Source organism: Mytilus californianus, unplaced genomic scaffold, assembly GCF_021869535.1.
Source record: "Mytilus californianus isolate M0D057914Y unplaced genomic scaffold, xbMytCali1.0.p SCAF_2, whole genome shotgun sequence".
NCBI classification, from domain to species: domain Eukaryota; kingdom Metazoa; phylum Mollusca; class Bivalvia; order Mytilida; family Mytilidae; genus Mytilus; species Mytilus californianus.
In genome coordinates this window covers 120,153,392-121,305,738 of record NW_026262668.1, presented here as the reverse complement: position 1 = coordinate 121,305,738, position 1,152,347 = coordinate 120,153,392, and the positions used below count along the sequence as shown (strand labels likewise).

The 1,152,347-nt window shown below is 32.6% G+C and overlaps 19 protein-coding genes and 7 long non-coding RNA genes across 57 annotated transcripts; 11 read left to right on the top strand and 15 right to left on the bottom strand.

Moving 5' to 3' along the window:
• The first annotated feature begins 15,763 nt into the window (after positions 1-15,763).
• Positions 15,764-67,888, top strand: LOC127728692 (serine/arginine-rich splicing factor 4-like). Of its 4 annotated transcripts, XM_052236308.1 has the most exons (6): positions 15,764-16,153; positions 31,021-31,054; positions 51,220-51,380; positions 62,852-62,971; positions 63,442-63,477; positions 64,555-67,888. In XM_052236308.1, the coding sequence occupies exons 2-6, from the start codon at positions 31,045-31,047 to the stop codon at positions 66,118-66,120; spliced, it is 1,893 nt and encodes a 630-aa protein (XP_052092268.1). In that variant the 5' UTR covers positions 15,764-16,153; positions 31,021-31,044; the 3' UTR covers positions 66,121-67,888. The 4 variants fall into 4 exon arrangements, with proteins under 4 accessions (XP_052092268.1, XP_052092269.1, XP_052092270.1 ...); XM_052236309.1 differs by lacking the exons at positions 15,764-16,153; positions 31,021-31,054 and adding an exon at positions 41,967-42,101; XM_052236310.1 differs by lacking the exons at positions 15,764-16,153; positions 31,021-31,054; positions 51,220-51,380 and adding an exon at positions 58,947-58,997.
• A 23,436-nt stretch (positions 67,889-91,324) lies between these two features.
• On the bottom strand, positions 91,325-105,764 carry LOC127728745 (uncharacterized). The gene is made up of 2 exons (XR_007994351.1): positions 100,360-105,764; positions 91,325-91,739 (listed from the first exon to the last, which is right to left on the bottom strand). It is a non-coding gene; the product is annotated as an uncharacterized LOC127728745 (long non-coding RNA).
• A 28,787-nt stretch (positions 105,765-134,551) lies between these two features.
• On the bottom strand, positions 134,552-179,064 carry LOC127728703 (aspartyl aminopeptidase-like). The gene is made up of 15 exons (XM_052236337.1): positions 179,010-179,064; positions 171,451-171,526; positions 169,694-169,782; positions 167,716-167,829; positions 165,546-165,671; positions 165,031-165,155; positions 162,855-162,942; positions 154,414-154,521; positions 152,551-152,628; positions 151,874-151,948; positions 151,420-151,577; positions 150,437-150,476; positions 140,751-140,852; positions 136,634-136,801; positions 134,552-135,959 (listed from the first exon to the last, which is right to left on the bottom strand). Exons 1-15 carry the CDS (start codon positions 179,010-179,012, stop codon positions 135,912-135,914), a joined length of 1,398 nt encoding a protein of 465 aa, XP_052092297.1. The 5' UTR covers positions 179,013-179,064; the 3' UTR covers positions 134,552-135,911.
• LOC127728702 (nuclear envelope integral membrane protein 1-like) lies at positions 179,062-212,414 on the top strand. 2 transcript variants are annotated; one of them, XM_052236335.1, is made up of 8 exons: positions 179,062-179,220; positions 182,649-182,767; positions 186,611-186,842; positions 190,953-191,025; positions 200,265-200,358; positions 203,320-203,672; positions 204,892-205,053; positions 212,025-212,414. In XM_052236335.1, the coding sequence occupies exons 1-8, from the start codon at positions 179,130-179,132 to the stop codon at positions 212,170-212,172; spliced, it is 1,272 nt and encodes a 423-aa protein (XP_052092295.1). In that variant the 5' UTR covers positions 179,062-179,129; the 3' UTR covers positions 212,173-212,414. The 2 variants fall into 2 exon arrangements, with proteins under 2 accessions (XP_052092295.1, XP_052092294.1); XM_052236334.1 differs by having other exon boundaries at positions 186,611-186,986.
• Positions 212,415-234,027: 21,613 nt separating this feature from the next.
• LOC127727789 (uncharacterized) lies at positions 234,028-263,242 on the top strand. Its single transcript, XM_052234906.1, has 5 exons — positions 234,028-234,222; positions 239,007-239,213; positions 239,632-239,850; positions 250,352-250,594; positions 256,512-263,242. The coding sequence occupies exons 1-5, from the start codon at positions 234,123-234,125 to the stop codon at positions 256,823-256,825; spliced, it is 1,083 nt and encodes a 360-aa protein (XP_052090866.1). The 5' UTR covers positions 234,028-234,122; the 3' UTR covers positions 256,826-263,242.
• Positions 263,243-280,882: 17,640 nt separating this feature from the next.
• On the top strand, positions 280,883-334,724 carry LOC127728685 (transmembrane protein 245-like). Of its 2 annotated transcripts, XM_052236295.1 has the most exons (17): positions 280,883-281,414; positions 285,112-285,340; positions 285,980-286,135; positions 287,492-287,857; positions 289,485-289,633; positions 290,471-290,575; positions 290,961-291,037; positions 292,780-292,870; positions 295,385-295,489; positions 302,559-302,720; positions 307,271-307,393; positions 317,695-317,828; positions 320,834-320,934; positions 323,491-323,665; positions 326,916-327,067; positions 327,912-327,969; positions 331,222-334,724. In XM_052236295.1, the coding sequence occupies exons 1-17, from the start codon at positions 280,905-280,907 to the stop codon at positions 331,253-331,255; spliced, it is 2,727 nt and encodes a 908-aa protein (XP_052092255.1). In that variant the 5' UTR covers positions 280,883-280,904; the 3' UTR covers positions 331,256-334,724. The 2 variants fall into 2 exon arrangements, with proteins under 2 accessions (XP_052092255.1, XP_052092256.1); XM_052236296.1 differs by lacking the exon at positions 327,912-327,969.
• Positions 334,725-339,829: 5,105 nt separating this feature from the next.
• LOC127728727 (uncharacterized) lies at positions 339,830-351,055 on the bottom strand. Its single transcript, XM_052236379.1, has 3 exons — positions 350,939-351,055; positions 348,197-348,358; positions 339,830-341,351 (listed from the first exon to the last, which is right to left on the bottom strand). Exons 1-3 carry the CDS (start codon positions 350,961-350,963, stop codon positions 341,140-341,142), a joined length of 399 nt encoding a protein of 132 aa, XP_052092339.1. The 5' UTR covers positions 350,964-351,055; the 3' UTR covers positions 339,830-341,139.
• LOC127728734 (uncharacterized) lies at positions 346,869-347,990 on the top strand. Of its 2 annotated transcripts, XR_007994337.1 has the most exons (4): positions 346,869-347,277; positions 347,317-347,560; positions 347,639-347,677; positions 347,834-347,990. It is a non-coding gene; the product is annotated as an uncharacterized LOC127728734 (long non-coding RNA). The 2 variants fall into 2 exon arrangements; XR_007994338.1 differs by lacking the exons at positions 347,639-347,677; positions 347,834-347,990 and having other exon boundaries at positions 347,317-347,443; positions 347,522-347,629.
• Positions 351,056-353,096: 2,041 nt separating the features above from the next.
• LOC127728681 (serine/threonine-protein kinase 11-interacting protein-like) lies at positions 353,097-833,959 on the top strand. 6 transcript variants are annotated; one of them, XM_052236288.1, is made up of 23 exons: positions 353,099-353,512; positions 363,123-363,322; positions 366,439-366,606; positions 366,893-367,000; positions 368,960-369,031; positions 370,849-370,978; positions 371,550-371,653; positions 373,921-374,013; positions 377,343-377,384; positions 377,894-378,158; positions 378,485-378,781; positions 382,680-382,811; positions 383,323-383,606; positions 384,783-384,954; positions 387,883-388,039; positions 388,913-389,004; positions 392,491-392,727; positions 393,931-394,886; positions 395,766-395,866; positions 402,787-402,965; positions 403,827-403,994; positions 404,547-404,716; positions 405,833-408,658. In XM_052236288.1, the coding sequence occupies exons 1-23, from the start codon at positions 353,455-353,457 to the stop codon at positions 406,031-406,033; spliced, it is 4,386 nt and encodes a 1,461-aa protein (XP_052092248.1). In that variant the 5' UTR covers positions 353,099-353,454; the 3' UTR covers positions 406,034-408,658. The 6 variants fall into 6 exon arrangements, 2 of the variants coding, with proteins under 2 accessions (XP_052092248.1, XP_052092247.1); XM_052236287.1 differs by having other exon boundaries at positions 388,910-389,004; XR_007994314.1 differs by lacking the exons at positions 402,787-402,965; positions 403,827-403,994; positions 404,547-404,716; positions 405,833-408,658 and adding an exon at positions 833,763-833,959 and having other exon boundaries at positions 353,097-353,512; positions 388,910-389,004; positions 395,766-396,683.
• On the bottom strand, positions 371,791-373,516 carry LOC127728749 (uncharacterized). Of its 2 annotated transcripts, none has more exons than XR_007994355.1 (3): positions 373,461-373,516; positions 372,779-372,854; positions 371,791-371,888 (listed from the first exon to the last, which is right to left on the bottom strand). It is a non-coding gene; the product is annotated as an uncharacterized LOC127728749 (long non-coding RNA). The 2 variants fall into 2 exon arrangements; XR_007994356.1 differs by lacking the exon at positions 371,791-371,888 and adding an exon at positions 372,548-372,635.
• On the bottom strand, positions 413,003-546,079 carry LOC127728736 (uncharacterized). Its single transcript, XR_007994340.1, has 2 exons — positions 545,959-546,079; positions 413,003-414,206 (listed from the first exon to the last, which is right to left on the bottom strand). It is a non-coding gene; the product is annotated as an uncharacterized LOC127728736 (long non-coding RNA).
• LOC127728725 (NADH dehydrogenase [ubiquinone] 1 alpha subcomplex subunit 8-like) lies at positions 417,626-420,891 on the bottom strand. Its single transcript, XM_052236377.1, has 3 exons — positions 420,691-420,891; positions 418,717-418,892; positions 417,626-417,946 (listed from the first exon to the last, which is right to left on the bottom strand). Exons 1-3 carry the CDS (start codon positions 420,817-420,819, stop codon positions 417,724-417,726), a joined length of 528 nt encoding a protein of 175 aa, XP_052092337.1. The 5' UTR covers positions 420,820-420,891; the 3' UTR covers positions 417,626-417,723.
• LOC127728695 (uncharacterized) lies at positions 433,537-551,257 on the bottom strand. 12 transcript variants are annotated; one of them, XM_052236315.1, is made up of 6 exons: positions 551,178-551,257; positions 527,027-527,074; positions 485,975-486,092; positions 447,636-447,695; positions 443,372-444,366; positions 433,537-440,062 (listed from the first exon to the last, which is right to left on the bottom strand). In XM_052236315.1, the coding sequence occupies exons 5-6, from the start codon at positions 444,345-444,347 to the stop codon at positions 439,242-439,244; spliced, it is 1,797 nt and encodes a 598-aa protein (XP_052092275.1). In that variant the 5' UTR covers positions 444,348-444,366; positions 447,636-447,695; positions 485,975-486,092; positions 527,027-527,074; positions 551,178-551,257; the 3' UTR covers positions 433,537-439,241. The 12 variants fall into 12 exon arrangements, with proteins under 12 accessions (XP_052092275.1, XP_052092276.1, XP_052092274.1 ...); XM_052236316.1 differs by lacking the exon at positions 551,178-551,257 and adding an exon at positions 447,106-447,286 and having other exon boundaries at positions 447,621-447,695; positions 527,027-527,334; XM_052236314.1 differs by lacking the exon at positions 551,178-551,257 and adding an exon at positions 447,106-447,286 and having other exon boundaries at positions 527,027-527,334.
• LOC127728726 (collectin-12-like) lies at positions 590,448-595,502 on the top strand. The gene is made up of 5 exons (XM_052236378.1): positions 590,448-591,085; positions 592,574-592,668; positions 593,772-593,865; positions 594,237-594,441; positions 595,277-595,502. Exons 1-5 carry the CDS (start codon positions 591,046-591,048, stop codon positions 595,308-595,310), a joined length of 468 nt encoding a protein of 155 aa, XP_052092338.1. The 5' UTR covers positions 590,448-591,045; the 3' UTR covers positions 595,311-595,502.
• LOC127728689 (ATP-dependent zinc metalloprotease YME1L1-like) lies at positions 610,864-651,976 on the bottom strand. The gene is made up of 20 exons (XM_052236302.1): positions 651,873-651,976; positions 647,273-647,437; positions 646,739-646,880; positions 645,821-645,925; positions 644,761-644,846; positions 640,887-641,154; positions 640,185-640,276; positions 639,021-639,111; positions 637,924-637,983; positions 637,023-637,115; positions 634,564-634,696; positions 632,236-632,298; positions 631,855-631,967; positions 629,568-629,612; positions 629,092-629,202; positions 627,504-627,655; positions 625,419-625,545; positions 616,624-616,697; positions 613,460-613,579; positions 610,864-612,946 (listed from the first exon to the last, which is right to left on the bottom strand). The coding sequence occupies exons 1-20, from the start codon at positions 651,900-651,902 to the stop codon at positions 612,794-612,796; spliced, it is 2,223 nt and encodes a 740-aa protein (XP_052092262.1). The 5' UTR covers positions 651,903-651,976; the 3' UTR covers positions 610,864-612,793.
• On the bottom strand, positions 621,631-624,163 carry LOC127728730 (uncharacterized). Its single transcript, XR_007994331.1, has 2 exons — positions 623,372-624,163; positions 621,631-622,803 (listed from the first exon to the last, which is right to left on the bottom strand). It is a non-coding gene; the product is annotated as an uncharacterized LOC127728730 (long non-coding RNA).
• LOC127728724 (GTP-binding protein Rheb-like) lies at positions 666,053-689,335 on the bottom strand. The gene is made up of 7 exons (XM_052236375.1): positions 689,175-689,335; positions 685,234-685,305; positions 682,836-682,903; positions 677,789-677,871; positions 676,349-676,405; positions 673,505-673,634; positions 666,053-670,746 (listed from the first exon to the last, which is right to left on the bottom strand). Exons 1-7 carry the CDS (start codon positions 689,221-689,223, stop codon positions 670,651-670,653), a joined length of 555 nt encoding a protein of 184 aa, XP_052092335.1. The 5' UTR covers positions 689,224-689,335; the 3' UTR covers positions 666,053-670,650.
• Positions 704,456-740,083, bottom strand: LOC127728688 (nuclear factor erythroid 2-related factor 2-like). Of its 2 annotated transcripts, none has more exons than XM_052236301.1 (8): positions 739,772-740,083; positions 724,488-724,619; positions 724,075-724,174; positions 720,568-720,677; positions 713,023-713,214; positions 711,057-711,417; positions 710,396-710,691; positions 704,456-709,542 (listed from the first exon to the last, which is right to left on the bottom strand). In XM_052236301.1, the coding sequence occupies exons 1-8, from the start codon at positions 739,820-739,822 to the stop codon at positions 708,712-708,714; spliced, it is 2,073 nt and encodes a 690-aa protein (XP_052092261.1). In that variant the 5' UTR covers positions 739,823-740,083; the 3' UTR covers positions 704,456-708,711. The 2 variants fall into 2 exon arrangements, with proteins under 2 accessions (XP_052092261.1, XP_052092259.1); XM_052236299.1 differs by lacking the exon at positions 739,772-740,083 and adding an exon at positions 738,386-739,390.
• Positions 804,107-825,028, top strand: LOC127728696 (T-complex protein 1 subunit epsilon-like). Its single transcript, XM_052236327.1, has 11 exons — positions 804,107-804,312; positions 808,232-808,457; positions 809,160-809,358; positions 810,699-810,891; positions 811,265-811,414; positions 813,305-813,424; positions 816,103-816,288; positions 817,244-817,381; positions 819,879-820,059; positions 823,215-823,350; positions 824,216-825,028. Exons 1-10 carry the CDS (start codon positions 804,208-804,210, stop codon positions 823,340-823,342), a joined length of 1,626 nt encoding a protein of 541 aa, XP_052092287.1. The 5' UTR covers positions 804,107-804,207; the 3' UTR covers positions 823,343-823,350; positions 824,216-825,028.
• Positions 833,960-852,636: 18,677 nt separating the features above from the next.
• Positions 852,637-939,789, bottom strand: LOC127728683 (signal transducer and activator of transcription 5A-like). Of its 3 annotated transcripts, none has more exons than XM_052236293.1 (22): positions 939,688-939,789; positions 922,261-922,403; positions 919,306-919,465; positions 916,454-916,543; positions 912,884-912,976; positions 906,105-906,186; positions 905,530-905,753; positions 903,800-903,954; positions 903,226-903,390; positions 898,595-898,729; positions 897,513-897,648; positions 896,565-896,606; positions 895,118-895,201; positions 893,893-894,012; positions 890,418-890,553; positions 888,394-888,452; positions 887,108-887,202; positions 885,758-885,900; positions 884,252-884,407; positions 883,274-883,337; positions 858,700-858,834; positions 852,637-856,626 (listed from the first exon to the last, which is right to left on the bottom strand). In XM_052236293.1, exons 2-22 carry the CDS (start codon positions 922,386-922,388, stop codon positions 856,488-856,490), a joined length of 2,541 nt encoding a protein of 846 aa, XP_052092253.1. In that variant the 5' UTR covers positions 922,389-922,403; positions 939,688-939,789; the 3' UTR covers positions 852,637-856,487. The 3 variants fall into 3 exon arrangements, with proteins under 3 accessions (XP_052092253.1, XP_052092250.1, XP_052092251.1); XM_052236290.1 differs by lacking the exon at positions 939,688-939,789 and adding an exon at positions 939,008-939,463; XM_052236291.1 differs by lacking the exon at positions 939,688-939,789 and adding an exon at positions 939,008-939,461 and having other exon boundaries at positions 893,920-894,012.
• Positions 871,990-879,003, bottom strand: LOC127728717 (D(2) dopamine receptor-like). Its single transcript, XM_052236362.1, has one exon. It carries the CDS (start codon positions 877,194-877,196, stop codon positions 876,192-876,194), a length of 1,005 nt encoding a protein of 334 aa, XP_052092322.1. The 5' UTR covers positions 877,197-879,003; the 3' UTR covers positions 871,990-876,191.
• Positions 939,790-956,642: 16,853 nt separating the features above from the next.
• On the top strand, positions 956,643-980,896 carry LOC127728697 (natural resistance-associated macrophage protein 2-like). Of its 2 annotated transcripts, XM_052236328.1 has the most exons (16): positions 956,643-956,765; positions 962,014-962,199; positions 962,499-962,621; positions 967,412-967,490; positions 968,859-969,006; positions 969,651-969,789; positions 970,380-970,535; positions 970,773-970,842; positions 971,381-971,487; positions 971,795-971,884; positions 972,694-972,723; positions 972,915-973,135; positions 974,460-974,535; positions 975,471-975,548; positions 980,185-980,217; positions 980,596-980,896. In XM_052236328.1, the coding sequence occupies exons 2-16, from the start codon at positions 962,047-962,049 to the stop codon at positions 980,710-980,712; spliced, it is 1,620 nt and encodes a 539-aa protein (XP_052092288.1). In that variant the 5' UTR covers positions 956,643-956,765; positions 962,014-962,046; the 3' UTR covers positions 980,713-980,896. The 2 variants fall into 2 exon arrangements, with proteins under 2 accessions (XP_052092288.1, XP_052092289.1); XM_052236329.1 differs by lacking the exons at positions 980,185-980,217; positions 980,596-980,896 and adding an exon at positions 978,541-980,176.
• Positions 980,897-987,803: 6,907 nt separating this feature from the next.
• LOC127728698 (transcription factor CP2-like) lies at positions 987,804-1,037,100 on the bottom strand. Of its 2 annotated transcripts, none has more exons than XM_052236330.1 (17): positions 1,037,018-1,037,100; positions 1,028,311-1,028,505; positions 1,026,801-1,026,851; positions 1,020,517-1,020,593; positions 1,018,644-1,018,711; positions 1,011,990-1,012,095; positions 1,006,064-1,006,317; positions 1,004,979-1,005,047; positions 1,002,432-1,002,473; positions 1,000,827-1,000,978; positions 999,040-999,157; positions 996,817-996,913; positions 994,619-994,709; positions 993,357-993,406; positions 992,799-992,941; positions 990,424-990,475; positions 987,804-990,033 (listed from the first exon to the last, which is right to left on the bottom strand). In XM_052236330.1, exons 2-17 carry the CDS (start codon positions 1,028,484-1,028,486, stop codon positions 989,987-989,989), a joined length of 1,593 nt encoding a protein of 530 aa, XP_052092290.1. In that variant the 5' UTR covers positions 1,028,487-1,028,505; positions 1,037,018-1,037,100; the 3' UTR covers positions 987,804-989,986. The 2 variants fall into 2 exon arrangements, with proteins under 2 accessions (XP_052092290.1, XP_052092291.1); XM_052236331.1 differs by having other exon boundaries at positions 1,037,053-1,037,089.
• Positions 1,037,101-1,052,058: 14,958 nt separating this feature from the next.
• Positions 1,052,059-1,060,957, top strand: LOC127728741 (uncharacterized). The gene is made up of 3 exons (XR_007994348.1): positions 1,052,059-1,052,499; positions 1,053,841-1,054,167; positions 1,057,674-1,060,957. It is a non-coding gene; the product is annotated as an uncharacterized LOC127728741 (long non-coding RNA).
• Positions 1,060,958-1,101,407: 40,450 nt separating this feature from the next.
• Positions 1,101,408-1,149,581, top strand: LOC127728720 (uncharacterized). 4 transcript variants are annotated; one of them, XM_052236369.1, is made up of 3 exons: positions 1,101,408-1,101,518; positions 1,112,875-1,112,947; positions 1,148,330-1,149,581. In XM_052236369.1, the coding sequence occupies exon 3, from the start codon at positions 1,148,347-1,148,349 to the stop codon at positions 1,149,208-1,149,210; it is 864 nt and encodes a 287-aa protein (XP_052092329.1). In that variant the 5' UTR covers positions 1,101,408-1,101,518; positions 1,112,875-1,112,947; positions 1,148,330-1,148,346; the 3' UTR covers positions 1,149,211-1,149,581. The 4 variants fall into 4 exon arrangements, with proteins under 4 accessions (XP_052092329.1, XP_052092328.1, XP_052092330.1 ...); XM_052236368.1 differs by lacking the exon at positions 1,101,408-1,101,518 and adding an exon at positions 1,111,976-1,111,991; XM_052236370.1 differs by lacking the exons at positions 1,101,408-1,101,518; positions 1,112,875-1,112,947 and adding an exon at positions 1,114,095-1,114,173.
• LOC127728744 (uncharacterized) lies at positions 1,128,704-1,130,736 on the bottom strand. Its single transcript, XR_007994350.1, has 2 exons — positions 1,130,429-1,130,736; positions 1,128,704-1,129,073 (listed from the first exon to the last, which is right to left on the bottom strand). It is a non-coding gene; the product is annotated as an uncharacterized LOC127728744 (long non-coding RNA).
• Positions 1,149,582-1,152,347: the final 2,766 nt, after the last annotated feature.

The following is a 1,152,347-nucleotide window of genomic DNA, read 5'->3' as shown; positions in this document are numbered from 1 at the left end:
ATTACAGTATTATATTTTGTAATTAAAAAAAGTACGTAACTACGTACTACTTAATGAATGATATATCCTTATATTATAAATGGTTGTTATGATAGTCGGTGTGTGTTAGTGTTTGTGACATAACTTGGTCTCTTATTATCACGGAAAACCCAAAATACAAAAAGAGAACACAAATGATAGATATTTTAAATAAAGAATAATCCTTCTGACTATAAACAAACAATCATACTATGCAGCACAGATCTTCAAATTTAATTAATTACACGATTTTTATAAAGAAATTTACATATATGAATTATAAGTAGAAGAAAGGCTGAAGATTGCAATAAACAATTGATTTCCCCATAAGCGACGATGGTAGCCTTTTTCGAGATACAGACTTTAGAAAGTTGCTTTTTTTAACGAAACCTTGCTAGGATTAAAGAAAAATTATTCGGACAGTATTTTTGTTCCAAAAAATATAGGTTCCCGTTGCTTTTCTTACCGTTATTTGTACTTGCCTATCAATTTTGCACTTAAAAACACGTGTCTCATCCTAGCGTTGAAAACACATCTCAGTTCCGTTAAGGCTGAGGAAAATATATTATTATGCCTTTGGTATAATGCAGAGTGCACGAAGTCTCTAATAATAAAAAAATAACGAGTGCACATATCGACCAATCAGGATTAGCTATACTTTTAATTCTGAATACCGTGTTATCTTCATAAAATGGCTGTGCCCATAAAATCTAATTGTTTATTGTAACCTATACGGTATTTAATATTTTCCAGAATCATGCAATTCATAGTGCGTTAGATGCGTAGATATATATATGCCACACATACATAATCATCAAAACGTTCTTTCATTACTCTGTGAATTTTCACAATTTTTAATCAGAGGTGACCCTAGTCTAAAAATGTGGGAAAAAAATTCCTGATTTTTTTTAGTAAATGCGGTACTGCTAAAAAGGACCTGAAGATAATGTCCACCTACTCCAATGATTCTCTATATGTCATCAAATACTGAATATATTGATACCGAAACCGATCCAATATGTAACTGCTACGGTGAATTTGAACATCAGTTTTAAATGAAACCATTTTCGTATAAAAGTACATTTTTGAAACAGGCTATAGCATTTCAAAACATAAAAATGTTAAAACATTTGTATTTTAACATTGAAAACTATTCTTTAACTTCAAAATGACATGCCTATTCTAATTTTTATAGTTTGCAATTCAAGTGAACATTTTAATGTTTGAAGGCACAGGCACTTGTCTCAGAAATTTTTTTTCCTATATACCTTAATTTAACACAAGGTACTTAATTTGCATTTTTGAAAAATGTCTGCCGGTCGTGAAATTCCGTTATATGCCGATTTCTCGGTTGTCAACCCCACTTAAACTTGTTATGTCGTAATTTTAAATTGATTTTTTTACACAATTGTGTATAACACGCCTACTTTTGATGTCGGAATCACCCGTAGCAATCCTACCCAAGTATGTCAATCGTAATTATTTCGTCGACATAATTTTGAACCATTCATCTTCCCTTGCTGTATAGAAAACAACGTTTAATAAAAGTATTCTATTGTCGGAAGCTAATGGTCCAAGTGAATGCTTGCAATGTGAAGTAGTTTGTTTAAAAAATAGGGCTTGAACATTTCCCTATCGTTGTCTTTTTTTTAACATTGATATTTCAACAAGTAGGATTATCTCCCTTTGAACACAACGGTTCACTCCAGTAGATTGTTGCACAGCCGCCGCCTAAAATAATGTTAATATATTGTTTGATTGACCTGCTGATTGTCGCTTTGATTAGCGTCCTGTGGCAAAATACAACATATTCAGGAAGAGATCAAATAAAACAACGAATCAAATAAAAATGTTCTGTACAGGACTTTGTTCGAGGACAGGAAATTAGGCATGTTGCTGGTGCAAGAAAATTTGTCTTGCAACAGGTCAGCAACCGTCTTTAAAAACAGACTGTAATAATGGAATTTATGTATTATACATACATTCGGTTATTCTAGTTAAAAGTTTCAATCACGTCCGTTGCAGTGCTTTCTTTGTCATTTCATATATAGTTGTTAAGATTATAGTTGTTAGGTCAAAAGTTGACGGTAACGTTCTTTTTAACTTTGAGCAACAAGAGAGCAGACGTAAAATAATTAGAGAGAGAAGTATTTTGAAAATCACGTGGATTAGTGGATATTTAAAGTTTATATTTTAAAGATATAGGCAAAGAGACATATGGATAATGCATAAATTGTTTAAATCAATCAATTGCATAAAATAAGTGTAAAAAAAAAATATTTCGAAACGGCATGGTCGCCACATTATGCCGTTTATGATATAAAAGAAAAATTATTGAATCACAATACGACTAAAGTTAAAAGCAATATATAATATTTTTGTTGTGATTATATATTTGGTGAATAATTCATCCAGTGATTCTGCTGCGGAAGTAATATTACTTTGTTGAACAGGACAAACGCACTCAATTCAACAAGAACGATACATACATCGTTTGAACGGCTACAGCTTTAAGATATATTGATTGAAGACTTTTAGTTGCATACACAAAAAAAAACGAATAAATTTAAAATAAATAAATAAATAAATAAATAAAACTATTTAGAAAAATCAATTTGTGAGTTTCAGTATGTTGATACGAGGTACTAGAAAGCGGACAGCTTCAGCCAGAGCAGGTTTTAGAAGGACCCCGGTGACTTCGCAGGGAGTATCGTCGGTGCAATCAACTTTGAGGGATGTAAGACCTGGTCGTTTGTCAGAGTCTATATATACAACTTCTGGACATGCCAACAGTATCAACGACAAGAAGGTTGATGCCAACACTTTCTCACTATCCGGACAACGCTTTCCACATTCCGGATATGTCACCTGTGCCATTACCATGGCAACCAAGACTGGCAAGAGACCCCCAGCCAACTTGTGATAACACAGAGTTTGTGGCACAAACAGGTAATGTGACCAAAAATGATTATTTCCCAGTTCCTAATAAAAAGTGTTCACGAGAATTTAGGCATAAATGTGACACTATCAATTAAAGAAAAGGTAATGAAAGGGGAATAAATAGATTTGGCTTGTCTACTAAACAATTCAGTTAACACAGGTTCTGACAAACAAAAACTGACATGGGTCCAGGGGGAATTCATTTAATAACCCATGTCCCAACAATCAAAAATCACAAATATTGAGAAATGGACAGATGCTTTCATCATTTTCATATTTATTTATTGTTCAGCGCACATAAACCGATTTAGGGAATTGTTAAAGTACATGCACACAATACGCCTTGGGGCACACAGAAACCAAGTTCTTGGCTGGAAAAATTACGATGAGAAATACAGACTAAGAAAAGCTCAAGAACCATCTAGCTTATGGAGTAATATAGACAATGAGCTTTGGTTATTATATATGCGACCTGTGAATAATATCTCAAATGTGTCTTTAAATGTATCTAATAGCAATATTAATGCAGGTAGTGATTATGGGAATAAATGCTATAGTTATAACTATGATGGAAGCTGTGGAAAAACACCTTGCTATTGTGTTTAAGGTGTAATGGTTCACATCCAATTATAAACTGTCAAAGACAATATGGAAATGTGAGACCACATGTTGGTAATACACAATATAGCACAAGCTCTCAGTTTCAGTTTGTGGCACCCGGGGCTCAGTACAGAGCAGGGCCCAGTTTCAGTTTCGCCCAAGGAGCGCTGACACAAGAGTCAGATTTTCCCCAAGAAATGCCATACAGTACACACAAGCAAGATCTAGTCCAAATATCAGAACTATGGCGACTTGGTAGAAGCCCTATTAAGATTTGTGTTTTGTATGATATGCTGAGGGCATATCTGCATGCAGGTGTAGCAAAAGAATTATATGAAGGATTTTTATTTGTTTTTCATTTGAAATATTCAGGATCGAGAATTTCTTTTATTTCCAAAAATTTACAGTCGGCAAATTATCATAAAGTTGAAACGTTGGATAAGTTAGAAAAGGAGGTAAAAGCGGGTAGGATGGCTGGTCCCTTTTAAGAAGGACTATTTTTACACTTCGGACCTCTCCTATCGGTCTAGTACCAAAAGAAAAAGGTTGGAGATTAATATCTCATTTGTCAAATCCACAAGGTTCAGGTGTCAACGATTTTATTGATCGTGATAAATGTTCTGTTCAATATGCATCTTTTGATGAAGTTATACAAATGGTTAGTTCACTCGGAAAGTCAGCATTGATTGGGGTCCGGGACATAAAGTCTGCGTTTCGTTTGCTGCCAGCGCACCCATCAGATTTTGAATTATTAGGGATTTATTTTGTAAATAAAAATTTTTAGGGTTGGACATTGACACTGTGGAAATGGTTGTTGGAATACCAAAAGACAAATTGTTAAAGCTAAAGTTCTTACTTGAACCAATTTTGTTTGATAAAAATATTACACATAAGGACTTAGAATCAGTGGTGGGTTTGATGGCTTTCTGTTCAAGGGCGATTACTTCGTCTAGGGCTTTCCTTTGCAGGTTTTATGACGTCATAGGGTCTATAAAAAATAAAAAAGCCTTTTTATTCAATTTGAATAAATAAAGATCTCAAAGAAGATGCTGATTTTTCTGGAACATTTTTACGGAGATTGCTATCTATCAGAAAACGCATGGATAACAAATGAAACGTTACATTTGTACACTGACATCTGTGGTAACTCTGCTTTAGGTTGTGGTGCATATTTGTGATGGTAAATGGGCACAATATAAATGACCGGAAGCATGGTCAAATATGCCAATCATGAAGGACATTACATTTTTAGAGTTAGTTCCAATTGTTTTAGCTATGTTTATATGGGCATCAAATTTCAAAAATTGAAAGATTTTATTTCGAATTGACAACATGGCATTAGTTAGCATTATCAATAAAAGAATTGCCAAGTCAAAGCGTGTGATGACAAATATTCGCCCCCTTGTTCTTTTTACAATGCAGCACAATATTCAGTTTAAAGCACAACATATTGATGGTTTGAAAAATGAAATTGCAGACTCGATTTTTCGATTTCAGTTGCACAAATTCAGAGAACTAGCGCCCGGGGCCGAGTCGGTTCCAGAAAACAACCGAGACGAGTTCAGAGATTAATATGGAGTCTGAAACAAACAGATTAACTAATTTTCGCTTGCTCCAAATACAATTCAAGCTTATCAACGAACTTTGAATGCTTTGGCTGAATCTATGGATAGTTTTCAATTAGATCATAGTTTTCCAATACCATTGAACCACATTACTCAGTTCATTGCATACATGTCTTGCTTGGACATGGCACCATCTACGGTAAAGTGTTATATCTCAGCCATCAGTTTTTATAATAAGATTGATAATTACGAAGATCTGTCTCAATTATTTGTTGTAAGAAAAATGATTGATGGAATGGCGAGGTCAAAGTTCAAGAGACCTGACTGTAGATTACCTATTACTATTGATCTGTTAGAAAGAGTTGGAAAGATTTTGCCCCCATTCTGTATCTCTAGATATGAAGCTTTCTTATTTTCTAGTGCTTTTTCGATGGGATTTTTTGCATTTCTGCGAGTTAGTGAAATGACAACTGAATCTTGCAGGGAAGGGTCTAATGAAACTAATCATGCCATTAAAATTGGAAATGAGGAGGCTACTAATCATAACATCAAAATATACTTGGCTTCTTCAAAAACAGATCAGTTAGAGAGGAACATCAATTATTATTATTATTATTACAAGGCATTTTTTAAAGCGCATTATATAATACTACAATTACCCTAAGCGCTTTACATGTTAAAACAAATATACACAAGTTCGTACAAACACGAAACTACAAAGTTTAAAATAGACCAAAATATGTTTAAAAGCATACAACATCAAATCAACTATCAAAAGTTAAGACTCTAAAACTTCATCAACTTGGTTAAAAATTAAATAAAAGAATTATTAATGAAGAAGTAAAAATTTCAATACTTGTTATCTATTAAATATTTCTAAAATTGGTGAATGCTACTACTATTTTGTATTTAAAAATAAGTTACTTAAAGACATAGGCTTATAATAAAATGTTATATCAAAATATACAAAAACACATCAAATCAGACTAAAATGTACTAAATATTACTTTAGCAAATCAACATCAGTCAAATACAATCAATCACGGTTCCAGGTCTTAACTATAAGCGATCCACAAATGCAACTTTGAATAAATGCGTCTTTAGTCCTTTCTTGAATAGTTCTAGCGATTGTTCATTTCTAAGATTTGTTGGAAGGCTATTCCACAGAGTCCCAGCCGCCACATCAAACCTCCGTTCACCATACATTTTTGTCCGTGCATTTTTTGGCATCGGTACCAATACTGTGGTCCGACAATCAAGTAATGAAATTTGTCCGGTAAAATTTTTGCAAGAATATATAATAATTCGACCTCCAATTAGTGGTCAATTATATTGCCACTTTGATGGTTCCCAGCTGACTCGATATCAGTTTTCAGGGACTCTTAAAAAAGCCCTGGGATATTGGCTCTGACCAATTAAAGTATGGGACGCATTCATTTCGAATCGGTGGTGCGACTTTAGCAACTATGCTTGGTTTTTCTGACGAGCAAATTAAAGTAATGTGTCGTTGGAGTTATGAAGCTTCCAAAAGTTATATACGAATACAAAAATTTTGATTTATATTTCGTTGAGTTTTATGGTCAGTTAAGATTTTAATGTCGATACATACATGTATTAAATTGTAGGCCAAGACGTGTCAGTATGGATAGTAGGCTCAAGAAATGTATTTGTACACGCAAGAAGTAGAACAGGTGGTGTTAATTTAGGTCTCCATAGAATAGGAGTTAATATTTGGTGGCAATGGTATGGTGGCATGGGTTTGAAAGATTTGGAATCAACTATAAAGAAACTGCTGAAATATGAAAACCCCCAAAATATGTTGTCATACATATTGCAGGCAATGATTTGGGAAAGACGAAAGTAGGTTATTTATGAAATGAAATTAAGGCCACCTTGGAGAAGGTACACAGTTATTTACCCAATACTTCGATTGTTTGGTCTCAGATTTTACCGAGAACACATTGGCGTTAATCAGAGAGTCATGATTGCATGATGACATGCAGACTTAGGATTAATATTGCCATAGCATCATTTGTGTTAAAGAATGGGGACCTTATATAAAGTATCCAGATATATATCCTACTAGTACCTTTTTAAAGGAAGATGGTGTTCATTTAACAGATCTAGGAAATGACATATGTCTGAATACTTTGCAAGGTGCACTTGAAATGTTTATTACTTCTGGTTCTTCGACATATCCAGACAAATTTTGTAGTATGTATATATCTTAGTTATCTTTAAACCAGTATTGGTCCACAGCCTAATAGCAGCTTCATCCCCACTTAAGTGGCAGTTGATCCGGTACGGTTGAGTTTGATATATTCCGTACCTTATCAAGTTGGCAACTTCGCTGCGTGTGATAAACTACAGTTACAGTTGGTCTATATTTTTTGTGATAAAGTACATTTTGTGGATCACTGTATCCCAGTCTCCAACAGCTAAGTTAGTTGATCGCTGTATCCCAGTATCATACATCTATCTATACATATATATATATATATCTAGTTATCTGTAGGTTGCCAGAGGTAACCAAAAAATGATCTATACAAAAAATGAGTTATCAATGAATCTATCTAGTTGAACAATATATATCTATGAATCTATCTTATCTTGTTTAACAATATATATCTTTGAATCTATCTGTGTGTAAATATTTAAATTTGAGTTTAATAATAAAAAAACTTTGGCCAATACTGCCAACAAATCTTAGTTTTATAAGCCATGTCGAATAAAATACAATTTATTAAATGTATGACACTTACGCCAGTGCTGTATGACACTTGTTCTTGTTGCTGAATAAGGTTTATCACACACACACACACACACACACACCTTCAATATACCAAAAAACATGCAGAGCCAAATCATATATATCAAACCTGCACCTGTGATGAAAATCTTTTTGGTGTCTTAATTCGGTAAAAATTAAATTTGCAATATTTCCTAAAATTTATAGCGTGTGGAATAAAGTCGCAGCAGTATTAACCAAGCCACATACTTTATTTTCATTTAGTACAAATACAGATGAATGATGTTGCGAATTCAGTATTTTAAAAAAAATCTACATCGTGATGTTAACTAGTCAATACTTGTGTAAATATACCTGTTTTTAGTCATTTTGCCTCTATTGTCATATTTTAAATTGTCACCCTTTTGGAATTTGGTGATGTAGATAAGTCCATGTTAGATTTATTCTTCTAACTTATCTAAACTTTATATAGAATTTGATACACTGTATAGTCTTGGTATTTCAACCAGTATATTGAAATTCCTTACGCTTACCCTGTCGACTCACCTGGCCTCGCTCCTTTTACAATTCCCTCAGTTTTTGTTTGACAACTTGAGTTTTGTCTTCTTAATCGAAAGTTTATGATATTTGAACATCGGTATACTATTGTGGCCTTAATTGATCATCGCAAATAATGAATTCATACGGTGGCACCTCATATTCATTTTACTTTATGCTTTGGAAATAAGAAATATGAATAGAAATATGAATATTAGATGTACAATGGGCGGAACTCACACTATTGTTTTTATTTCCAAATTATATGTTACACCACATCACAACTATGACATAACGGATTGGCTATTTGAAACGTCGAAGTGTTTCATAGAAACCAATTTGTAAGAGTTCATTGTATCGGTCCATATTTTAACTTAATTGAAGTCTAGATGTGTTCCAATTTACTGGTTGAATTGTTGTCTCCTGAGGTTTACCCAATATCTCCTTTTATATATTAAAATAAAGGTGGGTGTTGAAAGTATGAAACTTTTTTGAGGCAATAATGATTGACTTAATAATAAACTGATTTTTATATCAAACATCTTGAACTATAAGCTACAATTCACAAATGATACCCCCATAATAAATATTCGGTAAACAGGAAGTTTAGGAGCAATAGATGTAAAAACACACCACACGATTATGCATGCTCACATAAAACTTAAATCCAAATTTCAGAAAGCACTGATTTGTTGTTTCTGAGAAATATAATGTGAGACAGAAAATATATTCATGTGATGCACAGAGGGAAACACATACAGCCCGACGGACGGAAGGAAGGACGGACGGACAACCGTACAAGCTCATCAAAGATACCAGGCTTGTAAACTTTACAAAGTCCTTCAACCTTTTATTCAGTTTGTGCTTTTAATCCTATACTGAGAAATAATTTTTTAACAGTCAGCCAAAACCAAATTAAAAATTTATGAAGCGGTATGATTACCATTTATAATACACCAAGTCATCAAGGAATTAACATGGATAATCATTTTTTGTGGCGCTCAACTTTCCTACTATCTTCGGACGTATGTATTAGAAAACGAGAATTCAGAAAATGGAATAAGACACCGCATGTCAAGCTCTAGAGCCTCCAGGTCTAGATATGCTGTCCAAAAAACAAAAGAGATTACCGAAGATTTGACAACAACACCAAATACGTAAGTTAATACAACCACTGAACAAAATCTTGATTTCGTACACGCACATTATGATGCGGCAATATTTAGTAATGTAGTTTGGACTCCCTTCCCCTTCCTACATTGATCATTTAACTAAAGAAAGGACATAGAAAGACGATAAAAAATAATCAGTTCTTAAAAACATTCAGTATACATGTTACCTAAATCAGTCGCATCCATCGACGCATTTCTAGACCCTGTATTGGTCTTGTTTTATAATTACCAATGAACCGTAAGACAAGTTTTTTGTTTCCAATAGTCAATTATTTTGTACGCATAAAGGTTCCTTTTTATTTTAGAGAAGTCTGGATTTGGTCACGATTATTCAAATTAGTTATATATCATTTTGTATCATCTAGTGATTATTCTCAATCAATTACTCTGATATGTTAATTTCAATCTTGGCACTTTATATTATCTTTTATTTGCATCTATAACGGATAGAACAGATTATGTTTTCGTCCAATCCAACATATAGATAACATGAGTATGAAATATGAAAGGTTTAGAAAAATTTTCAAAGATATAATCCATACTTGTTTCATCACCTTGTTATATTTCTTTTCAAATTACCCCGATCTTTTTATTACACTCGACAAAACTGATAGTTAATTATATAAGTTCAAATGATTAAAATAAAAAGAAAATACATATAATTTTCCAAAATTTCCCTTTACTTTTTATATTAAACCATGTGCATAACCCTTTACAGGGGCGGAACCAGAACATCTATGACTGGGGTGATGATAGAAGGTATGGTTGCACCATGAATGTGTGTGGTTCCGGTCTGTGTGACAGTAATTTAATCAAACAATGATGTCCATTTTACTCTTTTCTAGATTTTTCCATCCATTTTTATCTATTCTTCTCTCTATGTTTTGGTCATGTTTATTATAATCTTTTTTTTTATCCATAATTCACTAATCTGTTAAACCCATTCGTATTGTCTAAAATAGTATTTGAAACAAAACAAAAATACATGTATTACTGTATTATATTATAATGATGTTGTTTTAAAAAAACACATTTTCTTTAAGGTTTATTCTTATTTTTTTTGGAGTGGGGAGAAAAAAAAATGTTGGTTTGCATTGAAAATTCAGGTATGAAATTGATACACAAATAGGCAAATATTTAGAACTTTTAACGAACAGAGTGGGGTGTTGATTATGTTTGACACGAGGTGGCTGTTTCGAAGCGAAGAAAAACGATAAAGGTAAGTAAAAGAGTCAAATTTTCTTCTATTGAGAACTGTTAGCACCAAATAATGTATTCCAAGCAAGCAGAAGGAGACGTTCACGGTACTCTGTTTTCTCAGTTTCCCATGTTGCCGATTCTGAGACTTCAAATGTAAGTTTCAGGATAAAAAGTATTTTTTGTCGACCTATTTCATTGCTTTGTATATAAAAATGACTTAATATCCTAGAATCAGACCTAATGCTTGCTTCCCAATCAATGTTTCTTGGTTTTCAAATGTTTTTTTCATCAAAATGTAATGTGTCGCACGGGGTGGCAAATTTTGCATCTCACGGAGTAAGATAAGTATCTAGCATATTTACCTTTCTCATTAGAGAAAAGGGCTGTATATGAGTGGCAAAAATGAATTGGCAATCAGATTTATCAAACGAAAAGGACAACTTTTGTTTGATAAGGTTGTTTGGAAGTGTAGTATAAAGAGTGGAAAAGTCAAAACTGTCAACCAAATCAAAAGGACCACGAAAAGCAAGATATGTATTTAAAACATCAAAAAAATATTTAGAGGATGAAAGTTAGATCATTTTAAATTTTTACGAAATAATAAGTTCATTTTGGCAAAAAATTGTTATTTCTTTATTCTCTCGACTGCTATAGTTTTAAATCTAGATTTCTTTTTATTTTCAGAATGTTCGAATGCACATATTCATATGTATCCTTTAGTCTGTGAGAACACGATTTATTTATTAGTTGTAATTGGCTTCCAACTTCCTTTCAGTAACTGCGAATACTACTTCGGTACCTTGTGTCTGTAGTTTTTATGTTAGGTGTCTTTGTGCTCGTAAAGATCTTTTGAAGTTCTAGTAAGCAAATTGCATCTGATTTTTATAGATTGTTCATTATTAAGCTGTAACATCACTGTATCAACTTAGCGGAATGATTGAGCGTTTACAAACATGTTTATCCCTGCCACGTTATTAAATGTGCTTTTCCCAAGTCAGGAGCATGTAGTTCAGTGGTTGTGGTTGGTTCATATACTAGTATGTAATATTTGTTTATTATTCCGTTAGTTTTCTAGTTTCAATTATTTCACATTTGTCATGCCGTGCCTTTTATAGTCGACTATATGGTTCAGGATTTTCTCAATGTTTAAGGCCGTACAGTTGCCTGTAATTGCTTACAGCCACATCGTTTGTAATTCCGGTGGGTAATTGTCCCATTGGCAATCATACCACATCTCCTTATTTTTATATTAATATCTCTAAAATGATTTTGTCAACCATTTGTAGATCATATTTTAACCAGAATCAATCGTTAACATGATGTTCTACAAACACAAGATACTTGAAAGACAAACACAACTCACTCAAATTCACTAACCAAAGGTTTTTCAAGGATTATAGTGTAAAGTTTTTTCTTTATTTGATAAAGAATTTGAATTTGAAATCATTTTAAACTCATTTACATAGAATTCTGATCATGCATTGCAAAAACACATGATTTAATAGCGATTCATATTATCCTAGCTATTAGGGACAAGGTATTAGTTTGCTCACAGAAAAAATGAAAAACTTTCAAGCATCCACAGAAAGTGCACATGTAACACATCTGGGCAATTACAGTTAATAAGCACATAAACAGAGTTCCCATTCTTTATACAAATTCTTTAGGACCAATCAAAAAAATTAAATCATCAAAGGTACCAGGCTAGATGATTTGGTACGCAAAAATTTGTAAATCGGTTTAATTTTAAACCTTTTTACATTTTTCATAAATTCTGTTGTGTTGTACAAAATACTGTAGCTGAAAATTCATAGTTTTAAAAAAATCTGTGAAATAGTCTTATTAGAAATAGAGCATATGGTTATAAATTTACATAAGGTAGTTAAATATCATGATTTTCAAAAATTCTTTCGTATACTTATGCAAGGAACACTAGCCGTTATCTTGATGATATGTTTTTCGTTAAATAATCAAGAATTCTCTAAATATACTGTTGAAATTTACCCAAAGGAACTAACCTTAAATAAATAAAATATTTACAGCAATACGTGTCTTTCTTAGATTTACACATTTTATGTTTTACACAAGAAACTTAACACAAAAACTTAGGTTTATATATCCCAACTCGTTCGCTATGCTCGTGTCTGTAGTGACGTTTTGGATGTCAATGAGTGTAATATATGTATTACTAGTAAATTAGTAAGTTAGGGATTTCGTTACCACAAATTACTTAAAACCTTTACTAAATTCTTCCATAGATACAAAGATTGTGTTTGCAAGTTTGGTTGTACCTGTAAACATACTTATTTCAAACGGAATAGCACATCCTAAATTTTACGGTGATGTTTTTAACCGAGCCTTGAAATTTAGATACGATCCGGATAAACTTATCAATCCTTTAAATAATCTTATTCTAAAAGGTTACCAATTCAACACTGTAATTAAATTTTGAATATTGTTTTTATTGGTATGAATATTGATTTTGTTATCAGTAAATTAACACCATACTAAATATTATTGTTTTACACATATGTACTTTCAAAATACTACAATCTGTCGACACCTATATTTTGGCATTGCACAAGGTCGTGTTTTTCTTTGATTGTTAATGACGTTTTTACACTAAATCCATTGGATGTTGGATGTGTACTGAATTATATTTTGGTCTGAGTTGCATGATTTTTTTTATCAGTTGTTATTGGCTTTGAACTAGCTGTAAGTAACTGCGAGCTCTCTCAGATCTGAACTTAGTGTCTTTTTTGTTGTGAGGGACGAGGGATAGATAAATACCATGCCACGTCCAGTCTGTGTTTTTGTTTGATGTTTTTCTGCTTTGTTATGTACCTGATAAGTTAAACCTTTTTCAATTGGTTTTTATTGGTCGTTTTTATGTTGTGATGTTACACCACTATCCCAGGTTAGGGGAGGGTTTGAGCGCTCACAAACATGTTTAACCCGCCACATTCTTCATGTGCCTGTTCCAAGTCAGGAGCCTGTAGTTCAGTGGTTGTCGTTGGTTCATGTCTGTAATATTTGTTTTTCGTTAATTGTTTTGTTATAAATTAGGCCGTTAGTTTTCTCAATTAAATTGTTTCATATTTTTCATGTCGGGGCCTTTTATAGCCGACTATACGGTGTGGGTTTTTCTCATTGTTGAAGGTAGTATGATTGCCTATAATTGCTTACATCCACTTCATTTGAACTTTGGTGGATAGTTGTCTCATTGGCAATCATACCACATCTTCTCCTTTTTTTTTTTTTATAAAATCAACAATGAACATAACCTTTTGAGATAAGAATAAGGAGGTGTAGTATGATGTAGTATGATGTAAATGAAACAGCTATCAATCAGAGAGCAGAGAACGGCAACGGGTCTTAAAGTACCAAAAAAAACTGGGGGAGTCGTATGAACACCAAATTGAGCATGTTGGGTCGACAGGGTAAGCATATCCTACTATGGATGCATCGTTCTCCACGAGAACCAACACTCAGTCAAAATATCACAATCGAGAATCCGTAAAATCGATACAGATCGTACGACTAATCTGGTGTCTTAATATTTTATACAAGGAAAACATATCACTTTTGAGTTTAGACAGAAACACATCGTATCCATCAACCAATTTGTGATGGTGACCGTAAAACTTATTTAGTGTCTCTTTCAGCCGATCTTTCTAAAATTTTTGAGAGCAGTTTTTGTGTAAGGAGCACAACCATGTTAATGAAGTCCATACAGTGGAAACATGCTCGAAGGTAACATTTACAATCAGAGATAGGTAAATGCCACACAAGTGAGCTTTAAAAGGCCCATGCATGACAAAATGATAGACAATGTTTGATCTTTGCTTAAAAAAAATTAACAAAATTATTGTAGTATAACCATTGTGAACTGAAAGGCCTTCAACGCAAGTATATTTGATGCGATAAAAATAATATATGATTTGTTTGGACAACACTTGTTCTCGTCACGCATGCACGTGAAAAATAGTTTGAAAATAGAAAAATATAAAACGTTGTATTGCATTAAAATCCTCTGGATCTTTACCCATTATTACTTACATAATTGCAATCCTTTAGTCTATACGCTTTGTAACTGTATCTATTACTTCCTTTCGGTCTATAGACTTTGCAACTGAAATTGTACAACTCATTTGTCTGTAAATGTATTTATCACAACTGTTGGTCTATAAACACTATTACTTATTTAGAACTTTAGGTATATATTTTTTACTGTACCTGTAACAAGTTTTTGTTGTTACAATTAGTAATTGTTTCAATATTTCCCATTTAAATCTTCCAAGTCGTTAGCAGTAAAATGACAAAGGAGCCGAGGTTACTTTTATAAATTCAGTTGACCTTTACACAAACCCAAATCTTCGAAATTAGAAAAAGAAAGATGAAAAGGGGATGTTTTCCTATTTACTTTTGCTTTTATTAAATAAAATTCGTGCTTAACCGGGTTTAACTATCATTTCCCTCTAACTTACTGATGTTATCAATAGGTTCAACATTAAGGTAAAGTAAGACATGAATAAATTGCCATCCACCAATCATAGGGATTTATTAGTATTCGTGTCACTCTGGTGGAAATCAACTACATGCACTGTCGGAAAGAAAACAAAACGAAAAAACAATTATGAATATACAAGTTATATCGAATACACTACTAAAATTCAATCAATGTTTTTTTCAAAAATATCCAGTGTAGCATTACGTTTAACGGATTAGAAGTAAATACAACACTGTTACGCTTCAAGCCGTATAATTCATAAAAAATTTAAACTTCATCAACAAAATAATAAAAATGATTAATAAAAAATGATTTCGTGATGACTTCCATTATCTAAATGCTATAATTATACGGTTTTTACATTTTTAAAACTAAATATCAATTAGATTTAACATTTTGTTCCTGTTACAAGAAGATAATTCGGTGTTTTGTGTATCAGCGTTTGAATCAGTAAGAATACTTAGAATTTCAAGTGGACAAAAACAGTCACATAAAATCTCTCTGTTTCCGTGTGATTATTCCGATGAAACATTATTAAAACTACACCTATAATCTGAATCAGTCTGCATACAGTCAATTTCAATCATCGCCGTCTCCTTGTTTTATGTCGCAATTTGATTGGCTCCGAGTCTAGATAAAACAATCTGAAAAGAAGCATATAATAATGTACTATTGTTAACGGATTAGCTGTTATTAAAACTTAATGTTCTAAGGATTTATATGTTTTCCTTAAAAAATTGAAAAAAGTATTAAAGCTTATCAGCGAATCGGGTATGATATCAACGCTTCGGAAAATAATTGTTCAGAGAATAAAATCGTCAAAGGAAGTATAGGATTTTACAGCAGCTATTGGAAAATACTGGTAAGTACCTTCTATACTGTTTTTTTACTCTTCGGTTAAAATGAGTTTTTCCTTGCATATGATATATGTCTACTACAAATGTTGGATTTTCAGTATAATAAGGAAATAGAAAGAACTAATAAGTTTTAGACGAGTGCCGCAAACCTTGGCGACTGGGATTAAGAAACATCTTCACAAAGAACAATGATAAAGGATTCGAATATGCAGCAAAGCTGTGAACTTTTATTTGTTCTTTTTTCCGAAATATCAAAGCGTTTTGAACAAAAAATAATACGATATTCACGTTCAAAACCTGTGTTTCTTTCTGGAAATACCTTCATCAGATACGCAGTAAAATTTATTTTCAAATTTCTTGGTTTGACATATTGTAAAGACACTTCTGTTCAGCGTTTCGAAAGCCATTTGTTTAACTTTGATTTCTTTAGTTTTTGGTGTTTCATTGGCGTTTCACCACTTCTCTTACTTGAGATTTCTAAACAGTTTCCGACTTGAGCATGAACATATTATTATTTTCTGCGATAAAATCTAGCAAAAACTAACTAGGATTAATGTTCCGTAAGGGGTTAAGGCATACTATTATTAAAGATGACCCATCTTGTTTCACGATCAAAGATTAAGATTTTAAAGGTTTAATCTAAAAAACAGCTACTTCATAAAATACAATTCCTTCATCTTTTTCTTTAAATGTTTATTGTGCATTGTGTGGACACATAGTTTGAATGGACATATTTTATCTTCTATTAAAAAAAACACATAAAAATTTTGGTATGTATGTATATTTTTCCCGCAATGAATGAGTCTCAGAAGTTAAAAAAAATGCAGACGATACCTAAGTCGAAGAAAAACCGCCAAGACAAGGCAAACCTCAAAAACGACTGAGCAAAAGGAACCTCGCAAAAACAGAGGTTATCTCCGGTACATTGGATGGATAAGCTGATCTTGTTCTACATATGGCATCAGTCGATTATGGAAACTACAAATTCGGTGATATCAATATCAAAGATATTCCATAACGATCAATCAAATCATAATTGCGTCCGAACATTCTCGAAGGAGTGACTTCGGCTTTTGAACTAGAAACCCTTGTTTAAATAACTTTCTTGTAAGAAGCAACCCTCTAGAAAGAAAATTATGATAGAAAATAATGCCTCTTGATTATCTTATCATCTGTCGGCGCGTCTCGAATGTTGCTTCTAAGAAGTGGAACTTTCAAGAGGTGAAAGCTGGAATCATCTATTTTGTCGTAAATTTCAGTTCTCAACCGACTCTTACTCTTACTTTCAATTTCTAAAAGTAAAGATACGAGGCAGACTTAACTGTGTATGATGTCTCTTTCATAAAAAATTCAATTGGAAAGATGCGTTTAACATAGTCACCAAACTTTGAATAATTAGTGACATTGTTTATTCAGCGGAACGATAAATCGTTAAAATATAATTCTAGCTTATCTTCGTCCTTAGAAACTCTTGTATGAACTCCGCCTTACATGGATTAAGTCACAAGTCGGCAAGAAGAGGAGCATAGATTGTTCCCATGTGATTGCCGGTTGTTTGTTAAAAGTACGTCCACCAAACATAACAAACATGTTTTCAATCAAAAATCAAAATTTCAGTTTCAGAAAAATGCTTGTTTGTATTTTGATTGCTGATAAATAGATTTTGATATCTATTCAGTACAGTTGTATTCAGTACGTCAAAACGTCTTGAGGAAACATTTTTGTTGTCAAAGATTTCATTTTCGAATTAAATCGACATCAGCTAATCCCATTGGAACTTTGACGTGTGCAAAACTATGCATATTGAGGGGTTAGACAGGGATAAGGGAACCTGGAATTGGGGAGGGAATCCAGGGGAGAGAAGGGGCGAAATGAGAAAAGAGTGGGAGTAACAAATATTGATATGATAGAAAAGTTTTGTTTTCGCTTAATCGATTTATGACTATTGAACAGCGGTATACTACTGTTGCCATTATCTTTGACCTATTATCGTTTGATAGTAAGGAGGAGGGAAGTTGGAGTAGGTGAAGGAAAGTAGGAATCAGTTACACCCAGTTCACCTCCTTTACCAATGCGCTTACAATTTCTTGCATATAAAAAAGTTTTTGAAAAAAAAAAACTATACTTTTTATCTTTCAGTTATTAGTTAGCCTTATTGTCAAGTTTTTTTTTTTAAATTATGTTTGAATTAAAGAAATTGTTAAACAGTGTAAACTTTATTTTTCTCTTAATATAGACATATTAGTCAAAATCCCATTTATTAGTTCGTCAAATTAGTTGCAAAGAATTCTTGAAGGCCAAACGGTAAAATAGATTTATATCTTTTACCTTTATGTTTTGTTGAATTGTGTGTTTTGTGTCAATCTGATGAGTCGAGTCCTTTCCAACTGATTTGTACAGTTTGTTATCTATTGTGTTGTCACGTCACATTACTGAAATACTACTTCATACACAGAACACGGATTTGAATAAACAAAGAGCAGCAGATTTGAGTGTCATGACGTCATGGGACACAAGTCTGACGACAGGACATATATTTGAGACTTGAAAAAGGGCAACAGATTTGGGTATCATTACGTCACAGGACACAGATTTGAGGCCGGACATAGATTTGACTCTAACATATATACAAATTAACTATGTTCACCTGTGACCTATGATAACTACTATTAAAGAAATACGGCATAAATACAGACTTTTTTTGTTAATGATAAATAAGGTTACAGTGTGAAAGGAGGCAAATATCGAATTACAGGATCAATCGAATGTAACAATTTGCCTTACTTTTGAATTTGTAAATTTTGAATTGCTAACATACTAAAACCCATCAATACAACTTGTATTCAGGAAACTTATTAGAAGCTTTTGTCGTAAAAATTCATGTTGGGAATTGCAAAGTGAGTTTAACGACCCACTGCTTAAAATAAATTGTAGATTAATTGGAATTACAACCTATTCCTTAATGAAGCTGAAATCAATAATAAATATTTCATATTGGAATGGTTGTAATTTCAAGTTTATTACCAGTCTCTTTTCACATACGTGACACATTCGATTGCTTAGACGATGATATGCGTTGTTATTTAAGAAATCAATACTGCTAGGTGATAATATTTATTGTTATGTATATTGTAGTTATCAATCTTTCGTTTGTTTAGACTGATGGTATTTCTTTCTTTTTTTTCTTTTTATTTCGTTTCCTGTTGTAACTGATGAGATTATTATAGTATTAAGGTACCATTAATAATCTGTTGTTGAACTAACATGTTGACAACATGAATAAAAGATTTGTTCTTCATACTTGCATCAAAGTTTGTTGAGAAGTAAATACAACGGAAATATTTCGGGAGATCCTCAAAATTATATGAATAATTATTCAATTCATAAACCTCAAACTAAAATAATCAAGAATGCTAAAAAAAAAGCTACATTTGTACATCTGCAAAAAGAATGCAAAAAAACGGCAAATTATGTCTTTGATTGCTCGTATATCATGCTATTCTACACGGGACGTAGTCACCAATATTCGTGAATATCCTTTCCAATGTTTAGCAAAATATTTAGGAAGACAACTACACTTAAATGAGAGCCATGAGCTTTAAATTGAATGTATTATACAAATTTGAGATAAGCTTAAAAAAGATAAGTTATATAGATTTGACATGTACCATGCAGAAGATATTTTCATTTGTGTCTGAGGTGTTTGTTCCTTATTTTCGCCGATTGCCGAACTTGATGTTTGCTTCAATCTTTCCGAATACTAGCATTGTAACCTATGTTTAATTTTGTGATTTTCCATTCTTCTTATCTCGTTATTCAATAGCCCACATTTCCAAAAATATAAATTACACCGTTAACTCTTTCACGTCTTAAAAATTCGAAAGATCTGTTAGAGTACATACAATCAAAGTCTCTTTTTCCTCTTGCAACAGCATTAAAATTATCTATTCCAAACTAAAAGACAAACTGAAAGAATAGGTTTGTCTCATTATAAAGAATGGCCAACGTAGATACAAGTATCTTGTCTTAGGGAGGGATAAATCGTACTTTGTAAAAAAAGTAATTCTGATTCAAACAAAAAATTCTTTCAAACTGACTTTATCAAGATGCTTGATTTCTTGATTGACAACATTATTTGTTACGTTTGGAGAACTTCTTTTTCAAAACACAATCGAAATTCTAACGGAAACCAATTGCGCTCCTCTTCTTGCCGACTTGATCTTTTATATTTATTAGTCTGTTAGTCTGACTTCAAATAGGAGTTTCTTATGAAGAATGAAAAGAAGCTAGCATTATCCTTTAACTTTACGTTTCGCTTTAAAGATGATGCCCTCTCACTACATCATTCAAAGTTTTGTGACAATGTTGAACGCATCTATCCCCTCGAACTTGAAATAAAGGACACAATATATACATTTAAGCCTGCCTGATATTTTGAATTACATCAAGAAATTGCTAATGAGGGTCGGTTAAGAACAAAAAGAGATGATTACAGATTCCCGATTGTGAACTTTTTATTTCTATGCAGCAAAAGAAAGGCGAAAGATACCAAAGGGACATTCAAACTCATAAGTCGAAAATAAACTGACAACGCCATGGCTAAAAAAGAAAAAGACAAACAGACAAACAGACAAACAGACAAACAGACAAACAATAGTACACAAAACGCAACATAGAAAACTAAAGACTGAGCAACACGAACCCCACAAAAAACTGGTGCAATCTTAGCAACACTCCAGCAGCACTTGTATGTGGAGTATACATTTCCCAGTTGATACAATATTCAAGAGCTCGCATTTCCTATCAAAATTTCCTTGATAGAGGGTTGCTGCTAACAAGGAAGCTATTGACAACTAGTTACAACTGGTGAAGTTGAAATCATCCCACCGTAAATTTTACGGACACCATCACAAGTTGGTTGACCGTTTTGGAAAATAAGTTTCACAGATGATGACGGATATGTTCCAATTATTGTGATCACTTTCATGAGTGCCACATGTGGAGCAGGATCTGTTTACACTTCAGGAACACCTGAGATCACTCCCGGTTTTTGTGGGGTTCGTATTGCTCAGTCTTTTGTTTTTCTACTTTTGTTTTGTGTACTGATGTTTGTCTTTTCGTCGTTTTTCGTTTTTTGTCATGGAATTGTCGGGGTTTTTTTCGACTTTTTTTTCGACTTATGAGTTTAAATATCCCTTTGGTATCTTTCGCCTCTCTTTTATCGCCTGTTTCTTGGTATATTACACAAGGTGATTATGACTTCATGATCAGGATACAGCTGACATTTTAGACTAATTATGGCAATTTTACTTAAATTTAAAGTTTCAACCAATGACAGTCTTCAAGTATATAATGTTTAAATTATCATTGATCGACTAATGTGGGGTGTGTACAAATGATGCAGCTATTAAACAGATGTTTTTAATAAGTCGCTTTTAATGCCTAAACATGACTGCTTTGTTACATACACGCTGTTGTAATCTCAAGCTATTTTAAAGAATAACATAATAGAATAAAAAATTTCCGAGGCACATAAGTATAACGGGAATTGATTGTCTTCTTGCGCATGTGTAATACATGTAAGTGTAGGCTTAGGAATTTTTGTCGCCAAAAAATTAGGTTGTAAAGCGACGGTTTTATACAATGTATATTTAATTCTAGTCTGTACTTCGTACTGTGAACATCATATTTTTTAAGGGTTTTTTAAGGAAAAAAGATTTGCATAATTTTGTATTTTGATAAATATATTGATTTTTATGTAGGTGGAATGGCTATACAAACGTAATCGTATCTCGACTTTTGTACCAAATATTTTATAGCCGCCGAGTCCTAATGACTGGATTTCTTTTCTATTTTCAATATTTACAAACAAAATTATGTTTTTTCTTTTTCTCATTTGACAAGTGAGGTCCAACACTTAGAGTTTCGTTGGCATTGACAAAAGGACACAGGTTTCCCAAATGGGTTTTTCCTGATCGGCCACGGAACATTCAGTTATTCAGTTATTCAAATACAAAGGGTTAACATGAGTTTATTTTTCTTGAACAATTAAGATATTGTATTCACATTGTATGGTGTATAATATGTTTATATTGATCATTTGTCTTATTAAATCGGCAGCTCACAATTTGCAGTACACGAGCTAGTCAACAAACATAAGTTTGTGTTGTGTTTTTCTTTAAATAGTTGAGTTTAAATGTATTCAATGGAAAGAAGACAAACAAAGTCTTAAATTGCCGATGAAAATAAAGTTATATAGATTGACAAATTATACAATAAGCCCAAAAGATTGATACATCATTACTCCGGTACTGGCAGGAAAATACGGACATTGTTTGATTGAAATTTGCCGTTAAAAAAAATTGAAAAATATTTCAAATTAAGGAATATGTTTTTAACTTTTAAAATCGACATTTTTAATTCAGGTTATGTTGAGTATGTTATGGATAATTACATATAACATTTTGACAGATTTTACAGTAGTGCATGGATTGAATGACGAGTAGTTTTAATTAACTTAAATAATCAATAGCTTATTTCTTAGTGTGTTATTTATTAGATTTCGGTGGAAATGGCAAGTGATTAATTAGAAATAGTGCAAAACATATTTATCTAATCAAATAAAAACAAATAAATGGTATAACTAAGTCATCTAAATTGTAACACATATGTATATGACGGAAGGGATATGAATTGAATTTAGAGGAAAAAAGCTTCTAGCATTTTCCTGTATGGTCTGTCAAACAACAATATTATTTTATTACAACACGCGTCTACTTAGACTATGCAATAAAGTTGACTTTTTCACGTTAAAAGAAACTCATCATAGATACTAGGTTTCAAATTTTGTATGCCAAACGTGCGTTTCGTCTACAAAAGACTCATTAGAGGCGCTCGAATAAAAAAAAGTTTAGATAACGTAGTGAAAGAGCATTGAGGACCATTACATTTAATACCAATGCCATACAAGCTAATACCTTAAGGTCTACTCTACCACACATGATCTGCATTTTATTGTTACATTATATAAAGGAGAAAAACTTCATAAGTTGGTAAAACTTGTGTCCGATCATGTTTGTCTCTTTGAGCAAATAGATTATCTTTAACCAAAATAAATGAAATTTCAAAAATGATTCTGTACAATTTCGTTTATTACATCATCAGTAGACGATGTCCCCTTTCTCCTTAATTTCTGAAAAATTCGAAACGAGAATATAATCAAATGTTAGCATGAAAAGTAGAGATCGAAAGTTTTCATTTTGACTGGTGTCAATAGAAAAATGAAACCAATTTATATTTGAAACTTGTTTTGAAATGCACTAATTCTTATTATGTGAAGCGATGCAAAAATGACTGGTTAATGGCAAGGATTGTTCAATGAGCTTCTAAATGCAAATTATTGAAATGATAAACTTTTTTCGATCGATAATCGCTGTTTCAGGTTTTCAGAACGACAAAACCATTAACAAACTAATGACTACGATTACAAATTACGTCAAATGTGTTATGTTTGTGTTTAATCATGTAAAATACTTTATTGTGGGAAAATCCGCTGATTAACTTACCTATTCGTATATGCATTTGAATGCTTTTATTTTGAAGTCGTGCCTGATGTCAGTTTGCTTCCAATATTGAAACTATTGGACCTAAGACGATTTTTATACAAATAATTGAATTGTACTTGATGGCATTTGTGTTATTCAACTGTTACAAAATTAGTCAACACGAATTAAAAGAATGTATTTCCGTTCCTGATTTTCAAAACATAACAAAAGGCAGATTCGAACATAACTGTGAATGCTTGAGATTTCTTGTAATTTCATTGCTTCAACAATATAAGATCGCATAAATGTATCTTTAAATATCAAGCGCGATCTATTGTCGTGTAAAAATGAAGCTGGCTAATGGCATCCTTACAATTCATGATAAGTTAATCCTAAAGTTAACTTATCAAGTATTTGTTTTCTTTAAAAAAAAGTAAAAAGACCTAGAAACTGTTATGGTTCTTTAAAAAGAGTTCATAAATATACTTTGAGGAACAGAAAATCTATGAGAAAAAAATCATTTAAGTGTAACAGTGATTATAAGTAAGTCACCGCCAAATGTACTAGCAATTATTACTTGCTCAGATCATTGCAATATATTGTTATTCATCCTATAGAAAGTAAGGTTACTTCCAATCTCTCGTTGTTATGTATACAAATTATATATATATGTACATGCTTTTCTCTAAAGAAAATTAGTTCACCGACATTGGCTTTGATCTTTTATATGAACAAAAACCCGCTTATTTCCGTGCGTCGGAAGCGCTTTCCTGGATTTCAACTCTTCAAAAACGTTCAAATTTTTGAATGCCAATAATGTATGATTACGTAGAATCTTTGAGGGCTATATGACTGAAAAGGACCTAAATGAATTTCCAATTGCATCAAAGGTCAATTTTGCATGAAGGAGTTGTTACCTTATTTTTTTATAATTTCTCAATTTATCGACGGGGAATTTTATTATTAAGGTTTGTTATCAATCAAGTCAATACCTACAAACTACTATGCTATGATACCCTTGTGAGTAACAGTCAACCAGAAGTGTTATCATAGTGCTACTAAATAAAAATAACATGTCACGAACGAAGCGCTTATTCATTTTTCCACTTCGTAACTATATATTAGAAATATTAAGGGTAAATTATCTTGTGTCTTGCAAGGTTGGAACCCTGAAATAGGCAAAGACAAGACACAACATAGAAAAAAGTCAAATGAAAAAAAATCCTAAAGATTGAGTAATGCAAACTACACTAAAAAGTTTAAAGGAGTTTGAAGTAAGTTACTAACGAGGATATAAGCCATGGTACGTTTTAGTTACATCTCAGTTAATATGTTACTCTCGTGCATGCTCACGCTAAACGAACTTCATTAGGTACGACTGAAATTAACAGTACGTTTGTTCTGTCTCCATCATGAATTTGTTAACCAATACAATGTGTCGGTGTCGCAACCGACATATTTTTGCGGTCTTAAATCTTTAGATACCAGTAAAGTCGTAGTATTTTTACCGATTGTTACGTTTTTACAATCTTTTGTATTGAGTGTGAATTCATAAGACGTGTGACGCGTGCATAGCAGGAGATGCTTAACCTGTCGATGCACCATTCGCACTTCTTTTTGGAGTGCGTGTGATTCCATAAGTTTTGTTCGTAACCTTGTTTTGTCGCTTTCTGGTCGATTAACGAGATTAAAGAGATAAAGGAAGGAATGACAAACAGAATTCAATAAACCACCATCAAGTTAACTGGAAGATATATACTACATATGCAACCGCTGCTGGAATGTAATGGAAAGGCCATACTGAGAAGATTGAAATCATTTCTGTTGTCATTAAGATGAGCTTTTAACCTGCCCTCATTGTCTATTTAAAGATCCAATTCAACGTATGAAGCAACCTAAACTGTATCTAATATCTCTTTTATTTTTAGTCCAATGAGATAGACGCAATAAACAAAGTCACCTAATTGAATTATAAGGTGACGGACACTACCCATATAGCGAAACGTGAAGTTAAAGAGTAATGCTAGCTGTTTTATTCAATTTTTTTCTAAGTCCTTGCATGAAGTCTGTCTCTTGCAAAGAAGTATAAAAAACACCAAACTCCCAGGCAATTTAAAAAAGGGAAGTCTATAAAAACTGACAAAATCAAACGTTATCAATCAAAAAACGAGTGAAAAACAACTGTCATATTCCTGACTTGGTAATAAGATGATATCAGTTGGCTCCCGGTCATAGGAATGCTGATTGTATTGTCTGTTTGGATTCACGTTTTCCAAAGGTAACAGATAGGTTGTCAATAAAACAAAATGTAGCATATTATTGATTTTGGTTTCAGAAAACGTTTTGTTTGGATCACAGTGGTTTTTTTAAATTATAATTTGTCCCTTTTTCAAATTTGAATTTTGACTTATTCTTTCAATGAATATTAGCATCTGATATACACCCTTAAGTCGGATGTTTCACAGTAATTTTGAAGCCCAGCTTTGCTTGCTGATGATATTAATGTTAATAATTTTTAATAGATTTCGTAAAGCATTTGACAGACCCAGTAATATAACATTCTTTTTAAGTACATTTGTGTATTTTGGGTACCTAATAGAGAAAAGGAAGATCCAGTTCTTCATCTTTGGCTAAAATTCAAAAAACAATAACCCAGACTAAGGAATTTACTATTTAGTAACTGTCTGAGGTGTATATGATTGGTTGCCAAGTCAAATGTCTATAACCTATTCATAATACCTGACATTGGTTTGCCTTCTTGAATTTCGTAAAGACTTATTAATCATAAAAAGAAGGTATGAGCTATTCTGGTGATATATACATCATGATGTGGTTACCTTTTTCTTTCTTTATCTAATTAATGAATAGGTTCAAATGTCCCCCGGTGCTTGAGTTTCAAGTATAGAAGTGCGTACAGTGGACTTTTGCAAATAATTCATATGTGCAATGAACAAAACTTTTATAAAAACTTTCGATCAACACTGGTTTTCGAACAAATTCGAGATATCGTTAATTTTAACCTTTCATTTAAACTACTTCCTTTAATCACAATGTTGTTTTATTTCCTTTTTTCATTTAACAATATGCCAGATATTATCATTCCGAGTTACGTCCAGTCAGGTTAACATTGTAAACTTACTGTTTCAGGTAAGAGAGTTACGGAAGAATACTACACGAAAAGAAACATTCGTCTACTTTCAATGCCTTGTGCTACAGGTGTAATACCACCATTGATTTTCCCCTATTAGTCTTTGTTAAATTTGCACTTTTCAAAAATTGTGCAGAATTCATCTTTGTTTCAAATGAAGAAATACTTGGCATGAGTAAATTTTATCCTGTCCAGTACTCTAGACAAAATTTCACATAACATTTCATTGCATATAAGAAAATAACCATCACGGGAAGTTAACCTATCAAATTGTCACCTCTTTTTTACCTGTGTACATGTACAAGCTTTAGTAACCATGTAACCTCAAGTCTCCAAAATATTCTATAGAAACCCAAAATAAAAACATAATGGTGCTTTGAAATACCCAAGATATATGTTTATGACCCAGACATTTTTTACTGCAATGAAATGTAGGATTAATTACCTACAACTGTCAAATTCAAGGGAATATTTTTTTTCGACCCTTTTTCGTATGCAACTGGATGTGACGTACTATGATTTGGTGGTATTACACCTACACTGATACTTACGTTCTAGACAATCATATCATTACCACATCTTTAGGTCTCTTCTGAACATTTGAAAGCCTCTACTATGTATTGGCTACCTAAACTACATACAAAACATCCAATATCGTTTACTCTCGGCTTCTAATAAGTGTCCTTCAACTAATCTTTCTGGTTTTTTTAACTAGTTTCCTTATTAAAATTGAAGGAAGTGTCATTTTTTTTTTGTAATAGAGCATATAAAATTAAAAACCAATTGTTCAGAGAACAATTGAAGGTCTTTCCACCCATACAGATCAATTTTGAAATAGAACTATGAAAATTCAGTTTGAAATATCATATCCAGCGTCAAATGATAGCTTATTGTAAACTGATTCCAAAAATATATGGTTTCTATACATTTTTTTCTAAATAAAGGAGATAAATTGTTACTTCCGGTTTGAAATATGTCACTTCCGCTTTTTTTTTGATAGTTTACTTGATACTGATTCCAAAAATATATTGTTCAATACACTTTACATCAAATAAGTACAAAACAAAGCTATTTCCAGTGTACACAAGGTCACTTCCGGTTGGCTTTTCAAGGTCATGTAAATTGCAACTTATAAAAAAAAGTTCCATGGCTTTATCGTGTTTAAATATGAAGTTAAAGCAAAGGTCAAAATCTAGAACATCAAATTTAACTTTGACCTTGAGCTCAATTTCAAGGTCACACACCAAGGTCCTTTAATCATATTACCCTAGGTCTTTATTATACTTGGTAAATGAGTTATACCACCATACATGTAATTTTAAATATAAAAAGGGAGAACACTCTCTTTTACGGTCAACGTACCCTTTCAACCAAAATTCATGTGTTACGACATGTCGCAACTTACAATTTAGTAAAAATATTTTGTCGATATCTTGTACGGTTTTTGGAAGTAAGTGAAAATAAGCCAAAATCAAAATTTAGAATGTGACCTTGACCTTTGACCTTGACCTAATTTTCATTTTTTTGGACCAAGGACCTCAAATCAAAAGACCCTAGGTCTCTATCACTTATGGTTTACCAGTTAGAAATGCATATTACTTATATCACATGCATAAGGGGAAATAACTCTCATATGGAATGTTCATATCGCTTCGGTCAAATAGGACAAATCATGCGAAGGATATAACGAGCAATTTTATAAAATAAATTTGTCGCTTTCTTTTGCCGTTACGGAGTAGATGTAGTCACAAGAAAAACAGTGTTTGGGGAGATAACTCTTACAAAGAAAATTGTTCGGCTTAGAATGGGTGAAAATAAAAAGCGCATAAACTGTATGATACTATATAAGAAATATCTTAGCGACATATTGCGAAACAAAAATGTTACGCGAAAATAAAATTTGGCATAAGAAAATAATAATAATAATCAGAACAAAAACAATAGGTCTTTCCACAGAAAAGTGGAAAGACCTTATAATGGAGTTAATTATTTTAAGAGCATTTCAGCTTCACTCACCGTGAAGGATGTTGATGAATTGATGAACTTTGTATACTGAGTTGATGTGGAGAAAGAACTAATTGTATCGTGTTGATTTAGAATTAACATTTATAGAGTGGTGATTATACATTAACAATTCATGACTGGCATTTAAATGTCGTGTCGTAATTCTAGACTGACTACGCATCTTATATGAAAAAAGCAAAAAAGTCAGACATTTGGTTACCGCTAATTACTTAAATCCTTGTCTTTATTCTTTAATAGCTGTTCATGCTTTTCTCGGTCTGTTTTTATGACGTCTTTACACCAATCATGATGTGTATTGATTAAGCTTTTAGCCTGGGGAAACAAGGATTATTTATAGTTGGATTTGGCATTGGACTAGCTTTCAGTAACTGCAACTACTCTTACATCGGTATTTTGCGTTTTTTGTTTGTCTGGGATGTTTTTTGTGCTAAGTGCCAATTTGATGAGTCAAGCTTTTTCAAACAATATTTTGATAGTGTGTTCTCATGTTGTTTCATGAAGATAAAAGGGTAAGAAACATGCTTATTTCTAGTATTAAAAACAAAGTTCAAGTACTCGCAAAGCGTTTTGTATGAAGTTGCACCCACTAAGCAGCCAACAAAGTGGTAGTGGTGTGACGTAAATGCTACACAAGAATGAAACTATAAATTCTTCTACCTTCAAGCCCTGGAGCTCACACAAAGGGACAAAAAGTAACCAACCATGTCACTACCCCATTGTATCTTAAGGCCTCATCTGAATATTAGAAGCACACTACTATTTTTTAGTTACCTAAACTACACAATATAGAACGTCAAATATCTTTCCATCTTGGTTTCTATGAAGTTTTCTACAACTTATCCTTCTGTGCTTTTAACTAGCCTTACTATGATTAAAAAAGAGAGTGCATGTTTAATGATTTACTTAATAAGTTATCGATACATAATACGTCCCTGATCAACAACTCTTTTAATTGTATTGTATTTCAGTTATACTAAATCAATTTTTCATATTTCCATATTTTCTGAGTAATTTAAAAGGCTTTAGTTTAATTTGTGTTTTAAACGTTTACAGGGTATAAGGTAGTAATTATTTGCATAGGCGACAATTGTAGCTTTTAAGGTTTTGCGTTTTCACCATAAAAAAATCCGTTGAAAAATGTCAAACTCTTAACTTTCAACACCTTTGGTTGCTTTATAAAAATGAGGAGATGTGGTATGAGTGCCAATAACTGTAAAATATAAGGGCATACACCATAAGCACGGGGACACATTTTACCGCATCCACACAGCATTTTGCTTTGAATCTCATTGTTATGTACATTTGGGTATTTTTCTTGGTGGTGCTGGCGAAAATATCTCAGTGATGACTGAAGTCCGTCGATTTAATTTTACCTATTGTTTGTTTCATTACATTTGCATCATTGTTTAGTTGAAGGATAAGATCTCATTGTTTTTATCACGTATTCGTGGTCAGCATGAATGGTATATCAATCAAACAACACAGGCTTTTCTTTTGGCATGATTGAAGCAGCCGAATATCTAATATATCAAAGTTCAGTTATACAATACAAAACTTTATTGACCCCATGACGAGTTGGCTACAGATTACGACGGATATGTTTAAATTGTCGTAACCTCAATAACGTCTTCTTTTTCTCGAATGTGACCTTCCAAATTAAACTACCAACGGAATGGTATTAGCATGAGCACCAAGACAGATTTTATTGATCTATAAATTGTTTTGCAATTTTACCTTAATCGGCCTATTTTGTAGCTTTTCGTACCTTGTAAATATTACGATAATCTGTTGATGTAACATGCTTGGTCTTTAGTCAATAGCTGGGGATCTGCATTTGCAATGAAAATACATCTCCTTGTTCTTAAGTTGTGGCAATATAAACTTACAACTTTGTTGCAAAAAAGAAGCGAAAGATACCAAAGGCATGTGCAAACTCATTAGTCAAAAACAAACTGACAATGCCATGGCAAAAAAACGTAACGACAAAAAGATAAACAACAGTACACAAAACACAACATAGAAAACTAGATTGAGCAACAAGAACCCCACAAAAAAACGGGGGTAATTTCAGGTGCTCCCGAGGAGTAATCAAATAATCCAATTAATATAATGAAATTACAATGTCTCATTAACTTATTTTTTTTATATATTTTAGATTGCTTTAACACACGTTAACATCATGACGGAAGGTGAGTAACATTTTATCAATTTACTTTGGTTTTTAAGAACATGAACTAAATTGAACGGATTAGTAATTATAATTACATGTTGAAAATAATCTTCAGTATTACCAACGAATGCGCACTGGTTGAATTGAAAAGTCTGAAACTGAAAGATGTGTACGAAAGCATCTTTTCAACTACAAGATTTGAGTCAAGAAAAAAGGAAGAAGATACCAAATTGACAATCGAAAAAAGTCCTAGAAAAAAGATTTTCAAAAACGACATCAAGACAAACAAAAGTCTACAAAACACTACATATTAAACTAAAGAATGCGCAACACGAACTCAACCAAAATCTGTGTGGATCTCAGGGGCTCTGGAATAGTACGAAGATCCCGTTTCACTAGCGGCACCCGTCGTGTTGCTCATTACTGACGTTGGTGCTCAATCGGTGGTAAAACTGAAGATTATTATTTTCAACATGCAATCATAGTTGTTATTCTTCAAATGATTCATGCTGCTTTTATACCAGGATACATTTTAAATAAGATAGAATTACCAATTAAAATATCAGGTGCATGTTTAATGATTTACTTGATAAGTTCGCAATACACAATACGTCCCAGAGCAACAGCACATTTTATTGTGTTGCATTTCAGTTATATTAAATCAATATTTTATATTTCCATGTTTTATGAGTAATTAAAAAGGCTTTAATTTAGTATGTTTTTTAAACGTTAACATGGTTATAAGGAAGTAATTTTTTGCATAGGCGACAATGGTAGCTTTTAAGGTTTTGCGTTTTCACTATTAAAAATCCGTTGAAAAAAACTGTCAAATTCAAAATTTTTAACACCTTTGGTTGTGAATACAGTGGCAAAACACGTATGGTGATGCAGCTTTTTTTAATTGAAAATTATTTTTAAGGGTACTCTACGGTTCCAGAATTTTAGATATAGTACGAATGAAAAACATCCATTGCTAATTTTGAACATAATATTTTGTTCATCACCAACAGTTTCCTCCAAATTTCGCGCTTTTTCTACACCAATACCCAACATTCATTTCTCACTATTTCAATTTTCTTTTCTTATAAAAATTAACAGGATAGGACAGAAGAAAATAAATTTACTTTTAGCTATCATCTCTGTTGTAAAAACAAAGTGGCGACCGTCATCTTTATTTGCTTCTTTTTAAACATTATGTATGTGTAGTTAATCCGAAAGTAGAAAGTACTGAAAGATAGACAACTCTAAAGTCAATCAAACATATAAAATTTATTATTTTCTAACAATTTGACCACAACTTTTTAGTCCGATTAACCGATGATGCATAAATAGCAGGAGACACTTATCCTGTCGACGTACCAGGGATCACTCTTTTTAGAGTTCTTGCGTTTTTCGCAGTTTTTGCTTGTTACCTCGATTTATGAGATTGAACATCTGTAAACTTATGTAGACTAAATTTACTACTATATCAAATAAAAATCGATTGCTAATTAAACTTCTATAGTATTTCTTTACAGGCAAATGCAAAACCTTTGGCTTTAATCATAGATAAATCGAAATGTGTCTGATATGTTGAAGGGTGAAAACATCTACTGTACTACAAAATGTGGTGTTTTTTTTAGATTGATTAAGGAAGGGGTGATTTCATTTCTTTTGTATTTCGAATTGAATTTATTATCAAATTCTAAATATAAGTAGAGGGCATCATTTCAGCGCGCATAAGGTACACTAAATCGTACAGAGAAGTTTATTTGTATAATCAATAAAATAACTGTGCACATTTATCTTCCCACTATTAAGCAACATTATACTATTAAATTGACAGTTTAAGTCATGATCTAGAAAGTTTGATAGAAACAGGCTCAGAATTGGGATTTATTGGTTCTTTTGAACAGATCATTATGGAATTATTGTATAATAATAAACTCATAATAGATACCAGGATTACAGTTGTGTACGCCAGTCGTGCGTTTTGTCTATTAAAGATTCAGCAATGACGTTTGAATGAAAAAAAAATTAAAAGGGCCAAATAAAGTAAGAGATTGAAGAGTATTGAGGTCTCAAAACTTCCGAAAGGTTTTGTCAAATACTGTTAAGGAAATGTATTCCTAGGGTAGAAAATCCTTAGAATTTTGAAAAGTGTTTTGTAAAAAGTTAATCTATACTTATGACCATAACGATATTAACGATAATTCTGTGACGACATAGAACTGCTGACTACTGGGCTGGTGATACCCTCGGGGAAGAAACTTCCACCAGCATTGGCATCGACCTAGCGATTGTGATAATACTCATCATAGATACCAGGATTAAAATTTTGTACGCCAGACGCTAGTTTTGTCTATGAAAGACTCATCAGTGACGCTTAAAATGGCCAAATATAGTAAGAGCGTTGAGAATCCTAAATTCCGAAAGGTTTTGTAAAATACAGATATCATCTGATATCTGTATTTGACAAAAACCTATTATATGATATCATTTATGACTTGATTATACTTGTATTTGTGTAAAGTATCTGGTTTTTTCGTGGAACGTTTAACCTAGTTACATTGGACTACAGTGGGTTTGTTTTAAAAGATAGTAAACCGACGTTCAGTAAATATCCCATTAGTCAGGGGGGAAACCGGAAAAAACATGAAAATAAGAATAAAAAAAAACTATTATACTTTAAACGGAGCGAGACCAGCTGAATAAAAAAGGAAACATATTCCAATACAGTATCACTCATCAAGATTCTAAGTTACATGTAGTAGCAGTTATCGACATTATAAATATGACATCAACAATATCAATGTAAAAATGACATTAGAGATTGAAATCTATGATAGAGCCAAAATACTGAAAAAGGTGGGACGTTACGAATGGTTCGAAGTCAATAGAAAAAAAATGTATCCAAGAAAAACAGACAATAACACAATCAAAAGTAAAAAAAAAACGACGAATAGACAACCAAACGGAAAAACAACGAAAAGACAAACTTAATAGAAAAAACACCAAATCAAGAACGGGGGATGAACTCTAAGGTTGGGAAGCTGTGGCGCTGTAAAAATAAGCCTTCTCAAGATTGCTACCGTAGATCTCGTGTAACTACCTGTGATCTTGTTATGTATATCGTGGATCTTGCGATGGCTTGTGGTTGCTTCTATAGATCTTGTGATTGCTTCCATGACTCTTGTGTAGCTATCGGTGAGCTTGTGATGTATATCGTGGATATTGTGATGGCTTCCATAGATATTATGGTTGCTACTATAGATCTCGTGATGGCTACAGTAGATCTTGTAATGGCTACCGAAGATCTTGTGATGGCTATGTAGATCTTGTGATTATTATTGTGGATCTTGAAATGTTTATCGTAGATCTCCTGTTGGTTATCGCAGATCTTGTGATGGCTATGTAGATCTGGTGATTTTTACTATGAATCTCTTGATTGTTACCGTAAATCTTGCGATAGCTACAGCAGGTTTTGTGAAAGCTATCGTAGATCTCCTGAATCCTACCGTAGATCTTGCTACCGCAAAACACGTAATGACTACCGTAGATATTGTGATGGCTACCGTAGATCTGATAATGGCTACCGTAGAAGTTTTGATGGCTACTGTAGAAGTTCTAATGGCTACCGTATAGATATTGTTATGGCTAAACCGAACAAGTGTAATGTCTACATTAGATCTTATAGTGGAATAATTCCAGTCGTTTTTCATCTTAACCCTGCCTGAGTAGTTTTTTTAGTTGATCGTTTACCTCTGTTAGATAAGCTCAATAAACTATATTTTTACAAACGCCATGAACAGGGGTATATGGTATGTTGTTACTTAAAAATGGGATAAGAGAGGCGAGAGATAAGAAAGGGACATTCAAACTACAACATACAAAACTAAAGACTAAGGAACACGAACCCCACCAATAACTGGGGGTGATCTAAGGTGCTCCGGAAGGGTTATTAGATCCTTCTCCACATGTGGCACCCGTCGTGTTGCTCATGTAAATACAAACCCGGCGATAAGACTTATTCAGTAGGTTACATTCGGGGAAAAGAGGACGGGATTGCCGTTACGACAATTGGAACATATCCGTCGTCATCTGTAAACCAGATTTTCCATAACGGACAACTAACTCGTAATAGCGTCCGTAAAAGTTACGAAAGGATGATTTCAACTTCGCCACTTTGTTTAATAGCTTCGTTTTGAGCAGCAATCCTCTATCAAAAACATCATGATAGAAAAAACAAGCCCTGGAATATCGTATCAATTGATCAACTGGAAGATATATACTCCATATACAGGCACTGCTGGAATGTTGCTACTTAAAATTGAAAGTTCACTATTTGGAGCTGAAATCATCTCTTTTGTCGTAAAATTTTCAACCGACCCTCATTGTCAACTTCTAAATGTAAGTCATGATATGAGGCAGACTTAACTGTATCTGTTATATCCTTTGTTTAAAGGTCGATGGAATGTGTTCAACATAGTCACCAAACTTTGAATTATTTAGTGAGAGAACATCATCTATATAGCGGAAAGTGAAGTTAAATGATAATTCTAACTTCTTTTCTTTCTTCCTAAGAAGCTCCTATATGAAGTCAGCCTCATATGAATAAAGAAATAAGTCGACAAAAAGAAGAGCACAGTTGGTTCCCATGGGAATGCCGATTGTTTGTTGAAAAACACGTCCTCCAAACGTAACAAACATATTTTCAATCAAGAAATCAAGCATCTTGATAATGTAAGTTTCAGAGAATTTTATGTTAGAATCAGAGTGATTTTTTAGAAAGTACGATTTATCCCTCCCTTATCAAGATGCTTGTATCTACGCTAGTCATTCTATTTTATGAAACAAAGCAGGATAACTTTTTCAATTTGACTATTAGTTTGGAATGGGGAATACTTGTGTAAAGTGTAGAAAATTCAAATGTTTAATACTATTGCAAGATGAAAAAGTCTTAGATTATATGTAAATGTTTTAGTATCCACATCTGATTCATGCCACCTCTAGAATAGGTAGTTCACAATAACTTTGAAGCCCGGCTTTGATTGCTGATGAAATTGGTGTTAATAAATTAGAAAGAGGTTTCGTGAAGCACTTTGAATACCACGCAATATAATGTTGCTTGTAAGGACACTTATGTAACTTAGGTATCCAATACAGTGACGGAAGATCCAGTTCTTCATCTTTGGTTGAAATTCCAAAGGAACATAAAACAGACTTATGATTATCTAAGATCTCCTCCTTGGTAAGTGTCGTTGGGGGTATGTGTTGAGTTTCCAAGTAAATTGTTAATACCTAATTCATTTATCAAGCAGTTTATGTAATGTGATTTACACACAGGTGTTTTGCAGCATTTGAGTTTTTATAGATTGATGTGGTATGTGTATTCATAGACCCATTCAGTTTTTTTTAAATTCTGATTTTATCAACGACCTCACAGCCTTAATCTATTTGGAAAGATAATCTAAGTCTTATTTATCGCGTTTAACCCATTGCCTGGTATAATCCTCGATTGAATCTATCAGTATTTTGAAGTTGTGTTTCCAATTGATGGATTTAGGCTCATGATATTTCCGGCCTTTGGATAACACATTTCGCAGAGAAGTGTTATTTACAATGTTTAGGTCACCAGTAATAACGTAGCCAGCCGGGTTATATATGAACGGGGAACTAGCACATGTGCAGTCCGGAGGTTTGATTGAAGTCGTCAATATTGAGATCCTGCAACACGTGTTGAAAATTGAAAATTTTAGTTGCAATTAGTTTGGTATAGGTATAAGAAATGATAGGTACAGATTCATATTTGAAATCGGGAGGTATTTTCGAGTCAACTGATTTATGATGAAGGATATTGCCCAAGTTGATGGCATCGAGACCTTTGTTGGCAAAGAGCGTTTTAAAAAGGATCTTTTCTCCTTTTCATCTTTTCCAATGCGAACTGGTTTAAAAGTTTATGACTGGCAATATCCGACATGATAGCTGTAAGTTTGTATTGGTTTGAATGGGGGTGTGTAACAGTGGTTTCCAAACATAATTTGTACAGAAAATGAAGTTTTGAAAAGGAAATTGACAATAGACCATTGAAACCACAGCTATTGTGATAGATCCAATTTTCAAGTTGAATGGTAAAAACCTTATTAGATATTCTTATAATTCTGGGAAAACTATGTTTAATAAGTATTTGCGAAGCTTATGTGGTGATTTTGGTCTTGTTGTTCGCTTAAACTCAAAGAGTGATGCCTAGCTGGTAAAAAAATGTTTAACTACTGTAGGAAAGTGTAAACCAACTAATGTTTGCGAATATCGAATATTTTTTATCGTGTATTGTCGGGTTTTTTTCAATATTGATTAGTGTAATTATAAAAGGAAAGATTCAATGAAGTTCAACATTCGCGCCGATTTAAATCTGCAGTTTCTTACTAATAAAAGTCGCATAAATGCTTGCTAAAATGGTTGGTTTCAGTTAATAAAAAACATACTGAAATATCTTATTTTTGAAAAACTAAATTTCAATTATTAACAGAAGTAATATAACCAGGCAACTTTCAAAATGTAGACGAAGCAAATTTTTCCTTTGGGTCTGCCTTTGGATTGAAAATTTGAAAATTGAAGTTGTTTCTGCTAGTAAATTAATAACATACAGCCAAATATATAGAATTCATTGGAATTGAAGAAAGTTGTAACCACACAAAGAAAGTACGGTACGATATGATATAAATAAAATTAAGGATATTTATTCGGTTTCTAATATGAATGTCTGGCCATGACTTCGACTAATGGTATGGTGCCAGAATCATACAGACGAAAATTTGGCCTTAAGTCTTTTTAAATTTGACAATAATAACGAGATCCTTTTTTCATGCCAATGTTCGTTAATCATGGCGAAAATATGGGCAAAAGACATCAGTTAAAGTCAAAGTGTTAAAGCAGTGTGTTTACTTTGATTAAAAGCACTTGAACTGGAAAAGATTTTTATTCATTGCAAGAAATAGTTGTTGTTTGTGAGAAATATATCGTCTCACAGAAAATAACCTTTAAAGGACACAGACAAATACATACCGTCCTTCGCTCCTTTTAGGAAAAATATCATGAGATTAATAAAATCAAAGTTCGGGATTTCGGGATGAAATGGAGGATTACAAACCGACTAGTTCTGGTGTAATTTTATTTTAGAAGTACTCATTCTCAGTCCACAAATATTGGATTACAGTGATCCTTTAATTGTTAAAGGTGTATTGCTTTCTATCAGCAGATTTCTGTTTTCATTTTGTTTCACTGTGTTTTATATGAAACGCAGGAATTGTAGTGACAATGGGGCAACTATCCACAAAGGTCAAAGGACAAAGGTTATAATACTCAATCATATTCAATTAAAATCCGATTTTAATTCTTTGAAATTCTTTTTTTTTTCGATTGTGACAACACAGGATAAGATTTTGTACTTTCAATGAGCAATATTACAGGTGCCACTAGTGGAGCAGGATCTGCTAACCTTCAGTAGCACCTGAGATCACCCCAGATTTTGGTGGAGTGCTTGTTGTTCAGTCTTTAGTTTACTTTGTCGTGTCATGAAGATTGTTGTTTGTCTTTTCGTCGGTTTTCTTTCTTCTTTTTGTTTCGCCAATGTGTTATTATTTTTTTTACGACTTGTGATTTTTGATTGTCCCTTTGGAATATTCTGCCTTTTTTCTTGACTCAAATCCTCAAGCAGAAAACAAGATTTCGTATACATTTTTTAGTTTCAGATTAAACAATTCTGACTGCAACCAGTGTTATCCTACTGTTACTTGACTGTAAGGGTTGAAATCCACCTATTGCAATTTATTCAAAATTCTGACCAAATTGCAATTTGTTTTATAAAACCAAACTGTTCAACTGGTTAGAAATTTGAACAAACTGCTGTAGAAAACCACAGTAAAGTCGTGTAAGTGCAAGATGATAAAATAAAGCATACTTACAAGCCTATAAGACTTTAATTCCACTTCAATGATATTATGAAAAATCAGTCTAACTATCTGTATACAAATTTTATTGTAATCGTCATGCTAAAAGTGATAGGTAGTAATTTTAAATTGCTATAAAAATGTCCAAATTAACTTTCATACAATTTTCTTTCGAAAAGTCTTCTATATTTATAAGAATCAGATATCATTTGAATTAAAACATCTTATATTCAATAAAATATATTTGAAATTACAATACGTTGTTAATAAGTTTCCATTGGAGATAACCTAAAATCATTATTCTTTTGAATATAGAAGACTTTTCGAACGAAAAATTGTATGAAAGCTTAGTAATATATCATAATATCATTGAAAAGAAATTAAAGTCTTATAGGATTGTAATTATGCTTTATTTTATCACGACTTAACTTCTACAGCAGTTTGTTCAAATTTCTGATTTGTTGAACAGTTTGGTTTTATAAAACAAATTGCAATTTGGTCAGAATTTTGAATAAGTTGCAATAGGTGGAGAGCAACACTTACAGTCAAGTCACAGTAACAGGATAAAGATATGCAATATAACATCATTAAAGGGGCGTTAGCTACGAGATATACAAAAAATTAAAATATGATTTCTTTTTGTTCAATCATTAATGAAAGTGATATAGTGAAATAATAATTCGCTTTTAGCAGCTAATTTGGTTCAATTTAGTCAAAATAAGCTAAGAAACATCGCTGATGAATAATTCGACCTCATTGAATCCGTATTCATGTGACCTCTAATTTAACCCTTTAGCTGGAGATGGGTTACTAGATATAAGAAGATGTGGTATGAGTGCCAATGAGACAACTCTCCATCCAAGTCAAAATTTATAAAAGTAAACCATTATAGGTCAAAGTACGGTTTTCAACACGGAGCCTTGGCTCACACCGAACAGCAAGCTATAAATGGCCCCAACAAATTACTAGTGTAAAACCATTCAAACGGGAAAACCAACGGTCTAATCTATATAAAAAAACGCATGTTTTCAGCTATTAAAAGGAAAAGAATGTCAACAATGAAAGTGAAACAAGGATGAACCATTTCGTTGACTGATTATATCCACAAAAAATCATTCTTATATAGGTAAAAACGATGATAAACATACTTTTTAACCTGCAATATGAAATCAAACAGACCTAGAAAAAACCAATTGCACGTGATTGCTGTCTGTTTATATTTATAGTTATGTTAATATCGGGTTATATGACCATCGGCAGTCTTCGGATGTCATCTCGATGGTTAATTAGATGACGTCTAGACAAAAATACACACGAAATGTTGATACATATTATCGAGTCCATGCATTGTTAATTGTTTATTTAGACTTTTTGTAATTTGGATATACAATTTAGTACGTTATAAATCAAATATGAGAATTTGAGTCAAATCGGTGAACATGAATTTGACAGCTAATGCCCCTTTAGGTTAGTTTTCGTTATAGATAATCACTTTAATGCACGGCTGCTTTGCAAAATAATAAGCTTGATATATTTGATGATTTGTTATAAACACAAAACTTTATGATTATGATAAACTTTTGAAACATAATTGATTCTATATGTATACAGTTTGATTAATCTAATTCTAATAATTCAACATTCATCATCGATATCGAGCTATATGTTCTAAGTTATTTGACTATTTTAATTAATGATTTGTTAATTCAGTAATAATAAGCCAACTTTTCAGCACATTCGAAAATCCATTGCACTCTCAAATTATTGATTTTCAAACTCTTGGTTTTAAATTTTAACGCATTTAGAAAACAATGTTGAGTTTCAAGTGTATATTTAAATGAGAAGGGCCCGCACATTAAGAAGAAATAGAAAAAGGCAAAGTAAAATTCGCTAGAGCTAGCTCAGTGCTGTTCCATCGGTCTTGATATTTTTCCAAATATCGTTTTTCGTCTTTTGCCTTTGAATTTATTTGTTTGTTCTTTCTTAGATATATTTTTCACCTGCGACATGTGATATTTTTGGTCCTTAAATGTCAACAATAAAAACGTACCTTTGGACACATAAAAAAACAAATTTCTAAAAGAATGATTACATTGTAATTTAATTAATTCATCATTTTGAAAATACTAATCTCGTCTTGGTAAATATACACCCATTTTCCTTTGGTTGAAACATTTGTCTTCTCACCTTATACATATTTAACATGACATAGGATTTTTCAGTATTGATGTTATTGTATGGTCTTGGATGTACCTTTTGACATTCTCTTGTCGAGATTAAAATGTGGGACGGTTGACATATAAAACAAATTAATTTAACCCTCCCACATATTCATTGGTCTGTCTCAAGTCAGAACGCGTTAATCATTTTGGAAGATTGGATGTAGTGGTAGATCTTTGTTCCGTTTGAACTTTTTCAAATATATAGACTTGAGACGATTTAGAGCTTGACATATATTACAGACACTATGTTGTTGAATAATGTAAAACACTAGCGTACCAATTTCCAAATCTCATTAAACGATTAAGAAGATGCAAATCAAGGTAACCAAGAAAAGTGAAGGAATCACTTGAAGTCTTAAAGGAATTACATATAAGTTGTATTTTGGTTATTTGCGATGTTGAGCTGCTGTCTTGTTGGTGTTTAACCCATATCTCCATTTATTCACAACAAAAATTTCCAATATAAGTTTACGTTGATGAAATGTATTGTAAAAGTATCTAAGACTATTATTGAATAATTCTGGATGCCATAGAGATATGTGAACTGTTTCGAAATATACCTACGAAAAATCGTTTCTTTCGTTTGATTTCTAAACACCGTAAATGATGTTGGAATCAATGGCATTTATTTTAAATGGTTATTGAAGCAAACAACTAAATGGTTATATGAATACCAGAAACACTAAAATTACCTTATAGTTGTATTGATTTAACGTAGTTTTTCTGAAATCGATTTGAGGTGTTACTGAAACGTCCCAATGAGTTTAAATATGATGTTTGAGAAGAGACGTCCCGAAGGGACAAACAGGCGCGAAATCAATATAATCAATTAGTATATTATAAAACAAATATAATGAAGTTGCACAATTTATTAATAAGTTGGAGTGTGATAAATGTGTTCCCTTTGAAGATTCAGGTATGTTGATATTAATAAAGTTTTTAAATGTTAAATGTTCCTTTGGTTATATTACTTAAAGAGGCAGACCACAATGCCAATTCTTTTTGGTTTACAAAGATGAAATGCTTTAAAAGGATTCAATAATTTTCAACCGTTTACAGTTTTTTTATACAAGACAAGTGCAATGCTTCTTCTTATAATGTCACACACACACAAATATGCGCACATTTTTTCTCTTTGAACTATTCTATCTTTCTTTTTCTCTTCTCTCAACATATGTCTATGTATGTTTTCCAGTTTAGATATATCCATGTTTTGTATTAGCATGCTTAAATGTGTAAGTGATACTATAACAGTATTCAGGAGAAGTCTTCATACGTATGGTGTACATGTGTCTTATCCATTTTTTTGCCTGCAACAAATACATAAATTAAAACTAAACTAAACTTAACTAAACTTAACAAGACAAAATAAAGGACTGTATTGTTTATGAATAATAAATCTTAATAATATTTATAATAATTTCATATCCCCTAGTGTTATTAACCGAGTGAATATTCCACAAAAGTATCAGCCAAAATAAAGCGAGATAAAATATGGCATCTCCTACTTTGTTAGAATTATCATTCTTTATTCTACGATCAATAATAATGATATCAATACTAAAAATTGCTGTTTTAAATACAGATAAAATATTGAAGCCGATATTTCGTTTGGTTTTGTATTTGTGTATTCTGTTTTAAAGAGTGTATTCCTACATACCAATTTCCGATGCAATCTTAGCACTCAAAGCAGTTTCTCAAACTTTGTGAATTTTAACAATAACTATGTTTTTACGAACACCTTTCCCTTTCAAACCCTACCCCCAAATTTTTAATAAAACAATTTCTGACACCAGGAAATTTACGGTAACATATTATACCGAAATAACAGTTTCATTGAAATCAATAGCACAAAAAAAATCTTTTCTCAAATGTTATGGTTTTTATTTACAAGGGGGTTTCCAAGTGATTTTTGGAAATTTTCGCCAAAAAAAAATGTAGAAATATATATTTCATGCAATATACAACCGCACAATTTTGTTTACGTCCTATCCACACTTTCAGAGTTTTTCGTTCACAAAGACTTTTGTCCGAAATTGATTATTAATTTGAAGAAGTTCATGAAAAAAACAGTTATGGAAATATTATTTTATACCCTAGGTTTTGGAGACACAGTTAATGTATTCTTATTATTTTGATCAAAGATTTATTCAAAATGATTCCCATAATTCTAAAGATTAATCTCAAGTTTAACATTGTTATAAGAAAAAGACTGAGGAAATAATAGAAACTGAATCACGTTTTGGCGTTATTTTAAAATTCCACTAATAAACTAGAAATTCATAGAGATCGCAGTGACTTTAGAAAAATCCAAAGGTTAACACTGTATTAAAATGTGCTAAGTTGGTCAATGTATAATAGTTAAATTGATTGAAAGATATGTTGTACAAAAATCAAGATGGGTTATTTTCAGTGGTTTTCCGCCTTCCTAAAATCTAGTCTAAAACATCAAGTCTAAATTCAGGATACCATAATAAGATATATAATGGACGAGAGAATATTTGGATTATGAGTCGATGAATCGGCATTATTATAACATAAAAACCATATCAGATGTACTTAATATTTGAACTGGACAGGTGTTTTCCATTACCAAATGTATGTTATCATTCACATGTAATGGTTACATTATTCTTTAATATATTCATATATTTAAGAAATTACTTCACTATAACTACAATTATTTCACACCAATAAATTTATAGTAATAAAAGTATGGAAAGGAGCAACAGATAACAGAATTACATATATTCATTTGAATATGAAAATCGTAGAAAAGATAAATGAATTTATTCCACTGTTTAAACATATTGATGGTTTAATCAATATTTGATTGGTTGAGACTATCCCACGTGTCATTGAACAAATCTTCATATTCCATTCTGAGGATCATATTCCCCTCTGAAATGTCGGGATTACTTCGTGCGACGTTACGCGCGGTTAATGTACATAACGTTTTGAACTTCTTATTCTTCTTAAAATAGCGATAGCAAAAATCATTATCATGTTCAAATTTATTTCAGACGATAAAACAAAAAGACTTATAATTAAATTTTGATCCTTACTGTTTATCAATGAGTATCTCGTGTTTAGTTTGACTTACAAAAACAAGCGGATAAGAAAAAAAATGTATGCAAAATAATATTTAATGTATAGATAGTAAACAAAGCATAGGCAGTGGAATAAAACATTCATTTCCCTTTGCCTCGGGAGATATGAATATTCTTGGGTGAACAAATCTTCATATCTCCCTCCGGCACGGGAAATAAATGTATAATGTTTCATTAATTACAATCTCATATAAATTACATTATATGGAATATGGAGACGCTTGATCATTTGTGCCCTTGATTAGAAAATGAGACTGATTTTGCAATCTTTTTTTAGTTAAAATAAAATGACCTTAAATTTAGAACGGCTGCATTCGAGACGAAAAATATATAAATTATGGTATTAGCCCTGTATAACCACGGGTTCTCCGATGAAAAATGTCTGTCGTTAAGTTGTCACATGTTTAGACGTCTATAATAAAATAAAAATTTGATGTGACATCACGCCAACTGTTACATTATCAGCCTTTACCTTTTCGAAAGGTGCACCATCTACTTGCTCCTATACATCATGAACTGTGTTACAATCATAGATAAAGCTGACGAGGAAATGCATTACCCGACTAACGAAAGCTATATTTGCGTATCGTTTAGTTGTTCGAGTGGTCTAGGGCGCTGGACACAGTGTAGGCGGAGTTGTTACGATGTCACCGAATCCCGCTGAATGAACACAATTGCTTAGATTTAACGTTGTTGCGCTAAATTTATAACTATTATGGTGTTAGCCCTGTATAACCACGGATTGTTCGATGGAGACTGTCTGTCGTAAAGTTGTCATATGTGTACACGTATATAGTATATATGCCTAAAAAGTGTGCAAATCAACACCAATATTGAAAAATATATACAGTAAAGACAAGTATCAATAAATTTTTCGAATGACAGATATCTTTCATCAGTATGATATAAAATGAATCATATCAATCTTATTCTGGTTTTCTAAAAATACAAATTAAAAACCAAACCACGCTTGTATAATTCGAAAATTCAAAGTTTAAGATAGGAATTTGTAAAAGTGATAATTCACTTGTTTTCCCATCCTAAAAAACCTGTGATATTTGTAATTTTTATGTTATTATTTTTTCAATGAAATATTGTTTACACGACTTGAGCCATACTTTATATATGAGAATTCAACTGATGATGAACATTTTTTGGTGGGACCACCTTTGACAAATTTTGAAGAGTTCAATTAAAAAATAAGAAATATTCTTTTTTTTCAAATTCCTTCATAAGAACATGCAAATTTCTTTATTTTAAGAGCTGATCATAATATTGTTACGTCTATTAATAGTTTTAACTAATGGTGAATGGGAATAATAAATTCAATTTCACTTGTCCTAATTTTAAATCAATACAATCCACATACATAGCATTGGTCCGAGGTTTGCAGCGTGGCAGCCGTTTTTCGTTGTTTTTGAATTGTGATGTGTTTTTTTGTGCTTATTATTTTGATTGATTTGGTTTGGTCTCTGTTACTGGTTTTTTTTTTTTTTTTGTTTTTTTTTTAGTTTGGTTTGCAACTGGTTTTAATAAAATGCATCTTTTTGTTTTTTGCAATTTAACGTTTTGGCTTTGTTTTGGTTCTGTTTTGTTTGAGTTTGCTTTTCAGCTTGTTTTATACATGTGATTTGATTTGGTATTTTTTCGTGTGGTTGTTTGTATTGTATTGGTTTGCTTAACAACTTGTTTTATTACATGTATTTTTTTCTTTGTTTTTCACAAAAGGTCTTTTATTTGCTTCCTTTGTCCAGTTTTTTTTTTTTTTTTTTTTTTATTTGTTTTATTTATTTTTGTTTTTTAGGGGTTGCATTTGTGTCATAACTTAGGTGTGCTTGTTTCTATGCATTATGACATACATGAAATTGTATCCAGTCTATGACTATATTGAGTTAATGCATTTTGGTAATTAAACGAATGTGTTTACAATAACACCAGATTACAATTAAGTCATTGTATTGAAAAACAGTCTTCGCGTTTTACCATTTCCACCATCTTAGATTACTTTGAATACAACGAAACTCGTTTCGCACGAAATATTTGTTTTTCCAAATAAGTATTTCCATTATTATTACTGTAGCTTCATCTTAAAACTAAAAGGGTAGGGGAGGTTGAGCATTCAGAAAAATGTTTAACCCCCGCCAAATTTTCGGTCAGTCTCTCACAATACAGAAGTCCATTAGTCGTTGGTTGGTGTCTGCCATGTTGGTTTTTCTTTGTTTAACGTTGTAAGCTCTAAATCAGGCCATTACTTTCTTCTTTTATTTTAGTTGTTTATTATTTTATTGTAATAGGATCTTTTATAGCTAACTATACGGTATGTGTTTTGCTCATTGTTGAAGTCCTTACGGTGACCAGTGGTTGTTTACATTCTTGTCCGTTGGTCTGTGTTAAATAGTTGTCTCATTTGCATTTGCAGACTTGCCGCATTTCCTTTTTTCTGCATTCACTGCACTTTTCTTTATCATTGTTTGACATTAATATTTCTTAGTTTTCAAATTTTAACAAAATTTGTTTATTGGTGAAATATATCAAAGTTGTCGACCTATGTAAATAGCTTGGAAATGAGCGCATAATTCTAAAGATTAGAAAAAATAATGAAATTATGGATTCTGTATTTAATGAAAATTTGAGAAAGCTGACTGACGTACATTCATTGTCTCGCAATTTGAGATAATTGCCTACTCCAATTTAAAATTGAATTGCGTATTTAATGTTATTCGCTTAGCTCCTGGTGGTGTTTGATAATTTTGTTGGAAACGTAATTTTACAATTACAATATACATCAAAGAATTCAGCTACATCCACAATGTTTCTATTGTAATAATAATTGATCAACTCAAGTTGCATATTGCTACTGGTATTTGAACGATATGGTAAGGGATAGCTGATAAAACAAGCGTTTAGTTATGTTAAGGTTGGAAGTGTATGTAGAATATAAAAAAGAAACCCTCTTGAGAGTCGGAAAATCCGGTCATAAATGACATAAAAACAAGTGTGTCTATCTTTTATGTATGATGGTGGTTTTCCATTCTATTATACGTTTGGATAAAGTTATGGGTTTTCGAAATTTTGGCAAGTTTCACTATAAATCTGCTATAAATATGGATAAAAAAAAAACAACAGAATGGATACAATTCATTATGGCTTGATTTCTTTTCTACTGTTCACAGTTTTGGAAATATATCGAAACTCGATGAAAAGGATATAAATATACCGAAACCCAGAAACGAAAATGTACAGTCAGCTTTTATAAATATATAAAGTTAAAATGAAACGTTTATAGCACTGTTCATTTGATTTCTACACTGTGTTGCATTGTTTTCCTACAGACATATAGCCTGAACTTTTATTAATAAAGTTTTTAGATTATTAAGAAAAGTTTTTTGTAAAAATCGTTTGAAAAAAATAGCAATTTTAGAGTCACTATTGATTCGATAGAAATATCTGTCCAAACTCAGCCTAAGAAAGAAAATGTTATACTTATCTTATATTTTATGTAAGTGACAAATTCATTTATAAAATCTGCATCCAAGTATTGACAAAACAACTACAAACAGCACTATTATCCACCGCGTCAAAGACTTTTTTTTATTTCGTTTTGCTTTTTATTTTGCGACAATATTACGTATTCATAAAAGCAATACCTTTGAGAAATATCAATTTGTGATATTAATTTTTCAGTATATTTGCCATGTCTTACGACTCATTGCTCAAATGATTTGTTTTATAACGGCTTCATTGAAATGTATTTCAATTTAAAATAAGATAAGATATGTATATGGTGACCCTATTATTATTTTACATCATTAAATAAGAAATTTGTGTACCAATGACATATAGTTTTTTAAGAAAAAACTATGTGTTGAAAACTGGAAATTTGATGATTTTAAGACAAATTTAAGAACATTTTTCGATTTTATGTGCTTTCGATACAAATGTTCACCTATTTTGAAAGAATTCAATCAGTAATATTTCAGAAAATAAAAGAGATAAATGCACATTTTTAGTTGAATTTCAACAAGCCAAAGTTGTGTGCAACTTTAAAAAAAAATTGTGACATAGCCCATTTACGGTAACTTGACCTTAAAAGTCAAAAAATGTTGTGCCAACCATTAGCCTGTAACACAACACGTACCCGTCTCGGCATAGACTCGATCAATCGACAGAAACGATCTGGCGAAATTCTCCTTCGTTCGTGCTCAAGAGCCTGCTGTAGTTCTTGCAGAGTTTGCGGCGAGTTTGGTTGTATCTTTCATCGTATTGTAAAAATTGGTGTAAACGGAGAAAAATCTGACAAAAGATCGCTTGATTCTTATTTAAATAAGTGTATGAATGTTGTGGATATTCAAATATCACATTTTGAAAATAATTTAGAAATGAATAAAAGAGTACATAATACGCCTATTTTTAGAATAAGAGACAAACTTCAAGTACTTGCAAAGCGGTTTTTGCTTGTACCGGCCGACAAAGCAGCCAACAATGTGGTTGTGGTATGACGTAAATACTACACGGAAATTCTTAAGAATGAAATTATAAATTCTTCTACATTCAGGTCAGTGCGTTCTACAGAGAGTCATATAATAAACAGTCATATCATAACCGCATCAAAGCAAGGCCTCTTCTCAACAATCGATGGTCCGTACTATGTTTTGTTTACCTAAACTTCACAAAAAAACGTAAAATAACGTTTCATCTCGACCTCTATAGTAAGTGTTCTACAACTGAGTTGTTGTTGTTTGTTGCTGTTGATCATCTGTGTTGATTGTTTATTGTTTTGTACAGTTCTTGTGTTGATATTTTGCACCACTGTTCCAGGATTAGGGGTAGGGTTGTTAACTTCTATGTCATTTGGTCTCTGGTGGAGAGTTGCCTCATTGGCAATTATACCACATCTTCTTATTTGTATAGGCTAGAAAGTCAACAATAGCACGAGCTGAGTGCGGCCGAGCCTTGTCGTGTTAACATATTACCTAGTACGGAGGTTCATTACGGGCATCGGTGGTGTCAAAATCCTCATCTCTGTATCGAGCGGCGCTAAGGATGCTGGGGATGCGCACAAATTGAGTTTTTCGGTCGTAGGATATGGCTCCCCACATCATCATACTTCCTCCGCCAAAATGTTAACCTCAAGGACAAAATTGTCAACCTCAAGGACAAAATTCTAAAGGTTGTGATTGAAGATTTTGGATTAGATCTTTTGGTTTTTTAAGAATCCACAACTGTGACACCCTTGGTTGAATATACTTTATAATAGAAAATGAAAGGATATGAAGTAAATGTACATGGGACAAAATCGCACACAATACATAGAAAACATAGAAAATTATCAATGAACAGGGCTTTTATTCCTGTTCTTCATCTTGACAGTCGATGTAGGGTCTTCAACAATGAACGAATCATTCATACCCTACAACAAGGTCAAGACGGCCCCTAGCGTCGACTTAGCGGTACTATTGATAAAAATAAAACACAGTTCACCTTCTTGCTCCCCACCCGCCTCGGAGTGCCAACTTGTGCGATGCTTGTGTACGACGGTTCTCCAGTCGAAAGCACCAGGGATACAAGAAAAGTGCAGTAATTTTGAAAGACATCGATCGCCGCTAAAATATGCCTTGAAGCAACACATGTCGGGAGCGGTCAATGAATTACATAATTTATAATTACGGGCGAGGTATAAACATAATTCTGAAGGCAATCTTCAACTGTATAAAGAATGGTGGTAAGAACTTTAGAATCATGATCGTCTCCAGGCCGATTAATTACAGAATGCAGTCGCTTGACTTCATATTGTTCACCGGAACACGATTTCAATACTCAACAGCTGACCGTCAACGTTCTGGACGACTTATGATCACATCAGCAGCCCAAGATCGCTACGCTAAGGTATTTCGCCTGAGAAACCGTGACAGCAACAAAAACAGCAGTCCCATGTCTCTGACGAATATCGGCACAAACTGTCAAAAAACGTCCTTGCGAAACGCTCATTGCGGTGTCGGCTGACACGTGTACGGCCATCTTATCTCCATTTCATTAATCTTGATTCACCGCTGAATAAGAGTCGTCTCCAGTGTTGCAGGCCTTTTATTCTGTTGTATCATCAGACGCTTGCAAGTCGATGCAGGCGTCTCAGTACTACCCCAAAAGTAAGCACGTCTGGCACGTTCGCCGTTTTCACGGAGACGTTTTTTGGCAGTTTATACCGATATTCGTCGGAGACCTGGGACCTGTTTTTGTTGCTGTTACGGTTTCTCAGATGAAATACCTAAACGATAAACGATTTATGAGATTTCATAACCGGAAAAGCAATTTTTCCTACATTTACTAACAAACTAATATAATGACAACACGCAATATAAAGGTAAATTGGATATAATAAATCTGTTTATATTTTATTGCTATTGGAAAGATTGATTAACTTCCACCGCACTTGTTAAATCCCCGCAAACTAAGCTGTTAAAATGCCATATGCTTTCATGCCATAATAAAATTTTATTTGGAGACGAGATTTGTAAAATGACAGGTTGAATGGCGCTTAATATTAATCAAAGAACCATGTATCTGCAATGGTGGTATTTGTCTTTAATGTTTTACAAAAAATATCTAATACTGAATTCTACAAAAACAGAATTGCAATATCTTAACAAAATTATTGAACTATCCTTAGTTATGTAGACGGAATAAACCATTATATATGATTTGATTTTAATGTATTTTTTTATTTTAACATTTACTTACATCGTCACCCGTTTTTATTTATCGTCACTTTAAGTTTAACTAGCGTTTAGTCCTATTCTAGTTCCTACAAATCTGTCACATATAGACAGAAAAAGACCATGTTATTGAAACTCTACCGATCACTGTGATTGTTTTGTTTTGTTTTTTTATTTTCGTTTGATGTTATTATTTTTTTTATACTTGTAGCTAAAGAGGATATAACTAAATTGAAGAAGAATTTTATGCAAGTTTACGGTATGGACTATGTAAATGCAAGCCGTATACTTAAAACCAAATATCAGCGCAGCAAGAACAAAGATGGACTCACATTAGCAGAGAGAATAAAAATGGGTCGTTATGGCAGTGGAGTAAGTCATTTCATATACAAATTTATAAAGTATAATCAGAAACTAGGGAGTAGTGTGAGAGCAATACAAAATAACAAGATCACCAAACAAAATCGCTATATTTTATTAAGAAGACGTGGTATCATTACCAATAAGACAACTCTCAACAAGAAACCAAATGAAGCAGAAATTTACATTTATCAACTACAATTGAAAAGGGCTTAACTCATCAGATCGATACAAAGAAGAAAAACAAATAACAAAAACACAAAAGACACAAAAGACACAAAGAACAAATCTGAGAGTACTGGCAGTTACTGAAAGCTAGTTTAAAGCCAATAACAACTAATAAAAAAATATCAATCAGTACACATCCAACATCCAATTGATTTTGTGTTTTGAAAGACGTCATTAACAGTCATAGAAAAGCATGACCTTGTGCGTGCAATCCCTAAATATAGGTATCCACAGATTGTAGCACCATGAATTTACATATGTGTATAGCAATTATATTTAGTTGGGTTTTAATTAATTAATAACATAATCAATATTTATACCGATAAAACAATATTCAAAGATCTAATTACAGTGTTACATTTCCACACAATCTTATCAAACAGACAATTTCTTGAGTAATCAAAAAGTCCTTCGATTAATCTGATCGCAAATTCATTTGCAGCAAATCGTATAACGTTAAGCTTTCTGTGGAATATGTTAGTCAGGAGCCTGTCATTCAGTGGTTGTCGATGGTTCATATCTGTCATATTTGTTTTTCGTTAATTTTTGTGTTAAAAATAATCAGGTCGTGGGTTTTCTCGTTTGAATTGCTTCAGCTTTTCGTGTCAAGGTCTTTTATTGCTGACTATACGGTTTTTCTTTTTATCTATTTGTTAAAGGCCCTATGGTGATCTATCGTGGATTACATACATGTATATTTGACTCTTGTGGTTAAGTGTCTTATTATCAATCTTTCCACATCTCCTTATTTTAAATATAGATGTTCCTACTTGAATCGTGATGAAATTATTTGAGCTTTTTAATCTTCTCTTTGAAAACATTTATGTAAGTTTCGTCAATTAGATGAATCGAAAAGTTGCATATGGGCATCAATAACGCCCGTTTAAACGACTGTTCCCACAATGTTATGAATCATCGTTCATGGTCAAACTCAGTAAAGATCCGTCTAAATTCCAGTAACTGGTCAAAATTTATAGCAATTATATGATTTGTTTGCTTTAAATAATCAAGAATTTTCTAATTATATCGCGTAAATGTATTTAAGTATAACTGGTAAATTATTAACACATGGATTAAGCTAGCTCTAATAACCTAAAACCTTTACTTAATTCTTTCATAGATAGGAAGATTTGGTTTGGAAGTTTGGCTGTGCCTGATGCTGATTATATCGCTCGTAAATTCTGTTTCTGGTGGATAGTTGTCTCATTGGCAATCATACCACACATCATATTTTTTATATTTAGAAGTCATAAGGTATAACAAATCATAAACACTTACATCACATGACAAACCTTAAATCGTTCCAGAGAAGATGAAAGTGAAATCTGCATACTACCAAAGATTTGAAAAAGACACCAAAATCTAAATAAAAAGATAAAAAGACGTGAAAGATACATCTATCGTGGATATTCCTGATTTCGAAAATCACATAACGATATTGTGGGTTTGCTATATTTGGGGTATACAATTTAAATAGATGAAGAATTTACCGATGATATTCCTTGCATGGACATTCCTATATATATATATATTGTTACTATGGTAATTCTTAAGAGGTTTCATGCAGAAACGTAATAAAAAGATTAAGAAAAACACAATCTAGTACACTAACTAATATAAAATTTCACAAACAATCAACTACTGACCAAATATATCAATTCAATTATGTAACAATATTCTCATTAATCAAATTAAGATTTGTTCGACAAAATAAACGAAATAAAGATTAGGGGGAATTGGTCTTCCGAAATATTTACGTTTGTTAACGTTTAAAAAAAACAGGTTTTTACCAAAAAGTACAAAAAAAGAACTATGATTTTTTTTTATCTTTTAATCATTCCTTCTTCACCTCTGAATGTGTTTACATTTTAAGATTTGAGATTCGTCTGCCCGTCGAACATTCTGCCTAGTCTGCTCTTATGTAATATAATAACAAAATTAATCACGTAATCACGATCTATTTTAAAAGTAAAAAATATGACATGTCGGCATTAAAATTGTTGGTTTATACGTCTTTCTTTATTATTTTTCTATCTCTCCCCTACCTCCCCAATTGGTTGGATCCCGTGTAATTTATAACCTGAGTACTTGCTTCAACTGTTGGTGTAATTTATTTACCAGTGTTGAGGATCACAAAAATATGGCTGTATGTTTATTTTAGTTCGTAGTGTGCTGCTAGGTTGCTGTTAGTTATGTTTACAGTACAACTCCTTCATTTTAGGGTCAACAAATTAAACGATTAAAACGTTTTCTATACACTTTTTAAAGAAAATGTTTAGTATTTCTTTCTTTTTTCGTAAGTATTATGTATGAAATGTGTCTTTTTGAGAATCGAATAGATTGTTTAGTTGGTTGCAGTAAATATCAATATATATTTAACTTTTACTAATAAATGAATTCCATACTGTTACTAAGACAGTAAATTTCATTTTGTTTTATATGTTTACGTATATAAATACTATCAAATTAAAGTAGTGTTCTTAGCATAATTCTCATATTCCATGCTCATGAAATAATCTTCTTGAAAATCCTGAAGTGGTTATATAAATACTTGACTAGATTATAAAACTCAGTATGCGTCGTTCAATTAGAAGAATGCCTAATTTTTCTAATCAATTTTTCGATATTTCTCTTCCGTATAATTCTTGAACCTAGCAGCTTCTACGTTGGTGTAGAATAAACCAAAGGTTCTCATTTTTATTATTCATAAATCTTGGGTTTATACTAATATTTCCTCATACAAGCATTTATACAAGTTATTACTTAAATAGTTCCATAACCAAGGGAGTCATACTAATTTTTCTCGGAAAGTTCATAAATTTATGTAAAAAAATTATGCTAATTCTTCCTCGAATAGGCCCGTTACCATGAGGTTTATTCTGATTCTTTCTCTAGCGGTCCTGTTACCAGTGGATATACTGATTTTTAATCGAACAGTACGTTACCAAAGCGTTTACTCGTATACGGATTCTTCATCGAACAGGTCCGTTGCAAAGGGGTACACGAATGAAATAGTTTATTATAGTGCAACCTGTATATATACAACATATACATGTTAGTACAATATTCCATTACAGCCAACCAAACAGGCTAACGATTCACTGTCAAATTGAAACGCAACACATTAAAAGGAAAGTGGACAATTGGGGTTAATATAGTAGCCTATATATATATTTTAAATAAGATAGTATTTTATACGGATATATGTCGAAAGAGTATGCTCATATGTTGACAATATTAATAGAAGAGTTGTTGATAATAAAGACTACAACTAGTTTATCTTCATTTTGCTTCATTTATATCTCCCTGGATATATTGAAAGTATATATAGATCACCCTGGACAATATGCAGTATGTATGTATATCCATGGATATATTGACAGTATGCTTGTATCTTAAATGAAAGACAAACTAATCTGTTAAGTATTTTATATTTTCATTTACACTTTAGCTAAGTCTTTTACTCTAATTTTTCAACTTTTCAACTACGATTAACTGCTTATTCTTCTTATTAAATATTCATTTAGCTTTTGGCCTTTCTCACAATGACAAGGCTTGTATGTTTACGTCAGCATACTGGAGTCGTAGAATTAGTAAGCTGATGCATGTTTTCCCGTATTCAAGAAAAACGTGTGTGTGCACGAAAATCACATCATTGTTTATTCTGTCCTGGTATATGAAGTGACATCTATCTGGAATAGATATCTTGTGTTTTGATTTCTGTTCAGTATATTCTCCCACAAATCATCGTTTACACTTAATCATTATACCAGGTATGAAATTCCAAGTTTAATCCTGGCAGCAATGACAAGGTTTTATTCTTTTGATGTCACACGTCTGTATAACAAAGAAATATCAATAACAATTACCATCTACTATTTATCTGTATTGATTGTATAAACCTTGTGCTCGTTGCCATATGTACAAGTGGTATGGAAATCATTGACGAACGCGGTACATATAATTACAATTTCTTTGTTGAATATGGAATTGGAAATTCATGTTCTGTTCACCTTTAAAAATCCTGATATAAAAATAAGAAGATGTGGTATGATTGCCAATGAGACAACTATCCACCAAAGTTCAAATGAAGTGGATGTAAGGTTTACTCTTAGTTCAAACTTCATACCAAACTTTTATGTAATCAACCTTTACCGATTTTCTTTCTTTATGTAGTAGCGTGTATTCGATTGTTTACAATCGTTGGTATGGTGTTGTAGATGGTATATTATCGTTTTTAGCTTGTAACAGTAACAGATAGGTATAATTGCAAAAGCGAATCTTAAATTGTGTTCAATTGCCGGTATTGTGTATGGTGTACATCCGTCTGTAACTTGTATCAGATGGTTACTATCGTCGGTAGCTTGTAGGAGAATGATGATAGTGAAATCATACATTTTCTTACTAACTGAGAGGATTTTGTCCCTTATAATGTAATATTTTCTTCCATAGGTACGAAGCTTTTGTTTGCAAGTTTGGCTGTACCTGTAAAACAACTTATTTCAGACGGAATTGCACATCCTAATTTTTACGGTGATGTTGCTTACCGAGCCCAGAAATTTAGATACGAAACGCGTGAACTTATCACTCCATTATTTATAGAATAACTATAACAAAAAGGTTTATCTTATTTTATAATGGATATGTACTTCCTTTCTTTGATTATTGCTGTACAATATGGACAGAAACAAGTAATTCAAATATGGCAAAAATGTTAAAATTACAAAAAAGGGCAGCCAAAATCATTCTTAACAAAGCATATGATACACCATCAAAAACTTTATTCAAACAATTAGGATGGTTAACTTTTCAAAAAGAATCATATATCACAAAGGAGTATTAATGTATAAATGTGTAAATAGTATTGTACCTGATTATCTGTGTCAATTATTTAAAAATAACCAAAATGTCAATGCAAGATATTGTTTGCGTTCATCGGACAATAATTGTCTTTTCATACCACGTCCGAGAACAAATTTTATGAAAAAGACATTTCAATATTCCGGTACTGTTCTTTGGAACAGTAATCCTGTAGAAATAAAAAAGATAGCAAAGACAGAACAGTTCAAACAAAGGTATCATAATTTCTTGTTTCTAGAACAAAAAAACTAATTATCAGATTCATAAACAAACATGTAAAACCAGCCAAATAATGATTATCACAGAAATTTATCTATATTTTAAAAATCCATATATTTGTCTTGTACATCATTTAAAAAAATTTTCATGAAACGAATCTGTATGTTTTTTACCATTTGTTTTGCATAAAAAGCTGTATGTATGTATGTATATGTATATATTATATTTTGAGTTATTCAGAGGGCATCAGGGGAGATTAGTATTGTACTAACTGATTTTACCCTCTTTAAATAAAGTATTTATTATCATATTATATTATTATTATCGAAGAATTCAAATATAGAAAAATATTTAACGAGTGACTGAAAAACACATTAATTCACGAATGCGCGTAGCGCATGAGTTAGTTATCAGTCTTGTTCGGTCACAAGTTGAATATTTTTCGATATTTGAGTTCTTTGATTAGTTATTCTTTTTATTACATTGACAATGAGCTTTTTAATGGAAATAAGGTAGAAAATGTAAGGAACTATATCTTTTTCTACGCATTCACAATTTGTTTTGATGCAACGTCGTCCACAAAGTCTTGGCAACGCCTAATGATGTATGACGTCAGAGGAGTGAAATTATTGAGTTTATTTCACATGTGAAATTATCGGTTTTTATTTAACTGGGAAATACGGTAATTCACTGCAATCAATGTTATAAATTAACTTATTCTATAAAAAAAAGTTATCAATTCGACACTGTTATCACATCTTTGAATTTGGTTTTTATTAGTATAAATATTGATTTTGGTTTCAGTTAATTAAAACCATACTAAGTAATATTGTTATGTATACACATATGCACTTTTACGGTACTACGATCTGTCGATATCTATATTTTGGCATTCCACAATGTCATATTTTTCTCTGACTGTTAATGACGTCTTTACACTAAGTCCGTTAGATGTTGGATATGTACCGATTGATATTTTAGTCTTAGATACATGATTTCGTTTATTAGTTGTTATTGGCTTTGTCAGTAACTGTGAGTACTCTCGGATCTGTACTTTTTTGTTGTTAGGGACGTATAAATACCCTGCCACGTCCGGTCTGTGTTTGCTTTTCTGCTTTGTATCGATCTGATGAGTTAAGTCCTTTTCAATTGATGATTTTTATAGTTTGTTCTTATGTTGTGCTGTAACACCACTGTCCAGGGTTAGGTGGGGGATGAGCGCCCACAAACCTGTTTAACCCCGCCACATTTTTTATGTGTATGTCCCAAGTCAGGGGCCTGTAATTCAGTGGTTGTCGTTGGTTTATGTCTGTCATATTTGTTTTTCCTAAATTGTTTTGTTATAAATTAGGTCGTTAGTTTTCTCAATTGATTTGTTTCATATTTTTCTTGTCGGGGCCTTTTATAGCCGACTATACGGTATGGGTTTTTCTCATTGTTGTTACATTTGTATTGGCCTACTTTGATTGTAGGAAAGGAGTCTTGACAGTTTTCTGCTCAGTTATCATATGTCCTCGTAGACAATCTTTTGGTGTGGTTTACTATTTTATTGAATAGTGGGTTACTACAGATTACATATCAGTTAGAATTTTTGACCTTACTGTGGTTATTGATCTAAAAAAAAACATTCATTACATATTTTTTATTCAAATCTACATAAACCTTTAAGGGTCATTCGGTTACCGGATTCCTTGATTACTATTCTTCAGTCTTGCTGCATAATCATTGGAGTAGTGCCCCAAAGCTAATCCAGTTAGACAGTTTAAGAGATGGTTAATCATTTTAGCATGTATACCCAATTGCTAGCAATACAGGCTTCTAGAAGCCTTTGGTCATTTTTAACTTTACCTCATCTGTGATTTTTTCATCTAAAGTGTTACAAGTAGTATCAGGTAGTCGATATTAACTTTGAAAATACCACTTTTTGCTTTATATTGTAAATGCTATTTTGTCAAGCGAAGAGTGCAAATAATTGTTAACCTATGAAACCAGAGATTTGGTTTTTAAGACAGTACATGTTTATTTGCCAAAGATTAACTATAAAGATTAGGAATTTGATGATTTTCATTGCAAAAGATGTGATTTTCTAATAAAATACAAATAAATCAAATCCTCTCCTTTAACTAGAATGTTATCGAATCAATTGAAATATTCTTTATTTACATTTTATAGCATCCATTTAAAAAGCAAGAAATCAATTTGAGTTTCCGTTATCCCACTGTAACAATTTTAAATAAATTATTACCTTTCTCAAATGCATGTTTTGAGTAATGATTATTCTAAATCCTTCAAGATGGCCGCCCTAACGGAACGTGAAAACTGGTAAGGGTTACAGTTGAAGTTGGATTTGTCGTTTGAGTTTGGGTTTAAGTAAGAAGTAAGACAGAAAGGTTGGTCTTGTCAGTATGTTTTTATTAATTCTTTAAAATAAACAATTCAAAAGTTGTTTATATAAAAATACTTACAGTAAATCGAAAAATGAGTGTCCAGTAAATAACAAAACGTCTTCATCGACTGAGTTCTCGATACAAAGGAATATTGCCCAAAAAAAACAAAGAAAATGCAAAACCTTGAAACCTCTATAAGTAAAAGTAACACGGGTTAAGGTCTGTTAGTTGAATAAGTTGCACAATCTATCTTATCAAACTAATTGTTAAGGTACGATCAAACTATTTATAATTTTATAATTCTAATGACATTCAGGAATCCAAGATGGCACAACTGCTTAATAATGGGAACACAGTCACTAAATTTTAAACAAACAAACATTCAGAGGTCCAAACGAGTCTGCATTGCTCTCCCGGTCCTAGTTGTTAACTGAGTTTAACAATAGTTAAAATTTTCCGCAAGTTTAAATTACAGTAAAGACAATATTGCAAAGTTTTCATGTTTTAGTAAAAAATGTACCTTGAATCCAATACTTGGTTTTTCTCCCGATAGAATACTGTGCTTGTGGTTTTCTCCCGATTGAATACTGTGTTTGTGGTTTTTCTCCCGGTAGAATACTGTGCTTGTGGTTTTTCTCCCGATAGAATACTGTGCTTGTGGATTTTCTCCCGATAGAATAATGTGCTTGTGTTTTTTTTTAATATATATATTTTTCTAAATACTATTTTTTTTTCTTCTCCAAAGTTGTAGTTCTGCGCCGTCATTAGGCATTGAATTGGTCACTTATTCGGAAATACGATAAATTGTTGTAAAAAACTTTTAAAAAAACACACGCGAGGCAGTGCTACTAAAAATTTTAGCAAAGAGTTGAGTATTTCTCAAAGAATATATGATATGTGATAACACGCAATGAAAACAAAACTGGTAAACAGAATCTCCTAAATCATCATTTCCTTAAGTTCGGAAGGACTTGACAATGTTGCTTCAGAGAATCAAGAATTGACTCTCTCTACATCATTGGTGCTATGTGTGCTATCTCGTCATCACAAAATGTGAGATCTTATAAAATGTTCATCCAGTTATCATTTCTTTTAAGATTAAAAAGAGTTAGCCTAATAGTTTCGTGACAAAAGAAGTTTCAAATAGCAGATCAGAATTTACAATTACGTCTTGTAACAATGTTTGTTCAGATTATCTTCCGATGCTCGCCAAAATAATCTCTATGTTCTTCCTGTAATTAGTACTCTGAGCAGTGTTGTAAAATTTGACAGTTTAAGCAAAGGTTTCTACCAAGTCAAGAATTTGACAATTGTTTTCCATTCGTTTGATGTGTTTTATCTTTTGATTTTGATAAGCGACTTTCCGATTTGAATTTTCCCTGGAGTTTGGTATTTTTGTTATTTTACTTTTTACTTTTTTTTGTCTGTAACTGTAACTGTCTACTTCTACCGTGGTCAAAACCAAAAAATGAATTAGCTCAATTATGAAAACGAAGGCTATCGTGTTAATATGTAGTAAAAGTTATTTCCGTTCAGATTACGGTGTTTCACTTCATGATTGCTTGATAATTTAGTTTTCTGTGAGAGCAACTAAACGGCAAATATCTTTCTACTACCAAAATAATAAATTATAGACGCCTTTTGTGGTCCCTTACAAGTTATATTCTTACGATTTACTTGCAACATAATCGAAGCATACTACGCCTTACCTTCTTTGAAAAAAGAAATCTCTAGACTAAATATTCACATTTCTAGATTTGCATACGTGTACTGGGAAAATATTGTCGGCAAATATTTTATAAACGAGTGTGTGCGTTCCTTTTTTCTTTCTTTCTTTCTTTCTTTCTTTCTTTCTTTCTTTCTTTCTTTCTTTATTTCTTTCTTACTTACTTCTTTTGTTTACATTAAGAGACAAGGCAAATTCACATTAATGTTTTTTATAAGGAAATGAAAACATTAAGCCAGATTAAGATAAATGAAGTTGTAGTTTCGGTAGTCTTTGCCGCTTTTTTCCGATGACATCCAATTCTGAATAATGATATAATAACACAGAAATATTATTAAAAACTACTGTTATTCGAGACATGTAATTAAAATTCAGTAAGTTATTAATATGTAAATTTGGTATTCACCAATGAATGGTGTCTGCTTGCATTGATTCATTCTAAAGAGGTCTTTCCACTTTTTCGTGGAAAGACCTTGTGATTTTGTTCTGATTATTATTCTTTTTTCTTTATTTTCTTCTGCCTAATTTTTCTCTTGCGCGGTATTGTTGTTTCAAAGGATAGTGCTCAGAAATTTGTATATGATATCGAACAGTATATACGTTTTTTAAACTGACCCTGCTTAACCGAACACTTTATTTAGTAAGAGTTATCTCCCCGAACATTGTTTTTCTTGTGTAAACTACTTCGTCGCAAGCATAAAAGATTGCGACAAATTTTTTTTACTATTTTGATCGAAAAGATCTGAAGTTTCCATATGAGAATTATTTCCCTTTATGTAAAAGACATTGTAGTGAAATGTAATGGTAACTCATAACCCATAAGTGATAGAGATCTAAGGTCTTTTGATTTGAGGTCCTGTGTCAACCAAAAACAAAATGAAGTCAAGGTCATGTTTTAATTTTTTACTTTTGCTTGTGCATGCTACTCCTAACAAACTAGTATATATCGACAAAAGATTTACACTAAATTGCTAGTTGCGATATGTTGTAACAGAATATGTTTTCTACGAAGCGGTACGGTTACATTTTCTAGGAGCTTTCTCCCCTGGAATGTTAAAAAAAGATGTGTGGTAAAATAACTTATTTACAATACATATTAGAGGCCTAAGGTCTTTTGATATGAGGTCCTTGCTTGATGACCTTGAAATTGAGATAAAGGTCAAGAGTAAATTTGACATTCTAGATTTTGACCTTTGCTGTAACTTTATGTTGAAACATGATAAAGCCAAAGGGTCTTTTGCATTTGGTAGGAATACACATGGCCTTGAAAAAGTTAACCGGAAGTGGCCTTTAGTAAACCAGATGTAGCCATTGTTTGCATTGGTTTTATAATATAAAAGTATCTATGACCATATATTTTTGTAATCAGTGTCAAGTGACCTATCATATAATACCGAAAGTGACAGTAGCAAATTATTTTCTTTGTTTTTTAGCAAACGTGTATAGAAGGCATATAGTTTTGTAATCAGCTTTAAGTAAGCTATCGTGTGTCACCAGAAAGGACATTTTAAAACGGCTTTTAATATTTCCTATCATTTTTGTGCATCTTGGATGGAAAGACCTTCAATTGTTCTCTGAACAATTGGATTTTAATTTTCTTTTTTTTTTTCTTTTTTATCAAAATCATTTTTGTCGATAAATTTATATTTGAATCTTATCATTGAAGCATTCAATTACATCTATATCTAAATTCAAAGTAGTTTAGTTTACAAAAGAAGTAAAATTAACAATGGTATAAACTGTTTAAAAAAGACCCATGTTATGAATTTACCGATGAAAGTATAAAATAGAATAATTCGATGTGAAATTTTTGTCAAATTGTAGTATAATGATATTTATCGAAACAAGGTGATCGTCTTTAATTTTTACAATTTTTGTAACCATTCATAAATTTATATATCAAATGTCATAATTAAGTTATGCAAGAACAAATGTATCGGTGATAAGAACTGTCGTATCACGTGGTGTAATATTTAGCATTTGGTATGTCTACCAACCCAGAGCTTGAATATTCAATGAATAAAGTAGTGCATTTTCTTCAAACTTTACGGTTTTCATTTCAGCAAGGTCAGTATGAAATGGAAAGAAATGACAGTGCTTTTGAAAGTGTTGACATAGATTATGGTGAACTAGACGACGAAAAGAGAACGCCAACACCGGAACCAACACGATCTCCACCTAAGGTAAACAAACGCAGAAATTAATGTATGAGATATGTTTAATAAACCATGAGCCATCTTCATTCAAAAAAAAAAAGGGGCCTCGGTAGCCGAGTGGTCTCAGTAGTCGAACTACTGTATCACTAGTCTGTCAACACTGATGTTGTGAGTTCGAATCTCGCACGGGGCAGGTGCACTCGCCTCCGATCTTAATTGGCTAGGATTTTCTGTTTTCCTACCGGTTTTTATCGGGCACTCCGGCTTCCTCCACCAATAAAAACTGACCGCAACGAAATAGCACAATAGTGTTGAAAGTGGCGGTAAACACCAATCAATCAATCAATCAATAAATCACAAAAAAGTCATTGCTGTTTTTCAATATTTTACTTTTTTATAGAAAAAAAGGGTTCAAGAAGAAATTAATTCCGATCCGTTTCTTATTAGTATGTTTATTAATATGCTTTTCGTGAAACATATCGTCTTTCCTTTTGTAGGAACAGAACATGGACCAAACACCAAGGGGAAGCCGTGTAAGTATACCTTATAATCATTCTGTCGAAGAAAAAAAATAAAATGTGAACAATCGATTTCATTCAAGGATTTTATAATGTATTAGAAACCTACTATTAACATTTGACAAACGAAGGTAGATGTAATAATGGTTTACTTACAGAAAGAGAGGAAATATATTATAAGAAAACATGCATTGACTGTTTTCAAAACTTTGAACTGTTCAAAATATTAAGGATTTTCTACCCCATTAATAGATTACCTTAGCTGTATTTAGCAAAACCTTTCGGAATGTCGGTCCTCAATGCTCTCTAACTTCATTCTTAAAGTTTATTTAGCCTTTTAACTTTTTTGATTCAAGCGTCACTTCTGAGTCTTTTGTAAACGAACCGCGCGTCTTGCATACAAAATTATAAGCCTGGTATCTTTGGTGAGTTTTTTAGATGAATAACAACGTATCCCGAAAACGAAAGGCGCTGGCAACTTTCAGCAATACAAAAAGAGGAATCCCAGTACCAGATCATTGAATCTGTACCTATGTTAAATTATTGAATCTGTACCTATATCAAATTATCATTCTTTCTGTGGATTATAGATTCCGAATTAGATCAGTATATAAAAAAAAGATTACGGTTAAGTGATAACGGAAACTGGTACAAAAAAAAATATATATATATAAACAAAATATCAACAAAATCAATATGTTCACCAACCAAAAACGTAAATAAATTATAGGCAGTAAAAAATAAAAAGACAAAACATGTCAAAATATTAACATCTGTAAGATCTTTGTGAAGGGATTTATAAGTGAAAATAATATAAAACAAAAATGTCAACAAGAACGTACACACAATTGTAATGATGGCACTTACAAAACGTTATGAAACTCGAGATAGAAAAGGAATGGTAAGGATTCTGAATTACCTAATAACCTAAAAAGGATTTGATAAAGCAAATGATACGTTATATTTATGTTTTATTCTTTTATAAATGAATGCAATTCATGATTGAAATTTATATTGCAATTATTCAGCTTTATCAGTGGTTGAATTGCATCATAAAAATCTTTTTAAAAAGTAGATGATCTTTTGTTTCAGCAACGTCCTATTAGAGGTGATTCAAGACGGTCTCTGTCAGAAACTCCACCACTTCCTCCCATAAAGCAAAATCCAGACACTCCGAGATTAGAGAGGAAGAATAATCCAAATCAAGACTCACCTGGAAGATCCAGCAGTCAGGTAAAACAGCGGCAAGTACTTCCTCCAATAAAAGGAAATGGAGGTTCATCTGGTAGTTATGCTGTCGAAGATGATCCTTCTCGTGATAATGTCACACGGCCAAGAGATGATCGACAATTTGATCCGGATATTGGCGTTGGTGTCATGGTAATAGGAACACAAAACCCACGATCAAGGTCTCCTGAACGAAGTTCTATGAAACGTTCCAAGTCTAGATCGCCTAAAAATATCATTATACATAATCATACATCTAGACAAAGGTCTCATGAGAGATCTAGATCACGAGAACGAGATCGAAGAAGATCTCGATCAAGATCACCTGAAATCAATGTTAACGTTATCAACACGCGATCTAGATCAAGTTCGACAAATCGTCGCAGATCCAGAAGTTCGTCGTCAAGAAGACGGCGTAAATCACGGTCTCGCACTCAATCAAGAGATAAGCGTCATATTGTTATTGTCAATAGATCTAATAGTAGATCTAGATCTAAGGACAGACATAGCAGACGTTATTCGCGAAGTCGAAGTAAAAGTTGTTCAACTTCACGACGACATAGAACGCGTAGTAGAAGTAGTTCTGTTGATGTAAAGATAGTAAACACATCAAGACGTCGGAAATCACGATCAAGGTCATCTTCCAGGGGAAGAAGGAGATCAAGATCAACATCAACATCAAGAGGAAGAAGGAAAACAAGATCACATTCTCGCGAAAAGAAAATTATTGTTCATAAAGGGCGTTCACGTTCACCATCAAGAGGTAGAAAAAGAAGAAGTTCGAGTCCTAGAAAGCGATCATTGTCTCGGGGAAGATCTCATGAAAGGAGACATTCATCAAGATCAAGAAGCCGATCTCTTAGCTTCGATATCAATAGTAAAAGTAGAAGACACAGAAATAGTTCTAGTCCAGATCGAAAGCATTCGAAAGATAAAGGAAAGCAACCTCTTAAGAAGAAAGAACTAAACTGGAAGCGTTCAACTAGTAGATCACCATCTTCAGATCGTCGTCGCAGAAGTCCATCACCAATCAGAGCTGTTGCAGCCGCAGCAAGACCAAGGGAAGTTGCCCGCGCAGAGACTAGCGAAAAAGCTCGATCGGGCAATTCTCCATCGTCTTCACGTAAAGCGAATGACCAACGACTGCCATCGTCTTTAGCAATAGAATTAAATTCTCCGTCGAGACGATCAGCGCCTTCTGACACAAAATATCCATCGAACAATAAGCCTACTCGTGGTTCAAAAACAGGGAAAAATGACGACGAAATGAAAGGAATTATAGAGCAGTTAGATCAGTTAGCAGATTATAATCTTAACTCTATTATGGGTAAATCGAATGATTCTTCGAAGCCTAAAGTAGATGAAAAAGTTATCAAAGAATATTTAGGAGATAACTACCAGAAAAAGATGGACAAATTTTTACATAGTTAGTGTAAATGACTACTTAAAATGTTATATCCTTGACATGTAAGCAGTGTATATATGTTATGAATATGAATGACGGCAAACAATGTATCTGATGCTAAACGCGATATAAATTAGTGTAATTCTCAAAAGAAGTCGACAACAACAAAAAATCTCAATGGAGCCATTCGACCAAATATATAGTGAAAAGAAGGACTTGTACAATTTTAATGTGCAAAGTTAATATTGGGGACTTATTTTTATATAAATCATATGCATTGCAAAACTGTATAAATTAGCAGAGTTATATAATTAGATTTGTGAAATTTGTGACGGGCTACTTTAGTACATTAAATTGGTGTATATTATTCTATCTTTCTGATTGTTTGAATAAGGAAAGTCAGAGACCGACATTACCATTATATCCATAAAATTGGGTTGTAATATTATATATATCCGTTTCTTAACATGAAACGTGTTTCTTGTTTGTAGAAGGGGGGATATTATTAATAATGTATGCTCAAATTTTGTTTTTGTTGAAGCTGGGTTTTTCCAACGGATTAAAATATCAAAAAAGTATTAAAGAGTTTATATAAAAATCGTGTGAGAGCAATTTTATCCTAGAAAAATAAATAAAAAGAATTCCCCAAAAAATATACCATTTACATCAATAACATAATTTAATTATTCTTATATATGTATCTGCAAATAACATGACATCTTGTTGTTTTCATTTGCCTCGCTTACATGGACCAAGTTTTGCAGTTTAATTTTGAATTAGGTTTTTGTTATCGACAATAAGTTGATATTTTAAGAAATATGCTTCAAATCGACTCAACAGATGTATCAAACATATATAGCACAGCAGAGGATATGTGTTACTATTGTTTTGAAATTGGAAAATTATTATATTTATAAATTTCCGTTAATGAATTTGTGATAAGTTCTTGACCTTCGATCGTTTTTTGATTATTTACAATAAGCTGTTCATTGATTGTAAAGTAACATTAAACTGGTAGCTATTTGTCCAAGGTACTTGATCTATTCTTGCTGGTTGGTAAATGTTTGTTTTTTTTCGTATACTGAGTATAATTTTCAAAGGACAGAAAATAACATCAAATATTTAAAGATAGCACAATTCTAACACCGCGGGTGTTTTATAAGTTTTGCCTGATTGATTTTTTTTTCAATTATTTAATTTTATTTTTGGGTTGCACCTCCCAAGTGCTATACCATTTTCCAAACGAATGCTGTAGAAAGCTTAGCTTTATTTTCTTAATGTTGTATTGATATTTATACTTTTTATTCATGTGTGTGATATTTTGTGCTTTTCGAAAACTTGTAATATACCAATGAAAATTTGTCGATTGCTTCTACGGTAAACTTCAGTTTAGTTCCATTTCTTATGAATGGCGTTAAGATGTTTAAAATCCAAGGACTACATTATACTCACTTGTTCTAGACCGATTGTAAGATAAAAAATATAAGAATTTGTAACTCGCAGAGTTGAACAGTGGGAACAAATTGGCAAAATACGTATAAATACATTGTATTATCCAAGAAGTACAACAATGACATCTGTTACTTAAGCTTGTTATATATACATGTTCACTTTATATGTAGCTATTAAATGTAAGTACCTATATATTTTTTTCGACCAAAGATGTGATATTTTATAACAGTCTGTGATAAATATGTATTAAATTGTTGTTGTTGCTGATGTTATTATTGTTAAATGTTTACTATTTCTATTTCAAATTGATTGGCTTGTGCAATAAAGCATCAATTTTCCAAATCTTATATTTCTCACATGGCCATTGATCTTTAAGCCAACAAGGATTATAATAGAACAGACCACATTTTGTAATCTTAAAAATTCTAGTTATAGCTACTGATTTGCTTCAATATGATTTAATAACAACATATAAAACCGATTTAAGGACATACCTCACAAGTTTCTTGAATAACTTTCCTCGAGTACGCTGAGTCATGATATACTGTTTGAGAAGACAATTATATAAAATATTGTGCAAACATCAAAACCAAATGAACCTTAACAATACAGCCATACATGTATGAAGTCAACATTATCTAATTGAGTTTAGGACAATTGCATTATCTATTATGAAGTTTTAGTTGAAATGTAACATTAAATCAGTACCAAAGTACTGGTAACAGGGTGAATACTGCACAATGATATCAATAAAAACATGATATTATGATTTGGCTTGACCCTTATTTTAAATTACTCATCATTTTATATATATGTAATGATCTGATTTATAGATCAACAGATATTGTCTAAAAGGTTTCCAAAATGCTCAGTCTATTTATAAGAACTGTGTTCTTTTCATTTGACTTACTGATCAAAAATCAAAACGGTGTATTTTCAAAGACAATTCTTAAGCTAGGTTTGGTGAAGGTTGGAGCAATGGTTCAAAATGTCATCCTGAAATCAAACTTTTGCCCTAATATCAGTATATCAATTTCTGTTGTGAATATAAACATTTGACCTAGTGACCTCAACATCAAAATAAATGTTCTTATCATCTCATGGGAAATTATTATATCACGTTTAGTAAAAGACGGACATGTGTTTTAAAAGTTAATATCTGAAATCAAAATTTTCCTAACATTTTCGTCTATCGATAACTGTTGTAACCTTGCCAATTGACCAATCTACTTCAAAATCAACAAGGATCTTACACAAACCGTTGTGCATTCAAATCAAAATGGAACTGATGTTCAATACATCTTATCCGGAAACCAAAATTTTACAAAAATTCAAATATATCAATAGCGAATGTGACCTTGACTTTTGACCAATTAACTAATAGGTGTCTTGTGTGATCTATGGGGCATCATCAAACAAGGTTGGGCAACAGTTTGACATGGTTCAAACGAAAACATCCAGTGCCCACATTTCAGTCTATCAATGGCTGCTGTGACCTTGAATTTTGACCCACTGAGCTCAAAATCAATAGGGTTTTCTCATCCCATGGAACATCATTAATCCAAGCATGGTGAATATAGTTTTTATATCTCAAAAAAATTGGACTGGAAATTGTAATTTTTAAAGCCAGATGTATTTTTCAATGGACTACTCCAAAAGGGTCAGTTAACTATTTCCGTCATGTTGACTAATTTGTAGATCTCATTTTGCTAATCTATTTTTTCTTCTTTTTGCCTTTCTATCTGCTGAATTTCTTTAAATAATGCAAAAACGGGTACAATTCTTCCTTCATTGACAATAGTTCCGATAAGGAACCAGAACCAATTCAAGGAAGATTCTTACCATGTTAACATGTGTAGTTTTTATTGTGTTCATTATTTTTGTAGTGTATAGTTTCTCTCTATTGATCATAGGTTTTACAACAACAAAAAACCAAGATAGATTATTTAAAATCGTCTGTTATGGCCTTTAACTTCTATAAGAAGTCTACTGACAATTCCTCTTGTGTATGAAGATTGTATTTTGCTGATTATTTTTATTATACGAAGATTTATCTTTCTTTTATTGTGTCTTATGTTTTGATAGCTGTAAATCATTCAATTGACAGCAAGTTATCGAACTTCCTCTCCAGAAAGAATTTTGAATTTGCGGTTTTTCAAAGGAAAATCTAGCATTTTAGACATTTGAAGTTTCGTGGCACTATAATACGGGTGCAAACGGGTCATTTGATAAAAGCCAAATGACCAAGCGGGTAATAAAAAAAAAACGCCGTAGAGCTCTTAAAAGCCCGGGTGTGACCCGCAAAAAATTAGGTTAGTTGACAGGTATGTCATGTAGCTTAAACAATTATTGCCAGTGGTAGTGTGAAAGGGACATATTCAGGTTATCTAGCGACAGCCTGGCAGCCTTACAAACATAAACATTTCTTTATAAGATAAAAACGTATAACAAAAATACCGAACTCCAAGGCAAATTCAAAAAGGAGGAGTCCATAAAAACTGACAAAATCAAACGTTATCAACCAATGGGTCGAGTGGAAAACAAATGTCATATTTCTGACTTGGTACAGGAATTTTCCGAAGAAAATACTTGGTAAAACCTAACTTAATAGCTAGCTAAACCTCCCACTTGCATATAGTTCCAAAGTATTAACAAAATTGGGTAGGTAACCCAATCAGAAACAATAGGTTAATGTGACAATATTTGGGACCAAGCAGCCAAAACTGTGAACACATACATCATAGACATACAACACAACGGATTAAAAATTTCAAACAAACATACAAACAAACAAGGTGTGCATAGGTAAAATTTATGAAACATACCATAAAAAATGCGATCAGGTTTCATATACATCCTGTGTACTACCTTGTGTCCCAAGTCTGAAAGTTATACTAGTATACAAGAGTTTTGTTTGCTCCGTGTTGAAGGCTTCTACTGTGACTTTGAGATGAAGAACAGCAATAGAAGCGCTGTTCCTTTGCTTTTGCGTGTTTTTTGCTGTGCATGTACTAATTTTGTGTCATGAATGGATACCCCATATCCTTTGTTTTTCTATTAAGACATAAATCATAAAAATATCTAATTGAGTGTATAAACAGTATAACACTGTATTAATAAAATGTAGAAAGAAATGTGAATATTATAAATTTCTTTAGCTAAAGATAAAGATGAAAAATAAATAGATTTACATACTTTCTAAAGGGACAATTTGAATAAAGTTCAGTATAAACTAGACGTCAATAATTATGACATTTTAACTGGGTGTTAATTTGAAAGAGACGATTTCCTCGTCGACACACCCGTTCTCGCTCCCTTTTGGGACTCCCTCAGTTTTTGTTTGTTACCATGATTTGTACCTTCGATTTACGAGATTTGAACATTGGTAAATTACTGTTGCCTTTTATAATTGTGTTTGTTGAATAAAAGCACTTTTTATATTGTCTTTTAGTTATATTTTTGTTCATGCTTATACTTATGTTTTTGTTCTTTGTACGACACTGCTTCTATGGACGCCAAAATTGGTAATAAAGAATGTAAAATTGAGAATGGAAATGGGGAATGTGTCAAAGAGACAACAACCCGACCATAGAGCAGACAACAGCCGAAGGCCACCAATGGGTCTTCAATGCAGCGAGAAACTCCCGCACCCGGAGGCGTCCTTCGGCTGGCCCCTAAACAAATATGTATACTAGTTCAGTGATAATGGACGTCATACTAAACTCCAAATTATACACAAGAAACTAAAATTAAAAATGATACAAGACTAACAAAGGCCAGAGGCTCCTGACTTGGGACAGGCGCAAAAATGCGGCGGGGTTGAACATGTTTTTTGAGATCTCAACCCTCCCCCTATACCTCTAACCAATGTAGAAAAAACAAACGTACAACAGTACGCACAGTAAAACTCAGTTTAAGAGAAGTCCGAGTCCGATGTCAGAATAGGAAACAAAAGAAAATAAACAAAATGACAATAATACATAAATAACAACAGACTACTAGCAGTTACTGACATGCCAGCTCCAGACCTCAATTAAACTGATTGAAATATTATGTCTTCATCATATGAATATCAGGCACAATCCCTCCTGTTAGGGGTTTAGTATTATACCGTCATAAAATATATGAGAAGAACACAACCCGTGTCATGCCAACAACTTTTTTAGAATAAATATGTTTAATTCCGATGCAAAGACCCTATAAGTGAATCAATATTAAAGCCAAAATATGCAATCTTTAATGACCTTACAACAGTATCGTAGCTATATCCCTTCTTAATAAGTCTGTTTAAAGGGTTTTTTTTAGCTTTTTAGGTGAATACTGGCATTTTTGTGCTTTGTAAAGAATATTGCCATAAAAGATTGGATGTGAAATACCCGAACGTATAAGATGTCTGCATGTTGAGTTATATTTACGAATGATGTCCTTATACCGATGATAAAATTTAGTAAATGTTTTGACTAGTTTATGATATCGAAAACCCTGATGTAATAATTTTTCAGTAATATATAAATTTCTCTCGCTAAAATCTAATACGTTGTTACATACACGAGCGAATCGTACAAGTTGAGATATATAAACACCATAAGAAGGTAACAAGGGAACGTCACCATCTAAAAATGGATAATTAACGATAGGAAATGAAAAATCATCTCTTTTATCATAAATTTTTGTATTAAGCTTCCCGTTAATGATATAGATATCAAGATTGTGGAAAGGACAGTGGTCATTGTTAGTATTAGCTTTATTTAAAGTAAGTTCAACAGGATAAATTTCTTTAGTATACACACTGAAGTTGTCATTATTGAGAGCCAATATATCATCCAAATATCTAAAAGTATTTTTAAATTTTTGTATCAGATGTTGTTTCGATGGGTCTTTGCTGATTTTAGTCATAAATTGTAATTCATAACAATACAAAAACAGGTTCGCAATAAGTGGTGCACAGTTAGTCCCCATTGGAATTCCGATAACTTGACGATATACGGAATCTCCAAAGCGAACAAAAATGTTATCAAGTAAAAATTCAAGGGCAGATATAGTATCAAAGCATGTCCAATTGACATAGCTCTTTTGTTTGTTGCCACTAAAAAATGACCTAAAAGAGTTTGAACATATGTATTCGCATTCCGACTTTTTAAATGCCCATTTGATTAGGTGTGTGAATTTTTTCTTAATATGAATATGAGGTAAAGTGGTATATAGGGTAGAAAAATCAAAACTTTGAACAGATTCAAAATCACCAATATATGCATGCAATTTATCAAGTACTTCCAACGAGTTTCTGACACTCCAAAAGTAGTTAATTCCACTATTTTCAAATGCCTTATTTGAACAATTTATTATCAGGTTTTTGATTGTACCAAGTGTACTAGTAAGTAGAATAGACAATTTAGTAGTGGAACAATGACTTGAAGACGAAATAAATCTATATTTGTAAGGTGATTTGTGTAGCTTCGGAAGCCAGTACATAGTTGGGACTTTCATTGTATTTGGTTCTGCTTGTAAAGAAGTAGCTAATAGTTTATGTTTGTTACAGATATCGTTTTCTGAAAATGAAGTCAGTTGGAATGTTGGTGAATTCGTGATTTCCTTTTGCAGAACCTCAATGTAAAATTTACGTCAAACTATAATGATATTATTAGCAGCTTTATCAGCCGGGACAAAAACAAATTCCTTGGCTAGTTCTTTTAGTTTATGTTTGATACGAGAGATAGGATTTTTATGGTTGTTGTTAAGAGTAAAATGTTCTTTAAAATGTTGTATACGTATATCAACTATCTTCATTACTGAATTAAAAAAAGAGTCCAAAGATTTTTTGTCAGCTTTTACCCGTTTTATCCATTTCAAACAGTAAGCACGAAGTGAGTCGTGGATGATATTACGACACTCATTCCAATTAATAATTGACGGGGGTCGATATTTAGGTCCTTTACTGAGGAATGATTTTAACTCTCGGTCGCGAACGATGTTAAGGTCTCCTGTTATAACATGGGAAATGGGGCCATAAGTGTATTCGGAATTACTACAATTACATGACGGAGGTGTATTTTCACTGATATTTACATCTTTACAGACTTGGATATAATTAAACACAAATTTTCGGGTAGATTTCTTGTAAATATAACAAATAAGAGGGAGTTCAGTATTATCAAAATATCCAGGAATTTGTTCTTTAACAGAATGGTCGTTAAAAATACCGGCAATATTTACAAAATCAAAACCTTTATTGACATACTTTATTTTAATAAAATGCTTTTTAAGATCTTCAGGGCGATCAATTTTGGGAAACAGTTTAGAATAACAATATGCCATTATAATTTGAACGATTTCATAATTAGGACTGCAATATGAAATTGTGTTGCAATCCTCTAAAATTTTATTTAATTTATTTATAGGTAAAGAACAGAGCTTGGTTAATAGATAATGTCTGCCGTTGTTTTTTGAAATAGAAATTAGGTCGGAAATATTTGTATGGTTGGTCCGAAATTTTCTTTGATTGCGATTTTTTCTACGCCCATGAGAACGGTTTTTACGAACAGTTTTAGAAACTATATTCAAAATGTTAACAGAATCGGTTCTTGATATATTACCAATTCCCATGATATTATCATTAAGACTAAACTCCAAATTATACACAAGAAACTAAAATTAAAAATGATACAAGACTAACATAGGCCAGAGGCTCCTGACTTGGGACAGGCGCAAAAATGCTGCGGGGTTAAACATGTAATGTATTTATTTGTTTGTGTGTAATATTAAACAGACAGCTGATTTATGATATGGGCATATCTGTTTTTAATTTTAAGGAACACAACATGGTCCTGAGGGAGCACAGCATGACTCCTTATTATTATGTTGTGAGGTATAGCTGCCGAGCGTGTTGAACTGAAAGTGGTGATGAGACATTTGATTTTTTTTTAAATAAATAAAATCTGGTTTATAGGTCCAGACAATGAATTTCATTGATGTCCATAATGTAATATAAAACTAAGCCAAGGATGGTATGAGAGGGTAAAGCGTTCAAACTCTAAACGATGATACAACATGGTTAAAAGTCAAGAAGACTTAACTACTGAAACAATGGATATGTACATCAATATACAAATATAATTTTCTATACTTAGAACACAACGAGTACATACACAAATGTACAAATTATTCAAGATTCTTTCAGAAACATTGTTGAGCATAAAGGTGTATAACAAAACTTTAAAAATTCTCCAAGGCAAATTCAAAAAGGGAAAATCCATAAAAACTGACAAAATTAAACGGTATCAACAAAAGGAACGAAAGGAAAACAACTGTCATATTTCCGACTTGGTACAGGTATTTCCAAAGAAAATGGTGGGATAAAAATGGTTTAAATACATATTGAATAGAAATCTTGATATATTTTTTATAACTCTCTGGTTTCCATCCGATCCGTACTCTGATAATATGTTTTTCTATCACTAGTTTTTTCCTTAAGGTGGTACATATATTTTCATTGTCAACGAAGAAAAGCGGATAGAGCAAATATTTTCTGTGCATAATGCATGTGATCTGTAATCTTTTTCAAATCTTTTAATCGCATTTCGTCTTTTGTAAAGCTAAAGCATGTGATACCTATAAATATTTACCAATAGGAATTTGTTATAACGGCCATATATCACGTTCAAATTGCATGATTTGCATGTGCAGCAACTCATTGTGTACGGTTAAGAACAAAAAAAAATGATTGTAAGTTTAACTGTTATGTTCATGATTTACGAGTATTTTTTCTCGTTACATTTTTCGTGAAATGAGTCGCAGTCTGCAATTGTCCAAAAGGACCACGTGTGTAGACAGTTTGAAATTATAGAATCAAATCGTTTTCTTTGCAAAAAAACTATTTAACAAGAATAATTGTTTGATTAAAGCTTCCTTTTAACCAGTTATAAACAGCGGAACAGATGGGAACCTAATTTCAAATTCTTTAACGCAAAGAGAGGTAAAAATATCATTTAGTTTGAAAAGTTTGATATAAAAATAAGAAGATGTGGTATGATTGCCAATGAAACAACTCTCCACCAGAGACCAAATGACAAAGAAGTTAGCAACTTGAATTTTCCCTTTCCAAAATTAATCAGTTTTAGATTCATTCAGTCTAAGAATAGCATGAACAATCTTAAAAATTCAGATACGCTCAGGTTTCGCATAGGTTCCGCATATGTTTAAATTTATTGGCATGTATAACAGGAATTCCCCACATATCAAAAATGCAAAACAAAGTGACTATCATAGTTGTTTCTATTACACTTATAATTAACTTATGTACACGTTTATTCTCACAAATGTGTTGCAAAATCGGAAAAGTGATTGCAGACCAGTTCTTGTTTGGGAACCTTGTATGCGTTGAACAGATTTGAAAAAGTAAAAGTAATTCTTGGTAAAATTAACGTATCTTTGGGATTAGGATATCTTGACTTCAAATAAACAGATCCAATACCACATAAATAAAGCCCAGTAGTCAGCTCTTCTGTGTTGACACGAATTATCATTGATACGGTCATAATTATAAATTCACTTTTTACAAACCAGTGAATTTTTCGAAATACTTCTGATTATCTACCCGAAGGAATAGATTACCTTAGCTGTATTTGGCAACATCTTGGGTTTTTAGTGCTCTGCAACTTCGTACTTTATTTGGCCTATTTAGAATTTTTGATACGAGCGTCACTAGTCAGTCTTTTGAAGACAAAAACGCGTCTGTGCATAAAATTTTAATCCGTGTATCTATGATGAGTTTAAGTTCATACTGATATGTCAAGTTTCAAAACTTTAAAGCAGTGCGTTTCAAATTAAATCAGTACGTCCTGTTAAATAAGATGTATCTAGATCAGTATGATATGTGGATTATATGCAATATCATTTAGCAATAAATATATAATAAAATACATTATAGATAATAAGATCTTGTTCTATTAGCATGTGTTCATAATTTTATTTAACTGTTTTGTTTTAAACCACGTTACTCGGGGAGTTTTGGGAAACCTTTTCTGCAAGTGGGGCAAGTAATTTTCCATCTATAAACGAAATAAAACCTCACTGATTGATGCGAGTGTTCTTTCAAAACCAACGTATAGAGTGTCAACAGTTAGGAAGTTGTCCAGTAAACGTAGAATTCTTTTCCTTATTTAAATTCTCTTATAAAACTAATTGGTGGGAAATTATTGTCAATTATTCTTGGGGGTTAAATGCATTTTTAATGTCAAACTTACAAAATAAAAATAAGGAGATGTGGTATGATAGTTAATGATGCAACTTTCCACCAGAGTTTAAATTCCTTGAATACCGTTTCCTATTTGGCAATGATACGAATCGGTTCAGTCATCTATCTTGACATAGAACATAGAACATATATATGTGTCTATAATATCATTAATACTATCTTTTTTATCGTTATGCTGTGCTATCAAGTCCAGTATTATTCGCTTCTCATTTGTGAATGTTTACTGTCGGCAACTATCAACGGACCTACTCGATACGCTGAACCATAGAATGGGCCATCAATGAATCCGTTACATAGCTCCATTTTAAAAAGATCTCAACGTATACCTAGCACTTAAATTTTTACTACATTCTAAGTTGTTAATACTGTCATATTGATTCATATTTTCAAAGCCATATTTTCACCCATTTCATAAATAATAAACAAAGTTTTTATTGGGGTGACTAATACAATTAAGATCTAACTGTGACAGTGATCAAATTAGTAGCGTACATATCAAATTCGGTAAGTCACAAGGTACAAGAAGATGTTTTTGATTTGCCTTTGTCGACTGGAGAAACGTTAGATGTCTGATTGGATGGAATTGTAGCAGATAAGTGTTTTCCGTAGAGAAGCTGGAAATGTCTTGGTGAACGGCATATGGTGCAATATTTTAGAACGAACAGTTGCGTTTTGTACACCCTCTTTTTCTATTGTTATAATTCCATATCTCCATACCGTCTTGATAAGTTTTTGTTCGTTGTACTTATCCCTACGATCATCACTCTGTAAATTATTATCAACTTGGGGATTTGTTTTTTTTTCGACTGCAACGAACAAAATTCAGTAGAGTGGTCGTGCATATAGCATAACTTACAAATATTGATCTGAACCCCTGCTATTCCAAGAGAGAATAAAACACGAGCTCGCTTACTCTAGTCTACTTCCACTTGATATATTATAATTAGAGTTGCCGCTATAGCAATAATTGTTTTGTCGTAATCATATGATTTAGAGTCATAATAATTGCTTTTGTCAAAGACATCTTTTTCATTAGCATCCAGTTCACCGCGTCTGTCTGTGTATGCTTTGGGCATATTTTTTTCTTTATTTGAAAGCTTAAATGAATTCTTGAATAGTTAAAGTGCGATTCATCTAAATCGGTTTTTCCGGGAAGATTAACTTCAATGCTGTCTGCAATTATATAATGTGATTGTTGACATTCATAGTTAGGGATAAGTAAAGCGGGAAGATTTCCATCCTAAATGTCAGTAATCTGTCGCTACAGGGAAGTAGACACAACATCAACATGATCAATGTTGTTTAAATAATCTGATCTGGATCCTTTGTTTATCTCTACAGATTAGCAATTCCTTTGCATCCCAAAACGAGAGAAATTGCCTTTGGACAAGTATTTGACAGGGCGTACCCACTTTGACATGTTAATCCTTTTTGTTAATATCTTGATGCTTCCCGCCCTGATTCTTCAATGATATTGAGTAACGATATTTTGTAATCCCATGGAGATGTACGCGTTCCCATGTTCATCTGATTTCCCTTCGGTTCAGAGTTGTTAATTTGCCGTTGCTTTGTGAGTGAATGATGTATTTAAAGATCCAGGTCTGCTCCTTGCTGATTGTCAGTTACGGTTTCTTCCTTTCTTTTTGAATTAATGGTATTGTTTAATATTTGTAACAGATTAACCTCTTTACCAACCAACTTTAATGAATGTATGAATTTTCTCTTGCTCCACGTGAGTGTCATAATAATAGCCAACAGATTGACATTCATGAGGAAGTTTCTCTTATGTCTGGATCTTTGAATTTCGAGTAATCATAATGAAAGGAATAATTAGAAAGTTGAAAAAGACGTCCAAACACGACGTCCTGTTATTTGAAAACAAATGTTTAAGTTTTCGTAAATATAAGTAGGGAATACTGCGTTATAGCATACACTATTTAATATTTGTGTTGATTGTTACAGTCAAAATGACATTCTTTCATATACAAACTCCCATTACATAAATCTATAAGAAAAAATAAATTATTCTAAAACAGCAGTGGTCGAACAGAAATAACTACCAAAAAACAAAAACACTAGCTTCACAAAACAAAATTAAATCCTTCTTTTCCATCATATTATGCAAAAACTGAGTTCTCACCATGTGGAACTCTTCTAAATAAGGAACAGTCAAAAAGAGTCGTGCACGGAAACACGAATTTGTAACATGAATATCAAACGCCAAAAATATGGTAAGCTACAGTGATACATTGTTTGAAAACAAATATTCTGTCTTTCTGGCTGGTGATTTGTTGTAAATCATTAGAACAGACTTTCTCGTCAATGGCAACAACATAGATACATTATTTTTTATTGTGCATAGTCGATTTATGCTTGATGTAAATTTCTTCTAATTTGGGAAAAGTTTTATACGAATCGGAGCAAATAGACAGAATTTTAAACGAAGTGTCAATATATAACTTATATTGAACCTTGAAACCACAAACACCTGTGTCTTCAATTAGCTTCCTTCGATTTATTCTAATAGTCTGTAAACCTATTATAAAGATTAAAATACTCAGCTTAGCCGGGTGAGCGTTTAGTTGTAAAATTGTTTGTTTCATTCCGAATAGGTCAAGGCATAGTAAGTATATAAAGGAGTTCTTTTATCGTCGTTTTGTTTGGTTAATATGTTAATCAGAGTTTTTATATCCATCAAACTGGACAATATTGTACAGCTTGGATTAATAGTTAAAAGATGTCCAAGAGACGAGCCGTTTGGGCAATATTTTAATTGAAATACTCCGTATAAAAAAGATTATGTCTGTTAAGACCACGTATTGTCCTAATTCTTTTCTCTATATCAATATGTTTACAGTTGAAACTTGTTTGTGCACCTCTTAGGGGTAAGTTTTGAAGTAATAGCGGCTGGTGAAAAACAACAGAACTAGCAATAGGAGTTAACCCTAGAATATCTGTACATTCAAGCGTGGCGGTATTATAGGTCAAAATAATATTGGCTGCAAAGAAGTCTCCTGTTCTAACTGCAACATGTAGAGCGCTTTCACATCAATTGCCCAATAAGAGAACTGTGATGTTATAAAACTGTAATGTTCTCGGAGTTCTGATATTCTTGCTTTACTCAAGGAGACAGTTTTGTTGTATTTTTCAAAATGTATCTTAGTATCTTGTTTCCAAACGATATTGTATTTTGAACATTCAATTCGGTCTTTGATTCCATTTTTAACATACTGACAAAAATTGGTTCGTTTTCAATTTTCGCATAATTCGAATATTTCAGAGTTATGCTTTGTAATAGCTAACTGTAAAACACTTAATCCGCTTCTTGTTGTTATATTGTAATGCTGAAACATCATTCTCAATAATAGTTTTTACAACATTAATATTTTCATGTGATACTAAGTATTGCAAAATGGAGCACCGTAAATGCATCTTTTTCTATATATATCTGACAGCCTGATGGTCAAATTTAAGATCTGTCATACCAAACATTTCAACTTGACTTGAATAGTCAACCAATCCTTGCTCAATTAAAGCTCTAAAATTTGTGGTATAATTTGCAATCATTGCATTTAACGCTGCTGATATTATATTTTCACTTTTAGATATGGATAATGCCAACCTAATTAATGTGTATGAATTAATACATTTTGCATTAGTTTCAAGTGACGACAGGCAGTTTGTACGATTCGTGTGATCGAAGCATGTTTTTCGATCAGCAACATATGGAGGTATTAATTTTATCTAGTTGGTTAGTTCTTTAGCATTTGCCTCCTTGGTTTGAAATAGAAGGTCGGTTGTAAAATCTAAAGACACTTCAGGTTCATAGCTGTTTAAAATATCATCCAGTAAATTTCTAGCAATAGCTTTATGTCAATTCATTATGTTCACATAATATGAACGACCTTTTTGTTCTTTAGAAGTTAGCCATTCTTTAAATAAAAAAGTGTTAAATGTTATTTGTAAGCTGGCCGAAATATGTAAAACATGAGGCAACATTTTATGAATAAGTTCATCAAAAAGGTATTCATCATTCAAAGAAAAATCAGCTGCTTGGGCTATTTGAAATATCTTCTGTTGTTCTTTCAGCTATTATTTCAAAATTTTAAAACTGGTTTGGATAACTGTTATTATATAAGAAGTTCACTTACAACTCAAAGGCAGTTTGAAGAGAACCAGGTAAATTATTGATGTTAAGATTACTTTATTTTGGTTTGATCGTTAAAAGACTCTTTGCAAGCTGCAGCTGAACGAAGTCATACTTGATATCAGAAGCAAAACGTTCAACCTTGTGTTTCTGTACTGGAAAGAGTTTCTCAATATGGCGACAGAAATCTCTTTTGTGTTCTTTGGCATTTTTTGATAGATGCCATTGTTTTTAAATTTCCAAAGCTGCTCGCTATTTCAATGTCATTGCGTGTGGTGGAAATCAGGAAATTTAGAATAAATTTGCGTCAAGACTGGCAATACTGATTGTTTATTTTCTATCGGACATTTGTCTAGTGCATCAACTAAGACGATTAATTTTCTTTTTGGGTGTGGTGTTATATGAAACAAAGGACCTATAAGTAACAAGTGAAAACAGTATATTGGGGCAAATATACACATATTTGTTATATTTTTCACGTTACTATTTTGCAAATACTTGCGTCTTTTTCCTTTTTATATGCTGGATACATATGTTTAAGGTGATGTACTATGTTCAATATAAAGGTTCTTGCTTCCAGAAATGTAATTGTATCAGCTGTGCATAAATGGTGCAATATATCATATCCTCTGAAGTTTTGTCTTTTGAAATAATTTCCACCATTGTTGCTGTTTTCCCATACCCAGGTTCAGCTATAATCAAAAGTCCTTTAGTGTCTGAGTCATCGATCCTTTTTGTATTCCTTTAAACAACCACTGTCTTCAAGTAGAAATTTATGTGCTCTTGGATATAAGAATCAAATTGTAGACGAAGTCCAAAATCTGGAACAAAAATTGATTAAACTTGCGTTTTAAAAAGCTACACAACTTTTTGATAAACAAATCAAATGATCAAGATTTCTTAACATTAAGGATGTTCGCTCTTCTGTTTCAAAATAACAAACTTTTTATAAAAAGACTGGTATAAATTTATAGTAACAGTCACTGTATTGTTTACCTTTATTTCAACCGGGTTATACTAAACTTTTCGAAGATGAGCTTCACGTTCAATGGTTTTAAATATACTGATATTTAATCAGAAAAACTTACATTATCGCTAATGTTATCCACCAATTTTTTGTAAAAAATAATATCCTTAGCAGAAGACAGATTTTTTAAAATAGTGAAGCAAACTGTTACATTATTATATCGAAAACACACACACACACACCTATATATATATATATATATATATATATATATATATATATATATATGTATAAGTGCCTAAGAATGTAACTTTAACACACTAATGAGTGCTTTAAAATTAGTTGTTATATTTTATATTATTCACGCAATATTTCGCTAAGCAAATTAGCTTCATCAGGCGCGTGCAGCCAACCAGGTAAAAGTTAGAGGTTGTAAAGAAATTTTTGCAGCTCAATGTTAGATGTCTAGAAAAATATTTGCTGCTTATTGTACATAGCAATTCTTAAATCAAAACAAATAGTTGTTTTAGTTAAAAAGAATGAAGTTCAGGATTTATTCCTTTGGTTTTTCATCTCTCTCATTAAGTCCATCAGGTTCAAGAGTACGTAGCTGGTGCATCCAGAACCTTTTTCTCTGTTTTCTCTTTTGGGAGTCCCAATTTTGGTTTACCTCAATTATTTGAAAGGTGATATTTTCAAAAATATGCCCTGTTCTTAAGAGGTGTCTCGTAATTAGACAGTTTCTTCCTTTTGTATAAAAAGACCGGTGATTGTTAAGTCTGATGTTGAATTTCGTTTCTGTTTCACCAACATACTGCAGCTTGCAAGTTCCACAAGTAAGAATATAAATACTATTTTCCGTTTTGCAATTAGATGTGCCATAGATGTTGTATCGCTGCTTTGTTACTGTGCTGCTGAAAGAGTGGTCAGTGTTGGCGACTTTACAGCACTTACAATTGGTTCTTCAGCATTGTTTGTAACACCCAATTTTAGAAGTCTCTTGTTTCTTTACTTTAGATGTGACAAGTATGTCTTTGAGATTTTTGGGTCTGCGATAGGCAATAACAGGAGGTGAGGGAAAAATTTCTTTTAAGGAAGAGTCATTTTCGATAAGACGCCAGTGCTTGCGGATAGTAGATGAAATATTTGTCAAATCGGGATGGAAGGTGACAACAAACGGAATTCTGTCTGCGCGGGTCGTCTTATCTTTGTATTCCATGAGGATATCTCGATCTTTTTCTTGGGCTTTATCAAAAGCGTCTGTGATGTTTTTGGTTTTGTATCCTCTTGATTTTAGTTGTTTTTTTAGTTGTTCCAAACGATAGTTGAGTTTGGATTCCGAGGAGCATATTCGCTTTAGTCTGATGGCTTGACTGTAAGGTATGCTCCTGGATCAGTGTTTCGGGTGACAACTTTTTGGTGAAAGGAACTGGTGTTTATTAACTGATTATCTTGACCTGCTGATCCATATTAGCACCAGGATTTAACGGGAATATGCAAAACAGCAACTTTGACATTTGTAAAATCTACTCACTTGTCAAAGTTTGAACGAACATAGCCAAAGTAAGGTTATTAGTGGGGTTTCATGTAAAAAAAAACCGTTTTTCTTATAAATCATGGTTTGACTTTGTCAATAAATATGCCATCCGTTCTTTTTCATTTAATAACCAATGTTAACAAATATAGGGTTTAGCATTGGGTGTAGTTAGTTATACACCTCGGGATACGGCGTGTCTGGATAAGAAACCCTATCCCTCGGTGTATAACTATTACTTACACCCCAGTTCTATTGTTATACTTCACAGTTTCTATTTCTGAAACAAGTGTAAATTGAATAGATCTATTGTTACGAATAACAATGGATTTTGACCACAGGGTATGACGAGCGGGGTTTCTGGAAACCCCTGATTCTACATCCCGAAAACACAGTCCATTGTTATTCATTACAATATGAATTGGTTTTTTTAATAGCATGAACACAAGAAATTACGAATAGTGTTCACTACAAGTTGTTTCAAGACATGTTAAAAAAAAATATATTTCAGGAAATTCCAATAGCGAAAAAAATCTTAAGCATCTATTTTGAATAAAACAAATCATTTAAATACTCCTGGAACTTTTATGTAAATTATACATTAAAACATATAGTTTACATTTAGACGAAGTCTTAATCATAAAAAAAAATTTATTAATTTTTGGATTGTTGAAGATAATGATGGCACCCAGGGGCGGATTCAGCCATTTTTAAAAGGGGGTGCCAATTTAGGATAAAGGGGGGAGGGGTTCCAGCCATATGTCCCCATTCAAACGAATTGATCGTAAAAAAAGGAGATTCCAACGCTTGGAACCCCCCTCCCTCTTTTGGATTGCCCCCAAAGCGGGAGGTTCCTACATATGCAATCTGTATTTTTGTATGTTAAGCGTGTCCGGTCGTCCAGTTGTTTCTAATCTAGACACACCTATTCCTCAGTATGTTCGAAATGAATGTTTGTTTTTTTAATGTTGAGAAGAGGTGGGGGGGGGGGCTTTTTTTTATAAAACCGTAAGTTACATGTAAATTAAATTTATGATTACCTTTATGGGTTATAAATGTTGCGTTATCTTTAGACTCTTCTGCCAAATCCAACGCCTGACTCAAAATGTCGTCCGTCTCATACCTGTCCATATTGACAACTGCATACAAGGAGCATGATGTATTTTTTGTATTAAGAATGCACGATATGGCAAACCTTGACCTGCTGATCCATATTAGCACATGGATTTAACGGGAATATGCAAAACGGCAACTTTGACATTTGTAAAATCTACTCACTTGTCAAAGTAAGGTGACTAGTGGGGTTTCATTTAAAAAACAATTCTTATTAATAATGGTTTAATATTGTCAAAAAAATGCTATCCCTTCTTTTTCATTTAATATTCAATGTAAACAAATATAGGGTTTAGCATCGGGTGTAAGTTAGTTATACACTTCGGGATACCGTGTGTCTGGATAACATGGTATCAATAAGTTACTATGAACAAAGAGTCAATATGAAGCACCTGAACCCTATCTGGGTAATAATAAAATTAATAGAAGTTTAATAGAAGTTTAAAATTAACGAGTTCTGTTGGGGCTTTTTTGGGGGGATGGGGGTTATAATTTTTTGTTTTGTTTCTATTATTATATACTTTGTTGTTGTTGTTTGTGTGTTGTCAAGGATTTTGTTTTCCTAATTATTCCCCAGCATTATCAGAAAGATCAACTTTGTACATGCTACCCTTTAATGAAAATAAATCTTAAGACAGAAAAATAATGCAAAAAGTGTATATGTACTTTACAGTGATGTTTCTATTGACTAATTTTTCATTAATAAAAATTATTGAACATTTAGTTTAAAAAATATATCGTTCCATATACCCAAATGAAGACCTAAGCAAATTATCACACGATTTGACAGGACTATAGTTCCAAGCGCTATTTTTTGATAGAATGATCAAACATAACAAACTTTCCCTCATAATCTCTAACTTCTTGTACACACCACACAGCAAGACATATAGCCATCAATAAATGAAAATGGATACAATTTCATTACAATATCTTTTTAAATGTTCGATGGTTGGCATTTTTCCAAAAAGTTAAAGTTCAATAAAGATTTGTTCTTTAATAAATCTTTGTTCGATAATGTCTTTCAAATATGTTTGCTGCAGTGCAGTAATAGAAGCTGCAGCATCTTGTGACTCTGGATACTGAATAACATCAGGTGTTTGGATAACATTCTATAATGTTTGACAATATATCATTCTTTCTTACAGTTGAGTTATGAGAAACTTCATTTCTTATCTTCCGTACTTTGTCGATGTTTTTCCTGAACTCTGTACAGTTGATCATACATCCAACAAGAACAGATACATCAACAAGGTTAGGGATAGTTTTGGTCGTAAAACACTAATCAGGGATAAAACATTTCCTTCTGAACTTCACGCTTCATGGTAATTGAGTATTGCCGTCTTCCATTGTAAACATGTGTGACACTAGTTACTAAGCTCTGGTTCATATATACTTCAAGAGCGAACACAACTTTGAGTAATAAAATGAAGAGTTATTGAGAGTTCTATGGAGAACGTCGATTTTATCATTTACGTATCTTTCGATTCCATTTGCAAACAAAGTAAGAGAATATAGAACACATAATTATTCAGTTTTGTTTTTTCGCTGTTTTCTGAAACGGCGTCGGCCATTTCATTTGCTGCAATCAATTCCATCTTCATGACTTATATATCATGTACTGTGTTACAATTCTAGATTCTACTGAACGAGGTAAGGTAACAGTATGCCACCGAAAGCTGAATTTTTAGTTCAGTCTAGATGGCCGAGTGGTCTAGAGCGCTGGACACAGTGCAGGCGCTGTTGTCTCGATATCCCAATAGCATGATTTCGAATCCCGGCGAATTGTAATTTGAACAAAATTTGACTAAAATTCATGTATTACTTGTACAATAATTTATAGCATGGATTTTGTTTAAAAAAAGCATTGATACACACTATATAATTTCTATTCAATGACCACACAATAAACCTTACTTACAAAATACAAAAATAGTTCTGTATCATTTGTTTGAGCATGTGAGTGAATTATGGCATCGGATATTGCACAACATCTTTTGCTTTTTACATTTACATTTAGAAGTGCTGCATCCCCCTTTGCATTTACATGAAAAAACCCTGACCACCAGTTTTTGAAAGCTTTTTAACTGCTTCACGTAGCGAAAGTTGAAGCTTAGAAACACATAAAGATGTGTCTTTAATACGTAAACGCATAAAAGGAAGATCGTCATGTCACGCCTGGTAAACATCAATTAATATGTTAAGGTAATCCGCTTTCAAATGTTTGTTACTATGGGCGTTACTAATCACGGCTAACCCAGAAAAGCAGTTCGGACACACGAAATTCAAAAAAATACTTTTTTCGTTTTTTGAAAGAAAATGAATGGAGAATGTGTCCCATCGGACACAGATGATGCCCCCGTTTGCATACAAAATTATAAAGGGACATAACTCAAGAACAATAAAAGTGACGTTACCCAAATTTGTACCTGATCTGAGTTTTGTGGTAATAAGTATTGTGTAAAGGTTTCATAATGTTTGGTTGGTGCAAAAAAAAGAGAGGGACGAAAGATACCGGAGGGACAGTCAAACTCATAGATCGAAAACAAACTGACAACGCCATGGCCAAAAATAAAAAGACAAACAGACAAACAACAGTACAGATGACACAACATAGAAAACTAAAGACTAAGCAACACGAACCCCACCAAAAACTGGGGGTGATCTCAGGTGCTCCGGAAGGGTAAGCAGATACTGCTTCACATGTGGCACCCGTCGTGTTGCTTATGTTATTACAAATCCGGTAAATAGTCTAATTCGGTAAGTCACATTCGTGAAAAGGGAAGGGTATTGTAGTTACGACATAAGGAACATATCCGATATCATCTGTGAAACGGTTATTCCATAACGGTCAACCAACTCGTGATGGCGTCCGTAAAATTTTCGAAGGGATGATTTCAACTTCACCATTTGGAACTCTTGGCTTAATAGCTTCCTTGTGAGCAGCAATCCTCTATCAAGGAAATCATGATAGGAAACACAAGCCCGGGAATATCGTATCAATTAGGAGATAAATACTCCGTATGCAGGCGCTGCTGGAATGCAAACTTAGGTTACAGAACGGAAACTAAAGATTTTGCAATTTTTCGATTTATAAAGGGGCATAACTCGATAATGATTAAAGTGACGCCACCAAAATTCAACTTGATCTGTGTTTTGTGGTAAAAAGCATTGTGTATAAGTTTCATAACATTTGGTTGAGGCAACTTAAGTTAGAGAACGGAAACTAAAAATAAAATTTTGCAATTTTTCCATTTATAATGGGACATAACTCTAGAACGGTAAGAGTGACGCTACCAAAACTCAAACTTGATTTGTATTTTGTGGTAATAAGCATTGTGTATAAGTTTCATAATATTTGGTTGACACAAACTTAAGTTAAAGTACGGAAATTATTTTTTTTTTAATTTTTCCATTTATAAAGCGGCATAACTCTAAAGTGACGCCACTAAAATTCAAACTTGATCTGTGTTTTGTGGTAATAAGCGTTATGTTTAAGTTTCATAACATTTGGTTGAGGCAAACTCAACTTAGAGAACGGACACCAATTTTGGGACGTACGGACGTACGTACGTATGTACGTACAGACGGACAAGGGTAAAACTTAATGCCCCCTTCGCTACGGCGGGGGCATAAAAATACTTTACTTTGACTTTTTCTGGTAAAAAATATGCCATACATAAGGACGATATCGTAGTTGACCTATGGATTTCATGTATTTATTAATTTTCAGGAGAATATCATGGCGTACATAGTTTATAAAAGAGCTGCTTGGTTAATTACACGGGCCAAAATCATTAACCATAAGATAACGGAATGAATTTTCTCTTGTGTGTTAGTGCAGCTAGCATTTTCAGTTATTTAATCCATGACCGTGAAATCAGCAATAAAGATAACCTTATAAAGAAATGTGTTTTTGTATTCTACTTATCACCGTCAGCGAATAATAAAACTGTTTATTTGTTTACGAATATAAGCCTGTCCCCAGTCAAGAGCCTGTAAATCAGGTGTACAGTAGTCGTTGGTTGCCCACCCAATTTCGTCAATATAACGGAACTATAAACAATTTTCATGCAAGTTGGAGGTTTATGTAGCTATAAAACCAGGTTCTACCCACCATTTTCTTTGGGAGAAGTCTGTACTGTCAGGAATATGACAGTTGTTTTTCATTCGTTCCGTTTGCTGTTTGATTTTGTCAGTTTTTATGGACTTCCACTTCTTGATTTACCTTTGACTTCAGTATTTTTCTTAAACTTTTTTGCTGTGGTTATATATTATTTTTTACATAACTCAGGCCGTTGATATTCTCGTTTCAATTGTTTAAACTAGAAGATGCCTGCTAAATCGCGGTACAATTGGGCAAGTGTTGAAACTAAGAGTATCAAGGGTGCCTGTGTTTACACATAAAACGGGGGAGGGGTCCGGACGTCGGGTGTCTGTGTTTACACATAAAAAGGGGGAGGATCACTTCGACATGTTCAACGCCCATTTCATTTTTGGACAGTTCTGCACCTGAGTAGAAAAAGGTGGATGTCGTTTAATTTAGCAAAATGTTGCACTTACAATACAATACAGGATCCTTTTAGGCCGAACTGTCCTATTTTCTATCCTTTCTTCTTACTTTCACTTGGATTTCGCGGGCAGTATGTCGACTGAGCAAGCGCGCAAACGTATAAGACACGGATCGATAACCGCGTTTAAAAAATTGGCGTTTTCTGAGGAAAAAAGATTGTTTCAAAGACAAATTTAGGACGTACAAAACACTACATTATACGTCAAATATTTCCGACCTTGTATGGTTTCAGAGGAGTTGCGGCTCAATGCAATCGGTCTCTTCCTTTAGTAGTATAGATATATAGTCATGATGAGGCCTTTTATATCTTGCTATACGGTATTGGTTTTTGCTCATTGTTGAAGGCTGTGTGGTGACCTATATTTGCTTAAATCTACGTCATTTCGTCTCTGGTGGATACATTTTTTTGCATTCCATTTTCAATTTACATTATAAAGTTGGGTGAGATATCTTATGAATTCAATAAAAGAACAGAGTTCCATTTCCCCCGTGTTGCATCTGTTCCAGGACAATAACTAACGTTGGTTCTTTAAAACGTTTTATAAAAATCTTAGAGAAACACAGATTTTAAAGCTCTAACAATGCAATTATCCTTACAATTAATATTTCCAAGGAACATAATTCTTTTAATCAAAGCATCGTCGGTGCTATGATCCAGCCATTTTTAGTTACAGGTAGTGGGACATTTTTTTTTTTAACTCATTTTCAATATTTGTTTCTTTATACAAGCTACTGTAAGACATTTCGAGACAACCATCACATCTTTGGATAAGTGATTTTAGCCTAAAATGTTAACTTGTCTTTAAACACTTTCAAAAGAGAAGAAACCAAGGGACAATCTAAAATCACAAGTTAAAAAAAAACAACACAAGGATTGAAATGTACAACGTCATCATTTTCATTATTATTTCGCTAAAATGTTATCATTGTTATTTTTCCTTTTTAAAATCACCCCTTCTAATTCATGAAATTCTCAGAAAAAAAAAGTGTACTTCTACTAAGTTACTGCTGACAATCAAAGTAATAGAAATCACTGATGGAAAGAATGGAAGAGTTGTTTGCATAGTTTCAAATCATCTTCTCAGGTATCGTGGTGAACTAAAAAAAACTTAGTATATCATTCCTGCATTAAATTTAGAAAGATAATTTTGGTTTTTCTTCAGTGTAAAAAAAACAAACTTGTCTCCCTAGATTTACTTGTAAATGGTTGCGTTTGGAAGTAGTTCTATGTTTAAACATAGGTATGCAATTTTTTTAACTCATCTTAATGTCATTTATTGCTTTTTTATAAAATTTATATGACACTGAAGATGAACAGTTTTATTTCATTTCCATTATATAACTAAACAAATTGTATTCAATTGCACAAAGATGGAGAATTTCTCCATACTGATACAAATTCATTAGATTTTTCAATATTTAGGATAATATCTTCTTTTTTCAATTAAATAGTTTTGAAATGATTGGAAATAGATATCTTCAATGGAAGGTGTAGTATATTCTTTTAATGAGGTTTGAATTATTAATTTCCAGAAAGAGGCATTGAACATGCACTTTTTTAACAACAAAACTAAATAACTTGTATTACTTTAAATTGGTATTCATTCTTCATTGTGAAAAAAAAAATCCTGTATTCAAAAGTTATACAAATACCATATACTGTTGAATAGCAATATAAAGGGGAATAAACAAATAAATTCGTTTGCAGAAAATATCCAGGTTAGAGTTACGCATATTTCTTTATTGTTTCCAGCAATTTAATTATAATTGAATTTTAATTAACCTAAATTAATGACTACTATCAGATGATTATAACGCTGATTTTACAAATACAATACACCCTGCTTGCATTTTTTATACATTTTTTGTTTTTTTGTACTTTCTTTAAAATAAAATGCAATTTCTCAATTCTTAATCATTCATCTTTGAAACATAATAATGTGGATCAAAATGGTTATAGGTATACTATTGATGTCAATAATTGACAATAAATTGTGTATTAAAATATAAATTGAGATGTAAAATAAAGTGTGCATTCAATTATGAAATACAAGAGATATTGATTGGCATTGTGGAGGTGATTCCAATCAATACTCCCACCTTTTTCTATCATACTGTAGTGTATCAGTTCTCTTACTTGCCTAAGGAAAGAACAAGAATATTAGCATTTCAAATAAGTGTTGGAATCAACTTTGATATCAATACACATCTTGTATTTTATTCAATAACTTACACAAACATAACATACAGAGAGAAAATACTTTCATAATTCTTATCAACTGATTAAATTTGTAACAAATGAGAACAGTATATTGGGTCAAATGTACACATACTGATATGCTCAATACAAAGGGATTTGCTTCTCCAACTGTAACTATATCAGCTCTGCATAATGGTAAAATATGTCATATCCTCTGAAGTCTCGTCTATTTGAAATAATTTCCGCCATTGTTGCTGTTTTTCTATACCCTGTGTCAGCTATAGTCAAAGTATTTTTGAGTTTGTGTCATTGATGGTTTCTGTATGCCTTAAAACAATCAGTCTTCCAGTGAAACTAGTGTGTTCTTGGATATGAAATAATTCAAATTGTAGACGAAATCCTAAATCTGGAACAAAAATTCATTAAGCTTTGGGTCTTAAAAGGTACACAACTTGATAATAAACAATCTAATTAATCAAGTCTTCTTAACATTAAATCGTTTGTCTGCTTAACTTTAAAGAGGTGCAGAAAAAACCAAAGAGATACTAGTTGTCAAACGCACAAGTCGAAAACGAAATGACAATACCATGGCAAAAAACTAAAAGCAAACAAAAGACAAACAACAAGCAATATTGTACAAAACACAAGATAGAAAACTAAAGACTGAACAACACAAACCCTCATCAAAAACCGGAGGTGATCTCAAGAGCTCCAGAAGGTTAGCAACCGTTGTTTTGCTCATGTAAGGTCAAACCCGGTGATAAGTCTAAATTTGTAGGTCACATTTGAGAAAAAATGGGACGGGATTGGGGTTACGACAATTTGAATATATCCGTCGTTATCAGAAACAGATATTCCATAACGGTAAACCAACTTGTGATGGCGTTAGTAAAATTTGCAAAGGAATGTCTTTAACTTCACCACTTGGAACTCTAGGTTTAATAGCTTCGCTGTAAGCAGCAACCCTTTATCACGGAAAGCATGCTAGGAAATATAAGCTCTGGGATATCGTATCAACTTGGAGATATATAATCCATATGTAGGCGCTGCTGGATTGTTGCTAAAAAGAAATTGAAAGTTCACAATTGGAAAGCGGAAATTATCTCTTTTGTAGTAAAGTTATGTTCTAAAACGACACTCATTGTCAATTTCCAGATGCTAGTCAAGATATGAGGCAGACTAAACTGAATCTGTTGTGTCCTTTATTTAAAGTTCGATGCGATAGATGCGTTAAAAATAGTCACCAAACTTGAATTATGCAGTGAGAAGACATTATCTATATAGCGGAACGTGAAGTTAAAGGATAATGCTAGCTTTGTTTCGTCCTTCCTTAAAAGCTCTTGCATGAAGTATGCCTTGTATTATCAAAGAAACAAGCCATAAAGAAGAAAAACACAGTTGCTTTCGATGGAATTGTCAATTGTTTGTGTGAAAAAGACGTCCTCTAAACGTAACAAATATGTTGTCAATCAAGAAATCAAGCATCTTGAATATTTGAGTTAAGGAGAATTTTTTGTTTGAATCAGATTACAATGATAGATAAGATAAGATAATTTATTGTATCAAAGTGTCACCATCCATTACGGTAGCTATATAAATATATATACAAAGTCATAAGAACCTAACATGTAGTAAAAGGGTGCCAGCTGAAAACGACTTATGAGACACTATCATTATAACAGACATCTAACAAATACATAAAAGGACAACATTTTTTACATGTAAAAAGTATTTCGTAAATAAAAAATAAAAAACAATACATATATAACTTCTAGATTGCATCATGTTTTCTTCAGTAAAACAAACGATACCTGAAAGAGGAACCACATATGTAATTGATAGTTGTTTTCTGCAAAAAGTGACACATTTTACCATATACCTAAATTGGTCGAACTATAATAAGTAATTTTCCGGAATATCCAATCTTTCTATTTCCATTGTCTACTTCCTAGAAACTTTGATTAAGTTTCACTTTCACCAAATGTTATCTCATGAAATTTTCTGTGTACAGTTACTGTATTGTGTACCTTTGCTTAAAACGTATTAAATTCACGTTTTCGAAGACGAGCTTCAGGTTCAATGGTTTTAAACATACTGATATTTATACAGAAAAAAAAATCTGTGCAAAGGCCATTCTTATAAAAATAAGGAGATGTGGTTTGAATGCCAATGAGACAACTATTCACCCAAGTTCAAATGAAGTGAATGTAAGCAATTATACGCAACCGTACGGCCTTCAACAATGAAAAAACTCAATACCGTATAGTCGGCTATAAAAGGCCCCGAAATTAAAAATATGAAACAATTCAATTGAGAAAACTAACGGCCTAATTCAAAACAAAACAAATTACGAAAAACAAATATGACAGACATGAACCAACGACAACCTCCTAACTTGGGACAAGCACATAAAGAATGTGACGAGGTTAAACATGTGTGTGAGCGCTCAACCCTCCCCCTAACCTTGGACAGTGGTGTTACAGTACAACATAAGATCAAACTATAAAAATCAGTTGAAAAAGGCTTATGTTTACTTTTTACACATTGTGACTTGGATGGAGAGTTGTCTCATTGGCACTCATACCACATCTTCTTATTTATATCAACTCATCGGATCGATACAAAGCAGAAAAAACATCAAACAAAAACACAGATCGGAGGTGGCAAGGTATTTATCCATCCCTCATCCATAATAACAACAAAAAAACTAAGTACAGATCTGAGAGTACTTATTGCTTTTTTCAATTTTTAGTTTTATTTAGGCTCTGGTGTTATATATATATATATATATATATGTGTTTAAACATATCATTGTTACTTACATTACTGATAATTTTATCCAACAAAATTAAAAAAAAATAAACTGTTGACACAGAGACATGTCTCGCCTGTATGAAAAAAGAATAGCATTACTTTAAAATGTAACTTATGCAAATATTCAAAGTCAATGAACCATAACTGAAGATATAGGGCCAAATAATTTAAATAAAATATGCCAATTATTATACAACAGCATTCCCCTTTAGTCCTTGTAGCTGGACGGCCGTGCTTCGTCAGCTTCTGATTTTCCGCAAAATACTACATGCAACTGCTGATTGTATGGCTCAACGACTTACTCCTTCATGATTGCAGAAAACTTACTCAACGCTTAGCAGTAACCATAGAAGTTCTGCGTCTGCATACACTACAAAACTCATTGTGGATGGGGGTGTTTTGCCGTCTGACGTCCAAAGGCCCTGTATCCATATCATTTGGAAATGGACCGTCATTACACCGTCTAACGACAGTGGTCCAGACCAGGCTTCCTGTAACTATTTAATACTACGTCTGTGACTAATCGACCAGTACTACATCAAGATGGTTAGCGGGCTGCCAGACAGATCTACCTGGCCCTGAATATAGGCGTTGTGAAGAGCAGTAAACCAAAATAGTCAAGAAACAAAATTAATTCACGTTTAAAACCAAAATAGCCGCCTTCTTCCTGTCCGCCCTTTTGAAAACAAAAGATCACCAAATGCCATCAAGGCACCTAGTCGACCGCGCGAGGTTTCCATATAACTTCTCTGCGCTAAGTCTTGTATCTTTTACATTTTATTTACGTACAGAAGTGGTTAATGGCTCAAATCAATGGCCTCAAATGTCTATCATGTACTATTTAATATCGAATCACTTCTTACTGACAAGATTTTTTGCTGAGAAAACTTTATTTTTTAAATAATTTTAACCTTGACAATATTTACAGAGTATGCTATTGATTTTAGGGGCAATATGACTAGTTTTATTAATTGTGCCGTGTATTACAGAAGAATATTATTAAATTATAATTATAACTTGTACACAAGTTAAATGAGTGATTCATAGCAAGTGTACCAGTGCAATCAAACTCTTGAAATCCACTCAAAATTCGTGGTAATTTCTTACTGAATTTATTGAAAAAGAGAAAAAAAATCTAAAGAAAATCCCTAATTTTTTTAGCGAAGTTAAAATGATGTAACAAAACGTTGTTTCTTTAGTGCCTGCCTATGGTTAAAGTTGAAAACAATATTGTTTGAATGGAGGAACATGCATATATCATGGAAAAAATGACAGACTAAGGTATGATCTCCTCCTATATTTCCTTAATATCATGGAATTGACAACAGTTATATTTTATCTTATCACTGTTAGTCCCCGAGAGTATCATCAGTTCAGTAGAATGTACTTCGTTACTATCAGAAAAAATCGGATATTGTTAGATTGAAATTTGCTGTTATAATATTTTTGAAATCATTTTATGATAAGGAATATATCTGCATCATGCAACGCTCTGAATTCTTGTCCGGTATGGGCTATAGTTTAAGTTCTTTTTGTTTTGCTCAGCACTTCCAACGTTTAACCTGTAAGTTGGATTTTCAAATATTTCAGCCTCGAGCATCACTGAAGAGACATTATTTGGCATCTGGTTCATAAATATTGGTAACGTTTATTTTATTAACACTTAATTTCTCAAAGAAAACAAACTGGAAGTTCCTTTTATTTTTTCTCACTTCGTGAGAAGAAGACTTTACTACTTAAATTTCCATAATTTCTCCGAGGATCCCAGTGGTGCAGTGGAAAGCTAAACAAGCCCACATTAGGAAGCAGCTCATTACTGGAGATGGAAAACAATATTTCCTATATTAAATGTTACTTAACTTAACTTAACTTTCAATTTCAAAAATATAACTCAATATAAGTCACATTAAGAAAGATTTATGATTGTTTTTAAAACAAAGTGTATACTTAATTGGACGCATCGCCCTACTTTTGTTCCATTGCTACAGTCCAGGATGCTCCACAACACCGAGTTAAAATCATATATCAGTAGACTTTTACTCAAACAATGATAATTTACATTCCAGGAAATGTTAATATTTCTGAGGAGAGAGATAAAGTGGATTGGAATACTATGGATTGTGTAATACTTGTGATAATGAGTCATGAAAAACCACTGTGTTATTTAGCACAGACTGTCAAGAGAGGGAATTGAAGAAAATAAAATAAATGTTTGAATCATCACAATGCCCTGGACTTAATAGCTGAGGTAGCTATATATTCATCATGTTACAGATTTTGTCATTAAGTTTGCATAGCAAGAAGACACACTAACAATTTTAGTCGTAGAATTCTACTTTTGTACAATTATTGTTTGTAATGTTGTAGCCATTTGGACATAGTTTGAGAAAACATCTACCTGTGGTAACATGTTCCGCTATACAAACTTAGCTTAAGTGTGCTTTATTAGATTTAAGTCTTTAACAAATTGACTAGATAAGATAAATTTTTTTTTTCAAATTGGGTAAATCTTGGGAGATAACCATATTTCCATTTCTCAATTGTTAGATCTGACTAAACTTCTATGTGATAGATGTGTGCCTACAAGGGACTCCTGGTTTTTTTCAGCAAATTCTTTTTAAACAATCTTTTGCTTACTTCTGTCTAATGTCTCTGAAATTTTTCTTTTTAAATTAGCATATATTTTATGCTGCAGATGGCAATATATAATACTGGTTATTCATAGAATCTGCCCTTGAAAAGGCTATTTTTTGTTTGCTGCTTGAATGCACACGATTAAAAAAGAAACTTGTGTCAGATTTGATTTGGACGAAAAAAAACCTCTGAAATCCTTTTTTTTTTTATCTTACGGGCATCTATATTTCAAAGCATATACCACATATTTCCTCTTTTCATACTATTACGGCAACTATTCTCTTTCTAATACACTTGGGTCATTGTTTTGTTACCAGACATATACCCTATTATCGCAACAATATGTCTCTATAGACATTTTCCAAATTAATTTCGTTTTATTCGCATTTCTTCCGCAAGTCACGTGAGTTTTGAAGAGATGCCACGTGACCAAAAACGACAAATTTACATCAAATTTAATTGTCTTCAATATTCAATTAATGTCCCTTCATATGAGTCTAGTATGGCCTTTATTGGAGCTCTGGTGAGAATGCTCTATTCAGTTCAACATTAATAGCGTCTTTTCCGTAGGTATAAAATACCTGAACGTGAAAGTGAAAGGGTTAATTAACTAACATAATCACAAACTTTAACATGATAACTAAGCAAAAGTTGATGAATCATGACTGAGGGAGCATAGCCTTCTAATCAACATGTAAATGATATCTGTCAATGTTGTTTCTTCTTTTTCTGCTTAGGAGTATTGGGAGGCGGCTTTCCTGGTGTGGAACGTGCGCCCTATTTATAACGTATTGTTATAATTTTTTTTCTCAGCGTTGCGTGTTCGCGACTGTTCTGACATTGTGAGTCGATTTTAGTTCTTACTGCGTTGTGAAGATATGCTTTAGTAAAACTCTACTGATTATTGAGATGTGTATGATGTCAATCAATATTGAATAGAAGCTAACTTTATATACAATTGCTTCAACATTTTAGGTAACAGTAGCCAATAAAAAAAATGATAATAAAAATAAATAAATAAATTTATGGATCTGAATGCTTATTACATAGATGGTTATCAATTATTGTATCCTGATAGCCCGATGTCAATTATTTTTTGTTTTAATAGCCAAAGATTAATGTACAAGTCATATTAAAAAACATTGAAATAAATAAATAATGATATCACCAATTTCTTTCACTTACTTTGGGCTTAAGAACACTGAAATATTATATCTAAACCCCCAATATAATACCAAGAGACCAGTTTGAGTTGTAGCCCATTGTTCAGTGAAGTTGCAGTCGTGCTGAATATTGACAACGACTGCCCTCGTTGACCATGGGACCTACTCAATCTGGTAAGTAAATTTTTACTGTATCCCTTCATTGGCACCGTAACTTCAAGAACTACTTTTACCATATGGTTGGACCCAGAAATTTGTGCATCCTGTTGCCAGTGAGGCACATTGTGTTCCAATAGACTATTTTCATATTACCGACTTTTGACTCCGGGTTATATAATTTGTCGACTGGTTACCTTGGACATCATGGTACTCGGTCAAGGAAGAGCAACGAAAATAAGTAAAATCAAACATATAATCGGTGTAATTTGAGGGGAAAGTTTACTGTTTTCCGATGATTTTGTAGTGAAAAAAAAAATATTAACCAGGTAATTTTCCCCAAAATTGTACCGATTGAAAGCTTGGTTTTACTTCTTTAGCTTGCTCTTACCTGACTTGGTACCATGATGTCCAAGGTAACCAGTCGACAAATTATATAATCCAAAATTAAAATCGATAGATATTTTAAATTGTTTGCCAAAATGAAGTTTATATCAAGCTTTTTTTCCAAACTACAATAAAAAGTATGGGTCGTGGGTCTTTTTAATCAAGCTACAAGTTGTGCAAAATTGTCAAATTTTGTATAGATTATACATGGAAACCCCATTTTTTTATGATAAAGCGAAAACCAAACGATTGACTTTTAAGATAGAATGTGAGAAGATAGCTATTATAATGTCTTTTCGGAAAATGAACAGAAAAAATGGGGTCACGGTACTGGTTTTCTTAATACACAACAAAAACGATAAATTCATAACACATTCCTTCATAAAAGTTACATTATCTGGGTTATCTCCCCTTATATGGAAAAGTTGAAACAGATTGAATCAAACATAAATTATCTTGATTGTACAAAAGCAGTCGTAAAAATATTAATAAAACACATGTTTTTTCTTCATTCAGATGAAAAGCCTAACAGATGAATAATATTTCATTCTTCTCACAAAATTTGCATTTTCAATTAGTGATCTAGACCGATTTTGTTTTGTTATTTTACAATCCAAGATGGCGGAAGACAACCGATCTACTTAACAAATGGTATCTTGAGTGCTTGTAGAGCTGTTAAAGCGTCTACAAATATTCCAACGTTATACGGTAACAAACCTTCTAACCATGATAAAAACAAATGAATTGCTGTGAATTGCAAAATAGTTTTCTGAAATGCAGAAAGTTTCTTGAAAACATTAAATGTTTGTAGTGTTTAAGTGTCATATAAATTCCAGTATGTGCGCTATGATTCCTTGACAATTCCAATATGCCAAACTAAGTTTTTATTTTCTTAGGACAGTCTTGACTGGTGGCCAGGTGCTCATACTTACAATTGGTGCATTTTGCATTTTCTTTACATTCCTTCCCTGTGTCTTCATCCCTACACCTTACACATTGAACCATATTCCTACACTCCCTTTGCGTGTGCCCAAAACTTTTACATTTGAAACACTGCATGGGTTTTGTTTAAGCTTTATAACTTTTAAACTCTACGATTACTCTATTAGGTAACTCAGCTGTGGTGAAAAATAATTGAAGTGTTTTGGATGGTACCCTTGTATTACTGGATTTGTCAACTAAAATTAGTCTTTGAATTTGACTAACTTGTTGTTTCTCAACTACTTCCATTAAATTATGTTAGACTGTATATAGAGGAACATTATAAATACAACCTAAAGTAGTATTCAGCGATTTAGGCTGAAAAAAAACATTGATTGACCATTGTCCTAATTGTTTTGCTTATAAAACTGCATATCAAATATCATTGACTTATTATAGTGGTTCTCCTTAAACTGATTTAATCACGAATTTTAACATATTGAACAATGAAAGATTTTCAAAGTGGATCCCCTTAAATTAACCTTATCGCAAACTTTAACAATTGTTGACGCCGCGGGATATAGCATATGTATTAATTGTGCCGTGTATTTTGGAAGAATATTATTAAACTATGTTGATAACTTGTACACAAGTTAAATAAGTGGTTCATGGCAGGTGTACAAGTGCAATCATTGATTTGAAATGCACTCAAAATTCGTGGTCATTTCTCACTGAAATTATTAAAAAAGAGACAAAAATGTCCGATGTTAAAATAGATGTAACAAAACGATTTTTCTTAAGTGCTTGCTAATGGCAATGTTGAAAACACTTTAGATTAGATTAAGGAACATAGATATGTCAAGGAAAAAATGGCATACTAAGGTATGATTACCTCCTATATTTGCTTAAATCATGAAATTGGCAACAGTTATATATCATCTTAACACTTACTTTCTAAAAGAAAACTAGCTGGATGATTTTCTTCTTTTTCTATTTTCTCTCACTTCATTAGTTCAAAAATTTTCCATAAATTCGTTAAGGATCCCAGTGGTGCAGTGGAAAGCTGACCCACAGCAGGAAGCATCCCATGGCCGGAGGTGAAATCATTATTTCCTACATTAAATGTAACTTAACTTTACTTTACTTTCAATTTCAAAAATATAACTCAATATATGCATAAGTCACATTAAGAAAGATTTATTTTTATGACTTTAAGACAATGTGTGTACGTACCTATTTGAACCATCGCTCTCTTTTGATCTATTGCTACGTTCCAAGTTATTATTATATATCAATAGATTTTTACTCAAACAATGATAATTAACATTCCAGGAAATGTTAATATTTCTGAATGCAGAGTAGAGAGAGATAAAGTGGATTGGAATACTATGGGTTGTGTAATACTTGTGATAATGAGTCATGGAGAAACAACTGGGAAATTTGGCACAGATGGTCAAGAGTTGGAATTAAAGAAAAAACAGAAATGTTTGAATTATAACAATGCCCTGGACTTAATGAAAAACCAAGACTAGTGTTTGTACAAGCATGCCGTGGGGGTAGCTTTTTTTGTTAGTATAAGATCCAAAACTATACCCTATTACCTGCATTAATTTCATTCTTTGCATGAACCTGGGGTTCACGCCTATATATTGGTGAGCTTTGGAAGCTTCTATGGGCCATTCGATATCCCCGGAAACAAGATTCTCGGAACGTCTGGGACAGTTTCGATCTTTTATAACAGGTAGCTGTTTATGTCTTTGATACGGTCCCTCTATTGATAGGCTACCACGTGACTGTAGATCGGAATATAGAAAAAAAATAAAGACTAGATTGCAGTAAAAAATCATTTAAATATTGGCACCTATTTGCCTTTATACAGAACATATGCGTTTTTAATAATGCGAAATAATTAGAATGTTTATTAAATATCAAGTATAATGATAACGCAATTATGTAATTCATGCTTTGAGACGGTCCCTGTGCGCTGTGTGTGTAGTATTTAATACAACGTGCTATTGTGTATTGTGCATTGTGACAATAAACCTGGGAATAGTATATATACTAATATATTATGTCTCAGAATAAACTGAGTATTGCTAAGCCTTTACCACGTGACATTATGTACTTCAGAGCCTGGGGAAATGTCGGAAAGCAAGCCTGACGAAAATTAACAAAACGATATTTCTATTATAAATATTTATCTTAGGTCGGAAAGCATAATTATAATTAAACAAAACAATAATCCTGTCAAAATATTTAATTTGATTAAGATACACTAAGAGGCCAAAAAAATATTCATTAACATTATTGAGTTTAAACAGAGACTAAATTTGTCATTAATAGAATATAATGTATAATGTTATATTATGTCCGACATGTCTGAACAATTAATACATTTATGAAAATTATATGCAAAATATGAGCACCAATTATCAGGGATGCGTACACGTAAGTTAGTAAAATTAAAACTGTATTCAATGGAAAAAAAAACAACTTCACAACGGTTTTAAATCCTTGCATCTCACAAAAAACGTATTTGATATTTTACAATAATCTTTTGATAACTACGTTAATTCAGAGATATATATACACATGTGATTTAGTTTTAGTATGGATTTATAATTAAGTCTCTGCTTATATTTTTTACAGCAATATGTTCATATAATGGGAATAAAGACTTGAAGAAGTGATTGATTTAATAAATAAAATGTCCATCAGTAAATACATGATGTTTGTTTTTATTGATATTATATTTCTAAATTTTCGGAAATGATTCATTAACAGGATTGTATGTTGATTAAATTTCAATTACTTTTGTTTTCTGTTTAATAGTTTAACCTTATAGCATCTTAATCTTTTCAATATGGTGCTATTTTGAAAATTGTGTATTCATTGTGTTGACCAGCTATCATACACCCGTCTTGGTTTATTTTCATTATAATGCACCCTGTTGACACGACACATCGGTTTGTGTTTACACAAATTTCGGATTAAATGGCCAGATCCGGAGTCAAAACACTTCAGGTAGGTAGTTTGATATCCGAATTCAACTAGCATTAGATTTTAGCCTAGAATAAATGTACGTGATGACGCAAATGCGTATTATAATCCAGAGTATCAGTGCTTTCCATTTACTACTTCTTGCGCTGCGCAAGAAAACCACGTGCATGCATAAATATTAATTTCACTCGCGGACTGTAAATTTTTGCCTTTCTTATCTAAATTCAGGACACGGCAGTAAGAGCTGGACATGTGACGTTGAATCATGGTCATCATAAGACTTAAAGTTAAGGTATTCTGACCTCTAGCTGTTTCTCTTTTCTTTTCTTTTTTTTTTTCTTTTTTTTTTGAGTGACTGTCCTATTATAAACTTTGAAATTTTCGAAATACTAAGGATTTTCTTCCCAAGGAATAAATATATTATCTTAGATGTATTTGGCAAAACATTTATTTCGAAATTTTGGGTCTTCGATGCTCTTCAACTTCGTACTTTATTTGGTCTTTTTAACATTTATTATTCGAGCATCAGTGATGAGTCTTTTGTAGACGAAATGCGCGTCTGGCGTAAAACATTTTAATCATGATATCTATATATACATTTTTATATATCTACATATGGTACATATCTTTTTTTATATTAATTTGTTCTTTTGAGAGCATATTCAGGTATTCATAAAATTTCTTCAGAACTAAGTTTTTCCTATAGAATATTTGGATTGGTTGAAGTAACTTCAGGAAATCCTTAGAATTTGAGATGTTTTAAAAGACCAAAATAATTTTCAGTATATAAGAGGTACCAATGCAGCTGGTGTGTTACTCTCAAAAACAAAATACGAAACCGTCTTATAAGTTGCATGCCACAGAGTTACACTTCACATGGAAATTGGACTTTCAATTTCTCTATTTACAACATTTACCATTAGTACAGACGACAGCTTCAATAATAAGTATAAGAATAATTGAAGTCATCAAGGAAACAAAACATGAAGATAAGACAGATGAAATAAATGCATCCAGATTATTTTAGCAAACTGAGTGCTTGAATTTATATTGCGATTGGTCTGTGCAATTTGCTTTAGACATTTGGTTCGCAGAAACTAAGAACTGCAATAGGATTAGGACTTTGTATGTATATTAAACACGAAGAAAAACTGATGTAAGCTCCCAAGTAATAAATAAAATAGTCAAGCCTTAAATGGTAAATTCATATATTAGCTGTATACACTTTTCTGTTTACAACTAAAATCCAACAGTGCTTTTAATTGACTTGTGTAAGAATCTACACACAATTACATATTTTCAATAAAGGTGTTCTAACATCATCAGTACCTTATTCTATTCAGTCAACTATTTCAAATCTAAAGCCAAAAAATAATCAGCAACATTTTTTTTGGTGACCAGTCAAATGTCTCGGGTTCACGTATTGCTTTTCTTTTTTTAAAGAAAGTAACTTGTTTCACAGTTTTCCTGCAAGTCACGTGACTTTTGGAAAGACACCGCGTGACAAAAAAATACATATTTGCTTCAACTTTAATTTTCTGAAATATGCAATCAATTCTCTTAAATATGAGTCCAATATATTCATTTTTTTTAGCTCTGGTGATAATGCTCTATTCAATTGAACTTGGATAGTGTATTTTTCATAAGTTTAGATCTAAAATATCTGAACGTGAAAGAGTTAACTTACCTAATCACAAACTTTAACATATAACCAATCAAAAGTTTCAAAGTCATCAGATCATGACTGAGGGGGTAGGGCCAACTAATCTTAATGTAAATGAGATCTGCAAATGCTTATTCTTCTTCTTCTTCTTTAGGGTATTGGGAGGGGCTTTCCTGGTGTGAAATATGGCAGTACTTATAAATTATTGTCATATTTTTTCTCTTAAGTGTTGAGTGTTCTGATGTTGTGAGTCGTTCGTGGTCTTTATTGTGTTGTGAAGATATGCTTTAGTAAAACTCTACTGCTTATTGATATGTTTATGATGTCAATCATTATTGAATAGAAGCTAATTATACACAAATCTGTACAATTGCTTCAATTTGTAGTAATAGTAGCCAATAGCCAATAAAAAAAATAAGAAAAACAAAAAAATAAATGTATCTGAATGTCCATCGCGAAGATGGAGATTAGATATTACTTCCTGATAGCCCGATGTCAATTTTATATTTTTAAAGCTTAAAGCCAAAGATTAATGTATTAGTCAAATAAATAAAACATTGAAATAAATAAATAGAAATATTCCTTTCACCTACTTTGGGCTTAAGAAAAAATATGTTATATAAACTCCCAATAAAATACCAAGAGACCAGTTTGAAATGTGGCCCCTTGTTCAGTGAAGATCGCAGTGGTGCAGAATATTTCCCACGACTGCCCTCAGTGACCATGGGACAACTGAATCAATCTGGTAGTTAGATTTTAACTGTATCCCTTTATTGACACCGTTACTTCAGGAACTACTATTACCATATGTTTTGGACCCAGAAATTGCCATCCTGTTGTTAGTGAGGCACATTGTGATCAACTTCAGTCGTTTAATAAACGAATGTATGTTACCAGCAGCCAGCTTGCCGTTTACATTGTTCCTTAATTCTTTTAAAATCTAAAACAAGAATAACAAACATTCGAACAATTAACAACTTTGTAGGGTTTTTTTGTGAAACAGGTCTTAATGAGTTCTTCTTAAATATGTAGATCCCATTTATTTCATATAAAAAGTAAAAACAGGTATTATCTTACTTGCTTATTAAATGACAGTCTTAGTGTTTAAGTCTATTCGTATCTTTTGCGTATTCATAGGATAAAACAATTATATCCAGTAAGCTGTTTAAATTTTTGCTCTACTTTTGCCTCATTCTTGGAAATTCAAACACAATCATTTTAAAAATATTCCTTCTGAATGTTTCTATCAATCCTTACATACTCAGTGTCAACTAAACGTTTGTACAAGGCTAAAAAAATGCAAAAAGAACTAAGTCCAATCACTAGTTAAATACAAACAAGTGCATTTTTTTTTTTTTTTAATTTTGCTCTGGAAACTTTTTTTTGTTTAAACATGTTTTATTTACTCAAAGATTAAATAAACCATACTTATGAAGTCCGCTCCGAATATACAAATGTAACAATACAATATCAATATGAGCATGAAGTTTTCAAAACATGTAATACTTTACAAGTCTAGCTATAGAAAAAAGATGAAACAATAATAATGGAAAAATTGGTAATGATGATGATGTCTTAAGATTTTTACAAGGCTTCTGTACATGTATCGTCCATGAAGTTATTTATGTTTTAAAAAAATTAACCCTACACTTAATTTAGAAAGTCTATCCACATCTATTTTAAGCTTGAGTATCGATCTACTCAGACTTTTATTAAATCAGGAATAATTACAAATAAATATATATATTATTTATATATTTAATCATGTTAAATGAATTTGACTTTGAAAACATTTAATCAACAATGAGCAACAAGTTTTACCTGGTCTGTTACAGAGTTGATAAATGCTGCACCGATGTTTTATAAGCAAACAACAAAATAACCTTATTAGCAGATAAATTTTATTTTTAAAAACACAGAAACGGTATCTTGGGTTGCAAATCAATCATTGGATTGAGGAACACAGGGCAACCACTTAGTCGATGTTTCCGTTAATCGAAACAACGCAAGGCAATATATACAGTTCAAGAAAACTACGCATACGCTTAAATACATGAACAACCCGTTTGATTATGTTTTAATTGAGGCCAAAACGTCAGTTATCAATTTCGTTAGGGAAGTTGAATAAAGGTTACCTGATTGAAATAACATCACTTCAGTTAGTTCAGTCCTTATCTCATTACCTTTTTGAAATAGAACACAGCGGAATTCCCATATTGACGTCATGCTAAATACAGGCATTGCTTTGTACTGATTGTCCATATTGTAAAATAAACGCAAAGAAAAAGGGGAGATATCAAAACAGCGTCGCTGATGAGTCTTTTGTAAATGAAACGCGCGTCTGGCGTACAAAATGTTAATCCTGCTATCTATGATGAGTTTATAATGAGAAGAAAATTAACGGATATTTGTTTAAATCAATCTGTTTGTTTATTTTACTTTTTTAATCAAAATAATTTTACGAATCTGAGTTGTTTCTTAATGTAAATCACAAAACGGTTGACGTGAGAGTCTTGGAAAGTAGAAATAAACATCAATTCAATGGTAAATGTTTTAAGATAGCTTTACAACGATCTTATCCTAAAAGTGCTCTAATTTTTCTTCAACTTTACATGATTCACAGAGGTTAGTGTTATAGAAGAGCCTATTTTATGCAGATGTTTGTAAAGTGCTATATAACCAGTTCTTATTAAAATACAAGTCTTTCTTTCTTTCTTGAATTTTAAATATTTTTATGTCGAAATTAATTTTTGAACAAATTTAATAAAAACAAAACTCTGTCTTTGTTTTTATTCCATAAAAATGTGTATATAACGTTTAAAATCGTCTATGAACAATGGTACAAAAATATTTATATCTTTAAATTGAGTGCCTGTTTGGCATGATAATTAGCCAATTCATTGCCTTGGGTACTTACATGATCTCAATAATAAATGAATATCTAAAAATAGATCTTAAGAAATGGTATCTTTAGTGCTTCTAGCGCTGTTTAAGAGTTTTAAAAAATCACAACGTTATAGGGTAAAACCCTTCTAAACAATGATAAATACCGCTGTATTGGATGCGATACGATATTTATCCAATCGAGACAGCTAAATTTATACTATATAAATAAGAAGATGTGGTATGAGTGCCAATGAGACAACTCTCCATCCAAGTCACAATGTATAAAAAGTTAACAATTATAGGTCAAAGTACGGCCTTCAACACGGAGCCTTGGAGATTTCATTACGACCAGATCCCCCAAAGAAATTTAATGATGCACAATTTTACAGAAAAAAGCTATAACAAAAATACTGAACATCGCACGTGTGAGGAAAACCCGTGTACTGGAAGAAGGTAAATAGTATTTATTGATTCTGAAAGAATAATTTAATACACCAAATCATTTAACAACTTTTATGACAAAGTTTAATTAACTAGAGGCTCTAAAGAGCCTGTGTCGCTCACATTGGTCTATGTGCATATTGAACAAAGGACACTCTACAACATTGTAGATGAGTATAGAATTCACGTCAAAGGTCTCTGTTTTGTTGATCTTGTATTGCTGATCATTTATTCTGTTTAATTTCTATCTATCTTCTTTCGTTTTTGCTCAAAACACACAAGAGGGTAAAAAATATACTCATTTAAGGGCAGTCACTCCTATAAAGAGTGACAGTCTACTAGTGTTTATGTATCTAATATAGTTTTTATCATATAAGGCAAAACGCAAAAGTAAAATGGTGAAAATGTTATAAAAGGGCAATAACTCCAATAAGGAGTCGTTGGACGAGTTCCTTCATATGACTTAATTGTAGATCATGTCTTGCTAATCATTTTTGCTTATTTAAGTTTCTATCTATCGGTTATAATTTTTAAGATATAAGGCAAAAAAGCAAAAAAAAAATGGTAAACATCGTCATCAAAGGGCAATAACTTTAATAAGGAGTCGACTGACGAGTTTGACCATTGAACTTATTTGTAAAGCTTGTCTTGCTGATCATTTTTGCAATTTAAAGTTCCTCTTTATCTATTATAATTTTCAAGATAGTAGGCAAAAAATGAACAAAAATGGTAAAATTTGTCATTTAAGGGCAATAACTCCTGTAAGAAGTCGTCTAACAGTTTTGACGTATATGGACAATTGGAAGAGCTCAACATTCTGAAAATTTTTGCGCTGTCAGATTTTCTCTATGCTTACAGGACTTAGATAAGTAAATATGCATGCATTGTTTAAATAACTTCCTTGTAGATATATAATTTCAAGAAACTCGTTTCATATGACTTTAATTAAAAATCGTTGTTCTATAATGTCTTTTAAGCATGTCTGCTGACTTGTGACTTGAATACTGATTAAAATCAGGTTTTTGGAGAAAATTCAAAAATGTTTGATAATATTTCGTTCTTTCTTTGTCACTTACATTAGAGTTATTAGAAAGTTTTTTTCTTATCTTACGTATTTTGTCGATGTTTTTGATGAACTCTGTACAGTTGATCATACATCCAATAAGAACAGAACCATCAACAAGATTAGGGATGGTTCTTGCCGAAAAATAACAATCAGGAAAACATCATTGAACTTCACGTGGTTCCGATGGTCACTTTGCTCAATCCATACAAGTCCAGATAAAATTTTAGTTTTTATTAACTGTTCGATTCTTATGGTGATTGAGTATTGAAGTTTTCCATTGCAAACATGTGTTACACAAGTTACTCATCTCTCTTTCTTATTTTGAGTAATAAGATTAAGCTGGTCGTTAAGAGTCCCATAGAGGATATCGGTTTAATCATTTACATACTTTTCAATTCCACTTGTAAACAAAGTTAGAGAATATAGAACATATCCAGTTTTGTTTTTCACTGTTAACTAAACCTGCATTGGCCATTTCAATCTGTAAATGTTTTTCAATGCCACCAATAACTAAAATAATGTATTTGACATATATCATTACCTTTTTATATGTCTATTTATCAAACAATAGATCATCTCCGAAACCTGCAATTTGTTAGATAAAATTCAAACAATCATGATTTTTATAAAAATTTTCTATAGAGGTCTCTTTACTTCGACTGTATGTAATGGTTGGATTCACATAAAGAAAACACTGTATATACTGTGTGATGATTTAAACGAAATCAATAATATCTGTGAGGTGATATAAAGGCATTACGTACATCTTGAGAAGATTGCCGCCATATCACGGTTGATTAACCATCTAACAAGGATGTCATTTTGTACTGCAATCAGAGTTCATTTTTTAAACTTTAATGTACCGGAAGAACACACACCTATATTGCATATCAATGGAAAGAGGAAGATATGTACAATAACAAAAGTTTGGCCGTAAAAACCCAGAATGGTTACATTTTTTGCGAAATTGAGTTCAAAGGTCAAACCTCAAATATATCATAAATTCAAACATTAAGAAAAAAGAAGGAATTTTCTGAGATATATTTAGTAGATTGCTACAAAAACGATTTAATAATAGGCATATACTGCAAAGGATGTCAAAAAGGCAAGTTTATCTATTTTTATGAACAGCTGTCATTACAAAATGGCGTAAATGATGAATCTTCTGACTTTTTCCCATTTATGACAAAGAAAATGTAGATATGGCCTTGACATTTTCACATCCACTAACTTTTTCATTGCTTATAATTTTTCACCGCAGCATATAACAGAATCATTTTCTAAATTGTAAAACAGTAGTTTCTCGATATATTTCAGTTAGTTTTCTTCATTTAAAAAAAAACAGAATTCAAACACTGAAACTGTGTTTTTCCATCTTGCTTACACATGATGTGTATTTTGGAAAATTAGTATGTGGTAATAGATTCGCATATATCATGTACTTAAAGTCGAAAGATCAGTTATAACTAAAAGAAAAAATAATGTCAACCGAGGCGAAAGAAGTATGTGCTTTGTTTCAGTGTAAACGAAATTATGCCATTAACATTCTCTTTGTGGGATTATCCTGGTAAAAATGTGTAGTCTCATTATTTTTTTTAGCACAGTAATTGATTATAATGTTAATTAACTAATGATGTAATTTGACAATTGGCCAAGACCCTTATATAACTTGTCTTTGCAGGTCTACAAACATTAGCTCTGGTCTTCATCAAATAGGGGTAAACACTAAAAAAATGCTCCATACTGGGAAATTATATACAAGAATCTTAGCTACACGTCAATCTCTTCGTCATTGTTTGCGAATCCGGTAAGCGTATTAGCACGCTTCACTTCCTTAACACGGACAAAGTTCGGTGCAAGACAGATTTACAGGTTCAAAATAAATCTTGGAAGTAATCTGAAGACATGGGAGGAATCTACGACCATATTTATTGCTGGTTATTTATTGTCCCTGCTTGAATAAATTCATCATCGATACCCGGATTGAAATTTTGTACGTCAGACGCGGGTTTTGTTTAAAAAAGACTAATAAGTGACGCTCGAATAAAAAAAGTTAAAAAGGCCAAGTAAAGAGCGAAGTTGAAGAGCATTGAGGACCCAAAATTCTGGTAGGTTTTCCAAAAAAACAGCTAATGTAATCTATGAAACCACAGTTTCTGGCTGTTTTTCATTGACGGGAATTCGAAGAAATGCACACAAAGAATGGAACATCTGTATCTGGAGACTTTTTACCTATTCGACCCTTCTTGTGTTTCCTTCCTATCTCTCTGTCACCAAACATGACATGCATGATCATTTGGTACTTGCCTCTTCATGTGTCCTGACTTAATCCTGAAAGTCATTAACATATGCTGAAGAGAACTTTTTTCACCATAATCGGATTAACAAAATTACTCACTAGAAAGAGTTTATGCTAATGCGAAGTCAACCCAGGGGACTGACTGGGAATGATGACGCTCAAAAGAATTTTCCAGTCTGGCATGGATCGACCATCTATTCCCTGAATTATATTTTGGCTAGAACTTACACTTGTTCTATGGTCTTTTTGAACGTTTTAATGGAAAGTTTGATGTCGTGTCATATCCATTAAAGACAGCAACAACTGTAGCAGCATTAATAATGCATGATATCTGATTTTGAATGAAATGTAGAGCCAAGTACCCGAAAGTGTTAAATATACATTAAGCAATTGTACTAAGGCGATTTCGTTCCTTATAAGTACGGTAGCGGATCGGTCATACGGTGCCAACTGTTGCTGAGAGGCAGCTTCTGCTTCTATTTTATGACAAAGATCGGCTTTTTAGAATGGTGCCGTCCTCGTGGAAAAGAGAGGTAGGAATAGATCCAATGGAGAGTGATAGAACCTTCTCTATTGTAATGTCTTCACGACATCCAACAGTAACTAGGGCACGACGGATTACTTATTCTGGACTAAAAAGTACATTTAGTATCTCTCTTGACCTGCATTTGATTTTAGACTTTTTCGTTAAGTCTTCGAAGGTTTTGATTTTTTATCTAGGTATTGGGCCATATAAGTCACAGTTGTCACCTTCTTCCAACGCACAATTGACAAACGATTTGACAATTTGCATACCATCATCCAATTTTTTTGTCATTGAGGATCCAAATTCCTTAGGCGCGTGCTTTCCAGTTGAGATGTTGACCAGTGACTTGAGATGAGACTTTACATCAAAGGGATTTGTCTGTCGCTGGTGAGCATGGTATATAATATGTTTGACATGCTCTTCATCTCGTCATAAGGCAGTTGGTCTAGTTTCATCATAAGAGCTTTTTCGGGAGCAGTAAATTCAGTTTTAATCTCATTTCTGCATTAAACTTTGCAAGCATCCACGCTTCTGAATAATATTTTTCCCGATCGCTCGCATGCATATTAATTGCTCTTGTGACGAACTTTGACATACAATGCATTTTTCCAACTCAACCTCATTTATTCTCCTTTTTGGAATAGTAGGAGTAAACTTTTCAGGACTACCAAAACTAGCCATTATCCGGAAAAAAATCTTATCCAAAGGATTCGGTTAACTATTATAAACAGTCAAAATTAAAGCACTAACATATATAACTTATTTACAGAAAAAGAACAACAATGTGTGATTAAAGCAACCTTCAAAAACTCTAAAATATCTAATAATTCTCAGATTATGTACAAAATCACATAAAAACTGTTAAATTTAGTGTTGTACAAAACGTCCTAATAATTGAACTTGATAAATGTTATTATAAATAATGGATGTGAATGACGGATATGAAATTTCCGAAGTTAAAAAAAGGTATAAGTGGTGTTTTTATTTCTTGATTTTTAACAAAACTATTCGCAGTTTGTGCATCAAAATTTGCATTTAGTATCTCAATAGTATATTCTTTCCACTCAAATATGAAATAATGGTTTTGAATCATACGTTTTCATGCGTTAAATTTCCAGCTAAAAAACTGCCAACTTAAAGTTTTAAAATTTTATTCGGGAATGGTTTATTATTTATGAGGGTGGTAAAGGGTTATTTTCGTGCAACGTTTTCGGCTTTTTTATTTCACGTGTTTTCGTGTTTTGACGTTTTATTTCTCGTTTTCTCGTGTTTGGTTCGATGTGCGTGCTTCGTGTTTCCCCTTATTTATTTTCCGTGTTCCGTGTCGGTACTTTAAATTGCTCGTGCTTGTCCCGCTTTTGATTAAAAAGTAAACCGGGACTAATTCAAAGTCACCTCGGATATTTACAATTCTATATTTTATATGTATGGTATGTAATAAAGTCCATCAAATTACTATGAATAATATTTTTTTTTCAAATCAGATACAACTAGCGGACGCTAAAAGGTGACCGCAGGGTCTTCATGTCCATTAATAATGACTGCATGATCTCCAAGAACGGCTGAGTAATAACTTCTAGTACGTTTTTCCTTAATATTTACGATTTAATTTCTCGTGTTTCGTTTTTCCCGATTTTATTTCCCGTGCAACGTTTTTTAGATTTTTATTTCACGTGTTTCCGTGTTCAGGTCCCCCCTTTACCACCCTCATTTATGTCTTCATCATTCCGATGACCCTTGCTTATATGTGCATCGAAAATATTTACGAACAGGGCTTAAAATTGAATAAAACATTTATTTTCTTAAATTTCAAAGTGACTACAGAAAACCATAAATTGAGGGTGACTACAAGCGGATTTTACGATTTTCGATGGTGTCTTCGATCTTTGTGATCTTCTTAATTCTGTTAGCGGAATGCGTTTTGCATTTTCATTGCCCACGTTAATAAGATCTGATAGATATTTTTGGAACACAAGGAAATATTCTAATTCATCAAGTCTCATTTTTCGACGATGATTATCTGTAGCAATGGTGCATATTCTCCTTGCCATGTTGAAAGGAATATTTCTTTAAGTGTGAGACGTACCATTATTGCACCAATGTTTCAAAGTTTGACACATTCCTTATCAAGACGTTAGAAAATTTCACTCAATGTAAAAATCAGTTGAATATGAAACAACAATACCAATATTAAAAAAGAGAGGCGGAAAACACCAAAGGGATATTCATATCCATAAGTTGAAAACATTGCAAAACGTGAAACAATGAAAAAAAAAGTCAAGCAACAGTCCACAAAACACAACATAGAAACTAAAAACTGAGCAACTGGAAACCCCCCCCCAAAAAAAAAGAAAAACCCAGCGTAATCGCAGGTGCTCCGAACGGGTTACCAAATCCTACTCTACGTAGGCTTTAAACAATAACGGATTGATAATCGACCCTTATCTAACCTTAAGATAAAACCAAATTTGTAAATAATCGGTCATGACAATTTTCTAATCCTGAAAATAGACTGAACGTGGAATTTTGAAATGGAAACAAGTTTTTCAATTCAAAAGAAAGACCAGACTATTACCGGTGTAAACAACACTGGATTGAAAAATTCAAAAGCACAAAGAATAACATTCAAAACTAAAGCAAAAGCCACCCAAACCCCTTTTAATCAAAACTAGGGGTGATAGTAGATACTCTGGAAGGGTAATCAATGTCTGCTCCAAATTTGGCACCCGTCGAGTTGCTCATTTTAGTTCAAATTTGGTGAGAAGTAGAGGACGGGATGTTGGTTACGACAATTTGAACATATCCGTCGTCATTTGTGAAATAGATATTCTATAACTGTCAACCGATTCGTGAAGGCGGCCGTAACTTTTTTGAAGGGATGACTTCACCTTCACCACTTGGAAACATTGGTTTATTTGCTTCCTTGTGAGCAGCAATCCTTTATCAAGGAAATCATGATAGGTAACGCAAATCTGGAATATTGTATTAACTTGGAAATTTATACTCCATATGCAGGCGCTGCTGGAATGTTGCTACATAGAAATGGAACGTCCACAATTGGGAAACTGAAATCATCTCTTTCGTCGTAAAGCTTTGTTCTCAATCGACCGTTTTAGTCAATTTGTAGATGTTAGTCAAGATATAAAGCAGACTTAAATGTATTTGTTTTATCCTTTATTTCAAATTCGGTGAGGTATATGCTTTCAAAAAAATCATCGAACTTTGGAATATTTAGTGAGAGAACATCTTCTTTATAGCGGAACGTGCAATTTATCTATATATAGATATATATTACAGAATAATGCTAGCTTCTTTATATTCTTCTTAAAAAGCTCTTGTATGTAGTCTGACTGCTATGAATAAAGGAACAAGTCGGCAAGAAGGGGAAGCACAATTGTTTCCCATGGAAATGACGATTGTTTTCCGAAAAACACGTCCTCTAAACATAACAAATATGTTGTAAATCAGAAAAAATCAAGCATCTTGATGGTATCAGTTTCAGAGAATTTTTTGTTTAAATCCGAGTGTTTTTTTCTTTACAAAGTAAGATTTACCTCTCCCTGAAAAAAGATTTGTGTATCGACTTTGGCCATTCTTTTTTATGAAACAAAGTATGACCAATATCTGATTCACAAAGCCTAGAATATGTAGTTTCACATTTACTTTGGAGCCAGGCTTTGATTGCTAATAAAATTGATGTTTATAGTTAAGAAAGATATTTTGTGAAGCGCTTTGCAGACCCAGCAATATAACGTTGTATATTAAAACACTTATATAATTTAAGTATCCAATACAGTGAAGGAAGATCACATTTCTTTATCGTTGGTTTGAAATTCTAAGGAACATAGAACGGACCCATGTTTGTTCAGGATTTCCACTTTGGTATGTGTCGCGGGGATATATGTTGAGTTTCTAAGTGAATAGTTAATACCTAAAACCTTGATCAAGCAGTTTATGTAATGTAATGTGATTTACACATAAAACGATGTTGTATGGGGTTTTATCTTAGGGCAACAACATATTTTGCATGGATGGTAGGTCAAGTAACATTTGGTATTTAAAGATCGATGTACCATATGTTTTCAAAGTCGCATTCAGTTTTTTTTTTTAATTATAATTTGTATCAACGACCGCACAGCCTTAATCTATTAAGAAAGGGTATCTATGTCCTCTTTTACGCGTTCAGTCCATTGCTTGGCATCATTCCCGACTGAATCCATCAATATTTTGAAGTTATGTTTAAATTGAAGGATTTAGGCTTTTCGGGCCTTTGGATAACACATTACGTAGAGAAGTTTTATTGCCAATGTTCAGGTCTATAGTAAGTCGTCAATATTGAAATCTGGCAAAACGTGTTTGATATTGAAAATTTTAGTCGCAATTTGTATATTCCAAAAAGTTAATATTTATTTACACTGGTCCCTGTAGAATAGTCGTCACAAACGGTCCCACCATTCCATTTCAGAACTTCTCCATTGATAAATTGATAAATTATTAAGAAACTGGGGTTCCAACTCCCTCAAGAGGCTCAGGCAAAGTTGGCCTAAGTTTGATTTGACTATTTTATTTAAGTCCTTTTAGTGGTCATGTTCACCTCGTGTATTCAAGTAGTTATATGTAAAGGTTAGTCAATACTTGGTCATGTTTTATGAAGATTTAAAGCCCAAGGCGTAGCCGAGGGTTTTAAATGTTCATAAAACATGACCAAGTATTTTCTGACCAATTTAGAACTTAGCACATACTTACAACTTCTCATCTAATCAAATTGCTTGAATTTACCTTCTTATTTTCATAGTAAATACTTTTTCCGTGTACTAAGTAACTACGCATGAATGACCACAAGGGTAAGATTTCATTGTAACGTAATCAAGATATTAAAACAAAAATTGCCACTGGCTATTTTGAAATAAAATGTTGTGTTCCAAATTAAATTAAATAGTTTGTAATTAATTTTTACATCGATTTTAATATTTTCAATTTGGAGCATACACTTACAACAAATGCATCGTTTACTTTATGATATCATGTGATACAAATGTTTTAATTCCTTATAAAATGTCTCCCGAGAGATTCTCTTCCTTGGTGCTGCGACCGTCCAGCGGTTGAGATCTGTAAGTGTGTGAGGAGATCACATAGTCGACTGAGAGGAAGATCTTGTTTACAGTCAATCAACTACGATGGTCATTTTATACGTTTTCCAATGGCTGCTCTGATTACCCCATTTTCATTGAAGGAGATACACAGTATTTTCAGCCTTACAGGTTACATTGCAAATTATGGTGAAAGTTTTTTTTCGTTGCTTTTTAGTTCTTGGTATGCCCAATTTTCCTCCAACGGCTCGTGTGAGAGCATGATGAAGAAGATCATGGTTGATAACTAATCAGCCATGGCTTGTCTTCAAGGCATTTAGTTCTAACTAAATCCATTGCAGATAGCACGGGGAGGATCTTCATTAATACATAGTAGGTTTTTTTTTCAATTTCCATCCAGTCTTCATAAATAACGTGTGACAATTTATCAAAATGTAGGACTCTTTTGTTTAATTACTAATTCCTTTATATACTACTCAAAGAAAATGCTACAAATGATCTCAAATTAACAGCATTCCTGTTTAAAGGATGTCGAAATTATTAACGAAGAAAACTAAAAGATAATGATAAAAATTTGGGGGATTAACAAAGTATCCCTCCCATTTTTTTTTAAACAATTTTGCAAGGGAAATGTTAGTTGTAATATAAACAGTACCAATTTTGCTGCACCAGATGCGCATTTCGACAATTAACGTCTCTTCAGTGATGCCCGAGGCCAAAATATACGAAAATCAAAACCTAATACAAACGTTGAAGAGCAGATCAAATCAAAAAGGTCCTAAAGTATAGCCAAATCCGGGCCAGGAATCAGAGCTTTGCATGAGGGAGATACATTCCTTAAATTAAAAAGATTTATAAAATCTTATAACAGCAAATTTTAATCAAAACAATATCCGTATTTTCATGCCAGTACCGACGTACTGGCTACAGGGCTGGTGATACCCGCGGGAATTAACAGTCCTCCAGCAGAGGTATCGACTCCGTGGTAGAAATAACATAAACGGTACCAAATTTGAGGCACCAGATACGCATGTATACAAGTAATTTCTGTTCATATGTATTTGTAATCAATTCGCCACCAGATTCACCACTTTGTCATTTTGTGGGGTTGTACGTTTCTTTAACTTAACCATGTGCAAACCATTTGTTAAACTTGGGAATTCTAATTTTGACCGCTTCCTTCATATTGCGAACCGTGTAGCTGTCTGATATTTGACCAACATAGCTGCTACAGTAGTACTTTTGAATACACAAATAATTGAAGATTAACACAAACTTGAAAGGTAAATAGAGATTTTGTTTTCCTATATGTTCAGCTAGAAGCTGTGTTGCTAAACTTTTTTTTGTACAGTACATAACGCATAAATCAATTTTGGCTGATGCTGTTGCACAAGAGGATATAAAAATAAGGAGACGTGGTATGATTGCCAATGAGACAACTATCCACCAAAGTTCAAATTGGATGTAAGCAATTATAAGCAATTATAAGCAATCGTACGGCCTTCATTAATCGGAACAACTCATACCGTATAGTCGGCTATAAAAGGCCTCGACATGAAAATATGAAACAATAAAATTGAGAAAACTAACGGCCTAATTTATAACAAAACATATTTACGAAAAACCGAAAAAACAAGTATAAAAAATACATGAACTAACGACAACCACTGAACTACAGGCTCCTGACTTGGGACAGGCATATACAGAATGTGGTGGGATAAAACGTGTTTGAAGGCGCCAACCCTCCACCTAACGTGGGACAATAGTGTAACAGAACAACAGAAGAACAAACTATGCATAAAAGTACAAGAATAACAAATATAAGAAACAGCAAAAGACGACAACCACTAAATTACAGGCTCCTGACTTTGGACAGGCACATATAGAATGTTTTTATTAATTTTTATTTCTGAAACCCTAACTATAAGCAATGTTTAACAGTGTTATGGATGTAACGAAACATATTGGCGATTGGCATTGGCTTTGCAGTACAAACCTGTTGACATGATTCCATTCCGTAATTATGTAGCAGTGTAAAGGAATGTGACCTAAGGGATTTCATAAGTGAATTCTATTTTAGGATTGGTGTTATGATGTTAAAAGCAATATGTGGTTCCTGGCCAGATTTATCCCACTCCATGTCCACGTCGACAATAAAAATAAAAAAGAGAGAAAGAGGGCGGCAAAGAGTAGCATTGAGAATTGGCTTTTTTCTTCTTTTTCTTTTAATTGCCAATACAAAAGTTGTCATCCTATCCCTATTACTACTGCGTTAATCCTGAGACAATGTTTCTCATTTAATGTGAACTAATTGCATTCAATACCAAACTACATGTTAGAAATTTAACTTAAAATAAAGGTTTTGGGTTATAAGTGTTAAAAAGAATTTTCTGTAAATAAGTAAACATATATAATCAAAAACACACACAAATTAATCAGATGAAATAAAGATTTGTTCCAAAAAAGAAAAACATGATAGTTTTCTTTTCAAAAATTTATCCAAAAAGTCTCATATTTAATCGTTAACAGTCAGTAAAGTATACTTTGTAATCTTTACTCTCAACGGATCGAGTGTTTTGAAAGTTTATCATCAACAGGCCATTTTTCAGTTGGTAAGCAAATTCCCGAAAATTACCAATGTTAAAATGTAATCATTTCAATCCCAATGCCATTTTGGGAAATGTTTTGAATCAGGTATTATATGTTTCAATAAACATGTTATTTCAAAGAAAACATAAAAACATACAGGGCGATGCCTTCGTTTACATATCGTTCTTACAAAATCCACAATTGAGTAACTCGCCTTCATTGATTTCTCTTTTATGCTTAAACTTTACATGTTATATTTTGATAGTGTCATATAAAAACCTTTATAAAGGAGAGGCGAAAGATATCAAAGGGATATTTAAACTCATTGGTCGAAAACAAACTGACAATGGCATGGCAAAAAACAAACTGACAATGCCAGGGCAAAAAACAAACTGACAATGCCATGGCAAAAAACAAACTGACAATGCCATGGCAAAAAACAAAAACGACGAAAAGACAAACAGTACACAGAACACAACAAAGAAAAAAGACTTCAAGCAACACGAACCCCACCAAAAACCGGCAGCGATCTCAGGTGGCACCCATCGTGTTGCTCATGTTAGTACAAAACCAGTGATAAGTCTAATTCGGTAGGTCACATTCGAGGAAAAGTGGACGGGATTGTGTTTATGACAATGGAACATATCCGTCGTCATTTGTGAAACAGATATTCCATATCCCCAAGCATATTTCATAATAAAATACTTTGTACAAATTTGAATAATCATGAGAAGTGCAACTGGTCTTCAAAGTTTCTTCGAAAACTCGAGATCAATAGACTTTTCTACTATGGAACTCTATTCAAATGTGTATCAACGGACTGAGTCATCGATAAACCGAATGTTGACCTTGAACATGTTATGTTGGAAAAAACTTCTTATTGTACTTATCTGGTACACAATATAGTCCAGGCAATCTATGAAAAACGTTAAACTAATTGCAACAGAATATATTATTGCTTTTATGTTATCAGATGACTGCCATATACAACATATAAAAAGTCTTTGAAAATAAAAACTGTATAAAGGGGTCAATTTGGGGGGTGTAATTTGTGGATTTTGGCTTGCAGATATTGTCACAAAAAGATCGCCATACACACAAAGGGAGACAACTACAACAACAAGACTTTTGTCAGTACAAACTTTATCGTTGATTTATTCTGCAAAAATATTTATACAATGTGAACGAAGACTTCAATTGATGGTAAGTATCCATAATAAGTCTATATATCCTTTATCATACTAGTTACAACAACTGTTAAAGCACGAATCATCAAACGCAAATTCCAGAGTGACGTCACTACGCGGTTTTTTCACATACTATTTTCGGCATTATTTAAGGAAGTAATCCGAACTTTTTAATATAAAATACACATATTTACAGAAATAATTGTATGTATTATTATGTTAGACCCATTTATACGTTTTATTTCTAAAATAGTAACATTTCTACATACGTCCTTGTCAAAATTTAAAAACTATGGAACGCCGTTAGCGACAAAAATCTAACATTTATAAAATGTATACGGATTAGAAAAGTAGCATAAATCTTATGTACTGCTACATAAAATAAGAACTATTAGAAAAATATAAATACATTAGTGTAATCATGATGTTAAAAAAACAAACAAATTAATACGAAACGCAAAAATAACAATCGTTACATGTATGATGATGATTACTTCTTCCGTAATAGATTTAAAAATAAACAAGCAAATTGAAAATTACGAAATCTTTTATTTTTGCAGATTATATGGATGTCTTGGATGACATAAGCAAAATTAATGCAATATCATGTATGCCATAATGAGATCTAATCCAGCGGTGATTTATTAGTTTTTAAGGTAATTAATATAACGAATCATAGAGTTACGTGTACATTGCACAAGTGTTTGATGTAAGAGTATATATACTCATATTGGAATATCAAATACCAGTCTCGGTAAATAAAAGATAATCTGATAGCCTTGAGTGCCGGACACTTTGATTCACTGCCAGGTTAAACCAAAGACTCTTGGATTTTTAGTTCATGCTGTTCCGGTAAGCATGATATATTTGAAAAGCAATTGATAGGGGTTTTGGGATCAGAATTATTCGACTCATCAGAGATGTCTTTCTATGGGCTATTAATTTAACGAGCTAGCACATCGGAGCGTATAAAACAAAGACGGTAAAATTCATAAACATTCAAATTGGGATTAGAAATTCCAAACCTTGAGATTTACTTTACGTTACCAGCAACAATTAATGTTTCATAGAGTATTAAGATTGTTTTTCTGGTTTCATGAAGCACAAATCGTCATCAGGAGTATTTGAATTCTAAACTTCACACTCAATATGCACAGGAGATCGAGTGATAGACGGTACATACACATTGTTATTAAGAAATATAAGTATTTTCTACTGTTTAAAGGCTACATATTTTTTTTATACTTGCAGGTATCAGTGGCAGTTATGGAAAAATGCATTATATGCCTCAAAGATGACAATATATCATCGCTAGTCAAGTTACGGGAAAAAGGAAGCCAAGGAATAAATAAAGCGAGTAGAGAAAGAGAGGATCAGATACTAGCTTTTGCAGGACAGTTTGTCCACCAGGAATGTAGAAAATTATATACAAACCCAACAGAAATTACAAAAAGCAAGAGGCAGCAGAATATACTGAAGGAATCTGTTACTAATATTCCGAACCTACGTTCAAAATCACATTTCAGTTATAAAGATCATTGCTTATTTTGTGGGAAAGAGGCACAGAAATGCAAATTAAAAGGAAACGACGTTTTTCCTGTCCGAACTGATGATTTTCAGAGGGGGATAGAACAAGTTTGTAATGACAGAGACGATGAGTGGGCAGCGGAAGTACGTGGAAGACTGGAATGCATAAGTGATCCACATGCTGCATTTTCACCAGACACTAAAGCAAAGGTAAACAACTACCAGGGAAGACCAGCAGCTTATGGTGAACAATTTTTAAAAATTGTAGATTATCTCAAAGAGCACGAGGATGAACAGATAACTATTGCAGAGCTGGTAAATAAAATGAATGAGTTGTGTGGAGAACAAGCATACAGTTCAGTTTATATGAAGAAAAAACTGAGAAACCATTTTGGAGAAAATATTATTATAACAGATATTTGTGGGAAAATTAGCGTTGTTACGTTGAGAGATACAGCATCCTGTGTTTTGCAAGAGTTTTACCAAAGACAAACATATCAAAATCCAGACGATGAAAAAAAGGCCATAATAGAAGCTGCTGCAAAATTAATCAAAAGTGACATCCGATCTTTAAAAGAGACAAGGAAAATTATCCATTGGCATCAGATGTATCATCACTAAAATCCAATTTGGAATATGTACCTGAGAGCTTAAGCTATCTACTAGAAACAATGTTTGCTGAAAAGGACTCTAAAATGAAAATAGCTTCTATTGGACAGGCAATAATTCAGGCATCAAGACCCCGTGTGCTTATTGCTCCTTTGCAAATTGGTCTTGGCATTCAACTTCACCACAACTTTGCTTCCCGTTTTTTGGTTTCTACTTTAAATAGCCTAGGATATTGCTCATCTTATCAAGAAATTCAAAAATTTGAATCCAGTGCCGCTTTAACACAAGGAGTTGACATCCCTGGCGAAATATGTAATAGTTTTATTCAATTTGTAGCTGACAACGTAGACCATAATGTGAGAACACTCGATGGCAATAACACATTTCATGGTATGGGAATCATTGCCGGCATTACACCAAGCACTAAGCGAACAGCACCTATTCCTAGAATGTCTGTTTCATCTGATGATATCAATTCAATAGCAAAGGTCAATATTCAATATTACAAACCTCAAAATGACTTTATGACAAAGCTTACTTTTTCAGAGCTTAGGGAATTAAAGGCAATGGACAGGACTGCGTGTCTGGATTTACTGTCACTGGTGGTGTGGCCCTTAAAGAATCCAACGCCAGGTTGGTCAGGTATTATGCAGATGATACATAAGGGAGAATACCCAGGCAAGTCAACAGTTATATTTCTACCTATGATAGATATGAACGCTAGCGATATGTCATGCATATACTCGACTCTACTGTTTGTTTCAAATCAAGCACATCGTTACAACAGAACACCGGTATTGACATTCGATCAGCCATTGTATTGGAAAGCCTTGACAATAATTCAAAATGAACATCCAAATAGTCAGTTGAAATCTGTAGTATTGCGTTTAGGAGGGTTTCACACAGAAATGAGTTTCTTAGGTTGCATTGGTCACATTATGAGGAGTTCGGGGCTCCAGGAAATTCTGGAACTGATTTATGCGCAAAATGCAGTTACTCACATGCTTAGTGGTAAAGCTGTAGCTCGTGCGATTAGAGGACACATGCTTGTTGACACTGCCATCCACAGCCTACTTGTATCTAAAATTTTCAACTTTGATTTCCCAGAATCAGAAGAAAATGAAGAAGGAAATATAAATGATAATTTTGACAACATCTTGTCTGAGGCAGCCGATGTATATACAGAATTGTTGGAAGGAACACTGCCCATATCTTCTGCATGTGATAGTGCTGTACTTAAGAGCTTCGAAGAAACAATGCACATACCAATTGAAGAAATGAAGAAAAATCGAACCTCTAAATTATGGCTTCAGTATACAGAAATGATTCAAATCCTTAGACAGTTTATCAAAGCAGAACGGACTGGCGATTGGGAATTACATTTAAAAAGTGTTAATGATATGCTGCCATACTTAGCTACCTCTGGTCACAACTTATATTCTAAATCTGCGTATGTGTATCTAATGATGATGCAACAACTTGAAACAGAGCATCCGGAAGTTTTTGCTGCTTTCAAAGATGGCCATCATGTAATGAGACGTAGTGACAGATATTGGGCAGGGTTGTCCTCAGACCTTATGATTGAACAAGTGCTCATGAGGAGTGTAAAAACAGCAGGAGGACTGACAAGAGGCCGTGGAATGGGTGAAAGTCAAAGATCACAGTGGCTTTTGTCAATGCCCGCTTGTGCAGACATGAATCAAGCTATACAAGAGCTCACAGGAGTAGGCTACTATACAAGTGATCAGCACAAAGAAGAATCAACTGCACGTCAAAAACGAGACAGAGAAGACATTCTGTCCATTCTTACATTTATGAAAGAACGCAGTCCATTCACTGGAGACAGTTCACTGCGAAATATTGAAACTGGAGTAACAGCTGATAGCTCTGTTAATGTAGACAATTCAAAAGATGTGGGGACAGCGATAATAGAATCGCTTGTTGGACAAAACGTCAGTGACTACACTTTCAAGAAAAAAAATCAAGTAATAACTTTGAATAGCAAAACTAGTATCAAAGTAGATGATGAATTATTACAAGTCGACCCACAGCTACTCTTTCAAAGATGCACCACCGTAGCTAATGGACTCTTTGAAGACATATCAGAAATATTCAAATATGAACTCTGTAGTGTTCCATCTTCTTTATTTGACAATAATGGTTTACCAAGACAGGCAAATAAATCAACTCTAGCAGACGCAATTTGGGTCTTTGATGGATGCGGATGTTTGGAAACAGGCACCAATGTTCACCATGTATTAGATGGTGGGTCTCTCATACATCGCATACCTTGGACAAAGGGAAACTCATTTAATAGTATTTGTCAAGCGTATGTTGATTACGTTAAAAGCCACTACACTGACGCAACTATTGTATTTGATGGATATCCAGATGTACCAACTGTTAAAGATATTACTCACATACGACGATCAAAAGGATGTATTTCTCCGAAAATTAATTTTTCTGCTGAAATGCCCTGTAAAACTAAAAAGGATGCATTCTTGTCAAATCAAGACAACAAACAACGATTTATCAACCTGCTAAGTAGAAAATTTAAGGCAAGTAATTATACAGTAATTCATGCTCCTGACGATGCAGACTTGAACATCGTTCAGACAGCAGTCTCAATTTCGAAAGAACGACATGTTGTAGTTATAGTTGAAGACACAGATTTGCTCGTCTTACTTTGCTATCATGCCCTGCTGCATAACAAAAACGTTTATTTCAAGTCAGAACCGAAGCAAAGTGTTCAAAAGATCCGAATATGGGATATCAAAAAGACAAAGAAACATTTGGGTGAAGCTATCTGTCGGTTGTTGCCGTTTATACATGCATTTAGTGGGTTCGACACAACATCACGAGTGTTTGGGTTAGGAAAAGGAGCAATATTGAAAAAAGTTAAATCATCTGCTTACTTACAAGATCAAGCACGGCTTTTCCTAAAGAAATCAAGCAAAGCTCAGGTTGTCAAGGCTGGAGAAGAAGTTTTAGTCGATTTGTACGGCGGTGTTCAGTCAGTAGAAGGCTTAGATTTACTTCGATACAGGAAATTTGCGTCAAAGGTTGTTGTAGGGAACATTTTTGTTCAAGTACACTCTCTGCCGCCAACATCTGATGCAGCTAAACTACATAGCATGAGAACCTTCTATCAAACACAAATTTGGATTGGAGAGGGACATGATTTAGATCCTAACCAATGGGGTTGGTATACATCAGAGAATAAACTAATGCCTGTTAGATGTATATTACCACCGGCACCCGAAAAACTGCTTAAAGTAATACGATGTAACTGCAAACAGAACTGTGATTCAAGAAGATGTTCATGCCGAAAACATGGAATTGACTGTTCTGCTAGTTGCGGCGAGTGTCGTGGCATTAACTGTTCAAATTCAAGCTTAGTAACACAAAGCGATTTGGACGAAATTTAGAATTTATGTGTGATGTGTATAGTGAAAAATGGCCACAAGACTATGATTTTAAACAACAAAAATAGTGTTCTATATACAGGTTGACGGACTATTCATGTCACTTTTTGTATGAGCTATAGTATGGACATTGTCTCATGAATGTGTAGCTGATATTGTTTTTCCTCTACAACTTCTGTTCAATACATCTATATAATTAGAAAAACTGACTGTTAAAAAAAGTGTATAATTGCATGAGGTTGTTTTTGCAAATTATGTATAAGTACTCATTCACATTTTCATGATTTTTTTAATGAAAATCTTATTTTTGACACGTATTATAATTTTTGGTCATGGATTTACTATTTAAAAACATTTTAGAGGAAGGCAATTCAATTTACAGTACACATCAAAGTAATGATTTTATTGACTAATACATAATTAAAGCATTCCAGTTATTTGTAAGTTTTCAATGAAAATTTGCATTTCGACCCCAAATTATGGACCAAAGATTTAAAGTTTGTCATATAATGCCATTTATGTATATAACACAATTAAAAAGGAACAATACAAAGCCAAAAAGCAAACTTTTCCATTGATGTACTGCCAAATTAATTATTTAAAGCTTATTTCCCGTTTTGCTGGATTTTTCCATAAAAACTCCCATTTTTACCCCAAAACTACGTTTTTGACATACAAATGCACTTTCTTGCATATACTATTTCTTTTTAGATCAATGTCAATTGAATCACACACTGTTTTAATGATTTTACTACAAAATAAACTTGTTCTGGCTTATTTCCAGTTTTCATCGATTTTTCTATAAAAACCTGTATTTTACCCTAAAAATATAGTATTTCTGAACTTCAGATTTTGCAAGACTTTTGATATGTGATAGAGGCCATATTGACCTTTAAAATGAGACCAAATTTCTTTCTGTTGCAATTTGTTTAAGGTTGGGCCATTTTTATGGCAGATTGACTGGACATAAGAACGGTGTCATCTGGACAGTATACTTTTCCTTGATTTGTTTTTAGTAAACTGATAATTTTTGGAGAATGTCGAGCCGTAGAAAAATTGAATTAGAGCTGCTTTCAATCATTACACGGATCAGCTGATTAATAATGACATTGGAATGGCTTTTACCTCGTAGGTAAGTGCAAATAGCATATTATGAGAAGTTAAAAAACAAGTTTTGTTTGATTCTACTGATTCAAATTATAAATGGTTTTATGTAGTTTTTGCAGGCAGCTAGTTCTAATTTTTTGTTGACTCTTCTGCAGTTTACGGTCAATATTCGCAGACTTTCGTTAAGTGGAATGAAAAGGTAAGCACATTTCAGTCGGTTGATTCTGTTCTTGTTGTTTGCCTTGAGTTTTGTCTACTGTTTGTGTTTCTCTGGTTGGTATGAGTTTTCGGGGTGCTAGTATTAAGTTAACTAAATGCCGATGTATTCAAGTTACTGTCAATAGTTACATTTGATCTTCTTAGCTGTGAAACATGTTAAATGTGTACAGCTTGTAACTGTGGTATGTAAATGAATCAACATGTATGGTATCTCATTTGCAGCACGTCGATTGCACGTTGATTCTTTTGAGTAATTGATAACCGTATGTGCAGCGCTCAATCCCTGATCGGTGGTGCCAAAAACTGCATTTATTACAACAGACTCACTCACATGGCCAAGTCGCAAAGACCACATGGGTTGCAGTTTAGGAACCGGATTGAGTTAAATGTGATCTGTTATTTTCAAATAATCAAGGTAACAAGCAAACACTGAGGGAATCGCATGAATTCCTAACGTAGAAAAACCGGGTGCGTCGTCAGCGTAAGCCATTCCACGTCCATCACCCGTCATGCGAATTCTCACAATATATCACAATCGGGAAAAGAACACAATCGGTAAGAAAACAGATCAGATGATTATGCTGTTTCTAAAGACCACGAAAAATGTCACTTATAAGTTGAGACACCGACACGGCATCGTATCGGCCAACCAATTCGTGATGGCGACCGTAAAACTTATATAGTGTCGATTTCAGTTGTTCTTCCTGATAGGTCTGTTGAAGCAGTGTTTGTTAAAGGAGCAAAACCGTGTTAATGAAGTCCGTATAGTGTAAACTGGCACGAGCGTAACGTATTAACTAAGATATGTAAACGCTATAGTAGTTTATGCATACCATCAGAGCATTGGTTGGCAGTGTAGAACGTTAAACTCCTCCAACTAAGTTTATGCATACCGTCCGATTTAGAGGATATTTTTGTGTTTGACGTTAAACATTCCAATCACCATCATTAGTTTATGGATATCACCCAACTTAGAGAATTAAATTCCTGTGTAGGACGTTAAACACTATCAACATCAATATAGAAGAAGAAGAGAGGCAAAGGATACCAAAGGGACATTCAAACTCATAAGTCGAAGAAGGCAGTCGAATACAAACAGAGTCTAAAGGTTAGAATTAAGAATAATTCTTAACAAGAATTATAAGCGATCCTGAATAAGGAACCAAGTGTATAAACAATAAATTCAATTATATCTGTTGACGTCAAAACTGGCTTCAAGATGATGCATATGCATCAAGATGAATCATTGTCTACAACAGTTCAGCAGATGATCAAACAAAGAAGATAATAAGCAGTGGATCAGACCAAGAAGTAGTATATAAGTAGGGACCCCAAGGAGACTAGTGACTCATGTAAAAAGGCAGTTAATAAGCCCGGGCTTTCAGAAAAACACTGGCCAAGCAAAGGGATAATTTAGATAAATCCTTGATATTAAGTAAGGCATCAGACCAAACTGGAACGTCTTGGACGTAAACATATCATAGTTCCCGAGTAATAACTTATTGTTAGTTTTTGTATTTTGAGAGTTTAAGAAATGTTAGTATGAAGTTATTAACAGTTCCAGTTAGGGGACGACCATTTGATATTCTGGGGGGGGGGGGGGGGGGGGGGTAAAAAGGAGGATTTTGAAAATAAATAACTCAGCCTTGATAATAACAAAAATGAATGGTTTGTTCTGTGGTAGTTTGAAAATAAATAACCTGACTTACAATGTATTGAAAATAACTTGGCAGGTCTTTTAAGCCATTTTATAATGGCACCACATCCTTCCAAAATTCGTCTTTTTCATAGTTTTTTTCGGGAAAAACTTCCCAAATCTTTTAATAATATAAGTATTAATGTATTTGAAATGTTTGAAAATGTTTCATTTCACTTGAGGTATATTGTCTCGTGAACATTTACCTCACTTTTATTACAGGGCCGTAACTACATTGAGGCAAATGACTCATGTTGGAAATTTCAAAACAAAAGCTTGTCTTCATATCAAATTGTTTTCACGGCAAGTGTCTTGCAAAAAGCAAGTTCTGTTCACCCTGTTTCTTGAGATCCATGTTTCTCATTTATTTTTATTTTTCAGTGTTGATTGTCTATAATGTTTGTCGTTTTGTATCTTATCTGTTCCCGGGTTTGTCTTTTGTTCATTGGTTGCCCTTCTTTATGACTATTCTCTTAGTGTTGCATTCTATTTGTAATTTAGTAATTATGTTTTAAACTTGAGTTTTATTATATCTAAGGACCTTTTGTCTATTACAAACTACTTTAAATTGTATCCCAGTTAGGAACTACATCAAGTTGTAATTGAAATGTGTTATAAAAACTGACTTGACATAATTATATCAATGAAAATCAGCCCCCTCTTAACTTAATTTGAAAAAAACATAATTGACAGGCATAAAAGGTTTTTCTGCAAACTGAAACATTTTTTGCTTTGTCCTACATATTGGTCTTTTGATGTTGTCCCTAAAAACTTAAAGTCTTACACTGAATCTATATATTTTGCTTTGAGACCAGAATATTGTCAAAAAATTAAAACAGAACTTGCGTTTCAGATTAAAAAAGGGTCTGGGAAACGTGCATAATGCATGATTTTGCGCCATTTTTTCTATAGCTTCTTGGGGCCTTCAGCGAACCACAGACTCTGCTCTGATATTTTTTTTGGCCTCGCTCCGCTCGGCGAAAAACATATAACAACTTTTAAAAGAGGCTAGTTACAGCCCAGCTTTAATACCTTGTACGTATGCAATATATGCAGTTTGCAATTCAGAAGATTAGCTTCCTGAGGATGATGATTAATTCTGATTGACTTAATTGACTATGTTATTTACTTAAGAATTCAAAAGTTGTATGTTTTCAAATATTATAAATATAATTGTGAAAATAGATAATCAGTCCCTTGTTTTAATGAAAATGAAAAATCATGCTTCAACAGTGCAGAAAATAAATAATCTGTCCTTTTGTCCACAAAAATAAATAACCCATCCAAAACTGTATCATTTATACCAAATATTATATAAGTATGGATCCCAAACTGCACATTAATCATAGTTTAATATAAATCTGGGAACAGTATATAGTCAATATATATGTTCCTGTATAAATATATGTTTTTTCTTCATAAATTTACCTATTTTCTTACGAGGAAAGCATAAATTGAGTCGAAGACTCGTATGTTTTTTGTCAACGTTTGACATATTAGTTTTGTTTCTGCTTAGGTTTACTTCCGGTTTTATTAAGTATAAATACCTCAAAGGCCAATAACCGCAGTATTTGCTGTTATTACTTCTGCGAAAGCAAAGACCCGATATGGATCCCTGTTTAGAAGTAAGGACACGCAGACAGCTGTATGCCTCGCATTGTCTAATTTATTTACCATACAAGTACCATTTGGCATTCCCATATTATTAGCTTATTAGCTACAGCATGAATGTCAGTTTGTCTGCATTATATTTTGCTTTTATATGCTTTGATTTTCTTTTAATTTGCTATAATTTGCTATAATTTGCTGTGCTTTTATAACAGTATTTATGCTATGCTTGATGTGCTTTCTGTTTTAAATAATGTCGATTTTAATTTTGACTCCTGTCTATCTTAATACAATTATCAGATGCATTGAAAAGCATGGTTCATATTGGATTCTCTCCTGTTTACCAGGAAAAAATCTGAATCAAAAATTAAAAGCCATTTGTTTGAAGACTTTTCCACCTTTATCATATTCACTTGCAGATAAAAAAAAAATATAAGATAGAAATACCAACTATCAGTGTCAGGAGTAAGTGTCAAAATACACACAGATTATGGTACTTTTCCCTCAAACAATGGGTAAAATTAAAGATCATTTCTGGTGTAAAAAAAAGAGCTTATTGTTTTAAAGTGATTAAAAAAATATGGTTCTATATAGTTTTGATTGAAATAAGGTAGATTATATACTACTTCTGGTTTTCAATATGACACTTTCGGTTTCATATGATAGGTTACTGCACACTGATTCCAAAAATATATGTTCAGAAGTTCTTTTACATGAAACTTGTGCAAAAAAGGTGACTTTCTGATTACTCAAGATTAATTCATGTTGACATTTCTCAAGGTCATGTGACTTCTAAACTAAAGCAAAAGACTCAATGGCTTTATCATGTACCGGTTTAGATATAGCAAAGGTCAACTCTAGAATGTAAAATTGACCTTTGACCTTGACGGGATCACAATTTCAAGATCATAAGCATGGTTCTCACATCAATAGACCCTAGGTATCTACTATGTATGGTTAATGAGTTGTATCATTATAAAATTTATTTTAATCATTCCAAGAGAAATAACTCCCTTTAAATTGTCCTTTTACCATTCTGACCAAAATAATTTGCATCATCCTGAGGATGTAACTATCAATTTGGGAAAATATTTTTTTTCAGGTTGCAAAAGAGTAGTAATAACAAGAAAAACAGTGTTTTCAGGAAAATGACTGTTATAAAGAAAGGTATTTGATTAAATAAATTGAAAATGTGTCCCCATGGACACAGATGATGCCCCTGATTGCATACAACATTATAAAAGGACATAACTCAAAAACAATAAAAGTGACGCTACCCAAATTTGTACTACATCTGAGTTTTGTGGTAATAAGTATTGTGTATAGGTTTCATAATGTTTGGTTGGGGCAAACTTAAGTTACAGAATAGAAACTTAACATTTTGCAATTTTTCCATTTATAAAGGGGCATAACTCGATAATTGTTAGAGTGACGCCACTAAAATTGAACTTGATCTGTGTTTTGTGGTAATGAGCATTGTGTATAAGTTTCATAACATTTGGTAGAGGCAAACTTAAGTTAGAGAACGGAAACTAAAAATTTTGTAATTTTTTCATTTATAAAGGGGCATAATTCTAGAACGGTTAGAGTGATGCTACCAAAATTCAAACTTGATCTGTGTTTTATGGTAATAAGCATTGTGTATAAGTTTCATAACATTTGGTTGAGGCAAACTTGAGTTAGAGAACGGAAACTAAAAATTTTGTAATTTTTTCATTTATAAAGGGGCATAATTCTAGAACGGTAAGAGTGATGCTACCAAAATTCAAACTTGATCTGTGTTTTATGGTAATAAGCATTGTGTATAAGTTTCATAACATTTGGTTGAGGCAAACTTAAGTGAGAGAACGGAAACTAAAAATTTTGTAATTTTTCCATTGATAAAGGGACATAACTCTAGGATGGTTAGAGTGACGCTACCAAAATTCAAACTTGATCTGTATTTTGTGGTAATAAGCATTGTGTATAAGATTCATAACATTTGGTTTAGGCAAACTTAAGTTAGAGAACGGAAACTAAAAATTTTGTAATTTTTCCATTGATAAAGGGACATAACTCTAGGATGGTTAGAGTGACGCTACCAAAATTCAAACTTGATCTGTATTTTGTGGTAATAAGCATTGTGTATAAGATTCATAACATTTGGTTGAGGCAAACTTAAGTTAGAGAATGGAAACTAAAAATTTTGTAATTTTTCCATTGATAAAGGGACATAACTCTAGGATGGTTAGAGTGACGCCACTAAAAATCATAGTAGATCTGTGTTTTATGGTAATAAGCATTGTGTATAAGTTTCATAACATTTGATAGAGGCATTCTTAAGTTAGAGAAAGGAAACTAAAAATTTTGTAATTTTTTCCATTTATAAAGGGGCATAACTCTAGAACAGTTAGAGTGACGCTACCAAAATTCAAACTTGATCTGTATTTTGTGGTAATAAGCATTGTGTATAAGTTTCAGAACATTTGGTTGAGGCAAACTCAAGTTAGAGAACGGAAACCAATTTTGGGACGTACGGACGTACAGACGGATAGGGTAAAATTTAATGCCCCCTTTGCTACGGCAGGGGCATAAAAAAAGTGCAGAAAACTGATTATTTGAGTGAATTTTCTAAGTCCAAGGACCATAACTCTGCACAAAATCATCAGACCAGAACATAATCTGAACTTGATCTGTAACTTGTCATGATAAAACTATATACCAAATTTCTAATCAATATCTAAAAGCATGAAGAAAAAAAGTATGGAAAACTGATTTGCCGGACTGATGGATGGACAGACAGACAGACAGACGGAGTGCAAACCTAAAGTCCCCTTTGACTTCGTCGGTAGGGGCCTAATAAAGGACATTTGGTTTAATTGCCAATGAAAAAATCTTCTACTTGAGTCCAAATAACATAGAATTAGGCAATTATAGGTAATTCTAATATGACGTTCTTCAAATGCTTTGAGTACACACCCGTGGTAAAATTCTAATATATTCATTTGTCAGCTGATAGGCAACGTCATGATTTGTTTGGGCTGTTCCTATCCTACTCCTCCGTCATATGCTTTTTATGAATACTTTACCTCACGTCAGATGGTGTAAATGACGTCAATGAAGGATGACGGAAGAATGTTAGGATTTTACGGGAAAATGCACAAAATTAATGGGAAACTGAAAGTCGTCAAAACATGAAAACATAAACAAACGATGGTAAGAATTTGTATAATGTCCATATCTTCTTAAATGAAAGTAACATAGTCAATCAAATTCATCAAAATCTGTCTCAGTATGTTATTGTACCGGTATATAGTTTAAGAATGTCACTTATTCAATTTTCTTCATCCTTTATGTTAATATGAATAGTGTGTTCAATTAAAGGAACAGCAAACATGTCCCTTCACATAGAGCACTTTAATCTCAAAGAATTGCTGTGTTTGTCCTATAAGAATAGAAATAATTCATGTGGGCTTGATTTTATATTGATTTTACCACAGGTTGGCCCTTTATGCTGATATTTTACCCCTTGCTGTCCTTCATGGTAAAATATTTAGCATGGTAAAATCACCATAAATTCAAACCCCCATGAATTATTTTTTAACCGTACAGTCTTCAACAATGAGCAAATTGGTCTTGTGTTTGCTTATAAAAACATTTTACCCATTTACAAACTGTGGGGCCAAAAACTGTAATCAAAGCATCGTCGATGTTGTGATCCAGCCATATTCATAGCTAGTCTGATATTCTTTTTCAAAATTGTTTTTCTCTTTTCATTTCCAATCTTACTGTAAAATTTCTATGTTAATGTCCAAAGTTAGGGAATTTTGCAATATTGATGCAAATATTGCTATATATATTGATTTTTCAATTTTAGACTCTGTCAGATTTTTATTTTAATAAATATTTGCAATTTAATGGTATTGAAAAGAATGGAAAGGGAAATTGTCAAACAAGTAATATATTTGTTTATATGCCATTAATTATAACTGGCTTAATAATTTCCAGAAAGAGGCCTTGGAAATGCACTTTCTCAACAACAAAAATAAAAAAAAATAATAACTATTTTTTATCTGAATTGGTGTTCATTCTTCATTAAGAAAAAATACATTTCCTGTATTCAAATTTAAATGTACAATAATAAATATTGAATCTTGAATCTACAATTACCTAATGCTGAGATATTTCCATTTACTGTTAAATAGCAATATAATGGGATATAAATGTAGAACAAACAAATAAATTTTATTGCAGAAAATGCTCAGGTAAGAGTTATGCAATTTTGTTTATTGTTTCAACCAATTTTCTGATAATTGTAACTAATTAATTAGAACTTGATTATTGACTTATGTCAGATGACAATGACACTGATTTTACAAGTGAAATAACATTTTCTTGCATTTTTTATACATATTTTTTTCATTTTTTGTCTTTTCTTTGAGAAAAAAACCACATTTGATTAATCATTCAGCTAGCTAGCAAAATTAACAGAATATTTTAATGTAGTGTAGATCAAAATAAAGAATACATTTGTAGGTTTACTATTGAGGTCAAGAATGTGTGTATTCAGTTAGGTGTGTAATAAATTGTGTCTATTTAATTATGTAACAGGTCATGCGATATTAACTGTTGTGAATTAAGACTGGGGTTGTTTCCAATTAATACTTACACCTTTGAGTGTAATTATTTGAAAATCATGACAGTTGATAGTCATACTGACTCTTACTTGCCTGTGGAAAGAATTGGAGTAATACCATTTTAAAAAAGTGTGGGAATCAACTTAGATATATTAATACACTTATTGACCCAAATTTCATTGAACAATAACTTACATAACCATAAGATACTAATATAATACGTTCAAAATTCTTATCAACTGATTCAATTGATGTACAAATACTTTTTCAAATTAATTCATAAATAGTAAATCATTATAAATTTTGATTTACAAAGGAACTATATGCAAGTGTATATCTAAAATAAATGGGTTGTTCGACCAATCTTTTCTTAATTTAAGGGCAAATAACATGTCAAAAGTTGGCAGCTGATGATTAAAATGGTGTAGAAAGTTTCTGAAAGTCATAAAAATACATAATTAGTTTCATGATATGTCTTCAACTTAGTATTCTGCACCATCTCCAAAACCAGAGTGATCGCATAGATCCAGCATGGCTGAATCAAAAATCCAAAGCGTTTAAAAAAAAGATCATTCAACCTTTTTGAAAGGCCTTTTCAAAATCAAGTAGATTGAATAATCTAGTTATCCTCTAGATTTGCACTTTGTGAATCTACCATGAAATGGAGTTTTTGGTCCTCACACATTATTCCTACAATCTCCATGTCAATCAAATAATTTTACTTCTTCAGTTCCTTTTATTATAAACTGCAGAATCTTCTAAGTCATATGATATTAGCCCAAAGAATCTGCATTTTTTATTGTACACTGAACTTATTAAACATGATATAATATTTCTATTTCAAAATCAAAATAAATTATAATCAACACACTTTAACACATGACATCTGATCTGGTTACTTTACATTAGCAGGATTTCCATCCTTGATTATTTTCCACTTGATTGTCTTCTAAAACTTCAAGGAAGAAAAGACTTCTGGATATTTCTCAAAGAATCCCTATAAAATTGAAAATCATTTAATGACTTTTAACAATTCATTTTATAACCAATAAGTTTAACTATCCAATTATCTAAATAATAGTATCTTATTCAAAGCTTTTAAAAAACAAAATAGATAAAAATACCCCACATAAACACATCAATATATATCTGTTAAAGAGTTTATCAAAACCACAGTTTTCTATATCTGCAATGGTCACCCTTTTCACAGTATTATGAATGCAAAAGAAATAAGAAATAAGTATCTCTTCTTTAGCAGTTTAGGACAATGTCTACAGTATAGGCAGAGCAGCCACCTTACAGAAGCATTGGTTCAAATTCTGCTGATGGAAGAAAATTTGCTATTGCAAATCTGCAGATCTAACAAAAGGTATGTGTAATTTGTGGTGTTAGCCCTGTATAACCCTATGTTTTCTTATGGAAATGTCAGTCATAAAGTTTTCACTTATCCAAGACCTATATATATATATACAGAAGAATACTTTTTGATTAATTATGATGAAATGACCAATTTTGGTTGACATTATCTACCCGTCACCTGATAATTGACAGGAGGCATGAAAGTGCTAATGACATTCAACTGTGTAATACAAGATATGAGATGTGAAATGTAATCAATACATTTTTATTCATTTTTATATAATTAAATACAAAATCTGACTTGTAACTTACCTTATATAAACAAATAGCCTGAGATACACTAGAAGTACAACACATCTCTCTTATAGAGTGCATACTTAGTTGTGGGGCACCAATGTCTATTGTCGGTATTCCTAGTTTAGCTGACATGATCGGTCCTATTGTAGATCCACATGGTGAGTCATTCCTTACAACAAAATCCTGTATAGAAATAGAAATTTTACTCTATATATATATATATCATATATACTATACAAACAAGAAATTTGTATTCATAGGACACCATGTCCTGCTCACACTCACTATCCTATGTCATTGTTCATCTGTGAAATAGGGGTCAAAATCTTAATTTGCCATATAAAAGTTCACCTCACAAAAAACACATGTACAAAGCTTCAATTTGGTGTGAACAAAACTTCATGGTTACCTGAACCAAAAACTTGGTAATGAACTTATCTCCCTGTATCACATTTCTGTGATCATTGAATCATGCAATCAGGATAAAAACACTAACTTAGCATAATATTTTAAAAGTTCACATCATAATACACATGTATATTAAGTTTCAAGTTGATGTGACCATAAATTCATAGTAAACTACCTTAACCAAAACTTAGCCTAATATTGGCCAGACAAAGGGACAAACTAATGGACTAACAGACAAACTGACAAACATATAGACCAGAAAAATAATGCCATTTACTATCATAGAGGGGGGGGGATAAAAAAGTAATGTTGTGCATATACTTCACATATCAGAATTCACCAGTATAAAATTATAAAATTAAGTTAAGGATTCCAGTAAAACTTCTGTATATTCTTAGTCTGAACATTTGTTGTGCACACAGAATTCAGTATCTTATCTTTTTACCACTACATTGTATGGTATCACTGCTGAAGGCCAATTAGTCTCCAACAGTACTTAACAGGCTTAACAACACTGTGTTTAAACAACTAACAGGAACATATATGCTAAAGAGTACTTAACAGGCTTAACAACACTGTGTTTAAACAACTAATAGGAACATATATGCTAAAGAGTACTTAACAGGCTTAACACCACTGTGTTTAAACAACTAACAGGAACATATATGCTAAAGAGTACTTAACAGGCTTAACAACACTGTGTTTAAACAACTAACAGGAACATATATGCTAAAGAGTACTTAACAGGCTTAACAACACTGTGTTTAAACAACTAACAGGAACATATATGCTAAAGAGTACTTAACAGGCTTAACAACACTGTGTTTAAACAACTAATAGGAACATATATGCTAAAGAGTACTTAACAGGCTTAACACCACTGTGTTTAAACAACTAACAGGAACATATATGCTAAAGAGTACTTAACAGGCTTAACAACACTGTGTTTAAACAACTAACAGGAACATATATGCTAAAGAGTACTTAACAGGCTTAACAACACTGTGTTTAAACAACTAACAGGAACATATATGCTAAAAAGTACTTAACAGGCTTAACACCACTGTGTTTAAACAACTAACAGGAACATATATGCTAAAGAGTACTTAACAGGCTTAACAACACTGTGTTTAAACAACTAATAGGAACATATATGCTAAAGAGTACTTAACAGGCTTAACACCACTGTGTTTAAACAACTAACAGGAACATATATGCTAAAGAGTACTTAACAGGCTTAACAACACTGTGTTTAAACAACTAACAGGAACATATATGCTAAAGAGTACTTAACAGGCTTAACAACACTGTGTTTAAACAACTAATAGGAACATATATGCTAAAGAGTACTTAACAGGCTTAACACCACTGTGTTTAAACAACTAACAGGAACATATATGCTAAAGAGTACTTAACAGGCTTAACACCACTGTGTTTAAACAACTAACAGGAACATATATGCTAAAGAGTACTTAACAGGCTTAACAACACTGTGTTTAAACAACTAATAGGAACATATATGCTAAAGAGTACTTAACAGGCTTAACAACACTGTGTTTAAACAACTAACAGGAACATATATGCTAAAGAGTACTTAACAGGCTTAACAACACTGTGTTTAAACAACTAACAGGAACATATATGATGTGAGATATATGTCCAAATGACCAAAAGACATCTGAAGGTCCACATACAAGGCGCACATTAATTATTTGCCACAGGACATTAAAGAAATATGAACCGAATTTCTGGTACAAATAATATAAAAGAAATTATAAAACAAATGCATGCATATATACTAAACTTAGTCCCCTGTGCACATCTTTTTTAGCATTTATTACAAATCCATTCGTATAATTGACAAAAAAAATTTATTCAGCGATTGTTGATCAAAAAGTTTGGGTTCTAACTAACTTATGAGTTTTGTTACCGAAGTTTACCAATCTTGACCTTGATAAACAATCAACACAGATTAATAGAGCACGTGGAAAATAAGTGAGTTGATATAGCTATGTTTATTTTGTTTTATATATTTTCCATGCATTTCCAAGTGTTAATCAAACTTTGTCATAACAGTTGTTAAATCATAAAAAAAATTTGTTGTATTTTGTCTTTCAGAATTAATTAACACTATCTACCTTCTAGTGCATGTTTGTTTACCTTTTCTTTCATCACGGTTTTTCCCTTTCACTTACACTGTGTGGTTGTCAAAGTTCTAACGAGAGGTTAATGTCACTGCAAACGGAAAAGCTATCGGCAAATTTGTCTTTGTAAACACAATAATTCAATAGCAGGACATTTCTTAAGATTTTGATAAGATAAAGCATTTTCTTTTACAAGAAAGTCTATGTATATTTTTTTTATCCATTCAAGTATATAAAACAAATTCAACTTTTTTTTTTAATTTGAAATATCATAACTTTAAACAATCAATCAATCATTATCAACAGTTACAAATTATATTGTTTTGAATCATGCATATATTTTTAGGTATTGACCACTTATTCTGGCCTGAACATACAAGAAAGTAGTACATATTCATACAAAATTGTTCCTAAGCATTGCTGTTAGTTTGTAAATAAGTAAAAATTTTGGGTAATTTTGGTATCAAATGATTACTTTAGAACCCTTGTTAGTTTCTTTTGAATAACTTGAAAAAGGAGGGTATATTTTGCCTTTAGTATACTATAAAACACTATCCTTTATTGTACTACAAGAGTGCACATGCTGAAATGTATTGCCTGCTTTGCTGACCATTGATTTTATGTTGAAAGTCTTGAAAGATAAAGGTTTTATTAAAAGCATCACAAAAAACTCAAGTCAGATAAATCCTGTCAGACAAACATATACACCTTACAATTTTCTTACACACAAAATATAGTTGACCTATTGCTTATGATAATTGAAAAACAGACCAAAACAAAAAAAGCTTAACATTGACTAATGAACCATGAAAATGAGGTCAAAGTCAGATAATACCTGCCAGACAGATATGTACACCTTACAATCATTCCATACACCAAATATAGTTGACCTATTGTTTATAGTACTTAAAAAACAGACCAAAACACAAAACCTTAACATCGACCAATGAACCATGAAAATGAGGTCAAGGTCAAATGAAACCTGTCAGTCTGACATGTACCCATTACAGTCATTCCATACACTACATGTAGTTGACCTACTGCTTATAGCATTTGAGAAATGGACCTAATCATGTAACTTTAGCCTTGATCACTGATCCATGAAATGAGGTCGAGGTCAGGTTAACCCTGTCTGATGGACATGTAGACATTGCAAGAAACCCATTAACCAAATATAGTTATCCTATTACTCATAATAAGTGAGAAATTCACATGACAAAAAAACTCAAATTTTTTTCAAGCAGTCGCTGAACCATGAAAATGAGGTTTAGGACAATGGCCATATGACAGACGGAACCCTCATAACATAAGGTATCTGCATACAAGATATGAAGCATCCAGGTCTGAAATATAAAGCTTTATACAAATAGTTTACGCCACAGCTTCGGCCTGAAAGTAAAACCTACATCTCGCATACTGCGACTTTTGTCCTTTATTGTACTATAAAATACTATCCTTTATTGCATGTTTTCCAGATAGTGGGTTGTATGCAGTTTACAAGCCATGTGAAATATTGTTTCATATACACTACAGGATTTGTACAGAAGTTAATCTTTATAATTTTTTCTATTTGCACTTACCTGTAATGGACATCCAGATTTTAATGCTATCTCTCTCAGTATAGTAGTAGTTATAGCTGTGGTAGCATATCTTTGGTTGGAATTAAATTTTAATACTATTCCCTGTAATAAAATGATAACAATCATAGCCAATGATTCCGTACTAACATTCTATGAGGGTAAACTAGTAATCAACTACAAATGATCCTTCAATGAACATAAATTCAAATTCAAACTCAAATTAAAAGGTAGAGTAAGTATACGGAAATGAGATGACAAGGCATTGTCAACATAGCAAATCATTTCACTCATATTCTGGATCTAGTGACATTTTATAAATATACTGGACCAACTGGATATACTGTGCATCAACTATCATAAAAGCTGACAAAACAAACAGAAGATGCAGAAAAAAAAGAAAAAAAATAGTCCACACCCCAACAAAATGAATCAAAAAGCTTAACAGTATACTAAAAGGACTAGAAAACCCATAAAAAGAACAATAACTTCCTTAAAAAAGATTAAATCAAAATGGTGGTATAAGATGCTCAGCAACACATGATGGAAAACAATCCTACATAATATCAGAGCTTTCTGTTAAATGGTTTCAGAGGAGTTTCGTTCACAAGGTGTCATTGTTACAATATACAATAAAATGCTTCGCTGGGCGCAGCTTGATACGACCGCAGAGGTCGAACCCTGAACAGTTGGGGCAAGTATGGACACAACATTCAAGCTTGATACAGCTCTGAATTTGGATTGTGATTAAATATTTGACACAGCATAGGTTTCTGACACAGAAAGAATGTGGTCTAAGAACTTCAATTTTTTTAATTTACCTATTATGGTCCAATGCCCAAAATCAAAATACATGGTTAGATTTAGCATATCAAAGAACCCCATATATTCAATTTTTGTTGAAATCAAACAAAGTTTAATTTTGGACCCCAACTTGGACCAACTTGAAAACTGGTCCCATAATCAAAAATCTAAACACATGTTTAGATTCAGCATATCAAAGTACCCCAAGAATTCAATTTTTGTTAAAATCAAACTAAGTTTAATTTTGGACCCTTTGGACCTTAATGTAGACCAATTTAAAAAACGGGACCCAAAATTAAAAATCTAAAAACACGGTTAGATTTGGCATATCAAAGAACCCCAATAATTCAATTTTTGATGAAATCAAACAAAGTTTAATTTTGGACCCTTTTGACCTCAATATGAACCAATTTGATAGCGGGCCTACAAAATAAAAAATCTAAATACATGGTAAGATTCAGCATATCAAAGAATCCCATATATTCAATTTTTGTTGAAATCAAACAAAGTTTAATTTTGGACCCCAATTTGGACCAACTTGAAAACTGGGCCAAAAATCTAAAATCTAAATACATGTTTAGATTCAGCATATCAAAGAACCCCATATATTCAATTTTTTGTTGAAATCAAACAAAGTTTAATTTTGGACCCCAACTTGGACCAACTTGAAAACTGGTCCCATAATCAAAAATCTAAACACATGTTTAGATTCAGGATATCAAAGAACCCCAAAAATTCAATTTTTGTTAAAATCAAACTAAGTTTAATTTTGGACCCTTTGGACCTTAATGTAGACCAATTTAAAAAACGGGACCCAAAATTAAAAATCTAAATACACGGTTAGATTTGGCATATAGCCTAGTCAATTTAGCTCTAAAATTGCTCAACCTGCAACTAATTGCAACACAAGGTTTTTTTAGTGCAAATTATAATATAGACTTGTACTAACAACATACTAAAACTATACATTGATATAATTTGCGGAAAAGGTTAATTTGGGGTGAAATATGTGTTTTTTAGAGAAAAAATGCTGAAAACTGGAAAAGAAGAAAAATTGTTATTTATGGTTACATTTTTAGACCTAAAGCTTGTTGAAGACGGGAAACCTTACCTTAATAGAGTATTATGTAGTCCTCTAGTTATTATTATTATTCATAATGAAGTAATTTTGAGGTGAAATGAGTGATTTTTAGTGAAAAAACGCTGAAAACTGGAAACGTAGAAAATCTCCGTTGTTAATGGTTAATATTTTTGAAATTTGATCTATATAAAAAAAAGAACATACTATTTTATGTTTTATTTGTGAAGTCCTTTAGTTATCTATATCTATATTTTGGTAATTTTGGTTGAATATATGTTTTAAGACAGAAAACCCGGAAAACTGGAAATGAAAATATCTCGCTTATTGATGGTTAACACTTTCAAAATGGGATCTTAACAGAAAATAGAGAATACTATCTAATGTTTATCTTAAGGAGTCCTATAGTTATTAGTATTTAAAAAATGTCATTCTTGTGTAAAATGTGATTTGTAGAGAAAAATTGTGAAAATGGAAATAAAAAACTCGATTATTCATGGTTAAAACTTTTAACATAGGATCTTTATAGACAGAGGTTAAAACTTTTAACATAGGATCTTTATAGACAGACTATATTATCTTATGTTTATCGCATATGTATTCCTCTTGTTATCGATATCAATAATAATCAATTTGTTGTGTGAAATATTTTGTTTTACACACTAACTACAAAACAAGAATATATCCATAGTACACGGATGCCCCACCCGCACTATCATTTTCTATGTTCAGTGGACTCTGAAATTGGGTCAAAACTCTAATTTGGCATTAAAATTAGAAACATCTTATCATAGGGAACATTTGTACCAAGTTTCAATATGATTGGACTTCAACTTCATCAAAAAATACCTTGACCAAAAACTTTAAAAAAAAACTTTAATCTGAAGCATGACAGACGGACAAACGAACAGACGCACAGACAGAAAAACATAATGCCCCTAAGTGAGGGGCATATAAAATGAAAATTTTAAAATCTTGGTTATTTCTAGTTTGATTTTTAAAAACGAAAAATGGAGAATGGAAACAGGGAATGTGTCAAAGAGAAAACAAGGCCACTAATGGGTCTTTAACATAGCAAGTAAATCCGGCACACGGATGTGGGCTTCACCTGACCCCTTAATTATTTTGTACACTAGTTCAGCAAAGTGGACACCACCCTAAACTCCAGTACATACAAATGAACCAAAATTATCACCAAAAAAAAAACACACACAAGACAAACAAAGGCTAGAGGTTCCTGACTTGGGATAGGTGCAATAATGTGGCAGGGGTAAAACATGTTGTGTGAGAACTCAACCCTCCCCTAGTTTCTCTAGACAATATAGAATTAACAAACACACAGTCAAACTCAGTTTTAAATATGTGCATTTTGTGGAAGTTTGAAATTTTATCCTATGTTTCGGTTATGTATTTATAGTAATTATACGTGTAGGTATAATAAACAAAAAATGATTGTGTTAAAAAATAACTGCAAATCAGTTTGGTAACTGACTTTGATTTTGTCATGTAATTGTTGATTGCTGGAAAAGTCATTTTTCTAGTGTCCTTGCATCGTCATTGACTGTAGTCCTTTTTGTGTATTTTTTCATTAGCTACTTTTACAATATTTGAATTGCATAAAGTCACAGTTTAACACAGACGATGCGATTGCAGATTTCTCTTAATGTGTTGCTTATCTTATTTAGCAAGCTCTATCAATATCCACGTTTAATTTCAGATGTATAAGTTTTTTTAATTTAGGAACATATACTAGTTCACTGAATTAGCATTAAAAGAGGGGCAAAAGATACCAGAGGGACAGTCAAACTCATTGATCGAAAATTAAATGTAGATCTGAAATTGTTTAAGGCAATTTCAAGAGCAGCTTTATCAGTACGATTATAAGTTTACCTCAAGAGTTTGAATTTAGATAGTAATTGTACTAAAGTGGTCCAATTTTGGATGTTGAAAATGAGATAAGCACTGTTGAATGAATTAATGGGATCACTTCCTGGAGGAAGTGTTAATAGCAACAACGCCTTATGTCTGTACCCTATAAACATGCATGTATGTGGTGGTCTGAAACATCAACCAAATGGTAATGACAAAGAACTAACATGGGTTGTCTGCTATATGAAAATATTATGGTCAAAGATAATATATATACTTACTAGTATATAAAGAAAAGCATTACCAAGTTCTTTATTTAATATATCTCATTGAATTAATTTAATGAAAGGTAATCAGCTTTAGCCTAAGAACTGTAAAAAAAAATAACCATGCATCATCTGTGTATGAATTAAAATTTGTAGTGTCTGTGGGCGACTTTGATGGCCAGAGATAGCGTTTAGTTAGTCATGTCTAATCTGAAAGTATGTCTGTTGGTTTTTGTTAGTCGTTTGGGTTGCTTTCTCGTTGACTTTAAAAACCTCAAATCTCTCTTTATTCATAAATATACTCTATTACAGATATATCAATGTTAAAGACGCTGTTTTCTGCTTCCGGAATGCTGACCTGTATTCAACTCATTTGAACGAAACTATAAAAATATTTTAAAAAATAAAACCTCATGCCAAAAGAATATAAATGTTTAGCTTTTAAGGTCCACTAAACTCTATCAGTGATCTCTTGGTAGTAAGTTTGATCGCTTGCCAATGAAACCATCACTTATTATAAAGTCTCCCCACTTTAAAAACATAAGAAGATGTTGTATGATTGCCAATGAGAAAACTTTCCACAAGAGATACCAATGATGTGGGTGTGGATGTAAACAACTATAGTACATTGTCAAAATATAAAACAAGTCAAACGAGAAACTCAATTAAAGGCCTGATTAATGTTAAAACAATAAACGGAAAAACAAATATGACAGACACCAAACAATAACAACCAAGTAATAAATGGCCACTGAATTGTGATAATCATATTCATAGTGTGCAAGGTTAACCCTGTTTGCGAGCACTCAACCCTCCAATAATCAGGAACAGTTTTTATTTAGGGGCCGGCTGAGGACCACCTCCTGGTGCGGGATTTTCTCGTTGCGTTGAAGACCCATTGGTGGCCTTCGGCTGTTATCTGCTCTTGATCTGGTCGGGTTGTTGTCTCTTTGACATACAGTATTCCCCATTTCCATTCTCAATTTTATTTAAATAGCAAACAACGTAAAAACAAATTGTAAAACCCAGTTGGAAAGGGCTCAACTCAAAAAGACCAGCACGGAGTATATAACCAATTAACAAAAAGACACTGATTTATCATAGCTAGTTCAAAGCTTAGTAATTACAGTTAATAAATAAATACTATTGGCACCGAAAAAAATATACATCCTATTAGTAACCAAAGTGAAAAGTTGATTCAGTGTTACAGTCATAGCTTTATTTATATAGTGTGTGAGTACTGAGATCGTCGCAAATTACATGAGTAGCTATTTGCTTCGAGGAGCCTGAAATTTTCATTTGTGAAAAAATATTTAACATAAAATTATTTAACACTCATCATTCTTATTTTTTTATGAAACATTGTTGGATTCTAAATCTTAACATGTTTGTTCCAGAAGGTAAATGAAAAAAATATATTGTTTTCTTTCTAAAGTTGTGGAGAAAAAATACATTAAAGACATTGAATCTTGCAAATAACATTTTTTTTATAAAGAACAAAACATGTGTTTCTGGAACATAAAATAAACTGTCTGTGCCTTTAATACAGGGGCAGAATTGTTTCAAATACCCAGTAAGAATGTGACTAAGTAGGTTACTCTAATTCAGTATAGTTTTCCATTTATAGGTTACTTACCAACACTATTTTGGAGAATTAGATTCTTGAATTGTAAAATAGCAGAACACAATCTCGGTCTATATCTTTATTCAAATATACAAATTTTGAGACAGGAAAGTGATTCATTTGTAATATTATTCTTTTAAATTGAAATAATTATGTATTGTATTGTATTATTTCAACTGTTTTAAAAAATACAGAACATTTTTTTGTATAATTTTATTTTTTTCAACTTTGGCAAATAAGGGGAAGCAACTCATATAACCTTACTTTTACTACAAAACATTTTTATAAATTACACCACTTTCCGCAAAATAGATTTCTGTATAGTTTTAGTATGTTGTTCATAGATAGTAACAGACTTGTTTTTCAGAGAAAAACTTTGTGTTGCAATTAGTTGCAGGTTGTTCACTAAATTGACTAGACTAATATCAAAGAACCCCAATAATTAAATTTTTTATGAAATCAAACAAAGTTTAATTTTGGACCCTTTTGACCTCAATATGAACCAATTTGATAGCGGGCCCACAAATAAAAAATCTAAATACATGGTAAGATTCAGCATATCAAAGAACCCCATATATTCAATTTTTGTGGAAATCAAACAAAGTTTAATTTTGGACCCCAATTTGGACCAACTTGAAAACTGGGCCAAAAATCTAAAATCTAAATACATGTTTAGATTCAGCATTTCAAAGAACCCCATATATTCAATTTTTGTTGAATTCAAATAAAGTTTAATTTTGGACCCCAACTTGGACCAACTTGAAAACTGGGCCCATAATCAAAATTCTAAACACATGTTTAGATTCAGCATATCAAAGAACCCCAAGAATTCAATTTTTGTTAAAATCAAACTAAGTTTCATTTTGGACCCTTTGGACCTTAATGTAGACCAATTTAAAAACGGGACCCAAAATTAAAAATCTAAATACACGGTTAGATTTGGCATATCAAAGAACCCCAATAATTCAATTTTTGATGAAATCAAACAAAGTTTAAATTTGGACCCTTTTGACCTAAATATGAACCAATTTGATAGCGGGTCCACAAATAAAAAATCTAAATACATGGTTAGATTCAGAATATCAAAGAACCCCAAGAATTCAATTTTTGATGAAATCAAACAAAGTTTAATTTTGGACCCTTTTGACCTCAATGTGGACAAAGTTGATAACGGGGCCCAAAAATCAAAAATCTAAATACATGGTTAGATTCAGCATATCAAAGAACCCCATATATTCAATTTTTGTTGAAATCAAACAAAGTTTAATTTTGGACCCCGATTTGGACCAACTTGAAAACTGGGCCCATAATCAAAAATCTAAATACATGTTTAGATTCAGCATATCAAAGAACCCTAAAAATTCAATTTTTGTTAAAATCAAACTAAGTTTAATTTTGGACCCTTTTGACCTTAATGTAGACCAATTTGAAAATGGAACCAAAAATTAAGAATCTAAATACACGGTTAGATTCGGCATATCAAAGAACCCCAATAATTCAATTTTTGATGAAATCAAACAAAGTTAAATTTTGGACCCTTTTGACCTCAATGTGGACCAATTTAAAAACGGGGCCCAAAATCCAAAAACTTAATACACGGTTAGATTCAGCATATTAAAGAACCCCAAGAATTCAAGAATAAAACCCCCCTTGAAATTGATCAAGAAATAAGCAATTTATACGCAGTATCTTCTTTTGCACAATACTGTGCAATTGAATATTTCTTGCTATTGTGCAATACTGTACAATTGACAATTTCTTGCTATTGCGCAATATTGTGCTATTGGATATTTCTTGCTATTGCGCAATACTGTGCAATTGAAGATTTCTTGCTATTGCGCAATACTGTGCAATTGAAGATTTCTTGCAATTGTGCAATACTGTGCAATTGAAAATTTCTTGCTATTGCACAATACTTATTATATAATAATTTACACATCCTGTTTGGTGTGTATCTCCTACCATATCATTATTATTTGCTTTTAAATAATAATCAGAAATAACCAACTTAAAATGGAAAATTTTAAAAGAAAAAAAAAAGGAAAAAAAGAAAAAAAAAGAAAAAAAAAAAATCCCCCCCCCCAAATTTTTTGAACCCCCTTATGATTCATCACCCCCAAACTCAATCCCAGCCTTCCCTTTGTGGTATGGTACCTTGCAGTACAATTTCAGAGAGATCCATACACTTGAACACAAGTTATTGTCTGGAAACTAGAAAAATGCTTATTTTTGGCCCCTTTTTGGCCCCCAATTCCTAAACGTTTCAGGCAATTACCCCCAAACTCAATTCCAGCTTTCCCTTTGTGATGTGGAACCTTGTAGTACAATTTCAGAAATATCCAAACACTTACACACAAGTTATTGTCATGAAACTAGAAAAATGCTTGTTTTTTGCCCCTTTTTTTGCCCCTAATTCCTAAAATTTTGAGGCAATTACCCCCAAAATCAATTACAGCCTTCCCTTTGTGATATGGAACCTTGTGGTACAATGTCAGAGAGATCCATACACTTACACACAAGTTATTGTCTGGAAGTTACAAAAATGCTTATTTTTGGCCCCTTTTTGGCCCCTAATTCCTTAACTGTTGGTACCATAACTCCCAAAATCAATCCCAACCTCCTTTCGTGGTATTGAACCTTATGGTAAAATTTCATGGAGATCCATTCACTTAAACTAAAGTTAGAGTGCGAAAACCAATGTGTCTTCGGACGACGCCGGACGACACCAGACAACGACGACGACGACGACGACGACGACGCCAACGTCATACCAATATACGACCAAAAAATTTTCAATTTTTGCGGTCGTATAAAAAAGTGAACCCATAACTCCCTTAAAACTCATATCAAACTGACAATAGTGTATGGTCAAGGGAATATGACGACAATATGTTTTGGAAGGACAGACTACAGAAGAACAGATGGACAATGCTATTACCATATCCCTCGAGGAGGGAGTGCAGCAGGGGACAATAATCTCACCTTTACAAAACTTTGAAATGCACAAATGCACATGTTATTAAGAAATTGTAATTTGGTTCAATCAAATGTAAAACATAGGAGATTTTGAACTGACAAATGTAGAATAGGCAAACCTCAAATAGAAGAATGTGTCTGAGGACACGAATGCCCCCACTCAAGCTTTGCAATTTTCCAAGTTAAAAAGGGGCATAACTCCAGACTGGTAAATGACTTACTTCCCAAATTCGAACTTTGTGTGTTGTGGTTTTTAACATTGTGTATGAGTTTCATAAAATTTGGATGAGGCAAACTTAAGTTAAACAAAAATATTTCAAATTTTCCAAGTTATAAAGGAGTACAACTCTAGAACGGTAGGAAACTCGATCACTGCCCAAATTTAAACTCTGTCTGCGAGTTTTGATTCTTAGCATTGTGTATGAGTTTCATAAAATTTGCATGAGGCTAACTTATGTAAGAATGCGGAAATGAAAATGGGATGGAGGGAAGGATGGACGGATGGACAGTCAAGTGTAACACTTAAAAATTATTCTGCTCAAAACTAAAATGGTCAGAACTTCACATGGTATAAAGAACTTCTGTTGATTTTTATTCAGTAAATTGCAGAATATTTTGTTTTGGCAAACTTGCCCTTCTGCAGAAATGAAAAGTTCATGTTTTGCTAATCCCAATGTGAACAAATGACAAAGTACAATGTTTTGCTTTGAGCAAAAATGAAGTAAGAGGTGCACAACTACATGTGGTATGGGATAACTCTGCCAAGTTTCATTATATTCAAATATGTTAACTGCAGGAGATCAACAGAAAACCAGGCAGACCGATAAATGTTATGAGGAGCCAAAAAATATGTCATCATACATGAAAATACAGTATACTGTAAATTCAGAAATTGTTATGTGCATTTATTATTGAAATTTTAAGAAAAAGCTACATACAGATATATGTATCAGAAATCAGAATGAGAGTTCTTATTATTGCGATACTCACCCAGTCGCATTATTTGTATTTAATAAAAACCTTGCAATAATTTCTGACTTTACAGTACATAATGCTAAGCTTCTATACCAACCTTGTGAAGCCCTGCTTGATGATTAGTTTCATGCTTGTCTCTGTAAAAAAAGAAGAGAATTTCAACAAACCTTCACAATAAGCCAAAATAATAAATAGATTTCTCAATGACAGACTTAGGAAACAATAAAATTATAAATGGAAACTATTCTGTCAAGTAGCAGGTACATGTTGAAATTTTAAACTGATGGGCTATAACATTAAGCAGAGATTTGCCTGAGCTCGCATTTTTTTGCTGTTGAATTTTTTCTTTCTTACTGAGATTCAGTTGGTATCTGGCATAAAATAAAAGAAGAATGTGTCTAAGAACACGAATGCCCCTGCTCAAGCTTGCTTATAATATGTGAAAATACTTTTGGGATGGACAGAAGGACAGACAGAAAGACGGACAGAAGGAGGGATGGAAAGACAGATGGAGAAAAGGACAAACGGTCAAGGGTATCACTTAATTGATCTTTTTTCAATATTTGTTGCTGGTTCCTGTTTCATCTCCTCCAACAACAAAAATTAAAGAACAGGATTTATTGATTGATTGATGGATGCTTGCTTAATGTCAATTGGCAAATAGTTCATGTAATTTAAGGACAATGTATAAGGAGATATGATTAATATTACACTTGTGTGCTGAGCATTTCTACTTTAATCTCTGATGAATCACCCTTTATCAACACATTACAGGCCTAACAGCTCAGTCTTTCTTTTATCAAACTTGATCAACTTGCTGAGACAATAAACAATATTCAGGATTTGGTCAAAATTAAAATTAAAATTATGGATTTTGATAAAAGTTTTTATCAACAAAAGAAAACAGCTGATAACAGGCAAGGACGTATATTTTAGTTATACGTCCTTGTAACAGGCAAATCAGTACTAAAATTTCCGTGTGAATTCAATGTGTAGATCTGAGATTTGTTCCTATCCTTAAGTGTATAGAAAAATTTGATTCAAACAAACAGTATCTTGATATGTATTGAATAAACTAACGAGTAATTAGGATGAACAGCATGAGCCTGATCAGCACTAATCATATAAGATTTAGGTATGGCTTCTTCAAAAGCTGTCTGACTACCACCACTACTCAGACGACGTAATACAAGTTCCTGTAAAGTTGATGCTGCACCCTGGGCACTCTGTGATCCAACCTGTTAAAACAAATCGACTTACCCATAATAATTTATTGAGAAATTATGCATATTCAAAGATAATAACTGTTTGTTTCAGTTCTTTTATGTCTTTGATATAGCAGATTAAGTCTCTAGCAAATATTTTAACATAGAGCTATCAAATATGAAAACTTGTTCAAGGGTATGGAAAAATATCATATGTGCTAAAGTCACAATATAAATTGGAATTTAATTTTTTTTCTCACATCTAGTATAAATGGTAATACAAGGGAAGAATAGCAAAGACAATCCATAATTAAGCCAAATATACTAACCTCTTCATTATCAAACAAACATATCAGTCTGATGTTAGGATCTGACTTTAAACTACCATCAGTTTCTATCAATGCCTGGAATGAACAAAGACTAACTAAAGTTTCACTGTTAGGAATGAATGACAATGTTTGTAGAAGGACTTCACCGTTTATTTCATATATTAATCGATTAATTGATAGCTCCAACACATATGAAAGTGAATTACATATTTGATGACAACTTTTCCTTTTCATTTAACTTTAGGGTTTTTGCTTTTGACTCTCTGATGAAGACCTTCAAAAACTGAAAAGAGGAAGGACAACAATGAAAGAAACAGTTTCATCAATACTCATCTCCAGTTTAAAAAAAAAAATGAACTAATACTTGATGCAATTTTAACCATAGAAGTACAATGTAGGTTTCATTTATCTGAATTGCTGCAAAAAAGAAAGATGAGTTTGATCTGTGATAAACGAACTATTTTTAAAATGTGCTTTCAATTAAATTTTCAGTCCCATATGATCAATAAGAATTATAACAACCACCTACAGCAATTGTTTGCTTTATCACCGTAAACCTGAAACAAATATATATTGATGAAACCTTAAATTTATTGGGTTTTTAATCAAGAAGGATAATAAACACAAGTATTTAACCAATAATTAACATGCACTTTAATTCACAAAAAAGTACCAACCTCTACAGCTGTGTATGCATTCAGAAGATTGTCAAGTCGTGGAGCAAATATAAATTCATCCAATGCGCCACCTATAGCCTGCAGAGTGGAAAGTGGATTATAATGGAGAAAATAATGGCATAGAGAGACTAAAAATTCAATTAATAAATATCTTTAAATAAAAATGAAAATAATAAATAAATTTTATTAAATATAATTCAGAAAATAAATTTGAGGCTATTATTTTGAGATCTTCCACAACTGTAAAAAATATTTTTTCCACTTTTTGAGGAAAGTGCAACAGAATGAGAGCAAGTTAATCATACATTAAGAGTGATTCCCAATTCATCTACACATGCAGGTTGTTCTGTTTATCAAATGGCAGGAAATCATTGTATCTATTAGTTTTGTTAAAAGTGTTTGTCTATAACTGATAATAGTTTCACTCTTAAAATTTGACATGCCATAATTTACCATCTTACGATTAAGTTTCTTATCTGGTGAAGACAATATGCTTGATTCCAATCAATATCTTTCCGTCAAAGTATTTGGTTTTAAGTGATGTTATTTGACATCATTTGTGATTTTAATGGGCATAAAATCTGTATCAGTACTTTGAGCAAAGGGATGAATATCATTATGGGGATAATTTCCTTATGACTGCTTAGATAAATGTGTTAAATGATAAAATTAATATATTATTTTAACCAGGGTTGGATTCTGTACATAAGAATAAATATGGGTGTTTGAAAAATGTCAAGCAGTCACAATTACAAATCAGTTCAAAGGTGCAGGGATCCAGTTATCCCATAAAACATTTAAATGATGTTAGAAATCAGCATATAGTAAAAGAGTTTTTCTGGTAATGGAAATAATATGAATCAAACGTATTGCATTCCTGCATATTATGTAGTAAATAAAGCATGTTTGACTGGTGAAAAATTACTTTTTTCTACGTAATTTTATAAAAGTTTAAATTTTAAATCGAAATGGGTGATTGACTTTGCTGAATAGTTAGTAAATAATGAAATTTGTCATGGAATAGAATATTTTTATAACATAGGTTCTGAGCTTGATCATTCCTGTCAGGTATGAGATCACAGGTAAATAGTGATTAACAATCATTCGCCAACTGCTCCCAGGGGCATTAATATGGTAATTTGGAGGGCCTCCAGATTATCATACTATACTGGAGTGGCAGTTTTATTACCTGAAAAGCATTGCAAAACAAAATTAGTGCAAAATGGCTATTTAAAAGATCTGATCTCAATGAAACGACCAAAATTATTTCTGTAAAAAAAAAATTCAAACTTTTAAAGTCCTAATCTACCATTTGAGTCATGGACCTATCAGATTAGGTCAGGTCTGGCAAGTATGACCGTTTCCAGATCCTTGATGTGGTATGTTTGCCAATAAATAGCTATATCATCTGTAAAGTCTTATTCAATTCACCAAGGAGATGACTTACAAAATCTACTGAAAAACTTGTATCACATATGTTTAATCTGCTTACAAAAAACTTCTAATAGGAGTAAGAGGACTCATTTTCAACATTTTACTCCAAACAAAAATTATCAATGTGAAATGAAGACCACTTTCATTATTCAAAATAACTCTCTAAGATAAGCTAATGTCTTTCTTACCTGGCACTTTTAGTGTGATATTGTTTATAGGATAATGGTAATGTTTATTTCTAAATTCACCATGATCGCATTGGTTGGAAATGAAACGCAATATTCAACAATTTTGTAACAATAAAAAATTATTTGCAACCAAACAAGAGGGAGAAAGTTTTGAGTTCTAATGTTTCTGTTAATATAGATAGAAGATTTGGCCTTCCTGTTTGAACACACATCCCGTAAATTAACCCTTTCCTGTACTTACCGCTGGCTGAGTATCTGCTACACAAAGTTCAAAGTCCATCATCTGGTCAGGAGAAATGTTCAGTTCATCACATATTAGCTTTATTAAGGCAGGCTGGTGTTTATCACACTGAAATATTTCAAATTTATGTATGGTAAATAAAATTAAATTCTAACAAGAATGTGTCCAAAGTACACGGATGCCCCACTCGCACTATCATTTTCTATGTTCAGTGGACCGTGAAATTGGGATCAAAACTCTAATTTGGCATTAAAATTAGAAAGATCATATCATAGGGAACATGTGTACTAAGTTTCTAGTTGATTGGACTTCAACTTCATCAAAAACGACCTTGACCAAAAACTTTAACCTGAAGCGGGACGGACAAACAAACTAACGAACGAACGGACGCACAGACCAAAAAAACATAATGCCCCTAGGTGGGCATAAAAATGGGTTGAAGATTCAAATGACTTGGATGGAAATATATGGTTCGTAACTTGAAATGCAATCCTTAATTGGGTAAGGTAAATAAAATTTGCAATGTTTTTCCATCTGGAAAATCTGCAATTATTCTCGAAAATGTGAACACAAAGTGAAGTGAAATCAACATTCTACAAAAATTAAAGGTTGTATGTTAAAACTGTAAAGGGAGTCGATTGCACAAAATTGCTATGCTCTATCAATAATGTTGCTTAAAACTGACAAAGTTTGACTACCTAGAAAATCTGCAATAAACTCTATTAATGTGTTCACATAGTGAAGTGTACATCTTCAACACTCACATATATCGACACCTTACATTCACCATACTAAAGGCTGCATTTGCACCTTGTTCAATCCAATAAATGATGGAACAACTTAAAGATAATTCACTTTGTTAACAATACCAACATTTAGAAAAATCTCATTATTTCATGAAACCTGTGTTATATTGATAATTTTTTTATATATAAAGATTTAATTTATCACATCAGGCAGTAGTTATCTGCAAAAAATTATAGAGTCCATTTTAGAAAGCATGATCCACAGGTACTTTGTATGCATCCACAGTCAGGTACTTTGTATGTATCCACAGTCAGGTACTTTGTATGTATCCACAGTCAGGTACTTTGTATGTATCCACAGTTAGGTACTTTGTATGTTGCTTTTTTGGTAGTGAAACAAAAAGTTTATAATTAAAGGAAATTGTGATGTTTTCTATGACCCTTATAAATATGCATCTATATATTTTTTAAAGGTAAATTTGTAGAAACCATATCTATAATGTCTTTTAAATGTCTCGGTCAATGAGCTTTCAAACCCACCATTTTGCCTTTTCTTTAATAATGAATCAATTTACATTTTCAAACAGTAAAAATAAATCTGTACTTTACTCAATGGAGAGGTATGCAGGTATCACAATTTAAGAATGTATTCTATGACACCTTACAATACCATATATAAAATGCTCCTCAGGGTGCAGCTTGATACGACTGCAGATGTGGAACCCTGAAGTAGGGGCAAGTATGGACACAACATTCAAGCTTGATACAGCTCTGAATTTGGATTGTGTTAAAGGATGTTTGCTACTCTTGTTTTTTTAACTTTTTGTCAGATATTCGGAATCCTCTAGTTTGATCCATGGTAGTGACAATAAAAATTTTGGCTGCTAACCCCTACTTTCTTTTCATAATTTTATTACATATAGTTTAAAAAGCCATTTTTGAAAAATTTATTAAATCCTTGTTATTTTTTCATAGTATTTGAAAGAAAAAAGGTGCTAATGTTAAATGTATGAAAAATCCAGAGAGAATCATTTCCCGCCAAATTTTCAATGGCTTATATCTCAAAAACAAGCACATGGACCCTACATTTTTATCTGCTTTTTAAGTTCCTTTATTTATATACTATCAATTTATAACAGCCTTTTAAAAAGCTTGTTATTTTGAAACAGAGAAGCCAACATCCTTAAATATTTAAATAAAGATTTCTGACACAGAATGAATGTGGTCTAAGAACTTCAAAATTTGAAATTGGACATTTACCTATTATGGTCCAATATCCAAAATCACAATACATGGTTAGATTCAGCATACCGGTATCAAAGAACCTGAAGGATTCAATTTTTGATGAAATCAAACAAAAGTTTAATTTTGGACCCTTTGGACCTCAAATCAAAAATCTTAATACAGGGTTAGATTCAGCATATCAAAACAAGAATGCACATGCTGAAATGTCTTGCCTTCTTTACTGACCATTGATTTTATGTTGAAAGTCCTAAATATAAAGCTTTACTAAAGTATCACATAAACTTAACATGATCCAAGAAAATGAGGTCAAGGTCAGATAAACCAAACCGGATATACATGTACACCTTACAATGTTTCAATACACCAAATATAGTTGACCTATTGCTTATACCGGTAGTTTCTAAGAAACAGACTTAAACAGGAAAACTAAACATTGACCAATGAACCATGAAAATAAGGTCAAGGTCAGATGAACCATGCCAGACAGACATGTACACCTTACAATCAATCTATGCATTAAATATAGTTGACCTATTGCTTATAGTATCTAAGAAACAAACTTAACCATGAAAACTTTACATTGACCAATGAACCATGAAAATGAGGTCAAGGTCAGATGATACCTGCCAGACAGACATATACACCTTACAATCATTCCATACAACAAATATAGTTGACCTATTGGTTATAGTTTAAGAAAAACAGACCAAAACACAACAAGAGTGCACACGCTGAAATGTCTCGCCTTCTTTACTAATCATTGATATTATGTTGATAGTCCTAAATATAAAGCTTTATTACAACTGTCACATAAACTTAACATTAACCAAGTAATCTAAACATTGACCAATGAACCATGAAAATGAGGTCAAGGTCAGATGAACCATGCTAGGCAGGCATGTACAGCTAACAATTCTTCCATACAACAAATATAGTTGACCTATTGCTTATAGTTTAAAACAAGAGTGCACACGCTGAAATGTCTCGCCTTCTTTACTAATCATTGATATTATGTTGATAGTCCTAAATATAAAGCTTTATTACAACTGTCACATAAACTTAACATTAACCAAGTAAACTAAACATTGACCAATGAACCATGAAAATGAGGTCAAGGTCAGATGAACCATGCTAGGCAGGCATGTACAGCTAACAATTCTTCCATACAACAAATATAGTTGACCTATTGCTTATAGTTTAAGAAAAACAGACGAAAACACAAAAACTTAACACTGAGCAATGAACCTTGAAAATGAGGTCAAGGTCAAATAAAACCTGCGTGACTGACATATAGATCATAAAATATTTCCATACACCAAATATAGTTGAACTATTGCATATAGTATTAGAAAAAAAGACCAAAACTCAAAAACTTAACTTTGACCACTGAACCATGAAAATGAGGTCAAGGTAAGTTGACACCTGCCAGCTAGACATGTACACCTTACAATCATTCCATACACCAAATATAGTAGACCTATTGCATACAGTATAAGAAAAACAGACCAAAACACAAAAACTTAACTATAACCACTGAACCATGAAAATGAGGTCAAGGTCAGATGACACCTGCCAGTTGGACATGTACACCTTACAGTCCTTCCATACACCGAATATACTAGACCTATTGCTTATAGTATCTGAGATATGGACTTGACCACGAAAACTTAACCTTGTTCACTGATCCATGAAATGAGGTCGAGGTCAAGTGAAAACTGTCTGACGGGCATGAGGACCTTGCAAGGTACGCACACACCACATATAGTTATCCTATTACTTATAATAAGAGAGAATTTAACATTACAAAAAATCTGAACTTTTTTTTCAAGTAGTCACTGAACCATGAAAATGAGGTCAAGGACATTGGACATGTGACTGACGGAAACTTCGTAACATGAGGCATCCATATACAAAGTATGAAGCATCCAGGTCTTCCATCTTCTAAAATATAAAGCTTTTAAGAAGTTAGCTAACGCCGCCGCCGCCGCCGCCGTAGCCGCCGCCGCCGCCGGATCGCTATCCCTATGTCGAGCTTTCTGCGACAAAAGTCGCAGGCTCGACAAAAAACAGACGAAAACACAAAAACTTAACACTGAGCAATGAACCTTGAAAATGAGGTCACCTGCCAGCTAGACATGTACACCTTACAATCATTCCATACACCAAATATAGCTGACCTATTGCATGCAGTATTAGAAAAAAAGACCAAAACTCAAAAACTTAACTTTGACCACTGAACCATGAAAATGAGGTCAAGGTCAGATGACACCTGCCACCTAGACATGTACACCTTACAATCATTCCATACACCAAATATAATAGACCTATTGCATACAGAATAAGAAAAACAGACCAAAACACAAAAACTTAACTATAACCACTGAACCATGAAAATGAGGTCAAGGTCAGATGACACCTGCCAGCTAGACATGTACACCTTACAATCATTCCATACACCAAATATAGTAGACCTATTGCATACAGTATAAGAAAAACAGACCAAAACACAAAAACTTAACTATAACCACTGAACCATGAAAATGAGGTCAAGGTCAGATGACACCTGCCAGTTGGACATGTACACCTTACAGTCCTTCCATACACCGAATATACTAGACCTATTGCTTATAGCATCTGAGATATGGACTTGACCACGAAAACTTAACCTTGTTCACTGATCCATGAAGTGAGGTCAAGGTCAAGTGAAAACTGTCTGACGGGCATGAGGACCTTGCAAGGTACGCACATACCAAATATAGTTATCCTACTACTTATAATAAGAGAGAATTGAACATTACAAAAAATCTGAACTTTTTTTTCAAGTAGTCACTGAACCATGAAAATGAGGTCAAGGACATTGGACATGTGACTGACGGAAACTTCGTAACATGAAGCATCCATATACAAAGTATGAAGCATCCAGGTCTTCCATCTTCTAAAATATAAAGCTTTTAAGAAGTTAGCTAACACCGCCGCCGCCGCACCGCCGCCGCCGGATCACTATCCCTATGTCGAGCTTTCTGCGACAAAAGTCGCAGGCTCGACAAAAACTAAACACTGAGCAATGAACCGTGAACATGAGGTCAAGGTCAAATAAAACCTGCCAGACCGACATGTACATTGTAAAATATTTCCATTCACCAAATATAGTTGACCTATTCACATAGTATTAGAAAAAAGACCAAAACACAAAAACTTAACTTTAACCACTGAACCATGAAAATGAGGTCAAGGTCAGATGACACCTGCCAGTTGGACATGTACACCTTACAATCATTCCATACACCAAATATAGAAGACCTATTGCTTATAGTATCTGATATATGGACTTGACCACGAAAACTTAACCTTGTTCACTGATCCATGAAATGAGGTCGAGGTCAGATGAAAACTGTCTGACAGGCTTGAGGACCTTGCAAGGTATGCACATGTTAAATATAGTTATCCTATTACTCATAATAAGAGAGAAATTAACATTACAAAAAATCTTAACTTTTTTTTCCAAGTAGTCACTGAACCATAAAAATGAGGTCAAGGACAATGGACATACGACAGTCTGAAACTTCATAACATAAGGCATCTATATACAAAGTATGAAGCATCCAGGTCTTCCACCTTGGAAAATATAAAGCTTTTAAGAATTAAGCTAACATGGACGCCGCCGCCGGATCACTATCCCTATGTCGAGCTTTCTGCGATAAAAGTTGCAGGCTCGATAAAAAACCAATAAATTAAATTTTTGATGAAATCAAACAAAGTTTAATTTTGGAACCTTTGAACCTCAATGTAGACTAATTTGATAAAAGGGCCCAAAATCCAAAATCTAAATACATGATTAGATTCAGCATATCAAAGAACCCCAATATTTCAATTTTTGTTGAAATCAAACAAAATTTAAAGTCATATGAAACCAGATTTTAAAAAAAAGTTGAAGATGTTTTAAATACTTGAATGGCTAAGTTTTACTATATAACACGTGTTCTAGAACCTTCTTATAAAAATAAAATACCACATAACAACTGTGACATCTACCTTCAAAACACACATGACTTAAAAAAAATGGTTATAAAAAAAATTTTGACAGCTCCTGACTAAAATCAATTGAACAGATACAATCATTGATAGACTATCTATAAATAAACTTATTAATTACACCATTTCTGTTCAAAGGGAAATAACTCAATCATATAATAAATATCACTTTTGGCTACTGAAAGGTCTACAACTCAACAATGAGAAAAGCTTAAATCGTGAAAATTGAACTTGACCTTCATTTAGTCACAGGAAACAACATATGTAAATTAAAAAAATTTCATCAAAGCGTAAATTAGCTTGCGATCAACAATCAATGAATGAAATTATTATTTGTCGATAAAACGTTATAGATTCATAATAAATGTAAATGTAAATGTAAAAAAACGTGCAATCAAGACTTAGTTTAGCATATATGCATGCATTGGTTCAATATTATCGTTAACATTATAATTACAAGAAACTCCTTTCCTATGACTTTATTTTTGGATCCCAATTTGGACCAATTTGAAAACTGGGCCCAAAATAAAAATATTAATACATTTTTAGATTCAGCATATCAAAGAACCTGAAATTTTTGGACCCTTCGGACCTCAATGTGGACTAATTGTTAACCAGGTTCAAAATAAAAAATCTAAATACACGGTTAGATCAGGGCTTCCAAAATGGTCGTATTGACGGACTTGACTGTTAAATTATATATTTGACTTGTTGTGTGGAGCCTGAACCGGACATCTAACGTAGGATTGCCATTTTAAAATAATTCAGAAAAAAATTGAAGTTTATGCGATCTTTTTGACCTTTTTTTTTAAAAACAGCACACATTTCGAGTCATAAAAGTGACATGATGAATATATACTATCAAAACAAACCCTACTTTAATACCCTCTCATTACAATCAATGCTAATTAGTTGTCTGACAGCTGAAATGTACCTGTTCAATTTAGTCAAAATGATGTAGATTATCAGAAATACGTATATAAATATAATTTGATGAAAAATTTAAAAATTTGTAAGCTAAAATTTGTCAGTACCACTTTACTTAAACTACTAGTACATGTGTGCGCATGTGGGCAAGTGTGAGCTTTAATTATGCATCCACATTTTTCAAAAATGCTAAAATTATCATGGATACCTTTATCTAATGTTCATTTCGAGTATTTTCCTGAAGAAATAACTTGGAAAGAGATACTTAAACTCAATCGTGCTTGGTAAACGTACACAGATTTTACTTATCTGTCAACATCCGGTATTAGAAAAATGTGTTTTCTAAAATCGAAAGCAAAGTTGTTGACAGCGTAATTTTCACAAATAAAGAGTCTTAGGTAGATATAAGTATGCTGTTGTTGCACATTTCGAATGATGCATTGTCAATTGAACAGTTTTCGTCAGAACATCGAATTTATATCAAAAGTCAAGTTTAAAATCGTTCTTGTGTCAATCATTGTTTATATGATGCCCAACTGATTAAAATGCTTGCCTTTTGTTACTTAGTCTAAAGGGATTGAAATCGGGATAAGACAAAAAAATGTCCAGCTGGCTCAAATATTTTTTGGAAGCCCTGGGTTAGATTCAGCAAATCAAAGAACCCCAAAAATTCAATTTTTATTGAAATCAAACAAATTTTAATTTTGGACCCTTTAGACCTCAATGTGGACCAATTTGAAAAAGGAGCCTAAAATTAAAAATCTAAATACACTGTTAGATTTGGCATATCAAAGAATCCCAATATTTCAATTTTTGATGAAATAAAACAAAGTTTAATTTTGGACCCTTTGGACCACAATGTGGACCAATTTGAAAACGGGGCCCAAAATCCAAAATCTTCATACACGGTTAGATTCAGCATATTAAAGAACCCCAAGAATTCAAGACTTTCAATTAAACCCTACTGAAATTGGTCAAGAAATAAGCAATTTATACAAAATTAGAAAAGTATTGTTTTTGGCCCCTTTTTTCCTAAATGGATAGGGCCATAACCCCCAAAATCAATCCCAACTTTCCTTTTTTGGTATGGTATCTTGTGGTATTATTTCAAAGAGATCCATAGACTTACACTCAAGTTATTGTCTGGAAACCAGAAAATCCTTGTTTTATGGCCCCGTATCCCTAAACAGTTTGGGCCGTAACCCCAAAAATCAATCACAACATTCCTTTTGAGGTATGGAACCTTGTGGTACAATTTCATAGAGATCCTTAGGAGTATAACCCCCAAAATCATTCCCAACCTTCATTTTGTATTATGGAACCTTGTGGTACAATTTCATAGAGATCATACTCTAATATTCAAGTTATTGTCTAGAAACCAAAAGTCTTCGGTTGTCAACGACGATGACGACAACAAATACTTCGTACCATTATATGACTCCAAAAAATGTTTGTGGCCGAATAAAAAATATTGTCACACAACATATCTACCTGTTTTTCCTGACCTTCAGGTTTCTTGTCATCTTCCTGTTTGTTACCTTGTAACTCTAACTGTACAGACGTAGCTAGTACTGGACATCTACAAAGTATAAGAAATAACAAAATGTCACAACACATAAAAACTTAGGAAAAATAGATGTATTGACTCAGTTAAGGTAAAACAATCAATGTCTTTATATTTTGTTTCATTGGGTTACTGATTCATTGACATGTACCAAACATATCTTTATATTCAGTAAAGGCAAAACAATTGTACACAAAAAAGAAAGACTCATAGACTCAAATGGCTAAGTTGCAATAAATATGGTTTGTTTTTGAAAAACCACATAATATTGATACCATAAATATTTGATATGGTAGTAAGGATAAGTAATATATACTGATTCCTATAAATAAGAATACTTAAAGAACACTAGTATCCCAAGGCTAAAACAGATAAAAACAAACCTTCAAATGTATACACTGAGAAGCACACCTTCAATACACATATATGATGCAGTCTAGTGTATCCGTGCACCTAAGACTTTTAGCTTCACTTTGGTAATCTCATAAAACCAATAATCGGATAATATTGTGTGAACAAATTCATGACATACTTTAATTTCATGAAGTCTTCTTTATGTATGGTTTCACCCTTACAATTTTATGTTATGTTTGTCCAAAATTAGGGAAACCCCTGTTTTGACAATTCTTCAAATGTCTGGTGATTTCATGCATGCTTTCTAAAAATAGCTTATTTATTGCGAACCAAATGATACTTTTCCACAGATTCACCTGCAAGTTACCTGTCGATTTAAACTTTTGTAAATTCTTTTGTCCCATCTAATAAATACAATAGCTATTGTTCTCTGTGTAGTTTATTTGATGGGACCTTTAAATTTCTTCCAAGAGAAATCTATCTCTCACTGATTAATTTACCTGAACAAAAAAAATTGAACTGTGAAAAATGAAAATACATGTACAAATACTAAATAAGGTCTCAAAAAAACTGTATGTGGTGTTGTATTTATTCAATATCAATAATTCATTTTTAATAGTTTCAATATAAACACTGATTCACAAATTAAAAGTTGATTTCTGAACAATTTTTTTATATTTTCCCTATTAAAATTTGCTTTTCTTTGTGTGTTTGACAAATAAAAACTTGAAAATTATTGTATTTAAATTAAGGTCTTGATAAATGTATTCTATAACTGAACAACAACAAAAACATGCAAATTCATTGGAACAATACTAAAAATTTTGTTAGAAATAAACTTTTTATAATTAAATCAGTGTTTATATTGAACAGATTGAAAATATATTATTGATATTGATTAAATACAATATTGCATGCAGTTTATGCGAGTTTATACAACTATTTCCCCCAAAAAAGAAGATAATTTTTTGGTCAGGTAAATTAATCAATGAGTGATAGATTTCTCCTAGAAGAAATTTAAAGGTCCCAGTGAAAAAACTACACAGAGAACAATAGCTATTGTATTTATCCAATAGGACAAGAGAATAGACAAAAGTTTAAATACCATGGTCAAGAGCAGACGACTCTGTGGAAGACTTTCATTTGGTTCGCAATAAAATACAGGAATGATTTTATACTATGAAATATAGTTCAATTTGAACCAAACAGATTGCCAAGGATGAGGAGAAAAATTTATTTCATTTTGATAAAAATTTGACCTAAAATTACTAAACCAATTTTATCTGATGGTGAAATTTTTTTTAATGGAAAATGGCTAAATATGGTTTATCATGGGATTGCAATTATAAATTTATGCATTAACTCATCAATTTTAATCTTTTTTGTCCCTTCAAAAGACTAAAACACTTACAAGAATGATTCTATTTGTATTACATGGCGGATATGACGAAATCAGGTAATGCGTGATATCACCGGCCGCGCAAACACAGGGGATTCCACTGCACACATATTAAAGAAATTTGAAAGCTATGGTTTGAAAAATAGGAGGTGTGTAGAACACAAAACAAAATGCATTTTTAAAGCAGATTTAAAAGTTTTAGTTTCTTTTGAAACAAATATTTTTGGAAGACAGAGCATGAAAACATTTGCCCAATACATTAAAGAAATTTAAACTTTAGATTCTGTGCTGTTGACCACCATTCCTGTAAATTCTAAAATAAGACTTTAGCAATAACGGACTTAACATACACTTGTGACTCTTTGTTTGGACCAAACTTTTCATTATGATCTCTCATCAAATGGATAGCAATATGTGGTACTCTGAGTATAGGTTTCTGTATATGGACCAAACGATGTTCTATACTACCATTGTTCTGAAGAAAAAAAATATGTGCCGAGGAAAAACACAAGTGAACAAAGTTTACCCTTTTAAAGGAATGTTGACAGAGTAAACAGATTTTCAAATTCAATTATTTATCATATGAAAGAAATGAATTAAAAATATTTGGTACAAATTTGTATTTTTCAAAGCTTAAAAAACAGATCACTACACTTACTTATAAATTCAGAATGCAAATTACTGGATAAAAAGTTCCTTTAAACATATTATGTAAATTTTTGGAATAAAGAAATGAATCATACTCTTTTGTACATACCAAATTCTTTTAAACTTAATTAACAGATCATTACACTCACTTAGAACTCAAAATACATATCATAGGTTAAAATAAAGAAATTCTTCAGTCTCTTGACTCTCTTCATACCTTAACTAGTACTCTACCACCGACAGTCAGGTCTCTGTCAAACCATGTATGCCAGATACCACCTCCATAACACTCCACACCAACCATGGCATAACCAGATTTGTTGGTCTTAGATTTTGGTTTTACCTATTATTTATAAAAAACACTATATGTTAATGATTAAAAACTTTGTAATATCTAAAGATGTAATACATAATGACTGTAGTACTGCATACTTCATTGCAAGGTAATCATACTTATCTTAAGAACTGCACTGTTGTTAACATAAAGATAAGCAAAAAGAACTTTGGATATAATATATGATTCATGCAAATTATTTCAGTCTCTTATATACCACAAATCATTTCATCCCAAAATTAGTAAACACTTGTGCTGTTAATCTTTGATGTTAAAACATCTACGCAAGTGAACCAACACCTTCATAACATTACACCCCTTTCCAAGATTGCTGATCCATTCTAGAAAGAAAACGATTAACTACCACACACAAAGTCCAAAGAAGATTACTGCAAACCGGAATGAACCGCAGAACCACACGACATTATTTTCAAAATGAACTTCGGTGTGAGCCAAGGCTTCCGTGTTGAAGGCCGTACTTTGACCTATAATGGTTTACTTTTACAAATTGTGACTTGGATGGAGAGTTGTCTCAATGGCACTCATACCACATCTTCTTATATCTATTGAAACATGGATAGTGTATCATAACTGCAAATACCATACAGATTAACCGCAATTTCCACAATGCCCTACATGTGCGACTACCATACATCCCACACTATTCCCGATGCAATTGGAAGTAGTACCTCATTCAGAGTGAATCCAGTTGAAATGGTACTTAATGTCCAGTGAGGTATCGTCCATTTTGGGAAAGATACTGACAATTCATTATTAACTTTTACTTTCACTTTCATTTTAACGTTGTCAAACAAATAATTGTGATGTAACGTCTTGTCAACCTTTTTGTAACCCCAAATGAACCACATTCTATGTACTTCAGCATTTGTTTCCTATCATTAAATTGTCCTGAATACGCCACCGTAAGTGGCGAAACATGTAGACCAGAACAAAGCATTTCCTTGCAGTTATCCATGATGTTGTTGTCTTTTTATAGTTTTATTTTGATGTTAAAAGATTAATAAAAAAAAATCATAATGTTATGATTGAGACATACAACACAAGCATTATAATATTAAATATTAATATAATTATAATTAAATTCAGACAATTTTTAAAAAGAGATTAAACAGTAAACTCATTATCATACACAAAATTTTTGCAGTAAAGTTAAAAAGTTCTAAACATAAATAAATGGTAACCCAGTGGTAAAATTCATGAAAATGGTAGAGTTTATTACAAACACGGGATTACATATTAAAGCAATTTTTCTCTCTAATATGAGAAATATTAAAATGAGAAAACCTTATTTATGGCCAAATACTTTGAGCTTGCTTTCAGTAACTGCAAGAATTGTTTGATATGGTATTGCCTATTATTGTTTTATTTGCACTTGTGATTTTGTAAGGTATTATAAAGTTTTGTATTTCCTATTCTGATTTCCAGTATATGTTCTTTTATGTACATTTTGTTTGTAAATTGATTAAGATTTTTAAAAAAAGGGAGAATTGAGATCTCAAATAACTGTGTGAGTTCCAAGTCCGTAATCTTGTCTCACTCATTTGGTGTGGATGGCAGCTCTTGGGTGGTCTCTGTTAAATTCATTCTCAATGGTTTGTAGACTCAGGTGATTGAGAGCTCAACATATTGTATATAGACATCTGTCAATTGTTGAAGACTGTATGTTAACTCTAGATGACTTTGTATATAGACATCTGTCAATTGTTAAAGACTGTATGTTAACTCTAGATGACTTTGTATATAGACATCTGTCAATTGTTAAAGACTGTATGTTAACTCTAGATGACTTTTGATTATTTGTGTCATGACCATGATTACGTTGCAGTTTCATTGACCTATAACGGTCCTTTATTTTTATCCATAATACATGTACTCGCGGAACAGACATTACCTCAGATTTAAACTAAAATCATGTAAAAGTGTGTCATGTCACTCATGTGGCATGTCTTTGTAAAATATATATTTTTTAACTCATTTTACGTATATCTATATACAATTTCTTTTACTACATTAAAATCTAATCTATACAAACCTTCAGACATGGACTATCTGTATGAGCCCCAACTATACTAAACCCATTTCCTGGTTTGAAATTTCCTCCCACAGCAAAGGCAATAATGGTTGATTGGTTCCTTGTCAGGAAATACTGAAAATTATTTTCAATTTATTAAATCATGTTAAAAAATTTTGCTTTATGGAAATTTTGAATAAAATGATATATGTCATACCATAAAGTGATATACTTAATCTTTGAAGACTATATTGACCTCTAGATGTCTGTTGGTCATTGGATTTTAGACTCAGGCAGCTTAACATATTGCATTGACACCTGTTAATCTTTGAAGACTATATTTACCTCTAGATGTCTGTTGGTCATTGGATTTTAGACTCAGGCAGCTTAACATATTGCATAGACACCTGTCAATCTTTGAAGACTATATTGACCTCTAGATGTCTGTTGGTCATTGGATTTTCCTACATAGCTCTCATTAATGTAAATCCCACCTTTTATTCATATCAACAATTTTTAATGACTATTTTAAAATATTGTAAAAGCCATACATTTAAAATCACATTTAGATCCTGATTCAAACAACTCTCCTCCCAGTTAATCAAATGATTAAATAAAATAAAAACTTCAAAGCTTTGTTCAACAGTGGAATCTTATTAAAGGATATTAAGTTAGGCGATGTAGTGTATCATCATCATACAGATGTTTTAGATGCTGATATGACATTTATAATCTGCCGATAAATAAATAGGTGTAATCTTTGATAGGGACTACCATATAATCATTTCTTAAAGGAATGCAATTTTGGTCAATTTAAGTATTAAATAGATATAAGAAGATGTGGTATGAGTGCCAATGAGACAACTCTCCATCCAAGTCAAAATTTATAAAAGTAAACCATTATAGGTCACAGTACGGTCTTCAACACGGAGCCTTGGCTCACACCGAACAGTAAGGGCCCCAAAAATTACTAGTGTAAAACCATTCAAACGGGAAAACCAACAGTCTAATCTATATAAAAAACGAGAAACGAGAAACACTTATGAACCACATCAACAAACGACAACTACTGAACATCAGATTCCTGACTTAGGACAGGTGCAAACAAATGCAGCAGGTTTAAACGTTTTAATGGTACCAAACCTTCACCCTTTTTCTGAAACAATAGCGTAACATCACAACATAGAAAGACACACTATAAAATATCAACTGAAATAGCTTAACTCAATCAAAGGACATATTAACACCATTGAACATACACTGAACAAATAAATTTGACCTATGATACAATGTAAATACAAAATAGATAAACTAAAGGAAGAATAATAAAAGTAACATGTTATATCGGTATGAAATGTTAAACAATTAAAGAAAAACAATATGCTCGAACAAAAATATCAGCCATTTGCAATAACTTTAAACAAAGGTAAATGAAAATAATTTTATTGTTAGGTATACGTGTACAGTTCCAATAGAGAAAGGAAATATTTTTACAAAATAAATAATTTTGATGTTCATAGTACGAAGTGAAAATTTATAGTAATACCAAACACTTATCAAAGCTGGTATATCTAGACCAGATATAACCCTGAATAACATTAAATAACAAAAAAGCAATACAATTAGTATCAACAGGTCAAATAAACAAGAAAGTACGATTTGAGAGTACTCGCAGTTACTGACAGCTAGTTAAAAGCCAAAACAATTAATAATAAAAAATCATGCATCAGAGACTAAAATCAACTAAAACACATCCCAGGGATTTAGTATTTTAACGTCATGGACAGTCAAAGAAGACATGACTAGTGCAATGCCAAAAATAAATGTATCGACAGACAGTAGGATGCTTAGGATATGTTATATTTTTAGTAATATACAATTTTTGTTGCCTGCTTTTTTCCAATCATGGCTAATACAACTTCAATATAGTCAATATTTGTCAAGAAGTTTCAGAAAGTTGTTTTGTTACAATATAAAAGAATGTTGATTTAGTAGATACCTTATCTAGAGGTTGTATTGTCCATGGATCTGTTTCCCTAAGTTCCTTGTAACCAGCAGCTACCAAAAGTTTCTTCACCTCATCAACAGCTGTCAATAGATGTATTACATTATTTCTCAAATTCAGTACATCATTATGATTCATATGTCATATATATGTTCTTGTATTTAAATGATGAATTGATTCAGTCCATTTAAATGATATTTTTTTTTGTATTTTAATGATAAAATCAAAGAGTTGAATCATTCAGAATTAAAATTAAAATGTCTAAATTGTATCTTTATTAAATGAACTACTAATAATATGATTTGGTCAGCAGGTCTCCATCAGTTTCTTACCCAATTTACTTGGGAAATGTTGTCATATTAGTCTCTTTGTAGTGAAAAAATTGTTGTCGAACTCAATTTGAGTAAAAAAATCAGTTGTGATGAAAATTAAAATTAATCAGGGTTATTCCATTTAAATAAACTGTATACATGTACCTACAGAAGGCAAAAATTAAACTGATTCAACACAAACTCAAAAGGGTTTTAAAGTTAGAGCTGAAACAATTTTTGAACATATGCACACGGATAAATTTTTTACCATGACCTTCACTCTACAGTTTTCTTCCTTGTTAGTGACATATTTTCTTGAAATCATGAATAATCATGTCAAGTTTCAATATCTAGTTCTAAGGGATTTAAAGTAAGAGAGTGGAATTAATTATTGTATATATGCACAGGGTTGATTTAGGTGACCAAGTTTTTTACCATGTCTTTTACTTCCTTGTACATGTATGTGACACACCTTGTGGGCCTTCATGCTGAATATTTTACCACAAGTGGTATCGAGCATAAAGGGCCAAACAGTGGTAAAATCAGTAATAAATTCAAGCCCCATGAATCATTTCTATTCTATTAGGACAAATACTGCAATTCTTTTGGATTGAAGCACTCTAGGTGAAGGCAAATATTTGCTGTTCTCGCAATTAAACACACTATAAATATTGATGTAAAAGACGAAGAAAAATGAATTAGTGACATGCTTCAATGATTTACAATAACATACTTAGACAGGTTTGGACGAAGCTGAAGGATTATCTTACTTTTATTTAAGAAAACTGGCTTTCAACAAATTTTTATTATTGTTTGTTTATGTTTCCGTGTTTTCATGACTTTCAGTTTCACATTTGTGCATTTCCCCATAGAATGCTAATATTCTCAGGTCATCGTCAGGCATCGGTGGCAGAGTGGTCTAAGTAGTCAAACTAATGTATCACTAGCCTGTCAAGACTGAGGTTGTGAGTTTGAATCCCTCACGTGGCAGGTTAGCTCGACTCCAATCTTAATTGACTTGGATTGTCAGTTTTCATACCGAAGGTCTGTGGTTCTCTTTGGGCACTATGGCTTCCTCCACCAATAAAAACTGACCGCCATGAAATAGCACAATAGTGCTGAAAGTGGCGTTAAACACCAATCAATCAATCAATGACGTCATTTACACAGATTAACCTCGGGTAACTCATTGATCATGGAATGGTGATGGACACTTTATAACAAAGGAAATAAAACTGTTCAATGTTAACCTGACACCTTTATAGGCTGGAACAACTTACCATGGAATGATGGACACTTGTTAACAAAGGATACAAATTTTTGTGTTAACCTGACACCTTGATAGGCTGGAACAACTTACCATCGAATGGTGATGGACACTTGTTAACAAAGGAAACTGTTTATGTTAACCTGACACATTGATAGGCTGGAACAACTTACCATGGAATGGTGATGGACACTTGTTAACAAAGGAAATAAACTGTTTTGCTGCCCCTAATACTTTATCTGTGGCTGCCTGATATTAAAAAAAGTAAAAGAAATTATTGTATTTATTGACTAGCAAAGGTGTTATGAGTTTAACATGAATATTTATTTACAGATTTTCATTAACCTAAGCTCATTTTTTAATATAAGTGTTGCATTGGTGTAAAGATTAGGGCAGGATAAGTTTTTTTGTTCTGTTTTTGAATCTTAGTTGTACATGTTGTACTGGATGGAGTAGTTGTAAGAAAAATGTACATGCTTCATATTATTCTAACTTGAACAACAGTTTACATATCAGTCAGGGGTAATACTTATACAAGTCATTTTTGTTTACTTAAAGACGTAAGTAATATTTACTTTTATAAGTAAATTTGTAAGATTTTTATTTTATTTTCAAGGTTTGAATTATCTCCCCTTAATCTTCTCCAAAAATTTACTTATACAAGTAATTTTTTTTAACAACCCCTTAAATTTCTCAAGTTTTGGGAGGTCAAAACATACCTAAACAGAATTTTTCTGGTTTGCTAATTAATTTTCAATAAGAGTTCAACCTTTTATCTCAAGAACTAAGCAAAGAAATCCATTGCGCAAAGATGTTAAGTAACTGCGCAAGGCTTTCAAAAATTGCGCTCTGGAGGCTTGTAAATGAGCAGTATTTTGAAGATAACAGACAAATGAGATTTTCATTGTCCATAATATTATACTTAACTTTAATTAATAGTAAAGACAACTATTAATGACAGACAATTAAACACTCTATTAGAGTGATGTAGTTAAGAGAAATTCAAGAGTACTTGGAAGAAAATAAGACTTTTTTACTTGTATAAGTAAAAATAAAATGCTCCGCAGGGCGCAGCTTGATACGACCGCAGAGGTCGAACCCTGAACAGTTGGGGGAAGTATGGACACAACATTCAAGCTTGATACAGCTTTGGATTTGGATTGTGATTAAATATTTGACACAGCATAGGTTTCTAACACAGATTGAATGTGGTCTAAGAACTTAAAAATTTTAAATTGGACATTCACCTATTAGGGTCCAATATCCAAAATCTAAATACATGGTTAGATTCAGCATATCAAAGAACCCCAAGAATTCAATTTTTGATGAAATCAAACAAAGTTTACTTTTGGACCCTTTTGACCTCAATGTGGACAAAGTTGATAACGGGGCCCAAAAATCAAAATACATGGTTAGATTCAGCATATCAAAGAACCCCATATATTCAATTTTTGTTGAAATCAAACAAAGTTTAATTTTGGACCCGGATTTGGACCAACTTGAAAACTGGGCCCACGATCAAAAATCTAAATACATGTTTAGATTCAGCATATCAAAGAACCCTAAGAATTCAATTTTTGTTAAAATCAAACTAAGTTTAATTTTGGACCCTTTGGACCTTAATGTAGACCAATTTGAAAACGGAACCAAAAATTAAGAATCTAAATACACGGTTAGATTCGGCATATCAAAGAACCCCAATAATTCAATTTTTGATGAAATCAAACAAAGTTTAATTTTGGACCCTTTTGACCTCAATGTGGACAAAGTTGATAACGGGGCCCAAAAATCAAAAATCTAAATACATGGTTAGATTCAGCATATCAAAGAACCCCATATATTCAATTTTTGTTGAAATCAAACAAAGTTAAATTTTGGACCCCGATTTGGACCAACTTGAAAACTGGGCCCATAATCAAAAATCTAAATACATGTTTAGATTCAGCATATCAAAGAACCCTAAAAATTCAATTTTTGTTAAAATCAAACTAAGTTTAATTTTGGACCCTTTGGACCTTAATGTAGACCAATTTGAAAACGGAACCAAAATTTAAGAATCTAAATACACAGTTAGATTCGGCATATCAAAGAACCCCAATAATTCAATTTTTGATGAAATCAAACAAAGTTTAATTTTGGACCCTTTGGACCTCAATGTGGACCAATTTAAAAACGGGGCCCAAAATCCAAAAACTAAATACACGGTTAGATTCAGCATATTAAAGAACCCCATGAAATCAAGAATAAAACCCCATTGAAATTGGTCAAGAAATAAGCAATTTATAGGAAGTATCTTCTTTTGCACAATCCTGTGCTATTAAATATTTCTTGCTATTGCGCAATACTGTACAATTGACAATTTCTTGCTATTGCGCAATATTGTGCTATTGGATATTTCTTGCTATTGCGCAATACTGTGCAATTGAAGATTTCTTGCTATTGCGCAATACTGTGCAATTGAAGATTTCTTGCTATTGTGCAATACTGTGCAATTGAAAATTTCTTGCTATTGCACAATACTTATTATATAATAATTTACACATCCTGTTTGGTGTGTATCTCCTACCATATCATTATTATTTGATTTTAAATATAAATCAGAAATAACCAACTTAAAATGGAAAATTTTAAAAGAAACAAAAAAGGAAAAAAAGAAAAAAAAGGGAAAAAAAATAAATCCCCCCCCAAAATTTTTTGAACCCCCATTATGATTCATCACCCCCAAACTCAATCCCAGCCTTCCCTTTGTGGTATGGTACCTTGCAGTACAATTTCAGAGAGATCCATACACTTGAACACAAGTTATTTTCTGGAAACTAGAAAAAAAATGTGTTTTTTGGCCCCTTTTTGGCCCCAAATTCCTAAACGTTTAGGGCAATTACCCCCCAACTCAAACCCAGCTTTCCCTTTGTGATATGGAACCTTGTAGTACAATTTCAGACAGATCCATACACTTACACACAAGTTATTGTCATGAAACTAGAAAAATGCTTGTTTTTTGCCCCTTTTTTGGCCCCTAATTCCTAAAATTTGGAGGCAATTACCCCCAAAATCAATCCCAGCATTCCTTTAGTGATATGGAACCCTGTGGTACAATGTCAGAGAGATCCATACACTAACACACAAGTTATGTCTGGAAGTTACAAAAATGCTTATTTTTGGCCCCTTTTTGGCCCCTAATTCCTTTACTGTTATTACCATAACCCCCAAAATCAATCCCAACCTTCCTTTTGTGGTATTGAACCTTGTGGTAAAATTTCATAAAGATCCATTCACTTAAACTAAAGTTAGAGTGCGAAAACCAATGTGTCTTCGGACGACGCCGGACGACGACGACGACGACGACGATGACGACGACGACGCCGGACGACGACGACGCCAACGTCATACCAATATACGACCACAAAAATTTTTTTGCGGTCGTATAAAAATCTGAATGTCTAAGGAATATAACTCTACCTCCAAAATAATTTATCTGTACAAGTAAATAAAAAACCCTTGTATAAGCATTACACCTGACTGCATGTTGACACAGTTTCTAACAAAAAATGTGATTGAAAAAAAAATCATTCTCTTGTCATGCAAGTGCGCCACATTGTCGTTTCTGGAATGGCAGATTTTAGATAACAAGGATCTGGTGGCATTGAAAACACAATGCTATGAAAAAGCAAAATATGTCGTTTTTATAATTCACTGAGAAATTTAATTTGTTTTCAGCAGTTTATTCCTCTAGGAAACCAAGTGATTTGTCTCGTGTTGTTTAGTTTCAATAGCTGAATAGTGGGACAAGAGAAAACCTGTAAGGCAACCATATAACATTCATGGCCAAGTCTTAGAGGAAGTTGAATAGGCAAAATACTTGGGAGTATACATACACCATAAACTAAACTGGAATACGCACATAGACCAAGTGGTGAGGAAAACCAACAACACAAGGGCTTTCTTGCAGAGAAATATCTTTCAGTGCCCAAGCAAGATCAAGGAACTCTGCTATAAGACCCTTGTAAGACCACAGATGGAGTATATCAGCATTATGTGGGACCCACATACTGCCAAAAACATTCATAACATGATAATGATACAACAAAGGGCTGTGAGGTTTGTTACTGGTGACTACCATTGAACCACTAGTGTTACAATCTTTTTACAACAACTGCAATGGCCAACCCTACAAGAATGTTGAGTTATGAACAAGGTCATAATGTTGTATCGTATTGTCAACCACCTTGTTGCAATATCAACAACCTGCTGAATTCCAACAGCAGCAACCAAAGATTCTGTGTTCCATTTGCAAGAACCCAGCTATACCAATACTTGTTCTTCCTAGACACCATCTGATTATGAAACAGCCTGCCATCAACTATAGTAGTCCGAGACTCAAGTGACACCTTCAAGTGTGAGTTGCACAAGACAAAGACGTGTTATGAACTATTTGCAACAATTTAATTGTACATATACTGGTTTTTAACTGCACTGTAAATAATGGTTTGATTGCACAACACATCAGTTTGATAACAGGTCAGATAGTGGACTGAACTGTATTTGGAAAAAGAGAAAAAGAGTGGACATTACAACGGTCTGTGAGCTTGTCTCGTTTTTGCCTGTTTATGTGAAATTACTTTTTTGACAGTCACTGTCCAATGTAAACTTTAATTCAAGCTGAAACACTATATCATGTTTAAAAGAAATTGACACCATCTCAGTTGAAAAAGTACATACAAAATTCTGTTAATTAGCACTTGGTGTTAAAAATGAATCATCCAACTTGGCCAGTAGAGGTGAACTAGAAAGTTATCCAATCATTATGTATGTTTTTCTTAACATAGTTAAATATTGGTGTTATCTAAACAATATTTTAGATAAAAATAGTATATTATATCAAGCTTTTCAAGAGTCTTTTACAATGGATTCAGAAAATAAAGAATCCTGGATTAGTAATATAAGAAAACTTTTGTCTTATCTGAAACTTGATTATTTATTCCATATGCCTAGTTCATCTAATTATAATATAACAAAAGTAAAAAGTTCTCTAAAAACTATATTTAACCAAATTTGGTTAAAAAGGCTTGTTAATGATAATACAAAACATTCCAAAGTTGGGAACAAGTTGAGAACATAACATAAATTTAAAAACATTTTCAAATTAGAAAAATATTTAAGTTGTGGTAATGAAAATGAAACAAGGTTGTTAACTAAATTTAGAATAAGCTCACATAACCATGATAACCTAAACTAATGAATAATTGACTTAAGCATGTTAAGCGCTGTCCCCCTTTATTATTATTTTCTTCTTCTTTATATACAGAAAAACATCAACTGGTTGATGATTACTTTCTGGCGCATGCCTGGTTTAACAGTGTTGTTAATAATTACAATTTTATTTTTCTAATTTCATAATAATTTTTCAATTTTTGTTGAGCCTGTGACTTCTGTCGCAGAAAGCTTGACATAGGGATAGTGATCCGGCAGCGGTGTTAACAAACTTATTAAAAGCTTAATATTTCAGAAGGTAGAAGACATGGATGCTTCATACTTTGTATATAGATGCCTTATGTTATGAAGTTTTTGCTTTTTGGTCTGTTTTTCTAATACTATAAGCAACAGGTCAACTATATTTGGTGTGTGGAATGACTGTAAGGTGTATATGTCTGTCTGGAAATTATCATCTGACCATGACCTCATTTTCATGGTTCAATGGTCAATCTCAAGTTTTCCTGGTTAAGTTTGTTTCTTAGATACTATATGCCATCGGTCAACTATATTTAAAGCATGTAATGATTGTAAGGTGTACATGTCTGTCTGGCATGGTTCATCTGACCTTGACCTCATTTCCATGGTTCATTCATCAATGTTAATTTTTTTCTGGTTAAGTTTATTTCTTAAGATACTATGTGCAATAGGTCAACTATATTTAAAGCATATTTGGTGTATGGAATGATTGTAAGGTGTACATGTATTTCCAGTTTGGTGTATCTGACCTTGACCTAATTTTCTTAGATCATGTTAAGTTTATGTGATAGTTGTAGTAAAGCTTTATATTTAGGACCATCAACATAAAATCAATGGTTAGTAAAGAAGGCGAGACATTTCAGCGTTTGCACTCTTGTTATATTTATAAGTAACATTTCCAATTTTTATTTTTTATTTTTGGTATAAGATAAAAACAAGATACAGATTATGCATGTAGGTATTTGTAAGTGTCAAGAAGAATTTCTCTTGTGAGTTTCTCCTTGAAGCACTCAGTAAAGGTGCTGCAGGTTATTGGTTCAGGTAATTTATTCCAGTCTTTTATAGTTTGGCAGAAAAAAGAAAATTTGTAACTGTCTTTGCTGCATGGAATTTGTCGGTATGTTTGTTCGTGGTTAGACCTGGTGTTTGCTTTGTTTTTAATTAGAATCTCAGTATATTTTGTTGTTGGTGATTCTATGGAACATGTTTAATCGGCTTTTAAGTCTTCTTTCTTGTAATGATGGCCAGTGATGAAGTGTGTAAAATTAGCATGTTTGTAACACTTTCAGTATATTGGTATTTAGAACATACGTATCTTGCTGCACGTCTTTTGACTTTTTCTATGGAGTTAATGTTCTCTGTTGTGCAAGGGTCCCAGACGGTGCAGCAGTATTCTAGTTTTGGCCTGATAAGGGCTTGATATGCTCGGTCTTTAATGGTTACTGAGTTTATTTTCATATTTCTTCTGATGAATGCAAGGGTCTTGTTTGCTTTAGATGTCATGTTTTGAAAGTGTTTGTTCCACTTTAAATTTGATGATATTGTTACTCCGAGATATTTTGCATTTTCAACAGAATCAAGAATGTGACCATGCATATTGTAATAAAAATGAATAGGTGTTTTCTTTATGGTCACTCGGAGTATGTTGCATTTGTCAGGATGGAACTGCATTAGCCAGTCTTGTTCCCATTTGATTGCCCCTTCTACGTCTTCTTGGAGTTTTAGGCAATCTGATGTTAATTTTATCTGTCTGTAAATGATACTGTCGTCAGCAAAGAGCCTGATTTGACTGCAGGTAAGTCATCAATGTATATTAAAAATAGTATTGGACCTAATACAGTGCCCTGAGGAACACCTGATGTAACTGGTATATTGTCAGAGAAATGGTTTTCTAGTATAACTGTTTGTGTATGATTTGATAGGAAAGATTTTATCCAGTTTGTAGCTTGTTCTGATATGCCAAAAAATTTAAGTTTATATGATAGAAGTCGGTTGTGTGAAACTTTATCAAAGGCTTTTGCGAAATCCGAAATCCATGATGATTAGATATGTTCGTATAATTTTATCATTATTTGATGACAGCTGGTGAGTTAGTGAAATTATCTGGGATTCCCAAGATCTATTTTTAGTATTGTATGAAATTTTTGTGTTCCAAGTGGAATCCATATTGCTGGTTTTTATTCACCAGTCAGTTGCCAGTAGTGTATATTTTATGTAGTTCTTTTCTTTCATAAATGTATATATGTTCAATGTTTTAATCAACTCAATCATTCAAATCATGTAAAGTACATTGTAGTCATGTTTTGTCTTGTAGTCATAATCAAACTGTAATTATTCTGCCCTAATATGGGCACTGTGATTAGTCAATAAAATCATTTGTATTTGTATTTGTATTTGTCCCAGATTCAATTAACCTTCAATTTGTTGGTTTACTTTAAGAATAAATGTAAGGAATTGTGGTGTATTTTGGTTTACATTGTTGGTGTAATATTATCAAACTCACCATGGTCTACTTTCTGTTTGCGTTGACCGTCAATGGTTTTGTTGTATATAATTAAAAATCAAAGCGTTTAAAAGACAATGATTGACGCTTTCTTAGTGTGCACTATTTGAAATTCTGGAAATGGAACTTTCACTTGTTTCTCTGTTATTTTACGGATCATTAACACTATTTTCAGTTGTCATAGCATCCAAAGACTGCTACCCACCAGAATGTACGATAAACATACATTTAACACATTCAGTGTCATTTAATTGTTCTTCTAGTTTCAGTTTAGTTTTGTATTAAAATATTACAGAATGTAATATTTCCGTGACTATACAATATAACACAGTACAATACGCTTTACTTATAAAATTGTTTTATATTGTAACTTAAGAGCATGATTTTCATAACGAAATCGCGTCTCCTCCAGGACTCGAACCTGGGACCTCTGTGTTATAAGGCATCGCTAAGCGGCTTTAACTGACTGAGCTTAAGAAGTACTTCCCTAGCTCAGCCGCTTATGGCTGGCTAAGTATCTACTACATGTACTAAAGGAAGCAATCGGGTCACAATATTATAACTATGCAAGCCAAATAACCTCTGAGCATAGTTAAAACTTACAAATGTACAAATACAATCAAAATAAACACACAAGTCAAACCATTTAAAGATTACATTTGTAGTTACCCTTTTGTAGTTTCGATGCTAAACATATAAAAATTTTATAAAAAATTCTGCAACCTTTCTCCTTTGTACTCTAATATTTGACAATTGGGTACTGAATCATGTTAATAGGGGATTACTGCATGCAGTGCCAGGGGTTCAAATTAGCGGTGGTCCGAGGTCCGTGACCTTCTATTTACAGGTTCTGACCTTTCCACCGGTAGTTAGTTACACCCGACGGACTTTCGTATTTTTGCAGGTTAAAAAGGTTACAAAAGAATTTTGAACAAAAAATATAAAAATCTAATATAGAAATAATCTTGAAATATGCAATTTTATTGAAAGGAAACTTATGTGTTTGCTTAAATTCTTCACAATTGATTTGACTGGTCGCCATACAAGATACCGGGAAACTAGAGAATATAATATTAAAACATAACAAAATAATTACAAATAATTTTATGACTAATCACAGTGCCCATACTAGGGCAGAATAATTACAGTTTAATTATGACTACAAGAAAAAACATACAATACTTAACATGATTTGAATGATTGAGTTGATTAAAACATTGAACATATAAACATAAGAACTGCATAAAATATACAAAACTGGTGAATAAAACCCAGCAATTTGGATTCCACCTGGAACACAAAAATTTCATACAATAATAAAAATATAATAAAGGGGGACAGCTCAAGTCAATTGTTCAATAATCATGATAATAGTGCATCTCTTTGTTTTGACAGTTGTTTTAAAAGTTTATTAATTATATAAATGATGTCTATATCTTCGTTGCTTAACAGCCAAATTAATTTGTTTTTATCTGAAAGTTTACTAAAATTCTTATTAACTTTTTTTAATTGATCAAAATATGGTTTGCGTACTGTTGTTAAACATGGGCATTGAATTAAAAAATGGATTTCATCTTCAACAGAATTTTTACATTTTCTTTCACTAATATCCAAGTTACAATATCTTCCCTTTTCAATGTTTAGGTTATGTGAGCTTATTCTTAATTTAGTTAACAACCTTCTTTCAATTTCATTACCACAACTTAAATATTTTTTCTAATTTGAAAATGTTTTTAAATTTACAATATGTTCTTAACTTGTTCTCAACTTTTGAATGTTTTGTATTATCATTAAACTCTGACAAGTCCGAAGTCTAAAGTCTGTTTGGTTTTGGTGTGCCCTCTTCCAAAAGAAAACCTGATGAAACAGGGGATACAGTGAGGTGATTGATGAAAAGCCTAAACGCAGCCCGAAAGACAGGATTTGACTAAAGACCAAAAATATGACAGGAAAAAAAAACAAGAACGTAAATTTTTCCCACACACCATACACACAGTGAAAGGGAAAGTGGTCTAGTTCGTTGGGACAAAAAAAAACTTAAAACTTGACCCCATAAAAAATCATGATAAAAAAAGTACCACCCAGCATCTATATATCTTGCCAAAAAAGTGGTTAAAAGAAACTGACCCAAAGTTTGAAAACGAAGTTGAGCTGTTATCCGTCACAAAGTTAGGGCAATGTGTTTTTAAACAGCAATTGAAACCAAACCAATTAGAAAGGTACATAGTGTTATTTAACACAGCGTATAGTGTTGGGGAAAAGGGGAAGCCTTTTTCTGACTGAATTTATTAACGAAATTCAGAAAACAATGAGATTAATGTAGTAAGATATGATAGTGCTTTGGAGTGGTAAGCATTTTCTGTTTTTATAAATTGAATTTTCAATAAAAAATGGACCTTCTAAGAATAAAGGAGGCCCCTTAAGTATTTTTGGTCAAAGGTCCTGGACCTTCCATTGCCTAAAGTAAATTTGAACCCCTGAGTGCTATCAACGATTTCCCTAAAACAAGTTTTGAAATTAAGATATTAGTCAAAATAAGTACAAATATAGATCTATTGAAGCACACCTTCAAGGGTGTGCTCAACTTTAGAGACTCAGCACGAGGTTTTTTGAATTGTAAATGTTGCTTAGGACTTTTTGTAAATAATGTTAGCACAACATGGACAAACAAGTGAGTAATCTATTTTATAGACGTTATAACAAAAATCTCTGTAATAAAGTCTGTGGATTTTCTGTAAAAATCTTGGCTAAATATGCCACAAAATCCCCATTTTCTATTTAATGCAATGAAACAATAAATATTATTGCTGTGAATGACGTTTCCCTTTGGTATATGTGCAAAATGGCACCTTGAAAATTTTGTAATCCACAGGCCGACAGAAGGGGTAATAAACTTGAAACCCATTGTTTCTTGAATGAACTTAGAGTCCTATATGAGCTTTATCTTTATGTTGAAAATAAATACAGGAAACGTCAAATTTCTCCAGTTATCATAAAATGTGCCTGAATATTAGATTGTCATTTGTCACATTATTTTTTATCTACCACTAAACAGTAAAATATTTATCATTTTGTAACAAATTGGTTACCATTTATTGATTTACTTAACATGCTTAATAATGTTGGAAAGCTTTCCTTGTCTGTCTAAAGAAGAAGGAAACAAAGTGTGGCCTGCAGACAATTGACATATATGTCCTTATTTAGCGTGGTAAAAGGGTTAAACAATCTTTTGAATGGATAATAATAACTAAACAAGATATGTCTGTTATTACTGTTAAGTACGTTTAAGGTTAAGAATATATCACTTGCAACAGCAAACATACATGTAGCATATTCAGCAATGAAACCGAAGCAGTAAAATAAAATTGTAACTTTATGCTTCTGAGTAAGCCAATCCAGCTAACATTGGCACAAGTCACATTCTAAAGAATATATCAAACTGTTGAACTGAAAACTGAAAATGGTTTGGTAACTTATTCCATAATACAACATATATATATGATTTAAAGACATACCTCTGAGACTGCTAAATATATTGGTCTGAAACAGCCATTTACAGACAATTTGTAAATGATGATAATATAAATAATTTTAAGACTTTGTTACAGAGCTTTTCATTAAAATCAGTATTTTTTTCAGGCTTTAGCATAAGTAAAGAAGCACAATCAAAAACCATCACAGTGAAAAATTCATCCTGGACAATATTTTGTTATGAAGGAAAACCAGAAAATGCTTTTTTGCTGTGGTCTAATCCTGTGGTAATTATAACTGATGTTAGACTATCTGCCTGCCTGCTACATGTATGGCAGTCAGGGTAAAACTTATATACAAGGGTCTATTATTTACTAAGCTAGTACAGGTAAATTAATTTTTTTCACTTATATAAGTAAGAAAGACATATTTTTTTCCTTTGTTGAATTTCTCTTGACTACATAGCTCTTATACAACTGTTAATTGTCTGTCTATAATACCAGTACAACTCTTGGAATTTAGATTGCCTGAGAAATGCCTTATATGTTCAATATATCGGCATAGTAGCTTAGACCACCATGAAAAAAGTACTCAATGAAACCTGTATTAATTACAATACATTCCTAATGTTCAATTGTCAACAAGTTTCCATGGACATTAAAATTGTTCACAATAAATTACTGAATATTGACATATTTATTAATATATTTAGAAGAGAGTTAGCTTATCAGAAAAAAAATGTATATCATTCTTTTCAATTATTATTTCAACAGTTATTGAATATGATGTATCATGGGATCAACTATCAACTTTCTAATGCATGATCCATAAGTAAGCCATCAACAACATACCGGTACATATAAAGTGACTTTCTAATGCATGATCCATAAGTAAGCCATCAACAACATACTGGTACATATAAAGTGACTTTCTAATGCATGATCCATAAGTAAGCCATCAACAACATACCGGTACATATACAGTGACTTTCTAATGCATGATCAATAAGTAAGCCATCAACAACATACTGGTACATATAAAGTGACTTTCTAATGCATGATCCATAAGTAAGCCATCAACAACATACTGGTACATACAAAGTGACTTTCTAATGCATGATCCATAAGTAAGCCATCAACAACATACCGGTACATATACAGTGACTTTCTAATGCAAGATCCATAAGTAAGCCATCAACAACATACCGGTACATATACAGTGACTTTCTAATGCATGATCCATAAGTAAGCCATCAACAACATACTGGTACATATAAAGTGACTTTCTAATGCATGATCCATAAGTAAGCCATCAACAACATACCGGTTCATACAAAGTGACTTTCTAATGCATGATCCATAAGTAAGCCATCAACAACATACCGGTACATATACAGTGACTTTCTAATGCAAGATCCATAAGTAAGCCATCAACAACATACCCGTACATATACAGTGACTTTCTAATGCATGATCCATAAGTAAGCCATCAACAACATACTGGTACATATAAAGTGACTTTCTAATGCATGATCCATAAGTAAGCCATCAACAACATACCGGTACATACAAAGTGACTTTCTAATGCATGATCCATAAGTAAGCCATCAACAACATACTGGTACATATAAAGTGACTTTCTAATGCAAGATCCATAAGTAAGCCATCAACAACATATCGGTACATATACAGTGACTTTCTAATGCATGATCCATAAGTAAGCCATCAACAACATACTGGTACATATAAAGTGACTTTCTAATGCATGATCCATAAGTAAGCCATCAACAACATACTGGTACATATAAAGTGACTTTCTAATGCATGATCCATAAGTAAGCCATCAACAACATACCGGTACATATACAGTGACTTTCTAATGCATGATCCATAAGTAAGCCATCAACAACATACTGGTACATATAAAGTGACTTTCTAATGCATGATCCATAAGTAAGCCATCAACAACATACCGGTACATATACAGTGACTTTCTAATGCATGATCCATAAGTAAGCCATCAACAACATACTGGTACATATAAAGTGACTTTCTAATGCATGATCCATAAGTAAGCCATCAACAACATACCGGTACATATACAGTGACTTTCTAATGCATGATCCATAAGTAAGCCATCAACAACATACCGGTACATATACAGTGACTTTCTAATGCATGATCCATAAGTAAGCCATCAACAACATACTGGTACATATAAAGTGACTTTCTAATGCATGATCCATAAGTAAGCCATCAACAACATACCGGTACATATAAAGTGACTTTCTAATGCATGATCCATAAGTAAGCCATCAACAACATACCGGCACATATACAGTGACTTTCTAATGCAAGATCCATAAGTAAGCCATCAACAACATACCGGTACATATACAGTGACTTTCTAATGCATGATCCATAAGTAAGCCATCAACAACATACTGGTACATATACAGTGACTTTCTAATGCATGATCCATAAGTAAGCCATCAACAACATACTGGTACATACAAAGTGACTTTCTAATGCATGATCCATAAGTAAGCCATCAACAACATACCGGTACATATACAGTGACTTTCTAATGCAAGATCCATAAGTAAGCCATCAACAACATACCCGTACATATACAGTGACTTTCTAATGCATGATCCATAAGTAAGCCATCAACAACATACTGGTACATATAAAGTGACTTTCTAATGCATGATCCATAAGTAAGCCATCAACAACATACCGGTACATATACAGTGACTTTCTAATGCATGATCCATAAGTAAGCCATCAACAACATACTGGTACATATAAAGTGACTTTCTAATGCATGATCCATAAGTAAGCCATCAACAACATACCGGTACATATAAAGTGACTTTCTAATGCATGATCCATAAGTAAGCCATCAACAACATACCGGTACATATACAGTGACTTTCTAATGCAAGATCCATAAGTAAGCCATCAACAACATACCGGTACATATACAGTGACTTTCTAATGCATGATCCATAAGTAAGCCATCAACAACATACTGGTACATATACAGTGACTTTCTAATGCATGATCCATAAGTAAGCCATCAACAACATACTGGTACATACAAAGTGACTTTCTAATGCATGATCCATAAGTAAGCCATCAACAACATATCGGTACATATAAAGTGAGATCTGCTTGATGAAGTAAAATTTATGAAAACAAGAAAATCATATTTTGAGTTGCCAATATTGTTTGATGGTTTTATAATTAGCATTGGAAAATACTCAAACTACTAAAAATAAGTTAAAATGCCAAATGTGTTCAATGATATCTGATTTTACTTATTTCTGAGAGATTATTTTGAGAAAATTCTATGTTGACTTATCAGACAAATGAATTGAACTTTTTGGTTGTCCAGATATGACTTTAAAACTTGTCCTTGACAATATGACATCTGTCAATGTCAAACCCTGGCTGTATCATGATTTTATGCTGGTTTTTCTTGGCATTTACATTGAGATAATTGGTTCTATCCACATTGTCCTAGATTTAAAAAAGGTAACTCACACACCAAGATACAATTTGTAAAAATGCCTGTTCATTCATACATGTATATATATATATATATATATATATATGTGTGTGTGTGTGTGTGTGTGTGTGTGTGTGTAGATATGTATATCATGTATATAGGGAGAGAGAAAAGGATGAAAAAAATCCTATAAACTACTGTAGAATGGAAATAATCAAATTACTACACAACTTTTGGAAAAAAATTCTAAACATGCTAAATAAATATAAGCCTCAAGAATAATTATGATTTCATATACATAACATTCAAGTCAGACATTGGTATTTATAAATATAACCAGTAACTAACATAATAAAATTTAACTTCCTTGAAAATTGTTAGAAGATATCAAGTGTTAATTAATAACTATAAGTTGAAGAAAGAAACAATATCATGACTAAAGGAAAAAAAACTAAAAGTTCACTTAACATATCACAAAAAAACAAAGATTGAACAACAAAACCCGGGGATGAACTCTACGGGTGTTTCTGAAGGATTGTTTTTTGTAACAACTAGTGACACACTGACACCTTTCTTTGATAAATTTTATTTTATAATCTTGGTTTTGATTTTTGTAGTTAAAAATATCTACAAACAATGGTACATCAGAATCTTTCCAGTTTATATGTGGTGATACTCCTGACCAGGTGGAAGAAAAGAAAGAAAGCGCTATGCAGTTACCCCAAGTCTTACAGAACCTTAGGTTTATGTTCAATGTGGACCTGAAGGATATGTCCTTTTCACCATTCAACCAGAGCTGTATTGGTATCCATAGCAACCAACAATACACTGCTGAATTTAAGTATAAAAGTAGGTTTTTGGGAATTCCATTTGGATATAAGTTTATTGTGACTTACTTCGTTGATTTTGCGGAGATGACATACTCACCATTTAAATACAACTGTATTGGTATACATGGTAAACAACAATATGATGTGTCCTTTGTATATAAGAGTAAGTGAAATTTATGTTGTATTCTAATATGATGTGCTTTGTTCGCTTTGTAAACAACAGCGTGATTAAATTCTCGATATATCTATACTTAGCGCAGACTCAGAGATGTACATATTAATGGCTGTTACTTTTTACCTCCCACGTACATACCTGCCAACCTCTGAAACCTTCAAAGAGGGAGATCTCCCCCTCAGCTGTCTTGAGGGGGAGATTTTGCGCGAATGACATTTTCAAGTGAAAAATATGACCTGTTTATTTATTCATTTACAAAACACAAATAAGAGCAAATAGATATACTTTATTTCTTCAATCATGGTTATATCCTATACAAGGTGTGTTGGTTTGTTTTTATACTTTTTCAATATCTTTGACATTTATGTCCCTTCAGGCCAGCATACCTCGGCTATGCCTTTGGGTTTAAATCTTCATTAAAACATGACCAATATATATGGAAGTTTATAACGACCTTGACTGGCTATACAGACCTTGCACGGTCAATATTTTAACAAGTATTGACTAACCCATAATTAAAATTTCAATTTAAACATTGAATAGAAGTATAGATCAATTAAATGATTTTCAAAATATAATTATATTTTTTGTCCTAAGGTCTTCAAAATCATTAAATTACCATCCTTTTATGATTCTTTGTTCAATTTGTATTTAATTTATATTCTTTAACCAATTGACATTATTTTAAGTAGTGTAACTTAAAACAGGATTGAACAGGGGAAGTAACCCGAAATTTCTTTGAAGTGTTTTCAAATATACAAAGCTTGAGGTAAAAGTCGTTAATGGTCGTTAATTAGTATTATGTTTGACACCCAAGCTGTCATGTGAAGCCATTTAATTTTCACATGGACTGTGATTTACAGGTAAAAAATACCCTCATCAGTGACACGAAAACGTTATTAATTATGACTGGTCAATTCAAGGTAAAATATCCAATTAAAGGGGGAGATTCGATACTCCCGTGCGGGAAGGGACCGGCAAGCGGGAGATTTCCGGAATTTCGTCATTTGAGCGGGAGTCTCCGACTCAAAACGAGAGGGTTGGCAGGTATGCACGTAAATCCACATGTATTGTAACCAATGTGCAAACACTATGTGGATTTCGTTGTGTTCAAATTGAAATTGAAAAAGTAACCACAGAACCGTTATTCCTATTCTAATGCATAACAAAAAGAATTAATGCATAAGATCTTAAATAATGTATAAAGTGATCAAAATAAAATAAAATTCCACGAAATTTCATGAATGATCTTGGCGCATTAACGTCATGTCAAAACATGACGTCATACGAATGAAAAAACTCAAGCTTAAGAATAAGATTATTCCGTCACGTGTACGCTATAAATTTGGATAATATCGTATTGAAATGGAGTTTTGAGGTAGGTGTTGTTTAATTTTATATTCTATTGCATCATTCGCATATTCATGAATTTCAGCAAGTCAACATGATGGCTCACTCCTTAGTTATGACATGTCAACTGTGGATTTGACAGTAAATAGTAGCCAACGAAAAAAAATGTTTGGGTTACGAATTATAAGGATTGAACACATTTTTTCTAGTGGTTATTTAAGAAATAATTCACCTATAATGGTTTACTTTTATAAATTTTTACTTGGATGGAGAGTTGTCTCATTGGCACTCATACCACATCTTCTTATATCTATCCAAGCCTTAGATTTATTTGAAATTTGTAGCTTTTATCTTACAGGGGGTAAAATAGAACAGCCATACACACAGCAGTCTTACCTTCGCTTCAGTTTTTCAAATTACCCTATTTGTCCTATTGTAATCGAAATAATTCATGCAAGCCATAGATTTGTTGTCATTTTCACATGGCCTGGGCCATGTGAAAATTTCCAACAAATCTATATGCTTGCATGAATACACCTTATTGCTATTTATTCCAATCCGGAAAAGTTCTAAAATTACACAACTCTTTCAAACCAGTTGAGGCTATCTGGGGCCCTGTTTAAACAATGTACTGTGCATACAAATTTTCAAAGAGTTGCGGTATGTTTAAAGCATTGTAAACACTTCAAACAAAGCATTTTTCTAACTTTAATTTGTGATTAAAAAATTGGATCATAAACTATACAAATTTCAAAATGTTCACTTTCTACATGTTTTCCGCCCTCGGCTCATTACTGATGACCTTTGTTCTTGCGTCACTTGACCCAAATAGGAAATTGTCCAAGTGACTGTCTTTTCTGGATTGGCCTAAATAGCGATAAGGTGTTTTATTTCTTTAATGAATGAGTCGCTCGTATTTTCCTTAGAAGCTGGTAGCTGAGTAAATGACCTTGGTCTTCACAAATTTGTCTGTCTACTTTTTTGCGATTTATAAAAGTTATCAGTGAAAACTTTGCGTCCAAAACGCACCAATATTTTTTCTCTCATCGGTTATGTTTGCACAAAGATATCTAAACAAGGTGATTTTGACAAAACACCAGTATATTTCTACGAGTTACTTTGAGAATCATACGAAGCAATGTACAACCATGTCATATATTTTTCACGAACACACTTGAAATGTTATAATTATCTTGGATATTGGTTATTTAAACCTATGCTGTATTTCTTTCTGTCATCAACTATTTGAATTATTGAGATTACAAGCTTATAAATGTCAATTGATCATATCAATGATTATTTTTATATACATTCACCAGACATTTTGTTCTAGAAAGTTTCAATTGCATAGTATTACTTCATTAAAGGACTTGAAAATTGTTAAGTGAATTGGAAAAAAGATTTGCATTACTGGTAATATTTATTTTGAAAAAAAATATAGAAAGTTTACATTTGAATGTAATTGCATTTAAGGTTATTACCATAAATCCAGTGTCAGAAAAAAACAGTTCAATCAAATATCATCATGACCATGGCAAAAAGGGGTACTACTTGTACAAGTTATTTTTATTTACTTTAAGAAGTAAATATCAATATATTTATATAAGTAAATTTGTAAGATAATTATACAAGTTTATTTTACCTACTTGTATAGGTAAATTATTTTAATGACTTAGTTATGTCCCTTAGACATTCAGTTTTTTTTACTTATACAAGTAAAAAAGTCATATTATCTTCTTTTCTTGAATATCTCAGGACTTCTTTGCTTAAATATAATTTTTAATTTTCTGTCCATTGCAGATGTCTTTACTAATCATTTAAGTGTAATTTCATGGACAATGAAAATCTCATTTGTCTGTTATCTTCAAAACACTGCTCATTTACAAGCCTGCAGGGGGTAATTTTTGAAGGCCTTGCACAATTAAGACATTTGCACAATTAGTTTCTCTGTTGAATTAATGAGATGAAACATTGAACTCTACTTAAAAATTATGAGCTAACAAGAGAAAAATTGTTTAAGGCATGTTTTTACATCCCAAAACTTGAGAATTTTAGAGTTTGTAAAAAAAAAAATATTTATACAAGTAAATTTTTTAAGAAAATTAAGGGGAGATTATTCAAACATTATAAGAAAATATGAATATAACAAATTTACTTATATAAGTATACTATTATTTACTTCTTCAAGTAAATAATAAATACTTGTACAAGTTGTACCCCTAACTGCATGTTGCACTGAGGAAAAGATAGCAAAAAGGGGAAGTAAATATAATCAAATTTAATCAAATTCTATAATGTTGTAGTATAAAAACAAATAACCTAATGAAATTAAATGAACAGGCTTTTTTTAAATAAACAGACTGGACATAAACTATTGGACAAACCAACATGGCCACCATGGCTAAAACTTCACATACAGTTACACAATTTGGATAGTCATGGATAAATTATTTCCTGAATTTACATTAATTTCTATAAAAATATATGTAACTTGGGGGAAATGATGTTATAAAAATGATGTCTTAAATATATGATTTTAATATCAAATGTCGTTCTTTAGAAACAGATAAAGTAAAAGTAAAATTATTTTTATTTCTATATCAGGAATAGAGTTATGGTATGTGGCTTACCTGTTCATTGGATTGTTAATCTTTTTGTATGCCAAACACCTTAGTCAGTAAGTATTTACCTGTTCCTTGGATTGTGTATCTTTTTGTATGCCAAACACCTTAATCAGTAAGTATTTACCTGTTCCTTGGATTGTTAATCTTTTTGTATGCCAAACACCTTAATCAGTATGTATTTATATGTTCCTTGGACTGTGTATCTTTTTGTATGCCAAACACCTTAGTCAGTTAGTATTTACCTGTTCCTTGGATTGTTAATCTTTTTGTATGCCAAACACCTTAGTCAGTAAGTTTTTACCTGTACCTTGGATTGTTAATCTTTTTGTATGCCAAACACCTTAGTAAGTATTTACCTGTTCCTTGGATTGTTAATCTTTTTGTATGCCAAACACCTTAGTCAGTAAGTATTTACCTGTACCTTGGATTGTAAATCTTTTTGTATGCCATACACCTAAGTCAGTAAGTATTTACCTGTTCTTTGGATTGTTAATCTTATGATACCAAACACCTTAGTCAGTAAGTATTTACCTGTACCTTGGATTGTTAATCTTTTTTATGCCAAACACCTTAGTCAGTAAGTATTTACCTGTTCCTTGGATTGTCAATCTTTTTGTATACCAAACACCTTAGTCCGTAAGTATTTACCTGTTCCTTGGAATGTTTATCTTTTTGTATGCCATACACCTTAGTCAGTAAGCATTTACCTGTTTCTTGGATTGTTAATCTTTTTTATGCCAAACACCTTAGTCAGTTAGTATTTACTTGTTCCTTAGATTGTTAATTTTTTTGTATACCAAACACCTTAGTCAGAAAGTATTTATCTGTTCCTTAGATTGGAAATCTTTTTGTATGCCAAACACCTTAGTCAGTGAGTATTTACCTGTTCCTTGGATTGTTAATCTTTTTGTATGCAAAACATCTTAGTCAGTAAGTATTTAACTGTTCCTTGGATTGTTAATCTTTTTGTATACCAAACACCTTAGTCAGTAAGTATTTACCTGTTCCTTGGATTGTTCATCTTTTTTGTATGCAAAACACCTTAGTCATTAAGTATTTACATGTTCCTTAGATTGTAAATCTTTTTGTATGCCAAACACCTTAGTCAGTAAGTATCTACATGTTCCTTGGATTGTAAATCTTTTTGTATGCCAAACACCTTAGTCAGTAAGTATTTACTTGTTCCTATGATTGTTAATTTTTTTGTATACTAAACACCTTAGTCAGTATGTAGTTACCTGTTTCTTGTATTGTTAATATTTTTGTATGCAAAAAAATCTTATTCAGTAAGTATTTACCTGTTCCTTAGATCGTAAATCTTTTTGTATGCCAAACACCTTAGTCAGTAAGTATTTACCTGTTCCTTGGATTGTTAATATTTTTGTATGCAAAAAAACCTTATTCAGTAAGTATTTATCTGTACAATGGGTTGTAAATCTATTTGTATACCAAACACCTTAGTCAGTATGTAGTTACCTGTTTATTGGTCTTTAAATTTTTATGTATGCAAAACACCTTAGTCAGTAAGTATTTACCTGTTCCTTAGATTATAAATCTTTTTGTATGCCAAACACCTTAGTCAGTAAGTATTTACCTGTTCCTTGGATTATTTATCTTTTTGTATGCCAAACACCTTAGTTAGTAAGCATTTACCTGTTCCTTGGATTGTTAATCTTTTTGTATGCCAAACACCTTGGTCAGAAAGTATTTACCTGTTCCTTGGATTGTTAATCTTTTTGTATGCCAAACACCTTAGTCAGTAAGCATTTTCCTGTTCCTTGGATTGTTAATCTTTTTGTATGCCAAACACCTTAGTCAGAAAGTATTAACTTGTTCCTTGGATTGTTAATCTTTTTGTATACCAAACACCTTAGTCAGTATGTATTTACCTGTTTCTTTGATTGTTAATATTTTTGTATGCCATTCACCTTAGTCAGTAAGTATTTACCTGTTCCTTAGATTGTTAATCTTTTTGTATGCCAAACACCTTAGTCAGTATGTATTTACATGTCCTTGGGTTGTTAATCCCTTTATATGCAAAACACCTTAGTCATTAAGTATTTACCTGTTCCTTGGATTGTTAATCTTTTTGTATGCCAAACACCTTAGTCAGAAAGTATTTACCTGTTTCTTGGATTGTTAATCTTTTTATATACCAAACACCTTAGTCAGTATGTATTTACCTGTTTCTTTGATTGTTAATATTTTTGTATGCCATACACCTTAGTCAGTAAGTATTTACATGTTCCTTAGATTGTAAATCTTTTTGTATGCCAAACACCTTAGTCAGTAAGTATTTACCTGTACCTTGGATTGTAAATCTTTTTGTATACCATACACCTTAGTCAGTAAATATTTACCTGTTCCTTGGATTGTTAATCTTATGATACAAAACACCTTAGTCAGTAAGTATTTACCTGTACCTTGGATTGTTAATCTTTTTGTATGCAAAACACCTTAGTCAGTAAGTATTTACATGTTCCTTAGATTGTAAATCTTTTTGTATGCAAAACACCTTAGTCAGTAAGTATTTACATGTTCCTCAGATTGTAAATCTTTTTGTATGCCATACACCTAAGTCAGTAAGTATTTACCTGTACCTTGGATTGTTAATCTTTTTGTATGCCAAACACCTTAGTCAGTAAGTATTTACCTGTTCCTTAGATTGTAAATTTTTTTGTATGCCAAACACCTTAGTCAGTAAGTATTTACCTGTACCTTGGATTGTAAATCTTTTTGTATACCATGCACCTTAGTCAGTAAGTATTTACCTGTTCCTTGGATTGTTAATCTTATGATACCAAACACCTTAGTCAGCAAGTATTTACCTGTACCTTGGGTTGTTAATCTTTTTGTATGCCAAACACCTTAGTCAGTAAGTATTTACCTGTTCCTTGGGTTGTTAATCTTTTTGTTTGCCAAACACCTTAGTCAGTAAGTATTTACCTGTACCTTGGGTTGTTAATCTTTTTGTATGCCAAACACCTTAGTCAGTAAGTATTTACCTGTTCCTTGGATTGTTAATCTTTTTGTTTGCCAAACACCTTAGTCAGTAAGTATTTACCTGTTCCTTGGAATGTTAATCTTTTTGTATGCCATACACCTAAGTCAGTAAGTATTTACCTGTTCTTTGGATTGTTAATCTTATGATACCAAACACCTTAGTCAGTAAGTATTTACCTGTACCTTGGGTTGTTAATCTTTTTGTATGCCAAACACCTTAGTCAGTCAGTATTTACCTGTTCCTTGGATTGTTAATCTTTTTGTATGCCAAACACCTTAGTCAGTAAGTATTTACCTGTACCTTGGATTGTTAATCTTTTTGTATACCAAACACCTTAGTCAGTAAGTATTTACCTGTTCCTTGGAATGTAAATCTTTTTGTATGCCATACACCTTAGTCAGTAAGTATTTACCTGTTCCTTGGATTGTTAATCTTTTTGTATGCCAAACACCTTAGTCAGTAAGTATTTACCTGTTCCTTGGATTGTTAATCTTTTTGTATACCAAACAGCTTAGTCAGTAAGTATTTACCTGTTCCTTGAAATGTTTATCTTTTTGTATGCCATACACCTTAGTCAGTAAGTATTTACCTGTTCCTTGGCTGTTAATCTTTTTGTATGTCAAACACCTTAGTCAGTAAGTATTTACCTGTTCCTTGGATTGTTAATCTTTTTTATGCCAAACACCTTAGTCAGTAAGTATTTACTTGTTCCTTAGATTGTTAATTTTTTTGTATACCAAACACCTTAGTCAGAAAGTATTTATCTGTTCCTTGGATTATTAATCTATTTGTATGCCAAACACCTTAGTCAGTAAGTATTTACCTGTACCTTGGATTGTTAATCTTTTTGTATGCCAAACACCTTAGTCAGTAAGTATTTACCTGTTCCTTGGATTGTTAATCTTTTTGTATACCAAACACGTTAGTCAGTAAGTATTTACCTGTTCCTTGGAATGTTTATCTTTTTGTATGCTATACACCTTAGTCAGTAAGTATTTACCTGTTTCTTGGATTGTTAATCTTTTTTATGCCAAACACCTTAGTCAGTAAGTATTTACTTGTTCCTTAGATTGTTAATTTTTTTGTATACCAAACACCTTAGTCAGAAAGTATTTATCTGTTCCTTAGATTGGAAATCTTTTTGTATGCCAAACACGTTAGTCAGTGAGTATTTACCTGTTTCTTGGATTGTTAATCTTTTTGTATGCAAAACATCTTAGTCAGTAAGTATTTACCTGTTCCTTGGATTGTTAATCTTTTTGTATACCAAACACCTTAGTCAGTAAGTATTTACCTGTTCCTTGGATTGTTCATCTTTTTTGTATGCAAAACACCTTAGTCATTAAGTATTTACATGTTCCTTATATTGTAAATCTTTTTGTATGCCAAACACCTTAGTCAGTAAGTATCTACATGTTCCTTGGATTGTAAATCTTTTTGTATGCCAAACACCTTAGTCAGTAAGTATTTACTTGTTCCTATGATTGTTAATTTTTTTGTATACTAAACACCTTAGTCAGTATGTAGTTACCTGTTTCTTGGATTGTTAATATTTTTGTATGCAAAAAAATCTTATTCAGTAAGTATTTACCTGTTCCTTAGTTCGTAAATCTTTTTGTATGCCAAACACCTTAGTCAGTAAGTATTTACCTGTTCCTTGGATTGTTAATATTTTTGTATGCAAAAAAACCTTATTCAGTAAGTATTTACCTGTACAATGGGTTGTAAATCTATTTGTATACCAAACACCTTAGTCAGTATGTAGTTACCTGTTTATTGGTTTTTAAATTTTTATGTATGCAAAACACCTTAGTCAGTAAGTATTTACCTGTTCCTTAGATTGTAAATCTTTTTGTATGCCAAACACCTTAGTCAGTAAGTATTTACCTGTTCCTTGGATTATTTATCTTTTTGTATGCCAAACACCTTAGTTAGTAAGCATTTACCTGTTCCTTGGATTGTTAATCTTTTTGTATGCCAAACACCTTGGTCAGAAAGTATTTACCTGTTCCTTGGATTGCTAATCTTTTTGTATGCCAAACACCTTAGTCAGAAAGTATTTACCTGTTCCTTGGGTTGTTAATCTTTTTGTATACCAAACACCTTAGTCAGTATGTATTTACCTGTTTCTTTGATTGTTAATATTTTTGTATGCCATACACCTTAGTCAGTAAGTATTTACCTGTTCCTTAGATTGTTAATCTTTTTGTATGCCAAACACCTTAGTCAGTATGTATTTACATGTCCTTTGGTTGTTAATCTTTTTATATGCAAAACACCTTAGTCATTAAGTATTTACCTGTTCCTTGGATTGTTAATCTTTTTGTATGCCAAACACCTTAGTCAGAAAGTATTTACCTGTTTCTTGGATTGTTAATCTTTTTGTATACCAAACACCTTAGTCAATATGTATTTACCTGTTTCTTTGATTGTTAATATTTTTGTATGCCATACACCTTAGTCAGTAAGTATTTACCTGTTCCTTAGATTGTAAATCTTTTTGTATGCCAAACACCTTAGTCAGTATGTATTTACATGTCCTTGTGTTGTTAATCTTTTTATATGCAAAACACCTTAGTCATTTAGTATTTACCTGTTCCTTGGATTGTTAATCTTTTTGTATGCCAAACACCTTAGTCAGTAAGTATTTACCTGTTCCTTGGAATGTTAATCTTTTTGTATGCCATACACCTAAGTCAGTAAGTATTTACCTGTTCTTTGGATTGTTAATCTTATGATACCAAACACCTTAGTCAGTAAGTATTTACCTGTACCTTGGGTTGTTAATCTTTTTGTATGCCAAACACCTTAGTCAGTCAGTATTTACCTGTTCCTTGGATTGTTAATCTTTTTGTATGCCAAACACCTTAGTCAGTAAGTATTTACCTGTACCTTGGATTGTTAATCTTTTTGTATACCAAACACCTTAGTCAGTAAGTATTTACCTGTTCCTTGGAATGTAAATCTTTTTGTATGCCATACACCTAAGTCAGTAAGTATTTACCTGTTCCTTGGATTGTTAATCTTTTTGTATGCCAAACACCTTAGTCAGTAAGTATTTACCTGTTCCTATGATTGTTAATCTTTTTGTATACCAAACAGCTTAGTCAGTAAGTATTTACCTGTTCCTTGAAATGTTTATCTTTTTGTATGCCATACACCTTAGTCAGTAAGTATTTACCTGTTCCTTAGATTGTAAATCTTTTTGTATGCCAAACACCTTAGTCAGTATGTATTTACATGTCCTTGGGTTGTTAATCTTTTTATATGCAAAACACCTTAGTCATTAAGTATTTACCTGTTCCTTGGATTGTTAATCTTTTTGTATGCCAAACACCTTAGTCAGTAAGTATTTATCTGTACCTTGGATTGTTAATCTTTTTGTATGCAAAACACCTTAGTCAGTAAGTATTTACATGTTCCTTAGATTATAAATCTTTTTGTATGCAAAACACCTTAGTCAGTAAGTATTTACATGTTCCCTAGATTGTAAATCTTTTTGTATGCCAAACACCTTAGTCAGTAAGTATTTACTTGTTCCTTGGATTGTTAATCTTTTTGTATGCCAAACACCTTAGTCAGTAAGTATTTACCTGTTCCTTGGATTGTTAATCTTTTTGTATGCCAAACACCTTAGTCTGTATTTACCTGTTCCTTGGATTGTTAATCTTTTTGTATGCCAAACACCTTAGTAAGTATTTACCTGTTCCATGGATAGCTAATCTTTTTGTATGCAAAACACCTTAGTCATTAAGTATTTACCTGTTCCTTGGATTGTTACTTTTTGTGGTATGATTGCCAATGAGACAACACTCTGCCAGAGACCAAATGACATAGAAGTTAACACTGTCTGGCGTTCAACAATGAGCAAAACATACCCCATAGTCAGCTATAAAAGGCCACTTTGAAATGACAAATGTAAAACAATTCAAACAAAAAAACTAACGGCCTGATTTATGTACATAACAATGAACAAAAAACAAATATGATATACAGCAACTAAAGACAACCACTGAATTACAGACTCCAGACTTGGGACAGACACATACAGAATGTTGCGTGGTTATACAAGTTTGCGGGTGCCCATCCCTCCCCCTAAGCTGGGACAGTGGTGTAACAGCACAACATAGTTATGAACAAACTATTAAAATCAGTTGAAAAGGTCTTAACTCATCAGATCGATACAAAGCAGAAAAACAAGGATCAAAAACACAGACTGGATGTGGCAGGGTATTTATACATCCCTACAACAAATTGGATTGTTAATCTTTATGTATGCCATTAGTCTATTATATACTTTGTTTATATTGATAACATAAGCATTCAATGTTATTTATTCATCAATTGAACAAGAGTATATTTTGTTTGTCACACTTTTCTTTTTTTTTCTAGATTATATTTAAAAGTACTATCAAATTTTATTTATGCACAATATCATGGAAGAAGTCAGATCTTATTCCTTCTAAACTCACCTGGCCCTGATAGTCCAGTGTGTGTTTTTGCTATTTATAGCACAGGTGTCTTGAAAACCACAGCATACTGGATGTACCATCAAGGTTGATTTGAGTACTGAAATATTATCTTCATGTGTCCAGCCTAATGAAAGACCTGATTTTAGGTCTAGTGGTAATCTGTTTGACAGATTTTATAAACTGTACATAGCTACATTAAGTTTAATCTCCTATGCTCTATATTGGACCCTTAGTACCAATTTTCAAAACATATTTTAGGAACTGACTTTAACTTGCAGTTTTATTTTGAAGCTATAGATGCAAACATGAAAAATACAGATTTAAAAAAAAGTTTTTTTCTCAGTTATGAAATTTTCTGTTTGCTATAGAAGACATATTGAATTGTACTGACAACTATTGAAACTAATTGACCTTTGATTTTTGTCATGCCTGCGACTTCTGTCATAGAACGTGAGACAGGGGTAGTGAGCAGACGGCAGTGGCCACGGCGGCGTCAACAAACTTCTTAAAAGCTTAATATTTCAGAAGGTAGAAGACTTGGATCCTTCATACTTTGGATATAGATGCCTTATGTCATGAAGTTTCCGTCTGTCATATGTCCATTGTGCTTGCCCTCATTTTCATGGTTCAGTGACTACTTGAAAAAAAAGTTAAGATTTTTAGTATTCTTAATTTCTCTCTTATTATGATAAATAGGATAACTATATTTGGTATGTGCGTACCTTAAAAGGTCCTCATGCCTGTCAGACAGTTTTCGCTTGACCTCTACCTCATTTCATGGATCAGTGAACAAGGTTAAGTTTTCGTGGTCAAGTCCATATTTCAGATACTATAAGCAAAAGGTCTACTATATTTGGTGTATGGAATGATTGTAAGCTGCACATGTCTAAATGCCAGGTGTCATCTGACCTTGACCTCATTTTCATGGTTCAGTGGTTAAAATTATGTTTTTGTGTTTTGGTCTGTTTTTCTAATACTGTATGCAATAGGTCAACTATATTTGGTGTATGAAAATATTTTAGGATGTACATGTCAGTCTTGCAGGTTTTATTTGACCTTGACCTCATTTTTACGGTTCATTGCTCATTGTGAGGTTTTTGTGTTTTGGTCTGTTTTTTCTTAAACTATGAACAATAGCTCAATGATATTTGGTGTATGGAATAATTGTAAGGTGTATATGTCTGTCTGGCAGTTATCATCTGACCTTGACCTCATTTTCATGGTTCATTGGTCAATGTTAAATTTTCTGGTTAAGTTTGCTTCTTAGATACTATATGCAATAGGTTAACTATATTAAAAGAATGTAATGATTGTAAGGTGTGCATGTCTGTCTGGCATGGTTCATCTGACCTTGACCTCATTTTCATTGTTCATTGATCAATGATAAGTTTTCTTGGTTAAGTTTGTTTCTTAGATACTATGTGCAATAGGTAAACTATATTTGAAGCATAGAATGATTGTAAGGTGTACATGTCTGTCTGGCAGAGTTCATCTGACCTTGACTTCATTTTCATGGTTCTTTGCTCAATACAAAGTGTTCATGGTTTGGTATGTTTCTTGTATACTATAAGTAATAGGTCAACTATATATGGTGTATGGAATGATTTTAAGGTGTTCATGTGTTTATGGCTTGGTTTATCTGACCTTGACCTCATTTTCTATGATCATGTTAAGTTTATGTGATACTTGTAGTAAAACTTTATATTTAGGACTATCAGCATAAAATAAATGGTCAGTAAAGCAGGCAAGACATTTCAGCATGTGCACTCTTGTTATCTTTAAGACAAATGATTATGTTTTCATATTATGATTTCAGGAATGTTAATTTACAATATGGATCTGGTGTATCACTTGGTATTATAGCATCTTTACTCATTCTGATGATAATTCTTCACAGAGTTTTCCCACAGGTAATGATTTAGTTTACCAGATTTATTTCTCTATTGATATATTTTAACAGTCTTCTCAAATGATATTTTTTTAAACAATGTTAGTTTGATAGCCTGTCAAATTGATCATAAGTTAATCATTTTGTCATTTTAAAAGTATATACATGTTATATGGGTCATGAAAATACTTACTTGAATATGAATGCAATATTTGTTTCTTGATATTAAGCATCCTGGATCAATGTATAACAGCTAGAAAACTATAAGCAAAGCTTACAGAACCATAGGCCCTGCTTCTCCAACTTGAATAGACATTGCAATGTCCATGTTTGCAGTGGGATACCCAATAGTGATTCAGATCAAAAGTAAAACTGGCGATCTTAATATTCTAGAGTTCTGGTAAAATCTAGTCAGTGGTATGCCCCCACCCTCCTTGTCATCTCATGCTATTAGAAACACTCAAAATTATTTTTAGAAAGGAAATGTGTGTTCAATAACAGTATGTATTAAAGTTTATGTGAAAGTGTCACCAAAATCTAGACTTTGGTTTAGGAAGAGCTGCTGATACAAGTTACCTTTCACTTATATATGACTATATTTTTATTACCAGTGGGAAGACATAAAAAAGCAGTTTGAATAAAAAATTTCAGAATTTTTGGGACATGTGAGGTGAACCAGCTGTCAGTCAATTGATCCTTTTTGTTGCACCACTTTTAATGGAATAATGGCCCTTGTCCACATTTTCCCCAGTGGCAGGTAGGGATATATGCCATGTTTGTTTAATAACATAATACAAAGGCCGTACAGAGGCCTATAATTGCTTACTACCACTTCATTTTAGCTCAAGTGAATAATTGTCTCATTGGCAATCATACCACATCTAATTTTTGTCTCACCTGCGGCGCAATATGAGAGACAGGGATTACCATTCGGCGGTGGCGGTGGTGTAAATTTTTTGTATAAAGCTTTATATTTCAGAAGATAGAAGAGCTGGATGCTTTATACCTTGTATTCAGATACCTTATGTAACGAAGTTTCCGTCTGTCATATGTCAGCTGTCCTTGATCTCATTGGTTCAGCAACTGCTTGAAAAAAATTATAGTTTTTTGTCATTTGAATTTCTCATTATCATTTTGATCATTCAACCTGTTTTAATTGAAAGCTAACTAACTAATTTTTACTATCAAATACAAAAAACATGATACTTTTTCACCAATTGTGAAAATAAATAGGGATTTACCTCCATGGCTATTTTTAATTGGGGGGATAACCCAGAGTATTTTATACGAACAAGATTACTATATTTGATATATGGGTTCCTTGCAACTGTTTTTCAATTACCATAAGCAATAGGTCAACTATATATGGTGTATGGAATAATTGTAAGAGGAACATGTCTGTCTGACAGGATTTATCTGACCTTGACCTCATTGTCATGGATCTTTAAAATCAATGGTCAGTTAAACAGGCGAGACATTTCAGCGTGTGCACTCTTGTTATATACTGTATTACATTTTTATACGCTAAATTTGTATTACTTTTTAGCTCACCATTCCGAAGGAACTGTGAGCTTTAGCCATCACTTGGCGTCCGTCGTCGTCGATGTCGTCGTCCGTCTGGTGTAAACTATTTCAAACATCTTCTCCTCTGAAACTACTGAACCAATTCCAACCAAACTTAAGCTGAATGATCCTTAGGGTATTTAGAATAAAGTTAGTGTTTTATTTTCTGTTTCGTCAAAAAACATGGCCGCCATGGCTAAAAATAGAACATAGGGATAAAATGCCGTTTTTGGCTTATATCTCAAAAACCAAAGCAGTAAGAGCAAATCCGACAGGGTAAAAGTGTTCATAAGGTAAAGTTCTATCAGCCCTGAAATTTTCAGATGAATCTAATAACCCATTGTTGGGTTGCTGCCACTAAATTGGTAATTTTAAGGGAATTTTGCAGTTTTTGGTTATTATCTTGAATAGTATTAATGATAAAGATAAACTATAAACAGCAAATACGTTCAGCATAGTAAGATCTACAAATAAGTATATATGACCAAAATTGTCAATTGACCCCTTAAAGAGTTATTGCCCTTTAAGGACAATTTTACACAACTTGTTTATCATGTTTTCTAACTTTAAAAAATCTTCTCCTCTGAAACCACTGAACTAATTCCAACCAAACTTAGGCTGAATAATCTTAAGGGTATCTAAAATAAAATTTGTGTTTTATTTTCTGTTTCGTCAAAAAACATGGCCACCATGGCTAAAAATATAACATAGGGGTCAAATGCAGTTTTTGGCTTATATCTAAAAAAAAACAAAGGAGTTAGAACATATCTGACGGGGTAAAAGTGTTCATTAGGTGAAGCTCTATCAGCCCTGATTTTTTCAGATGAATCTAATAACCCATTGTTGGGTTGCTGCCACTAAATTGGTAATTTTAAGGAAATTTTGCAGTTTTTGGTTATTATCTTGAATAGTATAAATGATAAAGATAAACTGTAAACAGCAAATATGTTCAGCAAAGTAAGATCTACAAATATGTTTATATGACCAAAATTGTCAATTGACCCCTTAAGGAGTATTGCCCTTTGAGGACAATTTTACACAATTTGTTTATCATGTTTTCTAACTTTAAAAAATCTTCTCCTCTGAAACTACTGAACCAATTCCAACCAAACTTAAGCTGAATGATCCTTAGGGTATCTAGAATAAAGATTGTGTTTTATTTTCTGTTTCGTCAAAAAACATGGCCGCCATGGCTAAAATTAGAACATAGGGGTAAAATGTATTTCTTTACTTTTGAAGAAAATATGACAGATACAAAGAACATTTCAATGGAATTTTTAAGCCACTCATTAATATTTATTAAAAAGCAAAAATAATCATTGATGAAAGATTTAAGCAAAAAATTACAGGTGAGCGATTCAGTCTCTTGAGAGCCTCTTGTTTAAACATAATATAGATATTGTAATCTTTTATATTTTAGAGCCTGAAGAAACTTGGATATTTGATGGTTTTATCAAGCTGTTGTGCATCAATGTATTTTTGGCAACTTTTTGCCACCTCATTTTCATCAACAGTTATGTCATATTGGAAATGGATCTTGGGATACATTGCTGTGACAGGATTTCTAAGTTTTGGTGCATGTTATAAATATGGACCAATCACAGACCAGAAAAGCCTTAATATCTTAAAGTGGTTAATTCAGGCTTTAGGTGTCTTAATGATTTATCAAGGGACTCAAATACCCCAGATTTCTGTAGCTATAATAATGGTGATATTGACAATATATAATTTACCTAAAGGATTATATAGTAATAAACTAACGAGATATTTTAGGTAAGAATTAGATATAAGAATAGAGCATCTTTGTAAAAACCTGCCTCATTGAACACATTTATTAGAAAGTATCAGTAGTCTCATAATACTGAGGATTTATTTATTCTCATCTGAACTACCATGGTAAATGCTGTCAGGAGTATACTGATATTGACTTTGTAAGGGTTTGGCTTGTGTACTTCACGTTGTTCTAGTGTGAAGATGACTCTAAATAATATATGTCTATGCAGGTCAAGATTCTTTTAAAAACCGAGAGATAATGTATGATTCAACAGAACTATGTGACAACATAAAATTATTAGTGACAGCACAAAAATTGCTGATATGCTATTGTACATGTTCACAGGATGTTAAAGGCTTATGTGGAACTTAGAAGTTGTCAAGGAATTGATTTTATCAAAACAGATACTTGTAGAACAAACAGTCCCTTTTTGTTAATTGTATAAAATAAAGAGATGTGGTATAATTGACAATCAGACAACCCTCCACCAGAGACTAAATGATGTGGATGTAAGCAACTATAGGTCATTGTACTGCCTTCACCAATGAGCAAAACCCATATCTCATAGCCAGCTATAAAAGACACCACCATAACAAAACATAAAACAATTCAAATGAAGAATTATGTACAAAACAGCAACAAATGACAACCACTAAATGATAGGCTCTTGACTTTATCCATTTGATTTACAAGGATTGAATATTTTAACTTATGAAAATTGTTTTTCTTTTTGTTCTGCTCAAAGTTACTGGCAAATGTGATGTAGCACAAAGTACATGGACTCTTTTGTTATTCCCACCCCACTTAGTGGCAGGGGCATATAATGTTACCCATGTCTGTCATTTCGCCTTTCTGAAATTAAACAGTTGTCTGGACTTCTTTTTCATTATGCCTGCAGATATTGATCTAATTTTTGGTGCATTTGTACATTGGTGTATAAAAATGACTTACAGATAGGATATGCTTGTCCTTCCAGTTGACTGAATTTGGTGTCCTTGGGCCATTGGACTTGTTCAGACTTTTTTGTAATGCCTATCGATCTTGAACTCATTTTTGGTTCATCAGAGTACAAAATGTATAATAATGACTTACAGATTGACATTTAAACATTCTTTTATTGTCCTCTGTGTATTTGCATAGACAAATATTTTTTCATTCATATTTTAAATCTAATCAGAAATAAAAATTATCTGTTTTCTTTTCTTTGTTTTTTTTTAGATATAGATTATTCAAACCTAAAGTCAGATTATTAACAGAAGAAGAATACCAAAAACAAGGATATGAAGAAACAAAGAAAGCTTTGGAAGATCTACGCAAGTTTTGCCAGAGTCCTGATTGTAAACCATGGAAAGTTATCAGTAAACTCAAAAGTCCTGATAGGTAAAACATTTTATTGTTGATTCAGCTATTTTTGTGGGTATCATCAATTTTCAAGGATAGAGAAAAATGGTATTTTCCTCGATATTTGATTTTATGATTTTCAAAAATTCTGCAATGCAGTTCCACAATAATACAATGTGTAAATTTTGCCTTGTTCTAGCTGGACAAGGAATTAATTTTACCCCTTAAGGAACTTGTTAAAAAGAATTGACTCTGTGATTACTTTTTTAGCACCCACTCTGTAGAAATATGTATTTTGTTGAACACTTTGATAGATTTGTGGTTCACCTGTAGCGACCATATCCAAGAAAATTAGTACTCCACAAGTACTAGTAATGAATCCACAATATATTTAATACATGTACTCCACAAGTAGTAATGAATCCACAATATATATAAAAGTAGAGTATGATTTACGTTCAAAAGATTTCAGGTTATGAAGAAACAATCTATAAAAGTAATCAAGACACATTAAATGTAAATTTTGTAACTTAAGTTACCACCCTAGCTGGTCTTATACTAGCATACTCACCTTAATTACTGGAGGTCTTGGCTTCAATCCCATGCCATGTAAAACCAAAGACTTTAAAGTTGGTATTGGCTGCTTATCCACTAAGCATGCAGATTTAAGGAAAGGCAAAGACTGGTTAACTCAATTAGAATAATGTAACTGGGTAGGGTGCAATTTCTTCTGGCTGATTGAATCTGGACTAGCATGTTAAAGTCAATCAAACTTAATTTTGATCCAGCACAAGCAGGATATGTTATCACATTAAATGTGCAGATAATACTGTAAATTCAGAAATTATTGTGAGGTTTTTATTAATGCGAATAATGCTACTGGGTGAGTATCGCAATAATAAAAACTTGCATTTTGATATCTAATACATAATACTGTATGCAGATTTTCCTGAAATCGCAATAATTGATCTTGCATTATTGTCCATTTTTTAAAAATCGCAATAATAAATGCACACAAAAATTTCTGAATTTACAGTATTTGCTATCGGACATAATGGGTAGGCATACATTTCATCACATTTTAAATATCATCTTTGGTGATATTGTTCTTATGTGTGATTGACATGTAATCTGTTTTACTTTTTCATCGATCTTATTGCTATTTCAAAATCTGCAACGCTTGACCCAAGATTTGAACTATTGACGTCATATAACAATCACTTTTGCATTGTTGCATCATACATTTTCTCTTGTTATAAATTTCATTTTTTTTACGACCCCAAAAATTTCGGTTGTATATTGCTATGACGTCGTCGTCATCCGAAGACATTTGGTTTCCAGACAATTTTTTTCCCTTAAGATTTAATAAATTGTCAATTTTCCAAAGAAAAATTGGGTATCACAATTTATTTTGCTAATTCTTTGTATATAGTCTGAAAACAGATTTTAATCCATGGCTGAAGCTCCACTTATGACATCAAACTTTTAAGAGAAAGTCTGTGATTGCCATTATCGGCAGACAAATTGTGATAAAGTGATATTATTGTCGAGCCTTCGACTTTAGTCGAAAAAGCGAGACATAGCAATCCTACATTCCGTCGGCGTCATCGGCGGCGGCGGCGGCGTCCACAAATATTCACTCTGTGGTTAAAGTTTTTGAAATTTTAATAACTTTTCTTCAACTATCCTGGGTTTGTACCAAACTTGGACAGAAGCTTGTTTATGATCATAAGATAGTATCTAGAAGTAAATTTTGTAAAAAAATAAATCCATTTTTTCCTTATTTTACTTTTAAATGGACTTAGATTTTCTGCCAGGAAACAACACATTCACTCTGTGGTTAATGTTTTTAAAATTTTATTAACTTTCTTATACTATTTTGGATTTGTACCAAACTTGGACAGAAGCTTGTTAATGATCAAAAGCTAGTATCTAGAAGGAAATTTTGTAAAAAAATAAATCCATTTTTTCCGTTTTTTACTTTTAAATGGACTTAGATTTTCTGCCAGGAAACAACATATTCACTCTGTGGTTAAAGTTTTTAAAATTTTAATAAATTTCTTATACTATTTTGGATTTGTACCAAACTTGGACAGAAGCTTGTTTATGATCAAATGCTAGTATCTAGAAGGAAATTTTGTTTTCTTCCAGTTAACATTACATTCAGTCTCCAGTTAAAGTTTTTAAACATTTATTAGATTCATAAACTATCCTGGATTTTTACCAAACTTTGACAGAAGCTTCTTACAATCAAAAGATAGTATCAAGAGGAATATTTTTATTGATTTACTTACTCATTTTTGTTGGGCCTGCGATTAACAGAAAAAGTAGGCGAGACACTGAGTTCCGCAGAACCCTTACAAATTTAAATGTGTGGAAATACTTATATATTTTTTGGGTATCAAATTTCATGGATTTTGTAGTTACCTTAGGTACTAAAACTACAAATTTTAATACCAAATGAAATGCATTTTCTCTTTAATTTCTCACGTACATTATATGAAACAGGAATTCAAAAATCCATGGATTAATTATTTTCCAATAAACCACAGAAATTGAAATTTACAAATAAAAGTACTTGATCTTTTCATATAAACTTAAAACCAATAGGTATCTAGAGGTCAACATACAGTTTTTGTCTCGCCTTGACAGAGTCAAAAAGTGAGACATAGGTATGCTGTTTCCGGCGGCGGCTGCGTCAACAATGTATTAGTTTGTGATTAGGTCTAGTTTATGGTGAACCACTAGTGGTAGGTCAATGATATTTGGTATGCAGTTGTATTAGCATTGGCACATCTCATCACCATGGAGATTATTTGCCCCCCCCCCCCCCCCCCCCCCTCAGTCATGGTCTATTGACCTTGAAACTTTTGCTTAGTTTTCATGTATTAGTTTGTGATTAGGTCAGTTTATGGGGAACTACGGTACTAGTGGTAGGTCATTGATATTTGGTATGCAGTTGTATAAGCATTGGCATATCTCATTTCCATGGAGATTATCTGGCTCGGCCCACTCAGTCATTGTCTATTGACTTTGAAACTTTTGCTTAGTTTACATATATTAGTTTGTGATTTTTTTTTTTTTTTTTTTTTTTTTTTTATAATGAATTTTCTTTATTGTAACAAATAGACTAGCACAACATGTATGAACAAAAGGTATACAGAATGGCATATTTACACAAAGGAAGTATTAAATAATTAAACAACAATTGAATATATGATGGCGCAACAATAGGTTGAAAATAAATAATTTTCTTATAGCATTGGAATCTTATTTGTTCTTGCAATATTTGTTAGTGGTGTTTCAATCAAAATTCAACATTTATTATTTATTCTATAATAGGGGCCCAGGGACTCCAGTATTTGTTATATTCATCTACAGAGAGGTTTTTAATTGAAATGTATTTTTCTAAGTTCAAGTGTTCCTTTAAATAGTTTTTTAAAGCATTTAAATTTGGCAAAACTTCTTGTAATTTTGTTCAGTAAATATAGTATTTTGAAAGCAGAATAATCTTATTTTTAACAAAATTCAATTTAACATTTTCGTAGAGTTCAAATAGAATAATCATTATATTCAAAGGCAGTTCAATATTTGTCATTTCAAAAATCCAGATATTTAGTGCATGCCAGAGGGTGGCGACCATCGGACAACTCCAAAATAAATGTTCTATGGTCTCTTGTCCTTCTTTGCAAAATGTACATATGCTGCTACTATTTATTTTCATCTTGTAAAGTAGTGAATTAGTTCCTAAAATTCTATGTATAATTCTATATTGGAACCAGCAAAGCTTAGTGCTTCTAGTATATTTTGTACACGAAGTGTGTATATTTTTCCAGTTAATACCAGTCATATTAAGATGGTTCTCCCATTTTTCTTTTGCAGCAAAAGTAATATATTTCTCATTCAATACTTTGTACATGTCCTTTGAACCTTTTTTTGATTCAAAGAAGATACTTATGTTAAAAGGTAATATTGCTTGAATTTTTTTCTCCTTTACTTCAATATTGATCGTGTTTAACCACTCATTAAGCGAGTGTGCTATTCCATAATAATGTAAAATATTTGGCCTAAATTGATATAATTGTTGGAAATTTTGAAATGACATAACTTTGCCCTGATAATCTAACAAGTCATGCACTGTCCAAATTCCAGCGTTTGCCCAGTTTTTATAGTAGACTCTTGAACCACCAATTTTAAAGTTTTCTACCTTCCATAAAGAATAAGATAGAATTTCATCAATACATCTTGGTTTTCTAATTTGATTAAGGGTTTTCCATGCATCAAAAACCTCTTGCCAAAATTTATTTGATGACCTTTTAATAGGCCCAATATAACTTAGTTCACTAAAATTTATTTGCTCCACAATAGAGACTAATCTCACCCACTTTGAATTCGAATTATACAGCCGTCTTACCCATGTAAGTTTCAGTCCCTGTATAAATGCTTTTAAATTTAGCATTTTTAAACCACCCATATAATAATCTTGACATAAAAGATCTCGCTTGACCTTATCAGGTTTATTATCCCAGATAAAAGCATACATTTTATTTGTTAAATTACATAACATGTTCTCATCTGGACTAGGGATAGATAGAAACAGATGATTTAATTTAGATATGACCAAAGTTTTTAAAATGGTAATCTTTCCAAAGGGGGTGAGATACTGTTTTGACCATTTTTTCAAAGTGTTGTCTATATTATCTAAAACTGGCCTATAATTTAAATTAATCATTCTATCTAGGTCGACTGAAAAAGTAATTCCAAGGAGCTTAAATGTACTGGAGCCCCATTTCAATCCCCACTTTACACAAATTTGATCCTGGCTATGTTTTTTGCTACCTATCCAAATAACACTTGTTTTTTCTATATTAATCTTAAGTCCCGAGATTTCAGCATACAATTGGAGAACACGAAGAGATGCATCGAGCGATTCTGGTGAGCCATCTAATATCAATGATGTATCATCTGCATATTGAGAAGGTACAAATTCTGTATCATCTATAGTAATACCCTTTATCTCCTTACTATTTCTTACCAAAATGCCTAATATTTCTGCACATAGCAAGAAAATATAAGGAGATAAAGGATCTCCCTGTCTACAGCCTCTCTCTACAGTGAAGAATTCTGACAGAAAACAGTTTTGTGTCACTGCAGCTGTTATATTGTTATAGAAGGTTTTAACCCAGGATATAACTGATTCACCAAAATTAAAATATCTTAATGTATCATAAAGAAAGGACCAAGAAATGGAATCGAATGCCTTCTCAAAATCAATCAGCAAGAGAATTCCTGGGATATTATTTTCTTCAGTAAAATGTAAAATATCATATATTAATCGACAGTTTTCGCCTATATATCTACCTGGAACAAAACCAGTTTGATCAGAACTTATTAATTTTGACAAAACAGATTTTATTCTCTCTGCTATACAGCTTGATGCCAATTTATATGTAGAATTTAGAAGAGTAATAGGTCTCCAATTCTTAAGAAATTAGTTTGTGATTTGGTCAGTTCAAGGGGAACCATTAGTGGTAGGCCAATGTCAATTGGTATGCAGTTGTATAAGCATTAGTACATCTCATTTCTATGGAGAATATTTGGCCCAGCCCTCTCAGTCATGGTCTATTGACTTTGAAACTTTTGCTTAGTTTACATATATTAGTTTGTGATTAGATCAGTTTAAGATAAGCTGCTAATGTTAAGTCAATGATATTTGGTATGCAGATTTATTGGCATTTGCAAGTCTCGTTTCCATTGAGATTATATAGCCCCACCCTCTCATCATGGTTCATTGACTTTGAAACTTTTACATAGTTTACAAGTTAATGTTTATGTTTATGTTTGTTTAAAGGAACAACTTATGATAAGTCAATGGTATTTGGTATGCAGTTGTATTAGCATTGGCACATTTCATTTCCATGGAGATTGTTTAGCCATGTACCTTCAGTCATGGTTCATTGACTTTGAATATTTGCATAACTTACATGTTAAAGTATTGCTATTTTAATTTCAAGATTTGCATTATCAAAATTACAAAAAGGTGAGACATATCTCTATGTTAACAGTTTATTAAGAATAAACAAGTGTCTACACAATATGTCAAGCTCTAAATTTTACAAGTGTCTACACAATATGTCAAGCTCTAAATTTAATAAGTGTCTACACAATATGTCAAGCTCTAAATTTTACAAGTGTCTACACAATATGTCAAGGTCTAAATTTTACAAGTGTCTACACAATTTGTCAAGCTCTAAATTGAACAAGTGTCTACACAATAAGTCAAGCTCTAAATTTAACAAGTGTCTACGCAATATGTCAAGCTCTAAATTTAACAAGTGTCTACACAATATGTCAAGCTCTAAATTTTACAAGTGTCTACACAATATGTCAAGCTCTAAATTTTACAAGTGTCTACACAATTTGTCAAGCTCTAAATTGAACAAGTGTCTACACAATAAGTCAAGCTCTAAATTTAACAAGTGTCTACGCAATATGTCAAGCTCTAAATTTAACAAGTGTCTACATAATATGTCAAGCTCTAAATTTTACAAGTGTCTACACAATTTGTCAAGCTCTAAATTTAACAGACTTAAAAAACTTCCATCAATACCAATACAATCATGATGATACCTTTTCTAGTCTGAGCGTCTGAGCTGCAAAATTTAGTACCATACATTTAACATAAACAAATGTCTCTTTTATAATTACTGAGTCTATTTGAAATAACCATATCCAACAATAGAATAAATTATCCTTAGGCTATTCCTTGTTATATCTCCTTTGACCAACTTTACCAATCATTTAAAAAACATTAATTTTAATCATGTGCTTTTTATTTGCTGTTACATGGAAATCAAATGTTTTGTAACCTTCTTATCTATATAAATACCAGTAGATCCCCATGAAAAACACAAATTTTAGAAGGATGAAATTTCTAGCATAATAGGACTCACCTATCTACTGTTTTTTTTTTTCCAAAAAAATATTATTGGGTATTTTTTTTTAAACAGGTTTGCTAGTTTTATTGAAGGAGACTCTTGGCATGTGAATGATCAAGAACTATTAGAATATGACAGTTTTAATGATGAAGAACTACACACAGAAAATGAGGAAGAGGAGGAAGAAAATATCATCTCAGAAGATGAAAACCCAGAATGATGTATTTCTTCTAGAAAAAGGAAGATAGGTCAAATGGGTTTCATTCATATTCATGTGATAGATTTTACAATCTATAATAAAAACCCTCCCAAGTTATGTGGTTTTTAACAGAAGATGACAGTCCTAGCATCGAAGTACTTTGTAACACCCTCACTTTATAAACAATTGACTACTGTTACAACTACCATCATTTACTCTTTTATCTAAAATAACAGTCAGTATTAAAGATAGTCTGTCTGGCATTCCTTTGCTTGTTTCTGTATACGCCTGTCATAGATGGAACATATTATTGTATACGGTTTGTCTTCCTGACCACACATCGTACAACCTAAGAATGCTTTGATCAAACTTCATGAAACTTGTATGCAATGATTTGAATTGGTGAAAGAAAGCTCCTTTTCAATTTCAAAAATTATTCTGTTGGTCTTTCTAGAGTTATGAGACATTAACCTTCAAATTATCAGCAATTTTCATATGTGATACAATAGCTAGGGCAAGCTTGGATAAATTTACTTCAAGCTTTACACTGTTCTTGTCACCCACACAACTGCACAGTTCTTGCCATATATTTATGAAATTTATATCGAAGGTTAACATCAGCAATGTCTCGGATGAGTTTCAAAATCAGCAATGATCAATTATTTTTACAGGAGTTATGTCTCTTAGAAATGTAAATTCTATAGATAACTGAATTGCTAGTGCTCTCAGGTGTACAGTACTTGCCTGATATTTATCAAATTTATATCAAAGGTAAGCATCAGCGATGTGTCGAAAGAGTTCCAAAATCAGCGCAGATCAGTTATTTTTACAGGAGTTATATCTCTTAGAAATATACATTCTATATATAATTGCATTCTTGCCAGATATTAAGGAAATTTACATCAAGGTTTATTTCAGAAATGTCTCAAGTGAGTTCGAAAATCAGATTCTATACAAAATTGCATTATAAGGGCTCTCAATTGTTCATTGTTTGCAAAATATTTATGAAATCCTCAAAGTGCTTTATGAAAGGAATAATTGTCGGAAATTGGCGAAATTTTTGTTTTGTCAACTTCTTGTATAACAAATGTTGTATGAAGCCTTTTTTAGAAGAATGTAAAAATTTGTTTCTTCAGTTCATGCTCTAGTACAAATAATGGATATTTTAAGATTATTTGTTTTACTGGTTTTGACATTATTTTTATACTTGTAGGGGATGTGGTAACCCTAAAGTTTTTGTCCATCCAAACATTTGTCTGTCTGTCAACAATTTTTATGAATATAAAAGGAAAGGTAGGAGGTCTTGAAGTTTGGCACATTTGTTGTGCATCATAAGTAGATGTGCATTTTCTTTTTTGTTGAAAATTGGCAAATTAGTTTTGGAAAAAATCAAATTTATGTTTAAAAATCATTAATGAGTATGGTATGGGTATCTTCCACCATCTTGGATTGTAGAATAGCAAAACATGGTCTAGATTTTTAATAAGGTCAGCAAATTTCGATGCAGGAATGCAATTTACTAATAAGAATTTTCATTTAAATGAACAAATTTATGTGATCTTAAGTTATGATTACTCCAATCTTTACAAAAGTAGAATATTTTTGCTTGATTTTAATGTTTAAAACTTTGCGTATTAAGGGGGGCGGTAACTCAGAAAAAGTATAATTTATAAAGGAATCTTCAGGAAATTTCTGTTTTTGTTATAGCAGGGAAAAAAGTATGTTGACCAAATTTTTTCTTTTGATATTTTTGATATTCTGAAAGCATTTTATAAGAGGTATCTTCTCATATTTTATTTCAATTACTTAATTTACCTTCTATTCACATTATGATGATTTTTCTCTGTATAATCCATACAAAATGTGTCATTTTTAGCGCACCTTGCCCAAAGGGCCAAGTGAGCTTTTCTCATCACTTGGCGTCCGTCGTCCGTCGTCGTCGTCCGTCGTCGTCGTCCATCATCGTTAGCTTTTTACAAAAATCTTCTCCTCTGAAACCACTGGGCCAAATTTAACCAAACTTGGCCACAATCATCATTAGGGTATCTAGTTTAAAAAATGTGTCAGATGACCCCGCCAACCAGCCAAGATGGCCGCCATGGCTAAAAATAGAACATAGGGGTAAAATATAGATTTTGGCTTATATCTCTGAAACCAAAGCATTTAGAGTAAATCTGACATAGGGTAAAACTGATTATCAGGTCAAGATCTATCTGTCAACAAATCTGACAACCTGTTGTTGGGTTGCTGCCCCTGAATTGGTAATTTTAAGGAAATTTTGCAGTTTTTGGTTATTATCTTGAATATTATTATAGATAGAGATAAACTGTAAACAGCAATAATGTTCAGCAAAATAAGATCTACAAATAAGTTGTCATGACCAAAATTGTCAGTTGACCCCTTTAGGAGTTATTGCCCTTAATAGTCAATTTTTAACAATTTTTTGTAAATTTTTGTAATCTTTTACAAAAATCTTCTTCTCTGAAACTACTGAGACAAATTTAACCATACTTGGCCATAATCATTATTAGGGTATCTAGTTTAAAAAAATTTGTCCGATGACCCCGCCTTCCAGCCATCATGGAATTTTCAGACGAATCCGACAACCCGTTGTTGGGTTGCTGCCCCTGAGTTAGTAATTTTACAAAAATTTTGCAGTTTTTTGTTATTATCTTAGATATCATTATAATATCTAATATCTAATACTATTAATTATGATTATAACCTTATTTTACATGATTTCCAAAGCATCAGTAAATACAGGTGAGCGACACAGGCTCTTGAGAGCCTCTAGTTTCACAACCTGTAGCTTGAAAACAAGGTCTGTGCCTTATCATTTTTATTGTCTCGCCTGGGACGAAAGTCGCAGAAAGTGAGACATAGGTATTACTATCCGGCGGCGGCGACGGCGGCGTAAACTATTTGTATAAAGCTTTATATTTCAGAAGGTAGAAGACCTGGATGCTTCATACTTTGTATGCAGATACCTTATGTTACGAACTTTCCGTCTGTCATATGTCCAATGTCCTTGACCTTATTTTCATGGTTCAGCGACTGCTTGAAAAAAAAGTTTAGTTTTTTTGTTATGTAAATTTCTCACTTATTATGAGTAATAGGATAACTATATTTGGTATATGGGTTCCTTGCAACGTCTACATGTCCATCAGACAGGGTTCACCTGACCTCAGCCTCATTTCATGGATCAGTGATCAAGGTTAAAGTTACGTGATTAGGTCCGTTTCTCAGATACTACAAGCAGTAGGTCAGCTATATGTGGTGTATGGAATGATTATCAGGGATACATGTCAGTCTGGCAGGTTTCATCTGACCTTGACCTCATTTTCACGGTTCATTGGTCAATGTTAAGTTTTTGTGTTTTGGTCTGTTTTTCTAATACTATAAGCCATTGGTCAACTATATTTGGTGTATGGAATGATTGTAAGGTGTACATGTCTGTCTGGCAGGTGTCATTTGTCCTTGACCTATTTTCATGGTTCATTGGTCAATGTTAAGTTTTTGTGTTTTGGTCTGTTTTTCTAATACTATAAGCAATAGGTCAACTATATTTGGTGTATGGAATGATTGTAAGGTGTACATGTCTGACTGGCAGGTGTCATTTGTCCTTGACCTCATTTTCATGGTTCATTGGTCAATGTTAAGTTTTTGTGTTTTGGTCTGTTTATCTTATACTGTATGCAATAGGTCTACTATATTTGGTGTATGGAATGATTGTAAGGTGTACATGTCTAGCTGGCAGGTGTCATCTGACCTTGACCTCATTTTCATGGTTCAGTGGTCAAAGTTAAGTTTTTGAGTTTTGGTCTTTTTTTCTAATACTGCATGCAATAGGTCAGCTATATTTGGTGTATGGAATGATTGTAAGGTGTACATGTCTAGCTGGCAGGTGTCATCTTACCTTGACCTCATTTTCATGGTTCAGTGGTCAAAGTTAAGTTTTTGAGTTTTGGTCTTTTTTTCTAATACTATATGCAATAGTTCAACTATATTTGGTGTATGGAAATATTTTATGATCTATATGTCAGTCACGCAGGTTTTATTTGACCTTGACCTCATTTTCAAGGTTCATTGCTCAGTGTTAAGTTTTTGTGTTTTCGTCTGTTTTTCTTAAACTATAAGCAATAGGTCAACTATATTTGTTGTATGTAAGAATTGTTAGCTGTACATGCCTGCCTAGCATGGTTCATCTGACCTTGACCTCATTTTCATGGTTCATTGGTCAATGTTTAGTTTACTTGGTTAATGTTAAGTTTATGTGACAGTTGTAATAAAGCTTTATATTTAGGACTATCAACATAATATCAATGATTAGTAAAGAAGGCGAGACATTTCAGCGTGTGCACTCTTGTTAATCTAACATTTCAAGATTTCAAAGTAAAATGTAGGTAAATTATTTAGGTTTTCTAATGACTTATGCGAATTAAGATTCATTTTAAATATCAAATTATTATCCCCAAACTCCCTGAAATAATAGGTAGGTATAATTTTCCAGTTAGCACAAGTTTCATCAGTTAATCTTTTAACCCAGTTTATTTTGATAGCCTCAATGTATGCATCAATATCCGTCATTCTCATTCCCCCTTCAATATAATCTTTTCTTAACACTGAGCATTTAACTTTCTCACTACCACCCTCCCATAAAAAATTAAATAAGATTTTTTTAAATTGACTTATAATCTCACTGCTTAGATTTATCAATGAAGCAACATATGTTATATTGGGAATAACTAGTGTTTTGATTATAGTTATCTTTCCAATCATACTCAATTTTCTTTTCTTCCAATCATTTAGTATCTTTTCTGATTTTTCAAACTGTTTATCTATATTAAGTGTTTCACATTCTTATTTGTTAAGGCCGAAATAAATACCAAGACTTTTCACTTTATTTTTCCAATTGATACTTTCAAATTTATCTTTGCAATGTTTTAGTTTACCTAGCCATATACCCTCTGTTTTGTTTCTATTGAGTTTTAGTCCAGAAAAAGATCCAAAAGTTTCTATTAAATTTAGTGCATGTCTTATTTCATCTTTAGATCTTAAAAAGAGAGTTGTATCATCTGCTAGTTGTGAGATTTTTAGACTATGAGTTTTTTTATCAATTTTTATTTGTATTCCTTTCAGATCATTATTATCCCTTATTCTACAAGCCAGTATTTGGACTGATAAAACAAACAATAAAGCACTTAAAGGGCAACCTTGTCTAATTCCCCGTTGAATCCCAAAGGTTTCAGAGATCCACCTGTTATTTAATAAATGTATACGTCCTTTTTACATCCTGATATAGTGTTTTGAACCACTTTTAAAACGACTCATTAAATCCAAATTTTTTTAATGATTCCAGCATAAAGTCCCATTCTAGTGAGTCGAACGCTTTAGAAAAGTCAATGAATAGTATAGCTCCATCAATATTAAAGTTTTCAGCATAATCTATAATATCTTGAATTTGACGTACTTTGAATCCTATATATCAATTTTTAACATAACCATTTTGATCTCTGTGTATGATAAGGGGTAGAATTTTTTTGAGTCTTTGTGCTAAAGTATATGTAGTAAGTTTTACATCTGTATTCAACAAAGTAATTTGACGGTAGTTATCTAGGGACAAAGGGTCATTTTTTTTTTAAATCAATGATATTATCCCAATCTTTTGGGTGTCAAATAGAGTTTCTTTATCATAACATGTGTTAGAAACATTCAACACAATATGCTTTAATTTTGGCCAAAATTGTCGATAAAACTCGACTGTTAAACTGTCATTTCCTGGAGTCTTGTTTAGTTTCATATTATAAAAAGAAGATGTTAACTCTTCTATGGTTAATTTACCACCCACTTGTTTGCTTTCACAAAGAGTTAAAGAGTGGTCAATGGGGGTATTATCTATGTATGTCTTTAAAATTTCAGTTTCAGGACATGTGCTTTTGTACAAAGATTTATAATACTCTTTACTTACATCTAAAATCTCACTTTGATCTACACTAACCTCACCATTTTTCGTCAATAATTTATTAATAGATTTTTTAGCTTGTCTATTCTTTTCTAGGGATAAAAAGTACTTAGTATTTTTTTCACCTTCCTCTACCCATTTTATTCTTGATCTAACTTGGGCTCCTTTGGCTTTTAAAGAGTATATATCTTCTAATTCTTTTTCTAAATTTTTTATTTGATTAAAAAGATCATTATTTTTTCCATCAGATAATTTGTCTAGTCTTTCATTTAAAAGTATTAGTTTGTTTTCCATTACTAAAATATTATTAGGGTCCCGCCGAATGGCGGCCTCCCTATAGTGATCAGTCTGTCTGTCCGTCCGTCCATCCGTCCATCCGTCCGTAACAAATCGTAACCGTTCTATATATAGAGAACCATTATGATTTCAAAGTTTATACTTGACATGTATATTAACCAACACCAGAGGGTGTGTCATAATGTATGTTTAACTTCCTAGGTCAAAGGTCAAGGTCAAAAACTTTGGTTTTAGTTGACAACCCTATGTCCTGTGGTAAAGATCGTGTCCGCTCTATATCTTGAGAACCGTTATGATTTCAAAGTTTATACTTGATATGTTTATTAATTAACACCAGAGGGTGTGTCATAATGTATGTACAACTTCCTAGGTCAAAGGTCAAGGTCAAAAATTTTGGTTTTAGTTGACAACCCCATGTCCTATGGTAAAGATCGTGTCCGCTCTATATCTTGAGAACCGTTATGATTTCAAAGTTTATACTTGATATGTATATAAACCAACACCAGAGGTTGTGTCATAATTTATGTACAACTTCCTAGGTCAAAGGTCAAGGTCAAAAACTTTGGTTTCATTTGACAACCCCATGTCCAATGATAAAGATACAAATTTTTTACCACACATTATTCACAGCGGGGCCCACAGAGATGGCTCCCATCTCAATGATATCTAGTTTTTCCTATCTTCGGCTTTAGATTTACAGTATTGGATAGTAGACTCTCTAATGTCAGTTTTTAGCAGGTCCCACTGATTTAGGACATTCTCAAAATTAAAATTTTGCTCATACTTTTCGATTAACTTATTTATTAGTTTATGGTACTGAGTATCAGTTAATATACTATTATTCATTTTAAAATATTCCTTACCACGATTGTTTGCATAAATGCCTAACTTAAGCGAAATATTCTTTATATACCATATTCTTTACTATTCAACCATAATTTCAAAGGGCAAGTCTAAGTGTTACCCTTGTCCATCTGTACATATGTATGTATGAACGTCCTGAAATTGGTTTCGGTTCTCTAACTTTAGTTTGCCTCAACCAAATGTTATGAAACTTATACATAATGCTTATTACCACAAAACTCAGATCAAGTTGGAATTTGGGTGGCATCACTTTTACTGTTCTCGAGTTATGTCCCTTTAAAACATTATATGCAAGCGAGGGCATCATCTGTGTCCCATGGACACATTCTCCATTTATTTATATTATACTTTCAAACATAATACATTGAGCAATACATGCACATTATAATTACTCAAACAACTAAAGTTTAAAAAATTCACAATTACATGGCCATAATCATGGTAATTAGGGTTAATGGCTCTACTCCTTTCCTTACAATTAGTTGGCAATAAACATAAAATTTTTGTGTTGAAAAATACATGTTTTAAAATTCTGAAAGGTTTATATTACTTACCCAATAGAATTTTCCTATCATTTTATGTTGGGGTTCTTTTATATCACAATAAAGTGTTTTACTAACTTATTTTTTGTACATTTACTAACTGAATTAAATAAAAAAGGTTTTCAAAATATTTTTTCTGTTTATTTTCCATCCAAATAGGAATTTTGTGAATTATATATGTTGATAACAAAACAGTAACATTCAAAAGTTGATGCATTTTTTTTTTTTTTTTTTATTTAAAGGGACATTAGCTACGAGATATAAAAAAAATAAAAATATGATTTTTTTTTTTTTTTCAATCATTAATGAATGTGATAAAGTGAAATAATAATTCACTTTTAGCAGCCAATTTGGTTCAATTTTGTCAAAATAAGCTAAGAAACATCGCTGATGAATTATTCACTAGCAAGTGAATAATTGGACCTCATTGAATCCATATTTATGTGACCTTCAATTTTACCCCTTAGCTGGAGATGGGTTACACATGTATTCAGCTATTAAAAGGAAAAGAATGTCAACATTGAAAGTGAAACAAGGATGAACCATTTGGTTGACTCATTCGATCCACAAAAAATAATTCTGATACAAGTAAAAACAATGATAAACACAGTTTTTAACCTACAATATGAAATCAAACAGACCTAGAAAAATCCAATTGCACGTGGTCGCTATCTGTTTATATTTATAATTATGTTTATATCATGTTATATGACTGTCGGCAGTCTTTGGAGGTCATCTTGATGGTTAATTAGATGACGTCTAGACAAAAAAACACACGAAATGTTGATACATATTATTGAGTCCATGCATTGTTGTTTATTTTAGACTTTTTGTAATTTGGATATATGTTTTAGTATGTTATAAATCAAATATGAGAATTTGAGTCAAATCAGTGAACATGAATTTGACAGCTAATACCCCTTTAATGGATATGTGTAAGGATTTAATCAGAATAATTAAAATTCACATTTTTAACCAGGTTTCTTGGTTTCTCCAGCTGATTATTTGGGTTGATATGTTGTTTTTGATGACAAAATGGAGGTCAAGTTCAATATTTCATGTTTTTACTTTGTCGTTCAGGAGTTATGGTCCTTGATTGATTAGAAGTTGGCACTTTACGTTTCCATGCAATAACCTGTGAACAGTTTAACCAGTGCTTTTCGCATTTTAATATGTTATTTGTGAGGAAAAATGGGTGACAAGTTTAATATGGATGACTTTCACTTTTGCCATTCAGGAGTTATGGTCCTTGATTGATGGCACTTTATGTGGTTTCCATGCAATAACTTGAGAACTGTCCAACCAATGCTTTTCTACTACACTAAATTGTGCTTTGGTTTTCTATCCTGTAAAAGTGTTAATAGTTTGATCAACTGGAAAATTAATAAAATGGGTTCTTGACAAAGAAAAGTACTTTCATAGCAGGCCCTGTTAAATGATTAAATTTTTGTTAGATTGCATTTAAGACAATTATCACTATGTATGTTGGTGTCCTGCCTGGTGCCATCTTGATGATTGGTCAAGTAGTCTAGACACAGCATACAGTGATACACTAACAAATGGCCCTTTCAAAGATTGTATAGATGCAGCTATTTTCCAGCCTTATGTTATCACTTGATGAGCCGTGGTCTGATTGATTGTTGGTTGCTTAACGTCCAATGGCAAATATGTCATGCATGTCCAGGACAAGAATAAATTAACAATAAATACACAAGGTAGATCCTGTAATAGAGGCCGGCCGGGATGAAGGTCAGGGAAATTTGGACTGCCACTAGTAAATGATGGTATATTGGATGGGGACAGAAATTTTGCCTTGCAACAGTCAACCTACGGACCCCTCAGAGTCGTTGCAAGGGTTCTTAACGTGCAAAGTTAATGGCACTCCCGTTACACAAGATATCGGATTTAACGTCCCCATTCTGTCAGGACATGGCTGTGTACTTGTACATCCCTCAAAGTCAAAAGGACACCCCACTTTGTCGAGCGTTTTACTGCAGGTCGGAAGAAGACCAAAGTGACCATATGTCTATTCCCCAGACACCCTTGGGGTGCTGTGGTCTGAAAAGCTTATTAAAACGATAGATTGTGAACAGTCTACTATAACAAATGTATCACCAATTGCATGAAAGACAAAATGAAAAAAAAATCCATTCAAATTTTTTGAGCTGAAAACGGTATTTATATTCTAATTCGTAAACTCACACGAACATAAAATATTTATCAAATAACCACAAACTCTCACATGGGAAACGCCAGTTGCGGAGACAACTGCACATTTTATTATTCATATTCGTATGTCGAAAGTTCGTGTAAATACACCGAAATTTAGCTGCTGGTACTGGTTGCCGCATACTTGGTCAACAAATCTGAAAATAAATAATATAAATTAATATATTATTTAATTGGCAGAATTGCTACTGTACACTTTGACTGCAATGGCTCGAATGACTTTCACCTATACTCACTCGTGCATGAAACTCAAAACCCAATCGAGCCGACTATAAATAACCAAACACGTGTTTACCAGAAACAAGCAACACTTTTACATGTTCGATTTTTTGTACAACATTGATAAATATATTTATACTACAACTCGTAAACTCAAACGAACATATAATAAATATTTATCAAACATATACCACAAACTCTCACATGGGAGACGCCACTTGCAGATACAAGTGCACATTTTCGACACACAAAAGAACGGGAAACCGAATGGAATGTTTATTGAATTTCTAAATTTTGAGAAACAGATAATTGTGCTTTACGGTCTTCTTTAAAGTAACCATCCTTTTTATAAAATTCCGTCCACCTTCCAATATGTAACAAATCTGAAACATGTATGAACGAAAAGCAAATATTTTAACAGTTTTTGCAGAAATACCAGGTATTATTCTTTTTCCTGAACATTATTTATTCAAGTATACAATGTGTATTATGTATCTAGGGTAGTTCTTCCAGTGACTAATAAAAATGTTATCTTTTTCATACCAAATAATATACCAATATGTTTTTTCTGAATCTCAGCGGAGTGGCTTCAATAACAATCAGCGGAGTGGCTTCAATAACAACCAGCTATGTGGCTTCAATAACAACCAGCTCTGTGGCTTCAATAACAACAATCAGCCCAGTGTCTAAAAACAACCACCAATGGTTTGAATAACAATCAGCCCAGTGGCGTCAATGACAACATGCAAAGTGTCTTCATTAACAACCAGCCAAGTGGCTTCAATAATAACCAGCCCAGTGGCTTCAATAACAATCAACCCAGTGGCTTCAAAAAACAACCATCCTAGTGGCTTCAATAACAATCTGCCAAGTAGCTTCAATAACAACCAGCCCAGTGTGTTTGATAACGACCATACCATTAGCTTCAATTACAACCAGCCCAGTGACTAAAACGATCAGTAGATCAAAACGTACTCCGCGAAAAAAGGCAACATAATACAATTAAAAAGTTGACCTCCTTTCCCATCTTTGAACCGAAACCGTGAGTGGATCAACATGAGGTCAGGATTACACCTGTACAATGCAGTTATTATTTACAGCTCTGAAATAGCCTCTGAAACAAATTTAGCATTATTATATGGACCGACTTATCGTTCTTGTTAAACATATAACTGGTAGAGTCGTGATAAACGAGCTGGAATAACCATTATCAATAGTGTTCAGAACGAAGAATTTGTACCAATACAAATTCTTTCCAATAGTTGATATGTTCTTTTTGATCTCCCTTTGACATGCAGAAAGAGATGAATATAATATTGATATGAAATGGACTGACTTGTACCTAAATAGATATAAGAAGATGTGGTATGAGTGCCAATGAGACAACTCTCCATCCAAGTCACAATTTGTAAAAGTAAACCATTTTGGTCAAAGTACGGTCTTCAACACGGAGCCTTGGCTCGCACCGAACAGCAAGCTATAAAGGGCCCCAAAATTGACTAGTGTAAAACCATTCAAACGGGAAAACCAACGGTCTAATCTATATAAAAAACGAGAAACACTTATGAACCACATCAACAAACGACAACTACTGAACATTAGATTCCTGACTTAGGACAGGTGCAAACAAATGCAGCGGGTTTAAACGTTTTAATAGGTACCAACCTTCACCCTTATCTGAAACAATAGTGTAACATCACAACATAGAAAGTTACACTATAAAATATCAATTGAAATGGCTTAACTCAATCAAAAGACATATTAACACAAGTGAACCTAAATGTTCATTTTTATCAAGATTTTCACTATCAATATTACCAAAAGCAATACTTATCACCTTGTCCTCTAAATGGAGGGCGTTGTGTTAACTGTTTCTTTTTGGACAAATCCGTCTCCAATGTCCTTGGATGTTGCATCTTAAGCAGATATATGTAGGCTTAGGTCCGACGGGACTGTCATTCTGATAGGGGGGATTACGATTTGTAAAATAAGTAAAAGTAGATGGGTGATCCTGTCCTGGTAGAAGAATTACCCAAATTCCAACGTTTGACACGCTCTTGTTCCTTGTGCTTCTTGGTACGCAAGGCTCGAGTTTCGCAGACCTCATTTTCTTCTCATCCTCCGAGAGTCTGATGCAAGCTCGTCTGGCAGGTATTCTTTAACTGTATCCCATCCTGCTGGTGACTTGTCAGTGATCTTAATACATTTGTTTCGCTTATGAATCTTCTCCTTCAAGTCGTGGCAAATATCCCGTACTTTAGAATATTCATCACACTCGGCAGCACGCTTGATAATCAATTTCAGAATTAAATTCATTCTGAAACTGGTTACCATTAAACTTAAACTTACAGGAGTGTTCTGATTTCAGCTGGTTAACCACTTTGACTAATTTATTCGTCGCGTCTTCCTTACGTTCCCTCTTAAGGCTACCAATTTCGCTGTCGAAATACTGTTTGAAATGGTCCAAGGTTATGTCTGCAATTTGGTTACCGTATCTCTATCTGTGATATTGGTATCAGAATGTCTTAAAGGTGAACTTTCTTCGCGTTAATATTTAATCTTGATTGTTCACGGCAATATTAAACATATCAATTTTTAAACAAAATTCTGTGAACGGAATTTTTATAAATTGCAATTTAAAGCGGAAAAAATTGCATTTTATGTCACTTTTAACATACATTCTATACATTTGTTATTCTATTTCACATATTTTAATTGATTGTTTTTTTGGAAGTATAGATACTACAAAATATCTTATGTCCAATATACTGACCAATTATATATATATATACTTTGCCACTATCTGTCAATGAGGTGTTGGATTTCAACTAGTTTGAACTAGTCTAATTAGTTTCATTACAGAAACTTTTCCATCAGGAAAATAGATACATGTATATATCATAAATTGGTCAAAACCATTTACTATATTTGGTCACAAATATAGAGGTTTATTGCGGAAGTATGATTCCACCAACAGGAACTTTATAAAAAGTAGTGTGTAGCATCCAGCTTTTTACAGTAATATTATTTATTAAGCAAACTAGTTTAGGAATTGTCCTTACAATCTTTCTCTTTGGCCTTATATACTTATTGATGAAGGTTGTGACTATGCTATTATTGTTCAATCACTGCATCGTGTATTTTGGTGGATAATTATCCTTGTGCTATCTTATAGTTTGAATTTAAATTAGAAATGTTCTTTTTTTTTTTTTTTCTGCTTATGACGTCACTGTACGTAATCTTTAATTAAGAACAGCCACTAGTATTAGAGTGTTAAACAGCATTATTTCAAATTGGCAGATTAAGCTCTTTCAGCTTGCTTCCAGTAACTGCAAGAATTCTTTAAAATATGTAACTATGTTTCTATAACCCTGTCAATTATTTGGGCTCCCGAGTAATGAGTAGTTGTTAAAGATTTGGTGTGTTTGGATATTAAAAGAACCCCAGGATACTATAATTTATATGGAGACATATTTACATTTTAAATGTCTTGGTAACAATTGGTACAAAAATAATACTTGGGCATTGAAATAATCATATTCAGGAAAATGTATTTTAAAAAGTGAAGTTGGGCTAGAATACTAGCCTATTATGTTCTGCTGTCCCACTGTCCCAGAATAGGGGTTGAGGTGGTTTCGATCGTTCAAAACATTATGACACAACACTATTTTATTAGCTATAATGACAGCTTCATCTATACAACTGCTAACTTTTTCTTGATTAAAGAAATCAAAAATATTATATATAGATGGGGAGACAATTTAAGTGAAATAGAAATCTCACAGTACAGTCAATTTCTCTTGGTTAAAGGGGTGTCCTTTTAAATATAAATTGCAGAATAAAAATCCTAGAGAGGTGACCTTAGTGATCACAGATACCCTGCCTGCAGCAACTGAGAGATCATATTATCCGAGAAAAAAACATTTTTTTTTTAATTTTTCCAACAATCACTACGAGTCTGGAACAGTAAAAGTGAAAACGACCAAAATCGAAAAAAACTTGTCTTGAATAAATCAAAACATTCCTTTAAATTTCAAATCAATATCAATAAACTGCTTCGCCGAGCGCAGCTGGATACGACCGCAGAGATCCAACCCTGAACAGTTGGGGCAAAAATGGACACAATATTCAAGTTTGATACAGTCTGAATTTGGATTGTAATTAAATATTTGACACATTATAGGTTTCTGACACAGAATAAATGTAGTCAAAGAACTTGAAATTGGTTATATGATTTGAATTTATATTCAATTGAAGATTTCTTGCTGTTGTGCAATATACTGTGCTGTTGCGTAAATACTTAGTAAATCTGTTTTCAGACTATATACAAAGAATTAGCAAAATAAATTGTGACCCCCAATTTTTTTTTGGGGGGGAATTGATAATAACTTAAATCTTGAGGGAAAAATATTACCCCCCCCCCCCCCCTTTTGTAAAATGTGGTACAATTTAAGAGACATCCATACACTTAAACACAAGTTATTTACTTAAAACTAGAAAATTGCTTGTTTTGGCCCCTTTTTGGACCCTTATTCCTGAACGGTTTAGGCAATTACCCCCAACATGAATCCCAACCTTCTACTTGTGGTATTGAACCTTGTGGTACAATTACAGAGCAATCAAAATACTTATAGTTATACACAAGTTATTGTCCTGAAACTAGAAAAATGCTTGTTTTGGGCCCCTTTTAGGCCCCTAATTCCTAAACGGTTGGGACCATCACCCCCAAAAAAATCCCAACCTTCCATTTATTGCATTGAACCTTTTGTTTAATTTCATAGAGATAAACTAAAGTCATTGTCCGGAAACCAAATGTTTTCGGACGACGACGACGACGTGATAGCATTATACGAACGCAATTTTTTGGCGGTCGTATAAAAACAGGTTCTCCATTTGTTATCTGGAAACAAAATTTTGTGAAAAATTTGCGTAAAATCAAGTGCCATAACTCTGGAGCGGTAAAGGTGAAAATAACGAAAACTAAACTGAACTTGTCTTTAGTGGTCCAAAATATTTCATTTAAATCTCAATGAATTTCAAAAAGCAGTTCTCTAGTATCATCTGGAAACCAAGTGTGATGGACTTACGGACGGACATGAGGTTTCCTGTATACCCACAACCCTGTCGAGCAGGTGTTTTCCCAATTGTCCCACTTTTTGAAATTACAGGTAAAAAAGTAATGAAATTTTGTGGGACAATCGGGAATATGTTTGTGGGACAATTGGGAAGTTTAAATGTGAGACAGTTGGGAATTGTTTTGATAGTAATTAATTTATTTTATAGTGTGTTGCAGTTAATTAAAGGTTACTAATCAATGTAAATAAAATATGAAGGAAAAAAAAACCATGAACAAATAATAATATTGAACGATTTCTATTTGAAAAAGAGAAAATCTATTTTATTCTCTTTTTTTCTACTTCACTTGAATGAATTATGATAATATTAAAGAACAATGTTTGCATATTTGATAAGGACAAGCTTGTATAGTTCTGGAGCTCAAGCCCCAAAATTATATACAGAAGATATTCGTGTAAAGCAACATCTAATGAAGTAAAATGTGAAATCCGATGCAAGTATATTTCTATTCAAATGTTTCTATCTCCAACTTAATATTTTGGGGCATATGCCCCAAAATAATAACATGTTGTTTATTTAATAGGAGCTTCACTAACATGTCGTAATCTTTGTTCTGTTTTGGGGCACGTGCCCCAAAACTTGTCGCAGTTGTTAAAGGTGATAAAATGTCGTCAGGTGTTGAACGAAAATTTCTTCATATCTGCTCTGTATTTGGGTAGATGCTCATCCCTATTTAATACTTAAGGCTCAGAACTTTTAACAATGACATAACATCCTACACGCATACAGTATATAGTATACTATATACTCTTTTCTCGTTATAACTAAGAGATTGAATTTAAAGTTTTGCACATCAGCCTGGTTATCGTAACGGAAACTTCAATTTGAAAAAACTTCTATGTGTGAGTATAACGGACGAAAAATTATGTCTGTTAAGGTTAGAATTAAGGGAAAATACTTTTACAAAAACGATGATATACATGTATGTTGTTGAAATTTTTTACTATTTATTATCCATTTTTAGGATAGTTGTATCGAATTTTGTACTTAAATGTTCATTTTTTCCTCGGTCCATTTGAATTAATCTAATTCTCGGAACAAGGTCCGTTTGTATAGTGACTTCTAAAGGTTTTACGAAATTGTTTTAAATTTTTGCTCAATATTTATTGATTTTGATGATATTTTTTGCTAAACTTTTCTAGTCAAGCTGCATACAGATGCGCGGAAATATTGCATAATCCAAAGACCTAGTATATAGTATACAGCCAATAAAAACTACATTTGTCATTTGGGGCCTTTTGTAGCTATGCTTTATGGGATTTTCTCATTGTTGAAGGCCATATGATGACCTATAGTTGTTAATTGCTGTGTCATTTTGGTCTCTTTGAGAGAGTTGTCACATTGGCAATCATACCACATCTTCTTCTTTTTTTTATGGAAGTCTGGTTCTTCTTTAAAGTTGGTGAAAAGTCTTGTTGACTACAAAACAATGGGAATATTCGAAAAACAACCTTTAATAGTGATTTGTGGAAAGGCTGATCTGGCAAAATTCTAGACAGCAGCTTCGTTAGCAATAAAGAAAGTTGTTGGGTTCAGGTGAATCTGACGTTGGGTGTTAGCAGTCTCCATTAGTGAAAATTACAAAGACTAGTGGAAACATCTCTCCATCAACAAGTTCGTGTAAAGTGTAGAATGTAAATGAGTTTATACACTTTTTTTTTTAAATTGCATGCATTATTTCTATATCATTATTTAAAAATTTTAAAGAGAAAAAGTAATTTAAATTACGGTATTAGCATTTGTTTTATAAATAACATATCATTGTAGATATATTTTATAGATAACAAAACATTGTAGATATATTTTATAAATTAGAAATATCATATTTCTTTAATCAAAAGTGCATTAATCTAATGATCTAAAAAACATTTTTGTGTATACTTTCATAAAATTAATATTAAATGTACAATAATTAATTCTTGTTTATTTAGCAAAATGAACAATAATGACCTTGTTTATCTAAGAACATTTCAATTCATAAAATAATGTGGGACAACCAGAACTTTTCATGTGGGACAATCAGAACTCTAAAATTTTAAAAAGTGGGACAATCGGGAATAAACCGTCGAGCAGGAGTATAAAACAAACAAATAAATGATCTGTGGACTTGTCATTATTATTTTGACATATGTTATTTTTGACAAGTTATGTCTTGAGGGGAAAACGCACTTTTGTTCTTCCTTGTCTTGAAGATACTTGTAAACCACCCTACAAGTATTTACTAAGCGTTACATTTTACAAGGTTATGGTTTTCGACTTCCGAGTTTGGATATCCCTTTGGTATCTTTCGCCTAGCTTTGCCTTGAAAATCAAAACAACTGAGATCTTTCAAAAGTCGTTTTTTTTTTCATATGCCTCTCTTCTGTTTTGAAATTTTAACACTGATTTACTTTAAATGAAAACAATACAACTTTTAAATATAACAAAATACAAACAGAACTATTCGATCATACGTAAGATAAGACTGGCCAGAGATTGGCGTGTGGTCCGATTATTGGGGTCTATATCCCGTTTAATACAAATCATCAACCCTACTGATTAACTGCAGATTATAATAAATAAGTCATTCTAGCAAGAAAAAAAAAGAAAAAAAGTTTACATAAAAATAAGAAGATGTGGTATAATTGCCAATGAGACAACTCTCCACAAGAGACCAAATTACACAGAAGTCAACAACTATAGGTCACCGTACGGCCTTCAACAATGAGCAAAGCTCATACCGCATTTTCAGCTATAAAAGGCGCCGAAATGACAAACATAAAACAATTTAAACTAGAAAACTAACGGCCTAATTTATGTACAAAATAATGAACAAAAAAGAAATATGTTACACAGCAACAAACGACAACCACTGAATTACAGGCTCCTGACATCTGTATTAAAGAACTCTTGCTCAATTTAAAATTCCAGCAGAACTGATTCAATTGCACAACTGGGCATTCTGAAAAGGCTATGATTAATTGATTGATTATTGTTTGTTTTATGTTGTGTATGTATTATACATCAAGCACAGCAAAACGGATACTCCTCTATAGCATGGAGTAATAGTTGCTTTCAAATATGTCCTGCATATGGAACGTTAACAAATTAAACAACTATATTTAATTCAAAAGGTTCTGTCGAAATGGAATTACCGAAAAGGAGGGTATGATTAATAGTGGATGGTCAGAAATATTTTTCTTTTTTATTACTTTTTTCAACAGTCAGGCTTTTATATATCCCTATACACTACCACCTGACAAGGAAATTTTTCAAAATAAAGTATATTGTTATTGTTGTTGAACAACTATTCACTTTAGAAGGTTCTGTCGACATGAAGTACTAAAAAAAGATATGATTGGCAGGGTAGGGTAAAAATAGTGCCTTGTACTATAGGACATTGACAACTAAGGTCCCAAAAAATTGTTGCAAGGGTGCTTTTACACGCAAAGTGCTAAGCGCGGCGCTCTCCGAAGTTATTAAATTGAATGATACATAAATTTATGTTATAAAGATGTGAAATAATAATAAACGGCACCGACTTCGTTGTTTCGGTCTTCATCAGTCGAAAATCACTCAAAACGTCGAGATAAGCGTTTTTACGCCGTCGCTAAGTCGATGACCCTATGATTGTTTTATATCAATCAAAAGGAAATGTATTTATCAACAAGGAGGTTGTATGAGACAACCTCCTTGGTATCAACAACATATCAATTTTAAAAGAAAATCTATGCATTAGTTTTGGAGATTTGATGATTTTAAGACACATTTAAGAACGTTTTCTGTCAATTTGTCATGTGCTTTCTACTCAAATGTACATTTATTTTGAAAGAATTTATTAAAGAATATTTCAGAAAATACATTATTTTTTTTTCGATTTTCAGTTCAAATTTATCATTTCGCAGCTTTATACTATTCCAGAACCTATGAATAGTATACCAGCTATAACCTGACCTTGGATTATTAACGTGACTTTCCATGTCCATAGTTTGCGTCACATTGCCAGAGACATATGGTAAATATGCAAATATTGCTGTCAACGTTGATAGTTTTAAAAATAGATAGGAAATACGAAAAACGAATTAAAATTTCAATGATTGAACAAATATATATCCGTTAACCCCGAGTCCCTATTGTCCTGTCCCCGTCTACTCTTAGAATAACAGTAGAGGGCAGCAAGTATAGCCTTTACGTTTAGTGTAAGATTGTATAACACATAAAATAAGCAAAAAGAGAAATATAAAAAAAATCAATTTAGAACACAAAGAGAAATAGGGTGTCCACGCTAAAGCGGTTGTGATTGGAAGCGCTTTGTGTATATGTGCAATCTCTCGGCGACCGATGGACGTTACATATTTATAAACAGAGACAGATACATGTGAACTGGTTGAGAAGTTTGACCACAAATGTGATCCAGCATGCCTAGATGATAAACAAGTGTCTTGTCTTCTTTATGCAGACGATTTAGTAGTAATATCAGAATCTGCATCTGGCTTGCAAAATGCTTTAGATAAATTAAATACATTTTGTGATAAATGGAATCTATCTGTTAATCCTAATAAAACTAAGATTATAATATTCAATAAAACAGGTAAAATAATTAAAAAACACAAATTATATTACAATGGAAAACTACTAGAGCTGACTGACGAATACAAGTATCTAGGTATAATTTTTAAATCATCTGGATCTTTTACTACAGCAATTGATCAGTTATCTAAAAAGGCTAGCAAAGCTGTATTTTGTATTAGAAAATTATTATTTTCTGAAAAGATGAATTTACTACCACATTTAAATCACCCCCAGTTTTTGGTGGGGTTCGTGTTGCTTAGTCTTTAGTTTTCTATGTTGTGTCATCTGTACTATTATTTGTCTGTTTGTCTTTTTATTTTTGGCCATGGCGTTGTCAGTTGGTTTTCGATCTATGAGTTTGACTGTCCCTCTGGTATCTTTCGTCCCTCTTTTAAAGCTTTTTGATTCATGTGTTAAACCTATTTTATTATACAGCAGTGAGTTTTGGGCTACTGTTAGTTTAGTGACACAAAATACTACCATCGAGTTAAACTATGCAAACTTTAGTCCAAATAAGATTCAAATCAAATTTGCTAAATTGTTATTGGGTGTAAATAAAGGTGATGTTAATAATGCCGTACTTTCTGAATTAGGTTTATTTCCACTTTCATTGTCAGCCCTTAAACATACAATTAATATCTGGTTTAATATCATTAATATGAATAGTTAGAGTATGGTAAAGAAAGCATACAGTGAAAACTTTAACATGCCTAATGGTTTTTGTAGTAAAATAAAAGTGTTATTAGGTAAACTTGGTTTTCAGCATGTTTGGGAAAATCAAAATACTATGTCAAAGACAAAATTACTTTTTTCATTTCAAAAGAAATTAGAGGAGGAATTCATAAAATCCTGGAAACAAGCTCTTTTTTGTGACTCTAATAAAGATAGTCATGGTAATAAACTAAGAACGCATCGCAAAGTTAAAAATAATTTCGAATTAGAAAAATATCTCCTACTGGACCTTAACAAAAGTGTTATTTCTAAAATGGTAAAAATTAGAATTAGAAATAGCAAATTGGTAGATATACTAGAACGCCTTTAGAACAGAGAATTTGTCCAATTTGCAAGGATGGAATTAAAGATGAATTCCATTTCCTCATTAAATGTAAAGCGTTAGAATTTAATAGAAATATACTCTTTTGTAATTTAAGTGATATAGTTCCATCTTTTGTTAATATGTCTGAACAAGATAAATTTATGAACAGATTTCAATAGAATAAAAACTTTGTTCCCGAGTATACAAACAAAAAAGGTGATAATAACAAAAACACGTCAATGAGGGAATATAATCGAATATAATCTATATGTGCCGAGTCTAACATGTCTAAATAAAATTTACTTACTCAATACTGAAATTTTATTGAAAACGGCTGTTACCAGAGATGTATATAAAAATATATATATGTCTCTGCTCAGACTACAGCCCTTTTTGTTTGGCAACTAATGCTTTTGTATGGCCCGGGGACCCCCCTTTTTATATGCCTTTTAAAAATGGCTGGATCATCGCCTGGACTGCTATAACACATGTGTGTTATAGTAGTCTCAGGTCTCTGCTATAACTAACAAAAGAGTTAGACACATAAGTCTCAGATATAATAAGATATAATACATTGTCAATGTATTATAATATATGTATCTGCTAACACGGAAAATAGAATGATGGTCCGTGGCCCTGGGTAATATACGAGATCTCTAATGGTGTGCCATTACACATTACTACTATTTAGTTTATATTTATATTTTTATCATTTCGAGCACTTATTTTGTTTGAGCTTAATGCGATCAATACCTCACAAGCACGTGGCGTGAAATTTTATCAATAAACATTATCACGTGACTGGTCAGTTATCGGTTTGGCGTAACGGACGAATTGATTTTCAGTACGGGTTAAGACTCCAGTTTGTTTCGCCTTTGTAAGTGAATCAGGTGATCGCTTTTACGACATATTTTATTAAATTAACAAAATGACAAACTATACTTTATTAAAGCAAGGTTCACATGCACTATTCAGATAATTTTTGTCTCAAATATCATCCCCAAAAGGTAACAATAGGAATCGATAGCCCCAAGGAAAAATGTGGACTCGTCTGATTATGAAGGATGGACAAGGCCGAAGTTTGTAATGACGTAACCGTTCAATGTTTATAGAAAAAATATTGAAATTTTAAACCATGGCGGAGAGTGATTTTTGTGAATTTCCACCTGGAATGGATCCGCACATAATGGCACAACTGCAACATTTCTCACAGAGAACAGGAGCAGAAAATTTTGGTAAGCTAGGTCACGTTAACCAGATGGGTCAGTTTTTGATGACCTTGGTCAGTACACATAGTGGCCATCTTGTAGATATTTACACATCATTATGTAATGCCATATAAGACGTGTTAATACCCGCTAAAATGTTGTTACAGTTATACACAAATACTCATTAAAAATCCCCCAAAACTAAAACTTTGTAAACGATATAAATTAGTTTTTGTAGACGCAGTTGTCAAAATATTTTGTTTGCTTTCTAGAAAAGTATAGATTTATAAGTTTGTTTGAAAAGAGTTAATTTTTTCGTCCATGCATTAAAAATTTTTTCATTTCAATATTTTATTAATTTGTCCTAACAAGCCTCCACATGTTATAATCATATTAAAACACCACATCTTTTCCAAATATCCAAACTGAGACTACTATAACATCCAAATAACTGCATAATTGATCTGTTGATAATTTTGCTCATAGTATTTTAACATTAACATGATTAACAATATGTTTAATTTATCAAGGGTACTCCTACATCATGTCCTAGTCATAAATTTGAGTTTTTGTTGATTTTTTCAAAAGAAATTGGTTAACATTTAAAAGTTGATTTATTTTTGTGATGATTATTGCTAAACTTTATATCCACAGTTTCTTTGATGAGAGATTTTATTTTAAATTTTGAAAAAGATTTTTCTAATAAAATTCATTAAAAAAAAGCCCTCATCATTATATATCTTTTTGGTTGATGCAGTGAAAGCAATCACCAATCAATTGATCATAATGTATATGACATGTCAAAAGTTTGGTCCAAATGTAAATAATAATTATTTAACGGCAACACTTATCGCTTATTGCTTGAGTGGTTTATTTTTTAGTTAAAATGTGGAATTTGCAAATAATATTTCTCTGTGAAATAGGCATTTAAATTTGGGAATAATGCCTTGAAATAAGGTATATTGTAGCAACATTTTCAATTGTACATATGCATTTGTGTTGTACGGAGGCCCATTTAGGACGTCCCAAAAATATATATTTTAACTTGAAATTATGAATTTAAGTCATTATAACGAATTATAAAATTCGTTATAACAGATTAAATTTGTGATTATGAATTTCCGGAATTAGTTATACCAGCTTCTGTAATTAGTAATTACGAATTAAATTCGTTATCACAATTTTTTGTAATTCCTGATAACATCATTATAACGAATTTCATGAATCATTGTTTAAACCGTTATAATGTATTGAATTAGTTATCACAATTTTTTTTGGTTATTTGTGATAACGGATTAAAATCGTTATAATGATTTTTATAAACAGTTATAACAGATTAAATTTGTCATCACGAATTCGTAGAAATAGTTATCAGGAATAACTGATAACAAATTAAATCCGTTATTATGAATTACAAAAACTGTTATATAATGTAACTAATTCCATAATTCGTGATAATAAATTAAATCTGTGATAACAAATACAATTTGTGATAACAATTTTAATATACAATTTTTGACTTTTGATGAGGTTGATACAATGATTTATCAATCCCAGAGATATGATATTCACTGATTCCAACGGCCAAGGGTTGAATGCCATATATATATATCTGGGGTTGATAAATCATTGTATCAACTGAAATCAAAAGTCAACAATTGTTTTATTATATTACTTTTTTTCCTTCTCCAATTTTCTAATATGTGCTCAAGATACTTTTATAAACTGCTCCCTGTTTTTATAATAGATATATCATCTGCTTTTGCAGTTGCTAGTTTTCATAAGTTGAAATATCCAATAAACTTAACTAAAAAAAATACACAGAAAACAAGCAGAAAAAGAAAAAACGAGAATTTGCATTACGTCATTAACCTATCTCATTGACGTTGCCTTGGAATATCTATATTTAGGTACACAGACGCTGTTCCAAATATTATATTTACCTCTCATCATTTTTGCCGTGGTGAATATAATGTTATATCAAAGAGGATTTCCTATGCTTTTAGCCAATGAAAAAACAGAAAATTTATAGTCATATGATAATTAGTGATATTGAATTCAAATTATATTTTTGGGAGGTCTTAAATGGGCTTCTGTAGTGTTGCAACTAAGCACACAATTGTACATTGTTTTTTGTGTCTTTTTCAAATCTATCAATAATTAAAACTAAAATAAATAAACTGCATTAATTATATTCTTCATCATTATTTACTTATAATTGTTTCATTTTGATTGATGTTTATTTTTTGGGTAAATATATCAGACAAACAACATAGTGCAGTGATGGAAACATTTTTTCGGTCCTGTCCATGTTAAGCAATTTCTTAATGATGACAAATTTTTCAAGCTTCAAAGTGACGTGTCTATGCATGTGTATAACCATACTTTAAAAAAAAAAATTTTATTACTGAAAATAACTAAGTTGTGCATGAATCTTATTTCCATTGCTTAATAATACAAATGCAGATTACATTGCAAATGAGCAATCTGCTCACAAGTCACAAGAGCTCTGATTAAAGATTATTGGAAGGATGGCATGATATCAGGGTTCTCAATAAGGATTTTTGAAGGCAAGTCCAGGGACTCATCATTTTTAGATGTACATGATTAAATGGTTATTATATATAGAGTCCAACACTACAAACATAGAACTTTATTGCTATGACATTTATTATTTCAGTCTACACGATTAAATAAAGCAAGGAAATGACATAAGATTTAGATTATTTTTAAACTTTTGTTATAAAATGATTATATATATGCTCACTGCTCAGTTGATACCACATTTTGCAGTCTTAATGCATCTTTGGACTCATCACAAGTTTTGAAAATGATGAGTCCAGACAGAATTTAATGAGGACAGGACTTATGAACACGCCTTATTGAGAACCCTGGATTTATAATCATTTTGTTTTGTCTATCAAAATATTCATCTTTAAATGTTGAGGTGTGAACAGAAAATTTCCATACATGTACATTAAAGGGGCATTAAGTGTCAAATTCATAATCACCGATTTGACTCAAATTCTCATATTTGATTTATAACATACTAAAACGTATATCCAAATAAAATTTTTTTAAAATAATCAATTTTCAATGCATAGACTCGATAATATCTATCAGCATTTCGTGTGTATGTTAGTCTAGGCGTCATCTACATTTGTAATTTACCATCAAGGTGTCCTCCAAAGACTGCCAATGGTCATATAACCCGATCTAGGTCTGTTTGATTTCATATTAAATGTTAAAAAAATATGTTAATCATCGTTTTTACCTGTATAAGAATGAGTTTTTGTGGATCGAATCAGTCAACCAAATGGTTTACACTAGTTTCACTTTCAATGTTGACATTCTTTGCCTTTTAATAGCTGAACATGCCTAGTTTATGTGTATCCCATCTCAAGCTAAGGGGTTAAATTGAAGGTCTCATGAATACGGATTCAAATATGAGGTCCAATGATTTACTTGCAAGTGAATAATTCTTCAGCTTCTTAGCTTATTTTGACAAAATTGAACCAAACTGGCTGCTAAAGGGGAATTTCACTTTCATTAACATGATTAATGAATGAACAAAAAAAAAAAATTTTTCATAGCTAATCCCCTCATGCCCCTTTTAAACCTTTAAACATGTATTTAAAAATGAAGCCAATTAACAGAAATTGTAAAGAAAATGTTAATATGTTAGTCATGGTAAATGTACAGCACAAATGCTCCTTTTAGGGCTTACAGTGAGTAAGATGTAGCCAAGTTCACAATTCTGTCAAAAATTGGAACCAATAAAAGCAGATTTCAGGTATACAGTTATTGGGTGTGCTAACAACCAAGGATGTGGAAATTTCTTAAATCAATTTTGGTAATTTTAAGAGAACTTGGAAGCTAGGGTCATTCTCTGATTTGTTATTTGGATTTTAATGGACTTTACAGTAGTTGTCGTCTGTTTATGTAGTTCATACGTGTTTCTCGTTTTTCGTTTTTATATAGATTAGACCGTTGGTTTTTCCGTTTGAATGGTTTTACACTAGTAATTTTTTGGGGCCCTTTATAGCTTGCTGGTCAGTGTGAGCCAATGCTCCGTGTTGAAGGCCGTACCTTAACCTATAATGGTTTACTTTCATAAATTGTAACTTGGATGGAGAGTTGTCTCATTGGCACTCATACCACATCTTCCTATATCTATATATTTAACTGTCAGATTTAAGACAGATTTCCAAATTTTGAACTCTAACTTAAATTGCTTGGATCAATTTACTTAAAACTTTACACTCTTGTTTGGATTTGTATAAGTAAGCTTCCTTTCAAATTATAAATTTTGGGATTTGCAATTGCAGACTTAAACTGTCAAATTTAAGGCAATTTGTATAAGCCTAAGAATTTCTTCCTGCAAGTTTTCTGCAGGGCCATTTTACTGCCTGGTAAGTTTAATGCCATCTACAATATGTTTACATCAGGATTATCTTGTGCTCATGGTACAGGGTTTGAAATAAGCAGGGGCCCACTCGCCAATGGTCCCTAAAATTTGGTGTGGGCTAATAAAATTTCTGCTTTTCTTGTATAGAACTATATAATTTGGCTAACTAAATTTAAGCGGTGGGCTACCATGCCAAAATTTTAACTTCAATCCCTGTGGTATAGCTTTTTATTTAGGTTCTGAAGTTCTTAGTAGATGATTAGAATGAATTGGTAATCATTCAACATAATATATATACATGTATAACAGATATTAGAATAAGAGCCAGAGAAAGGATACAACAAACACCATTCATGCACTCTCAGATAACTATTTAATCATGTACACCTCTTGTTTGTTTCAGGAAATGATGGGAAAACTGCTGGATTCTACATGGACAGTTACAATACCACTGATATTGGTAATTTACCTCACAACATGGCCAGTCATTCACAAGACAACAGTGTTTCCATGGGAACTACAGCAAGCACAGCAACTGCTGGGCTGTATGAACCACATCCTGTTAATTACGCAATGAAACAAGAAAAAAATTTACCTCCAACTCCCCCAGGTATGGAGTTGACTACAAAAAATATTTAAAAAATCACTAACCACACAATGAACCACACATATAATTGCAAAATGGAACAATTATGAATATATATAAAAAGATTGATTTCAAATTTACCGTTGATGTTTTTTAAGTGTAAATTAGTTTGGTTTAAACATTTAAAATGTGTACTTAAGATTAATTGTTATTGTCATATTTATGATATTTAGGTAAAATTTTCCTAAGACCAATTTGGCTAATGATCATAATCTTTTAAGTCCATTTTGGTGTAATAGCTCCTATATAATGGTTATACATATTTGTACATCCCTGGCATTCAAATATTTGTGGTGGAAAGTTCCTGATGAAGGAAAATCTAGAAAAATGCTTCAGATGCACTAAAATTATATTTAAAATAAAAGTGTTATATTCACTTCAGGCAGTCCAGATCGGCCAAAACAGATGAGAAATCCTGCTGTTACAGTACACCATAGAAGTAACATGGATACCGGTGAATCTTCCTTACATCATGACATGTCATTACAGAACTACCTTGCCAAACCAGTTGCCATGAGACGATTGTCTGAAAAAAGTATTGCTCATGCTCGGGCAACATTAACTAGTCCAGATGCAGTATTAGAATCTATGTATAACCCAGGTCAGTATTTTATCTAACCTCATTGAATATAGCTGGACATATAAATGTATGTATGCCATCCAGCTGTGGCAGGGATGACCTAACTATAGTATTTGGAGCCACCTGAGTCAGGTGACCTGACTATCCCAATCCCCATCTCCATGCCCCATCACTGAAAAATCCCAAATGGCAGCAAATTAAATTTTGAAATGCAGTCAAACCTGTATTAAGCAGTTACTCTTGGGAAGTATCAAAAGTGACCGCTCAAGAGAGGTGACCTTTTAAACGAGTTTTCAAATTATTCTAATTCCGAAATTGCTCGAAGCTGAGATTGGGGCAAATTGTTTTAGTGTTTTCAATCACCCAAAAATATAATTTGAATTCAATCGGTAGAGTTATAAGTTATAAGAGTTGGGGCAGTGAAAAATAATGGTGGATTCCGGTGCTGTAAATTTTAAGAAAACATTGGGAATATGTTTATATTCGTGGAGAAATAAGTCGGTGATACCGTTCTTAATGGAAATGAAAAGATATGAAACACGAGGAATTCACTAATTCACCTCCTCCTTTTGCACGATCTCCGTTGCAAAGGGTTCGGATTTTTATTTTGGCTTTGATACTTTACACATATATTTTTCATCATGATTATTAAGTTAGTTAAAAACATTAAAATGACGATTTCGTGCGAAAATTAGGTGACCGCTGACAGTGTTAGACAGATAACCGCAGAAACGAGTTAAATTTTATAGAGAAAACATTTGGGAGGGTCTGAAAGTGACTGTTAGAGGCATGTGACTGCTGAAAAGAGGTGACCGTTAAGGCAGATTTGACTGTACATGCATATTTTAAATTGTGCCCTAATCTGAATCTTATCTCTTCTTAAACCATAACCAGTACAGAAACTAGCTGCACATATATTTTTCTCTGTTTGTAATATTTTAATTTAGGACTTGTGTTTTTTTATTATCAGTTCTGATGATATGAAAAGCAGAGCAAATATCAGATGAATAAATAAAACTTCTATGACTCTTTGTTGTTTATATATCATGTTCAATTGACCTTTACTTCTGAAACCTAGTCTCCCTGATCCAAAGCTAGGTCGACGGTAAAAAAAGATCCTGCAAAGATTTGTTACATAAAATACTTTCATGGAATTTGGACATAAGCTAATATTCAAGATCAAGAAATACCATCTAAAGAAAAAAAAATTTGATTTTTTTGGGGGTAAAGATTGCATGAAGTGCAATCAAAATCCTATGGTACTGACATGAATCATTGATATCTATATCTTCTAAGGTTTATCTCTACCTTTGATAGTTAAACAAAATAGTGCAGTGACGTGATCATTATTTAGATCCTATCCAGTCAATGTCATACAATTTATTGATGATATGTTATACTTTGATATTTAAGTTAAAATATGATGTGTATTTGAAATACCATACTTGTCAAGAAAACATTTTTTTTTATTAAAAATTACATGTATGAAACTGTTATAAAAAAGGTTCAACTACAAATGTACAATCATGAACAAACGAAGATAACTCCAACTCAAATATTTAATTTGCCTAGCAAAATACTTTTAAATGTTTTATTTAAAAAATCACAAAATGAAAGCAATCTCACCCTTCAGTGTTCACATTAATTCTGTATTTTACTGAATAAAGGACTCACTTTTTACAGTCGACATTACTATTTTACATTGACAGCAGCAATGGCAGAGGAGACACAGGGTTCAGCGGAACCCTTTACAAATTTTATTTGGTTGTTGATAATGTACTGTTTAGTTGTCTGTTTTCTGTGTGATCTGCTGATGAACTGCTTAATTAAACAAATTTACGGTCACAAAGTTATACCAAGAGAGGTCATCAGGGGCCTACAATGTAGTAGCTTCTCTTTAATTTTTGGCAGTTTCCGTTTTTAAATAGACAAAAATTGTTCCTAAAATCCCATTGGCATGATTGGTGTTTGATATCAAAACTCTAGCCTAATTTGCTCTCTGGTTCTCATAAATTTTGGACACAATAATTGGACTGATTAAACCAAACAAGTCAACTTAAATCTCATTATTTTTTCTATTTCCATTATACATATCACAAATATAATTTCATATTTCCTATAATCAAAGCTGTTCTTTCAATTGTTTAAACATGCTGAATAATCAAAATGAACATATACAACATGATGATAAAAGGATTTATATTGGTGGAGGAAAAAACATTCCTGAATCTGTTTTATTGCAGAACAAGTTTCCAATTCTGTTGAATGGGGGCCCCATTTGAAAATGGTTAAGATCAACCCTGGTGTGAGATCATTACCAATTAGTCCCAAGCTTTTTTAAATCAGAAGGGGAAGGCTGATTGATTGTTGTTTGCTTAACTTCTTGTGGCAAATATTTTGCACACATTGAATCAACTACAAAAATATGAATAAAGGCTTATATCTCCAATTCAAAATATTGCCTTCTAATAACATTAATTTTACCAATTTTACTGCAGCCGATGCTCATTTCCATAGTAAATGTCTCTTCTGTGATACTCAATGCTAAAAATATTTAAAAATCCAAAACTTATTAAAGAGCTAATAAATCCAAAAATGACAAAAAGAAATGCTTAATAGGATGTTATATAATTGTTAGTTCCCAAGGATGCAATTTTTACCCTTCAGTGCTTCTAAGAACTTAGATTGAATAACCCCATGGGATTTGAAATAGCTCTGTTTCCCTATATAGATTGCACTTTATAATACATTCTAAATTTTTCAGACAACACCATGGTAAAAACCATAGCACCATAGGCCGTACCTTGACCTATAATGGTTTACTTTTATAAATTGTTACTTGGATGGAGAGTTGTCTCATTGGCACTCATACCACATCTTCCTATATCTAATTATGAGTTCTCTCTGGACACCAGTTAGCAATTTTGTTTTTTGCCAACTACAATTTCAGGACTAGCTTGAATTGGTTGCCTTTGAAGTTTGACACCTTTCGTAGGTATAAAATTGAATGGTCTTTGTTATCAATGGCTCATTAATCAATGTTAAGTTTTCATGGTTATGCTTGTTTCTAAAATGCTATATAATACAAAAAGTCAAATATATTTAATTTGGTGTATAGAATGGTTGATTGTATGGTGTAAATGTCTGTCCAACAGGGTCCCTCTGACCTTGACTTCATTTTCATGGATCATTGATTAAGTTGTTGATGCGATACCTGTATGACTTTCAAAGAAACACAATCATGGTCAGTAAAGCTGGCAAGACATTTCAGCATGTGTATTTATGGTTTTCAACTGCGATTTGTAACTTCAAGAAAATGAAAAGTGATTAACAATTTAACATCCATATTTTAAAACCTAAATAATGTTTTTTTCTTTACAAATTTAAACATAAGAATATACATTTGTTCAAAGATTTTCTGAATTGTTATTTGAATTGTTCCTGTACTGCAAAATTGTCAGGAATTAAGTTTATAATGAGTATAATATTTGATGAAATTCTACAGTAAGAAAGAAGTCAGTTGCTGAACATTATTTATGACTTCGTAACCACAAATTGACATGTAATTAACACCTCCATTAACCCAGACAACCTTTAGCTAAGATTCACAAATTAAAGACATCATAGGAAACCTTGTTGTACAGTCAAGACTATTTGATACCTATATACAGTATGTTGTACCATATGAACATTTTAATGAAGACTGAAAAGTAAATCAAAATGCCAAACAGAGCACAATAAATGGGTCACTCAAGTCTAAAGTTTTGTATAGGGTGTAAACAAAGGAAATTCTGTAAGAGAAACCAGGTAGAAATTATAAATAAACTGATGTTGACTGAAAAAAATTTGACTTATAATTTACATGTGCTTTTGAGTTTTTCTTGAGAGAAAGAATAGAGTTATCTCCCATGATACCAATGGTCGAAAATTGATAATCCTGGTTATCTCCCTTTATTTATGTTTTTCTGATGTGTTTTTATCATAATATGTAAAAGAAGGTCATTATTTTTTTTTTACCTAAAAGATCATATAATTGCTAGTCCATCCTCTCTGAAAATATTTTCCCAATGGAACCATACTTTTTAGAAATAATGTAGAAAATTTAAAGGTCCTTTAACCAGTTAATCCTAATTTGAGTCAAATCAAATCAAATCAAATCAAATAATTTTATTGGTGTAAATTCCAATACAGGAATGATACCAGCTGACATTTACAAAATACAAATACAAAAATAAACAAAAACAAATATACAGAGACATATTTTCTCAATGATAAGAGACACATATTTTATATCTACATTGCGTGGAGGTGTTATTCATACTATATTATTAATTCAAGCTATTACAATAAGCTTTAAATACTACAACAGTTCTTAACAACATTATGTTTGCTTTAAATGAATGTTTGATTCATACATATCACTTTTTCCAGCTACACATACAGTAGTATGATTGAATGGTCAAACTTTATGATACAACAATTAAAGCACTGCTCCTTGGTTTTGATATTTGTCAAGTGTGTATGTAATAAATCATCATATTCCATGTTTTCCATTGATCAGGATAAGTGAACCATACATCCTCTCTAAATGATTTTATAATTTACTAAATGGCAAACATGGTAGTAAGTTGTAATCATGCTGTCAAATTGAAATCATTTTTAGTCTCTCTATAGTTAATAGTTTATCCTTTGGTCTGTCCATCTTTCCACAATTTTGTTATGAACAGCTGCACCAGCTCTCCTAAAATATGCTGTGGGATGCAGGGCTCTTTTCACAAAAAATCTTACAACAAAAATTGATCGTAAGTTATACTGAAATGTTCATGACAAGTTTTTTTTCTCGTAAGATTTTTTGTGAAATGAGTTGCTGTAGATTTCACACAGTTTATCATGAATAGATATGCATGTCTTTTTTCAACATTTTTGGATTAGTGATCATTAGTCCTTTCATATATATTTTTACCTTTATATAAAAACTTAGAAAACGTCAGCAACTGATAAAGTTTAAAAACTGTTTTCGTCAGGGGCTTACTTGTATGTCAGTTATCTAGTTTATTTGCCAAAGCTTCTTGTTTAAATTTCATGTTTATTTTGATACATATGTATTAAATTTGAATATGGCAACCTCTGTTTACTTCCATTAGACTTCTAATCAAGCTTAGCTCAGTTTATACAGCTGCAGAATATAATTTCATTTTGTAAATTGAAGAACTAAGCCTCTACTTATCACTACTGCTTTTCGTATCATTGAACAAGTACTGCTCCCAGGAAAGAAAAATAGCTGGTATCAAATCAAATTTGATGAATATATATTACAGGTTTTTATGGAAAAGGCTATGAATTGCAGTTTAGATTTATCTCCACTGACCATCTAAGTAACATGGTCAGTGCTTTGACCAAGAGTATGTGAAATCACATTTTGTCATCTTTTTTTTTTTACCATTTATTCTTGGGATGCTTTTAGTCTATTTTCTTAATAACTTAATTTGTCATTTTCAAGAAAATTGTTTTTAGTGAATTATCATGCTCTTTGTAATAAGTGCCAGTCTTTGTAAGAATCAGGCAATTTAGAAGAATTTCAAAACAAGGTAGAAAAAAACCCACTGACTCTAACCATCCTATTTTAAATTTACCCTCATCCTGAGTTAGAAATGGTAGGTCTTTCGTTTCTGCATGTGGAAATTTGAGAAATCCCTAGATAACTGTTGTTTAGAATGATAGAAAATTATGTGGTTAGCTCCCCTTAATTGTTAATTTTTAGTTCATTTCAACCAAATTATATCCTGAATTACCAGAACAGGTAAAGGAAACGAATGTTATAGTCTTCACCATCATACATTTTGAACTTAAACTAATGTAAACTTGAGCAGGTTTTTGTTTGTCATGTTTTCGCCACTGCCTGATTCTTAGACAGATTAGCACTTAAAAATTAAAAAGCTATTTTACTCATTTTAAATCTAATATTAAAAGTCTTGTACATGCTTTTGACCACATTCTGAAGCCAATTTATCATAATGCTATGAAATTTGGGGCCAATAAGCCGCCAATTATCTCCAAATAAGTTACAATCAAAAGGGGATAACTATTTTTTCGAAATGTGTAAAGATTTAGTTATTGAAAAATTACATGTTAAATTTTGTAAATATTCCTATACAGGTACCTATAGAAGATCAACTAACCTAGCAGTGATGGGAGAATTGGAGTGATACCTCCTTTCTCTTGAGGTTATTGTTTATATGTCTAAATTTTGGGTCAGACTATCAGAATAAAATAACTCCCTCATTAAAGAATCATTTGAAGAGCCTAAAATTATATCTAAAAGATATAACGACAATTTGTTGGGTAGCATTTATTCATTATTTAAATATTTTAATTTAACCCCAGAAATATTTGTTAAATCACAAATCTAATAAAAAGTCAATTATCATAAAAAGACTCAGAATTAGATATGATGAAACTTGGTTCAATCAATTAAATAATGAAAAACCTGGCATAGTGCAAGGAAATAAATTAAAAATAATATTGGCCTTGAAAAATATTTACTGATAAAAAAGTGTACAACAATAAATGAGTTGACCAAATTTAGATTCAGTGTGCATGAACTTGAAATAGAAAAGGGAAGATACAAAGGAATACCCCAGACAAAAGATTTTGTAAATTGAAAAAAATTATCATGTAACAATGCTTTTGTGGAGGATGATATTCATTTTCTTCTTCAATGTCCATCACTTAGAACTGAAAGGTCCAGTTTCATTTTAGATTTATCTTCTAAATTTACTAATTTAAAAATTTTAAATGACAAGTCAAAGTTTATATTTTGTTCATGTCAATGATAAAATTGACAGATAGTTAAATAAAGACTAGAAGAATAAAATTAAGTAAAAAGACATGAGTGGCCCGCCAGCCCTTCCTTCAATAATACAACCATACTGATTGTGTTCACTTACTCATTATCATTTGTAATACACTGTGTTTGTTGTCTCCCTTTTCATACATAGTTTTAGTTTATTGTAATTTTTCAATAAAAAAAATCATCACAATTATTTGTATACTTGAGTTTAAACTTTAATTGTTCTGCTCCTTGGGGCGTCTTGATAGACAAATAAAAATTGTTGTTGTTTTTGTAAGTTTTCTGATCAAGTGAGTATAAGAAGAGCCACCCATTTCCATTCAGTAAAATGGTATTCCATCATGCAGATGTTTTTGTTTGTGTTATAGTGCCTTTCAAGATTTTTTGAGGTAGACATAGCTGGTTTAGATGATCAGATGCTCCTATTTTGTTCAAGAATGGCAGATTGGTTATATTTTGACATGATTTACTATTTTTGATTGGGTGAAATTGAAATGATAACAACTTAATAGTTTGCATTGGTGCTATTTTCTGTGAAGACACAAAAAATAAATGTGTTTACCTTGTAAAAATGTAATTTGCTTCTTGTAAAAATAATACCCAACCAAAAGAAAGAAAACATTTTACCCCTAATGTTTCTATAATCAAAGGAAATTAATATTGCAAGTTTATTTATTTAGACAGAATTAAGACCATAGATGTAAAATCAACAACAAAAATCTAGCAAACTTTGAGTGAATGATGCATTTGTGGAATTTAGTTTATGATATGATTCCAAACACCTTAAAACGTATGGCTAACACCATTATTAGAAAGTAGATTGAAAAACTCTTCAATGTCATGTCTCATTTAACTCTGATGAGGCTGAACAGGGCTGTGCTGGGTGCAATTCATTTTTTGTTTTGTTTTATAAAAGACCTTTGAAAGTGCAAACTCTATGAAAACCTTCAACAATATAATTAACTAATAAATTAGAACTTTACAGAAAAATAAGATGTACATGTACATCATTAGCATGTGGACTATAATATTTACATGTACCATAAAATATTCAAGGTCATTCAACCTGTAGTGCATTAAATAGAATGTGTATTGAGATGACAGCCATAGTAATTAATATTGGGGTATTATGTGTATTAAGATGACATGTGGTGTAATTAATATACAGGTATTATGTGTATTAGAATGACATGTAATCTTTTTATGTCATCAATGTTCTGTTTATAGTAATATGGAGGTGTTTACTTGGGGTTCTTTGTATTGTACTGGGGAAATGGTTTTACCAAATGTTAATAACATTGATTTACATTAAAACTTTTGGACAAATTGACAACTAATAATTTGTAAGATGCAATCTAATTAAATAATTAAATCTAGGATCATTTATGGCACTAAATATCACAGATGCAGATCCAGCCATTTTGAAAAGGGGGTTCCAACCCCCCCTGAACACCATGAAATGTTCACATATTATTTTTTTTTAATCAATAAAAACCGGGAGGTTCCAACCCCGTGAACATCCCCCCCTGGATTCGCCAATGTATCATACACAGAAATTTATATATCCCTTATTTCTGTAACTGCATTCAGCTTAACATATGGCTAAATATTGTACCACTTGGCAGGGAAGTTTAATAATTAACTAATTTTTATATCAATTGTTATAGTATAAAGTTAATCCATGATTAGTTCAAACAGGAGTTATCTACCTTTATTTCAACTTTAAGATACTTAATTTTACTTCATTCAGCCTTTTTTTCTAAATTGGTTTTAGTATTTTAATTGTGAATACAAAAGAAAGAATCTTCGATATTTTAAAATCTGGACAAACATTTACTGTTTATTGGATCTTGAACAAAAAATCACTTGTTTTAACAATATAGTGACAACTTCATAAGAAGAATCACCCTTTGAAGAGTTACTTTTTCCAGTTCACTTAGGACTAGGTATTTAAGAACCAGAAAACATGAAAATTTTTGTGAAGACACCTTGCTTAAACCTGTGATCTTAAATAGATACTATATAATATGTTATATTTGGTCTCATACTAAACTAAAAAAAATGGCATATATAACATTTAGAAAAGCTGAACAAAGAGCAAAGTATGATCATGTTGTTTGTTATTTTTCAACAAATCAAAATGTGAACATTGTGTTCAAATAATTCTTTTTTGAAAAGTTTATGGAATTTTTTGTGTAGACCATTTTATTCCAATTTTCTTGAACATGTTGGAATTAAAGAAACTATACTTGAACTTATATTTGGCGATTACAGTTTAATTTGAAGCACAAGTCCTTATTGATGCATTATTACCAAAAGCACCTTATTATACAAGTTGTGGCTTTAAGCTAAATTTACTTCATGCCCTTTAATTCAATTCTATATCCTTTTCATTAACCATTGTGGCTAGCTACACCTTATCAGGCAAACACCATCGGGTGTGTATGTCATACTAATGTATACTTGTGTATTTGAGTTTGAAGATATATTTAACATGCATCCCTATTTTGTCCCTCTATCTAAATACATGAATGATATGTAGATAGTGGTCACTTAATAAAACTTGGTCAGTAATGGCCAGAGGTATTAAACATCATAAATACTACAAGATGGATTATACCGTTTGTTGACCCACAACCGTTGTTGTTTGTTCATTTTTACTTTTAAAAGTTTTCTGGTAGCAAAATTTAAATTTGTGAATTATATTACAGTAAACGGACTAACAAAACTTTGTTTTTAAAAGGGATGATGGTTTCCTGGAAGACATTTGTGATGATTCAGTGGTTGATGTCTTATCATGTTAAATTATAATTGTTTTTTTGCAATTATAAATGGTATTGGACTTGATTTATGTTGTTCAGTAATTATCAGGTGAAAAGAAAATAATCAAGTTTTTTAATGAAATTTATTTGTTCATGTTTTTTTTTAAATATGAAAAAATAAAATAATGTTTTCTGTAACTGTTAAAAGCACAATCCATAATAAGAATTAATTAATTGTTTATATTAGTTCTAATTCCCACTAAGCTTTAGTTGACCTTTATGATTTATTATGTAAGAAAAGATTTGTCAGACCATGTGTATTGTGAATTATGTCTGAATGTTGAATAATATTACAAAATTACAGTTCATTGATTGGTCAATTTTTAATATTTAAATTTGGCTGCTTTTGAGAGAGTAGAACACAATTTTAATTGCAAAAAATAAGAACAAAATTTGTATAAACATTGAATAGATAATGGGAAGTAAATTGATTCATCATTAACAATTTAAGTAGATTAACTATTACTGACCAGGAATTACACACAAGGATCTGATGAGGAAATTGTCAAAAGGATTTTGTATCAACACAATTTTTTTTAGGTCAACAGAGTGCGAACAATTTGCTGTGGAATCAATATTCAAAAGTTTTTGAGAAATTTTATTATTTAGATTGTTGGACTTAAATACTAAAATATATTTGATAATGTGTTAGCTCACAAGAAACTTATTACAAAGAGAAGGATTTTTCACATGCACATTCCAGCTAAAACACTTTTTGGATATTTGTGTATCTCATAGAGATATTTACGGAATAGGAAGTAGCTGTCAGTTGGCCAGTGGTCATTTTGAGGGTTTATATTAAGTTCATTTGGTTGGCTGTTGTATAACTGTGTACCATCTTGACACCTTGTTTATGGATTTAATACACTGAACATGATGAACGGACTTGGTGATTCTTACTTCCATGGACTGAGTTCTCACTTGGAGCCAGCTGCAGGATCCTTTCCTCCCAGTTCCATGTCTATTGGATCATCTTTCTCACCATATCATGGGACACCATCCTTGTCACCCTCTCTGCCATATCCATCATCAATGGGTAGCTTTCCTACATCATCAAGCTATATGAATCCTTATCTACAGATGCATGGCTTAGGTAAGCCTTGTTTAAATTAAGAAAAAAATGTTTTCTGGCATTTTATAATATTTTAGTGCAATCTATTAAAAGTCTGCTTTCAAGGGATTGATTTCTTTTTTACTGTTGGGTATTGTTGTATTGGATTGGTAATTCATGTATGAGTAAACAGATCACAACTTTTTATATACAGAATAATAATTTGAAGATAATTACGTAAAATAAACTTTCTAAATGCTCCAAATATCTTTAAAAATTTCATTATTGAATTATACAAAGACCATCTGTACATTTAATGTTATATAGATTCTGCAATCAAATGTTCAGGAAAATGAATTTTGAGAGCAAATTTTTTAGTGGATAGACAGGACTGATTTTAAAAGAGGTCATTGTGGGTGTATGCCACATATAATATGAAAAAAGATCCTTCAATTTGTACTTGAAACAGTCAAATTTATATGAAGAGACTATTATTTTCCTTTCTTTTTTCTTTTTTCTGTATATAATACCTCATGTTAAAATTTCAAATTTTCTGAAAAGAAGGATGGTACATACAGACAGGTATTTTATTATGCTTATTGAATTAATTCATGGAGAATTTACTTATAATGGCTTCATTTTAACAAGAGTTATATTTGTCTCTTTTAAATGGTTTATCTGGTAAAATTAATGTTTCTCCAATGATCCTTGTTTTTGCCTTGATTTTATAAAATATCTTGTATTGTTGAGGAGTTCTGCACATGAAAAATAAAAATCAGCAAAATTATTATTAATGATTATTTAATGTGATAAAATACAGTTCTCTCTTATTTTCAACATGGTAGCTTTTACAACTCAGGAAGGAAGACTCCACATTAGAACATCAATTGAATTTCCATAAAAATGCATTCTTACTTTGGGACATATTTGCAGCTAAAAAGGACTCACTATTTTTAAATACTTGAATTTTATTTTCAGGAGTTATGACCTATAAAAAGAAACCCCTTTAAAATGTGTGTATATATATTGATTAGGGAAAATTTTGTGGACTTTCTACTGGTCCCTTTTTGTTTAATTTGAAAAAGTACAAGTATATCGAAATTTAAGTTTTAAGATTATTTCTATTGAGGAAATCTACACCTACTTAATACGTGTATGTCAAAAGGACATACACATTGAATATAGGGAAAGGGAAGTACATGAATTTAAAATTTAAAAATTAAAACACAGAGTTACGGATATTAAATTCATTAACTTTGATGGGGGATTTAGGAATATTGAATATGATTGGTTCCAATAGGATATCTGTAATATTCATGGTTGATATATGGTATTCGTATGTGCTAGGGATATGCAATCCAAAAATTGATTTTAAAGGATATACATTTTGATATTTTCTACATATTTGAAGTGGACATTAAAGGAATTTAGGATATATGGTTAAACAGCATTTAATATAGAAAATCAAATATTCAACTATGTCAAGATCTGTCATACATCATTAGTTTTATGTTGTAACACTGATTAAACTAATTTGGTGAAAATTTTGTGAGTGATATCCTCCAGGTACCAAAAGGCTAGGTGATATAATCTGTTATATCAACCTATTGTTCAATGTAGACCAATGTGATATAACTGAACTATTGACCAACAATAGTCTGTCCATATTGTAACTTATTTCACTTATTCTTACATAAAACTTATATAATAATATTATTGATTGAATAAATGTGTATTGCTCAGACTTTCAAAGGGTCATAGAAGGGTTGCTATTAAACCCAAAATAGGAAAACAGGAACTGTTCATAATTAGATTTGGTAGTAATCCTAGCTCTGTTCTTTGATATCCTTGAAATTGAATGAAATAAGGAGTGATAGATAAGAACTAAAAATAGAAAGTTCAAAAAGTAAAGGATGCCATGCCCAGAGACCATAAACAATATTCAGGTTGTTATCAACAAGGAAAACATATTACAGGAAGGCTTTATATTATAAAAAATAAGGGATTTTTTCTTGTTTGTTTTGAATTTTTTATTATATTATTTATTTGCTGGGTTTTTTTTAAGAACAAAAACATTACACAGCCTGAAGTGATTGTATGTTACAAGTATCTAATTTCTCATACTACCACTTAGAATTGATGAGTTTTGATATGGTTATATATCTCTAAAGTAAAAATGCTGTTGGAAAAGGGTGAAATTAGCCGAATAATCCAGAGCTGCATGATTGCACTAGCTATATACTCCAGTCCTGAGATCACTACCTTACCTTAATAGTGCAGTGAGGTGAACATTCTTTAGATCCTACCCATGCCCAGGGGCGGATCCAGGATTTTAGGTTAGGGGTGCAAACTTAAATTTTTTTGAGGTAGAAATATCGAAATATTCTTTGTTAAGCTGAGGACAACCCATGCTTTGCAAATTTTTTTTTTTTGGGGGGGGGCACACACCCCTCCTGAATCCGACCCTGATGCCCTTGTCAAGCTATTTATTAATGATATATAAACTAAGATATTCAAGTTACAAAGTTATGTGTTTGTGTATAACCAAACTTGTAAAAGAAAATTATTTTATTAATAATTACATAAGTTGCAGAAATAGTGCATAGAGTATAAGTCTATCTGTTGGAACGCCAATTCTGAAATTTTGACTAAAGTTTCATTGCTTATATTAATACAATGCAGTTTACTATACAATTGAAAGCAATTTTACCCCTTAGAACTCAGTTTTAGTTACTGAATGGTTCAAATTTTCTTGAAATTTGTCGACTGTCAGAGATTATGGTATGTCACAAATATTTATAATCATTGTCATGAACAGAATGTGTCATGTGGAAACCATTGAATGTGTATGTATGGATAAGGAGAGGAGTTGTCAAGGGAGAAAATTTTCTTTATTCAGGGTCTAAAATCTCAATATTATAGAAAATTCCCACTTGGAAGATGCCACTAAATATCTGGATTTGTCCTCCTGATTCAAGTAATGTGGTTACAATAATTGCTCCCTTAGGTAGGAGTAGGTAATGTAATGGTTGAAAAATTACACAAGTAGTTTAATTTCAAGGCCAAACTAAAGATCATACCTCTTCCTTTCTTTTGATTATAAAAATTAGATTTGATATATCCCATGGGGATTAAACACCAGTACAAGTATTTATAATGGAGTAGAATAGATAAGGTTTCCAAAGGCCCTGGCCACAATTGACATTAAAAAGGAAGACATGCTAATTTTCTGATTGATAAAAATAAGTTCATTTCTTTTCTGTTTCTTCAATGTTTTGAATACCAAATAGAGTTTGGTTTGATGTATGTAACTTCAAAAGAGTATATATATAGACGTGTATATACTCTGTGAAAAGATGGCATAAAAACATTCTGTCCTATAAAATGAAAATTACCTTATGTATTTATTGGTTAGAAAAATTATGATGTGAGTTTTTGCTGTTGAGAGTCTTTAACATAATTTGATATATGTTAATTTTTTTATCTTAGGTATTGGTTTATAATTATAATTAAGATGATGCTCTAAACTTAAGCTTTGTAGCTTTTTACCTTGTTGACAGTTCACTTTCTTTCATAAGTAACTTAATGAATTCCAATGAAATCATACAAAAAAGTGTACAAGATACAAATACCTGTAAATAATTATTGTCATATCTTTGTAGTTTTCTGAAAATTAATTGTCATAAAATTGTGGTATACTATGAAGTTATTGTCATACATTTGTAGTATACTAAGTTATTGTCATACATTTGTAGTATACTAAGTTATATATTGTCATACTTTTGTAGTATACTAAGAAGTTATTGTCATACATTTGTGGTATACTAAGAAGTTATTGTCATACATTTGTAGTATACTATGAAGTTATTATCATACATTTGTAGTATACTATGAAGTTATTGTCATACATTTGTAGTATACTAAGAAGTTATTGTCATACATTTGTAGTATACTATGAAGTTATTGTCATACATTTGTGGGGGCCTCGGTGGCCGAGTGGTCTAAGTAGGTACTACTGTAATCACTAGCCAGTCAACACTGAGGTTGTGAGTTCGAACCCTGCTCGTGCAGGTGCACTCGACTCCTATCTTAATTGACTAGGATTGTCAGTTTTCCTATCGATGGTCTGTGGTTTTCTCCGGGCACTCCGGCTTCCTCCACCAATAAAAACTGGCCGCCACGAAATAGCCCAAAAGCGGTGCTTAAAAGTGGCGTTAAAACACCAAATATCAAATCAAATCATACATTTGTAGTATACTATAAAGTTATTGTCATACATTTGTAGTATACTATAAAGTTATTGTCATGCATTTGTAGTATACTATGAAGTTATTGTCATACATTTGTAGTATACTAAGAAGCTATTGTCATACATTTGTAGTATACTATGAAGTTATTGTCATACATTTGTAGTATACTATAAAGTTACTGTCATACATTTGTAGTATACTATGAAGTTATTGTCATACATTTGTAGTATACTATAAAGTTATTGTCATACATTTGTAGTATACTATGAAGTTATTGTAATACATTTGTAAAATTGAGAATGGAAATGGGGAATGTGTCAAAGAGACAACAACCCGACCAACCGGACTTCAGCTGGCCCCCAAACAAAAATGTGTACCTACTAGTTCAGTGAAAATTGAAGTATACTAAGAAGTTATTGTCATACATTTTTATCGTATATTGGTATGACGTTGGCGTCGTCGTCGTCCGAAGAGTGACACATTAGTTTTCACACTTTAACTTTAGTTAAAGTGAAAGGATCTCTATGAAATTTTACCATAAGGTTCAATACCACAAAAGGAAGGTTGGGATTGATTTTGGGGGTTATGGTACCAACAGTTAAGGGGCCAAAAATAAGCATTTTTGTAACTTCCACACATAACTTGTGTGTTAGTGTATTGATCTCTCTGACATTGTACCACAAGGTTCCATATCAAAAAGGGAATGCTGGGATTGATTTTGGGGGTAATTGCCTCAAAATTTTAGGAATTAGGGGCCAAAAACAAGCATTTTTCTAGTTTCATGACAATAACTTGTGTGTACGTGTATGGATCTTTCTGAAATTGTACTACAAGCTTTCATATCGCAAAGGGAAAGCTGGAATTTTGGGGGTTATTGCCCAAAATGTTTAGGAATAAGGGGCCAAAAATAAGCATTTTTCTAGTTTCCAGACAATAACTTGTGTTCAAGTGTATGGATCTCTCTGAAATTGTACTGCAAGGTACCATACCTCAAAGGGAAGGCTGGGATTGATTTTTGGGGTAATTGCCTCAAAATTTTAGGAATTACGGGCCAAAAAGGGACAAAAAACAAGCATTTTTCTAGTTTCACGACAATAACTTGTGTGTAAGTGTATGGATCTTTATGAAATTGTACTACATGGTTCCATATCCCAAAGGGAAAGCTGGGTTTGAGTTTGGGGGTAATTGCCCTAAACGTTTAGGAATTTGGGGCCAAAAAACAAGCATTTATCTAGTTTCCAGACAATAACTTGTGTTCAAGTGTATGGATCTCTCTGAAATTGTACTGAAAGGTACCATACCACAAAGGGAAGGCTGGGATTGAGTTTGGGGGTGATGAATCATAAGGGGGTTCAAAAAATTTTGGGGGGGGGGGAGTTCCTTTTTAAATTTTCTTTTTGAAGTTATTTTCATACATTTGCAGTATACTAAGATTTTATTTTCATACATTTGTAGTATACTAAGAAGTTATTGCCATACATTTGAAGTATACTAATAAGTCATTGTAATGCATTTGAAGTATACTAAGAAGTTATTGTCATACATTTGTAGTATACTAAGAAGTTATTGTCATACATTTGTAGTATACTAAGAAGTTATTGCCATACATTTGAAGTATACTAAGAAGTTATTGTTATACATTTGCAGTATGCTAAGAAGTTATTGTCATACATTTGTAAAATGTTAAGAAGTTATTTGTTTATTTTTAGCAGCAGCAGCCAGTGCATCTCCAACCTTAGCTAGAGCATTAGCTGCAGTTCAGCAAACACAGAAACGACCCAGAAGTGAAAAGAAAGCTATACCAGATGAGCAGAAAGACGGCAAATATTTTGAAAGAAGAAAAAGAAACAATAATGCTGCCAAAAAATCAAGAGATGCCAGAAAATCAAGAGAAGATGAAATTGCAATAAGAGCAAGCTTTTTGGAAAAAGAGAATGCAATTTTAAGAGCTCAAGTGGCAACATTACGAGAAGAAGCATCATCATTAAAACATCTGTTACTACAGAAACGTGGAAGAACATGACATAAGTATTAAAACATTCTACCTAAGAAGAATGTGTTCTGATATTCCGGTGTTGATTTCTTATATATTATTGTATTTTGATTGATGTCAATATAATAGAAGTTTTTTATTGATTTTTTTTTTATATAAACTTCAAGGCTAAGAATCACAAGAATTTAAGTCAAACATAAAAATGTCTTTGAAAAGAGAGTATTTGTTAAAACTTAAAATATTTTCAAATAGTATTTAACCAATGTGACTAAATTTATGAATCAAAATAAGATGCAATGGAATGAAGGGAAGGATTTTTGATAAATGTAAATTGAATACTGTAAATTCAGAAATTATTGCGAGGTTTTTATTAATGCGAATAATGCGACTGAGTGAGTATCGCAATAATAAGAACTCGCATTGTGATATCTGATCGATATATCTGAATGCAGTTTATCCTGAAATCGCAATAATTAATCTCGCATTTTTGACCGTTCTTCAAAAATCGCAATAATAAATACACGCAATAATTTCTGAATTTACAGTATATCATAAAGGGGGACAATTTTAATTCAGAACATATAGGGTGATAATTTTAAATTTGGAGAGTTATCTTAATTTACTTAACTAACAGCTTGTCTTTAAACTATGAGTTATGTAATGGGTTGATTGGCTAACTTGAAAGCATAAATGTTTAAAGAAAATTAAAAAATTCTTTTGTCAGTTATTCAATCATCTTTTTTTGTCAAATATAACATAGAATTGGTATCTGGCTGATGTAACAGTAATCTATTTCAAGAATTCCTCTCCAAAACTTATCATATTTACATAAACTCTCAGTAGCATTGAAACAACCTATTTACAAAAGATTTTACTGGACAGGGAAAAATACTTAAGTAAGCTGACATGATGTACATGTAAGCTAAGCTTATTTAATTTTATTTCCAAGTTTTAAACAGATTTAAACTGTGGAAGTATTTATATTGTACAAATGTATTGTGTTAGGTTACAAAAAAGAAGATATACCATACAGTATAGGTCACTTTTAATTAAATTTGATTCAGGTTCCCCCCTTTGAAATCAGAGAATACTGTTTTATGTTGACATCAAAAGTAACTTCCACAGATACATATAATGTTGAAATCTAGTACAACATCCCAACTACAAATTTCTGTTTACAAACCTAAAAGTAATTTGCACTTTGGGTACATGGTATATCCTTTATGGTCATATTATCTGTTATGATTTTACTTTACAACAAATAACCTAATGTTAAAGATACAAAACCATTTTTTTAACAATTGAATAATTTTCATTCATTATTATAAAGAAACCTTGATTCATAGACATTTAAAGTTATTGATCTCAAAAGATGTTATGATTGAAATTTTGTTAAAAGTATCATACAAAACTTATAGATTTCTTGTCTTCCTGATACTTTGTACAAAATATTAATTGTTGCTAAAATGAATTTGAAGGTGGTAGTAAAGGATTGTTTACCACTGGTTTTACTGTGGTACTAAAAGAGTTTTCACATTTGGTCTCACAAGGCTATTTTTCAATTCAAAATTCAAAAAGGGGTGTTTATGTTTATTAAACTCATTTACCAAAAAAAAAAAATCAAAAAATCTGAAACTTTGAAATGAATATATAATAATAATCAAAATTGTGTTACTTAGTCTTACAAGTTTTATTTATGTTAATGGTTAGTATCTAATCATGGGGAATTGAATTTGCTATGCAACAATATTAAAACCAATTAAAATAAAAATGCACTCCATGCAAACTTATTTCTTGATACCAGTCAGTATCTGTTTTTATAATGTTATAAAGTTTAAAACATAAAGCAATACTTGTTATGCATTATATGAGTAATTAAAAATAGTCCTAGGTTTTATCAAATGTTTATTGTTTTGTTTTTGATCTCGGTGATATCATTTCATGTTTTGTTACGATTTAGTGATAGGGATTGTTAATATTTTACAGTTTGTATTGTTATACTGTGTAGAGCAGTTTCCATGGTTACTAGTTCTGTTATACAAAGTAAAATAGTTTCCTTGGTTACTAGTTCTGTTATTCAGTTTTAAGCAGTTTCCATGGTTACTAACTGCTATACTGTCTAAAGCAGATACTTTGGTGATTTGTTTGTGTTATACTGTATAAATCAATTCCCATAGTATCAGATTTATTACATAGTAAGGTTGTCACCAGCTTTCTGGAATGAGGGTGATTGAAGGTATTCCCTCCTATGATTCAGTTTGTTTGTTTGAAAGAGCACTATTCAGTGGGTTCCTGTAAGGGCTTGCAAGTTTGTTATTTTGTTCTTCTCTTAAAGGGGTGAATTATCCCTGAAACACCCTTGTTCCATCGACCTTGTTTTGCCTGATGCAGTCTCCTGGTTAAAAACTTGCAAGGGTTTTAATAAACATTCAAGCACATGAAAAGAAAATATTAGCGATAATCTGGTACTGTTTGTAGTTTTGGCGAAAACAAAAAGTTGGCCTGATCTTATTGTTTTTGCAGTAATTATGTTAAATTGTATATTTTTATGTAGATTGTAGTTTGATATAACTTAGATATATATTCTTTAGAAATTGTGTTAATTTACATTTATTGTACTTGTTTTTGATATGAAGATTGTCCCTGCTGTTTGATTTTTCACCTAGAAATTGAGAAAAAAGATTTGATATGTTAATAAAGTGAAGTTGTGGTTTCACTTTAGAACTGCTGAAAACATGAACATTTTTTTAATAAAGAAGTTGTGTGAAAATGTCGTTGAATATATCATTTGATTTTAAAATTTTTAGTAGTTAATAACTTTAACAAAGTATGCTATCAAAGATATCTATTGCAATTCCTCTGTTATATTTTGTGTCAAGAGTTCTCTTATTTAGTTATATGTTTGGCCAAAATTACCTACCAAATGAAGTTTTACAACTAGATGAAGAAGGTTTAAAATTCAGACAGAGTTCAGATTAATTTGTGAGTTTACTGTATCTTCAAATAATCATTTTACATGTGCAATGATAATTTCCGGTGATTTTTGTATCTTAACAGGGCATTTTATATTATAATTAGATAATGATTATTTTGAAAATAAGATAAGTATTTTTCTTTATATAGTGTCAATTTTGTATTGGGAATTTCTTAGTTTAAATAATTGCTCAATTTACCAGCAGGTCATATATGCATAAATTAACAAAATTCATAGTTAGGTTATGGTTGGAAAACCTATAACTGAAAATTTTTTTTTTTTAAATTATAGTACATGGATAGCTTGTATGGATTGTTTAGACAGCGTCTTCTCATAAATGTGTATCATAGTGTCCTTTATTATTTGTGTGGGATTTTTGGTCAGTGTTTTCGATTGAGATTGTGTTTTTCATGTTTGTTAAATAATTTTGTTAATAGATACTGTTATATTTCAAGATTGAAGTCATAGTGAATTGTTGATTTTATTGCATTTAGCTGTATATTGCAAAACCAGAGAGGTGAAAAGCCTCCAAATGATCTGTATAAGGGCATATATGTACATCAAAATTGTAAGCATAACAGGCCCTTTGGACCAGTGTTTAATATATTGCTATCATTCAACATCTAGTGTCATTATCTTCTATCTGTAAACTAATAAAAAAAAACTCTCTGAAACATATTGGCCAGTTGGAGTCAAACTTGGCTTACATCATCCTAAGAGTGATTAGCTTTAAAATTATGTCTGACACTTTTAAATCAGAACATTAAAAAGGAAAGGTGGCGTCGTTAAGATTTAAAACCTCTGTATATGGTAAAATCTATCGCTAAACTTTTGAGAAATGATACGCTGTGATAATCATCTTTACGAATTGTAGTTGATAACCTTAACTGTTATCAAATGTGGCCACACCATTACTAAAAAAGTTATATTACAAAAATTTGGGATAAATTGTGTAAAGGATCAACTGGTATTAAATTTTAGTGCCACTGTTATGAATGTAGTTAAATTTACCAAAATTCTTACAAATGGTGTTAAGGCCTACTACTAAACATAAAGTAAAGTCTTGCTTAGCCCTCTTGAGAATTGTATCAATGTTAAATTCTGTAACTTGTAAATATCTATTTTCAACTAAGCTTAAGAGTAAGGATACACTTATGATCTGTTTTGAAAATAATGTTGTATGACCATTACAGCCTTTAAACAGCACTTTAACACATCATGTTACAGTTACTGAAATAGACAAATTTGGCAACAATCAGGACAACTTTTTTTATAAAATGTTTATGTTCTAGCAGTTATCTTAGAGGATTTAAATTTAGTTGCACACATAATTGTGCTAGGAAACATTTTAGTGTGTATAGAAGCCAGGTGAGCAATAAAAACTCCTCAGAGCCTTAAATTTTCCCATTTCTATTATGCATTTTCTCTGAATTCTTTTTTATTTAAAATGTCACATTGGAAAATTTTGAGTACTAGAAAAGCACAATAGTGCTGCTAAATATTCTGTGCTATTTCAAATTGTATGATATTTAAATGTATTTATCAAAATTCAGAAACATATTTGATTTTTCCTGAATGTACATATACTGTTGCATCATTTTAGGAAATTGATATCTTTTTAATTTTAGTAAATTATTGTCTCATTAAAAATTGAGTAATGTTTGGGGGGATCATAAAAATGCCTTGTTACACCTAAATTCATATGTTTAAATTTTTATGATGCATTATAGTTTGTTAAAACCTTGAGATAGTTTGTGATCTTGAAAATTTCATTTGAAGAAGAGACATTTTTGTCAAATAGTCATGGTTTATAGTCATCAACTTGTCAAAATAATCATGGTTTATAGTAGGGATGTCAACCAGTACTCGAGTATTCAAGTATTGCTCGGTAGTACCAAGTATCGAATATCAAAACGATACTCGACTTATCCGTTTCCTGTTGGAATATTGCTGTCTTCTTTATATAAAATTGATCTTCTTGAGAACCTCTATCGGAAAATTAAATAGGCATTACTGATTAATCATACTAGAAAATAAACTACATTTTGTTTCTAATGCTTGTGATAAATTAAAATTGTCATTTAAAATACCTCCAATAATGCGTGGGTTATACCTAGGCTAACACTTTAAACTAAACATGTCTTAGCCGTACCGTCAGAGCAAATATTTTCCTCTGCAAGACTGTAATTTACAAAGTTGCAAAACGGATTAGTAATTGTTCACCGAGTTGACATCCCTAGTTTATAGTCATCAACTTGAAAATATTTTTACCTCAAAAAATGGATAAACTCTATCTCTCAGTAATAATTGTAAAGCAAGTTTTGTTAATAACTAGCATTTGTTGATGTCTGAAAAGTGAATTGAGACTACAAAAACCAATTGACTATATGCTTGGGTTTGAATGTAACAATAAACCAGATCTTCATCAACCATATTAGTAAATGTAATTTTGTTTTTGGTTAGATGGATTCAAGATGTGCAATTTCCCATTTTCATCATTTTCAAAGGAGATGGAATAAACTTTTACAAAATTTTAGAATATATGCTTGCTTTGCAAGTTCAATATTAATAAATTGATTTTGTGCCTTTAAGATGGCAATGTGATACTAAGTAGTTAATGTTACACCAAGGGTATTTATAAGTTAGACCACTATTTTCTTTACCAATACAGGTACATATCAGTTATTTTAGTTGGAATAGTGTTTGTTCCTTTTTACATTTAAGTTGGTATAACCTCACAATATTCAGTGACAAAATCTTCAATATCACAAACTTCATATTTTTCTTTCACATAGGTGTTAAATATATATTTCATGATTATTCATGAACATTGTAAATCAAGTTCAGATTACGGGTAAAGATGTAAAATCCATAGGAGTGATTACATTTGTTGATTCCTGCCTTGTAAATATGTTAATGTTTTGTACAATAATGATATTTTTATTATAAATCGAATCAATGTTCCATCAAGTTCTTATACAGCTTGAAATACAACTTTTATACAGAAATTTGGAAGAATTTGACAAGACAATTTTTAAAGCATAAAGAACTATAATTATAAATTTTATTTTCATGACAATATAAGGAACTTTGCAACATGTGATACTTACTATATTATGAGAAAATTTAGCCAATTATTTACTCTAAAACCATATTGCCAGAAAAGGATAAAAAAGAACTTACTTTAATCCTAAAGACTAAAGGGAGATGATTTAAATTGTTTCGCTTTATTCACATGGTTTAGAAAACTAAATGACATATATATCTCATTTTAAAATATTCTAAAATATAAATTTTATTATATAATGGTTTAGTATGTTTTGGTTCTTCCAAGATTTCTGTGTAATAGATGTAAAAGGATTTATGGTTCGTTAATTATACAAGTTCTACCTCAGGGATATTATGTATAAATTTCTACCTCAGTTTGACCATTTATGTGCATGTTGATAATAAACTAACTGCAGGTCAACGTATTTGTTGTTATTATATTTTACAAATAATGTGTATACAATGACCAATTATAAGACAGAAACAAGAGGCTATAAATAGCCTACATTGCTCAACTGGATCTATACCCAATGTTAACAATAGCCACTATCAATCTCTGATCAATCTCCTTAAGTTTAGCAGTAACTAGTACAGCACTTTACAGAATAATTTCTGTTTATGACAATAGTGAATTGTTTTTCCTGTTGATTGGAATGAATAGGGAATTTTTTTGTAAAAAGACAATTCATTAGTCCTGCCAAGTTCTATCAACACTAGCCATAGTTTTAGGGAAAGGATGAAAAAGTTATTTCCCATTGGGATAAAATTTAACCTGTCAGGCATTATTGTAGGTTGCCATGTTTTTCACTGCAGCAAATAAAAAGAAACTATTTTAAGAATGGCCTTTCATAGTCCATATATTGTTTCTAGTAGGATTAAATGGTCATTTAGTTGCAGAAAAAAATGAAAAAGGTTATATGCCTCCTGTGAGGATTCTATATAGAAGATCTCCCAGCCATAATTCACATAAAGTTTAAAAACTTGGCCTTGTACTTTCCTCAGAGAAGGAATTAAAAAATCAACCAATCATAATCAAGAATTTCCTATTGGGAGCAGGGTTGTTCATGTTTTTGTCCAATTGTGGAAAATTGGTATACATATCTAATAGATATAGTATATGAATTACGTTCCATGTATTTAGGATAGCTGGAAAGTTTGGATCAGATTGGTCTTGTTGTGATTGTGTATGGAAAACCTCATTTTTGTCGAGCCTGCAACTTTTGTCGCAGAAAGCTCGACATAGGGATAGTGATCTGGTGGCGGCGGCGGCGGCGGCGGTTTGAGCTAACTTCTTAAAAGCTTTATATTTTAGAAGCTAGAAGACCAGGATGCTTCATACTTTGTATATAGATGCCTTATGTTACGAAGTTTCCGTCTGTCATATGTCCATTGTCCTTGACCTCATTTTCATGGTTCAGTGACTACTTGAAAAAAAAAGTCAACATTTTTTGTAATGTTAATTTCTTTCTTATTATGAGTCATAGGATAACTATATTTAGTATGTGCGTACCTTGCAAGGTCCTCATGCACGTTAGACAATTTTCATTTGACCTCGACCTCATCTCAAGGATCAGTGAACAAGGTTAAGTTTTCGAGGTCAAGTCCATATATCAGATACTATAAGCAGTAGGTCTACTATATTTGGTATATGGAATGATTGTAAGGTGTACATGTCCAACTGGTAGGTGTCATCTGACCTTGACCTCATTTTCATGGCTCAGTGGTCAAAGTTAAGTTTTTGAGTTTTGGTCTTTTTTTCTAATACTATATGCAATAGGTCAACTATAAATGGTGTATGGAAATATTTTATGATGTACATGTCAGTCTTACAGGTTTTATTTGACCTTGACCTTATTTTCAAGGTTCATTTCTCAGTGTTAAGTTTTTGTGTTTTGGTCTGTTTTTTTTTTTTCATCTATAAGCAATAGATCAACTATATTTGATGTATGGAAGGATTGTAAGGGTGTATATGTCTGTCTGGCAAGTATCATCTGACCTTGACCTCATTTTCATGGTTCATTGGTCAATGTTAAGTTTTCATGGTTAAGTTTGTTTCTTAAATACTATAAGCAATAGGTCAACTATATTTAATTCCTAAATTGATTGTAAGGTGTACATGTCTGTCTGGCATGGTTCATCTGACCTTGACCTCATTTTCATGGTTCATTGATCAGTGTTAAGTTTTCTTGTTTAAGACTGTTTCTTAGAAACAATAAGCAATAGGTCAACTATGTTTGGTTTATTGAATGATTGTAAGGTGTACATGTATTTCTCGTTTGGTTTATCTGACCTTGACCTCATTTTCTTGGATCATGTTAAGTTTATGTGTTACTTGTAGTAATACTTTGTATTAGGACTATCAACATAAAATCAATGGTTAGTAAAGAAGGCGAGACATTTCAGCATGTGCGCTCTTGTCACATTTTACTGTAAAACTACAAGACCAATCTGATAGCTAAAAAGGAAAGAAATAAAAGAGGATGGGACAAATCAATCACCTTGTGATGTATGGCTGCAAAGAAGAGAGAACAAAGTTTCAAGAAGCTGTGTATAGATAAATACACTAGGAAAATTTTTAAGTTATAAGGTATGGTGTATATAGATATAAGAAGATGTGGTATGAGTGCCAATGAGACAACTCTCCATCCAAGTCAAAATTTATAAAAGTAAACCATTATAGGTCACAGTACAGTCTTCAACACGGAGCCTTGGCTCACACCAAACAGTAAGCTATAAAGGGCCCCAAAAATTACTAGTGTAAAACCATTCAAACGGGAAAACTAACGGTCTAATCAGAGACATATATACATAAGGTATCGACACTCAATTACGGCTACGTTAGGTTACTGCTTGTTTTGGTCCTTTGTGGTTTATAGATATATCATGGTTTCTATTCAGGGATGATGTCAAAATGGCCGCACGCGGAGAAGTGATACTCTAAATTTAAAATCGATGGTGATCTCTTATCTAGCAGAATTAAACTTTAATATTTATGAATTTGTGGTTTTTGATACATAATCAACATAATATCAATATTTCATTTTTTTGCGAAGTATCCCTTTAATACAAAATAGATAAACTAAAGGAAGAATAATAAAAGTAACATGTTATATTGGTATGAAATGTTAAACAATTAAAGAAAAACAATATGCTCGAACAAAAATATCAGCCATTTGCAATAACTTTAAACACACGTAAATGAAAATAATTTTGTTGTTAGGTATACGTGTACAGTTCCAATAGAGAAAGGGAATATTTTTACAAAATAAATAATTTTGATGTTCATAGTACATATGAAAATTTATAGTAATATCAAACACTTATCAAAGCTGGTATATAGACCAGATATAACCCTGAATAACATTAAATAACAAAAAAGCAATACAATTAGTATCAACAGGTCAAATAAACAAGAAAGTACGATCCCTAATCATGACAGAGAGAATGATGAATTGAGTTTTTAGAAACCTCGTGGCATGTTCAGCGCCTGCTTGAATTTTTTTATGCCCCCGCCGTAGCGGAGGGGGCATTAAGTTTTACCCTTGTCCATCTGTACGTATGTCCGTCTGTCCGTACATCCCAAAATTGGTTTCCGTTCTCTAACTTTAGTTTGCCTCAACCAAATGTTATGAAACTTATCCACAATGTCTATTACCACAAAACACAGATCAAATTTGAATTTTGGTGGCGTCAATTTTACCGTTCTAGAGTTATGCCCATTTACAAATGAAAAAAATGCTGATTTTTGATTCAGCCATGCTGGATCTATGCGATCGCTCTGGTTTTGGAGATGGTGTAGAATACTAAGTTGAAGACATATCATGAAACTAATTATGTGTTTTTATGACTTGCAGAAACTTTCTACACAATTTTAATCATCAACTGCAAACTTTTGACATGTTATTTGCCCTTAAATTAAGAAAAGATTGGTCGAATAGTGACTTTATTTTAGATATACACTTGCATATATAGTTCCTTTCTAAATCAAAATTTATGATGATTTACTATTTATGAATTATTTTTAAAAAGTATTTGTACATCAATTGAATCAGTTGATAAGAATTTTGAAAGTATTATATTAGTATCTTGTGCTTGTGTAAATTATTGTTCAATGAAATGTAGGTCAATATGTGTATTAATATATCTAAGTTGTTTACCACACTTTTTTGAAATGGTATTACTCCAATTCTTTCCATAGGCAAGTAAGAGTCAGAATGATTCTTAACTGTCATGATTTTCAAATAAGTATTAATTAGAAACAACCCCAGGCTTAATTCAAAACAGTTAATATCTCATGACCTGTTACATAATTAAATAGACACAATTTATTACACACCTAACTGAATACACACATTCTTGACCTCAATAGTAAACTTACAAATGTATTATTTATTTTGATCTACACTACATTAAAATATTCTGTTAATTTTGCTAGCTAGCTGAATGATTAATCTGATGTGTTTTTTTCTTCAAAGAAAATACTTAAAGTGAAAAAAATATGTATAAAAAATGCAAGCAAATTTTATTTTACTTGTAAAATCAGGGCCATTATCATCTGACATAAGTCAATAATCAAGTTCTAATCAATTAGTTTAACTGTTACAATTATCAGAAATTTGGTTGAAATATTAAACAAAATTGCATAACTCTTACCTGAGCATTTTCTGCAATAAAATTTATTTGTTTGTTTTACATTTATATCCCATTATATTGCTATTTAACAGTAATTGGAAATATCTCAGCATTAGGTATTTGTACATTCAAATTTGAATACAGGAAATGTATGTTTTCTTAATGAAGAATGAACACCAATTTAGATAAAAATAGTTATTATTTTTTTAAATTTTTGTTGTTGAGAAAGTGCATTTATAAGGCCTCTTTCTGGAAATGATTAAACCTGTCATTATTAATGGGATATAAAAAATATTAACTTGTTTGACGATTTTCCTTTCCATTCTTGTCAAAAATAAAATCTGACAGAGTCTAAAATTGAAAGATCAGTATATATATCTATATTTGCATCAATATTGTGAAATTCCCTACCTTTGGACAATAACATAGAAATTTTACAGTAAGATTGGAAATGAAAAGAGAAAAAAATTTAGAAAAAAGTATGGTCAGAAAGAATATCGGACTAGCTATGAATATGGCTGGATCACAACATCAACGATGCTTTGATTTTGTTTCCATTCTCTAACTTGAGTTTACCTCAACCAAATGTTATGAAACTTATCTACAATGTATATTACCACACAATACAGATCAAGTTTGAATTTTGGTGGTGTTACTTTCACCGTTCTAAAGTTATGCCCCTTTACAAATGGAAAAATTGCTGAAATATTAATTTTTGTTCTCTAACTCTAGTTTGCTTCAACCAAATGTTATGAAACTTATGCACAATGCTAATTACCACAAAACACAGATCAAATTTGAATTTTGGTGGCATCACTTTTACCGTTCTAGAGTTATGCCCCTTTACAAATGGAAAAATTGCTGAATTTTTCGTTTCCGTTCTCTAACTTTAGTTTGCCTCAACCAAATGTTATGAAACTTATCCACAATGTCTATTACCACAAAACACAGATCAAGTTTGAATTTTGGTGGCGTCATTTTTACCGTTCTAGAGTTATGCCCTTTTACAAATAAAAAAAATGCTGATTTTTTTGTTTCCATTCCTTAACTTGAGTTTGCCTCAACCAAATGTTATGAAACTTATCCCCAATGTTTATTACCACACAATACAGATCAAGTTTGAATTTTGGTGGTGTCACTTTCAGCGTTCTAATGTTATGCCCTTTATAAATGGAAAAATTGCTGGCGGGTGGGCGGGAGGTGGACGGGCGGCTGCCAAACAGTGTCTCCACAATAACATGAATACGCTTTGACAAATTTTTTTCAAATTTAGATATGTTGTTTCCTGGGACTTAATGAAGGTTGAGTTCAATTTTCAAGATTTTAAGCCGAGTGGTCTAAGTAGTTACTACTGTAATCACTAGCCAGTCAACACTGAGGTTGTGAGTTCGAACCCCGCTCATGCGGGTGCACTCGACTCCAATCTTAATTGACTAGGATTGTCAGTTTTCCTATCGAAGGTCGGTGGTTTTCTCCGGGCACTATGGCTTCCTCCACCAATAAAAACTGGCCGCCACGAAATAGCCCAAAAGCGGTGCTTAAAAGTGGCGTTAAAACACCAAAAATCAAAAAATCAAATCAAGATTTTAGTATTTCTCCTTTTTGAGTTATTTTTAAATATTTTTCTCTCTTGTTATCATATTATGACTAAGGTAAAGCATATGGTAAGTCTTATCTCACAATTATGATTGGAGTGACAGATTTATTTGAAAATTTTCTGTTTCCTGATAAGATCTGTAGGACTGTATATATAAAGTTTGAAAACTAGTAGGACTGTATAAATGAAGGTTGAAATTTACTGTTCATTATCAGACACTTTGAAGATAATTACAGATAAGTTTTATAGGTTTTTAAGAGATAGACATTTTGAAGTTAATAACATTACTAATAATTATATACGTAATGTTAGGGTACTTTGTTAAAAGGTTAAACCATAGTTCTGATCAAGGGGAAATAACCCTTCAATTTGCAAGCATGGTTTTAATTATTAATTTTTCTTTTCTTTGGTTAATTGTTTGAAGAATTTTATGGTGTGTTTGTTATTCTGTAAAAACTAATTTTCTGAGTGATATATGTATACAATTGTTTTGTTGTGTCTGTTAATTTTAATTTTTACTTGATCCTGTTTGGGGTTCCAGATTTGAAAATTCATTAGATAATAATCTATTATTTATAAGTTAAAAAGTAAAAATTAAGATAAGATAAGTTGCAGATCTATATTAGTATGTTACAGATGAAAGAAAAAATATTGGGAACTATCAGCTATATATATAAAGTTTGATTTTGATTTATACACTAAATGATAAGATAACACACATCTGGTAATTTTCAATGCAATCACCCAATTATAATTGGAGTGACAGATTTATTAGAAAACTATTATTTATATTTGATTATAATTTAAAAATAAATATAACATCATATCTCTTTACATCATATCTAATTTTAGAGTCTATGGTTAAATCATATTTAATTTTAAATTAACATGATTAGTTCATGGAAATAAAGTTTAAGTTATTTCCATTTGAACAGAAATGGTATAACTAAGAAATATTTCATCAAAAAATGAATTTTTGGGGTTCTTTGATATGCTGATTCTAACAATGTACTTAGCATTTGGATATTGGACCATAATAGGTAAATGTTCAATTTCCAATTTTTCAGTTCTTTGGCCACTTTTATTTTGTGTCACAAACCCATGCTGTATTAAATATTCAATCACAATCCAAATTCAGAGCCGTTTAAAGCTTAAATGTTGTGTCCATACTTGCTCAACTGTCATGACTGTTCAGGGTTTGACCTCTGCAGGAAAATCCGGTTTGCTGTCACTTTGACAGCCTCTTGTTGTTCTCTAACTTTAGTTTGCCTCAACCAAATGTTATGAATCTTATGCACAGTGCTAATTACCACAAAACACAGATAAAGATCGAATTTTGGTGGCATCACTTCTACTGTTCTAGAGTTATGCCCCTTTACAAATGAAAAAAATGCTGAATTTTTCGTTTCTGTTCTCTAATTTAAGTTTACGTCAACTAAATGTTATGAAACTTGTAAACAATGCTTATTACCACAAAACTCAGATGAAGTTCAAATTTGGGTAGTGTCAATTTTATAGATCTTGAGTTATGGCCCTTTATAACGTTATATGCAAGCGGGGGCATCATCTGTGTCCCATGGACACATTCCCCATTTATTTTATAGTTTTTTGGTCAAGTGAAGTCCTCACTTGTTATGAGTAACAATAGGGTAACTATATTTGATATATGGGTTCCTTGCAAGGTTTGCATTCCTATCGAGCAGCGTTCACCTGACCTCGACCTCATTTCATGGATCAGTGATCAATGTTAAGTTTTTGTTGTCAAGTCTGTATCTCAGACACTGTAAGCATTGTCAAATTATATTTGGTGTATGCCAATGGAATGATTGTAAGGTGTACGTCTGTCTGGCAAGGTTCATATGACCTTTACCTCATTTTTACGGTTCATTGGTCAATGTCAAGGTTTTGTTGGTTTGTCAGTTTATCAGATACTATAGGCAGTAGGTCAACTGGATTTGGTGAATGGATTGTGTATAGGTGAACATATAGGTGACATGGTTCATATGACCTTGACCTCATTTTCATGGTTCTTTGGACAATGCTTAGTTTTCGTGTTTTGGTCTGTTTCTCAAGTACTTTAAGCAATAGGACCACTATATTTTGTGTATGGAATGATTGTAATGTATACATGCCTGTCTTGCATGGTTCATCTGACCTTGATCTCATTTTCATGGATCGTTGATAATGGTTAATGGATAGATACTTGTAGTAAAACCTTCATATTACAGACATTCAACATAAATTCAATAAAGATAAGCAAAGCAAAGCAGGCAAGACATTTCAGCGTGTACACACTTGTTTTCATATTTAAAACATTATTGCTTATGATCGTTGGGTATTGGATCATTTAAGAAATAAAATTAACTATCTAAACTTTACATCTACGTTATTTGTTCTCCGGTCAGTTGTCACGTTGGCAATCATACCTCATCTCCTTACTTTTAGAGAACATATGTTGTGCTGTCTAGGAAATTTACAGACAACGTCTTGTCTTGTTATTCAAAAAATAGTAATTCCACAAATTCAATTCAATTCTGAAAAAAATCATTGTATGATGATAGCGAAGCAGGATATGCATATTTCTATACTGAAGAACATGATTTCATTGTACGTTTATAAATTGTAGTTCACAAAGCCGAAAACTTTTAAAAGTATAAGATGAATGGGAATGATATTGAAAGTCAGAATGAAGTGAAACTCGTTGGTGTGACAATGTTTTATCAACTTAAAACAAATAATTGTTCATTAAAATTAAATATGTATTCATAAAAACAAAATATTGATTTAAAAAATCAAAATATGTGTTCATAAAATAAAACATATGTTCATGAAAAATATATATGTTGGTTACAACCATGAACCCTTGATTTATTATTAGTAAATGATAGCAACAGAGTATCGAAAATTAACTATGATAATCCACTTGGATCTAGTGATCCTTGCGTGCTTGCGTGCTGAATTTTAACTATTATTGTTATGTTAATTATGACTCGAACGCAAGTCAGAAATTCAACAATTTTAAAGGTGACTATGATCAAATGAGAGATAAGTTAAATTTAAACTGGAATGAGTTATGACATGGAAAATGTACAGAAGACATGATGAGTCTTTTTATGGACAATCTAACTGATACAATGAATGAATAAATTCCAAAAAATAAACCAAATAGTAAGAAAAAGGGGACAATGCCACTTTCGAGTGAAGCAGTAAGATGTATTAAGAGGAAACAGAGGCTTTGGACTCGCTACTTAGAGACTAGAGATAGAACACGATATAGAGAATATTGTAAAGCTAGAAATAAAGTGAAAACAGTAACTAGGAACGAAAGAAAGCGTCATGAGAAACAGATAGCAGAAAGCGTCATGAGAAACAGATAGCAGAAAGTGCCAAAACTAACTGTAAAACTTTTTGAAAATATGTAAACTCAAAACGTAAATCTATATTTGGTATATCAGAGTTGCACACAAAAGTAAATGGAACAGATTTGATGGCATCTACAGATAATGAAAAAGCTGAAGTACTAGCTGAATTCTTCAGTAGTGTATTTACACTAGATTCAGACAACCCAGTAGATAGTGGGAAGAGATATTGTGAAATTTCTCAAGTGGTGAGCTTTTTAATAGTACAGAGGTTAATAAATTACTAAAAGACCTTAATACGTCAAAATCACCTGGTCCAGATCAAGTACACCCAAAAGTTTTATTTGAACTAGCAAATACTATGGACTCGCCACTAAGTACTATATTTAATGGAAGTTTTAAGAGTGGGACGGTCCCCCACAGATGGAAAATAGGTCAAATATCAGCATTTTTCAAGAAAGGTGATAAAGCATCTCCGTCTAACTATAGACCGGTTAGTTTGACCAGAGTTATTTACAAAATAATGGAAAAGCTTGTGAGACAGAGAATAGTTCAACACATGAATAGCTATAATTTATTTAGTAACAAACAGTTTTGTTTTATAAGTGGGAGATCCACCTCACTACAACTTATAAAGGTTCTTGATAGATGGACTGAAATCTTAGACAATGAAGGAATACTATACTCAATCTATATGGACTTTATGAAGGCCTTTGATAAGGTCCCCCACAAACGCCTTTTACTAAAACTAAAACAGTATGGTATAAGCGACAAAACCTGTAATTGGATCCAGAGCTTCCTAAGTGATAGGAAACAACGTGTAAACACTTGTGGAAATTATTCCAGCTGGCACAACGTAACTAGTGGGATCCCTCAAGAATCAGTCCTGGGTCCAATACTATTTGAAAAATCATTGATAAGTAGTTTAACTCAACCTTCACAAGGAGTATTTTTCTAATAAATAAACTTCTAAAATTCTAATATCTTTCAATGGTTTACATTTTGAAATAAAGTGCATGAGACCTTCGAGTTGTTTTTAAAAAGCGCAGAGAACACAACGAACTAATTCTATGACCATTCTTTGCACGATCAGTTTGAAGCGCAAATGTTCCACACACGATTATATACTTGACGAGCCATGCTCTTTTGATTCATGCACATAAAACTGAACCGCTACAATTACAATACTATGAACAATTCCACATTACAGTCTTTAATATTAAGCGTAGCTAATTTTGATCTAACTTCAAGTATTAATTTATCCATCCAATATTCATTTTCTGCATTATAAAACCTTTTTTCAAATTTTGTTTATCAGGCAGTGACTAATTCCAATAAATTCAAAGACGACAGTAATTCATATTTTTCAGTTAATTTTACAATATGCATGAATGAACCAACTTTCCGAATCTCTCGACTTGTATGCGAGTTGCCGCTACATGCAATATCACACTTTTTTTATCCTTAATTGTCAGCAATGTTCGTAGACAAAGAAAGCATTTACTTGTGAATTTCAGCGGCTTCAATGTGCCATTGACCATCTATATATAAAGATTAAAACAGCAAAATTTGCAGAACGAGTGTGCAAATGATTGCTTTGTTTCAGCAACTGAATGTAATAATTTTGGAATATCAGTTTTGGTTAAGCGAATTGCATCCACACCAAAAGGAAATGTCAGTCAGAACAAAACATTTAAAACGGGGTGAATCGAAACTATCGTGTTGATCTTATTCAACCCGTGTAACCTTGCAGCCATCAGTGCATACGCTGTTTTCCGGGCTGTTTACATTCTCGGTCTGTCTGGAATTACCTGTTTTATTCCAAATTTTGATCACGAATTGACCTCTTTTTTGATATATGTACAAAATAGAGACGACCTATTATAAAAATAGTTAAACGCATAGTAAACTCTTAAACGGATAACATACCTAACTTTGAAATATTCACACAAATAAGGACAAAGTTTTGATTGAATTTTTGTGTGATTAACTAATTGGCATACTTGACTTTCTTGAAAACTTAGGCAGTGTTGACAAGATAACAATTTTCTCTTTACAATAATGTTTAGCCGAATATACATCTGATCTATATATTTTAACACCCCTTTATTCTCTATTCTTTATTTTCGGTCCATTATTCTGTATTCTGTGAGCCCCATCCACTCCCTCGTGTATATTTCAAATACCATAGCTTAACAGATTTTTTTAAATGTATGATCTTGGTTTCAACATATGTTAGTCCTGTGTATGCCGTTATCGTAACTGGTTTGACATACTTGATTTTGACGCCCAGTTTTTTGTATGAAATAGATATAGGAAGATGAAAGGTTACTTTTCTATTATTCTCGCACCGACCGTCTTATAGCATTAAGCACAATGACTTATAGTTGCTTACTGCTATTTCATTTGGTCTCTTGTGGAGAGTTGTCTCATTGGCAATCATACCACATCTTATTTTCATATTAGATCATTAAGTTCATGTGTAAGATGTTAACCACCCTCTCTTAAAAGACCGAGTCACCGAGTTGGTCTCTTATTTGATACTAATATACTGTTATAAAAATAAGAAGATGTGGTATGATTGCCAATGAGACAACTATCCAATCTAATTGAAATATAGATCTATGATTCCGTTATCCTCATATATAAGATAAACGAGTATGCGAGTTAATATAGATCAGAATTTTAATTAGATTGACAACTATCCACCTGAGTTCAAATGACGAAGATAAAAACGATTATACGTCACCATACGGCCTTTAAAAATGAGAAAAACTCATACCGTATAGTCAGATATAAAAGGGCCAGATATGAAAAAATGTGAAACAATTCAAATGAGAAAAATAACGGCCAAATTTATACCATAAAATTTATGAAAAACAAATACGATAGACATGAACCGACGACAACAACTGAATTACAGGCTCCTGACTTGACTTGAGACAGGGACATATAGAATTTGGAAGGATTAAACATGTTTCTGATCGCTCAACCCTCCCCTAACCTGGGACAATGGTGTTACAGCACAACATAACAAACCTGGGACAATGGGGTTACAGCACAACATAACAAACCTGGGACAATGGTGTTACAGCACAACATAACAAACCTGGGACAATGGTGTTACAGCACAACATAACAAACCTGGGACAATGGTGTTACAGCACAACATAACAAACCTGGGACAATGGTGTTACAGCACAACATAACAAACCTTACAGCACAACATAACAAACCTGGGGCAATGGTGTTACAGCACAACATAACAAACCTGGGACAATGGTGTTACAGCACAACATAACAAACCTGGGACAATGGTGTTACAGCACAACATAACAAACCTGGTACAATGGTGTTACAGCACAACATAACAAACCTGGGACAATGGTGTTACAGCACAACATAACAAACCTGGGACAATAGTGTTACAGCACAACATAACAAACCTGGGACAATAGTGTTACAGCACAACATAACAAAAAAATGTAAAAATCAGTTGCAAATGACTTATTTCAATACATTGGTGTGAAGCAAAAACAACTACTTAAAAAAATACACACTAAGTATCGATATAAGAATACTCTCAGTACTAAAAGAGAGGCGAAAGATACCAAAGGGACATTCAAACTCATAAGTCGAAAATAAACTGACGCCATGACAAAAGAGAAAAGGATCAAACGTCAGACAACAGTACACAAAAAGCAACATAGAAAACTAAAGACTGAGCAACACGATCCCTATCAAAAACCGGGGGTGATTTCAGGTGCTCTGGAATGGTAAGCAGATCCTGCTCCACATGTGACACCCGTTGTGTTGCTCATGTAAGTACAAACCCGGCGATACGTTTAATTCGGTAGGTCACATTCGTAGAAAAGAGGATGGAATTGTGGTTACAATTGGAACATATATATATATATATATATATATATGTCGTCTTCTGTAAGACAGATATTCAATAACGATCAACCAAACTAAAATATCAATCAGTACACATCCGACGAATTTAGTGTAAAGAAGTCATAAACAGTCTGAGAAACGCATGACCGTGTGCATACAAGAATATAAGTATGCAGTGTCGACAGGATGTAGGATCATGCATACTCATAGCTGTACATATAAAGCAATACAAATTTAGTAATGTTTTAATTTATCAAAAACAAAATCAGTGTTAGTGCCGATAAAAAAATAAAGGATTTTATTACGGTGTTAGATAGACAAACTTTAAGAATAATTTTATCCAAAGGATCAATGAGTTTACATATATCGTATCTAAATTAAAAGGCTTTATAAATAGCATCACCGTAAAATTATGATGTGATGTTCCGTTTTTAATACAGTTACAGCCAAACTTCCTTACCAAATCTGTCAATCTATGAAAGAATTTAGTGAAAGTTTTAGCTAATTTGTGTTAATGAAATCCTTGACTTATAATAATTTACCAGTATTACATAAATTTCATTCATTAAAACGCGAATACAGACACGGACATAACGAACAAGTTGTGAAATATACACACCGTAAGAACACCAAATGAACATCATCGTCCAAAAGGAAAAATAAACAATAGGGAACGAAAACTTGTCTCATTTGTCCTAAAAATCTTGAATATCGTTTTCTGTGTGAAACTGAAATATCTGAATATAGAAAAGGACAGTTATTGTTGTCTGTATTAGATTTATTTAATGTAAGTTCCCTTTAAAAATCTGAAAAATCTTGATTATTTAAAGCAACATTATCATCAAGGTAACGGTAAGTGTTTTTAAATTTACCAATTAAATATAATTTATTATTAGACGGATCTTTACTGACTTTTACCACAAACTGTAACTATAAAGAGAAACAAGTTTGCTATTAAAGGAGCGCAATTGATGCCCATAGGAATGCCTTAAACATGTTGATAAACTTTATTGCCAAAACGTATATAGATGTTGGCGAGGAGAAAATTCACAGCTTTAATCATCTCATCACATTTCCAGTAAGTATATAAAGCATTAAAAATTTATTTAAAGTCAAGTCGGATATACATATAACAATACAACATAAGCACTGTAGCGTCAGAGACGGATTTAGGGGGGGGGGGGGCATAGGGTCCCCCTTATAGAGTAACGTTCATGATTAATACAGAGTTTAACCACCCCAAACGTTGCCTAGTGTGGGGCCCCATCCCTCCCTTTTTCAAAATCCTGGATCCGCATCTGAGAGCTTTAAACCGACCGAAATAGCTAGCATATTTCCCTTTATCATTGCAGAAGGCTTCATATGAGTTGCAGCAAGTAAATTCACAATCAGATTTTCCAAAGAACCATTTAATTGAATAAAAGAACTTCTGTTTGAGTGGAAGTATAATGTTCAATGTCCCAAATAATAAATAAAATATATACAGTTTTGTGAAAATTGAAATCCTATATTATACAGGTGCTCTTTAAAAACAGCGATTTTTGTCTATTTTGTAAGCATTCAAGACTCGAGGCGGTGATAGTGGAATGTGGTAAGACATTCCATTCCCGTATGGATTTTGGATAGAATGGCATTTTTCTGATGTCAGTCCTACATAGCGAAACCTGGTAGCCTCCAGTACGAGCTACTCTTTATGCTCGGCTTATTGCAATTAGTCTAGATGTTGCATCTATATTGACGAGACCATTAGTGATTTTATACATCATGCACATCCTTGTCGTTGATCTTCTATCTTCTAATTGTTGCCAATCTAGCTGTCTTATCATGGCGTCTACTGATGATGTACTATGATATGTGTTCATGGCATACCTATATAAAAATAAGGAGATGTGGTAAGATTGCCAATGAGACAACTATCCACCAAAGTTCAGATAAAGTGGATGTAAGCAATTATAGGTAACCGTACGGCCTTCAACAATGAGAAAACCCCATACCGTATGGTCGGCTATAAAAGGCCCTGACATGAAAAATATGAAACAATTCAATTGAGAAAACTAACGGCCCAATTCATAACAAAACAATTTACGAAAAACAAATACGACAGACATGAACCAACGACCACCACTGAACTACAGGCTCCTGACTTGGTACAGGCACATAAAGAATGTGGCGGGGTTAAACATGTTTGTGAGCGCTCAACCCTCCCCTAAGCTGGGACAGTGATGTAACATAAGAACAAACTATAAAAATCAGTTGAAAAAGGCTTAACTCATCAGATGAATACAAATAGAAATACATCTAAAAAAACAGAGTGGACATGGACGGGTACTTATACATCCCAAAAACAAAAAGACACCAAGTACAGATCTGAGAGTACTCACAGTTACTGACAGCTAGTTCAAAGCCAATAACAACTAATGAAAGAAATCATGTATCTAAGACTAAAATATCAATCAGTACACATCCATCATCAAATGGATTTAGTGTAAAGACGTCATTAACAGTCAGAGAAAAACATGACCTTGTGCAATGCCAAACTATAGGTATCGACAGATTGTAGTATCGTGAAAGTGCATATGTGTAATATTTAGTATGATTTTGATTTACTGATAACAAAATCAATATAGACACCAATAAAAACAATATTCAAAGATTTTATTACAGTGTTGAATAGGTAACCTTTTAGAATAAGTTTATTTAAAGGATTGATAAGTTGACCTGGATCGTATAAAAATTTCCGAGCTCGGTTTACAACATCACCGTAAAATGTTGGATGTGCTATTCCGTTTGGAATAAGTTTTCTACGGGTACAGCCAAACTTGCAGACCAAATCTTTGTATCTATGGAAGAATTTAGTAAAGGTTTTAAGTAATTTGTGGTAACGAAATCCCTGACTTAATAATTTACTAGTAATACATAGATTACGCTCATTGAAATCCCAAAACGTCACTACAGACACGAGCATAGCGAACGAGTTGGGATATATAAACACCGTAAGACGGTGCCAACGGAACATCACCATTCAAAAAGGGAAAATTAACAATAGGTAACAAAGAAAAATCATCCCTTTTTGTCGTAAGTTTTTGTGTAGAGTTTCTGGTGTTATACTGAAATATCTAAATCTAGGAAAGGACCGTTATTGCTGTTAATATTTGATTTATTTAAAGTAAGTTCCTTTGGGTAAATTTCAGCAGTATATTTAGAGAACTCTTGACTATTTAACGAAAAAAATATCATCAAGATAACGGTGTTGTTGAATTTATCAATTAAATGGAATTTAGACATCTCTTTACTGAGTTTAGCCATAAACTGTAAAGGAACAAGTCTGCTACTAAAGGGGCACAATTGGTGCCCATATGCTTGAATACCTACAACCTGTCGATAAGTTTTATTGCCGAAACGTACATAAAATGTTGTCAGGAGAAAATTTAGTGCTTTGATCATCTCATCGTCCCTCCAGTAAGTATATCTAGCATATTTACCTTTCTCATTACAGAAAAAGGCTTTATATGAGTTGCAGCAAATGAATTTGCAACCAAATTTATCAAACGACCAGTTAATTAAATAGGAAAACTTTTGATTGATAAGATTGTGTGGAAACGATATTTTACGTGTTTTTTTTTGTGTAGTTTAGGTAACCAATACATAGTGGGGACCTTCAAATGTTCAGAGGAGGCCTTAAGCTGAACTGAGGTAGTGACATGATTATTTACTATATAACTCTCTGTGGCCTTGAATGTAGTTGAATGTATAATTTCATTCTTAAGGACTTCCGTGTAGTATTTTCGTCATACCGCCACCACATTGTTGGCTGCTTTGTCGGCCGGTACGAACACAAATTGCTTTGATAGTACTTTAATCTTGTTTTTAATCCCAGTCTCAGAAAAAAATATATCTATGTAACTTAACCTAACTTTCAGATATAGAGATATGATTTTTAGTCTTAGACCACCCACCAGAACTTGCGGTCATCCGATGTTCAGTTCTTCGGTACTTTGATTTACAATAGGACGAAAGAGCATCTAAAACGAAAGGGCGAACGTGATTGGGCGCGAACGGACCCGGATTCCTTTAATAATCTGACGACACTCTTCCCAATTTATTTTCGACGATGGACGATATTTTGGTCCTTTTTACAGAAAGTTTATAACCTCTCGTTCTTGAACGATGTTGAGGTCCCCTGTAATTTAATACATAGCCATAGGGATCATATCTAAACAAGCACATAGGAGAATCCAGCAACAAAACAAAGTCAATTTCAAGTCTAACAAATCTATCGTAACAATAACGCAACGTAACCGTAGACACAAATATTATTGTTACGTTCTGTATCTGTATCTGTATCTGTATCTGTATCTGTATTGGTACGTGTAGAATCCTGTTCGTAATTAATCGGTTCTTAAACCAATCTAGCATTCTGGCAATTAATGTCCAATTTCATCGTAATCGTAGCCAGTGCATATTTTGATCAAAAAGCAAAAGTTTGCCAAAATAAGATCTGTCCTTTATCCAAAGCTTTTTCGTATATTTCTGGTTATCTCTATCCTTTACCTTAAAATGCATTGTTATTATTCCGAGATACTACGAATGGGCAAATAAAAGATGGAATCCCCATCTGTTAATTTTCGGTCTTCTATTAATTCTGTCATTGATAACCTACCACAAGGCCACGATAAGGCATTTAAACAAGCAATTTATACAACAGCAGCTAACATATTTGTTATTTTAGCGGGTGCTGCCGCTATTGCAGTATATTTCATCCTTGAACCGTTTCTTGGACCATTATTATGGTCGGTGCTATGTGGTACATTTTTGTACCCTTTCAAGCGCTCTTTAACAAATTCGTTGAAGAAATGGTTGTCAGGTCTTCGTAATTCTGGCACTCTTTTTGTTGTTGGGATTGTAACTTTACCCTTCAGCTCAGCAAATCGGGCGTACGAGTCCGTATACTGTAAGATTGTTAACCACCTGAATGTGTTGGGAGGAGGACTGTTGGTTGTTTTCTCTTCCTACTTATTATGGCACTTTGGTCCAGTTTATGCTATTTTTGGTGCTCTACAGTCCATGTTATATTTTGTTTACGAAGCACTGGGATATTTTACTTCCTTTTGGGTAAGTTTTGCCTCAATGCTGACAGTATTATTGGTAGCAAGTCATTTCGTACCTCTGCCATTTTGTACCCAACATTTACCATTTCATGGCCACGATAGAAACCATATCGTACCTAACATGGATGGGCCAAATGCATCTACCATTTCGTACCTCATGGACTAGATACATGTTTACTATTTCATCTCATATATTTGTAAAAGTTATCAATTTTTTATGATATAAAACATTTTGAGATGATTTTAATTTTTTTTTTAAATAACATAATTTAAATAAAATGCATCCAGCCGTAGAAATGTTTTAAGGACCGATGATTGGTTTGATTAAGCAGCACTTGGAAATTTAATAGTTTTAATTACACTTTCATCTTTGTTTGTTTGCAGGATTTATCCTTAATTAATTTTTCAACTCTAAAAATATGAGGTTAATTAACCAACAAAGGAATAATTATCTGCAAGTGTTTTTATAGTTATTACCAGTTGTTTTCGTCAGGAAATGCAGTGAAAAGGGACACAAGCTGATATTCAACCATGAAGGAAGCCATGAATAAAAATGTGTGCAATAAGAATTTGCACCTTTTGTGACCAATCAAAGAACTTGCTATGGCTTTTTCAATTTGAGAAATTACAAATGCAGTTCTGCCAACTTTTAATAATGCAAATGCGTGAGATTTGGCCAAAATCGTAAAGATCAAAGAGAAAAAACAATAGATCAAAGGAAAATGCCGCCAAAAAGCATGAAAATGCGTGAGACTTGGCAGCCCTGCAAATGGCACGTGTATTCAATAAACATATTTAATCCAATTAAAAAGAATGCTACCTTTTTAAATAAATACGCCAAGTGTATACAAAAGTAAGAAAATCAGTGTTATCCGCAGAAAAGTGAACTGTTACTAAAGCGCCAGCTAATATTTGAAGTAAATATCTTAAATACAAAGTTTTATGGATTTCAAAAAATTTCGTTTATTGACTTTATTCCTATTTGTATAATATCTCATAAGTGCTTTAATTTTTAATTTTAGAATTTGTCGTGACCTCTACTGCCTTACAGTAAAAGGTCAATGAGACTGTTTTAACCAAAAAATAAAAACACACATAAATCCTCCACGATGTATGAAATAGTATACATAAAAATCTTCCATAAGGTACGAAATGGCGCACATCAATGAGCCAGTTTTTACCAAGAAATGAAACACTAATAAATCTTCCATGAGGTACGAAATGGTATACATATAAATATTCCATGATGTACGAAATGGTATACATTTTATGTACATATAAATATTCCATGAGGTACGAAATGGTATACATGTAAATATTCCATGAGGTACGAAATGGTCAGGGTACGAAATGGGGGGTATGAATTGGTTAGGGTACGAAATGACTATCATGACTATAATTCGTATTATTAGTCCCCTACCGACGAAGTAGAAGGGGACTTTAGGTTTGCTCTCTGTCCGTCTGTCCACCCGTCAGTCCAGCAAATCAGCTTTCCACACTTTTTTTCTTCGTTCTTGAAGATATTGATTTGATATTTGGTATATAGTTTAATCATGACAAGTTATAGATCAAGTTCGAATTTTGTTTTAGTCTGATGATTTAGTCCAGAGTTATGGACCATAACTCTGGACCATATCTAATGTTAGAGTACTATGTTAAACCATATTTATGTACAAAGGGAGATAACTCATTTTTTAAAAGACATTCTTTGTTAAATTATTTGAAGAATTTTTTGGCAGGTTTGTTTGTTATTTAGTATAAACTAATTTTCTGAATGCTGTACATGTATATATATAAAAAAAATTATGAAGAGAAATCCTTTAATGAGATAATAATCTATTTTTATTAATGTATATATTTCAATACATTACATTGTGTAGATAAAAGTTGTTGACATTTTATAGATAAGTTACAAATCTATATTAGTTTGTGACAAATATAAGAAAAAAATATTTGGAACTATTAATTATATTTGATTATAATTTGAAAATAGATATACACTGTATAACATCATATCTAATTTTAGAGAACTATTAATCATACCTGATGTTTTTTTCATCATGCTTATAAGATATTGATTGATAATTGGTATATATATATTTATATCATGACAAGTTACAGATCAAGTTCAAATTTTTGTTTCGGTCTAATAATTTTGTGCAGAGTTATGGTTCTTGGACTTGAAAAATTCACGCATATAATCAGTTTTCCACACTGTTTTTAGTCATGTTTGAAGATATTGACATGATATTTAATTTTTGTTTACACCATGACAAGTTATAGAACAAGTTAGCATTTTGTTCCAGTATAATGAATTTTTATCCGGTAGGGGACTATGTATTGCCATGCAATACTCTCAGAATGCTTGTTTATAGAAATATGTCACAGAAAAATATAATTTATTTTGAAGATCTTTAAAGCAAGCAAGACAACTTGCCCAAGTTTCAACCTACTCGTTTCACTTTCTACACAACTTGCCCCACTAATGAAAAGGAGATAATTTCCGGTGATTTAGGCATGCCAACTCGGCTTAGTAATGAAAAGTAGTCATATATCCCATTGCATAAAGACCTGCCAACTTGCCCTACTAATGAATAGAAGCTTAATCTATACAATCGCCCTAAAGTTAATTCTAATTTAATGCTTGACAAGAAAACCCTTGTTTATGAACATGATTAAAAAGGAAAGATTAATATTTAATACTGATCGAAAATTAAATGATGCTTCATTTCTTAAAATAAAATTGGAGATGTATTTTTTATTGTTAAGTAACTAAAAGGCAGGCCTTATTTTACCGGGTTATGACTTTTTTTATTGGTAGGGTGAGTTTGTATGTACATAGGTCTTAATACAGCGGGATTTAACTCATTTTATGAATTGACATGCCTTTATTACAGCCTGGGTAAAACTCTTTTAACTAGTGGGGTGAGTTGGGAGGTCTTTATTCAATTGGATATAACTTCTTTTCGTTAGTAGGGCCAGTTGGTAGGTCTTAGGTGCAGCAGGATTTAACTCCTTTTCATAACTCATTTGGTAGTGGGGCAAGTTGGTACATCTTCAGTCAGCAGGATTTAACTTCATTTCAATAGTGGGGCAATATTGGTAAGTCTTGATACAGCAGGATTAAACTCCATTACATTAGTGGGGCAAGTTTGTTAAGTTAACACGAGTAGATAGTGGGGTGAGTTGGTAGAAAGTTTGTGCGATTTGGCAATTGGGCGAGTTGTCATTGATTCATCTGTAAATATAGTTCAAAGTTCTTTATTTCTAATTAAGGGACCCTGAAGAGACATAATGACCGCAATACACAATACATTCTTAAAAGTGAATGGTTACCTTATTTTACAAAATGTATATATCATACATATGATCATGTAAAATAGGAAAACAACAAAAAAATAAAAATTAAATGCTGTGTTTTTAAAAATTTATACAAAATGAAAGCAATTGATGATCACATTTTAGCATTATGCACTTCCACACTCCATGGAAATTGTGGAGATCACTTGCTTTCATTTTGTATAAATTTGGAAAAAAAAAACAGCATTTAATTCTATAATAAACATAATGAATGTCTGTTTTTATGACTGAGCTAGAAGAACTAAAAAGGAAGAAATAACTAAACTGAAACAATTAATATTGCATTTCAAGTGAAGTATCAGAGGATTGATTTTAAATAAATGAATTCTGTATTTTTTCAGGTATGGACTATTGTAGTGGCATACTTGCTGGCTGTAGGATTTCTTTGGTCCCCAGAATCTAAACGTTATTTAAGGTACCTGTCTATGCCAGTGTGGTTTGTTCTAATTCTTCATACAGCAACAGTTGCTGGATCTTTGAGAGTTCCTCTATTTATTCTTCTGTTGATAGTCATCATGGTAGGTTTTGTTGCAGAAGTTAGAGAAGTCAGGAAACCAAGACAAATAGAGGGTAAATTTTTTATATTCATTTTTGATTTGATTTTTAATTACAAAGTAGTCAATGTAAATATAAGAAAATTTGATATAATTGCTAGTGAGACAACTGCAAATGTATCCATCAAGGATCGAAACACAAGGATGTAAACAGAATGGACAAAATGATAAGATACAGGGTGTAAGGGACAAATTTTCAGTGAATGGATTGGTAGAACAGAAGGGACAAAATACTACTGCATCAGAAAGACATGGCCAAGACTTTTAAAATCACTATGCTGAACTCAGGATTTATTCATGTAAGAAATATTTCACTATGATTAATAGTGTAATATATAAGACTTGATAATGCATAGTTTGTCAAATTATAAGTCAGTTATTGTTAAATCCAGTACTACCTGAATTGTGACTCCATTACTGACCGAATTATAGCAAAACTTGTATCTCCATCAATGACTGAATTATAGGTTAACTTGCATTTGTATCTCCATTCTCCATCAATGACTGAATTGTAGGAATACTGGTGACTTTATCACTGATTAAATTGTAGGTGAACTTGTGACTCCTTCACTGACTCAATTGTAGGTAAACTTGTGACTCCTTCACTGACTCAATTGTAGGTGAACTTGTGACTCCTTCACTGACTCAATTGTAGGTAAACTTGTGACTCCATCACCTGTAGAAACAGCTTGGATTGTAATTACTGGTGACTATGACAGTTTAAATACAGAGAAACAATCAGAAGAATTAGCTACCACTTCAGAACAAAATGTAGCTGGTGGTGATAGTCGAAAGACAGAAGAAAAAACAGGTAATACGAGTTGGTGGTGATAGTCTAAAGACCGAAGACAAAACAGGTAATATGGAGCTGGAGTTGATAGTCAAACGACAGAAGATAAAACATGTAAAATGTAGCTGGTGGTGATAGTCCGATGACAGATGATAAAACAGTTAAAATGTAGCTGGGTGTGATACTAGTACAATGTAGTCAAAAGACAAAAGATAAAACAGGTAAAATGTAGCTGGTGGTGAACAGGTAAAATGTAGCCAGTTGTGATAGTCAACCGACAGAAAATAAAACAGGTAAAATGAAGTTAATGGTGATAGTCAGAAGATAATACAGGTAAAATGTAGCTGGTGGTGACAGTCAGAATATAAAACAGGTAAAATGTAACCGAAAGTGATAGTCAAAAGACAGAAGATAAAACAGGTAAAATGTAGCTGGTGGTGATCGTAAAAAAGAGAGAAGATATTGTACAAATATACCTGGAATATTTAAAAACAAATCATTTAAAGAAAAATTGCAATCACTTTAAAACATGTAATGGGAAACTATACACTGTTGTCTGTTTCAAACCTTGATTGTCAATCAAATTTTTCTTCACCATCTCAGTGGTCTCATGATAGCATTTTTTGCCTTGAATGCTGGAGAGTGTGGGTTTAACCCCTTAAAACCAAGGACATAAGAGTGGTATTTTCTGCTTTCCCTCTAAGCATATATCATTATTTTAAAGAGTCAGAGCAAAGATTAGTTGGCTCAAAGTCAGAATTATGTGGCTGGTTGGGTGACACGTTTTCCTACAACCTGTCGCCTTGTGAACTAGCAGGTTAAAAGTTTGAATCGTTGTGTCTGTGTAGTATGAAACAGGGTTTACATTCATATTGCATTGAAATGTTCTTGTCCTGAATTTGCATTTAATATGCCACTGAATGCTGAGCTATCCATCATCATTATTATCTTCCGAAATGTAAATGTACTTAGCAACCATTACCCTGAAAATAGATTGTAACTGACAATACCCTAAGTTTTAAAAACAAAACTATGAAAGTTTTTAATTTTGGTCAGGTGTACTGAATATTCATTTTGACAAATAACATCTCTTTAGTGGTGCTTGAGGCATCAGAATTTGAAAATTTGGAACCTGGCACAAATTTTCAAGAGCTAAAAACAACAAAAATAAGTTACCTTAAATTAAACCTTATTCAATGCATCAGATTTGACACAAACTTTAAAGTACACTTCTTAATATCAGATCCATATTTCAACAAATAATTTATTATTATTGTTGTTTGATATTGATGAAAGATTTGCATTTTAGTAATTGAATTACTTTTAATAATGTTTACAATGTTGTCATAAGTATACTAATTTTAATTGTTTTCTTAGAAACAGAATTAAAGAAACCAAGTAGTCTACCAGTAAAATTAATTAGCACTGCCTCACCACAACAAAAGTATGAAAAGAAGATAACATCTAAGCTGAATGTTTTTTTGAAAAAAGATTTAAAAGAAATACCAGAACCTGTAGAAACCAAACCTCAGACATCTGAAGTAACAACCAAACAAGTACCACCTTCCAAGGAACCAGACAAACGTAAACCTTCTGTTTCTGTGGAGACAAAAGGTTCTGGAAGTGACAACTACTTTCTGATATTATTTTGGATGTTAATCTTGACTAGACTATGGATGAACATGTGGATATTACAGTTACTTTTACCCATTGGATTCATTATGTGGCTGTTCAAATTTTTAGGTATTATAAATTAACATTTCAAACTTAGTTGGAGAATATTCTGATTTATGTGGCTGTAAATTTTACATGACAAGAAGATGACATAGATTCAAAAGAGACAGATTTTATTTTTAGAAAATATATGTTTTAGTTTATACTCTGAAACAATCATGACAACTGAAACAAATCCAACCATAAAAGTCTGAGGCAAAAGTGCTTTGAATGTCAAGATCCGCCTACTTTTCATCTCAAGAAAAAAAATTGAACAACTCCTTAAAATAGTTATTGCCATTAAATGATGATTTTTTTTTCTTCATTTTTACGTTTTTGTCAATTATCTTAATAACTACAATTTATATTAATTCCTTTTTTGGTTACTGTCTTGGAAACATAAATAGAAACAGAGATAGTGTAAACTGCAAAATTGATCAGAAAAAAAACCCTACAAATAAGTCGACATGACTATCAATCAACTTGTTATAGGAGTTTATGTCCTGAAAGAACAATTTTTGTCTCACCTACAACTTCTGTTGCAGAATGCGAGACATAGGGATAGTAATCCGGCTGTTTGGGCGTTAACTAATTACTTGAAAGATTAATATTTCAGAAGGTAGAAGACCTTGATGATTCATTACTTTGTATATAGATGCCTTATGTTATGAAGTTTCTGTCTGTCATATGTCCATTGTCCTTGACCTCATTTTCATGGTTCAGTGACTACTTGAAAAGTTTATCAGATACTATAATCAATAGGTCAACTTTATTTGGTGTATGGAATGATTGTAAAGTGTGCATGTCTGTCTGGCAGGAGTCATATGACCTTGACCTCATTTTCATGGTTCTTTGGTTAATGTTAAGATTTTGTGGTTTGATCTCTTTCTTGGGTACTATTAGCAATAGGACCACTATATTTGGTGTATGGCATGATTGTACATGTCTGTCTGGCATGGTTCATTAGACCATGACCTCATTTTCATGGAACATTGATAATGTTAAGTTTATGAGGTAAAGTCTTCATGTTACAGACTTTCAACATGAAATCAATGATAAGTAAAAGAGTCCAGACATTTCAGTGTGTGCACTCTTGTTTAAAAAAAAAAAGTTTTTGACTATTTTATTGAAACTATAATATATTGAATAATATTCAAAATTTTAATAGATAGAAAGAAACTGTAAAACAGGAGGAAACTATCTGAAAGATAAAATTAACAAATAAAGGAAATTTTTGATTGATTCCTTAAAGAAGTAATTGCCTGTAAATAATGATTTCCTGAATTATGCATTTTTTGCAATTATCTTGAAATCTATAGTAGACAGAGAGAAACTGTAAGAAACAAAATTTACAAGACCTACAAATAAATAAATGAACTTGAACAAAATCATCAATTGATTCCTAATAGGAGTTATTGCCCTTACCTGACAGCTTTTACCATTTTTTGCATTTTTCAAACTAGAATATAGAGAGAAAGTAGAAAATGATCAGCTATAAAAGATCTACAAATTAGCAAACATAACTGATTGCAATAAAGGTAAAGATGAATATCAAAACACTAATATTGCCAGAATGGGCTATTCAGGCTGTTGGGAGCCCCTAGTTAAAATTGTTAGAGCCATAGTTGAACTGGGTGTATTGAATTTGTTTTTGCAGGATACCAATTAAGTAGTGAAGGTATCTTGGGAGATAAGGTGAAACTATTGAAAGGAAAAGCAGAGGAATGGTTGAAGAAGAGAAAGGATGCTCTGGCACCTAGATGGATTTGTGGACTTTTCCTTTTGATTAAAAGGGGTGATGCTAAGGTAAATAAAGCTTCTTAAATGAACAAGATTTACAATTTGTTAAAGATGTTTCATAAATGTATTCTATAAATTCAAACTAAATGTAATTTATTTTTAATGTAAAACAATGTGGCTAGTTTCTGATCAAACTATTTAAAAGTTGCTTTTTTCCTAATGAACATTTCAGTAAATAATATGTCTGAGTCCTATTCATATGATATGTTGTATAATAAAAAAAAATTTCATTGGGATTTTATTGATGATTTTTGCACTGGTGGCATTGTTCGGGTAAAGTTAAAAAAATGGAGAGAAAAAAATGCCTGTGTTTAAATCTAGAAAAAACATGATTGTCATGAATATTTCAATTTTTATAGGAAAAATCAGAATTTTTGTGTTCAAAGTGGATCTATTAGGCATGTTCACAAGGCAGTAATTTTCTATTTAAAGCAAACATGGTTTTAAAGGTGTTTCACAATTTCAAGTGTGCAAATGCATAAAGACTTACTTTTTGGGGTCAAGATTCCATTCATGCAATCAAAAACCTTATGTGGCTGACAATTTTCCAGACTTTATCACTACCTCTGATATATAAAGAAAAACATAGTACACTGAGCACAATAATTTTTACATCCTTTCCTGCCAAATTCCTGGATCATTTCAAGAAATTTATCAATGAAATATATACTCAGATATTCAAGTTACAAAATTTTGTGTATGTGATCAACAGGGTTGTTCAAATTACAACTTACTCTAAAATTCAATTGGGATGTCAACCATGTGTACCTTATGTTTTGTTGAAATATAAACATGGCTTTGTTTACAAAGAAGAGTGTCATATTAGAAAACATGTTTTTGTAGATCATAAGAATTTTGGAACTATCATTGGATAAAGCTACTAGTATCCTGTTTATACTGTTATTGTTAGTAGGAACCATTCTAGTTACTGTGTTCTGTGCAGCACAGGTAAGTTACCAATAAGTTATAAAATTGAGAATGGAAATGGGGAATATGTCTAAGAGTCAACAACCCGACCAAAGAACAGATAACAGTTGAAGGCCACCAATGGGTCTTCAACCCAGCGAGAAAATCCCGCACCCGGAGGCAGGCCTCAGATGGCCCCTAAATAAAAATGTGTACTAGTTCAGTGAAAATGGACGTCATACTAAACTCCAAAACATATAAATGAACTAAAATAAAAAACCTTACAAGACTAACAAAGGCCAGAGTAGTATGCTATTAAAATTGTTTAAAAGAGTGGTGAATTTAGATAAATACTGTAAACCAACTAGATTTTGGCAATAATTTATTCCAACCTGAATTATTGATGTAACCCTCATCTTTTTTTAAGGTTCAACAAGAAAGCATGCACCTTGCACAAATGACAAGTAATTTATTCAACAACACTCTTCATCCTGAAATTACAAGGTAATATTAACATATGGTCAAGCCCAGTTGTGATGTAGTCTGAGTTTCGAGTGTTTAAGTGGTCTGAAGGGCACCCATTATTTCCAAATTTATATACTCAATTGCTATTTTTCTGAAAACTATTTCTTTTTCTTGGTGTAGACAGCTGTGAAATGACAGTATGTTTCATAAAACAGCAAAATTACACTAAATCTTGACACTATGAATTTCATGCAGAGAAGCAGTATGTAGCATAACCCTTTTCAAAAAAGATACTTAGATTGGGAAGTGTATTTTGTGATTATCTACTTGCTCGCAAAATCTTTTTAGTCTACACATTTACTCTAGCCAAAACATACCTGAAAATAGTCATTTTTTTGTTAAAATTTTGTAAATCTCCCTTATGACATCACTGTAGTTATGTCACATGTACAGTTAAGAAGTTACACCTAGCCTAGACTGTTAATATATTTTTTTATAGTTTTTATTCCAACATCAATGCAAAAGAGAACAGAAAGGGACAAAAAAAGAAATATATGTTGAATGATCATAATTGAAATCTAAGTCACAGCCTTTCAATAATATGCTGTTTTACCTTTTAAAAAAAGTAGACTTTTTTGCAAGAACCATTTTTACTTATTATATAACTTACAGGAATAATATGTCATTGAATGCATATCAGTAAGTGTGGATAAAGAACAAACTTCCATATCCCATCACTATCCATTTAAAAATATACCAACTACAATTCAAAATGATAATATCCCATCACTATCCATTTAAAAATATACCAACTACAATTCAAAATGTATAATATCCCATCACTATCCATTTAAATATGTACCAACTACAATTCAAAATGTATAATATCCCATCACTATCCATTTAAATATGTACCAACTACAATTCAAAATGTATAATATCCCATCACTATCCATTTAAATATGTACCAACTACAATTCAAAATGTATAATATCCCATCACTATCCATTTAAATATATACCAACTACAATTCAAAATGATGATATCCCATCACTATCCATTTGAAAATATACCAACTACAATTCTAATGCAACATCATTTGTAACGTTCATTTTGATTGGATAAGGTCACCAATTTTCATGGCATCAATTCACAATGGATGCTATGAAAACTTACGTGCAAGCGCAAATGACGTATGACAGATTTTATATGTATGATTTGACGTTTTTTTCTGTCAGTTGTTTCATTAAAATGTAGATAACAATATTGTATTCTAAGCTACTATGCTCACTACAAACTTTTTGAATTGAAAATGTATAATATTCCATCACTATCCATTTGAAAATATGCCAACTACAAACTTTTTAAATTTATAATATCCCATCACTATCTACTTGAAAATATGCCCAAACTTAAGTGCATTTATAGAAAAAACAAGAATGTGAAATTCTTCGAGGCTATAAATTTGGTAATCAAATAAATTTTTCCAAGGTTTATTGGTTCACTTATACACCGTTTGATGTTTGAGTTTCATTCTAGACATTTGTAAAAATGAAAAGGTTCTGAGACTAATTTCACAAAAAATCTTACTAGTAAAAATACTCGTAAGTCATGAACATTTCAGTATAGTTTATGAACACAGCAGTAAAGTTTGAAAACAATGAGGAAATTAAGTAATTACAATTCCATATGGAAATTAGATTTGTGTAAACATACAATGAAATGTTCATGAGGCCATAATAAAAATATTCCTAGATTCTTATCATGTTTTATGATTGTAGCTGGTTGCCAGATGGAGAAGAAATGCAAAAAGCTATGGACTCAATGGTAGGGAATGCTTATCTGTATGGAAGGAACTGGATAGCATCTAAGGTGGGAATTTTTAATATTTCTCTTGTTAATGCATAGCATAGGGGTCGTAGGAGAGTACTATTAGTCAATTCTGAACAAACTTTCTTTGCCAAACTTGTTCGGTAATAAACAAACAAAAATTTTCAGGGTTTTTTTCCTATACAAAAGTATTATGTTGAATTCAGAATTCTCTGATATAACTCAAATAATTAAAGTTGTTCATTGTTGTCCCCCGTGTAACCCGTTGCGGGGGACATGGAAATACCTGGCGTCCGTCCATGTGTCCGTCTGTCCGTTCTTGTTAGCGCTCTCACAGGTACAATTCTTGCCAGATTTTTATAAAACTTATACTATGGGTAAATATCAGCAATATCTTGGACAAGTTTTATAATGGTGGACGATCCACTTTTTTTAATAGAGTTATGCCCTCAGAAATATTAAATTTATGGAAAATGGCCTCGTTAGCGCTCTCACGGGTACAATTCTTGCCAGATTTTTGTCGCAGAAAGCTCGACATAGGGATAGTGATCCGGCTGCGGCAGCGCCGTTAGCTAACTTCTTAAAAGCTTTATATTTTCCAAGGTGGAAGACCTAGATGCTTCATACTTTGTATATAGATGCCTTATGTTATGAAGTTTCCGTCTGTCATATGTCCATTGTCCTTGACCTCATTTTCATGCTTCAGTGACAACTTGAAAAAAAAGTTAAGATTTTTTGTAATGTTAATTTCTCTCTTATTATGAGTAATAGGATAAATATATTTAAAATGTGCTTACCTTGCAAGGTCCTCATGCCCATCAGACAATATTCATCTGACCTCAACCTCATTTCATGGATCAGTGAACAAGGTTAAGTTTTCGTGGTCAAGTCCATATATCAGATACTATAAGCAATAGATCTTCTATATTTGGTATATGGAATGATTGTAAGGTGTACATGTCTAGCGGGCAGGTGTCATCTGACCTTGACCTCATTTTCATGGTTCAGTGGTCAAAGTTAAGTTTTTGAGTTTTGGTCTTTTTTTCTAATACTTTATGCAATATTTCAACTATATTTGGTGTATGGAAATATTTTATGATCTATTTGTCAGTCACGCAGGTTTTATTTGACCTTGACCTCATTTTCAAGGTTCATTGCTCACTGTTAAGTTTTTGTGTTTTGGTCTGTTTTTCTTAAACTATAAGCAATAGGTCAACTGTATTTGTTGTATGGAAGAATTGTTAGCTGAACATGCCTGCCTAGCATGGTTCATCTGACATTGACCTCATTTTCATGGTTCATTGGTCAATGTTTAGTTTACTTGGTTAATGTTAATTTTATGTGACAGTTGTAATAAAGCTTTATATTTAGGACTATCAACATAATATCAATGATTAGTAAAGAAGGCGAGACATTTCAGCGTGTGCACTCTTGTTGTGATTTGGCCTGTTTCTCTTAAACTATAACCAATAGGTCAACTATATTTGTTGTATGGAATGATTGTAAGGTGTATATGTCTGTAAGGCAGGTATCATCTGACCTTGACCTCATTTTCATGGTTCATTGGTCAATGTTAAGATTTCCTGGTTAAGTTTGTTTCTTGGATACTATAAGCAATAGGTCAACTATATTTAATGCATAGATTGATTGTAAGGTGTACATGTTTGTCTGGCATGGTTCATCTGACCTTGACCTTATTTTCATGGTTCATTGGTCAATGTTTAGTTTTCCTGTTTAAGTCTGTTTCTTAGAAACTATAAGCAATAGGTCAACTATATTTGGTGAATTGAATGATTGTAAGGTGTACATGTATTTCCGGTTTGGTTTATCTGATCTTGAACTCATTTTCTTGGATCATGTAAAGTTTATGTGATACTTTTTGTAAAGCTTTATATTTAGGACTATCAACATAAAATCAATGGTCAGTAAAGAAGGCAAGACATTTCAGCGTGTGCACTCTTGTTATAAAACTTATACTATAGGTTGATATCAGCAATATCTCGGACAAGTTCTATAATGGTGGACGATCGACTTTTTTTAAAAGTGTTATGCCCCTTGGAAATATTAAATTTATGGAAAATGGCCTCGTTAGCGCTCTCACAGGTACAATTTTTGCCAGATTTTTATAAAACTTATACTATAGGTTAATATCAGCAATATCTCGGACAAGTTTTATAATGGTGGACAATCGACTTTTTTTAAAAGAGTTATGCCCCTTGGAAATATCAAATATGTGCAAATGTGCAATGCGGGGAACATTGGAACTCTGTTCTTTTATTAAGATTGAAATAGCAGCTGTATGCTGTACTGGATTTTTCAGAAGTTCAGATACTCATAGCATATCGCTTAATGTATTATTTTTGTCAGCTCCATTGTATTAATGTATTAATGTAAAAAAACCACCTCAACTGACAAAAATACATGTCCATATCAGTTTCTAAAAGCTATCACTAGTGCTTTTTAAAATATTTTCAAGCTGAAATATAATATATTAATGCATTATTAAGTTCATAATTGAAAAAAGTAAAGAATACAGGTCCAGTATTTTTACTTTAGGTCCGTGACCTTGTAGACGGTGAAAAAGCCACAAGTAATAATACACAGCTAGAAAACCAAGTGTTAGAAGTATGGGACAATTTGTATGAAAACTGGCTGGCCAGGGTATGTATATATAACATTGTACATGTTATGCAGTGTATATCAACTGTTTTGAAGCTGTTTTCATTCTTTGATTTTTGAGAATTTTAATTATTATATCCAAAAATTAATTGTACATGATGAATTACTCCTATTATGATATTTATCATTATTTATCCTAAAAATGCCATTGAGTTTTCTCTAGAACTAGCTGCTGAATAGTTGGTGAATTCAAATTTTATTAGATTGATGTGATCTTAAATTATTTAATTTACAGTTTATCCTGGATAATTTATGGTTAGTTATGAAGTTTGAGTTCTCCTACATCTTCAACAAAAGTCTGGCTAGTCTGCTTGTCAAGTTAATTAAGTGAGTTTGGTTGTGCATTGCAATTAAGATTAAAACGGATATTTGCAACAGTCAAATCAAAATTGATGATGGCAACTCTTCAACTACAGTACTGTTAGAAAATGTATATTGTTACTATTGTTATCAGTATATTTCTCCAATTAAGATCTGCAAATACCAGACTTCAGTATAAGTTACCATTGTAAAATTTTTATAAACACCCTACAACCAACAAGAAAAAACTGTTTTTGCAGTGTGTTACAGCTCTATTGAGAGCAGATCCATTTTTAGGACTCAGGTCAGTGGAAAATTGGCAATGTAGTCGTAGAATTTGATACTAACTTCAAGTGATTTTGATATGTATGTAGACAACAACAATTTGAAGTACAAAACATGTATATGTCATGATAACTCAAGTTTGACTTATTTAGCCTTTAAGGAGTTTTTACAAAATGTGTTTCTGTACAGGCATGTTCTCTCTTGGTTTTGAGGATCTTCAGATATATGGCATTGTAAGAAATATGAAACTTTATTTGTTAAAAATTTGACAATTTGGAACACTTCCCTGGTTAAGTTCAGTTTACTTTATTGAATCATGTAATTTATTCACTGTTTTTTGTTCCAAAAAGGCAAAGTCTGGTTTGACTTTTAAGATTTTTAGATTTGTACTTCCAATGTACTTCCAATGTTATTTCTTTTTAATTGAAATATGATAACTGAAGTTGACCTTGGATTTTTATGAAATTGGTATACTATGTTTGGTTTCTTAAAAACAGTTTCTCTTTAATATTTTCAATTGTAACTAGTTTTTGGTGTATCTTATGCAAAGTCCATTCTTTTTCACCTTATCATATGCATTAGTTAACAAATTTACAAGCTGCAAAAATTACCAACTTGTTTGTTGTTATTGAGTTAATGGGACTTTTATTGTCCAAATAAGGGGGATGGACATATGATATGACATATGATATGATGTGCTCATGACAAAGCTGTTTATTGTGTATAATGAGAAAAATGGAGGAAGAGGGTGTAATTATTTTTAGCCTTATATAAATAAGTCTTTTATGAAAGACTTCAATAAATATGTTTTATGTTGTATGTTCATAAATTAATATATCATTGGAATTTTTCTCTTGTAAAACTTTGCCATAAATTTTCAATAAATGATTCATTATTTGTAAAACTTAATGGTAACTGTTTTTCTATGTTTGCAAATATCAATTTATAGTTAAATGTAAGATCATGAAATAGATATACAGGTATACATATATTTTTGTCAATTTTTCAAATGGTCTTTAGATCTGCAAATATAGACCACATGCCAGTACCAACTAAATAATTTAGCAAGGTGTTTGACTGTATGAAGTGCTCCTCTCATGTAAATATTTTTTGCACTTTCATGCCTTCCACATTTTCCACCCACAATAAGAATAAGAATATTTTATTGAATCCAATTAAAGGGCCCGTTTCCGAGCATATACATATATATATATATAGTATTAATTAGACAGTAATTTTTAAGATGTATTACATTGAAAATAAATGAATAAATAACTATACTCCATATCAGATGGTGTTTGAAAATAAATAAAATACAATATTAACCCTCTCTAATACATAAAACATAAACTACATCACTACTACATGGATATTTATTTTATGGAATGCAAATTTTCTCTTATTTCAAAACAAGTACTAATAAATCTTGGCACTGACATATTAACATTTTCAGACTCACTGGACATCAACCAAATAAACTGTTCGTTCAAAATATGTTTCAAAATTATTAATTTTTGTAGCAAAATTAGATATCTGCTTTCTTTCAACTGATTGTTTGAATTACTAGGATACAATTAACATGTTTGTATGCAATGTTTAGATTAGCTTTATGCTTGGTTGTTATATGTTAATATCAAAATGTTTAAATTAGAATTCAATTCATTGATAGTGTCTTCAGTCCTAAACCCCACTTTTTTTTAAATTATGCTACATATGTTTGTGTATTATTTATCTTCCTATTTTATACAACTGAATGCTAGGGAAATATTCATTAAGTTATTTTTCATGTATTTTTTTATTTTAGAATAGCTCCAATGTAAGTTTGAAGTATATCTTGTGGTGATTATGTACATATGGATTTTCTAAGCTTTTACTGCAAAAGTATTAGTTTTTGGATAATCATCAAAATAATTCATTTTTTTTTTTTTTGCTATCAGATTGACATTGATTTAAATTTGAAAGTAAAATAAAGTACCATCAGTGTTCCACAAATTGGTATTTCATTTCCACATTAACTATCTTTTCTATGATTCTTTTACCAATATGTAATACATTGGAATAGTTTGTTTTTTTGTATACATATTTTAAATTCTTCAAATATATATGTTAGAACTTTAAGATTACTTGTATATTTATTGAAACACCCAATTCAAAAAGCATTGTAAAACAAAAACAAAAATTATGAATAATATCAGAATTTCAGGATTGTCTTGTCTCATAGGTATGTAACAGACTTCCCTCCTTTTGGTTCATTCTACTAAGTGGGTCTAGAAAAATACACATTTAGGTTTTATCAAATATCTTAAAAATAATGTTACAAAAAGCTGCAACCTTGACATTTTTTAGTTGAAGCATAAACCTTTCTTTGTCCCATCTTAGTATATACTTATTAACATGATAACCATATGATGAAATGAAATACTTATATCTTGTGGACTTAAATTAAAAAAATTATAATTTTTATGGCAATGAAATGAACAATGATAGTATGAATTCTTAAGATATTTGAAATATGTGAAATTAAGGGTACCAAAAATGTATACTTTGATGCAGTACATGTACTTGACATTTTGCTTCAATGTAGTAAAATTGTATTCTTTATTAAAGTTTAACAGTTTAGTTAAAAATAACTACAAAAAGTAGTGGTAAATATAGTTGTAGATAGTTATAGGTAGTTGCATGTTTTTTGTCTCGCTTTGACAGAGTCAAAAAGCGAGACATAGGTATGCTGTTTCCGGTGTCGGCGTCAACAATGTATAAGTATGTGATTAGGTCTAGTTTATGGTGAACCACTAGTGGAAGGTCAATGATATTTGGTATGAGTTGTATTAGCATTGGCACATCTTATTTCCATGTAGTTTATTTGGCCCTGCCCCCTCTGTCATGGTCTATTGACTTTGAAACTTTTGCTTAGTTTACATGTATAAGTTTGTGATTAGGTCAGTTTATGGGGAACCACTAGTGGTAGGTCAATGATATTTGGTATGCAGTCTTATAAGCATTGGCATATATCATTTCCTTGGAGATTATTTGGCCCCGCCCCCTCAGTCATGGTCTATTGACTTTAAAACTTTTGCTTAGTTTACATGTATTAGTTTGTGATTAGGTCAGTTCAAGGGGAACCATTAGTGGAAGGCCAATGTTAATTGGTATGCAGTTGTATAAGCATTAGCTCATCTCATTTCCATGGAGAATATTTGGCCCGCCCCCTCAGTCATGGTCTATTGACTTTGAAACTTTTGCTTAGTTTATATGTATTAGTTTGTGATAAGATGAACCACTAATGTTAAGTCAATGATATTAAGTATGCAAATTTATTGGCATTTGCTAGTCTCATTTCCATGGAGATTATATAGCCCCACCCCCTCATCATGGTTCATTGACTTTGAAACTTTTACATAGTTTACAAGTTAATGTTTGTGTTTAGGTTTGTTTAAAGGGAACGACTTATGATAAGTCAATGGTATTTGGTATGCAGTTGTATTAGCATTGGCACATCTCATTTCCATGGAGATTGTTTAGCCATGTACCTTCAGTCATGGTTCATTGACTTTGTATATTTGCATAACTTACATGTTAAAGTATTGCTATTTTAATTTCAACATTTGCATTATCAAAATTACAAAAAAGGCGAGACATATCTCTGTGTAAACAGTTTATTAACTTTGTCCTTATGTAATAACAGATTTCAGATACAAGACTTTGGTTATACCGAGCGGTAAGATTTGAAAGTTTGTGGTGAGATGTGGTGAAAACATCATGTCCAGTGTGTAGTGTAGTATTTTTAATCTTTCTTTTCTTCGTATCTAAAGCACTTTTTATTATTATCACTATAATTTCATTACAGCTGTCTAAATAATAATCTGTCATTTCTGTTCTTAAGTAGACTTTTTAATATTAAGTATAGATATATAGCCATAGAAAATCAAGTTTTAACTTTCATTATATATATCATTGCTCTTCAACTTCGTACTTTATTTGGCCTTTTTTGAATCGAGCGTTACTGATGAGTCTTTGGTAGACTAAAAGTGTGTGAGGCATACAAAAGTTTAATCCTGGTATCTATGATGAGTGTATTACTTTCTTGTTAATTCAGTATTCATTTTGAACAGAAATAGCAATAGCAAAATGGTAACATTTACACTTTTCTATTGAAGAAAATATTAAATTTGGAAAAAGAAAAATGAATGGATTGACAGTCCGCAAAACTATTAAAATGTTTTGATATATACAGGAAAATAAGACAGGACAGTCATTTTGATAAAATAAGTAAAATAAAAAAATTTATGGCATGGCTTTTGTATAAATTAATACCATTAAGTATTTTATTAATTTTATGACCTTTTATTTACTACCAACACTGGACAACGATGTATGATGGTTATGGTGAATAATGTAACTTTGGAGAGTATTCTTTAATATCTATTTTTTATAAACAAGAAGAGCTTAGACTAATTTAAGAATTTATTAGTGAACAAGCACAGAACAAAGCAATGTATTCCAAGGTAATTTTGTTTAGATAAAAGGTAATGTAATTATTTATACAGAGACAAAGTGAAGGATATTTATGGCTGATCAGAAACGTTTTTTAAAATGCTGCCTTCTGAAAATGACAGAAGAAACTCCTCCCAGAAAAGCCTATAGTTATTATTAGTTATTACAAATCTTTAACACTTGAATATATTTGCTGTGAGATTTTATTGGGAGGGACATATAGTGTTAATTATGTCTGCCCTTTCATCTTTCCATCCCTTCACTTCATCATTGCCAAAATCAACAGTTGTCTGGACTTTTTCCCTTATGCCTATTGAGCTGATCTTTTGCGTATAAGCATATATTGATGGTTTTATTGTCGAGCCTGCGACTTTTGTCGCAGAAAGCTCAACATAGGGATAGTGATCCGGCGGCGGCAGCGTTAGCTAACTTCTTAAAAGCTTTATATTTTAGAAGGTGGAAGATTTGGATGCTTCATACTTTGTATATGGATGCCTCATGTTACGAAGTTTCTGTCAGTCACATTTCCAATGTCCTTGACCTCATTTTCATGAAAAAAAATTTACTTGAAAAAAAAGTTAAGATTTTTTGTAATGTTAAATTCTCTCTTATTATAAGTGATAGGATAACTATATTTGGTATGTGCATACCTTGCAAGGTCCTCATGCCCGTCAGACAGTTTTCACTTGACCTTGACCTCATTTCATGGATCAGTGAACAAGGTAAAGTTTTGGTGGTCAAGTCAATATCTCAGATACTATAAGCAATAGGTCTAGTATATTCGGTGTATGGAAGGACTGTAAGGTGTACATGTCCAACTGGCAGGTGTCATCTGACCTTCACCTCATTTTCATGGTTCTGTGGTTATAGTTAAGTTTTTGTGTTTTGGTCTGTTTTTCTTATACTGTATGCAATAGGTCTACTATATTTGGTGTATGGAATGATTGTAAGGTGTACATGTCTAGCTGGCAGGTGTCATCTGACCTTGACCTCATTTTCATGGTTCAGTGGTCAAAGTTAAGTTTTTTGAGTTTTGGTCTTTCTTCTAATACTATATGCAATAGTTCAACTATATTTGGTGTATGGAAATATTTTATTATCTATATGTTAGTCTCACAGGTTTTATTTGACCTTGACCTCATTTTCAAGGTTCATTGCTCAGTGTTAAGTTTTTGTGTTTTGGTCTGTTTTTCTTAAACTATAAGCAATAGGTCAACTATATTTGTTGTATGGAGGAATTGTTAGCTGTACATGCCTGCCTAGCATGGTTCATCTGACCTTGACCTCATTTTCATGGTTCATTGGTCAATGTTTAGTTTATTTGGTTAATGTTAAGTTTATGTGAAAGTTGTAATAAAGCTTTATATTTAGGAATATCAACATAATATCAATGATTAGTAAAGAAGGCGAGACATTTCAGCGTGTGCACTCTTGTTTCATTTCTGATGAACATCTTTTTACTGAATTAAGGCACTTAGACTAACAATATTTTATTAACGGTGTACATCACTTATTTTGCCATACCTGTCTCATCCCACATTATAGGCAGATAGAAGTATTTCAAAGATTATGTATGTAAACAAATACTGATATATGCAAATATGGAATTTCCAAATATGGTGTCCACTATTCTTATAAGTATTTTTGCATCATATGTAAATGTGTTACAATGTGTAAATACTTGTATTTTCTTAATGTTTCAGCTCTGTAATTTTTGTATGTTGATGATACCAAAGAACAAAATAATAAATCAATCAATATGCCAGCAACCTAAGTGGAAGGGCTGGTGTAAAGGAAAAAAACTCTTCAAAACAGTAATGTTTGTAATAGTCACCTTCATCAATACTTTTTTAACCATTCATGTGAAACAGAATCAAATGATCTATGAAAATAGTTGACACTAGCATACCGTAGATTTTTAAGAGTTGTGTCCCTTAGCTGAGGTAAACGGTAAAATGATTTTATTTTACAGAATGCTAGTAGTAACACACAGCAGATGACCACTGAGTTTCAGGTTATTCCAGCAGACTTCATGAATTTACAGTCCCTATGGGAATTTGTTACTAATGGTGACCGTTTCAATCTTGGACAAGTAATTCCTTTTGTGAAGGAAAATATTGGCACATTTATGTCGGTGAGTCAAATTTCAACACTTTATGTCATTTAAGATTTATAAACCGATGATCTGAAAGCTTGACAATTTTCTCATATTCATCAAGTTTGTCCTTTTTTTAATCTATTTGTAATGGAAACAATATATTATAAATATGAGTAGGTACATTATAAAATTCAATCGCATAATAACTGAAAAGCTTATTGACTATTTTGTAAATGGGTTGCTGTCTTATTGTTTATATCCCACATATTTTGTTCATATGAATAGAAATATGATTAAATTAAAAAAAAAATAGATACCTGCAAAGGAGTAAGTTTGGTAAGGGCAATATTTGGGCCTGATTATTAAGTTCAATGTTTCAAGATAAAAAATGTTCTAAGCTGATGAAAAGACATGTTAGAAAGTTAAATAGAACTTTTTTGTCCATGTTTTTTGCATCCAAAATAGACCGAGAATAGGGATTTTGACAAAATTGTCTGGATTTCAACCAAATTAAGGCCTAGGAAACTGGAGTGCAGGCGTCAACAAACTAAATATTCAAGTCAGATATGTAAAATGTTAAAACAAACATTTTGTGAAAAGATCTTTGTTGTTGACACATGCTCTCTATGTTTCCTGTCCAAAAAAATCAATGGAAATTTATCCGTTTTCATTGAATTAATTGTGGAAAATTAAAATGAATGCTATTTGTGATGTCATGAATAGAAAGCAAGAACGTAAATTACTAACAGAAAGACATATTTCCTATCTAAATCAGTTTGATGACTATTTTGAGGCGCTGCCCCCTAGGTCATGGTCCAGTGACTTTGAATTGATTAGCAATTTTCAATGTTAAGTTTTCTGCTCAAATTAGTTTGATAGGATCTACTTGTGATACATCAATGATATTTTGTATGAAGTTGCATTACTATCAGTACATATCACTTTGACAACTATTTTGAGGCCCTGCACCCTAGGATATGGTCCAGTGACTTTGAATTAATAAGCAATTTTCAATGTTAAGTTTTCTGCTTAAGTAAGATTGATAGGAACTACATACAGTAGACAACGATACTTTCTATAAAGTAATATTACTGTCTTCACATTTCAGTTTGTAGACCATTTTCAGGCCCTGCCCACTAGTTCATGGTCCAGCGACTGAATTAATAAGTAATGTTGCTGTCCATCAGATTGTCTTTTTCTGAATTTAATGCTGACAGGCGAGACAGATCTCTGTGTCAACAGTTTATTAGTTCATGTTGCATCTGTTGTCCGGCTTGAAATAGAACATGATAGTAAATGCAATTAGTTGTCTAATGTCTTGAAACTTATAATAGAACGAGAAAATCTACCGACTTTCTACTGTTACCAAAATTATCTGACAACTCCTTACAGGAGTTATTGTCAATGAAAGACAATTTTTACCAATTTTTAGTGTTTGTTTTTTTGAGAAACTATGATAGCAAACATGGTCAACAAACAGAAAATCGAGAGAAATTATAACAGTAAACATGGTAAAAAAAATAGATCTATGAATAAGTCAACATATCTGAAATCGTCAATTTACAAATTGAGAACTATAATAGATAAAAAGAAAGTGGAAATTGCAAAAGTTATCAGCAAGATAAGACCTCTAAATAGATCAACATGACAGAAATTGTCAATTGACTCTGTATTGGAGTTATTGACTTTAATTAAATATCAACTTTTACCAATTTATAGTGTTTTTGGTAATTATTAAGTCTCCCAAACGAAGTTTGGGAAGACTTATTGTTTTTGCTCAGTTCTTATTATTATTATTATTCTTCTTCTTCTTCTTCTTCTTCTTCTTCTTCTTCTTCTTCTTCTTCTTCTTCTTCTTCTTCTTCTTCTTCTTCTTCTTCTTCCGCCGCTTTTAAATTTGAACTTGTCCGCACCCGTTCTCCAAAACCGCTTGTCAGATTAACTTAGGGTTTCACAATATGTTAGACTAACATGTCTAGTGGTGCAATCAGGGTTTTGTTTTTGCAATGGGGTTTATAAAGGGGTACTTTGAGGGGCAAAAAGAAAAGAGGGTTTTACTATAGAACCCTATGGGATTTAATTTTTAAAAATTTTCAAATGATTATAAATTGAAAACCGTTTGTGATAGACACAATCTTTTTAATTGAAAATGTTCTAAATGATAAAGCCCATTAAATGAAATACAGGGTTAGTCCCCAGGGGTCACCCCCACCCCCTGCCATTTAAGAAAGTTCTAATACCTTGTAAGTGGTCAAGATCCCCACCCCTAAACCATATATATTCTGGTTTGTCATGCTAAGATGGTTTGAATGATATACAGGGTTAGTCCCCAGGGGTCATCCCAACCCCCTGCCATTTGAGAAAGTTCTAATATCTTGTAAATGGTCGAGATCCCCACCCCTAAACCATATATATTCTGGTTTGTCATGATAAAGCACATCAGATGAAATACAGGGTTAGTCCCCAGGGGTCACCCCCACCCCCTGCCATTTAAGAAAGTTCTAATATCTTCTAAGTGGTCAAGATCCCCACCCCTAAACCATATATATTCTGGTTTGTCATGCTAAGATGGTTTGAATGATATACAGGGTTATTCCCCAGGGGTCATCCCGACCCCCTGCCATTTAAGAAAGTTCTAATATCTTGTAAATGGTCGAGATCCCCACCCCTAAACTATATATATTCTGGTTTGTCATGATAAAGCACATCAAATGAAATACAGGGTTAGTTCCCAGGGGTCAACCCCACCCCCTGCCATTTGAGAAAGTTCTAATATCTTGTAAATGGTCGAGATCCCCAACCCTAAACCATATATATTCTGGTTTGTCATGATAAAGCACATCAAATGAAATACAGGGTTAGTCCACAGGGGTCACCCCCACCCCCTGCCATTTAAGAAAGTTCTAATATCTTCTAAGTGGTCAAGATCCCCACCCCTAAACCATATATATTCTGGTTTGTCATGCTAAGATGGTTTGAATGATATACAGGGTTAGTCCCCAGGGGTCATCCCAACCCCCTGCCATTTGAGAAAGTTCTAATATCTTGTAAATGGTCGAGATCTCCACCCCTAAACTATATATATTCTGGTTTGTCATGATAAAGCACATCAGATGAAATACAGGGTTAGTCCCCAGGGGTCACCCCCACCCCCTGCCATTTAAGAAAGTTCTTATACCTTGTAGGTGGTCAAGATCCCCACCCCTAAACCATATATATTCTGGTTTGTCATGTTAAGATGGTTTGAATGATATACAGGGTTAGTCCCCAGGGGTCATCCCGACCCCCTGCCATTTGAGAAAGTTCTAATATCTTGTAAATGGTCGAGATCCCCACCCCTAAACCATATATATTCTGGTTTGTCATGATAAAGCACATCAAATGAAATACAGGGTTAGTCCCCAGGGGTCACCCCCACCCCCTGCCATTTAAGAAAGTTCTAATATCTTCTAAGTGGTCAAGATCCCCACCCCTAAACCATATATATTCTGGTTTGTCATGCGAAGATGGTTTGAATGATATACAGGGTTAGTCCCCAGGGGTCATTTCGACCCCCTGCCATTTGAGAAAGTTCTAATATCTTGTAAATGGTTGAGATCCCCACCCCTAAACCATATATATTCCTATTTGTCATGTCTCGAACATTTGAATGACGTATACAGTCAGTCCCCAGGGGTTCCCCCCACCCCCAATGTTCTAATATCTTGTAAATGGTTGAGATCCCCACCCCTAAACCATATATATTCCTGTTCGTCATGTAATGAACATTTGAATGACGTAAAGGGCCAGTCCCCAGGGGTTCCTCCCCACCCCCAATGTTCTAGTATCTTGTAAATGGTCGAGATCCCCACCCCTAAACCATATATATTCTGGTTTGTCATGCCAAGATGATTTGAATGATATACAAGGTTATTCCCCAGGCATCACTAATGCATATAACTTTACTGGAATAAACCAATTTTCACTAGACGTTGCCCAATGTCAGGCGACCCTGGGAATTACGAATTATGGGAGCTTCGTTTGGGAGACTTCGTAACAGCATCCTGTTACAATCATTTCTTGTTATTTTGAAAACTATTAAAGATAGAGAGAAACTGTAAACAGCAAAAATGATCAGAAAGATAATAAGACCTACAAATTAAGTTAAACGTATAGATGTTTACATTATCTACATCTTAAAAATCAGTGCTGCTCAAAAAATTTTGGGTAGATTATACCCCTTGGAAATATAAATGATATGTAAAATCAACATTGTAAGCTCTCTCTAGCCAACATTTCTCTTTGAAATTTATAAAATATGTCAAAAGGGATATTAGCTTCTCTATAGCATAACAAATATCACCACAATATTTATGTTTAGATTTATTTCATACTGAAAATTGGGAAATTTGTGTGTGCATCTATTATTGGGATTGTTGAAAAATTGAGAAAAAAAAAATGCTGCAAAGAATTAATGCTATCAAAATTTAAAATGCAAGATTTTAATTTTGCGCAATGCTATAGTCGTATGGATAAAACCATTTCCAAAATTTCTAAATTAACAGTCCATGATGAATGGTATTATTGTATATTTTCTATATTTGTAGGTATTAGAATCAATATGGTTAGTCCTGAAAGGTAACATGAACCTGGTATTTAACCTTTTAACCGCTACTTTGTCACTGGTGTTTGGAGGAGGAACTGCAATACTCAATTTTGTACTGTCTTCTGTATGTATTTACACATTACAAATTTTTCATATTTCAAATTTAATAGAAAGTCGTATAATTGTGTTTACTGCCACTAATCAAATACCGGTATATAGATTAGAAAGGACTTTTGAATAACCTTCAGCGTGCACATCTGTTTGCATCTTGACCAACATCTCAAAAGCTCTTTAAGATCATGGATTATCTTAATTTTTTGCCTCGCCTTGACGGAGTCAAAAAGCAAGACATAGGTATGCTGTTTCCAGCGTCGGCGGTGGTGTCAACAATGTATTAGTTTGTGATTAGGTCTAGTTCATGGTGAACCACTAGTGGTAGGTCAATGATATTTGGTATGCAGTTGTATTAGCATTGGCACATCTCATTACCATGGAGATTATTTGGCCCCGCCCCCTCAGTCAAGGTCTATTGACTTTGAAACTTTGCTTTGTTTACATGTATTAGTGTTTATGTCGAACCACTAGTGGTAGGTCAATGATATTTGGTATGCAGTTGTATAAGCATTGGCATATCTCATTTTTATGGAGATTATTTGGCCCCGCCCCCTCATTCATGGTCTATTGACTTTGAAACTTTTGATTAGTTTTCATTTATTAGTTTGTGATTAGGTCAGTTTAAGGGGAATCCTTAGTGGTAGGTCAATGATAATTGATATGCAGTTGTATAAGCGTTAGCACATCTCATTTCCATGGAGAATATTTGGTCCTTACCCCTCAGTCATGGTCTATTGACTTTGAAACTTTTGCTTAGTTTACATGTATTAGTTTGTGATTAGGTCAGTTTAAGATGAACCACTAATGTTAAGTCAATGATATTCAGTATGCAAATGTATTGGCATTTACAAGTTTCATTTCCATGGAGATTATATAACCCCACCTCCTAATTATGGTTCATTGACTTTGAAACTTTTACATAGTTTACAAGTTATTGTTTGTGTTTAGGTTTGTTTAAAGAGAACGACTTATGAAAAGTCAATAGTATTTGGTTTACAGTTGTATTAGCATTGGCACATCTCATTTCCATGGAGATTGTTTAGCCCTGTACCTTCAGTCATGGTTCATTGACTTTGAATATTTGCATAACTTACATGTTAAAGTTTTGCTATTTTAATTTCAACATTTGCATTATCAAAATAACAAATAGGGGAGACATATCTCTGTGTTAACAGTTTATTTTTTCTAGGAGTTAAGCCCCTTTGCACTTATTGGCCTCAATATACTACTGCAACAGTTTGTCATCTCAACTCCTCTAAAACTACACAACAGAATTTCATGAAACTTTGTAGATAATAAGGACATACTATGTAGATGTGAATATCGGCAGGAAATTATGATTCAGTTTTTTTCTAGGAGTTATGCCCCTTCGAACTTATTGGCCTCAATATACTACAGTCTGTCGGTCCTGTTCTTGTCATCGCAACTCCTCTGAAACCACACAACAGAATTTCATGAAACTTTGTAGATAATAAGGATATACTTTGTAGATGTGCATATTGACAGGAAATTATGATTCATTTTTTTTCTAGGAGTCATGCCCCTTTGCACTTATTGGCCTCAATATACTACTGCAACAGTTTGTCATCGCAACTCCTCTGAAACTACAAAACAGAATTTCATGAAACTTTGTAGATAATAATAAGTACATACTATTTAGAAGTACATATTATGATTTAATTTTCTAGGAGTTATTCCCCATTGCACTTATTGGCCTCAATATACTACTGCAACAGTTTGTCATCGCAACTCCTCTGAAACTACACAACATAATTTCAAAATAACAAATAGGCGAGACATATCTGTGTGTTAACAGTTTATATACACTAGTGATTTGTAATAAAGTTGTGTTCCATAAAAAATAAAGCTAAGAAGCTATTTCATGCCTTTATGACTTGAAATGTCCATAATGGGCATATTAAATTTGTTTTAGATACAGTTCTAAATGCAAATAATTTTTTTATAAAAATCTGAAATACAAATGTAGTATTACTTTGCTTTAAAAGAAGTTTGCCCTGAAACATCTTTGAATAAGATGACAATTTGTGAAAAGGATGACATATTACCAAACTATGGGAAATGGCATACAAATGAACCACACATATATAGGGGGAGTATACATAATGCCATGAAAGATGGCTGATAACATTTCTGAAAATTAAAAATTCATTTAAAAACAATCTAAAAACTCAGGAAGCATGTCAGAATTATAATTGATACTCATTGCCTTATCATGACTGTGGCAGACACTGGAAATTAAAAAAAAATTTAAGGAAAAGTTCAAATCACAACAAAACTTAAAAGAAATGATAAATTAAAGATTTACATTTCAAAATTATGGTTTAATATGCTAAATGGCTAACCCTTAAGAGAAGTCTAAAATGGTGGTGGAGTTAAACAAAAAGAAAAGGTTATTTTTGTCTTGCCTGCTACGATAGTTGCAGTATGTGAGACATAGATATTGCAATCCGGTGTTGGCGGCGGTGTAAACTATTTGTATAAAGCTTTATATTTCAGAAGGTAGAAGACCTGGATGTTTCATACCTTGTATGCAGATACCTTATGTTACGAAGTTTCCGTCTGTCATATGCCCATTGTTCTTGACCTCATTTTCATGGTTCAGTGACTGCTTGAAAAAAAATTACAGTTTTTTTGTCATGTGAATTTCTCACTTATTATGAGTAATAGGATAACTATATTTAATATATGGGTTCCTTGCAACGTCTACATGTCCGTCAGACAGGGTTAACCTGACCTTGACCGCAATTCATGGATCAGTGATCAAGTTTAAAGTTACGTGATTAGGTCTGTTTCTCAGATACTACAAGCAGCAGGTCAACTATATGTGGTGTATGGAATGATTGTAAGGGTACATGTCAGCCTAGCAGGTTTCATCTGACCTTGACCTCATTTTCATGGTTCATTGGTCATTGTTAATTTTTTGTGTTTTGGTCTGTTTTTCAAGTACTGTAAGCAATAGGTCAACTATATGTGGTGTATGGAATGATTGTAAGGTGTACATGTCTGTCTAGCTGGTGTCATCTGACCTTGACCTCATTTTCATGGTTCATTGGTCAATGTTAATTTTTGTGTTTTGGTCTGTTTTTCAAATACGAATAGCAAAAGGTAAACTATAATTAGTGTATGGAATGATTGTAAAGTGTACATGTCTGTCTAGCCAGTATCATCTGACTTGACCTCATTTCCATGGTTCATTGGTTAACATTAAGTTTTTGTGTTTTGGTCTGTTTTTTTCCATTACCATAACCAATGGGTCAACTGTATATGGTGTATGGAATAATTGTAAGGTGTACATGTCTGTGTGACAGTTTTATCTGACCTTGACCTCATTAATTGTCAAGGATCATTAAGTATGTTAAGTTTATTAGATACTTGTAGTAAAACCTTTATCTTTAAGACTTTCAACATAAAATCAATGGTCAGTAAAACAGGCGAGACATTTCAGCTTGTGCACTCTTGTTTCATCAGAAAATCTGAGTGAGTCCAAATATCGCTAAAATGTCAGTTTGCTAGATGAAACCTCAATTGCTTTAAAAATTTTGTTCCTTTTTAGCTCACCTGGCCTGAAAGGCCAAGTGAGCTTTTCTCATCACTTGGCGTCGGTCGTCCGTCGTCGTTAACTTTTACAAAAATCTTCTCCTCTGAAACTACTGGGCTAAATTTAACAAAAGTTAGCCACAATCATCATTAGGGCATCTGATTTAAAAAATGTTTTCGACGACCCTGCCTGCAAACCAACATGGCCGCCATGGCTAAAAATAGAACATATTGGGTAAAATGCAGTTTTTGGAAAGTTTGCTATAGCTTGCTATAGCAATATACTTTCCTAAGGCATTGGCCTCAAACCGGAAGTTGGACAGACTATCGCAAGTGTTTTACTCCTAGATAATGCAGTACTAGTGTTTGAATACTAATTCTAGGAATATGCTTTTGAAATTTTGAGTTACTTTTATTTTGATTAGCTTACAGCTTGTGATGAGATACCAGGTTACTTTCAATACACTGGGGCTTTGACGTCTTTAATTAACATTTGTAATAATCGTAATAAAAATAGCGTCAAAAAATGTTCATTCATAAAATATCTTAAACACGGTATTTATTTTCTCTTCAACCAGAGGACGGGAGGAAACCCATGAATTAAAATGTACTGAATGTTCATCGATAATTCAAATGAATTCAACTTCATTTTGAAAATCGCTATCACAAACACTACTTTGCAGATCTGTGCTGTGCAGAAATTAAAATCAATACACATCTACACGAGACAGCAGTTTCTACGTTATGCTTTTATTGGTATTCCTCAGACATTCGTGAGATCCCTATTTGTGTACCTCCCGATGGGAGTACAATGATCCCGGTTTCAGGGGTTTCCTCCCGTCCTCCGGTTGAAGAGAAAATAAATACCGTGTTTTAGATATTTCATGAATGAACATTTTTCGACGCTATTTTTACTACGATTATTACAAATGATTTTTAAAGACGTCAAAGCCCCAGTGTATTGAAAGCAACCTGGTATCTCATTTCGGCCCAAAACAGACTGGGACTATAACAAACTCTGCCTATTACAAAATCGGACTATAACAAAATTCGTATATACTATTTGTTATTAAGTCTCCCAAACAAAGTTTGGAGACTTATTGTATTTTGCTCAGTTCTTATTAGTCCCCTACCGACGAAGTCGAAGGGGACATTAGGTTTGCACTCCGTCCGTCTGTCCGTCAGTCCGTCTGTCCATCCGTCAGTCCGGCAAATCAGCTTTCCACACTTTTTTTCTTCGTTCTTGAAGATATTGATTTGATATTTGGTATATAGTTTTATCATGACAAGTTATAGATCATTTCGAATTTTGTTCCGGTCTGATGATTTAGTCCAGAGTTATGGACCATAACTCTGGACCATATGTAATGTTAGAGTACTATGTTAAACCATATTTCTGTACAAAGGGAGATAACTCATTTTTTAAAAGACATTCTTTGTTAAATTATTTGAAGAATTTTTTGACAGGTTTGTTTGTTATTTAGTATAAACTAATTTTCTGAGTGCTATATATATAAAAAAAAATTATGAAGAGAAATCCTTTAGTTAGATAATAATCTATTTTTATTAATGTATATATTTCAATACATTACATTGTGTACCGGTAGATAAAAGTTGTTGACATTTTATAGATAAGTTACAAATCTATATTAGTTTGTGACAAATGAAAGAAAAAAATATTTGGAACTATTAATTATATTTGATTATAATTTGAAAATAAATATACACTGTATTACATCATATTTAATTTAAGAGAACTATTAATCATATCTAATGTTTTTTTCATCATGCTTATAAGATATTGATTGATAATTGGTATAGTTTTATCATGACAAGTTACAGATCAGATTCAAATTTTTGTTTCAGTCTAATAATTTTGTGCAGAGTTATGGTCCTTGGACTTGAAAAATTCACTCATATAATCAGTTTTTCCACACTGTTTTTAGTCATGCTTGAAGATATTGACATAATATTTACTTTTTGTTTACACCATGACAAGTTATAGAACAAGTTAGCATTTTGTTCCAGTATAATGAATTTTTACCCGGTAGTGGACTATGTATTGCCATGCAATACTCTCAGAATGCTTGATTTTTTTCTTCTTGGAGTCTATTTCTGCGTATTTTGAGGGGCCTACAGAAGAGAGGGATTTACTAAAGTACCCTATGGGATTTTATTTTTTTTAATTTTTAAATGACTATAACTTGAGAACAGTAAGTGATAGACACACACGGTCTTCAGTAATGATCACAGGACAATAAAACAATAAAATATAGGTGAGTCCCTGGGGTCACCCCACCCCCCTTTCAATTTGAGAATGGGCTTTTATCTTGTAAACAGTCGAGATCCCCACCCCAAAACCATATATATTCTTGTATGGGACAATAAAACAAATCAAATAAAATATGAGGGGAGTCCCTGGGGGTCATTCCCCACCCCCTCCAGTTTGAGAACTTGTAAACGGTTGAGATCCCCACCCCTAAACCATAAATATTCGTGTATGGGACAATAAATAAATCAAATGAAATATAAGGGAAGTTAACAGGGGTCACCCCCTCCCCTCTTCTTTTTATACGACCGCAAAATATTTTTGCGTTCGTATATTGGTATGACATTGGCGTCGTCGTCTAAAGACGCATTGGTTTTCGCACTCTAACTTTAGTTTAAGTGAATGGATCTCTTTGAAATTTGACCATAAGGTTAAATACCACAAAAGGAAGGTTGGGATTGATTTTGGGGGTTATGGTACCAACAGTTAAGTAATTAGGGGCCAAAAAGGGGCCAAAATAAGCATTTTCTAGTTTCCAGACAATAACTGTGGAACGGTGTATGGATCTCTCTGAAGTTACACTACAAGTTTCCGTACCACAAAGGGATGGTTAGGATTTGCTTTGGGGGGTTATGGCTCAAACCGTTTAAGAATTAGGGGCAAAAAAGGGGGAAAAACAAGGTTGTCCTGGTTAATGGACAAATACTTTAGTACAAAACATAATTTAAAGCAGTGTAAGGGAGATAAATCAAATACATCATTGAAATTACCTCCCTTACACTGCTTTTAAATTATGTATAAAGTAATGGTTAATGAACAATTAAAACAGTGTAAGGGAGGTAATCCAAGTACAACGATTTGGTTACTTCCCTTACACTGCTTTTAAATTATGTTTAAAGAAATGCATATTTATAAAGGAAGACCAGTAAAAGTATCTGCAAATGTTGCATCTTTTTTTTTTACAAAAAAATCCATATGAAAGATTTGACACTATATTTTAAATTCTATTATAAAATAGATTAAGTTAGCACTATGGTAAATTTAAATGGGTAATTATGGTTGCAAACTCCATTGGGAAATTTGAATTGAGATTATGACCATATCTTGAGGGAAAGAATTTTTTTGGGGAAAAAAGGGAGGGGGTGTAAAAAGAAATTGTGGTGGGTAAATTTTTTCTCATTTCAGATTTCAGATATTAAAAAGAATTATTCTTCAAATATTTTTTTTTTTCAAATTTCAAATATTGAAAAATTTCAAGAAGTATGGCACATTAGATTTGTAAAATCTTTGACCACATTTATTTATTTGTTATGCCGAATCTAACCGTGTATTTAGATTTTTAATACTGGGTCCAGTTTTCAAATTGGTCTACATTAAGGTCCAAAGGGTCCAAAATTAAACTTTGTTTGATTTTAACAAAAATTGAATATATTGGGTTCTTTGATATGCTGAATCGAAACATGTATTTAGATTTTTAGATTTTTGGCCCAGTTTTCAGAGAAGTTGGTCCAAACTGGGGTCCAAAATTAAACTTTGTTTGATTTCAACCAAAATTGAATATATGGGGTTCTTTGATATGCTGAATCTAACCATGTATTTACATTTTTTATTTGTGGACCCAGCTATCAAATTGGTTCATATTGAGGTCAAAAGGGTCCAAAATTAAACTTCGTTTGATATCATCAAAAATTGAATTATTGGGGTTCTTTGATATGCCAAATCTAACCGTGTATTTAGATTTTTAATTTTGGGTCCTGTTTTTTAAATTGGTCTACATTAAGGTCCAAAGGGTCCAAAATTAAACTTAGTTTGATTTTAACAAAAATTGAATTGTTGGGGTTCTTTGATATGCTGGTCCAAGGACACAGTTATCGTCCTTTGGTTTTCGTTGTCTACGAATATAGTCCCTAGTGTGAACAGTGTATAACTTGCATTTTTTTTTGATACACTTTCCCAATTTATTTCTTGATATTTTATGCATGAAATATTAAGTAAGGGGATGAAATTACATGTTAAAAAAATTTGGGTGCTGAATCTTTATGTTAAGTAGTGATTTGGTCCAGTTAAAAAAGGTCAAAAATTAGAATGTCTGAAGCTGTCAAACTGAATTTTAGCCCCCCTTAACACAGAATTGTCAATATTTTGAGTTACGAGCTGGTAGAAGTTTCTATAATTTTGATATTATTTGTATCAATAGTAGTACACTACACTGTAAAAATCTTTTTGAGATAGAGCAGGTGCGATTTTTTTAATTTGAATTTATTGTCTAAAAGAAATGCACTATGAAATAACTGTGTTCTCGGGCCTGCTGAATCAGAACATGTGTTAAGATTTTTGATTATGGGCCCAGTTTTCAAGTTGGTCCAAGTTGGGGTCCAAAATTAAACTTTGTTTGATTTCAACAAAAATTGAATATATGGGGTTCTTTGATATGCTGAATCTAAACATGTATTTAGATTTTAGATTTTTGGCCCAGTTTTCAAGTTGTTCCAAATTGGGGTCCAAAATTAAACTTTGTTTGATTTCAACAAAAATTGAATATATGGGGTTCTTTGATATGCTGAATCTAACCATGTATTTACATTTTTTATTTGTGGGCCCCGCTATCAAATTGGTTCTTATTGAGGTCAAAAGGGTCCAAAATTAAACTTTGTTTGATTTCATCAAAAATTAAATTATTGGGGTTCTTTGATATGCCAAATCTAACCGTGTTTTTAGATTTTTAATTTTGGTCCCGTTTTTTAAATTGGTCTACATTAAGGTCCAAAGGGTCCAAAATTAAATAAATTTTGATTTTAACAAAAATTGAATTCTTTGGGTTCTTTGATATGCTGAATCAGAACATGTGTTTAGGTTTTTGATTATGGGCCCAGTTTTCAAGTTGGTCCAAGTTGGGGTCCAAAATTGAACTTTGTTTGATTTCAACAAAAATTGAATATATGGGGTTCTTTGATATGCTGAATCTAACCATGTATTTTGATTTTGGACATTGGACCATAATAGGTAAATTAAAAAAAATCAAGTTCTTAGACCACATTCTTTCTGTGTCAGAAACCTATGCTGTGTCAAATATTTAATCACAATCCAAATTCAGAGCTGTATCAAGCTTGAATGTTGTGTCCATACTTGCCCCAACTGTTCAGGGTTCGACCTCTGCGGTCGTATCAAGCTGCGCCCAGCGAAGCATTTTATTGAAAACTTGTAAACGGTCGAGATCCCCACCCCAAAACCATATATATTCTTGTACGAGACAATAAAACACATCAAATGAAATATAGGGGGAGTCCCTTGGGGTCACCCCCACCCCATCCTGTTTGAGAACTTGTAAACGGTCGAGATCCCCACCCCTAAACCATATATATTCTTGTATGGGACTACAAAACAAATCAAATGTAATATAGGGGGAGTCTCTGGGTGTCACCCCCATCCCATCCTGTTTGAGAACTTGTAAACGGTCGAGATCCCCACCCCAAAACCATATATATTCGTGTATTGGACAATAAAACTAATTAAATGAAATATAGGGGAAGTTAACGGGGGTCACCCCCACCCCCCCCTTCTTTTTGAAAACTTGTGAACGGTCTAGATCCCCACCCCAAAACCATATATATTCTTGTATGGGACAAAAAAACAAATCAAATGAAATATAAGGGAAGTTAACGGGGGTCACCCCCTCCCCCTTCTTTTTGAAAACTTGTAAACGGTCGAGATCCCCACCCCAAAACCATATATATTCTTGTACGGGACAATAAAACAAATCAAATGAAATATAGGGGGAGTCCCTTGGTGTCACCCCCACCCCATCCTGTTTGAGAACTTGTAAATGGTAGAGATCCCCACCCCTAAACCATATATATTCTTGTATGGGACAATAAAACAAATCAAATGAAATAAAGAGTCCCCTGAGAATCAACCCTGCCCCCTTTTTTGAGAACTTGTAAACGGTCGAGATCCACACCCCTAAACCATATATATTCCTGTTCGTGATTTCAAGAAGTTTTGAATGACATACAGGGTTAATCCTTAGGCGTCACTTATGCATATCGTTTTACTAGACCAAACCAATTTGTACTGGACTTTGCCCAATGTCAGGTGACCATGGGAATGACTAATTATGGGAGCTTTGTTTTGGAGACTTCGTAACAGCATCCTGTTACAATTATTTCATACAATTACATGGCTGACATGGCTAAAAATAGAACATAGGGGTAAAATGCAGTTTTTGGCTTATATCTCTGAAACTAAAGCAAAAGTATAATGGTTGCATTATTTCATGCATCAATTGTAAACAAAAATATCAGGTGAGTGACACAGGCTCCTTGGAGCCTCTAGTTCATTATCATTATTCTTATGCCAGTTGAGCAATACAGTCTCCTTTGAGCCTCTAGCTTAATTGCTGTTGAAGATAAGAACAGATTTGTTTTTATTTTATAATTTTGTATTAATCATGTAATTTATTAATGGTCCTAAAATTTTTCAAATAGGCTATTTTCTTGACAACCCTTTTCTACCTGCTGGCATCAAGTGGTGATCAGTATAAACCAGTAGAATGGTTTTCTAGTATCAGTGTAACACACCAAGGAAACAGTTTTGGACAAGCTGTACAAGAAGCAGTAGGGTTAGTTTTATTATAAGAATCTATAGATTATTTTCAAAGGGAGACAGGTGTTACTATTTTGACTATGTTTTAGTTAACACTTATTCTACCTAACTATTTTTATTTCACTTTCACTTGATATTTATAAAATAGTGAAGCCATAACAACAATTATTGTAACATGACTTCTTACAAAATACATAATCCACAATTATTGTACTTCACTGTCTATTTTCATATGTATACTTGTCCTGAAGATGCCATGCTTGATGGCAAAACATGTCAACCAATAAAGGCAATTATGTTTTATGCCCCATCTATGATAGTAGGGGCATACTGTTTCCACCTGTATGTGTCTATCTGTCAGTTCTTCTTTCCCATATCAGGTTCAAGTTTTATAACTTACCATGGAGCTGTGGTCACACCAACTCGAAACAAGGTTTCTGTTTGGTGAAAGAAAAATGAAAACCTATTTTATTGTGCTTTACTGATCAATTCTTATAAGTTGATCCTTTTTTTTTTCCATTTTAGACTCTTGCTCTTTCCACCAAATGAAACTTATATTACTAGATATTTTTATGCCCCTGCCGTAGTGGAGGAGGCATTAAGTTTTACCCTTGTCTGTCCGTACGTCCCAAAGTTGGTTTCCGTTCTCTAACTTTATTTTGCCTCAACCAAATGTTATGAAACTTATACACAATGCTTATTACCACAAAACACAGATCAAGTTTGATATTTGATGGCGTCACTTTAACCATTCAAGAGTTATACTCCTTTACAAATGAAAAAATTGCTGAATTTTCGTTTCTGTTTTTAAATGGAATTTCAAAGGAAAAATCGGTTATTGATTTGGGGATGTATGACCGGCGGGCAGGCGGGTGACTGCCAAACAGTGTCTGTTCATTTACATGAAAACCCTTTGACGACATTTTTTTCAAATGTAGATATGTTGTTTGCGGTGACTAAATGAAGGTCAAGTTCAATTTTCATGATTTTAGCTTTTCTCTTTGTTGAGTTATAGCCCTTTCCCAAGAATTAAATTTTTGATGAAATACTTAATAATTACTCCATTTCTGTTCAAAGGGAAATAATTCATTTTTTAAAAGATTTTTAAAAGACATGGTATTAATGATAAATGACATTTTGGATTTTTTTTTCTTTTCTTTGGTAAATTATTTGAAGAATCTTGTGGTAGGTTTGTTGGTTATTCTGTATAAACTAATTTTCTGAATGAATTCATTACATTACATTGTGAAGATAAAGTTGTTGACGTTCATAGACAAGTTGCAGATTTATATTAGTTTGTGACAAATGTAAGAAAAAATATTTGGAACTACATGTATTAATTATATTTGATTATAATTTGAAAATAGATATACATTGTGTAACATCATGTCAAATTTTAGAGTACTATTTTTTTGTGGTTAAATCATATCTTTGATTATAATTTGAAAATAGATATATTTAACATCATATCTAATTTTAGAGAACTATATTTTAGTGATTAAATCATATCTAATTTTAGAGAACTATGTGTTTAACATTTATTCAGTTTGAGTTATTTCCCTTTGAACAGAAAATTATATGGATAAAATTAAACTGTGTTTCATTTCAACATGAATTAAATATATATAGGGTTCTTTCAAATGCTAAATCTAAACCGTGTTTCTAAATATTAGATTTTTGGGCCCAGTTTTCAAGTTTTCAAGTTGGTCCAAATCAGGGTCCAAAATTAAACTTTGTTTGATTCATCAAAAATTGAATTATGGGGTTCTTTGAAATGCTGAATCTAACCATGTATTTAGAGATTTTGGATTGTGGGCTTCTTTATCAAATTGGTCCACATTGAGGTCCAAAGGGTCCTAAATTAAACTTTTTTTTTTATTTCATCAAAAATTAAATTATTGGGGTTCTTTGATATGCTGATTCTAACAATGTACTTAGATTTTGGATATTGGACTATAATAGGGAAAGGTCCAATTTCAAAGTTTTCAGTTCTTTGACCACATTCATTTTGTGTCACACACCTATGCTGTGTCAAATATTCAATCACAATCCAAATTCAGAGCTGTTTTAAACTAAATGTAGTGTCCATACTTGCTCAACTGCTCAGGGTTCGACCTCTGCAGGAAATCCAGTTTGCTGTCACTCTGACAGCCTCTTGTCTAACTTTAGTTTGCCTCAACCAAATGTTATGAAACTTATACACAATGCTTATTACCACAAAGCACAGATCAAGTATGAATTTTGGTGGTGTCACTTTAACCATTCTAGAGTTATGCCCATTACAAATGGAAAAATTGCTGAATTTTTCGTTTCTGTTCTCTAACTTAAGTTAGCCTCAACCAAATGTTATGAAACTTATACACAATGCTAATTACCACAAAACACAGATCAAGTTTGGATTTTGGTGGTATCAATTTTGCTTTTCTAGAGTTATGCCCCTTTACAAATGGAAAAATTGCTGATTTTTTTTTCGTTTCCGTTCTCTTAACTTAAGGCAGCCTCTACCAAATGTTATCAAACTTATACACAATGCTTATTACCACAAAATACAGATCAAGTTTGAATTTTGGTGGTGTCATTTTACTGCTCTAGAGTTATGCCCCTTAACAAATGGAAAAATTGCTGATTTTTCGTTTCCGTTCTCTAACTTAAGTTTGCCTCAACCAAATGTTATGAAACTTATACACAGTACTTGTTACCACAAAACTCAGATTAAGTACAAATTTGGGAAGCATCACTTTTACCGTTCTTCAGTTATGCCCTTTATAACTTTATATGATATGCAAACGGGGGTATCATCTGTGTCCCATGGACACATTCCCCATTTATTTGGCTAATAATGTGGTGAAAATAAATTTGATCCAGGGGATACCCTGTTCAAACTTATTTGTTTGTTGGTGTGGCATGGTGTCAATGGATACATATTCTTGTTATAACTTTATTTATAGATAGATATTTATGTGATTTTTTGCTTCTTTTTTAGTGGCGTGTTCATGGCTTCATTTTTTGCTTCTTTTTTAGTGGCGTGTTCATGGCTTCATTAAAAATGGCAGTGTTCTATGGTCTGTACACATGGTTAACACATTCAGTCTTTGGTGTGAATATTGTTTTCATACCATCAGGTAAGTTTATTTATTTTATTAAGTCTCCCAAACGAAGTTTGGGAAGACTTATTGTTTTTGCTCAGTTCTTATTATTCTTCTTCTTCTTCTTCTTCTTCTTCTGCCGCTTTTCAATTTGAACTTGTACGCACCCGTTCTCCAAAACCGCTTGTCAGATTAACTTAGGGTTTCACAATATGTAAGACTAACATGTCTAGTGGTGCAATCAGGGTTTTGTTTGTGCAATGGGGTTTATAAAGGGGTACTTTAAGGGGGCAAAAAGAAAAGAGGGTTTTTCTATAGAACCCTATGGGATTTTATTTTTTAAAATTTTCAAATGATTATAAATTGAAAACCGTTTGTGATAGACACAATCTTTTTAATTGAAAATGTTCTAAATGATAAAGCCCATTAAATGAAATACAGGGTTAGTCCCCAGGGGTCACCCCCACCCCCTGCCATTTAAGAAAGTTCTAATACCTTGTAAGTGGTCAAGATCCCCACCCTTTAAACCATATATATTTTGGTTTGTTATGCTAAGATGGTTTGAATGATATACAGAGTTAGTCCCCAGGGGTCATCCTGACCCCCTGCCATTTGAGAAAGTTCTAATATCTTGTAAATGGTTGAGATCCCCACCCCTAAACCATATATATTCTGGTTTGTCATGATAAAGCACATCAAATGAAATACAGGGTTAGTCCCCAGGGGTCACCCCCACCCCCTGTCATTTAAGAAAGTTCTAATATCTTGTAAGTGGTCAAGATCCCCACCCCCAAACCATATATATTCTGGTTTGTCGTGCTAAGATGGTTTGAATGATATACAGGGTTAGTCCCCAGGGGTAATCCCGACCCCCTGCAATTTGCGAAAGTTATAATATCTTGTAAATGGTCGAGATCCCCACCCCTAAACCATATATATTCTGGTTTATCATGATAAAGCACATCAAATGAAATACAGGGTTAGTCCCCAGGGGTCACCCCCACCCCCTGCCATTTAAGAAAGTTCTAATATCTTCTAAGTGGTCAAGATCCCCACCCCTAAACCATATATATTCTGGTTTGTCATGCTAAGATGGTTTGAATGATATACAGGGTTAGTCCCCAGGGCTCATCACGACCCCCTGCCATTTGAGAAAGTTCTAATATCTTGTAAATGGTCGAGATCCCCACCCCTAAACCATATATATTCCTATTTGTCATGTCTTGAACATTTGAATGACGTATACGGTCAGTCCCCAGGGGTTCCCCCCACCCTCAATGTTCTAATATCTTGTAAATGGTTGAGATCCCCACCCCTAAACCATATATATTCCTGTTCATCATGTAATGAACATTTGAATGACGTATAGGGCCAGTCCCCAGGGTTCCTCCCCACCCCCAATGTTCTAGTATCTTGTAAATGGTCGAGATCCCCACCCCTAAACCATATATATTCTGGTTTGTCATGCCAAGATGATTTGAATGATATGCAAGGTTAGTCCCCAGGCATCACTAATGCATATAACTTCACTGGACCAAACCAATTTTCACTGGACGTTGCCCAATGTCAGGCGACCCTGGGAATTATGAATTATGAATTATGGGAGCTTCGTTTGGGAGACTTCGTAACAGCATTCTGTTACAATCATTTCTTGTTTCAGTTAAATTCACCCTGAAATTTTGTATCAAGCTTCATGTGAGCATGCTATGCCGTATAATGCATTTTCTTTACAGTATACTGTGGATTCATTATTATTTGTGGGAAACCAATTTTCTTGGATAAAGTTGAACAACTGTTCAGCGAATTACAAATTTTCCATAGGCTTGTATGCAGACTTTGGCAGAACAAGGAAATTAAATATCCACGAATACAATATTTCCTCAATCCACAAAAATTTGTATCCACGAAAATAAATGAATCCACTGTACCTATAGAGGTTGTATTATTAGTGATCAATAGCTCACAGTTCAACAAGTTATATCTGTTGCCTAGGAATTTTTCAGTAGAATTTGAGACTTTGTTAAGAAATATTCTTTAGCTATGTTAGTGAAACAGACAGGGTAAAATAAAATTCAATTAAAATTGTGTGATTACTTTTCAAATCAGTCAGATTACTACTGTTTGTCAATACGTTCAATTTTAAACATGATCAAAGAACAACATTTTTCATCCCACATTTCTAACAAAACAACTTATTATTAGGTCAGAAGCCCTACAGTAAGACACCTACTTCCTGTTGTCTGATACTTTGAATTATGAATGTTGGTATGCTTAGCACGACGACATGTGGATTATTTACAAAGGACTTTATTTTTGATAAATAATTATTTGGATATTATCTATCTATGTTTATTTAAATACTCCTCAAGAAAGTCTTTTCAATGAGGTTTTAAAGTCTGACATCATCAGATCTGTAGTTTTTAACACAAAAAAGATCAATTCAACTTATTGAGCGGACTTATTTTTGAGTTTCAGGTGCTTTAAATTAGTGAAATTTTACTTTTATTCAATTCACTTTTTTATCCAAAAAAAAAACCCTACCAAAAACATATATTGTTCTGCATTTTGTATTTCCCTATTGTTTGTTTTCAGCTCTTGCAGCAGTATTTGCAGCGGTACCTTTTCTTGGAACATATTGGGCTGCAATTCCAGCTGTCCTTGAACTGTGGCTCGTAAAAGGTCAAGGAGTATTATCTATATTGCTGTTTGTACTTCATATGTTACCAACATATGTAGTAGATACTACAATACTCAGTGAAATTAAAGGGTAAGATCTCTTAGGAGGATTGAATACATTGGAAGTTATGCACCTTCCTCTGAATTAAATGGGTTTCAACATCCTACGTAAATACTATATTCATGTGAAAACCCTAGTTTTGCTTCATTTTTGTCTCGCCTACGACAAAAGTTGCAGTATGGGTGATTTAGGGATTACAATCCTGGTGGCGTCAAAGTCGTAAAAGATTTGTATAAAGCTTTATATTTTAGAATGTAGAAGACCTGGATGCTTCAAACCTTGTATGCAGACAGTTTATGTTAAGAAATTTCTATCTGTCATATGTCCATTGTCCTAGACCTCATTTTCATGGTTCAGTGACTGCTTTGAAAAAATTACAATTTTTTAGTTCCATCAAATTCTCACTTATTATGAGTAATAGGATAACTATATTTGGTATATGGGTTCCTTACAACTTCAACATGTCCGTCAGGTAGGGTCTACCTAACCTCAACCTCATTTCATGAATCAGTGATCAAGGTTATAGTTACGTGGTCAAGTCCATATCTCAATACTATAAGCAATAGGTCAACTATATTTGGTGTATTGAATGATTGTAAGGTGTACATGTCCACCTGTCGGGTTTCATCTGACCTTGACCTCAATTTCATGGTTCATTGGACAATGTTTAGTTTTTGTGGTTTGGTCTCTATCTCAGATACTATAAGTGATATGACCACTATAATTGGTGTATGAAACAGTTGTAAGGTGTACATGTCTGTCTGGCATTGTTCATCTGACCTTGACCTCATTTTCATTGTTCATTGGACAATGCTTAGTTATTGTGGCTTGGTCTATTTCTCAGATACTTTAAACAGTAGGTAAGTTATAGTGAGTGTATGGAATGATTGTAAGATGTACATGTCTTTCTGGCATGTTTCATATGACCTTGACCTCATTTTCATGGTTTATTGGTCAATGATAAGTTTTGTGGTTTTGTCAGTTTTTCAGATACTAAAGGCAATAGGTCAACTATATTTGGTGTATGGAATGATTGTACGGTGCTCATATTATTTTGACCTGATTTTCATGGTTCATTGGTTAATGTTAAGATTTTGTCGTTTTATCTTTTTCTTAGTTACTATAAGCGATAGGACCACTATATTTGGTGTATGGAATAATTGTAAGGTGAACATATCTGTCTGGCATGGTTCATCTGACTGTGACCTCATTTTTCTATAACATTGATTATGTTATGTTTATGTTATACTTTTAGTAAAACCTTCATATAACAGACTTTCATCATAAATTCAATCATAAGTATAGCAGGTGACACATTCAGCATGTGCACTCTTGTTATTTTTTATGTCTGAATATTTCATATACCTTTATTTTCAGCCATTATTGTCCGAACTATAAATAGATATGAGAAATAAACCTTTAAAAATTCATTGACTGAGGATGTTAAATACAATATTTCCAGCAGCTGGTTTGCAGTAGAAAAATCCCCAAATACTTTAGTCATTTCATTCATTGTTCAAATAAAAATCCATATCTGTTTTTATGTCATCATTTTAACAGATTATATTCTTGAATATAAAAATAAGGAGATGTGGTATGATTGCCAATGAGACAACTATCCACCTTAGTTCAAATGAAGTGGATGTAAGCAATTATAGGCAACCGTTTGGCCTTCAACAATGAGAAAAACTCATACACTATAGTCAGCTTTAAAAGGCCCTGACATGAAAAATATGAAACAATTCAATTGAGAAAACTATCTGCCTAATTTATAACAAAACAATTTACAAAAAACAAATATGACAGACATGAACCAATGACAACCACTGAACTACAGGCTCCTGACTTGGGACAGGCACATAAATAATGTGTAGAGGTTTAACATATTTGTGAGCATTCAACTCTCTCCCTAACCTGAGACAGTGGTGTTACTGCACAACATAAGAACAAACTATAAAAATCAGTTGAAAATGGCTTTACTCCTCAGATCGATACAAAGCAGATAAACATCTAACAAAAACACAGACCGGATGTGGCAGGGTATTTATACATCCCTAACAACAAAAGACACAAAGTACAGATCTGAGAGTACTCGCAGTTACTGACAGCTAGTTCAAAGCCAATAACAAATAATAAAAGAAATCTTGTATCTAAGACTAATATATCAATCAGTACACATCCAACATCCAATGAATTTAGTGTAAAGACATCATTAACAGTCAGAGAAAACATGACTTTGTGCAATGCCAAAATATAGGTATCGACAGATTGTTGTATCGTGAAAGTGCATATGTGTATAACAACACTATTTATTATGGTTTTAATTTATTGATAACAAAATCAATATTTATACCAATAAAAACAATATTCAAAGATCTAATAACACTGTTAATTGGTCACCTTTTAGAATGAGTTTATTTAAAGGATTGATAAGTTTACCTGGATTTTATATAAATTTCCGGGCTCTGTAAACAACATCACCGTAAAATTTAGGATGAGCTATTCCGTCTGAAATAATTTTTACAGGTACAGCCAAACTTGCAAACCAAATCTTTGTATCTATGGAAGAATTTAGTAAACGTTTTAAGAAATTTGTGGTAAAGAAAATCCCTGACTTAATAATTTACCAGTAATACATAGATTACGCTCATTGAAATCCAAAACATCACTACAAACATGGGCATAGCGAATGAGTTGGGATATATACACACCATAAGACGGTGCCAAAGGAACATCAATATCCAAAAAAAGGAAAATTAAAAATAGAGAAAGAAAACTCATCTCTTTTGTCGTATATTTCTCTATAGAGTTTCTGGTGTAAAACTGAAATGTCTAAATCTAGGAAAGGACACTTATTGCTGTTAATATTTGATTTATTTAAGGTAAGTTCCTTTGGGTAAATTTCCGCAGTATATTTAGAGAATTCTTGATTACTTAACGAAAAAATATCATCAAGATGATGGTAAGTGTTGTTGAATTTACTGGGCTTTGCCATAAACTGGGATTCATAACAGTACAGGAACAAGTCTGCTATTAAAGGGTCACAATTGGTGCCCATAGGAATACCTACAATCTGTCGATAAATTGTATTGCTGAAATGTTTGTTGTTATTTTTACTTAATTGAGGTTTGCATGCTTGAAACAAAAGGTTTTAATTTATATTACATGTACCAAATTGTTTAGCCAATATGTACATAAATGTTGTCAAGGAGAAAATTTATTGAAGTTCTTTTAACTCTTAAGTGAACACTACCTGGTATATGATTTATTTTGTTTTCAGTGGTCATCCATACATAACTGGTCTTGCCATTGCTGGTGGTATATTTTGGTTGGGACTGGAAGGTGCTATTATTGGTCCTATACTTCTTTGTTGCCTTATTGTAGCCATTAATGTATACAGCAACATGTTACAGCCTGACACCCCTACAGCTGGTAAGTAGGATGGAATGGGCCAGTAATTTGATAAGAATGGTGACAAGAAAATGCATGCCTTTTGACTTTAAAAACTTAATTCTATATTTGAGAATGCTTTGATAGTGAACATATTCTGGTTTTAGATAATTGTTTTGATACAATGAGTTTGCATTATTTAGATATGTAAAATAAGTCTGTTCTAAATCACTCATTATGATTTTTCCTGATTTGAATTTTGCATGAAGGATATTTTGCTATAAATATAATAGCTTTGCTTTATATGTTTGTTGTTATTTTTACTTAATTGAGGTTTGCATGCTTGAAACAAAAGGTTTTAATTTATATTACCAAATTGTTTAGCCAAGAATGTTATAATCTTTGAAAAAGATGTTAGACTTGATCTTCCTTAAAAAGAACGCACTTTTGCTAGAAATCACGCATTACCACAACAATGAAATAAAAAATTTAAGGAAACACTGGAAAAATTATGATTATTTTAATTTGCTTTGCTTAGAATTAATAATCAAATTAAGGACTCCTCAAAAACGTCCCTTTTAAAGCATACATTAGGTCTAATCAAAAGAAATAATTGTTTATGTATTTTAAAAAAAACTATTAAGTTTTGTAAAAAGAAGTGTAAGTACATAACCATGATAACTAATTGCTAAAAGCATGATAAAAAAACTTGTTTTGTTAACATAAACTGATGTGCTTGTCTACCACATCTTCTTATATCTATTGTGTTGAGATGAAACACTGAAATAGACAAAAGGCTTGTTCTGATTAATGAGTAGAGAGATCTCTCTGTGAAATACAATATCTGATGAAATAAGAATAACGCAGCTGTTGTTACTATAATTAGGCTATAACACACAAGAACCAAGAGTACACAGAGTAAGCCTTCCATCGTTGTTTCAGAGGTATGTTAAAAGTTATTTCCCTTGCAACTTAAATTATTCTATTTAGTACAACAAAAGACTACTTCAATTTTGACTTGGGTATGTGATTGCTGACCACCCCTGTGTTTATATTTAGATTACATAGATCAGAAACATGAACCTATAGGACAATATTTCACAGCTGTCACACAGGAATGTTAATGGTTTCCCAACTTAAAGATAAGTTTGTTTTTAGATATTATATAAGAAGTACATTTTTCTTTGCTTTTCTCAAAAGTGTCTTTAAGGTGAGGGTGTGATAAAGGCCTTATTTAAACTAAGTTTTTATAAAAATGTGAACTTTTAGTTTAAGATTTTAATTGTTATAAAGTTGAGGTAATGCAAAATTAAAAAGGAGTACATGTAGCTGTTTACCCATGACGTCACAAAAAAGGACTTTCTATGTGTTTTCCTGAAAAATACATAGATTTTTGTCATATTTATACACCTGTCAAAGAGGAAATGGTTAAATCTGTCTGTCCGTCCATCAACACTACAAATGATAACCAATTCCCATGAAATTTAACACAGCAGTACGATTGACATAAGAAAACTCCCTCTCCATTTTCATTTTTTTTTCCAGAGTAAGGGGACTTTAACTATTAAATTTAAGGCATTTTTTCACATATTGTGCACTTTTATCCATTATGCTTGTATATGATTTCCTCAAAACTTTACACTATTGTTGGGATTTATAAAAGAAATCTCCCCTTTAGATTTTTAAAATTTTCTGTTTGTCTTGCCAGAGTAACAGGACTTTAACTCTCAGAAAAAAATTAAATTTTTCCCATGTTGCACCAGGGATCTCCATGACATGTTTTATGATGGTGCACCTCCATCGTCAAATTATCCCCGCCTTCGTTAAATTAGCGTCCGCTATAATCAAATGGTCCCTGCCATTGTTAAATAACTGCACTAGGATTGAAAGGGGATTGAAAAATGTTTTGCGTTTCGCTATCTGCCGTCATATTTGTTAGCAATTATGATCAGTTGCGTGTAATTTGCATAATCCTTATTGTATTATACCGGTAATCCAAAGTTTTCCCCGGATTATTGTTTTAAAGCCCTGAGGGATATCCGGCAAGTGATCGCTAATCTCTTGTACAGGTAGATTGACACACCTGACAGGAGAACACTTTATCTAGAGAGACGATTAATTGCATTATTTAATTACTTTTCAGCAAATGCTGATGAAAATTTAGATTAGAAAATGAAATTTAAATTCAATTATGAAGAAAATAGTTAAATAAGTCTAACACGGGGTTGTATTGCAATATGCAATCAACATCCCTCTTTAAAAACTAGTACAAGGTTAGACTCTTAATCTTAAAACTGAACATAATTTTATGCCAAATAACAACAATTATCCTTCATGATGAATTGCTTTAGTAGATTAAAAGTAAATACTCGAATATTAACTGCAACTTGATAATCAGAAGAAATTTAGTATCGTAATTCCGAGCTCATTTCGTAGTTTACAATCAAATTATTACATCCGGTTTAAATTCAGAATAGAAAGGTCTATTACTGTGAAATTTCCATTTTTAAGTCATTAAAACCGTTTCAGTCTCAAACTTTTGCCTCCACAAATCTGTTTTCAACGTTATACAAAAATGGGTACGAAACTTCTTGTTGTTGATGCTGCAAATCATCGATTCTGAATTTAATTCAACACTTCTCGGCATGTATGGCGAGGTTTGACAGTGAGAAAAACGGTCCCCATTTTTAAGTCCTAACAAAATAGCAAGAAATCACTCTGGGAACCTTCTGATAGGAAAAAACATTGACGTTAACTAGGCTAACAGGACAGCTGATTTGTGGTTATCCTTGACTAAGAGGAGCCATGCAGGCTTGACATTGGAATTGTTACAAATGACAATTAATGAAAATATTGGTTAATCTACAATGAAATGAATAAAATAAACTACTGCTACTACAAGGGGGTGTTAAACAACCTTGACTACACATGAGGGTCTTGCACTGTCGAATAAAATATATCAGTCTATTCATTAGGTTCCTAACAATGAAATGTAGGAATGAAATATTTTCGATGACGGCACGTGGGGTTTTGTCCTGGTGAGAGTTCCTCCATCATAATTTTCATCCATGGAGATCCCTGTTGCACCTTAACTTAAGTATGCTTAGAATCATATACTGGAAACTTTACACAACTGTTGGAATTGGTGAAAGTAAGACAATATTTGTTTTTGAAAGTTTTCAGTATAATATCATTCCAGAGTTATTGAACTTTAACCGAAAGTGACCCTTAGCACACCTCCCCCTTTCTCCAATTATATCCCCCATTGCTATGCTTTAGCTATATTATACCCATTTGCTAAAACACATTGACTGAGGCTTCTTCCATTTTAGCCGATTTTTCAGATTTTGTCTCAAAAATTTTCCCGTTTAAATCTCTTAGATTATACTTTCTTCTTTCAGGTATAGGTGAGTAAACTACAAATCTTGTGTGGTGTTTAATTAAATAGGAATTGTATGCTAAAAAATATTGAAATTGCATGTAGGTAAATGGTGGAAATTGAATGTGTATTGTCTGAACTATTTTTCATTGGTAAAACATGGTGGAAATAATCTGTAATGTCATTTACAGTACAGTTGCATGTGTTTATTCACCACTTATCATAATCAGTTGAACAACTAAAACTAGTTCAAGCATAATTTAGTTGGTCTGTGAATTGTAAGTCATGTTCAGTACAATGCACACAGAATAATTTGAACAGTTATCAAATTGGATCCTCATTCAATCATTTAACAATTTTTCATCATAAAACATAAATATGGAATCCTTTTAACAAATTAGAATTTATACATTGTTACTTTTCTCTACTTATTATTGTTTAATACACTAAAAATTAAAAGGTAATTGGATAAGTTGTGCGATAAAGGAACTTGTGAAGTTAGAATGCTGCAATTGGGAGCATTTGTTGTATGGGGATGGGTCGTAAGAAAGAAATAGGCCCAAGGGCATGTTAAAACATTTTAGTGGAATTAACCTTAGAAAGGGACACAAATAATTTTGTTTCTAGTCATGATATTTAGTTTTCCAAACATTAATACTTAATCAAATCTGTTATAAAACAAACAGACTGTAATTTAATAAACATTTTTCAGTTATAGTTTGCACCTTGTAAAGTTTGATATAACAGCCTGAAAGGTTTGTTATGTAATATAGAAAGTGAAGTTCTGCAATGTTAATTCCTGTATTTATCATTTCAGGTCAGTTAGCAGTACAGATGTGACCAGGCGATGATTCAGTGCAATAGAATAATATACTCAAGTTAGCCATATTGGAGAGTTACTAGGCTTCATGATCTCAGTTTTAGGTTTTTAGTTGGTTTATGGCATGAAATGCTATTTGTATTGTCTTATTAGTCATCATTATGTGTGGAATTGGCATATTTTTGCTTAATTGTATGAAATGATGCAACAATGAATAACCTATGCAGTTTATGATGTGATAAACTATATACCGGTAGTAAGATTACTTGTAGTCATTATAATGTATAATAATGATAAATAGGAGACAACTGTGATGAAAGGGCACGTTGAGTCTTGGGATATGTTCAACTTTCAAGATTATTACTACTGTGACATGTTGAAAATGTTTATTTATACAGAACCTTTATCAGTAGAAGGCTTATTTTTACACCATTTGGTGTAACAAAACATTGACTAAAGTCAAGTCAAGTAATAATAAGAGTTAAAATATTTTATTTAGATCATGAATGGAGAAGGTTTATTTTGAAGGTGTTCAATTTTGCAATTTCGTTTTTGTCAGATTGTTTATGTACTGTTACATTATTATCACATGTTTATCTGATAATATATGCATTCATGGAAGGTACCATATAAAATAATGTGGACTTTAAATTTAATGATTTTCGCTCAGCTTTTGTAGTATGTCAAAATTTACATCTTCTAATAAACCTGCCATGCAGTATTGATAATAGGAAAAATATTTCGTCCATAGTATTATATGACAAAAACGTTTCACTAGGTAATTGATATCTCATGTGGACGGGTCTTGGTTTATTTGAAATTTTTTTACTTATGTATAAATTTAAATGTTAAGAAAGATATTTTTAAATTGGAAAAATAAAGTTGTCTCAACTAAATTAAAGTTCCCAAGCTTATTTGATGGTGAAATAGTTCATAGAATGCTTTATACCTAGGTTTAATAATTTGTTTCAGAAATATTTTTACAGAAACTAAAACAATTTCTTTTCAGTAATAAAAAGAACAATACATAAACTTTCAATACAAGTATATGACATGTGAGAGGATGTTGATAATAGGTTATGTTAAAAATGTGGTTTTGATTACTAAATAAAAACGTGTCATCTCTTCTATTGCTTCGTTGGTAAACATTGTAATTGTGTTAAAAATTGTGATTTGATCAGAAAATTATTGGTACATATTTTATACATTTATTCATTTGGTGACATTTTTTACTCTTGCTGTAAACTTGTTTATTTTTGCTGTGTTAAAATTTCACGATTTGTTGTGCCAAATCTGTTTGCAAGGTTTTATTTTCACTAATTTATTGTCCCTTATTTGGATTTTTCTTGAAAGTCTAATTAACATGAGGGTTTATTTTTGCAATTTCACTTAGAATATGCCAAAATTAACCCCATGTGAAAATTTTTAAAAATTAGTCTGTTAGATTACAAATTAGATCGGATTAAAATAGCAATGGTAGGGTCAACTCCTTTTTTTTTCCTTCTTCAATTCAAAGTGCAAATTTGGCAGACTTTGGAAGTCTGTGCACCAAAGGGGACAATGAAATATTATATTGTTCTTCATTTTAATAAGGAGAAAGCATACAAAAATCAAGAAAATTCCCGCAGACAGAATTTTTTGGAATAAATGAACAGGTAGTGCAAGTGGCTAGATTACACTTGCTGATGAAGAAGAAAAACTCATACCACTTATCTCAGTTTTTTGTTTCTGATTGATGTGTCTAATATTGGTATTTGGCATCCCCCTCTCCATGTTTTAAAGATTGTGGTATGAATACAAATACTTAAACCAATTATCGGTTCATAAAGGGCATGTTACATATAATGATAAAAAATAGACATAAGTAAAGAAACAATAAGGATAATGCTTATAATAATAACTTAGGATTTAACTAAAGCAGTTTCTTATTGTAAAGATTTGGTATAAAAGATTGTTATTGTGAAGGAAATATTATTTTTTAAATTTACTAATTATTGTATTTTAAGTTACTCGTTGTTACCAGTAGACTAAAAGTGCTTTCTTTATTATGTGCAATTCATAAATGTTGTCAGTCATTGCGTTGTAAGTGTTTTAATTTTTTTTAAACTGTTTTTGCAGTTCCTCTTACTGTATTTAAGCTTTGTCAACTGTTAATTGTGTCTTAAAGCTTTGTTAGGAAATAGAATTTGTCAAATAAAGATTGGAAAGACACAGAATATAAAGAAGTTCGAACACACATTGGGGATACAATGGTCACAAGTGTAGTTTTACTTACAATACAGAGCTGAACCAATAAAACAAAAAGATTTGCTATCATCAAATTTTAAACTGACAGTGATGTCCTATCATAACATGCAACATATTATTATTAAATATCTTGGAAACATAGTCTTGAGATTTCACAACAATGTGTGTATGACTCTGACTGTCTATCATAAAATTGATGGCAGATGCCATCCAATCGGAGAGGGCATTACATATGATATTGTTTTTTTAATTAATAATTGATATTGAGGCAAAGAATTTAATAATTTTTTATTGAGCTGCCTTCTCCAATTCACAATGGATGACCTAAACATACCTGTTTATATATGTGAGTTTGTTGTAGTATTAAACAAAGAAGTTTTTATAAGCAAATTCCAACGATTACGTTATTTAAATGTTTAGGGTAGATAGACATTGGTTAACATCTAATTGTACATGTTAAAGGTTGGCAACTGGCATTTATTTCTTATTTCATTAGTTGTTAATGTTTTAAAAAATGTCAAAATAAGAAATCATTGTTGCCTTAATAAAACATTTACTTTAAACTTCTAACTGTGTTATAGAAATTTAGACTGAAAATCAGATAGACTTCGAATCAAAGAATTTTTCTGATTTGGCCAAGAGATTTTACATTTGCAAAAATATCTTAATTCAGGGGAGATAATGTTTGCAATTTCTCAATTCAGGGGAGATAATTAAAAAAAGTTATTACTACAAATTTAAAGATTTTACATTAATTTAAAAAATGGAAAGAAAACAAAAACAGGTACTTTATTTTACCTGAAAGTAATTGATTTGAATGATGGGGTTACTGAAAATGATCAATTTCTTTCGATAAGTTATTCACCCAAAAATTTTACCTAACATAATCTCAATGAAATAATTAAATTAACCAAAATTTCTCAAAACAAGGTAAAGTGTCTATAATTGAATTTTTAGTATATTTACTTTTATCTTTCATTAAAATGTAAGAAAAAAATCAATCCTGGAAAATGAAGGAGCTATCGACTTCAACTTTTAATATGTAATTAAAATGTAAGAAAAAAATCTATCCTGGAAATTAAAGGAGCTATCGACTTCGACTTTAAATATGTTTTTCATATTACATAAAATGTTTTACTATTACTATGCTTGGATTGGTATGATTATTTTAAGCATCATATATATTACTTGTTATTTATATTTTATTTGCCTTTTATTTATTTTTACAATTTTAATAAAGACTCAATAAAAGAGATGTTTGTATATTTAATCTTCTGTAATCCCAGCTGTGAGAGCATGTTTAGACATTTTTAGTTATCGGAATTAGAGGGATATCACTTGGTGACTTGGTCAGTACCTCATACAAAAACAAACTGTCATAATTTTTTTCAGTTGACTATGCCATCTTAAGATTATGTAAAACCAACTAAGCCAAAGTAACAACTCATCTTATTGAAAAGTTCTTCTTGTCATAATTATTTAATTCCATTGAGAAGTTATCATGTTTTGATATAAGACATGTACATCTACTATTAATTTGAAATGAGTATTCTTACTATTGTAGACTTTTGTATCCTCTCCCATATAAGAATAAGGCGATGTAGTATGGTTGCCAATGAGAAAACTTTCAAACGTATCTAATGTAGCAGATTTAAGTTGTGAAAGGTCACTGTAGAGCCTTCAACAAAAAGCAAAATCCATACCGTGTAGTCAGCTATAAAAGGCCCTGACATGACAAAATCCATACCGTGTAGTCAGCTATAAAAGGCCCTGACATGACAAAATGTTCAACAATTCAAACAAAAACAAAAAAACGAGCAGCCTGATTTATGACAAAACAATAAATGAAAAACAGACAGCAACCAAAAATAAGCACTGATTTACAGACTCTTGACTTGGGGCAGGTGCATAAGAATGTGGTGGGGTCATACATGTTTGTGAGTGCTCAACCCCCCTTGTGCAATGCCAAAATATAAGTACATAATACCAACAGGATGTAGGACCAGGAGTTTTTATAAATGTTTAGCAATATACACTTAGTTACGTTTTAATTTATCAAAAACAAAATAAATGTTAGTAATGATAAAAACAGTGTGTGATGAGGGGGAGGGGGATGCTTTTGAGGAAAAGAGGGTACCTAATTTATCATCTTCAGTTCAACCTAGATCCCTGAAACTTAATTGGAAGATTGTTGAAGTTGTGCATCTGCTGTTATGGACCTGCTTGAGGAATTTTTACATTTCATCTTTCAATTATTCAAATGTTCAGTATTGAGCATTTCCATAGTTAAAGAAAGATGATTTTACGCAACCTGGCTATTTAAATATTTGATCTTTTATTCAATTATTATGTGTAATAGGTCAACTATATTTGGTATTAAGAATCATTAAAAGGTACTTATGCCCTTCAGACAGACCTAGGGTCACCAGACCATGACTTATTTGTTAGGTCGCTGTCTCATTGCTATATACCCCAATATCTAACCCTGACCTCATTTTCATTGGTTAATGTGATTTTGTCAGTTTCTCCATTATAAGTAATAGAATAAGTATTTTTGGTGTATAGAATAATTGTAGGTAAACTTGTCTGCATTTTCATCATTCAATGATCAGTGTCAAGTATTTAAGATGAGGTAAGTTTATCTGATACGTTAAGTAATTGGTTAAATATGTCTTAAAAGATAGATTGATTTTGATGTACACATGTCCTACTGGTGGGGTACATCTGACCACATTAATTTTATTGTTAATGTTTTGTGATTAGGTCATTTTCTCAGCTATCATTTATAACTTATTAAGGTTGGGTCAATATAGCAAGTGCAAAGTGTGTATGTCTTTCTGACAGGATTTATATAGTTCATTGATCAATGTCACGTTATTGTAATAAGGTCGGTTTCTTACCAATAAGTAATAGGTCAACTATTTGGTGTAAGTAAGTTATACATGTCTGTCTTACAGTTCATTTGACTTTTACTTCATTTTCATGATTGACATTAAGTTTTGTAATTAAGGTAAGTTTTTTAGGTAGTACATGTACTGTTGATTCATTAATTATTTGACACAGCAGAGGTTTCTGACACAGAATGAATGTGGTCTAAGAACTGAAAAATTTGAAATTGGACTTTTACCTATTATGGTCCAAGATATCCAAAATCTAAATACACAGTTAGATTCAGCATATCCAAGTACATCAAGAATTTAATTTATTTATTTATTAATAGACATTATTAGCTAAGATCTTAAAGGGGTTTGCATCATAAAAAAAATATATATATAAAAAATTATAGCATTCCGAAAATTATTTTAAACAGAATAAAAAAGCTACAAATTCAAAAGTTAACCGAAAAAATCGAATAAAACACTTTACAAAATATCATTCATCATTTATTATATGTCTTTAAAAAATCTATAAACATACCTTTAGTTATTTTTCAAAATATGAAATAATGAACAGTAAATTTCAATCTATATGTAACTTTATTTCTTCTCTAAAATTTGAATTTGATGCTGTATCTATTTTAAACTATGAATCTTCTTACAATTTCTATTAATTGTGCAATACAGCTCTGAATTTTGATTGTGATTAAATATTTGACATAGCAGAGGTTCCTCACACAGAATGAATGTGGTCCAAGAACTCAAAAAATTTAAATAAGACATTTACCTATTATGGTCACATATCCAAAATCTAAATACATGGTTAGATTCAGCATGTCAAAGAACCCCAGTAATTAATTTTAGGAGCCTTTGAACCTCAATGTGTACCAATTTGATTACAGGGCCCAAAGTTAAAAATCTAATTATGCACGGTTAGATTCATCATATCAAAGAACCCATTATGTAATTTTTTTGTTGAAATTAAAACAAAGTTTAATTATGGACCCCAACTTGGACCAACTTGAAAACTGGGCCCATAATGAAAAATCTAAACACATGTTTAGATTCAGCATATCAAAGAACCCCAAGAATTCAATTTTTGTTAAAATCAAACTAATTTAAATTTTGGACCCTTTGGACCTTAATGTAGACCAATTTAAAAAACAGGACCCAAAATTAAAAATCTAAAAACACGGTTAGATTTGGCATATCAATTAACCCCAATAATTCAATTTTTGATGAAATCAAACAAAGTTTAATTTTTTACCCTTTTGACCTCAATATGAACCAATTTGATAGCGGGGCCAACAAATAAAAAATCTAAATACATGGTTAGATTCAGCATATCAAAGAACCCCATATATTCAATTTTTGTTGAAATCAAACAAAGTTTAATTTTGGACCCCAATTAGGACCAACTTGAAAACTGGGCAAAAAATCAAAAATCTAAATACATGTTTAGATTCAGCATATCAAAGAACCCCATATATTCAATTTTTGTTAAAATCAAACAAAGTTTAATTTTGGACCCTTTGGACCTTAATGTAGACCAATTTGAAAACTGGACCCAAAATTAAAAATCTAAATACACGGTTAGATTCGGCATAACAAATAAATAAATGTGGTCACAGATTTTACAAATCTAATGCACCATACTGTGCAATTAAAGATTACTTCTTGAAATTTTTCAATATTTGAAATTTGAATAAAACATAATATTTGAAGAATAATTCTTTTTAATTTCTGAAATCTGAAATGAGAAAAAATTGACCCCCCACAATTTCTTTTTACCCAACCCCCCCCCCCCCCTTTTTTCCCCAAAAAAACTCTTTCCTTCAAGATATGGTCATAATTTCAATTCAAATTTACCATAGTGCTAACTTAATCTATTTTATAATAGAATTTAAAATATAGTGTCAAATCTTCCATATGGATTTTTTTGTAAAAAAAAAAGATGCAACATTTGCAGATATTTTTACTGGTCTTCCTTTATAAATATGCATTTCTTTAAACATAATTTAAAAGCAGTGTAAGGGAAGTAACCAAAACGTTGTATTTGGATTACCTCCCTTACACTGTTTTAATTATCTTAATTGTTCATTAACCATTACTTTATACATAATTTAAAAGCAGTGTAAGGGAGGTAATTACAATGATTTATTTGATTTATCTCCCTTACACTGCTTTAAATTATGTTTTGTACTACAGTATTTGTCCATTAACCAGGACAACCTTGTTTTTCCCCCTTTTTTGCCCCTTATTCCTAAACGGTTTGAGCCATAACCCCCAAAGCAAATCCTAACCATCCCTTTGTGGTATGGAAACTTGTAGTATAATTTCAGAGAGATCCATACACCATTCCACAGTTATTGTCTGGAAACTAGAAAATGCTTATTTTTGGCCCCTAATTCCTTAACTGTTGGTACCATAACCCCCAAAATCAATCCCAACCTTCCTTTTGTGGTATTCAACCTTATGGTAAAATTTCAAAGAGATCAATTCACTTTAACTAAAGTTAGAGTGCGAAAACCAATGTGTCTTCGGACGACGACGACAACGCCAACGTCATACCAATATACGAATTTTTTGTGGTCGTATAAAAACTAGGACAAAAATGCAAAATGTAAATACACAGTTAGATTCATCATATTAAAGAACCACAAGAAATCAAAATTTTGAATAAAACCCCATTGAAATTGGTCAATAATATAAGCAATTTATATAAAGTGTAAGAAAAGTATTGTTTTTGGCCCCTTTTACCTAAACGGTTGGGGCCATAACCCCCAAAAATAATCCCAATCTTCTTTTTTTTGTATGGAACCTTGTGGTATAATTTCATAGAGATCCATAGTTTTATACTTGAGTTATTGTCCAGAAACCATAAAATCCTAGTTTTTTTGCCCACCAATTCCTAAACTGTTTGGGCTATAACCCCCAAAATCAATTCCATCCTTCCTTTTGAGGTATGGAACCTTGTGGTACAATTTCATAGAGATCCATACATTCATACACAAGTTTTTGTCCTGAAACAAGAAAAATGCTTGTTGTTTGCCGCTTTTTGGCCACTAATTCCTAAACAGTTAGGACAATAATCCCCAAAATCAATCCCAACCTTCCTTTTATGGTATGGAACCTTGTGGTACAATTTCATAGAGATCCATACACTTATACTCGGTTATTGTCTGGAAACCAAATGTCTTCAGAAGACGACAAGGTCATACATGTACCATTATACGACTGCAAAATTTTTGCTGTTGTATAAAGATTAATTCAGTTTATTTAACCTACATCTTTCCTGTATTTGATTTTTTCAGTGATCATATGTCTCAATAGGATTACCTATTGCAACCATACACTACTATCAATGTTTTTTAATAGTGCAAATGTATCTTTTGAGGTTCACAGAAACAGCAACCTATAGTGAATGGACTTCCCTGATTTCTTACAGTATTTTTTTAATAAGTTAAAGATAAATCTGTAAACAAATTGTATATTTATTCATAGTTTAAAAGTAACACATTTTATAAAATATTCAACAATATTCATCTCTACATTTTTAAAAAATTATTTACATACATTAAATAACTTACCACAAAAATATATATGATTTTTATTAACTTTTTTGTAGTAGTTGCTCAGTAAAGTTACAGTGGCTTTGTAAAATCAGTTACTGTTTGTTTTTGTTCTTCCAAAATTTGACAGACATTTATGACATCTTTCACATTGTATTTTAAAGACTGAAAAATTACAATTAATGGGCAAGATAAACACTAAGCTCTATGAAACACAGATATACTATAGATTCCAAAAATCATGCATTTTAGACGGTAATGACAACAAAATTCTCCAGTTAAATATTTAGATGGCCTTATTTAAATATTTGATGTGTCATAAGCAAAAACTTTGGAAATCAATGAGTGTGTTTATCATTGTGAAATGTCAAAGACTGACTGAAATGCAAATCTTCATTTAAATATGCACTTATACACTTATAGAATAATAATGTGATTGTTACAAATAGTGTGATCTGTTCTCATTCACTTTTTTTTTGCATGAATAGAAATTATTCAATTAATTGCTGAGTTTTCTGAAATAGCAGTTGGTAAAACTTTCTCTTGTCAACAAAACTGTCAACAAGCAGATTACTAGTATGTTAAACAAATCTAGCAAGTCTGATATTCCAGTACCAATTCTATTCTTTTTGCAACCAAAAGCAGAATCCATAAAATAGAGAAATGTTGTGAATAAAACTTACATAATATAATCTTAACTGCCTTAAGAACAAATAAGGTATATGAAGTGTGATGAATCTGTCTACCATGACATCCCATCTTGAACTACTATTTATAGAGGTTCCATGTTTATATAAAATTTTTGTCCAAATAAGTACATTTAACTTAAAGCTAGATATTTGTAAATGACACTTAAACAATATATATCACAGGCAAGGCATAGAATACATTTTTTAAAAAGGATTCATCAGTAGACAATTGTTGTAATAAATCTTTAGAGTTATCTACATTTGTTAATCAGTTGAGTTTAAGAATATGAAATATAATTATATTTCCCATCACTGCCTTCACTTGTACGACCATGATTATATAGAGTTTCATAATCCTAAAATAATTCCATCAGTCAATCACATACAGTTAATCCTGTCAAAATGCCATGACTTATTGAAGTTTTAATGAAACCATACATTTTATCAGTCATGACCAAAGCTGATAATTTTCTGACTTTTAACCCTTAAAAAACCACTGACTGATGAAAGGTAAAAAATACAATTTATTTTTTATTTTGACCATTTTATTGCTCCATCTCCAATATTAAAGTATGTCTTTAGAATATGTCTAGCTGACTGTCCAATTCCAATAGCAGCAAAACTCATTACAATTGTTCCTTGAACAGCTAAACGTGTGTGAATTAAATACATAGGAAGGTCCAGTTTTCTTCTCCTTAGTCCCCACATAGCATATATAAATAAACAACCTGCTACAGGAAGTCCTGAAATAAAATAAAAGTCAAATTGAGGAATGTTGAAATATTCCATGATTGCATTACCATGATTACATACTAAATATATAAGATGAAGAAAAAGACTTTTTAATTTCCAAATAAGGTCTCATGGGGAATATACACATATCAAATATAATCCTTCACAACATACAATATTGGAGAGAAAAAAAAATATAACGGTTGCTAATCCAGGGATACTGCATGTCCCCTCACTTGATTTTATCAGCAATTTTTTTTTGAGAGAATGTCTCACATGTGTGTAATTTCAATGGTGTAGTCCAAATGTTGACATTGTTGCCCCTACAGTTTACACAGAGAGAGAAGATTCACGAACTTTTTCCACCAATTTCGGTGTATAGCAGTGTCACACCCTGAATCATGGATTTGACTCCCAAATTCCTCCAAAAGTTTCTCCTAACAACGTGTGGGTGATAATTGATTTATTGCTCATCTGATATAATAATAAAATGCTCCGCAGGGCGCAGCTTGATACGACCGCAGAGGTCGAACCCTGAACAGTTGGGGCAAGTATGGACACAACATTCAAGCTTGATACAGCTTTGCATTTGGATTGTGATTAAATATTTGACACAGCATAGGTTTCTGACACAGAATGAATGTGGTCTAAGAACTTAAAAATTTTAAATTGGACATTCACCTATTATGGTCTAATATCCAAAATCTAAATACATGGTTAGATTCAGCATATCAAAGAACCCCAAGAATTCAATTTTTGATGAAATCAAACAAAGTTTAATTTTGGACCCTTTTGACCTCAATGTGGACAAAGTTGATAACGGGGCCCAAAAATCAAAAATCTAAATACATGGTTAGATTCAGCATATCAAAGAACCCCATATATTCAATTTTTGTTGAAATCAAACAAAGTTTAATTTTGGACCCCGATTTGGACCAACTTGAAAACTGGGCCAAAAATCAAAAATCTAAATACATGTTTAGATTCAGCATATCAAAGAACCCCATATATTCAATTTTTGTTAAAATCAAACAAAAAGTTTTATTTTGAACCCTTTGGACCTTAATGTAGACCAATTTGAAAACTGGACCCAAAATTAAAAATCTAAATACACGGTTAGATTCGGCATATCAAAGAACCCAAATAATTCAATTTTTGATGAAATCAAACAAAGTTTAATTTTGGACCCTTTGGACCTCAATGTGGACCAATTTAAAAACAGGGCCCAAAATCCAAAAACTAAATACACGGTTAGATTCAGCATATTAAAGAACCCCAAGAATTCAAGAATAAAACCCCATTGAAATTGGTCAAGAAATAAGCAATTTATACGAAGTATCTTCTTTTGCACAATACTGTGCAATTAAATATTTCTTGCTATTGCGCAATACTGTACAATTGACAATTTCTTGCTATTGCGCAATATTGTGCTATTGGATATTTCTTACTATTGCGCAATACTGTGCAATTGAAGATTTCTTGCTATTGCGCAATACTGTGCAATTGAAGATTTCTTGCTATTGTGCAATACTGTGCAATTGAAAATTTCTTGCTATTGCACAATACTTATTATATAATAATTTACACATCCTGTTTGGTGTGTATCTCCTACCATATCATTATTATTTGCTTTTAAATATAAATCAGAAATAACCAACTTAAAATGGAAAATTTTAAAAGAAAACCCCCCCCCCCAAAAAAATTTTTTGAACCCCCTTATGATTCATCACCCCCAAACTTAATCCTCACCTTCCCTTTGTGGTATGGTACCTTGCAGTACAATTTCAGAGAGATCCATACACTTGAACACAAGTTATTGTCTGGAAACTAGAAAAATGTGTTTTTTTGCCCCTTTTTGGCCCCAAATTCCTAAACGTTTAGGGCAATTACCCCCAAACTCAAACCCAGCTTTCCCTTTGTGATATGGAACCTTGCAGTACAATTTCAGAAAGATCCATACACTTACACACAAGTTATTGTCATGAAACTAGAAAAATGCTTGTTTTTTGCCCCTTTTTTTGCCCCTAATTCCTAAAATTTTGAGGCAATTACCCCCAAAATCAATCCCAGCATTCCTTTTGTGATATGGAACCTTGTGGTACAATGTCAGAGAGATCCATACACTAACACACAAGTTATGTCTGGAAGTTACAAAAATGCTTATTTTTGGCCCCTAATTCCTTTACTGTTGGTACCATAACCCCCAAAATCAATCCCAACCTTCCTTTTGTGGTATTGAACCTTGTGGTAAAATTTCATAGAGATCCATTCACTTAAACTAAAGTTAGAGTGCGAAAACCAATGTGTCGTATAAAAATCTACAACGTGTAACATGTCAAATATGCACTAGTTTTTCAGTCAAAGGACCAATGTCCATGACTGAGGGGGCAGGGCCCAATAATCTTCATTAAAGTGAAATTTGCAAAAGCAAATACATTTACCGGCTACTGTCTATCAAATATCATTAAGTTACCATTAGTTGTTCCCCTTTAACTGACCTTGTCACAAATGTTACATGTAAACTATGCAAAAGTTTTAAAGTCAATGAACCACTAGTAGTCTACAAAGGGGATGAGACCAAATAATCTCCATGGAAATGAAATGAGCCGATACAAATTCAACTGTCTACCAAATATCATTCAGTTACCATTAGTGATTCCTATTAAGGTGTAATACCCCCAAATCATAGTACGTCGCATCCGGTTACATACGAAAAAGGGTAGAAAAAAATATTCCCTTGAATTTGACAGTTGTAGGTAATTAATCCTACATTTCATCGCAGTAAAAAAAATCTGTGTCATAAACATATATCTTGGGTATTTCAAATCACCATTATCTTTTTAATTGGTGTTTCTATAGAATATTTCGGAAACTTGAGGTTTCATGGTTACTAAAGTTTGTACACAGATAAAAAAAGAGGTGAAAATTTAATTGGTTAACTTCCAGTGATGGTTATTTTCTTATATGCAATGAAATGTTATGTGAAATTTTGTCTACAGTACTGGACAGGATAAAACTTTACTCATGCCAAGTATTTCTTTATTTGAAACAAAGATAAATTCTGTACAATTTTTTGAAAAGTGCAAATTTAACAAAGACTAATAGGGGAAAATCAATGGTGGTATTACACCTAATAAACTGACAACAGACCTAATCACAAACTTTAACATGTTACTTAATATTGTTAAGAATACAAAATTTGCTCAGTCAATGAACCATGACTGACGGAGCAGGGCCAAATAATCTCAATGGAAATGAGATGTGCCAACAATAATAAAACTGTCTACCATATATAATTGACTTACCATTAGTTTTCACCCCTTTAACTGACCTAATAACTTGAAAACTTTCAAAAACAATGGACCACACTACAAAGGGGACAGGACTAAATAACAACCATGGAAATAAAACAATGGACCACACTACAAAGGGGACAGGACTAAATAACAACCATGGAAATGAGATTACCTTGAACCTTGAATGGTAGGGTAAGTTAATAACTTAAAATTAATGCATTCCTCGTTCTAATACGACTGCAAAAATTTTGCGGTCGTATATTGGTATCACGTCGTCGTCGTCCGAAGACACATTAGTTTCCGGACAATAACTTTTGTTAAGTGTATGGATTTCTATGAAATTTTACCATAAGGTTTATGACCACAAAAGGAAGGTTGTGATTGATTTTGGGGGTTATGGTCCTAACAGTTCAGAAATTAGGGGCCAAAATAAGCATTTTTGTAGTTTCCAGACAATAACTTGTGAAATGGTGTATGGATCTCTCTGAAATTATACCACAAGTTACCACACCACAAAGGGATGGTAAGAATTTGCTTTGGGGGGTTATGGCTCAAACTGTTCAGGAATTAGGGGCAAAAAAGGGGGGAAAACAAGGGTTTCCAGGTTAATGGACAATTACTTAAGTACAAAACATAATTTTAAAGCAGTGTAAGGGAGGTAATTCAAACACATATTGTCAAATTACCTCCCTTATACTGCTTGTAAATTATTCATAAAGAAATGTATTGTCTTTAGGTGATTAGCTGTCAATTTATTTTCAGAAGTTACTATTTAAAAAATGTTTAATAAAGGTAATTTAATTATAGCCATGATTATGTATGTAAAGGAATTTTATTTTTAGATATTACTTTTTAATGTTGCTGATGGAGGCTTTTTAATTTTAGACATGATTATGATGTCATTTTCTATTTTAAAAATTATTTAATTTTAGCCATGATTATGTATGTGAAGGAATTTTATTTTTAGATATTACTTTTTTTAATGTTGCTGATGAAAGTGTTTTAATTTTATTTTTAGGCATGATTATGATGTCATTTTCTATTTTAATATTTTTATGATGTATTTAAATGGGTTTTTATGGTTGCAAAGTCCTAGCTGTCAATTTATTTTTAGAAGTTACTTTTAATGCTGATGAAGGAATTTTATTTTTAGATATTATTATTAAAAGTTGCTGATGTAGGTTTTTTAATTTTAGCCATGACTATGATGTCATTTTCTATTCTAATACTTTTATGATGTATCTAAATGGACTTTTATGGTTAAAAAAAGCATTTTTCTATAGTTTCCAGACAGTAACTAGTGATTAAGTGTATGGATCTCTCTAAAATTTTACTACAAGGTTCCATACTACAAAGGAAAGACTGCAATTGAGTTTGATGGTTAATGCTAAAAAGGGGATTCAAAAAGTTTGGGGGGAAGGGGGGGGGTTTCCAATTTTTTTTAAAAGGGTTCATATTTTTATTTCAAAATTTTCAAAGTTTCAAATTTTGAAAAGTTTCAAGAAGAAATCTTCAATTGCACAGTATTGCGCATTAGATTTGTAAGATCTTTGACCACATTTATTTTGTGTCAGAAACCTATATTATGTCAAAAATTTGATCACAATCCAAATTCAGATAGTATCAAGCTTGAATATTGTGTCCAAATTTGCCCCGACTGTTCATGGTTACGACCACTGCGGTCGTATCAGACTGCGCTCAGCAAAGCATTTTATTTATATAGATTAGATCGTTGGTTTTCCTGTTTGAATGGTTTTACACTAGTAATTTTTAGGGCCCTTTATAGCTTGCTGTTCGGTGTGAGCCAAGGCTCCGTGTTGAAGACGTACTTTGACCTATAATGGTTTACTTTTATAAATTTTGACTTGGATGGAGAGTTGTCTCATTGGCACTCATACCACATCTTCTTATATCTATGATTTTGAATGAATTCTTATTGGGAATATGTCCCTTTACAACCATCTAGGAATGCCAGAAGCTAGGCATACAAAAACATGGATTTCACCAGTAATTGATTCAGTATGGTAATCAAAGTCAACAAACAACTGACTCACAAGAAAAATTACTTTTCTATTGTTACAGTTATTGATGAAGAATAAAGAACACCCTGATGCTGTGTAAACAAGATGTCTTTTGGGTTGTTACTATGTAAACAAGATGTCTTATGGATTGTTCGGTAACGGTTACTGTATTGTTGATGTTAACCTTCTCTAACATGTCTAACATCTTTTTCTTTATAAAAATCACAGAAAGAAATTTATAAATAGCCTTTTCCACTGATTTTGCATTCTCATTATCCACCTGTCTATTTAGAAGCCATGTAACATTCTCATTATCCACCAGTCTATTTAGAAACCAGGTAACATTCTCATTATCCACCAGTCTATTTAGAAACCAGGTAACATTCTCATTATCCACCAGTCTATTTAGAAACCAGGTAATATTCTCATTATCCACCAGTCTATTTAGAAACCAGGTAACATTCTCATTATCCACCAGTCTATTTAGAAACCAGGTAACATTCTCATTATCCACCAGTCTATTTAGAAACCAGGTAATATTCTCATTATCCACCAGTCTATTTCATGTATGTAGAAGCCAGGTAATATTCTCATTATCCACCAGTCTATTTAGAAACCAGGTAACATTCTCATTATCCACCAGCCTATTTAGAAGCCAGGTAATATTCTCATTATCCACCAGTCTATTTCATGTATGTAGAAGCCAGGTAACATTCTCATTATCAAACCAGTCTATTTAGAAACCAGGTAACATTCTCATTATCCACCAGTCTATTTAGAAGCCAGGTAATATTCTCATTATCCACCAGCCTATTTAGAAGCCAGGTAACATTCTCATTATCCACCAGTCTAATTAGAAGCCAGGTAATATTCTCATTATCCACCAGTCTATTTAGAAACCAGGTAATATTCTCATTATCCACCAGTCTATTAAGAAACCAGGTAACATTCGCATTATCCACTAGTGTATTTAGAAACCAGGTAACATTCTCATTATCCACCAGTCTATTTAGAAACCAGGTAACATTCGCATTATCCACCAGTCTATTTAGAAACCAGGTAACATTCTCATTATCCACCAGTCTATTTAGAAGCCAGGTATCATTTTCATTATCCACCAGTCTATTTAGAAACCAGGTAACATTCTCATTATCCACCAGTCTATTTAGAAGCCAGGTAACATTCTCATTATCCACCAGTCTATTTAGAAACCAGGTAACATTCTCATTATCCACCAGTCTATTTAGAAGCCAGGTAAATAAGGTACTTCCAAATCAATGTTCATCTCATAGATCTTACCTACATAAAAAATCATTAACTCAACATACAAAGATCTTACCTACATAAGGAACCATTAACTCAACATACAAAGATCTTACCTACATAAGGAACCATAAACTCAACATACAAAGATCTTACCTACATAGGGAACCATTAACTCAACATACAAAGATCTTACCTACATAAGGAACCATAAACTCAACATACAAAGATCTTACCTACATAAGGAACCATAAACTCAACATACAAAGATCTTACCTACATAAGGAACCATAAACTCAATTGGTCTACTTTTTGGCTTGGTCAACTCAGGAAACTCTTTCTTTGCTTCCTGATATTCCAGCCAAGCGTTTTCACGTTCTTCAGCCATCCATTGCTCTATAGGTGGGCGATCAAGATAAACTGGTTCATACCTGGGTTCTAAAATGGAGCAATATATTTTGTTGTTTACATATAATCATGTTATGCCAACTCAGCATGAGAATAGCTAGGGGAACTGATGAAATGCAATCAGTTAGTATTCTGACTTTAAAAATTGAGGTCAGTTAATATATAATTCAGTTCTCATTTGAACTATGGTCTTAAAGGGAATAAAATGCTTCGCTGAGCGCAGCTGGATAAGACCGCAGAGGTCCAACCCTGAACAGTGGCAAAAATGGACACAATATTCGCACTTGATACAGGTCTGATTTTGGTTTGTAATTAAATATTTGACACATAATAGGTTTCTGACACAGAATAACTGTAGTCAAAGAACTTAGAATTGGTTATATGATTTGAATTTATATTCAATTTTTTGCTTTTGTGCAATACACCATGCTGTTGCTTATTGACCCCCCCCCCCCTTTATTTTGCCAAAAAAAAATTTCTTTTTAATTTCTGAAATCTGAAATGAGAAAAAATTGCCACCCCCCCCCCCCCCCCCTTTTTTTCCAAAAAAATAAATTCTTTCCCTCAAGATATGGTCATAATCTCAATTCAAATTTCCAATGGAGTTTACATTCTTTACAACCATAATTACCAATTTAAATACATCATAAAAGTCTTGAAATAGAAAATGACATACATAAGCATGGCTAAAATTAATATTCCTTTAATAGTAACTTCTAAAAATTAATTGACAGCTAATCACCTCAAGACAATACAACATCTTTATATCCAATTATTTAAAAGCAATGTAAGGGAGGTAATCCAAATTCTTTTTTTTAATACTTTAAATGCATTTGGATTACCTCCCTTACACTGCTTTTAAATTGTACATTAACCAGGAAACCCTTGTTTTTCCCCCTTTTTTGCCCCTAATTCCTAAACGGTTTGAGCCATAACCCCCAAAGTCAATCCTAACCATCCCTTTGTGGTATGGAAACTTGTGCTATAATTTCAGAGAGATTCATACACCGTTCCACAAGTCAAATAAGCATTTTTCTAGTTTCCAGACAATAACTTGTGGGAACTAGAAAAATGCTTATTTGGGCCCTTTTTTGGCCCCTTATTCCTTATCTGTTGGTACCATAATCCATAAAATCAATCCCAACTTCCTTTTGTGGAATTGGACCTTATGGTAAAATTTCATAGAGATGATCCATTCACTTAAACTAAAGTTATTGTGTGAAAACCAATGTGTCTTCCGACAACGACGACGACGCCAACGTCATACCAATATACGACCACTTTGCCGTTGTATAAAAATGAGGCCATTTATATGAATATTAAATATTCATTATTTGTGCCATGACAGCTATCAAATTGAAATATTTGACAGATTTTTCATATATTTTAAATTTAATGAACAAATCAGTTCAAATCTTTAACATTAACTAATTGAATCGACTGAAGAAGACACTTGAGTGTTTAAAAAATTTCAAAAAACTCTTTCATCAGATGTACCTCGAATATTAGGCCAAAATCAGTCCTTATCGGACCTTCTCCTTTCAGGTTCATGTGGACCCTTTGACTGAAATGACTGCGTTTTCACCTCAAAATTTACACGGAGTACAGGCAAACCTGTGCATCTGGAAAAGTTTCAAGGCAAAGCATGCTCTAGATAAATAAAATTCTAATGCATTGTACTTAAAATTTTTAAACTTAACTGGATTGTGCAGTGCACTTTTTTTTGTCCCTGTAGAAGATGAAAAAATTAACAAACAGTTGAGTTTCACTTGATATGGTCCACTTAGATACACAGTTTAAATCACCAATTATTGTCAGGTATCTATTGTCCATGTCAATCAATACAGTTCACTTTAATTATTAGCTGTGGGAAAGTTCTCAAACCTCTTTCCTAACTTAGTTTATTTTGGCACCTTCTGGAGAAATAACAAAAAGTGCACTGCAAAATCCTGTTAAGTTTTTAATTTTCTAAAACATAAACTAAATTTGAATTTTATTTATCTAGGGCATGCTTTAATTTTGCCTTAAAACTTTACCAGATACACAGGTTTGTCTGTGCTGAGAGTAAATTTGAGGTGAAAATGCAACCATTTTAGCCAAATGGTCCACATGAACCTAAATATTATCACTGGTTATACACCTTATCGCTATTTGAAAATCTGCGCCACTTGATCCGAGAATCTGCGCCGATTGAACTATTGACGTCATACAACAATCACTTTTCCATTGTGGCGTCAGTTATTTTCTGTTGTGACATCAAAATTTTACAGGAACCTTTGTGATGTCCAGTTATGCCGGACAAATAGCGATAAGGTGTATTATAGATAGTTCAAGCTGACTCTAGAGACAGTTTGAGTTGTATCATTAGTCAGTGTTACAGAAAAATGATGTATCCTAAACCTGTATCAATATTCACCTTTAATCATATGTGTTAGCTTGTATGCATTCCTTTTTAATGTATAAGTTTTAATGTGTTTGAATTGTTAAAATATGTTATAATATTAACACACTGTGTATTATAAACATAGTCATAGGCTAAAATAAACTTTTCAGCCCACATTATACCTCATGAAAGTTTTAAATCTGCTTTTCATTGTAAATTGTAATTACCTGGCTTCGTGTTATTGTCCGCCATCTCTGTATCCACTATATAGTTTTTTTTGACAAAATGAGACTGTGATTACGAAATCATCAACAAAATACGAAATGACCTTGACCCTGAAAAGGGGTCTCACTAATTAGCGACAACAAGCGTCAAGAAGCGACAACAAGCGTCAACAAGCGACAAGAAGCGACAACAAGAATTATTTTAGCGACAAGAAGCGACAAGAAGACTATTTAGCGACAAGAAAACATTTTTTTTTATTAGATATAAAGAAATTTGTATTTAATGTTTTTTTTTAAATATACGAGCAGATATGTCTAATTAAAATGTTTTATTATATAGATAGACGAAGAAATGAAACCGTGATTTGTGAGGAAGAAAGAGATTGTGAAGTTTATATTAGTATATTGGTAGATGAAGAAATTAAACATTTGTGAAGAAGAAAGAGATTGAGCTTCTTTTTTTAATTTTTAAATATGAAGAATATGTATAAGATAATGTATGTATCTGTTTTCATCAAAGTCAAAGTATGAATAAACGAATGGAGATATATATGGAGCGGGCATAATGGAATATAATATTTTGATTCATTTGCTTAATACTATGCTCTAAGTGTACTCTTGTTATGTCAATTCGATGCTTTATTTGTAGAACTCTCAGCCATCTTTATTATTTAAGCGTGTTTCCAGACCCAACGACGAGGACGTGGTTCTACCTTGGGGTCCATATAATTTTTTTTTTTTTTTTTTTAATTATTTTTAGTCATTATATAGTAATATGTACATTCCTATCTAACATAATATTTATACATTTTGTACATGGTGGTCCCATTTTGATAAGCCGTAGATTTTTACCACTAAGGTTCACTGTATTTTTGCCCTTTTTGAAGTTGTAGTTTTAGCATTTTTAATACGTTTCCGTTGGCAAGGTTTACGTGCACATGCACTTGTTTTGGGGATTGTCAGCCCACCATCTGTTGAAGTGGTGGACTCTGGGATTGCGTTTAACTTTCTCCCATGAGTCAAGAATTTTTGCAATGCAAAAGCCTTTTCTTTCTCCGATCATTAATCTGCCATAGAGCTTTTGTGCATTGAAAATGGCTTACTGAGGAGCTTAGCTCAAAGTCTCCATGTCCATAAAGTGCGCCATTGACAAGACTTTCTTGCAACTTTATTTCTTTGTGAATTTTATTAATTAACTCTGGAAGTTTCTCAGGCTTCCAATCTTGATTTAGTTTCAAGATGTGATTGATTGATTCACAATTATTGTTTTTCCATTGCAATGGAATTCTCGACTCTGTTTTTCGAGCATTGTACACGTAATCCCTTATAGTAGGAATAACTTTTTGCGTAAGATATGGACCAACGAGGTCTTCATATTTTCTTTCAATATCAGTAACCTCAGTGGAAAAATCTACCGTCGTATCTGCTTCTATCAGACCGTTATCCCCAAATAAGTCTGATAAAATTTGTTTTGCGTTCTTGTCATTTACGCCAACCTTTGTTCTCAAATGCCTTGTAACATTTTCACTCAAGTGCCTTGTGCACAATGTGAGTTCAGATGTTGGAAAACTGTCTTTGATAGCTTTTACTAAAGCCTTTTCCTCATCTGAACCAATCACAAGATTGCTATAACTAAGCAAGGTATCACTTATTGTTGTATCAAGCACTGAGGCAATTTTCTTTTCCTCTTGTTTGATTTCAGTTCTTTGTATTTCACAATTTGTGTCAATATTTTCAGGACAATGATGCACAAATAATTCATTTTGCGAGCTTAATATATATTGCACGAAAAGAGTTTTAAAAAACAAATTATAAGATAAATAATATGTTCTAAAACACAAGGAAAAGTAATCTCATAATACAATAATTAAACGTAATACTGGCTGTTATACATAATAGATGATAAAATATTATGTAAATAATGTTTCATTTTTTTCTATCAATTTTAACTTTCTTGTCGCTAAAATTATTTTCTTTTGCATATTCTTTTAATATTTATTGCAATAATTAATTTTAATTAAAAAAAATATGTTTTCTTGTCGCTAAATAGTTTCTTGTCGCTTCTTGTCGCTAAAATAATTCTTGTTGTCGCTTCTTGTCGCTTGTTGACGCTTCTTGTCGCTAAAATTCTTGTTGTCGCTAATTAGTGAGACCGCTGAAAAGGTTTTTTAAAACATCGAAGAGATCCACAAAAATCAGAATCGAAAAACGCTTCAAAATAAATGCAAAACTCAGCTGTCACATGCCCTCAGAAGCTGGATATTTAAATAGCTATACATCTACATATCACACTCAATCATTTTATTCAACAAAAAACTTATTTTAAATTACAAAAACATAATAGTACCAGAGTTAACTAGAAGAATAACCACCTGACAGGATATTAAGTTGTCGTTGCGGTTACACTGTAGACAAACTGACAAATGTACATTTCCTGAGTTATATCTACATATACACAATTCTCCATATTACGCAGGATTAAACTCGAGATCAAATGTGCATGTATTTCCCCTGAAGAGATGCAAGGGAAAGCATATGAGTTAGTCAATCAACTGGCTTTACTTCTCAGAAAAAATGGTAATGGTGTTTATTATTTTTGTTTCTATACTTACATTAGTTGATGAAGTTCTATTAGATTGATTAAATAAATTTTATTTTACAAAACATATAATTGTACAGAAGAGCTGGATTCTTATTAGAAAATCACATCGTCTCCCCTGGACCTCTGTGTTTCTAGTTGGCACACTAACCTAATGAGCTAAAAAAGTACTTTCCTTGCTAAGCTGCTTATGACTGGCTAAGTATCTGCTACTAAAGAGAAGCAATCCCGTCACACTTCCCCAACCTCTAGAGTCATCATACCACTATGACCCTCACAACACAAACCGTTTCTAGAAATCCTCACTAACCAACATGGATTTTTTTATCATGTTTAAGTTGAGCCCCAAATGTAACTGGAGAGCAAGATTCTTATTAATAAATCACATTGTCCATTAATTTCTCAAACCTTGGACATTTGTGTTTCAAGGCAACTCTTGGACAGACTTAATTAAAAATACTTTCCAAGCTCAATCGCTTACGGCTGACTAAGTATGTCTATTAAAAGCTCAATAAAGCTTATTTTATGTCCTAGTTTGTATACTGTGGGACTCTAAATAAAGCTAATTTATTATTTATTACTACTAAAGGGAAGCAATCCCATCACATAATACTACAGATTGAGAACTAGGTCTTGTGAATTCTTTGAAAATGTTAAAATACAAAATAATATAAAACTAGTGAATAATACCTGGAATACCTTATTAAAGGGTAAGGATCCGGAAATTTTTCCACACAATTTCAGTCATTTTGAGATGATTGAAAAGTTGGTGTCCCTTTCCAAATTGTCGATGTCAACTTGACTAGATTCATAGCATCAACGATCTTGTATTGCTGTTTCATCACATTTACTAAGTAAATGTTTACCATTACCATGAAGAACAGTTTAGGGAAGGCAATAGGTGTAAAATTGAAATGATTTTAATGACTCAAAATGGTAAATCTCTCAGACATTGCTTACGTTTCTTTCGATTTGACAAAAGTTAAAACTGGAAGTTTGCGATAAAGTTAAAGTAATAATAATTCCGGATTCATTTCCATGATTTGTTTTGTTTATCAAATTGACAGTAAATCACCGGCTTTTTATGGCTTTTTTATTTTATTACCTTTAAAAGTGTTTGAATGTAACAGACAATAGTTGCACTTATTGACTTGCAAGCCAATGATACATTTTTGTACATCAGTGTATATTCCACTTTTATCAATGCTTAAAGGGGCACTAGCTGTCAAATTCATGTTCACCGATTTGACTCAAATTCTCATATTTGATTAATAACAATGTAAAACATTTATTCAAATTATAAAAAGTCTAAAATAAACAATATTCTGGGCATGGGCTCGATAATATGTAGCTTCGTTTCGTGTGTATTTTAGTCTAGACGCCATCTAATTAACTGATGAGTTGACCCCAAGGACCCCTGATTGCCATATAAGCGATATAAACATAAATAAAGATATAAATAGATAGCAGAATCGTGCATTTGGTTTTTTCTAGGTCTGTTTAATTTCATATTATAGATTAAAAATATATGGTAATCATCGTTTTTACCTGTATAAGAATGATTTTTTGTGGATCGAATCAGTCAATCAAATGATTTACCTTTGTTTCATTTTCAATGTTGACATTCTTTTCCTTTAAATAATTGAACACACACAATGCATGCGGTATCCATCTCTAGCCAAGGGGTTAAATTGAAGTTCACATGAATACGGATTCAATGAGGTCGAATTATTCACTTGCAAGTGAATAATTCATCCTCAATGTTTCTTAGCTTATTTTGACAAATTGAACCATACTGGTTGCTAAAATCGATATACTATTTCACTATTTCACTTTCATTAATGATTGAACAAAAAAAAATCATATTTAATATTTTTAAATTTTTATATATCTTGTAGCTAGTGCCCCTTTAAAACAAAACAAAAAAATCCTATTTTAATTTTTGTCCAATTCATGGCTAATGCCCCTTAAAGAAGTTATTTAGATTTCCATGTTTTAAAACATCATAGTGGAATTTCTAGAAAAAAAGACAAAAGAATCAATCATACCAAGATCACCCCTCTTTCTGTGATTTTTTTTTAATTCTCAAAATATGTATGTCATATGTCAACATTTTACTTATTTTTTCATAAAACATCAAGGCCATGACATGAACAATGTGAAGCAATCCAAACCCCCCACCCCACCCCAAAAAAATCAAATGGTCCATGCCTAACTTTAAGAGTGTTTGGGGGTGGGAGTGAGGTTAAACATGTTTTTGAGTGATCAACCCATTCCTTGTTCTGGGACAGTGGTGTAACAATTGGATATGGCTGGACTCATCAGATTGGCACAAAGCACAAAAACAATTAACATATAGACATAAGACAATTACATTGTGTAGTATTGATTAAAGAGTTCTCACATAAACTTAAAACTAGTTCTAAGCCAATTACAAATAAAATGGGTAAATAATTATGTTCTCCCAGACTAAAATGACCATAGTCATTTGTTGTGTTCATGTTTCTATATACAAAAGGCATTCAATGAACAATAGCATAATTGCATTTATGAAAATGCCTAAATATCTTAAATATAAAACTTATGCATTGATTAAGTACACCTACATGTAAATAATTAACGAAGAAAAGTATTGTCATTCCTCTTATGATAAAATATTTTATCAAACCTTTTATGTAATTAGACTTTTTAAGAAATGATTTATGACAGCCTGTGGTTTTTAGAAGATATGACAACAGGTAGGCCTTGTTTTGTTTTTTTTATTTCCAAAAAAAGGCTTACCTGTTGTAAAATAGTATGATAGGGAAAGGAGGTTTAAAAAAAAGACTAAATACTTGCTGCAGTGGACAACCCAATTTCTGAAAATATGATGTTTCCATCCACAATACATATTGTGATATCAATTTGTAGGGGTGGTTGATAGGAGTATTTTACCATAATTATGCCCCCGCCATAGGGGTGGGGGCATTAAGTTTTACCCTTGTCTGTCTGTCCGTCCGTACTTCCCAAAATTGGTTTCCGTTCTCTGTTTGCCTCAACCAAATGTTATGAAACTTATACACAATGCTTATTACCACAAAACACAGATCAAGTTTGAATTTTTGTGGCGTCACTTTAACCGTTCTAGAGTTATGCCCCTTTATAAATGGAAAAATTGCAAAATTTTTATTTTCTTCTAAATGTCAAGTAATTTTTAAAATTGGAGTTATCTTCCTTTGTCAATGATTATAGTTGAATCAACTACAATCAATGCTTTATACAATGCAATGTTTAATTTTGACTTCCACTGATAAAACACAGATCAAGTTGAATTTGGGTAGTGTCACTTTAACCATTATTGAGTTATGCCCCTTTATAAATCGAACGATTGCAAAATTTTTAGTTTCCATTCTGTAACTTAAGTTTGCCCAAACCAAACATTATGAAACCTATACACAATATTCATTACCACAAAACTAAGATCAAGTACAAATTTTTTGTTTACGTTTTCTAACTTTAGTTTGCCTCAACCAAATGTTATGAAACTTATACACAATGCTTATTACTACATAATACAGATTAAGTACGAAATTTGGTGGCGACACTTTTACCATTCTTGAGTTATGTCCCTTTATAAGGCCAAGTAAATTTAATTAGTAGATTTTCATCCAAATTTTTGAAAAAAATGGGGTGGGTGGGAGGATTTTATATTTTATTTTTTATTAGATATGAAACGCTCTTGTGACGTGTTCTTCATATATGCAAGTGTAATAATAAGGTTCTATCATGTATATACATGTATAACGAATCAAACATACAAAGAAATGCAAAAACCAAAATTTAAAACAGGATGTTATTAATGAAACGAAATTATCGACAGTTACCGGTAACGAAAATGAACAAAATCCGGAAATCGTAAATTTTTCAAAATAAAAAAAATTGGGGCGGAACGATTTCAGAGGGGCGGGCGGGGATGAAAATCTATCAATTAATTTTAATTGGCCTAAATATAAACATGATAAAAATTGCTGAATTTTTTAGTTTGTCTCAACCAAATGTTATAAAACTTATACACAACTGTTCTAGAGTTATGCGTGTTTACAAATAGAAAAATTGCTGAATTTTTAGTTTCTGTTCTCTACTTAAGTTAGCCTCAACCAAATGTTATGAGACTTACACACAATGCTAATTACAACAAAATCAGATCAAGTTCAAATTTGGGTAGCATCACTTTTACTGTTCTTCAGTTATGTCCCTTTATACTTATATATAGTCTAGTCAATTTAGTGAACAACCTGCAACTAATTGCAACACAGAGTTTTTCTCTGAAAAACAAGTCAGTTACTATCTATGAACAACATACTAAAACTATACAAAAATATATTTTGCGGAAAGTGGTGTAATTTATAAAAATGTTTAGTAGTAAAAGTAAGGTTATTTGAGTTGCTTCCCCTTATTTCCCAAAGTTGAAAAAAATAAAATTATACAAAAAATGTTCTGTATTTTTTAAAACAGTTGAAATAATACAATACAATACATAATTATTTCAATTTAAAAGAATAATATTACAAATGAATCACTTTCCTGTCTCAAAATTTGTATAATTGAATAAAGATATAGACCGAGATTGTGTTCTGCTATTTTACAATCTAAGAATCTAATTCCCCAAAGTAGTGTTGGTAAGTAACCTATAATTGGAAAACTGTACTGAATTTAAGTTACCAACTTAGTCACATTCTTACTTGGTATTTGAAAGAATTCTGCCCCTGTGTTAAAGGCACAGACAGTTAATTTTTTGTTGGGGGAGGCATTCCAGAAACACATGTTTTGTTCTTTATAAAAAAAAATGTTATTGCAAGATTCAAAGTCTTTAATGTATTTTCCCCACAACTTTAGAAAGAAAACAATATATTTTTTTCATTTACCTTCTGGAATAAACATGTTAAGATTTAGAATCCAACAATGTTTCATAAAAAAATAAGAATGATGAGTGCTAAATGATTTTATGTTAAATATTTTTTCACAAATGAAAATTTCAGGCTCCTCGAAGCAAATAGCTACTTATTTATATTTTAGTCAGTGCCAACAGTATTTATTCATCAACTGTAATTACTAAGCTTTGAACTAGCTATGAGAACTCAGTGTCTTTTTGTTAATTGGTCATATACTCCGTGCTGATCTTTTTGAGTTGAGTACTTTCCAACTGGTTTTTACAATTTGTTCTTACGTTGTTTGCTATTTAAATAAAATTGAGAATGGAAATGGGGAATACTGTATGTCAAAGAGACAACAACCCGACCAGATCAAGAGCAGATAACAGCTGAAGGCCACCAAGGCCACCAATGGGTCTTCAACACAACGAGAAAATCCCGCACCAGGAGGTGGTCCTCAGCCGGCCCCTTAATAAAAACTGTTCCTGATTATTGGAGGGTTGAGTTTTAACATTAATCAGGCCTTTGAGTTTCTCGTTTGACTTGTTTTATATTTTGATGATGAGCTATAGTTGTTTACATCCACACCCACATCATTGATATCTCTTGTGGAAAGTTTTCTCATTGGCAATCATACAACATCTTCTTATGTTTTTAAAGTGGGGAGATTTTATAATAAGTGATGGTTTCATTGGCAAGCAATCAAACTTACTGCCAAGAGATCACTGATAGAGTTTAGTGGACCTTAAAATTTAAACATTTATATTCTTTTGGCATGAGGTGTATTTTTTTAAATATTTTTATAGTTTCGTTCAAATGAGTTGAATACAGGTCAGCATTCCGGAAGCAGAAAACAGTGTCTTTAACATTGATATATCTGTAATAGAGTATACTTATGAATAAAGAGAGATTTGAGGTTTTTAAAGTCAATGAGAAAGCAACCCAAACGATTAACAAAAACCAACAGACATACTTTCAGATAAGACATGACTATCTAAACGCTATCTCTGGCCATCAAAGTCGCCCACAGACACTACAAATTTTGATTCATACACAGATGATGCATGATAATTTTTTTACAGTTCTTAGCCTAAGCTGATTATCTTTTATTAAATTAATTCAATGAGATATATTAAATAAAGAACTTGGTAATGTTTTTTCTTTATATACTAGTAAGTATATATATACATGTATCTTTGACCATAATATTTTCATATAGCAGACAACCCATGTTAGTTCTTTGTCATTACCATTTGGTTGATGTTTTAGACCACCACATACATTCAGGTTTATAGGGTACACACATAAGGCGCTGTTCCTATTAACACTTCCTCCAGGAAGTGATCCCATTAATTCATTCAACAGTGCTTATCTCATTTTCAACATCCAAAATTGGACCACTTTAGTACAATTACTATTTAAATTCAAGCTCTTGAGGTAAACTTATAATCCTATTGACAAAGCTGCTCTTGAAATTGCCTTTAACAATATAAGATCTACATTTAACTTTTGATCTATGAGTTTGACTGTCCCTCTGGTATCTTTTGCCCCTCTTTTAATGCTAATTCTGTGAACTAGTATATGTTCCTAAATTTTAAAAGCTTATATATATGAAATTAAACGTGGATATTGATAGAGCTTGCTAAATAAAATTAGCAACACATTAAGAGAAATCTGCAATCACATCGTCTGTGTTTAACTGTGACTTTATGCAATTCATATATTGTAAAAGTAGCTAATGAAAAAATACACAAAAAGGACTACAGTCAATAACGATGCAAGGACACTAGAAAAATGAATTTTCCAGCAATTAAAAATCAAAGTCAGTAACCAAACTGATTTACAGTTATTTTTTAACACAATCATTTTTTGTTTATTATACCTACACGTATGATTACTATAAATACATATCCGAATCATAAGATAAAATTTCAAACTTCCACAAAATGCACATATTTAAAACTGAGTTTTACTGTGTGTTTGTTTATTCTATATTGTCTAGAGAAACTAGGGGAGGGTTGAGTTCTCAAACAACATGTTTTACCCCTGCTACATTATTGCACCTATCCCAAGTCAGGAACCTCTAGCCTTTTTTGTCGAGCCTTCGACTTAAGTTGAAAAAGCGAGACATAGCGATCCTACATTCCGTCGGCGGCGTCCACAAATATTCACTCTGTGGTTAAAGTTTTTGAAATTTTAATAACTTTCTTAAACTATACTGGATTTCTACCAAACTTGGACAGAAGCTTGTTTATGATCATAAGATAGTATCCAGAAGTAAATATTGTAAAAATAAAATTCCATTTTTTCCGTATTTTACTTATAAATGGACTTAGTTTTTCTGCCGGGAAATATTACATTCACTCTGTGGTTAAAGTTTTTAAAATTTTAATAACTTTCTTATACTATTTTGGATTTGTACCAAACTTGGACAGAAGCTTGTTTATGATCAAAAGCTAGTATCTAGAAGAAAATTTTGTAAAAAAATAAATCTATTTGTTCCATATTTTACTTTTAAATGGACTTAGATTTTCTGCCAGGAAACAACACATTCACTCTGTGGTTAAAGTTTTTAAAATTTTAATAACTTTCTTATACTATTTTGGATTTGTATCAAACTTGGACAGAAGCTTCTTTATGATCAAATGCTAGTATCTAGAAGGAAATTTTGTTTTCTTCCAGATAAAATTACATTCAGTCTGCAGTTAAAGTTTTTAAACATTTATTAGATTCATAAACTATCCTGGATTTTTACCAAACTTGGGCTGAAGCTTCTTACAATCAAAAGATAGTATCAAGTGGAATATTTTTATTGATTTACTTTCTCGTTTTTGTAGAGCCTGCGTTAACAGAAAAAGTAGGCGAGACACTGGGTTCCGCGGAACCCTTACGAATTTTTTGTCTTGAGTGTGTTTTATTTTTGTGATAATTTTGGTTCATTTGTATGTACAGGGGTTTAGGGTGCTGAACTAGTGTACAAAATAATTAAGGGGTCAGCTGAAGCCCACCTCCGTGTGCTGGATTTACTTGCTATGTTAAAGACTCATTAGTGGCCTTGTTTTCTCTTTGACACATTCCCTGTTTCCATTCTCCATTTTTTTGTTTTTAAAAATCAAACTAGAAATAACCAAGGTTTTAAAATTTTCATTTTATATGCCCCTCACTTTTTCTGTCTGTGCGTCTGTTTGTTCGTCCGTCTGTCCTGCTTCAGATTAAAGTTTTTTGTTAAAGTTTTGGTCAAGGTATTTTTTGATGTATTGAAGTCCATTCATATTGAAACTTAGTACAAATGTTCCCTATGATAAGATCTTTCTAATTTAAATGCCAAATTAGAGTTTTGACCCAATTTCACAGTCCACTGAACATAGAAAATGATAGTGCGGGTGGGGCATCCGTGTTCTATGGATATATTCTTGTTTTGTAGTTACAAAACATGTAGAGTGTAAAACAAAATATTTCACACAACAAATTGATTATTATTGATATCGATAACAAGAGGAATACATATGCGATAAACATAAGATAATATAGTCTGTCTATAAAGATCCTATGTTAAAAGTTTTAACCATGAAGAATCGAGTTTTTTATTTCCATTTTTCACAATTTTTCTCTCCAAATCACATTTTACACAAGAATTACAATTTTTTAAATACTAATAACTATAGGACTTCTTAAGATAAACATCAGATAGTATTCTCTATTTTCTGTTAAGATTCCAATTTGAAAGTTTTAACCATCAATAACCGAGATATCTTCATTTCCAGTTTTCCGGGGTTTCGGTCTTAAAACATATATTCAACCAAATTTACCCAAATATTAATATTGATAACTAAAGGACTTCACAAATAAAACATAAAATAGTATGTTTTTTTTCTATATAGATCAAATATCAAAAATATTAACCATTAACAACGGAGATTTTCTACGTTTCCAGTTTTCAGCGTTTTTTCACTAAAAATCACTCATTTCACCTCAAAATTACTTCAATATGAATAATAATAAGTAGAGGACTACATAATACTCTATTAAGATAAGGTTTCCTGTCTTCAACAAGCTTTAGGTCTAAAAATGTAACCATAAATAACAATTTTTCTTCTTTTCCCGTTTTCAGCATTTTTTCTCTAAAAACCACATATTTCACCCCGAAATAACCTTTTCCGCAAATTATATCAATGTATAGTTTTAGTATGTTGTTAGTACAAGTCTATATTATAATTTGCACTAAAAAAACCTTGTGTTGCAATTAGTTGCAGTTTGAGCGATTTTAGAGCTAAATTGACTAGGCTACTATATGATATTGAAGCGTGAGCATCATCTGTGTCCACATGTGGACACTATCCACATTTATTCTAAAATAAATTCTACCGTAGAAAGAATTTCTAGTAAACAAGGTAAATGAAGCCAACTGCACTACATAAGATGGCATTTTGATTTAAAGCATGTGATGAACTTATCAGTTTAGTTTTAAGGTTATTCCTCTATGATGAATTATATTAGGATATATAAATTCATGAAATGTAGCTTGAAGTTAAAGTAGAATATGAATAAAACATGTAATGCATTTCCAAGGTTTCAGTTTTCTTGAAATACATATGTATCAATGATAATTAATTCAGATAAAAAATTGGCAAAACTATGTTTATTGCACTTACATATACTTTTGTAATCCTAATTTCAGGTGACAGAATTTTAAATGGTGAAAGTAAATTAAGCCTTACAACACAGTCCTTGTCTTTACTAAATGTTTCATTCAGAAGATACAGTGATGCCAAAAATAATGAACCAAGTCGTAATAGGTCACACAGAGACCAGATGGAGAAATGGAAGTTTAATGTTCAGTACCTTCATGATTTTATTACAAAGACTATTTCACTTAAGGTAATATGTATATAAGAGTAGAGCTTTGCATACAATAGGTTCATTATATGTATTTTGCATGACAAATTTCATCTGAATCGATTTATATATATGTGCCTCTATCATATATACATGTTTGACATCTGTACACTCCAAACTGAATCTCGCTGTTGGTAAAATGGGAAAGTGAAATGGGCTTGAGACATTTAAGAAATAAGCTTCAGAATTTTCTTAAAATAATGATTTCAAGCTTATGCTTTAGATAAACAAGATGGAGACTTTCCTAAAATGAGATTACTCTAAGCTTTTTCTATTTTTTTAAGCACTAACCTACACAGTTTATTCTACTTACTTGAGATGTTAAACATAGTATTGTAGATCAACTCTGAAATAAATTTTATTTACTTTTTCTTGTAGTTTTTATCAAGTTATAAAATCAAAGCCTCCAATAAGTATGGTGAACAAATTTTGCTCACTCTGTTTGCATTCAGCATTGTAAATATTGTGGCATGTGTCTTAAGCTTCCTATAAATATGTATCTTTTAACAATTTAACATTTTTCTTCTGAAAGAAAGTTATGAATTTTAGCATAAGAAGAGGGTTCATGTAAAAAGTCTTGTTGTTACACCACCAATTCAAAATCCTTATATATTAAACCAAATTTGTGAATTTCACAGCTCTCTTTTAACTTCAAGAGAACCATGCATAATTATGAATTGTACATTTATATCAACTTTTCAAGTAAACGGCTTGTAGCAACACATAACTTTCCGGTAGTCACCTACTATTAAATAGCACTCTGGTTTCCTAAAAAAAAAACTCCATAAACATACTATGTTCCTTATCTACCCTTAAATACATGCACAAATAAATTTGGGCTCAAAATGGTCAAAATATATTTCTCTTTCAGCAAAAGATCTGATCATGTAAATTCATTTGCTAGTATGATTTACATCAAAGCTCTATTTTCTGTCAGAGTAGGGCTACTATTACATATGTTCTAAATGTGATTATGTGACAGCTACATGTACATAAGCATGAACAAGTTTTTTTTATGCCCCCGTCATAGCGGTGGGGGCATTAAGTTTTACCCTTGTCCGTCTGTACATACGTACGTACATCCCAAAATTGGTTTCCGTTCTCTAACTTGAGTTTGCCTCAACCAAATGTTATGTGAAACTTATACACAATGCTTATTACCACAAAACACAGATCAAGTTTGAATTTTGGTGGCATCACTTTAACCGTTCTAGAGTTATGCCCCTTTATAAATCGAAAAATTGCAAAATTTTTAGTTTCCGTTCTCTAACTTTAGTTTGCCTCAACCAAATGTAATGAAACTTATACACAATGCTTATTGCCACAAAACACAGATCAAGTTTGAATTTTAAGTGGCGTCACTTTAACCGTTCTAGAGTTATGCCCCTTTATAAATGGAAAAATTGCAAAATTTTTAGTTTCCGTTCCCTAACTTTAGTTTGCCTCAACCAAATGTTATGACACTTATACACAATGCTTATTGCCACAAAACACAGATCAAGTTTGAATTTTTAGTCGCGTCACTTTAACCGTTCTAGAGTTATGCCCCTTTATAAATGGAAAAATTGCAAAAACAAAAATTTATTTTCTTTTAAGTATTAAGTAATTTTAAAATTGGAGTTATCTTCCTTTGTCCATGATTATAGTTGAATCAACTACACAATGCAATGTTTAATTTTGACTTCCACTGATAAAACACTGATCAAGTTGAATTTGGGTAGTGTCACTTTAACCATTATTGAGTTATGCCCCTTTATAAATCAAACGATTGCAAAATTTTATTTTCCATTCTGTAACTTAAGTTTGCCCAAACCAAACATTATGAAACCTATACATAATATTCATTACCACAAAACTAAGATTAAGTACAATTTTTTTGTTTCCATTTTCTAACTTTAGTTTGCCTCAACCAAATGTTATGAAACTTTTACACACTGCTTATTATTACATAATACAGATTAAGTACGAAATTTGGTGGCGACACTTTTACCATTCTTGAGTTATGTTCCTTTATAAACATAAAATTGCTGAATTTTTCGTTTCCGTTCTCTAACTTTAGTTTGTCTCAACCAAATGTTATAAACTTGTACACAACCGTTCTAGAGTTATGCATATTTACAAAAGAAAAATTGCTGAATTTTTAGTTTCTGTTCTCTACTTAAGTTAGCCTCAACCAAATGTTATGAGACTTACACACAATGCTTAATACCACAAAACTCAGATCAAATTCACGTCACGCTTACCGTTCTTCAGTTATGTCCCTTTATAACTATACAGTGATATTGTTGTCTCTTTTCAAAACTACCTCTACCGTTTTTTTTGGGGAAAAATGCATAATTTTTATTGAAATTGGGAAGTTTTTTTTTTTTTTTTTAAACACATCCCCGTTTTTTGCTGAATTAGGCTGTCATTTTTGCACATTTATTTCACGTATATTTTGATTGTCAGACATTTTCAACCTAGGTACTTTTTGGGGAGGGGAAAGAAACGGAAACAATGATGGTACTTAATTCATTGAAAACCACATGTGTTACAAACACTGTGATGATTCTGATCAGAAACCCAGATCTCAAAAGCGCTTTCATAATATCAAAATAATTTCATGAATACGAATTTTAGGCTGTGTTTGGATATACACCAGAGGTGGCCTTTGGTTATCCATAGGTACCTTTGGTTTGATATTCTATATATCAAAATATCAAACCATTGGTATCCAAAGATACCTATGGGTAACCATAGGCTGCTTTAGGCGTATATCCAAACACAGTCAGGCATACATTACTACAAATGCCATCACTGTTTGGGAAAAATGTTAAACTTTTGGAGGAATTTTATGCCATTTTTTATACTAATTGGGAATTTTCTCTAGGGGAAAAAGCGGAATTTCGGATGTAATTTGAGGCAAACAATATCACTGCTATATGATATGCAAGCGGGGGCATCATCTGTGTCCACATGTGGACACTATCCACATTTATCTGTATTTGTCGTAACTTTTTTAAAACAAGGGCAAAAATATTTCAACATTTTATTTACACACTATAGTCAAAGAACCATGACTTGTAATAACGATAATAAAGATGTAATTTCCTTTACAGATAACACACAGTACAGCAACTATGCAAGGTCCAATATTGATATCCAGGTTCCGCAGTGTTGAAATTCTGGAACTAAAGAAAGTTCCAATTCATATGTTAGAAGGACTGCACAGGCTTCGGGGACAAATAAAAATTATTATTGTTTCAAGATGTCTTAATTCTTTACAAGTAAATATATTGTACATAATAAAGCTAAACAATAATTCTATGTTAAACAAATTTTCATAATCATATTTTTAGAAAAATTGTAAACAATGAATTTTATGTTTGATTGAAGTTATTTTTACATCATGCATAATTGTTTACATGCCAATTAGGAAGATAAATTTGATAGAATTTAACAATTGTTGATTCATTTTGATATAATTCAGATCAATAAAATAGGATAAATTTGAATCCTGTGAAAATATCTTGTACTGAATGTCACAAAAATAATTGTAAAATAATTTTTCAGGATCTTCTGGAAGCCTGTGGGGGAGATCAAAGTTCACCTATGTCCTGGCCATGTTTAAAATCTATGTTTTTAAGTTATAATGGACTGAAGAAATTAGACTCATCTTTGGTAAGTTGGTTAACTTGAATTTCTGAAATTATTTTGTATCTATGACGAAAATGCAGATGTTGGGTATATGTCAATGAGACAGCAACATAACAATACAAATTAGAAAAAAAATATATGTCTAAGGGTCAACAATAGACAAATTGCTATTGTCATGAATTCTAATTTCATATTTTGTCCTCTCTCTTAAAGCCCCCCTTTAGCACAGGCCTTTCTGTTAATTTGTTTTGAAATATCCAAGCAAACAAAACTGAAAGACTCTGCTTAATGTCTTTTTAAAACAAGGTTGAACATTGATGACATTGAGAATCATTATGATGATGGCTATGACAACTTACAAAGCAGAACTGTGCTGAAAAAAAATAAACATTAAACTCTTCAGGCCATATGAGAGATTATTTCCTTGGTTTATTAACATGAAAATAATGAAGATTATGAAAATGCAACATACAATTTTAAGGTAACCAGATTGAAAAACAAATTCTGTGCACATGCTCACTTTGAAGGATCTGACAACCCTACACCTATTTGTTTTAATAATCCTTTAGTCAACTAATGAAATTACCACCTCAAAATTTTTGAAGGACTTTTCACTTTAAGACTTATCTCAAAAATATAGAAAGGTCTTAAGAACTGTACTAAAAAAGAGCATGGTCTGATCCTTATAAGCAAAACCTGGAAACAGGATTTGTATTTCAGTCTAATTGCAGGGAAGTAAATTGACAATAATATATTTTATGAAATTTTGCAAGCAACTAGAGCATGTGGAACTGCATATATGAATTGAAAACAATTGTTAAATGACTTCTTTTATTCATTTCAATATAAAGAAGATAAGAAATCATTCAGATGGATGTACAAATGTATAGAATGCATGCAGTTATGGCAAAAAATAATGACTTGAAATTGCTATTTCTCTATTGTGTCCAAACAACTAGAAAAACATTTATATGTTATTCTAAGTGAAATTTTTGGTCTAGTGATGTAAAAGTTATAGAAATCAAAACAGTTCGACCTATTTTTTTGTCCCCTACGCAATGTGTTTATATCAGCATTGTCTTAGACAAGATTGAAAATAAGTGCTGATCAAATATTTTCCAAAGAGTTATGCCCCTTGGAAATATTAATTATATGGTTAATTGCATTGTCAGTGCTCTCATATGTACAATTCTTGCCAGATTTTTATGAAACTTATATGATAGGTTTATATCCAAATGTCTCAGACAAGTTGGAAAATCAGTGCCAATCAAATATTTTTAAAAGGGCCATACTCATTGGAAATATTATGTGGAAAATTGCATTGTTAGCACTCTCAATTGAACAATTTTTGCCAGATTTTTATGAAACTTATATCATAGGTTTATATCAGCAATGTCTCAGACAAGTTCTAAAAGCAGTGCTGATCAATTATTTTTAAAAGAGTAGTGCTCTTTGGAAAAATTAATTATGTGGAAAATTGCATTTTAAGCGCTCTCGTGTACAATTTTTGCCAGCTTTTATCAATTTTATATCAAAGGTTTATATCAGCAATGTATCGTACAATTTTGAAAATCAGTTTTGATCAAATATTTTTATAAGAGTTATGCCCATTGGAAATATTAATTTTATTGAAAATTGCATTGCATTTGCTTTGAAGCCTTCATTTCTCTAAGATATTTATAACATATTTAAAATTTAAAGAACTAAAAAATTGTTTTTAAGTTATTGTCCTTGGACAGGAAAAATATGTGGAATGCGGGGGACATAGGAACTCTGTTGTTTTATTTCTGTTTCATATTGTGTTGTTGTAGTTATTCTAGATACAATGTAATTGTATATGATATAATATATTATGTTGGATTTCTTTGATTAAGTTTAATTTACTGTAAAGGTAAATACAGAAATTTCCAAGTGACTTAAATGGGAAAAATGTGACAAGATGTGAGTTGCAATAACATATTTTTTTAACTCATTTATTTTCAGAGACTGCTACCTGTATTAGAAATAATAGACCTAAGTCATAATGATTTGGAAAGAACAGAGAATTATTTAGAGGTAATTCACAACTAAGATATAACAGAATTTTTTAAAGCTCACCAGCCCCTTCTAATGTCATTGCAGATGTGATCCAAACAATCTGATTAAAATACAGATGTGTGTCCATGCTTTGCTTACAAGGATCTGAAAACACTCCATTTTACTTTCTGTTCTGGTAATTACAGTCGAACCTTGTTGTGTCGAACTCGGTTGTGTCGAAAACTCAGATGAGTCGAAGTAATTTCTCAGTGACTGACCTTTGTAAATATTTGTGTATACTATTGATTTTATTTGTGCATGATTTGTATCTGTACTTGTGTGTTTAATTATTATGAAGAACCAAAAAATATGGAGTTTGAATACACAACCATAAAGTGTCATATCGAAAAAAGGCACACTGTTCAAAGTATCTAGTTTACACAAATTTATGATGACACACTCGACCTCGGATGAGTCGAACCTTGGAAAATTAAAATACTTTGGTCCGGTCCCTTCGACATCGACATAACGAGGTTCGACTGTATTACATCAGCCAATGAAATTTCAGCCTTCACATTTTTTAAGGTGCTTTTCAGATCCTTGTTAGCAAAGCTTGGACACAGGATCTGTATTTTAATGAGATTGTGAAGGCAAATGTATGAATGAACTTTATTTGTAATCATAGATCATAGGATGAAATTAATTAACTATATCTTCACATATTTTATATATTGACTATTGATTTGTGTGAACTGTTCAAATAATTCAATTATAATTTCATTGATGTTATTAAAACATCTAACTTTAAGCTGCAGTTCATTTTGTGATGTTGAGCAACATTCACTTTCTGACCTCATAGTTTTGTGAAGTTGGACAGCATTTACTCTCTGACTCAGTTTTTGATGTTGATCAACATTCAATCTCTGAATCATAGTTTTGTTATGTGGAGCAACATTTATTTTCTGAGAAGCTTTGACTATCTGACTCATTGTTTTCTGCTTCTACTTTTAAGTAAGAGAATGCATGTTTGGAGTGTCTGTCATGCATGATATATCCTATATTTTTTTGTTCCCCGCGTAACGCGTGGCGGGGACATGGAAATACTGGGCGTGTGTCCGTCCAGTCTTGTTAGCGCTCTCACAGGTACAATTCTTGCCGATTTTTATAAAACTTGTACAATAGGTTAATATCAGCAATATCTCGGACAAGTTTTATAATGGTGGGCGATCGAATTTTTTAAAAAGAGTTATGCCCTTGGAAATATTAAATTTATGGAAAATGGCCTCGTTAGTGCACTCACGGTTACAATTCTTGCCAGATTTTATAAATCTTATACTATAGATTAATATCAGCAATATCTCAGACAATTTTTATAATGGTGGACGTTAGACTTTTTTTTTAAAGAGTTATGCCCCTTGGAAATATTTAATTTATGGAAAATGGCCTCGTTAGCGTTCTCACGGGTACAATTCTTGCCAGATTTTTATAAAACTTATACTATAGGTTAATATCAGGAATATCTTGGACAAGCTCTATAATGGTGGACGATTGACTTTTCTTTAAAGAGTTATGCCCTTGGAAATATTAAATTTATGGAAAATGGCCTTGTAAGCACTCTCACAGTACAATTCTTGCCAGATTTTTATAAAACTTATACTATAGGTTGATATCAGCAATATCTCGGACAAGTTCTATAATGGTGGACAATCGAATTTTTTTAAAAGAGTTATGCCCCTTGGAAATATAAAATATGTGCAACGCGGGGGACATTGGAACTCCGTTCTTTTATTCAAAATTATTAAAGAAAACAGAAATATTGTTTATATCAAGTAGTTTTTATCATGTATTTTTAACAGCACTTGACAGACATCACAAGAGTAAATTTAGGATTTAACAGATTAGATAGCATTCCATCTTTTTCACTGACAACCAAGTCAAGAATAAAGACATTAGTTCTTCGGAATAACAACTTGGATAATATAGAAGGTATTGTATCTAGTCAAAACTTATTTGTAATAAATGCAATAGAGGTAGTAATCGCTCTTTAGTCATAAATACTTAAGTTTTACGATTGTTTTGTGATTTAGCCAGCTACAAATCATGGCTTTCCGAAATTTGTAATCAAGCTTCATGTGAGCATGCTTTACCGTTTGATTTTTTTCACATCCATCACTCATCAACTTTTTGTTAACTGAATCCTTATGGTGGGGATATCCTTAGTGTGCAATAACTCACAGTTCAATTTGTAAATCAAAGTGGTTGCCCCATACAACATTGATAAAAGAAGTTAACCAAAATTTAACAGAAGACACATTCATCAGAAAAAAAAAATTATTTTCATTTTTTATCACCCTGGAAACCAATCAAAAGTTTTATCTGATAAATCATCCTAGATAAAAGTATGAAATTATACAAAACATATTTTTTTCTTGGATTTATGCTGAACCAAAAACATAACATATTCACACAATCTAAATTTATTATTTGAGGTAAATCTTTAAAAAAAATGTTTTATAGCATTTATATTTATATACAAATGAGTGTGAATATATTGCAGGTATAGATGATTTAAATAGCTTAGAAGAACTGGACCTATCTGAGAACTGTCTGTGTGACCATTCATGTTTGGTTGGCCTGGCAGAGCTTAACAAGCTGACAATGGTAAGACCTATCTTAGAACTGTCTGTGTGATCATTCATGTTTGGTTGGCCTGGCAGAGCTTAACAAGCTGACAATGGTAAGACCTATCTGAGAAATGTCTGTGTGATCATTCATGTTTGGTTGGCCTGCCAGAGCTTAACAAGCTGACAATGGTAAGACCTATCTGAGAACTGTCTGTGTGATCATTCATGTTTGGTTGGCCTGGCAGAGCTTAACAAGCTGACAATGGTAAGACCTATCTTAGAACTGTCTCTGTGATCATTCATGTTTGGTTGGCTTGGAAGAGCTTAACAAGCTGACAATGGTAAGACCTATCTGAGAACTGTCTGTGATCATTCATGTTTGGTTGGCCTGGAAGAGCTTAACAAGCTGACAATGGTAAGACCTATCTGAGAACTGTCTGTGATCATTCATATTTGGTTGGCCTGGAAGAGCTTAACAAGCTGACAATGGTAAGACCTATCTGAGAACTGTCTCTGTGATCATTCATGTTTGGTTGGCTTGGCAGAGCTTAACAAGCTGACAATGGTAAGACCTATCTGAGAACTGCCTGTGTGATCATTCATGTTAGGTTGGCCTGGCAGAGCTTAACAAGCTGACAATGGTAAGACCTATCAGAGAACTGTCTGTGATCATTCATGTTTGGTTGGCCTGCCAGAGCTTTACAAGCTGACAACGGTAAGACCTATCTGAGAACTGTCTGTGTGATCATTCATGTTTGGTTGGCCTGGCAGAGCTAAATAAGCTGACAATGGTAAGACCTATCTGAGAACTGTCTGTATGATCATTCATGTTTGGTTGGCCTGGCAGATCTTGCTGACAATGGTAAGACCTCTCTGAGAACTGTCTGTGATCATTCATGTTTGGTTGGCCTGGCAGAGCTTAACAAGCTGACAATGGTAAGACCTATCTGAGAACTGTCTGTCTGATCATTCATGTTTGGTTGGCCTGGCAGAGCTTAACAAGCTGACAATGGTAAGACCTATCTGAGAACTGCCTGTGTGATCATTCATGTTTGATTGGCCTGGCAGAGCTTAACAAGCTGACAATGGTAAGACCTATCTGAGAACTGTCTGTGATCATTGGTTGGCCTGACAGAGCTTAACAAGCTGACAATGGTGAGACCTATCTGAGAACTGTCTGTCTGATCATTCATGTTTGGTTGGCCTGGCAGAGCTTAACAAGCTGACAATGGTAAGACCTATCTGAGAACTGTCTGTCTGATCATTCATATTTGGTTGGCCTGGCAGAGCTTAACAAGCTGACAATGGTAAGACCTATCTGAGAACTGTCTGTCTGATCATTCATATTTGGTTGGCCTGGCAGAGCTTAACAAGCTGACAATGGTAAGACCTATCTGAGAACTGTCTGTCTGATCATTCATATTTGGTTGGCCTGGAAGAGCTTAACAAGCTGACAATGGTAAGACCTATCTGAGAACTGTCTGTGTGATCATTCATGTTTGGTTGGCCTGGCAGAGCTTAACAAGCTGACTATGGTAAGACCTATCTGAGAACTGTCTGTGATCATTCATGTTTGGTTGGCCTGGCAGAGCTTTACAAGCTGACAATGGTGAGACCTATCTGAGAACTGTCTGTCTGATCATTCATGTTTGGTTGGCCTGGCAGAGCTTAACAAGCTGACAATGGTAAGACCTATCTGAGAACTGTCTGTCTGATCATTCATATTTGGTTGGCCTGGCAGAGCTTAACAAGCTGACAATGGTAAGACCTATCTGAGAACTGTCTGTGTGATCATTCATGTGTGGTTGGCCTGGCAGAGCTTAACAAGCTGACAATGGTAAGACCTATCTGAGAACTGTCTGTGTGATAGAGCCTATATGAAGAGCTAGTGAAATTCAGATGTTTCCTACAATAAAGTAAAAATTTATCATAATTTACTTAAAAAACTAAATAGCAAATATAGAATTTCCCAAGAAAGTATTTAGTTTTCTCTTGCATTTTTTTTACATGTTTGCAGACAAAAGTGGGAGCATTAATTCTTAGATAATCTATGTAATTTTCATGGACATTACTATGCAAAATTCAGACAAACTTTACATGTATTCATTTGTATGTTAGTATTGGGCTTTTGTGGTTAAATTTGTTTTTAAAAAGGACTAGTTTTGAAAGTGGAAAAAATATCACATATAAAAGTTTCTTGTTTTATTTAGTCATGAAAAGAATATTCCTAATTGTCCTTACAAATAGCTGTATTCCTTTTACATTATGACATAGTATGACTGACATATAATTGCTGGTTTACAGTTAAGTTTACAGGGAAATCCATTGTCCTTCCATGATAGTCACAGACCACTAACAGTACAGTATATTTCCATAGCTTCTGGAAATAATTTAGCAGTAAGTTTTATAATTATATACTATTGTTACTGTAATTAGGCTTGTATAGTTCGTACTGGTACATTGTCCGCACCCCCCTTCTTGCCACGAAATTTTAGGTAAAAAAAACTTTTTGTAACTGATAGAAAATGTCTAATGAAACTCTGATAATTTCAAATTGTGTGTGGTCCATTTGCGTTATTTTCATGGAAAAACCCGTTTTGCATCATCAAATAGAAGTTGAAACTGCTTTTAAATGATTCTACAACACTTCATGAGTGTTGAAATAAGTCAAAATCACACAAAAATAATTTGGAAACTTGTGTATGTTTAAACCGGAAGTCTCTACAAGCCTTTATTTGGTACACTGGTTCAAGGGTAAAAAAACATTCATATTTGACAGTCACATACGCTTTTTAGTTTAAAATTGCATTTTTTAGTTATCAGCTTCTACATCTTGATTGCAATGCTTTTCTGTAAGAAAAAAAAAAAGGCACATTACATTTGCAGATTAAAAAGTTTTACATATGGGCGAAGCTTTTGATTACATTTGCACGCATTCATTTTACAGGTAACACAGGTAAAATCAAAAATAATTCATAAAATATATGACTATAGTTACTATTTATTTTGAACATATTTGTAAATTTGAATAATATATTTTTCATATTGAATTCTGAAAAAAATTTCGGTTATTATGAGAAATCACGTAATAGCTTAATCAAAAGATGCGCGCAAATATAATGCACTGAAAAAAAAACTGCCATTCATTATTGTATGATAATCCATGTTTACCTGTGTGACACCTGACTGGACAATATATTGAGAAAGTTCAGATGTTATAATTCATTAATTACTTTTCAGTGAAATCAGTAATTAAGATTTTAAAATTAAGCCTGTTTATTTAGTTTAATAGAAAAAAGAACTATTGTGCTTTTATTTGCGATTCAATATTCATACATGCTAGTGTCCCTGTCTATTTAACAAGTACAAGATTAGACAATCATAAAATACCTAATCATTCGTTGCTAAAATACAAGATTAGACAATCATAAAATACCTTATCAATCCTTGCTAAAATACAAGATAAGACAATCATAAAATACCTGATCATTTCTTGCTAAAATACAAGATTAGATAATTATAAAATACCTAATCCTCACTAAAATACAAGATTAGACAATCATAAAATACCTAATCCTCGCTAAAATACAAGATTAGACAATCATAGATTACCTAATCCTCACTAAAATACAAGATTAGACAATCATAAAATACCTAATCCTTGCTAAAATACAAGATTAGACAATCATAAAATACCTAATCCTCTCTAAAATACAAGATTCGACAAGCATAAAATACCTAATCCTCGCTAAAATACAAGATTAGACAATCATAAAATACCTAATTATTCCTCTCTAAAATACAAGATTAGATAATCATAAAATACCTAATCATTCCTCGCTAAAATACAAGATCAGACAATAATAAAATACCTAATCATTCCTCTCAAAAATACAAGATTAAACAATCATAAAATACTGAATCATTCCTCACTAAAATACAAGATTAGACAATTTTAAAATACCTAATCATTCTCCAAGATACAAGATTAGAAATCATAAAATACCTAATCATTCCTCACTAAAATACAAAATTAGACAATTATAAAATACCTTATCCTCGATAAAATACAAGATTACACAATCATAAAATACCGAATCCTTGCTAAAATATAAGATTAGCCAATTATAAAATACCTAATCTTTCCTCGCTGAAATACAAGATTAGACAATCTTTAAAATACCTAATCATTCCTTGCTAAAATACAAGATTAGACAATCATAAAATACCTAATCATTCCTCGCTAAAATACAAGATTAGACAATCAGAAAATAACTAATCATTCTCTAAGATACAAGATTAGAAATCATAAAATATCTAATCATTCTGCGCTAAAATACAAGATTAGACAATCATAAAATACCTAATCCTTGCTAAAATATAAGATTACTCAATCATAAAATACTGAATCCTTGCTTAAATATAAGATTAGCCAATCATAAAATACCTAATTGTTCCTTGCTAAAATACAAGATTAGACAATCATAACATACCTAATCCTTGATTAAATACAAGATTAGACCATCATGAAATACCCAATCATTCCTCGCTAATATACAAGATTAGACTATCATAAAATACCTAATCATTCTCTAAGATACAAGATTAGAAATCATAAAATACCTAATTCTCTAAGATACAAGATTAGAAATCATAAAATACTTAATCATACCTCACTAAAATACAAGGTTAGACAATCATAAAATACCTAATTATTCCTCGCTAATATACAAGATTACACAATCATAAAATACCTAATTCTCGCTAAAATACAAGATAAGACAATCATAAAATATCTAATCATTCCTCGCTAAAATACAAGATTAGACGATCATAAAATATCTAATCATTCCTCGCTAGAATACAAGATTCGACAATCATAAAATACCTAATCATATCTCACTAAAATACCTAATCATTCCTCACTAAAATACAAGATTAGACAATCATAAAATACCTAATCATACCTTGCTAAAATACAAGATTAGAATGATTATCAGTTATATTGAAACACTTTTAAAAGTTTAAATTACCATTTAATAATAAGAAGAAACCTTTTATTGTGAATCTGGACCCTTTAACATTGAAATAAAAGACTCTATAATTTTGAAAGCAGGGTCAAAATGTTCTCACTATTATAGGATGCTAACTGAAAAATTCTTTGACCAATTTCAACTTGTACTGATTATTTGAGTTGGTGAGAAAAAAAAATCTTTCTTTAATTTTTGAAATTTTTTTGTTTGTCATTCGAGAGTCATTGGTCTTTAAACCGTTCCATTTTATTCTTGTAACAATTTCAATATAAATACCATGGGAATATCACATGCTCTTCGTGTAGTTGTTTATGAGCAGTGTGGTGTTTTAATATCTAAACAAGCAGATTAAATATTTCATGAATATGCAAGAGAAAAACACAATGATAAAAATAGCATAGTTGCAATGTGGTGAATCAAATGAAACTTAAGTTTGTAATTTATCAGCATGAAATTAAAAGGACAGGTATGAAATGGTAGAATCAAGCTAGGGTTTGCTCCGTGTTGAAGGCCTCACTGTGACCGAGATGAAGAGCAGCAATAAAAGAGCTGTTCCTTTAATTTTTGTGTGTGTTTTTGCTGTGCATGTACTGGTTTTGTGTCATGGATGGATAACCCATATTCTTTGTTTTTCTCTTAGAGAGAAATTGTAAAATAACAAACCATATGAGAATCAAACTTATCTTATTTCAGTTTACTTTAGATGGGAAGAAAATTACAGCAACAGAAAGATTAGTAAGTATTGTGTTAGCATTCTAAGGAATTCTCTACAAATCTCATAGAATGCATAAGGAAATTGTTACGATTCAGTAAATCTCAAAGCATGAATGAAGAAATATGTTCGGCCTCCAGTAAATCTTTTAGAATGAATAAGGAAACCCATTAGGCCTCCAGTAAATCTCATAGAATAAATAAGGAAACTTATTCGGCCTCCAGTAAATCTCATAGAATGGATAAGAAAATTGGAAAGAGTCGGTAAATCTCATAGCATGAGTAAAGAAATATGTTAGGCCTCCAGTAAGTCTTTTAGAATGAATAATGAAACCAATTAGGCCTCCAGTAAGTCTCATAGAAAGAAAATATCATCCATCAGTCTGTTGAATAATTGAATGTTTGATTTGTTTTCATTTTTACTGTTCCAGTTATTGTACTTGATTGTAGGAACAATTCTAAATTTTTTGGTTTTTAGAAAATAAACAGAGGACCCCTTTTTGATTGATTTACATTATTTTTTATACATTTAGCTTACCCAAAGAAGTGTGTTGAACCTTTCAAGACGACCATCATGGGAATCACAAAGCTCTACAATAAATGGCACAAGACAAAGGGAAGTTATCTCGTCATCTTACACATTTGATGAGTCTGATGATATAGCCACAAACTTAAGAATAGGATCACCTGGAAGATCAAGAAAAAAGAGAAAGGCTCGTCCTAAAACAGCCCTTATTTCTGATGAAGAAGTGATAGAATCCTCAATGAATGAATATTCTTCAAGGGAAAGTTCAAGAGGTGAGCTATTTGAAAAATACATTTTTAATGTGAAGAATTGCTTGTTAGTCATGATCCATTCAGTATAGCTCTCCATCAATTTTTGCCTTATTTTTTTTTGGGGGGGGGGGGGGGGGGTAAAAAGAAGGTTACCAATCTGCAAGTGCTTAGAATACTTGGAATATATATATATATCCTGTTTTATATATATTAATAGTCTAAAACAAAGGAATTCATCATGTTTTCTAATATATTAATAGTCTAAAACAAAAGAATTCATCATGTTTTCTATATGTTAATAATCTAAGATACAGGAATTGTATTTATGATATTAATGTATATTTAAGCCCCTTCCCCAGAAAAAGAAGATGAACCTGATACAGCTCAATCAACTAAGGAAGAAATCCAAATGATCAGGGATCATTATGGTGTCAACTGGTTACAAGTTATAGCAGCCAAAAAGGAAGACACACTTGCTTCTTCATCCAGTAGTAGAGAAGTTGACAAAACGGAGGATGACATCTACTTAAATGAAAGTGTAGCAAATCTGACTGTTTCCAGTTCACATAAAGAGACACAGGATTACACAGAGGTCACAAACAAGGACACAGAGGATGATATTGAAGTATTACCTGAACCAACAGGTAAAATGTTAATATCTTTTAAAGATTATGAAATTAGAAATTGAGAAATTTACTTGCATTTACTGCAATGAGAAGGGATGCTATTTTTTCTCAAAAGGGCCAATTCTACCCGCTTTCCATTTAAACCAAAACTGTCACAGGACTTTTAATAGCAGTTATTTATACAAACAAAATTGTCTTTGTAGTTGTGTATGGTGTAAATTTTGTGCTGTGTTAATTATTGTCCCATAATGTAAACATACTTTTGAAGTTTTTATAGGTGTAGTTTTATTATCTGTAATTGTCTCTTGGTATGTAAATATGCATAAAGTTTTCTGTTTGTATGGTAATGAATCAAATCCTTGTAGATCCAATATTTTGTAGTTCTGATGTAACTCTCTTGATAGCCAAACTCAAATTCAATATCACAATCTACAAAGTCCCTAATGGTGAGTTTTAAGTCAAAAGTAAATTGTAACAAGTAAAAATTTTATAAACTTATCATCAGTGAAATTGAGCATTGTAGATCTAAACCAACTCCCAAATGATTTAATGTTAGCATAAGTGATAAAGGGGTAACTGTGTGTAAACCAAAACATAGTCTCAATAAATCATCTGTGTGTAAACCAAAACATAGTCTCAATAAATCATCTGTGTGTAAACCAAAACATAGTCTCAATAAATCATCTGTGTGTAAACCAAAACATAGTCTCAATAAATCATCTGTGTGTAAACCAAAACATAGTCTCAATAAATCATCTGTGTGTTAACCAAAACATAGTCTCAATAAATCATACTGGCTCAAAGCAGACAGAATCTTTGAATGAATAATATTTATTAATACAATAAGTTCAGTAACAAAATATTTTGGCCCTGGAGAAACACTCAGCATAATAAAGAATTTAGGAGTTCCTGCCGAGCAAGTCAAATTGCAACCTGTAGTGTGAGGAAGAACCTGCCTGCCCGACAATATGCCAGCCAGGAATGTGAAGCAAGGGTTCTCCACCAAGGGGATGAGACTAGGCATCTCATCTGCAGCCAGGGTGTGCAAGGTCTGCATGAGGGATAGCCCATGTGGTGCTATTACAAGTAGTAAGTAGCAGGGTCTATCAATCTGGCGCTGGTATAAATTTGATAAAATTTGTCTCTGAAATGCTTGGGGATGAATGAAATTTTAGAAATGGCCAGTGATAAAATTTCATCAAGGTCCAAAAACTCAGATGGTTATTTTGATAATTATCATTGATAAACAAAGATTTTAATTATGATAGAAAAACAAAGGATATGGGGTATCCAATAGGATGTGATGCTTTGCTGAGCATTTCTATACTGTTTTGAGCCAAGTCCAAATAAATTGATATATGTAGACAATGTATGGTTGTTCTCTTTATACTGGAATGTTTAAAACTGTTCAAAATAATGTATTTTTAGTAGAAATCAACAATTTTGTGATTTTTGAAATCTTCAGAAACTCATTATCAAGGTCATAAGCAAGGAATTATACAGTCACTGATTGTATAAAACAATGGTTCATATGGTAAATGCATTTTGACTGCAAAAATAACAGAGTTGTAGTATAAACAGCAAAAATGATCTGCAATAAAAGACCTACAAAAATGCAATATTACTTAGACCATCAAACAACTTATTGTACTTAATATGATTATTTCTTATAAACAAATTTAGCATCTTAGAAACTGAAAACAGGGATACAAGATATTCTTGGAGTTTATTGGAGTCATTGCCCGTTTATGACTACTGTAAATTCAGAAATTATCATGTGCATTTATTATTGCGATTTTGAAGACTGAACGAAAGATTAATTATTGAAATTTCAGGGTAAGACTTATACGGATAAATGTATCAGATATCAAAATGCTAATTCTTCTTATTGTGATATAACCTAGTTGCATTTATAAAAACCTCACAATAATTTCTGAATTTACAGTATTTTTATCCATTTTTAGCTCACCGGCTAAATTTAACCAAACTTGGCCACAATCATCATTGGGGTATCTAGTTTAAAAAATGTGTCCGATGACTTGGGCCGCCAACCAAGATGACCGCCATGGCTAAAAATAGAACATAGGGGTAAAATGTAGATTTTGGCTTATATCTCTGAAATTAAAGCATTTAGAGCAAATCTGACTGGGTAAAAATGTTCATCAGGTTAAGATCTATCTGCCCTGAAATTTTCAGACAAATTAGACAACCCGTAGTTGGGTTGCTGCCCCTGAATTGGTAATTTTAAGGAAAGTTTGCAGTTTTTGGTTATTATCTTGAATATTATTATAGATAGAGATAAACTGTAAACAGCAATAATGTTCAGCAAAGTAAGATCTACAAATAAGTTACCATGACCAAAATGATCAATTGACCCCTTAAGGAGTTATTGCCCTTTATAGTCAATTTTTAACCATTTTTTGTAAATTTTTGTAATCTTAAACAAAAATCTTCTTCTCTGAAACTACTGAGACAAATTTAACCAAACTTGGCCACAATCATCATTAGGGTATTTAGTTTAAAAAATGTGTCCTATGACCCCGCCTGCCAACCAACATGGCCGACATGGCTAAAAATAGAACATAGGGGTAAAATGCATTTTTTGTCTATTATTTTTTGAACCGTTATAAATAGAGAAAATCCGAAAGGAGCAAAAATGTTCAGAATAATGAGCTCTACCAATTGTCCATATACGTCAAAACTGTTAGACAAATTCTTTTAGGAGTTATTGCCCATAAATGACAAATTTTACCATTTTTTTTCATTTTTGCCTTTTATCATGAAAACTATGATATTTAGAGAGAACATTTTGTTTCCGTTATGCCTTATATGATTTAAATTATAATAGATAAATAAACACTTTAAATAAGAAAAATTATCAGCAAGGCAAGATCTATTATAAAGTCAAATTTTGCCGATATAGTTAGTAGACTGTCACTCTTCATAGGAGTTATTGCCCTTAAATGAGGATTTTTTTTTACCCTCTTTTGTGTTTTGAGCAAAAACTTAAGATAGAGAGAAACTAAACAGACTAAAAGATCAGTAATACAAGATCAACAAAATAGAGATTTTTGTCATGAAGTCTATTCTCGTCTACAATGTTGGAGAGTGTCCCTTGTTTGATATGCACATAGACCAAGGTGAGCGACACAGGCTCTTTAAAGCCTCTAGTTTGTATTTCTTTTAAAGATCATCTATCACCTCTGAAACTACTGAACCAATTTAAACTGAACAGGACATGACTGATCTTTTGTGTGTTTAGATTTTTGTTTGTAAATTATATAATGGTCTATTTACCAACATGAACGCAATGACTAAAAATAGGACATAGGCTTAAAATAGGACATAGGCTTAAAATAAAAACAGAAGACGATAAGGAAAATCTGACGTTAGTACATTGATTTTAAGTTCATGTTTTATGTTATGCTATATATTTAACTACCCATTTGTCGTTTAGTTTTCAAGGTTTTGATAATAAAATTACTTATAAAATTATTGACCTAAACATAACAGCAAAATGTTCATCTGTCGATTAAAACGTTATGTGATTTCTTATAATCATGACTTGGAAATAAATATTCTTTAAGTCTAAGTATGTATGGGTTTCACATCAGTTGGAAATTAATTCTGATATCCAGTTTCAGCATTACTGAAAATAACTTACAAAAATCAAATAACTTGAAAGCAGAGATTGAAATGAATGCAAATTATTAAAATTTAAAAACATAACAAGTCATGATTTTATTTGAAAACAGTTTTTGGTAAAGTTTGTCTCAAGGCGAGACATAGTGATCCTGCATTCTATTAGCAGCATCATCCTATACTTAACATTAAGATTCAGTCTATTGATAAAGTTTTTTTTACACATCATTAACTTTGTCAAACCTTTATAGAATTATACCAACTTTTATTACAGTTAATGAAGAAGACACTGTGCAGATGAGACATAAAGCCAAAGTACATAGTTTTTATAGTATCTATAGAGATACAAGTCTTCAAGGATCAGAATGGAATAGAATTTCTGAGGCAGAAGAGCCAGAATATTATGGTAATATCGTAATTTGCACATGTTCCTTTATTAAGTTAAACTATACTGATATTATGGCCAATGACAAAAATTATCTGTGTTTCTGTGTGTCAGTAAATACATATTTTAATTGTTTGAGCTGAAAGTGAACCATTTATTGTAATGTTACCCTCAGAAAAGTTACACATTGTTTATTTAACAGGAGCTGAGAGTGAACCATTTATTGTAATGTTACCATCAGAAAAGTTACACATTGTTTATTTAACAGAAGCTGTGAGTGAACCATTTATTGTAATGTTACCATCAGAAAAGTTACACATTGTTTATTTAACAGAAGCTGTGAGTGAACCATTTATTGTAATGTTACCCTCAGAAAAGTTACACATTGTTTATTTAACAGAAGCTGTGAGTGAACCATTTATTGTAATGTTACCATCAGAAAAGTTACACATTGTTTATTTAACAGAAGCTGTGAGTGAACCACTTTTTGTAATTTTACCCTCAGAAAAGTTACACATTGTTTATTTAATAGGAGCTGAAAGTGAACCATTTATTGTAATGTTACCCTCAGAAAAGTTACAACAGCTTATCATCAGTGTTAACAACAGATATCTGATAGAGAAAGATCTAAATGGTCAAATTGTGGAACTTTTAGACTTAAAGTGTATTGTATCATTCTTAATCTCCATGGAAACAGTTGATCATGAGAATATATCCGGAGAGATTTCACTTCCAGTTTGTAAGATAAAGTTTGACTATACAAGGAAAGATAGAAGAGATAGAAAATATGTAATGGAGGATGCTGATATAGCTAAGGTAACTCATTGAAACATATGTAATGAAGGATGCTGATATACATGATATAGCTAAGGTAAGTCATTACACTATATGTAATGGAGGATGCTGATAGAGCTAAGGTAAGTCATTACAACATATGTAATGGAGGATGCTGATATAGCTAAGGTAAGTCATTGAAACATATTTAATGGAGGATGCTAAGGTAAGTCATTGAAACATATGTAGTGGAGGATGCTGATATAGCTAAGGTAAGTCATTACAACATATGTAATGGAGGATGCTGATATACATGATATAGCTATGGTAAGTCATCAGAACATATGTGATTGAGGATGCTGAAATATCTAAGGTACCCGGTAAGTCATTACAACATGTGTAATGGAGGATGCTGAAATATGAATTTGACATCACCTAGCATTAACAAGTTATGAGAAACAACCACTGTAGCTTTTCGGATATATAAACCAAATATTCTGTAAGTAATATAAACAAGACAATGAGACTCAAGATATAAAAGATAATAAAATTTATGGTTGCTAAAGATGTTGACTGGTGAATCCAGTCCAGAATGTTTGTATTTGTACTTTATGTGATTTTTGGTTTATTTTCTCAGGCCTTATACATCACCTGAAGTTGCTTAAAATTATGGATACTGTCCTTCCTCAGGTTATAGTCAAAAACTATGGATATTGTTCTTCCTCAGGTTATAGCCAAACCTATGGATATTGTTCTTCCTCAGGTTATAGCCAAAAACTATGGATATTGTTCTTCCTCAGGTTATAGCCAAAACTATGGATATTGTCCTTCCTCAGGTTAAAGCCAAACCTATGGATATTGTTCTATGGATATTTTTCTTCCTCAGGTTATAGCCAAAACTATGGATATTGTTCTTCCTCAGGTTATAGCCAAACCAATGGATATTGTTCTTCCTCAGGTTATAGCCAAACCTATGGATATTGTCCTTCCTCAGGATATAGTCAAAAAACCATGGATATTGTCCTTCCTCAGATTATAGCCAAAAAACTATGGATATTGTCCTTCCTCATGTTATAGCCAAAAACTATTGATATTGCCTTCAGGTTATACCCAAAACTAGTAATTTTTACCAAGAAGACATTTTTTTACCAATTATATATAATTTAAGAAATAGTCATTTAGTGAATAACATCATGATTTTTAATATTTTTTTTTTAGGAATTTCAAAATTTACTTCAGCCTTTTATTGATGCCAAAGATGTAAAGAGACAGATGAAAGATTTGCTGCAGTGTTTGAAATGCTCCAATCAGTTTGATAAATCTGATGCAGAGATAAAAATTCATGTTCCTGATAAAAAACATTTTAATTCCTTTTCTAATGTCAGTAAAGGTAAGCAAATATTAAGAATAATGTCAAGTGATAGATTTGATCATCTGAAGACACATCATATAGTGTTATGATATAGCACAAAATGTCCCCATCAGTGCCAACACAAGATAACTCAAAAGCTTTCTCCATAAAACCCTAATTCCTTCACTGGTTTTATATATATGTTGTTCGCAATATAAGAATGCCAAAGAGATCCAGTAAAGCAACGGTGCTGAGGTAACTATATAGTTCTATTTTTATGTCCCTGTCATAACCGGAGGGGGCATTAAGTGTTACCTTTGTCCATCTGTACATCCGTCTGTACGTCCCAAAATTGGTTTCCGTTCTCTAACTTTAGTTTGCCTCAATCAAATGTTATGAAACTTATATACAATGCTTATTACCACAAAGCACAGGTTAACTTCGAATTTGGGTAGCGTCACTTTTCCCGTTCTTGAGTAATGTCCCTTTATAACATTATATGCAAGCGGGGGCATCATCTGTGTTCAATGGACACCTTCTCCATTTATTTTTAAATGAAGTAGTATTATTAATCTACAGCCTGAAACCAATATATTTAATAAAGACTACTTCATAGTCAAAAGATAAAACGTTTAAAAAAAAATATTTTGATTACTCATTTCAAAAGTGTTTTCAGAAAAAATGGATTAAACAATGTAATAGTCAAATGAAGAAATAGTATTAAAACATTAATATTGTAAAAAAAATTAACATTTTTAAAATTTCTACTATAATAATTCACACGTACATGGACCACTGTCTCAGTCTTTTATTATACTTTTACAATTTGATTTAAAAAGTAACAATGGTTTTTGAAATGCATTTCCAATCCAGAAATATTTGATAACAAAAACAAATAATGTGCATACCCACTTTAAAATATACAACTTTTATGAGTATTTTGGTTGATTTTATTATGGCCTAATAGATTTTTTGGGCTTTTTGAATTGTTTGGTTTTAATGCCCCCGCCGTCATAGGAGGGGGCATGAAGTTTTCCCCTTGTTCATCCGTACGTATGTTGGTTTCCGTTCTCTAACTTTAGTTTGCCTCAACCAAATATTATGAAACTTATATATAATGCTTAATACCACAAAACACAGATCAAGTTCGAATTTGGGTGGCGTCACTTTCTCGAGTTATGCCCCTTTATAACGCTATATGCAAGCGAGGGCATCATCTGCGTCCATGGGACACATTATCTATTTATTTCGGCCACAATCGTCATTGGGGTATCTAGTTTAAAGATTGTGTCCAATGATCCCACTTGCCAACCAGCATGGCCTACATGGCTAAAAATAGAACATTCTTGCAAAATGCAAGTTTTGTCTATTATTTAAAAATACAACATTAGACAGTGAAAATCAGAAGGGACAGAAATGTTCAGAATGATGAGATCTACATAAAGTCATTTACATCAAAACTGTCAGACCACTTCTTACAGGAGTTATTGCCCTTAAATGACTAATTTTACCATTTTTTTTTCATTTTTGCTTGCCCATTATCTTGAAAACAATAAAAGATTTAGAGAAACTTTAAAAGTAAAAATGATCAACTAGACAAGATTTACTAATAAGTCAACATGGTTGAATTCGTCAGTCGACTCTTTATTGGAGTTGTTTCCCTCTAATGATGATTATTACCCTTTTTTGTGTTTTTGCCTGATGTCTTGAAAACTATAATAGATTGATAAAAACTTTAAATAGAGAAAATGATCAGCAAGACAAGATCTGCAAATAAGTCAAAATGCTGAAATCGTTAGTTGACTCTCTAAAGAAGTTATAGGCCTTTAATGACGATTTTTATCAATTTTTTGTGTTAATGTCAATTGTTTTGAAAACTATAATAGATAGAGAGAAACTTTTAATACTAAAATGATTCACAAGACAAGATCTATAAAAAAATCTATTTTGTCGAAATCCTTGGTCGGCTCTTCATAGGGGTAATTTCCCTAAAATGACAATTTTTCCAAAATTTTGCAGTTTTGCCTATTATTTTTACAATAGAAAGATAGAAATTTTTATAACAAAATGATCAGCAAGACAAGATCTACATGGGTCAACATGGCCCAAATCCTCAGTCAAGTCCTTAGAGGAGTTATTTCCCTTAATTGACAAATTTCGCTAATTTTTGTCTTGCCTGGTGAGTCATGGGTGTTGCTTTCCCAGTCCAGCGGTCACGTCATCGTTGTTGGCAGCATCAACAATTGTTAAGTTTCTGCTTTACTCAGTTTGATAGGAACTACTGTAAACCAACTTATTTTTGCGACCTTCACAAGAAGAAAAATAACGGGAATATGTAAAACTTGGATCTTTCCTTATCAAACTACATCAATTTAATTAGAAAATCGTGAAATTAAATAGCCGCGAAGTGGACTAGAAAGTGTTAAAAGCGAAATAAAGTATCCGCGAAATAAGTTGGTTTATAGTACTTGTGATAGATCAATTATATTTCCTATAAAGTTGCATTACTGTCAGAACAAATCAGTTTGACAACTATTTCAAGGCCCTACTCCCTCGTTCATGGTCCAGTGACTTAAAAATTAATTAGCAATTTTTAATGTTGAGTTTTCTGTTTAACTTGTCAGTCAACTCATTATATGAGTTATTGCTTTTTGATGATGATTTTTTTTCATTTTTGGATGAGTAAAGAAAAACTGCTAACAGCTAAAATGATCAGCACGACAAAATCAACAAAAAAGTGGTTTTAGTCATGAATAATATTCTTGGCTACAATGTTTGAGAGTGGCCATAGTTGAACATGCACATATATCTAGGTGAAAGACACAGGATCTTTAGAACCTCTAGTTTATTTTTTTACCAGTTCCATGCTAAAAAATGCAATTTCTCAGTCCATCAAAATACTGTCTTCTATTTTTCAGCTAAACAAGCAAATAAAAATATCTTTATTCTGCAATTTTATAAATACAGGAGATTCGATGAAGTACATATGCCCAAAATGTAAAAGTGAAATGGTGGTGGAACTTGACACCAAAGAATTACCAACATCTTTACAGAACACACCAGTGGGATCACTGATATCTGGTGACAATTTCATAGGGACGCCCAGCAAAGGCGTTATAAATGGGTAAGTTTACTATTTTACATTAGAACATCATATAACAATATAAGCACTTCTGTGGTCTTGTGATAGCATGCGTGCCGCAAATGCAGTAGGTTTGAACCCTGGCCTGGTCAAACCAAGGACTTAAAATTAGTATTTGCTGCTTCTTGCTAAGCAAGTTGCATTAAGGAGTAAGCACAAAAACTGGTCAGCTCAGAGTCAGAATAATGTGTCTGTGTAGGGTGACAATTCTTCCTGCGAACTATTACTTTGTGAACTAGTACGTTAAAAATCTGGCTCAGCTTGTCGGTTACGTACAAAGCAAGGTTCATATTCATATTGCACTAACATATTATCATCCTGGATATGCATTTAGTTTGCCCCTGGATGTTAATCAGCCATCCATCCATTCATTATATTACCATACCTTAGAATAACTGGGATGAAATAAATTTAGAATTAATGATCATATCACCATATATTAGGGTAACTGGGCTGAAATAAACCTTGGATTGTTAATCATATCACCTTATCAAAAAAGACTGAAATTTCCATTAAGTCCTGTATAACATGTTCAGGAGGTTGTTATACATTTTAGAATGTAATTATACTTAATATAGATTTTAACATTCCTCATATAAATATGTTATTTTTTTATAATAAATTTTCTGTTATTATTGTCCCTTGATTTATATGATTTTTGTTTTGTCAACTTTTTTTTTATTTACTAATACTTGTGAGAGATTTTACATTAATGACCTGAAATTTTAGCCATGTGTTAAGAGTTGAAAGTTACCCTTACATTAACCAATAAAAAACTGGCATTTTGAAATAAAGTCTAATAAAACATCATAAATAGTTTATAATTAACATTGTATGAATGTTGTTTTTCAGTAGTATAATATCAGGATCTCCTGTAGCTAAATCTTCACCAAAAAAGGAAAAAGAAAATAAAACTATTGGTTTTGATGATTTGGATGGAACTACAAGTATGTTTTAAATTTATTTTTTACTCTCTCTGCTTAAGTTGAAGACTAAACTTTCTTCCCAGGGTGTGAGACTGGACTGTACTTTAGGGTGTGAGATTGGACTTCTTTATGGTATGAGACTCATCTTCCTCCTTGTGAATGTGACTTGACTTCTTACTGGAGTGGTGGAATGGATTTTTTTACTTCAATCTGTGAGATTCAACTCTCTAAGGGTTTAAACATTTGGCTTTCTCTTTTCAAGTTTTCATTGTCGGATTCAACTTTCACCTTAAAGGGTTGGACATCTCCTTAGAATTAAACTAGTTTCTTCTAAGGGTGAAGGACTGTTTTTTTCATTACTGTGGGACACTCAATTTCTCCTTGGGATGTGAAACTTGAAATTTTTCTTAGGATGTGTGACTCAACTTTCTCTTAAAGATGTTTAACTTGACTTCCTTTTATGGGAGTAGCAGACTTAATTTCTTCCTTTAATTGGTGATTTTATGTTTTTCTTTTAGATATGAGACTTGACTTGCTCCTTTTGAATGTGAGACTTAATTTCTCCTCTTTGGATGTGAGACTTGACCTTCTTATTTTGGGTGAGAGATTTTATTTTCTCCTTTTGGATGATAGACTTGACGTTCTCCTTTTGGCTGTGAGACTTGACTTGCTCCATTTGGGTATGAGACTTTTGGGTTTGAGATTTGATAATCTCCTTTTAGATGTGACTTGACTTCTTCCTTTTGGATGTGACTTGACTTCTTCCTTTTGGATGTGACTTGACTTCCTCCTTTTGGATGTGATACAAATTTTCCTGTTGGCTGTGAGACTTGACTTTTTCCTTTTGGCTGTGAGGCTTGACTCTCCTTATGGTTGTGAGATTTTACTCTCCTTTTGGATGTGAGACTTGACTTTCACCTTTTGGCTTTAAGACTCGACTTTCTCCATTTTGGCTGTGAGACTTGACATTCTCCTTTTGGATGTGAGACTAGACTTTTTCCTTTTCCTTTTGGCTGTGAGACTTGACTCTCTTCTTTTCTGTGGGAGACCTGACTATATATCACCTTTTGAATGTGAGACTTGGACTCTCTCCTTTTTGATGTGAGAATTGACTCTCCTTTTGGGCGCAAGACTTGACTCTCTTTTGTGTGTTATACTTGACTTTCTTCTTTTGGGTTTGAGATATTACTTTTTAGTCCCCTACCGACGAAGTCGAAGGAGATTTTAGGTTTTCACTCCGTCCGTCTGTCTGTCCATCCGTCAGTCCGGCAAATCAGTTTTCCACACTTTTTTCTTCGTGCTTGAAGATATTGATTTGAAATTTCTATATAGTTTTATCATGACAAGTTACAGATCAAGTTCAAATTATGTTCCGGTCTGATGATTTTGTACAGAATTATGGTCCTTGGACTTAGAAAATTCACTCAAATAATCAGTTTTCCGCACTTTTTTTTGTCATGCTTGAAGATATTGATTTAATAATTTGTATATAGTTTTATCATGACAAGTTACAGATCAAGTTCGAATTTTGTTCCGGTCTGATGATTTTGTGCAGAGTTATGGTCCTTGGACTTTGAAAATTCACTCAAATAATCAGTTTTCCAAACTTTTTTTCGTCATGCTTGAAGATATTGACTTGATATTTGTTATATAGTTTACACCGTGACAAGTTATAGATCAAGTTAGCTTCTTGTTCCAGTACAATGAATTCTTAACCGGTAGGGGACTATGTATTGCCATGCAGTACTCTCAGAATGCTTGTTCATTTTGGTTGTGAGACTTGACTTTTCATTTTGGTTGTGAGACTTGACTCTCTCCTTTTGGTTTTGAGATTTGATTTTCTCCCTTTGGAAGTGAGACTTGACTTTTTCATTTTGGGTGTGGTACTTGACTTTCTCCTTTTGGGTATGAGACTTGACTCTCTCCTTTTAGATGTTAATTTTGGCTCTCTCCTTTTGGATATGATACTTGTCTTTCTCCTTTTGCATGTGAGACAGTACTGTCTCTTTTTTGGCTGTAAGACTTGACTCTCTAATTTTTGGGTTTGAGACTTAGCTTTCTCATTTTGGCTGTAAGAATCTGCTTTCTACTTTTTGATTTGAGACTTGACTTTCTTCTTTTGGGTATGAGATTTGACTTTATCATTTTGGGTGTGAGACTGTAGGGTGACATACTGGACCTTGTCTTTACAGGGTTATCCTGTTTGGTAATGTTATAATATTTGATATTAAATTGTAAAATGAGTATTACTGTATGATTTATGTGTTTTATCTAGGTTGACCTATTTTAAACATTTTTAAATCTTTTGATTTAATATTGGAGGGGAGTCATTATAAAGATCCAACAATTTTACTATTTTTTTTTTAATATATGATCAGATTTATAATTGAAATTTTTAAAATTGTAAAGGTTTGTTCTCCTCAAAAGGCATTGGTTAAAGGCATTTTCAACTAACAATATGTAAAAATATCAGGTAAATACAAAATTTAGTTCTGACAAAATCTTTTAGTATTAATGTCATCATGATGTTACAATCATTCTGTTGATGAAGAGCATAATTTTGACCATATTTTTTTTCTTTTTTGTTTTTAAATTACTGCTGAAGACAGCTTTGGTGATAGATATTTTATGTCCTGCCTATAATGGTAGGAAGTATTATGTTTTCTTGTCAGTAATTCTGTCCAATATTCTGCCAGTCCGTTATTCTGTCAGTTCATTTTTCTGTCTGTCTGTATGCCATTTTGTTTTTCTTTGACATGGTTTTTTGTTTTATAGTGATTAAGATTATAACACAATGTTGACTGCTGTACCCCAATTTTTGACATTTTACCTATTACAAACATCTAGAATGTATTTTTAGTAACATGCGGTATGCTCTGTGCAATATGCTGTTTTTGAACTATGAAAAGCTTAACACAACAGTATTGGTGTGCAAACTGAGCAAATACAAATGTACATGTGATCAAGTTTTAACAAATCACAAATCCTTAAAAATATTCGATTAATGATATATAATTATATTAATATGTGGGTATGGGGTATGTGATATAAAAATGAGGAGATGTGGCATGATTGCCAATGAGAAAACTATTTACCAGAGTTAAAATGAAGTGGAAGTAAGCAATTATAGGCTACCGTATGGCCTTTAACAATGAGAAAAACCCATACTGTATAGTCAGTTATAAATGCCCCCATCATGAAAAATGTGAAACAATTCAAACAAGAAAACTAACGGCCTATTTTATAACAAAACAATTTACAAAAAACAAGTATGGCAGACCAAGGACAACCACATAAAGAATGTGGAGGGGTTAAACATGTTGTGAGTGCTTAATCCTAGACCTTACCTTGGACACTGGTGTAACACCAAAACACAAAAAAAGAAAATATAAATGAAATATATATTCAAGCTTACTTACTTATGGTTCTATATTTTTTCAAGTACATGCCATTAAGATAACATGTGTTGATCCCCCAGATCTAAAAGTAGTCATTCTATATTTAAAGTAACAGAAAGAAACACAGTACAGCTGAGAACAAAAACAAAGGAACAAAGTTTTCATAATGTCAAGAGGAATAGAAGTTTCCAGCTTCCAGAATGGCAGGGAATTTCTGATGCTGAGGAGAATGTACAATTGAGACCAAAAACTGAAGGACATGATTTATATAGGAACAACAGAGAGAAAATTTTCCAAGATTTCGAACAGAAAGGAATATCTGATACCGATGAATCAGAATATAATGGTAATAGTCCCATTTCCCAACACCACTGAGAGATTAGGTTTACCTTAAGGAAAGCAACAATCATGATAGTTGTCTACTCTTTGGTCGGGTTGTTGTCTCTTAGACTCATTCCCCGTTTCCATTCTCAATTCTATTATTGTCTGGCAGTTTATATTGAAAATAATATTTCTATATGTGTGAAATAATCTGTTCATCAAATGGGATTGCTGTGAATATTGTCAAAATCATAAACAGCATGACTTGGATTATGTATTGTATTATTTAGAATAAAATTCCATAATATGCCATGGTGTTCTATATTGGGTTTTTTTCATCAGTATGTATGTACATAACACCACCTAGTTATTTTGATAGTAGGTAAATTGCTAAATTTGGTTTACATTAATCCTTTATCCTTCTATTTTGGCATAATTTTCTTCATCTAAATATAATTCTCACAAAGAATATTCCTGCATCGTATTTGCCTGTTTCATCAAAAATTTAAAACAATCATTTGCTGTATTTGTCATTTTAGATGATAAAAGACAACCATATTTTCTTGATCTATTATACAATTGTGTAAAATAATTTGTAATTGCATTCAAAATGTAATCATCTTATTGTGTTTTGATGATATATTGCATTATGTATTTGATCATTGTTATGTGACTTTTATTGAGTTATATTATACTAGTATATAAATGTTGAATATGTAGATAAAGAAAAAAATTAACACATGTGGTTGGCAAAACACATGTGAAACTTTCAAATGAAAGAAGCACTTGAATGCTTATTTATATATAAAAATAAGGAGCTGTGGTATGATTGCTAATGAGACAACTATCCATCAAAGTTCAAATGAAGTGGATGTAAGCAATTATTGGCAACCGTTTGGCCTTCAACAATGAGAAAAACCCATACCGTATAGTTGGCTATAAAAGGCCCCGACATGAAAAATATGAAACAATTCAATTGAGAAAACTACTGGCCTAATTTATAACAAAACAATTTACAAAAAACTAATATGACAGACATAAACCAACGAAAACCACTGAACTACAGGCTCCTGGGAGAGGCACATAAATAATGTGGCAGGGTTAAACATGTTTGTGAGCAATCTAATACTATTTCCAAAGCAGAGTTAGATATTCACTTGATGCATAGAACATTTTACAATTTGATAATTGTAAAAATGACTTAAAATAGATACCATTGATTTTCTAGGGAACAAAGACCCATCTGCAGTGATGTCAAACTCAGCTATGATCAGTCGAACACAGAAAGAAACAGTTATTCAGAAATCTTACTCTACTGGAACAACAATGTGTGATATGGACAAACTACAGGCTGATGAAAATCCAGAATATATAAAAAATAGTTCATGGTTAGGAGTTACAAAGTCTAACTCTCGTCAGGTTGGAAAAAGATCTTCCATAGATAGTGATATAACAATTCTGACAAATGACAGTAGTAGCATAGCCGTCATCTCTGAGTCGACAAATGAAAGTAGTAGCATAGCCATCATTTCTGAGTCAAGTAATGACATGATAGCTGATAGAACACATGATGGGTTCAGTGATAATAGTGAAGCTAAGACTGTTCATAATTTGACACTTCCAGTCAGAAAAGCTGGTTTGAACTCTAGTCAAAATTGTGAAATAGATATTGTCTCACGGAAACTAACTGGGATATCTGAGGAAGCAGCAGTGGTAACACCTATGGGGTCACCTCTGTCAAGTAGTATATGTTCTAGCATGGTTTCAAGTGTTTATGAAAATACTGTGACATCTCCAAGTACTGAAAATTTACACCAAGAGACTGTGGACTCATATAAAAATTGTGATAATGGTTTCCATGACAACCATAATGGAAACGAGGAAAGTATTTATGATGTTTTTGTAACAAATGATAATAAGGAATTTAATTCAATGCACACAAATGGAGAAATTGACAACAGAGAAAGTTCATTGACTGTAGAAGTATTGAATTCAAGTGAGACAACAACAGTGGATAACTCAAATTTAGACTATGATTCTGGTGATGTTTCCATGGATGCTGACAGTGTATTAAAGAGTTTCTGTGATACAGATTTTACTAACATTGATCACAGATTAAAGCTGTTTTTAACCATGACCTATCTAGAAGAAAATGAAACAGAAAAGGTTCAGTGTGCTCTTAAGGTAAAGAAGTAACTTTTTACTATACATCCAATGCACATTAAATAACTGAACTCATGAGTGAGATTTCTTGGATCAGTTTTGTATGGTTATTTAGAAATACACAGATGAGAATGTATTACCAATCAATAAATCTACATGATCTATATATGAGTCCTATTGTAAATTTTAATTATTTCTTCTTGTCCAGTTCATGATCATGGTCTAGCAATCATTGTCCTACATGCATAGTCAGATCATGATCCTTAATAAACTTTAAAAGTCTCTTGTTAATTATTATTTCCTTATTATTTATATCTTGTTATACTTTTTATTTATCCATCTATTTTCTATCAGCTGAATACATTTTTTTCCACCACATGTAATATAAACATGATAAATATAAATTATGTACAAAATTTCCTTGTAACTTCAAATTTTCATCATCATAATAGTTCCAAAGCTTGATTTTGGTAAACTATGCTTGATATTATCTGAAACATGACCAATTCTACTTGATATTTTCTGGATAAATCTATATTTTTTTTTTATTTATCATTATTAGTGATTATATATGTATTTGTGGCAGTAGCTTACAGAGCTTCTTTTTCTTAGAATTTCATGTTTTATTAGTACTCATTGTACTCTGCTTCCATATCATCAACATATACGGTATAAATGATAAGGTTTTGATATTCCTGTTACAGGTAGATATAGTACGGTATACATGATAAGGATTTGATATTCCTGTTACAGGTAGATATAGTACGGTATAAATGATAAGGATTTGATATTCCTGTTACAGGTAGATATAGTAAGGTATAAATGATAAGGATTTGATATTCCTGTTACAGGTAGATATAGTACGGTATAAATGATAAGGATTTGATATTCCTGTTACAGGTAGATATAGTACAGTATATGGAGACCGAGGAGTTCACAGGTTACGTGGTTGTGTCTACTGATAGAATTTTTATCTTCAAGTTCATTGATAAAGAAGACAGGTGAGTTACTCATGTTTATTCATACATGTAAAGTTATTATGATTTAGATTGGGCGCTAAAGTTAAGTCTTGACTGGCATGATCGTATATTGGTATGACGTTGGCGTCGGTCGTCCGAAGACACATTGGTTTTCGCACTCTAACTTTAGTTTAAGTGAATGGATCTCTATGAAATTTTACCATAAGGTTCAATACCACAAAAGGAAGGTTGGGATTGATTTTGGGGGTTATGGTACCAACAGTTAAGGAATAAGGGGCCAAAAAGGGGCAAAAATAAGCATTTTTGTAACTTCCAGACATAACTTGTGTGTTAGTGTATGGATCTCTCTGACATTGTACCACAAGGTTCCATATCACACAGGGAATGCTTGGATTGGTTTTGGGGTAATTGCCTCAAAATATTAGGAATAAGGGGCCAAAAAAGGGGCAAAAAACAAGCATTTTTCTAGTTTCATGACAATAACTTGTGTGTAAGTGTATGGATCTTTCTGAAATTGTACTACAAGGTTCCATATCACAAAGGGAAAGCTGGAATTGAGTTTGGGGGTAATTGCCAAAAACGTTTAGGAATAAGGGGCCAAAAATAAGCATTTTTCTAGTTTCCAGACAATAACTTGTGTTCAAGTGTATGAATCTCTCTGAAATTGTACTGCAAGGTACCATACCTCAAAGGGAAGGCTGGGATTGATTTTGGGGGTAATTGCTTCAAAATTTTAGGAATTAGGGGCCAAAAAAGGGGCAAAAAACAAGCATTTTTCTAGTTTCATGACAATAACTTGTGTGTAAGTGTATGGATCTTTCTGAAATTGTACTACAAGGTTCCATATCACAAAGGGAAAGCTGGAATTGAGTTTGGGGGTAATTGCCAAAAACGTTTAGGAATAAGGGGCCAAAAATAAGCATTTTTCTAGTTTCCAGACAATAACTTGTGTTCAAGTGTATGAATCTCTCTGAAATTGTACTGCAAGGTACCATACCTCAAAGGGAAGGCTGGGATTGATTTTGGGGGTAATTGCTTCAAAATTTTAGGAATTAGGGGCCAAAAAAGGGGCAAAACACAAGCATTTTTCTAATTTCATGACAATAACTTGTGTGTAAGTGTATGGATCTTTATGAAATTGTACTACAAGGTTCCATATCACAAAGGGAAAGCTGGGTTTGAGTTTTGGGGTAATTGCCTTAAATGTTTAGGAATTTGTGGCCAAAAAGGGGCCAAAAAACAAGCATTTTTCTAGTTTCCAGACAATAACTTGTGTTCAAGTGTATGGATCTCTCTGAAATTGTACTGCAGGTACCATACCACAAAGGGAAGGCTGGGATTGAGTTTGGGGGTGATGAATCATAAGGGGGTTCAAAAAATTTGGGGGGGGGGGTTTTCTTTAAAATTTTCCATTTTAAATTGGTTATTTCTGATTTATATATAAAAGCAAATAATAATGATATGGTTTGAATAGGTAAATTAAAAAATTTTAAGTTCTTACACCACATTCATTCTGTGTCAGAAACCTATGCTGTGTCAAATATTTAATCACAATCCAAATTCAGTGCTGTATCAAGCTTGAATGTTGTGTCCATACTTGCCCCAACTGTTCAGGGTTTGACCTCTGCGGTCGTATCAAACTACGCCCAGAAGAGCATTTTATTCAATGTTGACATTCTTTTCTTTTTGATTAATGAACCACATGATGAACACATGCCCATCATCTCCACTTAAGATCAAATTGCAAGGTTGCATGAATACAGATTCAAATGAGTTGAATTATTGACTTGCAAGTCAGTAATATATCAGTGATGTTTTTGGCTTATTTTGAAGAAATTGAACCAAATTGACTGAATAGAGAAATATTATAAATGTTTGAAAAAATTCTATTTTTTATTTTTTGTCTGATTTGTAGCTAATATCCCTTTATGGAGGAACTTAGGTGAACTTCAAAAAAACTAGAATTAAAAATTGATACTTTAAGTCAGAAGAGTTAAGAGACAAAATAAGCTAAAAATATTGATAGGTTATGGAGCTCCTTTTCGAGATATTTAATTTTTAAAAAATGGTAGGAAAAGACTGACTCAGACTTTTACCTTATATTTGCATTGGTATTATTTGGGTCTCAAATTGTAAGAAAAGAAATCTAGAATCTGCTTAAATTTTGGTAAATGACCTTTAATGAGCTATTGAAGTCTTATATGAAAAGAAAAATGGGTGTTATGGGGCAAAGTATTTTACCCTGTATTGTAGGAAAAAAAGCAAGGAGTCCGAACATCTGACAAAAATTCCTAAACCTGACCTAAGTACATCCTTGGGATGAAGAACATTTTGCCTATTTTATGAGATTTTAATCTTTTTGTACATCCGCCACATATCCTTTCATATCTAGTTATGAAATGTCATATAACTTATGTCTCACTTTTTAAACAAAAAGGTATACATTTAATTAGATTGATAAAACACTTGTGATCACTTGCTTGCTACCATGTTTATTTGTTTCTTCATATACATATATCTTAAAAATTACTGTATAATTAGTACTATATATATATGTATATGCTCGGAAACAGGCCCTTTAATTGGATTCATTAAAATATTCTTATTCTTATTCTTATTCTATACATATTATTGTAAAATTTTGTAAATAGGAAAAATTTGACAGAGATAAAGGAGAATGTGTAATTTTTGGCCCTAAAATCAAATTGATATGTTTCAAAATTTTTCCAATTTGCAGAACTAAATGTTAAATTTAACTTCAATAAAATATAGAGCAATTTTTTTCAAATTTATTCTTATTATCATGATTATAGGCTAAACAACCATGAAAGGATAGTTAATATTATACAATTGTTGTCTTTTGATTTGATGTGATTTTTATATGACCGCAAAAAAAATTGCGTTTGTATATTGCTATCATGTCATCGTCGTCGTCTGAAGACATTTGGTTTTAGGACAATAACTTTAGTATAAGTGAATGAATCTCTATGAAATTTAATCACAAGGTTCAATAGCACAAAAGGAAGGTTGGGATTGATTTTGGGGGTTATGGTCCCAACTGTTTAGGAATTAGGGGTCAAAAAGGGGCCAAAAAAGGCATTTTTCTAGTTTCCGGACAATAACGTTAACTTGTGTACAAGTGTATGGATCTCTATGAAATTATACCACAAGATTCCATACCACAAAGGGAATTTTGGGATTGACCTTGGGGGTTATGGCTCAAACGTTCAGGAATAAGAGGCAAAAAGGGGGGACAAGGTTTTTCTGGTTTCCGGACAAATACTTAAGTATTAGTTAATGGATCTCTATGAAATTGTACCACAAGGTTCCATACCACACACAGAAGGTTGGGGTTGATTTTGTGGGTTGTGGCTTTAAAGGGAAACTTCGCAAAAAAATAAAAAAAGGATATTATGTTCGTTATGTATAAAAAAGCACAAATTCATAAATATTAACGTTTTATTCCCCTAGATAAGAGATCAGCATCGATTTTAAATTGAGATTATCAATTCTCTACATGTCGCAATCTTGACGGCTTGCCGATTTAAAAACCATGTGATATCTATAAACCACAAAGTACCAAAAAAAGCAGGGACTAACGTACTCGTAATTCAGTGTCGAAATCATGCGTACGGTTGTTTTAACCCGACAAGGTAATGACAAAAGCAATCCCAGTTTCCCTGATCCAAAAAAAAAAAAAAAAAAAAATTATACCAAACATGTTGTACTACCTATCTGCAAACTTTTTAAACTAACTTGATACAGAACAATGTTTAAATGAAGGTTTAAGAGTCGGAAAAGTTGGCCCATTGGACATCTTTTTTTTCTTAAATAACTATGGTTTGTCGCTTTTAAACTGTTATTTTTTACTAAGTTTATGAAACAAGTAAATATATAGGAGAATTACTTTAGACCAATTACTTTTATGGATTCTCTCAAAGTTTAAAGTCATAATTAACTAGCGGTGTTCCATGTAAAATTGTTTTCAAAAATCTAATTTGGTCATAAGTCTTTTATGCAATACATTTATTCAAGTCCGTCCTTCTCTAATTTGATCATCAGCATGGCTAAAGGAATTATTGCCAGAGGTATTGTGAGGTGACAAGTCCAGGTATTCAAGCGATTTCCTGTCGGGCTAAAAAACTCTTTATTACACAATTACATAATGCAAGTTCATACATCGCTTCACTGCTGAGCGTATCAGTGTACATGGCCGTTAACTTGGAACTTTTCATTTAAAAACTATCAGATGTAATATACATCATGTGTACATTTTTTGTCTGGAGTCCGGCCGTGATATACTAGTCATTGCTAAACTCATATGGGTAAACAATTTTACTACCACTTGTTTATGGATGACATTTTTGGTGTAAAGAATGATATTTATGAAAATCTAGATAATTCCAGCTAAAGATTTGAGGAAATAAAATCTATTTTGATACTTCCTAGGGTAAAATTTTGAAAAATGTAAGTATATACTCGTTGTCAATAATTATGGAAAATTTGAAACATAGCCTATATATATATTTATTTCACAAAAATGTATGCAATGTCGATCATTGGTTTATACAGCTAGACCGTTACGGAACTTTAGATATTCACAATTTAAAATATATATTGAAAATTATTGTCATTCTTGGTTGAAATGATGAAAGGAATCATTAAAATGTGTACGTACGCTGTGATAAGTAGGAATTATCAAAAATAAAAAGCATTGTTCCAAAAAGGAATTTAAAAAACAACTCACTTCTATCGAAAGTTACAGATGAAAAACTTAAATTTACAACAAAAAATAATAGTTTCTGGATGTAATTTAAAAACTAAATTTTAGTTGAGTAAAAAATGTTTAGTCGGAATTTAGACCATTTAACCAACCTAGGACACCTTTTAAAAGATGTCTGGTGATGCTTTACAATCGTGATAATTTCTGTGACATGGAACATTCTGTTAAGGTAGTGATTAACCTTAACATTTTCGTGTATTACAGCGGAACTTCATGTATATGCCAAGGAACCGTCCCATGACGTCTCACGTACATACAGGTTTATATTTATATTGGCGTTCAATACCTATTTATGATAATAAGGTTTTATGACATTCACAGTTCTGCATGTTCTGTAAACCAAATTCATATTTTATTTTCAGACCAAATGAGGATATGTAATTTTTGAAGGAAACATATTGACTATCAAATTAATTTTGGTGTTTTTTACTAAGTACATGTATTAAATTATCGAAATTTAAAATACTGCTTGTCCTTTAAGTACTGTAGCTGATATTAAGGAGTATTCTCTGAATTTACAGAAATATTTTTGTTCCTGGATGTAATTAAAAATTTTTATTTAGTTTAGTGATATAAGTTGAGAAGAAAAAAATCTAGTCAGAATTTAAATCATTGCCCCACCCAGGACCCCTCTTAAATCAATAATGGTCATGCTTCACAATCGTGAGAATTTCTTTGACATGGTACATTCTGTATAGGTAGTGATTTACCTTAACATTTCCGGGTATTACAGAGCTACATGTATATTACCTGTATATGGTAAGGTGTCGTCCCATGTGGTCTTACGTATACAGGTTCACGTTTATAATGGTGTTCAAAACCTTTTTCTGATATAACAAGATTTTATGACATTCACACTTCTGAATGTTCTGTATACCAAATTTATATTATATTTTCAGACCGAATGAGAATATGTTTATTTTCAAGGAAACATATTGAGTATCAAATTAATTTTGGTGGTTATTTTTTTACTTGGTATTAAATCACAGAAATTTTAAAATACTACTGCTTGTCCGCTATTAAGGAGTATTCCCGTCTGTTTAGAGTGTGAATAATCTGTCCTACTGAAGGATATGAATGACAAGTCTTGCAAAGGTACAAGATATAAAGCACAAACAAATACAGATTCCTCGAGTCTGCAGTCTTAAATAAAAATCACAAACGTTTTCTTGCACTGAATAATACATGATTAACATGTTTCAGTCGAACTTAAAACATTTATAATTACACCCACCTTTACAGTTTTATTTCCTATTTATATTTAAGACTTAGTATAGAATAAATATAAACAAGAATGTGTCCATAGTACACGGATGCCCCACTGGCACTATCATTTTCTATGTTCAGTGGACCATGAAATTGAGGTCAAAACTCTAATTTAGCATGAAAATTAGAAAGATCATATCATAGGGAACATGTGTACTAAGTTTCAAGTTGATTGGACTTCAACTTCATCAAAAACTACCTTAACCAACAACTTTAACCTGAAGCAGGACAGACGGATGGACGGACGCACAGACTGGAAAACAAAATGCCCCTAGGTGGGGAATAAAAATATAACCCTTTCGAATCATGAGAACTTCCCCTTTTGTTAACAAAGTAAACTCCTCATTTTGAAGTTGATTGTAATACATTTGTTTGATTTCATCAAAAACTGAATTCTTGTGGTTCTATGATATGCTGAATCTAACTGTGCATTCAGATTTTTAATTTTGGGCCCTGTTTTCAAATTAGTCCATATTAAGGTCCAAAGGGTCCAAAATTAAACTTTGTTTGAATTCATGTTTTTTTTTTTTATATGCTGAATCTAACTATGGAATTGGATTTTTGACCATTAAATAGGTAAAATGTCCCATTTCAAAATTTTTATCTGACCACATTTATTCTGTGTCAGAAATCTATAATGTGTCAAATATTTAATCACTATCCAAATTCAGAGCTGTATCAAGCTTGAATTTTGTGTCCATACTTGCCCCAACTGTTCAGATTTTGACCTCTGTGGTCGTATCCAGCTGCTTCAGGCGGAGCACATTTTTATTTTGATATGTATGGAAGCCTACCTGAATTAATGGCACACAGAAGAACTCTGATTTATGAATCTTTAAGTAAAAGATTTTAATTCTGTATATGATTTTGCATAATGTTGACTCTCTTTCAGTGATGATTATGAAAGCTGTTTGAAGTGTATAGAAAATCAACCAATCACAGAACTGCAGTATATTGACATCGGTCTTGGTTACCAGAGTCTGAGGTTTGAGTTCAGCACTGAATGTTCCAGTTTTACATTTCTGATACGAGATGAAGGAAGGTGTAAACACTTCATTAATCTAGTCACTAGTATGTTTTTTTCTGAAATATTCATTTTGTGAGCAAAAACTACATTAAAAGTAAGAATGATTGAGATTGAATATTGAATTCATTTCCATCATTTTTGTTTGTATGCAACAAAAGTCATGAAGGCGATACATGTACATAGCAGTCATAGATTTCTATGTTAGCATTTAGTTTCAGTCTATTAATAACTTTGTCAAAAAACAAGGGAGCTGGTCAACTAGTTAACGTCTGTCTGTCCTTCCTTCTATTTGTCTCAAATAATTTTTGTCACATTTTTGTCCAGAACTACAAATCAGAGCTTTCTGAAATTATTTAAGTTTCATGTGAGCATGGTATACTGTGTGAGGCATTTTTAGATTCATCTTTCATCAACTTCCTGGTTAACAAATGCTTATGTATTGTTTCACATAATGGCCATTTATGAAATTTTCTCAGAAACTACAAATCAAGACTTTCTGAAATTTGGAATCAACCTTCATATCAGCATTTCATGCATATTTATTACCCTTACAGAAAGAACAAATTATTAGTAAAACAATATGCTTACCCTTGCAGAAAGAATAAAGTATAAGTAAAGCAATATGCCTACCCTTATAGAAAGAATAAAGTATAAGTAAAGCAATATGCTTACCCTTACAGAAAGAATAAAGTATAAGTAAAGCAATATGCTTACCCTTACAGAAAGAATAAAGTATAAGTAAAGCAATATGGTTACCCTTACAGAAAGAATAAAGTATAAGTAAAGCAATATGCTTACCTTTGCAGCAAGAACAAATTATATGAAACATAATTACTCTACCTGGTATTGAGAAAACTATTTTCCCAATGCTGTGGCTGAAAAAAAAGTGTTCTTTTAAATCCCAGGTATTGTACAGGACACAGCATTTAGTGAGAACAGTAAGCTGCAGGGAATCAGTAAATATAATGCTGCAACCATGGAGAATTTGAAGTCAGCTATTGCAGAGAGTGATGAGGACGAGGATGGACAATTTAATTTAGTCAGATATCTGTGTGGTATTTTGGTTGAAGAAGGTATTAAATGTATACCCTTCATGATACTGTTTGAGCAAAAAATATTTACTTTAACATAAGAATAAAGAGATGGGGTATGATTATGAATGAGAACTATTCATCAAGGTCATTTGCAAGATATCTATTTAAGGTTGCAAGTATTACTGTTACATGTACTATCAAATTACTGTAAAATTGTGTGTAGCTGTGAACCAAATTTCACTTTTTCCACAGTTCCTTCAAAAATGTGAAAGTATTACATTTAAATATTCATAACAATGCAAGTAATTTACATGTCATGATAATAAAAATTCAAAACAAAATACTTGCAGACCAAACCATATAATGAATACACACATTCAAAACAAAATGATAAATATTCACAGACAAAAAACACTAAATAAATACTCACAAGCCACAACATTAAAGCCACCAAACTAAACTCCAAAAGAGTTATGCAAAATGAGGCCAAAAATTTTCAAACCCACAGAAAATACAAAAAAAAAATACAGTATGAAAATTAATAATGTACATCTTTGACTCCAAGAATATTTTTTTGTCATACAATTTCAGAGGATATCAGAGTATCAGTTGGTTTAACTATCACAGAGCAGGAATTAATACTTGTGACCGAAAACTACCAGTGGCCATTGCCTCGATTACAGGCTCCCTTAGATGCAGAGGTCAAAGGTCAACAATTTACAATAAGAGATTGTCAGAAAATCAACAATATTGCAACTGTGGTATGTTTTATTACAGTTTTTTTTCACACAGAATATTGTAAAATACTCACAAAAATTACAGTTTTTCAATGCCATTTTATCTACTATGAAATATATTATGTTCCTCCTTGAAAAAAAACAAAAGGTAAGCAGTATTTCTGCCACAACTCTCTCATAAAGTAAATGATTAGTACCTCAAATTCACTCCTAAAAATCAACATTCCTGTGTTTTCATCTCGTCTCACTATTTGTATGACTTAGTGACCAATGTCTGTTAGCCGAGAACATCTGTATAGTCTTATGCCATTTGACAACTAACTTTATTAGAATGGTCTCAGTGGCTTAGTTGCCCTTCACACTTTGTTAATCAGCATAGCCTTAAAAAATGACTTGTCAAACTTCAACCAAACTTCTACAGGTTCTTCTACAGGACATGGAAGTTTGTTCACCTACTATTTTAATTTTTGATTTGACATGGACTTAGCCGTTACTGCTTATATCAGTTTGTTAAACTACAACTCCTTGATAATGGCTTATATATTTCATATTTTAAGACAGCAGGGGACACTCATCTTCTTTTAAAAATTCACAATTTTTTAGGAATAAAACATTAGCTGTGATTTTTTTATTTAAATAAAAAGAATTTTAACCAGATGTTATTTTTGCAGACATTTCAGAATAATTGAGCTGAAATTTGAATTTGTTAGGATAAACTTACATGACAGATTGATTCAGTTTAGATGGGATATTTCTAAATGCTTTCTTTCCAGATTGACATTTTTAAGTCCAGTGATTGCCCTCTCACTATTGCATGTAACATTGTCAAAATAGAGGGATATTACAACTCTAATAATTCATTGCCTAAATTGAAGATGTTCAGCTCTGAAGAGATCCTTACTGTTTGTTCATGACCCACCAGAGTACTTCTACAGTTTGATAACTTGAATATCCTAACTCTACATCTATGATTATTGTCATTACTATACAGACTGTTTTATACATAATACAGCAAGCTAAATGATGAGAAACTTAATAAATACTATGTTGAGATGATAAATAAAATCTAGATGTGAAAATGTTGTGTGATAAGAAAATCAATTATTTTTGATTTCCAAATAAAGTATTTATTATTTTCAGGAGACTTGTGAGAATGATACAACTCAAATTAGATTGACCTTCTTCCACGAAGAATCACAACAAGAGGTCAGCTGGCACATAGCTATGACAACAGATTCAGCAGTGCTTTCATTAGTCAATGCAATCAGAGAACCATGGGAAAATGAATTTGGAGTAGATCTAGATGTTACTCCAGTATCATTTTTATCAAACAGTTTATAATTTACATATTTTATATTTAAGTTAAGTTTCATGATATCACATTATGTTCGCTTATATTTTAATGGTGCTCTGTAACTTCATGTATTTTTTTTCTTTTGGTAATACCTTTTAAGGCATAGTGAATGCTTTTTATGGGCATACAGTCTATTATATGTAATTATTTGAATAAGTTTAAAAGCTTATCAATGGCAAAATCATTCAAATCTTTATACCCAGTTGGGTTTTTATACTTGTACTATTACAGTGGCGGATCCAGAAATTTTCATAAGGGGGGCCCACTGAGTGCCTAAGAGGGGGCCCGCTCCAGTCATACTTCAGTGATTCTCTAAATAATCAACCAAATTTTTCCCACAACCAAGCCCCCTGTAAAACCCTCTAAATCCGCCACTAAACAGATTCAGCAGTGCTTTCATTAGTCAATGCAATCAGAGAACCATGAGAAAATGAATTTCGTTTACATCTAGATGTTACTCCAGTATCGTTTTTATCAAACTAAGAATTGTCCAGGAAAGTCATATGCCTTAGTTTGATCTAATTCATATTCTTTTAAATGTTTTTTTTTATCTTTAAAATGTTTATTGGTGTACACTTAATACTTTACTCTCAGGTTTTATTTTAAATGTCATTGTTACTTTTATTTGGTTTATTTTAACATGATAGATTGTATTTTAGTATATTTAAACATGCACTTGTGGTTATTGGTAAGTGATGGGACACAAACATTACCTTCAAAACTACCGTATTGTATTTATCCCAGTGTATATAAGTATGAAAAAGAAGGAGGTGAACCATTACAGTAAAAAAACATTATTTGAGGTATAGAACCACTAATTCTGCCCGGTCAGAAAGAACAAGAAAGTGGTACATATTTTAAACAAATTGTTCCTACGCATAGCTGTAACTTTGTCAATAAGTAAAATATTTGGGTAATTTTGGTATCATATAAAAGCTTAAGGACTTGGGATCACTATATAACCTTGTTGAAAGTTTTTTTTTTTTTAATAATTAAAAAACATATATGAAATTATAATAGCAGGGCACATTTGCCCTGTTATTCAGGTTAGAAGTACCTCTTTTGTACTACCAAACTTAGGGGAACCAGTGCGCTCTAATATGCAATTAAAGGTATGTTGAATTTTTCAGCACAAGTCAGGATAATGTATAGTTTTGACATGAAATGACTGCCACTTTATTTGAACTTAAGACAAAGTAGCCATTAATGTTTGAAATTGCAGAATTTAACATAGAAAGCAATGGGGCTATGAATTAATGGTTTTATTCCTATAAAGAACCTGGTATGAAATATTGGAAAAATGATACCAAGTTTTTAAAAATTGAAGGTGATTTAAAAATCCTTTTTAATGCATTCTTGGCCTTGAATGACTACTCTCTTTAAATTAAAAGAATTGGGTAAAATTATATGAAAAAGGGATGTCATTAAGATCATTCACTGCAACACTTGTATCCCATTGTAATCATATATCCTATATCAGCCAAAGCTTGCCTAAATAGTGCACTATCAATCTGACATTTGCATTTACCAAGTATTTCTAGTTTTTTTGTAGTCAAGTCCATTAAGTAACCAAGTGGACATCTTAAATTGTAAAATTATTAACATTGATATTGATGAACTATTGTATGAACCATTCCCTCTATGATCATATCTTATTAGAAGTGACTTCATTTAACAGGCTGTTTGTCTCATTATAGCCATAGGTTTATTTAATTTCCACCTGACTACCCTCTATTTTACTGTCAAACATGTGATCTCATTACATGGACATGTGACCTAATTACAGACATGTGACCTCATTACACATCATCCCCATTAACCGTGTTATTTTTTATCTACTTAAAAGATATGTTGATTTTTTCAGCTTTTGTTTTTAATATGTTCATATTCTCATTTTAAGTTCAGTAAATTTTAATACACATTCATGCTTTTACATGTGAAAAAATGAAAAAAGTACATTTGTGTCATTATTTTTTATAAAGCATTACAATTTAACCATCAATTATGCCAAGTATAGACACTTGGGTGAAAGTTTCCTGGATTCCAACCACATTTAGTCACAGGAATTAAAGAATGTAGGTTTTCAATAAACTAAACTTAGATATTCAAGTAAGATTTCTTATAAGTTACAACAAACAAATATAATTCATAGTTTCTTTGTGAAAAGATCTTATCTGATTTTAAAAACCAATGGAAATTTGCCAGTTTTCTTTGAATTTGGTGGATAATGAAAATCTGTCAATTTTGATGCCAATATCTAAATAAAAAAAAATATTTACAATCAAGTCTATGTTTCTGTAAACTATGATACATTGTGATAATGGCTATTAAATCCTTATTTGAAAGTATGTCTAAAAATTGAGGCCATATTATTGCCTGATTGACCCTTTTCTAATTCTAATCGGTGATTTCTTTGTTCTAACATTAAATATGCAAATATGTTAAAATATGTACAGCAATACATGTATATCTGTTAAATTATTTTAGTGCGTCTTCCTTATTTTTATAATTTCATATATTATGTTTTAATGTCTTTTTATATACATTCAGTGCAGTTATGAAAAATATTTTTTATGAGTTTTGTTGAATAAATGGATTATCATTTTACCTGTTGAATGAGTTTATTTTTATCAATTTAATCAGCAAACTGTGATATCATAGCTTGGTAGAAACTTATGTTATTTTACATTAGAGATTTATCAAGTAACATACATACATACAAATATCATGTCTTTATATGTACAAATGCCCATGCCATTCATCTAACCTGGTTGTTATAGACAAAATTGTCCAGTAGAGACATTTGGTATACTTTATAAAACTGTGAAAGTACTTTTATTTGTATCAATTTTCTTGGTTTGAGCAAAAGTTACATGTTCATGGGTTCTTAAATTCATGGATTTTAGTTGTCTGAAAAAAAATAAGTGAAGATTTTGAAGCCATCAGAAACATAATTCTTGAAAAAATCATTTATTGTTTTATAATGATTTATATATAATTGCTTTTGGAAATAAGCTAATTCATCTTTGCTTACAAAATGTCTCGATTGAAGGATATTTCAAGAAATTCTACACATGTACTTTGAATTGTAGAATTAATTCTAATGAAATAAAAAAGCAAGCCCAATGTGAAATTATAATTTTTGTCTCACCTTGACCGAGTCAAAAAGGGAGACATAGGTATGCTGCTTCCAGAGGTGACAGCATAAACAATGTATTAGTTTGTGATTAGGTCAGTTTATGGGGAACTACTAGTAGTAGGTCAATGATATTTTGATATGCAGTTGTATCAGCATTGGCACATCTCATTTCCATTTAGATTGTTTGACCCCACCCCCTCAGTCATAGTCTATTGACACTGAAACTTTTGCTTAGTTTACATGAATTAGATAGTGATTAGGTCAGTTTATGGGGAACCGTTAGTGGTAGGTCAATGATTTTGGTATGCATATGTATAAGCATTGGCAAATCTCATTTTCATGGAGATTAATTGGCCCTGTACCATCAGTCATGGTTCATTGACTTTGAATATTTTACTTATGGTAGCATAATACAAAGATTTTTCATCCCCAATCAGACAACTTTAAACTGATGTAATTTCTTTCATACAGCTTTAATATTCATAAATGAGGAACCAAAAGAAAGAAGAAAGATTAATCTTTCAAATGGTGATAATTTCATTATTACATAATTGATTATTATGTAATAAGTTGCTAGATTCTGATATCCACATTTGAATGAAATTAGCTTCTTTGTTATTCATAGCATCCCAAAATTTTTGATAGATTCTTGTGCAACACAGTTATACCTCCAAAATTGTGTCCCAGATTTTTCCTATTGTGTTTCATTCTCTCATAACCCTTCAATTAAGTTTGCAACCTAATTTCATAAGAAATCACTCAATTTAATTGGGTATAAAATTTGTTCTATTGATGTTTTTTGGAAATCTGAGACTCTGTTTTGAAGATAACTGGTCAAGGAACAACATGTAGTAAAATCAGCCATATAGGGTCACCCGTCTAGGAGCTAATTTCATTTAAAACTACATTTTCATGATAAAAATGTATGTGTCACAATTGAATAAACAAGGATTCTCCTATATGAACCTCATTAACTTCAATATAATTCACACATGTATCATGGGGATACTTCTGGATTGGCCTTTAATCATAAATCAATTAGGTTTTGACCAGTAAGAAAGCATTCTACTTCAGCAATTCTAATTATATTAAGAAAATGCACACCCTATGCATCAAAAACCAGATCTGGCAGGAGAAGTTATATCATTATTGACCTTGCTGTAAGTCAGCTGCTACTGATATGGTCAAAACTCCGCCCACCTGTATAAACATCAACCATCAATGATCTCAGAAGTTTAATTACACATTGCATTTTTTTTTTTTTAATATGGATTTTTTATTCAATTAGTACATGAAACAATATATTTTGCTTTTAACATTTTCCCAAAAAGTAAGTTATGCATGTGTACATAAAATCATCAATTGGTCATTCTAGAGGATTCTAATGGGGGATTTCTAGAATTATAATTGTATAAAATGAAAATATGGTGTTTTACACAAAGTAAAATTTTCTTATTATTGTAGTTTGAAATAAAAAATTTAATTTGTGTTTTCTTTTAAAAAGAATTCATATTTACACATTCTAAAGAAAATCTAATATAACCATCAGCATTAACATCAGCGACATTAATTGTTGTACAATTATGTTTGTTTAAAATATCAGTACATTTATATTTGATTCCCTCTATAGCTCCAAATTATTTTTTTGTTTTTTCTCCTGGCAGCTCTAATATAGAAATGTTTTTATTTGGATTTCATTATCTTCTTTTCTCTATAAACCCCGAATTCAACCTCTTTTCTTTGACTGTTTTTTTTTATAGCTGGTCAGTGGTCATAAAGCTATCAAATGATTCTATTAAGTAACCACAAAATACTGCCCACATGTTCTTATTTGTATCAGTCAGACATGTGCATTTGTTTATAAAACTAATTATCAAAACTCATTAAGGGGGTCTCTTTCAGGGGTTCTGATCCCGCTTACTGTTTTGACAGATTCCCGTAGTCCGCTTACACTATGTACGTAAGCAATTCTCATATTTTTTGTAATTTCCCGTATCCCGCTAGACTTCATTTCCCGTTTTCACGGCACAATAATTTGACTTTCACATGTCACGCTTACAAAAAATCAGCAATCCCGCGTCACGCTTAGACCCCAATGAGACCCACCATTAACAGTGCAAGATACGGAAACTTTTTTTTTTCTGTGGTTTTGTAATCTTAAGAAGTAACAAAAACAACTAAAAATGAAATTTTGATAACATTTAGTTGCTTTTGTATTGTGCTACCTTAACTTTCATGTTAAAGTATTGCTATTTTAATTTCAACATTTGCATTTTACTATCAAAATAACAAAAAGACGAAAAAAATATTTGAAGAAATCTTTTCAATTTCTGAAATCTTATGAAGAAAAAATTGTCCCCACCACCAATTTTTTTTACCCCCCCCCCCCAGCCATTTTTTTTCAACCTCCCCCCCCCCCCCCCCCCCCCCTTTCCAAAAAAAATTCTTTCCCTCAAGATATGGTCATAATCTCAATTCAAATTTCCAAGGGAGTTTGCAACCATAATAACCCATTTAAATACATCATAAAAGTCTTTAAATAGAAAATGACATACATTATCATGGCTAAAATTAATATACCTTAATCAGTATTTTTAAAATTATTAAAATAGTAACTTCTAAAAATAAATTGACAGCTAATCACCTCAAGACAATTCAACATTTCTTTATACATAATTTAAAAGCAGTGTAAGGGAGGTAATTCAAACACAACATTGTACTTAAGTAATTGTCCATTAACCAGCACACCCTTGTTTTTTCTCATTTTTTTGCCCCTCATTCCTAAACGGTTTGAGCCATAACATCCCAAAGCCAATCCTAACCATCCCTTTGTGGTATGGAAACTTGTGGTCTAATTTCGGAGAGATCCATACACCTTTCCACAAGTTATTGTCTGGAAACTAGAATAAAATGCTTCGCTGGGGCGCAGCTTGATACGACCGCAGAGGTCGAACCCTGAACAGTTGGGGCAAGTATGGACACAAAATTCAAGCTTGATACAGCTATGACTTTGGATTGTCATTAAATATTTGACACAGCATAGGTTTCTGACACAGGATGAATGTGGTGTAAGAACTGGAAAAAATTTAATTTACCTATTATGGTGGAATCTCCATAAACTAAATTGTTTGTTAATTTCAATATATCAAAGAATATGTAGAATTCAATGTTTGATGTAATGTAATAAAGTTGAAATTTGGACCGTTTTTGTTCAATGTGGACCAATTTGGTAACATGTATAAATAATCAAAAATCTAAATACATGGGAGCCCATTTAAATACATCATAAAGGTATTAAAATAGAAAGTGACATCATAGTCATGGCTAAAAATAAACAAAAATCCTTAATCAGCAACATTTAAAGAAATATCTAAAAATAAAATTCCTTTGTAACCATAAAAGCCCATTTAAATACATCATAAAGATATTAAAATAGAAAATGACATCATAGTCATGGCTAAACATAGCAAAAAACCCTTAATCAGCATCATTTAACAGTAATATCTAAAAATGGAAATTACATCATAAAGGTATTAAAATAGAAAATGACATCATAGTCATGGCTAAAAATAAACAAAATCCTTAATCAGCATCAGCAACATTTTATAGTAATATCTAAAAATAAAATTCCTTTGTAACCATAAAAGCCCATTTAAATACATCATAACAGATATTAAAATAGAAAATGACATCATAGTCATGGCTAAACATAGCAAAAACCTTAATCAGCATCATTTAACAGTAATATCTAAAAATAAAAATTTCTTTGCAACCATAAAAGTAAAATAGAAAATGACATCATAATCATAGCTAAAAATAAACAAAAAATTTTTTTATTGGCAAATTTTAAATGGAGTTTATTATACTAAAACAATAAATTTGCAACCATAAACATGATAAAACCCCATTTAAACACATCATAAAAGTATTAAATAATTCAACTACATCATAAGGCTATAAAAATAGAAAATGACTTCATAGTCAAGGCTAAAGGTAAACAAAAAACCTTCATCAGCAAAATTTTATATTGGCAAATTTCCAATGAAGTTTATTACACTAAAATTGTTGGCAAATTTCCAATGCATTTATTAACAATAAAGTTATTGGCAAATTTCCAATTTACATAACTTAAAAGCAGTGTAGATGAGATATTTAAATGAGTTTGAATTACCAACCTTACACTGCTTTTAAATAATGTTCTTTACTCAATTATTTGTCTATTAAAATGGAAACCCTTGTTTTTTAACCTTTTTTCCCCTTATTCCTTAAACATTAGAGCACACTAAAAAAATCCTTATTTTCGACCAATATTTGGCCCCTTATTCATAAATGTTTGAGCAATTAACCCCAAAACTCAATTCCTACTTTCTCTTCGTGATAAAAAATAACTAACTTAAAATGTAAATTTTAAACAAAAAAAAAAGGAAACAAAAAAATTACCCCTTTTTTGACCCCCGCCCCCCTTATGATTCATCACCCCCACCCCCCTTTCCCCCAAACCAAGCTCAATAACAGCCTTGTCTTTGTGGTATGGTACCTTGTAATACAATTTTAGAGAGATCCATACACTTGAACACAAGTTATTGTCTAGAAACTAAAAAATGCTTATTTTAAACCCCTTTTCAGGCCCCTTATTACTAAACGTTTTGGGCAATTACCACAACACTCAATTCCAGCTTTCCCTTTGTGAAATGGAACCTTGTAGTAAAATTTCAGAAAGATCCATACACTTACACACAAGTTATTGTCATGAAACTAGAAAAATGCTTGTTTTTTGCCCCCTTTTGGCCCCTTATTCCTAAAATTTTGAGGCAATTAACCCCAAAATCAATCCCAGCATTGACCCTTTGTGATATGGAATCTTGTGGTACAATGTCAAAGAGATCCATATGCTAACACACAAGTTATGTCTGGAAGTTACAAAAATGCTTATTTTCGGCCCCTTTTTGGCCCCTAATTCCTTAACTGTTGGTACCATAACCCCCAAAATCAATCCCCACCTTCCTATTGTGGTATTGAACCTTATGGTAAAATTTCATAGAGATCCATTCACTTAAACTAAAGTTAGAGTGCGAAAACCATTGTGTATTCGGACGACGACGCCGGACGACGACGACGACGACGCCAACGTCATACCAATATACGACCTCAAAATTTTTTTTGCGGTCGTATAAAAATGCTTATTTGGGCCCTTTTTTGGTCCCTAATTCCTAAACTATTAGGACCTTAACCCCCAAAATCAATCCCAACCTTCCTTTTGTGGTTATAAACCTTGCGTTTAAATTTCATAGATTTCAATTTACATATACTAAAGTTATTGTCCGGAAACCAAATGTCTTTGGACAACGCTGACAACGACAACGTGATACCAATATACGACCGCAAAATTTTTTGCGGCCGTATAAAAACCTCATCAATTTGTCAATCTTTAGGAAGTAGGATGAGTATGAGAAAAGCCCAATCTTCTTAAATTTCAAAATAACAGGTTTGATTAACAGGTAAACACTTTATATTATAAAACTCAAAACTTGATACTTAGAACTTGTAACTTGATCCTTTGAACTCTCAAACTTTGTACTGGTACACATAATAATTAAGAAGGTATATCCATAACATACTGTTTTGTTGCATCATCTGTTTCACGTTGTTTTAGATGATTTCCACTTCCTTATGTTGGGGATAATGCAAGGTGTCCAATGTACTTTGTTTTAAGCTAAGCTTACATTTAACATACTGAATCTACCTTGTCCATATATTTAACTGTTAATCTAAACTATTGTGATCAGATCATATAATAATATTCACACTGCTTCTGTTACTTGTGCTTTTAAGTTGTTATATAATAAACGTATAAAATATTATAGTTGTTCTTTGTTGTTTATAGGGTCGTATAGTGGATTAGTTAAACAAGACTGGTCAGTTATGTCAATGAACTATTTATGATAGTTGTCTATCTAAATACGGATTGAATAAATAAAACAATGTATTTAATGAAATCAGCCCTATTTATGGAGTAGCCTCTAGATAGCGTTTATTATATAACATTTGGGTAAATTAATGAAAACATAGCACATCTTGATGAGTATGTAGATGTGGAGCAAATAGCAACTCAATAGTTCGATAAAACCAGAACGAGATATCCTCAACATTTGTGATAGATTTGAATCTGGACATTAAGCAATCAATTAATAGAGGTCACACCATACAAATGTCTGTAAAGTTTAATCACCCTGTGTCTAGACAAACTAGGATTTATCTGAAGTACCAGTAGAATTGCAATTAACAGGAAATTTTTGAAAGGACTGACAACACCGAAATACAATGGAAAAGGTTACTGAACCTACTCCTTTAAAGAACTTTGCCTATTATCTTAAAAACTATTATAGATAAGATAGAAACATGGAAAACAGCAACAATTATCACCTTATAGATATCTTTCATAAAAAAAAACAACTTGTTTTTAAGGTTTTTTACATACATTCTATAACATTTATATTTATAGATCTATTTTACAAATTTTTAATTGAATGTATAAATCATACATATTTTTTTTTACAATATTCAAATGCGGTTAAACTAAGAGATCCAAATAGATATAAGAAGATGTGGTATGAGTGCTAATGAGACAACTCTCCATCCAAGTCAAAATTTATAAAAGTAAACCATTATAGGTCAAAGTACTGTCTTCAAAACAGAGTTTTGGCTCACACCGAACAGCAAGCTATAAAGGGCCCCAAAAATTACTAGTGTAAAACCATTCAAACGGGAAAACCAACGGTCTAATCTATATAAAAAAACAAGAAACGAGAAACACTTATGAACCACATCAACAAGCGACAACTACTGAACATCAGATTACTGAAAAAATTGTTACCAACTTTTGACAATTTTGCTGAAGAAAAGATTAATTTACAAAGACTGGAAAAATGGTAAAAATTCCTAAAAAAATCCATAATTACATTTGCACAACTGCAATACAAGTGCAATCATTCTGTGAAGTTTCAAGGATCTGGGCTGATAACTGTAGTAGAAGTTTAGCGATTCTGTAACTACAGTGTATGCAGAAAAATGACTGTTCCTAAGTTTGGAAACATGGGATAAAATAATAAATGGGAAATGCAGAAATCTATAAACATAGATTCTACCACTGCATCAAGTTCAATATAATATTTATCCACTTGAGACAGTTATATTTTCAAATCTAAAACTTGAGGCTTGCCGAGTGTTTTTAAAAGTATTAAAAATTTAACTGTCGAGAGTGGATAAATGTTGTATTACACAAGATTTGGTGCTGGAATCCGTTTCTCTAAATAATTTTTAGACGATATACAGATAATCTTTCTTTTCCAATGATCTACAAAAAGATGTGTTCCTTCTATGTGACATCATCAGGCATGGTTGCCTTTTTTCATGCCGTCACAATAGGAAATTCAGAGGAAAGCAAGAAATTTTGTCGTCATAATCGAATTAAAAAAACCAACTGATAAAAGTTTCTTGTGGATATGCACATCTACAGATTATGTCCTCATTAACTACAAAATTTCATGAAGTTCTGTTTTGTGGTTTCAGAGGAGGGGCATGTTGCAGTATATATTTAGGTCAAAATTTAAGTTCAAAGGGGCATAACTCCTAGAAAAAATATTAAATCATATTTTCCTGTGAATATACACATCTACATAGTAGTATGTCCTTATTATCTACAAAGTTTCATAAAATTCTGTTGTGTGGTTTCAGAGGCGTTGCGATGAGGAACTGTTGCAGTAGTATATTTAGGCCAAAATTCTAAGTTCAAAGGGGCATAACTCATAGAAAAAAATTGAATCATAATTTCCTGTCGATATGCACATCTACATAGTATGTCCTTATTATCTACAAAATTTCATGAAATTCTGTTGTGTGGTTTCAGAGGAGTTGTGATGACAAGAACAGGACTAACGGATGGACGTACCGACTGACAGATGGGTCAAAAAAATTATATCCTACGCAACCTCAGTAAAATAAGGATCGTCCTATTCTGATATTTAGGGGTACAATAAGAATTACTCTATTCTGATGTGATTTAGGAGGTACAATAAGGATCATCCTATTCTCATGTGGTTTAGGAGGTACACCAAGGATCATCCTATTCTGATGTGATTTAGGAGGTACAATGAGGATCATCCTATTCTGATGTGGTTTAGGAGGTACACCAAGGATCATCCTATTCTCATGTGGTTTAGGAGGTACACCAAGGATCATCCTATTCTGATGTGGTTTATGAAGTACAATAAGGATTGTCCTATTCTGATGTTGTTCTTATGGACAAATTGACAGGCAAATACACATTATTGTAACTATATCCTTGGGATAAAAATAAAGGTAAGATGAGTTTATTATGACATACATATTGCTTTGTCTAAATGTATTGATGACACTCACTGTATAATTTTACAAATAGACATTTGAAGCTATTTTTTTCTTTTAATTCAAATATAAATAAACTAGTGTAACTACAAATAATTACATGTGTTTCATTTATTCACAAAAACCATGTCTAACTTATACTGGCATGTTGGAATAATTAGTACCAAGATCATTTTTAGGCCGTCTTCGGATATCTTCTACCCCTGGAAGTTGCTCAGGCAGTTCTTGTTCTTTCAGCTTAGGCATTTCTCTTTCAGTATGATGTATTCTAGCACGGGAAAAATAACCTATAGGTGGCCTTTCCATATTCATTTTTTCTTTCATGCACTGGTCAAAGACAACTTGTGTTTTTCTGCAACTGCAAAGTAAAATGATAATGTCAAATTAGCTAATTAAGGAACATAATGTCTCACAACACTACCTTCTTAGTCTTCAACACATGTAAACATATGATTACATGTACCTTTTCAAATATCAATTTGAATTGTAAACAAAGAACTCTGGATGCCCAAGATAACTATTTTTCCTTCATTATTTCTTTTAATGGTATTTTGTTTTTACATATCATGCTTGTCTTATTATTTCAATGTTTGAGGGATCAATTCATCACTAAAATAAAAATAACAAATTATAAAGTTCATTTGTGGAGCAGGATTTGCTTACCTTTCCAGAGCAACTGAGATCACCCTTTTTTTTTAGGGGTTTGTGTGGCTCGGTCTTTAGTTTTCTATGTTGTCTCCCAAGCATGTAGTGGCCAATAATTTGTCCTGATTCGATCATCCTGATACCTGATATCAAATTTTGGCAGAACAGAGACACAATCAACATTTTTATTTACAAATGTACAACAATGTAGAAACAAGCCGATTATTGACTTATGTGTTCCCATTGTTAAATTTACAAGAAATATTCTTAAACTCTGAACTTCAGTATACACTGACACTGTTATCTTGCACTATGTACATGTATGCCAATCAATTTTCTCAATTTATAGTTTGACCTCCTTTCCCCAAAAAAATGAGCTATTTATAATCACAATGACTGAATGAGACTATTCATCATTTTATTGTAATTTTTTTAACAGATCCCAGGCTTTGAAAATTACTAGTACTAATACTACAAGTATACCGATATAAATCCATACTGGAACCACTTCTGTCCACACAGTCATGGTACACATTAAATTCCTCTTGACAGTTCTTCTTTAGATTTCTATAAAATTCCCATCCACATCTTGTAACTTCTTTTCCTTCATTTATACATTTTCTTGGACCTTTCTCCTCTGAAACGCACAACATAAACTCCTGAAATGTCAAAAACAAAAATTCATCTAATACAAGAGGAATGTGTTCAGTTATTAAATAAACTCCTGTATGCATATATATATAAATCCTGAAATGGTTTCAGGTAATGGTTTTGCTAAGTAACTTGAATACGCCTCCACAAAATTATTTGAAGGTCAATTTCAGAGGGATCTATTTGTAGATCATAGATTCTCTCTTTCTACTTATAAAGTTTCTTCAAAAATGCAAAAAGGGTAAATATCATCTTTAAAGGCAATAACTCCTATTAGGGGTCAATTGGCAATTTCTGACATGTTGACTTATTTGAAGATATTATTGTTTCAGGTAATTTTTATTTCTTAAAATTTCTATTTTATACAGTTTTCAAGTTATAATTATATAAATTCAAAAAACTTTAAAATTAGCAAAAACTTACATTTCATGGACAATTACTTCAAAATAGGTTGTCCAAGTTTACCAAATTTGATAGAAGATAGACCTGCTGACTATTAACATTTATGAGATCAAAGGTTTTGTAAGAAATGTACCCTTAATTTGGTTGAAGATGAACAACATTTTAGTTGTCCAGCATACAATGATGATCATTATAGAGAGATATTTTTCAAGGAGATAAACAATATTTGTCATAAACTTTCAGATCTCTCAAATGAGGCATAATTTGTTTGGTTATTTACTAATGAAAATGTGTCTGTCCTAAAATATTTAGGGAATTATGTTATTAAATGTCTAGATGTTATTGTTAGACAAAACATAAATTAATATACCTTATAAGATCTTATAACAATGATTATAATTTATTGTAATGATTTTATGCTTCTGGTCCTGCCTGGAATAAAATGTACCTGATTTATATTATAAGAAGAAGAAATATATATAGCTCTATTATAACTATATGAACAATTAATATTTCATTTCAATGTAAAAAAAAAAGATTTTTGTTACAAATCATTTGTGTGTCATGCTGCCCATCAAGGGCCCTTAATTGGAACAATAATTATTCTTATTCTAATTGGTTTGAAAATTGAAGTTAAAGTATTGAAGATATTATCCCTTATCTACAATGTATTATTCTTGTTAATATACAGAATTTACTTCTATCTACATATAAATTAAACCAAAAAAGATGGGCGCATTAAATTTGCTTTCAAACTTTCTAAATTTTGGTCTTAAAAAATTGTAAACTTTTCAAAACAAGATAAAAAATTCACTAAATAAATAAATTTCCTTTAGAAACAAATTATAAATACCAAAATTTATTCAATTTAACTAATTTGTAAAGATTAAACATTAAATCAAATAGTTATCAGTAAAAGTTAAATAATGGAACTGTTCAAGGGAGACAACAAAGCCAATCTGCTACAGTTAGCCGAGGAAAAATCAGCTACAAATTGGTCATTGTGATTTCAAATAATATACTTTATTTCAGAATAAAAATTGAGATTTTGTAGGAACGGCAAAAATTTTGTAGGACTGACATATAATCTTGCTTTGTCAGTCCCATGACTGACAGGTCAAAATAAGTTTTTGCGAACTCTGGAAATGTACTACTATTGAATTATTATCTTCTCACACTCTTATTCACTGACAGCTTTCTGTATGGTCGTTAAAACTTCCCCAAATGAATTCGAACCGTGCAAGTGCAAGTAAGAAGGAAAAACCGTGATGAAAGAAAAGCCAAAATTTTAGATAAACAATCACCGTTTTTCTCTCGCACTAGTATAATTTCAAATAATTTGAAGGAGAGAATCTAGTGTTATATGGACTACTGTTTCATTTATGCATATGAAAGAAATACTACCTTCGACGCATTATCACAGTATTTTCCAAAGTAAACAGAGCTTGCTCTAAGGACAGACGATGTTAGTGGAAGCTCTGGAACTGTAAGTTCCTCATTACTAGGCAAATAATCCTCGTTTGTAAAGGCCATCGGACGGCCTTCCAAGGACAATCAACGTTAAATTACTGCAAAACTGTACGTTTTGAACTGTGGTGCTTTAAAGAGCTAACCTGACCATGATAATGTCAGAGGAAATAAAGGACAGATTCCATTTTTCGGATCTCACTAACAACCGTAAACGAATTTAGCGGAAAGGACGTCAAGAAAACAAATATAATGACACGAAGACGAATTTAGCACCAATATGACGAAATAAGTGACAAGAAATTCAATGTTTTAATTATTTCAAATTAATTAATACAAATACTTTATTGTAAATAAAAAAAACACATCAATAATGTTATAACATATCAAATTCATTAACTTTTTCTGGTATTTAAAGGGGCATTAGACCGATTTAACTAAAATTCTCGCATTTGATTTATAACATACTAAAACGTATATCAAATTATAAAAAAGTCTAAAATAAACAATTTACGATGTTTGGACTCGATGATATATATATCAGCATTTCGTGTGTATTATAGCCTAGACGCCATCTAATTAACACTCGGGGTGACCTCCGATGACTGCCGACGATCATATAACCCGATATAATTATATGAGATATAAATAGATAGCGAACACATGCAATTGGGTTATTCTATGTCTGTTTGATTTCATATTATAGGCTAGAAAATATGTTAATACTCGTTGTTACCTGTATAAGAATGAGTTTTTGTGGATCGAATCAGTCAACCAAATAGTTTAACCTTGTTTTATTTTCAATGTTGACATCATTGTCCTTTTAATAGATGAACACGCCTAGTTTATGCGTAAATTATCTCTAGCTAAGGGATGAAATTGAAGGTCACATGAATACGGATTCAAAGAGGTCGAATTGTTCACTTGCAAGTGAATAATTCATCAGCGATGTGTCATAGCTTATTTGTACAAAATTGAACCAAACTGGCTGCTAAAAGCGAATTATTATTTCACTTTTTCACTTTCATTAATGATTGAACAATAAAAAATCATATTTTTTTTTTATATATATCTCGTAGCTGATGCCCATTTAAACACTCTGATATGAAAGAGATATATATACCAGGAATCATCACTGAAATATTTTCGATGGGGTGGAGGACATAGATTTATTGATCAATACACATATTACACAGGCACTTGTCTAAGAAAAAGATTACATATAAACTTTGATATAACACAAAATGTACAGGTAATTTTTCTTCAGAGACAAGTGCCTGTGATATACTACTACGTTCGATTGTGAGATGTAATATTTTCTACAACCATAACATAAGAGATGTGTATGCAAGGTATGAAGCATTGAGGACTTTTAACTTCTGAAATAGAAGGTTTATACAAATAGTTCAAGGGCCATTGAATTTGAATCTCGCTTTTTTAAATTGTTTGGATTACCATCATACTCTTGATTTTTCAGCTTCAATCTTACATTTTGATATTATATGAGAGTAGGTTTTGAAATTTCACGCTTATTGTGATTGATTGGATAACTAAATTTAATATAATATGTCCTAGAAAATCACATATCAAATGCACGTCTTCAATTTGCGAGGCCTGTACACTATGCAAGTTTGACTCTGACACGAAATTTTACAGAATTCATATCGAAAAATGTATAAGAGAGCTGAGAGTTTCAAATTGAGTTACATTTTGTATTAGGATTTCGTCGTTAAAATGATGCGGAAGAAACCAATGTGATAATCAAACTGATAAGTCGAAAACAAACTGACAAAAACATACAAAAAATCGACCAAAGACAAACAACAGCCTTCAAAACACAAAATAGAAAATCAAAAGACTAAGCAACACAAACCAAACAAAAACCGGGGATTTATATCTCAGTGTTTATATCAATTAGCTGAATATTATAAGTAAAGAAATTTCAAACTTTCTAAATTTTGGTCTTAAAAATTGTAAACTTTTCAAAACAAAATAAATAAATTCACTAAATAAATAAATTTCCTTTAGAAACAAATTATGAATACTAAAATCTATTCAATTTAACTAATTTGTAATGATTAAACATTAAATCAAACAGCTATCAGTAAAATGTCATTTTGATATTATATGGGAGTAGGTTTTGAAATTTCACGCTTATTGTGATTGATATGATAACTAAATCTAATATATGTCCTAGAAAATCACATATCAAATGGACGTCTTCAATTTTCGAGGCTGTACATTATGCAAGTTTGACTCTGACAAAAGAAGCCAATGTGCTAATCAAACTGTAAGTCGAAAACAAACTAACAAAAACATACAAACAATCGACCAAAGACAAACAACAGTCTTCAAAACACAAAATAGAAAATCAAAAGACTAAGCAACATGCACAAACCAAACATATAAACAGTGTTTATATTGGCACTTAATTATAGTCTTTCAAAACTGATGATTAATGAAAATTATAGTGTCCGTCAGACATGTTCACTTTACTTTGACCTCATTTAATGGGCCAGCGATCAAGGTTAACTTTTCGTGGTCAAGTACGTATCTCTGATACTGTACTATATTTGCTGTATTGTGCATATGTCTTTCTAGCAGGGTCCATTTGATCTTGAACTCATTTTCATGGATCATTGGTCATTGCGTCGTTGGTGTTGTTCAAAGCTGTAACAGCACTATGAGTTTTCATTAATAAGCTTATGAAAGATCATATCTGCTACATCAATTTTACCTGTTCCAATCCAAACGTTGCCTACTATGTGGGCCCCCCTTTTTCAAAATCCTGGATTCAAATCTGAACCCCCCTCCGTTAAATCCAAACTATCTTACTTTTCATATATGATGTAGTTAGAGGTTATCATAGCTAAGATACAACTCGTGCATTTACTATACAGGTTCGATACAGTCGCCATTACATACTTGTATATACAGACAATTTGCATAATGTTGTAACAGAATAAATATTGAGTGCTATGAAGTAATAGTATTACACTACAACTTAGTTGGTAGATAAGTGCAATAATGTATGCTTATAACATTTTGATTACGCTAACTGTGATTTACTCCTAATTTCGAAGTTTCCCAGGAAAATATATCTTAACACACTATCATATCAGTGGCGGATCCAAAAAGGGGGGTTGGGGGGTTATTCCGGGGTTGGAAACCACCTTTTTGTTTGACAACGAATGCTTTTGTATGGGGATATATGATTGGACCCCCCCCCCCCATTCCTTTTTAAGATGGCTGGATCCGCGCCTGCATATACTAGTATATCAAATTTCTTTCTACGGAAAATGTTCAGATTCGTGCAATTTTTCAGATTTGCGGTGTCAAAAGCACGTGTCAAAACGAAACATAACCGGGTCTTTAAATTGTAAACAACATTGACAAAACCGGGTCCTTCCATGTTGACAAGACCCATTTCTTTCGTTCAATGCATAGAAATACACCTATTGATGTGCTCAGAGTTGCTAATCCTGGAGATGATGCATAGATCTTTCTTTCCGTACGTTTTTTCCGAACAATGTACACAATTTAACGAGAAGTTAAACAAATTCGAGGTAAGGTTCACTCTAGTCATCATTTTGACTTATTTTTCCATTAATCTAGAACGGTTGTATAGAAAATGTTACATCTCACAATCGAAAAATAGTTATATGTGAATTTATATTCTTCAATTTCATACAAATAACAAATAAATAAACAGAAATCCTACCTTTTCTTTGACTGTAAGACTAAGGTGGTCCGTCACCATGTCGAATATTAGATATCATCGAGATAAACATTTTTTGGCTGGGATGAGCATTTGAATTGTTGTACATTTTGTCGGGCCTTTTATATGGTATGGGTTTGACTCAAAGTTGAAGGCCGTACGCTGACATATAGTTGCTTAATCAACGTCATTTGGTATATGTTGGGTAGTTGTCTCTTATTATTTTTATATTAATGTGTTTTTCAATCTTATATGTGACAAAAGTGAACATTTTTTAAAGAATCTATTGGCAATCAAACTAGGAATGTTAGTCAATGTTAGAGTCAAGGATTATGTTTTACATAATATATAATCTCGTTATTTTTATTGTAAACATATTGATGTATTTTGTCATTTAGGGAATTCAGTGCTGATGATATAGAACCTAGAGTTGAATTAATCGCACACAGCCCCCCTCCTTTCATGTTGTTGGTGACAGTATGTTGACCTCTAGATTCTTTCTGATGTTTGTAACGTTGGGTGTTTGTCTTATAAAGTTTACGTTTAACGCGGTCTTCTTCTATTCAAATACAAAAATATATATAATAGGGTCAAAAATTAAATGTTATTTGCAAATAGTTTCCTTTTAATTTTTAATCACATAAAATGCAATGTTCTCTCTGACAACAGGGTTTCATGAGACAGCTGCAGGTAAAGTACATGTATATTCACTTCTTCAGGCAACCAGCGCATCAGTCATTTTACAGCATTTTTGATGACATATCGACAGACATAAGTGCCGTGGATCATTAATAATTAAATATAACTATGTATGCCGTCAATCATGGCCTCCATGGCTGAGTATAGAGTTCACAACAAAGCAAAGTTTAGCCGGAAAATGAAATATACTATTTTCCCTTCAAGGAAATAAGAACTCTTTCACTGCAATGCAGGGTTATAAATGTAGGAAGGAAAGTATTTATTACCTTGATATTCAATCATTTACAAATTTATGATTAGAAATAAGAAGATGTGGTATGAGTGCCAATTAAACAACTCTCCATCCAAGTCACAATGTGTAAAAAGTAAAAAATTATAGGTCAAAGTACGGGATGAGACTGAATTAGAAAAAGTGACGAAAAAAAAAACAGCTGGGCAATGAAAAAAAAATAAAAGAAAGACATGCTGAAATATGACAACATGAAAACAGACGAGAGACAAAAAAGTCCTCAAAATAATACAGAACAAGAATGTGTCCATAGTACACGGATGCCCCACTCGCAAAAAGGTTATCTTATTAATGTTGTAATAAGATCTTTGAATATTGTTTTCATTTGCACTAACATCGATTTTGACATCAACAAATTAAAACATAACTAGATTTGTATTCCTTTCGAAAGGTTTTTTTGGGATGTATATATACACATCCACGTTTATTTTCTATTTAGAAATTATTTTATCTATACATACCATCATACATATTTATTATATTGATTGATTGATTGTTGGTTGCTTTACGCCGCATTAGCACAACAAGGCTATATCGCGGCGACATATTTATTATAAGGTTAAATCCTAACTATCCTACTGCCTGTCATTACTTTTATTTTGGCATTGCACAAGTCATGTCTTCTATGACTGTCCATGGCGTTAAAACACTAAATCCCTGCCTGGGATGTGTTTTAATTAATTTTAGTCTCTAATGCATGATTTTTTATAAATTGTTTTTGGCTTTTAAGGCTAGCTTTCAGTAACTGCGAATACTCTCAAATCGTACTTTCGTGTTAATTTGACCTGTTGACACAATTTGTAATGCATTTCTCATATTCAATGTTTACTTATTTTGTGTTATATCTCGTCTCACTATTTTTAATATGTACCACCTTTGATAAGTATTTAGTATGACGATAACATTTTCACTTCTGTACTCGTACTATGAATAACAAATTTATTTTGTAAAAAAAGTTCCTGTACTCCTAACAACAAAATTATCATATTTAAATTTACCTGTGTACGTTACTTTATTTAACGCCATTTTGTCCTAGGTTAAAGTTGTCTTTTTGACATTGAAACATCTTTTCTATTTATATTGTGTCATAGATCAAACTTATTCGTTCAGTGTATATTAACTTGTTTATGTGTATTGTCTTTTTGATCGAGTTAAGCCATTTTAATTGATATTTTATTGTGTGTCTTTTTATGTTGTAATGTTATACCACTGTTTCAGGATAGGGTGAAGGTTGGTGCCTGTTAAAACGTTTAAACCCGCTGCATTTTTATGCACCTGTCCTAAGTCAGGAGCCTGTTGTTCAGTGGTCGTCGTTTGTTGGTGTGGTTCATAAGTGTTTCTCGTTTCTCGTTTTTTATATAGATTAGACCGTTGGTTTTCCCGTTTGAATTGTTTTGCACTAGTTTTTTTGGGGCCCGTACTTTGACCTATAATTGTTTACTTTTTACACATTGTGACTTGGATGGATAGTTGTCACATTGGCACTCATACCACATCTTCTTATTTATATCATATGAGTATAACGAAATCAGAGAACTATATTCTAATTAGATTGAGCCGTTTCCAACTGGTTTTTTTTCCAGTTATTTCTTATTTTGTGCTGTATTAAATACTATTGGTCCAGGTTAGGGGGACTGAGCGCTTACAGACATGTTTAACCCCACCACATTCTTTATGCTCCTAGCTTATACTTCAGTGACTGTCGTTGTTTGTTGCCTGTCATATTTGTTTTTCGTTTTGTTATAAACCTGGACACTGTTTTTTTTGTTGTCACGTTTGAACTGTTTTAAAACACTTTGTCATATCGGGGCTTTTTAAAGCTGACTATGGTTTAGAGGGGGTTGTTGAGCGCTCACAAACATGTCTAACCCCGCCACGTTCTTTATGTGCCTGTCCAAAGTTAAAAGTCTTTAGTTCAGTGGTTGCCGTTGGTTCATGTCTGTCGTATTTGTTTTTGTGAATTGTTTTGTGATAAATTAGGCCGTTAGTTTTCTCGTCTGAATTGTTTTTCATTTTCATGTCTAGGCCTTTTATAGCCGACTATACGGTAAGGTTGTTTTTAATTGCTTACATTTACTTAATTTAAACTCTGGTGGATAGTTGTCTCATTTGCAATCATACCACATCTCCCTAGTTTTATAAATGGTATGGGATTTGCTCATTGTTGAAGGCCTCTCGGTAACTTATAGTTGATTACATGCATATCATTTTGAACATTAGTGAATAGTTGTCTCTTTGGCAATTATACCACATTTGCTTTGTTATACTGTGCTACTCCACAGGAAGTAATTGTCTTTATGTCAGTTCAGGGTTCACAACATGACAGTAAAAGTGTTATACTGTGCTACTCCACAGGAAGTAATTGTCTTTATATCAGTTCAGGGTTCACAACATGACAGTAAAAGGGTTATACTACAACGATTCAATGGATTAAAAAAATCCTCAAGAGGTAAACACACGGTTTGTTATAATAGACAACTGCAAATCCAATATGTCAAGCTCTAAATAACATGGTCTACTTTGAAGAAAGATTATAAATGATTTCGTTTTCCATTTTATTCAAGACATGAAAATAAGGCAAATCAGGACGATGAACAGTTCAACACGAGTTAATTTATACATGGTGTTAATGTTCGAAGCCAATCTTCAGTCTGCATTTGTTTTCCTTCAATCCGAAAAACTCTGTCGTTCCAGTTAGAGCCTTGGAACACAGAAACTGGGACTGACCGTAAAATTAATAAGATGACTTGCATGACGGGCATATTTTCCAAAAACAGTTTACCTAATCTTGAGACCTAAACATAAATCAATGGATCACAAATACAAAGTGACGTGAGGCTCCCTAGAGCCTGAATCGCTCACCTGGTTTTTTGATATTTATTTTATAAATGTACTGCAATCAGTTATGTTTGTTTATTTGTAAATCTTATTTCATAGTGATATTTTTGAAGATATTTTATTGATGATAGTTTTATTGTTTACTGTTTATAGTTTTCGTTGATGATGATGATGATGGATAGATATAGGAAGATGTGGTATGAGTGCCAATGGGACAACTCTCCATCCAAGTTACAATTTATAAAAGTAAACCATTATAGGTCAAGGTACGGCCTTCAACACGGAGCATTGGCTCACACCGAACAGCAAGCTATAAAGGGCCCCAAAAAATTACTAGTGTAAAACCATTCAAACGGAAAAACCAACGGTCTCATCTATATAAAAACGAGAAACGAGAAACACGTATGAACTACATAAACAGACGACAACTACTGTAATCAGATTCCTGACTTAGGACAGGTGCAAACATTTGCAGCGGGATTAAACGTTTTAATGGTTCCAAACCTTCTCCCTTTTCTGAAACAATAGTATAACATCACAACATAGAAAAACACACTATAAAATATCAATTGGAAGGCTTAACTCAATCAAAAAACGTAAATTAACACACAATGAACGAATAAATTTGACCTGTGACACCTGAATGCAAATACACAGTTAATAAAAAAATACAAGGGATAAATAATTAAAGTCAAAAGTAAATAAACAGGTTTAAACAAAGTTAAAGTATGATCTCACTGTGAAATGTCAAACAATTTTTAGAAAATCATCACTTTTGAAGAAACCTGCGTCATATTATACACAGGTAAATGAAAATAATTTTGTTGTTAAGTATACTTCTTCTTCTGTGTGTATGAAATCTTCCGTTTAGGAATACCAAAACATTTCTTTAATATCAATAAAACTAATCTAACACTTGGTACATATGGGGTGAATATCAACAATAAAACTATACAATTAGTGCTAGATAAAACTTCCTGTACAGGTCCAAGAACAGCATGTAGGGAAAAATGAAATAATTTTGATGTTCATAGTACGAAGAAGTGAAAATTTGTAGTAATACCAAATAATCAAAGCTGGTATATAGACAAGATCCATATTAACTATTAATAACAAAAAAGCATTACAAATAGTATCAACAGGTCAAATTAAAAAGAAAGTACGATTTGAGAGTACTCGCAGTTACTGACAGCTAGATGACCGTTTAACGCCCAGCGGCAACTGAAATGCATATTTAGGACGAGAACGTGTTAATGTGATACGCTTCGTACTAGACTGACACTCTGAGCTAGATTTTAAACGTGCTAGTTCACAAGGTAACGGTCTGCAGGTAGACATGTAATCCTATCCAGACACGTTATTCTGACCTCGGCCAACAAGACAATCATTTATATTCCTCCTAAATGCCTAGTTCAGCGGAGAATCTGCAAATTGGGTTCGAACCCATGACCTACCACACTCGAGAAGTCTGACAATTTGGCCATGTTGACTCAGTTGTAGATCTTATTTTGCTTTTATAAGGTTTTCTCTTACTACTAAGTTATTTTTTTCAATTTTTTTTTTAAAAAGTGTAAAAATCTTCATTCAGGAGAAATAATTGACAATTTTGGCCATGTTGTAGATCTATTGTGCTGAACATTTTTGCTGGTTGCTGTTTCTCTCTTTCTATAGTATCTGCAAAAAGACACAAAAAGATTAAACATAATCTTTTCATTGGCAAAAACTCCTTTAAAGGGTGAATTGACGATTAATATGTTGATCTTATTTTGCTACATATTGTTGCTCTCTATTCATTATAGTTTCTAACAAAAAAAAACCCATAAAATGGGTAAAAATATTCAGGGACAATAACTCCTGTAAGGAGCCAATAACTTCTATAAGGAGAAGATACCCCTGCTGATCATTTTTACCCTTGATGATGGATGGACGACGAAAATGGACGCCAAGTGAAGATAAGTCTCACATGGCTTTTCAAGCCAGGTAAACTAATAATACATTAAAATAAAAACAGGATTCATGAAAATACTCAACAGTCAATGTCACTGCGGTGAATCCTGTAAGGAGGACATGTATCACACTAGTTAGGAATCTGACCTAATCAATCAAACTGAACATCTATCAATCGAATATGAAAATGATGTCAAGGTTATGTGAACCATGTCATACGGATACATACAAATTACAATAATTCAATAAACCAATTGAGTACTTAAAGCACTTCAAGTTGAGAAACTGACCTATTCAAGAAAACTTACATTTGGTAAATGAACCATTAAAATTAATTCAAGGTCAGAAGAACTGTCAATCAGTCATTACTACTTATAAAAACTAACCTTTTCATGAGATGATATAAATGAACTACGAAAAAAGGATCAAGACCAAATAAGCTTTGACAAGGTCGTGTTTATGTAACAATAATTCTAGACCGAAGGTAGTTGTGGTCCTTTTAATAATAATTGCAAAAAACTGAGATTACTGTACAAACTTAGTATTGACAAATGAACAATGAAAATTGAGGTTAAGATAACATTAAGACTTCAAGGCAAAAGTGTATTACAATGTACATACAATGGTTCCATATACCAAAGATAGTTGACCTTTATTAATATTATTAATTATAGTACTTGAGATATTAACCTAATCATAATTTCTGTCTTGGGGACCAGTAGAGCTTGCAAGGACTCAAACACCAACTCAGTTGACCTATTACTCATAGATGGGGAAAAGATTAATGAATCAAAAAGTTTTTTTATGCAGTCACTGAACCATGAAAATAAGATTGAGAACAATTGACATATGCTAGTGTAAACTCAATGTCTTACATTCTTCAGCATTCTTTGCAAGTGTTACAAAAGAATGCTTCCATTCATGTTGCTTTTTGATTGTGCACCTCATTCAGTTTTATCTATACATAAATATTTTGGCAAAAGTATTTTATGTACCAGTATGTCAATGAAGCTATATTCATAAAGATATGAGGTAAGGGTATATATTTGAATATTTCTACAGTACAATATGAGTGTCATTTTGTGTCACAGGTGTACCTAATGAGCAATATTCAAGACACGTGTTGTTTCAAAGGTGTATCTAATGAACAATATTCAAGACATTTGTTGTTTCACATGTGTACCGAAGGAACAATATTCAAGACACATGTGTTGTTTCACAGGTGTACCTAAGGAACAATATTCAAGACATGTGTTGTTTCACATGTGTACCTAAGAAACAATATTCAAGACACATGTGTTGTTTTACAGGTGTACCTAATGAAGCAGGGGCAAAATTTTTTGTCCACCTTCTACCTCGCTAAGAAAATTTCATAGGCCGATGCGGCACTCCGAAGCAGGGGCAAAATTCAAGACGTGTTGTTTCACATGTGTACCTAAGGAACAATATTCAAGACACATGTGTTGTTTCACAGGTGTACTTAAGGAACAATATTCAAGACACATGTGTTGAGTCCACAATAATCATATTTGCTTCTAATGCCTTCCCCAAATACAGAAATGGCAAAGTTAATGTTGTGATGTATGGGGTTCTAACACCCAAAATATTGTAGGTGCATAAAAAATAATGTTATAAAGATACTGAAATCCATTTACTAGTTCAGGTGGAAAGCAAATACATGACATCCTCAGAATCAAAATAGATAAACTGTGTGTGATTTTAGGTAAACAAGGTTTTCTGAAAATTTCTTTGCAATCCAATAGTGTATGTAGGAGATTTATGAATAAACAGTATGGTCACCTGGCTAGAAAAATGAACTAACACACCCAACAATCACCTCAGTATGCAGGGTACATAAAACTATTGCTATTTAGAATAGTTGAGGAAAGGCCACCTGATTTGAACCGTTGACTTTGAATGATTTTGCATTCATGTTACATTTGTAACTTTCAGTATGTGTTGTGCTACAGTTTTTCACTTGACATAACTTTTAATTAAACCTTGCTAAACTATCATTAAGTTAAAAGGTCAAGTGTAAAAAAAACTTCTTAAACAAGAGTGCACACGCTGAAATGTCTCGCCTTCTTTACTAATCATTGATATTATGTTGATAGTCCTAAATATAAAGCTTTATTTCAACTGTCACATAAACTTAACATTAACCAAGTAAACTAAACATTGACCAATGAACCATGAAAATGAGGTCAAGGTCAGATGAACCATGCCAGGCAGGCATGTACAGCTAACAATTCTTCCATACAACAAATATAGTTGACCTATTGCTTATAGTTTAAGAAAAACAGACCAAAACACAAAAACTTAACACTGAGCAATGAACTGTGAAAATGAGGTCAAGGTCAAATAAAACCTGCGCGACTGACATATAGATCATAAAATATTTCCATACATCAAATATAGTTGACCTATTGCATATAGTGTTAGAAAAAAAGGCCAAAACTCAAAATCTTAACTTTGACCACTGAACCATGAAAATGAGGTCAAGGTCAAATGACACCTGCAAGCTAGACATGTACACCTTACAATCATTCCATACACCAAATATAGTAGACCTATTGCATACAGTATAAGAAAAACAGATCAAAACACAAAAACTTAACTATAACCACTGAACCATGAAAATGAGGTCAAGGTCAGATGACACCTGCCAGTTGGACATGTACACCTTACAGTCCTTCCATACACCGAATATACTTGACCTATTGCTTATAGTATCTGAGATATGGACTTGACCACCAAAACTTAACCTTGTTCACTGATCCATGAAATGAGGTCGAGGTCAAGTGAAAACTGTCTGACGGGCATGAGGACCTTGCAAGGTACGCACATACCAAATATAGTTATCCTACTACTTATAATAAGAGAGAAATTAACATTACAAAAAATATTAACTTTTTTTTTCAAGTAGTCACTGAACCATGAAAATGAGGTCAAGGACATTGGACATGTGACTGACGGAAACTTCGTAACATGAGGCATCCAGACTTTCAAGAAGTTAGCTAACGCTGCTGCCGCCGGATCACTATCCCTATGTCGAGCTTTCTGCGACAAAAGTCGCAGGCTCGACAAAAACTTGAGTTGAAAAAGTACTACCCCTGTAAATAAGTCGGGTATTGCCCGTCACTGCCATTTTTTAGTGGTCTTGTGTTTTCAGTTGATTTGGACTTATGACTTTCTAAATTACCTAAGAGCTTAGTATTTAGTTCCAGTACACCCAAACAAATGACAGAAACTGTTGAATGTAGAGAGTACAAAGCAAACACAGAAGGCTTGATATGTGACAAAGATTTTAATGAAAGCATTATGATGTACATATATATTTGTCATCAGATGTCGGTAAGTTAACTTAACGTTTTAATCAACATAAATACTATTTACTTCAAAAAGTTGTATTTTGTTGATAAAGAAACAATCAAATATGTGAAAGACTTCTGCTTAAATTACTGTACAAGAGTTCTTAACAATAGTTATTAATACTGGCCGTACTTATCTTAGACAAATACAAAATATATTGTTTACAGTTTAAGAGTTACAGTTTAAGAGTAACCTTTGGTTATAAAGTTCTCCAGAATATATGTTTCATATTAAACTTTTCAACTCTAAAACCTTCATTATACAAATACTTCCAAACTGAAATATATTAATAATTTATATATCTTACAGTACTATGTAGAAGTTTTATCTGAGATAATTAATATTGTCTTTAACAAATGTTGGTATATTGATATTTAATTTTTTTATTTCTACAACATCAATAAAATTTTACCAGGCACTAGCAGTGTTTAATATTACAGATACAAACATAGTGTCTACTTAAAATAATACATGTATTATCAAATTTGCAGATAAGCCTGAAATTTAATTGGTTAAAACTTCTTTTCCCCTTGAATACTATATAACTACCGTATTAAAAAAAGTTAAAAATTAACTTGACCCAGAATAAAAGTTATACATGTTTTGTATCTTAATGTGACAAATGTTTGATGTTTTACATTGCTTTATATTAATAAATAATATGTGTCCTTTACTTAAAAACATTGACTTATGTTATGTTGAAGTTAAAGGTACACCAAAAAATAATCACGTTTAGAGTTCAATTATGCAATATCATTACATTAGTTTCAATATAATACCTCTATTTCCACATAAAATAAAAACATTATGACCTCATTCAATAATAGGTGTTGTTAGGAAGAGAGACGTCATTCAATAATAGGCGTTGTTAAGACTTTGTCAACGAAATTTCATCAAAATGAAGTGAGAATGCTTTGTTTCATCAAAATGAAGTGAGAATTAGCTTTGTGCATTTTCTACTTTCTATTTACATTAAAGGTCAATGAATTAAAACAAACAAATAATTCATGAATTCAAATATCGAAAAATATTACAAATTCATGACCAAACAACATGGACTATGCCCAAACACATGTAATTAACTCTTGGACTATGCCCAAACACATGTAATTAACTCATGGACTATGCCCAAACACATGTAATTAACTCATGGACTATGCCCAAACACATGTTTTATGTTATACAAGTGGTAAGACTTTATTAAAATATTGAATCTGAATCTGTAATTAACCCATGGACTATGCCCATTAGTGAATTAATGTGTGGTTTGATCACTTGGTGCATATTTAATGACATTCAAATTCTTAGATTATCTATTTTATAAGTACATGTAATTTTATTTGGATATTGTGTTATCAGGTAAGAAGTATAAGTTCCAATGTATATACTTCTACTTATGAACTAAGGCTACTATATACTATATGTTTAAGAAACTTTATCAAGTTCAACAAAATACATAGGATTATTGATAATCTTCATCAAATGAATCTTGAACATCATAGAATTCCTTCAGTGATTGTCTAACAGGTCAATATAATGTTATCTTTGAATCAAAAACCAATTAATTTATTGATTTACATTATGTACAAATGAACAATAAACTTTACTACCATAACTTATAATACATAAACTCAATCCTCTATAAAATGCACACATTTGACACATATTGCATAGTCACTTTAATACAACCATTCACAGTCACAACAAAAATACTGTAGATTCAGAAATTACTACTTCCAATCAACAAGAGCTGGAAATACTGGGAGATTTATATATTAGTCATTCAAATGCAGAAAGTTGTAATAGAAACTAAAAATAAATAAACTGCTTCGCTGAGTGCAGCTAGATACGCCCGCAGAGGTCCAACCCTGAACAGTTGGGGCAAAAATGGACACAATATTCAAGCTTGATTCAGGTCTGAATTAGGATTGTGATTAAATATTTGACATATTATAGGTTTCTGAATAAATGTAGTCAAAGAACTTGAAATTGGTTATATGAATTGAATTTATATTCAATTAAAGATTTCTTGCTGTTGTGCAATACTTAGTAAATCTGTTGTCAGACTATTAACAAATAAAGTTCAATTAATTCTCAATGTCATATTAGAAATTAATGAAAATAAAAAGGGAGCTTACATCAATAGATATAAACAATTCACCAAAGTTTCATGAGAATTGGTGACAGCATTATGAGTTATTGTCCGAAAACTGAAAAATCACCCTTTTTTTTAATGAATAAAACCCCATAACTCAGAAATGTAAAATGTAAAATTTAAAAATTTTAAAGGGAGCTAATACCAATACATACAAACAATTCACCAAAGTTTCATAAGAATTGCTGAAAGCATTCTTGATTTATTGTCCGAAAACTGGAAAATCCCCCTTTTTTTAATGAATAAAACCCCATTACTCAGAAACGTAAAATCTAAATTTTATAAAAAACAAAAGGGACCTCACGTCAATAGATATAAACAATTCACCAAAGTTTTATGCAAATTGGTTAAAGCATTTTTGAGTTAATGTCCGACATGTTGACGACGGACAGACGGACGGACGGACAACGGTATACCATAATACGTCCCGTAAACGGGCGTATAAAAATTATTTATCTTGTTTTAGCATGAGTCTGTTGTGTAACCCTCATCTCTTATTTTCATTGAAAAATAATACATTACAAAATTATCTGAATTTACAGGGGTTTTTTTGTGAGCAGGATATTAAAATTTATTGATACTACCTTAAGCACTCTGTTATGTTGATGCTGTGTACCTTATGTTTTAATATGAAAATTTGTTCAAATATAAGAAATCACCATGCTTGTATATTAATAGAAAAATTGTAGCTATCATGTATTATAAGACATCATTAAGTTGCTTTATAGTGTCTTACTTGTCCTAAAAAGCTTATATATTTCTTAAATGTAAATTGTGAATAACAACTGATCAGTAGGCAATATAATCTTCTCATACAATATCTTCTGTATGCATTTTATATACACAGCTGATAAGCACATCCAAACATTTTTTGAAAGCCAACATATTTTTTATCATATCAGTATTATTATTGAGGAAATACAGTGCATAAAGGAGAATAATGGAGAATCAGTTTGATGATTACAACAAACAACCATTATTATTGTGTAGTCTTCAATGCACCTCTCCTCGTTATTCCATTGATCATAAGTAAAAAGTGAGGGTTAAGATCTCAATCAACTAATTTAACCTTGTTCATGTACCTATCCCTAGTTAGGAACGTCATTAGTTATTGTTTTTAGTTACCAGTATAACTTATTTTTGTCTATTAGGGAATTTAATGATAAGATAGATCTCAAATAAATGTTGGATCATATGTGGACCTGTACCCTTTTTGTTTGTTGTTTGTATGGTTGCTGTCTTATAGACATATCCCCATGCACTCGCTTTTATTCATATCATTCTGGTCTATTATCTCACTGGTTCTGCATTAGTATAAATGAGTAGATGTGGTTTGATTGCCACTGAGGTCTGCTTTTCACCAATATTATCTTAAATTTATATGATGCTAAATGGAATTTTGTACTTTTCTCATGGTCAATGTGAAGAAAAATCTACTTTGAATCTTTATATTCCTTCATTATTCGTAACCAGGATTTTACATAGTTAAAAATAATACATCTTTGAGATATTTTATGTTGAAATGATACTAATTGTATATGCACATTATAATTTCCATTGACATAACCACTATTTTTTATCCTATTTTATGAAAAAAAGGAGCCAAAAAAGAACTGCTTACCCTATTACTTTGTAAGCAAGCAAAATTGTGATATTTTACGATGAATTTAATATCATAAACCTATTTCAATTAAAGACACAGTTGTACAATAAAAATGAGATCTAAATTTTGGTAATTTATACTGAACAATACAGAAGATTACAATACTTAATTATCATTTTAAAAAAGTATTATTTAATAGTTTCTTAGAATGGCCCTTTTCATGAACATGATGAAGAAACGTCCATAAATAGATACAAACAGAAAAGGGTAAATCTATATGTTATATCTACATTCACAATGTCTATACTTTAAAACAAAGAAAATGAGATTTGAAAATAGTCCATTTCATATAACATAAGCTGCAATTACGTTGTTACAACAGGGGAAGTAACTGCACTGGTTGGACAAACTGATTTACTACTATAGCAAACTCATTGAAGTAAGCATGTTGTAGCATGCAATACCAGTCCAGAATGTAAATTGTGTAAATGTATGAATACTTTAGGATTTATTTTCATTATAATATTACATAAGTGGTTCCAAAATTATAAATCTTTGAATAATCTGTATTCATTAGGAAGCATGTAGCAGTCAACCAGTTTGTCAAACCAGATCAATGCATTACTTCTCTTGTCAAAAAATACTATAGAATCAACTATGGTTATAACATAAAACTTTTCACACATACCATCTTTATTAAATGAATTCCTGATGGAGACTCCTAGGAAGTTATTTTTCACAAATATTTCACACGATATGAAAGGCAATAATATGAAATAATAAAATGTACCAAAAGCACTTCCCTGAATATAGGCTTTATTTGGAGTAAATATATCAAGCACCACAGAGACTTGCAAAAGAAATGTGATATAATATATGCTGAGTTAACAGGATACTTCTTTGATTTTTAATAAGCCCTCATATGTGTATATGACTATATATTGAAATTGCATATTCTTTTACAGAAGTTGCACTGTAAAAAATGGTGAAACTTCAACAACTTATGGAATGAATGTTTAATGTAAAATTAGACAGCTGTACAATACAAATTAAAATATGTTGTGTGGATTACAAAACTTCTGGTCAGCAAATTTCAAGTAATATTAACTGTGTAAGTATTGAACTAAGAAATGCCTTAAATCTCTTTAAAAAGATGTTTTAGTAACATAATGAAAATAAATGAAGTGAAACTTGTACTGAAATGATTGATTTAAATAATCTGTTTCTAATAAAATCACCATTCCTCAAAAAGCAATCATAAATTTACAATTTAAAACCTTGCATACAAATTATTATAATTCATCCCAACTTCTTATATACATTGGTATTATGCATCTAAAATCACACTTAGCATACAATTTATAAACATTATATACAATACATGTTTATAATACAAATCTATTAAGAATAGCTGCCTGATTTAAGTTCTAAGAACTGACTAGTTAACTATGCATTCTTAGCAATATGGGATAGAAATTAAATCAAATGATAAAACATTCTATATATATGTACTTACTTTTGTTTAAAGAGTTTCAATTTTGGATTGGCTTATAGAAAAATGTAATTGATCTAAAGTGTTCATTTTCTAATTCAAGTTTTTGACACCAAAAAAAACATAGTCTATGGTCTTTCCTTATCTAAATTACAATGTAAGTATTTGATCTGCAAAAAATTAAGAATTTAATGTACATCTGTCCACAACATAATAAAATTTTGTCAAGTTCTTAAAAATTGTATACTGTTGGAGACTGCTAACAATCTTACTATTAAATTATAATATTTTCAAGGTACAAATATAAAAACAAATAAATGGTAATTACTATTTTCCTACTAGTTTCTATCCCATACAGTAAGTTTTGTCAATAGACTAGGGATGAAGTACTTCAAATCTATCAACAATAGACTCTTCGTTAAAATGATCTTGAACATGTTTTTCAAAGTCTGCTAGTGGCAGTGTATTTGCGAATGATTTATTACACATAGGACATATTCTATCTACACCATTTGAATCCTCTCCTACAGTAGGATTCTGAAGAGTTTGTGGTGGATCATCGTCTCCATCATCAATACATTCAAACACATGTTGCTGAAAGTCTTCCATAGGCATATTAGGAAATTGACGACTGCATACAGGACATACCTGTGCAGTCAATTTTGGTCTATTAGCATCAGTCACATGACTTGATTCTATCACAGCAGTTGATTCTTTCACACCTACATCATTAGCTGGTGTATATACACTTTGGGAGTTATCCGTAATTTGTCGTGATACTAAAATAGATGGTGAAAATTTACTGCCAACTTCAGAAGGCATATAATTTCTACTTGAATTATCAACAGACACTGGGTAATTATACGACTTTGAAAAATCATTATTAACACCAGAACGACCTTGTCCAAACAATGTATCACCTTGACTTATTGTATTATTACCATCATCTGATGGTGAAAGAACAGGTGATGAGTTTGCCTTTGAAACCACAGCTTCGTTAAATATTCTAGAATTATTTATAGCAAAAGTGGAATCTTTTGGTCGGGCACCAGAACCTGTTATAAACTGTACAGAATTATCCCCATATTTTGAAGGGGAACTATGAACAAATGAAGTAGAAGGCCATGATGAAGCTGGATCCCTGCACACTGTGGCAGAAGTTCCATCTGCTGGTACCCTTACATTGTTTGATGAAACTGAAAAAACAAAGAAAATATATACAGGCCTGGATGACATGAATAAAATATATGTAAAGGGAAGAATATGAATAGTTTTTTTGTGAAAACACAAGCATGGAAAAACAAATACAAAATAATTAAATTGTTTGCTTTTTGTAGTAAAGACTGAGGTATGAGAGAATATTTATGAGTAAAATGTTATGTTTTTTTTTGTTTTTCTTCCAGTACAATTAAGCGTTGCACTGAAAGAAATTAAGCTTGGACTGCAGTTCTTGTACAGTGTCCCTGTAAGACTGTTAGCATACACATTGTTTGAAACAGGGCTAAAAATGCTTTTTTTCTGTATTAAATCTTTAAAAAATTCTGTACAAATAATTTACTCAGGGCATTGCATAGGAATGATTCTTCCTTATGTTATGTTATGAAATCTTCTTCTTCTTCTTCTTATGGTATCCAGTTATCCATCAGATTTTTGATGATTACTAACTGTTGCGCATGCGTAGGATAATAATAAATAAATATTTACAAAAGAATAGTGCCAAAAATAAACAAATACTAACATGACATGTGGTTAAAACTATATACATAACTACTAGGTTTACTGTTCTATATTGTAGAGAACAGTAGGTGTCAACTGTTCTCTAAAAATATTTAGAGTGGGAGAAAGTACTACCTTTGGAGGTAGTACATTCCTTTGTGTAATAGTAAATGGAAAAAATGAATATTTGTAGCAGTCTTTAAATGTAAGTAGGTGTCTGTAAGTTTGTGGATGAATTTGTCGGGTTCTGTTGTCTGTTGGTATGAGTAATTCTGATGGTACTGTGGGAGAAAGTACTACCTTTGGAGGTAGTACATTCCATTGTGTAATAGTAAACGAAAAAAATGAATATTTGTAGCAGTCTTTAAATGTAAGTAGGTGTCTGTAAGTTTGTGGATGAATTTGTCGGGTTCTGTTGTCTGTTGGTATGAGTAATTCTGATGGTACAGCGACAATATGGTGAACAATTTTATAGAACATTATAAGTCTAGTTTTAAGTTTGCGTTGTTGTAAGGTAGGCCAATTTAGAGTATTGAGCATGTCTGTAACGCTACTGGTGTTGTGATAACGATTACAGGCATACCTAGCAGCCCGACGTTGAACCATCTCAAGTTTATTGCATTGTTCAGCAGTATGAGGGTTCCAAACCGAACAAGCATATTCTAGTTTTGGTCGGACAAGTGCTAGGTACGCCTGAGACTTAATGTTTGTGATGGATGTTTTTAGATTTCTTTTTAGAAAGCCTAGGCTTTTATTAGCATTACCAATGATGTTGTTTGTATGCTGGGTCCATTTTAAGTCGAATTGCAGTGTTATACCAAGAGACAGATTCTAGGGTATGGCTGTGAAGGATGTAGTCGTGTTTAATTGTATTTTTCTTGTTTGAGGCAGTGAGAACTGTACATTTGTCAGGATGGAAAGCCATCAGCCAGTCTTCTTCCCACTTTGCAGCAGCATCAAGATCTTCCTGAAGGCTATCACAATCTTTTTTAGATTTGATGCTTTTGTAAATGATGCTGTCGTCTGCGAACAGTCTGAGTTTACTGGATTTCAAATATTCTGGTAGGTCGTTTATATATACCAGAAATAGAACGGGACCCAGAACTGTTCCCTGTGGGACACCAGAAGTAACTGGAGCAACATCTGATGACTCTCCATCCAGGACAACTGTTTGTGTGCGGTTGGATAAAAAGGCAGAGATCCAGTTAAGTGTTTCATTTTGTATACCATAGAAATGTAGTTTGTATAAGAGTCTTTGATGTGGGACTTTGTCAAAGGCTTTGGCAAAGTCCATAATTATGAGGTCTGTTTGGGTGTTATTATCTGAATTTGAAGCTAGTTCTTATATGAAAGATAGAAGTTGTGTTTTACATGATCTAGAGTGTCTGAAGCTGTGCTGGAGGTCGTATAATAGGTTGTTTTTTTCTAAGTGGTTAATTAAGTGTTTTGTTATGACGTGTTCCATTAGTTTGCAACTGATACAAGTGAGAGAGATTGGTCTGTTCTTAATTATAGCTGTCGCTATAAGAGTGTTGGCATGATGTACCGGTATACATCAACAGGTTAAAGACTTTTAGCTTCCTTTAAGTTCTGGGATCATTCTTTGATATGATACTGTCTTAATTGGTGTTTTTAATGTCTATAATACTGGTGTATTAAGAAATCAGAGCTTCCTTTCAGTTCTGGGATCATTCTTTGATATGGTGCTGTTTTACTTTGTGTTTTTAATGTCTATAATACTGGTACATGTGTAATAAGAGATCAGTGCTTTTTTTGACCTGATTTTTGTGTGGATTTATGACTGAACTTTGGTTGCAATTTTTTTTCCAATGGAACTTCACAGATTGGGCATTGTTGGGACTGAAAGGGAGAGAACTGAGTACTCAAAAAGCTATTTAAACTCATCCAAAGTTCTTGTGTTTGTCCCAAGTCAGGAATCTGGTCAGTAGTTTAATTTATATCTTAATGGATAATTTGATGTTGATGGTAAATCTTTGATGGACTCTGCTAAATCTATTACCTACTTGTGTACACTCAGTGTATTTACAATCTTTGATGGACTCTGCTAAATCTATTATATAATTGTCTACACTCAGTGTATTTACAATCTTTGATGGACTCTGCTAAATCTATTATATAATTGTCTACACTCAGTGTATTTACAATCTTTGATGGACTCTGCTAAATCTTTACCTACTTGTCTACTCTCAGTGTATTTACAATCTATGATGGACTCTGCTAAATCTATTACCTACTCGTCTACATTCAGTGTATTTACAATCTTTGATGGACTCTGCTAAATCTATTACCTAATTGTCTACTCTCAGTGTATTTACAATTTTTGATGGACTCTGCTAAATCTATTATATAATTGTCTACACTCAGTGTATGTACAATCTTTGATGGACTCTGCTAATTCTATTACCTACTTATCTACACTCAGTTTATTTACATGATCAAGAATATTGTAGAGACTTTTTTTTTGTTGATGACCATATGTTGACCTTTTAATGACTTTAAGTTTTTGTGTCACGATCATTATCAAGATTAAAAGCAATTTCAAAATCGATAATGTGATACCAGTAACTAAAATTATCAAATAACTAAAGTTTTAAAATCACCTTTACACATGGTACATGTTATGCTCTGACAAGAAACTCAAATCTATGGATTTATTAATTCCCATACACTAAATTAGGGATATATATAAAGGATTATTCTTTTCTTGAACATTACAACATGTTGTACATACTGTATGTGCACAGTACTAAACATATTTTAATTCTTACCTGCACGCCTTTTAAGATCTTGAATTATATGCCCTTGTTTTTGTATTGTTTCGGTTTGTATCTTTAATTGCTGTAAAAATTGCTTTAACGTCTTCTTGTGTTTATCAATTTCAAACAAAATTTGTTTACTTTCTTCAACAGTCAATAAAGTCTGATCTTCATTCATACGTGTATTATAACCAGATTCAGGCCATTCTCTATCACTGATTGTCATTATTTTTTGTTCATATCCCTTGGAAACAGTTTTTAATCTTTCCATTAAAGCAGATATATGCTCATCTTTCTCACGCATTTCAGTCTTCAATTCTTGAATTTTTCTTGTAAATGGTTCAGTCATAATATTAGGATCTTTCTGCTTCTCTAGTTGCTGGAGCTGTATATCCCTTTCTTGCAATAGTTGCTTAAAAGTTAATATGTCTCGATTTAAAGTATTTATTTTTTCTGATAATTGAATATTTTTTGCATTCAGTTCAGTATTCTTTTGAAGAAGTTGTGACGATTCAATTAAGTTACTTTGTCCAGTATTATTTTTATTATATATCAAACTTTGCAACTTATTTTTTAAATCTTTATTTTCATTTTCTAATGTAATTATTTTGGCCTGTGCCCTCATTAGTTGTCTTTGAACACTCTCTGCATAACCAATCTGTGCTTTGACCTGGGCCATTTGGTCATCTTGATCGGCCCCCGGTGAAGCACCTACAGGTCCAGCTGCACCAAACATATTTGAATTATTTCTTGTACTTTGTCTTGAATACTCCATGTCTCTGATTGTTTGTTGTAAAATATCATTCTGTGATTTTACTTGTTGATGACGTCTTTTCATATCCTCATACGCTTGAAACAAGGCATGATGCGAGGCTTGCGGATTTTCTTCTGTTCCTGATTTTATCACAAAAGTTGGTGGAGAATCCAGATTATGATGACCTTCTGAAGGGTCAATTATATCTATATCTTCATCCTTATCTGTCATCATAATTTTTTTCTACATTTCTCTGCAAAAGAAAACAAAAGTCAAGAGTGTATAAAATAATCAGAAAATTATATCCATTTTATTTTCTTATTCTAATCTGATCTTGTGTTTGAATTACTCAATGTTACAATGTAAACATATAATGTAATATTTCTTATACACATGAAGAAAATAAATGGGGAATGTGTCCATGGGACACAGATAATGCCCCCGCTTGCATATAACATTATAAAGGGACATAACTCAAGAACTGTAAAAGTGATGCTACCCAAATTTGTACTTGATCTGAGTTTTGTCGTAAAAGTATTGTGTTTATGTTTCATAGCATTTGGTTGAGGCAAACTGAAGTTAGAGAACGGAAATGAAAAATTCAGCAATTTTTCCCTCTGTAAAGGGGCATAACTCTTGAACAGTAAAAGTGACGCCACCAAAATTCAAAAAAGATCTGTGTTTTGTGGTAATAAGCATTGTGTATAAGTTTCATAATATTTGGTTGAGGCAAACTAAAGTAAGAGAACGGAAACAAAAAATTAAGCAATTTTCCATTTGTAAAGGGGCATAACTCTAGAACGGTAAAAGTGACACCACCCAAATTCAAACCTAACCTGTGTTTTGTGTTAATAAGCATTGTGTATAAGTTTCATAACATTTGGTTGATGCAAACTAAAGTTAGAGAACGTAAACCAATTTTGGGACGTACGGACGGATGGACGTACGTACAGACGGACAAGGGTAAAACTTAATGCCCCCTCCACTACGGCGGGGGCATAAAAAAAAACCTAACATCCTTGCTCATAACAGTTTAAAACTTTTCTAATACAAGTTATATTCTTTTTAGCATTAAACAGTTAAACCCACAATGTTCAAATTGTAAATAATTGTATAATCTTATTCATTCAATGAATACATGTATATAAAGGTGCAATTAAACAAATGATTTGAAGATCATGGATACATGTTAAGCTCAGAATATCTGTATCAAATAATTAACCCCTTGTTTAATTCCCTTAAAAATATATATATTTTCACATGTAGATGGGTTATTTTATTGTTTACTCTCTTATTTGTTGTTTAATTAAATCCTTTAAGCAACTGTATATCATAAATCAATTATTTTACTTCTCAAGCATGTTAAGTACATTGTAAAAAGCAATTTTTTGTCCATCTGTTATGTTATGCAGCAATATGAAAATAAGTTATTTCCCTTTGAATATGTAAATTTCTTTATTCTGATGAATGTAGTCAAACAATTAGGTAGAAGATAGCATTCACTCAAAGCTGTCCATCATTCAACTCATAATACGGTCTCCTCGGACACGGTAATGATTATATAATATTTATATAATATTTTGGCTTATTAAAAATTTTGCAATGTTAACTTTACTATACAGGATGCTATATATGTTAATAAAAACATATCTGGACTACAGGTTTCTTAATATATAGAAACTTAAAATAAGCATGATAAGAGAATGTAGTATGATCTTTAGTTTGTTGTTATTTTAGTTGGATTGCTGTCTAATTGACATATACCCCACTTTTCCTATTATTTCTACTGATTGTCTTTCCCATAACTCTAGCTGTGAGAAATTTTGATATTATATTATACTGTTGTACACTGACAGCAATCTTCTGACATAAATTTACCCTAGAAAAAAATGTGTTTAATCCTTACAATTTTCAACCCAAACAGTTACAATTTTTAATCAATATATTTTTTCATTGTCTATTATTTTCTGTCAAATCAACAACTGCCATGTAGTAACTAAGGAGAGAGCCACCATATTGACTAGCTGAAATCCATAAATATTCGAATGATGTAATAGAATCGAAAATGAAACAACACATATCTCAAAAACTCTAAGATCATTCATGAAATTTTGAGGAATTTTGATTTTATTTTAATTTAATACGTCTTTCAAAACTCTAATGCGTTATTTCTTTTTGCTATGCATTAGAAGGGGAATAACAGTTATGCAATTATTTTTCAATTTCAATTTTCTTGAAACCCAGCATCCCATGCATGTGTACTGCTTTTAATCAGATCACAGTGAAATCGACAAACTGTTTACATAGGTTACAAAAGTAGAATCAGCAACATGGTTTATCATGTGGTAAACGGACAGAAAGTCACAGGACAAAAAGTCACAGGACATAAAGTCACAAATTTGATAGGACAAAAAGTCACAGGACAAAAAGTCACAAATAATTTGTTGACAATTGTTTGAATATACATGTATAAGAGAAAGATCTTGAAATATTTTCTTTTTATTACATATATTCATTTTTAAGTTTAGGAAATTGTTCATAAGCCTTGATAATTGAAAATTTATTAAATTTTAATCATGCAATGGATATATTTCTTGGCACAATGAAGCCATTTAAGTACCAAGTCACTTTGACATTTAGTTTTCATAACAATTATTTGATCATCATGGATATTTATTGAATTAATTTTAATTACAAAGTTGCTTCATATATAATTGTTCAAGAAAAAACAAAAAATTTATTTTTTAAATTAGTGTTTTCTTGTTTAAAGAAATATAATCTCAAAACTGAATTGTGACTTTTTGTCCTGTGACTTTTTGTCCGTGACTTTTTGTCTGTGACTTTTTGTCCTGTGACTTTCTGTCCTACATTCTATCATGTCTATCCAAGTTTGAAAATCAAGGGAAAAATTCCAAAGATCAAATCCCATTCAACTATTTGTAGATATGCAAATCATATCAGAATTATCAATATTTATTTTTTTCAAACCTACCCATAACATTCCATTCATCTTCATACATTGTACTTTTTGATATTCAACCTGTTTTTATCAAGAAGTCTATCCATCAATAAACCATTTTTCTGATAAAAGTCAGTGCCATACATATGCAAGCAGCAACATGAATTTAAATGCCAAGGATCCCAAACTAGAGACTGGTACATATAAGTCTTTGCTGTGTAAAATATCAGATATATCAGATACTTTGTAGAAAATTCACACTAAATCTGTTGAAGATGCATTTCATTTTATCATTAATTGTCAAGCATACAAAGGACAGGGAAATATTATTCAACGAGGTTAAAAATACAGTTCATAATTTTTTCAAATATCTGAAATGATGTAATGTCAGTTTATTTGTGGTGTTGCCCACCAAGGACCCTTAATTGGAGCAATAATCTTTATTCTTATCTTTTTATTCATGTTCAAAAATCTATATGTTTTTAACACATCTCATTTTTAAAGGAAATAACTTGGAGATATGAGCTTTATACTGTATGAAGACTTACAAGTATGTAACTTACAAAACAAAAATGTCTTTATCAAGGCGTCCTGTCTTCCTTGTTTTTCCTGTGTATTTCTTCCTGATAAAGAAAAAAAAATATTTGAATTTATTTTTAAAACATTGTAAATGAAATCTTAAATATATTCATACATAATAATGTTAAAACCAGAATTTCATTCCTTAATTCAAAATTAAGTTTCGTATTGATTACATAAGGTATAAAACACTAGCTGCCACCTTGGCACAAAGTTGTAACATGTTGACTGACATTCATCATTTAAAAAATACAAAAATGTGGACTTGCATGTACAGGCTTTCATTTTATCAAACAAAAAACCAACATGTTTTTCTTGAAAGGGGGCTGCAATATATTTTTGATACATATTCTACATGTAACATTGCCAGACCTGCTTCACGATAGGTGTTGACCTTAATTTTGAAATTCTTCATTATATAAACTAAACACCTCAAAACAGGCATTCAAATGAGTAAAAAACCCTAATGACAATTAGGTCCTCTTGCTCTTACAATCTGACATGGAGATTTTGAAAAGTTGGCAGGTATGCGTTACATATCAACATGACATACAAAACAAGTGGTAAATTTCTTTGTTTCTTCATTAGAAGTATATTCTGTTCATCGATCACTATAACAGAGAAGATGCAATTAATTCTAAAATTAACCTTTTTAATCTTTTTATTTGTCATACCAGGATTTAGCTGATAAAACTAGGTTAAAATATACAACTAGTTATTAAGAGTGAAATATTGGGGTCATCGATCTTAAAAAGATTTTTTTATAAATAGTGTGCAGTGCAATCAACAAGAATTTCATCAATTCAATTGCACAAAAAACTTCTTACCATTATGTTGAAGAAGTTAATAACTTAAACTAAAGGATCTTATATTACTTGCAATTGTTTTACATAACCACTTTAAAATACATGACTGATAAGTAGTTCCCCCTTAAAATGGTCCAGCATGTAGTAACAACTGTTTGTCTATTTAATTTGAAAACAAACCTTCATGCATATCTAATCAGAAACTGCATCATCATTATATTTAACCACAAAATCAATTACGTCTTATGATTCTCTTAATATCACAACATCACAAATCTTGTATGATATTTGTTTTCTTTAAGGACATTACTTCCTGGACTACTTAGATATATATAAAGTATACAATCACTTCAAAGTACAGTGAAAATTCATCTACCATATCAAATGTACATATGATTATCATGCAAAAGTGAAAGTAGAATAATTTTTGACATATTTATAAGAGATCAGGCAATGTCTTGATCTTATTTGCATTCCATTTTATACATATGTACAATATGGAAAAATTGTTTCAAATGGTTTCATAATTACCTGATATCCACAAAATCATGTTCATTGGTAAAAAAAATGAAAGAAATATAAACAGTATAGCTGGCATCACTAAATATATATAATGTACATTATTATGCTTCAAAGAAAGCAATGTATTCTGAGTAAGGCTTGAACTATTTGTTGTTTATCTACATATTATGTGTTTATTGATTTGTATCATCACAATCACATGTATGCTTCTATATGTGTATAAAGGTGTGGATGGGTGTGTATTAGTGGCAATCTTTCAAGTGAATCATTCAAGTAAACCCTGTCTTTGCCTACTCATTAAAATATGAACCCTTTTATAACAATATCATTCAAACAGGTCATTTTCATTGACCCAAAGGTACAATGTGTGCATTTGAATAAAAAAATATATAGGTATTTACATTTGATTTAAAATCTTTAAACTTGACATTGTGGTATAAAAAAGTAAATTGGAAAGTTTGTATAGTCAAATGACTTCAAATCATTTTATTTCATATTTTCAATGTCCAAAGTCACAAAACAAATTTTGTTTATATGATACATGTACACACATACTGATACATAGTTGTGTTACTTGTGTAATGTGTAAATGTGCACATCACATCATATAGGTTTCACATCGTACATCCAGGTATATGACATGGCAACTTAATTGAGATGGAAGTAAACAATCTTCTGACTTACTTTGAGATGTTTTTATCCACATGACCACACATTAAGTGTGGGCTATAACGTTTCTTTAGTTTCTCTTAATCCAAAAATTAAATCACAACACACATTTTTGGCTTCACACCCTTTTTTTATTTCACGCACTATTTTATGAACTTATCTATAGATTATAATGTTGTACGATAGTGATTGTACTTTTTAATCCGATTTTAAGAAAATAACAAAGCAAATCGTGTGCTTCGTGTGGGTGTGTTTGTGACACACCTGTTAGTGTTAACGAAATAATATAGTGTGGACGTGGTTCATTACGTACTCCTTTGCACTCGTCACATCTTTGGATGTTTGACCACTAACTTTGTAAGATGATTTTCATTACCAATGACATAAATCGGAATTTTAATTAGGTCACACAACAACATTATACATTATGGAGTCATTTTTTGGGAAAACCGGGAAATTTTGTTTTATAGAGTGACGTCCCTTACTTCACTATTACCGATTTTAAAATATGCTGTTTTATATTATCGCTATTAATATTATTATAATTATTATTATGTATTGTCTGATAATGCAGTTATGCGGGAAATAAAAATAAGAAATTCCTCAGCAACACAATTCCCTCAAAAAATACTGAACTGCTACTACGGTATAGAAACGTTATTTCTCGTTATTTTTCCATCGACTTGTAGAACATTTTCCTAAGGGAAACAACTCTCAAATGTCGAGACGAACTTTATCCCTGCCGATGCAAACATTACGTAAAGAGCGTGTAACTGATATACCCAGGTTCTGTAAGGAGCAAAAATAATTCTCTAGCTTGAGCAAGAGAAAATCGAAATTCGCACATTTGTATACTTGGGACTGTACTGCAAATAATACTTTACTACTAACTTACCATATTTTTAAAAAGTTTTTATGAATATAATTCTTGAGGGTGTGGATGGGGGCGGGTTACAGAATAGAGAATAATGGGCAATAAATATAAAGAATATAGAAAAATGGGCCAAAAAATAAAGAATAGAGAATAATGATCAATAATGAGGTGCTAAAATATAAAGAATAGAGAATAATGGGCAAAAAGTATAAAGAAGAGAGAAAATTGGTCTAAGAAATTAAAGAATACAGAAAATTGGTCTAAGAAATTAAAGAATACAGAAATGGACCCCACCCAGACCCTCATTCATAGTTACAATGTTAAAATTGACTTTGACCTACAGTTTAATAGTCCCAGCTTTGACACTTCCATGACATAAACATAAAATTCAATGTTAAAAAGTCATCAACTTGATCTAGTCCAAATAATTATGACGTCTTAAAAGGTTATTTTGATTTTTTTGCTAAGCGTCTTAGGAAGGCTTCAAAATATTGTTTTTAAATTGCCTTTCAAGAAGTCATAATTATTGGATCAAATTTAATTAGGATTTCAATGATATTAGGAGAAACCAAACATGTAAACATCCCTTTAACTTGTATTGTATTAATAACTTTACCGCCCCCAAAAAAAACAAACAAAAAAACGAATAACAAAAAACAAACAAAACCACCCAATAACACCAATAAAAAAAACACATCATCATTTGAAATAATTAAAAGATTTGTAGGTGAACTCAAGGATTTGAACTATTGACAAAATTTCAACCTGCACTTAATTTATCCTAGGTTACATATTTCACCTCTCAGGCAGGTAGAAGCTTTTGTTATCTGGCGATCATCGACGGTAAATGTATCCAATTTAAATAAACTTGAAACGATTATTTCTACGGTGTCATAATTTAGTTTGTTAACCATATTATGGTCCATCATCCAACATGGCCACCTTTGATAAAAAATGGAAGAAAGTGGTAAAATGTCTTATATCTTGGTAACCATCATTATGGAGATATGAATAGCAAGACATGACTCCCATATTATATCTACCATTTAAAACAGTTATAAAGACTATTGGACAAGTAAAGTGGCTGAAGAACTTCCATACAAGGTTTAGTATAACTATACACTCTTCATTTCTACCAAAATTATTAGACGATTCCTGTTATGTATTATTGCCCTAAAAAGATGGTATTTTACCAATTTTCATCATTTTTATGATGTTATAAATATAAAAGTTGTCATGGGTGTAACTGTTACAGGTAGAGAGAAGCTGTAAACACTAAAAATGATTAGCATTTTTCAATATCTGCAAAAATGCCAGTATGGGTAAAACTATTAATAGACCACTTGTAGGTTTATTGTCCTTAAATGCATTCTTTTATTATCTTGAAAATTGTAATGGATAAATAGAAACTATTAACAACAGACCATTATCAACAATACTGTTGAATATCTACAAATATGGCAATATGAAATATATACTATTCTAACAAAAGCCCTTAGAAGGCAATGCTTTTTCCATATGTAGTGAAATTGGATATACACGGTATCAAAATAAAAAAAAACTGGTCTTATGTTTACAGGGTGTTGTTTTCTCATCAAAACCGTTAATTTAAGCCAAAATGAGAAATGTTTTATTTGCATATTTATTGATTAAAAAAATCACCCAAGTTTTAAAAAACGATATTTGCACTTAAAGCTTGAAATATTCCTTCACAGATTTTTAATAATTAACTCTCATGTTCGAAATTGGAAGCACAGTTTGGGTTCCGATTTCTTTATCGGTTATTTTCCTCAATACAAATTTTAGCATATTATTCAATAACACGGTATTTTCTAATTTTTCGACTTCAGGTTCAGATTTTCTAAATCTTAATCTTAAGCACTCGCTTTAAATTATTCAAAATATTTCATATTTATCCCATTCTTTGATAAATTCTACATCAAAATTTTGTATCGTTTCTTTTGTTGACATTACAAGTGAAGCCAACGAATGAGACTAACACACAACCAGGGGATCGAAGTATCCCCCTAACTAATCCGACATCTTTTATAAAAAACGGTTAAATATTCATAAATCCTGATCTTGGAATTTTAAAATGTTCGCTCCCGTCAATCTCTCTATCTATTACTTGAAATAAATTCGGCCGCCTATGGGCGAATTATTTGCAAAGTTGCCAGAAATTGTGTCCAGTTTGCGTGCATTCGAAGCAGTGCGTATTATGGGGTTTTACTCTCCCCAGAAACATTACGCAATACATAGTCCCTCATTCAGACCGGTACACCTAATCTATGTAATAATCGGGTTAAACTCTGGTGTATTCGTTTCGACCGGTACATCTAATCTATGTAGTGTTAAACTCTGATGTATTCGGTTCCGACTATGTAGTGTTAAACTCTGATGTTTTCGATTAAATTAGTCATGACTTACCATTATATCTTGCTTTCTCCTTTACGAATTTTATTAAATACGGAAATAGCAAACATTTCTTAAGTGGAAGATTTTGAAAATCATTCCTTATAAGTTTCCGCTTTTATTGTAAAAAGCTGCCGGTTATAATATCATTTAAAAAAAAATACACATTTCACAAAATTGACCTGTTTCAGCAACAACCGCGTTAAACTTGCAGGCCATTATAGTATAGCTAAAGTAGACCATCGTTTTCTATTATAAATAGGAAAATCTATGAAAAAAAGTTATTACGATCATAAATACCACAAACATAGATGAATAAAAAAATGTAGACTGAAGAGACACCATGATGGGAATAAGAATTTATTTGATGTTGTACCGTTCTGATCATCTTGCCGAAGCTAAACTCTCTACGTACACCATGATGGGTATAACAATTTACTTGATTTTGTACCGTTCTGATCATTATGCCGAAGCTAAACTCTCTACGTACACCATGATGGGTATAACAATTTACTTGATGTTGTACCTTTCTGATCATTATGCCGAAGCTTAACTCTCTACGTACACAATGATGGGAATAACAGTTTACTTGGTGTTGTACCGTTCTGATCATTATGCCGAAGCTTAACTCCCTACGTACACCATGATGGGTATAACAATTACTTGATGTTGTACCGTTCTGATCATTATGGCGAAGTTAAACTCTCTACGTACACCATGATGGATATAACAATTAACTTGATGTTGTACCGTTCCTTTCATTATTCCGAAGCTAAACTCTCTACGTACACCATGATGGATATGTTGTGAAAATTCATGGATGGTACCAGCGGGATTCGAACCCTCAATGTCGGGATCTAAGGGCTCTAACCAATTGAGCCAAATAAGATCTTCCCTAACTCAACCAGTTAGACTGCCATTATATTTCAAGGTCTACAACACTCTTCTCCCTTTTCTTTTTTCGGGCTGCGTACCATCCGATCAGCTCACATGTCACTACTGTACAACCCCGAGTCTTTCACACGGAAACCCTCTGGCCAGTTCTTTTGTATGTCACCTAGACATATCATGGTCATCCTATGATCTGGTCAACCCTAATGACCATATCAAACTGCCAGGTACTTACATACACTCGTGTGTACCAGTAAGAGATGCTCGCAGCGCAATTGTTGTGAAAATCCATGGATGGTACCAGCGGGATTCGAACCCTCAATGTCGGGATCTAAAGGCAGCGCTTTAACCAATTGAGCCAAAGAAGATCTTCCTTAACTCTCTACGTACACCATGAAGGATATACCAATTTACTTGATGTTGTACCGTTCTGATCATTATGCCGAAGCTAAACTCTCTACGTACACCATGATGGGTATACAAATTTACTTGATGTTGTACCGTTCTGATCATCATGCCGAAGCTTAACTCTCTACGTTGTCATATTTTTGGCAAGGAGACAACCAGTATCCATCAACATGTAAACAACTACATTTCAACGTATGGCCTTCAACAATGAGCAAAACCACTACCGTACAGTAAGTTATAAAAAGTTCGAGAATTAATAACAAAAATTAATAACAAAATGGAAACAATTCAAACGTTGAAATTTAAGCTTAAAACATTAAACAAAAAATAAATATGACAGACAGCAACCAACAACAATCAGTGGACTACAGTAACTTGGTTTGGTAAAGGATCGTAACAACTAGAAATCCGTTAAACATAAATGATAATACGTTATAATTATACTGTTATGTTCAATCAAGTCTTCTGTGTATAATTATACAGTTATGTTCAACCAAGTGTTCTGTGTATAATTATACTGTTATGTTCAATCAAGTCTTCTGTGTATAATTATACTGTTATGTTCAACCAAGTCTTCTGTGTATAATTATACTGTTATGTTCAACCAAGTCTTCTGTGTATAATTGTACTGTTATGTTCAACCAAGTCTCCTGTGTATAATTATAGTGTTAAGTTCAATCAAGTCTTCTGTGTATAATTTTGTGTATGTTGTTTAATGTATCTATTGTATTCCACTAGTCGAGATCAAAAGTCCTATATAATAACCATAGTACAGCCCGGCCATATTATGTTCGTGTGCCTGTCCCAAGTCAGGAATCTCTTTAGTGACCGATTTTAGATGATCTTTATACAATCTCTGTAAAGTTTATCCATAACTTTTCTAGACTCTGTGCGATTTAAAGCTTGATTGATATTATTGAACAACTGAGATCTAGCTATCTCTTGAACTTTGTGCCATTTAGGTGCTCTCTCTATACATATCTTCTTTGACTCAATTTACAATGTCTCAATTGAGAGTATTATCGAGTATTTTACTGATCCAGTTTCCCTCGATTACTGAATAAATAACATTATTTACATTGTCGACTTATTTATAAAATAACTCGTGCTTAAATGGAAAAAGAAAGATAACCTAAATTTTTTATAAAAGTACGCACTCTACACTCTCTCTAAATCTAGGATGCTAATCTAAGCCACTTTCAGAAAGTTTGGAAAGCAAACTTAGGAATTCAACGCTGTCGAAAACCAGACAATACAAAAGCGTCTGAGGCCAATTTTCCCGAGGGTGTTGCTGTAACAAAAAATTTGTTCCGGCGTGACATTTGTTCCGCCGGAAAAAATTTCATAGGAAATATGTTCCACTGGAATTTATATCACAGAAAATATGTTCAAGCACTGTAAAATTTGTTCCGGAACTAATTTTTTGACCAAATGATAAATAAGTCCCGGAACAAAAATCACAGCTCCATGAATTTTGTTCCAATATTAAAATTTAAAAAAAAAGTGAAATAAGTTCCTGTGATATTAGTTTTGAACGAAGATATTTCATAGAAATCAATGAATAAGTTCTGCTCAAACATATTTCAAAGAAAATAAGTACCTTTGCAACATATTGCACAGAGATAATTTTCTTGTTATACTTAAAAATTATAATGCAAGCTGGATGCTGTACTGTGCTTGCATGGTGTAAATTTGCAATTGAAGGCATGACTGTGACTGTAGGATGAAGATAAGAAATAAAAGCGATAGTAATGTATCATAATTTGCATTTATGTTTTATGTGGTATTCCCACTCCCTGTTAATCTGTCATGAGTGTTCTAGTCGGCATACATGTACTTAGCTATAAGGTCATGGCACAGTTTCAAAAGTGTGTGTCTTTTGATTCTTTATGTCTTTTAATATAATTTTTTAATATAATTTATCAGTCACTTTGTCCTTTTCAAATTAGTACAAATTTTCATCTTTAACTATACTTTTTTTCTGAATGATTATTCTTATTCTACTCTTTTCTGGCTCATAAGTGTCATTTTGGTATTTTTTAATGAGTATGTTATTAAACATTTGCTTTACTTCACAGGATCCAAATTGGATGTTTACACTTTTTATTTATTACATTATCAATATAATACGTTTTTATACTATACTTGAATGATAACTTTAAACTCACTGATGACAAGTGCTCAGTATATAAGAAAACTTGTTTAACCAGTGGAACATATTTCACAGACAAGGAACTTATTTCACCAGGTGAGGAACAAATCTCACAAACCCAGAACTTATTTCACCAGGTAAGGAACAAATCTCACAAACCCGGAACTAACATTTCACTAGGTAAGGAACAAATTTCACAACCCAGAACTTATTTCATCAGGTAAAGTGAGGAACTTATTTTATAGAGATGGAACAAATTATATAGAAATTGTCTGTGAAAAAAGTTCTCCCAGAACATATTTCCTGTGAAATTAGTTCCACTGGAACTTTTTTCACAGGAACAAATTTTGGCTCACATTGCAACCTAAGCTGCAGCAGAATTATATAATTTGGTGAACTGGAAATTGTACACATAAAATAAGTTTACAGACAAAACATCTTAGTATTTACTTTACTTATAACAATTGAATTTTGATGGTAATATCAGTAAAATGATAAGAAAATGCACCACACCAATCAATTGTTTTCAAACATTTTGGTGCATACTTCAATGGAAACTTCACCTAAACACTTAAAGCACTTACATTCTGTGTAGTTTTTAAGTTTTTGCACATTGGATTAATTGACATTTTGGTTAAACACTTGGTACAATAAAACTGCCTATATCCAATTTTAAAAAGAATTGAAAAAAATGAAATTAAACGAATTTACAAAATGTACATTCCTGGAAGTTCATTCCTATTATTAGCTTCACTATTTGTGTAGGAGTACACGTTTATAATAGTTTATATTTATAGCTCACCGATTACAGATCTGTACGGTTTTTGTTGTCTTTCATCAATTAAAAAAGTCTTAACACCTCCATGCTTTTATATAGAAATGACTAGAAAATGTGACTTACATTATACCCGGACATAACAGAAAGATTATAGTTTACCAAGTTGGGGATTTTTCTGAAGGACGACCACAATAAACACAAACGATACAATGTTTAAACTTATGCTTTCAACTTTTTGTATTATTGATTATTGATTAACCCCCACACCACCTTGTATCCATACACCCCATTTTCCTATAAGTTCAAACTATTTTATGCAAAACTTGAATTATTTATTAAAAATTTGTCACTCCTAAAATTATAGCAGGTCAAAGCATTTGAAGATATTCATAGTGTAGGCCTTCGAATTACTTTTCAACCAAAAAAAAAATGCACATATCCTGACGCGTACTTCGGGGTATAGATTTGGTTCCGTTTGACTGTGCCGGATGTAAAATACGCTGTCTCGTTTGGTCGAAATGGGAAGGTTTAATCCGACGCCTCGTGTAGGGAAAGTGCAATGCTCTATGCACATCAAAGAACAATAGCAACAACTCTTTGAGAGGTCCGTACGTGACCTGTTGCACTGAAAAATTTCTGTTCTTATACAATATACCCTGACACTCCAGTAGCAAATTCCCACTCCGGTCGATCCATTCAAATTTCCACTACGGTCGTCCCATTCAAATTCCCACTCCGGTCGACCCATTCAAATTCCCACTCCGGTCGTCCCATTCAAATTCCCACTCCGGTCGACCCATTCAAATTCCCACATCGGTCGACCCATTCAAATTCCCACTCCGGTCGATGTATAACAGTAACTGCCGAAGTTCAGTTACGAGAACATGTAATGCCAAATAGACAACTACCCACAAAGACCAAATGACAAGGATTTGTGAAGGAACAACTACAAGTCAACATATACGACCTTCAATAATGAGCAAAATGTGAAACAATTCAAAAGAGGAAACTAAAGGCCTGGTTAAACCATGTTTAACCCACCATATTTTTCTCGGAAAATGCCTGTACCATGTCAGGAATATGGCAGTGGTTTTTTACTTTTTCCGTTGATTGATAGCGTTTGATTTTGTCAGTTTTTATGGAGTTTCCCTTTTTGAATTTGCCTTGGAGTTCGGTATTTTTGTTATACTTTTGCACTAAAACAATAACCGAGAAACACTTAGCAACCAACGACAACTGCTAGATTACAGGCTATGGCTTAGGAACATAAAGAATGCAACACGGTTAATTACACATGTGGCTATTCATTCATTTAGATTAATTTGTAGTTAAGGTAAACGTGCCAAACTCAACGTATCTTGTTGGTTAACGTAAATTCTTTGAAAAAATAATGCCATTGAAAGAAAAAAAGACAACGATAAGGACACAACAGATAATAAGTTATGTAACCTGACCTTCTTCAAAATTACATATCGACAAGGATATCTAAATTTCAAGTAATGTAAATTATCAACATTCTCAGAACTCCATCAGAGTCGTTTTATTATGGAAGGGAAAATGTTTTCTTAGTAAATGTGGAAGATTTTTGTAATTCATCTTCCAGACATGGAATATAATTTAGATTATAACGGCACACTTGAATTTTCATTTCTTTACGACCATAATATAACTAAAATAAAGAGTATTCAATAAACGTCGGTGAGATAGCAACCTTACTCTAAAAGATAAATTATCATATGAGGTTTTACGCAGTTCCTTATATCATAGTTGACCATGGTATTTAATACTCTACAGATCACAATCTTCCTACAATTGCAAAATTATGTGCCAAATGTCGAATTGTAATTTTTTTCTTTCATTTTCATCCTTACGGAACGGAACGTTTTCAAATGTAAATAGCCAAGAAAGAACTTTCGGTGTTGCACGACACTGCGCAAAGTTTTTGTGCGGAACCAAGCACATTCAAATTTTTAATCCGGTTCCTTACCTGGAAGAAGAGAAAAAAAGCAAACAAATCTTCTTATATCTATTAAGGATGACATCACATATAACTTATAGGTTTAAAGTTGTAAAAAGTTGAAGACAATTGCCTATATTTAGCTCAGCGTGTTACCCATCTGCTAAAACTGTGTTCTGGATTAAAGGTGTCAGACCACCAAATCACCTACTTCAATTCAGAACGAAAGTAAAAGAAGCCGGCCTTCTCTGACTAAAAATAATGCTTTTGGTGTCATTGTTTACTTAAACTAACAAACAAATTTGCAGAAATGAAAAACTTGTGGTGAAAGAGAAATTTATGTTGACCATTTTGAGCCAAAATTTACTTGTCTATGAGTTTGCATTAAAAGTTGAGGATAAATGCGCTCCATAGTACATGTATACTTATTTAAGATTTTCAGAAAACAGGGATTATTTTCGTACTTGACTTCCGAACGGTAGTATTTTATTACAAGACTTTAAACATTGGTTGCTAATTGGCATGTAGAAAGGTGATGCATGTACAATTCAGGAAATACCTGGTTTCTTTGGAGTTAAACTTAAGGTAAAATATTTAGAAAGCTGTGAAAATTGCTAAATTTGGTTGAATAGATAGGACTTTTGAATTGGTGGTCTGACACCTAACCGTGTGAAGAAGAAAAAAAAGCCAAAAGCATATGATATAGTTTCCATGCGCACAACTCGTGCATTTGGAATAACCTTCATCGGGCATGAAATTGACCAAAGAGTTTGATAAGCCAAAACATGTAACTTTTGAGAGCAAAAATCCCCAAAAGGGCAAAACTAGAACTAGACCGTTAAAACCTTCCTCGTGCAATTATGCCAGAGGAAGTGACAAAGTTTTAATAAGCATAAATATGAACTTGGATGACCGTTTAATTTGGATCATATAGTAACCATGGTAACTGTTTTCAAAGTTATTTGATTTACATATGTTTTGAATAGGACATTCTAATTGAGACATTTAGAATCTACTAAGTGTGTTGGAAATATTTAGTTTATATACCGTTCGAAACTTGAGGTCAAAAGCAAAGTTTAACTCGAAAATTACTCTATATATTTCATATAAAACATTTTTTTTAATTGTCAAAATCGGATTTCTGATTTCAAAGAAATTTTTACTGGTAAACTCGTAAATATTAGCGATTTTATTTTTATAGTTATTCTGAAATATTTTTTATGACTTGTCAATACTAAGAAATCAATGTTTAAATACAAATATTGAAATTTCCTACCCATCCTATATGCTGTATAACTCTCTACATATATTTTTTCTAGCAGAAGTTCACTGAGATTTGTCTGTTAACAGTAATTTCTTTATATAATTCAAAAAATTATTTCAAAACTGTTTAAAAAAGACTGCGGATATTTCTGCATCTAATTATAAGAAAAAGTCATACAAATCTGACAAGAAATTATGTAAGGACATTTTTTTTACAAATATGGATATCGTAATTTTCGAGGTGTGAAACACTTTTGACCTCTTACTGTAGTTTATAATTAGATTAAGATGGAAGTAATGTCCTGAGTTTCATAAAATATACGCGCTGTTGCAAAAGACCTGTGTGTAGTTAAAGCAGTTAGAATAAAAACAAAATTACTGAAAAATATTGAACGTTTTATCAATGTAATATAAAATAGATATTTACAGTTTTAATTATATTAATTTTAATTATAAAATTAAGATTTAATAAAAAGCTCATACAAGCCATGCCCAACTATTAACTGATAGTCTTAATCATATTTAATAATGACAACGGATAACCAGTTAAATAATTTCTAAAAGTATGTTTAATAAATCAAATGTACCTACATTGTTGAAAAATACATACTTTAGAATGGAGTTATGATAAAAGCATATGTATGCCAAACTGACCTTTTATGAGTTTTGATTGGTGATGTAGGTTGAATTCATATGACATACTTACACCTTTGAGTTTTTAGGAAGTAATAATAAGTTCCTCTACTAGTTCTTGGTAAAAGATTTAAACTTTGAACCCAACTAAATAATATGGATATAAAAAGACAATCAGATGAATTCAACTGCCAAATACGAAAAACGAAATGTCAAATTAAGCATGTCAGATTAAACAGTTGCGAGAAACGGCACCCAATACAAATATTTAAAAAAACAACAACTTATAACTAATAATTGAAAAAAGTTGATATCCCATAGATTTGAAACTTGAATGTAAGATATTTTGTTAAAAATTTAGATGGCAAATTATAAATAAAAATCTCAAAATTAGCATGGAGCACTTATAGTAACCCTATAATACATTTTATTTAATCTAATAACTGAACTTTTGCTCTTAAAAACGGAAAACTGTGTATTTTCATATTGTACAACCACTTTAAGTTTTAATACGTACATTCAACATTGATCTTCTTGGTACTATATGAAAAAAAACTGTCAATTACTGAAACTTATAACTGCTACGATACACGCAAAATATTTCATTGGCCAAATAATTTATCATAGGGACAAATACCCAGCTGAAAATTTTATGATCTCCAAAATGATGCTCCCTTGTTTTAGTTGCCCTAGCACAGTTTCGTTACGAATAAATATGTTCGCCTCACCTCCTTGTAGTCAGTAAACGTATCTAAATACTATGTTCCAACAAAACGTACATTTCTATATTTATCTATCTATAATATGTTTTTACCGAATCGGAACATCCTTCAAACCTATAAATACACAAGGAAATTCCGTTCTAATTCCAATATTTTAGCAGTTTAATGCACAATAAGATATCAAAATATCAAGTACGTCGGGCTTTGATACAGCCCCAGTTTTCGACGAAGTGGCTTCACGATATTGAGAAATTTAACGAATAAACAACTGAACTGATTGACCTCTCATTTGATTTTCTGGAAACAACGAAAGTACGAGAGCTTCATTTTAATCAGTAATGGAATGTAGTGTTTGTATTTCAGTAATAATTGGACAATATCTTATGAAAGTCGATTTACAGGAAATACCCTTACTTGTGTCTTTGCCTTGGAACACAGTACTATAGAAAAGTTTTAGTATTCTGTGTCAAAACATGTTTTCCGCGAGCCTTTATAATTTTAACAGAAAACTTTTTATGCATAACCAACCCAGTGACGTATCTTGATCCTAATTTCTAATGAGGCAAACCATTTGAGGCTTTGGAGTGACCATCGTCGCAAAACTGTTTTCAACATTTTAGATGCAAAAAGTTGCATTTTATACAGTTTGATTAATATATTGATGTTTTTCTTAACGCCCAGTGACAAATATTTCATGCATTTTAAGGACTAAAGCAAATTTATAAAAATCCAATAAATAGTTCCTGCAGTATTGGGTTCGATCAGAACGAGTACAAGTTTCGACTGAAATTGAACAATGTGACCCTTTTCCTCCTATACAATATCACGGCTGTCATTCGGTATATCGACTCCGAGAAAAATGATCGTGAAAGAATAAGTAACGGTGGTCAAGTATTGCGATTGGATCGTGAAAGATCTGGTATAGGATCGTGAAAGAAATCTTATCGAGAATACACATGCAACGTTAGTAAATAATCTAAATTAATCAATTATTATGACAAATATTGGAAAAATAAAACTGTATGTCAAAATGGTTCAACATTCTGATCAGTTTCCGAAAAAATTAAGGTTGAAAAGTAAACAGTTTTTACAAAACTACAATAGGCAGATTGCTCTTCGAAATTTCAGAGAAATAAAAATGTAAAAAAACATATTTTTTCAAATTTTAAATGCATAAACTGCTTTTCTCTTAAAAAATATCATTGAATTTTCTGTTTAATATAGTTCTTAAAGTTATTTTGATTTAGTTTAATCAGAAACTTTGTAAAAACGGTAATATTTGTAAAAATTTGATATTTCGGATCGTGAAAGATCGGGTACCGCATTTTGATGATCGTGAAAAGGATCGTGAAAGATCTGTTGTTGCTTATTCGTTACTGAAAAAATCCACGAAAACGATCAAATCTTTCTTTAAACAAATGATAATCTATATTTGTAATTGGTATATCAAAAGATTCGATTTGCATGACTTATTCCGCTTCACTTTTGTTTGTGAATAGGGATATGATGGTTCAACGCCATTGGATCTGATTATTTGATAATATCACACCGACTAGTTTTCTTCTAACAATATAAGTCCGTCTGTCCGTCCTGCATAAGTTTTATGTCGTTTGAAAAGTTAAGATTGTCTCATCTGAATTCCATTAATTTTTGTCTGTAAAACGAAGATCCTTGTTGATGTTTGTAAAAATTGGAAAAAACTTAGTTTAAAAAAACCGCAGGATAACAACTGCCATATTCCTGACTTGGCACAGCCATTTTCCTAAGAAAATGGTAGTTTAAATCTGGTTTTAATTTATAGCTAGCTAATACGCCCACTTGTATGACAGTTGTTTAATGTTCCGTAATATTGTCACTCAAATTGGGTAAAAACCCACACAGACATAATTGGTTAACGTGGCTATTTCTGGGATCCAGCAGCCAAAATGAGAATACAGTCAGTATAGTATTTAGCGTAATTACGGAGCCCCTTGAGTGTCATGTAAATATAAATATTTTCGTTTTCCGCAGAGATTAAATATGGTGTGCACCAGTTTGAAAAATCGTGCGCACGATTTTCAAACTTGTGCACCTGACTTTCAAACTGGTGCGCATGACTTTCAAACTGGCGCGGAAGACTTTCAAAATTGTACGCACGACTATCAAACTCGTGCTCATGACTTTCAAAACTGGTGTGCACGACTTTCAAGAACTGGTGCGCGCAACTTTTCAGCTCGTGCGCACGAGCGACTTTCAAACTTGTGCGCATGACTTTCAAATTTGCGCGCACCACTTTCAAAATAGTGCGCACGACTTTCAAGCTCGTGCTCACGACTTTAAAAAATGGTTCGCACAACTCTCAAAATGGTACGCATGAGTTTCAAGAACTCGAGAATATATATTTACCCATGTTTATATATATATATATAGATTCTACCACTGCATCGAGTGTGATGCGATATTTATCCACTCGAGACAGTTAAATTTTCAAATTTAAAACGCGAGGCTCGCCGAGCGTTTTAAATGTTTAAAATTTAACTGTCGAGAGTGGATAAATATCGTATTACACGAGATTTGGTGGTGGAATCTGTTTCTCTAATGATTTTCAAACAATACGCAGGCAAATGTATTCCTTCTTTCCGAATGATCTGCAAAAAGATGTGTTCTTTCTATGTGACGTCATCAGGCATGGTCGCCTTTTTTCATGCCTTCACAATAGGAAATTCAGAGGAAAGCAAGAACATTCGACGTCATAATCGGATTTTAACCAATGAAGAACTGAGATCAAACGAACCACACGTTGATTAAATTTTTTTTTATACAATGGGTGCAGAAAGGGATATCATAATATATTGGAATGTGACCATTATAGACACAAACGTGATTTTTTCGTAATGTTTCTTATAAGATTGTGGGTCGCCTTTTATGTTTTCTTAAAAAGTACTGACTGCATTTTTTCTTTAATTTAGTGCATAGTTATTAATAAGTAAGTTAAATCATTTTGACAGACATAATTTTTTTTCTGATTTGTTCCACCTTTGGAAAATACAGCAGAAATTTCACAGATTTTGAAGTAATATAACACTTAATTGCATTCACGATCCGATACCAGATCTTTCACGATCCCATCGCAATGCTTGACCACCGCAGTGTAGTTATTCTTTCACGATCATTTCCTTCTATATACCGAATGACACCCGTGAATATGTTTAGCACTGAAAAGATAAAATATATAATATGTAAAATTATTCTTCATTCCTCCTTCAAAGTGACAACACGATATTATATATTATACACGATCTTCGTATGAAAGTATGAATGTAAGTTTACAATGATTTAGTGTGGCTTAGTTACATCTACCCTGTATCTTTTCGATTGTTTTGTGAATCAGTTATCTCGTTGCAATGTCTTGGTTGTATATTGGTCCCAAATGTTGGTTACTTTAAAATGACCGATAAAAACTTTGAATAAGGAAAAAAAAACTTGGTAAAGAAGGTCATTGGCCTTACTTTAAATAAAATATACATATATATGCATGTTATTTTATTGACCCATTTTACTTTTCCGGAAATCCTCTTATTTTATCACATAAAAAAAAACCCAATTGTAACCGAATATCGATTTAAATTTTTCAGGGGTCATTGAAATACTAAAAAAATGGCCAGTTATCACTTCAGTTAGTTATTTTTTTTTACATTTAACCTGTGTGAGAAGGGGATATACATTTTCTGTTAAAACAATCATTTTTGTCGAGCCTTCGACTTTTGTCGAAAAAGCGAGACATAGCGATCCTACATTCCGTCGGCGTCGTCTCGTCGTCGTCGTCGTCGGCGGCGTCCACAAATATTCACTCTGTGGTTAAAGTTAACTGTCCTGGATTTCTACCAAACTTGGACAGAAGCTTGTTTATGATCATAAGATAATATTCAAAAGTAAATTTTGTAAAAAAAAAATTCCATTTTTTCCGTATTTTACTTATAAATGGACTTAGTTTTTCTGCCAGGAAACATTACATTCACTCTGTGGTTAAAGTTTTTGAAATTTTAATAACTTTCTTAAACTATCCTGGATTTCTACCAAACTTGGAAAGAAGCTTGTTTATGATCATAAGATAGTATCCAGAAGTAAATTTTGTAAAAAAAAAATTCCATTTTTTCCGTATTTTACTTATAAATGGACTTAGTTTTTCTGCCAGTTAACATTACATTCACTCTGTGGTTAAAGTTTTAAAATTTTAACAACTTTCTTAAATTATCCTGGATTTGTACCAAACTTGGACAGAAGCTTGTTTATGGTTAAAAGCTAGTATCCAGAAGTAAATTTTGTAAAAAAAAAATTCCATTTTTTCCGTATTTTACTTATAAATGGACTTAGTTTTCGGCCAGTTAACATTACATTCACTCTGTGGTTAAAGTTTTTAAAATTTTAACAACTTTCTTAAACTATCCTGGATTTGTACCAAACTTAAGACAGAAGCTTGTTTATGATTAAAAGTTAGTATCTAGAAGGAAATTTTGTTCCATTTTTTCCATATTTTACTTATAAATGGACTTAGTTTTTCTTCCAGTTAACATTACATACAGTCTGCAGTTTAAGTTTTTAAAACATTTATTAGATTCATAAACAATCCTGGATTTTTACCAAACTTGGACAGAAGCTACTTACAATCAAGAGATAGTATAGAGAGGAATATTTTTATTAATTTTTTTCCTCATTTTTGCTGAGCCTGTGATTAACAGCAAAAAGTAGGCGAGACACTGGGTTCCGCGGAACCCTTACGAATTTTTTTATTACAGCAAACATATTCAAAATGGCATTTGTTTAGATCAATATTAATAACGTTTTTATTGACTTTTCCAAAAAAATTTGGATCCTCAATTGTCCGATAGATCAATCTCATCAGGTATTAAGAAAACTTTCTAACCAAACGTTGGTGTCTACGCTCTGAATTTTCCACCCAAATCCAAAATATTTTTGGCACAGGAAATCAATATTCCGTTTGAGATAAAAGGTTTGAAACGTGTTATGATATCCCATTTGGATGATTGTTATCAAACTGTTCAATCGTTTTAGTTATTTGGATTCTTAAAGTTAGGGGTTTGAGAGCGTGTTTGATCAAGGATATTCCAGAAATACGTGTATGTATAGTGTGTACTGAAATATTTATCTACACTAGTCAATATTGACAAGTACATTCAGTTGACCTTCTAAAATTTCCACGTTCCCTTTAAAGAATGAAACGCTATTGATTCAAAGTTGAAAGGTTTATATCTGTGTAACCCATATTTGACAATACCGAGAAAATAGGAAATTTGCATGTTTGAAGATAAAATAAAAAGCCATTCACTCTCTGTTTTTTCTTGTTTGTGTCTTTTTTGTCAACTAAATATGTCACAAATTTAGACTATACCATCAAACGTTTTCAGAAAATTAGTTAATGAATTAGTTTTGACTATGAAACCGAAATAATACCCAATTTTAGGAGAAATTGTTTGATATCGCGTTAGACATAGGATTAGTTTTCACTCACAAGAAAATTTTAGATACAATATATGCTTCTGTACAAGGCACATTAACAAGAAATGATGACTGCACAGTTTTAATCCAGGAAGTAATCCATTGAGAAGGCCTAATATCAAGGTCATTCAAGTTTGACATATATAAAAGACGGAAGATTAATTTACCATTCATTAACATTTCAAGTGTTACAGCTTTTTTGGCGCGTAATCACTTCTTCCCTATATGTTTGATCTAGCTGCTATTAAATCAAGAGTATACAAAAATCATGGAGGATGCCTTTAATGGTAGATAATAAAAAACAAGAAAGAATATAAACATGAAAGATATCCTCCGAATACAGAATACCTGGTACACCTTTTGTTACAACTGTTGTCGCTTCGCTCTGCTTAATTGACTTTGTAGCATACCCAAATGTCCATGTGTAAAATGATCATTAATATCCAGGACTGAACTATAATACAACTGCAATAATTGCATTTCAATCATTTTATTCGTTCATTTATGAAGATAATTCAAGGACTTATGAAAATAAGAACTACTATTAGTATCATTTGTCTATTTTACTACCGATGTGTGGTGCCACAGCTAGTGGATTGATGGTCCCCAACGGTACCATGGCATTCGCCAAGTAGACAGAACTTTGGTAGTGATACGATTTAAATGGATCACTTTGTTTATTTTCTGTTAAAACATGCAAATATACTAAAACCGTCGTTCTCAAATTCCTCAGACGAACTTGACTGTCCTGTTAAGGTCCTATTATGATGCTCTCAATGGTTAATGTATTTGGCTTTCAAACCGTTTGATCTCTAGCTTTATTGATAAGCATTTTCCCAAAACATATCATACGAGCTGAATTCAGTACCATTCGTTATTTTAAAGTAATTAAATCAGGCCAAATGTTCGTATATAGAACTTTCTCTAATTCTTCGTCAATTTATCACTTTCTGCACCCATAGAATAAAAAAAATTAATCAACGTGTGGTTCGTTTGATCTCAGTTCTTCATTGGTTAAGATCCGATTATGACGTTGAATTATCTTGCTTTCCTCTGAATTTCCTATTGTGACGGCATGAAAAAAGGCGACCATGCCTGATGACGTCACATAGAAAGAACACATCTTTTTGCAGATCATTCGAAAAGAAGGAATAAGTTTGCGTGCATATTGTTTGAAAATCATTCGAGAAACAGATTCCACCACCAAATCTCGTGTAATACGATATTTATCCACTCTCGACAGTTAAATTTTAAATATTTAAAACGCTCGGCGAGCCTCGCGTTTTAAATTTGAAAATTTAACTGTCTCGAGTGGATAAATATCGTATCACACTCGATGCAGTGGTAGAATCTATATATATACATATCAATTCACGGATTAGTGATTTTTTTTTTAGATCAATAGTGATTTTCGATCATTTATAGTCAACACATAGCCAGATTATTCAATTTAGTATGTTTTAACTAATGACCGTTCATTCAAGACGATGTTTTATATAAGTTTTATGTAGACTGAGATGCTAAAGTATAATTGCCAACGAAAAAAATAGTTCACGAAAGCCAACACCTTCAGAGCTATAGATTATAATTAGGTAAGCTATAACCTGCCTAAGCTACACTCCTTAAACACAAGCTAATGTAAACAAAATACAATGAAGACATAAAGGCTTCAAATAAAGTAAAAAAAAAAATAGGGAGAGGAGGAAAACCATTAAGAGGTGGTTTGAAACCCTCAGCGTTAAAGGGCTGTGTTTTTCTTTTTGTTCTATCATAATTTGAATTGAAAAATGTTGAAAACATAAAAGATTTTTTCTAGTCATCATATCAAATATGAACATGTAGAGAAACCACTATATATATAACCACATGTTATTTATTTACTCAATAAATGAGAACAACGGTATATATCATTTTCAATCTTTCGTATGTGATATTTTTTGGTCTCAAATAAAAAAAAGTGTATGTGAATAAATCAGAAAATATACACGTCACCTGAATGGAATATTCGTTTTTCTTTCTTTTGTACACATGTATTTAATTTCATTTCATTTATTTCTTTTTTTCATAATTTTTCTCTAAATTTACATGATGGATGACAAATTCCGGTCATTCTGGAAAAGAATAGTCCGGATATGGAGGATTGATCTAACTACAAACCACAATGTCGAGTATCCAAGTCAGAACAAAAACAGTCACTCAAACTTTATTCCGGTTATTTTACAAATTCTCCTAAAAATCAATTTTCATTATATATTGTACAGAGAATATACATGGAAAAACTGAAACTATAAACATGTGTAGGAACAAGTGCAAACAAATTAGTAGGCGGATTATTCACAAGTAAATATATGTTTACAGCATTCAAAAAGTTTCAGCATGAATCTCTCTTTATATATATATAACCACTTCTTTATTCCGAGAAAGGGATTGCAAGTGTATTACTTTTATATAATTCTATCACAGGTCTGTTTATACCAACCATTTCTTTCATATGATATCTTTCGTTTAAATGTATGGGTTATATATGGGAAAATCCGGGTTTATAAAAGAGATACCATGGACCCTAATGAATTGTACTTCTTTTTATGGATAACACTTATGGTATCTCGCTAAAATCATTGTTAAGAAGTGTTATACCTACTGAAATTTCAGTGGAATGAAATGGAAAAAGTAAATCTGTGAAATGAATGCGTGTCGTTTAAGGGCAATAACTCCTATAAAGAGTCGACCAACGATTTCGGTAATATTAACTTGATTGTAGATCTTATCTTATGGATCATTTTGCCTTTCAAAGTTTTTCTTTATGTATTACAGTTTTCAAGATATAATAAAGGTATCTTACAATGAATGTTGAGTCTCTTTTCTGTCTAAAGCCAGTGACCTGGGTGTTAATGAGAGACCCAATGTATTCAATTTACATAGAAGTTATAAGGGATCATTTTATTTTTGTTTCCAGTCGAAATTTATTTCCAACAGAAACTTAAAAAATTGAATTACACTTTTTCGATCTGCTTTTACTAACTATAAAGCAAAATAATATGTTCTAACTGCTTTATAGTATTGTTCCTAATATAAAAGGAGTTTCATTAATTTATTTCTGTAGTAAAGGTTGAATGCTGAAAAAGCTTTTGCTAATAAACGATATTTTCCGTTTAAATTTGACAAATAACACTCTTACATGGTAAAATTTCTATATCTAAGTCAACTTTATAAATTTACACCGTTTTATTCACAACTATGAGATTGATTTCTAGGAAAATCATGAATAACGTTTTACAAAATTATTTTTTTGAGTTATATTCGTCTTACACCTCTGTAGACATTTATAATGCAAAGTTTAAACATTTGTTTTTAAGATGAGAAGGTCACATCGAATGTTTATAAAGGATGAAGTTACGAGAATTATTAAATTTTAGTTAGGTTATTTGAAAATACAATATTGTGCTTACGAATGCAGATTTATTCTTTATAAAACGACTGTTTTGCAAAAAAATGTCCCCTTTTGAGCAATTAATAATGGTAATTACTATACAATTCATATACTATCACCGAATGCTCAACTATTAGTAAGTGTTTAAAATTATAATTTTATTCATAATAAAAAAGCAATGAAAGATTTCCAAAAAACGTTGCCACAAGAAAAATCAAAACGCAAAAAAACAAGTGAATCTGTGAGCTACTGCTCACTAATGATACCCCCGCCCGCTAAAAATATAAGGTAAACATGAAGTTGTTGAGTGATGAATCTGAAAATGCATCACACGGTATAGCTGACTCATATAAACCCTGAAACCAAATTTCAGAAATCCTTGTAATGTAGTTCCGGAGAAAAATGCGACGAAAAATATTCATGGGACGGACGGACGGACTGACGGATGGACTGACGGATGGGTGGACGGACAGACAGAGGTAAAACAGTATACCCCCACTTTTTTAAAGCGGGGGTATAATTATAGAAAAATACAAGACCACCTCCTGCAACAATTACAGTGGCTATTTTATATAAGAGCAATAATAACAATCCCATAATATACCAAAGATACCTGGCGAATTATTGGAGAAGGTGTATCAAGCTTCAAAGGCATCATCTCACCAAATTTGATAATTTATGCTCTAAGAGTGTATACAGCTTCAAATGAAGTACATTGATCGATACCATGTGATCTAGAAGGATATTCAGCTTCAAATGAATCACTGGAATTGATAGTATGTGGTCTGTAGGACACCCAGCTTCAAATGAATAACTGGAATTGATAGTACGTGGTCTGTAGGACACACAGCTTCAAATGAATCACTGGAATTGATAGTACGTGGTCTGTAGGACACCCAGCTTCAAATGAATTTCTGGAATTGATAGTATGAGGTCTGTAGGACACCCAGCTTCAAATGAATCACTGGAATTGATAGTACGTGGTCTGTAGGACATCCAGCTTCAAATGAATCACTGGAATTGATATTATGTGGTCTGTAAGACATCCAGCTTCAAATGAAACACCAGAATCGATAGTATGTGGTACGTAGGAAACCCAGCTTCAAATGAATCACTGGAATTGATAGTATGTGGTCTGTAGGACACCTAGCTTCAAATGAATCACTGGAATTCATAGTGCGTGGTCTACAAGGACATTCAGCTTCAAATGATCACTGAAATTGATAGTATGTGGTCAGTTGGACACACAGCTTCCAACGAAACACCAGAATCGATAGTATGTTCTCTGTAGGACACCCAGCTTCAAATGAATCACTGGAATTGATAGTACGTGGTCTGTAAGACACACAGCTTCAAATGAATCACTGGAATTGATAGTACGTGGTCTAGAAGGACATTCACCTTCGAAGGAATCACTGGAATTGATAGTATGTAGTCTGTAGGACACCCAGCTTCAAATGAATCACTGGAATTGATAGTATGTAGTCTGTAGGACACTCAGTTTCAAATTAATCACTGGAATTGATAGTATGTGGTCTGTAGGACACTCAGCTTCAAATGAATCACTGGAATTGATAGTACGTGATCTGTAAGACATTCAGCTTCAAATGATCACTGGAATTGATAGTATGTGGCCAGTAGGACACACAGCTTCAAACGAAACACCAGAATCGATAGTATGTGGTCTGTAGGACACCCAGCTTCAAATGAATCACTGGAATTGATAGTACGTGGTCTAGAAGGACATTCAGCTTCAAAGGAATCACTGGAATTGATAGTATGTGGTCTGTAGGACACCCAGCTTCAAATGAATCACTGGAATTGATAGTATGTGGTCTGTAGGACACCCAGCTTCAAATGAATCACTGGAATTGATAGTACGTGGTCTGTAAGACACCCAGCTTCAAATGAATCGCTGGAATTGATAGTATGTGGTCAGTAGGACACACAGCTTCAAACGAAACACCAGAATCGATAGAATGTGGTCTATAGGAAACCCAGCTTCAAATAAATCACTGGAATTGATAGTGCGTGGTCTAGAAGGACATTTAGCTTCAAAGGAATCACTGGAATTGATAGTATGTGGTCTGTAGGACACCCAGCTTCAAATGAATCACTGGAATTGATAGTATGTGGTCTGTAGGACACCCAGCTTCAAATGAATCACTGGAATTGATAGTACGTGGTCTGTAGGACACACAGCTTCAAACGAATCACTGGAATTGATAGTATATGGTATGAAGAACACACAGCTTCTCTGCTGGTGGACTGTAAGTACCGGGGTTTTCATCAGCTCAGTAGTCGATGAATCGGTACCAACAAGATTGATAACATATATTTCTAAAAATTAAGGACATTATGGTGGAGAAAGTAGAAAAAAAGAAATAATGTGACAAAAATTTGATATCTTTGTTGCAATCTGTAAAGTCAGCATTGAAAATAATAAAAAAAAAGGTATACGATTGTTGGCTAATATTTCCAATACATTTCCTGAAACATTTGCTTCTGATTGACAACATTTAGTTATCTTAAGCCAATCTCATGAGAAATACATTGCATGCCAATGTAGCAATCTCTATATGAGCTCTACCAATCTAAATTTTCTGTTTATAAAATGTTTAATTATTCAAAACACTAAGGCTTTTCTACCCCAGGCATAGCTAAGATTGCCTCACGTGTATTGGGTACAACTTTTCTGGAATTTTTGGTTTTCAGTGCTCGTCAGCTGAGTATTTGATTTGACCTTCCGACTGTTTGATCACTGAAGAATCTTGTGTAGACGTAACGAGCGTCTGGTGTTACAATCCTGTTATCTGTGATAGAGTTTTATTGGTAAATGCAAAAAAAAATATTCGAACCTTTCAAAAATGTCAAGATTATAAAAATAAACTTTGGTGGGTAAATAAAGAATATCATATGGCTTTTTCAATATCACATCCGTATCAACCCGAGACACCAATATAATCCCAAGAGCTCTGCTCGGGGGATTATATTGGTTGAAGGGTGATACGGTGTGTGATATTGAAAAAAGCAATATCATATACACTTTATTATATACCTCAAGTAAATGTTTTTTATGTGACGTGACGTCATACAGGTTGAAGGTGTGATAAAACCTTTGCAACCGTGACTTATATCGATATCATCACGGATGGCTGATACAGCACGATTGCCGTTGGCCGTATTACACATACAATTTACTACTAAGTATATAATAAAAAACTTTTTAAACTAGATTTTAGAAATACAAGAACAGGTGTAAATGATCAAAACTTACTTACTTTGGATATTTTTCATGTTTATGGGCTAATATACACATAACTTATTTATATACTATATTCCTTTAATTTCAGTATTACCCCGATTTGTTTATAATATACTATTTTTGTTTGTTGACAAACAATTTTCCCCATTTCTAAAGACTATCTATATATAACTATAAATCTCTATTTAACATTCAACCCGACAGTGAAAATACATTTTACCTGTAATTTACAAAATTAAATTTGTAATAACTGGGAAAAACCCTGTTGGTATAATTCATGTGGACTTTTTAACTTTTTTGATTCGAGCGTCACTGATGAGTCTTTAGAAAACAAAACGCGCGTCTGGCGTACACATATTAATCTTCGTATCTATGATGAGTTTATTTACAACTACTGGTCGGATATCACTGCTGGTGGAGGTTTCCTTCGAGAGTATCACCATACCAGTAGTCAGCACTTCTGTGTTGACATGCATTATCATTGATATGGTCATAAACATTAACTGTTTACAAAAATGTGATCCTGGTATCTATGATGAGTTTATTCAAGAACCATGTCAACAGAGCTGTCTTAGAACTAGGACTTGTCTTATGGTGTTCTTAGGACATGTCCGATGACTGTCTTAGGACAAAACGTCTTAGTCTAATCTCAAGTTCACGAAAGCGTCCTTAGATAAGATATTTCTTATAATTTGTCTTAAAATTAGGATATCAAAAGATGGTATTATGATAGTCCTACAACATAGAATGCCATAATTTGAAATAAAAACGGTTAGCATTTATAAAATAGCTCTGTGTTTGTAGGCATCATCAGCAAAGTTTATATATCTATTACAGAAAAAATGAACCATTTTTATACTCATCTTTGCTTCCATAAATACAGGTAATAAAAACGAATGGACCCTAAGGTCAAATATTATATTTATCACAATCATGATTATAACCTCTAATAATTTCTCTACAGTTTAGTTTAGAAATTATCTTGTTTTATTCTATTATCAACAGCAGTGTACTTATTTATCGTAGTGTTATTCTTGTAACAGCTGTTGCGTTTGGATAGAAACGATACGAACTTGAAAAGTAGTAACAACAAAAAAAACACGAACTCAAAGGTAAAATTGAAAAAGGGAAAGTCCATAAAACCTGATAAAACCAAACGCTTGACTTTATCAACCATCAGAACGAATAGAAAACAACTGTCATATTCCTGACTTGGTACAGGCATTTTCCGAAGAAAGTGTTGGGGGTAAACCATTTTTTACAGTTGTTTGGAATTCCTTTATATTGACAAAATTGGATGAGCAACCCATACAGACATACTTGGTTAACGTGACAATAATTGGTACCCAGCAGCCAAAACTGTGTAAACATATATCAGACATACACCACAACTGACTTAAAAAATCCAGACAATCATACAAATAAATAAATCTGTGTCGTTTGGTCTCTTGTGGAGAGTTGTCTCATTGGCAATCATACCACATCTTCTTTTTATATTGACAAAGACACAAACAAAAATAGTTTTTGTAGTTGATAGTATAGTATAATAATTTAATTTTGGATGTTACACGTCTTCTGATTGACTGAGAGTTTTTTGTCTATCAGCTCAATTTTGTCATGTCACGTCATCAACGTTTTTTCATGATTTACTCCTTAAAATGAAATTTAGAATTAAATTATAAGGAATGAACGTAATATTTTTTCTGTCTGCACACTTTTAAAAGAGGGACGAAAGATACCAAAGGGACATTCAAACTCATAAGTCGAAAATAAACACAACGCCATGTCTAAAAAGAAAAAGACAAACAGACAAATAATAGTACACAAAACACAACATAGAAAAACTAAAAAAAACTGAGCAACACAAACCCCACCAAAAACTGGGATTGATCTCAGGTGCTCCGGAAGGGTAAGCAAATCCTCCTCCACATGTGGCACCCGTCGTTTGCTCATGTTAGTACAAATCCGGTAATAAGTCTAATTCGGTAGGTCAAATTCGGGACGTTTAAAGTGTGCACCACATTTTTGATGTTATTTCTTCATAGACAGAAAAAATATTACAGTCATTCCTTTAGTAAAACATAATGACATAAACACTCCCGATTAAGTAAAATAAAAATACAAGTGTATACAAAATGTAGAAAGAAAATAAGAATGTGTCCATAGTACACAGATGCCCCACTTGCACTATCATTTTCTATCAAATTGGGATCAAAACTCTAATTTGGCATTACAATTAGAAAGATCATATCATAGGAAACATGAGTACTAAGTTTCAAGTTGATTGGACTTCAACTTCACCAAAAACTCTCTTGACCAAAAACTTTAACATGAAGCGGGACAGACGGACGAACGGACGGAGGAACGAACGGACGCACAGACCGAAAAACATATTGCCCCTAGGTGGGGCATAAAAAAACCACGATTAAAACATCATGCATTCGAATCACACCGCAACATGAACACTCAAAGCAAAAAACATGAAAACTGGATGCACAGATTTTATACCCAGCCACTTCAAGTCATACGATCAAAAGGAACATCAAGGTACAAAGACAAATAAAGGGAAAACTGTAAAATAAATAATATGATACACAACGTCAGCACATAGAATCTAAACTCAAGACCAACCTGTATCATTTGTGAATTTGACACTAAATATTTATCTATTAGGTCTTGTAAAAAAAGACGAGACGTTCTTTGACAAAACCAAGGCTAATCAATTTTACCACCTCTGTTTAACATATATATATACTTAAAACCATTACACAGTGTCATAGGCACCAATAGGTGTTGGTTGACCGTTATACAATGCCACAGACACCATTTGATGTTGGTTGACCGATACACATAGTCATAGGCACAATTAGGTGCTCGTTGACCGTTAAACAGTGTCGTAGGCACCATTAAGTGTTGGTTGACCAATCACAGAGTTGAAGGTATCATTAGAATTTTCTTACAATTTTGACGAAAAGCACGTACGCTTGACGAATCATACGCAAGACCCGTTTAAGGGATCCATTATTTTGACTTTTGAATTCTTTTTTAAAATATGGCACATTTATGTAATCTCAATCAAGGCTGTGATGGGACTTAATTGAGCTAAATGTTTGCCTATCAAGGACCATTGCATTGCATACAACAACACGTCATAAATTTTCGGGACGTACAAGATAACTCAACAAAATCTGCTAAACATTGGCTCGAAGAAGAAGTTCCCCTAAAATGAGCATTTGAATGAACAAAACAAGATGATCTATGATTGGTTGCTCTATAATTAGAGCTCAAGGCGAATTTAGGAATTAGACGCACCCAATGTGTCTCTTCTTCGCAGACATAGTACTAACCTTCTATTCTGGATATCAGTCTTGGTCTATTATATGCACATCTAAGTCAAAGACTGCATGCACCTCAGTTTTCCGGGTTTGTTTAGGCAGTATAACTTGTTGCTTGTTAAAAATAGACAATAAAATAATTTGGGGAATACTAAGGTGACGACCAGTTTACTTTCAGGGGGTGGGGTAGTATCCGTTTCATATTTGGGTGATGTGGTCGCAAGTGTCGCATTATAAGGTATAAATTGACTGTTCTGTTAGAGAGTGATAGGTGCTATTGAGTGTTGGTTGGCCGATACACTGTCATAGGCACCATTAGGTATTAATGGACTGTCCTGTTAGACAGTGATAGGTGCTATTGAGTGTGGTTGGCCGGTACACTGTCATAGGCACTATTAGGTATTAATGGACTGTTCTGTTAGACAGTGATAGGTACCATTGAGTGTTGGTTGGCCGGTACACTGTCATAGGCACATTAGGTATAAATTGACTGTTCTGTTAGACAGTGATAGGTACTATTGAGTGTTGTTGGCCGGTACACTGTCATAGGCACCATTAGGTGTTGGTTGACTGTTTTAAATTGCTATATGCACCATTGGGTGTTGGTTGACCTTAATAAAGGGTCTTGGCACCTTCAGGTGTTGGTCGACCGCTGCATTATTATTGGAACCATCAGGTGTTGGCCGTTACACAGTGTCATCGGTACATTTAAGTGTAAGTTGGCCTTAACAGTTTCATAGGTATCATTGGGTGTTAGTTGACCTTTACACAGTGTCTGTACATTGCCCTTTTTTGCTTGGCTGGTTCCAGTTTATTTATATCCTTTTCGGGATGCCTAGGTTTTGTATTTACATTTTCCTTGTAATACAGCCATTTTTGCGGCATTGTACTACCCGATGAATTGATATTTTGGTTGGCTGCTACCGAACTGAATTTAAACACGAAGGTCAATTAACCAATAGCTATAGTACCGAACGATCGTAATATGAAATATACAAACTAGATATTTACAAAGATTTCCATTACATTTTCGAGCATTTTGAATGCGGTAAATTCATTACTTTTCATAATTGGAAACGAGTTTGACATTCATCCTTGCCCGTCACATTTCATATTTGGATTGCGGGTACGACAAATGGGACAACTGTTGTCTGAGACACAATTTTTAATTGAGATATAAAGCAAACATATCTGTATATGTATCTCTGGCATCCTTTATTTCAGATTATGGATAAATGCGATCAAAATTGTTCTATATTCTCGATTAATTGATGTTTCTGTCGTTTCAAATGTGTATGCACTTGGGACCCTTAATTCGAATAAAATATTCTTTTTCTATAAGGTTGTCATAAAAATGAAGAAGCCTCTATCCGTTACAAGACTTGTGATAGCTGACAGTATACATTTTAATAATAACGTAACAGTCGTGTATTACCGTTACGAAAGTATAACTATGAAACCACTGGTAACTTTCTGTCCAGCTTAATTTAGAATTATCCTTACGCAGATTTTAAATCTATTTTGTAAGATATTATTTGAAAAAAGAAAGCAGCAGAAACATGTATCTCATCTTATAAGGTTCGTTGTTTTTTGTCTTATCTACATTTAGCATTGGGATTTGATTTGTATCGTTGTAATTTAAGTATCTTAACATAATTGCTAAAGTCATTTAAATTATTCATCAACAACAGCTTTACACAGCGACAAGAACAAATTTGGTCAAAACAGCACACAGAATTTTAACATCAATCTGATCGAATGAAAGCATAACCAACAACAAAACGAACAGTAGTGGCATATAATTTTTATTGATATATTTTAAGTGTTTTAAACTCAGACGGGATTCACGGAAGTTATACTATTGTTTTCTAATTCATAACTATATTCGGAATTTTCTTTGACCTTCGAGTTGACCTTGAAGTGCAACATCGTTTCAAAAAGACAGTAGCAATTATATTTGACTATTAGGCAATCAAATATGATAAAGTTTTGCTGTTCACATAACAATGCCCTATAAGAAACATTGAACAATGCTTTAAACCCAATATATTCATGCTTACCCTCCCCACACACACCCTACAATAAATGGATATTTGTTTGGGAACTCCGACTTACTGGAAACTTTTGAAAACGGATGGAATACTAAGTCACGCGTAGTGACGCGAATTTAGAAAAAAACATATAGGACATGATCGGTAAAATAACAGATTATACGACTATTCTGGTATCTAACGAGTTTAGACTGCAAACACATGCTGCTAGTGAGTTGAGACACGAACACATCGTATCTATCAACCAATTCGTGATGGTGACCAAAAAAAAAACTAATGAACGTTCTTTGTCATAACTGTGTTTTGAATAAGGAACAAACTCCTGATAATGAACTTATATTGTGAACATGCACGAGTTAAAACGTATTATTTGAGATATGATATTTGATGAATTTGATGCGACTGTCATACAAGTGATAGGTTTAGCTAGCTATAAAACCAGGTTCAATCCACAATTTTCTACATAAGAAAATGCCTGTACCAAGTCAGGAATATGACAGTTGTTATCCATTCGTTTGATGTGTTTGAGCTTTTGATTTTGCCATTTGATTAGGGACTTTCCTTTTTGAATTTTCCTCGGGGTTCATTATTTTTGTGATTTTACTTTTTAACGCCATAAGATGGAGCATAGGGTATGTTTCTGCTGAAAAATGGGAAGTTGACAATTGGAAAGTTGAAATCATCACGTTTGTCATAGATTCCAGTTTGAAGTCGTTCATCTGTAAAAGATTGAGAAACAAATGTTGTAGTATATCTGATGTATAGTAATCATTTATCATAAATCTGAACGTATAATTTACCGATTTCAGGTTTGGATTGAAATATCTGAACAAGAAAACTACGAATTGTTATTTCAAACATATATTTAACAGAATGCAGTGGTTCTCTAAAGATATTAGTTTACGCTTATTATTTGCTTTCCCAAAAAAATACACAACTTAGGTACTTCCATTTTTCAAAATTGTCTTGTATGGTTATATGCTTTGTCTAAATATTTCTCATTTTAAATCAATATCTCATCTTCTTTCTCAATATTTATACCATTGTCACATCATACAGTAATGTGTTTAAAAAATGTTTGTAACAATAATTGTCCTGAAGGTCTTAATTTAGGCGACAGTAGTTTACCGATGTTCAAATCTTGTAAATTGAATAAGAAGAGAAAAATCAAGGTAACATAAAAATATTGGGAATCGCAGGAATTCTAAAAGGAGCGAGATGGGTGCGTCGACAGGGTTAGCGTCTCATGTCATGCATCAATCACAATTGAATCCACATTCAGTCAATTTGTCACAATTGGGAATAGGACTCAATCGGTGAAATTACAGATCATACGACTGTACTGGTATCTAAAGATCTAAAACGCGAAAACATGTCGTTAATTAGGTTGAGACACCGACACAGCGTATCGGTCACCCAATTCGTTATGGTGACCGCAAAACTTACGGAGTGCTGATTTCCGTGAATCGTTCTGATCTAAATGAGTTGTTTTATCTGAAGAGATAATTCACAGTAGCCTTTTTTGTATTCTAAGATTATTCGGAAGAATCCATTAGAAAGGGAGAGGGATGGTTATATTTAGGGAAATGTAAAGTGTCTGTCTGATCTTATGTTTACGAATTGTAACACTCTGTCTAAACAACTCAAATCATTGGAAGTTCCAGATTGCTAATAACCGTTGGTTAAATTTTTTTCATTTCTGGTATAAAATCATGTGTTAATAATGATTTTATTTTCCCTTGCGGTTGCCAGTATAAATGTACATTAGCTTATTATACATACTTTGGCGTTTTGTCAATTGTTATTCTCGATTCTTAAATTCTAATATATATATATTATAAATATATATGAACACAAATTGAACGATTTTGATAAGGAGACGTTTGGGTAATAATCAATGAAAAAAAAACTTTAAAAGTCCACCGAAATAGTTATCTATTGACTATTTGCAGCTTTGAGAGAACCAATGCGAAACACATATCTGCTACCTAGACTTTTGAAATTTGTAATTCGTGTAAATGCCTGAGTTCAAACATTGTAATGAATGAAAAAATTTCTAGCTTTGGACTTTTTGGGACATAAATCTATAATATTTTGCCAGCTATTTCATAAAAATCCACTAGAAAAATAAAGATAATAGGTTTTAAGATTTATGATGTAATTTAGGTTTTCATATGTAACTTTCTATTCTTAAATAAATTCACCATAGAAATTTTGTACGCCAGACGCGCGTTTCGTCTACTAAAGACTCATCACTTACGCTCGAATAAAAAAAATAAAAGGTCAAATAAAGTACGAAGTTGAACAGCATTGAAGACACAGAGTTCCGAAAGGTTTTGGCAAATACAGCTAAGGTAGTCTAAATGATGATTTAATCAATTACCGTAGCTTAAAAGATCTCAATTAAGTTTACCATAAGCAATCTTTAAAAACTGATTTTGCAAGGTTTTGACAAAATAGCATAATGAATCGGAAACCCGAGATCAGCACTTTTGACATGTATATTTATAACCACCTTTGTGTGGTATAAATTCATGACACAAAGTCCCTGCGCGCACTTAACAAAAAAAAAATCAAAGGAACAACATTTCTATGTGTTGTTCTGTTCCTTAAATTAAAAATTAGATTGTTATAGCTTCATGGCAGTGCATTCGATACAGTGAGCACAAGCTTACCAATATGCAGTTTCTGTAAATAATAGTAATAGTGGATAATCATCAGGGTATTTTGCCCTTATGGTATTATCTAGATGTTAAATGTTTTAAGTGTATACCATATTCATTTGTATGATAAGATTGTTTTAAATTAAAAAAAATGGATTTTTAAATTCATTTCAATGATTCAAATAAGAGGCACTCACTATAGTAATACAACGATAGTTCTGTAATAAATCTTTGAACACAATTTGTTTAAAAGCACATGTATTATAGAATAGATATTTGTGGTTTATTGATTAATCAATTTAATGTTAACTTTAAGGTTTCAAATATATGAGGAGCTTGCGATATGATCATACAGTCAAACCTGGTTTATTAAGCGAAAACCTGTGTTGACAGGTCATCCTCATCTTTTCCAATTGTAGCAATACCTATGACTTCTGAACACTTCCATAGGGTGACCTTTTATATATACAAGTTTGACTGTATATTGCTACTGGTATAATAAGTGATGCTTTGTCGATCGAGTTTGATACAAGCAAATTACAAATGGTGGTGGTGGGGGGGGGGGGGGGTATTAATCTTCATCCGCACACGAGGTTCCATTATCTTTAAAAATATCATTATTTTCTAAAAAAAAATCATATCATTCCTTCTTTTTATGCGATTTTACCTCGAATATTTTGAGTTACCCAATCTGGTATAACAAATGAGATATTTTGAAATACAGTAATTAGTCATTTGAGTGTAATCATGTTTTATTTTGGATTGGAAACCTGTTTTGAATACCAAAATAAATGTAAACATATTCATTTGAAACACCTTTGTTCCCTTTTCCAAGCGGCATGTGTGAAATTACGAGATTGTTTTAAATAGCTTATATTCTGTATAAAACACAACTTCAAATTTCCTGACGACGACCCTGGTTAAAAAGAAGAAGTGTTGTGTTACTAATAAACTTATGCAGATGAGGAGATTCTGTTTAGAACGGTTAAGTGACACCATATAACGTAAGGATTTAACAAAATGCAAACAGATATATTTGTACACAGTTTATATTTTTAGGAGCAAATATGTATATTTGGTTGATGTAAGTGTTAAATTACACAATATATATATAACCAACTTTCGCACACATGAACCAATTATGAATTGTCTTTTACCGCACTGTGACATAATGAGCAACATTTTTGTGCTTAAGTGTTCGGAATATATTGTAGTAGATATTCGGTAAGATAATTCACAAACTTTTAACATGGCATAAGAAGGTTAAAATCATGTGATACTTCAAATTAAAAAAAATAAATAAATGGAGAATGTGTCTATGGGATACAAATGATGCCCTCGCTTGCATATAACGTTATAAAGGGGCATAACTCGAGAACGGTAAAAGAGACGCCACCCAAATTCGAACTTGATCTGTGTTTTGTGGTAATAAGCATTGTGTATAAGTTTCATAACATTTTGTTGAGGCAAACTAAAGTCAGAGAACGGAAACCAATTTCGGGACGTACGTACGGACGTACGGACGGACGGACAATGGTAACACTTAATGCCCCTTCCGGTGACGGCGGGGGCATACAAAGATTGAACTTATTTTATATACTTGAATGGCTAAGTTTTACAATTAAACACGGTTATATGGACTTTCTTTTTTAAAAGAAAACCCTTTATCTTATCAAAATCTCCAGAAATGTACTGCTATTGAATTATTGTCTTCCCGTACTCTAATTCGCCGATAGCTTTTCCGTATGCAGTGACCTTAACCACGAGATCTGTCGTTAGTACTACGGCAACCGCATAGTGCAAGTGCAAGGGAAAAACCATGACGAAAGAAAATGTAAACAAACGTGGAGGTTAGATGTATTATTAATAATTGACTCTGAAGGAACAATTCATTTAACAACTGTGATGACAAAGTTTAATTAACAAATAGAAACGCATGGAAAATATAAAAAAAATAAACATCGTTCTATTGCATGCCTATAGCATCTCACTTATTTTTCACGTTCTCCATGATTCTGTGTTGATTGTTTATTAAAGTCACGTTCGTTAAACTTCGGTAATAAAACACGAAAGTTAACTGGCATGTTAAGTTTTCACCGAAGCAATTATTCTTTGTCTATTCGTAATGAATGCCAAAAAATCATGCATAAAGGACTTAGGTTAGTATATATATACATGCATTGGTTCAATAATTTCCACAAAATTACAATTTCAAGAAACTCGTTTAATATGACTTTATTTTTTTGCAATGACTCTTATTGTACTTTTTTTTTTCACCATGAACCTTGTTTTGTCCGAAATAAAAATGTAATTTATTTTTTTATTTAAATGATTATTTGTATTCTATTCAACACGAAACAAAAACTTTGAGAAAATTCGTTTTGTGTCCTTGTTGTTATGTTATATACGGTAAAGGATCAGTTAACTGTATTATTATGCCTTTATCAATAAACCATCATTGCTACAATTATAACTTTGTTCAACACAATTACAATGTTCAATCAAAATGACAGATTGACATGATAGAAGACAAATGTCACCTACGGACAGAAAGTCTTCCATACCTTTAACTTTCACAAAAAATATCAGCTTTCATCCTTGTCACGTGTTCATGACAACAACAGCGTTAGACTGTTCTAAATATCGAACAACCATAACAGTAGTAACAATGTCTATGCATTCAATATAATGGAATTTGATGCGACTGTCATACAAGTGAGAGGTTTAGCTAGCTATAAAACCAGGTTTAATCCACCATTTTCTATATAAGGAAATGCCTGTACCAAGTCAGGAATATGACAGTTGTTTTTCATTCGTTAGATGTGTTTGAGCTTTTGATTTTGCCATTTGATAAGGGACTTTCCGTTTTGAATCTTCTTTGGAGTTCAGTATTTTTTGTTATTTCACTATTTTTTCAATATGAAATTGACCCTTTACTCTTATTTTATGGTTATTAAGTTGTAATATAGTACTGCTTGGACACCTCTTTGCATTTAATGAAACAAGAATCAGTGTCCATAAGACACCATGTCCCTATCAAAATTTTACATTTCAAGTTCAGTAGAATAGAAAAACATATGGGGTATCCATCCAGGACACAAAATCAGTACATGCACAGCAAAAAAACACACAAAAAGCAAAGGAACAGCGCTTTTATTGCTGTTCTTCACGGAATCTTGATCAAAACTCTAATTTTAAGGATGTACTTAAGTTAAAAAAAACTAGAAATTACTATAAGTCAGAAGAGCATTAGTTAAGGAACAAAATAAGCTAGAAATATTGATAGGTTATGATGCTCCTTTTCGAGATATTTATTTTTTTTTAAATGGCGGGAAAAGGCTGACTCGGACTTTTACCTCATATTTGCATTGGTATTATTTGGGTCTCAAATCGAAAGAAAAGAAATCTAGAATTAAATTTTGGCAATTGACCTTTTCTGAGCTATTGAAGTCTTATATGAAAAGAAAAATGGGTGTTATGGGGCAAAATAGTTTAACCTGATGTAGGAAAAAACCAAGGAGTCCGAACATCTGACAAAAATTCCTAAACCTGACATAAGTTCATCCTTAAAAGTATTATTAAAAGTTCGTATCATATTGAGCATTTGATCTGTGACCACAAGTCCATGGTAAACTACCTTAAACCAAAACTTTAATCAGTTACGGGCGCACATGAAGACGAGAAAATATAACGTCCAAAACCATCATAGGCATGGCAAAAACAAGAACGAAATCGAGAAAGCATGGTATTTTATTGTAAGAAGTATAACAATTGAATCAAAGAAACCAGGCAGAATCATGTGTATAAATTATAAGTAAGATTATCAAGAAATAAATAGGACTGATTAAAACCATGGCTTTATTTTAATCCGCTATGTTGAATTGCTTGAAGCTTGAAACGTCATCAGTTTTTGGAAATGTACCAGAAATGTACCCAACATTGTCCTTATCAAATTCCTTCCAATTTTAACCGCAACCCGTAATAAAACTCGCCTACCTTGTCTTCATTTATAGGTACGTGTGATGAATGCCAGATAGATCTTCGACTAACTTCAAATTGTCATTGTAGCGCATAGTAACTATATCCTGGTGTTGGTGTAACATCTTACTTAGCACTGAAAAATACAAGAGTAGACAATTTCACTGATCAAATCAAAGATTGTAACGGCTGAATAACTAACATGCAATGCAGAATACATATCTGGAAAAAGGAGTATTTCAGTGAACCTCGTTTATTTTGCTTAATTGATATATCTTTCCTTTTCAATGTTTTTTTGCTTACTTGCTACAGGTCTTTAGGTGACGCTTCAATTATTTGACTGAAATAAATGTCATACGAAATGAAACGTAACAAACAATCGGTGCACTTCTTTTAGACATTACTATATAATTTTTATGAACGGAAGTCATTCACAGACTTTTTGGACAGGACCTTGCACGGCGAAGGTATTTTTAGACCTCGACTTTAAAAGACGAATCGTAAGTTACAATACAAAATTGAAAAGAATAATAAAAGTCTTTTGTTAACAATTTATGTCGCTCTATATAATTTATTTGTCAGTATTGAAACATTTGACACAGTTTTTGGTCATCATGAAAAATATATATAGCTCTGATTTAAACTGCACCACTATCGACATTCCATAAAATAAATCTTTCCAACAAACTTTATTCAAGACGGATTTTTGTTATCTTTAAATAAACAACGAAACTCCAAGTGTCCGACAGTATTATTTAATATCATGTGGGAAACCGCAAAACCACATAAGTCCAAATGTCAACTAATTTGCGGTTTTCCTCTATTGCCTATTGGGAAGTACCAACAAGGTAAATTGATATCAAGTCATTTATCTATGTTTACAGGTAAAACTAAACTTTATTTACTATAAACTAATTTTAACATGAATGAGGTAAACATCTCGTGGTATTTAATCGTGTGATGTTTACTTAAAAGCACAAAATAATAAATTCGAGATTAATGATGTGTACAACTTCATGTATTATATGCAGATAACTAAATGTCCTTTACAATTTCGACCCGCTTATCATTCCAAGGCGCTAGCCAAAGGTCTGATATAGGGAAAAAATCGGGTTCGATATGGAAACAATTCTGAATTAATCTGTTTATTATATATTCCTATTCTAGGTTCCTCCTATCTGTTTTTATATATTCCGATTCAAAGTTCCTCCTATCTGTTATTATATATTCCGATTCTAGGATCCTCCTATCTGTTATTATATATTCCGAATCTAGGTTCCTCCTATCTGTTTATTATATATTCCGATTCTAGGTTCCTCCTATCTGTTATGATATATTCCGATTCTAGGTTCCTCCTATCTGTTTATTATATATTCCGATTCTAGGTTCCTCCTATCTGTTTTTATATATTCCGATTCTAGGATTCTCCTATCTGTTTATTATATATTCCGATTCTAGGATCCTCCTATCTGTTATTATATATTCCGATTCTAGGTTTTATTATATATTCCGATTCTAGGTTCCTCCTATCTGTTTATTATATATTCCGATTCCAGGTTCCTCCTATCTGTTTATTATATATTCCGATTCTATGTTTTATTATATATTCCGATTCTAAGTTCCTTCTATCTGTTTATTATATATTCAGATTCTAGGTTTTATTATATATTCCGATTCTTGGTTCCTCCTATCTGTTTATTATATATTCCGATTCTAGGTTCCTCCTATCTGTTATGATATATTCCGATTCTAGGTTCCTCCTATCTGTTTATTATATATTCCTATTCTAGGTTCATCCTATCTGTTTTTATATATTCCGATTCTAGGTTTTATTATATATTCCGATTCTAGGTTCCTCCTATCTGTTTATTATATATTCCGATTCTAGGTTCCTCCTATCTGTTTGTAATATATTCCGATTCTAGGTTCCTCCTATCTGTTTATTATATATTCCGATTCTAGGATTCTCCTATCTGTTATTATATATTCCGATTCTAGGTTCCTCCTATCTGTTTATTATATATTCCGATTCTAGGTTCTTCCTATCTGTTTATTATATATTCCGATTTTAGGTTCCTCCTATCTGTTTATTATATATTCCGATTCTAGGTTCCTCCTATCTGTTTTTAATTATTCCGATTCTAGGTTCCTCCTATCTGTTTATTATATATTCCGATTCTAGGATTCTCCTATCTGTTATTATATATTCCGATTCTAGGTTCCTCCTATCTGTTATTATATATTCCGATTCTAGGTTTTATATATATTCCGATTCTAGGTTTTATTATATATTCCGATTCTAGGTTCCTCCTATCTGTTTATTATATATTCCGATTCTAGGTTCCTCCTATCTGTTTATTATATATTCCGATTCTAGGTTCCCCCTATCTGTTTATTATATATTCCGATTCTAGGTTTTATTATATATTCCGATTCTAGGTTCCTCCTATCTGTTTATTATATATTCCGATTCTAGGTTCCTCCTATCTGTTTGTAATATATTCCGATTCTAGGTTCCTCCTATCTGTTTATTATATATTCCGATTCTAGGATTCTCCTATCTGTTATTATATATTCCGATTCTAGGTTCCTCCTATCTGTTTATTATATATTCCGATTCTAGTTTCTTCCTATCTGTTTATTATATATTCCGATTCTAGGTTCCTCCTATCTGTTTTTAATTATTCCGATTCTAGGTTCCTCCTATCTGTTTATTATATATTCCGATTTTAGGTTCCTCCTATCTGTTTACTATATATTCCGATTCTAGGTTCCTCCTATCTGTTTTTAATTATTCCGATTCTAGGTTCCTCCTATCTGTTTATTATATATTCCGATTCTAGGATTCTCCTATCTGTTATTATATATTCCGATTCTAGGTTCCTCCTATCTGTTATTATATATTCCGATTCTAGGTTTTATATATATTCCGATTCTAGGTTTTATTATATATTCCGATTCTAGGTTCCTCCTATCTGTTTATTATATATTCCGATTCTAGGTTCCTCCTATCTGTTTATTATATATTCCGATTCTAGGTTCCCCCTATCTGTTTATTATATATTCCGATTCTAGGTTTTATTATATATTCCGATTCTAGGTTCCTCCTATCTGTTTATTATATATTCCGATTCTAGGTTCCTCCTATCTGTTTGTAATATATTCCGATTCTAGGTTCCTCCTATCTGTTTATTATATATTCCGATTCTAGGATTCTCCTATCTGTTATTATATATTCCGATTCTAGGTTCCTCCTATCTGTTTATTATATATTCCGATTCTAGGTTCCTCCTATCTGTTTATTATATATTCCGATTCTAGGTTCCCCCTATCTGTTTATTATATATTCCGATTCTAGGTTTTATTATATATTCCGATTCTAGGTTCCTCCTATCTGTTTATTATATATTCCGATTCTAGTTTCGTTCCTCCTATCTGTTATATATTTAGATATCAGCATCGGACTCACACCGCCCCTAGAGTGGGTAGTTTCACAGTAACCCTGAAGCAAGCCTTTTATTGCTGATAACATTGATGTTAATAGTTTGGAAAGTTGTTTTGTGGAGCATTTGGTAAACCCAACAATTATATAACCTTATGTAATTTCGGTATCCAATACAGTGAAGGATTTGATTTTTGATTTTTGGTGTTTTAACGCCACTTTTAATGAGTCAATTTGAAAATAATCTTATTTGTTACAAAGTAATACACATGCTACTACAATAGACAATATACAAACTTACTTTTTATAATCTTTATTCATTAGTCTTGTCACAATCTTCAACGAATGAGTGTTACAAAGAGAAAGAAGATACCACAAGAGGAGCGGGGCAAGCAGAATCCCCACCACTAGTAAAAAAGACGAAAAAGACAAACATCAACGTCAACAAAGCACTATAAAAAAATTGAGCAACATGAATTCCACATACTACCATATGTTAATTCGTGCTTTGGAACATTTTCTACAAGACAATTCAATTCTTTAAGTCCACTGTATACATATTGGTACAAAGAATGAAATAATAATACACAGTATAAAAATAAAATATGCACATGACAAGATAAGAATGTTACAATTACTATACAAGATCATTTAGTTATTATAATAGAAAAAAAAACAGATAGAGATAGGTAAAGGCTAATCATAAAGACCTGCTAGTGAATATTTGACCTTTATAAATTTACATATATTTTTTACAAGATAATTGACACCAGTCGTTTTGCTCACTACGAGCAAATTTCAAATGGCAAGTCGCATTCGTTTATAACTCATAAAATTGGAAAAGAGACGGGATTTAGACAAATCTGAAGGTCTGACACTAACATTAAAATATAAAAAAGCTGTTATAGTTGTTTAAACAATTACATGATAAAACATTTTTAAAATCTCCTTTCCAAATGTGAAATCAAATTATGATTACTTTACTAGGAGTAAAATAATAAAAAAAAATCAAGATTTACCAATTTAACACGATATCCTTCTTCAATACAAATTCATGATTTTATTTCGGAGAAATGGTATTTTACTCAAATTTTCCATTTAAATATTATAAACTTAAAAAATACAATACTAACAGGATGGTATATTTCACGATTTCATGTACTTTAAAACTTAAATTGGATGTGACTGCCCATATTTCTAAATGGTGGTTCACGATATTATGTACGTATTATTAATTGGATGTGACTGCCCATATTTCTAAATGGTGTTTCACGATATTATGTACGTATTATGAAGTGACTAAGACTGCCCATATTTCTAAATGGTGTTTCACGATATTATGTACGTATTATGAAGTGACTATGACTGCCAATATTTCTAAATGGTATTATGTACGTATTATAAATTGGATGTGACTGCCCATATTTCTAAATGGTGTTTCACGATATTTTGTACGTATTATAAATTGGATGCATGTGACTGTCCATATTTTTAAATGATGTTTCACGATATTATGTACGTATTATAAATTGGCTGTGACTGCCCATATTTCCCAATGGTATTTCTTCATTTATGCATTTGATACGAATAAAATAGAGATGTGGTGTATACATCAATGAGACATCAGCCCAACGACAAACACAACCAAAAGACAACTAGAGGGCAACAATACAAAGGTGTTTTATACAACTAGAGGGCAACAATACAAAGGTGTTTTATACAACTAGAAGGCAACAATACAAAGGTGTTTTATACGTCAAGCTCTTAATCTTTCTTAAGTTTATAAAAGTTGTAAGTAAATTTAACAGAAACAACCAAACATGTACCGTCCAGACCCAGATCTAAAAAAAACCCCGAAAAAACAATAAGATATGAAATACAACTACTGACGAGGTTTCCGTCTTGGAACAGCCACATGAAAATGTGACTGGATCTAACAAGTTTTTTAAAATATTTTTCTAGATCAGTAATTTAACAAAACATAAAAAAACGAGTACAGTGTTTAAAGTTAGATAGTATCATTGCTCAATAAAAATATTTTTTTCGGTTTTATATTTTGTTAACTTCCTTGCATGCATTTGAATGTTATTTAAAAATTTTATGCTGTAATTTTTTTTTTTTTTTTTTATTTTTGTTAGTACTATATTGTATTGCCCTGTTAACCATTGTCATCTTGAATTTTCCTTCTGACACTTTTGCTTTGTTACAGAGGAACCCGAGTTCATCCACTGTTTCTGTATTTTCACAACTTAATCTTTGTTTTATGTGTAGATTTAGGATTATTGTTTCTTTTTCATTTGGTTATGACTTTTTTGGATTCTGTTAAAGTTTATCATCTTGATCCTACTTTTGACAAATTTTAAACGGGAAGTGTCCTATCAACGGCGACAGTAAAAATCCTGATTGTTTCTGAGGCTTACAGAGAATAGTATTTTAGGCCAACACAGTGTGCAGTATATTGTATAGCTTTCAAGATTAACAAAACAATTCTTATCATATCATTTGTATTTTCAACAGATAAATCATTTTCAGGACGGTTATTTGTGAAAAATACTATAGCCGAGAGGAGGTAAAATTTCCTGAATCGCTTGGTGAACATGATATGTTTAAATAACATCGAATATCAAAAGTGATGGTTGATTTGAACATTCGAAGTTTAACTTCATTATTCTCACGTCTAAAAAAATGAAAAACGTTATCAAAAACAGCTGCACTGAAAGGTCCGCCTAACGGGTAAAATAGGCCAATACGTTTAGAAAAACACCACGTCAGGAAGATTGAGTTGTACGTCATTTGTCCACTATATCATGTATATCAGGACGAGAACATGTTATTGTGAAAAGAATATTATTTGTACTAGACCTAATGACTACACACGAAGATAGATTTGTAACGTGCTAGCTCATAAGGTAACAGTCTACAGAAAGACATAGAGCAAGTCAGTCCTTGTTCTGACTCTTAAATGCCACGTTCTTTTCGGAGAAGCAACAACTGTCCATTTTCAAGTCTTTGATTCGATCCGGTCTGGGGTCGAACCCACAACCCCACACTTGTGGAAAGCACGCAACAACTTGACCACTGATTCGATAGAGAGGGTAACAATGAGAAATAATTGTGCAAATACCCGAGCGATGGTCAAATATGAACGCAGTTCATATGATAGAAAATACACCAGTTATCAACAAATCACATTCTAAGGTATACTTCTCCTTATTCACAATATTCTGACTCGGAGCCGACCATTCTTTGCTCTTACTGCTAATTGTCGCGTGCTTACCGGGAAAATAGTATTTACCAATTATCAAGTGTTTGGTTTGACCAGGATGGGGATCGAACCGCTTATATTTTTCAATCGATGCAAGCAAGCTATACCACTATACCCACCGAGGCGGTTACTTGTTATGATTATTACAATAAAGTTAGGTTTCAGCGTGAAGTATTCATAATGTCCCCCTGACGTCTCAAGTATAAAACAATTGGCCTATTTGATTATGAATTGCCATTTTACCAATAGATTTTTTTTTATCTTTCAATTGTTATAAAAGAACTGAATAAAAGTTTCATAATTATTTTCAAAGTTTCCAGGAATATTAATTAGCACTGTACCCTTTTTCATGAAATGAAGAATTTTAGTTGTTTATTTATTTGTACATATTTTTTTTACATTTTTCAGATAAATGAATATATGAATACAAAAAATCTAGTCAAGAGCATGTTTGATGAAAGTACCATACGTTTATTTTGTCCCTCTTATATTTTCATTGAAAGCTGCACCATACGTTTATTTTGTCCTCTTATATTTTCATTGAAAGCTGTACCATACGTCTATTTTGTTACTTGTTCAGTTTTTTGTATAGTGTTTTGTGGACTGTTGTTGGTCTTTTCATCGTTTTTGTTTTTTTGCCATGTTATTGTCTCTTTTTCTTATTCTTCGTTTTTGATTGCTTTTCTTTGTTGCTTCTCCCTCTTTGCGCTGTTTTTGCGAGAATCTATAATTTATCAAATATCTTTATATTAAGTTTTAAAATATATGATATATTTTTTAGCTAGCTTACTAAAGAACAAGGAAGGCAGCCGTGGGTGTTAAACACCAATACATGGTTCCTTATGCAATATGTTACTTTCAAGTCACTTATTCTCGAATAAAGCAAAGGAAATGACCAATCTGTTAAGGGCGTTTTAAGTGTTTGTAGTATATTTACATGGTGGGTTATTTGTAAAAAAAACACTTTTAAATATTAGTTTTTAAAGTTATTACTATCTGAATCACACGACCTATACACCCAAGTTAAAATAAAAATATATTGCTGAGTAATGCAGACAATCAAACAAAGGGTGACCTAAATATTTTGTAATCGGGTGTGATGTGACCTTGTCGGTCGTGACGTATGATTTAATATTACGTAAAACAACATTATTACTCACTGTTGACTACATCAACAACTTGATATAATCACATTTAATTTCTACATGAAATAATAATTTAAGATAAAAGAGAGGCGAAGGATACCAAAAGAACATTCAAACTCATAAGTCGAAAATAAACTGACGATGCCATGGCTAAAAAAGAAAAAGACGAACAGACAAACAACAGAACACACGGCAAAACACGACATAGAAAACCAAAGACTGAGCAACATGAACCCAACCAAAAATTTGGGGTGATCTCAAGTGCTCCGGAAGGGTAAGCAGATCTTGCGCCACATGTGGCACCCGTCGTGTTTCTATGTTAGCACAAACCCGATGATAAGTCTAATTCGGTAGGTCACATTCGGGGAAAAGGGGACGGGATTGTAGTTTATACGGCAATTGGGACATATCCGTTGTCATCTGTGAAACGGATATTCCATAAAGGTTAACCAACTCGTGATGGCATCCGTAAAATTTACGAAGGGACGATTTCAGCTCCACCACTTAGAACTCTTGGTTTAATAGGTGAGCAGCAACCATCTATCAAGGAAATCATGATAGGAAATACAAGCCTTGGAATATCGTATCCACTGGGAGATATATACTCCGTATGATAAAAAGTATAGAAAGTATTGGGAAAAAAAACATAAACTTTATTACTAAACTCTACTTTAAACTTTATTCCTAAAGTAGAGTCTTTTGAGTCGAAGAAAAAGGTTTTGTAAGATTTGATGGCCTAAGACCTTGCTGTATCGACCTTTTTCTACCTGTTTAAGCCAAAAAAAAAATAACCGTCATGAAGCTATGTGGCACCCGTCGTGTTTAATCAGTGGCGGGTCCAGGGGGCGTAGAGGGCGTACGCTCCCCCCCCCCCTTATGATCGCCCTAAAAAAATAATTATATATGTCATGTTTTTTTCACGATTTATATAATTGTTTAGCATAAAATAGTCCAAATGTTTTTTGCTTGCTTCGCTCGGCCTTTTTATTATCCGTTTTATGAAATTACGCCCCTTTTTAAAAATCCTGGACCCCCCTGCTAATATCTACTCAAATAACGAATTGAGTTTTTTTGTAAAGCAGAAGCTTATTAGGGTACGAAAAGAGTAAAACATTCAGTAACATTACTCTGTTTGATAAACAATAACCAGGCTGCTCGCAATAAGAAAAGAGTGTGGTAAGAAGAGAATACCGACATGAAAAAATAACAGTGAGGCCAATGACGGGTATGCAACTGAAATTGAGAATGGAAATGGGGAATGTGTCAACTTGAAGAGACAACAACCCGACCAAAGAGCAGGAAACAGCCCAAGGCCACCAATGGGTCTTCAACACAGCGAAAAAATCTCGCACCCGGAGGCGGGCTTCAGCTGGCCCTAAACAAAAATGTGTACTAGTGCAGTGAAAATGGACGTCACACAAAACTCCGAAACATATAAATGATCTAAAATAAAAAAAAAAAACATACAAGAATAGCAAAGGCCAGAGGATCCTGACTTGGGACAGGCGCAAAAATGCGACGGGGTTAAGCATGTTTTGTGAGATCTCAACCCTCACCCTATACCTCTAGCCAATGTTATTGTAGGATAAACAAACACACAGCAATACGCACAGTAAAACTCAGTTTCAAAGAAATCCGAGTCCGATGTCAGAATAGGTAACAGAAGAAACTAAGCAAAATGACAATGATACATAAATTAACAAAGGACTACTAGCAGTTACTGACATGCCAGCTCCAGACCTCAATTAAGCTGACTGAAAGGTTATGTCTTCATCATATGAAAATCAAGCACAATCCCTCCCATTAGGGGTTTAGTATCATACCATCATAAAATATATGAGAAGAACATAACCCGTATCATGCCAACAACAGGTTTTAGAATAAACGTGTTTATTTCCGATGCAAAGACCCTATGAGTGAATCAATATTTATTCCAAAATATGTTATCTTTAATGACCTGAAAACAGTATCGTAACTATATCCCTTCTGAATAAGTCTGTTTAAAGGTTTGGTTAACTTTTGAGGTGAATGACGACATTTTTGTGAATATTACCATAAACGATTGGATGTGAAATACCTGAACGTACAAGATGTCTGCATGCTGATTTATATTTACGAATGATGTCCTCGTACCGATGATAACATTTAGTAAATGTTTTGACTAGTTTGTAATATCGAAAACCCTGGTGTAAAAAATTTTCAGTAATACAGAGATTTCTTTCGTTAAAATCAAATACAAGATATAACTATATATAACATCGCAAAGGAGTTATATTATAAACTCTAATTGAAAAACAGTACTTGCAACGGCGTTTAAAATATAAATGGAGCATAATACATAAGCTGGATCCAATATATAAAGCAAAGTTGACATACAGGTTTATCAAGTATCCTTTGCAAAGTTATCATTATTTCCTGCAATTTCAACTATTTTAACTTTATGTTTATGATATAAAAAAAACCATGACAGTTTAGTATGTGGCATTCTATTCTGTTGTGATTGTATGCGAAGTACGTGTAATTAGGCGGTATTTTAGATTTTCATGAAATCACGGCTGTCATTCGGTATATCGAGAAAAAATTATCGTGAAAGAATACCTAACGGTGGTCAAGCATTGCGATCGGATCGTGAAAGATCTGATATCGGATCGTGAATGTAATTAATTGTAATTCTACGTCAAAATCTGTGAAAAATCTGCTGTATTTTCAAAACGCGGAACAAACCCGTAAAAAATATGTCTGTCAAAATGATTCAACTTTCTCAATAATACTGTGCAATAAGATAGAGAAAATATGCAGTACTTTATGAGAAAACACAAAAGGCGCAACACAATTCTATTGGATTCATTAAAAAAAACACGTTTTGTACCATAAATGGTCACATTCCAATATATAATGATATATTTGAAACTGAATCTTTGGTGTGTCAGATAGTACAGTCAGTAACAGGTTTTTTCCCTTGAAACCGTTCATTTTGTTTTTGAAAACATTGAATTTTGTTGATTTTTCCTCAAAATTGATCGTGAAAGATCGGGCAATGCATTATCTTGATCGTGAAAGACAATGCGTGACCAGACGGACGCATGACTTTTGCGCCTTTTTACCTATAACACCAAAGGACATTTGCGCTTCAAACATTATAGACATTTGCGCTTTAAACTTTGATACACCAGTACAAAATTGTCAAGGCATTTGCGCTTTTTACCTATAATAGCTTACCTGAAATCTTTAGAAAATTTACCAAAGTCATGGAAAGATGCTCAGATATTCTTTGAAAGTTCTTCCGAAAAAAAGACAAAATCGTAATTTTTTTCGGGTAAACCAGACATATAAAAAATATAGTATACGTTTCTGTGTAAACGATAGAGAAAACGAAACTTTTATGGATGAAACATAAAATTTTGACCGAATTTCTTCAATTAGCTTTCTAATTAATGGATTTAAAATTGGAAACTATATTCCTCTTGTGTCCATTCTGTTGCATGAATAGTCTGACCATCATAATTTATCTAAGCTTGTTTCAATTTGTGAAGACCGAAATTTATTTTTTAAACCACCTGTTGTAACTGTTGACTTTTAAAAAGAGTCATGGTTGTTACAAGGAATTTACTCCCATCCACCCTCTTAGGGTTTTCATCTGACACAAGCATGATGGGGAAAGGTTGATGCATTTAGCTGTTTATAAATATGGGAATGTTTTGTGTTTATTTTACATTAAATGTTTTTTATGTTATGCTGATAAAGCGCAAATGTCCTAAAAATTAAAGTGCAAATGTCCATTTAAAGAAGCGCAATTGTCCTACTAAAAAAAGCGCAAACGTCCGGCGCCGGACCAGACTTATTAATCAGAAAACAATAGTTATTTTTTTTTATCAGTTGATATACTTGCAACTAGTTGAAGCATGTAATACTTAATTAATAAGAACGAACATTAATGCTTTCCTTTTTTCACCTTTTTTTTATTTCAACACTTTTCCTTAAAAGTTATTAAAATAACTAAAAACGTGTCTAGTTAAGTAGATTTACAAGATGAAAGGACATTCAGGAGCGTAAATTGTCGAAAAGTAAAAGTATATATGTTTCTATAATGAAAAGTACCAAGATAACGTTATTTTAACTTGATTGTTTGATCAGTCTGTTTACAATAGCTATACGTCATTGTACCCAACTTAGTGGGGAACGTCAACGTACCTCGATTGTGCATGATGCCCAGCTTGAACTGTAATTTAGTGGATTAATTTTTATTCTCAATCTTAAATTTGTATAAGAAATCAAAACTTATGAAGAACGCACAGTCTGATATTGCTATGAGGCACCTAGTCGGTGTGGTATTATAAGATATTCAGATCCAATGGCATTGAACAGTTATAGCCCTATTCACCAACAAAAGAGAACTGGAATGAGTCATGCAAATCCAGAATTTGCTATACCAATTAAAAATATAAATTATCCTATAATTAAATAATGTTTTAAATGTTTTCGTAGCAAAATTTCTGATTATGCTAACACAAAGTAACTTTAAGAAAAATTTGAATCATTAAAATGGAATGACAATTTACAAAGAAAAGTTGTTTAGTCATTCGAATTATAATAAAAAATCTTGTTTGTTTACATCTGCCTTTTGTAGTTCTGTAAAAACGGTGTAATTTTAAACCTTGATTTTTCTCAGATACTGACCAAAATGTTGAATCATTTTGACAGACAGTTTTATTTTTTTTTTGTAAATTTGTCCGTATAATTCATTAGATTAGATTAGTAATTAACCTTCCATATGTCTTCTCGATAAAAGAGGGACGAACAATACCAGAAGGACAGTCAAACTCATAGATCGAAAACAAACTGACAACGCCATGGCCAAAAATAAAAAGACAAATAGACAAATAATAGTACAGATGACACAACATAGAAAACTAAATACTAAGCAACACGAACCCCACCAAAAACTGGGGGTGATCCCAGGTGCTCCGGAAGGGTAAGATTTCATTCACGATCCTATACCGGAGCTTTCACGATCTAAACGCAATACTTGACCACCGTTAGGTATTCTTTCACGATCATTTTCTCGATATACCGAATGACACCCGTGGAAATGTTTATATAAAAAGAAGATGTGGTATGATTGCCAATGAGACAACTCTCCACAATAGACTAAATGACACAGAAATTAACAACTATAGGTCACCGTACGGCCTTCAACAATGAGCAAAGGCCCATACCGCATAGTCAGCTAAAAAAGGCCCTGAAATGACAAATGTACAACAATTCAAACGAGAAAACTAACGGCCTAATTTATGTGCAAAATAATGAACAAAAACAAATATGTAACAAAGCAACAAACGACAATCACTGAATTACAGGTTCCTGACTTGGGACAGGCACATACAGAATGTGGTGGGGTTAAAATTGTTTGAAGGCACCAACCCTCCCCCTAACCTGGGACAGTGGTGTAATTTGATTTGATTTTTGGTGTTTTAACGCCACTTTTAAGCACCGCTTTTGGGCTATTTCGTGGCGGCCAGTTTGGTTGAGGAAGCCGGAAGGACAGTGGTGTAACAGTACAACATAAGAAAAAACTATTAAAATCAGTTGAAAAATGCTTAACTCATCAGATGGATACAAATAGAAATACATTTAACAAAAACACAAAGTGGACGTGGACGGGTACTTGTAGATCCCAACAACAAAAAGACACTTATCACAGATCTGAGAGTACTCGCAGTTACTGACAGCTAGTTAAAATCCAATAACAACTAAATCATGCATCTAAGACTAAATTATCAATCAGTACACATCCAACATACAATGGATTTAGTGAAAAGACGTCATAAACAGTCAGAGAAAAACATGACCTTGTGCAATGCCAAGATACAGGTATCGACAGATTGTAGAGCCATGAATGTGCATATGTATATAACAATAATAATTAGTTTGATTTTAATTTAATGATAACAAAATCAATATTAACACTAATAAAAACAATAGTCAAAGATCTAATTACAGTGTTGAATTGGTAACCTTTTCGAATTAGTTTATTTAAAGGATCGATAAGTTTACCCGGATCGTTTCTAAATTTCCAGGCTCGGAAAACAACATCTCCGTAAAAATGAGGATGTGCTATCCCGTTTGAAATAAGTTTTCTACAGGTACAACCAAACTTTAATACCAAATCTTTATATCTATGGAAGAATTTAGTAAAGGTTTTAAGTAATTTGCAGTAACAAAATCCCTGACTTAATTATTTACCAGTAATACATAGATTACTTTCATTAAAATTCAAAACGTCACAATAGACACGGGCATAGCGAACGAGTTGTGATATATAAACACCGTAAAATGGTGCCAAAGGAACATCACCATCCAAAAAAGGAAAATTAACAATATGGAACGAAAAATCTTCCTTTTCGTCGTAAATTTTAGTGTAGAGTTTCTCGTGTAAGACTGAAATATCTAAATCTAGGAAAGGACAGTTATTACCGTTTATATTTGATTTATTTAAAGTAAGTTCCTTTGGGTAAATTTCGGCAGTATATTTAGAAAATTCTTGATTATTTAACGAAAAAATATCATCAAGATAACGGTAAGTGTGGCTGAATTTATCAACTAAATGAAATTTAGACGGGTCTTTACTGAGTTTGGTCAAACTGTGATTCATAACAGTACAAGAACAAGTCTGCTATTAAAGGGGCGCAATTGGTGCCTATAGGAATACCAACAATCTGTCGATAAACTGTGTTGCCGAAACGTACATAAATATTATCAAGGAGGAAATTAACAGCTTCAATCATCTCATCACACCTCCAGTAAGTATATCTAGGATATTTATCATGCTCATTAGAGAAGAAGGCTTTAAATGAGTTGCAGCAAATATATTTGCATTCAGATTTACCAAACGACCATTTAATTAAATAGGAAAACTTTTGTTTGATAAGATTGTGTTGAAGTGTAGTGTTAAGAGTCAAAAAGTCAAAAAGTCAAAACTGTCAACAGAATCAAAAGGACCATCAAAAGCACGTAATTTATCTAAAACATCCAGAGAATTTTTTACACTCCAAAAATAGTTAACTCCACAATTTTCATATATTTTATTACAAAAGTTAATGATAAGTTCTTTGATAGTAGTTAAGGAACTACTTAAAAGCACTGAAAGATTAGTTGTAGAACACTTACTAGAGGCCGAGATGAAACGATATTTTACTGGTTTTTTGTGTAGTTTAGGTAACCAATACATAGTAGGGACCTTCAAATGTTCAGAAGAGGCCTTAAGCTGTGATGTGGTTATGATATGTTTGTTTACTATATGACTCTCTGTGGAGCACACGGACTTGAATGTAGACGAATTTAAAAATTTCATTCTTAAGAACGTCCGTGTAGTGTTTACGGCATACCACCACATTGTTGGCTGCTTTGTCGGCCGGTACAAACACAAACCACTTTGAAAGTACTTGAAGTTTGTTTCTTATTCTAGAAATAGGCGTATTATGTACTCTTATATTTATTTCTGAATTATTTTCAAAATGTGATATTCGAATATCTCTAACATTCATGCATTTCTCGCTGCGTTGAAGACCCATTGGTGGCCTTTGGCTGTTATCTGCTCTTTGGCCGGGTTGTTGTCTCTTTGACATATTCTCCATTTCCATTCTCAATTTTATTTATTTAAATAAGAATCAAGAGATTTTTTATCAGATGTTTTCCCTTTTACACAAATTTTTACAATACGATGAAAGAGCGTCTTTTTATGACATGACGACACTGTTTCCAGTCTATTTTAGATGGAGGACGATATTTTGGTCCTTTTTTCAAAAAGTTTTTAACCTCTCGGTCTTGAACGATATTGAGGTCCCCCGTAATAACATGGCCATAGGGATCACATATAAAATTCGACGATTCACAGTTTCAAGTTAGAGGAGTATTATTTTCTACATTGACGTCTGATGTTACTGACGTATGATTGAAAATTAAACTTCTGCTGGGTTTTTGTATGTATACGAAATAATAGGTGGTTCTGTGTTATCAAAATAGGGAGGTATAAAGTTTTGAATGGTAGAGTCATTAAATATACTCGATAAGTTGATGAAATCAATACCTCTGTTAATATATTTAATTTTCAGAAAGTGCCGTTTATGATCTTCAGGTTTATCGTTACGCGGGAACAGCCTATGGTGGCAAAAAACTGTAATTATACGCGAATAGTCATAGAGTGGGCTGAAGAACGAGATTGTGTCACACTCCTTGAAAATATCATGTAATTAACTAATTGGTATTTGACCCAGTTCGCACAATAATTGAAGCCTACCATTGTTTTTAAATATAGATAGATCATCAAGTGTATAATTTATACGATGTTTAATTCGTTGATTACGATTGATACGTTTGCCATGAGACCTATTATTACGTTGTCTTTTATCAACAATATTCATGATATCAATAGAAGAAGTTTGAGATATGTTCCCTTGTCCAAGTATATTGTCATTTAGACCCAGGGAATATGCTGTCTGCAGTCGTTTAATCCAAGACAGTTCGATAATTTTACGGGAATCTTCAAATTGTTTAAGCGATTGACCTTGTTGTTTCTGGATCGTTTCGAGTGGTTGGAATCTTATAAATTTAATAGTGTGTTTGTGTTTACCTAAATGTTGGTAAATTATACTTTTGAATTTCTTAGGTTTTCGGAAGCGGTATAGATGTTCCTGTGTTCGTTTAAAAAAATCCCGTCCTGTTTGTCCTACATATTGTATACCACACTTTGGCTTTGTTCAAGTAACCAGATAAATGAGGCTTTGAGTTTTTCGTGTAATGTAACAGGAACAGGAAAGCGAAAAAGCTTTCCCGTTCACTTTTGACCTAACAGTATTATCAGAAGATAATCTAGATCAGGTTAGTAATTTTCTGGCATTGCACGGGAATATTTGTGGATATCCACTTGTATTTTTATTTAATAATATGGCTGCAGCAGCATTGCCACCTTTGACACAATTGTAAAAAGTGCTAAATTTAGAAGGGGAATTTCGATTGACGGCGGTTGAATTTATATTTGGAATGAGCTTTTTGAGCACGTGAATATCCTTGAAGGATTTGTGTATATTGTTTTCTTGCCATTTAAAATTCGTTGAACTGCATCTGAATGTCGAAAAAGTCATATATAAACCATTTATATTTACAGAGACGCAGTCAATCAATAAGTTCTAAATAGATATATATAATGTGCGTAAAAATACATCGAAAAAATATCTGTTTATCATTTTAAATTTTAATTCCTCAAAAACACGGTCACAGAATAGCCTCATGATTTAAAAAAAAAACATAACCTCGGGATGCATATAGATACATATCATCAGGATGTATAGGAATTGTTTTAAAAATGTCAAAATAAAAATTAATTGAATATGGAAATACAGCGAAAAGAAGCGGATTCGACTGTATTTTTCAACAAGAGTCATAGACGGCTTTTCTATGAAACATGCCTATAACTTAAATATTTCCGTAAACATTGCATCATGACTGACGTGCATTGATGGCCTGATTTTACGTCATATGAAAACTTAGTATGACACTCCACTCAGTTTGAATGCACCAGTAAAGTGTAGGAGGTTGATTAATTAATGATGGTGTACTTTACAAGGTTACAAGTTTCAGATCTGATAGCCTGTCCTTGAAGTTTATATTCAAATTCAAAGCATCAATTGTCAACAATAACTTGTATTCAACATATCAATAGAGCTTTGTTTTAGAATTTCAATTTCATTATTGTCCCCTGTCTCAAAGACGTGCTGCGGTCAAAGAAATACCTGTCGTCTTGTGTGTGTCAGTCCGCCCAGCTGGTTTAGGCTAGTATTTGGTCACAACAACTTAAAAATTAGTACAAATGTTCATTATGAAAGTGAACTATTCAACCTAAATATATATGTCAAATTAGGGTTTAGTTCAAGATATCATGGTTCTATGAACATAGAAATAGAATAATAGGGCGAAAAAGCAATGCGGCTATGCCTTTTCTAATTTTATAAAGGTTAATATTATCTGCTATTTAAACAGATGCAATTAGTTGCCCAGAAATTTTGCCTTTTCTAATTTTATAAAGGTTAATACATTATCTGCTAGTAAAACAGATGCAATTAGTTGCCCTGAAAGTCAGATGTCAACCAATCAGAATATCAACGTTAAATATTTTTTTCAGGAAACGTAATACTGAAGCCTGGTGATTTTAGTGTACACCTTCCTTCTTTCCAAGACCAAGTAGTTGAACATTCAGAATATGATGTCAATTTCACAGTGTAACTAAACCGACAACAGTAAAGATGTTTTTGTTTGCTTCAATGATGGTTGCATGACTTCTTTTTCTACATACATTGCACGAGGAATGCCAGAACTAAACAACTTTTGATATTAAACTGTGAACTTCAGCTTGAGAAAAAACCTTTATGTTGATAAAAATACGGAAAACAGATAGTAATTTCCTCAACTAATGCACCACTAGCTTTATCAAAATATTACAGATGGACTGGGCATTGAAGGGAGGTAGAAAAAAATGTAAGATTCACTAACAAACAAAAGGATTAATTTTTTATTCCCAAATTTAACAATGGAATATTGTGAAGTCATCAAGAAGACCATGCAAGTGTATCAAAGTACTTGATATTATCGACAAAGCTTGATGGCAGTAAAATGTTTAAAATCAATGAACTTTTAACACCTCAACAAATAATAAGCCTTTTTTCACGTCATGCAAGAAAACGTGGTGCGGCTAGAGAGCAACTTATTACAGAGCTTCAGAAAAATTTGCTTTGCAATGATAATTTTTATAAAAATTATAAAAGTGTCATCATAGAAAATGTCCTAACTTTTGTTTTTAGAAAACTGATAATCCCAACAAAACATTTCCTAGTACAAAATGTTCAGAAGTAAAAAGTTTGAGAAGCTCAGAAGCACAAACCAAACCAACTTTAGCATGCTTAGCAAAAGCTTTTGCATAATTCTAATTAAGTTTGCTTTTACAATTCAAAATTGCAGAATTTATGAATTTGAACAAAAAACATCTTTTCTCTTAAAAAAGATAGTTGCTCGATTTACTCTAACAAGGCATATCTTCTTTTAATTCTTCCTGCAAAAAAAATTCAAATTTAATTATGATTATAATTTTCAAAAAAACAATATTGTTTAATATTTGTTTCAAGGTTATTCAATCAACAAACTTTCTGGAATTTCATGATATTAAAACAGAGAAAATGTCCCTCCCCCTCCCCCCCCCCCAAAAAAAAACGAGCAAAATTCGATTAAATATATTGATAGGATGTTGCCCACTTAAACTCCAGTATAAAATCAAAGTTGTGTTATGATTTTGAATCAAATAGTTTAAGAAAAGAAACCAATGTAATCTATATTCTTTTCTGTGCCGGATATACTCGTTATTTTATTGTAATCATTGCTGTATCAAACATTTGTAGAACTTAAAATATAGTTTTTTTTATAAATCAAAAATACAATCTCTAAATCTTACTATGTTGGATTTAAGCCTAGTATAGTATTTGGATCGACAAATGTATGCATTATTCAAAAGAGACCTTTGGCCAATAGCTCATTTAGTAGTTTACCCCTACACTGAACTTTAGCAATTGCGACACATATGTAAGAAGAAAAGGCAACTATTTGAAACATTGAAATTAAGTCATTAACTTTGCAACCAGTTTCAAACAACTCGCATGCAAAATGTATGTTTTATTTTTCTAATCGGGGAAAATATGGAAAAAGTCAACCGATCAAGGTCATTTGAAGGAGAAAATCTCACATTGTTCGTACTTATATTTAATTATCGTTGCCTATGTAAGGTATTACAATGTGTGTAGTTTATTTTCTTTTTATTGCTTGAGCATAACTGGTCATTTCATATGAAATAATTGCATGAATAAAACTGTTTATGTCTAGAAATTTTTTATATGATTTAAAAAAACAACTTTAAAAACTCAAAAATGACATTTTTTCAATCAAAATAAAACAAAACAAAACAAAAAATATCTCCTTTAAGTTTTTTTTTTGTCAAGAATGCATCAGATGCAATACTTTATAATGTTGATATTCGTTTATGCCACGAAATCTGGGATAAAATCTTTTGGAGCCATGAAAGATGGGTTATTTTGTGAGTATTTGCAAATCATTTTGGAAAAAACACAAATTTTAAAATTCAAAATTTTTACTTGAGATGAAAAATTTTTCAAAAGCTATCAAATATTATTTTGAAGTATTACTATATAGTATTTTAATAGCTAAAGAAAAGTTGCAATATATGTTTGGATTTTGTTAAAAAAAAAAGTGGAAAAAACATGAAAAAATGCGTTTTTCAAGCAAATTCAAAATAACTTGCTTCCATGACAACCAGCACTTTAACTTTTAAATGATTTATTTTTGTTGTCAGTGCACCATGGCAAACCCATGATATAAAAATAAAAGAAATCCTGGAGTATGCATGTTTATTGAAATTCTTTGATGCTTACAGAGAATGACTCTTAAATATGACAAAAATAAAAATCAATTGAATATGGAAATACAATGAAAAGGAGCGGATTCGCCTATTTTTTCAACAAGAGTCATAGACGGCTCTTCTATGAAACATGCCTATAACTTAAATATTTCCGTAAACATTTCATCATGACTGACGTACATTAAAAGGACCTGCTCTTACGTCATATGAAAACTTAGTATGACACTCCAAACTGAGTGTGAATGCATCAGTAAAGTGTAGGAGGTTAATCAATTATTGATGGTGTACTTTACAAGGTTGCAAGTTTCAGATCTGACAGCCTGCGTCCTTGAAGTTAATATTCAAATACGAAGCATCAATTGTCAACAATAATTTACATCCAACATATCAATAGAGCTTTGGTAGAACAGAAGCGTCTCCCCTTTCAAATTCCTTTCTCGTGTATTGTACTTTTTGGAGTGAAAAGACAAAATAAGGCAGTCAGGAGATACAACTGTCCTCGACGAGAAATGTGTTTGAGGGTCTGGACCGGGGTCTTTAAATTTTAGGGCATTTTCTTCATCTTTAAAAATAACGCTTATTCTGTAAAATTCTCGTGATAATAACTTTACTAATGCTTTTTTATGTCTTTATTCTTTACATCATTCATTTCTGTAATCAGTATTACAGTACCTATTTCCTCTATCTTCTACAGTTATTTTTTATACTTTTGCACCTCATTATTCGCTATATTTTATTTTTATACCAGTTTTCCATATTCTGTAAACCCCATGCAGACCTTCATGTATTTTTTTATAACACACATATATTTGTTTTGTTATATTTTATAACAATAGCATTAAGAATATTGTACTTTTACTTTCAAATTTCAAAAGTATCACATCCTCTTAAATATATAAATATATGATATACTGATATGAATGTTGGTGAATATTGTATGTTTGTAAATATTGTCATGTTTGTCTTGGTAACAACCCATTATTTGGATTTTACACCAATAAAATGATTTGACTTGATTTTGATTTGTATTGTACAATATGTAGTGATCTGGTCTAATGAAGCGAAATTGGCTTTCTTTTTTTCATTATCTGCCAAATATGTATTCTCTCAGTGTGACGTTAATCAGACGGGTTCGCATTTTTTCAAATTGTCAAAATCAGAAACAAGAAATTGGCAGGAAAATATAGCGTCAAAACTAATTGTCGAATAGAGGTGAAGTTGCAAAAATAGATTAATTTTGTGCAAGATATTATGCATGTTTTTTTTGGTTTTTTTTTGGTGTTTCCAGAAAAACGTTAAATTTTGAAATAGATATACCGTCAATTTATTATTACCACGAATTTTGCACAATCCCATCGTATCTGCATTATTGTTTGACTAGGGTACTTGGACGTGTTCTTTTGTTCTTCGGTAGTGAGCCAGAAGAGGTCCATTTCTGTTTTTTAGCTCACCTGGCCCAATGAGTCATCACTTGGCGTCCGTCGTCCGTCGTCGTCGTCGTCGTCCGTCGTCGTCGTCGTCCGTTAACTTTTACAAAAATCTTCTCCTCTGAAACTACTGGGCCAAATTTAACCGAACTTGGCCACAATCATCATTAGGGTATCTAGTTTAAAAAATATGTTCAATGACCCCGCTTGCCAACCAACATGACCGACATGGCTAAAAATAGAACATAAGGGGAAAATGCAGTTTTTGGCTTAATCTCTGAAACTAACGCATTTAGAGCAAATCTGACTGTAGTAAAAATGTTAATCAGGTTGAGATCTTTCCGCCCTGAAAATTTCAGACGAATCAGACAACCCATTGTTGGGTTGCTGCCCCTGAATTGGTAATTTTAAGGAAATTTTGCAGTTTTTGGTTATTATCTTGAATATTATTATAGATAGAAATAAACTGTAAACAGCAATTATGTTCAACATAGTAAGATCTACAAATAAGTCAACATGACCACAATTGTAAATTGACCCCTTAAGGAGTTATTGCTCTTTATAATCAAATTTTAACAATTTTTCGTAAATTTTTGTGATCTTTTACAAAAATCTTCTCCTCTGAAACAACGGAGACAAATTTAACCAAACTTGGCCACAATCATCATAAGGGTATCTAGTTTAAAAATGTGTCCAATTACCCCGCCTGCCAACCAACATGGCCGACATGGCTAAAAATAGAACATAGGGGGAAAAAGGAGTTTTTGGCTTATATCTCTGAAACTAAAGCATTTAAAGCAAATCTGGCATTGGGTAAGAATGTCCATCAGGGTTAGATCTATTTGCCCTGAAATTTTCAGACGAATCTGACAACTCTTTGTTTGGTTGCTGCCCCTGAATTGATAAATTTAAGGAAATTTTGCAGTTTTTGGTTATTATCTTAAATATTATTATAGATATAGATAAACTGTAAACAGCAATAATTTTCAGCAAAGTAAGATCTACAAATAAGTCAATATAATCAAAATTGTCAATTGACCCTTTAAGGAGTTATTGCCCTTTATAGTAAATTTTTCTTAAACTTTTGTAATCTTTTACAAAAATCTTCTCCACTTAATCTACTGGACCAAATAGAATTTAACTTAGCTACAATTTTCAATAGGTTATCTTATTGCAAAATGTATCCGATGACCTTGTCATCCAACCAAAATGGCCGCCATGGCTAAAAATAGAACATAGGGGTTTACTATAGAAGTCTAAGGAAAATTGTAAATAAAACAATTTCAAATGGTCACAACTTGAAAACTAATTTGAATAATGATAAGGGATCTTCAGTAACTATTGCAAGCCTACAATGGGATAACCTGCCTTTAATCTAACTACTGGGCCAAATTAAACCAAACTTGGCCCCAATCATTATTAGGGTATCTAATACTATTAATTATGATTTTAACCTTATTTTACATGATTTCGAAAACAACAGTAGATACAGGTGAGCGACACAGGCTCTTGGGAGCCCCTAGTTTTGCATTGGGAGGATCTTCTGGCTCTCTTCTCTCTCTTCCTTTTAAATAGGTAATTTAGACGACAGCGGCACATAACAAACATGGCGTCGCTTAGTTTAAATGACATTAATGAATTTATGAAAGCAGATATAATAGAATGTGAACTGCGTGATAAACGTTTTTTATAGTATGGCAGCCTTAGTAGGACATCCCTGTATATAAAGGGACGATAAGCTGGATAAATATAAGAACTACACGGACTGTAAGGGGACGAATATTTGATATTCTGGGGAGTGTGTTGGGGCTTTCATATTTGTTTCCGAATTTATTATTCATTCAAATCTGTCGCTAATTATGCCTATTTTTATAACTCTTACCTGGCCACAATATTCATATCTAAAATCCTCTTGCAATAAGATTAACTCAAAAGATCGATACGAGACGCACAAAAAACAACTAACATTAAGGCAATAGACACAAAGCACCGAAACAAGAGTTTGTTCAAAGCTACAAGTAACACTGAAATAAATCTTGTTCTCCTAGACTAATGTATCAATCAGTACACAACCAAAGGATTTAGTCATAAACAGTCTGAAAAATGCCGTGATGTTGTATACCTTGTGGTGGTCCGAAGGTTTTGACCATCTAGATTTGCTAAAGACATAATAGTTAGGACCAGCAGATTTTCTTCAAGGACCACTAGGGAAAAAAGATTTTAGCACTCTGCAATATCTTTGCTTTATAGAAATTTTGATTTATACAAAAATAATTCAGTTCGGTTACTTTAAAAAAATGATAGTCAAGATGTCCTTTTTGATCATATACCAGACAAACATTGACAAATTCTTGTACAGTTTAAGATTATTCCAAAAAAATCAAATGGCCGGGGCTTTAAGCCGGATTTGTTTAGCAAAACTGAGTTAGGAAAACATAAAGAAAAAATGTCACAAACACATTTCTTCCTGTAATTTCCAACCAATTTTCTTCGTCTTTACACTTATTGTATAATTACATCAAAGCCAAAACAGAGCACACTATTACTTACAGTCATGTGTACTGAATCGGAACTGACATATCTTTAATTTCTAATAAATCATCGTGAACTTCATTTATGTCATCCAACATAAAAAATCTGCTATATTTGACGGCAAATTGAATTTTTGTTTCATTGCTTCTGCAGAATATCTCCAGAAAAGGTCCAGATTCATTTTTTTTTTACTCTTCACCAGAAGACATTCTGAAGATGTACAGAAGAGACCAATAAAACACGCCCCAGATCTAAACATATTTTCAGCGTTCTGTTTGTATGATGCAATAATAATTTCCTGACGAGTACATACAAGGTTCAAATGTACGAGATGATAATATTTACGTCCTTAGCTTTGTTTTAAAAACGTGCTGCATTACAGATATTTATAAATTTCTATCATGAAAGGTACAACTGAGTGCAAAACTATTTTTTAAGGCGAAGTATACGTAATTGGGCTTTATTTCGGATTTTATGATTTTTGTACGAATTTAGAACTGCTTGAACTGCACCTAAATTTGTTAAAAAAAATCCAGCGATATGCAAATCAATAAACAATTGTGCTATATATCTATAAGTTAGAAAGAGTCCACGTAAAAATTCAAATAAGAAAAGAGTGGAGAAATTTTTTTTTTAAATCCGAAACGTTTGATTTTCGAAAGGAACTAAAACACAACTGTCAAAACCGTTAAAGTCCAATTTTGTCTAAGGGAGTGACATCATTGATATGGATTTACTTTTAAATTAGTTTTATCATATTGCATTTGTTGAAAGCAACACACTGGATCGAACACAAGTATATCGTATTTACAGTACCCTTTTACTGAATATACTGAAATAAATCTCACATGCTTGAGCATACTTATGTATTCTCTAAATGGATATAGATTTAAAGGAAAATTACTTACTCGATCAGCACCTTTATGAGAGGAGGATGGCAAAAGAGAAGGACAGAATGAGAGAGAGAAAAAGGACCAGACGAAAAAAGAGAGACAGAGTTAGAACATGGCATGGGCGTATGCCGAGATGTAGGTATGTTTGTGTGAAAGTTGGTTTCATTATAAAAAGAAATGATATACAATTTCTTGATTACCTCCTAATATATCATACTGATTCTATGCAGGTCATAATTTAAGAATTATTATATTCTAATAATGTACATTTTTAATTTTTACTCATCAAAAAGGGGCATAGCTATCAATAAGACAAAAAATCAAAATATTATACTTTATTGCAAACATTTATCAAAAGGGAATATAGAAATAATTTTTCGGTTTTAGCAGTAAATTTGGTTCAATTTCGTAAAAATATGCGAAAAAACATCGCCTGCAAGTCAAGAATTCAACCTCATTTGAATTTCAGTGGAGATGGTTTGCGCATGTGTTCAGTATGTTTATTCATTAAAAAGAAAAGAATGTCAAAATTGAAAAGTGAAAAAAGTGTTCCCAGGAATAACCATTTCGTTGACTGATCCGGCCAACAAAAGTCATTCTTATACAGGTTGAACGATGATTTACATATATATTTTTTTTAAATTACAACATGAAATCAAACAGACCAAGGAAAATCGTTTGAGAAGCCAATTGCAACTGATTTTTACAGCGTGTTCTTATGTTGTGCTGTTACACCACAGTCCCAGGATAGGGAAGGGTTGAGCGCTCACAATCATGTTTAACCCCGATATATTATTTATGTGCCTGTTCCAAGTCAGGAGTCTGTAAATCAGTGGTTGTCGTTGGTTCATGTCTGTTATATTTGTTTTTCGTAAAGTGTTTTGTTATAAATAGGCCGTCAGTTTTCTCGTTTGAGTTGTTTCACATTTTTCATGTTGGGGCCATTTGTAGCCGACTATACGGTATTGGTTTTTTTTCTCAATTTCGAAGGCCTTACGGTGTCCTATACTTGCTTACGTGTACTTATTTCAATCTGGTGGATAGTTGTCTCATTGGTAATTATACCACACCTTCTTATTTCTAAATTATACGATTGCACGTATGTTTATATCGGGTTATATGACCGTCAGCAGTCTTCGGAGGTCATCTTGATGGGTAATTAGATGGCGTATAGTCTGAAATACGAACGAATTGCTGATACATTATACGAGTCCATGCATTGTTTATGGTTTCTTTTAGACTTTTATAATTTGGATATACGCTTGAGTATGTTATAAATCAAATACGAAGTATGTGCATTTGGGTCAAATCGGTAAACATAAATTTGACAGCTAATGCCCTTTAAAATAAAGTAGCTTATGTATTTATATGATATCACAAACATTTTACCGCTTATTCAACCAGCAAAATTTCCGTTGTGAAATCTCATCAAAGATTTCAGACTAATAATTTATGTACGCCAGACGTCAACAAAATAATCAGCAGCGACGCTCGAATCAAATAACTTGTGAGGCCAAATAAATTACGAAGTCAGCATTTAGGTAAACACGATAATTGACTTAATTTCTTTATTTATTTTAACTGACGTCAGTAGTCCACAAAGGTTGAATCAAGATATTGTTTAGATTCACGGACAATCAACTTTTTAGCCAAATCTGTGTGACAACTGGCATATCTATACTACTAAAGAAAGAGACCGATTTCATTGAGCCGTATGTTCTCTGAAACCATACAAAGACAGAAATATTTGTGATATGACGTATAAATGTAGTGTTTTGTACTTCCTAAACTTGTCTTTGAAACAATCTTTTTTCCACAGAAAACGCCAATTTTTGAGAAAATATCCAAATTCGGAGACCGTTATCGATCCGTGTTATACGCCCTTCCGGTATTTGAAACTAATTACGGACTCAGACTTGGAAAAACCATGATAATTTTCTGGATTTCGTTTACGATGTCACAAAAAAATAAAAATAAAAAAAAAATATTTTTCCGACCTACCGACCATATTTTTCAAAATGATGTTACCAGAAACACAGATTTTTTTTTAAAATGGGGGAGGGTCCGGACGTCGGGTGCCTGTGGCCGGAGTCAACGCTTACAAATTTTGTCACATCTGCATGCACTCCTCCTCTTTTCACTCACTGCATATTTAAACATCTGTCCAAAAAAGGAATGGGTGTTGAACGTGTCGAAGTGATCTCGATCATGGCAGCCTTGGCCAACGCTTACAATTTGTCACATGCACAATGCCCATGGCATGGCAGCCTTGGCCAACGCTTACACTTTGTCACATGCACAATGCCCATGGCATACACCACAATCATATTATACATGTCATAAATTCAAAATATTTGTCATCAAAATGCAGGCTGAAATGTCCTTACCCCCACATAAATTTGAGACTGAATCTTTTGTAAATTAGTGGTGCACCCTCCTCAAACACAAGCTGAAATATCGATACCTATTAATACGTACCCCACATAAAATTGGGACTGAAGTTGTTGTATTACGCATCCCCCCCAAAAAAAATAATAATTTGGGACTGAAGCACTCATACTGAAACCATAGAAAATCAGTGGTGCACCCTCCTCAAACACAGGGAGAAATATCGTGACCATAAATTACCCCCTCCTATATAAATTGCGGACTGAAATACACGTATACCTCAGCAGACACTCGATGGCTGAAATGTAATGACCTAAAATTACTTCCCTCATATAAATTTGTGTGCTATGTGCTGAAATATGCCTCTGAGCAGACGATCGCAGGCTGAAATGTTCTAATCCTAAATTGCCTCCCCTATATAAACTTGCGGACTGAATTTTCTAGACATTTTACCTCCGAGTCGACAGTCTGGAGTATCAGTGGCGTAGCTAGAGGTAAAATAATGTGGATACTTTCCATTACAAGAAAAAATTTGGGTGGTAAATTTTGGTTACTTTCTACTGGAATCATGTGGATGCTCAAGCATACAAACTAACTACAGTAAAATAAATATTATATACAGTAAAACCTGCCTAAACCGAACACCTTTGGGACTGAAGATTTTGTTCAGTTTAGACAGGTTTCACTGTTATAATAATTAGTAACTGTATGTAACATACAAAATGTACTTTAAAATTTCATGCCGGGTGCTCTTTGTTTCAACACTTGCCCAATTGTACCGCGATTTCGCGGGCATCTTCTAGTAATAACATTATCGGAAAGTGTACTTTTATTCAAAGGAAAACCGATAGAAAAAGATAGTGTCATACATTATACTACTCTATTATACATATATAGGCATATTTTGTCCTTTATAAAATTTGATGTTTTAATTTTAGGAAATGTAACTTTTAAAAAGGGAGTCTCATGCTTTAAACAAATAAAATATACGTATGCTAATGATAAACAAAACATGCCCTCAATTGAAAGGAACATGATATGATTTAGTGCGTCATCAACTTTGCAAGCCGTTTGATAACTAAATGATCATCTGAAGTGGAATTTTTGTTTAAATGTTTTCAAATTAGCTGGAGATGTGCTTGTTATATCCGACTCCGACAAGGAAAGTCAAACATTTATCCCTTGAGATATAAAACGACCATAAATGGTTTTATAAGAAATAGCCGTTGTAAATGTTAAACAGGTGAAGCAATTTTAGCAGAATGGCATAACAGTATTGAAAATAAGATAGGAAATCGTTCAAATTCCTTCATACTGCTTGCGTAGCTATAATTCAATAACTGTGCCTGGGAATTTTACAGATTATTGGGGTTACTGGAGCAAAAACGATTGACTATTTATAGGTGTCCTTCCATTTTAATTGCAACGATCATAAACAAAACATACCGTGTAGAAAGAAACAATAAATTCGTATATACTTTGCCTGATTTTTATAGTATAAAACTATTTTATCGAATAGAATAAAATATTTTTATGAACTGAATTGTTTATGCATATTGCGACTATATAATGTGTTAAATAACCAATTACAATAACGGCAAAATGTTCACGTGGTCGAGGATACAATGACCTGGACAAGCACTCGACCGCGATACAACTAATGTAGACTTATAGTTGAATTTATAATCGACATATATGAGTCAAGTAGTTTAATCTACAAAAAAATATCTGAGGGATGTATAACAGTCAATATATCTCCAGAAGATTTAACACACACACACACACACACAAATACTAGTAGTATAAATTAATGCAACACCTTTTTGGGTCAAACATAACCCCAACATCTATTGCTAAATTTCCAGTCAAGTAAATTGTTTTTAATTTTCACAATAATAAAAAAAGGAAAGGGGAAGACCCGGGATTATTTATGTAAAAACCTTCGTTTCACCTACCCTTTTCTCAAGTAAAAGCTTAAAAGAGATACTGCAACGGAAATTTATTTGGTCTGAAAACATAACTGAATGATTTAAAAAAAGACATCTCTATTTTGATTGATTATTTGTCGCTTGTTTCGCGTTCAATGGCATATATTTCATGCATATTCGGGACGAGAACCGATTAAATATCTAAACAATATGTAAGTAAGTCATAAGCAACCGGGATGAAGGACTAGTAATTTGGAGAGTGTCACCGCAAAGTGGATGTTGGAGAGGGTAAGAAATACTACCATGCAACAGGCCACCTACAATAATCCTTTAGCGTGCAAAGTACTCAACCTTCAACAGGCATCAGAGTTTATGATAAACAATATGTCCCATTCGGACAGGATGTGGCTTCGTATTTATACATCTCGCACAGATAAGCGAATGCACCACTTTTGTAAAGGTTTTACTACCGGAGGGAGAAGTCCAGGAATGGCCATATTTCTATACCTCAGGCAATCCATGGGGTTTTTCGATACTTCTCGATTTTGATTTATTATAAAACGGCTTATGTCAACTGAAAGAAATGTATCTATCAGTATTTTTGTTTCTTGTTTTCTTCGATTTAAGCATCTTGAATTTTCAGGAAATTTGTATAATTCCTTCAATTATTGAAAATTTTGTATATTGCTTAAGAGATATATGTAATAAGAGATGAAAATTCCCACTGAAATTCTATAATAATTCATTTAAAACGTTATTTCATTCCTTTGTTTAGAATGCTGTTTCTTTGTTTAAAGTGTTTTAATCTTTCTAATCGGCCCATTAACACAATTAATATAATTTTAAATCAAGCTATTCAGCTACCCACTGCAGCTTTTGTAGAAGAGCAGTCGTAATTTTGGAAGTGCAAGTGCGAAAAGAGCATTCAATTGTATTGGACATGAAATCCACCGTCGATGTGGAAATGAAATACGTATACTGTAACTGGATTACTAACATTGTCGCATGAAAGACGACATACACATTTAATTCAATTGCTATACTTTCGCTTTCATACGGAATTTTAAAATGTAGTCTAGCTTTACAGAAAAGTGAACCTTTCTTCAAACTATTACTTAAAATGTTCAGTGAAATATGATTTTAATTCAAACTTTGTTTTGATGGGAGATAATCTAATATAATCTACCCCTTTGTCAGTCTTAGAAAGCAACATATGAATTTCAATCTCATAATCACTTAAACGGAAATCCAAGTTTGACTTTAAATATTTACTGCACGTCCGAGGTCAGTGTCGGATCACAAACAATAATATATCATACTCGTTCCATTTCGTTTGTTTAGGCAGGGATACAGTTTTCCATACCTAAGTGTCAATTCCCTGTGCCAAAAAATAAAATAAAATCGGAAACAAATAAGAGGCAACCTAAGTTTATCAAATCTCGTAAATCAATTTAAATTAACCCAAATCAAGGTATAACACAGACTGAGGGAATCACATGAACTCCAAACTGACTCGCGACTGAATTATTCGGTCTAGGTTTGAGGGGAATAGAGCTTTTGTTTTGGGCTACATGCTTGAAACCTTTTGATATTTATTTTGACTAACTTTTTTTGTTGTCTCATGGAAGTTTGTATCTAGTTATTCTATAAATGTAAAATGGAAATAAAATCGCAATTAAATATATATAAATGTAGATGTGCATGATTGCCAATGAGACAACTTTCCAGCATAGACCAAATGATGCAGAAGTTAGCAACCATAGGTTCAACAAAGAGCAAAACCTATATCGCATAGCAAGCAACAAAAGGCCTAGACAACAAATATAAAATAATTCAAACTAGAAAACTAAAGCTCTGATTTATGTACAAAAACAAAAAACGAAAACCAAATATGATATACAGCAACAAATGAGAACCACTGAATTACAGGCTCGTGACTTGGGACAGGCACATACAGAATGTGGCGGGGTTAAACATGTTTGCAGGCGCCCAACCCTCCCATAACCTGGGACAGTGGTGTAACAACACAACAAAAAAAACTATAAAAATCAGTTGAAAAGGGCTTGACTCGTCAGATCCAAACAAATCACACAAAAAAAAAAACAACAAACAAAAAGACTTGAGAAACAAAGTACCGATCTGAAAGTACTCGCAGTCACTGGAATCTAGTCTAAAGCCAATAACAACCAATAAAACAAATCATGTATCGAACACTAAAATATTAATCAACACGCATCCAATGGATTGAGTACAAAGAATGATAAAATAATAGTTGGCTATTGGAAAATATACTCTTTCCCTTAAATGCAATACAAAAGGAGGAGCCTTGTTCATCAAACGTCCCTTTTCGCTACCGTCGACTGTATAATTAAATTGTTTCAATATTTAATTTAGAAGATTTGTACACATATCGATTTCCAATGTATGTCGTGGAAAAATGATAACAACTTATCCTCTGTTATTTCGCCATGTTTATATGTTACCACACCATTATCTTAACATATTGTTTTCTCGTTCAAAGTAATATTGTTGAATTTAAGAAGATCTTTTGTGGCTACTTTTATTCGTGAAGTCGCTAAAGCAAAAGTAGTATTTCCCATCATCTAAATAAGTGTAGCGATTTGTCTTGGAATTTCCGTATTTTTTTTATGTCAGTTGTAAACATTTTAGTATCTAATCCATTTATATATAATATACCTTTAAGCTTTCTTAGAAAAAAACTTCCTGTATATAAAAATATTGAGTTGTAAACCATAATATAGTTATGTATTATTGTAATTATGAAGTGGAAATTTTCATAAATGTAGGTCAGACGTAAAATATAATTGTTCGTGTTTATGAATTTGTGTTTGTCTATTTGGCAACGCTATAATAATATAATACTGTTGCGTTTCATATATATATACTAGTATATATAGGAAATTTGTTAAATGTTGCTAATACATTTTACGATAGAAGTATATTCGTTTAAAAGAAATTTAACTTATAATGTACAAGATGCAGCATATTCGAGATATCTTTCTACCAAAAATTGTGCAAACCCGTATATATACAATCCGGATATGACAACACTTAAAGATCTCATTTGTAATCCAATGCAATTTTTTTCACATTAAAGTGTTTAAAGATACTTATTGCTGTATTTCCCATCAACTTCAAAGACAACAGCACACAATTTTAAATCATGTGAAAGAGAAATGAAGAAAAATATTTCGAATCATTTATCAGTTTAAAAAGATATTTTTTTAATCATGCATTGATGATCAAAGCAGGGATTGATATTTGGAACTTTGTCATAATAATTGGGATATATATAGTCGAGAAAGGAATTAAACAAGCTTAAATGAGGGTTTCACGTTGTTAAATTAAGATGTTCTATCTAGTAGTGACGCCTGTTTAAGATTTATGTAATCCGGACTTTATTAACTGTACAATTTTCACATTTCATGCTCAGTTTACTCAAAATCATCAATTGAGAAGCTGTTAATCTGTCTTTTATCAAAATCTTGCCAAAGGTCTGACCACTATCATGGTTTCTCATACTACACCTTGTGGTATCAACAAAGCGAAAAACATAAAAACACATATTTCTAATGACATACATTTACACACCTCATGCATGTTATATGTCGATATTAAATAATCTGCCATCGTGTGGTATATTACATTACTTTTATGATAATGAAGATAATCTAACTATGGCATCTTTAAAATAATGAAGAACCCGACCTACATGTAGGTTATGAAATCAAATTAACTGAACGAAACATTTTTAGTAATTTTCACGTCGCTCACAACGTAAATATGAAACTGTCTTTTTATTCTCTTCATATCTTAGTTTATTGAATACTTTTTAAAATTACTTATCACGAACTTCCTGTTAAAACTTGATTTGGAATATGTGATAACTAAACTGTTGCTCGATATATTACAATACCATGAGCAATGTCCTGCTGTCAATGACGCCATACAACAATGGAGGGTGAGGAAGACGTTTGTTTTGTCAACGTCGAGCAATATTACACAGCGTCATTTGTTAAATAAAGAAAGAACACTTAAAAGTTAACTGACATTGAAATTACATGTTGTATAATATTCAAGAACTATAGCTTAGAACTTACGAGGAACGTCGTAATGCTGAAAATGTTTCAATGGAGTAAATGAACGTGTTTACAGGAAGTGGCCGAGTGAATATACATGTAGGTGGACTTTCGACCGTTAGTTTTTTTTTTTTGAATTGTGTCACATTTCTCATGTCGGGGCCTTTTATAGCTGACTATACGGTATGGGGTTTTCTTATTGTTAAAGGCCGTACGGTGACATATGATTGCTTTATCCTTCGTCATTTGATCTCTGGTGGAGAGTTGTCTCATTGGCAATCATACCACATTTGTATTTGTATATATGTGTATGTTGCCTGAGACCAACTGTATGTGGTAAATAGATTATGACATGTCCTTTTCTTTATTGACTCTTCATCCCTCGACCCATATAAACACTTGGTGTGCTCCTCGGACTGATATGGGATTCTCGGTATGATACATTGACCGGAATGGAAAAAGACATGTCAAAATCTGTAATTATCAACTTAATTGAAGCAAAATGCATTAGTATACAGTAATATGCAAAATTCAGACATAAATGCACGATAAAAAATGTAGAAAATTATTCAAGATATAACAACTTTTACTTTTTTCATAATTACTATTGTCTTTGTTTTTATCATTTAAAACAAGATTTATTGTTTACTACAGAACTTGTTGTGAAAACTGGAGTACATTATGGACACTTAATTCTGTCTCATTTGGTCTATTGTGGAGAGTTGTCTCATTGGCATTCATACCACATATTCTTTTAATACTTAAGCTTTACAACAATATTATGTTTAATTTTCCTTTTGAATATTTATCTTTTTTTCATCTTGTCTGAATAAATGCGGGTATATTTTTTCTGTAAAGAAGGAAGAGAGAACTAAAGAAATAGATGAAAAGTAGAGATATTTTTACAAGTAATTAAACAACGTGTATATATATATAAGTGACATTACATCCCAACTCCTTTGTTCTAACAGGGGTGGTCTGAGTCGGTTCACCCCTACCAGATCACCCTACCTTGAGTTTCTTTGTTCTGCATGCTTTCTTTTGTTCTGTAACATTTTGGCGGGAATGTCGAACACACAATAAAACTTAGAAATATTTAAGCGGAATAAAGACTAACTTTCTAAATTATGTAGAAAAAGTCCACTAAATTTCCAGTGTCTATGCGGGGAATCGAACTCAAGACCTTTAGCATACGAAGGCATGATTCATACCCCTACTCCAGGACGACTGGATACAAACTCGCTGTTAATTTTACATATTTAAACGTTGTATCCGGGGCTCATAAAGGGTATATACTATATAGTAATATATAAAGTATATTATTATTATTGTATGGCATTCTGAACTAGAAATTATGAAGCGTAAAAGTTTTTTTCATATAGTCTAGAAGAGCTGGGATGTAAAATAGTTATCCCACTCGGACATGGTGTGACAGTGTAAGATCACCCTCCGGCCTCCGGCCGTCGGGATGATCTTACATTGACACACCGCGTCCTCATGGGATAACTATTACAGAGCGAACTGTAAATGGAACTAGGCAAAGGATCGGATATATCATCTTAATTAGTTAATATATAATTGTTAAATCGTCCTTACAATGAGATAAAATAATTAACTTGACACATTTACAGCAAAACAGCAAATGCATTTGATCTGAACAACTCTGTTTATTCATTTCTATAACTTGCAAAATATCACAACTGACTTCTGTGTTTAATTGTCGCACATCATTCTGCACAATTTTTTTTGCTATCCAATTATTATTATAATATTGGCAAAAGACTACTATTATTTTTAATTTCAATTTCGCCAGAGACATATATGTCCAATGATAGCGTGGATTAGGATACTAAACTGTTTCAGATTTTCCATAAGTTAGGCTTAGGATGGTAAATGATTTTGTATTCATTCAGCACCGTCATACGGTTGGCTTTGGTATATGTTCACTTCTTATAAATAAGTATATCGACTTTCCGTGACGTTTCTGAGCAACACTATCATGCGGAACATATCAATTGGAGAAAAATGGTGAAAGAAATCATGCCTCACTTTCCTCAAGTTAACAGAAAGTAGTTTTTGTATGCCAAGCTTATCTTAATTTCATGGTCAATTTCCTGATTTTTTTGTCACTGCATCCGCAAAACAAAAGATGTTTGCCACGCCCCCTACAATTGATCATGCGACAAACGCAATATCCGTCCGTTTGATTAAACTTATTATTAAGTGTTCATTATGTTTTGACATAATCCATATTCGCACCAGTGCTTGCTATATTTAATGTGTCAATAATGAGGAAATATAGATCAAAGACTAAAGTATTCCAGATCCATGATATGCCATTCAATTCTGGGGAAAACCCGAAATTAACACGCAATTAATATTCTATGATATTAAGGTCCCACGGTAAGCTCGCCAATCACTGAACCAACATCAATACAAGTTGAAAAAATAGAAAACTACTAAAAGCATTGCACTGGTTGACGCAACATTTACTCTAAGCTCTGTGGGAAAATCGTAGAAAAGTAAGACGTAATTGACCAAATGCACTTTGAACCAATACTGATGACCTGTGCATTAATGATCGGAATGCTCTCTGATTAATACTGTTTACATTGTATGCCTTTTACAATCAATATTTTGTGCGATGTATTTCTAGATAAACCTTTATCCAAAAGATACAAAAGAGGGATAAAACAAGTAAGCATGTATAAACGATTGTAACCAAAATTAGAATTGACACAAACACCAACAGTAAAGTTAACCGGAGGGGGTTGCAACCTTTTTTTGATATTAAGCTCTATTTTAAAGGTGCTGGGAATCAAACTCGTTTCTCTTTTACCTGGAAACTTGAGATTGGCGAAAGTCAAAAGGAAAACAACAAATGAAACCAGTCTAAAATTGCACGTCTTTGATGTTTGATCAAACCGCACAAAAACATAAGAAATGCAACAAAAACGAGGTATTCCTATCCCGGGATTGATAGTCATTATGTAAATAATGTTTTTCAGCTCGGAATAAACTGTTTTCCGAATCTGGATTTTCTTATCTTTAAATAAAGCACAATAATGTATACAAGTTATAATGTGTTGGTCAGTTTAAAATTTACGTCGGAGTTCAAACAAAAATAATAATAAATGCAAATGATCCCTTTATTTCGTGTGGATTGGTGATGACTGATACATAATAATTTTTCTTTTAATTAACAAATTTACCTGTTTAACCCTTCTCTTCTCAGATTGATTATGACTTGTCTTTCAAGATTTTTTTTGTGGGGAGGACCATATTTTAACAAAAACAAACAATTTAATGGGGGTATGTAAACAAGAAGATTAGTTAATTGATTGGGGATTGATTTTTGGTGTTTAACGCCATCGTTAACACTCATGGTTATATATATTGGAGGCCAGTGCTTATTGGTTGAGGAAGCCAGAACGCCCGGAGAGAACAACCGACCTGCGGCAGAAAAACTGGCAATCCTAATCAATTAAGATCGGAGTCGAAGGCACATGCCACGAACGGAGTTCGTACTCAAAACCTCAGTGTTGACTCGTTAATGATTGCTGTAGATAAACTACATATATAGACCACTCGGTCACTAAGGCCCTTACACAAGGAGGGAACACTTTAGTGTTGACTCCCTAATGATTGCTGTAGATACACTACATAGACCACTCGGTCACTAAGGCCCTTACACAAGGAGGAAACGCTTTAGTGTTGACTCGCTAATGATTGCTGTAGATAAACTACATAGACCACTCGGTCACTAAGGCCCTTACACAAGGAGGAAACACTTTAGTGTTGACTCGCTAATGATTGCTGTAGATACATTACATAGACCACTCGGTCACTAAGGCCCTTACACAAGGAAGAAACACTTTAGTGTTGACTCGGTAATGATTGCTGTAGATAAACTACATAGACCACTCGGTTACTAAGGCCCTTACACCAAGAGGAAACACTTTAGTGTTGACTCGCTAATGATTGCTGTAGATATACTACATATATAGACCACTCGGTCACTAAGGCCCTTACACAAGGAGGGAACGCTTTAGTGTTGACTCGCTAATGATTGCTGTAGATAAACTACATAGACCACTCGGCCACTAAGGCCCTTACACAAGTAGGAAACACTTTAGTGTTGACTCGCTAATGATTGATGTAGATACACTACATAGACCACTCGGCCACTAAGGCCCTTACACAAGGAGGAAACACTTTAGTGTTGACTCGCTAATGATTGCTGTAGATACACTACATAGACCACTCGGTCACTAAGGCTCTTAAACAAGGAGGAAACGCTTTAGTGTTGACTTGCTAATGATTGCTGTAGATACACTACATATACCACTCGATCACTAAGGCCCTTACACAAGGAGGAAACGCTTTAGTGTTGACTCGCTAATGATTGCTGTAGATACACTACATAGACCACTCGGTCACTAAGGCCCTTACACAAGGAGGAAACACTTTAGTGTTGACTCGCTACTGATTGCTGTAGATAAACTACATAGACCACTCGGTCACAAAAGGCCCTTACACAAGGAGGAAACGCTTAAGTGTTGACTTGTTACTGATTGCTGCAGATACACTACATAGACCACTCGGTCACTAAGGCCCTTACACAAGGAGGAAACGCTTTAGTGTTGACTCGCTAATGATTGCTGTATATACACTACATAGACCACTCGGTCACTAAGGCCCTTACACAAGGAGGAAACGCTTTAGTGTTGACTCGCTACTGATTGCTGTAGATAAACTACATAGACCACTCGGTCACTTAGGCCCTTACACAAGGAGGAAACGCTTTAGTGTTGACTCGCTTATGATTGCTGTAGATACACTACATAGACCACTCGGTCACTAAGGCCCTTACACAAGGAAGAAACACTTTAGTGTTGACTCGCTACTGATTGCTGTAGATAAACTACATAGACCACTCGGTCACTAAGGCCCTTACACAAGGAGGAAATGCTTAAGTGTTGACTTGTTACTGATTGCTGTAGATACACTACATAGACCACTCGGTCAGTAAGGCCCTTACACAAATAGGAAACACTTTAGTGTTGACTCGCTAATGATTGCTGTAGATAAACTACATAGACCACTCGGTCACTAAGGCCCTTACACAAGGAGGAAACGCTTTAGTGTTGACTCGCTACTGATTGCTGTAGATAAACTACATAGACCACTCGGTCACTAAGGCCCTTACACAAGGAGGAAACACTTTAGTGTTGACTCGCTAATGATTGCTGTAGATACACTACATAGACCACTCGGTCACTAAGGCCCTTAAACAAGGAGGAAACGCTTTAGTGTTGACTTGCTAATGATTGCTGTAGATACACTACATATACCACTCGGTCACTAAGGCCTTTACACAAGGAGGAAACGCTTTAGTGTTGTCTCTCGCTAATGATTGCTGTAGATACACTACATAGACCACTCGGTCACTAAGGCCCTTACACAAGGAGGAAACGCTTAAGTGTTGACTCGCTACTGATTGCTGTAGAGAAACTACATAGACCACTCGGTCACTAAGGCCCTTACACAAGGAGGAAACACTTTAGTGTTGACTCGCTAATGATTGCTGTAGATAAACTACATAGACCATTCGGTCACTAAGGCCCTTACACAAGGAGGAAACGCTTTAGTGTTGACTCGCTACTGATTGCTGTAGATACACTACATAGACCACTCGGTCACTAAGGCCCTTACACAAGTAGGAAACACTTTAGTGTTGACTCGCTAATGATTGCTGCAGATACACTACATAGACCACTCGGTCACTAAGGCCCTTACACAAGGAGGAAACGCTTTAGTGTTGACTCGCTAATGATTGCTGTAGATACACTACATAGACCAATCGGTCACTAAGGCCCTTACACAAGGAGGAAACGCTTAAGTGTTGACTCGCTACTGATTGCTGTAGATAAACTACATAGACCACTCGGTCCCTAAGGCCCCTACACAAGGAGGAAACACTTAAGTGTTGACTCGCTATTGATTGCTGTAGATAAACTGCATAGACCACTCGGTCAATAAGGCCCCTACACAAGGAGGAAACGCTTTAGTGTTGACTCGCAAATGATTGTTGTAGAGAAACTACATAGACCACTCGGTCACTAAGGCCCCTACACAAGGTGGAAACGCTTTAGTGTTGACTCGCTAATGATTGCTGTAGAGAAACTACATAGACCACTCGGTCACTAAGGCCCTTACACAAGGAGGAAACACTTTAGTCTTGATTCGCTAATGACTGCTGTAGATAAACTACATAGACCACTCGGTCCCTTATACCCCTACACAAGGAGGAAACACTTTAGTGTTGACTCGCTAATGATTGCTGTAGATACACTACATAGACCACTCGGTCACTAAGGCCCTTACACAAGGAGGAAACGCTTAAGTGTTGACTCGCTACTGATTGCTGTAGATAAACTACATAGACCACTCGGTCCCTAAGGCCCCTACACAAGGAGGAAACGCTTAAGTGTTGACTCGCTAATGATTGCTGTAGAGAAACTACATAGACCACTCGGTCGCTAAGGCCCCTACACAAGGAGAAAAGCTTTAGTGTTGACTCGCTAATGATTGCTGTAGATAAACTACATAGACCACTCGGTCACTAAGGCCCTTACACAAGGAGGAAACACTTTAGTCTTGATTCGCTAATGATTGCTGTAGATAAACTACATAGACCACTCGGTCCCTTATGCCCCTACACAAGGAGGAAACACTTTAGTGTTGACTCGCTAATGATTGCTGTAGATACACTACATAGACCACTCGGTCACTAAGGCCCCTACACAAGGAGGAAACGCTTTAAAGTCATATGAATCGAGTTTCTGGTGTTTATAATGTTAAAGAAATTATTGAACCAATACATCTCTATGTACGTTTTTTTTTATTTATAAAGGATCAGAAAAGTATTAGCGACAAAAAGTATTTCATTTATAGATTGTTCAGCATACATTTTGGTGCTAATTAATTTTCGGGTTTTTATTAAGAAGCTTACTGATTTTGACATAGATAAACAATCAATACAGAATCATGAAAAAAAAGTGAGATAATATAGCGATTTTTAAATGTTTTTTTTATATTTTCCATGCGTGATGCGTTACAATAAGTTAATAAAACTTTGTGATAACAGTTGGCCTGGGACCAATAGATAAATGCATTGTGTTAGTCACAGATTTTGTGAATTATAAAACTTTCATTTATAACCAATTGATATTTCTTTCCACGTTTGTTTACCGCATCTTTCATTACGGTTTTTCTCCTTCGCACTTGTGCTGTGTGGTTGCCGAATTTCAAACGAGAGGTGGAATGGTTAAGGCAACTGCATACAGAAAAGCTTCGGTGAATTATAGAACGGGAAGGCGATAATGCAATAGCAATTAATTTTTAAAGATTTGGATGTTTGTTATTATGTTCAAACAAATCATACATGTTTGTGTTAATTAAAAATGCATTACCTTGTTTCTTCTTCTTTTATAGGCACATCTGGAATATATAGCTGCCATCTGGAATATAAGGAAACTTTTTTTTTAAAGTTTGACCTTTTCATGTATTTTGGGGAAATTCCAGAAAGGACGAACTGATATAAAAATGTGTCGCCATGTCAGTTCGTGGGACAACACCTCCAGGACGAACTATATAAAAATGCGTCGCCATGTAAGTTCGTGGGACAACACATTCAGGACGAACTGATATAAAAATGCGTCGCCATGTCAGTTCGTGGGACAACACATGCAAACAATAGATACTAGGTAAACTGATTAAATAAAAAATTAAATGTTCCGAAATTTTACCGTCTTTTCACTTTATTTACATTGGTTATTTAAACTTTTTCTTTGTGCTGTAATTTAAAAGAAGGTGACTGCAGAGACATAACTTATATACTAAGATTGAGAATGGAAATGGGGAATGTGTCAAAGAGACAACACCTCGACCAAAGAGCAGAAAACAGCATAAGGCCACCAATAGGTCTTCAATACAGCGAGAAAATCCCGCTCCCGGAGGCGGGCTTTAGCTGGCCCCTTAAAAATATGTACTAGTTCAATGAAAATGGACGTCACACTAAACTCCAAAACATATAAATGAATTAAAATTAAAAAACACACAAGACTAACAAAGGATAGAGGCTCCAGACTTGGGACAGGCGCAAACATGCGGCGGGGTTAAACATGTTTTGTGAGATCTCAACCCTCTCCCTATACCCTAGCCAATGTAGAATAAACAAACACACAGCAATACGCACAGTAAAATTCAGTTTAAAAGAAGTCCGAGTCCGATGTCAGAGTAGGTAACAAAAGAAACTAAGCAAAAAGACAATGATACATAAAGTAACAAAGGACTACTAGCAGTTACTGACGTGCCAGCTCCAGACCTCAATTAAACTGATTGAATGATTATGTCTTCATCATATGAAAATCAAGTACAATCCCTCCGTTAGGGGTTTATTGTCATAACATCATAAAATATATGAGAACATAACCCGTATCATGCCAACAACTGGTTTTAGAATAAATGTTTTTATTTCCATGCAAAGACCCTATGAGTGAATCATCATTAATTCCAAAATATGCCACCTTTAATGACCTGACAACAGTATCGTAACTATATCCCTTCTGAATAAGTCTGCTTAAAGGTTTGGTTAGCTTTTGAGGTGAATGTCGACATTTTTGTGCTTTGTATAGATATGACAATTGTGACAGTGACAACAAAAGATGGGTAACGGTGACTATACAAAAGAAAGGTACCAAACACCTCTTTATATCGATCTGATTCTCGGCCAAGAGAGTTCGTAACCTGAATTAGACGGAACATTTACTTCGGTTATTTTGCTGAATTTGTGATTATATTATCTTTATTCGACACTTAAGTTCACATTTATCTTATTGAAGCAGCTGTTAGTTGACACTCTTTTACCTTTTATAAGATACCACGGCACATGTCTCTGAAGTAAAAAAAAAATACCCTTTATACAAAATGTTAACCATTGTTAAATCTTGTATTATCACATGGTCACTTGTCTCTGAAAAACAAATTATCTATATACCTTAATATATGAAGGATATATTAAGGTATATAGGTAAATTGTTTTTTTTTCTTTCAGAGACAAGACTTAGTGCCTGTGTGTGTGAAGGATATATTAAGGTACTAGTTTATAGGTTAACTCTTATTTATTATATTAATTTATTGCTGTTTGCTTATAGTCCAGTGGCAAATGTGGCGTTTATATTAGGGCGAGAACAAATTAAACACGGCAAAACAACAAACGAAAAACAAGTATTAGGTGTAGGCCCTCACATATGAGTTGTCTACACCTAATTTACTCAGAAGTAATAAATAATTTTTTTATCTTTTCTCTTGTTCTTAAAATGGCAGTTGGATTTGATAAAACAGGAATAGTGTCATTACCTTAACTTTTCTAGATGCAGTAACACTTTCAGAAGATGTTTTATATGGATATGGATTTGGAATGAAATCTTAATTGCGTCTATTTTTCTGTCATCAAATTAATACATTATCACTGCTTTTGTATGGCAACATGAATCACTGTACCATCTTGTCTTTTCTAGTTTAATGCCAAAACATAATCTTTTTGCTGATAAAGGATAACACTTCTATACATAAATATGATTTACACCAATATGTCGTTAAATGAAATTGGATACCCTGCATTTATTATGCTTTTAAATAACATATGGTCAAATCGCTGAAAGACACCCTCCTAAATTATGGAAAACTATCATTCTGCATTGACAATAATAACTTGGTGATACACCCAATCGGGCTAATGCCTCATAGGTGTATCTAATATATACAGAAACCACTGCATTACAGGCTCCTGACTTGGGACAGGCACACACAGAATGTGGCGGGGTTACTAGGTCGCAACCTCTTAAAGAAATTTTGAAAAAAGAAAGTGATTAAAACATTTTCTTAAGGGATACTTTATTTAATTCCATAATATTCAAAACTCAATTTTGAAAAACCGTAAATGAGTACACTCCTTGTATACACAGTGCATGATATAAAATGGATGATTAAAAATGCAACTGTCATCGAAAAAAATATTTTCAATAAATTCCAAAGTTCTTGCATACTAGGACGCGTCCATCAGAGCGCGTCATCTTTAAACGGGAAATCCAAATTAAAATTCTATAATATTCTGTCAACTGAATTAAATTCAGATCCAATATGTTGTCCTAGTGCTAAAATAAAACTAGTCTTAAAAGATCGTTATTTCCGATAGAATGACAGATTGTATCGGATTAAAAAAAATTGCAGTAATCATAATATGAATTCCTCAGTAATTGAGTCAAAAAAGATTGTTGTTTACAAATACAATATTAAACGTTATTTTATTTCATCTGTAAATATTCCTTCGTCAAAATCTCGTGAGGATCCATTCAGGATTTTGCTTCCAAAGTGTTTCTTTCATTTAGCAATAAAAAAAAAACATAAGTAATTCTTCGTCTATTGAAATGAAAAGCATTTTTACTCTCAATTCAATGACCACTCTCTGAACACAATAATAGCACCTTCCAACAAAGTCGGCTAAACACCATTTTATCCAGGAGTATCCACCTTTTGGGATATGACCCCAGCCACCCACCCGGCTCCTCATCCCAACCAACCCGCCACGTGATCCCCTGCGTTCCCTTTATTACTGACAATGTGCTTCAGCAGCCATGTATAGTTCATTTTAAAAATAATTTGCATATGTTTGCATAGTATCGAAACAATGCATTACTGAAAAAAGAATCACGTAGAAGTTAGGCCACTTTTTAAAAATTTGGTAAATAACATTCACAGATCTCACTTTAAGGTCAACTTCAAATAAGAGCTTTTGTATCAGTTAAGCAAAATCCAGTAAAGTTCATATTTATTATAACTGGTCGTATGATATAGTGCAGTTACAATGCGAGTTCAAAGAATATCCATTTCAATTACTTTCTTCTTTGTATTGTTATTTGTCGAAGATTCAACTGAAAATGTTGTATGAAATTTTATTAAAATGTACAGTTAAATAAATTGTTTCGCATTTACACATTAAAAATACAAATGATGGTATAATTTTAAAAAAAAATACTTGTAAGTGCATGTAAAAATGTAAAAACCTACTTTGGAAGGCAATAAGGAATCTCTCGCAAGTAAATATTAAAAGTATAGTAATTTTTGTTATGGACGAATTACACGTTGAACTTACTGTAAATGCTTCCATGTACACAATTATGTCAAATAAGATGTGATATGATTGCATATGAGACAATTATATCCAACATAGTCTAAAAGAAGCGGATTTTAGCTACCATAGGTCACCATACGGCCTTCAAAAATAATCAACACCCATACCGCACTGTCAGCCACAAATACCCCGCCATAACAAAATGTGAAACAATTCAAACGAAAAAAAAAGTAAAAGAATTTATGACAAAACAATAAAAGAAAAATAAATATGCTTTGGCAAAGTGTAAAATCTTGACTGCACTATTGGACTCGACCCATGAAATGTTAGACTTAACGGGAAAGCGTTCGTAAAATCTTTTCCAGTCCTGTTAGGATTTTATACTTTTGTCTTGTCGATATGGCTTACACATAGGAGATATGCAGAGTCACCGTACATCTAAATTAGTGACACTGAAAATACTAAAATAGTAACAAAGCCTCTTGTTTCCTTTCATTGTTTACGTCTAAAATCACTGTAATCTTATGTGAATTTGTAATAAATCGTTAAATTTATTTCTGGACGGAAACTTTTACTGTATTCTATTTTACTTGTCACTTGTTTTTTATACTGCACCAAGCGCAGGATCTAATAGAAATTAGAATAATGTTATTAAAAATCTGGTATAATGGAATGAAAATGTGTGCCAATGTCATGTTATTTTTAAAAACATCGTGGGAATTTAATAACCTGCTAAATTAAAGTAAATTGATTTTTTACATCCATTGCTAGTTGAAAATTTCCAGATTCTATTTTTATTCTTGCCTTGAAAACGATATTGATATATCTAACTCTAATCAAAATCAAATTTACTGTTACATTCAAAACAATAATGGCACATTTTTTTATATAACTATGTAATTATTAAATTTCATTGCTTCAGGTATGGAAATAATACTGTTTGATTGATTTTTAGGAGAATTTACTCACAAAAATAAAACCCAACCCTTTGCTACGGATTTCATTGTTCAAAGTTATTCAAAAATGCATCCAATTATTCAAGATCATACGCAATTAAATGGATTATATATATAAGCTTAAAGCCTTCAATAGTCATTCAGATATTTATTTCCGCATCCAAATGGCAGAAAATACAAGGTCTTGGCTAGGTTTTTTTATGTGGTTTCAAAATCTGTGCGTCGCATAAATTTTTTTGGTTGAGAGTTTCGGGAAATATGTTTAAATAAAGAAAGAAACACAGTTTTAAAACACATACAAATAGCCTTTTACGTTTAAGTCGACAAAAAGCAAAATCACAAATAGATACTGTGTTCCTGCATTGTCCATACTGTTGCTGCATGGAATATTTTTCTGATGTACAATGCACAGACGCCAATACTAAATGTAAGATGAAATTATTTCTATAGCAACAGGTTAAGTACTTTGAGCTTGCTTGCAGTGACCGAGCATTCTTTTATCGTTATTGCTTATTATTGTTTAACTTCCACATGTGTTTATCGGTATTATTAACTTTTAAAAGGTGCTTTTTCTGAACATGAACATCTTTTAAAAAAATTCAAGATATCGCACTGCACTTTTACGGTTTCCTTTATTCATATTTATAAATGTTTATTGTCAAAGGTTGGATTTTAAAAGAAATACTTTACGATTATAATGACATTTTTAATTTTATAATGATGTGATTTTTTTACGTACACTGTATAGTTTGTATGACGCAAACACTAGTACCCCGCTGGTGTTTGCCCCCGATGTAAAGGGGTAGTTTCTCAAAAATTATATATATATATATATATATATATAAATATAAAAAAGTCTAAATTGAAAACAACGTTCAAACCTATGATTGCGTTGGATAAAAACCGCAATTTTTATACGTGTGCATGCAAAACAAATTTCTTGGTAGAGGGGTCTAAATACAGCACAAACAACATTTTCCAAAAGACCAAAAAAGTGAGAAAGTATATTTTACAAAACGCATTTGACTAGCAGGTCGAACACAACGGATGTTCTTAAACCCTGCTGACTGTTATGGCGATTGGCAAATAAACGAATCACCAGATGTAACAAAATGAATCTTAATTATTAATTTAATACCAACCAGAAAACAATAAACTTGCGGAAAAGATGGTATACCGCAAACATGAGGTGCAAAAATTTGTACACCATATCCGGATTTCGACAATTAATGTCTCTTCAGTGATGTTAGGAATCGAAACGGTATTTGGAAGGCTATATAATTTACCTCAATTTAGGATTGACTCTTGAATTTTGAAGAGTCGAAATAGGATGAACGGATTAATAAACCCGAAGGCAAATATAATACAAGCCCAAACGAAAAAATATAAACAAGTCTAAATTGAAAACAACGTTCAAACCTATGATTGCGTTGGATAAAAACCGCAATTGTTATACGTGTGCATGCAAATAAATATATATATATGTAAAGGGATAGTTTCTCAATAAATATATATGTATACATTTGATTGTATGTTATTTTTTCTTCCCTTATGATTGAAATTTATCGGCGGAGTTTGGTATTGATGACAAATCTTTGATAGTCTCTTGTCACTACTTGTATATATAAGGGGAAATTTTAGAACTTTATAAATGTTTTATGCACTTGTCTATTATTGAACATCATGTATTGGCTTTTAGATATCTTACGGATTGTTGGTGTCGTTAGGTTTCTGTCTCATTGACATTTGCCTCGACATATCCATTGATACTTTGTGTTTTGCATCTGAAAAACTAGTACATTTTAGTCTTCATCAAGCCCCATGCTATGTTTGTCGGTGCATTGAAAGGTCACAACCCATATAATGGTGTGTATAGCATAACGACATTCGTTTTATGAACTCAAACTAGCTTTAGCAATAGAATGTTACTTTTTCTCAAAACTAGAACGTTTGCTACTTATAATATATATAACTTACATCAAAATTTTATCATATTGCTAACTAAAGCAGTGTCTGATAAATATTTGATTTTTCAATAAAAGCGTATGTACAATTCCAGAATTTTATTAAAATAATCCACCAACGCTTTGTGATTAAAATCAAAATATGAAACACAAACTGTAAACCTGTTTCTATCACAGCATACATATCGAATACAGAAACTCGCAAGGGAGACAATTTTGGTTTTTAACACAAAGCTATAAGCTGCTTACAATAAACTAAAAAAAATTTGAAGTATGAGATCAAAACTCCGAAAGTATTGGTTTTTCCTTATATGCATACCAACAAAAATCGCGCGAAAAATAACCATTTAGACTGCATAAAAATCAACTATTAGATAAGAGTTTAATTCAACTTTGACATATAAACATTTAATCTTTTAACTGTTTAAACCACAAATTCTTGACATATGAGTCAAAGAAGGTTTTTTGGCCGACAGGAAAACATACACAATATGCTTTTAAATGTAGATGGTTGCCTACAACATGCTTCAATTAGTAAACTAAGGTTTTATAATGAATTTAGATCATGGCATTGATCCTTCAGAATATGTTCAGTTTGTGAATAGCGAAACCCTTGTCTGTGTTTGAAAGGTCATTCGTCGTATTTAGACATTAATGAAAAATTATCCTTGGATGGTCTATATTTATTTTACGGATATTAAGATCATTCCTTCTTAGAACCGAGACAAAATATGCATCTACCATAGAGGAAAATACTGATAACGTATTATGATATATACAAATAGTTTCTGTTCTGATTCGTTCTTACACTTAAACCGTTATAACTTATTCATTACATTAAAACATTTAATCTCGAATATGAAGTCTGCACATTGATACACTATAAATGAAACATACCACGAGCTATATATGTGGATGTCCTAGAAGCAACAGCAAATATAGACCTTGCAATAGTAGTATTATAAGACTTTGACAATATGTACTGTATCTCATGTTTGTACCACTTTACTTTTTCTTTTTTTGTCGTGGTGACATGCATGTTCAGTACCTATGGTAAAAAGTCTTTCGGTGCTTCAATTGCATGGTCATTTCAACAGATTCGAACTTCTCACTCTAGGTAAATTTATGGCAAAAAAAATCAATCTGATTAAATTCATATCCTGTGTTTAAAATCTGACAGCAGTCCGTTCGAAATTCATAAAGACAAAAGAAAAAGACCTACAGACAAACAACAGTACACAAAACACAACATAGAAAATTAAAGACTGAGCAACACGAACCCCACCAAAAACTAGGGGGTGATCTCAGTTGATCCGGAAGGGTAAGCAGATCCTGCTCCACATATGGCACCCGTCGTGTTGCTCATGTTAGTACAAACCCGGCAATAAGTCTAATTCAGTAGGTCACATTCGGGGAAAAGGGGACGGGACTGTCATCCGTTATACAGAACATAGTTGATTTAGTTAATGATATAGCTGCAACGCCCGTGCAAATTCAATCCTTACAAGCAGAAAATTATTAAAATGTAGATTTAATTCCTTTTTTTGTATGATTATTTCTGTAGTATTATAAAAAAAAGAGTTATTGCTATTTTTTTCTTTATCTATATGACATCTGGGTCATTATCTAAAAGTCTTTATTTCCAATCTTTACTAATTTTTACAGTTTAACATCTTAATGTTCGTCTTTTGAGTTACAACCAACACTTATTGCGTATTTCGGAACAGTTGACCAAATTATAAATTATAATGAATTCGTATAGAAACGATATGAGCTATAAGAGTTTATCAATGAAAAAGGAGATGCGGTATTATGATCAATTAAAAAACTATCCACCAAGGGTTAGGATTTAAACAACAACATTAAACCCATTAACGACATTTATTATTTAAAACATTTATTCTCGTAAGATGAATCATGATAGTAACTTAATTGGGCTGTCATCTTTTAATCTAATTAAACACGTATACAAATGTCAATCAGCAACAAAGTTAGTATACACAATTATCTCTCTCTCTCTCTCTCTCTCTCTCTCTCTCTCTCTTTATGTATACATTGTATATACATATTATGTATGATTACCTGCTGTTTATAGGTTTGTAAACTATGTATCTATGTCAAGGCTAAAGATCGACGTATCAATCTTAATTATTAATAGTTAACCTGATTAAAATCTGGAAAATAGTAATAGCACATGAATTCGACAAAATGTTTATATTTGACACCAGTTAGGAGATTCGGGAAAGAAAGAATATAGAAGGCTCGTTTACACGATGCACATTTTCCATCAGAATTGTACATTAAAGTCTTTGACATATAGAACTTTCTTAAAGTATCCTGGTAACATTTTTTGTACAAGGATGACCTTGAGGGAGTCCGTAGTAATTCTATGACAGCTTATGGGTGTGCTTCTTAAACACTCTTTACTGCGTATAAATACGCTGACGTTATCGAGTGCAAAATGGAATTCTTTATCGCTTCATACATAGTAATATTATCAATAAAATTTCATAAAAATATTTTTAGTAACATTTATTTGTAATCAAGATGTTTTGTCTTGAGAAATATATATATATCAGTAAAAAAAGTGTTATGGATTGGTGGGGTCATGGCATGATTAAGAAAAAGTGAGTAAATAAGTAATATTTAAAACAAATCAAAGAACATAAAAGGTCTACGCTGTGAAGTTTCAAGGAAAAGGGCAACCAACGCATACTGTTTACACAAGCATGAGTCACATGAGTATAGAATTATAGTCACTTAAACTTCTCCAGTCTAGTATTGGGGAAGGGTGTCTGTTTTAAACACAATCATGTCTGATCGAAATGCATTCATTAAATGCATTATCCAATCTTCAGACAGTGCAAAACACATTTAACATTTGTTTTTTGTCCCATTCGACCCTCTATGGCCTCCGAATTTAGACAATTGATTGCATGATAAATACTAGTATGTTAACGTCTTAAATGTGGCTGAAATGTTTGATACTCGACTTGAAAAAGCAATCTTGTAGTCTACAGGGAGATAGAACATTTTGTTGATTTATTCGCCAGCCATCAGATCTTGGGTTCATCCGAGTAAACAGAACGTCAGATTTTTAATAATTCCACAAACTTGGTGGGAAATGCTACGTTGAGTGTTTATCACTGAATTTCGTGTACGTAAAGTCTTACACATTTGCATTTTTGCTTCTGACTTTTATTTAGAATACAGGGTTTCGACGTGTCTTTAATTCGTGCCACGGTACAAATGACGGATTAATTAAACCGTTTTATTTTTAAATAAAAAGAGTTGATATAGCTATGCATACAGGACATATATTAATCGCTTATTCTTTCAATAAAATAAGATTCCGTTTTAAAATTTCATTCTTAATAAATTTGGTTGCATATGTATTGCTTGAATATCTTAAGAACACTTTCCTTTCTAGGGCAAGAGAAATTCCAGTGTATTTTATCTATGGTCAGAAAATACATGAAAAAAAATTGGTGAAGCATAATAGAGTGGGGCAGCGTTATACAAATAAAAAAAAAAGTTTTGATTTAAAAAAAATGTGTTCGAAGAATCGTAAAACGACTGCTCAAGTCTTAAACTGTGAGATTTTTCATTGAGATTGAAATGCCAATTTTATTTGTTGGGGCTCAACCAAATCTGCTATAGAGGTCACCTTATATTAAGCGAAATCCCTGTCTTGTCAGGTCACCCTCTCCTTGTCCTGTTGTAGTGATACATCAGGTTACTTTAAGTAACTCTTATAGGACAAACAGAAAGAAAAAATAAAATAACAGAAAGCAATCAACTCCTTATGATGACTTGAGTATACAAATGTCGTAACCAAAGTAATCCACACCCAAAAGATGCCGCAATGATGATTTGAGTATACAAATGTGGTAACCAAAGTAATCCACACCCCAACGAAGAGTTGAATATATAGATGTGGTAACCAAAGTAATCCACACCCAAATATTGACCTGAGTATACAAATGTGGTAACCAAAGTAATCCACACCCCAACGAAGACTTGAATATATAGATGTGGTAACCAAAGTAATCCACACCCAAATATTGACCTGAGTATACAAATGTGGTAACCAAAGTAATCCACACCCAAATATTGACCTGAGTATACAAATGTGGTAACCAAAGTATTCCACACCCTAATGATGACTTGAGTATACAAATGTGGTAACCAAAGTAATCAACACCCTAATGATGACTTGAGTATACAAATGTGGTAAACAAAGTAACCAACACCCTAATGATGACTTGAGTATACAAATGTGGTAACCAAAGTAACCAACACCCTAATGATGACTTGAGTATACAAGTAATCAACACCCTAATGATGACTTGAGTATACAAGTAATCAACACCCTAATGATGACTTGAGTATACAAATGTGGTAACCAAAGTAACCAACACCCTAATGATGACTTGAGTATACAAGTAACCAACACCCTAATGATGACTTGAGTATACAAATGTGGTAACCAATGTAAACCACACCCAAATGACGACTTGGTATATAAATGTGGTAACTAAACAAATCCACACACCAATGGTGACTTTAATATATAAATGTGGTAACCAAATCTTCTCTCGTCCGACAGTAAAGACTGATACTGAGCTCGTCCGACAGCAAGTACTTATACTGAGCTCGTCCGACAGCAAGGACTCATACTGAGCTCGACCGACAATAAGGACTTATACTGAGTGCCGTTCGACAGCAAGGACTTATACTAACGGGGCGTTCGTTTGGCTGTGTGGTATGTTTAAATACGCAGTCATAACCGAATGAAATAGTGACGTTAAATTCAATACATAGTGTTGGGAGAATACCAAGTTCTCCGAAAGCTTAAGAACCAATTCAACAACTTTGACGGATCATTAAGTGACCTGTTGCAAGGCAAAAGTTCAAACTCTTATCAACATTCCCTCCAGTGGCGGATCCAGGGGGAGGGTTCCGGGTGTTGGACCCCCCCCCCCCCCCTTTTTGTTTGACGATCGATGCTTTTGAATGGGGACATATGGTTAGAACCCCCCTTTATCTATGGTTGGAACCCCCTCCCCTTTTAAAAATGGCTGGATCTGTCCCTGCCCTCTTTGTCGATTTTCAATGCAAATTGCATGCCCTCCATCCCGATTGACAAAACAATCATGATAAACTAGATCCATTGCTAAAAATAAATTGTCTCAATATATAAAATGTATCTATAGAAGACGGAGCATTTCTATCCTTGTCTTGAGATAATGTATGGATATTCTCTTTTAAACTGCAACTCTTAAAACTTCCAAATGAAATATTTTGAGTTGAAATTAACAAGTATGAATTTGAAGCGGACGGCCAAAAAATCGGCAAACCTGCATTCTTTCATACATGACGTCATACACAAAGGTTTCATACGGTCTATGGAAGCTGATGACGTAAATAGGACAATTGAAGTATATATACATGTTGATATATGTAACTACTACGTTAATCAAACAACAATCAACCGATCAAATAATTCATTAGATAAATATCGATATATATTTAATCTTAAATAGTATCGATATTTTGCCCAACTGCATGAAAATTGAAATTTCATGAACAAAAATCAGAAGTTTCCGTTTTCCATTTTAAAAGTTTCAGATTCGAAGATCAAAGATTAGAACTATTTTTTGTTCTTATTTACTTCTTAATGTTAGTGCAACTCTATACATGTGTCCTTGTTTATGCTGGTTTTAATAGACTAAGAAATCCTCCTATTTCAATACGTATGTTCTGATGACATAGTTTTGTAAGATGACAAGTGTAAACATATATCTTCCCAAATTATTCCATAGGATGTGTTACTTTTGAGTTCATTGCCTTGATGCAGATTTCAATCATGGTGGTCAAATAATGCATAAACAGAAAAAAAGTTAAGACTTAAATTGATTTAATTTTCGACAAATTAAAGATCTTCAAGTGTTACTTATAGTTTAAAGTAACAGCTCGACGGTTTTATTGTCCTCTGCAATACTTATGTTATATGGCACTATATAAGCAGAAAACGCCTCTATGTACGACGAATCAGCAATAACAGGTGACAAAAATCACTGATTTAAAGAATAGAATGTTGACCAATCTCAGACAAATAGTATGTTTAAGCTCAATCTAAAAACGAATGATTATAATACTAGTACATTTTACTGCAACCAATGCGAAGTCAGATAATCGATTTATAATGGATAAGATGGACATCACATTGTTTTTGATTTAAGCGTTTGTGGATTGTTGGGAAATTCTTGATAGTTATATACCCGATAAGATATAAAAAGCGTAGCCAAAACCAACTTAGGTTTACTTTGCCTGAAGCAGTTTTGAAAATTTCTTTCATTTTCTGAGTTTTGTTTATGTGCGTGAAAAATCATGACCAGCAACAGCATATTTTAATAATAATGAAGAATACTAGTTTGCACCTGTCCTAAGTCAGGAACCTGATGTTCAGTGGTTGTCGTTTGTTGATGTGGTTCATAAGTGTTTCTCGTTTCTCGTTTTTTATACAATAAGACCGTTGGTTTTCCTGTTTGAATGGTTTTACACTAGTCATTTTCGGGGCCCTTTACAGCTTGCTGTTCGGTGTGAGCCAAGGCTCCGTGTTGAAAGCCGTACTTTGACCTATAGTGGTCTACTTTTACAAATTGTGACTTGGATGAAGAGTTGTCTCATTGGCACTCATACCACATCTTCTTATTTCTATTGTTAGAATGGGGTAGGTAATGCAATCAAGGTCCAAAGAAACAAGGCAAATGATATCACCGAGGACCACCAAACAGGAACGGTCGGGTGATACCAGGGAACATCAACCAAGAGCTATTTGGATAATACTATAAGGGAACACCAACCAGGGGCACTCAGGATTAAAAGATTTGGAGACAAAGATTGAAAATTAATGGGATAGCTATTTAATATATTTTTTTCAAATGACGTGCATACGTATATATTTGTATTATTTTCTCATACACCCTGAAAAATTCGGATGTTTCTATCACGGTAGATGACTAATAAACTTCTTGTATTAAAGGATCACTTTAAACTGTAAAAAATTCAATGTTAAATATTTGAATATCACATGTATGATTTCATGATTTGTACCCAAAATAGGGTTGACGATCATTCATAATCGAAAGGAAACGTGAAAAACGTGTTAAAGATATATAAAAACATAACCGACACGATCTATTGTCTTTTCTTTCTCTACTAGAAGGTTTCTTTATTTGATGTAGGAAAGTTGTAAGATAATAATACACGAATTCAGTAATTCGAAACTCTAAAGGCCTATACATCCAATGAAGAAGAATAGACTCTATTGTTTATTTATAAGCAGGTAAAAGGGTGTTACTCGAATACATTCTAACTACAACGATCATATGTCATTATTTATATTAGTTAAATTGCACTGTCTAAACTCTTTCAAAGAGCGATCCTACACAAAATTAGGATTCAGAAAAGAATTTGGTTTATTTTTTAGATTCAATACTATTTTATCATTTTTCGAAGTTTTCATCACGGCTTTGTGACGTCAAATACGTGAAACCGGTCTAAATAATGTTCACCCGGACATATCACCGACGTCATACTAATGAACCGACGTTGATAAGGGTTTGCTGGTGAAACAAAGAAAAACACTTGTTTCTATCATGCAAAATACACAAATACAATCCGATGAATCGATTATCAGATTATCATCATATTCATATTGTAAAATATCAGCTGTTCGCCACAATATGAATACCTTTTTGAACTCGTTCGTTGCGCTCACTCGACAAAAAGCTTCATATTCTGACTTGCAGTTGATATCAATATGCAGACAACCTGACAATCGGTACATAGAGGGTAAGTGAAATACACAAGGGGTGAGGTTTAAGTACATTTATAAATATCTTCCTACAATGAGGTGAAAGAAGACACCTAATACGGTTTCCATTTACAAAAGTAAACATTATACCTTTAAAGGGAAAAATATGAACATATATATTTGTATATTTATGTATTTCCATCTATTATAATATACCTCAAATGGAAAGCATTTAGTTAGTATGAATCATCACTGTTATATAGTGTTGAAATAAGGAATTTTGTAGTCAAATAAAAGTAAAATTATTTCAAGGTCAAATGTGAATTTCATTCTTTTTTAAACATTCTTTTCTACATGGTTTTTCCAATTTATCACGGTTTGTGTAACATGTTTTTGACAGGTCCGGCCATAAAGCAATTATTAATCAAATGAAAAGTCCTAAATTCACAAATTGTCGTCAGCAAAGTAACAGGTTTATATTAAAACATGAGACGCTGTAGACGCATGCGCTCTCGCTCCCTTTGGAGTTCGTGCGATTTCCTTACATTTACTTTGTTACCTTGTTTAATCTTCTTAATCGATTTTGAGATCTGAACTTCGGTAAACTGCTATTGTCTTAATTTATATATTTTTTTTTAGAAATGGTTAGAACATTTTTACATTTATTAAATCAATCCCGACGTCAATATACAGTGTTTAAAAATGTACACAAGAGGAAAGAACATTTTGTAAATATATTATTATGAAACCAACGACTCTAGTCAGATGTAATAGAAATGGACATATTAAACAATTAACTCATATTCAAATTATGTTTTAGTAAGTGTTTGTTCTGTAGAAAGTATAAGTGAACACAAATAACAGAGTAATATATTGCAATATAACCGAAACACATACAAATCAATTAAAACATGACACAACTAGCAGTACATTTAATGTATTGTTTTCACTTGAAAATCCCCATGATTAATTCTCAAATTTATACTTTTAAACATATTTTATACAACACTACGGGTGCCACATGTGGAGCAGGATCTGCTTACCCTTCCAATGCACCTGAGATCACACCCGGTTTTTTGGTGGGGTTCGTCATGCTCAGTCTTTAGATTTCAATGTTGTGTTTTGTATACTGTTGTTTGTATTTTTTGTCTTTTACTTTTTTGCCATGGCGCTGTTAGCTTATGAGTTGTAACAAGGGTTACTTTACAACGTGAAGAGAGTATAGCTCTCCCTGCACGAGATCTTTGATTCAAATTCTCATTTCTTACCGAACGTGGATATTGTTATAAACTACCCAAAAGCCCCTCTTTCATCTAGGTTTATTGTCAATTTGTAGTACCAAAGATGAACACATTTGTATATCCAATTCAACATTTATAACAATACAATTTTCGAGGAAAAAAAAACAAATGACAGACTGGCTGGTTTAAACATGTTTGTAAGCACTCAAACCTTATGTCGAGTTAGATCGTCGGTTTGGCATTCGAATATAATATTAAAAAGTTATCAAAGGTACCAGGATTATAATTTAATACGCCAGACGCGCGTTTCGTCTACATAAGACTCACCAGTGACGCTCAGATCAAAATAGTTATAAAGCCAAATAAGTACAAAGTTGAAGAGCATTGAGGACCCAAAATTCCAAAAAGTTGTTGCCAAATACGGCTAAAGTAATCTATTCCTTGGATAAGAAAATCCTAAGTTTTCGAAAAATTCAAAGTTTTGTAAACAGAAAATTTATAAAAATGACCATATAATTGATATTCATGTCAACACCGAAGTGCTGACTACTGGGCTGGTGATACCCTCGGGGACGAAGCGTCCACCAGCAGTGGCATCGACCCAGTGGTGTAAAAAGTTATCAAAGGTACCAGGATTATAATTTAATACGCCAGACGCGCGTTTCGTCTACATAAGACTCATCAGTGACGCTCAGATCAAAATAGTTATAAAGCCAAACAAGTACAAAGTTGAAGAGCATTGAGGACCCAAAATTCCAAAAAGTTGTTGCCAAATACGGCTAAGGTAATCTATTCCTGGGATAAGAAAATCCTAAGTTTTCGAAAAATTCAAAGTATTGTAAACAGAAAATTTATAAAAATGACCATATAATTGATATTCATGTCAACACCCAAGTGCTGACTACTGACTGCTATTAAGTTGTATAAGCTTTTTTTAAACGAAGCTTGTCTTCATATAGAACATTAAGCTATTTGGAAGTCATTCATTGACTAGTTTATCACTAATAGACTTTTACCTACATACATAGTATAACACTCATCAGTCATATTTGAAAGTAATACTTATTAAGATCGCTTTCATTTACAAACTATTAAAATTCTAATAGTAAACGTTAACAAAAAAATTAGATGCTCAAACAATAGTTTATAAACGGGTTGAATCCTAAAAAAATAAATATAAACCTCTAGATTCTAGCATGTCTTGTGGATCAGCAATACTAACATGCGTGTTAATGTCTTTAGATAATTTATTTACATAATTTAGAGATACTCGTTTCAAAATTGCTTTTTTTTCATTTATTTCTCGATAGATTTGAATCTTTAGACACAAAATAAATATAGTAGTGCATAGTGACACAAAATTAATATAGCAGTGCATAGTGATTTATTGTTGTTCAACAAAGAAAAAACTTACATTCGAGTTTATGCATAATTTTGTATGGGCATATGAAACAAAAAATAGATGCCGAATAGTGGAAATAAAACAAAATCCAAGCTGTTTTAATGAGAACATGATAATGGTATTACTCCCTCCTTTGTATGTCTGCTAGTAGTCTTTCCTCGGTTTTATTTAACAGAGCCGACCGTGCGAGACCCTCATGGGTAGTCAAAGTCGTTAGTTAAACACCCCTAGTAGAACAGATTGTTCTATGGAAGTCACTTTTATAACTTCCTCTTGTCATAATGTATTAAATTCATTTAATTGTATTTATGTTGTCAGTGACTTTTAAGTATGGACAAGTATATGCATCGTTTTTTATTCCAGATCTGTAATAAATTTTTTTAACATATTTGCAACTTCTATAGACTCGTAATGCTTTAGAACTTGACATACATGTATCATATTTAGATAATTTCTTTTGATGAACACAGTGCTTTAACCCCTTAATGTCGGTATTTTGTTGTTGGGTTGCTGTCTGATTGAAGAATATAAAAAATCTTTTATTCATTTTTGTTTCCATAAAAAAAAAACTTATTGCATAGATACAAGTAAAATATTTAAGCCGAACGATCGATTATAAGCAACGTATGTTAGTTCACTCGTGGGAAACCCTAATGTTAACGTATGTTAGATCACTCGTGGGAAACCCTAATGTCAACGATCTTCTTGGAAAAAACATCATAGTAACATTCATCCATCTCTTTTAACAGTTTACAGGTATAGGTAAATACGCAGTTGTTTACTGTATTCTAGGAAACATAGTCATGGTCTGTACAAAAACAGGATACAATGTAGCGGTCGACATTATGTATTGAAGGCTATCAAGTGCTATAGAAAATAAGTAACAACTAATCGTCTATATATATATATATAAATAGAAGCAGAAGATATCAAGGTGGAAATCAAAAACCATTAGTCGAATTAACCAGACAAAACCTAAGCCAAAATGAATAAAATGCTCCCTGGCGCAGCTTGATACGACCGCAGAGGTCGAACCCTGAACAGTTGGGGCAAGTATGGACACAACATTCAAGCTTGATACAGCACTGAATTTGGATTGTAATTAAATATTTGACACAGCATAGGTTTCTGACACAGAATGAATGTGGTCTAAGAACTTAAAAAATTTTAATTAACCTATTCAAACCATATCATTATCATTTGCTTTTATATATAAATCAGAAATAACCAATTTAAAATGGAAAATTTTAAAGAAAAAGAAGGAAAAAAAAAATCCCCCCTCCCCAAATTTTTTGAACCCCCTTATGATTCATCACCCCCAGCCTTCCCTTTGTGGTATGGTACCTTACAGTACAATTTCAGAGAGATCCATACACTTGAACACAAGTTATTGTCTGGAAACTAGAAAAATGCTTATTTTTGGCCTCTTTTTGGCCCCTTACGTTTTGGGCAATTACCCCCAAACTCCATTCCAGCTTTCCCTTTGTGATATGGAACCTTGTAGTACAATTTTACAATTTTAAAAAGATCCATATAATACACACAAGTTATTGTCATGAAACTAGAAAAATGTTTGTTTTTTGCCCCTTTTCTGGCCCCTAATTCCTAAAATTTGGAGGCAATTACCCCCAAAATCAATCCCAGCATTCCCTTTGTGACATGGAACCTTATGGTACAATGTCAGAGAGATCCATACACTAGCACACAAGTTATGTCTGGAAGTTACAAAAATGCTTATTTTTGGCCCCTTTTTGGCCCCTAATTCTTAACTGTTGGTACCATAACCCCCAAAATCAATCCCAACCTTTCTTTTGTGGTATTGAACCTTACGGTAAAATTTCATAGAGATCCATTCACTTAAACTAAAGTTAGAGTGCGAAAACCAATGTGTCTTCGGACGACGACGCCGCCGCCGGACGACGACGACGACGCCAACGTCATACCAATATACGACCACAAATTTGTTTTGCGGTCGTATAAAAATGATAGTACTCAACACTACAGACACAACTAAAGTAACAGGAACAAAACCACAAATCTAGAGTTAACTGTACTGTTCAACGAGATGGATGAACGTTATTATAATGTTTTGTTTCATTGAAGATGGCTGACATTAGGGTTTCCCATGAATAATAATTATTCTTATGTAATATATAATCCTCTATGCGACAGTGATCTAACATATGATATGTTGCTTTTAATCGATCATTCGGTTGTAGAATTTATTTGCATTTATGCAATAAGTTTTTTTATGGAAATAGAAACGAATAAAATGAGATAGCTATTCTTCAATGAGACAGAACTAACTCAACAACACAATACCGACTTCAAGCGGTTAACGCACCGAGTTCAAAAGAAAGTATGTGAATATCATACATGTAATACTATGTCAATTTCTTATTCACTACCAGTCTATGAAAAAAGTCTAGTAAAAAATGTGAAAAAGAAATAGACAAGACGACAACAAGGACATTCAACTCCTTTACCAATAAGGTCATGACAAGAGCTTTTAAAATGACAACAGTTTAGCCAAGCAAAGTGAGTGACAAGAAAGTTTCCCACACACTGTTATTTAATCGTTAACATGTAGTCAGTGTGACTATAATTCGGCTTATAAATGTTTAGTTTTACTTAAAGTATAGAGTTTTTCCGAATCTAAGATTCAAATAAGATCTATACCATATTAATCGGTGTGATTCTTCCCCGAATCTAAGATTCAAATAAGATCTATACCATATTAATCGCTGTGATTCTTCCCCGAATCTAAGATTCAAATAAGATCTATACCATATTAATCGCTGTGATTCTTCCCCGAATCTAAGATTCAAATAAGATCTATACCATATTAATCGCTGTGATTCTTCCCCGAATCTAAGACTCAAATAAGATCTATACCATATTAATCGATGTGATTCCGCAAGCAATGATGTACCATTGGTAGAGTCTTCAAAGTTTTGGAACATTTCACCCGACACTCATCTTTCGATTTAGAAATGTTTCACTTTTTTTGGCATTTCGGGTAATTGTAAATATCGTAAGCCCAAATCAATTATCAGAAACAATAACATCCTTCCAATAAGTAAAACAAACAGATATGACCACACAAGGAAAATATACTTTACGGAAAGCGAGTTAACGTTCTTTTTGTGCAATATTCAGTTTGTTGATACAGATAATGCACAAAGAGCTGACATTACAAGAACAAAAATACATACGTTCATAAATCTGGCGTAAATTGTAGTAGCCTAGAGTGTACGTTTGTCAAATTGAAAGTGAACAGATTTACATAAAAAAATAAAATGTTTTTGAAACTTGTGCCATTTATGCTAAACTTCTCTTAACATAAATGAAGTATGCTTTCAATAAATTATTGTGTTTTCTTCAAGATTTAATTTTATTGATAATACGCAGACACATAAATGTGTTACACAAGGCCAAAGTATAGTATTTGAATTGACGGTAACAAAAATCCTTGTCATCTCAAATACGCTCAGTGTACAAAAGGTTCGCGTATTAGCAACCCATAATTTTATCATCTTTCACTACATATTTCCTCAACTACATCATTTGACCAAAGCGAGATTTAGATATAAAAATAAGAAGATGTGGTATCATTGCCAATGAGACAACTCTCCACCAGAGACCAAATGACACAGAATATAACAAATATAGGGCACGTACTGCCTTCAACAGTATACATCAATGAATTAGCACCCCAGCAATACAACAGCACCCCCAAAAGACAGCTTCGGGTCAACAGCACATGTCTTATAGCACAAAATCGCACCGTGTCTCAACAATCAATTTAACGAAACTACCAAATATCTAATGTTTACCCAAAATTATCCAAAAATGATACGCTATAAATAAATATGACCATCGAAGAAGTTTCTGAATTGACGTGTAATCGGGTTCAACCATCAATTAGTATTTAAAGTGTTCATCTCCCCTTTTTAATCTCGACCAATGGAATAAGAAATGTTACAGGCTGTATGTTAACTTTTGAATAGATCACTGTTATGACTGTATAGTATGATAACACAGACTATTGTTAACAGTGATTAGATTATGATATTTAAAAAACAATCTATTCTTTATAGCTCCTAGTCTTGCATGCAAGATGCGTTTTGAAACACTTATATATAAAACTAAATTCTTTGGTGACCGAGTAGTTGGATTAACTTATTTCTCAATGTGCACTTTATAAAAATCCATGTAAAATTGTGATACTATATATAACTAAAGAATACTTAATAACGAATGCCCTATATGCTTAGGAATTTAAAATCGATGAAGTGCATTATCAGGTCATAAAACATTAAATTCCTTCCAGTATAATCACACTGTCAACGAGAATTGTTTAAGAAATGCTATGACATTTAAGTACTAATTTCTTCACTATTAGACAGGAATACAAGATGATTAATTTCGCTAATATTGCATTCTTAAGCAATGAAGCAGGACAATGAAAGACAGTGTTGCAAGTTCGCGGAAAATAAATCCATCAACTCCAATATAGCTTTACTGAAGGTCTGCTTTACAGGCTGTACATACAGTCGTTATACATTCTTAAAAAGAACTGGAAAAGTTTTTCATTGAAAACCGTTATATTATCATTCTTTTATTTCAAGTTGTACACTTTTCCTTTACAGGACAGCCTTTTTATTAAAATTATCTGAGTTCCGAACTAGAAATTATTTTTTCAATACTTTGTATAAAAAGAAGGAGGTGTGGTGCGATTCTCAATGAGACGATTATCCACCAGAGTTCAAATGACGATAGGTCATTATAAGTCCTTCGACAATGTGAAAAACCCATACCATTTAATCATCTATAAAAGGCTCCGACATGAAAACGTGAAACAATTCAAACGAGAAAACTAACGGCCTAACTTATGAGAATACAATTACGAAAATAAAACCCAAATATGACAGACTTGAACCAACAACAACCATTAATAAAACAGCAGGCTTCTGAATTTGGACAGGCACATACAGAATGTGGCGGAGTTAAACAAGTGTATGAGCACTCAACCCTCCCCAATACATTGTTACAATTTAAGTCAAATAGATCAAAAGAATAATTATTGAAGACGTCATTTGCATAAAAAAAATGAGGGGCTTATTTCGTATCTTTAACTCACAATGTACATATTTTGTTAGCATAGTTTTTTATATGTTTATCAAAAGATTGATTTAATCTATTGAAGTATACTGTGTACTAGTATTGTATGTGACATTTAAAGATGACCACCCTTATTTATCATGGTTCACCACCGTTTCTTAAATTGTCCCCATGCATGCAATATACGTCTGTGAGACACTTGCGTATTTATTTTGGTACTTTTAATACCTAAGTCGTGCTTTACTTAACCCTATATTGTAACCCCGAGTTCATGTTATAGGTTCATTGTACTCACGTTGATGAATATTGTCCCATATTTTAATTTATATTTTATTGCTTGATCGTACAAATGATACTATCAAAATTATGTGAAATATCCCCTTTGTTATATGGACAAACTTTTAAGATTGAAAGAACATTTTATTTTAAATTAACAATAAAGTCGCCATTTTAGAATTAAACTGCACTTCTAAACCAACAAACCTCATGTTAACTCTATTTTATTAACTGATAACTAGGACAAAAGTCCTGTTACCGGTGGATTCTGCTCGCTTAATTTTTGTTAACGTTCTTCATGGGATTTTAATATGTTGTACGAGAATACGAAATTATAATACTGAATTTTTTTTACATAGGCTATGCATCCATTAAGAACTCTTTTTTTATCCTTTACTGTTAAATAATCACTTATTCCTTTCGTGTCTTAATTTAAATTTTATTTATTTGTAATCGTCCGCTTAAATTTTTTTTTGTAGCAACACCCAAGAATGAGCACACAAAGTTTGGAATTTATTTTGTGAATTAATTCTTGTTCGATTGGATTTCCCTGTTTAAATAAAACATATTTCACGAATCATTAAAAATCGAAGACCATCATGATATTTTTCCATAACAATTTCATTGATGAAGGTTTAACTTATCTATTATTAACAGCATTGTGACTTTCACTTTGAAAAGCTTTATTGGTTGTATTTCCCATAGCTAACTAAATATGGATACACACTAAGTTTCCGGTTAAACTTTTCAAGAGGTCAATTGCTTATAGGTGAAAAAAAAACATCTACCGTAGAGCTTAATTTATAATTAATGGGTTTTGAACACTAACACATAAAGATTTTTTTTTAATTTCATTTAGTTTAACAATGTCTTCATCGTTGAGCGTTTCAAATTTCCGTAGAAAATCATTTCAAGGCTGATTGGAAACCCCTTTTTTGGATTTTACTTTTTATTCATGTTATAATTAATTCTAAATAAGACTGGATCCGCACCCCTTTTTTTCAAGGTGAAACCCATTTTGTAATATGGATCCCGCTCCTGAAAATATTGCCGTAAATTTACAATATTTTAAATTAGATTTGTTTTTCATTCATTAGCATACATGATATGAAAACAGAAATTATTTTTTTTATTCGTTTTTAATTATGACTTGCATGATTTGTGATTATTCGTATATCATATTTTGACTTTTTTGTTGATATAATTATCTGTAGTTACTGTGGTGGTAAGAGTAATCAAGTAGTAGTTTATTATTGTTGTAAATAATGCTATTAAGAGTAAAAATAACTTATCGTGCAGTAATCAACCGATTTTGTTCATTCATGCATTTGACCAATTAATAATTTTGACACTGGTTCATAAGTATAATTTGCTTCTTCGAAATTCCCTGACATTTTTTTCTGTTTATGACATGTAAACAAAGCTGACCCAGATGCCAAAGAAACAGCTGATTGTAGAAATACTTTCATTTATTGGATTTCGATTGATACTATTCCCACCGCTCTACGTAAGCGGGTTTAATTATTGATTTCCTTACCGCAAAACAGTGGTGAATCGCTGCGGCCATATAGTTGAGGTAAAAAACAACAACTGAAATTTATAAATTTTCAATTTTTTTCAATAAAAGTTAAAATAAAGCCTTACCTAGGACCTGGTCCCCGAAAATTAACAATAAACAAATCCAAATTGACCTTTAAATGAATGGGAAATGATTTGGGGATTTCCCATAGAAAAACCTTTTCAACAGGCGAACCTAAATGCACGTCGTTTTGTCATTGATTTTAGATTCTGTGCACAGCAAAGTGCATATTCTGCAGAGCAAATTTACATTAGGAGCAAAGAATGATTGCCATCGATAAGATTTCTGGAGACAAGCAAGAAATATGGATCTTTTTAATCAACGATTGTATGGTGGTTTTATTGTAATACTTCAATGGTTTGTTTACATCTTTCATTCAGTTGATCCGTGTTTGGTTTATTTTGAATTTATTTTCTGTGTCACTTTGGCGCTTATTTCTCTATTTGTTTATAGACTAAAGTCGGTATTGATGTATTGTTGTTCAAAGTCAAAGATATGATATTATATATGCGACCAAATTATGTAAACCACAATACCGTTGAACCATTTATCTACATTAAAATATACTGGTTATCAAGCATATTTCTGAACCCTAATGGTAGATGTTAGTGAAAATATTAGTAAAATAATGACTTTAAACAAAAGCAACAGTACGTAATAAACTAGATCTAGCCGACCCACTTGTGATGGCATCAAAGTTTGCAAATATCAGACGGTCTTAATTACTACAACTTTTATTGTAACAACAATTTATATTACTTTTTTACCGTAATCCAAAATAATTTTCTTATTATCGATCATTCAGCTCATCGATTGACTTGTATCGTATAAAAATGTAAAAAGATTTACGCAATACTCTTGCGAGCTTAAATTTAGATCGTTTGCCATACCGAAAGAATACGTTTAGGATCTATGCTCCTTATTGCGAATAAATATTGTTATGACCCTTGTAGACCATGATATAAAAGAAGTTAAGTTTCCTTATAAATAAATAAAACAGACTGTCGAAATAGGTGTTGTGTTTTTACGTTATAGTGAAAAGCAGTGCCCTTGACATTCAAATTAGTTTTTTGATGATCTTTCATTTTTAAATACTACTTCCTTCTATGATTCGATTCAAATAAATATTTTGTTGTAATACTACTTTGCAATGGAATTTTTTCAGATACTATATAAAAAAAATATAAACTCTATAATTAACTTCCCGGTACACACATTTAGGCATTAAATTTCATTCATTGTTATTTTGATTTCAATTTGTTCATTCATTTTTTTTCTGTGTAACAATAGACCACAACCTTTGATCCATGCGTGATGACAGATATATGTCGTGAAAAAGACATTGACATTTTTTGCTTCTTTTTTACCATTCCTTTAAAGTAAAAACCGTAATGAGACGACAGCATGCTAGTCTTTTATAACCGTATTCTACTGTCTCCATCCTTCGTATCATTGTTAGAATATACTTTTTCACTTTTTTGATCTATTGGAAAATGTTGTTTATGCTGTATTTAGACACCTCTAACAAGAAATTTGTTTTGCATGCAACAAATTTCTTGTTAGAGGGGTCTAAATACAGCACAAACAACATTTTCCAAAAGACCAAAAAAGTGAAAAGTATATTTTAACAAAACGCATTTGACTAACAGGTCGAACAACAAATGTTCTTAAACCCTGCTGACTGCCATTGGCGATTGCCAAATAAACGGATCACAGATGTAATCAATGGATCTTAATTAAATTTTTAATACTAAACAGAAAACAATAAACTTGCGGAAAAGATGACATACCGCAAACAAAAGGTGCAAAGGTTTTTGTACACCATATCCGGATTTCAACAATTAATGTCTCTTCAGTGATGTTAGGAATCGAAACGGTATTTGGAAAGCCATACAATTTACCTCAATTTGGGATAGACTCTTGAATTTTGAGAAGTCAAAATAGGATGAACGGATCATATAAACCCGAAGGCAAATATAATACAAGCCCAAACGAAAAAGTATAAACAAGTCTAAATTGAAAACAACGTTCAAACCTATGATTGCGTTGGATAAAAACCGCAATTTTTATACGTGTGCATGCAAAACAAATTTCTTGTTAGAGGGGTCTAAATACAGCACAAACAACATTTTCCAAAAGACCAAAAAAGTGAAAAAGTATATTTTAACAAAACGCATTTGACTAACAGGTCGAACAACAAATGTTCTTAAACCCTGCTGACTGCCATTGGCGATTGCCAAATAAACGGATCACAGATGTAATCAATGGATCTTAATTAAATTTTTAATACTAAACAGAAAACAATAAACTTGCGGAAAAGATGACATACCGCAAACAAAAGGTGCAAAGGTTTTTGTACACCATATCCGGATTTCGACAATTAATGTCTCTTCGGTGATGTTAGGAATCGAAACGGTATTTGGAAAGCCATACAATTTACCTCAATTTGGGATAGACTCTTGAATTTTGAGGAGTCAAAATAGGATGAACGGATCATATAAACCCGAAGGCAAATATAATACAAGCCCAAACGAAAAAGTATAAACAAGTCTAAATTGAAAACAACGTTCAAACCTATGATTGCGTTGGATAAAAACCGCAATTTTTATACGTGTGCATGCAAAACAAATTTCTTGTTAGAGGGGTCTAAATACAGCACAAACAACATTTTCCAAAAGACCAAAAAAGTGAAAAAGTATATTTTAACAAAACGCATTTGACTAACAGGTCGAACAACAAATGTTCTTAAACCCTGCTGACTGCCATTGGCGATTGCCAAATAAACGGATCACAGATGTAATCAATGGATCTTAATTAAATTTTTAATACTAAACAGAAAACAATAAACTTGCGGAAAAGATGACATACCGCAAACAAAAGGTGCAAAGGTTTTTGTACACCATATCCGGATTTCGACAATTAATGTCTCTTCGGTGATGTTAGGAATCGAAACGGTATTTGGAAAGCCATACAATTTACCTCAATTTGGGATAGACTCTTGAATTTTGAGGAGTCAAAATAGGATGAACGGATCATATAAACCCGAAGGCAAATATAATACAAGCCCAAACGAAAAAGTATAAACAAGTCTAAATTGAAAACAACGTTCAAACCTATGATTGCGTTGGATAAAAACCGCAATTTTTATACGTGTGCATGCAAAACAAATTTCTTGTTAGAGGGGTCTAAATACAGCACAAACAACATTTTCCAATATATATATATAAATTATTAATCATTGTCATTTATATTCTAATTTTGTTTCAGTTTTATCTATATATATATAGATAGATAAAACTGAAACAAAATTAGAAAATGAATGACAATGATTAATAATTTAAAAGTTAAAAAAAACTAATAAATGCACCACTGTTTTCTTTATCATTCTAACCACTTTTTGTGGAGTTTTATTTTTTTATTTTTTATTTACATTCTGAATTCTTTTTCTAATTACTATGATTCTTTAATGTATCAATATGGTTGTTTACTCACTGTTGTTATTATTCAGGTGCGATAAATTAGTAAAAATAAGTCCATGATATCAAACATGTTGTTTTGGAAAAATGAGTTATATTAATAATAATATTTAACAGCTGACTGGAGACAGTTTACTTTAATGTAATGCTTCTTAATCAATATTGAAGTTTGTTACTTAAAATATTAATAGACTTTTTTGAGTTTACTATTTGAAGCATCTTTCTAGTCAGCAATGAGGTAGTTTTGAACAAAATAATTTTGTGCAGTCATTATGTGTTGTTTTGATTGAATGTAATATATTGTACCTTGTTTTATGGAGAGGGCTTACATAGGCTTTGCCAGTTGCCCAATCCAATCCAAGTTATTTGAATAAAATACTGTTTAAAGTAATATATATATATATATATATGAACTAAATTGCCCGCCCTTATCATATATAATGAAATAATGACATATTCAAGTGGCGCTTTCCTGACAATCAGACATACTAATTGGTCCCCAGGCCCAACTAAACACCACTTTTCCGAATATTTGGATGACTTCTCTTATGTAAATATAGACCGCAGTAGTTTACTGATAAATCGATTAAGAAGACAAATCAAGTTAACAAACAAAAATCGAGAAAGTCGTATGAACTCCAAAACACCGAGACCGGTTGGGTCGGGGTGAATAATCCAACTCCAAAAGACCGAGACCGGGTGGGTCGGGGTAAATAATTCAACTCCAAAAGACCGAGACCGGGTTGGTCAGGATAAATAATCCAACTCCAAAACACCGGGTTGGTCGGGGTAAATAATTCAACTCCAAAACACCGAGACCAGGTGGGTCGGGGTAAATAATCAAACCCCAAAACACCGATACAGGGTGGGTTGGGGTAAATAATCAAATTCAAAAACACCGAGACCAGGTGGGTCGGTATAAATAATCCAACTCCAAAAGACCGAGACCGGGTGGGTCGGGGTAAATGATTCAACTCCAAAAGACCGAGACCGGGTTGGTCGGGGTAATTAATCCAACTCCAAAACACCGGGTGGGTCGGGGTAAATAATCCAACTCGAGATCACCGAGACCGGGTGGGTCGGGGTGAATAATCCAACTCCAAAAGACCTAGACCGGGTGGGTCGAGGTAAATAATTCAATTCCAAAAGACCGAGACCGGGTGGTTCGGGGTAAATAGTTAAACCCCAAAACACCGAGACAGGGTGGGTTGGGGTAAATAATCAAACTCCAAAACACCGAGACCAGGAGGGTCAGTGTAAATAATCCAACTCCAAAACACTTAGACCGGGTGGGTCGGTGTTCATAATCCAACTCCAAAAGACCGAGACCGGGTGGGTCGGTGTAAATAATCCAACTCCAAAACACCGAGACCGGGTGGGTCGGTGTAAATAATCCAACTCCAAAACACTTAGACCGGGTGGGTCGGTGTAAATAATCCAACTTTTTCTAAAGGTGCAAATGAAGTTTATCAAACTTAGCTCACTCTTACTAAACCAAACATTAGTTGCGACTAATATTCCTTTTTACCATATTAGACTTTCTCGTGGTAAGAATCATGTGGATTCGCATGGGATGATGCATGCATATTAGTATATGTAACAACCAGACATGTTAACCTCGTAATATTACATGTAATAATTGGACATGTTAACCTCATGATATTATATTTAATAATCGGTAAGGTTAACCTCATGATATTTTATGTAAAAATCAGACAGGCTAACCTCATAATATTATATGTAACAATCGGACAGGCTAACCTCATCATATTATGTGTGACAATCGGACAGGTTAACCTCATTATATTATATGTAACAATTAGATAGGCTAACCTCATCATATTGTATGTAATAATCGGACATATTAACCTCATGATATTATATGTAACAATCGGACAGGTTAACCTCATGATATTATATGTAACAATCGGACAGGTTAACCTTATGATATTATATGTAACAATCAGACAGGTTAACCTCATCATATTATGTGTAACAATCGGACAAGTTAACCTCATCATATTATATGTAACAATCGGACAGGTTAACCTCATCATATTATATGTAACAATTAGATAGGCTAACCTCATCATATTATATGTTGTAAAAATCGGACAGGTTAACCTCATCATATTATATGTAAAAACGGACATGTTAACCTCATCGTATCCTATGTAACAATCGGACAGGTTAACTTCATGATATTATATGAAACAATTGAACAGACTAACCTCATGTTTAAAGTAACAATCGGAAAGATTAACCTCATCATATTATGTGTAAAAATCGTGCAGGCTAACCTCGTGATATTATATGTAACAATAAGATAGGCTAACCTCATTATGTTATATGTAACAATCGGACAGATTGACCTCATCATATAATGTATAACAATCGGACAAGTTAACCTCATTATATTATATGTAACAATTAGATAGGCTAACCTCATAATATTACATGTAACGATTGGATAGGTTAACCTCATCATATTAGATTTAACAATCGGACAGGTTAACCTAATCATATTATATGTAACAATCGGACAGGCTAACCTCATCATATTATATGTAACAATAAGATATGCTACCTCATCGTATTATATGTAACAAGCGGACAGGTTAACCTCATCATATTATATATAGCCATCGGACAGGTTAACCTCATCATATTATATGTAACAATAGAACAGGCTAACCTCATCATATTACGTGTGACAATCGGACAGGTTATCCTCATCATATTATATATAGCAATCGGACAGGCTAACCTCATTATATTATATGTAACAATCGGACAGGTTAACCTCATCATATTATATATAGCAATCGGACAGGTTAACCTCATCATATTATATATAGCAATCGGACAGGTTAACCTCATCATATTATATGTAACAATAGAACAGGCTAACATCATCATATTATATGTAACAATCGGACAGGTTAACCTCATGATATTATATGTAACAATCGGATAGGTTAACCTCATCTTATTATATGTAAAAACGGACATGTTAGCCTCATCATATCCTATGTAACAATCCGGCGGACCAGCCTAATGATAATATATGTAACAATTGGATAGATTAACATCATGATGATGTTATATGTAACAATCGGATAGGTTAACCGCATCATATTATATGTAACAATCGGGTAAGTTAACCTCATTGTATTATATGTAACAATCAGACAGACTAGCCTCATTATATTATATGTAACAATCAGACAGGTTAACCTCATGATATTCATGAAACAATTGAATGGGCTAACCTCATGATGTTTAAATTATTAATCGGACAGAGTAACCTCATCATATCATATGTAACAATCGGACAGGTTAACCTCATCATATTATGTGTATCATTAGGACAGGTTAATCTCATCATATTATATGTAACAATCGGACAGGTTAACCTCATTATATTATATGTAACAAATGGACAGGTTAACCTCATCATATTTTATATAGCAATCGGACAGGTTTACCTCATCATATTATATGTAACAATCGGACAGGTTAACCTCATCATATTATGTGTAAGAATCGGACAGGTTAACCTCATCATATTATATGTAACAATCGGATAGGCTAACCTCATTATATTATATGTCACAATTGGACATGTTAACCTCGTGATATCATATTTAACAATCGGATAGGTTAACCTCATTGTATTATATTTAACAATAGGATAGATTAACCTCATTATTTTATATGCACAATACGATAGGTTAACCATTTGTCGTGTATCATTGCCTTTACACAGTATCATGAACTTGCTTCTTGAAAAGTGTGGCGTATATCTCATTTTCCCTTTTTTGTGTAAAACATACTGGGTTTGGGACAAATTTGTTTATGCTTACCTTTCATTTGATTAACTGGTAACATTACATTCTTGTCAAGTGGTCGATTTCTTCTTTCGTTTTGTATTTGCCTAGATAATAAGCTTAATTTAGAAATGATGCGTATTTAGAAACGAGATTATGACAATTGTCTTTCTAAAAACTGCAAATAAATATGGAAACAGTTGTTTTAGGAATACATATTTTTAAAGGATAAATTATATACATATTTCGGGTAAAAGAGTATTCATTTCGAGATTACGATTTATAAATATCATAAATACAATTTTCCATGAATATGCATATCGAATGAGTCCAAGTTTTGTCAATATGTCCAGTCAGGCTAAACGACAATACCTTCCCATTGTGCCTTATTTGGGGTTTTTTCTTGCGTTGATTGTTGTAGTATAGATGAGGCTGTTGGTTTTTCTTATGTTTAGAATAGAACCAGCTGAATAGAACTTTATATGTAAGTTCCCATAGTACAATATTGACAAAACAAAAAGTAGCAAATAGCGAGGTAGCCTTCGCACTTCTTCCCTGAATGGCTTGCACATTTAGCTATAATATATACGAACCAATAGTTGATTTTAGAGAATTCGAAGGCATTAAAATAGAATCGACAAGTGTATGATTAAAGAAAAATCATAGATATTTCATTTCTAAAAATGCCCGTTATTGCTTTTGTTTTATTTTATTTGAAAATGAGAGAGCTTGTGATCAATCTGATGTAACTTAATCAGTCTCCGTGAACTTGGTTTTATAAGAGAAGGTAAGAGTGGCAATCATTTGACGGTACACTTTGCCTACGAAACCAATCAATTGACGGTAAACTTTGCCTACGAAACCAATCATTTGACGGTATACTTTACCTACGAAACCAATCATTTGACGGTATACTTTGCCTACGAAACCAATCATTTGACGGTATACTTTGCCTACGAAACCAATCAATTGACGATATACTTTGCCTACGAAACCAATCATTTGACGGTATACTTTGCCTACGAAACCAATCATTTGACGGTATACTTTGCCTACGAAACCAATCATTTGACGGTATACTTTGTCTTCGATACCAATCATTTGACGGTATACTTTGCCTACGAAACCAATCATTTGACGATATACTTTGTCTACGATACCAATCATTTGACGGTATACTTTGCCTACAAAAAGAGGTCGGTCATTTAAAGACGTATCAACCGTATCATATACGTTGACAAATACGCATCTGCAGATTTACCAATAATCATTATGTTATCCCGAGCTTTAATTGTATATACTTTTAATAATGCAGATGGGCAACTGATTAATTTATAATGCTAGTATTTAATTGTGTAGCTGACTTAATTGTTGGAAAGAGGGGCGAAAGATACCAGAGGGACAGAGGGAAAACTTATAATAGTCTTAAGCTCGGGATCACATAATACTTTTTGGTATATCTGCAGATGCGTATACGTCAACGTATATGATACGGTTGATACGTTTTTAAATGACCGACCTCTATTTGAAGGTAAATAGGGTTATGACAGAAACATTAAGTTATTCGTTTTCCGCATAAAATATTTAAATCGTTTGCTTCCCCGAACACGTTGTTTCTTGAAATTAAAAGCAAAAGAACTGTCTGCAATCCATCCGAGTTAATTTTAATGCAATTGATTCCCGTTTTATTCATAATATTTGTAAACTGAAGACATATCACAGCTAATGAGACAACTATTCACCAGGGTCCAAATGACATAGACTTACGGAACTTGAGTTCATCTTACAACCTTCAACAACGAGCCGTATAGACAGAATATGTAAGAGAATGATAATCCCTTTCTTCATGATTAATTACGAGCGTTAGCGAGTACTTATCATGAAGTAAGGGATTATCATTCTCTTACAAACTTAGAATATTGTAAAGTGGTCAAGGTTCTCAAATAATCTCTTAATTGTTTGTATTTAAGAAGTAGTTTCATTGTCAGTGCAATGTTTTTAATTAATGCATGACTTCCTTTTTAGGCATTTCATTTATGGATAAGTTTTAGTGATGTACAAATGTAAGGACTTTCTTATCATTTGGGAAATATTTAAAAAAAATATGCGTTATAGATATTAGGTGACACAACAGAACAAAGAAAATGTAGGAATTGTATATGTTTCCTGATTGTGAGTATGAATGTATATCATGTAATATTTTAGTGAGGAATTATCCTTTTTTTTTAATTTACAGTTTAAATCAAATGATACACAACTAAAATTTATTTAACAGCCAATATTTTGGTCTGGCTTTTTACATCAAATACTATTTCATTATGTCAGGGAAATTTTCAAATAAAATGCCTTTAAAAGTTTTTAATATGTTCATAACTTAGATTAAATTCCTGTTTTTTTATTTTTTTTTTTATTTTATCGGAATATTGGAAATAACTGTTCTTCCAAACCGCTGATCCAGTGATCAAAGTTTTTGAAAAGCTAAATATTAAGGTTTTTTTTTTTTTATTTCAAAGCTTTTTTTTTTCTTTTTTTTGCAAATGCTTTGATATTATTTAATTATTTAGTAATTTGAAGAATATTTTCATAATAACATTCACGGTACTAATTTTACTGCACAGTAAACTTCAACTTATTTTGAGTTTTTTCTTTGTTTCATAATTCAACTTTTAGTCAGTTTCAATCACTGTGTGATAAATCCTTTCAATCTGATAAATGTGCTTCGGGGCAGTTGTAACTCATTTATAGAAACTCTTTGTTTTGAACTGTAAATAGACCCAAATAATAGGATAATCCCTTACTAAGAACATGATTTGCATTCATTCTTCACACCTAAGAGGCATCAGATCCTACAATTTCATTGGTCGAGAGCACTTTGCTATATTCTAATTATAGGTTAGACAATACTTGGTCATGTTTTATGAAAATTTAAAGCCCAAGGCGTAGCCGAGGGCTTTAAGTCTTCATAAAACATGACCAAGTATTGTCTGACCAATTTAGAACATATTCACACTTTCGAGTGACCTTACAAAATTATCCTTTCCCATTGTAATATTCAAACCTAAATAAGAGTTCACTTTTTATAATGAAGTGAATGAATAACATAGGTAATGATCATTTCAATGGATGGAATGAAATAGCACTGACATAGTTTGTGAGGACAAAAAGGATAAATTGTTCAAACATTTGAGTTTTTCTTCTGCTTCAGGTAAAATTTAATACTTATATATCTTCATTTTTTATTTAAAAAGTACACAATGTTATATAAATCCGCTTTTTGAAATTTGATTTTTTTTATAATTATATAACTCACTGTATAAATATTTGAATTCAGACCATTCAACATTAGATGCTTACTGTTTATTGATAATGAACATGTATTGTGTTTTTCGAAAAAAAAATCCTTTGCTTTATTTATCAGCAGTCTGAGATTGTTTTCTTGAAAGAAAAAAAAATTGACTCGAATATCAGGTATATACATTGAATAAATATTATTTTACCTACATTTTTACCCCCATTTCATTTTTTGTTTATTATATATATGTGTACCATTACAAAATGTATAAACATTTGCAAAATTCAAAATGTTTTTTTTTTTATTCTTTTCTCTTTCATCTTTAATCAGCAGCTATTTTCCCAAGGAAAATGCCTCAGGGGATTGTCCACTTCGTTAGTGTAGTTCTGAAGAGTTCACTTCCATAATTAATCTACAATGAAAAGTCATTCATGTATAGCGTTTTATAGTGCATGGAAAGCCATGTACTATGAAAATTAGAGGGAAATAAACTGACTTTTCATTGGTCGAGAAGGGTTGAGTATGTTCTAAACTATAAAAGGTCCTGACATGACAAAATGTGAAACAATTCAAACAAATAAATCAAAGGCCTTATTTATGACAAAACAATACATGAACAATAAATATGACAGACGGCAACCAACAACAACAACTGAGTTCAGACTCAGGTTAACAGGATTGAACAAGTTTGTGATCGCTAAATTCCCCCTTATCTGAGACAGTGGTGTGACGTACACAACATAACAACAAATTGTAACACTAATTATAAGTGCTGGAAATAAATTGCAAATATTCCATCATTTGATTCGCTGTGATGTGGCTATAAAAGATCATAAAACATAATAATTATTTCAGATCTGGTGTTTCACGAAGAAAACTACTTTTAAGCTTTACTTCACAAGTGTTTACATCTATACATATACAATTGAGGATATAGGATAGATATTTTCAATTAACTAAGGTGCATAGTAGATATATTTAAGTGTTAGTTATATAATTTCTTTCTCAGTTTTATAAGCACATCAGGGATCAAGGTTACAAGTAGAAAGTATGACAATGTTCTATAAGGGAAAACCCACTTTTACGTCATTATCTTATTAAATCTTCACATAGATCAATATTGAATAGTGTTACAGTCAAACAGTGATCTGCCATTATATAACCGCTGAATCGTAGCTAGATCAATGACATTGATACAGTAAATAGATGTATTAAGAGTTCGAATGATAAAGTGATCAGCTCTGATGTAATTACAAAGTTACACGAGGTTTACTTCATTACGTCATAGTTGAGCGAAAAGTTGTTGTCTATATAGTGAGAGAAGGATAATTTTTGACGAATACCAACGAGTATGCATTGCTTGATGAGATTGGTCAAGTTTGTTGGTGTTTGTTTTTAGATGTATGGATTGTAAATAAGAGGCTAGCAAAGTAACCAGATTTTTTGAATATAAAATGAAGTATCGACTAAAGAAAAACTTCCCAATTAGAATCGAATTATGCTCTAGTCAAATACCTCTTCAAAATATACAAAATTTTAATCCTGGTTACTATGATGAGTTTATTATTAACAAATATTGTTAGTTTCATGATAGCAACTCGGACGCTTCTCATTAAAAGATCCTTTCTTCTACAAACATGGAAATCGTAGATGCAAATTCCTTGTATTAGATTAGATAAAAAACCTTACGTTATATAAATAAAGAACGACACTGATCCCAACAACAAAATCACCGAAGGTGACATTATAAAAATGCTGATAATTTTGATCGACAAAATATTTGTCGAGTTTGGTGCATTGTTATTTCAACAGACTGTTTCCTTTTGGTACTAGTTGTGTACCCCTCCTGGTTGATATGTTTTTTGATAACATATAAAGCAGAATTCATACAGAACCTTAACAAAGCCAAAATGATAAAAACAACATGCCAATTTCCTGAATTTTTACTTTGATATATTGAATATGTTCTGTCAACCCTAGACTCCATTCTTAATTGACTAGGGTTGTCAGTTTCCCTGCCGAAGGTCGGTGGTTCTTTCCGGGAATTCCGTCTTCCTCTACAAATAAACACTTACCGCAACGATATAGCCAATAGTGCTAAAATTTGAAGTGGCGTTAAACATTAGCAACCAACCAACCAATCCTGTCAATCAATTACCCACATGTCAGTGAGAGCTTGCGTCTCATATATCAGAGTGGATAAGAGATTAAGGACACAACCTAGACTAGAAGGTATGCTCCATATTTTGATCTTTTTTTTTTTATGTTAACAGAGATGGCAAACTTCAAACTAAAATCTATGACAAACGTGATGATTCCAGCCTTCAAGTTATACAGACTTAATCAACACTGACGTGCTCTTGACACAAAAACTGCTCCAACAAAGATATGATGAAATCGACAAAGCATAAGTTTTGTGATAAACATCATGAATTGGTGAGCTGTACGATGTGTCAGTATATTAAACTCACTAGCGATATGATTTCGCGGTCTTAGATCTTTAGATACCAGAATGGTCGTCTGATCTATAATTGTACCACTTGTGTACAATTACCGATTGTGACATTTAAACTAAACGTGGATTCGTGTTGCAGGTAATGCGTGCATAACATGAGACGCTTTCCCTGTCGACGCACACAGGCTCATGAGATCCGTAAGTCGACGCACCCAGGCTCATGAGATCCGTTAGTCGACGCACCCAGGCTCATCAGATCCGTTTGTCGACGCACCCAGGCTCATCAGATCCGTTAGTCGACGCACCCAGGCTCATCAGATCCGTTAGTCGACGCACACAGGCTCATGAGATCCGTTAGTTTTGATTTTTTCCTTGATTTGTATCTCCTTTATGAAAATGTGAGATTTGGAAATCGGTAAACTTATGTTACCTCAAAATCTTCATCAAACCAGGAATATGAAACAGTTGATCATACCGGACGCATTATATGTATTGCTTCGCTAATTGTTGCTTTGCTAAACTATTAGTTTCATACGATATTAACGCCGTCTTGAAATTAATACGTAACATATATCGTTTCTCATTGACTGACTTGAGATCCGGGAAAGATTCTATTGGCTAGAATGAGATATAGAATTGGGAACATGTTGCGGACATGAGGAGATATTGAATTTGGAAAAATATCAGTATGGGTATTTAAGATCCGATCCGATACCCGATCAATGTATAATTTTGCCTGCACTGGTTTACCTTGTTATAAAATGTCGCGTCAAACTAATATTGATAAATAAGAGGGAGGCAAAGATTAACAAGTTTCTGAGTGCTGACTATATATGCGTATACCCCAATTAACACTTAAAAGACATATTACTGCCAATGATCTTCAAGAATTTTGTCAGAATAGTCAGAATACATGTAATTAGTAATAGGGTTCATTTCTAGAATAAAAAATAAACTCCAAGTACTCGCAAAGCGGTTTGTGTTCGTACCGGCAGACAAAGCAGCAAATAATGTAGTGGTGGTGTGACGCATATACTACACGGAAGTTCTCCAAAACAAAATTACAAATTCATCTACATTCAGGTCCGTACGCTCCACAGAGAGTCAAATTGTAAACAAGCATATCACTGCCACTACCCAGCTTAAAGCCTCTTCCGAACATTTGAAAGTCTACTATGTACTGGTTACCTAAATTGCACAAAAAAACATTTAAATTCCGTTTCATCTCCGCATCTAGTAAGTGTTCTACTACCAATATATCAGTGCTTCTAACTACCTCCCTTACTACTATCAAAGAACTTGTTATTAACTTTTGTAATAAAGCTTATGAAAATAATGGTATTAATTATTTTTGGAGTGTTAAAAATTCTTTAGAGGTTTTAGATAAAATACATGCTTTTGATGGTCCTTTTAATTCTGTTGACAGTTATGATTTTTCTACTTTCTATACTACACTTCCACACAATCTTATCAAGAAAAAATTTTCATATTTAATTAAATGGTCTTTTGAAAAATTTCATTACAAATTTATTTGCTGTAACTCGTTTAAAGCCTTTTCTGTAACGATAAAGGAAAGTATGCTAGATACACTTACTGGAAATGTGAAGATATGATTGAAGCTTTAAATTTTCTCCTGGACAACATATATGTACGTTTCGGCGATAAAGTGTATCGACAAGTAGTAGATATTCCTATGGGCACTAACTGCGACTCTTTAATAGCAGATTTATTCCTGTATTGCTATGAATCTCAGTTTATGACCAAACTCAGTAAAGACACGTCATTTTTACATTTGGTTGATACATTCAACAATACCTCCGTTTTCTAGATGATATTTTTTCGTTAAATAATCCAGTGTTCTCTAAATATACTACCGAAATTTGCCCAATAGAACTTACTTTAACTTAATCTTACATAAACAGCAGTAGTTGTCCTTTTCTAGATTTGGACATTTCAATCTCTAAGGAAAACTCCATACGCAAATTTACGACAAAGGAGACGAATTTTTATTCCCTATTGTTAATTTTCCTGTTTTAGACGGCGATGATCCTTTGGCTCCATCATACGGTGTTTATATATCCCAACTCGTTCGTTATGCCCGTGTGTGTAGTGATATCATAGATTTTAACGAATGTAATCAATGCATCACTGGTAAATTATTAAGTCAGGGATTTTGTTACCATAAATTACGTAAAACTTTTACTAAATTCTTTCATTGATACAAAGATTTGATTGGTAAATTTGGCTGTACCTGTAGAAAACTGATTAAAAACGGTATTTCACATCTTAAATTTTACGGTATTATTGTACTTAAAGCGCGGAAATCACTATGTGATCCGTGTGAACTCATCGAACCTTTAAACAAACTTATTAGTAAAGGTTATCTTACCAATGTTGTAATTATTTCTTTGAATATAGTTTACATTGGCACTAATATCGATTTTGTCATCAGCAAATTAAAACATAACTAAATTTGTATTCTTTTCAAACGGGATGTATAAAGACACACCCACGTTCATTTTGATCTATAAAGAGGACTCAGGTTAAACTCCTAACTATCCTACTGCCTGTCGACACATTTATTTTTGGCATTGCACAAGTCATGTCTTCTTTGACTGTCCATGACGTTAAAATACTAAATCCCTGGGATGTGTTTTAGTTGATTTTAGTCTCTGATGCGTGATTTTTTATTATTAATTGTTTTTGGCTTTTAACTAGCTGTCAGTAACTGCGAGTACTCTCAAATCGTACTTTCTTGTTTATTTGACCTGTTGATACTAATTGTAATGCTTTTTTGTTATTTAATGTTATTCAGGATTATATCTGGTCTATATACCAGCTTTGATAAGTATTAGGTATTACTATAAATTTTCGCTTCGTACTATGAACATCAAAATTATTTATTTTGTAAAAATATTTCCTTTCTCTATTTGAACTGTACACTTATACCTAACAACAAAATTATTTTCATTTACCTGTGCTTAAAGTAATTGCAAATGGCTGATATTTTTGTTCGAGCATATTTTTTTTCTTAACTTGATTGTTTAACATTTCATAGCGGTATAACATGTTACTTTTATTATTCTTCCCTTAGTTTATTTATTTTTTATTTTCATTGTATCATAGGTCAAATTTATTTGTTCAGTGTATGTTCACTGGTGTTAATATGTCCTTTGATTGAGTTAAGCCATTTCAGTTGATATTTTATAGTGTGTCTTTCTATGTTGTGATGTTACACTATTGTTTCAGAAAAAGGATGAAGGTTTGGTACCATTAAAACGTTTAAACCCGCTGCAATTATTTGCACCTGTCCTAAGTCAGGAATCTGATGTTCAGTGGTCTTCAGTAGTTGTCGTTTGTTGATGTGGTTCATAAGTGTTTCTCGTTTCTCGTTTTTTATATAGATTAGACCGTTGGCTTTCCCGTTTGAATGGTTTTACACTAGTATTTTGGGGGCCCTTTATAGCTTGCTGTTCGATGTGAGCCAAGGCTCCGTGTTGAAGACCGTACTTTGACCTATAATGGTTTACTTTTATAAATTTTGACTTCGATGGAGAGTTGTCTCATTGGCACTCATTCCACATCTTCTTATATCTATATACTCTATGTTTTAAAAACAACTGATATATAAAAACAGCTACACAAAAGCACAAGATACCCCCAATTGTGCATTAGAACTGTTGTGAGAGTGATCTGGAGTATTTAGGAGTCATCTAATAACAAGTTACTAAAATGGCGATGTAGAAAAACATGCATGAGGATATCCATACGCAAAAAAATATTGCACCAAAAGTCCCATAACTCTCGAACAACAAACAATAAGATTTTCAAAATCCAAAGTGAGTCTAGATTCCCCAATACAAACACCAGTGTACAGTGTGTAGTAAATTTATCCAAGCATATAGATATTGTGATATGTAGGATATTACTTTTTAGTAATCTAAAGTACCATAACTGAAATGACAAATCATTGATTTTCAAAATCAAACGGTATCTCATAAAATGACGCCACCAAAAAATTCTAATATCAAAAGGAAGCTTTCTTTTTCCCTAATGTTAAGATTTTGTGAGAATTTTTAAAACAAAACAAAGTTTTGGAGGGAGAATTCATGGACACTACTTATTCACTTACTTAGTTCTTGCTATGTCTGATGGCATATAGGGCACGGACAGGTTTTTCTTGTCCTTGTTTCCGTAACTGCATTTTTTGTGTGAGACGAGATAGTTGGTCTTGTGCTCAACCCCCAACCTGGAGGGCCAGTGAATTTGGTTTTAAGGTTCCAGTCATCTAGGTCATTTGCCAACCAAGACTTACGAAGCATGATCTGTCCGGTTTTGTTCGAGTTGTCTCTCTAATACAGGTGGCCTTGTTGGGCTAATGGATCCTATCTAGCAAAACTATTTACTATTTACCCATCGCTGGAGCAAGGTTGATTAGTGCTAGGGCATGTTCATACATAAACGGGCCTACACAATGCAGGCCTACACACTGCATCTATAGTGCCCTTGCTGATCCGAGATCCCCAAGCAGTTCAGCCTGACCTCAAGAGATGTCAGTTACCAGTTTTACCAACAGGGAGGACACTCTACAGTAAACCATAATATGTCCCATCAATGACGGGCTTATAATGTCACACTTATGAGAATATTTACAAAGGAATTAAATAACACCTTTCCCATACTTAAACATACACATAAACCACAACTTACTTAAAAGTATGATACAGCAAAACACTCCAAAGCTTTTTAAAAAGCTAAAACTTGTAAAGAATTATTTTCATGTTCAAGCTCTGGGGTGTTACCGTTGTATGTGGTCTGTTTGTTCCCAAGGGAAATCATCAGCTCAATAGTCAGTGCTTCGGTACTGACATTTTTAATAACATACATTTCTTAAATTCTTAGTTGACAAATTTAGAATCTATTTAGAAAATAAGATTCCCTCTGTCAAAATATAACCTTAGGGTAATGTCACAATTCTTTTTGGTCATTTATCTTGACGTGTTGAAGTATTTATACATTTGCTTTCAAATTTTTAGGTTTGGGCGTTCCTGGTGAAAAGAATGTAGGACACATCAATTGTATAAAATGTTTATTTAATTGGTTCAGAAGGAAAAGTGGGAGATACGAGGTCAAATGTTATTTGGCCCCTCGAACAAACTGGCAATGCCAAGGCAAAAAGACAAACAACAGTACTCAAAACACAACATAGTTGATCCTGCTCCACATGTGTCACTGTCGTTGTTTTGCTCTAGTAAGTACAAACCCAGTGATAAATATAAAGATAAGAAAATATGATATGATTGCCAATGAAACAACTCTCCACAAGAGACTAAATGACACAGAAATTAACAACTATAGGTCAATGAGCAAAACCCATAATACATAGCTATAAAAGGCCCCGAAATGACAAATGTAAAACAATTCAAACGAGAAAACTAACGGCTTAATTTATGTACAAAATAACAAATATGATACACAGCAACAAACTACAACCACTGAATTACAGGCTCCTGACTTTGGACAGGTACATACAGAATGTGGCGGAGTTAAACTATTTTGTTGGCGCCAACCCTCTCCATAACCTGGGATAGTGGTGCAACGGCACTACACTAGATCAAACCATACAAAACAAGAAATGAAAATAAAATATGAGAAACAGCAACAAACGACAACCACTGAATTACAGGCTCCTGACCTGGGACAGGCACATGTAGAATGTGGCGGTGTTACACTAGTTTGAAGGCGCCAACCCTCCCCTTAACCTGGGACAGTGGTGTACAAGTACAACATATGAACACACTATAAAAATCAGTTGAAAAAGGCTCAATTCATCAGATGGATACAAATAGAAATACATCTAACAAAAACACAGAGTGGACGTGGCATACATTCCCACAACAAAAAGACACTAAGTACAGATCTGAGAGTATTCGCAGTTACTTACAGCAAGTTCAAAGCCAATAACAACTAATAAAATAAAAAGAAGTCTAATTCGGTAGGTCACATTCGAGGAAAACAGGATGGGGTTGTGGTTACGAAAATTAATTTATACTGACATTAGTTTGTCAGAAATTTAAAATGCAAGACACTAGAATAGATGGCTCTTACGATTCAAAATCAGATACAGACAAGGCAAAGTATCTATTGTATATTATTAAGATGATATAGGTAAAAAGTATTGGTCCTGAACCAGTTATATAAAATATTTTTCTACAGCTGTAATGCCGTTGTATATATGTGGATTGCCATACAGTACCTAATGAAACAAACACTTTATAAATTCCGTGCGTCCAAAGTGCTTTTCTGTCTTAACCTTTATTAGGAAAGCTAAAACGCTTTTAGAATTTAAATGAAAGGAACAGGGTGAATATAAGACATGTTTCTGAAACTAAATAAAAAAGCAAAAAGAATCTGATGTTGAATTACCAGTCCAATGCATAGGAAATGGTGCTCTTTTAAAGCAACTTATTGCTAGATTAAATAGATTAAGGCAACAATAGTTTACCGGTGTTCAAGTCTCATAAATCGATTAGAAAGACAAATTAAGGTAACGAATAATAACTGATTGAATCGCATAAACTTCAAACGGAAATCAGTCGGGGTGTCGACATGTAAGATCAAAGTTCTAATAATAGTCTGGATACTCAAACAAACCAAACAAATCTTGCTTTTGTCCGTTTATAATTTTTTTAAATTCAGAAGAAACTAAGGTTTCAACTCCCTTGAGACGGTTCTGGTTATTTTTTCTAGGGACTGTTTGGTCATAAAGCTCTTCAACTGTTTTTGGTTCTTTTACATTCTAGGCTTTCAAATATTCGGCTTTGTGTGTTCATGATGAAGGTAAATCCAGAAAAGCGCTTCGGACGCATGAAATTTATAACGTGTTATTTTCATTTTTTTCCCCTGCAAATCTCCAGATTGATTTTAAGAAAAGGCTCCTTGTATAAGAGACAAACAAGCCAAAACTAGGCACTCCCTCAAAATTCAAACAATCATGATAACGAGATATATCTCTTACATTAAAGGTTTCATAAATTCCAAAGATAAATTTCCCAGACTCAAAGTTGTACATTACAGCATCCGATTTGTTGTAAATTACAGCTTCTCCAATCTGGCAAGGCATGTCCCAATTCACAGTGATTCTTTGTAGTTTGTGCACCTTTCAACTTATAATGGAAGATGTCATCAACTTGACAATTTGTAAAAGATTACTGTGTGTACTGGTGCGTTTTCTTTGATTGAATTAAAATTATTAGTCTTATTACGACCAGTATTTGCAGTACATTTTTAGTATGGTCAACACTATTTACAGTGTCTGCAAGCCAATACTATAATATTCTGAAATATTCTTCAGTTCTTGACTTTCAATTTCTAAGATGTCTATATTTTCATTTTACGGTTGGTCATGTTGGTACAAAAATGTATGATAAGTTATTACTGGTAACTGATACAGCTGAAGTATTACTAGAAGCAGGGTGTTGCTTTACTAGCTGATACAGTAACTGAATATCTAGCTGATGTAACTGTACTTTCAGCTGAAGTATTTAACAGAAAGGTGAAATATACCAAAGGGACATTCAAACTCATAATTCCATAATAAACTGACAACGCCATGGCAAAAACGAAAAAGACCAAAAGACAAACAACAGTACACAAAACACAACAAAGAAAACTAAAGACTGAGCAACATGAACCCCAACCAAAAAAGGAGATCCTCCTCCACATGTTGCACCCGTCGTGTTGCACATGTAAGCACAAACCCGTTGATAAGTCTAATTCGGTTGGTCACATTTACATTTTAAGATTGGCTGTGGTAATAAAGGTTCAGCCAATACATTTGATCTGACGTTTTTTCTCCCTGGCCTTAGATATAAATGGTCCAAACTTGATTCTGATTTATGTTTAGAAACTGTCATGCTATGTTGGTCCAAACTTGATTCTGATTTATGTTTAGAAACTGTCATGCTATGTCGTTCTTCCTTTTTATTTTCATTTCGCCATGTTATACAGGTTGCCCTAACACAGTGGTTTTATAAATGTTTTATTTGAAGTTTTGTGTTTTGACTCATTCTTTGCATCATTTAACATCTCACGTTTGTTCTCCCTGTCCTTAGAAATAAATGGTTCTAACTTGATTCTGATTTATGTTTAGAGACTGTCATTTTATGTCGTCCTTCATTTTAATTTTCATCTATCAATTTGAAACAGGTTGCCCTAATACAGTTGTTCAGGAAAAAAAAAATATTTGAAGTTTTGCGTTTTGACTTGTTCTTTTTGTTTGCATCTTCCAACATATGTGTTTTTCAACAACAATGTTTTACATAAATATCGTCGAAATGTTAATTTTCTGTAAATTTACTCTTTATAAAATGTTGAATTATTCGGAGGTTTCTTTGCCATCGGGCATATATTGCCTTAATCGTATTTGGCCTTCATACTGTTTTGGTTCGAGCGCCGCTGATGAGATTTGTGTCGACGAAACACGTTTCTGGTGTATCAAATTATAAGCCTGGTATCTTTGATGATTTTTGTACCCAATTAGATTTGTTCAGAGACAGAGGCACATATTTTAGGTCGCTGCCACATGGCAGAACAATCAGTATACAGCTTCGTTGTGTACCCTTTTCATCGCTCAATACTGGGCAATGCGGATTACCTGATGAAAAATTGTTTCACTCCAAATAAATCTTTAGATTAAACTTACATTAATGGTTTTATGATTCAAAGTCTTAGATCTTTGAAATTGTATGTGCATGTACATATATGCAATATATATAAATTGTTGTATTTAAAGGTTGTGTAGATTACCGACTGTAATTACAACCTTATTGTTTCCACTTTGATTGAAAAAAGTAAAATAACATTAATACCATACTCCAAGGAAAATTCAAAACGGAAAGTCCCTTATCAAATGATAAAATCAAAAGCCCAAACACATCAAACGAATGGAAAACAACCTTCATATTCCTGACTTGGTACAGGCATTTCCTTATGTAGAACATGGTGGATTAAACCTGGTTTTATAGCTAGCTAAACCTCTCACTTGTATGACAGTCGCATAAAATTCCATTATATTGACAACAATGAGTGAAAAAAAAAAGACATAATAGGTAAAAATGTCAAAACGAGGGGTACAGCAGTCAACATTGTGTTATAATCACTATAAAAACAAACAAATATGTCAACAAAGAAAAACTGAATGGCATATAGACAAAGCACATAAGCAAAATGAAAGACAAGAATACAAAAAATGACCATAGCACAATAACAAAATGGTGGGATGCATAAGTACCGAGCCACGCCAAAAGGATATAACCAAAAATAGACTAAACAGTAAAGTTAAATACTTTAAAAGACAAATAAAAGAACCCTTTAACACGTAATTAAAGGGGCTCTAGCTACGAGATATATAAAAAATCTAAAGTATGATTTTTTTTTGTTCAATCATTAATGAAAGTGAAATAGTGAAATAATCATTCGCTTTTAGCAGCCAGTATGGTTCAATTTGTCAAATTAAGCTAAGAAACATTGATGATGAATTATTCACTTGCAAGTGAATAATTCGACCTCATTGAATCCGTATTCATGTGAACTTCAATTTAACTCCTTAGCTAGAGATGGATAACGCATGAATTGTACGGTGTGCGGTTATTTAAAGGAAAAGAATGTCGACATTGAAAGTGAAATAAGGTAAATCATTTGATTGACTGATTTGATCCACAAAAAAATCATTCTTATACAGGTAAAAACCAATTGCACGGATGGCGTCAAGACTAAAATACATACGAAACGAAGCTACATATTATCGAGCTCATACCCTGTAAATTGTTTATTTTAGACTTTTTATAATTTGGATAAATGTTTACATGGTTATAAATCAAATATGAGAATTTGAGTCAAATCGGTGAACATGAATTTGACAGCTAGTGCCCCAATCAGAAAAAGTTAGGATTGTTAATGGAAAGAACATTGCTTACATCCACTTTATTTGAACTTTGGTGGATAGTTGTCTCATTGGCAATCATACCTCATCTCCTTATTTTTATATTAATCATCAATATATTTGAATGTGAAATTAAATGACCTGGCTTCTTTGATTTTCTTGTTTTTGAGAAGTGTCTGAAGGAACTCTGACTCATATGAAAATAAGAAGAGGTCGGCAAAGAGAGGCGCACAGTTCGTTCCCATAGGAATGCCGACAATTTGTTTAAAAAAAAGTCTACCTCCAAATTCAACAAATATTATGTCAATAAGAAACTCCAGCATACTGATCACTTGTTCCTCTGACTAGCATGTTGTACCTTTGTGTTCACTATTAACAAAATATGCCGTATGGTATCCCAAAGTAATAAATTTATAGCGTATGCTACCATTTTTATATTGAAAAGCATTGTGGATTATTTCTTTTAGACGATTTTTCAATTTCACATGGGGAATGGTGTTATACAGGGTTGAAAAATCAAAAGTTTTAATATAATTAATTTCAGAGAAAGATCGAGCTTTAAAATTATCCAGAAGTTCTTTAGAGTTTGTTAGAATCCACATATGGTTAATACCACTACGTGAGTAAACTGTTCCACGGTATTTCCGAAGACCCTCTTTCACTGCGGACAGAATTTTTGTCTATCTAATGGACAACTCCTTTGTAGAAAATGCAGATGAGCCGGCAATGTACCGTTGTTTGTACGGAATTTTGTGAAGCTTATGTGTCCTATACAAACAAGGTAAGTCCTCAGATCTGCAGTTCAATGTAATGTTCACTGAAGCCATGAAGGACTTATGAATCGCCAAAATCTCATCCATGTCAAATGATATATTTTTGTATGTGGGATTAACTGAATGCTCAATTATTCCTAATTCGTTTACAAGACACTCGTATTTGTACGATTTACATACAAAGACAATATTATTTGAAGCTTTGTCCGCAGGAACAGCAACATATTTATTGTGAAGAGATGATAGACATTTCACAGCTTCTTTGTCTCGGAAAACGGGAAAAAAATAGCAGATGACTGTTGAACAACCGGTATTATCGTCCTAAATGAAATTTTGTACTTCGTTATACAAAAGATTAAAAGAAAAATGTCTTCTGTTATTAAAATATTACTCAAAAATGAACACTTATTAGATTTACAGATATTTTATAGAAAAAAAATTAGAATTGCTGAAATTAAATGGATTTGTTTTTCTTGAAGAAAAAAAAAGCTCTGATGACCGAACAATATTTTAGGCGAAGAATCATAACACAAGTCAAGACTGAGAAATTAAAAACGGTATTCTAATGGGATGGTAAACATATCAGTGATCTGTTGCTCCGGTCAACAGGTCGTTTTTGAAAACTTTAAAAACGGTTGTTTTTGAAAACTTTTGAAAATAATAAATTGTTCATAATGTAATTGGACATAAAATACCAAAACAATATATAAAAAAAAAATATAAAAATCCATCATGATAATCCTTTTTTCAGTGAGAAAATATAGAACCAATGCTAAATGTGGATATACTGCCAATATCACCTAGAATATTTATTTCTTTGAGTGAAATTATTAAGAAAAGTTCATCAGTAGCAACAGTAAATACTGGTCTTATAAAAAACATAATACCAATCCTATCAATTACAGTACAATTCAAACAAAATCCAATAATTTTCCATGATCAAAATGATTCAGTAGATTTTTTGTCTTTTAGTCGTTTTTCTTCTTTTTTGATATCACATTGTCAGTTTGAGTTCGACTTATGGGTTTGAATATCCCTTTGGTATCTTTCGCCTCTCTTGCAGAAACTTAACGACATTCAGTTAAGGTGGGATAATCCATGAAAATTTCCATCAAGAATTGCCAAGAAATCACCAATAATCAGTCAAAGGGATTTGCTGGACTGGAGAACAACCAAAACCAGCCAAATTTTCACTTTAGAAAATAAATTTTACATCAAGTTAACCACTTTACAGAATAAATGGTCAGATAATAACACCTCCACGTTACTGTTTCATGCCAAATTATACAAAGTTAACACCTAAACTTACCATTGGGTTCAATTTCGTATCTTTCAGAATATCACTGTTGACACTAGAATACTTTTGGATTGCCAGCGGGAGTTTCCTGGTCAGAATACCACGAAAATTCAACTTGCCAGTAAGGGTATACATGGACCCTGACATTTTGTGGATTGGATGTGTTTTTTTCTTATGAAAAGACATTTACTTAAGTGCGTAACCTGGTGCGCCACTTGGAGGGAAAGCAAAATGAGGTATTGAAGTTCTTCGGTTAAAACGTCTTGACGGAGGCAAATGGTTACTTAAAAAGTATGGTCACAAAAGTAACACCAAAAGGAAATATATATAGCAGTGCAGACCAGAAGCCTTGTGAAGGAATGACTGGGGTATGCAATACCATTATAGCAGGTAGAATGTGACCCACTAATACCATCTGTCCTTACTCAATTTACGTTCATATACAACATAATTCATCCTGGTATCTCCACTATGTCATCAACAGGCAAACCAATTTAGGGGGAAACAGTAGCAACAGTTTTTGGAGACATATTCCGTATCCCCTGCCTTTTTTACAAAGATTGAAAGGAACAATCGTTTCACATGCAACCTTAGGTCAAGTCACTAAGGTAACAATAACAGCAGTACCACAATCAGAGAGAAAATGACCACCAATGCCTCTATCAAATCAAAAATTAACCTACCAAGCACGAATCCGGTCGCTTCAAAAGAAAACTCTACAAAAAACTCGTCAGTGGCGCAAGAATCAAGAAAGTTAAAAAGGCCAAATAAAATACGATGTTGAAGAGCATTGACGACACAAAAATCCGAAATATTTTGACAAATACAACTAAGGTTATCTATTCCCCGGGTAAAAATCCTTAGATTTTCGAAACATTCAATTTTTTGTTAACAGTTTATTTACAATGCATGTCAACACCAAAAGTGCTGACTACTGGGCTTGTTATACCCTCGGGGAGGAAACCTCAACCAACAGTGGCATCGACTCAGTAGTTGTAAATAAACTCATCATAGATACCAGGATTTAACTTGGAGGACTGACTTTCACATTTATAAGAAGATTGTTTTTATTTTTAAGTATGTAAAAACATACTGACCTATGAAAGAAATAGAACTATTTGAGTAGGACATATTTATCCTTCCAACACTGGAGTGTAGAAGGTACAGCAACATGATATATACTCGGGCATTGTTGAAATTAGAGGACTCTTTATTTTACGCATATTAAATTGTATTGTTCTTAAAGTACTATTACTTACACATCTTTAGTTCTGAGTGTTCGATGAAGGATTAGCGGACGAATCAAATTACGTATGTTTATGTTTACATCACGTTTTTATTTAAATCATATCCTGATGTTTATTGAACTTCCTGCATAATAAAATAATCATGTTACTTATTTCAAATGTTCAAAAATATATTTAATTTCGAACTAGTCAAGTACGTCTGTCAAATTTGAAATAATATTTTTAATTGTAAATATTGTGCTAAAAGTGCGTATTTTCATAAATGCGGTGAACCATATCTTCATACTTCGTAGTATAATAGTATTAGATCATTAACCTGCATTTCGTAAAAAATTGGACCTAATTCAATATCATGTCATTTGCAAATGTTAAATTACTTATAACACAAGTATTTCAAGATTTTTATTCTTTTTTTTTTGTGTCTGGTATCTACTATTTCGCTTACCAATACGCAGTTTTAATATCACTAATGTACTGAAACTGCAACGTTTGAAGTCCTGATAGCCTGACTTAGTACAAGTACAAACTGTGATTGTGTTAGAACCGTTTTACAGTTTATGTAAAACCTAATCTTGAATCAAATTTCAAATTTGAATGTAAAATATACCGACATCAAACAGAATACACACATTGTTTTGTGGGGATTAGAGAGAATGGAAACGGGGGATGTGTCAATGAGACAACAACCCGACCAAAGAGCAGAAAACAGCCCAAGGCCACCAATGGGTCTCCAACGCACCCGGAGGCGGGTTTCCGCTGGGCACTAAACAATAATGTATATTAGTTCAGTAAGACTTTTCAAAAGCCCATATTGCCTTTGACCTTACATTGGATGGATCATTGGTAACATTAACTTCATGTATTAATCATAAAATTTAACTGCATGTATTAATTATAAAATTTAACTACATGTATTTATTATAAAATTTAACTGCATGTATTAATTATAAAATTTAACTACATGTATGTATTGATTATAAAATTTAATTACATATATGTATTAATTATAAAATTTAACTACATGTATGTATTAATTATAAAATTTAACGACATGTATGTATTTACATGTACTAGTAGTTAAATTTCATATGTACATTGTAATAACATTTGATAACCTGCATAAAACCATTAAAACACTAAAAAAATTCAAACAATAATGACACTTATTTTTTTGGACCTCTCGGGTTCGTTTTCTTTCTGCTTCAATTCATAGCACTCGAGCTTTTTATGTCCAGTACTGGCAAAACGGCTTAAAACACTTTTCAGTAATTTCTATTTCAGTTAATTGTGAATGTATAAGAATATAGTGAAGTAACTTTAACCATAAAATGGCATTGTAAATGCACCCACTTAACACACGAGTAAATTATATAGCATTCGAAAGCTCAACATCTGTACTATCTGTATTGTCCGGTCGTAAAAAAAATCGTACGGTGCAATTTCTGTCAAATCATGATCAAAGGTCAAGGACGAATAAGTGCATATTTTCCAAGATGTCAGAATTATTGCATATTCTGACTTCATTATAATGAAATCATGTATGCAATCAATTTAAACTTTTAGCAGAGAGATTGACAGTCACTTTTCAAACGCATTTTTAAATATTTAAAGCGTGTTTTTGATAGACAGCACATTTCCCCTGAAATTCGAGTAAAAGTTAACAAAATGAGTGAAAACTCAAAATTTTGTTTTTAATGCAACTGCTAATCACTTAAAACTAAATAAAACCCTGTAATTAGTGTTTAAGAAGTTTTTGACATCACCAATTTCCAATAGTTAAGCTTACATCTAATCGAAGAGCAAACCATAACAACTCATACAGTTGCCCAAAATACTGCCATCTGCGGAAACAACTTCTTCCTTTTTAAACATTGTATATATAAATAAGAAGATGTGGTATGAGTGCCAATGAGACAACTATCCATCCAAATCACAATGTGTAAAAAGTAAACAATTATAGGTCAAAGTACAGCCTTCAACACGGAGCCTTGGATCACACCGAACAGCAAGCTACAAAGGGCCCCAAAAAGACTTGTGTAAAACAATGCAAACAGGAAAACCAACGGTCTAATCTATATAAAAAACGAGAAACGAGATATAGAATAAACAAAATTCTTAAGAAGGTGAAAACATTTAAAGAAAAAAATTATATGCGGGCATCATGCTATTGCTGGAAATTAAGGGCGCGAAATTTCGATATTTCAATGTGCATTGTAACTGCCAGACTGAAATAAAAATCTTTCGACTTTTCTTATTGTTTGATTTTTAAATTCATCATAAACATTGATGTAGTGAAAAGAATTTTTATTTATATAATATCAACCATAAAAAAGAAATTCAAAATATAGACAAAAATAAATAAAAAAATTAATAAATGAAAATTGAAATTTCAAAGAATTAACTTATATAAATTAGAAAACTTGTCTTCTTGGCTGCTTAAAATGCATTGTTCATTGTTTAAATGCATAAATTTATCGAAGAAAAATAATTTGGTTTAAAATTTCTATTAACTCGCAATGTTTCTAGTTACAACTAGACTTCCTGGATAGCTTGAATGACTTGTTCCTTTATTCACATGAGGCTGACTTCATACAAGAGCTTCTTAGGACGAAGGAAAAGAAGCCATCATTATCTTTAAACTTCACTTTCCGCTATGAAATGCTTTCACTGAAAAATTCAAAGTTTGTGACTATGATGAACGCATATAACCCATCGAAATTTAAAAAAGGACACAACAGATACAGTTAAGTCTACCACATATCTTGACTTAAATCTAGAAATTGACGATGAGGGTCGGTTGAAAACAAAACTTTACGACAAAAGAGATGATTTCAGCTTCCCAATTGTGAAATTTCCATTTCTATGTAGCACATTCCAGCAGCGCCTGCATATGGAGTATATATCTCCCAGTTGAAACGATATTTCAGAGCTTGCATTCATGATTTCCTTGATAGAGGGTTGCTGCTCACAAGGAAGTTATTAAACCAGAGTTCAAAATGCGAAGTTGAAATCATCCCTTCTTAATTGTATGGACGCCAATGTTACGAGTTAATGACCGTTATGGAATATCTGATTCACATATGACGACGGACATGTTCCAATCGTCGTAACCATAATCCCGTCCTCTCTGCCTCGAATGTGACCTACCGAATTAGATTTATCACCGGATTAGTACTTACATGAGCCACAAGACGGATGCCACATGTGGAGCAGGATCTGATTACCCTTCCGGAGCGACTGAGTTCACCGCCATATTTTGGTGAGGTCTGAGTTGCTCAGTCTTTAGTTTTATATGTTGTGTTTTGTATACTGTTGTGGGTGGTTTTTTCTTCGTTTTTTCGTATTTAGCCCCGACTTTGTCAATTTGTTTTTAACTTATGAGTTTGAAAATCCCTTTCGAAAAAAATATTTTTGAATTTATCATGATTAAGAATTGGTTATATATCACCGTGAGAAAATTAACATATCTTCGCGGATATTTGTCTTATTGCGTTTAGTCCTCCTTGCTTTACTGTGGGGCGATTTTTTGGCGATTTTCATTACTGCAACTAAGTGTCTTTAAAGTAAAATGATACCAAATATGACAATCTCAAACCATGAATCAAAGAAACTTGGATAAAACCATGGCTGAAATGAAATAAAAGTCCAACAGAAGACCAACAGTTCACAAAACACAGCACCAAATTATAAAAACGATCACTACCTAAAACCGCGAATGATCTTATGAGGGCAGGAATGATATTCAACCTTTCATATATTTATATTTAATAACACAATTTCTAATAATGTCATTACACACAATTACCTGCATTTGTGTTTTAAAAGCTTATGTTGAAAACATTCAAAACAGCTTTCATTCGAATATTGAACCTATTCATTCGAATAATTAACGAGACTAAACTTCTTAACACATTTAACATGTCTAACATGTTTTTAAACAAAACAAAAAGCAGCAGCATTATATCTAGTTCGTTACTATCACGCAAAAGACAACCAAGTGTTTCCAAACGCTGGTTACTTATTTCAATGTTGCCACCGATTTAGTCGCAAAGTCAAAAGGTAAATAAGTTCGACTTCGAAAAAAAAACCAACATATTTTCACCTCGATTAGCTCGTATATTTCTTTTCGAACTTTAAATACCATTTCTTTTATTATAGAAAGTTATTGTCCTCCCTGATATTGATAATTAGCAATGTGCTATCTAAACTTTGAAAAGCAAAATGATTGTTATTCGCAGGTGGCAGTTTTTAGGGCAACTGCAAACACTTCAATAGAAGCCTGTTCCATGAACAATATGAGTTGATTGCATCTTAAAATTCTGAAAAAAAATATTCTTTTACCTAAAAACCATACATTTATTTGATTTTTGAGCATGCAAATATCGATCCTCCAAGATATATTTTGCTTTTAGAGAATTTTTCTCATTTTGTAGGATTTGTAAAGAATTGCAATATTCGCGAAATATTGCGCAACTAACCTCTTAATTTTTGTTTGATTTGGAATTACTTTATAATGGCATTTTGTTTAATTATCGCAAAATTTTTTAATGTTTATTCTTGACCTTCAACCTTGATTTAACGGAAATTGCACCGTACGATTTTTTTACGACCGGGCAAAACAGAAAGTACAGATGATAAGCTTTTGAATGATATTTAATACAGCCGTGTGTTAAGTGGGTGCATTAAACTCCTTATCTAAGAGGCTTTTTGAAAAATGTCACTCGCCTAATAGGGAATAACAGATGTTCTAATCTCTAATGAAGTATCAAAGGAATATAATCATTGATTGGGAAACGGAAACGTATTATGTAACAAATGCAAATTGTCTTATTTACTTACTTCAGATTGCAGGTTCATATTGAAGTGCACTACTACATACTTGTAATAAAAACTACCAACCACACTTCCATCATGTTAGGTACAACACTACCAACCCCACTTACATCATGTTAGGTACAACACTACCAACCCCACTTACATCATGTTAGGTACAACACTACCAACCCCACTTACATCATGTTAGGTACAACACTATCAACCCCACTTACATCATGTTAGGTACAACACTACCAACCCCACTTACATCATGTTAGGTACAACACTACCAACCCCACTTACATCATGTTAGGTACAACACTAACTACCCCATTTACATCATGTTAGGTACAACACTATCAACCCCACTTACATCATGTTAGGTACAACACTAACTACCCCATTTACATCATGTTAGGTACAACACTATCAACCCCACTTACATCATGTTAGGTACAACACTACCAACCCCACATACATCATGTTAGGTACAACACTACCAACCCCACTTACATCATGTTAGGTACAACACTACCAACCCCACTTACATCATGTTAGGTACAACACTACCAACCTCACTTACATCATGATAGGTACAACACTACCAACCCCACTTACATCATGTTAGGTACAACACTACCAACCCCACTTACATCATGTTAGGTACAACACTATCAACCCCACTTACATCATGTTAGGTACAACACTACCAACCCCACTTACATCATGTTAGGTACAACACTACCAACCCCACTTACATCATGTTAGGTACAACACTAACTACCCCATTTACATCATGTTAGGTACAACACTATCAACCCCACTTACATCATGTTAGGTACAACACTACCAACCCCACATACATCATGTTAGGTACAACACTACCAACCCCACTTACATCATGTTAGGTACAACACTACCAACCCCACTTACATCATGTTAGGTACAACACTAACTACCCCATTTACATCATGTTAGGTACAACACTATCAACCTCACTTACATCATGATAGGTACAACACTACCAACCCCACTTACATCATGTTAGGTACAACACTACCAACCCCACTTACATCATGTTAGGTACAACACTATCAACCCCACTTACATCATGTTAGGTACAACACTACCAACCCCACTTACATCATGTTAGGTACAACACTACCAACCCCACTTACATCATGTTAGGTACAACACTAACTACCCCATTTACATCATGTTAGGTACAACACTATCAACCCCACTTACATCATGTTAGGTACAACACTACCAACCCCACATACATCATGTTAGGTACAACACTACCAACCCCACTTACATCATGTTAGGTACAACACTACCAACCCCACTTACATCATGTTAGGTACAACACTACCAACCCCACTTACATCATGTTAGGTACAACACTATCAACCCCACTTACATCATGTTAGGTACAACACTACCAACCCCACTTACATCATGTTAGGTACAACACTATCAACCCCACTTACATCATGTTAGGTACAACACTACCAACCCCACTTACATCATGTTAGGTACAACACTACCAACCCCACTTACATCATGTTAGGTACAACACTACCAACCCCACTTACATCATGTTAGGTACAACACTACCAACCCCACTTACATCATGATAGGTACAACACTACCAACCCCACTTACATCATGTTAGGTACAACACTATCAACCCCACTTACATCATGATAGGTACAACACTACCAACCCTACTTACATCATGATAGGTACAACACTATCGACCCCACTTACATCATGATAGGTACAACACTACCAACCCCACTTACATCATGTTAGGTACAACACTATCGACCCCACTTACATCATGTTAGGTACAACATCACCAACCCCACTTACATCATGTTAGGTAAAACACTACCAACCCCACTTACATCATATTAGGTACAACACTACCAACCCCACTTACATCAAGTCATCATGTTAGGTACACCATTCCGACCCCACTTACATCATGTTAGGTACAACACTAGCAACCCCACTTACATCATGTTAGGTACAACACTACCAACCCCACTACATCATGTTAGGTACAACACTACCAACCCCACTTACATCATGTTAGGTACAACACTACCAACCCCACTTACATCATGTTAGGTACAACACTATCAACCTCACTTACATCATGATAGGTACAACACTATCAACCCCACTTACATCATGATAGGTACAACACTACCAACCCGACTTACATCATGTTAGGTACAACACTATCAACCCCACTTACATCATGTTAGGTACAACACTATCGACCCCACTTACATCATGATAGGTACAACACTATCAACCCCAATTACATCATGTTAGGTACAACACTACCGACCCCACTTACATCATGTTAGGTACAACACTTCCAACCCCACTTACATCATGTTAGGTAAAACACTACCAACCCTACTTACATCATGTTAGGTACAACACTACCAACCCCACTTACATCATGTCATCATGTTAGGTACAACACTACCGACCCCACTTACATCATGTTAGGTACAACACTACCAACCCCACTTACATCATGTTAGGTACAACACTACCAACCCCACTTACATCATGTTAGGTACAACACTATCAACCCCACTTACATCATGATAGGTACAACACTACCGACCCCACTTACATCATGTTAGGTACAACACTAGCAACCCCACTTACATCATGTTAGGTACAACACTACCGACCCCACTTACATCATGTTAGGTACAACACTATCGACCCCACTTACATCATGTTAGGTACAACACTAGCAACCCCACTTACATCATGTTAGGTACAACACTACCAACCCCACTTACATCATGTTAGGTACAACACTACCAACCCCACTTACATCATTTTAGGTACAACACTACCAACCCCACTTACATCATGTTAGGTACAACACTACCGACCCCACTTACATCATGTTAGGTACAACACTACCAACCCCACTTACATCATGTTAGGTACAACACTACCAACCCCACTTACATCATGTCATCATGTTAGGTACAACACTTCCAACCCCACTTACATCATGTTAGGTACAACACTACCAACCCCACTTACATCATGTTAGGTACAACACTATCGACCCCACTTACATCATGTTAGGTACAACACTACCAACCCCACATACATCATGTTAGGTACAGCACTAGCAACCCCACTTACATCATGTTAGGTACAACACTACCAACCCCACTTACATCATGTTAGGTACAACACTACCAACCCCACTTACATCATGTTAGGTACAACACTAGCAACCCCACTTACATCATGTTAGGTACAACACTACTGACCCCACTTACATCATGTTAGGTACAACACTACCGACTCCACTAACATCATGTTAGGTACAACACTACCAACCCCACTTACATCATGATAGGTACAACACTACCAACCCCACTTACATCATGTTAGGTACAACACTATCAACCCCACTTACATCATGATAGGTACAACACTACCAACCCCACTTACATCATGTTAGGTACAACACTATCAACCCCACTTACATCATGTTAGGTACAACACTACCAACCCCACTTACATCATGTTAGGTACAACAATATCAACCCCACTTACATCATGATAGGTACAACACTACCAACCCCACTTACATCATGTCATCATGTTAGGTACAACACTACCAACCCCACTTACATCATGTTAGGTACAACACTACCAACCCCACTTACATCATGTTAGGTACAACACTACCAACCCCACATACATCATGTTAGGTACAACACTACCAACCACACTTCCATCATGTTAGGTACAACACTACCAACCCCACTTACATCATGTTAGGTACAACACTACCAACCACACTTCCATCATGTTAGGTACAACACTACCAACCCCACTTACATCATGTTAGGTACAACACTAACTACCCCATTTACATCATGTTAGGTACAACACTATCAACCCCACTTACATCATGATAGGTACAACACTACCAACCCCACTTACATCATGTTAGGTACAACACTACCAACCCCACTTACATCATGTTAGGTACAACACTACCAACCTCACTTACATCATGTTAGGTACAACACTACCAACCCCACTTACATCATGTTAGGTACAACACTACCAACCCCACTTACATCATGTTAGGTACAACACTACCAACCCCACTTACATCATGTTAGGTACAACACTACCAACCCCACTTACATCATGTCATCATGTTAGGTACAACACTACCGACCCCACTTACATCATGTTAGGTACAACACTATCAACCCCACTTACATCATGTCATCATGTTAGGTACAACACTACCAACCCCACTTACATCATGTCATCATGTTAGGTACAACACTACCAACCCCACTTACATCATGTTAGGTACAACACTACCAACCCCACTTACATCATGTTAGGTACAACACTAGCAACCCAACTTACATCATGTTAGGTACAACACTACCAACCCCACTTACATCATGTTAGGTACAACACTAGCAACCCCACTTACATGATGTTAGGTACAACACTACCAACCCCACTTACATCATGTTAGGTACAACACTACCAACCCCACTTACATCATGTCATCATGTTAGGTACAACACTACCAACCCCACTTACATCATGTTAGGTACAACACTATCAACCCCACTTACATCATGTTAGGTACAACACTACCAACCCCACTTACATCATGTTAGGTACAACACTACCAACCCCACTTACATCATGTTAGGTACAACACTATCGACCACACTTACATCATGTTAGGTACAACACTATCAACCCCACTTACATCATGATAGGTACAACACTATCAACCCCACTTACATCATGATAGGTACAACACTATCAACCCCACTTACATCATGTTAGATACAACACTACCGACCCCACTTACATCATGTTAGGTACAACACTAGCGACCCCATTTACATCATGATAGGTACAACACTATCGACCCCACTTACATCATGTTAGGTACAACACTATCAACCCCACTTACATCATGTCATCATGTTAGGTACAACACTACCAACCCCACTAACATCATGTTAGGTGCAACACTATCAACCCCACTTACATTATGTTAGGTACAACACTACCAACCACACTTCCATCATGTTAGGTACAACACTACCAACCCCACTTACATCATGTTAGGTACAACACTATCAACCCCACTTACATTATGTTAGGTACAACACTACCAACCCCACTTCCATCATGTTAGGTACAACACTACCAACCCCACTTACATCATGTTAGGTACAACACTATCAACCCCATTTACATCATGTTAGGTACAACACTACCAACCCCACTTACATCATGTCATCATGTTAGGTACAACACTACCAACCCCACTTACATCATGTTAGGTACAACACTAGCAACCCCACTTACATCATGTTAGGTACAACACTACCAACCCCACTTACATCATGTTAGGTACAACACTATCAACCCCACTTACATCATGTTAGGTACAACACTACCAACCCCACTTACATCATGTTAGGTACAACACTACCAACCCCACTTACATCATGTCATCATGTTAGGTACAACACTACCAACCCCACTTACATCATGTTAGGTACAACACTATCAACCCCACTTACATCATGTTAGGTACAACACTATCAACCCCACTACATCATGTTAGGTACAACACTACCAACCCCACTTACATCATGTTAGGTACAACACTACCAACCCCACTTACATCATGTTAGGTACAACACTACCAACCCCACTTACATCATGTTAGGTACAACACTACCAACCCCACTTACATCATGTTAGGTACAACACTACCAACCCCACTTACATCATGTTAGGTACAACACTATCGACCCCACTTACATCATGTTAGGTACAACACTATCAACCCCACTTACATCATGATAGGTACAACACTATCAACCCCACTTACATCATGATAGGTACAACACTATCAACCCCACTTACATCATGTTAGGTACAACACTACCGACCCCACTTACATCATGTTAGGTACAACACTAGCGACCCCATTTACATCATGATAGGTACAACACTATCGACCCCACTTACATCATGTTAGATACAACACTATCGACCCCACTTACATCATGTTAGGTACAACACTACCGACCCCACTTACATCATGTTAGGTACAACACTACCGACCCCACTTACATCATGTTAGGTACAACACTACCAACCCCACTTACATCATGTTAGGTACAACACTATCAACCCCACTTACATCATGATAGGTACAACACTACCAACCCCACTTACATCATGTTAGGTACAACACTACCAACCCCATTTACATCATGTTAGGTACAACACTATCAACCCCACTTACATCATGTTAGGTACAACACTATCAACCCCACTTACATCATGTTAGGTACAACACTAGCAACCCCACTTACATCATGTTAGGTATCATACGTAACTAAAAACTCTAGAACCTACGGGACACCCAAGTCCGATATTATGTCAAGGAAATTTATAGTCTTGATACAGAAATGCCTACAATTTGTTAGTTTGTAATGCTGCTAAATAACTGTCATTATTATTATGGAAAAGAGTAATCAAAATGACAACACATTTGTTTTGTATTGTGTATCCAAATAGTAAACCGCGGTTATACGACTCCCTTATATATCGTGCGAAATATTTAAAAATTACAATGTTGGTCCTTTAGACCATCTACCCAGTTTATAAAAGGCTAAAGATTTTTTTATTAGGCCTGAACTCTTTTTGATCGTTATTCTGACATTGCAAATAAAAAGCTGTAAAACATTCAAAAACATTTTTTAAAAAGATAAATGGTTGTTATAGGCTACCTGACACTGCCCATATATAGCCTTTACCGACTTTCAAAATTTTAATGATGTAACTTGTGTGAAGGCTGGAGATGATAAGAACCTTGTTTTACCGTGAGCGCCTGATCAGCTTGTGAAGGCTGGAGATGATGAGATCCTATTTTGTCGCATGACTGTCAATAATCATGACCTGGAATAGACACTGGTAGGTTGGGTCAGGATTTACAGGGTGCTAAACCCTATTATATATACAACTATGATATACCGGGTATTTACTTCAGATGCATCTTGACTGAAACGCGGAACATGTTTCGTTAAGGAGGGAAACACTGTTGAACGTATATTTATATATGTGTGTAGTTCGTGATGTTCAAACTGCCTTTTCTTTTCTCTGTATGTATACTAGACTATATTGTTGTTTCTTTTTGTTATTTTCTTATTAATGTCTTATATTGTACTATGCTCCTTGTGAGCCCATTCATTGGAAATAAAACATCTTCTTCTTCTGTTTCATTACTGCAATTACTTTACAAACTCTACATTTAAATCATAAAGTTACCTTAAATGTATATGAATACATTACAGCATGTTGTGAATGTAACATTTTATAAAAAAAAAATATGAAATATCGTATTTATAGTGTAGCGACAGATTTACATATTGTAATTGAATACGAATGAATGAAATACTGCATTTTAAAAAAATGGCTCAAATGCAAATAATCTTCATAGTAAGCATACGTGACATAAAAACATCTATCCACTAGGGGGAAAAACCGTCACGTGAATAACCTTTATAGATTTACAAACGTTTTCTTATACAAACCAAACTTGGAACATTTTCGGATTTCATTTACGATATTCAAATAAATACTTATTTCTCTCTCTTTAAGAGGTTCGAAGAAATTAAGATTGAAGCTTTTAACCTTAAGCATGTGTTATTTTTGAACTGTTTTTTTTTTTTTTTTTTTTTTTTTTTTTTTTATACACGTTTACTTATCAGCAAATAAGTCAACAGTAAGATATTTTATTTACGTTTAAGTCATTTTGCATTGTTTTAAATTTCTGCTTTCCGAGAAGCGAAATTTCTTTGAATAAGGTTTTGTTCACTCGTCAAAAATCAACAATTGCTTATTTATTGTATTTATCTAATTAAAGTATTATTCAAGCTATATCCCGTCCCTTTTTTTGTTTAATCATTTGTGACATCAACAATAATGACTCATAATCAAATTTTTACTTGTCGTGATTAACACGACGGGTACAAAGATTGGAATATGAACTGCTTACCCTTCAAGAGTACCGTGATGATTTCACTCCTGTTTTCTTTTTTTTTCTTTTTTTTATGGGGGGGGGGGGGTCGGGGGTGGGGGGATGCTTATTGATCACTCTTGGTCTTTTGTTTTACTAACTGTTGTTTGCCTTTGTCTTTTTGGCCATGGAATTCTCAGTATTGTTTAATAAATAAAAAGTTATTGTCTTAAGTTATATCTTATCGTGTTTGTCCTTGGTATGTACAAAGGGATTGCGTGTTTATGGCAAATATTTGATAATTTCTGTTAAATTCGTTCGGAACTAGTCTAGACTAACTGCGGTAATAGCTTAATGTATTGTAAAGACACTTGTCTTTTGTTGAAGTTATATGTTGATCTCTAAATGTCTTTTATGTTTGTCTTTTAAAATTGGTGTCGCTTTGCCGAACATTTTCTATTATTCACAATGTGTATTATGTTCACTTTAAAATGTAATTTTTACTCCTCTAAAATAAGATTTTTCTCCTCTCCAAATTAATGTTTATATTTGATATTCTTCTTCCCTAGATCTGTATGGATCAGGTATATGGACATGTGGTATAGATTAGATTGTATATGATGTAACTATACAAGATTGGCACTCTTATCCTCAGTTATATAGACAATATATATAGAATTTGGACATATCAACATTAGAATATTTTCCTTTCTAGAATGTGGTTTTTCAATGTTTTAAATTTCTGCTTATTATTAGGTAAGTAATATTACATAAAGGTAGGACAAATTTCCCCTGAATTTATTTCACATAAGGGCCATTTTCAAAACATCTTTTAATTTTTACTTTATACAAAGTATCACATTTCCATGTGTGTAGTTTGAGGTTCTAACAATATTATGGCTTATTTTACACATCACCAAATTATAAACTCTTAAAGATAAAACTTTCCAGCTACCCACCCGCAATGCGAATCCTCACTCTGTCAAAAAGTCCAATTCGGGAATAGACCACAAAACGTCAATGTACAGATCAGGCGACTATTTTAGTATCCAAAGATCCATGACAGCGAAAATTTGTCGCTAGTGAGTAAGGACACAGACAAATATATAGGTTAACCAATTCGTGAAGGTGACTTATGTAGTGTCGATCTTTTCCTCATAACTCTGTTGGAGCCGTTTTTGTGCCAGGAGAACACCCCTGTTAATGAGTTTCGAATAGTGTAAACATGCACGAGAGAAAGGTATTAATTGAGGTATGTATACACCATTATACGATTGGACAGAGGATATGATACTGCTGAGAAATGGGTAGTTGACAATCGGAAAGTATAAGGACATGTTTAACCAAAACCGAATTTTTTTAAAAAGTATTTTAACCAAAACAAAAATTCTATTGAAACTAAAACTATTATATATATTTTTTTTTCGGATACAATTAATCATTATTAAGATACTATATCTTTAAAAAAAAATTCAGCAATATGTAGCGCTGAAAAACAATTTAAATTGGACGGAAACTTCAAAAAAATGTTAAAAATATTTAAAGTTTATTATCTAGACTGTTTGATATTAAAATTTCAGTTTGTTTAACAACTTTCTGATTTTGACACTGTGTGTGGAATAAACACACGTGAAATTGGCCATAAATCTTTTGCACTTAGAATTTACAAGCTGTCGCTATTCATTTTGGCTTCAGATTTACTCCAATTACATCTACCTATTATCCAGAAGTAAATTTGACATTTTCTTAACTTTAAATCTGTAAAATTTAGTTAGAAAATTAATATTTAACCAATATTTGAAAATATTTGAAAATATGCAAAAGCATTTTCTCTTGGTTTAATAGTCCTTTCCGCAATTTACCTTTAACGGTATTTACTTATGCCATGCGTAATTAGGCCAGGTAAGTAAGTACTGATATGTCATGAAAATATACATTCAAGATTCTGCGGTCAGTAGTCGGCTATTTACATTTTATAATTCTGTGAATTCGCAGTACGAAACTTTTTAGCAAATTAACTTTATATTCTGGACACTATAAAAATAAGGAGATGAGGTATGATTGCCAATGAATCCACCAGAGTTCAAATAAAGTGGAGGTAATTGTTGATAGACGTTTGTTAAAAAGTATATGCGTCAACAGTAAGTACAATGTATATGACATGCGTTGTTTCAACCTCTATTTACAGTTTATTTTATGTGACTTGTTGAGTATAATAGCGTGTATTCTGTCTTTATTATATAGTAGTGGTTAATGGTGAATGCGATCCTGGCTGGGAACATCGCTGGAATAAATGTTATTATTTCAGTACAGAATCCCGTACTTGGGAAGGTGCAGAGGTAATATTTATTTATATGAAAGTTTTGAATTAAAACATGAAAGGTTGGGGAGAGTTGGGCCCACATACATGCTGAGCTTCGCTACATTCTTCGTGGCGAACTGGGGAAGAACACGATAAAGAGACATAATCGATAGGGTCAAAATCAGTAAAAAAACGCAAGCATTTTATTTAGATTGATTGATATTTGCTTGCTAAACTGCAGCGGCAAATATTTCATGCATATTCCGGACGAGAACAAATTTGACAATTGATATGCACTTTGTAGGTTCTGAAAGGTAGGTCAACCGGGATGAAGGGCGAAAAGTTGTCAGTGTCACTGACAAAATAGGGAATGCTCCATGAAGTCCATGGGTGGCCATATATCCGGTGGACCCTTGAGGTGTCACAAGTTAGAATTACAGAAATGATGGCATTTAAATTTGAAACATTCTATATTTTTTGTTTGTTTGAACTTTTTTTAAAAGTATCCACATGTGATTCATATAACTTACAAATAGGTATTTATTTCTTAGATTTAGCAAGAAAATGTAATATACGTAATTCATGGCTATTAACTATTTCAAAGAACCAGGACGTGAATAAGAATTAAATATAATAAATCTAATTTAGTAACAGACCGGATTTCTAACGATTGATGATCAATTGTTTAAAACCGACGAACGTCCAATGGCAAATATTACATGCTTGTTTTAAACGAGGGAAAAAATAACAAGTAATGCAATAGGTAGGTTCTAGGTAGATCGGGAAGTTTTGAGTGTCATTGGCAAATGAGAATATGTTGGATGGAGGCAGAAGAAATTTCCTTGCAACAGGACAAATACGGTCCACTCAAATGTTTGTGTCTATAATTCTTTAATGTACAGAGAGGTTGGCACTCGCCCTACATGAGGCATATAGGATAAAACGTCCTCATTCCGATTGGACAAGTCTGCGTATTTATACATCCCGCACATCAAAACGGACGGGAGTAGTTAATGGTGACCAATTTCTAGACATTAGTCAGTCCTTGGGATTGTTGATTTGATTCAAAAGCTGTCATTCAAACGTTTCCCGCAAAGGTTCACATCTTGTTGCAGTTGACAGTGTAATTCATCGTTGCAGACTGGGTGCAGACAATATGGTTCACATCTTGTTGAAGTTGAGAGTGCAGAAGAGGATGAATACATACGTGCTCATTCACGAAACACCAGACGTTGTAAGTTTATTAAAACAAAATAATATAATTCTGAAAATTAAACGCTTTTAAAATGATTTCATTCAAACATAAATATACAACGGTAGAATTAGCCTTAAATTATATAACTTAGTTTCGTAACACACACATTGTGTGTTTGCGTTTAAAATAGAAATGCATTTTCTCTCAGCATGATTGATTGATAAGGTGCTCCATAATTCAGAAGTGTGCTATAGTTAAAAAGTGTTTCATACAAAATGTTTGCCCTCCCAAAATATATACTCTAACTCCATAAATGAAAACATTTTAGTGTTCATTCTAAAAACCTATACTCATTGGATTCGCTAAGTTTACAGCTCTATATAATAGTTCACTTCCATTCATATCAACAGCAAATTGGATTGGCTTACGAGATTCAGCAACTGAAGGTGATTGGAGATGGGCATACGGAGGAGCACGAGCAGAGTACAACAACTGGGCCACTAATGAACCTGATAATATATTTGATCAAGATTGTGCACTTCTCGACTCGTTGTATAGTTACCATTGGGTATCTGGATCCTGTTGGATCGCACACAACTTTATATGCGAAAAAGGGTAAATTAAAGCTAGAAGATAATATGATAAAACCATGAAATAAGACATTAAACAAAATAATAATGTTACGAATAATGGAATACGAACCTGGATCTCGTTATAAGCTTGTTGAAAAGCCCAATAAGGATTTGAATTTATATTATAGTTTGTACACAACGTTCAAAAGAATACGCACTATTTTGCATTTGTCATGTCGGGGTCTTTTATAACTTGCTATGTGGTATTGGTTTTGCTCATTGTTGTGAAGCCACACGGTGAACTTTACATAATTTATTTAGTCTCTGGTAGAAAGTTGTCTCATTGGCAATCATACCACATCTTCATATTTTTATTATGGTTTTGTGAATTCAAGCAAGCCGATAAGATAAATAAGAAGACTACAATAAAACAATCAGGAGTAATTCCATATCAAATTATAACAATATAGAAAAAGGAGATGTGGTATGAATCTCAACGAAACAACTCACCATCTGAGTTAAAATGAAGCGGTAGTAAGCAATTGTAGGCCACCTTATGTTCGTCGAATTATTCGAACAAAAATGAAACTACGACCAGAGACATATAAATTACTATATGAATATTGTGTTTATTTTAATTGTTAGAATCATTCTATTTCTTAGGTTTTTAATTCTATAATATTTCTACAATTTAGTTGGAAAAATATATATTGAATCACAGAAATGAAATAACATGAGCCATGCCTAAGAACAAAATAACGAATAATGAATGCGTTTATCTTATACATACTTTCCACAAATGTGTAGATCAAACTGTTTTAATTGTTACGGTTTATATAGTTATTTAATTTTAATAGCATATTTTTTTCCAATTGCAGTTATCCAAGTACAGACGCACCTGCTGTAGGATAATGGTTAACAGAGTGAATACAATTGTTAAGTCTGACACCCAAGGAAATACAATTTTCCATCATTATAATACCACTTTATATATATAATATTACCAATGCGTGCAAATATTTACGCTCTATATGCTCTTAAAATAACCAGATTTTTAAAATATTAAATTATATCTTGTAGTTGTAACTCACAAAAATAAACAAATTTGACATCATCTTATTTGTATAAAGAAATGATTAAAGCCATATCGTCAATAAACTCATCATAGCTACACCAAGCTTACAATTTGTACGCCAGATGGCGCCTTTCGTCTACAAAAAAACCTCATCAGTGACGCTCAAATCAAAGAAGGTAAAAAAAAAGCCAAGTACGAAATTGAAGAGCATTGAGGACCCAAAATCCCGAGAGGCACAAATCGGTACTAAGTGTGTCCATCTTTTCGCATTTGTTCCTTTGATTCTATAAATAACTGCTTATTGCTAAACTTAAGAAAGACTCAACGAACAACTGCTTGATAGATATTTCAACCAAAAAAAACGCAGATATTTGAATAACCTATTTTTCCGAAGTATCTAGTATATAGATAAAACTTTTCCATCTTAAACTTTAACGTAACAAAATTATTGTGTCCTTTTAAACATAAAATTTCTTATGACAATCTACCAAAATATGACGAGGACTCTGCCTTTTCTTATTGTTAATTGTCATTCCCTTGAATGGTGATATTCCGTTGGCTCCTTGTAAAATATATATTTCTAAGCTAATACATATTATCAGAAGTCCATTACTAGTAATGGACTTCTGATATTATGTATGTATTTGCATTGACGTCTCATATTTCAATTTACATAACAGTTTCATCACAAAAAACTTGTACAACCGGAATATAAAAATTATCCTGAAAGTTATCACAATTTTAGAGGGGATCTCGTTCTATCTGCAGGAATTAAACAAAAGTAATATTTCATACATAGCGTTTTATAGTTGGCCGTATTTTTCTTCACCTTTTGGTTTCAAGTAACAGAAATTGCATATGAACATTGAAAAATTGTCATATTTAACTCTAATACTTTTCAAGAAAAAGAAATTGAATAACATGCAAAAAAAGATTATAAATGTAAAGAATGCACGTGAATATATTGCTATGTATATTTAAATACCAGTGCTGAGTATGGATAAAACTACTTAAATTAAGATTTGTTCCGAACGGACGGATTTTTCTACATGTCCTACGATTAATTAGTACTACGATTGGATATCTTAACATAAGTGGTTTTATCAGCACAGTTTTTGTAAGAATCAGGCAATTAAGAAGAATTCCAAAACATGACAAAAAAAAAACCACTGACTTAATCATCCTATTTTGAAGTTACCTTCATCCTGAGTTAGGAATGGTAGGTCTTTCGTTTCTGTGTGTCTGGTAATTCAAGAAAGCTCTATATAAATTTGGTTAGAATGATAGCAAATTACGGAGTAAGCTCCCCTCAATTGGTATTTTTTAGTGCATTTCAACAAAATTTTATTTTGAAATACCAGAACAGGAAAAGGAAACGAATGTTATATTCGTGCACCATTATACATTTTGAACATAAGTTAATGTATACTTGAGTGGGGTTTTCTTGTCATGTGTCCACCACTACCTGATTCTTAGGCAGATTGGCACTTAATGATTTGACGTTAAATCGCTTTTACTCAAAAGCATATCCTTCTTTGATCTTGCTATCAGTTACTAAGTGCATTCATAGATACGTTAATGTTCAGTATATCGTTATTATAGAGTTAACTCCCTTTTTCTATAGTAATTCCTGTTGTACGTTCGCTATGTGCCTTATGTTATTCCACTGATCGAGATTTAAAGGAGGGGAAGGTTGGGCTTTAGCCTGCCACGTGTTCATGTACCTGTTCTTAGTCAGGAACATTGTCAGAGAATGTTTTCAGTTATATCTTTCCCTTTTTTGTCATTAAGATAATTCGGGTTTGACGACAGATCTTTGATAGTCACTATTCACAACTGTTCTATACTCGGGGCGATTAAGATTTTGTCATTCTATATTGAAAATTTTATATTGTTGAGGATCCTTCGTTAACCTCTAGGTGTATTTTTGTTGTTTGTGTCGTCAAAATGTTGTCTCTTTGACGTTATCCCAATATCAAAAATTCAGAAAAATTCATAATTTTATTACAAACAAATTTCTTATGAAGTATTATAAACGTCTCCTCGGAGACGGTATTAAGAGTTGAGCGATGCCTAGTGGCTCACGTACGTTGATTGGTTGACACAATTTGAAACCTAGTTCATGTCTTCAAATCTCGCAGGGTATCGGGTTTGAACTATTTATTTTAGTATATCTCAACAAATCTTTTAATTTACTCAATTAACACGATTCCGTTATTTGTAGATTAATAAAACATATCATAAAAAAAGAAATAAAATGTATCTTGGAATTCGTAACCTATTTACGAGTGCTATATGAATACATACATGTAGTAAACACGTATCATTCAGTACTGCAAAGAGACGGATATCTTTTTGGAAAAGCCAATACTTGTTTCACTAATATTATTTTAATCAATAGTGGTAGGTCACGCCTAGCACAATTTATGGTTATATTGCAACTATAATATTTGTAATGGAAACCATTATAAGAACTGCACGTCCTTCGCTATATTGAAATGCATTACACAAGATATAATTTCGGAATGTTCATGATGTTTGTATACATTCACTCGTAAGGTCAGCGGTCGATGGTTATTTTGAAATGTTAAACATGTTGTAATAACTATCGTAGCGTTTCAATTAAAGACCCAACACATTGATGAAATGATGCTATTTTTTTTTAAATACTTTTAAAAAATTATTATGATTTAAAAAAAAAATGATTTTGCCGGCTGTGCTTTACATTTTGATTAATGAACGTGAAATGTATATATTTCGAAGTATCCATATTTTTCCTTTTGTAAAACATTGTATCGCTATTAAATTGTTATTAGATTACAGTGTTGAATCGAAATGCGTCATGATATAAAAAATTCAGTTAAATATTTTGACTTTTCTTCCTTTTTGAGTATAATCTTATTCCTCTACATTTCATAACCTGACATGATTTATTAGTTTCATATAATTGACACAAATATCATAAGATCAAACATTTACATTCAGCTCGTAGATCTACTAATAAAATTCCGACGGCTTTCAGAACGAAATACTAGTTTTTCAATCAAGATAACTTATCGCCTGTTTTCGCGGTGTCTCAGTTGTTATGCAATCCGCGATTACTTGAAAACATACATATACCAACATTTCTGCTTGAATTTAACTCACAATTGTCGAAATGTTAAGAAAATAACTTAAATACAAGATGATTAAATTGTCTATGTAAAATGAAAACAGTGAATACAAGTCAATATACACAAACTCCAGATTATGTATCAATCAAACATCACACAACTAGTAGTCCGATAATTTTCTAAAGTCTGACGGACTTTTAAGGACTTGTCAAGGACGTGGGAAGTCAGGGCGCAGTCAATATAGAAAACAAGAAAATTGCCATTTGAGACTTTGTGCGGTATGTTAACTTTCTATCTCAAAATCGTAAATGATGCATTTTCTCGTAGATAAATCATATATCATTCGATTCCTTATTCAATTTCCTTCACGAATATGTAATGTTTATTCGCGTTTTGATAAATTGATTAAATAACAACGTAATTATAAATGGAAAAATGTAAAGGAAAGAATGTTGTGCATAACTTCATGACACACAATCCCTGCATACTAGACAAAATCAAAAGCAAATTTAAAGCACTTTCGTTGTTCTACTTCAACTCAATGTAACAGCGTGAGTATTATACTAAATGCTCACACCACACAGTGTGAGTGAGGCCTTTACAGCTGTCATCATAATGCTAGCAAGTTAAAGGTTTGGTTGGCTTGCTTGCTTTGCTTGTATTAATGTTTGCTCAAGCATTGTAATTAAGATTGACATCCGAAAACAATATATAAAGGCAGAGTTAGCACATTTCAAAATGCATTTATTATGTATACAGGTTTATTATACAATCATTGTTTCATATCTTATTATTAAATGAATAAAGATTCAGTATAATTGATGAAATTGAAACACTTATAAAGAAAATGCATATAAAAATAGCGAATCACATTTTGGAGTGACCGGTACGTTAGTACTTTGATCATGGAATGTGAAGTATTTCTTACATTACCCCTAAATTTAACTTTTATTAATATGCATCTTTAAAAGTTTTCCTGTTTAAGGAAAGAAATTATTTCCTTAGATAACATTTCGTCATAAACATATAAAGTCCGTTCAAATTATGACCACACCTACCCTGTTTCCTCGCGTTTCATCAGGAATAAAAAAAAATACCATCCTGTTTAACTCTAATGTTTATCTGCCTTTGTATTAATTCAAGGTACGTCATTGATATATTGCGTGTTAAATGACATATACTTTTATTGACACTAATCGTCCTGAAATTATTAAAAAGGTCATACCAGTATTCAATGATTTTCATGATTGCAATTTGGTCTTTTTGTAGGACGTTTTAAGGTACTGCATAGGTTTGAATCAGCAGTTTTCATAACTGCAAAAGACTATTTATATATTTTAAATAAAATATTTGAATTTAATATAACTAGCAATGAAGAGAAGATATTTATATATCTACCTACTGCATTGATTAAGAAGAAATAACTGGAAAGCATCTGAAAATTTCTTTTTTGTGTTGTACAATAGACCAAATAAATTTTGCAATATATATAGGCACAATGCTCATTCGTTTTTGTGTCGTACAATGGACTAGACAAACTTGGCAAAAGGTCTAATGCTTAGTCTTTGTCAGTTTTGGTATCGTACAATGGACCAAATGAACTTGGCAAAAGACCTTAGTTTCAGTCTTTTTCAGTTTCCGTGTATTTTGTGAAAAGTGTCAAATGTGTGTTGATTTTTTATCAATAGATTTGTAACAATGAAATGTATGATTATGACGTATTCGAACCGTGTTCTTCCTCATGTAGTTATTATTATTTATATGCATTATATCATTTGATTTAAAAAGACAAATAAGCGACATCAGAAAAAGATACTGTACATGTTAAGATCATGGAATATTAAATGGGCTATGTCACAGATTTTGGTAAAACGCTGTATACAACATTGGCATGTTGAACTCTCATTGAAAATTGAGAAAAAAAATCATCCTTTTTACTGTGTGTTTTGCTTAATTATCAGTGAATGAAAATTAGTTTAAATTTTGTGTTGAATGTACGTAAAATATATCAAAAACTTTGTAAAAAACTATCTTTAAAAACTTTCTTCACGTCCGGTAAATGGAATTTACTTTAAGTAATATGATTCTTCAAATTTTACAAAAAAGATGAACTTATTTTATATACTTCAATGGCTAAGATTTACTAAAAAAAACGTGCACAGAGACTTGTGTTTAAAAGAAAATCTTTTATTTTATTCAAACCTTCAGAAATGTACTGCTATTGAATTATTGTCTTCCCGTACTCTAATTCACCGAGAGCTTTTCTGTATGTAGTGACCTTGGCCATGCCACTTCTCGTTAGAAATTCAGCAATCTCACAGCCCAAGTGCAAATGGAAAAAAATTGTGATGAAAGAAAAAGTAAACAAAAGATAAAGGATTATAGTATTGACGGTTCTGACAAAAACAAATTTAATAAACCAAACAATTGAACAACTGTTACGACAAACTTTAATTAACAAATGGGGACGCATGGAAAATATAAATTAAACGAATAAACATCGCTATATCATCTCCCTTATTTTTCACGTGCTCCGTGATTCTGTGTTGATTGTTTGTCAAGGTCACGGTCGCTTTACTTCGGCACCAAAACCCTTAAGTTGATTAGCAACAAAAATATAATTTTCGATAAACAATAAACAAATGAAATATTGTATTCGGTTATACGTTTTGAATTCGTAATAAATGTAAAAAAAAACGTGCACATAGGACTTAGTTTGGTATACATGTACGCATTTGTTCAATAATTTCCGTAACACTATGATCACTATAAACACGTTTCATATGACATTTTTTTTTAAATCGATATGTTTTGCCCGATACATTTCTGTTTTAATAATGTACAATAGGGCCACCGAGTTCTTTTTATTTTGGAACACATCAGATAAAGTGATGTTCTAAGTGAGAAAAAAAAAACGTCGAAATAATTGTCATGTTTTTCTCTACCAACTAGGTATTATATTGGTTAATAATGTATTAAAAACGCAGTTGTTGGTAATAGTATAACAACGGGGTTCCGTGTGTAGTAAGCAAGACAAAAATCAAACGAAAATGTACGTATCAATAACGTATCAATTTTATTATTTTTTAAATCTATGCATTGGTTTTTGTTGCTTCGATAAAATTCCAGAATGAAAAAGAAGAGAAAATGTTTTATTTTTTTTTAGATTTTCAGTTCAATTTTCACAATAAAGAAAATGCCATTTTACTGGATTACTTTGCCCTTAAAAAGCAGCAAGAACACACATACAGTATATTCTAATGAAAGACAACAGTCCACAAAACACAACACAGAAAACTGAAGAATGAGCAATATACAGCAACAGGGGTGAACTCATGTGCTCAGGAATTAGGAGCAGCTCCTTGTGGCGCCTGTCATTTTGCTAATGACACATCTAGTGGTAAGTCATGTAAAGTCAAGTAAATGTGCACGTGATATTGCTTACACAATTTGAACAATTATATGTTTAATTCATTATCCATATATATCATTTGATTTTGAAAGATCATATCGTACCTATATGAATAGAAAGCGATTATTAGTATTATTATCATTTTCAACTATTTTATAAGTACATCATTGAAAGAATCTAGCCAATGTTCGGTCCTCTCAAAACTTGGGAGTTTGGAAAGACCTTAGCAAGCAACAATCAATCAATCAGTCAATTGTTCTCTAAACAATTGGTTTTTAATTAACATTTTCTTTCTTTCTACATCATGACAAAGAAACTATTTTTTTGTTGTTGCTATTCATCCGTTTACTAGTATACCAAATGAACTTGATATTAAATGCCATTTTGTCCACATGATGTCTCCAGATTCTCTTCCTGACGCAAAAAGTTTTAACTCTAGTGTCATCATTATTTGTCTCGAGTGTGTGAGTTCATCTCGTATCTATGATATTCAGGAATAAGAAAAATAAAAACTGGTCGCTTTTCGGTCAATCAGTAAGCCTCAAACACTCAAAATATAGTGGTTGCTTAGTAATTATTTTTTTCTTAAAAAAAAAAGGTGATTGTAAAGTTAAAGTGCGTTTTGTTGTTGTAAACAATTTTAGACTTTGGAACCTGAATCATAGTAAACTTACGTTGATGACTTTACTTCATCAATAAATATATGATTAACATGAGATGTACAGAGTAATTCAACGAAAGGGCAACCCCCCAACAACATAAGAATACTTTTAAAGGCTTGCTTAGGTTTTACAACCATAGACAAGTGTCTGTATATTTTAACCTCCAAATTACAAAGAGTACGGACAGTTGTGGATAGATTTAAACAAGATTATTGATGATCTGCATCAATGCCAAAATCCCCAAAACAAAAAGCATATTACAATAAGACTAAATGACAAAATATATCACCATATGACTAAAGGACAAAGCATTATTATTACGATATGACTAAACTATATAGCATATTATCATATGAATAAAAGACAAAACATATTACGATATGACGGAAGGACAAAACATAATACGATGTAACTAAAGGACAAAGCATTATTATTACGATATGACTAAACTATATAGCATATTATCATATGAATAAAAGACAAAACATATTACGATATGACGGAAGGACAAAACATATTACGAGATGACGGAGAGACAAAACAAATTACGACATGACGAAAGGATGAAACACATATTACGAAATGACTAAAGGACTAAGCATATTTTACGATATGTCTAAAGGACAAAACATATTACGATATGACGGAAAGACAAAACATATTACGATATGACGAAAGGATGAAACACGTATTACGATATGACTAAAGGACAAAACATATTACGATATGACGGAAGGACAAAACATATTACGATATGACCAAGGATTTGTATAGCTTTACTATACAAATCTTTGATATGATTATATCTACCTCCCCTATGATCTCGATTAGAATGATGACTAAAGACACAAAGAATAACGTAAAGTAAAATTTATTTGTGAAATGTTCAGTTCAGTATTACAATAGGATTTCTGAATAAAAGGAGGTGTGGAGTATGCCGACGAGACAGTAACCCAATGCAGTATAATTCATCATTTCAAAACTATGTTACTTTTTCTGTTAAAAGTTTGAAAACAAAGTTCAAACGGTAATTCAAAACTGCTTAAGTCATCAATGAAAGCATCATCTCTGTATATTTTTAGAAAAATTGTCAATTTGTTTGCATTTTCACGATTTACAAATGAAAGCGGCACATAAGTAAAATTATTTGATTGTTTTGTCGAAATATTATCTCATCATAATTACACAATTGGTAACTTATAGATCATTTAATTTCAACAAATGGACGGTCCTCCAAATATTGAAACTAAGTGTAGTATATCGATGTGTATCAAGGAGGTATATTACAGAGATTTTATTTTCATTTCCTTGTTAAGGTGTAACAGTCTGGGTAAGTGCATTTGGTACAACAATTGGTTTTCTTTTCATATTTTTATCGAAAATATATGTACTACAAGAACAGTTTTATCATGTAGTTGCCAATTTGATGACGTTATTTGCTTCTCTTCCTGGTAACAAACAAATATCTCTCCTCCTTTAATCCTGTGTAATAAAATCTAATACTAAATAATCTGAATGGTAGAAAGCCTAGATAAATAATGATTAAACCAACATTTGGTCACGTTCGACTTTGAATTTGTTTATTGTTGTTATATATATATACATACAAGTCTAAATTGAAAACAACGTTCAAACCTATGATTGCGTTGGATAAAAACCGCAGTTTTTATACGTGTGCATGCAAAACAAATTTCTTGGTAGAGGGGTCTAAATACAGCACAAACAACATTTTCTAAAAGACCAAAATGAGTGAAAAAGAATATTTTAACAAAACGCATTTGACTAGCAGGTCGAACAACTGATGTTTCTTAAACCCTGCTGACTGCCATTGGCGATTGCCAAATAAACGGATCACAAGATGTAATAAAATAGATCTTATATATATATATATATATATATATATATATATATATATATATATATAAGTCTAAATTGAAAACAACGTTCAAACCTATGATTGCGTTGGATAAAAACCGCAATTTTTATACGTGTGCATGAACAAATTTCTTGTTAGAGGGGTCTAAATACAGCACAAAACAACATATATATATATATATATATATACGATCAGGTAATAGAAGATTTAATACACAATTAAAAATTTCGACATACTGATATATCAAACATTGATACAGCTGGAAATGCAACATAATTTAGGGAATGCATGCCCGTTTACGTTTTATGATTATTTTACATATAAAGAGGTTATCTTATGAATATTTTACATATATAGAGGTTATCGGTAGATCCTTCACAAAGTACATACGAATGTACTATGTAGATAGTGGACGAGATACGTCATGAGACTGCAATCAATCAAGTTAAAACAAAGGTTGGATGCGTCTGCACTACAAAATAACAAAACAAAAAAACAAAAAGAAAAAAAATGACAACAGTATGAGATACATCCAATCTGTAAACTTCAACCATTTCTTCAGAATTACCAGAAGTGCACTACTTGTATAGATCAAAGATTGATAACAATAGAAACATAAATACAAACATCTATAATGATCTTTCGATATTAGAGGAGTAACCAGTCCATTCTTAAGTTCAATATAGCTAAATGAATAAAAAGGGATGTGTGGTTTGGCCTACAGCGACACGACAGCCCAATAAAACCCAGAATAGACACTTAAAGTTAAAACAAATATCCAGCCTCTAAATCGTCTTTATTCTAAACAAGTTGAGACAGACAACCAAAAATCTGATATCAGACCAAATTCCTTTAAGGGCAAAATGACTTTTTGTCTGAAGGATGACTATCTCTGACAAGGGTTCATAAAATTTTAGCTATATGTAATAAGTATATAGTGATAGTTTTTTATGCGACTGTTTAAGTACCGAAGACGTAACCAGATGTACTAGGAATGTTTTGTTAAATAATGGAACCAAGCATTCCTTATTGCTGTGCGATAAGGGACAACAGAAATGAACATTATGACTGTTATGTGATAAAGGATAACGGAGACTGGCATGAAATTAACAGAACAATAGATAAATAAAATAACTTCTTCCATGCACCTAGCGAAAACGTCAACACAATGGCATAGTCTTATGGTTCTGCAATAAGGAATAATTCATTAATACGAAATCAAAATAATCTAACCCAATGATCTCAAATCATTACCAAATACATATACACCAATGGTTACAATAATTCTAAGGAAAAACAGTACTTTTGAAGTAATCGACGTAACTAAAAAATAACAATGAATATAATGATATCTAGAACTAAAAGTAAGTAAAAGGTACGATCAAAAATAACATTATAAAATCAAACAACCATACTTTCAAATAGCAATTAATATAAGTTAAAAAAAATCTTTAACTGTAAATCACATTTTTTATTCTACTTAATGGTTTCTATTTAAAGGTCTTGTCAAGTATCTATACACTCTCAACCCGAAAATCGTTACATTCTTACGTAAATTCTTAGTCATTATAGCATTGTTTGTTTTTACCTCCTGTGAACTTGGCAAAACTTGAATTATTGAGTTTGAAAGGAATCGCGACAATAAATCTTACTACATATTAAATATATCATTACTATCATGGGATATCAAATTTGTCTATTTTAGAAACATCCATTTCAACTTCTACTTCAACATCACTGTTTACAAAATGTTGGTTTTTTTGGCACAATAGTAATGCTACGACAGAGTTCGAGGCTCGTTAAATATATTTTCAGAAAAATGGCTTTTAAAGATTGGTTTTGATTTATGTTTCTGACACATGATATATCTTGTAAAGTTGCTGAAGATAACCGACAGAAAAATAAGATAATGAAAATAACACTTTATGAAATGGTTGCGTTCGAAAAGCTTTTCTGGATTTATCTTTATCAGGAAAGCTAAAACATCAAACATTAATAGCACAGGAATACAAAAATACTTGAAAACATGAGGAGATATAAATAAAAACAACAGCGACCTAACAGAATAGCCGAATCCTCCTAAGATAAACTTATGATGGAGATGGAACCTAAGTTTCTTATTTCCCTGCCTTTCCTATCAGTCGGTTACCTTATTTTTTGCTCTTTTCAAACTAAAAGAAAATATCGATTAACATCTGTCTTATAGTAAAGGGGAGACAAACTTCATCTGTTAACTAACATAAAAAAATGTATTGGTAATGAGGAATAATGTTATAAAGAGACCAATCCTTTCTTTTCATGGTAAGCATTATTTTCAACTTTTATTTTCTCTTGCATTTACAAGATTTTTTCTAAAAGTTGAATGTCTTTTTTCTTTATGTTAATACTCCCTTTCCTTCTCTATCCTGAAATAATAGATAAATTATGCTTTATTTTTTTAGTTTGCCTATTTCAATTATACTTTACTGTCCAACCTCCAGTGAAGTATTACATTTACTATTCTGTCCATCTTTTTAAATCTATGAGAGAAAAAAAACTCGTTTTGAGAGACAGTTTTGTTTTCATTCAAATTTACAAATTATACACATATAAATAAAATTTCTGCTGTGATAAAAACATAGAATGACTTATATACCTTTAATGGCCATATTAATAAATTTACTATTTACAAAACTTTGAATTGTTTCGAAATTGCCTCCAGGAATATATTACCTTAGCTGTATTTGGCAAAACCTTTCTGAATTTTTGTGTCTTCAATGCTCTTTTCACTTCGTACCGTATTTTGCCTTTAAACTTTTTTGATTCGAGTGTCACTGGTGACTCTATTGTAGACGACAGGCTTGTCTGGCATACAAAATCATTGACGAGACTTTTTAACAGAGAACTAAAGTCTAAAAATAATCAAACCTGTATATAATGTCATCCTCAATATTGACATCAACATATGGATATTGTCTTATTGAATTTATTGTAATTAAATTTTGGAAACATTTGAAATCGAGGAATGTATTTTTCTCATGCATAGCTTGGATTATTTGTTCGAGTTTGGCGTACTATCGAAATTTTCTGTTATAAAATTTCCATCATTCTACTTCAAGGAATTATCCCCCTCATGCATAGCTGATTAATTGTTCTAATTTGGATTTACTTTCGTTTTTTTAAGTCTTTAAACTTTTGTCATAGGTTTTGGACTTTCGAACACTAAGATGCCATTAATTGTCAAAACTGACATTTGTTGCATTAAAATTCAAGCTGTTCATGTTATTGATAATGATGATGATGGATGGCTGCTTAACGTCCTGCAGCAAATTAATATGCATATTCAGGACGAGAACATGTTAATGTAATATGAATATTAACCCTGCTTTGTACTAGACCGACACGTTGAGTCGGATTTTTAAAAACCAATTGTATCTAATTTTCATAACCTCTTCAGAAATACTATCAAACTCTATGTTTAACTAACTTGATTATACATGAGGATCTCGCACGGTCAGCTCTATTCGACCACCTAGTTCAAATTTTCAGGAGCCATGGTTCTTTGCACCAATGGATTCGTCGTTCATTTTTGAATCGTATATCAATTTTTATTTTAAATCTGTGAACCAACAAAATAGAAAATCTTGATAATGTAAAAATATCTGCTGATTTTTATGATTTTCCCTATGTATCCTTTGTATTTTTGGCGTCTCATGCTGTTAATTTCAACAGCTCGTATCTCAAAAACGAAAACGTTTACCCCTTTTTTATTTTATTGTCTGGTGTACTTTTACGAGCAGAATCCGTATGTGAAATTTAAAAAAAAAATCTGTGGAGTAGTAAATTACGTGCACTTCGCCTTAATAGAAACTATGCCTTTTTGAAATTTTTATGGAACTACATGTATTTTTTGTCTCGATAACAGATAATTTATGTATTTTGTATGCATGGAATTTGTTGATATGTCATAATGTCTATATTGTTGTATGGTCGATTTGTATTTGTTTACTAAATATCGACTCTAAATAAAACTTTGAATTCAGTTTCATTGCTCGTCCTCAAGGTCAAAGTTCAAGGTCACACTAAGTCATTATTGTAATCCACATGCCAAAGATGTAAGGCCTAGGTCAAAAGACGAAAAAGTTATGGCCTGGTCGTGTTTCTTGCGAAAAAATACATTAAGTTGACCTTGAGGTCAAATTTGAAGGTCACATGAAGGTCATCATGATACTAAACACTTAACCTCATGATGATACATCCACATGCCAAATATCTACGGCCTAGATCAAAAGACAAAAAAGTTATGGCCCATATGTATATTAGAATGGATCTTGCTCTTATTTATTGAGGGTGGGGGTATATTTTAAACTTTAATAGAAAAAAATCTTTTGGTTAAATTTTTATAAATTTTTGCAAGAATAACAGACTGATATAGCACTACAAATGGTTAGTTTTAAATAAAAAATAAACGACACATTTTTTTTTTTTTTTATTTTCTTCTTCAAATACTTGACCCATCATAGTCATTTTTGGGGGCTGAATCTGAGACCCCCCTTTTAAGTTCGGACAAAAATTGAAATCCAGAATAAATAAATTTGGGAATGTGTCCATGGGACACAGATGATGCCCCCGCTTGCATATCATATAACGTTATAAAGGACATACCTGAAGAACAGTAAAAGTGACACTACGCAAATTTGTACTTGATCTGAGTTTTGTGGTATTAAGTATTGTGTATACGTTTCATAAAATTTGGTTGAGGCAATCTAAAGTTAAAGAACTGAAACAAAAAATTCAGCAATTTTTCCGTTTGTAAAAGGGCATAACTCTAGAACAGTAAAAGTGACACCACCAAAATTCAAACTTGATTTGTGTTTTGTGGTAATAATCATTGTGTATAAATTTCATAACATTTGGTTGAGGCAAACTAAAATTATAGAACGGAAACGAAAAATTAATTAATTTTTCCATTTGTAAAGGGGCATAACTCTAGAACGGTTAAAGTGATGCCACCAAAATTCAAACTTGATCTGTGTTTTGTGGTAATAAGCATTGTATATAAGTTTCATAACATTTGGTTGAGGCAATCTAAAGTTAGAGAACGGAAACTAACTTTGGGACGTACAGATTTTAGTACACATGTACGTATGGACAATGGTAAAACTTAATGCCCCCTCCCCCCATAGGACATAAAAACTTACAAGTAAAGGGAACTAAAATTCGCCTCAGTTTTCATTATAAACTGTGCTATTGTCAATTTAGGATTAATTTTTAAAAATATCAACATATAGACCCCAATATCCATATTTCTGAAACTTCTAAGCTTGGCCGATATTAGCATGTAAAAGATGCCATATTTGAGTTGCCAAATCTTTTAAACCAATGGTTCAAATCTTTTGGAATTTTTATAAGATGTTTAGCTAGGCCTAGTTTATTAATGAGAGAAAAACAAGAAAAATTAAATGACAGTTTTTTTTTGGGGTATAGTGTTGGGTACCCCCTTAAAGATTAAACTATCAAAAAAATTAAGTGTTGTAAAGTGTATTTAAAAATTTCACAATACATGCCTTCGAAAAAATCAAGGGCAGATAATTATATTATTGAATTTGGTATGACAAAATGTTTTTTTTATTTTTCAAGAAAAATAATCCTGTGACCACCAATTTTTATTTGATATTTAGGAAGTATTTATAAAAAGAAATTATCTCATTTAATTTTAACTTATTTTATTATTTAATGTTTCCTTAATAAAGAAAAAAAAAGTTTCCCTATATAACCCATATAAAATACTGGAATTTTGTTAATTTCAGTGTATTTTAACAAATAAACAAGGTCTGTGACCCCCAGTTTTTTATATTGAAATTTGAAAGTTCTGACATTGACCCAGAAGACTTTTTCAGAAGTTTTAAGAAAAATCTATTGTCGAACATTTTGACACCTCAGCTACCTTAACAGAGGTGACCTATATATGCCAGGGATGCTAGTTTTCCCTGTTAATCTGAGCCCTCCAAATACTGAGGTACTGCAACCAAAGCTCATTGCATTCATCTTAATAAACAAAGTATTGGCCATAACTTTGCAGTCATTCCAACCTTATTTCTAGCCCACCCTTTAGTGTTGGGATATAATTAAAATATATATAACCTATCATTAATATTGCTCAATGCATTTTAAAGTTCTGAGTCAGACACAACTGTCACAAGCAGAAAGAGTGATTGCTAACGACTATATAGTATTAACTAGATATAAAAGTAAAAACATTTTAAAGTTAATCCTTCATTTTTAAACTAAGCCTACTGGTCATCTGTACCAGTGTAGTAGGAAAGGAGTAAATAATGACCACAAAACTTGTGTTATGAAAAATGATTTTATTGTCAACAAAAACACTGCCTGGTCTAACAAATATCCTCATAATATCATTTTATCAATTATATTTGTAAATGTAATCCTCTGATAATAAGATAGTACACAACATCACTAAATCTCCAATTTTCCAATCAACCCCAGCTTTACAATACCAGACAATAATACATTGTGAAATGTTTTACAGTTGGACAAGTTAGCAACTGTGAAATGACATCATGTAGAAAATGTTATCTTATCTGCAAAACATTCATGCTTACTATAAATATATACAAGATGAATTTAATCACTAATAAAGCAATATTTGCTGACCAAAACACCTTATGAAATTTTATACATAACTCACTAAAAAAAACATTGCATCTGACCTATTAGTAAATGTTTTGAAAATGAATGGAAACAAAAGTTTCAATTTTTAAGATAAAAACGTTTAGATAACAATACATTCCCTACCATTATTAGAACATGTATCACTATATCATAATACCACCAAAATAGATAACTAAAGTACTGGTAATATATAAATGGTACCTTTTAGGTAAAACTTTATTAACATTATAAAACATAAAACATTTAAGGGAAATGAGACAAGTGAGTTATAATAACAAATCACTACAGAGAGAATAATAAAATTAATAAAATAAATATTCGTTAGCCAAAACTTGATTTCTTACTTGACAAGATTTCAATGCAGGTCATTCCTTTTGTCATATATTGACTAGTTGAGCAGTGATGTACATATATTGTGTATTGTTTCTTTAGACATGAGCAGTCAATATGATCAACAAGAGGGCTGTGGCTGTTGTTATCATTTAGACATGAACAGTCAATATGATCAACAAGAGGGCTGTAGCTGTTGTTATCATTTATACATGAACAGTCAATATGATCAACAAGAGGGCTGTAGCTGTTGTTATCAAGACAGATTTACTTATAAATTAATATTGACTAAAAAAGTAAAACATTTGTAAACACTGAATACAAATGCATTCATTGAACAGGTTGTTTAGATATATGTCAATATGTTATATAGATCTGATGTAAAAATTTAAAATCTTTAAAAGTCATACCTCATGTCATATTTAATCATTTATTCTATTTCTATTTATCATTAAATCTTTCATTAATTATTCATTTATACATTTTTAAAAAAATCTATAAAAATTATACATTAAGGTCCAGTTTGTGTCTGTTTTCTTACTAGTATAAATAAATGTGAGAAACAAATCTGCTAGACAGAAAAAGTTTAACTGACCAAAACATGTTTTCTTTAGGCATTTATAAAAGTGTTATTCTCCAATATATAACTCCAGGTTATTACCATTTTGTATGTTTTTGTAAGCTTTAAACATTTTTCAACAAGACTGTTTCCTGTCAAGACACAAACAAAATATTAAATGCATAAATATCTTCTACTACAATGTGTCTTCTATAGTTTTTTACAAGTGGCAAGTCGATACAAAACATGAATGTGGCTAAACTGTACACATATACAGAGTGCATGTTAAAAATAAAATGAGAATTTCAGAAAGTATGAAATGATAAAATTCATGTTAACTTCATATGCCCTGTTGGGGTAAGGAATATTTAACCAAACACCTAAAATGTATCTTATAACAATGATTAAGACAAATAGCCACACCATGATAACTCAGAACTTGACTGGTATACATTAGTATCCCTGAATTACATTTATCTTGTCTTATTAGAATATTGAATGTCTTATCAGAATATCATCCATTCATAAAGTTCATTAAAATGCTAGTTCAGACACTTAAAATTATAAAATAGTGTTCTGACACCAAATTTTCTGAATGGTAATGTGTACACTGAAGTTCCTGTTGTTTGAGAACTACCAAATCAAGAAATCGCAATGACCAGAAATTTTGTATAAAATTATGCTGCATAACTAATATCAACTGAAAACTTTCTTGTTGAGTTTTTTGCCGTCCATCACAAGTTTAATTTCCTCTTTGTTTAATGTTTCATATTTCATTAACATTTTAGCAAGTTCTTTATGTTGTTCCGCATGGTTTGTTAATATCTTCTTAGCTCTGTCATAAGATTCCTGTAATACAAAATATAAAAACTGAATAAAAGAACAGCGTTATAATGTCCCCTGTCAATGTACAAATTTTATACATATAAGGGCAATAACTCCAATATTTTTTAGGGTTCTTTTAAACTTTTTCATTAATATTGAAAGAAATGTAATGCCCACAATGCAATTTTTAATATAAATTATAGTTCAAAGGTCATAATTCCTGTAACAATAGTTGATTGACACTGATTTTCAAACTTGCATAAGGCATTACTAGTATATTTCAAAAGTCTGACAAGAAATGTATGCTTGAGAGTACTTACAAAGCAATTTTCCATATAATTCCTATTTCCAAAGGGTATAACTCTTAAAAAAAGTTAAATAGCACTGAATTTAGAAATTTGTCCAAGACACTGCTGATATAAACCTTTGATATAAATTAGATACAAGAAATATTGGCTTAAAATAGCTAACAATGCAATTTTCTATGGAATTTACATTTCCATGGGAGATAACCCCCTTAAAAATAGTTATCAATACCTGTAGTAGACGTTTTATTTCTGAATCTATTTCTTTAGTCACAGCTTCACTGTATTGATTAACCATTATAAACCCAAGTCCACCATCTTGTTGCTGAATATCAAAAACACGTACTCCAATCTGAAAGAAGACTTAGTACTATTAAGATTTATTTGTTTGTTGCTAATACAGCGATCTCCATATTCTTCAATTATTTCTAAAATGATTATTTGGATCTGAGGCAATGGTGGATGTATACATAATGAACCCTGTCATGAATGATGTATGCTCCGTCTTCTACATTGTGACATAATCCTTTGTCATCTGTATTTACATCTCACATAAATGTAGAAGTAAACAAGCTATTGCCCATATTTTTCATAAAGAAAGTTCAATGTTCCGTAACTTTAGAAAGGCAAATGTTAAAATCAAAAGAAGCATTGATCATTAATCCCAACATTATTTACATATTTTACAAAGATATGGTCAAACCAAAATTGAGGTTTTATGCAGAATTTAAAAAAAACACTTATTTTGTAAAAACTAGAGGCTCTAAAGAGCCTGTGTTGCTCACCTTGGTCTATGTGCATATTAAACAAAGGACACAGATGGATTCATGACAAAATTGTGTTTTGGTGATGGTGATGTGTTTGTAGATCTTACTTTACTGAACATTCTTGCTGCTTACAATTATCTCTATCTATAATGAACTTGGCCCAGTAGTTACAGTGGAAAATATTTTGTAAAAATTTACAAAAATTTACAAAATTTATGAAAATTGTAAAAAATTGACTATAAAGGGCAATAACTCCTTAAGGGGTCAACTGACAATTTTGGTCATGTTGACTTATTTGTAGATCTTACTTTGCTGTACATTATTGCTATTTACAGTTTATCTCTATCTATTATCATATTCAAGATAATAACCAAAAGCTGCAAAATTTTCTTAAAATTACCAATTCAGGGGCAGCAACCCAACAACGTGATGCCTGATTGGTCTGAAAATTTCAGGGCAGATAGATCTTGACATAATGAACAATTTTATCCCGTCAGATTTGCTCTAAATGCTTTGGTTTCAGAGATATGAACCAAAAACTGCATTTTACCCTATGTACTATTTTTTAGCCATGTCGGCCATCTTGGTTCACGGGCAGGGTCATCGGACACATTTTTAAAACTAGATACCCTAATGATGATTGTGGACAAGTTTGGTTAAATTTGTCTTAGTAGTTTCAGAGGAGAAGATTTTTGTAAAAGATTACAAAAATTTACGAAAAATGGTTAAAATTGACTATAAAGGGCAATAACTCCTTAAGGGGTCAACTGACCATTTTGGTCAAGTTGACTTATTTGTAGATCTTACTTTGCTGAACACTATTGCTGTTTACAGTTTATCTCTATCTATTATCATATTCAAGATAATAACCAAAAATGGCAAAATTTCCTTAAAATTACCAATTCAGGGGCAGCAACCCAACAACGGGTTGTCCTATTCATCTGAAAATTTCAGGGCAGATAGATCTTGACCTGATAATCAATTTTACCCCATGTCAGATTTGCTCTAAATGCTTTGGTTTCAGAGATATAAGCCAAAATCTACATTTTAACCCTATGTTCTATTTTTAGCCATGGTGGCCATCTTGGTTGGTTTGCCGGGTCACCGGACACATTTTTTAAACTAGATACCCCAATGATGATTGTGGCCAAGTAGTTTCAGAGGAGAAGATTTTTGTAAAAGTTAACGACGACGGACGACAATGACGACGCCGGACGCCGGACGCCAAGTGATGAGAAAAGCTCACTTGGCCCTTTGGGCCAGGTGAGCTAATAAGTTTGGTCTCTATAGAATAGCAAAATTGAAAATTGTCAAAATGGAAATGAAACTTATTTTTATCATACTGTACACTCTAATGAAATGTCTTAACTAAAGAAACAAGTTATTGTATAAAATGAGGGAAATCTTTTGTTACAAATGAAAAGAACCTTACTTAATTCCAGCCTACAATTGTGCAATATTTCACTTTTTCAATGAAATTGACTTTTATATGAACCATTCTAAATGTGGAAATATGTTTATTTTCTTATGAATGATGTCCTTTTACTGTCACAACAAAAACCTATAAACCATCATTCCAAGCAGGAAGGTTAGTGTGAAGCATGCTTAAACTGGACAAATAACATTATGTCCTTAGAAAGCATAAATAAACATAATGCTGTACAATTGAGGGTAAATACAAATCATATCTGTAAATCTACCGGAAGATAGTTCAGAAACAAGAATATTTGTCCATAGGACACGATGCCCCGCTTGCACTATCATAATTCAGGATTAAAACTGAAATTTGGCATATAATTGAAATAGATCACATCATTATAAACATGTGTACTACCATAACGAAAATCTTTAACCTGAGAATGTACTGGTTTCACACTATCACATTTCTATGATTAGTTAAAAGGAAAATGTGTGTCAAAACCATAATCTGGGATATAAACTAAAAGATTCATATCATAATGTACATGTGCACCAAGTTTCAAGTTCATATGACCTCAACATCCTGGTAAACTACCTTTACCAAAAATCTTTAATCTGATACAGGATGTAAGAATGGAATATAAAACAAATACCAGAAAACATAATGTCCTCTTACTATCATAGGGGGAAAGGGGGAGAGGGGGATAAAAATACATTCTTTTTGTATGCTTTGTATTTATCCGATTAGTTGAGCCCTTTTCAACTGATTTTTATACTTCCTTCTTATTTTGTACTGTTACCACCGCTGTGCTGGTTTAGATGAGGGTTTAGCTCCACCAAACATGTTTAACCCTGCCACTTTCTGTATGTGCCTGTCTCAAGTAAGGAGCCTGTTAATTCAGTGGTTGTCGTTTTTTGCTGTATATCATATTTGTTTTTTATTTATTGTTTTGTACACAAATCAGGCTGTTAGTTTTCTCGTTTAAATTGTTTTACATTTTCATTTCGGGGCTTTTTATAGCTGTATGGGTTTTGCATATTGTTCTGACTGGTCATGTTAAATCCTTGCAAGTTTAAAAGCCTGAGCACCGACTTTCTAAAAATTGCCTCCACATGATAACCAACTACCATTTTTTAATTCCTTCTCATAAACCTATTAGGGGAGAGAATAATTAAGTTTTTTTTTATTACTACAATTAACTAATTCTACCTTATCTGACATTCCCAACTTTGTCACCATTGCTGTTGCTATTCTTGAAGCACTCTGAAAGTCACTACTTGCACCTACAATGTGATCATGAAAATTAAAAGCAATCTGCATTGCTACATTGATAATTGATTATTTTATTTAAATGTAAGGTTAACCCTTTCGCCAACGAATCCCGGTTTACCGGGATTCACTGTACAGCTGACGATGAGTCCAGGTAAACCGGGATCGGAATACCTCTGTTACATTTCCCGCTAAAAAACATTGCAAACAGAACTTATCTTTCTTTGTTGAATACCCAGATGAAAGTGTAAACATGGCGCTTCCGTTTGCTGAAAACCATGTCAAAATCAGATGAAATTTACGGATTTTACTAGAATTTGAAATAAGGGAACATTTTTTTTGAAAGAATATGGAAGAATTGAAGCCAGACTAGTATACTTTTTTGACAAATAATGCTGTTTTATGTACAAAAACACTTGGAATGGACATGGTTCAGTGTAAGGAATTTGTACAACCTTGTTAAAATTTTCAAACTTTTGCCATTTTGGGTTAAAAAATTACGATTTTGGGTCAAAGAATTGAATTTCGAGAATTTCATCTATCTCATGCCGATAATTTTGAAAAGAAAAAATGATCAAAACATTAACAAAACTGTGTCCATGGTGTAAGTGAATAATATAAAGACCTAAATAACTACAGACAAGTTTTTATTGATATTTAATATGAAGATCTCCCACTTGTGTCATAATAGCCAGGGAAGCCATTGTCTCAGAGTAGCTTCTGTCAGGGCAGCTATCGGTGAAAGGGTTAAAAAAGTATGTTTCATAGTCCATTTGATGTCTATAATTCATTCAAATGTAGGACTAAAAAAGTCCGTTTCTTAATCCATGTGATGTATATAATTCTGCAATTATTGTGAGGTTTTTATAAATGGGAATAATGCAACTGGTAGATTATTGCAATAATAAGAACTCGCGTTATAATATCTGATATATATAAAGATGTAGAGGCAAAGTAAAGTTAGAGTGCAGAAACAGCAAATTCAGCATTTTTTTTCATTAATAAAGAGACATAACTCTAGAACAGTGAAAGTGACATCACCCAAATTCTAACTTGATCTGTGTTTGGTGGAGATAAGCATTGTGTATAAGTTTCATAACATTCAGTTCAGGCAAACTAAAAGTAAGAGAGAGGAAACCTAGTATGTATGTATGGACGGACCAGGGAAAACCTTAATGCCACCTTCACCTAGCAGCAGGGGCATACAAATAACAAATATATGTGTCCATAGGATACAATGCCCAGCTCACACTATCACATTTCCATGTTAAGTGAGTCAGTAAATTTGGGTTAAAACACTTCATTGAAAACTTTTTTTTAATATTTAAACATCTCTTTATTTTATATTGAGCTAGGTCATATTTGCTTAAATTCCAATGCAACAAACCATACATACATGAACTATGGTATGATTATATTATCCATATATTAGAAACGTTTTTTTTTAAATATGGAAGTAATTTACCAGTCAATGGGAGACAATACAGCCTTTGATGTGATTTTGTTTGCAATATATGTTTACTTAAGTTTGAACCTCAACTGTTAGTTCCAGATCAAAACCTATAAACAATCAAAGCGCGAAAGCGCTGTAAAGGCAGTTAATTACAGGTTGTGTGTATTTTTAGTCCAGTTATATCATTATCTTGCATAGTACAGTGTACTTATCAGAGGTGGCTTTCAGTATTTAAGATTTAGAGTTCTCTAATGATATTGAACAAGTTATATGAATGTCATATTCTGAGCACTATATGAAGGTGATTGTTCTCACTTGTTTATGAACTAGTGCATTATGTCCAGTTTGTACCTTTTTTATCTATGTTTATAGTCAAATTAGTTATCAAAGGTACCAGGATTATAATTTAATACGCCAGACGCGCGTTTCGTCTACATAAGACTGATCAGTGACGCTCAGATCAAAATAGTTATAAAGTCAAACAAGTACAAAGTTGAAGAGCATTGAGGACCCAAAATTCCAAAAAGTTGTGCCAAATGGGGCTAAGGTAATCTATTCCTTGGATAAGAAAATCCTTAGTTTTTCGAAAAATTCAAAGTTTTGTAACAGGAAGTTTATAAAAATGACCATATAATTGATATTCAAATACTGTTTAAAATAGTTAGGCATTTTCTTTTTAGTAATAAGTAAATGTTATCAACTGTATTTTATTCAACTCTGCAAATGTGGTTTGTTACTGTTAAGTATGGATGATAGTTGTTTCATTGGCAATCATAACACATCTCCTTATTTATATAATGATCTATATTCAACGACCTCAGGTACAAAAAAAAGTATGTAACTTAACTATGATGGGAAACCTTTGACTTCTTTCTTTTATATAAACTTTTGATTTGGTACCATAGAACTATGTAGAATAAATGTACATTGCAACATGTCAACTCTTTCAATGACAATACTTTTTTAAGAAACTATAACTCCAAGCAAAATTATATTTCCAAGTTTAAAGTAATTTATGAATGAAAAAAGGAGTTCTTAATTAAGAAATAAACTGATTCGCTGAGCGCAGCTGGATACACCCGCAGAGGTCCAACCCTGAACAGTTGGGGCAAAAATGGACACAATATTCAAGCTTGATACAGGTCTGAATTTGGATTGTAATTAAATATTTGACATATTATAGTTTCTGAATAAATGTAGTCAAAGAACTTGAAATCGGTTATATGAATTGAATTTATATTCAATTAAAGATTTCTTGCTGTTGTGCAATACACTGTGCTGTTGCGCAATACTTAATAAATCTGTTGCCAGACTATAAACAAATAAAGTTCAATTTCTTCTCAATGTCATATTTGAAATTTATGAAAATCTATAGGGAGATTACATCAATAGCTATAAATAATTCACCAAAGTTTGATGCGAACTGCTTAAAGCATATTTGAGTTGTTGTCCAACAAGAGTGCACACGCTGAAATGTCTCGCCTTCTTTACTAATCACTGATATTATGTTGATAGTCCTTAATATAAAGCTATATTACAACTGTCACATAAACTTAACATTAACCAAGAAAACTAAACATTGACCAATGAACCATGAAAATGAGGTCAAGGTCAGATGAACCATGCCAGGCAGGCATGTACAGCTAACAATTCTTCCATACAACAAATATAGTTGACCTATTGCTTATAGTTTAAGAAAAACAGACCAAAACACAAAAACTTAACACTGAGCAATGAACTGTGAAAATGAGGTCAAGGTCAAATAAAACCTGCGCGACTGACATATAGATCATAAAATATTTCCATACACCAAATATAGTTGACCTATTGCATATAGTATTATAAAAAAAGACCAAAACTCAAAATCTTAACTTTGACCACTGAACCATGAAAATGAGGTCAAGGTCAAATGAGACCTGCCAGCTAGACATGTACACCTTACAATCATTCCATACACCAAATATAGTAGATCTATTGCATACAGTATAAGAAAAACAGACCAAAACACAAAAACTTAACTATAACCACTGAACCATGAAAATGAGGTCAAGGTCAGATGACACCTGCCAGTTGGACATGTACGCCTTACAGTCCTTCCATACACTGAATATACTTGACCTATTGCTTATAGTATCTGAGATATAGACTTGACCACCAAAACTTAACCTTGTTCACTGATCCATGAAATGAGGTCGAGGTCAAGTGAAAACTGTCTGACGGGCATGAGGACCTTGCAAGGTATGCACATACCAAATATAGTTATCCTACTACTTATAATAAGAGAGAATTTAACATTACAAAAAATGTTAACTTTTTTTTCAAGTAGTCACTGAATCATGAAAATGAGGTCAAGGACATTGGACATGTGGCTGACGGAAACTTCGTAAAATGAGGCATCCATATACAAAGTATGAAGCATCCAGGTCTTCCACCTTCTAAAATATAAAGCTTTCAAGAAGTTAGCTAACGCCGCCGCCACATCACTATCTCTCTGTCGAGCTTTCTGCGACAAAAGTCGCAGGCTCGACAAAAACTGGAAAATCCTCCCTTTTTTAATGAATAAAACCCCATAACTCAGAAATGTAAAATCTAAAATTTATAAAATTCTAAAGGGAGCTTACGGATTGATAATTTAGTCTTAGATGCAAGATTTTTTTATCAGTTGTTAGTGGCTTTGAACTACATGTAGCTGTCAGTAACTTTGAGTACTCTCAGATCTGTACTTAGTGTCTTTTTGTTGTTTGGATGTACAACTACCCGACCACGTCCACTTGTATTTGTATTTATCCATCTGATGAGTTAAGCCTCTTTCAACTGATTTTTATAGTTCGTTCTTATATTGTACTGTTACACCACTGTCCCAGGTTAGGGGGAGGGTTGGGATCCCGCTAACATGTTTAACCCCGACACATTCTGTATGTACATGTATGTGCCTGTCCCAAGTCGGGAGCCTGTAATTCAGTGGTTGTTGTTTGTTTATGTGTTGCATAATTGTTATATTCGTTCATTTTTTGTACATAAATTAGGCCGTTAGTTTTCTTGTTTAAATTGTTTTACATTGTCATTTCGGGGCCTTTTATAGAGCTCTGACTGTGCGGTATGGGCTTTGTTCATTGTTGAAGGCCGTACTGTGACCTATAGCTGTTAATTTCTGTGTCATTTGGTCTCTTGTGGAGAGTTGTCTCATTGGCAATCATACCACATCTCCTTTTTTACATTTACATCAACAGATATAAACAATTCACCAAAGTCAAGGTGAGACAACAAAACTTAGTGGTAAGATCTCTGAAATGTTTTACAAGGTACAAGATTTCTCATTGTTGGAGATTGTACGGTGACAGTAACACCTGTAACTGCTTAAACCCATTTCTTATGCACTTTAGTTCGATAAACTCACTGAATATCATACCACATCTCCTTATTTTTATATGCATTACAATTTACATGTGCATGTACATGTAATTATAAATATATATATATATATCAGAACAAAATTCATTGCGTCACTTTTATTTATGCATCCTTTGGCACAATACAAGTTCTAAAATTACACAACATAGTACAACTAAATGTTATTTCAGATGAAAGTTTTGTTTCAGTTCCATTCATAGGATTTATTAGAATTTTGTATGTTTTGCCAGGTCCAATAATTCGCTCTATGTGCACATGTTAATTGGAGACTTTTCTATCCAGTATAAGAGTTTTGGAACTAATTCTGTTTCTTTTTTTGAAAAAAATTAGCAAACAAATCTTGCACATTTAAACCTTTGTCTGCCATCACACTGTCACCTGGATCACATAATTGAACTATTCTACATCTTTCAACTATTTCATAGTCACTCGTAGAACCAACATATGCATTAGAGACATAGTTGACTAAACCACCAGGTGTCGAACATACAAGTATTTTCAGTGTTTCTGTTTTTATATGATGAAAAGGTTGCCTGAGCTTTAGGTTTTATCACGGGATATTCTGTGCTGTCAATAATAATCCAAGTCGTAGGAAACTTTAATTTGAAGTTGGATGGTGAAAAATACCTGACTAAACCACTAGATGGCCAAGTGTTAGCCTCACACCACTGTTTAGACATAAAAACAATCCATGTATACACAATATTCTTAACAATAGATTCAATCTAGAATCTAGAAAGTTCAAAGTTGGTTGTATAATGCCTCAATTTCATCAAAGTCATAAAAAAACTGATTTTCAACTGACACCCTATCAATTTGAAAATATATGTATCTCAAACAATGTGCTGCTGGACCAAGTGTGGTCAAAACAAATAAAAATTTAGTATACAACCCTAAACCGGTATAAAAATGCATGGCTGTGTCACGTGTCTTCATTTCAAAATTCTCTGCTGAAAACATAGGCATTGATGGTGTTTGCATAATTCCATCTGTGAAGCTCAACATTAGCTCGGCAGTTGGTGGTGGACAGTCATAAATCCTTTCTGCAGTATGAATGACTTCTTCAGGAAAACCAACTTTACAATCAAAACTTTCCTCTAGATTTCTACTACAATATTCATCAAGTTTAGTTCTTTTGATTTAACAGGAAACTGCCCTGATTTTTCTTTTAGCGGACGATTCAGTCTCTTGCTTGGTCCAGGAAAATAGGCTGGGAATGGCAGTAGACTTAAGTCTCTGAATGGTGGGTTTGCGCCCTGAAAAAGGTTATAAAACATTAGTTTTTTGATAATTAAATGAACTTCCATTAGCAATGTATACTTTGTATTACCTGGCGAAATATTAACTAGATTTATTCATTACAATCTGGATAAAACTATGTTTGCCTGATTCAATGTATGTTATGTAAATCCAAAGGACAAACAATGAGAGGCTTATGCAACAAACGTACATTGTTTGTACCTAAATAACTATAACATAGATGAGAGCATGTCATTGTTTTGTTCCTGTTAACATTGTCATTGATATTTTTCAAGAAAGTCTATGAGGCATAGCTTATGCATTCCTGTCATTACTACATTACTAATTACTGCTAAAATAATTCTCAGTATGATATACCTCTTGTAAGAAATCATTATAATTGTAGCAATCACCAAAAAATCTCAAACAGATCACATTGAATCGTAATCCAAAAAATTATGACGTCTTGAATTAACCACCCCCTTTTATTCTAAAACGATAATTGCGGTTGTAAACAGACTTTGGTTTATTCGCATGGCGATTACATATATAATTATATATTTCAAAAAGAAAATAGAGTTTTACCATGAATAGTTTCCTGCACGTAGTCTTTTTCAGTAAAATGTGCCTTGCAAACAACAGCTGATTGAGATGGACTCCACGATTTCATCGTGTTCTCGTCCAATCTGCGTATGGGCCATGGCGTTGATCCAACTTTTCCTTCTTTTTAAGTCATTTGGAAATGCATGTCCTCCTCTTAAATGACATCCAGGTACACGACAACAAGTACTTGGCATCGTTAATTAAAAATGTAACTGAAATAGTTGCACAGTGCAGAAACCGGAAGTTGAGGAACAGGATCGGCTACCACGGCGCCACCTATTCAGGAACGATAATTTGCTACTTTATATAATTGCGAAATAACAATAACGTTAGACGGGTTCACGTGCATAAACAGAAATGCGCTTTAAATTGTATAATATAATTCATGTTCAGTCGACCTTTAATTATTATATCAACGACTGAAATGATTTATAAACATATAGATTGCAGATAACACTCGAAATTAACCCGAGCTCTTTCCACACGGAATTCAAATAATTCTAGTTTGTCAATCGGTTGACTGCTTATAATGCAAAATACAAATATATCAAAAGTTTTTAAAACTAACAAAACACAATGATCGTTTCTCTATTTCCCAATGTAAATGAAATGAAACAAAAATCATTTTATATCACAATAAGAAGAGGAGAGAATTCAACATTTCCGGATCTACTTGGAGCCTAACGACCCCCCACGTAGATAAGTTGGATATCGCGGAAGGAAGGATTAACCCGGCAACTAGAAAGGCATTAAAGCACTGCCTTTAAAAACCAGAAATTGTATATTTTTATATTATTCAAGTAAAATTATTAACATTTTCACTGGAAAGAATTTTTTTCCTCAGTTCTAATCTGAACTAAAATACTTCTTAAAATTTATAAACATACTCTATTTTCACCTAAAAAGACTATATGAAAACTTCTGTAATGAATGTTAATCTGATATATCGGTTACTGAATTTGAATCTAATTCAACCTGCAATCAGCTAACTATTGTACAAAAAAACAGGTTCACAAAATTTTTTTTGCTTTATTTGTACCTGTACAAAAAAGATCTCCTATTACCTCGCTTCCATGTTGAGCTAGTGGTAATGTTCATATTTCTTTTTGCATAACAGTTCACAATCGGGTCCTCTTCGCAGTCCATGTTTTAACTATGTCAATTTTAAAAGCAGAGACAATGTTTTGGATTAAAACAACTAAAGCTGCAAGTGCCAGTGTAATTTGTAGGATAAAAAACAATATATGTACATTGTCCGAAATATAAAATGTATTTGTACTCGCTATGAAACAAGAGAAATAAAAGAACAGAGTTCCAATGTCCCCTGCGTTGCACATATTTTATCTATCCAGGGGCAATAACTAAAAAAAAAAACACTTTTTTTTGTTGTTCTTTAAAACAATTTATAAATAAACAGCGTGCGCGGAGGACAAAAGTTTTTTTTATTGTATACTAAATATTTCAAACAGACCTCCAAGGGCATTACTTATAGTATAATATAAGTTTTATAAAAAATTGTACCTGTGAGAGCGCTTATGAGGCCATTTTCCATAAATTTAATATTTCCAAGGGTCATAACTCTTTTAAAAAAAGTCGATCGGTCATCATTATATAACATGTCCGAGAGATTGTGATATTAACCTATAGTATATAAAATGTGTTGTTTTTAAAATTCTGGGAAGAATTGTACCTGTGGGAGCGCTAACAAGACCAGACAGGGGGACGGACGCCGATAATTTCATTTCCCCCGCAACGCATTACGCGGGGGACAAAAGAGAGCCTTGCTTTTCGTCCTAGTGCTAAAGCTTGTACAAATAAATTTTATATTTTCCGACAATGTACATATATTGTATATATATCTGTTTCTTGTTATGCAACTGACAAGACGAATGTTGAAATAGATGCTGTCAATCCTCCTCTACATACAGGAGATGGAATCTATTCTAATGGCTAAATGATATAAAACATCCTTTGAATTTGCAAAAGGAGAGAAATTAAAAGGATCTCATTCAGTTATATATAAACATACCTGTTGTGACATGATCACTTCCAAAAATGATTTCTTCAGCCACTCTTCCTCCCATTGCTACATCCATTTCTGCTGTAAGTTTTGCCTTGGTCTGATTGTATTCCTCAGATTCAGGGATGAAGGAGGTCTGTAATTATATTTAATACAATAATTACCTAATTCTTTTCGGAGTCACAATGTTTTCACACTGCTTATTAAACTAGTACAAGAGGCTGTCAAACCAGGATTTTATTACATCTATTAGTGGCAATGTAACAACAATTTTGGGCCATATGATCTCTATTTTTTTCATCAGTAAAAACATGTAAAAATTTAATAAATTGCTTTGCCAAGCACAGCTGGATACGACCGCAGAGGTCCAACCCTGAACAGTTGGGGCAAAAATGGACACAATATTTGCGCTTGATACAGGTCTGAATTTGGATTGTAATTCAATATTTGACACATAATAGGTTTCTGACACAGAATAACTGTAGTCAAAGAACTTAGAATTGGTTATATGATTTGAATTTATATTCAATTTTTTGCTTTTGTGTAATACACTATGCTGTTGCGAATTGACCCCCCCCCTAAAAAAAAAATTTACCGCACCCCCCTGAAAAAATTGTCCCCCCCCTCACAATTACTCCCCCCCCCCCCCCCCCCCCCCAATTTTTTTCACCTCCCCCCCTTTTTTCCAAAAAAAATTCTTTCCCTCAAGATATGGTCATAATCTCAATTCAAATTTCCAATGTAGTTTGCAACCATAAAAACCCATTTAAATACATCATAATAGTCTTAAAATAGAAAATGACATACATAATCATGGCTAAAATTAATATACCTTAATCAGCATTTTTAAAATCATTAAATAAGTAACTTCTAAAAATAAATTGAAAGCTAATCACCTCAAGACAATACAACATTTCTTTATACATAATTCAAAAGCAGTGTAAGGGAGGTAATTCAAACACAACATTGTACTTAAGTAATTGTCCATTAACCAGGACACCCTTGTTTTTCTCTCACTTTTTTGCCACAAATTCCTAAACGGTTTGAGCCATAACACCCCAAAGCCAATCCTAACCATCCCTTTGTGGTATGGAAACTTGTGGTATAATTTAAGAGAGATCCATACACCGTTCCACAAGTTATTGTCTGGAAACCAGAAAAATGCTTATTTTGGCCCCTTTTTGGCCCCTAATGGCTTAACTGTTGGGACCATAACCTCCAAAATCAATCCCAACCTTCCTTTTGTGGTTATAAACCTTGTGTTTAAATTTCATAGATTTCTATTTATATTTACTAAAGTTATTGTCCAGAAACAAATGTCTTCGGACGACGCTGACGACGACAACGACGTGATACCAATATATAACCGCAAAATTATTTGTGGTCGTATAAAAAAAGGGGAAATATGTAGCTTTATCATCAAAATGAACACTGGAAACGGCAATAAATATGTCGAAAAAAATCTCCAGTTACGAGGCCCAAAATCCAGCTGAAAATTTTCAAATCTCCAGTTGTGACTTGACCACTGTCTCACATGTATGCTTTAGCGTTGAGCATCACATGGTCTACCATCAAGTGACGTTTGTTGTCCTCTGCCATTTTAGTTTCCAACAGATTTTCTCTTTCTATAGCGTTTTATAAGATAATAAACAAAATTTGCATTTCACCCCCCTATTTTTAGCCATGACGGCCATGTTGGTTGGCAGTTGGAGTCATCAGACACATTTTTAAAACTAAATACCCAAATGATGATTGTAGCCAAGTTTGGTTACATTTGGCCTAGTAGTTTCAGAGAAGATTTTTGTAAAAGTAACGACGACAACAGATTATAGACAACGGACACAAGTGATGAGAACAGCTCACTTAAAGGGCCAGGTGAGCTAAAAAGAGATATTTTGTTCATGTTAAATTATCAAAATATTTTTTACAAGTTAAAGCCTGTGTGAATTAAATATATATTCTGATAAGAAAGTTATGCACAATATTTTGGCGGAAGAATCATCTTATTTCTTTTTAAACTCTTAAAATGGGTCTTAAATGACATAGAGCAACACCTCTGGCCCTGAGTTTTTTGGTGTAGAAGTGTGTACTTACATGACCAAGAGAAACACCTCTGGCTCTGATTGTTACTTGGTGAAGGGCTGTGGCTTCTTTAGTAAAATATGCCACTATGGTATGCCCTGCCTCATGGTAAGCTGTGTTCCAGTTTGTATTTTCATCTGGTATCTTATTTTTGTTTTCAGGACCTGAAACATTCAACAAAAGAAATGATTTTTCTAATTTGGGGTTTTACAAATTTTGAAGGGAGGGTATTTTGGGGTCTGATTTTTTCATTTTCTTTTGAGCATACAAGGTTATTTTAAAAGCCATGAGTAGTTTTTTTTTTTGTGTAAGCAATTACTTCTAGAATAAATAAGGGATGTTCTTTAAAACATATGTTGGACCAAGAGAAGACACTTTTAATTCTCATCTAGGGCTGGGTATCATAATTTATTTTGTACAGTGAAAAAGTAAGTGAAATTCTAAAATGTCCTCTATAGGTAAATAAACCATTTTCAAAGTGCTTTCTCTATGTACCATGTATGTTTTAATGGAACAGTTCTTACTTTTTTTTACTTATTTTGTATGCATTTTCTTTCATTTAGGAACACAGTATCTTGTAGAGCAATTAATTCATATACACTTCATACAGGTTATCTGTAGATCCCTACAAAAATATCTATACATAAACTGTTGATGCAGAGATATGCCTCGCTATTTGAAATTTTTATAGATTTATGCAAACGTTGAAATTAAAATGGCAATATTTAAACATGTAAACTATGTAAAACATTCAAAGTCAATTAACCATGATTGAAAGGGGCAGGGCAAAACTAAGCTAAACACAAACTTTAACATGTAAACTATACAAAAGTTTTCAAAGTCAATGAACCATGATGATTTGGCAGGCTAATATCATCTCCATGGAAATGAGACTTGCAAATGCTTATACAACAGCATACCATATATCATTGACTTATCTAAAACTGATCTGATCACAAACTTTAACATGTAAACTATAAAAAAGTTTCAAAGTTAATGAACCATGATGAAGGGGCCTGGGCCAAAAAATCTCTCAATGGATATGAAATGTGCCAATGCTCATACAACTGCTTACCAAATATCAGTGACATATCAGTAGTGGTTCACCATAAACTGACCTAATCAAAAACAAATCATGTTTTAGATTAATCAAATAATCAAAAGTTTCAAAGTCAATAAACCATGACTGAGAGGATGGGGTCAAATAATCACAATGGAAATGAGATGTGCCAATGCTAACTGCATACCACTAGTTGTTCCCCATAAACTGACCTAGTCATACATGTAAACTAAGCAAAAGTTACAGGGTCAAAATACCATGATGAATGGGGAGAAGCCGAGTAATCTCCATGGAAATAAGATGTGCCAATGCTCATACAACTGTATACCAAATATCATTCACCTAATACAAGTGGTTTGCCATAAACTGGACCTAATCACAAACTCATACATGATGTAGCCGACACAGGAAACAGCATGCCCAAGGTTGCTTTTTCTACTTTGTCACAGTAAAAAATAAAATTACCATACCTGCTATTCCCTTAGCATTATCTTCTTTTATCTAACTTTATACCTGAAAAGATGCAGATAATAAACCTACCCATTAAAACTTTATCCCTGGCCCAGTATAAGTGTTTTTCTCTAACTAAGTCTTCTCCCTCCATGGCTGCTTTTAAAGCAGCTTGGTTTACCAAATCTTGTATGTCAGCACCTGAAGAATATTCATAAATATCTCCATTTCATAAATTATAATATACTATCTCCATCTTATAAAACATAAATATACTGTTTCCATCTCATAAATCATAAATATACTGTTTCCATCTATAAAACATTTAAGAGTTAAAAAAATATATCCCAGAGAGGCTTAAAATCACATATATAAAAGAGGTCAATAATTCAACCTGATGTTGATTTTCTGAATGATTATATATAAATTTCCTTTAATGGAACACTTTTACAACATACATTTAACCAAAGCTATACAGCATAACTGTAATACTGTATAGTATGAAAATAAATCTAAATAACATAACAATCTTTATTAGCATTCCTATCTAACTATATATTCCTTACCATTAAAACCTGTTGTTCCCTTGGCTATATCTTCAACTTTAATATCTGAAAAAATATTAAAATAAACTGCTTCGCTGAGCGCAGCTAGATACGCCCGCAGAGGTCCAACCCTGAACAGTTGGGGCAAAAATGGACACGTACAATATTCAAGCTTGATTCAGGTCCGAATTTGGATTGTAATTAAATATTTGACATATTATAGGTTTCTGAATAAATGTAGTCAAAGATCTTGAAATTGGTTATATGAATTGAATTTATATTCAATTAAAGATTTCTTGCTGTTGTGCAATACTTAGTAAATCTGTTGTCAGACTATAAACAAATAAAGTTCAATTAATTCTCAATGTCATATTAGAAATTTATGAAAATAAAAAGGGAGCTTACATCAATAGATATAAACAATTCACCAAAGTTTCATGAGAATTGGTGACAGCATTTTTGAGTTATTGTCCGAAACTGGAAAATCACCCCTTTTTTAATGAATAAAACCCCATAACTGGAAAATCACCCCTTTTTTAATGAATAAAACCCCATAACTCAGAAATGTAAAATGTAAAATTTATAAAATTCTAAAGGGAGCTTACATCAATACATACAAACAATTCACCAAAGTTTCATAAGAATTGCTGAAAGCATTTTGAGTTTTTGTCCGAAAACTGGAAAATCCCCCCTTTTTTCATGAATAAAACCCTGTAACTCGAAAACATAAAATCTAAAATTTATAAAAATTGAAAGGGAGCTCATGTCAATAGATATAAACAATTCACCACAATTTCTTGCAAGTTGGTGAAAGCATTCTTGAATTATTGTCCAAAAACTGGAAAATCCCCCTTTTTTTAATGAATAAAACCCCATAACTCGGAAACGTAAAATCTAAATTTTATAAAAAATGAAAGGGAGCTCACGTCAATAGATATAAACAATTCATCAAAGTTTTATGCAAATTGGTTAAAGCATTTTTGAGTTAATGTCCGACATGTTGACGACGGACAGACGGACGGACGGACAACGGTATACCATAATACGTCCCGTAAACGGGCGTATAAAAATAGTCACTTTTCTAAAAAAAAAATGCTGCTTACACATGTATATACATGGTTCTTACAAGCAAGTTTTATTTAAAATCTGTAAAAAGGCTGTGGAAAATTTGACGATTATAAATGTAATTTTTAAGGCATATTGCGATACCATATAAAAATCACTGTAAAAATTTCATATTCTTGGTAGCAAGAATGAACTGTATAATAGTCCGAAGATGTGAATCAATGGTCAATAAGACAACTAACCATCAAAGATACTGTAAATTCAGAAATTATTGCGTGCATTTATTATTGCGATTTTTCAAAAATGGACAAAAATGCGAGATTAATTATTGCGATATCATGAAAATCTGCATACAGATATATATAACAGATATCAAAATGCGAGTTCTTATTATTGCGATAGTCACCCAGTCGCATTATTCGCATTAATAAAAACCTCGCAATAATTTCTGAATTTACAGTAGTTAAGCAAGAAGATTACGTTACCACCAAAGATTGTTGAGCAAGAAGATTAGGTTAATTAAAATTGTACAACCTAAAACAAAGAGCCACTTCCCATTCCATACGGCTGGTTTCTATGTGTTTAACAAAAGAGATAGACATTGTATGTTCAAGTTTAATAATATCCTGTATACTGTTGCAGTGCTCCAGCTTGAAAATGAAAGTGGAGGGTGCTAGAATTGGGCAATTCAGTGTAAGAGCTAACTTTAACTGTAAGACTGAGATACTTCGTGGAATTTTATAAAATATCTCTGACTTTAAAAAGGCTATAAAAGGTTCAGTTTAAAAACTCATAGCAGAAAAGGTGGGTTGACCAAACATTGAATTTCTATGAAAGATAGGCATACAAAATAAAATGCTGAAACTTGATAAATAAATAATGTAAATTACTGAAATAAAAATCATGATTTAATTGAAGATATCAAATAGTCATTATAAAGCTACCTAGACTGTTAAAGACAGCCTTTGAAGATCTACATTTCTTATAACTAATATGCTTTTGTTTTTTGAGAAAAAAAAAGGTTATTATACTAAAGATACTATCTTTCAATCTTCACATGAACTTTGACATCTACTACTAATTCTAAAATGAGTGAATATAATGAAAATGTGTAGAAAGGTTGTTTGCTTTCCAGTAAGAGGTAAGTGGTTGCTCTCTTGATGAAAGTCCTCATTTGAATAGCATTCTATTTGAAAAAAAATCATTTATTGAAAAAACAGCAAATTGAGTAATTTGTTCTTACTTTTGTCAGCTTTAACTTTGCCAAGGTACAGATTTAAGATATCTTTTCTTCCTTTCAAATCTGGAGGAAAAACTCTTACTTCAACATCAAATCTGCCCTTTCTCCGTAATGCCCTGTAAACAAATTGTAAAATCCATGATCCCATGTACACCATTGTTCTCCATAATACTTTGGGAACTTTTTTTTTATAAACTATATATTTTAACAGATAACTTGAATTACAGCAACTTGAAAATAACACAAAATTAAAACTGGATAGCCATTTTGGTTCCTAGTTAATATTGGTATATTTGGATATTAAAATTTCAAAACTGAATTAAAAAAACACAGGTTTAAAGGCTCTAAATAATTCATATCTTTCATTACACAATAAATCCTTACTTGTCAAGATGATCAATTCTATTTGTTGCTCCCAATACTATGATATTTTCATTCTGGGAAAACCTGGATAAAAAGAATAATTATTAAACAATTAAGAAAACAACACACAATATTTTCATATTTATCCAACATCCTCCTATAGTTTAATTTCCAATACTTTAAAAATGTGTTTTAATTTCAAAATTTCTCATTCAGTCAAGTTTTAGGGTTAGAATATTTACATGACTGAGTGTTTACAAATATGGTGATGTCTTATAGTTAGAGTTAATCACCAACCTGCTATTGAGTGATGCCTAATCATTTGATAATACTTTTAAACATATTTTATAGGAGTAACCTGATGGGTGCAACATTTAGAAAAGGATCAGCTAAGCCTTCTGGGACTACTGAGATCATCCTTAGTTGTTGGTGGTGTTTGTGCTGCTCAGTCGTTTGTATTTATGTGATGTTTTGTAGACTGTTGTCTTTTGTTGTTTTTCCCCATGATTTTGTCAGTCTCTTGGTGTTTGGTAGGCTTGTGTTTTTGTTGTTTTCCCCATGATTTCATCAGTCTCTTGGTGTTTGGTAGGCTTGTGTTTTTGTTTTTCCCCATGATTTCGTCAGTCTCTTGGTGTTTGGTAGGCTTGTGTTTTTGTTGTTTTCCCCATGATTTCATCAGTCTCTTGGTGTTTGGTAGGCTTGTGTTTTTGTTTTTCCCCATGATTTCGTCAGTCTCTTGGTGTTTGGTAGGCTTGTGTTTTTGTTGTTTTCCCCATGATTTCGTCAGTCTCTTGGTCTTTGGTAGGCTTGTGTTTTTGTTGTTTTTCCCCATGATTTTGTCAGTCTCTTGGTGTTTGGTAGGCTTGTGTTTTTGTTGTGATTCCCCATGATTTCGTCAGTCTCTTGGTGTTTGGTAGGCTTGTGTTTTTGTTGTTTTCCCCATGATTTCATCAGTCTCTTGGTGTTTGGTAGGCTTGTGTTTTTGTTGTTTTCTCCATGATTTTGTCAGTCTCTTGGTGTTTTGTAAACTTGTGTTTTTGTTGTTTTTCCCCATGATTTTGTCAGTCTCTTGGTGTTTTGTAGACTTGTTTTTTTGTTGTTTTTCCCCATGATTTCATCAGTCTCTTGGTGTTTGGTAGGCTTGTGTTTTTGTTGTTTTTCCCATGATTTTGTCAGTCTCTTGGTGTTTTGTAAACTTGTCTTTTTGTTGTTTTTCCCCATGATTTTGTCAGTCTCTTGGTGTTTTGTAGACTTGTGTTTTTGTTGTTTTTCCCCATGATTTTGTCAGTTTCTTGGTGTTTTGTAGACTTGTGTTTTTGTTGTTTTTCCCCATGATTTCGTCAGTCTCTTGGTGTTTGGTAGGCTTGTGTTTTTGTTGTTTTCCCCATGATTTTGTCAGTCTCTTGGTGTTTTGTAAACTTGTGTTTTTGTTGTTTTTCCCCATGATTTTGTCAGTCACTTGGTGTTTTGTAGACTTGTGTTTTTGTTGTTTTTCCCCATGATTTCGTCAGTCTCTTGGTGTTTGGTAGGCTTGTGTTTTTGTTGTTTTCCCCATGATTTTGTCAGTCTCTTGGTGTTTTGTAAACTTGTGTTTTTGTTGTTTTTCCCCATGATTTTGTCAGTCACTTGGTGTTTTGTAGACTTGTGTTTTTGTTGTTTTTCCCCATGATTTCGTCAGTCTCTTGGTGTTTGGTAGGCTTGTGTTTTTGTTGTTTTCCCCATGATTTTGTCAGTCTCTTGGTGTTTTGTAAACTTGACTTTTTGTTGTTTTTCCCCATGATTTTGTCAGTCTCTTGGTGTTTTGTAGACTTGTGTTTTTGTTGTTTTTCCCCATGATTTTGTCAGTCTCTTGGTGTTTTGTAGACTTGTGTTTTTGTTGTTTTTCCCCATGATTTTGTCAGTCTCTTGGTGTTTTATAAACTTGTCTTTTTGTTGTTTTGATATCTACTGCATCTTTTTTTCAGTACTTACCCATTCATCTCAGCCAGGAGCTGGTTAATTGTCTGATTAGCAAATGGATGTAACTCTGAACTTGTTCTTTTAATACTTACCCATCCATCTCAGCCAGGAGCTGGTTAATAGTCTGATTAGCATATGGATGTACTTTACCCATCTATTTCAGCCATTAGCTGGTTAATAGTCTGATTAGCATATGGATGTAACTCTGAACTTGTTCTTTTAATATTTACCCATCCATCTCAGCCAGGAGCTGGTTAATAGTCTGATTAGCATATGGATGTAACTCAGAACTTGTTCTTTTAATACTTACCCATCTATTTCAGCCATTAGCTGGTTAATAGTCTGATTAGCATATGGATGTAACTCTGAACTTGTTCTTTTAATACTTACCCATCCATCTCAGCCAGGAGCTGGTTAATAGTTTGATTAGCATATGGATGTAACTCTGAACTTGTTCTTTTAGCACCTACACTATCTATTTCATCAATAAATATCACACAGGTTCCCTTTTCCTTGGCTTGTCCTACAAATAGTATTAAGTTCAAAAATATTGTAGTGTTTATAATATATTGCAGTTTACACTGACTCTGTAGAAATAAAGATCAGCCTGATACATTTCAATCATTATTTTGTAATGAACTGTTGACACAGAGATATGTGTCTCGCCTTTTTGTAATTTTGGTAGTAAAATGCAAATATTGAATCCAAATGTCAACATCTTAACATGTAAACTATGCAAAACATTCAAAGTCAATGAACCAAGGCTTAATGTGCAGGAACAAATAACCTTTATGGATTTGAGAAATGCCAATGCTTATAAAACTGCATACCAAATACCATTGACTTATCCTAAGTGGTAAAATGTAAAAGTTTCAAAGTCAATGAACTATGATGAGGAGATGGGGCATATAATCTCCATGGACAAGAGACTAGCAAATGTTAATTCAACTGCATACCGAATATCATTGAATTAACATTAGTGGTTCCTCTTAAACTGAACTTATCACAAACTTTCACATGTAAACTATGCAAAACATTCAAACTCAATAGACCATGAATGAGGATGCAGAGCCAAATAATTTCCACGGAACTGAGATGTGCCAATGCTAATGCATCTACATATCTAATACCCTTGAACTTCTACTAGTGGTCCCACTTAAACAGACCTAATCACAAACTAATACATGTAAACGTAGCAAAAGTTTCAAAGCCAGTTGACCATGACTGAGGGGGCAGAGCCAAATAAACTGCATGGAAATGAGATGTGGCAATTCTAATACAACTGCATACAAAATACCATTGACCTACCACTACTACTTCCCCATAAACTGACCTAATCACAAACAATACATTGTTGACGTGGCCACCAATACCGACGGAAACAGCTTACCCAAGTCTCGATTTTTTACTCCGTCAAGGCGAGACAAAAAGGTATATTGAAGCTTTGAACGTTACATAGGTTCAATGCAAGGACACCCTTTTTACATATTTTTAAAGAAAACTGGTTATTGTCTATCTTATTCTCACTATATAAATGAACATTTTATGAGTAAAGTTTGTTTGCATTGATATTATTTCAAATAGTAACTAACAAGGATTTTAAGTAGTTTGTATATGTCAATAACATCCAAACCTATAATGCTTCATCAGGAGCTTCATTTATAAGTTTACCTTTATCTTCACAATTTTAAATTGGCACTTGTCTTACATCTATTGTGATTAAAGTCCCTTTAAAATGCATAAAAAAAAATAGCGCTCACTTGTACCATAGTAGCTTTATAACTCTACGGACAACGCATTATGCTGTAGTAATCAAATAGTATACCACTTTGAATGAAAATGGACTGATTTAAAAGGCAGTAAGAGATCAAATATGCATGTTTTCAAACATCATACATAATAAATTTATACAATATGAATAAAGCTGAGATGAAGTAAATATTAAAAAAAAAAAAGGAAAAATAAATGGGGAATGTGTCCATGGGACACAGATGATGCACCCTCTTGCATATAATGTTATAAAGGGACATAACTCAAGAACTGTAAAAGTGACGCTACCCAAATTTGTACTTGATCAGAGTTTTGTGGTAATAAGCATTAAGTATGAGTTTTTTTATAACATTTGCTTGAGGCAAACTTAATTTGGAGGCAAAAACCAAAAATTCAGCAATTTTTCCATTTGTAAAGGGGCATAACTCCGATCTGTGTTTTGTTGTTATAAGCATTGTGCATAAGTTTCATAACATTTGGTTGAGGCAAACTAAAGTTTGAAAACGGAAACAAAAAATTCAGCAATTTTTCCATTTGTAAAGGGGCATAACTTTAGAACAGTAAAAGCGTCGCCACCAACATTCAAACTTGATCTATGTTATGTGGTAACAAGCATTGTGTATAATTTTCATATTTTTTGGTTAGAAAACGGAAACGAAAAATTCAGCAATTCTTCCATTTGTAAAGTGGCATAACTGTAGAATGGTAAAAGTGTCTTTCACCAAATTCAAACTTGATCTGTGTTATGTGTCAATAAGCATTGTGTATAAGTTTCATAACATTTGGTTGAGGCAAACTAAAGTTGAGAGAACAGAAACCAATTTTGGGAGGTACGTACGTACAGACAGACTGACAAGGGTAAAACTTAATGCCCCCTCGCTACGGTATGGGCATAAAAACCACAATGCTTCAAGGCCATTTATAGCTTAATATGAGGTATGTATTTTGCTCATTGTTGAAGGCAGTATGGTGACCTATAGTTCTCAACTTCTACGTCATTTGGTCTAAGGTAAAGAGTTGTCTCATTGGCAATCATACCACATCTTCTTATTTTTATTTTAACAAAAGACAATACTCACTGAACAAATCTCTTATTCTTTTTGCACCCAGACCAACAAACATTTCATCAAATTCAGATCCAGAGCACTGAAAGAATGGCACTCCAGCTTCACCTGTATAAAATATAAAGTAATATTCATAGGTAACTCACAGCACAAAATACATTTTTCACCTCACATATTATTTAATACCAATTTTCTTACATCTAGTCCATAGCTATTCTAACAAAATACTAGGCAATGACATCAGTATGGTTAAGGTGAAATAAATTGCTTCAGGTGATTTCACCTTAGAATTAGAGGGAAATTTAAAAAGAAATGATCAGATGATAAACAATTACAGTATCTGTTGTAGTTAGATGATGTTGTTTATTTGCCAGATACATTTCTTTCCCAAAAATATTCTTGTGTTTGTATCATTTTTATTGAATACAACATATTGTCGTACTAAGCATACAATTACTCATTCTTCAAAGTAGAAGAAAATCAATCCCAACCTTCCTTTTGTAGTATTGAACCTTATGGTACAATTTCATAGAGATCCATACACTTATACTCAAGTTATTATCTGGAAAACAAATGTCTTTCGAACAATGATGATGATTTAATGGCTGCAAATTTTTGCGGTCGTATTAAAAATGACAAAAATTTCTAGGTTCAAGTATCTGCAAACATGAAGGTGTCTGACAGATCGGAAAAGTGCATACACTTTACAATCCATCCATTCAAGCTGCTGACCAAATAAGATGTCATTCTGTTCAGTAGTACTAGAGAAAAGTGAGACAAAAATATTTGACGACATAAATATGAGTGGACAAACAGACAAGGTGAATGCAATATAGCCCACACCCTTCGAGTGGGGTATAATGTCATTTTTCCTGAGTATATGATATACCTATTACAGAGATGTCAGATTACAAACCTGCTACTGCTCTGGCTAACAAAGTTTTACCAATACCTGGTGGTCCTACCAATAATACACCTGTAAATGTAATTATAAAATACCATTCAGGGTAAAGTTAAACCAATCTATTGTTTTAATAAACAAAAAAATATTTCTTGAATTTTATCGTGAGCAATAATTTTCTGTGGGACAGATTGAATTATAATAAGTGAGTTAAATAGCATGCAATCTGTAAGGTATTAATAGGGAGAAACAATAATTTCTCACATCTCATCTCAGTTTATATTGGAATTTGACCTTGGATGCTGTGTTATCATATTTCACTGTTTTAAAACCTTAAAAGGAGTTTAGCCCTTTATGTTGTGTTCATTTCTGTAAAGAAATAAATTCTGTTAGTTAAACTCCAGAAGATGTGTGCACTACAATGTTTACACATCTTTGAGTTTGCCCTCTGATGTGAAAATTTCCGTCTAAACATGCATTTAAGGAGTTTCTTAATATACCTTCAAAGAGTATGACCCTTGATGCTTTGTACATTTCTTTGTTGACATACCACTGATGATGTGTACAGTTACCTTGGTGAGTATGACCACTGATATCATGTGTAGTTCAGGGTTGACATACCTTTGATGACTTTTACCACTGATGATGTGTACAGTTACCTTGGTGAGTATGACCACTGATGTCATGTGTAGTTCAGGGTTGACATACCTTTGATGACTTTTACCACTGATGATGTGTACAGTTACCTTGGTGAGTATGACTACTGATGTCATGTGTGTAGTTCAGGGTTGACATACCTTTGATGACTTTTACCACTGATGATGTGTACAGTTACCTTGGTGAGTATGACTACTGATGTCATGTGTGTAGTTCAGGGTTGACATACCTTTGATGACTTTTACCACTGATGATGTGTACAGTTACCTTGGTGAGTATGACTACTGATGTCATGTGTGTAGTTCAGGGTTGACATACCTTTGATGACTTTTACCACTGATGATGTGTAGAGTTACCTTGGTGAGTATGACTACTGATGTCGTGTGTAGTTCAGGGTTGACATACCTTTGTTGAATATGACCACTTATGCAGTGTAAAGTTCAGTGTTTACATACCTTTTGGGAGTTTGGCTCCCAATACTGTATATTTATCCGGATCTTTAAGAAAATCAACAACCTCCATCAACTCATCTTTAGCTGTATCAATCTACAATTGACATTATGTAATTTTAAATTAAGATCAAATTTTCAACATATGTAACAGCTGTCTACATTTTTACTTTTTTAGTTCTATAAATCAGTTCATTTTTTGCCATGGCATAATCAGTTTGTATTTGACTTAAAAGAGTTTGACTTTCTCTTCAGTATCTTCTGCCTCTCCTTAAAAGAGTTTGACTTTCTCTTCGGTATCTTCTGCCTCTCCTTAAAAGAGTTTGACTTTCTCTTCTGCCTCTCCTTAAAAGAGTTTGACTTTCTCTTCGGTATCTTCTGCCTCTCCTTAAAAGAGTTTGACTTTCTCTTCGGTATCTTCTGCCTCTCCTTAAAAGAGTTTGACTTTCTCTTCGGTATCTTCTGCCTCTCCTTCACTTTGCTGTTACGTATAAGTTTAGCTGATTGGCTTGAATATTAAGCCAACTTTAGGAAAAAAAACATATCCTTTCTTTTCCATTCTTATTAAAGAACAGCCATTAAATGATGATGCCTTCTACTAATAAAGAAAGTTTGGGATTGCCCAAATATAAAGAAATGTAATACTTTTACGTGTATAACTTACACTATATATCTCAATGTTCCATCAATAATGGACTAATGGATCAAAATTTCATTTTGCAGACCTCACTATACAGAAATTAAGATTGTTTTGTTACAATCTGATAATTCTTATATAACTTGCATTTCAATTTTCAGTACTACTTTCATCATCATGCAAAATACACCAAAATATGACTACAACCAAAATATTTAAATTAATAGTATTGTATCAAAAGAAATATACATGTTTTCCTATTAAGCATAACACCACTTGTCATTTCAAGTATCTGAAAACAGGAAGTAAGTGACTATCAAGCTGCTGACAAAATTTGAAGTCAAACTGGTAAGAAGTTTCTAAGAAAAGTGTGACTATACTATTTGTTGGTTAAACAAATGAACTGGCAAACAGATGGACAAGGTTATTGCAATATAGCCATCACTTCTAAGAGTGGGATATAATTCATTTTATTACATTCAAATTTATAACACAAAACAAGCTGTAAAATGTTGATGAGCTACAAAACCTACCCCTTTTACATCATCAAAGGTAACTTGTACATCTTCAGGTGCTATTTCAAATGGTTCCTGTTTCAGAATACTAAGTCCACCTACTCCAGAACCTACAACAGTTAAAAGTAGTTTTTATAATCTTTCATGCAATCATTCAATGACTGCTTGGGTTTTATAACTAGGTCTGACACAATACTCAGATCAAAATAATGAAATAAACTAACAATTCCTTTTCACACAATTGATGGACAATTTACCTAAAAAAAAACTCACCACATTAATTTGGTTGTCTTAAATGAAATACCTTTGAAAACAATTTACAAAATTTTAAATAAAAGTTGAGCCTTAGTCATTACAAGCTTTAACCTTCTATGAATTTAAATCTGATCACTTGCCATTTGATTTACTAACGTAACACTATATATGCTCTCCAAATGGTTAATCAGTAAAAATTAATGAAATTTGGATGGAAAACTTGAGACTATTTTACACCTACCACTGATAAGGAAGTGATAGATTGACAGTGGAATTGTTTACCCCTTCAAAATTTGCTGCATGTCACCTATCTTATTTCATAATAAAATGGAAAAGAAAGATAAAAATTAAAAGAAAACTGTTTTTTTTTGTAAGTTTAATCACAATTTGTGAATGTAAGTCTCACAAGGATTTTTTGCAATCAATGTGAATGAATATATATATCAATAATTTGTCTTCACCTACCTCTACCCATTAAATTGCTGGCAACCAGTTTGAGTATGACATACAAACAGAACAGATAGACAGCTGACTTCAATAGTCCTTGTATTACATTATCAAAATAATGCTTCTTGTGTGAAGGATCCCTTGCAAGATAGCCATCAGCAAAAGATATTTTTAATTCTTGTTGTGTTGCATGGTCCCCTGCATGTTTTTGTAACATTGCTTTAAATTTTTCCCCTTCAACAGGTTTTTGTCCACTAGTTTTATCTTGAAACAATATATTTACAAACTACAAAGAAATTAAAACAAACTATAAATAAATTTTTTTAATAAAGATTATCAGACTGATGAATGCTCATGTAATTTGATAAAAACAATGTGTGTGGTAATGTTGTTTAAGGAAGAATGAACAAGAAGTAAGAGAACAAAACATTACATAAGAAACCTTCATTGAAAATTTACTCAAATCTGACAAAATATATCCACCCAGTCTGCGACGTTAAGCAGTAGCCTGAAGCCCCTGTCAAGTAAAAATCTCACCAGACTTGTGCGAACATCTGAAATCATTTGCGAAATTGTACCCGGTATTTTATTGAATATATGAGAACAAGTTACAAATTTGTTGCCGACCTTGTTTTCATCCATTTACTGGTATCCCTATTTTATCATATACGTTTTTTCCCTTCTAATCAAAGGGAACCAGTCAACAACACGATATACCTAATTACCAACGAAATCGAGAACGAGGCTCGACCATGTGCTTGCAATAAACACAATCTATAAATACTACTCAATGTAAACAAACAATCAAGGATTCGATCTCATTCGATGATGAAATGGAAACAGGGGGCTATCCCAGGTAAAACATTCAGAAGTTGAAAATGCCTACACGAATAACTGTAGAAGTTTCGAGTTAAAAAAAACATAGTATGCAGAAAAACGATCTAGGCATTTTTAACAAAATTAAAGAGAGTGACAATGAAGGAGGGTGGTGATGGTGGTTAACAGAATAGAGAATAATGGGCATAAACATAAAAAAATATTTTTTTTAGAGAAAAATGGACCAAAAAATAAAAGAATAGAGAAAAATGAGGTATTAAAATATAAAGAATGGAGAAAAATGGCATTAGAAATTAAAGAATACAGAAATGACGACACCCGCCCAATAGCCTCCTGATCCCAAAGAAGTGTCAGAGAATATTATTTTCTAGTGCTAAAAATGTGGATTTTTTTCGCCGAGTCTTTTTACTTGAAATGGTACAACTTTATAGAAAAATGATTTTTTTTTTTTTTGGCAAAAGAACTATATCAATTTTTTATTGGAGAAAGTGAGAATTTTTCAATTTACCTGAAGTTATGTTCACTTCCAGATACAGAAATGTAACCTCAGAATGCAGGATTTTACGTCTAATTTTCCAAAATTGACATAAATTTTTCAGGTCTAGTAATCATCAATTCGGGCTAGTGTTTTTTTTATTCAACTAGCCCTATGGGCTAGTGCCTCAAAAAGTTTTTGGCACAGACTGTCCCCTTCCATTTGGTTAAAGGATATAATACACTTGTTAACTGTAGGGTTGACACCAAGTTTTGAATTTTTTTACATAAATGGGGAATGTGTCCATGGGACACAGATGATGCACCTGCTTGCATATAATGTTATAAAGGGACATAACTCAAGAACGGTCAAAGTGACACTACTTAAATTTGTACTTGATCTGTGTTTTGTGGTAATAAGCATAGGGTATAAGTTTCATCACATTTGGTTGATGCAAACTTAAGTTAGAGAACAAAAACGAAAAATTAAGCAATTTTTCCATTTGTAAAGGGGCATAACTCTAGAACAGTAAAAGTGAGGCCACCAAAATTCAAAATTGATCTGTGTTTTGTGGTAATAAGCATTGTACATGAGTTTCATAACATTGGTCTGAGGCAAACTAAAGTTAAAGGAAACGAAAAATTCAGCAATTTTTCCATTTGTAAAGGGGCATAACTCTAGAATGGTAAAAGTGACGCTACCCAAATTCAAACTCCATCCGTGTTTTGTGGTAATAAGCATTGTGTATAAGTTTCATAACATTCGGTTGAGGCCAACTAAAGTTAGAGAACGGAAACAAATTCAGTAATTTTTCCATTTGTAAAGTGGCATAACTGTAGAAAGGTTAAAGTGACGCCACCAAAATTCAAACTTGATCTGTGTTTTGTGGTAGTAAGCATTGTGTATAAGTTTCATAACATTTGGTTGAGGCAAACTAAAGTTAGAGAACAGAAACCAATTTTGGGACATACATAGGGTAAAACTTAATGCCCCCTCCACTACGGTGGTGGCATAAAAAACTTGGTACCATTAATATTGTCATCTGCTAAATTGGCTGCAAGTTTTCAAGAGTATGATTTCCTCTAACAAAATTGAGGGTGAATTAACATTGTGCCAAATTTTACTACATTTTCAGTGACGATTTATTATGTAATGTATAATCGTCTTATTTCTTGTTCCTTAAACAACATTACAATACCAAATACATTGTTTTTGGCCTATGATATTCTTGACTTCTCTGTATCCCCTACTAACTTGATAAACAAAAATAATCAATACTGCTAACAGTAATGTATAAATTCTAAACTGATTTTGAAGTTATAAACAAAGTATTCTGTAACAAGAATTTGATGCAAAATGGATGTGTGTAGTTTGAGGAATATGTGACGAAAGTTTCATTGGACAGACAGGTGGAATGAAGCTCTGACAGAGGTAAACCAGTATACCCCCTCCTTAGGAACAATGGCTTAATCATAACAAATGTTCAGATGTTAATTCTGTTTTCATGAAATTTGAGCACCCTCCCAGAGTTCACGAAAATGGTCGGTCCTGTCGGTCAAAATGAGGCTCGGACCAGTATTTTGAAGGCTAGTGCCGGTCCCAATGACCGATGTAAAAACGGCCGTTGTAGTGCATATTTCGGCACTTTTTTACATCGGTTATTATATGTACCACAACTGTTTCCAATAAGTGTTTACATCGGTTATCAGATGTATCCGCTGCCAATTTCCGGTACTGGTTTACGGATTTATTATAAACAAACCAAAGCGGCGATCTACACGTGGCCTACTTAATTTGTCCATAGAGCCATCCCTGGCAAACAATCGGCGATTGAACCCTACAATGGAGCAAACAAATACTGTAACAGCCGAGAAAGTGATTCAGATGATGAAATGGATAGTGAAGATGACTTTAAATAAGAACAATCAGAAGACCTGAACTGGTCCTTCATTGTTAATTTGCCTGTGGGTGCGAAGAATAAAACTAATATTAATAAAGTTATTTTTCGATAAAATATGTTATTAATTTTTTTTCAGGATAAAATTGACAGATTTTGTAGGACTGGCTAAAATTTTGTAGGACTGACAAATAATCATGCTTTGTCGGTCCCATGACCGACGGGTCAAAATAAGTTTTCGCGAACTCTGCCCTCCATTACATCTGTGCATCCTTGGCTGCACCTTCAAATGCATCAAGATATATTCTGATGTTAAATTCTTAATATCTGCAGGTATGAACTTGCTTAATATATTCTTCATTTCACAATGATCATTTCTGACAAGTCTGTGACAAAAAGTCCATGTGACAAAATAAACATTTGTATCGAGCAATCAATGAACAGGTAAGAAAAGTGAAAATACAATTCAATATTGAAATGCATGTAAATGTAATGTCAAGATCAAGTTTTACAGCATAGACATAAACAATTCACAATGTTTTTTTTTAAATTCCAGTTCTCCTTTTTAAGAATTGAAGAATTATTCTTGCATTGTGCAACATACTTATCAAATATACAGATCTATGTATCCACTTAAAATTTGTATAACAAAAATAAACAGGCTACATGATATATATCCATACTTTGTTTAATTCAGAATCAGATTTCTGTCCTCCAATTCCAACAGATTTCAATCTCTGTGTTTTAAATCCTCTTGTCTGTTGATAATCTGTTAAGATACATTTGGTTTGATAAAAGTATAATGTGTACACAATAAGAAATATTTAATTATAAATCTACCAAGAGAAATTACACTTATGTCTAACACAAAGCAGCAATAATTTCCAACATAAAACAGCAATAATGTCTAAAACAAAACATAAATCTCAACAAGTCTATCATTTGATAAACTCTATGCTCATTGCTGCCATGAAAGTTTCATAGAATTTATAATTGTTGAATGCTGTTTGTTTTCTTTATGCATTACATTTCTATGCTTTTTCTGTCTTTTCATTTGTTATTTTAAACTATTAACCACAGTGAATGCTCAATGCTAGTAGAGAGAAGTGAAACTTGATAATAACTTCTTTTTTTTTCATAAGTTTTATTTCCTGGTTGCTTGTAGCTTCTTTAATTGTATGTGAACATTGATTGAGTGTGTTCATTTAATTTTTTTATGGTTTTCTGGCATTGGTGAGCCAAAAACCAACAATTTACAAAACTGTTACCCAATATTGTTTTATAAAATTTTGATGAGCCAAAACCAACAAATTACAAAACTGTTACCCAATACTGGTTCATAAAATTTTGATGAGCCAAGACCAACAATTTACAAAACTGTTACCCAATATTGTTTCATAAAATTTTGATGAGCCAAAAACCAACAATTAACAAAACTGTTACCCAATATTGTTTCATAAAATTTTGATGAGCAGAAACCAACAATTTATAAAACTGTTACCCAATAGTGTATTATAAAATTTTGATAAGCCAAAAACCAACAATTTACAAACTGTTACCCAATATTGTTTCATAAAATTCTAATAAGCCGAAAACCAACAATTTACAAAACTGTTACCCAATATTATTTCATATAAAATGAACAAAATCCAGATTTGCAAAGGGAAACATGTTATTTCAATTACTGACAGAAAAGGTGACCAATGCTACCCAACCAAAAATATCTTGTTCAAATTATCTTACAAAGATTATTTGTACATGTTTTCAGAAGTTTTCTAAAAGGTTCTGTTCTTAAAACTCTTTGGACTTCTTGATGGACATCACTGTTTACAAATTCTTCTGATAACCCTGCAATTAATATAAGAAAGTCAAAACTTACTCTCACCAGACTTTAAAATTAAAATCAAACATTGTGAAATAACATGAATATCACATATATTTATACAGACCTATCATTCCTGTTTATTCTTAGTAAGTCTACAATGTGATTGACAATAGTCAATAGCAAACCATTGTATACTAACACATCTATAAAATATGCAGTCTCATTGTTAAATGGGCGTCACTCATAGTCCATATGAAAGGTGAAGTATATCAGTGACATACACTGGGTTTGTTCATGGGTTTATAGTGTCCATAATATTATCAAACTGTGAAATTCATAGTGTATTTGTAAAAAAAAAAGTCCTGATAAATTATTATTATTCAATTTCCACAAAAAAATCTTTAAAGAGCAAAAGTTGTACGTTAGCTACGACTAACAAATGTTGATCACCAGAATCAAAATTAAAACTTGAATTTGGCAATGAGTTAGTCACCCAGAACTAGTACTGTAACTTGAGAAATGTTTGCAATGTTTTTATTATTTCAAAAATTGCAATGGGAATGGGATACGTTTTGCAAAGATAAAAACTTGCATTTCAAATTTATAAAGCATTATTTTTGTGCCTCATCTCCTGAAATCACAATAATTAATCTTGCATTTTTGTCATGGGCAATAAATCTGGAAAAAGCTTGTCAACCAGAAGGTATGATTAGGGAATTTCTACTGAAATTATCATAGGATACTGACTTATACCACATATATGTTTAAAAGTAGAAAAATAATTTTGGTAAATGAAATGTTAACTTTAATCATGTTAATACTAGTAGTTTGCTTACCTGATTTGTTTTCAAAAAATGTGTCAGTTGAAACATGTGACACATGACAACCTTTATGAATCAAAGACATGTGGGGAGATAACTCTTGAATGTTGATCTGTGACGGCAGTGATATAACATCATTTATATCTATCTCATATTCCTGCAAAATAAATTTTTATTAAATCAAACTTCTGCAATTTGGTTTGAAAGTTTAATAAACACAATACCTTCTTATTTTTTTAATTTGTTTACTTCTGGGACTTTATTTGTTTTATATCAGAACCTTATTTAGCAAAAATTCTTCAAATGTTTAATTAGGTCTGGTGCTCACCATCAATGTACAAAATGTATAAAAAAGAAACATACCAAAATGTTTGAAGGTTTTGGGTTGAAAATTTTAGCAGGAATTGATAACACAAATGAAGTACTCTATAAGGCCTCTTCTCCCACCTGGCAAAAAAAAAGAAAACCCAGAGGTTTGAAAATATAAGAATAATCTTCCTTTTGCAGTCACATGTATGGTCTGAATTAGACTGAGTGTACTAATGATACCTCTGTTGCCTTTTTAACTTCATCTGTTTCTTTGGCTGCTTGACTAGCTGTTTGTTTTGTCTTTCTGTTGGTTCTTTGAGTATTTACTCTTCTGTAGGTACCAGAACTAGATCCTGATCTGGCAGAGCTCAATAAAGAAGAAAACTGTGACAATGCAGCAACAACCTGAAACAATAAATGTTCATTGATTGTTCTTTAATACCATCACTGCCTCAAATTTTATAAATAATGATGAATTTCATAGAAAACTAGAGGGTTCCATTGATTACATCACCCCTGCTGTCAGCAACTGAGAGCACATTATTTTGTAAAGCAGTCCAAAACATTCCAATGAATTATATGGAAACCCCAAAAAAATCAAGTACTCGAACGGAACTCTGTAATTGTTAAAGTGAAAACAATGAAAAATCGCACTTAACCTATGCTTAGGTCCAAAACTTTCCATTACAATTTCAGAAAGGGGTTTTCCATTTAAAACCTGGAAACCACCAAATTTTGAATTTTCCAGCAATCAAGTACCATAACACTTGAATGGTATAAGTGAACAAGAAATTTGTATTTTTATGTCTTTAGTGGTCCAAAACATTCCATTAAAAGTTCAAATCATTGGAAATAAATGTGGATAGTGTCCACACTATCCACATGTGGACACAGATGATGCCCCCGCTTGCATATCATATAGTTATATAGGGACATAACTGAAGAACGGTTAAAGTGACGCCACCAAAATTCAAACTTGATCTGTGTTTTGTGGTAATAAGCATTGTGTATAAGTTTCATAACATTTGGTTGAGGCAAACATAAGTTAGAGAAAGGAAACGTAAAATTTTGCACTTTTCCATTTATAAAGAGGCATAACTCTAGAACAGTTAAAGTGACGCCACCAAAATTCAAACTTGATCTGTGTTTTGTGGTAATAAGCATTGTGTAAAAGTGTCATAACATTTGGTTGAGGCAAACTCAAGTTAGAGAACGGAAACCAATTTTGGGACGTTTGTACGTACAGACTGACAAGGGTAAAACTTAATGCCCCCACCGCTATAGCGGGGGCATAAAAAGGGTTCTCCCTTTATCATAGGTATACCAAAACATTTTGAATTATTCCAACCTTCAAGTACCACAACTCTGGAAAGGTAAAAGGGAAACTTAACCTTTCTTTAGAGGCTCATAATATTACACAAAATTTCAATTAATTTCAATAAAATGCTTCGCTGAGCGCAGCTGGATACGAGCGCAGCTGGATACGACCTCAGAGGTCCAACCCTGAACAGTTGGGTCGAAAATAGACACAATATTCGCGCTTGATACAGGTCTGAATTTGGATTGTAATTAAATGTTTGACACATTATAGGTTTCTGACACCGAATAACTGTAGTCAAAGAACTTAGAATTGGTTATATGATTTTGAATTTATATTCATTTTTTTGCTTTTGTGCAATACACTACGCTGTTGCGAATTGACCCCCCCTAACAACAACCAAAAAAAATTAAATTTACCCCCCCCTTTTTTTTTGCTTTTGTGAAATACACTATGCTGTTGCGTAATTGACCCCCTCCCACAAAACAATTTTTTTTTTAACCCCCCCCCCCCCCTTTTTTTGCAAAAAAAAAATTCTTTCCATCAAGATATGGTCATAATCTCAATTCAAATTTCCAATGGAGTTTGCAACCATAATTACCAATTTAAATACATCATAAAAGTCTTAAATAGATAATTTAAAAGCAGTGTAAGGAAGGTAATCCAACATTGTACAATTTTGTTTTTGGATTACCTCCCTTGCACTGCTTTTAAATTGTCCATTAACCAGGAAATCCTTGTTTTTTCCCCTTTTTTGCCCCTAATTCCTAAACGGTTTGGGCCATAACCCCCAAAGCCAATCCTAACCATCCCTTTGTGGTATGGAAACTTGTCGTATAATTTCAGAGAGATCCATACACTTAAACACAAGTTATTGTCTGGAAGTTACAAAAATGCTTATTTTTGGCCCCTAATTCCTTAACTGTTGGTACCATAACCCCCAAAATCAATCTCAACCTTCCTTTTGTGGTATTGAACCTTATGGTAAAATTTCATATAGATCCATTCACTTAAACTAAAGTTATTGTGCGAAAACCAGTGTGTCTCGGACGACGACGCTGCCAACGTCATACCAATGTGTCATTTCTTGAATCATGTCTTTCACCGGAAATGATCTTCAATTTCGCACGCCTTTATGACGTCATTTACCAGATAGAAGGCGTGCCTGTATCCCTGCTCTATTAAATGTTTCCAGCACTTTCATAATCGTCACTCTGTAGGGTAGTATAGAAATAATCTATGTTCCGTAAGTATGTAATCTTCATTCCTGTATGACCAGGGTTCCAGCTAGGTCGTTTTCACAGGGCGGTCCATCCGCCCTTTCCCGAGTTCCGCCCTGTGACCTTTTTCTGACGCCCTGCCCTTTTCGTAAGTCCATGCCTTTATTGCCGTAATATTTTGATGAAAATACAATTATTCTACCTGTCTTCATATTTATGACAAGTTTATGACCCTCAGCTAATTAACATTTACAGCAGGTGTAATAAGTTGTGATTACAGATAATCCGCTTATCGACATCGGATGGGTCATTTATCCGTTAATTAAACTTCATAATTTACCATTGTAATAATTTTTCTCATTAAATTCGGTCAGTCAGCATTTTAATTTCAATATTTCTCAAAAGATAACAATTTGCGTTTGATGTATCTGTAGATCGTTTGTTGTTATGTCAAAGATTTTTTTTTAATTGATCTTTTAAACTAGTTTTAATCCAGAAGAAAGTAAAAACAATGCTTGAATGTACCTTTCATTGAATATCTATATCCAAATTAAATTAATTAAAGCTGTAATCCATGATCACAAATTGACTGCTTTGTTTACATTTGTTGAAAGCCATGTGCTTTTTTGGCGGGAAAATTTGGAAAACCATTTAACAAGAAACATTTACATTTCATTGTTATTTATAGACAGTAAGATTTTAATTTGATTAACTGCTAAGATTATTTCATTAAAAATGAATAGTTTCTTGGGGTGAAACTGATAATACTTTAATACTCTACATCTAAGGGTGTGTAAAATGGAAAAAAAGGGGGGGGGGGGGGGGGGGGGTGGGTTATATATAAATATTACAAATATAAGTTTGAACAGTCTGAAAAGACATGGTAAAATGTATTTTAATTCTGAAAATCTCAATGTGGTTTATTATAATTCATTTATTATTTCTATCAAAATCAGAAACACTGGGCTACATGTATATGGACTATTAGTAAGTATATACCTGTAGTAAAAATACCCTGGTAGGGCCTTAAAATTTCTACTGGGCCCTTGGAAAAAAGTTTTGGGATCAAGGTTGGCCCCTGGAGAAAATGTTAGATATTGTTCCTGACTGTATTGCAGATCTAGTGTAGTATTTTAACTGACATGCACAATTCATTTCACTAATGAAATAAAAATAATTCTACAAAACGCCGCTGCGTAATATACATCCTTGCATGGTCCCTTTAATACTGTTACCCAAAATAAGGTTGATTTTCATCTAGCGCAAAAGTGACTAAATTCCCTCAAAACTCCTAGCTGAAACCCCTGCAGTAAACATAAGACAATGTTTGACATGCCCTTTTTGAAATATCAATCATCGTGCTAAAGTGCCCTTTTCATGATTGGCTCCCTGCCCTTTTGAAATCCTAGCTGGAACACTGATGACTGAGGGAGGGTGACAATCTTATTAGATTTTAATTTCCAAAATATTTTGTGCAGTATAAAATCAAACTTTTTCACCCATTTCCTCAACATGTGTTGGAACTGACGATGCATACATTTTTGTCATGTGGTGAAGGAAGTCAACGACAGATTCGTCTGAAAACCATATCCCGGAACTGGCCTATATACGACCACAAAATTTTTTTGCAGTCGTATAAAAAGGTATTTCTATTATCATGATTATCATCTGGAAATCACAAAATTGTTTATTTTTCCAACATTCAGGGTTCCTAGTTCTGGCATGGTAAAAGTTAATACGACAATAATCTAACTGAACCTGTCTTTAGTGGTTTAAAACCTTCCATTAAAATTTCAATTCATTTCAAAAATAGGTTCTCCATCTGAAAACCAAAAATGTGACAGACAAAGAAACGTATTTGTGATGAGGAAACCAAGAAGTACCAAGAGACAAGTTGTGTCAAATTTGAACTTAGGATAAGGTTCAAGATTGTAAAGATACAGATATAGATGGGCACCCTTATTTATTGAGTAATAAGCAATTATCTTTATATGATTCAATGGTGAGTTTACATAATCTTCGTTATCTTGGTTGATCAAGAACATTTTCGTGGTTGTAACAATAAATTAAATGGCTCTGATAAGAAATTCAAGATAGGATGTCTCCAAAATCCACTATTAAAGAGGCTGTGTTGATATGTGGGTGATCTCTGGTTCACTTTTACTGAGTTAATTTATGGTTACGAAACCACATGAGAGAGCCTTCCAGTTGGTTTAGAATGAAGACACAAATATCAATTCTGTACAAAAACAGGGCATTTGAACGGTTTATTTCTTAATCTAATATCAAAACACTTATTTACCTGTGGTTGGTAAATACTGTTAGACAACATGCTGTTGATGATGTGCGAAGTATGGTCTAGGGAACTTTCATCAGATCCGACCTTGACCGGTCTGTTTTGTAACGTCACATTTCATTGGACAATTCGGCTTTGGGAATATGATTAACAACCGAAATATAATCGAATAATAAGACATCATTTAACGATCCGTCTTTTGCTATATATCAGATCATATACGCTCACAGTCCATACTAGTGACAGTAGAAATCTAGAGGCAAAATATACCGCATTTGCAAATACTCAGAAATAGATCTTTCCCCTTTTGCAGTTTTCCGCGAAACGCTTCAGATTATGGAAGATGAGGTTCATTTTCTCCTTACATTATAAAAAAATTGAAACTTGTAGAAAAATATACACCAAAGTCATTGGTAAATCTCTGGTTAAATATATATCCTAATCTAAAATATTGTAATCCAGAAAAATGTTTATATGGCTAATGAGCCGTGAGAATTCAGAAGTTCTAAAAAAACTTAATTAACCACACCTAATTAAAGTGGGCATTTAAAAAGTCAGAATGTGAATATATATGTTCAAACTCTTTTAGGTCATTTTTAGTAGCAATAAACAAAAAAACTATGTCAATTGGACATGCTTTGATACTATAGTATGCCCTTGAATTTTTACTAGATAACATTTTTGTTCGCTTTGGAGATTCCGTATATCGTCAGGTTATCGGAATTCCAATGGGACTAACTGTGCACCACTTATTGCGGACCTTTTTTTGTATTGCTATGAGTTACAATTTATGACAAAAATCAGCAAAGACCCATCGAAACAACATCTGATACACAAATTTAATAATACTTTTAGATATTTGGATGATATTTTGGCTCTCAATAATGACGACTTCAGTATGTATACTAAAGAAATTTATCCTGTTGAACTTACTTTAAATAAAGCTAATACTAACAATGACCACTGCCCTTTCCTCGATCTTGATATCTATATCATTAATGGAAAGCTTAATACTAAAATATATGATAAAAGAGATGATTTTTCATTTCCTATCGTTAATTATCCATTTTTAGATGGTGACGTTCCCTTGTCACCATCTTACGGTGTTTATATATCTCAACTTGTACGATTCGCTCGTGTATGTAACAATGTTTTAGATTTTAACGAGAGAAATTTATGTATTACGGAAAAATTATTACACCAGGGTTTTCGATATCACAAACTAGTCAAAACATTTACTAAATTTTATCATCGGTATAAGGACATCATTCGTAAATATAGCTCAACATGCAGACTTCTTATACGTTCAGGTATTTCACATCCAATTTTTTAGGGAAATATTCTTTATAAAGCACAAAAATGTCAGTATTCACCTCTGAAGCTAAAAAAACCTTTAAATAGACTTATTAAGAAGGGATATAGTTACGATACTGTTGTCAGGTCATTAAAGATTGCATATTTTGGCGTTAATATTGATTCACTTATAGGGTCTTTGCATCGGCACTAAACACATTTATTTAAAAACCAGTTGTTGGCATGACACGGGTTATGTTCTTCTCATATATGTTATGATGGTATGATACTAAACCCCTAACGGGAAGGATTGTGCCTGATATTCATACGATGAAGACATAATCTTTCAATCAGTTTAATTGAAGTCTGGAGCTGGCATGTCAGTTAACTGCTAGTAGTCTGATGTTATTTATGTATTATTGTCATTTTGTTTATTTTCTTTGGTTACATCTTCTGACATTAGACTCGGACTTCTCTTGAACTGAATTTTAATGTGCGTATTGTTATGCGTTTACTTTTCTACATTGGCTAGAGGTATAGGGGGAGGGTTCAGATCTCATAAACATGTTTAACCCCGCCGCATTTTTGCGCCTGTCCCAAGTCAGGAGCGTCTAGCCTTTGTTAGTCTTGTATTATTTTTAATTTTAGTTTCTTGTGTACAATTTGGAGTTTAGAATGGCGTTCATTATCACTGAACTAGTATATATATTTGTTTAGGGGCCAGCTGAAGGACGCCTCCGGGTGCGGGAATTTATCGCTGCATTGAAGACCTGTTGGTGACCTTCTGCTGTTGTCTGTACTATGGTCGGGTTGTTGTCTCTTTGACACATTCCCCATTTCCATTTTCAATTTTATTATGTAATTTAATTATCTCTGGACTGAAAGAGGGTCGTAATGGGGATACCTTCATGACGAATAACGGTAAAAAAATCTTGCCAAAAGACGTTAACGGTAATTTTTGGTGCATGACGATAGAATGTACACTTTCTTTAAGACGATAAAAAAAAGACTGATTTTGACGAATCACGTTAAATTTTCTCCAAAAATAACGGTAACGATAATTATTTGAGACCTCTGACGAATCACGATAACGATATTTTGACGAATCACGGTAAAATTTTAACCAATTTGACGCTAACGGTAGCCGAAAAAAACCGTTTGACGCCTGACGGTAAAGGGCATTCCCATCCTCCTGAAAGAGACTCCATTTAAAAAAAAAACACACAATATGAGTGTAAGTCAATTCAATGTTAGTGTACTGACCTAGTGAATCATTCCTAGGCCACATTGAATTGAATTGAATTGAATTGAATTGAATTGAATTGAATTGAATTGAATTGAATTGAATTGAATTGAATTGAATTGAATTGAATTGAATTGAATTGAATTGAATTGAATTGAATTGAATTGAATTGAATTGAATTGAATTGAATTGAATTGAATTGAATTGAATTGTTTTGTATTGTATTGTTTTGTATTGTATTGTATTGTATTGTATTGTATTGTATTGTATTGTATTGTATTGTATTGTATTGTATAAGTTAACAAAAAAAAACGCCTTTGAGCTGGATGTTTATTAAAGAAAAACTCAAGACGACCAAGTTATTCTAAAACTGGGACATAATATTATACTATTACCAGAAAAAATAGTAAGATAGTTGAACGGATAATCGATTTTGAAAAAAAATATATTTTTCCTTCAATTTTTTTTAAGCTGCACAGACAACTTTTTCGGAAACTCCTGTACACGTAAGGACACAAAGGCCAGGTAATTAACACGTGTGTATTTGAAGGACACCAATTTAAGCTAATGAACACCTGTGCATCGGAGAGGCCAGCTAAGAAACATCTGTGCCCGGGAAGGACACCGATGCCAGCCAATGAACACCTGTGCATCAAAAGGACTTTTAGACCAGCTAATGAACACCAGTTCATCTGAAGCTAATGAACACCTAATGAACAATATAAAGGCCAGCTTATGTGCATCGGAAGGACACAAAAGCCTGCAAACATCTCTACGTTGGAAAGACATAAAAGCCAACTAGTCACCCGAACACTTGTGCAAAGTAACGACACCAAGGCCAGGAAATTAACACATGTTGCCTTGCAGATAATGAACACTTATGCATCGGAAGCACATATAGGCCAGCTAATGAACACCTGTACATCTTCTTCTTTAGGTATACAATATTCCATCGACATCCGATGATTACATACTGTTGCATACGTGGACTATTTATAAAAACAATTTATCCCAATTTAAACATAAAATATCTATTTAGTGCAATGAAATTACCAAAATTTGTACAATACAATACAAACTTTATACAATATTAGTGTATGCTATTTAATAAAAGTACATCGGAACGACACCTAGGCCATCTAACACCTTTACATCGGAAGGACACCCAAGGCCAGCTAATGAACACTTAAGCACCGGAAGGACTTCAATCCCAGCTAATAAAGAATGTAGGACAGAAAGTCACAGACAAAAAGTCAGTGACAAGAAGTCACAATTCAGTTTTGAGATTGTTTTTCTTTCAATAAGAAAATACTTATTTTTAAAAACATTTTTGTATTTTTTCTTGAACTTATGTCTACTTCATATAAAGCTACTTTGTAAACAAAATTTATTTTAAAAAAAATCACCAATGATCAAATAGTTGTTAAGAAAACATTTTGTCAAAGTGGCTTGGTACTTTAAATATGGCTTCATGGTGCCAAGAAATAAAATTATCCTTAACATGATTAAAATTTGATAAATTTCCATTTATCAAGGCTTTGAACTATTTCCTAAACTGTAAAATGAATAAATGTAATAAAAATAAATTATTTCGAGAACTTTCCCTTATATATCGAAACAGTAATTAACAAATTAATTGTGACATTTTGTCGTACCAAATTTGTGACTTTCTGTCCGCTTACCATATAAAAGACCTATGCATCAGAAGCACACCAAGGCCAGCTAATGAACAATTGTGCATCGAGAGCACTTCAAGACCAGCTAATCAACACCTGTGCACCGGGAGGACAGCAGGGGCGTAGCTACCTTCTTAATGAAGTGGAATCACAAACTAAAGGCGAGGGGTCTGGGGGCCGCTCAAGGCTGCCAGTGGGTCCAGGGCAAAGCCCTGATAGGGGGACCAGGGAGGCGAAGCGCCCCGGAAGCTCTGCATATATAACGTTTCAAAGCATTCAAAACCGTTATAAAACTTGTACATTTTTGTTGTGGTTTTTTGGTCAACTATTTGTTTAACTTCGAGTCTAATGAAGAATTAACATTGTCTTTTGCGTTTTTTTGTGCGCCGTGAGAGCTTTTAAAATCACGGAAATTTGTTCCATATGCTTTTATTTGTATTGAACAAAGTAGATGTATAAAAAAACAAACAACAAACATAAATACAATACTATATGTGGAGTTTCTGTTAGCATAAACATTAAAACAATCAATCAGATTGAATCGAAGTCTTAAATACGAACTAACCGGCGAAATTGTCATAAACGGACGTACACCTAATATCTAGATTTCATTTCGGCAACCTGATTTGAACCTTTATAGAAATAATCATATATTTATTTCCTGACACAACTTGAACAACTTCAGTGTTTAGCGGTCCGTGCTTAGCTGACAAGTTACAAGGGGAAATTCCTGCACTTAATAGACACACTTCCGACAGCAGTAGACCAAAGTTCCCGCCCTACCGTCATCAAATTACCGACGTATTGTTTTGTTCTCGTTTAGAATATGTATGAAATATTGGCAACTGGGCGACTACAAAATAATATAATAAACAAGTAACATTCTTTAAAAAAAGAAATGCAATTGTGAACCTAAATGCCTGTTTGGTATATAAAATCTGATAATTGTTATATAAAGATGGCATCATGCATGATTTTACCTCATTTTTTTTTATATAAGATGTAGAAAAACTGACATGGATTCTTAATGAAACTGCTGTTCAATATTGGGCATAATTTTCTTGTTTAAGAAATCATTTCTCGCTCTTCCGATATATAAATAGATAACATTACAACTTGATAAATAGCAGGCAACCACTGTATGTTCCATTCTGAGGTACATGTAAATTCTTTGTTTTGAAGAAGTTCAAAGAAATGAATCATGATAATTTGTTTTTGTAGCCAGTTTGAATATAGTTCAAAATCCTAAGCTGTATTCTTATTTGCTAATCCCGTACTAAAACCGTTCTGGAAAACCAATTACACTGGTTTATATAGTTTGGTTATTGGCTATCATATTTAAAATATGATAGATCTCAATTTATTTATACCCAAGGCAACAAACTCCAATCAGACTGTTAGTGTACAAACAATTTGAAACCATGAAACTTTATACTTCAGTTAAATCAGTTTGTTGAAACAAATCTCACTTTTTTCAATTCTTAACTTGTCCTTTTATAAATTAGCCAAAATATAATGAAGCTGTTGATTTGTTGTTTATACGATTTTGTGACAGACAGAGGGAAGCAGGAAAAACGGTGCCAAATCAGAGCATGTCCAGTACGAAATTTAAAAATCCTGTTTTTGCAATCGCATTTCCATTGAATACGGATATTGATTTAAAGAAAAATAATTTGTTACTAAGTTGTGCTATTTTTTGCATATGAATACAAACGGTTTTTTTTGCCTAATTTGTAAGGGTATCGTCATATTTTTTCGCCAAAAACGCTTTAGGCCTCTGTCAACTAGATCATCTAAATTCGCTTATGAATACAGATTGTCTCAATTCCTTGAAAACAAATTGACGGAATCCCAGAAAATTGCACTGATTCTTCTTTAGGTGGGACCTTCTGTTTTCAACTTTTCGTCTAATTTTGTGTCATCGTGTGTGATTGGGGGGTAGAGGTCACATACCACAAATAATATCACTCAGTGTGTCTGTAAATCGTTTCATATCAATAGAAATATTTTAAGGACTCAAACGCATATTCATTTATGGACATATATTTCTGCATTTAACACACCTTAACTTGCATTTTTTTAAAATAAAATTAAGATAATAGATGCATCACGTTAATGTCCCTCCAACTCTGTCCGTCTCTCTCTCTCTCTCTCTCTCTCTCTCTCTCTCTCTCTCTCTCGTTTTTTTTTCTTTTTTCTTTTGGTGTAAACGATGCGGATGCACTTGCTGACCGGGTAGCTACGCCCCTGGGATACAAGCTAATTAACCCCTTCGAATCGGAAGGACATCAAGACCAGCTGATGTTCACCTGTGCATCGGAAGTACACCAATGCCAGCTAATAAACAAGGCCTCATAACGAACAACTGGGGCGTGTTTTTTTGTTCTTCGGTAGTGAGCCAGAAGAGGTCCATTTCTGTTTTTTTTTGCATTGGGAAGATCTTCTGGCTCTCTTCTCCCTCTTCCTTTTATATAGGTAGTTTAGACGGCAGAGGCACATAACAAACATGGCGTCGCTTAGTCTAAATGACTTTAATAAATTTATAAATGCTGATATAATAGAATGTGAGCTGTGTGGTAAACGTTTTTATGGTATGGCAGTCTTAGTAGGACATCCCTGTAGGGACAATAAGCTGGATAAATATAAGAACTACACGAACAATTACAGTAAAGGGACGACTATTTGATATTCTGGGGAGGGGTACGGTGCAGGATGATTTTTTGCGGATTTATTATTCATTTTAATCTGCCGCTAATCATGCTTATTTTTTCAGCTCTGACCTGGTCATCATATTCATATTTAAAATCCTATTGTCCCCCACCCCACCACAAAAGAAATATATCAAATGTTTTACCCTTATTTAACAAAGTTTAAATTGATTGCATGATTGTTGGTTACTTATTTTTTACGTCATGTGACAAATATTTCATGCATGTTCAAGAAAACACGAGTTTAAAAGTCAGGTATATAATATGAAAATAAGGAGATGTAGTATGATAGCCAATGAGGCAACTATCCACGCAATTTCAAATGAAGTGAATGTAAGCAATTATAAGCATCCGTACGGCCTTCAACAATGACAAAAACCAATAAAAGGCCCCGACATGAAAAATGTGAAACAATTCAAATAAAAAAACTAACGGCCTAATTATACATTACAAAACAATTTACAAAAAATCAAATGAGTCGACAGACAACCACTGAACTACAGGCTTCTGACTTAGGACAGGCACATAAAGAACATGGCAGGGTTAAACATGTTTTTGAGCGCTCAACCCTCCCTTAAACTGGGACAGTGGTGTAACAGTTCAACATAAGAACAAACTGTAAAAATCAGTTGCAATAAGATTAACCCAAAAGATCGGTACGAGACACAAAAAACAACATTAAGCCAATAGACACAAAGCACCGAAATAAGAGTATTTGCAAATAATGAAAGTTAGTTCAAAGCTATAATTACAAGTAACACTGATATATCTTGTTCTCCCAAACTTAAGTATCCAACGGATTTAGTCATAAACAGTCTGAGAAACGCCGTGACCTTGTATACCTTGTGATGGTCCGAAGGTTTTGACCATCGAAATTTTGCAATTGAAATAATAGCAAGGACCAGCAGATTTTCCTCAAGGACCACCAGGGAAAAAAGATTTTGAGAACTCTGCGATATCTTTTATATACAAAAATAATCCAGTTTGGTTACTTCAAAAATGTTTGATAGACAAGATGTCCTTTTCGAGCATATACCAGACAAACATTGACAATTTTTTGTACAGTTTAAAATTATTCCTGAAAATTAAATGGTCGGAGCTTTAAGCCGGATTTGTTTACCCAAATTGAGTTAGGAAAGCATAAAGAAAAAAATGTGACGAACACAGCGATTTCTTCCAACTAATTTCTTTGTTTTTACACTTATTGTATAACTACATCAATGCCAAAATCAGAGCACACTATTACAGTCATGTCTACCGACTGAATTGACGTATCTTAATTTTCTAATAAATCATCGTAAACTTCATTTATGTCACCCAACATAAAAAAAAAAAATCTGCTACATTCGACGGCAAATTGAATTTTTATTTTATTGCTTCTTCTACAGAATATCTCCAGAAGAGGTCCAGATTCATTTTTTTTGGACTCTTCACCAGAAGACAGTCTGGAGATGTACAGAAGATACCAATAAAACACGCCCCAGGGGCGTGTCTCTTCTGTACATCTCCAGAATGTCTTCTGGTGAAGAGTCCAAAAAAATGAATCTGGACCTCTTCTGGAGATATTCCGTTGAAGAAGCAATAAAATAAAAATTCAATTTGCCGTCGAAAATAGCTGATTTTTTTTTTTTTATGTTGGATGACATAAATGAAGTTTACGATGATTCATTAGAAAATTAAGTTACGTTAGTTCCCATACGATAGACATGACTGTAATATAGTGTGCTCTGTTTTGGCATTGATGCAATTATACAATACGTGTAAAAACAAAGAAAAATGGTTTGGAAGAAATCGCCGTGTTCGTGACATTTTTTTCTTTATGCTGTCTTAACACAATTTTGCAAAACAAATCCGTCTTAAAGCCCCGACCATTTGACTTTCAGGAATAATCTTAACTGTACAAGAATTTGTCAATGTTTGTTTGGCATATGATCGAAATGGACATCTTGTCTATCCATTTTTTTAAAGTGACCAAACTGGATTATTTTTGTATAAAGCAAAGACAACGCAGAGTTCTCAAAATCATTTTCCCTGGTGGTCCTTAAAAAAATTCTGCTGGTCCTAACTTATTTCTGTTGCAAAATTTCGATGGGCAAAACCTTCGGACCACCACTTTTCGAAAACCTTAATTGTATATGCACGTACATGTATACAAGGTCTACAAGGTCATGGTGTTTCTCAGACTGTTTATGACTAAATCCGTTGCTTGTGTTTTGATTGATACTTTAATATGGGAGATTTATTTCAGTGTTAGTTGTAATTAGCTTTGAACAAACTTTCATTAGCTGAAAATACTTCTATTTCGGTGCTTTGTGTCTATTGTCTTGATATTAGTTGTTTTTTGAGTCTCGTACCGATCTTTTGAGTTAATCTAATTGCAACTGATTTTTACAGTCTGTTCTTGTGTTGTACTGATACACCACTATCCCAGTTTAGCGGAGGGTTGAGCGCTCACAAACATGTTTAACCCTGCCATATTCTTTATGTGCCTGTCCCAATTCAGGAGTCTGAAGTTCAGTGGTTGTCGTTGGTTCATATCTGTCGACTCATATTTGATTTTTTGTAAATTGTTTTGTTATATATATTTAGGCCGTTAGATTTTTCGTTTGAATTGTTTATCATTTTTCATGTCGGGGACTTTATTAGCCGACTATATGGTATGGGTTTTTGTCATTGTTGAAAACCGTACGGTTGCCTATAATTGCTTACATCCATTCATTTGAACTCTGGTGGATAGTTGCCTCATTGGCAATCATACCACATCTCCTTTAAAGGATTTTTTACATTGTATACCTGACTTTTAAACACGTGTTTTCCTGAACAGGCATGAAATATTTGTCACTGGACGTTAAAAATAAGCCACCAACAATAAATCAATTTAAACATGTTGAACTTGTGTTAAATGAGGGGAAAACCATTTGATATTTTTTTGGGGGGTTGGGTGGGGGACAGGAGGATATTACATATGAATATAGCGGCCTGGTAAGAGCTGAAAAAATAGACATCATTAGCAACAGATTAAAATGAATAATAAATCCGCAAAAAATCGTCCTGCCCTTCCCCTCCCCAGAATATCAAATAATCGTCCCCTTACTGTTATTGTCCGTGTAGTTCTTATATTTATCCAGCTTAATTATCGTCCCTACAGGGATGTCCTACTAAGGCTGCCATACCATAAAAACGTTTATCACAAAGCTCACATTATATAATAGTTGCGTTCATAAATTTATTAATGTCATTTAGACTTAGCGACGCCATGTTTGTTATGTGCCTCTGTCGTCTAAACCACATATTTAAAAGGACACCAAGAGCTTATAACGAACACCCGTATATCAGAACGACAGCTAATGAACACCTTTTCATTGGAGGAGGCTAGCACCAAGACCAGCTAACACCTCTACGTGGGCTGGGCATCAAGATCAGCTAATGAACACCTGTGCAATGAAAGGACACCAATGCCACGTTATAAACATCTTATCCAAGTTGTAATCACTGATATTGTATAGCACTACAATCTGTGGGAATTATAAGACGTGTTTGACATTTTCTTCATTTGAACTTGATCAAATATGTGTTATTTCTAAAAGATATGAGAATGCATGGGACAAATGGTGGTTTGGTTTATATCGATTTGATACATATTTGTTTTGAATTATTATTTTATTTTCTTCTATCCTGTGACATTTGATTAAAAGTTAAACTAATACTGTTTTCTCATCATAACAAATGGCTGTGTTTACAATTCGAAAATTAAAAGAGTACATACAAACCTGTGCAGTTGGAAAAGTTTTAAGGCCTAGCATCTACCAGATATATAACAGTTAAATGCATTTTTATTTTGAAAGATAAAATCTTTTTTTGGAATAAGATCAACATTGTTTGTCATAACTGCAGATGATGGTAAAACAAACAAACACCTGCATTAAACCTTTGATATTGTCCACTCAGTTAATGCATATTGTTGTGAAGATATCTATTGTCCATATCCACAGGCACTTGTCTCAGAAAAAAATTTCCTATATACCTTAATATAACATATATATCAAAGAATACAATACAATCAATACAATACAATTGTTACCTGAGAGGGGGCATCTCAAAGATATAATCAAACTTAGTTTATTTTAACACCTTGTGCACAAACGAAAAAAATAAAATCCCACCAAAATCAAAAATTCATTTTTTTTTTCTGAAAAACAGAAATGAATTTAACTTTTCTATATCTAGTGGAAGCGAGGCTTTAAAACTTCCACTGCACCATGTTACTCTAAACTCGGAATAAGTTTTAAGTTGTAAACACAGCCATTTTTTTTTCCATTTTGTTATGATGAACCTTAATAGCAATCATATAATATTGATGGCAAGATAATTGTTCCTAAGGCATAGGGAAAATAACTTAATGTCATTGGTTTGAAATCTATTGTTGAGGATGCTGTTAGCAAATCACATTTTGGTGTTTGCTCTTTTTTTTTAATTCCCAGAATGCATTAGAAACTGAAATGATGAATCACAATAAAATGTTTCTTTCCTGCAATATATATAAATGAATTCAAAGTTCAATATACCATGTTTCAAGCTATTAACCTTGTTAATGAAGTTATAGACAATCACATGTTCCCATCAAAATCAATGTTTTCATAGGACAACAAGTATTCACTAGTAAATTTAAACGAAGCCAACCACTGACAAGATTGCTATCCTGAAAGAGGCACAGGCTATAGCAATCAATACTGTATAAAACTCTATGAAAGAAGGCTTGCAGTCATGATTACTGAACTTGTCACAGTGCATGTATTGCTTATGATGAATTCAAACGCAAAGGCTGAGAGGAAAATATGGTTATACTTTGCACCAAAATCAAAATATTAAACTATTGAAAACAGATCAGTTCTAATGAAAATCCTTTTAAAATATATAAAATAGTTACTATTAATTCAGAAATTATCGTGAGATTTTTATATTTGGGAATAATGCGAATCGGTGACTATCGCAATAATAAGAACTTGCATTTTGAAATCTGACACATATATTTGTATGCAGCTTTTCCTGTAATCCCAATAATTATTCTCACATTTTGGTATGTCATGTTAAAATCGCAATAATAAATGCACACAAACATTTCTGAATTTACAGTATGCAAAAAAAATTATTTCTTTTAATTAATGTTGAAAGGGATTAAGAACAAGTAATCACAAATATTTTTAAAATTTTGCATTAAATCATGATAGAAAGTTTTGAAGTTAGTAGTATCAATACTGTTACATACATTATAGGCAGGAAATAATTATTAACTTTGTTGTTGGCTTCTGCTCAGGTGTTAGTGGAACAATTTGTCTTCAGTAAAATCAATCCATGCAAGAATCCTTACTTAATTAGCTGTCCACACCTATACAGAAAATGTAATACATTGTCTTGTCTTGTAATACCTGTCTAGCTTGACAAAGGCAAAATTACAGAAAGATATTTTTTTTATTTAAAAAAGAACACGTCAAATACAGTGGATTTCAATTTTATACTTACAGTCTCCAATTTCAGACAAGAAAATTATTATTATATAAAACTGCAATTCTTAATGATAATACATTATACATTACTTTTAATATAAACAAAAGACAAAAAAGACTAAAAAATGTTTTCAGATCAAATGAAGAAATTCATACATGCAAAGTAAACTTTTAAACCTCTGAACATTTTATTTCAAATCTGAAAGGATATATTGTTGAATACTGGGTAATGAACCAAAATACTGTAATTTTGTTATTATACAAATATGAATACATTTTTTTTGTATTTTTCTTAAAATGTAACGAGAACAATAACTCTGAGAATCTAAATAAAAGCAACAGTAGTATACTGCTGTTCAATAGTCATAAATTGATTTAACTGAAACAAATCCGGGTCACAAACCAAAACCGAGGGAAACACATCAACTATAAGAGGAAAACAACGGAACAACATAAACACTGAACTGCTACAAAAACAAATGCCAACATACATAGGAATGGACTATTTGATAAAATATGACAAATGTACATGGAAATTCACTCCTATTGCTAAGAATGCAGTCTTATGTAATAAATTGTTACAAAATTTTGTATAATGAGAAAAAATGCCTATTCACCTGTTTAGATACCTATAAATCATCTATTGTACTGCTATATATGTGGTGGTACTACAATAAAATGATATTGAACAGAAAATGATGCTGATAAAATTGTGTGTATACTTGATTAAGGTGGTACCAAACACCTTGACTAAAATTAATTTGGCTCCTTTAATTTCATAGAATTTTGACAAAATATTAACTTGGACCCTTTGACAAAAATATAAAAATTTTAAAAAAACTGCTTCGCCGAGCGCAGCTGGATACAACCGCAGAGGTCCAACCCTGAACAATTGGGGCAAAAATGGACACAATATTCAAGCTTGAAACAGGTCTGAATTTGGATTGTAATTAAATATTTGACACATTATAGGTTTCTGACACAGAATAAATGTAGTCAAAGGACTTGAAATTGGGTGTATGATTTGAATTTATATTCAATTGAAGATTTCTTGCTGTTGTGCAATACACTGTGCTGTTGCGCAATACTTAGTAAATCTGTTTTCAGACTATAAACAAAGAATAAGCAAAATAAATTGTGACCCCCTATTTTTTTCTTTGGAAAATTGACAATTTCTTAAATCTTGAGGAAAAAAAATTGACCCCCCCCCCCCCCAATAAAAAATTCCCCCGTCCCCCTTTCTCAAAAAATTAATTTTGAAGCAATTTTCTTTTTGTAAAATGTGGTACAAATTAAGAGACATCCATACACTTAAACACAAGTTTTGTCTGAAAACTAGAAAAATGCTTGTTTTAGACCCTTTTTGGCCCCTTATTCCTAAACGGTTTGGGCAATTACCCCAAAATGAATCCCAACCTTATGTTTGTGGTATTGAACCTTGTGGTACAATTTCAGAGCAATCAAAATACTTATACACAAGTTATTGTTCTGAAACTAGAAAAATGCTTGTTTTGGCCCCTTTTTGACCCCTAATTCCTAAACGGTTGGGACCATCACCCCCAAAAACAATCCCAACCTTCCTTTTGTGGTATTGAACCTTTTGGTTAAATTTCATAGAAATCCATACACTTAAACTAAAGTTATTGTCCGGAAACCAAATAAATGTCTTTGGACGACGCTGAAGCCAACGATGATGAAGACGACGATACCAATATATGACCGCAAAAATTTTTTGCAGTCGTATAAAAACTTGAACCACACACTTTATCGGAAAAATTTAATTGGATATATAGCAGTTTGACAAACACTTATTTTGATCATTGAGAAGCTTAATACTTCCTTAAAAATAGAACGTGATTGAAACGTTCAGCTGATTTTTACAGAGTTATCTCCTTGTAGTGTTATGTACCACTGTAAGAGAACAAAGACAGGTATATTTTTACAATTCTGTTTCTAATATTGTTTGTTGTTGTTTGATGCTTCGCCTTGTATACCTGTATCTAATTGGTACATACAGGACTATTGTGAGAACCTGATCAATATCATATTTGTCCTCAAGGTCTTTTCTTTGAATAAAAATTTTGTTTAAGGATGGATTGATGTTTAATTTTCAGTGGCAAATATTGCATGCCTATTCAGGACACGAACATGTGATATGAATATGACCCCTGCTTTGAAAAGGTTGATCCCACAACCTCACACACTCAAGACAAGTACTCTACAACAAGACCACAGAGGAAGTTACTACATTCAGGGCATTTTAATTGATATATTGTTCAGATTTAGAATTTGGTTTCAACATGACAAATAAAATCTATAATTGTATGAACAAAATGATTTTAAAGATCAAAATACAACTCAAAGAACATCTTAAAATGGTTTTAGGTAGAATTTTAAAAAACCTACTTGAAAGTTTTGCATCATGATGACATACACCCAATTGTTATATCATTTAATTAACCATTAAAGCCAATTTGTTGAAAATGAAAAAGAGTGAACATTTTAACTAATGTATGTTGTATGCTTTAATATACGTTATTATTAAATGTATGCTAATACACTGTAAACATAAGGATATGTGGTATGATGATAAGTTTTTATGTTTTCAAAGTTTCATCACATTAAAAAAATATTTTAGATCATGTATCTATGAATAGTTTTACTTTTTAATTAAATTTACACTTTATAAATTCATATTGCAATGACTAAACAATGATGTCTTCATACTGTCTGGCTAATAAAATTGAAGAAGATTTATATCTGACCTAGTTTAAATAGTTTAGCTCCTAGTTTTCAGACTGTTACCATAGTGAAGGGTCAGTAAACATAATATCAACAATTCAGAAACTGTTAACACATGATATGTCTCACATTTTAAAAAATTTTGATAGTAAAATGCAAATGTTGAAATTAAAATAGCAATATTTACCATGTATAAATTTAAGTTATGCAAAATATTCAAAGACAATGAAGAATGACTGAAGGTACAGGGCCAAACAATCTCCTTGGAAATGAGATGTACCAACACTAATACAACTGCTTACCAAATATCACCCATAAACTGACCTAATCACAAACTAATACATCGATGATGCCACAGCCACCGTCGGAAACAGCATACCCAAGTCTTGTTTTTTGACTCAGTCAAAGCGAGACAATAAAAAGCTGAACAGCGTATGAACTTAATTGAATCTTTTGATATAAGTACGAGTTTATTATTATTGTGATATGTATCAAATTACATTGGATTTATTGATTAATTGTGGATACAAATTTTTCATGGTTTTTTAGACTCCCAACTACATGTTTAGTAATACTAACTAATAATTATTTCGGTTTGCCCAAGATGACAGAAATAGGGTACAAAGCTTTCAAGAAAATGATGCTTACAAATGGAAATAACAAAAACAAGATGTTACAAGCAATTAATTAAAGTATACAATAGCTCATTTATTAAACTTCTGTGTATAAACTTCCATGCTAAATGAGTAGCTATAATCACACCTAAAAGTTTTGTCAAAAATGGGGGTACCATGCTGGCTTGATTGAGAGAAACTGGCAGTTCAAACCATGAATATTTGTAACAAATATAGATGAAACCGTTATAATTCTTCCATATATTTATACAAGATTTTGTTTGAAAGTACAGTACATAGAAAGCCAGCCTTGTTGGTAATGTCAAAAAGAATTTCCATAGAAGTTTATTTATTCCATTACAAACAGGTACAGGTTCATCAAAGATTTCACCAAATATATTTACTCCTGAAAAGTTTCAATCATGAGGTATAAAAGGAATAACTAAACATTGATAAATACCCAACAACAAAGCTGGATAGAAATAATCACCAAGTGTCACATTTGTATTTGTTTCTAAATCTTTAAGAAATAATTTAAATATTCTAAAACACTGAATGATTATTCTTTATCCACAAATTTGTCAATTAAGATTTCAGATTTCACTTGATTGAACTTTTCACTTGTAACTAGCAAAGCACATTTTTAAGTTGGACTTTCATGTTTTCAAATGCCACAATCTATAAATTAGTATCCAATAATTATTGATTAACTATTCTATGTCATAACATTTATTCAAACATATTATCCCAAAAGGAAAGATAAACAAAACTACACTAGTACTATTGTAAACTACTCCTTAGTTATTTTTTAATTTAAAAACACTTTTTCCTTGTATAATCCACCACATTTGTAATGCCTTTTTTATTACTAATATTAAATAATTTTAGAAATCAACATCTTTCATTTAGACATAGTTGACTACGTTTACTATCATAGTAATGCCCAAAATTAAACAAGAGTTGACACACAAAAATGTCTCACCTGCTGCAATATTTAAGTTATTTGCAAGAAAATGAGGCCATGCCAATATATACTCATCGTAACTAATCCAAATACCAAATACTGTAATAAACTAATTTTTACCAGCGATTTATTCAAGGGAGATTTTCTTATAGAAAAAATACACAAATATAAATCATCACTAAAACTTCAAATTGGATCTTCTCATACATAAATTCTTCAAATTAGAAAAAAATCATGAAAATAACTCAATGCAAAATCAACCCATAATGGCTAAACATAACAACACAATTTACTAAAATATTATTATTCTCAGTATTATTAAACAACTTCCAAGTAAATAGTGGCCAAGCCTGTGATAGAGGGAATAAAATATCAATGTCTTTCCCATAGTTAATGTTGACTTCATTGCAAAAAAGATAACACCTTAGTCTCTCCTGCAAGGTTTCATAATCAGCAAGACATCAAATGCAGTCATGCTTTTTTTCAAAAGAGTTCAAAGTTCAAATCATTAAAATTTAAAAAAATCTAATTTCTCTCAATATGTAAAACTACAGTTCATTTTAAGTGACTTTTAAAAGTATAATTTAATACATAATAATCTACAGCTTAATACAATCTATATACATTAAAATAACTGTATGACTGGCGTTACTTATATAATCAAAATTATTATTATTTCAACAATAATTGTAAAAAGCATGTTAAAGTGATTGTATAAATAATACAAAATGACACACTCTTTCAATCTCACAAAATTATTTTTCAATCAATTAATCAATCAAATCTACTGTGGACTCATTATTATTCATGAGATACCAGTTTTCGTGGATTTCGTGGGTGAACCACAAATTCAAATGTTAAACGATGTGCAAAATTACTATAGGCTTGTATGTATACTTTGGCAAAACCATGAAATCAAATATTCACAATTTTTTAATTTTTTCTCAATCAACTACTTCTACTTCTACCACTAATGACGGTGGTCACTTAGTGGTAGGAGTAGAAGTCGAAACTAAAATTAAAACCCACGAAAATAAATGAATCCACAGCACACAATTTTTAAATTAAAATCCATAGCTTTGGTTGATGTCAAATTACAAGTAAATGATTTATGTTTGCAATTATAAAGTTGCAATTAAAACTATTATAAAGTACTTTTAAAACTTGCATTGTTGAATCTTGAATAATCTTAAATTATGAAAAATATTTTACACTGAAAGAGCAAGACTTTAATAATACAACATGCTCTATATGTTCTTAACTATTTGGTTGATAACAATTTTCATGGATTTCGTGGGTATAGTTAAATTATAAATTTCTGTGTCCAACAAAATGCACAATTCCCAAAGAATTGAATGCAGAAATTGTCATAACTATGAAATTCAACATTCAATTTTCATCAATGCAAGAGAAGTGATACTCCCCAAAATTTAAAAAAAAAGAACAAAAATAAATCATTATCTGGCCGAAAAAAAGAAATGAAGTAGCACAAGTGACATTTTAAGAACTATAGTGATGATAATGGGGAGAAGTTTAGAAGACTTTTCATCAACCATAGCAATTTTACTACTTTCCTTGTACTATTCAGTTTTAATCATTTTCTTTAATACTGAAAACCAAGAATAAGAGAAGTGAGGTAAAATAAAAAAAAAATTGCCGATAATCTTTGCTTTGTAGAGACATTCTACTTTGTGGCATATAATGTGATACAATATTAATATTACATAAGATAAATATTTTGACTTATGAATTTTAAAATCTTTTTTTTATTCAATATTGTTTGATACAATATTTTGACCATTTTTTTTTATTAGAACAGACATCATTCTACAATCTACATACCTGCCTGTATTAAATTGGATTTAGTAAATAAAATTTACTTAATTCATAACTCATTAGTTTTTAAAAACAAAGAAAGATAAAGCATTCAGACTTATACTCATATAACCTCCACAACCATTCAGTTAATATCATTTCACTAATACAGCAACAGTTGTGTGCAGATCAGTGCATTCATGGAAACTGTAGACATTCCAATTCCTAAGAGACAGAGCATCCTCCTTGTTTTTCAGGAGTACCTCCTCCCTCAGCCCTCTCTATAGCAGACACTATCTGTATAAATACTTCATTCACAGTCTACAAACATACAAATCATGAAACAATCAATATTCATAATTCTATAAACTCAGAAACTCAAATGTTAAATACGCATGTGTGGAATTTCTGACAGTTGGTGTTCACATGATGTTGTCTCTGCAATTTTGTGGAAATATTAAAGAACCTTTGTGAGCACGCTCACATACCCCACGCCCCCCACATTGTCACTGGACAAACAAAATCGCACCAGATTCCTAAGTTCTAAGACTCACAAAAATTTCTTGTGGATATGCACATCTACATATTATGTCCTCATTAACTACAAAGTTTCATGAAATTCAGTTGTGTGGTTTCAGAGGAGTTGCGATGACAAAGTGTTGCAGTAATATATTTAGGCCAAAATTCTATGTTCAAAGGGGCAGAACTCCTAGAAAAAAAAATTGAATCACTATTTCCTGTCGATATGCACATCTACATAGTATGTCCTTATTATCTACAAAGTTTTATGAAATTCTGTTGTGTGGTTTCAGAGGAGTTGGGATGACAAACTGTTGCAGTAATATATTTAGGCCAAAATTCTAAGTTCAAAGGGGCTAACTCCTAGCAAAATAAATGGAGAATGTGTCCATGGGTCACAGATGATGACCCTGCTTGCATATAACGTTATAAAGTCAAAATTCGAACTTTATCTGAGTTTTGTGGTAATAAGCATTGTGTAGAAGTTTCATAATATTTGGTTGAGGCAACTTAAGTTAGAGAACGGGAACCAAAAATTTAGCAATTTTTCCATTTTTAAAGATGCATATCTCTAGAACAGTAAAAGTGACGCCATCCAAATTCAAACTTGATCTGTGTTTTGTCGTAATAAGCATTGTGTATAAGTTTCATAACATTTTGTAGAGGCAAACTAAAGTTAGAGAACATTAAACCAATTTTGGGACGTACATATGTATGTACAGATCAGTCTTCACGCCTAACCACAGGCCCAGCAGCCATGGCTTGTAAAATTGCTTTCGGGCCTGTAAAAATAATCTCTACAGGCCAACAGAATCTAACTAAAATTTTCCAAAAATTGAGAGCTGGGCCTGTAGATTTAAAAGTTTATCATGAAGACTGATAGATGGACAAAGGTAACACTTAATGCTTCCTCCGCTGCGGCGGGGGCATAACAATTGAATCATAATTTTCTGTTGATATGCACATCTACATAGTATGTCCTTATTATCTACAAAGTTTCATGACATTCTGTTGTGTGGTTTCAGAGGAGTTGCGATGACAAAGTGTTACAGTAGTATATTTCAGCCAAAATTCTAAGTTTAAAGGGACATAACTCCTAGAAAAAAAAAGAATCATAATTTTCTGTCGATATGCACATCTACATAGTATGCCTTTATTATCTACAAAGTTTCATGAAATTCTGTTGTGTGGTTTCAGAGGAGTTGCGATGACAAGAACAGGACTGACAGACAGACAGACGGATGGATGAAGGGGTCAGAAACATTATACCCTGCGCAACTTCGTTGCATGGGGTATAATAACTTATCTTCTTTAAGGTTAATATCTGATCAATCCATTATTTTGTGAAGTACAAGTTATGACAAATTTTTAACAGGATAGTGTTTATTCCTAAAGTGAACTATCAAACTTCTCTTGTAATCTATGAGGATAATCATATTAGATGTGGTGCTAATCAAATTGGTAAGGTGTCATACTTTTAAAAATTTCAAAATAAAATAGAAAATGAAAATTTAGTCAAGTAAATAATTACTTTAAACATCTTATTTTACTTTAGAGGACAAATGTTCTTAAATACAGAATTGAATATTCAAATTTATTATTAAGAAGACAATTTGTAAAAAGATGAATGTTGGATAGATTGGTTTGCTACAAGCCACCTATGAATTCCAAAGAGTTGTTGCATGGGTTTTTTAATGTGCAGAACAAGACATTCTTTCTGCATCAATTGTACAAACTTGTCTTTGTTTAACTATATGACTACATATCTACCTCTTTCATGCAAAGAATAAACAGTGAGCAATGCTCACCTTTAAAATTATGAAAGCAACCTTTGAAAGTATGGCAACATAATTTCACAGGGACTGGATACCAGTATATAATACACTTTTATCTAAAAATATATAGGCCAATAAGACATTAAAAATAACCAATTTTCCTTGATTGTAAACTTAACATTTCAGACATGTTGTTCCCTTGACCTATAGTCCACTTTAAATCTTTTTTTTATTAATTTTGCTCCTAATAAAGATGATTTGACCTATCATCTTCATTAACTTTCAGCTGATGAAATATGGTATATATCAGAGAAGACATCCTTGTTAAATTGTACATTGTGCCATTAACTAGAATTTTAACTGAGAAACAATGTTAAACCACTGTTTTACGTTAGAGGAGGTCTGAGAGCTTGCAAATATGTTCAACCCTGGCACATTCTCTATGTTCGTGTCCAGAGTCAGAAGTTTGTAATTCAGCGGTTGTCAATGGTTGCTGTCTATCATATTTGGTTTTTGTTTATTGTTTTGTACATAATTTCAGGCTGTTGGTTTCTCGTTTGAGTTGTTTTACATTTTGTCAGACTCATTTTAGGGCCTTTTATAGCTTACTATACAGTATGGGTTTTGATCATTAATGAAAGCTGTATAGTTACTTCATTTGTACTCTGGGGGATAGTTTTCTCATTTGCAATCATACCACATCTTCTTATTCTTATATCAAATATTTGGGAAGAATAATGTTTGAAAACAAGTTGAGAACAAGATACATTTGTATATAAACTTGCATGATACTCTTTTGCAGAAGTTTCCAAGAATTTCACATTCCATTCAGAAGCAAGTTTCTTTCCTTCATCCACTGAGACTACTCTGTCATTTTGTAGATCTGTTTTATTTCCAACCAGCACTACAGGTATACTACAAAAATAAACAGAACCTGTTACTGCAAACATTTATTTTTGTCATTCCTTTCATTTATTGCGCATAAAAATGATAAAAATTGTTTCTTTAATTCTATAACAAGAATAAAAGAGACATAAATAAATGTGGATAGTGTCCACATGTGGACACAGATGATGCCCCCGCTTGCATATCATATAGTTATAAAGGGACATAACTGAAGAACGGAAAAGTGACGCTACTTAAATTTGAACTTGATCTGAGTTTTGTGGTAATACGCATTGTGTGTACCTCATAACCATGATAACATTTGGTTGAGGCTAACTATAGAGAACAGAAACTAAAAATTCAGCAATTTTTCTATTTGTAAACATGCATAACTCTAGAATGGTTGTGTATAAGTTTTATAACATTTGGTTGAGACAAACTAAAGTTAGAGAACAGAAACAAAAAATTCAGCAATTTTTATGTTTATAAAGGGACATAACTCAAGAATGGTAAAAGTGTTGCCACCAAATTTCGTACTTAATCTGTATTATGTAGTAATAAGCATTGTGTATAAGTTTCATAACATTTGGTTGAGGCAAACTAAAGTTAGAAAACGGAAACAAAAAAATTGTACTTGATCTTAGATTTGTGGTAATGAATATTGTGTATAGGTTTCATAATATTTGGTTGGGGCAAACTTAAGTTACAGAATGGAAACTAAAAATTTTGCAATCTTTCGATTTATAAAGGGGCATAACTCAATAATGATTAAAGTGACACTACCCAAATTCAACTTGATGTGTGTTTTATCAGTGGAAGTCAAAATTAAACATTGCATTGTATAAAGCATTGATTGTAGTTGATTCAACTATAATCATGGACAAAGGAAGATAACTCCAATTTAAAAAAATTACTTGATATTTAGAAGAAAATAAAAATTTTGCAATTTTTCCATTTCTAAAGGGACATAACTCTAGATGGTTAAAGTGACGCCACCAACATTCAAACTTGGTCTGTGTTTTATGGTAATAAGCATTGTGTAGAAGTTTCATAACATTTGGTTGAGGCAAACTAAAGTTAGAGAACGGAAACGAAAAATTCAGCAATTTTTCCATTTGTAAAGAGGCATAACTCTAGACGGTAAAAGTGACGCCACCAAAATTCAAACTAGATCTGTATTTTGTGGTAATAAGTATTGTGTATAAGTTTCATAACATTTGGTTGAGGCAAACTAAAGTTAGAGAACCGAAACAATAAATTCAGCAATTTTCCATTTGTAAAGGGTAATAACTCTAGAACGGTAAAAGTGATGCCACCAAAGTTCAACCATGATCTGTGTTTTGTGGTAATAAGCATTGTGTATAAGTTTCATAACATTTGGTTGAGGCCAACTAAAGTTAGAGAACGGAACCAATAAATTCAGCAATTTTCCATTTGTAAAGGGGCATAACTCTAGAACGGTAAAAGTGACGCCACCAAAATTCAAACTTGATCTGTGTTTTGTAGTAATAAGCATTGTGTATAAGTTTCATAACATTTGGTTGAGGCAAACTAAAGTTAGAGAACGGAAACCAATTTTGGGACATACGTACGTACAGACTGACAAGGGTAAAACTTAATGCCCCCTCCGCTACATTGGGGGCATAAAAATCATAGCTAATATATACAATACATATATTTATATTCATCAGCAAATGTCTCTACACATTTATTGAATAAAAACACTACAAACAGTCGGCTAACAGCTTTATGCCTTTTGGCAATACTCAGACAAATGTCCTTGATGATGTTGTCAATGATATCATCTTAAGACCTTCTTAAACTGGAATGGGGAGTAACTTTATATTGTTCAATTAAGACTATATATTGATCTCAGCAAAGTCTTTTGTTATTGTTTGGCTCATTCAATTGTACAAGGGGAACACTTAACATTTACTGCTACTGCAAATTTCAAAGTGGTCTGTCTTGCATACAATTAAGGTATTAAAATATATATACTAAAGCATAACTGATCATTCCTTATTAACAGGATTTGACTACACTGCTGATGTAAAAATTGCTTACACAGTACAACTCAACATTACCAAGCTCCACCCTAAATATAAAATCATTGATAATTCCCTTTCAGAGAAGCCAAGAAAAGCTTGACATAAATTTTCCTTGTATTATGAATGTAGTAATATTTCATACTTAAGGCAAACAGGATTTCGACTGTAAGCTGATGTAAAAATTGCTAACACAGTACATCTGAACGTTATCAAGCTCCAGACAAAATATAAAAGCATTCCATTCCATAGAAGCCAAGATTTAGCTGACAAGAAAAGGCATCACTGGACTAACAAAGGCTTTAGTTCATTAAATCTTGTTGACCTAGGGGTCTAGGTAGCTTGACACAGAGCAGGCAGAGATTTTACAGAAGCATGGGTACAAATCCAGTGAATGAACGTGGCTGTCTAAATTTCAGACAAGTCATATATATGTATTCATCTCAAATTTAGCCCAACAATGTTAGATCAGCAAATTTGTGTTAGCAAATTTTTGTTCTTCCCTCAGCGGGATTTAAACTCCTGCTTCTGTGCAACTGTGTCCAGATCCCAGACCACTTAACCAATGTCTGTCGTAAAGTTGTCACATGTTTAGACATAATAAATTTGTTTCATTAATTTTATCAGGTAGAATATAATAAATTGCCATTTTAGTTTTTACTGATCATTCTCAGGATGACATTTATAGTTCAAACTTACTTGGAAGATCCTTTCATATCTAACAACTTATCATACACAATCTTAATTACATCAAAACTGAAAATATACAAACAAATATCATATTAATACAGCAAGCATACGAAAAAACAGCACTCAGTGACATCAGTTTTAAACAAGGTTTCTTAATTGTAAAGTTGAGGTAACTCTTCAAAAGTGCTACACATTTTATCATGATTTGGTTGAGCATTATGAATTATGTACGTGACAGATAACAACAGAGATGCTCTATATGTTGTAGTCACAATCCATCAACTATCTATTCCTTGTTTATGGTATCACTAAATGTGACTTTTACAGCATCACTAGCCTGTCATAAGTTACACAACAGCTGCCATCAATCAATGTTTATTTACTTGGTTTGTGTTGCTTTTCCTCTTGTTTTCTGTTGTATTTTGTGAGATCATATTAATAATAAAATCGCAGTAAATATTCCTGTTTTCATTTCAAACTTTCAAATTCTGCACATTTTAAGTTTTAAGATTTACATATAGTTGTTTTGATGGTTCATGAATATGGTCCAGAGCAGATAAGTTCACTCCTAGTTTTGGTGCATTCTCAATCGTTTGTTTTCTTAGTAATGTACATATTTACAGACTGTTGTTAGTTTTTCTCCTTTGGTGTTATCATGATGGTATAGGCTGTTTTTTCTGCCACTTATTTTTTATTGTCCCTTTGTTTTTTTTCTTCCTCTTTTTTTACACATTACATGTATATTCATGTTTATGAAAAATTTACACATCCATCAATGATTATTAATAGCTACATGACCATGACGTAGTTGTAAAATTCTATTTTCTTTTAGTACATGAATCAAACCAATTATTCTTACACAATGAATCAATGGTATTTTAAACAATTTTTAGTAAACAGACAAACGACGAGTTGGCAGGAGAAATAATCTCAATGAGATGAGATGTGTCAATACAACTGTCACCAAATATCATTGACTTACAATTAGTGATCTGTGGTTCCCTTTAAAGTAACCTAATTATAAACTATGCAAAATTTTCATAGTCAACCAATCATGACTACATTGGGGTTGGGGGTTCCCCTTTTGCAAAGCAAGACAAAATCGTACATAAAAAGGAATGATTAGCCAGTATATAAGCATTGATATCTTGCCTAAAAAAGGGTTTCCATTAACAGACTGGGTAAATTCAATGGATAGTAATGTCAGTTTGTTTGATGGATATTGGAGATAGGTTAGATAAGAAACAAAGAATCACCGCTCACTCTATCAAATTAATTGACCATTATGTGTTTGGGTTATGACTTATGTTCTGTGTGTCTCTCATAGTTAATCAGCTCCTTTAAATGTTTATATCAAAATATATCTATTCCAATATCCAATGAAATTTGATCAAACAATAAGTTTGCTGAGCCCACCATGCTCTAAAGGAACACTGTATCAAAACTTACCTTTTACGAGAATTAACAGAATACACTAAAACATAACCATCTACAGAAATATAATAACTCTGAGGTAGAATAGAATATTCATCCTGAAAAAAAAGACAATAACAATGTGTTTAATTACAGACTGCAAATGATTACAAATCAATTTTGAGTTCCTTCTCCTTTTTTCTATCCTTAAATTAAAAGTATATCTGTATATATGCAAGAGAATAAAAGCAGGTCAAATAGACTCAAATGTAAATAATCTGCTTCGCCAAGCGCAGCTGGATACAACCGCAGAGGTCCAACCCTGAACAGTTGGGGCAAAAATGACACAATATTCAAGCTTGATACAGGTCTGAATTTGGATTGTAATTAAATATTTGACACATAATAGGTTTCTGACACAGAATAAATGTAGTCAAAGAACTTGAAATTGGTTATATGATTTGAATTTATATTCAATTGAAGATTTTTTGCTTTAGTGCAATACACTGTGCTGTTGTGCAATACTTAGTAAATCTGTTTTCAGACTAATATACAAATAATTAGCAATATAAATTGTGACCCCCCCTCCCTCCTTTCCAAAAAAGGAAATTTTCTTTTTAATTTCTTAAATCTTGTGGGGAAAAAATTGCCCCTCACCAAAAAATTTTTTTTTTTGTTTACCCCCACCCCCCCAAAAAAAATTTTTTACTTCCCTTTCCAAAAAAAAAAACATTTGAAGAAATTTCTTTTTGTAAAATGTGGTACAATTTAAGAGACATCAATACACTTAAACACAAGTTATTGTCTGAAAACTAGAAAAAATGCTTGTTTTAGACCCTTTTTGGCCCCTAATTCCTGAACAATTACCCCCAAAATGAATCCCAACCTTCTACTTGTGGTATTGAACTTTGTGGTACAATTTCAGAGCAATCAAAATACTTATACACAAGTTATTGTCCTGAAACTAGAAAAATGCCTGTTTTGGGCCCCTAATTCCTAAACGGTTGGGACCATCACCCCCCAAATCAATCCCAACCTTCCTTTTGTGCTATTGAACCTTTTGGTTAAATTTCATAGAGATCCATACACTTAAACTAAAGTTAATGTCCGGAAACCAAATGTGTTCGGACGACAACGTTATAGCAATATACGACCCCAAAAATTTTGGGGTTGTATAAAAATCTGTTTATAATTTATAAAGAAGTTTTTGTGAAAAAATTACCATATTAAAATTTTAAACGTTTTAAACATTTTTAAAATTTTTTTCAATTTGTAAGTGCCAACTCACTCCCACAAGTAAAATCAAATTTCTTCATTTGCTTTTCCTTCAGATGATTGAACTGAATGGTTTATTGATCAATGTTAGTGCTATTTGAGTAAACAAATACTTTCTTGTGGACATTTAACAAAATTGCAGTGTTCATTGACCTATTCATTTAAGTATGCACTATTCTTGAATTAAAAATTTCTAAGGGGTTCCCTGGAACCCTGTGTCTGGCCTGTGATTGCTGCTGTCAGTGTAAAAGTGTTATGTTTACTTAACTAGAGGCTCTCAAGAGCCTGTGTCGCTCACCTGTATTTACTGATGCTTTGGAAATCATGTAAAATAAGGTTAAAATCATAATTAATAGTATTAGATATTAGATATTATAATGATATCTAAGATAATAACAAAAAACTGCAAAATTTTTGTAAAATTACTAACTCAGGGGCAGCAACCCAACAAAGGGTCGTCGGATTTGTCTGAAAATTTCAGGGCAGATAAATCTAAATCTGATGAACATTTTTGCCACCTGTCAGATTTGCTCTAAATGCTTTAGTTTCAGAGATATAAACCAAAAACTGCATTTTACCCCTTTGTTCTATTTTTAGCCATGGCGGCCATCTTGGTTGGTTGGCGGGGTCATCGGACAAATTTTGTAAACTAGATACCCTAAAAATGATTATGGCCAAGTATGGTTAAATTTGTATCAGTAGTTTCAGAGAAGAAGATTTTTGTAAAAGATTACAAAAATTTACGAAAAATTGTTAAAAATTGATTATTAAGGGCAATAACTCCTAAAGGGGTCGACTGACAATTTTGGTCATGACAACTTATTTGTAGATCTTACTTTGCTGAACATTATTGCTGTTTACAGTTTATCTCTATCTATAATAATATTCAAGATAATAACCAAAAACTGCAAAATTTCCTTAAAATTACCAATTCAGGGGCAGCAACCCAACAACAGGTTGTCAGATTTGTCAGAAAATTTCAGGGCAGATAGATCTTGACCTGATAATCAGTTTTACCCTATGTCAGATTTCCTCCTTAATGCTTTGGTTTCAGAGATATAAGCCAAAATCTACATTTTACCCCTATGTTCTATTTTTAGCCATGGCGGCCATCTTGGTTGGTTGGCGGGGTCATCGGACACATTTTTGAAACTAGATACCCTAATGATGATTGTGGCCAAGTTTAGTTAAATTTGGCCCAGTGGTTTCAGAGGAGAAGATTTTTGTAAAAAGCTAACGACGACGGACGACGACGACGGACGACGGACGCCAAGTGATGAGAAAAGCTCACTTGACCCTTTGGGTCAGGTGAGCTAAAAAGTGAGTCTATTTTTCAGTAAAAAACAGAATTCCCAAAAAAATTCAAACTTTTTCTTTAGATGCTTTTTCTTGGTCTTAAAGATTAGCTTCTGTCCAAGTTTCATAGCAATCCACAAAGGTTTACAAATTTATTATGTCAAAGAAATTTAATCCCAGTCTGTCCGTAAATGTTAACTGTAAAAATCGAAGTCAATCTATCAAATAATACTATAAGTGAAAAAAATATTTTTTCAAAGGTTTGCTTCAGACATTATCTCTTAATCATTAAAAAGCTTCTGCCAAAGTTTCATAAAACTTTATGAAGGTAGGACAAAGTAATTGATGAGTACCAAGCTTTAACCCAAGATTGTATCTACTTGTTAACTGTAAAAAATCTAAGTCCATTTATCAGTAAAATACGGAAAATAAAAATAAATATTTTTAAAATTTTGCTCTGGATACTGTTTTTTGGTCATAAACAAGCTTCTGTCTAAATTTCATAAAATCCATAATGGTTTGACAAAGTTATTGATGACTGAATAACTTTAACCTCAGACTAAATCTGAATGTTAACTGTACACAAGAGTGCACACACTGAAATGTCTCGCCTACTATACTGACCATTGATTTTATGTTGATAGTCCTACATATAAAGTTTTACTACAAGTATCACATTAACATTTATGATCCAAGAAAATGAGGTCAAGGTCAGATAAACCAAGCTGGAAATACATGTACACCTTTAATACAATCCCTCCATACACAGAATATAGATGACCTATTGCTTATAGTATAAAAGAAACAGACCAAACTATGGAAATTCTATATTGACCTATATAAGGTCAGATGATACCTGCCAGACAGACATATACACCTTACAATCATTCCATACACCAAATATAGTTGACCTATTGCTTAAAGTGTAAGAAAAACAGACCAAAACACAAAAACTTAACATAAGCAATGAACCATGAAAATGAGGTCAAGGTCAAATAAAACCTGCCAGACTGACATGTACATCATTAAATATTTCCATACACCAAATATAGTTGACCTACTGCATATAGTATTAGGAAAACAGACCAAAACACAAAAACTTAACATTTAGCAATGCACCTTGAAAATGAGGTCAAGGTCAAATAAAACATGCCAGACTTACATGTACATCGTAAAATATTTCAATACACCAAATATAGTTGACCTACTGCATACAGTATTAGAAAAACAGACCAAAACACAAAAACTTAACATTGAGCAATGAACCGTGAAAATGAGGTCAAGGTCAAATAAAACTTGCCAGACTGACATGAACATCGTAAAATATTTCCATACACCAAATACAGTTGACCTATTGCATACAGTATTAGAAAAACAGACCAAAACACAAAAACTAAACTATGACCACTGAACCATGAAAATGAGGTCAAGGTCAGATGGCACCTGCCAGTTGGACATGTACACCTTACTATCATTACATACACCAAATATAGTAGACCTATTGCTAATAGTATCTCAGATATGGACTTGACCACGAAAACTTAACCTTGTTCACTGATCCATGAAATGAGGTCGAGGTCAAGTGAAAACTGTCTGACGGGCATGAGGACCTTGCAAGGTACACACATACCAACTATAGTTATCCTTTTACTTATAATAAGAGAGAATTTAACATTCCAAAAAATCTGAACTTTTTTTTCAAGTAGTCACTGAACCATGAAAATGAGGTCAAGGACATTGGACATGTGATTGATGGAAACTTCGTAACATGAGGCATCTATATACAAAGTAAGAAGCATCCAGGTCTTCCACCTTCTAAAATATAAAATTTTAAAAAGTTAGCTAATGCCGCCGCCGCATCACTATCCCTATATCGAGCTTCCTGCGACAAAAGTCGCAGGCTCGACAAAAAAACTAAGTCCATTTATCTGTAAAATATGGAAAAATGAAAATAAATATTTTCAAAATTTTGCTCAGGATACTGTCTTTTGGTCATAAACAAGCTTCTGTCTAAATTTCATAAAATCCATAATGGTTTGACAAAGTTATTGATGACTGAAAAAATTTTAACCACAGACTGGACCTAAATGTTGACGATGCCAACAACAGAATCTAGGATTGCTATGTCTCGCTTTCGCAGGCTCGACAATAAATGAATCAATCAATGCTAAAAAAATACCAAATGACACATATCAAAACTTTTCCGTTTACATTCCACTTATCTTTATGGAATTATGGCATAATTACATGTACCTACAAACTTCAATACTCTCAATGTTTTATTGTGATTGCTATAGACCTTATTGCTATTTAGTCCAATGCGGGAAAAACAGTTACTTAGACAACTTCCTGTAGGGGTCATGTGTTGCAAAAACAAAGGCCATCACTCATCAGTAATGAGCAGAGGTACAATTGGGAATAACAGTAATCTGACATTGTACTGTACAAAGTTATATGATGGCAGTTTTATAATAATTCTAACTGAAAAGAATTTGAGCCATGTACAACCAACCTGTCCTGCAGTATCAACAACTTCTAAGGCATACTCTTGTCCTTTAATCTTTAAACTCTTGTGGAAGGCTATAAAATACATGATGCTTATTATTTAGTTTGGAATATATACTATGTACAACAACAAAAAGTGTGGATGTATTGAAATGTCTTAAAGCTGACTTGATGCATTATATCAAAACTTATAATTGTGAGAATGCAGAAATGTACAAACTAGAGGCTCTAAAGAGCCTGTGTCGCTCATCTTGGTCTATGTGCATATTAAACAAAGGACACAGATGGATTCATGACAAAATTGTGTTTTGGTGATGGTGATGTGTTTGTAGATCTTACTTTACTGAACATTCTTGCTGCTTACAATTATCTCTATCTATAATGAACTTGGCCCAGTAGTTACAGTGGAAAATATTTTGTAAAAATTTACAAAAATTTACAAAATTTATGAAAATTGTAAAAAATTGACTATAAAGGGCAATAACTCCTTAAGGGGTCAATTGACAATTTTGGTCATTTGACTTATTTGTAGATCTTACTTTGCTGTACATTATTGCTGTTCACAGTTTATCTCCATCTATAATAATATTCAAGATAATAACCAAAAGCTGCAAAATTTTCTTAAAATTACCAATTCAGGGGCAGCAACCCAACAACATGTTGCCTGATTGGTCTAAAAATTTCAGGGCAGATAGATCTTGACCTAATGAACAATTTTATCATTGTAAGATTTGCTCTAAATGCTTTGGTTTCAGAGATATGAGCCAAAAACTGCATTTTACCCTATGTTCTATTTTTTAGCCATGTTGGCCATCTTGGTTCGCGGGCGGGGTCATGGGACATGTTTTTTAAACTAGATACCCTAATGATGATTGTGGACAAGTTTGGTTAAATTTGTCTTAGTAGATTCAGAGGAGAAGATTTTTGTAAAAGATTACAAAAATTTACGAAAAATGGTTAATATTGACTATAAAGGGTAATAACTCCTTAAGGGGTCAACTGACCATTTTAGTCAAGTTGACTTATTTGTAGATCTTACTTTGTTGAACATTATTGCTGTTTACAGTTTATCTCTATCTATAATAATATTCAAGATAATAACCAAAAACGGCAAAATTTCCTTAAAATTACCAATTCAGGGGCAGCAACCCAACAATGGGATGACAGATTCATCTGAAAATTTCAGGGCAGATAGATCTTGACCTGATAAACAATTTTACCCATGTCAGATTTGCTCTAAATGCTTTGGTTTCAGAGATATAAGCCAAAATCTACATTTTACCCCTATGTTCTATTTTTAGCCATAGTGGCCATCTTGGTTGGTTGGCCAGGTCACCGGACACATTTTTTTAACTAGATACCCTAATGATGATTGTGGCTAAGTTTGGTTAAATTTGGCCCAGTAGTTTCAGAGGAGAAGATTTTTGTAAAAGTTTACGGACGACGAATGCAGGACGACGGACTCCAAATGATGAGAAAAGCTCACTTAGCCCTTTGGGCCAGGTGAGCTAAAAAGTATTAGGGTTTGCTTGTATGTTGTGCTATTATTCCAAATTTCCCTGTTAGGGGAGGATTGTTTATCACTTCCATTATCTATATATATGTCTGTCCCACGTCAGAAGCCTGTATGGCTGTAATGCAATGTTTGTGGTGAGTTGCTGTCTGCCATATTTGTTATTAAATTAGCATTAATCTGGCTGTTGGTTTTCTGTTTTAAATTAATTCAAATTATGTGCTGCTGGGGTGTTTAATACATGTAGCTTACTATATGGTTTAATAGCTTACTATATGGTTTGTGTTTGACTCTTTGTTGAAGGCTGTTCAAAGATCTAGTTGTTTACAACCTCATCCTTTGGTCTCTGGTGGATATTTATCTCATTGGAAATCATACAATATCTCCTCATGTCTATATTAAATTTGATTAAAAAAACAACCAGAAAAAAATTCCTTCACAGAAAACTTGTTAATTTGTGTTTATACATTTCCATAGTTTTGCATTTTAACAAAGTATTCATTGTTGTGACAAAAATTAACAAATTGATAAAATCCAATGTGCTTTTAAACATTTAATCTAATACCACCTAGGGTTCTCACAAGATTTAGGGCGAGTCCAGGGATTCATCACTTATTTATCATGTAGAACATTTGATAGTTAGTAAATGATTCCGCTGATATTAACCTCAATAATCCAGTGTTAAAGTTTGTTAACTGTGACCATTACCATTCCACTAAATTAACTTTATCTATGAAGCTTCAAGCCAATAGAGGATATATAGATAAGAATTATTAAATGTTCTATGACCTTACCAAAATCAACTGAGCTGCACTAGAGCTCCAGGACTCATAATAATCTTAGAGAGAACCCTGATCACTTTTAGAATATGAGATTGGAGTATTGTACTTACTGTTTTCTATTGTTGGATCATATGAGTCAACAAACTGTTTTTCTATAAACTGAATGGTTACTGATGATTTTCCTACAATATATAAGATAAAACATAAAAAGGCTAACAGGAAGTACTTGCTTCGTTTGATACTTTGTAAGGTGTTTGCCGGTTTTTTAATGTTTTTCTGTTTATCAATGGAATACACAGAAGTATTAAAGAAACTAAGTTTTACTTAAAGTTCCAAATCACCTGTTTTTTTTCCATTATTAAAATAAATATATGATACAAATTTTAATGTGTGCCACTCATGTTTTTAGAATAACTAATAAAGCTTTTCAGGCAAATGAGACAACAGTTCTGGGTAGATTGTCAGGTGAATTTCCAGTAATAAACACCTGGCAAGTGACTTATCTATAGAAATTTATTGTAATGACTTGATTAACCATGGGGCACACTTTAGATGTCAAACTGTGATTCAAGTATTTAAGGGCATATATAGGGCCAGGGTTTCTGCTGGTGGTCACCATTATTGCAATTTGCAATAGATTGAAGAAGGATCACGACCTGTTGATGTTTCAGATACACATTTAATTATTTCCTTTTTAATGAATTTAACAGTACCCATAAATGTAACCTCAATTTCAAATTGGTCATTTTCTTTCATTGGTAGGATGCATACAATTTGTATTTCTATTATTATTCATTTAATAAAATATTACATCAGTAGTGGAAATGAAGCTCCAAGTGGGAAAGTCGTTGTGACTTCAGGGAAATTTATTTAGATATGCCTGTTATGGTCTCATTGACATTTACCAAACCTTTTTTTCAGTTTCAGCACATTGTTCCTATCCTTTATTAAAGAAGTTAGTAAATTAAGACCGAGTTGAAAATTAGGATTTTTATCGTAACAATTGAGTTGAGGCGAAAAAAAAATAATGTCTTTCCTGCCAAAAAATTTTATTTTATTATTGTAAGGGGAAATGCACGGTGTGGGTCACTTGACTCCACGTCTCCATGTCCTTAAGGATAGTTATTCATATAAAGACATATTAATAATGCCACACTTGACTCCTAGATATCATCTTGAACCATTGAAATATATGCTCAATCAATAGTTTTACAATTAATCATATAGGAAAACAATTATTAATATTATCAGCTTTTTATTACTAGTATATGGAAATTGAGACTATTATAACTAATGTTGGATAATCAATTGAAATTACCAACCGATTATCTATTACTATCGGTTGACACTGCCAATTTAACAGTTTACGTCAGAACTTCGAATTTGAATCAAAGAAAGTTTAATATCGTTTTTTTTAAATATCAATCATTGGGATGGCCAACTCGGCAACTGATTACCATAATTGCCTTTTGTTTATTTAGTCTTAAGGGATTAAAATCGGGATAATATATAAAATGTCCGGCTGGCTAAAAATAATTTTGGAAGCCCTGGAACTTGACAGCAACCAACAATCGGTTATAATCGCATCATTAAACCTTGCCCTTTTTTATATGAAATCATGCATTCAGGCTTCAGCCATATTGTACATATCTAATGCATATATTCCATACCATTGCAGAGTTTTATATGTTCATGTTTGATCTTTTGTTTCCTTTTCATATTTTATTTAGCAATTTAAACAGTGAATGAATTAGAATCCAAATTCAAATTGAACATGTTTTGTCTTATGATTACAACATTTATTACCAATATTGACACTAAAATTTCTAAATTTCAATGTTATCACTCACATTATAATTTTAAAAACAGAGCTGTATCAAAATTTGAATGTTTTTCATTAAAAAAAAAGATATATAAATTAACTTTAAGCAATTTAAAATTAATCAATAAATAAAACAATGAATTTGCATTGAAATATATACATTAAACTAAGGGGGTCCAACCAATGCCTGTTAATTCATGTGGAATGCGTATTTTTCACTTTTGTGATCATTATTCTTCTGTCAGCAGTGTCATTCATGCATCTGTACTTATGATCATAAGAATATGGAATTCTTTCAAAGTTGGTCCGTATCTGATCTGTGATTCGTATTATATTTCAATAGCGGGCAAACTGGGAAAACTTTACAAAAATAAACGATGTTGGACAAACAATTTGGAAAGGAATTTGACGTTTTTGAACGTTACAAATGGATGACACATTAATAAAAAGTAATTTTTACCGCGTTTTTACATAGAAACAAATTTATTTTGTCGAAAATCAGAATGATTTGATGTACGCTCTCAAGTAAAAAGTACTGTAAGTGAAAAAATTATTTCCATGTTTATAAAGAAAGAGATTGCTTATGTCTTTGATTATAGGATGTTTGACATTGTTATTGTCATCTACTGATATTTTTATTACAATTTGTTTGACTGCATGTAAAATGTAAATCATAAACGGACCGGAAATTGATATGCATAAGGTCCGGAAACTATAACGACAATTGATTGAACATAATCTCAACCGATTATCGATATCGTAAAGCCCAACCCATTTCTGACTTATTCCGATCTTCGGAGCAACACTAAAGTCTATAACACAGTATAGTAGTCTCAGATGAAGGGTTATAATATTAAGAAAACCTGATAAAACAAAGACATCAAACCATTATTCCCTATTATCATGATTATTGTCATTCTTCATGTCCAGATGTGTTCCCAATTGCTGCTTGATGAATGAAGGCAATTAGGCAGTGTCTGCGCGTACCCGCATGCGGGTACGAATAGTCAAATTGCCATTCATAGGCTACGCGTACCCACATCCGGTTTTATAATAAAATGCCATCGGATCGGGAATGAAACGTGAAATATATACGGAAATTATCTATAATATGGAGATTTCGTGTAGAACAATTTGTTCAGAACTATCAGTCGATTTATTTTATACAATTGTATAAAAGAAACTCTGAGTCAATTGCAGCTGCAGAGAAAAGAAGCTCTGGAAACACAAAAATTAAAGAGGAATGAAAGTTTAACAGAATAAATTTTTCATGTATTCACGGTGGCAAAAAATTCCAAACAAGTTCGACAGGAAAAATACCTAATACAAGGTATTTGTTTTAAATTGTAGTTTTAAATCGAATTTGCCGCGTTTCATTCATTAGTCAAGTTTATTTTTTTTTATGTCGAATACTTCTAGTTTTGTCATTGTAAACCGTTCATGACATTAAGGATATGTCTACTTTCAGTACTTTCCAAATGGAATGTCCTTTCCACTTTAAACTTGGCGTAACTAAAGATGGACAAAACCTGATTGTGAGGGAATCACACAGTTCTCACAATCATGAGATCAATAAATGTTTATTTGACCATCTTCCTAGACAAAGGAAACTAGATGACCATACACTAGAAGGTGTGAAAATCAGTAAAATTTTATTCTTTAAATTTGCATTTACATTTTACAATAGTATTAATTTTTATCATGTTTTTCTTTTACAGGGACTGTACAGTTTCATTTTCCATCAGTGTGCATTTAATTTGCAACGTTTATTATGTATCATTATCTAATAAATCATACAATTTGAAAATATTATTTTTCTTACTCTTCACTCGTTCTACACGAAATCTCCATATTATCGATAATTTCCGTATATATTTCACGTTTCATTCCCAATCCGATGGCATTTTATTATAAAACAGGATGTGGGTACGCGTAGCCTATGAATGGCAATTTGACTATTCGTACCCGCGGGTACGCGCAGACACTGAAATGAATGAACTGTCCCAGTTGACCTGGTGTCATATGAGGGGAAAGCCCCATAGGACATTGTTACATGAAGTGATGTCGGATGATTATGTGTAACTTTAGGGAGCTCACACATATATTTCCCACAAATAAAAATGAGATAGGATAACCATTTTAAGACTAAAGGGAGTGTCAGACTGAGTGATTGGGTGTCAGATGAGTAGGGTATGAAAAGAAAAAATAATAAGATAGAGAGAAACCAACCAACAGATCTGAAGCCCATTAAGGCTACTCTTTTGTGTTTTGCTGCCATTTCTGTTGATCACAACATATAAAAGGACAATGTCAGTTTTTTAGTGAATGTAAACACGTTTGTTTTTGTTTTCAAACCATGTCAATGTCGCATTGCAAAATTAATGTTGACTTCCGGTGATGAATGTTTTTCAGAGTTACATCCCCTTGATAGTACAAAATTGTAAAATGGACAAGTCGCCCTGATGTCGACTCGCCTTTTACATATTAAGTACAAATTCATAAAATGGCCGAATAACCCTGTTAATTTGCCGACTCGCCTTCAACCTTTTCTTTGTCGAACAAAGAAAGTTCGAAATAGATATGAATAATCAATTAACCAATTTTAATATGAGGCAGGTTTTTTTTTAGAGTTGCAACTGGAAGCAAGAAACAACTGTTATGAGTTTAATCAACTAACGAAAACGCATGGACACTTAAAAAAACAAATAAACATCGATCTATCATCTTACTAAGTTTCCACGTGCTCCCTGATAATGTGTTTATTGTTAACCTTGATCTCGATCTTGATAGTCCCTTGATATCAATCACATGTGTACCGGACGGTCACGTCCTTGGATATAAAAATAAGGAGATGTGTTATGATTGCCAATGAAACAATTATCCACAACAGTTCAAATGAAGTGGACGTAAGCAATTATAGGCAATCGTACTGCCTTCAACAATGAGGAAAACCCATACCGTATAGTCGGCTATAAAATTAAGGCCCCGACATGAAAAATATGAAACAATTCAAATGAGAAAAAAACGGCCCAATTTATAACAAAACAATTGTCGAAAAACAAATATGACAGACATGAACCAACGACAACCACTGAACTACAGACTCCCGGCTTGGGACAGGCACATAAAGAATGTGGCGGGGTTAAACATGTGTACAAGGTAGGAGGCTGAATTTCAAGGTGTCCGTCTTGGCTGGAATTCTGAGTATGTGTTGACCATACATTTCCTTTGTTGGTCATTATGGTCGTTGAAGATTTTCTGCTGGTATACAATCCGCCTTTGCAAAATACAATCAGTCTGTTTTGTCTTCACCTATCTTTCAGTGTTTCTAGTTTGATTTGGTTTAGGATAAAAGACATATATACCACAGGCACTTGTCTCTGAAATAATCCTGTATACCTTAATATTAAAGTACCTGCGTCATATACTACCTGTTTCGTTCTGTAGTTCGATGTTATGAAGCTTGCTGGTCTTTTCTTGACGTTTTCTAGTTTGCCCTGTAAATATATTTGATGAGGGTCCAATACTGCATAATAGTAAAGGACACTAGTCTGACAGGTCTAATTAATCCCTGGTACGCCTGCAGCTTTACCCCCATAGAACATGATGACTGATTTCGTTTTAACAACTTATGAGTTCTATAAGATTTTTTGCATATATCATCGATGTGTCCCCACCCCAATGTAAATCGCTACTGATGGTCACTCCCGTGTATTTTATTGGTTTTAAGCTATATGTCTTTCAAGGTGTCTATGTCTTTATTCTTTCTGTCGCACCAATCAGCCGTGATTGTTGTATAATAACTTGAGATTGATCTATCATTTTTTAGACAGTAAGCAGATGTTAGCACTTTTCCATTCAACTGGCATGGATCCCTTGTCGATAGCTTGTTGAAAGAAATGAGCCATTACCTCCGAGAGTTCAGTTATCGTTGACCGATCGTGACCTTGATGGTACTGAAAGGTTTAGATATTGCAAAAGCAACTGGCCCAGACAAAATTCACTTAAGAGTGCTCAAAGAGCTGATAACTGAACTCTCGGAGGTAATGGCTAATTTCTTTCATTACTCTGTTTCTGTTTCTGTCGGGTAATAGCCTCCTTTATTTATTTTTTTTCTGACAAGTTCCGTTTGCAGGAGAAGACCTCATGTAAGCAACCTTTGTGCTGTGATCCAACGGAAATAACTATATACAATTTAAACTTTAAAAACTGACGAAAAACAGTAGTACGGCATCAATAAGTGAGTGTGGTACTTGGTATGCTTTTAAATGTATATTTCTCCCTTGACGCACTGGTGGTGTGAGTCGCCCTTTTTTAGATATCGCTACCATATTATTTTCTATTCTATTAAACATCACAAGTCTGGTTTCCTTTCTTCGTTGTTGTAGTGATTTCCTTTATAGGTGATGTATCATTTCTTTGACGCTAGCAGTTGGTTTCTACATATTTGTCACGTATCTGGAAGCTCTTCTTTGTATCTGTTCTATTTTGTAGATAGATTCTTTTGTGGTTGGGTCCAAAACAGTTGAGGCATATTCTAGCCGTGGTCTTACCAGTCCAATATACGCTTGGCTTTTTACTTTTGTTGAGGAAATTCTAAAGTTTCTCTCACAGGCATTTGTCTCTGAACATTTTTTCCACTACATACCTTAATATAACACCAGGATTTTCTTTTACAGAGACAAATGCCTGTGGTTTCTTCGCAAAAATCCGACTGTTTTATTTGCTTTACGATACGATACGAAAAAATATTTCTCCATGCGGATAAAGATAAGAGGTACTTTCGATTAGATAATACAAGATGTCTCTTCAGCTCACCTGGCCCAAGGGCCAAGTGAGCTCAGTTTCTCATCACTTGGCGTCCGTCGTCCGTCGTCGTCCGTTGTCGTTGTCGGCGTCGTCGTTAACTTTTTACATTTTGAACTTCTTCTAGAGAACCACTCCATGGAATGAAACCAAGCATGGCATGACTGTTCCTTATGAGGTGTTGACCAAGTGTTGTTACTTTGTAGCTGATCCATCATCCAAGATTGCCACCAGCGGGGGACTTCGTTTAACATAGGACCCTATGGGAAATACATACAAATGTCTTCTTTTAGAGAACCACTTAATGGAATGAAATAAAACATGGCATGAATGTTCCTTATGAGGTGCTGACCAAGTGTTGAAACTTTGTAGGCGACGAATCATCCAAGATGGCTCCCCGCGGGGAACTTAGTTTAACAAAGGACCCTATGTGAAATACAAATGTCTTCTTTTATAGAACCACTGAATGGAATGAAACCAAACATGGCATGAATGTTTCTTATGAGGTGCTGACCAAGTGTTGTTATTTTGAAGCCGATCCATTATCCAAGATGGCCGCCAGAGAGGGATTTAGTTTAACATAGGACCCTATGGGAAATACATACAAATGTCTTCTGTTAGAGAACCACTTAATGGAATGAAATAAAACATGGCATGAATGTTCCTTATGAGGTGCTGACCAAGTGTTGAAACTTTGTAGGCGATGAATCATCCAAGATGGCTCCCCGCGGGGAACTTAGTTTAACAAAGGACCCTATGTGAAATACATACAAAAGTCTTCATTTGAAGAACCACTGAATGGAATGAATTTTAGAAACCAAATATGGCATGAATGTTTCTAATGAGGTGCTGACCAATTGTTGTTACTTTGTAGCAAATCCATCGACCAAGATGGCTGCCAGCAGGGGGAGTAAGTTTAACATATGACCCTATGGGAGATACATACACATGATTTTTTTCTATAGAACCACTAAATGGAATGATACCAAACGTAACATGAATGTTCCTAATGAGGTGCTGACCAATTGTTGTTACTTTGTAGCAAATCCATCGACCAATATGGCTGCCAACGGGGTATTTAGTTTAACAAAGGACCCTATGGGAAATATATACAAATGTCTTCTTCTAGAAAACCGCTTTATTGATTGAAACCAAACATGGTATGAATGTTTCTTTTGAGGTGCTGACCAAGTGTTGTTACTTTGTAGCTGATTTGTCATCCACGATGGCTGACAGCAGGGGGAGTAAGTTTAACATATGACCCTATGGGAGATACATACAAATGATTTTTTTCTATAGAACCACTAAATAGAATGATACCAAACGTGACATGAATGTTCCTAATGAGGTGCTGACCAAGTGTTGTTACTTTGTAGCAAATCCATCGACCAATATGGCTGCCAACGGGGTATTTAGTTTAACAAAGGACCCTATGGGAAATATATACAAATGTCTTCTTCTAGAAAACCGCTTTATTGATTGAAACCAAACATGGTATGAATGTTTCTTTTGAGGTGCTGACCAAGTGTTGTTACTTTGTAGCTGATTTGTCATCCACGATGGCTGCCAGCAGGGGGAGTAAGTTTAACATATGACCCTATGGGAGATACATACAAATGATTTTTTTCTATAGAACCACTAAATAGAATGATACCAAACGTGACATGAATGTTCCTAATGAGGTGCTGACCAAGTGTTGTTACTTTGTAGCAAATCCATCGACCAATATGGCTGCCAACGGGGTATTTAGTTTAACAAAGGACCCTATGGGAAATATATACAAATTTCTTCTTCTAGAAAACCGCTTTATTGATTGAAACCAAACATGGTATGAATGTTTCTTTTGAGGTGCTGACCAAGTGTTGTTACTTTGTAGCTGATTTGTCATCAACGATGGCTGCCAGCAGGGGGAGTAAGTTTAACATAGGACCCTATGGGAAATACATACAAATGTTTTTTTCTACAGAACCACTGAATAGAATGAAACCAAACATGACATGATTGTTCCTAATGAGGTGCTGACCATGTGTTGTTACTTTGCAGCCGAACCATCATCCAAGATGGCCGCCAGCAGGGGACTTGGTTTAACATAAGACCCTATGGGAAATACATACAAATGCTTCTTCTAGAGGAGCACTGAATAGAATGAAACCAAACATGGCATAAATATTCCTTATGAGGTGCTGATGAAACCCTTAATACATGTATCTTTATAGTTTGAGATATACTGTAAACTGCAAAAATATCAAGAAAAGAAGATCTACACATAAGTCAACATGAGTAATATTGTCAATTGACATCTTTTTGGAGTTATTGTCCTTATAAAGTCATTTTCTACAATTTCAATGAATTCATTGGTAATTTCTGTAAACTTTACAAAAGTCTTCTGCTTTTGATTAAATTACGGGCCAATATTAAACCAAATGTGGCCTCAATCATTATTAGGGTATCTGTTATGATTTTAATCTATATTTACATGATTTCCAAAACCAAAGTAGAATCGGGTGAGCGACACAGGCTCTTGATAGCCTCTAGTTTGTTAGTTTTGTCGTTAGATTGATGTTTAATTGACGTACTACACACCACATCTTCTTTTCAAGTATTCATAAGCATTGTCATATCGTAATTATTTTCTAATGTTAAACAGTCATGCACGTCACGGTATAGTTTAAAATAACTATTTTAGTACTATATAGTCTTGCGAAATAAACTCATTGAAGATAAGCTGTGTTTAGGCGTAACTTTTGAAGAATCCATTTTAAAACCCGAGTTTTTTAAATGACAAAAAGTAAAAGCATCATCGACAAATCTACGATTTTACCTATATTTGTTTTAATCTCACAGTTGACATGTCGGAAAAATTTACTGCCGCATCATTGAAGTAGTGGATTAACCACTGAATTAACTAATTTCACTATGAATTCATATGTTAGAAAGGAGAGCAAATGATGATCTTTTTTTTTTTAGATTATTAAACCCAATACTTCTTTCTACGCTAATATAAATCAAGAGGTACATTAGTTCAGTATCATGTTTAGATATCAGAGCTGATCTAATTACGAGTGTCTGTTGGTTTCATGCAATAGCTTCCCAAGTTTTCTTCAATCGTTTTTGATGGCAACATATGGAGTCAAAATAAAAATTGATAATTTTTTCTTCATTTTTATACCATATTTACAGTATTTATTTCATCAAGTTTGAAAACCTTTTGTGATACACAGGCAAATTTTTCTCGCGTGAAAAATGTATCGTGAAATTCACTTCAACCGAGCTTGTACGTGAAACTAACGTGAAAATGTTCACGTAAATTTCACGTGAATTGAGATTTTCATGAATCTCACATTTTTATTTTCACGTAAAATTCAGGTGAGTTGATTCACACCAAACTCACGTGAAATCGGTTCACGTGAGATTCACCAACAAGCTCGTTTGAAGTGAAATTCACGAGAGTGACATAAACCTGTGTGCAAGATTGTTTTCCGCTAGTGCATTAAACAAAACGTTATATATCCTTGAAAATACATTTTATAATTTCCCCCAGTAATTAACAACAACTTATATGAATCATATACTGTCATAAGTTGAGGTTACAAATGATGTACTACAAATACCAGACCACAAACTTATCATTTTATAAATAATTGTATGATCTATTACTACATTTACTATTATATATGTGGCATGCGGTACCAGTATGAAATCATTCATTTATAAACATTGACAATCAACATGACAACAAATATTTCTTAGGTTATGTACTTGTTTAACCTATATATGTCTGACCAGTGCATTTACATATGGATTGGAGTCTTGTCTGGTATGATATAGGACATCAGTTGACAAGTATATGTGTATGAGAGTCGCAAGAAAACAACCTATCAACATATTTAATAGGTACCAGCAAATCTTTTCACAAAAATTGACGATAATACACAGAAACAGGAAAGTATTAGTCAAGTCTATCCAAAATGCAATTATACAATCAGTTATTGCGTGTTGAAAACTACTGACACTGACGAAAGCAATTTGTTGTGCCGTAATATTTGTCAATACGATATTATATTTATTCTTTTCGTATATACATACATGGATAATTATCTTTCATCAGTATCGTTTCACAAATCTTTAGACTTGTTTAATATATATAAACACATTATATATTACTCTGTAATAAAAAGAAGATCATGCAAACAAAACAACATTTAAAGTCTTTAAAATGTCTGCGGAAAAGGAAATAAATATATACATTAGTGGTACGTTTGGACTGTGGTTATTTTGTTGACATAAACCTGAAGAAATACGATGTATAATGGGACATATTGGGTATTAATGGGGCTTCCCCGTTTTTATTACTAATTGTTATTTGCCGCTTTAAGCGACTGAAAAGGTAGTATTGGACAAATAGTTTCGACTGTTCAACTAAATAAATTAGAATCAAGCCAAAAATAGCTATGCTCTTGTCTTTCCTATCTACCATAACACATATGGATATTTCTGGTGAAGCATCGTTAAAGTACACTTATTTTCCGTTAATCACCGTAAAAGTGCAGAACATCTGCCTATTTTGTCTTATTAACATTTTTACAAAAGTAATTAATTTTAACCTACCTTTCTTGTCCGAGCTTGATCGGACGTCTGGTGACTTTATTATACTAGCTAAGACTTGCTGGGGTCGTGGTGAAGTCGTCAGAATCAGTGCAATCTCAGACAACTACATACCCTATTTTTTGCCGCCAGAGGCAGGAAACAAGTAAATATATTTAGCTTAAAAGTGCATAAACAGGATAATGTAACCCTTTCGCATTAATTTTATTTGTGGTGCTATTTTTCATCGTCTCTTAAGAATCTAACCAATATCACTTTTTAGAATTATTTGGTTACAGCATTGGAGATCGAAAGTTGGAACTATAAGTAAGTCAATTTACGCAATAAGAACTCTATCAGAATAAATATGATAATATATTCATGGTAGGATAGCAAACCAAATAGCAGTTTACCTAGAATATCCAGGAATATTGTCACATTAAAAAGAAGATGTGGTATATGATTGTCAATGAGACAACTCTAAACCAGACACCAAATGACCAGGAGGTTAACAACTTTGGGTCACCGTACGGCCCTCAACAATGAACAAAACCCATATCGCAAAGTGAGCTATAACAGGCCTCGAAATAACAAGTGTGAAACAATTAAAACAAGAAAACCAACGTATTAATCAATAAACAAAAAACATATGACATACAGCAACAAACGACAACAATTTACAGGCTGAGAAAACGTCACCATGAAAATTAGGATGCACTATCCCATTTGTAATACGACGTTTCCTACAGGTACAAATATTGTTTCCCGTGTAAAACTAAAATATCCAAAATCGAGGAAAGTATTAAGAGAATTCCTGATCATCTAACGAAAAAAATATCAAGGTAACAGTAAGCAATGTTGAGTTTATCAATTAGATGGAATTTAAACGGGTCCTTACCGAGTTTGCCCATAAACTGTTATTCAAAACAGTACCAGAACAAGTCTGTTATTAAAGGAGCGCAATTGACACCCATAGAAATACATACAACCTGTCGATAAACTTTACTTACCTTTCTCGTTAGAGAAGAAGGCTTTATATGAGTCAAACAGTCATTTGGCAATGGATCATTTCATTCATAAAATTAAACTGTTTAAAATTTCGACATATATCGTTCACTATTTCAAAGTGTAAAGAAAACTAATAAATAATGTGATTACAGTACAGATCTTTCATAGCTCGCTTACTCTAATGAGCATAGCAAAACCAGAGATCTATATTTGAATTAGATTGGCGGATAAAATCACCTATATAAATCATTTTAACTGAAAATCATAATTGATTAGGATGTGAAGAGAATCACCCTCTTCTTGGTAAAGACATGGAAACGTTCGCATTTGATTATAACGTTGTTTTTTTTGGAAAACATGTATTTTTCCATGATATTTCATTTGGAGCCAACGCAAATGCTTTGAGTAAATTCATTATTAAGATATAGTACGATATAACTTAAGGTAGATTATTGAAGTATTGAGCTCCTTTTTTAACAGTCTAGCAACCGATACTTCAATTGGAGATAGAGCAGCCGCTTAGGTGGACCTGGTAGGGACCTTTACCCGATGAAGGTAAATCAAGAAAGGCGCTTCGGACGCACAAAAAGAGTATTTCAATTACCAGCACCGACTCCATACCACTGCTGGTGGACTGTTAGTCCCGGAGGGTATCATCGACTCAGACATCAGTGTTTCGTTACTGACATGATTTTTAACATATATTTGTTTTAAATTCCCCGCTGATGAATTATTCGAAGAAATTACTAAATACATCCAGGCAAAGTTTATCTTAGATTACTTTGGCTATTCTGTTTAAGCTCATAACCTTTCTACGTATCTATACATCCCTGGTTTACAAATGTTTGGATTTGAACGTTTCTGATGAAGGCAAATCCAGAAAAGGTGTTAAGAATTATTTTCATTTAACCGAGCCAAAAATCTGATATACAATATCAATAAACCTAACATTAGATCGGACTAAAATTATAACTCAATTATGTTTTGAAATATGCATCGAACCTATGAGTCTACTTGGGTTTTTTCAGAACTATGTACGCAGGCAATTTGTCTTTGATTTTGTGTTCACCTCTATACCTTTATATAAAGTGCCTGTGACCATGTAGGATAAATAAATCAGAATCTCAAATGCCTCAATTCCAGATTACAACAATCTTTAGTGTGCATTTTCAAATTTAATTTGCTTACGCTATATGTAAATAATTTGTATTTATCAATTTAGAATCAAATTAATAGATTAATTAATTGTTTTTAATTGTTATGTTTTTTCATGTGTCGATTTAGGAATATAAATAACACAAAACACATTTATTAAATATTGTTTTGATTAATTAGTATATGTCTGGTATATCGTTAATTAAATTCGACCGTGTTTGGTGCTAACATTTGTTATTTGTTACTATATGTATTTTAAGGCATACTTAACAATAAACATATATAACAATTGTGTCTTGTTTAATATATTAATATAACCTAATCTAATCAAAGATCTAATTACAGTGTTGAGATGGTAACCTTTTAGAGTAAGTTTATTTAAAGGGTTGATCGGGTAAACTTATCAACCATTTAAATAAACTTAGGATGTGCTATTCCGTTTGAAATAAGTTTTCTTCAAGTACAGCCAAACTTGCAAACCAAGTATTTGTATCTATGGGAGAATTTAGTAAGGTTTTAAGTAATTTGTGGTAACGAAATCCATGACTAAATAATTTACCAGTAATAAGTGGATTACGCTCAATGAAACATAAAACGTCACTGTAAACAGGGCCATAGCGAACGAGTTGTTACATATGAAAGGAACATCACCGTCCAAAAAAGGATTTTTCTATGTCTGTTTGATTTCATGTCATAGAAAAATATGTTAATCATGGTTTTACCTGATCTTCCCGGAGTCTGTCTTGTTTCACTTTTCAATATTGACATTCTTTTCATTTTAATAACTAAGAGTAGCCCATGTGTAGCCCATCCCAGTTAAGGGTTAAATTGAAGTTCGCAGGTATATGGATTCAAATGAGTTGATTTATTGACTTGCAAGCCAATAACAAATCATCGATGTTTGCAAGCTTTTTTTCAGACAAAATTGAACCAAAACTGACTGCTAATAGCGAAATACTTATTATTTCATAATTCCGCTTTTATAAATGTTTGAAAACGAAAAAAAATCATATTTTGATTTTTTTGTCAACTTCGTAGCTAATGCCCCTTAAATGAACTTTTAAGTCTTTTTTGTAAACTTAAAAATACTGTCCGATTGGTTGTCAGATGGGGGGGGGTTGTTGTTTACCTAGCCCGGAAATTTAGATACGATCCGGGTAAACTTATCAATCCTATAAACTTATTTTAAAAGGTTACTAATTCAACACTCTAACTAGATCTTTGAATATTGTTTTCATTGGTATAAATTTTGATTTTGTTATCATTAGATTAAAACCATACTAAATATTATTGTTATACACAGTTGCACATTCCCGGTACCACAATCTGTCGATACCTATATTATGGCATTCCACTGACTGTTAATGACGTCTTTACACTAAATCCATTGGATATGTACTGATTGATATTTTAGTCTTAGATACATGATTTTTTATTAGTTGTTATTGGCTTTGAACTATCTGTCAGTAACTACGAGTACTCTCAGATCTTTACTTAGTGTCTTTTTCTGTTGTGGGATGTATAGATACGCTGCCACGTCCGGTCTGTGTTTTTGTTAGATGTGTTCTGCGTTGTATCGATCTGATGAGTTAAGCTCTTTTGTTTGTTCTTGTGTTGTTCTGTTACACCACTGTCCAAGGTTAAGGGGAGGGTTTGGCGCCAGCAAACTAGTTTAACCCGCCACATTCTATATATGCCTGTCCCAAGTCAGGAGCCTGTAGTTCATTGGTTGTCGTTGGTTCATGTCTGTCATATTTGCTTTTCGTTAATTGTTTTGTTATAAATTAGGCCGTTAGTTTTCTCAATTTAATTGTTTCATATTTTTCATCACTGGGAACTCTTGGTTTAATAGCTTCCTTGTGAGCAGCTACCCTCTATCAAGGAAATCATGATAGGAAATGCAAGCTCTGGAATATCGTATAAACTGGGAGATATATACTCCATATGCAGGCGCTGCTGACATGTTGCTACATAGAAATGGAAAGTTCACAATTGGGAAGCTGAAATCATCTCTTATGCAGGCGCTGCTGACATGCTGCTACATAGAAATGGAAAGTTCACAATTGGGAAGCTGAAATCATCTCTTTTGTCGTAAAGTTTTGTTTTCGACCAACGACCCTCATTGTCAATTTCTAGATGTAAGTCAATTAAGATATGATGCATACTTAACTGCATCTGTTGTATTTTTTGTCTCAAGTTCGGGGCCTCGGTGGCCGAGTGGTTAAAATAGTCAAACTACTGTATCACTAGCCTGTCAACACTGAGGTTGTGAGTTCGAATGCCGCACGTGGCAGGTGCACTCGACTCTTAATTGACTAGGATTGTCGGTTTTCCTACCGAAGATCGGTGGTTCTCTCCGGGCACTCCGGCTTCCTCCACCGATAAAAACTGATATCCAAGAAATAACACAATGCAATATAATGCTTAAAGTGACGTTAACCACCAATCAATCAATATCTCAAGTTCGATGGGATAGATGCGTTCAATATAGTTACCAAACTTTGAATTATTTAGTGAGAGGACATCATCTATATAGCGGAATGTAAAGTTGAAGGATAATGCTTCTTTTCTTTTTTCCTAAGAAGCTCTTGTATGAAGTCAGCCTCATATGAATAACGGAACAAGTCGGCAAGAAGAGGAACGCAGTTGGTTCCCATGGGAATGCCAACTGTTTGTTGAAAAACAAGTCCTTCAAACGTAACAAATATGTTGTCAATAAAGATATCAAGCATCTTCATAATGTCAGTTTCAGGGAATTTGTTGTTTGAATCAGAGTGATTTTTTTACAAAGTAGGATGTATCCCTCCCTAAGACAAGATACTTGTATCTACGCTGACCATTCTTTTTTATGAAACAAAGCAGGAGTCTGGACCAACTCTTCCAATTTGTCTTTTAGTTTGGAATGGGGAATACTCGTGTAAAGTGTAGAAAAGACAAATGTTTCAATACTATTGCAAGATGAAAGAGTCTTAGATTGTATGCACTCTAAAAGATCTTTTTAATTTTTTAGTATCCACATCTGATTCACGCCACCTCTAGAATAGTTAGTTTCACAATAACTTTAAAGCCTTGATTTGATTGCTGATAAAATTGATGTTAAAATAATAATTTAGAAAGAGATTTCGTGGAGCACTTGGAAGACCCAGCAATATAACGTTGTTTGTAGGGACACTTTTGTATTTAGGTATTCAATACAGCGAAGGAAGATCCAGTTCTTCGTCTTTGGTTCAAATTCCAAAGAAACATAGAACAGACCTATGATTATCCAATATTTCCTCCTTGGTAAGTGTCGTGGGGGCAATGATATGTTGAGTTTCCAAGTGAATTTTCATCCTAATTCATTTAATGCATTATATAGTGTGATTTACACACAAAAATGATGTTGTTTTTGGCTTTATCTGCGGGGACAATACAAAATTTGTTATGGTAGGACAGGTGTTTTGCAAAATTTGAGCCTAAAGACTGATGTAACATGTGTATTCATAGACCCATTCAGTTTATTTAATTTGTATTTGTATCAACGACCTCACAGCCTTAATCCATTCAAAAAGAGTAACTACTTCTTCTTTCTCGCGTTTATCCCATTGCCTGGCATAATCATCGACTGAATCCATCAGTATTTTGAAGTTGTGTTTCCAATTGATAGAATTAGGCTCACGATATTTCGGGCCTTTGGATAACACATTTCACAGAGAAGTGTTATTGATAATAAGTGGCCAGTTCGATCATATATGAATGGGGAACAAGCACAGGTGCAATCAGGAGGTTTAGACTTGAAGTCGTCAATATTGAGATCATGCAACACGTGTTTGTAATTAAAATTTTAGTTGCAATTGGTTTGGTATAGGTATAAGAAATGATAGGTAGACTGATCTTTAAAATAGGAAGGTATTTTCGAGTGAACTGATTTATAATGAAGGATATTGGCCAAGTTGATGGCATCGAGACCTTTGTTGGCAAATATAGGTTTGAATGGGGGTTTGTAACAGTGGTTTCCAAAAAGAAGTTGTACAGAGAATGGAGTTTTGAAAAGGGGAGTGAATAAAGCTTCGTGCGAATGTGACAAATATCCAACGGCTTTTGTGTAAATGGCAGCAGGTCACCAAGAGACATCATGGAGAGTAGGTGATGTATAATAACGATGACTATGACTGCGTCAGGAGTAGAGTTGAAAATGTTCATCACATTCACCGAGCTACATGCAGGAAGGACTAGACAGGATATCTATACCATCAATTTTGTCATTGAAATCATATGGTGTCGCAGTTCCTAATTCTCGAATCCAGTAGTCCAGTAGCAAGATCAGGATTGTTAGTCCTGTGGTATATTTTTTCGATGATGCAGACTTGCACAGAAAGGATTGAATGATCAGAGTGAGTAAAATGCTGGTAAACAATATCGCTTGCATTGTTGTTGATGTCTGATATATGGCCACACCCTTCCTTTCGTTTCCACCCACATATACCAATCAGCAAAGGTTACATCCGTAGACGAGAATTGTTGATATACAATTCAGATCATCGTAGCTTCTTGTAAGTAAGATTTGTTTTAAATTGCTAGTATATGTTATTATAATTTTACAGGTTTTGCAGTTTTGCGTTTTACATTTAGAAATGAGACAGTATTGTTTAGTCAATAAAGGTCAAAATGTCTTGTAAAAAAACTGAACACGGCCGCGTACAAAGGTTATTGCTATTGTCATGAGTATGATGACTATTAGATCTTTGAATATTTTTTTATCGCTATAAAAATTGATTTTGTTGTCAATAAATTAATAAACTGCTTCGCCGAGCGCAGAGGTCCAACCCTGAACAGTTGGGTCAAAAATGGACACAATATTCAAGCTTGATACAAGCAAGGAATTGTATATTTAAATTCCTTGATACAAGTCTGAATTTAGATTGTAATTAAATATTTGACACATTATAGGTTTCTGACACAGAATAAATGTAGTCAAAGAACTTGAAATTGGTTATATGATTTGAATTTATATTCAATTGAAGATTTCTTGCTGTTGTGCAATACAATGTGACCCCCAATTATTTGTTGAAAATTGATAATTTCTAAAATTATGAGGGAAAAAAATACTTGTGGTATTGAACCCTTTGGATAAATTTCATAGAGATCCATACACTAAAACTAAAGTTATTGTCCGGAAACCAAATGTCTTCAGACGACGACAATGTGATAACATTATACGAACGCGGATTTTTTGGGTTATATAAAAACCATCTATATATTATTGCTATATGTCAATGCACTTTCACAGGCCTATGTTCAACATTTTGGCATTGCACAAGGTTATGTTTTTCTTTGACTGTTAATAGCGTCTTTACACTAGATCCATTTGATGTTGGATGTGTACTGATTGATATTTTAGTCTTAAAAACACTATTTTTTTAATTATTTGTTATTGGCTTTGAACTAGCTTTCAGTAACTGCTAGTACTCTCAGATCTGTACTTTGTGTCTTATTGGTTTTTGTGCTCTGTATTTATCTGATGAGTTAAACCCCTTTCAGCTAATATTATGTTGTGCTGTTACACACCTGTCCCAGGTTAGAGGGAGGGTTGTTCCTGTTCCTAGTCAGGAGCCTGTAATTCAGTGGTTGTTGTTTGTTACTGTATATTACATTTGTTTTTCTATTATTGTTTTGAACATAAATCTGGCCGTTTGTTTTCTCGTTTGAATTGCTTCACGTCATTCCTGGGTCTTTTATAGCTTGTTATGTCATATGGTGACATATAGTTGCTAACATTTACATCCTTTGGTCTCTGGTAGAGAGTTGACTCATTGGCAATCATACCTCATCTTATTTTCATAATGAAAGATATTCTACTGGATGTTAAACACCAATTTCTTCATTCATCCATCCATCTTAAACAACAACCTCCAGTGCCTGTTATTGCCAAATTATTCATGTCCAACAAAATAATTGGCAAAATAATAAATTCAAAATCAATATAAAATAAGTTTATTGTTCAGACAATATCTGATACACAACCATAATGAGACAATCCATTATGTACAATGATGGAGCTACAACAACTACCTAAATCATATCATCACTGACAGTTCTTCCCATACTAATTATTATTTATAACTTCCCATATAGTATAACTATGTCAAATGAAAATAAAGTGCAAAAACTAAAGAAACACGTATTTATCATTGGGCTGGTTAAATTTACATTAATGTTATTATTATTATTATTATTATATTATATTTTGGAATACTTAATCCTGCTGATTTAAATGCTTGCAGATGAAATTCTGTAAAATATGTTTTTTATTTAAATAAAGATGGTCTACGGACTGTTTAACCACAATATCAGTTTTTATATCCAATATGAGTTTTCATGGACCTTAGAAATTAATATTGACTGAGGCCATCAGCCCTGGTAACTTTCAACTTCTAAGGTTCATAAAAACTTGTTTCTCCTCTACAAAAGGCTATCAGTGTGTTAAATTGACATAACTTCACCCAAGTCTTTAACACAATATTTTCACTCGACATGATAATAATTTCCCCAATTTCACAAGTCAATTCTAAATTTTTCTGTCTTATCTATGCTATCAATTTATTATGGCAAAAGCAAGATGCCAGTAGCGTTTTCAGTCGATGATAAGATTTCAATTGTTGAAAATATGAAATCAAAAGTGTTAACAAAAACGTTTTGCTTTGATATGTCATGCATGACTATAAGTTCTTCATGAATCAGTAATTGTACTGAAATGAGTAAACAGCAAATGCTTTCAAAAGATGCTTTTGAAGGAAGAGCCTCAAATAGTTTTTTAATAGGTAAATGATCATAATATGCAATTTGTATGTATTAAAAACTTAATGTTCATAAATATTTTGTTTGAAATAATTTAAATATAAATTACGTATATGGTATTCAGGTAGGAAATTTAAAACATAGTGGAATATTCATAATTGGCTCAAACAGACCTTTAAATCAATAGAATGTAAATGTTCTGGTGTAAAGTGAAATAATAAGTGATGTAATGTACATGATGATGTCTTATTTGACGATGAAGGACTACATGACAATAAATGACTCACGGGTATACATTGTAAAAGGCTTTGTTAGTAAAATATTTTTTAATACCAATAACATGCTGTAATAATATATTTAACAAACAAATATATACAGCATATCCCTTTTACCAACTTTGATAAATCTCTGTTCATGGAATGTCACCAAATTATATATAGGTTCACTTACATTGGTAATTCTGTTCTATATAATGTTATTCACATTCACACACATACTCTTTTATTTTTTATGACAGATATGTACTTAAATCTGAATGATATATATTATAATTTGAAGTAGTAAATATTCTTGTTTTAAATACACAGTCATAGAAATCCCCACATCTGTGACATATCTGGTAACAAGATTAAAAAAAAGATAACAGACCTACAAAGTTTATTTTTAGACTAGTACCTTCCAGTGAAGTATCTATGAAGCAAAGCAATAATCAATATCTTTAATTTTGACAGACTGCTGAAATCAATTTAATTACTTATATTCAAACTTAGATTTTTTGCATCACCATATAATTATCCATCATTCACACTGCACACAATATGCATTTATTTGCTATAGACTATTATGACATAATATGTGATATAAAAACATAACAATGGTTATAAGTGAAACAATAACACCTCTATAGAATGTTTATTATACACACCTGCTTAACTTTATCTATAAATCCATCTACTGAAAGCCCAAAATTATTGTTCTCTATCCAGACATGTAAACAATTATAAGTAGTACTGCAACATTACGTTTGACAAAAATAACCCAATCCTGTGATTTCACTTGTCAATGGTATTACTACATTATTCAGTTAAAATTATCATAAATTATCATAATAGGAACTGTCCTTCCTTAAAAAAAAATAATAAATTGAATTATTGTTATTGAATCAGTGGTGATTTCAAATTTTGGATATTTTGGAAATTTGAAATAATCTTTTTAAGACGACCTTTGAAATATGCATTAACAACCATGTGGAATCCTTTTGCATGCAACTTAAATAGAAACCCATGTTTATGTAATGTACATCCCTTTTCCCAACATCACTAACATGTGATGCTGTGTAAAACAGTTATATTGAGAAAGCTTTATAATTATAAGGTTTTTCAACAGATCAGATTATGCTTCATAAAGAAATGTCCACCTGATGGTAAGCAGGCAACTCAATGACAACAGTTCAAGTCCAAATGCCCTATAGACTAAAATAATACCATCATTGTTTAAATGAAAATCAGTTATTTCAAAAATTTATCATTGGTACAATCTAGTTTTTATTTTTTTTTTGGCAGATTTTACCAATAATATTATATTATAAATTAAATATCCACTTCAAATTTTCTGTTTTCTTACGACAAAATAAAACATCAAATATTTTAAATCAATAATTTGTGTAAAACTTAAGTTTTAGATAATAATAACAATTGTATAACAATAATTTAACAACATAAAACATTTAACAAACAAGAACCAGTTCCAGTTTTACAAACTTTGCACACAAACCCTTAGCTAGACCAAAGAAATGCATTCCCCTACAGGAAACCAGCTTTTAGCATCAGTTTAAATAATAAACTGTAAAAACATTTTAATATTCAAGTAAAAATCTTACACTATATATATCTTTGATCATGTTGTAAGTTAAATGGGATAAATAAATAAATACAAAAAAATAACACTTAAGGCCATAATAAAAATATTACAAAACTATTTTTTCTTAAATTGGAAAAGGCAGGCAAAATAAATTAATTTTTTTCCTATATCTTGTACATGTTGTATAGACATATTTTGTTTCGACACGTTTCTGAAAACATAATTTTTCTTTCAAAATAAAAATAAAATGAATTAGAAAAGTGTAGCAAGATGATAAAGGAATAGAGCAATATTTTTATAATGACCTTATTTAGCACTTTATACTGTCAGTTTTCTACTATAAATGATACACTAAGCACCACATAGACACTTATAATTCAACAAAAAAGTTATTATTTTCTACAAATATATTACACTAGAATTTGATCTTTCACAAATTATACTAGTGGAATTAATCATATTCTTATTTCTAAACAATCAAACTGCTACCATTTATTTTGCTTAAAGCTTTGCATCTTGAGTAGACATAAAAGTGTAAGATGTATGAAGAGACAGTTGTTATGTACCTGTCAACTCAGAACTGTTCCATAATTGACAGTGTGATGGGTGATCAGAGGAACTTTAAATTCAATTTGATGGGTAAATGTCTTCTTTGACAACAGCTGTAAGAGTCATTTAAAATGAAACAAATTGTTTGTGGCTTAAACAAATATGTCTCCTGAACCCTCCCCCTTTTACATTGGAAAGGATTTGAGTTAAAAATGTATAACCATAAAATAATTCATTTCAACATTCCTCATAACAAGGCACCTGATACAATGCTTTTTCTGTAAAAATGTAAGCATTTCAAATGAAAACAATTAGCATATTTTAGGGTTCATTTTACAATGTATGACCCCTATACAATAATTGTTTAATTTCCAAAAACTCCTTCCTAACAAACAGTACTAACTACCTGGCTCTTTCACAAGAATGGAATGTAATAAATTCACATGCACAAAAGATATGCTTGACAACATAATTGCCAGTTAACTTTCTTCATTTTAAATATTTTGATATTTTTTTATGTATTAATGAAAGAATATTGGGTGCAACAAGTTTCTTCTAATAAATTTAGTATGATGTTAAGTTTTATTTAAATATGATGTTCATTTTTTGTCTTGATGGGTAACTGAATTCATACTTTGCACCTTTATTTCTATATTATGCTAAACACTGACAGTGCTGGACTTTGAGATCAACAATTATGTAAATAATTTTATATTGAAAATAAAATCTATTCTTAATATTTATATATAATAAAACAATGTGAAGTTTTGATTTTATTCTAATAAATATAGTGCCAGTTAAACATTTTGTGAACAAATTTGCAATGAAAAATGAATATGTGCAACCCATAAATGCAAATCCTATTACTTCAAATGCAAAAAGCACTAAAAACCAAATGCCAAAAATTTCCCCCCCCTTTTTTTTAACGCCATCAAAAACCCTGATTTTTTTTCATTTAAGGCTTGCTTTTATCACATTTTTTTAGAGGTAGCATCCCTCCATAGTCTTAAATCTAATATTGTTTTAACTACTTTTCCTTTTCTTTCTTAACTTTTTTGTTAAGTTTTGCTTGTTGTTCATCCGCTGTCATATTTCGTGGTACAAGGAAAACATTGCCATCACTGGATTGCTGTAAGGAATAAAACTGGGGATCATATGGTCTTCCATTTTCATCACGCAAGGACTGGAAAATTTCTCTGTACAGGACTCCAAATTTGTCTTTCATTTCCCTTGCTTGTTTGTCAATCATGTGTCGCTCCTCTAAAAGTCTATCTCTTCTCTCACGTAGGGAAGACATATTGTCCTCAAGATCTACTATCACATCCATCTTGCGTTTCCTGCAGTTTTGGGCAGCAACTTTATTTTTGCCTCTGCGTCTAATATCTCTAATTAATTGAAGCTGCTGATCAGAAAATTTATGCATCTGCAAAATTTCGTTGAATTCTTCCACTGGTGATTCGATAACTTGATCAAGAGTCAGTGGAATGTTCATTTCTTCAATGCGTTTTTTGTCACGACAGTGTGGCCCTTTCTGCCTAGGTTTATCGTTGTTGAATGTATATTTCTTGTACTCTTTCGGTTCCTGTCCTGGCTGTAGTGGATAAGAATGGTTATGGTGAACATGTTTGGACCTTGTCATGTCGATTTGGTAATCAGTATCATTAGATACAGATGAACAATTTGATTGGCTATCACTGTTGCTGTACCCATTATAATTTTTGTTGTTGTTATTATTATTATTGTTATTAAAATTAAAGTTGTTGGGACCTTTGTAACTTTGTGATTCATCATAATCTTGACCCCCAGTGGCTCCACCTGCACCATCAAAAGGGGACATAACTGAGTCACTGAAGTTGTCCTGAAAAAATAAACATATGTAATTCATAATGTAATATAGCAATAGAATACATCTCCATTTAAGATAATTATAAAATATTTGTTATTTTAAATCATATTAATTTCATAAGGTTCTAAACACCATCAACCTTACTAAAACTAGTCCTCTAAAAGGTTAGTCGGTTCTTGATCCACTTTTAGACCAGCTCCTTAAATTACTGTAAAAGTCTGGTAGTTAATCAGGAAAAGAAAGCCAGGCTTAAACTACAACAAAGGAACAAAAATGTGATTCAATCTACTCCCTAAATTCCTTACAAGTCATTACCTCCTTTACCAGCACAAATATTGATACAGTGTTCCAGCTAGGTCTTTTTCACAGGGACGTCCGCCCGCCCTTTCCCGAATGCCGCCCTGTGCCCTTTATAAGACGCCCTGCCCTTTTTCGTAAGTACATGCCTTTAATGCCGTAATATTTTGATGAAAATACAATTATTCTACCTGTCTTCATATTTATGACAAGTTTATGACCCTCAGCTAATTAACATTTCAGCAGGTGTAATAAGTTGTGATTACAGATAATCCCCTTATCGACATCGGATGGGTCATTAATCCGTTAATTAAACTTCATAATTGACCATAATTTATCAGATAATGGATACAATTTATTTATTCCATTATGTGCCCATGCTTTTGAAATGAATAAAGTGAATCTTAATAATGTGAGTGTGTCCAATGTAAGAATTACTGGTAATATTTTAATACATCATCATTATTTAAATCAATTCCTTTCTACTTTTACTATAATAAGTTCATATAATCTAATAAACCACCCTAATCTATATAATTTGAGTTAAAAAAATTTATTAAATATTTACATGTACTGGTGATCCAGAACTACCCATAGATACTCCCGACTCACTACTCTCTTCATCAAGCATATGCATGGAACGTAAGCCATCATTTAGCGCCATCTCACTTATGTTGTAATCAGTTAAATTTTCATTGTTAATGATATCAGGCAGTAGTTCTTCTACTTCTTTTAAGGATTCTGTTTGATTCATGGGACTACTATCATTGAGGAAAAGAAGATCGCCAGTCTCAAAATCACGCTGGTTTGTTAAGCCACAATCTGGATTTGAGGGTGTGAAATTACCATTTTGCTGGCAAGTACCTAATATGATAAAAATAAAATTATGTAAATGTTATAGGTTTATAGTGATTCATACAATATATGTGTATATTTTACAAGAGTATAATAATTTTTTAATAATTTGTAATTTTAGTCATAATCCAATATATTTTGTTTTCTAATTAAGAAGTAAAACATAGCCATAAATAAATATAATGACAAGTAATACACTGCCAAAATATTAATCTCTGATCATATTTTATTCTGCAGGCTTCATCTTTAATTCTTTCATTTGATAAACTTTAGTTTCAATTTCATATGATCTCCTAGGGTTCCTTTGCTAGTTCTCCATTAAAATTCTCAAGCTGCACAATTCTTTAGTTTTAATTTGTATAATTCCACCATACCTGAGTTGTCAAATGCATTGTAAGATGGATTCATGGAATTATTCATAGGTGGAACTGGCATTGAAGCATTCTGCAATAACACTGATGACTGGTTGTCTCCAGCTGTTGGCATGGTAATATTTTGTATCATGGCAGATGATTGGTTGTCTCTACCTGCTGCTGGTACTGACTGGATTAACTGCATAAGAGGTGATGATATATCTGTTTGGTTGTACATGCTAGCATTATGACCCATCATAGCATGCATACTTTGAGGCATACCACTGAACATATTTCCTGAATTATTCTGGGACAAATTTAGCATACTAACAATATCTTGCCATCGCTCCTCGAAACTTTCTCCCTGATTGTATGGATTTGTCTGTAAATAAATAATAATAAATACTTAGAACAAATGCTTTCCCAAAGACAAAATTTAATAAAAGAACAGAGGTTCCAATGTCCCCCACATTGCACATATTTTATCTGTCAAAGTCGCGCTGGGGACAAAAAAAGTATCTTATATCAAACATAGTTCAAAGTGACTTCAATGTATTTCAATTGTGTTAAAATATGGAAGAAGTATCACTGATTTTCTGAGGAATAGGTTTAGGTGACTCCTGTCAGACAGACATGTACACATTACAATGCTTCCAACATTCAAATACAGCTAATCTGTTACTCATAGTAACTGACATCTTCACTAGCCAAGGGTTACGATCCACTTCCCTCCTCTCCACCCTTGGCGGATTAAGATAGAATTTCGAAGACACAAGGTAATGATTTTCATTGGTTGCAGTTGAAATTCACTGCATCCAATCAAAAAGCACCTATATCATGATCACGTGTAAATGTAGAAAGTGTATGTAAACAATTGCCATGTGCTTATTGTGCAACAAGTCTTTACACTCCTAAACATACGACTATATTTAGTGACAATTTGAATGTTTTTAATCAACTAATAGAAGTTCCTGTGTATGTTTCTTGCACAAATGCATTAATGTCAACGTATATTTTCGTTTCCTGCTTTACCAAGTGTGTAGAATCTAGACGCTACCGTGTTTTTACCTCCAAATTGAAGAGTTCAAGTGCTACCATTGGTCAAGAATAATGTATTAGGAATGGGCGTGACTTTAATCTACCGATAGATGGCGCAACATTGTTATCACAAATGTTGGCTTAATCTGCCAAGGGAGGAGAGGAGGGAAGTGGATCGTAAACCTTGGCTAGCGAAGATGAGTAACTGAAAAACTGGCAAATTCATAAATTATAATCATTAATAATTTAATTGAAAATGAGGTCAAGGTTATCCACATTGCCTGTCCCATGTGAGATAGACATGGAGCCATTGCAATGATTTTATAGTTTAATATAGTTCACCAATTCACTCTATTAACAGAAAAGATAGCCTCATCACCACTAATCAAATGAACAATGAAAACAAGGTCAAGGGCACTAGTTCCCTGTGAGACAGATATTTACAAATTCCAATGATTTATATAGACCAAATATAATTAAACTACATTTAACAGCAACTAAAAAGATCACTTAATAATGAAAACATATGATGGTTTTGCTAAGTCACTGAACTATAAATATGAGGTAAATGCCGTTGGCATATGCCAGACAGAAACTTCAGACCAAAGGGTATTTGTAAACAAGACACATATTGCCTAGTTATTCTACCAATCAAAATTAAAGTTTAAACAAATAGTTAACACTGCTTCTCCCTAATTAGTATACATATTTCTTAAGTTTATTGTGTTGTGACGGGCAATGAAATAGTTGGTTATACAAAAATGCAATCTACAGCTGACCAACAGTTGTCAAAGGCAATGAAATAGTTGACCAACAGTTGTCAAAGGCAATGAAATAGTTGACCAACAGTTGTCAAAGGAAATGAAATAGTTGACCAACAGTTGTCAAAAGCAATGAAATAGCTGACCAACAGTTGTCAAAGGCAATGAAATAGTTGACAACAATTTACCTGATTATAACTTGTTTGTGGAATGAAATTTGTCATATTTTGCTGCTGTGGCTGTTGCTGCTGATCTACATTCTCATGAGGTATCCTAAGGGGCTGATACTGAGGCTCTACATGGGTTGGCATCATATATTCTCCTGAGGACTGTGGCATTTCACTCATCACAGGCATATTGTTTTCATAGGGCATATAGTTCTGAAATCAGAAGGCAATAACATTAAAGTTGTTGAAAGAAAACTCAATAAAAGCATGCTAATAAGGTAAGCACATGCAGGCACTGGTGTAACACAATGTCTATGGTAGTGTACAATATTTTCATTGGTAGCTGTGTGTTAATTTCCAAATTTTATCAGAGAGACAATCTAAAGATGCTAGAAGAACTGGTATAGTCAATGAGGTTGCTGTTAGAAAACCAAACAATTATCTATATCAAATAACTTATGATGGCACCAATACTTCTGATGTAGTTTATGTTTTCAGCAACATTTTACTTTTATGTAGAAAATGTTGCAGAATCCTTTGAAGATAAGGCAAAATCTATATTCTGATCCTCTATCTCCACTTCAAAGAATCTTTTTAATTAACAACAAACTCAGTAAGAAGAAAATAATGACAATTTCTAGTTTTAAATTGTTTTTGACACAAAAACATTACTCTGATTTCAGACTAGGTAGAAAATTTACCTAATTAATGATTTTGCTACAGGGAACCTTAAAACATGACCTTTTATCAGACTGGGAGTGGGTGCTTTATACCATGGAGAGAGCTACAGGAAACCTCAAAATGTGATCTTTTATCAGACTTAGACTAGGTGCTTTATACCATGGAGAGAGCTACATATACAGGAAAAGTTGAAACAATAAATATGTGTGTTCAAAATATTCTAATATAAAATTCTAACACTATTGATCTTTTACCTAACTTTTAACAAATCGCTCCATGTCTGGCATGTTTGAGTTTTCCTGCCAGTTTAAACTAGAACTTGGCAAACAGAGAGACATCTTATCCACTGTTTAACAGAGTATGTTCAATACAAAAAAAATAAGGAGATATGGTATGATTGCCAATGATCAGGGGTCATTGTACTTTTGCAACGATTTTTGAGAAAATTTCATAATTATAGTGTTGAAATGTTACAGATTCTCTAAAATAACAGACTTAATAGGAAGCTTTATGAGAGATATTAACTAGAGAAAATTGTGTTTTTCATTTCAATCTCAGTCAAACAATAATTGTTAAATGTTTAGTCATTCAATAGATCTATTATTTACAGTATAACCCAGCAACTGATCTATCTTGATTTTTTTTATTAAACATTGATGATGAAAAAAAACTCATCAAAGATACCAGGATTGAAATTTTGTACGCCAGTCGCACATTTCGTCTACAAAAGACTCATCAGTGATGCTCATGGTGTCATGGACAGATGAACATTGTCAGATGGACATGTACACCTTACAATCATAGACTGAGAAACTGACCTAATTAGGAAAAAATTCATTGATCAGTGAAAAAGAGTTGAAGGTAAACATAATTTAATTATCTTAATTTAATGCCCAGTCTTGACCTTAATTACATTTGTGATTGGATATTTAAAACTATTGCCTTCCAGAGAAAAGTCGTAAAATGTACATTCAAATAAGCCTCAACAGTAACCTCAAATAAAGAAGTCAATTTTTTAGATGCCTGCAAAGTCTACTTCATATTTTTTCTTTGGAAGACAATTGAAATTGCTTGATATATACATAATACAATAAAACTGCTTTTACATTCAATAAAAATGCATACATATATCAGTAGCAACATCAATACTTTTGTGTCAATACACACAAAATTACTGACAACAAAGGCTTTATAAATAGCAATCATTGTATGGAGCCACTCCCACTGTATTGATTAAATACTCTTTTATTAAACTTGTTTGGTTCTCTTTATATAGAGAGTGATATTTTATGGTTTGTATTTTCTAACAATAAACTGTTGTATTTCATACCATTGCACAATAACTATAAGATTGTTAATGGATACTATAGATATATCTCTAGGGTTTTATATTAGAATTTCAAAAGGACTTCATATTTTAACACCCTTATTTTCAACTATATGTAAGAGCTTCAAAAGCTCTGTACAGTGATGTCAAAACTTCTGATAGTACATACAGTTAATCAATTAATCAATTAATTTCTTTTCTTTGTCTATATGAGACAAGATGTAATAAAATGCTTCGCTGGGCGCAGCTTGATACGACCGCAGAGGTCGAACCCTGAACAGTATGGGCAAGTATGGACACAACATTCAAGCTTGATACAGCTCTGAATTTGGATTGTGATTAAATATTTGACACAGCATAGGTTTCTGACACAGAAAGAATGTGGTCTAAGAACTTCAATTTTTTTAATTTTCCTATTATGGTCCAATGTCCAAAATCAAAATACATGTTTAGATTCAGCATATCAAAGTACCCCAAGAATTCAATTTTTGTTGAAATCAAACTAAGTTTAATTTTGGACCCCAACTTGGACAAACTTGAAAACTGGTCCCATAATCAAAAATCTAAACACATGTTTAGATTCATCATATCAAAGTACCCCAAGAATTCAATTTTTGTTAAAATCAAACTAAGTTTAATTTTGGACCCTTTGGACCTTAATGTAGACCAATTTAAAAATGGGACCCAAAATTAAAAATCTAAAATCACGGTTAGATTTGGCATATCAAAGAACCCCAATAATTCAATTTTTGATGAAATCAAACAAAGTTTAATTTTGGACCCTTTTGAACTCAATATGAACCAATTTGATAGCGGGCCCACAAATAAAAAATCTAAATACATGGTAAGATTCAGCATATCAAAGAACCCCATATATTCAATTTTTGTTGAAATCAAACAAAGTTTAATTTTGGACCCCAATTTGGACCAACTTGAAAACTGGGCCAAAAATCTAAAATCTAAATACATGTTTAGATTCAGCATATCAAAGAACCCCAAGAATTCAATTTTTGTTAAAATCAAACTAAGTTTAATTTTGGACCCTTTTGACCTCAATGTGGACAAAGTTGATAACAGGGCCCAAAAATCAAAAATCTAAATACATGGTTAGATTCAGCATATCAAAGAACCCCATATATTCAATTTTTGTTGAAATCAAACAAAGTTTAATTTTGGACCCCAATTTGGACCAACTTGAAAACTGGGCCACAAATAAAAAATCTAAATACATGGTTAGATTCAGCATATCAAAGAACCCCATATATTCAATTTTTGTTGAAAACAAACAAAGTTTAATTTTGGACCCCAATTTGGACCAACTTGAAAACTGGGCCACAAATAAAAAATCTAAATACATGGTTAGATTCAGCATATCAATTAACCCCATATATTCAATTTTTGTTGAAATCAAACAAAGTTTAATTTTGGACCCCAATTTGGACCAACTTGAAAACTGGGCCAAAAATCAAAAATCTAAATACATGTTTAGATTCAGCATATCAAAGAACCCCATATATTCAATTTTTGTTAAAATCAAACAAAGTTTAATTTTGGACCCTTTGGACCTTAATGTAGACCAATTTGAAAACTGGACCCAAAATTAAAAATCTAAATACACGGTTAGATTCGGCATAACAAATAAATAAATGTGGTCAAAGATTTTACAAATATAATGCGCCATACTGTCCAATTAAAGATTACGTCTTGAAATTTTTCAATATTTGAAATTTGAAAAAAAAATAATATTTGAAGAATAATTCTTTTTAATTTCTGAAATCTGAAATGAGAAAAAATTGACCCCCCACAATTTCTTTAAACCCCCCCCCCCCCCTTTTTTTCCCCAAAAAATTCTTTCCCTCAAGATATGGTCATAATCTCAATTCAAATTTCCAATGGAGTTTGCAACCATAATTACCCATTTAAATTTACCATAGTGCTAACTTAATCTATTTTATAATAGAATTTAAAATATAGTGTCAAATCTTTCATATGGATTTTGTTGTAAAAAAAAAAGATGCAACATTTGCAGATATTTTTACTGGTCTTCCTTTATAAATATGCATTTCTTTAAACAAAATTTAAAAGCAGTGTAAGGGAAGTAACCAAAACGTTGTATTTGGATTACCTCCCTTACACTGTTTTAAATTATCTTAATTGTTCATTAACCATTACTTTATACATAATTTAAAAGCAGTGTAAGGGAGATAATTTCAATGATGTATTTGATTTATCTCCCTTACACTGCTTTAAATTATGTTTTGTACTAAAGTATTTGTCCATTAACCAGGACAACCTTGTTTTTCCCCCTTTTTTGCCCCTAATTCTTAAACGGTTTGAGCCATAACCCCCCAAAGCAAATCCTAACCATCCCTTTGTGATATGGAAACTTGTAGTATAATTTCAGAGAGATCGATACACCTTTCCACAGTTACTGTCTGGAAACTAGAAAATGCTTATTTTTGGCCCCTTTTTGGCCCCTAATTCCTTAACTGTTGGTACCATAACCCCCAAAATCAATCCCCACCTTCCTTTTGTGGTATTGAACCTTATGGTAAAATTTCATAGAGATCCATTCACTTAAACTAAAGTTAGAGTGCGAAAACTAATGCGTATTCGGACGACGACGCCGGACGACGACGACGACGCCAACGTCATACCAATATACGACCACAAAAATTTTTTTGCGGTCGTATAAAAATCTAAATACATGTTTAGATTCAGCATATCAAAGAACCCCATATATTCAATTTTTGTTGAAATCAAACAAAGTTTAAATACTGGACCCTATCTTGGACCAACTTGAAAACTGGGCCCATAATCAAAAAACTAAACACATGTTTAGATTCAGCAAATCAAAGAACCCCAAGAATTCAATTTTTGTCAAAATCAAACTAAGTTTAATTTTGGACCCTTTGGACCTCAATGTAGACCAATTTAAAAAACAGGACCCAAAATTAAAAACCTAAATACACGGTTAGATTTGGAATATCAAAGAACCCCAATAATTCAATTTTAGATGAAATCAAACAAAGTTTAATTTTGGACCCTTTTGACCTCAATATGAACCAATTAGATAACGGGGTCCACAAATAAAAAATCTAAATACATGGTTAGATTCAGCATATCAAAGAACCCCATATATTCAATTTTTGTTGAAATCAAACAAAGTTTAATTTTGGACCCCAATTTGGACCAACTTGAAAACTGGGCCAAAAATCAAAAATCTAAATACATGTTTAGATTCAGCATATCAAAGAACCTCATATATTCAATTTTTGCTAAAATCAAACAAAGTTTAATTTTGGACCCTTTGGACATTAATGTAGACCAATTTGAAAACTGGACCCAAAATTAAAAATCTAAATACACTGTTAGATTCGGCATAACAAATAAATAAATGTGATCAAAGATTTTACAAATCTAATGCGCCATACTGTGCAATTAAAGATTACTTCTTGAAATTTTTCAATATTTGAAATTTGAAAAAAAAATAATATTTGAAGAATAATTCTTTTTAATTTCTGAAATCTGAAATGAGAAAAAATTGGCCCCCCACAATTTCTTTTTATCCCCCCCTCCTTTTTCCCCCAAAAAAATTCTTTCCCTCAAGATATGGTCATAATCTCAATTCAAATTTCCAATGGAGTTGGCAACCATAATTACCCATTTAAATTTACCATAGTGCTAACTTAATCTATTTTATAATAGAATTAATAAAAATATAGTGTCAAATCTTTCATATGGATTTTTTTGTAAAAAAAAAAGATGAAAACATTTGCAGATATTTTTACTGGTCTTCCTTTATAAATATGCATTTCTTTAAACATAATTTAAAAGCAGTGTAAGGGAAGTAACCAAAACGTTGTATTTGGATTACCTCCCTTACACTGTTTTAGATTATCTTTATTGTTCATTAACCATTACTTTATACATAATTTAAAAGCAGTGTAAGGGAGATAATTTCAATGATGTATTTGATTTATCTCCCTTACACTGCTTTAAATTATGTTTTGTACTAAAGTATTTGTCCATTAACCAGGACAACCTTGTTTTCCCCCCTTTTTTGCCCCTAATTCCTAAACGGTTTGAGCCATAACCCCCCAAAGCAAATCCTAACCATCCCTTTGTGGTATGCCAACTTGTAGTATAATTTCAGAGAGATCCATACACCGTTCCACAGTTATTGTCTGGAAACTAGAAAATGCTCATTTTTGGCCCCTTTTTGGCCCCTAATTCCTTAACTGTTGGTACCATAACCCTCAAAATCAATCCCAACCTTCCTTTTGTGGTATTTAACCTTATGGTCAAATTTCAAAAAGATCCATTCACTTAAACTAAAGTTAGAGTGCGAAAACCAATATGTATTCGGACGACGACGCCGGACGACGACGACGACGACGACGACGACGCCAACGTCATACCAATATACGACCACAAAATTTTTTTGCGGTCGTATAAAAATAGTTCACTTCAATTGAACTTTTTATAAAGATTAAAAGATTGCTGACAAGTAACATTATACACCTTTCAGGACCCATTTTATGATCAAATCTGAGGGAAGTATCCTGAATTTGAGAAACTAACAATAATATTACATTTTGATCTACTTTTTGTTTCACATTAATAATTAACTAACCCTAAAAAAAAACAAATATAAAGCTATCTTAATGTCATCATAATGTTTTGTTGTGTGGATGATTTATGGTATAATTAAAGGTCTGTTGACAATTATAATGATGCAGTGTGTACTGACTTGGAACATACAGAACAAATAAAACACCTTATTGTTGCCAATTATGTATTATTATAAATATGTAACTATATATTTGATTGAATGCCAGTCAGATGTAATGATATTTTTTCTGTATAAAGTTACAAATGTTCCTTATTATAGAATGTAATTAACAAAAAATGAACAGTTACATACAATGTCTTCACATTTCTTACCATAATAAAAAGGTAAAAAAAAAAAAAAAAAACATTTTCAAGTAAAACTGACATTTCATCTCTACATAAAGAATAAACTATTCATACAATTTTGACATTTTAATCTTATAATTTGAATTTTCAAGGAGGAGAGAAACTTGTGGATGTTGATCAATTACTGTCACATGCTAGAGGAGACATGTCAATTCTTATTATCTTCTTTTTTCTTGGATTGAATGCTTGATTGGTGTTTAACGCCACATACAGCACTATTGCACAATTTCTTGCTGAGTTTTTATTGATGGAGGTAACCAGAGTGCCTGGAGAGAACCACTGACTTATTCTTGGATAATTCTGCTCAAATTTTTGCATATTAGGAGTGATAGAGAAATCAGTATCACACAGACTTTCATGAAAAAACCTTAAAAAATCGAGGAATGATCCAGCTATATAAGAGAATGGATAAGTAATCTTATATGGGGTTACAACACAACATAATTTATATATATAATAAGCTTATTTAGCAAGATCATTGTATCTTTTCTTATTCTACACTTCCTCTAAAGTAAAATTCATTACTTACACACCATATATCTACATTGAGTTTACATCTTCGTTAAAAGAACATTTACCTGGTATTGACTATTCTGTACATTTTGCTGCTGTGGGACTTGCTGCAGTTGTTGAGAAGTCTGAGGGGGTGGAGGAATTCTATTTCTTCCACCTACAGGCACCCATTCACCTTAAATCAGAAAAAAAACATTGCACGACTCTAAGCCTTATTTTGTTCCAAACAAAAAATAAAGCAATAACTAATAAAATGCTCCGCTTGATACGACCGCAGAGGTCGAACCCTGAACAGTTGGGGCAAGTATGGACACAACATTCAAGCTTGATACAGCACTGAATTTGGATTGTGATTAAATATTTGACACAGCATAGGTTTCTGACACAGAATGAATGTGGTCTAAGAACTTAAATTTTTTTAATTTACCTATTCAAACCATATCATTATTATTTGCTTTTATATATAAATCAGAAATAACCAATTTAAAATGGAAAATTTTAAAGAAAAAAAAAATCCCTCCACTAAATTTTTTGAACCCCCTTATGATTCATCACCCCCAAACTCAATCCCAGCCTTCCCTATGTGGTATGGTACCTTGCAGTACAATTTCAGAGAGATCCATACACTTGAACACAAGTTATTGTCTGGAAACTAGAAAAATGCTTGTTTTAAGGCCCCTTTTTGGCCCCAAATTCCTAAATGTTTAGGGCAATTACCCCCAAACTCAAACCCAGCTTTCTTTTTGTGATATGGAACCTTGTAGTACAATTTCATAAAGATCCATATACTTACACACAAGTTATTGTCCTGAAACTAGAAAAATGCTTGTTTTTTGCCCCTTTTTGGCCCCTAATTCCTAACATTTTGAGGCCAGTATCCCCAAAATCAATCCCAGCATTCCCTTTGTGGTATGGTACCTTGCAGTACAATTTCAGAGAGATCCATACACTTGAACACAAGTTATTGTCTGGAAACTAGAAAAATGCTTGTTTTTAGGCCCCTTTTTGGCCCCAAATTCCTAAACATTAAGGGCAATTACCCCAAACTCAAACCCAGCTTTCCTTTTGTGATATGGAACCTTGTAGTACAATTTCATGAAGATCCATACACTTACACACAAGTTATTGTCCTGAAACTAGAAAAATGCTTGTTTTTTGCCCCTTTTTTGCCCCTAATTTCTAAAATTTTGAGGCAATTACCCCCAAAATCAATCCCAGCATTCCCTTTGTGGTATGGTACCTTGCAGTACAATTTCAGAGCGATCCATACACTTGAACAGAAGTTATTGTCTGGAAACTAGAAAAATGCTATTTTTGGCCCCTTTTTCCTAAACGTTTAGGGCAATTACCCCCAAACTCAATTCCAGCTTTCCCTTTGTGATATGGAACCATGTAGTTCAATTTCAGAAAAATCCATATACTTACACACAAGTTATTATCATGAAACTAGAAAAATGCTTGTTTTTTGCCCCTTTTTTGGCCCCTAATTCCTAAAATTTTGCGGCAATTACCCCCAAAATCAATCCCAGCATTCCCTTTGTGATATAGAACCTTGTGGTACAATGTCAGAGAGATCCATACACTAACACACAAGTTCTGTCTGGAAGTTACAAAAATGCTTATTTTTGGCCCCTTTTTGGCCCCTAATTCCTTAACTGTTGGTACCATAACCCCCAAAATCAATCCCAACCTTCCTTTTGTGGTATTGAACCTTATGGTAACATTTCATGGAGATCCATTCACTTAAACTAAAGTTAGAGTGCGAAAACCAATGTGTCTTCGGACGACGACGCCGGACGACGACGCCAACGTCATACCAATATACGACCAAAAAATTTTTAGTTTTTGCGGTCGTATAAAAATTGTACAAGAAAATAGTTTTGTCTTTTGGATAACAAAACATAACTAGAATGGTTAAAGTGATGCCACCAAAATTCAAACTTGATTTGTGTTTTGTGGTAATAAGCATTGAGTGTAAGTTTCATAACATTTGGTTGAGGCAAACTAAAGTTAGAGAACGGAAACCAACTATGGGACGTACGTACGGACGTACAGACTGACAAGGGTAAAACTTAATGCCCTCTCCACTACGGCGGGGGCATAATAAGATATCTTTGTACATGTACTGTAAATCAACTCTTGGGGTTAATCACTAACACGCGAATCATTTAAACTCTACCTTAAACACTGATGCAGGTTAACAGAAAATAATGAACAGATTAAAGGTAAATATTGTAAAATAAATTTTTTTGTAGGACATGCTAAGAAATTAAAAAAAAAAAAATAATTTTTTCAAGAAATGTCCAGCATTAGAATGTTTACATAGTAAATATAAAGTTCTTGCTCATAAATGGTCATCTACTGTATATCAAGAAATACTTTGTTATGTTCACAGTTAGAATTTTACAGTAAAATATAATTCCCATGTAACATTTCACTATTAATTCAAATGCATTGTACAAGGCCATGTAATGCAAACAATGAACACAGCAAAGAGTTATCTGCCCTTTTAATGCCAGGACCATGAGCAAAACCGGACGTGAAAAATAACTTGATATGCATTATGAATGCAGTTTGTATCATGTTGGACTAGGAGTTCAAAAGGGTATACATGTATGAGTACACATAATGAAGCAACATTCCTGACAAGGACCTATTATTATATTCTGGGTCAATTGATTTCAAGAACATAAATTGATTTTCCCTTTGCAATTACTAAACATAAATCCAAGTATGCTGTGCTCCAGATAATTTCCTTTGCTCAATCTAATCAATTTTCACAACATAAATGTTTCATATTAAATATTCTGTTTACTTAACTTACTTGACAAGATCTTATCAATCTGAATTGTTTAGCAATAAATTTTAATTAAGATCACATATAATGTATAAGTTTTCTCCCACAGCTCATACAACTATATTTCAGAATTTTTAACTATGATCAACAAGCTCATGTATAGTTTAACATACACATTAATTATAGTTGTCTACCTTTGGCATTTCAGCATCAAGGTATATAATTATAAGGTCTTCTGTAAGAGGAGACCAAAGGATCATTCATATAATATGTAATATCATACACAGTGTAAGGTTTGGTAAGCTTAGAAATAAATCATAAAAGTATAATACTAATTGCAGAATAAATTTATCAATATCAATTAAATTATTAATTCAAAAAACAATAAATTACATGTTGTGACTTAAAAACATGGCATAAAAAAGCTTTTACTGATCTAAGGTCCCAATTCGGCTCTAAATTGTATGTCAATTATTTCAAGATGAAATATGTTTTAAAGTGATGCATACACATATATGAGAAAGTGAAATAAAACAGTTTCTGAAAATCTTTTCTTATTTAAATTGACCTCTAACATTCGTAGAAAATTAGATTTTGGTTAAAGTTGGAAAAATCTTCCCAATTTCAACCAGTTTTGATGTCATATAAGGAAGGCTTATATATGTACATTTTGAAAGGAAAGTCCTATTTCCTATGTAGTTGTTATTAAATGGCCATTCAATCCTAATTTGAAATTTTACCTTAAAATAGGGACCATATTGCCAATATTACATACCAGTTTCTCCATCTCTAGTAAAATTCTCTGATCTCCATTGCTGTTCCTGCTGCCGGCGCTGTTCTTCAAGTTTTATTCTCACCAATTCTTCCTCTTTTTTCTGTGAAAGAAAAAGGAGTTGATGAATGAATAGTAACTTTTTGTTTTAAATATCATCCACACTTATAGTATGCATCTTTGGATCAAAGAAAATATGATTACTTTCCATTAGGTCAACAGAATGTCTCCCTGTTTAGCATAAAGGCATTTATATATGCTGTTAATATGGTCAAATTAAGACTAACATCAGTAATATTGATAGCTTAATAATTACCATTCCTATCAGGTTTAAGTTTTTCAATCTAGCTGAACATGAAAATCTTCGAAAATGGTGAAACATATCACATTCTACAGCCATTCTGAATGACACTTACTTTGATTTGTTCTTTTTGTATCTCTATCTCTCGTTCTCTCTCTAGCTCTTTCCTTAGGTTGATGTCGAACACCTCCTTTCCTATCCCGAGATCTATATCCTGTCTCCATAGTACCTCAATGAGATCAAGATCCTGGAAAATACAAATATAATAGAAAAAATAACCCACATCCTACAAACACAGGAAATGAAAGATAATGTCGTGCTTGATGAAAACACATGAACCAATATACATGTATATAAATATATTAATATAATAAACTTGTACTTAAATAATTACTCTAAACATTAATTTTTCTATTTTTGGAAACCTCAAGCACACTGGCTTAATTAGTACAAATGTACCCTAAACATTCTAGTATCTGCATCCATTTCAAATTGACTAATAGTAAATTTCTGTTCCCTTTTTCTTAAATCAGTTTTTTGACACATTTTGAAGATATGAAATACAAGTTTTTATACTGTAGAGTGATATACATTACTATTGTCTAGTTTGTATTATGTAATCCAACAGTAAAATAACAATAAATATTCTTCTCAATTACAGTTTGTGTTTTATATTAAGTTTCATTTCTATAGAATCTATAAATTCAACACCATATGATAATGTTTATTTGTTACTGCAACATTTGATATGAACACCTGCAAAATTATAAGGAGAAAATTTTCAAGATAGAGCATTACCAATAGTATTGAATTCATCTTTATTTTTTTGTACAATCAACATTTTTCTTTGAAATGTTCACAAACAAAAAGCTAACTAGACAAAGTGATGCCCCCGCACTCCACTCTGAAGTAACTGTATTATAACAAAGTTAATGTGGGACTTTCTTTGAGATATTATTGTGTCTGGGAGACACAAATGATGCCCCCGCAGATACAGTGTTATCTTATAATACACAAAGTTGTATATGAGAGCACAGAGGTCCATGGTTCACTGTAGGAGGAGTTATCTGGAAACCCTTCGAACCTCTTATGCAAGTATATACTCCAGAAAATGACAAAGTTCAACTATCTCCCAAAAGAGCAAACAATAATAAAAATTAAAACCCTGACCATATGTACACCTTCAATATATGTACAAACAGCCAGCAACGTGAAAACTTCCTAGCATTCAAACTGTAGGAGGAGTTATCCAGAAAAACTATGCACCTCTTATGCAAGTATATACTCCAGGAAATGACAAAGTTCAACTATCTCCAAAAAGAGCAAATATTAATAAAAATCAAAACCCTGACATCATGTTCACCTTCAATATATGTACAAACAGCCAGCAAAGTGAAAACTTCCTAGCATTCAAACTGTACGGAGGAGATCCGGAAACACTATGCACCTCTTATGCAAGTAAATACTCCAGAAAATGACAAAGTTCAAATATCTCCCAAAAGAGCAAATATTAATAAAAATCAAAACCCTGACCACATGCACACCTTCAATAAATGTACAAACAGCCAGCAAAGTGAAAACTTCCGAGCATTCAAACTGTAGGAGTTATCTGGAAACGCTTTGCATCTCTTATGCAAGTATATACTCCAAAAATTACAAAGTTCAACTGTCTCCCAAAAGAGCAAATATCAATAAAAATCAAAACCCTGACCACATGCACACCTTCAATATATGTACAAACAGCCAGCAATGTGAAAACTTCCTAACATTCAAACTGTAGGAGGAGTTATGTGGAATAGCTATATACACATAATGGGACGGACGGACAGGGGTAAAACAACAAGACCCCCAACTTTCAGTTGCGGGGGCATAAAAAACAAAAAAAAGTTCCACCCACTAAAACCAAGCAACTTTTTGGGGAGATCCATGTAAATATGTAGACATCTGAAACCTGCAAGACCATAGGTATGATATTGACAATTTAATATGAAATAAACAAAAACAAAATGAGGAAATATCAATGAGACAACAACCAAAAACAGGAGTGTGCAGGCTGAAATGGCTTGCCAGCTTTACTGATGATTGGATTTCTTTGTTGCATGGCATTACTACAAGTATAACAGAAACTTAAAGTTAACCAATGAACCATGAAAATTAGTTCATGGGCAGATGAACCCTGCTAGATAGACATGTACAACTTGCAATCATTCCTTACACCAAATATAAATGACCTACTGCTTATATCATCTGAGATATGGACCTAACACAACAGCTATACAAAGCCTATCCGAAAACATATATCTACTCAACATTCACTTAGTACATGTATATGCTTAAAGTAAATTTATATCATATAAGTAAAATTTATAACATAATACAATTTCCATTATGGAACTAGATTTGCAGATGATAAAAAAGTCTTTCTATTTGCAAAACAGATAGAAAAGTCTTGATATACTTGTAAGTGTACTGAAACCATTTTATAAACCAATTAATTACAACCTAAGGAAAAATGAATTACTAATTAATCTATCAACTTTAATCCTCCTCCAAATGTTATACGACCATCATCCAAATGAAATACCACTGATCTTTTTTCTAACTGTACCCTTGTTAAGTTACCATTACATCAAAACAAAATTGTCTACCTGTATGAAGTAACAAAGGCTTCTTGTCATGGAACAATAAGTTTGAATCAAATATGTGTTCAGGTAAGTAGGTGTATGACCTCAATTACAAAGCTCTAACCTGACCCGCAGTGTCACAGCCCCAGGACACCAAATCAAGTTCCGTCACTGAAGCCTGACTAATTGAATCAATTTGATGGCGCCTTGGATAAAGCTAGTAAATACCCTCTTAATTCCTTTCAAAATAAAAATATTTTTTCAAGTGTTTTACTTTTGTTAGTACATAAGCAAATGTTGAACATATGATTATTCAAGTACAGTCCAAGTATATCTTTAATATGCTTCTACAACTGATAATATTTAATAAAAAAACAAACTATAAAGTAAAGTACTGTACATCAACTTATTTGTTCTTTATTACCAATAAAATGTCACACACCTAACAATTATTTAAAAAATTGTGTTTTCCTTAAATTTCATTACATATGAACACAATTGTAAATGAAATATGAGAGGAAGTTACTAACAAGTGAGTCACTTTTTGTGGTTGTCACCATAGAAACTGAGTTATTATGCATGGAGGTGGATGGAAAAACCTTTAAAAGTAAATAAACATAATATTAAGGTTCACCTGGCAGTTACAAAATATTTGAATATTAACAACCATCTCCCTTTTGTCTGTTTCAAGGTAGTTTGTCAACACTGTGGTCTCACACTTTTATTATTTAAACACTGATAATCAGTGAGAAAAAAAATCTTAAATTACCTGATTTGGTGAAATAAGTACATGAAAGTTACAAATACAGGTTTATAAGCAAGATTCAATGATTATAGCACCTCTAAAAAATTTAAATATGAATAATTTTTTAAGTAGTGTGACCACTTATTTCAGACAACAAAATTTTCTGGTAAGCATTAGAAATTATTATCCTAAAAAAAATAATTTCATCATAAACATTAATTTTCTTCTATTAAACTAAAATGACAATCCAAGTAAGTAGAAGCATATAGGAATTTGGCATAAAACATGAAAGTTCATAATAATGCCATGCAATAATGACAGTTTCCAGAGTGTCAGTTACTTAGACTTGAATTGGACTCTAAAATTATAATTTGATACACCATCAGGGTGGATGGAGGGATTTGTGTTTTAATGCCCAATGCCACATATAACATGCATATCAGGATGAATAACATGTGATACGAATATCAACACACCTTTGTACTAAACTAGAAAGCTGAACTGGTTTTTAACATGCTACATTTATAGTTCACAAAGGAAAGAGTCTACAGGAAGACATATTACCTGACAAGTACACATTATTCTTGATTTTTCCATGACTTTCACATTTTTGTGAATTTCAAAGATATAACTAATAAATTCCAGGTTTTCAAGGTATGGTGGGAACCGTCAGCATTATAACTGAAGTCAGGAGTGACCTCCTTAATTGATCATATCTAATACATGATAATTTCCATGGAGCGTTTTTAATAATCCTTAGTTAGAACTCATAACCTTGATGAGACTCCCTTGATACTAAATAGTTGCATCTTTGAACTCTTCAGTTTTACATAATAGTGATCAGACGAGCTTGATTTTAAGGAGTGTAGGTTTCATGAGGTGATATTAGTGAGAACCTTGGCAATGAATTTCAGGGAAGAAAGTAGTCTGTGATCCAGTTTAGGATGTTGGTTTAGTACCAAGCAGAGTTGAAATTCACATAAACATGTTATCATCCTGATATGCATGTAATATATGCAAATGGGCATTTTTGTCATTTTGGGTCAAAATGCAGGAAAAAACAATATCAGTGCAATAACTCATTATTTTTAAAATCTTTGTGTCAAAATAGTTTTTGAATTAACTTTTTAAACATGGCTAAAAGATGGGATAAAGTCTCAAATGGTCAGGTTGCAATATTTGTGACTAATCAATGTAGAATCTTTACAATGTAGTTGTAATAAAATGAAGGAGAAGAATATTTTTTCTTAAATATCTAACAAAATGAAGAACAGAAGAAAGAGTGTCGTAACTTTGATATACAGCTATTTTCAATATTTAGTATGCACATATTAGAAAAATACATATTAAAGGTGAAGTTACAAAATAAAACAATAGTCAAACAATAGTGGAAACTAGTAACTGACAGATTACACACTCTTTCATAAATTTTGCTGAAAAATTACTAAGTTCCCAAGTCTGGAAAAATGAGAAAAAAATTCCTCAAACAACTCCATTATAGCAGGAACACAACTTCAACATATGTGCAATCTTCATGTGAAGTTTCAGGGATCTACCCAGTAGGTTGAAAACTGTAGGAAACTTGTACCCTCTTTCATAAATTTGGCAGAAATAAGACTAAGTTCCCAAGTCTGGAGAAAAAAGAAAACTCCTCAAACAATTCAATAATAGCAGGTGCAAAACTTCTACATATGTCCATCTTCCTGTGAAATTTCAGAGATCTGTAGGCGAATTTAGTAGATAAGATAAAATAAGGTACCCACTTTTCCCTGCCCATCCATCCATCATCACCATACTATAAGCCAGTTTTGAACTTTGTCCAACCCAGTCAAAAAGGATAACAGGAATTACCCCCAAAATTTACAGCACATCAGACCAGTCCCCCAACACCAGACTCAACTGAAAAATTAGTAACTTTTTTCCAATCATTCTAACAAAGGATGGATGTGATAAGATAATGTATGGTTTTCCAAAAGTTTGGGGCTTATTAGAATCGGCTTCATTCTTTTTCTTTTTAGGATTTTACAGTGGATAGCATTCAAAAATGTTATTTAACACTACAAAATACATTTTTAAAGAACAGTCATGAAGAAAGCTTCCTATATAACAAATCCAAGGAAAATTTATCTATTAAATGTGTTTCTCAAAACTTCAAACTTTGGACTCCATTTTGTTTGATTTACTTGTAGAAGAATAATATTTGAGAAACTTCAACACATTATGTTGATTTGTGTACTTGAAAACTCTATTTTCTGTATGAAAAACGATAAGATCTAGTCAATACCATTTAATGTAAATCAAACAAAAGCTCTGCATATTATATAACCTGAAACTTAAATGGGTTTCTTCTCTCAAGGTTCTCAGCAGGGTAACTGGATAGAAAATGTTGGAAACAAGGGAATGTAGTCTATACTTTGCTGTTGAACATATTTTATCAGACAGATTATAATATGCAAAATACTTGAGAAAACTTAGAACATCTTAAATTATTTCACGATCTTATCTTGACACATTTACTCTATAAAATTTCAAATCAGTCTACCTTATGTGCACATATACATGTAAAAAATGTATTGTATTTTTTTTTTGCACAAAATCTTTTGTTTTGTTTTCAAAGACTACTATATACCCTGTACTCTTTAAAATCAAGTTTTGGAAGTCTTGGAATTTAGAAAACAATACTTTTTAAAAAAAAATTTGCCTCCTTTTATGGAAGTTTGAAAGAGATTTGCCTTATATTTATTTGAACAATAGAAAATGAGATTTGAAAAGGGCACTTGGATAGTTTTCAAGATAACAGGCAAAATTGCAAAAATTGTCATTTAAGAGGAAGAACTACAATAAGGAGTCGACTGACAATTTCGGCCATGTTAACTTATTTGTTGATCTTATCTTGCAATCATTTTTGACATTTAATGTGTCTATCTATGTATTATTATTTTTAAGATATTAGACAAAAATGCAAAAAATGGGTAAAAATTACTCCAATAAAGAGTCAGACGGACTATTTCAGCCATTAAAGTTCTTTGTGGATCTCATCTTGCTGATCATTTTGGCTAATTTGAGTTTCTATCTATCTATTACAGATTTTAAGATAATAGACAAAAATGCAAAAAATTGGTAAAAATCATCATTAAAGGACAAACATTTTGGCTCTGTTGTCTTATTTGTAGATCTTGTCTTGCTGATCATTTTTGCTATTGAATTGTTTCTGATCTGTATCTACATAATAGACAAAAACATTAAAAATAAATGGGGAATGTGTCCATGGGACACAGATGATGCCCCCACTTGCATATAGCATTATAAAGGGACATAACTCAAGAACTGTAAAAGTGATGTTACCCAAATTTGTACTTGATCTGAGTTTTGTGGTTAATAAGTATTGTGTATAAGTTTTCATAACATTTGGTTGAGGCAAACTGAAGTTAGAGAACGGAAACGAAAAATTCAGCAATTTTTCCATTTGTAAAGGGGCATAACTCTAGAACGGTAAAAGTAACGCCACAAAAATTCAAACTTGATCTGTGTTTTGTGGTAATAAGCATTGTGTATAAAGTTTCATAACATTTGGTTGAGGCAAACTAAAGTTAGAGAACGGAAACGAAAAATTCAGCAATTATTCCATCTGTAAAGGGGGATAACTCTAGAACGGTAAAAGTGACGCCACCCAAATTCAAACTTAACCTGTGTTTTGTGTTAATAAGCATTGTGTATAAGTTTCATTACATTTGGTTGAGGCAAACTAAAGTTAGAGAACGGAAACCAATTTTCGGACCTACGTACGTATGTACGTACGTACAGAAGAACAAGGGTAAAACTTAATGCCCCCTCCGCTACGGCAGGGGCATAAAAATGCGCAAGAAATTGTCATTTAAAGATAAGTAACTCCAATAAAGAGTTGAACGATTTCCACCATCTATCTATTATTGTTATTAAAGGGGCATTAGCTGTCAATTCATGTTCACCAAATTTGCTCAAATTCTCATATTTGATTTATAACATACCTAAAATGTTACCAGTGTTTTACCTTTTTTCACTAAGGTAAGGTGGGTGTTTTAAAAAAATCACTTGCAACCGGGTGTTTTTTTTTTTTAAATGTCCAACCGTTTTTTTTTTATTTACTGTGGGTGCACGTGGGGGTCACAAAAATAAAGATTAGTATATCCAAATAATAAAAAGTCTAAAATAAACAATTTACAATGCACGGACTTGATAATATGTATCAGAATTTTGTGTGTATTTTAGTCTAGACGCCATCTAATTAAACATCAAGGTGACCTCCGAAGACTGCCAACAGTCATATAACCCAAGATAAACAAGAACATAGATATAAATAGAAATCGATCTCGTGCACTTGGATTTTTATAGGTCTGTTTGGATTCATATAAGAGGTTTAAAAAATATTTTAATAATTGTTTTTACCTGTATAAGAATGAGTTTTTATATTGGTAGATTGAATCAGTCAACCAAATGGTTTACCATCATGACCATTGTTTAAACTTCCAATGTTGACATTATTTTCTTGTTAATAGCTGAACACGCCTAGCTCATGCGTAACACATCTCCAGCTAAGGTTCAATTGAAGTTCATATAAATACGGATTTAATGAGGTCGAATTATTCACTCGCAAGTGAATAATTCATTAGCAATGTTTCTTTGCTTATTTTGACAAAACTGAACCAAACTGGCTGCTAAAAGCGAATTATTATATCACTATTTCACTTTCATTAATAATTGAATAAAAAAAAATCATATTTTATTTTTTTCTATATCTCGTAGCTAATACCCTTTAAGATAATAGACAAAAATCCAAAATGGGTAAAAAAAAAAATCATAACTTCATTTGTAAAGGACAATAACTCCAATAAGGAGTTGTTGGACAATTTCAGAATGCAATCTAATTTGTAGATCTTGTCTTACTGATCATTTTTGAAATTTAAATTTACTTTTTATCTACTATAGTTTTTAAAATAATAGGCAAAATTGAAAAAATTTATAAAATTCATCATGTAAGGGCAATAACTCCTGTAAGAAGTCATCTGACAGCTTCAATGTGTAGCTTTCATCATTCTGAACATTTCAGCCCTTGACAGATTTTCTCTATCCATACATAGTGGTTTTCAAGATAAAAGACTAAACTGTTTACCTCTATGTTCTATTTTTAGCCATGCTGGCTATGGTGGTTGATAGGCAGGGTCATAGGACACATTTTTTAAACTAGATACATTGTACCTCAATGATGATTGTATCCAAGTTCCGTTAAATTTGGCCCAGTAGTTTTAGAGGAGAAGTTTTTTGTAAAAGTTAACGGATGATGACGACACACTTCAAGTAATGAGAAAAGGTCACTGGACATGTTAGGCTATCAGGTATATATTGGGACTTCTCACCAGTAACAATGTACAATATCATTGCACCTGGAATCAAGGCAAATAAACTCTTTACTAAAACACTACATTATCTTCAACAACTTTCAAGCAATTAATTTGATTATCAAAACTGTTTTCAAAGATTTACAATGTTACCAATATTTTGCATTAAGTAAAGCATTAAATGGCAAACTATTCTTGTTATATTTTCAGATAACTACATTGGTCACCACGCTTCAGAACTTTACGGAGACGTGACTTCTCCCTGGCAGCCAAACAGGAAGAAGTGAAGACCCAACAGGGAGACTTTGGGGAGAATTTAAGCATCACATTAATGCTTTATATGAATAAATTTCCCAGCATCTATTCCTTTCAGTTATTTTTTTAGCCTTCTGCAGGACAATTGTTAAGGTGGCATTTCCTTGCCTTGCGCTGTGGTATGAATTACCGGTAATTGAAAAACAATACCTTGATAAAATTTTGCTGTATCTCAAACAGACAAAATTCTGTTTTGATTTCTTACAATTGTGTTTAATTACACTAAATGAAGCAAGAACCTAGGACAACCCACCTCCAAAAATAAACTGTTGACACAGAGATATGTCTCGCCTTTTGGTAATTCTAATAATGCAAATGTTGAAATTAACATAACAATACATTAACATTTAAGTTATGCAAATATTCAAAGTCAATGAACCATGACTGAAGATACATGGCTAAACAATCTCCATAGAAATGAGGTGTGCCAATGCTAATACAACTGCATACCAAATACCATTGAATTATCATAAGTCGTTCCCCTTAAACAAACCTAAACACAAACATTATCTTGTAAACTATGTAAAAGTTTCAACGTCAATGAACCATGCTGAGGGGGTTGGGCTATATAATCTCCATTGAAACCAGACTTGCAAACTAAATAAATTTGCATACCATTTATCACTGACTTAACATTAGCATTTCATCTTAAACTGATCTAATCACAAACTAATACATGTAACATGTTTAAACAAAGCAAAAGTTTCAAAGTCAATATACCATGACTGAGGGGGCACCGCCAAATATTCTCCATGGAAATTATATGTGCCAATGCTAATACAGATGCATACCAAATATCATTAACCTAACACTAGTGGTTCACAATAAAGTAGACCTAATCACAAACTTATACATTGTTGACACCACTGCCGGAAACAGCATACCTACGTCTCGCTTCTTGACTCCACTTTTTGGCAAGACAAAAACCAAGAGTATTATTTTATAGATAATTTATAATGCGAATTCAGAAAAAAATACTGTTCGTCACTTGAAAACTGTCTACTGGAACTCTGGTAATTTCAAATTGTGTGTGATTGGTTGCAGAATTTTGATGGAAAAATATGTTTTTCATCACCAAGTACAATGTAGCAGTTGAAAATGCTTGTAAATAATTCTAGAACACTTCAGTAGTGTTAAAATATAACAAAATCACAAAAAATAACATTGGAAAAGTTGTGATTGTCATTAATGGGAAACTGTATAAGAAAGTGTAAATCACAAACAAATATGGTGAGAGTTGACAGAAAATCTATACAACTTTGGAAGTAAAATAGTGCAGTCCTTTAGTAAAATGCTGTTAAATTTATTCTGACATCACATTAATGTTTAAAGGACCTTTAGCTAAAACAAAACACATGCAGCAGTCTGAAACACCAAATATGAACAAATCACTATTTTTGTTTTGCAGTTTATACATTGTTGTCCTGGTTACCTGCCGACTTGACACTTTGTACAAATGTACATTGCTTAAATACAAGCAAATTCCAGTTGCTGTTATGCAATGATGTAAAAATGAGAAATTTTTAATGAAGCATTTAATTTTGATATTTATCAGTTAATATTAGATTTTTACATTAAAATTGCATATAATATGGATTGGAGTTTTGAAAAGAAAAAAGGGAGCCTACTACAATTTCAATTAAACTAAGATGGCAGAACTTCAATGTAATTTATAAACAAACATCACAAAATTGAGTTTTCTCTTTTTTCTTGCTTAAAGTACTCTATAATCTGCACCTTATCTTGCTATTTTAATGTTAGAGTACAAGACAGTGTACAATTCTAGACCGAATTCAGGTGCAACATGTTTATTTCATCCAATATTGGAATCATGCACATTTTAAAAAAATTGTAAGGGTTCCGCGGAACCCAGTGTCTCGCCTACTTTTTCTGTTAATCGCAGGCTCAACAAAAATGAGGAAGTAAATCAATAAAAATATTCCTCTTGATACTATCTTTTGATTGTAAGAAGCTTCTGTCCAAGTTTGGTAAAAATCCAGGATAGTTTATGAATCTAATAAATGTTTAAAAACTTTAACTGCAGACTGAATGTAATGTTAACTGGAAGAAAACAAAATTTCCTTCTAGATACTAGCATTTGATCATAAACAAGCTTCTGTCCAAGTTTGGTACAAATCCAAAATAGTATAAGAAAGTTATCAAAATTTTAAAAACTTTAACCACAGAGTAAATGTGTTGTTTCCTGGCAGAAAATCTAAGTCCATTTAAAAGTAAAATACCGAAAAAATGGACTTATTTTTTTACAAAATTTCCTTCCAGATACTAGCTTTTGATCATAAACAAGCTTCTGTCCAAGTTTGGTACAAATCCAAAATAGTATAAGAAAGTTATTAAAATTTTAAAAACTTTAACCACAGAGTGAATGTGTTGTTTCCTGGCAGAAAATCTAAGTCCATTTAAAAGTAAAATAAGGAAAAAATTGATTTTTTTTTTTACAAAATTTACTTCTGGATACTATCTTATGATCTTAAACAAGCTTCTGTCCAAGTTTGGTACAAACCCAGGATAGTTTAAGAAAGATATTAAAATTTTTAAAAATTTAACCACAGAGTGAATGTTATATTTCCCGGCAGAAAAACTAAGTCCATTTATAAGTAAAATACGGAAAAAATGGAATTTTATTTTTACAAAATTTACTTCTGGATACTATCTTATGATCATAAACAAGCTTCTGTCCAAGTTTGGTAGAAATCCAGGATAGTTTAAGAAAGTTATTAAAATTTCAAAAACTTAACCACAGAGTGAATATTTGTGGACGCCGCCGCCGACGACGGAATGTAGGATCACTATGTCTCGCTTTTTCGACTAAAGTTGAAGGCTCGACAAAAATCATGAGGCGACATTAAGGAATTTTACTGAAAATCTAGGGCAGCATAAACTTCTCCTTGGAGCTTCTTTAAAGCGAAGTCATATATTGTCTGGCGACAAAATTGATCACTTGGCCTGGTGTGGTGAACCCCTGAACTGTTAGTAAGTCATTTGGCAAACCCCTGCATTAATATTTCAATCCATGTAAATACAATGGCTATGGATTGCTCAATCTAATATTAAATTGTTATCAATATAAAGTAAAATATCTTGAAACAAAAATAAATACATTGTAGCAATACAAATGAAATGCGCTGCGGGGTGCAGCTTGATACTACCACAGAGGTCAAACCCTGAACAGTTGGGGCAAGTATGGACAATTATTATATATTTGACATAGCATAGTTTCTGACAAATGTCTGACACAGAATGAAGGTGGTCTCTGAACTTAAAAATTTGACATTTACCTAATATGGTCCAATATCCAAAATCTAAATACATGGTTAGAATCCCAACAATTTAATTTTTGATGAAATCAAACAAAGTTTAATTTTGGACCCTTTGGACCTCAATGTGGACCAATTTGATAGCAGGCCCATATTCCAAAATCTAAATACACGATAAGATTCAGTATATCCAAGAACCAATGTGGACCATCTAAAAACAGGGCCCAAAATTAAAAATCTAATTACACAGTTAGGTTCAACACATTTAAGAACCCCAAGAATTCAAGACTTTCAATTGAAACCCCATTGAAATTGGTCGTTATACAATGTACATGATATACCAAGAATTTGAAAAGTAATGTTTTTGGCCCCTTTTTCCTAAACAGTTAGGGCCATAAACCCCATAATCAATCAGGGTTGGCAAAGTATTACCCGGGCGGGAAAACCCGGGTCCAGGTTTTCCCGGGCTTGGCAATACTCCTAGAAACGGGTAATACTGGGCATTACTGGATAATATGATTTTTCAAGCTTATTTTTACACAAAATAGTAAAGACTTGTTGTAGTTTAATACTATTATAGCTAAATAAATACATTTTATACAGATAACCATTGAGAGTCAGTCCTGAAGATTGAAAATTCAATTTCTTCCTTTTCTCCACTAATTCTATGTAGGCAGAATACAAGTTTTGGACATTTCAGGATACATATGTACCTTGTTAATTTCCAAGCTTTGTTTCAATATTAAATCCATTGTTTAAGTTGAAAAAATGCATTTTATTGCAGTGTTTAAGTGAATTGTAAATTTTAATTGTTACACAATCATATTGCTAAATAAACACCCTGAGGGGAAAGGCCATGAACACTTATAATCTGAATAAGTACTTATTAATTGGTGAAGTACATAAACATATACTAAAACTTAGTAAACATTTTTAGTAATGAACAAAAAATTTTTAAAAGTAATTTTCCTAACATAGAATTGTTAATTCTTAATATTAGTTATATTTTTTAAAAAAACAAATTGAAATGTTTGACCAGTATTGCCCAGTAAAACCCAGTAAAACCTTGGGGAAAATACTCATAAAACCCGTGTTTTTGCCAACCCTGTAATCAATAGCAACCTTTCTTTTTTGTTATTGAACCTTGTGGTACAATTTTATAGTGATACATGTACATAGACTTATTCTTAAGTTTTTTACGGAAGCCAGAAAATCCTTGTTTTTTGGCCCCTCATTCGTAAAGTTAGGCCCTAACTCCCAAAATCAATTCTAACCTTCCTTTTCAGGTATGGAACCTTGTGGTACATTGTACAATTTCATAGATATCCATACACAAGGGGGGGTAGGACCTTTATCGGGACTCCAGGATCAGGTGTTTTTAAGCTCGGGATTTCGGGATTGATCCTTTCGGGATCCGGGAATTCTTTTTTCGAATTTTGGGATGTCGGGATTTTAATTTTTTTAAATTCGGGACCTCGGGATTTCGGGATCAGGACCCCTCCTACCCCCCTCTATACACTTATACACAAGTTATTGTCTACACATGAACATACAATGTATGCAAGACAGTAAACTACATTTATGTCCATAGACAAAAAATGCAAAAAAAATAAGTACATGTATTAAGCTAAATGCACATATTGCTTATGCTGAACTATTTTTAATGAAATCGTTCATACCTCCCTTGACAGACCATCAAACTGAAAGTCATACTGACTATTTACACTAGATGAGACAGAATTACTTGTGCTACATGTACTGTCAACACCAAGAACAACTTCTTCATATTGCACATTATCATTGCTATCTAAGTTCTGATTGTTGTTGCTTGATTCAACATCACTCTGGTCATCAGTGTTTGTTTCTGACTGTACATTATTGTTATTGTTTTGCTCTGCTGGTGTCCTTACAATTTCTGGTATATTATTCAAACCAACCAGAAATGTCTCTATTTGTTGAGCTGAATGTGATCGTTGCCATACAGAAAAACGTCTTAAAGATCGTAAATCTTGAATAAGATTTTGATATGTCAAATCACTGTAAATTGATTTAGGATTACCACCGCCATAGAAAGAATTTATGTTGTTGTTGATGAAGTTAGTTGGAGTTAATGCAGCTGATGATCCAAGAATAATTTCTTGCACTTCTGGATAATTTACATAATGAATGTTCATGTAGTTATTTAAGTCAGTCCTCAACAAACTCAGAACTATGGCAATTTGAACAAGTCCATCAACAAAGTAGTCTTTAAGCATCTTGTCGAATACAGCAGGAAGTACTTTTGTGAAATTCCTGTCAGAAGTTCAATATTGTTTCGGTATCTTATCTTCACTTCGTTAATTTTTATTAATAAACTAGAGAAAATTGCTAATCCATAATTTCTTAAAGTTTGGTAGACATTTCAAATGATTGTTAGTTTATAAATAAAACTGAAATCAACAATGCCTTTGTTCCCATTTTAACCAGGGAGCACACGCGGCTGCCATGACAGCTGCTACAGGGAGAAAATAGGCCAGTTTCACAAAAGTTTGATGTTTTATGTGTATAAATTGCGAAGTCTGGACTTTAAAAAGATAAGTTTGTATCGTAATTGTGAGAGATTTCAACTAAAATTGCGTGCAACACCCTGTTTCTTCTAGAATCTTCATAACAAATGTGATTCAGCGAATTAGAAAATGACGTCAAATATTTCGGGTTCTCTTAAGAACTTTCATTGTAACGGAAAAAAGTTCAAGTTACTCCGAATGACAACTTCCGCTCACCTTTGCTAATTTGTTTCCGGGTAACAAACAGGTGAACCGAGAAATTGATTAAACTAGAGAGCCTCTAATGACCTTTTCGCTTCATCTCCCACCAATTTGTATTTTAAATAATCAAACAAATTTTGAGATTTTCAAAAATATCTGAAAAAGAAGTAAAATATGACACACTAGTCATCACTCCATATTTCTATTGACATTTTACAAAACTGGGTCATACAAATTCACAGTGAAAATGTAATGAACCTTTAGACTGATATATATACGATGAAATCATTTTAATGATAACTAAACAAGCAAACTTACTTGTGTCAAAGATGTACTATCTACTGACATAACAGGTTCTATTTCCATCATCTTGACTATTTTGTATCAATAACACACGTGACCTAATTCACAAGGCAATACACAGATGATAACAGCCTGATTTACTCCTGTTTTTCCTGTTCACCTGGGATTTGTTACTAATTGAAAATACATTGAATTAATTTGATAAAATCCACAGTTTATGTCGCGAAAAATACATTTCCAGTGAGTCTAAAATCCATATACTGTTTCACTTTGATAACACCTTAGACCTCTCAATACACCATTTAATGACAATCCTGACTATGTAAGAATTACAGAAAACGATTGGATAATAGTACCACGTGATAATAGTGTTTAATATATACGGTTCATTGTTCATTGACAAGCATTGTATTATTAAGTTTTCGTTTATTTTCTATGCATACACTAATTTATTGAAATTACTTTTTCAATACCGTGTTTCAATGAAACCGCCCGGCCGAAAATTGTAATATAAGGGTCCGAAATAAAACTTGTTAAATCCGTTTTTATTTCATATTTACCGTATGAAGAACTGCATTAGGCTATCAGAGCCGGATGAAAGATACTTGCCTAGAATTTTGTACCATCAAACATATATTCATTTACAGTAGGATACATGTTTGATGTTAGAAAAAACGGGTGTGGTCAACGCTTCATTAAAAATACCACACATTTTAATAACACTTTATTTAATAAAGCCCTAAGAGTGGAACCTATAGTCATGATAGTCACGACCAGCAATGTCAATAGTAGCTTCTCCTGGGAAATCAAAACCTCTGACGGTCGAACTTTTTCAAGAGACTTTTTCGCGGGAAGTAAATAATTGCAGAACGAAATGCCGGTTTACTGGCGATGGTAATCAGGCAGAGAGTTCAATACCTAACGTAGTTGAAATAAAAGTACAGAAGCTGCACGTCAACATTAATTACTCTTCGAAGTATGTATGCATTACTTAATTCTATATATGAAAATGCAAGGATGTTTTCTACCCCTGCAAGCCTAGCTTTCTCCATTTTCTTTTTTTTCTTCTACTACTTTTTTTTTGTTGCCAAAAAATCAGACGAATTGCCTCGTCTGCCTCATCGGTAGTCAGGGGCGTAGCTCAGTAGGCCAATATGATGTGTACTCAATGCCGGAGCAGGAATTGAAACTGTAAGGGGTTTGGGAGGGGGGGCTGAAGGGGGCTGAAGGCCCCCAGAACCTCTGGGTAAATGGTAAAATCCTGCATTCTCGCAATTTCCTGGGACTTAAAATGACCTCACCGAAATCTTATTTTCATGAGTAACAAGTCAACTTTTGAAAAAAAAAAAATGAATATTGATTAGAGAAAAAAAAACAAGTACTGTTGGCACAGTTGGCTTAGGAATTTGGATTTTCTAATGTGTAGTGGGTTGAGCTTGATTAAATTAAATTAAAAATGTCATATCATTAAATGATATTCGTTGCTAGTTAGTTAAGGTTAAAAGGGGTGGTAAAGGGTGGTATTTGCATGGAAAAAACGTTAAATGCAAAGAAGTAAAAACAGTTTCACGGTGAACGTGAAATAATTTCGTCCATGAACGTTGATAAAAAAAGTACTATATAACGAACGCATGTCATAGGTTGGAAACCTTTACATGTAACTGGCAAATATATAATATTTACGTTTTAAGTCCTGAAATCTATAAGGTAAATGATCAAATTATTTCCGATTTCTTTTTATTAACTTCCAAAACGATAGTCTTTTAATTTTACCAAGCACGGAAAACAAGGACTTTAAATCTCGAAGCATGGAAAATAAGCACTTTTAATCTCGAAGCACGGAAAACAAGGACTTAAATTTCGAAGCATGGAAAATAAGCACTTTTAATCTCGAAGCACGTATAACTAAGTTAGGGGAACACTTTGAACGAGGCACCCGTCTTGCACAACTGAACGTACAAATAAAAAAAAGTAAAAACTCGTTGATCGTCAATTTAAATTTAAAAAAACGGCAAGCACGATGCACGAAAATTACCCTTTACCAACCTTGTTAAACTTAAGTCTGACTGGTCTGTTTAAAAAAATCTGTTATGACGACGTAATATAATTAAGACTATACATACCTCACAGGAAAACCATGAGAATGAATCGGTGTTCATGGTCTCTTTATAACGTCATATTTTATTTCGCCAGTTATTTTGAAATCTTCAGAAAAGATGTCAGGACTGGGTGAGGAGGCATAGAATTTTTTTCTGACACCTCGAGGACCATTTTAATTGTTTGCATCAGCAACATATAATCATGATGCTGGTTCCGTAAATGAAAAGTAATTTCAGGTATGGAATATAGCAACAAAGTGATTATTAACATGTTTAATTTGTAAAATAGTTTTTAATTTAATTTATTACTTTATTTTTATTTTTACTAGATTTACCATATTTTATTTTTGTAAAATTTTCGATGTGTACGCAATTGCGTTTTTGCGTACGGGTTGCTACGCGCCTGGTAGTTACGGCCATGTTCGTCAATGTAGCTTCCTAACCTTCGCATGAATCTTTATATCATTTTGGATTTGCTGTTTGATAAATTATATTTTCCAATTAATTTACAGTCTCGATTGCAATCAGTTTTGTAAAATCAATTGACGTGGACAGTATTACTTTAACTTCCCTAGCTTAAAAATGGTCACATCCTCGTATAGTCTGGGAATAGTATATAATGATAATAATAATATTTTATTCAATAAAATATCAAGCATATGAGTTTTACAATACACAACATACAATACTTAAAGACAATACTAACACATACTTTGTAAAATATAATGGAATTTTATGAGTGTAGTACCCTTAAGTGTATGGAAAAAAATTGCTGATATTTTATCAGGGATAACCCATAAAAGCTCTAAAGCTTGTTTCCAATGGGGTCCCTTCGTGTAAACGGCTTAATAGTTTCGACATATAAAAAATGATAACACACAAATCAATATGACAAAAAAAAAAAACTTCATATAAAAGATCATAGAAATAATTTAAATAAATAATAAGTTTGATAATATAAAAAGTAGTCTGATGAAGCCGCACTATAACTTTTGGTCAAGTACTTTTTGACGCTAATTTTTAATTTCTTATTTTTTTTAACATTATTTGGCAACATATTCCAATCTTGTATGCCATTAAAGTAAAATGTATCTTTTTGTTGACTTTTTACTGGTGGAACCCAGAAGTTATATTCACTAGTTCGTGTGAAATGATGACGAAAATGTCTCACCGTTGTAAAATTTGTATACATATGACTAGAACAATGGTGGTAATAGATATTATGAACATTGTTTAATCTCAATTGTTTAACACGATTTTCAATATTAACATAACCAATACTATTCAATACATTATGGTCAACTTTTGATCACATCCAGTATTTTTTGTAAATCTAACACATTTGTTTTGTAATACTTGTAGCTTTATATCTTTATATTTTTTGCTGACACCAGCATACCATGCAGAACAGGCATAGTCAAAATGACATTGAATTAAAGCTGTAACTAAGCTGACTATATAGTCAATATATTAAGTCACAGGAATAGTTTACATTGATACACAATGTTCGGTATTTACAAATTGAACATTAAAACTCATAACACTTGAATACCAAGAAGTTGTACAATAATTCAGCGAATCATATTCATATTTCCAATCTATTCACTTTGGCTTTTATGACATTATGAAGAGAGTATCTCCAAAACGGTATCGGAACTTTTTAGTACAAATTTGATATACATGAAAAATAATATATCATGGTAGTGGTATTTTTCTAAATTTGAGGTAGGGCCAATTTCCCCTGAAATTTTTCACAGAAGGGCCAATTTCAAAAAGTGCTGAAAGAATAAGAATAAAAACATGAAATAAAAATGTTTTTTGGTCAATATCTCGATTTTTATGTCTGGAAAAATACTTAATTTAACCTCCAAAAAGGATGAAAGTCAAATATGCGGAATTTACCGTGTTTTTAGGTTGGAAAAACTGGGAATCCCCCTGGAAGGACACTTCAAACCAAAACAAAGTTATGTTTTTTGTTGTTGTAATTTATACAACTTTTCCCCTAAAAATTGAAATAGGTTTCGTGGCTCCATCGGTAGCGCTTAAAACTGTAAAGAATGGATTGTTTTTAAGATGGGGTTCAAATCTCACGCTAATTTTTCTCATTTTTTATGTTGAAATATTAAAATGATATGTTTCTATCACATTGTTTCGGATGTTTGTTTAATTCAAAGAGTCACACTGAAGTAGGTGCTTGCACATAACCAATAACACGATAATTGATTATATAGCAATGAAGCCCAAATGTTGTGTGTGTTATACACATAACGAAAAAAGGCCATAGCAGAAAAATTTCAAAACAACAAAAATATTTTTTCTAAATCTTGAACAAGAACGTTTTAGAAAATGGTATGATATGTAACAAATGCAGACAGTAATTTTATCGCCAATCCACCAACTGTGTAGATACTAGTACTGGCATTGTTACATTGTACCACCGTCCCTACACCGGAACCTAAGTCATCAGAAAATGAAACAACACCACAGAAAAAATCAATTGCACTACCAATCGTGACTGTAGGTAAAACATCAAGAAAGTGTTGAATCTGTATCACAACATAGGGTCGATCCATTTGATACAATGCCATGCAGAAAAGACCAGATTACATGTGTTTGTTACGCAAGCCGTTCTAGTACCAACTGGTGTAAGCTGTTGTCCGGTTCATATAGACGGTAAACCTTAAAAGCTGGAACAGTGTATAGATATAGATACATCCAGATTGAGGAAAACAAACATCCCAGTTAAATGCGTCCGATAGTTTTTGGCTTCTAAGTATTAAAACAGAGACTGATCTTGAATCAAATTAGCTGATTTATATCAGATAATTAGATTTTTAATGTTTCTTGTATTTATATTTAACCCCCTTTTTTAGGCGCCACTAAGGGGCATTCAGTTTTTCGGTCTGTGCGTCCGTTCGTTCGTCCGTCTGTCCCGTTTCTGGTTAAAGTTTTTGGTCAAGGTAGTTTTTGATGAAGTGGAAGTCCAACCAACTTGAAACTTAGTACACATGATCCCTATGATATGATCTTCCTCATTTTAATGCTAAATTTAAGTTTTTATCCCAATTTCATGGTTCACTGAACATAGAAAATGATAGTACGAGTGGGGCATCCGTGTACTATGGACACATTCTTGTTTAATATTTTGTTAGTTTTAAGTTAAACAAAGCTGTGAAATACATGTACGCTACAAATCACCTACCAACATTAACACGCTAACTGAAGCACTATGTTTTTTTAAATACAAAACTAATTTTGAATATCTATTAGTTGATAATTCATATTTTAATGCTCCTCAGGGGCATTTACAAACAAAATCAATATTGGTTTTGATAAACAAAACAAAAATGAATAGTCTTGGCCTTGAATATTGTAGGAATACCTGTTCAAGGTATGAACATAGATGATGTGACGTGTTTTCATATACTATAATGAGTATATATCGGGCTATTTAAAAAACATGATTTACCTAGCTAGTCAAATGAAAAAAACTCACGGGAAAATGGCCCTACCTCTTTATTTCATTCTCAAATTGGCTTTTTTTAATTAAGAATACTAAAAATATTGTTCAATGATTATATTTTTTCCTATAGCTTAATTACCATACGGTATGGGTTTTGCTCATTGTTGAAGGCCTTTCGGTGACCTGTAGTTGTTTACATGCATGTCCTTTGGTCTCTGGTAAATAGTTGTCTCATTGAAAATATTGATTCCCAATTATATACAGATACGTATTTTTAGCCATTCATACGGAGAGTATTTCTGTTTTGAAAGAAATGCTGTTATTGCAAGTTTCACTTTTTTATTGACTAAATGGGCCAGATGGCGAATGTGAGCTTTTTTCGTCATTAATTTTGGCGTCCATTGTCCGTCGTCCGTTTACGTCCATAAAAATCTTATCCTCCTAAACTACCGAGACAAAAGGACACATGCACTTTATTCCGAAATTTGTTTGGATTGAAAATTGAGAGGACAAACTTTCAATATTTATCTGGACCTCGGTGGCCTAGCGGTCTAAGTAATTAATTGTTTTCAAAAATTTTATTGAGTATAGCAATATTTAGTATCTACAAATAAAAGAAGAAATTTCTTAATGTTGAATCCTCAGGCTTAACTCAATTTAGAAGATTATTTTAAAAGATTGCTGGTGCAGATCCAGGATTCTGGATTATTTGTAGCTCCATAAATCTGCCCCTACATTGTTTGAAAAATACATCTCTCACTATTTTTATTTTTTAAATCAGAGAAAAGAACATGCCTATAATTGCTTACCTCCACCTCACCTGAACTCTAGTGGATAGTTGTCTCATTGGCAATCGTATCACATCGCCTTATTTCTATAGTTTATATTATAAGAAAAATATTTTATATCAGACAATCCTGTTATTAAAGTAACTGATAACCATGCAGAAATATTGTATTAATTCTAAACTAGTTGATATGTAACAGAATTATTATGGTTGGACGTTTGAATTACTATTGGTATTGTTTATATTGACTACGTGCAACTGTTTGTTTGTGACATCAGGTACTGTCTTGTGATTTTTTTATTATACATATTTGAATAAAATTTTATCAAAAGAAAAGTAGTTCATCTACTGTATCACAAGCCTTTCAACACGGAGGTCGTGAGTTCGAGCCCTGTACGTGGCAGGTGCGTTCGACTCCAATCTTAATTGACTAGAATTGTCAGTTTTATGCCGATTGATTGTTGGTTGCTTAACGTCCAGTGGCAAATATTTCATACATGTACAGGACGATATTTCTTCCGAAGGTCTGTGGTTAATTCTCTCGCAATATGTTTTTGTTTTTTTTTTAATTTGAAAATATGTGAATTGACATGAAAAATAGGGAATTCAGAAATACAGGATAGTATCACAGTCAAATAATAATGATATAGTTCAATATTTCATTATTCACTTTTCAACTTCAAAACTTAAACATAAACTGTTTCATTATTTATTATTCATTACTTTAAACGTTGAATACTGAATAATGAACTTTTTTATTATTCATTATTCATAATGGGGTTTTGAAAAACGAGAGAAAAAGAATAATGGAGATACTTCAGCGCATTCTTTTCTGGTCTTCAGGCTTCCTACACCAATCAAAACTGACCGCCACGATATGTTATCTATAATATTCTTGTAGCATGCAGTTTAATTTATTCAACATCAATTATGTCAACATGATTCCAAATGTTAATTCTGAAAAAAAAAAAAGCCATCAATCACTTTTGTTTAAATGATACAAGATAGCAAATTCAAAAGAGAGGCGAAAGATACCAACGTGACATTCAAACTAAAAAAGTCGAATAAAACTGACAACGCCACGGCAAAAAAAAAGAAAGAAAATGACCAAAAGACAAACAACAGTGCAAAAACACAACATAGGAAACTAAAGACTGAGCGCAACGAACCACACCAAAATACCGGGGGGTTTAACTGCTAAAGTACGAATTTGATGCATCATGGCACAGTCATGACAACGATTATAGTCTTATATAAGAGTATTTTCCAAACCAATGTGGAGCTACCACATGCAATATCATACCGTTTACTAGCCTGTTTAGATTTTAATATAAAAAAAAACAAAAACTCAAAGCATGTCATATGACATTATAAATGATTCTGGATTCTAATTGCGGATGATGAATGAAAAGCAGTAGACACTCGCCCTGTCGTCGCACTTGTCTTCACTTCGTTTGTAGTCTACTAGTTTTCTATATTGATCATGTTTTGTATTTGCAAACTGGAGCAGGTGCGGATCACCGATTTTGAAAGGGGCCTGGCAAGCCAACGTTAAGAGTGATACTTGTAAAAAGTCTATGCATTTATCATATATGTAGCTCCATAAGGGGGACCCGGACCCCTGCCCCACCCCTAAATCCGCCTCTGTGGTGTAACGAGATTTGAACATCGGTTAAGTTCTACTGTTGCCTCTACTATGTGTATAAACACGTGATAAAGATTGATTGATTGTTGTATGCCCAGCGTCCAGTGGTAACTATTTAATGCATATTCAGGATGAGAACAGTTTAACAATTATTACAATAGTTTAGTCCTGGATAAAGGACGATAAATTTGAAATGTCCCTAGAAATAAGGGGGTATATTGGTTTAAAGCAGAAATTTTGCCTTGCAACAGGCCACTTTGCAACAACTCTCTTTATAGGGGTCCATAAGTGTGGCCTGTTGCAAGGCAAAATTTCTGCTTCTCTATCGAACATAAACTAATTACCGGTGACAGTTCAGATTTCCCGCCTTTCATCCCGGACTAAACTATTGTTTCAATTGTTAAATTATTCTGGTCCTGAATATGCATGAAATGCTTGCTACTGGACGTTGAGTAAGTAACAAACAATCGACAATCAATCAATCATTAGCACGTGGTATATAGTTTGAAGAGACAACAGTAGTAATCGATGTTCAAATGTCGTTTATCCATTTTGAAAATATAAACCATGACCAACAGAAAAAACTACAAACGCAGTGAAGACTGGTAGGTCGACAGGCAAAACGCATACTGCTGTTTATGCATCATCAGCCATGCGAATCCAGATTTATTCAAAATGTCACAATAGGGAATATGACATGTTTTGTGCCTCTTGTGTTAAAATCCGAACAGCTTCACACTGTTTTGGCAAATAGTTCAGGGTGGATCATTGGTATATATTTCCTCAGATAGAATATCTTATACAAGCCAGAATGTAGATTTTTCCATACTTTTTTCAAAAGTACAACAAAAAGTATGGGTCATCGTGCTTTTTTTCAAGCTACAAGTCGTGCAAAATTGCCCAAATTTGCATAGATTGTTCATGAAAAAACACTTTTCTGTGAATAAAAAGAAATCTATGAGTTAGAATAAAATGTGAGAAGATAGGTTTTAAAATATGCTTTAAGAAAATAAAAAGAAAAAATGGTGTCATCGATCTTGTTTTCTTGCTACAAATAAAAATTGAAAATTTCTCTATCATTCTTTTATAAAAATTTTACTGTTTGAGTTATATCTCCCCTTAAAAGGCTAAGTTGACAATTTGATTCGAACAAACACAAACATTTGGTATTTGATAAATCAGTCTAAATAATGCAATAAATCACTTATTTTTCTATCTTCCAATAAACAGTCTAACCCATTAATTGCCAATCTGTCTCAAAATTTGCAGATTTAAGCAAAGAACTAGACCTATTGAGAATTACTATTTTACAATCCAAGATGGCGGTATACAGTTAATACTCTTATCTACGACATTATTGAAAAAATCTTTTCGTTGTTATATGCCATGCTGCATCAAATTCGTACTTCAGCAGTTACATACATGTGCTGTCTTGTATCATTGAAACAAAACTGATTGATAGGCTGGGTTCGGAATAACACTTGGAACCGTGTTGACATGCATAATTGATGTTCAATAAATTAAACTACGTAACTGAATAAATGTATTAAGACTTTTATAGATCACTTTGGACCAAATTAACATAAAGATCACAGTCCCCTTCTTACACACGAATTACCGTCCTCTTAAGTTACAACCAATTTTTAATGAAAACTGTAAAACTTAAAATTTCAGGTGACGATTTTCCTTGAAACGTGCTAGCTGTTAGTGAATAGTTGGACAACCTATGTTACGCAATGTGACCCAACATGAGTTCCTATATAACTGATGAATCTAAATTGTTCTTGCTCATGAGCTCTGAGGATCCCAAAATTATTATTTTTTTAAACAGTTTTCTTGTCTTTCGCTTTTAAATGATTGATAGTTTTTATACGCCCGTTTACGGGACGTATTATGGTATACCGTTGTCCGTCTGTCCGTCTGTCCGTCCGTCGTCAACATGTCGGACATTTACTCAAAAACGCTTTAACCAATTTGCATAAAACTTTGGTGAATTGTTTATATCTATTGACGAGAGCTCCCTTTCCTTTTTTTTTTTATAAATTTTAGATTTTACGTTTCCGAGTTATGGGGTTTTATTCATTAAAAAAAGGGGGATTTTCCAGTTTTCGGACAATAACTCAAGAATGCTTTCATCAACTTGCAAGAAATTGTGGTGAATTGTTTATATCTATTGACATGAGCTCCCTTTTGATTTTATATATTTTAGATTTTACGTTTCCGAGTTACAGGGTTTTATTCATAAAAAAATTTGATTAAGTCTAGTATCTCTTGTAAAGTAAAAAGATCCTAAATTTGATAGCTGTAGGGTTCTACCAAAGGTAACTTCACCCGGTAAATAAATATGTCATTTTTTTTATTTTTCAATCAAACTTTTCCTAATAAAAAAAAAATCGTTGCTTTAACGTTACACTTTGTGGCTGAATTTCCATAAATTCCAGCCATATATGTCACACTTGGACTCGGAGCAGACATAATCAGTTTACTAAAACCATTCAGTTATGATTTGATTTACTAAATTCGACTCCGTTTTAAATTGTTAAATATTATACCGCCATTACAAGGTTAACCCAAATCAGCAGATGTATGTATTTACCGTTTAATATTTTTACATTTAAAATTCACCCACGGGGACAATTTTCCAGAGTTTAATTTTGAAACTATAAATCCACATATAGCTGTTTGATCCTTTAAGCGTGACATTTTAGGTTAAAATGACACATATTTTTACAATGCCAAGCTAAAAGGTTGTGATTATAATAATTTAATAAAAGGATATTTGAGTGGCAACCATGCAAACAAATATTTAGAGATCAACATGCACGATGTGCAATGATAGAAAAATCGTTTGCCATTCAACAAGGTTCTAGTTTTAGAGAAAATGTAAAAGTATAGTGTATTATAACAACTTTCTTAAAGAGGAATGACAATTCCCTCTGTATTGGTTCACCCAAAATCAGAAGTTTAAAAATAAATAATAGAATATTAATAGTAATTTAAAGACAGTTTCTTATATGTTTCAATGATTTTACATATATCCATAATTTCAAAATACTATTGACTGTTAAACATTTTAAAAATAAGGAGATGTGGTAAGATTCCAAACGAAACTACTATCCGCCAAAGTCCATTGACGTTTACATTATAAGCAACTATGGGTCACCGCACGGCCTTCAATAATGAGCAGCTATAAAAGACCCCAACATGACAAATTATGAAAGAATTCAAACGAGAAAACTAACGGTCTGATTTATCACAAGATAATAAGCCAAGAGAAAATGACAGACAGCAATCAACGACAACCACTGAATAACAGATTCCTGAATTGGGACCGGTACCAATCAACGACAACCACTGAATAACAGATTCCTGAATTGGGACAGGCACCAATCAACGACAACCACTGAATAACAGATTCCTGAATTGAGACAGGCACCAATCAACGACAACCACTGAATAACAGATTCCTGAATTGAGACAGGCACCAATCAACGACAACCACTGAATAACAGATTCCTGAATTGGGACAGGCACCAATCAACGACAACCACTGAATAACAGATTCCTGAATCCAATAACATCTAAAAGTATATATCTTGTTCTCCAAGACTAAAGTATCAATCAGTAAACACTCAACGGATTTAGTGTTCAGACGTCATAGACAGTCTGGAAAAGCATGACCTTGTGCAATGCCAAAATATGAATACATAGTATTAGCAGGATGAAGCACCGTTAATTTTCATTTCTTTACAGCAATACAGCATTTTAGCTATGTTTTAATTTATCAAATCAATGTTATAATAGTACCGATAAAAAACAATATCCAAAAAATCATACCACGTTGTTAAATTTATAAGTTTATTCAAAGGATGAATGAGTTTACATGTAGATTTATAAACAAGATCAATGTAAAACATCAATGTAAAACATAGGATGTGATATCCCTTTAATAATAAGAATTCTATAGGTACAGCAAAACCTCCTTACCATCTGTGAAAGAATTGGGTGAAAGGTTTTAGTTGAACAAAGATTATCTAGGAAGAAATCTGATGCCTCGTTCACACGTACATTTAATTCGAATTGAATTCGAATCGAATGCGAATCGAATTCGCTAATCGCGTTCACACACTCTTCTTTTTTCACTCGAATTGATTCGAATTGGCTAAATCGCATTATCCAATTCGCATTAGAAATGCGTTTTTGTTAATACGAATTAAAAGTTAACGTCGTTAGGACAGTAAAGCGAATTTGACGCGCATTGCAATTCGAAATAGAATTTACGTTTGGACGTTAAACGTTTCGAATGCGAATTAAACTAATTCGAATTAGTTAATGCGAATCGAATTCGAATTACGTGTGAACGCAGCATAAAACGTCTCTACAGGTATGCGTTGAATATTTTAAAAAAGTCGTATCTGACCTATACAACTTATTGTGACCAGTAACATTGTTAGCAGTTTTCTGACGATTGTGTTGTTAGAAATGTGTATTTAACCCCTTCCAATGTAGTCCATGTACTTCACATATATTTCTTCTTAAACAATGTATTTTCACAACCTATACGTACGATTATATAACTTTGTAAAGAACCAAAGTCAACAAACTAGGGTTATAAAAAAGACTAGCACATATGTACAATTGAAACAATAACTAGATTCCCATCTATTGATGGTCTGATGGTCTTATGACTGCATGGTCTTATGACAGTGTTTATCGGTGATTGTGACCATCACTGGTGTTAAACTGATAATCGTAACTGGAATTACGACGATCCCAATATGGCGACGGCAGAAATAAGTAAAATCTTTTCAGTCATTTTTCTCAAATGTAGCCTGTTGTTGTCACGAGTTACTCAGCTGCAAGTTTATTCTATACCATTACATCATATTCGAATCGTAACGGTGCACTATAACTGTCTAAGCGCTTAGAAAATTGCCGTCGAAATATTCGGGATGATAATCGTAACTCGATGGCATTTTTCTTGTTTGATAATCGTAATTTCTTTTTCGGATAATAGTAACTGAAAAATAATAAATGTGTCTTCCAGCCTTGATTTGTCATATGACATTATAAATGATTCTGGATTCTAATTGCGGATGATGAATGAAAAGCAGTAGACACTCGCCCTGTCGTCGCACTTGTCTTCACTTCGTTTGTAGTCTACTAGTTTTCTATATTGATCATGTTTTGTATTTGCAAACTGGAGCAGGTGCGGATCACCGATTTTGAAAGGGGCCTGGCAAGCCAACGTTAAGAGTGATACTTGTAAAAAGTCTATGCATTTATCATATATGTAGCTCCATAAGGGGGACCCGGACCCCTGCCCCACCCCTAAATCCGCCTCTGTGGTGTAACGAGATTTGAACATCGGTTAAGTTCTACTGTTGCCTCTACTATGTGTATAAACACGTGATAAAGATTGATTGATTGTTGTATGCCCAGCGTCCAGTGGTAACTATTTAATGCATATTCAGGATGAGAACAGTTTAACAATTATTACAATAGTTTAGTCCTGGATAAAGGACGATAAATTTGAAATGTCCCTAGAAATAAGGGGGTATATTGGTTTAAAGCAGAAATTTTGCCTTGCAACAGGCCACTTTGCAACAACTCTCTTTATAGGGGTCCATAAGTGTGGCCTGTTGCAAGGCAAAATTTCTGCTTCTCTATCGAACATAAACTAATTACCGGTGACAGTTCAGATTTCCCGCCTTTCATCCCGGACTAAACTATTGTTTCAATTGTTAAATTATTCTGGTCCTGAATATGCATGAAATGCTTGCTACTGGACGTTGAGTAAGTAACAAACAATCGACAATCAATCAATCATTAGCACGTGGTATATAGTTTGAAGAGACAACAGTAGTAATCGATGTTCAAATGTCGTTTATCCATTTTGAAAATATAAACCATGACCAACAGAAAAAACTACAAACGCAGTGAAGACTGGTAGGTCGACAGGCAAAACGCATACTGCTGTTTATGCATCATCAGCCATGCGAATCCAGATTTATTCAAAATGTCACAATAGGGAATATGACATGTTTTGTGCCTCTTGTGTTAAAATCCGAACAGCTTCACACTGTTTTGGCAAATAGTTCAGGGTGGATCATTGGTATATATTTCCTCAGATAGAATATCTTATACATGCCAGAATGTAGATTTTTCCATACTTTTTTCAAAAGTACAACAAAAAGTATGGGTCATCGTGCTTTTTTTCAAGCTACAAGTCGTGCAAAATTGCCCAAATTTGCATAGATTGTTCATGAAAAAACACTTTTCTGTGAATAAAAAGAAATCTATGAGTTAGAATAAAATGTGAGAAGATAGGTTTTAAAATATGCTTTAAGAAAATAAAAAGAAAAAATGGTGTCATCGATCTTGTTTTCTTGCTACAAATAAAAATTGAAAATTTCTCTATCATTCTTTTATAAAAATTTTACTCTTTGAGTTATATCTCCCCTTAAAAGGCTAAGTTGACAATTTGATTCGAACAAACACAAACATTTGGTATTTGATAAATCAGTCTAAATAATGCAATAAATCACTTATTTTTCTATCTTCCAATAAAAGTCTAACCCATTAATTGCCAATCTGTCTCAAAATTTGCAGATTTAAGCAAAGAACTAGACCTATTGAGAATTACTATTTTACAATCCAAGATGGCGGTATACAGTTAATACTCTTATCTACGACATTATTGAAAAAATCTTTTCGTTGTTATATGCCATGCTGCATCAAATTCGTACTTCAGCAGTTACATACATGTGCTGTCTTGTATCATTGAAACAAAACTGATTGATAGGCTGGGTTCGGAATAACACTTGGAACCGTGTTGACATGCATAATTGATGTTCAATAAATTAAACTACGTAACTGAATAAATGTATTAAGACTTTTATAGATCACTTTGGACCAAATTAACATAAAGATCACAGTCCCCTTCTTACACACGAATTACCGTCCTCTTAAGTTACAACCAATTTTTAATGAAAACTGTAAAACTTAAAATTTCAGGTGACGATTTTCCTTGAAACGTGCTAGCTGTTAGTGAATAGTTGGACAACCTATGTTACGCAATGTGACCCAACATAAGTTCCTATATAACTGATGAATCTAAATTGTTCTTGCTCATGAGCTCTGAGGATCCCAAAATTATTATTTTTTTAAACAGTTTTCTTGTCTTTCGCTTTTAAATGATTGATAGTTTTTATACGCCCGTTTACGGGACGTATTATGGTATACCGTTGTCCGTCTGTCCGTCTGTCCGTCCGTCGTCAACATGTCGGACATTTACTCAAAAACGCTTTAACCAATTTGCATAAAACTTTGGTGAATTGTTTATATCTATTGACGTGAGCTCCCTTTCCTTTTTTTTTTATAAATTTTAGATTTTACGTTTCCGAGTTATGGGGTTTTATTCATTAAAAAAAGGGGGATTTTCCAGTTTTCGGACAATAACTCAAGAATGCTTTCATCAACTTGCAAGAAATTGTGGTGAATTGTTTATATCTATTGACATGAGCTCCCTTTTGATTTTATATATTTTAGATTTTACGTTTCCGAGTTACAGGGTTTTATTCATAAAAAAATTTGATTAAGTCTAGTATCTCTTGTAAAGTAAAAAGATCCTAAATTTGATAGCTGTAGGGTTCTACCAAAGGTAACTTCACCCGGTAAATAAATATGTCATTTTTTTTATTTTTCAATCAAACTTTTCCTAATAAAAAAAAAATCGTTGCTTTAACGTTACACTTTGTGGCTGAATTTCCATAAATTCCAGCCATATATGTCACACTTGGACTCGGAGCAGACATAATCAGTTTACTAAAACCATTCAGTTATGATTTGATTTACTAAATTCGACTCCGTTTTAAATTGTTAAATATTATACCGCCATTACAAGGTTAACCCAAATCAGCAGATGTATGTATTTACCGTTTAATATTTTTACATTTAAAATTCACCCACGGGGACAATTTTCCAGAGTTTAATTTTGAAACTATAAATCCACATATAGCTGTTTGATCCTTTAAGCGTGACATTTTAGGTTAAAATGACACATATTTTTACAATGCCAAGCTAAAAGGTTGTGATTATAATAATTTAATAAAAGGATATTTGAGTGGCAACCATGCAAACAAATATTTAGAGATCAACATGCACGATGTGCAATGATAGAAAAATCGTTTGCCATTCAACAAGGTTCTAGTTTTAGAGAAAATGTAAAAGTATAGTGTATTATAACAACTTTCTTAAAGAGGAATGACAATTCCCTCTGTATTGGTTCACCCAAAATCAGAAGTTTAAAAATAAATAATAGAATATTAATAGTAATTTAAAGACAGTTTCTTATATGTTTCAATGATTTTACATATATCCATAATTTCAAAATACTATTGACTGTTAAACATTTTAAAAATAAGGAGATGTGGTAAGATTCCAAACGAAACTACTATCCGCCAAAATCCATTGACGTTTACATTATAAGCAACTATGGGTCACCGCACGGCCTTCAATAATGAGCAGCTATAAAAGACCCCAACATGACAAATTATGAAAGAATTCAAACGAGAAAACTAACGGTCTGATTTATCACAAGATAATAAGCCAAGAGAAAATGACAGACAGCAATCAACGACAACCACTGAATAACAGATTCATGAAGTGGGACCGGTACCAATCAACGACAACCACTGAATAACAGATTCCTGAATTGGGACAGGCACCAATCAACGACAACCACTGAATAACAGATTCCTGAATTGAGACAGGCACCAATCAACGACAACCACTGAATAACAGATTCCTGAATTGAGACAGGCACCAATCAACGACAACCACTGAATAACAGATTCCTGAATTGGGACAGGCACCAATCAACGACAACCACTGAATAACAGATTCATGAAGTGGGACCGGTACCAATCAACGACAACCACTGAATAACAGATTCCTGAATTGGGACAGGCACCAATCAACGACAACCACTGAATAACAGATTCCTGAATTGAGACAGGCACCAATCAACGACAACCACTGAATAACAGATTCCTGAATTGAGACAGGCACCAATCAACGACAACCACTGAATAACAGATTCCTGAATTGGGACAGGCACCAATCAACGACAACCACTGAATAACAGATTCCTGAATCCAATAACATCTAAAAGTATATATCTTGTTCTCCAAGACTAAAGTATCAATCAGTAAACACTCAACGGATTTAGTGTTCAGACGTCATAGACAGTCTGGAAAAGCATGACCTTGTGCAATGCCAAAATATGAATACATAGTATTAGCAGGATGAAGCACCGTTAATTTTCATTTCTTTACAGCAATACAGCATTTTAGCTATGTTTTAATTTATCAAATCAATGTTATAATAGTACCGATAAAAAACAATATCCAAAAAATCATACCACGTTGTTAAATTTATAAGTTTATTCAAAGGATGAATGAGTTTACATGTAGATTTATAAACAAGATCAATGTAAAACATCAATGTAAAACATAGGATGTGATATCCCTTTAATAATAAGAATTCTATAGGTACAGCAAAACCTCCTTACCATCTGTGAAAGAATTGGGTGAAAGGTTTTAGTTGAACAAAGATTATCTAAGAAGAAATCTGATGCCTCGTTCACACGTACATTTAATTCGAATTGAATTCGAATCGAATGCGAATCGAATTCGCTAATCGCGTTCACACACTCTTCTTTTTTCACTCGAATTGATTCGAATTGGCTAAATCGCATTATCCAATTCGCATTAGAAATGCGTTTTTGTTAATACGAATTAAAAGTTAACGTCGTTAGGACAGTAAAGCGAATTTGACGCGCATTGCAATTCGAAATAGAATTTACGTTTGGACGTTAAACGTTTCGAATGCGAATTAAACTAATTCGAATTAGTTAATGCGAATCGAATTCGAATTACGTGTGAACGCAGCATAAAACGTCTCTACAGGTATGCGTTGAATATTTTAAAAAAGTCGTATCTGACCTATACAACTTATTGTGACCAGTAACATTGTTAGCAGTTTTCTGACGATTGTGTTGTTAGAAATGTGTGTTTAACCCCTTCCAATGTAGTCCATGTACTTCACATATATTTCTTCTTAAACAATGTATTTTCACAACCTATACGTACGATTATATAACTTTGTAAAGAACCAAAGTCAACAAACTAGGGTTATAAAAAAGACTAGCACATATGTACAATTGAAACAATAACTAGATTCCCATCTATTGATGGTCTGATGGTCTTATGACTGCATGGTCTTATGACAGTGTTTATCGGTGATTGTGACCATCACTGGTGTTAAACTGATAATCGTAACTGGAATTACGACGATCCCAATATGGCGACGGCAGAAATAAGTAAAATCTTTTCAGTCATTTTTCTCAAATGTAGCCTGTTGTTGTCACGAGTTACTCAGCTGCAAGTTTATTCTATACCATTACATCATATTCGAATCGTAACGGTGCACTATAACTGTCTAAGCGCTTAGAAAATTGCCGTCGAAATATTCGGGATGATAATCGTAACTCGATGGCATTTTTCTTGTTTGATAATCGTAATTTCTTTTTCTGATAATAGTAACTGAAAAATAATAAATGTGTCTTCCAGCCTTGATTTGTCATATGACATTATAAATGATTCTGGATTCTAATTGCGGATGATGAATGAAAAGCAGTAGACACTCGCCCTGTCGTCGCACTTGTCTTCACTTCGTTTGTAGTCTACTAGTTTTCTATATTGATCATGTTTTGTATTTGCAAACTGGAGCAGGTGCGGATCACCGATTTTGAAAGGGGCCTGGCAAGCCAACGTTAAGAGTGATACTTGTAAAAAGTCTATGCATTTATCATATATGTAGCTCCATAAGGGGGACCCGGACCCCTGCCCCACCCCTAAATCCGCCTCTGTGGTGTAACGAGATTTGAACATCGGTTAAGTTCTACTGTTGCCTCTACTATGTGTATAAACACGTGATAAAGATTGATTGATTGTTGTATGCCCAGCGTCCAGTGGTAACTATTTAATGCATATTCAGGATGAGAACAGTTTAACAATTATTACAATAGTTTAGTCCTGGATAAAGGACGATAAATTTGAAATGTCCCTAGAAATAAGGGGGTATATTGGTTTAAAGCAGAAATTTTGCCTTGCAACAGGCCACTTTGCAACAACTCTCTTTATAGGGGTCCATAAGTGTGGCCTGTTGCAAGGCAAAATTTCTGCTTCTCTATCGAACATAAACTAATTACCGGTGACAGTTCAGATTTCCCGCCTTTCATCCCGGACTAAACTATTGTTTCAATTGTTAAATTATTCTGGTCCTGAATATGCATGAAATGCTTGCTACTGGACGTTGAGTAAGTAACAAACAATCGACAATCAATCAATCATTAGCACGTGGTATATAGTTTGAAGAGACAACAGTAGTAATCGATGTTCAAATGTCGTTTATCCATTTTGAAAATATAAACCATGACCAACAGAAAAAACTACAAACGCAGTGAAGACTGGTAGGTCGACAGGCAAAACGCATACTGCTGTTTATGCATCATCAGCCATGCGAATCCAGATTTATTCAAAATGTCACAATAGGGAATATGACATGTTTTGTGCCTCTTGTGTTAAAATCCGAACAGCTTCACACTGTTTTGGCAAATAGTTCAGGGTGGATCATTGGTATATATTTCCTCAGATAGAATATCTTATACAAGCCAGAATGTAGATTTTTCCATACTTTTTTCAAAAGTACAACAAAAAGTATGGGTCATCGTGCTTTTTTTCAAGCTACAAGTCGTGCAAAATTGCCCAAATTTGCATAGATTGTTCATGAAAAAACACTTTTCTGTGAATAAAAAGAAATCTATGAGTTAGAATAAAATGTGAGAAGATAGGTTTTAAAATATGCTTTAAGAAAATAAAAAGAAAAAATGGTGTCATCGATCTTGTTTTCTTGCTACAAATAAAAATTGAAAATTTCTCTATCATTCTTTTATAAAAATTTTACTGTTTGAGTTATATCTCCCCTTAAAAGGCTAAGTTGACAATTTGATTCGAACAAACACAAACATTTGGTATTTGATAAATCAGTCTAAATAATGCAATAAATCACTTATTTTTCTATCTTCCAATAAACAGTCTAACCCATTAATTGCCAATCTGTCTCAAAATTTGCAGATTTAAGCAAAGAACTAGACCTATTGAGAATTACTATTTTACAATCCAAGATGGCGGTATACAGTTAATACTCTTATCTACGACATTATTGAAAAAATCTTTTCGTTGTTATATGCCATGCTGCATCAAATTCGTACTTCAGCAGTTACATACATGTGCTGTCTTGTATCATTGAAACAAAACTGATTGATAGGCTGGGTTCGGAATAACACTTGGAACCGTGTTGACATGCATAATTGATGTTCAATAAATTAAACTACGTAACTGAATAAATGTATTAAGACTTTTATAGATCACTTTGGACCAAATTAACATAAAGATCACAGTCCCCTTCTTACACACGAATTACCGTCCTCTTAAGTTACAACCAATTTTTAATGAAAACTGTAAAACTTAAAATTTCAGGTGACGATTTTCCTTGAAACGTGCTAGCTGTTAGTGAATAGTTGGACAACCTATGTTACGCAATGTGACCCAACATGAGTTCCTATATAACTGATGAATCTAAATTGTTCTTGCTCATGAGCTCTGAGGATCCCAAAATTATTATTTTTTTAAACAGTTTTCTTGTCTTTCGCTTTTAAATGATTGATAGTTTTTATACGCCCGTTTACGGGACGTATTATGGTATACCGTTGTCCGTCTGTCCGTCTGTCCGTCCGTCGTCAACATGTCGGACATTTACTCAAAAACGCTTTAACCAATTTGCATAAAACTTTGGTGAATTGTTTATATCTATTGACGAGAGCTCCCTTTCCTTTTTTTTTTTATAAATTTTAGATTTTACGTTTCCGAGTTATGGGGTTTTATTCATTAAAAAAAGGGGGATTTTCCAGTTTTCGGACAATAACTCAAGAATGCTTTCATCAACTTGCAAGAAATTGTGGTGAATTGTTTATATCTATTGACATGAGCTCCCTTTTGATTTTATATATTTTAGATTTTACGTTTCCGAGTTACAGGGTTTTATTCATAAAAAAATTTGATTAAGTCTAGTATCTCTTGTAAAGTAAAAAGATCCTAAATTTGATAGCTGTAGGGTTCTACCAAAGGTAACTTCACCCGGTAAATAAATATGTCATTTTTTTTATTTTTCAATCAAACTTTTCCTAATAAAAAAAAATCGTTGCTTTAACGTTACACTTTGTGGCTGAATTTCCATAAATTCCAGCCATATATGTCACACTTGGACTCGGAGCAGACATAATCAGTTTACTAAAACCATTCAGTTATGATTTGATTTACTAAATTCGACTCCGTTTTAAATTGTTAAATATTATACCGCCATTACAAGGTTAACCCAAATCAGCAGATGTATGTATTTACCGTTTAATATTTTTACATTTAAAATTCACCCACGGGGACAATTTTCCAGAGTTTAATTTTGAAACTATAAATCCACATATAGCTGTTTGATCCTTTAAGCGTGACATTTTAGGTTAAAATGACACATATTTTTACAATGCCAAGCTAAAAGGTTGTGATTATAATAATTTAATAAAAGGATATTTGAGTGGCAACCATGCAAACAAATATTTAGAGATCAACATGCACGATGTGCAATGATAGAAAAATCGTTTGCCATTCAACAAGGTTCTAGTTTTAGAGAAAATGTAAAAGTATAGTGTATTATAACAACTTTCTTAAAGAGGAATGACAATTCCCTCTGTATTGGTTCACCCAAAATCAGAAGTTTAAAAATAAATAATAGAATATTAATAGTAATTTAAAGACAGTTTCTTATATGTTTCAATGATTTTACATATATCCATAATTTCAAAATACTATTGACTGTTAAACATTTTAAAAATAAGGAGATGTGGTAAGATTCCAAACGAAACTACTATCCGCCAAAGTCCATTGACGTTTACATTATAAGCAACTATGGGTCACCGCACGGCCTTCAATAATGAGCAGCTATAAAAGACCCCAACATGACAAATTATGAAAGAATTCAAACGAGAAAACTAACGGTCTGATTTATCACAAGATAATAAGCCAAGAGAAAATGACAGACAGCAATCAACGACAACCACTGAATAACAGATTCCTGAATTGGGACCGGTACCAATCAACGACAACCACTGAATAACAGATTCCTGAATTGGGACAGGCACCAATCAACGACAACCACTGAATAACAGATTCCTGAATTGAGACAGGCACCAATCAACGACAACCACTGAATAACAGATTCCTGAATTGAGACAGGCACCAATCAACGACAACCACTGAATAACAGATTCCTGAATTGGGACAGGCACCAATCAACGACAACCACTGAATAACAGATTCCTGAATCCAATAACATCTAAAAGTATATATCTTGTTCTCCAAGACTAAAGTATCAATCAGTAAACACTCAACGGATTTAGTGTTCAGACGTCATAGACAGTCTGGAAAAGCATGACCTTGTGCAATGCCAAAATATGAATACATAGTATTAGCAGGATGAAGCACCGTTAATTTTCATTTCTTTACAGCAATACAGCATTTTAGCTATGTTTTAATTTATCAAATCAATGTTATAATAGTACCGATAAAAAACAATATCCAAAAAATCATACCACGTTGTTAAATTTATAAGTTTATTCAAAGGATGAATGAGTTTACATGTAGATTTATAAACAAGATCAATGTAAAACATCAATGTAAAACATAGGATGTGATATCCCTTTAATAATAAGAATTCTATAGGTACAGCAAAACCTCCTTACCATCTGTGAAAGAATTGGGTGAAAGGTTTTAGTTGAACAAAGATTATCTAGGAAGAAATCTGATGCCTCGTTCACACGTACATTTAATTCGAATTGAATTCGAATCGAATGCGAATCGAATTCGCTAATCGCGTTCACACACTCTTCTTTTTTCACTCGAATTGATTCGAATTGGCTAAATCGCATTATCCAATTCGCATTAGAAATGCGTTTTTGTTAATACGAATTAAAAGTTAACGTCGTTAGGACAGTAAAGCGAATTTGACGCGCATTGCAATTCGAAATAGAATTTACGTTTGGACGTTAAACGTTTCGAATGCGAATTAAACTAATTCGAATTAGTTAATGCGAATCGAATTCGAATTACGTGTGAACGCAGCATAAAACGTCTCTACAGGTATGCGTTGAATATTTTAAAAAAGTCGTATCTGACCTATACAACTTATTGTGACCAGTAACATTGTTAGCAGTTTTCTGACGATTGTGTTGTTAGAAATGTGTATTTAACCCCTTCCAATGTAGTCCATGTACTTCACATATATTTCTTCTTAAACAATGTATTTTCACAACCTATACGTACGATTATATAACTTTGTAAAGAACCAAAGTCAACAAACTAGGGTTATAAAAAAGACTAGCACATATGTACAATTGAAACAATAACTAGATTCCCATCTATTGATGGTCTGATGGTCTTATGACTGCATGGTCTTATGACAGTGTTTATCGGTGATTGTGACCATCACTGGTGTTAAACTGATAATCGTAACTGGAATTACGACGATCCCAATATGGCGACGGCAGAAATAAGTAAAATCTTTTCAGTCATTTTTCTCAAATGTAGCCTGTTGTTGTCACGAGTTACTCAGCTGCAAGTTTATTCTATACCATTACATCATATTCGAATCGTAACGGTGCACTATAACTGTCTAAGCGCTTAGAAAATTGCCGTCGAAATATTCGGGATGATAATCGTAACTCGATGGCATTTTTCTTGTTTGATAATCGTAATTTCTTTTTCGGATAATAGTAACTGAAAAATAATAAATGTGTCTTCCAGCCTTGATTTGTCATATGACATTATAAATGATTCTGGATTCTAATTGCGGATGATGAATGAAAAGCAGTAGACACTCGCCCTGTCGTCGCACTTGTCTTCACTTCGTTTGTAGTCTACTAGTTTTCTATATTGATCATGTTTTGTATTTGCAAACTGGAGCAGGTGCGGATCACCGATTTTGAAAGGGGCCTGGCAAGCCAACGTTAAGAGTGATACTTGTAAAAAGTCTATGCATTTATCATATATGTAGCTCCATAAGGGGGACCCGGACCCCTGCCCCACCCCTAAATCCGCCTCTGTGGTGTAACGAGATTTGAACATCGGTTAAGTTCTACTGTTGCCTCTACTATGTGTATAAACACGTGATAAAGATTGATTGATTGTTGTATGCCCAGCGTCCAGTGGTAACTATTTAATGCATATTCAGGATGAGAACAGTTTAACAATTATTACAATAGTTTAGTCCTGGATAAAGGACGATAAATTTGAAATGTCCCTAGAAATAAGGGGGTATATTGGTTTAAAGCAGAAATTTTGCCTTGCAACAGGCCACTTTGCAACAACTCTCTTTATAGGGGTCCATAAGTGTGGCCTGTTGCAAGGCAAAATTTCTGCTTCTCTATCGAACATAAACTAATTACCGGTGACAGTTCAGATTTCCCGCCTTTCATCCCGGACTAAACTATTGTTTCAATTGTTAAATTATTCTGGTCCTGAATATGCATGAAATGCTTGCTACTGGACGTTGAGTAAGTAACAAACAATCGACAATCAATCAATCATTAGCACGTGGTATATAGTTTGAAGAGACAACAGTAGTAATCGATGTTCAAATGTCGTTTATCCATTTTGAAAATATAAACCATGACCAACAGAAAAAACTACAAACGCAGTGAAGACTGGTAGGTCGACAGGCAAAACGCATACTGCTGTTTATGCATCATCAGCCATGCGAATCCAGATTTATTCAAAATGTCACAATAGGGAATATGACATGTTTTGTGCCTCTTGTGTTAAAATCCGAACAGCTTCACACTGTTTTGGCAAATAGTTCAGGGTGGATCATTGGTATATATTTCCTCAGATAGAATATCTTATACATGCCAGAATGTAGATTTTTCCATACTTTTTTCAAAAGTACAACAAAAAGTATGGGTCATCGTGCTTTTTTTCAAGCTACAAGTCGTGCAAAATTGCCCAAATTTGCATAGATTGTTCATGAAAAAACACTTTTCTGTGAATAAAAAGAAATCTATGAGTTAGAATAAAATGTGAGAAGATAGGTTTTAAAATATGCTTTAAGAAAATAAAAAGAAAAAATGGTGTCATCGATCTTGTTTTCTTGCTACAAATAAAAATTGAAAATTTCTCTATCATTCTTTTATAAAAATTTTACTCTTTGAGTTATATCTCCCCTTAAAAGGCTAAGTTGACAATTTGATTCGAACAAACACAAACATTTGGTATTTGATAAATCAGTCTAAATAATGCAATAAATCACTTATTTTTCTATCTTCCAATAAAAGTCTAACCCATTAATTGCCAATCTGTCTCAAAATTTGCAGATTTAAGCAAAGAACTAGACCTATTGAGAATTACTATTTTACAATCCAAGATGGCGGTATACAGTTAATACTCTTATCTACGACATTATTGAAAAAATCTTTTCGTTGTTATATGCCATGCTGCATCAAATTCGTACTTCAGCAGTTACATACATGTGCTGTCTTGTATCATTGAAACAAAACTGATTGATAGGCTGGGTTCGGAATAACACTTGGAACCGTGTTGACATGCATAATTGATGTTCAATAAATTAAACTACGTAACTGAATAAATGTATTAAGACTTTTATAGATCACTTTGGACCAAATTAACATAAAGATCACAGTCCCCTTCTTACACACGAATTACCGTCCTCTTAAGTTACAACCAATTTTTAATGAAAACTGTAAAACTTAAAATTTCAGGTGACGATTTTCCTTGAAACGTGCTAGCTGTTAGTGAATAGTTGGACAACCTATGTTACGCAATGTGACCCAACATAAGTTCCTATATAACTGATGAATCTAAATTGTTCTTGCTCATGAGCTCTGAGGATCCCAAAATTATTATTTTTTTAAACAGTTTTCTTGTCTTTCGCTTTTAAATGATTGATAGTTTTTATACGCCCGTTTACGGGACGTATTATGGTATACCGTTGTCCGTCTGTCCGTCTGTCCGTCCGTCGTCAACATGTCGGACATTTACTCAAAAACGCTTTAACCAATTTGCATAAAACTTTGGTGAATTGTTTATATCTATTGACGTGAGCTCCCTTTCCTTTTTTTTTTATAAATTTTAGATTTTACGTTTCCGAGTTATGGGGTTTTATTCATTAAAAAAAGGGGGATTTTCCAGTTTTCGGACAATAACTCAAGAATGCTTTCATCAACTTGCAAGAAATTGTGGTGAATTGTTTATATCTATTGACATGAGCTCCCTTTTGATTTTATATATTTTAGATTTTACGTTTCCGAGTTACAGGGTTTTATTCATAAAAAAATTTGATTAAGTCTAGTATCTCTTGTAAAGTAAAAAGATCCTAAATTTGATAGCTGTAGGGTTCTACCAAAGGTAACTTCACCCGGTAAATAAATATGTCATTTTTTTTATTTTTCAATCAAACTTTTCCTAATAAAAAAAAAATCGTTGCTTTAACGTTACACTTTGTGGCTGAATTTCCATAAATTCCAGCCATATATGTCACACTTGGACTCGGAGCAGACATAATCAGTTTACTAAAACCATTCAGTTATGATTTGATTTACTAAATTCGACTCCGTTTTAAATTGTTAAATATTATACCGCCATTACAAGGTTAACCCAAATCAGCAGATGTATGTATTTACCGTTTAATATTTTTACATTTAAAATTCACCCACGGGGACAATTTTCCAGAGTTTAATTTTGAAACTATAAATCCACATATAGCTGTTTGATCCTTTAAGCGTGACATTTTAGGTTAAAATGACACATATTTTTACAATGCCAAGCTAAAAGGTTGTGATTATAATAATTTAATAAAAGGATATTTGAGTGGCAACCATGCAAACAAATATTTAGAGATCAACATGCACGATGTGCAATGATAGAAAAATCGTTTGCCATTCAACAAGGTTCTAGTTTTAGAGAAAATGTAAAAGTATAGTGTATTATAACAACTTTCTTAAAGAGGAATGACAATTCCCTCTGTATTGGTTCACCCAAAATCAGAAGTTTAAAAATAAATAATAGAATATTAATAGTAATTTAAAGACAGTTTCTTATATGTTTCAATGATTTTACATATATCCATAATTTCAAAATACTATTGACTGTTAAACATTTTAAAAATAAGGAGATGTGGTAAGATTCCAAACGAAACTACTATCCGCCAAAATCCATTGACGTTTACATTATAAGCAACTATGGGTCACCGCACGGCCTTCAATAATGAGCAGCTATAAAAGACCCCAACATGACAAATTATGAAAGAATTCAAACGAGAAAACTAACGGTCTGATTTATCACAAGATAATAAGCCAAGAGAAAATGACAGACAGCAATCAACGACAACCACTGAATAACAGATTCATGAAGTGGGACCGGTACCAATCAACGACAACCACTGAATAACAGATTCCTGAATTGGGACAGGCACCAATCAACGACAACCACTGAATAACAGATTCCTGAATTGAGACAGGCACCAATCAACGACAACCACTGAATAACAGATTCCTGAATTGAGACAGGCACCAATCAACGACAACCACTGAATAACAGATTCCTGAATTGGGACAGGCACCAATCAACGACAACCACTGAATAACAGATTCATGAAGTGGGACCGGTACCAATCAACGACAACCACTGAATAACAGATTCCTGAATTGGGACAGGCACCAATCAACGACAACCACTGAATAACAGATTCCTGAATTGAGACAGGCACCAATCAACGACAACCACTGAATAACAGATTCCTGAATTGAGACAGGCACCAATCAACGACAACCACTGAATAACAGATTCCTGAATTGGGACAGGCACCAATCAACGACAACCACTGAATAACAGATTCCTGAATCCAATAACATCTAAAAGTATATATCTTGTTCTCCAAGACTAAAGTATCAATCAGTAAACACTCAACGGATTTAGTGTTCAGACGTCATAGACAGTCTGGAAAAGCATGACCTTGTGCAATGCCAAAATATGAATACATAGTATTAGCAGGATGAAGCACCGTTAATTTTCATTTCTTTACAGCAATACAGCATTTTAGCTATGTTTTAATTTATCAAATCAATGTTATAATAGTACCGATAAAAAACAATATCCAAAAAATCATACCACGTTGTTAAATTTATAAGTTTATTCAAAGGATGAATGAGTTTACATGTAGATTTATAAACAAGATCAATGTAAAACATCAATGTAAAACATAGGATGTGATATCCCTTTAATAATAAGAATTCTATAGGTACAGCAAAACCTCCTTACCATCTGTGAAAGAATTGGGTGAAAGGTTTTAGTTGAACAAAGATTATCTAAGAAGAAATCTGATGCCTCGTTCACACGTACATTTAATTCGAATTGAATTCGAATCGAATGCGAATCGAATTCGCTAATCGCGTTCACACACTCTTCTTTTTTCACTCGAATTGATTCGAATTGGCTAAATCGCATTATCCAATTCGCATTAGAAATGCGTTTTTGTTAATACGAATTAAAAGTTAACGTCGTTAGGACAGTAAAGCGAATTTGACGCGCATTGCAATTCGAAATAGAATTTACGTTTGGACGTTAAACGTTTCGAATGCGAATTAAACTAATTCGAATTAGTTAATGCGAATCGAATTCGAATTACGTGTGAACGCAGCATAAAACGTCTCTACAGGTATGCGTTGAATATTTTAAAAAAGTCGTATCTGACCTATACAACTTATTGTGACCAGTAACATTGTTAGCAGTTTTCTGACGATTGTGTTGTTAGAAATGTGTGTTTAACCCCTTCCAATGTAGTCCATGTACTTCACATATATTTCTTCTTAAACAATGTATTTTCACAACCTATACGTACGATTATATAACTTTGTAAAGAACCAAAGTCAACAAACTAGGGTTATAAAAAAGACTAGCACATATGTACAATTGAAACAATAACTAGATTCCCATCTATTGATGGTCTGATGGTCTTATGACTGCATGGTCTTATGACAGTGTTTATCGGTGATTGTGACCATCACTGGTGTTAAACTGATAATCGTAACTGGAATTACGACGATCCCAATATGGCGACGGCAGAAATAAGTAAAATCTTTTCAGTCATTTTTCTCAAATGTAGCCTGTTGTTGTCACGAGTTACTCAGCTGCAAGTTTATTCTATACCATTACATCATATTCGAATCGTAACGGTGCACTATAACTGTCTAAGCGCTTAGAAAATTGCCGTCGAAATATTCGGGATGATAATCGTAACTCGATGGCATTTTTCTTGTTTGATAATCGTAATTTCTTTTTCTGATAATAGTAACTGAAAAATAATAAATGTGTCTTCCAGCCTTGATTTGTCATATGACATTATAAATGATTCTGGATTCTAATTGCGGATGATGAATGAAAAGCAGTAGACACTCGCCCTGTCGTCGCACTTGTCTTCACTTCGTTTGTAGTCTACTAGTTTTCTATATTGATCATGTTTTGTATTTGCAAACTGGAGCAGGTGCGGATCACCGATTTTGAAAGGGGCCTGGCAAGCCAACGTTAAGAGTGATACTTGTAAAAAGTCTATGCATTTATCATATATGTAGCTCCATAAGGGGGACCCGGACCCCTGCCCCACCCCTAAATCCGCCTCTGTGGTGTAACGAGATTTGAACATCGGTTAAGTTCTACTGTTGCCTCTACTATGTGTATAAACACGTGATAAAGATTGATTGATTGTTGTATGCCCAGCGTCCAGTGGTAACTATTTAATGCATATTCAGGATGAGAACAGTTTAACAATTATTACAATAGTTTAGTCCTGGATAAAGGACGATAAATTTGAAATGTCCCTAGAAATAAGGGGGTATATTGGTTTAAAGCAGAAATTTTGCCTTGCAACAGGCCACTTTGCAACAACTCTCTTTATAGGGGTCCATAAGTGTGGCCTGTTGCAAGGCAAAATTTCTGCTTCTCTATCGAACATAAACTAATTACCGGTGACAGTTCAGATTTCCCGCCTTTCATCCCGGACTAAACTATTGTTTCAATTGTTAAATTATTCTGGTCCTGAATATGCATGAAATGCTTGCTACTGGACGTTGAGTAAGTAACAAACAATCGACAATCAATCAATCATTAGCACGTGGTATATAGTTTGAAGAGACAACAGTAGTAATCGATGTTCAAATGTCGTTTATCCATTTTGAAAATATAAACCATGACCAACAGAAAAAACTACAAACGCAGTGAAGACTGGTAGGTCGACAGGCAAAACGCATACTGCTGTTTATGCATCATCAGCCATGCGAATCCAGATTTATTCAAAATGTCACAATAGGGAATATGACATGTTTTGTGCCTCTTGTGTTAAAATCCGAACAGCTTCACACTGTTTTGGCAAATAGTTCAGGGTGGATCATTGGTATATATTTCCTCAGATAGAATATCTTATACATGCCAGAATGTAGATTTTTCCATACTTTTTTCAAAAGTACAACAAAAAGTATGGGTCATCGTGCTTTTTTTCAAGCTACAAGTCGTGCAAAATTGCCCAAATTTGCATAGATTGTTCATGAAAAAACACTTTTCTGTGAATAAAAAGAAATCTATGAGTTAGAATAAAATGTGAGAAGATAGGTTTTAAAATATGCTTTAAGAAAATAAAAAGAAAAAATGGTGTCATCGATCTTGTTTTCTTGCTACAAATAAAAATTGAAAATTTCTCTATCATTCTTTTATAAAAATTTTACTCTTTGAGTTATATCTCCCCTTAAAAGGCTAAGTTGACAATTTGATTCGAACAAACACAAACATTTGGTATTTGATAAATCAGTCTAAATAATGCAATAAATCACTTATTTTTCTATCTTCCAATAAAAGTCTAACCCATTAATTGCCAATCTGTCTCAAAATTTGCAGATTTAAGCAAAGAACTAGACCTATTGAGAATTACTATTTTACAATCCAAGATGGCGGTATACAGTTAATACTCTTATCTACGACATTATTGAAAAAATCTTTTCGTTGTTATATGCCATGCTGCATCAAATTCGTACTTCAGCAGTTACATACATGTGCTGTCTTGTATCATTGAAACAAAACTGATTGATAGGCTGGGTTCGGAATAACACTTGGAACCGTGTTGACATGCATAATTGATGTTCAATAAATTAAACTACGTAACTGAATAAATGTATTAAGACTTTTATAGATCACTTTGGACCAAATTAACATAAAGATCACAGTCCCCTTCTTACACACGAATTACCGTCCTCTTAAGTTACAACCAATTTTTAATGAAAACTGTAAAACTTAAAATTTCAGGTGACGATTTTCCTTGAAACGTGCTAGCTGTTAGTGAATAGTTGGACAACCTATGTTACGCAATGTGACCCAACATAAGTTCCTATATAACTGATGAATCTAAATTGTTCTTGCTCATGAGCTCTGAGGATCCCAAAATTATTATTTTTTTAAACAGTTTTCTTGTCTTTCGCTTTTAAATGATTGATAGTTTTTATACGCCCGTTTACGGGACGTATTATGGTATACCGTTGTCCGTCTGTCCGTCTGTCCGTCCGTCGTCAACATGTCGGACATTTACTCAAAAACGCTTTAACCAATTTGCATAAAACTTTGGTGAATTGTTTATATCTATTGACGTGAGCTCCCTTTCCTTTTTTTTTTATAAATTTTAGATTTTACGTTTCCGAGTTATGGGGTTTTATTCATTAAAAAAAGGGGGATTTTCCAGTTTTCGGACAATAACTCAAGAATGCTTTCATCAACTTGCAAGAAATTGTGGTGAATTGTTTATATCTATTGACATGAGCTCCCTTTTGATTTTATATATTTTAGATTTTACGTTTCCGAGTTACAGGGTTTTATTCATAAAAAAATTTGATTAAGTCTAGTATCTCTTGTAAAGTAAAAAGATCCTAAATTTGATAGCTGTAGGGTTCTACCAAAGGTAACTTCACCCGGTAAATAAATATGTCATTTTTTTTATTTTTCAATCAAACTTTTCCTAATAAAAAAAAAATCGTTGCTTTAACGTTACACTTTGTGGCTGAATTTCCATAAATTCCAGCCATATATGTCACACTTGGACTCGGAGCAGACATAATCAGTTTACTAAAACCATTCAGTTATGATTTGATTTACTAAATTCGACTCCGTTTTAAATTGTTAAATATTATACCGCCATTACAAGGTTAACCCAAATCAGCAGATGTATGTATTTACCGTTTAATATTTTTACATTTAAAATTCACCCACGGGGACAATTTTCCAGAGTTTAATTTTGAAACTATAAATCCACATATAGCTGTTTGATCCTTTAAGCGTGACATTTTAGGTTAAAATGACACATATTTTTACAATGCCAAGCTAAAAGGTTGTGATTATAATAATTTAATAAAAGGATATTTGAGTGGCAACCATGCAAACAAATATTTAGAGATCAACATGCACGATGTGCAATGATAGAAAAATCGTTTGCCATTCAACAAGGTTCTAGTTTTAGAGAAAATGTAAAAGTATAGTGTATTATAACAACTTTCTTAAAGAGGAATGACAATTCCCTCTGTATTGGTTCACCCAAAATCAGAAGTTTAAAAATAAATAATAGAATATTAATAGTAATTTAAAGACAGTTTCTTATATGTTTCAATGATTTTACATATATCCATAATTTCAAAATACTATTGACTGTTAAACATTTTAAAAATAAGGAGATGTGGTAAGATTCCAAACGAAACTACTATCCGCCAAAATCCATTGACGTTTACATTATAAGCAACTATGGGTCACCGCACGGCCTTCAATAATGAGCAGCTATAAAAGACCCCAACATGACAAATTATGAAAGAATTCAAACGAGAAAACTAACGGTCTGATTTATCACAAGATAATAAGCCAAGAGAAAATGACAGACAGCAATCAACGACAACCACTGAATAACAGATTCATGAAGTGGGACCGGTACCAATCAACGACAACCACTGAATAACAGATTCCTGAATTGGGACAGGCACCAATCAACGACAACCACTGAATAACAGATTCCTGAATTGAGACAGGCACCAATCAACGACAACCACTGAATAACAGATTCCTGAATTGAGACAGGCACCAATCAACGACAACCACTGAATAACAGATTCCTGAATTGGGACAGGCACCAATCAACGACAACCACTGAATAACAGATTCATGAAGTGGGACCGGTACCAATCAACGACAACCACTGAATAACAGATTCCTGAATTGGGACAGGCACCAATCAACGACAACCACTGAATAACAGATTCCTGAATTGAGACAGGCACCAATCAACGACAACCACTGAATAACAGATTCCTGAATTGAGACAGGCACCAATCAACGACAACCACTGAATAACAGATTCCTGAATTGGGACAGGCACCAATCAACGACAACCACTGAATAACAGATTCCTGAATCCAATAACATCTAAAAGTATATATCTTGTTCTCCAAGACTAAAGTATCAATCAGTAAACACTCAACGGATTTAGTGTTCAGACGTCATAGACAGTCTGGAAAAGCATGACCTTGTGCAATGCCAAAATATGAATACATAGTATTAGCAGGATGAAGCACCGTTAATTTTCATTTCTTTACAGCAATACAGCATTTTAGCTATGTTTTAATTTATCAAATCAATGTTATAATAGTACCGATAAAAAACAATATCCAAAAAATCATACCACGTTGTTAAATTTATAAGTTTATTCAAAGGATGAATGAGTTTACATGTAGATTTATAAACAAGATCAATGTAAAACATCAATGTAAAACATAGGATGTGATATCCCTTTAATAATAAGAATTCTATAGGTACAGCAAAACCTCCTTACCATCTGTGAAAGAATTGGGTGAAAGGTTTTAGTTGAACAAAGATTATCTAAGAAGAAATCTGATGCCTCGTTCACACGTACATTTAATTCGAATTGAATTCGAATCGAATGCGAATCGAATTCGCTAATCGCGTTCACACACTCTTCTTTTTTCACTCGAATTGATTCGAATTGGCTAAATCGCATTATCCAATTCGCATTAGAAATGCGTTTTTGTTAATACGAATTAAAAGTTAACGTCGTTAGGACAGTAAAGCGAATTTGACGCGCATTGCAATTCGAAATAGAATTTACGTTTGGACGTTAAACGTTTCGAATGCGAATTAAACTAATTCGAATTAGTTAATGCGAATCGAATTCGAATTACGTGTGAACGCAGCATAAAACGTCTCTACAGGTATGCGTTGAATATTTTAAAAAAGTCGTATCTGACCTATACAACTTATTGTGACCAGTAACATTGTTAGCAGTTTTCTGACGATTGTGTTGTTAGAAATGTGTGTTTAACCCCTTCCAATGTAGTCCATGTACTTCACATATATTTCTTCTTAAACAATGTATTTTCACAACCTATACGTACGATTATATAACTTTGTAAAGAACCAAAGTCAACAAACTAGGGTTATAAAAAAGACTAGCACATATGTACAATTGAAACAATAACTAGATTCCCATCTATTGATGGTCTGATGGTCTTATGACTGCATGGTCTTATGACAGTGTTTATCGGTGATTGTGACCATCACTGGTGTTAAACTGATAATCGTAACTGGAATTACGACGATCCCAATATGGCGACGGCAGAAATAAGTAAAATCTTTTCAGTCATTTTTCTCAAATGTAGCCTGTTGTTGTCACGAGTTACTCAGCTGCAAGTTTATTCTATACCATTACATCATATTCGAATCGTAACGGTGCACTATAACTGTCTAAGCGCTTAGAAAATTGCCGTCGAAATATTCGGGATGATAATCGTAACTCGATGGCATTTTTCTTGTTTGATAATCGTAATTTCTTTTTCTGATAATAGTAACTGAAAAATAATAAATGTGTCTTCCAGCCTTGATTTGTCATATGACATTATAAATGATTCTGGATTCTAATTGCGGATGATGAATGAAAAGCAGTAGACACTCGCCCTGTCGTCGCACTTGTCTTCACTTCGTTTGTAGTCTACTAGTTTTCTATATTGATCATGTTTTGTATTTGCAAACTGGAGCAGGTGCGGATCACCGATTTTGAAAGGGGCCTGGCAAGCCAACGTTAAGAGTGATACTTGTAAAAAGTCTATGCATTTATCATATATGTAGCTCCATAAGGGGGACCCGGACCCCTGCCCCACCCCTAAATCCGCCTCTGTGGTGTAACGAGATTTGAACATCGGTTAAGTTCTACTGTTGCCTCTACTATGTGTATAAACACGTGATAAAGATTGATTGATTGTTGTATGCCCAGCGTCCAGTGGTAACTATTTAATGCATATTCAGGATGAGAACAGTTTAACAATTATTACAATAGTTTAGTCCTGGATAAAGGACGATAAATTTGAAATGTCCCTAGAAATAAGGGGGTATATTGGTTTAAAGCAGAAATTTTGCCTTGCAACAGGCCACTTTGCAACAACTCTCTTTATAGGGGTCCATAAGTGTGGCCTGTTGCAAGGCAAAATTTCTGCTTCTCTATCGAACATAAACTAATTACCGGTGACAGTTCAGATTTCCCGCCTTTCATCCCGGACTAAACTATTGTTTCAATTGTTAAATTATTCTGGTCCTGAATATGCATGAAATGCTTGCTACTGGACGTTGAGTAAGTAACAAACAATCGACAATCAATCAATCATTAGCACGTGGTATATAGTTTGAAGAGACAACAGTAGTAATCGATGTTCAAATGTCGTTTATCCATTTTGAAAATATAAACCATGACCAACAGAAAAAACTACAAACGCAGTGAAGACTGGTAGGTCGACAGGCAAAACGCATACTGCTGTTTATGCATCATCAGCCATGCGAATCCAGATTTATTCAAAATGTCACAATAGGGAATATGACATGTTTTGTGCCTCTTGTGTTAAAATCCGAACAGCTTCACACTGTTTTGGCAAATAGTTCAGGGTGGATCATTGGTATATATTTCCTCAGATAGAATATCTTATACATGCCAGAATGTAGATTTTTCCATACTTTTTTCAAAAGTACAACAAAAAGTATGGGTCATCGTGCTTTTTTTCAAGCTACAAGTCGTGCAAAATTGCCCAAATTTGCATAGATTGTTCATGAAAAAACACTTTTCTGTGAATAAAAAGAAATCTATGAGTTAGAATAAAATGTGAGAAGATAGGTTTTAAAATATGCTTTAAGAAAATAAAAAGAAAAAATGGTGTCATCGATCTTGTTTTCTTGCTACAAATAAAAATTGAAAATTTCTCTATCATTCTTTTATAAAAATTTTACTCTTTGAGTTATATCTCCCCTTAAAAGGCTAAGTTGACAATTTGATTCGAACAAACACAAACATTTGGTATTTGATAAATCAGTCTAAATAATGCAATAAATCACTTATTTTTCTATCTTCCAATAAAAGTCTAACCCATTAATTGCCAATCTGTCTCAAAATTTGCAGATTTAAGCAAAGAACTAGACCTATTGAGAATTACTATTTTACAATCCAAGATGGCGGTATACAGTTAATACTCTTATCTACGACATTATTGAAAAAATCTTTTGTTGTTATATGCCATGCTGCATCAAATTCGTACTTCAGCAGTTACATACATGTGCTGTCTTGTATCATTGAAACAAAACTGATTGATAGGCTGGGTTCGGAATAACACTTGGAACCGTGTTGACATGCATAATTGATGTTCAATAAATTAAACTACGTAACTGAATAAATGTATTAAGACTTTTATAGATCACTTTGGACCAAATTAACATAAAGATCACAGTCCCCTTCTTACACACGAATTACCGTCCTCTTAAGTTACAACCAATTTTTAATGAAAACTGTAAAACTTAAAATTTCAGGTGACGATTTTCCTTGAAACGTGCTAGCTGTTAGTGAATAGTTGGACAACCTATGTTACGCAATGTGACCCAACATAAGTTCCTATATAACTGATGAATCTAAATTGTTCTTGCTCATGAGCTCTGAGGATCCCAAAATTATTATTTTTTTAAACAGTTTTCTTGTCTTTCGCTTTTAAATGATTGATAGTTTTTATACGCCCGTTTACGGGACGTATTATGGTATACCGTTGTCCGTCTGTCCGTCTGTCCGTCCGTCGTCAACATGTCGGACATTTACTCAAAAACGCTTTAACCAATTTGCATAAAACTTTGGTGAATTGTTTATATCTATTGACGTGAGCTCCCTTTCCTTTTTTTTTTATAAATTTTAGATTTTACGTTTCCGAGTTATGGGGTTTTATTCATTAAAAAAAGGGGGATTTTCCAGTTTTCGGACAATAACTCAAGAATGCTTTCATCAACTTGCAAGAAATTGTGGTGAATTGTTTATATCTATTGACATGAGCTCCCTTTTGATTTTATATATTTTAGATTTTACGTTTCCGAGTTACAGGGTTTTATTCATAAAAAAATTTGATTAAGTCTAGTATCTCTTGTAAAGTAAAAAGATCCTAAATTTGATAGGGGGGGGGGGGGGGTGCTATTAACTGAACGTTTATACACGTTTAAACTAAAATTCTGCGCGAAATGAACAAAAAAAAATTCCATTTCAACAGTACTCATGCAATTGTTTTACATGTGTCATTTCGGGGCCTTTTATAGGCCGTACGGTGACATACAGTTGTTAATTTCTGTGTCATTTGTGGTCTTGTGGAGAGTTGTCTCATTGGCAATCATACCACATCTTCTTTTTTATAATTAATCACTAATCTGAAACCCGTTAGTTTTCTCGTTTGAATTATTTTACATTGTCATTTCGGGGCCTTTTATAGCTGACTATGCGGTATGGGCTTTGCTCATTGTTGGAGGCCGTGCGGTGACCTATAGTTGTTAATTTCTGTGTCATTTGGTCTCTTGTGGAGAGTTGTCTCATTGGCAATCATACCACATCTTCTTTTTTTATATATACGCACGTTTCGCCCGACAATTACTGCAATACCTCATACATTTGTGTAACTTCCTTTAAAGTTGCCTCTTCTCTCATTCCCATATTTTTTTACATTCCTAGTTCCTGGAGTTTTCTGTATTTAAACATAGTTCGTGTTTCCCCATTTCCAAATTTCCTGAAGCTTGTTACTCCTTCAAATTTTATGATCTACTAGTATGTAGCTGTTTACATTAGAACTATTAATCATATAATTATGCACAAAAAGAAATGACATAAGATGTTGTAATTTTTTTTCGTGATTAATTTATCCCCATATTTTCATCATATGCTATCAGATAGCCATTTTTAGTGTCAATATCAATCTAAAACTATCCAGTTACGATTATCTTCTCATTTTTTACTACCGGAATTACGATTATCATCCCGAATTTTTCGACGGCAATTTTCTAAGCGCTTAGACAATTATAGTACACCGTTACGATTCAAATATGATGGTAATAGAAAAACCTTGCAGCTGATTAACTCTTGACAACAACAGGCTACATTTGAGAAAAATGACTGAAAAGATTTTACCTATTTCTGCCGTCGCCATATTGGGATCGTCGAAATTCCAGTTACGATTATCAGTTTAACACCAGTGACCATGGCCGTTGAGATTCTCACCTTAAAATGACAAATATACTGTCAAGTTCTATTTGTTTGTGTGTTTTATTTTTGAAAGTAAACATTCCTGTAGATTTTAACTTATTATAATGTTTTCACTTATTGAATGTTTTTGCTCTTTTCCACACAAGATAACAATGACAGTAGTTTATATATGATGCCCCTCTATTTTTGTTTTCAACACCAGTGACCATGGCCGTTTAGATTCTCACCTTAAAATGACACATATACTGTCAAGTTCTATTTGTTTGTGTGTTTTATTTTTGAAAGTAAACATTCCTGTAGATTTGAACTTATTATAATGTTTTCACTTATTGAATGTTTTTGCTCTTTTCCACACAAGATAACAATGACAGTAGTTTATATATGATGCCCCTCTATTCTTGTTTTCAACCCGTAGAAGAGTGTCGAATATGGATAAAGATATACGATAGAGAAGATACTACAAATACCAACTAGATTCATACGCTTATTTGGAGAAAGAATCCATTGATTGTTTAATAAGCTTTCTCTTTGCAATTATAAAAATACGGTCTCGTTCAAATCTTACTCTATGATATTCTTTAAAGAACCAATACGGGAGGGAAGAGCTAATGATAAAAACTGGAATGGAGACTGAAAATTTTAAATATTATAACAATCTTATAAGAGGGGATTTAGCTGTATACTATGAACGGAATTGAGATAACAAAATTATTAATCACGGTCTTCTTTCGTTTTTGAAGATACAAAACGTAGTACACTGGTTACCGGAATTTTGGATACACCAAACACGGCCAGGCACTGTATATCTGAGAAACAGGCTATATTTGCCCTAAATTTTAGAATATTCATTCATACATTTTTGTATTATACAAAATTATCAGTAAATTGTGTGTCAGTCTACAAGGATCACCAGTCCTTCACCTTTCATCTGATACCTTAATTACTAAAATATATGCTACATAGTTTAAGCTCAGCCCTGGCCTCAGTGACTTATTTTCATTTTTTTTTGTCAGTGACAACGAAAAAAAAATTAAAAATTGAAAATAAGTCACTGAGGCCAGGGATGGACTACCCTTATGCGTAGAAACTATTTTGTTTTAAATATGTACTACAAAGTCTATCCAAATTATTTTTGCAAAGAATTCCGCTCAAGCCGTTGCTAAAGGCCGTTTTAATCTTGCAGTGAGGTGAGTTTTTTTGCTTCGTGTTGAAGGCCTCACTTTGACTTTGAGATGAAGAACAGCAATAAAAGCGCTGTTCCTTTGCTTTTTGTGTGTTTTTTTGCTGTGCATGGATTGATACCCTATATCCTTTGTTTTTCTATTAGGGAGCTACCATTTGATTTTTATGGGGGGGGGGGGGGGGGGGGGGGGGGGGGGGCTAGGATGAAAAATTTGTTCCTGCCTTTTTATTTTTCCCTCTATTCAGTCCTGCCTTTTTATTTTTCACTCTATTCGGTCCTGCCTATTTTTTTAGTTTATCCTGACTTTTTTTTACATAAATTGTCATCCTGCCTTTTTTTTTGCGAAAAATCTCATCCAGTTTATTTTTTACTCAAAACTCCTGTCCTGCCTATTTTTTTCAAATTTCATCCTAGCCCCCCCCCCCCCCCCCCCATAAAAATCAAATGGTAGCTCCCCTACATAGAAATACATAAAAATATTTTCTTATGGTTGTGGCATGATATATCTCGTAACACTATACACGGAGTGTGATACGAAAACTGCGTTGATTTGAATGGCTTATCCAGCATTATGAGACGATATTACGACATTTCCATTGGCTATTCGTTAGGTCACTGATAAATTTCAAAGGTTATAAGGTGATGCGCATTTCGTCCATGACAACGGGCATATATGTGATTTCTTCCATAATATACAAAACACTCACACTTTTTACCTGGAAATCTTTTTTGACAAATTTTATTACATTCTGAAGCGTACTTGTAAACAGTTTTAAATGTCTGATGTTGAATGTTGTCACCGGAACAGAACATATGACGTCATGCTGGTATGTGCGAAAGATTAGATCAACGATTTGCGGAATTCTTAATTTAACACAATAAGTGTGTTGACCATAAGAGAAATAGGTTTAACAACTTGTGAGAATTGGATATGATCTCGTTGTATAATTTAAATAGTAATAATAAACTCTCGTTTATTATTATATTGAAATTAAACAACTCGAGTTGATATCAAGCGATATCCAATTCTCACTCGTTATGAAACCTATAAATGATGCCTCCACTTATCATCCATGTTCCGTCATCTTCCGGATTTTGACCCCGTTAGTAAATGTTTTCGGTGTAAATTCGACATAAATTAACGCTTTGTATAACTAGTATAGTCGAAGCCAATTATTATAAGCGAGATAACTCCATAGTCTTTATAACAAAATGTTTGCCTAATTTGAGAGATCGGAAAAATTGTGACAAATATTGTATATTGAAAAATATATCTTTATCATCATTGTGTGCTGGATAACTAATAATACAATGTTGTTTTTCTTCAACCATATATAGAGTACATTTTTACAAACCTTCTGATCTCTTTCAATATATGAAGTTTAAATCCGTCTCTTTCTATTTTGAGATCATCCGAAAATTGTTTAAAGATCGATAAATTTCTTTTAAAAAGCACGAAATAAGTAAAATATGTCTAGTCCAACGTCGGGTGTTGTTATTATTTATACATCTGGGCAATACATCCGATTTCGTCCCTTGAGGGATTAGGGTACGACATTGGGGAATAATCGATATCACAGTATATAAAAAATTAGCTGACAGTATTTTCAAAATTATTTTTACTTTTATATAGGGATGATACCATTTTATTAGCAGTAAATAGCACTGATCTACAATAAATGTTAAATACCTTTTACGAATATTGTGAAGATGGACAAATTAAAATAGATACAAACAAAACCAAAGCTTTGAATTTATACAGTGGCAGAATGCCAGCAAATCTCAAGTTTACAGTTAATTGTAACGATATTAAAATGGTAAAAGAATACAAATATTTAGGTATTTTATTTTCTAGAAGTGGATTCTAAAGGAACAAGCCACAAAAGCTATGTATGTTGTATTAACAAAATTCATGTAGACAAAACAATTTGTCAATAGAATGTCGACTTGTTTTATTTAATAAAATGGTTTTACCAATACTTTTATATTGATAAGAAATCATGGGGATTTGAAAATACAGATAAACTTGAACGTACATTTACAATTTTGTAAAATGAATTTTCATTTAAAACAGTCTACTCCGAATTTCAATATGTATGCAGAGCTAGGCAGATACCCCATTACTCAGAATTACTGTGTCTGTAAAGTTGGCGTAGACTTCTTAATGTGTCATACAAACTTATGTTTTATATTATAATGATTACGGAAAAGAAATTAATTGAATATCATATATAAACAATAGTTTTGATAATTGTGGTACGTCTAATATAAGGAATGCACAGTTTCGTGATAAATGGGTGTCAAAAAGTATTGAGCAAAAATTAAAGACCAGTTTCAACAAGAATGCTTTGCTTTTGTTGCAGAATCGCCTAAAACTATATGGTATCGTATTTTTAAAAAGAATTTACAATTTTTCATTTTTACCTCATAATTTCATTTTTACATTGTGCAAATATAGATGTGGTAGTCAACATCTGTCGATTGAGTCTGGAAGGTGGCAGGGTTTACCGAGAGAAGACAGAGGCTGTCGTCTCTGTGACTCAAATGACTTTGGTGACGAGTACCATTACATTATGAATTGTAGAACATTTGAGTTAGAAAGAAAGAATTCTTATTACAGTACTGTTGGTCAAATCCTAATATCTATAAATTTGATTAACTGTTTAACTCACTAAATATTGTAATATTATGCCTCGATTACACGTACATTTAATTCGAATTGAATACGAATCGAATTCGCTAATCGCGTTCACACACTCTTCTATTTTAATTCGAATTGATTCGAATTGGCTAAATCGTATTATCCAATTCGCATTAGAAATGCGTTTTTGTTAATACGAATTAAAAGTTAACGTCGTTAGGACAGTAAAGCGAATTTGACGCGCATTGCAATTCGAATTAGAATTTACGTTTGGACGTTAAACGTTTCGAATGCGAATTAAACTAATTCGAATTAGTTAATGCGAATCGAATTCGAATAACGTGTGAACGCAGCATTAGAAAAATAATGTAAATTTATCAAAGTTATAAATTAGAAAGTCAGTCCTCCAAGTTAATTTCATTGTATTGTTCACACATACATGTAATAATTGTACCTTATACGATATGTTTATATATGTTCTCTGTAACTATGTAACTGTAGTTTTATGAGAAATAAAGTAATCGTTTTCGTATTCGTGATGTTATGCAATCTCATTGAAATTAAGATTCGTCGTAACTCGCGTACTCATGAACATAACGAAACCAGAGATCTATACCAGTATTTTATTTATATTGCTATGTTATCCAGCCTAACAATGGCCAGTCAATCTAATTAAAATATAGATCTATCGTAGCTTGCGTCTGGGTATAACGAAATCAGAGATCTATATTTTAATTAGATTAAACGGCCTGTGTAAACTGTCATCATCCGAGATAACATAATATAAGACTAGACCAATTAACGTAAATTTCAAAATCCAAAATAACAAAACAATGACCAATTCGAAACTTGTGGGGAAAAACAGCATCCATTTTCAACGTAAAAATATAAAAAAGGTACATTTCTGAGCAGTCGCTTCTTTTATCTCGACTCTCTTAAAGGGGCATTAGCAACGATTTAGACAAAAATTTAAATTACGAATCTTTTTGTTTCAAGTATTAATTAAAGCGGAATTTTAAAATAATATTTCGTTATAAACAGTTAGTTGGCCCAAATTTGTCTTGCAAGTGAATAATTCGACCTCATGTGCATCCGAATTCATGTGAAATTCAACCCCTTAGCTGGAGATGGGTTATGCATGTACTAGGCGTGCTCAGCTATTAAAAGAAAAGAATGTCAACATTGAAAGTGAAACCAGGGTGAACCATTTCGTTGTCTGATTAGATCCACAAAAACCATTCTAATACAAGTAAAAACGATGATTAACTTAGCATTAGAAAAATAATGTAAATTTATCAAAGTTATAAATTAGAAAGTCAGTCCTCCAAGTTAATTTCATTGTATTGTTCACACATACATGTAATAATTGTACCTTATAGATATGTTTATATATGTTCTCTGTAACTATGTAACTGTAGTTTTATGAGAAATAAAGTAATCGTTTTCGTATTCGTGATGTTATGCAATCTCATTGAAATTAAGATTCGTCGTAACTCGCGTACTCATGAACATAACGAAACCAGAGATCTATACCAGTATTTTATTTATATTGCTATGTTATCCAGCCTAACAATGGCCAGTCAATCTAATTAAAATATAGATCTATCGTAGCTTGCGTCTGGGTATAACGAAATCAGAGATCTATATTTTAATTAGATTAAACGGCCTGTGTAAACTGTCATCATCCGAGATAACATAATATAAGACTAGACCAATTAACGTAAATTTCAAAATCCAAAATAACAAAACAATGACCAATTCGAAACTTGTGGGGAAAAACAGCATCCATTTTCAACGTAAAAATATAAAAAAGGTACATTTCTGAGCAGTCGCTTCTTTTATCTCGACTCTCTTAAAGGGGCATTAGCAACGATTTAGACAAAAATTTAAATTACGAATCTTTTTGTTTCAAGTATTAATTAAAGCGGAATTTTAAAATAATATTTCGTTATAAACAGTTAGTTGGCCCAAATTTGTCTTGCAAGTGAATAATTCGACCTCATGTGCATCCGAATTCATGTGAAATTCAACCCCTTAGCTGGAGATGGGTTATGCATGTACTAGGCGTGCTCAGCTATTAAAAGAAAAGAATGTCAACATTGAAAGTGAAACCAGGGTGAACCATTTCGTTGTCTGATTAGATCCACAAAAACCATTCTAATACAAGTAAAAACGATGATTAACTTAGCATTAGAAAAATAATGTAAATTTATCAAAGTTATAAATTAGAAAGTCAGTCCTCCAAGTTAATTTCATTGTATTGTTCACACATACATGTAATAATTGTACCTTATAGATATGTTTATATATGTTCTCTGTAACTATGTAACTGTAGTTTTATGAGAAATAAAGTAATCGTTTTCGTATTCGTGATGTTATGCAATCTCATTGAAATTAAGATTCGTCGTAACTCGCGTACTCATGAACATAACGAAACCAGAGATCTATACCAGTATTTTATTTATATTGCTATGTTATCCAGCCTAACAATGGCCAGTCAATCTAATTAAAATATAGATCTATCGTAGCTTGCGTCTGGGTATAACGAAATCAGAGATCTATATTTTAATTAGATTAAACGGCCTGTGTAAACTGTCATCATCCGAGATAACATAATATAAGACTAGACCAATTAACGTAAATTTCAAAATCCAAAATAACAAAACAATGACCAATTCGAAACTTGTGGGGAAAAACAGCATCCATTTTCAACGTAAAAATATAAAAAAGGTACATTTCTGAGCAGTCGCTTCTTTTATCTCGACTCTCTTAAAGGGGCATTAGCAACGATTTAGACAAAAATTTAAATTACGAATCTTTTTGTTTCAAGTATTAATTAAAGCGGAATTTTAAAATAATATTTCGTTATAAACAGTTAGTTGGCCCAAATTTGTCTTGCAAGTGAATAATTCGACCTCATGTGCATCCGAATTCATGTGAAATTCAACCCCTTAGCTGGAGATGGGTTATGCATGTACTAGGCGTGCTCAGCTATTAAAAGAAAAGAATGTCAACATTGAAAGTGAAACCAGGGTGAACCATTTCGTTGTCTGATTAGATCCACAAAAACCATTCTAATACAAGTAAAAACGATGATTAACTTAGCATTAGAAAAATAATGTAAATTTATCAAAGTTATAAATTAGAAAGTCAGTCCTCCAAGTTAATTTCATTGTATTGTTCACACATACATGTAATAATTGTACCTTATAGATATGTTTATATATGTTCTCTGTAACTATGTAACTGTAGTTTTATGAGAAATAAAGTAATCGTTTTCGTATTCGTGATGTTATGCAATCTCATTGAAATTAAGATTCGTCGTAACTCGCGTACTCATGAACATAACGAAACCAGAGATCTATACCAGTATTTTATTTATATTGCTATGTTATCCAGCCTAACAATGGCCAGTCAATCTAATTAAAATATAGATCTATCGTAGCTTGCGTCTGGGTATAACGAAATCAGAGATCTATATTTTAATTAGATTAAACGGCCTGTGTAAACTGTCATCATCCGAGATAACATAATATAAGACTAGACCAATTAACGTAAATTTCAAAATCCAAAATAACAAAACAATGACCAATTCGAAACTTGTGGGGAAAAACAGCATCCATTTTCAACGTAAAAATATAAAAAAGGTACATTTCTGAGCAGTCGCTTCTTTTATCTCGACTCTCTTAAAGGGGCATTAGCAACGATTTAGACAAAAATTTAAATTACGAATCTTTTTGTTTCAAGTATTAATTAAAGCGGAATTTTAAAATAATATTTCGTTATAAACAGTTAGTTGGCCCAAATTTGTCTTGCAAGTGAATAATTCGACCTCATGTGCATCCGAATTCATGTGAAATTCAACCCCTTAGCTGGAGATGGGTTATGCATGTACTAGGCGTGCTCAGCTATTAAAAGAAAAGAATGTCAACATTGAAAGTGAAACCAGGGTGAACCATTTCGTTGTCTGATTAGATCCACAAAAACCATTCTAATACAAGTAAAAACGATGATTAACTTAGCATTAGAAAAATAATGTAAATTTATCAAAGTTATAAATTAGAAAGTCAGTCCTCCAAGTTAATTTCATTGTATTGTTCACACATACATGTAATAATTGTACCTTATAGATATGTTTATATATGTTCTCTGTAACTATGTAACTGTAGTTTTATGAGAAATAAAGTAATCGTTTTCGTATTCGTGATGTTATGCAATCTCATTGAAATTAAGATTCGTCGTAACTCGCGTACTCATGAACATAACGAAACCAGAGATCTATACCAGTATTTTATTTATATTGCTATGTTATCCAGCCTAACAATGGCCAGTCAATCTAATTAAAATATAGATCTATCGTAGCTTGCGTCTGGGTATAACGAAATCAGAGATCTATATTTTAATTAGATTAAACGGCCTGTGTAAACTGTCATCATCCGAGATAACATAATATAAGACTAGACCAATTAACGTAAATTTCAAAATCCAAAATAACAAAACAATGACCAATTCGAAACTTGTGGGGAAAAACAGCATCCATTTTCAACGTAAAAATATAAAAAAGGTACATTTCTGAGCAGTCGCTTCTTTTATCTCGACTCTCTTAAAGGGGCATTAGCAACGATTTAGACAAAAATTTAAATTACGAATCTTTTTGTTTCAAGTATTAATTAAAGCGGAATTTTAAAATAATATTTCGTTATAAACAGTTAGTTGGCCCAAATTTGTCTTGCAAGTGAATAATTCGACCTCATGTGCATCCGAATTCATGTGAAATTCAACCCCTTAGCTGGAGATGGGTTATGCATGTACTAGGCGTGCTCAGCTATTAAAAGAAAAGAATGTCAACATTGAAAGTGAAACCAGGGTGAACCATTTCGTTGTCTGATTAGATCCACAAAAACCATTCTAATACAAGTAAAAACGATGATTAACTTAGCATTAGAAAAATAATGTAAATTTATCAAAGTTATAAATTAGAAAGTCAGTCCTCCAAGTTAATTTCATTGTATTGTTCACACATACATGTAATAATTGTACCTTATAGATATGTTTATATATGTTCTCTGTAACTATGTAACTGTAGTTTTATGAGAAATAAAGTAATCGTTTTCGTATTCGTGATGTTATGCAATCTCATTGAAATTAAGATTCGTCGTAACTCGCGTACTCATGAACATAACGAAACCAGAGATCTATACCAGTATTTTATTTATATTGCTATGTTATCCAGCCTAACAATGGCCAGTCAATCTAATTAAAATATAGATCTATCGTAGCTTGCGTCTGGGTATAACGAAATCAGAGATCTATATTTTAATTAGATTAAACGGCCTGTGTAAACTGTCATCATCCGAGATAACATAATATAAGACTAGACCAATTAACGTAAATTTCAAAATCCAAAATAACAAAACAATGACCAATTCGAAACTTGTGGGGAAAAACAGCATCCATTTTCAACGTAAAAATATAAAAAAAGGTACATTTCTGAGCAGTCGCTTCTTTTATCTCGACTCTCTTAAAGGGGCATTAGCAACGATTTAGACAAAAATTTAAATTACGAATCTTTTTGTTTCAAGTATTAATTAAAGCGGAATTTTAAAATAATATTTCGTTATAAACAGTTAGTTGGCCCAAATTTGTCTTGCAAGTGAATAATTCGACCTCATGTGCATCCGAATTCATGTGAAATTCAACCCCTTAGCTGGAGATGGGTTATGCATGTACTAGGCGTGCTCAGCTATTAAAAGAAAAGAATGTCAACATTGAAAGTGAAACCAGGGTGAACCATTTCGTTGTCTGATTAGATCCACAAAAACCATTCTAATACAAGTAAAAACGATGATTAACTTAGCATTAGAAAAATAATGTAAATTTATCAAAGTTATAAATTAGAAAGTCAGTCCTCCAAGTTAATTTCATTGTATTGTTCACACATACATGTAATAATTGTACCTTATAGATATGTTTATATATGTTCTCTGTAACTATGTAACTGTAGTTTTATGAGAAATAAAGTAATCGTTTTCGTATTCGTGATGTTATGCAATCTCATTGAAATTAAGATTCGTCGTAACTCGCGTACTCATGAACATAACGAAACCAGAGATCTATACCAGTATTTTATTTATATTGCTATGTTATCCAGCCTAACAATGGCCAGTCAATCTAATTAAAATATAGATCTATCGTAGCTTGCGTCTGGGTATAACGAAATCAGAGATCTATATTTTAATTAGATTAAACGGCCTGTGTAAACTGTCATCATCCGAGATAACATAATATAAGACTAGACCAATTAACGTAAATTTCAAAATCCAAAATAACAAAACAATGACCAATTCGAAACTTGTGGGGAAAAACAGCATCCATTTTCAACGTAAAAATATAAAAAAGGTACATTTCTGAGCAGTCGCTTCTTTTATCTCGACTCTCTTAAAGGGGCATTAGCAACGATTTAGACAAAAATTTAAATTACGAATCTTTTTGTTTCAAGTATTAATAAAAGCGGAATTTTAAAATAATATTTCGTTATAAACAGTTAGTTGGCCCAAATTTGTCTTGCGAGTGAATAATTCGACCTCATGTGCATCCGAATTCATGTGAAATTCAACCCCTTAGCTGGAGATGGGTTATGCATGTACTAGGCGTGCTCAGCTATTAAAAGAAAAGAATGTCAACATTGAAAGTGAAACCAGGGTGAACCATTTCGTTGTCTGATTAGATCCACAAAAACCATTCTAATACAAGTAAAAACGATGATTAACTTATTTTTTTTAACCTATAACATGAAATCAAACAGACCCAGAAAAAATCCATTTGCACTTAGTCGCTATCTTTTTATATTTATATCGGGTTATATGACCGTCGGCAGTCATCGGAGGTCATATCGATGGTTAATAAGTTAGCGTCTAGACTAAGATCTATACGAAAATGCTGATATATGTCATCGAGTCCATGCATTGTTAATTGTTTATTTTAGACTTATTGTAACAAGGAAATACGTTTTAGTATGTTATAAATCAATTATGAGAATTTAAGTCAAATCGGTGAACATGAATTTGACAGCTTATGTCCCTTTAAGAGATTAATCGTGATCTGAAAGAACAAAACAGCACTAAAGTCGATGGGTTGCTGTCCTACTGACGTGAACCTTACATCTCCTTTAATCCGTCATAATTATTTTAAAATTGAATGTTTCGCTCCTACTACTATTTAATATATGAAGAAAACATATATATTAAATTAATTCATGGTTTCAATATTGTCCCATGAATGATATTGTTTCAGAATCGATATTGTTATCCAGAATTAAAAAAAAATATAAATGAATGCTTTAGTTTGAACTGGGACAGACATATAATTTACAACTTAACAACAACTTTGGTGGCAGCAACCTCTATACCCTGCTCATTTACTTCTAAAAAGGTCATGCGTATGATGGTAGTCACATAAATCCCACTATCACATTCAAACATCTTCTGATGTAAATTAGACTTGTATAAACAGATGCACGAGAACATTGTCTGCATACTGTAAATCATATTATTATCCACTGTACTGTTGTGTATTGAATAGATAGACATTTTCGATGTGTTAGTTTTATCAAATTTGGATTTTCTATAACTCCTCTGTAATAAATAGCCTTTGTTAACAAAATCACAGTTAAAAGAGTAAGACCATCAGGCGAATTAAGGCTTTGATTTTCCCTTTGATCTAGTTTCCTAATCATGAATTGATTGCAATTCTGGATTCTTCAGTGTTTGTCTGTAAGTTTATCTGGTTTTTAATTTCCTTTCCATGGTATTTCAAAGCATTACCAGCGAATGATTCTTTTGTTGTCAGACGGGTTCTTGAAAACATTCTGCTAGCAAGGGCTTCCAACACTACTTGTCTAGATCGTGAAAGCAGTTGTGTGCTTAATAGATTGTAAACTCCTCATCATTCAAACATTCTGCTTCTGCTTTTGTTTCCCCAATCTCTACCTAACAGAAGAAGTATGAGTGCATCAAAAGCACTAAATAAGGTGACATACTTCGGGAACATTATGATTAGGATCCCTGTTCGCAAAGTTCGTGAAGTGTGCGAACTTGGCGAACCATACTCATATTCAGAATGTTGTCGAAGATGCCGAACTTGACAAACATTAATGTGTTCGGAAAGTTAGCGAATTTGGCGAACAAGACTTATAATCAGAATGCTGCCGAAAATGTCGAACTTGGCGAACAGTGATGTTTTCGGAAAATTAGCGAAGTTGAAGCTTGGCTGACCATAGTATATTTAAAAAGTCGGCGCAAATTGCTGATTTGGAATGTTGGGAAACTTGAAAAACCATACTCGTATTCAGATTGTTGACGAAAATGTCAAGCTTGGCGAACCATTCTCATATTCAGAATGTTTTCGAAAATTTCCAACTTTGCGGACATTGATGTGTTCGGAAGGTTAGCGAATTTAGCTAACAAAATAAAAATTCAGAACATTGGCGAAGATGCAAAACTTGGCAAACAGTGATGGTTTTTAAAGTTTTTTTAAAAGTTGACGAACTTTGCGAACATTCCGAGCTTTCACGATATGTTGTATACCAGCGTGACTATAGGATGACAGTTAATCTTATAAAATAAATTTAAGAATTACGGCTTATTGAAAACTAAAAAGAAGCTACGTTTTGTGAAATATTAGTTAATATAGAAATAATATTTTGTCTTCTCTACATGTCTTGTTTACACTATTATATAGAGCTCGTTTCAAACAAATATTTTTAAAAGCCATCGTTCTAATTAATGTCACTTCAGTCATATTAGGGAGCTGCCATTTGATTTTTGATTTGGAAGGGGGGGGGGGGGGCTAGGATGAAAAATTTTGTCCTGCATTTTTTTTTAGTTGTAATCTCTGTCCTGCCTTTTTATTTTTTACTCTATTCGGTCCTGCCTCTTTTTTTATAGTTTATTCTGACTTTTTTTACATAAATTGTCATCCTGCCTTTTTTTTTGCAAACTGTCTCATCCTGCCTTTTTTTTCAAATTTCATCCTAGCCCCCCCCCCCCCCCCCCCCCATAAAAATCAAATGGTAGCTTCCTTAGCAGAGAGTCGAATTTATGAATTAAGGAATGATAATGGAGTTGTTTGTTTCTTAAATGCATTATAAAGTTATTGGTATTATAACTATACCGATTGTAGGTCTTTTATTTACATCAGGTAAATGTGCATCTACACATATTTTGATTCTCGTGACTTTGCTTTTACTACCGTTTAGGGACTCGTTCAAAATCAATTCAAAAGAAAATATTACGGCTTGTCTAAAAACTATAAACGAAAAATATCTATTTCAGACGGCGACAACCCCTGAACTACAAGCTTTTAATTGGGATATGCACATAAAGAATATGACGGGATTAAATATGATTTCGAATGCTCAAACATCTCCTCACCTGGAAAAATGGCATAACAGCATATTATTAGAACAAATTATAAACATCAGTTGAAAAGGAATCGACCCCTACGCTCGGTACCAAACACAAAATACAATAACAAATTAGAAAATACAAAGTACCAATCGAAGATTATTTGAAGTCACTGAAAGCTACTTCAAAGCCCATCCCAAACTAATAAATTGTAGACCATGTTTTCCTAGACTTTATCATCATTAAGTTCACCTCCAATTGATTTCATGTCAAGACGTCATAAGCAGCGTGAGAAATGCAGTCCAAAAAAAAAATCGACAGAATGGGGGGCTACATGTGTAAAAACTACCGACTACCGTCGAGAGATTAGTATTCCGATGGGGACTAAGTTAACTGCATGTTCCTGTTATTGTAGATTTAGTTCTTTACATTTATGAATCACATCGCTTATAGTTAAACTTCTTAAAGACCCAAAACGAAACACAATCTGAACTATTATTTACTAGCTCTCACTTGATACCGCTGCTGGTTGCATACTAGTATTAGACGTCGGGATTTCATTAGCTCAGTATGTAGTGCTTCGCCACTGCGGACCATGGCATGATTTTTAATATACATTATTTATGCATTTTCCGTTGATATATTTAGAAATGATTAAGGAAATAAAGTTTCACTTTCTGTAGGCATCGATGACCTTAGATGGTTTTGGTTATTCTTTTTTAAAGGTACCTTTTGGTCATAGCTCCTCGAGTTTGTTTATTTCTTCTGAGTTTAAGTTGTATATGGGTGCATGTAAAAGCGTTGACCGAAGCACGTTTTGTATGAAGCTGTTGGATTTTAATGGGAAATAAATTTTACTTTTAAAAAGTCTGGACCAATCAAAATTATGGGAATCGTTTTAAAAAAGTCTATGTAATGTTGTTATAGTGGAATAAAACATTCATTTCCTTATCTTACTAGGGAGAAATTATAAGTAATCTACGTAGATATGGGTCTTTTAATACCCTAAAGTACCCCAGTACACTCCGAGGCGAAGTCGAAGGGTTTACAGGGTACTGAAGGTATAAAAGCCAATGTCTACGGGTATGGACGTAGATAACGAATTTGTCCCCGGTCGGGGCGATTTTTGGGGAAATTCGGGCACAAAGTGTAACGTGAAAGCAACGGGTTTTCTTTTTATTATTTAATTTTTTTATTGAAATTTGAAAATTTAACATATTCTTACGGGGTGTAGGGTAGAACCCTACATGTATATGAGACGTTTTTTTTATCCAAAGCCACAAGAGAAAATAGAATAAATCACATGTGACGTTCAATGTCGATAAAGTTACGTAATATACGGCATGACGTCAACGTGGGTCAATTGCATTGCTAGGCAGTAGTCCCGTGCATTGACGACGTGGTAGCCAAGTGATGCATTAACTAAAATGAATGCCAATGATCGGCATAATAGGATAAAATCGTTAGCGGATTACATTCTTAATCATCATGGAAAAAAAACACAGAACTAAGGAAAACGCGCGTGAAGTTCCCCGAGGTCATTGGTAGCAATTCCCGTGTATATGAGTTAGCAACACCCGGGGTTATGTTTTTTTTTAAAAACGCGTCATTATCCAATCGAAATCAGAGAAAAACTATACTAAGCAGGGGAGAACAAGATTTATTCATCGTCTTAAAGTCATATCTCACTCTCACTCGGCAGGTGCAATCGGAAAATATGCATTTTCAACACTTGACCGGATGGACAAATCTTCATATCTCCATATGGCAAGGGATATAACTATATTGTTTCGTCGATAACATCTGAAGTTCATGGTTTTTATTGAGTTAAACATAAAATATGCCACTTTGCCAAGAAATGGGACTTTATATCAGAGTATCAATTAACAGTGAAGCAATTCAAGCGTGAATGTAGACCACGTTAACCTTTTTATCGAACGTTAAATAACTCAAACTCAACAGATAATTTAGCATGTTGAATATGGGGAGTTTATGGAAGAAGACATTACATAAAATGTCCAAAATAAGTATAAGACTGACCTCTGTCTTGCAGTTACGGGGTACAAACGAACATGACCTCCCTCCCCCCAAAAAAAAAACCAACAAAAACCAAATCAAACAAACTAAAAACACAAATCAAACAAACAATGGGAAAGCAAACATACTACTCATTATTTAACATGTACACTTATGTTTTTTTTTATTTTACTTTCCCTGCTCAGTGAAGGGCTGTACTGCGATCGCTCTTTCCCGCTGCTCAACTCCTCCTTAACAACTGAATGTATTTCTATGAAACTCTCAGTGAATCTTTTAACACTTATGGTATTGTGTACCATTATTTCGTTTTGTTTATTTAATTGTGGTAAATACACATCACTTGAAAATTTCCAAAGAGTATCGATATCTCTCAGTTTCAAAATTGGAGTAGTATGGTTAAGTGTTTGAATTTTTGATGGTGTTAAACATATTTCTCTAAATATATGTAAAATAAGATTAAAGTCTAATTATCAAATACTTTAATATAATCGTAGGTTAACAAATGAAATACAAACTAAAGTTTATAAAAGAAAATGACTTGTCAAGTATTTAAACTTACAAAAGTCGTATCTATAAGCATTTCAGTTTGTACATTGATAATATGCAAAAGCTTTAATACTGTATGTAATGGGTTTTTTTTATGAACAATAGATCAAAACAAAATCATTTATATATGATTTCTGTCTTATAACATGTAGTAAGATTGCACTATGGGAATTTTATTCCAGTAATAGAAAACTAATTATTGTTGTTGGAAAACTTTCAACAATAATGTAATTCATTATTAATGAGAAAAAAATATAGAAATTAATTCTTAGAAATTTCACACATATAGGATCTTGAGCAAAAAGAAAAAATAAAAGTAGCAAATACATATAGAGTCTGAGAAGTAACAACGCATGTAGAAATAAAATCTGATATAAACAATACTGTCAGAAATACTTTGACATGAGTAATAATGAACACATATAGAATGACGAATAAAGCTTTCAACTACTTCTTAGAATAATGTAAATTCTCTGTTGGTTAGGCTCATCTCATTTACGAATCTGAAAAAATGAATAAAAATAACTTCAATAAATAGTATTTTTATTTCAGTGTATTTATTGGGTGGTGTATTGTGTTTGTTTTTAACAAAATTTCTTTCTATCACGTGTAACCCCAATGATTATAGACAAGACCTACAGAATGCCAGTAGAATTGTATAAAAAGTATATATATATATATACACACAGCGTTTAAAATCTTCTAAGAATATTTCTTTGAAATACATATATATCATTAAGATAAATTTAACCTTTATTGACATAGAGGTCAGTCGACTTGTGCCAAATGCATAAAGAACATTTGCAGATCATTGCTTTCTGGTCAGTTGGTGAGTAGTTTGCTTTTATACTTGATATTGTATTTGTTATTATTTCCTTGGAAAAGTTACGTCCTTCTGTTTGCTTTCCCAAATTTAGCTTCTATTTGAAATTAAAAAGGGTCTTAGTTTGGACATTATAATAATGGTATGTTTCAAAGAGGTAGGACAGTGGCGGATCCAGAACTTTTCATAAGGGGGGGGGCGCTCCAGTCATGCTTCAGTGATTCCCTATATAATCAACCAAATTTTTCCCACGAAAGGGGGGGCCCGGGCCCCTCCTGGATCCGCCTATGTAGGACCAATTTTAACTAAATCTATTTCACGCCTATGTAGCTTTTCAATGTTTAAATTCACAGTTTATATCTGTTATATGTATGTTCAATATAATAGCAGGGTTTCATTTGACAAAATAGTTGACTGACGTATAATGAAACTCTACAAGGGTAAACGCCAATCGAAACAATAACACTTTCGATCAGAGTCAACTACATTTTCGATTAGTATGTTAAGGCTGTATTTGCATGAGCTAACCTAGAAAAAATATTTTAGACTAAAGCATATATACTTACGCAATATTCAATAGTTTTATCAATAATTTCTATCTTGTACACAACTCTGTAAATCTTCTGTTATATATTTTTTTTAAATATTGAAAGCCCGGATAAGGACTTTTGATAGACTTTAATTACGCCACGAATCATAAAGACGTGTAATAATTGTTTTTTTTTATTTTGTACATTGAATTTCGTCTCTTGACCACGAATAACATTAACTCAAATATCTAATTATCAACTTGACATTAACTCTACGAGTAAGACACAAGATTTCAAAAAGTTGACAAAGCATACTAAAGTATATCGTTCATCGTTAGTATTTCCTTAATTTCCTTAATACTCTTCTAATCCCCCATTTTCATTTTCTTCGGAATGAAGCTTTTAGACATTCAAATTTAATTTCCAAAATTAAAATCTATGGAAATATCATAGTGTGCTGGCAATTGAGTACATGTACATCGAAACAGACTATGAATTCTTCTGCATGAAGCCTTGTGTAACATTTCAGACATTGGGATGTGTGTTATTCCTCTTCCTATACTACTAACACTGTGTATCATCGCCACCGAAAATTGGGTACTAACGAAGCGGAGAGAAATGGAAAAAAAAGTAAACAAGGTAAGAATTCATTCAATTTAAAGCATTTCTACTGATTTGACGAGGGTACCACTTAAGAAATGATTTTCTGATATATAATTCTTTAAATTATTAGGCCGATAAGTACAAAATTAAGACAAGATTTTGTGTTATACTCAAGAACTTGCCACTTAGTACCTGAAAATTTCGAGGTCGATTGTCCTCTGTCGCCCCATTGGCAAGATATTCAACTGTTTTTCATTATTTTTCCAGACACGTTTTTAGATTATGATAGTGTGACATCATATTGACTGAAATCTGTTGTCATAAAGATGTTTTTAAAGAATATGGACCAAAACATTGTTTGTTTATTGTACGGCGATATGCAGGACGTTGTACGGCGAATTGCAAAATAACAACTTTTGTCTGTACGGCGTCTTGCAATATATTGTAATTTAAAGATGAAATTAATCACTGTTTAGATAATATCAAGTGACGAAATTTTGGCTGTATCAAAGCTTTACCGGCTTACAAATATACAAAATAAACTACTTATCAAATATTTTAAAATATATGCCGTTAATTTCGATCAGAAGTCGTCGTTGCGTACCTCTATTTGACTTTGTGTTTTTAAAGACAAAAGTTTTTTCAACCATATTATCCTAAATACATTCATATATCGTTATAATACTAACGACTGTTGTCTTATTTGTTGTCAGGGTGAAATTTTGTAAGTTCAATAAAAAAAAACGACCATTCATATTTTGTTGGTGCTGTTTTTTTTTTAAAATATAAACAGTGGAGATGTTGTATGATTGCAAATAAGATAACTATCCACCAGGGTCAAATAAAGTGTATGTAAGCAATTATATGCACTATCGTTTGGCCTTCAACTACGAAAAATCGTACCTTACAGTCGGCTATAAAAAGCCCCGACATGAAAATTGTGGAAGGATTCACCAAGAAAACTAACGGCCTAACTCTTAACAAAACAATTTACGAAAAATAACAAATATGATAGAGATGAACCAACGACAACCACCAAACTACAGTCTCGTGGCTTCGGACAGACACATAAAGAATGTGCTGGGTTAAATAGATATAGGAAGATGTGGTATGAGTGCCAATGAGACAACTCTCCATCCAAGTCACAATTTATAAAAGTAAACCATTATAGGTCAAGGTACGGTCTTCAACATTGTTTATTGTTTATTTTTTAAATTTCTGAAATGAATAATTTGTTAAAAGAAAAGTGAAGAAAATACTTTGTTTTCATTGAAAATTAGGAGAAATAAATCATGAATTGTGTTTCGAATTAATTTTCTTGTTTCTTATTGAAAATAAGATTGTATTTTTTTTTAGTTTAAGTAAATTCAATCAATCTTTTTATTTACAGGGAAAAATTAATAAAAGACTGTTGCTAAGGCTGTTTGGCCTAAACCGTCTTCAATGAGTAGATGGAGGGGTAGTGAAAAGGAGTGTATTCGTCCGAATTTTCATTGTTACAGTAGTACATTTTCATGATTACTATGTATAATATTTCTCAGTAAATTTTAATGTGATATTGTGCCAATTAAAATTATATAATTAATTCAAGTAAGACTTGCATTTGTCTTAAAAGATATAGCAGTACGTGATTATTTGTTTTCAAACACACCTTCTCTGTTTTGAAACTTATAAAGGTATGGATCTCGGCCTATCTGTTTGGTTGAATATAAATGTGAATTCATAGTTTCAAAATCAACAGTAAGCCCTATTTTTGTGTGTGTGTAAATAATCTAATCTTTAGATAGATGCTAAAATTAAAATCATTTTTCTTAATAAGAAGAAAAAAGTGCAACTTAAGCACGCCTGAATGTAAAAAGGTGTACCCGACTTATTCGTTCACGTTAAGAATTTACCGATTTCGGTATTTTAACAAAACTGTTTACGAGGGCAAATAAATTAATGAACGCTATCAAATCAACATTTAAATTTACGTGGATTTTTCCAAAAGAATTTATGAGTATGCACCATCAGGATTCAAAAATATTTCAACCTGTCCTTATTAGATGTTATTTCATTATAATTCTTTAAACTTACAAGTTGAAGATGCTAGCTTTTGTGAATAAGTATATAATATTAAGATGACAACCAAAAAAAAACTTCATACAAGGTCATCTTTATTCTCAAGTAGAAAGTTTATATAAATAGTTTATGCCGTAGCCACAGCCGGATTTGTATCCCTTGTAACGGATTCTTCTTTCATTCTTTCCAAAAATGATTAATCTAAGGTTAATATTTTTTTTAAAGTTAAACAGTGTTAGCCACCGAGCTTGTTCATTTCTTACTATATAGAGATGAAGTTTTTTTTTAGAAAATTAATGTTCTTTATTCTAATATATTGGCTGTATCTGCCTTTTACAAATAAGACAATAACATTAATTGAAAAAGGAGACGTGGAATGGTTTTCACTGAGAGGACATTCAAACAAAGTCCAAATGAAATAGATTTGACCAACTATTGGTTACTATACACTTCACAATGAACAAAACCCGTACCGTATCAAAATTGCCTGATTTATGACAAAATCATAAACAAATATGTCAGGCAGCAACTTACGACAGCCGCTATATTACTTGTTCCTGACCAGGGACAGACACATATATATTGAGGCGGGCTTAAACATGTTTGTGAGCACTCAAACCTCCCTTAACATGGTGCCGTGGTGTAGCAATACAACATTTTTTTTTTGCAGAGAATGATAATTCATTTATATTTCATTTTATCTGAAAATTGAAAGAGAATTCATTCACTTAATGGTTCTAAATATTCAATGCGGAAAAATTCTCCTGCCATTACCTCCTTCCTTCCCTCCATCCACAACCCATCCCCGAAATGTTCATCACTTATATGCAAATGCTGAGTAATGTTGTATGGTTAAAACATTGGGTTGAGGCAATCTAAAGTTTCAGAACAGAAACGACAGCTTTAGCTTTTTTTCATTTATAAAAGGGCATAACTCAAGAAAGGTAACAGTGCCGCTACCCAATTTATAACTTGATCTGTGTTTTGTGGTGATAAGCATTTCGTGTAAGTTTTAAAACATTTGGTTAAGGCACAGTAAAGTTAGAGAACGGAAACCAATTATTGGGACTTTCTGGACGGACGGGTCGGAAGAACATGGGTAACATTTAACGCTAGCCAGGTCAGTAAAACAGTGACATGCCTTTCCGAAAGTTACAACATTTGCCAGCTTTTGTATATGCCGTATTCATATTGTATACATCAGGTATGTAAAAGATGTAATAGGACTGTGTTCAAGCCTTATATTGTGTATACATCTTAAATAGTGTAAAGCGAATTGTATTTTTATCAAATGCATAATTAGATATTTGAACCTAATACTTTATTTTCTTTAAAAAGACGGCAAATAAATATTTTGAAATTAGCAAGTTGCCATACAGTTGAAAACAAGTTGCCATAGAGTAAATTTGTCAACATGAGCAAGTTCTCGTACCCTAGACTTTATTTTTTATGGTCTATATTCTTTAAAAACGTTCATTTTGACAACACAATTCAGTTAATATGATGCCACACTATAATAATCTAAAAAAGTGTCTGGAAAAATAATGAAAAACAGTTGAATATCTTGCCAATGGGGCGACAGAGGACGATCGACCTCGAAATTTTCAGGTACTAAGTGGCAAGTTCTTGAGTATAACACAAAATCTTGTCTTAATTTTGTACTTATCGGCCTAATAATTTAAAGAATTATATATCAGAAAATCATTTCTTAAGCGGTACCCTCGTCAAATCAGTAAAAATGCTTTAAATTGAATGAATTCTTACCTTGTTTACTTTTTTTTCCATTTCTCTCCGCTTCGTTAGTACCCAATTTTCGGTGGCGATGATACACAGTGACTAAGTATACTTAGATTACAAGCATTTTCAGTCTCAAATGACAGCATTAAACATCAATGAGGTGGTTTCATGGTAGCGCGCTTGCCTGCAGTGCCGTCTAGAAGTCGTGGGCTCGATCATGGACCGGGTAAACAAAAGACTTGAAAATGGCATCTGATGCTCTTCCGTTTTGCACGCAGCATTTAAAAGTAAGAGTAGATGCTGGTTGGCTCGGAGTCAAAATAATGTGTCCGAGTAGGGTGCCATGTCACCCTACGGACAGTTACTTTGTGAATTACTATCTTACAAATCAAGCTCAGTGTGTCGGTGCCATGTCATCCTACGGACAGTTACATTGTGAACTACTATCTTAAAATCCAGCTCAGTGTGTCGGTGCCATGTCATCCTACGGACAGTTACATTGTGAACTTCTATGTTACAAATCCAGCTCAGTGTGTCGGTCTCATGTCATCCTACGGATAGTTACATTGTGAACTACTATGTTACAAATCCAGCTCAGTGTGTCGGTTATATGTCATCCTACGGACAGTTACATTGTGAACTACTATCTTACAAATCTAGCTCAGTGTGTCGGTCTCATGTCATCCTACGGACAGTTACATTGTGAACTACTATCTTACAAATCCAGCTCAGTGTGTCGGTGCCATGTCATCCTACGGACAGTTACATTGTGAACTACTATCTTACAAATCCAGCTCAGTGTGTCGGTGCCATGTCATCCTACGGACAGTTAAATTGTGAATTACTATCTTACAAATCATGCTCAGTGTGTCGGTCTCATGCAAAGAAGTTCATATGTATCATATAAACAATTCTCGTCCTGATATGCATGTTATATTTGTAACTGAATGTTCAACACCAATTCATCAGCGATTAGGTATACATGTACGTACTTCGAATCTGCTAAAACGAGTGGTCGACTAATGAATCGTTTGAAGAATTCATCATTATTATTACAATGTAGTAGAGAAGTATTACTGTATTTTCGGAATTATTTGCGTGCATTTACTTTTGACAAAAATGCGAGATTGATTATTGCGATTTAAGGAAATGCTGCATATAAACAAATAAATGCTATCAACATACAGAATGCCAGCTTTTATTTCTGAGAAATCTACCCCTCCACAATGTCCGCAATAATAAAATTTTCGAGCTAAAAAATTCTGAATTTACATGCAGTATTATGATGATCATTACTATTGTAATAGCATATCTTACCGTGTCATCTCACTGTTGACATGAACTTGACGCTTGACGTATGTCCACGGTTCATTTTGCTTAAGAGGTTCCCGAGTTCGCCACCATCCATATTGTTGTGAGGTGCCTAGAGGTATTCTGTATATGTCATATGGCTCTGTTATAAAATGAAAAAATTGTTAAAAATGACTAAAAAAAATATCGATTGGTAAACAAGGGACATCGATGGTATACTGTTATCTTTAATATACACACGACTTTAACGAGCCAGACTATACTATGAGTCGATGTTTAACATACAGTATTAAATTATTAAATCTATATAGCGCGTCTGTTGTCAGAAGTTGTTATCCAAATTTGTTGACAGTGACATCTTCGTTAAAAAAAATCAGATCATTAGTGTACCTATATAATAAGGATACTCTCTTCATTCCCTTATATTTTGGGAATACATGCATGTATGAATAGTTGGAGATATGGGGAATAGTCAATGGAACAGCAAACCAACAAAACAATTAATATATCAAAAAGACATCTAGAGGTCAATATACAGTCTTCAACAATAGACAGATGTCTAAACTATATGCCAAGCTCTTAATCTAAATAACTACGAGTCTTAACAAGCATTTTTATATATTGGGTTATAAATATAAAGTATAGTATATAGTGACCATTACTTCTCATGACCATGTAATTGTGCAACTACAATATAAGAGGATTATTTGTGAGAAAAAAGGCTTTTGGATTTTGGCTCAAAATTCACTGCATTAGAGTTTCATGTGTGTACTTTTGAGATTCTGATAACCTTAAAACCATTTTTAGTAAACAATGAATTTAACTATAAATGCTTAATTGCTGATAGCTAAAAAATTACAATTTTTAGCACTAGTATCTGAAAAATGAATAAGAAAGACTTTGTCAACCTTAACCAAAATTCTGCTAAAGTGTGTACAATATACAAATAAAGCTAACTTTTTATGTCATGTACATGTATATGCCTAGGTGTGTAATCAGTTGATTTCCATTAGTTAAAATGGTGAAATATAATTTCTTGCTTGTGTATCCATGGCAACATTCTGCATGAAAATGTCACTTGTGTCTCCAAATTTGGTCTGAAATAAAATTTCAATGCCTTTAAGTGATTCTGAAACCATTCATTTACACTTATCTATCAATTAAAATTTAAGTGCTTTTAGTCTCATTTTTTAAAAATTGCATCAGAAATTTTGTGTAAGTAAACATTACAATAATTTCTGGATCTATGATATGTCCGCTTTTGTGGGAAAAATTTGGTTGATTATATAATCAGTGTAATAAGGAAAGATATGAGATGAACATTATGTATATATGTGTAAAGGTAGAGGCAGGGGTGTCCTGCATTCTATTGTATAAAGCACCCTATATTTTTAGATTTTAGTTATCTACAGTAAATCTTAAAATACATATTGACAAGGCCTAGATATTTTTACCTTTTAATTGCGTAAATTTTTTTTTACAGTCCTTAAATATATTAGATTTTATCCGTGTACAGTGAATCTAAAAATTTTTTTTTTTAGTTATTTGTGGAAAACTTTTAGTGCATACTATTTAAGTTTTAATTAACTCCCCACCTGGAATATATCCGTTGAGGAGGTTCCATAATTGGTTGGACATACATATAGAAGAAGAAGAAGATTATATAGGGAATCACTGAAGCATGAATGTAGCGGGCCCCCTCTTATGGCAGTCAGTGGGCCCACTTATAAAAAGTTTTGGATCCGCCACTGCTTATTCTTCAATCATTTAGGTTTAAGGGGTAGTGTTAGGGTAAGGATTAGAGTAAAGGATATTTTATTATAGTATAATTTGGTGAATAACAATATTCAATTATATTCCATAGCTCTGTATGGGTTGGGACCCTCTAAAGTGAAAGAAAGCCAAAAATTTACGTTATTTTCACATAAAGTTACTTTTCCTTTAGGGTTAATATTCGTTTTGTTCTATTTTTTTTTTTAATAAAAAATGACCTTTTCAGGTATTTGGGACACAAACTAAAATATGTATCAACTATAAAATAGTGTACGGTACAGATTTTAAAATAAGGTTAAAATGTCAAAATACCTTGTGGGTTTCTGATATGTTTCGTTCTCATGCGGGTATGTTCTACATGTGAGCCTTGTGGTCCTGGACCATATCCGGAAACTTGGTTAATTGGCACAATGGATCTTTTTGCAGGGTTTTTGTCCTGTAACGGCGGCAATGCAATAAATCCCAGTTGTGTTTTTGACCTTACGGGATCAGCTTTCGAACGAGCTGAGCCTTCTCGTATCGTATTTTGGTACCCTAGTTGGGAGAGTCCGAAAAAAGACATTTTGTAAACTATAAAAAGACGCGAGCCCGTCTACTGTCAGAAGTTGCTATGCAGTTTGTTTACATTGACATTTTCGGTTAAAAATCCAGATTATGAAATGGATAATTTATGAAAACGAAATTAGAGTAAAGTCCTATAATTTGAAGAAAAAAAATCAATCAGACATAGACTGCGCTATAATTTGCTTTTTATTTTTATTAAAACACGGGCTATATTTTAAACCCTATTTATTTGAGTGCTCGATTTTTAATATCTTTATATGATTTGATTACAAGATATTTTCCGAATAACATAGTTTGTAAAATATATAAATCAATTACCGGAAGTTGGATATACACATGGTTTCCGGTTTTAGAAAAACAATCTAGAAAATTCCGAAAACATAGCTATCTCAATCTACTTCCATCAAGAAGAATAAATAGAAAAAATGTCTGCACAAGGTTCTGTTGCATTTGATGAATATGGTCGCCCTTTCATCATCATACGTGACCAAGGCAGTAAGAAAAGATTGACAGGTTCCGAGGCACATAAGGTAAACAAATATACTGTGCCCCAACTTGCTTTTAAATTTTACAATTTATGGTCTTACAAAAGTCTGCAGAAATAAAGATCATCTAAATTTGGTTTTTATAAGTACCACTTATTTTGTCCTCAAACGCTCTGTCTTCTATCACAGAGTTCTCTGGATGTCGTCTTGGAATAATTTATTTAGTTAGGTGACACGACAGACAAATTTATAGAGATTGGAACAGATAGCCTCTTCTTCTTCTTCGTATGTCCTTCCAATCAGGAACAACAAGTTAAATCAGTTCAAAATTTAAAGGTTTCAGTTACTATATATACATCGTATAGTTTAAAAAGTAAAATGGTTGAACGTTCCAACCCCCATGTACAAAAAAATGTACAACATACAAGACTAAAGTAACATCACCAGTGTTTTAAGATTTTGTCGAGCCTTCGACTTTTGTCGCAAAAGCGAGACATAGCGATCCTACATTCCGTCGTTGGCAGCGGTTTCCACAAATATTCACTCTGTGGTTAAAGTTTTTGAAATTTAAATAACTTTCTTAAAATAACCTGGATTTCAACCAAACTTGGACAGAAGCTTGTTTATGATCATAAGATAGTATCCAGAAGTAAATTTTGTGAAAAAAAATCCTGTTTATCCTTTTTTTACTTATAAATGGACTTAGTTTTTCTGCCAGTTAAGGTTCATCATAACATATGGACAAATATGGCCGTATTTTCACCTCAAAAACTACTCTGTGTACGGACTTACCTGTGCAGTTTGGAAAGTTTTAAGGCCTGGCATCCACTAGATATATAAAAGTTAAATCTATTTTGCATATCAGAAAGATAAAATCTTTTTTTGAATATGATGGGCATTTTGCATTTGATACTGTCCACTTAGTTACTACCTTTAACTCACCTATAGATGTGTAGATATCTATTGTCCATGCCAATCAAGGACAATCAATACAATACAAATCAGTTGTTACCTGAGATGGAGCATCTCAAAGTTATATCCCAACTTAGTTTATTTTTACACCTTCAGCAGGAACGGAAAAAATTGCCCATCATAATCCAAAAAAGATTTTATATTTCTGATATTCAAAATAAATTTAACTTTTATACATCTAGTGGATGCCAGGCCTTAAAACTTTCCAAACTGCACAGGTAAGCCTGTACACAGAGTAGTTTTTGAGGTGAAAATACGGCCATATTTGTCCACTTGTTATGATGAACCTTAACATTACATTCACTCTGTGGTTAAGCTTAAGGTTCATCATAACAAATGGACAAAAATGGCTGTATTTCCACCTCAAAAACTACTCCGATTACAGACTTACCTGTCCAGTTGGAAAAGTTTTAAGGCCTGGCATCAACTAGATATATAAAAGTTAAATGCATTTTGTGTTTCTGAAAGATAAAATCTTTTTTGGATTTTGCTGGGCATTTTTTTTTCGTTCATGCAGAAGGTGTGTCTCTTGTTTTGTTTTAATACTCTGGTACTGTGTTATGAAGACATTGAGTCAGAAAATTATTGGTAAAAAAAGAAGTAAATCAATAAACAGTTTGTATAGTTAATATTTTTTTCAAATAAATAAAACATGATTCTGACATTACAAAATATTCATCTAAAGTTAAAGTAATCAAATCTTTTATAAAATCCATGATCAATAAAAATAAAATAGCATTCAAAGGAGACCAAAAATGTTCAATTTAAAAAAAAACTTTATAGTTTCTAGAAAGAAAGTTGTTGTATGTGAAAGGATTCTTGTCATAAGGAGATATAAAATAACAAGAACAAATATTGATTTATTGTTTGAACCAGTTTTTATACGACCGCAAAAAAATTTTGTGGTCGTATATTGGTATGACGTTGACGTCTCCGGCGTCGTCGTCCGAAGACACATTGGTTTTAGCACTCTAACTTTAGTTTAAGTGAATGGATCTTTTTGAAATTTTACCATAAGGTTAAATACCACAAAAGGAAGGTTGGGGGTTATGGTACCAACAGTTAAGGAATTAGGGGCCAAAAATAAGTATTTTCTAGTTTCCAGACAATAATTGTGGAACGGTGTATGGATCTCTCTGAAATTATACTACAAGTTTCCATAACACAAAGGTATGGTTAGGATTTGCTTTGGGGGGTTATGGCTCAAACCGTTTAGGAATAAGGGGCAAAAAAGGGGGAAAAACAAGGTTGTCCTGGTTAATGGACAAATACTTTAGTACAAAACATAATTTAAAGCAGTGTAAGGGAGATAAATCAAATACATCATTGAAATTATCTCCCTTACACTGCTTTTAAATTATGTATAAAGTAATGGTTAATGAACAATAAAGATAATTTAAAACAGTGTAAGGGAGGTAATCCAAATACGTTTTGGTTACTTCCCTTACACTGCTTTTAAATTATGTTCAAAGAAATGCATATTTATAAAGGAAGACCAGTAAAAATATCTGCAAATGTTGCATCATTGTTTTTTACAAAAAAATCCATATGAAAGATTTGACACTATATTTTTATACGACCGCAAAAATTAAAAATTTTTTGGTTGTATATTGGTATGACGTTGGCGTCGTCGTCGTCGTCTGAAGACACATTGGTTTTCGCACTCTAACTTTAGTTTAAGTGAATGGATCTCCATGAAATTTAACCATAAGGTTCAATACCACGAAAGGAAGGTATGGATTGATTTTGGGGGTTATGGTACCAACAGTTAAGGAATTAGGGGCCAAAAATAAGCATTTTTGTAACTTCCAGACATAACTTGTGTGTTAGTGTATGGATCTCTCTGACATTGTACCACAAGGTTCCATATCACAAAGGGAATGCTGGGATTGATTTTGGGGGTAATTGCCTCAAAATTTTAGGAATTAAGGGCCAAAAAACAAGCATTTTTCTAGTTTCATGATAATAACTTGTGTGTAAGTGTATGGATCTCTCTGAAATTATACTGCAAGGTACCATACCACAAAGGGAAGGCTGGGATTGATTTTGGGGGTAATTGCCTCAAAATTTTAGGAATTAGGGGCCAAAAAGGGGCAAAAAACAAGCATTTTTCTAGTTTCAGGACAATAACTTGTGTGTAAGTGTATGGATCTTTATGAAATTGTACTACAAGGTTCCATATCACAAAGGGAAAGCTGGGTTTGAGTTTTGGGGGTAATTGCCCTAAATGTTTATGAATTTGGGGCTAAAAAGGGGCCTAAAAATAAGCATTTTTCTAGTTTCCAGACAATAACTTGTGTTCAAGTGTATGGATCTCTCTGAAATTGTAGTGCAAGGTACCATACCACAAAGGGAAGGCTGGGATAGTTTGGGGGTGATGAATCATAAGGGGGTTCAAAAAATTTTGGTGATGGATTTTTTTTTCTTTAAAATTTTCCATTTTAAATTGGTTATTTCTGATTTATATGTAAAAGCAAATAATAATGATATGGTTTGAATAGGTAAATAAATTTTTTTAAGTTCTTAGACCACATTCATTCTGTGTCAGAAACCTATATATGATGTGTCAAATATTTAATCACAATCCAAATTCAGTGCTGTATCAAGCTTGAATGTTGTGTCCATTCTTGCCCCAACTGTTCAGGGTTCGACCTCTGCGGTTGTATCAAGCTGCGCCCAGCGGAGCATTTTATTCTAATTTGTCACCACACTTACCATGGTGCTATTTAAAAAATCCTGGGGAGGACACTGTTGAGTTTATTCTAATTATGATGTAATAATTTACATTATTTAACACATCATAAAGCATGATTTGAGTTGATATTGCATTTAATTATTTTGAGTGATTTATTGCTATACAATAACAAACTAAAAAAAAAGATTACACACCACATTTTTGGGGAAAACACTGGATAAAGCACTGCATTTTGTAATTGAGAATTTGTAATTCATAACATTTCATAATCATTGATATATCATGGTTTTTTTCCAGAGTCACATAATGGCAGCCAAAACAGTTGCCAATGTAATAAAATCATCACTTGGACCAAAAGGGTTAGATAAAATGATGGTGAATCCTGATGGAGACATAACAATTACAAATGATGGAGCTACCATTTTGAAACAGATGGATGTTGAACATCAGATAGCTAAGTTAATGGTACAACTATCACAATCACAAGATGATGAAATAGGAGATGGAACCACAGGAGTTGTTGGTAAGTTGTACTCTGTTGTCTGTATATATATATCAGGCCAAACTTGTTTATCCTTTTGTGACTAGATATTGAATTTATTTATTTGTAAATAGGAAAAACAAATATTCTATTTTTTTGCCCATTATCTCAAATAAAAGATATATATAAACTTTGAATATCAAAAATGACCAGCAAGACAAGATTTTCATATTAGCCATCATGGCATAAATCTTAAGCAGACTCCTTAATGGATTTATTATCCTTTAAAAGATGATTTTTACCAATTTTTTTTAGTTTGCTATTATCTTGAAAAGTATAATAGATTAGAATGTTTATAGAAACTTTAAAAAAAGCAAAAATGATCAGCAGGACAAGATCAACAAGTATGTCAATGTGACTGAAATTGTCAGTGAACTCTTTACAGAGTTATTGCCCTTGCATGATTTTTACTTAAATGTGGCCATTGTTGAAGATGCAGGTGAGTGACACAGGCTCTTTAGAGCCTCTAGTTTTACCTTTGTATAATTGATGTGCGTGTCACCACTACACGAGCTTAGTCCTGTTGTCATTTGGATAAACCTTTAATTGTAAAGTAACCAAAAAATAAGCTTCTTATCAATAAATTTAAGTTAATTACTTTTATGCATTATACATAAATTATTTTTTATTCATACAAAATCTTAATTATGTTGAAATGTGCTTTACAAAATTTGTATTTTACAGTACTGGCTGGAGCTTTGTTAGAACATGCAGAAAAGTTATTAGACCGTGGCATACATCCAATCAGAATTTCTGACGGATATGAAATGGCAGCAAAAGTAGCTTGTGCTCATCTTGATACTATCGGTGAAACATTTGAGTTAGACTTGAAGAACAAAGAACCATTAATTCAACTGGCCATGACAACACTTGGATCAAAAATGTAAAAATTTATCACTTAAGATTCATATAATACTTGGAAAGAATTTTGAAAATTTTCTTATTTCAATACACAATTTTTCAATAAAAAGATACAGTTAGGTATATACAAATGTGAGAGTAACCCAACAACAAAACCAAGAGTGACATCTATATACACCATTAAGTCAGCAACACAACAACATCAAAACCAAGAGAGAGATATACATTTACCACTAAACACACATTGTAAATATTAGACATTGTTTAACCAACATATTTTACAAAAATGTTATGCCGTTTCAATGTTGCTCTAATGATTCTCAATTTGATATATAACATATTATATAAAAATGAGGTGGAAACAAGGACTTGCACTATTTAAGAATCATGGGAGAAACAGATGCCCATAATAATTGGCAACACTGGAATGATACAAGCTGCAGAGTGTTTAATGTTTTTATACGACCGCAAAGTATATTGGTATCACATCGTCGTCCGAAGACATTTGGTTTCCGGACAATAACTTTAGTTTAAGTGTATGGATCTCTATGAAATTTAATCAAAAGGTTCAATACCACAAAAGGAAGGTTGGGATTGTTTTTTGGGGGTGATGATCCTCACCGTTTAGGACACCGTTTAGGAATTAGGAGCCAAAAAGGGGCCAAAACAAGCATTTTTCTAGTTTCAGGACAATAACTTGTGTATAAGTATCTTCATTGCTCTGAAATTTTACCACAAGGTTCAATACCACAAGTAGAAGGTTGGGATTCATTTTGGGGGTAATTGCCCAAAGGGTTCAGGAATTAGGGGCCAAAAATATGATTTGATTTTGTGCAGAGTTATGGTCCTTGGACTTAGAAAATTCACTTAAATAATCAGTTTTCAACACTTTTATTGCTTGAAGATATTGTTTACACCATGATAAGTTATAGATCAAGTCAGAATTTTGTTCCAATACAATGAATTTTTAACCGGTAGGGGACTATGTATTGCCATGCAATACTCACAGAATGCTTGTTAATAGTTAAGATCCATTTTGTTACATCTGGTGATCCGTTTATATGGCAATCGCCAAATGCAGTCAGCAGGGTTTAAGAACATCCGTTGTTCGACCTTCTACTCACATGCGTTTTGTTAAAATATACCTTTTTGGTCTTTTGGAAAATGTTGTTTGTGCTGTATTTAGATCCCTCTACCAAGAAATTTGTTTTGCATGCACATGTATAAAAATTGCGGTTTTTATCCAATGCAATCATAGGTTTTCAATTTAGACTTGTTTGTAAATAAAAGATATATATATAGTAATGATTGTAATTATTCTAATAGGACTTTATAATGACTGAATATTGTTTAATTATTCAGAGTGAACAGATGCCATAGGCAGATGGCAGAGATTGCTGTGGATGCTATTTTGTCAGTTGCTGATTTGAAAAGGAAAGATGTTGATTTTGAGTTGATAAAAGTGGAAGGCAAAGTAGGTGGTAAAATGGAAGATACTATGTTGGTTAAAGGTGTGATTGTTGACAAAGACTTCAGCCATCCACAAATGCCAAAGGTAAATAAAACAGATTCAGAATAGCACATGTTTAAATTACTTATAATATATAATGATTCACTTTGTTATCAAGAATCATGTATCACTGTTTATGCAAAAATGGTATAAAACCACACAGTAAGCACTCATGGTAAAATGCTTGAACATTGAGGATACGAAGTTCAATAAATGTTTGTTATTAAGACTTGTCTGTACATATAGATACTACACGTGAGCTTGATTACTAATTTAAACTAATGTTTAGCACCTTTCATACATGTTTGCTTAAGAATTCTGTTTCAGTAATAAACAATTATTTGATGTGTTTTATGATGGTATTACAGACCTATGAACTTGTGCATATTGTTCTCTATAATGAACGGTTATATTGTAGGTTGTGAAAGATGCTAAGATAGCTATCTTAACATGTCCTTTTGAACCACCAAAACCAAAGACCAAACATGGGTTAGAGGTGAAGTCTGTTGAGGATTACAGAAAACTTAGACAGTATGAAATGGAAAAATTTGACCTCATGGTCAAGCAGGTATTGAAAGTCACTAAGATAAACTTCGTTTTGTATATTTTATATTTCGTTGATTTTTTCATAGATTTTCATTTTACCTTAATATTTTTATTGTTTCTCAGTCAAAAGTAATCATTTGCTTTGGGGAAACAGCTTTAAATACACCTTATTAATTTCCCTATTAGTTTTTGTCGAGCCTTCAACTTTTGTCGAAAAAGCGAGACATAGCGATCCTACATTCCATCGTCGGCGGCATGGTCCACAAATATTCACTCTGTGGTTAAAGTTTTGGAAATTTTAATAACTTTCTTAAACTATCCTGGATTTCTACCAAACTTGGAAAGAAGCTTGTTTATGATCATAAGATAGTATCCAGAAGTAAATTTTGTAAAAAAAACATTTTTTCAGTATTTTACTTATAAATGGACTTAGTTTTTCTGCCAGTTAACATTACATTCACTCTGTGGTTAAAGTTTTTAAAATTTTAACAACTTTCTTAAACTATCTTGGATTTGTACCAAACTTGGACAGAAGCTTAAAATGATTAAAATCTAGTATCTTGAAGGAAATTTTGTTAAAATTTGTTCCATTTTTTCTTTATTTTACTTATAAATGGACTTAGTTTTTCTTCCAGTTAACATTACATACAGTCTGCAGTTTAAGTTTTTAAAACATTTATTAAATTCATAAACTATCCTGGATTTTTACCAAACTTGGAAAGAAGCTACTTACAATCAAAAGATAGTATTAATTTTTTTCCTCATTTTTGTTGAGCCTGCAATTAACAGCAAAAGTAGGCGAGACACTTGGTTCCGCGGAACCCTTACAAATTTTTTATAACCTTTTGTCATATTGAAAAATTGCAACTTAAAAATTTGTTCAATCTTTTGTGTGTGTAATGTACAGTACAAGTACCAACATATATCCAACATTTAGATCAAATTAAACCTTTACAGCTCACAATTCAGCCCATACACATCCATACCGTATGGACAAGTGAAGATATGTTACAAATACTAAAATTATTACCTTCTTGCACCTAGCTTAATCACTATTTCCATCAACTATTACATCAGCTGGGATAAAACATCCAAAAATGTATTTCAACTCTCTCAAAGAATTAGTTAAAGAAAAAATATACTGAACTATATTTGTGGACAACAAAAATAAAGGTCATTAATTGTGGGTTTTGGCTTACTAAAGTCCACATTATTTTTTCCTGACTAGATCTGTTGCTCTTTTACCATCAGTAGTATATCAACTAGATTTTGTCTATACAAGTGTTGTAAGGTGTACATGTTTGTCTGAAAGGTCACCTAATCTCTACCTCTTTTCATGATTTGGTGAGCAATTTTTACCTACAATGTTTTTTAGTTCAGATTCTCAGGAACTTTAGAATAATAAGTTGACTATATTTGGTCAGTAAAACACAGCAAGGTGTACATATAATACATAAAAGGGGGATGTGGTATGATTGCCAATGTAACAACTCTCCTCCAGAAACAAAATGACATTGCCTTCAACAATGAGCAAAACCCATACTGCATAGTTAGCTATAAAAGGTCCTGAAATAACAAATGTAAAACAATTCAAAGGAGAAAATTAACGGCCTGATTTATGTACAAAACAATGAATGGAAAACAAAACTGTTTACATGTTTGTCTTAGGGATTTCACCTAACCTTTACTGCAATTTAATGATTCATTAATCAACATTAATGTGTTGTGTTGTTAGGTAAATGATTTACAATTCCACATCTGGTAGAATATTGTTGTAAACTAAACAAATATTGGATGTTTATGAAATAAATATCATACGATTTCAAAATCTTTGACTTGTTTCCAAAGTAAAGACTGTTGGTCTAGATGAAATAATACTCCTTAATTAAAAAGTTCACTGAATGTTTTACAGGTGAAGGATGCTGGTTCAAACCTAGTAATATGTCAGTGGGGATTTGATGATGAAGCTAATCATTTATTATTACAAAAAGAATTACCTGCTGTTAGATGGGTTGGAGGACCAGAAATAGAGGTAAGATTTCTCTCACCTATGTATGTAAATTAATTCAACAGCATATAAAAATTTTGATTTGAGGGAAGAAATTGATCGTTTTTTTTATAACGAAGATGCTTGTTATGTTAATGCAAATATTTGTTAGATTTCAGCTTGGAAGCAACAAAGACAAGAATAGCAATTAATTAGTTTTTATTTATAGCCTGCAGAGTTTTGTACTAAAGGATTTATTAGCGACAAGACCCATTTGGTTGCTATCTGTTGTAAAAAATGGCATCTTGAATTTCTTATCAGTCGCATGATTTGAATGCAATACAACTTCTACCTTTAGAATGATAAGGGTGTATCAAACGTGAAAATCAGAAAGAGAATGGAGATACTACAACAGTTTATCATGATAAATCTTTTTTTAGTCCCCTATTGACGAGGTCGAAGGTGACTATAAGTTTGCACTCTGTCTGTCAGTCAGTCCGGTAAATCATTTTTCCACACTTTTTTCTTCATGCTTGAAAACGATTTGATATTTGGTATATAGTTTTATCATGACCAGTTACAGATCAGGTTTAATTTTGTTCTGGTCTGATGATTTTGTGCAGAGCTATGGTCCTTGTACTTTGAAAATTCAGGCAAGTAATCAGTGTTCTGCATTTTTTTCATCATGCTTGAAGATATTGATTTGATATTTGGTATGTTTTACCATAACAAGTTAAAGGTCAAGTTTGATTTTTGTTTGGTTGGGATGATTATTTTGCAGAGTTAATGTCCTCGGACTTAAAAAATTCTCGCACGTAATCAATATTCCACACCTTTTGTTCGACATGCTTGAAGATGTTGATTTGATATTTGTTATATAGTTTACACCATGACAAGTTATAGATCAAGTCAGCAATTTGTTCCAGGACAATGAATTTTTAACAGGTAGGGGACTATGTATGTATTGACATGCAATACTCTCAGAATGCTTGTTTTTGCATATATTGGGCTTCTAAAGTCTGTTTAAAACTAATATAAAATTATTTTAAGAGTATTCAGGTTTCAAATGTTTTTTTAAAAAAATTGTTGGAATTTGTTGGCTTATGATATTTTCTGTTGAAATGTGCAAAGTTTATGGAGCTTTATGAAAAAAGATTTACTTTCAAGTATTTTAGATTTATAAAAATATAAATGTCATTGATTACTTTATCGAAGATAGACAAAAAAATGGGGATAATAAAGTCTATAGTCTACATCAAATTTTCAAAATGTGTTCTGATAATGATTGAATATTTTACACATAACAACAAAAGAAAAACAACCAAACAAAATGACCATGAAGCTATCTTTCTTACCGCAAATTTATTTTAGTTGGTAATTTTAAATCTATATGAATTAGTTCACTTACAAATTAAATAGAAGTAAAGGTCAAAATTGTGAATATTTGAATTAAAGTGGGCCCTTTGGGCTCATTATATATTTTTAATGAACTAACACTGTCTAATGTATTTCAAACACTGAATTATTCAGGTTCAACAACTTCAGACTATTGAACATGCAAATTGACTCTTCCTTAGTATTTATTTCTACATCCTGTTTGTTAATTTCCCTGAACACTATAATGACTGGAAAGTGTCAGTGATTTGATTGATCCACATGCAGAGGGTCAATTACCATGCTATTCCTTAAACTAATTAAAAAGCTATCAGAAGAAAGGCGGTAACACAGATGAAATGTTTGAAGTTTGGTTATTCCTGTCAATATAATACTTCCATGATATAACTTTGCCCAATTACATGTAAATATTTCTATTACCATTGTTCACAGTCATCAGTAATAGTATTTTGATTTTCACAACAGAGCTTAGTTTCAAAGTTCCGTTCATAAGCTGTGGGAGGGGCATTAAGTTTTACCCTTGTCTGTCTATGTCTGTCTATGTCTGTCCATACGTCCCAAAATTAGTTTCTGTTCTCTAACTTTAATTTGCCTCAACCAAATCTTACGAAACTTGTATGCATTATATTACTTATTACCTCCAAAAACAGATCAAGTTCAAATTTGGGTGGTGTCACTTTCACTGTTCTCATGATGTCCCTTTATAAATGACAAAATTGCTAAATTTACTGTTAGTTTCTGCATTCTTCTTTTAGTTTGCCTGAACCAAATGTTATGAAATTTGTACACAATACTTATTACCACCAAACATAGGTCAAGTTTTAATTAGTGTGTTGTCACTTTCACCTTTCTTGAGTTGTTTCCCTTTATAAATAGAAATTGATGAATTTGCAGTATATTTACAAGCAGGGGCATCTGTGTCCCATGGACACATTCTTCTTTTATTTTGTTAAGGGAATACATAAGGTTTTGGCAACTAAACAGAATATTTTCCAATTCTATCCCACAGGTTTAGAAAACAAGTTATTTACTTTCATTGTTAGATCTATAAAAAGCTAGATCATAGTCTAAAAATTAACAGTAGTCGGTCATGTGTTATGCCCCTCTGATGTTAGCTTGCTTCCTGTTCATAAGGTTTTTTGATATTTTTGTCAAGTTTCTATGTAGAAATTTCAGAATGTTTTGGACATGAGATGGACTTTGTGTTGAGTCCTCTTATTTTAAATGCTAGATACATCGGCCATTATTTGCAATTACATACCATAACATATATAACAGAAAAATTAAATATAAACAAAGTTTACTCATTTTATATTTTTATTGGACAGTTAATAGCCATTGCTACAGGTGGAAGAATTGTTCCCAGATTTGAAGAATTAACAAAAGAAAAATTGGGGAAAGCAGGAATAGTTAAAGAATTACAATTTGGAACCACTAAAGACAGAATGTTAGTGATTGAAGAATGTCAGAATTCTAGAGCTGTTACTATATTTATCAGGGGCGGTAACAAGATGGTAGGTATTTTAATTCATTTAATAAACAAGCATAACACATAGAAAGGGATAATAGTAGTAAACAACACCGTACATAAGACCACAACTTACTTGGCCAGCGTAACAGGTCATTGACGAGCTATGGTTTATGAAAGTAATGTGTACATGAGGATCACATAGACAATTAATAAGTTACATATAAGGATATTTTTGGTGCAAAATGTTGGAAGAAAATCATATTGGAAACTCTGTAAAGAAAAGTTGTAGAGTGTCATTAGTTCACTTAGGTAATTAACAAAATGATATTTTACAAATATTGCTTAACACAGCCTTAACCATTATGAACAATCAACTGTATATCAAAACAAATAATATAAGTTTTGCTCACAAAAAAAACTAGACCAAACCAACGTGTATCTTTAATAAAGGCAAAAAAGGTACTTTCCTTATTGTCTAAAGTTTGTGGTGTATTTGGACAGTTTAAGTATCACAACGGGAAAAAAAATTAAAAAATTGAGCATATAAAAAAGAAATGCATGATAGTATATTTAGAACAAATATAGTTAATTCCCTTTGCATATAAGATTCTGTTATTAAAAAGAGTTACGGTTATTATGTTATACAGATACAAGTTCTATGTATCATCTTATTATTAGATTCTAGATTGCCGCTTAATTTCAAATCAATATTTCTGTAGTAGATAATCCTATTAACCCAATATGCCAATTTTCATTAGTATTTTAGAAGTTAATACTTTTAATTGATATGCCTGTATGATTGTTGGTGGTATTTGCAAGGAAAAATAAGAAAAAAATAGTTTTGAAATAATAAGTTGAATAATGTAAATGATTCCAGAACACCTAAAAATTATAAGAATAAATAAAGTCTTTTGATAGTAAAGAAGAAAAAGATGTAGAAGGTTTTAAATGTATTCAGGAGAGAAAAAGTAATGTATAATGTATAATTATTTTTTAAGATTGTAGAGGAAGGAAAAAGAAGTATTCATGATGCATTATGTGTGATACGTAATTTAGTAAGAGATAACAGAATTGTGTTTGGTGGAGGTGCTCCAGAAATCTCATGTTCAGTAGCTGTAGCTAAAGCAGCAGATAAGGTAAACCAAAGTGAGGTGTGAAGGGAGCATCCATATAAAATGAGGTGCTCCAGAAATCTCATGTTCAGTAGCTGTAGCTAAAGCAGCAGATAAGGTAAACCGAAGTGAGGTGTGAAGGGAGCATCCATATAAAATGAGGTGCTCCAGAAATCTCATGTTCAGTAGCTGTAGCTAAAGCAGCAGATAAGGTAAACCGAAGTGAGGTGTGAAGGGAGCATCCATATAGAATGAGGTGCTCCAGAAATCTCATGTTCAGTAGCTGTAGCTAAAGCAGCAGATAAGGTAAACTGAAGTGAGGTGTGAAGGGAGCATCCATATAAAATGAGGTGCTCCAGAAATCTTGTGTTCAGTGGATGTAGCTAAAGCAGCAGATAAGGTTGCTTAGTTTACATGTATTAGTCTGGGATTAGATCAGTTCACGGGGAACCATTAGTGGAAGGCCAATGTTAATTGGTATGCAGTTGAATAAGCATTAGCACATCTCATTTCCATGGAGAATATTTGGCCCTGCCCCCTCAGTCATGGTCTATTGACTTTGAACTTTTTGCTTAGTTTACATGTATTAGTTTGTGATTAGATCAGTTTTATAAAAGATGAACAGCTCATGTTAAGTCAATGATATTTGGTATGCAAATTTATTGGCATTTGCAAGTCTCGTTTCCATGGAGATTATATACCCCCCACTCCCTCATCATGGTTCATTGACTTTGAAACTTTTACATAGTTTACAAGTTAATGTGTTTAAAGGGATCGACTTTATATGATAGGTCAATGGTATTTGGTATGCAGTTGTATCAGCATTGCCACATCTCATTTCCATGGAGATTGTTTAGCCATGTACCTTCAGTCATGGGTCATTGACTTTGAATATTTGCATAACTTACATGTTAAAGTATTGCTATTTTAATTTTAACATTTGCATTATTAAAATTAAAAAAAGATGAGACATATCTCTGTGTTGACAGTTTATTAGACAATGGACCAATTAAACATCAAGGTCATAGGTCAGTCAAACCAGATAAAATTGGAAAATTCATCCATTTTAATTAGGTCCCTGTCGAATGGCGGCCGCCCTATAGTGATCAGTCTGTCAGTCCGTCCATCCGACCGTAACAAATCGTTTCCGCTCTATATCTAGAGAACCGTTATGATTTCAAAGTTTATACTTGACATGTATATTAACCAACACCAGAGGGTGTGTCATAATGAATGTACAACTTCCTAGGTCAAAGGTCAAGGTCAAAAACTTTGGTTTTAGTTGACAACCCCATGTCCTATGGTAAAGATTGTGTCCGCTCTATATCTTGAGAACCGTTATGATTTCAAAGTTTATACTTGATATGTATATAAACCAACACCAGAGGGTGTGTCATAATTTATGTACAACTTCCTAGGTCAAAGGTCAAGGTCAAAAACTTTGGTTTCATTTGACAACCCCATGTCCAATGATAAAGATACAAATTTTTTAACACACATTATTCACAGCGGGGCCCACAGAGATGGCTCCCATCTCAATGATATCTAGTATATATGAAATTGCTTTCTGTTGAGGTGTTTTGTGCAAAGAAATGTAAGATAATGGTTAATATATCGTTAATATGTGACAGAAAATTAAATTTGATGTAAATCTATGCTACTTAAATAACACAGTCCATTCTTTGGGGCGTCATCATGTAAAAGTTGAGATATTATTTATAGAATAACTAATCGAAGAATTCAAATAGAGAAAAATATTCAACGAGTGACCGAACAACACATTAATTCACGAATGCGCGTAGCGCATGAGTTAATTATCAGTGTTGTTCGGTCACAAGTCTTTTATTACATTGGCAAATGGCTTTTTTTATGAAATTAAAGTAGAAAATGTTAGGAACTATATCTTTTTCTACGCATTCACAATTAGTTTTGATCCGACGTTAATGATGTCTTGACAACGCCTATTGTTGTATGACATCAGAGGAGTGAAATAACCATGTTTATTTCACATGTGAAATTATCGGTATTTATTTCACTGGGAAATCAATGTAATTCATTGCAACCAATGTAATAATTGATTATAATTAAAAAAATATTTTTAAGATCTTATATTATTCAAAAAGTAAATACACCATGACTGTAAAAGTAAACCCTTGTTCCCTTGCTTGTGCAGATATATATATAATACTATCCCCGATCTGAAGGAGGTGGGTATACTGTTGTACCTCTGTCTTGTCTGTCTGTGCGTACCATGAATTCAGTCGCTTTTTTCACAGGAACAATAAAAAAGGGCTTCCAGAAATTTATTATCAGTCTTCATGTGAACATGCTTTACAGTGTGATGGGTTTTCAAATTAATCACTTATCAACTTCCTATTTACCGATTTCCTTAAAGCAGGGGTATCAGTAGTGAGCAGTAGGTTAATTTAACTTATTCTGTTTTGTGTTAATAAATAATTTTGTTTTTAGTCTGTAAAATTACATAACATTAAATGTTTAATGGTTAGTTATGATATTACAGATATCTACATTAGAACAGTATGCCATGAGATCATTTGCTGAATCTTTAGAAAGTATACCATTAGCTTTGGCAGAAAATAGTGGACAGTCTCCAATATATACATTAGCTGAAATAAAATCTAGACAAATAAAGGAAAACAATCCACGACTAGGAATTGATTGTCTCAGTAAAGGAAGCAATGGTATGTAGCTGTCATTAATAAAGTCCACATCTATATGTTGTAAAGGTAGCAATGGTTTGTAGCTATCAACTTATCTGTGCATTGTATATAATGTAAAGAACAGTCTCTTACTGTGCCTAGTCTTCAAGTATGATTTTTATTCAACCACAAAAAATTTGCGTTAGTATAATGCTATCATGTCGTCGTCATCCGAAGACACATTTGGTTTCCGGACAATAACTTAAGTTAAGTGAAGGTTCAATACCACAAAAGGAAGGTTGGGATTGATTTTGGGGGTTATGGTACCAACAGTTTAGAAATTAGGGGCAAAAAAGGGGCCAAAAACAAGCATTTTTCTAGTTTCCAGACAATAACTTGTGTTTATTGAAGTTTCGAAAAAAAAATTCTTCAAGATTTTTCAAAAAAAATTGGGGGGGGGGGGATTTTTTTTTTCATTATTTTTTTGGGGATTTTGTTTCCAAAAATTTTCCATTTTTACATTGATTATTTCTGATTTATATATAAAAGCAACAAATTCTGATATGACGGGAGATACACGTCAAACAGGGTGTGTAAATTATTATATATAACAGATTAACTAAGTATTGTGCAACATCACAGTATTGCACAATAGCAACAAAATTTCATCACTTGGCAGCTGTCGTCCTAGTCCGTTAATTTTTACAAAAATCTTCTCCTCTGAAACTACTGGGCCAAATTTAACCAAACTTGGCCACAATCATCACTAGGGTATCTAGTTTAAAAAAAATGTTTGATGACCCTGCCTGCCAACCAACATGTCAGACATGGCTAAAAATAGAACTTAGGGGGAATAATGGAGTTTTTGACTTGTATCTCTGAAACTAAAGCAAATGTATAACGGTTGCATTATTTCATGCATCAATTGTAAATCAAAATATCAGGTGAGCGACACAGGCTCCTTGGAAAAACTAGTTAAATTGGTCTGCATTGAGGTCCATAGGGAGGGCTCGACAATAACGCTTTTCTGATTGTCCGATACCAGAGGAAAAAAAGGTCGTACAAGTAAAAGCCATATCAAGCTTGTCCGACAGGACAAGTAAAACTATTCTGTAGAAAATAAATTAAATCCAACTTTGATGATCAAAGTAATGAACAAAAAACATGAAAAGAAGATAAAAACAAATATTAATTTGACATGTTTACTTGCAATCGATAATTCAAAACTGGTTCTTTGTCAGATACTTTATAACAGATAAAATGCATACTATTCTCGAAAACCAGTCTTGCGCTCGGCGAAGCAATTTATTAAAATTGGAGTTATCATCCTTTGTCCATGATTATAGTTGAATCAACTACAATCAATGCTTTATACAATGCAATGTTTAATTTTGCCTTCCACTGATAAAACACAGATCAAGTTGAATTTGGGTAGTGTCACTTTAACCATTATTGAGTTATGCCCCTTTATAAATTGAAAAATTGCAAAATTTTTAGTTTCCATTCTGTAACTTAAGTTTGCCCCAACCAAACATTATAAAACCCTATACACAATACTCGTTACCACATAACTAAGATCAAGTACAAATTTTTTGTTTCCGTTCTCTAACTTCAGTTTGCCTCAACCAAATGTTATGAAACTTATACATAATGCTTATTACTACATAATACAGTTTAAGTACGAAATTCAGTGGCGTCACTTTTACCATTCTTGAGTTATGCCCCTTTATAAACATAAAAATTGCTGAATTTTTCTTTTCTGTTCTCTAACTTTAGTTTGTCTCAACCAAATGTTATAAAACTTATACACAATGTTTATTACCACAAAACTCAGATCAAGATCAAATTTGGGTAGCATCACTTTTACCGTTCTTCGGTTATGTCCCTTTATAACTATATGATATGCAAGCAGGGGCATCATCTGTGTCCACATGTCACCACAATCCACATTTATTTGTGTCTTTGTTGCCAGTGGACAAGTTAAAAAAATGTTGCTTGACAATGTTAATTTTTATAATCATATAGAAAAGTCCTCAAAATTTATTCATCAAAGTAGAATAATATCAAATAACAAGACGAAAGCAACATGTTAAAGTAAAACAACAAAAAATAAGTATGCAGACCCGGATTTCATTAATATTCTGTGATTTTTTTCCCATTGATCAGGTTATAGCAACGATACACTGGAAATGGTCATTATTAATTTCGAGCTCTCATTTCTCAAGAATGAAAACTAAATGACCGGCCTTGTTGGATAAGCATCTTTAGATAGGTCTTCGCTCGGAAATTGACCAACAGAAAAGAGGCACCTCATAAAAATAAAACTGTTAATTAAGAACTTGGTTTTGACAAGAAATGGAAATCAGAAGCAGCAAAGGACAAATAGCATTAAAATAAACGGAATAGAGGATTTTAGAATTCTATAATGTTTTGATTTTGCTTAGTTATCTAAAATAATCTCAAATTTACAATTAGCCTACCAAAAGGTTTTTTGGGGGAAAAAGGGGGGGGGGGGCAAACAACAATTCAATAATTTATCAATTATTTTTTAAACTTAGTACAGGCTCACAGTGAAGAAAATATAAGTGATGATATAATCTCCCTGGTTTCTGTAAGCTAGCATTGAAAAATAATTTGCAAAATTGGCCTCTTGATTCTTTAGTTTAACTCGTCCTGAACATGCATGAAATATTTGCCACTGGATGTTAAGCAACCAACAATCAATCAATCTTTACTTTAAAGTTGTTTTTTTTTTGGTTGGTTTCTATCTCATTGGTGTATACTGTACTTATATTTCTAACATACAAACATAGACCATGACTTCCATTTTCATTGTGTTTCAAAACTGTTTTAGAAACATGCATGTTTACAGTAAAATACATCCTCTTTCCAAAATTCATTAAGAAATCAGGGCAAGTAACTTTTCTTCTGGACAAGTAAAATTTACAATTTCTCTTGCCTGGGGTCAAGTGGTCACAATAAACATTTCCACACCCCTGTAGAAATGTTTAAAAATGTTAAATGTTAAGATGTTTACCAATTATAAGAAAATGTCTATAATAGAAGAAAGTAATTTACAACAGAGTTTTGACACAGGGGTGAACATAAATTAATTGTGATGAAGTTCTAGATAGATTGATCAGAACTTTATCTGTAATTGTAAGTTATATTTTCTCAATCTAAATACTATTTTATAGATATGAAAGATCAACATGTTATAGAAACATTATCATCAAAGAGAGCACAGATATTGTTAGCTGTTCAATTAACTAAAATGATTCTAAAAATAGATGATGTTCGAGGAGGAGATCAAGGCTATATGTAAAGATTAAGGTAATTATAAATTGACAGTGATGAACTTGCAGTTTAAATTAAAATCAAACAATTGTTTTTGGAGAAGTATTTTTTTTTACTCACAGCAAATAATTTATAAAACATTGATAGTGATAAGGATGATTAATTTAATTTTTAGCTCACCTGGCCCAAAAATCTTCTGAAACTACTGGACCAAATACAACTAAACAAAGGCACAGTTATGGTCATCCATGTTATAGGAAATTATTGCCTTTAATTGACGATTGTTAAAGATACTTAGTGTGCCTACTATCTTGAAAATTACAATGAATTGAGAGAAAATAAAGCAAAAATGATCAGTAACTGTAAGACAAATATTAAGTCAACATGGCCAAATTTGTAATTCAACTCCTTATTGGAATTATTGCCTTTGAATGACAATTTTTATCACAAAAACTATAGTAACTTTAAGAGAAACATCAAACAGCAAAGGTTATCAGCAAGAAAAGATCTACAAATAAGTCAGATAGCTGAAATTTTCACTCCACTTCTTATAGGAGTTGTCTTTGAAAGTTAAGATTATTTTTTTTACCCATTATTTTCATTTTTTGGCAAAAATTAGAGACAGAGACTCAGAGAAACTGTAAACAGCAAAAATTAAAAGCAGAAAAGAGAATTTTAGTCGTGAATAATATTGTAGTCTATTATGTTGAAGTGTGGCCATTGTTAAAGATGCACATATATCAGGTGGGCAACAGGTTCTTTAGGGCCTCTAGTTATATATTGTACATTTAATAGTAAAATGAACAAAATGTTTGTTATTCAAGTGAATGTATAGTAAATGTTAAATTTCAAGCAGAGGTTCTAATTTGTTTTGAGTTCTGTACAAATTTTATTTTTTCAGGGTATTTAAATAAAGATTGAACTGCAAAAAATGGTGAAGACTTCTGAATGCTGATATGAGTATGAGTCCTGGTGTTGCACAATTTTGTCATTTTAAAAACTAGAAGTTAATGGTTTATAAATCATTGTGGTAGTACTGTATAACATCTCCAATTCATTTGGATTCAGGAAACTATTGTTGTTATTTAACTGTTTGGAAGTACAACATTGAATCATTCAAAAAATGTCATCTTGTATGTTAAATTTTATGATATTATAAACAACAAAATTACAATTTGAATGCAAAATTTATAATTTAAGAACTTGATGCATGAGTTCTACCACTGACTATCAGATTTGTAATTAGTCAACACCATTGAGGGATAAAAACTTCAATATAAGTATTGTGTTCTGTCATTACCTTTCTATTTATTAAACCATTGTATATTTACTTTGTCCATTTATATTTGAAGTCTTTATGTTTTTCTAAGCTTGATCAAATCTCATTTTAATAATTTCAGCAAAGTGCATGCTCGTACTGCTAATTTTTTATAAGATTACAGCTTACAGATGCATTTTTGCATCATTATTTTCAAAATTAAATGCATTTAATTCCTGTTTCACAAAATTTAATTCATGAAATCCATAGTAATTTGATCATTTTTTATATTTCAGAAAAAAAAATTCTGTATATTGAAAATTTACAGTGTATCTGCAAACTTCAGTGAAACATGAATAAAATTTTGTCTGTGATGAGTGAGTGCTATTTGTATTGTTTTGTATGATACTGTATCTATTAAAGATCAAATTTTTTAGTAAAAATGCTTTTATTTTATTTCGTCTTGTCTGTTGTATATAATTTTAAGTGAAGATGGTAGAATTGTAAAGTCACCTGTCTAATGTCTTGACTTAGTTGCAATGGCTCGGTGGTTTTTTGTCTCGCCTGCAACGAAAGTTGTAGTATGCGAGACATAGGTATAACTATCTGGCGGCGGCGTAAACTATTTGTATAAAGCTTTATATTTCAGATGGTAGAAGACCTGGATGCTTCATACCTTGTATGCAGATACCTTATGTTACGAAGTTTCCGTCTGTCATATGTCCATCAGTGGCAGATCCAGAAATTTTCATAAAGGGGGGGGGGGGGGGGGGGCACTGACTGCTTAAGAGGGGGCCCGCTCCAGTCATGCTTCAGTGATTCCCTATATAATCAACAAAATTTTTCCCACAAAAGGGGGGGCCCGGGCCCCCTGAAAAACCCTCTAAATCCGCCTCTGTCCATTGTCCACAACCCCATTTTCGTGGTTATGTGATTGCTTGAAAAAAAAAATTTTTTTTTGTCATGTGAATTTTTCACTTATTAGTAATACTAGAGCACACCCGCGAAATCGCGGGCATTTAGAGCGTTGTTGATGGTATGTAAACTGTTGTAGGATGAATTTTTGTAAAATATTTTATGACTGGAGTATTTCAGGAAAGTTATCAAAGGTCAAAGGTACTTGGGGACAGTACAATTTTTTTAACCCTCCCCCTTTTTCCAAAATCCGTTATTTTATGTTGTTTTCTGTTAATTTCAATTATATTAGCGTTTTTTTCTGTACACTATGAACATATATAATAACATATACTATATAAATACATGGAATTAAACTTGAAATTGATAGCAAATAGCAAATACACTGTACTTATATAGTATACATGTATGTTTGTTCATAGTATATAGAAACGCGAAAATAATTGTCCTGTCCCCTTGTACCTATGAAAATAATGTGTAAGTTTAAGTCCTAAACGGAAGTCTTATCTATGACTTAAAAGTCAGTCTGAGGATGGAAACAATATCTGGACGTCTTTATTTTCATTTTTCTCCCAAAAAACCCCAAATGAAATATTAATAAGCGAGGATGACAAATGAGACTATGCATGATTCCTATAGGACAAAAAAGCATGATGATTAATTAAATGTGGAAGGAAGAGAAGCGACACACAAAATGAGGTCTTCTCATTTAATAGTATAGAGGTTAACCATATTTGGTATATTGGTTCCTTGCAACATCTACATGTCATCAGACAGGGTTAACTGGACCTCCACCTCAATTCATGGATCTGTGATCAAGGTTAAAGTTACTTCATTAGGTCTGCTTCTCAGATACTACAAGCAGCAGGTCAACTATATGTGGTGTATGGAATGATTTTAAGGGGTTCATGTCAGACTGGCAGTTTTATTAACCGGATTTCAGAAGGAAAAATCTGTTATTGATTTGGGGATGTATGGCGGGCTGGCGGCTGCCAAACAGTGTCCGTGCATTTACTCATGAACCGTTCAACCAAAGCTTTTCAAATTTTAATATGTTGTTATTGAAGACAAAATGGAGGTCAAGTTCAATATTGATGATTTTCACTTTTACCGCTTAGGAGTTATGGTTCTTGAAAGATTGAAAAATGGTCTTTCCAGTCGTGTCCGTGCTTTAACATATGAACCGTTCAACCAAAGCTTTTCAAATTTTAATATGTTGTTATTGAAGACAAAATGGAGGTCAAGTTCAATATTGATGATTTTCACTTTTACCGCTCAGGAGTTATGGTTCTTGAAAGATTGAGAAATGGTCTTTCCAGTCGTGTCCGTGCTTTAACTCCTGAACTGTTCAACCAAAGCTTTTCAAATTTTAATATGTTATTACTGATGACAAAATAGAGGTCAAGTTCAATATTGACGATATTCACTTTTTTTTTAAATTTTTTTTAGTTTTTTTATTTCCAACAATTAAAGCATATACATGACACATTGGTGTAGCTTACGTTGAGGCAACCGAGGCAGCTGCCTCGGTAAAAAAAATCAAAAAAATCCTTTATAATCTTTTAAACGATTTCCACCTAATGCAGCAGACTATCCACTAAACGCTAATATACTGACTTGTTTTGTCTTGTTGCCGCTATTGAAAAAAAATCAGATTCATACCCTTTGCGAATTCAAGACTAATGGAAACATTTCCCTCCTCTTCTTGGAAATCCCCTTACGGTAGTTTTTTTGTAATCTAAATTTGTCAGAGTAAAAATAAACAACAACAGATTTATTTAGTCCTACCCCATTGCAAGCAAAATCAGTAGAATAGATGATGATCCAACTTACGAGTCTTCCCCGATCTAATCAACTTGACATTGAATCGGGTAAATTACCTGATTCAATGGTATCTAAATTATTTAATTTTGTGTGAGAATAATTTCTAGTATATGAGGGTCTGGATGAGTTTTATAGAAAACAGAAAAATGCCCTGAAATTATTAAAACTTAAAAGAATAGAGATTTAAAATGGTGCTTAAATATTAGAGAAAGGAAAATCAAATTATGGGCGAAAATCATGATTAAAAATAAATATTTGAAAACCCCATTCTTAGACTTCAAACCCTCATTTATAACCGCGATGTCTAAAATTGAAACATCGTTGTGTGTTGACATTTTCCCCTACGTGTAGAACTTCAAATACACAGAGTTTCATAGTCCGAGATTACTCTGACGACCAACGGCTGTTTTGCCAGACAAGCAAGCTGGGGCCGTGGGACATTATTATGATGAAATAAAATTAAACAACAACTATTATTTTTAATAGATTCTTCTTGTTCAAATTGTAAAAACCTCGATAGCGTCCGGAGGACGCAGCCTCGGTAAAAACAGAAGGCAAGCTACGCCACTGTGACATACATAAAGTATAATACATGTAAGATATATACAATGTCATTATTATAAATACATCATAATTAGAAATATTTGACATTTTCTATAGAACAGATCAAAAAGAAAAAAGTTCAAAAAATATAAAAATCAATAAATAAATCAATAAATAAATAAATAATAATAATTAACAGTTAGTATAAAACAAAAAACAAAAAAGACAAAAAAACCAAAAGAATAATCCAGTTACATCCCTATCTATATTTTTATGCCTCCGCCGTAGCGATGGGGGCATTAAGTTTTACACTTGTCCGTCTGTATGTACGTCCCAAAATTGGTTTCTGTTCTCTAACTTGAGTTTGCCTCAACCAAATGTTATAAAACTTATACACAATGCTTATTACCACAAAACACAGATCAAATTTGAATTTTAGTGGCGTCACTTTAACCGTTCTAGAGTTATGCCCCTTTATGAATGGAAAAATTGCAAAATTTTTAGTTTCCTTTCTCTAACTTAAGTTTGCCTCAACCAAATGTTATAAAACTTATACACAATGCTTATTACCACAAAACACAGATCAAGTTTGAATTTTGGTGGCGTCACTTTAACCGTTCTAAAGTTATGCCCCTTTATAAATGGAAAAATTGCAAAATTTTTATTTTCTTCTAAATATCAAGTAATTTTTATACGACCGCAAAAATTTTTTGTGGTCGTTGGTTTTCACACTCTAACTTTAGTTTAAGTGAATGGATCTCTATGAAATTTAACCATAAGGTTCAATACCACAAAAGGAAGGTTGGGATTGATTTTGGGGGTTATGGTACCAACAGTTAAGGAATTAGGGGCCAAAAATAAGCATTTTTGTAACTTCCAGACTTAACTTGTGTGTTAGTGTATGGATCTCTCTGACATTGTATCACAAGGTTCCATATCACAAAGGGAATGCTGAGATTGATTTTGGGTGTAATTGCCTCAAAATTTTAGGAATTAGGGGCCAAAAAAGGGGCAAAAATCAAGCATTTTTTTAGTTTCATGACAATAACTTGTGTGTAAGTGTATGGATCTTTCTGAAATTGTACTACAAGGTTCCATATCACAAAGGGAAAGATGGAATTGAGTTTGGGGGTAATTGCCCAAAACATTTAGGAATAAGGGGCCAAAAAGGGGCCAAAAATAAGCATTTTTCTAATTTCCAGACAAAAACTTGTGTGTTCAAGTGTATGGATCTCTCTGAAATTGTACTGCAAGGTACCATACCACAAAGGGAAGGCTGGGATTGATTTTGGGGGTAATTGCCTCAAAATTTTAGGAATTAGGGGGCAAAAAGGGGAAAAAAACAAGCATTTTTCTAGTTTCAGGACAATAACTTGTGTGTAAGTGTATGGATCTTTCTGGAATTGTACTACAAGGTTCCATACCACAAAGAGAAAGCTGGAATTGAGTTTGGGGGTAATTGCCCAAAACGTTTAGGAATAAGGGGCCAAAAATAAGCATTTTTCTAGTTTCCAGACAATAACTTGTGTTCAAGTGTTTGGATCCCTCTGAAATTGTACTGCAAGGTACCATACCACAAAGGGAAGGCTGGGATTGAGTTTGGGGGTGATGAATCATAAGGGGGTTCAAAAAATTTGGGGGAGGGATTTTTTTTTCCTTTTTTTGCTTTAAAATTTTCCATTTTAAATTGGTTATTTCTGATTTATATATAAAAGCAAATAATAATGATATGGTTTGAATAGGTAAATTTAAAAATTTTAAGTTCTTAGACCACATTCATTCTTTGTCAGAAACCTATGCTGTGTCAAATATTTAATCACAATCCAAATTCAGTGCTGTATCAAGCTTGAATGTTGTGTCCATACTTGCTCCAACTGTTCAGGGTTCGACCTCTGCGGTCGTATCAAGCTGCGCCCAGCGGAGCATTTTATTAAAATTGAAGTTATCTTCCTTTGTCCATGAAACTACAATCAATGCTTTATACAATGCAATGTTTAATTTTGACTTCCACTGATAAAACACAGATCAAGTTGAATTTGGGTAGTGTCACTTTAATCATTATTGAGTTGTGCCCCTTTATAAATCAAAAGATTGCAAAATTTTTAGTTTCCATTCTGAAACTTAAGTTTGCCCCAACCAAACATTATGAAACCTATACACAATATTCATTTCCACAAAATTTCCGTTCTCTAACTTTAGTCTGTCTCAACCAAATGTTATAAAACTTATACACAACCGTTCTAGAGTGATGCAAGTTTACAAATAGAAAAATTGCTGAATTTTTAGTTTCTGTTCTCTATTTAAGTTAGCCTCAACCAAATGTTATGAGACTTACACACAATGCTTATTACCACAAAACACAGATCAAGTTTGAATTTTGGTGGCGTCACTTTAACCGTTCTAGAGTTATGCCCCTTTATAAATGGAAAAATTGCAAAATTTTTATTTTCTTCTAAATATCAAGTAAATTTTATACGACCGCAAAAAAATTTTGTGGTCTTATATTGGTATGACTTTGGCGGCGTCGGCGCCGTCGTCCGAAGACACATTGGTTTTCACACTCTAACTTTAGTTTAAGTGAATGGATCTCTATGAAATTTTACCATAAGGTTCAATACCACAAAAGGAAGGTTGGGATTGATTTTGGGGGTAATGGTACCAACAGTTAAGGAATTAGGGGCCAAAAATAAGCATTTTTGTAACTTCCAGACATAACTTGTGTGTTAGTGTATGGATCTCTCTGACATTGTATCACAAGGTTCCATATCACAAAGGGAATGCTGAGATTGATTTTGGGTGTAATTGCCTCAAAATTTAGGAATTAGGGGCCAAAAAAGGGGCAAAAATCAAGCATTTTTCTAGTTTCATGACAATAACTTGTGTGTAAGTGTATGGATCTTTCTGGAATTGTACTACAAGGTTCCATATCACAAAGGCAAAGATGGAATTGAGTTTGGGGGTAATTGCCCAAAACATTTAGGAATAAGGGGCCAAAAAGGGGCAAAAAATAAGCATTTTTCTAATTTCCAGACAATAACTTGTGTGTTCAAGTGTATGGATCTCTCTGAAATTGTACTGCAAGGTACCATACCACAAAGGGAAGGCTGGGATTGATTTTGGGGGTAATTGCCTCAAAATTTTAAAAATTAGGGGGCAAAAAGGGGAAAAAAACAAGCATTTTTCTAGTTTCAGGACAATAACTTGTGTGTAAGTGTATGGATCTTTCTGAAATTGTACTACAAGGTTCCATATCACAAAGAGAAAGCTGGAATTGAGTTTGGGGGTAATTGCCCAAAACGTTTAGGAATAAGGGGCCAAAAAGGGACCAAAAATAAGCATTTTTCTAGTTTCCAGACAATAACTTGTGTTCAAGTGTTTAGATCCCTCTGAAATTGTACTGCAAGGTACCATACCACGAAGGGAAGGCTGGGATTGATTTTGGGGATATTTGCCCTAAACATATAGGAATTAGGGGCAAAAACAAGCATTTTTCTAGTTTCAGGACAATAACTTGTGTGTAAGTGTATGGATCTTTATGAAATTGTACTATAAGGTTCCATACCACAAAGGGAAAGCTGGGTTTGAGTTTGGGGGTAATTGCCCTAAACGTTTAGGAATTTGGTCCAAAGGGGCCTAAAAACAAGCATTTTTCTAGTTTCCTGACAATAACTTGTGTTCAAGTGTATGGAGCTCTCTGAAATTGTACTGCAAGGTACCATACCACAAAGGGAAGGCTGGGATTGAGTTTGGGGGTGATGAATCGTAAGGGGGTTCAAAAAATTTGGGGGAGGGATTTTTTTTTCCTTTTTTTTTCTTTAAAATTTTCCATTTTAAATTGGTTATTTCTGATTTATATATAAAAGCAAATAATAATGATATGGTTTGAATAGGTAAATTTAAAAATTTTAAGTTCTTAGACCACATTCATTCTGTGTCAGAAACCTATGCTGTGTCAAATATTTAATCACAATCCAAATTCAGTGCTGTATCAAGCTTGAATGTTGTGTCCATACTTGCCCCAACTGTTCAGGGTTCGACCTCTGCGGTCGTATCAAGCTGCGCCCAGCGGAGCATTTTATTAAAATTGAAGTTATCTTCCTTTGTCCATGAAACTACAATCAATGCTTTATACAATGCAATGTTTAATTTTGACTTCCACTGATAAAACACAGATCAAGTTGAATTTGGGTAGTGTCACTTTAATCATTATTGAGTTGTGCCCCTTTATAAATCAAAAGATTGCAAAATTTTTAGTTTCCATTCTCTAACTTTAGTTTGTCTCAACCAAATGTTATAAAACTTATACACAACCGTTCTAGAGTGATGCGAGTTTACAAATGGAAAAATTGCTGAATTTTTAGTTTCTGTTCTCTATTTAAGTTAGCCTCAACCAAATGTTATGAGACTTGCACACAATGCTTATTACCACAAAACACAGATCAAGTTTGAATTTTGGTGGCGTCACTTTAACCGTTCTAGAGTTATGCCCCTTTACAAATGGAAAAATTGCAAAATTTTTATTTTCTTCTAAATATCAAGTAATTTTTATACGACCGCAAACAAATTTTGTGGTCGTATATTGGTATGACTTTGGCGGCGTCGGCGCCGTCGTCCGAAGACACATTGGTTTTCACACTCTAACTTTAGTTTAAGTGAATGGATCTCTATGAAAGGAGTAGGTCCACTAAGACCCCTTTTTGGCCCCAAAATATAGCAGTTTTACAAAATTGTTAAAATGTTAACTTTTAGCTATTTATTGGAAAGAAGAATACTTCTGTTACATAAATATGGGCTGTTTTTGACAATACAATGCACATGTATCGGGTACTAGCATCGTTAAGTCAAGCTAAATTACTGAAATCTTCATAATTTGAGCATTTGTGTGAATTTTTAGACGTTTTTTTGTCTTAAATGGAAGTGGCCGCATTTGTGTTCATTCTTAATATTTAAATGTAAGTTGTATTTGATGATAATACATAACATATATAAAGATTGAGGATGAACACGGATGCGGCCACTTTCATTTTTGACAAAAACCATCTGAAAATGGACATATTATGGCATATTTGATAGATTTTTAATATTTAAGCTTGAATTTGAGCGTCTTTAATGACTAAATCAGTCCAAATCTTTCACATAAACTAATTGAATCTAATAAAGTAGACACTTAAGTGTTTAAAAAGTGTCCAAAATCTTGTTTCAGATAAACTTGAAGTTTGAGGCCAAAATCGGCCCTTACCGGACCTACTCCTTTTACCATAAGGTTCAATACCACAAAAGGAAGGTTGGAATTGATTTTGGGGGTTATGGTACCAACAGTTAAGGAATTAGGGGCCAAAAAGGGGCCAAAAATAAGCATTTTTGTAACTTCCAGACATAACTTGTGTGTTAGTGTATGGATCTCTCTGACATTGTATCACAAGGTTCCATATCACAAAGGGAATGCTGAGATTGATTTTGGGTGTAATTGCCTCAAAATTTTAGGAATTAGGGGCCAAAAAAGGGGCAAAAATCAAGCATTTTTCTAGTTTCATGACAATAACTTGTGTGTAAGTGTATGGATCTTTCTGAAATTGTACTACAAGGTTCCATATCACAAAGGGAAAGATGGAATTGAGTTTGGGGGTAATTGCCCAAAACATTTAGGAATAAGGGGCCAAAAAGGGGCCAAAAATAAAGCATTTTTCTAATTTCCAGACAATAACTTGTGTGTTCAAGTGTATGGATCTCTCTGAAATTGTACTGCAAGGTACCATACCACAAAGGGAAGGCTGGGATTGATTTGGGGGTAATTGCCTCAAAATTTTAGGAATTAGGGGCAAAAAGGGGAAAAAAACAAGCATTTTTCTAGTTTCAGGACAATAACTTGTGTGTAAGTGAATGGATCTTTCTGAAATTGTACTACAAGGTTCCATATCACAAAGAGAAAGCTGGAATTGAGTTTGGGGGTAATTGCCCAAAACGTTTAGGAATAAGGGGCCAAAAAGGGGCCAAAATAAGCATTTTTCTAGTTTCCAGACAATTACTTGTGTTCAAGTGTTTGGATCCCTCTGAAATTGTACTGCAAGGTACCATACCACAAAGGGAAGGCTGGGATTGATTTTGGGGGGTATTTGCCCTAAACATATAGGAATTAGGGGCAAAAACAAGCATTTTTCTAGTTTCATGGAGCTCTCTGAAATTGTACTGCAAGGTACCATACCACAAAGGGAAGGCTGGGATTGAGTTTGGGGGTGATGAATCATAAGGGGGTTCAAAAAATTTGGGGGAGGGATTTTTTTTTCCTTTTTTTTTCTTTAAAATTTTCCATTTTAAATTGGTTATTTCTGATTTATATATAAAAGCAAATAATAATGATATGGTTTGAATAGGTAAATTTAAAAATTTTAAGTTCTTAGACCACATTCATTCTGTGTCAGAAACCTATGCTGTGTCAAATATTTATTCACAATCCAAATTCAGTGCTGTATCAAGCTTGAATGTTGTGTCCATACTTGCCCCAACTGTTCAGGGTTCGACCTCTGCGGTCGTATCAAGCTGCGCCCAGCGGAGCATTTTATTAAAATTGAAGTTATCTTCCTTTGTCCATGAAACTACAATCAATGCTTTATACAATGCAATGTTTAATTTTGATTTCCACTGATAAAACACAGATCAAGTTGAATTTGGGTAGTGTCACTTTAATCATTATTGAGTTGTGCCCCTTTTTTAAATCAAAAGATTGCAAATTTTTTAGTTTCCATTCTGAAACTTAAGTTTGCCCCAACCAAACATTATGAAACCTAGACACAATATTCATTTCCACAAAATTTCCGTTCTCTAACTTTAGTTTGTCTCAACCAAATGTTATAAAACTTATACACAACCGTTCTAGAGTGATGCGAGTTTACAAATAGAAAAATTGCTGAATTTTTAGTTTCTGTTCTCTATTTAAGTTAGCCTCAACCAAATGTTATGAGACTAACACACAATGCTTATTACCACAAAACTCAGATCAAGTTCAAATTTGGGTAGCGTCACTTTTACCGTTCTTCAGTTCCTTTATAAGTATATGATATGCAAGCGGGGGCATCATCTGTGTCCACATGTGGACACTATCCACATTTATTTTTTTCAATTTTTAGATGTAACATATTCTTAATGAAAAATATTTGAAAAATTAACTATACATATTTCTTTCGTAACAGCCAGCAACACAGACCAAGGACATAAAATGACAATTATATTTTCTCTAAAATAAATTATTGGTTAATAGTCATAAGTAATTATAACAAAAATAGTCATTAGCATGTTTTCAATAACAGGTTTTCAAAAACTTTCCATACATTGTCAAATTCAGTTATTTTTTGCAGCTACATGTATCAAACTCTAATTTATACATTTCTTTCAGCTTTCTTATAATTGTTTGCAATGAGAGATTCTTTTTAAAGCATCTAGAATTATACATATATTGTTTAATATAATGAAAAATCTTGTTGTATGGGTTGTTGGGGAATATCTTGGATAAGTCTCCAAAAACTTCAAGGCGGAAAGTTTAATTTATTTATTGGGAGACTTATTCCACCGGAAAGGAACCAGTTATCAATATCCTGTAGAACATTTTGTACAGTATTGCAATTCCAAAATAGGTGTTCTATAGACTCGTTTTCTGTTTTACAAAATGTACATAAAGGATCATCAGTCAGTTTTATCTGAACTAATTTTCACTTTTACCGTTCAGGAGTTATGGTTCTTGAAAGATTAAAAAATGGTCTTTCCAGTCGTGTTATGGTTCTTGTAAGACTTGAAAATCGGCCTGCTGACTTACCTTGTGAAGTAGCAGATTAAAAATACAGATCATAGTGTCAGTCTAGTACAAAGCAGGGTTCATATTCATATCAAAACATGTTCTCGTCCTGAATATACATTTGATTTGCCACCGGATATTTAACAGCATCCATCATCATCCATCTGGAACCGTTCATATTTTGATTGGAACCACTAAACAGAATAAAACAAAAAATATACAGAAATTATTTATATAACATCCTTTGCAAGTATAAAACTGAGATATCCATTCTTCAACAAACATGTCACTTTGTCCTAGTCTAGTATCTGACTGGCTGGGCTTTGAATAACTTCTCAATTACTGTTAATATAAAAATAAGAAGATGTGGCATGATTGCTATTGAGACAACTCTCCACAAGAGATCAAATGACACAGAAATTAACAAATATAGGTCACCGTATTATATCTATTTGTACCAGACACCAGATATGATCTATTTAACTTCTTTGAGAAGAGTTGTACTTTAAATGCTGATCAGAAATTGAAATTGGCCACCATGGGAGGTCAAAGCTGACATTGAAACCCTACAAGAAATTAGATTTTGATTTTATTTACAAGAACATACGAAATCCAATTATGCAAGATGGATCAAACCAAAGACTTTGAAATGGTTTTTTGTTTGTCTCTCTGCCAAGAACATGGTATATAGCATAGAATTAGTTAGCTCTGGATCATAATATTGTGTATCCAGCAGGGTAATACGTTATTCCTGCAGCCTTGCTTTTTAACTTTGTACTTCAGCATGTTGGTCTTGTACAAAGCATGGTCTATTTGATCTCGTTACCATTTTTTCATCCTGAATTTCCCTGAAATATTTGCTGATGGATGTTAATTAAAAGAAGCAATTATCGATCAATTGATAATAAGGCAAAAAGAAAGATTTGAAGGGAAATTTATTTGTCATAAATGACCACAGATATATTCCATTTCTCAGCCAAAATCCTTCCTTTTATCATTTATTCATTTATACGCAATGTCATTATTTTTCATGTGCCTCAAGTGGAAAAGGACTGCTTGCCCAAACCACAGTACTAAGTTCACTGTTTTTTTGGTGGTGCAAGAATCATTCATACCACATCATAACCTGCTGAGTTTAATTCTAGCAAGATCTGTAAAGTAATGGTTAATCTTAAGCTAAAATTGACCCAGCCAGCCATGTTGAATTTCATTTGAAGGAACAGAAAAGTATTGACAGCACTATCCAGGCAACACCAAAATAAATGTATATATACAGATCTAAACATAATACTTTGTTGCCTGGAGTGTTAAAATCATTTTATATAGTAACTATGTCTGGACCTGCATTGCATTTTTAAACTGGCTTGAAAAACAGCCTTCAACACCATAAAGATTAGAAAATAGTCAAAATTACATCCAGTATAATCCAGATGCATGGATATCATAGTTCCCATGGTTGTGAGAAAATTTTTAAACAAAATTTCAACATAGATTATAGCACTAAACCAATATATACCTAATTAGGTAGGGTTTGCCTCTGTTTGGTAGGTATCTGCATATTGATATAAAGAAGATTTGCCTCTGTTTGGTAGGTATCTGCATATTGATATAAGGAAGATTTGTATGTTGTGTAGGGTTTGCCTCTGTTTGGTAGGCATCTGCATATTGATATAAGGAAGATTTGTATGTTGTGTAGGCCGGGTTTGCCTCTGTTTGGTAGGTATCTGCATATTGATATAAGGAAGATTTGTATGTTGTGTAGGGTTTGCTTCTGTTTGGTAGGTATCTGCATATTGATATAAAGAAGATTTGTATGTTGTGTAGGATTTGCTTCTGTTTGGTAGGTATCTGCATATTGATATAAGGAAGATTTGTATGTTGTGTAGGGTTTGCCTCTGTTTGGTAGGTATCTGCATATTGATATAAAGAAGATTTGTATGTTGTGTAGGGTTTGGTAGGTATCTGCATATTGATATAAGGAAGATTTGTATGTTGTGTAGGGTTTGGTAGGTATCTGCATATTGATATAAGGAAGATTTGTATGTTGTGTATGGTTTGCCTCTGTTTGGTAGGTATCTCCATATTGATATAAGGAAGATTTGTATGTTGTGTAGGGTTTGCCTCTGTTTGGTAGGTATCTGCATATTGATATAAGGAAGATTTGTATGTTGTGTAGGGTTTGCCTCTGTTTGGTAGGTATCTGCATATTGATATAAAGAAGATTTGTATGTTGTGTATGGTTTGCCTCTGTTTGGTAGGTATCTGTATATTGATATAAAGAAGATTTGTATGTTGTGTAGGGTTTGCCTCTGTTTGGTAGGTATCTGTATATTGATATAAGGAAGATTTGTATGTTGTGTAGGGTTTGCTTCTGTTTGGTAGGTATCTGCATATTGATATAAGGAAGATTTGTATGTTGTGTAGGGTTTGCTTCTGTTTGGTAGGTATCTGCATATTGATATAAGGAAGATTTGTATGTTGTGTAGGGTTTGCCTCTGTTTGGTAGGTATCTGCATATTGATATAAGGAAGATTTGTATGTTGTGTAGGGTTTGCCTCTGTTTGGTAGGTATCTGCATATTGATATAAGGAAGATTTGTATGTTGTGTAGGGTTTGCTTCTGTTTGGTAGGTACCTGCATATTGATATAAGGAAGATTTGTATGTTGTGTAGGGTTTGCCTCTGTTTGGTAGGTATCTGCATATTGATATAAGGAAGTTATTTGGAATCAATAACAAAGATTGAATATGGTAATGAGCAAGAAAATCAGTTGAAGTTAACAGATCACAAAGTTGGTACCTTCTATAGCATTCGATGACAAAAAGACTTGTTCATGTAAGGGAAATCTTAGAAAAAATATTCAAATCTGTCCAAAATATGACATGGACATTAATTAACAAATTCACTTTATAAGTGACCACTTTGCCAAGATTGAACAATGTTTAAGAATTGTCCTGAGTTACAGATGACAAAAGAAGGTACCCTTTATAGCATTCAATGGACAAGTTCCACGCACAGAGAAACGTCAGAAAAAGAAAGTGATGTCATGCAAAAGTACTTGTTATTTGACACTGACAATAATTTTAAATATTGTTAAATAGAAAGTGACTGCCAAGCAGCTCACAAAAATTGCTTACACAGTACAACTCCCACACTATTCCAAATGTCAAATCATTCCATATAACAAGCTGAAATATATGTAAAAAAATTTCCATATATTAAAAATAAGGGGATGTGGTATGATTGCCAATGAGACAACTATTCACCAAATTTCAAATGAAGTGGTGGTAAGCAATTATAGGCAACTATACAGCCTTGAACAATGAGAAAAACCCATATTGTAAAGTCGGGTATAAAAGATCGTGACTGACATGGAGAAGAAAAGAAGATTAAAAATTGGGGTAACTTTCTACGATTAACCACTATAGCAACGTCAGTTTTGTGTTTTCTCTCAAAATGATGATTGTTTGGTTGTTATTCTTAATTTGATATATTCCTTTGATATATCTTCATAAACACAAGATTCGTATCAATCTGTTGAAGTCTCTAAATATGAAAATAAGGAGATGTGGTATGATTGCCAATGAGACAACTATCCACCAAAGTTCAAATGAAGTGTATGTAAGCAATTATAGGCAACCGTACGTCCTTCAACAATGAGAAAAAAAACATACCGTATAGTCCGCTATAAAAGGCCCCGACATGAAAAATAAATAATTTAATTGAGAAAACTAACGGCCTAATTTTTAGCAAAACAGTTTACGAAAAACAATTATGACAAACATGAACCAACGACAACCATTGAACTACTGTTACAGGCTCCTGACTTTGGGACAGGCACATAAAGAATGTGCGGGGTTGATTTAATACATGTTTGGTGGCACCAAACCCTCCCCCTAACCTGTGACAATGGTGTAACAGTACACCATAAGAACAAACAAAAAAATCAGTTGAAAAGGGCTTAACTCGTCAGATCGATACAAAGCGTAAAAATACAGACCGAACGTGCCAGGGAATTTACATATCCCTCACAACAAAAAAGACACAAAGTACAGACCTGCAAGTACTCGGTATAGGGTCATTTAGTATAATAGATATTGTGAAACAGAAAGTGACTGCCTGACAGATCGGAAAAACCCTTACACGGTTTTCAACACATCATTATGGAGTTCGGACTTCCAGAACAAATACCAAATCATTCCATTATACAAAATCTCAGTGTTATGTTTCAACAGTTGTGAATTGAGTATACAACCAACATATTGAATGGAAGTACAATTAAAATTGTTCAGAATAGGGGGTGCAAATATTCAATTTGTAAGTTCACTGTAAAAGTGTGAACAATGTTGACAGGGGCGAAAGATACCAAAGGGACATTCAAACTCATGACATAAGCGAAAATAAACTGACAACGCCATGACAAGAAAAGAAAAAGACCTAAACACAAACAACAGTACATAAAACACATCATAGAAAACTAAAGACTGAGCAACACAAACCCCACCATAAACTGGCTGTGATCTCGGGTGCTCCAGAAGGGTAAGCATTCTGCACATGTGGCATCCGTTGTGTTGCTCATGTAAGTACAAATCCGGTGATAAGTCTTATTCGGTAGGTCACATTCGGGGGAAAGGAGGACGAGATGGTGGTTACAACAATTGGAACATATCCGTAGTCATATGAGAAACAGAAATTCCATAACGGTCAACCAACTCCTGGCTTCTGTAACATTTACGAAGGGATGATTTCAACTACACCACTTGGAACCTTTGGTTTAATAGTTTCCTAGTGAGCAGCAACCCTCTACCAAGAAAATCATGATAGGAAATACAAGCCCTGGAATATTGATAAAATGGGGGATATTTACTCCATATGCAGGCGCTGCTGGAATTTTTCTACATAGAAATGGAAAGTTCACAATTGGGAAGCTGAAATCATCTCTTTTGTCGTAAAGTTTTGTTTTCAATCGACCCTCATTGTCAATTTCAAGATGTGAGGCAGACTAACATGTGTCTGTTGTATCCTTGATCTCAAGTTCGATGGGATAGATAACGGAAAGTGAAGTTAAAGGAAAATGCTAACTTCTTTTCTTTCTTCCTAAGAAGCTCCTGTATGAAGTCCGTCTCATATCAATAAAGGAACAAGTCGAAAAGAAGAGGAACACAGTTGGTTCCCATGGAAATCCGATTGTTTGTTGAAAAACACGTCCTCCAAACGTAACAAATATGTTGTCAATCAAGATATCAAGCATCTTGATAATGTCAGTTTAGATAATTTTTGTTTGAATCCGAGTGATTTTTTACAAAGTAAGATTTATCCCTCTCTATAAAGACAAGATACTTGTATCTACGTTGGCCATTCTTTTTTATGAATCAAAGCAGGACCAACTCTTTCAATTTGTCTTTTAGTTTAGAATGGGGAATACTTTTGTAAAACTATGAGCTACAGATGACACAAATAAGGTTCCACGATAGCACTCAATAACATAACTGACCAAACAAGAGGTGAACATCTTAAATGTGTATGCAATTACTGTAAAAATTTGCAAAGGGTTCCCCGGAAGTCCTGCCTTCTATAGCTATAAACTTTGTAACTTAAAAATAAATAAGTCCGTTTATTAACCTTTACAGTTATCGCTTGGCGGCAAAAGGAGAATAATCATATGTAAGAATTATTTGTTACCAGTTTGTGCTGTGGTCAAAATTTTTGTAAGCTAAATTTTCATCTGATAACAGTAAAACAACAGAAAATTAAAAAAATCGATCCATATTCAATATTACAAATCTGTTCGTGCAATGTATTGACTGTGATATATTTTTGAAATAGGTGATAAGGCTACATTTTTTAGTAATTAAGAAAAATTGAAAAAAATAATTTCAAAACTTTACATCAGATATTATCTCTTCATTAAGAAAAAAAGCGCCTGTCAACGTTTTTTTTTTTATTGCAAAGGAAATCAAACGTTTCTCACGAATTTGAGTTTACCTGGTCATTTAAATTTCTGCAAATAGAACTGTCCTATTGAATTAAATTAATACAAAAGCTGTTGCTTTCTGTCGAGTTTTCAATGGGATATTTAAATTTCTCCTTGAAAAACATATCATTCATTGATTAATCTGTACAAACAAACAAAAAACTAATGAAGAAAAGGCACGTGTACAAGCTCTGACGAAAAGCTGTCCAATATTACACAATTCTATGATGGTTTGACAAAGTTATTGAAGTTTATTTACTGTGACTTAATTAAAAGTGTTTCTCCTCACTTATTAAAGAAAATTTTGATAAAATCAAAATGTTCAACTGGTATTTACCGTATGAAATTTTAACCAATTGCAAAGTCAAACCATCAATTAATAAAATAAAGCATACTTACAATCATATAAGACTTTAATTCAATCCTCTTTTTGGCTGCTATGAAAGTATGCCTTCAAATTTCTTTGCATATATTTATTGTAATGAGTCTTTGAAGAGTGAGGTATTTATATTTTAATTGCTATGAAAATGTCCAAATTTGATTTTCATACTATTCCTTTAACAAAATGTTTTCTATATTTATAAGAATAGGACATCAGTTCGAATTAAAACAAGTAATATTCAATAAAATATATGTGAATGTACAATATTTTGTCTCTAAAATCATCACCCCCTTTTAAATATTGATCTTATCTTCCTTTAAATCTTCATGAAAACATATTTAAGCTACAAGTATGTTTCACCAAGTATTTATGATCTTAATTTATAGACAGCTTTGTAGCATGCATAGAAAACAATATTTTAGAAGAAATGCTTAGATCAAAGCACTGTAAGCGCTGTGAGCAGTTAATCGATAACCAAGGCAAAAGTCAAGATGAAAATTGTGGAAAAGTTGGTTTAATTATATATCACAGCTTGTTATATCTCAAGTATCCATATTTTTGTACTGTACTGTTTTAACTATATCCTACACACTTTTCTCAATCACTATACCATTTGTTTTCAGAGGTCGATTACCAGATTTTAAATTACTTTAAAATATTTATCCATTTCTAAAGATTCAATGTCGGAGAAGATGTAGGTCTATGTATGCAATTCTCCATTAAATTAATTGAAAAAAGGAAATGCATCTATCAAGGGAATTTATAAAAAGGGGTTTGGTGAGTTTAATAGGAAGCTTCAATCTTACGATACATTTTTTCTAAAATATTATATAAAATGGTAATATGGATATGAACATTGTTGTGTTCATGATTATGACCTTGCTTTGTTCATGACCTACACACTGAATATTTTTGTAATGTGCTAGCTTACAAGCTTGCATCTTAAAAGACTAGTCATCAGTTGATATAAGCAAGGAAAAGTTTTTTTTGTAGGTCTTTGGTATGATCTGGCCATGATTAAAGCCAGGACCTACAAATGTAGTGGTACTAGTAGTTCATAAATTCATTTGCTTTATCCTACAAATTTATATGGACCACCAATATTGAAGCTAATGCATAAATGTCTTTTTTTTTTTTTTTTGCTTCATACGAGTAAAAGGAGGTACTGGCATGACTGGGTATACTTAAATAGAATTGCAAACCAGCATTATTCAAATGTCATCTGGTTACCAGTGACACCCTTTTGGGGTTATTTTCAGTATGTGCTAATATATTGCGATGTATTGTTACAATTTGTCTGATGCTTTCACATATAATAATGTTGGCACCAGTGAAAGAAACAGCTTATTAATGTCAGGTATGCTTGAATTGGACTAATTAAATGAACAGACTGATGAATCATTGGAATTTTAAGCTGGAATTTTTTCATCCGAATTATGGAGGTCAACTGTCATGTATGGTTTAATTCCTCTGTGTTCTAAACTTGTTGATTTTTCACTTTTAGAAATTTTGAATTCTTCTCATGTGTTTTCAAACCAATCTCAGCAGACACTATTAGGACAGACCTGTTCATAGGTATTAAAAAAGTAGAAAAAAGGTAGTTGTAACAACCATTTCATTTAATATCTGAAATGGGGATGGATGATTACCTTGTCAAAGACCCCCCTAAAAAAATTTTCAGGCAAATTTCAATCCCTTAGATGCTTGGTTTTAAACCTCTCAGATGTCAAATCGTGTCATCAAACCCTCATTTTTACATATCTAGACACAAGACAAGACCCCTCATAAAACAACAAAATGGAATCCAAATTAGAGGCTCTAAAGAACCTGTGTCGCTCACCTAGGTAAAAGTGCATCTTCAACAAGCCATTTCACATATATATAGATCCTGTTTTCCTGATAATTTTTGATTATTTAAGTTTCTAAAATATTTAAGATATAAGAAATGGTAAAAATTGTCATTAAAGGACAAAAACTCTAACAAGGAGTCGTCAGAAGATTTCCTCCATATAACTTGATTGTAGATCTTGTCTTGCTGATCACTTTTGCTAATTTAAGTTTCTGCCTATCTATTATAATTTTTAAGAAATCAGGCAAAAACGCAAAAAAAAAATGTTAAAATCGTCAATAAAGGGCGAAAACTCTAATAGGAGTCGTCTGACGATTTCAACAGTGCTGACTCAACCGTAAACCTTTTATGTTATTTAAAGTTTCTCTCTATCTATTACAGTGTGCAAGATATTAGGCAATAATGCAAAACATTGGTAAAAAACGTCATCTAAGGACAATAACTCATAGTATAAAGAGTTGTCTCACTGATTTGATGAAAATGAATAATAGGTAGAGCTGAAAAGAGAGGCGAAAGATACCAAAGGGACATTCAAACTCATAAGTCGAAAACAAACTGACAACGCCATGGCTAAAAAAGAAAAAGAAAAACAGAGAAACAACAGAACACAAAACACAATATAGAAAAGCAAAGACTGAGCAACAAGAACTCCATCAAAAACCGGCAGTGACCTAAGGTGCTCCGGAAGGGTAAGCAGATCCTGCTCCACATGTGGCACCCGTCGTGTTGCTCATGTTAGTACAAACCCGGTGATTAGTCTAATTCGGTAGGTTACATTAGTGGAAAAGGGGACGGGATTGTTGTTACGACCATTGAGCATATCCTTCGTCACCTGTGAAACAGATATTCCATTATGTTCAACCAACTCGTTATGGCGTCCGTAAAATTTACGAATGGATGATTTCAACTTCACCACATGGAACTCTTGGTTAAATAGCTTCCTTGAGAGCAGCAACCCTCTATCAAGAAAATCATGATAGGAAATGCAAGCCCTGGAATATCGTATCAACTGGGAAATATATATTCCGTATGCAGGCGCTGCTTGAATGTTGCTACATTGAAATGAAAAGTTCTCAATTGGGAAGCTGAAATCATCATTTGTCGGACAGTTTTGTTTTCAACCGACCCTAATTGTCAACTTCTCACATTCTGAACATTTCTGCCCTTGTCAGATTTTCTCTATCTATATCGGTTTCCAAGATAATAGACGAAACTTTACCCTCATGTTCTATTTTCTGTCATGTTGGTTGGCAAGCGGGGTCATCGGACACATTTTTTAAAACTAGATACCCCAATGAAGATTGTGGCCAAGTTGGATTAATCTGGCCAAGTAGTTTCAGAGGAAACGATTTTTGTAAAAGCTAACGGACGATGACGACGGACTCCAAGTATGAGCAAAGCTCACTTAGACCTATGGGCTAGGTGAACTAAAAGTGGATACCCCTCAGATATATTATGAGTCAATCGGTACCCCAAAGAAATGACTTTTGATACCCCTTAGAAAACACCATCCACTCCTTCTCAGATATTAAATGGAATAGTCCACCGGAGGGAATAATGAATCACCTTTGTATCTGTATCTGTATGCTACACAGCGCAGGACTCGATCGTGGATATATATGCACTAGAATGAGAGCTCGTTGGTTAGTCCAGAGACATATATTATATATCTCTGGTTAGTCCAAATGTTGGAGGGCAGCCGTGAAACCCTCAACTGTCTTTTGGCGTGCGATGTTCTCTGCCAGATGGTTCCACGGCACTATTGTTTTTCGGAAAAAAAGGAGTTCTTTCGGATGTCTGTTTTGCAATCAATCAATTTGAATGATCTGCTTTTTCGGGTTTCTTGTCTTTGTAATTCTACGATGTTTGTGTATTGGAATTCACTAAAGTTTTTTACCTAGACTTGGCGTTTATTTCTCAGTATTTCTTTTAAGTAGTTTGTTGGTTCAATAGCCGGTACCAATCCACCAACCACTTTGTAGAACATTGTCAGCCTCAGATGTTTTCTCCGTTCCAAGAGTCCCAGCTTGGAAAGCATAATTGTTACTTGAAAGAATATTTAGCATGGAACATTTTATGAAGCGTAAACAAAAGTTATTCCGACAGGCAGATGACCTGGGTCAAACGGCAAACTCGTTGTCATTTACAAGTTTTAAGTACTCGACAAAAACACCGGTCAAGTTTGCTAAAGAAAGAACGAGTAAACGAATAGTGGGTCGCAGCCATTGTTTTAATGGTGCCGACGTGTATCCAAATATAAACACTCGCTGCAATGTAAATCTCGGCCTTCTATTGACGGGCAAGTCATAAGGAGAACACATTTAAGTCGATGAATCCCTATATAATGCTTCAACTTTTGAATCATTATTGTTTCTGTATTTAAAACTGAATTTCTTCGTAATATTATGTGTTGGAGAGATGTATAAGAGATTTACAAGAACGTACGTACGAACTGTGATTAAGGGCGACTCGAAGGATCATGCGCAGTCAACTGATGCACTGATTCCCGGATGTCACCTAAGGCACTGTCCGTTTCTACTTATCTGTTTACAAAGTGATTGTGGGACCAGTTAACATTAATCTGTTGACTGAAATGTGTTGACCTGATAAGTTTGCGGTCCAGCTGTAACTAGATTTGACAGGGCCAGTTATGTAATAAAACAGAATAAAATAATACATGTAGAAAGGAAAGAAAATTGAAGACGTCGCGTTAAGTGATCAATGCATGACTATCACATATAACAAGGACATTCGTTCTGAGGCTGCTATAACACAAAGTGTTATAAATCCTTGAGATTTACTTTTCGTCTTCAAGTTAAAATGACCGCCAACCAATATTCATACCCCTATTGCCATTTGACAAATGTAAATGACTTGCATATAGAAAGTTTTGGCGATGCACTATTTCATACAATTGATCTTAACATCCTTAATGAAGCACAGAAAAAAAAATGTTCAATTAGTTATGAATAACCTTCCAGCCTGCTAGAAAATGACAATGGCACCTATTTCAGTATTCCCAGGGAAAAGCAAATATGTTGCATAAGGCAGCTTAACTGCCCCAAAACTTAAATTTGATTTTTGTTTAACAATTCAAAAATTAATGCCTTACTTTTTAAATGACTTATTACAATGAATATGTGAATAGAAATTTTAGGCAACATGTTAATAGTTCACATGAAGCGGAATTTAAGTATTAAAGGATTGTAAGTATGATCTATTTTATCACTTTGCAATTTGATAACTTGACATTGCAGTTGGTTAAAGTTTCTGACCAATGGAACAATTTGATTTGAAAAAAAAACAAATTGCAATTGGGTCAAGTTTTGAATGAACTGCAATAAGTCATTGTAAAGTGTTTATCTATCTTTAATAGTTTTCAAGATAAGAGGCAATGAAATGCTGCTTGGGCTGCAGTTTGATACGACCGCAGAGGTCGAACCCTGACCAGTTGGGGCAAGTATGGACACTACATTTAAGTTTGATACAACTCTGAATTTGGATTTTGATTAAATATTTGACACAGCATAGGTTTCTGACACAGAATGGAGGTGGTCAAAGAACTGAAAAATTTGAAATTGGACTTTTACCTATTATGGTCCAATATCCAAAATATATTTACACAATTAGATTCAGCATATCCAAGTACACCAATAATTTAATTAATTTATTTATCCATGGACAATATTAGCAAAATTTTTAAAACGCTCCATAAAGGAATTTAGTTTAAGCTGTAATTGGTAGGAAACCTTTTCTCAAATTAATTAATATTTTTTTGGTGTTTGAATATTGCTAAAAGTGGAGTACAGATAGAATGGAATTTTCAACCATAGGAAATCATTTAAATACAATCTTAAAGTAGAACAATAATCACTAAAATTAATATCTGAAACAGCAAAATTCTAAGTTACATTTAAAAATAAAATGACAGCTTCTCATTTGCATATCACCTCAAAGATAAGACATAAATTATAAGCTAAAACATTGTAAGGGAGGTGACTCGTTATGTAACGTAAACAAACAAATGAAATTGATCAGATATAAGCAATTCAGGATTACAAAAACCCCTACCATTCAATTTTTGTTGAAATCAAACAAAGTTTACTTTTGGACACTTTTGACCCTGAGGTGGACCAATTTAAAAAACGGGCCCAAAATCCAAAATATTAATACATTTTTAATTCTGCATCTTGAAACCAAAATAAAAATTCTAAATACACGTTTATTTGATTTATTTCAAGAAGTAGGGTGATAGTTATTGCAAAAACCGATGAAATATATATATATATATATATAACATATAATCCGTATGGCCTGATAGATCCTAATGATCCTAACTCCATTTTGGTGATTCAAGTGAGTTTATGACGTGATGAATGCCAAGTGATTGCAGCAACCCTAATTTATAAGGTGGACGTCTCTTTCGTCTTTCTCCTCTCCATGTTTATGCAACTTCTCATTATAGTGTATACACTTGTATTCATTTGTTTCTTAGTTCTTTGTTGTTTAAAAGTGTGTCATTTTTTGTATGTTAATGTCCTAGTAATCCAACTCTTTATCGATAGACGATACTGACATATTTCTGTTATGTTGCCCCCTCCTTATATTTGAGTAAATCTTTATTTTCCTTATATTGGATTTAATCTTTAGTTTACCATAAGATACCATTAGGTTATCTAATACCAGCCCTGAGAGAACAACAATGAAGACCATGAAATATTCATCTAGATTCAAACCACAAACCCTTTCCTCTGAACTAAAGTGGGCTGCCAAATTAATCATATTCTACAATTATCCTTGAGATACAACATAGACTACCTTAATTGCAATGATTGCTGTTGATAACAAAGGTATGAAGTTTACATCTTTATTAATCTAAATCAAAAACTTTAATTTGGCACTTGGGAGTCAGATTCTCAGCTATGGGAAATTAAGCTCCAGGCCCTGTCGATAACCTTTGTGAAAACCAAATGGCCATGGACAGGACACTCAGTGAACTAACCGGAACGATGTTCCTAAAAGATGATGCAGCGACGCTTCATCTCGCAGCAAGAGGCTACAATCAAAGGGTGTTGAATTGACGGTGGAGAAAGTACATAAATATATGTAATATGTCACATTAAACAAAATCACATGTTTCTTCAATTAGAGATAAATCAATATTTACAGGTAGCCTAGATTTGTGACTTAGTACAGACTAATAAATGCTAAAAAAAAGATACATAAGTGATTGATAAAAACATAACGAGGTTAGATTATTATCTACAGGTGACAGTATTATATGACCTACTACAAGCACATCAACAAACTCTCAAGTTACTTCATCATGTTCAAAATTGCAAGATACCTTCATGTAAAATGGTTGTTTCAAATAATCTGTGGTTAAAGTGACAGTACTTAAATTGTCATACAGAGTGCTGAAGGTTTAAGAAACAGTCTAACAAATCCTTGCAGATTTCAAATCCAATGTATTTTATTGCTTGTATTTTTATAAACTTAAAAAAATTATAGTATTGTCCTTTGATTTACTCTTTCGACATACTTCACATGTGTTGTTGAGTTTGCCTGATGGAGGACTTTTCAGTTCTAATGTAACGGCAATAACTGTCTGAACTCCACCTACGTAATGAGATGATATTTAATGTTTGCTTTACCAGCAGACGTAGCTGCCCCAATACGAAATGAATGCCCATTGTATAAATCAACATTCAAGCCACAGCATGACAACAAATGTTTTAAACTTTTTATAAAAAAATGTCTCTCAAGGGCAATTTACCATCTGTAATAAATAATGGATCGTTTTCTCCAAACAACCCTGTTGATCGTCTGACCCGAAGGTACTGGCTCAAAGCTGCATAAGGACATAAAGGTTTATTCAACTTGTGCGACTGTATGTCTACTTTTTGTCTGAAGGGGTCAGATTTTGATTGCTTGAGATGTAATATAACATAGGTTGTGTGAAATGAAACAACAGATATACACAAGTTGCTTTCTGCATCAAAATAAATTAAATGCCTTTGTCTACAGTAAATTCACCACAACGTAAAAAAAACAAAAAGCAATAAAACATACAGTTTCTAACATGCAATCTATAAAACTAGAACAAAAACGCTTGACCGCAGTTTCAGACAAATCTTATGAAGTAGAAGTATGTCAAAAGTAATAGGCAAGCGTGGTATAACAGTCTGTTTTTGTCAACGATTGGTTAATTTCAAAATCATAGAAAGTCTCAGTAAATATTTGTGATCTTTATCCGTTAGTGTAAATGGGGAGGGAACATTATCTTGCGATATCTGTAGCTAACATCACATAGGTATGAATTATTCGTTGAGTACTGCAAATGTAAAAATTTGAAACAATGAGCAGTAAAAAGACAAATAACTCCTCTGAAATGGGAGGTAAATGTCCACTTTGCAATTGAACACCATTCAAAAGAAGAAAATTTACAAAATGTAATTACCTGTATCAAAAAACAGTTCTTATTTTATTTGCTACTGCATGTGCCCTTACATTATCTATTGTACTGTTTAAGACCATATCACCTCTCACACACTTGTGTATGTGTAAGGGTTCTGGTCTGCATGTGGAGCTAGCTTGCGAAATTAAAATCTGCAAACGAGACAAAGCGTCAGAGATTTGGTTGTGGTAACCAGGTACATGTTTAGCAGAAAAGTAAAACTTGTATTGTGCTGCACACCAAGTTAACTGACGCATTAGTTTCATGATCGTTAAACAATAAGATCGACCTTTCTTATCAATAGCCACTTATCCTTCATTGTCACACCAAAATAATATCTTTTTACATGACCATAACAGAGCTGCTACTAAAATGGGACATAGTTCCATAAAGGCCATAGAAACTGTACTTGTAAGTGAAGGAAGATTTACAGGCCAAGTAGAATAAAACTATGTCTTTTGAAAGTAACCTCCAAATACCACTGTGGACGCAGCAACCGTGTACAATTCAATATGAAAACTAGACGAAAAAGTAGTGTTATGAAACATAGAAACACCATTCCAACTTGTTAGAAATCGTAGCCAAAATTTTAAGTCTACTCTATATTTTTTGCTCAAATGTACAAATTCACGTAACTTCTTAACTGTAGTTGACAGATCAATCAGGTAGGATAAGAAAGACCTACCAGGCAAAATAATCCTTGTGGCAAAATTAAAATGACCCAATAATTGTAGTAATTCCCTCTTTGTACAAGATGATTTTGACAATAATTTGTAAATAAAGTCACAAATTATTTTCACCTTTACGTTAGGTAGTCTATATTCCATTTTTGTATTAACTAAAATAATTCCCAAATATTCCAAACAGGTAACAAGACCTTCAATTTTATTTTTTGCTAATGGTATATTAAACCATTTAAAAATTGTTGTCATAGTAGCCATAGTTCTCTCACCATCCTCATTATCATTGTCAATAGTAAGAAAGTCATCTAATAAATCATTTTCTACCTTATAGTTATTAACTGCAATGTAACAAACAGCTAGGGAAACAGTATACAAATTTGTTGGACTAGACCGACAGCCAAACGTCAGTCGTACATAAAAATAGTAATATGATTTCCATATGAAACAAAACAAAGGCCACTGTGATCACTTTTAAGGACAAAATTTGAATGCATCTGAAATATCGAACTTGCATAAGGTACTGTTTTTTCCGCACTTAAGAATAGTATGAATAGCATCATCAATTTTAACATATGACATAGAACAAGAACGCTTTAAAGCTTTGACAATTTTCATCATCATAAGGAGAAGATAAATCTAAGATGAGCTTTTTATCTGTGTATTTGCTAGTTGCTACTACCAAAGGGCTTACCCTATAAATTTGAAAAGGTAAGGTCTTAAATGACCAATAAACAAAACCTTTTTCACATTCTTTTTCGATCAAATCAGAAACAATATAAGGTTGTGAACTTGCAGAAAAAAACATTCTTTGTTTACAACAAACATACATTCCAAACCTGATCTTAAACCATTACATAAATTAGAGACAAACTCCTTATTTGGATGTGATTCTAACTCATATTCTAGGCTGTCAACCTTTACAGGGGTTGAAGCAGACATCTTAAGATTATTGTTATCAGTCATTTAGATTCTCCGTTCTCGGAATTATCCCCTGAAGAACTGGATGGTCTCGCTGATGAAGATAACCATAAATGACATAGCTGCACGGCCAGATGACTTACATTTTGAACATGTATATAATAAATTACATGTACTCCTACATCTGCAACATTGTAGACTACTATTTACAGTTTAAGTTTTTGCCCAAAACACAAAAAAAGGTAACAAAATTGTCATTTAAGGACAATCACTCCTATCTACTAACTTTTTCGGCAGAATGTGACCTGATTGTAGATCTTGTCTTGCTCGTTATTTTTGTTATTTAAAGTATCTATCTATCTTTTATAACTTTCAAGAACGCCAAAAATTGGTAAAAATCGTCATTAAAGAGTAATTACTTCAAAAAACCAGTCAACTGAAGAAATCGGCCATTAGGCTTATTTTTATATCTTGTCTTTCTATCTGATATAGTTTTCAAGATAATAGACAAAATAGGAAAAAGTAGTAAAATTCGTCATTTTAGGTCATAAACTCCTAAAAGTAGTCGTCTGACAGTTTTGACGTGAACAGACAATAGGTAGAGCTCATCATTCTGGTCCAGGTGAGCTAAAAATTAACAATAAAAACTAAACCAAATATTAAATATTTAATGTGCTTGACATCTGAAAATTCACCTGAAATCGTGTATGGGTACCATGGAAAAAAAACAAAAACAAACTATATTCATTTATTTATTCATCATACAATAATATAGACTTCAATACAACTTTAAAAGCATATTCAAACTGATGGTTCTGTGGAATAAATTCATTGTAATGGTATGTGTGGCACGAAAACTGTTTTCTATGTTCATCAACTGATATATATATATATATATATAATATATGTATAAATTCATTATTTTGACATTGAATAGTCACTGAATATAAAAAATACCTTTATGCAAATGAATCACTCAAACTCCATGTTAAAATAGTAAAGTTTAGATACAAATTTCTAATAATCAGAAGTAAAAATAATAATACAACAGAAAGATAACCATATACCATAAGATGTTGTTTTCAACCATCTGAAGTCCAAAATTCAGCAAAAAACTCTGCCTGAAAACTTTACAGTTCATAATTAAGGTCAACCAGAAAATATCATGCCAATAACTACAATTATTGCGCTTCCCTTTGCCTATATCACCCTGCTCAGTCGCTCCTTAATTCTTGTATCACGGCTTTGAGACATGAGCAGAGCTTATCAGTGACGTCACAATGTGTGACGAGTAGTTATCAAGCTTACTTTTGTCACACGCAAAACTGTCTTAAGGAAGGAAAAAAAACCAGAAATAGCATGATAAACAGATTATCAGGTTTTCTGAGTATAGATATTGTAAAAAATCAGTCACTATACACAATGTAAGGTTTTTTGGATAGTTCTCTACTATTACTTGCCAAAAAAAGGTTCATCATGTGTATTTTACAACATCGATGTGAAGAAAATCCAATAATCTATATAAATCAAGGTAATTTAAAGATGTTTATTAGTATTTCAATCACACTGAATAAGAAGAATTTGTAAGATTAAGGATGTCAATTAATATTCCTAACAAAAGTTATCCATGACAACTATTATTTTGTTCCATAATAAATTATTCAAGCACAGCATATGAGTTGGTGATCTAATGATTCATGTGTTTATCTGAAATATGACTTCTTAGAACAACCAAGCTGTAGTTGAAGTCACTAATGAAAATGCCATGCTAGTAAAAAATTGGGGGATTATGGACAAACACAGGATATATAAATATGAGTTTATGAAATTGTGTTAATCAGTAAACAAAATGAATCATTAATCAAAACACAAGTTCATATATTTCTACATATACATTGTCATACAACAATCATATGGCACATATTATAAATCAAAAGAAAAAAATATGATAACATTAATGTCTAGGCACTTGCATAGGTTTGTCAATTATCTCCCCTTACAATTGTTAAACAATAGCTTTACATTGGGGTTGTTTTCTAAGTTTAGCTGAAGACATATAATAAGTAATCTTTCAAATTCTATGCATGGTTGGGGTTCAAAAGTTCCTATTGACCCAAACACTCACCATTTTATCTGTTTTACATGTGAGTAGCCCTAATAAGATATTTTACATACTGTAAGACCTCCTGATCATATTCAATTGTTGATAATATTTTTTGGACGACAGTTTCTGTCTTAAAAGAAACGAAAAAAATTTCAAATTTTTATTAAAATCCTTAATATACAATGTTCTTCTTAGGTATGGTATCACAAATGACATATTTGCATAAAAATGGCTGGTACTTTAGCAATAAAATATTATAAAAGCTTCTTTAAATCCTATATGTATGTTCATTTAGGTTATCAAAGCAAGTATTTCCAATAAAAATATTTTCTGACATATTTATAATACCTAAACAATAACCTTATCATATCTCCTCCATTAATACTTAAAAACTTGTATTATGCTTTCTTCTTTTACATTAATATACATAAAAACTTGTATTGTGCTTTCTTCTTTTACATTTATATACAATGACTAATACGGATAAAATATTAAAAGTTCAAATATATAATTATAGACTCTTCTTTAATAACTACTTTAAAACCATTTTTTTCAATCAATGACTTCAGAAGAAATGGACAGTGTAAAAATAATAAGGATATATGTATTACCAATGCAAATATAACAAAGTGAAAGCAACCTTCAAATCAGATTGTCTTACTATGATACAGTCATTTTCTGTCATGGTGGTACTTATCTAATCATTAAAAACTAAGCAGGTCTATTACAGAATCCACAAATGATATCAGCACCTCCTTTTGGATTTACTGTACAAATCCAAATAGTTATGCCATTTCCATAAAACTAAGGACACAGAAAATTTCAAGTTATTATTGAATTCCTCTCTTCAAACAGCTGACAAAATTATCTATTAGCTGTTTGAATTCTTAAACTTCTTGTGAAACAGAAAGTCAATCATTTGAATTGGTGGATAAGAATGTTCTTATTACACCAAATCTGATTTATATTAACAACTGCCTTTCTTTAACAATAGGCTGATTTTTTCAACAGTTGACAACATGAAGAAATGAATTCAAACTGCACTTTGAAAAAGTGATTAATTCTTCTTATATTGTAACGATTAAATTTTTCGCCATTCATTGATGGATATTTAGTTTTGTGAAAAGGCAAAGCCTAACAAAGAAACAGAGTACAAAAGGACCATATAGTCGTGGCCTATATTTCTTTGTTTCATATATCTTTATGTACCATAACCAGTTAAAACAAGTTAGAGAACGGAAACCAATTTTGGGACGTACGTACAGACATACGTACGTACGTACATACGGACAAGGGTAAAACTTAATGCCCCAACCGCTACGGCGGGGGCATAAAAATAGTCACTGCATTATTTTTGTATTGTTTTAAACGAGGATTTAGGTTGCAAGTCTTACTATATAAATCCTTGTTTTAAGCAATAAATAAAATACCAATAACTCAATACTCCAACTTCAGTGCCAACATACAAACAAGCTTTGTATTTTCTTATTTCAAGGTAAAACAATGTATAAGTATTTACACAAAATAAACATTGTTTAAGTATTTACCAAGTACAGACATCATACAGAATAAAATTTTAATACACAATTGTTTTAGACATATTTATTTAGTACCTCATGTAATTTATGACATTATCATATATTGATTGATTTTAATAACCTACTGTGTGAATTTACTGTTAATAGAGATTTAATATTTAGTCCAAAATAAATGTTTGATGAAATTAAATTGTTCTATGTTCTGATCTTCACAAATAAAAGAGGATGTTGAGTCTTAATTTCTGGGTGTCTTTAAAACATTTTTGGGTCTTTTTCTCCATTCTTTATTTCTTTGCCTGGCCATTATTCTTTATATTTTAGTAACCTAGTATTCTTTTCTTTTCTTTTGTCAATATGTCTCAGTCATATCATAATAAAAATCTAGGATAAAAAGAAACAGTAGCAAAATTTTGGAATGAAAAAATGCACCTTAATCCATTTTGGCACCACATTTCAGGTAACAAGATATTCAAATATTATTCACAATTTTACATTCAAATGCTCCAAAATTCACAAAATCTCATCTGAAGTATCAGCAATTTGAAACCACAGTCTGGCTTGAAATTGAGTTATCTTAAGAGGACTTAACATACCTGCCTGGTCTGATTTAAAACCATGACCTGGGATGAGGGGAAACAGACATTTTTTGAATGGTCGTCTTAAATAAATTTGAAAATAAGAATAGCTGAACAATACAATAATAACGACAGTTATTGTATATTTTTTTGGTAATATTTTACAAGAGGAACTGATATGACATTAATTCAACAAACAATAATACGTAGGTTGTCAATGATTCAACATTCTTATAACATTCATTAATTGCTGTATATATTTCTTTTTGTTAGAGTATATTATGTCACTGTTATCAAATCAACCTTGGTTACCTTCCAATTTTGATTATTGATATACATGTAATAACAATGACAACATATTTATAATTTTAATTATTAGCCATCATACTAGGCAATATTTCCATGAGACTCATGTCATTCAGATTATCAGCATTATAGTCAAGGCTAATGAATGCATCCAGCATGTCATCTTCACTCGCTTCAGCTATTGCACCAAGATCCATTAAACTAAAATCAAACAATTTAGTGATCAATAAAACTCCTCAATAAATTCTATCTAATATCTACAGAAATTATTAGTTCATAGGTGCAATGTTTCTTCTCCATGTATACTTGATCAAGGAGGTTATATGACCTCCTTGACTTAATCAAATATGTATAATATTATTTACTCCATCTACAATCAATCAAATATATATAATATTATTTACACCATCTACAATCAATCAAATATGTATAATATTATTAACACCATCTACAGTCAATCAAATATGTATAATATTATTTACTCCATCTACAATCAATCAAATATGTATAATATTATTTACTCCATCTACAATCAATCAAATATATATAATATTATTTACACCATCTACAATCAATCAAATATGTATAATATTATTTACACCATCTGTAGTCAATCAAATATGTATAATATTATTTACTCCATCTACAATCAATCAAATATGTATAATATTATTTACACCATCTGTAGTCAATCAAATATGTATAATATTATTTACACCATCTGTAGTCAATCAAATATGTATAATACTATTTACTCCATCTACAATCAATCAAATATATATAATATAATTAACACCATCTACAATCAATCAAATATGCATAATATTATTAACTCCATCTACAATCAATCAAATATGTATAATATTATTAACTCCATCTACAATCAATCAAATATGTATAATATTATTTACTCCATCTACAATCAATCAAATATATATAATATTATTTACACCATCTACAATCAATCAAATATGTATAATATTATTTATTCCATCTACAATCAATCAAATATGTATAATATTATTTACTCCATCTACAATCAATCAAATATGTATAATATTATTTACTCCATCTACAATCAATCAAATAATGTGAAAACAGATTGTTTTTTTTTAGATGTTTCATTATTGTGAAAATTTCGACAGGAGTTTCATTAAAATAAAAAAATGCCACTATAAATTTCATAGCATTATTTGTATACAACATTTCCTGAATTCATGATAATTAAACTTCCATTTTTGTCCACAAATCGCACAAGTAAGCACCCACAAAAATATCTGAATTTCTCTATCAGTGTGTTTTTACTCATTGTACACTCAATCAAATATATTTGAGTGTGTTTGTACTCTATGTACACTCAATCAAACATGTATGCATATTTACACTTTATGTATAGTCAATTGTATCAGTATCAGTGAAATGTGATGTATGGTCCTTTTTATGTGATATTTCACTGCGTAGTACAAGTAAAAATAAACTAGCAGAAAAGGGCTGCCTGTAAACACTGTTCTCACTGAGAGGCATGTGTGATAAGTACAAGTTATGTTAGCAATATCATAACTTCTCTTCCTCTTAGTCTTGCATACTTTACAGCTGGAAGATTTTAGTAACTATAGGTCCAAAATAGGTGTACTGAAGAATAGGTTCGGGAACTGTTTAAGGAGTCTTTTGATATATGAGTAAGTTAACTAAAAATAGTGTAGAAATTATTTTAGATTGGGAAATTACTGCATACAAAACATGCTATTCAAATTTTAATCTGACCTTTTTTTTTTTGCAAAACATATCCCTTCCCAATTTTCACAATAATGAAAAAAACATTGCAATAATTTCTGAATTTACAGTACATGTTTGTTATAAATCATATGCCCATTGACAATAAGACAGTATAAACTGTATAATGACTATATATCATTAGTATAGGTACGTTAGATCATAGTGTTGAGATGCATTGACTGTATATTGACTGTATATGACTTACTTATAAGTACTAGTTACATTGGTTCATGGTGTTGAGAAAGATTGACTGTGTATTGACTTTATATTATTGATTGTCATTAGTACTAGTTACATGTGGTCCTCTTGGTGTAGAGATAGATTGACTGTTTATTGACTGTATATTACTTACTTGTTATTAGTACTGGTTATATTTGATTCTGGTATTGAGATAGTTTGACTGTTTATTGACTGTATATTACTTACTTGTTATTAGTACTGGTAATATTAGATGCTGGTGTTGAGATAGGTTGACTGTATATTGACTGTATGACTTACTTGTTATTAGTACTGGTTACATTTGATCCTGGTGTTGAGATAGGTTGACTGTATATACTGGCTGGAGAGTCTGGACCACTGTAACCAATGGCTTGAGGTGTTGAAGGGTTATCATAGTTCATAGGTGCAGCACCACTGAAAATAAATAATTCAATTTAGCAGAGGGTAATAAACTGATGCTGATATTGTATAAATATGATAAATCTTGTTTCAATATTTATATTCAAAATAATTTTATCCCATCACAGAAAATGTAGATCCCTTTACAGAAAAGTTTGATCCCCACCAAGAAAAGTTTAAGGAAATAATGTAAATGTGCTATGAAAACATTGAATTATCTTGAGTATGATACAGTTATAAGGTAATGACCTTTGACCTTAAAAATAAAATAGACTGAAGTATGCTTTCCCCCATTATACATAATGATACAGATTGTATTCATTCTTACATACTATATACACTGAATGGAAAAGTAAACAAACCCTGACAGTTAAACAGTGGGCAATTTTATTACAAACTGAAGGGGATTTTAAACTAGAGGCCCAAAAGAGCCTGTGCCCCTTTTTGGCCCCTAATTCCTAAACTGTTGGGACCATAACCCCCAAAATCAATCCCAACCTTTCTTTTGTGGTCATAAACCTTATGTTTAAATTTCATAGATTTCTATTTACTAATACTAAAGTTATTGTCCGGAAACCACATGTCTTCGGACAACGACGACGACGTGATACCAATATACTACCGCAAAATTTTTTGTGGTCGTATAAAAAGTGCGGAAAACTGATTATTTGCGTGAATTTTCTAAGTCCAAGGACCATAACTCTCTACAAAATCATCAGATCGGACAAAATTTGAACTTGATCTGTAACTTGTCGTGATAAAACTATAAACCAATTTTCAAATCAATATCTTCAAGCTTGACGAAAAAAAGGTGAGGAAAACTGATTATTTGAGTGAATTTTCTAAGTCCAAGGACCATAACTCTGCACAAAATCACCAGACCGGAACAAAATATGAACTTGATCTGTAACTTGTCATGATTAAACAGTACACCAAATATCAAATCAATATCTTCAAGCACGAAGAAAAAAAGTGTGGAAAACTGATTTGCCGGACTGACGGATGGACAGACAGACAGACAGACGGACGGAGTGCAAACCTAAAATCCCCTTCAACTTTGTCAGTAGGGGACTAAAAACTGGTATTTTTATGAAAAATTTAAGAAAATCAAAAAATATTTCCAGGTATATGAACAACCCTTCTACAAAATGAAAAGTTAATCCTTATTAACTGTAAGTGGAGTTCAACAGACAAACCCTAAACCGTATATAGATAATTTGACAAAATCTAAAGTAAACATAATCTGCACAGTAAGCTCGGTTAGGTGTAAAAAAAATATATACTGAACAGTTGGTAGCTGACCAAAGTCTTTAATTCACTTCAACTTAATATTGTATAGAATTACAGGTAAAAATGCCACCTCTATCTAACTAGGTTTGGTAAAACAAAATGCCAATTAATATACTGTGAAATGCAATTTATGTGAAATAGAATTAGCCTTTACTGGTGTGATCAGTTATATGCGAATCAACCTTGAACTGAAATAAAATCAATTTGTTCTAAGGTCCATAATCCAACAAACACGTTTCTGTATTAAATTTCATCAGGAACTCTGAAAGCTAACCTTATAATGCTGAAGGATGTCATGATTAAATGCAATACATGGTACCATTGTAAAGTACAGAAGTCAAAATTGGTCTATGAACATACACTTGACATTCTACTAACCAGTTTATCAGTGGAAAGATTATCTGAGTAGCTGGTTTGGCAAAAACATCATATTTGACAACACTAATGGCAAACAATTATGGCAAGCAGCAACAAGGACAACCACCAGCATTATTTAAAGTGCCTTTACTTGAAACACTAATAACAAATCATTAAAATTTAGGCAAACAAATTGTATCAAGGTGGCACAATTTCTGTTGGTCAAGCATAGAAGTTCGTAGAGAGAACAGACACATTGTAACTCATGATCAAACAATGGGACAATTTTTTCCATCCCTTTGTTTTTTTATATTTTCTTGAGCAACACCCCAGGATTTGACAGGACAACAATTCGGCTCATGTCAAATAAGCTACCAACAATTTAACATCATAATAAATTGGCTACCAACTGTAACACCTGCAATTACTAGTTAAATGTGCAAGACAATTAAACTTACAAGAGGTTTAAATCATTCTAAATATCAGTTGGACAATTGTATAAAATTATCAACCATTGAGAGAAAAATACTATTCCCTCTCTGCAGGGAGATACCAATGAGAGAAAAATACTACCCCCCCCCCCCCTGCAGGGAGATACCAATGAGAGAAAAATACTATTCCCCCTTGCAGGGAGATACCAACAAGAGAAAAATACTATTCCCCCCTGCAGGTAGTTACCAATGAGAGAAAAATACTATTCCCCCCTCTGTAGGGAGATACCAATGAGAGACAAATACCATCAAACTCTGCATGGAGATACCAATGAGAGAAAAATACTATCCCCCTCTGCAGGTAGTTACCAATGAGAGAAAAATACTATTCCCCCTTGCAGGGAGATACCAACAAGAGAAAAATACTATCCCCCTCTGCAGGGAGATACCAATGAGAGAAAAATACTATTCCCCCTCTGTAGGGAAATACCTATGAGAGACAAATACCGTCAAACTCTGCAGGGAGATACAAATGAGAGACAAATACCATCAAACTCTGCAGGGAGATACAAATGAGAGAAAAATTCTATTCCACTCTGCAAGGAGATACCAATGAAAGAAAAATACTATTCCCCCTCTGCAGGGAAATACCAATGAGAGAAAAATTCTATTCCACTCTGCAAGGAGATACCAATAAAAGAAAAATACTATTCCCCCTCTGCAGGGAAATACCAATGAGAGAAAAATTCTATTCAACTCTGCAAGGAGATACTAATGAAAGAAAAATACTATTCCCCCTCTGCAGGGAGATAAATAGTACTTATAACTAGAAGTTCTGAAGAGCCTGTGTTGTTCACCTGCATCTTCAACAATGATCACTGTCAGTAAAATCAGCATTAAAGGGGAACAACTCTATTATGGGTTAACTTACAATTTCAGTCATCTTGACATATATGTAGATCTTATCCTGCTGATAATTTTTCCTTTTTAAAAAGGGTACTATTAATGCCCCCGCAAATACGCAAAAAAATTGGTAATCAAAGCATCGTCCATGTTGTGATCCAGCCATATTCATAGCTAGTCTGATATTCTTTCTGACCATATTTTTTCAATATTTTTTTCTCTTTTCATTTCCAATCTTACTGTTAAATTTCTATGTTATTGCCCACAGGTAAGGAATTTCGCAATATTAATGCAAATAATGATATATATATATTGATATTTCAATTTTAGACTCTATCAGATTTTTTTTTTTTATAAATATTTGCAATTTAATGGTATTGACATGAATGGAAAGGGAAATCATCAAACAAATAATATATTTTTTTATATGCCATTAATAATAACTGGCTTAATAATTTCCAGAAAGAGGCCTTGGGAATGCACTTTCTCAACAACAATAATGAAAAAAAATAATAACTAATTTTTTATCTAAATTGGTGTTCATTCTTCATTAAGAAAAAATACATTTCCTGTATTCAAATTTAAATGTACAAAACCTAATGCCGAGATATTTCCAATTACTGTTAAATGCAGAACAAACAAATAAATTTTATTGCAGAAAATGCTCAGGTAAGAGTTATGCAATTTTGTTTATTGTTTCAACCAAATTTCTGATAATTGTAACTAATTAATTAGATCTTGATTATTGACTTATGTCAGATGATAATGACAATGATTTTACAAGTGAAATAAAATTTGCTTGCATTTTTTATACATATTTTTACATTTTTTGTCTTTTCTTTGAAAAAAAACCACGCCTGATTAATCATTCAGGTAGCTAGCAAAATTAACAGAATATTTTAATGTAGTGTAGATTAGAATAAATAATACATTTGTAGGTTTACTATTGAGGTCAAGAATGTGTGTATTCAGTTAGGTCTGGGACTATTATACTTACGGGACTGGAAACCGTTACACCAATCAGTGTAATAATATCAACATCACAGTCGTTAGAACGAGACTTTACCTGCACTATTTATCGATACGCCATATTGTTTTGACAGTGACAGCGTGCTTATAATTTTGGTAATTTGTTTTTTTATTTTATAGTTATTCGAAATGATAATCCTTAATATAAACATGATTACTATAATGATAAAAGATATCTCGATCTTTGACAGTTGTTATTAATCACCAAATCCCGTCTTAAGTGTAAAAAATGACACATAAAGATTCAAATACACCTTTCCATTTTCTACTGGTATGCCCCGCCCCCCTTAGCAACACATGGCAACCCAGCATCCTAGGTCAAGCTAATCAACAAAATGGCGGTTATTATGAACATTGAATAATAACAAAGTAAAGAATTTTGTTATAACAAATATAAATAAGAGCAATTTATTGTTCATATATTTGTTTTTGTGTTAAAGTATGATGAAATAGTTACTCCTGAAGAGTTGAGAGATAAATTTATAACATTTTGAAGAAATTATGTCTATTTATATTGAATAAAAAGAAACAATTAAAATACTTTTGCAAATTTCAAGCTATTAAATTACCCTCATTCCCCAAAAATATAATCTAACAACTAGATATAGAATATAATATTGCATGATTGATAAGATAAATTACAGGTTTAATTAAGCATGGCTAATGAATGCTGATAAGTGTGTTTACTGTGTAGACAAACACAGCATGGGTCAACTTGTAAAACAAGCATCCTTGCTCCAGTAGCTATTAGATTATTTATCAAATAACATTTAACTGGTTTTGTTTTTTTTATATCCATAGACAACTTATGATAATTAAAATTCTATCACTAAGTAAAAAATAAAGAAGAAATGAAAATTAATTTATTATTTGCTTACATGAATATTTGGTCATTGTAGTTCGTCTTTGTTTTAAATCTATATACAACTTTTGTCCTTAACAGGAATCTTTACACATTGTACTCACCCTTTTTTCAAATTAAGAAAATAAAATATATCCGATACTTCTCACATCCTTTCATTTGTTTTTTAATTCATACACAAAATTTGAAAAAAGGTCAAGTACAATCAGCAAATACTCTCACAGTAGACCAAAGTGATATCAAAATTAAACATTATCTTACTTGTTATGAAGCATCTATTGAAGTATATTTTTTTTACTATTATTTCAGTTTCCCCTCGGTCTTATAACAAAATGCTAGCGATGAGGGCATTACAAACATAACTACTTTCATTTTTATACATTTTGTACACAAAAAGACTACAAATATCTGATTCACTACATCATTCCATGCAGACTTTCAGATCAGCAATTCTTATTTCCATCTCATTCCAATGAGGTTGTATATAATTTTTCATCCAGATTAATATTAAGGTGGAAAAACTTACATTATCTCTAAAACAATTTGATTGTTAAAGAACATGGACTAGTTCTTGTATAAATATTATACTGGAAAATTAAAATTTTGTATAAAATCTGTCAATCCAAAAGATGATCAATACCCTGAAGTTTTCAGTTTAAACTGCTTACAAGTACAAATATTTTAACATTTGAATAAAGTTAGGGATGAATTGTTCTATGTAATTGAAATTGGAAAGGTGTCAATTATTTTGTTGCTGAATCTTTACTATATTATAATTGTAATTTCCAGAAGTTTTACATACTAACTTGCATGTTTTATTGTATAAACTTTTAAATTAATGAAAAAAATATCAATTTCAACTCAGTTTGTATACCAATTGAAATCTTGTGTTTCAGAATATATATATTTTTATTTTTCAAAATAGCATGTAAACAATTTTTCAAAAACAATAAGCACTGCCATTATATTCCTTTTTAATTGATTTATTAATAACTTTCATACATTGAAACAAACTTTTTATTGTTTCAAGTTGACAAATTGACCTTCCTTTACCCTCTAACATTGATTCCTTTCCCAAAAACAAATTCTGGACGATTTAATTGTGAAAATTTCAAGAAATGTTAGATCAAATTAACTGTTTAGATGAGAATGTTTGACCGAGGTTATGGCCGACAACACGTGCTGCTACCAAATGTTTACACATGTGGTAAATTCACCACATGTGATTGGTCAATTAACTGATGATTGACAGGAGAGTGGAAAGGTGTATTTTCAGGATGAAAATATCGTGGGGATGATGTGGAAAAAAGTATATGATTCATAAAATTTCTTATAACTGTTGATTGAAAAGATACGCAAGTTCAGTTGTTGTAAAATCATATTTATAGGTTATAGTTTGGATATGCCTATTTTTATTGTCACTTTTTAAAATAAAAAGTGGAATATAAATCTCTTTCTCATTACAACCGGAACCCACATGCACGGCTCAAATAAATTATACTGTTCCTATAAAATTACCTACTCCTTTTTATGTGCGCAATATTTTTATTATAATCAGGGATAATTTTGCTTAGTAATGGTCTTCTGGTGGCATTAGCATATAACTTCGTGAAAATATGTACACTAGGTTCCATAATTAGAACTACAAAAGTAGGCCCGTTCACAGCCATATTGAAATTTTGGTGTAAACACGAAGTTCACAAAAGTTCAAAACAATGTGGCTATATCTTTATGAGACCCGGGTAACTTTTGTTATATGAATTAATTATGAACTGAAATTGTAAACATTGTTTTTATTGCGCACTTATTGTTTTTAGGATTAATTATGATCTGTTAACCTTTGACACGTTGTTTTCTTAGCGGTCAAGTAAAGCGCCAGCATTTCGACTATATCTGGTTTATTTTCAACACTAATATATTGACTACTTATTAATAATTTTTTGTAAACAATATATATTTTTTGCATTTAAACTAATTAATTTAATAATTATTTTTTTATTTCAAATCCACCAATTTTAACAGTATTATATATATGCAGACTTGTTTGCCGAAATCTATTGTTTACATTCATGTACCGAATGCTAATTTACTACACGACACAATAAGCTGTCAATCAAAACAAAAAATCAATAATCCGCTATCAGGCAATGAAATCTCAACAGATCGATCAGTTTCCAGTCCCATTAGTATAATAGTCCCAGGTTAGGTGTGTAATAAATTGTGCCTATTTAATTATGCAACAGGTCAGGAGATATTAAATGTGGTGAATTAAGACTGGGGTTGTTTCCAATTAATACTTACACCTTTGAGTGTAGTTATTTGAAAATCATAACAGTTTATAATCATACTGACTCTTACTTGCCTATGGATAGAATTAGAGTAATACCATTTCAAAAAAGTGTGGGAATCAACTTAGATATATCAACACACATGTTGACCTTAATTTCATAGAACAAAAACTAACACAAGCATAAGATAATAATAGAATCGTTTTCATAACAGCGTAGACAACCGTAAAACTTTTGTTGGTAATAATACTGAATAAATTACCTTTAACTTGTTTGTCATTGGCTATTGATAACAATGATTTTACGCTCACTCAGTCTGTCAGAGGCCTTCCAGTGGGGATTTAAATAATGATTACTTGTTACACATTTCGATACATAAAATGAAACTTTCTTTTCACAAAACTTTAAAAGATTTGTTTTAAATAATTTTAATAATATTAATAAATTTTGACTGTTGACCGCATTTTTAAAATTAATTTTCTTGTTGTAATCCTGTTGGAAGCTGCGCTGTGTAGTTTATTTTTCTTTTATTGTTTATTGCCAAATATAATCAAAACAGACAAAAAAAGTTTGAAAGGTTACATGTTAAAATAGAGAATGGAAATGGGGAATGTTTCAAGGAGACAACAACCCGACCAAAGAGTAAACAACTTTGAACAGCCGAAGGCCACCAATGGGTCTTCAACACAGCGAGAAAATTCCGCACCCGAAGGTGAAAATGGACGTCACACTGAACTCCTAAACAAATAAATGAACTAAAATTAAAAAACATACAAAATGAAGACTAATAAAGGCCAGAGGCTCCTGACTTGGGACAGGAGCAAAAAATGCGGCGGGGTTAAACATGTTTAGTGAGATCTCAACCCTCCCCTATACCTCTAGCCTATGTAGATTAAACAAACACACAGCAATACACCGCTACATATTGTGCCAAAGTCGGGCTGGGGAGGGTGCATGTTATACTGATTTAACCCACTGGATTGTGTGTCTGCACCAAGTCTAGCCAGGGAGGGATTGCATGTTAAACTGGATTAGCCCCACTAAATTTGAGCCAAACGTCCGGCTATCCGGGTTTTGTGTTGTTCATTGTTGATTAAACGTCTATTTTACTATTTATGGACAGGACTCGATGGTCTTTGTTGTTGTGGTCTCTTAATTTTCCTACCTTTTATCTTTTTATGTATTATTGTCAGATAACAGATCTAAAGCTGTTTAATTACGAAACTATCTGCAATATATTTAATAGTCCTAAACATGCATGACAAATTTGACACTAGACGTTGTACGCAAACAAAAATCAATACACCAATGTATCTAAAGTCACAATTGATACAACTTTATATAAAAATAAGGAGATGTGGTATGATTGCTAATAAGACAACTATCCACCAAAGTTCATATGAAGTGGATGTAAGCAATTATAGGCAACCGTACGGCCTTCAACAATGAGAAAAACCCATACCGTATAGTCGGCTACAACAGTCCCCGACATGAAAAATATGAAACAATTCAATTGAGAAAACCAACGGCCTAATCTACAACAAAACAATTAACGAAAAACAAATTTTCTGCTCTTTGGTCGGGTTGTTGTCTCTTTGATACATTCCCCGTTTCAATTCTCAATTTTATTATAGATATAACTGCATTATAAAAATAAGAATATGTGGTGTGATAGACAATCAGACAAATCCCTTCCAGCGGTCAACAGACGTTAGCAATATAGGTCACCGTACGACCTTCAACAATAAGCAAAACACACACTGTATAGCATGAAAGCTTCAAATTGCCTTGTCATGACAAACTCGAAAGATGAGTGGATGCAGAACGGAGCGAGTGAAAAAACACGGATACCGCATGGAAACTGGCAAATGGTCCGCAATGTTACTTTGGTCAACTCACTAACTTAAAATTAAAGACCTGGCGAATTTAAGTCCTTATCTATGGCTGAGATGTATGTTTAAAAAAAAGGAAAATCAAGGTTTGTTTGGACATTTTTTTTTGCAAGTCTTGGTTTTAAATATGCGAGTAAGCTTAAGGAGTCAATAACAAATAATCGCTCCCAGAAAGACGGGAAAATCCATTAACAAAAGAAAAAATCAATATACGAACTACAGTGCACAGTATACTATATACGTATTTTATTTGCGATCATAAAATGTACGATGTCGTCCATTACTATGTAAATTGGGTCGATTAAAAAAAAAAGCTGAATATGTTTATGTTGCCAAGGGTTTTTCACAAGTATAGTAGTTAGAAGAAAAGTTCACCAAACTATACATTTTACCCATTCAAAAACGAAAATGCAAATTTCACAAGGCTTGATCCAAATAGCCTTTTTACTGTCCAAAAACTTGCAAGTACGAAAAAGACAGGACAGAAGTATATTTTGTCTATATGTTTTGTGTTTGCACACTTTTAAAAAGTTGATCATGCATTCGTTTTAAAATAAAATTTTGACCAGATAAAAGTTAAAAGATGACATAATTGGACAACCGCAATTGTTAAATCGCTTTGACGTCCGAAAAAAGATAATAATCAACACATGCATTGTAACTTTTAAAGCCAGTAAAATCCTTTTTTTGCTGAAAGAACGTGCGATATCATAAAAATTGATTATCAAAACATAACAAAAACACAAGTAAAGAACATTTAAGTATTCAATATAAATCAAAACACAAAGGTTATTCCTGATTAGTTTTGTTTTCGAATCATTTTATTTAGGCGTTGAGACCCTTTGGTGACCCCATAGTTTAAATGTCTATAACAAATATGTCGTGAATAGTGGGCGTTACAGACGAACGTTCACCTAATCTGACCCAGTCAATGGGATATTTTAGCGCGCCAATCAATGGTCTCATCTACGCTGTTATGCACATGATTCTATAATACTTTCAAAATTGTTATCAACTGATTCAATTGATGTAAAAATACTTTTTCATATAAATTCATAAATAGTAAATCATTATAAATTTTGATTTACAAAGGAACTATATGCAAGTGTATATCTAAAATAAAAGGGTTGTTTGACCAATCTTTTCTTAATTTAAGGGCAAATAACATGTCAAAAGTTGGCAGTTGATGATTAAAATGATGTAGAAAGTTTCTGCAAGTCATAAAAACACATAATTAGTTTCATGACATGTCTTCAACTTAGTATTCTGCACCATCTCCAAAAACAGGGTGATCGCATAGATCAAGCATGGCTGAATCAAAAATCATCATTCAAGGGTAACAACTCTAATGAGGAGTTGTCTGACGGTTTTTGTCGTGTTGAATTATTTGTAGATCTTATCTTGCTGATCATTTTTTGCTATTTAAGTTTCTGTCTAACTTTAATAATTTATAGATAATAGGAAAACATTTTAAAACATGGTAAAATTCATCATTTAAGGGCAATAACTCCTATAAGAAGTCGTCTGACAGTTTTGACGTAATAGACAATTGGTAGAGCTCAACATTCTGAACATTTTTGCTCCTGTAAGAATTTCTCTATTTAAAGAGGTTTTCAAAATAATAGGCAAAACTTGCATTTTTCCCCAAAGTTCTATTTTTAGGTCTGTCAGCCATCTTGATAAGCAAGCATGGTCATCGGACACATTTATTAAACTACATAGCCTAATAATGGATAAATGTGGCCTAGTAGTTTCACAGGAGAAGATTTTTGTAAAAGTTAACAGACAACGGATGACGGACGCAGAGTCGTGAAAAAAGCTCATTGGCCTTTCAGCCAGATGAGCTAAAAAATACTTATTCTGTTGCCATGTTCTGGGCTTACAAATTACATAAACTTAGCCAGTTATATAAATTGTTTGTACAATTCCGTATATTGAATTCTTTGAAGTTCATCTGATTCAGGAAATCAAATTAACACTTGATCAATTATGAAGGTTTTCTTCAAGGTTGGGTAAGTGTAAGTTAATTAATACCATGTATGCCATCTGATCACTACAAGGATTCTTTAATTTTCTCCATCATCATACTTATGAAGTCTGATGGGATTAAGTCTTAGAATTTCTTCAAAAAGGAAATGTGAAAGAAACAAAAATAGCTTCTGCCTGCCATATCTTACATCTGATTAGAACAATATGAAATATTTTCACTATAGGCTTTCCAAACATTATGTTAGGCAAGTTGATTTTTGATTAATCATAAACTGCAAGAGAAAAGGAAAAAATTCAATAAGGCCCTAAAATAGCCCCTATTTCTAGCACAATTACATACTAGGATTTATTGACCAATATCACAATGAATCATAGCTTATACAATGACTAGATAGAAAATATGTCTTTTTGTTGAAAATTTACATACTTGTATAAAGGATAAAATAACAAAAATTCAAAAATTCAAAATGGAAAGTCCTATATAAAATGGCAAAATCAAAAGCTCAAACACATCAAACGAATGGAAAACAACTGTCATATTCTAAATAGGTACAGGCATTTCCTTAGACATGCTAGTCACTAGGTCACAAATAGCATTAGGCTAATTTACCATTGATTTTTTAGACAGGAACCATAGAGTGTATGCATCGACATAAAAAGATCTTTTAAAATAATGTTTGTAATATTTGTTTCCTAGTCCTAAATATGGTTTAAATCCAGACAATTTTGCAAAAAAAAATCTCTATTTTTGGCCTATTTGGGATTTAAAATAAAACTTCGACAAAAACAGTTCTGTTTAACTTTCTTACATGTCATTCATCAACTTAAAACATTCCTTATCTTGAAAAATTGAACTTAATAATCGGGGCCAAATATGGTCCTTACCGAACCTACTCCTTTAAATGTGAGTTCTCAAAAAAGTTCAAAAAATAATGTTAATATCTTATTTACTAATTTTTAATAATAAAAACCATTTTTTTGTCACTTTCCCTTTTGAAACAAATTCAAAGATATTACGAATCAAACAATTACAAACAAACATGCCCCTCATCCTTCATAAGCCAAATAATAATCAATGAGCAAGGAATTAAGAATATTTGTAAAGGGTCAGCAAACAATCAATATAAAGTTTCATATGATTTGGCACAGCAGTTGCAGATAATTTATTGAATATTCAAAGATCAGAATCATTAATTGAGATGGACAGCAATGTTTTTGAGGAATAATACGCAATATGAAATATTTGTATGAATGTCCTTCCATATTTCTCTGTTTTAGATTGGCAATGTTGTTTCACTGAAAAAATAAATTGCTTCGCCGAGCGCAGCTGGATACGATCGCAGAGGTCCAACCCTGAACAGTTGGCGCAAAAATGGACGCAATATTCGCGCTTGATACAGGTCTGAATTTGGATTGTAATTAAATATTTGACACATAAAAGGTTTCTGACACAAAATAACTGCAGTCAAAGAACTTAGAATTGGTTATATGATTTGAATTTATATTCAATTTTTTGTGCAATACACTTTGCTGTTGCGAATTGACCCCCCTCCCCCCCTCACACACTTTATTTTTGCAAAAATAATATTATTTGAAGAAATTTTCTTTTTAATTTCTGAAATCTGAAATGAGAAAAAATTGACCCCCCCCCCCCCCCTTTTTCCCCCATAAAATTCTTTCCCTCAAGATATGGTCATAATCTCAATTCAAATTTCCAATGGAGTTTGCAACCATAATTACCCATTTAAATTTACCATAGTGCTAACTTAATCTATTTTATAATAGAATTTAAAATATGGTGTCAAATCTGTCATATGGATTTTTTTGTAAAAAAAAAAAACATGCAACATTTGCAGATATTTTTACTGGTCTTCCTTTATAAATATGCATTTCTTTAACCATAATTTAAAAGCAGTGTAAGGGAGGTAATCAAAACGTATTTGGATTATCTCCCTTACACTGCTTTTAAATTGTCTTAATTGTTCATTAACCATTACTGTATACATAATTTAAAAGCAGTGTAAGGGAGGTAATTCAAATGATGTATTTGAATTACCTCCCTTACACTGCTTTAAATTATGTTTTGTACTAAAGTATTTGTCCATTTACCAGGACACCTTTGTTTTCCCCCTTTTTTTGCCCCTAATTCCTAAACGGTTTGAGCCATAACCCCCCAAAGCAAATCCTAACCATCCCTTTGTGGTATGGAAACGTGTGGTATAATTTCAGAGAGATCCATACACCGTTCCACAAGTTATTGTCTGGAAACTAGAAAAATGCTTATTTTTGGCCCCTTTTTGGCCCCTAATTCCTTAACTGTTGGTACCATAACCCCTAAAATCAATCCCAACCTTCCTTTTGTGGTATTGAACCTTATGGTAAAATTTCATAGAGATCCATTCACTTTAACTAAAGTTATTGTGCGAAAACCAATGTGTCTTCGGACGACGACGACGCCAACGTCATACCAATATACGACTGCAAAAATTTTTTGCGGTCGTATAACAACAAAGAAAATATGATTCAATTGAGATTATGTGCCATCATTGCCACCATGTATTACTCCTAATCAGCACAAAATAGATGGCACTGAAATCTTCATTCCTAAGAAGTTAGAAACGATTTGGTTGTGTTAAGTTGAAGACTGTACATTGCCCTCAAGATGTCTTTGGTTTTTTTTAGTTGTTTGGTTGCTGTCTCAATGACATATACTTATATTTATCAAAGTGAAATGTGTAGGTGCAGTAAACAGGAAGTTGATGAGTGATGACTTTGAAAATGTAACTCACAGGAGACATGTTTATACCAAATTTCAGGAATCTCTGATTTGTAGTTCCTGAGAAAATTGGGACAAACATATTATGGGACAGGCAGATAGACAGAGGTAAACCAGTATTATCAAAATCCAAGCCAGAAATAGAATCTTCTCAATAATTCTTTCAACTAATATCATTCAAATAGACAGACTACAAGGGTACTGTAAACACAGTGATATTATTACATTCAGATGGAAGATTGAAGAAAAAACACACAAAAAAGACAATTTTGACATCAGATGTTTTGGAACAACACAAATGGCCCTGCTTGCAAAAAAAAAAGCTTGAAGCCATTTTTAGAATGAAAATACAAATAGCTGTTATTTTCAAGAAATTTTCAAAGTCCAAACCCAGTAATTTCGCCACAAATCAGTGGAGCGGAACCAGACCTAAATTCAATCTGTAACTCACCATAGTAGACTCACATACTAAAAATCAGCTCAATATGTGTAGGGGTTTAGAAAAAAGTCTGTATAACTGTTTGTTGTGGAATGACGGAAAGGGTAAAACTATATGGCCCTTTTGGCAACTTTGTTGCAGGGCCATAAAAAAACCTCCTGATCTGAGGTTTAAACTCAAAACCGAAATTTCCCAATATCCTGATCTGAGTTTCACTGTCCATCACTGGTATACTGTAAACCCCCTTCTTCAAAGCAGGGGTATAGTTATGAAAACATTTTCTTTTAAGGGTTGACATTTACACTGAATTAGCCAAAAATAATAAACTAAATATTCAAATTATAGGTTATTTGTGATAATGTATAAAGATTTCCACAAAGACAGACAGACAGACAGACACACAGAGCTAAACCAGTTTACCCCTCCAAGGGTATAACAAGTATTGACTATTAATTCATCTGCCAAAGAAAGACAAATAAATGTCCATTGGAATTGGAATTGTTTGAACTGTCTTGAACTGTCACTATTGAGTCTGGTTCGAACTTTTGAGAAGAAAATCATTGAAAAGTATCAAATATTAGTAAAATGGTGAATTTATGTAGGTAAATAAAAATATTTCATTGTTAATTTCACTAAACCCAAAAGCTCAGAACATAACATATTTATTTCACATCAACAATAATAAAAGAGTACAATAACGTATGATATATTAACAATTAACAGATAATTAAGAAAATAACTACCTTAAAACCATTAAGGACATTAAAAAATATTTAATACAAACATTTTGCAATACATATTTTTTTACAGAAATAAATTTTACAAAAGCAAAGTGAATACATGTAGATGATCTCTTTTGCTGCTACAAAGTTTTCCCTTTAAATGACCAATTACAGTTCAATTTTCCACTTCTACATATACAAGTAGTTACAAAATCTATAATACAAGCTATAATTGTGTAGCATATTATTTAACTCCATTGTAAATCTTCAGTATAAAGATTTCTAAAAAACAGCAATTCTATTTTTCTTTAGTAGCCTATATACATTTGATGTGTTGTGTTGAAATGGAGTTTATATAAAACACAAGGATTGAAAGCTTGTTGTATAAGTTAATACCGTAATCTAATGCATATGATTTACATTACATAATCTTCTTTTTTTAAAGAAATTTGACTATCACCAACCATGGGACACTATCTTACAATGATAACAAGAAATGGAAAATTTTCAATGAAGCAGTTTCAGCTTAACTAGTTATTTTTAGCACAAGTTCCTGTTAAATTATATGTTAAGAATGGAAGCTTACATGTATTACTTATCTACAAAGGTAGTCATCTCATAAACCTACATCCAATATCTACACAACATAGTAAGATTTAACTGCCCATTATACAGAAGTCCCTGATTACTTTTTATTTCTGAGTTCCACACTATATTGTCAGAAAGCTATACATTGTTGGGATAAACAGCACATCATCTGCATGCAATAACAACTTTTAAATAATGTCACTTGATCTTAGCTTTTCAAGGGTTGAGGGTGTCAAAGTAGAAAAGTGTGGTCCAATATTTTAATTGGCAATCTGTTTAAATGATATTTCATTTGCTTTAAATCATCTTTGCAAAAGACTAGGTTGATGCACAGAAAAATGCCACTTACTACGACCCTTTTAACATTGAAATATCCTCTATCCCAGAACTCCAATAAACTAATCCTACCAAAACCAATTTACTAATGCTGTTTCATATGTTTTATTTCCTTCTAATGACAATTGTCTTTCAAAGGTGCAATCAAATAATTATATCAAACAAAACAGCATAGTAATGGCAATTCTATTAGGCATTATTTAAGGGATTCAGTTTAATATTCTACATCAGTTAATAACTAATAAATCTTCATACACTTCAGACATAAGTTGACAAATGATTTAGGATAGGAGACATATTGATTATAAACCATCACAATATAGTATACACATTCTCATAATTATGATCTATTAAAGGGTCAAAAGTTAGTATATGATAGTTAAGTATAGTACCAAAATAAAATGATTGTAAAGAGGGTTGTGTTGCATAAAATGAAATTTTTGAATGATAAACTGAAATAAATTGATAAACCTAGAGAATTACCTATTTAAACCACTGCAAAGAAGAGTAAATCAGCACAATACAACATAAGCTAGAAACTTGAAAATAAGTTGTATTCTCTCAAAAAGGTTGTGAGAAAGATTGAACCCATATCAAAACACATGTCTTTTTAGCTGACTTCTACTATGAACCCTCCATTGTTAGAAAATCTTTTATAAGGAAATTAACTGTCTCTTTAATATAGCATCACTATCTATTACTGTTGAAGCAACTAATCTACTTGGAAATTTGATGCAAGCATATCGCCTTGAGCAAGAACTGAAATTTGTTGCAAATGTATCACTTTTAGCAAGAACAAACACTGATGATCACTATAAAAATAAGGTAGTGTAGTTTGATAGCCAACAAAAAACTATCCATTGTAATCAATTAGAATGGCCTTCAACAATGAACAAAACCCATACTGTATAGTAGCTTTATAGGTCCAGCATAACAAAATGTGAAAGTCAAAAATAACTCCTGAAAAATTGTTGATTAAACTGGTCCAGAACAATGCTGATAATGTCCCCTGCTCTGTTTTGTGCTTGGGAACACTAAAGACAGATTTGATGAATAAAAGTGGGTGAAGGGCACATATTTATGAGATAGGAACAAACAAATTTGCAAGACCTACTGTGTATAAAGATGGTACAGTATTATAGTCAATTACACATAACACATTAGAAAGACACCTGTTTATATTTACCTGGTTTGTAAGGTAAACAGGAGCATTGAGACAAATATTGACAATATAAACTGCAACCACAGCTCCTAAATATGAACTTCTCTTTAAACCTATTAATAAGTTTTTGAATGTCATTAGGAATGGGAAGATTTAACTGAAATCTAGTCATCGGTTTATGCAGAGTTGCTGTTGCAAGAAAGATGAATGAAGAGGTGCAAGAACATACTAACACAATGAACCCAGCAGAAATAATCAATAAAGTATTTTAATGGAAAACTAGTTTTCCAACTGAAGTTAAGTACTTATCAATCTGAAAAATTGTGACTGTTACTTCTTTCCTGTTCAGCATATGTTCCTCGTCTCCATGACAATCTGAATGACCTGTGTCTTAGACAATAAATGATAGGATTTGTGAAAGAATTTGTCATACCAAGTAACAGTATGATTTCATAAGCCAGTATTGGCAGTATACACTCTTTACATACCACTCGTAAAAATATTGTAATAAAAAATGGAAACCAACAAAACACAAAGCACATCAAAACCAAACATAGAGTTGACACCATTTTCCTAAGGGCCTTGTAAATGTTTTTCTGACGAGTTTGAGAGCTAGAGCTTGTTAACCTGATTCTTTGTACAATTTCTCTTTTAAAGCAATTTTTTACTGAAAGAAACATTTTTACATACATAAATGACAAAAGGCAGAAAGGGCTGAATACTCCTAATATTATTGCCCAAAACAGAAACTGACCATCATAAACATTGTAATAGGAGCAAATCAAGAAATCAGTTTTCATGAAAATGAAAGAAAAGAGACTTATAAGAAAACTTGTCAGCCAAATTCCACAAATTGTCACTGAAAGTATAACTCTGAAATTGACCTTTACAAAAGACTTGTGAAACATTGGGTGGCAAATAGCAATGTAACGCTCAATTGTCATGGCAACAATATTCAAAATTGAGGCTGCACATAGAAACAATGAAGTCATTAAAGAACCGAAGCACATAGGATGTGATACAAATAGATCAATACGATGAAGCCACAAAAGATACAAAGGAATAGAGGTAATACCAGTCAGAAGATCAGAAACAACCAAAGATGACAACAAATACATACTCTTACGAACTTTGGATAGAATTATAAAAATAACCCACAAGTTCCCCACTATGATAAAAATGTCAATGATAGCCAAATACGCAGTGGCTAATACATTAAAATAATCTGGAAAGTGATAATTTGTATCTTTGAAGTCAAATCCATCATTCTGGGTGTGTGAAATGTTCATTGGTATAACTATAGTTTTATCCATCTTAAATGCAAGTATTGTCTATTGTAAACTGTCAAAGAGTAATAATTAACTTCCTATATAATATTCTGCCACAAAACAAAAGTACATGTCTGAGACATTTAAGTCAGAGAAGTTAAAATATCACAACTCACACCTTTGCTCTTTACATTTCCATTCATTAACTGTCACCTTATACTGCTATTAATATTCACTATAATATAGATAGTATCATATTCCTTTAGAAAGATGACTCCAATTCATAGAAAATCATCTAAAACAAGCAAAAGTAATAGATAAGCTGTTATGATGTCAAATGATTGTGGCATTAGAGCTGCATCTCCAATCAAGACTCTGTATCACAATATATTAATGTATGTCCTTTTGTCTGATGAATCTGCAGAGTTTAAAAAAACATATACAAGTAGTTCACACATAAGATCTTACTCCTATTTGTTTTGACTTGTCCTTCACATCATATCCAGTCTAACACTTTCACCATTTAAAATTCACTACTGAAGTCAGTTCCATAATAAGAAATCTCAGGAAAATCATTCCTTACAAATCTGTAGTCAAACATTGTCTGAACATCATTTTTTATCAAGATAATATTGACTGAAATCCTAACAGCTGCCTTGTGACAATAATTGTGAATAATTATCAATAAAGAAATTTATGAACACTTTCAGCTATATCTTAAAAAGATTTGTTCAAGTTACGACAAATGCTTTCGACAATGTTTTGTATACCATTGCATGCAATGATTTGTTGTCAATGTAAACATTAATGAAGTCCAATCAATAGAGTCTGTTCCCAGATAAAATTTTCAAATTATAATCTTGTCTGAGGCACAATTTATGACGTTATCCTTATAACAAATATTCAAAATCCAATAACTGGCCAGTTGTTGGAAAAATTATAATATCATCTTGAAAAGAAAGGAATGTGTCCAAGGATGTGTGATTTTCATCTGTCAATCAAATAAAACTAGAAGCTGATAGGTCACATAACTGTGTTCTAGGATTTGTAAATTACTGGTAGTCTGAAATTACACCTGACCACTGGTCACATCAAGCAAAATAGGTTTTATGAAAATACTTATAATGTTTAGAACAATAAAGTGGCTGAACCAGATACTTAAAGACTTTAATTTACAGAACAGAGCATACATGTACATATAACACATAATGAACTTATAATCAAATAACTGTTGCCAGAAATTGCAGCAAAGATGCAGTTCTATATAATGTATACTTGTATATTAAACATTACTTGCTAAGTATTTCTAAAACTTCTCTGATTATAAAACTTAATACATGTATTATACAATTTTAAATTCAAATCACTTCACAGGTGACCAAAGATCGAGCAACCCATTCCTAGAAAAACTGGAGTGTAATTAGGTACTCTGGAATGGTCAAACCTTTCCACGGAAGAGAAAACTCATCTTTTACCGTAGTTTTGCTATAGGCAAAATTAACTATGATTATAAGCTTTTTAACTACAGGATGAGACTGAAAAAGGTTACCTTAAAAGCTAAAGAAATAAGTATTTTAGGTTTTATTGTTAATCATTTCATTTCACTACAATAATTGGTACTACAGCACCAAAAGATTCCAATTATGTCATTCTTCCACATTTATTAACATGTGCGTATCAAACTATAATTGCATTCATGTCAATAGAAGCTGTTCTAGTCCAATTATTTTCATAAAATTGCCAAATGCTACTCACTTACTTGACATGTATCTGGTTAGTCTATTTGACAATGACTGTAGTCTCAATAAATTGCTTCGCCGAGTGCAGCTGGATACGACCGCAGAGGTCCAACCCTGAACAGTTGGGGCAAAAATGGACACAATATTCACGCTTGATACAGGTCTGGAATTGGATTGTAATTAAATATTTGACACATAATAGGTTTCTGACACAGAATAACTGTAGTCAAAGAACTTAGAATTGGTTATATGATTTGAATTTATATTCAATTTTTTGCTTTTGTGAAATACACTATGCTATTGCAAATTGATCCCCACCCCCAAACAAATTTTTTTACCCCCCCCCCCCTTTTTTTTTGGAAAAAAAAAAAATATTTGAAGAAATTTTCTTTTCAATTACTGAAATCTGAAATGAGAAAAAATTGTCCCCCCCTCACAATTTCTCCCCCCCCCCATTTTTTTCTACTCCTCCCCCCCTTTTCCAAAAAAAAAAATTCTTTCCCTCAAGATATGGTCATAATCTCAATTCAAATTTCCAATGGAGTTTGCAACCATAACTTCCCATTTAAATACATCATCTAAGTCTTAAATAGATAATTTAAAAGCAGTGTAAGGGAGGTAATCCAACATAGTACAACATTGTACAATTTTGTTTTTTTTTATTACCTCCCTTACACTGCTTTTAAATTGTCCATTAACCAGGAAACCCTTGTTTTTCCCCCTTTTTTGCCCCTAATTCCTAAACGGTTTGAGCCATATCCCCCCAAAGCCAATCCTAACCATCCCTTTGTGGTATGGAAACTTGTGGTATAATTTCAGAGAGATCCATACACTTAAACACAAGTTATTGTCTGGAAGTTACAAAATTTAAATACATCATAAAAGTCTTAAAATAGAAAATGACATACATAATCATGCCTAAAATTAATATTCCTTAATCAGCATTTTTAAAGAGTAACTTCTAAAAATAAATTGACAGCTAATCACCTCAAGACAATACATTTCTTTATACATAATTTAAAAACAGTGTAAGGGAGGTAATTCAAACATAACATTGTACTTTTTTTTAATTGTCCATTAACCAGGAAACCCTTGTTTTTCCCCCTTTTTTGCCCCTAATTCCTAAACAGTTTGAGCCATAACCCCCAAAAGCAAATCCTAACCATCCCTTTGTGGTATGTAAACTTGTGGTATAATTTCAGAGAGATCCATACACCGTTCCACAAGTTATTGTCATGAAACTAGAAAAATGCTTATTTGGGCCCCTTTTTGGCCCCTAATTCCTAAACTAATTGGACTATAACCCCCAAAATCAATCCCAACCTTCCTTTTGTGGTTATAAACCTTGTGTTTAAATTTCATAGATTTCTATTTACATTTACTAAAGTAATTGTCCGGAAACCAAATGTCTTCAGATGACGCTGACGACGACGTGATACCAATATACGGCCACAAAATTTTTTGCGGTCATATAAAAATGTGACTTTGGTCTATGTGATATCATAATTTTATTGTGGAAATTACCTAATGATTATGACAATATTATTTACATAACAAACCATTATAAAAATTATCACTCTTGACTTTGGTCAATATGGTATTAACGATTATTTTGTAAATTATCTGATAATTATGAAAATTTTATGTTCTTCACACTTGCTCACTACAACTCAACATTATCAAGCTGCAGCTTACATGGAAAGCGTAGAACAAAATTAAGATTTTCAAAATTAACTTTACAAGATGTTTTTATCTTCTTTGATTTATGTCTGTCTGCCAGGGTTCACTGTGTCAACTGTTGTTAATCAGATTGATTTTATTTTTGTTTGTTTTTGTCAGACATAAAGCAAAACATGGAACCTTGATATTTCAGTAAATGTCAGTTTAATAAACCTTAAGGAAAAGTGTAAAATAACGATAGCAAATATCTTAAGTTGTAAAGGAGACAAACAAATATGAAAAAAACTCTACCAAAAATCATTAGCTGCCGTTTTTTTTTATGTAACATATTAATAAATATCAACCTAATCACCTTTCACTTATTCACCTGTTATGAAATATTCAGTTTGTATAACAGAGGACTTCTCGAGTCATTTCAATACTTGCCAGTGTGTGGCCAAATGTCAAAGGTACCAGACATAACAATTTAGAATAAATTCATTAATGATCAGATTTAATTGCATCTTGATTGTAAACCGTTACAGAACATTAATAATTCAAGATAAAAAAATAATATAAAATATTGTCAAAAATAATGTAAATAGGTTCTATAACAAATTTAACTATAAAAAATTTCTCCAAAGGGATTGTTCCTACTTTTAAGGTTTATCAAACTGACATTTACTGAAATGGTTTGCTATCTGTTTGACAAAAACAAACAAAAATCAATTTGATTAACAACAGTGGACACAGTGAACCCTGGCAGACAGACATAAATCCTTACAATCAAATATATAGTTGATTTAATATCACAATTACTTAACATTAGTCAATGAATCATTAAAATAAGGTCAGGTTCAGATGTAGAAATCATTTATGACTTACAGTTTCAGAAAACTGACCTAATCAGGAAAAACTGCATGTTTATTACTGAACCATAAAATCAGTGTTAGGTATGGTGAATTCTATCTGAAGAACATGTAACATCACAGTACCCAAATCGCACCGAGTACCCAAACTACATCCATTTTGTAAAAAAGCAGAGAAAATCTTACAGTTTTTCTTAGAGACTAAACAATTACTAATTTTATGATTTGCCATTCTGCACGTCTTTCAACATAGCTAAATGTACTTAAATAAACACAAAACAGTCACATCATATATCAACAGATAAAGTCTCCAGTGAAAAAAATTAAATTTAGGGACACGTTGGATGAGATGTTTACAAAAAGTCTACTTTTAAAAGTGAGAAATTAAAATATGTAACAGACATTCATTTCATACAAATGCATAATAAGCATGGACTATTGTTAAATTGTTTAAAAAAAATGTGAAGAAATAAAACAAACATCAGTGATTTGATTTTTAAGGATGTGTTGTTAAGCATGGGTGCAATTTAGGTACTCCTCATTACAAAATCTTGGATCGTTTAAGAGTCAGTTCAAACCCATTTTCTTTAATTCAGTGGGATTCATAATTAAATTTGCTGACCTATATAGTAAATAAGGGTACATCCGCAAAATAAACACAGATTGGAAACTTTTGTTTGTTTCTTAAATAAACTGCCAAAACAGGTGCAATGTGGGTACCCTCATGTTATACCTTGTAATGATTAGGTTTGTCAAATATCTTATTACTCCTAATGACTGAATCAAGATCAATACCAATTCTGGATGTGGGTCTTATTGTGGTGTTTTGAAGAACAGCCATCAGTGCCACAGAGATTAGAACATTTTCAAGTGTAAGTTTTTTGTCAAATGTCACAGGATCAACTAATCAAAATACATGAATATGGTAATTAAAAAAATCTTCATATTTTAGGAGGGTTTAATCCTGTTAACACTGAAGCCAGATATAAATAAACATAGCAAGATATTCTTGGTGCTTAGTGTTTTTGTCAAATAAATCAAATACAAGTGATCTCAATACAAAGATGTATATCTCTGCCTTAGCAATTAATTGGAAGACAAATCAACCTTACTTTTCAATTGAAAATTTGAAAAAAATTGCTTCTTGTGAGAAAAAATAATTCAAATCTGTCCATAATAAAAGGGGCACATCTTGAATAGGGGCAACCACTGTAAAAAGTTTAAGGAATGTTGGTTGGAAACTGTTGGAGTTGAACATAAGACAAACTAGATGCCCTCTTATAGTGTTCAATGACTAAAACAGACCAAGTTCTACACATGGAAAACCTGAGACAAAAATAAGCCTAATCTGTCAAAAATAAAAGGTGCAAATTTTCAATTTATGTGCAATCACTGTGTAATGTTTGCATAATGATAAAGGAAAAGCACTGGAGTTCTAAATGTCACAAACAAAGTATCCTCTCTAGCATTCAATGTCATAAATGGGAAAACTGAAGAAAAATCATTTAAGTTTGTCCTGTAAGAGAGGTGTATGATTACTCTTACAATGATAATATGTATATGACATTACATTTTCAAAGACCTGTGTGCAAATGAAACAGAAAGATTAATATTGGCATAAAAAGTGTGCAGAGAGAAGAATTAACAATATCTTATCCTTTTACCAACATAATGATTGCAAAGTAAAAAATAAAGTTGTAAGTTTTTGTCTCAGCTGAAGCTGCTACTTGCTTCTGAAAATAAATTAAAAAAAAGCCTGCAGAAAACTTACAGAATTACAACAGTAGTAATAATCCATGGTGGAAGTGATCATGGAACATACTTTCCATTCTTAACTTGCTGTAATCATACTTACGGTGTAGTGAGAGTGTTGATCAGGTGGGTTTTTATATAGCCCTCCGGGTCTTTAATATCTGGCACTGGAAAAGAAAAATAACAAATGCGTTAAACTCCATGGAAAAAACTGACGATTTACTTTGGCATCAAATCAGGATAATTTGGGCAAGGATGTTTTGTATTTGAATTACCAAACTTTTCAAATTTTAAAAGAGATTTTTTTTTTAAATTTTCTACCTTTTGATATATTCATAACTAGGAATAATGGAATGAATTCATTATTGCACATCCTATATAAAAATAAGAAGATGTGACATGATTGCCAATGAGACAACTATCAACCAAAGAGAAAAGGAATGTAAACTATATATGTCATGACCATATTGTATCTAAAATTCTAAAGGCCAATTTTTTTTGATTTTTTTTAGGAAAACACATGGCACAAACTGAAAGATATTTCTTAGATTGTACAGGTTGTTCTCTCTTTTGGAACCTCCTCTTAAAAGCATAAAACTATTTTTAGGAGAAGGCAAATGCTCAAATAATATTCCAAACATGAAAGTCAGTTTTATGAGCTGTGACATTGACCTAAATTTTTTTTAGGTTCTACCTTTTTCCTGTATATTTCATTTATATAAGTTTCCTTAAACACCAACAAAAGGAACTTAAGTTATAATTCTGGAACCAATTTTTTCAACAAAAAATTTGTTTTGTTTAATGACAGCAAACCTTGAACTCAGACCTTTTTGCCCCGAAAATCAAAAGTTTCTTTCTCTTCCCTTTCTCTTTGATCTTAATATAAGTTTTATTCCAATTAAGCAAGTTATCAAACAAGAAACCACCACAACTCTGTATTGAGTGGCTTTATACATTGTACAAAAGGTGAGACTAAAATAAATATTGAAGGAATAGTATTTTTGTCTGTACTGTAATTTTTACAGGTAATAATAACATCTTTATATTTATACAGTATTATTCACTTATAATAATTACTTACATGTATCTGTTGTGTAATATTTACTGAAGGCTTGATCTTTTGGTATGTCTGGGAACAAGTGCGTAAGCTGTGGAAGATCTTTGATTCTGTCAGCAAGTGTACGTATGTTAATCTCTTTTGTACCATATGGTGCCAAATTCCACACTTGTCTTTCACCTTAAACAAAAGAAGGTTGATTATTTTTTTATATTCAACCTGTGTTTTTTTTATCTCAGTTTTTCTTTGGTCAAATTCAAACATGACATCAAATTTCTTGCTTTCCTCTGAATTTCCTATTGTGATGTCACACAAAAAAGCGACCATGCCTGATGACGTCACATATAAATTACACATCTTTTAAATAAAGTTTGTATGCATATAGTCTAAAAATCATAAGAGTAAGATTCCATCACCCAAACTCTTGCAAGTCTAAACAGTTAAATTCTAAATATCTAAAAAGAACAGCAAGCCTCACATTTTAAATATGAAAATTTAACTGATTGCAGTGGAGAAATATTGTATCACACTGGATGCAGTGGTAGAATCTATATACATCCATTTAAGACAGTAAACACAAAAGTAAGTTTTATTTGTGAGCTTGTCACAAGTCAGAAACCGTGTCAGTGGTTGTCTTATGTCATATCTAAATGTTTTTTTTTTTTTTTTTTGAGAATTTATCGTTGATGTTTTATCTTTGAATGTTTCTGTTTTACAACTTTTACAGACTGTTTAGAGCTTAAAACATTGTATAGACACTAGTCTTTTGTTTAAGTTCATGTTGACCCTGTGATGTCTTGGAAGAGGATATTTTTCTGCACCGATAGCTTCATCTTTTTACCCCCCCCTGGATCCGCCTATGATCAAGGTTAACATGAATAAAAGAAAGTGATCGTGGGCCAGATAAACTGTTAAGTTTTTTCCAAATTGTTACTTGTTTATATACACTTATTTACATTTACTTTATTCATTTGTCAAATGTTTACAAGCAGCCAAAATCATTTCAGCCTTCCAGGTGCAAATAGATTATACCCTTGGTGAGAAGCCAATTAACAGTACTGAGGTAAACATTCTATTCTTAACAATTACTGCCATAAAAATGTGAACAATAATGTATTTGTCATGAATATGTATCAAGCAATGGTGTTGTAAATAAACAGGCAACTATGGAATATAAAAATTTTTACCCACATTTTGGCAGGCAATGTCAAGTGATGACATAATTTCTCATTGCCACAGGTTGTCAACAATGTGTCTCATTGATATATATCCCATGTCATTGTGTATTCATATATATATGCAGAACTCTATGGATGATTCAAGTTGAGATCGGTGCAAAACAGCATTAAAGTTTTTTTGAGAGTATTTAAAGATTGAAGATCTGATATGACTCTTTGGATCAGGTAAACCAAAAAAAAACTATCAAATTGTTTTTCAACAAAAACTTTTCATATCATTTTGTGGCAACTCGGGATCCTTTAATATATGAAAACACAAACTCACTAGCAGGATTGGTGTAGAGGAACTTACCAGGTGACTTTGGGTCCTCAGCTGACCATGCAATAGTAACACCACCTAACTCTGAATCAGAAAATCGACAGAGAAAGGTTCCAACTGGCCTCATCTGTAACCATTCTTGAGCCTGTTGTTTACTGACAAAGCCAATTATTGTTCTAAAATTAAGATTACAAATTTTATATACTTTATTGGAATAAAGTTTAAAGGAGAAAGAAACCCAAAATTAAAATGTATGTTAAGTACAATCAATGGTTTGTATAAAAAAATGTAAATAGCTCATTTTTTCTTATATATAATCATAGGGTATAGGAATAGAATGAGGATTTTAATTTACTGCCAATTTTGTAGGTTGTGACAAACTTTTATAAAAGTAAAACATACTATCCAGGGTTGTCTCATTTTTAAGGATTATAAAAGCTAAATAAACAGCTGTGCAAGTATCAAATTAGGAATGCAAGCTACTCCAGCCAATTGAAATTGTTGCAAGAATAAAATGAAATATTAAAGAAGGCATTGAATTAGAAGTCAGTAAAATGGTTCTTCAGAAAAACTTGTGAAATAATATCATTAGTTTGAACTCTCAATCAAAATTATTTGGTATAACTGTAACAGCCCTTGTAAGTTAAATGGAATGGGAGCTGACACTTAGGTTCCATGACTGTGGAATGACAAATTTGATAATTTTCAAAATTGAAAGGTAGCTTAATTTCACCAATCCTAACAATTGTGCAAGTGAACTGATTCAAGAATACTCAAGTTAGAGGGTGACATATAAAAAATTTACTTAAATCTGATGGTTAACGTCATGTAACTAAAAAAAAACAGAACATTTTAAAATGGAAAGTGAGCCATCTTTTATCAATTACAACAACAGCATTAATTTTCAAGTAAATCAATCCAAGCATACTTTATTTACTATGTGATATGAGAAAAAATCCCCTTAAATATATCTGTGAAGTCCTACGACTATGAAACAACATACCAAGAAATTTCAAAATCAAAAATTTCTTTCATTGATTCAAATATTCCAATTAAATTCAATTAAATATTTGATCAGACCTGTGGATAGATGGACAGACAACAGTATACAGTATTCCATTTCATGAAAATAGACAAATTTGTGTGATCATTTAGTTTCATTGGTACATAACATTACAGTTTCCTTTCTTGGCTAATTTAGATCTGTAATTTTTAGTGTTATCAAACTTTAACACATTGTTATTGGATATATCACAGAGGTATCTACTTTTGTTGACATTTAACCATGTGATCGTCTGGTTCATTATTGGTTAAATGTAAAAATACATACCAACAAAATTCATCATAAAAGAAACATATTAAGCATTAAAAAAAAGAACTCACTTATCACACCAAAGATTTTTCAGGTGATCTTTAGTTAATCTCATAACAGCATAAAACCATTCCCAGAAGGTAAAACTTCTCCCTGGTAAAGTATCCTGTCAACACAAATTCTAATCAGATCACATTTTTATCAACTTAACAGCAGAAAACTCAATTTCTCAAATTTTCTATGTCTTATAAACTTGGGTCCAAACTGAGTCAATTAGAATGAGTTTAATACAAGATCTATTACTATTCATTATAAAAATTAATTTTATATTGAACTGAGTATTATTAATCCATTTAATGTTTGAGAAGAGACTGCCTCATTTACATTTACCCAACATCTGTTTAATATTCATGATTATTCTAATCTGTCCACAATTCAGAGCACATTCTGAAATATACAAGCTTGAAGGTCTCAGGGTATATACATGTAATTAAGAATATTGACAGTTTGATTTCAGCTATTTCAACCCTTCACAAAATACTTTTAAGGCTGTTTTTTTTCGTCCTGATTCTCTACTTTTAAGTCTTTGAAAACTTATAAACTAAAGGGGCATTAGCTACGAGATATAAAAAAATATGATTTTTTTTTGTTCAATCATTAATGAAAGTGAAATAGTGAAATAATAATTCACTTTTAGCAGCCAGTTTAGTCCAATTTTGTCAAAATAAGCTAAGAAACGTCACTGATGAATTATTCACTTGCAAGTGAATAATTCGACCTCATTGAATACGTATTCATGTGACCTTCAATTTAACCCATTAGTTAGAGATTGGTTATGCATGTATTAGTGGTTTTCAGCCATTAAAAGGAAGAAGAATGTCAACATTGAAAGTGAAACAAAGGTGAACCATTTCGTTCTTACACAGGTAAAAACCATGATTAACTTATTTTTTTAACCTATAACATGAAATCAAACAGACCTAGAAAAGTCCAATTGCACGAGGTCGCTATCTATTTATATTTATGTTTATGTTTATATTGGGTTATGTGACTGTCAGCCGTCTTCGGAGGTCATCTCGATGGTTAATTAGATGGTGGCTAGACTAAAATACACACAAAATGCTGATATATATTATCGAGTTCATGAATTGTTAATTGTATATTTCAGACTTATTGTAATTTGGATATATGTTTTAGTATGATATAAATTAAATATGAGAATTTGAGTCAAATCGGTGAACATGAATTTGACAGCTAATACCTGTTTAAACATTCATTTGGCTTTAATGGAAAATATATCAACTGTTCACAGAAAAAAAAAAAATTCTCTGAGAATAAACAAATAACAAGACCATACCTTATTAAATAATGACCAATTTATGTTGTGATTTGAATATTCATCTGTTGGTTTTCCTCCTGCAATTATAAATAAATGTAACATATGACAGACAGAAACTTCACAATTACATTCAATTACTTAAAAAATTGTAATTAATTACATTCAATTACAATTACATATTTCAATTACCCCATGTCTGAGCAGCATTATATTCATAACTTGATCGCAGTATTATATTCAGTATCATGTTGATAAGTTGATAGTAGTATTACCTTCCTAAGTGTATAACGTTTATCACATTTTGTTGATATCCATCATTAAGAAAATGACTAGATATAACGATCAGTTGTATAGTTATAACCATCAATAAATATAGTTATAACCAACAATAAATATAGTTATAACCATCAATAAATATAGTTACAACCATCAATAAATATAGTTATAACCATCAATAAATATAGTTATAACCATCAGTTGTATAGTTATAACCATCAATAAATATAGTTATAACCATCAGTAGTATAGTTATAACCATCAATTAATATAGTTAAAACCATCAGCAGAAACAATTTTATTAACCATCAGTAGGAAAAGTTATAACTATCAGTAGTAATAGGTATAACCATCAACAGTTATAAGTATAACCATCAGCAGTTATAGATATAACCATAAGTAGTAATTGGTATAACCATCAGCAGTAAGAGGTATAACCATCAGTAGTAATAGGTTTAACCATCAGTAATAATAGGTATAACCATCAGTAGTAATAGGTATAACCATCAGATGTAATAGGTATAACCATCAGTAGTAATAGGTATAACCATCAGATGAAATAGGTATAACCATCAGATGAAATAGGTATAACCATCAGTAGTAATAGGTATAACCAACAGTAGTAATAGGTATAACCATCAGATGAAATAGGTATAACCATCAGTAGTAATAGGTATAACCATCAGATGAAATAGGTATAACCATCAGATGAAATAGGTATAACCATCAGTAATAATAGGTATAACCAACAGTAGTAATAGGTATAACCATCAGTAGTAATAGGTATAACCATCAGTAGTAGGTATAACCATCAGTAGTAATATGTATAACCATCAGCTGTAATAGGTATAACCATCAGTAGTAATAGGTATAACCATCAGATGAAATAGGTATAACCATCAGTAGTAGGTATAACCATCAGTAGTAATAGGTATAACCATCAGCTGTAATAGGTATAACCATCAGTAGTAATAGGCATAACCATCAGATGAAATAGGTATAACCATCAGTTGACTTGAGTGAGTCGAAAAATAACACTAATTTAAATCGTCGTGAATATGTGAAACTTGGATCCCTTATATAAATACATAAAACAATGAAGATTGCTAAAATAAATCGCCACTAAGTTGATTAGAAAGAACTTAACTCAAAATAAAGTATGTGCGTAATTAAGTTTGTTTACAGTACTTTATCAAACCAATTATCAGCCCATAAAGGACATATTTGGATAACTTAAGGACTAGAATTATGCTTACCAAAAACTTTTGATGCAAGATAATTAAAGTTATCTACAAAGAGTCCTAAATTCCTTGAATAACTTAAGGACTAGACTAATTCTTATTAAACACTTCTGATGCCAAGTAGTGAAGGTCATCTGCACAGAATCCAAAATTATTTGGATAACTTTAGGACTAGAATTATGCTTACCAAAAACTTTTGATGCAAGTTAATTAAAGTTATCTACACATAGTCCTAAATTCCTTGAATAACTAGACTAGATTAATTCTTACCAAACGCTTCTGATGCCAAGTAGTGAAGGTCATCTGCACAGAATCCAAAATTATTTGGATAACTTCAGGACTAGAATTGTGCTTACCAAAAACTTTTGATGCAAGATAATTAAAGTTATCTACACAGAGTCCTAAATTGCTTGAATAACTTGACTAGACTAATTCTTACCAAACACTTCTGATGCCAAGTAGTGAATATCATCTGCACGGAATCCTAAATTATTTAGATAACTTTAAGACTAGAATTATGCTTACCAAACACTTTTGATGCCAGATATTTAAGGTTTTCTGCACAGAGTCCTCTCCCTGTCACTGACTGAAATTTAGTGTTAAGGAGCTGTGACATTAATGTCCATGACACCTGACTAGGAACTTGGAATGGTGTTCTTCCCTGAAAACAAATAATGGTTCGTTTATTATTATGATATCCTTGAAGCAATTTCCTACAATATCAAAGATGAAAATGGATGATATTATTATAAAGCAATATGGATTCCATGTAGGAGAATTGTCAAAATATATGTATAAATAATCTAATTTTGTGAAACATATTTGTACAAATTTAATTATGTCATATAAAGTCTAGCAACTCTGGTATAACAATCTGGAACAAGAATTTGTATGTTGCCATGCTAAGCATATCCCACTATTAATTCAAAGTATCAAAAAACAGGATGTAGGTGTCTGGATCTAAAACGTGTAAAATTTCATCACTCACAAGCTGCAGACCAGAGATGAAGTCATTCTCTTCACTAATACTGGAGAAATGTGCGATTAAAATATCATGTTCATTCAGCATATTGAAAAGTTCAAAGCATTGGCAAGCAGGGAGAGGGTGTCTGACAGATCCACTGAGCGCTAACACCTTACATCAATCACTGTCAAGCTGCTGAACAAATATGAAGTCATTCTGTCCAGTAGTAGAAGAATGTGATGAAAATATCAAGACCATTGAACATATTTAAAAATTCAAAGTGTCTGAAACAAAGGTCTGGAAACGGTGATATTTGCTAGACATGACCTTAACTGAAAGCTTATTGAAGGAAATGATAGATTGCGATTTAGGTTAAAAATCAGGGTTTTTGCACTAACTTTTGTTTTGAAATGCTTTGCTTTTCTGGTAATTAAACTTTAACTCCAGTATAGTATGATTATCCAGAGGGCACTCCTAATTACAATATTAATGCCTTCAGGAGAAATTGGTTAATGATTGCTATCACTTTTTTCGAGTGTCCTTAACACCTGACAGAAGTGATCAAGCTCAGAACTAGTATCATAAAGAACTTCTCTTCCATGACAACTTAATTCATTATTTAATAACTTTTTAGCAAAGAAATTCTCCAATTCTGATTTAAACGTTAATTAGATAGAAAAAAGTCATTTTTACGATATAGATGTGTGCTTGATTTACTATGTAATACACATGCGTGTAATAGTCTTCACCAGATTACACACTTAATCTTAAAATGCCAAATGTCTTCATGCCAAACTAAACTAGTGAAACTATTATCAGTTATATTCAAACACATCTACAGGTCATAAATCAAAAATCAGATGCTTTCCTCCCATTTAATAAACACAACAAATCCCATAAACTTCTTGCAGTAAATGCAACGAAACCATCAATATTGTTGATGCCTTGAATCTATTATGAATAAATTGGACAGTTTGAAAAAAGGAGCCCAACTTTCAAGTCATCTAAAAAGGACTGAAATTGTGTGAAAAAAATTCCAGATCCTTGGTATGAAATTGGTAGTATGTGTCTGATAGATCTGAAAAGTGATCACACGTTACAACTCATTACTTTCATTTTTAAACTAATTATGAAGTCATTCTAGTCCCTGATAAAGTGCAACAAAAATATTTTTTTAATGGACAACCTGAGTGCAATATGGCCCCACACATAATCGTCAAAATAACATTTCTATCTTTACAATGGAAAGGAGGGTAATGGGACAAACTATGTATATTATAGTTGGGCAGACTTTGGAAAAACAATGTCATTCAAATGTTGCTGGAAAATAATAGCAGTCAGCTCAGTTCTTTATGTCATATGTTTATTTCATTCTTTGCTGTATTTTCAAAAAATTATTTAAAATATTAGTTCAGTAAATATCATGTAGTGATATGTAAGCACTATAGTCCCAAGCACAATCAATTTTTTGTCATAAAAGTGAAATTTGCATAATGAAGATGTTGATTTCAAGCTTAAAGTAAATTGGACATACAATATCTATCAAATATCAATAATTATTTTATGTTATTAAAAAGATATTTTACTGTTTCATATTTCTATTCATTATCTGTTTGAATTGTACACCTGCTATAAATATAACTAAATGGTTTTGAATCTTTTACAAAAATGTTTATATACCGTTACTATATCAACAACACATTTAACATGCATGCATGAAACATTTATTTCAAAGAACAACACTTAAGTGTACCATCCATTAAGCTTTTAGCCATATTATGACAGGCATAAAAAATGTACCGTTAGCTTACCGCTAAATGCTTATACACATGTACAGTTTAACAATAATCATTCTTGTTTACATATCAGTATGATATAACATAATGGTACTATTCTGTATACATGCATGCATAATACAATACCCCTGTTCTCTACTCACTCTGTCAGTAACTATCTATATTTGCCTGTAGTTGTTATCTACAGTAAGACTTTTAAACTGTTATTCTTTTCAAAAACAAAACAACTGCACAGAACACAAATGGCCCACCTACCAATACTGACTAAATTCAGCAGAGACTTATTCAGTTAAAAAAAAAGAGATCATGGAAGCTAGATTATGTATTAGACCTAAAATGTCCATTTCAGGCATAGTTTTTGGTCAAAATATATATGAGCAACAGCTTTACCCCTAAAGATATTTAACATCTTTGTAAAATACATTTTGAAGCAATATATCTCTTTGGGTAAAGCATTTGCTCATACCTAAATATTAATGACAACATCTCAAAATGAGACTATTTTGAGGGGTGGACAGGGGTAAGGCAACATGGAAATGAGGGGGCGGGAACCAGGGGAAGAGGCAGAGTAAAAATGGGAATATTCTGGAGAAAAAAAATTGACCGCTTTTTCATCTTGGAGTAAGGTGGTTAGGAAGTGGGAGTTGGGGGTAGTGAAATGGGAATCAGGGATCCCATTGTCCATCCTCTCTATTTTGGCAGTTTTTGTTGTTTTCCACTAAATCAGGAAGTTTGAAGCTCTTATGTCAATATTTAGGACAAAATTCAAAAGAAGATAATAATGTCCAACAGACTTGTGTCTTATGAACACTAAAGGATCAAGGGGCCAAAAAAGTTGCCTTATCATACCTTCTCCTTTCTAAAGGATATGTTACCTAAAACAAAAGTTACCATTCCATATAATGGCAGCTTCATAGAATAATTGTGCAAAAAAATACCATAAAACCATTAATTAACACAAGTTTAGTGATCACTAGCACTGCTTAAATTCAAGAGATCTGGTGAAGGCATTCTCAAGTTATGAAACAGATACTTCATATCTGACTATTTTAAACATAATTACTCAGTAAGGACAAAAGTAATATTTCAACGAAAGTCCAAATAAACCATGAAGTTCATTCATTAACCTTACCTGTTACCTTCATGTAACTTATCACCTAACAACAAAGGTAATGGCATGCAAGATACGTTACCATTTACCATGTAGTACATGCATGCTTAAAACTTATGAAGAATTTACATTCTTTTGAAAACTACTAATAATTACTGGCTCAGCAAACTGGTTGTCCCATAACACTGTTGCTAGGGCATTGCATTCTTGGTTTCCATGGACTGTTACAACAACAGGAAGTGATAATGTCTAAAAAAAATATAATCAGAAACTTTTCCTTATTTACTTTTATAATAATATTACATAGTGTTTTTATATAAAATGAATCAAAGATTCAAATTACACAATGGAGAATGTTCTTTAATGAACATTTAAATATATGGAATATTTAATGGAATAATGGGGGAAAATCTTAATACAACTTCATAATGATAGGTGCAAAACTTAAAAAGGTGTGCAAACTGTTAATTGAAAACATTGCTGATAAAAAACTTAGTAGCAGTCTGGAAAAAGTGAAAAATTTATTCCTCAATAGAAGGTGCACAATTTCAATATGTTTGCAATCTTGTCATGAGTTTTATGCCCCTGGAGTAAATTTCGTATGCTGAAATATACAATAGGTTCCTTTTCCTTTGTAACTAATTATCAAATTCACTTATTTGATTTGATGTCATTTGTGAATAATCCTTGAGTTTTGGGTGCTTATCATTATCAAAGACAAGCGGAATGTATCTGCTATTATCTGCCTCTGCTACTGTATTGTTTGCCCTTAAAAATTGGTATTTACTGCATATCCTATGAACACTAGGCTTTTAGGAGTAAAAGCACAATGAAAAATGTGTCTTGGTAGGGTGACATGTCTTCCTGTTATCTATTACCTTGTGAACTAGTATGGCTAAGCATGTCTGTCTGGTATAAAGCAAGGTTCGTATTTATACCACTTTAACATGTTCTTAACCTGATGTGCATGTAATATTTGGAAATGGATATTAAGCTCCAATTCATCATCCTCACAAAATATGAAAATTAGGTGAAGATGGACATAATTCGGATGAGAACTTCAGACCAGAAGATATCTGTATAGGACTTTCTAGAAACTCACTTTGGAAAGCCTAAATCTGATTTTAAAATTACATTTGAATACAAATTATTTCCCTTTTTGGGAAGTATACTTGTAAAATACTGGTTCCATGTAGTAGAGAGCTACAGTGAGAAGTAAATAGAAAACAATGTGTTACTTTAATTTACAAACATTCCAGTTTTATAATTGAATGTAATTATTAGAATGTTGAAAGGTAAAAGACAAAAAAAAAAAATTCTAATTTTGACTCTAATAGTGAGTAATCAAACATACCCAAACCTGAAACATCAGTTCACCATTAATGCCAAGCTGAAAATCAGATTGGAACAGGATACAAAACTTTTCTTCTGTTACAGCCTATAAAACAAAAACAAATAATATAAACAGCAGCTCAATAAAACTGGGAAAGCTTATCCTTCACATCACTGCATAGATAAATTGGTGTTAGGGAATATGAATTAACCTGTTAGGTCATATAAATGAAATTACTTTGTTGGCAGATTCTGCCCTGTGCCAGGGTTTTCAATAAGCACCGGCACCTGGCAAATTTCCGTTTCAAATTAAGGAAATAACCAGTTCAAATTGTGTTTTCAAATAAAAATAAAATAAATAAAACTGTGCTATCGTTGCGTAAAACAAGTTGTTATCAATTGAATTGACTTTTGTCTTTGCTTGCGCTTTGTTTAGGTGTTCTCGTAGAGGTCCGCATTATAATATATTCATAGATTCTTGACAACGTTGCAGAGATGAATAAGGAACGAGACATCCGAAAGGATTTTTAATGCAATCATTTGTGCACTTTGAAAAAGGATAATTCTACATATTAGTAAAGCAGCCTTTTGACACAGAGAGAAAACACATGTTGATCCAAGATGACAAGTAATAAAGCAAAAAGAAAACTGACGTTGCTTGATTTCTTCACAGCCCCCAAAAAGAAAAAAAGAAGCAGGTGAAAACAGAATCACATATTATACAATTTACACATGAATATCAATAGTTGTTGTGACTGACAATTCTTTAATAATGATCATAATAATTAATTTCTGTTATAATTTTATAGTCTAACCTACTCTGAAAATTTCAATAACAAAAAAAAAATCAGAAAAATTCATATAGATTGGCCTGCAATTTTTGATTTTGTGTATATTAGTTTTATTAATTAGTTATTAATAAAGAATGATTCTACAGCAATTGGAATTGTGGAGGTTAACCCTACCATACGAAGCGCTGCAGCCAGTTTTCTGTCAATAATCATTACAATTAAAATCATTATTGATATCAAAATATTTTTATTTGATAAGCACTATCACAATTTACTAATAAGATTAACCTTACTAAAAAAATGTTATTCCTATGAAACCTCATTTTTTATTAACTAGAAACAGTCTGAAAATGCCTCAGAGTGCACCATTTTCATTGTAAGTCAAAAAAAAAATTCAGGGGGGGGGGGGGGGGAGGGGAGGCAAGCCTACAGACTGATTATTTCGTTTGAATTGTTTTACATTTGTCATTTCCAGGCTTTTCACAGCTTTTGCTCATTTTCCAAGGCCGTACAGTGACCTATAGTCGTAACCTTCTTTGTCATTTGGTCTCTGGTGGAGAGTTGTCTCATTGGCAACCATACCAAATCTTCGATTTTTATATGAATTGATTTTTTAAATTTTTTTATGAAACTTTCTACTGAAAAATAATCTTTAACATATCAAATTCACAAACTTACTTCTGTTCCTTTTTTATCTGCTCTTTTAATCTTCTTGAGTTGCTGTAATAAAAAATATTCATAATAAAAAAATCTAATTAACTTTATAACAAAATCTCATAAAATAACCAAATTAATATTAACCATGTGAAAGAAAATCAAATAATCTGTACGTGTATAGTACTACAGGGAGGAATAAAAAGAAATCCGTTAACATCTTCAAAATAATTATTAATATATCTAAAACGATAGATTCTTTAAATAAATAAATGTGGATAGTGTTCACATGTGGACACAGATGATGCCCCCGCTTGCATATCATATAGTTATAAAGGGACATAAATGAAGAACGGTAAAAGTGACGCTACCCAAATTTGAACTTGATCAGAGTTTTGTGGTAATAAGCATTGTGTATAAGTTTCATAACATTTGGTTGAGGCTAACTCAAGTTAGAGAACGGAAACCAATTTTGGGACGTACGGAGGGACGTACATGTACGTACGTACAGACGGACAAGGGTAAAACTTAATGCCCTCACCGCTATGGCGGGGGCATAAATATAGTTTTGAATACATTTTTCTGCTATAGATGTATTACTCCTTTGTCTATATCATTACAAATTAAGTTCAAATGAAATATAAACCCGGCATCAAAACCTATGCTGTTTATGATAATGTTATTCAGTGTTCTTATTCATCCAAATATGTATTTAAACTGCACACTGCACTTACAGGTTTTATCCTGTTTCAAAGTGTCAAATAAAATTCATTGTCAAATGACTTTCAGATTTTACTTGTATGATAATTTTTTTTTAACTTACTGGTCTTTTTGTCAAGCTCTGTTGTCAAAAAATCATAAAACATATAGGGATCAATTTAAGAAAGAATGACCAAAGTGTAATGTAAACAAAAATACACTACCATATTCCTGAACTGTATACTTAGTTCTCATGAAACAAAAATACACTACCATATTCCTGAACTGTATACTTAGTTCTCCTTTTCCATCATGATACTCCATTGTTCCTTCTTTATTCAATATGTCCCCACTATCAGCATCTTTAGCTGTTACATCACTCTTCAGTAATCCCCGTGCCTGTTCCTCACTAAAACAAACAAAGCAAAACCCAATAAAACATGATCAATCTAGGAATGACAAGTTATATTATTGTAATTATCTAGTAAAAAATCAAACTTTTAAAACAAAATAGTAGTTGATAATGCCATTAAATCCATGGAATACTTATGTACAGTTTTTGTAAAAGCAGCAAGTCTACAAAGACTTTATTTTTCTAATTCTGTTGTAAACACTGCATAGGGTTGATCCCTCTGTAAAGCAACATTCTGTAAAATATAGTTTACAAACCCCTCTCTTAAGCAACCGTCTTTGAAAGATACTATACACACCCTCATTAAAGCAATCTTCTGTGAAAGATAGTATACACACCCCTCTCTAAAGCAACCTTCTGTGAAAGATTTTTTTAACAGAAATACAATTCTCCATTTTTTTTTATAAATTGGGTTGTCTATAAAGAATGCTATTTGCCAATTGAAGCATACAACAACTTATAAAGATTATGTGTGATAATTTTATAACATTGAATTATTGCCACCAGATTTGGATTTAGTACATTCTCCCACCAAAATTGTCTCCCATCAACTTCCTGTTTACATTTTGACAATATGACTGTTTATGATTCATTAAATGCAATATGTAAAATCCAAGCAATCCCCTGTTAGTATTGATTCAGAAAAATATATAAATACTGCCTACTTAAGTTTGGATAAAAGCATGATGGACAGATAGAAAGATGGATAGAAGGACATTAGGATTCCTATATACCCCCAACTCTGTTGTGCAGGGGTATAAAAATTGAAAAAAGCTCAGTGATGTGATTGAATAGAACTGTGGTCTGTCCAATAGCAAGGCGTTGAAATACAAAAGCATAGAATAAGGCAATGCTATGACAGCCTCGAAGGAGAAGGAACATGGTATAACTCCAGAGTAGTAGGTTTCACAATAGGTTGTTTCCTATAGATGATATATATTACCTGATTATTGAAGCTTTCACTGTAGGTGGATTCATGTGGATGTTCAGTTTCCCTCCTACCAACAATCTAATCTTGGCAGTGAACCTGGATTCTTTCTTCAACACTTGAGGAGGCTGATGTTCAACCACAAATGTACTGAAACAATGAAATACTTTTTAAAATGGACCTGGAATATCATTTTATCAAGCAGCTGCACCAAGAGAGCATGATAGGCCCTTCATGTGCATATTGAAGTTGTTGTCATTATAATCAAATGAAATATTTAGAAGGCACCTTATCAGAAAACAGTCAAAAGGCTATGTTTGGTGCATGAATATTGCCTTAGATATCACTGTTCAAAAGTCCCATAACTCTGGAACAACAAACCAGAAAAAATGTTCAAGATCAAAAGCAGGCCTTCATTCACCTTTCCAACAACAGTGTAAAGTTTGTTGTAATTTGATCCAAGCATACTAGAGTTAGTGTATGACATGGAAAAAATTAACTTAAATCTGACATTTAAAGTCCCATAACCTGGGATGACAAATCAAAAGGTATCTTTCACCAATTCCAACAATTGTGTAAAGACTCTAGTAAATCAGTCCAAGCACTCCCAAGTTATGGTACAATATATAAAAATTATACTTAAATCTGACAGTCAATGTCCCGTAACCCTAGGCAGCAAACCAAGAAATTTTCAAAATCAAAGGCAGCTTCTTTTTATCAATCTCAACAACAGTGAAAAGTTTTGAGAAAATCAATCCAAACACACTGGAGTTGTTGGACAAGAAGTCCCATTACTGTGGAATGACAACCGTGAAAATCATGAAAATCAAAAGGGACCTTCAGGTTGAACAACACTTGTTAAAATGTTCAAATAACTCAAAATTTAAAATTGTTTAAATCAAAAGCACACTTTCTTCTGCCAGTCCTAACTTTTTGTTATAAGGAGTAGGTTCATGAAGGGTCGATATTGGCCCTAAAATTTTGTGAAATTTAACTTTGGTAATAAAAGCAAAATTTTGATGACAAAATATGTAGAAATATCTGTCAAATACAAATTCAACCAGCTCTGGGATGTCATAGTGATAGCATAATTGTGCATTCTGATGAAGAAAATCAAAACTTTGACTATTTTTTCCTAAATTTTAATAGTTTTTGCTTCAAAACAATATTGGCCACATGCAAGGACCACCATGACTTTTTTAGGATATGTATCTGACCTATATACATCTTTTTATAGCAATTTTATTTTGGTAGAAGGGTGAGGCCAATGTTGGTCAGAAGGAACTAGATCTTACACACACTTAACAAGAGTGCACATGCTGAAATGTCTCGCCTGCTTTACCAATTAAAGAACCTTAGTGAGCGCGCACATACCCCACGTCCCCACATTGTCATTGGAGAAATAAAATAAGTGTAAGAAAAAAAAAATTGTATAAGAAAAAAAAATTGAATCATAATATCCTGTCAATATGCACTTCTACATAGTATGTCCTTATTATCTACAAAGTTTCATGAAATTCTGTTGTGTGGTTTCAGAGGAGTTGCGATGACAAACTGTTGCAGAAGTGCATTGATGCAAATAAGTTCAAAGGGGCGTAACTCCTAGAAAAAAAATTGAATCGTAATTTCCTGTCCATATGCACATCTACATAGTATGTCCTTATTATCTAAAAAGGTTTCATGAAATTCTGTTGTGTGGTTTCAGAGGAGTTGCGATGACAAACTGTTGCAGTAGTACATTGAAGCAAATAAGTTCAAAGGGGCGTAACTCCTAGAAAAAAAATTGAATCGTAATTTCCTGTCCATATGCACATCTACATAGTATGTCCTTATTATCTAAAAAGGTTTCATGAAATTCTGTTGTGTGGTTTCAGAGGAGTTGCGATGACAAACTGTTGCAGTAGTACATTGAAGCAAATAAGTTCAAAGGGGCGTAACTCCTAGAAAAAAAATTTAATCGTAATTTCCTGTCGATGTGCACAACTACATAGTAAGTCCTTATTATCTAAAAAGGTTTCATGAAATTCTGTTGTGTGGTTTCAGAGGAGTTGGGATGACAAACTGTTGCAGTAGTACATTAAAGTAAATAAGTTCAAAGGGGCGTAACTCCTAGAAAAAAAATTGAATCGCAATTTCCTGCCATTATGCACAACTACATAGTATGTCCTTATTATCTAAAAAGGTTTCGTGAAATTCTGTTGGGTGGTTTGAGAGGAGTTGGGATGACAAGAAACAGGACTGACGGACGGACGGACTGACTGACGGGTCAAAAACATTATACCCTCCGCAACCCGTTGCGTGGGGTATAATTATGAATAAGAAGATGTGGTATGAGTGCCAATGAGACAACTATCCATCCACGTCACAATGTGTAAAAAGTAAACAATTATAGGTCAAAGTAACCATTGATTTTATGTTGATAGTCCTAAATATAAAGTTTTTCTACAAGTATCACATTATCATAAAAATGATCCAAGAAAATGAGGTCAAGGTCAGATAAACAAAGCCGGAAATTCATGTACACCCTACAATCATTCCATACACTGAATATACTTTACCTATTGCTTATAGTATACGAGAAACAGATGAAACCATAAAAACTTTTTATTGACCAATGAATCATGAAAATGAGGTCAAGGTCAGATAAATCCTGCCAGACAGACATGTGCACCTTTAAATCATTCCATGGATCAAATCTGTTGAAATATTGCTTATAGTATCTATGAAACAAACTAAACCAAGAAAACTTAACATTCACCAATGAACCATGAAAATGAGGTCAAGGTCAGATGATACCTGCCAGACAGACATGTACATCATAAAATATTTCCATACACCAAATATAGAAGACCTCTTGCATACAGTATAAGGAAAACAGACCAAAACACAAAAACTTAACTTTGACCACTGAACCATGAAAATGATGTCAAGGTCAGATGACACCTGCCAGTTGGACATGTACACCTTACAATCCTTCCATACAGCAAATATAGTAGACCTATTGCTTATAGTATCTGAGATAAGGACTTGACTACAAAAACTTAACCTTGTTCACTGATCCATGAAATGAGGTTGAGGTCAAGTGAAAACTGTCTGACAGGCATGAGGACCTTGCAAGGTACGCACATACCAAATATAGTTATCCTATTACTCATAATAAGAGAGGAAGTAACATTACAAAAAATCTTAACTTTTTTTTCAAGTAGGTAAAACCATGAAAACAAGGTCAAGGACAATGGACATATGACAGACGGAAACTTCATATCATGAGGCATCTATGTACAAAGTATGAAGCATCCAGGCAAAGTATGAAGCATCCAGGTCTTCTACCTTCTGAAATATTAAGCTTTTAAGTAGTTAGTTAATGCTGCTTTTACTGCCGCATCACTATCCCTATGTCTCGCTTTCTGGGACAGAAGTCGCAGACTCAACAAAAACAGGCAATTTAGCTAAAATCTTGAAAAATATCATTCTTTTGAAGCTTATAACATTGTTAAAACAAACAACAGACAACAAAAGTGTCCAGGTTATCTAAATTTGTATATCTAAGATCGTAAATATAGGTTTTTACATATGGTGTTACAAAGTTTGATTTTTTTGCCAATTTTAGGCCTTCATAGTCATACTCCTTTCATAAGAAATAAATAAAGCAAATTTGAATCATTGTTCAAAGTCTTAATAGAAGGACGAATCTTACACAGGCTTATTATAATACATCCCGTCTTAGATGGCCGTATACAAATCAAAAACCTTGAAACTTGTGTTTATTGAAAATTTTACTATGAGCAGGACACAATCGATGTTTTCAAGCATAAACCTGTTGTGTTTAAAGAGATATTAGTAGTTTTAAAAATCCTGATAGAAATTTAACAATAAAATAATGAAAGATTTCAGTACAACTACAAGCATCCCTCAACTATTAGTCAATGTGAAACTGATGTGCAGATGGTGCCATTTTCAAAGGCTGACCAACATATAGGTATTTATAAGATTTAACAAGAACGTGTCCATAGTACACGGATGCCACACTCGCATTATCATTTTCTATGCTCAGTGGAGCGTGAAATTGGGGTCAAAAGTCTAATTTGGCATTAAAATTAGAAAGATCATATCATAGGGAACATGTGTACTAAGTTTAAAGTTGATTGAACTTCAACTTCATCAAAAATTACCTTGACCAATAACTTTAACCTGAAGGGGGACAGACGGACGCACGAAAGAACGGACGCACAGACCGAAAAACATAATGCCCCTAGGTGGGGCATAAAAAATAAATCATCACAATTTGTCAACTCTTTTATTGCTAGTGACATCTAAATATTCTAGAGCAGTCAAGGTCTTTTAAATCAATAAAATAATTGGTCCTGAAATGTAAATGGCCATATACTGAATTCTTTGGGATTTGTAAATTGAACTTTTTGCCTAATTTTCTGTTTTATTGATAACGACAGCCATTTCTAATGGTAGTCTAATAAATGATCACAAATGTAATTCTCCTCAAAATTTAGATGACATTATGCATGTATTTTTCGTCACTTTTCATTAAAATTATCCTAAGTTTTGATTTACATAATATAATTCACAGTAAAAAGGCAATCATAAATATGTAATTCAGTCCCCAGCAGACCTTATAACTTTTCAAATACCTGGTAACTAAAGATGACAATAGTGCTGTAATCTTCTGATTCAAATCTGGTAATATGTCAGACTGGTTCTCTGCTGAGGTGTTCAATGGGAGACGAGTACGTAATACTTCAAACTGTAAAATCTGTTGTCGACTCTTCCAAATGATTTCTGCCAAGCTTTCACTCCTGTAACATGTACACATTTTTGCTTAAAGATTAAATTTCCAACATTAACTATAGGTCTTACAATGGCCAAAAACAGTGAAACAAGTATAGAGTAAAACAAACCCTCCTTTTTGGGTGTAATTATAAAACACATATTGTTTCCCTCTTCTTTGATATAAAGTATGATAAATAAATACTTTATGCATTTGGTAAACATAACTTGAAAAGTAATAAAAAATCTTTGAATGAAAAATTGAAATAATTGAATGAAAAATTGAAATAATTAAGTAGTTTTAAATAGACTAGCATACGAGTCTTGCATTCTACAGATATTGAAGGCAAAGATCAAGGTCTTATATCATAAACGAATGTAAAATAAGCAAAACTGTTTTATGAAAACTGTTGTTTGTTTTTGGAGATAATAACATACCAAGACTGTAGCCTGTCTAGAAGTTTCTCCTCTATTGGTGCACCATTCCCTGACAACTGTTGTTTACGTTTCCATGCAATCAACTCTACATCAATCACCTTTTTTTGTACATCTTCCAAAAACAGGAAGGATTTCTTATATTTGGTAAGTAAAGTCTAAATAAGAAAATTTTATAATTTTAGTAATGTTGCAGGTTGGCAGCCATGTTTGGTGGCTGGAGAAGTACTTAATTATAATTCTTGTAGGATATAAGAAATCTACCATTTCCTTAAAAGTTTGATAGCAAATAGCCCCTTTCAGAATTTTATGAATTTTCCTTGATTTTTTAATTGTGTTGTATTTCTTGTACTAACAAAGGATAACACAAGACAATTCATGTACAACGATGCTTGGCAGCTTCAGAGCAAAAGATTTAATTCTGTTTTTATGACAAAGTTTGACAAGTGGTAGTACTGCTCACACTAATCCTTTGGAAGATGAAATTATGATTATGACAATTCAAGAGACAAAAATATCCTAAGGGAGAATCTTCATCTCTAAACAGTATTACAACATATTATTTCTTTAATAAATCAAATCATTCGTCATATAACAAAATAAATTTATCAATCTAAATATTGATTCTGTTTTAAGTAAACAAGAGTGCACATGCTGAAATATCTCGCCTGTTTTACTTATCATTGAATTCATGTTGAAAGTATGCAATATGTCTTATGAAGGTCTTACTACAAGTATCACATAAACTTAACATTATCAATGTTCTTTGAAAATGAGGTCAAAGTCAGATGAACCATGCCAGACACACATGTGCACCTTAAAATCATTCCATACACCAAATATAGTGGTCTTATTGCTAAAAGTACCCGAAAAACAGATCAAACCACAATATCTTAACATTGACCAATGAATCATGAAAAGGAGGTCAAGGTCATATGAACCCTGCCAGACAGACATGTACACATTACAATTCTTCAATACACCAAATATAGTTGACCTACTGCTTAAAGAATCGATCTGAGATAGGGATTGGACCACTTTAACCTTGATCACTGATCCATGGAATGAGGTTGAGGTCAGGTGAACCCTACCTGACAGACATGTAGACGTTGCAAGGAACCCATATACCAAATGTACTTATCCTATTACTCATAATAAGTGAGTATTTCACTTAACAAAAAAAACCTGTAATTTTTTTTCAAAGAGTCGCTGAACCATGAGAATGAGGTCAAGGACAATGGACATATGACAGACGGAATCTTCGTAACATAAGGTATCTTCACACAAGGTATGAAGCATCCAGGTCTTCTACCTTCTGAAGTATAAAGTTTTAAACAAATAGTTTACACCATTGCCACCCTCCGATTGTAATACCTATCTTGCATACTGCGACAAAAAGGTGACACAATAATACTAGTAGCGATAGTTTAGAAAATGTTATTTCTGCTTAATTTTAAGCAATAGCATTAAAACTAAGTGTTTCGAAACAATTTTGATAGAAACCATCAAGCAACAAATATAGTTGTTTTTTCATTGTTTATAAAATTTATTTATAATATGCAAATTTAAATTTCTTAGCATTTCATGAAAATAAATGAACACTTGACATTTTAAAGGATGAGTGTTATCTTTTAGGATTAATATAAAAATGCCATCTAGAAATGTTTAGAATATACTTAAAGCATTACATGACTTTGAAGCAGTGTTAATATTATTTCACTTCCTCTAATTACCGAACGAAGTTCTATAACTTCTTGAGCCTTGGCTGCTAATTCTGTCTGAACATTTTTAAGCTGTGCTGACATATCTTTTTCCCTGGTCATTAGCTCATCTTTTTCATTCCTCAGTTTCTCTAACTCAGCATGATTATCTCCCCCTCCTTGTTGCGTTTGCTGGATCTGAGTTTTAACAAACTCCAATTTTTGTTGTAACTGTTGTACGGCATTGCCAAGTTGTGCTGGAGATACATACAAAATATCAACAAAAGTACATGGACACAAATTTCAGTTTATACAAAACACATTAATTAATTTTCACATATAGCAGTTTTAATTTTTTTTTTTTCAAATGAAAGATATTCAAAATTGAGGCATCAGTATAAGACTATTCAGATATACATGTACTTATTACATACTGTTTCAAATGTTTGGAAACATAATCTGTTTATCAAACTTGTGTTAAAAATCTGTGTGTACATCCTGTTCTTAAATTTTGACAGACAAGTATAAAATATCACAGTTAAACACTGGAATATGTATTGACAGACAAATATCCCACACAAACTCCTATTCCTATGAACTTCAAGTACCTGTAATTTGTGGTGAATTTTTCCACTGTATAATCAAGGCTTCCTGTTTATCTTGTAGCTGTTTAATTTCTGTGTCTGTCACCTGTAATAACACACAAATCACTCTTTCATGCAGATCTTATTCCACACAGGATTTATCAAGATGAAATACCTAGCAGTCAGTGATGAAAAAAAATTGGAAATTTCAAGCTGCAAATATTGGAATTTCCATTCTTAAGCTTACTATTCAAATATGTCCAAAACACCTTCAAAAAGGTATAATTACGAAAAATCCAAAAGCAAAAATAAATTCCTTAAAGGAATTTATCAAAGATTCAATATTACAAATTTATTTCTTTCATACACTTCTCAAGTATTCAAATATTTAATAGAGCAATCAACAATACAATAAAATTGTTTTTCTTTAAACTGACAACTCGTTATAGATAAAAAGGAAGACATGTGTCCCCTGCTGTATCCAAATAATATACCGATAAACAGAAATGTCAATGTGCATTCTTTGGTATAGAGAACTCAAGAAATCAATCAAAGCTCAGAGGCACTGAAATCAGTTTCCATCTAAACAAACTTGTAAGTCCCAACTAATTGCTGCTATCAGAATTAGGCTGACAAAAATAAACTAAGTCAAACTTAATTAGACAAAATGAAATATATTGTTCCAGGTGCTACATTGATTATAAAGCAGCTTCAAATTCTGTCCAACCTTTGTAAAATTCTCTGAAGGTTTGAAAAAGTAAAAAAAAATTTAACCTTAGACTGTATCTAAATGCTAATATTTAAAAATAAAAAAATAAAAAAACCAAAACCAAACCATTCCATTTATCTGTAAAATACAGAAATAAACAGCTGCGCCATGAGCCCATGATACGCCCGTAGCTTTTTCAAAGAATAAAGCTCAATAACTTCTCAATGTCTTATCAGAAATTCATGAAAAACTAATGGGAGGTTATCTTAATAGATATAAACCAGTCACCAAAGTTTCATAATAAATGCTCAAAGCATTGTATGAAAACTGAAAAATCCCCACTTTTTTATGAATAAAATCACATAACTCTGAAACGTAAAATCTAAAATTTATAACAATCGAAAGGGAGGTCATGTTAATAGATATAAACAATTCACCAAAGTTTCTTGCAAATTGGTGAAAATGTTTTAGAGTTATTGTTCAAAAACTGAAAAATCCCCCCTTTTTTAATGAAAAAAACTCCAAAACTAGGAAACTAAGAATCTTAAACTTATAAAAAACGAAAGGGAGCTCACGTCAATAGATATAAACAATTCACCAAAGTTTCATGTGAATTGGTTAAAGTGTTTTTGAGTTATTGTCCGACAAGTTGACGACGGACAGACGGACGGACTGGAAGACAACAGTATACCATAATACGTCCCGTAAACGGGCGTATAAAATGGGGGAAAACAATTTGCTATAGATGCTGTCTCTTGACCATGAAGAAACTTCTCTCCAAGTTTCATAATATTCCATGAAGATTGGACAAAGTTATTGCTGGTTATAAGAACTTAACCAAAGACTGAACCTAAATGTTACATAACAACAGACTGTAGGATTGCTATTTCTTGAAATCGTCACTATCATTGAGGCGAGACAAAAACGAATCAATAAATTTTGTGACTTCCAGTTTTTCAATTTCTGTTAAAGTTGTTTAAATGGGTGTAAGTGTTCCCCTTATACAAAACACTTTTTTTATGTATAAAATTGAGAATGGAAATGGGGAATGTGTCAAAGAGACAACAACCCGACCATAGAGCAGACAACAGCTGAAGGCAACCAATAGGTCCTCAATGCAGCGAGAAACACCCGCACCCGGAGGCGTTCTTCAGCTGGCCCCTAAACAATTATGTATACTAGTTCAGTGATAATGGACGTCATACTAAACTCCAAATTATACACAGGAAACTAAAATTAATAAAATGCTTCGCTGGGGCGCAGCTTGATACGACCGCAGAGGTCGAACCCTGAACAGTTGGGGCAAGTATGGACACAACATTCAAGCTTGATACAGCTCTGAATTTGGATTGTTATTAAATATTTGACACAGCATAGGTTTCTGACACAGAAAGAATGTGGTCTAAGAACTTGAATTTTTTTAATTTACCTATTATGGTCCAATGTCCAAAATCAAAATACATGGTTAGATTCAGCATATCAAAGAACCCCATATATTCAATTTTTGTTAAAATCAAACAAAGTTTAATTTTGGACCCCAACTTGGACAAACTTGAAAACTGGGCCTATAATCAAAAATCTAAACACATGTTTAGATTCAGCATATCAAAGAACCCCAAGAATTCAATTTTTGCTCAAATCAAACTAAGTTTAATTTTGGACCCTTTGGACCTTAATGTAGACCAATTTAAAAAACGGGACTTAAAATTAAAAATCTAAATACACGGTTAGATTTGGAATATCAAAGAACCCCAATAATTCAATTTTTGATGAAATCAAACAAAGTTTAATTTTGCACCCTTTTGACCTCAATATGAACCAATTTGATAGCGGGGCCCACAAATAAAAAATCTAAATTCATGGTTAGATTCAGCATATCAAAGAACCCCATATATTCAATTTTTGTTGAAATCAAAAAAAGTTTAATTTTGGACCCCAACTTGACCAACTTGAAAACTGGGCCCATAATCAAAAATCTAAACACATGTTTAGATTCAGCATATCAAAGAACCCCAAGAATTCAATTTTTGTTAAAATCAAACTAAGTTTAATTTTGGACCCTTTGGACCTCAATGAAGACCAATTTAAAAAACAGGACCCAAATTAAAAATCTAAAAACACGGTTAGATTTGGCATATCAAAGAACCCCAATAATTCAATTTTCGATGAAATCAAACAAAGTTTAATTTTGGACCCTTTTGACCTCAATATGAACCAATTTGATAGCGGGGCCTACAAATAAAAAATCTAAATACATGGTTAGATTCAGCATATCAAAGAACCTCATATATTCAATTTTTGTTGAAATCAAACAAAGTTTAATTTTGGACCCCAATTTGGACCAACTTGAAAACTGGGCCCATAATCAAAAATCTAAATACATGTTTAGATTCAGCATATCAAAGAACCCCATATATTCAATTTTTGTTGAAATCAAACAAAGTTTAAATACTGGACCCTATCTTGGACCAACTTGAAAACTGGGCCCATAATCAAAAATCTAAACACATGTTTAGATTCAGCAAATCAAAGAACCCCAAGAATTCAATTTTTGTCAAAATCAAACTAAGTTTAATTTTGGACCCTTTGGACCTCAATGTAGACCAATTTAAAAAACAGGACCCAAAATTAAAAACCTAAATACACGGTTAGATTTGGAATATCAAAGAACCCCAATAATTCAATTTTAGATGAAATCAAACAAAGTTTAATTTTGGACCCTTTTGACCTCAATATGAACCAATTAGATAAAGGGGTCCACAAATAAAAAATCTAAATACATGGTTAGATTCAGCATATCAAAGAACCCCATATATTCAATTTTTGTTGAAATCAAACAAAGTTTAATTTTGGACCCCAATTTGGACCAACTTGAAAACTGGGCCAAAAATCAAAAATCTAAATACATGTTTAGATTCAGCATATCAAAGAACCTCATATATTCAATTTTTGCTAAAATCAAACAAAGTTTAATTTTGGACCCTTTGGACATTAATGTAGACCAATTTGAAAACTGGACCCAAAATTAAAAATCTAAATACACTGTTAGATTCGGCATAACAAATAAATAAATGTGATCAAAGATTTTACAAATCTAATGCGCCATACTGTGCAATTAAAGATTACTTCTTGAAATTTTTCAATATTTGAAATTTGAAAAAAAAATAATATTTGAAGAATAATTCTTTTTAATTTCTGAAATCTGAAATGAGAAAAAATTGGCCCCCCACAATTTCTTTTTATCCCCCCCCCCTTTTTCCCCCAAAAAAATTCTTTCCCTCAAGATATGGTCATAATCTCAATTCAAATTTCCAATGGAGTTGGCAACCATAATTACCCATTTAAATTTACCATAGTGCTAACTTAATCTATTTTATAATAGAATTAATAAAAATATAGTGTCAAATCTTTCATATGGATTTTTTTGTAAAAAAAAGATGAAAACATTTGCAGATATTTTTACTGGTCTTCCTTTATAAATATGCATTTCTTTAAACATAATTTAAAAGCAGTGTAAGGGAAGTAACCAAAACATTGTATTTGGATTACCTCCCTTACACTGTTTTAGATTATCTTTATTGTTCATTAACCATTACTTATACATAATTTAAAAGCAGTGTAAGGGAGATAATTTCAATGATGTATTTGATTTATCTCCCTTACACTGCTTTAAATTATGTTTTGTACTAAAGTATTTGTCCATTAACCAGGACAAACTTGTTTTTCCCCCTTTTTTGCCCCTAATTCCTAAACGGTTTGAGCCATAACCCCCCAAAGCAAATCCTAACCATCCCTTTGTGGTATGGAAACTTGTAGTATAATTTCAGAGAGATCCATACACCGTTCCACAGTTATTGTCTGGAAACTAGAAAATGCTCATTTTTGGCCCCTTTTTGGCCCCTAATTCCTTAACTGTTGGTACCATAACCCCCAAAATCAATCCCAACCTTCCTTTTGTGGTATTTAACCTTATGGTCAAATTTCAAAAAGATCCATTCACTTAAACTAAAGTTAGAGTGCGAAAACCAATATGTATTCGGACGACGACGCCGGACGACGACGACGCCGGACGACGACGACGACGACGACGACGACGCCAACGTCATACCAATATACGACCACAAAATTTTTTTGCGGTCGTATAAAAATGATACAAGACTAACAAAGGCCAGAGGCTTCTGACTTGGGACAGGCGCAAAGATGCGGCGGGGTAAAACATGTTTTTTGAGATCTCAACCCTCCCCCTATACCTCTAGCCAATGTAGAAAAAACAAACGCACAACAGTATGCACAGTAAAACTCAGTATAAGAGAAGTCAGAGAACTACTAGCAGTTACTGACATGCCAGCTCCAGACCTCAATTAAACTGATTGAAAGATTATGTCTTCAACATATGAATATCAGGCACAATCCCTCCTGTTAGGGGTTTAGTATTATACCGTCATAAAATATATGAGAAGAACATACCCCGTGTCATGCCAACAACTGGTTTTAGAATAAATGTGTTTAATTCCGATGCAAAGACCCTATAAGTGAATCAATATTAAAGCCAAAATATGCCATCTTTAATGACTTGACAACAGTATCATAACTATATCCCTTCTTAATAAGTCTGTTTAAAGGTTATGTTAGCTTTTGAGGTGAATACTGACATTTTTGTGCTTTGTAAAGAATATTACCATAAGAGATTGGATGTGAAATACCCGAATGTATAAGATGTCTGCATGTTGAGTTATATTTACGAATGATGTCCTTATACTGATGATAAAATTTAGTAAATGTTTTGACTAGTTTATGATATCGAAAACCCTGGTGTAATAATTTTTCAGTAATACATAAATTTCTCTCGCTAAAATCTAATACGTTGTTACATACACGAGCGAATCGTACAAGTTGGGATATATAAACACCATTAGATGGTGACAAGGGAACGTCACCATCTAAAAATGGGTAATTAACGATAGGAAATGAAAAATCATCTCTTTCATTGTAAATTTTTGTATTAAGCTTCCCGTTAATGATATAGATATCAAGATCGAGGAAAGGACAGTGGTTATTGTTAGTATTAGCTTTATTTAAAGTAAGTTCAACAGGATAAAGTTCTTTAGTATACATACTGAAGTCGTCATTATCGAGAGCCAATATATCATCCAAATATCTAAAAGTATTGTTAAATTTTTGTATCAGATGTTGTTTCGATGGGTCTTTGCTGATTTTAGTCATAAATTGTAACTCATAACAATACAAAAACAGGTCCGCAATAAGTGGTGCACAGTTAGTCCCCATTGGAATTCCGATAACTTGACGATATACGGAATCTCCAAAGCAAACAAAAATGTTATCAAGTAAAAATTCAAGGGCAGATATAGTATCAAAGCATGTCCAGTTGACATAGTTCTTTTGTTTGTTGCTACTAAAAAATGACCTAAAAGAGTTTGAACATATGTATTCACATTTCGACTTTTTAAATGCCCATTTAATTAGGTGTGTGAATTTTTTCTTAATAAGAATATGAGGCAATGTGGTATATAGGGTAGAAAAATCAAAACATTGAACAGATTCAAAATCACCAATATATGCATGCAATTTATCAAGTACTTCCAACGAGTTTTTGACACTCCAAGAGTAATTAATTCCACTATTTTCAAAGGCCTTATTTGAACAATTTATTATCAGGTTTTTGATTGTACCAAGTGTACTAGTAAGTAGAATAGACAATTTAGTAGTGGAACAATGACTTGAAGACGAAATAAATCTATATTTGTAAGGTGATTTGTGTAGCTTCGGAAGCCAGTACATAGTTGGGACTTTCATTGTATTTGGTTCTGCTTGTAAAGAAGTAGCTAATAGTTTATGTTTGTTACAGATATTGCTTTCCGAAAATGAAGTCAGTTGGAATGTTGGTGAATTCGTGATTTCCTTTTTCAGAACCTCAATGTAAAATTTACGTCAAACTATAATGATATTATTAGCAGCTTTATCAGCTGGGACAAAAACAAATTCCTTGGCTGAATATTCCTTGTTTTTTTTCTCTTCTTCTTCAGTAGATATATATCTTTATCTTCCTTTTTCATTTATATAAACTGTAACTAACCGAAGTCCATGTCTGAAGTGTTTCTATGTCTTTAGATATCTGTTTGTTAGTTGCCAGTTGCTGAACTGTTGGATCTTCTATAACTAGTGAAGGCTAGAAAATAAAAATTTTAGAAATTAAAAAATTATATGCAGAAAACAAAAGAAAAAACTTGTTTTAATCTAAACAGCAAAAAGATACTGCTTGAACCAAAATGCAATATTTGACAAGCTTCACAAAAGAGAAAATTGTTGAGCATATTTTCCAAAAATCTTCTAGCAAGGTTATTCAGTTATGGACAAGACATCAGTCATAAACCAGACAGTTTCAAATCCTCATTACAACAGAACTTCAATACTGCTATAATATCAATATATGAGCACATTTTAAGAAAATTGAAACTTATTTATAAGTATTGAAAGAAAAATATTACAAACAGGATATTACATCCTGAATTTGACGATGATATGTATTGGTTTTTTTTTAACATCTTTACACCAAATTCATTGTATGTGTACTGATTAAAATTTTAGTCTGAGAAAACATAGTCAAAGTCAGAATTGGCTTTCAACTAGCTTTCAATAAATGAGAGTACTCTGTGATTGGTACCTCATGGTTTTTTTTAGGGTTTTTGTGTGCTTATTGGCAATCTGACGAGTCAGGCTTTTTCCACCTGATTTTCATAATTTTTTCTTGTATTGTACTGTTACTCCTACACAATGTCTGATATTTGTGGATGGTTGTTTTATTGGCAATCATACCAAATCTCCTTATTTTTATATATGAGCCAGTCCATGCAAAAATGTACAAAAACCAAAAATTGGGCAAAATTCTAAAAAGTGTGCATAACTATTGGTAGCAGACTTGTGATCTATAAAACACCGTTACTTTTCCTATGATTAAGCTGTAAGATATACACACCTTTCAATGCTTACTTAAATTTAATTTTCAAAAACATAAGATGACATCATTTTTGCATTTTCCCTTACGTTGAACTGTTGTGTTCCTTTCTTTAGGCATAGGTAGAGATGATGAAAATTGTTAACCTTTTTTCTCAATAGTAAGGAAATGGTTTTATTTTGGCTTAGTATAGCATTGTTCCGAGTAACGAATGATGGTACACTTGCCTAAGTACAAAAATTCAGATATTTCTACGTCTTTTTTTGTTTTAACTGATAAATTTGGGACAGAATTGACCATTTTATGAATGTTTACATTAAAATCAATTATTATTAATGCAACTGTTTTTCAAAAATATTTTAACACACTTTAACAACTTGCCCTGTAAAGTTTCTCAAAAACGCTTTTTGTATCTTTTCACATGGAGTGGCTTATATATTAGTTTTTCTTTATCAAATGGGTACCAATATAATTTTAGACAAGGACACTTTGCATGATAGATTTATACTATTCAGGTATGGCCATATGTCACAGATGTTACCAGGCAATGACTACCCCTAATAAAGATGTCTCTTATTAGCAGGTCCTGAGAAAACCTGACAACTTTAGATTCCAGTTTTCTAAATTTTCTTGGACAACAGGAATTTTACATAAAGAGGGAAAACACACATCAATGAAAAGTGTGTGACTATACAATAATTATTACTAGAGAATTAAGCTTAAAATAATAAAATGCTTCGCTGAGCGCAGCCTGATACGACTGCAGTGGTCGAACCCTGAACAGTTGGGGCAAATTTGGACACAATATTCAAGCTTGATACTATCTGAATTTGGATTGTGATCAAATTTTTTACATAATATAGGTTTCTGATACAAAATAAATGTGGTCAAAGATCTTACAAATCTAATGCGCAATACTGTGCAATTGAAGATTTCTTCTTGAAACTTTTCAAAAATTTGAAATTTTGAAAATTCTGAAAAAAAAATATGAACCTTTTTAAAAATAAATAGCTGCGCCATGAGGGCATGATACGCCCGTCATCTTGTGTTAGAATTTTTATGCAATAATCATAAATAGTTTCTGACATGCGTTGAGACATGGGAAAACCCCCCTTTTTTTTCCAAAAACTCAATATCTCTAAAATAAAATTTTGTATCAAAACCAAAAAGTATACAGATCTTTTGATAAATATAACTAAGAAGTGTGTAAAATTCCAAGCAATAATCATAAATCGTTTTTGAGATACGGCGCGACATGTGAAAAACCCCTCCCCCTTTTTTTACAAAATACTCAATAACTCAAAAATAAAATTTTGAATCATCACCAAAAAGTATACAGATCTTAAGATTAATATAACTAAGACGTGTGTAAAGTTTTAAGCAATAATCATGAATTGTTTTTGGGATACGACGCGACATGTGAAAAACTCCCCCTTTTTTTTACAAAATACTCAATAACTCAAAAATAAAATTTTGAATCACCAAAAAGTATACAGATCTTAAGATTAATATAACTAAGAAGTGTGTAAAGTTTTAAGCAATAATCATAAATTGTTTTTGAGATACGGCGCAACATGTGAAAAAAAACACACACCTGTTTTAGTTACTAAGTCCTGTAACTCAAAAAGTTTTAATCTTATTTTCACCAAAAAGTATACAGATCGTTTGACCATCATAAGAAACAACTATGTTAAGTTTCATGAAATTTGGATAAGTCGTTCTCAAGTTACGGTACGACATGTTTACGCCGGACAGACAGACGTACAGATGACATTTGTATACCATAATACGTCCCGTCAAAATTTTGATGGGCGTATAAAAAATTGGAAACCCCATTCCCACCTAAACTTTTTGAATCCCCCTTTTAGCATTAACCATCAAACTCAATTCTTTCCTTTGTAGTATGGAACCTTGTAGTACAATTTTAGAGAGATCCATACACTTAATCACAAGTTACTGTCTGGAAACTAGAAAAATGCTTTTTTAAAATTAAAAAGCCTCCATCAGCAACATTAAATAGTAATATCTAAATAAAAATTCCTTCACATACATAATCATGGCTATAATTAAATTACCTTTATTAAACATTTTTAAAATAGTAACTTCTAAAAATAAATTGACAGCTAATCACCTAAAGACAATACATTTCTTTATAAATAATTTACAAGCAGTGTAAGGGAGGTAATTTGACAATATTTGTTTGAATTACCTCCCTTACACTGCTTTTAAATTATGTTTTGTACTTAAGTAATTGTCCATTAACCAGGACACCTTTGTTTTTCCCCTTTCTTGCCCCTAATTCCTAAACAGTTTGAGCCATAACCCCCCCAAAGCAAATTCTTACCATCCCTTTGTGATATGGTACCTTGTGGTATAATTTTAGAGAGATCCATACACCATTTCACAAGTTATTGTCTGAAAACTAGAAAAATGCTTATTTGGGCCCCATTTTGGCCACTTATTCCTGAACTGTTAGGACCATAATCCCTACCTTCCTTTTGTGGTCATAAACCTTATGGTAAAATTTCATAGAAATCCATACACTTAAACAAAAGTTATTGTCCGGAAACCAATGTGTCTTCGGACAACGACGTGATACCAATATACGATTGCAAAATTTTTGCAGTCATGTAAAAACACTGATTTCTATAAAGCATTCAACAACAAGTCATATATTAATGTAAAACTTACATTTTCTGCCTGGTTTACTAGAGCTTCTTCTAAATTCAGACAACTTTTTACAACTTTAACAAATGCTAATGGTGAAGGCTCATATTTTTCCTACAAATTAAACAATGTAGATTTTCATCATGAGATATATCATTCAAATTAGTTTCAGGAAACTGTTTCAATTTTATCTAAAGTTTCAAATCTAGCATGATTATTATTTCTTGTCTGTCTGTTACCTCAACACTGCATTAAATATCATAAAAAGTCATTGGTGTTTTATAATCATTTACTTTTTATTGTTAATTTTTTTCTAAGGTAACAGTTAAAAAGTTACTCAAAATTGTCTTTCTTCTAATCAAAGTGATCAAAATTGGAAGAGTAGATGAATCATTTCAAATCATATTAAGGTATGATGAGGACAAAAAACCCTTGATATAGCACTATTGCAGACAGTTGCATTTACTGCAGTTCTTTAGTAATTTTCAATTGAAAAAATAGGATAAATGTGGGTCAATGACAATGGGTTCCTTAATTTGCATATCAACTTTGTTTAATTTGAAATTTCATATTTTAATCAAATAATGTTCACTGTTTCAAGTTTTAAGTATACATCTTTTGAAACAGAAGACATTACCAAAAAAAGATTTTTCTAATAAAAGTTTACCAATTATCCTTGTAGGGTATGGGACTTGAAACTTAGATCGTTGTATCCCTTAACCTTCAAAGGTTGTTTTTTTTATATTTGTAAGGTCAAACATAGGTATCTTACTTTTTTCCTCCACAGATTGCTTATTGATTATGAAAAAAAATTATATGACACTGAAGATGAATTGCTGTAGGGCAGCATAGAGTTATTTTTATTTCAATAATTTTACTATAAAGTTCTATTCTATTGTCAAAAGATTGAGAATTTTTCATTTTTGAGGCATATTCTTTTAATATTTCAATTCTAGATCTTCTTTAGACATTTTTCATAAATGATTTAATATGAATGGAAAGAGGATTGGGGTTGTGTATTTTTATTGAATTTATTATTCCATATTTTCAAGAAAAAAGGCACTGAAAATTCTTTTTCAACATAAAAATTTGAAGTAACTAATTGTATCAAAATGGGTTTAGTTCTTTATTGGAAACATACACTTCCTGTAATCAGATATGCTAATGCTCTATATTGTTAAATGCAATACAACATTGTACAATAGGGAATTATACACAAACAATTTATTGGTTTGCTCAAGTTAAGAGTAATGAAATTTATTGATTGTTTCAAGAGAATCACTGATAATTGAAACCAATTAGAATTATTGATTTTGAATAGCAGATGATTATTGGAATGCTTAATTTAGTAAAATATAGGCCCTGCTAGAATATTTTATTTAAAGGGATAATATTTTGTCTTTTCTTTTAAAAAAAATCTTGTTATCCTTAAATATATTCATCTTTCAGACATAATTTACAGAATCATTTTATGTAGTGTAGATCAACAGTGATAGAATGAAAGAACCTTAGTGAGCGCGCTCACATACCCCACGTCCCCACATTGTCATTGGAGAAATAAAATAAGTGTAAGAAAAAAAAATTGTATCAGAAAAAAAATTGAATCATAATTTCCTGTCAATATGCACATCTACATAGTATGTCCTTATTATCTACACAGTTTCATGAAATTCTGTTGTGTGGTTTGAGAGGAGTTGCGTTGACAAAAGGTTGCAGTAGTATATTGGGCAAATAAGTTCAAAGGGGCGTAACTCCTGGAAAAAAAATTGAATCATAATTTCCTGTCGATATGCACATCTACGTAGTATGTCCTTATTATCTGAAAAGGTTTCATGAAATTCTGTTGTGTGGTTTGAGAGGAATTGCGATGACAAAAGGTTGCAGTAGTATATTGGGCAAATAAGTTCAAAGGTGTGTAACTCCTGGAAAAAAAATTGAATCATAATTTCCTGTCGATATGCACATCTACGTAGTATGTCCTTATTATCTGAAAAGGTTTCATGAAATTCTATTGTGTGGTTTGAGAGGAGTTGCGATGACATTGACAAACTGTTGCAGTAGTACATTAAAGTAAATAAGTTCAAAGTGAAATTCTGTTGTGTGGTTTGAGAGGAGTTGCGATGACAAGAAACAGGACTGACTGACTGACGGACGGACAGACGGACGGACGGGTCAAAAACATTATACCCTCCTCAACTCGTTGCGTGGGGTATAAAAAATATTAAATCTATCTTTCTATATATACATCAAACATTATATTGAAGTCAAGAATTGTGTATCTTTTTGTGTAATAATACTGTATTTGTTCTCTTTTGATTTGTAAAGTTTTAAGTATACATGTAAGCCACAAGGGTATATTCAGCAGTTCAGCCATGTTAAACTGTTACTGATATCTTGTCATATTGCAAACGAACTCAAAGTATCACTTATTTTCTGGTTATACTAATGCCTAGATAATCAGACATATCAGGGATCTCACTAAGTGCAAGGACTCATTTTAGGCCATTACAAATCCAAAATTCTGACAAAATCAAGTCATAGCTTTTACTCATCATTTAAGTCTTCTGGGCTTAATGAAATCGACTCTGAATCAGATTTAGATTAATAATTTCTTTTTTGAGGGAATGAAATTATTTATCTTAAGACAAAGCTCATAAAATATTGATACTACATTGAACTCATCTGTTCAAATGTTTAATTTTTATGAGTCCAGGACAGTTTAATAGTCATCTATCTAAGACCCTGTATATTGTAAACAAACCTCACTACCAGAAGCCAAATAACAAAACAAAAATTCCTATTAGCAGTACACATATACTAAACTGTTACAACAATGCCTATTGCAAATTCAGTTAGGAAAATAATGTAATACATACTCGTAACTGGTCTATCACATTTTGGAAACGTAACTTGAGTAAGAAATATTCCCCTGTTGTAGGAAGCTCATCCGACTTGTCTTGTATAAGTTGTACCAGGTTGACGAGTAGCTGAACAGCATACTGTTCATGCTGGCTGTTGTTTTCATCTACCTGACTCCTATATATATATCAATACCAGATCAAAGTTAGTGTCGACACTAATTGCTTTTTGTGACTTAAATAAGTATAAGGAAAAGGTTATACTGAAACAGCATGTCTTATATATATAAACAAACAAAATACATAAATAAATTCCAAATGATCATGTATTAAACTTGAAAACTTTTTTAAATTATAAACTTGTGAACACATGCCTGGTTAATCAGGGTATGTCAGGTTCAATTGAGGTGGATACCAAAGGTATGCAGGGTGTCCTAATTAAACATAAAACTGAAAAAATAAATAAGGCCACAAGACTTCACAGGAATGCAGGTATCATTTATTTCAGATCAACATGTTTTGGCGTTCTCTACACCGTCAGCGGGAGTAAACGGAAACATGTCGATCTAAAATAAATATCAATACCTGCATTTCTATGAAGTGTTGTGGCCTTATTTGTTTTCAAGTTGAAAGCTTTATGTAAGAAAAGTAGATAAAAACAAAACGGATTGTAAATAGGACACCATGCATGTTCTGGTTGAACTATCACATTTCCATGTTCTGGTTGAACTATCACATTTCCATGTTCAGTGAACTACAAAATCTTGGTTAAAACCATTATGTGGCATGTCTTGGTTAAAACCATTATGTGGCATGTCTTGGTTAAAACCATTATGTGGTATGTCTTGGTTAAAACCATTATGTGGTATGTCTTGGTTAAAACCATTATGTGGCATGTCTTGGTTTAAACCATTATGTGGCATGTCTTGGTTTAAACCATTATGTGGCATGTCTTGGTTAAAACCATTATGTGGCATGTCTTGGTTAAAACTATTATGTGGTATGTCTTGGTTAATGGTGGTTAAAACTATTATGTGATATGTCTTGGTTAAAACCATTATGTGGCATGTCTTGGTTAAAACCATTATGTGGCATGTCTTGGTTAAAACGTTTCTGTGGCATGCATAAATTTTTAAAATATCACAACAAATTGAACATTTGAACTAATGTTTCAAGTTGAAGTAACCACACCTTATTGGTAAACCACATGTACTAAAAACCATAACGTTAACCTACTTAAAACCAATTCTTAAATGTCTTAAATGATAAGTGAACCACAAAACCTTAATATTGTATCATTTTGTAAACTTTCACATCATAATGAACATGAGTACTAAGTTTCAAATTAATGTGACCACAACCTCATGGTAAACTACCTTACCAAAATACTTTAACTTGAGAATGTCATTGAACTGGGAAATCAGTCAAAATCATAATCTGGTTCTAATCATAATGAACATATATAGGTGACCTATAGTTGTTAACTTCTATGTCATTTGGTCTCTGGTGGACAGTTGTCTCATTGGCTGTTATACCACATCGTCTTATTTTTATATGTGTACTATGTCTTAAATTGATGTGACCTCAACTTCCTGGTCAACTACCTTACAGTCTACACTGTTAGCAACTAGTCCAATGCCCCGAGACTAGTAATATTTTATTCTGACTAGTAAGTATTTGTAAAATTTTGTTCAGACACGTAAGAAAAATGTCGGAGTATTGGTCTCCCATTTCGTGCAGACTGCCATAACCAAAAATTTAACCTAATACTGGATGGAGGAAAAGAATAACGGAAGGACAGAATATCTGAAAAAGGCAGAGACTACAAAATATAGTAATCCACAACAATCGTAGGTTGGTCATAAAAACATTGAAAAATATATTGCCTAATTATATTTAAATGAACAAAGATCAGAACAAGAAAGAATTTGTTCTTAAATAGAATAATTATTAACAGAACAATTAAACAAACAACAACAATATAAACGAATATTGTAGAATAAATATCAACTGTAAATAAAACTAAAATTAACCGAACAAAACAAGACAAAACTGACTCCCATTGATCAGATAAAATATCTGCTTTCCTGGCAACAAACTTAGAATTTTCAGGATCATTTTCATCCAGTTGACACCTGAGGAAAATCAAGTCATTATTCATCAGTCTTTTAATTTAAATTGTTAAAATTGAAACAAAAACAATTGGCTGTGGGGGTATTTATAACTTAATATCAGAAATCTCTGCATTATATTTATTTAATCTTGGTCATGTTGGTACCATCATTGTTATAATTTTGAAACTAACTATCCTTTGATAATACGAAATTTGGTTTATTTTAGCCTAGGTGTTTTAAAGATGATTTTTTACAGTGACACCCTGAGGTTTTATGAAAAAACTGTGCTGATTTATACATATCATTGTTCAATTAGTGTTTTTTTTTTCTATTAATGGGATTTGAGTCTATTGCAGGATAAGAAAAATATAATACCTTTGGTATTCCATAGACTCCCTGAAATTGTAACTTCAAATGAAAGTCTAGTACAAAAATGTACACTGCATATAACTGCAAATTCCCTTAACAAGCAATAATTTCTATAAGTAAAGCACTTTTCCAAGGAAATGGCAACACAAAAGTAAATAATTACAATTGCTTCCAACTGGGATTGAACTTTAATGTGTAAAGCCGTTTTTCAAATTTATTCTCACAGACTTCTCCCGAAACTTTTAAAATGTATAATATGCAGCCAGGATCATTTTACTGTGCCTATGGCATAGCAGCATTGTTCTGTATGGATAAGATGCTATGTATAATTTGTTAAAGTCAGTTGTAACATATTTGATCACAATTTGATGTTATATTAGCAAATAAATTACACAACATGGTAAAATAATAAACCCACAAGGGCTTATTTTATTTAGTTGGTCTCATCATGTATCACTTGTCATATTAAGTAACTGAGAAAGAGGCTAACCATGGCTGTTCTTCTATCCATTCTGCAAAATAATGACGGACCTCTATGGGAAACTGTGTGGCATAGATTGTCTCTATTTGTTTCAGGTATTCTGGTGGTAGTTGTTGGGTCTTGGCCCAAAGGGACATACTAGTACAGATATGCTGAAATAAATAGAATTGATATAATACATAGTCACACCTCCTGCAAAATTTGACTTCAAAATATTTTATAATTATGAATTAATGCATTAAGAAAATGAATAAAACAGGATGGTATTGCAAATATTTCAATAATTTATAGCTGAGGAAACCCGTTTCTTTTTGTTTATTGAATACTTCAATTCTTTGATTTCCATCTCAAAATATCTTTTTTTCACTATATACGTTATAATAATAAAATGCTCCGCTGGGGCGCAGCTTGATACGACCGCAGAGGTCGAACCCTGAACAGTTGGGGAAAGTATGGACACAACATTCAAGCTTGATACAGCACTGAATTTGGATTGTAATTAAATATTTGACACAGGATAGGTTTCTGACACAGAATGAATGTGGTCTAAGAACTTAAAAAATTTTAATTTACCTATTCAAACCATATCATTATTATTTGCTTTTATATATAAATCAGAAATAACCAATTTAAAATGGAAAATTTTAAAGAAAAAAAATTCGTAAGGGTTCCGCGGAAACCAGTGTCTCGCCTACTTTTTCTGTTAATCGCAGTCTCAACAAAAATGAGGAAGTAAATCAATAAAAATATTCCTCTTGATACTATCTTTTGATTGTAAGAAGCTTCTGTCCAAGTTTGGTAAAAATCCAGGATAGTTTATGAATCTAATAAATGTTTAAAAACTTTAACTGTAGACTGAATGTAATGTTAACTGGAAAAAAACAAAATTTCCTTCTAGATACTAGCATTTGATCATAAACAAGCTTCTGTAGAAGTTTGGTACAAATCCAAAATAGTATAAGAAAGTTATTTAAATTTTAAATACTTTAACCACAGAGTGAATATGTTGTTTCCTGGCAGAAAATCTAAGTCCATTTAAAAGTAAAATAAGGAAAAAATGGATTTATTTTTTTACAAAATTTCCTTCTAGATACTAGCTTTAGATCATAAACAAGCTTCTGTCCAAGTTTGGTACAAATTCAAAATAGTATAAGAAAGTTATTAAAATTTTAAAAACTTTAACCACAGAGCATGAATGTGTTGTTTCCCAGCAGAAAATCTAAGTCCATTTAAAAGTAAAATAAGGAAAAAATGGATTTATTTTTTTTTTAAATTTACTTCTAGATACTATCTTATGATCATAAACAAGCTTCTGTCCAAGTTTGGTACAAACCCAGGATAGAATAAGAAAGTTATTAAAATTTTAAAAACTTTAACCACAGAGCATGAATGTGTTGTTTCCCAGCAGAAAATCTAAGTCCATTTAAAAGTAAAATAAGGAAAAAATGGATTTATTTTTTTTTTAAATTTACTTCTAGATACTATCTTATGATCATAAACAAGCTTCTGTCCAAGTTTGGTACAAACCCAGGATAGTTTAAGAAAGTTATTAAAATTTTAAAAACTTTAACCACAGAGTGAATGTAATATTTCCGGGCAGAAAAACTAAGTCCATTTATAAGTAAAATACGGAAAAAATGGAATTTTATTTTTACAAAATTTACTTCTGGATACTATCTTATGATCATAAACAAGCTTCTGTCCAAGTTTGGTAGAAATCCAGGATAGTTTAAGAAAGTTATTAAACTTTTAAAAACTTTAACCACAGAGTGAATATTTGTGGACGCCGCCAACGACAACGACGACGGAATGTAGGATCACTATGTCTTGCTAAAGTCGAAGGCTCGACAAAAAGGAAAAAAAAATTACCCCCCAAATTTTTTGAACCCCCTTATGATTCATCACCCCCAAACTCAATCCCAGCCTTCCCTTTGTGGTATGGTGCCTTGCATTACAATTTCAGAGAGATCCATACACTTAAACACAAGTTATTGTCTGGAAACTAGAAAAATGCTTGTTTTTTGGCCCCTTTTTGGCCCCAAATTCCTAAACATTTAGGGCAATTACCCCCAAAATCAAACCCAGCTTTCCCTTTGTGATATGGAACCTTGTAGTACAATTTCATAAAGATCAATACACTTACACACAAGTTATTGTCCTGAAACTAGAAAAATGCTTGTTTTTTTGCCCCTTTATGGCCCCTTATTCCTAAAATTTTGAGGCAATTACCCCCAAAATCAATCCCAGCCTTCCCTTTGTGGTATGGTACCTTGCAGTACAATTTCAGAGAGATCCATACACTTGAACACAAGTAATTGTCTGGAAACTAGAAAAATGCTTATTTTTGGCCCCTTTTTGGCCCCTTATTCCTAAACGTTTTGGGCAATTACCCCCAAACTCAATTCCAGCTTTCCCTTTGTGATATGGAACCTTGTAGTACAATTTCATAAAGATCCATACACCTACACACAAGTTATTGTCATGAAACTAGAAAAATGCTTGTTTTTTGCCCCTTTTTGGCCCCTAATTCCTAAAATTTGGAGGCAATTACCCCCAAAATCAATCCCAGCATTCCCTTTGTGATATGGAACCTTGTGGTACAATGTCAGAGAGATCCATACACTTACACACAAGTTATTGTCATGAAACTACAAAAATGCTTGTTTTTTGCCCCTTTTTGGCCCCTAATTCCTAAAATTTGGAGGCAATTACCCCCAAAATCAATCCCAGCATTCCCTTTGTGATATGGAACCTTGTGGTACAATGTCAGAGAGATCCATACACTAACACACAAGTTATGTCTGGAAGTTACAAAAATGCTTATTTTTGGCCCCTTTTTGGCCCCTAATTCCTTAACAGTTGGTACCATAACCCCCAAAATCAATCCCCACCTTCCTTTTGTGGTATTGAACCTTATGGTAAAATTTCACAGAGATCCATTCACTTAAACTAAAGTTAGAGTGCAATAAAATGCTCCGCAGGGCGCAGCTTGATACGACCGCAGAGGTCGAACCCTGAACAGTTGGGGCAAGTATGGACACAACATTCAAGCTTGATACAGCTTTGCATTTGGATTGTGATTAAATATTTGACACAGCATAGGTTTCTGACACAGAATGAATGTGGTCTAAGAACTTAAAAATTTTAAATTGGACATCCACCTATTATGGTCCAATATCCAAAATCTAAATACATGGTTAGATTCAGCATATCAAAGAACCCCAAGAATTCAATTTTTGATGAAATCAGACAAATTTTAATTTTGGACCCTTTTGACCTCAATGTGGACAAAGTTGATAACGGGGCCCAAAAATCAAAAATCTAAATACATGGTTAGATTCAGCATATCAAAGAACCCCATATATTCAATTTTTGTTGAAATCAAACAAAGTTTAATTTTGGACCCCGATTTGGACAAACTTGAAAACTGGGCCCATAATCAAAAATCTAAATACATGTTTAGATTCAGCATATCAAAGAACCCTAAGAATTCAATTTTTGTTAAAATCAAACTAAGTTTAATTTTGGACCCTTTGGACCTTAATGTAGACCAATTTGAAAATGGAACCAAAAATCAAAAATCTAAATACATGGTTAGATTCAGTATATCAAAGAACCCCATATATTCAATTTTTGTTGAAATCAAACAAAGTTTAATTTTGGACCCCGATTGGACCAACTTGAAAACTGGGCCCATAATCAAAAATCTAAATACATGTTTAGATTCAGCATATCAAAGAACCCTAAGAATTCAATTTTTGTTAAAATCAAACTAAGTTTAATTTTGGACCCTTTGGACCTTAATGTAGACCAATTTGAAAACGGAACCAAAAATTAAGAATCTAAATACACGGTTAGATTCGGCATATCAAAGAACCCCAATAATTCAATTTTTGATGAAATCAAACAAAGTTTAATTTTGGACCCTTTGGACCTCAATGCGGACCAATTTAAAAACGAGGCCCAAAATCCAAAAACTAAATACACTGTTAGATTCAGCATATTAAAGAACCCCAAGAATTCAAGAATAAAACCCCATTGAAATTGGTCAAGAAATAAGCAATTTATATGAAGTATCTTCTTTTGCACAATACTGTGCAATTAAATATTTCTTGCTATTGCGCAATACTGTACAATTGACAATTTCTTGCTATTGCGCAATATTGTGCTATTGGATATTTCTTGCTATTGCGCAATACTGTGCAATTGAAGATTTCTTGCTATTGCGCAATACTGTGCAATTGAAGATTTCTTGCTATTGTGCAATACTGTGCAATTGAAAATTTCTTGCTATTGCACAATACTTATTATATAATAATTAACACATCCTGTTTGGTGTGTATCTCCTACCATATCATTATTACTTGCTTTTAAATATAAATCAGAAATAACCAACTTAAAATGGAAAATTTTAAAAGAAAAAAAAAAGTAAAAAAAGAAAAAAAAGGAAAAAAAAATAATCCCCCCCCCCCAAATTTTTTGAACCCCCTTATGATTCATCACCCCCAAACTCAATCCCAGCCTTCCCTTTGTGGTCTGGTACCTTGCAGTACAATTTCAGAGAGATCCATACACTTGAACACAAGTTATTGTCTGGAAACTAGAAAAATGTGTTTTTTGGCCCCTTTTTGGCCCCAAATTCCTAAACGTTTAGTGCAATTACCCCCAAACTCAAACCCAGCTTTCCATTTGTGATATGGAACCTTGTAGTACAATTTCAGAAAGATCCATACACTTACACACAAGTTATTGTCCTGAAACTAGAAAAATGCTTGTTTTTTGCCCCTTTTTTGGCCCCTAATTCCTAAAATTTGGAGGCAATTACCCCCAAAATCAATCCCAGCATTCCTTTTGTGATATGGAACCTTGTGGTACAATGTCAGAGAGATTCATACACTAGCACACAAGTTATGTCTGGAAGTTACAAAAATGCTTATTTTTGGCCCCTTTTTGGCCCCTAATTCCTTTACTGTTAGTACCATAACCCCCAAAATCAATCCCAACCTTCCTTTTGTGGTATTAAACCTTGTGGTAAAATTTCATAGAGATCCATTCACTTAAACTAAAGTTAGAGTGCGAAAACCAATGTGTCTTCGGACGACGCCGGACGACGACGACGACGACGCCAACGTCATACCAATATACGACCACAAAAATTTTTTTGCGGTCGTATAAAAACCAATGTGTCTTCGGACGACGACGACGCCAATGTCATACCAATATACGACCCCAAAATTTTTTTGCGGTCGTATAAAAAAGTATTGTTAAAGTTCAGTAATTAAGAAAATGTATTTATTAAAGTGGAAAATCAGATATTTTCGCTCTGCTCCAAAAGATTTGTGACTCAGTTTGCAAGATCTGAACTAGAGGCTCTATAAAGGCTGTGTCACTCAACTGGAATATTTGTGCATTTTCAACACTGGCCACTCTCCAACATAAAAAATTTGAATACAACTCATGACTTAGTTTTCTTTTTTGTTGATCTTGTATTATGTACTGATAATCAGGTCTTTCCACTTTTCCGTGGAAAGGTCTTTTGGTTTTGTTCTGATTATTTTTTTGTTTTTTTCGCCTAATTTTTTTCTTGCAAGGTTTTGTTGTTACGCAAGATGTCGCTTTTATTTTTGGTATATGATATCAAGCATATTATACACTTTTGAAACTGACAATACTAAACCGAACACTTTAATTATAAGAGTTGTCTCCCCAAACACTGTTTTTCTTGTGCAGACTGCTACTTCACAACCATAAAAGATTACGACAAAATAATTTTACCAAATTGCTTGTTATATCCGCAGGAAGATTCCATATGAGAGTTATTTCCCTTTTTGTATTTGACATAAGTGACATGTAATAGTAACTCATAAACTATAAGTTATAGAGACCTAGGGTATTTTGATTTGAGGTCCTGGGTCCACCAAAAAGAAAATAAGGTCAAGTTTTTGTCCAATTTTTTTGCTTTTGTTTGTGCATGCTACTCCTAAGAAACTGCAATATATATCAACAAAGATTATCACTCAATTGTTTGTTGTTATATTTTGTAACAGGAAATTTTTCCTTCAAAGCGGTACGGTTACTTTTACTAGAAGTTTTCTCCCCTAGAATTTAAAAAAATTAGATGCTTGCTAATATTTCTTATTAACAATACATAGTAGAGACTTAAAGTCTTTCGATATTAGGTCCTTGCATGATGACCTTGAAATTGAGGTCAAGGTCAAAAGGCATATTTGACATTCTAGATTTGGACCTTTGTCATAACTTCATATTGATATACAAAGCCGTAGGGTTTTATGAATTTGAAAGGAATACACTTTACCTTGAAAAAAAACAACTGGAAGTGACCTTTGATAAACCAGCGGTAGCCATTTTTAGCATTAATTTAATATAAAAGTATCTAGAACCATATATTTTTGGAACCAGTGTCAAGTGACCCATCATATAATACCGAAAAGTGACATTTCTCAAACCAGAAGTGGCAAATTATCTCCCTTATTTTAAGCAAAAGTGTATAGAAACCATATATTTTTGGAATCACCTTTAAGTAACCTATGATCTGACACCAGAAATTAGATTTTAAAATGGTTTATAATATTTTTATATAAAACTAGATGTGTCGAAACGACACGAATGGCCCTGTCTCAAAAAGTTAAAAAATCTGCAATTTCAACAACACATGTGGACACAAACATGCATGGATAGTATCAAGCTCTTAAGACTAATACATTGTACTAGCTTGTTGAAAAATTTCCTTGATTAATGAGTACTTAAATTTCAAACTATCAGCAAACAGGAAGTGGATGTACTGCAGATCTAACAAGATGTGTTGAAACGACATGAAAATCAGCATAGCGGAACAAAACATAAACTTGATCTGAAACACATCATGGTAGACTCACATGTCAAAAATCAGCGCAAAATCTGAAGTATAGAAAAAAAGTCCCTATAACTGTGATTTTCAGCAATTTTTGAAGTCCAAAACTTGTAATTTCGGCAAAAATCAGCAATGCAGAATGAAACTTAAACTTGATCTGTAAGACATCATGGTTAACTCACAAACTAAAAACAAGCCCAATATCTGAAGGCGTTTAGAAAAAAGTCAGGATAACTGTGATTTTCAACAATTTATCAAAGTCCAAAGTCCATAATTTTGGCAAAAATTAGCAAAGCAGAACGAAACTTAAACTTGATCTGTAAAACATCATGGTTAACTCACATATCAAAAAATCAGCCCAATATCTGAAGGCTTATAGAAAAAATATCTGTATAACTGTGATTTTCAACAATTTATCAAAGTCCAAAGCCCGTAATTACAGCAAAAATTAGCAGAGCGGAACAAAACTTAAAATTGATCTGTAACTCATCCTGGTTAACTCACATACCAAAAATCAGCCCAATATCTGAAGGCGTTTAGAAAAAAAGTCTGTATAACTGTGATTTTCAGTAATTTATCAAAGTCCAAAGCCAGTAATTTCAGCAAAAAATTTGCAGAGCGAAACAAAACATAAACTTGATCTGTAACTCATCATGGTTAACTCACATACCAAAATCAGCCCAATATCTGAAGAGGTTTAGAAAAAAATTGTGTATAATGGTTTGTTGCGGAATGATGGAATGACCGACACAGGGCCTTAAAAAAATGCATTTGGGGTGGACAGGCCTTCAATTGTTCTCTGAACAATTAGTTTTAAATTTGTTCTGATTTCAGTTTATCTGTACCTACTATAATTTTTGCCCACAATACAAAACAATTGGTTAACATCTTCATTTTGGTTGATCTTTTTTTGTTAACTTTATTTATCAAACTTCTATGGTTGTGGCCCATCACATGAAAATAAGTAATAAAAAAAAAAACATCATTTAAGGGCAATAACTCCTATTTGTATCAAATGTCAACTTAAGATCTTGGAAATGATAAACTGTTTGTAGACCTTGTTTTGATTATCAATTTTGCTGCTTACTTTTTTCTATATCTATTCAAGTTTTTGAATAATAAGCAAAAATTGGGTAAAAATTATCATAAAAGGGCAATAACTCCTTAAAGGATGTGACTGAAAATTTTAGTCATGCAGATATTGTCTTGTTGATCATTTTTGAAGTTTACAATTTCTTTATTTACTATAGTATTTGCAAAATTGCAAAGATGGGTAAATATACCATTTAAGTGCAATAACTCCTATAAGGAGTTGATTGACAACTTCAACCATCTTGAAAAATTTTACATCTTGTCCTAGTGATCATTTCTGCTGTTAACAGGTTTTCTTCATCCACTATAATTATTGTAAAAATGCAAAAATTTACTAAAATTATCATTTCGGGGCATTAACAAATAAGTGCTATAGAGAGTGAACTGATGATTTTAGCTATGAAAACAAATTTGTAGATCTTGTCTTGTTGATTATTGATTCTATTATAATTTTCAAGATAATTAGCAATAAAATGCTCTGCTGGGCGCAGCTTGATACGACCGCAGAGGTCGAACCCTGTACAGTTGGGGCAAGTATGGACACAACATTCAAGCTTGATACAGCACTGAATTTGGGTTGTAATTAAATATTTGACACAGCATAGGTTTCTGACACAGAATGAATGTGGTCTAAGAACTTAAAAATTTTTAATTTACCTATTCAAACCATATCATTATTATTTGCTTTTATATATAAATCAGAAATAACCAATTTAAAATGGAAAATTTTAAAGAAAAAAAAGGAGAAAAAAATCCCCCACCAAAAAACTTTTGAACCCCCTTATGATTCATCACCACCAAACACAATCCCAGCCTTCCCTTTGTGGTATGGTACCTTGCAGTACAATTTCAGAGAGATCCATACACTTGAACACAAGTTATTGTCTGGAAACTAGAAAAATGCTTGTTTTTTGGCCCCTTTTTGGCCCCAAATTCCTAAACGTTTAGGGCAATTACCCCCAAACTCAAACCAAGCTTTCCCTTTGTGATATGGAACCTTGTAGTACAATTTCATAAAGATCCATACACTTACACACAAGTTATTGTCCTGAAACTAGAAAAATGCTTGTTTTTTTGCCCCTTTTTTTGCCCCCAATTCCTTAAATTTTGAGGCAATTACCCCCAAAATCAATCCCAGCCTTCCCTTTGTGGTATGGTACCTTGCAGTACAATTTCAGAGAGATCCATACATTTGAACACAAGTTATTGTCTGGAAACTAGAAAAATGCTTATTTTTGGTCCCTTTTTGGCCCCTTATTCCTAAACGTTTGGGCAATTACCCCCAAACTCAATTCCAGCTTTCCCTTTGTGATATGGAACCTTGTAGTACAATTTCATAAAGATCCATACACTTACACACAAGTTATTGTCATGAAACTAGAAAAATGCTTGTTTTTTGCCCCTTTTTTGGCCCCTAATTCCTAAAATTTGGAGGCAATTACCCCCAAAATCAATCCCAGCATTCCCTTTGTGATATGGGACCTTGTGGTACAATGTCAGAGAGATCTATACACTAACACACAAGTTATGTCTGGAAGTTACAAAAATGCTTATTTTTGGCCCCTTTTTGGCCCCTAATTCCTTAACTGTTGGTACCATAACCCCCAAAATCAATCCCAACCTTCTTTTTGTGGTATTGAACCTTATAGTAAAATTTCATAGAGATCCATTCACTTAAATAAAAGTTAGAGTGCGAAAACTAATGTGTCTTCGGACGACGACGACGATGACGATGCCAACGTCATACCAATATATGACCACAAAAATTTGTTTGCGGTTGTATAAAAACTGCAAAAAATTGGTGAAAAAAACATCATCATTAAGGGGCAATAACACCTATAAGGAGTCAACTCATGATTTCAGCAAAGTTGACTTGTTAGTAGATCTTGTTTCACTGATCATTGTATCAAATAAAGGAGGTGAGTATCCCATTTATAGTATTTCTAAAGGTATAGCCAATTTTTCAAAGCAAACCTTTGTATCTATAAAAGAATCTTGCAAGGTTCTTAGTAAATAATTGTGGCAAAATACCTGTCTTAATAATGTGCCAGTTATACAAAGATTATGTTTATTAAAATCTAAAATGTCAGTACACATACTGGCATAGGGAACAAGTTTAGAAATATACACACCATTAGAAGGGGTAAAAGAACATCACTGTCCAAAAATGGAAAGTTTACAATAGGCGAAAAACTTGTCACTTTTGTCATTAATTTTAGAAGTTTGCTATGTGAAACAGAAATATCCAGATCAAGAAAAGGATAAGTACCTGGTATTGCTGTTTATATTAGATTTATTTTACATCAGTTCCTTTGGGTAATTTTCCACAGTATAATTAGAAAATTCTTAATCATTCAAAGCAAAAATATAATAAAGTTAACCGTAAGTACTATAACATTTTTCTATCAAAAGAAATTTTGACAAATCTTCATAGAGTTTGGTCATTAACTGTGCTTCACAACAATACAGGAACAAGTCTGACACAGTTAGTACCCATAAAAATACCTTTAACCTGTCAATAAACTTTATAGCTGAAAAGTACAGAGAATCTGTCAAGGATGAAAGTTAACATTCATCACAGTTCCAGTAGGTGTTTATATAAAAATAAGAAGACATGGTATGATTGCCAATCCTCCACCAGAGACCAAAAGACCTAGAAGTTAACAACTATAGGTCACTGTAGCATATCTACCTTTTTCATTATTGAAGAACATGAAATAGACTTAATTTGAGTTGTAGCAAATAAATTTGCAATCAGATTTTGCAAAGGACCATTTGATTAAATAAGAAAACTTCAGTTTGATAAGAGTGTTTGGAAGTGAAGTGTTGAGAGTCCAACAGTCATAATTGTCAACCAAATTGAAAGAATCATCAAAAGCATGTAATTTACCTAAACCATCCAATTAGTTTTGAAAGAACTTCCATGTAGTATTTATATCATGCCACCACCACATTGTTGGTTGCTTATTTATACTATCATTTTACACTCCTTTATCTTATATTTAAAGCTACTGCAATGAGTCAATGCCAGATATCACATGTATGTATGTATTGAAATAATTACTGTTAAATAAAAATATATATATATATATATATATATATATATATATATACAAGTCTAAATTGAAAACAACGTACAAACCTATGATTGCGTTGGATAAAAACTGCAATTTTTATACGTGTGCATGTAAAACAAATTTCTTGGTAGAGGGGTCTAAATACAGCACAAACAACATTTTCCAGAAGACCAAATGAGTGAAAAAGTATATTTTAACAAAACGCATTTGACTAGCAGGTCGAACAACTGATGTTCTTAAACCCTGCTGACTGCCATTGGCGATTGCCAAATAAACAGATCACAAGATGTAACAAAATAGATCTTATTATTAATTTATTACCAAACAGAAAACAATAAACTTGCGCAAAAGATGGCATACCGCAAACATGCGGTGCAATAATTTGTACACCATATCCGGATTTCGACAACTAATGTCTCTTCAGTGATGTTAGGAATCGAAACGGTATTTGGAAGGCCATATAATTTACCTCAATTTAGGATAGACTCTTAAATTTTGAAAGAGTCAAAATAGGATGAACGGATCATATAAACCCGAAGGCAAATATAATACAAGCCCAAACGAAAAAATATGAACAAGTCTAAATTGAAAACAACGTTCAAACCTATGATTGCGTTGGATAAAAACCGCAATTTTTATACGTGTGCATGCAAAACAAATTTCTTGGTAGAGGGGTCTAAATACAGCACAAACAACATTTTCCAGAAGACCAAATGAGTGAAAAAGTATATTTTAACAAAACGCATTTGACTAGCAGGTCGAACAACTGATGTTCTTAAACCCTGCTGATATATTTATACATATATATCGACTTATAAAATTTCATTTGCATTACTTGTTCATTATGTGTGTGTTGTCATCTAAAGATATTCACTTTGATGATATAGGTGTAATTAGTATTGTGTCATTGACCTAGATTTAACAAGGTCAATAAACATTTCTGGGAAAGAAGACATACCCATATTATAAGAATAAATATATAACATTTCAAAATATTCAGTCAATTTTAACTTAAAATATTTGGGGTATTTAAAGTAATTATTTCATTTAAATAGTACAATGGTTGACTGAAAAATATTTAGATCCATAACAAATAAAAACAAATAAAAGTCATCATCGCAGAAAACATGATTTGCTTCTTTTTCTTTTCCTCTTTTCCATTCTTCTTGATCTTTTCTTCTTTTTATTTATAGTTCGTATAATATTTAATGAATTTGTTTGCTTTACATGCATGCTCATAATGTTATTATTGTATATATACTCGTATTGTAATATGGAGAAGACTTCATAAGTATGATTTACTTGTGTCTCATCCATTTTGATGATATTTAGCAAATAAAATATGTTTAAACTAACAAATAAAAACATGAACAGAGAGAGAGAGAGAGAGAAAACAAGTTCAAATATCAAAAAGTAAGGAAAGGGAACCAACATGACACACAGGTTTCTCTTTTTTTAAGCTCAGGACTTAGGTATTTCAATTCTGTTTCAAAGAAAATATGAACAATATATTTGGATTTAATGTGTAAGTATACACAATTCAAATCAATTAACAAATCTACATAACAAACCTACATTCAACATTGAAGTATACTCAAACAGGTCAAGTGGTCATTTCAAATACTGAAAATCAGCAAATAGATGGCTTTGATATGTTTAGTCCCTGGAACAGATGGGCTGGATGTTTATCTATTTCTTAGGATAAATATAATTTTCCAAAAAAAGTTAAAATACTCAGTTGGACGATTTGACTGCAATAGCAATATGTTTGAGTCAATTTTATAACCCTGACTTAAACAAAATTATTGTTATGTTTGAATAAAGCTACAAATACACTAAGGAATATTATAAAATCTAAACACATTATTTTATTTTATCCATGGTAACGAGGTCATTGTTGTTTACACACTGTCAGAATGAGTTTTATCCTGTTTATGAAGGTTCATATAAAATATTTCATAACAAAAGTAATGGTTTTCAGCAAACTCACCTTTACCTCAAACAGAAAGTAAAACCTAATTATTCTAATCTATTTAGATTATTCATTTTCCGTAGAGAAAACTTTATCACATGCATTAGGATTTTGTTTCAAAAATAATTATTCAATGGGAAGATATTTCAATTTGTTGTAACAGACAATTACATATTCTTTCAAAGAGCTATTAAGAGTTATTATTTCCTGAGAGAATATCACAAGTCCAATGGACTTCGAAAAATTTAACCTATTTAAATTTGGCTCACTTAACTAGGAACAGCATTCTGTATTAGAGACTACATCTATATCTATATATTACACATATTCAAAAGATAACAACACTGAACCAATAAGGTTTATGTAGATTCTTGTAAAGGATCAACATGGTTGAGTAGGGTATTTTAAAATAAGGACTGCAACTGAAAATAAATTGCATGTTGGATAGGAAGTGAAATTTTTACCTTTTCACACAGATCCTTTATTGCATTACTGTTTCAACAGGTGACTCACAGATCCCTCATTGAGTTATTGTTTCAACAGGTCACCCATAGATCCCTAATTGAATTACTGTTTCATCAGGTCACACAGATCCCTCATTGAGTTACTGTTCAACAGGTCACACAGATCCCTCATTGAGTTACTGTTTCATCAAGTCACCTACAGATCCCTCATTAAGTTACTGTTTCATCAAATCACCCACAGATCCCTTATTGAGTTACTGTCTCAACAGGTCGCCCACAGATCCCTTATTGAGTTACTGTTTCAACAGGTCACACAGATCCCTAATTGAGTGATTATTTAAACAGGTCACTCACAGATCCATCATTGAGTTATTGTTTCAACAGGTCACCCATAGATCCTTCACTGAGTTACTGTTTCAACAGGTCACCCACAGATTCCCCATTGAGTTACTGTTTCAACAGGTCACCCACATATCCCTCACTGAGTTACTGTTACTACAGGTCACCCACAGATCCCTTATTGAGTTACTATTTCAACAGGTTACACTAATTCCTTATTGAGTTACTGTTTTATCAGGTCACTATGATCCCTAATTGGGTTACTGTCTAAACAGATCACTCACAGATCCCTCATTGAGTTACTGTTTCAACAGGTCACCCACATGTCCCTCATTGAGTTACTGTTTCATCAAGTCACCCACAGATCCCTCATTGAGTTACTGTTTCAACAGGTCACTATGATCCCTAATTGGGTTACATTTTAAACAGGTCACTCACAGATCCCTCATTGAGTTACTGTTTCAACAGGTCACCCACAGATCCTGAACCTTCATCGAGTTACTGTTTCATCAAGTCACCCACAGATTCCTCATTGAGTTACTGTTTCAACAGGTCACCCACAGATCCCTCATTGAGTTACTGTTTCAAGAGGTCACTTACATATCCCTCATTGAGTTACTGTTTCATCAAGTCACCTACAGATCCCTCATTGAGTTACTGTTTCATCAGGTCATACAGATCCCTCATTGAGTTACTGTTTCAACAGGTCACCCACAGATCCCTCATTGAGTTACTGTTTCAAGAGGTCACTCAGAGATCCCTCATTGAGTTACTGTTTCATCAAATCACCCACAGATCCCTCATTGATTTACTGTTTCAAGAGGTCACTCACAGATCCATCATTGAGTTACTGTTTCAACAAGTCACACTGATCCCTCATTGATTTATTGTTTCAAGAGGTCACTCACAGAACCCTCATTGAGTTATTGTTTTAACAAGTCACCCACAGATTCCTCATTGATTTACTGTTTCAAGAGGTCACTCACAGATCCATCATTGAGTTACTGTTTCAACAAGTCACCCACAGATTCCTAATTGATTTACTGTTGTAAGAGGTCACTCACAGATATACAAGCTGTTTATATATTGTCTCACTGGCAATCATGCCACATCTCCTTAATTTCATAAAATAATAAAATGCCCCTTTTTGGCCCCTTATTCCTAAACGTTTAGGGCAATTACCCCCAAACTCAATTCCAGCTTTCCCTTTGTAATATGGAACCTTGTAGTACAATTTCATAAAGATCCATACACTTACAAACAAGTTATTGTCCTGAAACTAGAAAAATGCTTGTTTTTTGCCCCTTTTTGGCCCCTAATTCCTAAAATTTGGAGGCAATTACCCCCAAAATCAATCCCAGCAGTCCCTTTGTGATATGGAACCTTGTGATACAATGTCAGAGAGATCCATATATTTGAACACAAGTTATTGTCATGAAACTAGAAAAATGCTTGTTTTTTGCCCTTTTTTGGCCCCTACTTCATAAAATTTGGAGGCAATTACCCCCAAAATCAATCCCAGCATTCCCTTTGTGATATAGAACCTTGTGATACAATGTCAGAGAGATCCATACACTTACACACAAGTTATGTCTGGAAGTTACAAAAATGCTTATTTTTGGCCCCTTTTTGGCCCCTAATTCCTTAACTGTGGGTACCATAACCCCCAAAATCAATCCCCACCTTCCTTTTGTGGTATTGATCCTTATGGTAAAATTTCATTGAGATCCATTCACTTAAAATAAAGTTAGAGTGTGAAAACTAATTGTGTCTTCGGACGACGACGACGACGTCATACCAATATACGACCACAAAAAATTTTTTGCGGTCGTATAAAAAATCAAACATTTTGAAAAACAACATGAAGTCACAAAAGATTCTAGCATATGCAATAATTGTTCCGTATACCTATTAAATTTAAGTAACAAGTAAAAAGTCTGTTCAATACAACACTTATATGTTTACATCATAAGGGTTCAAGGTATACATCTCTGTGTTTTCCATCTTTAAACAAAAATTAAAGAGATGAAGTTTAATATTAATTGTAACTAATGTAAACTTTGCATTTATAAATATACATTTGTTTTATTAATTCCAATCAAAAATATTTACTGAGAATTTCATTCCTAATTATATAATAAACAAAGAGCTTAATTTCCAAGCAAGTGTAAAAATGGTGAAAAGATTGATTGTCAAACAAACTAATTAGTGTTTATGACAATGGTAAATTTTCTGTTATTTAATCATGACAAGGTATTCATTGATGTTTGAACAACAATAAAATACTTTAATAGTAATGTTTTTCAGATTAAAAAAGAAAGCAATATCCAAATGATTATGTTCTTAATTAATCCAGAAATCTTAAATTCTGCTTTAGCTGATCCTCCAATAATCTGTGAAAGATATATAGTACAATGTATGTGAAAAAAGTAATGCCATGTAATGCAATGTAATGCATGAAATTACACAACTTTTTTCTCAAGTAATGCATTATATTACAATTACAAGTAATGCAAAAATTGCTGCATTACACATTACATGTAATTACTTGGAAAAATGTAATGCATTACCATGCATTACAATTACAAATTTGCATTACCCCATGCCTGATACATAGACCTTAGTTTTCAGAATAAAGTTGTGAATAAATTCATTAGGATTTTCCATTGACCTGAATTAGTAAACTTTTTTGGAAATATATGTAATTTGTAAAAGTTTTCAAAGTGGTTCAAAATCTATAAGCTGTTCATGTCATTGCATGTTATTGGGGGAAAATGCTTAGTGGCAAGATCTGAGCATGCACATACATATTCTACAGTTTGTCAAGGTATTCATGTAATTGAACTTTCAATTTACAATGTAAACACAAGTGCCTGTAAAATCATTAATGTAACTTAAAAAATAGTGTTATTTGAGAATGTTAAAAATAATATATTCCAACCTTTTTACATTTTGGTGCCAGCACACCATGACCAACATTAATTTCATTAGAAGAAACATTTTCAAGTGTCACGTACTGTGCTGTATCCATATTTCTGGCATATTCAGCACTGGTTTGTCGTTCTATTTTTGGTGTTATATTACACTCCTCCATCTCCAATGTATTTACTTCAGATTGCAATTTATTCCTTTTTGAATTTTTACTCATTTTGCATAGTTTTATCATGCATGATTTGCACAGAATTTGTCAGCGAACACAACATTTAAATAAATTTGGGACAAGGTCATGACATTCAGCAAGCTCAAACACTTCACAAATGAAATATCTGTTATTCCTATAGATATAGAAAATTACAAATGTCCTCTAAATATTAATAATTTTAATATTTATCAGTAAGTTTCATCTAGAGATGAGTATATCTAACACACTTAACAAACTTCCTGTGGAAAAACCTAGCAGCAATGGTATTTGTGGGTACATATGACATATTTTTAATAGAGTATAAATAGAAAAAAATGCAAAACATTTCTTAGATTTGTGATTTTGCAATATGTTTTAGACCTAGACATTGACATGCATATGATTTTATCAACGGCGCATGTCTTTGTGCAATATAATTTACTGTGTTCACATTGTTTTGCTGACAAATGCTCTCACACATGACACCGGATATAACTTACGTTACAAAGTGCCTTGGTAAACTGGTCTGTTATTTCCTAGATCGAGCTGTTCTTGGAAATGTCGGGAAAGGGAATTTCCAGGTTTTGACGCATTACTGCTTGTTTTGACAAGTTAATTTTGATTGGACAATGTTTTAATAAATGACCAATCAAACATCTTTTAACAAAATTCGAAAGTGAAACCACGTGTAGTTCTTCGAAATGTAAACAAAACAAAATTCGGCGAAAATGTATAAATATAGGTCTTTGATATCGAAACTAAGAGGTCGATTGATTTTTGCATGTTTTGGTGAGAAAAACAAAAGACTACAACTTATATGAACAAACAGAGCATATGGTATTTGTATTTTACAAATACAATTACAAAGTTCAATCCCTACAAAAAATGTGTATATAAATAATATGTGAAGTCTTCAAATTTGTGCAGCGATTCTGATATAAAAGACATATAAGATATAAATAATACGATAAAATATATACGAACTAGATGAAATAAAATCGTATTGACAAATATTTCGGCTCAACAAAAAGCCGTCTTCAGTATATGTCAATATTTTCTCAAAATGCAATACCAAAATATGAGTTTTTTTTGTGTTTTAAATGAGCTCAGCTAATACAATTTAAAATTGGGAGTTAAGTTGTATATAATCTAATTAATTTTGAACGTCATAAAAAAGTGACTCAATTGTATGTAGACTTGGCAGCGTATACCTGTCGACACCCCAAGATGTTAAAAGGTAGTAACTATAGTAAGTATTTCCTGTAAACATACATAAATCTACAAACGAAAAGGTCAATTTCTTCAAGTTCCAGTTGAGGCCATTTGGATGAATGATCACATTTAGTTCTTTTAGCCAGATTCTTCCCAGATCCTCTCGCTGGGCATCATTCCTGTGAATGTTTAGTTCAATCACTAGAACTTCCATAGCTTCTAATTGATTTATCTCCTATTAATGCTATAATTAGGGCGTTTGTAGAAACTGAATAGCCACAAATCGAACATCCCGGTTTCAATGTAAATAGCATTCGAACTTTGGCAGGTCACATTGCGAAATATTTTACTGTTCATTCGGGTGGCCTTACTGACAAATGGTGATGAATTATGCATCAGTGTGTAACAGTTGCAGCGTTTTTCACCACATGAACGGCATTTCCACAATGCAATACTTGGTGTATATACTTAAGTTCGCACCGACATAATTCTCATACTGTTTGATTTCTTGAAGGCTATCATGGGGGTGGGGGAAGCTCAGGAAAGATCTCGGATAGTTTGGGATTTTTTTCAACTGATATTCCGATGCTTACGAATGACACCGATGCTGTTTTTAAAGATGTGTGGCAAGTTAGAACATATGGAGTCCTTCAAGTTATTTTTTTTTATCATTGTATCATAACAGTTTGCTCGCTGCGATATTTTCCGCTTTCTAAAAACTTTTTTTATTTTTTTTTAATAAAATAAGGATTTTTGATTGTTTCTGTGTTGCCGAGACATATTCGGTTTAATCTAGATATCTCGTATATCTCTGAATAAACTTTAAACTGGGATGCATGTTATTGGCACGAGTCGGATAAATGTGTCTTAATCCTCGTCACTTTTATTCCATTTCATATCCACATGATCTTGATTGAATTTAAACAGGAAAGCGTTTTTTCGATCGAGGATTGAAGGAGTTGATTTTCCCCTTATTTGCCTATATATATAGGTCCATTCTTATTCAACTCGTCGGGAATCCAAAACAATTCTACGTGCATGAATACCATCTGTGTGTAGAATATACGTGTAGACTGGGAGGTAAAATCCACAGAGAGAAGTTTTGTGTGTACAATTATTCTCAGATTATCAGTTTTGTCTTTGATGTGAGAAGGTAAATCTTCAACAATTTTAACAAATTCAGAAATGATTTCAGTTAGATGACCGTTCGCTGAAACAATACGGATCCCCGGGTTACTGTCTTTGTGAATTTTGGGCAAAAGATAATGTTTTTAAAGGTTTTATTAATGATTCCTGTACAATTTGCGAACTGGTTTGAAATAAACGACTACAGATAACTTTTCCTCTCAGTCTAAATGACAATTTCATGAGGCAAGGGAAAATATCTAAAATATGTTCTAGTGGTATCTCGAATAGTGTTGATAAAAGACAACATAATGATCAAAGGTCTCATGACAATCGCATCAACCGTATATTTTCAACGAATAAAACATCGTACTTATTTTACACTTGATAATCTCTTATCCATATCTAAAATAGACGACCTTCATTTGCGCGAATTTGAATTTTGACAGGTATTATGTTTGCGTGAACAAATGGTTTTACGTTTGCGCGAATTTACCTGGGTTTTTATCCTTAGGATAACCCGAACTTAATGTATATACTCAAAGGAGTCTTTATTCGTTTTTATAAACATTAAAAGCACTACATGTACGTCGAACAGCAAAGTTTCGAATAAAAACAAGTATGTATTTCCTGGAAAGAAACATTCTAAGTTTAAAAACCATATTCTGGAATAAAAAACAGGATGCAATCTCGGCAGGAACAGTGTATAAGTCAGTCCTAACTGTAAAAAGAGTCTGAGCATTGTTTGTACGTTTTGTGCTTTCGGTTGGAACAGTCGTCCATATTCCTGGCGGTATAATAGACTCACTCCTGAAGTAATTTTCAACTTAGTAGCTGGCAAATTGTTTGCGGCTTTCATTCTCAGTATCATTTGAAATTAAACCATCTTCAAACCTGCCCTAAACTTTCTCCGCTGGAAGAATTTGCAATCACAAATCTTGGCCGTGTTTAAACAACTTTTCTATTTCAGTCGAAGAATTTTCAGTTATTTACTAATAAAAAAAATGTTATGTATTCGCGCAAACGATTTAACTTTTCAACAGGAAAATTTCGCGCAAGTGTGGAAAACGGAGGACAAATTCGTGCAAACGTAACTCGCCACTTAAAATCAATTGTTGACATTATGCAAACTTGGGCAATTGCCAGTTGGTAAATTACATAATGTGTTTAACGAGTATGAAACACTATAGTTTTTCTGTCCACTACACGATTATACTAGTATGATGTCACCATAGACTGTTCCCTTGTATTCTATAAAAGGCTTTTAAAAAAAAAATAAAAAAATACATTAACAGAGGTATCGATTTTGTCAATTTGTTTAGTATTTTGATTACTCTACTGTTCAATACTTTCTCAAAGGGTGGTTCAGGAGTAGAATTTAATCCATTGAGTTGGAGCTGGTAAGCTCTGCATAATGGATATACATGTAGTGAATGACATCTTTTTCATACTTGAATATCACCAATGTCAGATCGGATTATTCAATCTGCATATAGTCATTTTATATTGAAAAATGAATAAACAGATAATATTAACAAAGTTATCATACAATTTCCCTTAATGCACTTCAAGTATAGAACTATATAATACCAGTGAGAAATATATATTGGCTAAAAAGTACGTCTTTCCAAACACTCATAAATTGAAATCTTTAATGTTTTTCATGTTCTCTGCGAGGACGCTATAGACTATAAACTCGGGTAAGCTGTAATAATAAAAAATTTGTAACAATATTTTATTTTATCATTTCCCTTTATGTAGTAATTGATGAAGATAGCAGGCTGTAGGTGTTATGTGTAAAATTTATTTGAAATGTTACTATCGGAATAAATTCCTCGCGTGTCAACGTCTCAATTTTTTCGCTTGATTGTATACGCCACTGGAACACTTCGAATCTCCATATAGTTCAACTAGTCCAAAAAGATTCAGGAAAAAAATCAACAAAGTTGATTGATATGCATAAGAAATTAACATTTTGAACTTAATTAAGATACTAGACAAAGTCAAACGGACTGTGTTCCGATATCTATGGCGCGGAATCAGGGTTAAAATACTTATTTACGTATCTACATAATTATTTCTGTAAATACGTAATTCGATTTATGTATCCCTAAGGAATGACTGAAATATTTTTTCTATCTATGAAGAAATAACATAAAAATGTGGTGCACACTGAATAACCTGTGTAGCGGGTTATTTAAAAGTGTGCACCACATTTTTAAGGTTATTTCGAATAGACATGTTGATTAGTTGATTGGTTGATTAGTGTTCCTTATAATTCAATTCTAAATTCCATTTCAAGGAGTAAATCATGAAAATACGTTGACGACGTCACGGTCCGTGACATGACAAAATTATGTCTATGAGCTGATAGACAAAAACTTCAGCCAATCAGAAGACGTGTTACTTCCAAAATTAAATTATACAGAAATAATTTAGACGTGTTTATATTTTTTCGTTTGGGCTTGTATTTTATTTGCCTTCGAGTTTATATGATCCGTTCATCCTATTTTGACTCTTTCAAAATTCAAGAGTCTATCCTAAATTGAGGTAAATTATATGGCCCTCCAAATACCGTTTCGATTCCTAACATCACTGAAAAGACATTAATTGTCGAAATCCGGATATGGTGTACAAATTTTTGCACCTCATGTTTGCGGTATGCCATCTTTTGCGCAAGTTTATTGTTTTCTGTTTGGTAATAAATAAATAATAAGATCTATTTTGTTACATCTTGTGATCCGTTTATTTGACGATCGCCAATGACAGTCAGCAGGGTTTAAGAACAGCAGTTGTTCGACCTACTAAAAGCCCAAACGAAAACATATAAAGAAGTCTAAATTGAAAACAACGTTCAAACCTATGATTGCGTTGGATAAAAACCGCAATTTTTATACGTGTGCATGCAAGACAAATTTCTTGGTAGAGGGGTCTAAATACAGCACAAACAACATTTTCCAAAAGACCAAAAAAGTGAAAAAGTATATTTTAACAAAACGCATTTGACTAACAGGTCGAACAACAAATGTTCTTAAACCCTGCTGACTTCAATTGGCGATTGCCAAATAAACGGATCACCGAAGTAATAAATGGATCTTAATTTTAAATTTAATACTAAACAGAAAACAATAAACTTGCGGAAAAGATGATATACCGCAAACAAAAGGGGCAAAGGTTTTTGTACACCATATCCGGATTTCGACAACTAATGTCTCTTCAGTGATGTTAGGATTCGAAACGGTATTTGGAAAGTCCAACAATTTACCTCAATTTAGGATAGACTCTTGAATTTTGAGGAGTCAAAATAGGATGAACGGATCATATAAACTCTAAGGCAAATAAAATACAAGCCCAAACGAAAAAATATAAACACGTCTAAATTGAAAACAACGTTCAAACCTTTGATTGCGTTGGATAAAAACCGCAATTTTTATACGTGTGCATGCAAAACAAATTTCTTGTTAGAGGGGTCTAAATACAACACAAACAACATTTTCCAAAAGACCAAAAAAGTGAAAAAGTATATTTTAACAAAACGCATTTGACTAACAGGTCGAACAACAAATGTTCTTAAACCCTACTGACTTCAATTGGCGATTGCCAAATAAACGGATCACCGATGTAATAAATGGATCTTAATTTTAAATTTAATACTAAACAGAAAACAATAAACTAGCGGAAAAGATGATATACCGCAAACAAAAGGTGCAAAGGTTTTTGTACACCATATCCGGATTTCGACAAATAATGTCTCTTCAGTGATGTTAGGTATCGAAACGGTATTTGGAAAGTCCAACAATTTACCTCAATTTTGGATAGACTCTTGAATTTTGAGGAGTCAAAATAGGATTAACGGATCATATAAACCCTAAGGCAAATATGATACAAGCCCAAACGAAAAAATATAAACAAGTCTAAATTGAGAACAACGTTCAAACCTATGATTGCGTTGGATAAAAACCGCAATTTTTATACGTGTGCATGCAAAACAAATTTCTTGTTAGAGGGGTCTAAATACAGCACAAACAACATTTTCCAAAAGACCAAAAAGGTGAAAAAGTATATTTTAACAAAACGCATTTGACTAACAGGTCGAACAACAAATGTTCTTAAACCCTGCTGACTTCAATTGGCGATTGCCAAATAAACGGATCACCGATGTAATAAATGGATCTTAATTTTAAATTTAATAATAAACAGAAAACAATAAACTTGCGGAAAAGATGATATACCGCAAACAAAAGGTGCAAAGGTTTTTGTACACCATATCCTGATTTCGACAAATAATGTCTCTTCGAGTGATGTTAGGAATCGAAACGGCATTTGGAAAGTCCAACAATTTACCTCAATTAAGGATAGACTCTTGAATTTTGAGGAGTCAAAATAGGATGAACGGATCATATAAACCCTAAGGCAAATATAATACAAGCCCAAACGAAAAAATATAAACAAGTCTAAATTGAGAACAACGTTCAAACCTATGATTGCGTTGGATAAAAACCGCAATTTTTATACGTGTGCATGCAAAACAAATTTCTTGTTAGAGGGGTCTAAATACAGCACAAACAACATTTTCCAAAAGACCAAAAAAGTGAAAAAGTATATTTTAACAAAACGCATTTGACTAACAGGTCGAACAACAAATGTTCTTAAACCCTGCTGACTGCAATTGGTGATTGCCAAATAAACGGATCACCGATGTAATAAATGGATCTTAATTTTAAATTTAATACTAAACAGAAAACAATAAACTTGCGGAAAAAGATGATATACCGCAAACAAAAGGTGCAAAGATTTTTGTACACCATATCCGGATTTCGACAAATAATGTCTCTTCAGTGATGTTAGGAATCAAAACGGTATTTGGAAAGTCCAACAATTTACCTCAATTTAAGATAGACTCTTGAATTTTGAGGAGTCAAAATAGGATGAACGGATCATATAAACACTAAGGCAAATATAATACAAGCCCAAACGAACAAATATAAACAAGTCTAAATTGAGAACAACGTTCAAACCTATGATTGCGTTGGATAAAAACCGCAATTTTTATACGTGTGCATGCAAAACAAATTTCTTGTTAGAGGGGTCTGAATACAGCACAAACAACATTTTCCAAAAGACCAAAAAAGTGAAAAAGTATATTTTAACAAAACGCATTTGACTAACAGGTCAAACAACAAATGTTCTTAAACCCTGCTGACTGCCATTGGCGATTGCCAAATAAACGGATCACCGATGTAATAAATGGATCTTAATTTTAAATTTAATACTAAACAGAAAACAATAAACTTGCGGAAAAGATGATATACCGCAAACAAAAGGTGCAAAGGTTTTTGTACACCATATCCGGATTTCGACAAATAATGTCTCGTCAGTGATGTGAGGAATCGAAACGGTATTTGGAAAGTCCAACAATTTACCTCAATTAAGAATAGACTCTTGAATTTTGAGGAGTCAAAATAGGATGAACGGATCATATAAACCCTTATACGTTATTCAATATATGTATATACGGAATTATTTCTGTATATACGTAATTAGATTTCTGTATACATGGAATTATTTCTGTATACACGGAATTATTTCCGTATATACGTAAGTCGAATTACGTATATACGTAATTATTTTTGTATATATATGTAAATCGTATTATGTATAGACGTAAATAAGTATTTTTGACCTTGACTCCGCGTCATAGATATCAACATGCGTTAAATTCTTTAAAAAAGTATTAAAATATTGTAACGGATAATCATTCGTGTACTTATATATCATCTGTTGTTATATTAATGATTATTGTCCCCAGATGGGTTCCTATTCTGTTACACTATCTAAAATGGCATTATTATAGCATTTGTATAAGGAGTTTGAGAGTTTTCAGATATTTTGTCAGAAAATAGATAGCCCCATTTTATTTTAATGCTCATTTCTCTATGCATATTCCGAACTAGAATCCACATGTCACCATCAATACCATATTGATCGATCTTGTTAAATATTTCATGTTAAAATTTGAGCGTATCAAAAGCATCTAAATATAGTACTCAGCGGGATTTCTGGATATCTTCGCAAGATTGGATTATTACTTCCGATGCCAGGAATGCGACAAATATCATATAGGGAACGGCGTCCGTAAATCCTCGTTGTAGTTGGTTTTGGATTTGATGTATTTTATATTTACTTTGGATTCTAATACACTCTGTAGAATTTTAGTGAAGATTTTGGTCACTATCATTCCTCTATAGTTTGCTGGGTTTTGACGATCTTTATATTTCCATAGTACGGGTGTCAAGTTATACCTCCTTTTAATGTTTGGCTGATATTCCATCAATATCTAAGAATTTTCCATGTTTCACTTATTTTTTACAGAATCATGTATTTCTTCCTGTTTTGTTTGCTCAATTTTAATTTCCCCCTTGTCTATCTTATCGATTATGATATTTTGCTGGGATGATAGCTCATATATTTTGTAATCAAAGTCCTGCCTATAGTCTGGATTGGATACTTCATGGAAACAACTTGTTCACATTTGAAAAATATCCGCGTTTGTTTCTTCAAATTGGTTACCCCTTGAAGGGCTTCGTAGAGTCTTTGTAAATCGGGTAATATCTGACCTTTGTTTTCTAAGCAGCTTGTGGAAGAGTTTACTGTCCGAAAACGATGCTGTCATTATCTAGTTAGCCAATTATTCGCTTTGTGAGGTATATGCTTGTCTATGAGCTATAGCCTTTTGGTATAGTGATTTTTAAAGATCTGTTCTCTGTATTTTTGAACGTTCACTATTTCTCCGGCTGTAATATTAATTATTGGTGTTCCCATAGTGGGCCAATGGTTGGCCGTTTGATGATTGTTTTGGCAAGCTATGGTTTTATCTTGTTCACTATTGATAGTATATCTGTTTGTTGTGGTTTGATCTTTTACATTATTAATATGATGCTTGTTTGCTGCATGCCCAGGCGAATTATAGACTTCAGCACGATGCTTCACATTTATGTATACCTTGTTAGTTTTCTTCTTCTTACATGTATCCTTCAGTAATGGTTTGTTGAATTTCTAGTCTCCTAGTGTCATAAGTTGATGTCTCTTTTCTCAAGCCCATGTTTAAATTTTTCAAGACTGCCTTCAAGTCTTTCCTAAAGGTAGGATTCTTTATTTGGATGATGTCTTCTGCATGGCATTGTTCTTGATCATTATTGGTCATCGTTGTATACCTGATATCAAGTCTTGATCTAAGTAAATTGGTGATGTTTTCTGTAATCTCTATAGAATTCTCTAGCATAGCTATTCTTGCTTTACATTGTAAAAGCGGTCATTCTAGTTATCTTTCTTCACCAGTTACTTCTCTGGTGGTATAAGCCTTTTTTGTTTTCGGTTTTATTGTTACCTTCAAGATGGTTTCTTCTTCAGATATTATAGCTTCTATTTTAGCATATTTAACCCCTTTACATGTCACTTTATCATCTTCTGCTGTTCTATTGGTTATCATTTCAGCCATTGTTGTTGTCTTGTTTGTAGTGGATAGTTTGGGCTATTTGAGTTCATGATATATAGTCAGTATTCATGTCCTCTACTTGTGCTTCTCTATATCTATTTCACAGTGAACATGCATCTATATCTTAAACGGGAAGCTTAATACCAAAATTTATGATAAAAGACATGATTTTTCATTTCCTATTGTTAATTATCCATTTTTAGATGGTGACGTTCCCTTGTCACCATCTTATGGTGTTTATGTATCTCAACTTGTTCGATTCGCTCGTGTATTTGATTTTAACGAAAGAAATCTCTGTATAACTGAAAAATTATTACACCGTGGTTTCCGATATCACAAACTAGTCAAAACATTTACTAAATTTTATCATCGGTACAAGGACAATATTCGTAAATATAAATCAACATGCAGACATCTTATACGTTCAGGTATTTCACATCCAATCTTTTATGGTAATATTCTTTACAAAGCAGAAAAATGTCGGCATTCACCTCAAAAGCTAACCAAACCTTTAAACAGACTTCTTAAGAAGGGATATAGTTACGATAATGTTGTCAGGTCATTGAAGATAGCATATTTTGGTTTTAATATTGATTCACTCATAGGGTCTTTGCATCGGAAATAAACACATTTGTTCTAAAACCATATGATGAAGACATAATCTTTCAATCAGTTTAATTGAAGTCTGGAGCTGGCATGTCAGTAACTGCTAGTAGTCCTTTGTTAATTTATGTATCATTGTCATTTTGTTTGGTTTCTTTTGTTACCTATTCTGACATCGGACTCGGACTTCTTTTAAACTGAGTTTAACTGTGCGTATTGCTGTGTGTTTGTTTATTTTACATTGGCTAGAGGTATAGGGGGAGGGTTGTGATCTCACAAAACATGTTTAACCCCGCTGCATTTTGCGTCTGTCCCAAGTCAGGAGCCTCTGGCCTTTGTTAGTCTTGTATGTTTTTTTAATTTTTGTTCATTTATATGTTTTGGAGTTTAGTATGAAGTCCATTTTCACTGAACTAGTACACATTTTTATTTAGGGGCGAGCTGAAGCTCGACTTCGGTGCGGGATTTTCTCGCTGTGTTGAAAACCCATTGGTGGCTTTCGGCTGTTTTGTGCTCTTTGATCGGGTTGTTGTCTCTTTGATCGGGTTGTTGTCTCTTTGACATATTCCCCATTTCAATTTTTAATTTTATGCATTAAATTTATTTGAAATTGGTTCTATTTGTGAGAGGCCATAAATTATTTAAAAAAAACGTCAGTTGTGTGCTAGTCTCATGTTCAAGAAGTCGTTGGTGACATTCCCATTCGGGTTTTAAAATAAAATAAAAATATATTCATCTAACAAGAAACACATACATACACTTATAATTATATGGCCCTCCAAATACCGTTTCGATCCCTAACATCACTGAAGAGACATTAATTGTCGAAATCCGGATATGGTGTACTTATTTTTGCACCTTTTATTTGCGGTTTACCATCTTTTCCTCAAGTTTATTGTTTTCTGTTTGGTATTAAATTAATAATCAAGATCCATTTTGTTACATCTGGTGATCCGTTTATTTGGCAATCACCAATGGCAGTCAGCAGGGTTTAAGAACATCAGTTGTTCGACCTGCTAGTCAAATGCGTTTTGTTGAAATATACTTTTTCACTTTTTTGGTCTTTCGGAAAATGTTGTTTGTGCTGTATTTAGACCACTCTACCAAGAAATTTATTTTGCATGCACACGTATAAAAATTGCGGTTTTTATCCAACGCAATCATAGGTTTGAACGTTGTTTTCAATTTAGACTTGTATATATATATGTATTGACCTGATTGTATTCAAAAATCGTCTTCCCATAAACATTATTTTATATTACTGAGTTCAACATGATTGTTAGTCGTGTGCATCTGAGTAAGAATGACTGAGTAGTTGAATTGTCGTGAAAAAGTAAAATCACAAAAATACCGAACTCCGAGGAAAATTCAAAACGGAAAGTCCCTAATCAAATGGCGAAATCAAAAGCTCAAACACATCAAACGAATGGATAACAACTGTCATATTCCTGACTTGGTACAGACATTTTCTAATGTAGAAAATGGTGGATTAAACCTGGTTTTATAGCTAGCTAAACCACTCACTTGTATGACAGTCGCATTAAATTCCATTATATTGACAATGATGTGTGAACAAAACAAACAGACATAATAGGTAAACATGTCAAAATAGGGGTACAACAGTCAACATTGTGTTATAATCTTAATCACTATGAAAACAAACAAATATGTAACAAATAAACACAAAAAGGCATATAGACAAAGCACATACGCAAAAATGAAAGACAAGAATACAGAATTTTACCATAGCACAATAACACAATGACGGGATGTATAAGTACCGAGCCACGTCAAATGAATAACACCAAAAATAGAATAAACAGTAAAAGTAGTATTCAAAAAGACAAATAAAAGAATACTAGAATACTATAACACGTTATTAAGATGATAAACAACATCAGTACACAGAATCTATACTTCAAGACCATCGTGTATTATTTGTGAAGTTGATACGGAATATTTATCAACAAGGTCTTGGTACCTTCCGATGAACTTTTTTAGAAAAAGGACGAGACGTTCTTTGACATACCCCTGGTTCATCAACTTTCTGCTCAGACACTGGTGACGTTTTACAAAGTCTGAGTAGCAGCTGCAAGCTCTTGAATACCGAATAAGTTTAGAAATGTATATCCCATATGCAGGTGAAGTTGGTATAGTGCTACTAAGGTGGGGGAAATTGATAATTTCAAAATTAAAATCGGTTCGTTTGTCATAGATTCTGGTACTGAGATGACTGTGTATGTCAAATTCGAGGTATAAGTCTAAAAATGAGACGGAGGAAGCCGTGTCTGTTGTTTCTTTAATTTCTAGTTCTGGGGGATATATTAATGGAACCCAATCAGAAAAGTTTGGATTATTAATGAAAAGAACATCATCAATATATCAACAGATGAAGCATTCCCGGGAAAAAGTAAATCTACGAAAACGTCAGTGTTGTCACCATGCGAAGTTATCTAATTCTCATCTTTTAAAAATGTAAGCAACTTCACAACTACAAGTTAATTTTCATGACCAAAATAAAATAAAGTACAAACAAAAAAGCAATAAAATGCTTCGCCAAGCACAGCCTAATACAACTGCAGATGTAGATTAAGCATATAAAAAACACCAAAATTTTTATGTCAGTTGAAATCAAACATATTTCAATTTTGGACCCTTCAAACTTTAATATGGACTAATTTGAAAACAGGTATCAGGTGAGCCAGAACATTTCTATTCAGCAGCAGTCTCCAACTACATATCTCCTTAGTTTTATATGACAGTCCCACAAAAAAGTTGAAAAATTATGTGTACATTTAATTTTTTTTCTAGATTCTCTCATGTCATACATGTGAAAGCGGTACCTTTTTGGTCTCTATTTATGTGTTGCGTCTAAATATGAATTGTAACACTTTATAGTGACTGACCAGGTCAAACAAATACTTCTCAAGAAACATGCAGAGAAAGAAGACAACTTGGAACAGCACCAGCCATGGCAGAATATGTCTGAATAAAAACTCAGATCGGAATAGCATGGACAATATGTTAGTTATATGTCCTTGTGAATAGTAAGGAAAGCTATCAATAATTCTGCAGATAACGCAATTTTATCAGGTTTATCGTACATTTTCTGTTCAAATTTTCACACAATCAGTGAATCGTTCAAAAAGGCTAAACTAACTTTTTATTACTGAAAGTTTCAAACAATGACAAGTGTTTCATTCATGAAATAACTCGTGTGTTTCTGCGAAAAAAAATCATGTGCAATTTTGTGAGTTAAAGGGAAAGAAGATCCTTTTGCGGTGCTCTCGCACATGTCAATTGCGAACTGACCCAATATATTTTCTTTATCATGACCAGTTCACTGATACTGACGTCGACATTATCAAGAAGTACACATCAAAGGAAAAATGCACAAATTACCGATAAAATAAATTACACACCCTGTTTCATGTGTATCTCCTGTCATATCAGTATTTGATGCATTTATATATAAATGAGAAATAATCAATGTAAAAATGGTAAATTTTTGGAGAAACAACCCAAAAATTATGGAAAAAACAACCCAACAATGTTGTTTTTGACCACTGACTCCTAAACTGTTGGTACCATATATGATAACCCCCAAAATCAATTCTAACCTTCTTTTTATGTATTGAAGTTGAACCTTCTGGTACAATTTCATACATTGTCATAGAGATCCATTTACTTAAACTAAAGTTATTGTCCGGAAACCAAATGTGTCTTCGGACAACAACAGGGACATGATTGCATTAATACTCGAAAGCAAATTTTTGACATATTCCCCATTTCCATTCTGAATTTTATTTTGCCGTCGTATAAAAACTTGAAAAGTAAGCTAATAAAACAAAATGCAAAAATGACATAAAACTGACTCTGAATTAGTACATGAAATTGATGTAGAAACCCACAAACAGAAGATGATCAGGAATACATTTATACTGCTGAGCAGTGTTCTCCCCTCAAATTTTAAATAGCATCCTAGAAAATAGCAAAATCTTTAGATTATCAACTTAACAATCCTATTTATGGTTCCTTGTGCTTAGATCAAAATAAAAAACCTGATCAAAACATTATTCTAAACAGGCTCACTGTAAATTCAAACTCTTCTTTTAACAATCAGAATGATCCTCTTGCTGATCACATATATATGAGATGCAGGAAACTGGGAATACAATATGAACATCCAGCTAATTTAGAAAGTAAAAATAATTCAACAAACAGAAAGCGTTGTTTCGATACTAAATAAAAAAAACCAGCTTCAACTTTTAGATATTGATGAAAAAGATATTCCAAATCCTCCACCTTTTCATGAAAATCAACAAAAAATTAATTTAATAAAGTTATGAATTGTATAACAGTATTCATAGTTTTGAAATTAAACAAATGTCTTTTTGTTTTAAATTTTGTAAAATTTGTAAAATGGATTTGAAAATGGCACAAGATAATGAATTTAAGCATTGTCATTTAGATAAATCACCAATAAATTTATTTTCAGCAGAAAACAATATGGACAATAAGGGTGCAACCATTTAGTTTCAAAAGGGCGGCCTTTTTTTTCACGCAAAGGGCTTCAGCGCTATCAATCAAAATTATTTGGTCAAAAATTAACACTAGAAGGTATGGGGATAATCTGGATTCAGAATATTTTTTTGTCCTCTGCTTGATTAGAATATTTTTTTTTCATCAATTTGGGAATCAGAATATTTTTTAAGAAAAAAAACATACTCCATCCTGCCTTTTGAAGTTCAATGATCGTTCCCTTAACATTTTCCATCTGAACTTATTATTTTATTTTAGACAAAAAATATATGTAGGACATTCGTCCTGAACATGCATGAAATATTTGCCACTGGACGTTAAGCAAACAAACAATCAATATGTAGGACATAGTCTTGGTAAGCTGGCGTTCAAGGTAGCGCCTTCCTCATATTAAATTTATAGCGTATGCTACCATTTTTATGTTGAAAAGCATTGTGGATTATTTCTTTCAGACGATTTTTCAATTTCACATGGGGAATGGTGGTATACAGGGTTGAAAAATCAAAAGTTTTGAAAGAACTTATTTCAGAAAAAGATAAAAAGATCGAGATTTAAAACTATCCAGAAGTTCTTTAGAGTTTTTTTAGAATCCACATATTGTTAATACCACTACGCGAGTAAACAGTTTCACAGTATTTGTGAAGTTTACATCTTTATGTCTTGTCCTGTACATATTGTCTTGTCTTGTGTTAAACATGTTTGTAAAAAAAACACTTCGTCAATTGTGAATCTGTATCTATTTATGCTGGGGAGACCCCACACGTAGTCTCTTGCTGTTGGCAATCCTCTTAAAATAAATAAAAACATTAAATTCAAATATATTTTACTGGTGGTCTACGGCGCTGGGCACCGTGTAGGCGGAAAGGCATCACTGACTAACACAGGTTATATCTTACAGGATAGTTGCCCGAGTCGTCTACAGCACTGGACACAGCTGGTGGAAATTCGTCAGACTAAGAAAGGCTATATTTTATAGGATAGTTGACCGAGTAGTCTACGGCACTGGACACAGTGAGGGTTGAATTGCTACCACGTCACGGAAGTATGGTTTCGAGAAATCTCGCTGGGGAATGACAAAGTGGCTGATCTAACATTGTTGCGTTTATACCTACAATTAAGAATTTAATGCTTTTTTTATAATTTTATTGGGGTGTAAAAGCGTTGACCGAAGCACATATTGTATGAAGCGAGGAAGCCTTCACAAATTGAAACATGTTGAAATTTTGCATATTTTACATGTATTAGTTTGTTATAATATCAGTTTATGGGGTTTTACCCTTGTCCGCAAAGAACAATTATACGGACTTTATTTATAACGCCTTCACATATTGAGCTGATTTTTAGTATGTGAGTCATTTATGATGAGTTACAGATCTAGTTAATGTTTGGTTCCGCTCCACGAATTTTTGCCGAAATTATGGGCTTTGGACTTTGAAAATGTCGTGAAAATAACAGTTATACGGACTTTTTCTCTAAACGCATTCACATACTGAGCTGATTTTTAGTATGTTAGTCTACTATGATGAGATACAGATCAACTTTACGTTTTTTATGCTCCGCTGATTTTTGCCGAAATTACGGGCTTTGGACTGAAAATTTCGTGTAAATTACAGTTATACGGACTTTTTTTCTAAAAGCCTTCACACACAGAGCTGATTTTTAGTATATTAATCTACTATGATGAGTTACAAATCGAGTTTACGTTTGGTTCCGACCGCTGATTTTGGCCGAAATTACGGGCTTTGGACTTTGAAAATTTCCGACACATCTAGTTTTGAATTATTATTACTATTATTAGTACTATTAACTTCCTTCTGTGCATATGTGGTGTATCACAATATTTAACAATAATGACAACAGATTAGATAAAATTTTACGATTAACAGCCTTACACTAATAACATTATGATACAAAGAGTTTTGATATAAATTGATTATTGATGGTTTATGCATCATGTTATGGGATACTGTCACTGTAAATACAAAGATGAAGTATGTATTTTATCTTTTGCATTCTTTGCCTTAATAAATCATCGAAGATAAAAGCTAATATACTAAAAATATTAGGAAAATTAATGCCATAAATACTTCGATCAAATTGGTAATTTTTAAATTTCACAAACGAAAAAAAAATGACATCAAAGATCTTTTGCTGTGCATTTGAAACCTCCTGATTTTAACGAATATATAAGGTATGGAAAATTCAAACTAGGTTTTTGTCTTTGCCACAATTTCATTTGTACTACTTCCCCATTTTTGGTCCGTTTCAGAAAATTTAACTTAAAATTGTCGGTAGTGACAAAGTAACTGAGTTCACTTATCTTTATTACAAAAAATGGGACTTTGATCTGATGATTATGCATATAAATGACCAGCGATATAACCAGTGTACTAGATAACAGCTATATTCAGTTGTTGATATTTGATTTAAAGTTTTAATTACAATGGTTTTATATAGCTTTTGCTGAAAATTTTTATATAAAAATTGTATATACTGAAGCTTCACACAAAGTCGGATTTTGCTGTTTTGTATTATACCTCCAGAAAATATCAATAGGTTGGATTCTGACCTTCTGTGAACTGGTGTAAGCATAACTCTGAGGTAAGTTATTTGACTGACTGAGAGTTTCTACATTTGAATTTTTTATGAAAAAAAAACAACTTTGATATTGAACAACCATACACTTGGCTTACTTTGCATGTGAATACTTTTAGCTATTCGGAATTCCAAACGACAATAAAAAAAAAGTATTGCTCCATATTCACGAAAGGCAAATGTAATTTGCACGAATATGGCGCGCAGAGGATTTTGGAACACCAGTACTGAGCCGCACTCATTTAGCCAACCGATTTAAGAAATCGAAGACCTGCATCAGTCAGACCTAATAAAAAAAAACAAAATAATCACAGTCTTAGTTTTATCTAGCGATTTGTTACAAATGAAAAAAAAAAATGCAATTAATTATGATTGAGATTTTTTCAAATAGCCGTGCTTTACCGCTGTGGAATATAGAAAATTGGACAGCATACAAACTCATAAACAAGATGAATGAAAGGTACTTGGGGACAAAACATTTTTTTTTCTAAAATTCGTTATTTTTGTTTTCTTTAAATGTAAATTATTTTCGTGCTTTTTCTGTGTTAAACTTCCAAAAATATTCTCAAAATAACATTTGTTTACTTTTTACTATCACTTGTAAGTTTACTATGATAATGATATATAAACCTCTAATTATTATCATACTTAAATACTATGCATGATTAAGCTGATATAAAGGCAAGGATGATTTATTCCTGAAAATTTAGGACATTAAGCTTATTTCGTGTTTCACGAAATCTTATGAAGGCTATTTCACTTACGTTTTAACTTTTATCAGGAAATAGGTCAATGAAGGATGTTTTTATAATTAAGTAATTTGTTCATGTCACAATAGTATAAATGATCGATGTATAGGCTATACGTCTTTTGATCTCCGTTGGGTAGTTGTCTCATTAGCAACCATATTCTTTTTTGGTTTACTAAGTACGTCAATAAGACATCAACCAAACGACACACACAATAAAGAGACACCAGGTTGGTATGTTGGTGAAGTAAAATGTCATTGTAACGATGTACACTTAGAGATGAACTCAGCATTTGTAGTTAAGCATACGTTTACAACTCCTCGTTCAATCAAATTGTTAGACTTTACCCTCTTAGTTTCATAGTACATACTTTTCCCATGTCCTAAGAAACTATGCAAGGCTGACTTCATTGTATTGTAATCAAGGCATGTAACGATCAATAAGTCCAACTGACTATTTTGGAATGAAATTCTATGTTCTAAATTTAATTAAAGTAATAAGATTTTACATGATTTTCAGATATCATAAATGTTAAAATCACTGATTTACAAAATATATTTAAAAAGCAAGATCAATCAATGTTCTTAATACCTTGAACTAAGAACAATACAATTTTATCAGTAAATAGGTCAATGAAAATTGTTTTTGTAATTTAGTTATTTAGTCAGGTCACAATATTATGAATGATAGATGTAGGCTATACGTATTTTTTTTTTTGGGGGGGGGGGGGGGTCCGTTGGATATTTTGTTTCCAAATACAGTCTATTCCTATTGTCTCCTATATATAGTTAAACAAAAACCATTGCACCTAAATACTTAACTGTAAATAAACATTGCAAGATCTTGATTTAAAAGAATAGAAAAACCCTCTGACATGTGACTGTTCCCACTCTCCATATATTTACAAGTCATAAGGCCATATAATTACTTGTGATATAAATATAATTCAACATGAACATCTCCGGAAGGTGATATCTCATGGTCCCAAATTTAGAGAGCCACAACACATCAATTGGAACCATAACTTTAAAGTAATAATAGATTCCGTTGAGGATTACATCAGAGAATGGATAAAACGAGAAAAGGCTGAACCCGAGTGTTGATTTATTCCTATTTCTTTGATAAGACATTTGTAGTAATAGGATTTACAGACATATTGTTTGAAGCGAACAACAACATATTTGTCGTGAAGAGACTTCAGACATTTCACAGCCTCTTTGTCCCTGAATACGGTCTTAGGTCGAACATTTACACGGTTTCTCAACTTGTGGATTCCACGTTGTATCAACGGCCTAATTGCTTTTAACCTTTCTGACAAAGTGTATTGGATACCTAAACTTCACAAAGCTCTACAAACAACAGTATATTGCAGTCTCATCTGCATGTTCTACCAAGGAACTATCCGAGATTAAAAAAGAGTTTGTCCGCAGTGAAAAGAGGATTACAGAAATACTGTCACACTGTTTACTCGCGTAGTGGCATTAACCATATGTGGAACTCACAACGAACTTCTCGGTCATTCTCTGGATTTTTTCTTTATCCCTGACACCACCATACCACATAAAAAAACTAAAAAACCGTGTTAAAGAAATAATTCATAATGCTTTCCTCCATAAAAATGATATAATTCTGCATTTTTTGTTTTTATAAAAACAAACACGAAGATAAAACATGCTACACCGAAGAACAAGTGATCAATATGCTGGAGTTTCTCATTGACAACATATTTGTTGAATTTGGAGGTAGAATAATTTTCAAGCAGATTGTCGGCATTTCATTTGGGAACCAACTCTGGCCTACCTTTTCTTATTTTAAAACAAAAAGATCAAAGAAGTTAGATCATTTAATTTCACATACAGGTATATTGATGATGTTTTTTTCATTAACAATCCAAACTTTTCTGACTGGATCCCGGTAATATATCTTCCTGACTAGAGATTAAAAAACACAGATACAGCTTCCCCCGCCTCATTTCTATACATTTACTTCGAATTTGACAACAGCGGTCATCTCAATACTAGAGTCAATGAAAAACGAGACGATTTCAATTTTAAAATTATAAATTTTCCTCACCTTAGTAGCAAAATATAAACTTCACCACCGTATGGAGTATATATAACCGGAAGAAAAGTGACATTGGGAACTTTTACCATAATTCGAAAAGTGCTTTATATGAACTCTCGTTTTAGATGCAATATTTATATGAACTCTCGTTTTAGATTGGATATTTCTATGAACTCTCGTTTTAGTTTTAAATTGAACATTTCTTGATTTAAAATGTTTCTTTATTCTTAAAATAAAGAAACATTATATTTAAGAATAAAGAAACATTTTAAAACAAGAAATGTTCAATTTAAAACTAAAACGAGAGTTCATAGAAATATCCAATCTAAAACGAGAGTTCATATAAATATTGCATCTAAAACGAGAGTTCATATAAAGCACTTTTCGAATTATGGTAAAAGTTCCCAATGTCACTTTTCTTCCGGTTATATTCTCCACTACTTCCCCGAAGTGCCCGGGTCCTCCACCAATTATAACCCCGTGAATTTCGGTATAACTCCGTGAATTTCGGCACGGGTTACATTAAAGTCTGTAGGTCTATAATCGACACTGTGGCTGCTTTAAACGCAAGACCATATACAATATATACAAATTTATTCACATGTGGACAGCTTGAGAGCTAGGGGAAGACTGCCCAAGCAACCGTTTACAAAACATAAATTAAGTCAAAGATAAGGGTATTAAAACATTATAAAAGGTTTTCATAAAATATAAATTATTGTCCAATCTTATGTAATAATAATCGGATTATTGTCCTCCGGCTAAACTTGGTAAAATAGCGATAATTGCTTCTTTTGTAGTTCGAGTGTTAGATACATGTATTATCTTTAGCACTTTTGACAGCCATCGGATTAAGTTGTAAAATAGTAAATCTATAATCTCTTTGGGTATTTGAAATAAAGAAACATTATATTTAAGAATAAAGAAACATTTTAAAACAAGAAATGTTCAATTTAAAACTAAAACGAGAGTTCATAGAAATATCCAATCTAAAACGAGAGTTCATATAAATATTGCATCTAAAACGAGAGTTCATATAAAGCACTTTTCGAATTATGGTAAAAGTTCCCAATGTCACTTTTCTTCCGGTTATATTTACATTTCTCAACCCCATACGGTATTCAAGAGCTTGCAGCTGCTACTCAGACTTTGTAAAACGTCATCGGTGTTAGTGCAAAAAAATTATGAGCCAATGTTTAGTCAAAGAGTGTCTCGTCGTTTTTTCTCAAAACGTTCATCGGAAAGTACCAAGACCTCATAGATATATATTCAGTGTCTACCTTTTTATTTACTTTACAGTTTTCCCTTTATTTGTTTTCGTGGATTTATATATCTGTTGGTCGAATGACTTTTGACGTGACTCGGTATTTATGCATCCCACTATCGGGTTGTTGACTTTTGGCGTTCCTGGTGCAGGTGTTGTTTGTCTGTGATGTATACGCAGTTTTGGTTGCTGGATTACAATTATTGTTACATTAACCGATTATGTCTGTTTTGGTTGTTCACCCAATTTTGTCAATATAACGCAACTATAAACAACTGTCATACAAGTGGGAGGTTAAGCTAGCAATAAAACCAGGGTTAACCCACCATTTTTCTAAGGAAAATGCCTGTACAAAGTCAGGAATATGACAATTGTTTTTCACTCGTTCCGTTGTTTGAAAACGTTTGATTTTGTCAGTTTTTATGGACTTCCTCTTTTTGAATTTACCTTGGAGTTCGGTATTTTTGTTATACTTTTTTATTATTGGGAATACATGTAGTAACTTAGTACACAGAAAAGTATGTACTATGAAACTTTTTAAAGGGAAAAACAAGCAATTTGATTGGACAAGAATTTAGATATGCATGAATAAAAAAATCAATAAAAAATCGCATAAAATGCTGATGATGACGATCAATTTGATGCCTTAGATTGAGTGTTACGTGATGATGATGTTCGTTTTTCCTATGTAGTGAGGTATATATTGATTATACACCTTTCAGCGGCGTGTAAATCAACTCTTGAAAATATGATAAACTTTTATGTGCTCACATTTGTTTAAAAGTTCGAGTATTGTTATCGTCTCATTTGAATATATCAATAAAATTGAGAATGGAAATGGGGAATGTGTCAATTATGAAAAACCCGATCAAAGAGCAGAAAATCATACTGTCTCTTTCCCTTGTAAATGGGAAGACCTTATACACTTTTTAGTTTACTTTTAGGTATGAATCTTTTCTGTTATGGTTTCAGACTTTCAGGTTATTTATTACAAACATCGGTTTCAGTAACTAGGACCTATATATCCAAGAAGGGTTGCAATCCTATATAAAGTATTTAATTTAGCATCAGGAAACCAAAATGTTTGACGGACGAACGGACGGGTAAAAAACTATATGAATAGAAATTGCGGTCGGAAAATATTACCAGTTGAAAACAGAAATCCATCTTTTTTCAGATATTGCGTTAGCTCGGGAACTTAAAAATTAGCATGGCAGAAGAAGAGAAAACTCCAATAGTGAATGGAATAAATGTTAATAATTATTCAAGCTCCTTGGATGTACAAGCCCCTACAAATAATTATGAAGCTTCAAGAGGATTTGAAATCACTCCAGGACAGGTCAAAATACCTTCATCAAGGGATGTAAGTAATTAAAGACCAGCATTTAGAGAATCTCATATGTTCCTTTCAATTCTACATTTCATTTAAAAGTCTCATCTCTCAATCATTAACAGTGCAACATTCCATTAGGGGTACAATATAGATAAAGGATAGATAGCCATTCTATATAGATTTATAAATTTGATGTCTTTGGAATTAAACGTTGTTTAATTGATGAGTTTTTAAAACCCATTATGGTTGTTGTATTATGTTTGTATTGATTAGCTGTTCTTACAATGTAGTTATAATGTATTCATTTCACTTTTAAAATTTTTTTTCAGAAATCTTTCAGTTTTAGGAAACTGTGGGCCTTTACAGGACCGGGGTTTTTAATGAGTATAGCTTACCTTGATCCAGGTAACATAGAATCTGATTTACAGGCTGGTGCTATTGCCAAATACAAGGTAAAACGTTGTGTTCTTTCATAATACTTATAACGTCACGGTACCCAAATTACATCGAGTACCCAAATTACACCTATTTAGCAAAAATAGCAGCTGAAATCTTACAAGTTTTCCTAAAGACTAAACAGTTTGTATTTTTGAGATTTGACACTATGCACGTCTTTCAACATAGATAAATATATTTGAATATACACAAAACGTTCACAGTATATATCAACAGATGAAGTGTTCACTGGAAAAAGTAAAATGTACGGAAACGTCGCCATGCGACGTCCACAAAAAGTCATCTTTTAAAAATTAGCAAACAAAATATGTTACAAGCATTCATTTCATAAAAAATGAACAGTAAGCATGGACTAATATCAAATTGTTCTAAATATTTGAAGAAATAAAACAAAAGATCTGTTATTCGACTTTTAAGGATGTGAATTTAAGCATGGATGCAATTTGGGTACTCCTCATTACAGAATCATGGATCGTTTGAAGGTTCGTTCAAACCCATTTTTCTATGATTCATTATGGATTCAAAATTGAATTGGTGGAGCCATATAGTAAATAATGATACATCTGCAAAATAAACACAGAATGGAAACTTTTGTCTGGTTCATAAAAAAACGTAGGTGAAAAAACTGTCAAAATAGGTGCAATTTGGGTACCCTCAAGTTACATGTACAAACCATTGTAGTCCTGATGTTAAAACATAAGCGAGTTAGCAAAAGCTAAAATATAAACAAATATACCGAACCACAAGGAAAATTCAAAACGAAAAGTACCTTATCAAATGGCAAAATTAAAGACCTAAACACATCAAACGAGTAAACAGTTTTATATAAGTCAACTACTTTACATATCAATATTTATCAGAAAGGTGTTGTATGATTGCCAATGACAACTTTTAACCAGAGAACAAATGACGTGAAAATTAGCAACTACTTAGTATATATAATTCTATTAAGAAGAGTCTATCATGATATGAGATATTGAAGTAACTTGGGACTTTTGAAACCAATTTTTGTCGCAGAATTTCTGGTAGATATAGAAAAAATATTATGATTTAAAAGGTAAATCATCTTTTTGTAGACCTTCGTTTGGTAATGTCTATTTACACCAGTGTCAATATAAAAAAAATTCATTTGTATATTCGGTCAATACTTTTCATGGTGTCTATTCCGTTATGTGTGAACATTTGACAAGATTTATGAATATCTGAAAAAAATAAGATATAATGCGGTCCACAGTTTATCCATTTTTTCATAACTAAACAAAAGAAAGAGCTTATACTTAAAGCGCAATACAAATTACTCGCTTAGCTTGGGCACAAGAGAGAAACAAAAAATGTACCAAGCATACTATTGCATTGGTCTAGCAAACTGTTAGGAAAGGAATAAATAATTGGAAGTGTATAAATATAGATAACAATTGTTGGTCAAACTTAATGTCGAAAAAGTGTCAGAGTAAAGGGTAGTCACACACATGATGTTATCATTTCAAACTGCTCATTGTACTTATCAATTAAAAGTAGTAGATCTAACAGTACTTTTTCTAGAAACCATACAATACATATTGCGAATGGTCATACAGAAGTCACTTTAGAATGTCTTTCTATAAATGTGATCATCGCGATATCCTGACTTGTAAAATTAATATTGTCAGTCTGGAGAGGTGGTGAAGGTGATAAAATCACTAATGAATGGCACAATATAGTTGTACCTCAAGTATGATCACTGCCTGTAGTTGTACAAGTGATACAATCACTAATGAATGTCACAATGTAGTTGTCCCTTAAATGTGATCACTGCCTGTAGTAGTACAAGTGATACCATCTCTAATGAATGCCACAATGTAGTTGCCCCCTAAGTATGATCACTGCCCGTAGTTGTTCAAGTAATACCATCCCCAATGAATGTCACAATGTACTAGTAGTTGTCCCTCAAGTATGATTACTGTCTATAGTTGTACAAGTGATATCATCACTAATGAATGTCACAATGTAGTTGTCCCATAAGTATGATCACTGCCTGTAGTTGTACAAGTAATACCATTACTAATGAATGTCACAATGTAGTTGTCCCTTAAGTGTGATCACTGCCTGTAGTTGTACAAGTAATGCCATTACCAATGAATGGTCACAATATAGTTGCCCCTCAAGTGTGATCATTGCCTGTAGTAGTACAAGTGATACCATCTCTAATGAATGTCACAATGTAGTTGCCCCTAAAGTTTGATCATTGCCCGTAGTTGTTCATGTAATACTAGTACCATCACTACTGAATGTCACAATGAAGTTGTCCCTAAAGTGTGATCACTGCCTGTAGTTGTACAAGTGATATCATCACTAATGAATATCATAATGCAATTGTCCCTCAAGTATGATCACTACCTGTAGTTATAAAAGTGATACCATCACTAATGAATGTTACAATGTAGTTGTCCCTCAAGTATGATCACTGCCTGTAGTTGTACAAGGTATTCTATCTTTAATGAATTTCACAATGTAGTTGTCCCTCAAGTTTGATCACTTCCTTTAGTTGTACAAGTGATACCATCACTAATGAATGTCACAATGTAGTTGTCCCTCAAGTGTGATCACTGCCTGTAGTTGTACAAGGTATGCCATTACTAATGAATGTCGCAATGTAGTTGTCCTCAAGTATGATCACTGCCTGTAGTTGTACAAGTATCACTAATGAATGTCACAATGTAGTTGTCCCTCAAGTGTGATCACTGCCTGTAGCTGTACAAGTGATGCCATTACTAATGAATGGTCACAATGTAGTTGTCCCTCAAGTCTAATCACTGCCTGTAGTTGTACAAGTGATGCCATCACTAATGAATGGTCACAATGTAGTTGTCCCTCAAGTCTGATCACTGCCTGTAGTTGTACAAGTAATGCCATTACTAATGAATGGTCACAACACGACAATTGGAATATATGTGTGGTCATCTGTGACACAAATATCCATAAAAGTCAACCAAAGCAGGATGGCGTCCGTGAAACTTTCGAAGGTATGACTTCAACCTTACTACTAGGAACCATGCGTCCAATCGTTTCCTTGGAAGCAGCATCACACTTTCAAAGAAATCATGTCAAGAAACACAAGCTCTGGAATATCGTATCAACTGGAAGATATCTATTCTCCAAATACAGGCGCTGCTGGGGCTGTTGCTATATGGCAATGGGAAGTTCACAATTGGAAACTGAAATCAACTCTTTTGTCGAACAGTTTTGTTCTCAACCAACAATCATTATCAATTTTTAGATGTAAATTGAGATAAGAGGCAGACTTGCCTGTATCAGTGGTGTTCTTTTTTTATGATCGATGAGATAGATGCGTTCAACATAGTCACCAAATTCTGAATTATTTAGTGATAGGACATTATCTATATGACGGAACCTGAAGTTAAAGAAAAGGCATGTTTTCATTCTTGCTAAGAAACTCCTGTATGAAGTTTGCCTCATATGAATTAAGGAACAAATCGGCAAGAAAAGAAGCAGATTTAGTTCCTATGAGAATACCAATAGTCTGTTTAAAAACACATCCGCAAAACGCTACAAATATGTTGTCAATAAAAACATATCAAGCATACTGATGTGTCTATGTTGGCATTTATTTTTCCTTTTTAAACACAGTTTGACGAGTTTTTTCAACCTGTCTTTAAGTTTATCTAGTTTTTCAATATTCAACCCTAAACTTTCAATATCAGCCAATGGCTATAGAAGAACAAACGAAAGCTTTAGATAAAAAAAGCACACCACTCTATGATACCAGAATACAGAACTTTTGTGAATGGCCAAACGAACGTATTATAAAACAGAATGATTCTGTGTTGTCATATCATACATGTAATTCTGAAGGATTCTGTGTTGTCATATCATATCAATGCTACGCGTTAAAAATAATCATTAAATACCAGTTCCATGTACAGGTTGAAAAAAATATTACTTGATAGATATAAGAAGATGTGGTATGAGTGCCAATGAGACAACTCTCCATCCAAGTCAAAATTTAAAAAAGTAAAGCATTATAGGTCAAAGTACGGTCTTCAACACGGAGCCTTGGCTCACACCGAACAGTAAGCTATAAAGGGCCCCAAAAATGACTAGTGTAAAACCATTCAAACGGGAAAACCAATGGCCTAATCTATATAAAAAACGAGAAACGAGAAACACTTATGAACCACATCAACAAACGACAACTACTGAACATCAGATTCCTGACTTAGGACAGGTGCAAACAAATGCAGCGGGTTTAAACGTTTTAATGGTACCAAACCTTCACCCCTTTTCTGAAACAATAGTGTAACATCACAACATAGAAAGACACACTATAAAATATCAACTGAAATAGCTTAACTCAATCAAAGGACATATTAACACCAATGAACATACAATGAACAAATAAATTTGACCTATGATATAATGCAAATACAAAATAAATAAACTAAGGGAAGAATAATAAAAGTAACATGGTATATCGGTATGAAATGTTAAACAATTTAAGAAAAACAATATGCTCGAACAAAACTATCAGCCATTTGCAATTATTTTAAACACAGGTAAATGAAAATGATTTTGTTGTTAGGTATACGTGTACAGTTCCAATAGAGAAATGAAATATTTTTACAAAATAAATAATTTTGATGTTCATAGTACGAAGTGAAAATTTATAGTATAACTATTTATCGTTTTAGAGAATCAATAATCTCAGATGTAATTAATTCTGCGTACCATTTCAACGTCAAAATATGTGTTTTTGGTTATTTTAATATAGAATTATTTATTGTTTCAGTTAATATGGGTGTTAATGTGGTCCACAGTACTCGGGCTGATACTTCAACTATTGGCTGCAAGATTAGGATGCGTTACAGGTATGAACCAACATAGTTTTACAGCATGATCTCTTTTTCTTTTTTTAGTGATTTCAAGTTGAAATTAAATCTTATTTATTTTCGGCATGTGAGCTTATTACAGAGCAAGATCGTGTAATTCACTGGTAAAGCGATTGTGAGATACTTGCACATGAGATTGTAGCCATACAAAATTAACCCAACAAAAAGAATCCATTTGTCTGCTGTTGAAGACCGTGCATGTTGGCCTCTATCTAGAAGATGTTTGCCTTCTCGTATCATAGGATTGTTGTCTTTCTCTTTGACAAGTAACCCACATCTCATTTTATCAACAGTAAGAGATCACCAAACTTCTTTCAACAACCATGCAGAGACGTACGTACATTTTTTTCTTCTTCTTCTCGTTATAAGTGCTACTTCTGGCTCTCCGACACTCATTGGCAATACATCTAAATGTTTGGTTTTTACAAAGGTGACTTAACTTCCCGTGGAAGTTTCTGAAGTTGCGTAAAAAAACCCAAGTATTCTTCAAGTCATATCAGGTCATGCCTAATGTACACTCCTATGTATTTGCCGCCTGCAACTATCTCTAGATTGTGAATGTGAATTTGGTATTTGAATCAAATATATGGTCAGATCATATTATTTCGTAAAATATATGAATTCGTACTATGCATGCTTTTTCAATGGAAATTGTGACATCACAATGCATTCTTAATAGCACGAAAACCCATAATATACGAGAATATTTCTCTTCTTCGTAATGTTGATAATACACCGCAGTGTTCTTCAATAAACCGAAGAAGCGTACTCGATAGCAATAAAATACATTCGCTCCAACCATTGCTAGTATTATGACCGTATATAAATTTGCAGTGAAATGAGAGGATGAGAGTTTTTTTTTCATGTTGAAGGCTTTACCAAAAAAGCAGCAATACAAGTGCTGCTCCTTAGTTTTTGTCATATGCGTATAATGATTTTGTGTCATTTATTAATACACCATAACCGTTCCTTTCCGTTATTGGAACGCTAACTAAAACGCGTGTTACGTCTCGCGAGATAAATACGATGTTCAATGGACATACGATATTTTGTTTAATGTCAGCTGGTATAGACTCAGCTTATGAACTATTTATTTAGCTAAAATGGTTTACATGCACTGGATAATATTCAATATGTTCTTGTTTAGTAACTTTAGGCCTAGGATATGAAATTGATGTAATTGAGACAACAATTCCAAAATAAACAGGAAATAACCATTCATCAACAGCTAGCGCTTATAATTTTCTTTTACTCTATAATGATAATAAGTTCATTTTAGGTGTATGATCATAGTAGTCTCAACTTTAATTCAATGACTAAGATTTTTGTTTAAATTGAAATTTACAGGTATGAATCTAGCACAAGTGTGTCATCTAGAATATCCAAGGTTTCCTCGTATCACCCTGTGGTTAATGGTTGAAATCGCCATCGTTGGAAGTGATATACAAGAAGTAATAGGATCAGCTATTGCTTTAAATCTATTATCCAATCACAAGTAAGAAATAAGCATTTAATGACTATTTAATGATAATCGTATTATTCTACATATAAAGACATTTTTTAGCAGTATTGATTGCTTAAATAGTAAACACAAATACAAATATCAATGGATGATTTTTCACTCATATGAAGGGATCTGAATTAAAATTTATGCAACTGACTCATTGTTTATGTATGAATTTCAAGACCGAGCTTACTCCTAAATAGAGGAAATGTAAACTATGTAGGTGCTGTTGAATATTAGCAGCAACACATGATACTCTAGTTAGCAGTACAGGATACTCTAGTTAGCAGTACAGGATACTCTAGTTAGCAGTACAGGATACTCTAGTTAGCAGCATATGATACTTTGATTATCAGCACACAATACGATAGTTATGGTTGACAAAAATATATTCATTCAGGGAATTCAATATAGTAATGTGTTCTATAACAAATTATCATTAACTCCACGATGTACATATGTATATATGTGCAATTATACTAATACAAAAAAGCATTTCAGGATACCTGCATGGTCATATGTCCTAACATATGCTGACCTATACATGTCTTTTGGTTATTTTGTGTGCTTGGTTGGTGTCTCATTATCGTTTACCCCAAATCTCCTTTTATTCATATTACAAATAATTATTTCAGAATACCTATATGGGCAGGTGTGTTGATAACTGGTGTTGATACCTTCACATTTCTGTTTCTGGAAAGTGCAGGGCTGAGGAAGTTAGAAGCATTCTTTGGTGCTCTTATCACAACAATGGCTATAACTTTTTTCTATATTGTAAGTAATACAGGTAAAGGTCAACGAGAAGAATGATAACAACACCTACGGTCATAATACAGACACCTTTACCCTGTAAAATTGTTTTTAGTTTGTAATTGATTTTTCGTGACAGCTACACTAAAAGTTAGTCTTGATGCGATGCGTAAACGTACCTGTCATTTAAAAAAAAAATTCTAAAGATGTGAATGACAAAAGACTTCAATGTTCGACAGTATCTAATTCCAATAGTATAGTTATTACACTGTCTATATCTTGCAAACAATTTCCCTAAACAATAGAAAATGTAGTACAGCCTTTCGCAGAGAAAATCATTACGACTTGAATAATTTTGGGAAGTATTTATGTATTGCCGAAAAAAATTGTAATTGTTGAATGTGTATATCATACTTCAAGATTGTTAAATTATATTAATTAGTATCATGCTCCTAGATTTGTTTTAAATTGTATGAATTGTATTAATGAATTACTATATTGTACTATGTGATGTTTACTATTATATTTAATGTAATATAATGATGCCTATAAGCTGTATTGCTTTCGAAATAAAGAATATGTATATACTGAAATAATACATTTCATTATTTTAGTATGTGAAAATTATGCCAAGCCAAGGAGACATTCTAATTGGAATGTGGTTTCCATGGTGCGAGAATTGTGACAAAGACTCCATTGTACAGTTAGTAGGAATTGTGGGAGCAGTCATCATGCCACACAATATATATCTCCACAGTGCTCTAGTTTTAGTATGTTATTTATAAATAATTCTTAGATTTATTGTAAAGTAAATACAAAAATTGCGATTCATTGATAGTAAAGCTATTTTCAATTTCTGAATAAAAACCAGAAATAAAGTTTAAGTACACACAACTATTTTTATATCTTTGAAAACGAATTTTAACATAAATGTCTTGAACTATATATTGTATTTGAAATAAGTCTGGAACTTTTATAAAAATTATAGTAAAACTTTGTTCTTGTAGACAAGAAATATTGATAGAACTGACAAACATGAGGTGTCTGAGGCAATCAAATACAACAGTATAGAATCAGGTCTTATTAATTGTCTAAACTATTCTTCTACAACCAAGTGTTATCTTTATACACGATATATCTTTAACGTAAATGTATATAGCCAACCCAGATCCCTATTGCACAGACGAATAATTTCTAGCTGACGTTTTCTAAGCAAGCCTACGTCCAGTCTCAGACCTCTGTATATCTTTATTTTGCACAATAAACGCACTTAGATTTGTTTATTGAATCTGTCAACGCAAACGTACACATTTACCTGATTGAACACGTCCAGCTTGTCTTTAAAATTTGTCTTTTAGTTCAATAGATTAAAACAGCTACACACAGTTTGTATTTTGTTTCAATTGCCAAGAAATGTTAGAAATTATATTTTGTTTCAATTGCCAAGAAATGTTAGAAATTACATTTGTTAATACACAATATTACAGATAATATATATTTGATGAATACTTTTGATATAGTTTGCACCCAATTAATATAACTATTAGTTGAGTGCCTCTGTTATTAGTTCTCATCTCTACCCCTCTATGTTTTTTTTCTATAATTATATTTTCAGCAATAGCATTGTTTATATCTTTTATCATCAACCTGTTTGTGCTAGCTGTATTTGCTGCAGCTTTCTCGGGTCCAACTTTCAGAGAGACAGCTAGTTTACACAATGCTGTAAGTAAATCATGTTTTATGCATATTTTCTACAGTAAACCTTAGAAGGACATTTGGTCATAAGAACTGAAATCTGTTTCTTTTAGTTAGAAATGTGATCAAAATCCTAGCAGTAAATTAAAGTGTATAATTTTTATTGGATATCAATGACATTTCAGTGCAAAAGTTCACATTGAAATTGTGAATTTAGGTCATTTCATTGATTTCTCTGTTGAAAACAGAAAATTACAATTACTGAACGTAAGAGCATCATTTAGGAAACTTTTCTTGTCATTTTTGAAAGACTTTTTAAACTGCAATATTTTAGGGCGCTTGGTTATACGAGCAATACGGGCTTGGTGTAAAGATTATTTGGGGTATAGGTATCCTGTCTGCTGGTCAAAGTTCTACTATGACGGTACAGTATAATAGAAGTCACAAACACTAACAATGTTCAATAATGGTTATAGATTATTTGAAATAATATCACAAGACCATATCAATAACACATGGTATCGCAAATAAACAACATGTTTGTTTGTCGGAGTTTTATATTTACAAATTATATACAGTATAAAGTCGACAAGGGGCTTATAACATATAGAGTGACTCATGGTTCTAGACTATACTTAATAATGCATACTTGATACTAAATGTTTGATAATTAAAATATTATTTGATTTATAAATGTTTTTCCACTTGTAGCTTTAACATGACAAAAATAAGTATCTTTTGTCTAACCATAAGATTATGAACATATATGAAATATAGATAAAGGTTAGTTCTAAAATGAGTCTAACCTCAGACTACTATAACACTGTGTTATAGTAGTCTCAGGTCTGACAGTATAGTAGCTTTATACAAATATTATAATACATATACACACAAAAAAATATATTGTATACGATACAAGATGATGTGGGGTGGGTTTAAACCTAACGACATAAAAAAGACATCAAGAAATCAACACACGGTCCTAAAAATATTTCCAGGTGTATATACAATATGTCACATTAACCTACTTTTCAGAATATTGACAAAATAAGTTCACTTACCCTATTCTAATACAATCTTGTAGTTTTCTTTAAGAACACCATTTCGTTTTTTAACTGAAGTCTTCTATAAAATTTACAAATAGAAGGTGATACTCATTCTCCCTGATACCCCATGATTCTTTTCATTTATTCAAGAATATTTTTAAAATAATTTTTCATGGTATTATTTCAGGGAACTTATGCAGGGCAGTTTGTAATGGAGGTTAGTATGATACATTTTTATATAAGAATTTTCATAGTGAATATAATTTTTTGCTGGAAGATCTCATTCTTGTCAGACGAGAATACTCTTTGCTGATGATTCTTAAGCAATATAAATGCAAAATGAATATCAATTTAAGGCAAGCCATATAAGTATTTGACAGTTTGTAAAAGTATACAATTATTTTCCAGGGATTTATGAATATAAGATGGTCAAAATGGAAGCGGGTTTTATTGACTAGATCTATTGCCATGGTACCAACAATTATTGTGGCTCTCATAGCAACCAATGACCTTGATGCAATGAACAACTGGTTGAATGTCCTCCAGAGTGTACAACTTCCGTTTGCTTTGTTACCTGTTTTACACTTTACGAGCAGTGAAACCATTATGAGAGAGTTTAAAAATGGAAGGTAAAAGTATACCAAGCCAGAAAATAATATAACTAGTCACTGGTGTGTGCTTCACACCCCCAGCTATAAAATAACTTAAAAAGTGAGGACATCTTTTCCTAAACATTTACTTTACATACCTAATACACTTTCTTAATCACTATGAATATGAAAATAAGGAGATGTAGTGTTATAACCAATGAGACAACTATCTACGGACCAAAAGGAAAAAATTGGAAATAATTACAGATCACATTTCTGAAATCAACAATGAGCAAAACTTAAACCGTATCGTAAACTATAAAAAACACCGGTGTGAGAAAAATGTGAAAGAACCCACTGTCTTGTGTATATTACAACAATGTAAAAAAAGCAAATATGGCAGACAGCAACCAATGACAACCACTAGATTACATGTTCCTTGCTTGGGTCAGGCATATACATAAAGGTCGTGGGTATTGATATGTTTGTTAGAGCTCAAACCCCTAAACTGAGACAGTGGTGTAATAGTACAACATAAGAACCAACTAAAAATCAGTTGAAAATGGCTATACTCATCAGATCGGTACTAAGCACAACACAAATATCAGAAAGACACAAGACAAAAAATAAAAAGTACCAATTTAAGAGTACTCAAAGTTAAAAAGTCCTACTAGATAAACTATGTTCTCTCAGATTAAAATGTCAATCAATACACTTCCAACGGATTAAGTGTAAAGAGTTTACTTGTTATTACTGAACTTTGAGATACTGGTAACAATTTTAAGAGGCAACAGTAGTTTACCGATGTTCAAATATCATAAATCGATTAGGAAGAGACAAATAAAGGTAACACATATAAACTGTAGGAATCGCAAGAACCCCTAAAGAAGACCGGGATCGACAACAGGGTAAATGTAGTCGACAGTAATAAATCGATTTTCAAAAGCCTTAAACAAGAAATTTGTATCTACGATACCCATTTTCGTAGAAACAGTTCTGTATAACGAGACGATGTATTCAATTTTTTAATAGAGCATGGGGAAGTGTTGAAAAATCAAACGTTTTTATATTACTGCAAGATTGTAAAAATTATGATTGAAAGTTTTGTAGTAGATCTTTGGAATTTTTAAGAATCCACATCTGATTGACACCGCTGGTTGTATATACTTCATCACATATTTCTGAAGGTCATCTTTTACTGTAGAAAGAATGGTGGTTAGAACTGTAGAAAAATGTTTATTTGAACATCAAAACGACCGGCTATATGACAAAGAATACGTTTTTTTTCCTTCTTCATTTTTAAGCCATAAAATAGCAATGTACACATGTTTCATTTCATATAACTTTTTTTTTTCTGTTGTAGAGTCATGAAGATTACTGTTTGGAGCTTAGCTATTTTAGTTATGGGGATTAACTTTTATCTTGTTATAATATCTGTGGTATGTTTGCATGTATCTTACAGGAAGATAATATCCCATGAATACATTCAATGTTACTATTGAGCCTAGGAACATTAAAATCCAAATATTACAATGAACATTCCAAATAAGATGAATGCATGTGCTTGAAAAACAGGTTAAAAGTTGACCCAAATGTAAAATGAAATAGTCAACTTTAACAATAAGATAAAATTTATATCCAATAGAGGACCTAGTATGGGCAAAATCAGAACAACGATTAGCATATGCAATATTCATAATATAGATATAAAAAAAAAACAGCTCAAATTTGGAATATAACATGGTTAATAATCGACCTTGATGTTCAGTGTGTGTTTACTATGCACCAGAAGCCGCATCATATCTATTATGAAATAAATTTGATGGTTTAAGTCCTCCACGTGACGAATGTCAATGAACAAAGCTGTCCAGATTCAGGAGTCACCATGGGCAAGTCCTTAAAGAACACTCAACCAAATAGACATAATTCATATAAATAATTAAGCACTTTCCAAAAATTATATACCGGTATATATACGTACATGTTTTAAAAAAATATCATTTAGTCCTCATTGTGGCTGATGCAAATGGACAGGTATACCATGCAGTCATTCAGATTCAATGGTCACTAAAGGCAGGTGCTCAAAAGAATTGGATAATAAGAGTTCAACAAAAAATATATCGTTCACGAAAAAAACATAAGTATAATAGCCGACATTTTGAATGGTTGTATGAATTATGTGGTAGATACATTTTGACTCAATAAATTATATGATTTAGTTTACATGATTATAATTGAAAAATATTGAACTACATTATATGAGACATGATTCAAATTTACGTGTTTTATATTCCTTTGACAAGGATCTTTAAAGCAGTTTACTTTGCAATTTTGAGGGGAAAAATGATTTAAATTGATTTATATTTTTTCTTAGGGAACCGGAGATCAGTGGTGGGTTTATGTTATCTCTGTTATAATAATATGTGTATATCTGGCCTATGTGGCATATATGGTGAGTCAATTAGTAATAATGTGTATATCTGGCCTACCTGGCTAATCTGATTGGTCCAATATTAACCATGTGTATGGAAGGGTTTCAAAAAAAATAACAACATGCTGTAAAAATTGAATATAAAAAGGTTATGAAGTTATGTTGAATCAAGATAATAGTCCATCATGGAAAAGATTGGTATGAAAGATTTTTGAAGAGATAAGATACCAAAAACAAACTGACAAAGCCATGAAAAAAACCCAAAAAAAAACGACCAAAGGACAATCAACAGTATACAAAAGACAACATAGAAAACTAAAGACTGAGCAACACGAACCCCAACAAAAATCGGGGTGATCTCAGGTGCTAAACATGTTGCACCCGCCGTGTTGCTCATGCAAGTACAAACCGGGGAATTCTTTTTACTATATTACATTAATAGTTAATTAAATTTGTCTCCTGAACTAGAGATTAAAGAAATCACAGATACAGCTTCCTCCGTCTCATTTCTAGACATACATCTCAAATTTGACTACAGCGACCATCTCAGTAGCAGAATCCATGACAAACAAGACTATTTCAATTTTGAAATCATAAATTTTCCCATCTTAGCAGCAATATTCCAACTTCACCCGCGTATGGAGTATACATTCTCAACTCATACGACATTTTTAAGAGCTTGCAGCTGCTACTCAGCCTTTGTAAAACGTCATCGGTGTCTGAGGAAAAAATTAATGAGCCACTATTTTGTCAAAGAACGTCTCGTCCTTTTTCTAAAAAAAATCATCGGAAAGTACCGAGACCTAACTAATACATATTCAGGGTCTACTTAACAAATAATACAAGATGGTCGTAAGTTATAGATTCTATGTACTGAAGTTGTGTATCTTTTATTTATTTAACAGTAATTTATTATTGTGTGATTATGTTCCTTTTGGTCGTATGATTCTTCACGTGATTCGGTATTTGCGCATCAAGCTATCGGGGTTTTTGCTTTGGGCGTTCATGGTGCAAGTAGGTCCAGAGGTGCGATTCGGACGAATGAGGTTTTAACGTTTTTTTCATTTTGTTTACCCTAGTATTACCCTAGATAATTCCCATTATCGGGAAAGTGTATACTAGTACGGCATTATTTTTTTTAACTGTATATACTATCAACTACATAAATGTTTTTGTTGGCGTCTTTGTCAGATTTACTATCAACTGCAATAGCTTATTTGTTGGCGTCTTTGTCATATTTATTTGTATGTGTGCTGGAATTCCTTAGTCAGTTATGTTTTTTGTATGTATGTGATAGATATAAGAAGATGTGGTATGAGTGCCAATGAGACAACTCTCCGTTCCAAGTCACAATTTGTAAAAGTAAACCATTATAGGTCAAAGTACGGTCTTCAACACGGAGCCTTGGCTCACACCGAACAGCAAGCTATAAAGGGTCCCAAAAATGACTAGTGTAAAACCATTCAAACGGGAAGTATGTTTACACAGTTTTGGCTGCTGGATCCCAATTATTGTCACATTAACCAATTATGTCTGTTTGGGTTGCTCACCCAATTTTGTCAACATAACTGAACTACAAGTTACTCTCATACACGTGGGAGTTTAAGCTAGCTATAAAAGAGATTTAAGTTACCATTTTCTTCGGGAAATGCATGAACCAAGTCAGGAGCATGACAGTTGTTTCCCATTCGTTCCGTTGGTTGATATAGCTGACTAACGTTTGATTTTGTTTTTATGGTTTTATGGACCATGGAAACCGGTATTTTTGTAAATATGTTTTCACATAAACATGTTACTTGAAGACAAAAGGTGTTGAATAGCACTAAGACCAACAAAAGTTACAAATGTGACGCGTAGTGTCGAAACTTCAATGAACGGATACTTATGCTACAGAGCACTTAATATCGAAGGTCTATCTATACCAATAGCACATTTAATAAGAAAACTTACAAATTGAACAATGCATTATTGAAGCATGAGTGAAGGAGAAGCTTATTTTTAAAAATAAATAGATGGACAGGATTTTTATGCAACAGCATATAAAATGTCAAACGTCTATGTTTATTATTTCTTTAAGAATACGTGATCACGGTCAGACGTACGCAAATTTGGAATGACAATAACTGATTAGATGGAGCACCATATTTTGGTAGAAAACGAAAATGCAAAGATGTCCATGTAATATCATACATCAAATGTCTGTCAAATATGTGATTGTGATATCATAATGCTAAAATCAGTCAGGATGTTCAAAGCATTAATACAACAACTGGATGATAATTCAGCAGTGTTCTGTTAGTAAAATGTGGTTTTATGTTGCATTTATTAATCTCGCTTGTTATATGGTCGACAAAGATTCACAACAGTAGTTGTGTGCACTAATTTTAGAATTTGCAATACTTCAAAACATTTTGTAAACAGAAAAAAACATTTAATATAAAAAGTCGATGTATTATGAACGATGGAGTGGACGCTCATTGTTCTTCTTGAAAATAACATGCTAGTTCAACAGCATAAGGGATGAAGCCTCGTTTGAATCTGAAATGCCAGAACATTTAATAGCTAATCTTATAATGGTCATTCGATCTTATCAGATAAAATCATAAGTTGTAGAGAACTGCACTGATTCCAATAATGAAGAATTGTAAAAATTCTGGAACTCTTTTTGATCGTCAACATCATTGTTGGTAGACCGATGTTTGAACACAGTAAGTAACCCAGTGGTCAATAATTGTGTATTCATAAGAAGCAGAATACATGTTCATTCATAGTAAGCCCTCTATATCAATTATATACAGATTGAAAAAAAAACAGCAAGATCTGAAAATTTGATTTTTGCATTATCTGTGAGGACGTCCATTCACTCCATATTGTTCATATTTTTATATAAGATATCTCAGTGAATTAAAGGAACATAACAAATTCTACGATCACCATAAAATTTGATGATCTTGGATTTTTTCTTGATCTACGGCAAAGCTATTCTAGTACTTATTTGTGGGCGTCTTTACAGTGCAACTTTTTAAAGGAAAAGAGAAACAGGAGGGATTAAATTAATAAGTCGACAACACCATGGCCAGCATAAAAAGAGATACATATATACAAGAGTACACAGCACATTATACAGAGAACTTAAGATTAAACGCAACACGAGCCCAACCATAAACTGGAGGTGAACCCATGTTCTCTGGAGGAATCGACAATAACAGTTCCACTAGTAGCACCCGTCATGTTAATTCTGTTCAAATCGGTTAATGAAAATAACTTTTACAGTTTGTTATGATGTTGTGGCGTTAAATCACTGTCCCAGGTTAAGAAGGGCAGGTGGCTAACAAATATGTTTAGACCCGCCATCATTCGTTATATGCAGTCGGGAACCCGCAGTCCAGTAGTTGACGATAGTCATCGCCTTTCGTATCGTTTAATGTTATCAACTTGAATTGTGACTTCAGTTTTCCCTGTAATATTATTACAAAATTGTTATCCGGGGCCTTATCTTTTTGTCGTTTGTTGGACAGTTGCCTGATTGGCAATCGTACAACATATTCGGATTTCTATACCGGTTATAACACACTCCGCAATAACAGATATGTAATTATCTTTTTTATAACACATTTTACATGTAAGTATCATGGCCAAATTTAAAAGTTTGAAGTGCCGTATACACAGTGTACATACAAATAATAAAGTTATGGATAGAATCAAAACAGATATTGAAAGAACATAAAAGCATCATATCAAACAGAATTGGTGAACTCGTATTTTCGGAAGGGAAAGCAGTTCATATTTTACTAGTGGAATCAGTCGTGTTGCTCATAAACAAGTAATGAAAGTGGTTGTGAGAACTGGAGGGAAAAGATTGCCTTTATTTCGCAATGTGAACATTGCATTGAATTCAGCAATGCAACATATTAAGGGAACTTTTTAAATTTAATTGACTATATCTTCCTCTTTTCAGTTATCTGAGCATATATTATAAATACATTTCTTGGTATGGACATGTACAGGAGTTAAAGATATTATGCCAGTGACAATAGGGTTTTGATTGCATTTAAACAGTCAGGTTACAAGTTGCATTTGGTGATGTTGCAATAGAATACCAGAGCAAAGGGCAGGATTTTGGTTATGAAACTGACTTGTAATGAAAACTTAACTGTTCCATTAAAAATAATTATATGGTCAAAAGTCAATTGATTTTTCAAAGACAATCAGATAATCATGTACACTTATCCATTTTGGGATTCTGTGTCTGTAACTTTTTTTCAGATTTGGTCGCTCTGATTGCTGCAAAATCAGACAAATATCTCCGGACACGGAATCCCAAAAGGGATTATCACGTATACATAGATATGAATATACAGACCAAAGTTTCTTGATTCTAGTTAAATGTGTTTTCGCTGCTGCAGATCAAGCATACCAAGGCAATGATTTCAGTTATATTTATTGTAGACAAGGCAATTAAATCAATGTTTTCATGCAGCTATGTTTTGGTATGGGACATTTTTCAAGCTAGAGAAAATATGTCTTACTTCGGCAACTAAAAATTAGTAACCACTCAAAACACTACTCTGTATTTTACTTTGCAGGTAGCTTGTGTTCAATAACATAGAAATTTAAATAAAGTTTTCTAGCAAATAATTTTGTCTGTTTTTTTCAGGCTATTGGTCCACACACGGTATTGAAACTAAAGGTAACTTAAGGATTAGGTATAAAGCTCAAAATATCAAATTGGATGGTATGCATTGAGAAACTGTGTTTCATTTGATTATTGAAATTAAGAATAGTTTTTATTTCTTAATTTTTTTGGAGGGATGGGGTTTGGGGGTTAGAAGTGCTGTACAAATATGCTTACTGTATCAAAATCCGGAATTAATCCTTCAGAAAAAAAATGTGTGGATTTTGGTTGTTTTTTTCTCACTTTCTGCTGTATATACAGCTTAACATGGATTAATACATTTTTTGCTGCCTAGCATGAGCATTAAGCATTAGCTTACATTATCCAGAAATCCAACACAGCAAACAAGCTATGTTTTACTTTGATTATAAATACATGTGTTTCTCATTTTAGATGATGATTGCTTTGAAGTTCAACCAAGACACTGAAAAAATTCAGAATGAAATTGAAAGAAGGGAAAATCTCAAATATACAACAAAGGAAGATCTCAGCTATACAACACCTGGATAAATCTACTTTAGATATCTGCAAGATACTTTCATTAGTTTCTTTCATATTGAAGTAGGAGGAGGAATCTATAATTAAGGTGCATAGCCTTTCAAATTTTTCAACAAAAGTTGCTATTGTTAAAGAAAGCTTTCTTGTGAAAAAACAGTATTTCACAAATAGAATAAATGTATGCTCTAGTAGACTATTCTATTTATTTGTATTGTTATCCTTAGTTGTTATTTGGTGGTTGGAGACCTACATTATACCATGTTTATAAAGTCACTTTCAAAATCATTATGATAGCTGTGCTAAAACTGAAAATATGTAAAATTACACAAATAACTTATGTGACTATGGACTTTTTGTGCACTATAGTGATATCATTGGTAGATGTAGAATTATTAATTTTTATATTTAAACATATATTATAACATGAAGTGATATACAACATCTCATACTAAAACACAATATAATTTTGAGAAGTATGGTGACTTATTGTTATTATGCTTTGTTATGTCTTCAAATTTGGCCAAACAAAAGACATGTGTGTTAGGATATTCTTTTTCTGGCTATCTATGCTCATGTTTTAGTAAAGGGGTCAATCTCCAATCTTCTTTTGCATGTCTACATTGGTAATTGGTAAAGGTAGTGGGGATTAATTCTTCATGAATATATACAAATTATATATATTAAAACGTTTAAACCCGCTGCATTTGTTTGCACCTGTGTGTTCAGTGGTTGTCGTTTGTTGATGTGGTTCTTAAGTGTTTCTCGTTTCTCGTTTTTTATATAGATTTGACCGTTGGTTTTCCTGTTTGAATTGTTTTACACGTCATTTTTGGGGCCCTTTATAGCTTGCTGTTCGGTATGAGCCAAGGCTCCGTGTTGAAGGCTGTACTTTGACCTATAATTGTTTACTTTTTACACATTGTGACTTGGATGGAGAGTTGTCTCATTGGCACTCATACCACATCTTCTTATTTCTATATAGATATGAGGAATGATTGTCAATGAATCAACTTTCACCAGAGACCAAATGACAAGGATGTAAGCAATTATATGTCACTGTACGACCTTTTTTCAACAATGAAATAAACCAATACCGTATATTCTTCTATAAAAAGCCCCTACATGACAAAATGTGAAACAATGCAAATAAGAAAGCCAACGGCCTTGAATTATGACAAAAAAATAAACAAAAAACAGATATGACAGTCCCTAAGGATAATCACTGAATTGCAGGCTCCTGACTAGTAACGGACACATAAAGAACACGGCTGGTTAAACATGTTTCTGAGCGTTCCACCCTTTTCCTAACCTTGACAGTGGAGTAAAAGCACTACATAAGAAAACACTTTAAAATCAGATGGAAATGCTAGACTCACCAGATTGGCATGATGCACAAACAGGCTAACATAAAACAAATGATACAAAGTACCGAACTTATAGTACTCAGTTACTGAATGCCTGTTCAAAGGCAATTACAACTAAAAAAAGATCATGTTCTCTCAGAAGTACAATATCAATCAGAACCTATCCAATGGATTTAGTGTAAAGACTACATAAACTGTCTGAATAAAGCATGATATTGAGCAATGCGAAAATATAGATACATACTACATACTAAATTTATAGACAGGAAGTAGGTTCAAGTTTTCATTGCTGTATAGCAATACATTTTTAGTTATTTTGATTAAGTTGTTTTGCTTGTTTTTCCCTATCAGTAAGTAGAGTATACCAAAGTTGACAAAAATAGAATATAAAGAAACAAAGAATGTGTCCATAGAACACGGATGCCCCACTCGCACTATCATATTTTGATGTTCAGTGGACCGTAAAATTGTGGTCAAAACTCCAATTTGACATTAAAATTAGAAAGATCATATCACAGGGAATATGTGTACTAAGTTTCAAGTTGATTGGACTCAACTTCATCAAAAACTACCTTGACCAAAAACTTTTAACCTGAAGCGGGACAGACGGACGCAAAGACCGAAAATCATAATGCCCCTCTACTATTGTAGGTGGGGCATAAAAACATATATATAAAAGAGATATTGGGTATACCTCATTAAGTCAGCAACCAATTAGCAAAAAAAAAAAAACAACAAAAGGGAAACCAGAGGTCTATATACAGTCTTGGTCATTAGGAACAACAAAATTATTTATTTTGTAAAAATTATTTCCATACTCCATGTATACCTTACAACAAAATTATTTTTATTTACCTGTGTACGTTATTTTATTCGGCAGCATTTTGTCCAAGGTTATGGTTGTCTTTCTGATATTGTTAAACATCTAACCCCCTTGTTTTATTAATTTTGTATTTATTGGGTCATAGATCAAATTTATTCGTTCAGTGTATGTTCACTTGTTTTTGTTAATATGTCTTTTGATTGAGTTAAGCCATTTCAATTGATATTTTATAGTGTGTCTTTTTATGTTGTGATGTTACCATTTGTTTCAGGTAGGGTGAAGGTTGGCACCTATTGAAATGTTTAAACCCGCTGTATTTGTTTGCACCTGTCCTAAGTCAGGAACCTGATGTTCAGTGGTTGTTGTTTGTTGATGTGGTTCATAAGTGTTTCTTGTTTCTCGATTTTGATATAGATTTGACCGTTGGTTTTCCTGTTTGAATTGTTTTACACGTCATTTTTGGGGCCCTTTATAGCTTGCTGTTTGGTGTGAGCCAAGGCTCCGTGTTGAAGGCCGAACTTTGACCTATAATGGTTTACTTTTACATATTGTGACTTGGATGGAGAGTTGTCTCCTTGGCACTCATACCACATCTTCTTATATCTATTAAATATGTGATTATGAAATCTGTCAAGCTATTAATCATCTAGAGTCTTGAAAAATTGTGATAATCTGAAAGTCAAAGAATGAAAATAAATGATATATTCAAATCACTGATGACATTCCAGGCTATTGGCAGGCACATGAAAATGTTGCCATTTAATCTACTTTTATAAAGCCTTTTTACAATTGGCAAAACTGTGCAACAATGGCATAGAAACAACAGTTAATAAGCTCTGTTTTCTTTATTACAACATGCCAGAAATAACATCTGACTTTTGTATAAAACACTTACATCCCGTCTGATCTATGAACAAATTACAATACACATGATTTTATGATGATATTTCATGTCTCTACAATCAATATGATTATCATCCTGTACAATGTCTGTATAATGTTACAATGTGTTAAAAAAACAACAAAAAACAAAAGGTGTTACCAAACAGACAAACAAAATCTAGAGGTTCCTAGACAGCTGTATTGCTCACCTGGAGTCTACCTATTAATATTGATGCTGAAAGAACGATATTCACAGTGTCTTTTACAGTCTTCTGGACAGGGAGCAAGCAATCCCACTAAAAAATATTTCACTTAACACGTGTAAAATGTAGGACATAGTCACTAAAATATTTTAGGAATTTATTTGTGAGTCTTCTCTTTCAAATGAAAAAAAAAAAGGATTTCATCTTACAGTAACATCTTTTATTTGAATAAAAAGATAATGTGCTGACCCAAATATTCTTGTTATTTTTTGAAAACCCATTATTAGAGTCATCTTTTCATATTATTAGTGAACAATTCTATTGTTTAGTTTTTTTCTATTTAAACAAAAGTACTTTTTCCATATACAACCCATACAAAATCTGTAGCTTGAAAAAAAGTTAGGTGACCCATAATATTAATCTTATTTTTGAAAATAACATGATATAAACTACATTCGGGCAAGGTAAAAAAAAATTCTATTGTTTTTAATTTACAGCCACAATCTAACTTAAGGGGATTATAGTTGTGACAAAATATTGTTAGAACAAACCACAATGGGCATCAGGGATATAAACTTTAATTCATATTTTAAATATTGTAACTCAAGCATAAAATTTAAATAAAAGTGACGTAATGTAGTGGATACGGTTTGTACTTTATAAGAGGATTATTTTATTTAAATATAAATAATATCAGTAAAATGGACAGATTATCATACTGAGGGATAAGGGGTAACCAACTTTTATAGGTAGAACATAAAATTGTTAAAGAATGGCAAAAGGTACCAAAGGAACATTCAAACTCGTAAGACAAAAATAAACTAACAACAGTAAACAAAACACAACATAGACTACTAAAAACTGAGCAACACGAACCCCACCAAATTGTTAACCACAAAGAGTATCAGAGATATAAACTTTAATTCATAGTTCATTGGAGTGGATATGTATTGTACTATACAAAACACTACATAGACTACTAAAGACTGAGATACACAAACCCCACCAAAAACTAGGCATTATCTCAGGTGCTCCAGAAGGGTAGGCAGATCCTGCTCCACATGTCACAGTTATTCAAATAATACCCTGGAGTGTTTTAATAGTTTAACTAAAGAAATTTTTCCAAAAAAAAATTCCATAAATTATATTTTTGTTAAGACTTTGTTTGAGTATGATGATGGATGGCAAGTGATGGCAACACTTAACACTATCCTTGGGATAAGTGAACTGAAAAATAATCCATTTAAACTGTTTCATTTTATATAAAGATCATAAATTCCAGACACTTTTCTTGATAAATATGAACTCAACAATCAAATATGATAAATGATATTTTGGAAAAATTCAGCTTTGAAACTTCCTTTAAACAGAAAACCTTGTACTTTAGCTTTTTCTACTATGCAAGCATTTTGAGATCTCATCCTGATACCATTAAATATTGGCTTTATACATATATAATTTCAGCAACAACACTGAAAATTAACAAATCTGATGTTTTATTGTAAAATAGTGTAGAAAGTATTAAAAAGAAACCTGCAAAAATTTTACAGAACATGACATAACATAAAACTGCCCTATTTCAATTATTTTATGACAAGGAAGAAATATCCCTAATATACAGTAACTGCTGTAATATTTATCACTGAATAATCTGCATGAAAAAAGTGTTCATCAAACAAACTGTAATGCAAAACTGCATTGCAAAAAACTCTTGAGATACCATCAGTTGTATACTAAAACTTTATCTACACTATATGACTCTGCCTGCTGTAAATAAGATGATGACAGGTAAGACCTTCATGAAATGTAAACAAAAGTCTGTAATATCATAAAAAGTAGGCCTACCAGAACCCAATACACACTTGATCTTTCACTCAGCTTTATACAACTATATACCAAATACCAAATACCAAATTTGCAGATAAATGAAAAAAAGTGGAAAAAATAACATTCAAATGATGGCTATAAATCTTTATAAAGTTGTTCAATTGAATAAAAAAACAAACCGGTTCTCTAACTCAAACAGTATGAAATGAAATGCAAGCCACTTTGTACCTCATACAAGCCAGGCACAGACCCAGGATTTGATGTAAGGGGGTGCCCCTGGGAATTATGAGCTAGAAGATCAAATTTTGACAAAATAAAATGCTTCGCTGAGGGCAGCAAGATACAACCGCAGAGGTCTAACCATGAACAGTTGGGGCAAGTTTGGACACAATATTCAAGCTTGATACTGACTGAATTTGGATTGTGATCAAATTTTTGACATAATATAGGTTTCTGATACAAAGTTAATGTGGTCAAAGATCTTAAAAATTTGATATGGGACATTTAATTTACCTAGAATGGTCTGATATCCAAAATCTAACAAACATGGTTGGATTCAGCATATAAAAAAAAACAAAAATTTAATTTTAGTTGAAATCAAACAAAGTTTAATTTTAGTCCCTTCAAACCTTAATATGGACTAATTTGAAAACAGGGCCCAAAATAAAAAATCTAAATGCACAATAAGATTCAGCATTTCATACTGCCACAATAATTCAGTTTTTGATGAAATCAAACAAAGTTAAATTTTGGACCCTTTTGACCTCAATGTAGACAAATTTAAAAATGGGCCCCAATATTCAAAAAAGTAATACAAGGTTAGAATACCAAAAAATTAAAGACTTTAAATTAATCCCATTGAAATTGGTTAAAAGATTTGTATTCATTTTCAACTGAAGATTTCTTGCTATTGCGCAATACTGTGCAATTTTTGAAAGATTTCTTGCTATTGTGCAATACTGTGCAATTGAAGATTTCTTGCTATTGTGCAATACCGGCCAATTGAGGATTTCTTGCTATTGCGTAATACTGTATAATTGAAGATTTCTTGCTATTGCGCAATACTGTGCAATTGAAGATTTCTTGCTATTGCGCAATACTGGCCAATTGAAGATTTCTTGCTATTGCACAATACTGTATAATTGAAAATTTCTCGCTATTGCACAATACTGTACAATTGAAGATTTCTTGCTATTGCGCAATACTGTGCAATTGAAAATTTCTTGCTATTGCACAATACTGTGCAATTGAAGATTTCTTGCTATTGCGCAATACTGTGCAATTGAAGATTTCTTGCTATTGCCCAATACAGTGCAATTGAAGATTTCTTACTATTGTGCAATACTGTGCTATTGCGCATTACTGTGCAATTGAAGATTTCTTACTATTGTGCAATACTGTGCAATTGAAGATTTCTTGCTATTGCGCAATACTGTGCAATTGAAGATTTCTTGCTATTGCCCAATACTGTGCTATTAAGCAATACTGTGCAATTGAAGATTTCTTGCTATTGTGCAATACTGTGCAATCATTTGAAATTTCCAAAATTTTGAAGAAAAAAATATGAACCCCCCCCAAAAAAAATCCCCCCAATCTTTTTGAACCCCCTCCTTTGGAGCAAATACCCCCAAACTCAATCCCAGCCTTCCCTTTGTGATATGGAACCTTGTGGTACAAATTCTGAGAGATCTATACACTAACACACAAGTTATTGTCTGGAAACTACAAAAAAGCTTCTTGTTGGCTCCTTTTTGGCCCCTTATTCCTAAACTGTTGGTACCACAACCCCCAAAATCAATCCCAACCTTCCGTTTGTGGTATTGAACCTTCTGGTAAAATTTCTTAGAGATCCATTCACTTAAACTAAATTTAATGTCCGCAAACCAAATGTGTAGTCGTGCGATGCCGACACCATAGCATTATACGGCGCAAAAGTTTTTTTGCAGTCCTATAAAAATGGTTGAAATTTTACCAATAAATTACATTTTTTCTTTTTTTTACGTGGGGGGGGGGGGAATGGGGTGGCTGAATCTGTGCCCTACAGGCATGAAAGAAAAAAAAAGTTTGCTTAACCCCATTTCTAATGAATCAGATGAATGGGGTTAAGCAAACCTTATTATTTGTGTAAAATGTGAAAAAATAAAATATTATGGTATAATCATAACAAGTATTATGGAATGACATATTGGAACTCAAATTTCAGTAGTAACTAATATTGCATTAAACTCAATCATACTCAAGATATTTAACAACCCTGAAATTAAAAGTACATTAAATTGAACATGATCTCAATGATCCCCAACAACATTTCCTAATAAAATTGACTGTAAAATCCAGAGAAAAGGTTTTTATTATTGTGAATAATGCAACTGGGTGAGTAACGCAATAATAAGAACTCGCATTCTGATATCTGTATGCAGTTTTTCCTAAAATCGCAATTATTAATCTTACATTTTGGTCCAGTCTTCAAAAAAAAAAACGCAATAATAAATGCACGCAATAATTTCTAAATTCACAGAGCAATGCTAACTTAAGTTACTGAATGGAAACTGAAACCAAAAACACAGCTGAACAAGGGAAACACTTGATGTTCCTGTTATCTAATAACATGGGCATATATAGTCAACATAACTACCGTTAACTCTCCTCTCAAACTTAGTTGACTCAAAATTTCAGATGAGTTGAAATTTTCCAGTGGTCCCGAAACTTTGCTCCATATGAAATAAATAAATGTATTTCGACTTCTTATGACTCTAAACTTCAGTTGACTCAAATAAATTTACAGGCCCAAGGTTAACAAAAACATTTCAATTGCACTATTTATCTCGATCTACAATCAATACAACACACATATGTCAAACCATGACCTCAGGGATTTACATGGGTTGAAGGTACACCTGTAACTAAATTTCTGATCATTGACTACTGTATCGATTCATGACATCCTTTTCCCCTTTTCCCACGAGACTTTACCTAAGATTATCTTTGATCACCATAATAAATGATACATTGTTATAGATTATGAAAAATTATTTAAATCTTTCATAATCAATTATCGATAATCATACATAAATGAGCTTTGCTGTGCTTAAAATGAGCAACTCAAAACTTATCAAATGGTGTCTTTAATCTTTCGTATTTTCTGTTGCTGAAAAAGATCCAAATACAAGAAAATTAAAAGAAATCTAAATTTTCTCAAATCTCTGGTATACCAGAATAAATAACTTTGTAAAATTAAAATCCCGCGAAGATTAATTAGAAATTTTTTGCTCGGCTAAAAACCACAGGAAAAAAATGCTACTGTACAAAGAAATAACTAAGAGACAAACAACATGTAATTTTATTTTTTCGCTATTTGATCTTTTTTGTAATAATTTTTCATATCATGCTTCTCACTAGAGATAAAAAATTATCGCTAGTATCTTTGAGATAATGAAAGTGGACTGTATTGCTTATCAAGGAGACAGATTGGGATAAGAAATGACAGGTGTAAAAATATACAAACTACTTTGAATCTTTGTTGCATAAAAATGTTAAACAACAAATCTCTTCTAAACTTAATATCAAAAGTTATGATCTAGAGCCAGATTAAGACCTAGTAGCCATGAAAACCATATTATATACATCTAAACATGAGCTGTCTGCTTAGTAAAACTGTACAAAATATACATTTAAGTAAGGCAAAATCATACTGCTAAGTGAAAGTATATGATATAGAGGGAAAGAGCAAAAACTTGATTCAAAGAAAAACTGTATTAAATATACATCTCAGCCCTAACTAGCACTTCTTTATGAATGAAATACAGATATACATCTCAACCTGAGCTAGCACTTCTTTCTGTTGTCTTTACTGCAGAAAACAAACATCAGTCGAGCTAGAACTTACTTCAAATAAAAACTGTTTTAAATCTCTATCTGAAGAGATACACATTTGACCTTAAAGAAAACAAAATACAAGTTGTTATCACCATTATAAATGGATTACACCTGTTAACAGTAAGTGTATTCACTATGATGTAACATACCAGGTAATAACAGACATTACAACAAAACCTTGCTAAATATAACTGTAACAAATACAAGTATGCTGCCCAACACATAGCATGTGATAGTTGTGACATTAGAGGCAATAGTGAGACTTTATAGTCTGAAGTCTATATCTTCAACCAACTATTTGAAACACATTTTCAGCTCATTTCCTTGAGTAGTATTTTGTACTGCATTGAGTTTTCATCTGAAAAAAACAAAACAAAGCAGCTTAAAATCTGTTATATACTGAATCAAACCTACAAATTGATATAATGACCTGATTATTCTATTTTCAATTTAAATAGGAACATTAAGTCACAAAGACCTGTTTATGAGATTATAAAAATCTATCTTGTACATGTATAAAGCAAACAGCTACGCTAGTATATTTAAAACAAATTCAAAGCAATCAAATATAATGTTACAATATATCATCTCATGTGATATTTTTCTGGCTACATTTTCTATATAATCCACCTTTATTTTCTATTCACAGGTTTTCCTCACCTGTACTGCATAATTTATTAATAGAAACATATGTCTTGATGAATGCTGCAATTCTTAAACAGATACACTTTTTTTTTAATGTTAATACCTTTCATAGCTTCAACAACAAATCTTGCCTGGTCTTTAAAATTCTGAACAACCTAAAATAGATATATGTTCCCAATTATTATTTTTGTTTTGTATTACTATTTTTTCATGTTCTAAGGACAGCTAAATCAATTCTAAAACCAACTACTCATGTTCCTAAAATTGTCTTCAAAATACACAAACCCCAAACTATTCCCTCCAAAAAAAGACTGAAATAATATTGAGAATGGAAACAGGGAATGCGTCAAAGAGACAGCAACAGAAGGCAACCAATGGGTCTTCAACACAGTGAGAAAATCCCACACACGGAGGCAGGCTTCAGCTGGCCCCTAAACAATAATGTAAACTAGTTCAGCGATGTCATACTAAACTCCAAAACATATAAATGAACTAAAATTAAAAAAACATACAAGACTAACAAAGGCCAGAGGTTCCTGACTTGGGACAGGCGCAAAAATGTGGCGGGGTTAAACATGTTTTGTGAGATCTCAACCCTCCCCCTATACCTCTAGCCGATGAGGAATAAACAAACACATAGCAATACACACAGTAAAACTCAGTTCAAAAGAAGAAACTAAGCAAAATGACAATAATCAACATAAATTAACAAAGGACTACTAGCAGTTACTGACATGCCAGCTCCAGACCTCAATTAAACTGATTGAAAGATTATGTCTTCATCTTATGTAAATGAAGCACAATCCCTCCCGTTAAGGGGTTTAGTATCATACCATCATAAAATATACGAGAAGAACATAACCCGTATCATGTCAACAACTGGTTTTAGAATAAATGTGTTCATTTCCGATGCAAAGACCCTATGAGTGAATCAATATTAATTCCAAAAAATGCCATCTTTAATGACCTGACAACATTATCGTAACTATATCCCATCTGAATAAGTCTGTTTAAAGGTTTGGTTAGCTTTTCAGGTGAATGACAACATTTTTGTGCTTTGTAAAGAATATTACCATAAAAGATGGGATATGAAATACCTGAACATATAAGATGTCTGCATGTTGATTTATATTTACTAGTGATATCCTTGTACCAATGATAAAATTTAGTAAACTTTTTGACAAGTTTGTGATATCGAAAACCTTGGTGTAAAAATTTGTTCAGTAATACAGAGATTTCTTTCATTAAAATCAAATACATCGTTTCATACACGAGCGAATCCAACAAGTTGAGTTATATAAACACCATAAGATGGTGCCAAGGGAATGTCACCATCTACAAATGGATAATTAACAATAGGAAATAAAAAATCATCACTTTTATCATAAATTTTTGTATTAAGCTTCCCGTTAAAGATAAAGATATCAAGATCCAGGAAAGGGCAGTGTTCATTGTAAGTATTAGCTTTATTCAAAGTCAGTTCAGCAGGATAAATCTCTTTAGTGTACATACTGAAATTGTCATTATTGAGAACCAATATATCATCCAAATATCTATAAGTATTTTTAAATTTGTGTATCAGATGTTGTTTCGATGGGTCTTTGCTGATTTTAGTCATAAATTGTAGCTCGTAACAATACAGAAACAAGTCTGCAATAAGTGGTACACAGTTAGTCCCCATTGAAATTCCAATAACTTGACGATTTATGGAATCTCCATAGCGATCAAAATGTTATGTAGTAAAAATTCAAGTGCAGTTATCATATCAAAGCAAGTCCTATTGACATAGTTCTTTTGTTTGTTGTTACTAAAAAATGACCTAAAAGAGTTAACGTTTGAACATATATATTCCCAATCTGACTTTTTTCTCAATGAGATTATGAGGTATATACAGTAGAAAAATCAAAACTTTGAACAGATTCGAAATCACCAATATGAGCACATACTTTATTAATCAAGAGATATAAATGAAAAATAAACATTTATAGCTGACTATTCGGCATGAGTTTTGCTCATTGTTGAAGCTATAGGGTGACCCCTATTGGCTAAAATCTGCATCATTTGGTGGATAGTTGTCTCATTGGCAATCATACCACATTTCCTTATTTTCATATAGTTAATATGTATTCAGCCCCTAAGACAACTTCTTTATAATTCTGTTAAGTTTTATCTATGTACATCACTAATTGGATTTCCATTTTGAAAAATTGCTTACTTTCAAAGATTAAACTCCCATGAAGGTAAAAATCATCAAAATGTGTAGAGATTTCAAGACCTGGATTCTGAACTCAAAATATGAAAACGGTTGAAGTATAACAAAAGTAAAAATTGTCAAAAAGTCTTTAGACCCTCAAACATAATGTCAGATGACCATTGCTAATGATTTGGCAAAGTTTGAAGTAGATCATTCAGGACATACTCAAGTTTGAATGTGACATGGGAAAAATAATATAAACTGAGAATGAGATGAATACATACCTCATTTGTGATAAGTATATAAATCCCTGATGGACCAGAACAGTATAATTCTGCTATCTGTTGTGATGATACACTGTACAACTTTGCCAGTTTTCCAATCAATTCTTGACTTGTAAACGTATCTAAATACAGGGCATGGTAAACTGAAAAAAGCAAAGCAAGCATGTTACAATTGAACACATGGAAAACTGAAAACTGAGGCTCCAAAGAGTAGAAATCACTTCCCTGGCAAAAAATTGTCATTTTGGTATTTACTTTCACCCTCGTCATGATAAAAAAAAAGTTTTTCCAGAAACAATTTTTTTCTTTAATTTTTAATTTCAAACATACAACTTTTAAGTATTATCAACAAAATCAGGCTAGATAATTTCTTCAAACAGATAAATAACTGCATATATTTCATTATCTAAGATATTATATATTTTTTGGCTGTATACAGTCCTTGTCTTGTCATAGTTTTTAAGTTAATAGGCAAAAAAGCTAAACATCATTTATAAGTTATAACTCCTTTAAGGAGTCACCTGATAAATTCTAACATTGTGTTTGTGCTGAAATTACCTGAATCAGTTTCTTGGCATACAAATATTGTTAAACGAGGCCTTACAGCTCTACAATAAAGAAAAGAAAAATGTCATTTAGCCACTTATATCACCTTTACAAATATATAGGCAGGCAAGCACTTAAACTGTTGATTTTTCATAATTATTCAGCTTGCAAAGGGGCATAATTTCCCCAAAAATATTCTATCAATGCTGATTTTCAAACTTGAACTAATATATTGCTACCTTTGGACATGTTTTAAAAAAATCATTTAACTTTGAAGTGAAATGTAGGCATGAGAGTGCTTTTAAAAAACAAGACTTTCCATTTCATTTAACATTTCCAAGGCACACAAGTCCCTCGATAATAATCATCAGCCCTTTGACATAAATTCGATCAAAATCCAGTGTGAGCTGAAGAATTGAGGGCGCTTACAATGTTGAACTAATAAACAGATGTACAGACAGATGAACAGACACCAGCCTTTCCGTATATCCAGCCAGAATTTGTAATTTTCATGCATTCGGTTAATTCTGTTTCATTTTATCTAAGCTTGTTTTTAAAAATAATGTACTGAAACCAAAACTTCTTCAATGGAACACAGGTACATCTAAGTTTAACTGAATCACAATGTTTTAATATTCAATACTTTAACATTGTTCATTATTTACCAAAAAAATCAATTTGAACTGACCATTTGCATGAAAACAGATGGACAAGTTTATGGTTTTGGTTGTAAAAATTATTAAGACAAAACAAGTGCAGAAGAATTAAACTTTGCATTGTACAAAGCATTGATTCAACTACAATTATGGACAAAGGAAGATAACTCCAATTTTAAAGATTACTTTAACAATGACATCATTGATATTTTTAGAACAAATATTAGATTTCTGCACCTTGCACAGGTTATGTAATTTTCTTGACAAGTATAACATCATTTTGTAACTTGATATCTGAGCATATATTTCATTGATAAATTTCTGGAAATGTTCATGGCTAGGATGTTTAGAATGTTATGATCAATGCACTATATTTTGTGTATCTAAGAAGTAGTGATAAACCTTGGAAGATTTAGATATGGTCAGTACCATAGGGTTTAGATTGCATTTCATGCAATCTTTACCCAAAAAACTACATATTACTGAGGCCAGAACAATATAAGTTATTGACCTACGTTTCGTTTGAAGAATTCAATGTGTGCAGCATCCATAACAGTGTAAGGTAATGTTTACCAGTCTGAAGTGATGAGGTAAGCTTGACAGATTATAATAACTTACTTGGATTGTAATGCATTATTGAGTCGTATACCATCTGCTATACCACAAATCTGTATCAGATCATCTCTTGTCAACCTCAATATATCTGGACCTTTAAGATAAATGAAAGCTGGTTAGTATAAAATACAACACAATGTATTTCTATTTGTATCCTTCTGATGAGTTAAGCCTTTTTCAACTGATTTATATAGTTCGTTCTTATGTTGTACTGTTACACCACTGTCCCAGGTTAGGAGAGGGTTGGGATCCTGCTAACATGTTTAACCCCGCCACATTCTGTATGTATGTGCCTGTCCCAAGTCAGGAGCCTGTAATTCAGTGGTTGTCGTTTGTTGCTGTGTTACATATTTGATTTTCGTTCATTTTTTTGTACATTAATTGTTTTACATTTATCATTTCGGGGCCTTTTATAGCTGACTATGTGGTATGGGCTTTGCTCATTGTTGAAGGCCCTACGGTGACCTATAGTTGTTAATTTCTGTGTCATTTGGTCTCTTGTGAAGAGTTGTCTCATTGGCAATCATACCACATCTTCTTTTTTATATGAATTAAGCGTAGTTAGAATGTGTTGAGTCATTGAAGAAATATGTTTGAAGACTGGTTACTTCTATGGTAAATTGTTATGACATTTTTATTGTGTACTACTTCACTTCAATGCTGTCTGTCTGTTTATCTAAAAACCTGTGCATTATTTTCACTATTCATACATTATTTCCTGCCAAATCATTACATAAATATTTTGATGTGACACTTGTTGCAAAAATTTTTCCATTGTTTTTGTTTTAAAAAAATTGGATTGTTGTGCAAATTGTGATAGCATTTGTAGAATTCTTTTCTTGGTACCACCTTTCACTTGTTGGGTGAGGTATCCCACATCTTTTTTTATTATTGTACAGATTAAGCACTGATTCTTACTCAAACCAGTTCTATGGACTATCTTTAATTTGTAGTAAGATGTGAACAGCATTCATTCACTCTAACTTTGTCAACAAGAGTGCACACGCTGAAATGTCTCGCCTTCTTTACTAATCATTGATATTATGTTGATAGTCCTAAATATAAAGCTTTATTACAACTGTCACATAAACTTAACATTAACCAAGTAAACTAAACATTGACCAATGAACCATGAAAATGAGGTCAAGGTCAGATGAACCATGCTAGGCAGGCATGTACAGCTAACAATTCTTCCATACAACAAATATAGTTGACCTATTGCTTATAGTTTAAGAAAAACAGACCAAAACACAAAAACTTAACACTGAGCAATGAACCTTGAAAATGAGGTCAAGGTCAAATAAAACCTGTGTGACTGCCAAATAGATCATAAAATATTTCCATACACCAAATATAGTTGAACTATTGCATATAGTATTAGAAAAACAGACCAAAACTCAAAAAACTTAACTTTGACCACTGAACCATGAAAATGAGGTCAAGGTCAGATGACACCTGCCCGCTAGACATGTACACCTTACAATCATTCCATACACCAAATATAGTAGACCTATGGCATACAGTATAAGAAAAACAGACCAAAACACAAAAACTTAACTATAACCACTGAACCATGAAAATGAGGTCAAGGTCAGATGACACCTGCCAGTTGGACATGTACACCTTACAGTCCTTCCATACACCGAATATACTAGACCTATTGCTTATAGTATCTGAGATATGGACTTGACCACCAAAACTTAACCTTGTTCACTGATCCATGAAATGAGGTCGAGGTCAAGTGAAAACTGTCTGACGGGCATGAGGACCTTGCAAGGTACGCACATACCAAATATAGTTATCCTATTACTTATAATAAGAGAGAATCTAACATTACAAAAAATCTTAACTTTTTTTTCAAGTAGTCACTGAACCATGAAAATGAGGTCAAGGACATTGGACATGAGACTGACGGAAACTTCGTAACATGAGGCATCCATATACAAAGTATGAAGCATCCAGGCCTTCCACCTTCTAAAATATAAAGCTTTTAAGAAGTTAGCTAACGCCGCCACTGCCGCCGGATCACTATCCCTATGTTGAGCTTTCTGCGACAAAAGTCGCAGGCTCGACAAAAATGAGAATTATCTAGTTCAAATTTAGGATGTGGCTGGCAAATATCACTTCTAGACCATTAATTAAATATATTTATTCTTACTAAGAAAGTGAAGTAAGGCTAGTATATATATTATTATACACACCTGAGAAATTTTGGAAAACTCTAACATGACTGGTAAATCTATTGGCTTGTAACCATGCTGATACAGTATCTGCTATGGCATCTGATGGCAGTGGTACCTATAGTAAATGTAAAATCTTAAATAATAATATGATGTTGTAAGATATATTTATTTTTACGGGACCAGTTGATTGACAAGGCTGCAGATTTCACAATGATTGATAACTGTATATTCATATCATACTCATTCTAAAAATCACTATTTTAATTCATGTCATCACCTTCTACATAGAACAAATTGTACAAACAATGAGTTCTTTAAAAAGAATTCGTAAGGGTTCTGCGGAACCCAGTGTCTCGCCTACTTTTGCTGTTAATCGCAGGCTCAACAAAAAAGAGGAAAAAAATTAATAAAAATATTCCTCTCTATACTATCTTTTGATTGTAAGTAGCTTCTGTCCAAGTTTGGTAAAAATCCAGGATAGTTTATGAATCTAATAAATGTTTTAAAAACTAAACTGCAGACTGTATGTTATAATGTTAACTGGAAGAAAAACTAAGTCCATTTATAAGTAAAATACAGAAAAAATGGAATAAAATTTTAACAAAATTTCCTTCTAGATACTAGCTTTTAATCATAAACAAGCTTCTGTCCAAGTTTGGTACAAATCCAGGATAGTTTAAGAAAGTTGTTAAAATTTTTAAAACTTTAACCACAGAGTGAATATTTGTGGACGCTGCCGACGACGGAATGTACGATTGCTATGTCTCGCTTTTTCGACAAAAGTCGAAGGCTCGACAAAAACCGAGAGGGAAAACAAGTGTAAATAGATAAATATTAGTGACAGCCAAATGTTTTCTCTCTTCCCATGCTGTGAGTTATCTATATATATATATAATATTTACTATTTTGATAAATAACTGCATTTATACAAGCCTGTTCCACAAATTTCAAATAAGTAAATATTAACTCTGGCTATGATCTCTAGTTCATGTACTGTAATCATTTTATGAACTTGAAATTGATAGAAAAAGTTTCTGACTTAGGAATGATATTTTTAAGTGGAACATATTAAAGAAGTTGAAAAATTTCTGTGAAGATTCAAGGAAATCGGTTGAAAACTGCAGTAGAAGTTGATTACACAAAGTTTGTACTGTCTTTTGAAAATTTGCTAAAAAAATGTAAAACTGGCCGTGTTGAAAAATGATAAATAAATCCCTCAACCGATTTAATAATCTTCAACATGTGTGCAATATTTCTGTGAAGATTTCAGGATCTGGTTTGAAAACTAAAGGTGGAGCTGATTACACAAATTAATATCCTCTTCTGTAAATTTTACTGAAAACTGATTAAAGGTAAAACATGATTTTTTAATTACTTTTATAGAATTGGCTTTAGAACTAGAGCTTTCAGTAACATTGAGTATTTTTAGATGATACTTGGCGTCTTTAGAACTAGAGCTTTCAGTAACATTGAGTATTTTTAGATGATACTTGGCGTCTTTTGTCTTTTTCTTAGTTGTTTTTTTGCGATTAATCTGATCTGATGAACCAAACCCTTTCCAACTAATTTTTGACAGTTTATTCTTACATAATGTATGTTGTGCTGTTACACCACTATCCCAGGGGGAGGTTAGAGCACTCATAATCATGTTTAACTTGGCCACAATTGTATTTGTCTGTCAAAAAGTCAGGAGCCTTTAATTCAGTTGTTGATGTTGGTTGTATTTGTCTGTCCAAAAGTCAGGAGCCTTTAATCCAGTTGTTGACTTTGGTTGCTGTCTGTCATATTTGTTTATTAATCATTGTTTCATAAAAAATCAGGACATTGGTTTTATAATTGAAATTGTGTTACATTTTGTCATGTCAGGGCCTTTTATAGTTTATTTTACAATATGGATTTTGTTCATTGTTGAAGACTATACAAGTCCAAGTCTTTGGGTTTCTGGTGGATAGTTGTCTTTGGTGATCATACCCTACCTCTCTTTACCTATAAGTTTCCAATTAAATTAGAAAAATGAGAAAAATTCCTTTAACAATTCCATAAGTGCATGTGAACAACTTTAATGAGTGTAAAAATTTTTAATTAAGTTTCAAATATGTCTATCAATGGGTTGAAAACTGTAGGTGGAGTTGATTACAGAAAAAAGGTATGCACTCCCCCTCCATACTTCTCATCATGAAAAAGGCTTCATATGATAAAGACATGTAAATAAATTTCTTTCACGAAGTATACAAAACTAACCCCATCTAATATTAATTTATCCTTTGATGTTTTTATCTCTGGACTTTTAACCTTCGGTTCACTGTCTTCTTCACTATTACATCTAAATGGTGATGAGACTGCTGATATTGTTGGCGTGCTACAAAAATAAGTTATAATGATATTTAGTGTAACTTACAATACATATATTAATTTATGGTTGAGTTCTTTTATTGGAAACAATAACAAATATAAGTGTTTCTCTATTCTTTTATGCATGTTTTAACACATCATTAACCTGAAAGTTCAGCTATTCTACATTCCTGCTCAAGCAAAGTTACAGAGGTCTTAACCAATAAGTTTTGTTCTACAGCAGACTTGGAACAATTGAAGTAATATTTAAACCAGCTACTATAAAATCCTTCAGATCTTGATTGAAATTTATATCTAGAAAACACAATTTTAACCTGAAGATAAAAAAAAAAGGCATGGTTGAATTCACTTGAAACATTGACAAAGAATAGAACCCTGATTGAATTGTAAACTTTACCAGAAAGTTAGTTGTTATAGTAAAATAGTCCCATGATATTTAAATAGTAAAATCATAAAAAAAACACCACCCATCTCTTTGTTAATTGTAAGGTGTTTGAGTGCAATTATAGTCTTTAACACAATATTCTCATAACTGCAGAAAAAATCATCAAATAAACTGGCTGTATAGTATGGTAAACTACACATGACGACTAAAAATCCTCCTGACAAATTGTCAAATCAACATGATGTCTTAGAATGGTCAACTACATATGACAAACATTCCTACCAGGTTTGAAACCTTTCATGCACAGTATACAGTATACAGTATATCAACAAGTATGCACACAGTAAAATGTCACAACTACTTTACTAATCATGAATGAGTTTTATGTAAGATTAAAGATTTACTACAGGTATCACATTATCTATTATCCATGAAAATGAACCTGATAGAAAAACAGGAAAACCTTACAGCCATTTCGTACAACAAATAGTTGACCTATTGCTTATAGTATTTGATATATGGACATGACCACAAAAACCAATGAGATGAATAAGACAGCAATTTAACAATATCAGTTAAAAGTATCATTTCATACATCAATGAAATATCACCATTACATTTAAGATGAATAGTAGCAGAAATAAAACTTTCTTTTCTACAAATTTCACTCTAGGTGTAATACCACCAAATCATAGTATGTCACATCTGGTTGCATACGAAAAAGGTTCGAAAAAAAATATTCCCTTGAATTTGACAGTTGTAGGAAATTAATCCTACATTTCATTGCAGTAAAAAATTTCTGAGTCATAAACATATATCTTGGGTGTTTCCAAGCACTCTTATTTTTTTATTTGGTGTTTCTATAGAATATTTTGGAAACTTGAGGTTACATGGTTATTAAAGCTTGGACACAGGGAAAAAAAGGGGTGAAAATTTAATTGGTTAACTTCCAGTGATGGTTATTTTCTTATATGCAATGAAATGTTATGTGAAATTTTGTCTATAGTTCTGGACAGGATAAAACTTTACTCATGCCAAGTATTTCTTTATTTGAAACAAAGATAAATTCTGCACAATTTTTTGAAAAGTGCAAATTTAACAAAGACTAATGGGGGAAAATCAATGGTGGTATTACACCTCGAAGAAGAACTGAGATTTAACAGGCCGAATAAAATTAAAATTTTAAGCAATCATCAAAGAATGTTTCTTATGCTTGTCTTTGTTTTAAATCTTTTTTTAAGCAATAAATTTGCATTTTACATTAATAATTCATTTATATCAAGAACCTTACGGTGAATTTGTATTGATTTGGGCAAAACTTTCACTCAAGCTGGCAAAAGAACCATTTTTTCCACTAAAACTTGGTTCAGCAAACACAGCACTATTATTTGGTGGGGAAGGTCCAGGCTGTAGTATTGTGGATGCCATCTGGTCTACATTTATCTGTAATAAAAAAGATAACTTTACTGATGGGAAAGGTCCAGGCTGTTGTACTGTGGATGCCATCTGGTCTACATTTTTATCTGTATTAAAAAAGATAACTTTACTGACGGGGAAGGTCCAAGTTGTAATACCATGGATGCCATCTGGTCTACATTTATCTGTAATAAAAAAAAAGATAACTTTACTGACAGGAAAGGTCAGGATTGTAATACTGTGGATGCTGGTCTACATTTATCTGTAATGAAAAAGATGACTTTACTGACGGGGAAGGTCCAGGCTGTTGTACTGTGGATACCATCTGGTCTACATTTATCTGTAATACAAACAAGCATTCTGAGAGTATTGCATGGCAATACTTGGTCCCCTACTGGTTAAAAATTCATTGTACTGGAACAAAATGCTAACTTGATCTATAACTTGAAATGGTGTAAACTATATAACAAATATCAAATCAATATCTTCAAGCATGACAAAAAAAGTGTGGAAAACTGATTATTTGCGCATATTTTTTATGTCCAAGGACCATAACTCTGTGCAAAATAATCATCAGACCAGAAAAAATTCCAATTTGATCTGTAAATTGTCATGGTAAAACTATATAACAAATATCAAATCAATATCTTCAAGCATGACGAAAAAAAGTGTGAAAACTGATTACTTACGTGAATTTTCTAAGACCAAGGACCATAACTCTGCACAAAATTATCAGACCGGAACAAAATTCAAACCTGATCTGTAACTTGTCATGGATAAACTATATACCAAATATCAAATCAATATCTTCAAGCATGACCAAAATAAAAGTGCGGAAAACTGATTACTTGAGTAAATTTTCTAAGTCCAAGGAACATAACTCTGCACAATATAATCAGACTGGAACAAAAATCAAATTTGATCTGTAACTGGTCATGATAAAACTACATACCAAATATCAAATCAATATCTTCAAACACAAAGAAAAAAAGTGGAAAACTGATTTGCCGGACTGACAGATGATAACTTTACTGAAAGCATAGTAAATGATGGGATAAAAGTTCTTTCTACAGTTTTGGAAAGTTAAAATGGAAAAATTTGAAAACTGTACAATACTCTTTTAACCAGTGGAAAGATTGGCAGAGTCATAATCTTTATGTTCAAGTTTATTGATTAGATTTCAATTCAATTTATTGATCTCTGGCTCCCAAAATTTACTTGTAAGGTTGTTTTTTAGGGACATTCCTATGTTCAAACATAGATATTCTATTTTTCCATCTCCAAATCCATTTAACACAAATTAATAATTTTATTAATATGACAGAAGCAAATGTTCAGAGTAAGATTTAAATATCATCAAAGAAATCCAGATTCATAATGACATAACATCTTGGAAATATTAAGTAAAATACAGGACAGAGAACAGACATTATGATACAACCATTGTGTTAATAAATCACAATGTGAAAAACTAACATACCTGAGTTAATACTGTACATTCATAGGAAGGCTGATATTTATCCTGTAAAAAAAGGAAATGTAAAGAATACTTAACATGTCATGTCATGTCAGTAACTGCTAGTAGTCCTTTGTTAATTTATGTTATCATTGTCATTTTGCTTAGTTTCTTCGGTTACCTATTCTAACATCGGACTCAGACTTCTTTTAAACTGAGTTTTACTGTACGTATTGCTATGTGTTTGTTTATTCTACATTGGCTAGAGGTATGGGGGAGGTTTGAGATCTCACAAAACATGTTTAACCCAGCCGCATTTTTGCGCCTGTCCCAAGTCAGGAACCTCTGGCCTTTGTTAGTCTTGTATGTTTTTTTAATTTGGGATTATCTATATGTCTCAGAGTGTAGTGTGACGTCCATTTCTCTAAACTAGTACACATTATTGTTTAGGGGCCATCTGAAGCCTGCCTCCGTGTGCGGGATTTCTCGCTGCCTTGAAGACCCATTGGTGGCCTTGGGCTGTTTTCTGCTCTTTGGTTGGGTTGTTGTCTCTTTGACACATTCCCTGTTTCCATTCTCAATTTTATTAACAAATAGTATCTGTTTCTGATGGATTATGATTTTCCTACATGCTAAATACAAATAGACAATAAATCTGACTGTCACCTGTTTAACAATAAACCATAGAACAATTCATCATTGTCATCTGAATACTGTCAAAGTACTTTTATTCGTGGGTATCAATTTTTGTAGTTTTGAACAAAAGTTGCATGTTCGTGGGTTCTTAAATTGGTGGATTTTAAAATGGGTGAAGAATGTGAAGCCATCTGAAACGAAAACTTTTGAAAATAATCATATGTTGTTTTATAATAATTTCTGGGACATTGCAAAATAAGGTGTTCATTTTCACCTACTTGTTCGTCTTTCATTACTGACAACATTGATCAAACTTTTAATAAGATAATTGCTTTCTGAAATAAGCCGATTCATCTATTCTTACAAATGTTCTAGATTGAAGGAAATTGCAAAGTAAACATTTTAATTGTTGCACATGTGTAATCAGAAGTGATGACACTAATTAACCCGAGATTGTTTGATCACCAGATTAAAGGTTACCAAAGGGGTTAATTGGGCAATTAACATGTCACTTAAAGAAAACAGTTACATAAAAAAGAGACAAATGTACTTTGAATTGTAGCATCATAAAATAGCAAACCCTTAATGAAATTATTTATTTTTCGTATGAGAATTATGAGGATATAAAATGAACACTTCATCATCGCATATCATCACCGGAAGTCTGACTTTTATTGATCAAAACTATTTCGTGAGAATAAAAAGGTTAAAAGTCGTACAGTTTAGGTATTTTAAAGATTAAATGGACAGAATCATGTCAGAAGTTGCATCTTTTGTTAATAGTGCATTTGCTGATATTCTATGTAGTCTAACCTACGGTAATGGGGATCTTTCCATGTCCTGATTTGGACAACAGTTCTTATATTTTGTTGGACGATAAAATTTGTGGATTAAAGCCATCCACGAAAACCACGAAAATTGGTACCCCACGAATAAAAGTACTTTCACAGTAACTAAGTTAAATAAAAGAACAAAATAGTTTTTAAATAAAATATTTTTAAATAATGTAAATTCAGAAATTATTGCGTGCATTTATTATTGTGATTTTTTAAGAAAGGACAATAATGCGAGTTTAATTATTGCGATTTCCGGAAATTCTACATACAGATATATGTATCAGATATCAGAATGTGAGTTCTTATTATTGCGATACTCATCCAGTCTCATTATTGACAATAATTGATTTTACAGTATATAGAGCCTTCTTGGAGCCTTAATGACAATGTTTTCTATTTGGAGTTCTGCACAACTTTGTAGTTCAAAACTTTTACTGTTTTCAAATCATAATTCCCATTTCCCAAATCACACAGTAACTCTAGATAATGCAGCTAGAGGCTTTTCCTAGATTATCAAGTTATATCTAACATAAAATTTCTCAATGATTAAGAACCACAGTGATCCCCCCTTTTCCAAACAGACTGTACTCAGATTTGAAAGGTTTATGACAAGAAATGAAAGTTTTATCAAGAGTATTTCAGATCGGAATGCAATATCTGAAAATAAAAAAGTTCCCTCTTTTCACATAAAGTTCCACAATATTGCATAATGTCATAATTAAACTGATTCAAGAGCAGAGTAAAGCATTATTCAATTCGAAAAGGATTCAAAAAGAAATAAGGATGTTACATAGGTGATATCATTTATTATGTTACATATTAACAAGCTCTCCAAAAAATTGTATACTAATTCCCAATCAAAACTGGTACTCAATTCAGATTTTCTAATAATCCAACTCTACAATTCTGATTAGATTATACCTTCATTCAAATTTTAAGGAAGTTTGACCAGTGATGTATCAACAGTTATACCAAAAATGCACATTCATATACACATCCAACGAAATAATAATGGTAATAATAAAAATATGAACATTCTTAAACAGTTAATTTAATATACAGATACTGATCAAATGGACTGATTTTGACTGCAACATACCTTATCTGTTTCATTTAATTTATCGATCTTTTCTCTGTCTGTTTTATGTTTTCTGTCTGCTCCTTTGGGCTACAAAGATATGAAACTAATCGTTTAAAAAAAAAATCATAGTCAACATAAAATAATTAATTTTTTTTTTAGCTCAGGACAGGCTGTCAAGTCTCCCATACTCTTTCCAAATTGAAAAGAATGATACTTTATCTACTGTAAATTCAGAAATTATTGCGATGTTTTTATTATTGCGAAAAATGCGACAGAGGTATAATCGCAATAATTTAAACTCGCATTTTGTGAATTTTTTTTATATGAATTAAAGAGGATTTTTCTCAATATCGCAAAAATTAAAATCGCATTTTAGTCTAAAATGACAAAATCGCAATAATAAATGCACGCAATAATTTCTGAATTTACAGTAATTGATTTCCCCTTCCATACATTCCTATATTTTTTCATTTCAAGTGGTTGAGATTTATCTTAGAGTGGTGACTGCCTGGCAGATCTAAAAATCGATTACATCATAAAGCTCAAGACCAATCAGAGTAATATGTTACAAAAGTAATGGATAGGCAGATGGTCGGACTGAATGAAAAACAAATGGATGGACGAATGGTCGGACTGAATGAAAAACCAATGGATGGACAGATGGTCAGACTGAATGATAAACAAATGGATGGATAGATTGTCAGACTGAATGGTAAACAAATGGATGGATGGACGGTCAGACTGAATTATAAATAAATGGATGGACAAAGGCATTTTAATATACTATCCACTGATATGTCATGTTTTTGGTAACAATAGATTTAATAGTTTTGTCTTCTGGTGTTGACTCTGATACATTTTTGATACATTTTTAATACATTTGTTGGGTCTGGAGATAATCCATCAATTTTACATGGTTCACATAAAAGAATGATTACCCAACTGAGACTTCAAACTTAAATGAAAATAACAATATTAACTACCCGGTAATATTAATTTCTCAAATGTAAGTCCACAGTTCACAGTTAAAGTTGCTTTTTATTTTAGACATACCAAATTTACTTAGATGTCATTAAAGTCACTAATTTATCTTTTCCATATACCTTAAACACTTTAACTTGGCATGAGGCACAATGTAACAACTTTGAATCTTCATCACCATATGTATGTGTTTCTACTTGTATCCTGAATGGCACACCCTTTTCTCCACCATGTTTCTTCTGAGTAAATTCTGTACTTATACAATGTACTTTTATATATATACCACATTCTTTGGTAGGATCCCAGATAAAGTCTATTGTATTTAGACTAGGTGTGTCTTTTTTGTAATGAATTATGCCATATGATAGTGGAATGTCTGAAAATAAAGACAGAAAATTCGTATAATAAACACCAAAATACATGAATGTTCTAGATCTTCTATGTATTTGGACCATACACATAATATCTACACCAATTATGGATACATACATAGATGGTCAGATGGAACATGTAACAAATTGATTAATACTGATAAATTACCTAAAATCTTGTAATCTTAACATTCAAATTAATGAATAATCTAAATTGTATTCAACTATCACATCTATTGTCTAATGTCATGAGAAGATTATTTCAATTATATATATTCATAATTTTCACTTTCCCATACAGTTTGACCATATTTGTAAATCAGTTATTGTCCTTCCATTTTTGTTGTCTACAAATATAATCCCTAGTGTCAACAGTGTGTTACTTTTAATTTTTTTCATACCCCTTCGAAATTTATTTCTTCATGTCTTATGCATCAAATAGCAAGTAAGGGGATTAAATTACACTGTAAACAAGAATGTGTCCATAGTACACGGATGCCCCACTCCCACTATCATTTTCTATGTTCAGTGGACTGTGAAATTAGGGTCAAAACTCTAAAATTAGAAAGATCATATCATAGGGAACATGTGTACTGAGTTTCAAGTTGATTGGACTTCAACTTCATCAAAAACTACCTTGACCATAAACTTTAACCTGAATCGAGACAGATGGACGAACGAACGAACGGACAAACGAACGAAACGAACAAACAAGGCACAGACTGAAAAACATAATGCCCCTCAATTTTGTAGGTGGGGCATAAAAAACATTTGGGTCATGAATTTTAAAGTAAAGTAGTAATTTGGTCCAGTTGAAAAAGGTTAAAAATTAGTATGTCTGAAGCTGTCAAAAGACCCCCTTAACATAAAGTTGTCCATATTTTGAGTTAGAGCTGATGAAGTTTTCTATAACTTTGATATAATTTTTCCTAAAAGTAGTATACCACACTGTAAAAATATTATTGAGAAAGCGCAGGTGCGATTTAAAATTTTTTCATTTATTGTCTAAAAGAAATGCACTACGAAATAACTGTGTTCCCGGGCCTAAGATAGTCCATACTAAATATGCATCCAAGTTACATACTCATACGGTGAAATTTTTTATAGAGCCTACAGAATTAAGATTCGGTCTGTGTAAACTCATCTATCCTTTAAATAAACTTATTCTAAATGGTTATCAATTTAACATTGTAATAAAATCTTTCAATACTTTTTTTGCCAGTACAAATATTGATTTTGTTATCAATAAAAAATGCTATGAACATTTAGGGTCCTACATTTTGTCAATACTTATGTTTTGTCATTGCACAAGATCATGTCTATCTATGACGTCTTTTGAAAAGTGTTGGGTGACATATGACCTTGAAAAATGTCAACCGAAAGTGACCTTGAGTAAACTGTAAGTAGCCATTTTTGCACTTATTTCATGGAAAAGTACTTAATAACCAAATATTTTTTTAATAGGCATACATTAACCTATCATTTGAGACAGGAAGTGACATTTTATTAACCTGAAGTAGCATATTATCTCCCTTATTACAGGCATAAGTATATATAAACTATAAATTTTTGGAATCAGTGTGAATAAGGCTATCATTTGAGACAGGAAGTGATTATTTTTTAACCGGAAGTAGCCAATTATCTCCCTTTTTACAGGCAAAAGTATATATAAACCATATATTTTTGGAATCAGTGTAAATAAAGCTATCATTTGAGACCGGAAGTGACATTCTCTAAACCGGAAGTTGGCAATTATCTCCATTATTTCAGGCAAAAGTATATATAAACCATTTATTTATTGAATCAGTATACAGAAACCTATGATTTGATGCCAAAAGTAACTTTGAGTAAACTGGAAGTAGTTTCTTGTCAATTATTTAGAAAATTGATGTGGAAAGACCTTCAATTGTTCTCTGAACAATTGGTTTTTAATTTAATTTTTTTTTTTCTTCTTCCGCCACTTTTATTTCTTGCATATAAATTTTGTTTCGCAAGATGTCGCTTAGATGTTTCGTATATGATATCGAACAGTTTATGCACCTTTGAAATTGACCCTGCTTAACCAAATACTTTTCTTTGTAGGAATTATCTCCCACTGTTTTCCTTGTGAGTGCATCTCCTCCGTAACCGTAAAAGAAAGCGACAAATTTATTTTACCAAATTGCTCGTTATATCCTCAGGATGTTTTGTCCAATTTGACCGAAGCGATACATAAATTCCATATGAGAGTTATTTCCCCTTCTGTATTTGACATAAGGGATATATAAATGTATAGCATGAATGGTAAGTGATAGAAACCTAAGGTATATTGATTCGAGTTCCTTGGTTCATTTAAATGAAATTGAGGACAAGGTCAAAGGTCAAGGTCATATTCTAAATTTTGACTTTTCCTTGTTATTTGATCTCCTCTGTCACTTTTAAAGATATATATAAAAGAACTAGTGCAGAATGTTTGCCTAATTGTGATTAAGATATGATACATTTGGTCTGAAACAATCCAAAGACATCTAATAGGAGTTATTGTCCCTGAAATGATTCAATTTAAGGTTAATTGATTATTACTCCAACTTGGTACATGATAAAGCCATAGGGTCTTTTGCAAACTGTTGGTTGACATATGACCTTGAAAAAAGTCAACCGGAAGTGACCTTGAGTGAACCGGAAGTAGTATTTTTTGCACTTATTTCATGGAAACGTTCCTAGAAACAATATATTTTTTGAATGATCATACATTAACCTATCATTTGAAACCGGAAGTGACATTTTATAAACCGGAAGTAGCATATTATCTGCCTTATTACAGGCATAAGTATATACAAACCACATATTAATTGAATCAGTATGAAGAAACCTATACTTTGACGCTATTAATAACTTTGAGTAAACAAGAAGTAGCTTCCTATCAATTATTTAGAAAATTGATGTGGAAAGACCAATTGTTCTTTGAACAATTGGTTTTTAATTTTTCTATTAGTTGTTCTTGGCTTTATACTAGCTTTCAGTAACTGCAAGTGCTCTCAGATCGGTACTTTGTGTCGAAATCCTATTTGCTATTTGTTTTCTGTGCGCTTTTAAATGATCTGCTGATTCAAGCCTTTTTTCAAATGATTTTTATAGTTTGTTTATATGTTGTGCTGTTACTCCACTCTCCCAGGTTAGGGGAGGGTTTGGAGCTCGCCCATATGTTTAACCAAGACGTATTCAGTATGTATCTGTCACAAGTCAGGAGCCTGTATTTCAGTGGTAGTTATTTGTTGCTGTAAATCATATTTGTTTTTCATCTATTGTTTTTTACATAAATCAGGCCATTTGTTTCAATTCACTGTTAATGCAAAATATAACTTGAAAATTATTATAGGTTCTTCAGCTCAATCACTATAATGAGGCACTTATCAGTTTTATAATAGTATCGGGGACAGAATTTTACTTAACAATGTTGAGAACTCACATTTGATATTTGGTTGCTGTTTTATTTACATTTCCCTCAAATTTTTCTAAATCATATTTTTGTTAAACTGATGAAATCAATTTCATGGACCTGAAAGAGTATCATCTATATACATTTCAATTATTTTTTTTAAAAGTTCATTTATTCCCATATTCATTCAATAAAATCATTATTCTTTCTGTATTTTGGATTATTTTTTAATTTATGATCTAATATTTTGGTCAAGATATTTTTACTGTATTTCTTCAACTAAACTACCAAACAATTTTACCTACCTTTTTGTAGACCCTGCAACATTTATGTCGGAAAAGCAAGACAATGTGATCCAAGATTATGAGATGGTGTCATCAACATTTATGTGCAGTCTGTGGTTAAAAGTTTTTCAAAATTCAAACTTGATCTGTGTTTTGTGGTAATAAGCATTGTGTATAAGTTTCATAATATTTGTTTGAGGCAAACTTAAGTTAGAGAACGGAACCTAAAATTTTTTCCATTTTTCCATTTATAAAGGGGCATAACTCTAGAACGGTTAAACTGACGCCACCAAAATTTAAACATGATCTGTGTTTTGTAGTAAGCATTGTGTATAAGTTTCATAACATTTGGTTGAGGCAAACTTAAGTTACAGAACAGAAACTAAAAATTTTGCAATTTTTCCATTTATAAAGGGGCATAACTCTAGAACGGTTCAAGTGATGCCACCAAAATTCAATCTTGATCTGTGTTTTGTTGTAATAAGCATTGTGTATAAGTTTCATAACATTTGGTTGAAGCAAACTCAAGTTAGAGAACGAAAACCAATTTTGGGACGTACGGACGGACAAGGGTAAAACTTAATGCCCCCTCCGATACGACGGGGGCATAAAAATATTTTCATTTTTTCATATCATATTGATAGATGGACTTAGTTTTGTTTTACAGTTTACAAGTAGATACAGTCTGGGGTTAAAGTTTGTTACACATCAATTACTTTGTCAAACCTTCATAGAATTTTATGAAACTTGGGCAGATTAAAAGAAAAATTGCCAAGGGAAAATTTTGTCAATTAAGAGATTATGTCTGAAGAAAATTTTGAAAATATTTTTTTTTCTTTCATTATTTTTCTGATAGATGGACCTAGTTTTTTACTGTTAACATTTATAGACAGTCTGGGATTAATTTATTTTATAGACAAATTTCTAAAACTTCATTAATTGTTATGAAACTTAGACAGAAGCTAATATTCAAGAACAAGAAAAAGTATCTAAAGAAAAAGATTTTAACAGTCAACATTTCGCTTTTACATTGGCAGCAGCAATCACAGACGAGACAGAGGGTTCCATGGAACCCTTTAAATTTTTTTAAATAACTAGACATACCTGAAATTCTGAATAATTCACCTGATGAAAACATGCAGTTCTGATGTGTCATCTATTTGGCTAACAATTTCCGTAAGATTATTTTTCAAATAAACAGTTTTTTTTTATTTTGGTAAAGAGAAATGAAGACCAATAATTTATTTCTTCTTTGGTAAAGGATCACATGACTTATTTACTTAACAAGAATATTTGTTCAAAGGACACAATGCCCAGTTCACACTATTCATTTCAAATTTAAGTGAATCACAAAATCAGGGTCAAAATCTAATTTGGCAAACATTTTAAAAAGTTCACATAATAGTGAACATGTGTACTAAGTGACCACAACTTCATAGTAAACTACTGTAACCCAAACTTTTAACTGATTCGTGACACACCAGAAAATACATGTTGGACTAATACCCCTCTTTAAGTATTCAGTAAACAAAAAGTTGATAAGCAATGAATATGAATTACATATACTTTAAGGGTAATTACTTCTATAGAATGTGAATTACATATACTTTAAGGGTAATTACTTCTACAGAATGTGAATTACATATACTTTAAGGGTAATTACTTCTATAGAATGTGAATTACATATACTTTAAGGGTAATTACTTCTACAAGGTCTTAATTGGTTTATTTCAATCATGTTTTGAACATTTTTATTAAACTCGATTTGTTGATTTTTCTTTGTGTCTACAATTTCGATTTATCCTGTCTATCTGATATATTTTCGTGATGAAAGGTTAAAATATCAAAATTGGTCAAAATTCACCATTTTAGGGTAATAACTTCTAGCTATATATATAGTTAAACTCAATGCATTGTGCAGGGAATTCCATGGATGAAAATTAAAATATATATATTCATGACTATTATTTCATACCAAGCTCAAGAATTCTCTCCCCTGGTCGTGCCTGTTTCCAAGATTCCATTTGCTCTTTTTCCATGTATTGTAATCTTCTCTCATGGAAACAAACTCGTATAATACTCTGAAATTATATATTATTTTACAGAAATAAATTATCAATCTTTATAAAAGAGTAAAAAGCATTGTTAAAAATCCACACGGTTTTATTATATTAACAACTCTATTGAGCATGTTGATGGAAACAAGTGTTTTCCCTGGAATTTTTTGTTAGCCCTATGGTAAGCGTGCGATATTAGATTGATTCACCTTTCACGTTTGCGACGTGATGTTACATTTATTCATATAAACTGCCATGTTTGTTATATAATATTAAATAGACAAAGATCTTCATCTTATACATATGCATTAACAGAAATGGAAATAAGTTACATTTTAATTATTTAGCTTTAAAAATAAAAATACCCAGAAAATTTAAATAATTTCATTTCATTACTACCCCTCCCCACCTTTTTCTTTATGAGTAAGTATGTACAATGTAGCACAGTAGGTATATCTTTTTTTCTCACATATAAACAAGTTATGTATTTCATTAACAACTTTATAATTAACTGACACATATTTCAAGAAAGATTTCAATGACCAAATTAGACTATTTTCATTGACTTTTATTTACATCTTTGATATATTATTTACTTTCAAAGGAAGAAATGGAATTACCCTTTCCATCAGTACTTTCATGTTATTAGAGACATGTTTTAAAAAGGCTAACATATTCCAAGTTGCAACTGATAGAAACCTTATTTTTTTTAAAGAATTTTTTTTATTATTAAAGGTGGGTTATCAATAAAAAATTATATTTGCCAATTGAAACATTACTTCCACCTTTAAAGGTTGTATTTGATAACTTTAAAAATATTTGAATTATTGCCACCAGAAATATATGACAAGATTTGACAATACTGGTTTTAGTACTTTATCCCTCCAAAATTGTCTCCCTTCCGCAACTTTTATAACTTTTGACTAAATGGCTGTTTCCATGTATAATTAAATGCCATTTTATATACAAGCAATCCTCTGTTAATTTTGAATTTAAAATGAAATTTAATTAATATTTATTGAAAATTTAATGGCAAAACTCGATATTTTATTTTTATTTACGGAATTTTTTCGTTTTGTTTTATCCCCAATTTGATTTTGAAAATAGAGATGCAAGGACCAGTAATCATTAAATACGGGCATGCAATGAATTTCTGGACAATGGGAATTTTTCCCTTAAAGCTATGCAGGTTCAACAGTCTAGTTGTTAACACGAAACGGTAATGAAATAATTGAAGATGATTCAAAAAATGGACGAGACCACGTTGTCAGAGAAAGGGTAAAACTTTCCTCAAATACTTTTGGAATGATTCATTGAGCACTATCAACCCCTTTCTTATGCATCTTTTTATTCTAAAAAATGAAAAACTCAAGAAAGAAATAGGTCTTTTTGACAATAAAAGTTCTGCCAATGACGCTATTTTGTTCTTTCATTGAACTGGCCATCTCCGATATTTAACTACCTTAGGTGAATAAACGATCTCAGACAAATCAACCAGTCTATCATGTGATCGAGATTGTACAGATAAACACCTTCAGATCTTGATGGAAATTTATATCTAGATAAACTGCTTCGCTGAGCGCAGCTGGATACAACAGCAGAGGTCCAACCCTGAACAGTTGGGGCAAAAATGGACACAATATTCGCGCTTGATACAGGTCTGAATTTGGATTATAATTAAATATTTGACACATAATAGGTTTCTGACACAGAATAACTGTAGTCAAAGAACTTAGAATTGGTTATATGATTTGAATTTATATTCAATTTTTTGCTATTGTGCAATACACTTTGCTGTTACAAATTGACCCCCCTCCCCCCACAAAAAAAAAAAATTAACCGCCCTTTTTTTTTTGCTTTTGTGCAATACACTATGCTGTTGCGTATTGATCTCCCCCCTTTTTTTTTGCAAAAAAAATAATATTTGAAGAATTTTTCTTTTTAATTTCTGAAATCTAAAATGAGAAAAAATTGACCCCCCACAATCTCTTTTTACCCCCTCCCCCCGCAATTTTTTTTTTCACCCCCCCCCCCCCCCTTTTCCCCCCAAAAAAATTCTTTCCCTCAAGATATGGTCATAATCTCAATTCAAGTTTCCAATGGAGTTTGCAACCATAATTACCCATTTAAATACATCATAAAAGTCTTAAAATAGAAAATGACATACATAATCATGGCTAAAATTAATATTCCTTAATAGTAACTTCTAAAAATAAATTGACAGTTAATCATTTCAAGACAATACAACATTTCTTTATACATAATTTAAAAGCAGTATATGTATAAGGGAGGTAATCAAAACGTGTTTGGATTACCTCCCTTACACTGCTTTCAAATTGTCTTAAGTTATTGTCCATTAACCAGGAAACCCTTGTTTTTCCACCTTTTTTGCCCTTAATTCCTTAACGGTTTGAGCCATAACCCCACAAAGCAAATCCTAACCATTCCTTTGTGGTATGGAAACTTGTGGTATAATTTCAGAGAGATCCATACACTGTTCCACAAGTTATTGTCTGGAAACTAGAAAAATGCCTTTTTGGCCCCTAATTCCTAAACTGTTAGGACCATAACCCCCAAAATCAATCCCAACCTTCCTTCTGTGGTTGTTAACCTTGTGTTTAAATTTCATAGATTTCTATTTAATTATACTGAAGTTATTGTCAGAAAACCAACTGTCTTTTGACGACGCTGATGTGATACCAATATACAACCGCAAAATTTTGTGGTCGTATAAAAAGTGACATATAATTTGTTTATATGCACAAAATAATTTAAAACTAGATGTGTTGGAACGCCCCGCTCGTAAAAAAACCTTTAGTTTAGAAAAATGTCTGTTTAACTGTTATTCTAACAAAATTTTTCGTCTACAGCCCATAATTTTGGAAAAATCAGCAGTGTAGAACCAAACATAAACTTGATCTGTAACTCATCATAGTAGACTCATACTAATCAAAGCATCGTAGGTGTTGCGATTCAGCAATTTTTAGCTATGGCAGGTAGACAGACATTTTTTTCTGATTTTTGATAAACAAACAATTTATACATGCTCCTGTAAGGCATTTAGAGACAACCATCACAACGTTGGATAAGTGATTTTGGACCAAAATGTATATTTCTGTTCAAACCGAAAAGAAACCAAGGGACAATCTAAAATCATATGTTTAAAAAAAAAAAAAGACAACACAAGGATTGAATGCAGCACTTCATCATTTTCATTATTATTTCACTAAAAAACAAGAAATGATTGTAACAGGATGCTGTTACGAAGTCTCCCAAACGAAGCTCCCATAATTCGTAATTCCCAGGGTCGCCTGACATTGGGCAACGTCCAGTGAAAATTGGTTTGGTCCAGTAAAGTTATATGCATTAGTGATGCCTGGGGACTAACCTTGTATATCATTCAAATCATCTTGGCATGACAAACCAGAATATATATGGTTTAGGGGTGGGGATCTCAACCATTTACAAGATACTAGAATATTGGGGGTGGGGAGGAACCCCTGGGGACTGGCCCTATACGTCATTCAAATGTTCATTACATGACAAACAGGAATATATATGGTTTAGGGGTGGCAATCTCAACCATTTACAAGATATTAGAACATTGGGGGTGGGGGGAACCCCTGGGGACTGACCGTATACGTCATTCAAATGTTCGAGACATGACAAATAGGAATATATATGGTTTAGGGGTGGGGATCTCAACCATTTACAAGATATTAGAACTTTCTCAAATGGCAGGGGGTCGGGATGACCCCTGGGGACTAACCCTGTCTATCATTCAAACCATCTTCGCATGACAAACCAGAATATATATGGTTTAGGGGTGGGGATCTTGACCACTTAGAAGATATTAGAACTTTCTTAAATGGCAGGGGGTGGGGGTGACCCCTGGAGACTAACCCTGTATTTCATTTGATGTGCTTTATCATGACAAACCAGAATATATATGGTTTAGGGGTGGGGATCTCGACCATTTACAAGATATTAGAACTTTCTCAAATGGCAAGGGGTGGGGGTGACCGCTGGGGACTAATCCTGTATAACATTTGATGTGCTTTATCATGACAAACCAGAATATATATGGTTTAGGGGTGGGGATCTCGACCATTTACAAGATATTAGAACTTTCTCAAATGGCAGGGGGTCGGGATGACCCCTGGGGACTTACCCTGTATATCATTCAAACCATCTCAGCATGACAAACCAGAATATATATGGTTTAGGGGTGGGGATCTTGACCACTTAGAAGATATTAGAACTTTCTTAAATGGCAGGGGGTGGGGGGTGACCCCTGGGGACTAACCCTGTATTACATTTGATGTGCTTTATCATGACAAACCAGAATATATATGGTTTAGGGGTGGGGATCTCGACCATTTACAAGATATTAGAACTTTCTCAAATGACAGGGGATGGGGATAACCCCTGGGGACTAACCCTGTATATCATTCAAACCATCTTAGTATGACAAACCAGAATATATATGGTTTAGGGGTGAGGATCTTGACCACTTACAAGGTATTAAAACTTTCTTAAATGGCAGGGGGTGGGGGTGACCCCTGGGGACTAACCCTGTATTTCATTTAATGGGCTTTATCATTTAGAACATTTTCAATTAAAAAGTTTGTGTCTATCACGAAAGGTTTTCAATTTATAATCATTTGAAAATTTTAAAAAATAAAATCCCATAGGGTTCTATAGTAAAACTCTCTTTTCTTTTTGCCCCTCAAAGTACCCCTTTATAAACCCCATTGCAAAAACAAAACCCTGATTGCACCACTAGACATGTTAGTCTAACATATTGTGAAACCCTAAGTTAATCCGACAAGCGGTTTTGGAGAACGGGTGCGGACAAGTTCAAATTTAAAAGCGGCGGAAGAAGAAGAAGAAGAAGAAGAAGAAGAATAATAATAAGAACTGAGCAAAAACAATAAGTCTTCCCAAACTTCGTTTGGGAGACTTAATTACCTGTGTATTTTTCTTTTTTAAACATAGGTATGCAATTTTTTTACCCGATCCTATGGTCATTTAAAGATTTTTTATACAATTATAACACTGAAGATGAATGGTTTTATTTCATTTCAAAAATATAATAATTGCCCAAAGATGGAGAATTTCTAAATTTTCATACAAATGCAGAGCAGAACCAAATGTACACTCCCTCTGTAACTCATCATAGAAGATTAACATACTAAAAATCAGCTCAATATGTGAAGGTGTTTAGAAAAAAACTCTGTATAACTGTTATTTCCGCGAAATTTTCAAAGTCCAAAGCCCGTAATTTCAGCAAAAATCCACGGAGCGGAACCAAACCTTAACTCGATCTGTAACTCACCATAGAGGACTAAACACAGATCAATATGTGAAGGCATTTAGAAATAAATGCGGAATGTGTCCATGGACACAGATGATGCCCCCGCTTGCATATAATGTTATAAAGGGACATAACTCAAGAACTGTAAAAGTGACACTACCCAAATTTGTATTGATCTGAGTTTTGTGGTAATAAGCATTGTGTATACGTTTCATAGCATTTAGTAGAGGCAAACTTAAGTAAGAGAAAGGAAACAAAAAATCCAGCAATTTTTCCATTTGTAAAGGGCCATAACTCTAGAACGGTAAAAGTGACGCCACCAAAATTCGAACTTGAATGTTGTTTTGTGGTAATAAGTATTGTGCATAAGTTCATAACCTTTCGTTGAGGCAAACTAAAGTTAGAGAACGGAAACGAAAAATTCAGCAATATTTCCATTTGTAGAGGGGCATAACTCTAGAACAGTAAAAGTGACGCCACCAAAATTTAAACTTGATCTGTGTTTTGTGGTAATAAGCATTGTGTATAAGTCTAATAACATTTGGTTGAGGCAAACTAAAGTTAGAGAATGGAAATGAAAAATTCAGCAATATTTCTTATTGTAAAGGGACATAACTATATAACGGTAAAAGTGACTCTACCAAAATTCAAACTTGATCTGTGTTTTAAGGTAATAAGCATGGTTTATAAGTTTCATAACATTTGGTTTAGGCAAACTAAAATTAGAGAACGGAAACGAAAAATTTAGCAATTTTTCCATTTGTAAAGGGGCATAACTCTAGAACGGTTTAAGTGACGCCACCAAAATTCAAACTTGATCTGTGTTTTGTGGTAATAAGCATTGTGTATAAGTTTCATAACATTTGGTTTAGGCAAACTAAAAGTAGAGAACGGAAACCAATTTTGGGACGTACGGACATACAGACGGACAAGGGTAAAACTTAATGCCCCCTTCGCTACGGCGGGGGCATAAAGCGTGTATAATTGTTCGTTACGGAATGACGGAATAAGGTAAAACTATATGGACCAAACCAACAAGTGGAGGGGTAAAAAAAAAAAAGGAAAAACATAAACATTTTCTTGAATTTACTATAATTTTCTCGTACAATTCAGGCTGATAACTGACCAATTAGATTTTCCGACAATATTACTTTTATCTTTGTGGTTAATTTTCTCCGTCTTTTTATGTGTTTTATTATCTTTTCTACTAACATGCATTGAAACAATGATACTGCTTAAGATATTTATAATATACCTTTAGATACTTTCCTTGGAAATCTGATAAATCACCCAGTTTCTTCATTTTTACTTCATACGACTGTCCTGTATAAATGAAAATGTTGAAGAGTACTCATTACAAATGAAACAATTATAAATAATTTTATTTTACAAAGTTTACAAGGGTTTTCAACACAACCAGCACTCAGTATACAAAATTTATAAAATTTATCTTAAACGGATAGTAGCTACGATTTTCATTAAAATTATTTTTCTAATCTATATGCCGGATTTTGTACAAAAGGTTTATTTAGAATGAATAAAACCATCACTGTTTACTTTCCAATTAGCATTTAGAAGCTTTTTAACGTTTTACACCTGAATTTAATTTTTGTCTATAGACAAAAATTCGATATTAAGCCAACCCTTATTCATATGACCTATGTTGACCTTTACTCTGCAGTTCCCAATGCGCAATCGCAAGTTGTCCCTCGAAGGGAAAATGTCGAACAGAGGAATGTATCGCGATAATGGAACGTGTGTTTACAGTTTCTGCGAGAAGAAGAAACAGTAAAGAGGTGCAGACAAGTTATTGTAAATTGAAAATAAATAACGGCGATGAGATCGGTCATTAGAATCATTTACAAACACCCGTCACGCAGATAAAGTCATTATATAAGCAGTCGACATTACGACGGTTTGCGAAATGCAAAATACATTTCTGAACTTTTCGAATCCAGATCACATGACAAAATGTGAAACAATTCAAACGAAAAAATCAACGCGAAACAAACATGCCTTCAGAGTTACATGTGATCCATTAGCAAACAAGATTAAGCAACAAAGAGTAATCAAGTAATTGATGATCTGAAAATAAATCGCGACGTGTTCAAATCATTATTGTCCAAAATATCTTTATAAATTTAAGAGCAGTGATCTCACAACTTAGAAGACATTAAAAATCAACTTCTTACAATTTAATATTATTCTTCCGGTGTACCCTGCATGAAGGCCCCAATTCAATTCACAAACATGTGTATACGTTATCGGCATTGTTTTGTCATACAAATATAAAACAAGTGTATAATATCGCCATTGTTGGAGAACCTTGGGTTCGAATAATATGCAGTCATTTGGTATATTTTGTTGTTTATATAATTTGATAAAAGGTTTCAAATATGTACGTTTAATCTACAGAAATTGTCAAATACGTAAGAAAACAAAAGCACGTGTTCATATTTATTTATATCTTGGTCATCTCACTTGCTGTGTCGGCAAAGTTCGGGAAGTAAACCTGATGCATAATTAATGAGATGAAAAGGCACGCTACACGATATTAATTATCAATTATTAACACTTCTGTACTTTATATAAACATTCCACTGATCTTATTGTTAATTTAAAGTACATATCTTTGATTTTAGCAGCTTTAAAACTTGGTCATAATTTTGTCAAAATCGTAGCTACTATCCCTTTAAATTCTCTCATGAGCACTTCCAAAATCACTATTGCTTAAAACAACAATGCATGGTAGTTTTGGAATAGTGAATTTGCATTTAGAACTTCTATTCAAGTCATCTAATTGACCTAGTGAAAAATTGCCGGTTAGCTAATTTTATATGCACATACTATAAAAATTGGAAAACAAAATTTCATGGGCAATAACTCCAAAATGAGTTGTAAGACTTTTTTACAATTTTCAGGGTCGATAAATCTTGTAATGCCGATCATTTTTGCAGTTTACATTTTTAACATAGCTCCTATAGTTTTTGGAAAAACAGTTTCAGAGGAAGATTTCTTAAAGAAAAGTTTAAAGATGACAGACAGACGCAGGACGGATGCAAAGTGTTGCAAAAGGTCATACTGCCCTTCAGTATAAAGGGTAGTATGAATCAGTGTTAGTGAATTACCTTGATTGAGGTAGGTCAGTGTTTCTTCATTTAGTTTCACTGCTGGAGATGTAGCTGCCCCTAATATATACTGGAACCTGTTCATTTAGAAAATATATAAGTATATTGAATATATCACAGAAACACCAGGGGAACTGTTTTTTAAAACACCTACAAAGAAGCATAAACACAATCTTGTAGATAATTTTGATGTTAAAATGGCAATAATTTAACATGTTAATTATGAAAAGCATTAAAAGAACAAAGACTGATGGTTCAGGGCCAAATGATCTCAGTAGAAATGAGATATCCCAACGTTAATGTAACTGCATACCTAATATCATTGATTCCCATTAAACTTAGCTATGGGTAAAATCACAAACTTCAAGATGTTAACTAAGCAAAATCCCAAAGTCAATGAACCACAAGCGAATGTTAAGAGTCAAATTATCTCCACTGAAATGAAATATGCCAATGCTACCAAATAATATTCCCTTTAAATTGACCTAATCACAAACTTTAACATGTAAACTGCAAAAACATTCTAGAGTCAATAAACTGATTACACAGAGATATGTCCAGCCTGTCGTTAGAAAATTCAGAAAAAGACAGTCTGATGGACAGCAACATTGCTAACTAATTCAAGGTCACTGAACCATGACATAGGGGGCAGTTCATCGGAATAGTAGTCAAACTGATATATATGTACTGATAGTAATGTAACTTCATAGAAAATATCATAAATCTTATCAAACTAACTGAAGCAGAAAGATTAAAGGGGCATTAACTGTCAAATTCTTGTTCACAGATCTAGATTTGACTCAAATTCTCATATTTGATTTATAACATACTAAAACATATATCTGTATTACAAAAAGTCTAAAATAAACTATTAACAATACATGGACTCAATATAATGTATCAACATTTTGTGTGTATTTTAGTCTAGATGCCATCTAAACAACCATGGAGAAGACCTCCAAAGACTATCAAAGGTCATATAACCCAGTATAAACATAAATATAAATAGATAGCTTGCACATGCAACTGGCTTTTTCTAGGTTTGTTTGATTTCATATTATAGGTTAAAAAAATATGTTAATCATTGTTTATACCTGTATAAGAATAATTTTTTGTGATCGAATTAGTCAAAGAAATGGTTCATCCTTGTTTCATTTTAAATGTTGACATTTTCCTTTTAATAGTTGAACACACCTAGTACATGCAATGTTTTGGGATTATTTTGTACATTTCAATTCTCAGCAGACAAATTTTGTACATTTTCAAATAACTAAGAATTCAGCTATGCCACACAAAGTTTACCCGGGATGATTTTTTGCCAATTTGTGTTATATATATATAGCTCCCGTGTATTTTCCTTCTTTGACCACCTCCTAATTTTTGGCGGTGAACTTTCCTGATGATCAAGAAATGTTTAAAATCAGACGCAAAAATGAAATTTCATTAAAAATACTATTCTCTTTACTTTTGGTAATACTGGAAATATCTCATATAAATTTCAAAAAAAACCTCTGTATACCATCTTATGCTCAACATGCTCAATGACATACAAGTTTATGTACTACCAGGTGATTATCACACCAAAATCAAGGCCATAAAAGAGATAAAACTAAGTTTATGAGTATTTAAAAGCATAAACATATTTTTTAAATTTGTCATATTAATTATGACAATGACAGTGCTACTTTACATTTATATGCTTAAAGTAATGTTATTTAGTCTTCTCTAGGTGAATCAGAAATACCTGAACAAATCTGTTATCAATAAAAGAACAGAGAAGCAATGTCCCCTGCATTGCACATATTTTATTCATCCAAGGACAATAACTTAAAAACTTTTTTGTTCTTTAAAACTTTTTACAAATATCTTACAGAAATGAAGGCTTGAGAGCATATAAAATGCAATTTCTAATATAATTAATATTTCCAAGGGGCATAACTCTTTTAAAAATAATTGATCAGCACTGAATTTCGAACTTGTCCTATATATAGCTAGACATTGCTGATATAAACCTTTGATATAAATTTGATCAAAATCTGCAAAGAATTGTACATTGTACACACGAGAGCACTAACAATGTACACACAAGAGCACTAACAATGCAGTTTTTCATAAAATTATAATTTCCCAGGGGCATAACTCTTTTAAAAATCAAAGCACCAAAGGCGCTATAGGCAGTTAATTAAAAAAATCAAAGGTAAACTTGGCAGAAGTTAAGATGAATATAGCGGAAGAATGGATGAAAATATTTTTCTCTAATTCTTCGTCAATTTATCCCTTTCTGCACCCATTGTATACAAAAAATTTAATCAACGTGTGGTTCGTTTGATCTCAGTTCTTCATTGGTTAAAATCCGATTATGACGTCGAATTTACTTGCTTTCCTCTGAATTTCCTATTGTGACGGCATGAAAAAAGGCGACCATGTCTGATGACGTCACATAGAAAGAACACATCTTTTTACAGATCATTCGAAAAAACGGAATAAGTTTGCCTGAATATTGTTTGAAAATCATTAGAGAAACAGATTCCACCACCAAATCTCGTGTAATACGATATTTATCCACTCTCGACAGTTAAATTTTAAAAAAAAATATTTAAAACGCTCGGCGAGCCTCGCGTTTTAAATTTGAAAATTTAACTGTCATTGACTGTCTCGAGTGGATAAATATCGTATCACACTCGATGCAGTGGTAGAATCTATATATCTCAGCTATTTCTCAAGTATCAAATAATGTTTGTACCGTAATGTTTCTGCTATCCAATCCTACCACTTTCAAAAGTTATTTCCAATTTATTTTTTAAAGATTCAATGTCTGAGATTATGCACATACACTGTCCCATGTTAGGGGAGAGTTTTGTGCCAGCTAACATGTTTAACCCGCCACATTCTGTATGTACCTGTCCATAGTGAGGACCCAGTAATTTGGTGATTGTTGATTGTTGCTGTATATCATATTTATTTTTCATAATTGTTTTGTACATAAATCAGGCTGCTTTAGTTTTATTGTTTTACATTTGTCATTTCGTGGTCGTTTATATCTTACTATGCAGTATAGGTTTTGCTAATTGTTGCAGGCTGCATGGAGGAATATTCTTTTCAGAATAATAATTTCAATTATGGTGTCCAACAGTGGTGTATGGTTTAATTCCACTATGTTCTAGAGTTTGAATATGCCATATTAGCGCTTTTAGTTGGATCAGCTGGTGCCACTATGCACAATTATCAAATCATACCTGAAACTATCTGAAATGGTGTAATTTTCTTGTATACTAGTATTACAAGAAATGCTGATGTTGTTATAATGGCCTAGCAATGATGCAACATATATTTTTGAAGGCTGTACGGTTGCCTGTAATTGCTTACATCCACTTCATTTGAATTTTGGTGGATAGTTGTCTCATTGGCAATCATACCACATCTCCCCCTATTTTTATAATAATTACACATGTCTAATCTATAATAAGCTATTAACACAACGTAATGTTTTGCCTATTTGTTATTTTGATAATGCAAATGTTACACTTAAAATAGTAATACTTTAACATGTAAGTGATATTCAAAGTCAATGAACCATGACTGAAGGTACAAGGCTAAACAATCTCTATGGAAATGAAAGGTGCCAATGCTTGTTCAACTGCAAACCAAATACCATTGACTTTTCATAAGTCGTTCCCTTTAAACAAACCTTAACACAAATTCAATTTCTAAGTCAATGAACCATAATGAGGGGGTGGGGTTATATAATATCCATTGAAATGAAACTTTTGAATACCAATACATTCGCATAACAAATAGCTTTGACTTAAGATTACTGGTAATTTTAAACTGACATAATCATAATAATCACAAACTCATTCATGTAAACTAAGTAAAAGTTTCAAAGTCAATAGATCATGCATATGACTGAGGGGTGAGGACCAAATATCCTCTATGGAAATGAGACGTACTAATGCTTCTACACCTACATGCCAATTATCATTGACCTACCACTATTGGTTTCCCTAATACTAACCTAATCGAAAACTAATAAATGAAATTTCAAAGTAACATAAGTTTTCAAGTAAAAAGAGCATGATTGAGGGGGCGGGGCCAAATAATCTCAATGGAAATTAGAAATGAAAAAGTTTATACAACTGCACACCAAATATCATTGACCTACCACTAGTGGTTCCCCCTAAACTGACCTAATCACAAACATATACATGTAAACTATGCAAAGTGTCAAAGTCAATAGACCATGACTAAGGGAGTGGGGCCAAATATTCTCTATGGTAATGAGATGTGCCTATGCTAACACAACTACTTACAAAATGTCATTGACCTACCAGAAACCAGACCTTATCACAAAATCACAAACTAATACATTGTTGATTCCGCCAAAACAGCATGCCTATATATATATATATGTCTCACTTTTTGACTCTGTCAAGGCAAGACAAAAATTGCAACAAAATGAATACAAATATTTTGTCCATCTTTTTTTAATATTCTTCATTTCTTAGATATATCAATGCTGCGTTCACACATAATTCGAATTCGATTCACATTATTAACTGATTTGAATTAGTTTAATACGCATTCGAAACGTTTAATGTCCAAAAGTAAATTCTACTTGGAATTGCAATACACGTCAAAATCGCTTTACTGTGAATGCAGGGGTTAAAATTAACATTTGGTACTGGACAGTCCAGGACCTTTGACACTCCAAACTGAAAGGTCCACAACCTAAATTCCAGGTCCTGCTTTTACTTGAAATAGTTCATAACTCAGTAAGATACTTTAATGTGCTTTTGGTGTTAAGTTAGCTTGTTTCATTGTCAGTGTCACTGTCGTTTAATTTGTTTAATAATAAATGTAATTGTCTTGTATATTAATTTATGAATTTAAATAATCTTTTTTTTTGTATTAGGAAGGCTGAGGGAGGCTGAGGGTATCACTGTGGGTGGATGTGTTGTCTCAACAATTGATTATTTATTACTAATTATACCATTATATTAAACAGTTCAAATTCAAAACTGTTTAAGTGTATCATATCTAGTTGCACTATATATTATATTAGCTAGTTCCTCTGTGAAAATAAAGTAAGAAACTTCCAGATTTTTATAGGCCCTTTAAAATTGAGAAGAAATTACCTCATGGAATTGTAGTAATATGTTTAAACAATAAAAACATCTACATGTTATATCAATATTTATTAATGATAAGGAAAATACTGTCACATTTTATTGGTTTTTGACATGAAAATTTGTGAACTAAAAGTAATTTTGAGTTTCTGTATAAAATATTTCCTGCTTTTTCTTTCTTTTCAATATATCTTTGGTTTTCAATTCTAGAGTTTATATTTCATCATGATAGATGTATTTTGTCTCATGCCTGGAATTATTATATTTTTATTGTATTTGATCGGCAAACCCGGATTTTCCCTTATCCTCCCCCGGAATTAGATCCGGTATTATAATTGTCTTCATTTCCGGTTTATGGCATCCATTGTTTTTCGATGTTGTTTTTGTCAGTCAGATACGATTTACTCGGATTTACACATAACATGTTGGCGATTTTCGGTATAAAGCTAGCGGTTGAACAAAATGATTATTATCAGAAATCACCAAATTTAAAACGTCCTTGATTTACGTATTGTCGACGAAGTTAAAATTACCGCCAACTGAGACTTCAACTCCGTGTCATATTAGTCACAGCCGTTATACAATATTCCTGCGCTTTGTGCCATTTGGCAACTGTAAACGACTTGTAATTAGAGATTTTCGGCGATGAAATAATTCATGCAATTGTTCTTTGACATCTTGGCCAAAAGCACAGGGGATAATAAACTACATAAGGATTTCTATTGAGCACTACTTCCTATGTGCAACTTCAAAACTTTTGGGTGGTTCGACGATCATTTAAGGTTTTTCTGGTCATATTTTTTGTATTCCAGAATTAAAAGTATGAAAAAAGTGTTCAATTAGTTATAAATAACATAATAGCCAGCCAGATAATAACAATGGCACATATTTCAGCATTTATTGGGTAGAACACAAATCTAGGGTGCTCGCATAAAGCAGCTTAACTGCTTAATAATTGATCTGCACTGATTTTCGAACATTTTTGAGACATTGCTGATATAAACCTATGATATAAGTTTTGAAAAATTCTGGCAAGAATTGTACACGTAAGAGCCCTTACAAGACCGGACAGACAGATGGACTGATGCCCAGTATTTCTATGTCTCACGCAACGCGTCTTGCGGGGGACAATAATTATATATATCCATATAAACTTACCCTGTGTCCAAATTTTCCTGTTTAAAGACTGGTAATGCAAGCAATGCCTCACTGAAAAGACATAAAACATCATACAACAAAACATCTGGGAAACATTGGTCAGTGAAAAAGGATTATTTTAAAAGTTTTAGTTGGCTTTGAAATAGCTTTCAGTAAATGGGAGTACTCTTTGATCTGTAATGCGTGTCTTTAGTCTGTTACTTATTTTTTGTGCTTTGTGTCGATCTGAGAAGTCAAGCCTTTTTTCAACTGATTTTATAGTTTGTTCTTATTTTGTGCTGTTATACCACTATCTCAGGTTAGGGGAGGGTTGAAAGCTCGCTAACATATTTAATGTCGCCACATTCTATCCCAAGTCAGAAGGCTGTGATTCAGTGGTTGTTGTTTGTCACTGTCTATCATATTTGTTTTTCATTTATTATTTTGTACATAAATACTAGGCCCCTGATTTTGTTTAAATTGTTTTACATTTTGTCAATTCTTGGCCTTTAATAGTTTACTTTATGGTATGAGATTGATCTGAAGAATGTTCACAACACTGTACTATGTTGTTTGTTCTATCAAAAGTAGGGATGAGGCCTGGAAAATAAATAGCTATCAAACCTGAAATAAGAGATTTGATTGCATTTTATGCAATTTTTACCTCCCAATCTAAACACTGGTATTACAAACTTAAAATAATAAACTGTGGACACAGAGATATGTCTCGCTTGTCGACATAAAATTCAGAAAAAGACAATCTGATGAACAGCAACATTGCTCATTAATTCAAAGTCGCTAGAGGATGATCTAGTGGGCAGGGCCTCAAAATGGTTGACAAACTGAGATGTACCAACAGTAATGTAACTTTATAGTAAATATTGTTGTCTAATGTAAGTAGTTCCTATCAATCTAATTTAAGCATAAAACTAAACATTGAAAATTGCTAATTAATTCAAAGTCACTGGACCATGTCCTAGGGGGCAGGGCCTCAAAATAGTCATCAAAATGATAGGTTCATGTACTGATAGTCATGCAACTTAATATTAAATATCAATGATCTACCACAAGTAATTCCTATCAAACTAACTTAAGCAGAAAACTAAACAATTGATGAGGCCATCGTCATCGTTGCTGGAAAAGCAATCCCTATGTCTTGCTTTCCACGACTTTCATTACAGGGGAGACAAAAACAGTGACCCGAACAGTGGTGTTGAATACATAAAATAATAAAATCAATCCAAACATGGTGATGCAAATATAAACAGAAAGATCAATTCAAGCAATGATGAACGGTTTATATAATCCTATGGTGGCAGAATTAAACAAAAGTTATATAGTTACAGCATGTGTTTAGATTGACTTTACATTGTACATTAAAAAAAAAATTATCAATACAAAGTACATTGTGCAGATAGATATACATCATAAGTATCAAACTTCTATAAGTTAAGCAAGCTAAACCATACAATAATTCCTACTAGTAACGTTTCGCAAAAATATATCAATTCATTAAATAGTTTTAAAATACCTCATGTTATAAGTGCCTGATCCCAGGTCATTTCCTAGTCCGGATAATGATCCATCAAAGTCTGCAGCCAAAGAATCATTAATGTCCCAGCTAGTGATGCTGATATTATGGTGGGACATCTTCGTCCTTTTACTTCCTGTTGTACCGAGTTCATCGGACGACCAACCGTAGGACATTTGACTTCCACCAATATATCTAAAAGTAGAATAAACCTTCATTTTTATTTTTCTTGGACAATACATTTATATCATGATTACTATTTAGTGATATTAATTTACTTGGATTTCATGAAATAAAGAGTTTAACAAAGTTCACATTTTCTATACGCTTGTATGCAGATCATGTTTATACATTGTAACATGAAATCAATTATCCATGAAAATAAATCAACAGTCAACTGTACACAAATTACCCCAAAATTTACAAAGTTCAACAACTACAGTAATAAAAATTGTGTTAAAAATAATTGAAAATCAAATTCCTTCTCGCATGCACATCTTCATAAATGAACTTGTACAATTGCTTGCAAAATAAAAAGGCACTTCTGCCTCGCACAACTTGTAATATATTGAATTTCTATATCAATTTATGACAGTATTTCTGAGTTTTCCCCAGGGACTTTATGTGATGTTAAATCACTTGAATGTTATGCTATCTGAAATCTAAAATTTTGTTGTGGATGTAATGTTATAATTTCTCAAAAAAGATATTTCAAAACTCTGTTTACCAGGATGGTATACATGGTATATGAAAGAGAGAACAAGTGTTTTTGTATGTTACTTCATTTTTCTTGCTTTAGGATAGTATGTTTATTGAAATTGTTATGCAGTCCACTCAAATTGTTTTCCTTATTTACATGTTAGTTACTGCCAAGTCCACTCAAATGTTATCCCTATTTTATTTCCGGCAAAGTTCACTCAAATTGTTTTCCCTATTTACATGTTATTTCCTGCCAAGTCCATTCAAATTGTTTTCCCTATTTATATGTTAGTTTCTGCCAAGTCCACTCAAATTGTTATCCCTATTTTATTTCCTGCAAAGTTCACTCAAATTGTTATCCCTTTTTCATTTCATGCAAAGTTCACTCAAATTGTTTTCCCTATTTACATGTTGTTTCCTGCCAAGTCCACTCAAATTGTTATCCCTATTTTATTTCCGGCAAAGTTCACTCAAATTGTTATCCCTTTTTCATTTCCTGCAAAGTTCACTCAAATTGTTTTCCCTATTTACATGTTGTTTCCTGCCAAGTCCACTCAAATTGTTATCCCTATTTTATTTCCGGCAAAGTCCACTCAAATTGATATCCCTTTTTCATTTCCTGCAAAGTTCACTCAAATTATTTTCCCTATTTACATGCTATTTTCTGCCAAGTCCACTCAAATTGTTTTCCCGATTTACATTTTATTTCCTGCCAAGTTATTTTACACATTTCTTGATTTGCTCTGTGGTTGTCTCGAAGGTTACAATGTATATTGTTTCAGCATGTCCAGTATTTTATAGTGAAATTATTAATCAATTCAGGTTAGTATTGGTTAGATTTCTTAACCAGATATCATATATAATTTATTGATATCATCATTCAGGGATTTTCTTTAATACTCAGATGTACAAAAACACTAAAGCATGTTGATGGGCTGTGTTCTATGTCTACTCTTTTATACACCTTTGGTATCATTCATTAATTGTTAATATTAGCTTACATTTCATGATAATAAACAAGAACACTGTCACATCTTAAAATTGACTTCATATGGTAAATTTACCAAAGGAGAAGGTCCCTAAAGGGCTTATTTTGGCCTAAATTTTGAAGTACATCTCGTGCAAGATTTTTTTTACATTTTCTAAACACTTAAGGTACTACTTCAGTCAACTCAATTAGTGTATGTAAAAGATTACAACTGATTTGGTCATTAAAGATGCTCAAATTCAAGCTTAAATATGAAAAATCTATTAAATATGCCATAAAATGTCACTTTTTAGTTGTTCAGTCTCAACCTTTACATATGTTATGTATTATCATCAAATACAACATATATGGTCGAGTTGTTGTCTCTTTGACACATTCCCCATTTCCATTCTCAATTTTATTTTAAATATTAAGACTTAAGTGCAGCCACTTCCATTTTTGACAAAAACTGTCTAGATATTAGCACAAATGCTAAAATTGTGAAGATTTCAGTAACTTTGCATGAATTAATGATGTTAGTAACTGATGCATGTGCATTGTAAAAAACAGCTCATATCTATATTAGTCTATGTAACAGAAGTATTCTACTTTCCAATAAATAGCTTAAAGTTTACATATTAACAAATTTGTAAAAATGCTATATTTTTGGGCCAAAAAGGGGTCTTACTGGGCCTACTCCTTTAAGCAAAAAGTAATTAAAATTCTGGAGCATTTTCGATAAATTAACATATACATATGTATGTACATCACAAGTGTCCCATATCTTTTTTTTCACGTACACGTCACAAGAAAATCAGAAACCAGCATTTGTGAGTAAAAAATCCAAGCGCATGTCAGCACTGAAAGGTAAAGATTGCATTCATTTTGTAGTGGAAACTTAAAATTAAACATTGCATTGTATTAAGCAATGGTAGGAAATTTGTGGTAGTTAAACTACATTTATGGACAAAGGAAGATAACTCAAATTTTAAATAGTGCTTTTAACAAATGATTTCATTGATATTTTATAGAACAAATACATTGTACTTTGTTCATGCACCATGCACAATCTATGTAAATTTCTTGATATAAGCATGATTACTTACATATCATTTTGTAACTTGAATATCTGAGTATATATTTTATTGATAAATTTCTTGAAATATTCATGAATAGGATGTGTAGAATGTTGTGCTCAATGTACTGTTTTTGTTTTTATCTCAAAGTAGTAGTAAAGTCTTGAATCAATATAACTATCAAGCCAGCCATTTACTATATATATATCAACTACGTTTATTTTTACACCTTTTGCAGGAATGAAAAAATTGTCCATCAATATCCTAAAAAAGATTTTATCTTTCTGCAACACAAAATGCTATTTACTTTGACATATCTAGCTGTCTAGTGCATGCTAGGCCATAAAACTATTCCAACTGTGGTTTGTCTGTACTCGGAGTAAATTTTTAGATGAAAACACAGGCATTTTTGTCTATATGTTATGATGAATCTTAAGATAGAAAGAATTTCAGCTCTCATTTGAAATATTTTGTAACAAAATAATTCTCTATCAGATTTTGGTGTGAACAAGAGAATGTAGAGAAAACAAGTCAAGCATAGTCTATTTCTATAACAAGTAGGCAGATAGTATTTTCTTATATCACAAAAGAACTGCCATGTAATGTAAAATGCAATAAAAGGGCCCAAAATATTTCAACATTCACAGATTTTGAACAAGTAACTCAAGATACATAAACTTTTCAAGATTAAGTATGGGTCAGAATATAGGGTTCTTTTGTACTTTAACAATATCACAATAACAATAAAGTGACCTCAATTATGGACAAGATAAATGGCATGAAGCCAGTCAGGATTCTCCCCATTACGCCACCTAATTTTTATAATCGTAAAAATGGAAGCCATTGTATTGATGACCCGCTGTCAATTTAGCTCTTGAAAACTGATAAGTTTATTCACATAGTATCATTACGATCCTTACATGCTGGTGTATTTTAAAAGACAAATGTATCTACTAGCTATTGAGCATCATTTAATGTACTTTTATGCAGTTGGTCAACTTGAAACTATTGTCTGAGCAGTTGTCAGGGGGAATTTTCGAAAATTCAAAAATATTTAAAAAAATTCTAATTAAATATTTTGTGGAAGGGCAGACTAAAAATTTTCAGAGGTTGAAGACTAATTACCCTAGATAACACACACAAAAAGATGGAGTTTTTTTGAAGTTATGCATTTTTAAGATCCACCAGAAAAGGTAGCTGTCAAGTACTTTTTGTAAAAATTTGTTATTTGAACACACCATGCACACCTTCTCTGTTGTTATGACTCATTAGAAAGGTATTTCACTTGACCCATATATTTCATCTTTTAGTACTGTAAATTTTTAATGTTATTGTATCAACCTACAGCCTAAATATATAAAAATAATAGAATCTGAAGCTAGAAGATGTATCAAATATTTTTCTTTTATACGTTTTCAAGACAGAATAGTCAACTCAAACACGCCTATGAAATTATTGCCTAATTTGGGGATTTTTTTTCAAAAAAATGTCACTGGGGGCAGAAATGCAAATTGATGCTTTAAAAAGATAAATCTATTATCTTTCTTTGGAATTTTTTTCGGCTGAATTTATGCTTATGCACAAAAAAGATCCAAGTGAATTTGCACCTACCACAATCGACTGTTTTGTGAAAATTTGTCTATAATTTAAAATTTTACAAATATATTGAAGCTCAATTCAATAATTTAAGTAAAAACACATACATAAGATGCATAAAATCCTTAATTAGGCACATTCATTAAACTTTTAAAGCCCATAGAAACAGATGTAAACATTTCTAATTTATCAACTTCGTCTTTTTTACTTTCTTGAACAAAGAGTTCCATTTCTTTTGTTTAATTTCAACTGGGTTTCCGCCTGGAAGCCAAATCTATCAACTACTGTTTGAATTGGGGTAACTGACCTTTTCAATTCTCAAGGCTAAATATCTATTTTTTAGACTAATACATGTATACCAATTTAAATGGCAACATAGAATTTTAATTTGTCCGGTAGGGATGTTTTGCAAATGGCCATATTTATTAAGATGATAATTCTAATAAGGCTATTACCCTCCATTATCTTATTTCATTACAACATCTGAATATTTTTTTGTAACATTACAAGTACAATGTACCTTTTCCCCCCATCATGAATTTAGATTCTACCACTAGCTACATGTACCCAATATAATAATAAACAAAATTTTTGTTGTACCTGTGTGTGCATGTAATCATATACAAAACTTTGAATGAAACTTGTACCAATTTAGGGATAAAGGGGATTTAAAGGTTGGTGTGAAGGCCATCTCTAACAAAATGACCGATTAATACACACAATGCACATGTATGTACAATATTCATCAAACCATCTGAATCTGTACCTGAAGGGTATGAACAAGAGCTGTTGTATTAATTATAGATATGTTACTATGGAATGGTGATGGGAGATACTCTTTCTGTGCCTGTAGAGTGTGGGATATGAACAAGAGCTGTTGTATTAATTATAGATATGTTACTATGGAATGGTGATGGGAGATACTCTTTCTGTACCTGTAGAGTGTAGGGTATGAACCTGTAGAGTGTAGGGTATGAACAAGAGCTGTTGTATTATAGATATGTTACTCTGGAATAGGGATGGGAGATACTCTTTCTGTGCCTGTAGAGTGTAGGGTATGAACAAGAGCAGTTGTATTAATTAAAGATATGTTACTATGGAATGGTGATGGGAGATACTCTTTCTGTGCCTGTAGAGTGTAGGGTATGAACAAGAGCAGTTGTATTAATTAAAGATATGTTACCATGGAATGGTGATGGGAGATACTCTTTCTGTACCTGTAAGAGTGTAGGGTATGAACCTGTAGAGTGTAGGGTATGAACAAGAGCAGTTGTATTAATTATAGATATGTTACTATGGAATGGTGATGGGAGATACTCTTTCTGTGCCTGTAGAGTGTAGGGTATGAACAAGAGCAGTTGTATTAATTAAAGATATGTTACTATGGAATGGTGATGGGAGATACTCTTTCTGTACCTGTAAGAGTGTAGGGTATGAACCTGTAGAGTGTAGGGTATGAACAAGAGCAGTTGTATTAATAAAAGATATGTTACTATGGAATGGTGATGGGAGATAATCTTTATGTGCCTGTATAGTGTAGGGTATGAACCTGTAGAGTGTAGGGTATGGACAAGAGCAGTTGTATTAATTATAGATATGTTACTATGGAATGGTGATGGGAGATACTCTTTCTGTACCTGTAAGAGTGTAGGGTATGAACCTGTAGAGTGTAGGGTATGAACAAGAGCTGTTGTATTATAGATATGTTACTCTGGAATAGGGATGGGAGATACTCTTTCTGTGCCTGTAGAGTGTAGGGTATGAACAAGAGCAGTTGTATTAATTAAAGATATGTTACTATGGAATGGTGATGGGAGATACTCTTTCTGTACCTGTCGAGTGTAGGGTATGAACCTGTAGAGTGTAGGGTATAGACAAGAGCAGTTGTATTAATTATAGATATGTTACTATGGAATGGTGATGGGAGATACTCTTTCTGTGCCTGTAGAGTGTAGGGTATGGACAAGAGCAGTTGTATTAATTATAGATATGTTACTATGGAATGGTAATGGGAGATTCTCTTTCTGTGCCTGTAGAGTGTAGGGTATGAATAAGAGCTGTTGTATTAATTATAGATATGTTACTCTGGAATAGGGATGGGAGATACTCTTTCTGTACCTGTCGAGTGTAGGGTATGAATAAGAGCTGTTGTATTAATTATAGATGTTACTAAGGAATGGGGATGGGAGATAGGTGAACTTGTGAATGATGGAATTATAAAAATATCTACCTTTTCTCTCCACACAGCATGAAAGCTGCAGTATTCCTAAAAAATGTATTGTTATTCATACATTTTAGTGCACACACAAATATTTACATAATGTCATTGTATGTAAAAACTTGGTGTCACACCAAAAAACTCCAGCAAATGTCCCCAAATTTTGGGAAGGAACTGGTGGTAATTCCTTCATTAAGTTCCTTACTTGTTTATTATCTTGGTGTCTTTTTATCTTTTTAAAAGAAATTGAACGATTGATATCAAAGATGACGAAAATACGATCATTTGACGAAACTACGACAAACAAACTGCAAATTATGATCCTTTTAGAAATATTGAAATTAAAAAGCGAACTGTCAGGGGGAAAACAATTTTGTTCAAATGACGAAACTACGACAAACGAACTGCAAATTGTGGTCATTGGCCTTGAGAAATATTGAAATTAAAATGCAGACTGACTAATTTTACTGGGGAAAATAATTAACTGGATTAGTGACCCATCCGATGGCGATAAGCGGATTAGCTGTAATAACAACTTTATAACACCTGTTGTAAATGTTAATTAGCTGAGGGTCATAAACTTGTCAGAAACATGTAGACAGGTAGAATTATAGTATTTTCATGCGAAAATATTTTTACACTTTCCAAATTTAAGTGACGAAATTGATTTGAAATACTTTCGTCATTTTGAAAACAGTTTCGTAAATTACGAAAGTGACGAGCGCTAGCAAAATCACTGAATTCCTTTCCACATACGAGTTATTACAATAGTGGTGAGCTAGCCAATAGTCATTCACCAGGTGTTCTCTGGTCTAAGTTGTTAAGCATCATCACAAATTAATTTAAAGTTGTAAAAGCGGGCGAGACGATACAAGTTTCTCAATATACAAGTTCACACAACTTGGATGAGCGAGCCAATCCTTATTATCAATATTTAAGGAATACATTTTAATTACGGAGTTGCTTTATATATAATAGTTCAAGAAAAACACAAAAATGATTTTTTCAATGTATAAGTGTTTTATTATTTAAGTATAATAATCTCAGAACTGAATAGTGAGTTTTTGTCCTGTGACTTTTTGTCCCGTGATTTTTTTGTCCTGTGACTTTCTGTCCTACATTCCAGTTGAAAACTTGCCAAAGGGGTTGTCCGTTTAGCTGTACGGGATGTATACATACGCAGCCCCGTCTGAATAGAATGGGACGTTGATGCCTTGTTGAGAGAGAATACCACGCTTATAGAACCTCTACAACAACCCCAGACAACAACCTCATTGAGGGGTCCACATGTGGCCTGTTGCAAGGCAAAATTTCGGTCCCTATTCAATGTACTCTCATTTTCCAGTGTCGGTACAAATTTCCTACATTTGTAGATATGGCAACATTTTGTGCCTTATATGAAATTTCCCGGACATGCATCCCAGTTGACCATTACTACAGAACATACCCATTGTATTTATTGGTTATCTTTTCTCGTTCTCAACATGCATGAACTATTTGCCACTTGCGCTAAGCTAAGCTACCAACATTAAATCATCCTTTCTTGCACAAAGCCTTCTTTTAATATTACCATCAAATTCGTTTTCTTCACGCATTCTTAAAAATATAGAATCGGCACATGTTTTGAAATAAAATGGCGAGATGAAAAATGTTTGTCGGCTTCGAAAAAAAAAGGATGAGTCAGGAACATAATTTAGCAATTTAAAGACAGTAAGAGATATTTTTCATACATTTTAATGTTGTTCCTATTAGTTTTGTGAGTGGGTTATTAATTTTAAAATTTGCTTCGAGAAAATAGCATCTATCGATAAGACTTCGGGTTTCAACATTGATAGTAAAAAAAAAATATCCAATAAAAAACGTTGAATGTAAATGATATGAAACTCCGAAGTCTTATATTATAGGACTATTCTTACAATATGCGTCTGAATGATTGAAATTTTGAAATTGTGAAATATGTGTTTGTATGTATTAAATGTTTTTGTGTTGATACTTTATCAAAATAATAAATCTATGCACATAGTAAAAAAAAATATTCCGAGGCTCAGAACAGCTTCAACCGTCAAATGCGACTTTTAGAAAGAAGTGCATTAGTTTAAGCACATAGTTTAAGTTTTGCAGATGAAAAACAAAACTGTTTTGATGTTGTACCTTCAAAATCAAACAATTATATCGGCGATATATACACTTTTAGTCTTTTGTTGTCAAAATCACACTCTTCTTTCTGGCCTTCACCTTTGCATGAACCGGAAATGCAAATACAGTCAATTCGTACCCTATTGATCTCGGACCCGATTTTGCCTTACTAAAAGTGTGAGTTTTCATGAAGCAAATGCGTGAGATTTGGAAAAAGTTGTAAAGATCAAAGAGAAAAAACAATAGATCAAAGGAAAATGCCTCCTTCTTCTTCTTCTTCTTCTTTATAGATCCCTCCAGCGTTGGAGCACACTCAGCTAGCTGTGTTCCCTTAACGAATTAGTTTTTTTTTAAATGTTAATGTATTCACATTTGAAGTTGTTCAAATTTAAAATGTTGAAAAGAAATCCTCCACCGGAACGTTGCACATGCACAAAATTTATTTAAAGAAATGTACATATTATATACACGAATAACCCATACGTTCGCCAGGATGTAGATTCGATGATAAAAGCAATGTCTAGCTTAATAAAATCTATGAACAGTCGGCACTAGTTTGGCTGTTGAAGAAACTGGATAGAGTTTATGTTTTAAAAGACATAATTTATATCGGAAAGCCTAGTAGAGAACGACTAATAGACTATGCATTCCAAAGATGTTAAAGATGGATATTTTCTAGATTATGTTGACATCTCTGTTAATAAACAATGATATATTTTTGCGTTATGAAAGTTAGTTCTACTCAGATTTAAAAAGTCTAGCTATACGCACATTCAGGCTTTTATATGTTGTATATTAGAGTTAAGCAAGCAGATATTAATGCTGCAGATAATTAAGCATATAGTTCACACTAAAGTTTTAAACGGCTACTATTTTACTATTGATAATAATATCACATAGACACATGGTGGTAAATATTGTCATTGGTGTCTTAATGGGGAGCTGTGAGACACAGGGAAGCGTTATATCTTGGTGGATAATCTCTTTTTGTGAATTTCATAACAGTATATTCTGGACATGTTTTCAATCTTTCCAAGTATTTCTGGGTTGTTCGGTATAATGCACAGATTTGCAAAGTTCTGACAGTCTGCTATAAGTGTACATATTGCATCACGGTTACTGAAGTGAGTTGTCCATTTTGTTTCAGATATAAAACTCAACATAAAGTTTTTGATTGGAGTATATAATGCTATCCTGATGTTCATATACAGAGGACAAGTTGTTAACACATGACATAGGCCTTCCGTTTCAGTTCTATAATTTTGACAAATCGGGTCTACTTCGGCCTGGTTAAATCTGTGTCTATGAGCTTGTAATAGTTAGGTTCCCGTTAACATGCGGCTTTTTGTAATAGCTTTTCTGATGTCCTAGACTGATAAGGAAACTGTAGCCGAAACAGGATGTGTGACCCCTATTCCTAAGTTTGAAATTGCTAAATTTTGTAGAGTTGATTTTTCTTCACATTCTAAGCGTAGTTTGTTAGACCAATGTTCGTTTATTGCTGATTTTGTCAGTCTTTTCCATTCTATTTTTGTATACTTCTTTTCAAATAATTGAAGAAAGAAAGGTAGGTTGTACATCTCTAAAATTTCTGCTGTTTTGGTAAAGAAGTTTGTTGATCTGCCGGACATATATTGACACATAGCTAGTGACCTAATAGTTTCATTGTTGCTGTTGAGAACACCAAATAAGAGGCCTAAGTTGTCTTTTATGAATTTCAGCATTAAGAGGAAGAGCTCCAAGAAGTAGGTATACTGATGCACATGCTGTCCTTTTAGGAAGAAACTGTAGTTTTCTCAAAATATCGAGGCGGAAGCTTGCATAGAAGCGTCATTTCTTTAGAGTTCACATGCAGAGTTTCAAGCCCGTATAGCAACCTTGGTAGGACGTATGCTTGATAGATCCTATATGATGATTTAGGGTTTAAACCATTTGAGCCATGTACACCGGTCTTTATGAGAGAATACAACGTTCTTCTTGCTAAACTGATGCGATCTTCTACATGTATTCTGGTTTCATCTTTTGTTGATCTTGTGAGCCCTAGATGAGTTGTACGATCAGAACAATTCAAATCATTGTTCCCCATTTTAAAAGCATCGCTATCTTCAGGATCTTTATGTTTTTTTCCAGTCTTTATTATAACATTACTCTTTGCGGATGGATGTTAAATCGATGATCTTTTGAGTAGTAATCGACAATGTTCAGCATTTCTTGCATTTCTTCTCTATTGAGGGATAAAAGTACAATGTCATCTGCACAAGTAGGACATCCCACATAATTGTTGCCTATATGAGTACCTAGATTTCGTTTTTGCAGATCTAGAAACAGTTCATTTATGTAGTACCTAGATTTCGTTTTTGCAGATCTAGAAACAGTTCATTTATGTAGGCCTACATAAATGAACTGGTTCTAGATCTGCAAAAACGAAATCTAGGTACTCATATAGGTGAGTAGATAGGATACCTCCTTGACGCACGCCCTGGTGTATATCAAAGCTTGTACTTGTTTCTCCTTTCCATTTTACTCTTGATGTTACACCGCTATATAGCTCCTCAATAATGTTCCACAAATTCAGATTTAGCCCGTAATGATATAGCCTGTCCATCAGTATTTCGTGACTAACAACGTCAAATGCCTTCTGACTGTCGAGTGTTGTGACAAAAATGGTTTGCTTTCCTGATATCTCCGAGCATGCCTCCGAAAGTATTAAGGCTGCCATGTTTGGAGATAATCCTTGTGTAAAACCAAATTGTAACGGAGATTGACCAGATTTCATTAGGTTGGCTTTATCCAAAATGATATATTCGAATACTTTTCCAATAACTGATGTAACTGTTATACCACGATAGTTTTCTACTTCATAGAATGCTTTTCCTTTCTTCAGAATTGGTGATACTGTCCCAGTTTTAAACATTGATGATACTTTTTCCTCTAATAGAATTTGATTGAAAGTTTCTCGTAGTATTTCTAGTAAGCTGTCCCCGGAGTGTTTCAAATGTTCTGCGGCTAAATCATATTCATCTGCTGCATTCTTAGCATTGAGTTGGTTTATAGCTTTCCGGATGTCTTCCTTTGTTATGGTAACTTCTGAGTTGTTGAAGTCTTTGCGATTTCTTTTATGATTTTACATCTTTTCTTACAGTTCAGAAGTTTTTCGTTGTTGAAATTAACGTTGTCTTTTGGTTGGGCCAAGTCTTCAAAGTATTTTGCTAGTAATTCTCATTGTTCTTTTTTGGATATAGCTTCTTCCTTTCCCATTTTTAGAAAACCAGTGTCTGATTTTGAAGTTTCTGATCTATTTCTTCGAATAAGTTGGTGGAATATTTGGTCATTTGGATTTTCTTCAAGTTTTTGAATGAATTGTTCTTTTTCTATTGCAGTTTCTATTCTCTGCTGTTTTCTGAGATTTCTTTTGGCTTCCTTTTTTTCTTTAAAGAGAGGATGGTCATCTCGTGGTCTTCCTGCATCATTCTAGAGTCTATGTTTGATTTTGCTTATTCCAATCAGTCTTTTAACATCGGGGGAACGGAAGCTTTTCTTTTGGGTCCATTTAGTTTGATAATTCTTGAAGGTACTGCTAGTTTGGTAGCTTTGTGCAGAATTCCCATGACACATTTCCAAAGATTTTAATAGCAGGATATGTAAAAATCAACGTGAAAACTAATTACAAACTATTTAATTTAATTTGGAACACAGCATTTTATTTCAAAATAGCTAGTGGCAATTTTTGTTTTCATATCTTGATTACGATACAATGAAATCTTACCCTTACCCTATGCGTAGTTACTTAGTACACGGAAAAAGTATGTACTATGAAAATTAGAGGGCAAATTTAAGCAATATGATTGGACGAGAAGTTGTAAGTATGTGCTAAGTACATGTAGTAAGACACTGCTTTATATCAATACACATAGTTACACTTACATCCCAGTTACTTTGTTCTACCAGGGGTGATCTGAGCCGGATCATTCCTACCAGATCACCCCAGCTTAAGTTTCTTTGTTTTGCATGCTTTCCTTTGTTTTGCAACATTTTGGCGGGAATGCCTTATCCACAATAAAACTTAGAATTATTCTTATAAAGAATAGAATAAAGACACACTTTAAAAATTTATGGGGGCCTCGGTGGCCGAGTGGTCTAAGTAGTTACTACTGTAATCACTAGCCAGTCAACACTGAGGTTGTGAGTTCGAACCCCGCTCGTGCGGGTGCACTCGACTCCAATCTTAATTGACTAGGATTGTCAGTTTTCCTATCGAAGGTCGGTGGTTTTCTCCGGGCACTCCGGCTTCCTCCACCAATAAAAACTGGCCGCCACGATTTAGCCCAAAAGCGGTGCTTAAAAGTGGCGTTAAAACACCAAAAATCAATCAAATCAAATCAAAATTTATGTAGAAAAAATCCATTGTCTATGCTGGGGTTCGAACTCAAGACCTTTAACATATCAACCCACGACACATACCCCTACACCAGGACGACTGGATACCAATTCTCAGTAATTTAATATATTTAAAGGAAGCAAGATATTTTCATAAGTGGGGCGAGTTGGCAGACCTTTATTCAGTGGGATTTTAACTCTTTTCATGAATAAGGCGAGTTGTTGGACTGATTGTTCAATGGGATTTTACTCTTTTTCATAAGTGGGGAGAGTTGGTAAACAAGTGTGGGGCAATTTTTTAGAAAGTGGCGATTTAGTGTGGGCCAAGTGGCGATTTAGTGTGGGCCGATTGGCCAGTGGGACGAGTTGACATGGTTTCATATTTAAACATCGTGTTCGGGGGTCATAAAGGGTATATATTATATAGTAATATATAAAGTATATTATAATGGCTGTGTGGCGTTCTAAACTAGATTTTATGAATTGTAAATGGTTTTTCGATTAATCTAAAACAGTGGGATGTAAAATAGTTATCCCATTCGGACTTGGTGTCTCAGTGTTAGATCACCTTGTGGCCTCCGGCCATAGGGGTGATCTTACACTGACACACCGCGTCTTCATGGGATAGCTATTACCAGCAACTACCATCTTTTCATTCCGGAGTCAAGGACCTTTTAACATCACATATTTATGTGAGATTGAAATATAAACCGCTATTTTCCCAATTCGTGTTCGATGCACTTATAAACTCATGATCTGGTAAATCACTGTCACTGAGTAAATTATCAAACCATGAAACTAAGTTTATGAACTCTGTTTTACAAACACTTGTGATACAAGTAGTCAGCTAAAATAACTATCAATAGACCAATTAAAAGATAACTTAAGTTGTAAATATGTGCTAAATTGGATAGTCTATGAAAAAGTATCAGGGGTGATCTGAGCCGGATCACCCCTACCAGATCACCCTAGCTTGAGTTTCTTTGTTCTGCATGCTTTCCTTTGTTCCGTACCATTTTGGCGGGAATGTCAAATTGATACTAAAACTAAGAAATAGATTAACTATATATCAAAATTTATGTTTATTTCAGATAAGGAGATTGATCACTAAATTTTAGACTAAGTGATCACTCCCTCTTAATTGAAAAGGGGAGATATTTTAAAATCCCAAGAGAGGAACGACTTTGTCATAAATGTAAAATACTAGAGGATGAGAAACATTTTTTTACTCTATTGTGATTATAATAAAACACTAAGAAATGCCTTTTTTGAACACATATGTACTGAAAATAATAACTTTAATAATTTAAATGAAGAAGAAAAAATTCATTATTTACTAAATCCATCAACGCCTTTACAAACAAATAAGTTAGGAACCTTCTTGAAAAAGTCATTAGAACTGAGGGCAGGGGACTCTTAACATCTTGTTTGTTTTTATAAATTTTGATGCTGTTTTTATTGTATTTGTTTGATATGTATGTATATATGTTTATTGTGTTAATACATGTTGGTCACAAACTGTAAAGCTTATACGACAATAAAATATTTGATTTGATTTGATTTGTTAATAAATGCAGTGTCTATGCTGGGAATCGAACTCAAGACCTTTAGGATAAACACACGATAAATACACCAGCACGACTGGATACAAATCAATGTTAATTTAACATGTTTAAAAATTGTGTCCGGGGCTGATTAAGGGTACTAGTATATACCATATAGTAATATATAAAGTATATAATAATGATTGTATGGCGTTCTAAACTAGATTTTATGAAGCGTAAATGGTATTTTATCTAATCTAGAACAGCTGGGATGTAAGATAGTTATCGCATTCGGACTTGGTGTGTCATTGTTAGATCACCCTCTGGCCTCCGGCCATCGGGATGATCTTACACTGACACACCGCGTTAAATTAAAATTAAATATTATTTGTGGATAATACGTTACAGATTCGTTATAAATGTGAAAAAAAAATGCATATAGGACTTAGTTACAAAAAAACAAATGTATGTATATATGCATGCATTGGTGTAATAATTTTCACAACAATATTATTGCTAGAAACTCGTTTCACATGACCTTAATTCAGCCGACTCGCTAACAAACAAAAGAAAGTCAAAAGGCGTTGACAATGCTTACTACTATGTGCGTGAAAGTTTGAGATAACACATCAATGAATTCCGTAAAAATAGAATTCATTGCTAAGAATATTTAATACTACTTTTCTTTCATAATTCGTCCGGATTTATATTTAAGGTAAAAAGAGAAAGGTATGATTCCAAAATCGAAAGCATTCTGACGATGCCATGGCAAAAAACGAAAAACGATTTTATAGCTAGCTATAAAACCAGATTTAATCCACCATTTTCTACATAAGGAAATGCCTGTACCAAGTCAAGAATATGACAGTTGTTGTCCATTCGTTTGATGTGTTTGAGCTTTTGATTTTGCCATTTGATAAGGGACTTTCCGTTTTGAATTTTCCTTGGAGTTCGGTATTATTGTTATTTTACTTTTTACTTTCTGTGCAAAGTCCTATAAAAATTGGAAAGCCGCCAGACTGGAATTGATTATTATAAATATAGAAAAGGTGTCAATTAAGTAGTTATTGTTTCAATTAATTTAAACAATTACCTAAATTAAAATCATCAAATATTGTTTCCTGACTAAAACATTCAAAATAGATTTATCAATAGATCAAAAGTTTTATAACAACATTGTGATCAGAGAATTCAGCAGGATGTCGACATACTGTCTTCAACATCGAAACAAATGCCATAGTCATTTCATAGAAGGAAGAAATAGTTAAGATAATTTTGCATGACAAAAAAAAGACAATTCTGCATATAAAAAACTAACAACTCTTTTTAGGGTGGCTCTTGTTTTATATGTAAAGTTGTAGTATTATGTACATGTTTTGTAAGAGATGAGACTTATATAAAATATTGTCTTGTCTTGTCTTGTCTATAAAAAACCCTTAGGCTATCTAAAACAACAGTTAATTCTGTAAACGGAGGAACACATTCTTTATGTACATGCCCCAAGCCAGGAACCTACAATCCAGTGGTTATCGTTGGTTGCTGTCTGTCATAATAATTGTTTTTCGTTTATTGTTGATAGAGCATAATTTGGTTTTTCTCTTTCTTGTTTAAATGTTTAAATGTTTCACCTTTGTCATCATAGGGCAGTGTGGGTTTTGTTCATTGTTGAATGCCATACAGTGAACTACAGTTATTCACATTCTTGTTAATTGGCGGACCACAGGCATTCGACGCCCTATCAATAATAATAAAATATGGGCAATGGGAAGAAAATAGTGTCAATGCATATATATGTTTATATTCTTCTTTTTCTTCTTCTTCCCACTGCCCATATTTTATCATTATTGATAAAACGTCTAGAGCCTGTGGGTGGATATATATATAGTTGTCTGATTGACTATCATACCACACCTACTTATTTTTTTTATATAAACACCACATCATAATTGAAGTCAAAACCCGACAGACACATCCCATTGAATTAGAACAGTTATTAGATGACGACGGATATGTTTCAAGTGTCGTATTTATAATCCCGTCTCCTTTTCCCCGAATGTGACCTACCGACATAGACTTATCCCCGGATTTTTACTTACATGACCAACACAACGGGTGCTACATATGGAGCAGGATCTGCTTACCCCTCCGGAGCACCTGATATCACCCCCAGTTTTTGGTGGGGTTCGTGTTGCTCATTCTTTAGTTTTCTATGTTTTGTGTACTGTTGTTTGTCTGTTTGTCCTTTTCTTTTTTAGCCATGGCGTTGTCAGTTTATTTGCGACTTATGAGTTTGAATTTCCCTTTTGGTATCTGTTTGCCTCTTTTTTTGCCTGTATCTTAACAGTAACCTAACACTTACACTATTTGCTGATTCAAATACAATCTTCAAATGTGTTGATTGTATAAAATAATGGGTTGACAAGTAACATTTGAAGTTAAACATTGAGCAATTGTTTATGTACATTAAAATGTACATTAATAACCTAGTTGGGATGAGACCTTGTTCTCTCCGGTGTTGTTTCCAGTGAGGGAGTCGGAAGTTATGCTATCCACAGAATTGAAACTCTTTCGAACCTCCTTATTTTACTCATGTTATAAAGACAAGGAGAGGACTAAGTGCCAGGAATGAATTTTTAGTTATCTAATTTGGCAATCATGAAAAACAGGTTTAGAATAGAGAAGAAATGCTTAAGCTTGCTCAAAATTATTGCCTGGATTTAACCATGTTTAATAAGCGTTACTAAGAAATGTTAATTACACCTATATGAGTATGAAAGGCTAAACTGTAGAGAAAAATAATCATACATAAGATATGGGTTTTACTCATTGTTGAAGGCCTTACGGTGACCTATAGTTGTTGTGGAGAGTTGTCTCATTGGCAATCATACCACATCTTCTTATTTGTGTATATAAGATAACGGAATATACCATGGGTGCGAGTGATTCACGCCCATTTCAAAATTTGTCTTTTACATTATTGATCGATCGATCATAATAGTTATCAGAACTTGTGGCGTGAACATAATTGATACCGTAAACATCTCATATTTGATATATTGATGATTTAATATTAATTAATTAAATAACAACGCCAAAAATTCAAATTTTGCAGTAAGGAACCGTTTTTCATAAATCATTTTATTTCTTTAAAGTTGCAAATCCCTTTTTCACCATGAATCAAATAATCATCGTAACTACTTATGATATTAAACATCGATATTATGCCATGGTATTGTTAAGCCTATCATATGTGAAATACACATCAAGTTTGTCAAGCTATTGACTGAGTTCAGAAAAGTTCTAAATATAATTCAACAATGACCATCAAAAATCTGCCTTCAACATGTAATTCTCTGAAGTACAATCAAACTTTAACATATAACTAACGACAACCACTGACCAGACTCATGACTTGGGACAGGCACAAGAAGATGTGGCTTGCTTAAACTAGGTTTTGTTATTGTTCACAACTTTTACTCTCGATCAGTAGAATAACATAACATACCCAGAAATATGAAATAACATATGGCACGTTTACAGCATTATACTATATCATTGTTTCCGTAAGCCAATAATATTACAAGGAAAAGGAAATGGTCATAATTAGCAGTATATAACTTATTCAAATATAAAAAAAATAAAGGCATTGCGAGAAACTCGATTTGTACAATGGCTTCAAATTGGAAGATTTTGTTTCCTGTCATGCACATAGGTAATGTTTTATAAAGTTCTGCTTATATTTGTGACATTAAATTTTTGAATTGCATGTATAATGCCTAGGAAGTTTACAGTTCATAGTAGCGATGTCCATCTGTGCTGGTAGCAATACAGTTTGTTGTGCACATCATGCATTTCTACAATAAATTTGTTCAAATATGTTGGAAACCAAACTAACTTAAACAGTTTTACAAATTTTATTATCAGATTTTTTCTTGTGAAGTATATACATGTCAAACTGCACATCTTTCACTGATAAATTGTTCTATTTTATTTTTTCATTGCATTTTCAATAAAATTGACACTAACGATTACCCATTAGTACTATAGAATGATAAATCAGAAACTTCACATTATTCATTATATTATACTTGCAGTGCTTGTGTTGGGAGGCAGAAACGTTTTCTTAAAATGGAAAATGCAAGGGAGCAAAGTTAAACTTACATGCCAAGTGCAAACGTTGCTAGATTTTCCTGTAGAATTTTACAACCCTGATGAAAACAAAGTAGCCTTGTGTTTTACGCCAGTAAAGAGGAACTCTAAACCAAACTGTGTTAGTACTTTTGATATTTGGCAAGATCTTTCAACTAACCAAACGAACCTGTATGTGCCGATTAAACAAGGTATTCAGACGAACGGAAGATGAACTTATTGAGATCTTTAAAATGTGCAAGTGTTTTCTATACCTATTTATGTGGAGAGCATGGCATTCGATATGCTGTCATCATCTGAGGATTATTTCGATCGTCAGCTCTTTTGATAGGTTTGCTAATAACTTTGATTTATTTTTTAATTTTAGAATGCTTAAAATAATTGATCTTTGCAAAATAATTTGTTGGTTTACACAACCTTATCTCGTTTATCTTCTCTCACAAGAACGTATTTAGAAGAGATCTTTCTTTTTTGTTAATATGCATAGCAAGTTTTTAATTTTGTAGTTCTGATTAATTGTAAAATTTCATTTGCATTAATATATACTTAAAAAAAATGCAATTTATCAGTTAATGAATATACACTACTTTGGTTAACACGAATATAATTTGTCAAATTTATATATTTAAAGATATCGACGAATGTGTTTCGGAACCGTGTCAGAATCAAGGACGGTGTTTAAACCAAAGAAATAAATTCACATGTATGTGTAGGCCTGGGTATTTTGGAGAAAACTGTCAGTATGGTAAGTCAAACGACATTTAAGTTAACGATGGAGAATATGTTTCAAGTCCCTAAACCAAAAGATATATGCGATTTCAATACCTTAATGAACAGGCATGAATCTGACATTTGAGTAAAGAGGGCGTACGACCGTGCTTATCCACAACACTACAATAGCCTGCCATCCACCCGCAACCCTTCTACGACTGTTCACCTTCGTCAAAACCTTCTAGATTTTTCTTCTTCGGTAGCGCTCTCTCTCACAACTCTTTCAGATCATCCCACTTTATGTCCGCTCTATCTCTTACTTTATTTCCCCTTTTTCGAATTTCACAACCCTTAAGCCCCATCTTCCTGTACCTTTTAAAACCATCATTTGTTGCTGTCCATTCTCTCAGATAAGCGTACTTGTTTAAGCTCATGTTGAAGGCCGTACGGTGACTTTTAAGATTTTGTATGTTGTTTGGGTGTTGTCGCAGTAACACATTTTCTACATCTTCCTTGATTCATATGAAAAAAAACCATTGTTTTCACATTTATTGTATCACTTGACAGCAAATATTTAGCAGCACGTAGTGATGATTTCTGTCGTCTTTCTCCGACGTCGTCGCCCGTGTCACACTTGATAAATCCACAACTCCTTGAAAACAGCTTGACAAAATTCAACCAAACATAGAAATATTCTTCTACAGGGCATGCATTTGTGTGCTTGCAACTTTAAGTTTTGATCTAAGGGATTTCTTTAGATTTCCCACACCAAAACACGGACTTGTATAAGTTTGTGCTAGAGTCTGGCGATTAATAAATGTCCTAAAGGTACGGACGCTTGTCTAGAGTTTGGCGATTAAGATGTGTCTCAAAGATACGGGCGCTTGTCTAAGAGTCTGGCGATTACGAACCGTCCTCAAGGTACGGACACTTGTCTAAGAGTCTAGAGATTAAGGACCGTCCTCAACGTACGTGTGCTTGTCTACGAGTCTGGCGATTCAGAACCGTCCTAAAGGTACGGACGCTTGTTTAAAGTTTGGCGATTAAGATGTGTCCCCAAGATACTGGCGCTTGTCTAAGAGTCTGGAGATTAAGGACCGTCCTCAAGGTACGTTTGCTTGTCTAAGAGTCTGGCGATTCAGAACCGTCCTAAAGGTTCGGACGCTTGTCTAGAGTCTGGCGATAAAGATGTGTCCCCAAGATACCAGCGCTTGTCTAAGAGTCTGGCGATTACGAACCGTCCTCAAGGTTCGGGCGCCTGTCTAGAGTCTGACGATTAATGATTGTCCTAAAGGTACGGATGATTGTCTTAGAGTTTCAAGATTCGGAACCGTCCCCAAAGTTCGGACACTGATCGAGAGTATGGCGATTAAGATGTGTTCCCAAGTTACTGGCGCTTGTCTAAGAGTCTGGCGATTACGAACCGTCCTCAAGGTTCGGACGCTTGTCTAGAGTCTGACGATTAAGAATTGTCATCAAGGTAAGGGTGATTGTCTTAGAGTTTCGAGATTCAGAATCATCTTCAAAGTTCGGACGCTTTTCAAGAGTATGGCGATTATGAACTCTCCTTAGGGTACTGACCTTTTTATAGAGTCTGGCGATAAGAACTGTTTTTAAGGTACGGACGCTTGTATAGAGTCTGGCGATTAAAAACCTCAAGGTACGGACGCTTTTAAGATCCGTTCGAAAGATTCAGACGCGTATCGAGAGTCTGGCGATTAAGATGCGTCCCTAACGTACGGATGCTTGTCTAAGTTCTGGCGATTAAGTGCCGTACTCAAGGTACGGATGCTTATTTAGAGTATGGTGATTAAGAACCGTCCTCAAGGAACGGGCGTTTGCCAAGAGCCGATCAAAGAACTGTCTTTAAAGTACCGACGCTAGAACAGAGTGACGATTAAGATCCGTCTTCAAGGTAAAGTCCCCAAGGTACGACGCTTGCTTATAGACTGGCGAATAAAAACCGTCCTCAAGATATGGACGCTTGTCTAGAGCTTACGATTATGAACCGTCATCAAGGTAAGGACACTTGTGTAGAGTCTGGCGATTAGGAACCGTTCTTAAGGTACAGATGCTTGTCTTAAGTCTTTCGATTAAGAACCGTCCTCAATGTACGGATGCTTGTTTAGAATATGGCGATAATGAATTGTCCGCAAGGTACTGACATTTGTCCAAGAGAGTTAGCTATTTAGATCCGTACCCATGTGAAGGACAATTATCCACCATTGTTTTGTGATTTAAAAAGGTACATTGTATAGGATATTTGTTAGTTCAGACGGTTAGTTGGATTGCATTTTATAAACGCTAATTCGTTTCCCTTTAGTCACATGATGAAACCAATTGTATAGAATAACTATTTACCTGTAAAATATAGAATTAAAAATATCCATATAAAAAAACACAATAAAATGAAAATAATAATTTACTATAATTTTGTGCGTCCTAAGCGCTTTTCTTGATTAACATTCTCCGGGAATGCTCAAACCTAAAAATTGAAGCCAATAGTGTATAAATACCTGAAAATGTGGAGAGCTATATGGCCAAAAGAGACATGTATAAAACGAACAGCTAAATTTATCAAAGATCAGCTTTATCTCAATTCATAAACGGAAAATTAAAGAAACGTATGTTATAAATCTTGTCAATACGGAAGCGCAGAATACTTAGCCGATGACTCGGCTATCAATAATACTTCTTTTTTTCTTGAAAGTATTCAGGAGAGAATTATGTTCTGCATTTTATCTAAAACTTGTCTCTCTGTCATTCAATTTTGTTTGAACTTTCAACCAAAAATAATTATTATTTAAGATGTTGATGATAAGTATTACTGCATATGTAGGGGCCACTGAAATGTTTCTCGGCGAAATTGAAAGATTACTTTTGTCGTGAGGTTTTTCTCTCAACCAGCCTTCGTTGTCAATTTCCCGATGTAAACGAAGATGTGAGGTAGATTTATCTGTATTTGTGGTATTCTTTTTCAAGTTTGATTGTATAGATGCGTGCAACATAGTCCCCAAACTTTGAATTATATATCGTGATATCATAATTTGTATATGCGGAAGTTACAGGATGATGATAGGTCTTTCTCATTCTTCCTGAGATCCTCCTGTATGAAGTCTGTTTCTTATGAATAAAAGAACAAGTCGACAAGAAGAAGAGCACAGTTGCTTCGTGTTTCAGACAGTTTCCTATATTCTTTTTTTTTCATGGCTTTCAAAACATTTGGGATACATTTATACGAATAAAAGAAGAAAGATGCAGAAGATACTAAAGGGAGATTCAAGTCATAAGCTGAAGAGAAACTGACAACATCGTGGCAAAGAAAAACGAAATTCGACGAAAAGACAAACAAGTCCACAAAACTCCTACATCACAAAGTAAAGACTGAGCAACACGAACACTTCCAAAAACTGGGAGTGATCTCAGAAGCTTCGGAAGGGTAAGCAAATCCTGCTCCACTAGTTGTACCGTTCATGTTAATCATTGAAAGTACAAATTGGGTGATAAGTCGCATCAATCGCCACAATCGAGGAAAAGAGGATGGGATTATGGTGAAGACATTTGGAATATATATATATATATTTCACTTTTTTTGTCTTTTGGAAAATGTTGTTTGTGCTGTATTTAGACCCCTCTAACAAGAAATTTGTTTTGCATGCACACGTATTACGGTTTTTATCCAACGCAATCATAGGTTTGAACGTTGTTTTCAATTTAGACTTGTTATTATATATATATATATATATAAGTACGACTGAACCAGTGACAAAGTTTCGAATCCCGACGAGGGAAGAACAAAAAATTTGCGAAAGCAAATTTACAGATCTAACATTGTTGGGCTGATGTTTAGACGAGTAGTTATATATATAAGTACGTCTGAACCAGTGACAACTATACAACAGATTTATCCATCGGATCACCAGCAGTGATTGTGATACATGGCTGTGTACATTCTGTATATACAAATCGTCTAAACATCAGCCCAACAATGTTAGATCTGTAAATTTGCTTTCGCAAATTTTTTGTTCTTCCCTCGCCGAATAAAGTAACCAAACTTTGAATTGTTCAGTGAGACCTGCTTCTTAGTGTATCCTTTGATGATTTCAATTTAATAATAGAACATATTGATTTTGGCTCTAATTATTGGATCACACTAATTTGTTTTAAAATTACACTATAAATATGAAGCGCATTATCCCTATTTATCTTAATTTACATCCCTCTCAGACAAAGCTGATCTTAGTTGGATTTGGCTTTTCTTGTTAGGCCCTTATGGTAATATGGGTCCTCAAATATTTATTCATCATTGGCTACTTTCGTATTTGAGCATTCCTGATGAAGATAAATCCAGAAAAGCGTTACGAACACACCAACTTTATTAAGTGTTATATGCATTTTACACAGCCAAAAATCATTCATTCCATCTAGAAGTTCCAGTCCTAGAAATAGACAATGAACGTGTATGCAGATTCAACGCCATAAAAACGTTATCGTGTCGACTAACCGGTGATCTGTCATACAAACTGTTACCCTGGATCCACAGTGTAAAGGACAAAGTCATACGGCAGGTAAACTCCAGCATTATTGGAAATAAAGTAACCGCTCAAGTAGGACCTTGCAGTTCTGAAGATTTTGGAACATACACTTGTACAGCATGGAAAGAGATAAATGGCCATATTACCGAGATAAAGAAAATAATATTTCTGAATATACAAGGTAAATCAAATATTATGTAAATTATGCAATCATATAAGTTTATATATATATATATATTTAAAAACAACCATTTGTATGGGTAATGACATGGTTTTTAACATACCTTTCCTAAATTGTCCATTTATAAATGAAATTATAAAGAAACTGAGGTTGCAACTCCTTCAGGTAAAGTTGAGCTTAGATGGATTTGGCTATTATTTTAAGGAGGGTCTTTTTTTGGTTATATAGCTCTCCAACTGTCTGATTTTCAAATATTCAGCTTTATCGTTCCCTATGAAGATAAATCCAGAAAAGTGCTTCGGACGCATGCAATTTATATCGTGTTTTTTCCATTTTGTTAGGACCTCGTTCATCAGGAAATAATGACTTTGAATATACCTCGACCTGTCTTTTAATCTTTGTCATGTGATGGTAGGAGTAGCTATGACATGTGACTGTTTTGTCCTTTGTACTTTAGTATGTCAGATATTACTCAGTATTGATATTTTTGAAAATTCTCTTACATGTTTGCCTTAAGACTTTTAGCTTTTTTGCTTTTGAAATAGTCTCATTTTGAGAGCTTGTTATTTAAATTTGGATCTAAGATTAGACCTTATCCAAAAATGTGTTTTGCTGAAATTGTTTTATATAAAAATGTTAATATGGGTAAAATATTATTTTGGGTAAGGTAAGTTCCAAAAAGTCTGTGTAAAATGGCCGTTTCTTGTGTCAAATATTCCAACACTTACAATTTTGTACTGTTGTGTAAAGATTATATAAGCCTTTTCAATTATCAATAAAAACTAACATTTTGAAAGGATCAGAGAATTTTACTATTTTATAATTTCTGAGGCTAAACAATCTTTCCTATCAATCCTGCTTTTTGCTATATAAGAATTTTAAACGGAATTTAACTGTATTTAGTGAATAAAAGAATTATGAAAATCTTGTTTATTCCGCAACTGAAACCCATCAATAATTTCGTAAAGATGTTATTGCTCGCGAACAAACATCATGGCATTCATGTTTATTTCACTTGTCATTTGCCTGGTCAACCTGTTTTGACCATTACAACAAATAGCAACAATACCGATTCCGGTAGGACGCACGGAATTAATAGGGTTATGTTCATGTACTACGTTCAACAAATGAAAATAAACACATGAGTAGGCTGGATTGAACATGAATATATATATATATATATATATATATATATATATATATATATATATATATATATGGATTTCATGTAGTTCCAAATCCTGCTGCTATAAAACTACTTAATATACGTAAATTACGAGTTGCTCATGCTATTTTTTTGTGAATATATTTTGACAGGAATTTGTGAATGTATTTTGACAGGAATACCAGTATGTAAAGACAGTTTTGTTACTGTTAAGAATAGATCAGCTGAGGTTACAGTACAAGTACACAGCTTTCCTTTTATAAGTAATATTAAATGGTATAAATCAACTGAACAAATAAGAAGTAACCCGTATAAATACCAAACGGAAAACATGTCTTACATTAATACAACGACCATGTTGTATGGTGTCCAGGTTCCAATTGAGGGGTATAAACTACAGCTTATTATTTCTGGAATTGGAAAAGATGACTTGGACGAATATGGAGCAAAAGTCACAAATGACTTTGGAGATGTTATGTGCCAAGCAGAATTTCGAATTCCTGGTATTTCTTTCTTTGTTCTTTGTTTATTTGTTTAACATGACAAACATGTATATATTTTTGGTCCATATATGATAAATGAATTAACTGGGAGTATGTCTGCATGCATGATACATCCTATTTGTAATTTCATTCAAAATGTTATGAAAGTGTGAGTACATACAAGCATGTCATTGTTGTGGGTAACATAATATGTTTCATAGCCAGGCTTCATATTGATGATAGATGATGCTCGAGTAATCAAAAATAATTTCAACTCCCCACATTATCACGTGACTGTACAAAGTCGGGGAAAATCATCAGTGTTTTCTCTGATTATTTATTTTAACGTATGTTTTCCAGATTATTGATAACGTGAGATCTTCGATTTGCGATTGATTTCCAACAGTCAGTTTAATTAATTATATTTAAAGGATTGAGAAAAAAAACATTGAAATTTCCAAAGATTGAAGAACACATTTTCTATTGTCTGCTTTTCAGTTTTTTGGTTAACAACTTTTTTAGCACTTATTGTAAACGTCAAACAAACGCATATTTTTGATTTTACGTCAGACCTTGCAAACACATTATTTCACGAGATTATTCAATGGATACATAGGAAAACAAATAACGTTCAGTTAAAACATTTATGCTATAAAGCTATTTCTTGTGATAGAAAATGGTGCGCTGGCATTTCCGATCACGTATTATGTTGGTGGTACAATCTCATTATTGGATATCAAGGATGCAAATATTTGGCATAACAACTATAGATAATAAAGAGTAATGTTAGAAGATTATGAATTAGTGCCAACTAAATTAAAATGTAATAGGTTTGCAAGTTGTCCACAAACATTTATATCACCATTTGTATGTATGATTGCCTTTATATGACCAGTAATCTAGATAAATGCACATTTCATATAACCATGTCCTTCGATAAAAGTCAATACTGGAGCATTTAAAAAAACATTTGTCACAGGACGACATTCGCTGGCGAACTGTGCTGAATATTATTTATTTATTGCTCACTGGCCTTGTCACTAGTTATTACTCATTGGATGTTAGTAGGATTATCATGGGGGATTTCACTAGTAGAACAGGAACTGATGAGCATTCGTGAGCACCTTAATTTACAGTCGGATTTTGGTGGGGTTCGTGGTGCTCAATCTTTAGTTCTCTGTGTATTGATTTGTGGACTTTTGTTTGTCTTTTCGTCCTTTTTTCTTTGGTTATCTTGTTTTCTGTGTTTCCTCTTCTAAAGATAGGTTTTGATTGCCCCTGTCAGCGGTTACTTATGTCTACTAAGGTTTAATTTTGTTAAAGGCAGATATTTGGATATGTGTTTTTAAATCAACAGCAACCTTTTCGACATCATACCGATTTAAGGGTTGACGTTAGATATTTAAGACAATATTGTGAACTCTACATATCTTCGGAGATTTTTTGGCTTTCATCTCATTCCAAGTATCGTTTTCAAAACAGTGTGGACGAGACTATTTTTTGGCGCGCTCAAGTCTCCCATTGACTGGTGTTAAATTAGGTGAACGTTCGTCTGTACTGCCCACATACATGAACATTACTTTTTTAATCTTAGTGTCGTATTTTTTTTCGTCCCTAACTTTGAATGTAAATCAATTAGTTTTTTTCCTCTTTTGTCTGAAACAAAGTATTTTTGTTCCTTTCCAATTTTTTTTTAGAATCAATTCATTTTTGTTTTAAAACGGCCCAACTTACACACACACACAATAATTGACGGTAGTTTATATATCAACTTCGTCCTTTTTAAGATCGCAATGAAAATGTGCATATTATAATAAATGTATCATGCAGGAAATTAATTCTTAAAATGTGGTCAAAATTTGCTCGAAAAGGAAAAAGGCAACAGCTTAATATGGATTGAAATTGAAATAATTGTTATAATTTACACAACGTTACTTTTTCCAATTATGAACATTCAAAAATTATTAAACAATTTTTTCGAAGACCACATTGTGACTTCGAGATTGAGTACAACCATGAAAGCGCTTTTCCTTTCCTTTCTTTTGCTGTTAGTTTAACTCAGTTATTTTGTGTCATGAATTGGTATTGATGTCATCTCGTATTTTTTTAGATATGAAGAAAAGGGGACCCGTTGTATGTCAATGAGACACAAACAAACGTAAAAAAAAAAAATTATTAAAAAACGGGCAACATTCATTCTTCAACAATAAAATAAGTTTTGTAAGTAAAAGACACAAATTCGTGAGATACAAGAATGATATGTCGACGAGTACTGCCATTTAGTTTATGACTAACTGTCTTTGGTCAAAGAGACAAAAAGGATCACACACAGTTTCCCCTTTACATAAAAGCATTGTAAAAACAGAAAAGTCTTTTAATTGATTAGATATACATATAAATATATACATGAACAGAGGCAATTGACTGAATGATTCAAACGATGATCCATGTGAAAAATATCCAGTTAAAAAAATGTTTTTTTTTTCATCGTCCGGAACTCTTTTCACAAACAAATCCTATGCACTGAATAAATGGTAGGTTACTCTTAAATGGGGATCACAACGTGGGAGTATTTTTTCTCTTAAGATATTTTGTGAATTAACCCCATCGACTTTTTTACAATGAAAATCCAAATGTGTAAATTATTTTTTCGATTATCTTATATTAGCTCGACACATTTACTATTCTTTAAAATGAAACTGTTGTGTGTGCTGATATAAAAAATATTTCAAACAAATTCCATTAAAGTTTTGTGAAAAGAGTTTCATTTTATGTATCGAAATGTGTAACAAGTGTTTATTTAAATCCCCACTGGAGGGCCTCTGACAGACTGAGTGAGCGTGAAATCATTGTTATCGATAGCCGATGACAAACAAGTTAAAGGTAAATGATTCAGTATTATTAACAACAAAAGTACTTCGGTTGTCCACACTATTACGGGAATACCTCTAAAAATAAGAAGATGCGGCATGATTGCAAATGAGACAACTATCCTTCAGAAACCAAATGACTAGGAAGTTAACAAAAATAGGTCACAGTACGGCCTTCAGCAACGAGCAAAACCCATACCGCATAGTCAGCTATAAAAGGCCTCAAAATGATAAATGTAAAACAATTCAAACGAGAACCCAACGGCCTGATTTATGGACAAAACAATGAACGAAACCCAAATATGATACACAGCAACCAAGTCTGGAAAAATGCGGAAAAATCCTCAAACAATTTCATAAAAGCAGGTGCGAACTTCCCCATATGTGCAATCTTCATGTGAGGTTTCGTTCACTACACATCTCATGAATTTCACTTATAAAAATTGTGCAAGTAATATCATTATATTATTTTACCTCGTCTATCACTGATCAATATAACACACTTTATTGCATACCAATACCAGGAAATGAAAAAAAGGTACTATCAACTAGATTCTTCTGGACTAAACGTATACAGAAACTTGATCAATTTATCTTGAAAAAATCGATATGCAAATAGACCAATGTGAGATTCTTTTATATTTATAATTTGTATAGGTTTGGATGACCACAAATACCTTCTGAATTGGTGGATAATACCGACCATCTTCAACGTCTTAATAGTTGTTTTTATTATGGTATGTTTTTATGCGTATTATAAACGACGAGAAAAGGGAACATTTGATACCCCGAAAATTGAAAACAACATTCCACAAAAAGAAAACATAGATGTTAAAAGCTGCCAAAATAGTTATGGAACTGTTAACGAAAACAGCTATGAAACCGTTCACGAAATCGATTTTATTAGTGAAGAAGCACTATCGGAAGTTGATCTAACAACAGAAGGAAATGGGGACAGTGACTATGAACAAATTGACACAAGCGACTATGAACAAGTAGGAAAACTTTGTGAAACAAAATTAGACGAGATGAATAACGTTCCAATATATCTTGACCTTCAGGAAAATTACATATATCCAGACAAGGAGGATGCAAAACTGTTAATGAGACAACAACATGACACAACAACAAATGACAACGCAACAGAGAACGTTTCCACTTATGATGAAGTATATTCCACAGAATGTGACTTAAGAATCGTAAGACCAAGAACATTTTAGAATATGAGAACTTTTACAACAGCAAGTAAAAATCAAATAAATAAATATTTAAAGAAAGATGTGAAGGGACTCCATGACCGAGAGATAAGAGAGACATTTCATTGATTAAATTAACATTTAGTACGCATGTCAACGCATAATATACATTCACAAGAATTACTATAAAAATACATCTGTATTTATGATTTACATTTAATTGGATGTTCACCAACTTGTGTTTTTTTCATATTAATATTTACGCTCCAAAGTTTTCTGAGTGCTATTCAGTTACACCAGGAAAGTTCCGAAACCACCCTGATCTCAGCAAATCGTAATATTTGAATGGTAACGATAAATAATCAAATATGATTTGCAATGCAATGAAAATGTTAGTTAATAATGCTAAATTTTAACTGGGCTTATATATAGTTGTGTATATGTTACACATGTAATGTGTCTTGACCTAGATACACTATACCAGAACGTGTTAAACCTTCTGACATAACAAGAAGACTAAGCAAAATCTAATCGTGCAATGTGCGAATTCTAAAACCCAAAAGAGGACTTTTCATTCATGCTCATTTTCTGAAAGTTACTGCATCTAACAACACTTTATATTAATGTCGTACGTCTGAAGCGCATTTTCTGGACTTGCCTTCACATTTGAAAAAAATGGATTTACAAGACCTTAACACACGAAGAGCTATATAGTAAAAGGGACCGAAAAATAGCCGAATAAGGTCAACTTTGCCTGGAAGGCTTTAGCTGAAACTTTAAACGATAACAATTCATGACTTGAACGGTCTAAAGTTAAGACATTGAGTAAATACCATAGCTTCCACATTCAGTAATAGAAAGAGAGAAGATACTAAAGGTTCAACCAAAAATATCGTGTCCAATAAAATCATACCATCATAGCTAATTAGAAAAATGACGAAAAGAAAAACACCAATAACAAAAAACTATACAAAAACTAAAGATTGAGCCACACGAACCTGACCACAAATCGGGGGTTCCTGTCCCACTTGTGACACCCGTCGTTTTACTCTTGCTTGTTACAATACATTGATGCCTCATTTCCAGTGATAAGCATCTTTCAATAGCGGATTGATACATGTCTCATGTCTAATCCATAGACATCACTTAATACGAAACAATCGGTACATGTGAATTATCTAACTGTTACGATTGTTTAACAACACCGAGAACAAAAGCAAATTTTATATAGAAACACTGAAGATTTATGAACAATAGAAAATAAAGTTAAAATAAGGTAAAACAATGCGGTAAGATGATTTCTCTAATAATGTGACTTACAAAAAAGTAATTTAAACAAGGATTCCAAATGGTAACATTGAAGTTATCCATTTGCAGGTTTTTCGTACGCCATCATGATAATATTGACCATTATGGTTACAAGAGCGCAATTATTCGTAATGCATTTCCCATAGGGTACCTGTGGTGTTCCATGTTTTATTTCTTGAAGACTACACAAATTAGGAAAAATGGGTAGCAGTTCCTGTTACTAGAAATGTCAGTTTTACATAACAACCAAAAAAATATATATGGTCATGCGGTAAAAATTGACTAAAATGCAGTTGAAAAACATCGGCTATTTTTTCCGCTTAATGAAAATGGCAGATTTTTAAAGGCCAACGTGCAGATATTGAATATATTTTCTATACTTTGTAAAATGTGAATTTGATTTTCTGGATTTTTAAAACCTAATTGGATAAGCTTTCGATTAAAAGTAATTCCAATCCTGTATTATCCAATCAAAAGTCGTACAAGATTCTATTCTTAGTACCATCTTGGGGTTTGGTAAAAGGTAAACCAATAATAGCGCTCTTGTAACCTTATGGAATATATATGTCCCATATTACTTTGGATTTGTTCCATTTTTCATAGCCACCATCCCGTGCCATTACCGAATTCCATTGATTACCAAAATGAGCACCATGAAGAATGTCACTAAAGAAAACGGATCTGCATACCCTCCCGGGACTTGTTAGGCCGTTATTTAGCTCGGGCTATAGTTTTCTGTGTTTTGTAGACTTGATTTTCTTTTTGTTGTTTTTTTTTTGGCCATGTTATTGTTTGTTTTCCTTCGATTTATGATTTTTTGATTTTCCTTTGGTATCTTCTGCCTCTTTTTTACACATATAAAAATGATCTTGAAACAGTTTGATATTTTTACACCAGATAAATGTACTTTTTTTGTTACAAAATCGTATATCAACTTGTTTTATTTTGACGTTCTAATTTCTATTCACTAGTATTTCTTGTAAGTATGGGTAATAATGTAACTATGAGAAAATGAATAAACATATTTTTCTAGTAGCAACTAACACAAACTGCTTGTACGTTTTTCTCAATGGAATGGTATTCAAGATGATAAAGTCAGCATTTCCGTTAAAATTAAGAATTATGAAAGTAAAACGCTGGTTTTCCAACGAAAATCATTCCATCTTTAACTCAAATTGAATACTTGATGAGATGTATGTCAAGCAGGGACCAAAAAAACCAAAGGTACAGCCTAAGGTTAAATTTAACCGAGGGATACATCAAAGGAACACAAGTCTTACTTTATTCCAAAATATATTTGTTCAAATACTGAAAATAAAACTGCATATCGATTTTGGTACACACTCTCTACGACAGCTTTGTTTTAACATTTTCAAATGTCACTTTTAATAAATAATTTGTTAATTATACGGACATATGATGTATGCTAAATTTATCACTGACAATTCCTGTAATGGTATAGCTGTAATGATATGTGTGCTATTTCAAATAAATCGTTTAGAATTGCATTGACTAGTAATATTATAGGATATTTAAAAGGGTTAAATTTTCAACAACAACAAAAAAACACACACAGGAAAAAAAATGCTGAACGAGAAAAGACGAAAATAAAAACACTACATAGAAAAAAAGTATAACAAAAATATTGAACTCCAAGGCCAATTCAATAAGGGGAAGTGCATAAAAACTGACAAAATCAAATGCTAATGGTTGGAATGGAATAAACTCAACGACAAAGACACATCAGAAACCGGAATATAACGTTAAATGCTCAGAAAAGGTACACGCACTATCCCATGCTTTACAAGTGGCACCAGTCGTGTTTTTTATGGCAAATACAAATTCGATCCTTTATCATGATTGGTGAAAGTCGTCAATGAGAATATCGTGTGCAGTATTATTTTGTATATCAAATATGAATGATTGTATTGCAGTATTGCAAAATTCGATAAAAATTTTCAATTACAATTCAAGAATATTGCACTGAAGACACGTCCGGGTATTTCATTCTAAGCCGAACACATCTAGGCGAACGAGGAAAGGGACATATACAAAGGCGCTTGTTTCGGTGAGAATTATTTTTTGACAATAAAATTGAAGTGGAGGAAAAGTTGGGGCGTTGAGTACATAATTGTGAGTGATATTTATAAGTGTTACTTATATGAAACGAGTTTCTATTGACTTTAATGTGTGGGAAATTATTGAACCAATGCATTTAATATACTAAACAATATCCTCCCTCCACTCATTTTACATTTATTACAAATCCAAAAATATTTCATTTGGTTATTGTTTGATCGAAAACATTGGCTGCTTATTAACTTTCGGATTTTAGTACCACAGTTTACGGATCGTGTTCTTGATAAATAATCAACACAGAATCATGGAGCACGTGTTAAATGAGTGAAATGATAGTGCGATGTATTTTTTTTTTGGCCATACGTTCTAATCTGTTAATTAAATTTTGTCATACTAGTTGTTTAATTATATGGAGTATTATCTTTTTCGTTCAGAATAAGTTAAAATTATATTCCTTCCACTTTGAATACGTTTTCCAATCACGGTGTTTCCCCTTCGCATTTGCGTTGTGCCATTTATGAGGTGCGAATGACAGGGTCGAGGTTAAGGTTACTGCATACGGAAAAGCTGTAGGCCAATTAGAGTACGGGAAACAATTATTCAACAGCAGTACATTTATGAAGTTTTGGATAAAATAAAGAATTTTCTTTTAAGGGGCATAAGCTGTTAAATTCGTGTTCACCGATTTGACTCAAATTCTCATATTTGAATTATAACATATTAAAACGTATATCCAAGTTATAAAAAGTCTAAAATAAACAATTTACGATGCATGGACTCGATAATGTGTATCAGCATTTCGTGTGTATTTTAATCTAGACGCCATCTAATTAACCATGGAGGTGACCTCCGAAGGCTACCGACGGTCATAAAACCCGATATAAACATAAATAAAGATATAAATAGATAGCGAACGAGTGCATTTTAATTTTTCTAGGTCTGTTTGATTTCATATTATAGGTTAAACAATATGTTAATCATCGTTTTTACCTGTATAAGAATGAGTTTTTGTGGATCAAATCAGTCAACAAAATGGTTTACCCTTGTTTCACTTTCAAAGTTGCCATTGTTTTACTTTTAATAACTGAACACTGCTAGTTTATGCGTAACCCATCTCTAGCTAAGGGTTTAAATTGAATGTCACATGAATACGGATTCAATGAAGTCGAATTATTCACTTGCAAGTGAATAATTCATCAGCGATGTTTGTTAGCTTATTTTGACAAAATTGAACCAAACTGGCTGTTAAAAGCGAATTATTACATCACTATTTAACTTTCATTAATGATTGAACAAAAAAAATCATAGTTTAATTTTTGTTTCTATTTCTCGTAGCTAATGCACCTTTAAAAAAAGTGTATAAACACGTGTTTTACAGTAAAACTTAACCATTCAAATATACAAAAGAAGTTCATCTTTTTGATTTATTTGAAGTATCATATGACTTTAATATATGCCTTAAACAAATTGAAGAAAAACGTCCAATATGTTCATATACTTGAACGGCTAAGTTTTACTATAAAACAAGTGTACGTGAAGTTTCTTGTAATAGAAAATCCTTTATATTATTTAAAATCTTCATAAATGTACGGCTATTGAATTATTGTCTTCCCGTACACTAATTCGCCGATATTTTCTCGTATGCAGTAACCTTGACTACGAGACCTCTCGTTAGAACTTTGGCCACCGCACAGCGCAAGTGCGAAGGGGGAAACACTGTGATGAAAGAATGTAAACAAACGTGCACTGGAAGGTAAATGGTAATAACCGATTCTTAAAGAACAAATTTTAAACAGCAAATTGTTTAACAACTGTTAAGGAAAAGTTTTATCAAAAAATGGGAACGCATTGAAAATATTAAAATAAATATCATGGCTTTATCAATTCACGTATTTGTCACGTGCTCCACGTGCTCTGTGTTGATTGTTTATCAATGTAACAATTGAATAAACTTCGGCAACAAACTCGGAAGTTAATTAGCTTGCGACCAACAGTCACTGAATGAAATATCATTTGTCGATAATACGTTATAGATTCGTAATAAATATTAAAAAACGTGCATACAGGACTTAGTGTAGTATATATATGCATGCATTAGTTCAATAACTTCCAAAACATTAAAATTACAAGAAACTCGTTCCATATGACTTTAATATTTGCCCTGTTATTAGCCGGAGATGTTGATATATGCCAGTGGGAGCTTTAATAGCATGACAGATATGGGAAAGATATACATTTATCTAATCATCACTTATTTGTGTGTATCAATAATAATTTATTTCTTGTGAAATAATTTAATAATCATGACAAAAACAACAATACAATTCTGTTAAAACTAATCCAGCAAACTTGTCGCAGAATTTCTGTAAATGAAAATTGGCACACTATCCTTATAAATAATTCGGTATATTTATGATTAGTTTTCAAACTAAACATTCCGGAATGTCTTACTGCTCCGCCATAACCCAATCTTTATTGACGGATTGCAGAAATGACGTCATAAGTAATTTTTTATGTGATATTGAACCGAGAAAAATTTGATGCTATCCTGCTTTACACGGCAAGAAAAACATGATATCCTGCTCTGTTGCGAATTTATCTTGCTCCTGTAAAATATCGAAATAGAATGTTTGGCTGATTTTGTTGATATGACATATTCAAAACTGCCGACATCTCGATCAATTATGTGATAAATTAGAAAATATCTCGCTGCATACTTAATATCTAAAACAATTGCTGTGAATAATTTGTCAAGATGTTTATTTTCTTATTTGAAGAAAGACTTTTATCACCAATAGGAAAACATCAATCTCCATTTATGTAAACTGGAGAGAAAATTTGATCATTTTGTAAAAGATGAATTTGATTTTATCCATTTTCAGCGTTTTAAAGTATTGCTTTAAGGCTAGCATTTGTTGTTATGGCTGTGCTATCTAGTGGACATGTAACGGTCCAAGAAAATGCTTGATAGACACCAGAGCATCATTTGGATTTTACAGTGTGTTTCTTTTCATTCCGGTTGGCCTATTATAAAAAGTAAACCGATTGTTGGCGAATAACAAGCTAGTTTCAAGACGATGCATGGTTAATATGCCTACTCGACTCTAAGGTCACGTTATCAAGTGATTATTATGGCTTTCTTCTCACTAATTACTCAAATATTCTTATTCTAATTAGTGCACAGAATTAATGTTAGAGACTTAATAGTTTGAAATATGCAGTCCAAGAATTTTACAAAATACCTGAAATCATATCAAAGATACGTACTGTTCATAAAAACTGAGAAACTGAAATTAATAAAAAACAGAAGGATTTATTCTATGATAATGACTGAATTCAACAAAATTAATTTTTAAGAGTTTTGCTAACTAGAAATAAGTTCTACTAAATACTCAAAAGACAATTATTGCTCCGCGTAATATTTGACAGGATCTGTTGCATTTTCGTCCATATTGTTTTGCCAAAAAAAGTTTGGTATTAAGTCTGGTCCTACCATTATCACTACCACCAACTTTACCCTGCCCATCGCACATTTAGATACCTCAAAACACTAAATGTTCGAAAACATGGTTTTGACAAAATGATCACAATTGAATATCTTTTTTTTTACTGCGTTCCCAAAAGATTAAAAGTAGCATAATCATGATTATGTTGACTTACATCTTTTGGCTTCTCAGACCCAAGAATCTCCTGAGACAGTAAAGATGAAGATAATCATATCTTTGCATGAAAACAAGAAATGTCCTTGTATGTTCATTAAGTAGTACCTGTTATATTTTGTTTAAAATATTTTTTGTACTAAGGGCCGACTCGGCCCGACTGGTGTAAAGATATATGGAATTGCCCACACGTCATTTAAATTCATGCAGGGAGGGAAATCCATGTGGCTGTGCAGGATATGTTACTTTCTTTTTGGGGAGATTAAATATGATACCTAGTGTAAGGAGAGTGCCACTCTGAATGCTTGTTAAGAACTCTTAGACGGGTCCGAGGTGATTTGTTGAAACACAACATTTCTGTCCCTATCTAACATAACCTTATTTCTAGCAGCAGCCAAAACGTCTGCCATTCAATCCGGTCAATCCATCGCAAAACTTACCTATAAGATTAATCATTAATTTGTTCTCGTCCCGAAATATTGTTAACTTGACGTTAAAAAAGCAACAAGCAGTCAATCAAAATATTTTCCTAATTTCCGGAGGTCTATATGACACATTTTTGTTTTGAATTTATATTTTATTCATTGTTTGTAAATCTTTGTTCTATTGCACGAATAGTTTGCCCTTCTGCTACCATGAAAAGAAGATTGTCAAATGATCCTCTAAATTACAGAGTGAGTAAATAATTAATATAAAATCCATAGGAAGGTAAATACACAAATATGATTTACAACAACAAACGACAACAACTGTATTAGGGACAGGCACATACAGAATGCGGCGGGGTTAACGTGTCTCCAGGCACATAACCCTACCTTAACATTGGGTAGTGGTGTAACAGCACAACATAAGAACAAACTATAAATGTGAGTTGAAAAAGGCCTATATTTAGAAATATTCTACATTTTACAACGCATACATATTTTATCTGTTTCTAAACAAGGGGTGTTCGGCTTTGTATATATTCTTCAATTTATGAATAGTGAAACTCACAACATACATTACATCATAGGGCAAATATAGAAAAATGAAAATAATTCAATAATTGTTTTAATCTGTTAAACGATTACACTTTATATCTTTAATAATTTGAAATGATTATATTATGTAATTTTTCCATCAAATAGTATTATGCGGTTATGCAGTTGTAAACTTGGATTCTACTGGCTGCCAGGCCATCTGCTAAATAAACATATTCGCCGTAAAAATCTCAATACAATTCCCCAAAAAAAGAAAACGTCTTACAAATTATGAGCCTTTTTGTTATGAATTGGGAATGAAATCTTAATTGCATCAATTTTTCTGTCATCAAATTGATACCATATCACTGCTTTTGTATGGCAATATGAATCGCTGTACTATCTTGTCTTGTTATGGTTTAATTGCCACAACCTGAACTTTTTGCTGATAAATGATAACACTTCTATGTAAATTATCATGTGGGTCTTGTGTATTTTAATTTCATTATTCAGCCAGTTTTCTTCCGGTCGTTATTTCATTAATTCTATATATAAAACATCAAATCACTGGATTTTGTTAGCAATAGAAAGTCTCTTTTAACATAAATAATAAATGAAAATGTAAATGAAAATGAAGTACGATAATAAACTCATTTTAGATACCAGGATTAATATTTTGTGCGCCAGACGCGCGTTTCGTCTACAAAAGTCTCATCAGTGACGCTCGAATCAAAAAAGTTAAAAAGGCCAAATAAAGTACGAAGTTGAAGAACATTGAGGACCCAAAATTCCGGAAGGTTTTGCCAAATACAGCTAAGTTATCTATTCCTAGGGTAGACAATCCATGATATGAAGGATTGCCAAAATTTTACAAAAACCAATGATAGAATTGAAGAACAATTATGTTCTAAGATACTATCGTTATGCCAGTTTACAAAATAATCAAAAGGGATTACATTTGCATACATATCTATAGTCAAAGTAATCACGAATACGATAGGTTTGTCGTTAAGCTGATACATTAGAAACAATGTTTTGTCAAGGATAACAGCCAAATTTCATAAAAGGAAATCATAAAATCTGAAAAGAAATGCTGTGTCAAATATATTAGAAATCAATTGATACTGATTCAGTTAACAAATCGACTCCACATGGCCTTTCTAGGTTAGTTGTTTCAGTGATAATGAAGGACAACTTTAAATGAATATGACGTGTTTTTATGAATATGCAATAACTTATCCAAGACATTTATACTAAAAGTTTAAGGAGATGTGATATGACTTCAACGAGATAACTATCGATCAGAAAGCGTAGGATTTGGTAGTTTATAACTATAATTCAGTGTACGGCCAGACACAATGAACAAAATTCATACCGTATAATAAACAAAAAGCCCCTGTATAATAACATCTTGATCAATCCAATAGAAGGTTATATACATTTTTATATAGATGAAACGCGCGTCTGGCGTACCATATATAACCCTGGTATCTTTTATGGGTATTAGAGAATGACAACAATCTGTTGGTCGGTGTGACCTTTTTTGTATTGCATATAAAGATAAATGCATTGTAAGAGTTGAACAACGGCGTAGTTCACAGAACTTTTGTATCTACTAACTTATCATCTTCAGTTATTAAAATTTGTTTATATGCATGTAAGTCAGAACTTCTTCTTTGTAAAGTATGATAAGGATGAAGATAGTCATCAGCATCTACTTGAGTATTTGATTCTCTCAAAATTCCTTTGTCTTCAAAGGATACCTCGCATTCAGATTTTTTATTTGTTCCCCTTGCATCCATATCTTTGTCGTCAATTGTTTCCTCATCGTTGTCTGAATTTTCCATAATACGGTTATCTGCGCCACAATTAAAATGCGGTATTAATTAATTTTCATCAACTGTTTCATATTGGTTGCATAATCCTTCGACTCTAGTATAAAATACGGAATTTTGGGTTGTTTCTGCTGGTGACCTCCGTCTATACCAAAACCAGCAGCACGTTTTGACACACAAAGATAACATTAATGTTGTAATGACGCCAGATGGAAAAAAAAACAGCACTGATAACAAACTTGATCGTGGAAGATGATCTACAATGTAAATACAAATGATTGAAAATGAAATGTAATAAACCATCATACAGTAACCTCTGAAAAGCTAGATTTTGTATACTATTGATTAAATTTTGCTATCATAATTAGTGATGACGTCTCAAATTGAATAACATGAACATGAAATCCAAAGCATCAGAAACAAATTACACATCTATTTAAAAAGTAAAGGTATACAGATCTTTTTCTTACAAAATAATAAAAATAACCGTTTGAGTCGGGAACAATAAATACATGAACCGACAAGTCTCCAGAAATAATGAAATGTTTTCAAAATTTTCTAACTAACGGTTTAGGTTTAAATAAAAAATGTCAAAAAATATAAATGTTAAAGTTATTTCAAATGGCATTTAGAATATGGAAAATATCATAGTTTTATGATTGAATAATCGAAGGCTGTTTAACGTCCAGTAACAAATTATCATTTTCATATTTAGTTCAATTTTACATGTATATGCATCCTGCTTTGTTTCAGACTGTCACACTGAAAATGATTTTTTATTGTGACAGCTGAAGGAAACAGTCTACTGGCTGCAAGCCTACTTGACTCTTATTCCAGCAGCATCTTACTTTGATTCAACATTTCATGTACATACAATTATCTGTATATCCCTCCTTAAACGAGAAAGCTACAGAAATGCACATGTCCTTCAGTCTGTCAATCTTTAGTTTGTATATGAATAGACAATAGTTCATAACATTCAGGTCACTTTATAGAGTTTGGACCACTTAACACAGGTTAGATTGAAGTCATTTCCGCTTTATCTTCTTCAAAAATACTAATGAAAGATAACAGGCTATGATTTTGTTCACCAAACGCGCGTTCCGTCTAAAAGGCCAAATAAAGTGAAAGGTATTGCCCTTGGGAATGATTCTAGTTAGTGAGGTATTAGGAAAATAAATTCACATGGATTGATTTAGATCAAATGATAAGCCTGGTATTTTTGGTGATTTTATTTATACCATTTACTACAAGTTTAGTTCTTGATTTTTTCATTTAAGCATTTCCCGTTTTGGCTGTTTGTTGATTGTTTGCTAAATTCAAATTATGTTTTCCTCTGATAAAAAAGCTTCAATTTATTGATGGAATTTTTCATTGGGTGTTTGTGGACTATTTTAATCATGTGTAAGTTTGGAGTTATGTCATCAATCCACGGGAAATGGCAAATGTTGTGGTTTACGGATGATAAAAAGAGAACCGCTACACGAAAGATTGTGTCTTATCTTTAACGATTTGAAACGTTAAGTGTGTTTTTTAAATTTATTATGCCAAAAATAACATTATAAACAGACACAAATGCTATCACTGTTGTATCTGTTTCTCAGTTAAGTCCATAAAAGCCTTCTGTGCATACGCATGTGTAACTGTTTCTTTTATTGATACATGTCCCATTGTTTATGCAAGGTTCTGATAAACACTCGTCTATAACTTAAAACAACGAATAAATTTCATTACATAAGTTAGACAAAATAACATTCATCATTGCAAAGATAGCGCTGTTAGTAAAAGTGTGACCCATCAGTCTTAAGAAAGAAAACATCAAGAAAAAATATGTTGTGCATACAGACGTATTAGATGTTTTGATTTTACAAATATTTAATCAACAGAAAGATTGTTTTGAATTTATAAAGCATAATTTGTATTGAAAAGATACATTTCAAATTATAATTAATAATAAAGAGTGACCATTATTTTTCATGTCATCAAGTAATTAGCATAAACAAAATCGAAAACCAGTGAAAAGTAAAATAACAAAATACCAAACGCCAAGGAAAATTCAAAACGGAAAGTCCCTTAACAAATGACAAAATCAAAAGCTCAAACACATCAAACGAATTGAAAACAACTGTCATATTCCTAACTTGGTACAGGCATTTTCTTATGTAGTAAATGGTGGAATAAATCTGGATTTATAGCTAGCTAAACCTCTAGCTGATACAGTTTCTTTTGGCGCCGCTATCTTATTTTCAATTAAATTTTATTTTATCCCTCTGGAAGGAATTCGTAGCAAATTTGACTCATTTTGAGGTATTTTAGATATATTTCGAGCACCTCGCCAACTCAAATCGGTATAACGTAGTTTTGTATCATCTATCAGTATTAAGTATTGAATAAAATTAAGAATGGAAACGGGGAATGTGTCAAAGAGACAACAACCCGACCAAAGAGCAGAAAACAGCCCAAAGCTACCAATGGGTCTTCAACAGAGCGAGAAAATTCCGCACCCGTAGGCGGGCTTTAGCTGACCCCTAAACAAAAATGTGTACACTAGTTCAGCAAAAATGGACGTCACACTAAACTACGAAACATATAAATGAACCAAAATTAAAAAAAAAAACATACAAGACTAACAAAGGCCAGAGGCTTCTGACTTGGGACAGGCGCAAAAATGCGGCGTGGTTAAACATGTTTTGTGAGATCTCAAACCTCCCCCTATACCTCTAGCCAATGTAGAATAAACAAACACACAGCAATACGCAAGGTAAAACTCATTTTAAAAGAAGTCCGAGTCCGATGTCAGAATAGGTAACAGAAGAAACTAAGCAAAATGACAATGATACATAAATTAACAAAGGACCACTAGCAGTTACTGACATGCCAGCTCCAGACCTCAATCAAACTGTTTGAAAGATTATGTCTTCATCATATGAAAATCAAGCACAATCCCTCCCGTTAGGGTATAAGAACATAAACCGTATTATACTATGGTTATGATGACTTCGATCAACAACGAAGTCATGATGCCATTTTAAAAATTATTTCTGTTGATGAAGTAGAAAAGTGTACTTTACATTTATGACAAATGACAAACAATAGTTAACCGTTTTCTTTTTGATAATTAATGAGTTTCACTTTCACATATATTGGTGATGTCCTGTCACTCAATAACTCACACTTTAGTAGTGACTTTTTTACTTTAAACCAGAATCTATGACAAAAAAAAAACTCACCAAAGCTACCAGGCTTATAATTTTCTTCGCATTTTTTTGTACGCGTTTCGTCTACAAAAGACTCATCAGTGGCACTCGAATAAAAAAAGTAGGAAATTAAACATTGGGGATACTCAATTTCGAAAAATGACGATTTTAGCTTTCCCATTGTAAACTTCCCATTTCTGAACCGTAACATACCATCTGCCCCATCTTTAGGCGTTCAAACATCTCATTTGACACGTAACGCTCGTGCATGTTCAAACAATAGGGCCTCAACTTGTAGGAGTGCGGTCATTCCCGAAAAAACTGATCAAACAGAGTTATAAGGAAGAACGACTTAAATCGACCCTACATATACTAACAAGCACCATCACTAATTGGTTGATGGCGGATGATGCAGGCATAACAGGAGACACTTATCCTAATCCCGCACCCGGTCTCGTTCATTTTGGAATGCACGAGATTCTCTCAGTTTTTGTGCGTTGCCTTCATTTGTCTTGTTAATCGATTATGAGATTTATACATCGGTGAACCACTATTATGTTGATTCATACACATAACAAGTACTATCCAATACTAACATGCAGAATTATTTGAACTCTAAGCGATTCAACGTATGAACTATGTTTGTTATTTACACAATTTTACAGTTCTCACATCTTGGGAAGTTTTAAAAAGAAAAATCAGAAACAATTTTGGTTAAAAGCCACCGTTATCAGATACGAAAACGAAAAAAGTATGAAAAAAAATACCGAACTCCAATGCAAATTAAAAAAGGGGAGAGTGCATAAATCCTGACAAAATCAAACGCTCAACTATATCAACCAACGGAACGAATGGAAAAAACCTGTCATATTCATTGGTATAGTCATTTTGCGAAGAAAATTGTGGGTATAGTAATTTTGCGAAGAAAATTGTGGGTAAAGCTAGGTTTTATACCTAGCTAAACCTCCAACTTGTATTACAGCTGTTTATTGTTCCGTTATGTTGGCAAATATATTTTAGCCAAAACAGACATAATTGGTTAACATGACAATAATTGGGATACAGCAGCCACACCTTTGTAAACATACATTACATGCATACAACACAACTGACTTAAATATTCAAACACACATACAAATAAATGTGCAAAAGATACCAACATAAAGGTCTTTGTAGTTTGTAGTACATACAGTTTAGTAAAAGATAATGACATATGCGAAACATGAAATATTGACTATGCCTATGTCAACCGTTTGACGAATCGGAATTTAAGGTTGCTTCATCCTATTTCACGACACATATGTTCTTTTTCAGCAGACAAAGCCTCACACAATAATGTTACATACGCATACATCATTATTTTGATTGCTAAACAAGAGAACTTGTAATACGCATATAAGAAAGAGGAAATTTAAGAAAATCGCAAATACGTCAATCTTTAATTTCGTATTAACATTAAACAGGACGATGAACATATTCATTATGTGTAATTGATAAACTTAAAATTCACAAAAATCCTTATTAGTGTTATGCGAAATGATACCTTTCTCACAGAACATGCCATAGAATCCATCTATACAATTACATAAATATCCATTCACTTCATCACATTGTCTGGATAAAACACAACATCTACTTATATTTAAAAAAACAAAACAACCAAAATGCTTGATTTAGCCCACAATTGCCTATTTTTAGCATTTAATATAATTATAAGAATTGATAAATTCTTTTTTTCTTGTTTTATGTAGGATTTTAACTTACCACGAGGTTATGTTTTTTTTAATGTTGTCGGTTGAGACTTCCTTAACATCTTAAAATTTTGAATAACAGGAAGGTTTTTATTTACAGCTCTTTACCCTAAAACTGAGACGCTTTTATAATGCATGTATCGTCGTACGCGCCATTCATCTTACTGGTGTGCAAAGAGTAACAAAAAAAGTGGTCAACCAACATTTCTTGATGTCCGATGTGATAATGTGACGTATTATATACCTGGTAAGTTTGACTTGTTTTTTTTTACCATTTTTCTCTTGAAAATAAAAGTTCATATATATATCCATTTTGTTACATCTAGTGATCCGTTTATTTGGCAATCGCCATGGCAGTCAGCAGAGTTTAAGAACATCCGTTGTTTGACCTGCTAGTCAAATGCGTTTTGTTAAAAGGTGTAATACCACCATTGATTTTCCCCTATTAGTCTTTGTTAAATTTGCACTTTTCAAAAAATTGTGCAGAATTTATCTTTGTTTCAAATAAAGAAATACTTGGCATGAGTAAAGTTTTATCCTGTCCAGTACTATAGAAAAAATTTCACATAACATTTCATTGCATATAAGAAAATAACCATCACTGGAAGTTAACCAATCAAATTTCCCCCCTTTTTTAACCTGTGTACAAGCTTTAGTAACCATGTAACCTCAAGTTTCAAAAATATTCTATAGAAACCCCAAATAAAAAAAAATAATGGTGCTTTGAAATACCCAAGATATATGTTTATGACCCAGAAATGTTTTACTGCAATGAAATGTAGGATCAATTACCTACAACTGTCAAATTCAAGGGAATATTTTTTTCGACCTATTTTCGTATGCAACCGGATGTGACGTACTATGATTTGGTGGTATTACACCTAAAGAAGACTTTTTTGTTAAATAAACTGAATGTGACTTTTTTCCTTTGTAATACTGGTTATTTCAAGCATTCCTGTCAAGTTTTGTCATAATCAGTTCAATAGTTTGAGAAAAATCTAGTATAATGTAAGACGACATCTACAGTGTTTCGTGCAAAATTTCTTCGAAAAATCCAAACCAAGCCGCATCATGATAGAATATAGTGTGGACCAATAAATGATCAAATATTTATCTCATCTGCCTACAAACAGTTAAATATGATACAAAAGATGACTTTAGGATGATAAATACTACTAATGGACCTCTTTGTCTTCCTTATAAGGTCTCTTTTGGTCCATTTATACCTCTCATTTCTTCAAAATTTCTACTTTTTAGGCCAATAAATAAAATTTTTGGGGTAACTTTCACTCATTTATGATAGAAATGTTATAATAAATGATTAATTGAAGTATTCAAGCTGAATGAACTATCCGTATAAAAGTTTACTGTCTCCAAGGAAGTTTCAATAAGTCCTCACGTTCCAGAGAGGGACATAAAAAGCTTCTCTTTTGGTGAATAATTTGTTGTTACTGCTTTAAAAATAATTTTATTTACTTAAAACTATATAGTTTTTAAAGTATTTCTTAAGAAAAATTTTCTAGTATAGCAGAAGATAAGAAATATGGAGAAAAAGCTCCCCAAAACTCTAAGTATGGCTTGTTCTGTCAACTAATATTCAGGGTAAAGTCCTATTTCAAGGAAATTTTCTCATAAAATGTGTTTTGGAGACTCAATCCACTCAGAATATTTCATTATTTGTAATATTTCACTTAAATAGCAAGAAATTTTAACACATGAGAGTACTCACAAGGTCAAAGGTGCATGTACAGCTTCCCATATTAGGTGTAATACCACCATTGATTTTCCCCTATTAGTCTTTGTTAAATTTGCACTTTTCAAAAAATTGTGCAGAATTATCTTTGTTTCAAATAAAGAAATACTTGGCATGAGTAAAGTTTTATCCTGTCCAGTACTATAGAAAAAATTTCACATAACATTTCATTGCATATAAGAAAATAACCATCACTGGAAGTTAACCAATCAAATTTCCCCCCTTTTTTAACCTGTGTACAAGCTTAAGTAACCATGTAACCTCAAGTTTCAAAAATATTCTATAGAAACCCCAAATAAAAAAATAATGGTGCTTTGAAATACCCAAGATATATGTTTATGACCCAGAAATGTTTTACTGCAATGAAATGTAGGATCAATTACCTACAACTGTCAAATTCAAGGGAATATTTTTTTCGACCTATTTTCGTATGCAACCGGATGTGACGTACTATGATTTGGTGGTATTACACCTAAATATACTTTTTCACTTTTTTGGTCTTTTGGAAAATGTTGTTTGTGCTGTGTTTAGACCCCTCTACCAAGAACATTGTTTTGCATGCATACGTATAAAAATTGCGGTTTTTATCCAACGCAATCATAGGTTTCAACGTTGTTTTCAATTTAGACTTGTTTATATATATATATATATATATATATATCCACGATATCTCAGGAGCATGAGTTCGAATCCCGGCCAGGGAAGAACAAAAAATTTGCTTCCGCAAATTTACAGATCTAACATTGTTGACGAATTATATATACAGAATTTTTTAAGCCTTGTATCACCATCACTGCTGGTGATCCGATGGATAAAATCTGTTGTAGAGTCGCCACTGGTTCAGACGTACTTATAATATAATTATTTCTGCATCTTACATTAATTTGTAGGATCCTTTACAATAGATAATTCAGCTGATCTGTAACAATTTCATCTTCATGCCTTATATATCATGTACTGTGTTACGACGCTATATAAAAACTGACGAGGAAAGGTAACACCCGGCCACCGAAAGCTTTATTTTTATGGAGCCTAGGTGGTCGAGTGGTCTAGCGCGTCGGGCAAAGTGAAGGCGATTTGGTGCCACGATATCTCAGTAGCATGAGTTCGAATCCCGGCCAGGGAAGAACAAAAAATTTGCTTCCGCAAAATGTATATATATATATATATATATATATATATATATATATATATATAACTCTTAATTGAAAACAACGTTCAAACCTATGATTGCGTTGGATAAAAATCGTATTTTTTTACGTGTGTATGCAAAACAAATTTCTTGTTAGAGGGGTCTAAATATAGCACAAACAACATTTATCAAAAGACCAAAACGTGCAAAAGTATATTTCAAGAAAACGCATTTGACTAACTAATCGAACAACTGATGTTCTTAAACCCTGCTGACTGCCATGGCGATTGCCAAATAAACATATCACAAGATGTAACAAAATGGATCTAATTATTAATTTAATACCAAATAGAAAACAATAAACTTGCGGAAAAAGATGGTATACCGCAAACATGAGGTGCAAAAATTTGTACACCATATCCGGATTTCGACAATTAATGTCTCTTCTGTGATGTTAGGAATCGAAACGGTATTTGGAAGGCCAGATAATTTACCTCAATTTAGGATAGACTCCTGAATATATGTTTAAGTACGTCTGAACCAGTGACAGACAACTCTACGACAGATTTTATCCATCGGATCACCAGTGATGGTGATAAAAGGATGAAAACACATTCTGTATACATAATTCGTCTAAATAACAGCCCAACAGTGTTAGATCTGTAAATTTGCGGAGGCAAACTTTTTGTTCTTCCCTGGCCGGGATTCGAACTCATGCATATATATATATATTATATATATAATTCGTCTAAATTTGAGCCCAACAATGTTAGATCTTCAAATTTGCGTTAGCAAATTTTTGTTCTTCCCTCAGCGGGATTCGAACCCTTGCTTCTGTGACATCGTGGCAACACTGCCCACACAGTGTCCAGCGCCCTAGACCACTCGACCACCAAGGCTACATAAAAATATTGCTTTTGGTGGTCAATGTAATGCCTTTCCTCGTCGGCTTTATCTAGGGTTGTAACACAGTACATGATAAATAATGGCAAGTAGATAGTGTACTTTTCAGATCAACTATTTTGTCTGTCGTAAAGGATGATAATGTTTATTTCCATTATATATATATGTAATTACTAGAATTGAAGTAGTAAAGAACAGTAGCTTGTTAGACAAACGACGGACACATAGGTTTCCTATACGGCCATTAATGATGAAAATTCAGATAAAATAATAACTACTTTTTCTTAAACCATGATAACATTAAACAACGTAAAAAATAAAATACACGACAAACACATTTTTGATTTTCATATTGCAACTTCCCAGTCGTGAGCACGAGATACCAAATCGTAATAATTATATTTATGAATATATCAAAAATATGTTCTGTTAACTAAAAACATCTAAATAGCCCTGAGAAGAAAACAGCTAAAGTCGTTTTTTCTAAAGTTGTAGGTAAAAAGGTTGATCATCGCGATGTGTTTGTATCTCATATCATTACAGTCATCTCTATACTGTCAACATCCATCTTTCACTGGAGAATATAACCGGTTTTGTCTTTTTACTGGCCGTTACACAATTGCAAGCTCAAGAATATGTAGGGTTTTCAGCATTTTAGAAAGAAAGATAATTCAAGTCTATACACAAAGTTCTATTCATACCACCTTTGTTAGCAGGCTACGAAACGTTGCTTTAGAATAAAATCTGTGAGGTTCATCACATGTATATGTATCATATGTCTTATAATATAATTATGTTTGTCTCTGTGTTTCTGTATACCATTGTATCAACCAAGGTTTTTTTCAGAATAATATATATATATATATATATAAGTCTAAATTGAAAACAACGTTCAAACCTATGATTGCGTTGGATATAAACCGCAATTTGTATACGTGCATAATTACTCTAAAAATCAGCACAACAATGTTAAATCTGCAAATTTGCTGAAGCAAATTTTTGTTCTTCCTTCGCCGGGATTCGAACTCATGCTATTGGGATATCGAGACAACACCGTATATATATATATGAACTAAATGCAGTCAATATATTTTAAAAAACTTTTCTTAGTATTGTTGTGGATTTATTGGAAACTTTAGATATACTATATATTTACCGTCTTGGCAGTTTCTTCCTGAATATCCAGCAAGGCATAAGTATTTGTATCCATTACGCTGATCAGTGCATATTCCTTAATTTCGACATGGTGCTGAGGAGCATTCGTCTGTCTCTTAAAAGTGATAATTTTAATAAGAAAATATCAGGCAGCTGCCCAGCCAATTTACGAACTGTAAACATACTCTATTACGACTTTTTTTTCTAAAACATTCCCGTTAAACTCGTTGTCAATTATATGATAAGAGATTTATTGAAATATGATAAAATTCTGTAAAATTTTAAGAATTTTCGTAAAGGTGCTACTTTGAGTTCAATTAAAAAAGGTTCCACATATAGTTGAATCAATTGGTTTTTCATTTTGAGAGGGAAAAAAACCAAACAAACGAAAACACTTACTGGTTTCGCAGTTGTCCCCGTAAAAACCAGAATCACACAAACATCTATATTTAAAAAATCTATCTACGAAACATGTTCCGTTGTGCAGACAAGGAGATGATCCTATACATTTTTGTCTGAAAAATAATTCAGATCGATAATAAAATAGTTAGTTTTTGATTTCTCTGAATTTTTGTATTATAGACATTCACAATTTATGATAGGTAAGAAAAAAATATTTCAAAATTTGTAAATTTAAATAGTAAATAGATATATTTGTTTAATTTTGATAGTATAGAAGGAAGAACGTATTTAATCAAAAATTTTCAGGAAAGATAATATACTTGAGAAAAGAAAACGAATGAACAATTTTCGTTGCAATACTTTGTAAAAATTCCTTCATATTCCCATATTTGCTAAATTCTCTTTTTTTCAACTAAAATTGTTATATTTTATTTCAAATGTATTGTTGAAAAACATCAATACTTGAGATTAATAATAAAAATCTACCAATTTGACCCGACAAATTTTAAACTTCAACATTCTAACACTGACTTTACACCTTGTATTACGTGGCTGGTCAGAGTACAATATACAGAGTTTTTTATGGAATGGGAATCGTAGACACAAATTACTTGTTTTAAGTCACCTTTGTGAAAACAACACTTATTCTAACATCAAACACACCGCATACGATATCATCAAGGTGCTTAACGTTTGATCGACAACATATTTGACGAGTTTAGTGTCCAACAAAAAGTCACTATTCCATGGCAGATTTCATGCATGGCTATATATCAATGACCAGAAGAAAAAGCAACTTGCCAAGTTCTTTAATGTCTTCTTTAGATATATTGATATAATTTCATAACTCTCTTTTCTGTCAATGACACATATTTCAGTGAATGCTTTAATGTAATATACCGGTATCCCAGACTATACTAGTATGGCGTTTACATATGTCAGTTGATACGTTACGCGTGTCCATGCTTACATAACATGAATCTTTTATAGTAATATTCTATACAAAGCACAAACATTTCGTCATTTACCTCAAAAGCTAACAAAGCATGTAAACAAACTTATCCACAAGGGATATAGTTACAATACTGTTGCAACTAATTTTGATCTACTCATAGGGTCTTTGTGTCGGAAATAAACCCTTTTATTCCAGAACCAGTTTTTGGCATGATACGGGTTATGTTCTCCTCGTATAATTTAACTAAACCCCTAACGGAATGGGTTGTGGTTGATTTTCAAATAATGAATATATACCAGTAATCTTTCGATCAGTTTAATTGAAGTCTGGAGCTGGCGTCCATTTCGCCAGTATAAATTATTTATTCTATTTACAAACAGGAGTATGCTCCTGCCACAAACATTTGCCTTGCAGCTTAATAGTCACCATCACCACCGTCGTCACTTATATACTTGTTTTGCCAATGTATGACTATATGTATAATACATTCATCATAGATACCAGTCCTAAAATTTTGTACGCCAGACGCGCGTTTTGTATACAAAAGACTCATCAGTGACGTTCGAATCAATGAGGTTAAAAAGGACAAATAGAGTGCGAAGTTGAAGAGCACCGAGGGCCCAAAATTCCGAAAGATTTGGCATAATACAGCTAAGGTAATCTATTCCGGGGGTAGAAAACATGCTTAACATGAAAGATTGTTTTGATGACCGATGCAAGATTCAGGTGCACAAGTTAGAAAACATTACAAGACAACGGCATGAAGATAAAAAGGACATAGCAGGATGTTACGTTAACACAATAGGATATGAAGATTAACTTGGACTGTATCCTGTTTTAATCCATGAAGACATGATCCATTCTCCAGTGATCGTTATACCTTCCTTTATAGGAACTGTCAGTAAAGCTTTGAATTGGTTTGCCAGAGTTGTCCATGTTATATTAAAACTAGTTATCTTTGTATAGCAGTAAGTAGTGTTATAATCTCCAACAATTGTATTTTCTGGGTTTACAAGAATGATATTGGCATAGCGGTTGTAAATTGTACATGCGAGTTTAACTGCATCAGTGTGAATTTCCCATTTCATGCAAACATTCGTTTCTGCAAACGTGAATGTTATAAATCCTTTAATATATAGTTTAAATTAATTTCTCAGTCGGTAACTAAAAGATTTAAGTCTAGATCTTATGGTTATAGGTTAAATGTAACTTATTCTTTAAAGCAATTTTCTTATAAATACTCTCTACGTTGTTTATTATTTTGTCAATAAAAACTATTTACTTTCCTTCTTTCTTAGGCGCAGTTCTAATTGTCGCAGGGGAGATTGTATGGACACTTATAATTTATTTTTGCAGGCTTTTTGTTACCTATGTTGTTCGGTTGTGGTCGGACTTATCTGTATACCTCTCAATTCCCTTTGTTTTAGCATTTACTTGTTTTAATAATTAATTTATGGTCAACATTGATATCCGGGATTTAACAAAAGAATTAAATTGTCTTTTGACTAGTTTGTTTGCTATTTCAAAACATAAATGCTGAATATGTTTAAACATTATTCATACAGTTGCGACTTACCATGATAAATAAAACAAATAAAAACGTAGGAAAATTTCATGTCGCTTGTATTCCATGTTGGACTGTTTTTTTCTCTCTAAAAGTTCAATACAAGAAAGATTAAATAATTACTTCCGTTGTTTAATTCATATGTCTTTGAAATATAAAAAAAGTTCATTGGTGTATGATGCAATGCAATTTTAGTTATCAGCTGAAAAAAAAAACTGTCTTTTATACCTTAGAAAAAATAATTTGCCAATTTGCAATTTAATTAACGTTGGAACCTGACATTGAAAAATGAAGTTATTGTCATTAGGCGTCTTATACCTAGAATCTTCCAGTTAAAAACTGGGATTTGAAATATGATTGAAAGAAAACACTGGTGATTATTGATACTGCAGATCTGCTGGTAAGGAATGATCTGTATGCTCATAAACCATAAACATGTAAAACATTTGACATAAAAGTTCAGACATTGATATGAAATTATAAAACATAATCAAGGATTTGTATAGATCTCACTATACAAATCCTTGACATATTTAATACGAAATCACATCAACTAAAAGCATATCAATTGAATAAATGACAGAGAATAGCAAAGGTGGGGAGAAAAATATATATTTCCAATTAAAGCTTGCTTTTAACAGGCATTATATATAAAACGCAGTTAACTAGTCGACTTGAACGGTGTAAGTATAAAATATAACAAAATGAGTAACACTCTGTTAGAAGAACTAAATACAGAAGAAGGCAAACAATATACTGGCGGTGTGGTATTTGTTTCACTGTTAATGACTTCAGGAATAATTGGTAATTTACATGTCCTAATAATATACATGTTTCGGATGAAGCAGTCTAATCCAAGAACGTTTATCTTATTCTTGGCAGCATTAGACTTTACAACCTGTATCGTAGGAATGCAGTTTGTTGTTATTGATCTAAGGAATCCTCTAACATTTACACTTATTCCCGCTTGTAAGATATTACGATTTGTCAACTATTTCGTCTGTACCTCGTCAGCTTGTTAGTTATTGCTATAGACAGGTGAGTAAACTATGACTATATGTGATCTGATTGTAAAATTACCATTTTGCCTACCACGGCAATAGACTTCACACACTATAATAAACGACACTCAAAACATTCAAACTAAACAGCAACTGTCCGGACTTCACGAAAACTTTCAGTTTCAAAATGTTCTCTGCAAATATTCATAACCATAATTGTTGGTCACTGTCCTAGTCCACATACGACATATTGACCGACTGATATAAACATATATGTATGTGTGTGTAACTGGTCTAATTAAAAGAGAACTTACAAATTCCAAATGGACTTAATATTAAACTGAATAGTGAAGAATGTATAAAACTTATGAGATATGATAAGATTGTCAATGTCCATACGAGACCAAAAGACGAGGATGTTAACAACAATAGGTCACCTTATAGCCATCACCAATACTTAAAATTCATACCGTATAATAATCTATAAAAGGCCCCGGCATGACAAATATAGTGTAGATGACAATGAGATAAAAGGGTATACATTGTGTACCAGTAGACCTATGAAACTTACATTTATCTGATTTATTTTATTTTTTTCAAAACAAGGTTCACTGGCGGTATATTTTTGAAAATCGTCTAGCTTTAAATCAAATAAAAAATTTCTAGAGTTTTACGTTTAATTTAATTATGTATATTTATGGTTATTTAACATATTCCCAAGATAGATTTTTAAACGAACCTCCCTGGGAGTGCTTCATAGAATAATACATGGAGTCATAAATACCCAAAAATAAAATATATATTATTTCCTTGTGAATTTATATTTTTGTTAACAATAGGAAAAATATTTAGAACACTATACATTGCCAATTACAAACATTTATATATTCTGATTACAGGTACAGAAAAGTATGCTTTCCTCTTGGAAAACAAATTTCGAGACATAAAGAAAAGTATTTTTGCCTGGTTGTCTTAGCAACATCAATGTTTTTATCGTGGCCTGCGCAGATTCTGTACGGACACAGTTTAGTCAACACTACTAATCCAAATATCACCGGTGTAAGATGTTTTACAGAGGACAAAATCAAGAATAAAACATACCAGGCGTCCTGATCATCGTCATTTTTGGAATGTTTGTAATATTGGTAGTTTTGTACATTATAATGGTAAAAGCAATCGCTCAGCATGAAAAATTCAGGAAATCCTTTCCAGTTGCTGGTAATTTCGGAAAAGGTAAAAATATAGATATAGATATCCACTCTGAACCAACGCAAAGACGAAAAATGAAACCATGCGACATCATGAGCAACTTATTAGAGTTCTCCAAGAGTATGTATGCTATAAAACCAGTCGAATCAATGGAAACATCAACCATCAGCAGCTATACCCATAATGACACTTATATAAAGGTAAATGAAGATTCAATTAAAACATCCTTGGCAACTGTACCAAATAACAATAGCACACAAAGTAACAGAGAAAACAAGAACCACCATAAAAATCATTTTATGCATTTCCATGTACTGAAGAGAACAACGATAATGACGTTTTTAATCACAGCTGTATTCTCACTAAGTTATGTGCCGCATCTTAGTTTCAAAATTATACTTTTCGTTCGAGCAGACTTTTTTAGAAATATGAATTTTTCCGAGAGAATTTTGTATAACACTTTTTGTATGGTGTTTTTTTTTTTTATAAATAATAGAATTTAAGTCCTGTACGTGAATTCAGTTATCACGGTGCGCTGTACAATATATGTTTTGTTTGGTTATTAGTGAGTTTAAGTATACCGAATCTCATTGGTGGTTACTAAACGAACCTTTTTTTCAATTTGGATCCAAGGAGGAAGGCAGAAGACAATTCAGTTAAAATATAAAACAAACAAAAAACGGTTTTTGTTTTATCTAATTTATATTTACGGGTGAGTTGTTTGTCATTATTGATAATAATCAAATTTTACATTGATAATTTGTTTCATGATATCATTGTATATAAATGTATATTTGCATTACGGTAAGCTAGCAAAATGTTTATCTTGAGAACTTATTTTTTTTTGTAGTTTAATAATGAAGCAGTGGGCAATCTAGTGATAGTGAACGAGAACAATAGAAAATTCATCCTTATAAAAAGTTGAGAAAGTCAATAATAAAACAGTGCAGGTGACGGTACTGATGGAAACTTGTTTTTAATCAGCCATTGTATATTTTAAGAAAGTTTTGTCAAATTGTGTTATAAAATTACCACATGCAAATACAAGATGTTTAGTGTTCAGTAGTGGTCGAGATATTTGTATTGGAGGCTTGCGAAAATGAAGTCTGGAAAGTATTTATCTTTGCTGCATATTGATGCAAAAAAATTGAAATATTTTAAAATCTAAAGATCTTTCAGGTCACCCATTTTTGGAGTGGTCCACAAAGTCGTAAGAATGTTACAGATTCCCAAAATATACTTGTTTTTTCACATCTAAGTTTTTTGAGTGCACCGGTCTGCTCTTGTCACGTTTTCATTCGATATAAACATTGTCTTTTCGTGAATGAGACAATTTTAGGGTCTGTCTGTGCGGGTTCAAAAGTTAAAAGTTAAATATTTTGATAAGGTAAGCATTTTTGTACCAGTTTTTATACAGTTTTAAGGAAAGGTCGTCTTGATTTTTGTACATGTTGTGGTCTTTTCGATCTATAAACATTCCGAATGTTTACATCAGGACAAGGTCCGTTTGAATTTGCTTAGTAACTTATTTTCAAAGTATAAGTCTTTGCTGTATATCAAGAATTTATTTTCCCTGAACTTTTCTGATCTAGCTGCATATATATCCGGATAATTGACATGTTCCAGAATGATATACAGGCAGTAGGAAAAATAAGTTGTAGTTGGTACTCCAGGCATTTATTGGCATAGCAACATTTTAAACCAATTTTATATCAAGTTCATATAGCTTACCGTACTAGTCGTTAGCTATTTACAGAAGAAAATAACATTAAATGGAAGTTTGTTTTTATTTCAAATTATTTATAATTGATAGCGTCCTGTCTCAAACGGGAAAAACATTGAAAAGATCTAGTTTTCAGTGTTTTCAGGAGAGATCATATTTTGTCACTAGATTTCCAACTTGAATTATTAACATAAAATGTATATATACACTACAAACCAGTAAAAGTCTGAAATGGCCTATATCTGTACTCGACTGTACTGATTTTTACTCGACCTATCTGAATTGGTCTGATTTTTACTTAATATTACTCGACCCAGTCTTAACCATACTCGACTGTACTGATTTGTACTTAACTTAAAAAAACTTATCTTTGCTACTGAAAATAGTCTGAACTATTACTCGACCAGTCTGAAACAGTCTTGACCCATTCTCAACCTGTACTCGACCAATACTTGACCAGCTCTCGACCTATTTTTTCAGTCTGAACCATACTCGACCAAAGGTCTGAACAATACTCGACCGATCTGAACCATACTCGACCAAATAACCTCTACTTTTTATCGTTTTAATTGTTAAAATAACTTTCTTTTTAACTGACAAGCCACTATAAAATAAAAATATATATATGAAAACAGATATTATATCCTTAAATGATGGTTAAATTATCTAATTTTAAAGTCTGAGTCTTGTTAAATAGAAAAACTTTGTTTACTTGAAAACACACCTATACTGAGGGTAATAAAACCTTATTAATGTGCTTTTTGTTTGGCATATGTTTTTTTTAAACAAAACTTGATTTTCCTAAATTTCTCAATAAAAACTACATAGGTTTAATGTTTACTATATATACTACTAATATAACTATCTTTTTAATGAGGTAACAACAGCCAACAAAATCACTGACATTGTTTAACCTTAATATAGCAGAAATATATCTATTCTTAATATAATTTGGGATATATATTTTAAAAAGGGATACAAAATTAAAGAAATGAATAAATTCTTCTGATTAGGGGTAAACTATAAAGTAATACATCCTGCTTGGGGCACACTGATTAAAAAGATCACACCTGGTCAGAGAGTAATAAATTTTTAATTACATCCATTCAAAATTACAACATCCTATAAAACTTAAATCACAAGGCCTTTTGAATTCACTAGATAAGTAATACACGAGTTTAAGAAATATAGGGTTTTCTTTTTACCTGTAAAACACAATTGTACTAAGGTAATTAAACCTTATTAAAGTGCTTCTTGTATGCCAAGTTTTTAATTTTGACAAAACATATTTAAATTTAATTATACTGCAACTTTGGAATACATTTCCTTTTTTAAAAAGTTTTATTATTATTATTATCATTATAAGGAAAGTCCGCGATTTTTTACTTATCATCTAGATATGTTCATCTTAACATTAAAAACACATCAACAAAGTTTTAAATTTATATTCCTTCTAATAACGGAGAAAATCAAGTATTTGTAACTTTTTTGGATGACCTTCGTGAGTGGGTTGTGGCGTTTTAACCCGATTTGTTGAATCCTGGGAAAAAATAAAATCTGTTAAAGGCTTAATTGCTTATCGAAATTTTACGTAATTAAAAGCGCACAGATGATCGTTGGTCTTAGTTAATAACCCCAATATAAGAATGAAAGCAAATGAATATGCGTTAACCGTTATGTATTGATTGAATAAAACTTCCTATGTGAAATTATCTAAATATAAATATTTTCGAATTAATTTCATAAATTGTTGTTGAAATTGTTTCATATCTATTGAACATTTTTACTGAAATTGAACTGAAATATTTTACGTTTTATTTACCGTTATAACTTTGATAACCATTTCAATGCAAAATATATGTGAACAGAACGTGTATATTATTTTGTAAAGTCATTGTTTTTTTCTCGACTTGAGGAGAATTCGTTTGAACTTTACCTTGCAGCAATTTAGCCTCAGGCGTACACAGGTGTGTATGTTGTCATTTTGAATGGATTAACAGAAAGAGTATAGCGTGTTTAATACACCAAGCTGAAATATCCGATGACAATAGAGAAACAATAATTAAATTGTATAAATTAATTGAAAATAAACATTAAATTTTTTTCAATTCCGGAAGTGTATACAATATAACAGTGGAACAATTTTCGATTACGTTCTATGCAATTTGCATAAAATTAAAGTATGAAGTTAAAAGAATAGTACTTTTAATATTAAAAATTAAATGTTTCATTTCCCAATTAATAATAATTGCACATCTGTTTAATTTACCTTACCGGAATTCTTTAACTTGTATTTAAATCTGGCGATGTTAAAATGCTAACAATCGTAAAACTATCTTAATTTTTAAGTTTTTAATTGAAAAAAAAAAAATACAACAGTACAACATGCGTGATTTTTTTAATTTTCTTTTCAACATTTCATTCTTTCATAATCAAATTAATCTGCCAATCACTTAAACGAATTATTTGTAAAAAATATCGTTTATTTCATTCGGGACATTAGACATAGAACAAGGATTTGTATAGTCACTATACAAATCCTTGCTACCCCAATACAATCAATATAGGAGCTCTCTTATCTTCAATAAATAAATATTGATACTGACTTTAAGTGCTGCATTACTTTACATCTGCATGTTTGCCAATCGTCAAAAGCTTGTATTTGCGTGAAGAATTTTTTTTTCAAAAGAAGGGTCCAGAATCATGACAAAACAGTATTTATTTATTTCACAAAAAATAAGGTCATGTTTATAAAATTTTAAAACTTATTATCAGCAAAAATAGTGGATAATATTATTATCAGAACATCATTCATTAACAGGTGGAATTATAATTTCAAACACGCACAAGATAAACAACGTCGAACACAAATATATGTGGTTCAATAAATGTTACCTCTGCACGCCGGGTACCTCAAGAAAGATATAATTGTGTAATACGAATTTTTAGTTGACAGGATGTCACTGAAGTACACAAGGACGTGTATCTAATATACGTCCTTGGGATAACTAACTGAATGTGTCGCTCTGACACGACATCTATCAATAATTCTGACATACCTATTATCAATTTGGGAGGAAGCCAATATATATATATATATATATATATATATATTAAGAACATCAGTTGTTCGACCTGTTAGTCAAATGCGTTTTGTTAAAATAGACTTTTTCACTTTTTTTGATCTTTTGGAAATTGTTGTTTGTGCTGTATTTAGACCCCTCTACCGAGAAATTTGTTTTACATGCACACGTATAAAAATTGCGGTTTTTATCCAACGCAATCATAGGTTTGAACGTTGTTTTCAATTTAGACTTTTATATTATATATATATATATATATATATATATATATATATATATATATATATATATATATAATAAGATAACGTAAATAAAATTTAAAAAGAAAAAAAAAAACTATACATTTTTTACCAAACATACCAGATAGGGTCACACATTTAACTGTAAATTGTCTTTATAAGTGACTGTTCCGAATTGATCCCGTATCAATTTGATAAAGTTAAAAGATTTGTTAAAAAACACTTTTAATAAAAAATTGAGATGTCCAATTTTTCGATGTTTACATTTCTATTACCTGGGAATATTATACTATATCAACATATTTTGTCTTAGCTAAAACCTCTTCCTAACATTGCTCTTTGTCAATAGCCGTTAAATGTCATAATTAAAAAAATGTTATTTATCGTATAACTCTATAAGTTTAAAAAATTATCTTGTCTGAATACGGAACTACTCTTTATATAAATCAATGCACTTTATATAAAAGCTGGGACTATTATACTAACAGTATAATAGTATAATAGTCCCAGATAAAAGAGGCATACTAAAGAATCTTTGGTAAATCAGTGATTGTTACAAGAATACTGTATTTTTCTTTCTTATAATTGAAACTCATCAAATGTATATTTTTTTAATCAACGAGATCTTATCATATAAGGATTTGATAACTATAGCTATCAGAACTGCTAGGTTATTTTGTTACTTAAAAAAGTATAATTACCACCAAATCTCCCTCGAAACAAGATTGTTCAAAATGGTCTTCACACATCAACTTGTGCTTACTATAGATGCAACTATTTGCTGTTAGTTTAAGGTTGTACAAACATGTCTGATAAAATTCTTTTGGGTTTGGGAAAACTATTTAGACTTTTGTCATAACCTTGTCGGACAGAACAGCCGTACGTTTGACAAGACAAGACATTTTCACACTGAATGATCGTCTACGGTAATTCCCGATTGATGATGGGAGTTTTTAACGCACGGTCGGTAAATCCCTGATTCATTTTGGTCTTTGTGGTTTTTAGATATCACGTGACTTTTTAGATCGAACATGCCGACAAGATGGCGATATGTCGAGAACTGATAGTGAATTTCAAAAATCGATTTTGATCTCTTTTCATAGAGAATAAAAGTTTTTTATTTATGAAAATGTGGTTTTTTATGCTTAAAGAACAAAATATCAATTTTTCATTTTTTTGCGGAGTTTCCCTTTATATTAAACTCTTAGTTTTACAAAACAAAGGTGTCAATGTGAACATTTATTATGTTGCTTTATATACTATTATATATGTATTTTGATAAAAAAAATTTTGAATAACATTTAAGATATTTTAATAATGGTTGAAAATTCTGGTATTTTTGATGTACATAAAACAATGTGAACATGATATTATGTTTATAAAAATTCATTTGATGAAAACTTAATTTATTACATGATATTTTTTTAATCCAACCAGAAACTACTTTCTTTGATCATCTTGTTTTATTTTTTTTTTAAATGTGATATACATTGTATATATATATATGTATGTAAAACAGTTCCTAAATTGATGAAATACAATAGATAGATACAAAAAACAGGTCTAGGTTGGTTAAGACTTGGTCGAGTATGGTTCAGACTAGGTCGAGAACGGTTCAGACTAGGTCGAGCATGGTTCAGACTTGGTCGAGAATGGTTAAGACTATGTCAAGTATGGTTCAGACTCATATAAAATGGTTTAGTACTGTTCGAGTAAACGTCGAGTACAAGTTCAGACTGTTAAGTATGCTTCAGACTACAGTCGAGTAATATCAAGTAAATTTCAGACCAATTCAGACTGGTCGAGTAAAAATCAGTACAGTCGAGTACAGATATAGGCCATTTCAGACTTTTACTGGTTTGTAGTGATACCAATTGATATTTATATTGTGTAACAAAATTCTGAGTTTATTTTTAGCAATTATGTCTGCTTAGTGCAGACAGTCGGCAAGAACAAGCAAACTCACCAATAACTGTCAGTTGCATCTTCTGCAAGAAAGTCAACCAAAGGCTAACAACTATATTGGTACCTGTACCACAGTTAAACAACAACTCAATCAGTTACAAATTGGGGCTACATAGTATTGCTATTTACCACATCAGGCTTCTTCAACCGAATGTTAAATACAACAGCAGGGGTATACACCACTACAAGTACAGATGATACTACGTATACTTTTACATTTTAACTCTGTAACCAGTTGAGATCATTCATTAGGTAATGTTGCCCTAATCAGGCTTTTCAAATAACTAATGATAGCATGCACACTATATAACTTTTAATGTTTCCAGAAGTATCTGAGGAAAAGTTGTAAAATGTCAATATATTAATTTTAGTATATTGTTGTCAAACAATAATTCAAAGCCGGCTACATGTATGCTAGTTTTATTAAAGGGGTAAATTAGTTACACAATACACGAATACATTTTCGTTTCCTTCATTGAGCAATGAACATCTGTTAAATAAATGTACATGTATATTGTACAGATCATCCAAATAAATTCAGAAATTACTAAAGTACATGTCAGACGACTGTAGTATGGGTGCAAAGCGAAATATTAACATTCTTATATATCTTATATAGAAGTTGTATGATGAGCAATTCAGATAACATAAAGCTTTTGATTCAGAAAGTTCATGCGGGAACGTGGAATTAGAGCTTTGGTTATTAAACATGCAGGATGTTATAATATAGGCATGCCCTGTTTGGGAATTTTTCTGTTTTTTATCGTGCATGGCCGGCCAGTGCTAATTTGCATAAAAGGTTGAAGAGCTATTCTTTCAATAATGATGTTAAATGTTTCAAGCCTTTCTGTCACAATAAAGTCGCAATTGAGTAAATAGTTTGATAATTTTCCTCCACAAGTAAGTCATTTAGAATTAAAGTCAAATGAAACGCAACAAAGAGTTTTGTAGGTTTACCTGTCAATATTTGGTTGTTGGAGATTGTGAGACATTTCCAGAAGTAGAAAGATATTAAAATCGATGGGGTACATCTATTATTTGCAAGAAATAATATATATATATATATATAAACAAGTCTAAATTGAAAACAACGTTCTATCCTATGATTGCGTTGGATAAAAACCGCAATTTTTATACGTGTGCATGCAAAACAAATTTCTTGGTAGAGGGGTCTAAATACAGCACAAACAACATTTTCCAAAAGACCAAATGAGTGAAAAAGTATATTTTAACAAAACGCATTTGACTAGCAGGTCGAACAACTGATGTTCTTAAACCCTGCTGACTGCCATTGGCGATTGCCAAATAAACGGATCACCGATGTAATAAATGGATCTCAATTATAAATTGAATACTAAACAGAAAACAATAAACTTGCGGAAAAGATGGTATACCGCAAACAAAAGGTGCAAAGGTTTTTGTACACCATATCCGGATTTCGACAATTAATGTCTCTTCAGTGATGTTAGGAATCGAAACGGTATTTGGAAGGCCATATAATTTACCTCAATTTAGGATAGACTCTTGAATTTTGAAAGAGTCAAAATAGGATGAACGGATCATACAAACCCGAAGGCAAATATAATACAAGCCCAAACGAAAAAGTATAAACAAGTCTAAATTGAAAACAACGTTCTATCCTATGATTGCGTTGGATAAAAACCGCAATTTTTATACGTGTGCATGCAAAACAAATTTCTTGGTAGAGGGATCTAAATACAGCACAAACAACATTTTCCAAAAGACCAAATGAGTGAAAAAGTATATTTTAACAAAACGCATTTGACTAGCAGGTCGAACAACTGATGTTCTTAAACCCTGCTGACTGCCATTGGCGATTGCCAAATAAACGGATCACCGATGTAATAAATGGATTTCAATTATAAATTGAATACTAAACAGAAAACAATAAACTTGCGGAAAAGATGGTATACCGCAAACAAAAGGTGCAAAGGTTTTTGTACCCAATTTCCGGATTTCGACAATTAATGTCTCTTCAGTGATGTTAGGAATCGAAACGGTATTTGGAAGGCCATATAATTTACCTCAATTTAGGATAGACTCTTGAATTTTGAAAGAGTCAAAATAGGATGAACGGATCATACAAACCCGAAGGCAAATATAATACAAGCCCAAACGAAAAAATATAAACAAGTCTAAATTGAAAACAACGTTCTATCCTATGATTGCGTTGGATAAAAACCGCAATTTTTATACGTGTGCATGCAAAACAAATTTCTTGGTAGAGGGGTCTAAATACAGCACAAACAACATTTTCCAAAAGACTAAATGAGTGAAAAAGTATATTTTAACAAAACGCATTTGACTAGCAGGTCGAACAACTGATGTTCTAAAACCCTGCTGACTGCCATTGGCGATTGCCAAATAAACGGATCACCGATGTAATAAATGGATCTCAATTATAAATTGAATACTAAACAGAAAACAATAAACTTGCGGAAAAGATGGTATACCGCAAACAAAAGGTGCAAAGGTTTTTGTACACCATATCCGGATTTCGACAATTAATGTCTCTTCAGTGATGTTAGGAATCGAAACGGTATTTGGAAGGCCATATAATTTACCTCAATTTAGGATAGACTCTTGAATTTTGAAAGAGTCAAAATAGGATGAACGGATCATACAAACCCGAAGGCAAATATAATACAAGCCCAAACGAAAAAGTATAAACAAGTCTAAATTGAAAACAACGTTCTATCCTATGATTGCGTTGGATAAAAACCGCAATTTTTATACGTGTGCATGCAAAACAAATTTCTTGGTAGAGGGATCTAAATACAGCACAAACAACATTTTCCAAAAGACCAAATGAGTGAAAAAGTATATTTTAACAAAACGCATTTGACTAGCAGGTCGAACAACTGATGTTCTTAAACCCTGCTGACTGCCATTGGCGATTGCCAAATAAACGGATCACCGATGTAATAAATGGATCTCAATTATAAATTGAATCTAAACAGAAAACAATAAACTTGCGGAAAAGATGGTATACCGCAAACAAAAGGTGCAAAGGTTTTTGTACACCATATCCGGATTTCGACAATTAATGTCTCTTCAGTGATGTTAGGAATCGAAACGGTATTTGGAAGGCCATATAATTTACCTCAATTTAGGATAGACTCTTGAATTTTGAAAGAGTCAAAATAGGATGAACGGATCATACAAACCCGAAGGCAAATATAATACAAGCCCAAACGAAAAAATATAAACAAGTCTAAATTGAAAACAACGTTCTATCCTATGATTGCGTTGGATAAAAACCGCAATTTTTATACGTGTGCATGCAAAACAAATTTCTTGGTAGAGGGGTCTAAATACAGCACAAACAACATTTTCCAAAAGACCAAATGAGTGAAAAAGTATATTATATATATATTATAAAAACAAATCTTAAATACATAACATAATTTAAAAAAGTAAAACCCTGACTGGTGAAAACATAATAGACATGTACACAAGAAACATTTAATACATGAAAAAAGTTCTAAACGAGTCGAATTGATATTAATAATATACATTTGTATTTATAAGTATTAGATAATTGACCAATGTGACATTATTTTCGCAACTCCATTGATTGCTTGTATATATAATATAGCCACAACGCTAGACTAAATATTTTTATTGGGATCTAAAATAGTTTACATTTTGAGTAAAGCTGGTTAAATTATGATAATGGGTTTTAATTGTATTTATAATGGGATTTTTAATATTACTGCTGATTTGGCAAAGAAATAAAAAGTGTTCCTCAGCATCTAAAACTTTGCAAACTTTGCACTCTCTATATGTTCTCTTGGAATTTTCTTATATCGACCAAAGGTGGTTGTGTTGCTGATGCAAAGGCAATTGGTAAGTATATATTTTCAACTACAGAAGATTGGTATAAAAATATATGTATGATTAATTATCTAGCTTGTATAGGTTAAGTTACATAAAAATGATTTTTAATTTTTCAGTTATTGACGCCACTTTATAATTTAAGTTTGAAATGTTTTGATTATTGGCTAATGTATTTGGCACATAGCTTGGCAGTGAACCCCCCCCATTTAATGGCGGTTGACAGTGTAACCAAGGTCTGGTTTCAATGTCAATTTGGCATAATTCGCTGCATCAAAAAACATTTCGTTTTATAAATAGTAGCATTCACTACAGATGAACAATGTAAGGGTTTTGATCCATCACCTGTGTTCCCACGGTGATCCAAATTGTTTTAATCTTATATTCAGTTAACACAATCTGTGGTAGTCATTTATATATATATATTTGATAGTAAGGTTGCCATAATCAGCGATATGACGGTAACCTCATATTTTCAGATATACAAGTGACAATTAAATTGCCAGCGATCTGCGGCACATACATACATTTATATTGAGATTTTTATATACAATATGTATAAATTAAATAATATTAAAGGCTGTGGCCAAATACTGCCAATATGTTGTTGGGTTTTAACAAGCATCTGGGATAACATGGCTAATTGTTTTATATATGTTTTTTTTTTACGTAAAATGAAAATGAATTGAAAATTTATACAGCAGTTTTCTACGTAGGAAGAAATGATTATGGTTCCTGATTAATAGCAAGGCTTGATTAATGATTTTGTGAAACCGAGACAAGTAGTGCTGTGACAATTCACCAAACTGACAGTACATGTGTATGTCGTCATTTGTTGTCGCAAACCGGCTACTCTGATTAAGTTGACAAACTAAAAAAATTGATAAAAGAGTCTTAATCTGCAATAGTACTAATAGGAACGATTTTATGAATCGAAATTCATCATATCTGACAATTGTTGAATGTTATTATTTTTATGTAAATAACCAGATGTTATTTTCATTGACTAAACGATTAAATGAAGAAGATGAATCCTAGAATGTTGTACGTCATCTTCATTACATTTCTTATTGTTTCTGTTGTAATGCTGAGAGAGAAAATAATATATGTATTCATATATTTATATTCTAGTGAAATCTAAAATTCTTATTAGTAAGTGCAATCGTTAGTAACAAATTATTGAGTGACCATTGCTATGCATAAGTGACCATGGAATGCGCCAAAACATAACTTTGTAAAATTAATTTTAAAGACAAAACAAATGCAGTATGTCAAACTCGTTCCATCGAAGCCATGTATATTCTTCAATGTTTGTTGCTTTGTCATTCATTTTGTATTTACCTAAATCCAGTACCGCACATGATAAAATAATCTGGACGTGCATACACAGTCATTAGTTTTACTGCACCAAAAAAAAAGTCATTATTATGCAAATCAACATTAATACTTGACTGACTGAAAATCTGATTGCAGTTAAACAGTATGACTTTATCTAAAATATGTATAACAATTGTTCCAACTATGCTGTATTTATCATTTCTAATTCAATCTAATTACAGGAATTATCTATGATATGCTGAGGACTCCAAATTCTATGTAGTTATAATGTGCAGTGATGTGAATATGAATGTTTAAAACAAATTTAAAATGTAAAATTACAGAAAAGATCTTAATGAAATTCCAATTAGAAGTTTTGAAATGCTAAGTTAGTTGGAGAGGTTATTTGAAAGTTTCTGCTTTCTCGCTTCGGTTAAAATGTTTTTGCCAAATCACCCCAATTTATGCATGCTTATAATTTACCGTAACACCATTCAATTACATTTTTTAAAAATTTGCTGATGATAACGTAACAGTTCACACTTTAACTCTTTCCCAAATACAATATTTGTGATTTATTTCTATTCACGTCGAAGAAGGAATTTCTTTTCTGTCCTTTCTATTTTGAGTGACTGGTTTTCTTTGTAGTAAACAAGTTTTCGTTACGTTCATTATTGTTCTTTATTGTTATGACTATGCCTAATGAATGATATACTGACTAACCAGTCTTCTTTTGTCAATCTGCAAACGGAAAAACATTATTATTTAACTCCGCCACATTCTTTATGTCAAGTCAGGAGCCTGTAGTTCGGTGGTTGTCGTTGGTTCATGTCTGCCATATTTGTTTTTCTTAAATTGTTTTGTTATTAATTTTAGCCGTTAGTTTACTCAATTGATTTGTTTCATATTTTTCATGTCGGTGTGACTTTTATAGCCGACTTTACGGTATGGGTTTTTCTCATTGTTGAAGGCCGTACGGTTGCCTATAATTGCTTACATCCACTTTATTTGAACTTTGGTGGATAGTTGTCTCATTGGCAATCATACCACATACCCTTATTTTTATATTAATCTATCAGATCAGTCTGGTCTGTTAATCTTTGCTGAATACTTAATACAACGCAATGTTTCTCAAATAAATGTCGACTCTGTACTATGGGCAAAATATTTGACATTCCACAGTCATCAAACATAAATGTAATTTACCTGTGTTTAAATGTAAAATGAATGCGCATAAATGTAATCAAAATCTGCGCGCAAACGACTAGACTCAAGCTAGTGACCAATTCAAGCGACCAATCAAGCTAGCGACCAATTCTATCGACCACTAAAGTTAGCTATGAGAATCAAATTGTCAAAGAATCATAATGCGGTATGTGTGAAAACCACAAAACTATATGAAACAACGTCCTGTTAAAAAGTACGGTATATATTGTATTTTAACGTTTAAATGACCAGAGATAACCAGCATTTGAAGTGAAAAGAGGGACACTACAACACCAATGACGTCTGCAGCTGAATACACTGACAGCTTGCTTGATAAATGCCGGTATATAAATGCAATCAGTAAAGAAATATATAGTTTCTATAAAAAAAGCGTGCCAGCAATTCGAAAAAAGTCAAAACATCTTAATAAAGCCTGTGTCAGATGTATGATGTTTGATGAAATTCTGTATGTCTATTATTAAGACAGTCTTTGTTAACGAACTAGTTTTATTCCGCTGCATTCAAACATATACTATATATTGTAATATATGTATTTATATAAATGAAAGTGTGCCCCCTCCACGGACTTGGCACCATCGGGAAAGGCAAAAGTTGGGAAAATAACCATATTTTGACGTCTTCTTTACGTTTTCTGTGTTTTCGAAACTCTAAACCGAGATTGTAAACTTTTCTCAATTATTGCATATAAAATATTAAAGACGGAGTGTATATTCCCTAAGCATATAATGGTTATATAATAGCACATTGCGGATCAGAAATGAGAATAAAAAGTAAACAAACGGAATTAGAAAAAACAAAAATAGTTGTTCATGATGATTCGCTCGCACAATCATATTCCATATTCAGTGAACCGTAAAATGTGTGTCAAAATGCTAATTTTGGCATTCAATTTAGAAAGATCATATTATAATGAGTATGTGTACTAAGTTTCCAGTTGATTTGACTACAGCTTCATCTTAAACTACATTCACCAATAACGTTAATCTAATGCAGTATGGATGAATGGACAGAAGAACGAACGAACGAACGAACGAACGAACGAACACACAGACCAGGGAATATCATGAGCTTTACTGTCGTAGGCGGAGCATAACAATAGATATTTAATGTAAGTTGACTTAAACTTGTTTTTTAGTACAATGTATATGCTTTCAAATAAGAAAGATATTATGTGCGATAGAATTAATATATACTGGCTTTCATTACACTCTGCATCCTCAAATATCCTGTATTATTTAGAAAAGTAACTTTTAATGCCTATTTCCTATACTAAAACTGAAAATGAAAACATATGACAGAACAAGCTGTGGGAGTGTATTTCATGCCGATAATAAGTACTTTCAATTGAAATTATGTTTTTGTTTACTTTTTATTCTCATTTCTGATCCATGTGCTATCATATAACCATTGTATGCTTAGGGGATAGACATTCCGTCTTTAATATTTTATTTGCAATAATTGAGACAAGTTTACAATCACGGTTTAGAGTTTCAAAAACACAGAAAACGTAAAGAAGACGTCAAAATATGGTTATTTTCCCAACTTTTCCCTTTCCTGATGGTGCCAAGTCCCGGGAGGTGGCACACTTTCATTTATATAAATACATATATGATAATATTTAGTATGTGTTTGAATGCAGCGGAATAAAAAATAGTTCGTTAACAAAGACTGTCTTAATAATAGACATATTAGTATACAGAATTTCATCAAACATCATACATCTGACACAGGCTTTATTAAGATGTTTTGACTTTTTTCGAATTGCTGGCACGCTTTTGTTTTTATAGAAACTATATATTTCTTTACTGATTGCATTCATATACCGGCATTTATCAAGCAAGCTATTCAGTGTATTCAGCTGCAGACGTCATTGGTGTTGTAGTGTCCCTCTTTTCACTTCTATTGCTGGTTATCTCTGGTTATTTAAACGTTAAAATACAATATATACCGTACTTTTTAACAGGACGTTGTTTCATAATATAGTTTTGTGGTTTTCACACATACCGCATTATGATTCTTTGACAAGTTGATTATCATAACTAACTTTAGTGGTCGATAGAATTGGTCGGTAGCTTGATTGATCGCTAGCTTGAGTCTGGTGCGCAAACGTAATGATTTTTACGCGCAAATGTCATGCAAGGCTCTTCATATGGGATAACCTTTTTCTATCATAACCATAGTTATCAAAACAGTGTGAAAAGTCAATCCCTATCGTACACCTTCTAAGGCATGCATTTTCTTTGTGTATTTCTTTATAACTTCGTCTTTAAAATAACATTTTAAGCTCAAATTGTAATTTCCCATTTAAGGTTTCTATGAAAAATGTGACTCGTTTTTTGCCGCTTTGACATCTTTCCATATTCCTGGAAAGTTTCCAAACACGGCATTGTTCATTGTAATTCCGATGATATATTTTCGAAAAATATGCCAATTAGAATAAAAGAATGCCTAACGGCTAAACAACGAACAGAAATAAGAAATAAATACCGATTATAAAGCCTATGAAGACATCCAAGAGAAAAAGCAACCACCCAGTAGAGCTTTGATCGGGTTTAGTGGAGCGACAGATTGAACTTTCGAAGAACTGTAATAAAAAAAATTCGAAGGCCGTACGGCGACCTTTAGAACTTTACATCTACGTCATCTGGTCTCTGGTGGATAGTTGTCTCGGGGAAAGGAGAGACAAAAGACACCAAAGGGACATTCAAACTGATTAGTCGAAAAAACTGACAATGCCATAGTAAAACGATCGAAATACGAAGAACAGTAAACAAAACACAGGAAATCTCAGGGGCTCGTGAAGGGTAAGTATATCCTGCTCCACAAGTGTCCCCCGTAGTGTTACTAATGTAAGTACAAACCCGATGTACCAAAAGTTTCATTCGGTAGGTCATATTCGAGGAAAAGAAGAAGTGATTGTGGTTACCAGAATTGGAACATATCCGTCGTCAGGTGAATCCGATATACCATAACGGTCAAACCAACTCGTGATGGAGTCCGTAAAATTTTCGAAAGGATGATTTCAACTTCACCACTTGGAACTCTTGGATTAATAGCTTCATAGAAATTATACTACATCGTCTAATGTTTACATTACTATGTCAATTTTATTAATCCAGATGTGCATACTTGCATTATTACTATTATTCCTCGGACACACGTGCACAATCCCCGTCCTGTAACCACAAACAATGGTATTAGAAAATGATTAACATGCTCAATTTAACATTAAGACATTTTTAATAAAAAATACTCCAATTGAACCGAGACGTGTGTAGGATCACCACGCATTAAAGATTTAAACTTTACTGATCGAAATCGATAATCATAGATTATCGTTGATCATCTCAACGAGATGACCAATGATAATCTGTTTATCGCTATTTTACCTATGACGACGTTGTTAATTTCATTGTAAATTTAATTGACAATGCCACGTGCCCCCTTAGTTTCTAGCGATAATTTTTCATATCACTCTACTGTGCTGAGAAAGAAAATTATCAGTCATTAAGATCAAAGGAAAATGTCGTAAAATAGAGATAATGCATAATAATAACACATTTCCTACAATAAAAGTCTAGTTTGTCAACCCCTCAACGTCGAGTATATACCTTTTCCAAAAAACATCTAATTAATATAGATTTTTATTATCACCGCATACATTGCTTTAACCGCCTGGTCATGTAGATATTTTCGGATCGAAAGAAATTAGCCGATTTTAGAACACCAAGATATTTATAGCTACGATAGATAAAGCCGAGAAGAATAATTCATATTTCAGTATTCATGATTCAAAATTCAGAACTTCCACACCAAGAGAGATAATCCATGTCTCCTGCGCAATAGCTGTTCGAATCTAAATTCTTGGATAATCATGAATACACAAGGAATGATTTCACATGTTATATGTATGATACAAAACCTGATTTTCACCAAGGGCTTTGCAGTTGTTAAAATTGTCAGTGTAATCTTAATTTCATCACTTGATCTTATAATAATAAGGTAAAAGTGTATAGAACCTTCTTGATCCAAATAGATATTTTCAATAAATGTCTATAACATCACTAGTGCCGTTCTCACAGTCATTTATTTCATATCCCCAAAAAAATTCAGCAGCAATGTTTTTTGGACCTGTCAGCGATTTCGAGTTCACGAGATTGCTAGACGGATGGGGTTTGGTCATTGTTGAAGGCCATAAGATGAACTTTATAGTTGTTTTCCTCGACGTCATCTGTTCTCTGGTGGTAAGTTGTCACATTGGCAATCATACCACATTTTCTATTTCTATATGGACAAAAGATGCCATTCATAACTTAATAATATATGTATAAACTTGAGAAAAAACAGATTGAAGTTATTATTAAACTATTGTAAAGTCAGCAATATCTTCCAATTAGGTAGTAAGAAAAGCATTCGGCCCGAAGAATGTACATCGTTCAACTTCTAATACCGTCTCCCCGGAAACTGTCATAAAGAATCAATGAATCAGAAAAGGGTTATTCAAGCAATCAAGTCTCCACATAAAGACCGAAGAGAAGTACTTGTTATTTGTGAATTTGAAATCTCATTATATAAACTTTATTTTGATATTGCTGCAAAAATAAATCTTTTTATGGACAAATTTTCTTAATACTCCGTTACTAATATAAAAATAAGGAGATGTGGAATGCATCCAGGCATTAAGTTTAATATCATTTTCAACCGTGAGATGTATAAGTTTGATACATGGTTTGTACTTGACATGTAAAGCTGGTACCTTATATTGATCTTGATATTTCTTCTTTTTTGATGACTGTTACAGTACAGGAATGACTCATTTTATCTCTGATCGTGAAGATGATTAGTGTACTCAATGGCTACATGTCTTGCCGCAAGAAAAAGTATGTCATTGTTCAATCAGTTTTCATTAAAAGCCAGAATATTCTTCGTGAAAAGCAAAAATCATATGGATTGTTTAAAGGAAGCAAACATTTCTTGACAAAAAACTGCAATACATCTTTTGGACAAATCTCGTATTCATCACGAGAAAAAGGTAAATAGGCTATTCAAGATATGATACATATATACCATATATATATACAAGTCTAAAGTGAAAACAACGTTCAAACCTATGATTGCGTTGGATAAAAACCTCAATTTTTATACGTGTGCATGTAAAACAAATTTCTTGGTAGAGGGGTCTAAATATAGCACAAACAACATTTTCCAAAAGACCAAAAAAGTGAAAAAGTATATTTTAACAAAACGCATTTGACTAACAGGTCGAACAACGGATGTTCTAAAACCCTGCTGACTGCCATATATATATATATCGCCAATGGCAGTCAGCAGGGTTTAAGAACATCAGTTGTTCGACCTGCTAGTCAAATGCGTTTTGTTAAAATATACTTTTTCACTCATTGGGTCTTTTGGAAAATGTTGTTTGTGCTGTATTTAGACCCCTCTACCAAGAAATTTGTTTTGCATGCACACGTATAAAAATTGCGGTTTTTATCCAACGCAATCATAGGTTTGAACGTTGTTTTCAATTTAGACTTGTATATATATATTTATATATAAACTAATTAATATTAAGTACATGTACCATGAAAATTTAGCATTATCCCAGCAACTAATATTAAAAAGGGAATACTATTGATAGTGATAATACTTCCTATGGGTGTCTTCTTGCAACTCTACATGACAAGATTGATATTTAGCTAATGGTACTTCTTTACTTTTACCATGGAAGTACTATATTGACTATAGAGTACTTCATTGCTTTTACATAAAAAAGAGAAACTCCCTACAGAGCGTGTAAGTTTCTCCTTGAAATGAATTTCTGGTTATACCTCTTGTAGTTTGAAAACTCACATTAACAAAGACCGACAAATTGTTTCCATTCACAAAAATAAATCAAAATGCTTTTACTTTGCTTCTAATGGAATAGGGTCAAAAATGCCCATCTCCCTTTTTATGTTCTACCTATAAATTTCCTGCAAGGTTAGGAGGCGGGGCAGTGATTTTTGGCTTTCATGAACATTTATGAGTCCTGATTAGATCCTTAGTGAATTTATCATTTCCTAGAAGTCAAATAAGAATTTTTATTTAGATTTTCGATGATCTTTAATACATAGAAAATAGGAGAAAAGAGTAGGCACGTGTTAACTGCCCCCAAAGTAATATTGTGTTTTTAATCGCAAAAACATAGTATTTTTTTTTAATTGAGAAAATAAAATAAAACAGAATAGTATTAAAAAAAACCGTGGGGTTATGATCCTTGATGTAATGGTTTAAATCAGCAATTTCAGTTTGATTCCGCGCTTTATTCCTCTTTTGTGTGCACTCTCTCTTGTTCTGGAGTCTATCCTACAGAAATTTGTTTTAAAGCAATCTCGTTCTCTGTAATTTTCTTCAGGACATCTATATTAAACACGATTTCCAGTTCTCAAAACGTCCATAACATACGCGCGTTTGAAATCCGACACCTTATCCGGGACACATTTCGCCACATGAAACTGCTGCTGATATTGAACATTTTCGCATGCGTAAAAGGACGACCGGAATAATAGAGATGTTTATGGTTAACTTTTCTTCCGGCTAGCCAGAAAAATTAGACACCCAGTATAAATAAATGTATATGTATACAAGCATAAAGATATATACTCTGTCAGATCTAATTTCCCTCTTTGGTCTACTTAAACTCAATTCTTTGTTCATTGATATAACTAGTTGCGAAGAAAAAAGTTAAGTATAAAAATAAAGAGATGTGGTATGATTGCTAATGAGACAACTATCCACCAAAATTCGTACGTCCTGCAACAATGAAAAAAACCCATACCGTAAAGTCGGCTATTAAAGGCCCCGACATGAAAAATATTCAACAATTCAATTGAGAAAACTAACTGCCTAATTTATAACAAAAATAATTTACGAAAACAAATATGACAGACATGAAATCAACGACAACCACTGAACTACAGGCTCCTGACTTGGGACAGGCACATAAATATATGGCGGGGGTTAAACTAGTTTGCTGGCGCCAAACCCTCCCCACCCCTTACCTGGGACAGTTGTGTAACAGTACACGCATAAGAACAAACTACAAAAATCAGTTGAGAAGGGCTTAACTCATCAGATCGATACGAAACATAAAACATCTAACGAAAACACAGACCGGACGTGGCAGGGTATTTATACATCACCGCAACATTAAAAAACACTATAAAAAAAAATAAGTACATGTCTGAGAGTGCTCGCAGTTACTGACAGCTACAGTAGTTCAAAACCAATAACAACTAATAAAAAAAGACTAAAATATCAATCAGTACACATCCAACATCCAATGGATTTAGTGTAAAGACGTCATTAACATTCAGAAAAAAAACCACCAAAAGTAAGCTATTTTTAATTATGATTTACATTTGAAATTACTTACATTTTTTTTTATGCAAAACAAATGCTGTACATTTTGCACAAATGACCATTAATTTGCAGATCACGAAGATCGGAAGCATTTGAAAATCCTTAACTTGGAAATATGGTCTTAGTTATATTTAAAAACTGTAATTGTGAAATTTCGTTTCTGAAACCTCTGAAAGGTTGATATAATTCTCTGTATTTTATAATATAATATATTCATGACAAAGAATAAAACATCTTTTGAAATGTTTTTGATGTGTAAATTTCACTAAGACATGCACAAAAGAAGAGAACATGAACAGTATCTATCATAATCTAATTATTCCGAAACAAAAAACACTTATAACTTGAGAGCGCTCAACCAACCCACTAACCTGGGGCAGTGGTATAACAGCACAACATAAGAACAAACTGTTAAATCAATTGCAATTGGCTTAACTCAAAAGATCGATACGAGAAAAAAAGTATAACGAAAATACCGAACTCCAATGTGAATTCAAAAAAAGGGGGAAAGTCCATAAAAACTGACAAAATCAAACGTCAAAAACCAACGGAACGAGTGAAAGACATTTTTCATATTCCTGACTTGATACAGGCATTATTCCACAGGTATTGGTGGGTTAAACCTGGGTTTTAAAGCTAGCGAAACCTCCCACTTGACATTTGTTTATAGTTCCGTTTCATTAACAAAATTAGCAACCCAAACAGACGGCATAGGTTAATGTGACAATAATTGGGATCCAGCAGCCAAAACTTTGTAAACATACATCACAGACACGAACACAACTTACTTAAAAAATAAAACAAAATTTAAATATATATCTAACAGTTGACAGAGACGCCGATAAAAAAGTTTTTGTAGTTGATAGTACCTACCGTATACATGTAGTATATACTTTCTCGATAAAGTTCAAATTAAGTAAAATATAAATACAATGTAAACAAAATGGGAACTACAGTAAAAACCTCCTGTGTCCGAATCGCACCTCAGGACCAACCGGCACCAGGAATGCCTTGATTCATAAATACCGAGTCACGCCAAAAGTAATACGACTAAAAGAAACATAATAGCACGAAGAAAAATAAAGGGAAAACTGTAATAGCACAGAGACAAAGAAAGGGAAAATTGTAATGTGACGAAGAAAAATAAAGGGAAAACTGTAATAGCACAGAGACAAAGAAAGGGAAAATTGTAATGTGACGAAGAAAAATAAAGGGAAAACTGTAATAGCACAGAGACAAAGAAAGGGAAAATTGTAATGTGACGAAGAAAAATAAAGGGAAAACTGTAATAGCACAGAGACAAAGAAAGGGAAAATTGTAATGTGACGAAGAAAAATCAAGGGAAAACTGTAATAGCACAGAGACAAAGAAAGGGAAAATTGTAATGTGACGAAGAAAAATCAAGGGAAAACTGTAATAGCACGAAGACAAATAAAAGGAAAACTGTAAAGTAAATAAAAAGATTAAAGAAGTCTTTCTGTCAATTAGAGAATAGAAGAAGGTTTGGGAAGACTGGAGTAATGTAATAAAGACCTCCATAGGACAAAAAAGACATGGACAAAAAAAAATCACAATGAGATAACTTTTGTCTTTGTTTAACAAAAGAATTATTTTTACAAATCTTTTAGAAATTTTTCTTGAACTAACATAGTGAACAATTTTGTAAATAAAATCGATTGTCAAAAATTAAATAATAATAAATGATCAAATTGCTGTTGAGAAATCAAGCTGTCAAAGTCGCATGTTACTTGACGGGCTTTTGTGGTGCCAAGACATATATCCTTTGTAGACTAAAACACATGAAGGATCTCTAAATAACAACTGCATAATTTAATAAAATGGTTCTTATAAAAGAAATTGTTTCAAAAATTCGAATAATTTAATAAAATGGTTTACAAATTTATCTTATAAATAGAAATTATTTCAAGAATTCGTTCTTCTACATGATCTATATTCGTAACAATTGTAAACTAATCAGCTGCTTATTAATTGTGACTTTCTGTCTTGTGACTTTTTGTCTGATTAAGACTGGTTACTGGAGTGCATCTTCAATTTTGATTTTGTAACTGAACTTGATTGTGGACCTATTTGTTCATTTCATTTTTGTTTTAATTTATAATATTATTAAGGAGTCCTCAACTAATCGTGCTAAAGGGTTTATGGTAAACTATCTATCTATACTATTAAATGAGAAGAGTCGCTTCTTTTCCTTCCACATAATATCAATCATCATGCTTTTATGTCCTATAGGTACCATGCATAGTCGCATTTGTCATCCTCGCTTGCAAATATTTTGTTTGGGTTTTTTTGGGAGAAAAACGAAAATAAAGACGTCCGGATATTGTTTCCGTCCTCGGACTGACTTTTAAGTCATAGATAAGTACAAGGGGACAGGACAATTATTTTCGCGTTTTTTCTGTATACTATATAATTTGCTATTTGCTATCAATTCCAAGTTTATTTCCATGGATTGATAATAAATACCAAATAAACTATATTTATATAGTAAATGTTATTATGTATGTTCATAGTGTACAGAAAAAAACGCTAATGTAATTGAAATTAACAGAAAACAACAACAAAAAAACGGACTTTGGAAAAAGGGGGAGGGCTAAAAAAATTGTACTGTCCCCAAGTACCTTAGACTTTTGATAGCTTTCCTGGAATACTCCAGTCATAAAATCTTTTATTAAAATTCATCCTACAACAGTTTACCGTCATACAATCAACAACGCTCTAAATGCCCGCGATTTCGCGGGAGTGTTCTAGTACTTTTGAAATGAAACGTAAAAAGTAACGACACAGTAAATATACCGATATTGATTTTGAAAACTATTTGTGTATCTATTTGAAAAATAATATAATAATAACAAAACCATGGTTCGCTATCTGGATTTTCAGTCCTCTATGTTTGTATTGAAATGTGTGTGTCCCTAAAATATGGGAAACCACACACCAGGACTTACTGCTTTAATTAAATGTTAAGGCAGATGATTAATTTTGATTATGGAAGTATTATATTGATTACTTCCATGATCTGACCATCAAGTTGACAAACAATTAACGCTTTAAGAAAAGTCCCACTGTGAACACATGTCCATTTCTGTCATATTAATTACATGCTTATTACAACATTAAAGACTTGGGAGATAAAAACCAGTCCACCACTCATGCTCTATTACAACATTAAAGACTTGGGAGATAAAAACCAGTCCACCACTCATGCTCTATTACAACATTAAAGACACAGGAGATAAAAACCAGTCCACCACTCATGCTCTATTACAACATTAAAGACACAGGAGATAAAAACCAGTCCGCAACTCATGCTTATTACAACATTAAAGACACAGGAGATAATAACAAGTCCACCACTCATGCTCTATTACAACATTAAAGACATAGGAGATAAAAACCAATCCACCACCAATGCTCTATTACAACATTAAAGACACAGGAGATAAAAACCAGTCCACCACCCATGCTCTATTACAACATTAAAGTCACAGGAGATAAAGACCAGTCCATCACACATTCTCTATTACAACATTAAAGACACAGGAGATAAAAACCAGTCCGCCAATCATGCATATTACAACATTAAAGACACAGGAGATAAAAACCAGTCCGCCACTCATGCTCTATTACAACAATACAGACACAGGAGATAAAAACCATTCCACCACTCATGCTCTATTACAACATTAAAGACACAGGAGCTAAAAACCAGTCCACCACCCATATGCTCTATTACAACATTAAAGACACAGGAGATAAAAACCAGTCCACCACTCATGCTCTGTTACAACATTAAAGACACAGGAGATAAAAACCAGTCCACCACTCATGCTCTATTACAACATTAAAGACACAGGAGATAAAAACCAGTCCACCACTCATGCTCTATTACAACATTAAAGACACAGGAGATATAAACCAGTCCGCCACTCATGCATATATCAACATTTAAGACACAGGAGATAAAGACCAGTCCATCACTCTTGCTCTATTACAACATGAAAAACACAGGAGATAAAAACCAGTCCCCCACTCATGCTCTATTATAACATTAAAGACACAGGAGATAAAAACCAGTCAACCACTCATGCTCTATAACAACAATACAGACACAGGAGATAAAAACCAGTCCACCACTCATGCTCTATTACAACATTAAAGACACAGGAGATAAAAACCAGTCCACCACTCATGCTCTATTACAACGTTAAAGACACAGGAGATAAAAACCAGTCCGCCACTCATGCATATTACAACATTTAAGACACAGGAGATAAAGACCAGTCCACCACTCATGCTCTATTACAACATTAAAAACACAGGAGATAAAAACCAGTCCACCACTCATGCTCTATTACAACAATACAGACACAGGAGATAAAAACCAGCCCACCAATCATGCTCTATTACAACATTAAAGACACAGGAGATAAAAACCAGTCCACCACTCATGCTCTATTACAACATTAAAGACACAGGAGATAAAAACCAGTCCACCACCCATGCTCTATTACAACATTAAAGACACAGGAGATATAAACTAGTCCACCACTCATGCTCTATTACAACATTTAAGACACAGGAGATAAAAACCAGTCCACCACTCATGCTCTATTACAATATTAAAGACACAGGAGATAAAAACCAGTCCACCACTCATGCTCTATTACAACATTAAAGACACAGGAGATAAAAACCAGTCCACCACCCATGCTCTTTTGCAATAAATATTTAGTTTTGGGTTTAAGATGGACAATTTTATTTCATTGAAAAGTAATTCTTTTGAAATAGATTATTTTTTAAATTAATTGACCATATTTATGACCAGTTTAAACTGTACTTTAAGAGGATTAATACAATATGTTTTGAATACATGTATATTCATAATGTGGTCATCTTTGAGTTCCATAACTAACTTTTAACATACCACATGGAAATTGAAAACCCGTCTAAAAGAAATAATCCACATTGCTTTCCTCCATTAAAAAGGTACCATATGATACAAATTTATTGTTTTGGTATATATTTCGGCAAATTTTGTTAATTATGAGCCCGAAAATAAAACATGATTCACCAAAAAACAAGTGAAAAGTATACTGGAGTTTCTCATTGACAACATATTTGTTGAATTTGGAAGTAGAATTTTCCAGCAGGTTGTCGGCATTCCTATGGGAACCAACTGTGCACCTCTCCTGGTCGACCTGTTCTAAATTTCATATGAGTCGGAGTATATTGAGGATGTTCTTAAGATTAACACTCCAAACATTTCTGATTGGATCTCATAAATATATCCTCCTGAACTAGAGATTTAAGAACCACAGACACAGCTTCCTCCACCTCATTTCTAGACATATGGAATAGAATCCCAGTTACAGGATACCAGTCCAGTACCCACGAATTAAGTCTCTTAATGAATCAACCATCATTTAAATTGGATATTGTACCGAGATGAAAATTATGTAAAGATGCTTAAATTTGTAATAAATCTAAAGGATATTCATTAATCTTTCAACTTCTGTTAAATTTTAAGTGATTCTGAAATGTATAGAGGGGACGATTGTCTGAGTAATTTGTCCAAATTTATTTTCGATTATAATCAGGAAGTTAATAAAATAACACTTATTAATACTCAAACCTGTATTGCTCTATTAAATGCCGGTCATGATCCTTCAAGAATTCACCAAGAAACTACGAAGGGGGCTACTGGTATTAAAAAGTAATTGAAATTTTGCAGTCTAATATAGGGAATAAAAAAATGTGCCCCTTAATTTTGATAAAATTGTATTGAAGTAATGGGGGAAATAATCGGGTCCCCGTTCCATATACCTGTAATTTGACTATAGCGGTCATCTCAATAACAGAATCTATGACTAACGAGACGATTTTAGTTTTGTATTATATAAATTTTCTTCACTCTCGTGTGGATTATACAATTCTCAACTCGTACGATATTCAAGAGCTTGCAGTTGCTTTTATTTTGTAATATGTCATCGGTGTCTTTGCAAAAATAGAATGCGTCAGGGTTTTGTCAAAGAACGTCTCGTCCTTTTTCTCCGGAAAAAAGTTCACCAGAAACAACAAAAACCTAAAAGATAAATATTCAGTGTCTACTTCACAAATGATACAAGAGGGTCTTGAGTTATAGATTCGAGGTGCTAAAATTGCTTATCTTATTATTTACTAAACAGTTTTACCTTTATTTGTCTTTGTGCTTTTATGTTCCCTTTAGTCGTATGACTCTTGGCGTGACTCGGTATTTGTGCATCCAGCTATCATGCAGGTTTTTTGCTTTGAGCGTTCTAAACCAATGATTCAAGATTCTTTATTTCTTATAAAATCAAGTTAATTGTACAAAGAAAGATATTTCTATATATGATAACATACATATTTTGCGCATAACAAGTCGAGCATAAAAAGATGCAGGTAGGTCCAGAGGTGCGATTCGCACGAGAGAGGTTTTTACAATATTGTTTTCATTTTGTTTACACTTGTATTTATATTTTACCTATTTGTACTTTATCGGGAAAGTATATTCTATGTAGTACGGCATTATGTTTAATAAACTGTATGTTTTATCAACTATACAAAAAAAACTTTTTTGTTGACGCCTTAGTCAGATTTATTTGTATGTTTGTTTGAATGTTTTAGTTCGTTGTGTAGTAGTCTATGGTGTATGTCTACACAGTGTTGGCTGCTGGATCCTAATTATTGTCTCATTAACCAAGTTATGTCTGTTTGGGTTGCTCACCCTATTTTGTCAATATAACGGAACAATAAACAACTGTCATACAAGTGGTTTAGCAAGCGATAAACCAGGTTTAACCCACCATTTTTTGTTTAGAAAATTACTGTAGCAAGTCAGAAATATGACAATTGTTTTCCATTCCGTTGGTTGATACAGTAGTCTATGTTTGAATTTGTCAGGCTTTATAAACTTCCCCTATTTTGAGTTTACCTGGTAGTTCGGTATATTTGTTAATACTATTTTTAACTATCATACATCGTACATGTCATTCATGTTATGCAAATTTATATTTTACAATATTGTCTAAATTCTGTAAATCTGAAAATGATAAGTTTAATAGGCAATAATTATCATGATTTGAAAGGTCATGAATAAATATGATAGTCACAATACAACTTAAACTTAAATAAAATCCTTATTTTAAGCCACTGTGAAACATTTAATTTTTCTTATAGCATTATATCTATACTACTAAAATAACGAGGTCCAATTTGTTAGCCGGCATGATAGCTTGCTGTTCGGTGTGAGCCAATTCTCCGTGTTGAAGGCCGTACCTTGACCTATAATGGTTTACTTTTATAAATTGTAACTTGGATGGAGAGTTGTCTCATTGGCACTCATACCACATCTTCCTATATCTATGACGTAAAAACGACGAATCAAAGAATTCAACTTGGGTCATAATCATTCCTGAACTTCGTCATTATTCAGGGATTGACACTACTAAATTCAATCATTGACCAAAAAAATATATCTACAAGTAGTTTCCGGTTGTAGTAAGAAAACCAGGACGGATCCAAACAGAAAGATTTTGAAAGCAGAGAAAACTGTGCACCTTATAATCAGCATGACTTTATCAAATGACAATACGAATACTAAAAATCCAGGCTGAAAATAAGGCTTAGGTACTTTAATTCAGTCACGGAACCGCTATGTCGCGGGTGTGTTCTAGTATTATTAAAAAACAAACAAACAAGAAAACAGAAATTAAATATTACACACATCTATAATCTAATAGTCTAGGAGTTAGTCAGTGTCCTCTTTAATTACAATTTAATTTTTTAAAAAAATTGACGTCTTTTAGTTATTTCACTTTGCTTTTAATGATACTTTATTTTTCCCTTTTAAAATGTAAGAATAGTTTGTTAAAATTATAGTTGTGTCACCCACATTCCACTTTTGACAGTGGAGAGCAATTCGCCCTCCCCTTTGCCAAACGGCTTCTACCCCCATTGTTCAGTACATATCATTCCGAAATTACGGGGTGTTCCGGCTCGATGTTTGTTATGTAATATAAATGTACTCTCTATCTCTCTTTCTCTCCCACTACATCTTAAGGTAGACGCACGCATATATAATTAGAGCAGTAAAAAAGGATTTACAAACGAGTTCGTCTTTTTATCCCCAACGATGTAGCATGTTGGTAGAGGACCTCAATTATACCCTTTTATGAACTTTCTTACATATTTGTCTGCATTCTGTTTTTAATAAATGATATTGCAATTATGTAAATCTTGACTAAATCAGCATTCACTGTGTTAATATCGTTTACACGCAATCATCATGCAGATAAGGAATCTATTTTTAAACAAACTGTATTGATGCACTTGCTGCTCATTATCGAACAGTTGAAATATTAAAATTTTTGGAAAGTCCCGTTTATTCTATCGTTTGTTGATACAAATCTGAAGGACACAGAACACTCGGAACTAATTCAGTCAGCTTTATCAATGAGACAAATTTAATTCTGAGAAAAAAATCACCAAAATTAATTTATGCTCTCCAATATTTTCGGAAATGCAGTCATATGCGAATTAGTCGGTTTTCATACACAGTTAAATTCGTTCATTTAGACAAAAATTCATGTGTGTTCATCACTGTCAGAATCATGGCTTTTACGCATAAAGGGTCGGGATTTAGGATCAGAAAACACAGCCCGTGTATATCCATTCATATTGAATTGTTATCGGTTAGCGGTCGTAATTTTCTATCCATCTGGACATTAACTCCTCTCATCAAAATTGTCCTTCTGTCTATAATTGGCTAATTTAAAGAATAAATTTTCAACATTTTCTCTGATAACATCTGTGTTGAATCTTGGACCTGTGAGACTGATAAAAGTGTATCTTTATATTATGCTGTTATTGATCTAATCAAAATATGATTATCATAATGTAAATGTAATGTTTATTATTGTTATCTCTTCTCATATTTATTGTAGACCAGATGTGTGTATCATCGACAATTGAACTACATTACACATAAAAGAGAGGAAGTTGCAAGATTATATTGAGGTAGAGTAACAAATATTGTATCTTAATAACATATACTCCTTTAATGTTGAGGTTAAAAATTACTTCTTAAATTGGCATAAAAAACCAATGCAATTAACTGATTTCGACTGATCAAAAGGGACCGATATACTGTAACTAAAATAGGTAGAGATCTATTATTATATTTGGTCATTTCCCTTATTATTTCACTACACAGGACTAGTATTTGGCTTGTTTCATTTTTATATTCAAGCTCTTTCAACTTTTCATATATTTCCCCACTAATATTTAATAGTTTTGAGTTTTGGACACTTTCTTGAGCGAAAGTTAAGTTGTATATCTTTATTCTCATACATCCAATGCATGACAACGTAACAAGGAAAAACAATTGCATATACAATGAACATAATTTGATTGCGTCATTATGGCTTTCAGTAAAATAGGTTTTGATATGTCTTTCGTTCTTGTGAAAAAACCGTACATTTAAATATGTATTGATACTCTTCACCAACTAGTACATCAGCTATATAAGCGGTTGTCCCTTTCTTTATTTTGTGAAAATACTTATTCCGGATTATCCGGATTATCCAGTTTGCCACTTAGCCATCTTTTTAAGGAGATTGGCCTAACACTATCAAAACAGCATCAACAAAATGTTTTTCTTCACAATTTCTTTTAAAATCTGAGAGAAAGAGAGATATCAAAATAGATGTATAAAGGTAAAAGCCGTAAATAACTGTTAGAATGAAACAATAAACTGTCATATAAAATTTCACAAATCTTAACCCACCTCCTTGTTTTCTGATTGCCTTGAAATCTGCACAATAAACTATTTAAGGAATACCTTAATAATAACTAAAAAAAAAATCACAGTTTCTTTATTATTCTATGTAACATTTTTTTAATAACTTATTTCAATCGGCGTACATGAAATGCATGCTTATACTCTAAAAATTGTACACGGCACGTTTCTCTCATATCAGTGTAGAGAAAGGACTAAATAAAAAAAAAGTGCGTATCCTTCTGTCATTATTATGCCAACAAATCTATATAAATTACAACAATATTAAACTTGAAAAATGTGCAATTACGTGTTGGAAACCAAGACCACAAAAGAAAAACATTATCACTGCAAAAAAGGGAGTAGTTATTTCACAACAGCATTCATAAATAGCCCAGATGTGTGTATCATCGACAATTGAACTACATTACACATAAAAGAGAGGAAGTTGCAAGATTATATTGAGGTAGAGTAACAAATATTGTATCTTAATAACATATACTCCTTTAATGTTGAGGTTAAAAATTACTTCTTAAATTGGCATAAAAAACCAATGCAATTAACTGATTTCGACTGATCAAAAGGGACCGATATACTGTAACTAAAATAGGTAGAGATCTATTATTATATTTGGTCATTTTCCATATTATTTCACTACACAGGACTAGTATTTGGCTTGTTTCATTTTTATATTCAAGCTCTTTCAACTTTTCATATATTTCCCCACTAATATTTAATAGTTTTGAGTTTTGGACACTTTCTTGAACGAAAGTTAAGTTGTTTATCTTTATTCTCATACATCCAATGCATGACAACGTAACAAGGAAAAACAATTGCATATACAATGAACATAATTTGATTGCGTCATTATGGCTTTCAGTAAAATAGGTTTTGATATATCTTTCGTTCTTGTAAAAAAACCGTACAGTTAAATATGTATTGATACTCTTCACCAACTAGTACATCAGCTATATAAGCGGTTGTCCCTTTCTTTATTTTGTGAAAATACTTATTCCGGATTATCCGGATTATCCAGTTTGCCACTTAGCCATCTTTTTAAGGAGATTGGCCTAACACTATCAAAACAGCATCAACAAAATGTGTTTCTTCACAATTTCTTTTAAAATCTGAGAGAAATAGAGATATCAAAGGAGGAGGGATGAGCCCTTAAAATATTTTATTATCCAACGGAATGTCACGGTCTCAAGTAAGGTTAGTGATAGTCGTTTGTTATCAGTATTTTTTTTAAAATCCTAACTGTATAAGAAGATATACAAAACACAGTTGCTGCGGAAGGGGTCTAGTGATAAAGATCTCGAGTACATCTCAAAAAGTGTTAATTAAAGTTTTTTTCTTTGCGTAATGCATGTAGAAATCCATAGAAAATGAACCCACCTTGAGTTGCATCTACCTTCCATCCCCCTTTTTTAAATCTATCATGTCCTTCTCAATATAATAAGCAGAAATACTGAGTATACAAAAGAATTTACAATTCCTGTCTGAGCATGTCAGCTTGCAATCGTCAGTTTGAACATGGAAGTATAATATTTCATTTTACTTCCATGGTTTGAGGAAGAACCTGCCTATCAGACAATACGCCAGCCGGGGAATGGAGAACAAGGGGTATCCACCTGCAAATGAGACCTGGCGTCTCATCTGCAGCCGGGGTGTACAAGGTTCGAATAGGGATAGCGTATGTGCTGGTAGAGTAGTAGGGGTCTATCAAACCGGCTATAGAATATATTTGTTAAAAATAATGAATGAAATTTTAGAAATGACAAGTGATAAAATTCTATCAAGGGGATACATTTATTAAAAAAAACAATAATCACCAGTAAAGCTGAGATGTTTTCCTTGTTATGAAACATTGTTGAAGCCGATAGGAAGGGGTTAGTGGGTGGTAAATTGAATAACAGTTCTGTTAAACTATATCAAGTTGGACAGACTGATATGCATATGCACATGGCTTTACACACAGATTTGATATGTTAATCATTCAATGGGAGAAGACGGACCTCACTCCTTTTGCTATATATTCTAATTGTTGTGTAATAATTTTGATAAGGTCAAATATCAAATTCTGCATTTCCTCGCAAGTATTGTTTGTGTGTTACATTTGTCTTTTTAAAAGTGAAATACCCCCTGTGAAAGCCAAATTGGAACTTCGAAGTGTCAAATGCCAGAAAAATCAATCTTGAGACATAAACCAGTGTTCAGTGTTTCAGTGTTAATTATATGTATCCAAGATGTCAACAATGTTCATTATATGTTAATTATATTCAAGTTAGGAATTGGTCATTAAAAAATTAATTATCTAGTGTAAGCTGGGATGGTTGTTTGTAAAACATAAGTGAACTCCACACATATTTGGTCTGTCAATCCTTTAATCCTTTCTCTGTTCTACTTATAACTGTTCATCAATAAAATTTTCGTATGATGAATCAATTAATCATAAAAGGTGTTATTTAAGCAATCAAGTCTCAACATAAAGATTGAAGCCAAGTACTTGTTATTTGTGAATTTGTGAATTTGATGCTATACACAACATTTTAGTAATCAAACAAAGCCTATCGTAAATTATGCAGCGACAAGCGTAATAAATGAAATTTGCTGCAAGCAAAAATACATCTTTTGATGAACTGATTATATAAGAATACGGAGATGTGGTTTGTATCCAGGCGTTTAGTTTTTACACCATTTTCAACAGATGTAGGAGTTTTATGTATACATGGTTTGTAGTTGACAAGTTAAGCTGCGTTACCATATATTGATCTTGATATTTCATGAATGGTACAGTGAAAGAATGACTCATTTTATCTGTGATCGTGAAGATGATTAGTGTGCTCAATGCCTACTTGTGTGCTGCCTCAGGAATAAGTAAATTCGTAGTTCCATCATTTTTTATTAAAAGCCAGAATATTCTTAGTATTAGCAATACAATATTCCATGTGGATTGTTTAACGAAAGCAACATTTCATGTGGATTGTTTAGAGAAAGCAAACAGTTCTTGACTAAAAACTTTAATACATTTTTTTGGACATATTTCGTATTCATGACGAGAAAAAGGTAAATACAATCAAATGTTTTTAGTTATTTTGATATACAATTATCTTTTTATTTAATCCCTTTGTCACTTTACAACATCTTCTTGTCAACTTTTCCATTTTGATTCTCAATTCAAAGGTCACTTCTCTCATAAATTTAGTTTTCTCTGGTCCCGAGGGTAACCTTTCTATACATGTTTGACTATAGTTTAAGCTTGAGCCTGTAGTTCAATTGTTGACGTTGGTTCATGTCTGTCATATTTGTTTTTCGTAAATTGTTTTGTTATAAATTAGGCCGTTGGTTTTCTCAATTGAATTGTTTCGTATTTTTCATATCGGGGCCTTTTATATCCGACTATATGGTATGGGGGTGTTCTCATAATTGAACACCGTACGGTTGCCTATAATTACTTACATCAATTTCATTGAACTTTGGTGGATAGTTGTCTTATTAGAGATTTATGGAAAGTATCGGTTCCGACTGTTTATACTCTGAAAGGAAAAATGAAGGGGATCGTCTCTAAATCCAAAATAGATGTATAAAGGTAAAAGCCGTAAATAACTGTTAGAATGAAACAATAAACTGTCATATAAAATTTCACAAATCTTAACCCCCCTCCTTGTTTTCTGATTGCCTTGAAATCTGCACAATAAACTATTTAAGGAATACCTTAATAATAACTAACAAAAAATCACAGTTTCTTTATTATTCTATGTAACATTTTTTTAATAACTTATTTCAATCGGCGTACATGAAATGCATGCTTATACTCTAAAAATTGCACACGGCACGTTTCTCGCATATCAGTGTAGAGAAAGGACTAAATAAAAAAAAGTGCGTATCCTTCTGTCATTATTATGCTGTTACCAACAAATCTATATGAATTACAACAATATTAAACTTGAAAAATGTGCAATTACGTGTTGGAAACCAAGACCACAAAAGAAAAACATTATCACTGCAAAAAAGGGAGTAGTTATTTCACAACAGCATTCATAAATATAGAAATTTGTCTCTAGTGATACTGCTCTTTCAAATACTTGAGGCATTTGAAGGCTTTCCCACAATCATCACATTTAACATAGTTATCTTTACTCTTTCCACAAAGTTTGAAGTGAGTGTCTCTACTGTTTTCATATTGAAATGAATTTCTACATTTGGTACAGATGAAATTCTTCTCACCCTCATGGCCCGCTCTATGTCCCTTAAATTGTCTCTTATAATTGAATCCTTTGCCACAATCATGACAATAAGTACATAGAAATCGGTATTGGCTGTCATGTTCTGTTATATGGTATTTCAGTCCTGTTTTTGATCTAAAACTATTGTTGCATGTACTGCATTTAAATACTACATTTTTATGTACGGAGTCTTAAGTGACGCTTTAAATCATACTTGGTGTAAAACACCTTGTTGCATGTCTGAGGGAGTCCAAGTGACGGTTTAAATCATACTTGGTGTAAAACACCTTGTGGCATGTCTCACATTCCACCATCATATCATTGTGCTTTTTCATATGCCGATTTAAATTGCATTTTTCAGTGAACTCTATCAAACACACATCACATTTTTTGGGGGTTTGATTCATTGGTGTTGCTTGGAGCATCCTCTCCCTCCTACAGATCGGGACTTGTAATAAGATCTGATATATCAGAGTCGGATGTGAGGACGTACACCTTGGTAGTGTAACATTGTTTTGTCTTGTTTCAAATTCATCTGAAATACATACACCATGTCATGTTTATCTGAATATTTATTCCCTCATTACACAATTTATTAAGTGTTTATTTCATATGTGGTAAGATTATAGTAATGAGCATGGCCATTCACCGTCCGTTCACGACTTTGAAAAGACAGTTTGATTTTTTAAAGCAATACCAAAATGTTTCTTCTGGATTATTTTTTTTTGGCATAGTTTAGGAGGGTTTCACAAGATGATATTTGCTATACTGCTGTATAAAATGTTAACTAAATGCAGAAAACGATATAAATTGAAGTACGGCGTGATTTCTTATCAGCAGGATACTTAATTTAAGCTTGCTATCTGTAACTACGAGAAACAGCGAGCATATTTAAGTACGGTTCATTGTTTCTGTTCCTCATACCGATATTTTAGTTAAGCCTATTGCAACTGATTGTAGTTCAGTTGTTGTTGTTGTTTGGGTTAAGTTGATTATCTATTTTGTGTTTGAGTTGCCTCTCATATATTAGAGTTGCGTCTATTTAATGTACTAGTGGTATTGTATGATTGGTTGCAAAACAGTAGTGCTAACTCTGATGTACGTTTACTGATCATAATTGAATTTATGTTGAAAGGCCGTATAAACTTATTATATCATAACATTATAAATGATACATGAAAATGAGTATGTACTTTAAAGTCACTACATATCCCAAATATGAATGAACTATTATTTATATTGATACCTGAAGTAGAAACTGACGGTACTTTATTATGGGAGAACATGATTTATTTACTAGTATTAGTTGTATTTTGCTTTGAACTAGCTTTCAGTAACAACGAGTATTCTTATTTCGGTGCTTTTTGTCTATTGGGTTTTTTTTTTAATTGTTTCTGTTCCTCATACCGATATTTTAGTTAAGCCTATTGCAACTGATTGTAGTTCAGTTGTTGTCGTTGTTTCATAACTGCCATATTGTTTTTCTTAAATGTTTTTATTATTGACTCCATTTTTATCATATTTTTCATAGGCTGTTAATTGATTGGAAATTTTTCACATTTTTCATGTCGGAGCCTGTTATAGCCGATTATACTTTATGGGGTTTTCTCAATGTCGAAGGCTATATCCACTTTGTTCGAATTTTGTCGGATTATTGTCTCATTGGCCATCATACCACATCTATTTATTGCGTGAACCCCTCAGGGTTATATATTGGTGAGTTTTGGAAGTGTCTATGGGCCATTCGATATCATCGGAATCAAGATTCTCGGAACGTCTCGAAAATTTTCGATCATTTATACAGGTAGTTATCTATGTCTTTGATACGGTCCCTCTATGGATAGGCTACCACTTGTTATTGTATATTTCAACAATCAAAGTTCATTTGTAGATTGGAAAGTAAAACAATAAAGACTAGGTTGCAGTCCAAAAATCATTTATATGTTAGAACCTATATATTTGCCTTTTGACAAAACATATATGTTTTTGATAATAAGAATGTTTATTAAATATCAAGAATGATAACGCAATTATATAATTCATGCTTTTATACGGTCCCTGTACGCGTTGTGTATGTAGTATTTAATACAGCGTGCTGTTGTGAATTGTGACAATAAACCTGGGAATAGTTTATTGATATATAATGTCCCAGAATAAACTGATTATTTCTGAACGTTTATCATTTGATATTTTGTATTTCAATCATAGCATGGAAAAATGTCGGAAAGCATGAAGAAAATTAAGAAAACGATATTTCTGTTAAAAATATTTATCTTAAATTTGGTCGGAAACACAGTGATCGGAAAGCAGAAAGATAATCAAACAAAAGGATTTTCTGTCAAAAATATCTAATTTCATTAATAGATACTACCAGACCAAGAGAATATTCATTATTAAGTTTAAACTGAGACTGAATTTATTCTTAATAGAATATAATTATAATTGTCATAAAATTATATACGTGCATTATGTCTCACAGGTTTGAACAGTCATTACATGTATGAAAATTATATGCAACGTATGAGCACCAATGAGCAGGGATGCGTACCCAAAGTTAGCTAAATATCTAAATTTTAAACGGTCGTGAATGAAAAAATACTTGCATGGTTTCAATTCACAGAGATTTTAAATCCTTGCATCTCACAAAAAACGTAATTAATATTTTACAATGATCATAAAAAAATTTAATTACTATCATAATGTTAATTATTTTATACTGTTTTAGTATGGATTTATAAGTCTCTGCTAAAATTTTGTATAGCAATATATTCATATAGTGGAATGTTAGACTTTAAAAGAGATTGATTTGATTTGATAAATAAAATGTCCATCCGTAAATACTTGACGTTTGTGTTTATTGATATTAAATTCTAAATTTTCGAAAAAAAAATCACTAACAGGAATGTATGTTAATTATAAGATTTCAAATTTTTGTCTGTTTGTTTGTTTTAATAGTTCAACCTTATAGCATCTAAATATGTGTACTATGGTAAGATTTTGAAAATTGTATTAATTGTGTTGACCAGCTATCCTACACGTCTTGATTCATTCACATTATACATCACCCTGTTCACACGCACACTATCGGTTTGCGTTCTCAAAGATTCCGGATAAAATGTCAATGAACCAGAGTCAAAACACTTGAAGTAGGTAGTTCAACTATTAGATTAATATATGTGATGATGCAAATGCGTATTCTTATCCAGAGTATCAGTGTGTATGCTTTCTATTTACTATTTCTTGGGCAAAAATACCATGTGCATGCATAAATATTAATTTCGCTCGTGAATGCGAATTTTCGCTTTTTTCATCTAAATTCAGCATACGGCAGTAAGAGCTTGGCATGTGACTTTCAAGCACAGTCATCACTACTTACGGTATTCTGACCTCTAGCTGTTTCTCTTTTGTTTTCTTTTTTGAGTCACTGTCCTATTATAAACTTTGACATTTTCGAAATGCTAAGGATTTTCTACCCAAGGAATAGATTAATTGACTTCGTACTTTATTTGGCCTTTTTAACTTTTTTATTCGAGCGTCACTGATGATTCTTTGTAGACTTAACTCGCGTCTGGCGTACAACATTTTAATCCTGGTATCTTTTTATATCTACATATCTTTTTATATAAATTGGTTATTTGAGAGTATGTTCAGGTATTCATAAAACTTCTGAAAATAAGATATATTCCTCAAAACCAAGTTTTCCTGTAGAATATTTGGATTGATTTAAGTAAAATCAGAAAATCCTTAAAATTTGAGGTGTTTTATGAGACCAAAATAAGTCTCTAAATAAGAGATCCCAATGAAGCTAGTGTGTTACTAAAAAAAAATATATACGCAACCTTCTTATAAGTTGCATGCCACAGGGTTTCACTTCACATGAAAATATCTATACAATATCTACCATGAGCACAGACAGCTTCAATAACGAGTTGAGAATAATTGAAAGCATCCAGGAAACAAAATATGAAGATATGATAGATAAAATAAATGCATCCGAATTATAAAGCAAACTCAGAGTGCTTAAATTTATATTGCGATTGGTTTGTGCAATTTGCATTAGACATCCGGTTTGTAGAAACTGGGATTTGCAAAAAGGTTATGAAAAAATGATGTACACTCCCAAGTAATAAATAAAGAAGTCGAGCCTTAAAATGTATATTCAAATAGTAGCTGTATATATACACTTTTCTATTCACAACTATCCAACATTGCTTTCAATTGACTTGTGCAAGAATCTACACAAAATTACACATTTTTAATAAAGGTGTTTAAACATCATCATTGTCTTTTTCTATTCACAGTCAATTATTTCAATTCAAAAGCAAACAAAAATTCAGCAACATTTTTTTGGTGACCAGTCAGCGGTCTTGGGTTCACGTATTGCTTTTCTTTTTTTAAAGAAAGCAACTTGCTTTTATAACATTGACCAATAAAGCATGAAATTGAGGTCAAGGTCTGATGAACCCTTCCAGACAAACATGATTACCTCACTAACATTTTACACACCAAACAAATTTTTTCGTATTGCAAATATTATATTACAAAAGGACCTAACCGCGAAATTTTACCAATGAACCTGAAAATTTGGTTTATTCAAGATGATGCCTACCAGACGGACCTATATGTGTTGAGTGACTTAAGTCTTTCTTCCAACGACAAAGACATATCTGCATGATACATCAGTCTCAAATTACTCAAGTAGGTACACGGGTATACATACATATAATGACCTAATTCAAAGAGGTAGGGTCAATTTCTTTCGAATTTATTACACACAATGATCATTTTCAAACTGTCTTTCAATCTTGAATTAAATTCCCACTAACTCAAGTGGGGGGTTGGTTGATATACCTTTAGCAGCAGCATATAGTACCGAATATAATTTTTATTTTATTTTTATTCAATATACTGTATTAGACGTTCTGAGTTTGCTGCTCCCATTTTATTTAAAATAGCTCGTGAAAACCGATGAAAATTGGACTTTAGCCCCTTTTCTACAAATAAACACATCTTTCATACTTTTTGGATCCTCCAAACATTTGATTGAAAACCGAATTATGACATAAAACAGAAAAGAATTAAAATAGCCTTTCAAGACGCCATAATTATTTGGACTAGGTAGTCCCTGATATTATTTTTATTTTTTATTTTAAGTTAAAAGTGGTGATCAGTGGTTGACAGGGGGTGACTGATTCTCTCTTCCCTACCGCCAACTCCTACGTCTCCCGCCCCCAATCCTCACTTCCCTACCCCCTTGGTGCGAGACAAAAATCGGTCAAAAAATATAGAGGATGTTGTGTGTGGTGATTGCAAACAAATAATGCACGGTGATTCACTGAAGACCTTTTATAATGTGTAAAATAAAAACTTGAAAAATATTTTGTATTCTAAATGGTCGTTATGAATAAAAGAATCCTGGTCTTGTGTCCCTTGTAACATTATGGAAGGGAAAGATTCATATTTGAGCATGCTTCGTCAAACTACATTTGAATGATATATTTACCATTTTTTTCAAAATACTATGTTGAGAAAGTTTGGTAAATGCTGATGAAATATTTTTTGTTTTGACATGTTTGACTGTAAATTCTGTCTAACAAGACAATACAGTTCTGTTGTAAACGAAATCACTTTTATTTATAAGTTAAAAGTGATCATAGTAAATAAATCATGATTCTCGATACCTGGTTATTTGTTTTGTTCCGTCAACTACAATTTCATTCAAGAAAAACGGTATTGCATTAATTTATTTATTTTAAGATTGAGGCAACCTACCTTTCAACTGTCTTTGGAATTTCTTTTGTTCTATCGAAAAGTACGCGTTTCCGGAATCGGAAAGCAAGCGTTACCGGCGATTAAATCGGAAAGCAAGCGTTCTGAATATAATAATTGCTACTGATTTTTATAGTTTGTTCTTTTATTGTACTGTTACACCACAGTCCCAGAGTAGGGGAGTGTTGAGCGCTCACAAACATGTTTTACCCTGCCACATTCTTCATGTGCCTGTAGTTCAGTGGTTGTCGTTGGTTCTGTTATATTTGTTTTTCGTAAATTGTTTTGTTATAAATTAGGCCTTTTGTTTTCTCGATTGAATTGTTTCACATTTTTCTTGTCGACTTTTATAGCCGACTATACGGCATGGTATTTTTCTCATTGTTGAAGGCTGCACGGTTGCCTATAATTGCTTACATCCACTTTTATCTCAACTCTGGTGGATAGTTGTCTCATTGGCATTCATACCACATCTCCTTATTTTTATATTTTAAATCAATTCCAAATAAATACTGAATAGGTTATTCGTAAATTTGTTTTTATATTGAAACATATTAGGTGATATAAGTTCTAATTAAGAATAATCAAATAGGCTTGAAGTACTTCCCCTTATGATCTATATACACCTTATCGCTATTTAGTTAACTCCGGAAGAAACAGTCACTAAAATAACATCCTGTTTGTGTCAAGTGTGTCAAATGAGGAAGAAGTTTTGAAAGTGAACATTTTGAAATTTTGATAGATTATGAACACATTTTTTTCAAACACAAAGGAAAGTCATAAAAAGGTTTAGTTTGAAGTATTTTTGATGGTTTGAATATGTCTCTTTTGAAGGTTTTCTGCACAATACATTGTTTAGAGGTTACACGATACCGAATGACGTTACGCCACGAGTTATCGTTCCTGCTGTTGTCGACATCCATGAATTTGACGACAAACGTAAAACCTGATGTTTTATAATAACTTAGTACGAATTAAACAAACAATTTGCCTCAGTCTGGTATAAAATAGTTGAAAGATTAATGTTTCTTTATTTAAAATTTGCAAATATATATGATCATATATTAAAAACAAGAACGGTGACCCCCATTTTTTATTTCATATACCGATGTAACTCGATTCAAAGTACCAGTGTGCCAAAAAATTTAGAAATCGGGAGATATGCCATTCGGTATCGTGTTGCCTTAAACAAGATCCCAGATAGCTTCAACTTGCTTGTGACGTATTGAAAAAGTTGCGTAATTTCAGAACTCATCCGGATTGGAATAAATAGCGATAAGGTGTATTGTAAGAAAGGATAGTGACTTTCCCTTACATCAGACTACTAGACATGTTTTGCTATATTTTTGCACAGTTATGAGTACTCATGATCCTACATCCTGTCGATACTGTTTACTTATATTTTGGCATTGCACAAGGTCATGTGTTTTTCCGACTGTTTATATATTCGTTTTTCCAGTGTGTGTTTGTGTAAAACTGATAGTCGAAATTCTGTTTCAAATTATATTTTATGTTTTCCCCTCGTGTATATGCATGAAATATTTGCCACTGGAACTACACCAACAACCAATCAACCATGTAAGCATCCAATCCAATTAATAAATCGATAACTTTATATCTGAAAATGACGCCAGTTTTCCACATGATAATCTTGTTTATCTTAATAAAATATAGTTCAATAGTCGAAGTGAAATCATGTAAAATTTAATATTAAAGGTTGTAATCAAACTGTGATGCTGGTTTCAATGGCGATTAAACCATAAGTCTCATGTTATGCAGTTTGCTATACACGTGTAATAGCACAATATGATTTGTGAGGAATTTGACATTGCAGTCTCTGTAATAATTAATTTATTCCCATCATCAATCAATCAGTTAGTATGATAATCTTCGCAGGACATCAATCTGTGAAATTATTCTGTGTCGATATGCTTATTAGCGTTACTGTTTAAACTTTAACATCTGTTACAAATCTTAAGGTCAATTTTGTTAAAGGTTCCTGTCTGGTGAATGTTATCTTAGTGTAGTGTCAGCAGACTGTAGATTCAATAATAACCTTGTCACGGAACCATTGATACTAACAATACGGTGTAAATGTAATATATTTATTATGAATATTACACTAAATAAAATGAAAACGTATTTTCTGTACTAAATATATAAAACATATTAAATTGTTTGGCCTTGGGAAATCACTCAACTATCTGACGAATAATTTTGCTCCAGGACTTTGTCAGGAAGCGATTCTTTCGTAGAAAGTACACCAGCTGACAAGCCACTACACTCAACTTGAACAACACAACTGACAAAAGAATGACAAAGCGAAGCTTCATCTGACGGCCCATGCGTGGCAGTGGACCAGCCCCCGCGTGACAGTGGGCTACAATGTTTTAAGGTGTTGAGTTGAGGTTGGAGATGTTAAATGAAAAATGCTTGGAAAATGAATGAAAATTATGAATGATCAGTGAAATATTTGAAAAGGTTCACTTGTTGAGTTCTTTCCCTTGTCATTGACATATTGAAGGCGAATCATGCGGTGGGGTAGTCTCGATTACCCAGACGCATATTTAAATATAGCGTCTGGGGTGATTAACCGGACTAGCCAGATATTTATAGGGGGCGTAACAAATAATTAAATATAGAACAATCTATAAATAGCACTTCCGTTATCCCCAATATAATTATAAAAAAAAACAGTTAATGTAGTAGTATATGTACATGTATATGACATTCTTGTAGTTCACTTTATTGTTGGCCAACTTGCTGATGGGCAATTTTAATACAAACATGATGTCAAATAAATAAAACTGCTTCAAAAACCATTTCACACGTATTCCTGTACTCAGAGTTCTTGTCTGAGTGATTTTATATAAACATGTAAAAAAAGATCTATAGTCAAAATTAATCTTTAATTGGTCGTACTTATAAATATTCAGATTTCGGACATTTTTTTCGTTGATTTAAAGTACTTTTATATAAGTTTTAATTTTTTTTGTCATGATTTTTATCGAAGACTTGATCATTAACTACTTTTCTAGTTTAAATTTCTAAAAACAAAAACGATCAAAAACTTTAATTAACGGTGATCTTTTTTCCTAAATTTTGTCCATGTACATTTTTTTTAACAGACAAACATGAATTGGTAAAAAAAAGGTCGAACTAGCAATCACAAACAATAACTAGGTTCCACTCTGTAGGCTTTATTTATAAAGTGTTTTTGAAAATTTGTGTTATTTTTAAATGAAGCGTTGACCACACACACTTGTCCGGGCTCCCGCTTTTTCTACGTTCAAATGAACCTCTTCTGTAAATGGATACATGTTTGATGGAACAAGATTCTAGGCAACTATCTGTCAGCCTGCTCTGAAAGCAAGCCTAATGCAGTTTTCGTTACAAAAACGGTAAATATGATACAAAAACGGATGTAAAATTATTCGACCCATAATATTACAATTTTCTGCCTGGGGTGTCACCGGCTGTTCCCATTACCTGGGTACCGCAGACGGCGGCACTTAAACGCCTGCCTCGTTACGGCCGTCTAAATCTTATAGCACTCGTCATAGGCGGATCCAGCCCCCTTTTTTTCGTAGGAAAAATTTAGGTGGATTATATAGGGAAACACTGTAGCATGAGTGAGTGTAGTGCCCCCTCTCCCCCCAAATAACAAGTTCTGGATCCCGCCACTGTTCATGTATAGAGGATACCACGCTCTCTGCGCGCTAAAAGAGGGGTCCGTAGGTGGACCGTTGTACTTAAATCTATATTTCTGCCCCATTACAATATACCCTTATTTTTTAGTGAGTCATAATTTCTCCGACCTGTATCCCGAACGGGCTATAATTTAGGACCTCCTTTTTCAGTATATTTATTGTTAATTTCTTTTCTGTTCTTAACATTACCATTATTTACCACAAGACGGCGATAAACAAGCAACCCAAAATCAATCTATTCTTATATTATTGCACACTTGTCCATTTTATTCTCTTATCTTCATACTATAAAATACCATTATTCTCTATTTTTCATATTAAAGCACACCACTTTTCTCTATTCTTTATATTGTATCACATCGTCCTAACCATGCATGAAATATTTGCCACTGGACATTAAGCAACCAACCGTCAGTATATTGTATCTCCGCTAGTCTCTATTCTTTATTTGTTTATCCATTATTCTTAGCTTTATCTCATTATTCTCATTTCTGTAAATTCCTGTTTTAATTTATGCTGTCCTTTTTGTATATTCTTTCAGATATCTGATGCACTTACCTTACAAAAAAGCCACACATCAAGTTACGTCTATGTAGAGAAAAACATCTCATACAAATACTAAGATTACAATGTAGAAAAACTTTCTTAACTATAACTGGCAGATCAGTGAGATCACACAATGAGCCAACTCAATTTTCATTTACAGAATTAACTGATCTTAAAACTGCAAACGACAGAATAGTCTGAATGTTTCTTAGCTGTTACACCAATAATCGCCTAATCCGTTCGGAAAGAAAATATTTAGGAACCAACCTTCACACAATACAACTTTGCCAGTGTACCCCGTGTCTATAAGAGAAATACAGGACTTAACTAGTCATTCATGAAACTCAATATATATATATATATATATATATACTCTTTGAATGCATGTTTGAATCATGCACATGGAAAAGATTGAATGGGATTTATCCCGTATTGCATGGTGACTTGTAAAAAAATAATATAATAACTCAAAGGTGTATTCTTCTTCTCCAACTCTTATAATATCCATCATGTATTAGCATGCAATGAAGGACAGCTTCCCAATAACAATAACTTCTCCTGTGAACCTTTATATAAAAATAAGGAAATTGGTATGATTGCTAACGAGGCAACAACCCAGCAGAGTTTAAATGACATGGATATACGCAAATGTAATCACTGCATGGCATTCAATATTGAGAAAACTCCCTACCATATATTCAACTATAAAAGGGTGCGACATGAAAATGAGATACAATTCAAACCGTGAAAACTAACTGTTTAATTGTTTACATTGTATATGGTTTTTAATTTGTTAATACAAATCTAATTTCCCTGACATATCTAACAACAATGTGTTTCTTGATTTTTGTTTTATTTACTCAATATACGTCTGTGTACCTTTTTCACTTGATGGTTGCTGTCAAAATAATGTTTAGCCAACATTTTTGGTACTGTGATTTATTTAAACTGATTGATGCTTCAGTAATTAAAAAAAAAATCTTTCAGTTTGAATCTTGTTCTTATAGAATTGAAGCATGTTTATGATACAATGAAAATCCTGAATATTACATATTTTTTTTAATTCTTCACATTTTACACATAAAATCTGTGTCCAGAAATCATCATTGGCTTGTCTACAAAAGAAAGTAAATATTAAAATCATATTAATTTTTGGTCACCAGCATAGCATATATGAAAAACAAATTGTTTGAAAAAAAAACATCATAGAAATATATTGTATAAATAATTGTCCTGGGGCAAGCTGAATCCCGCTTCAGGATGCGATTATCTCGCTGCGTTGAAGACACGACCCATTGGTGGCATTGGGTTGTTTCATGCTCTTTGGTTGAGTTGGTGTCTCTTTGACACATTCCCTGTTTGTATTCTCTATCCAAACCATGCATGGATTTTTCTCATTGTTGAAGGCCATACAGTTGCCTATAATTGCTCACATCCACTTCATTTGAACTTAGGTGGATAGTTGTCTCATTTGTATTCATACCACATCTCCTTATTTGTGTAATGTTGACATTTTGGTACTTTTATCTTCACTTTTTGTTTTAGTCTACATGATAAACTCTTAACCATGATGATGTCTACTTTTGGTAATTTATGTCATTGGGTTCACCGGTTGCTGCCTCATTAACACCTCCTTTCATTGATGCTGAATCTATTGTTTTATTGTCTTTTGTTTTGCAGAAAATTGAATGATCAGTGTTTTTCTCTTGACATGGTTTTGTTCAACATTAACAACAAAGAAACAGGTTTAGATAGCCACTTGGTATCTTCCCTGACAACATTTTTATTCATAAATGAACTTTTTTGTGTGTGACAAAATGCCTTTTGATAGTGCAATAAAAGTCCAAAAAAATGTATTTTTCTATTTTAAGTTGACCAGTCCAGACTTTGTTAACTAACAGTATATATACATTTTTAGATAGTGAAATATGAGTTAAACGAAATTACTTTTCATAACAACGTGTCCCACTTTTTACTGATCTGTATTGTATAAGCTAAATGCATTTGTTTTTAAAAAAAAAATCGATCACATATCATTTTGACCGTTTAGTGTACTATGTAAAAAATGGCATCTTCTAGATACACTTTCTTTGTTTTTCTTTGAATGTGTACATCATTGTGCATCCCTCCTCCCCTCCCCTTTTTTTCTTTTACGCATATCAAGATGTAAACTCTTATATTTAGATAGATACAACAGTCTCATCTTAAATGAAGGTAATGTTTCGGCGTCATAGCACTTTTCCATCAAGTATTTATAAAGTTAAAGATACTACACATCAACCCAAAAATGTATTTATAGCGTATATGACTGTTCGAGTGGTCCCAGTCAACACACAAATTGACATTTATTGTATAATTATAAACTCGTTCGTAGCACACAGAGTCTGACATGCATGAACGAATATAAATACTCAGTGTAGCAGGTGGCATTGAAATATATGTTACAGTGTGTGTTGTCATAAAATCTTACCAAGGTTGGATGTGCAGATTTTTTCCTTCGCGGCCATGCTGTGTGGTGTTTTCCATGAATTGTATGTCGTCACAAAAATATATAAATAGCTTTAAACAACAATCGGTACACTCGGGCTTTTCAATAATATTATCGTAATGTCATTTCTTCCGAAGTCAATAACCAACTTCTTGGTTATTCGTCTTGGACATTATCTCTAACAACAAGCTAAAAAAGCCGATACTATTCCGAATGTCATAAATTACCATTTTTATATCACTTGTCATCCAGACGCTATACTTTGAAAAATATAGCGGCTGGATGATCGAGACTAGCGGTGGGGTAGGATGGAGGTTGTTTTGAGAATAAGTTTTAAAAGCTGTTGCCACAAGGAGCAATTACTAAGACTGTGATTCAACTTGTGTTTCACGTGACACATTTATTATTAAAACTGCAAGCACGCAACTTTATCTAACCTATATGTTTTGTGACCTCTTAACCGATATTTAATGTCGAGTAACGGGTTATGCAGAAACGGGTTAAGAAAAGTCATCAGCACCATTTAACAGCTGGGAATAATCAACTCGTCTATAAACCATGATTATACAATTCTATAATCTACCATCAATGACGTCTTTATACTAAATCCGTTGGGTGTTTGCAATCCTACCACATTTCCTTATTTTTATTCTAAAAAAGCTTTCAGTAACAGTACTCTTATATCGGTCCTTTGTGTCTATTGTTTTTATATTAGTTGTTATAAGTGCTTCGTACCGATCTATTGAGTTAAGCAGTTAGCAACTGACTTTTACAGTTTTGTTCTTAAGTTGTGCTGTCCCGGGGTAGGGGAAGGGTTGAACGCTCACAAACATATATAACCCCGCCACATTCTTTATGAGAACTTGGAGAACTTTATTAAACAGGAGCATCAATTATACATAGTTCATTGTAATTACAGATGACAGAATGAGTAGAAATTATCTAATATATAGAATTATAAAATTTCAAGTTAATAAAACATATATAGATAGAGTAACTATAAATAATCGTAGTACTATGAATATATTATAACGTATATTTTCAAAAGGTAATACACAAGTTCATACTTCAACTATTTATGTTTTGAGTGCACTCGATTCGTTTCTTGTACGTTACCACCACGTGTAAATAGAGTGTTGTGTTATAGGAATGTAAACAAATATGTTATCCGAGTACTAGATCATGAATTAAGGTGAATTTTTCAGTTTGACTATAAGAGTTTTACAATATTTTGGAGAAACCATGAGCGGTGAGTAAGAACTTGTGTATTTCCTATATTCAACATTTTATTCAAAGTAACCCGCTATATATTTAGTTCGAATATCTTTCAATTCATCACAGCAGAACATATAATGAAATTCATTTCCAACAGCATGTTTACAGAGATTGGCCAATCTTTCACCCCTTGGTATACAAGACAATTTCTCTGCATTTCCAACTAGTTTGTTCCAGAAACACAGCATTTTTAATTTTATCTGTATTTCTACAGGGTATCGCCCAAGTTCGCCATACACCATAAAAGTAGGCGTGTCTGTTCTAATTCCTAAAATTTTCTTACAAAACTAATGTATTTTTTCTATAATGTTTTTATTTTCAAACCCCCAGATCTCAGATGAATATGTCAATATAGGAGAAACTAATACATCAAAAATTTTAAGTTTTAGTTGCAAATCTAAAGATATACTAATATTACGAATTTTTGTATACAATGAATATAGTGATTTCTGTGCTTGTTCCACACATTTTTTCTTGCTTTATAAAAAATACCATTATAATTAAGCAAAATACCTAAATAGTTATAATCATCCTGCTGATATATTTTTTCACCAAATATTTCAAAATTATAGTCTACAGTACACTTTCTCTTCGAGAACACCACAACTTTTGTTTTAGATACATTAACTTTTTGTTTTCATAAGTTACAATAGTTTTCAAACACTTTCAGTGATTGTTTTAATTCCTGTGGTGATTCTGCAAATATAACAGTATCGTCTGAATATAGTAATAAAAATAGTTTCATATATATACCTAGATTCTCAAAACTTAAAGAGCTTAGAGTGTCAAGTCCGATTTCACAATTTTCAGACTGATATTCTTCAAAATCGTTTAAATAAATCGCGAAAAGAAATGGAGATAAATTCTCCCCTTGTCTAACACCAATATCACATGTAAAAAAACAGAGTATTTATCATCATCTTTAACACAAGATTTAATATTGCTATATAATGAAAAAAATACTTTAAACATCTTCCCTTGACTGTTAATTTTAATCAATTTTTGCCACAACCAAGCCCTCCAAATTGTATCAAATGCTTTTTTAAAATCTATAAATGTGCAGAATATTTGTTTTTCTTTGATAAAAATAGTGTGACTAAACAATACAAAATGAAAATATTATCCTGCGAAGAATATCCAGTGCGAAAACTTGCTTGAGTCCCAGATATAAGACCCGTTTCATCTGAAAAATTATTTAATCTTGTGTTTAAGATTGAAGTAAACACTTAATCCTAGACATGACACTAAAAAAATCGCCCGATAATTGTCGGGGTCCTTCGGATCACCTTTATTTTTTTGTAAATAGCTTTAATATTAAATTCCTAATGTCCATGATTCAGGACTATCACCACTATCAAATACTAAATTAAACAATTTATGGTAGTATGTTAAAAATTTGTATAAAGTTGTTTTCATGTATTCATTTACAATATTATCTATGCCAGGTGCTTTTGAATTTTCCAAATTTTTAATAGCTTTAATGATTTCATCCTCTGTTATTTCGGAATTAAGAAGGTCAATATCATTTTGAGAATAAATTTCTGAAAAATCATCCAGACTGGCTTCTTCAACATTGTTATTTAAGTCTTTAAAATATTCATATAGGCGATCAAGTGTAATATTATTTTCTTCAGAAGTTTGAAACTTTGAAAATTACTTCAATATACCCCAAAACTGTTTTTATCGGTTTTAGAGGCATTTTCCTGACAACTTTTTGTATACCACGGTTTATTGTCAGGTTTCACTTTTTTCCGAGTCGAGTTTTTACAACCAAAAATTGATTTTGCCGTGTTTCTAAAGATCTCATCAATTTTGTTCACCGCTTTATCAATAACATGTTTCACTTGATTGCCTTCACATTTTTCATTAAAAATAGTATCAAGTTCACCGAATGCCAATTGGCTACTAAAAATAGCTTCGACAAACTCCGTCTTGTTTGGCAGCATTTCATTTAATATAATTGTATTTACTACAATGACCTACATTTTGTTTTGCATAGTATTTTTCTTTACATTGGAATGCAAATACACATTTATCCCACAATGTACATCTGAATATAGGGGATTGTAATCTAAAACATCAAAAGATTTTACATTTGGAAAAACAATTTGAGGATAATAGGAAATAATTTACAAGTGATACATCTTTACATGTCTTCTTACCAACAGATTTATCATTTCCATTCAGTCTGCTATTTCCGATATAAATATTTAGTTTTTTACAAAAATCTAGCGATGTATATCCATAGTTATTAACTGGAGACGTATCTTCCGAAAATCTTGATAGAGAGATATTATTCACCAAAAGTTTCTGATAATCATACAAATATACTAGCCATGCTAGCAATTCATTATCATAAAAATCATCCAAAACTTCAAAAAAAGAGTCATCAGGTACAACAAAGTCATCTAATGTTCTTGTTTTTGCATTAAAATCTCATAAAAGTGCGATATTACAATTGTGATCATGTAAATGAAGAAGTTCATCTTCAATTTCAGTAAAAACTTCTTTTGATGCATATTTGGAATTTTCAGGTGGAATGTACACAAATCCCAACAATAACTCTTTATCATCTTGTAATAGTTCTTTTGAAATTGTTACTCATTGTACAAAATCAGATTTTGTTTTATGAAATTTTAAGTAAGACTTCAAATTTTCTTTATATACAATTGTTAATCCACCAGATTTTCTATCAAAAGCACTTCTGTGTTTACAAAAATAGTTATAACCACTGGGAACATTCAATATATCATATTTATCTGTTTTCGTCTCTACAAAAAGGCAAATATCATTTTTGATAATAAGATCATTGAAATCATGATACAAAAGTTTTGATAAAATCATTTTATACCACATACATTAAGAGATAAGATTTTTATTTCATTTTCTACATTGTACAAATTACTATTCGAAGGAACATTACAACTCCTATTGTCAGCCCCCTATCGTGGTCTTAATGGGGTTTCTTCAGCCGACTGAAAGTGTTGCGGTTGTGGGTGATCGAATCTGTGAATCTCTATTGGAGGTCCGGGAGGTGGTGGTCGGCTATTTACCAAGTGTCCGTCGATGAAAAGTTTGTCATTTAGAAGTCTTGCGCGTCTTCTTTGTCTTTTTAGCATCATTCAACTTGGGAAGTAATTGTTTGCGTCTCTCTGAAATCTCCATAGGGTATTGTTGATCTACAGAGTAGTTGGCATTGTCTTTAAGTTTTTCAATAGAGGTTTACCATCCATTCTCTGTTTTAATCGATGTACATTTTGGAAAGACATTGTAGTGCTATTAACACCTAGTTCATTTTGGATGAATTGATCCTCTGTATTTTCATCCCTCCAGCTACTAGGCTCTGGGATTCCAGAAAATAACAAGTTGTATTTCATGTAATGACATCTCATCTCCAAGATCTCCTCTCTCAGTTCATTGTTTTCCCATGCTAATCTGTCCTTAGGTTTTTCAGTTTTTGACATTCGGTCTTCAATAATAGAATTGTGAAATTCCTCGTTTTTCAACCTTTCTGACTGTTCTCTGAGATCATTCCTGATATCCTTAATTTCATATTTTTATGTGCTCAATCAAAGTCAGGAGCCTGCAATCAGTGGAGGGTGTTGCTTTATGTCTCATTTCTTTTCGTTAACTACTAGGCCATTAGTTTTCTCGTTTGAATTATTTCACATTTTTCGTGTCAGGGCCTTTCATAGCTGTATACGGTATGCCGTATGGATTGTGTTTATTGTTAAAGGCCTTACGGGCCCTACAGTTGCTAACATCTACGTCATTTGGTCTGTTGTGGATAGTTGTCTCATTGGCAATTATACCACATCTCTATATTTAATTTTGTAAGATCGGGGTGTCCGCAGCAAAATATTAAAGTATTATGACCACTTTCCAAGTATATAAGGGAGATAACCCACCATGAGTTACCCCGGCTAATGGTGATTTCCACAATTTTCCAATAAAAAGCTAATTTCATGGCATTTTTTAAAATTTTTATATTAAAAAACATTTTTTTGCTTCATAATTATAAAATACATCTCTTTCATAGAATAATAGTTCAACTTGAATTTGGGCTTTACTTTCAGTTACGATCTGTGAACAGGGTAAAAATAACACATTTTGATGAAAATAAGCATGTCTGTAGGAGCCAATTAAGCTAATTAGGTGACCCTGTACGAAAAACCAATAAATAGATTTTTTAAGATACAAACATTTTGAAGGTATTTACCTAAGCATTGTTTCATGATAATATGAACATACATTTCTTGCCTCCCTTTTTGTCTATATCTTATAATGATAATTGAAGTAAAGTGGTAAAAATGGGAAAACTTGACTAAAAATGCCATTTAATGGACAAAATGTCATAAATTGGTAATTAAATTTTGCTGAAATTAGTAAAGTAAATGGTTTTGTCCAGACAGTCATTCTAAATAAACAAAACCTTACCAGGGGCCCGCCACGAAAAGTAGCGGATGCCCTTTAGTTATCAGTCTGTGCGTCAGTCCATCCATAACAAATCATGTTCTGGTTGTCATTTTTTTAGGCTATTGATATTCGGTTTGAAATTAGATCAACTCAAGATGATGTGTCACATACCATGGTTGATAATCTTTGACTTTGAACTTTGACCTCAAGGTAAAGTTAATGATTTTTGCACGACAAACTTGTGTCAGAACTGTTACTTTTTGTCTTTTGATTTAGGATTTTGATATTTGGTTTAAGGGTAGATCAACTCAAGAGGTTGTGTTACGTACCATGAATGGTGACCTTTGACCTTGAACTTTGACCCCAAGGTCAATTTAATGATTTTTTGCATGAGAAATTTGTGACAGAACTGTAACTTTTGTCTCTTGATGTAGGCTTTTGATATTTTGTATGAAGGTATATCAATTCAAGAAGATGTGTCGCGTACCATGGTTGGTGACCATAGTCTTGTTGACCTTGAACAATGACCTCAAGGTCAACATTAATGATTTTTGCAGCAATACCACCGGACATAAGCATTTCGCTTATACAGTATGTGGACAACTCGAACAGACAAACAGACAGAGTGATTTCCATATAACCCAATTTTTTGTTTGCAGGTCCGACGTATAGTAACAAAATGTAGCACACTTGGTCATGCTATGAAAACCCCCACTGTAAAATTCAAAGTATTGGCAAACAGGAAGTAGGTATCGGACAAACACAAAAAGTAACTACACGTTACAACTTATTACTGTTAGAGTGTTGGCCAAATATGAAGTCATTCTGCCCAGTATTTTTGAGAATACTGTGACGAAAAATTATTCGACCTATACAATACATTTTGAAATTTCAAAGTATCAGCGATTAGGAAGTATGTATCGGACAGACCCAAAAAGTGATTACACGTTACAACTCATCACTGTTAAGGTGGTGGCAAAATTTGAAGTTATTCTGCTTAGTAGTCCCCACTCCTATAACAAGTTATTCCTCAGTACATGTAAAATATTTTGTAATAGATGTGACTATTTTGGCATTAAATCATGCTCTGACAAAATAGATTTGAGGCCATTTTCACTGTCTCTGTTGAATGCTAACTGAAGCTGTTTCAGACAAAGTCCACTCTGTGCTAACCGCCTAGCTGTTAGTTTGGTTATGTGTGATGCTCTTATCAACGGATTGAAAGAATCTGTTAACAAAGCTGCATTGAATGGAAAAAACATTCTTTTCTGTATATTCAAAGTACTTAAGAAGTTGGAACAGACTTGTTAAATGTGCACATGCATTGTGGGCATCATATTCTATGCCAAGCAATTTTGAGACCAAGGTTTGTTGTTTATGGTTTCCTATGTCTTTCGCCTTGAATTTCATTCTAGCCAATTTGATGGTATCAATGCAACCATAGATATGCAACATGAATTCTGACAGCAAACTGTGTTGACGTAATTTGTTCAGCAAATATAGGAATGTCAAATGCGACAATGTTATGCCCCAATAGAATGGATTTCTTCTTTTTACTGATGAAATCAATGAATTCTAGTAAAACAATTTGTATATCTTTGCTGTCAACTGGTTTACCATGGTGGTACATCTAGCCACAGGAAAAATCGAAAGTCAATCCTGTTATTTCTGATACTTTGGGTGATATTATCTCCCTAGGTGATACGTATTGGTTGAATATATTTGTACCATCAAATGCAGCTAGCTGAGTTATATCAAACTTCCTTGCTAATCCTGGAACAAAAACAACAATTACATAAATAATTAAAGTTTATGCTTCCAGAAATGCGAGATGTCTCCTTCCATACCAAGTTTGGTTAAATTCTGCTATACAGTTTTTGTCATATTCAATTTTCAGATTTGAATGGCAGAAAGTTTGAAATGGTGGCCACCTTGAAAACTTTAAAAACCCACGTGGCTTCTTGATATGCGCATCCATACCATATTAGTGGTTATTTTCATGGGAGTCAAATTTCTTATGAGAAAAACAGGGTGTTTCAATTTTGGCGGGTTCAATTTTAGCAATCCGCCCTATTTTCACATGAAAATTATATTGTGATTTAATTTTCGTGTAACTTAATTTTTACCTTATCAAATTCCTTACGAATATAGCAAAAATTAAATCTTCGCCAAAAGAACCCCAAAACCTATAGGGTATGCTGTCAAACTGTACTCCATGTCAAATTTTTTTTCATGATCGAAGGGGCATAACTCCCAACAAACATAGGTAATATATCTCTTGTATTCCAAGACTATCATTGAAGTATTGCCAATAAAAGTGTCGTAAATACCGCACACTGGAGTATACTATTTACCGCGCTTTATGTAATGTCACGTCACCTTGACGTGTTGCTATAGGCTTTGTAATACAATTATCAAATGGTCAAGACGTCTTTTATTTATTTCAACTACTTACAATAACAAGGTTAGCTTTAAGGCCACAGTAACCTTATTCCAGGCATCTATTTGTTTCCACATTTTTTTTTAGAGCGTCACTGGTGAATCTTATGTCGACGAAACGCGCGTCTGGCGTGCCAAATTTTTTAGCCTGATATCTTTGATGTCTCCCCTTCCAATCATAATTAAGAGCCAGAGAATCCTCCCTCTCTGTTTGTATTGCATGCAGACATCCTAATGTTTATTGTGGCAGAGTTTCATCCAAATTTAAGAGAAGATTTTTGTAAAGATTTGTGGGTTTTCAAATATTTCCTTATTTTTTGTGCAGAATATTCATTTTAATTTCCATTTTCTAAATTGGACGGTATATAGTGATAGGGGAGGGGCCCATCCGTCCGTTCTTTCGTTCATTGGTCTTTCGTGAACATTTCTCAGAATCTTACTCGTGTGATGTTTTGTATACCTTCATATGTATGCTTTTTCTTGATAGTGTATTTGTACCGACATGGACATTGGACTTCGTCATATCTGTACGCTATGGTACACATTTATAGTTGTTTATCTTAAATTTCTGATTATAACTTAATGTAACTTTATTTGCGTAATGTATGTATAAATCAATAAGAAAATGAACCCACCTTAAGTCAATCAACCTGCCACCCTCTTTTTATCTATGAACTTCTCAATACAATAAGCGGAAACACTGAGTATACAAAACTAGAGGCTCTCAAGAGCCCGTGCCGCTCACCTGTATCTACTGTAGTTTTGGAAATCATGTAAAATAAGGTTAAAATCATAATAAATAGTATTAGATACCCTAATAATGATTGAGGCCAAGTTTGGTTTAATTCGACCCAGTAGTTAAATTTATAGCAGGTCATCCCATTGTAGTCTTTCAGTAGTTACTGAAGACCCCTTATCATTATTTAACTTAGTTTTCAAGTTGTGACCATTTGAAATTGGTTTTTTTTACAATTTTCCCATAGTCTTCTAGTTCTTAGTTTAACTCTATTTGGCCCAGTAGATTAAGTGGAGAAGATTTTTGTAAAAGATTACAAAAATTTACGAAAAATTGTGAAAAATTGACTTTAAATGGCATTAACTAAATGCTTTAGTTTCAGAGATATAAGCCAAACTGCATTTTACAGCCCCCCCTCGTCATGTTCTATTTTAAGCCATGGCGGCTACCTTGGTTGATGGGCGGGGTCATCGGATATATATTTTTTAAACTAGATACCCTAAGGATGATTTGGTTTAATTTGGCCCAGTAGTTTCAGAGGAGAAGATTTTTGTAAAAGATTACAAAAATGTACGAAAAATTGTGAAAAATTTACTTTAAAGGGCAATAACTCCTTATGGGATCAATTGACAATCTTGGTAATGTCGACTTATTTGTAGATCTTACTTTGCTGAACAATTTTGCTGTTTACGGTTTATCTCTATCTATTATAATATTCAAGATAATTACCAAAAATTGCAAAATTTCGTGAAAATTACCAATTCAGGGGCACCAACCCAACAACGGGTTGTCTGATGCGTCTGAAAATTTCATGGCAGATAGATCTCGACCTGATGAACATTTTTATCCTTTTCAGATTTGCTCTAAATGCTTTAGTTACAGAGATGTAAGCCAAAAACTACATTTACCCCCTTGTTCTATTTTTAGCCATGGCACCATCTTGGTTGATGGGCGAGGTCATCGGATACATTTTTTAAACTAGATACCCTAAGGATGATTTAGGCCAAGTTTGGTTTAATTTGACTAAGTAGTTTCAGAGGAGAAGATTTTTGTAAAAGTTAACAGACGACGGACGCCAAGTGATGGGCCAGGTGAGCTAAAAAAGGTACCTGCCTGAGCAAGTCAGCTTGCAACATTCAGTTTGAGGGAGAACCTACCTTCCCGACAATAGGCCAGCTGGGAAATGGTGAGCAAGGGGTCTCCACGAGTAGATGAGACTTGATGTCTCATCTCGAGGAGCAGGGATCTATCAAACTGACACTGGAACTTTGTCCCCGAAATGCTTTGGAATGAATGAAATTTTAGAAATGACCAGTGATGAATTTCTGTCAACGGAAAACAACTATTGAAAAACAATAATCACTAGTAAAGCTAAGATGTTTTTCTTGTCATGAAACATTATTGTAGCCGTTAGGAAGGGATTGGTTGGTGGTAAATTGAATATAAGTTCTGTAAAACTATATCAAGATAGAAAGACTGCCGAGAACCCACAAAACCATGCACATGGTTTCCTTCACACACTGATTTGTCAATCACTCAATAGGAGGGGATCACTGACCTTCAGTATATATTCTAATTGTTGTGTAATAATTTTGATATGTCCAATATCAAATTCTGCTTTTTCTCGCTAGCAGTGATTGTTTGTTACATGGGTTTGATTAAGAGTGCGGACATTGAACTTCGGCATATCTGTATGTATTAGATTCAGGTATACCCGAGGGGCGTCAGCCCTGAATACATGAGACGATTACATCTGATTTACATTGAAGTAATAACAAAATATTTTATCTGTTCTCTTGTTCTAAAAGGAGCAATTAGTTTTGGTAGAACAGGAAAAGTGTCATTATCTCAAAAATTCCAGACGAAGTGACTCTTTTAGAAGATGTTTCGAAGTTATGGATTTGGAATGAAATCTAAATTGCGTCTATTTTCATGTCATCAAATTGATACCTTATTACTGCTTTTGTATGGCAATATGAATCGCTGTACTATCTTGTCTTTTTCTGATTTAATTGCCAAAATCTGAACTTTTTGCTAAAAAATGATAACACTTCTAAATCAACATTTATGCCGTTTTCCCTAAACTTTTGATTATAATTTAATGCATCTTTCTCAAAATTTTATCGCATAATGCCAATGTACACCTTGTATTTTATTTTTTGGTCCGAATTATTTTTGGGGTTTCCCATTGCAAGTCATGGACTTTGTCAGGGGTGGATGAATCATTTTGTGAACTTTGCTTACAGTACCTCCTTGTTTAATCTTATCTTGGACCGTATTATTTATCTATATATTTATGAAACGAATTGAATTAAATTTTGTGCTTGACTTGTGGAGAGACAAACTGAGTTCATATTCTACTCAAATCTTACAATAAAATTGAGAATGGAAATAGGGAATATGTCAAAGAGACAACAACCCGACCAAAGAGCAGACAACAATGTATATATATGTAGGATTGTGAACGTAATATCCCCATCCCTATTTTTTTATCATTTCATATTTTTGTATATTTAATTTTTTGCACTCCTAAATCAAACATATACAAATACATATATTAATATTTATGAAATGCCGATGCAAGTCTTCGGAATCGACGATAACTGTTCGCTATATTCAGCTGATATTGTATTGTATACATATTCTATTATTTTGTGCAAAGTTTTAAAGTTCTTAGATTAATAGCTGTGAAAGAAGTTTATTGCACAAAATGGGTATCTTCTATTCCGGCTTGCCTGCACGTCCACCCGCCAATTTTCTACCCCACAAGCCTAACATTCCTTACATTATATGATAATAAGGTTTTGCATCGTGTGCAACCCGCCCAAAAGTTCCGACCTCGAGTAAACTCTGCTTTTAGTTACAAAGGTCCGTCGCTATTGATTTCGAAAACGCAAAAATTAAAAATACCATTGAAGTATATAAAAAAAATAACTTTAAATGGTGGGCAGTGTCTCCTTTTTTCTTTTCTTTCCATCTGACCAGTTTTCTGGATCCATTTTCTTTCTGCAATCCACTTGCCTCGTGCATTTTAGTGGTTAAAATGGGAGAAACATTATGGAATTTTAAATATTCATTCCTTGCGGATTAAATGTTTGGGTATATTCAGGAATATGACGGTTGTTTTCCATTCGTTTGATGTGTTTGAGCTTTTGATTTTGCCATTTGATAAGGGACTTTCCGTTTTGAATTTTCCTTGGAGTTCGGTATTTTTGTTACTTTATTCTCATTCCATAAGAAATATTAATAATGACATCTATAATAATGTTTCCAAATTTTATGATTATAATTTCTCACTTCCGCCAAATAGAGTCGGACGTTTATGTGTTCGATAAAATGGAACCTCTTGACTTTTCTCAGATAACTACCGGGCCTTAGCATGCACGTGTAATGTTTTGTACATAAATCAGACCGTTTTCGGTGAAGTGTTGGTGGTTTTTTTCTTGGTATCCCGGTTTAGTCCACCAATTAAACTGAACACCACTATATTACTGAACTGTTGTTGAAAGTGGTGTTGTGCTTTTCATGAGTGTAAAAGAAGTGTATTTGATTATCTTTGTGTCAGAAGGATATTGCAAACAGAATATTCATTTTCATCTGTTGCAAGGTCTGCTTAATTATTGGCCAGGCACTTTTCAATTTTGTACATAATTATTTCCTTTTTTGTTGTTGTGCAGAAATGATATATACACAATATACAATTTTATATTTGCCCTATTCATGAAAAAATTGTAACATTTTGTTTTAAAAGATAAAAGTGTATTACTCATCTTTATTTCATTTGGTAAACTGTTCATTATTTGAGAACCAGAATATATAAAAGTTTTCTTCAAAAAATTTGTTTTTGGCTTCGGAAGTTTTAATAGTTTTTCATCAGCTGAACGTAAATTATAATTTTGATTATCAGTAAAATGAAAAAATCATATCCTCTAATGATTTGAATACATTTTATTAGTATTGCCTTTTGATATTAAATTCGTTTTTCCACATTTAACCAATTTAAAGTCTTAAACAATAAACTGGAGGATGTCATTATGTCAGCTTCTACTATTATAACCCTAGCAGATTTCTTTAATAACTTATTAAGTTTCTTTATTCCACTTTCATTACAACTACCCCATATATTGCAATATAAAATAAATGATACGTATATGCATAGGTAAATACTTTCTTATCTTTTGTAATAAGTTGATTCTATTTGATATTGTATATGACATTTTATCTATTTGCTCATTCCAATTTAAGTTATTGTCGATATATAAACCAAGAAGTTTTTCATAATCTACAGTCTCTAATTGTTCATCTGATATATTGATATCTAAACTGTTCCCAGTTGAATAAAGCCTCTGTTTTGAACCAATAATCATTGATTTACATTTTTTGGCATTTAGTTTCATACAATTTCCCAAACACCAGTTTTCAATTATGTTAATATCATTTTGAAGGTTAGCATTTAACTCATGTACATTATAATCTTTACTATGCAAAGTAAAGTAGAATCATCTGCATATAAATCTATTAATGAATTTTCTGTGTTCAGTGGTAAATCAGTGGCGATGCTTATAATCCTGATAATTATAGACCAATAGCAGTTTTACCTTGTCTCTCCAAAATCATATATCGCTGATAGTTTGTATATATATATATAAATAGTAATGACCTTCTTAATACTACACAGCCAGGCTTCAGTGCTTAACATTCGTACACTACTGCACTTACTAAATTAGTAGATGAATGGTTAACAAATATAGATAATGGAGAAATAAAAGGAGTTATATAGCGGGGCCTCGGTGGCCGAGTGGTCTACTTAGTTCATCTACTGTATCACTAGCCTATCAATACTGAGGTTGTGAGTTTGAACTCTGCACGTGGCAGGTGCGTTCGACTCCAATTTTAATTGACTGGATTTTGTCAGTTTTTCTGCCGATGGTCGGTGGTTCTCTCCGGATTCCTCCACTAATAAAAATTGACCACCACGATATAGCCAATAGTGCTGAAAGAAGCGTTGAACACCAACAATCAATCAATCAATCTTAAAATCTAAAGTCGATGTTAACTGTAAACTATGCTTCGCCTGAATACCGTTCAATGCATTTTTATTTACAGAAAGTCCTTACTTAAATCTTGTGTCGATTCTGTTATGATAAATCAGCGCAGTATTTATAACCCATTTCTTATACGTCTAATATAATACCATTTAAAATATTAATGGACTGATTTGTTCTTTTTGAAACAGGGATATCGTCCACTAATTTTAATGAATTCGATGGATGTATGCATTTCATTATATATATTAAAAACTACTTAATAATTTGGAAGCATATACGTTGCTTATCATGACGAAAAGCAATCGTTATTGTTATTTCTATATTTATTTAGTTTCTATATATGGCTACATATGATGTCAGAAGAATTGTCTATTTTTTCGACGCAGTCGATAATAGTTTTTAATATTCGAATATATCGAATATAATTATAAATTAACTGATTATAAAACTTAAAATTTTTCGAAATACTAAGGATTTTCTAGCTCAGGAATTATTATAACTTACCCTAGCTGTATTTGACAAAACATTTCGTAATTTTGGGTCCTCAATGCTCTTTAACTTCGTAGTTTATTTAGCCTTTTTGACTTGGTAACAGTGTGGGTGTTGTAGCTAATCTGTTTTCTGAACATCCGTTTGTTTAATATCTTGTTATGTATAGCAGGTGATAGTTTTAAATGTAGATATCTGAAATAAAACGGCGTTTTACGTTTCCGCAAATTGGCATTACTTTTTCCGGGAAAAAAAGATGACGTTTCCGCAAAAAAAGTCTACGTTTCCGGAAATAAATACCTTACTTTTCCGAGAAAATAGTAACGATTCCGGAAAAAATAAATTATTACTTTTTTCGAGAAAATAAGTAAGGAGTACCTTATCTGGACCCCTGCTGTTGTTTCAAATCAGCGGGTGGCCAGTTAAAGAAGTACTTTGAACTTTGTCCTGAATGAAACCTGCAACAACTGATTGTAGCAGCATGAAACTTTTGTAACAGCAGTATGCATTGCACATTCAAAGTCAATATGATCTACCTCGGACTGGAGAGTTAGTCTTCGGGAAGTGCACACATCAATAAGCAGATCCCACATTTTGATAAAAGTGGAAGTAGCGCAAACACAAGAGGAATGTAGTTACCATTTTACACCCATGTATTGAATAATTAACTGTGCCATCTATGAAAATATTAGTTATTTCATTGCATAGACGATCATAAACATTTCAAGTTGGGGAAACATAAAAATATAACAATTCCAACATCATCATCTTTCACTAAGGTGAAACTTTCATTTTTTTATATCTAGTATATTGTAGATATAAGATCGGAACCTTTTTTGTATAAAAATATGAAATAAATAATTTATCTAACATATATTCAAATATTAATAATTTACTACCAGGTAAATTTCCGGAAAAGTAATAAATACAATTTCTGGAAACGTATACTTTAAGTTTCCGGAAACGTAGTATTGGAACTTTGAAAAATTAGCGGAAATGCAATACGCCCAAATAAAAACTGTCCTTATATCAATGGAAAAAAGAATAGAGGCCTGGGGGCATAGTAATATGATACTGCTATTGTTAAATCGCAAAGATAAAGTTAAAAAGGGGAAACATAAGTAAAAATGATTAATAGATTGAGAAAATTTGCTTTAAATGAATTAGAAATTAAAAACGTGGAAAAGGTTGGGGAGGGGGTGTTCCATCCACAAAGCGCTTGTGATCGCGATCATCGATCATTTCTACACAGTAGTACCGGTTGTACAGGTACATTTTTGTTTTAAATTTAAAATCGAATTTCTATAAGCTTACATGCAATAAATGTCTTTCATTGAATCTTTTCAAGAGAAATTTCAATATCCAAATTAATCATCCCCGTGGTACATGCAAGTGCAGTACAAAATTGATAGTCATAATTAAGAAACGATATTATGAATATTTCAGGGTACAAAATATAATACATGAAATAACGGGTGTCAAAAAATATATATCACATTTAATTATCTGCCAAAAGATGTGTTAAAACTCATCTCCCTTCGGCGTCTGTCCGTTATCGCGCCGAAAGGGTTTGCGTCTCTTATTGCTAAAGTTATGTTTGTTTGGTTATCATTGACATTTCTTCCCTGTTCTAAAACCGTTTTTAGTTCAAGTTGTTATGTGTTACATTGTATATATTTTGATTTTTCTTAATTTTACAGGCACTTGTCGCTGTCGAAAATACTCGACATACTTTGGTATATATGTATATTTGTACGAGCCAAGTGCGTGTGCTCAATTTTTAGAATTGTCAGACTTTTGGCGTCAAGTATAGGTCATTTAGAAATGATCAAAGAGAAATTAAAGTTTTAAAATATTGCTCCCATCTGAAGAAAATACTTGTAATCAATATGCCTAAAGGAGAAGTCCAGTAAGGGCGAATTTTGGCCCAAAATTTGAAGAACATTTGATGAAAGATTTTTGATATTTTTTTTAAACATTTAAGTGTCTACTTCAGTCGATTCAATTAGTTTATGTAAAAGATTTGAACTGAATTGGCCATTAAAAACGCCCAAATTCAAGCTTAAATATGAAAAATCTATCATATATGCCATCAAACGTCACTTTTCAGATGATTTTGTCTAAAATGGCCGCATTCGTGTTCAGTCTCAACCTTTATATATGTTATGTATTATCATCAAATATACAACATATATTTTAATATTAAGACTGAACACAAGTGCGGTCACTTCCATTTTAGACAAAAAGCGTCTAAATATTAGCACAAATGCTAAAATTATGAAGATTTCAGTAATTTTGCATGAATTAATGATGCTAATACCTGATGCAATGTGCATTGTATTGTCAAAAAACAGCCCATATTTATGTAACAGAAGTATTCTACTTTCTAATAAATAGCTAAACGATTTAATTTTTAACAATTTGTAAAAATGCTATATTTTTGGGCCTTGGGGTCTTACTGGGCCTACTACTTTTGACAAATGAGTCAATGAGAATTAAAAAAAAAGCCAGAAATACGTCTCATATTTTAACATTGGTAGAAGCACGAAGCTTTTTTTGTTGATTCAAACACACACTAGTCTCTGTTTTTATGACTCACAAGAAAGATATTTCACTTGACCCATATGTTTCATTTTTTGGTACTGTGAATTTTTAATGTTATTATATCAACATGTAGCCTAAATATATAAACATTATATAATCTGAACAAAGATGATGTATCAAATATTTTTGCTTTATAAAAAAAAGAAGATGTGGAATGATTGCCAATGAGATAACTCTCCACCAGAGACCAAATGACGTAGAAGGTTAGCAACTATAGGTCACCATACGGCCTTCGACAATGAGCAAAACCCTAACCGCATAGCAAGCTTTAAAAAGCCACAAAATGACAAATGTTAAACAATTCAAACGACAAAACTAACGGCCTAACTTGTGTACAAAACAGTAAACGAAAAACAAATATGATATTCAACAACAGACGATAACCACTGAGTTACAGGCTCCTAGACAGGCACATAAAGAATGTGGCGAGGTTATACATGTATGCGAGCCGCAAACCCTCTTACACGTTTTCAAGACAAAACAGTCATCTCGAACATGTCTGCTTAAATGTTGATAAAGGATCTTTTCAATATGAACACTTTGTTCTTAATTTGGCCATATCATCAGCGCTTAACCAGTAGTAGACGTGAGGTATACGTAAATGAAACAGTAAAACAAGATGTCTCATCTAGGTTTTTCTCGACTTTTTGAAAATGTCGGTGCAAAATTTTATTATTATATATGATTCGATTTTAACGAACTGAATGTTTCAGCTACAAAATCCATATTGCTATTACTGAAAAAATATTTGCTGATCCATAAATTTTTGTTAGGTATTTTGCATATTTATCTTAATCTGAATTTATTTAACACTTTATATTTCCTTATGAGATTTTATAACATAAAGTATATGCACTGTTTTTTGTCTTTTTACAGTAACCATAGATACACAGATGGCTAGATTTGTTTTATCAAAAGTGTCGATTATAATAGGAACAACTGTATGTATCCTTATCGTTGTCATATATCATAACAGGCAGGCGAACAGGCGAAAATACTATACATTGGAACAAAGTTTAAAAATTCCAGGAAATGAAAATGACATATCCTACTCACAAGCTCGACAGGACAAAACTGTATTCGAAATATTTCCAATGGAACATGGTTTTTTCATTGAAATGGGTGCGTTCGATGGGCAGCGTTGGTCAAATACGTTATGGTTAGAAAGAAAGCATGGATGGACCGGGCTATTGATTGAAGCAGATCCAGATCTTTGTGATAAAATAGACAAGTTACATCGACAAGTTTGGCGACTTTGTGGTTGTATATCAGAACAACAGAGTGCCACATTTATACAAGGCTCTGCTCTTGGTGGCATAGCAGATCATTTAAATAAAAACCAATTAAACCAACTGAGCCAATGGTACAAGGTTACTGTACCATGCTATAAGCTTCAAACGGTTTTAGATAAACTAAATACTTACCACATAAACTATTTCTCGCTTGACGTAGAAGGAGCAGAACTTATCGTTTTAGAAACAATTAAGGAATCATTAAAAGCAGGTGACATAACTGTTGATATATGGACCATCGAATATAGAGTTTGGGACGGTGATAAAATAGTTTTTAAAGATTCAATGAAAAATCTTGTGGGACTCAGAAATTATTTCAAAGAAATAGGTGGCTATGTAGAGCATTCTCAGCTGTCCAACGACGAAATTATCAAAGATGGTTTGTCGCTTGACGTTGTATTTGTTAACATTAAAACATGGTGTGACAAATATGGGAAATTGCCGAATGGGGGAGAATGTTCATGAAAGATTAACAAAACGTAACATGATGCTTATCAGTTAGTTTTAATATTTAAAATAATAGGGATGCTAAAAGTTGTAAAATTTTAGTAATGAAGGAACTGGAGTGATGGAAAATGCTGTTACTATATTTTATAGTTAAACGAACGTTTTTCACTGTAAATGACTTGGACTACGATAGTGACACGTACATTACTAATTATATTAATGTGATGAACTACACAAATGAAAGTCTTCAGACTAATGTATGACGTATACATTAGTTTTCTGGTATTCCACTCCTGTTTTTTTTCAACTGACAATTAAGTTTTCATTTTTTGTGTCCTCTCTTGAATCCACTTTGAAAAAACAATAAAGCGATGTCGTTTCTCTGAAAACATGTATGTTGAACTTTATACTGACCAGCCTTAACAAAAATTCTCCTGTGTTGAAATTCAGTATTACTAAATTATATACATACATATATGTATATAAAAGTGTAACAAAAACACAGAACTCCAAGGTAAATTCAAAAAGGAGAAGTCCATAAAAAACTGAAAAAATCAAATGTTAGATTTATAAACCAACGGAACGAATGGAAAACAACTGTCATATTTCTGACTTGGTACATGTATTTTCTAAAGATAATGGTGTGTTAAACTTGGATTTATAGCTAGCGAATCCTCCCACTTGTATGACATTTGTTTATAGTCCGTTATGTTGACAAAATTGGATGAGCAACTCAAACACAAATAATAGGTTAATGCGACAATAATTGGGTTGATTGGTTGTTGGTTGCTTAACGTCCAGTGGAAAATATTTCATGCATGTTCAGGACGAGAAAAAATTAACAATACAATAGGTAGGTCATAAGATAGAGACCGTCTTGGATGAAGGTCTGGGTAATTTAGAATGCCACTGGAAAATGACGGTAGATTAGATACAGATAGAAATTTAGCATTGCAACTGGCCACCTACGGACCTCTCAAGAGTTGTTGCATGGGTTCTGAACGTCTACACGATGCATCGGCTTTAGTGCCCCTATTCTGACAGGACGTGGCTGCAAACTTGTACATCCTGCACAGCCAAAGAGACGCCCACTTTGGCAAGGATTTAATGCCGGTCGGAAGAAGACTAAGAGTGATCATATATCTATTCAATAATTTGGATCCAACAGCCAAAACTGTGTAAACATACATCACAGACATACAACACAACTGACTAAAAAATAAAAAAAAAAAACATATAAATAAATTTAACAGAGACGCCAACAAAAAAAGTTTTTGCAGTTGATAGTAAATTTTAGAAAGACCCCAACAAAATTGTGTTGCAGTTGTTGGTACATACATGGTATTCACTTGCTCGATAAAGTACAAATTAAGTAAAATATAAAGACAAGGGTAAACAAATGTAAACAACTTTGTAAAAACATCTTCCGTCCGAATCTCACCCATGGACCAACCTGCAACAGGAACACCAAAAGCCAAAACTAAATACCGGGTAACGTCAAGATCCATACGACTAAAAGGAACATAATATCACAACGACACATAAAGGGAAAACTGTAAAGTAAATAAAAAGATACACAACTCCAGCACATCTATAAGTCGAGACGATATTGTTTTATTTGTGAAGTAGACACTGGATATTTATCTATTAGGTCTTTGTACTTTCGGATGAACTTTTTGAGAAAAAGGACGAAACGCTCTTTGACAAAACCCTGGCTCGTCAATTATTTGCTCAGACACCGATGACGTTCTACAAATTCTGAGTAGCAGCCGCAAGCTGTTAAATATCGTATGAAATGAGAAATGTATACTCCATACGCGGCTGACATTTGTATATTACTGCTAAGGTGAGGAAAATTTATAATTTCAAAATTGAAATCTTCTCGTTTGTCATAGATACCGGTACTGAAATTACCGCTGTAGTCAAATTCGAGTTATATGTACAGTTTAGAATTTGGGCGGAAAAGCTTTATTTGTGGTTTCTTTAAGCTTTAGTTCAGAACGATATATTAATTGGACCAAATCAGAAAAGTTTGAATTGTTAATGGAAAGAACATCATCAATGTACCTGTATGTAAAAGAAGATGACCTATAACTTCTACAATCTTCATATTTTTAACAATTGTCTGAAGGAACTCCGACTGATATGCAAATAAGAAAAGGTCAGCCAAGACAGGTGCACAGTTGGTTCCCATAGGTATGCCGACAACTTGCTGGAAAATTCTACCCCAAATTCAAAATATGTTGTCAATGAAGAACTCCAGCTTACTGTTCGCTTGTTCTTCGTGAAGAATGTTTTATTTTTTCAAATGGCATAGTGGTGTTATTTATTCTTCTTATAAGTGACTAATAAATAAGGTTGATATATAATACATGTCTCAAGGTACTTTGATAACTAATAATTAATCTCCTACACACTTAAATATGATATACATTTTGTAATTAAGACTGTAAATATGTATTTGTTTGTGTGTGCTAATAAGTACCATATATTTTTCACATTAGTTCTACTACTTGGAATACAGTTGTTAATTTAGGATTGATACCATGTACATGTAATATGGTGAAAGCTTTTATAGGCTGTGCCTGTTGCTCAATCCTTTTCATATCTTAATATATGTTTAAAATCAAATGGTGGTGTAAAGGGTGTATATTATATGCTTCGGACAAACGAAATTTATTGAGTGTTACTTTCATTCACTACCACTGTGTCGAGACCACTGCTGATGTACTGTTAGTCCCCGAGGGTATCATCAGCTCAGTAGTTAGGGTTTTAGTGCTGACACGATTAATAACATACATATACACATTTCCTGTGATAGATCATCAAAGTATTATTCCTCCATGGATAGGTTAAGCAATCATTAGTGTGACGTCCATTTTCACTGAACTAGTACACAATTTTATGTAGGGGCCAGCTGAGGACCACCTCCGGGTGCGGGATTTTCTCGCTGCGTTGAAGACCCATTGGTGGCCTTCGGCTGTTGTCTGGTCTTTGGTCGGGTTGTTGTCTCTAAGACATATTCCCTATTTCCATTCTCAATTTTATTAAGAAACTTAAGTTCCAACTCCCCCAGGCAATGTTGTCGTAGATAAATTTGGCTATTCTGTTTAAGTCTCTATTCATCATATTGTTGGTAAAGTTTCTACAGATTT

What these genes read in the sequence shown, in the direction of transcription:
- LOC127728692 (XM_052236308.1), top strand. An exon ending in CAACACGATCTCCACCTAAG is followed by an intron (nt 62,972 to 63,441) that starts GTAAACAAACGC and finishes TTCCTTTTGTAG; the next exon opens with GAACAGAACATGGACCAAAC. An exon ending in AAACACCAAGGGGAAGCCGT is followed by an intron (nt 63,478 to 64,554) that starts GTAAGTATACCT and finishes CTTTTGTTTCAG; the next exon opens with CAACGTCCTATTAGAGGTGA.
- LOC127728703 (XM_052236337.1), bottom strand. An exon ending in GTTTGTTTGATAATGAAGAG is followed by an intron (nt 151,578 to 151,873) that starts GTTAGTATATTT and finishes TTGTTTTAACAG; the next exon opens with GTTGGATCACAGAGTGCCCA. An exon ending in AGGCTATTTGTTTATATAAG is followed by an intron (nt 135,960 to 136,633) that starts GTAAGTTACAAG and finishes TCAATTTTATAG; the next exon opens with GGATTCTTTGAGAAATATCC.
- LOC127728702 (XM_052236334.1), top strand. Translation starts at nt 179,130, where the DNA reads ATGGAACTTTCACTTGTTTCTCTGTTATTTTACGGATCATTAACACTA. An exon ending in TATGCCAAACACCTTAGTCA is followed by an intron (nt 191,026 to 200,264) that starts GTAAGTATTTAC and finishes TTATGATTTCAG; the next exon opens with GAATGTTAATTTACAATATG. An exon ending in TTCACAGAGTTTTCCCACAG is followed by an intron (nt 200,359 to 203,319) that starts GTAATGATTTAG and finishes TTTATATTTTAG; the next exon opens with AGCCTGAAGAAACTTGGATA.
- LOC127727789 (XM_052234906.1), top strand. Translation starts at nt 234,123, where the DNA reads ATGGCGGAGAGTGATTTTTGTGAATTTCCACCTGGAATGGATCCGCAC. An exon ending in AACAGGAGCAGAAAATTTTG is followed by an intron (nt 234,223 to 239,006) that starts GTAAGCTAGGTC and finishes TGTTTGTTTCAG; the next exon opens with GAAATGATGGGAAAACTGCT. An exon ending in AGAATCTATGTATAACCCAG is followed by an intron (nt 239,851 to 250,351) that starts GTCAGTATTTTA and finishes CTTGACACCTTG; the next exon opens with TTTATGGATTTAATACACTG.
- LOC127728685 (XM_052236295.1), top strand. Translation starts at nt 280,905, where the DNA reads ATGGAATCCCCATCTGTTAATTTTCGGTCTTCTATTAATTCTGTCATT. An exon ending in AAAGACAGAAGAAAAAACAG is followed by an intron (nt 286,136 to 287,491) that starts GTAATACGAGTT and finishes TTGTTTTCTTAG; the next exon opens with AAACAGAATTAAAGAAACCA. An exon ending in ATACTCAGTGAAATTAAAGG is followed by an intron (nt 323,666 to 326,915) that starts GTAAGATCTCTT and finishes TTTTGTTTTCAG; the next exon opens with TGGTCATCCATACATAACTG.
- LOC127728727 (XM_052236379.1), bottom strand. Translation starts at nt 350,963, where the DNA reads ATGGCGGACAATAACACGAAGCCAG. An exon ending in GGACAATAACACGAAGCCAG is followed by an intron (nt 348,359 to 350,938) that starts GTAATTACAATT and finishes GCTCCATTTTAG; the next exon opens with AACCCAGGTATGAACCAGTT. An exon ending in GTTTATGGTTCCTTATGTAG is followed by an intron (nt 341,352 to 348,196) that starts GTAAGATCTTTG and finishes ATTTTATTTCAG; the next exon opens with GACTTCCTGTAGCAGGTTGT.
- LOC127728681 (XM_052236287.1), top strand. Translation starts at nt 353,455, where the DNA reads ATGCAAGGGAAAGCATATGAGTTAGTCAATCAACTGGCTTTACTTCTC. An exon ending in TTTACTTCTCAGAAAAAATG is followed by an intron (nt 353,513 to 363,122) that starts GTAATGGTGTTT and finishes TCCTAATTTCAG; the next exon opens with GTGACAGAATTTTAAATGGT. An exon ending in TTACAGCAACAGAAAGATTA is followed by an intron (nt 377,385 to 377,893) that starts GTAAGTATTGTG and finishes TTATACATTTAG; the next exon opens with CTTACCCAAAGAAGTGTGTT.
- LOC127728725 (XM_052236377.1), bottom strand. Translation starts at nt 420,819, where the DNA reads ATGGCCTTTACAAACGAGGATTATTTGCCTAGTAATGAGGAACTTACA. An exon ending in ACTGTGATAATGCGTCGAAG is followed by an intron (nt 418,893 to 420,690) that starts GTAGTATTTCTT and finishes TTGACATTTCAG; the next exon opens with GAGTTTATGTTGTGCGTTTC. An exon ending in TCCAGTATGGATTTATATCG is followed by an intron (nt 417,947 to 418,716) that starts GTATACTTGTAG and finishes TTTACTTTGCAG; the next exon opens with TTGCAGAAAAACACAAGTTG.
- LOC127728695 (XM_052236315.1), bottom strand. Translation starts at nt 444,347, where the DNA reads ATGATGACAGATAAGGATGAAGATATAGATATAATTGACCCTTCAGAA. An exon ending in AGATCTTAAAAGGCGTGCAG is followed by an intron (nt 440,063 to 443,371) that starts GTAAGAATTAAA and finishes TTGTTTTTTCAG; the next exon opens with TTTCATCAAACAATGTAAGG.
- LOC127728726 (XM_052236378.1), top strand. Translation starts at nt 591,046, where the DNA reads ATGTGGTTTTTCAATGTTTTAAATTTCTGCTTATTATTAG. An exon ending in AAATTTCTGCTTATTATTAG is followed by an intron (nt 591,086 to 592,573) that starts GTAAGTAATATT and finishes TTTATTATATAG; the next exon opens with TAGTGGTTAATGGTGAATGC. An exon ending in AACTTTATATGCGAAAAAGG is followed by an intron (nt 594,442 to 595,276) that starts GTAAATTAAAGC and finishes TTCCAATTGCAG; the next exon opens with TTATCCAAGTACAGACGCAC.
- LOC127728689 (XM_052236302.1), bottom strand. Translation starts at nt 651,902, where the DNA reads ATGTTGTCTAACAGTATTTACCAACCACAG. An exon ending in AAGTTAAAAAGGCAACAGAG is followed by an intron (nt 646,881 to 647,272) that starts GTATCATTAGTA and finishes TTTATTTTGCAG; the next exon opens with GAATATGAGATAGATATAAA. An exon ending in AGTTGGGAATGTCAGATAAG is followed by an intron (nt 613,580 to 616,623) that starts GTAGAATTAGTT and finishes GTCTTCTTTCAG; the next exon opens with ATTGGAGTACGTGTTTTTGA.
- LOC127728724 (XM_052236375.1), bottom strand. Translation starts at nt 689,223, where the DNA reads ATGGCAGCAAAACACAAAAGAGTAGCCTTAATGGGCTTCAGATCTGTT. An exon ending in AATGGGCTTCAGATCTGTTG is followed by an intron (nt 685,306 to 689,174) that starts GTTGGTTTCTCT and finishes TATATATTGTAG; the next exon opens with GAAAATCATCAGTAACCATT. An exon ending in TGATCCAACAATAGAAAACA is followed by an intron (nt 682,904 to 685,233) that starts GTAAGTACAATA and finishes TGTATTTTATAG; the next exon opens with CCTTCCACAAGAGTTTAAAG.
- LOC127728688 (XM_052236299.1), bottom strand. Translation starts at nt 738,961, where the DNA reads ATGCTTAAAGACTACTTTGTTGATGGACTTGTTCAAATTGCCATAGTT. An exon ending in TTGATGGTCTGTCAAGGGAG is followed by an intron (nt 724,620 to 738,385) that starts GTATGAACGATT and finishes TGTATTTTCCAG; the next exon opens with GATCTTGATCTCATTGAGGT. An exon ending in TACAAAAAGAACAAATCAAA is followed by an intron (nt 724,175 to 724,487) that starts GTAAGTGTCATT and finishes TTTCTTTCACAG; the next exon opens with AAAAAAGAGGAAGAATTGGT.
- LOC127728696 (XM_052236327.1), top strand. Translation starts at nt 804,208, where the DNA reads ATGTCTGCACAAGGTTCTGTTGCATTTGATGAATATGGTCGCCCTTTC. An exon ending in ACAACACTTGGATCAAAAAT is followed by an intron (nt 809,359 to 810,698) that starts GTAAAAATTTAT and finishes TTAATTATTCAG; the next exon opens with AGTGAACAGATGCCATAGGC. An exon ending in GCCATCCACAAATGCCAAAG is followed by an intron (nt 810,892 to 811,264) that starts GTAAATAAAACA and finishes GTTATATTGTAG; the next exon opens with GTTGTGAAAGATGCTAAGAT.
- LOC127728717 (XM_052236362.1), bottom strand. Translation starts at nt 877,196, where the DNA reads ATGGATAAAACTATAGTTATACCAATGAACATTTCACACACCCAGAAT.
- LOC127728683 (XM_052236290.1), bottom strand. Translation starts at nt 939,232, where the DNA reads ATGATAAAACTATGCAAAATGAGTAAAAATTCAAAAAGGAATAAATTG. An exon ending in TTGTCATCTTTAGTTACCAG is followed by an intron (nt 898,730 to 903,225) that starts GTATTTGAAAAG and finishes TCATTGTTTCAG; the next exon opens with TACATTTGTGGTTGAACATC. An exon ending in GTATACAGTTCAGGAATATG is followed by an intron (nt 896,607 to 897,512) that starts GTAGTGTATTTT and finishes TTTTTATTACAG; the next exon opens with CAACTCAAGAAGATTAAAAG.
- LOC127728697 (XM_052236328.1), top strand. Translation starts at nt 962,047, where the DNA reads ATGGCAGAAGAAGAGAAAACTCCAATAGTGAATGGAATAAATGTTAAT. An exon ending in GTGCTATTGCCAAATACAAG is followed by an intron (nt 962,622 to 967,411) that starts GTAAAACGTTGT and finishes TTATTGTTTCAG; the next exon opens with TTAATATGGGTGTTAATGTG. An exon ending in CTATAACTTTTTTCTATATT is followed by an intron (nt 969,790 to 970,379) that starts GTAAGTAATACA and finishes TCATTATTTTAG; the next exon opens with TATGTGAAAATTATGCCAAG.
- LOC127728698 (XM_052236330.1), bottom strand. Translation starts at nt 1,028,486, where the DNA reads ATGTCCTACGGTTGGTCGTCCGATGAACTCGGTACAACAGGAAGTAAA. An exon ending in TCAGGCACTTATAACATGAG is followed by an intron (nt 1,026,852 to 1,028,310) that starts GTATTTTAAAAC and finishes ATGTCTTTTCAG; the next exon opens with TGAGGCATTGCTTGCATTAC. An exon ending in TCCAAGGAAAGTATCTAAAG is followed by an intron (nt 1,012,096 to 1,018,643) that starts GTATATTATAAA and finishes ATATAATTTCAG; the next exon opens with AGTATTATACGAGTTTGTTT.